The sequence below is a fragment of the Rhinatrema bivittatum genome, chromosome 18 (assembly GCF_901001135.1).
Source record: "Rhinatrema bivittatum chromosome 18, aRhiBiv1.1, whole genome shotgun sequence".
Taxonomy (NCBI): Eukaryota; Metazoa; Chordata; class Amphibia; order Gymnophiona; family Rhinatrematidae; genus Rhinatrema; species Rhinatrema bivittatum.
In genome coordinates this window covers 4,522,616-5,505,125 of record NC_042632.1, presented here as the reverse complement: position 1 = coordinate 5,505,125, position 982,510 = coordinate 4,522,616, and the positions used below count along the sequence as shown (strand labels likewise).

General features: G+C 46.6%; 1 protein-coding gene and 1 long non-coding RNA gene across 4 annotated transcripts; one reads left to right on the top strand and one right to left on the bottom strand.

Moving 5' to 3' along the window:
* Positions 1-31,971: 31,971 nt before the first annotated feature.
* On the bottom strand, positions 31,972-928,590 carry SLC23A1 (solute carrier family 23 member 1). Of its 3 annotated transcripts, none has more exons than XM_029583351.1 (14): positions 928,475-928,590; positions 722,061-722,174; positions 627,504-627,661; positions 625,669-625,757; positions 595,847-595,914; positions 569,370-569,551; positions 474,762-474,882; positions 474,519-474,675; positions 397,396-397,543; positions 348,451-348,556; positions 229,550-229,679; positions 182,386-182,529; positions 111,659-111,754; positions 31,972-33,153 (listed from the first exon to the last, which is right to left on the bottom strand). In XM_029583351.1, the coding sequence occupies exons 2-14, from the start codon at positions 722,157-722,159 to the stop codon at positions 32,861-32,863; spliced, it is 1,791 nt and encodes a 596-aa protein (XP_029439211.1). In that variant the 5' UTR covers positions 722,160-722,174; positions 928,475-928,590; the 3' UTR covers positions 31,972-32,860. The 3 variants fall into 3 exon arrangements, with proteins under 3 accessions (XP_029439211.1, XP_029439212.1, XP_029439213.1); XM_029583352.1 differs by lacking the exon at positions 928,475-928,590 and adding an exon at positions 722,476-723,082; XM_029583353.1 differs by lacking the exon at positions 111,659-111,754.
* Positions 460,051-461,540, top strand: LOC115079641. Its single transcript, XR_003853350.1, has 3 exons — positions 460,051-460,097; positions 460,918-461,051; positions 461,488-461,540. It is a non-coding gene; the product is annotated as an uncharacterized LOC115079641 (long non-coding RNA).
* Positions 928,591-982,510: the final 53,920 nt, after the last annotated feature.

The following is a 982,510-nucleotide window of genomic DNA, read 5'->3' as shown; positions in this document are numbered from 1 at the left end:
ACACTTTGAAGGCTCGTGCTCTACTCTAGGGGCCAACCCATTCCAAGGAAGCCCTTTCCTGCTCTTAGGAAAGGGAATTCTCCCCAGGGCTCTTCTTTGAATATTTGCTACTACCACCAAAATCAGCACCTGCAGATGCTCCACTCCACCCAGGCATAGTTCTTCATGTTTCAGGTCCTAGCACTCGTGTAAGACTCCCTGGTCCCTGTTTCAAGATGGGTCGGGTACACAGTACGCCCAGTTGACAGTCCCGCCACATGCTAAGCCTCGTCTTGTCTTGCCTCCTTGTCTTTCCCTTATCAAACCACAGCAACATGACTACCTCGGCTCTGCCAGCCTGTCTTGCCCCTATCAACGTTCTGCCACTCTGCCTTTCTGCCAGTCATCAGATGACACACTCAACTCCTTGTGGTGCTCTTGCCACTGTCATGGCTCCTCAGTATCTTTCTGCTTGCTATGTTCCCCCTTCATTATACTGTAGGATGTCAATGCCACTTGTCTTGCCGCTTTGCCTGTCGTGCTGCCTTTGAGGGTTCATGCATCTGTTATTGGTGCTCTCTTTTGATGTTGTGGTGTGTTTTTGACACTCTCGCTGCTGCTTTGTGCCTCTGTTAAAGCACTCTTGCCACTTCTGGTACCCCTTTGCACTTTTACAGTGCCTTAGGCTATTCATGCCACTTTGCCACAGTCTAAGTACCTTGGAGCTCTTTTGTTGTTCTGATGATTGCTCCCCAGAGATTTCATCAAAATTGATAATAAAACCCCAATTCTGCAGCCACAAATAGGCTGGAAATCCTTCCCCCATTGACTTTAATGGGAACCGGAAAACAAATTCACGTATTAACGTATCGGGGTGCCATACGTCCGAATGCAACAGAAATGACCCCCCACGAATACGTATCACAAATGCAACGAAAAGTTTCCTGCTGCACATCTCTAGATGATATAGACTTAATTGGCATCTCAGAAACATGGTGGAAGGAGGATAACCAATGGGCCAGTGTTGTACCTGGGTACACATTATATCGCAATGACATAGAGGAGCATAAGAACATAAGAAAATGCCATATTGGGTCAGACCAAGGGTCCATCAAGCCCAGCATCCTGTTTCCAACAGTGGCCAATCCAGGCCATAAGAACCTGGCAAGTACCCAAAAACTAAGTCCATTCCATGTAACCATTGCTAATGGCAGTGGCTATTTCGAGGTGATGTTTCTAACGTGCCCCGGTATATAAAAAATCTTTAAATTAAATAAAATAAAATAAATAAATAAATAAATAAAATATTCTCTAAGTGAACTTAATAGCAGGTAATGGACTTCTCCTCCAAGAACTTATCCAATCCTTTTTTAAACACAGCTATACTAACTGCACTAACCACATTCGCTGGCAACAAATTCCAGAGTTTAATTGTGCGTTGAGTAAAAAAGAACTTTCTTCGATTAGTTTTAAATGTGCCCCATGCTAACTTCTTGGAGTGCCCCCTAGTCTTTCTACTATCCGAAAGAGTAAATAACTGATTCACATCTACCCGTTCTAGACCTCTCATGATTTTAAACACCTCTATCATATCCCCCCTCAGTCGTCTCTTCTCCAAGCTGAAAAGTCCTAACCTCTTTAGTCTTTCCTCATAGGGGAGCTGTTCCATTCCCCTTATCATTTTGGTAGCCCTTCTCTGAACCTTCTCCATCGCAATTATATCTTTTTTGAGATGCAGCGACCAGAATTGTACACAGTATTCAAGGTGCGGTCTCACCATGGAGCGATACAGAGGCATTATGACATTTTCCGTTTTATTCACCATTCCTTTTCTAATAATTCCCAACATTCTGTTTGCTTTTTTGACTGCCGCAGCACACTGCACCGACGGTGCATGCGCCGGTAGGCCTATGTAAAATAGGCTCACCAGCGAGCAGGGCTCTGAAAATCCGCCCCATATTGAAAAGTAAGGGTCCCAATACAGATCCCTGAGGCACTCCACTGTCCACTCCCTTCCACTGAGAAAATTGCCCATTTAATCCTACTCTCTGTTTCCTGTCTTTTAGCCAGTTTGCAATCCACGAAAGGACATCGCCACCTATCCCATGACTTTTTACTTTTCCTAGAAGCCTCTCATGAGGAACTTTGTCAAACGCCTTCTGAAAATCCAAGTATACTATATCTACCGGTTCACCCTTATCCACATGTTTATTAACTCCTTCAAAAAAGTGAAGCAGATTTGTGAGGCAAGACTTGCCCTGGGTAAAGCCATGCTGACTTTGTTCCATTAAACCATGTCTTTCTATGTGTTCTGTGATTTTGATGTTTAGAACACTTTCCATTATTTTTCCTGGCACTGAAGTCAGGCTAACCGGTCTGTAGTTTCCCGGATCGCCCCTGGAGCCCTTTTTAAATATTGGGGTTACATTTGCTATCCTCCAGTCTTCAGGTACAATGGATGATTTTAATGATAAGTTGCAAATTTTTACTAATAGGTCTGAAATTTCATTTTTTAGTTCCTTCAGAACTCTGGGGTGTATACCATCCGGTCCAGGTGATTTACTACTCTTCAGTTTGTCAATCAGGCCTACTACATCTTCTAGGTTCACTGTGATTTGATTCAGTCCATCTGAATCATTACCCATGAAAATCTTCTCCATTACGGGTACCTCCCCAACATCCTCTTCAGTAAACACCGAAGCAAAGAAATCATTTAATCTTTCCGCGATGGCCTTATCTTCTCTAAGTGCCCCTTTAACCCCTCGATCATCTAACGGTCCAACTGACTCCCTCACAGGCTTTCTGCTTCGGATATATTTAAAAAAGTTTTTACTGTGAGTTTTTGCCTCTACAGCTAACTTCTTTTCAAATTCTCTGGGAGGCGGGGTGGCACTTTATGTCTGGGATGGCATAGAGTCCAACAGGATAAAGATCCTGCATGAGACTAAATGCACAATCGAATCTTTATGGGTAGAAATCTCTTTTGTGTTGGGGAATAGTGATAGGAGAATACTACCATTCACCTGGCCAAGATGGTGAGACAGACAGTGAAATGCTAAGAGAAATTAGGGAAGCTAACTAAATTGGTAGTGAAGTAATAATGGGAGATTTCAATTGCCCCAATATTGACTGGGTAAATGTAACATCGGGACATGCTAGAGAGATATAGTTCCTGGATGAAATAAATGACAGTTTTATGGAGCAATTGGTTCAGGAACCGACAGAGAGGGAGCAATTTTAGAGCTAATTCTCAGTGGAGCACAGGATTTGGTGAGAGAGGTAACGGTGGTGGGGCCGCTTGGCAATAGTGATCATAATGTTACATCGGCCAGCCGCAGAGCCCGCGACTGACCTTCCCTACCCGGCATCATGCCGCTTCGCTGGGGGTGGGCCCAACTCTCCGACGATGTGGAGGGGGTACCCCCTGGCGCTGCACTCCTCTTGCAGCCTTGCTTGCTGCTGGTGGGCCTTGGAACACAGCAGAGACCGCCTTCCCTTCGCACCCGGTCCTACTAGGCACACGCGTATGCCTCTCGTGCATTTGAAGGGCCCGTGGCAGTCTAGGGCTGCTGGCCCTTTTCGATGATGTCATCAGCTTGGGACTATTTAAGGCAAGCTCTGACAGTGAGTTTCTATTCCAGTTGCAGATAGGAACTGGTACTCGCTCCTCGAGGGCCCATGTTCCTAAACCCTCCAAAGACTCTCTTCTATTTCAGAAGCTATTTCATATACAGATATTGTGAATTCTTATTTCAGTTTGCATATAGGAACCAGTACTCGCCTAGAGGCTCCTGTTCCTGAATATACTAACTATTCTCTATTGTCTAGAAACCATTACAGAGATAGGTAACTGTGAGTTACCATCGCTCTCTCAGAGCTGTCCCTGGAACCAGGTACTCGCTCCTCGAGGGCCTAACTCTCTCCAGCTACTGAGCCTTCTTATTAATCTATGTGAGTGTATCATCTACTTCTGGTTATGTATCCAGCATACCCTGTCTACTCACTATCTATGAGTCTCTCTCTACAGCTCAGCAAACCCGGAGATAGAAGTTCCAGGATCTGAAGGACTTCAACCCTGCCGGGCACATCAGCTCACTACTGCCACCTCTGTCTAATAAAGAACTATCTGTGTCTGTCTCCATACTCCAGCCTAGTCGGTGGTCCCTCTCATGATATCCTCCTGGGGGTGCTGTCATCTGCCATTGGCCCAAGGATTCACCATTCTACATGAGAGTGCTCATCTCTCACACTTCAAGAGCTGAGTACAACAAACTGCTACCTTGCAGTCTAACCCTCAACTGTTGCTAACATCTCCTTCCGCAAGAACTGTATCATAACCAATTGCTACTTCTTAGCAGGAACCATACAGATGGCCAACACCTCCCTTCAGGGGAACTCTCGTATATCAGGTTGCCACTGTGCAGAGATCCATAACAGTTACTAACTCCTCCCCTCTGGAAGAATAGATCTTATATGGTTGCTGACCTCTCCCCTCTGGGGAGCAACTCTATAACTGCTAACCCTAGCAGAGTCGCTAACAGATTGCTAGCTCCTCCCCTCTGGTGGAGCAAAGCTCAACAGGATTGCTAACTCCTCACGGAGATTTCTAACAGTCTGCTAACTCCTCCCCTAGGGAGGAGCAACCCTAACAATTTGCTAACTCCGCAGTCTAACTCTTAACAGATTGCTAACTCCGAGCAGCAAACCTCAACACTGTGCCGTCTTCTGATCCCGGTCGGGTGGTCATTTCCTTGCTGGTACTACTTATACACAAAGAAAATACTATTCATATACAGAAAATAAATTGTACATACAATATCAACATTTTTTGAATACACAATGTGTATAAACTTTATTAATATATCCAACAGCAGAATATCCTATCTAAACAATTAAAAACTATCTAATCATAACATCCACTCACACAATCATACCCCCATAAAACCATTAACACCAATAAAGATTACGATCGTGAATGTGATCTTTATATGTGGAATACTATTATATATTTCAATTTGTCTCAATCTCTTATAACGATGAAGTATGTATATCTTTCCAACCCACTTGTCCGGATATATCAGTTCAAAGCACTCTTCAAGCAATCATCGCAAAAAGATCACATTCCTCCTGGTCCGACAAAGATCTCTGTTTCACCTCACGTCTGAGGCTTCGTCAGGGACTCATCAATCCACTGATTTAAAAGATGTTTACTCTCCACACCTACCACCAAAATTAATATCACATCAATGACACCCATTTCATATTCTTATAAATTACCCATACTGACCTTCAGAATTTCAACTTCTACTTACAACCATGTCATTCCCAAGTATCGATTTTCAACCATATTCATAATTATTACCGCTTGTACTCCATTTTTTTCAATATGTTTATCTAAAACTGGACAGGCAGATACATAAATTAAAACAAACATTTATCCATCTACTCATCAAATCCTTCACTACCTGAGTTCCTTCACTACCCAAATACCCTCCGTATACTTACAATCCGATCGGAACCAACAAACATCACGTCAAAGAACGTGATGAACGTAATACCAATGCCTCCCAGAATTAAAGTGGCAGGGGGAAAATTTACACGCCATTTTCCTGGAGGGATTGGCCCCTAGGATTAAAGATGAACTTGTGGCATGGGAGCTTCCCACATCCCTCGAAGGCCTCATCGATCTAACGGTGAAGACTGACAGATGACTCCAGGAGCAGACCCAGGAAAACCATTCTACTCAGAAGAGTCGCCCTAGGGAACCACTCCTATCTGACTGCGACCGCCCCTTGTACCCCAGGAATTCCTCAGAGGAACCCATGCAACTGGGTCGTCTTTGCCTCATGGACAGGGAGAGGTCTCGTCACCACCCATTAGGCATTTGCCTCTATTGTGGGAACTCAGGTCATCTGCTACCTCAGTGTCCAGAAAGGAAGGGGATTACCCCACGCCAGGAGACCTCGGAATCAGTATGTTATCGTTAAGCAGTGTTTGGATGGATTTTTGGGTACTAAGGCAGATGATCACACCCATGGGGAGGAGCACCATGGGGAGCCACAGTACTGGGCTAGACTCAAGATGCAAAAACACAGTTAGTGCCTTTATTATACAGCTTGGAGTATACCACCAGAGGTGGCAGTAGTGAGGTAGTCTGGAAGAAGCAGTCTCAGGGTCCTCAGCAGAGGGGACCCTTTTCACCCCGTTGGTATAGGGGGATTCCTGTGTAGGTTTCCCAGTAAGGCAGTACTGTGGATGAGATAGACTGAGAGTCAGATTACTCACTGACTAGATGGTTGCTGTAGGTATGCGATTCCACCAGGTTGAAGTAGATGGTAGATGCACCAAGGCAGGGAGAGCAGGCCCTTGAGGAGCAATTAGCTGATCCCTGTAAGGCACCTGAAATAAAGCAGAGGGCCCCTGAGGAGCGGGTATCCAGGTTAGCAATTACCACGAAGGGCAGAGAGAGAGCTTCCAGTGGCAGCACAGAAACTGCAGAGTAGCTTAGACCGGCCGAGACCAATTCTTGATAACTCAATGAACTAGCAAAACAGTACATGCTATATACCCGGATGGCGTGACGTCAGTAGAGGGGGGACGCCCCCGAGGGTAGTGCCAATGCTGGAATAAAGACGTGGGTGGCGCACACGCACGCACCCTAGTAGGTCCTTGGGAGGAACATGGCGGGAGGCAGCAACATAGCCGTTCCGGGGATGCCAGAGAGGGCAGCTTGTAGACGCGGTGGTAGCCATTTTCCCAAGGTAAGCGGGAGGAGCCATGAACAAGGTGAGGCAATCGGGGCGAAGCAGTCTAGCATCGATAGATAGAAGAGAGTCTATGAAGGGTTTTAGGAACATGGGCCCTCGTGGAGCGAGTACTGGTTCCTATCTGTAATAGAACTCACAGTGTTCACGTCTGCGATCGCTTCCAGGCAGTAAGGAGTCTTCTGAGCATTCAGGGATCCCGTCTAGCAGTCTGAAATCAAGAATAGAGAGAGGGGTCCTTGAGGAGCGGATACCCCTTGGTAAGTTTGTGGAGGCAGAGCAGCAGAGAAGTTTCCTCATTGCTAACTCGATTCGAAGTAGCAAACAAAGACCTTTTAAGTTGGGAGCGGATGACGTCACTTCACGCCCTTGCAGGTACAAACTCTGGAGCGCAAGTGAGCGTACCCTTAAGTCATCAGGAACATGGCAGATCCGCAGCATCAGGCCAGCCCAGGGATTCCAGGGAGAAGCGGCGAGGAGAAGCCGCGGCAACATATGTCCGTCAGAGCCAAAGGGAGTCACCATAAAGGTAGAGAGGGTGGAGCGAGGGCGCGAACAGGCACAAATGCAACATACAGTTACCCAAATCGTGTTGTTTCCTCCTGAGAGTGGTAAGTCTACCACAAAATCTGTAGCAATATGTGTCCATGGCTTGTCTGGTACTGGCAAGGGTTGAAGTAAGCCCCAAGGTCGACCTGGTGGCGTCTTCTGTCTGGCACAATTAGCGCAAGAAGCAAAGTAGGAGAAAGTATCTTCCTTCATGGTGGGCCACCAGTAAAACTTGTGCAGTTTAGACAGAGTTCTGCGTTGACCAGGGTGTCCAGCCAGTTTGGAGTCGTGAGCCCATGCTAGCAGCTTTTGTCTGAGGTTCTTGGGTACGATGGTTTTACCTGCAGGTACTGAGTGAGTAGCTGCCAAAATAACTCTTTTCGGGTTGATGATATGCTGCGGTTTCTCAGGGATGTCCTCAGGAATGAGCGAGATAGAGCATCTGCTCTGATGTTCTTATCTCCAGGGTGGTATTTCAGCACAAAGTGGAATCTGTTGAAAAACAGAGACAATCTCGCTTGCCTATGGTTTAGGCGCTGTGCGTGGCGGAGGTACTCCAGATTCTTATGGTCTGTAAAGTCTGTGACTTGATGTTGTGCTCCTTCGAGCCAAGGGCACCACTCCTCAAATGCCATCTTTATAGCCAGGAGCTCTTTATCTCCTATTCCGTAATTTTTCTCTGCTGGTGAGAAGCGATGGGAGAAGAATGAGCATGGAGTCACCGGCCTGGCTTAACACAGTCCCTACGCTGACGTCTGAGGCATCAACCTCAACGATGATGGGCTTAGTGGGATCCGGGTGTCAGAGACACTGCTTGCTCAAAAAAGCATCTTTTAGTTTCTGGAATGCAATTATTGCCTCCATAGACCAATTAGCAACATTGGCACCTTTCAGTGAGTGAGGAGTAGTTCTTGATGAAAGTTCTGTAATAGTTGGTGAAGCCTAAGAAACGTCTGAGAGCCTTTAGACCAGAGGGTTGTGCCCAATTCTTAATGATCTCCAGCTTCTGTGGGTCCATCTGGAAACCTTGGTTGGAAACAATGTAGCCCAAGAAAGGCACTGATTCCTTGTGAAATTCGCACTTAGACAACTTGGCGTATAGATGATTATCACGGAGTCTTTGCAGCACTCTTTTGACATCCTCCAGATGAGTAGTCATGTCTTGAGAGAATATCAAGTTGTCATCTAGGTATATAACGACACATTTATAGAAGAGGTCCCGGAAAATGTTCATTAAATTTTGGAAGACAGCCGGGGCATTGACCAGGCCAAAGGGCATCACTAAATATTCAAAGTGACCGTCCCGGATGTTGAAGGCCATCTTCCATTCATCGCTAGAGCGAATGTCAAGTAAGTTGTAGGCTCCCTTGAGATCAAGCTTGGAGAATATCTTGGCTCCCTGTAGTCTGTAAAATAGCTCTGAAATGAGAGGTAAGGGGTAACGATCTTTCACAGTTATCTCATTGAGACCCCTGTAATCTATACATGGACGCAATGTTCCGTCTTTCCCCACAAAGAAGAAGCCTGCGCCAGCCGGAGACTTGGAAGGTCTTATGAAGTCTTTTTGGAGGTTTTCCTGAATATATTCGGACATGGCTTTATTTTCTGCCACGGAGAGAGGGTAAACCTGTCCCTTGGGTGGTTCAGTGTTAGGCTTCAGATTAATAGCACAGTCATAGGATCTGTGAGGCGGTAGTACATCTGCAGCTTCTTTAGAAAAGACATCTTGAAACGATGCATATTGGGGCGGCAACCCTGGTATCACTGGGGTAGTTGGCATGCAGGGTAAAGGAGTGACCTCCATCAGCCATTTACCATGGCAGTCTGGACCCTAACGTGAAAGCTCCAAATTACCCAACTGAATTGAGGCATATGCTCCTGCAGCCACGGTAGCCCCAGTACTATAGGGTACATGGCCTTCTCTAAAACAGAATGGAGAGCACTGGTCTGCAGACATACTGGTTCGGTGAGCTGGGTTACTTCACCCAGTAAGGACTCTCCATGAATTGAAGATAGGAGTAGTGGAGATGTCATCGTGGTAGTGGGATTCCGCAAGTGCTCCACTAATTGTTATAGAATCGTTGTAGAATGAAATTGCCTCCTGCCCCTGAGTCCTCTAGGGCAGGAGTCTGATACTCTAAAGGTCCACAGATTAAGGATTCAGGAAGAGAGAGCAGAGGAGAGGGTGCAGTAAGACCTAAGAAAAGTCCTCCCGCAGGACTTAGGTCTTCCAGTTTCCCGGACATATAGGGCATGTTTGAACAGCATGGCCAACTTATTCACAATACATGCAAAGCCCCAATTTCTTCCGTGTTCTTATCTCTTTTGATGTCAGATGGCTGCGGCCTAATTGCATTGGTTCTTCTTTACCAGCAACTGGACCCAAGGGAACAGACCTGGGGGTGGACGTAACTTGAGCTTCACCCTGAAAGGGTCTTCTGGGAGTCTTGGTCTCTTGAACCTTGTCACGAAGTCGGCGATCAATCCATGATGCCAACTTCACTAGTTCAGCCAAGGTCTCAGGCATTTCACGAGCATCGAGCTCATCCTTTAAATGAGAGTTCAGTCCTTCACAGAAGAGGGTCCTCAGGCATTTAGGGTCCCAATGTAATTCAGATGCCAGTGTCTTGAATTCGATTGCGAAGTCAGCTAAAGGTTTAGTACCTTGCTTCAGGTGAACAAATGAAGATCCAGCAGTGGTATACCAGGCAGGGTCATCAAAAACTGATTTGAACAACTCGAGGAATCCTTCAAGGGCATGTAGAATAGGATCCTCGCACTCCCACAGCGAAGAGGCCCAAGTCAATGCTCTTCCATCCAGATAAGACAAGATTGTTGCGTTCGTGCCTCTTCTCGCCCCTCGCTCCACCCTCTCTACCTGGGATGTGACAGTGCAGCCGCGACTTCTCTCCGCCTCTTGGTCCTGGTTCCCCCGGGCTGGCCTGACGCTACGGATCTGCCATGTTCCCGATGACGTAAGGGCGCGCACACTCTCCAGACTTTGTACCAGCAAGGGCGCGAACCTCGGGGGCATCCCCCCGTAGTGACGTCATCCATCTGCACTTTAAAAGATCTTTGTTTGCTAACCTCTAACGAGTTAGCAAGGAACTCCAATGGGACTTGCTTCGGCAGTCCACGATACTTGCAACAATGATCCGAGTTAGCCGGGGAACCTGTCTCCACTGCTCGGCATTTTCAAACTTACCAGGAGTACCCGCTCCACGGGGGCTCTGCTCTCTCGATTTCAGATTGCCAGAACACTCGGAAGACTCCTCATTTATTTATTTATTTTTATTTATTTATTTATATGCTTTTGAACTATACCGACATTCATAGGACATATCATGCCGGTTTACAATCAACATTGAAGTACTGAGCAAGAAAGTTACAAAAAACAGGGAGGGGAAGAGGGAGCAGGAATGAAAGGAGGAGAAGAAGGGGGCAAGGAGATAGCAAGCACGCGATAAGCGGGAAGGATAGAGTTAGTCATCAGTAAAGGGAGAGAGAAAATATAGGAACTGTTTTAACAACTGAGATATGATAACAATTTACATATTTACACAAACGACATTTCCATGGGGTGCAAGACAAGGTTAGCAGTTGAAGGGGTGGGGGGGAGGGGTGCGTGGGGAGGCAGAATATGGGTTTAGGTCCGATTGGATTCAGGGTAGGCTTGCAAGAAGAGCCAGGTTTTGATGCCTTTTTTGAAGTTAGGTAAAGAGGGCTCAAGTCGAAGAGACTTGGGGAGGGAGTTCCATAGGGAGGGGCCAGCGATGGTAAAAGCTCTGTCTCTAGTAGTGGAGAGGTGTGCAATTCTGAGGGGAGGGACGTGTAGTGTGCCTATCATGGTGTTTCTGGATGGGCGATTTGAAGTGCGGAAACGAGGTGTTTCCTTGAGCCATTCGGGGTTGTTTTTGTAAAGAATGTTATGGAGTATTGTGAGGGTTTTGTATTTTATCCGGAAGGGGATGGGGAGCCAATGCAGATCTTTTAAGATTGGGGAGATGTGATCTCTCTTACGAGTGTCTGTGATGATTCGTGCCATGGAGTTCTGCAGGATTTGAAGTGGTTTAATTGAAGAGTAGGGGAGGCCGAGGAGAAGGGAGTTGCAGTAGTCGAGTTTTGATAGGATAGTGGACTGCAAGACCAGGCGAAAGTCTTGAGCGTAGAGCAGGGGTTTGAGCTTTTTGACTTTTAATAGGGATTTGATGTGAGGTTGGAAATTAAGGTGTCTATCTATTATAACACCTAGATCTCTTACGGATGGTAGGAGGGGGAGGGTTGTGGAGGGTGTTTTGGGAGTGATCTGTGAGATGAGCTCGGGTTTGTTGGAAATGAGGATGATTTCTGTTTTAGCTGTGTTAAGAGCAAGTTGGAGGTTGTCTAAGTGTGTTAATAGAGGAGAGACAGGTTTCCCAGAAATTCATGGTTTCTTGGAGGGAGTTTTGGATGGGGATGAGGATCTGGACATCATCCGCATACATAAATAAATTAAGACCAAGGTTGGAGAGTAGATAGCAGAGGGGGGAGGAGATATATGTTAAAGAGGGTGGAGGATAGGGAGGATCCTTGAGGGACACCCTGCAAGAGAGGTAAGCGTGGGGATTCTGAGTTGTCAATGTTCACCAGGTATTCTCTGTGGGTGAGATAGGAGGTGAACCATGAGAGTACAGTGCCAGAGATGCCGATTTCCTGGAAGCGATCGCGGACGTGAACACAGTGAGTTCTATTACATAGGAATTGGTACTCGCTCCATGAGGGCCTACATTCCTATTGCTCTGAATGCTCCCTTACGTCCAAGACGTTATCGCAGGTACAGAGATCAGGAGTTACATTGGCAAGATTACAGATAGAAACCGGTACTCGCTCCATGAGGACCCATGTTCCTAGAATCTTATACAGACTCTCTTCTACTCTAGAAGCCATTTCATATACAGCAATTGTGAGTTCTTATTACAGACTGTTTGTGGGAACCAGTGCTCGCCTGTGGCTCCTGTTCCTGAATGTACTGAAGACTCTCTGTGGCATAGAGACCATTGTAGACATCTACTATTGTGAGTGTACCATCTTGTATCCAGTATACCCTGTCTACTCACTACTTCTAGTCTCTCTCTACAGCTCAGCAACCCAGAGATTATATTCCATTATCAGAAGGACTTCAGCCTTGCCGGCAACAGCGACTCACTACTGCCACCTCTGGTGGTCCAACTTCCAGTCTAATAAAGAACTATTGTATTTATCTCATATTCTAGCCTAGCCAGTGGTTCCTCTCAGGATCTCCTCCTGGGTGCGCTGTCATCTGCCATCGGCCCAGAGATTCACCATTTCCTCCCAGTGGTCATTCCTTTCACTATTGTCACCTTGTGGGAGCCAACCACTACAGACCACTGACTCCGCTCACGGAAGTATTATATAGACAGCTACTCCTCTTTCTCTGAGACTTGCCAGCAGCTTATATATATATACAGATTGCTACTCCGTAGCAGGGGGCATGATAGATTGCTATCTCATAGCGAAGTACTATATACCTTTTGCCAACTCCTCTTCCTTGGAGAGTTGATCCATAACAGATTGCTACTCTTTAGCAGATTGATACAGCTTACTACTTCCTTTCCTTACAGGAGTATCTAACGGCAGTTCGCTAACAGAATTACAGATAGCTAACTCCTCCCCTCTGGAGGGGCAGGTCATGTCATATCACTACTCCTTCCCCTTTCAGGAGCACAGCAGAACAGCTTGCCAACTCCGCCTTCCTGGCGGAGTGAGCAACAGCAGATTGCTAACTCCTCCCCTCTCGAGGAGGTGAGCGTAACAGATTGCTAGCTCCTGCCTTTTGGAGAAGGAGAGCGTAACAAAGATATAGGTGGTCTTGGCATAAGCTGTGGGGAAATGGCTAGGTTGCAGGGAAAAGTGCATGCAACACTGGTTAATAAAACCTCTACATCTCCAGACTTCCCCCGAGAAGTGTGTAGGAGCAGATAGAGGTACAAAGGTCTTGACCGTCACTTCTAGTGGTGTAACTTCTTTATCTGCAGTGGGTAAGTTCATCTCTGTGTGCAGCAGGTTGAATGCAGCGGTCAAACCCTCCAGCGCATTCTGCAGTTTGTAGATTCACTGGGCCAGGCCTGGAATGGCCTGCAATGCAGTGAGCTGAGCCGAATCCATAGAGTTAGCAATCTGTTATGGTTAAGCGGTGTTTAGGTAGATTCTTGGGTACTGAGGCAGATGACCACGCCCATGGGGAGGAGCACCGTGGGGAGCCACAGTACTGGGTTAGACTCAAGACGCACAAACACAGTTAGTGCCTTTATTATACAGCTTGGGGTATACCACCAGAGGTGGCAGTAGTGAGGTAGTCTGGAAGTAGCAGTCTCAGGGTCCTCAGCAGAGGGGACCCTTCCCACCCGTTGGTATAGGGGGATTCCGGTGTAGGTTTCCCAGTAAGGCAGTACTGTGGATGAGATAGACTGAGAGTTAGATTACTCACTAACTAGTAGGTTGCTGTAGGTATGCGATTCCACCAGGTTGAAGTAGATGATTCAGGCACCGAGGCAGGGAGAGCTGGCCCTCGAGGAGCAAGTACCTGATCCCTGTAAGGCACCTGAAATAATGCAGAGGTCCCCCGAGGAGGGGGTACCCAGGTTAGCAATTACCACGAAGGGCAGAGAGAGAGCTTCCAGCGGCAGCACAGAAGCAGCAGAGTAGCTTAGACCGGCCGAGACCAATCCTTGCTAACTCAATGAGCTAGCAAAACAGTACAGGCTATATACCCGGATGGCGTGACGTCAGTGGAGGGGGACGCCTCCGAGGGTCACACAAATGCTGGAATAAAGACGTGGGTGGTGCGCGCACCCTAGTAGGTCCTTGGGAGGAGCATGGCGTGAGGCAGCACCATAGCCGTTTCAGGGATGCCGGAAAGGGCGGCATGGAGATGCGGCAGTAGCGGGAGGAGGCGTGAACAAGGTGAGGCAAACGGGGCGGAGCTGTCTAGCACCTATGGACGCAACACAGTAGCCCTTGGTCTTGCCACGGCATCACCCTTATTCCTATTGCAAGCCTCCTTGGAACAACCCCCCACTTGTTTCACCACTCAGGTCCTAGTGGACTCTGGTGCCGGGGAAAACCTTATTCAACAGGAACTCGTGGACCAATATCAAATCTCCACGTGTCACTTGACACCATCATTGGCTCTTTCCTCCGTTCATGGAGACTTCCTCCTTGGTTTGGTGACTTGGACCACGCGCCCTCTTACGCTAAATATTGGACTGGCTCACACAGAACCCATCTCTTTCTATGTCCTTCCTAAAGCTGTGAACCCAGTTATTTCGGGTCTGCCATGGTTACAAAAGCACCAACCGCAGATTGACTGGGCCTCGACCGATCTCATCCAGTGGGGCCCGCAGTGCTCGCTACTGCCTATCTCCAGACCCAGACCTCTGCTTCGCCTGACTACGCTACTGCCTATCTCCAGATCCCGACCTCTGCTTCACCTGATTACGCTATTGCCTATCTCCAGACCCCGACCTCTGCTTCGCCTGATTACGCTATTGCCTATCTCCAGACCCAGACCTCTGCTTCGCCTGACTATGCTACTGCCTATCTCCAGACCCAGACCTCTGCGTCTGACAATGCTTTTGCCTAACTCCAGAACCAGACCTCTGCTTCATCCAACTACACTATTGCCTTTCTCCAGACCCAGATCTCTGCTTTGCCTGACTACGCTTTTGACCATCTCCGTGTTTAGACCTCTGACTCAAGCCTGCCCTTGGATGCCTCTCCAGCTTACTCCCTGGATGTGGTTTCTTCAGGCTTCAGCCTGCTTTTGCTTGAATGCCCTGTCTGCCTCTGTTCCATTGGCGTCCAAGTTTCCAGGACATTACCCAGTCCAGAGTAAGACTGTACTATCTCTCACCTGCTGTCTCTGGACTGAACCAACTCTTACTTCGACTACACACAGAGACCCACCTGCTGGCCCCGGCACCCAAAGGCTCAACCTGCTGAGAACGAGGTCTGGTATAGGTAAAGCTCCAGTTGCCTCTGTCTATCAGCCCACTCTGCCTGCCGATGGTGGGGACCTGTAGGTCCTTACCTATGGGTTGCATCAAACTCACCTTGGCCCAAGGGTCCACCTCCGATGTAACATTGGATTGGCCACTGTTGGAAACAGGAAGGACCCTTGGTCTGACCCAGTATGGACCCTTGGTCTGACCCAGTATGGCATCTTCTTATGTTCTTATGTTCTTAAGGTTCAAAGTTTGTGCATCATTAAAACCTTTCAGGTATCTGAAGGTCTGTATCATATCTTCCATGTACCTCCTCTCTTCCAGGGTATACATATTTAGATCCTTCAGCCTCTCCTCAAAGGTTTTTCAATACAGACACTACACCATTTTGGTCACCCTTCTATGGACTACCTCCATCCTGTCTCTATCTTTTTTGACATGCGGGCTCTAGAACTAAGTACTCCAGGTGAAGCCTCACCAAGGACCTGTACAAAGGTATTATCACCTCCTTTTTCTGCTGTTTTTTTCTCTCCCTATGCAGCCCAGTATTCTTCTGGCTTTAAGGTAAGCTGACTTTCTTATATCATGAATCATCTGTATTTCTAGAGACAGCATGAGGGAAGCACAAAGCTGTTTTGGCAAATCTCACAGCAGTGGCATAGCCAGAACATAGGGATCCAGACAGCTCATTAAATATTAAGTGACATGGGAACACATTTGAATTTCACCTTAGAAATTTCTTTATTGCATGAGACATATTACAGTACAATGAGAACAATTTGAGAATGCAATAAGATACAATCCAACTCACCTTTTCTTATTAATATTTTCATAAGAACTTGCCTTACCTCTCCTCCTCCCTTATCAGATTTTGTCTTCTTTCCCCCAATTCCCCTCCATCCCACTTCTTCACAACTGAATCAGGAAAAAGTGGTAGTGGCAGCCAGTGAATACAGGGCTTGTGAACCAGACCCCCTCCTCCTGCACTCCTGCATTAGATTCCTGTTAGAAAGGCAGCCCATGGGGAGTGGTGAGGCCACTGCAAAAAATGTGAGTGTGTACTGGTTCATAGCTCATTAACTGCCACTGTTGCTTCCAGCATTCTCTTCTGGGCAAGAGTTAGGGAGAGACGGTTGGGCATCAGGCTGGGGAAGGGCAGTTTGTGTTGGGTGCAATGACAAGGAGACAAAATACTTCTGCTTAGGGGCCCTATGATAGGCTTGCATGCCATGGAAGTAAAACCAGGACTGGCTTTGTCTATCCCTGATGACAAAGGAGCAATCTGATAACCCTACCCAATGGGCTAGCACTACCACTGATAAAAACAGGATGGCAGAAAAATACCTTATGGCCCATCTAGTCTGCCCATCTGTCCAATCAATTTATCATTATAATTTTCATCACTTCCTTAGAGATCCCCTGTATTTATCCTATGCTTTCTTAGATTCAGAAACTGTTTTTGTCTCCATCACTTCCACTGAGAGGCTGTTCCACACATCCACCACCCTCTCTGTAAAGAAATATTGCCTAAGATTACTCCTGAGTCTACCTCTTTTCAACCTCATAAGAACATAAGAAATTGCTATACAAGAGTCCATCAAGCCCAGGATACGATCTCCAAAAGTGGCCAATCCAGGCTACAAGTACCTGGCAAGTACCCAAACACTAATTAGATGCTATGCTAATGATGTAGTAGCAGAGGCCATTCCTTAAGTCAACCTGATTAAAAGCAGGTAATGGTCTTCTCCAATCACTTATCCAAACCTTTTTTAAACCCAGCTACACTAACTGCACTAACCATATCCTCTAGCAACAAATTCCAGAGCCTAATTGTGCATTGAGTGAAAAATAATTGTCTCTGATTAGTTTTAAATGTGCTACTTGCTAACTTCATGGAGTGCCCCTTAATCCTTCTATTATCCGAAAGTGTAAATAACTGATTTACATCTACCCATTCTAAACCTCTCATGATTTTAAAGACTTCTATCATATCTCCCCTCAGCCATCTCTTCTCCAAGCTGAACAGCCCTAACCTCTTTAGCCTTTCCTCATAGGGGAGCTATTCCATCCCTTTTATCATTTTGGTCGCCCTTCTCTGTACCTTCTCTAGTGCAACTATATCTTTTATGAGATGCGGTGACCAGAACTATACACTGTACTCAAGGTGTGGTTTCACCATGGAGCGATACAGAGGCATTATGACATTTCCGTTATATTCACCATTCCCTTCCTAATAATTCCTAACATTGTTTGCTTTTTTGACTGCTGCAGCACACTGAGCGGACGATTTCAATGAATTATCCACTATGATGCCTAGATCTTTTTCCTGGGTTGTAGCTCCTAATATAGAACCTAACATCGTGTAACTTCTGGATGGATTATTTTTCCCTATATGCAACACCTTGCATTTGTCCACATTAAATTTCATCTGCCGTTTGTATGCCCAGTCTTCCAGTCTCGCAACTTCCTCCTGCAATTTATCACAATCTGCTTGTGATTTAACTAATCTGAATAATTTTTATCATTTGCAAATTTGATAATCTCACTCGTTGTATTCCTTTCCAGATCATTTATAAATATATTGAAAAGCACCGGTCCAAGTACAGATCCATGAGGTACCCCACTGTTTACCCTTTTCCACAGAAAATTGACCATTTAATCCTACTCTCTGTTTCCTGTCTTTTAACCAGTTTGTAATCCACAAAAGGTCATCATCCCATATCCCATGACTTTTTAGTTTTCTTAGAAGCCTTAGGGGAGTTGTCAAACACCTTCTGAAAATCCAAATACACTACATCTACTGATTCACCTTTATCCACATGTTTATTAACCCCCTTCAAAAAAATGAAGCAGATTTGTGAGGCAAGACTTCCATGTTGACTGTGTTCCATTAAACCATGTCTTTCTATATGTTCTGTGATTTTAATCTTTAGAATAGTTTCCACTATTTTTCCCAGCACTGAAGTCAGGCACCCTGCTCTATAGTTTTCAGGATCACCCCGGGAGCCCTTTGTAAATATTGGGGTTACATTGGTCACCTTCCTGTCTTCAGGCACAATGGATGATTTTAATGATAGGCTACAAATATTAACTAATAGATCAGAAATTTCATTTCTTAGTTCCTTCAGAACCCTGGGATGCATACCATCTAGTCCAGGTGATTTGCTACTCTTTAGTTTGTCAATCTGGCCTACTACATCTTTATTTATTTATTTATTTATTTATTTATTTATTTATTTATTTAGAGTTTTTCTATACCGGCATTCGTGATTAAAAATCACATCATGCTGGTTTACATATAACAAGGGGGTGTGAAAACGAAAAGTAAAACGGAACATTATCATACTATTTATCATACTATTTATCATACTATTTATCATACTATCATTTATAACATTTATAACAAGGGGGTGTGAAAACGAAAAGTAAAACGGAACATTATCATACTATTTATCATACTATTTATCATACTATTTATCATATTTATATCATACTATTTATCATACTATTTATCATACTATTACCATTCACAACTGTCATATTTATTCATTTGATTACCTATGTACCGTTTCATAGTCTTATTTTTTCACTTGCTATTCTAATGTATCAATAGGCTGAAATGTAAATATTGTGCTGTTCAATTTCTCCCCTTCCATCCCAAGTTTATTTTCCTTGTTTTTTGTAACTTTCCCTCTCCCTTTTTCTGATTCACTGTATTTAAAGTTCAAGGTTCTTATTGAAAATATTGTTTTTTACGTTACGTTATGCTTTACACTCCTTGTTATTTGTAAACCGGGTTGATGTGATGCCTATCATGAAACTCGGTATAACAAAAACAATAAATAAATAAATAAATAAATAAACATTAACAGGTGCAAAGTGGTCATAAAGTTACATTACAACAAGGTTGATATAACTGGGGAAAGAATTAAAGCAAGATAACCGAGCAGTTAAGGATTAACTATTTACATTATATTGTGAAGTCTCTTAAAAGATCTTCCAGGTTCACAGTGATTTGGTTCAGTTCATCTGACTCATCACCCTTGAAAACCATTTCCAGAACTGGTATCTCCCCAATATCCTCATTAGTAAACAAAGAAGCAAAGAATTCATTTAGTATTTCTGCAATGGCTTTATCTTCCCTAAGATCCCCTTTAACCCCTTGGTCATCTAATGGTCCATCACAGGTTTCTTGCTTCTGATATATTTTAAAAGATTTTATTATGAGGTTTTGCCTCTATGGCCAACTTCATTTCAAATTCTCTCTTTGCCTGTCTTATCAATGTTTTACACTTAACTTGACAATGCTTATGCTTTTTCCTATTTTCTTCAGATGGATCCTTCCAGGTTTTGAAGGATGATTTTTTTTTGGCTAAAATAGCCTCTTTCACCTCACCTTTTAACCATGCTGGTAATCGTTTTGCCTTCCTTCCACCTTTCTTAATGTGTGGAATACATATGGACTGCACCTCTAGGATTGTATTTTTAAACAATGTCCAAGCCTGTTGAACACTTTTAACCTTTGCAGCTGCACCTTTCAGTTTTTTCTATTTTCTTCATTTTATCAAAGTTTCCCTTTTGAAAATTTAGTGTTAGAGCTGTAGATTTATTTATTGTCCCCCTTCCAGTTATTAGTTCAAGTTTGATCAAGTTATGATCACTATTGCCAAGTGTTCCCACCACTGTTACCTCTCTCACCAAATCCTGCATTCTACTAAGAATTAAATCTAAAATAGCTCCCTCTCTTGTTGGTTCCTGAACCAATTGCTCCATGAAGCAGTCTTTTATTCTATCCAGGATCTTTATGGCTCTAGAATATCCTGATGTTACATTTACCCAGTCAATACTGGGGTAATTGAAATCTTCCATTATTACTGCACTGCCAGAATAGTTAGCTTCCCTGATTTCTCTTAGCATTTCATTATCTGTCTGATCATTTTGTCCAGGTGGATGGCAGTATATTCCAATCACTTTAGTCTTACCCACCACACCTCTGATTTCTACCCATATAGATTCTATTAAGCATTTAGTCTCTTGTATAATCTTTATCCTGTTGAACTCTATATCCTCCTGGACATAAAGTGCCACACCCCCACCAAGTTGATCCTCCCTATTGCGATATAATTTATACCCAGGTATAGCACTATCCCATTGGTTATCTTCCTTCCAGCAGTTCTCTGAGATTTATTTATTTAAGTTCTTTTAATATACCGATGCTCAAGAGCAAGTCTTATCGAACCGGTTTACAATACAATTAGGGTAGAACCAATTAACAAAGAGAGCGAAAAAGTTACAATAAAACAGGGAATGTAGAACATGGCCGTTAGAAGAGTTTTAACTAGAGAGGTAGAAGCAGAGAGCTGTTGTTTAAATAGTAAAAAACATATTCGGTTAACATAGTGCATGTTGAACAGGTAATTTGGAAGAGCAAATTTTAGCAAGACATGTTTAACAGGTAATTCTAGCAAGACATGTTTAACAGGCAATTTGGAAAGAGCAAATTCTAGCAAAAACAGTTCCTTCGAGAGGGGACTTTAATGGAGTGGGGTCTGTATTGGAAGACCTCTGGATCTGAATATGTACAACCGTGGGGGCAACCGGGGCAGGGGGGGAGGGGCAGGGAGGGCAGGGACAGGGGCAGGGGGGCGGTACTAGTGAGGAGAGAAGTCAGTGCAGGTTGTGGTAGGACTTCTTCAGCGATAAGCTTGAGCGAACAGCCAGGTTTTCAATTTTTTTCTGAAGGTGGGATGGCATTGTTCCTGGCATAGATCTGGAGGGAGTGAATTCCAGTGATGCAGACCAGCGGTGGATAGTGCTCGTTTCTCAATGGAGTTGTGAATAGAGGATTTGCTAGGGGGCACTTGGAGAGAGCTTCTGTATGCCGAACTAATAGGCCTTGATGAAGAGTGGAGTTCGAGAGGGATGGTAAGTTGGAGTGAGGATTGCTGGTAGATGGTTTTGTGAATGATGGTTAGTGTCTTGAAGAGTATTCTATGATGGATGGGAAGCCAGTGTAGTATTTCTAGAATCGGTGTGATGTGGTCCATGCGACGAGAGTTTGTAAGGATCCTGGCTGCGGCATTTTGCAGCAATTGAAGTGGTTTGGTGGAGGAGGCGGGTAGCCCAAGCAGAAGTGCATAGCAATAATCAATCTTTGAGAATAGTATGGCTTGAAGGACTGAACGGTAGTCATGAAAGTGTAGGAGAGGTCTTAGCTGTTTTAGGACCTGTAGCTTGTAGAAGCCTTCTTTAGTGGTGGCATTGATGAACTTTTTAAGGTTCATTCTAGAGTCCAGGGTGGCTCCTAGATCTCTCACATGGCTTACTAGTGGTACAGTTGTGGTTCTGGCAAGGGGGTTATTATCATTAGGGGAGATGACCAGGAGTTCTGTTTTGGACGTGTTGAGAACCAGGTTGATACTTGTGAGAAGGAGGTTGATAGCGTGCAGGCAGCTGTTCCAGAAGTTTAGCGTGTTGGAGATGGGATCCTTGATGGGGATTAGGATCTGCACGTCGTCCGCATATATAGTGTGTAAGGTTGAGGTTATTGAGTAATTGGCAAAGGGGGAGTAGATAGATGTTAAATAGGGTAGGGGAAAGTGAGGAACCCTGGGGTACTCCTTGTTTGGTTGGTACGGGGGGAGATTCTTTGTTGCTTATTTTTACTTTGTAGTGCCTGTCACTTAGAAAGGATTTTCTAAGAAGAGTGCAGATCCTGAGATGCCTATTTCCATCAGCCGGTTGATGAGGACAGTGTGGTTTACTGTGTCGAACGCCGCAAAAAGGTCGAGGAGAGCTAGCAGGTAGGATTGGCCTTTGTCAAGGCCCATTAGGATGTTGTCCGTTAGTGAGAGTAGGAGAGATTCTGTGTTTCGGCGTTTCCTGAATCTGAATTGCGATGGATAGAGAATGTCGTGGGCGTCGAGGTATTCTGTAAGTCAAGTGTTGACCAGTTTTTCCATTAACTTGGCTATGAAAGGTAAGTTGGCAATGGGGCGAAAATTTATAGGATTTGCTGGGTCCAGGTTTGGTTTTTTAGCAAGGGTTTCAGAGAGGCAGTTTTTAATGCATCCGGGACCGTTCCTTGAGTAAGGAAGCAATTTATGATGTCGGCCAGTGGTTTTGCAATGGTGTTCGGAATTGTGAGAAGGAGTTTGGTAGGTATTTGGTCAATTGGGTGCGATGAGGGCTTCATTTTCTTGATAATAGATTCGATTTCCAAGGATGATGTAAGATCAAAAGATTCTAGTGTCTGTTCGTGTATAGTTGGGGGGTAGTTTTGGTGAGGTGGTGGCTGGGTGTTGGGGGTAGGGTTGGCTGTTGTCAGTGGAGTAAGTAAGTTTTTGATTTTGTTGTCAAAGAAGACTGCAAGCTCTATGGATTTGTTTTGGGCTTCTTCTTCTTCTGGGATAACTGGAGGAACAGGGGTGGTAAGGGCCGCCACATATGAGAAAAGAGTTTTCGGGTCGTATAAGAAGCCGTGTATTTTTTTGGCGTAGAAATCCCTTTTTTGTGCGAAGAATGGATGTTCTGTAATAGCTCATTGCAGTTTTGTAGGAGGCCTGTGTGGTAGGGGAGGGATCCTTTCGCCAGTGTTGTTCTTTATGTTGTAAGTTGTTTGAGTTTTCTTAATTCTGTTGAGAACCAGGGTTTTTTGTTAGTGCGGGTTGGATTGATAACTTTGGAAGACATGGGACATACTTTATCAGCTACTAAGCGAGTGATGGTTAGCCAGGAGTTCATAGCTGTGTCGGCATTAGTGAGGTCCAAGTTAGTTAGGTCCTTGGCAAGGCTGTTGCTGAGGACTTCCATGGAACATGGTTTTCTGAATTGGATTGTGGAGTTATGGATGATGTGAGCCGGTTTTTTCTTTATTGAAAGTTCTGTAGCTATCAGCAAATGATCTGACCAAGGGATGGGGGTACAGGTAGGAGAAGAAGTTGGTGAGATGGATTCATTTGGGAATATGAGGTCTAAAATGTGGCCTGCTTTGTGCGTGGGTTTATTTATAATTTGATTGAAACCCATGGCCTGGAGGGAGGAAAGTAGGGCTTTGCAATTGGCGGAGGGAGAAGGGGAATCCACATGAATGTTGAAGTCTCCTAACAAAATAGCTGGAGAGTTTGTATTAATGTGATTGGCTACAATTTCTATGAGTGGGGATGGGTCGGATTCTAGGAGCCCGGGGGGGGGGGGGGGGGGGGGGGGGGGGGGGGGGGGGGGGGGGGGGGGGAAGGTGGGGGGAGTGCGTAGATAAGGCAGATTTGGAGCTGGGTGGATTTGAATAATCCGATTTCAAGTTTGGTCAATGATTTGACTGCTTGTTGGGATAGTCTCAGATCTTTTTTTGCTGCCAACAGTAATCCTCTCCCTCTTTTTTTAGGTCTAGGAATGGAGAAGACGTCATATATTTGTATCGGTAGTTGATTGATAAGGGGTGTATCAGTGATTTTCATCCAGATTTCAGTAATTGCACAAAGATCCGGTTGGGTGTCCAGGAGAAGGTCATTGAGCAGGTGAGATTTTTTTGATAGGGATTGGGAGTTGAGGAGAGACAGGGTGATTAAAGAGAGGCCTAGGAATTGGGTTAGAGGGGAAATCATGATGGGGATCAGTGATCTCTTTGAGCGTTGAAAGTTGAGTATGCAAAGTATTAGGGGGCTGCATTAGTTTTCAACAAATAGGGACCTATTTGTGGGTCTATGAGAGAGAGAGCCATAGGTCCCTCTCCCTAGATGAGTATTTGTATCCCTATGGTAGGCCCACCTAGTAACTCGAGGTGAGGTTTAGGTATTAGTGTAGGGGGTTAGGGGCCACTTTGACATTCAGTGTTAGACGTACGAACAGAACAGTGGTCTCTCGTGAACATTTGATGAAGAACATTGCCCAAATCTCATCTTTGGGTGAGTTTCCTCACTCCGAGGGTCATCAAATGTTCACGAGAGACCATTGTTCTGTTTGTACGTCAAACATTGAATGTCAAAGTGGCCCCTAACCCCCTACACTAATACCTAACCTCACCTCGAGTTACTAGGTGGGCCTACCATAGGGATACAAATACCTATCTAGGGAGAGGACACTAGGCTCTCTCTCTCTCGCTCTCGTGCTCCGGGAGCTTTAAATCTACTCAAACAGGCCTTTCGGGAGACATCGCACAATGCGATAACACCTTACCGCCTGGTAACGCAAGCTATCGCACGGCTTAACGCTATTCAAAAAGGTGTAGTTAAAATCGGCATTAAGTCTGTGCAATAGCATTTCGCAGACTGGCAAACCCAGCCCACTCCCTGCCCCTAATCCCTCCTCTTTTTCAAATTTGCATTGCACCATACGATATGGTACTATCGCATGTGTTAAAGATGTTTTTGCATGCGGTAAGGGCCTATCGCATGCATTAATGGGGCTTTTCGCATGCGATAAGCCCTTAACGCATGCGAAAATGCCTTAGTGCATTTTGATAAATGACCCCCTTAGATTGTAAGCCCTCTGGGGATAGGGAAATACCTACAGTACCTGAATGTAATCCACTTTGAAGTGCTGTGAAAAGTAGAATATAAATCTAAATAAAAAAATATATATATCATAAAGGAACTGGTGGAGGAGGTAAAATTGTTGTTTCTGGTAGACTAAGCACATTTTATAACTTTTTGGTGAGTACACTAGGAAATTATTGGTGTTTCTGGTAATTACAGACATTATACAACCATGTTATATTATAGAAACAAACAGTTAAGCCTGTTAAAATGGGTGAGGTGTGCCGGCCAGAGCTGTCTATTCCACGCAGTCATAGCTGTTTATGAGCCCGTTAAAATGGGCGAGATGTTCACGGCACATTGGTCAGAGCTCTGGATGTTTGCGGCACGTTGGTCAGAGCTCTCTTCCAAGCAGTCAGAGCTGCTCCCTTCTGCGCATTCGCGGCGCAGGCCCGGCACATCGGTGAGAGCTGTCTCATCCATGCAAGCGCGGCACGTCGGTGAGAGCTGCTCTCTACTGAGCATTCGTGGCAAGTCGGTCACCACTCAATTATATAGCTGATGGTTAGGTAAGGGGTGCTTTTGGGAGGTTTGGAACGCATTATGAGTATTTCCATTATTTCCTATGGAAAAAATAGTCTTGACTTACAACCAACTTGAGTTACAACCAGCCCTCTGGAATCAATTGAGTTAGTAAGTCAAGAGTTGTTAAAAGAGGGGCTTCCCCTCTTTCTAATTACAGAATGAATACCAGCTTCAAACAATAATAAAGAAAGAGGTTTATTGATAAAAGTAATTAATAGAGGAAGGCGGACAATTCCTCTATGGAGCAGAGAAAGATACAGAGAAGGCAATACAAGCAAAGATGTATACAGTCTGTTCAAAATCTGCTCAGTGTTCTTAACGTGTGCCTCAGCTTATAAAGGTTTTTGGATCTGCTACTATCAGACATCTGCATAATCCACACCCATTACCTTTAATAGCCAATCAATATATATTTTAACATGTGTACTTTAGTTTGCTCTTACTTATAGGCCACAGGCCTCTTCTTATCAGTTAGAATAACAAACTTAGTTCCATCCTTCCAGGAATGATGTCATCCGTGCTGGATGATTCTCTGGTAAGTTCAGTGATCATAGTGCTTCATAGTGCTATAACTACACATGTGCAGGATATATGCAGTTCACTATTCTACAGAGTCCACTGTATTTCTACCTTAAGCAAACATAGCACATAGTGCACTTTCTTCTTGGGTTCTTTTTTTTTTTTTTATTATCTTTATTAATTTTTTAAAACATTACAAAGAAAAACTTTGCACAGAAAGTCTGTAACATTATTTCTAGATATGTATACTACATTTGAAGCATCATCTATTTAATTAGACCACAAGTAAAAGAAAAAAAGGAAATTAAAAAATATAGAGGAGAGCAGAAAAATATGGGATTTTCAAAAAAGTAACATTAATATCTATCAAGATTGAGTCACAATAAATTGATTTACCTCTTTTACTATGATCTGGTTTGGTCAGCCCGGTTCCTGATTAGGAGAGGAGGTTATAAATGCTCCCTTTCTTGAGTCAATGAATACTCTAAGCTGTTCCGGGGCATAAAAAATATATACATTTCTATTATACATAACCACCCCTTTACAGGGGTATCTCAGAAGAAACTTTGCCCCCAATGTAATCACTTCCTGTCTCATAGAAAGGAAGACTTTCCTCCTCTCTTGAGTAGTTTTAGATAAATCCGGGAATATCTGGATTTTTTGGCCCATAAAACTCTCATTAATATTCTGAAAATAACACTTCATAAACAAGCTAACATCCAGTTCAGAGGGTAAGGAAATCAGTAAAGTCGCCCTTTCGTAAATTTCTATTGAGGATTCTAATATTTCTGTCAAGTTGTTTAAATTTACTTGTGGTGGATTACTTTCTCTATTCTTATTGAATGGGAGAAAATAAATCTTATTTATACATGGAATCTGATCATGAGTCATTTTCAGACCCTCTAACATATATTTCCTCAATGTCATTCGGGGAGATTCCCCTATGACTTTTGGAAAATTTAAGAGTCTAAGATTCAGTCTACGAAGACTGTTTTCAATGAATTCCACTCTTCTGTTGGTAGCTAACTTATCTTGAATTAACACTTGGCACACATTTTGAGACGTTTTTACTGCTGTTTGTAATTCCAATATTTTGCTTGAGTTGTCACATATTTTAACATCTTGTTCTTGGGACAATTTATCCAATTTCCCGGACATTGAGTTCAGTTGCCTCGTCAGCCCTTGAAAACGCGGGCCATATGAAGCTACTAATTCCCAAAGAGACTCTAAGGTAACCAGGCCTTCCTTAATTGTTTCAGAGACTGCAGCCTCTCCTTGCACCCCTACCAGCTGTTCTCCTTCCAAATTTTCACCAACATGTTGCAGCTCTGAGCTCCCTTGCTCATTTGATGTACCCAGTTCATAGCACACTGTGTCCACTCCCTCCAATTTGTTCACTGAACTCACCGGTACTGTGTTCAAATTAGTGTTCACAAGTGGTAAAGACTGACCTGGAGCAATTGGTGTCCGCAGATCTGGAGGGCTCAATGTTGTTTCCCAGGATAAACGCGATGCTCCCAACAACGCTTCATCAGCGGGACTTTTAGCTCCTCCTCCTTGGTAAATGGCTGTTAGTTCGGGGATAGTTTTTTGCCCGGGTAGTAAAGAGGGTGTTGAGGGAAACACCCTCACACGACCTTTCCTCTTTGGAGGCATTATATTGCCTCTTCTTGAGAACTACAGGCAAGCCGATTCCCAACAGCTGTTTTGTGACTTCTTATATATCTCCTCTATGGCAGCTGAGCTAACCGAAGGACGATCCTCGCCTATTCCGTCTATTCCGGACTAAGCCGGACACGCGCGCGCGGCTTTGGCGGTGCGCCGGCGGCTGCGGTGCGCCGTAAAGCGCCGATTTTGTAGGCGCCTCGGGTCCCAAAGATGACGTCAGGGCCGGCAAGGGTTTGTTGGAAAGTCACTCCTGCAGCTCACCCAGGTGCTCCTCCACGCTCAGGCTCAGCTGCAGCCTGAACGCCGCAAAGCGCCGATTTTGTAGGCGCCTCGGGTCCCAAAGATGACGTCAGGGCCGGCAAGGGTTTGTTGGAAAGTCACTCCTGCAGCTCACCCAGGTGCTCCTCCACGCTCAGGCTCAGCTGCAGCCTGAACGCCGCAAAGCGCCGATTTTGTAGGCGCCTCGGGTCCCAAAGATGACGTCAGGGCCGGCAAGGGTTTGTTGGAAAGTCACTCCTGCAGCTCACCCAGGTGCTCCTCCACGCTCAGGCTCAGCTGCAGCCTGAACGCCGCAAAGCGCCGATTTTGTAGGCGCCTCGGGTCCCAAAGATGACGTCAGGGCCGGCAAGGGTTTGTTGGAAAGTCACTCCTGCAGCTCACCCAGGTGCTCCTCCACGCTCAGGCTCAGCTGCAGCCTGAACGCCGCAAAGCGCCGATTTTGTAGGCGCCTCGGGTCCCAAAGATGACGTCAGGGCCGGCAAGGGTTTGTTGGAAAGTCACTCCTGCAGCTCACCCAGGTGCTCCTCCACGCTCAGGCTCAGCTGCCTTCTTCTTGGGTTCTATCTGAGAAGGTTGTTTGCTAGACTACCTCAGCTCTGCCAGCCTTTCTAGCCCCTATCAAAACCACAGGGACCAGAATACCTCCGCTCTGCAATCCTGTCTTGCACCTATTGACTTTCTGCCACTCTGCTTTGCTGCCATACACCAGACGATTCTACTCCTTGTGGTGTTCTTGCCACTATCGTGGTTCCTCAGTGTGTTGATGCTAATCTTTCTTTTGCTTTGTCCCTTTACTGGCACCTTGTGGTTTTTTCTGACACCCTTTCTGCTTACTATGTTCCCCCTTAATTGTGCTGTAGAATGTTGATCCCACTTGCTTGCCACTTTGCCTGTCATGCTGTCTTCGAGGGTTCATGCAACTGTTATCGGTGCTCTCTTCTGAAGCTGTGGTGTGCTTTTGACACTCTCGCTGCTGTGTTGCAACTCTGTTAAAGCACTCTTGCCACTCCTGGTATCCTTTGCCCGTTTATAGTGCCTTAGGCTATTCTTGCCACTTTGGTGCCACTTTGCCACAGTCTAAGTACCTTGGAGCTCTTTTCTTGTTCTGATGATTGCTCCCCAGAAGTTTTATCAGAATTGATAAGAAAACCCCAATTCTGCAGCCAAAAATAGGCTACAAATACTTCCCCCATTGACTTTAATGGCAAAATGAAAAACGAATGAAACTAATAAATGAATTGGTTTCCCCCCCTATGAAACTAATGAAATTAATTTGGGTCCCAGCGAAATGAAAAACGAAATGAAACAAATTTTTTTCTTCTGCACATCCCTACCAATTATGTCAATCTCATCATTTACTGCTATACACTCTAACTCTCCCATCTTACTTCTTAGACTTTTGGCATTGGCATACAGACATTTCAAAATGTGTTTTTTGTTTGTATTAACAACCTGTTTTTCAGTTGATAGGGATAATTTAGAAATATTTAGTTCAGGTGATTTTTTACGTATAGGCACATGGACTATGTTTGCTTTATTGGAACCTCTCTGTTGGGATGCCCTAACTCTCCTGTTTCATTAGTATCCTTCAAGGATAAATTCCTCCAAACCATGCACTGCTGAGTGATTGTTGGCTTGCCCCATTGTTCTAGTTTAAAAGCTGCTTTATCTCTTTTTAAAAATTAGTACCAGCTTGGTTCCACTCTGGTTAAGGTAGAGCCCATCCTTTTAGAAAAGTCTCCCCCTTCCCCAAAAGGTTACCCAGTTCCTTACAAAGCTGAATCCCTCTTCCCTGCCCCAACATCTTATTGCATGACCCCTTGTTCTAGAGTCTTTCCATTGAAAGAAGCTTAGCTTCTATGCATGGAAACCTTTGAGATATTTGAATGTCTCTATCTATCTCCCGTATCTCGCCTTTCCTCCAGGGTGTACATGTTTAGATCTTTAAGTCTATCCCCATATGCTTGAGAACGAAGACTACTGACCATTAGTAGTCCATCCTGTGTATATCATTTTGAAAGTGTGGTCTCCAAAATTGTACACAATATACAAAGTGAGGTCTTACCAGGGACCTACACAGGGGCAATATCACCTCTCTTTTCTGTTGACCATTTCTCTTTCTTTGCAGCCAAGCATATTTCTGCCTGTATGACCACTTTAAGATCATCAGATAAAGTACAATTTGTTTTGAACCACCCAGAATCTTTATTATTTTTTAACCTATTATAGCAGCTTGGTATTTCTAGGTTTGTTTTGTCCTCTGAGATATTATTGTAGAGAGCCTAAAGGATCTCTACTTAAAGGGAAGGTCTAACTAATTGGGGAGGGATCAAAGTTAGCATTATTATGGGATGTGGCTCCTGCATGTGAGGGTTGAGCTAGTGAGCTCTTAATATATATAAACAACTGTCATCATCTTTATGTGTGGAATTTTTGGTTGACCATATAGGAGCAGCATGTTTCCTTGCTGTGCCTTTTTAGTTTATTTTCCTATGGAAGGTCTCTAGGTTTAAGACATGGATTATGAAAGGAGACAAGGTACCTTTACCTGTTGTTGTTTTTTTTACCATGCTTTTAGAAGCCTTTGGGTTAGGAGGAAGAGGAGGAAGTTTTCCATCCTTCCATCTTCAGGTTTTGGGTTTCGTCATTTGACATCTAGTCAAAATCCCTAGGGCCGAGGGACTCAGTTCTTTACCATGTAAGGAAGTGGTATCTCTCATAAGGAAAGAATCTTGGGATCCTTAGTGTCCTCATTGAGGAATGAATCCACCATCATTCTCAGGAGAGGAGGGTGAGGAGAAGACCCATAGCACTATCCAGGTGTATTCAGTGACCATCTCAAGGAGATCATCAATGGAGGAGAGGATCCTAAAGATTCTACCCAACTATGAATTAAATGAAGGAAGACAATGAGAAGTAACTACAAAAGAGATATGACAACCAGAAAATTTCATTAGCACATTTAAATTGAGTTAAATCCTATCCACTAGCTATTGAGTGGAAGTGTAAAATTTACTTCAACTTTTGGATTAGGCACAGAGCTAAATATCAATTGGTCTTTGCTTTGAACATTTGATAAAAGTATTGGAAGCTTAGTCACAAATTTATTGAAGATCTAAAGCGTAAAAATTGGACTTATACACATTAAAATCTGTAAAGACCTTTTGCCATTCATTTCCACTACTTATCAATAAACAATTATGTTGGAAACCATGTCATATTCTAGTGTGATTATTAGTGCTATATACCATCAACTTTAATGAATGACTGAAAGCTGAGGAACACATAGGGCCTAGAAGAACTATAATTTCCTCGCTCAGGGAATTCTGGATACTCAGAGCGAAGTATCATCGGTAAGGAGTAGTAACAACTTGAAATGAGTTGAAATGTGGTTCCTGGGGCCCTAATAGTGACTCTCAGCCCAGAGGTTACATTATAATTGTAATTTTCAAACAGCCTGTGTAAGTCTAAAGTTTATGTGTAAATTTGTACCTGCAGATATTAGCCCAAATTTTGAAAACAGAGATATAGGCACTACATGGGTGGACACACACACACAAAGTTACACCTGCTCCCAAGCAGGTATAAATAACTGTGTGCATGTAGATTTATGCATTTAGGGGCAGATTTTTAAAAAATACGCGAGTGCGTACTTTTGTTCGTGCACCCGGCGCAAACAAGAGTATGCTGGATTTTAATAGATACGCGCGTAGCCGCGTGTATCTTTTAAAATCCGGGGTTGGCATGCAGAAGGGGGTGAACATTTGTGCACATTGCACGCGCCGAGCCCTGCGCGCGCTGCCCGTTCCCTCTGAGGCCTCTCCGAAATTGGAGCGGCCTCGAAGGGAACTTTCCTTCCTCCTCCTCCCACCTTCCCCTCCCTTCCCCTCCCTAACCCACCCCTCAGCCCTATCTAAACCCCCTCTACCTTTATTATAAAAGTTATGCCTGCCTGAGGCAGGAGTAACTCGCATGTGCCAGCCAGCTGCCGGCGCGCGATTCCCCGGCCCGGGAGCAGTTTCGGAGGCCTTGGCCATGCCCCCGAAATGCCCCTGGGCCGGAACCATGCCCATGGCCCCGCCCCCGTATGATGTGCTGCCGCTACACGCCCCCCAACATGCCCCTGACATGCCCCTCAGGAAAGCCCCGGGACTTACGCGCGTCCCGGGGCTTGTGCGCGCCGCCGAGCCTATGAAACATAGGCTCAGCATGCACAGGGGGTGGAAGGGGCAGCTTTTCGGGGGTTACGTACGTATCCCTTTGAAAATCTGCCCCCTACTTTCCAAAGTCAAAAGTATTGCATAAATCTTTTCTCCATTTCAACTCTGCCCCCAGAATAACTCTTGTGGCCTCACACAAAGGTTTGTGTGAAATCGAGATTTGCACTTTCTTTTCTGCATGTGGGCCCCCAGTTGACTTTCAAAAGGTCATTTATGCTCATAAAATTGGATTTCATGTGCATAAATCCTTTTCAAAATCAATTCTTATGAGGGCAATTTTCAAAGACATTTCCAGAAGTAAAACAGTATTTACTTGTGGAAAAGAGTTCTTTGAATATTGTCCACCTTATATATGAGTACAAGTAAGTCCATCTTACCACAACACATGGAATTTTGCCCACATTATAGGATTTGCACAGGGATATAGATCAGGAGAGAAAACAAAACTACATGTGTTGCTTTAGACAGAAAAGTACTTGCAAGTCTCTCCAGGTACTTTTGCCTTCAGCAATTTTCAAAGTAAATATATGCAAAGTATAGACAACAAGTAGCAACAAACTTTGCAGCTTTGCAGGTAGTTTGAAAACTACCATGTAAGCACCATTATGACTTGGGATGGAATGAAAAAGTCTAATAATGAAGCAAAGTACCTGGTATTTGTGGAATGCACTGGCTCTATCATATTACATCTCATCTACACTGTATGTCTTAAATATAAGTTTCTCAGTCAAAGAGAATCAGTCCTCTGTTACCATTATAACAGCTGACACTAGATTTTTGGGCACAGTAAACTTGCACCAGCTACTCTTCATTCTACAGTGTCACACCTTGGTGCATATGACATTGATTTCTTGGTTTTCCTGCACATTTTCAATAGCATGATTGTTGTTGCAGCTGTTGTGCATGATGTTGTTAATGATGACACTTTTCTTGCTTGTCTTCTGAAAGTGATATCCTTTGAAGACTGGGCAAATGGGTACATACTTGAAACTTTGGAATTTTTTAACCAGATTCATTCCAAATGGGAAATCATAGCTATGAACATCCTGACACAGCTCCCTGTCTGCATGTGCTCCTGCCTTCCACTGCACTAGACCACGTTCTTCTGCAGTGCCTGCAAACAGCCAAAAAAATTAGATTAACAAGCAAAAGGATAAAACAAGGCACTGATCCAATGAAATCACAAAGGGGTAGATTTTCAAAAACGGCGCGTTGGCGTACTTTTGTTGGCGCTCCAGGCGCAAACAAAAGTACGCGGGATTTTAGTAGATACACGTGTAGCCGCGCGTATCCGCTAAAATCCTGGATTGGCGCGCGCAAGGCTACCGATTCCATGTAGCCGGCGCCCGCCAAGCCGCGCAGCCTACCTCCGTTCCCTCCGAGGCTGCTCCGAAATCGGAGCGGCCTACCTTTGTTGGGAGATTTACGCCTCCCAGAGGGAGAAGTAAATCCCCGCGCGCCAGCGGGCTGCTGGCGCGCCTAGACGCAACCCAGGGCGGTTCCGGAGGGCACGGCCATGCCCCCGGACCACCCCGGGCCGAAACCACGCCCCCGGGCCCGCCCCGAAACGCCGCGTCCCGCCCCGAAAACGGCGCGCCGCTTGGCCCCGCCCCCGACACGCCCCCCTCGGAAAACCCCGGGACTTACGCGAGTCCCGGGGCTCTGCGCGCGCCGGTAGGCCTATTGAACATAGGCGCACCGGCGCGCAGGGCCCTGCTCGTGTAAATCCGGGCGGATTTACGTGAGCAGGGCTCTTAAAATCCGCCCCAAAGACTACAAGACATTATTTTCAAAGATGGCTCTTCCATTAGGCAGCTAGGTAATTGCCTACAGTCATGACTGGTGCTAGCTTTTTTGCTGCCCTGTGCAAGCAATTACTGTGCCGTGCTCTCTCTCCCCCCCGGTTCATTCATTTTTTGTCCTGGGACCACCAAACAAAAGCCCATCTCCCTTCAGTGATACAAACTTTAACAACTGACACCACCCTTCCCCCAAACCCATGGCTGGTGCAAGGGTATTAGGTGCCCTAGGTGAACCTTATAGTCTTGCACAATGCACTCCGCCCCATTCTACACACACAGTTAAGTTATGCATTATATTTTAAATGAAAAAATTCAAAGTACAATATTCTGTGATAAAAAATATCCCTTACATTATATTTACATGCATTGCAGTGATGCCAAACAGAAATCCCTGCAAAAAAGACATTCGGAACCTATATGGTATTAGGTCTCTTGTGATGGTGTGTTGGGTGTGGACTGGACCCTCTAAAAACCCAAATACACTAACACACTTCCCTTGTTTAACTGTAAACCAGCATGATGTGATTGTATCACAACACTATTGAAAAACGAGCACGATCAATTGCCGGTCCGCATCACTGGAACTCTCTCCCACCAGATCTCCGCCAGGAACATTGCCATATCACTTTCAGAAAAAAATTAAAAACCTGGCTGTTCGCCCAAGCATACCCTTGAAGAAACCTCAGGGTCACCTTCACAGTCACATACCCCACGGTTGCGTCCTCTTCCGCAACCCAAAGGAACTGTATTTTCGGCACTGCCTAATCATATACACTATTTAAACTTGTATATAATTCTTACCATGTAAGCACTTACTTCTGCTTATATGCTCAGCTCTCCAGGTAGAAATTGTTTACCTATCCTTTTTTCTAACAGCCTAGTTCCACATTCCCTGTTATAATGTAACGTTTGCTTTCATTGTTAAATGGTTTTACCCCCTAGTTTATTGTAAACCGGTACGATAAGACATGGTCTTGAGCATCGGTATATTAAAAGAATTTAAATAAATAAATAAATAAAATATGAATGCCGGTATATAGAAACCTTAAATAAATAAAATAAAATAAATATTAAGTGTTATGTTCAGGCTTGTGGACCCTTGGCTGGCGAGAGGATGGTATACCTTTCGGGGGGTCCGTAGATTCTCTCGTCGGATGGCGAGGCAGAACAGGAGGCAGGACCAGCTGACTCTTGGCACTGGAGACTGAGGCAAACATGGAGACGATGAAGAGACGAGATAAGGTGCTGTGTTTTCACCACTGGTGGTCTGCGGTCCCCCTGGGAGGAGCCCGTAGGGACCCGACTGCTCGGACTTAGGTGGACCTAGGAAGGTCAGAGCAACGGTGCAAAGGCCAACAGGAGCTTCGCCCTGGAAGCCCGCGGTCCCCCCAGGAGGAGCCCGTAGGGACCCGGGCCGCTGGGACTTAGGTGGGCCCTTGGAGACGGAGTCTTGAAGGAGTCCTAGGTCGAGTGCCAGAGGGTCGTCGCTCACCAGTCCGAAGTCGTTCACCAGAGAGTCATCCGCTTGCCAATCCAGGTCGGGAAACCAGAGAATCAACCGTAAGCCAAGCCGAAGTCAAGACCAGAGAATCACCGTAAGCCAAGCCGAAGTCAGGAACCAGGAACACCAAGACGGGAAAGGAAACGGAGTCCAAGCGCAGGGAACTCACGAAGCAGCGAGGAAGGACGTTGCCAAGTCGAGGAATGAGCAGCGGAGCCTTCCCTTTATACTTCCCTTGCTCAGGTGATTAGACACAGGTGCAGCTGATTAAAGGGATCAGGTCCCTTTAAGCCTAGGGAGGAGCAGGGACGGCTCCTCCTGCGGCGGTCAGCATGGGGAACCCGTGCCGTAACGAGGGCCTAGGGTCGGGGTCCTCCCCTGGGATTCCCGCGGCGGGTCGCCGCAGCTGTGGCTCCCACGGCCGCGGAGCACAACAGTACCCCCCTCTTTAGGGCGCCTCCCCGGAGGCCTGGGTTTGGCCGAATGATCCTGGTGAAATTGGTCGAGCAATCCGCGGTCCAGAATGTTGGCCAGGGGTTCCCAGGTGTTCTCCTTGGGGCCGAACCCCTCCCACGCAAGGAGATACTCCCACTTCTTCCCATGCTTCCTTATGTCCAAGACCTCACGGACTTGAAAGGTGAGGTCATCCTCAGAGGCAATAGGTTGGGGAGTCGGAGGCACGCTGGAGGGCCAAGACAACACCAGTGGCTTCAAAAGCGATACGTGGAACGTGTTGTGTATTTTCAGAGAAGGCGGCAGACGAAGCTGGTATGAGACTGCTCCAACCTGGCGAATGATAGAGTACGGTCCAATAAAACGTGGGGCCAGTCACGTTGATGGCAGCTTCAACCAGATGAACTGGGTACTCAGCCATACCTTCTGACCTGGCTTGAACGGGGGGTAAGGTCTTCTCCGCCGATCTGCATATTTCTTGGCGGCTTGGCTGGCTTGGACCAAAGCACGTTATGTGGTGACCCATGAGCGGTTGTAGCTCATCTGCCGAAGTTGAGCTACCGGGGATGTAACCTGAATGGGAACGGGCAGCGGTGGGCGTGGCTGCTTCCCATATACAACCTGAAAGGGCGAAGAGCCGGTCACAGATGAAAGGTGTGAGTTTGAGCGCGAAACTCTGCCCAGGGGTAGCAGACTGGACCAATTATCTTGTTATCGTTGACGTAGAGTCGAAGGCCTTTCATTATAAAATTGCCGCCGGCGCCGGAGTCCACTAGAGCTAAAGGTGAGGGAAGTCTCTTTCTATCACGGTTAATGACACTGGCAATGTTAGTGGAGGTGCAGGTGTAGTTCGGCCCAGGAAGAGACCTCCTTCAGGTCCTAGGCCCGAGAGTTTCCCGGTCGTTCTGGACAGGCGGCTACTCGGTGGCCCGCTGTGCCGCAATAGAAGCAGAGTCCCTCCTTCGTGCGCCGCCGCCGCTCCTGCGGAGATACTTTCCCGCGACCCAACTCCATGGGTTCGTCGGCAGGTGCCCACGGGACTTCAGTGGCGCCCTTGGATGGAGGAGAGGGCCTCCTTCCTGCTTTAATCACCGGGATGCGAAACCTCATGCGACGGTCCACAAGATTGGCCAACTCAATCATGCTGTCGAGATCGTCGGGGAGTTCCTTCGCCTCCAATTCATTTTGCAGGCACAAGGCTAGGCCTTCCAGAAAGATACCATGTAGGCAGTCCTCTCTCCAATTCAGCTCCGCGGCCAGGGTGTGGAATTCTGTGGCATACTCGGCCACAGTACATGTGCCCTGCCGCAACCGGAGCAGTTCGGAGACCGCAGTGGACTTGCGGACCGGTTCGTCAAACATCTGCCGAAACGCTGACAGGAACTGGGTCAAATCTCTAAAGATCGGATCGCTTCTTTCCCATAGGTGAGAGGCCCAGATCAGGGCTTCCCGTCGAGCAGGACATGATGTAGATGGTCTTGACCAGGTCGCTGGGAAACTGTGCCGGCAGTAAGGAAAAGTGAACCTGGCACTAGCTGAGGAATCCTCGACACAACTTTGCATCTCCGGCGTATCGAGAGGGTGCCGGGAGATGTGTGGGAGCAACTTGCCCCTGGTCGCCCCTCTTGAGGCCTGGACTGAGCGGGGTTGAGTAGGGCGACCTCCTTGTGCCCCAGGCGGAGACGGAAGCGCAGGATTCATAGGGCCTAGTGCTTCCAGGCATTGGGTGAGGACCCTGTACCACAGAGAACCAGGGCGTCGAGGGTCTGTTGTTGGTCCTTCAGACGTTGGGCCATCCCAGGAATGGCCTGGCGGGCAGATACCTCCGCCGGGTCCATGGACTTGGCAATCTGTTATGTCAGCTTGTAGACCCTTGGCCGGCGAGAGGATGATATACCTTTCGGGGGGTCCGTAGGTTCTCTCGTCGGGTGGGCGAGGCAGAACAGGAGGCAGGACCAGCTGACTCTTAGCACTGGAGACTGAGGCAAACACAGAGACGATAAAGAGATGAGATAAGGCGCTGTGTCTTCACCACTGGTGGTCTGCGGTCCCCCCGGGAGGAGCCCGTAGGGACCCGACCGCTGGGACTTAGGTGGACCTAGGGAGGTCAGAGCAACGGTGCAAAGGCCAACTGGAGCTTCGCCCTGGAAGCCCGCGGTCCCTCCAGGAGGAGCCCGTAGGGACCCGGACTGCTGGGACTTAGGTGGGCCCTTGGAGACGGAGTCTTGAAGGAGTCCTAGGTCGAGTGTAGAGGGTCGTTGCTCACCAGTCCGAAGTCGTTCACCAGAGAGTCACCGCTTGCCAATCCAAGGTCGGGAACCAGAGAATCACCGTAAGCCAAGCCGAAGTCAGGAACCAGAGAATCACCGTAAGCCAAGCCGAAGTCAGGAACCAGGAACACCAAGATGGGAAAGGAACCAGAGTCCAAGCGCAGGGAACTCACCGAAGCAAGCAGACTAGACAGCGAGGAAGGACGTTGTCAAGTCAAGGAATGAGCAGCAGAAGCCTTCCTTTATAGTCAGTTTCTACACCTAATTGCACAAAGGTCCCGTGGTCAGATCACTATCTCATAACTACTTCATTCTCTATAAAAGATACCAACCCGGCTTGCATTCCTTTGCCCTCCTTCAAATACAGGAAAACTTGCTCCCCTGAAGACCTTAATAATCACCTATCTCCACTACTCTCCACCAACTGGACCTACTGATCCGAACGCAGCACTTCAATCATGGAACACAATCACCGAAACTATAGCCAACAAGCTATGCCCGCTTATTACAAAAAAACCACACCAGAATTCCTCCAAAAAGACAGCCATGGTTCTCAGCAGAATTAAGAAAGCTCAAACTCCAACTAAGACAAATGAGGCTAAATGGCGCAAAAACCCAGGAACCATCACCCTTCAATCTACAAATCATCTCTGCATCAATACAAATCAAGCACCCTAAGATTCCAAGAGGGACTACTACGCCTCGAAGATACACGACCTTATTTTCGATGCCAAAGCCCTCTTCAGCTATGTAGCCAACCTCACACAAGTAAACCAACCTGAGATTACACATGACCAAGCTCAATCAAAAGCAGAAGAACTAGCTCTTTTCTTCAACAACAAAATCAATACTCTCCTATCGCAGCTCCCCACGAACCCCACTGTTCCATTAACTACTCCTCAACCCTCAAGGCAACTACACTCGGTTAGAAGAACTTGACACAATTCATCCGCTGAGATCCAAGGAATTCTTAGGAAAATGAAACCATCCTCTCATCCCTCGGATCACATCCCAACCAAACTACTACTAGCAATTCCAGAATCTATCTCCAAATCCCTGGCAGACATCATAAATTGCTCCTCACACAAGGACTCTACCCGGACAACCTCAAACTTGCCTCACTCAAACCCCTTCTCAAAAACCAAATCTCGACCCAAACGATCCTAACAATTTCAGACCGATAGCTAACCTCCCATTCATAGCCAGATAATGGAAAAACTGGTAAACTCACAACTCTCAAACCACATTGAAGACAACAACCTTCTATTTCCATCACAATACGGATTCCGTAAAACCTTAAGCACGGAAGCCCTCCTCATCTCTATGACTGACCACATCATCCTAGGATTAGACAAAGGACAAGCCTTCCTTCTGATACTACTCGACCTCTCGTCTGCATTTGATACGGTCAATCACTCCCTTCTCATCAACCAATTATCAGCCATAGGTATTTCAGGCACTGCCCTATCATGGTTCAGAACCTTCCTCAGCAACAGAGGTTATAAGGTCAAGATTCATAATAAAGAATCCTCTCTACACCCCGCAGCCGTAGGAGTCCCTCAGGGCTCATCCCTGTCTCCTACCTTGTTTAACATTTATCTGTTACCCTTATGTAAACTTCTCACTGACCTCATCTCAAACATTTTCTCTACGCTGACGATATTCAGATTCTGATCCCCATCGAAGAATCGCTCGCAAAAAACAATGTTGCACTGGGAATCCTGCCTCCAAAACATCAAACAACTTCTTACAAGTCTCAACCTGATACTAAATTCATCAAAAACGGAACTTCTACTCATCACTCCAGAAAAACAGCTCCATCACATACACTCATCCTACCGTACCAAGCACTACACAAGTGAGAGATCTAGGAGTTCAAATTGACAATCACTAAATCTGAAAGCTAACATCACAAAACCACCAGAGACTGCTTTTACAAGCTCCAAGTGCTGAAAAGAATACGACCTCTCTTCCACACACATGACTTCAGAACGATCCTACAATCATCATTTTCGCAAAGCTGGACTATTGCAACACCATCTTGCTTGGTCTCCCTTCATCACACACCAAACCATTACAAATGGTACAAATGCCTCACGCCCGTATACTCACCAACACCAGGAGAAGAGAACACATAACACCTATCTTGATGGACCTCCATTGGCTGCCCATCCACTTCAGAATAATCTACAAGGCCATCCTCACCATTTTCAAAAACATCCATCAATTAGCCCCAATCGATCTCCATATTCCCCTCCGATTACACCATTCCACAAGACCGACAAGAGATGCTTACAAAGGATCACTTCAAGTACCTCCAGCCAAGGCTACCAGACACATCACGCTTAGAGATCGGGCATTCTCCACAGCCGGTCCAACATTATGGAACTCCATTCCCCCGGATCTTAGAATGGAACCCAACATCTCAACATTCAAGATAAGACTCAAAACGTGGCTGTTCACGCAGGCCTTTCCTAACTCCAACCCCATCTAATCTCCCTTCACACAACAAGCTCCGCTAGTATTAGCGTTAACAGCCACCTTTCAAAATGTTATTTATACTTATATTTTACTATCTAATCTTCATTTCCCTTCTCATTCCAAGTTATTGTTTTCCCTTGTTTTATGTAACTGCTTTTCTGCACTTTTGTTAAATGGTAAAGTTTCACCCCTGTTTCTTGTGAACCAGCATGATGGGACCACCGTCTTGAATGTTGGTATATAAAAAACTTAAATAAATAAATAAATAAATAATACTTCCTTTGCTCAGGCTGATTAGACACAGGTGCAGCTGGTTAAAGGGATCAGGGCGTGGCCTCGCCCCTAAAGATGGCGGCGGCCATCTTGGATTTTCTTCGGGGGAAACGCTGCAGGACGCCGCGAGGGAGGAGCAGGGACGGCTCCTCCTGTGGCGGTCAGCATGGGGAACCCGTGCCGGAACGAGGGCCTAGTATCGGGGTCCTTCCCCGGGATTCCCGCGGCGGGTCACCGTCGCGGGTGTGGTAGGGGGTCCGCGGCTGTGGCTCCCACGGCCGCGGAGCACAGCATTAAGAAAATGCTTCACCTGAGTCACACATGCAGAACATAAACAGACCCTCACCAAATACAGAATAGATCAGCAATAAAATAGAAATACAAATGCGCAGACAAAAACTGAACTGGAAACCATAAGAAGCTAGATACTAGGCAGTGCAACAATGAAAAAACAGAGCTATCACCATTCCTCAAATATCAAACAATAAAATCAAGAAATAAAATAAATACATAATCAGAATGCTAAAAACATATTAATATTATTTCAAAAAAAGCTGATGAATAAAAGATCAAATAATTAAAAACTTGTAAACAAGTTTTTATGTCCCAAACACCAATAACATTTTTCAAAACAGCATATATATCAAATAACACCTGAAAAATAAAGCTAAAAAGGATTTTAAAAATCCCCACTCTCCATACCCCTGTTTAATGTACTCTATTAATGTACTCTATTGGTTATATGTAAGGGCCCCGCCCAAAAGTTAATCTTGTTCCGCTGTTATATGTAAGGGCTCTGCCCAAATGTTTTTGTTTTTTGTAAACCGATGCGATGTGTCAACGGATGTCGGTATAAAAGAGACCTTAAATAAATAAATAAATAAAATAAATACCTGGGAACTTTTGATTTCCAGTCACCCTGAGATTGTCATGAATTAGTGGGTGTGGGAGCAACAAACGTTCTCCTCTCTTATGTACACCCACACACAAGCTCATACACACACGCTCCCTCTCAGACAAACCCGCAGGCGATTCCAGCTCTTCTTTGGTTGGGATCTACCAGCAGGCCCAGGCCCTCATCTTCATTTCAGTTGCTGGCAGGTTGTAATCCATCTGCAGCCCCCATTCTCTCTCCAACACGCATACACACAACCCAGGCAGCTCCCATTCTCTCTCTCTGTTTCCGTTTCTCTCTCACATACACACACACAACCCAGGCAAGCTCCCATTCTCTCTCTCTCACACACACACACACACACCCCAGACAAACTCCCATTTACACACACACACCACAGGCAGGCTCCCATTCACATACACCTAAATCCCAGTCAGGCTCCCATTCTCACATACACATACCCTGTCTATCCCAGGAAGGCTCCCATGCATGCATATGCACACACACATATACACACACACACACACACACACACACACACACACACACACACCACCCATCCCAAGCAGGCTTCCATTCACACACATCCCAAGCAGGCTCCCATTCACACACCCACTCATCCCAGGCAGCCTCCCATTCATACACTCACTCACCCCAGGCAGCCTCCCATTTACACACACACACATACAGACCAGATAGTCAGGGTCCACGGGTCATTCCTCCTCTTCTGCTGCTGCTGCCAGCCTGTACCACCTTCTTTGTGGAGATCAGCCCTTCTGCGGTTCCTCCTCATGTGCTGGCCCCGAGATAATTTGACACTTGTGGTGCTAGCACATCCTGTATTCTCATCTCACATACATGAAATGAGAATACAGAAAGTGCTAGCACCGTGAGTGTTGAATACTGTGGGGCCAGCACATGAGGAGAAGTTGACAGAAGGGCTTCCTCTTCTGCTGTGGTTTCCTGCTCCTTCCATCACCAGTGGGATTGAGTCTATTGGTGGAAGCAGGGGCCTCTCCTTGCTCCTGATACTGCCCCACTAGGTGTGCCACCTTGTGCAATTACACGGTTTGCACACCAGTCAGGCCAGGCCTGACTAGAACACAACAATTTGGGGAGTGGCACCAGCAGCTTCCAGTGGATAAGCACATAAGGCTCTGCCCTGATAACTACTGGCCAGTGCCCTAAACAGCCCTCTGCTTCCTGCTCCTGTCCCTCCCTCCCAGCCAATGCAGGGAACAGGATGGATGTGGGTGTGAGGTTAGAGTGGAAAGAGAAGAATAAGGAAGTGTCACAATACTCGCTAATCCAACCCCTCCCTGCTGTTATTTCCTAAAAGTGTACAGGTTTTATCTGCATACTTCTATTTATAATTTGTGGTCACTAATTCTGTATTTGGTGAGGGCTTTTCTATGTTCTCTGTGTGCGGGTTAGGAAACGAACGCTCAATATGAGTGTCTGTTTTCCCCTGCTACCAGCACAGTATATCCCCACAGTATACATGACCTGGATTGTGTATATTGTGGGTGTATACTGGGCACTCAGAAAAAATTTTCCCCCAAAATTGTTTTGGTTTTTTTTACATGATTACATGAAGTCCATTAACTGCTATTAGTCAAGTTTACTTAGGGAATAGTCACTGCTATTAATTGCATCAGTAGCATGGGATCTTCTTAGTGTTTGGGTAATTGCCAGGTTCTTGTGGCCTGGTTTGGCCTCTGTTGGAAACAGGATGCTGGGCTTGATGGACCCTTGGTCTGACCCAGCATGGCAATTTCTTATGTTCTTATTTTATTTATTTATTTATTTATTTATTTATTTATTTAAGGCTTTTATATTCCGACTTTCTTGATACTTTCTTGATTTATTTATTTATTTAAGGCTTTTATATACCGACTTTCTTGATACAAATCAAATCAACTTGGTTTACATCGAACTAAGCAATTAACAAAAACCAATAACAAGAGACAAAATTTGATGGAGCAAAAAGTTACATTATAACAAGGGTGCATAAACTGGGGAAAAGAAATAAAGAGGGGAGAAACAAGATAATTTACTATATACAAACGAAGATGTGGGAGGGAGGCAGAGGAACCAGCCTCATCATGATGTATTTGTATGATTTAGTGTTTGTTTATTTACAGAGGTGATGAGAACAATTCTGAGTTAAGCTGTAGGGCTAGGAACAGGGAAGGCTCGACCAAAAAGCCATGTTTTGAGTTTCTTTTTAAAAGTTAGTGGACAGGTTTCCTGCCTGAGGTTTTCTTATGCTCTTATGACCAATTTGAGGTACTCTACTAATGCATTGTTTCTGTGTAGTCCAGCTTGTTCTATTTTCCAAATAGGAGGTGTATTGCTAAAAATACATTTGGATTTTTAAACTGCTTTTCCGAAGGATGACCAAGGCATTTTACAGCATTTTAGAATTCAGGTATAATAAGTCCCTTCCCTAAACAGCTTACAATCTAAGCGGGTAGCTGAGGCAATGCGAGATAAATCAATTTGCCCAAGGTCAGGTCAGAGAAGGAAGTGGGATTTGAATCCTAACTTTCCTGGTTCTTAGTCCATTGCACTAACCACTAGGCCATTCATTGCCCCCGCCCCGCCCCCCATACTGGGAAGATTGTTGTTCTAGGGCCTGTTGTAATATTTACATTGGTGAATTTTCATGAGTAGAATTGTTACTATTTGAGTTCTGGGAATTAGTACTGTTTTGGTATGGCAGGTTTGCTATATACATGTTCTTTTTTTTTTTTTAATTTAAACTTTATTATTTTCTTCAGTAGTTAACCATGAAAATACAAGAAAAATGTGGTACAAATCAGCAAACTTCTCTCAAATAATTACAACCAATATTCACATTATTTGTAACACATAATCCATAAAATAGGGGAGAAACAAGAATACAATGTATGGAATAAATTCAATACATATATGCTTTCCCATATTATGACCTTTTAAAAAATTTTGGGCATTCTTGGGATGAAATCATTATAAAGGAGAAGAAGTTTATTTCATTTTTTATAGACGTCATTCTCTGATATCTGTGCTGGATTTTTATCAATCAAAAATGCTTCCAAATGAGTAGGGTCAGTGAATCCAAATTTCTTCCCTTGATAGGTCACATAACAAAAACATGGAAACTTTAAAAAGAAGGTTGCCCCAAGTGCGAGCACTTGACCTTTTAAAGACAAAAAAACTTCCTCCTGGCCTGAGTGGCACGTGCCACATCTGGGAAAATTTGGATTTTCTGACCACAAAATAAAGCATCTTTATTTCTAAAGAACTTTCTAAATAAAATGTCTTTGTCCTACTCAGCCATAAATGATACAAAAAGAGTTGCCCTATTGGTAATCACATCAAGTGACTCTTCTAGAAAAGCTGATATACCTATACTGTGGGAAGTAGCTTCATCATTCCTCTGTTCTTCCATATTTTTTTACAACTTTCCTAGGAAAGTAGTAAATTTTTGACACATTAGGTATTTCCTTTTCCCCATATAAGAAAACTTCTTTCAGACATTTTTTAAACATCTTAAAAGATGATAACAAATGAGTCTGGGTAAAATTCACTATCCTAAGATTTTTCAATATATATAAATTTTCAATATATTCAATCTCTTTATGCATTACTAGACTTTCTCTAATAAACACATTTTCAGAGTTTTGTATTAACTGCAATTTTGATGTTAAAGTATCTACTTCTTTCTCACATTTAGATATTCTCTTTCCTTGTTCCGCAATTGCCACAATATTTCCATTAATTACAGTTGACAAAGACTTATTCATAATCATTATATTACTATCCAGTCTCGATATCATCCGCCCTAGATCTAACAACGTAATATTGTCAGATATTTCATTTGGACTAATATTACTCTCGATTTCAACTGGGAGCTTAATTTCAATCAAACTTTTAGTATGAACATAAGCATTATTTTCAGTTCGTGAGATTGTTGCTTGTGTTACCAAGCTCAAATCTTCATGAACTGCTCCTACCAGCTCTCTATTCGGCTGCGGTGGAGACTTCAGTCCTTCGCCAGGATTTAAGGAAGCCAATGATACAGCTTCCACAGTGTCCTCATTCGGCGTTTCCATCTGTCTTGTAACTAGGGATGTGAATCGTTTTCCATATCGTCTTAACGATAGAAATCGTGTGGCAGGGCAAGAAAATCGTCTTAGGCACGATTTTTTAGTTAAAAAATCGTTAAAAATCGTTTTTTCCGATTAGTGCGCACTAACTGGGAGTTAGTGCGCACTAACTGAAAATGATACAATTTGACACTTTTCAGGTCAGTTAAGGTCAGTTTAGGAATGAATATGTATTCCTATTGGCTGCCCTCTTATTTATTCATGTTACCAAGTTTCCTACTGACAGTATATGGGGGATGGGAAATGGAAACAGTTGGTAGCTTGACAAAACAAGTAATGTGATCAGTCAATGTGACTAGAACTTGTGCCCTAACCCTGATACCAGGGGTATTGTGATCTTCCTGCACACAGTGCCCTATCCCTATTAATACCAGGAGTGTTGTGATCTTCCTGCACACAGTGCCCTATCCCTAATACCAGGGGTGTTGTGATCTTCCTGCACACAGTGCCCTATTCCTGATACTGGGGGTGTTGTGATCTTCCTGCACACAGTGCCCTATTCCTGATACCGGGGGTGTTGTGATCTTCTTGCACACATCCCGATATCAGGGATAGGGCACTGCATGCAGGAAGATCACAACACTCCTGGTATTAATAGGGATAGGGCACTGCATGCAGGAAGATCACAACACCCCTGGTATCAGGGATAGGGCACTGTGTGCAGGAAGATCACAATACCCCGGAGGAGTGAGGGTCAGGCAGCTCCCCCCTGTCTGTGAAGCCAGCCTCTCACTAGTAATGCAGGGAGGGAGCTGTCTCAGACTTCACCATCCACCCCCCCCCCCCTCACCCACACACCATTCACTAGCTGGGACATGGGGGAAGTCAGGAGTGAGGGACAGGCAGCTCCCCCCCTGTCTGTGAAGCCAGCCTCTCACTAGTAATGCAGGGAGGGAGCTGTCTCAGACTTCACCATCCTCCCCCCCCCCCTCACCCACACACCATTCACTAGCTGGGACATGGGGGAAGTCAGGAGTGAGGGTCAGGCAGCTCCCCCCTGTCTGTGAAGCCAGCCTCTCACTAGTAATGCAGGGAGGGAGCTGTCTCAGACTTCACCATCCTCCCCCCCCCCCCTCACCCACACACCATTCACTAGCTGGGACATGGGGGAAGTCAGGAGTGAGGGTCAGGCAGCTCCCCCCTGTCTGCGAAGCCAGCCTCTCACTAGTAATGCAGGGAGGGAGCTGTCTCAGACTTCACCAACCTCCCCCCCCCCCCCTCACCCACACACCATTCACTAGCTGGGACATGGGGGAAGTCAGGAGTGAGGGTCAGGCAGCTCCCCCCTGTCTGTGAAGCCAGCCTCTCACTAGTAATGCAGGGAGGGAGCTGTCTCAGACTTCACCATCCTCCCCCCCCCCCTCACCCACACACCATTCACTAGCTGGGACATGGGGGAAGTCAGGAGTGAGGGTCAGGCAGCTCCCCCCCTGTCTGTGAAGCCAGCCTCTCACTAGTAATGCAGGGAGGGAGCTGTCTCAGACTTCACCATCCTCCCCCCCCCCCTCACCCACACACCATTCACTAGCTGGGACATGGGGGAAGTCAGGAGTGAGGGTCAGGCAGCTCCCCCCTGTCTGTGAAGCCAGCCTCTCACTAGTAATGCAGGGAGGGAGCTGTCTCAGACTGGTATCAGGGTTAGGGCACTGTGTGCAGGAAGATCACAACACTCCTGGTATTAATAGGGATAGGGCACTGTAAGAGATGACTGTAGTAGATTGAATAAAGATCTGATGTTTCTGCTCTCCTCACACCAAACAAAAACAACACACAAGCAGAGAAGCCCTTCTTACAAAGCTGAGCTAGTGAGTTAAGTAGGAGGAAAAGTAAACATACTGGTGCCAGTGTGGCTACTTAAAAAATACACTTACCAACAATCAATTACATATATTTGAACTGTGTACAGTTCCAGCCAGGACCACCTTTCTAAAATGCACAGTGATTGGCAAATTCAACATGCACTAGCATTTCAGGTGCCTGCTAACAAAAATAATAAACAAACAAGTTCTAGTCACGTGAGTGCTGATCATTACATTACTTTTTTTGTCAAGCTTCCAACTGTTTCCATTTCACATCCCCCCAACCATATTGGTAACATCAATAGATAAGCGCATAGCCAGCCAATAGGAATACATACATACATATTCATTCCTAAGTGACCTTTACTGACCTGGGAAGTGTGAACACTTTGTTTCATTTTCTGTTGGTGTTCGTTAGTTTCCAGTTCCATTTCCCATCCCCCCAACCATCACCTCAGTGGTAACCTTGGTAATATCAATAGATAAGAGGGCAGCCAGCCAATAGGAACACATATTCATTCCTAACTGACCTTCAGTGACCTGGAAAGTGTTTATTTGTATCATTTTCAGTTAGTGCGCACTAAATCGAGTTAGTGCGCACTAACGGGGAGTTAGTGCGCACTAACTCGAGTTAGTGTGCACTAACACGATTTAACGATTTTTAACGATAAATCGTTAGAATTTCTATTGTATCGTGTTCTATAACGATTTAAGACGATATAAACATTATCGGACGATAATTTTAATCGTTGAAAAACGATTCACATCCCTACTTGTAACGTGATGGTCCATGGGGCCGGTGCATTGGTACTGCACTGGGGAAGAAGTTGCAATCTTCGCCTTCCTTTTCCTTCCCATGGAATGAGTGGAAGGCCAGATATTATCCCAGACACCGGACTCCCCCGGACTAAGCCAGACCAAGCCGCGCGCACCTTCGGCACGCGTGGCTTGGTCTGGCTTAGTCCGGGGGTCTGGCACCGCAGCCAGCGGCTGCGGGGCACCGCCCTACCCCTGATCTTATAGGAGGTAGGCCCACCCAGCTGACGTCACTCGCTGCGACTCAGCTGCTCTCACCAGGGGGATGTTGATTCCGGGGTTCCTAGCACCTGGCTAGCCTCAAGAAGTGAACAGCCAACTCCTCTCTCCTTTGCTTGTCCCCGCTATATAAATGTTCTGAATGACTTTTGTTCTGCAGGGTTTTGTGATATCTACTCACACAGTGAACTGTAGATGCAACTAAAAGAAGTGACATCACCAATTATAAATGTAAAAAAAAAATAAGCAATATGTTTTGACAAATAAATGTTATAAAATATACCTTTATGCATATATATAAACACACACACGATTGTATGTGTGTGTGTGTGTATGCGCAAATAGGCATATTCTATTCGTATGTGATGGGGGCTTTGCCCGTCATTAATACAATGCCCAGTATTTGGGAGAGAGGTTTTGCATTTTTTAATCCTCCCCTTGTCAGAACCCCACCTTTTTAAGGAATAGGCTTCTTGGGGTATATAACCCCCGAGAGCATGCCCAGTTCTGTATTTTATTTATTTAAAAGAACTTGTTGCCTGCATCCTCCAATATTCGGGATGGGCTACAATAGAACATTCACAATACAAACAGAAGCATATTTATATAAAAACATACGACAAGAGACAATGCAATTTAAGCACTGCAAGTTGTGCAAAACATTAATCAATCAGATTGGACTGGACACAATGAGGAAAAAAAATTAAAAATGAAAAGGATAATAAAACTGGACAGAAGTGACTACGGCAGGGCTCAATAAATATTGAGTTGCTGATATCTTGGTATGCCTGTCTAAATAAATAGTTTTTCCAAGCTTTCTTAAAGTCCTTGCACTGGGTATAGATTAGATCTAATAAATGGCGGGATCAAATTTCAAGTGATGGGACTCACTATTCGGAATGCTTTATCTTGCATAGCTGCTAATCTGGTGAGTCTGGGGGATGGCATTGACTTGATGACCTTAGGCTTTGAGAAGGGACATAGAAATGCAAAACTGAGAGCAATCATGGACATGTAATGTGTATCAGATTATATATAATGGATGATATTTTGTATGTTATATGCCATTGGACTGGCAGCCAGTGTAGGGAATACAACACTGGAGTGATATGGTCCCGCGATTCTGTATTCATGAGTAACCAGGCTACCGAATTTTGAATAAGCTGGAACAGTCTTAAAGGGGTTCTGAGGGAGACCAACATATAAAGAAGTACAGTAATCTATTCCAGTAAGTACCTTTAGAGGGTTAGGCATGGCTATAAGAGCCAGAAGGAAGAAGAGACCCACAAAGACTCCAGAATCTCAAGCAAGAAGTGGTTGGATATGGCAGCTGAGATTCAATGCCAAGAAGTGCAGAGTCATGCATATGGGGGTGTGGAAATCTGAAAGAACTGTATTTGATGGGGGGTGAAGGGCTGACGTGCACGGAGCAGGAGAGAGACCTTGAGGTGATAGTATCTAACAATCTGAAGTCGGCGAAACAATGTGACAAGGCGATAGCTAAAGCCAGAAGAATGCTGGGCTGCATAGAGAGAGGAATATCTAGTTAGAGAAAGGAAGTGATGATCCCCTTGTACAGGGACAGAGACAGGTACAGAGACAGGATGGAGGCGGTCCAGAGAAGGGTGACCAAAAAGGTGGATGGTCTTCATAAAATGACTTATGAGAAGAGATTGAAGAACCTAAATATGTATACCCTGGAGGAGAGGAGGAGCAGGGGTGATATGATACAGACTTTCAGATACTTGAAAGGTTTTAATAATCCATGGTCAACAACAAATCTTTTCCGTTGGAAAAAAATCAGTAGAACTAGGGGTCACGATTTGAAACTCCAGGGAGGAAGACTCAGAACCAATGTCAGGAAGTATTTCTTCACGGAGAGGTTGGTGAATGCCTGGAATGCCCTTCCGGAGGAAGTGGTGAAGACTAAAACTGTGAAGGATTTCAAAGGGGCATGGGATAAACACCGTGGATCCATAAAGGCTAGAAGATAGGAATGAAGAGAAGAGCCATGGGGGTGGCTTGCTGGAATGGAGGCTACTACCTGGTGATAACTACCCTTACTCAATAAGCCTTCACATGGTTGATGCAACTCCAACCTTGCTCTCTGCTTCAATGGCAAGGGGAAATGTGGAAAAGAGGATTTGCATTCAGACAACAGCCATCAAGTGTTATGACTTGTAGGTGTGTGAACCCTGGGAGAGGTGAGAGATGGTACCGCCCACAGGGTACACGGTCTCAGCAGGTGTCAGACACAGCTGTGGAATAGAGTCTTTATTATAAAAGTAGAAAAGGCACAGCCCGTGGAGTGGGGGGTGCTGGAGGAGAGATATGGTCTGAGAAGGGGTACACCCAGAGGGAATGCCTCAGACGAATATCCGGTAGTGGCCTGCAGAGCAGTGTGCACCAAAGAAGTCTCTCCAAGGTGAAGATGCGGTAGTGGCCTGCAGCACAGGGTACACCGAGGGATTCCTCACTCAGAGATGGTATTGTAGTGGCCCAGGGTACGGGTACACCGGTGAGACCCTGTAGCAATGACATGGCAATGAATTGCAGCACAGGGTACACCAAGGTGGTTCTCACCAGAGCTGGCACGGTAGTGGCCCGAGATCCAGGTTACACCGGAGAGGCTCTGTAATGATGACGTGGCAAAGGCCTGCAGCACAGGGTACACCGAGTTGGCTCCTCAATAGTGTTGGCACGGTAGTGGCCCGAGATACGGGGTACACCGGAGAGGATCCCACAATACGCTGGTTCCATAGTAGTCCGTGAAAACAAGGTACTCACAGAGAGATAGTTCCAGGAGAGGTCCCGGGGAACGGGAACAGACTATAGCCCAAGGCAGAAGGCCCTCCGAGGAGTGGATAGCCAGAGACAAAGAAGGGCCCTTGAAGAGCGGTTAGCCAGAGACGAGGAAGGACCCCAGAGGAGCGTGTACTCAGAGCGTCTCACGCTGAAGAGCAGGAACTGCAACAGGAAGTCCGTACGAGAGAAGCGGATTCAGCAATGAGGGAACTCCTTGCTAACTTGTCGATAGGCAGGGCCAGGCAGCTTAAGTACAGCAAAGTGGAGATGTCATCCGGAAGGGATGCCCCCAAGGTTCCCGCCATGACGTGCCTAATACTGGCCTGTGCGCACACGCGTGCATCTAAGTGATCCCATGAGCAAGATGGCGTTCGGCAGTGCCCATGCTGACCCGGGAACACCAGGGAGGTTGGCGGTAGCTGGTGGAGGCTGCCACTTTCCCCAATGATGTCAGGGCTGCATAAAAAGAGGTGAGCATTAGTGGGTCACAGCCGTCTGCGACCGGGCATAACAACAAGGACTGAACTACACAGTCGGGCGGATTTTAAAAGCCCTGCTCGCGTAAATCCGCCTGGATTTACGCGAACAGGGCCTTGCGCACCGGCGCACCTATTTTCCATAGGCCGCCGGCACGCGCAGAGCCCCGGGACGCGCGTAGGTCCCGGGGTTTTTGGAAGGGGGCGGGGCGGCGGGACCCGATGACGCGGCGTTTCGAGGGTGGGGCGCAGCGTTTCGGGGGCGAGGCCGGGGGCGTGGCGCTGGCCCGGGGGCATGGTCCAGGCCTTCGGACCAGCCCCCGGGTCGGAGCACGGCGCCCCAGCAGTCTGCTGGCGCGCGTAGATTTACGTCTGCTTCTCACAGGCGTAAATCTACGGACAAAGGTAAGGGGGGGGGTTTAGATAGGGCTGGGGGGGTGGGTTAGGTAGAGGAAGGGAGGGGAAGGTGAGGGGAGGGAACGGTGACAGGCTGCGCGGCTCGGCGCGTGCCGGCTGCCCAAAATTGGCAGCCTTGCGCGCGCCGATACAGGATTTTAGAAGATACGGGCGGCTACGCGCGTATCTTATAAAATCCAGCGTACTTTTGTTTGCGCCTGGTGCGCAAACAAAAGTACGCGAACGCGCTTTTTTAAAAAATCTACCCCAGTCTGGGTAAACAAATAAGTGTGGGGATAGATTGCTTATTGTGGCAGTTACTACCCTAAACCAATTAAGCCTGATACATCACTTTGAATGCATATACATCATTGCTCTCTGCTTCAATGGCAGGGGGAAATGTGGAAAAGAGAATTTACTTTCAGACAACATCCAACAAGGCATTGATCTGTGCAATCTGGGTAAACAAGCATCGGGATAACTTGCTTGATGCAGCGGTTACTACCCTTAACCATTAAGCCTTATGCTCACCTTGATGCAACTCCAACATTACTTTCTGCATCAATGGCAGGGGGTGGCAGGAAATTTGAATCAGTTACCAACAAGGGCCCTGAACGTGGTGGTTGGTGAAAAGATAAGTATGGGAAAATAAGTGTGGGAGCTTGCTGGGCAGACTGGTGGGCTGATTGGTCTTTTTCTGCTGTCATTTCTATGTTTCTGTTTCTATGTAAGTAGAGTTGGAACAGAGAAACTGGAGATCCCCTCAGGATCTCAAAATCAGTGGTTTTTGGACTTTGACAAGATTTTGAGGTTTTTAGAGTCTTGGGACCAGGACTCAGAGATTTGAAGAAGATTATTGCAAAGATTGATCAGTCCAGAGGGAAGGCACCCTCCCGGTATCCCAACATACTGGATCATGTTTCTTTTTGCCCAAGTGACCAGAAAAGCAAGAGAGAAGAGATTTGTATGTTGGACTGTTGTAGTGGAGACCACTAAGAAGACAGGTTTATTTATTTATTTATTTATTTATAACTTTTATATACCGGCATTCGTAAAAAAAACATCATGTCGGTTTACAGACAACTGAGAAAGGAAATTACAAGGTTGGACTCTTGCTCTGGAGACATCTGAATAGAGTTGGCTTTGGATTGCATGCTGAGAGTTTTTAACCCATGTTTAGGGAATTTTGTATTTTTCTATCTTTTTCCTAAGTGCTGGGACCCCTTTCCAGTTATTCAAACCTCTGGACAAGGGAGTGTTTGCCTTGTGGATAATGGTGCAAGATAGATGGACAAGGATACCACATTTTTCATTGCTGTGATTTATTTGATGCTGATCCTTACTTTTGTAATTTTAGCTTGGATACTTTGATTTGGAGTAAAGACTCTATATTGAACATCTAACGCCATGACGTGTTCAAATGAGGCCCTTGCGTGCGCTGTCTAGGTAACTCCAGATCCAAGATGGCGGTTGGCAGCACCCACGCTGTCCCGGGAATGCTGGAGAGGTCGGTGTGGACTGGTAGAGACTGCCATTCTTCCCAGACTTGAGGCAACGGGGAAAAAAGAGGTGAGCATGAGAGGTTGCAGCCGTCTCTGACTGACAGGCATAACAGTACCCCCCTTCTTAGGGCCCCTCCCAGGGGGTTTCGGCTTCCTGGGATGTGTCTTGTGGAACTGTTGGATCAAGTCCTTGTCGAGGATGTTACATGCAGGCTCCCAACTATTTTCCTCAGGACCGAAACCTTCCCAGGAAATAAGATATTCCCATCGTCTGCTGTGTTTTCTTACATCAAAGATGTCTTCTACTTGATATGTGATGTCTTCTTCAGCAGAGAGAGGCTGGGGCTCCGGTGTTTTCCTGGAGAACTTTGACAGAATGAGTGGCTTCAGAAGGGAGATATGGAATGCATTATATATTCGAAGTGCTGGTGGTAGCTTCAAACTGTACATGACTGGACCCAGGCGGCAGAGAATTGGAAAAGGTCCTATGTACTTTGGCGCAAATCGGACCGATGGCAGTTTAAGATGAATATTTTGGCCCCTTGGAGCCTTTCAAACAGTTCAGAGATTAGTGGCAAGGGGTATTGGTCCTTCTGGGTAATTTTGTTTAAGCCGCAGTAATCTATACACGGCCAGCGGGAACCATCCTTTTTCCCCACAAAAAAGAATCCCACTCCAGAGGGAGACTTAGAAGGTCGAATGAAGCCTTTTGCCAAATTCTCTTGTATGTAGTCCGACATAGCCTTAGTTTCTGTTAGCGAAAGTGGGTACACCTTTCCGTGAGGAGGCTCTGAATTCGGAATTAATTTATCGCACAATCAAATGAGCGATGAGGTGGTAACGTGTCCGCAGCTTTCTTCAAAAAGACATCGGCGTAAGTGGAATACTGCAGCGGGAGACCCGGGAGAGACATCGTGGTAGTTAAGCAAGGCAGGGGTGACACGACCTCCAAGCAATCCTTATGACAGGAATTGCCCCATTGGGAAAGTTGTAAGGTGCCCCAGTCGAATTGCGGAGTGTGAAGTTTCAACCACAGTAGCCCAAAAACCACCGGATGGATGGCCAGTAAAGAGATGGTCTCCGTGTGCATGGATCCGGTATGAAGTTGGATGGGAACTGTGGAGCAATTAACTTCTCCAGGTAGCGGCTCACCATGGATGGAGGAGAGCAATAATGGTGTGGGAGTGCGGATCATGGGGATCTGGAGATGCTCCACCAGTTGTTGGAGGATAAAATTACCACCAGCCCCAGAATCCACTAAGGCTAATGTGTGAAATTCCAGGGTACCTGAGTTGATGGAAACAGGGAATGTTAATGGAGGAGAGGGTGATGTCAGGCCTAGGAGAAGTCCTTCGGCAGAACCTAGGCCTGGGAGTTTCCTGGACAGGCAGGTACCACGTGTCTGGGTTGACCACAGTATATACATAGCCCTGAACATAGGTGGCGATGTTTCTCCTTTGAGGATAGGTGGCTGCGACCTATCTGCATTGGTTCCTCTTCATCGGTATCTTGCGGAGCAGCGGTTTTTGTGGAAGGTGCTGGGTGGATGCGGGGAGTGCCAGTAGCTACCCTCTTGGGTCCTCTGGCCTCATGCGAGCGTTCATGAAGACGATGGTCACTGCGGCCTGCGAGGTCCACAAGAGCATCTTTGATGCGTGGACTCAGCCCTTCGAGGAAGATTGCACACAGGCAGCCCAAATCCCAGTGCAGCTCAGACACAAGGGTCCTAAACTCGACGTAGTCGGTAAGGGATCTTGAACCTTGATGCAGGTGCAGTAGTGTGGAACCAGCGATAACCTTACGAGCGGGGTCGTCAAAGACGGAGCGAAAGAGGGCGAGGAAGCCCGGCATATCTTGGAGGATCGGATCCGCTCGTTCCCACAAGAGTGACGCCCAGGCCAGCACCCGTCCTTCCAACAGCAATAGTATGTATGTTGTCTTGGTCACTACGTCAGGGAAGTATGCAGATTGTAAGGAAAAGTGCATGTTGCACTGATTCAAGAAGCCCCTACAGGACAAGGGATCACCTGAAAAATGAAGAGATGCTGGCAGGGCCACAGGTGGCCGAAACGGAGGCGTCTGTGGAGTTGGGTTCAGTTTAGAAGAAGTCGAGGCAGTGTCCAGCCAGTTATTTAAAATATTTATGCCGTTAGCCGAACTCTCCAAAATTTTCTGCTGATCTGATATTCGCTGGGCCAGGCCAGGGATGGCCTGGAGGGCCGAGAGCTGTGCTGGGTCCATGGACTTGGCAATCTGTTAGAATTTGTAAGTATGTGGGCCTTTGGCCGAGGTGAGTGATGGTACCGCCCTGGTGGAGGAGCCCCACTGAGCATCACCATCAGGAGGCGGAGTCTCGGCTGCGGGATGATAAACAGCAGAGGTAGAGAAGGAGAAAGAGAGAGTGACTCCAGGAGGTGGGTCACGAAGCGACAGCGCAGATGCTGACATCAGACTCAGCTCAGATGACTGGAGTCAGGCAATAGATGCGGCGCTACCCGAGGAGCGGGGTGCCGAAAGATGGTTACAGTCACTGAAGTCACACTGGGTGCATATAGATGGTACACAAGAAGAGATGGTACACAAGACGAGATGGTTCCTTGGTGGGAGATCACGGTAGTGGTCCGTAGAGTGGGGTACACCGGCAAGGGTTCCTCTAGCGATATCACGGCACGGGTCCGCAGAGCAGGGTAGACCCAGAGAAGGCTTCTCTAATGTTATCACGGTAATGGTCCACAGAGTGGAGTACACCGGAGAGGATTCCCATGTAGATATCACAACAGGGGTCCACAGCGTGGATACTCACAGTGACTGAAGACAAGTAGTAGTTCCATAGAAAGCCTCCGGAAGCGAGGCAGGCAGGAGTCCAGGTGAAAGGCCCTCCGGGTGAAAGGCCTTATTTGAACACGTCATGGCATTAGATGTTCAATATATAGCCAAGAGACGAGGAAGGGCCCCCAAGGAATGGGTACCCGATAGTCTCACACCACGGAAGCAGGAACAAGAACAACACTGAAGTGAGAGTAGGTCGCCGACTGTCTGGGCTGGCGAGCTTAAATATTGAAGCTGAGTGACATCATCTGATGGGGATGCCCCCAAGGTTCCCGCCATGACATGGTTAAAGCAGGTCAGGGAGCATGGGCGCATGCCTAGGGAACCCTGAGGGTAAGATGGCAGTCGGCAGCATCCACGCTCAGGCAGGCCTGGGAACGGAGGCCAGAAGGCCAGCGGTAGCTGGCAGAGGCTGTGAGTTGGCCCAACGGAGCCAAAGAAGTAAAAAGAGAGGTGAGCAGCCGTGGTCACAGCCATCTGCAGCCACGGAGCATAACAATCACCTTGCACTTATCCACATTAAATTTCATCTGCCATTTGGATGCCCAGTTTTCCATTCTCACAAGGTCTTCCTGCAATTTATCACACTCCACTTGTGATTTAACTACTCTGAATAATTTTGTATCATCTGTAAATTTGATTACCTCACTCGTCGTATTCCTTTCCAGATCATTCATAAATATATTGAAAAGCAAGGGTCCCAGTACAGTTCCTGAGGCACTCTACTGCCCACTCCCCTCCACTGAGAAAATTGTCCATTTAATCCTATTCTCTGTTTCCTGTCTTTTAGCTAGTTTGTAATCCACGAAAGGACATCACCACCTATCCCAAGACTTTTTACTTTTCCTAGAATCCTCTCATGAGGAACTTTGTCAAACGCCTTCTGAAAAATCCAAGTATACTACATCTACCGGGTCACCTTTATCTACATGTTTATTAACCCCTTCAAAAAAGTGAAGCAGATTTGTGAGGCAAGATTTGCCTTGGGTAAAGCCATGCTGACTTTGTTCCATTAAACCATGTCTTTCTTTTTCTTTTTTTTATTTATTTATCAATTTTTAACAAAAAAAATTACAAGAATCTCTTGTTACAACAGAAAGAAGAAAACCATACTCATATTACAACTTCATGCATTATTACGTTCATAATCTTCCTTCTTCTTACTAGCAGTCCACAATAATACTACTGATCTGGGACTAAACTAAATACAGAATAAAAAATATATTTATATAATTAACTTTTATCTAGCAGTAAATACAGCAGTTATATTTGTATTCTAAGGCTACCCTATCTTATATAGGATAATTTTCAGAATTACAATTACGGGCGGATTTTAAAAGCCCTGCTTGCGTAAATCCGCCCGGATTTACGCGAGCAGGGCCTTGCGCGCCGGTGCGCCTATTTTGCATAGGCCGCCGGCGCGCGCAGAGCCCCGGGACGCGCGTAGGTCCTGGGGTTTTCTGATGGGGGCGTGTCGGGGGGTGGGGCCGAACGACACGGCGTTTTGGGGGCAGGACGTGGCGTTTCGGGGGCGGGCCCGGGGGCGTGGTTTCAGCCCGGGGCGTTCTGGGGGCGTGGCCTCACTCTCCAGAACTGCCCCCCGGGTCGGGTCTCGGCGCGCCAGCAGGTTGCTGGTGTGCGTGGATTTATGTCTCCCTCCGGGAGGCGTAAATCCATGGATAAAGGTAGTGGGGGGGTTTAGATAGGGCCGGGGGGTGGGTTAGGTAGGGGAAGGGAGGGGAAGGTGAGGGGAGGGCGAAAGAAAGTTCCCTCCGAGGCCGCTCCGATTTCGGAGCGGCCTCGGAGGGAACGGAGGCAGGCTGCGCTGCTCGGTGCGCGCCGGCTGCCCAAAATCGGCAGCCTTGCGCGCGCCGATCCAGGATTTTATAAGATACGCGTGGCTACGCGCGTATCTTATAAAATCCAGCGTACTTTTGTTGGCGCCTGGTGCGCCAACAAAAGTACGCAAACGCGCTTTTTTTTTAAATCTACCCCTTATTGCACAGGAGTTTTATCACATAAGAAAAACGATAATTGTGATGGATAGAAAAAAAAACATACGGAGGCCAGAAGGAGAAAGAACAAACTTTACCTGAGGAGCTGCATACCGGGGGTGAGACAAGACGCCCCGACGGTGATTGATACCAGCAGCTGTTTTCCTCACGCTGGGCACTGCTATTGGAGGCGGGTCCCGGAAGGTGAATAAAAAGTGAGTTCCTTGCAGCGCGCAGCAGAGCCGGCGCGTTGCTAAAGCCACGCGCGCTTAAGGGGGCGCGCGGTATAGCGGGCTTAGCCGGGCTTCGCCGGACTTAGCTGGACTAGCGTTTTTTTTGTTTTTGTTTTGTTTTTTTCTCCTAAAGAACTGGACTGATATAATGGATCCTCCTTGAATAGCATTCCAGGTATGAAATTTTCCTTAATATAATGTTTATTGTCTCCTAAGAGCCTCCTCAAAGTAAAATCTTTACTATAATTGCATTATCTCTTGGACACAATTCACTGACTGGTTATTACCTGCCTGAGTTATCCTGACAAGATGCCCCACACCAAAAGGAAGGCTAAACTCAGGCCTTCAGTTGGAGTGAGTGCTGTGGAATTAGGTCAAAGGACTGTGTATGAGTGGTTGGACTCTCTAAGTTATACCCCTATAGGACAGATCGCTGTGGAAGAGGTTGTTGAGCGGAATCCCCTTCCTTTGATCGAGGAGACATCTTTAAGTCCAGGGGCACCGGTAACACCACCACCACCTGGTAGTGAAGGGGGAATATCTCCTGTGAAACCAAAATTTGAGCTCGAAGGGACATCGAGATCTCCAGATTTATTATTTGATGAGAATCAAAAAGAACTTGAAACAAATATATCTAAGAAAGAACAAAAACTTTTACATCTGAGCATAATTGAGAATGTAGATGTTTCTTTTAGAGGAACTAGTACCCCAAGGTTAAATAACCCTGATAACAGGGAACAAGATAATGTTGATATAATAATTAAAACAGATAAGATACCAGAAAAACCTGCCAATATAACGTTGGAGAATGTGTGGAATTACCTGGTTAAATTAGACTTATCAATTAATAAATTGACAAAAGAGGTAATGAAAACCACAAATTCATCTGTTCAGAACTCTGCAAAAGTGGAAGAACAGAGGAAAGAAATAGTAAAGATAGATAACCGGGTCTCACAAATAGAAAAAATACAATCTTATCAAATAAATACTGAACAGGAATTTAATAAAAGACTAGAAAACATTGAAAACTCGATTAGATCCTTGAATTTAAGGGTTAATAATTTCCCCATTATCAAAAAGCTAGAACCAACTGAGTTATTTAGAAATTATCTAAAACAGGTTTTGAAGATTCCAGATGATTGTTTACCTGTTATTGTTAAGGCTTTTTATTTAGGCTCAGGAAATAGGGGAAGTAAACAAGATCAATTAGGTAAAGAGGTGAGAGAAGGTGAAAAAGAACAATTGGTTCAAAAAGAACTGGAGTTATCTGACCTTTTGCAGAAGTCTCAAGATGAATTAGTGGTCAAAATACGTGGGACCTTGTTGGTCCAATTTGCATTTATTACAGATAAAGATAATGTGATGAGATCATTCTTTCGCAACTGTTCTGAAATATACTATGGGGATAAAATATGGATATTTCCAGATCTTTCTTAAAAAACCCAGGAGAAAGAAATTTTTATCACTTAAAAAAGGGGTAATTGATAAAGGGGGTTATTTTATGCTTAAATACCCATGTAGATGTATCGTAAAATTGGAAGGGAAAAATTATATATTTACAAACTCTGAAGATCTCAAAACCCTTTTAGAGGTATAAATCCGGTAGTAAATATTAAAGTAAGGGTCCTAGATAATGTTTGCCTTGTAAGTTTAACCTTAAAATTAACGCTCAAAGAAATATAAAGATTTTACTTTATATTTGCCTAATATAAGTGGCTGATTGAGAAAACAGATACTGATATGGGATTGTTTTTCCTTTTTGTATAAAATATCAATCAGAAGCTATGATATGGTAATTGGCTATATTATTTGTTGTTTGAATGATTTTAAAAGCAATAAATAAAGAATTGGAAAGAAAAAAAACATACGACACTCCTTTAAATTTTACGCAACACTTGCAGGGATATTTCAATAAGAATGTTCCCCCTATCTGGATAACCTTCATTCTCAATAACAAAAATTGCTGCCTCCTTTTTTGCGTTTGTTTAGAAACATCCGGATATATTCTAACCTTTAATCTTAAAAATTCTTCAAGGCGATATTTAAAGAGTAATCTTAATACCCAGTCTCTATCCAATTCTAGAGCAAATGAAGCTATTAACATTGCTGCCTGTATCATTTCAGTATCAGACGTCTCCAATATTTGAGATATGTCTAGATTTACAGTTAATGTATCCATAACTTGCCTACCCTCTTGATTTTTATCTAAATCTTTATCTAAAGCATTAAAAAATATGCTTTTACAATTGGTGGTATCATTTCGTTCAATGTGCTACGGCAGTCAAAAAAAGCAAACAGAATGTTGGGAATTATTAGGAAGGGAATGGTGAATAAAATGGAAAATGTCATAATGCCTCTGTATCGCTCCATGGTGAGACCCCCACCTTGAATACTGTGTACAATTCTGGTCGACCCATCTCAAAAAAGATATAATTGCGATGGAGAAGGTACAGCAACCAAAATGAAAAGGGGATGGAATAGCTCCCCTATGAGGAAAGGCTGAAGAGGTTAGGACTTTTCAGCTTGGAGAAGAGACGGCTGAGGGGGGATATGATAGAGGTGTTTAAAATCATGAGAGGTCTAGAACGGGTAGATGTGAAGCAGTTATTTACTCTTTCGGATATTAGAAATACTAGGGGGCACTCCATGAAATTAGCATGTGGCACATTTAAAACTAATTGGAGAAAGTTCTTCTTCACTCAATGCACAATTAAACTCTGGAATTTGTTGCCAGAGGATGTGGTTAGTGCAGTTAGTATAGCTGTGTTTAGAAAAGGATTGGATAAGTTCTTGGAGGAGAAGTCTATTACCTGCTATTAATTAAGTTGACTTAGAAAATAGCCACTGCTATTACTAGCAATGGTAACATGAAATAGACTTATGTTTTTGGGTACTTGCCAGGTTCTTATGGCCTGGATTGGCCACTGTTGGAAACAGGTAGCTGGGCTTGATGGACCCTTGGTCTGACCCAATATGGCATGTTCTTATGATCTTATGTCTGATATTTTAAGTACTTCCACAAAATATTTTTTCAACATATCTTTCCGTGTCATATAAGGCAATTTTTGGAAAATTAATAAATCTTAAATTTTTTTCCTGTTTGCATTTTCCAAATTTTCAACTTCATTTGTAAGATCTTATTCTTATTGAATCTTGAAGTGGTTTCCATTTTACATATTCAGTCTTAACTTTTTCAATTTCTTTCGCTGGTATTAGTTTGAATTTTTCCAATTCAGTTACCTTTTCTTGTATTTTATTTACTTTCCCCACAACTGGATTTAACTGTGTAGCTATCGAGGTTCCCAAATTGTTTATAGCTTCCCATATAACATTTAAAGTATCGCACGCGAAATGTCCCTTTTCGCGTGCGATACCAAAATGGGGGCGGAGTTGGCCCCGGAAGAGGAGGAGTTGGGGTGTCACCGGGGCCGACTCCGCGATGACGGCGCGCAAAGCGAAAAGGTAAGTGCCTTTTCGCTGCCTATTTCGCTCCCAATAGCTACACCTCCTATGGTGGCGCTATTGGGTACGAAACCAGCAGCGCAGGTCCTCCCCCCGTTTTGGCCCCCCGCCCCTCCTCTTCTAAAGTATCGCAGGCCTGCGATACTTTAGAAAATGAGGCCCTAAGTTTGGCTTTACCAAGACCGGGGGGATAAATTATTTTAATTGAAAATCTTCTGCAAAAATACTTTCCTCCTGTAACAACTGATTATTTTCTCCTACAGATAGGCTTGTCCCTCTAGGGGATAAATCTCACTTTCTTCTCTGGCTTCACCAGGACTAACTGACCCTGCACATGAGGTTTCATTCGCACCTTCCGCTTGTGTCCCCTCAGACAGAATTTCCCGGACCCTAGATATCCGGATTAGCAGGTCATGCCCATTAAATCGGGGATAATGATGTCTATAGGTCAGGGGGGGTGGAGGCTTGAAATCTTGCCTCCACCTCCCCCATCTACGATCCCTCCGATTTAGTACCCCGCTGCACATGGTCATCCATAGGCCCTTGAACTAAGGCTAATGGAGAGTTAGCAGGGTTTAACCTCTCCATAGCTCTTCATTTTTGGGCAATATGAGGCATAATATACCTAAAAAAAGAAACAAAAAAACAAAAAGAGCACCTTGGAACCCACTAAACTGCTTAGACAAGTCCTTAGATCAGTTATTCCAAATAATTGAGGTTACAGAGGATCAAAATGTCTCAAAGATTGAAAAAGAGTACCTTAATAGTTGCAGGAATCAATCAATTTTAGACAACGTTAGACAAAGTCGCGCGCCCCTTTGGCGCACATGCCGGCGGCAGCTGCGCACTGCTGGAGGACGGAATTTAAGGCCTCTCATCGACCCTGCAGGTGACGTCAGTCAGGTCCCAGCTGTGCCCATCAGGGCCGATAGTCTCTGCACCCCCGGAAAGCATCTTAGCCAGTGCTCAGATCTTTCCTCTCCACCTCGACCAATGCAGCTGGAGGGCGGGATTTAAGGCCTCTCACCTACCCTGCAGGTGATGTCAGTCAGGTCCCAGCTGTGCCCGTCAGGGCCGATAGTCTATGCACCCCCGGAAAGCCTCTTAACAAGCGCTCAGATCTTTCCTCGCCACCTCTAAACCATGTCTTTCTATATGTTCTGCGATTTTGATATTTAGAACACTTTCCGCTACTTTTTCTGGCACTGAAGCCAGGCCAGGCTGTAGTTTCCAGGATTGCCAGGCTGTAGTTTCCTGGATTGCCCCTGGAGCCCTTTTTAAATATTGGGGTTACATTAGCTATCCTCCAGTCTTCAGGTACAATGGATGATTTTAATGATAGGTTACAAATTTTTACTAATAGATCATTCCGCTATGGCCTCTAAATGCCCCTTTAACCCCTTGATCATCTAACGGTCCAACTGACTCCCTCGCAGGCTTTCTGCTTCAGATATATTATAAAAAGTTTTTACTGTGAGCTTTTGCCTCTACGGCCAACTTCTTTTCAAATTCTCTCTTAGGGGTCATTTTCAAAAGCGATCGCACATGATCCCTTTTCATGTGTGATCACTAAATGGGGGCGGAGTTGGCCCCAGAAGAGGAGTTTCTGTTTTCTCTGTTAAATACTTTTAATGTAACAGGTTGTTGTAAATGTAAACCGGAGTGAAGGCAACTTCTGCTACACCTCGGTATATAAAAACATGCTAAATAAATAAATATAGCTAAGGTATAGCTAAGGTAATGGAAAAATTAAGTCAACACCAGATTATCAGAATACCTCGAAGACCACAATATATTATTCCCCACTCAATATGGCTTCCGAAAATCTTTAAGTACAGAATCACTTCTCATATCCCTGACAGATTACTTCATCATGGGCCTCGATAAAGGTCATGCCTACCTGCTGATACTCCTCGACCTATCGGCCGCCTTTGATACTGTTAATCACGCCCTTCTCCTAAATCAACTAGCGAACATCGGAATAACAGGCTCTGCACTTGCCTGGTTCAAATCATTCTTGGAAAACAGAGGATACAAAGTCAAAATACATAACAAAGAATCACAGTTTTATCCTTCCAAGCTAGGAGTTCCACAGGGCTCCTCCCTTTCCCCCACGCTCTTTAACATTTACCTCCTCCCCCTATGTCAACTATTAACCAATCTGAACCTCAAATACTTTCTATACGCAGATGACGTCCAGATTGTCATCCCTATCAAAGAATCCCTCACAAAACTATTAAAATCTGGGAAAACTGCCTTCAAAAAATTGACAACCTCCTCTCCAGTCTAAATCTAATCCTAAATTCTTCAAAAACCGAACTCCTCATAATTTCCCCTGAAAACAGTAACCTCGCCTCAAATCCACCAACCGGCTTTCAAACATCACAAGTAAGAGACCTAGGAGCCATCATTGATAATCGGCTAAATCTAAAATCTTTTATTAATCAAACCACTAAGGACTGCTTTCATAAACTGCACGTCTTAAAAAGAATTAAACCTCTTTTCCACTTCCACGACTACAGAACAGTCTTGCAATCAATAATCTTCTCTAAGCTAGATTATTGCAATTCCATTCTATTAAGTCTACCGTCTTCCCACACTAAACCCCTTCAGATGGTTCAGAACACGGCGGCCAGAATTTTGACAAACACAAGAAGAAGAGACCACATATCTCCGATTCTCAAAGACTTACATTGGCTACCAGTTCACTATAGAATCTTATATAAGTCCATTACCACCATCTACAAAGCTTTCCATCAACTCTCTCCACTTAACCTCCAAATCCCATTTAAAAAACATACCTCCGCCAGACCAATCAGAGAGTCCTACAGAGATTCACTACAGGTTCCTCCTGCCAAAACCTTTCACCATATGACTCTCAGAGACAGGGCATTCTCCACAGCAGGACCTACTTTGTGGAACTCCATCCCACCAGAACTGAGACAGGAACCCTGCCTTCCAACATTTAGAAAAAGACTTAAAACCTGGTTATTTATGAAAGCCTTTCCAGACACCAATTGAACCTAATTTCAATTTTAATTAACTCTGACCACCCTACAGGGTAATCAACAACTTTGACAACTCCTTAATGTTACAATCTCTTTTAAATTGGCAGGTTTTACTTATCTATTTTTATTCTTTATTTTTTCACTGTTAATTTACTATCGCCTTCTCACCATTCCAAGTTGTATTATGTCCCTGTTTTATTGTAACTGCTATTTTTTCTTTTAGCACTTGTTAATGTTCTTACTTTTTTCCTTTTGTCACACCTTGTTAATTGTAAACCGGCATGATGCGATTCCCATCGCGAATGCCGGTATAGAAAAAATTCAAATAAATAAATAAATAAAAATAAATAAATAAATAAATAAATCTATGCCTACCCTCTAGTTTGAAGATACACAACGCATTCCATGTCTCCTTGTTGAAACCATTGGTGCTCTCTCCATTCCACTGCAAGCCACCAGAACCCCCGGACATTGCCTCAGAAGAAGACCAGGTCAAGGACATATTGGATGTGAGATGCAACCACAGATGCTGGGAATACCTGATTTTCTGGGAGGGATTTGGACCTGAGGAGAACACCTGGGAACCCGCCTCGATTATCCTGGACAAATCCATTCTCCAACAATTCCACCAAATACACCCTGGCAAGCCTGTGAGGGGGCCGTAAAGGGGGGTTACTGTTGGGAACCCCGGCTGTGGCAACCCACAACCGGGTCCCCTTACCTGCCTCGGCAGGCAACGGCTCCGGGCTCTCCTCCGATGATGCGAGGCAGCCTTGCCCTGAATCGCCCAATGGCATCTTCTCCATGCATGTGGCTTTGGATGCCGCCGACTCTCTTCAGACGTGTGCTCCCTTAGGCACGTGTGTGCGCAGGACTTGCCGATACTTAAACAGGCTGCAGAGGGAAATTTTGTCCCGGCCCCCAAAGATGATGTCACGGCTCCAGGCTACTTAAGGCCGGCTCAGCTTCCTGCACTTCACTTTGGCAAGAAGTTCTGCTCATGAAAGTGTGTTGTTGCTATGTTCCAGAGTTCCTGCTTGTTCCTGATCCTGAATTCCTGCTTGTTCCTGAGTTCCTGCTTGTTCCTGACCCAGAGTTCCTGCCTGTTCCTGATCCTGAGTTCCTGCGTGCTCCTGACCCTGAGCCCCTGCTCCTCGGACTGTCCTCCTGGCTCTGACCTCGGCTAGGCTTCCTGACTCCGCTTGTCCGCAGCCTGTCCTGACCTTTGGCTTGTCTCCTCGTACTGCTGGTTTGCTGCCTGCCCTCGCTCCCGGTTCATCCACAGCTTCCTCTGACTTCCACCTGCCTCGACCCGGATCTCCTGACACCACCGCCTCTTGGACCCTCGTCAAGAGGAGACCAGCACCTAAGTCCTGCTGGCCCCAGCACCCAAGGGCTCAACCTGAGGGGAATGTGGGCTGGTATAGCTGAAGCTCCAGCCGGGTCTTCCTTGCCAGTACAGCCTCCCAGAGATGAGGATCACTGGGATCGTCCCTCACTGGTGGCTCCACCCCTCGTCACGGTTCAAGGGTCCACACTGCCAACAGTTTTGGCTTGCTGGATCACGGGATGATGCTTCAAGGTCTGCTGAGCACACATGGGGTCTACTTGTTGAAGAAGAGGTGTAGTATCTTCCAAGATAGAATGGCAAACCTAATGAGGAGGGCTATAAACTAGTGTCATCAGGGATGGGTGAACAAAGCCCTAAGATAAGTAAAACAAATACTTGTATAAAAATGGGACAAAAGAGCAATATTTGGAAACCTATATATACTAATGTTCATATTTTGGGAAATAAAGTCCCAGATCTAGAGACAAACATTGAAGAAGCTAATTTAGATGTAGTGGCTGTCATGGAGACTTAGTACACATGTCTGTGATATAGTTATATTGAGCTGTAGTCTATTCAGGAAGGACCAGATAGGAAGACAGAGAAGATGTTTGGCATTAATTTGGAAAGAGGGAATGTAACATCCGCCGCTGCCGAATACCAGGGAGAGAAGGCCTGCGCGATCGGCGCCCAGACCCGTCGGGGTAAGGCCTTCCTATCCCCCTGCCCCAGCGAGCCCAGCCTCCGATCGCGCTGCCTGCCTGCCACCAGCCGCGCCGCCCATCGGACCCTCCCACCAGCAACCAGCCAATCCAAACGGAGAGGGATTTTCAAAATCCCGGCGTCACAACTTAAATTAACTGGACGGAAGGCGCCGCGTCCCTTTAACTGCTCACCTCTGCTTCTGCCGCTGCTGCTGCAGCCGCTGCCGAATACCAGGGAGAGAAGGCCTGCGCGATCGGCGCCCAGACCCGTCGGGGTAAGGCCTTCCTATTCCCCTGCCCCGGCGAGCCCAGCCTCCGATCGCGCTGCCTGCCTGCCACCAGCCGCGCCGCCCATCGGACCCTCCCACCAGCAACCAGCCAATCCAAACGGAGAGGGATTTTCAAAATCCCGGCGTCACAACTTAAATTAATTGGACGGAAGGCGCCGCGTCCCTTTAACTGCTCACCTCCGCTTCTGCCGCTGCTGCTGCCGCCGCTGCCGAATACCAGGGAGAGAAGGCCTGCGCGATCGGCGCCCAGACCCGTCGGGGTAAGGCCTTCCTATTCCCCTGCCCTGGCTAGCCCAGCCTCCGATCGCGCTGCCTGCCTGCCACCAGCCGCGCCGCCCATCGGACCCTCCCACCAGCAACCAGCCAATCCAAACGGAGAGGGATTTTCAAAATCCCGGCGTCACAACTTAAATTAACTGGACGGAAGGCGCCGCGTCCCTTTAACTGCTCACCTCCGCTTCTGCTGCTGCTGCTGCCGCTGCCGAATACCAGGGAGAGAAGGCCTGCGCGATCGGCGCCCAGACCCGTCGGGGTAAGGCCTTCCTATTCCCCTGCCCCGGCGAGCCCAGCCTCCGATCGCGCTGCCTGCCTGCCACCAGCCGCGCCGCCCATCGGACCCTCCCACCAGCAACCAGCCAATCCAATCGGAGAGGGATTTTCAAAATCCCGGCGTCACAACTTAAATTAACTGGACGGAAGGCACCGCGTCCCTTTAACTGCTCACCTCCGCTTCTGCCGCTGCTGCTGCCGCCGCTGCCGAATACCAGGGAGAGAAGGCCTGCCCGATCGGCGCCCAGACCCGTCGGGGTAAGGCCTTCCAATTCCCCTGCCCCGGCGAGCCCAGCCTCCGATCGCGCTGCCTGCCTGCCACCAGCCACGCCGCTCATCGGACCCTCCCACCAGCAACCAGCCAATCCAAACGGAGAGGGATTTTCAAAATCCCGGCGTCACAACTTAAATTAACTGGACGGAAGGCGCCGCGTCCCTTTAACTGCTCACCTCCGCTTCTGCCGCTGCTGCTGCCGCCGCTGCCGAATACCAGGGAGAGAAGGCCTGCGCGATCGGCGCCCAGACCCGTCGGGGTAAGGCCTTCCTATTCCCCTGCCCCGGCGAGCCCAGCCTCCGATCGCGCTGCCTGCCTGCCACCAGCCGTGCCGCCCATCGGACCCTCCCACCAGCAACCAGCCGATCCAAACGGAGAGGGATTTTCAAAATCCCGGCGTCACAACTTAAATTAACTGGACGGAAGGCGCCGCGTCCCTTTAACTGCTCACCTCCGCTTCTGCCGCTGCTGCTGCCGCCGCTGCCGAATACCAGGGAGAGAAGGCCTGCGCGATCGGCGCCCAGACCCGTCGGGGTAAGGCCTTCCTATTCTCCTGCCCCGGCGAGCCCAGCCTCCGATCGCGCTGCCTGCCTGCCACCAGCCGCGCTGCCCATCGGACCCTCCCACCAGCAACCAGCCAATCCAAACGGAGAGGGATTTTCAAAATCCCGGCGTCACAACTTAAATTAACTGGACCGAAGGCGTTGCGCGCCTGCGTCGCGCGCCAAAGGTGCGCGACAAAGGGGCTGGCCCCTTTTTGCGCCCCTTCGTGCAGCCACTGAGTTCTTAAGTAAGGCAAACCAATAAACAAAGTCGCCCAGAATGCTACTTTCTCCATTACTTCTTCTCCAACCGTCTCTCATTCTCATTCATTGCCTGCATTTTCTGCTAGCCTCACTCGGACATCTCTCCAGCTTCCACATTCATCCTCTGCTAGCCTCACTCGGACATCTCTCCAGCTTCCACATTCATCCTCTGCTAGCCTCACTCGGACATCTCTCCAGCTTCCACATTCATCCTCTGCTAGCCTCACTCGGACATCTCTCCAGCTTCCACATTCATCCTCTGCTAGCCTCACTCGGACATCTCTCCAGCTTCCACATTCATCCTCTGCTAGCCTCACTCGGACATCTCTCCAGCTTCCACATTCATCCTCTGCTAGCCTCACTCGGACATCTCTCCAGCTTCCACATTCATCCTCTGCTAGCCTCACTCGGACATCTCTCCAGCTTCCACATTCATCCTCTGCTAGCCTCACTCGGACATCTCTCCAGCTTCCACATTCATCCTCTGCTAGCCTCACTCGGACATCTCTCCAGCCTCCGCATTCATCCTCTGCAAGCTTCAATCAAACCACATCAAAATTCTTTTCCTCCACTAAGATGATGTCTGTTACCATCCCTCCATTCCAAATCAGGCGCAAACACCTTATTAACATCCCTTTCTTGAAAAATAACAAAAACCTATTATGTCTCACCTTCCTCCTCATCAATGCTCAATTCCTATCAAAAAAACACATGCTAATCTCCGACTTATTACAAGAAAATAACCCTGACTTCCTCGCCATAACAGAATCCTGGCTAAAAAACACCGATCAAGTACTTCTGAACCACCTAGTTCACACTAACTATGACACCTTCTCAATTCCTCGTAACTACAAAAGAGGAGGAGGCCTTTTATTTCATATAAAAAAACACCTCTCAATGAAAATGATTCCGCATAACCTCCCAAAACAATATGAAGTAGCTCTTTTCGACTCTCAGTTCCTACAAGTTTGCCTTGTATATTGTCCACCCAAACTACTAAACAGCAACATCTCCCCACTCCTGGAATTCCTCATTACAAACATCAACACGAAAAAACCTTCCATCATCCTGGGTGACTTTAACCTTCACTCTGATGCCATCCCCAGTTCCCCAAGCTTCGAAACCCTACTAGACCTGCTCTCTAGTCTAAATTTTACCCCCCAAGTAAACCACCCCACACATAAAGCAGGACACGCCCTTGACCTGATTTTTACTAACAGTTTCTTCACGGACACCTCTATTTTTTACACCCCAGTTCCCTGGTCTGATCACTATCTTCTATCTTGCAAGTCTCAATTGAACTACAACCTCCCTTCTAACGATAATAACAAACAAAAAATCTTCAAATACCGTCCTCCCTTTCAAACTATTCCCCTCCTTCGTGAGCTGGGACATCAACTAGCGAATCTTGATCTATCAAACATAAACAACGCTATTCAATCCTGGTCTCATATCACTGAAAAAACTGCCAATATCGTTAACCCAGAGAAAATCAAACGTCTGAAGAACAAAAAAGAAAATCAAAACCCTTGGTACAACTCCACTCTAAAAAACATGAAAAATGCTCTCAGGAAAATTGAAAAAGAATGGCAAAAAAACAAGCTCCCCTTAACACTACAGAAGTACCGTACTCAACTAGCTGCATACAAAAAATCTATCCAAAACACAAAACGGGACTACTATGGTAAAAAAATAATAAACTCCACTAATAAATCGAAATCCTTGTTCAACATTGTAAACAACCTCATCACAGATAACGGCATCTCTACTGTCTCTGTCTCCAAAAAAAACCTAAGCCAAGACCTAGCTATCTTTTTCAACGACAAAATCTCCAAAATCATAGACTCCCTCAACTCTACATCAAACTTGCATATGCAAATGCATACCTCAACAAATAACATCTCTCCCTGGTTCGAATTCAGACACATCTCCATTTTGGAAACTGAAAAAATGATTAAAAAAATCAACCCTGCACGACATGATTTAGACTCCATTCCCACTCGAGTTCTTAAGGAAATTGCTCATCCTTTAGCCCCAACAATTGCAGCAATCATCAACAAATCCCTAGAAGAAGGCGAGCTACCTCCCATGCTTAAAATTGCCACTATCACACCTCTTTTAAAGAAAAAATACCTCAACCCTGACGACCTTAACAATTACCGCCCAATTTCTAACCTACCCTTCTTTGCCAAACTGACTGAGAAGGCGGTACTGAAACAACTCAATGATCATTTAGATGACAACAAAATCCTTTACCCCACCCAATTTGGTTTTAGGAAAAACCACAGCACTGAAACCCTCTTACTCAACCTTTCCAATACAATTCTAAGAGGTCTTGATAACAAAAAAGGATATTTACTGATTCTTCTAGACCTCTCCGCAGCCTTCGATACGGTGGACCACAATTTGCTTATTTCTAGTCTGGAAGCCATCGGTCTCGCTGAAAAAACCCTAAGCTGGTTTTCATCCTTCCTGAAAAATAGATTTTTCAGAGTCTCCTACAACAACTCTTCTTCAAATGCCATCCCCCTCAATACAGGTGTACCACAAGGATCAGCACTCTCTCCCATTCTGTTTAACATCTACCTTATTCCGCTATGCCATCTCCTATCCAAACTTGATATTACCTATTACATATATGCCGATGATATTCAAATTCTCATTCCAATTTCCTCCTCCATTGAAGATTCTATGTCTAGAGCTGCCTCACTCCTTGATTCAATCAGAAACATGTTACTCCAGCTCAAATTATGCTTAAACATGAACAAAACCGAATGCATTCTAATCGCCAGAAATAATGCCAGACCAAAAATTATCCCACCTTTCCAATTCGACAATACCACCATCCAACTCAAAGACAACGTTAAAGACTTGGGCTTCTGGATTGATAGCGATCTAAACTATAAAATTCACATCTCTTCAAAAATAAAAGAAGGATTTCATAAATTACATGTAATCAAACACCTAAAACCTCTGCTTCACCCCCATGATTTCAAAACCGTCCTTCAAACCCTAATCTTCTCTGGTCTGGACTATTGCAATTCTCTACTAATTGGCTTACCTAAATCATCCCTAAGACCCTTACAACTTCTTCAGAATGCTGCTGCCAGAGTTCTGACGGGTAAAAGAAAATTTGATCATATCACACTCGTATTCAAGCAATTACAATGGCTCACAATTGAACAAAGAATTGAATTTAAGATCCTCTCAACTTTACAGAAAGCAATATACAAAGCAGACTACACCGCACTTGATGACATCATTCATATCCAGTATTCTCCACGCACAACAAGATCAACTAGTAAAATACAGCTAGTGATTCCATCACTCCCTTTTGCTAAACTCTCTTCCACCAGAAACAGAGCCATTTCTATCATCGGCCCAAAACTATGGAACTCTTTACCTCAGTTCCTCGCCTCTCAAGAAAACCCAAAATCTTTTAAGAAAGAACTAAAAGCCTGGCTACTCTGCCAATCTCATACTGACAGCCTGCTCAACAATCTCAAAACTTAATCCCACAGCTTCCCATATTTTGTCATTTATTCCCCCCCCTCTGTCTAATCATCCTGTTTCCTACAGATATCTAAGACTATCTTATCATTATACTTGATCTCTGTCTACTCAATGTACCTTTCCTTTGGTACACCTTATCTGGTTTATTTTCAATATGCCTATCCTCTGGGATAGCTTGCCTTGTCCATATGTTTGACATGACAGTTCTCAGATTGTTAAATGCTGTTGTTTCTTCAATGTCTTCAATAGTTTTATGTATCAGGTTGTTATAATTGTAAACCGGAGTGAAGGCTACTCTGCTCTACCTCGGTATATAAAAAATGCTAAATAAATAAATAAATAAATAAAATAAATATTGGTGTAATATACAGACCTCCATCACAGACAGAGGTGCAGAGATTTCATGGAGGATATTCACAAAATTGCATTGAAAGGGGAGGTGCTAATGTTAGGGGACTTCAATCTTCTGGATATTGATCAGGACATTCCAGCTGCAGTGTCTTCTAGAAGCAGGGAGATCCTTGATTCTCTGCAAGGAGAACTGTTCTGTCAACTGGTAATAGAACAGAGTGATACTGGACCTGGCACTTACCTAAAAGGATTGATGTTGTAGTTTTATTTATTTATTTATTTATTTTTATTTAAAACTTTTTTTATACCGACATTCAATTGCATGTCACATCGGTTTACATATAACGGGGTTAATACAACATGATTTTGAAAGTGAAAAATAAGTTACATGAAACAGGGAGGTGAAGGAACAAGATGGGAAAGAAGTAGAAGAATAAAGGGTCCAAAGGGCAGTTGGTTAGGTTAATAAAATGAAAGAAAATAACATAAAATAAAATGAAATGGAATATATTTACAAGATTCTGTGTTGAGGCTGTAGTTCAGGGAGTTAACTAAAAGTAAAATAGATAAGCATCTGTGAATTTCATTGGAGGGGGGGAAGGGATGATGATTTTTAGGGAGAAAGGATGGTAGAGGGTTATTATTATGAATAGGCCCTTTTAAATAGCCAAGTTTTTAAATTTTTTTTGAAAGTTTTTAAGCAGTGTTCTTGGCGTAGTTCGGGTGGCATTGAGTTCCATAGTGTAGGTCCCACTACGGAAAAGGCGTGATCTTTAGTGGAGATATATCGAGTGAGTTTGTGAGAGGGTAGTAATAGGGATCCTTTGTAGGCAGCTCTGGTGGGTCTATTGGAAATGTGATAGTGCAGGGAGTCCTTAAACCAATGAATATTTTGGTTATGTAGTGTTTTATGGATAATTGTGAGGGTCTTCTGTATTCTGGTGGAGATAGGAAGCCAATGGAGGTCTCTAAGATCTATTCTGCGGGAGTTGGTGAGGATTCTAGCTGCTGCGTTTTGCAGCATTTGGAGGGGTTTGATGGAAATTGCGGGAAGGCCTAAAAGTAAGGAATTGCAATAATCAATCTTGCTAAATAAAGTGTATTTCCCACCCCTAGCTCATCCTTTAATTTATAGGCAAGTGCCACTTTCCCAAAAAAAAAAAATCAACAAAAACTTTATTGAGAATTTGATCAGACCCCGGTAGGCCACTACCAAACACATAGTGAATTCACTAATACTTTCAAAGGACGTTAGACACATTTCTACTCCCATAGCAACCTAAACATTAACTAGGAACTGATCAAAATTGAGATGAAGGCAGCAGTCCAGCAGCAAGAGGGGGGCTTCCCAGTCTTTTGCATAGAGTGTCAAATGTATGATTTTTTACCCACCGGTGAGAAGTTGTACATGTGTATGCGATGCAAAGAGCTCTTAGCTCTCAGAGAATGAGTCCGATTTCTGGAGGCTAGAGTGGCAGACCTGGAGGAGCTGAGGCACACAGAGACGTATATAGATGAGACCTTCAGGGACATAGTAGTCAAGTCCCAAATTCAGACTGGCAGCCCTGGTGCTGCCTTGGAGGAAGAAGGTCTCATGATGGGAGAACATCAACCAGGTGCAGCAGGAAAGGATCCTATAGCAAGGACCTGCTCTCCAGGTGATGCATTGTCCTTTTGCACTGAGGATATCTCCCCAAGGCCTACTTCCCTAGGAGGGAAGGGTTAAGTCAGCCATCATAGTTGGTGATTCGATTATTAGGAATGTAGATAGCTGGGTGGCTGGTGGACGTGAGGATCGCCTGGTAACATTTCAGAGTCCTGGTGCGAAGGTGGCGGACCTCACGCATCACCTAGATAAGATTTTAGACAGTGCTGGGGAGGAGTTGGCTGTCATGGTACATGTGGGCACCAACGACATAGGAAAATGTGGGAGGGAGGTTCTGAAAGCCAAATTTAGGCTCTTAGGTAGAAAGCTTAAATCCAGAACCTCCAGGGTAGCATTCTCTGAAATGCTCCCTGTTCCACACGCAGTTCCCCAGAGACAGGCAGAGCTCCGGAGTCTCAATGCGTGGATGAGACAATGGTGCAAGGAAGAGGGATTCAGTTTTGGTAGGAACTGGGGAACCTTTTGGGGAAGGGGGAGTCTCTTCTGAAGGGATGGGCTCCAACATAACCAGGGTGGAACCAGACTGCTGGCGCTAACCTTTTAAAAAGGAGATAGAGCAGCTTTTAAATTAGAACAAAGGGGAAAGCCGACAGTCGCTCAGCAGCGCATGGTCCAGAGAGAGGTATCTTCAAAGGATACTAATGATGCATTAGAATTAGGGGATCCCGACAGTGAGGTTCCAATATTTAGAAAAATATTCCTTGTGCCTGTACCTAAAAACTCACCTGAGCTAAAAAATTCTAACTTATCCCTATCAATTAAAAAGCAGAATGAAAATACAAACAAAAAACAAACTTTGAAAAGTTTGTATGCTAATGCCAGAAGTCTAAGAAGTAAGATGTGTAAAACTGAATTAGAATGTATAGCAGTGAATGATGATATAGACTTAATTGGCATCTCAGAGACATGGTGGATATGGTGGAAAGAGGATAACAAATGGGACAGTGCTATACCGGGGTACAAATTATATCGCAATGACAGAGAGGAGCACTCGGGAGGAGGTGTGGCACTTTATGTCCGGGATGGCATAGAGTCCAGCAGGATAAACATCCTGCATGAGACTAAATACAAAATTGAATCTTAATGGGTAGAAATCCCTTGTATGTCGGGGAGACTATAGTGATAGGAGTATACTACCGCCCACCTGGTCAAGATGGTGAGACGGACAGTGAAATGCTAAGAGAAATTAGGGAATCTAACCAAATTGGTAGTGCAGTAATAATGGGAGACTTCAATTACCCCAATATTGACTGGGTAAATTTAACATCGGGACACGCTAGAGAGATAATGTTCCTGGATGGAATAAATGATAGATTTATGGAGCAATTGGTTCAGGAACCAATGAGAGAGGGAGCAATTTTAGATCTAATTCTCAGTTGAGCACAAGACTTGGTGAGAGAGGTAACGGTGGTGGGGCCGCTTGGCACTAGTGATCATAATATGATCAAATTTGATTAAATGACTGGAAGAGGAACAGTGTGCAAATCCACGGCTCTCGTGCTAAACTTTCAAAAGGGAAACTTTGATAAAATGAGAAAAATTGTTAGAAAAAAACTGAAAGGAACAGCTACAAAAGTAAAAAATGTCCAAGAGGCATGGTCATTGTTAAACAATACCATTCTAGAAGCATAGTCCAGATGTATTCCACACATTAAGAAAGGTGGAAAGAAGGCAAAACGATTACCGGCATGGTTAAAAGAGGAGGTGAAAGAAGCTATTTTAGCCAAAAGATCTTCAATCAAAAATTGGAAGAAGGATCCAACAGAAGAAAATAGGATAAAGCATAAACGTTGGCAAGTTAAATGTAAGACATTGATAAGACAGGCTAAGAGAGAATTTGAAAAGAAGTTGACTGTAGAGGCAAAAACTCACAGTAAAAACTTTAAAAAATATATCCGAAGCAGAAAGCCTGTGAGGGAGTCAGTTGGACCATTATATGATCGAGAGGTTAAAGGGGCACTTAGAGAAAATAAGGCCATCACGAAAGATTAAATGATTTCTTTGCTTCGGTATTTACTGAAGAGGATGTTGGGGAAGTACCCGTAATGGAGAAGGTTTTCATGGGTAATGATTCAGATGGACTGAATCAAATCACGGTGAACCTAGAAGATGTGGTAGACCTGATTGACAAACTGTAGAGTAGTAAATCACCTGGACCGGATGGTATACACCCCAGAGTTCTGAAGGAACTAAAAAATTTAAGTTCAGACGTATTAGTAAAAATTTGTCATCTATCTTTAAAATCATTCATTGTACCTGAAGACTGGAGGATAGCAAATGTAACCCCAATATTTAAAAAGGGCTCCAGGGGCGATCCGGGAAACTACAGACCGGTTAGCCTGACTTCAGTGCCAGGAAAAATAGTGGAAAGTGTTCTAAACAGCAAAATCACAGAACATATAGAAAGGCATGGTTTAATGGAACAAAGTCTGCATGGCTTTACCCAAGGCAAGTCTTGCCTCACAAATCTGCTTCACTTTTTTGAAGGAGTTAATAAACATGTGGATAAAGGTGAACTGGTAGATGTAGTATACTTGGATTTTCAGAAGGCGTTTGACAAAGTTCCTCATGAGAGGCTTCTAGGAAAAGTAAAAAGTTATAGGATAGGTGGCGATGTCCTTTCATGGATTGCAAACTGGCTAAAAGACAGGAAACAGAGAGTAGGATTAAATGGACAATTTTCTCAGTGGAAGGGAGTGGACAGTGGAGTGCCTCAGGGATCTCTATTGGGACCCTTACTTTTCAATATATTTGTAAATGATCTGGAAAGAAATATGACAAGTGAGATAATCAAATTTGAAGATGACACAAAATTGTTCAGAGTAGTTAAATAACAAGCAGATTGTGATAAATTGCAGGAAGACCTTGTGAGACTGGAAAATTGGGCATCCAAATGGCAGATGAAATTTAATGTGGATAAGTGCAAGGTGATGCATATAGGGAAAAATAACCCATGCTATAATTACACAATGTTTGGTTCCATATTAGGTGCTACAACCCAAGAAAGAGATCTAGGCGTCATAGTGGATAACACATTGAAATCGTCGGTTCAGTGTGCTGCGGCAGTCAAAAAAGCAAACAGAATGTTGGAAATTATTAGAGATGTGAATCGTGTGATCGATCGTCTTAACGATCGATTTTGGCTGGGGGGGGGTGAGGGAATCGGATCGTTGCGGTTTTGTTTTTTTAAAAATCGTGTAAATCGTAAATCGGTGGAGGGCGGGAAAACCGGCACACTATATAGCAGGGTCACAACTCCAAATTGCGATCCAATGCACATATCAATCCCAGGAAGTTAGCTTCCGGTACTATTTCTCTAGAGTTAGTATTCCTAGGCACATTAGGGATGCTTTGCTCACCTGAATGGGAAATTAGCTTGCGTTAAGGCCAGAGAATATTTACCTAAATTAATGTTTAAGGCAGCTGTTTTGTCATAATTTACTTGAAATCCAGACACTCTAGCGCTTCCATTAGGAAAACAATGAGGTATGTTAGAGCACCAAAACCCACCCCGACTAAAATAAATCCCCCACCCTCCCGAACCCCCCCAAATGTCTTAAATTACCTGGGGTCCAGTGGGGGGTCCCGCTGTGATCTTCCACTCTTGGGCCACGGATGCGTTAATAGAAATGGCGCCGGCGCTACCTTTGCCTTGTAGTGCCGGCGCCATTTTGGTTCCTGTCCCCCGACGTCACGAGCGCAGGAGATCGCTCCCGGACCCCCGCTGGACCCCCAGGGACTTTTGGCCAGCTTGAGGGGGCCTCCTGACCCCCACAAGACTTGCCAAAAGTCCAGCGGGGGTCCGGAAGCGACCTCCTGCACTCGAATCGTATTTGCCGTATTGCAAAATGGCACCGGCCATATGGCCAGCGCCATTTTGCAATACGGCAATATGGCCATACGGCCGGCACCATTTTGCATTGCAATACAAAATGGCGCCGGCCGTATGGCCATATTTCCTATGAGGAAAGACTAAAGAGGTTAGGACTTTTCAGCTTGGAGAAGAGACGGCTGAGGGGGGATATGATAGAGATGTTTAAAATCATGAGAGGTCTAGAACGGGTAGATGTGAATCGGTTATTTACTCTTTCGGATATTAGAAAGACAAGGGGGCACGCCATGAAGTTAGCATGGGGCACATTTAAAATTAATCAGAGAAAGTTCTTTTTTACTCAAGGCATAATTAAACTCTGGAATTTGTTGCCAGAGGATGTGGTTAGTGCAGTTAGTATAGCTGTGTTTAAAAAAGGATTGGATAAGTTCTTGGAGGAGAAATCCATTACCTTCTATTAAGTTCACTTAGAGAATAGCCACTGCCATTAGCAATGGTAACATGGAATAGACTTAGGGGCGGATTTTCAGAGCCCTGCTCGCGTAAATCCGCCCAAAACCGGGTGGATTTACGCGAGCAGGGCCCTGCGCGCCGGTGAGCCTATTTTACATAGGCTCACCGGCGCGCGCAGAACCCCGGGACTCGCGTAAGTCCCGGGGTTTTCGGAGTGGGCGTGTCGGGAGGCGTGTCGGGGGCGGGGCCGGAGCGTGCGGCGTTGCGGGGGGCGTGTCGGCAGCGTTTTGGGGGCGGGTACGGGGGCGTGGCTACGGCCTGGGGGCGTGGCCGCGCCCTCCGTACCCGCCCCCAGGTCGCGGCCCGGCGCGCAGGAGGCCCGCTGGCGCGCGGGGATTTACGCCTCCCTCCTGGGAGGCGTAAATCCCCCGACAAAGGTAGGATGGGGGTTTAGACAGGGCCGGGCGGGTGGGTTAGGTAGGGGAAGGGAGGGGAAGGTGAGGGGAGGGCAAAGGAAAGTTCCCTTCTAGGCCGCTCCGATTTCGGAGCGGCCTAGGAGGGAACGGGGGTAGGCTGCGCGGCTCGGCGCGCGCAGGCTATATGAAATCGATAGCCTTGCGCGCGCCGATCCAGGATTTTAGCCGATACGCGCGACTACGCGCGTATCTACTAAAATCCAGCGTACTTTTGTTTGCGCCTGGAGCGCAAACAAAAGTAGGCTGTTCGCGCTCGTCTGAAAATCTACCCCTTAGTTTTTGGGTAATTGCCAGGTTCGTATTTATTTATTTATTTATTTAACAATTTTTATATACCGGCATTCGTAGGACACATCATGTCGGTTCACAATTAACTGAGAAAGGAAATTACAATGAACGAGGATAGAGAGAGTTAACGATATTACAATGAACTAGGAACAAGGATAGAGAGTCAACGAGCAGGGATACAACTTTGTAAAAGAACTGGATGAAGATTATCCATGTTAAGAGTAGATATGCATCAGGATGTTAAGGATGCATGTACACTTAAGAACTTAACATATGAACTTATTTACAATATTAATGTTAAATGCAGGGGCAGGGAGAGGGGGAGCGAGGAGGGGAAAGGAGAGGAGGGGGTAGGGGTAGGGGTATAGGAGATCGTTAAGGCAATGGCACTTTCAAGGAAAGGCTGTTTGTAGGAAGGGAGGGGGGGGTAGGGGAGAGGCAGAAGGGTGCTGGGGAAGGGAGCAGAAGGGTGCTGGGGAAGGGAGCAGAAGAGAGGCAGAAGGGTGCTGGGGAAGGGAGCAGGGAGGGAGCTGGGAGGGTGAGGGAGCTAAAATGGTAAGGGAGAAGGGGGAGCTGGGAAGGTAGGGGAGCAGGGGGAGTTGGGATGGCGAAGGGGAGGTTGAGGAGGGGGTGTGTAGGCTGAGCGGGAGCTGAGTAATTTCGAGACATGACAATGACTAGGGTTGGGAGGAGTTGGGGTATGCCTGTTTAAAGAGCCATGTCTTGATTCCTTTTTTGAAGTGGCTCAGGGACGGTTCTAGGCGGAGTTTAGCAGGAAGGGAGTTCCAGAGGGTAGGACCCGCAATGGAGAAGGCTCTGTCCCGGGTAGTGGTAAGGTGCCCAATTTTGAGTGAAGGGGTTTGAAGGGTGCCAGCGAGGGTGTTTCTGGTGGGGCGATTAGTTTGACGGAAATGTGGCATATCCTCAAGCCAGGGGGAGTTGTTTTTGTATAATGTGTTATGGAGGATAGTAAGTGTTTTGTATTGGGAACGGTAGGAAATGGGGAGCCAGTGGAGATCCTGTAGTATGGGAGTGATGTGGTCAGTTTTCCTGGTGTTTGTTAAGATTCTAGCCATAGCATTTTGGAGGATTTGGAGGGGTTTAATAGTGGAGGCAGGGAGACCTATGAGAAGGGAGTTGCAATAGTCGATTTTAGATAGTATGGTGGTTTGCATAACAGTGCGGAAGTCGTGGGCGTGGAGGAGGGGCTTCAGTTTTTTGAGGGTTTGAAGTTTAAAGAAGCCCCCTTTTAGTAGTGATTTAATGTGAGATTTGAAGCTTAGCTGATTGTCTAGGGAAACTCCTAAATCTCTGACACTGGGCGGTAGTGTGTGAGCTTGTGAGGCGTTTTGATTCATTTGGTGGATCGAGTCGATAGATTGATTTGTTAGGATGAGGATTTCTGTTTTAGAGGCATTGAGTGCAAGGTGGATATTGGAGAGGAGAGAGTTGATGGATGTCAGGCAAGTTTCCCAATATTGCAGGGTTTCAGTGAGGGATTTCCGAATGGGAATGAGTATTTGTACGTCATCTGCATATAAGAAAAATTTTAGTCCTAGTTTAGAGAGTAAGTGGCAGAGTGGGAGTAGATATATATTGAAGAGGGTGGACGATAAAGAGGAGCCTTGTGGTACGCCTTGTGTGAGGGGAATGTGAGCGGATTCAAAATTATCAAGTTTGACTAGGTACTTTCTGTGGTCAAGGTATGAGGAGAACCAGGATAGGGCTGTATTTGCGATGCCTATCTCCGCTAACCGTGATAATAGGATTTGATGGTTCACGGTATCGAAAGCGGCAGAGATATCAAGGAGGGCAAGTATATATGATTGACCGTGGTCCATGCCTTTGAGGACGGTGTCAGTTATTGCAAGCAGGAGTTTTTCGGTGCTTCGGTCTTGGCGAAAGCCATATTGAGCGGGATGTAAGATATTGTTTTCTTCTAGGAAATCAGTGAGTTGCATGTTAACCACCTTCTCCATGATTTTTGATATAAAAGGCAGATTGGAGATGGGCCTGTAGTTTGCTGGGTCATTGTGGTCGAGGGTGGGTTTTTTCAGTAGAGGCTTCACAATGGCAAGTTTCAGTGGTTCGGGGACTTTCCCGGTGGTGATGGAGCAGTTTATAATATCTGCTATTGGCTTTGCAATGGCGGAAGAAATGGTGAGGAGAATTTTTGATGGGATGGCATCTGCGATATGTGTGGCTGGTCGCATCTTCTTTAGTATGGATTCAACTTCCTTCGAGGAGGTGAGGTCAAGGGAGCTGAGAATAATTTTATTGTCAATAGGTAGTGGGTCTGTGGGGGCAGGATTGGAGGGGAGCCGAGTAATAATTTGGGAGATTTTATTTTTAAAGTAATCTGCTAGTTTCTCACATTTCTCTATACTATTTTCTTCTTGGGAGGATGGAGAGGGAGATTTTGTGAGATCTGCAACGAAGGAGAATAAAGCGTTAGGATTGAATTTGTAGCTGTGGATTTTTGCTGCGTAGAAGTCACGTTTGGCGTGCAGAGTTGCTTGTCGGTATGTGTGTAGTGTATGTTTGTAGGCCATTTTGTGTGTGGGTGTAGGTTGTTTGCGCCAGGTACGTTCCTTGGCTCTGAGGTCTTGCTTCAGTTTTCTTAATTCATTGGTGTACCATGGCTTTCTCTCGGTACGTGTAGGGGTTATTATTTTGTGGATGGTGGGGCAAAGGTCATTGGCTATGTTAGAGATGGACTTGTCCCAAGATAGTAGGGCGGTATCTGGGTTAGTTAGGTCGAGGTTTTCGGATACTTTGTTGAAGGCTAGGGAGAGTTGCTCCGAAGGACATGGTTTACGGAATGATATCTTTTTATTATGTGAGCTTGAGATCGGTGTTTTAGTATTGATGGTGAGATGGGCATTGATAAGAAAGTGGTCGGACCAGGGGATGGGGGTGGAGATGGGTGCATGGGGTGCTGTAATGCTTGTGTTAACAAAAAGGAGGTCAAGTGTGTGACCAGCTTTATGTGTGGGCTCTGAGATTAGTTGACTGAAGCCCAGAGCTTTAAGGGTGACGAGTAGAGTTTCGCAAGCAGGCGTAGTAGGATGGGTGTCTACGTGGAGATTGAAATCTCCGAGTATTACTGCGGGTGTATCTGGCTTTATGTTGTCGGTGATGTATTCAATGAGGGGGGATGGGTCCTGTTCAAGAATGCCGGGGGGGGCATAGACAAGGCAGACCTGCAGGGATTTGGATTTAAAAAGACCAATTTCAAGTCTTGGGGGGGGAGAGATGGTTTGTAGTTTGAGGTTAAGGTGTTTCTTGGTAGCTAGGAGTATACCTCCTCCTCTTTTTTTGGGCCTTGGGATAGATAAAATGTCGTATGTCTGTGTTGGGAGTTGATTGATGAAAACGTGGTCTGAGTTCTTTAGCCAGGATTCTGTGATGGCACAGATATCTGGGTTGGTGTCAGTGAGCAAATCTTGGAGTATGGGGGCTTTCTTTAGGATGGATTGTGCATTAAAAAGGGAAATGGTAAGCGTGGCCAGGCCAAGCAGTTGTGTGATGGGTGAAATCATGATGGGGACTAGGGATTTATGCTGGAAGGAGGGGTGGGGGTGTGCTGGGCGGAGGATCTGCCGGTGGGGGTGGTGTATGACAGATATGGTAGGGAAGCACATTTTGGGAGGCGAGGGATGGGTAATAGGGGGTGGGTGGATGTTGGTTGTCCGGTTAGGAGATAGAGTAGGATGTGCAGTGAAGGTAGTACAATATGGATTATTTTGCTGGATATACAATGCAGATTAGACAGAGCATATTTGTACAGATTATACAGAGCCGGTTTCACAGTATCGAGCTGGGAGCGATGCAGGTTAAACAGAGCAAATTTAAACTGATTATACTGGGAGCAATGCAGGTTATGCAGGTTAACAGTGCAGGTTAAAACAGAGCAGGTTAAACTGGGAGCAATGCAGATTAACCAAAGCAGGTTTAGGGGGAATGTGCAGAGCAGGATTCAGAGATTTGAACTGGGAACAATAGAGCTGTCGGGCTAGGAACAATAGTGCAGAGTCATGGCCTGGATTGGCCTGGATTGGCCACTGTTGGAAACAGGATGCTGGGCTTGATGGACCCTTGGTCTGACCCAGTATGGCATTTTCTTATGTTCTTATGGCTTGGAGGACAGTTCGGAAATCATGGAGGTGGAGGAGAGGTCTAAGTTTCTTGAGGACCTGCAGTTTGTAGTTGATAATTATCTGGGATCCAGTGATCACGAGATGGTATGATTCAATATTAGAGCACAAGAGGAGAAGGTTCATTGAAAAGCAAAGGTATTAGACTTCAGGAAAACTAATTTTGTTAAAATAGGGGAATACCTTAGGAGTCATTAGTTGGTTAGGAAAATCTAGGGGAAGTAGCAGAAGTGGGCAAAACTAAAAGGAGATATTATAAGAGCAAATAACCTTTTTGTTAGGAAAGTAAATAAGGAAAGAGAAAAAGAGACCACTATGGTTTTCTAAAGAAGTAGCTGAAAAGTTAAGGGAGAAAAGATTAGCATTCATAAAGTACAAGAGATCACAGAAAGTGGAAGACAGGCAACAATATCTGGAAAGGCTAAGAGAAGCTGGGAAAATAATCAGGAATGTAAAAATTCAAATGGAAGAAAAAATTGGTAATATGGTAATATGGGGGGATAAGGCTTGGATCAGAAAGGTCTCTCAGTAGGAGAACATCACCCTGGTGTAGCAGGAAGTGATCCTGTAGCAAGGACCTGCTCTCCAGGTGATGTATTGTCCTCTCGCACTGAGAACAAGTCTCCCAGGGCTACTGCCCAGGAGGGAAGGGTTAGGCCGGCCATCATAGTTGGTGATTCGATTATTAGAAATGTAGACAGCAGGGTGGCTGGTGGACATGAGGACTGCCTGGTAACTTGCCTGCCTGGTGCAAAGGTGGCAGACCTCACGCATCACCTAGATAGGATTATAGACAGTGCTGGGGAGGAGCCGGCTATCGTGGTACATGTGGGCACCACTGTCATAGGAAAATGTGGGAGAGAGGTTCTGGAAGCCAAATTTAGGATTTTAGGTAGGAAGCTGAAATCCAGAACCTCCAGGGTGGCATTCTCTGAAATGCTTCCTGTTCCACGTGCAGGTCCCCAGAGGCAGGAGGAGCTTCAGAGTTTCAATGCGTGGATGAGACGATGGTGCAGGGAAGAGGGATTCAGCTTTGTAAGAAATTGGGGAAACCTTTGGGGAAAGGGGAGACTTTTCTGAAAGGATGGGCTCCACCTTAACCAGAGTGGAACCAAGCTGCTGGCCCTAACTTTCAAAAAGGAGATAGAGCAGCTTTTAAACTAGAACAAGGGGGAAAGCCGACAGTCACTCATCAGTGCATGGTTCGGAGAAATGTATCTTTGAAGGATACTAATGAAACAGGAGAGTCAGGGCATCCCAACAAAGAGGTTCCATTAAAAGCAAACATAGTCCATGTGCCTATATGTAAAAAATCACCGAAGCTAATGATTTCCGAATTATCCTAACAACTGAAAAGCAGGTTGTTAATACAAACAAAAAACACACTTTGAAATGTCTGTATGCCAATGCCAGAAGTCTAAGAAGTAAGATGGGAGAGTTAGAGTGTATAGCAGCAAATGATGAGATTGACATAATTGGCATCACAGAGACTTGGTGGAAGGAGGATAACCAATGGGACAGTGCTATATCAGGGTACAAATGATATCGCAATGATAGGGAGGATCCCACTTGGTGGGGGTGTAGCACTTTATGTCTGGGAGGGTATAGAGTCCAACAGGATAAAGATCATACAAGAGACTAAATGCTCAGTAGAATCTATATGGGTAGAAATCCCAAGTGTGTTGGGTAAGAGTATAATGATAGGAGTATACTACCATCCACCTGGACAAAATGGTCAGACAGATGATGAAATGCTAAGAGAAATCAGGGAAGGAAACCAATTTGGCAGTGCAATAATAATGGGAGATTTCAATTACCCCAATATTGACTGGGTCAATGTAACATCAGGACTTGCTAGAGACATAAAGTTCCTGGATGTAATAAATGACTGCTTCATGGAGCAATTGGCTCAGGAGCCAACAAGAGAGGGAGCTATTTTAGATTTAACTCTTAGTGGAACGCAGGATTTGGTAAGAGAGTTAATGGTGGTTGGGCCACTTAGCAACAATAAACATAACATGATCAAATTTAAACTAATAACTGGAAGGGGGACAATAAGTAAATTTGCAGCTCTAACAGTAAACTTTCAAAAGGGAAACTTTGATAAAATGAGGAAAATAGAAAAAAACTGAAAGGTGCAGCTGCAAAGGTTAAAAGTGTTCAACAGGCATGGACATTGTTTAAAAATACAATCCTAGAGGGGCAGTCCATATGTATTCCACACACTAAGAAAGGCGGAAGGAAGGCAAAACGATTACCATCATGGTTAAAAGGTGAGATGAAAGAGGCTATTTTAGCCACAAAATCATCCTTCAAAAATTGGAAGAAAGATCCATCTGAAGAAAATAGGATAAAACATAAGCATTGTCAAGTTAAGTGTAAAACATTGATAAGACAGGCAAAGAGAGAATTTGAAATGAAGTTGGCCATAGAGGCAAAAACTGATAATAAAATCTTTTAAACATATATCTGAAGCAAGCAACCTGTGAGCGAGTCGGTTGGACCATTAGATGACCGAGAGGTTAAAGGGGCTCTTAGGGAAGATAAGGCCATTGCAGAAAGACTAAATGAGGAGGTGGAGAGTAGAGGGAGCAAACTTACCATTTGGCTGTGGAATTTCCCAGGGTAAGATTTTTTCTTGCCCAGAACTGTGATTACTTTTCCAGCTTGTTCCCTAAGGTGGAGAGCAGAGGGAGCAAACTTACCATTTGGCTGTGGAATTTCCCAGGGTAAGATTTCTTCTTGCCCAGAACTGTGATTACTTTCAGCTGTAACTTGTGAGACCCATGTGGACGCTGAGAGGGGCATACCGGAGGCGGACTAGGAACTGAATATTTAATGACTCTGGCTGCTTAAGCAGCGCGCGCTAAAGGGGCGTGCGGCTAAGATGGGCTTTGCCGGGCTTTGCCGGGATTTCGCTGGATACTAATCTACAAGTTTGGTGAGTGAAATATATATTTCTTTAGAATCTTCCTCTCTCTCCTAAATCTCAACATAGAGATCCAAGTTAGCTGTGACGTGGAGGAACTGAGTACTCCTGTTTTATATGTTTTCTTATATGCCTCATTCCGCCCGGAAAAGGAAGGCTAAGGAGTGACAAACCTCATCTGCTCCAGAGGCTATACCTATTGTGGGTCCAATGGATTCTCATATCCTCCGTAGGATGAATGTGGAGGTAGAGAACTCGTTGAGCACACTGGGGGGAGAAGAAGAGCCACCAGGTGTAGAGTTATTAACATCACTCTCCCCCGAAGGGAGATCGACATCACCAAATCCAGCTGGCAGGCTCCTGATGGAGGGGGAAAGATCGGGCTGCCCAATGAGAAGAGCCAGATAGAAGTCCTCTTGAGGCATAATGACCATCTGGAAATACTGCCGGAACCTATTAACACCCAGGAGGGCGGTGAAAACTCTAGAAGGATGGCAGATGAAGTTCATGGAGAGAACTTTAATGAAATTTCCTTATTTCCATTTAAAGAGCTGCCAAGACCTCAAATTTTCAGAATGGAATTTATTTGGGAGGCTATTAATGCCTTAAATAAGAATATGGGGTCACAAATGGAAATTTTAATTAAGATGCAATCAGAGATGGGAAAAGTAGAAAAAGATAATCAGCAAGTTATAAGTGATGTTTTAACACTTAAGAATTATTTTGGAAAAGCTAATGAGGTACAGACTGCTATCATTAAAGAAAATCAATACTTACAACTTAAGGTTGAAAATTTAGAAAATGTTTCCAAAAGTAGAAATATTCGATGTATAAATTTTCCAAAACTGCAGACTACTACCCTTAGTCAAATCTGGAGAAGATATTTTGATCGAGGAACTTGATATTCCAGAAGCCACTTTGCCAATTACCTCTAAATTATATTTCCTTCTACCATTAAAGAAAACCTCCAGATTCTAACAGGGTAAAAATATTCCTGAACAGGAATTACAACCTGTCCAAGATTCGAATTTAGATATTTCAGAAATTTTGGAAAAATCAGAGACCGAATTAGCAAAACCTGACACACTTTTGGTAACTTTTATGTTAGAATCCGATAAAAATTGGATATTTAAAAAGTATTTTTTGAATAGATCCAAAGAATTTCTGGGCTGTAGATTCCAGTTCTTCCCAGATATATCACTTCAAACCCAGAAGCATAGGAAACAGTTTCTTCTTTTGAGACCTCAGGTACTGCAGTTAGGTATGTACTTTATTTTAAAGTTTCCATGTAAATGTCTAACTAAATCTAGTGGAAATACATATATATTTACCCAACCAGAACAGCTCACACAATTCTTAGTTCAAAAAGGGAAACCATTACTGAGCTCGTCACCAGGAACAACATAAGCATCCATTGAAGGATATATATAATAGATAACATCCTATAGTCAAATTTCTTATTGTTGTTATATTTAATTATAATTATACCTGAAGTTGTGATACATGGATCTCTTTTTTTCTTTCTCTTATTTGAGGACTTGAAAGACAGGTAATGAAAGAATATGTTTTTCTTTTTAAGAAATTTAACAAGTTCTGTAATTACATTCTATACCTGTAATTCTACTCAAGTGTATAATTGCTTGAAGTTTATTTTAAAGTTTAATAAACATAAATAATAAAAAAAAAACTAAATGAATTATTTGCTTCCGTGTTTACTAACGAGGATGTTGGGGAGATTCCAGTCACGGAGATGGTTTTCAGGGGTGATGAGTCAGACGAACTGAACAAAATCACTGTGAACCTGGAAGATGTAGTAAGCCAGATTGATAAACTAAAGAGTAGCAAATCACCTGGACTGGATGGTATGCATCCTAGGGTACTGAAGGAACTAAAAAATGAAATTTCTGATTTATTGGTTAAAATTTGGAACCTATCATTAAAATCATCCATTGTACCTGAGGACTGGAGGGTGGCCAATGTAACCCCAATATTTAAAAAAGGTTCCAGGGGAGATCCGGGAAACTATAGACCAGTGAGCCTGACTTCAGTGCCGGGAAAAATAGTGGAAACTATTCTCAAGATCAAAATTGTAGAGCATATAGAGGGACATGGTTTAATGGAACACAGCCAACATAGATTTACCCAAGGGAAGTCTTGCCTAACAAATCTGCTTCATTTTTTTGAAGGGGTTAATAAACATGTGGATAAAGGTGAACTTCTCATGAGAGGCTTCTAAGAAAACTAAAAAGTCATGGGATAGGAGGCGATGTCCTTTCGTGGATTACAAACTGGTTAAAAGACAGGAAACAAAGAGTAGGATTAAATGGTCAATTTTCTCAGTGGAAAAGGGTAAACAGTGGAGTGCCTCAGGGATCTGTATTTGGACTGGTGCTTTTCAATATATATATAAATGATCTGGAAAGGAATATGACGAGTGAGGTTATCAAATTTGCGGATGATACAAAAGTATTCAGAGTAGTTAAATCACAAGCGGATTGTGATATATTACAGTAGGATTGGGCATCCAAATGGGAGATGAAATTTAATGAGGACAAGTGCAAGGTGTTGCATATAGGGAAAAATAACCCTTGCTGTAGTTACACAATGTTAAGTTCCATATTAGGAGCTACCACCCAGGAAAAATATCTAGGCATCATAGTGGATAATACTTTAAAATCGTCGGCTCAGTGTGCTGCTGCAGTCAATAAAGCAAACAGAATGTTGGGAATTATTAGGAAGGGAATGGTTATTAAAACGGAAAATGTCATAATGCCTCTATATCGCTCCATGGTGAGACCGCATCTTGAATACTGTGTACAATTCTGGTCGCTGCATCTCAAAAAAGATATAGTTGCGATGGAGATGCCAGATGGAGCGGGATGCCAGTGGCCAGTGGTTGGTGTTCCACCTTCACGGAGCGGAAGGATGGAGGGCTGCCATCTCCAAATTAAAAAAAACAAAAACAGGGGTGGGTAAGAGTATGTAAAATTAAAGGAGAGTTCATAGGCTATAGGTATTACCAATTATTAGGCTTATTCAATATTTGTTGATAGTTAATGTGGCTATCAACGCATACTTCACTTTCAATGCATATCCAGCATAGCTCTCTGCTTCAACGGCAGGGGAGAAGAAAAACTAATACTTCATGCATATCCAGCATAGCTCTCTGCTTCAACGGCAGGGGAGAAGAAAAACTAATACTTCACGCATATCCAGCATAGCTCTCTGCTTCAATGGCAGGGGAGAAGAAAAACAACCAATAAGGGCTAAATAACATAGTCTGGGTAAACAAATAAGTATGGGTGTAGCTTGCTTGTTGCGGCGGTTACTACCCCTAACTAATCAAGCTTGATATTTTACTTGGATGCAGCTCCATCACTGCTCTCTGCATTAATGGTGGGGGTGAAAGGGAAATAGAACCAAGGGTTGCTAAGAGCCAAGAGAAACAGGTAAGTATGAAAGGAAAGAAGTTTGAAGCTTGTTGGGCAGACTGGATGGAACGATTGGTCTTCTTCTGCCGTCATTTCTATGTTTCTATGTTTCTATGGAGAAGGTACAGAGAAGGGCAACCAAAATGATAAAGGGGATAGAACAGCTCCCCTATGAGGAAAGGCTGAAGAGGTTAGGGATGTTCAGCTTGGAGAAGAGACGGCTAAGGGGGGATATGATAGAGGTCTTTAAGATCATGAAAGGTCTTGAATGAGTATATGTGAATCGGTTACACTTTCGAAAAATAGAAGGACTAGGGGGCATTCCATGAAGTTAGCAAGTATCACATTTAAGACTAATTGGAGAAAATTCTTTTTCACTCAACGTACAATAAAGCTCTGGAATTTGTTGCCAGAAGATGTGGTTAGTGCAGTTAGTGTAGCTGGGCTCAAAAAAGGTTTGGATAAGTTCTTGGAGGAGAAGTCCATTAACGGCTATTAATCAAGTTTACTTAGGGAATAGCCACTGCTAATAATTTCATCAGTAACATGGAATCTTCTTAGTGTTTGGATAATTGCCAGGTTCTTGTGGCCTGGTTTGGCCTCTGTTGGAAACAGGATGCTGGGCTTGATGGACCCTTGGTCTGACCCAGCATGGCAATTTCTTATGTTCTTATGAAGGAAGTTCAAAAGTAATACTGGGAGATTCAAAGGTGAAGAGGAGAAATATGTAAAGGCTGATGAGGAAAAACGGAAATTAATTAACAAACTTTTCTGTTGGATGTTCATCACTGTGTAAGGCCCTAGAGCAGGATCACATAAAAAAAAACCAAATAAGATTGGCAGTGAAGTAAACCTCAATCAAGTTTCAGAACAGCCTGTTCATGAGGAGCTAACTAAATTTAAAGTAGATAAGGTGATGCAGCCAGATGCGATACATACAAGGGTACTGAGGGAATTTACAGAAGTCCTGGCAGCTCCACTTATTGATCTTTTCAATATCTCTTTAGAGTTGGGAGTAGTTCCAGAGGACTGGAGAGGGATGGATGTGGCTCCTATATATAAAAGTGGAAGTAATTGTTATGCTCGGCTTGTGAACCCTTGGACCGATGAGAGGATGGTATACCTTAGGAGAAAATCTGTAGGTTCTCTCGTTGGGTGGCGAGGCAGGGCAGGAGACGTGACCAGCTGACCCTCGGCACTGGAGATTAAGGCAACTGTGGAGGCTGATGCAGAGACGAGAAGAGAGGAGCTGTGTCTTCACCTCTGGAAGTCTGTAGGGTCCCGTAGGGACCCAGACCGCTGGGACTTAGGTGGACCTTTGAGAGGTCAAAGAACTCAGTGCAAGGGCTGAATGGAACTTCACCCCTGGAGACCCGCGGTCCCCCCAGGAGGAGCCCGTAGGGACCCAGGCCGCTGGGACTTAGGCGGGCCCTTGAAGACGGCGGTCAAGAAGGAGTCCAAGGTCCAGTGCCAGAGGGAAGTCGCTTACCAGTCCGAGGTCACACACCAAGGGATCACCACTTGCCAGTCCGAAGTCACACACCAGAGAATCACCACGTGCCAATCCGAAGTCAATACCAGGAATCACCGCTAGCCGATCCAAAGTCAATACCAGGAATCACCGCTAGGCGATCCGAAGTCAGGAACCAGGAACACCAAGACAAGACAGGAATGGATCCAAAGCACAGGAAGACTCACCGAAGCAAGCAGACCTGACGAACGAAGGACGTTGCCAAGTCAAGGAATGAGCAGAGGAAGCTGGCTTTTATACTTCCCATGCTCTGGCTGATAGGGAACAGCTGCAGCTGACTATAGGGATCAGGTCCCTTTAAATCAGCCAAGGAGGCGCGGCCTCACGCCTAAAGATGGCGGCGGCCATCTTGGATTTCCTCTGCGGAGGAAAATGCTGCTGGACGCCACGAGGTGGGAGCAGGGACGGCTCCCCCTGCAGCAAGCAGCACGGGGACCTGTGCCGGAGCGACGGGCCTCAAATCAGGACCTTCCCCCGGGACTCCCGCGGCGGTTCGCCATCGCGGGCAAGGTAGGGGGACCACGGTCGTGGCCTACAACGGCTGAGGAACACAACAGTACCCCCCTCTTTAGGGTGCCTCCCCAGAGGCCTGGGTTTAGCCGGATGGTCTTTGTGGAATTGCTCCAGCAGATTCCGATCCAGGATGTTAGCCAATGGCTCCCATGAGTTTTCTTCTGGACCGAAGCCCTCCCACGCTAACAGGTACTCCCCCTTCTTCCGATGTTTCCTCACGTCTAAGACCTCTCGGACTTGGTAGGTGAGGTCATCTTTGGAGGCAATTGGTTGGGGAGTTGGAAGCGTCCTGGAAGGCCATGATAAGACCAAGGCCTTCATGAGGGATACGTGGAACGTATTGTGTATCTTAAGGGAAGGCGGAAGACGAAGTTGATACGAGACAGCACCCACTTGCCGGATGATGGGAAACAGCCCGATGAATCGTGGAGCTAGCCGTGCTGATGGTAGCTTTAGGCGGATGAATGCATGCTCAACCAAACCTTTTGGTCCAGCCGGAACAGCGGGTATGGCCTTCTTTGTTGGTCAGCATACCTCTTCGCTGCCTGACTGGCCTTGATCAGGGCACGTTGAGGCAATGGAGCTCAGCTGCAGAGAGCTGGGCTACCGGAGACGTAACTGAGATGGGAACGGGCAGTGGCAGGCGTGGCTGTTTCCCATACACTATTTGGAACGGGGAGGATCCAGTAGCTGCGGAGAGATGGGAATTAAGCGCAAATTTGGCCCATGGTAGCAGGCTAGCCCAGTCATCTTGTTTTTCATTGATGTAAATGCGGAGGAATTGTTTCGGCGTCTGGTTGGTTCTCTCTGCGAGACCATTGGTCTGTGGGTGATAAGCCGACGTATAATCTAAAGTGACGTTGAACTTTTGGCAGAGGGCCCTCCAAAACTTGGCAGTAAATTGAGGACCTCGATCTGACAGGATGCTTTTAGGTAGGCCATGTAGCCAGAAGACGTGCTGGACAAACAGCTGGGCCAGCTGTGGAGCGGACGGCAATCCTGGCAATGGCACAAAATGCGCCATTTTACTTAAACGATTGACGACCACCCATATCACGGTGTTGCCACTGGATAGTGGCAGATCAACCACGAAGTCGGTTGCCACATGGGTCCACAGTTCTGAAGGCACGGGTAAGGGCTGAAGTAATCCTGGGGTGGAACCGGGGATCCTCTTGTGGTGGGCACATGCCTGGCAGGACTCCACATACGCCCGGACATCTTTATTAATCTTAGGCCACCAGTAGTACCGGCGCAGGGTTTGTAACGTCCGAGATTGTCCAGGGTGGCCAGAGCAGCGTGAGTCGTGAGCCCATGCCAAGGCTTGTTTCCGCAAATGCGGCGGAACTAGGGTCTTCCCGGGCAGGATGGTCGTAGTGGCCGACAGCAGGATGTGGGATGGCTCAATGATGAACTGCGGTTCATCGGAATCTTCCGTGGACTCAAACACCCATGAAAGGGCGTCAGCTTTAACATTCTTCCCGGCCGGTCTGTACCGGAGGATAAAATTGAAACAGATAAAGAACAGGGCCCAACGGGCTTGTCGTGGATTGAGTCACTGTGCCCGGTGCAAGTACTCTAGTTCTTGTGATCGGGGAAGGCTGTAAACTGGTGTTGTGCCCCCTCTAGCCATGGGCGCCACTCTTCCAAGGCTACCTTGATGGCCAAGAGCTCCTTGTCGCCAATGGCATAGTTCCGCTCTGCCGGAGAGAACTGGCGGGAGAGGAAGGCACACGGGCGGAGCTTATGGCCTTTGGAGGCCTGGCTCAGAACGTCCCCCACCACTTCTGAGGATGTGTTCACCTCGATAAAAAATGGCCACTGTGGATCCGAAGGCACGGTTTTTGCATGAACACCTCCTTGAGGCGATGAAAGGTGGCCTCTGCTCCCGGAGGCCATTTCTTGGGGTCTGCGCCTTTCCGGGTCAGGGCTGTCATTTGGGCAACGATGGACGCGTAGTGAGGAATAAAGGAGCGGTAATAGTTTGCAAAGCCCAGAAATCTTTGGAGTGCTTTTAGTCCAGATGGCTGTGGCCATTCCCGAATGGCTTTTAGCTTCTGAGGATCCATGCGGAACCCCTGGCTGGAGACTATATATCCTAGGAAAGGAAGGGACTCCTGCTCAAAAAGTCACTTCGAGCTTTGCATACAATTTATGTTCCCTGAGGCGTTGTAACACTTGGATGACGTGCTCACGGTGGGCGGCCAGAGTGTTGGAGAAAATCAAGATGTCGTCTAAGTATACGACCACGCACTGGTACAAGTGATCACGGAGTATCTCATTCATAGTATTCTGAAATACTGCAGGGGCATTACAGAGCCCGAACGGCATAGTGGCTGTCTCGGGTGTTGAAGGCCGTCTTCCATTCATCACCATCCCTGATTCGGATGAGGTTGTAAGCCCCTTGGAGGTCCAACTTGGAAAATATCCTCGCACCTTGTAGCCCGTCAAAGAGCTCAGAGATGAGAGGCAAGGGATAACGGTCCTTGACCGTTATAGCATTCAAGCCCCGATAGTCAATGCAGGGGCGAAGAGTTCCGTCCTTCTTCCCGACGAAGAAGAACCCCGCCCCTGCAGGGGACTTTGACTTCCGAATGAAGCCCCTCTCCAGATTTTCCCTGATGTACTCATTCATGGCCTGTGTCTCTGCAGGTGAGAGGGCATAGGTACGGCCCCAAGGAGGCTCAGTGCCAGGGAGAAGGTTGATGGCCAATCGAACGATCGATGGGGTGGAAGTATCTCGGCCTTCTGCTTTGAGAATACATCCTCGTACGAGGCATAGGGGGCCAGCAGGCCTGGAAGGCTGGTGGAGGAAACGGAGCAAGAGACTGGAATTACTGATTGGAGGCACTTGTCATGAAAGCTCGATCCCCAACGTGTCAGTTGTAAGGTCTTCCAGTCAAACTGGGGGCCGTGTTCCTGGAGCCAAGGGAGGCCCAAGACAACCGCATGTATCGAATGCACCAGGACATGAAAAGCCATCTGCTCGCGATGAAGGAGCCCAACCCTGAGCTGGGTGGATTCTGTGATGTGAGTCACATGACCAGGGAGAGGCTTCCCTTGAATCGACGAGATGACCAGAGGAGCTAGAACACGGACCAGTGTGATCTTCAGGTGCTCCACCAATTTCTGCATAATAAAATTGCCGCCGGCACCAGAGTCTACCAGAGCTAATGTATGAAACTTGCCCGCAGGTGACGTTAGCACCACTGGTAGCATTAGTGGAGGTGCTGGTGACATCAAGCCTAGGAAGAGACCTCCCTCAGGTCCTAGGCTTGGGAGTTTTCCGATCACGCAGGGCATGCGGCTATTCGGTAGCCCGCTGCTCTGCAATAAAAGCAGAGACCCTCCTTAATTCGCCGATGACGCTCGCGAGTAGACAGTTTTCCACGACCCCTTCCATGGGCTCATCAGGCAGAGATCGGGGGGGTTCCCGATCTACCTTTGGGCGAGGGCGAATGCCGAGGACGTCTGGACAGAGTTGCAGCTTTGGGTGCCGTCTAGGCCTCTTGATGGCGCTCTTGGTGGCGCCGGTCAATGCGCTCTGCCAAGTCGAACAAGGTGTTCAAGGACTTTGGTATCTCTCGTCCCGCGAGCTCGTCCTTAATTCGGGGACTCAGCCCCTGAAAAAAGATGGTGTGTAGACATTCAGGGTCCCAGCCGAGCTTTGAAGAGAGAGTCCGGACGTCTATGGCATATTCAGCCAATGTCCTCGAGCCTTGACATAACTGCAGCAGCTTCGGCCCTGCAGAACCGGAACAACTCCCAGAACTCTCTTAGGTTCCTTAGAACGGGATCGTCCCGTTCCCACAGAGAGTAAGCCCATTCTAGAGCCTTCCCTTCAAGAAGAGCCAGGATAAAGGTGGCCTTGGTGGCAATCTGTTATGCTTGGCTTGTGAACCCTTGGACCGTCGGAAGGATGGTATACCTTAGGAGAAGATCCGTAGGTTCTCCCGTCGGGTGGCAAGGCAGGGCAGGAGACTTGACCAGCTGATCCTCGGCACTTTAGATTGAGGTGACTGTGGAGGCGGATGCAGAGATGAGAAGAGAGGAGCTTTGTCTTCGCCACTGGAAGTCTGTGGTCCCCCAAGGAGGAGCCCATAGGGACCCAGACCGCTGGGACTTAGGTGGACCTTTGAGAGGTCAAAGAACTCGGTGCAAGGGCTGACTGGAGCTTCACCCCTGGAGACCCGCGGTCCCCCCAGGAGGAGCCCGTAGGGACCCAGGCCGCTGGGACTTAGGCGGGCCCTTGAAGACGCCTGTCAAGAAGGAGTCCAAGGTCAGGTGCCAGAGGGAAGTCACTTACCAGTCCGAGGTCACACACCGAGGGATCACCACTTGCCAGTCCGAAGTCACACACCAGAGAATCACCGCTTGCCAATCCAAAGTCAATACCAGGAATCACAGCTAGCCGATCCGAAGTCAGGAACCAGGAACACCAAGACAAGACAGGAACGGATCCAAAGCACAGGAAGAATCACCAAAGCAAGCAGACCTGACGAACGAAGGATGTTGCCAAGTCAAGGAATGAGCAGAGGAAGCTGGCTTTTATACTTCCCCTGCTCTGGCTGATAGGGAACAGCTGCAGCTGGCTAAAGGGATCAGGTCCCTTTAAATCAGCCAAGGAGGCGCGGCCTCGCGCCTATCAAAGCCAGAAAGAGGCTTGGCTGCATAAGGAGAGGAATGGTCAGCAGAAAAAGGAAGGTGATATTACCCAGTGTAAGTCTATGGTGAGGTCTCATTTGGAATACTGTTTACAATTCTGGAGATCACATCTTCAAAAGGATATAAACCAGTTGGAGTCGGTCCAGAGAGTGGCTACTAAAATGATCAGTGGTCTGCATTCTAAATCATATGGAGATAGACTTAAAGATCTAAACATGTACAACCTAGAGTAAAGGCGAGATAGGGGAAATATGATAGAGACATTTAAATATCTGAAAATTTTACATGCACAGGAAGCTAGCCTCTTTCAACAAAAGAAGGGTCTAGAATAAGGGGGTCATGGTGTTGCATTCGTGGACCCTTAGGCCGAAGCAGGGTTGATGCACTCTGCAGGGAGGAGCTCTGCAAGTCCCCACCGTAGGCAGATGGACCTGAAAAAGGCAGAGGCCCAGCTGCAGCTTCACCTTTACCAGCCCACATTCCCCCTCGGGTTGAGCCTTTGTATGCCAGGGCTGGCAGGTCTTATGTGGGAGCCTCTGCTTTTGGCAGAAAGTTTTGTCTAGATGGCTGGATCAGAGTAGGAAAAGGTAGGGAGTATCCGATGGCAAGCAGCAGTCTAGTGTATCCAGGGACAGGCAATTGTCAGTGGCACGTAGAGGTCAAGCATATCCAGGAACAGGTGGCAGTCAGTGGCTGGCGGAGGTCAAGCATAGCTAGAGGCAAGCCTTGGTCAATGCCAGGTATCCATCCAAAAGGAATGGCGGGATAGATAGGCAGGGCAGGAAGGCAAGGAGAAGTGCACACAGGCAACGAGGGAGACAGTGAAGAACTGAATACAAGAATGCTGGAATGAAGAACTGAAGACATGGACACTGGATTGAAAAACTGAAGACAAGATGCTGGGCTGAAGAAATGAAGACAGGAATACTGGAACACAAGACAAGATGCTGGAGCAGCATGCAAATGGAGTAAGGACACCTGTTGCCGAGGCAAGGATGTGAAGATCTGGAGGGCCTTTTTTAGGCCAAGAGGTCAGACGTTATCTGGGCCACTGCAAGGCTTTTCCATCATTGGCCCTTGAAATTTAGCAGTGTATGGCTTGCATGTGGCTAAGGGGAATTGCTGGGCAAGTGCAGGAGTGTCGGTGTCTGGCAAACGTCGGTGGCATCCAGCTGTGTGGGATCACTGGTAGCATCCTGCCATATGTTGTCCCAGGCCTGGAGGTAAGAACGGTGGTTCATGGGGGCAGTCCGCAGACTGCTGATCATAACACATGAGATGAGAGTGAAAGGGGGTTGACTCAGGAGTAAACTTAGTAAATATTTCTTTACAGAGAGAGTAGTGGATGCATGCAATTGCTCCAGTGGAGGTGGTAGAGACAAAAATGTATCTGAATTCAAGAAAGCATGGGATAAATAGAGGGGATTTCTGAGGGAGTGATGGAAATTGTAAGGGCTACATAAATTGGATAGATGGGCAGACTAGATGGGCCATATGGTCTTTTTTTGCTGTCATGTTTCTATGTTTCTATGGGCTGTAGGGTGGTTGATGCGCCCTAGTAGGCGAACCTACTACGCTTACATCAACAGCTGGCAGACATGCCCTTACTGGGAATGGAGCTGGGGATTCACGTACACCAGCCCCATTCCCTGCAGTTTGAGCCCTTGGGTTTCAAGGACCAGCAGGACTTAGGCGAACGTCCCTTCAGGAGAAGTCAGATAGAGTCCAGGTATGGGCAATGGTCAGAGCTGGCAATGAGGAGACAGGGTCCAGGTCCAAGCCAGGGGGTGGGGCAGGCAGCAAAAATCCATGTCAGGGTCCAGACCAAGGTCAGAGCAGTACTAGGTGGCAGGATTCAGGCAGAAAAAGAGCAACTCAGGCAAGGCAGGACAAGACATCAAAGAGACAAGGAAGTGGCAAGGAGACAATGAAACAGCACAACCACTGCAAGGCAGAGGGACCTGTTACTGAGGCATTAGGCTGGAGAATGGCTGGGGTTTATATACCCTGTTTTGTTGATGTCATCCGGGATGTCATCCGGGAGCATCGCCAGGACTTTTCCCACCATGGGGCCTTGAAAAGTAGCAGGAGTGCATCTGCGTGCCTAGGGAACAGCGCAGCATGAGTGGCAGGACAGATGATGGTGGCGTCCCTGTGATATCGGCAGTATTGGGGGGTAGGTGTGACTGGTCACGGGGCCTTCCTGTGACCGGCTGAAATGTTACAAGCACAAAAGAATAACCCGCAACATCACAGCTGTAGACTGATGGTAGGTAGCATACACTGGTTGTGGTCACATAGAAGGGAAAACCCTGAGCAGCATAGTTAATGTAGTCTGACTATAGATAGCATGCATTGGCTGCAGTCACAAAAAGGACAAGTTTCAATAGGTATTTACTCAGGCATCTGTATAATCTTAATCGGGCTAGAAGGCTTTGTGATGTTCCATAACTTACCGACTTTTTATAACATTAGAAGGACGCATTCCTGGTAGTGTATTCAGATCATGAGAGGAAAATAATGCACACAAATTGCATTTTTAAATGCATGTGTGTTCAATGAAAAAAGTATCTGTAGAAAAAGCAGGTAGAAATGTCCACAGCAATTTTCAAAGTGAAAGTATGCAAGTGCATTCATTCTGAATGGTGGCATAAAGACCAGGGGTGAAAAGTACCCAGAGATATTGCAATAACACAGGCAATTTGAAAATTGCCACAAATTGATATATATGAAGTTTCTAAATTCTCATGTTTGTCCTGTATGTTTATCTTTACTAGATTGTAAGCTGTATATAGAAGGGACTATCTCTTAGGTACATACATTTAGTAGCGCTTTTTATTACTATTTATCATTTTTAAAGTGCTACTATGTGTCTGAGGGGTGTACAAAAGAAAAACATTCTGTTCGGTTCATTCATGCATTTCGTAGGACATCTTCATTCATTTTATTAGTTTCAAATGAAAAAAAAAAGTGTTTGTTTTATTTTTTTCATTCATTTACCATTATATTCACTGAGGGAAGCAAAGCATCCTATTTTGGGCTCCCAAATTAGGAATTTCTAATCATTTTTAATGAAACAGATAGGTAGATATCTTCAGAAGGATGAAGGCATGCCAATGTATCAAGACTATATCAATATGGCCCAAAAGTGGCATGAAGAGCCTAAGGCGCCGTAAAGGGGCAAAGGGATACCAGCAGGGGCAGGAGTTCTCCAAAGCACTGTCAAAGGAGAAAAACAGCAGCAGGGCTGGCCAGATCACTCTAAGGCTTGAAAAGTGGAGTAAACGGCCCAACAGTGGCATGAACCCTCCAAGGCTGTATGAAAGGGGCAAAGTGGCATCAACTTTGGGATGAATAGCTCAAGGCACCATGAATGCAGCACAACAAGAGGCAGAAAATCTCCCAAGGCAGTGATAGAGGGTGAAAGCAACTGAAAAAGTGGCATAAAGACTCTAAAGAATATTGAGAGGTATAAAACTGCCACCAAATGAGAACCTCTCAAGGCTCCAAATGAAGAGTAAAGGGCACCAAGCAAATTGGTGCAAATCCTTCGGCAGGAAGAAGCTAGAGGAGGCCTGATGTAATTTCTAAAGGAGCTTGCTGTTCTGGCTTAGAATTGGTCTTCACTAGAGGCTAAAATGCTTCTGAGTAAAGGCACCAAATGCTCTTTAGCCACTAGCTATTTAATGCCCTGTGATTCTGGGAATTTAGGACTGATTCTTCTTCTGAATTGGTATTTGTAAATACTGCCTCCATTACCTTAGAAACAGTAATCATGGAGGAGCAAGGTCCTGGTGGAAACTGAAAATACATCTTTTCGGTCAGGCCTATTAATAATGTTACTCAGCTGATGTATAAAACAGCTTTGTATAAATGACCTGTTCTAAATTTTTATTGTGGATGATTTGCTGTATGCCATGCTGTATACCACTTAAAATTGGGGATATTGTGACATATAAATGCGTAGGCAGTGGAAAGACAGGGCCATAGGGGTCATGGATCCCCACAATTTGGGCCACCATGGCAGTGAATACTCCCTTTTCCTACATTTCCATCTAGCTCTCTTCTTACCAAGTATATCTCTAAGCTGATAAGTTCAAGAGAGAGAGACCTCCTTTGGGTAGAATGCTGCAGAAGAGCGAAGAGAGTGAGACTCTTCTGGCTAGATTGCTGCAGGAAAGAGTGAAGTTGCTCACCTGTAACAGGTGTTTTCCATGGACAGCAGGATGTTCAGATATCACTGGGTGATGTCATCTGATGGCACTGAGTTGGGTATTGATTCTCAACCTGAACCTCTAGAAATTTCACAGACATGTGTGAATGCCCAAAGCCACCGCACTGCCTTGCCCATCTTTTCCCAATCACAGTATGACAACTGAATAATGTGTGTGAAAACAGACAAGAAACAACAACAAGAACTATGAACAAGACCTTCCCAGGAGGAGGGAGGGAACGTAATATGGAACTTCTCGCTATCCAGGGAAAACACCTAGGTCAGGTGAGCAACTTCACTTTTTCTGTGGAGAAGCGGGACTACAGTCACACTATTGGGACTTCCCAGCTGAAAAGACAGCGGAAGGTAGCCAAAAACAAACTCCTCCCAGAAAAATAGGGAACTAAGAAGAGTCCACAGGGGAGTACTGCCTGCCTCCCGTCAGTAAGATCACAACAAACACTGGACCCTTACTGGAGGCAGTATATTTTTTGAAAAGGATACAGTTATGAGGCTGCTTGCAGGACAGAGCGATCAAAGGCACAGTCGGAAAAGGACTCCCAGTCCAAGTAGAGGATAGAGAGCAAAAGTATGAGGGAATGGACCACATAGCAGCTTTGCAAATGTTCAGAAGGGGAACAGAATTACTGAATGCAGACATTGAAGCCCTGCACGGCATGATATAAAATTGGGTGTACATGTGTGCGCGCCGAGTGGCGCACACCCCTTTTAAAATCTACCCCTTAGCCTTTAGGCAACCTGCAGTGTTCCAATGGATTGGCTATAGGTATGCATTATAAATGTGTTTGATTACTGTGTTATATGTGGTTCGCTCTTTGTCTATGTTTTGTACATACTTCTTTTATTGCTCTGTAAGATTATGTATGTTATGATGTAATCCGCTGAAAGTATTGTATTGTGCAAATGAAATCTTTTAAATAAATAAATAAATAAATAAATAAATAAATAAAGTGACAGGAAGTGCTCGGAACAGGTGGAAGGAGGGAGGCTGTGCAGACCATACCAGATAAGAACATAAGAAGTTGTCATTCAGTGGCCAGTCCAGGTTATAAGTACCCGACAAGTACCCAAACATTAAAAAGATCCAATGCTACTACTGCCAGTAATAGCAGTGGCTATTTCCTAATTCAACTTGATTAATAGCAGTTTATGGACTTCTTCAGGAACTTATCAAAATCTTATTTAAACCCAGCTACACTATCTGCCCTAACCATATCCTCTGGCAAAAAATTCCAGAGCTTAATTGTGTGTTGAATGAAAAAGAATTTTCTCTAATTTGTTTTAAATGTGCCACATGCTAATGTCATAGAGTGCCCCCTAGTCCTTCTATTAACTGAAAGAGTAAATAACCAATTCACATTTACCCATTCTAGTCCTCTCATGATTTTATAGAACTCTATCATATCCCCTTTCAACAGCTTCTTCTCCAAGCTAAACATCCCTAATCTCTTTAGCTTTTCCTCATTAGGGAGCCGTTCCCTCCCCTTTATCATTTTGATTGCCCTTCTCTGTACCTTCCCCAGTGCAACTATATCTTTTTTTAGATGCGGTGACCAAAATTGCACACAATACTCAAGGTGTGGTCTCACCATGGAGCAATACAGAGGCATTATGACATTCTCCATTTTTTTTCACCATTCCCTTCCTAGTAATTCCTAACATTCTATTTGCTTTTTTGACCACCGAAGTATACTGAGCCAAAGATTTCAATGTATTATCCACTATGACACGTAGATCTTTTTCTTTTCATATAACTACAGCATAAATTATTTTTAATATTTCCGTACCTTTCACTTATCTACATTAAATTTCATCTGGCATTTGGACACCTAATCGTCCAGTCTTTCAAGGTCCTTCTGCAATTTATCACAATCTGCATGTGATTTAACTGCTGTGAATAATTTTCTGTCATCTGAAAATTTAATCACCACAAGCATCATATCCCTTTCTAGATCATTTATAAATATATTGAAAAGCACCAGTCCAATATAGGTCCCCGAGGCACTCCACTATTTTCTTTTTGTCCACTGAGAAAACTGGCCATTTAATCCTACTCTGTTTCCTGTCTTTTAACCAGTTTGCAATCCATGAACGGACATTGCCTCCTAACCCATGACTTTTTATTTTTTGTTAGAAGCCTCTCATGAAAGTCTTTGTCAAACAGCTTCTGAAAATCCAACTACACCATATCTACCAGTTCACCTTTATCCACATGTTTATTAACCCCTTCATAAAAATGTAGCAGATTTGTGAGGCAAGACTTCCCTCAGGTAAATCCATGCTGGCTGTGTTCCATTAAACCATGTCTTTCTACATATTCTGAGATTTTGTTCTTTAGAAAGGTTTACACTATTTTTCCCAGCACTGACATCAGGCTTACCAGTCTATAGTTTCCTGGATCACCCCTGGAGCCCTTTGTAAATATCAGGGTTACATTGGCTATCCTCCAGTCTTCAGGTATAATGGAAAATTTTAATAATAGATACAAATTTTTACTAATAGATCTGAAATTTCATTTTTTATTTCTTTTAGAATCCTGGGGTATATACCATCTGGTCCAGGTGATTTGCCACTCTTTAGTTTGTCAATCTGGTCTACCACATCTTCCAGGTTTACCATGATTTGGTTCAGTTCGTCCAAATCATTACCATTGAAAAACATCTTCAGAACCAGTATCTTCCCCATTAGTGAACACAGAAGCAAATAATTCATTTAGTCTTTCCAAAATGGCCTTATCTTCCCTAAAAGTCCTTTTAACCCCTCAATCATCTAACAGTCCAACTGACTCCTTTACAGGTTTTCTGCTTTAGCTATATTTAAAAAATGGATACCCTGATAGCCCATATCTTCTATTGCCTTTACCATAATTGAATGAGGAAAGGCTGAAGAGGTTAGGGCTGTTCAGCTTGAAGAAGAGACGGCTGAGGGGGGATATGATAGAGGTCTTTAAGATCATGAGAGGTCTTGAACGAGTAGATGTGACTCGGTTATTTTCACTTTCGAATAATAGAAGGACTAGGGGGCATTCCATGAAGTTAGCAAGTAGCACATTTAAGACTAATCGGAGAAAATTCTTTTTCACTCAACGCACAATAAAGCTCTGGAATTTGTTGCCAGAGGATGTGGTTAGTGCAGTTAGTGTAGCTGGGTTCAAAAAATGTTTGGATAAGTTCTTGGATGAGAAGTCCATTAATGGCTATTAATCAATTTTACTTAGGGAATAGCCACTGCTATTAATTGCATCAGTAGCATGGGATCTTCTTAGTGTTTGGGTAATTGCCAGGTTCTTGTGGCCTGGTTTTGGCCTCTGTTGGAAACAGGATGCTGGGCTTGATGGACCCTTGGTCTGACCCAGCATGGCAATTTCTTATGTTCTTATGTTCTTAACCATATTCTGTCTATGTGGGAGTATACCTGAAAACTATGCTTAACCAGTGATGGACCAGGCATCTAGTTTGATCTACCTTAAAAGCTAGAGACACATGTAGCTCAGTGGGTGAATTCTGGAGAGCAGAATAAGACTACAGGCCCAGCTGGAAACAGACAGGTCCTGGGTCTCCAAGAGAAGGCAGCTCCTGCAAGAAGGTGATCACTGAAGGTAAAGAATGAATGTGAATACTGAAAGTAAATGTTGAGAAGTAAATATTGAATACTGAAGATGGTGCTAAAGAATACTATCCATTTCCTCCATGGGTGGTTGCCACTTCAGATACATGGCAGGGGGCTGCTGGCCAGCCATCGGACTGCTGGAAAGGGCTGTGGGATCAGCATGAGGAAAGGTCTTCCCCTTTTCATCCCCTTTCCTTTGGTTTTTACCAGGCATGGCAGAAGGGGGTTCCCAAGCTAGTACTGCCACCCTCCCCTGATGCCAATGCTAGTGGTACTCCTTCTTCAGGTGATGCTACATACCAGCATTTGTGTGATGTCCCATTTGCTTCCTTCAGCTGTTATCTTTTGTGCAATGAATACACTGAGCAATAAATGGGTCCACCCTCACATTCAAGTGCCTCAGATCAGGGATTTTTTCCATAATCCCTTCTCTACATCTTTGTGGGGCTGATGCTGGCACTAGGGTTAAGACAGAGGGTGTACACTGGGGAACAATCACTCACATTATCTACTTAGAAACATAGAAATGACGGCAGAAGAAGACCAAATGGCCCATCCAGTCTGCCCAGCAAGTTTTGCACTTTTTTTTCTCATACTTATCTGTTACTCTTGGCTCTTAGTAACCCTTTGGTTAATGCAAAGGGCAGTGTTGGAGCTGCATCTAAGTGAAATATCTAGCTTAATTAGTTAGGGGTAGTAACCGCCGCAATAAGCAAGCTACACCCATGCTTATTTGTTTACCCAGACTATGTAATTCAGTCCTTGTTGGTTGTTGTCTGCATATAGATCCACTTTTCTTCATTCCCCCTGCCGTTGAAGCAGAGAGTTATGCTGGATATGCATTGAAAGTGAAGTATCAGACTTTCTCCCCTGCCGTTGAAGCAGAGAGCTATGCTGGATATGCGTGAAGTATCAGTCTTTCTCCCCTGCCGTTGAAGCAGAGAGCTATGCTGGATATGCATTGAAAGTGAAGTATCAGACTTATTTGGTTTGGGGTAGTAACCGCTTAAAAAGCAAACTACTCCCCGCTTTTTTGTGAATGCAAATCCTTATTTCCACATTTCCTCTTGCCGTTGAAGCTTAGAGCAATGTTGGAGTCTTAGAGCAATGTTGGAGTCGCATTAACCGTGTGTATGTTTATTGAATAAGGATATTATCTCCAGGTAGTAGCCATCATTCCCGCGAGCCACCCACTCTTCATTCACGTCCTCTAGACTTTATGGATCCACAGTGTTTATCCCACGCCCCTTTGAAGTCCTTCACAGTTCTGGTCTTCACCACTTCCTCCGGAAGGGCATTCAAGGCATCCACCACCCTCTCCGTGAAGAAATACTTCCTGAGTTCTGAGTCTTCCTCCCTGGAGCTTCAAATCGTGACCCCTGGTTCTGCTGATTTTTTTCTGACGGAAAAGGTTTGTCGTTGTCTTTGGATCATTAAAACCTTTCAAGTATCTGAAAGTCTGTATCATATCACATCTGCTCCTCCTTTCCTCCAGGGTGTACATATTTAGATTCTTCAATCTCTCCTTATAAGTAGAAATGTGCTTCGTTTTTTTCTACCGGGTCGTTTTTTGACTCGGATACTTTGTGGTAAAATTCGGGTTTTCTCGTTTAGTTTTTTGAAAAACGAAACGAGGAAACCCGAAACCGGGCCAAAAAACGAAGCGGGAAATGAAGCTAAAAAAACCCCCACCCCAAGCATTTAAAAGCATTTTCGTGCATACATACAAACTCCCCCCCCCCATCTCGATCCCTCCCCAAGACTTACGAATATTCCTGGTGGTCCAGCGGGGTCCCGGGTGCCATTTGTTCTTCCGTGCACATGTGCGCCATTGTCAGCCTTGCTCCTCAAAATAGTGCCGAACAGCCTCTGAACTACTATGTCACAGGGGCTACCGGCGCCATTGGTCAGCCCCTGTCACATGGTAGGAGAACCGACCAATGGCGCCGAAAGCCCCTGTGACATAGTATTGGCAAAGGCTATCGGCGCCATTTTGATTTCTGGCAGCCGACAACGAAATCGCTCCCGGACCCCCGCTGGACCCCCAGGGATTATTGGCAAGCCTCTCTCCCCATGCAAACCCGAAAAACGGATTTTCCCCGAAGTTCGGTGAAAATCCTTTTCGGGTTTTGGGGCCCCCGAAACACGACGAACTAGGCAATTTCATTGTAATTGCCTAGTTCGTGATAAACGATTGCACATCTCTACTCATAAGTCATTCGATGAAGACTCTCCACCTTTTTGGTCGCCCTTCTCTGGACCGCTGTCATGGTCGCCGGCCGTGGCAAACCGCGACCGGGGCCGACCAGTCACCGGCACAGGGATCCCATTCGCTGATGCTGAGGCGGCGTCGGTGAGTCCCTCCGGCGGTGCAGTTCCATTCAACATGGCCGCGGTGTTCTTCTCGCGTGGCTGGCTCTGCCCCCTGGTGCTGCAGATAGCCGCGCACTACAGGAACCTGGTTTGGGGAGCCCTGCAGGAAGTAGGCGGGGTTCCTGAAGACGTCATCAGCTGGGGACTATTTTAGGCAAGGTCTGGGCCTTCAGACCTTGCCTTGGCTTCTTGGCTCCTGTGGTTTGTTCCTGTACTTGTTCCTGCCTTGATCCTCCGTACTCGACCCCTGGACTGGCTGTAGTATTCTCTGGCTCTCGACTCCTGGACTGGCTGCTGTATTCTCTGGCTCCTGACCCCTGGACTGGCTGCGGTAATCTCTGGCTCTTGTTCCCTGAACCGGCTGTGGTACTCTCTGACTCCTGACCCCTGGACTGGCTGCGGTAATCTCTGGCTCTTGTTCCCTGAACCGGCTGCGGACGTTCCGTTGGTTGTGACCTCTGGACAGTTTTCTGTTCCTACGACCTGCTGGAGGCACCAGCTCTGCTTCTGATTCTACGACCTGCTGGAGGTGCCAGCTCTGCTTCTGATTCTGCGACTTGCTGGAGGCGCCAGCTCTGCTTCTGATTCTACGACCTGCTGGAGGCGCCAGCTCAGCTTCGGATTTCTTGACCTGCTGGAAGCATCCGCTATCTGGACCTCACGACCTTCAGGAGGCGCCTGCATCCAGATTTGCTTCCATCCTCCCCGGTGATCCTCGGGACGGGCCTCGCCTACCGACAGTGGGACTCTGCACTCATTGCCGGACCAAGGGTCCACCTCCCCAGTCATAACAACCGCCTCTGTCTCTTTGGAGATACGGTCTCCAGAACTGAACACAGTACTCCAGGTGAGGCCTCACCAAGAACCTGTACAAGGGGATATTTACTTCCTTTTTCTTACTCGATATTCCTCTCTCTATGCAGCCCAGCATTCTTCTGGCTTTAGCTATCGCCTTGTCACATTGTTTCGCCGACTTCAGATCATTAGACACTATCACCCCAAGGTCTCTCTCCTGCTCTGTGCACATCAGCCTTTCTCCCCCCATCGAATACAGTTCATTCAGATTTCCACTCCCTGTATGCATGACTCTGCAGTTCTTGGCACTGAATCTCAGTTACCATATCTTCGACCACTCTTCCAGCTTCCTTAAATCCAGTCTCATTCTCTCCACTCCTTCTGGCATGTCCACTCTGTTGCAGATCTTAGTGTCATCTGCAAAAAGACAAACCTTACCTTCTATCCCATCCGCAATGTCGCTCACAAAGATATTGAACAGGACCGGTCCCAACACCAATCCTTGCGGTACACCGCTTAAAACCGCTCTCTCTTCAGAGAGAGTTCCATTTACCATCACACATTGTCTTCTGTCCGTCAACCAGTTTGCAATCCAGACCACCACCTCGGCACTCACTCCTAAGCTTCTCATTTTATTCACCAGTCTCCTGTGCGGGACTGTATCAAAAGCTTTGCTGAAATCCAAGTAGATGACATCGAGTGCTCTTCCTTGATCCAATTCCTTGATTACCCAGTCAAAAAAGTCAATCAGATTTGTCTGACAGGATCTTCCCCTGGTGAATCCATGCTGCCTCTGGTCCAGCAATTCTCCCGACTGTAGATAGTTCACTATTCTCTCTTTCAACAGTGACTCTATTACTTATCCCACCACCGAAGTGAGGCTAACTGGTCTGTAGTTACCAGCCTCTTCTCTGTTCCCACTCTTGTGAAGTGGGACCACCACCGCTCTTCTCCAATCACTCAGCACCACTCCCGTTTCTAGGGATCTATTGAACATGTCACACAGTGGACCCGCCAGCACATCTCTGAGCTCCCTCAGTATCCTGGGTTGAACTTCATCAGGCCCCATGGCTTTGTCCACTTTCAGTTTCTCCAGCTCTTCCCATACATTTTCTACTGTAAATGGAGTTACATCTACTCCATTCCCCTCCAGTTTCTTGTTAAGTAGTGACAGTCCTTCTCCAGGACCTCTCTTTACCTCTCTTTACCTCCTTGGCAATCCTCTCCTCTGCTTGACTATTTGCTGTCTTGATTAATTTCTTCATCTCCCTCAGTTCTACCAGATATTCTTCTTTGTGCTCCTCCCTTTGGGATCTTTTATATTTCTTGAACGCTGTTCTTTTAGCCTTTATTTTGTCAGCCACCTCCTTTGAGAACCAGATAAGTTTAATTTTTCTTTTGCTTTTCTTTACTTTTCTAACATATAGATTAGTTCCCTTAGTAATTGATCCTTTTAGATTGGTCCACTGTTGATCCACATCTCTCTCGTTCTCCCAGCCTTTTAGTTCTACCTCCAGGTACTTCCCCATTTCATCAAAGTCTGTGTTTTTGAACTGCAAAACTTGGGTCTTTGTGCTTCTTTTCTGTATCCTTTTTGTGATATTAAACCATACCATTTGATGATCACTGGTGCTGAGGTGGGCGCCCACCTGGACATCAGAGACATTATCTCCATAAGTGAGCACTAAGTCGAGTATAGCTCCTTCTCTCGTGGGTTCCATTACCATTTGTTTGAACAAAGCTACTTGCAGGGCATCCACTATTTCTCTACCATTATTAGATTGTGCAGATGGGATTCTCCAGTCTATATTTGGCATATTAAAGTCTCCAATGATCACCACTTCTTTCTTTCCTGTCTTTTGGATGTCTTCAACCAGATCTCTGTTCAGCTCTTCCTTTTGGTTTGGAGGCCTGTAAACCACTCCAATAAAAATGGATGCCCCATCTTTTTTTTAGGTCGACCCATAGGTTGGCCCATAGTGCTTCTTCATTGTGCCACCTGCTCTTTCTCACCATCCTCAGTTTCTTCTATCTTCTCCATAACTGAAGTTACAGCTAAGACCATACTAACTAATCCCCCAAATGTTTCTTCTGCTGGTAGCACTTCACGTTCTGATTCAGGGAATCCCATACAATATTCTTCCTCTGAATCAGTTCATGCAAATACTGCCCTTCTTGCCTCAGCAGCAGCAACTAAACCATTGTGATTTGTCATGTATGTGGTTTCCTTGCCAATATGCCCTGACTCAGCTCTGACTAGGGATATGCAGAGGGACTGCATATGTTGCATTCGGTATTCGTATTCGTCGAGGGGAAGAGACGTTGCATTTGGCAAGGGGAGCCCCAGATATGTTCATGCATTCATTCTTACTCGTTTCCCAGCTAAAATTTAATTAACTACAACCCCTACCCTCATGACCCCCCCAAGACTTACCAAAACTCCCTGGTGGTCCAGTGGGGGGGGGGGGGGGTCCGGGAGCCATCTCCTGCACTCATGACATCAGCTGCTGGTATTCAAAATGGCGCCAATAGCCTTTGACCTTACTATGTCAGAGGGGCTACCGGTGCCATTGGTCGGCCCCTATCACATGGTAGGAACAATGGATGGCTGGCGCCATCTTGTGCTCCTACCATGTGACGGGGCTGACCAATGGTACCGGTAGCCCCTGTGACATAGTGAGGACAAAGGCTATCGGCGTCATTGTGATTACTGGCAGCCGACGGCCTGAGTGCAGGAGATCGCTCCCGGACCCCTGCTGGACCACCAGGGACTTTTGGCAAGTCTTGGGGGACCCTCCTGATCGCCGATAGCCTTTGCCCTCACTATGTCACAGGGGCCGACCAATGGCACCAGTAGCCCCTGTGACATAGTAAGGGCAAAGGTTATAGGCGCCATTTTGAATACTGGCAGCCGACGGCCCGAGTGCAGGAGATCACTCCCGGACCCCTGCTGGACCACCAGGGACTTTTGGTAAGTCTTGGGGGGGGGGGGGGTCAGGAGGTTGGGGGGGTGGGGGGGTGGGGGGGGTGGGGTTGTTTAAATTCGTTCCTTTAGATGGCTGAATAATTCGGTGAAGATTCGTTGTATTCGTGGGAATCGCGATACGTTTTGCTTCCCCACGAATACAACGAATATGGCCCTATACGTTGCGGATTACCAATATGTTGCAAACGAATGCACACCCCTAGCTCTGACAAGGTGGTGAGGTCACACAAGGAAGGGCTAGATGCTAAAGTTATTTCCACCTCTTTATATTTGGAGAGAGCAGAACCATGTAGTTCAATGGACCATAGAAATTAAAGGAAAACATAAAAATATGGAATTAATATTTTTTCATTGGTGGTACCCCTCCATTTATTCCAGGGGGCCCACAAATGAAATGAATAAGGTCCCATTTGTTATGTTACCCATTTTTTTCAAACAGATGCACATCTCTTCTATGTCTATAGTCACAATTCACATATGTCTCTTGGAATACACACTATACCTGGCATAGTGTTGTCCATGACAAAAGCAATACAGCCCCCAACAAACATCTCTGTTGTTAGCAACACTGTCAGGATCTGGTCAACTTCAAGAATACCTGAAAAAAATCCAGAAACATAAGCAAGATACATTTGAGATCAAAGAACTAACATGTTCTGTATACTACAATATCCAATCAGCAGTCTTTTTTTTTTTTTTTATTTCTTTCTTTATTGAAGTTTTAAACTCTCAGACCATAACCATCAAAAGTGAAACGTATCAACAGCAACCGTCCCTCACAGTAATGGTCATCCCTCCCTTCCCCCCTCCCCTAACCCCCCGCTACTGGTGTAGTCCCCCTTCCGCCGGCACACACCTCCAGGCAGTTATACTAGCAGTTACGCAACAACCTCTGAGACCATAAATTACCGTCCTGTTAGGTTATACAAGAGTCTCTCCGGAATGCTTGTATTTATAACTTGTCACCTTAAGTATCAAATCCCTCTTTGCTGCAGGGAGTGACTGCCAAAATTTCTGCCATATTGTTTCACATAAGTCCTGTTTCGCCCTTGATTGTGACTTAGCTGTCCACATCTCATGTTGTAGCAATGCCTCCAATCTCAGATGCCATTGTCTGCCTGTTGGTCGATCTGTGGAGATCCATTGGGACATAATCGTCTGCATAGCTACCAGTAAGGCTTTTTCCAGAAATCGAAGGTCGCCGTCTGGTAACTCTGTTAATTCCCCCCTTGGTAAACGGAAGACGCAGAGCCTCAAGTCCTTTGGGATTGAAATTTGTAATATCCGTTCCATACTTGATAGGACCTCCGTCCAAAACATTTCCAGCTGAGAACATTCCCATAAACTATGGAGAAAGGTCCCTTTATCTTTTTGACATTTAATACACATTGCTGACTCACATAACTTCGCCGCGAACCTCTGATCTTGGGAGATATACATACATTGGAGAACCTTATACCTCACTTCCTGAAGTATAACATTTTCAGAAACATTAACACAAGTACCCAATTCAATTTCAATATCAGACAGTGCGAGATACACATCGGCGGTACGGACCCATTTATTCTGGATATCTATTTGCACTGAGAGATCAGGGATTTCCTTTAGAGCAAGGAATAAGGTTGCACAAGAATGCCCCGTCTTTAACCTAGGATGAAAGGAAGTACGTAATGGGTCCCATACCACTCCCAGTGTGTAAGCTCCCATTAAGGCATGTACATAATGTCTCGCTTGCAAATATGCAAAAAAATCCTGTCTCCTTATATCATAAACTCGTTGTATGTCTTGAAAAGACCACATAGTTCCTGGACCTGGCTCAAAAAATTGATCACAGATTTGAACCATGTGTGATCAAATTTAAAAAGAAACTAAAAACACTACTGTTCAACCAAGTTTATTCAGAATAGTTCCTCCCATTCACACCATTTCTTACACCACCCCCTGGTGACCTCCCTTTCCTTATATTAAGGAGCTAATTATATTGCAAATTGTTTCTGGTTCTTGTTTTTTTTAAACTATTTTTCCATACTGCCCTTGGTTAACCCCCCGCCCAGTTCTCCTTCCCTGTTAATATGTATTTTCAAGCCTTTTGTTAGTATGTGAACCGGTATGATGTCCCCACTAATACCGGTATATAAAAGTTTCTAAATAAATAAAAAACTGAAAAAAATTTCTAATCCTTCTAGTTTCCCAATGTTGAAAGGTGTTACCCATAACGCCACTTGGAAACATAGGATTGCCACAGAATGGCATATACGGCGTGATACAACTTCTTCTTCTTATGTTCTTATGGCAAGCGCAGTTTAGACATACATAAGTATCTCCAGGCCTTTCTTCCAGACACTATTATCAAATGTCGCTTATAAGCGCTAGGGACTTGAGGACTAGGAACCTGTAGCAAAGCCTCCGGTCTATAGGGGTACATCCAATCATGTATAAAGGCTAGGGGCGAGAATTTCCCAGTACCCTCCAGCCAGTCTTGTACATGGCACAATATACACGCCAAATTGTAAGTCCTCCAGTTGGGACATGCTAAACCCCCTGCCTAGTATTATGCTGCAATGTGCTTAGCGATAAAAATCTGGCGAGATGGAAAAGTTCGGACTTTTGATGCTCCAGAGAAAGCTAGGGCATGGCTGGAGAGTCCAGGCAGCCCTTAGGACTGGAAAAGGGTTTAGCGATCCAACAATAAAATTCCATAAAAGCATTCACTTATGGCTTGAAAGACTATCTATGGCAGTATTCCAAATGAGAAGTATATCAGCGGATGAACTTTACCGAGACTTGCAGTGGTTCTTAGTCTATTCTTTGAACGGATACAACTGCCTGGGAGTACCCAGGGGATGTTTACAAGTTTGCCAGTTACGCAGAGTGGCATTTGTTTGTTAACCAGGAGGATCGGTTCTGCATAATAAGACATGGAAGCCGGAGGGACTAGTGACAAGCGATACCGGAAGAGCAAGAGACATGTTCAGTTAAATGTGGGCCATATAGAGCTTTGCTACACATTTCACAGAAGGGAGAACTGTGTGTATTATGGCTGTAACTGTCGATGACGCTGGAGCCCATTCAGCCCCTGAAGTTGGGTGTTATTATCAAAGAAGGGTGAATAGCCGGCGTATGTGGCCCTCAAATTAGAATGATGTGCTCTGGAAATGGTGGGAGGAGACCATAGTAGTGGTCCGGCACCTGGGTCGCATTATTAATGGACTTCGGGCCCATAACTATGTGGGCAGAAATGTTTATACTGTTCTGTTTTGGGGGGGGGGGGATCGGGGAAGGGTGGGGAGGGGGGGAAACGGGCTGGTGAGGGGACCACAGGGGACGGGCACACCCCATAAGGTAGACAGAAGCAGTTGGTTGAAAGGAGTCTCAGAATGTGGTTGGAGGGGGGTTCAGGCTGGGAGACCACCTTCCGTAACACAATGTTTCACGCTATATTGCTATGAAACAGCCTTGACCACAGGATAGGTTATACCAGGTATATATCTTGGAATGTAGGGGGAATAAGTACTCCAATTAAACGGAAAAAAATTCTGACTGCATTACAACGCCATAAGGTGGGGATAGCGGCTCTCCAAGAAACTCACCTTTCGGAGGCTGAAGGTCTGAAGTTAAAGAGTCAGTGGGTTGGCCAATGCTTTCAAGCCCCGTCGGTAGGGAGGAAAGCGGGAGTGGCCATTCTAGTACACAAAAATATTAAATTTGAGGTGTCCCAACAGGTGGCTGATCCTCTGGGTCGGTTTCTCATTGTGGTAGGCAAAGCTTATGGAAGGGCGATTACTATATGTAGTATTTATGCGCCGAATGCTTATATGCACCCATTTTTCCAGGACTTAGTAAGTACGATACTTGCCATATACCAGGGGCCCCTGGTAATGTTTGGGGATTATAATTGTGTGAGTGATCCCAGTATAGATTGATCGCATTCATCATCTACGGGACCTAGTATGATAGGGAAAGGGATATCGTATTTGTGTGCAGAGTTGCAGCTTCTAGACATATGGAGGACGCTGCACCCGACGGAAAGAGATTATACTCATGACTCGAAGGCTCACTCGACCCTATCCAGAATTGACTATGCGCTGGTGTCAAGCGATCTACTACCTAAAATAGGCCAAGCAACTATAGGTCCTATAGAAATATCGGATCACGCGCTCATATGGGTGGAGATAGGAGATGGACTGGGATATACGCCCTCAAAGATGTGGTGCTTCCCTGGGCACTTAGCTGGAGATACTAAATTTAAGGACTTTCTCATAGCTAAATGGGATGACTTTGCTGATCATAATAGGGACCATAGGAGTGACCCGTGGCTGGCTATATTGGGCTACAAGTAAAGCAGTGATGAGGGGTGAAATTACGTCCTACCTTATTGCTAGATCAAAGGCCATGGCGAAAACTATAGTGCAGTTAGAGAAACAACTGAGGGAAGCTAAGCAGGCTTTGATGCACCAGAACACCGCACAGGCGCAAGCTACGTACAATGATATTCTACGTACGTTGAATAGAGTTCTCCATGAGAGAGCAAAGAGGGGGATTCAGGTAGGGGCACACAAATTTTTTCGATTTGGGAATAAAACGGGGAGGGTCTTGGCAAACATGGTGTTGAATGTGATTGGCAAAAGGGAATACAATGATTGATAAATTACATAAGGCGGACGGGACCCCCCCTTGTCACTGGGGAGGAGATATGTGCAGAGTTTCGCCAGTTCTATGAGCGGCTATACTCGGAAGATAGGAAGGGGGGAAAGGAGCAGGAGAAGGAGTTTTTTCAGGGGTTACATATACCACAGATCACTGCCCAACAACTAGACTATCTGAATTCCCCAATTCAGCAAGAAGAAATGAGGAGTGCAATTATGGCCAGTAAGGCTCATAAGGCACCGGGCCCGGACGGGTATAGTGCGGAATATTATAAATCTTTAATCTCTCGTGTGGTTGAGGACTTGCTACTTTTTTATAGGGAGGCACAAAGGAGAGGTAGATTTCCGGAGGAAATGACTAAAGCATCTATAACGGTATTGGAGAAACCGGGTAAAGATTTGTCGTCTCCGGCGGCATATAGGCCCATATCCCTACTGAATTTCGAGGCTAAACTTTTTGCCAAAATCATGGCGGATAGGATGAGTGGCGTTTTCCCTGATATTATTACGGCTAATCAGGTGGGGTTTATCAAGGGCCGCGCCATAAGTTCTAATTTAACTAAATTGATAATAGCAATGGAAGAATGCCATAAGCAGGGGACGGACGCCATCTTAGTGGGCTTTGACTCCGAGAAAGCCTTTGATAGGGTGGCCTGGGATTATCTGTTCTCGGTATTGGGCCGATATGGCTTTCGGGGAGACATAGTGCATAATATCCGTATGTTGTATCACAATCCTACATCATCTATTCGAGCAAATGGCCACCTCTCAGAGGCTTTTCGACTACATAGGGGGACAAGGCAGGGGTGCCCTCTTTCACCTTTACTGTATATATTATCGGTTGACCCACTTTTACGAAAACTTGAAGCGGATCCAGGGATTACGGGCTTTAAATGGGGGAGGCAGGAGTTCAAAGTCTCGGCTTTTGCAGACGACGTTCTGGTTTTTTTAACGAACCCTCAAAGCTCCCTAGAACGAGTGCTGGCACATCAAACCTCATTTGGGTCTTTTGCAGGGTTAAAAATTAACGTGGAAAAATCTGAAGCGATGGATTTGGGGGAGTCGATTCGCCAGAATTGGAAAGGGGAATTTCTTTTGAGGTGGGCCAATACGACCATGAGATACTTAGGTATTTTGTTAACCAGAGATACTACAAAGATACATGAGGCAAATATTAAGCCGCTATTACAAAATATGACCAAGAAATTGCAAACCTGGCGTACTCTTCCAATTTCGTTAAAAGGTAAAATTGCACTGCTAAAAATGCTAGAGCTCCCTCGTTGGCTATACGTTATGCAACAGGTGCCCATATGGTTGACTAGGGCAGATCTAGGGAGAGGTAGAAAGATCTAGGGAGAGGTAGAAAGGGCCCACAGGCTAGGCCCCAGGAGGGACTCGGAGGCGCGGCCTCATTTGGTAATAGCCAGATTTATGAATTGGGCGCAACGGGCCTCAATTTTAGCAGCCTATCGGAAGCTAAGGGACTTAAAATACAAGGACCATAAAATTGTAATGTTTCAAGACTTCTCCACGGCTGTGGCGGCTAAACGCCGATTATTCTCGGCAACGCGTAATGATCTGTACAATAAAAACATCAGATTTACCCTCCAGTATCCAATAAGCTTCCCGACCATGGCCTCCAGATTGAGGGCCTCTGGCAACCAAGCTTCCAGTAGGGACTGTAGCTCTCCCTCCGCTATCTCTTCCAGCAGACCCATAAATTTTAAATTGTTCCTGCGTGCTCTGTTTTCCAAATCCTCCAATTTGGAATCAGCAGCACTTACTGCAGACTCCAGCACTGTAACCCTGGTCACGAGGGCTTGTTGATCTTCCTCCACTGCCGCAATCCATCCCTCTGCAATCTCAATCCTGTGGCCAATATCGTTCAGCGATTCTTTAAGGGTTGAGAAATTTTCTGCAATTCCAGCAAAATTTGGCTCTAAGGCTTCGGCCACAGCCGCTGTCATTCGGGAGATCGCTGCGTCATCGAAGCCTACCGTGTCTTGCACTTTTCCTTCGTTGGCCATTTTGTGCTCTGCCTCTCCGCTTTTAGTCTTTTCTTTCTCTTTGCGTGGCGTTTTTGTCGACATTTCTTTTCCGATGCGATCTGGTTTGCTCAGTTCCAGGTACTTTCCCCCTCCTTCCAGTACTTTTACCATATGCTTTCAGGAGGTTTGTCACTGTATAATGTAAGTTTTCTGCGGCCCGGCACCCAGAGCTCTGGGGAGCACGTCTCTCCACACTATCGCATCACGTGACCCCATCAGCAGTCATTTTAACCTATATTGTTCTAGCATACAGCAATCAACAAGCAATTACACATTCTGAGGGCAATATGTGAACTGCCCAAGTGTAAAATCAGTGCATATTTTTCACCCGTGGACTTTGACCATTTTTTAAAAGAAAAAAAATATTTTCTTTGAATATTGCTTAAGAAGAACTCACACAACTTTATGCCAATTTTTAATGTGAATTCTTCTTTTTAAGTAAAATAAAGCAACATAGTAACAAAAAGGCCAATATTAAGTAGGCCATTTAGTGGACAAGATACCCAGCTAAAGTTAGAAGGACAACTTGTCCCGAATATTCAGCGGGATAAACGTCCTGCTGAATATACTTGTTTAAAATTATCCAGCTACATACAGCTGGATAATTCTAACCCTAACCAGCTATTAGTTGAATATGGCCAGTTAGACATAAAGGGGCGGATTTTAAAAGGAGCGCGAATAGCCTACTTTTGTTTGCGCTCCAGGCGCAAACAAAAGTACGCTGGATTTTAGTAGATACGCGCGGAGCCGCGCGTATCTGCTAAAAACCTGGATCGGCGCGCGCAAGGCTATGGATTTTGTATAGCCTGGGCGCGCCGAGCCGCGCAGCCTACCCCCGTTCCCTCCAAGGCCGCTCCAAAATCGGAGCGGCCTTGGAGGGAATCCTCTAACGCCCTCCCCTCACCTTCCCCTCCCTTCCTCTACCTAACCCACCCGCCCGGCCCTGTCTACACCTCCCCCTTACCTTTCTCCGGGGATTTACGCCTCCCAGAGGGAGGCGTAAATCCCCGCGCGCGAGCGGGCCTCCTGCGCGCCGGGACGCGACCTGGGGGCGGGTACTGAGGGCGCGGCCACGCCCCTGGACCGCCCCGGGCCGTAGCCACGCCCCCGTACCCGCCCCCAAAACGCTGCCGACACGCCCCCGAAACACCGCGCCGACCGGGCCCGCCCCCGACACGCCCCCGACACGCCCCCCTCGGAGAACCCCGGGACTTACGCGAGTCCCGGGGCTCTGCGCGCGCCGGTAGGCCTATGTAAAATAGGCTTCCCGGCGCGCAGGGCCCTGCTCGCCTAAATCCGCCCGGTTTTGGGCGGATTTAGGCGAGCAGGGCTCTGAAAATCCGCCCCAAAGTTATCCGGCCTTGTGTGGCCAGATAAATTGCTACTTACCCAGACAGAAAGTAGCACATTAAAAAAAAAAAATTTAGCGAGCCTCCTGACCCAATGTACACTCCCCACCACCACGTCTCTATGCCCCTCTCTCCTCCACTGCTCAAGAAAGGCAATATGATCATCGCCAGCTCGGGCCTCACTCCTCAATCCCCGCTTAAAAATCTTAAAATTTGTCTCCTCTGCCTCCCCCTAAAGTCACCCTCCCTCCCACAACCCAGGCTGACAGTCTCCCACTCACCCATTACCTTTAAAAGGGGCCCCCTCGCCCTGCCAGGATTGTTGTGCTCTGTGATCCGGGCCGCTTCCAGCATTACTTAGGTAATAACACTGGAAGAATAGGGCAGATTTAAAAAAAACTACGCCCGCGCGTACTTTTGTTCACGTGACCGGCGCAAACAAAAGTACGCCGGGGTCGACACCCGCAAGGCTGCGCAAAAATCGGCATCCTGCGCGCACTGAGCCTTGCAGCCTGCTTCCGTTCCCTCCGAGGCCGCTCCGATTTCGGAAGGAAACTTTCCTTCCACCCCCCCCCCGCACCTTCCCCTCCCTTTCCCTACCTAACCCACCCCCTAGCCCTATCTAAACCCCCCCTACATTTGTTTGAAAAGTTACGCCTTCCCGAGGCACCATGTTCCAGTTCGGGGGCCGGTCCGAAGGCCGTGGCCACGCCCCCGGGCCGGAACCATGCCCGTGGCCCCGCCCCCAGAATGTCCCCAATGATGTGCCAGCCGTGGCATGCCCCCTGACACGCCCCGACACGCCCCTGACACGCTCCTCCCGGAAAGCCCCGGGACTTACGCTCATCCCGGGGCTTTGCGTGCACCGGCAGTCTATGCAACATAGGCTTGGCGCGCGCAGGGGGAGCTTGAGGCAGGTTTTTGGGGGGGGGGGGGTACGCGTGTATCTTATGCGCGTACCCCTTTGAAAATCTGCCCCATACTGTTTAGTATAAAACCTGGTCCCAAGGCCAGCAGCAATCATGTTGCAGGAGTTTAAAAGGGTTTTTTAAAGGTTTTTCCTGCCTTTTTTGAGACAGTGGCAGAGGAAGGGGATAGAGATATGGTGGTAGGGTGTAGGCATTAGGTCAGAAGACCTGCAACATTTTTTTTTTGAAGGTGCGCTACTTACCCAGATATCCCTGAAGTTAGTTGGTTATTTGGCCACACAAGGCCAGATAATCGTAGGCCTGCTGTGAAGCAGGCCTAAGGTTATCTGGCTAAACTAGCTGGATATACCTGATATTCGGCTAAGATAGCCGGATATCTCTGTTCCTCCCTGGAGCATTCCCAAAGTGCCCCTTTTATATCCGGCTAAATTATAGCTGGATAAGTAGTTATCCAATTATGATTTAGCCAGATAAGTGACAGAAATTCCCAAATTAGCTATTTAGATGCAAAACTTTTCAGTCCTAGTAAGAGTGAGTTCACCTGCTGTCAGTATGGGCCTAATAGGTTTGCCTGCTAGGCTGCATCAACCATTCCAGAGCCCAAGGGCCCACATCCGTGACTCCATGCAGGTTATCCACATTCGGAAAAGTTGCTGCAGGTTAACCCAGTGCTTCATTTTTATCTTTTTGCTGTAGGATGAGTGATATATTTGGTGTTCAAGTATTAATACAGATGCAAGAATATTTCATAATCGGAATGTGAAGAAATATAGTGCATAGCCTATCCATTCTGCCCACAAGGTGGGAGAAGAAATTAAGAATGCTCTGATGTTGTAATCATCCTCTACCCAAAGCAATAGTATTTGGGTAGGGCACCATCAACAAAACATCCAAGCAAGATGGGGCATCCCAATAGAGAGATTCCAATAATAAGAAAAGTAGTCTAAGTGCCTATAATTAAAAACTCAACTGAGTTAAAAGATTCCAATTTATCCCTGTCAACTGAAATGCCAGAAGTCTAAGAAGTAAGATGGGAGAATTAAAGTGTATAGCAGTGAAGGATGACAGACTTAATTGACATCTCAGAGACATGTTGGAAAGAGGATAACTAATGGGATAGTGCCATACCAGGGTACAAATTATATCGCAATGACAGAGAAGAACAACTTGGTGGTGGGGTGGCACCTTATGTCTGGGATATGGGTAGATATTCCTTGCGTGTTGGGGAAGAGTATAGTGATAGGAGTATACTACCATCTACCTGACCAAGATGGTAAGATGGACAGTGAAATCCTAAGAGAAGTTAAGGAAGCTAACCAAATTGGTAGAGCAGTAATAATGGGAGATTTCTACTTCTTGTCCCATTTCTTTATCTGCCAATAAGTTAGTTAATTGATTCATATAGTTTAATTAGCTAAGCTGTTTGTAGCTGATTTGCCTTGTATTTGATTTAAAATTAACTAACTTTCTAAATAAGAATTTATAAAAGAATTATATAAGAATTTATATAAGAATTCTATATAAGAATTTATGTCACAGAAGGAAAGAAAGTTGGCACTTGTCCTTCTTCCCTACCCTTATTCTATGGAAGTTGTAAGAACTATGAAGTTTATCTTTCCGGTTCTTATTTAAAGGAAGAAAATCAGTCTCAATACATTTTTTTTATTTTCTGAAAAGATCTGTAAAATTTTGTTTACATTATTTTGGTAATTGTTTTTCTTCCTTCCTCTTTCTTCCCTTTTTTTTTTTTTTGGGGGGGGGGGGGGAGGAGGTATAATGCCCCATATGTGAAGTCTGTAAGTCTTATATGTTGTCTGTTGTCCTATGGAATAGGAGAAGCATGAACAAAAAGGAGACATGAATTAAACACCCAATCGGTGGAAGGGGATACCACCTCATTACATAGAATTGTAGTACATTCCTTAACCCATACAGAGCATATTTAGGAATATAGAAAATACACTCTCATACTCTTTTGCTCTATAGAGGTAGACCTGATTAAGTTTTTTCTTTATGAGGTAATAATTTAGAAACATCTATGTAGATAATTGTACATAATTCCCAAGTCACTCCTTGCAAAGATTTCAATGCTTTCCCAAAATAAATAAATGACAAATTGCATATATTTGCTGCACAATTTGGAAAAATTATTTTATTTTCTATAGCTCAGCAGTTTATTTTGCATCACTGAAATATATAATCATTATTCTTTGATGTTATATATCATCTTGGTTTTCACATGTTTTTGCATTCCTTTTTTTATAATTAATTCTTTATTGAATTTACTACATATTTATAAGCAACACAAGGTAAATGTTAACATGCAAATAATGGGCCAGATCTTAAAAAATATGCGCGGGCGTAGATTTGTTCGCGCAACCCGGCGCAAACAAATCTCTGCCCGATTTTATGACATCCGAGGTCGGCACGCGCAAGCCCAAGGGGAGCCCTGATGGCTTTCCCCATTCCCTCCAAAGCCGCTCTGAAATCGGAGCGGCCTTGGAGGGAACTTTTTTTGTGATCGCCCCCACCTTCCCCTCCCTTCCCCTATCTCGACCACCCCCAAGCCCTAACTAAATCCCCCCCTACCTTTTGTTTCCGAAGTTATGCCTGCCCGAGGCAGGTGTAACTTGCATGCACCGGCTCGCCAACCCCCGGCACAGGTTGCTGTGCCGGAGGATTCAGGACCACCCCCGAACCGTTGCCCCGCCCTCGGACCGCCCATTTTTGAAAGCCCCGGGATATATGCGCATCTCAGGGCTTGCATGTGCCGCCGAGCCTATGCAAAATAGGCTCAGTGCACGCAGGGCTAGGTTTTCGGGAGTTACGTGCATAACCCTTTGAAAATCTACCCTAATAAAGAAAAAAATAAAATAAAACTCATCACTTAAATGTAGTTCTCATTATGGAGCAGCCAAATTATACTAAACTCTCATCCAATTCCCAGCATCTAAAATCAACTAGTGGATTTATCCGTCAAAAAAGTTTCCAGATGTAGAGGATCCACAAAAACAAACTTATTTCTCTGATAGGTAATAATACACTTACATGGAAATCTTAAATAAAGCAGGGCGCCAAGTGAGAGAATCTGAGGCTTTAATTGAAGAAATTGCTTCCTTCTGATCTGTGTATCCCTAGAAACATCAGGAAATACCAGGGCCAAAGATGGCGGCATGAGCCAGACGAGGTTCAAATGTTCTCCTGTTCTAAAAACGATTACTTTGGAAATGCCATCCAAACGGAAAGAGAGAATTCACATTTTTCCTCCAGACACCTCTCTCCTTAGAGGACAGCACTTGATGACATTGTACTCATCTGGCACAGCATCGTACTCGTCTGGCACAGCATTAAGTGAAGGGGTACTGAGCCCCACTGCAATGACTGGTGAGGGAGCACTGGTATCGCCAGGGGAAGTCACACTGAGTCCTCTGGATCCTTGGCTCCTGCTGGTGTCGACCATCGTTGATCTCCCTCCTGGTCCTGCAGGGGGGGTGGCCGGAGTGGAGTCCTGTTGGCATCTTCTCCACTCTCTCTGAGCCTCCCGGAAGCTTCGTTTTCATCGGATGTGATACCTTCTATGGCTCCTTTTTCTCCAGCGGCAGTTTGGGGGGACTGTGAGAGGATCAATACAGTACTAGCGAGTGTGCTACTCCCATATTTATTTGTTTACCCAGCCTGTGCAATTCAGTCCTTGTTGGTTGTTGTCTGAATATAAATCCACTTTTCTTCATTCCCCCTGCTGTTGAAGCAGAGAGCTACACTGGATATGCATTGAAAGTGAAGTATCAGGCTTAATTGATTCGGGGTAGTAAGTAACGTAACAAGCAAGCTACACCCAACCCGACTCTAGCAAATTTAATTCAGTTTCTGGAGGACTCTACTGCTGAAATTTATGACCAATCAACAAACCTTGTGTCATTTATATCTGAACAAGAATTCAGTGAAGTCATGAAGAGGTTTTTAAAGAATATCTCTACTCCATTTCATGGTCAGTTAGTACGCATCTATCCTGACTTTGCTAGATCCACTCAACAAAGAAGGCGAGAATTTCTGGCATTAAGATCCCAGACTGTTTCATTAGGCTTTTCATTTGTATTAAGATATCCATGCAAATGTGTTATCTGTTCAGCAAATTAATTTGTTTTTTTTCTTCCAGAGCAGCTAAAATCTCTTACTAATTCCAGTTATATACCATCTAATCTGCCTGGGGGAAGTTAGGTCCTGAGATCCATTGAATACATTTTGCTGTAACACGTTAAAGCCTGTTTTTAATTTGAGATTTCCTGAATCTCCCTGTATTTTCTGGCCCACTCCAAGAGTATTTCCTTATGGATAAATGATGTGTCTTTCCATATGTTCTCTAATTTTGTTTAATTTGAAATTTCTTCTTGCTACACCATTATTATTTTCAAGTTAGGATGTGTCTTGCTTGTATTTGTTGAAATTTATAAAATAAAAATAAAAAAAAAAAATCAGGAAATACCAACACTATGACCACAAAATAGAAACTCTTTATATTTAAAGTATTGTTTAAAAAACACTTCCCTATCTGTAGTCAAAATAAAAGAGACTACAAAGGTAGCTCTAGTGGAGACATGATCATTAGAAGTCTGCAAAAATGAAGAGAGATCTGGACTGGTAGCTGGGATCAACACATCTGCCTCAAATGTTGCGCGTCCCGGCCGCGCTGATGTTGCGACCGGGCCTACTCACCTCGCGCTCCCCTCCTCCAACTCCAGGCGCTCCTCTCTCCCGTCTGCAGCCAGCTCGTGGCGTCCCCAGCGAATTCTCCAAACGTCATCTCCCTCGCAGGCTTCACAGAGGAGCTTCCGAGGGAGCTCTGCATCCTCAGCGTCCTTGGCCCCGCCCCTAGGCACGCACACGGGCTGTGCTCCCCTATTTAAAGGGCCCAGGGCGGGAACCTCAGGCCAGATGCCGCCTGATGATGTCACCTGCCCCAGAACCTCGCCTTGGTAGACGGGTCGTCTCTATTAAGAGAAGCTAGTTTGCGACCTGTGTTCCTGTGTTCCTGTTCCAGTACTGTTCATGTGTTCCTGTGTTCCTGCGTTCCTGTGTTCCTGTGTCTTCCAGTGGTCCCGCATTCCTGTGTCTTCCAGTGCTCCTGCGTTCCTGTGTTCTCGTGGTCCTACTGTGCTCCAGCTTCCATTCCTGTTCCTGTTCCACTTCCCGAGTAATACCCTTCGGACCGATACTCGGTACTGACCATGGCTCGCCTCTGACTACGCTTGGACTGACTCATGGTATTGACCTCTGCTTGCCACTGACTACATTTGGACCACTGCCTGAAACTGACCTCTGCCTGCCACTGACCACGTTTGGACCGCTTCCTGGAACTGACCTTTGCCTATTACTGACCATGCCCAGACTGATACCTGGAACTGACCTTTGATTTGGCTGACCACTCTCAGACGGATACCCTGGCTTTGACCCTTGTGCTCCATATGGACAGTCTCTTTGCTACATCCCCTCAGGGGTAGAAAGATTAAGATCATAATTCGAAGAGTCCATTCTGGCCAACCCCGGGACTTTTGCTATCAACGCTTCCTCTACCTCGACACCCTCACAGGCCCTGCTGGTCCTCCCAGCTCCTCCCCGTTTCAATGGGGATCCTCGTCTCTGTCGGGGGTTTCTCAATCAATGCTACATGCAGTTTGCTCTCCAGCCTTATTTGTTCCCAGATGAAGTGACAAAGATCACGTTTATCCTCTCTCATCTGGAAGGGAAGACACTGGCATGGGCCTCCCCACTCTGGGAGCATTCCAACTCTGTACTTCAGCAGCTCCTTCAATTTATCTCCACGTTCCAACACATCTTCAATGACCCAGGCTGACAGGTGGTCGCCGGCCACCATCTCCTCCACCTTCGTCAGGGATCCCACTCCCTCTCAGAATATACCGTGGAGTTCCGTACTCTGGCTACGGAGTTGGGATGGCAGGAAGACTGTCTGCGGGCCCTCTATCTCGAGGGCTTGACATCCACCCTAAAAGATGAATTAGCAGCCCGAGAGATCCCCACGTCATTGGAAGTCCTCATCACTTTAGTTGGGCGGATTGACCACCGCCTCCGGGAAAGGCACCGGGAGGTAAAACCTAGCAGATGACTGGCCCTGGAACCTCCTTGTTCCATGAGCCCCAGACCAAGGGCACCTTCAATGGCTTCTCAGCCGAAAGATGAACCTATGCAAATAAACTGTGGTCATCTTACTCCCAAGGAACGCCTCCAAAGACGAAGATCTGGTCTCTGTCTTTATTGTGGAGCTTCCGGACACCTTATTCAGACCTTTTCGGTGCGTCCGGGAAACTCCAGTGGGGGTCCCGAGCTTGGGCACTACTGTCACTGGCCCTCAACTCCTATTGCCTGTTTCCCGCCTTAGGGAAGCACACTCATTTTCTACCACCACCCTCGTGGATACTGGGGCTGGTGGAAATTTCATTCTTGAGGAAATAATTACTAGAGATGTGGCTCGTTTATCATGAATTAGGCAATTTCAACCAAATTGCCTAATTCATCGTGGGTCGGGGGCCCCAAACCCTGAAACTGATTTTCCCCGAACTACGAGGAAAATTAGTTTTTCGGGTTTGTATGGGGGGAGGGGCACATTTTATTTTTTTAAATAAAAATACACCCCAAACATTAAAATACACTAATACAACCCCCCCCCCCCCCACCATCCCGATACCTCCCCAAGACTTACTAACATCCCTGGTGGTCCAGCGGGGTCCCACGAGGGATTTCTCCCTCTGTGCTGTCGGGCTGTCTGGCCTGCCTCGATCAAAATGGTGCTGATAGCCTTTGACCTACTATGTCACAGGGGCTACTGGTGCCTTTGGTCACCCCCTGTCACATGGCCATCAGTGCCATCTTGTGCTCCTACCATGTGACAGGGGCTGACCAATGGCACCGGTAGCCCCTGTGACATAGTAAGGGCAAAGGCTATCAGCTCCACTTTGATTACTGGCAGCAGACGGTCCAAGTGCAGGACATTTTAGAAAAATTTATAAAAATAACAAAAAAAATATATTTTTTCATTAAAAGATTTTTTGAAGGTGGGTGATTAGAAGACCAGTTGGTTACTTTTTAAGTTTCACAACGTCAGGCTTGCTGACACCTTCTAGGCTATATTATAACTAATTTTTGGTTTCCACTTCTTTTTTTGATACTTCAATTACCCCAATATTGACTGGGTAAATGTAGCATTGGGACACACTAGAGAGATAAAGTTCCTGAATGGAATAAATGATAGCTTTATGGAGCAATTGGTTCAGAAACCGATGAGACAGGGAGCAATTTTAGATATAATTCTTAGAGGAGCACAGGATTTGGTGAGAGAGCTAACGGTGGTAGGGCCGCTTGGCAATAGTGATCATAATATGATCAAATTTGAATTAATGACCGGAAGGGGGACAGAAAGCAAATCCATGGCTCTCGTGCTAAATTTTCAAAAGGGAAACTTTGATAAAATGAGAAAAATTGTTAGAAAAAAACTGAAAGAAGCAGCTACAAAAGTAAAAAGTGTGCAAGAGGTGTGGTCATTGTTAAAAAAATACCACCCTAGAAGCATAGTCCAGATGTATTCCACACATTAAGAAAGGTGGAAAGAAGGCAAAACGATTACCAGCATGGTTAAAAGGGGAGGTGAAAGAAGCTATTTTAGCCAAAGATCTTCATTCAAAAATTGGAAGAAAGATCCAACAAAAGAAAATAGGATAATACATAAATGGCAAGTTAAATGTAGGACATTGATCAGACAGGCTAAGAGAGAATTTGAAAAGAATTTGGCTGTAGAAGCAAATACTCACAGTAAAAACATTTTAAAATATATCTGAAGCAGAAAGCCTGTGAGGGAGTCAGTTGGACCGTTAGATGATCAAGTGGTTAAAGGGGCACTTAGAGAAGATAAGGCCATCGTGGAAAGATTAAATGATTTCTTTGCTTCGGTGTTTACTGAAGAGGATGTTAGGGAGGTACCCGTACCGGAGAAGGTTTTCATGGATAATGATTCAGATGGACTGAACCAAATCATGGTAAACCTAGAAGATGTGCTAGACCTGACTGACAAACTGAAGAGTAATAAATCACCTGGTCCAGATGGTATACACCCCAGAGTTCTGAAGGAACTAAAAAATGAAATTTCAGACCTATTAGTAAAAATTTGAAACCTATCATTAAAATCATCCATTGTACCTGAAGACTGGAGGATAGCTAATGTAACCCCAATATTTAAAAAGGGCTCCAGGGGCGATCCGGGAAACTACAGACCGGTTAGCCTGACTTCAGTGCCAGGAAAAATAGTGTTCTAAACATCAAAATCACAGAACATATAGAAAGGCATGGTTTAATGGAACAAAGTCAGCATGGCTTCACCCAAGGCAAGTCTTGCCTCACAAATCTGCTTCACTTTTTTATTTATTTAAGTTCTTTTAATATACCGATGCTCAAGACCAGGTCTTATCGTTCCGGTTTACAGTGTAACTGGGGGAAATCAATTAACAACTATATAGAAGGTAAAGTTACATTAAACAGGGAGCAAGAACATGGGAGTTGGAAGACAGAAAAGATATGTAAACGAATACAACTGGAGAGTATTAAAAACAGTTAACTAAAACAAGAGTGTAGCAAATCATATAAAGGTAGCTGAGATCAGCTGTAGATATATCATAGGCAATTATTAACATATTATTATTTTTTATTACTTTTTTGAAGGAGTTAATAAACATGTGGATAAAGGTGAACCGGTAGATGTAGTGTACTTGGATTTTCAGAAGGCATTTGACAAAGTTCCTCATGAGAGGCTTCTAGGAAAAGTAAAAAGTCATGGGATAGGTGGTGATGTCCTTTTGTGGATTACAAACTGGTTAAAAGACAGGAAACAGAGAGTAGGATTAAATGGACAATTTTCTCAGTGGAAGGGAGTGGGCAGTGGAGTGCCTCAGGGATCTGTATTGGGACCCTTACTTTTCAATATATTTAGAAATGATGTGGAAAGAAATACGACGAGTGAGATAATCAAATTTGCAGATGATACAAAATTGTTCAGAGTAGTTAAATCACAAGCAGATTGTGATAAATTGCAGGAAGTGTTATGGTCCCGGTTGTGACTGGGGCCTTACCTTCCCTTCCTGGGCCTCAGCGGCACAGATGTCGGTGGCGTTCCCGCGGAGGCCTCCGCGGGAATGCCCTTTCTCTAGACGCGCGCGCACGCAGGAAGAGGGCTGAAATAGCCCACTTCCCGCCGCGTGACACTCCACCCTCTTCGAGGACGTCAGACACCGTGGGGGATTTAACCCCGGCATCTGCTCTCACTCGGGGCCTTGCAACCGGGTTCCACCGCGGTCCCTAGTTGTTCCAGGACCCGAAGTGTAAGAACATAAGAACATAAGAAAATGCCATACTGGGTCAGACCAAGGGTCCATCAAGCCCAGCATCCTGTTTCCAACAGTGGCCAATCCAGGCCATAAGAACCTGGCAAGTATCCAAAAACTAAGTCTATTCCAAGTTACCATTGCTAATGGCAGTGGCTATTCTCTAAGGGGCGGATTTTCAGACTCCGCGAATAGGCCTACTTTTGTTTGCGCTCCAGGCGCAAACAAAAGTACGCTGGATTTTAGTAGATACGCGCGGAGCCGCGCGTATCTGCTAAAAACCTGGATCGGCGCGCGCAAGGCTATCGATTTTGTATAGCCGGCGCGCGCCGAGCCGCGCAGCCTACCCCCGTTCCCTCCAAGGCCGCTCCGAAATCGGAGCGGCCTTGGAGGGAATCCTCTAACGCCCTCCCCTCACCTTCCTCTACCTAACCCACCCGCCCGGCCCTGTCTACACCCCCCCCCTTACCTTTCTCCGGGGATTTACGCCTCCCGGAGGGAGAAGTAAATCCCCGCGCGCGAGCGGGCCTCCTGCGCACCGGGCCGCGACCTGGGGGCAGGTACGGAGGGCGCGGCCACGCCCCCGGACCGCCCCAGGCCATAGCCATGCCCCCGTACCCGCCCCCAAAATGCTGCCGACACGCCCCCGAAACGCCGCGACGACCGGGCCCGTCCCCGACACGCCCCCCTCGGAGAACCCCGGGACTTACGCGAGTCCCGGGGCTCTGCGCGCGCCGGTAGGCCTATGTAAAATAGGCTCACCGGCGCGCAGGGCCCTGCTCGCCTAAATCCGCCCGGTTTTGGGCGTCCTGACTCCCCGCTGGATCACCAGGGAGTTGTGGTAAGTCTTGGTAAGTCTTGGGGGGGGAGGGGATTAAGGAGGGTGAGGGGTTTAAATTTTTATTTTGGATCAACAATCGCGATTTCCAACGTATTCAACATAGCTATGTTGAATAAGTTGGAAATCCGATTGTTTTCGCCTCATCACTTTTTTAAGTTAAAAAAAAAAAAGTTACGTTTTACATTTAAGTTCAAAACGAATGCACACCCCTAGTCTCTTCTCCAAGCTGAAAAGTCCTAACCTCTTTAGTCTTTCCTCATAGGGGAGTTGTTCCAATCCCCTTATCATTTTGGTAGCCCTTCTCTGTACCTTCTCCATCGCAATTATATATTTTTTGAGATGCGGCGACCGGAATTGTACACAGTATTCAAGGTGCGGTCTCACCATGGAGCGATACAGAGGCATTATGACATTTTCCGTTTTATTCACCATTCCTTTTCTAATAATTCCCAACATTCTGTTTGCTTTTTTGACTGCTGCAGCACACTGAACCGACGATTTCAATGTGTTATCCACTATTACGCCGAGATCTCTTTCTTGGGTTGTAGCACCTAATATGGAACCCAACATTGTGTAATTATAGCATGGGTTATTTTTCCCTATATGCATCACCTTGCACTTATCCACATTAAATTTCATCTGCCATTTGGATGCCCAATTTTCCAGTCTCACAAGGTCTTCCTGCAATTTATCACAATCTGCTTGTGATTTAACTACTCTGAACAATTTTGTGTGATCTGCAAATTTGATTATCTCACTCGTCGTATTTCTTTCCAGATCATTTATAAATATATTGAAAAGTAAGGGTCCCAATACAGATCCCTGAGGCACTCCACTGTCCACTCCCTTCCACTGAGAAAATTGCCCATTTAATCCTACTCTCTGTTTCCTGTCTTTTAGCCAGTTTGCAATCCACGAAAGGACATCGCCACCTATCCCATGACTTTTTACTTTTCCTAGAAGCCTCTCATGAGGAACTTTGTCAAACGCCTTCTGAAAATCCAAGTATACTATATCTACCAGTTCACCTTTATCCACATGTTTATTAACTCCTTCAAAAAAGGGAAGCAGATTTGTGAGGCAAGACTTGCCCTGGGTAAAGCCATGCTGACTTTGTTCCATTAAACCATGTCTTTCTATATGTTCTGTGATTTTGATGTTTAGAACACTTTCCACTATTTTTCCTGGCACTGAAGTCAGGCTAACTGGTCTGTAGTTTCCCGGATCGCCCCTGGAGCCCTTTTTAAATATTGGGGTTACATTTGCTATCCTCCAGTCTTCAGGTACAATGGATGATTTTAATGATAAGTTACAAATTTTTACTAATAGGTCTGACATTTCATTTTTTAGTTCCTTCAGAACTCTGGGGTGTATACCATCCAGTCCAGGTGATTTACTACTCTTCAGTTTGTCACGTAGGTGGCTTCACCCTTGGAAGCCGAAGCTCTCCCGGGAGGAGCCCATAGGGGCCCGGCCGCTGGGACTTAGGCGGGTAATGGATCAGGACGGATAACTGGAACCAGACTAGGACAGTAGCAATACTGTAACTGGGTTCGTGTTCTGGAACCAGGCAGGAACTGAAGCAGGACAGGTACTGGAACCGGACTGGAACTGAAACAAGACTGCTTACTGGAACCAGGCAGGCTCGGGAACTGGAACCAGGCAGGAACCGTGGCAAGACTCGGAAACTGGAACCAGGCAGGAACTGAGGAGGAGACCGGATTTCCCCCGGGAGGAGCCCATAGGGGCCCGGCCACTGTAGTAAGCAGGCAAGGTGGCAGAAGGCAGGAACTGTAGCAGGCAGGCAAACAGGCAGGCACTGTAGCAGACAGGCAGGCAGGCACTGTAGAACACTTGCCAAGTTCTTATGGCCTGGATTGGCCACTGTTGGAAACAGGATGCTCGGCTTGATGGATCTTTGGTCTGACCCAGTATGGCATGTTCTTATGTTCCATATTAGGTGCTACAACCCAAGAAAGAGATCTAGGCGTCATAGTGGATAACACATTGAAATTGTCGGTTAGTGTGCTGCGGCAGATCACATCAAATGATAAGGGGAATGGAACAGCTCCCATTTGAGGAAAGACTAAAGAGGTTAGGACTTTTCAGCTTGGAGAAGAGATGGCTGAGGGGGGATATGATAGAGGTGTTTAAAATCATGAGAGGTCTAGAACGGGTAGATGTGAAGCGGTTATTTACTCTTTTGGATAATAGAAAGACTAGGGAGCACTTCATGAAGTTAGCATGTGGCACATTTAAAACTAATCGGAGAAAGTTCTTTTTCACTCAACGCACAATTAAACTCTGGAATTTGTTGCCAGAGGATGTGGTTAGTGCAGTTAGTATAGCTGTGTTTAAAAAAGGATTGGATAAGTTCTTGGAAGAGAAGTTCATTACCTGCTATTAATTGAGTTGACTTAGAAAATAGCCTCTGCTATTACTATGTTGCGACCGTCACAGCTCAACGTCCTCACTCCGCCCTCTTTACCTCTGTGGCGATTCCCTCCGGGTCTGATGGACGGCTGGCTGCCGGGGCGTCTCCATGCCATATCCCTCCGGCTTCCCCGGACCAGCTCGACGTTGCAGATCCGCCTGAATACCTAGGGCGCGCACGCACTCTGATTGAAGTACCAACAAGAGCGTGAACCTCAGGGGCATCCCCCTGAGATCACGTCATCCTCTTCCAATATTAAAGGTCTCTATTTCGCTAACAAACTAGGGGTGTGAATCGTGTGATTGATCGTCTTAACGATCGATTTTGGCTGGGGGGGGAGGGAAATCTGATCGTCGTGTTTTTTTTTTTTTGTTAAATTGTTAAAAATCGTAAATCGGGGAAGGGCGGGAAAACCGGCACATACGGGCGACCGTCGCCTGTATGACATAGTGAGGGCAAAGGTAGCGCCGGCGCCATTTTGAAGATTTGCAATAAGGCCCGCGTGCAGGAGGTCGCTCCCGGACCCCCGCTGGACTTTTGGCAAGTCTTGTGGGGGTCAGGAGGCCCCCCCAAGCTGGCCAAAAGTCCCTGGGGGTCCAGCGGGGGTCCAGAAGCAATCTCCTGCATGCGTGACGTCGGGAGCCAGGAACCAAAATGGCGCCGGCGCTACCTTTGCCCTGTCACATGATAAGGGCAAAGGGCCACCGGCGCCTTTTCTCAATGCAGCTGTGGCCCGAGAGCGGGAGATCGCGGAAGATCGCGCTGGGACCCCCCCACTGGACCCCAGGTAATTTAAAACATTTTGGGGGGGTTCGGGAGGGTGGGGGATTTGTTTTAAAGGTTCGGGGTGGGTTTTAGGGTTGTTTTGGTGTGCCGGTTTTCCCGTGCCCTATTTAACGATACAATACAAATGCCCCTGACGATAATTCAGAGGCATTTGTATTGAATCGTGCACTCTAACGATTTTGGACGATTTTAAAATTATCTGACGATAATTTTAATCGTTCAAAAACGATTCACATCCCTATAACAAACAGTTAGCAAGGACTCGCTTCAGCTATCCAAGCTACTCTGCCTCCTTGGACTTACCAGAGGTACCCGCTCCTCGTGGGCCTTGCTCTTTTCTTTACTTTCAGATTACAGATAGGAACCGGTGCTTGCTCCTCGAGGGCTCATGTTCCTGGACACTCTGCAGATTCTTTACTGCCTGGAAGCTGTCACTGCTACAAACATTTGTGAGTTACCATCGCTCTCTCAGAGCTTTCCCTGGAACCAGGTACTCGCTCCTCGAGGGCCTAAACCTTTCTAGCTCCTGAGCTTCCTTGAGACCTTATGTTAGTTTTGTCATCTAGTTCTGTTCATGAACTCTGCCTACTCTGCCTACTCACTTTCTACAGTTTCTCAACAGCTCAGCCATCCTGGATCGCTGTTCCAGTACCTGAGGGACTACAGCCCTGCCAGGCATATCAGCTCACTACTGCCACCTCTGGTGGTTTCAAAAACCTGTTTAATAAAAGAACTAATGTTTGTCTGTCTCCATACTCAAGCCTAGCCAGTGGTCACTATCAGGATATCCTCCTGGGGGCGTGGTAACCTGCCACCGGCCCAGGGATCCACCCACAACTATATCAGATTCATTACAGATTGCTACTCCTTAGCAAGACAATATCTGTGACACTACAAGATTGCTGACTCCTCCTTCTTAGGAGCCAATAATAACAGATTGCTACTCTGCAGTCTAACTAACAGCAGATATATTACAGATTGCTAACTCCCAGCTCTAACACAGAGCTTTCCTAACATATTGCTAGCTCCTCCCTGTTTCTGGAGCCCGCAACACAGAGTCTAACAGATTGCTAACTCCAGTGGATCCGGCTTAAAATATGGGATGTTAACTCCAGTGGATCTGGCTTAAACTATGGGATGTTGTTAACTTCATGGATCCAGCTCATCTCTGTGCCTTGCAGACTATACCAGGCCTGGCCCAACGCGTCTCAGAGCAGCAAGAAACTTTGGAGAAACTTACTGCAGCATTTCATCAGCTACACACACAGAAGATACAAGGCACAGCTTCTAACCAAGAAGGTCAGTTACAGGAGGTAACTTTAAAGACTGCTGTACCACTGGCGGCTCCTATCTGCTTTTCCAGAGAAATCCAGAAGACCTGAGGCTTTCTGAACCAGTGCTGCATGCACTTCACCTTACAGCCAACTTTATTTTCCTCGGCTCTTTCGAAGACCACCTACATCCTGTCATACTTGGATGGGAGAGCCCTGTCGTGGGCTCTCCCATCCAATAGGGTCCTTGCGTTCCCACCTAGTGGGAACGCAAGGACCCTATTTTGTAGGACATAGAAGGATTTATGGACTTGTTTAAATCTGTCTTTGATGACCCTGCTCATATTTCTGTTGCCGGTTTTGCTTTAGTGGACTTGAAGTAAGGCAACAGATCACTGGCTGAATTCGCCATAGAATTCAAGACTCTTGCAGCGTAACTTTGCTGGGACCCCAAATGTCTGAAGACACTCTTCTGCAGAGGCCTGGATACCTGCTTGAAGGACAAGCTGGCCGCTCGCCAGACACCTGACTCGCTGGACGAATTAATAGCCTTGGCCACTTGGATTGATCACCGACTCTAAGACAAAGTTAAGGAACTCCGGCTTAAGGTGTTACTTGGGTTGAAACAGGCTAATACTACCACTGCAACTCGGATGGTTCCAGTAACTTCTGTTGCTAATAAAGATGAACCGATGCAACTTGGTCATGGACACTTGACCTCTAAGGAGAGAAGTGTTCGGAAGAAATGCGGCCTATGCATGTATTGTGGTCAGCCCGGCCATGATGTCTCTACATGCCCCATTCGTCCGGGAAATGGACAGGCCTAAGTCCCGCGGGAGGACTGTTCTTGGGCATATTGTGTTTTCTCCTCCGCCCTCTCTTCCATTCTCCGTGATCTGCGAACCGGCTATGGTTCAGACTCCTGCCCTGATGGACTCAGGGGCAGGAGGTAACCTTATTCTCAGAAGTCTAGTGGAAGACCTGAGGGGTCCCTTCATCAAATTTGAAGATCCATTATTGTATCACAACTTGAAGTGGGCTTTGGACATTCCTTTATATTGCCACTTCTCCTGAAGATCTCATTGATGTCCACGGCAGTTCACTTCTTGGCTGCTGATATTAATAGCACCTTCTACGTTCACCTTGGCTCAAAGGCATTCATCATCTATCCGCATTCACAGATTATAAACTTAGAGATATCTGTCATGTTCCATCCATTCGGAGGATGTGTCTGATGAGCCACAGCACATACAGATCTGAAGAAGATATCTCTGGCAACCAGCTAGTCTGTTTCCACTAGTAATGCCACCATCTTTAGAAGTGGAACTTGGACGTACCCCAATATCGCCACTTCCGCTGAAGCCTCAGTGACGTCCATAGCAGCTACTAATTATGGCTGAATTCTACATCCTCTCTCATCCAGCAACTTCTACTGGAGAGTCTTCTCTAGAGATGGGTTTCGGACGTACCCCAACATCGCTACTTCCGCTGAAGCCTGAGTGACGTCCATAGCAGCTACTTGTTACTACTGAATTCTACATCCTCTCTCATCCAGCAACTTCTACTGGAGAGTCATCTTTAGAGAAATGGGTTTTGGACATACCCCCAACATTGCTACTTCCGCTGAAGCCTCAGTGACATCCATAGCAGCTACTTGTTACTGCTGAATTCTACATAATCTCTCATCCGGCAACTTCTACTGGAGAGTCTTCTCTAGAGATGGGTTTCGGACGTACCCCAACATCACTACTTCCGCTGAAGCCTGAGTGACGTCCATAGCAGCTACTTGTTACTACTGAATTCTACATCCTCTCTCATCCAGCAACTTCTACTGGAGAGTCATCTTTAGAGAAATGGGTTTTGGACATACCCCCAACATCGCTACTTCCGCTGAAGCCTCAGTGACATCCATAGCAGCTACTTGTTACTGCTGAATTCTACATAATCTCTCATCCGGCAACTTCTACTGGAGAGTCATCTTTAGAAGTGGATCTTGGACGTATCCTAATATCACCACTTGCACTGAAACCTTCAGTGATGTCCACAGCAGCTCAATCCATTGCTGCTGATATCATCAATAACAATCTGCAAGATTCTTCCAAATCTCAAGATTCACCTGTCATCAATGCAGAAGATGAATTAGAAATTAAGATCAAAGAGATTCTGGATGTTCGTAACAGAGGCAAGACTTTTGAATACCTTCTGATTTGGGAAGGCTTCGGCCCTGAAGAAAACGCTTGGGAGCCTCAGACCAATATCTTGGACAAAAAGATGCTTCATCAATTCCACCTCGCGCATCCTTCTAAACCTAAGTCTGGTACCCGAAGAGGAGATCGCCCTTTGAAGGGGGGTACTGTTGCGACCATCGCAGTTCGATGTCCTCACTCCACCCTCTTTACCTCTGTGGAGACTCCCTCCAGGTCTGATGGATGGCTGGCTGCCGCAGCATGTCCATGCCGTCTCCCTCCGGCGTCCCCGGACCGGCTTGAAGTTGCAGATCCGCCATGTTGCCTGAAGACCTAGGGCGCGTGCACGCGCGCGCTCTGAAGTACCAGCAAGAGCGCGAACCTCAGGGATGTCCCCCTGAGATGATGTCATCCGCTTCCAATATTAAAGGTCTCTATTTCACTAACAAACTGAGATAGCAAGGACTCTCTTTGGCTATCCAAGCTACTCTGCCTCCTCGGACTTACCAGGGGTAACTGCTCCTTGGGGGCCTCACTCTTTTCTTTACTTTCAGATTACAGATAGGAACCGGTACTTGCTTCTCAAGGGCCCATGTTCCTGGACACTCTGAATATTCTCTACTGCCTGGAAGCTATCGCTGCTACAAACATTTGTGAGTTACCATCGCTCTATCAGAGCTTTCCCTGGAACCAGGTACTCGCTCCTTGAGGGCCTAAACCTTTCCAGCTCCTGAGCTTCCTTGAGACCTTACGTGAGTTTTGTCATCTAGTTCTGTTCATGAACTCTGCCTACTCTGCCTACTCACTTTCTAAAGTTTCTCAAGAGCTCAGCCATCCTGGATCGCTGTTCCAGTACCTGAGGGACTACAGCCCTGCCGGGCATATCAGCTCACTACTGCCACCTCTGGTGGTTTCAAAAACCTGTTTAATAAAAGAACTAATGTATGTCTGTCTCCATACTCAATCCTAGCCGGTGGTCCCTCTCGGGATATCCTCCCGGGGGCATGGTCATCTGCCACCAGCCTAGGGATCCACCCACAACTATATCAGATTCATTACAGATTGCTACTCCTTAGCAAGACGATATCTGTGACACTACAAGATTGCTGACTCCTCCTTCTTAGGAGCCAGTAATAACAGATTGCTACTCCGCAGTCTAACAAATAGCAGATATATTACAGATTGCTAACTCCCAGCTCTAACACAGAGCTTTCCTAACAGATTTATAACTCCTCCCTCTTTCAGGAATCCGCAACACAGATTCTAACATACTAGCAACGGTAGCATGGAATAGACTTCATTTTTGGGTACTTGCCAGGTTCTTATGGCCTGGATTGGCCACTGTTGGAAACAGGATGCTGGGCTTGATGGACCCTTGGTCTTACCCAGTATGGCATGTTCTTGTTCTTATGTTCTTCCGTGGCATCTGCCCCTGGGACATCTCCATTTGCAGTAGTCTTCGGAAGGCAGCCCCGCCTGCCTCTGCCAGTTCCTCTCAACGTGCCTTCTCCTGCAGCACAAGCCACTGCTCAGACTATCCGCTGTTTGTGGAATCAAGTTAAGGAATGTCTGTGCCAATCTGCCGACCGGGCCAAGCGAGTGACGGACACTCATCATCAGGCCGCCCCCAGTTTTCCTTCCCGGGCAGAAGGCTTAGCTCACTACACGGCATATTCACCTACGACGACCTTACCATACCAGGAGGTATTCCCAGCGCCCTCTACGGCGGTGGACATCCAAGACCTCCCACACTTGGAGGGTGGCTTCAGGCTCGGTGGCAAGTTACGTAGGCTGTAGTCGTCTTCGTGAAGGCCAGGATAGGACCACCACAGCCCATGCAACTTGCCACGGAGCCTGAAGCCACCCTCCAAGTGCAGGAGGTCTTGGATGTCTGCCACCATAGACGGTGCTGGGAATACCTCCTGGCATGGGAAGGCTTTGGTCCGGAGGCGAAGTTCCAAGAAGTTGCCATCAGATGACATAACCCACTTGTGTGGCTGGATTAATCCTGCTTGTCCACGGAGAAATGCCTGCTCTCTATTTTCCCATTCTACCTCATGCATTATTTTATATCCCTCTGTTCTCCAAGCTAAAGAGCCCAACCCTTGCTAGCCTTTCCTCACAAGGGAGCCATTCCATCCCCTTTATCATTGTGGTCGCTCCTCTTCGGGCCTTTTTTTGTATCTCATTTTTGAGATGCGGTGTCCAGAATTGCAGACAGCACTCAATGCAATTGCACCATAAATTAATACAGAGACATTATGATATCCTTTGTTTTACTCTTCATTCCTTTCATAATAATACCTAACAATCTATTGTGTCTAAAGAAGAACCAGGGGTGTAGACAAAAAGACAATGAAAAGGACAGCTGCCAAAATGGTACAGTCTGACAGACTTTGGGAGGACAATTTTCAAAGTGATTTCCATGGGCAAAAAGCATTTTACCCACGTTATTCATGTGTTTGACAACTGTCCTCCCTCGATGCACCTAAAACTGTATACAACAATATGTAGAAGGCATTCCCAGGGATGGGCAGGAAACCTTTGTGCAGAGATGGCATTTTTAAATCTTCGCTTGTACTTTTGCAAATGACTACATGTACCTTCAACAAGTTAAAAAATGAAAGTATGTTCATACTGTTGTGGACGGAGAGGTGGACTCTTGGCCGGCTGGCGGAGAATGAAGATTGGGAAGGAGAACTCCGCAGAGGAGTAGGCTGGGAGGCGGATCCGAACCAGAAGACCAGACAGGAACTTCACCCTGGAAGCCCGAGGTCCCTGGAAGCCCGAGGAGCCCGTGAGAACCCGGGCCGCTGGGACTTAGGTGGGTACTTCCGAGAAGACGGAGAACAGCGTCGAGACGGTCCAAGATCAGGGCTGGCAGCAACAGGAGATGCGGAGAGATGAGCCGGGGTCAGGAACCAAGAGAACAATCCGAAGAGGGAACAGACCTGGAGCTGGGACGGAGACTGGAGCTGGAGCAAAGGCAGGAGCTGGAACAAAGAGAGCAACTAGACATCCAACAGGAGAACCTCGTTGCAAGGCAAGGAAGCTAGTCAGAAGCCGGGTTTAAATCCCTGCCGGCGTCTGACGTCACCTCCGAGGGCGGGCCGTGGTTTCACTCCACTGGCCCTTTAAAATCTCCCCCCTTGCGCGCGCGCACCTAGGAGGGGCAGAGCCAAGAAACAGAGCTCGGCAGTGTCTCCCTCGTGGAGATGATGCTGCAGGGCAGCCTGCTTAGGCCTGGGGAACGCCGGAGTTTGCCGGGGAGAGCCCGCGGGAGAGAGAGGTAGGGATCCGGTTGCGAACCTCGCGACCGGGACCACAACACATACTTTTTCTTAGAATATTTGTGCAAAACACACAGGTACAAAATATGGGGTAGATTTTCAAATAGCGCGAATTGGCCTACTTTTGCTGGCGCATCAGGCGCAAGCAAAAGTAAGCTGGATTTTAGTAGAGCCGCGCGTATCTGCTAAAAACCTGGATCGGCGCACGCAAGGCTATTGATTTTGTATAGCCGGCACGCGCCGAGCCACGCAGCCTACCCCCGTTCCCTCCGAGACCGCTCCGAAATCGGAGCGGCCTCGGAGGGAACTTCCTTTTGCCCTCCCCTCACCTTCCCCTCCCTTCCCCTATCTAACCCACCCACCCGGCCCTGTCTAAGCCCCCCCTTACCTTTGTCGGGGGATTTACGCCTCCCTCTGGGAGGCGTAAATCCCCGCGTGCCAGCAGGCCTCTTGCGCGCCGGGACGCAACCTGGGGGCGGGTACGGAGGGCGCGGCCACGCCCCCGGACCGCCCCGGGCCGTAGCCACGCCCCCGTACCCGCCCCCAAAACGCTTCCGACACGCCCCCTAAACGCCGCGACGGCCGGGCCCGCCCCGACATGCCCCCGACACGCCCCCGACACGCCCCCCTCGGAGAACCCCGGGACTTACGCGAGTCCCGGGGCTCTGCGCGCGCCGGTAGGCCTATGTAAAATAGGCTCACCGGCGCGCAGGGCCCTGCTCGCCTAAATCCGCCCGGATTTGGGCGGATTTAGGCGAGCAGGGCTCTGAAAATCCGCCCCTATGTGTGGTCTTTGTCTCAAGAAGGAGAGTTTGAAAATTCTCCCATCAGATAACTCAGTTTTCAAACTGCCCACACTGATGTAAAGTCCATGGGTGCTTTTTACCTGCAGACCAATTTTCAAAGGGAAAATATGCATGCAATTTTACTTTGAAAATTGCCTCAGCTAAAAATACCAGCAGAGATATGCACCTGCTTTTTCTGATTAAAACAACATGCATGGCGACCACGTGACCCGATGAGTGAGTAGGCTGCAGCTTGCCTTGCTCCCGGTTCCCCCTCCATAATCGGACAAAATTCGGGCATAATAAACCCACCGTGGCGGCCCAACAAGACTCTAGCAGTGTGCAGCCCAAGTTGGAATCTTTTTTCCTGAGACGCGAGCCCGGGATGTCCATCAAGCCACAGTGAAAAGAAAAGCAGCCAGCACGGCAGCCTGAAACCAAGATGGTGGACGGTCCGCCGAGTCCACAGTCATCCAGCGTGAGTGTGGGCTTGGTGGGGGAAGTCACAAAGACCATGGTGCAGGCCTTGGATTTGAGGTTTCTCGAGCTATCAGCAGATCACAGCCGGCAACAAAATGCTGCAGGAGATAAAAAGGCAAGTAGAGGATATGCAGCAGAGAATAGCGGATGTTGAAAGTGAAACTCAGTCCCTGCTTCAGACTAAGGAAAAGCTCACAAAACAAATGGCTTCTTTGGAGAGCAAAGTCGAGGATCTGGAAAACAGATCACATAGAAATAATCTCAGATTTGTGGGCTTTCCCGAAGCTCTCTCGAATAGAGAGTTACAACCCACGCTAGAAAACTGGCTTATGGCTCAGCTAGGTTTGAAGGACTTAGAGGGGAGCAATATTGTCGAAAGAGCACACAGGCTGGGAGCGAGGCCCCAGGATTCAGCACGGCCCCAAGTGGTGATAGCCAGGTTTTTAAACTCTTGTCATAAAGCCACCATTATGCAGGCTTATATTTATTTATTTATTTATTTAGCATTTTATATACCGCAATTCATGTAGCAGAGTTACATATCATTTCAGTTTACATTAGAACATTGAACAGGCATGTAAGAATGCAATTACATAGAACAAGGGAGATAAACTAGGATCAAAGTAACTGGGGAATAACATGCAACGAATAAATAGACAAGTAATAGAAGTCTGTTGTAGAGATTAAATTAATCTGGTTAAAGATCTAGGTGTATATTGGCATGAATTAAAGTCTCTCACCTATGAAGGTAATAAAATATCCATTTTTCAGGATAACTCGGCTGCAGTGTCTTTAATTTTCTCCTGTTTGCACTGAGTTATTCAAACGGAAGCTGAGGTTTACATTACAATATCCTGCGCGGCTGCATATTGAGCATAATGGAGTTTGGAAAGCTTTTGAGTCTGTGGAGGAGGCCAAACACTTCATCTCTGAAATAATGGACTCAGGTTGATATCCAGGGCATGTATTTGCTTGTTGGTATGAAACACTTGTGTTAATATGATGCTATAAGTTAGCAAAATAAAAGCTGAAGTTAAGCAAGGGCATACCAGTTGAATTATTTGTTTATATTGAGGATTTCACATCGCAGGAATCTGGACGGGGAACCGAACCGGTTGAACATGTGGAATGCAATTAATCATAGTTATAAAGGGATATGGGGATATGGGGATAGGGAAGGGAAAGGGGGGGAGAGGGGAGGGAATGGGGATGTCCCAGATGTCCAGGTGATTTGGATGCTAGCTTCACCGCTTGACATGCATTACTGCTCTCAAAAGATGGTAATCCAACACAAGGAATAAGAATACGGACAGAGGTGGGGGCACTCCCAGGCTGGGGGGAGTGTGCTCCAGGCATATATTTGAATAGATCATTGGCGGATTTGAGTCATATGAGTGGGGATGATTATGGCTGAACAGCTACGCTTTATATCCTGGAATGTAGCGGGGCTGGGATCGCCAGTTAAACAAGCCAAGATGTTGCAGTCACTATGGAGACATAAAGCCAAAATTGTGTTCCTACAGGAAACCCACCTACCAGCGGTGGAATCTGCTAAATTGGTGAGAGATTGGGTGGGCAAGGTAGTTTATTCTCCTGCAGTTAATAGGAAAGCAGAGGTGGTGATTCTTTTCGGGAAACAGGTAGTGTTTGACCTGGCTCAAACATTTGCAGATACTGAAGGGAGGTATGTCATAGTCACCGGGAAGCTTTTTGGTGTGGAAATCACCTTATGTAATGTGTATGCCCCTAATTCTTATGACCATACCTTTTTTTCAAAAATTGGCTCATACATTAATCCTTCACCAAAAGGGACCCTTGATAATGGCAGGAGACTTTATTTGTGTAGCAGATCCTGATCTTGATAAGTCCACCTCTGTAAAACATACCCTAGCTCATCCCGGTAAGGGAATACCATATCTATGCCAAAAACTGGAGGTAATTGACGTGTGGCGGATATTACATTTGGAACAGCGGGATTATACTCATATTGCAAGGGACCTTGATTCAATGTCCCGCATTGATTATCTCCTCATCTCCACCTCCATGTTTCATAAAATCATTTCTGCAGAGATAGGTCCTGCCGAATTCTCAGACCATTCCCTGATATGGGTGCAGGCCAGACTGGGAGGCCCCCAGGTGGCACAACGACGATGGGTTTTCCCGTCTCACCTGTCTACAGACAAGGATTTTCAGACATATCTGCAAACTAAATGGTGAGAGTACGAGGAGCATAATTTATTTATTTATTTATTTATTTAAAAGTATTTATATACCATTTTTCAAAACAAGGTTTTTTTGTCAAAACGGTTTACATTGTAAAATGAAAATAAAATAAATAGAGTTAAAAATTAAAGATAAAAATAAAATAAAATTAAAATACAATAACTGGTATATACCTCATGGTAACAAAAAATCTAATTAAATAAAATAGAAGTGGAGCTGGGCCATAATACATTTTTTATGGGAGGGAAAAGGTAGGAAGAAATGAATGGGGAGGAGGGGAGGCATAAGGTGGAAACATGAGTGATGTTGAGGATGTGGAAGAGATTGTTAGGTTACTGAGTGTTGATTATTTGAAGTAGTGTGTTGTGGATGGATATTAAATGCTAATTGAAATAAGTATGTTTTAGTGTCTTCTTAAATTGTTGGGTATTGGATATTGAACGAAGTAAATTGGGTATAGAGTTCCAAATGGTGGGTCCTGCTACAGAAAATGCTCTTCTTCTGGTAATATCAAGTCTGGCCTGTCGTGGAGAGGGGATGTCTAATAGGTTTTGAGTTAGTGATCTTAAATGACGGGTGGGTTTATAAATGCGGAGTAATGAGCAAAGCCATGTGGAAGATGAGTTATGTAGTAGGCTGTGGATAATAGTAAGGACTTTGTATTTTATTCTGCATTTTATTGGTAACCAATGTAAGGATGGGAGTACCTGACAGAATACGAGCAGCGCTGTTTTGAACGATTTGCAAAGGATGAATTATAGAGTCGGGAAGTCCTAAATAAAGAGCGTTGCAGTAGTCTAGACCAGAGAAGATTAGAGATTGTAGAATAGTTCGAAAATCCTGGTAAAAGAGAAGAGGACGGAGACGTTTTAAGAGTTGTAATTTATAGAAAGATTTTTTTGTTAAGGAAGAAATATGTTGTTTCATGGATAGGTCTGAGTTTATGATGACTCCTAGGTTTGTAGCGTATTGTGTAATAGGGATAGATGTTCCGTTTATAGACCAATGTGAAGGTGGACCAATAGAAGTCTCTGAGATAGAGGTTAAATGAACTATTTCAGTCTTGGATGGATTCAGTTTTAAGCAATTATGGGAGAGCCAAGAATTAATAGTGGATAAGTAAAGAGAAACCATATTTAGAGTATTAGACCAAGATGTTTTGTAGGGGACTAGGAATTGTATGTCATCTGCATAGATTTTAAATTGTAGATCGAGTGAGGAGAGAATGTGACAAAGAGGTAAAAGATAAATATTGAACAGTATAGGTGATAGTGATGAACCTTGGGGAACACCAGATTAAATTGTGTAAACATTGGAGGAGTGATGATTAATGTTAACTTGCTGAGGACGGTCTGTAAGAAAGGATATGAACCAATTTAGAACTGTACCTGTAATACCAATGGATTTAAGACCAGAGATGAGTATGTGATGATCAACGGTATCAAAGGCCGCTGAGATATCTAAGAAAACAGCAATGTAGTCAGTGTAAGAATCAAAAGCGCGGAATAGGGTATCAAAGGAAGCTAGAAGGAGAGTTTCAGTTGAGTGACCTTTTCTGAATCCATGTTGATTAATGTGGAGAATGTTATTGTCTGATAGGAATTCAGATAGCTGACGTAAAACTGCAGATTCTATTAATTTGGCTAAAGAGGTAAGTGATGCAATGGGTCTGTAGTTATTGAGATCGGTTACTTCTTTTGTTTTGGATTTCATGATTGGTAGAATAGAGGTCTTTTTTAAGTTATTTGGAAATTGTCCTGTCTCTAAAGATTGATTGACTAAAGAACACAAAAAGGTACATGCATGTATACTGAGAGCTTTGAAGAAGGTACCTGAACAAGGATTTTCAGGAGAGTTTGAGGGCTTTTGTTTCTTTATTATAGTTAGTATGGTGTCTTCGGTTAAGGATGTAAATTCGGACTATTGGTCATTACTGTCTTTATTGATAATGGTAGGATAAGGTAGTTGAGAGAATTCTTTAGAGATATTTGTTACTTTTGTTTTGAAATGAGTGGCAATTTTATTGCAAAAGGTATCGTCATATTCGGTGAAATTGTCACTTTGAGGGGTAGTCAGTTGTTTTACGATGTTAAATAGTATGTTTGGGTTTCCATTAGCTTTGGAGATTTTATTAGCATAGTAGTGTTTCTTAGCTTTGTCTATTTCTCTATTGTAATGGCGTAAGGCGCAGTGGTAAGCATTTTTTGTTTCAATGGTTTGTTTGTATCGCCATTTACGTTCAAGTTTTCTAAGAGATGTTTTGTATGAGTGTAAAGTTTTTGTGTACCATGGGGAATTTGATTTCTTTTTGTTATTGTTCTGGTGGATTTGTTTAAATGGGGCAATAGTATCCAGTGTAGATGAAATAATACGGTTCCATTTTTCTACTGAGTCTTCTATAGTTTCTGAGATAGTATTAGGTAGAACGGGAGAAACTGTTTCGATAAAAGTATCTACGTTGATATATTTTCTTTTGGAAAACTTTATATGTTTTTTGGATCCTTGTGTATTATAAGCTATGTTAATGGAGAATTGAATTTTGTGATGATCAGACCAAGGTATAGGAGATATTGTAATTTCGTCCCTAATAGGAGTGGTAAAAAGTGGGTTGAAAAATACTAGATCCAGTATTTGACCTTTAGTGTGAGTTGGAGTCTTTATGAGTTGTTCCCAGCCAAGACCGGACATAGAGTCCATGAATGAGTTCGTAAGTGTTGAGGGGGTAGTAATATGTACATTAAAGTCGCCTAATAAAATGGTTTTATTGAGATCTATGGGTAGTGTTGCAACAGTTTCTAGGAAGCTCGAAAGTTCTATATTCAGACATCCAGGGGGGCAGTAAATAATACCAATATTTAGTAAAGTAGTGGTAATTAGTAGTATTTCAAAAGAACCTGGTAAAGTAAGCTGTTTTTTTAGAGGTTTCAGGGATGATTTAATGATGGCTAGTAGGCCACCACCTCTACGATTTAATCTAGGTTCGGAAAAAGCAATGTAATCGCTTGGAGTTAGATTGTTTACAGTGACTATATCTGAGTTGGTTAACCATGATTCAGTGATTAATGCTCAACATCAAAATAATCCATCGCTTTTTTTTGGGAAGCGGGGAAGGCAACAATGAGGGGGAGATCACAGCATATTTAATTAGACAGAGGAAAATTGCTAATCAGCGTTTATTGGATCTGGGGAAGGCCTTACAAACAGCTAAGTCAAGGTTAATGGTACACCCTACGGCGGCACATAAACAGACATATAGAGAACTTTTATATACCTTGAATTGTCACCTACACCACCAAACTCAGCAGACTCTCTTACAATCTTCTCACAAATTATACAAATATGGCAACAAATCGGGCAAACTCTTGGTCAATCTGGTTAGTAAACAAAGGGGAACGGCCTTCATTGAGGCCTTGCCTGACTCCGCGGGGGTTAGACAGACCGGAGCTGTTACTATTAATGCTATTTTTCATCAGTTTTATGAAAAGTTATACACCCAGGAATCCATAGCGGATGCCTCTATAGCCGAAAAGGACTTTTTCAAATCCCTGCAGCTGCCCAAATTATCTACACAGCAATTACAATGGTTAAACAGACCCTTCTCCCTACAGGAGATAGGGGAGGGCATTGCAGCTAGTCCAGCCCATAAGGCCCCTGGTCCTGATGGACTGAATGTGGACTATTACAAGCTATTGAAGGGGGAGATAGGAAAGTCTTTATGTGCCTACTTTTGGGCAGTGCCATCGGTGGGTTTTTCTAATGAAGCCAAGATGGCTTACATTATGGTTCTCCCCAAAGGGGGGAAGGTGCTGCTGTCCCCAGCATCGTACAGATCAATCTCGTTATTAAACTACGATCTGAAATTATATGCAAAAATTATTGCTTCACGATTAAATGGTCTCTTGCCTCAATTGATATCTCCTAGTCAAGTAGGGTTTATAAAGGGCAGAACCGCTGGGAAACATCTTGTCAGCCTATGGTTGGCTCTTTCCCATTGTAAATCTACAAGGCTTCCAGCCTTGGTAGTAGGTTTTGATGCGGAAAAAGCCTTTGACCGCATGTCCTGGGATTATTTATTCTCAGTTTTGGGAAAATATGGCTTTGAGGGGAATATTTTACAGTGCATATCTCGATTGTATCAGCGTCCAAGCTCCATCATCTTGGCCAATGGCATTATGTCGGCCCCCTTTGAGCTACATAGAGGGGTGAGACAGGGATGTCCACTCCCCCCCCCCCCCCTCCCTAGATCCGCTATTACGGGCCATCGCGTCCCACCTGAAAATAGAGGGACTCAGACTGGGACGCTCTCACTTCTCAGTAGCCGCTTTTGCGGACGATGTGCTTGTCTTTCTGTCCAGACCACATCTTTCACTCCCTCTTGTCTTAGAACTGCAGTCTAAATTCGGAAAGTTTTCGGGGTTAAAAATAAATCAGGACAAATCTGAAGCCTTAGATGTCACCGGCACATTACGTGCTAATTGGCCAGACCCCTTCCCGCTACTGTGGGTGTCTACACACATGAAATATCTTGGGATTAAGATCCCAGTCGATGTCAGTAATATTTACGATGCAATTATCACTTCCCTACTAAGACTAAACAGAATTTAAAGGAGTGGACACCCCTCCCTTTGACGCTATTGGGAAAGATTCAGTTGTTCAAGATGATGGAGTTACCAAAGTGGTTGTATGTTTTACAAATGTTGCCGGTATGGGTTAAGGGGTCCCATGTTAGGGAGCTCCATGCCGTGTTGAGTGGTTATTTGTGGTGCAATAAAAAAGCACGTTTAAGCTTAATCTGTTGCAGTCTGGGAAGCTGCGGTTCGAGAGTGGACCCTTGAGCCGAACCACCCTGGGTAGAGTAGCTCGGGAGGCAGAGCCACAGGCACAGGTCTTCACCCAGGAACCAGGAACCCCCCAGGAGGAGCCCGTAGGGTCCTGGAGCCTTGGGACTTAGGAGACACACGTAGGGGTCTTCCCCCGGGAACTGGGAACCCCCCAGGAGGAGCCCGTAGGGTCCCAGAACCTTGGGACTTGGGTGTGCTGATAAGCTCTTCACCCGGGAACCGGAACCCCCCAGGAGGAGCCCATAGGGTCCCAGTCCCTTGGGACTTATGCACAGTGTCAGTCTCTCTAGGAAGACCCGGGCAAGGAGTAAGCACAGAGTCCAGCAGCAAGAGACAATAGGCCAGGGAGCACAGAGCAAGCGGAAGCAGGATCAGAGTCAGTAATGTCTTGAATGGAACTTGCAGGGTGCAATATGGGAGCCAGCAGCGAGTAGGCCAGAGCCTGGCAGGAAGTAGAAAGTATCAGGACCCAAGACAGTCTGGCAGTAGTTCCAGCCCAGGCCTGCAGGAGGCACTGTCCGGAGGACAGGAGCGCAGCAGCTGCGGCAGAGAAGCCGTGGACTGAGGCAGGCGGCAGGCAGCGGACGAGTCAGGAACGAGCAGAGGTCGGTGGCTGGCGGCAGGCAGAAGCAGAGTCAGGAACGAGCAGAGGTCGGTGGCTGGCGGCAGGCAGAAGCAGAGTCAGGAACGAGCAGAGGTCGGTGGCTGGCGGCAGGCAGAAGCAGAGTCAGGAACGAGCAGAGGTCGGTAGCTGAAGCAGAACAAAGGAAGTGCAACTAAGAACTACACACTGTAGCGACCCTCGTTGCAAGGCAATGAGAGGACTGAGGGATGCCGGTTATATCGGGCTTGGGGCGTGGCGTGGCCAGCTCAGGTGGGGTCAGGCTTCCGGTGAGCGTACGTCCATAACGCGCGTCCCCGCGCGCGCGCGGGGCGGCAGCGACACGGCCCAGCAATGGCGGACGCCCTGAATACTCAGCAGAGCCGCGGAGGCAGCGTTCCCGGCCTCGGAGGTGAGCCCTGAACACAGCTAGCAAGGGGGAAGCGGTGGAGACCGCAACAGTACCCCCCCCTATACGGCCCCTCTTGAGAGGACCGGGTTTTTCAGGATGAGCTTGGTGAAACTGACGCAGGAGATCCTTATCCAAGATATTCCGGCTGGGCTCCCAGGTGTTATCCTCGTCACCACATCCTTCCCATGCCAGCAAGTACTCCCATCGGCGGTTATGAAATCGAATGTCCAGGACGTCCCGTACCTGGTACTTTGGGTCCTCATCAACGGTGGTGATAACAGGATCCAGAGGTGCGGGGTGATACCGGGAAAGAACCACTGGTTTGAGTAAGGAGGCATGGAAGACGTTGTGTACCTTAAATGAAGAGGGTAACCGAAGTCGGTAAGATACCAGTCCTATTCGCTCAGCCACTCGGAAGGGACCGCAGAACTTCGGTGCGAATCGCCGTGAAGGTAGACGAAGGTGCAAGTTTCGGGTGCTGAGCCAGACTTTGTCTCCTGGCTGGAATACAGGTGCAGGTCGACGATGGCGATCGGCCGTCCATTTGGCCCTGGCAGTGGCTCGTAGGATCTGCTTTCGAGTTGCATGCCACAAGGTCTGGAGTTGCTGGGCTGTAACTTGAGCAGCAGGAGAGGCACTGGGAGCCTCTAGCGGAAGTGGTGGTCGTAGGGGTTTTCCATATACGAGATGGAATGAAGATTTGCCCGTGGCAGCATGAACTTGGTTGTTATAGGCAAATTCAGCCCAGGGTAGAAGCTCGGCCCAGTTATCCTGTCTTTCATTAATGAAGGCCCTTAGGTAAGCTTTAAGGGTCCGGTTCATTCTTTCAGTCTGTCCGTTGCTTTGTGGATGGAATGCCGTAGAAAAGCTAAGCTTCACTTGAAAACACTTGCCGAGAGCTCTCCAGTAGCGAGCCACAAATTGCGAACCTCTGTCGGAAACTATGTCCTGTGGAAGGCCATGGAGCCTGAACACATGTTGGGTGAACAGAAGGGCCAATTCTGGTGCAGTGGGAAGCTTGGGTAGCGGAACCATGTGGACCATCTTGGAAAAACGGTCAACCGTGACCCATACAACCGTGTGTCCTTGAGAGGGAGGCAGGTCCATGATAAAGTCCGTGGCTATATGGGTCCACGGCTCGGTCGGGACCGGAAGCGGGTGTAACAGGCCAAAAGGAGAACCAGGACTGGGCTTCTGGCGAGCGCAGGTGGGGCAAGAAGCCACATAAGAGGCGACATCACGCCGAATGGTAGGCCACCAGTAGTACCGGTTAATCAGTTCCAACGTCCTGTCACGTCCGGCATGTCCTCCAACCAAGGAATCATGGGCCCAGCATAGTGCTGTCAACCGGTCCCGGCGAGAGAGCGCTGTGCAGTCCTGCGAGACAGTAGTCGGAGCAGAGAGCCGAATCTTGGAGGGATCCAGTATGAACTGCGGAGAGTCAACCTCCTCTTCAGCACAGGTGGCACGAGACAGGGCGTCAGCCCGGATGTTCTTAGCCGCCGGGCGATATTGCACGATGAAATCAAATCGACTGAAGAACAGGGCCCATTGTGCCTGATGGGGGTTCAGTCGTTGAGCCTGAGTCAGAAACTCCAGGTTTTTATGATCCGTGTAAACGGTGGTAGTATGTAAGGAGCCCTCGAGCCACTGCCACCATTCCTCGAGGGCGAGCTTAATTGCCAGCAGCTCCTTATCCCCTATGGAATAGTTGATCTCTGCGGGTGAGAACTTCCGGGAGTAATACGAGCACGGAATGAGTTGCCCAGAGTCGGAGTGCTGGCTGAGAACAGCTCCTACAGCGATGCTCGACGCATCGACCTCCACAATGAATGGCCGCGCCGGATCTGGGTGGCGGAGACAGACCTCTGAGAGAAAGGCTTCCTTGAGATCAGAGAAGGCCTTGATGGCCGTCTCAGGCCAATGCTTGACATCCGCCCCTTTCCGGGTCAAGGCGGTAAGGGGAGCCACACGGTGAGAGTACCTAGGAATAAAATGTCTGTAAAAGTTCGCAAACCCCAGGAAGCGCTGGAGGGCTTTAAGGCCTGAGGGTTGAGGCCATTTAGTAATGGCGGCTACCTTCTCCGGGTCCATGCGAAAACCGGTAGCAGATATAATATATCCCAAGAAGGGTAGAGATTCCACCTCAAACACACATTTCTCCAGCTTGGCGTATAGGTGATTCTCTCGTAGAGCCTGAAGGACCTGACAGACATGTTGACGGTGGGAGTTCAAATCCTTATAGAAAATAAGGACGTCGTCCAAATAGACAATCACATGGGAGTGAAGCATCTCTCGGAGGACCTCATTCATGAGGTGCTGGAAGACGGCGGGGGCGTTACAAAGTCCAAAGGGCATTACGAGATATTCGTAATGCGCATCACGTGTGTTGAACGCCGTCTTCCATTCGTCTCCCGGTCGGATGCGTACGAGGTTATAAGCCCCTCTCAGGTCCAACTTGGTAAAGATGCGGGCACCTTGAAGACGGTCCAGTAGTTCAGGGATGAGTGGCAGCGGGTAGCGGTTCCGCTTAGTAATAGCATTGAGACCACGGTAGTCAATGCATGGTCGTAGTGACCCATCCTTCTTGCCCACAAAAAAGAATCCTGCTACTGCCGGGGAGCGGGACGGACGAATGAATCCTTTGGCTAAGTTCTCAGAGATGTATTGAGACATCGCTTTGGTCTCTGGGAGAGAGAGGGGATACACCCGGCCGCGAGGCGGCGTAGAGCCAGGAACCAGATCAATGGGACAGTCGAAGGGCCTATGTTCAGGAAGAATCTCTGCCATCTCTTTGGAAAAGACGTCCTGATATCCTTGATAGGCTTTGGGCAAAAGGGGCGTGGAGCAGAGATGCAGAGTGCTGGGAGGATGAGGAAGCTTCAAGCACCGGTCAAAGCAGGCAGGACCCCAACTAACCAACTGGAAGTCATCCCATTTGATGACGGGTGAGTGTTGGCGAAGCCAGGGCAGTCCCAACACTAAGGGATGCACGGCTCTCTCCAGAATGAGTAGAGAAATCTCCTCAGTGTGGAATAGCCCCGTCTGCAGGGTTACGGGCTTCGTAGAGCAGGAGATATGTCCAGGTAACAGAGTCCCTCGTATCGAGGAAATGCATAAGGGGGGATTCTTACGCTCGGTGGGCAAACCCAATTGGTTCACCAGTTCTGCCACAATGAAGTTCCCCTCGGCCCCTGAATCAATAAAGGCCCGAATCTGGACCTCCTCTCCGGGGTACTTGGGGGTTACTGGCAGAGTGCAGAGAGGAGCGGATCCGGTAGCACCTAGGTGTAGCTCCTCGGTATAACCTAGGCACGACCGTTTCCCGGACGCTCGGTGCAAGACGACAGGTAGTGTCCTTTACCACCGCAGTATAGGCAGAGGCCTAACGAGCGTCGACGGCTCCTTTCGTCTGGAGTAAGTGGTGACCTGCCCAGCTGCATGGGCTCGGAGGTTGAGTTAACCGCAGGGGAACGCCTCTGCTGAGAAGGCCTGCAGGAGACCCGTGACTGACTCCTGCTACTAGATCGAGTCTCTCTATCACGCTGTTGGAGCTGGCGGTCGACCTTGCCTGCAATATCCATTAGGTCGTTTAACTCCTTAGGAATCTCTCGCCCCGCCAGTTCATCTTTAATCCGGCCAGCCAGACCCTCAAGAAAAAATCCTTTTAAACAGTCATCTTGCCAATCCAGCTCCATAGCCAAAGTCCTGAAGTGGATGATGTACTCAGCCACAGGGCGTGTGCCCTGTCGGAGATGCAGAAGCTCGGAGGCGGCTGTAGACCGCCGTGCAGGGTCATCAAACGCCAGACGGAACTGGAGGAGGAACTCCTGGAGGTCCTGTAGCAGAGGGTCTGAGCATTCCCACAAAGGTGATGCCCATTCTAGGGCCCTGCCATCCAGTAGAGAAAAAATATATGCCACTTTACTTGCCTCTGTGGGAAACTGGTGAGGTAACAAGGTGAACCGTATTTGGCATTGGTTCAGGAACCCGCGGAAGGTGTTACTGTCTCCCGCATACCTGCTGGGAGCTGGCAACTGGGTATTGGGTGCGGCGCCAGATACAGACGACCTTTGGCGAGTAGAAGCCTCTAGGCGGGAGGCCAGTTGATCCACGGTGGCAGCAAGTGTGTCAATGCAGAGTTGCTGCTGTTGCAGGCGGTGCGCCATCCCAGGGATCGCCTGCAAGCTGGGGGACTCCGCCGAGTCCATGGCCTTGCAATCTGTTGCAGTCTGGGAAGCTGCGGTTCGAGAGTGGACCCTTGAGCCGAACCACCCTGGGTAGAGTAGCTCGGGAGGCGGAGCCACAGGCACAGGTCTTCACCCAGGAACCAGGAACCCCCAGGAGGAGCCCGTAGGGTCCTGGAACCTTGGGACTTAGGAGACACATGTAGGGGTCTTCACCCGGGAACTGGGAACCCCCCAGGAGGAGCCCGTAGGGTCCCAGAACCTTGGGACTTGGGTGTGCTGATAAGCTCTTCACCCGGGAACCGGAACCCCCCAGGAGGAGCCCGTAGGGTCCCAGTCCCTTGGGACTTATGCACAGTGTCAGTCTCTCTAGGAAGACCCGGGCAAGAAGTAAGCACAGAGTCCAGCAGCAAGAGGCAATAGGCCAGTGAGCACAGAGCAAGCGGAAGCAGGATCAGAGTCAGTAATGTCTTGAATGGAACTTGCAGGGTGCAAGATGGGAGCCAGCAGCGAGTAGGCCAGAGCCTGGCAGGAAGTAGAAGGTATCAGGACCCAAGACAGTCTGGCAGTAGTTCCAGCCCAGGCCTGCAGGAGGCACTGTCCGGAGGACAGGAGCGCAGCAGCTGCAGCAGAGAAGCCGAGGACTGAGGCAGGCGGCAGGCAGCGGACGAGTCAGGAACGAGCAGAGGTCGGTGGCTGGCGGCAGGCAGAAGCAGAGTCAGGAACGAGCAGAGGTAGGTGGCTGGCGGCAGGCAGAAGCAGAGTCAGGAACGAGCAGAGGTCGGTGGCTGGCGGCAGGCAGAAGCAGAGTCAGGAACAAGCAGAGGTCGGTAGCTGAAGCAGAACAACGGAAGTGCAACTAAGAACTACACACTGTAGCGACCCTCGTTGCAAGGCAATGAGAGGACTGAGGGATGCCGGTTATATCGGGCTTGGGGCGTGGCGTGGCCAGCTCAGGTGGGGTCAGGCTTCCGGTGAGCGTACGTCCATAACGCGCGTCCCCGCGTGCACGCGGGGTGGCAGCGAGACGGCCCAGCAATGGCGGACGCCCTGAATACTCAGCAGAGCCGCGGAGGCGGCGTTCCCGGCCTCGGAGGTGAGCCCTGAACACAGCTAGCAAGGGGGAAGCGGTGGAGACCGCAACATAATCAAACTGATGAAATCACTGAAAATTGGGGGATTTGGGTGTCCTAACCTTCCAGTTTATAATATAGCATGTCTGCTGAGGCACATAAATGATTGGATTCGGAACACAAATGACTATTCCCCGCTGGAATTATTACAAGACTGGAGTAAGCCCTACAACCTATGAAATCTCCTGGTTGCACCCACGGCCAACCTCCCGCCTTCTCTGCGTACATTTCTGTTTTTGACAGCTGCTTGTATAACATGGAAGAGACTGTGTAGTAAACTGCAGATACCTTGGACGGTATCCCCATACATGACTATTATAGGTCATCCCTCTTTCAGACCTGACTGGGAGAACCAGATATTTCGCTTACGGGAGCAAAGGGGTCTGACTATGTTTCCTCAATTTCTGGATCATGATACTAACCAACTACTGGCCTTTGCAGACCTCCAAAAGTCCTATAACCTACCACAACAACACTTCTTTGCATATCTCCAAGTGAGACATTTTTTAACTCAAAATCTCATTAAACCTGAATCCAGTACGCACTATTCATCTGTGAACACTTTCTTCACTCCTGGAACTCAGAAAACATCTTGTGCGACCCTCATGAAATGGCTGTGCTCATTAGAGGATGCAACATGGCTTCAGGACTTAGTGGCTAGCTGGAATCAAAAGTTGGACTTTCATCTGACTCTGAAAACCCTGATGGGCTGTTTCCACAAGGTGGCTATAGTAACAGAAAATGCTCAACTTCGAGAAACTCAACTCAAATTCCTTCATAGGACTTATATCTCTCCTGCTAAAGCTTACATCTATAAACTGGTCACCTCAGAAATCTGTATGAAATGTAAAGAAGGAACAGCTACCTTCATACATTGTTTTTGGAACTGTGATAGGTTCCAGTCCTTCTGGGATAGAATACTTATCTACCTGGGCCAATTGATGGGAACATGAATTAGGAAACAGCAAACTCTGTGTCTTTTTCACCCCACACGAGAGAATGCCCCAAAGCTCAAATCACCACAACGTCTATTATTGGCAAAGGCCTGCCTATTGGCTAAACAGACTATTCTAGCTAAATGGACTGTTCAAGAAAGACCACCCTTCACCATGTGGTGATTGAAATTTCATAAACTGGTGGTATATGAACATACGTCAGCCAAATCTACACTGTCCTCAAAGCAATATGATACTTTTCTACACATTTGGACACCGTACATTATGTCCCTGAATGCCAAAATCTGCAGTGCCTTATTGGCTCCTCTCTAAAAGACTTGCCCTATCTAGGTGCAGTATATGAAATCTGGTGTTTTATATATGAGAATTGAGCCAAGTCTACAAATGGTAGTATATCAGTAGAGGGATTATCCTCCTCCCCCAACCATATCATAATCCCAAAGTATACAGTACATCGTGTACAGCGTCATGGTTTTTATGACTGCCTTCACAGTAGCCTGTCAACTGGCTATTCGACTTCTTCATTACCATTTTGAGACTGGACTATGTCGGCTATATTTACTTTACAATTCCTTCACAATTATTGTATCAACGCCAGCAGGATGTCTGGTGAATCTCACATTTTAGCATATTGGAAGGAATGTCTAGTATATCGGACAAATTATTAAGTTTTTTCCAAATGGGATGTGGGATGGGAAGGGGGGGGGGGACTTAGATGGTTCGACTTTCTACAGGGTTTATATGGTTCTTGTTATTTTCATATTGAAGTGTTATGGTCTACCCTGAATACGGTTTAAGTGTTTAAGTGTTGTGAAAAATTGCAAAAATAAAGTCATACAAAAAAAAACAACATGCATGGTTTTACAAGTTCAAATGCATGGAGTTTTCTTCCCTGTCTAACCCTGCCCTAAGAACATCTCCACTACAATACAGATGAGAGTATGTGCCTGGTGGAACCATGTGCCTAATTGTACCTCCTTACAGATGGAAAATTTTCAGATCAGTAATTTATGAAAGCATATGCTTTTTACCCTTGAAATCCCTTTGAAAATTGACCTCATAATACACATAAAGCTAATGGTTTTCAGGGAATAGATGTTATGTAAGGGAATATTTGTTTGCAGAAAGTGTGAAAGATGTCCAAACAGCCTTCCAGAGGAATGGTAATATATTCATTGAAATATGGCAAATGCACGGATAAGAACATAAGAACATAAGAAATTGCCATGCTGGGTCAGACCAAGGGTCCATCAAGCCCAGCATCCTGTTTCCAACAGAGGCCAAACCAGGCCACAAGAACCTGGCAATTACCCAAAAACCTAGAAGATCCCATGCTACTGATGCACTGATGCAATTAATAGCAGTGGCTATTCCCTAAGTAAACTTGATTAATAGCAATTAATGGACTTCTCTTCCAAGAACTTATCCAAACCTTTTTTGAACCCAGCTACACTAACTGCACTAACCACATCCTCTGGCAACAAATTCCAGAGATTTATTGTGTGTTGAGTGAAAAAGAATTTTCTCCGATTAGTCTTAAATGTGCTACTTGCTAACTTCATGGAATGCCCCCTAGTCCTTCTATTATTTGAAAGTGTAAATAACCGAGTCACATCTACTCGTTCAAGACCTCTCATGATCTTGAAGACCTCTATCATATCCCCCCTCAGCCGTCTCTTCTCCAAGCTGAACAGCCCTAACCTCTTCAGCCTTTCCTCATAGGGGAGCTGTTCTATCCCCTTTATCATTTTGGTTGCCCTTCTCTGTACCTTCTTCACTACTAAGGATAATCCTTAGTAGTGAAGAAGGGAGGGTAAAGTTATGGATTCTGCAGCTTTGCTGTAGGTAAAGGCTATACACCCAAAGAGTGTACAGATGAAATCAGCATTCTTTTACTGAGACATGGTATCCTACCCCTTGCCTAAGTTGACTGGGCACTCTATCCTGAGTAGCTGACCACTGACTCCAGAGTTACAGATTTCCCTGGCACAATACCCTCTGGTGGTTGATCTCCCCACATCAGCAGTTTTCACCAGCACAGTGGCCTCAGGCAGCTGGTTCCTCCACAACCCCTGCTGCCAGCATTCAATGACCTGTACCAGAGCACCCCCATGTGTCTGGTCCCGGAGAACTGCAACATAGGGTACAGTTGGATGTGCAGTTGTTTCATTTATTCACTTGCTATGCATGCATATATGCACAGAAAATTGTATTGACACAATTAAGGAAAATCTTCAAAGCCATTTACATGCATGTAACCCAAATTTATGCACAGAAACAGCCTGGGGCTAAATGCGAGTAAAAGTGTAGGAGTAGGGGGGACCTTGCTGTCTTTGGCATTCCTGCCAGGACCTGGAGGCTTCTGACAACAACTGCGGGCATTCTTCTGACATCTTGCCTGTTTGAGGACCCCTGAGGACATGAAATTGTGGCGTGCTGTGGTGTGCCATCACTGACGCGCCCCTTATGCCAGTTTTTTCCCTTCATCTTTGAGGTAGATATGGGAAGAAAAAGAAAAGAGAAAACTTCAACATCAGTTTCCATCCCATTTCAGTCCACGGGCCAATGGATATGCACTTAAGGCTAATTCACTACTGTGAGATTTGAGTATCGACTTAGCCCGGATATCTTTATCCCCAGATGCACGTTCTCCTCCTCCTATATCCCAATCTTCACCTGGTATGTTATAAGAGAATTTGAATGTTTCTTTAAATATTAAGAACAAAGAACATGCCATACTGGGTCAGACCAAGGGTCCATCAAGCCCAGCATCCTGTTTCCAACAGTGGCCAATCCAGGTCATAAGAACCTGGCAAGGACCCCAAAACTAAGTCTATTCCATGTTACTGTTGCTAGTAATAGCAGTGGCTATTTTCTAAGTCAACTTAATTAATAGCAGGTAATGGACTTCTCCTCCAAGAACTTATCCAATCCTTTTTTAAACACAGCTACACTGACTGCACTAACCACATCCTCATTATCTTAATAATATGACCACTTTGGAAGTTCAAGGGGAGTTGGACTCTAAATCTATGCCTTGCAACTTAATGACTGAGAGAGTAGTAGGCCTGGATAATTCATTTTCTGAAGTTATTCCTTTATCTAGTGCTATACTACAGAACCCTCAGCCAGTTTCTTTACATTTATTAAAGGATGGATCATTCTCTATTGTTAATGAGGAACTCATAGAAGTCTCTCTTAAAGATATCTGGAGAGTACTCTCCAGGACTGAAAAGACTAACAAACTCAGTAAGCCAACTCTCCCTTTATACTGAAAAGGCTTCTCTTAAGTTTTCAGAATTAGAAAAAAAGATCGTTAAAATTAGAATCTGAAGTTAAATTACAATCTGGAGTTATTTCCAACTTGCAATCAACTTCAATTTCAAGTATGAAAGAATCTTATTCATCAAAAATGTGAAATTTTGGAGAACCGCTTGCATTCAAACAATATGCGATTATTGAACTTTCCTATAACCCGCCTCTTATCTGGGGTTGAGTTATTTAAAAAATATGCAAAGGAAGTTCTCCAATTCTCAGATGATAAGATATTCTTATTATCTAATTATTTGCCAGTTAAGAAGAGGGGAGAAAATCTGGTAGATGGGTCCTGTTGCGAGCGTAGAGGTGGACGCTTGGGCCGGCCTGACGGAGTGACAAGATGGAGAAGGAAGGACACTCCGCAGTGATGAAGCAGGCCGGGAGGTGGATACCAGCAGAGTGTTGAGCAGAAGACTTCACCCTGGAAGCCGGGATCCCTCCGGGAGGAGCCCATGAGGACCCGAGCCACTGGGACTTAGGTGACCTGCAAGACGAAGATGACTTCACCCTGGAAGCCAGAGGTCCCCCCGGGAGGAGCCCGTGAGGACCCAGACCGCTGGGACTTAGGCAAAGAGAGCAGAATGAAGGAGGCAGTCCAAGGTCGAGGCAGGCGGCAGGCACGGAGAGTCGGAAGCAGGCAGGAATCAGGAACCAGAGGAGCAATACTAGGAACTGAAGAAGAAGATCCGGATCTGGAACTGAAGTGAGACCTGGAACAGAAGAAGAAAATCTGGAACTGGAACTGAAGCGAGACTTGGAACTGAAGAAGAAGATCTGGAACTGGAACTGAAGCGAGACCTGGAACTGAAGAGGAAGATCCGGAACTGGAACTGCGGATCTGGAGCTGGAATGAAGCACAACCAGGACCAGGAACCAAACGAGGAAGCAGGCAAAGGAAAAAAGCACACAGCAACTAGCTACCAGCAGGGAACCTCGTTGCAAGGCATTTGAGTGAGGCAGACGCCAGCCTTAAGTACTTGCCGGAGTCTGACGTCATTTCAGGGGGTGGCCTGCGGTCCGGCGGGAAAAGCCCTTTAAATTGGGCCTTCTTGCACGCGCGCACGCCTAGGAGGGGAGGGGCTGAACTCAGAGGCTCGGCGGCGTCTCCCTCATGGAGACGCCGCCGCGAGGCAGGCATGGCAGACCCGACCAACCACGGGTCTCGCAGCCAATGCAGCGGCTCAGAAGGCAGTGCCCCGCGCCACGGACTCCAACACCGGAGCCCTGGAGGGAAAGGTAAGGACCCGGTCACATAACCTGCGACCGGGACCGCAACAGTACCCCCCCTTTTACGCCCCCTCCTAGAAGGACCAGATTTACCGAGGTGACTTAGATGAAATTGCTGGAGCAGAGATTTATCCAAGATGTTATGGGCTGGCTCCCATGTGTTCTCCTCCAGGCCACACCCCTCCCAGGGCAGCAGGTACTCCCATCGCCGATGGTGAAAACGGACATCAAGAACTTCCTGGACTTGATAGATGGGATTGGCTTCAACGGACGTGGAGTCTGGGACTTGGTGGTGGTACCTGGAGAGAATGAGAGGTTTTAGCAAGGAGATATGAAACACATTGTGAATGCGCATGGAAGAAGGCAGACGTAGACGGTAAGACACCAATCCCACTCGCTCAGCTACACGAAATGGACCACAATATTTTGGAGCCAATCTTCGAGACGGAATCCAAAGATGAATATTCTTGGTGCTGAGCCAGACTCAGTCGCCGGGAAAAAAGACTGGTGCCGGTCGGCGATGTCGGTCTGCCCATTTCTTGGTAGCATTGGCTGCTTTGGAAAGTTTACTTTGAATAGAGGCCCACAGAGAGCGCAACTGTTGAGCAGAGAATTGAACCGCTGGAGAGGCGCTAGGCATGGGCAAGGGCAAAGGTGGTTTCAGCTGATGGCAAAAACTGTTAGAAAAGATGAACTTCCCGTGACCGAATGGGTATGGTTATTGTAGGAGAACTCGGCCCATGGCAGCAATCTCACCCAATTATCTTGTCTCTCATTGGGAATGTGCGGAGGAACATCTTCAAGGAACGGTTGGTGCGTTCTGTCTGCCCATTACTTTGGGGGTGAAAGGCTGTGGATAAATTAAGTTGCACATTAAACTTTTTGCACAACGCTCTCCAGTAGTGGGCGGTGAACTGGGGTCCCCGATCAGACACTATATCTTGCGGGAGACCGTGAATTCAGAAGACATGTTGCGCAAACAGCTGGGCCAGTTCGGATGCAGATGATAATTTGGGAAGCGGGACAGTGGGCCTCTTGGAGAACCGGTCTACGGTTACCCAGATGACTGTGTTCCCCTCAGACGCAAGGAGGTCCACCACAAAATCGGTGGCAATGTATGTCCAGGGTTCTACCGGTATGGGCAATGGTTGCAGCATCCCCCATGACTTCCCAATTTGTGGCTTCTGTATAGAAAAACATTTCCCAATTTGCGGCTTCTATATAGAAAAAAAAAAAAAAAAGAAAAGATTTAAAATAAAATAAATAAATAGTGCAGGTGGGGCATGAACTGACGTAGGTGCGGATGTCTTACCTTATGGTAGGCCACCAGTAATAGCGATTTAATAAATCGAGTGTTCTTTTGCGACCAGCATGACCTCCTGTAAAGGAATTGTGGGCCCAATCCAAGACTTCCCTCCGAGAGCGTCATGGAACCACAGTCCTCCCCTGAGGATTTACAATGGTACTGGATAGATTAATCTTTGCAGGATCCAGGATATACTGAGTAAGTTCCCCGTCTTCCTCCAACTCCGCGGTACGGGATAATGCATTCGCTCGCACATTCTTGGAAGCAGGCCGATAGCGAAGCACGAAGTTTAAGAGATTGAAGAACAGAGACCAACGAGCCTGTCTGGGATTCAAACGTTGCGCATGGCATAGGAAATCCAAGTTCTTGTGGTCTGTCTATACTGTAATAGGGTGTGTGGCCCCCTCCAGCCATTGTCTCCATTCTTCGAAAGCCAGCTTGATGGCTAAGAGTTCTTTATCCCCAATGCTGTAATTACATTCAGCTGCAGAGAATCTCTTAGAGAAGAACGAGCATGGTAACAAACCACCTGAACTAGTGCTTTGGCTTTTGGCTACAGCGACATTGGATGCGTCCATCTCCACTATAAACGGGCGAAGAGGATCAGGGTGACGTAGGCAGATATCCTGTAAGATGGCTTCCTTGAGGTCTTCAAATGCCAGACAAGCTGCCTCTGGCCATTCCACGGTGTCAGCCCCCTTCCTTGTGAGTGCAGTGAGTGGCGCCACCTTGAGTTAGTAGTGAGGAATGAAATGTCTGTAAAAATTTGCAAAACCGAGAAAGCACTGTAAGGCTTTTAGTCCTCTAGGGTGAGGCCAATCTTTAATGGCTGCCACTTTCTCGGGGTCCATCTGGAATCTGGTAGCTGACACAATGTATCCCAAAAAGGGAAGAGTATCTTTCTCAGACAAGCATTTCTCCAATTTTGCGTACAAATGATTGTCTCTGAGGATTTGCAAAACTTGTCTTACATGTTGTCGATGTGATTCCAAATCACGGGAATAGATTAACACGTCATCCGGGACTTCCTGGATGATGTCACTGGGGTCGACAGCACTGTGAGCTAGCTCCGGGCCCTCCCCCCCCGAATCGGCCACCATCCCTCCCGTAAAATTATAAAAAACATTTTTTTCTCGGCTGGATGTAGTGCAGGACATCGAGGGCTGCTATTTCGCTGCAGTTTTACGAAAAAGCGAGCATCCAGAGACCCGCAGTGAGCCCGAGATTGGTGCGGCCTACCTGGCTCCCCTGGTGAGTTTGCTCCGGAGCACCTCTGTTCAAATCGGCCGCCATCCTCCCTCAGTCTGTTTTCTTTTGCCTGTCTGGCGCTTGGTGGTGATAAAGGACATGTGGGGCTGTCGTTTCGCCGCGGCTGGGGACCAAAACGAGCGCTCTGCAATCTGATATACGCCAAAGATCGGCGCGGACTCCCCAGAAGCAAAGGCATAGTGTGGCCAAGATGGCTGCTGCCATCGCAGGAGATAGCACAGCTCCGGTGGCAGAGGTCTCTGAGACAGCCCTCCTAAAAATATCTGCTAGGGTTGCTGAAGTGCTGGATGCCAGGCTGTTAAAAATTCAATCCTCCATGGAGGAAATAAAGAATGTAGTAGAGGGGCAGGCTAAAAGGCTGGACGAGGCGGAGCATAGAGTACCTGATCAGGAAGACCGGCTGCATATTGTGGAAAGGCAAGTACAAGACCTAACCATGCAAACTTCCTCACTGCTGGACCGTTGAGAGGATCAAGAGAACAGGAACCGGCGTAACAATATCAAAATAATTGGCCTTCCAGAATCCGTATCAGACCAAGAATTGTATGATCTTATTGAAGTCTGGCTGCCGGCTCAGGTGGGTCTGACTGATTTCTGGTTGCTTGCGCTGCGAAAGGGTACACAGAATGGGGCCGACCAGGAAAGCGACTAGCAAGCCTTGGCCTTTGATCAGGGCCGGTGCAAGGGGATTTGGCGCCCTAGGCGAGCCTTCTCCCTTGTGCCCCCCCTGTTGCGCCGCCACCCCCCGGTCTTGGCCCCGACTCCTACATCGTTCTCGATCACGCCCGTTGACTGTGTGGTTTTCTGGTCACAAGCAGGATGGGCACTGCTCGCGGCCCGCCAAATCTCCACTCCTCTTTGCCACCGCTTGCAGCCCCATATGACTCGCACCCAGTGGTGTACCAAGGGTCTCCGGCACCCAGGGGCCAATGCATTTGTGTGCCTCTCCAGCATCCCCCCCGTAATCCTTCTTGTACTAATGCTTAAGGTCACAGAAAATCAGTGGCATCTCTAGACAAAAGAATTGGGGGGGGGGGGGGGGGGGGGGAGCCAAAATGACATTTCTTCATCCTGCTTTCAAATTGGTTATTTAAAAAAAGTGTTAATAAAAAAGTCCATAGGCTCTTCTGGGTAATTTTAAAAAGCTGGCCAGTTTCACACTATAAAATTATTTGATAGCCTCATTCAACTAATTATATATCAGAGTGAAGTCTGGAATTTATAGGAAGGGACAGAATGTCAATATAAATCCTGCATCTTAAGTTCTCTAACTCTGAGCATCCACTGAAATTCCCCTAATTGGAGCTTGGATGTTTCCCTTACAGCTCACCAGAGTAAAAGATATTTTCAAATTCTGGTGTCACCTCACAGTAACAGCAGCACAAACACCTTCCACTGCCAGGCACATTGTGAACTAACACAAAACCCCGCAAAAAAGACACTCAAAATCTGTACTGCAATCCCATCGTAACATAACAGTAATAACACCAAGGACTCAAACAACAATAACCCTACCTTTGAAAAAGCAAAGGTAAATATTACACTGGATCCTAGAATACCAATACACCACCTATTGAGGAAACAAAACAAACCTGATTGCTAATGATCCCTATACAGACACTATATGCAAGCAGAATCTCTCATCATGGTCACATATACAGAGCAGAGACAGACCTCTCATCAAATACAGAATAAAGCCACATAAAGTATAAACAGAAATGTGCAGACAAAAACTGAACTGTAAAGCGCATCACGCCAGACTCTATACAGTGTAACAATGGAAAAACAAAAATTTCACCATTCCTTGTGAAACAAATCAATAATATAAAGATATATAAATCATTAATCATAATTATAAAACCATACAAATAAGATAATTTCAAAACAGCTGATGAATAGAATATCCAATAATTAAAGATTAATGCAAATTTTGAAAGCTTTACCAAACACCAATAAAATATTTCAAACAGCAGACACATCACATACTACCCAATAATTAAAATGGTAGTCAATCAAGAAAAATGAACTTAAAAAGCCACCTTTACTTACCCTCTCCAGCAGTTCTCCAGCAGTGCTCCATACCAGAAGCAGCAGTAGCTGCTGAAGCTGTCCTCTCAGTCCTCTTCCTTAGGGACCACAACTAGTCTCTTCTCTCTCTCTCTCACACACACACACACACACACACACAAGTCACACCCTCAGGACCAGTTTCTGTCTCTCACACATCACTCATCTCCCCAACCAGTCTCTCTTTCTCTCTCACACACACACACACATACCAGTCACCTCTCTGGCCAGTCTCTCTCAATCACACAATGCTCTCGCTCTCTCTTACTTACACACAGGCTTTCAATCACACACATGCTCTCTCTATTTCACTTACACACAAGCTCTCAATCACACACGTTCTATCTCACTTACAAACAGGCTCAATCACACACATGCCCTCTCTCACAGCCACAAGCCAGCCAAAAACATGCTCCATCTCTCTCGCACACACACAAACTGACACACACAAGCACCCTCCCTGACTCACATATACATCACACACATACAGAAGCACTCTCCCTGTCTCACATACACATTACACTCACAGAAGCACCTTGCTTTCAGACTTACAGCATTTTTCACTTTTACTAAAAGTGAAAGTGATGCTCCCAACCATTAAATAAGAAAACCACATTCCTATCAGAAGGTGAAATGACACCCTTCCTTCAGGTTCTGTCCTCCCAAGGGACAGCAAGCTACACCTTCTCTTGTTTTATGCTTTCAGGCAATAAAGCAAGTGTGTTTCTTCAAACTATCAGTCGTATGATTATTCATGTGGGAGATATGGAACAGAAAGACATCCTTAGTCAGCTTCCCTTTTAAATGGAAGACTCCAGTCTTAGTCATTTAAAAATATACATTTTCTAAAGGCTTAAAAAAAAAAAAAAAAAAAAAAGCAAAACTGTTTCAGATTGGAACTATTCTAGTCTTCATGCTTAAATTATGCTTCAAAAAAACAAAAAACCCCACCTGGCATCAGTATCTTAAATTTGTGATTTTGCTGAGATGAACATTTTAAATACTTTAATTTTTTTTTTTACTTTAGTATTTGTCTCTACCCACTTTAGTATTTGTCTCTACCCACTTTGTTAAATTTTATTTTCCAGCAGAGGGATTCTTAAAATTTAGTAATTTCATCTTTCATCCAACTTTTCAACAAAATCAGCACAAAAGTTGAGGTATATGTATTATCACACTTCATTTTTTTAAACTGGCAGATTCTTTTCTCACATACACATCACATACACACACACACACACACACACACACAGAAGCTCCATTCCTTTCTTACATATAAATCACATCACATCCACATACACACACACACACACACACACACACACACAGAAGCTCCATTCCTTTCTTACATATAAATCACATCACATCCACATACACACACACACACACACACACACAGAAGCTCCATTCCTTTCTTACATATACATCACATCACATACACACACACACACACAGAAAGAAGATCGGTGCAGCCGGTCTAGCTGATCACGTGGCCGAAGAAAGGAAGATCGGTGCAGCCGGAGACCAGCCGCCGAGACTTAAGGGGCGCCGCGGCAGGCAGCCAGCCCCCGACTCTCCCTGCCTCCCCCCCAGTGCCACCCTCCCGACGCCCCCCCTGGTGGTCCAGCAGAGGGCCCGGGAGAGATCTGCCGCTCCCGGGGTCTCAGCTGCCACTAAGCAAAATGGCGCAGGTGGCCTTCAGCCCCTGTCACATGGTAGGGGCTAAAGGTTACCGGCGCCATTTTGCTTAGTGGCAGCGGAGGCCCCGGGAGCGGCAGATCGCTCCTGGGACCTCCGCTGAACCATTAGGGGGGTGTCGGGAGGGTGACACTGGCAGGGCGGCAGGGCGAGTCGGGAGCTGGCTGCCTGCCGCGGCGCCCCCTAAATCTCAACACTTGGTCTCCATCTAGGCGAGTCGAAGGCTGGCAGAATTTTGAAAGGGCACTTTTTGCCCTTTCAAAATTCTGCTGCCTGCCGCGGCGCCCCCTAAGTCTCGGCGCCCCAGGCACAGGCCTAGCTCGCCTAGTGGTTCCGCCGGCCCTGCTTGTGATGGCCAGAATTTTAAACTGGTCCCACAAAATTCAACTTATGAGAACCTTTTGGCAGCACAGGGGTGTGGAATATCAGGGCCACCGGATCAAGCTGTTTCATGATTTCTCCGCAGCAGTCTCAGCACAGCGTAAAGCTATGTCTCCTGCATGCACAGAGTTACACAAAAGGGGGAACCAGTTTGCACTACTTTTTCCTGCCAAACTCCGAGTGCAGCACAATGGTACTACCCTGTTTTTCTCTAAAAAGGTGGAAGCCAATTCTTTTATATCCTTGCTGGAACAAGTCAATGCTACTTGAATGACGCAGCTCTGCTGGGCTGAAATTCGCCAGCAAGTCAGGTCTTCAAATTCCTAGCGTTGTGAGCCTGCTGGCTCTGCATTTGCAAAAGACTGTTTTTCAATTCTCTGTAGTTACCCAATGATTGACTTTGGGCCCCTAATTAAAGGTACAATTTTCGTCTCCTCACAGTTCTTTTTTTTTTTTTTTTTTACAGTTCACTGTTCTTTGAGGGGTGGTCAGTGGTTTAGTAAACTTCAAAGTGTTTGTTTCATTGTCACCAGCTGTAGTGCCTTAAGTATAAGGAAGGGGGATGGTGGTGGTGAAGGCTTGGGGGGAGGGGGGAGGGGGGCAGAGGGAAGCCTATGGCCCTATGGGGCAGATGGGTATTTCATGCCTCTTGTGGAGCAAAAAGTTATGGGATTGGATGAGACCCGTATGCGTGGAGTATGTGTGGGTATGGATGCAGACCGTGTGTGTGTTGGGGGGGGGGGGAACAGGTTGGGGGGGAAGGGGAGGGTTCAAAAATACACCCAGAAGCCCTTTTGGTTTCTTAAATCTGTCTGGAAAGTGTTTCTATTGTTTTGGATGTGGGCGGCGGGGCGCCCAGGCTGGGGGGCCCTCGGTCCCGTCACCGTCATTGTCACTTCTGTGCTATCTGCTATTATTATGTTCCCTTTAAACAGCTTGACAAAAAACACCAAAGAGCACTTAAAAGGTCCTTGTTACTATTTAAGTTTTGTGAAAGTAATATATATTATTGTTTTGGAGCCTCTATAAATATTTGACAAGAGTGATGCCTTTTGCTGTTTTATTCCCTTTAAACAGCTGACATGGTATCGGTTAAGATAACATCTCTGAATGTGGATGGCATACATTCTCCAATCAAAAGGAAAAAATTGCCATTTCTCACTTGATGGAGCTGGAACATAGCAAATTGAAGCGGGAGTGGGTTGGGAGCTGCTACTCATCCTCGTATTCTTCGCGACAGAGGGGAGTAGCAATACTTCTGCACAAACAGATACCATTTCAGCTGGATGAGGTGTTACAGGATGTGGAAGGTCGTTATGTCATTGTGGTGGGGACACTCTGCCATCAAAGAATAGCTTTTTGTAATGCCTATGCTCCAAACGTCTGTTCCCATGATTATTTCACCCATTTGGTGGGTATTTTAGTGAAATTACCTGATTGCGCCCTCATTTTGGGAGGCGACTTCAATTCGGTCATGGATAAGCAAATTGATTGTAAGCCCCCTAGAGCTGCGAGCAGTAATGACATGCATCAAGGCGTTAATTTTCTCTGTAATGAACTCAATTTAATAGATGTTTGGAGGACTCTACACCCAAGGGAACAGGATTTCACATTTTTTTCTCATCCTCATAGCTCTTATTCAAGGTTGGATTATTTTTGGTGCCTGAGCGTTTTTTTTCTCGCATCTCAGACGCCACTATTGGGCCTATTTCAATTTCTGATCATGCCCCCGTCTCTGTTACTTTAAATTTGGGTAGGTCCCTTCCTGCAGCTTTTTCTTGGAGAATGCCTCCAGATTTAGACTCTGATGTGCGCTTTTAGGAGTACCTTAAAGAGGGATGGGACGAGTATATTCAATTCAATAATATGCCCGGCATTGACCCGCACATGCTTTGGCTTGCTGTAAAAGCAGTAATGAGGGGGAAAATTATTGCTTACGTTGCCACGTGTAACAAGCAGAGAAATGCAGAAATTCTGCGTCTTACCACAGAGTTAAAGCGAGCGCAGGTTAAATCTGCTTGCGACTCAACTCCAGCCAACAAGCAAGAGGTTGACCGGATACGGAATGCCTTAAACAATGCTCTGCACCAGAGAGCGTCGAAATCCTTAAGATATTTTAAATATCAATTATTTAAACATGGGAATGTTCCGGGTAGGCTTCTCGCGAACTTAACCAGACCTCGCAAAACCAAGTCTTTTATCGCAGGGGTTAAGGGTAGTGATGGTACCTATCATACTGATCCACATAATATTGAAGTGAGTTTTGTAAAGTATTACAAGTTGCTATATGCATCTAAACCTTTCCCTCGATTGCAGTCGGAAGATTTTTTTCAACATCTAAATTGGCCAAACCTGCCTGGAGAAACCCTCCATACATTAAATGCCCCCATTGTGGACTCTGAAATTTTTGCTATCATACAGAAACTGAAAAAGGGCAAGGCAGCTGGTCCTGATGGGCTAAGTAACGAGTTTTTAAAAATCCTAAAGTTCCCATTATTGACTAGTTTAACCTCATATTATAACTCTCTCATTCAGAGCAAGAACCTCCCACTGGATGAAAATTGTTCCACTATCATTTTATTGCCAAAACAAGGGAGGGATTTACAAGAGGTGGGATCTTACCGGCCCATTTCTCTAATAAATGTGGACATCAAAATTCTTGCAGCAGTTTTGGCAGCTCGGCTCAGCATTATCTTGCCCACCTTAGTGCACTCAGATCAGACTGGCTTTGTTTCTCGTCACCAAGGGGTGCAAAATGTGAGACGGCTCATTGCTGCCCTAAATTACTATCCCCAGAAGGAAGCTCTTATTCTAAGTTTGGATGCCGAAAAGGCTTTTGACTCCTTATCCTGGGACTATATGTTTTGGGTGCTTCAGCAATATGGGATACCTGGGGACTTTGTTACGTGGCTACAAGTTCTGTACAACAATCCTAGTGCCAAAATTCTTATTAACGGAGGTTTATTGGTCTCCTTCCCTCTGCAATGTGGGGTTCGGCAAGGGTGCCCACTTTCCCCTCTACTATTTGCACTGGCAATAGAGCCACTAGCTGAGAAATTACGACAGGACAAAGGATTTTGGGGAATCAGTTTGAGTGGCCATCCCGTTAAACTTGCTTTGTTTGCAGATGACATTCTGCTCTTTGTCGGACAACCCCGGCAGAGTGTGCCCGTAATACTCTCTATTGAAAGCCTTTCCAGACACCAACTGAACCCACTCTCAACTCAAGCAACTAAGAACTCCCGTCAGGGTAATCAACAACCTTTGACAACTCAATAATGTTCTCTCTTTTTTTTTTTTTTTATTAATGAGGCAGGTTTATTTACCTTGGTTTTATTTACCTTGGTCATTCTTTTGTTATCTCAGTGTTAATCTCTCTTTTACCTTCTCTTCATTCCAAGTTGCATTTTATCCCTGTTTTATTGTAACTGCTACCTTATTCTTCTATCACATGTTAATGTTTTTAAGTTATTAAGTATTTATTCTGTTGTCACACCTTGTTATTTGTAAACCGGCATGATGCGACTCCCATCGCGAATGCCGGTATATAAGAAATTTAAATAAATAAAATAAATAAATAAATTTTTACACAGTTTCGGGATATAGCGGGCCTTCACATTAATTTGTCCAAGTCAGAAGCATTGGCCCTACATTCACAGCTTCCACAGACATGGCCTGGCTCCTTCCCCTTCAAATGGGCACTTGGGAAACTAAAATATTTAGGAGTATGGATCCCCAGAGAATTGGATAAGCTCTATGAGTGTAACATATGTGAAACCTTGGCATCCTTGGGACGACAGTTGCAGGCCTGGCAGTCTCTTCCCCTCAATTTTTCAGGGCATTGTGCTCTAGTTAAAATGATGATTGTTCCTAAATTGTTATACAAGTTACACATGCTTCCCCTTTGGCTTAAGGTTTATGATCTTAATAAATTGCAGAGGGGGTTGATCCAATTTATATGGGCGGGTAAGCGTGCACGGATTGCCTATCAAACACTGGTGCACCCGAAGGCTCGGGGTGGGTTGGGCCTGCCCGATTTCCGTGCTTACAATGTTGCTTGTCAGATGAGTGTTATTGGGGAATGGATTCTTGATGAATTTACTTACTGTGAAGAAGGGATGTTAAATCATATGACTTGGCCCTGGTCTCCTCTCTATGTGGTCCAAGCTCCTGCGGCCACGGTACAATCTCTCAATATTCCCAAATGTTTTTTTTATCCATGCCGCAGGGCCTGGCAGTGGCTCCATCGGCTGTATAGATTGCTGGGCTTGTTATCATTGTTTACCCCGCTGGTGGGTAACATCCTTTGCACAAAACGGTGTCCAGTAGCGGGCCAGAAGATCAAGATGAGGAGTCAATCGCGTATTTCAAATCAATCTACTCCAGCCCTGTATAGAATTATGTAAGTACGCACACTCAACCAGTGTTTTAGCAAAAGCAGTTTCGCGTGCATACTCCTCTGATTGCCAGCGAAAAGCCTGCAAGTAGTGGCGAGCTTGTAGGTAGACAAAGAAAAACTTACGGGGTAACTTGTAATTCTCAACCATAGTTGTATATTGTAACACTTGAGGGTCGTCTTCTTCAAAGTAATGAAAGGTTTATAAATGATCTGGAAAGAAATACGACGAGTGAGATAATCAAATTTGCAGATGACACAAAATTGTGCAGAGTAGTTAAATCACAAGCAGATTGTGATAAATTGCAGGAAGACCTTGTGAGACTGGAAAATTGGGCATCCAAATGGCAGATGAAATTTAATGTGGATAAGTGCAAGGTGATGCATATAGGGAAAAATAACCCATGCTATAATTACACGATGTTGGGTTCCATATTAGGTGCTACAACCCAAGAAAGAGATCTAGGTGTCATAGTGGATAACACATTGAAATCGTCGGTTCAGTGTGCTGCGGCAGTCAAAAAAGCAAACAGAATGTTGGGAATTATTAGAAAAGGAATGATGAATAAAACGGAAAATGTCATAATGCCTCTGTATCACTCCATGGTGAGACCGCACCTTGAATACTGTGTACAATTCTGGTCGCCGCATCTCAAAAAGATATAATTGCGATGGAGAAGGTACAGAGAAGGGCTACCAAAATGATAAGGGGAATGGAACAACTCCCCTATGAGGAAAGACTAAAGAGGTTAGGACTTTTCAGCTTGGAGAAGAGACGGCTGAGGGGGGATATGATAGAGGTGTTTAAAATCATGAGAGGTCTAGAACGGGTAGATGTGAATCGGTTATTTACTCTTTCGGATAGTAGAAGGACTAGGGGACACTCCATGAAGTTAGCATGGGGCACATTTAAAACTAATCGGAGAAAGTTCTTTTTTACTCAACGCACAATTAAATTCTGGAATTTGTTGCCAGAGAATGTGGTTCGTGCAGTTAGTATAGCTGTGTTTAAAAAAGGATTGGATAAGTTCTTGGAGGAGAAGTCCATTACCTGCTATTAAGTTCACTTAGAGAATAGCCACTGCCATTAGCAATGGTTACATGGAATAGACTTAGTTTTTGGGTACTTGCCAGGTTCTTATGGCCTGGATTGGCCACTGTTGGAAACAGGATGCTGGGCTTGATGGACCCTTGGTCTGACCCAGTATGGCATTTTCTTATGTTCTTATGTTCTTATACCTAAGCCCACAGTGAGCCCAAGTCTTGATGATGCCACTGGTGGTAATACCAGGCTGAAAATTACAGTTACAGTTCCCTTCCTTACTTCATGCTTCACTTCTCTACATAAATGACTGAAGGACTGCGGGTTGCGGGACCTGCAATTTCGGATTATCCATCATACTATTTGTGACAATGTGCGCCGTTTTCGAATGGGTCGTCTCTCCTCTCCACTATGTATTAAATAAGAACATAAGAACATAAGAAAATGCCATACTGGGTCAGACCAAGGGTCCATCAAGCCCAGCATCCTGTTTCCAACAGTGGCCAATCCAGGCCATAAGAACCTGGCAAGTACCCAAAAACTAAGTCTATTCCATGTAACCATTGCTAATGGCAGTGGCTATTCTCTAAGTGAACTTAATAGCAGGTAATGGACTTCTCCTCCAAGAACTTATCCAATCCTTTTTTAAACACAGCTATACTAACTGCACGAACCACATTCTCTGGCAACAAATTCCAGAGTTTAATTGTGCGTTGAGTAAAAAAGAACTTTCTCCGATTAGTTTTAAATGTGCCCCATGCTAACTTCATGGAGTGTCCCCTAGTCCTTCTACTATCCGAAAGAGTAAATAACCGATTCACATCTACCCGTTCTAGACCTCTCATGATTTTAAACACCTCTATCATATCCCCCCTCAGCCGTCTCTTCTCCAAGCTGAAAAGTCCTAACCTCTTTAGTCTTTCCTCATAGGGGAGTTGTTCCATTCCCCTTATCATTTTGGTAGCCCTTCTCTGTACCTTCTCCATCGCAATTATATCTTTTTTGAGATGCGGCGACCAGAATTGTACACAGTATTCAAGGTGCGGTCTCACCATGGAGCGATACAGAGGCATTATGACATTTTCCGTTTTATTCATCATTCCTTTTCTAATAATTCCCAACATTCTGTTTGCTTTTTTGACTGCCGCAGCACACTGAACCGACGATTTCAATGTGTTATCCACTATGACACCTAGATCTCTTTCTTGGGTTGTAGCACCTAATATGGAACCCAACATCGTGTAATTATAGCATGGGTTATTTTTCCCTATATGCATCACCTTGCACTTATCCACATTAAATTTCATCTGCCATTTGGATGCCCAATTTTCCAGTCTCACAAGGTCTTCCTGCAATTTATCACAATCTGCTTGTGATTTAACTACTCTGCACAATTTTGTGTCATCTGCAAATTTGATTATCTCACTCGTCGTATTTCTTTCCAGATCATTTATAAATATATTGAACAGTAAGGGTCCCAACACAGAACCCTGAGGTACTCCACTGTCCACTCCCTTCCACTGAGAAAATTGCCCATTTAATCCTACTCTCTGTTTCCTGTCTTTTAGCCAGTTTGCAATCCACGAAAGGACATCGCCACCTATCCCATGACTTTTTACTTTTCCTAGAAGCCTCTCATGAGGAACTTTGTCAAACGCCTTCTGAAAATCCAAGTATACTATATCTACCGGTTCACCTTTATCCACATGTTTATTAACTCCTTCAAAAAAGTGAAGCAGATTTGTGAGGCAAGACTTGCCCTGGGTAAAGCCATGCTGACTTTGTTCCATTAAACCATGTCTTTCTATATGTTCTGTGATTTTGATGTTTAGAACACTTTCCACTATTTTTCCTGGCACTGAAGTCAGGCTAACCGGTCTGTAGTTTCCCGGATCGCCCCTGGAGCCCTTTTTAAATATTGGGGTTACATTTGCTATCCTCCAGTCTTCAGGTACAATGGATGATTTTAATGATAAGTTACACATTTTTACTAATAGGTCTGAAATTTCATTTTTTAGTTCCTTCAGAACTCTGGGGTGTATACCATCCGGTCCAGGTGATTTACTACTCTTCAGTTTGTCAATCAGGCCTACCACATCTTCTAGGTTCACCGTGATTTGATTCAGTCCATCTGAATCATTACCCATGAAAACCTTCTCCATTACGGGTACCTCCCCAACATCCTCTTCAGTAAACACCGAAGCAAAGAAATCATTTAATCTTTCCGCGATGGCCTTATCTTCTCTAAGTGCCCCTTTAACCCCTCGATCATCTAACGGTCCAACTGACTCCCTCACAGGCTTTCTGCTTCGGATATATTTAAAAAAGTTTTTACTGTGAGTTTTTGCCTCTACAGCCAACTTCTTTTCAAATTCTCTCTTAGCCTGTCTTATCAATGTCTTACATTTAACTTGCCAATGTTTATGCTTTATCCTATTTTCTTCTGTTGGATCCTTCTTCCAATTTTTGAATGAAGATCTTTTGGCTAAAATAGCTTCTTTCACCTCCCCTTTTAACCATGCCGGTAATCGTTTTGCCTTCTTTCCACCTTTCTTAATGTGTGGAATACATCTGGACTGTGCTTCTAGAATGGTATTTTTTAACAATGACCACGCCTCTTGGACATTTTTTACTTTTGTAGCTGCTCCTTTCAGTTTTTTTCTAACAATGCTCCACAACAGAGGGTACCATGTTGCATTGGCTGATTCTCTGCTCTTCCCTGGAGACTTTCTGGAAAAATATACTGGCCTGCATCAATAAATGTATTCAGATACCTTTACGATTGTCTGCTGTGCTCCTATTGGCAGGACCGCAGGCGCTCCTTGTAAAATGTACGGGGACACAGGATCGCTTTGGCAGGACTGCTTTTCTACTAGCTTGCCAAACAATACTTGCTGAGTAGATTGAGCCTGCGAGTATACCCTCACTTGTGGCCTGGCACCATCGCATGATGGACATGATTTTGCTGGAACTCATGGATTTTCCCAAGTCTCCTCAGCCTAGGGATAAGCGATATGCAGATTGCTGGGCTTGTTATTACTCTTCTCTCACCTTGGATTTCCAGACTCAATTGCTTACAGCAGGATATATTGAAACTTGATACACCAACTCTTCTGGGGCGAGTAACTCCTGAGTAGCCTTGCTACTAAATTCTCTTGATCAGGGTTTCTCTTTCCCTAAATGTTTTTAGGGCTCTTGGGCGGGGGTTAGGGGGGGCACAAATGTGGTTGGAAGGTGAGGTGGTTGTCTGAATGGGGTGTATGTGGTGTGTTTGGTTTGTGCAGTTTGAATGTGTTGGGAGTGGTGGAGGTTCTGGTTGCTTATTGGGGTGGGTATTGTTACTAAACAGGAGGCCAACATCACTACTGTACTGTTTGTTATCTTGTTGCTATTGTTTTTGAATATGTTGCAGTGCTAGTGGAAATGCTTGTCTTTACAATAAAAATGATTTTGCAAAAAAAAAAAAAAAATCCACGTCATCCAAATATACGATGACTGATGTATGTAATAAGTCATGGAGTACTTCATTCATAAGGTGCTGAAAAACTGCCGGGGCATTGCATAGTCCAAACGGCATGACGAGGTACTCATAATGCCCGTCCCTGGTGTTAAAGGCAGTTTTCCACTTGTCACCCAGACGAATCCGGACCAAGTTATAGGCACCCCGCATATCTAGCTTCGTGAAGATCCTGGCTCCTTGCAGCCTGCCCAGGAGTTCAGGAATCAACGGGAGAGGATAGCGATCCCATTTGGTAATAGCGTTAAGGCCCCTATAGTCGATGCACAGCCTTAGAGACCCATATTTTTTACCCACAAAGAAAAAACCCGCCCTTGCAGGCGACTTGGAGGGCCGGATGAATCCTCTAGCAAGGTTCTCAGCTATGTACTCAGACATGGCTCGTGTCTCCGGCAAGGATAAAGAATACACTCTCCCACAAGGTGGGTGGTCCCGGGTAAGAGGTCAATTGCGCAGTCAAATGGACGATGCTGAGGTAGAATCTCCGCTTTTTTCTTGGAGAACACATCAGCAAAATCTGCATAGGGCGCAGGGGGAGCCATGGCAGGATGCAAGAGGGGTAGACATGGTGCACTTGGAACTTTGAGGCAGTTAGTGAAGCAGAAGGTACTCCATTTTGCAATCTGTAAAGTATCCCAATGGATGACTGGAGAATGTAGTTCTAACCATGGTAATCCTAGAACCACGGGATGGATGGCTTTCTCCAAGATCAGGAAGGCAATTTCTTCTGAATGCATCACCCTGGTGCGTAGGGTGATAGGAACCGTGGAGGCTGAGAAACTTCCTGGGAGAAGTGTTCCTTGGATGGAGGTAATCCATAAAGGAGTACCTCGGGTGAGAGTGGGAATATGTAGCTGATGAACCAGGTCTTCCAGAATAAAGTTACCCCCTGCCCCCGAGTCAATGAAAGCGAGGGTCTCAAAAGAACCACCAGGATATTCCAAAGTGACAGGTACCGTACATTGAGCAGCAGAGTTGACACAGCCTAGGAGCACCTCCCCACGACCTCCTAGGCTCTGGTGTTTTCCAAGCGCTCTTTACATTGGCCAAAAAGTGGCCTTTATTGCTGCAGTAAAGACATAAGCCCAAGGTTCGGTGTCGTCGTCTCTCTTCTGTAGAGTGGGGTGCGCCCCAACTGCATGGGCTCTTCTGCGGATACTTCTGAACATGCTGCTCCTTGGCTAGACGCCAAGGAAATAGGTCTAGAAAACACAGGAGCTAGTGGCACAGAACGCCAGATAGGCCGACCCTCCTTAGCTTTCTGCTGCAATCGGCGATCGATTCGCCCAGCCAAGTCTATGAGCCCAGTGCCCAGTCATCGGGGATGTCACGGGCTGCCAATTCTTCTTTGATGAGTGCTGCCAGGCCCTCTAGGAACACTCCTCGAAGACTATCCTCCCGCCACCCTACCTCGAGGGCTAGGGTGCAAAATTCAATAGCATAATCGGCTAAAGAGCGGGAGCCCTGTCGTAGCTTCAGCAGTTCTGAAGTGGCTGTAGATAGGTGTGCGGGTTCATCAAAGGCCTGTTTAAAACTAGTGACGAACTGGGGCAAGCTGTTCAGCAAAGGATCATTCCGTTCCCACAGGGGTGAGGCCCAAGTCAACGCCTTCCCATCAAGCAGGGACAAGATATATGCTACCTTTATGGAATCAGTAGGGAACTGATTGGGTAGCAGGGAGAATCTGATGTAACATTGATTCAAAAATCCACGGCAAGTCTTGGCCTCCCCGGAATAGCGGGAAGGCGCGGGCAACTGAGTGGGCATACTGACGCTCACCACTGGAGCGGGTAGTGGAACCTGAGGAGGCTCTGGAGGTGTGGCATCCAATCGATTCACCAGGCGTTCCACAGTAGCCGCAAGTACATCCAGGCAATGTTGTTGCTGCTGCAAGCGTTGATCATTCCGGGAATGGCCTGGAGGCCATAAATGTCCGCCGGGCCCATGGCCTTGCAAACTGTTGCAAGCGTAGAGGTGGACCCTTGGACCGGCCTGACAGAGTGACAAGATGGAGAAGGAAGGACACTCCACAGGGATGAAGCAGGCCGGGAGGCAGATACCAGCAGAGCGTTGAGCAGAAGACTTCACCCTGGAAGCCGGGATCACCCCGGGAGGAACCTGTGAGGACCCGAGCCGCTGGGACTTAGGTGACCGGCGAGACAAAGATGACTTCACCCTGGAAGTCCGAGGTCCCCCCAGGAGGAGCCCGTGAGGACCCAGACCGCTGGGACTTAGGCGAAGAGAGCAGAATGAAGGAGGCAGTCCAAGGTCGAGGCAGGCGGCAGGCACAGAGAGTCGGAAGCAGGCAGGAATCAAGAACCAGAGAAGCAATACCAGGAACTGAAGAAGAAGATCCGGAACTGGAACTGAAGCGAGACCTGGAACAGAAGAAGATCCGGAACTGGAACTGAAGTGAGACTTGGAACTGAAGAAGAAGATCCGGAACTGGAACTGAAGCGAGACCTGGAACTGAAGAGGAAGATCCACAACTGGAACTGCGGATCCGGAGCTGGAACGAAGCACAACCAGGACCAGGAACCAAACGAGGAAGCAGGCTAAGGACAAAAGCACACAGCAACTAACTACCAGCAGGGAACCTCGTTGCAAGGCATTTGAGTGAGGCAGACGCCGGCCTTAAGTACTTGCTGGAGTCTGACATCACTTCAGGGGGTGGCCCGCGGACCGGCGGGAAAAGCCCTTTAAATTGGGCCTCCTTGCACGTGCGTGTGCCTAGGAGTGGAGGGGCTGAACTCCAAGGCTCAGCAGCGTCTCCCTTGTGGAGACGCCGCCGCGAGGCAAGCATGGCAGGCCCGATCTACCACGGGTCTCACTGCCGACGCAGCGGCTCAGTAGGCGGCGGCCTGAGCCACGGACCCCGACACCGGAGCCCTGGAGGGAAAGGTGTGACCGGGACCGCAACAGGTCCTTTGATGTTTTAACACCTATAGAAATTCCCAATATTTCATCATTGCTTGAATCGGATGATATTACTACAAGAGCTACCTTTGTTGTTACTTTTGTGTTAGATTCAGATAAAGATATGTTTTTCCACCAATATTTTAAGCATAAGGAAAGAATGTTTTGTGGACAAAAGATTCAGATCTTTCCAGACATCTCTAAGGAAACTCAGTCAAGAAGGAAGTTATTTCTTCAATTGAAGTCTAGGGTATTAGATCTAGGAGCATTCTTTTATTTGAAATTTCCATGTAAGTGTGCCATTTGCTTTCAAGGAAATAAATTTATATTCTTAGATCCTGCAGATCTTGAGAGAGTTTTGTTAGATAAAAATAAACCAAGCTGAAGATAAGGGAATGGGATTTCCCAGTATTTTTCTTTTTTTTTTTCTCAAATGATGTCTTCTCATAGGATCGGTGTTGGGACCGGTCCTGTTCAATATCTTTGTGAGTGACAATACGGACGGGATAGAAGGTAAGGTTTGTCTTTTTGCGGATAACACTAAGATCTGCAACAGAGTGGATACACCGGAAGGAGTGGAGAGACTGAGACGGGATTTAAGGAAGCTGGAAGAGTGGTCGAAAATATGGCAGCTGAGGTTCAGTGCCAAGAAGTGCAGAGTCATGCATATGGGGAGTGGAAATCCAAATGAACTGTATTCGATGGGGGGAGAAAGGCTGATGTGCACGGAGCAGGAGAGAGACCTTGGGGTGATCTGAAGTCGGTGAAACAATGTGACAAGGCAATAGCTAAAGCCAGAAGATTGCTGGGCTGCATAGAGAGAGGAATATCAAGTAAGAAAAGGGAAGTGATTATCCCCTTGTACAGGTCCTTGGTGAGGCCTCACCTGGAGTACCATGTTCAGTTCTGGAGACCGTGTCTCCAAAGAGACAGAGACAAGATGGAGGCGGTCCAGAGAAGGGTGAACAAAAGGGTGAATGGTCTTCATTGAATGACTTATGAGGAGAGATTGAAGAATCTAAATATGTACACCCTGGAGGAAAGGAGGAGCAGAGGTGACATGATACAGACTTTCAGATACTTGAAAGGTTTTAATGATCCAAAGACAACGACAAACCTTTTCCGTCGGAAAAAAATCAGCAGAACCAGGGGTCACAATTTGAAGCTCCAGGGAAGAAGACTCAGAACCAATGTCAGGAAGTATTTCTTCATGGAGAGGGTGGTGGATGCCTGGAATGCCCTTCCAGAAGAAGTGGTGAAGACCAGATCTGTGAAGGACTTCAAAGGGGCATGGGATAAACACCATGGATCCATAAAATCTAGAGGACGTGAATGAAGAGTGGGTGGCTCGCGGGAATGACGGCTACTGCCTGGAGATAATACCCTTATTCAATAAACATACACACGGTTAATGCGACTCCAACATTGCTCTAAGCTTCAACGGCAAGAGGAAACGTGGAAAAAGATTTGCATTCCCAAAAAAAGCGGGGAGTAGCTTGCTTGTTACGGCGGTTACTACCTCAAACCAAATAAGCCTGGTACTTCACTTTCGATGCATATCCAGCATAGCTCTCTGCTTCAACGGCAGGGGAGAAAGACTGATACATCACGCATATCCAGCATAGCTCTCTGCTTCAACAGTAGGGGAGAAAGTCTCATAGTTAACTTTCAATACATATCCAGCATAACTCTGCTTCTACGGCAGGGGAGAAAGACTGATACTTCACACATATCTAGCTTAGCTCTCTGCTTCAACGGCAGGGGAGAAAGTCAGATACTTCACTTTCAATGCATATTCAGCATAACTCTCTGCTTCATCGGCAGGGGAGAAAGTCAGATACTTCACTTTCAATGCATATACAGCATAACTCTCTGCTTCAACAGCAGGGGGAATGAAGAAAAGTGGATCTATATACAGACAACAACCAACAAGGTCTGAATTATTTAGTCTGGGTAAACAAATAAGCATGGGTATAGCTTGCTTATTGCGGCAGTTTACTACCCCTAACTAATTAAGCTAGAAATTTCACTTAGAGGCAGTTCCAACACTGCTCTCTACATTAATGGCCGGGGTGGAAGGGAAATAGAATCAAAAGGTTACTAAGAGCCAAGAGTAACAGATAAGTATGAGAAAAAAAATGTGCAAAACTTGCTGGGCACACTGGATGGGCCATTTGGTCTACTTCTGCCGTCATTTCTATGTTTCTATGTTTCATTGTCCCCCCCTGATTATGTGGGCTTGAGTATGACTATTGTTATTCACAATTTATATGCTTTTCTTGTATTTTCATGTGATATTATGATGTAAAATTAATAAAAGTGTAAATAAAAAAAAATTAAAAAGTGTAGGAGTAACCTGTTATCAGGATTTGTCAATCGGCATCCATTATATCCGTGCCTAGGACGGCAAACAATTAGGAACAACAGGCTGGCTAAGATTTGCTTCCTTCCAGCTCTGCTGAACCTCATTTAGCAGAAAATACCCTTCTACTATTCTATAACAGACCATTACAGGAGGTGGGGAGCATCAAAAGTGCCTAGGGGCGGCAAATCCTAAATCCATCCCTGGGGCCAGATTTAAGATTTTGGCACATGGTCCTAAAGCAAGCAGAAGCAGGATTCTCTTTGGCCTGGATATTTGCACCCTAGGCATTTGCCTGTACTGCCTATTCCTAAATCTGGACCTGCTGGTACTTGTTTACTTTTATGCAAACTAAGCAAAGCTGGGGCGGTACTGGGGAGGATTCAGTATAAGTGTATACAAGTAAGTTACGTCCTCTGAAGAGGAGGTGCAACTTTAAGCGAGTGAATGAAACCGCTTTGATTTTTTCTGAAAAGCTGTCTAATAAATAGTAAACTAAACCAAAATGTGTGCACATACTTAGACAATCAACAGAGGATTTTCAAAGTGAATCTATCTGCATAAGATCAGTTTAAAAATACTCAGTAAAGTTTGCATGCACATGCAAACTCTACCATTATGTGGGCTGTATGAAAATGACCTTTCTAAATACAACTTTATATGCATAAAACCATTTATGCACATACAATAATGAAACAAAATTAAAAACACTACCAAAAAAAAAAAAGGAATAAAATTATGCCTATACACATTTCTAACAGACTAGGAAACAAGGCATTTTCTTGCAGAAAGAACACCTAAAAATGGCCTGTGCAGGCTGGATGAATCTTGTAGTCGATATCTACTGTCATATTTTGTGGTTCTTTATTTAGGTCTTTGTTTCTATTAGAAGACTGAAAAAGGAACATTGCATTTCATGTTCTTTTTACCTTAATGAGCTGAGCCTTACCTGTGTTAATGGTGTTTGGATGAGACTCCAAGAAAGTTGGCAGCGCTAGCCCCAAAAACATGGAAAATCCCAAAACAAAAAGATTGCGAGATGAGTTCATATCAACAAACTGCAGATTGGAAAGACCAATGGCTGTAATCATTCCTAAGAAAAGTGGGAAAAAGATCACTGCATCAGTCACTTAAGAGCATTTATACATAGAGGTCTATTATCAAAGACATAAAGTTCCTATATTGGACCCTTATACAGCATTTTACATGCAGAAGTGATATTTTACAGAACTATCCACCTGATATGCAGGTAAACTTACCCAAACTGAATAATGCATTCCTGAAGGCGGAGTTGGGGAGGGTTTTGAAATATGCTTAGAGCCTTTCAAACATATCCACATGGTCCCATATACACACATATAAGGGGCAGTGCAGTGTATTTTAGAACCTGCATGGCACCATTTGCCCCCCAAAGTACAGGTAAATTTCCCAGTATGTGCAATATTCAGCATGTATTTGGGATATTTAGTACATATGTACTCTTTCACATGCTTGCACACTTAGGATGAGTGGGCTCATTACAAAATGGACTCTTGGCAAGAAAGTCCAACCTTTACTCCTAGGATATGGCCAGCAGCTGCTCTTCCTCACTGGGGAGAGGGGGGAGTACACTGCTATACCCAGACCATGAGTCAGACCTGGCAGATCATCACTCATGAATTTAATCATGAAGTCTACTACCACTGGGAGATATGTGTCTCGAGAGAAGTAAGGGATAAACACTAAATTATAACCTATTCCCTGTCCTCAGCTTCTTGTCTATGCTAATATCCAGACCACTGCTTCCAGTCTCTTTCTGACCACAGTGCCTACCTTCCCTCATCCAGCATACCTCATCCAGCTTGTCCAAACCTTGCCTTGTCCAGCCCATCCAGCCTTGCCCCAGCCTTCCTGGACTCACCTTGTTGTAATGCTGCCACAGCAAAGACCTTCTGGCCCCCCAGAACTCAAGGGCTCAACCTGCGGGGGAGGGGGATGGCTAGGAAGAAGACCTACTCTTGTTTAGCCCAATGTCCTGCCTAGCCCCTGGGATGGTATACTCAGATCCCAGTTACCATGACATTGATACTGTGGCGTAGTTGACGCAGCCTCATAGGCAAACCTACGAGGCCTATGTTGGCAGCTGGCCAATGCACCCTGTAGGGGAACAGGCTGGAGCTTCACATACCAGCTGGCTCCACTGCAGGTTGAGCCCTTGGGTTCTGGTAGCCAGCAGGTATAGGCTGGTCCCTAGGGCAGAGGTAAGAGCATGAGTCCAATAGCACACCAGGGTCTAGACAAGCAGCGGACAGATGGGGGTCAAAGACAGGCCAAGGTTGGGGCAGGCTGTGAACAGATGTGATCTTGTCCAGGCAGAAGTTCAGGTCCAGGTAGCAGGCAAACTGTGGTCAGATCCCAGCAGAAGGTCAATATCCGGTCAGGCAGAAGGTCAATTTGGGCCAAGAGAGGATGAAGACACAGTGAAGACACTGGACAAGATGAACAAAACAAAATGGGCTGGATGAAGGAAGCTGGAGAAGACAAGGAAGACAGGACAAAGCAAGGATGAGGCTCGAAGAGGCAAGGATGAGGCTGAAAGAGGTGAGGCAAGGCTGGACAAGGTGAGGCAAGGCTGGATGAGGCAAGGCAAGGCTGAAGAACACAAAGCAAGGCAGGAGAAAACGAGCTGAAGACACAGGAACTCAGTAATGATAACAGTATGCATAGCAAAGCAGGAGACCCATTGCTGAGGCAATGGTTAGCTGTCTGTGGAGTCTTTATATAGGAAGGGCTGTCTGATGACATCAGAGTGCACTGTAGGGACTTTCCTGCTGTGGGCCCTTTAAGGTTGGGAACTGTGCGCGTACCTAAGAAGAAGCCAGGTTGCAGCATCATGGCGATGAGGGATTCTGGGTCCAGCAGTGTACCTTCTGCACTAAGTCTGGGCCATGTCAGAGCTGAGAGGAGAGACAAGGCAGCATGGGAGGCTGACTCTGGCAGCTTCCAGCCACACTAAGACTGACCAGTGTCAGGGGTGAGTGCCACAGCTCATGGGAGTTACCCATGGACTGCAAATTTTAACAGTACCCTCTCTCACCAGTCTTCTTGGCTTGGGTTTCCTGGGAAATCTTTGAAATTCCAATACAAGTTGGGGGGCTTGAAGGTTGGAGGCTGACACCCACGAGTCTTCCTCAGGTCCAAGTTCTTCCAAGAAATGAGATATTGTAATTGGTTTTGGATTCTTTGAGAGTCTAGAATTTATTGTACTTCAAACTGGGTATCTTCTTCATTGGCCACTTCAGTGGTCTGGAGGGGCAGACTGCCTGTACAAGAGAAAATCACTGATTTTAATAGTGGAATACATTGTGAATGTTACGGGACCGGGCCGTGCCCCGGTTCCTCCACTCACCTCGGGGCCGGCCCGCGCGACGCTCTCTTCGGCCTACTGGGCCTGTTCTGCTGCCTGCCATGGCGCCTCCACTGCGAGGGAGACGCCGCCGACTCCCGTCGCTGGCCCCGCCCCCTAGGCGAGCACGCGCGCGCGGAGACTCCCCTCTTAAAGGGGCCAGCGCCGGAAACCAAGGACAGCCTAGAAGATGATGTCAGACGCTGCAGGGTATATTACCCTGCAGCTGAGAGAAGATCTTCACCTTGCAACGAGTTTCCTCAGGTTTCCTGACTGCTAGTTGCTGCGTTCCTTGGATTGCTCTTCGTCTTCGACCCGGCTTGACCCCTGACGTCCTCCATCTTGTCCCTTGGTTCTGGTATCTGCCTCTGACCTCTGGTTCCAACTCGGCTTCGTTCACGACTTCGTCTTCAGCTTCAGTCCCTGGCTTGTCTTCCTCTGACCTCTGGTTCTGACCCGGCTCCATTCACGACTCCGTCTCCTGTCTCAACCTGGCTTGGTGTCTCCTCCGACTCCCGGCTTCCGACTCGGCTTCGTTCCTGGACTCCGTCTTTGGCCTTCGTTGTTCCTCCGGTTCCTGGTGTTCACCGGCCCAGAACATTTGCCTAAGTCCCAGCGGCCGGGCCCCTACGAGCTCCTCCTGGGGGGGCTCCGGCTTCCAAGGTGAATCTCCAAAGTCCCAGCGGCTGGACTCCTACGGGCTCCTCCCGGGGGAGTACCGGTCTCCAGGGTGAAGACTCTTCAGTCACCAGGGCCCAACGTCGTCCGTCCTCCCTCCTGCTGCCGAGTCCTTGGTCGCATAGGACTCCGCCTTATTCCAGTGCCAAAGCCTTCTCCGAGTCCTCCGAGCCGCCTCCCGGTTGGGACGCTTGCTGTGGTCCTCCACAGCGCTCCATCCACTGTCCCAACCAGCCCAAGGGTCCACAACCATAACAGTTAACAGTTTGCAAGGCCATGGACCCGGCGAACCTTGCAGGCTTGAAGGCCATTCCAGGTATAGCCCAGAAGCTACAACAACAGCAAGTGTGCCTTGATACCCTGATGGCAATGGTACAAGCCTTAGCCGACCACGTCGGTGGAGCCACGGCTGCCAGTTCCACGGCACCAGGAGCTGGGGCCTCCCCTGCAGCTACAGTTCCTATCCAGATGCCGGCACCTTCGTGGTTCTCAGGAGATGCGGGGCGCTGCCAAGGATTCCTGAACCAGTGCTATATTCGGTTCGACCTTCTCCCACTTCAGTTTCCAACCGACCGGGTCAAGACCAGTTTTATTATTTCCCTACTGGATGGGAAACCTTTGGCCTGGGCCTCCAATCTTCTGGAGCACCAGGATCCCCGCCTGAACAATCTGGTCCACTTTGTTTCCGCGTTTAGGCAGGTCTTTGACGAGGCCGCCCGCAAACCCACTGCTGCCTCCGAGTTGCTCCAGCTGCGGCAGGGCAACCGGTCCCTAGCGGAACATGCCATGGACTTTCAGGACCTCGCTGCTGAGTTAAACTGGGGAAGTGACAGCTTACATGGTATCTTCCTGGATAGTCTCTCCCCGAGATTGCAAGATGAATTGGCAGCCCGAGACCTCCCTGATGATCTGAATGGTCTTATTGATTTGGCTGGCCGGGTGGACCGCCGCATCCAGCGTCGCTTCCGAGAGAGGAGGGCGGCTCATAGGCCTGCTACCTCTGGATCCGCTACGTCCCACCGTGGGAGTTCCCCGCCAGCCTCTTCTGGGACCCAAGATGTTGAACCCATGCAGGTGGGTCGAGGACCCCTCGCCCAAGAGGAAAGAAGGAGACGTTGCTCGCTGGGCCTTTGCCTGTACTGCGGTGGAAGAGGTCACTTCCTTGCCCGTTGTAGCGAGCGCCCAGGAAACGCTCAGACCTAGGGATTGTTGGGGAGCTCACCATAGGTCACACCACTACCGACTCCCCATGCTTTGTTCCAGTAACCTTACTTCTCCCGGAGGGAGAGTTTGAGACCCAGGCCCTGATTGACTCTGGGGCTGGAGAGAACTTCATCCTTCAGGAGCTAGCTCTGCAACTCCGGATTGGGGTGCAACCCCGAAATCCTCCACTCCGCATTTCCTCCATCCAGGGGAGACTTCTTCCAGGCACCATTGCTACACGCACCCAACCGCTCACCTTACGTACTGGTGTTCTGCACCAGGAGGAGATTTCCTTTCTCATTTTAGAGAGATCTATGCAGCCAATCATTTTAGGGCTGCCCTGGCTTCGGAAATACTCGCCTGTCATCACATGGGATTCCCTCCAGGTGGCTTCCTGGGGGCCTGCCTGCTTTAGCTCCTGCCTGACTAAGGTGCTTCGAGCCCCGGTGCTGCTCCTGATGACTCCCTTGGCATTACCTCCGCATTATCAGGAGTTCCACGATGTTTTCTCCAAGGAGAAAGCCGAGATTCTCCCCGAACATCGCCCATTCGATTGTGCGATTAATCTTCTGCCCGGTACCACACCCCCACGAGGTCAGGTATATCCCTTGTCTCTTCCTGAGACCCAAGCCATGTCTGCATACATCCGGGAGAACCTGGATCGAGGGTTCATTCGGCCATCTAAGTCCCCGGCAGGAGCAGGCTTCTTCTTCGTGGCCAAGAAAGATGGGTCACTCCGCCCCTTCATAGACTACCGTGGCTTGAACAGCATTACCCGCCGTGATCGGTACCCTTTGCCTCTGATACCGGAGCTCCTGGACAGGTTACAAGGGGCCAAGATATTTACTAAATTGGACCTCCGAGGAGCCTACAACCTGGTGCGGATTCGTCCCGGGGATGAATGGAAAACCACATTTAACACAAGGGATGGTCATTATGAATACTTAGTTATGCCCTTCGGCCTCTGTAACGCCCCGGCGGTTTTTCAAAACCTCTTGAATGAGGTCTTCAGAGACATGATACACTCTTCGGTCATAGTCTACCTAGATGATGTCCTTATCTATTCCAAAGACTTGGAAACGCACCGTCAAGACCTCTGGCGAGTACTGCTCCGACTGCGAGAAAATTGGCTTTACGTCAAATTGGAAAAGTGCGTTTTCGAACGGAATTCATTACCCTTCCTGGGGTACATTGTCTCTGCTACTGGCTTCTTGATGGATCCTGAAAAGGTGGCTGCAATTCGAGACTGGCCACAACCTCAGGGGGTGAAGGCACTCCAACGATTCCTGGGGTTCGCCAATTTTTATCGGCAATTCATTCCCCACTACTCTCAGATGGTGGCTCCTCTGACGGCCCTCACCAAGAAAGGGGCCGGTGCCAAGAATTGGCCGACAGCGGCTATACGGGCCTTCCAGGACTTAAAAGAGGCGTTCCTTCAGGACATCTGCCTGCACCATCCAGACCCCCAACGCCAGTTCTTCGTGGAAGTAGATGATTCGGACATAGCCGTAGGGGCAGTTGTCTGCCGGAAACAAGCTCCTGCCATGTTCATTCTACTCTCGTAAATTCACCCCGGCGGAGAGGAATTATGGTATCGGTGATAAGGAGCTACTGGCTATCAAGCTAGCGTTCGAAGAATGGCGCCAATGGCTTGAAGGCGCGCTGCACCCGATCGTCGTTTACACCGATCACAAGAACCTTGAGTACTTGTGCCGCGCTCAACGCCTTAACCCCCGGCAGGCACGCTGATCACTCTTCTTTAGTCGGTTCGACTTCTCCCTCCGTTATCGACTGGCGGCAAGGAATATCCGAGCAGATGCGCTCTCCCGTACATCAGAGCCTGAGGATGCACTCAACCCACCTCAGTACATCTTGGATCCAGCCAAGGTCTTGCTAGCAGCTTCCGAGGTTGCTCCGGCGGACAAGACGGTGGTGCCGACCCGTTCCCGCAAGAAAGTTTTAGCCTGGGCCCATGACTCACTGACAGCCAGGCATCCAGGGATCGCTAGGACTCAGGAACTCCTGACCGAGTTCTATTGGTGACCACAGGTCAAGGAGGACGTACGCCATTATGTCCAATCATGCCCTACCTGTGCCCGACAAAAATCTCTGCATGGACGTCCCTGGGGGCTCCTACAGCCACTGCCCACTCCCACGGAGCCCTGGACACCTGGCCATGGATTTTATTGTGGATCTACCAGTTTCCGAAGGAAAAACCGAGATCTGGGTCACAGTCGACCGCTTTTCAAAGATGGCCCATTTTGTGCCTCTCGCCAAGTTACCCTCAGAGCCAGAACTGGCCAACTTTTTCATTCAACATGTATTCCGTCTACATGGCCTGCCTTCACACATTACCTCAGACCGTGGGCCGCAGTTTACGGTGAAGTACTGGAGGGCCCTTTGCCGGAAGTTTGGGTTGCGCCTGGATCTCACTACGACCTTCCATCCCCAGGCCAACGGCCAGGCCGAACGGACTAATCATACACTGAAGGCCTTTCTTCGAGCTTTTGTTGGGGATCTGCAGGATGACTGGGTCACCCTTCTACCCTGGGCTGAGTTCTCTTATAATCAACACAAGCACTCCGCTACTGACCAGTCCCCGTTTCAACTCGTCTACGGGAAGAGTCCTAGGCCTCCATTGCCTTTGCCCCTGACAGTCTCCTCTCCGGCGGTTCAGCTTACTGCCCAGCAGCTGCGCTCCCTAAGGACGTCTACCCAAGAGAAGCTCCAAGCTGCTTCTGCCAAGGCAAAGAAGTACGCCAACAGGCTACGGCGGCCAGCTCTGGTCTTCCTCCCAGGAAGTAAAGTCTGGTTGAGTACCAAGAATATTCGCCTACGGGTTCCGTCTATGCGCCTGGCTCCAAAAATATATTGGCCCATTTTCGATAGTGGGCCGTGTTGGGGCAGTGTCCTCCCGCCTGTGATTACCTTCAACTCTACGGATTCACAACGTATTCCACGTGTCCTTGCTCAAGCCAGTGGTACTCTCCTCCTTTCATGACAAACCTCCGGAACCCACTACTACTGAAGTGGAGGCCGATGGCACCTATACAGTAAAGGAGGAACTGGACGTCCGGTTCCATCGTCACAGGTGGGAGTACCTTCTCTCGTGGGAGGGGTACGACCCAGAGGAAAACTCCTGGGAACCCTCTTCCAATATTTTGGATAAGAACCTCCTCCGCCAGTTCCATCTCGACCACCCAGGTAAACCCAGGCCTCCAGGGAGGGGGCGTAGGAGGGGGGGTACTGTTATGGGACCGGGCCGTGCCCCAGTCCCTCCACTCATCTCGGGGCCGGCCCGCGCGACGCTCTCTTCGGCCTCCTGGGCCTGTTCTGCTGCCTGCCGTGGCGCCTCCACCGCGAGGGAGACACTGCCGACTCCCATCGCTGGCCCTGCCCCCTAGGCGCGAGGACAGCCCAGAAGATGACGTCAAACGCTGCAGGGTATATTACCCTGCAGCTGAGAGAAGATCTTCACCTTTCAATGAGGTTCCTCAGGTTTCCTGACTGCTAGTTGCTGCGTTCCTTGGATTGTTCTTCGTCTTCGACCCGGCTTGACTCCTGACTTGTCCTCCAACTTGTCCCTTGGTTCTGGTATCTGCCTCTGACCTCTGGTTCCGACCCGACTTCATCCACGACTTCGTCTTCAGCTTCAGTCCCTGGCTTGTCTTCCTCTGACCTCTGGTTCTGACCCGGCTCTGTCCACGACTCCATCTCCTGTCTCACCCCTGGCTTGGTGTCTCCTCCGACTCCCGGCTTCCGACTCGGCTTCGTTCCTGGACTCCGTCTTTGGCCTTCGTTGCTCCTCCGGTTCCTGGTGTTCACCGGCCCAGAAGATTCTCATTCCCCCCCCCTCTGTAACCCCTCCGAGCACATCTATGGCTCCACACACACTGATTCCCCCCTCCCTAACCCCTCCTAGCACATCTCTGGCCCCCACATACTCATTCCTCTCTCCTCAGCCCCCTCCAAGCACATCTCTGGCCCCTCACACACATTCCCACCTCTCTAACCCCTCCGAGCACATCTCTGGCCCCCCACATGCTGATTCCCTCCTCCCAGCACATCTCTGGTCACCACACTCTCATTCCCCCCCTCCGTAACCCCTCCGAGCACATCTCTGGCCCCCCCACACGCTGATTCCCTCCTCCCAGCACATCTCTGGTCACCACACACTCATTCCCCCTCCCTACATCCTAATTCCTCCCCTCCTGCTACCTGGCTGTAGCTGCACACTCTGGATTCCTTTGCTGTTGCGCTCCAATGCCGTGCTGCTCTTCCCGTTCCGCCCACGTGAGATGCTGTGCAGTGCTGGCTAGGTCTGCCCACAAAATGTGCTCCTGACGTGTGCATCAACAAGGCTTGCAGCTCCTGCTCTGATTGGCTTACTGCTGCAATATAGGGATAGGGTGCGCCTGCTATGGACAGGCTTCATTGCAGCAGCCAATCACTGTAACATGATTCAGAGCACAAGTCCCGCCCAACAAGCCCAAAAAAACACGACTGGCAGAAAAAATAGCCCAATTAAAAGCAACCCGCGAATCGGAAAAAAAAACCGCGAATGACTACAAAAAGAAGCCCAATCTCGCGGTAAATAAGCGAGGTTGGCAACACTGGTGCCAATAGCAGCAATCAGCGCCTCCCCATTAGCCACGTGGCAGCAGTGGCAGTAATTAGATTAATTGTTTGACTCAGCTGGAGGTGACAAAGTATGAAGTGGGATGTGAAATCAGCTTGATCTGGTGGAGAATTAGGATTGCTGTTACACATGAACTGTATTTGGCAAACATTATTAAAGGGAGCCAGGATAATCAATTGAAGGCTGCAGCTGAGGACTGATTCATTATGACTCATGTAGAAATTAGTGCATTTTCCAGATTAGTCTGCATAACACAATTCTCAACATTCAGCATTATTTCTGCTGCATAGACTTTTATCTGAGAGGCTCTGAGGTTGTGAGGGAGCCAGTAAGAGTGAGAGCATGAGTGTGTATGAGAAAATCCAGGGGAGTAAGAGTGTGTGTGAGTGGGGGGGGGGGGGGGGGGGGAGAGTGTCTTACACCCTGAGAGTGTATCAGTGTCTGTGAGAGTGAGAGGTTATGGTGGGTATAAGAGCATGGATGTGTATTTATGACAGTGTATGTGTGAGAGAGAATGGACATGTGAGAGTATGTGTGAGAGAGAGAGGAAAACCTCCTAATCCTCGACAATATCAGGGTGACTGGAAATAAAGAGCTCCCATGTATGGACAGCAGGAGCTTTTTAAAATCCTTATTAGTTTTCATTATTGTGTGTTATTTGATATATGTGCTGTTTTGAAATATTTTATTGGTGTTTGGGAAATTATAAAAATGTATATGATTTTAATTAATAGAAATTCTATTTATCAGTAATTTTAAAATATTCTTTTATTAGTATGGTTTACTATTATAACTGATGCTTTATGTTTCTTAATTTTATTGTTTTATGAGGAATGGTGGTTCTGTTTATAAATGTCATAATAAATAAGTATGCACTAAAATCCAACCCCATCCATAACCCCGCATGTGAATACGGCCCCCTGGTCATAGTAACAGGTGTGTAATAGAAAACAACACAGGGAATAGTAAATAATAGGAAACTTTAACAAACTATTTAGACGCGACCATCTTTTATTTTTTCTTAGTTTAGCAAACCATCTCATGACAATGGATCCTGTAGACAAGAATATTAGGAAAAGAAAATACACTGAGGATTTCTTGCAGTATGGTTTTCCCTCAATAATTACAGCAGGAATTGAGAAACCACAATGTGTTATTTGTTGTGAAGTTCTCTCAGCTGAATCTATGAAGCCGAACAAACTAAAACGCCATTTTGATAGCAAGCATCCAAGATTTGCTGGCAAGGATATCGACTATTTTAGAAGCAAAGCTGATGGACTCAAGAAATCTAGATTTGACACTGGTGGCCAGTACCACAAACACAATGTAGCAGCTGTTGAAGCGTCATATTTGGTGGCACTCAGAATCGCCAGAGCTATGAAACCTCACACCATTGCTGAGGATTTACTGTTGCCAGCTGCAAAAGACATAGTTCGAGTGATAATTGGAAATGAATATGTTCAGAAATTGAATGCAATTTCCTTATCTAACGACACTGTCCGCAGAAGAATAGAGGACATGTCTGCCGATATTCTTGATCAGGTGATCCAGGAAATTAAATCTGCACCACTACCAATATTCAGTATCCAGCTTGATGAATCTACAGATGTGGCAAACTGTGCACAGTTATTGGTTTATGCGAGGTATATTGATGATGGCGACTTTAAAGATGAGTTTCTTTTTTGCAAACCGCTTGAAACAACAACAACTGCACATGATGTTTTTGACGCAGTTGGTTCTTTTCTAAAAGCGCATAACATCTCCTGGGAAAAGGTTTGCGGTGTTTGCACAGATGGTGCTCCTGCTATGCTAGGATGTCGCTCAGGATTTCAACGTTTGGTACAAAATGAATCGTCAAAAGCAATCGGAACACACTGTATGATACATCGCCAAATATTAGCGACTAAGACACTGCCGCAAGATTTACAAGAAGTAATGAAAAGCGTCATAACGTGTCAATTTTGTTAAGTCGAGCGCCTTAAACAGTCGGCTGTTTTGGCAACTGTGCAACGAGCTAGATGCGCCAAACAATGCTCTGTTATTTCACACTGAAGTCAGATGGTTGTCAAGAGGAAAAGTTTTAAAACGTGTCTTTGAGCTTCGTGATGAACTGAAAACATTTTTAAATCAGAAAGCAAGACCGCAATTCGAAGCACTTTTTAGCGATAAAACTGAGCTGCAGAAAATAGCTTACTTGGTGGACATCTTTGTCATCTTGAATGACTTAAATGTATCACTGCAAGGACCAAATGCAACGTGCCTCGATTTGTCAGAAAAAATTAGATCATTCCAAATGAAACTTCAGCTTTGGAAAAATAAATTGGATAAAAATAAAATTTACATGTTTCCTACATTATCTGCCTTCTTTGAGGAACATGACATTGAGCCAGACAAAAAAATTATGATGATAACTTCTGTGAAAGAACATTTGCACATGCTTGCAGACGAAATTTCATCATACTTTCCTAATCTACCTGACACCCCATTTGCACTTGCCAGAAGTCCATTCACAGTGAAAGTTGAAGATGTTCCGGAGACAGCGCAAGAAGAGTTCATTGACCTAATTAACAATGATGCAGCGAGAACAGATTTCTCTACGATGCCACTGACAAAATTCTGGATTAAGTGTTTACAGTTATATCCTATTCTGTCTGAGACTGTGCTGCGCCTTCTTCTTCCTTTTCCAACAACATATCTTTGCGAAACAGGGTTTTCCAGCTGGCTGGTAATCAAGTCTAAATACCGAAGTAGACTTGTTGTGGAAAATGATCTTTGCTGTGCCCTTGCAAAGACTGCCCCAAGAATTTCTAAATTGGTAAGCAAGAAGCAACCACAACCATCTCACTGAATTTGGCAGCATACTGTTGCAAAATATTGCACTGTTGTTTACTGTTATATTACTGTTATATTTAAACCCATGCTATGCCATGGTGAAATGTTATTTATTTGGAATTGTTGTTATATTTAAACCCATGCTATGCCATGGTGAAATGTTATTTATTTGGAATTGTTGTTATATTTAAACCCATGCTATGCCATGGTGAAATGTTATTTATTTGGAATTGTTGTTATATTTAAACCCATGCTATGCCATGGTGAAATGTTATTTATTTGGAATTGTTGTTATATTTAAACCCATGCTATGCCATGGTGAAATGTTATTTATTGGAATTAGTAATAAATATTTCTCAACATATCATTAAATATTGTTTGTGTGATTAATCACTATGTTTAAATTATGTTTGATTTGTAGCAATGAGAATACATAATGCATATCAGGTATTTACATTCCGAATCATAACTGTAGCAAAATTACAGTTTTGAAGTAGCCACCAAAATTATTTTTTGGTTTGGGGTCACTGCAACATGAGGAACTGTATTGCGGGGTCACGGCATTAGAAAGGTTGAGAACCACTGGTCTAGAAGGAAGTGGGTCCTTCGCCTGATGGGGCAATCAGTTAACTGCTGGACAGTTGTCAGATATGGAAACAGGTCAAGGTATATGAGGATGGCATCCAACAAAAATGTAAAAGGGTGTTGATTCTGTGGAACTGTTTACATGATTTTTATGAGCAAATTCCACCCATAAAAGGAGGGAGGTTGTTGGATCATATAGGCACACAGAAAAGCCTTGAGGCTTTGATTCACTTTTTTGGTTTGTCAGTTAGTCTGGGGGTGATAAGCAGAGGTGAAATCCAACATAATTCCAAACTTTCTGCACAAGTGTTTCCAATAGTGAGTTGTAAACTGAACCCCTTGGTCTGAGAGGATGTGAAATGGCAGCCCATGCAGACAGAAAATGTGTTGAAAAAAGTTTAGCTAATTCAGGCACAGATGGGAGGCATGGGAGAGATATGAAATGTGCCATGTTCAAGGACCTATCCACTATGGTGGTTTTCCACCAGAGAGGGGAAGATCAGTGATGAAGTCAATGGTCACAGAGTTCCTTGGTGGCTGGCAGCAGCTGTAACAACACCATCACACTTTTATTCATGGCAAACATAAGGCAGGATTCTACATCACCAAGTATTTGTAATGGCAGTCGGATCTGGATTAAATTGTATGCCCCCATGGAGGTCCAGGTTAGAGAAAATCTTTGTTCCTTGCAGATGGTCAAATAACACAAGATTAAAGGCAAGGGGTAACGCTCCTTCCAGGTAACTGCATTCAAGCCTCAATAGTCTATACATGGATGGAGGGTCCCGTCCTTCTTTGCCATGAATAAAAACACTATGCCTGTTGAAAAAGTAGACCGATGGATGAACCCCTTGTTCAAGTTTTCTTGTATATATTCTGACATGGCCTTTGTCTCAGGTAGGGAGAAGGGGTAAATCCTTTCCTGAGGAGGCTTGGCACTGGGTAGCAGATCTAAGGTACAATCAAACTCTCTGTGAGGGGGCAAGTTGTCTGCTCTCTTTTTGGAGAAGACATCGGTGAATTACGCATACTGTGGAGGAAGACCAGCTGGAACAATGGCAGCAGAAAGACACTGCTGGATTGCAACCCTCTAAGCAGGTAGCATGGCAGTCGGGACCCCACTGGGACAACTGAAGTGATGCCCAATCAAACTGAGGGGAATGTTGCTGAAGCCAGAGTAATCCCAGGACCATGGGATGTATAGCTTTATCGATGACTTGGAACGCTAGGTGTTTCACATGAAGGAAGCCAGTACGGAGCTTTAATGGCGCAGTGATGTGGGTAATTCTTCCTGGCAGGGGATCCCAATGGAAGGAGGAAAGGACCAATGGAACCGGGCAAAGAAACGTGGGAATTTGGAGGTGTTCCACAAGAGTTTTCATAAGAAAGTTCCCTCCAGCCCTGGAATCCACCAGGGCTAATGTGGTGAAATCCTGCTTATCCACCGAGAGCGTCACTGAAAGCATTAATGGGGGACACCTAGAGGTGAGGCCTAGGATCAGTCCCCTACTGAGTCCTAGGCCCGAGAGTTTACCGGCTTTACTAGGCAGTGGGCTATTAAGTGACCTGCCTCACCAAAGTAGAGTCCAGCCTGGCGGCATTGGAGGTGCTCTTCTGGGGTCAGCTGGCCATGTCCAATTGCATAGTTTCCTCCATCAGGGTTCCAGAAGGAAGGAGACTTCCGGAGGAGAAGAGGGTTGCTGAGGGTGGTTGGTGGCAGCCGTACGTCTCTTAGAGAATTGCAATTCTTGGTTCTGTTCCTGGAGTCGATGGTCAATCCTTCCGGCCAACTCAGTGAGAGAGACTAGGGAGTCAGGAAGGTCGTGAGCCACCAGTTTGTCCTTTATTCAGGATGACAATCCATTCAAGAAGATGGAGCGAAGACAGTCCTCTCCCCAATGGAGTTCCATAGCCAAGATCCAGAATTCAGTAGTATAGTTGAAGAGGGAGGCTGCCTGATGACTTGGGTCTTGGAACACCATCTTGAAGAGTTCCAAAAACCATTGGAGGTCCCAAAGGATGGAATTAGAACACTCCCACAAGAGAGAGGCTCCTCGGAATAGTGGGAAGGAGCAATCTGTTATGCTGATGGACCCTTGGACCAAGGGGGAGTTGGCACTACCTGTAGGGAGGAGCCCCACAGGTCCCCACCATTGGTAGGTGGAGCTGGTGGAAGCAGAGGCCCAGTTGGAGCTTCACTGGTCTTAGGTAGGGCCTCTGCAGTGGTGGAAGTGCAGGTAGTCAGGAAAGTTACAGTTGGCACGCCGAAGGGTCAGCAGAGGAACAGCCAGGGGTCTGGAGAAACTTAAGCGAAGTAGGTACACAAACCGAGGGTCGGGGCAGGCAGTGAAGCTCGAGGTCAGAGTCCGGCCAATGGTCAAGGCAGGTGGTGAGAGGTGCAAGGTGGTAAGAGGTGCAAGGTCAAAGTCCAGTCCAGAATTAAGCCAATCCGAAGGGGAAGGAGGAAGGAAGGCGAGACCCACAGAATACAGGAACGAACCAAAGAGCTGGGGAACTCAGAAACTCAGGAACTCAAGCAAAATGCTACTCCAAAAGGAGCTGACCTATTGCCAAGGCAAGGGTTGAAGGCAGGAGCCAGCCTTAAGTAGTCCCGGGGAGATGAGATCATCAATGGGCACTGGGGCCCGTTTCCCACTGCTGGCCCTTGAATGAGGTAGGCTTGAATGAGAAAGTTGATTGGGAGGCGTGCTTTTGAATTTGTGACATTTGATTGGCTCTCCATTTCTTTATAATTGGATTAGGGGGGGGTTGGGTCACCTGTCATTCTGAGCAGTATGGCGACCTTGATGCGGTAGACTCTGGAAGACGCAGTTTTATTTTAAGCATTTTGGTGAGTTTCAACTTCTCCCGTAGTGGATTATGTGAAAAATAAAGGATAGCCTTTCTTCTGTGGATACATTTGAATCCATAGGATTGGGATTTGAGGTTTATTATTTCTTTGTGTTTTTTGAAAAATGTTTTGTAAATTTGTTTGGTGTTCAAAAATATTTTTGTGAATGAATTATATTTTGTATACAGATAGATGTGAGAAGATACACGTATATGATCCGTTATTAGAAAAATGACATGCTTTAATATGAAGTAGCATGAGAATGCTCTCCCTTTGAATGAACAGGAACACCAATTATGTGACTAGGTGTGCTTTGACCAATTATGTGACTAGGTGTGCTTTGACAGCAAAACATGTCAGGGGATCTTTAGAAGAGAGAAAAAAAAGTCTCAATTTTTTAAAATTGTATGGATGGTTGTATGAGTGTTTGTTTTTTTAAGTATATTGTGGGTTATATATTGTTCCTGTGTCTTTTATGTATATCTTGTAAAATGTACAAGTTTGTACAAGTTTGTGATTTGTAAAAAATAAAGATGTAAATTTTCTAAAAAATTATTGATATGTCCCCTTAATATATTGATATTATAGCCGTGTGATATATATATAAAACAAGCCGTAAAGCCCGTTAAAACGGGCTACATCCCTCTGTCTCTCACCTCCCCCTCATTCTCTCTCCCCTCACTCTTCACCACCCCCCTCCCCCACCCACTCCTCTCCACCCTCCCTCTCCTCTCACTCAGTCCCCCCTCTCCCTCACTCCCTCCCACTCAGTCCCCCCTCTCCCTCCCTCCCACTCACTCAGTCCCCCTCTCCCTCCCTTCACCCACCTCCATTTCCTCCCGGCGCCGTAAGCGCGACTTCCCGCAACCCTCACCCGGCTCCATTAACTCCTCCCGCTCCTGCCGGCAGATCTCGGGGGGGGTCACTCCCGCGCGCGCGGCAGTGACCCCCCCGAGATCTGCCGGCAGATCTGGGGAGGAGAAGTAGCGGCACCGCGCGCGCGCGGTGCCGCTACTTCTCCTCCCGCTCCTGCCGGCAGATCTCGGGGGGGGGGGGGGCGCGGGAGTGACACCCCCCCCCGAGATCTGCCGGCAGATCTCGGTGGGGGGGGCGCGGGAGTGACACCCCCCCCCCGAGATCTGCCGGCAGATCTCGGTGGGGGGGCGCGGGAGTGACACCCCCCCCCCCGAGATCTGCCGGCAGATCTCGGTGGGGGGGGCGCGGGAGTGACACCCCCCCCCCCCCGAGATCTGCCGGCAGATCTGGGGAGGAGAAGCAGCGGCACCGCGCGCGCGCGCGGCGCCGCTGCTTCTCCTCCCGCTCCTGCGGCCCCACCGCCATTTTTTTTTTCTGATCGACATCCTTGCCCGCACATGCGCAGTAGAGCTGCGCTCTACTGCGCATTTGCGGGCCGTCGGTCACAGGCCATTTATAAGGAGGAGGGCTACGTTTGGAGCTCCTGCATGGCGACCAGCTCGCCGGATGCTGTGAGCCACCAAGGGCAACACAGTGCTCCACTCTATCCCAGAATCTATTACTGGCTTGGATCTTAAGGAGGACTGGTATATACCGACAAACGGTTGTCGGTATATAAAAAGTTTCAAATAAATAAATAAAAATAAATAAGATAGCTGTACCTGGTCCTTTAAAGTGTTCTAAGGGAGTTCTTTTCATGCTCCCTCACATACCCTCCCCCTCAGTTTAGCCTCGTCAGGCCAGGCATTCAGCTGTGCCCAGGCTAATTCCTGGCTATTCCTCACTGGTGACCCACCCTTGGGTGAACTACCCTGTCTCCCTGTAAGCTAGGCCACAAGGTCATAAACTAGCTACAATCATGTCCCAGAATAACTGGGTACGGTAGCTCAGGAAGTACTCCAGCTTCCATAATGACTTGACCTGCTGTGAACGTCAGCAGGACCTGACTGGTTGGGTATTCTTGTTTGTCCCCATGTATGCAGGCTAGTGTCTTTTTTCTCTTGTGGTTGATGTGCTCTTTTTGGAGGAGGTCCTCATGAATGAGAGTCTTATCAGATCCTGAATCCACCAACACTTGGGTAGGATTTTGTCCACTTCCATCTGGATTATGAACTCCTTGAGAAGCTGATGAGAAATATCCACTAAACTACAATTTTGTATCTTTGCAAATGTGTTTGCTCACTCATCTTCCCATTTTGCATTCTCATTCTGGGGTTCTATTACTGCTGCTTGTGGCGTCTCTAGTCGGGTTGCCTTGGTGCAATTTGTAATCTCTTGAGATTTTTTGTTATTTGGAGAATCTGGATGTATTAGTGCTGCGGCTTTTTGGTGACATGAGTTTCTTTGCCTAATAAAGATTCATAAGTGCTGAGTTTAGAGCAAAGCCCCGGCACCGGCAAGTACTATTACTGTTAGAGTACAGTTCGATACCGGCAAGAAGTGTTGATGTATGAGTCTTGAGGATCTTTTTTTGTGAAACATTGGTCCAAAAATTACTTTTAGGTTATGGTATATCATGTTTAAAGTTGTTCCCCTGAAGCAGCCTCATTCTTGAGGTGAAACTTGGGCTCTGGTTGGGATTTTCTCTTATATGAAGCTTGGGATTCTCTTTCATCTGAAAATCTATATCTTGTATCTAAAATTGTGGGGATTTCCTCCTATATGAAGATTTACACCTTGGATCAAAATTTGGTCATTTTTTGAGGAATAATCTACATTTTGGAGATCATTGTAAAAATCGCATAAGTTTAGATTTTATTCTTTGGAATTCTTTTATAACTTGTCATGGATGTGAATGGAAGTAAGTGTTTTGGGGTGTATGTGTTTATGATTTTTTTATTTATTTTCATGACACTTCTTAAGATATGTTGTATAAAGTTTTGATATATAAATACAAGTTGTTATATATCTAATTGTTGATGTAAATTGATTTGTAAATTGTTCAAAAGAATAAAAATACTTTTTAATTACTATGTTTAGGTTTATTTGAAAATGATTATATACTTCCCCTTATTATTTGATATTCTATTACTTCCCCCTTCTCTTCCTTATGCTGTTCCTCCAGCTTATGTTCATAATTCTCATCCTCTAACCATGGATACTCTTTGACATTATGGTCCAGTGCTTTACAGGAAGGAGCATGTCACCTGTGTGCCATTGTCTTTGTCGTTAGTTGATCTCCTTGAGGGTTCATTTTCATCCTAAATGGACAGCAGTCTTCTTGATGACCATTCCCCGCACAAAGGGCACAGAATGAAAAATAGTCCATCGGTTCATTCCTGGGCTGATGTGAACTCATTGCGACAGTTTTCATCTTCCGGGATGAGGATTTTTCCTGCTTTGGAGGTTTTCCTTTATCCCCAGAGACTTTACTACAGTCTAAGGTTGGCTGGGTCATTAAGCTGACGTCCATAACCAGGCCCCTCAAAATGGCAGTCCCTTAACAGATATCTCTTGAAATGTTTAAATCATTTTACTCAAATTTGGGGATTTCCTGTAGCATCGTTACCTGTTATTTCAAGAATTTATTATTTACCATTGTTTGAGTGAGATAGGGAACAACTTGAAGATAAACAGATAGAAACATCTTTACATTTTTCGGATGTACTAGAGCTTTCTATAGACACAGAATTGAAGAAGAGGTCTATTTTATTGGTATCATTTACATTTGAGTCAGATAAGAATGCAGTATTAAGATTTTCTTGCGTAAGCGTTCCATGTTGTTTCATGGTCAAAAAGTGTGGCTCTTCCCAGATCTTGCAAAGGTTACAGAAATGCGTAGAAAAACATTTCTTGAAATGAGAGTGGAAACTTTGGCTAGAGGAGCAAAAATATTGTTAAGATATCCATGCAAATGTTTAGTATATTACTCTGGAAATAAGTATGTGTTTTATGAACCCTCGCAGTTACGTGTATTTCTCGAATCGCACTCCTGACAATCTCCAAATTGGTGCATTATAATTGAAAGGTGAAGTAATCTTGGATTCTGAATTCTTTTTTCTTTAAATTTCTTTGTCAAACTGCTTGATTTCCTTGTCTCTCCCCCTATTTCCTTAATAGGAGCCTATTATATTAAATAATACAATATGTTACCTATTATAATTTTTATGAATACTTTAAGAGCTCTGTATTTCTGTGCAAGAGGATTCTTGTATATTTATTATAAACTTAATTAAAAAAAAAAAAAAAAAAAAAGGCAGTCCCTTGCTAAATGCTCTCTCTGACCACAGTAAAAACACGTGGAAGAAACTGAGGTCTGGGTTCTGAGTCCAGAAGATAGGTTCTCCGCTTCTGTGGGTCACTGCTGGGAAGCTTCAGTCTTTGTGCTTTATCAGGAAGTTTTTGTGGGCTGTCTTTCTGGCCTCCTTACCACATTGGACATTAACTGTGCTTGGTGGAAGGCGTCCGTCACTTCTAGAGCCCAGTGTGTCAGCAGACTCAATTTCACATAGGCCAGTCAAGCCCAATTAAGAATTGCTCTAGGAGCAACTTTTGGGCTACTTCAAGGTCAGTCTTTGCCTCTGGCTGTAGCCACTTCCAGCTAGCATCCTTCAGGCGATGAATCAGACTTCGGGGACTCTCTATGGGCTGCAGGAATCCCTGCCGGAACTGCTGCTGGTAGGTTTCTGAGGTATACACAACTCTCTCTAGGATAGCAGCCTTGACTTCTGCATAGGTAGCTGACCCATCCAGTAAGCTGCTTGGAAGGCCAATTGACTTCTGCCTGTGAATAAGTTAGCTAAGTACATATTCCAACTGGCTTTAGGCCAAGCCAAAAGGCAGGCAGTCCTTTCAAAGTTTCTCAGGAAGACCTCTGGGTCCTCATCTGCCTTCATTTTAAACAGGATGTGAGGTAAAGTATTTTCCTGTGTTACACTAGCCACAGCGGTCTGCATGGCCTGTGCTACCTGAGTTAATACTGTGTTTTGCTGCACAACTTGTTCTTGCAGTGACTGCTGCTTGCCAAATTGAGTTTGTATGGAGTTCTGCAATTGCTGCTGCCCTGTAGCAAGGCTCTGAATCACATGCTCCAGTTTTCCCATTTTCTGAGCCACTTCCCCACTGGGTATCTCTCTAGACAGGAGAGTGAAAAAACAAAAAAAACCTGCTGGCCTGTTCGGCCCTGATTGCGCAGGCAAGACTTTACCCTTTAGCCTGTTGTAGCTTCAGCTGGGAGAGTGAAAATGGGAGGTCCCAGTAGAAACCCAGTAAACAAAAAAAAAACTTGGCAGGATATTTGTTTTCTGTTGCATTTGGGGACTTTGCCTGTACTTCTAGCTTAGGCAGGTGATCCCACTGATACCACCATATCTGATGCTGAGCAGACAGGAATAGTCAGGGAACAGATTCCATGCTGGACTCTGGCAACACTCTCATCAAGTAACTTTATTCTTAAGCAACAATAAACAAAACAGTACCTGGTTTGAGCAGTTCAACAAAACAATTGAGGCTTACAGTTTGTATTCTCGAGCCTTCTGTCTCTCTCCCTGGGCCTCCTTCACCTTTCTGGGCCTGGGTTCTTATCCCAGCTTACAGTGCTCCATCCTATACCAGAATTTCTTGGGTCTTAGGAACAGTACAGATAGCTGTACCCGTTCCTTTAAGATGTTCTGAGGGAGTTACTTACATGCTCCCTCACACCACCCAGGAAAACGATCTAGGCATCATAGTGGATCATTGAAATTGTGAGCTCAGTGTGCTGTGATGGTAAAAAAACAAACACACAGAATCCTAGGAATTATTACGAAAGGAATGTGAGGGGCAACCAAAATAATAAAGGGCATGGAACAGCTCCTCTATAAGAAAAGGCTAAAGTGGTTAGGGCTGTTCAGCTTGGAGAAGAGAGGGCTGAGGAGGGATATGATAGAGGTGTTTAAAATCATGAGAGGTCTAGAATGGGTAAATGTGAATCAGTTATTTATTCATTCAGATAATACAAGGACTAGGGTGGTACTCCATGAAGTTAGCAAGTAGTACATTTAAAATAAATTTGAGAAAATTCTTTTTTACTCAACTCATAATTAAGCTCTGGAATTCATTGCCATAGGATTTGGTAAAGTCAATTAGCAGCTGAGTTTAAAAAAGGTTTAGACAAGTCCATAAACTGCTATTAACCAAGCTGACTTAGGGGTAGATTTTAAAAGGTTGCGCGTGGGCGTACATGTGCACGCGCTACCCGGCCCGATTTTATAACATGCGGGTTGGCGCATGCAAGGCATGGACAATTGTGCAACTTGCGCATGCTGAGCCCGCACCGAGCCCACTGCCTTCCCCCGTTCCCTCCAAGGCCATTCCAAAATCGGAGCAGCCTCGGAGGGAAAGTCCCTACCCCCCACCCCACCTTCCCTTCCCTTCCACTACCTCCCCCGCCCTTTTCCCCCTACCTTTTTTATATTTTTTTTTTGTTGCTAAACTTACTTCAGCCCTGGGAATGAAGTAAGTTGCGCATGCCGACAGGCGACTGGTGTGCAATCACAAGCACAGCAGCAAATGGCTGCTGTGCCTGGAGCCTCTGGCCCCACCCCCAGACCCACCCCTTTTTGCAAGCCCCGGGTCTTACAAGCGTCCCGGGGCTTTAGGCACATCGCTGGGCCTTTTTAAAATAGGCCCGGCGTGCGTAACCTTTTTAAAATCCGGCCCTTAGAGAATAGTCACTGATTACTACCAGCATTAGTAGCATGAGATTTATTTAATAAGAACATAAGAACATGCCAAACTGGATCAGACCATCAAGCCCAGCATCCTGTCTCCAACAGTGGCCAATCCAAGCCATAAGAACCTGGCAAGTTCCCCAAAACTAATTCTATCCCATTGCTAGTAATAGCAGTGGCTATTTTCTAAGTCAACTTAATTAATAGCAGGTAATGGACTTCTCCTCCAAGAACTTATCCAATCCTTTTTTAAACCCAGCTACACTGACTGCACTATCCATATTAAAGATGTGAATCGGAACCGGAATCGGTTCGGTTCCGGTTACGATTCAAATCTTACAATTTTTATAGTCTGGCACGATTGGTTTTTTATCGGCTGCCGGCCATCCAGTGCTCCTACCATGTGACAGGGGCCGGCCAATGGCACGGATACCTTGTCACATGGTAAGGGCAAAGGGCCATCGGCGCCATTTTTATTAGCGCAGCCGATGGCCTGAGAGCGGGAGATCAGTCCCGGGGCTTCCACTGGACCACCAGGTAATCATAAAAGGTTTTGGGGTGGTTCAGGAGGGTGGTTCAGGAGGGTGGGGTAAGGCTTTAGTTTTAAAGGGTCGGGGTGGGTTTAGGGATTGTTTTGGTGTGCCAGTTTTCCCGCCCTCCCCCCAAATAACTCCCGTTAGTGGACACTAACCCATTAACGATTTTTCACGATAAATCGGGGGAATTTCTATTGTATCGCTCACTCTAACGATTTTTGACGATTTAAAAAATATCGGACAATTTTTTTTAAATCGTCAAAAAACGATTCACATCCCTAATCCATATCCCCTGGCAACAAAGTCCAGAGTTTACTTGTGCATTGAGTAGAAAAGAACTTTCTCCGATTAGTTTTAAATGTGCCACATGCTAACTTCATGGAGTGCCCCCTAGTCCTTCTATTATCCGAAAGAGTAAATAACCGATTCACATTTACCCGTTATAGACTTCTCATGATTTTAAACACCTCTATCATATCCCCCCTCAGCCTTCTCTTCTCCAAGCTGAAAAGTCCTAACCGCTTTAGTCTTTCCTCATAAAGGAGCTGTTCCATCCCCGTTATCATTTTGGTCGCTCTTCTCTGTACCTTCTCCATCGCAACTATATCTTTTTTGAGATGCGGCAACCAGAATTGTACACAGTATTCAAGGTGCCGTCTCACCATGACATTTTCTATTTTATTCACCATTCCTTTCTAATAATTCCCAACATTCTGTTTGCTTTTTTGACTGCCGCAGCAAACTGAACAGACAATTTCAATGTGTTATCCACTATGATGCCTAGATCTCTTTCTTGGGTGGTAGCTCCTAATATGGAACCTAAGATTGTGTTACTATAGCATGGGTAATCTTTCCCTATATGGATCACCTTGCACTTATCCACATTAAATTTCATCTGCCATTTCGATGCTCAATTTTCCAGTCTCACAAGGTCTTCCTGCAATTTATCACAGTCTGCTTGTGATTTAACTACTCTGAATAGTTTTAAATATCTGAAAATTTGATTACCTCATTCGTCTTATTTGTTTCCAGATCATTTATAAATATATTCAAAAGTACAGGCCCCAATACAGATCCCTGAGGTACTCCACTGCCCACTCCCTTCCACTGAGAAAATTGTCCATTTAAACCTACTCTGTTTTCTGTCTTTTAGCCAGTGTAATCCATGAAAGGACATTGCCACCTATCCCATGACTTTTTACTTTTCCTAGAAGCCTCTCATAAGAACATAAGAAACATAAGAAAATGCCATACTGGGTCAGACCAAGGGTCCATCAAGCCCAGCATCCTGTTTCCAACAGTGGCCAATCCAGGCCATAAGAACCTGGCAAGTACCCAAAAACTAAGTCTATTCCATGTAACCATTGCTAATGGCAGTGGCTATTCTCTAAGTGAACTTAATAGCAGGTAATGGACTTCTCCTCCAAGAACTTATCCAATCCTTTTTTAAACACAGCTATACTAACTGCACTAACCACATCCTCTGGCAACAAATTCCAGAGTTTAATTGTGCGTTGAGTAAAAAAGAACTTTCTCCGATTAGTTTTAAATGTGCCCCATGCTAACTTCATGGAGTGTCCCCTAGTCTTTCTACTATCCGAAAGAGTAAATAACCGATTCACATCTACCCGTTCTAGACCTCTCATGATTTTAAACACCTCTATCATATCCCCCCTCAGTCATCTCTTCTCCAAGCTGAAAAGTCCTAACCTCTTTAGTCTTTCCTCATAGGGGAGTTGTTCCATTCCCCTTATCATTTTGGTAGCCCTTCTCTGTACCTTCTCCATCGCAATTATATCTTTTTTGAGATGCGGCGACCAGAATTGTACACAGTATTCAAGGTGCGGCCTCACCATGGAGCAATACAGAGGCATTATGACATTTTCCGTTTTATTCATCATTCCTTTTCTAATAATTCCCAACATTCTGTTTGCTTTTTTGACTGCCGCAGCGCACTGAACCGACGATTTCAATGTGTTATCCACTATGACACCTAGATCTCTTTCTTGGGTTGTAGCACCTAATATGGAACCCATCATCGTGTAATTATAGAATGGGTTATTTTTCCCTATATGCATCACCTTGCACTTATCCACATTAAATTTCATCTGCCATTTGGATGCCCAATTTTCCAGTCTCACAAGGTCTTCCTGCAATTTATCACAATCTGCTTGTGATTTAACTACTCTGAACAATTTTGTGTCATCTGCAAATTTGATTATCTCACTCGTCGTATTTCTTTCCAGATCATTTATAAATATATTGAACAGTAAGGGTCCCAATACAGATCCCTGAGGCACTCCACTGTCCACTCCCTTCCACTGAGAAAATTGCCCATTTAATCCTACTCTCTGTTTCCTGTCTTTTAGCCAGTTTGCAATCCACGAAAGGACATCGCCACCTATCGCATGACTTTTTACTTTTCCTAGAAGCCTCTCATGAGGAACTTTGTCAAACGCCTTCTGAAAATCCAAGTATACTATATCTATTGGTTCACCTTTATCCACATGTTTATTAACTCCTTCAAAAAAGTGAAGCAGATTTGTGAGGCAAGACTTGCCCTGGGTAAAGCCATGCTGACTTTGTTCCATTAAACCATGTCTTTCTATATGTTCTGTGATTTTGATGTTTAGAATACTTTCCACTATTTTTCCTGGCACTGAAGTCAGGCTAACCGGTCTGTAGTTTCCCGGATCGCCCCTGGAGCCCTTTTTAAATATTGGGGTTACATTTGCTATCCTCCAGTCATCAGGTACAATGGATGATTTTAATGATAAGTTACAAATTTTTACTAATAGGTCTGAAATTTCATTTTTTAGTTCCTTCAGAACTCTGGGGTGTATACCATCCGGTCCAGGTGATTTACTACTCTTCAGTTTGTCAATCAGGCCTATCACATCTTCTAGGTTCACCGTGATTTGATTCAGTCCATCTGAATCATTACCCATGAAAACCTTCTCCATTAAGGGTACCTCCCCAACATCCTCTTCAGTAAACACCGAAGCAAAGAAATCATTTAATCTTCCCGCGATGGCCTTATCTTCTCTAAGTGCCCCTTTAACCCCTCGATCATCTAACGGTCCAACTGACTCCCTCACAGGCTTTCTGCTTCGGATATATTTAAAAAAGTTTTTACTGTGAGTTTTTGCCTCTACAGCCAACTTCTTTTCAAATTCTCTCTTAGTCTGTCTTATCAATGTCTTACATTTAACTTGCCAATGTTTATGCTTTATCCTATTTTCTTCTGTTGGATCCTTCTTCCAATTTTTGAATGAAGATCTTTTGGCTAAAATAGCTTCTTTCACCTCCCCTTTTAACCATGCCGGTAATCGTTTTGCCTTCTTTCCACCTTTCTTAATGTGTGGAATACATCTGGACTGTGCTTCTAGAATGGTATTTTTTAACAATGACCACGCCTCTTGGACATTTTTTACTTTTGTAGCTGCTCCTTTCAGTTTTTTTCTAACATTGTGCATTTAGTCTCATGCAGGATTTTTATCCTGTTGGACTCTATGCCATCCCGGACATAAAGCGCTACATCACCTCCTGGGTGCTCCTCTCTGTCATTGTGATATAATTTGTACCCCGGTATAGCACTGTCCCATTGGTTATCCTCTTTCCACCATGTCTCTGAGATGCCAATTAAGTCTATGTCATCTTTCACTGCTATACATTCTAATTCTCCCATCTTACTTCTTAGACTTCTGGAATTAGCATGCAAACATTTCAAAGCAACCAGCCCTCTAACCCCCTCACTTAACCCACCAAGAGAACCCCTTACCACCACCAACAAAGGTTCCCTCAATCTTGAAAACGTCAGCTATTACAACGATAAGGCCAAGAAACTAAATAGCGTTTGTCAGTCAATGTTTTGTTAAAATGTTATAACTGTTAAATTTTTCACTTAAATGTAAGTTTCACAATGTTACAATGTTAAAATGTAAAGATAATTTGACCGCTGCAAGAGGGGGCCTTCCCAGTCTTTTGCATTGAGTGTCACATGTATGATTTTTTACCCACCGGTGAGAAGTTGTACATGTGCATGCGATGCAAAGAGCTCCTGGCTCTCAGAGAACGAGTCCGATCTCTGGAGGCTAGAGTGGCAGACCTGGAGGAGCTGAGGCAGACAGAGAGGTATATAGATGAGACCTTCAGGGACATAGTAGTCAAGTCCCAACTTCAGACTGGCAGCCCTGGTGCTGCCTTGGAGGAAGAAGGTCTCATGATGGGAGAGCACCAACCAGGTGTAGCAGGAAAGGATCCTGTAGCAAGGACCTGCTCTGTTATGTTCGTGGATCCTTGGGCTGGTTGGAACAGAAGATGGAGTGCTGTAGAGGTCCACAGCAAATTTCCCAACCAGGAGGTGGTTCGGAAGCTCGGTGCTGGCTGACGCTCTGGTCTACGGTGAAGTCCTTTACTGGACGGATGAACGGTGTTGGACCGGAGAGGAAGAAGACTCTTCGCCCTGGAGACCGGTACTCCCCCGGGAGGAGCCCTTAGGAGTCCAGCCGCTGAGACTTTAGGAGATTCACCCTGGAAGCCGAAGTCCCCCCAGGAGGAGCCCGTAGGGACATGGCTGCTGGGACTTAGGCGACTTCCTGAGGATGTGGGTGGTCCGGATGCAGGCGCCTCCTGCAGGTCGTGGTTACAGACAGCTGGTGCCTCCAGCAGGTCATAGGAAATCCAGAAGTCAGTCCAGGAGTCGGAGTCCAAGGATGGTCTGCAGCCAGTCCAGGGGTTGGTATCCAGAGAGCGGTCCGCAGCCAGTCCGGGGTCGGAGCCAGAGAGCGATCCAAAGCCAGTCCAGGGGTCAGAGCCAGAGAGCGATCCAAAGCCAGTCCAGGGGTCAAGTCCAGAAGAATCCACAGCGGAGGGAAGGCAGAAGCAGGACGAAGATAACCAAGACCACAGCAAGAACACACCAACTCCAGGAACCTTGTTGCAAGGCACTCCCCGCGCGTGGAGAGGTGCGTCCACGGTTCTGTAGGAGCAGGCAGCGGCTGCAAAAGTCCCCAGGGGCGTCCAGGAAATGGCTTGTGTTGAGCACAGTTGGGACACGACTGGACATACTGTCGTACATCCTCCTTTACTCGAGGCCACCAGTAAAATTCGGTCAGGAGTTCCAGAGTCCGGTTAATCCCTGGATGTCCGGCGGTCAGCGAATCATGAGCCCAGGCTAAGACCTTCCTTCGAGACCGTGTAGGAACCACCGTCTTACCCGCTGGGATCCAGGATGTATTGAGGTGGGTTAGGTGCATCTTCGGGTTTGGATGTCTGAGAGAGCGCGTCCGCTCGTATGTTCTTTGCTGCTGGTCGGTATCGAAGGGAAAAGTTGAAACGACTGAAAAAGAGAGCCCATCTTGCCTGCCGCGGATTGAGGCGTTGAGCCCGACACAAGTACTCGAGATTTTTGTGATCGGTGTAAACGATGACCGAATGCTGCGTTCCCTCTAGCCACTGACGCCACTCCTCGAAAGCCAGCTTAATTGCCAGTAGCTCCTTGTCTCCAATGCCATAGTTCCTCTCAGCTGAGGAAAATTTACGAGAGTAGAATGAACAGGGCAGAAGCTTACACTTGGTCGACAGCTGGCTTAGAACTGCCCCCACAGCTGTATCCGAAGCATCCACCTTGACAATGAACTGACGCTGGGGGTCAGGATGGTGTAGGCAGGTGTCCTGGAGGAACGCTTCTTTTAAGTCACGAAAGGCTTGTATGGCCGTAGTCGGCCAATTTTTGGCATCGACCCCCTTCTTGGTGAGCGCAGTTAGAGGAGCCACCTTCTGAGAGTAATGTGGAATGAATTGTCGGTAAAAGTTGGCGAACCCCAGGAATCGTTAGAGGGCTTTCACCCCCTGGGGTTGTGGCCAGTTCTTGATTGCGGCAACCTTCTCGGGGTCCATTAGAAAACCGGTGGATGACACAATATACCCTAAAAAGGGTAATGATTCTTGCTCAAACATACATTTCTCTTAGTGTAAAGTTTGTTCTCTCGAAGCTTAAGCAGTACCTGTCGGACATGTTGGCGGTGCGTTTCTAGGTCCTTAGAGTAAATAAGAACGTCATCAAGGTAGACAATGACTGAAGAGTGTAACATGTCTCAAAGAACCTCATTCATAAGGTTTTGGAAGACTGCCGGGGCATTGCACAGACCAAAAGGCATAGCCAGATATTCATAATGGCCGTCCCTCGTATTAAAGGCGGTCTTCCATTCATCGGCGGGACGAATCCTGACCAGATTATAGGCTCTCCTCAAGTCCAATTTAGTAAAAAACTTGGCCCCCTGTAGCCAGTCCAAGAGCTCCAGAATCAAAGGCAGAGGGTAACGATCTCGCTGAGTGATGCTGTTTAGATCGCGGTAATCGATGCAGGGGCGGAGAGACCCATCTTTTTTGGCTACGAAGAAGAAGCCGGACCCTGCCGGAGATTTAGATGGCCGAATGAATCCTCGCTCCAGGTTCTCCCAGATGTAAGTAGACATGGCTTGAGTCTCTGGAAGGGATAATGGATAAACCCGGCCTCTCGGCGGAGTGGCATCAGGCAAGAGGTTGATTGCGCAGTCGAAAGGACGATGCTCTGGAAGAATTTCAGCTTTCTCCTTGGAAAACACATCATGGAACTCCCGGTACTGAAGAGGTAACACAAGAGGGGTAGTCATTAGAGCCAGTGGAGCACGGGGTAAATCCATCAAACAGGTATTAAAGCAGGCGTGACCCCAAGAGACCAACTGGAGCAAATCCCATGCAATGACTGGAGAATGTTTCCGGAGCCAGGGTAATCCCAAGATAATCGGATGCATAAATTTTTCTAAGATGAGGAAGGAGATCTCCTCCTGGTGCAGGGCACCTGTACGTAAGACGAGAGGTGAGGTATGTGTGGGAATGGTACCTGGAAGAATTCTCCCCTGAATAGAGGATATCCGGAGTGGAGGTTCTTGGGGTTGTACCCCAATCTGGAGTTGCTGCACAAGCTCCTGGAGGATGAAACTCTCCCCAGCCCCTGAGTCAATCAAGGCTTGGGTCTCGAACTCTCCGTACCGGGAGTAGCAGAGTTACCGGATCAAAGCATGGGGAGTCGGCAGCGGCATGACCTAGGGTTAGCTCCCCCACCGTCCCTAGGTCCGAGCGTTTCCCGGACGCTGGCTGCAATGGGCAAGGAAGTGGCCCTTTCCACCACAGTACAGGCAGAGACCTAGTGACCGACGTCTTCTTCTTTCCTCTTGGGAGAGAGGACCTCGCCCCACCTGCATGGGTTCGACATCTTGGGGCCTTGAAGAAGCTGGAGGTGAATTCCCACGGTGTACAGACATGGTTCCAGAGGTATCAGTTCTATGGATGTTCTCTTTTCCCGAAATCGACGCTGTAAGCGGTGGTCCACTCGACCTGCTAATTCGATCAGTCCATTCAGATCGTCGGGGAGATCTCGGCCTGCCAACTCATCCTGTAATCTCGAAGAGAGGCTCTCCAGGAATATACTATGTAAGCTGTCACTTCCCCAATTTAATTCGGCAGTGAGGGTTTGGAAGTCCATAGCATGATCAGCTAAGGGCTGGTTGCCCTGTCGTAGTTGTAGCAGTTCAGAAGCAGCGGTGGGTTTACAGGCGGCCTCATCAAAGACCTGCCTAAATGCTGAAATAAAGTGCACTAGATTGTTCAAACGAGGATCCTGGCGTTCCAGAAGGTAGGACACCCAGGCCAAAGGTCTCCCATCCAGAAGGGAAATAATAAAACTGGTCTTGATTCGGTCAGTTGGGAACTGAAGTGGGAGAAGGTCGAACCGGATATAGCACTGGTTCAAGAAACCTTGGCAAAGTTTCGTATCTCCGGAGAATCGCGACGGCACTGGCATCTGGATAGGGGCAGAAGCAGCAGCAGAGGCCCCGGCTACGGGTGCGTTGGAATTAGCAGCAGAGGTTCCAGTCACGCGGTCGGCTAAGGCTTGTACTGTGGCCGTCAGAGTGTCTAAGCATGCTTGCTGTTGTTGCAGCCTCTGAGCTATGCCGGGAATGGCTTTCAGGCCTGCAAGATCCGCCAGGTCCATGGCCTTGCAAACTGTTATGTTCGTGGACCCTTGGGCTGGTTGGAACAGAAGATGGAGCGCTATAGAGGTCCACAGCGAATGTCCCAACCAGGAGGAGGTTTGGAAGCTCGGTGCTGGCTGACGCTCTGGTCTACGGTGAAGTCCTTTACTGGACGGATGGACGGTGTTGGACCGGAGAGGAAGAAGACTCTTCGCCCTGGAGACCAGTACTCACCCGGGAGGAGCCCTTAGGAGTCCAGCCGCTGGGACTTTAGGAGATTCACCCTGGAAGCCGAAGTCCCCCCAGGAGGAGCCCGTAGGGACACGGCCACAGGGACTTAGGCAACTTCCTGAGGATGTGGGTGGTCCGGATGCAGGCGCCTCCTGCAGGTCGTGGTTCCGGACAGCTGGCGCCTCCAGCAGGTCGTAGGAAATCCAGAAGTCAGTCCAGGAGTCGGAGTCCAAGGATGGTCCGCAGCCAGTCCAGGGGTCGGTATCCAGAGAGCGGTCCGCAGCCAGTCCGGGATCGGAGCCAGAGAGCGATCCAAAGCCAGTCCAGGGGTCAGAGCCAGAGAGCGATCCAAAGCTAGTCCAGGGGTCAGAGCCAGAGAGCGATCCAAAGCCAGTCCAGGGGTCAAGTCCAGAAGAATCTACAGCGGAGGGAAGGCAGAAGCAGGACGAAGATAACCAAGACCACAGCAAGAACACACCAACTCCAGGAACCTTGTTGCAAGGCACTGGAGGATCCTAGAAGCAAGACACTTATAGCTGAAAGCGTCTGACGTCATCCCCAGCTGAACAGATGATTTTCCCGTGCTGGCCCCTTTAAGGACGACTCCTCCCCGCGCGCGCATCGGGGGCGGGGCCAGCCACGCCAAGCCGTCGACGTCTCTCCCGAGGAGGGAGAGACACGCTGGAGGGCCTGCAGGCCCGGGGAAGCTCCGAAACGGCCCGGGCCGCCCCCGAGGTAGGTGGAGGGCCCAGGGCACGGCCCGGGACCGCAACATGCTCTCCAGGTGATGCATTATCCTTTCGCACTGAGGATATCTCCCCAAGGCCTAGTGCCCAGGAGGGAAGGGTTAGGTCGGCCGTCATAGTTGGTGATTCGATTATTAGGAATGTAGATAACTGGGTGGCTGGTGGGCGTGAGGATTGCCTGGTAACATGCCTACCTGGTACGAAGGTGGCGGACCTCACGCGTCACCTAGATAGGATTTTAGACAGTGCTGGGGAGGAGCCGGCTGTCATGGTACATGTGGGCACCAACGACATAGGAAAATGTGGGAGGGAGGTTCTGGAAGCCAAATTTAGGCTCTTAGGTAGAAAGCATAAATCCAGAACCTCCATGGTAGCATTCTCTGAAATGCTCCCTGTTCAACGCGCAGGTCACCAGAGGCAGGCAGAGCTCCGGAGTCTCAATGCGTGGATGAGACGATGGTGCAAGGAAGAGGGATTCAGTTTTGTTAGGAACTGGGGAACCTTTTGGGGAAGGGGGAGTCTCTTCCGAAGGGATGGGCTGCACCTTAACCAGGGTGGAACCAGACTGCTGGCGTTAACCTTTAAAAAGGAGATAGAGCAGCTTTTAAACTAGAACAAAGGGGAAAGCCGACAGTCGCTCAGCAGCGCATGGTTCAGAGAGAGGTATCTTTAAAGGATACTAATGATGCATTAGAATTAGGGCATCCTGACAGTGAGGTTCCAATAATTAGAAAAGTAGTCCAAGTGCCTGTAACTAAAAACTCACCTGAGCTAAAAAATTCTAACTTATCCCTATCAATTAAAAAGCAGAATGAAAATACAAACAAAAAACAAACTTTGAAATGTTTGTATGCTAATGCCAGAAGTCTAAGAAGTAAGATGGGAGAATTAGAATGTATAGCAGTAAATGATGACATAGACTTAATTGGCATCTCAGAGACATGGTGGAAAGAGGATAACCAATGGGACAGTGCTATACCGGGGTACAAATTATATCGCAATGACAGAGAGGAGCACTCGGGAGGAGGTGTGGCGCTTTATGTCCGGGATGGCATAGAGTCCAACAGGATAAACATCCTGCATGAGACTAAATACAAAATTGAATCTTTATTAGGGATGTGAATCGTTTTTTGACGATTTAAAATATCGTCCGATATATTTTAAATCGTCAAAAATCGTTAGAGGCGCGATACAATAGGAATTCCCCCGATTCATCGTCAAAAATCGTAAATCGGGGGAGGGGGGAGGGGAAGGGGGAGGGCGGGAAAATTGGCACACTAAAACAACCCTAAAACCCACCCCAACCCTTTAAAATAAATCCCCCACCCTCCTGAACCCCCCCAAAATGTTTTAAATTACCTGGGGTCCAGTGGGGGGGTCCCGGTGTGATCTTCCACTCTCGGGCCACGGCTGCGTTAATAGAAATGGCGCCGGCGCTACCTTTGCCCTGTCATATGACGGACAGTGAAATGCTAAGAGAAATTAGGGAAGCTAACCAAATTGGTAGTGCAGTAATAATGGGAGACTTCAATTACCCCAATATAGACTGGGTAAATGTATCATCGGGTCACGCTAGAGAGATAACGTTCCTGGATGGAATAAATGATAGCTTTATGGAGCAATTGGTTCAGGAACCGACAAGAGAGGGAGCATTTTTAGATCTAATTCTCAGTGGAGCACAGGACTTGGTGAGAGAGGTAACGGTGGTGGGGCCGCTTGGCAATAGTGATCATAATATGATCAAATTTGATTTAATGACTAGAAAAGGAACAGTGTGCAAATCCAAGGCTCTCGTGCTAAACTTTCGAAAGGGAAACTTTGATAAAATGAGAAAAATTGTTAGAAAAAAACTGAAAGGAGTAGCTACAAAAGTAAAAAATGTCCAAGAGGCGTGGTCATTGTTAAAAAATACCATTCTAGAAGCACAGTCCAGATGTATTCCACACATTAAGAAAGGTGGAAAGAAGGCAAAACAATTACCGGCATGGTTAAAAGGGAAAGAAAGCTATTTTAGCCAAAAGATCTTCATTCAAAAATTGGAAGAAGGATCCAACAGAAGAAAATAGGATAAAGCATAAACATTGGCAAGTTAAATGTAAGACATTGATAAGACAGGCTAAGAGAGAATTTGAAAAGAAGTTGGCTGTAGAGGCAAAAACTCACAGTAAAAACTTTTTTAAATATATCCGAAGCAGAAACCCTGTGAGGGAGTCAGTTGGACCATTAGATGATCGAGGGGTTAAAGGGGCACTTAGAGAAGATAAGGCCATCGCGGAAAGATTAAATGATTTCTTTGCTTCGGTGTTTACTGAAGAGGATGTTGAGGAGGTACCCGTAATGGAAAAGGTTTTCATGGGCAATGATTCAGATGGACTGAATCAAATCACGGTGAACCTAGAAGATGTGGTAGGCCTGATTGACAAACTGAAGAGTAGTAAATCACCCGGACCGGATGGTATACACCCCAGAGTTCTGAAGGAACTAAAAAATGAAATTTCAGACCTATTAGTAAAAATGTGTAACTTATCATTAAAATCATCCATTGTACCTGATGACTGGAGGATAGCAAATGTAACCCCAATATTTAAAAAGGGCTCCAGGGGCGATCCGGGAAACTACAGACCGGTTAGCCTGACTTCAGTGCCAGGAAAAATAGTGGAAAGTATTCTAAACATCAAAATCACAGAACATATAGAAAGACATGGTTTAATGGAACAAAGCCAGCATAGCTTTACCCAGGGCAAGTCTTGCCTCACAAATCTGCTTCACCTTTTTGAAGGAGATAATAAACATGTGGATAAAGGTGAACCGGTAGGTATAGTATACTTGGATTTTCAGAAGGCGTTTGACAAAGTTCCTCATGAGAGGCTTCTAGGAAAAGTAAAAAGTCATGGGATAGGTGGCGATGTCCTTTCGTGGATTGCAAACTGGCTAAAAGACAGGAAACAGAGAGTAGGATTAAATGGGCAATTTTCTCAGTGGGAGTGGACAGTGGAGTGCCTCTGGGATCTGTATTGGGACCCTTACTTTTCAATATATTTATAAATGATCTGGAAGGAAATACGACGAGTGAGATAATCAAATTTGCAGATGACACAAAATTGTTCAGAGTAGTTAAATCACAAGCAGATTGTGATAAATTGCAGGAAGACCTTTTGAGACTGGAACATTGGGCATCCAAATGGCAGATGAAATTTAATGTGGATAAGTGCAAGGTGATGCATATAGGGAAAAATAACCCATGCTATAATTACACAATGTTGGGTTCCATATTAGGTGCTACAACCCAAGAAAGAGATCTAGGTGTCATAGTGGATAACACATTGAAATCGTCGGTACAGTGTGCTGCGGCAGTCAAAAAAGCAAACAGAATGTTGGGAATTATTAGAAAGAAAATGGTGAATAAAACGGAAAATGTCATAATGCCTCTGTATTGCTCCATGGTGAGACCGCATCTTGAATACTGTGCACAATTCTGGTCGCCGCATCTCAAAAAAGATATAATTGCGATGGAGAAGGTACAGAGAAGGGCTACCAAAATGATAAGGGGAATGGAACAACTCCCCTATGAGGAAAGACTAAAGAGGTTAGGACTTTTCAGCTTGGAGAAGAGACGACTGAGGGGGGATATGATAGAGGGTAGATGTGAATCGGTTATTTACTGTTTTTGATAGTAGAAAGACTAGGGGGCATTCCATGAAGTTAGCATGGGGCACATTTAAAACTAATCGGAGAAAGTTCTTTTTTACTCAACGCACAATTAAACTCTGGAATTTGTTGCCAGAGGATGTGGTTAGTGCAGTTAGTATAGCTGTGTTTAAAAAAGGATTGGATGAGTTCTTGGAGGAGAAGTCCATTACCTGCTATTAAGTTCACTTAGAGAATAGCCACTGCCATTAACAATGGTAACATGGAATAGACTTAGTTTTTGGGTACTTGCCAGGTGCTTATGGCCTGGATTGGCCACTGTTGGAAACAGGATGCTGGGCTTGATGGACCCTTGGTCTGACCCAGTATGGCATTTTCTTATGTTCTTATGTTTTCTTATGTTCTTATGCTGTCACATTATCACTCAAGTTCTCATGTAAACCGATGTGATACCCATGTTTGAATGTCGGTATATAAAAGCAAATAAATAAATCAATCAGTAAATAAATCTCTCTCGGTCACAAATGACACCAGGAGTACTCCTCGATGTATTATCTCTAACACTGAACTCTCCAAGAATTGCTTCAAGTTATCGAGTACTTCCATCTGGTTAACTCCATTATTTCTTCTCACTTTTGACAAAAGCTTTATTCACCAAAGGAAGTTTAGACTCTTCAAACTTTAAATTTTCCAGAAAAAACTTTTTTAATGTACTATGGATATCCTCTCCCAAAGCACGAGGAAAATTTAGGAACCTTAAATTAAGATGTCTCACATTATTTTCCAAGGATTCCAGTCTTTTTGACTGGATTCCATGATCTTTTATCAATTTCAAATTCACAGTTTGAGCTTGTAGTGAATTTTGTTCCACCAGTTCAACTCTATTATTAAGGTCCTTAATCTGGCTTCCCAAATTAAGATTCAGAGAATGTATCTCCGATTCCATTTTCAAGTATTTGCTCTCACAGTCCTTCACTAGCCCACCAAGGCTTGCAACAAGAACCCACAATGTATCCAGAGTTACTATAGCTGGTTTCGGGAGTAACTGAAAAAACCCCATTCACGAGCATTCAGAGTCTCTGGAGAAACCACCGCCTGTGCCGCCACTATCCTCCTTTCTTCTTCCAGAGGGTCAACCGGTGAGAGGGATGTTTCAACCTCCTCTGGGATCCTTGTCGATGCTGGCTCCAACATGCTGGAGGAAAACTGGATTGCAGTGCTGCACCTCCATCTTGGCTTCCCCCTCCCATCGAGCAAGTGATGTCATCTTTGTGCACTGCGTCTAGTAAGTTCACCCACGGCACTGGAGACAGTGAGGGTCGATAGTCTGAGGGACTCAGTGTGGTTTCCCCATACAGCGACAGAGCTCCCTCTCCTGTCGCTGAAGTGGGGAGAATTTCACCCGATTCCACCGAAATGGTTGCAAAAGAAGTAATCTGCTGCTGACCATCAGGTAAGGGGGATTCCTGGGGAAAAACCCGCACCTTTCCTTTCCTTTTTGGTGGCATTTTTAAAGACAGGAAATTTCAACCTCAGAGCAGCTACTCTTGTGATCGTTCACGCCGCCATCTTGGGCCTATATCAGGAGCTACATGAATTTTAAATAGCCGGGAAGGGCATGTGAACATTAATGTACATATGCCCAGAAAAGGTAAGTGGAAAAGGGGGAGGGTGTTCCACAGGTGGGACCAGAAAACACATATGTTTGTTACAGCTCCTTTGGGGTGGGGGGTGGATGGGAAGAGAGAGTCAAAACAAAGACAGAGACACAGACAGAGTCTCTTTATAAGGCTCAGTCTGATACTCTATATATGGATCATTGTAAGGGGGCATTTTGATTCGGGGTCAGTTTTCAGGAAGTAGGTTGGGGTTAGAGGGGTGTTATTACAGACACATTCAGAGGTATTCATTGTAAAATTGACATCATTAAAGAATTTTAGACCATATAAGTGAAGAAAAGGAGTTGATTTGTACAATGCAGCTAGCAGAGACTACTGTTACGATCCTGTTCGCAGAGCCCATCCCGCGAGCAGGCCCTCCATTCACCGCTGCCGGAATGCCTGACACCACAGGACTCTCTTGATGTGGCCTATGTCGTCCTAGCTCGCTCACCGCTGTGGTTCATCGCCGCCGTATGTAGCAGGATGGGCCGCTGCTTTTCCTCTTCGCGGCAGGAGCTGCTGCTGGTTTGCATCCTCACGGCTCGTGCCGCCATCGGTCCTCCTCTTCGCAGCCTGAGCACCGCTGTCGGACCTCCCACATGGCATAGAAGCCACCTCCGGCCTTGCTTCCTCGTGGCAGGATGCCGCCAATGTCGTTCCATCCTCTGGGCTCTGTCTAGGCGTGGGCACGCGCCTCACTTCTGTATTGAAAGGGCCAGTGGTGGGAAAAACCCGCGGTCCTACAGGATGATGTCATCACTGTGTTCCTGGATCAGCCCTATAAAAGGGCTCTGCTTCATTCCCTCAGGGCCTTCAGATCTGGTCTGCACAGTGGTCTGTGGTCTTCTTTCGGTCCAGGTCCTCCATGGTCTTCCTGTGCTTGATGGATCTTCGTTCCATGTTCTTCATGTTCCTGGTTTCCATCATCTTGATGTTCCTGGTCTCGTCCCTCGTTGGAGCTCCATTGTTGCTTGTTCCTTGTTCCTGATGTTCCAGATGTCCTGATGTCTAGTTGAGGGACTGACAAAACAGCAAGGAAGGCTGCTTAATAAAGCCGTGAGAGCAGAAATACACAATAAGCAGCCTAATGTCCAAATATTTGAAAATTTATTATGTAGAATCAGATTCTATATCCATAGTTACCATTAAAATGTCATCACTCAAATTATTAAAATCATTAAAAAAATTAATAAAATGGGTAGAATCTTTAATGTAGGACGGAATTTTCTCAACTTGTGGTTTCAAAAATTTATCTAAGAATGTGGCAAGAGGTTCAAGGAGTGAGCCATTGGCAGAAATTATAGGCCTTCCTGGTGGATCAATCATGGATTTGTGGATTTTGGGTAAAATGTAAATTATTGGTGTCACCGGATGTTCAACTGTTAAAAAATTAAATTCCTTACTAGTCAGAACAGCACCCTCTTTGGCAATAGTCAGCAGATTATCAATGTCTTTTTTTATAATCGATGTTGGGTCTGCATCTAGTTTCTGATAAAAATTATCATCAGATAGCTGACGATTTATTTCCTTCACATAATTTGTCCTATCCATTAGGACTATGCAACCTCTTTTGTCTGCAGACTTAATCACTAATTCTGGGTCTTTGCCAAGTGACGTCAAAGCTTTACTTTCATTGAGGGTTAAATTATAATATCTTTTTTTGGATGAACAATCAATTTCTGTCATTTCTAAGTCATGTATGACTAATTTCTCGTAAGTCTCAATGACAGGATTAATAGTGTTGGAAGGAATCCATTTACTGGATCTTTTCACTATGGAATTGTCTGAAAAGCTAGTAGGTTTGTCTGAAAAAACATCCAAAATTTTCAATTTCCTAATGAATTTGAACAATTCAACCCGGGTTTTAAAGGCATTGTACGTGGGTGTGGGGACAAATGATAAGCCTTTCTGAAGTACGCTTTCTTCATCCGGTGTCAAAATGCGGGAGGAAAGATTAACAATGGTGCTGTTCTTATTATTCTCCGGTGCATTTTCACTAGTCTGACCTAATATTGGTAGTTGTGTTGATTGTGTGGTTGGTATGGATTGTATCTCCCTCTTCCTCTGCCTCTCCCTCTCCAAGTACCTCTTCCTCTCCAAGTACCTCTTCCTCTTAAAAAAGGACTCTCTCGATTCATCTGTGGTTGATTTTCTTTAGTAGAGTCTCTTCTCCACAATTTACCCACCTCGTATGCTCTGTTTTCTAGTCTATTATTGTTTGCCTGTGTGGCCTGACTCGATGATTCCGAAAATAATGGGGCCGAGGGATCTATGTCTAAATCAGTATTACTACGTATTCTCTTTGGGTTCCTGTCTTGATTCGGACTATTGTGTATACGTTTATCTTTTCGTTCATCATTTCTTTTGTTTTGTAAGATTTTTGGTTGTTCTTGCACTTGGTCATTTCTGAAAAGTTTTTTATTGGAAAGATGCCAACTATAAATTTTATTATTCTTATAGTCTATTTCATCGCGTTTGAATTTTTCATATTTTGTATTTTTTAACTCACTGGTGAAACTATCTAAATTCTTCTTGTAATCTGCATAAATAATATCAAAGCATAAATCATTTTGTTTCAAATATTCTAATTGATCGTCCAAAGATTGTTTTAATTTCTCTTCTCTTTTTTGATTTGTTTATTCATTTGTTTATTCATTTATAGCATTTATCTTCACGGCACTATTTTTCTTTGAGGTTCTCGTTTGGCACGTTTGCAATTCTGGTTTCCCTATACATATGAACAATAACTATTGTTCATATAGCTTTGTATGCCAAATAAGTCATGCCTCTATTTTTAATACAATTTTTTTTTCACTTCAGTTTGCATTGAATTTATTTCATACGTTAGCATTTTGTACAGTATTTTTCTTTCGTGTTCGACATTATGGTGTTCTTTTCCTATCATTAATTTTGTGGATTTGGTTGCTAATTAAGAGAGCAGGTTTATTTATTATTTTTTTTTTATTCATCTGGAGTATCGTTTATATATGAAATATTTACATATGGCCTTTTCCATTTTTTTATGTTTTTGTGATTTCAAAGGTATGTTTCATTCATAGGGTATCTACATGTTTTAATTACACAAAATTATTATTTTGATTTCTCCACATTAATTCCTTTTACAGGTCTTACTTACAACTCCTTGATGAAGATTTAACATTCACATATGCAAATTGTAAGCATTGAATTCTTCACATATTTGTGATACAAATCCTGTTCTGATATCTTATAGTAATCACTTTTTTCTATACATTTATTATTTTTTCTGTTTTTTCATTTTTTCTCTTTTCTTTTTTCAATTCCTATAAGACTTGGAGAGCAATCTATTTAGTAATTTTATCGGGCATCTATATTAGCTATATATAAATTTAAAGGCAATATCCACTTTTTTAGGTATTTGTCATCTTTTAGTTATTTATTGCTGTTTTTACTATATTTGCTACATTTTTAGCTAATTATTGCCACTTTTACTGTATATTTTTATGTTCATGATACATTATTTACATTTGTAGTCTCATGTTCACACTACAAACATCCATGTTATCATTTTATATGTTCATTTTATATGTTCATTTTGAATGTCTGTTTATTATATGTTTTTATCAGTTTTTAACAATTTAATTTTATATTATTTAATGTCATTTATTGTATGTTTTTAGCCCCTGATGCAGCCCTATTGAAAGAAGGCGGAACTCGGCTGGAGTCGGGCTTACTGCATATTCTGATTCTACATAATAAATTTTCAAATATTTGGACATTAGGCTGCTTATTGTGTATTTCTGCTCTGATGTCTAGTTGTCCTGATGTTCCTTGTCCAGATGTCCTGATGTCCGATGTTCCAGCCCTGAATCCGTCTTCCTCATCTCCAGCTCTTTGTCCAGTTCCCAGTTTCCTTGTCTGTTCACCTTTCCTGGCCTGCCACCATCGTGGGCCGTGGCCAGCCCATGGGGGGCTGTGTAGGGCACCTCATAGCACAAGGCCTACCTTCTCATCTGCAGTGCAAGTCTCCAGAAGGCTCCTGTTTTTAATGCCAAGTTCCTGAGTCTGAATTCTGAGTCTTGAATCCTGAATCCTGAGTCTTGAATCCTGTCCCAGTCTTCGGAGTTCCTTTTGCCTGCTTCCGTCCATTCCCAAGACTCTGCCATAACCTGCCCTGCTCCAGCATGGTCCGTGACCAGCCACAGGTGGCTGTGTAGGGTGTGCCCCAGTGCAGGCCTCTCCTGAATCTTCGTCATGTCCTGGCTTCAAGTTCCACTGCTTCGTCTGCAGTCTGCTTCGCTTTCGATGTGGTCCACGACCAGCCATAGGTGGCTGTGTAGTGCACACTGTGATGCAGCACTCACCCAGTACCTTCTCCTGAACCCTTGCCTGAAACCTCCAAGCAACCTGAATCCTTGTCTGAGTCTTCTGAGTAACCTGAAACCTTGTCCGAGTCCTCCTAGTATCCTGAGTCTACGTCTGAGTCCTCCGAGTATCCTGAGTCTGTCCGAATCTTCTGAATATCCTGAGTCTTCGTCTCAGTCTTCTTGTTCCTGCCCTCAGCCTCCATCTGGCCTCACGCACTCGTCATTACCAAGCGGCGGGTCCAGAAGGGCTATCGAGTGGCTGGAGGGCTACTCTCGAGACCAGCATTGCGTTGCTGGGTCTCATTGGTGCATGTAGGTCCAGTGGAGGGCTGAGCCTGCCTTGCTCCTGTTCCAGTTGTTCCTTGCCTTGTCTTCAGTCCAGTCTTGTTCCTGCTCTGCCCATGCTGGTACTTTCTCACCTCCCACGGTATGCATCTTGGGGCTCCTCCCTGAGCTGTCCCATGGTCCAAGGGCTCACAATCCCCCTTGAGAAGCGACCGCACCTCCACACTCACAACAACTACAATTTTTTATTATTTATTTATTTGTTTGTTTTTATATACCGACATTCACCCAAGGGTATCACATTGGTTTACATAATGTCTAGTGAGATAGTGTGGAAACAAGTCATACTATCTTTACATTGAGACATAGTAATAATACATTGAGACATTGTAAAATTACAGCGAAGTAATGTTTTGTAACGTATAACATTATAACATCGTAGAATAAAAGTGATTTGTTATCTTGATAAAATAACAGCTAATGTTTGGTTTGGCTATTGCGAGTTCTCATTGTGGGATATGTGCGAGGTTAGAGTTTTGTTTGGTATTGTTTGCTGGGGATGACATGGGGTTAACTGTTAGCTGGGTAGGCTTTTTGGAATAGCCATGTTTTTAGCGATTTCTTGAAGTTCTGTGATGAGGGTTCCATTTTGAGATTTGCTGGTAATTTGTTCCATAGTGCGTGGCCTACAATTGAGATTGCTCAATGTATAAATCAGCTCCTCTTGTTAAAATGTTTATCACTTATGAAGTCTAAAATTCTGCAGACATACTCACATACTTTATAAAATAGTGCATATCTTTGCACATGGTGAGATATGTGCATTTATGGGCATACACATGACCCTTTTAAAATCTACCCCTCAGTGTATGTCCTTGTAAAATTATTGGAACTGGGCAAGCTATTTGTGGAAAAGAAAAAATAATTGAATCTCCCTGCTATAGCTAGTGCACAGAGGAATTCACAAACTTGATGTGAGAGTAAAAAAAACCCTCTTTCATGCCCTCTTGGTCACAAATATGCACATCCATTCACTTTACTTTGCTCACTGAAGTGGTTTATTATGGGAGGAAATAGGTAAATGTTTCATGCATATGATCTTTTGGTAATATCTCTCTGTCATCAGCCACTTTATGCTGAATTTTTTTTTTTTTACCTTACTACTTCAGTAAGTCACAATTTCAAGCTCAATCAGTATTCTATTTCTCTTCACTACCAATTGTGAACTTTCTTTGCCGTCTTCAAGGATTTTTTTTCTCTTAAATTAAGTAATTTAGTACTCCAGAGTATCTAAAATCAGGTAATCCTATAAGATATTTCCTCCTGACATAAATTTAGCTTGACAAGCTATACAGGTTACTTTTAAGATGATGACACCTTATTAGTTTAAAACCCAGGTTGTTACACCTCTATATCACTCCCTGGTGAGACCGCACCTTGAATACTGTGTACAATTCTGGTCGCCGCATCTCAAAAAAGATATAGTTGCAATGGAGAAGGTACAGAGAAGGGCAACCAAAATGTTAAAGGGGATGGAACAGCTCCCCTATGAGGAAAAGCTGAAGAGGTTAGGGCTGTTCAGCTTGGAGAAGAGACGACTGAGTGGGGATATGATAGAGGTGTTTAAAATCATGAGAGGTCTAGAACGGGTAGATGTGAATCGGTTATTTACTCTTTCGGATAGTAGAAAGACTAGGGGGCACTCCATGAAGTTAGCATGGGGCACATTTAAAACTAATCGGAGAAAGTTCTTTTTTACTCAACGCACAATTAAACTCTGGAATTTGTTGCCAGAGGATATGGTTAGTGCAGTTGGTGTAGCTGTGTTTGAAAAAGGATTGGATAGGTTCTTGGAGGAGAAGTCCATTACCTGCTATTAATTAAGTTGATTTAGAAATTAGCCACTGCTATTACTAGCAACAGTAGCATGGAATAGAACTTGCCAGGTTCTTATGGCCTGGATTGGCCACTGTTGGAAACAGGATGCTGGGCTTGATGGACCTTTGGTCTGACCCAGTATGGCATTTTCTTATGTTCTTATATTCTTATATGTTTCACTCTCACTTTCTCTTACTCAGTCTCATTTCTATAAAGATTGACATCTATTCACGTGGGTCAATCATCATTTAGAAATTAACTGTCCTATCCTGATCTTAAACTTTACCTTTGGTTCAAATCTCTATTCACACTTTCACTAAATCACTCACATTCATTCTCTGTCATATAATGGTGTGCCTATCCTCTCTATGCTTCTTGGTATTTTACTGGCACCTTATAGCAGTCTCAGAAAAAGATCTGGTATGACACATTCTACTGTTTCACTGACTGGATCCTCACTGTTACAACTCTCCTGTTAGCTTAGCAGGAAGCACTTGGATTACCATGGATGTGGTATGGATAAAGTACACTGAAAGTTTCCAGCAGCTCCTAGGTTCCAGCATGAGCTCTGACAGCCCCAGTCAGCTGATAACTTTTACTGAGAGCTGGGGATGGGAACCCTGAAACCTTATACTGTGACAGCCAATGTTACCAGAAATTTCACTTTCAAAGCATTTTCTCAGCTATTTTATTTAACAAAAAAAATGTTACCCTCCCCACTTCTTTATTTTAACCACTGAGGCAATATCATATTTTCCATTTATTCTCCATTCCTTTTTGAATCATTCCTAACATTTTATTTGTTTTTTTGACCCCCACCAAGAATTTCAATGTATTGTTCACAAAGACTCCAAGGTCCTTTTCCCAGGCAGTGACTCCCAATACAAAACCCACCATTGGGATATTTTTTCCCTTTGTGCATCACTTTGCACTTTTCCACATCAAACTGCATCTGCCATTCAGTTATCCAGTTTCCTAGTCTCACAAGGTGCTTCTGCAGTTCTTTGCAATCCACTGTTTGTTTTTTTTAACAACGAATAATTTTGTGTCATCTGGAAATGTTATCATGTCACTCATCATTCTCTTTTCCAAATCATTTATGGATATGTAAACAGCAGAGTTCCCAGTATCAATACCTGTGGCTCTCCACTAATATCCTTTCTCCATTTGGAAAACTGACCATTTAGTCCTCCCTTTTAACCAGCTACCAAGTCTCAATAGGACACTGCCTCCTATCCTAATACTTTGTAATTTCCTGAAGAGCCTCTCATGAGGGACTTTGTCAAATGCCTTTTGAAAATCCAAATACACTACATCAATCGGCTCACCTTTATCTGCATGTTTATTTACTCCTTCAAAAAATTCTAAAAGATCAGTAGGACTTAAAATTCTAAAAGATTAGTAGAACTTATGTTTGTATGTGCAAACTAGGCCTTGACATACCCCTAACATGTCTAACTTTTTTGCACGTACATTTTGTTACAGCCCCGGTCGCCACGCTGGCGACCGGGTCCTTACCTTCACCGCGGTTTCCTCTGTCGAGCCGCGGGATCCGGGGCCGGCCTGGCCGCATGGCAGTGGCATCTCCACGAGGGAGACGCCGTCAACGCCGCCGAGGCCCGTGGATGACTCCTCCCCCTGCGGGGGAACGCACGCGCGTGAGGGCCGGGCTTTTGACGGTCCAGCACCCGGATGTGCTGAACCGCCCCCCGGCTGACGTCAGCACCGGCGGGGGATTTAAGTCGGCTCCAGTCCTTCCTGCTTTGCCTTGCAACGTGGTCGCCTTGTGCTTGCTAGTTGCCGCTGTGTTCCTGTTTCTGCTTGTTTGTTCCTGTCTCCTTGTTCCTGTGTTCCAGCCTGTCGATCTTGGTTCGTCTCATCGATTCTGTCTTCAGCCGCCTGCCTTGACCCCGATTCGTCTCATCGATTCTGTCTTCAGCCGCCTGCCTTAACTCTGGTTCGTCTCATCGATTCTGTCTTCAGCCACCTGCCTTGATCCTGGTCCGTCTTTGCGACTCCGCCTCTTGCTGTCCGCTCCGACTCCGGTCCGTTCCTGGTTCCCTGCTGCCGCCACTCACCTAAGTCCCAGCGGTCTGGGTCCCTACGGGCTCCTCCTGGGGGGACCTCGGGCTTCCAGGGCGAAGTCACCTAAGTCCTAGCGACTCGGGCTCCAACAGCTCCTCTGGGGGAGTCTCGAGTTTCCAGGTGAAGTCTCATCGTCGGCTCAGCAGTCTGCCTCCCGTCCGCCTCCCAGGCGGCCGGCCCAAGGATCCACCTCCGGAGCCCAACACATTTGCTAGCATATGTCACCCACGTATGGAAAATATGGCTTATGCACAAACACCTCACATGCAAGCGCACATGCTTTTTTGCGCAAGTATGTTTATTGAAAATTTACCCTTTTCAGTTTTTTTGGCAGGTAATTATCCCCCCTTCTCTCAGCACCTTAAAAGTTCAGGACTGCCTGGTGCTATCTGAAATTAAAGAGTTTTGCAGCCATTGCTTTGAAGACCCACTTACGCATAAACATTTGCACAAACAGTGAACATATGCATGTATGTTTTGACTACAGCATAATCTGAAGAGATTTAAAAAAGACCTAAAAATGTGGTGTTTCCAACAAGCATATGGGACTAATTTCCAAGAGGACAGTTGAGAGTCATGATAATTGCTAAGAGCGATTTAATTCTTATCTTTTACTTCACTGTTTTAGTTATAATATTGAAAATTCCTTTTAGTTATCTGAATTCTTTGATGATCTTATTTTAGATTTTGTACTGTTCTTGCATTTTTTATTTTATTGTTTTTAGCTATAATAATGGAAAATGCCTTTTAGTTTAAGGAATTTTTTGTTGATCTTATATTGTTTTTTTTATTGTACTTTTATCCCTTCGACTTTATGTGATGCTTTTTTGATTTGATATGTAACCGTAGAGATAGAAACGTGTTTTCTGTGCAACGGTATTAAAAAAAACTGCATAAATAAAATAAATAAATAAATATTGTAGTGAGTGGGTACTAAATCTTTTTAAATAAATAAATACATAAAATATAGATATGCATATATTGTAATCTGTACACATGAATGCATGCAGATTATAAAGTACAATCTGCTTGGCCCCACATTTCTTCATAGATAGAGGCTACATGGAGTTGTTTGAAAGTTATCCTCATAGATTTTGATGGCCTCAAACCTTTATAGGACTAGTACAAGGGCAGTGCTATTTCCTTGTTCAAGTCAGCCTTTTTAAAGGCATACAGGAGCATGTACTGGCAGTGAGTCCAAAGCCTCCATGCTCTCTAACTGTTGCACCTTTAAGGGATGACTCAGAAGTGACATGATCCTGTTGCTAGGGGAGGGGGCACAGGCCCCCGATGTCTCCTTGCAGAGTTTGCAGGTGCAAATTCTCCACCAGAAAGAATGCATAAAAAGTTAAAAAGAACTCCCCTTGCACAGCACTCAGATTTGGCCCTGGCTCTTACCCCACCTCTAATGTTTCCTTTTCCTACAGAGGATGGGAGACAGTTTTCAAAGTGTTATTTAAGTGCTGAAAATCATATGATGTACCTCCAGACCATTTCTCACTATTAGCAGAAAGTGGGGCAGGCTCCTTCTTCTTCATGAGAGTGGCCTTACTTTCATATTCTACAGATGAATGGGGGAGAAGCCTAGTAGTTATGAGCAGTCGTCTGAGAACCAAGGTTCAAATCCTGCTTATGCTCCTCATAATCTTGGATAAGTCACTTTACTCTCTGTAGAATGATTAGCAATTTTCCCATGGACAGAGAATGGGAGAAAAGCCTTAGTAAATCAGACCCTTAGATTATACATCCTCTGGGGATTGAGAAATGCCTACTGTACTGGCATATAACTCGCCTTGAGCTACCAATGAAAAAGTATGAGCTAAACAGAAATAATTAAAGAGGAAATATTATTTATATATAATATATCCAATGTTACTTACCGAATAATACACAAAACATGCCTCCAAGGATGGGGTCGGGAATGGATGCGAAAAGAGCAGTGAACTTTCCCACAGTTCCTAAGAGAAACATGATTCCAGCTCCATACTGCACCACTCTCCTGCTGCCCACCTGAAACATGGCAGTCCAGATTAGTCTCTTTATCAGATGACCTCAGAAGTTGGTGAATAGGGTGAATGACGAAGGGTACTGCATCTGCTCCTTTAGATCAAAACAAAGCATACTGGGATGCTATGGTCTACCCACAGGGGCAATGGTACTAGCAGAGTGTCCCTTAGGCAGCTGACATGCTGCATTCCTCTTCCTCTCCCATCCCCAACTAGAGATGCTGCGCTGACATATTTGCATGTGACCCAGCATGCCCTAAGAACTGTTCTGATCTTTACATATTATGAGGGCAGGACAGACAGCATCGGCTCAAGCCCACGCAGCATTCAGCAATAATAACAGAGTGGCCTCCCACCATCCCCCGGCAGCTGCAGGAAGCAAAGCAGCATCAACCCCCACAGCCTCAAAAAAGATGAAGAGTCCTGCCTACCACGGGGACTGAAGGAGGAGGCTGCCACTGGTCTTGTGTTTCTGATGTAGAAGTGAGAGAGAGCATGTCTGTGAATCAGCATGTCTGTCTGTGTGTGTTTGTCTGTGTGTGAGCATGTATGTGTGTGTGTGTGAAAGCATGTCTGTAAGAGTATATCTGTATGTGGGCATGTCTATGTATATGAGCCTCTCTTAGAGCATGTCTGTGTGTCTGTGTGTATGTGTGAGAGAGCATGACTGTGTCTGTGTATGTATGTATAAGAACATATCTGTGTATATATGTGTGAAAGCATGTATGTGTCTGAGCTTAAGTATGTATATATGAGAGAACATGTCTGTGTGTGTGGGCATGTTTGTATGTGAGTGAGAGCATATGTCTGTGTGTGTGAGAGAGAGCATATTCTATGACTGTGTATGTGTGTATACATGAGAGAGAGGAGAAAGATTATGAACAACAACCCCTCTCCTCTCTTGGGGCATCTGGAAATAAAATGATCCCAGGTATGGACAGCAGGTGAATTTTTATCCTTTTTAAGTTTTAAGTATTGGGTGGTGTTTGTGTTTGCTATTTTGAAATATTTTATTGGTCTTTGAAAAGTTTATATGATTTTTAAATTATTGGATGTTATTCTATTTGTCATGAAATATTTTTATTAGTATGGTTTTACTTCTATTGATAATGTATATTTCCTGATTTATTGTAATGTTTCTGTTTTTCCATTATTGCACTGCATATATAGAATGGCTTGTAGTGGTTTACAGTTCAGTTTTTGTTGGCACATTTGTATTACTACTATATGGTCACTTTTTTCTGCATTTGGTGAGAGTATGTTTGTATTGTGCATGTGTGACCGAGTTAACGTATTCTGCTAGCAAGCAGGTTCTGTGTGGGAATCTATAGCAGCTTGGCTTTTTCTCGTTTCATGATAGTAGGTGTATTGACTTTTTAAGGCCTGGTGTAATAATTGCAGTGTTGCCTTTTCTTAAGTAGAGTTGCTACTGTTTCAGTATTGGTAGTTATAGAAGTTTTGATATGGAGATTTACTATATTGAAGCTGTAATTCAGTGGTTTTCTGAGGAATAAGCCCATACCAAACACACTTTACAATAGATCTATTACCAAGACTAGGTGTTTTTTAATTTTTTAACTTTTTTGCAGGGTTTTACAGCCTGTATACAAATGAAAGGGCAGATTTTCAAAAGGTTACGCGCATAACCCCGAAAACCTGCCCCTGCGAGTGCCAAGCCTATCTTGCATAGGCTTGGTGGCGCACGCAAGCCCCGGGACGCGCGTATGTCCCGGGGCTTGCAAAAAGGGGTGCGGTGTGGGTGGTCCTGGGCGGGGCAGGGGTGGGGCCGGAGCCTCCAGGAACAGCGGCCATTTGCTGCTGTGCCTGGGATCGTGGGCCGGCTGTCCGCCGGTGCACATAAGCAACGCCTGCAGGGAGGCAGGTGCAATTTCTCTGACAAAGGTAAGGGGGGGGTTTAGGTAGGGCTGGGAGGCAGGTTAGGTAGAGGAAGGGAGGGGAAGGTGGGGGGAGGCAGAAGGAATGGAGGAAGACTGCGCGACTCGGTGCACGCAAGTTGCACAATTGTGCACCCCCCTTGCGCGTGCTGACCCTGGATTTTATAACATGCACGCGGCTGCGTGCGCATGTTACAAAATCGGGCGTAGATTTGTTTGCGCCGGGTTGGGCGAACAAATCTACAGCCTGCACGCAGGTTTTAAGATCTGCCCCAATATTTTTACCTCAGAAGATTGTACTTTAAATGTTCTTGTTCATGGACTAGGGGGCATTCCATGAAGTTAGCATGGGGCACATTTAAAACTAAATGGAGAAAGTTATTTTTTACTCAACGCACAATTAAACTCTAGAATTTGTTGCCAGGAGATATGGTTAGTGCAGTTAGTGTAGCTGGCTTTAAAAAAGGATTGGATATGTTCTTGGAGGAGAAGTCCATTACCTGCTATTAATTAAGTTCTTAGAAAATAGCCACTACTATTACTAGAATCAGTAGCATGGGATAGACTTAGTTTTTGGGTACATGCCAGGTTCTTATGGCCTGGATTGGCCACTGTTGGAGACAGGATGCTGGGCTTGATGGACCCTTGGTCTGACCCAGTATGACATGTTCTTATGTTCTTATAAATTTGTAATTTTTAATTATGTGTGGGGAGATTGTAACGGCGGGGTTGGGGGCATGGCAGACTCTAAGTTTTGCCTTAGGGCGCCTAATACCCTTGCACCGGCCCTGAATAGAAGGACAATTTTGAAATACCCTGCAGGACCAATCTCATTTTCAAAGGGAAACTTCTCATGATGCTTGCCTTTAAAAATCCTACTGACATGCCCAATGGGGACACTGCATTGAAGCAGTGCAGAGATTTTACTATGCAATCCTCATGCAGACTTTGACTCCACTGAACTATGCCTTTTTATCGACATGGGGAGAGAACAATCAATTGTACTTTAATGTGTGTAAACACATTTAGCTGCACTGATCGTTTGGATTCATGCCCCTAAATAAATATTTAGCTTTACAAAGGGATTTACAAATGAAAGAAAATCCAAATCAGATATATGGGCCTCAGAAAACAATGTTTTAGGACCCAATTCATTAACAGGTTTATAGTCTAAAGAGTGAGGCACAAGTTGATAAGCAACGGCAGGTGCCATTTTTACTCAGGCACAGGGCCCGGAGCCTACGGGGTACTCTAGCTACCACTAGCCCACCAGTGATTGCAAGGTATACCCGTGGAGGGGGGGGGGGGGTGTCCTGAGGACTAGGGAGGGGGTCAAATTTACAAAGGGGCAGAATTGCAAAGGGAGGGGAGGGGCCTTCCCTACACGAATTTTAAGAACATTCTGTTGCATTTATTTATTTAAATGTATTTAGATTTTTATATTCCACTTTTTGCACTGTTTTCAGCACTTCAAAGTGAATTGCTTTCAGGTACTGTAGGTATTTCCCTATCACCAGAGGGCTTACACATTGGGGGTGGGTAGGAGAGAGGGGTTTCACCAGGCCTCCAAACCAAAAGGAAGAGCTGGACAGAGATCTGGTTGAAGACATCCATAAGATAGGTAAGAAAGGGGAAGTGGTGATCATTGGTGACTTTAATATGCCAGATGTAGACTGGAAAATCCCATCTGCAGAATCTAAAAACAGTAGAGCAATACTGGATGCCATGCAAGTATCTTTGTTCAAACAAATGGTATTGGAACCCACGAGAGAAGGAACTATTCTCGACTTAGTGCTCAATAATGGAGAAATCGTCTCTGATGTCAAGGTGGGCGCCCACCTCAGCACCAGTGATCATCAAACGGTATGGTTTAATATCACTAAAAGAATATGGAAAAGGAGCACAAAGACCAGAGTTTTACAGTTCAAAAACACAGACTTTGAGGAAATGGGGAAGTACCTAGAGGAAGAACTAAATGGATGGGAAAATGAGAGAGATGTGGATCAACAGTGGACCAATCTAAAAGGAGCAATCGCCAAGGCAACTGCTCTATATGTTAGAAATGTAAAGAAAAGCAAAAGAAAAATGAAACCTATCTGGTTCTCAAAGGAGGTGGCTGACAAAATTAAAGCTAAAAGAACTGCATACAAGAAATACAAAAGATCCCAAAGGAAGGAGCACAAAGAAGAATATTTGTATCAACTGAGGGAGACAAAGAAATTAATCAAGTTGGCAAAAAGTCAAGCAGAAGAGAGGATTGCCAAGGAGATAAAATATGGTGACAAAACATTTTTCAGATACATCAGCGAAAAGAGAAAGGTCCAAAGTGGTATAGTGAAATTGAAAGGTGGAAATGATCAATGTGTGGAGGGAGATGAAGAAATGGCAGAAATATTAAACGAATACTTCAGCTCTGTGTTCACTAAAGAAGACCCTGGAGAAGGACCATCTCTACACAACAAGAAACTGGAGGGAAGCGGAACAGAGGAAAATCCATTTACAGTAGATAATGTATGGGAAGAGCTAAAGAATCTGAAAGTGGACAAAGCCATGGGGCCTGATGGGATTCATCCAAGGATATTGAGGGAGCTCAGAGATGTGCTGGCGGGACCGCTGTGCGACCTGTTCAATAGATCCCTAGAAACGGGAGTGGTGCCGAGTGATTGGAGAAGAGCGGTGGTGGTCCCACTTCACAAGAGTGGGAACAGAGAGGAGGCTGGTAACTACAGACCGGTTAGCCTCACTTCAGTGGTGGGAAAAGTAATGGAGTCACTGTTGAAAGAGAGAATAGTGAACTATCTACAGTCCGGAGAATTGATGGACCAGAGGCAGCATGGATTCACCAGAGGAAGATCCTGTCAGACAAATCTGATTGACTTTTTTGACTGGGTAACCAAGGAATTGGATAGAGGAAGAGCGCTCGATATCATATACTTGGATTTCAGCAAAGCTTTTGATACGGTTCCGCACAGGAGACTGGTGAATAAAACGAGAAGCTTGGGAGTGAGTGCCGAGGTGGTGACCTGGATTGCAAATTGGTTGACGGACAGAAGACAATGTGTGATGGTAAATGGAACCTTCTCTGAAGAGAGAGCGGTTTTAAGTGGTGTACCGCAAGGATCGGTGTTGGGACCGGTCCTGTTCAATATCTTTGTGAGCGACATTGCGGATGGGATAGAAGGTAAGGTTTGTCTTTTTGCGGATGACACTAAGATCTGCAACAGAGTGGACACGCCGGAAGGAGTGGAGAGAATGAGACGGGATCTAAGGAAACTGGAAGAGTGGTCGAAGATATGGCAGCTGAGATTCAATGCCAAGAAGGGCAAAGTCATGCATATGGGGAGTGGAAATCCAAATGAACTGTATTCGATGGGGGGGGAAAGGCTGATGTGCACGGAGCAGGAGAGGGACCTTGGGGTGATGGTGTCTAATGATCTGAAGTCGGCGAAACAATGCGACAAGGCGATAGCTAAAGCCAGAAGAATGCTGGGCTGCATAGAGAGAGGAATATCGAGTAAGAAAAGGGAAGTGATTATTCCCTTGTACAGGTCCTTGGTGAGGCCTCACCTGGAGTACTGTGTTCAGTTCTGGAGACCGTATCTTCAAAAAGACAAAGACAAGATGGAGGCGGTACAGAGAAGGGCGACCAGGAAGGTGGAGGATCTTCATCGGATGACGTACGAGGAGAGATTGAAGAATCTAAATATGTACACCCTGGAGGAAAGGAGGAGCAGAGGTGATATGATACAGACTTTCAGATACTTGAAAGGTGTTAATGATCAAAAGACAACGACAAACCTTTTCCGAAGGAAAAAAATCAGCAGAACCAGGGGTCACGATTTGAAGCTCCAGGGAGGAAGATTCAGAACCAATGTCAGGAAGTATTTCTTCACGGAGAGGGTGGTGGATGCCTGGAATGCCCTTCCGGAGGATGTGGTGAAGACCAGAACTGTGAAGGACTTCAAAGGGGCGTGGGATAAACACTGTGGATCCATAAAGTCAAGAGGCTGCCAATAAAGAGTGGGTGACTCGCCAGAATGATGGCTACTGCCTGGAAGTCAATACCCTTATTAAATAAACATACACAGGCTTGACTCCAACATCGCTCTAAGCTTCAACAGCAAGAGGAAATGTGGAAAAAAGGATTCACACTCACAAAGAGGGGAGTAGCTGGCTTGTTACGGCGGTTACTACCCCAAATCAAATAAGCCTGATACTTCACTTTCAATGCATATACAGCATAGTTCTCTGATTCAACGGCAGGGGAGAAGAAAAACTGATACTTCACACATCCAGCAGAGCTCTCTGCTTCAACGGCAGGGGAGAAGAAAAGAGGGTTCGCACTCACAAAGCGGGGAGTAGCTGGCTTGTTACGGCGGTTACTACCCCAAACCAAATGTGCCTGATACTTCACTTTCGATGCACATCCAGCATGGCTCTCTGCTTCAACGGCATGGGAGAAGAAAAACAACCAATAAGGGCTAATAACATAGTCTGGGTAAAACAAATAAGCATGGGTGCAGCTTGCTTATTGCGGCGGCTACTACCCCAAACTAATCAAGCTAGATATTTCACTTGGATGCAGCTCCATCACTGCTCTCTACATTAAAGGTGGGGGTGGAAGGGAAATAGAACCAAGAGCTAAGAGAAACAGATAAGTATGAGAGAAAATATGTGTGAAGCTTGCTGGGCAGACTAGATGGGCCATTTGGTCTTCTTCTGCCGTCATTTCTATGTTTCTATATGTTTCTATGTTTCTATGACTCCTAGGTTGAAGACAGGAAGGCTTCGGGACACTTGGGCCTTTACCAAGATGCTGGCGCCAGGCTGTGGAGCTGCCATTATGCGTTATTTCTTGGAGTGATGCACATAAGTGCCTCTGTGAAAATTGTCCTGGTGGCTATGTAGGTAAAAGTCTGTTCAAAACATGATTTCATGTGTATTTTTATACGCATACTAAACAGGCATTCCTTGGCATGGAGTTGGGACAGGATCAGGATTTATTCACACACTTTCAGTTTTTAAAAGTATGAATGTAAATCCACATGCCCAAAGTTATACCTTCTCTCGAGCAGGTCATGTACACCCATGAATTTTCAAAGCAGATTTCTGTACATAAATCCATATTGACATTTTTGGCTAAAGTCTAAGGGTAAGAAGTATCTACAGACTTTATCCTAAGTAGGGTGTCTGAAAATTACTCTATAAAAACATATAATAGGAGTCAATACTAAAAAAATTATTAACCAATAAAAAGAGAATTCTAATATTAATAATTTAATTGAAAACCTAGCAAATAAATACAAAAAATATAAACACACAAATAATAAGAGCATGAACATTGGAAAGTTAAAAGATTTAAAAGATATATATAGTATCTTGTAAAATATAATCAATATGATAGTAAATAAAATATTTTAAAAATTAGAAAAAGAAAATAGAAATAAAAATGAAAATAAAAATACATAATTAAAATTCTATAAAAGTAATTAATATTAAAGTGATATAATAAATAGGAACGGTAACTTTCCAACACCTGCATGGGTATGTAATTAGGTGCTTATGCCGGCTCGCGTGAAAGGACATGGCCATTTTATAATATATGCATGTATATGCAGGAGGTAATTTTATTGAGGAGTTATGCCAACACAACCTAACCACCACCAATTTGGCAAATGCCCTCACCATCTCCTTTGTCTACGCAAGCCCCTGCCTGGCCACATGACCGTGGTCACAGCCCCCCCTCAGCAAATAGGCAGGACTAAGAACATAAGAACATGCCATACTGGGTCAGACCAAGGGTCCATCAATCCCAGCATCCTGTTTCCAACAGTGGCCAATCCAGGCCATAAGAACCTGGCAAGTTCTATTCCATGCTACTGTTGCTAGTAATAGCAGTGGCTATTTTCTAAATCAACTTAATTAATAGCAGGTAATGGACTTCTCCTCCAAGAACTTATCCAATCCTTTTTCAAACACAGCTACACCAACTGCACTAACCACTAGGGATGTGAATCGTTTTTTGACGATTTAAAATATCGTCCGATATATTTTAAATCGTCAAAAATCGTTAGAGGCGCGATACAATAGGAATTCCCCCGATTTATCGTCAAAAATCGTAAATCGGGGGAGGGGGGAGGGCGGGAAAACCGGCACACTAAAACAACCCTAAAACCCACCCCGACCCTTTAAAATAAATCCCCCACCCTCCCGAACCCCCCAAAATGTTTTAAATTACCTGGGGTCCAGTGGGGGGGTCCCGATGTGATCTTCCACTCTCGGGCCATGGCTGCGTTAATAGAAATGGCGCCAGCGCTACCTTTGCCTCCTGCACTCGGGCCGTATTGCCGTATTGCAAAATGGCACCGGCCGTATGGCCGTATTGCCGTATTGCAAAATGGCGCCGGCCGTATGGCCGTACGGCCGGCGCCATTTTGCAATACGGCAATACGGCCGTGGCCCGAGAGTGGAAGATCACACCGGGACCCCCCCCCCCCACTGGACCCCAGGTAATTTAAAACATTTTGGGGGGGTTCGGGAGGGTGGGGGATTTATTTTAAAGGGTCGGGGTGGGTTTTAGGGTTGTTTTAGTGTGTCGGTTTTCCCGCCCTCCCCTGATTTACGATTTAAACGATTTAAAAAAAAAAAAACAAAACCGCGACGATCAGATTCCCCCCCCCCCCCCAGCCAAAATCGATCGTTAAGACGATCGATCACACGATTCACATCTCTACTAACCACATCCTCTGGCAACAAATTCCAGAGTTTAATTGTGCATTGAGTGAAAAAGAACTTTTTCCAATTAGTTTTAAATGTGCCACATGCTAACTTCATGGAGTGCCCCCTAGTCTTTCTATTATCTGAAAGAGAAAATAACTGTTTCACATTAACCTAGACCTCTCATGATTTTAAACACCTCTATCATATCTCCCCTCAGCCGTCTCTTCTCCAAGCTGAAAAGTCCTAATCTCTTTAGTCTTTCCTCATAGAGGAGTTGTTCCATTCCCTTTATCATTTTGGTTGCCCTTCTCTGTACCTTCTCCATCGCAACTATATCTTTTTTTAGATGCGACGTCCAGAATTGTATACAGTATTCAAAGTGCAGTCTCACAATGGAGAAATATAGAGGCATTATGACATTTTCCATTTTATTCACCATTCCCTTTCTAATAATTCCCAACATTCTGTTTGCTTTCTTGACTGCTGCATCACACTGAACCGATGATTTCAATGTGTTATCCAGTATGACGCCCAGATCTCTTTCTTGGGTGGTAGTTCCTAATATGGAACCCAACATTGTATAACTATAGCATGGGTTATTTTTCCCTATATGCATCTCCTTGCACTTATCCACATTAAATTTCATCTGCCATTTGGATGCCCAATTTTCCAGTCTCAGAAGGTCTTCCTGCAAGTTATCACAATCTGCTTGTGATTGAACAATTTTGTATCATCTGCAAATTTGATTATCTCACTTGTCATATTTCTTTCCAGATCATTTATAAATATTTTGAAAAGTATGCGTCCCAATACAGATCCCTGAGGCACTCCACTATCCACTCCCACTGAGAAAATTGTCCATTTAATCCTACTCTCTGTTTCCTGTCTTTTAGCCAGTTTGTAATCCACGAAAGGACATCACCACCTATCCCATGACTCTTTACTTTTCCTAGAAGCCTCTCATGAGGAGCTTTGTCAAATGCCTTCTGAAAATCCAAATATACCACATCTACTAGTTCACCTTTATCCTTCATAATGTATGCGTTGACTTCTATGTGTTACCCAAGGCAATCAACCCAGTCATTCTCAGGCTGCCCAGGCTCTGACTTCACCAATTGGCCATAGACTGGGACACACGGCAAATTGCCCATTGTGTGAAGTACTTGGGTCCTACCTCCTATCACTATCACTCAGTTACTACCCCCAAGCTACCTGGCTTGCTGCCCCAGTATGCCATTTTCTCAGACGTCTTCAGCAAAAACAGGCTGTTAGACTACTGATTCACCAATCCTAAGATTGCCCGATAGATCTCTTACCCGAGATGACACCACCTAGAGGTCGAGTCTATCTGTTATCAGCACCAGAGACAAAGGCTATGTCCAAATACATCCAAGAGAATTTGGAGAGAGGATTCATCTGGCCCTCATCTTCACCTGCAGGAGCAGGCTTTTTCTTTGTGAGGAAAAAGGATGTCACCCTCATATGTTGCATGGACTACACGGGTCTCTATGCGAACACTCAGAGAAATAATTATCCTCTGGTTCTCATCACTAAGCTATTCGATTGCCTCTAAGAAGCACAAGTCTTCATGAAACTCAGCCTCCATGGGATCTATAATCTGATATGAATAAGAGAGGGCGATGAACGGAAGACAGCCTTTACCAGGGATGACCATTATGAATATTGGTTATCCCATTTGGCCTATGTAATGCCTCTGCTGTCTTTCAACACATGGTAAACAAGATCTTCCAGGACCTCCTGTATTCGCAAGTGATGATATATTTAGATGATATTCTCATCTTTTCACATTCCCTGGCACAGCACCGTGAGCACGTAAAGGAAGTCCTGCAGAAGCTTTGGGAATACCACTTGTATGCCAAACTTGAAAAGTGCACATTTGAACAAGAAAAATTGCCCTTCCTGGGTTATATCATTTCCTGGCATGGGTTCTGCATGGACACTGAAAACCAGAAAGCCATTTTGGATTGGCTCCTGCCTGTTGGACTCAAGGCCTTACAATACTGGTTAAAACTGGTTAAAAGACAGGTTAAGACTGGTTAAAAGACAGGAAACAGAGAGTAGGACTAAATGGTCAATTTTCTCAGTGGAAAAGGGTAAACAGTGGAGTGCCTCAGGGATCTGTACTTGGACCGGTGCTTTTCAATATATATATCAATGATCTGGAAAGGAATACAATGAGTGACGTTATCAAATTTGCAGATGATACAAAATTATTCAGAGTAGTTAAATCACAAGCAGACTGTGATACATTACAGGAGGACCTTGCAAGACTGGAAGATTGGGCATCCAAATGGCAGATGAAATTTAATGTGGACAAGTGCAAGGTGTTGCATATAGGGAAAAATAACCCTAGCTGTAGTTACACGATGTTAGGTTCCATATTAGGAGCTACCACCCAAGAAAGAGATCTAGGCGTCATAGTAGATAATACATTGAAATCGTCAGCTCAGTGTGCTGCAGCAGTCAAAAAAGCAAATAAAATGTTAGGAATTATTAGGAAGGGAATGGTTAATAAAACGGAAAATGTCATAATGCCTCTATATCGCTCCATGGTGAGACCACACCTTGAATACTGTGTACAATTCTGGTCGCCGTATCTCAAAAAAGATATAGTTGCAATGGAGAAGGTACAGAGAAGGGCAACCAAAATGATAAAGGGGATGGAACAGCTCCCCTATGAGGAAAGGCTGAAGAGGTTAGGGCTGTTCAGCTTGGAGAAGAGACGGCTGAGGGGGGATATCATAGAGGTCTTTAAGATCATGAGAGGTCTTGAACGAGTAGATGTGACTCGGTTATTTACACTTTCGAATAATAGAAGGACTAGGGGGCATTCCATGAAGTTAGCAAGTAGCACATTTAAGACTAATCGGAGAAAATTCTTTTTCACTCAACGCACAATAAATCTCTGGAATTTGTTGCCAGAGGATGTGGTTAGTGCAGTTAGTGTAGCTGGGTTCAAAAAAGGTTTGGATAAGTTCTTGGAAGAGAAGTCCATTAACTGCTATTAATCAAGTTTACTTAGGGAATAGTCACTGCTATTAATTGCATCAGTAGCATGGGATCTTCTAGGTGTTTGGGTAATTGCCAGGTTCTTGTGGCCTGGTTTGGCCTCTGTTGGAAACAGGATGCTGGGCTTGATGGACCCTTGGTCTGACCCAGCATGGCAATTTCTTATGTTCTTATGTTCTTATACTCCTGGGCTTTGTGAATTACTACAGGCATTTATACATGGGTACTCCCAGTTAGTGGCTCACCTCATCTCCCTCACAAAGAAGGGCGCTGACACCAGACAATGACCAGAAGAGGCCATCCAGTCTTTTAATTGCCTCAAACAAGAGTTCCTCCAGGAACCCTGTCTTTGTCAACTGAACCCATCAAAGCCCTCCATTTTGGAGGTAGATGCCTCTGCCACTGGGGTAGGGGGTATCCTCGTTCAACACAATGACCAACGTACTTTCTTGCTGTGTTCTTACTTCTCCCCAAATTTCACTCCTCCTGAGGAAAGCTATATGATTAGGGATCGTGAATTCCTGGTGATTAAGTTGACATTGGAAGGGTGGAGCTATCTGTTAGCGGGATTAGCCACCTGATTACCATTTATACTGACCACAAGAACCTGGAATATTTGCCAGTGTCCAGTGGCTAAACCGCCAACAGGCTCAATGGCTGCTGTTCTTCAGATGCTTTGACTTCGAGCTATGCTATTGTCATGCAGAGATGAACCTATGGGCTGGATACCCTTTCACAGTCATTTATTTATTTATTTATTTATTTAGAACTTTTCTATACCGACTTTCCAATAACAGAATTACTGATCAATTCGGTTTACATTCTGAACAATAACAGTGACAAGTAAATGTCTTACAAAGAACAGTCATTTGAGACTGAAGATGTCCTGGAACCCCCTCACTACATAATAGATCCCACAAGGATTGTGGCTGCTACTGCAATTCCCATCCACATGGGAAAACGATAGTTCCCAAGCAATTCAGTGAAAAAGTACTCAGATGGGCACATGAACCTGCCTGGCAGGATATCCCGAGCTCATCTGAAGCCTGGAACTAATCCTGTGCCACTAATGATGGCCACAAATGAAGCAAAATCTATCCCAAACAAAATCCCACCCTATCGTGTATCCACACAATTATTACAATTTATTTAAGAGAACTTGAAAAAAATGTTTTATGGGATGAGGTAAGTTTCATACATATTCTGATGCATGCCTCCACGGCCTTGCTTCAGTTTTCATATAGTGTAATCATAAATTTACCTCCCCTCCCACTCACTTTATTACTCAAAATTTTTTTTCTAAATTTTGTGAATTTTTTATTATTGTGTTTGTTAAAAAATTTTTGTATACTTTAATAAACTCGCAACACTCTTAACTATGTTAAAGGACCCACTTATTGAGTATACCCTCTAATCCTTGGACAAATCAATTGAATTCAACAACAGTTTAGATTGTCCAGAAAATCTTTCTGTTGTGTCCCGCGGCCGTGGCAGGACACGACCGTGGCCCCCTACCTCGTCTGTGGCGGCGACCCGCCGCGGCAGCCTCAGGGGAAACCCCTGACCGGGTGCTCGGTGCCACGGCGCGGGTCCCCGGCCGGACCGTCAGGGGGAGAGCCATCCCTGCTCTGCCCCCGTGCCGTTTCTGCAGTCGTTCCTCCACGGAGGAAATCAAAGATGGCCACCACCATCTTTAGGTGCGAGGCCGCGCCCCCTTAACTAATTTAAAGGGACCTGATCCCTTTAACAACCTCACCTGTCCTGGATCAGCCTGAGCAGAGGAAGTATATAAGGGAGCTTCCTCTGCTCATTCTCTGACTTGGCAACATCCTCCAGCATTGTCTAGTCTGCTTGTCTCGGTGAGTTCTTGAGCTTGGATCCCTGTTCCTGTTTCGGCTTTGTCTTCCCGGTTCCTGACTTTGGATTGGCTTCAGTACTTCTCTGGTGTGCGACTCGGATTGGCAAGCAGTAATTCTCTGGTGCGACCTCAGACTGGCTAGTGTTGATCCCTCGGTGAGTGACCTCGGCCTGGTAAGCGATGACTCTCCGGCACCTGATCTTGGACCCCACCTGGACTCCGTCTCCAAGGGCCCGCCTAAGTCCCAGCGGTCTGGGTCCCTAATGGCTCCTCCTGGGGGGACCACGGACTTCCAGGGCGAAGCTCCAGTCAGCCCTTGCACCGACATAGCGACTCCTCGGGGTCCACCTAAGTCCCAGCGGTTTGGGTCCCTACGGGCTCCTCCTGGGAGGGACCACAGACTTCCAGGGGTGAAGATTCAGATCCTCTTCTAGCCTCTTCATCTGTCTGCAGTCGTCTCTGCCTCCAGAGCCGAGGGTCAACTGCGCTCCTCTTCTGTTCTACCTCGCCACCCGACGAGAGAACCTACGGAACCTCCGCAAGGTATACCATCCTCTCATCAGCCCAAGGGTCCACAAGCCTGAGCATAACAGATTGCCAAGTCCATGGAGGTATCTGCCCACCAGGCCATTCCTGGAATGGTCCAACACCTGAAGGATCAACAACAGACCCTCGACGCCCTGGTCTCTGTGGTACAAGGACTGACCCAACACCTCGAGGCATTAGGGCCCTCGAACCCTATGTTGCCATCTCCACCTGGGGCTCAAGGAGGTCACCCTACCCAGCCACACACCGTCCAGGGCTCCAGGGATGACCAGGGGTCAGTAACGCCCACTCAACTCTCGGCGCCCTCTCGATACGCCAGAGATGCGAAGTTGTGTCGAGGATTCCTCAGCCAGTGCCAGGTCTGTTGCCTGCGCAGTTCCCCAGCGACCTGGTCAAAACCAGTTACATTATGTCCTTACTCGACGGAAAGCCCCTGATATGGGCCTCTCATCTGTGGGAGAGAAGGGATCCTGTTTTCAAAGACTTAAGTCAGTTTCTGTCCGCCTTTCGGCAGACTTTTGACAAACCCGTCTGCAAGCCCACTGTGGTTTCGGAATTGCTTCAATTACGACAGAGTACTCGGACAGTAGCCAAGTACGCGATGGAGTTCCACACCCTGGCCGCGGAGCTGAATTGGAGAGAGAATTGTTTGCATGGAATCTTCTTGGAAGGGCTATCCTCGCGCCTGCAGAATGAGCTAGCAGTGAAAGAACTCCCAGACGACCTCAATGGCATGATAGAGTTGGCCAATTGAGTGGATCGGCGGATGCGGTTTTGCCTTCCGGTAGTCAGCCAGCGAGAAAGCCCTCATCTTCCTCCAAAAGTGCATCTGAAGCCCTTCGGGCACCCGCCGAGCAGCCCATGGAGTTGGGTCGTGGGAGAGTGTCTCCTCAAGAGCGCTGGCGGCGTGCAAGAGAAGGACTTTGCTTTTATTGTGGCACGGCAGGCCATCGGATAGCCGCCTGTCCAGTACGACCGGAAAACTCTCGGGCCTAGGACCAGAAGGAGGTCTCATCCTGGGCCGTACCGCACCCGCACCTCCGCTAATGTTGCCAGTGGCGTTAACCTCGACTGATGGGGAGTTCCACACGCTAGCCCTAGTGGACTCCGGCGCTGGCGGAAATTTTATTATGAAAGGCTTAGTGGATCATCTAAAGATACCACAAGTTTGTCCCCTGCCCCGATGGTCATCTCCTCGATTCAAGGGAAACCTCTTCCCGAATGGGTCACACACACCACAATTCCTGTCCAGCTGCAGGCTGGGGTACTGCATCAAGAACAGATGTCATTCTATGTCCTGGAGTACTCCATCCACCCAATCGTCTTAGGTCTCCCCTGGCTCCAGGAGCATGAGCCCCAGTTCGATTGGAGGACTTTGCAGCTAGCTCGTTGGGGCCTGAGCTGTCACGACAACTGCCTCCGCTCTGTGGTTCCACCATCCTGCCCCATTGCTTCCACCAGTCTTCCAAACTTGCCAGCCCCTTATGCCGCTTACGCGGACATTTTCTTGAAGAAAAGGGCAGAGATTCTTCCTCCCCATTGGAAGTTCGATTGCGCCATCCAGCTCCTTCCTGGCACCGAACTGCCTCTGGGTCGCACCTACGCCCTCTCACCCGCGGAGACGCAGGCTATGAGCGAGTATATCAAGGAGAATCTGGAGAAGGGCTTCATCTGGAAATCCAAATCCCTGGCCGGGGCTGGCTTCTTCTTTGTCGCAAAGAAGGACGAGAGTCCTTGTCCCTGTATCGACTACCGGGGCTTAAATGCCATTACGGTCAAGGATCGTTACCCTTTACCCCTTATCTCGGAGCTCTTTGACCGGCTAAAAGGGGCAAGGATCTTTTCCAAATTAGACCTTTGAAGGGCCTACAACCTCATCCGAATTAAAGAAGGTGATGAGTGAAAGACGGCCTTCAATAGCCAAGACGGCCACTATGAGTATTTAGTGTTGCCGTTCGGGCTCTGTAATGCTCCCACGGTGTTCCAGAAACCATGAACGAGATATTCCGTGATCTCCTGTACAAGTGCGTAGTAGTATACTTCGACGACATTTTAGTATTTTCGGAGACCCTGACGACGCACCATCAACACGTCATTCAGGTGTTGCAATGTCTCAGAGAACACCAGCTATACGCAAAATTGGAAAAGTTCCTCTTTGAGAAGGAGTCTCTTCCTTTCCTGGGATACATCATCTCCAACGAAGGCTTCCGTATGGACCCTCAGAAGCTGCAAGCCATTCGGGAATGGCCCCAGCCATCCGGACTGAAGGCGCTCCAACGATTCTTGGGGTTCGCAAATTATTATCGCTCATTCATCCCCCACTATGTGACCTTAGTGGCTCCGATGATGGCCCTGACCTGGAAAGGTGCGAATCCCAAGGAGTGGCCTCCGGGAGCTGAGACCACCTTTCATCGCCTCAAGGAGGCATTCCTGCAGCAACCGTGCCTTCGACATCCAGATCCGCAACGGCCGTTCATCATTGAGGTAGATGCCTCATCGGAAGGCATAGGGAACGTCTTGAGTCAGACGTCTGATACTCACAAACTTCATCTGTGTGCCTTCCTCTCGCGCCAGTTCTCCCCGGCAGAGAGAAATTACGCCATAGGCGATAAGGAGTTGTTGGCGATCAAGGTCGCCCTCGAGGAATGGCGTCCCTGGCTAGAGGGGGCACAACATCAATTCACCGCCTACATGGACCGCAAGAATCTCAAATAATTGCACCGGCCACAATGACTCAACCCTCGGCAAGCACGCTGGGCTCTGTTTTTTACCCGGTTTAATTTTGTGCTCCGCTACAGACCGGCAGAGAAGAATGCCAAGGCCGACGCCCTATCACGGGTATTTGAATCAGCGGAAGGTTCTGAGGAACCGCGATTCATCATCGACCCATCTCGCATCCTCTTGTCGGCTACCACTACCGTCCCTCCTGGGAAGACTCTGGTTCCACCAGGCTTGCGTAAACAAGTATTGGCATGGGCTCACGACTCCCATTGTTCCGGTCACCCAGGACAATCTCGGACCCTACAAAACCTGCGCTGCTCTTACTGGTGGCCAAAGGTCAACAAAGATGTCCGGGCATACGTGGAGTCCTGTCAGGCCTGCCCCCGCCATATGAGAATCTTTGGTTCAACCCTGGGCCTACTTCAGCCGCTACCTGCGCCTTCTGAACCATGGACCCATGTGGCTAGTGGCTACCGAATTCGTGATAGACCTGCCACCGTCCAGCGGCAACACAGCAATTTGGGTGGTCATCGACCGTTTTAGTAAACTGGCGCACTTCGTGCCATTGCCAGGGTTGCCGTCTGCTCCGCAACTGGCTCAGCTGTTTGTCCAACACGTCTTCAGGCTTCATGGCCTCCCTAAAAGCATCCTCTTGGATCGTGGACCACAATTCACTGCCAAGTTTTGGAGGGCCCTTTGTTTGAAGTTCGACGTCACGTTAGACTATACGTCCGGTTACCATCCTCAGACCAATGGTCTCGCTGAAAGAACTAACCAAACGTTGAAACAATTCCTCCGACTATATGTCAATGAGAAACAAGATGACTGGGCTAGTATGCTACCCTGGGCCGAATTTGCGCTAAATTCCCATATCTCCGCGGCAACGGGATCCTCCCTGTTTCAGATAGTTTATGGGAAACAGCCACGACCGCCACTGCCTGTCCCCACCACAGTGACGTCTCCAGTAGCCCAGCTCTCGGCTGAAGAGCTGCATTGCCTCTGGTTATCCACGAAGCGCGCCCTGATCAAGGCCGGTCAGGCAGCTAAGAAGTATGCGGACCAGCGCAGGAGACCATACCCTCCTCTCCGACCGGGCCAAAAGGTTTGGTTAAGTATGCAATTTATCTGTCTGAAGCTGCCATCGTCACGACTGGCTCCGTGATTCATCGGGCCGTTCCCCATCATCCGGCAAGTGGGTGCAGTCTATATCAACTTCGCCTCCCTCCGTCTCTTAAGATACACAATACCTTCCACGTCTCTCTCCTGAAACCTCTGGTAATATCATGGCCCTCCAGCACGCCTCCAACTCCCCAACCTGTCGCCTCCGAAGATGACCTCACCTACCAGGTTCGGGAGGTCCTGGATGTGAGAAAACATTGCAAAAGGTGGGAGTATCTGTTGGCATGGGAGGGTTTTGGACCCGAAGAAAAATCCTGGGAGCCATTGGCTAACATCCTGGATCGGAGCCTATTGGACCAGTTCCACAGAGACCACCCAGCTAAGCCCAGGCCTCCGGGGAGGTGTCCTAAAGAGGGGGGTACTGTTGTGTCCCGCGGCCATGGCAGGCCACGACCGCGGCCCCCTACCTCGTCCGCGGCGGCAACCCGCCGTGGCAGCCTCAGGGGAAACCCATGACCAGGTGCTCGGTGCCCCGGCGCAGGTCCCCGGCCGGACTGTCGGGGGGAGAGCCATCCCTGCTCTGCCCCTGCGCCGTTTCTGCAGTTGTTCCTCTGCGGAGGAAATCAAAGATGGCCGCCACCATCTTTAGGCGCGAGGCCGCGCCCCCTTAACTAATTTAAAGGGACCTGATCCCTTTAACAACCTCACCTGTCCTGGATCAGCCTGAACAGAGGAAGAATATAAGGGAGCTTCCTCTACTCCTTCTCTGACTTGGCAACGTCCTCCAGCGTTCTCTAGTCTGCTTGCCTCGGTGAGTTCTTGAGCTTGGATCCCTGTTCCTGTTTCGGCTTGGTCTTACTGGTTCCTGACTTTGGATTGGCTTCGGTACTTCTCTGGTGTGCGACTCGGATTGGCAAGCAGTAATTCTCTGGTGTGACCTCGTTCTGCCTAGTGTTTATCCCTCGGTGTGTGACTTCGGCCTGGTAAGCGACGACTCTCTGGCACCTGATCTTGGACCCCACCTGGACTCCGTCTCCAAGGGCCCACCTAAGTCCCAGTGGTCTGGGTCCCTACGGGCTCCTCCTGGGGGGACCGCGGACTTCCAGGGTGAAGCTCCAGTCAGCCCTTGCACCGAAACAGCGACTCCTCGTTTTCCACCTAAGTCCCAGCGGTATGGGTCCCTACGGGCTCCTCCTGGGGGGACCACAGACTTCCAGGGGTGAAGATTCAGATCCTCTTCTAGCCTCTTCATCTGTCTGCAGTCGTCTCTGCCTCCAGAGCCGAGGGTCAACTGCGCTCCTCTTCTGTTCTACCTCGCCACCCGACGAGAGAACCTACGGAACCTCCGCAAGGTATACCATCCTCTCATCAGCCCAAGGGTCCACAAGGCTGAGCATAACAGATTGCCAAGTCCATGGAGGTATCTGCCCGCCAGGCCATTCCCGGAATGGTCCAACGCCTGAAGGATCAACAACAGACCCTTGACGCCCTGGTCTCTGTGGTACAAGGATTGACCCAACACCTCAAGGCATTAGGGCCCTCGAACTCTATGTTGCCATCTCCACCTGGGGCTCAAGGAGGTCACCCTACCCAGCCACACACCGTCCAGGGCTCCAGGGATGACCAGGGGTCAGTAACGCCCACTCAACTCCCGGCGCCCTCTCGATACACCGGAGATGCGAAATTGTGTCGAGGATTCCTCAGCCAGTGCCAGGTCTGTTGCCTGCGCAGTTCCCCAGCGACCTGGTCAAAACCAGTTACATTATGTCCTTACTCGACGGAAAGCCCCTGATATGGGCCTCTCATCTGTGGGAGAGAAGGGATCCCGTTTTCAAAGACTTAAGTCAGTTTCTGTCCGCCTTTCGGCAGACTTTTGACAAACCCGTCCACAAGCCCACTGTGGTTTCGGAATTGCTTCAATTACGACAGAGTACTCGGACAGTAGCCAAGTACGCGACGGAGTTCCGCACCCTGGCCGCGGAGCTGAATTGGAGAGAGGATTGTTTGCATGGAATCTTCTAGGAAGGGCTATCCTCGCGCCTGCAGAATGAGCTAGCGGTGAAAGAACTCCCAGACGACCTCAATGGCATGATAGAGTTGGCCAATTGAGTGGATCAGCGGATGCGGTTTTGCCTTCCGGTAGTCAGGCCAGCGAGAAAGCCCTCATCTTCCTCCAAAAGTGCATCTGAAGCCCTTCGGGCACCCGCCGAGCAGCCCATGGAGTTGGGTCGTGGGAGAGTGTCTCCTCAAGAGCGCTGGCGGCGTGCGAGAGAAGGACTTTGCTTTTATTGTGGCACGGCAGGCCATCGGATAGCCGCCTGTCCAGTACGACCGGAAAACTCTCGGGCCTAGGACCAGAAGGAGGTCTCATCCTGGGCCGTACTGCACCCGCACCTCCGCTAATGTTGCCAGTGGCGTTAACCTCGACTGATGGAGAGTTCCACACGCTAGCCCTAGTGGACTCCGGCGCTGGCGGAAATTTTATTATGAAAGGCTTAGTGGATCATCTAAAGATACCACAAGTTTGTCTCCCTGCCCCGATAGTCATCTCCTCGATTCAAGGGAAACCTCTGACCAGGTGCTCGGTGCCCCGGCGCAGGTCCCCGGCCGGACTGTCGGGGGGAGAGCCATCCCTGCTCTGCCCCTGCGCCGTTTCTGCAGTCGTTCCTCTGCGGAGGAAATCAAAGATGGCCGCCACCATCTTTAGGCGCGAGGCCGCGCCCCCTTAACTAATTTAAAGGGACCTGATCCCTTTAACAACCTCACCTGTCCTGGATCAGCCTGAGCAGAGGAAGTATATAAGGGAGCTTCCTCTGCTCCTTCTCTGACTTGGCAACGTCCTCCAGCGTTGTCTAGTCTGCTTGCCTCGGTGAGTTCTTGAGCTTGGATCCCTGTTCCTGTTTCGGCTTGGTCTTCCCGGTTCCTGACTTTGGATTGGCTTCGGTACTTCTCTGGTGTGCGACTCGGATTGGCAAGCAGTAATTCTCTGGTGTGACCTCGTTCTGCCTAGTGTTTATCCCTCGGTGTGTGACCTCGGCCTGGTAAGTGACGACTCTCTGGCACCTGATCTTGGACCCCACCTGGATTCCGTCTCCAAGGGCCCACCTAAGTCCCAGTCGTCTGGGTCCCTACGGGCTCCTCCTGGGGGACCGCGGACTTCCAGGGCGAAGCTCCAGTCAGCCCTTGCACCAACACAGCGACTCCTCGGGGTCCACCTAAGTCCCAGCGGTATGGGTCCCTAAGGGCTCCTCCTGGGGTGACCACAGACTTCCAGGGGTGAAGATTCAGATCCTCTTCTAGCCTCTTCATCTGTCTGCAGTCGTCTCTGCCTCCAGAGCCGAGGGTCAACTGCGCTCCTCTTCTGTTCTACCTCGCCACCCGACGAGAGAACCTACGGAACCTCCGCAAGGTATACCATCCTCTCATCGGCCCAAGGGTCCACAAGCCTGAGCATAACACTTTCCCAAACAATTAAATTTGTTGTTTTGATGTTGTTCCTTAATTCTTAATTCCAGCGCCCTTCCAACATGAGCATCTCCTGATTAGATGGTTAGCAAATGGTATGAGTTACAATATAATGCAATATTTCTCTTTCTGTTTTAAAGCCATCTTTTGTCCAAAAACCCTTAATCTTATACAAATGGAATTCTCTACCACAATGCTTCAATGACTTGTGGTGTATCTCCAACTTGGTTATGTAATAAATCTTCAAAAATGGTATCCGGCTCCTACTTGCTTACAACATACAGCTCGATACTGTAAGGCCGCGGTAGAAACAGTGCGGTAGTGTCAGGCGCACCCTTCCTCCCCACACGCACAATTCTCTTCACTTAGCGCCCGATACTCTCTTCTAATTGCATGCAAATGCATGCCGCGGCTGCGAAGCCTTAGGCAAGCGTTAGGACCGCGCCACCCATTTTACTGTATAGAGCGCCTATACCGTATCCTGGGTTCGCGAGCCTAACACTTCACAGCCGCGCTGGTATCTGTTATTTCAAATGTCATTTCAAATGACATTTGAAATGACAGGTACCAGATGTTCCTCGATGCTCAGCAAACTTTCCCCCAGCCCCCGCTTACCTGCCCTGGCCCCGTCCGGTCTCCAGTCCAGCCCGTCTGGTCTCCGGTGCAGCCCGTCCGGTCTCCTGCAGCCCGTCCAGTCCCCTCCTCCCGAAGCAAAAAAAAAAACAAAAAACCGAAAAAGTAGCAAGGCTCGGGCCTGCTACCTTAGTCCCTTCTCCCTTCTCCTCTCCGTGCGATTCTCCTCCGTGCGATCCTCCCCTCCCCTCCTCTCCGTGCGATCCTCCCCTCCCCTCCTCTCCGTGCGATTCTCCTTTCCGTGCGATTCTCCCCTCCGTCCCTTCTCCCCTCTCCTCTCCGTGCGATTTCAGCGCTCAAGGCAGTCACATGCCGTGACTACCTTGAGCGCTGTTTTGCCGCAGCCTTAACGTGTTAGTTTACCGCCTCCCCCTAGTAGGTGTTAGGACTGTGAGTCTTGTAGCAAACCCATTGACACCACTTAAAATACTGAAACACAATAAAACACAATAAAAAAAAAAAAGCGATACAGAGATGATCGAGAAAATGTAATGCTGTGGGACACATAAAACCTGTCAGAAAAAAAAAATAAAAATTTTTAAATACTTGTCGGAGGGCCGCGTGGGTCCAGGCGGGCGGCGGCGGGAGTCGGGGAGTGAGTGGTCGCGTGTAAAATCTAGGCCGCGGGCGGGTGGGCGCCTGTTCCAAGCGGCGGCGGGGGCGGGTGGACGCGCGATAGTCTCAGACGGGCGGCGGGATCCGGGCAGAGGGAGCCAGCGGCAAAAACGGCCTCCGGCTCCCTCTGCCTGGATGAATGCACGGCAGTGAAGGAATGGCCGTGCGATTTCAGCGCTCAAGGCAGTCACATGCCTTGAGCGCTGAAATGCCCGTGCGATTTCGGTAGTCACGTGACTACAGTCACGTGACTACCGAAATCGCACGGGCATTCATTCCGGCGGGGGCCGTGCATTCAACCAGGCAGAGGCTCCCTCTGCCTGGATGAATGGCCGTGCGATTTCAGCGCTCAAGGCAGTCACGGCATGTGACTGCCTTGAGCGCTGAAATCGCATGGCCATTCCTTCACTGCCGTGCATTCATCCAGGCAGGCCGGCAGAGGGAGCGCTCAAGGCATGTGACTGCCTTGAGCGCTGAAATCGCACGGCCATTCCTTCACTGCCGTGCATTCATCCAGGCAGAGGGAGCCGGAGGCCGTTTTTGCCGCTGGCTCCCTCTGCCCGGATCCCGCCGCCCGTCTGAGACTATCGCGCGTCCACCCGCCCCCGCCGCCGCCGCCGCTTGGAACAGGCGCCCACCCGCCCGCGGCCTAGATTTTACACGCGACCACTCACTCCCCGGCTCCCGCCGCCGCCCGCCTGGACCCACGCGGCCCTCCGACAAGTATTTAAAAATTTTTATTTTTTTTTTCTGACAGGTTTTATGTGTCCCACAGCATTACATTTTCTCGATCATCTCTGTATCGCTTTTTTTTTTTTATTGTGTTTTATTGTGTTTCAGTATTTTAAGTGGTGTCAATGGGTTTGCTACAAGACTCACAGTCCTAACACCTACTAGGGGGAGGCGGTAAACTAACACGTTAAGGCCGCGGCAAAACAGCGGGTTACTAAGGAGATAATATCAGCGCCCGTTACAGTATCGGAGGGGAATAGCTAATTCCTTCATTATACAGCTAATTCGTTCATTTACACATCATCTACATGCTGGGTGCGGAAAGGGTTATGTGTCTATTTTAGGAAGCGCTAAGGACGCGTGAAACTGGAGACTGTATCGCTGGATGGCCTTACTCGTCTGTATTGTGTGCTCCCAGCACGTTACAGACGGGAAATCTTCAACCGCACGTTACTGTATCGACCTGTCAGTGAGGTTGCAATGTTAAAGTTTACTAAACTCTTTGTCTTTTCTTAATGCCAAACCGATTTTCTTTAAAATCCCATTCTAATAAACACTTTGAATATCCCGCAATCACTTATCTTTCGTGTTCTCCCTACATGGCCATGTTTCGAAAAGTCCATCTTTTCTTCAACAGGGGAGTCCGCATTTAATTTTTACTCCTCGCTGTTGGGTAATTCTGTTCTGTATCAATGGCGTTCCTTTGTCAACTCGCTTCCTAGTTGCTCTTTTTAAATTGGTCAGCAGATCGCATATCCACCAATGTGAAAGTTGTACATCTTACGTCATTCGCTCTCTCCCAACTTACGTAAATCTTCAAAGGTATTATATCAGCGATGTCCACTCAATTTCTTCATTCAACCCAACTGGAACCACCGTGTTGAGTTTGAAAATCCAATGCTGTTCATAATAATTCAGGCTTCTCTTCTGATCACCACCCTGTGGATTATCTTCCACTGTATCTATAACTGTCCATCTTAGTTGATCGAACTGATGGTTATGATTGACACAATGGTCAACTATTGGAGCTTCCAAAGTCTTGGTTTTTAATTTTGACCTTTGCTCAATTAATCTAGTTTAACAGTTCTGGATGTCCTACCGACATAATTTTTTGGACAAGGGCATTGTATCAAATAGATTACATTTTTCAAGGTACAGTTTGAATCCCTCTTCCTTCTTAGTCGATATCCTGTTATCGGGTCTTGCCAATCTGTCCCCTCAATCGTTGTAGCACACATGTCACAATGCTGATAAGATCTATGTTGTCCCTGTTGGGGCTCTTGTCTGATATTTTTCAAAATGTCGGCATGGACCACCATGTCTCTAATATTTGAACCCCTTTTTGTAGCAATAAGGGGTAACTCTTCAAACTCGTTGTGTATAGACAATATGTGCCAATGTCTACGAATTGAAGCTATGATGGACGCTGTTGCTGTACTCTGTGGTAATATACAGGTCAATCTTCCCTGTTCTTTCTTATTCTGGTAATGTAGAAGTTGATCCCGATCAGTATATTTAGCCCTTTTATAGGCTCTATTAATTATTTTCTTCGGGTACCCCCTTTCCTTAAATTTCTTTTTCAACATTTCTGCTTGCTTCTCAAATTCCTCTTTCTTGGAACATATTCTCTTATATCTGAAAAATTGACTTGCTGGCAGTCCCTGCTTCAACGATAAGGCATGATGGCTATGGTATTTCAAAAGTGTGTTTCTTTCAATATTTTATGATGCACTGTCGTTTCCAACTTATGCCCCATCTTCTCTATTTCTACATCTAGATAAGCAATTTTCTTCTGATCACTAGTTGAAGTGAACTGTAAATTGACATCAATGGTATTAATCCATTGTAAAATGTTTTGCAAAATACCATTAATACCATTGATGTCAATTTACAGTTCACTTCAACTAGTGATCAGAAGAAAATTGCTTATCTAGATGTAGAAATACAGAAGATGGGGCATAAGTTGGAAACGACAGTGCATCATTAAAATATTGAAAGAAACACACTTTTGAAATACCATAGCCATCACGCCTTATCGTTGAAGCAGGGACTGCCAGCAAGTCAATTTTTCAGATATAAGAGAATATGTTCCACCAAAGAGGAATTTGAGAAGCAAACAGAAATGTTGAAAAAGAAATTTAAGGAAAGGGGGTACCCGAAGAAAATAATTAATAGAGCCTATAAAAGGGCTAAATATACTGATCGGGATCATAAGAACATAAGAAATTTCCATGCTGGGTCAGACCAAGGGTCCATCAGGCCCAGCATCCTGTTTCCAACAGAGGCGAAAACCAGGCCACAAGAACCTGGCAATTACCCAAACACTAAGAAGAACCCATGCTACTGATGCAATTAATAGCAGTGTCTATTCCCTAAGTAAAATTGATTAATAGCCATTAATGGACTTCTCCTCCAAGAACTTACCCAGCTACACTAACTGCACTAACCACATCCTCTGGCAACAAATTCCAGAGCTTTATTGTGCGTTGAGTGAAAAAGAATTTTCTCCGATTAGTCTTAAATGTGTTACTTGCTAACTTCATGGAATGCCCCCTAGTCCTTCTATTATTCGAAAGTGTAAATAACTGAGTCACATCTACTCGTTCAAGACTTCTCATGATCTTAAAGACCTCTATCATATCCCCCCTCAGCCGTCTCTTCTCCAAGCTGAACAGCCCTAACCTCTTCAACCTTTCTTCATAGGGGAGCTGTTCCAGCCCCTTTATCATTTTGGTTGCCCTTCTCTGTACCTTCTCCATCGCAACTATATCTTTTTTGAGATGTGACGACCAGAATTGTACACAGTATTCAAGGTGCGGTCTCACCATGGAGCAATACAGAGGCATTATGACAACTTCTACATTACCAGAATAAGAAAGAACAGGGAAGATTGACCTGTATATTACCACAGAGTACAGCGAGAGCGTCCATCATAGCTTTAATTCGTAGACATTGGCACATATTGTCTATACACAACGAGTTTGAAGAGTTACCCCTTATTGCTACGACAAGGGGTTCAAATATTAGAGACATGGTGGTCCATGCCGACATTTTGAAAAATATCAGACAAGAGCCCCAACAGGGACAACATAGAGCTTGTCAGCATTGTGACATTTGTGCTACATCAACTGAGGGGACAGATTGGCAAGGCCCGATAACAGGATATTGACTAAGAAGGAAGAGGGATTCAAACTGTACCTCGAAAAATGTAATCTATTTGATACAATGCCCTTGTCCAAAAAATTATGTCAGTAGGACATCCAGAACAGTTAAAACTAGATTAATTGAGCACAGGTCAAAATTAAAAACCAAGACTTTGGAAGCTCCAATAGTTGACCATTGTGTCAATCATAACTATCAGTTCGATCAACTAAGATGGACAGTTATAGACACAGTGGAAGATAATCCACGGGGTGGTGACCAGAAGAGAAGCCTGAATTATTACGAACAGCATTGGATTTTCAAACTCAACACGGTGGTTCCGTTTGGGTTGAATGAAGAAACTGAGTGGACGTCGCTGATATAATACCTTTGAAGATTTACGTAAGCTGGGAGAAAGCGAATGACGTAAGACGTACAACTTTCACATTGGTAGATATATGATCTGCTGACCAATTTAAAAAGAGCAACTATGAAGAGAGTTGACAAAGGAACACCATTGATACAGAACATAATTACCTGACAGCAAGGAGTAAAAATTAAATGCGGACTCCCCTGATGAAGAAAAGGTGGAATTTTCGAAACATGGCTGTGTAGGGAGAACACGAAAGATAAGTGATCGCAGGATATTCAAAGTGTTTATTAGAATGGGATTTTAAAGAAAATCGGTTTGGCGTTAAGAAAAGACAAAGAGTTTAGTAAAGACCTCTAAACCTACCTGTTGTGAGGCCCGATCGCGTGCGATCGGGCCTCCCTACCTCTTCCCCGCCGGCGGGACGACACGCCATCTCCCAGGGCCCACGGAGCACGGCTCGCAGTGTAACGACGTCTTGCCGTCGTAGGACGGCATCGGGTGCGACGCGACTAGCCCCGCCCCTTAAAGGGGCTGGATCGCGAGGACGAGGTCGGCCCCAGAAACTGACGTCAGCAGTGAGGGAAATTTAAACGCGGTGCAGTGCAGGCACAGATGCCTTCACAACAGGTCCCGTGCTTTGCTGTGCTCTTTGGTGTGATTCTGCCTTGCCTGACCTTGCTTTGCCTTGCTGCCTGCCTTGACCCGAATTAGACTTTACCTTGCTTTGCCCTGCTGCCTGCCTCGACCCGGATTGGACTTTACCTTGCTTTGCCTTGCTGCCTGCCTCGACCCGGATTGGACTTTACCTTGCTTTGCCTTGCTGCCTGCCTCAACCTGGATTGGACTTTACCTTGCTCTGCCTGCTGCCTGCCTCGACCCGGATTATACCTGACCTTGCTCTGCCTGCTGCCTGCCTAGACCCGGATTGGAATTGATCTTCGCTGACCCCTGCCTCTCTTGGACCCCGGTATTGGGCTCCCTGGCCTGTACCCTACAGCCTTGACCGTCGCTAAGGGTACTGAGAGGTTGTTTCTCCTGGCGTCCACCTTCCGGAGGCGAAGGACATCCCGTTTCCTCAGGTGGGTGTTCTCTTGTTCCGGGTCAAGGGTCCACAGTATAACAGATTGTGAAGGCCATGGACCCGGTGGATCTATCCGGTCTTCAGGCTATTCCCGGGCTTGCCCAACAGCTAATACAGCAGCGACAACAGCAGCAGCAGCAACAACTGAGTCTGGAAGCTTTAAATGCTACCGTGGATAGACTCGTGCGGCAATTAGATGCTTCCCGCGGGGCTGCAGCAGCAGCTCCGGCACCACCTCCGCCTAGTACCTCAGTCTCTGTATCACACTTACCTGCACCACCTCGGTTCTCTGGAGAGGCTAAGGTATGTCGAGGATTTCTCAACCAATGTTACATCCGATTTTCATTACAAGAGCAACAATTTCCTAACGACCGGACAAAGACTTCATTCATCATATCCCTGCTTGACGGGAAGGCCATGGCATAGGCTTCTCCCCTCTGGGAAAAAGGAGATCCAATTTTGAACGATTTAACCAGATTCATTTCCACTTTTCGTCAAGTGTTTGATGAACCCGGGAGACTTGCTACAGCCACGTCAGAATTCCTTAATCTATGCCAGGGTTCTCATACGCTGGCCAACTTCGCCATTGAATTTCGCATGTTGGCTTCAGAATTAGGATGGCATTCGGATTGCCTCCGAGGCATCTTTCTGGAGGGGTTATCCCCCCGTATTAAAGATGAACTAGCTGGACGAGAGCTTCCGGAAGACCTCGACGCACTCATTGATTTGGCGGGTCGCATTGACCGACGGATTCAACAACGGGCCAAGGAATCCAGACCTCCCCGTCGCTTCGTGCCATTAGCTCCTCACTTCTCCCGGCCGTTAATAGCTCCTGTTACTCCAGAGGTTCCCAGGGAGCAGAAAGAGGAACCCATGCAGCTCGGTAGGAGCCGACTAACACCGGAGGAGAAACAACGCCGAAGGAGGATGGGTCTGTACCTATACTGTGGCAACAAGGGACATCTTCTCGCTCAGTGTCCCGAGCGTCCGGGAAACTACCGGTCCTAGGTATCTCCGAGGAGCAGACCCTAGGGGGCAACCCAGCTCCTCAATTCGTGGTTCCGGTGACACTGCAAGGAGAACACGGATCTTTCACCACCCATGCTTTGATCGATTCCGGAGCTGGAGGAAATTTTATTCTAGCTGAACTCGTCCATCAGCTTCAAATTCCAACACAGGTCTGCAAAACACCACTATTTATTTCCTCTATTCAAGGTGAGAACCTGCCTGGACGAGTCACCTGTAATACTGCTCCCATATCCCTTATTACCGGGATTCTACACAAGGAGGAGATTTCGTTTTTTATTTTGGAAAAAACTGTCCACCCAGTGGTACTGGGTCTACCTTGGTTACAAAAACATTCTCCACACATTGACTGGAAGACCCTGCAAATTGCAGCTTGGGGATCCGAATGTCAAGAGACTTGTATTCATTGGTCTCACCAATCAGCGATATCCTTAGCTACTGCCAGGATTGAGTTACCACATCAATACTTCGACTTTGCAGACGTCTTTTCTAAAGAAAAAGCGGAGATCTTGCCCTGTCATCAAAGATTCGATTGTGCAATTAATCTACTACCCAACGCCATCCCACCCAGAGGCAGGATTTATCCACTGTCTGGACCTGAATCACAGGCTATGTCCGAATATATCGAGGAGAATCTCACACGGGGATTTATTAGACCTTCTACATCCCCAGCTGGGGCCGGTTTCTTCTTTGTTCCGAAGAAAGATGGGTCGTTGAGACCTTGCATTGACTACAGAGGACTAAACGCGATCACCCGCAAGGACCGTTACCCATTGCCGTTGATACCAGAACTGCTCGACCAATTACATGGTGCCAAGATCTTTTCAAAACTGGATTTACGAGGTGCCTATAATCTGGTACGAATTAAACCCGGAGATGAGTGGAAAACCGCTTTTAATACTCGTAGTGGCCACTACGAATATCTGGTATTGCCTTTTGGCCTGTGTAATGCACCTGCGGTGTTCCAAAACTTGATGAATGAGGTGTTTCGGGACATGTTATATAAGCAAGTGATTGTTTACCTAGACGATATCCTCATTTATTCCAGGGATCTGGATGCCCACCGTAAGGATGTTCGTCAAGTCCTCCAATGACTAAGGAAAAATAGACTGTTTGTGAAATTAGAGAAATGTCTTTTCGAAAAACAGTCAATACCTTTTTTGGGATTCATTGTATCCACCACTGGTTTCCAGATGGATCCGGGAAAAGTGGCCTGTATTCAAGATTGGCCACAGCCCAAAGGATTACGAGCCATACAGCGATTTCTTGGCTTTTCCAATTTTTATCGAAGTTTCATCCCACATTATTCCCACATTATAGCGCCTATCACCGCCCTCACCAGGAAAGGAGCGGACACCAAAATATGGTCCCAGGAGGCCACACAAGCATTCAAGGATATCAAAAGAGCCTTCTTACAGGAACCCTGTCTCCATCATCCAGACCCTAACCGCCCGTTCGTGGTAGAAGTAGACGCATCTGAAATCGCGGTTGGTGCGGTTCTCAGCCAACATTCTGCCCGAGGAGTTCTGTTTCCCTGTTCTTACTTTTCTCGGAAATTCTCACCTGCAGAGAAAAATTATGGGATTGGTGATAAGGAGTTACTGGCCATTAAAATGGCGTTTGAGGAATGGAGGCAGTGGTTAGAGGGGGCGCAACACACCATCACGGTCTACACTGACCATAAAAATTTAGAATATCTCAACCGAGCACAACGCCTCAATCCCCGGCAGGCTCGCTGGTCACTGTTTTTTTCTCGATTCGATTTTATTCTTCGGTATCGTCCTGCCACGAAAAATAGATGGGCTGACGCCCTCTCACGGTCTTTTGAGGTTGAAGATGTACCAGAGACGCTTAATCACATTATTGATCCTGCTAAGCTGATGCTCGCGGTTACCGAGACGATACCCTCTGGCAAAACGGTCGTACCTCTCCGCCTGCGTCCTAAGGTGCTTTCATGGGCGCATGATTCCCTGTCCGCTGGACATCCGGGACGAACTGGTACTTGGGACCTTCTCGCACGTTATTACTGGTGGCCGCAGATGAAGAAAGATGTGCTGGCCTATGTTGCATCCTGCCCGAAATGTGCGCAGCAGAAGCCGTTACCTGGTCGACCTTGGGGCCTCCTCCAACCCCTTCCTCCTCCGCGGGAGCCTTGGACTCATATTTCAACGGACTTTATTGTGGACCTTCCTCTATCCGCTGGGAACCGGGTGGTCTGGGTGGTGGTCGAAATGTTCTCCAAGATGGCCCATTTTGTGCCCCTGGCCAAGTTGCCCTCTGCCCCTGAACTGGCGGATCTCTTTTCCACTCATATTTTTCGTCTACATGGCCTTCCCCTCCACATTACCTTGGACAGGGGTCCGCAATTTACGGCTAAATATTGGAGTGGGCTTTGCAAGAAGTTTGGCGTCCACCTAGATTTCACGACTGCCTTTCACCCGCAAGGTAATGGGCAGGCACAGCGGGTCAACAGGGGTCTGAAGTTGTTTCTTCGCCTTTTTGTGAATCACCGTCATGATGATTGGGCTCTCCTCCTCCCGTGGGCTGAGTTTGCTCATAATTCACACATCCACTCTGCCACCGGTCAGTCTCCGTTTCAGATTGTTTTTGGTAAGCAACCTCGCCCTCCACTGCCTCTTCCACTGTCTGTGGCTTCCCCGGCTGCTCAGTTGTCCGCCAAACAGCTCCATGACCTTTGGGTAGCTACTAATGCTCGCCTTCATCGTGCAGCCGCGACTGCTAAATGTACTGCTGACCGACATCGCAGGCCTGCTCCTCAGTTTAACCCGGGGGATCGGGTATGGTTGTCTACTCGTCATTTACGTCTCCGGGTTCCCTCCATGTGGCTTGCCCCTCGTTACATAGGGCCCTTCTTCATCTGCAGACGTCTGGGTCCGGTCACCTATTGGCTACGTCTTCCGTCTACTCTATGGATCCACAATTCTTTCCACGTGTCGCTCCTCAAACCTCTGATCTCATCCTCCTTTCATGAGACTCCGTGTCCATCTCCCCCTGTGGCTTCTGAGGATGACGCCATTTACCGAGTTCGGGAGGTTCTGGACATCCGTCGCCATCATCGGAGGTGGGAGTATTTGATCGCTTAGGATGGGTTCGGTCCGGAGGAGAACTCCTGGGAGCCGATGGTCAACATCTTGGATAAGTCTCTACTTCACCAGTTCCATCTGCACCATCCGGAGAAACCAGGCCCTTCCAGGAGGGGGCGTAAGAAGGGGGGTACTGTTGTGAGGCCCGATCGCGATCGCGTGTGATCGGGCCTCCCTACCTCTTCCCCGCCGGCGGGACGACACGCCATCTCCCAGGGCCCGCAGAGCACGGCTCGCAGTGTAACGACGTCTTGCCGTCGTAGGACGGCATCGGGTGCGACGTGACTAGCCCCGCCCCTTAAAGGGGCTGGATCGCGAGGACGAGGTCGGCCCCGGAAACTGACGTCAGCAGTGAGGGAAATTTAAACGCGGTGCAGTGCAGGCACAGACGCCTTCACAACAGGTCCCGTGCTTTGCTGTGCTCTTTGGTGTGACTCTGCCTTGCCTGACCTTGTTTTGCCTTGCTGCCTGCCTCGACCCGGATTGGAACTTTATCTTGCTTTGCCTTGCTGCCTGCCTCGACCCGGATTGGACTTTACCTTGCTTGCCCTGCTGCCTGCCTCGACCCGGATTGCACTTTACCTTGCTTTGCCTTGCTGCTTGCCTCGATCCGGATTGGACTTTACCTTGCTTTGCCTTGCTGCCTGCCTTGACCCGGATTGGACTTTACCTTGCTTTGCCCTGCTGCCTGCCTCGACCCGGATTGGACTTTACCTTGCTTTGCCCTGCTGCCTGCCTCGACCCGGATTGGACTTTACCTTGCTTTGCCTTGCTGCCTGCCTCGACCCGGATTGGACTTTACCTTGCTCTGCCTGCTGCCTGCCTCGACCCGGATTGGACTTTACCTTGATTTGCCTGCTGCCTGCCTCGACCCGGATTGGACTTTACCTTGCTCTGCCTGCTGCCTGCCTCGACCCGGATTGGACTTTACCTTGCTCTGCCTGCTGCCTGCCTCGACCCGGATTATACCTGACCTTGCTCTGCCTGCTGCCTGCCTAGACCCGGATTGGAATTGATCTTTGCTGACCCCTGCCTCTCTTGGACCCCGGTATTGGGCTCCCTGGCCTGTACCCTACAGCCTTGACCGTCGCTAAGGGTACTGAGGGGTTGTTTCTCCTGGCATCCACCTTCCGGAGGCGAAGAACATCCCGTTTCCTCAGGTGGGTGTTCTCTCGTTCCGGGTCAAGGCTCCACAGTATAACACTACCATAGTGTTAGGTGACTTTAATCTACATATGGATATCCAACCCCTTTCTAACACATGCCAGACACTAATGGATGCCATGACAGCACTAGGGTTTTCACTAATAACCGATAAACCAACACACAGAGCCGGACACTCACTTGATCTAACATTCATAAATAGCAACTATCTAGAACACTTAGCAACAAGCTACACACAAATTCCTTGGTCTGACCACCTCCTTATTCAGTCCAATATTAATATTCTCAATCCTCAGACCATACAAACTCATAATCCCATAGAATTTAAATATCGACCACCCTATAACAACGATGAACTAAAGGACAAATTAGAAGAAGAACTAAAAGACATAACACTTAATGATTGTAACTCTGCTACGGAACTCTAGTTAGACTCAACTAAAAAAATAGCCGATGAAATAAACCCCATCAAAACAATAACTATCAAAGAAACAAAACAAATTAACCACTGGCATAATGCAAAAATAAAAGATGCAAAAAGAAAGCTCAGAAAATTTGAAAAAAACTGGAGAAAACACAAAACAACTGAAAACCTAACCAAATTCAGGAAACATCTAGCTTTCTACAAACAACTGATCCTTAATACTAAAAAAGAATACTATTCCAATAAAATAGAAAAGTTTGCCAATAACCCAAGAACCTTATTCTCCATAGTAACGAATCTCACAAATGACAAACAAGAATCACCTCAAAGTCTTCCTGAATCAAAATGCAATGAATTAGCTAAATTTTTTAGTGACAAAATATTAAACCTAAGAAACAAACTCCCAAAAAACAGCAAACAAGCAATCATAATGCAAAAAAGAGATGTTAACATATGGTCCTCATTTATAGAAATATCAGAACAAGAAGTTGAATCAATGATAAAAAATATAAACCCTGCTCCACACAAAATCGATACAATACCAACAACTGAGATAAAAAAGATTACCAATGTAATAACCCCAACACTAACTAATATCATAAACCTATCCCTTAGGGATGTGAATCGTTTTAGGACGATTAAAATTATCGTCCGATAATTTTAATATCGTCTTAAACCGTTATGGAACACAATACAATACAGATTCTAACGATTTATCGTTATAAATCGTTAGAATCGTGAGCCGGCACACTAAAACCCCCTAAAACCCACCCCCGACCCTTTAAATTAAATCCCCACCCTCCCGAACCCCCCCCCAAATAACTTAAATAACCTGCGGGTCCAGCGGCGGTCCGGAACGGCAGCGGTCCGGAACGGGCTCCTGCTCTGAATCTTGTCGTCTTCAGCCGGCGCCATTTTCCAAAATGGCGCCGAAAAATGGCGGCGGCCATAGACGAAAAAGATCGGACGGCAGGAGGTCCTTCCGGACCCCCGCTGGACTTTTGGCAAGTCTCGTGGGGGTCAGGAGGCCCCCCACAAGCTGGCCAAAAGTTCCTGGAGGTCCAGCGGGGGTCAGGGAGCGATTTCCCGCCGCGAATCATTTTCGTACGGAAAATGGCGCCGGCAGGAGATCGACTGCAGGAGGTCGTTCAGCGAGGCGCCGGAACCCTCGCTGAACGACCTCCTGCAGTCGATCTCCTGCCGGCGCCATTTTCCGTACGAAAACGATTCGTGGCGGGAAATCGCTCCCTGACCCCCGCTGGACCTCCAGGAACTTTTGGCCAGCTTATGGGGGGCCTCCTGACCCCCACGAGACTTGCCAAAAGTCCAGCGGGGGTCCAGGAAGGACCTCCTGCCGTCCAATCTTTTTCGTCTATGGCCGCCGCCATTTTTCGGCGCCATTTTGGAAAATGGCGCCGGCTGAAGACGACAAGATTCAGAGCAGGAGCCCGTTCCGGACCGCTGCCGTTCCGGACCGCCGCTGGACCCGCAGGTTATTTAAGTTATTTGGGGGGGGGGTTCGGGAGGGTGGGGGATTTAATTTAAAGGGTCGGGGGTGGGTTTTAGGGGGTTTTAATGTGCCGGTTTTTTCGATTTTTCGATTTTTCGATTTTTCACGATTTTTAACGATTTTTCACGATATTTTACCCCCCCCAAACGGCAACAATACGATTCCCTCCCCCTCCCAGCCGAAATCGATCGTTAAGACGATCGAGGACACGATTCACATCCCTACTATCCCTAACTGAAGGATGAATGCCAGATACACTAAAAGGGGCAATCATTAAGCCAATCATCAAAAAGAAAAACAGTGACCCATTAATACTCATTAACTACCGCCCAGTCTCAAACCTCCCATTATTAGCTAAATTAATAGAGAAAACAGTACAGAAACAGCTAGCTGAACACCTAGACAATAATAACATACTGTACCCTTCACAACACGGCTTCCGAAAACACTACAGCACTGAGACATTACTTCTCTCACTAACAGACAACATACTAAGATGTTTTGATAACAGTAAACATTACATCCTTATAATGCTCGACTTATCTGCAGCCTTTGATACAGTAAACCACAAATACTACTAAAAAGACTTGAAGAAATTGGATTATGTGACAAAACAATAAACTGGTTCAGATCCTACCTAAACAACAGGTTCTTTCAAGTCCAGATAAAAAACACATTATCAGAAAAATTAAAACTTGAAACAGGAGTACCTCAGGGTTCAGCGCTGTCTGCTACCCTCTTTAACATATATATGCTACCCTTATGTCATCTGCTGGCAGGCCTAGGGATAATACATTACATTTACGCAGATGACATTCAATTAATTCTACCAATAGACGACACAATTGAAAAAACATTAAGTCTAGCTAACATGTACCTAGACATAATTAAACAACTACTAAACCAGATGGAACTGGTTATCAACATTGACAAAACTGAATTCCTTCACCTTGAGAGAAAACATACTAAAATCATTCAAACACCGATAACCCTAAGAAATAACCAAAACATTGAGCTAGCCGAAAAAGTAAGGAATCTGGGAGTAATATTGGACCCAGAAATCAACCTGAAGCAACACATATCTATAAAAGTAAGAGAAGGCTACGCAAAACTTATAGTCCTCAGAAGATTGAAACCATTACTCACACCTGCCCACTTCAGAACAGTATTGCAAACACTTATCTTTTCTAGCACTGACTACTGCAACGCACTCTTACTAGGACTCCCAAGCACATCGATAAGACCACTCCAGATACTTCAAAATACTGCAGCCAGAATACTAACAGAAAAAAAGAGGAGGGACCATATAACCGAAACTCTAGCAGACTTACATTGGTTACCCATCGAATACAGGATAAAATACAAAAGCCTTATGCACCATACACAAACTAATATATGATAAAGAAGCAGACTGGCTAAACACAGCCTTACGAGTACACGTTCCACAAAGAAACCTCCGCTCAGCAAACAAAGCACTACTAACAATCCCTTCAGTAAAGTCAGCAAAATTAACCCAAGTGAGAGAAAGGGCTTTATCATTGGCTGGGCCCATACTATGGAACACGATGCCCCCCGAACTCAGATTACAGAATAATCTCAAAACTTTTAAGAAAAATCTAAAAACATGGCTCTTTAAAAAAGCCTTCACTAAAGAGTGTGGAGGGTAGAGAATGAAAGTACAGGGTAATGTAGATGAGAATGAATTTACTCAAGCCTACATTTAAGAAGTAATATTTCAAAGCGATAGTAACTCAATAATATACCTGGACTTGACCAACATTACTCAAATAATGATTTTATTTATGAAATTGTAACCGAACTTTATTGGCACCTGTTAGAATGTACGGTATCCTACATTTACTTACCTTAGTCTATGTGCCTATTTGTAAACCGTTGTGATGGTATATAACTTAGCGACGGTATAGAAAGGTTTTTAAATAAATAAATAATAAATAAATAAATAAACATTGCAACCTCGCTATGTTGTAAGCAAGTGGGAGCCGGATACCATTTTTGAAGATTTATTACATAACTAAGTTGGAGATACACCACAAGTCATTGAAGCATTGTGGTAGAGAATTCCATTTGTATAAGATTAAGGGTTTTTGGATAAAAGACGGCTTTAAAACAGAAAGAGAAATATTGCATTATATTGTAACTCATACCATTTGCTAACCATCTAATTAGGAGATACTCATGTTGGAAGGGCACTGGAATTAAGAATTAAGGAACAACATCAAAACAACAAATTTAATTGTTTGGGAAAGATTTTCTGGACAGTCTAAACTGTTGTTGAATTCAATTGATTTGTCTAAGGATTAGAGGGTATACTCAATAAGTGGGTCCTTTAACATAGTTAAGAGTGTTGCGAGTTTATTAAAGTATACAAAAATTTTTTAACAAACACAATAATAAAAAATTCACAAAATTTAGAAAAACATTTTTGAGTAATAAAGTGAGTGGGAGGGGAGGTAAGTTTATGATTACAATATATGAAAACTGAAGCAAGGCCATGGAGGCATGCATCAGAATATGTATGAAACTTACCTCATCCCATAAAAATTGTTTTTCAAGTTCTCTTAAAAAAATTGTAATAATTGTGTGGATACACGATAGGGTGGAATTTTGTTTGGGATAGATTTTGCTTCATTTGTGGCCATCATTAGTGGCACAGGATTAGTTCCAGGCTTCAGATGAGCTCGGGATATCCTGCCAGGCAGGTTCATGTGCCCATCTGAAGGGGGCGCGGCCTCGCACCTAAAGATGGTGGCGGCCATCTTTGATTTCCTCCGTGGAGGAACGACTGCAGAAACGGCACGGGGGCAGAGCAGGGATGGCTCTCCCCCCGACGGTCCGGCCGGGGACCCGCGCCGGGGCACCAAGCACCCGGTCAGGGGTTTCCCCTGAGGCTGCCGCGGCGGGTCGCCGCCGCAGACGAGGTAGGGGGCCACGGTCGTGTCCTGCAACGGCCGCGGGACACAACAGAAAGATTTTCTGGACAATCTAAACTGTTGTTGAATTCAATTGATTTGTCCAAGGATTAGAGGGTATACTCAATAAGTGGGTCCTTTAACATAGTTAAGTGTGTTGCGAGTTTATTAAAGTATACAAAATTTTTTTAACAAACACAATAATAAAAAATTCACAAAATTTAGAAAATATTTTTTTGAGTAATAAAGTGAGTGGGAGGGAGGTAAGTTTATGATTACACTATATGAAAACTGAAGCAAGGCCATGGAGGCATGCATCAGAATATGTATGAAACTTACCTCATCCCATAAAAATTGTTTTTCAAGTTCTCTTAAAAAAATTTTTTTCAAGTTCTCTTAAATAAATTGTAATAATTGTGTGGATACACTATAGGGTGGGATTTAGTTTGGGATAGATTTTGACATTTTTTGTCTTACCCGAAGCGGAGATTTAACTATACACAAATGAAGCAAGACATGAAGCATTACGTAGAATCCTGTCCCACTTGTGCAAACCCCTTTAAAGATGACCATCTTTAAAGATGGCGCCGGCCAGCCAGTGCTCCTACCATGTGACAGGGGCCGGCCAATGGCACGGATACCCTGTCACATGGTAAGGGCAAAGGGCCATCGGCGCCATCTTTATGATTGGCAGCCGATGGCCCGAGAACGGGAGATCGCTCCCGGGACCACCACTAGAGCACCAGGTAATTTACAAATGTTTTGGGGGGATCGGGAGGGTGGGAGAAGTTAAGGGGTCATCTTTAAAGGGTCGGGTGGGTTTTTCTTTAATCGGGCCATCGGCGCCATTTTTGAGTGGCAGTCAAAATGGCGCCGATGGCCCGAGAGCGGGAGATCGGTCCCCGCGCCCCCACTGGACCACCAGGTACTCGTAAAATGTTTTGGGGGGGTTCGGGGGGGGAAGGTAAGGGGTCAATTTTAAAGGGTCGGGCCTCACTAAAAAAAAATTAACGATGTGAATCAGAACCGATTCCGATTCACATCTCCAACGATCAGATTTTTTTCTCCCTCCAGCCGAACCCGATCGTTAAGACGATCGGGCACACGATTCACATCTCTAATGCATACATTTCAGAGAAAGGAATTGCAAGATGGAATCCTTGCTAACTCATAAGTAGGAAAGTCTGGTTAGCTTAAATACACGAAGGCAGTGATATCATGTGGAGGGGACGCCCCCGAGGTTCCCGCCATGACGTGCACAAGAAGGAGGCAGGTGCGCGTGTGCCCTAGGTCACTCCGGGTTCAAGATGGTGACCGAGATCACCCTCGCCATCCCGGGAACACCAAGGAGGTCAGCGTGCAGAGGCAGAGACAGCCATCTTAGCCAGGATCGAGGCTACTGGGCAAAATGAGGTGAGCAGCAAAGGTCGCAGCCGTCTGCGACCGATGGGCGCAATACTTGGGTCAAGGTAGGATTGCCACTATCTGCAGGAAGGAGCCCTGCAGGGTCCAACTGTCGGCAGGCAGACCCAAACGAGGCAGAGACCCCTTAGGAACATTATCTGTACCAGACCTCGGTCCCCTTGGGTTGAGCCTTTGGATGCTGGGACCATCAGGATTTAGGTGGGGTCTCTGCTGATGGAAGAAAGGTAGATCTGTGGTTGACTAGGGATGTACGCAGGCAGTAATCAGGCATATATGAGGTCGAGGCAATGGTCTGAGGCAGGCAGCAGTCAGTTGGATCCAAGGTCCAGGTAATGGTCAGAGGCAGGCAGTGCTCAATCATATCTGAGGTCCAGGCCGAGGTCAAACCAGGTATCCATTCAAAGGAGGAGAAGGCAGGCAAGGACAAGAAGAAGAAGGCAACATGGGTGGACTGGAATGAAGAGAAAAGACAACTTGGAGACAGCAGGATGAAGATCAAGACAGCTGGATGAAGACTAAAGACAAGGCTGGAATGAAGAATGAATTCTGGGATGCAACACACACTACTGGAAGAAGTTGTACCTGTTGCCCTTTTATAGGGCCTGGTTGATGACTTATCAACAGAGCCCATGGGGTATTTCCCGCCATGGTCCCTTTAAATAGCATCAAGAAGCGAGACACTCAGAGGCTGGCAGCGTCTAGCCACCTATGGAGATGGCCACCATGGGAAGGCATGGCTAGTTGGGACAGCAGCATTCTACTACATTGGAGGGTGGCATCAGACACATTGGAGGTCAGAGGGGCCTGGCCAGGAAGGTGAATGCGGCATTGCATGGGAGCAGCCTGCGGACCACCAAATGTAACAGTACCCCCTCTTAAGCCCCCTCCTTGAGGTTTTGAGTTTCTTGGGGTACCATTGATGAAAGTCCTTCAAAAGATTGAGGTCCAAGATGTTGGAAGATGATTCCAATGAATTTTTTTCAGGGCCATAATTTTTCTAAGAAATTAGGTAATCGATCTTTTTCCCCCTCTGGTGAGAATCCAGGACTTCTTACACATCATCTCCAAGAGCAACAAATTCCTGGGGTTCAGGTGGCACTTCGGAGGGCCATGAGATCATCACTAGCTTAAGTAATGAAACGTGGAACACGCTATGGATTTTTAACATGAGTGGTAGATTCAGCTGATATGTAATGGGGCCCACTTTCTGCAGTACAGAAAAAGGCCCAATAAAGTGTGGTGCCAAGCAAATGGATGGAAGTCACAGACGTAAATGGTGGGTACTGAGCCAGACCTTCTCTCCTTTCTTGAACTCCTATGGGCATCTGCCGTTCTTTTGGCTCAGGCGACAGTTTTCTCAATCAGCTAATTGGTCCGGTCCTATGGTTCATGTAATTCCTGAGTGGAGAGTTGAGCCGCCGATGAAGGAACTGACACAGGCACACCCTGTAAGGGTGAGGAGCCCATGTCTGCATTGACATGGTTATTATGGCAGAACTCGGCCCAAATAGAAGAATGACCCACTTGTCCTGGCATTTGTTAAATATGAACGAAGGTAGGTTTTGAGAGTGTGGTTGGTTTGCTCTGCTTTCCCATTGCCTTGCGGATGGTAGGCCATTGTGTAATAAAATATGGTGTCAAACATTTTGCAGAGGGAACGCCAGTACCGTGCAATAAACCTCACTTCTCTGTCCGAGGGTATGTGCTTCAGTAGTCTATGTAGACGAAAAATGTGGAGGACGAAGAGACTTGCTGGTTCCAGAACAGAAGGAAGGCCAGGTAATGGGACAAAGTGTACTATTTTAGAGAAACAAAATAATCACCACCCATATTACAGGTGGCACCATTAGAGACTGGGAGATCTACAATAAAGTGCATGGACAAGTGAGTCCAGGGTTCCCTGGGGGCTGGCAACAGCTGAACAGTCCCCAGGGTCATCCATGCAGCGTTATTTGATGTGTGCAATTGGGGCATGAGTCAACATAGGCCTTGACATCTTGCTTCATTTGGGGCTATCAGTAGTACATTAAAAAAGTTCAAGGGTTCGAGCCCATCCAGGGTTACCTGTGCCAAGGGAGTCATGGGCCCATTTCAACACTTTCTCATGTAATCTGGAAGGTAGAACCATCTTCCCTAGAGGCCAGAAATATCTGGTGGCCAGAAATATCATAGTGGGATCAATGATGTGCCTGGGAGGTTCTGGAACATCCTTAGTCTGGAAGGAGTGAGAGAGGACATCTGCTCATTCTTGTTCGCAGGGTGATACCGTAATTCAAAGTTGAAGTGAGCGAAGAACAAAGATTAACAGGCCTGTCCTGTATTAAATTGCTGAGATTGATGTAGGTGTTCAAGGTTCTTGTGTTCCATATATATTGTAACACGATGCTGGGTTCCTTCGAATAGGTGGCACAATTCCTCGAGGACTAGTTTGATAGCCAGGAGCTCTTGATCTCCAAGGCTGTAATTCCAGTCAGCTGGGGAGAACTTCTTAGAAAAGAACACATTCTGGAATGTGTTGACTGAGGACAACTCCTACTCCCAGGGTTACAGCATCTACCTCTAAGATGAAGAGTCATATAGAATCAGGGAGCCATAGGCAAGGCTTTTTAGTGTTGGAGTTCTGTTAGGAGTTAGCAATCTGTTAGGGAGTTAGCAAACAGATAGGGATATTTGTAGGTGGATCCTTGGGCCGGGGGCAGATCATGCCCCCGGGGGAAGATCCCGAGAGGGACCACCGGTCAGGCTCAGTTTGGAGACAGACACACACTAGATCTTTTATTAAACCATATAAGGAACCACCAGAGGTGGCAGTAGTGAGCTGGAGTGCCCGGCAGGGCCGTAGTCCCTCAGGTACTGGAACAGCGATCCCTGGATGGCTGAGCTGTTGAGAAACTGAATATAGTGAGTAGGCAGGGTATGCAGAGTTCAGGTAAGGAACCTTGATAGAACACTCACACAATGGTCTCATAGAAGCCCAGGAGCTGGAATGAATAGGCCCTCGAGGAGCGAGTACCTGGTTCCAGAGAAAGTTCTGAGAGAGCGATGGCAGTGATGACTTCCAGGGAGAAGAGAATACAGAGCAAGTCTGGAAACAAGGGCCCTCGAGGAGTGAATACTGGTTCCAGACTGTCACCTGAAAAACAAAGGAGCGAGCGAGGCCCCTGAGGAGCGGGTACCCCTGGTAAGTCCGAGGAGGCAGAGTAGCTTGGAATCCGAAGCGAGTCCGTTCCATTCCATTCGTTGCTAACTCGATGTGTTAGCAAATTCTAAGACCTTAAATATCCGTCGTGGGTGACGTCATCTCAGGGGGATGCCCCTGAGGTTCGCGCTATCGCCGGTACTTACATCTGGGTCGCACCGCGCGCGCCCCCCTAGGCTTCCAGGAAACATGGCAGATTGCAGCCTCTAGCCGGTCTGGGGACGCCGGAGGACTTTGGCAGAAGGATGCCGTGGCAGCCAATCTTCCCGCGGTCGAAGAGGGAGTCACCAAAGAGGTAAGGAGGGCAGAGACAGGGCGTCGGGAACCGATGGACACAACAGTACCCCCCTTCAAAGGGCGATTTCCTCTTCGGGTACAAGGCTTAGGTTTTGAAGGATGTGCGAGGTAGAACTGACGAAGCATCTCTTTGTCCAGGATATTGGTCTGAGGCTCCCAAGAGTTTTCTTCGGGGCCGAAACCTTCCCATTTTAGAAGGTATTCAAAAGTCTTGCCTCTTTTACGAACGTCCAGGACTTCTTCAACTTTGTATTCTATGTCGTCTTCTGCATAGATGACAGGTAGATCTTGAGTCTTGGAAGAAAATTCGCTGAGTATGTTGTAGATGTCAGCAGCGATGGATGCTGCTGGGGACGTCACTGAGATCTTCAGTGGAAGTGGCGAAGTTGGGGAATGTCCAAAGCCCACTTCAAGTTGTAACACAATAGTGGATCTTCTAATTTGATGAAGGGACTCCTCAGGTCTTCCACTAGACGTCTGAGAATGAAGTTGCCTCCTGCCCCTGAGTCCACCAGGGCAGGAGTCTGAACCGTGATCGGTCTGTAGGTCAAAGAGACTGGGAGAGAGAGCGGAGTAGATGTTGCGGTATGGCCTAAGAACAGTCATCTTGCAGGACTTAGGCCCGCCTGTTTCCCGGATGAATGGAGCATGTAGAAACATCATGGCCGGTTGCAGCGTCTAGCCAGTCTGGGGATGCCGGAGGACTTTGGCAGAAGGACGCCGCAGCAGCTAATCTTCCCGCAGTCAAAGAGGGAGTCGCCAAAGAGGTAAGGAGGGCAGAGACAGGGCGTCAGGAACCGACGGACACAACAGTTAGTGAAGACATTCTTTAACTGTTGGAATGTGTCACTAGCCTCTAGCTCTTGCTTCCTCTCGGCGACCCAGCGGCGATCCGGCGATCCAACGGTGAACTTGGCCTGCGCGATCGGCGCTGAAACCCGCCGGGGTAAGGCCTCCTGTTCCGCTTGCCCCCAATCGGGTTCCCTCGCCGATCGCCGACCTCTCCACTAGCCGTCCAGCCGCCTCCTTACCTGTAGGACCGCGAGCCTCCAGGGCCTCGAGCCCCCACCTTCTCCCGGCAACGACCCGGACCACGAACCCCCGCCTCCAGCCGACCACGCGCCTGGCCCTGAGCCCGCGCCCGAACGACAGCGACCACCACGATCCGCCCACCACGCTGGCGCAGCGGTGACGTCAGGGGCGTGACCGGCGGGGTATTTAAACCACTGCTCTCCCCGGTGTCGCGCGCCGAAGGAGCGCGACAAAGGGGCCAGCCCCTTTGTGCGCCCCTTCGTGCAGCCCTGACGGACTGCCCTGAAGGACCCTGAAGTCCCACCCGGACTCTCCATACACGTTCTGCAGTCCCTTGGACCCGAAACAGCACTGCCTACCTGCCAGCCCTCGGCCAAGACCAACCCGGCCAAGACCAACCCGGCGCCAGGAATCTCGGAGTGAGTAGGCACCACCCCACCGAACCGCTCCTCTCTCACAACAGCTCGTGAGCCTACCCCAGCCTTGGACCTCTCCCATCTGCCCCACTTGTACGGAGACAAGAATCCGTACCAAGAAAACCCTCTCACTAAAGACAGACCAAAGACCGTTCACAAAGTTCCGCCCCTCTCCGGATAAATTATCCAACACACTGCACCTTCACAGCAAGTTCATCAGTCGTAAGTGTGTCCCCCTCTGGATGTACTGTCAACTTGTTTTACAATATCTGCATTTCCTAACCCACCTTATCCAAACGCCTGCCTACTATGTTTAACTGCACCTACTTTGTTACACTGCAATAATCTATTCACCTGCATTATTCTAATCGACTGTTTTTAAGCTTGTGATTTTACTTATCATCTGTTCATATTGCATTACTCCGATCAAGTCCTCTACGCTGTTAAACCACTTTAAGCTGTTCACCTGTATTTACAGTGCATGCTCCTACACTGATCTGCTACCATTGTTTTAATCTGATTAATTGCATTACTGTGCCCGTTTCTCACAATTTGTCCTGCTCCCCAATACACCTCCTTTAGCCCTCTGCACAAAAATGCCCCCACACATTTACTTCTTTCCCCCCAATTACCCATGCGGACACCCCATTAAACCAACCCTCCCCCCCTACAGCCACCATAACCCTCAAAAAAGGCGGCTGACCTCCATTCCCATTTCTCCCACCTCTCAAGCCCTCACTATCTCCCTCATTTCTCTGCTACTCATTAACACCCAATCCCTAAAACAAAAAACGCACCTACTCCATGATATTCTAACTGACTCCAAACCAGAAATCTTCGCTGTAACTGAAACCTGGTTCAAACCCTGCGACACCCCCCTCGTCAACCAACTACCTTCCGAATCCTACGACATTTTCTCCATCCCCCGAAAAAAGAAAAGAGGAGGAGGCCTACTCCTCCTAGCTAAAAAAGAACTCAAACTCACCTCACATACCTGCAATATACCCAACCAATATGAAGTAGGCCTTTTCAAATCACAATCTCTACAAATCTGCCTTATTTATACCCCTCCTGGTCTATTAGAAAAAGACCCCTCCCCCCTCATCGAATTCCTCACCGTCTCCCTCTCTCCCGACATCCCCACGATACTCCTTGGCGACTTCAACCTGCATGTCGACGCCACCCCCCAATCCCCATCATGCGAAGCCTTCATTTCATCCTTAGACGCCATGGGTCTTACCCAACTTATCCACTCCCCAACCCACAAAGCAGGTCATACCCTTGACCTCATTTTCACCAACGCACTCATCAACGTCATCCGCTCCCCCACATGCCTCCCTGTCCCCTGGTCTGATCACTCGATCATTAACACAACCCTCTCTCTACAAACCCCACCCACCTCCTCTCCCTCTCAGCCTAAATCCTTCCAATTTCGTAAAACCTGCCCTATAGATACCCTCGTCACTGCCTGCTCCAACATCCCAAATCACATTGACCTGGAGACAGCAGACAGGGCTATATCCTCCTGGACAGAAACAACTCAGAAAATCGCTAACAATTTATGCCCAATCATTCACAAAACAATCACACAAACCAAATCATCCAAAAAACCCTGGTACTCCCAGACACTCAAAACCCAAAAAACCCAGCTTAGAACAGCAGAAAGACACTGGCGCAAACGTCCCTCTACTGCCACAAAAACCACCTACTACCAACTCATGCATGCTTACAGAAACGCCATTCAAACAACAAAAAAAGAATACTATGCCAAGAAAATTCATCACCTCCAATTCAACCCTAAAGCACTATTCACTCTAGTCTCAAATCTTACCAAATCCAACTTGCCTACATCCCAAATCCCCTCCACACAAACCCGATGCAATGAAATTGCCATGTTCTTTAAGAACAAAATATCTAACATCACCGCCAAATTTACCCCGAATACCAAAAATTCCCCCATCACCAATTGCATCACCCCCTCCACCCCACAGACACTCACTAGCCTCTCATCTTTTGAACCTTCCTCATCTGTAGAAATAGAAAACATTTTAAAAAAGATGAGACCCTCCTCCCACCCCTCAGAAACTATCCCTACCAAACTACTCCTCGCTATCCCCAAAATCATAGCCACTTCACTCTCCAAAATTGTTAACTGCTCCCTGGAACACGGCCTAGTACCTATCTCCCTGAAACAAGCCGTGGTCAAACCCATCTTAAAAAAACCCTCCCTTGATCCCTCCAACCTTTCCAATCTCCGACCCATCTCCAACCTCCCCTTCCTCTCCAAAATCATTGAGAAACTAGTAAACTCCCGCCTCTCCGACTACCTAGAACAATCCAACATACTCCTACCCACACAATATGGTTTCCGAAAGCACCTCAGCACCGAATCCCTACTCCTCTCCCTCACAGACACCATCATCAAAGGTATGGACGCTGGCAACTCCTATCTCATTGCCATGCTAGATATCTCCGCCGCTTTCGACACTGTAGATCACAACATCCTCATCAACACTCTCATCAGCATAGGAATCTCAGGTACTGCCCTCTCCTGGATAAAATCCTTCCTCCAAAACCGTACCTACACAGTCCTTACCGACAATTTCACGTCCCCCCCTATCAATCTCGACTGTGGCGTCCCCCAAGGATCCTCCCTCTCCTCCACTTTGTTTAACATTTATATGCTCCCCCTCACAAACCTCCTCTCCAACCTTGGTATTACACACTTCATCTACGCAGATGATGTGCAAATCCTCATTCCTTTCACAAACTCTGTTCTCACTGCTCTCCAAAAATGGAACACCATCCTCGCCTCCATAAACCAACTCCTCACTGACATGCACCTAGCCCTTAACCCGCAAAAAACTGAACTCCTCCTCATCTCCTCTAGACATGCCCCCACACCCTCCCCCCCCACCCTCCAACCCTCTAACTTTCTCTCTGACACAAGAAACCTAGGTGTCATACTTGACAACCAACTAACCTTCAAACCATATATCAAATCTATCCTTAGCAGCTGCTACTTCAAACTACAAACTCTCAAAAAACTCAAACCCCTCCTCTACTTCTCTGATTTCCGTACTGTACTCCAATCCATAATCTTTTCAAAAATTGATTACTGTAACGCACTCCTACTGGGACTCCCTGCTACCTACATCAAACCTCTACAACTCCTTCAAAACGCTACTGCACGCATCCTCACCAACGCCAAAAAGAAAGACCACATCACCCCTACCCTCTTTAATCTCCACTGGCTTCCTATCCACTCACGAATTTTATATAAGACCCTTACCCTCATCCACAAAAGCATAATCAACGAACACTACAACTGGCTAAACCCACCCTTCCTCCCTCATACCTCCACAAGACCCACCCGCTCCTCTCTCCGTGGAACTCTCATTCCTCCTTCCATAAAATCCACTAGGCTCATTTCCACCACCAATAGGGCCCTTTCCCTCGCAGGCCCTTCCCTCTGGAACTCCATGCCTCTTGACTTACGCTCTGAAACCTCCACACCCACCTTCAAAAAGAAACTCAAAACCTGGCTTTTCCTCCAAGCATACCCCCAATCATCATCATCACCTACTAACACTCTAATCCTACCACCCTCTCGTACTAACACCCCCTCCACAGGACCTACACCCACACCTTCTAAGGAAATACAAACCCCACACCTTACCTCCAGCACATAATTTTTGTCACTTAACGCAACCGCACACACCTCCTCACCTCAAGTACTGAGCCTCTACGCGCTTAAACAATCTTGTATATAGCATATGTATATATCAATAATCACCCGACCCTTGTACATATTTTCTCCTTATGTACCAGTTTCACCCTCCCCTGCCCCCTCCTCTGTCTCCATCACCCCACCCCCTCCTTCCACAAGTTATCTAGTTTTCTGCTCTGTTTTCTGAGCTTATGTTTTACACTGTTTCTTGTAAAGGCTTTGCCTATATATCCTTGTTGTAAGTTATCTGTAAACCGGCACGATGTGCAAACGGTTGCCGGTATATAAAATTAAATAAATAAATAAATAAATAAATAAATAAATAGCCTCGGGTGGCCAATCTTTGGTATTGACATCCTTAACGGTAAGAGCAGTAAGTGGGGCTGCCATGGAGGAATAGTTTAGAATAAACTGACAGCAATAATTACCAAATCCTAGGAACCTTTGCGAGGCCTGAAGACCTACCAGATGAGGCCAGTCCGTGATAGTTTTTATCTTGACAGGATCCATCTGGAATCTGTCTTATGAGACTATGTACCCAAGATGCTCAAAGGTCTGACCCAGTATGGCAACTTCTTATGTTCTTAACTTTGGAGGGCGTGGGATACAAGAAATTTGAAATAAATAATTAAAGATCGTATCATTGAGCATCCAAGGTTTGAATATCTCTGTAAAAAGAAAACTTTCATTTAAGGAAAATAGACTGAAAGCAGATATTGTCTTGAAGCAAGAGACACTTTAAAAAAAATGATGAAAGGCTAATAAAACAGAGATTATTTTTTTTTAGCATTGAATTGTTTAAAGAATAAATTTATTTTATTTATTTAACACTTTTTTATACCGACCTTCATAGTGATAACCATATCGGATCGGTTTACATAGAACAAGGATAACTGAAGCAATAAATAAAGTGATTAACAATAGAGGAGAAAAAGGTAAAGTTACATTTAACAAGGTGTAGAAACTTGGAAGCTAAAAATAGCTGGAAAAAATAAAGGCAGGAAGTATTGTAACATAATAGTAAAGGATGTGGGTTAAAGCTTAAGGTGCTTTAACCTGGAAGTGCCTGAGTCCATCTTTCGAGAGGATAGCAAACCATTTATCTGGGAGGGGATAAATTCATCAAGGAGAGAATAATGGTGACTAGAGATTGTCTGGAGGGTCAGCAAAGGCTTGATGAAATAGCCACGTTTTGAGTTTTTTTCTGAACGTTAAGAGGCAGGGTTCTAATCTGAGGCCTGAGGGAATGTTATTCCAGATAGAAGGTCCTGCTATTGAAAACGCTCGGACTTTGGTCGAGGAAAGGCGTGTGGCTTTAGTTGGGGGAAAATTCAGAGTACCTTTGAGAATATCTCTAATTGGTCTGTTGGAGGAGTGTAATTTGAAGGGGATTTCGAGGTCGAGTTGGAGTTGATGATGAATGAATTTGTGAATTAGGGTGATTGATTTATAAAGTATTCTAAAATTCACTGGTAGCCAATGTAAAGTTTTAAGGATGGGAGAAATGTGATCTCCACGGCTGGTGTTGGTCAATAATCTCGCCGCAGCATTTTGAATCATCTGCAGTGGTTTGGTAGTAGATTTGGGGAGGCCAAGGAAGAGGGCACTGCAGTAGTCTATCTTGGCAAATAGCAACGCTTGGAGAACTGTTCTGAAATCTTGGAAAAAAGTAGTGGTTTCAGACATTTTAGAACTTGAAGTCTATAAAAGCAGTCTTTGGAAGTGTTGTTAACTATTTTCTTTAGGTTTAGCCGATTATCCAGAAGAACCCCCAAGTCTCTCACATGCTTATGGGTGATGAATGAGTTGTGAGAGGATAATGGAAGAAAATTTTCATCGTTTGAAGAGATGAGGAGGAGCTCCGTCTTTGAGGCATTTAGGACAAGGTTTAATCTATTGAGGCTAGTGATAGATAAAAGGCAGCTATTCCAGTGGGAGAGCGCTTTTGAAATAGATTCTGTAATAGGGATTAGTATTTGCACATCGTCTGCGTAGAGATAATGGATTAAATTAAGATCAGTTAGCAATTGGCAAAGGGGGAGGAGGTAAATATTAAAAAGGGTAGGAGATAGGGAGGATCCTTGTGGAACACCAAGGGTGGATTTTGTTAAGAGCGATTCTGTATTATTAATTTTTACTTTGAAAGTTCTGTTGCAAAGGAAGGATTTGAACCAACTGTGGGCTGATCCGGAGATGCCGATGTCTGCTAGGCGGTCAAGGAGGATGGAGTGGTTGACGGTATCAAATGCCGCCGATATGTCTAGCAAGACTAATAAAAAGGAATGGCCTTTGTCTAGACCCATAATGATATGGTCTGTAAGTGAGATGAGGAGTGTTTCCGTGCTGCGTGATTTACGGAAGCCATATTGTGAAGGGTATAAGATGTTGTGATCTTCTATGTACTCTGATAGTCGGTAGTTTACCAGCTTCTCCGTTAATTTAGCTAGAAAAGGGAGATTGGAGATGGGTCTGAAGTTGGCTGGTTCATTGGGGTCTAGATTGTGCTTCTTAAGGAGGGGTTTGAGTGCTGCGGTTTTTAAACTGTCAGGGTAACTTCCTTGAGTTAGAAGGCAATTTATAATATTTGTCAAAGGTCCTGAGATAGTGTTTGGGATGAGAAGCAATAGTCTCGATGGGATGTTATCTGCTGGATGGCTAGAAGGTTTCTGTCTTTTAAGTAGGGATTCAATCTCTTTGGTGGATGTTGATTCGAAACTGTCGAGCTTGGCTCTCAAGAATGAGTGAGGATTTTCGTCTGAAGTGAGAGGTTTAGTATTTGGAGGTAGAAGGGCGAGCGTATTCAGAATCTTCTGTTGAAAAAATGAGGCTAGTTCATTAGCCTTGGATAGTGCTTGATCATCTGGAATAGGCGGTGGGGTTGATTTCGTGATTTGAGAAACGTATGAGAACAGGGCCTGTGCATCATACTGGAGATGATGTATTTTATTGGCATACAATTCCCTTTTTGTTAGTAGAATAGAAGTCCTGTAATGATGTAGAAAGCCTTTGTACGTTGACAGGGTAGTTGAATTGGGGGTTTTACGCCATAAATTCTCCTTGTGACGTAGCTCCTGTTTCATCTGTTTTAGTTTAAGGGAGAACCAAGGTTGATTTCCTTTCTTTGTAGGATTGAATGTTTTGGAAACAATTGGGCACCATTTATTAGCTACTGATTCCGTGATCTTATGCCAGGAGGATAGGGCTGAGTCAGGATTGGAAATGTCTAGATTTATGAGTTCCTTGGAAAGCTGATCACTAAGTATATCGGATGGGCAAGATTTCCTGAATTGAATAGTAGAAAGGTGAGGAGAGGAGTGTGTCTGTTTATCTATGGAGAAAGAGGATTCTATCAGGAAGTGGTCTGACCAGGGGATTGGTTTGCAAGAGGGTTCAGAAGTGCATAAGAAATTGGAGTTGATAAAAATTAGATCCAAGGTGTGTCCTGCTTTATGCGTAGGGCTATTGATGATCTGCGTGAATCCCATAGCACTGAGGGAGGTGAGTAGCGCTTCACAATTTGAGGAGCTAGGTATGGTGTCAGTGTGAAGGTTGAAATCACCTAAGATCATAGTTGGGAGGTCTAAGTTGATATGTTTCACGATGGATTCTATGAGTGAAGAAGGGTCTGTTTCTAAAACTCCAGGGGGGGCGTAGACTAGAAGAATTTGTAGCTGTTTTGATTTAGCTAGACCCAATTCCAACCTGGACTCCGTCTTAATAGAGTGTGCAGATAGCTTGAGTTCTTTCTTGGTAGCTAAAAGAAGGCCGCCTCCTCTTTTTTTGTATCTGTGGAAGGTGAAGATGTCATATAAATGGATAGGAAGTTGGTTGATTAGCGCAATGTCGGAATTTTTAGCCAGGTTTCTGTGATAGCACAGATATCTGGATTTGTGTCCTGGAGGTAATCATTGAGGATGTGTGTCTTTTTAATTAGGGATTGAGCATTGAAAAGGGTTACTGACAGAAGCGTAAGGCCTAGTAGTTGGTTCAGAGGAGAGGTCATGATTGGGATAATTCTTTTGTGTATGATATTGGTGGGATTGGTTATGTAGGTTCTCCTTCGGTATTGAATGATTGGGATGTTATAGGTATGCATGATGAAAAAAGGGTTATGGAAGAGAAGTTTTAGAGTGCTGGGAGACTAAAGCTGCGTGCTGGTTGAATGGAGAGATGAAAGCTGATAGAAATGAATGATGGTTGCCTGCAGAGTGGTGGGAAGTTGTTGTCTGTTACTGGATGAATGCTGGGTGCTGTTGGATGCAGAGATGAATGCTGGAAAAACTTGATTGCTGGTTGAAAGCTGGTTAATTGCTGAAAATGTAGATAGAGAACAGGCTAGGAACCAGAATACACAACAAGTGTTGAGATGTAATTTCTGGAGCTGAACACAAAGTTGAATTATAGATAAGTTTTGACTTATAACTAACTTAGCTTAGGGTCGACTTTAATTGTTAGGTGCTGCCCTGCAGGGCTGCACTAAGGGGCGCACAAAGGGGCAGGCCCCTTTGTCGCGCTCCTTCGGCGTGCGACGCTCGGCGCGCGGCGCTGGGAAGAGCTCAAATTTAAAGTCCAGTAGGGCCTATTCTGATAGGCTGGAGCTGGCTCGGTGGGCGGGTCTCGGCGGGGTTCTTCTTCGTTGTTAGCGTTTTGATTTTTTAAGCTTTTTTGAATCGCCCGCTATCAGCGCTGAGGCCGCTCGGGAGGGGAGCGAAAATCGATGCTTCAAGTCTGTGTCCTGGAGGTTAATAGAGATAGGGAAGGCTGATATGTGAATGTTAACACAGAGGGGATGATTATCGCTATTGTAAATATATATATGCACCTAATGTAGATCAAGGGAAATTCTATGGTGAGTTGGCAGTGCACCTGTCACCAAAAGGCTGGGAGAGAGCAGCCACATAATGTCTATCAGATTAGATTGGATCATCCTGTTCCCTTCCCAAGCCAGGGACTTCATGGTGAGCAGTGTGATGATTTAAGTGTTTTGGTACTTGTCTCTGCATGAAAAGGCAGCCTTTAAACAACAGGCTGCAACATTTGAAACTTGGTTAAAAATGTTTAGTGTTCAGTGATTCAGGACCTCCACAGTCTCAGCTTTCAGTGATTTTAACTCCACTAAGCTCTTGGCCAGTCATTCGTTGTTATCCAGCCTGGATGGATCACTTTCTCTCAGCCAAAAGGCCAAGACACAGGCAGGACCATGGAAAGAGAATATGTGCAAACCCTTCCATCCTGCCTGGCCTTCAAGTGAGCTACTCTAGCAGGACTACAAATCCCAGGATTCCAGTTTGAGAAGGGTGGTGCAAAAAAGGGGCTGAGTCAGAAGGAGTCTTCCTCAGAGCACCAATAGGCTACTGCTTTCCATAAAAGGAATCAGAGGGGAAAAGCAAGGGAGAAGAGATGGAGGAGATGGAAACAAAGGGCACCTTGCTAACAAAAGAGTACAGTGCTGATGAGGATGAGACAGAACCAGATGGACATTCCCATTTGTAAACTAAGTTTCTTGTTTAGAAAATAGCAGGGAAACTGTTGCTACTTTCTGGGGATTTGGGGGAACTAGTTAGAAAACAGCAGATGGTTACACTTTGAATCAATGTAATAGAAACCATTGCAGAAAACTATCTGTGATAGAGCACAACTCATGAGAAACCCAGCAATAAAAGAAAAAGAGACCAAAACAGGGAGAGTAAACAGGCTTATTCAAATCCCAGGGAACACTAATCAAGCCTGTTGCCTATTTCAAGGAGAGGAGCTTCTGCTCTACTTTGGGGCGGATTTTAAAACCCCTGTGCGCCGGCGCGCCTATTTTGCATAGGCCGCCAGCGCGCGCAGAGCCCCGGGACGCGTGTAAGTCCCGGGGCTTCCTGTCGGGGGCGTGGCGGGATGACGCGGCGTTTAGGGGGCGGGGTGCGACGTTTCGGGGGCGGCGACGTGGGCGTGGTTTCGGCCCGGGGGCGTTCCGGGGGCATGGCCGCGGCCTCCGGAACAGCCCCCGGGACCGGACCACGGAGCGGGGCAGCCGGCCGACGCACGCAAAGTTACGCCTGACGTAACTTTGCCGACAAAGGTAAGGGGGGGTTTAGATAGGGCTGGGGGGGTGGGTTAGGTAGGGGAAGGGAGGGGAAGGGAGGGGAAGGTGGGGGGAGGGTGAAGGAAAGTTCCCTCCGAGGCCGCTCTGAAATCGGAGCGGCCTCGGAGGGAACAGGCAGTGCGCGCTGGGCTCGGCGCGCGCAGGTTGCACAAATGTGCACCCCCTTGCGCGCGCCGACCCTAGATTTTATAAGATACGCGCGCCTGCTGCGCGAACAAAAGTACGCGCTCGCGCAAGTATTTAAAATCTGCCCCTTTAAGTTTAAAGTTATTGGCTAGACTAGACCATAGCTTGAGAGAGAGAGAGACAAGCTCAATATTAGAGGCAGCAGAAAGGCTGAGCTGTATACACCCAAACATATTAGGCTGAAGTTACCTTAACTGTTGCTGGAGCAGCTTGCATGTGTGTTAATTGGTTAATGTGTGCTTTGAAACCCTAAGGTTGAAAATGCTGAAGTTCAGTACTTTGGAACCATGCTTGATCAGCTCTGTCCTTATATGTTTTTGGAGAAACTGTAGTGTTTAGAAAACCTGAAATATTTACGTTTGAAATGTAAGCTGTCATTAATTGTCTGTAACTTGCGCTGCAAGCTATATAAATTAGAACTCCAGGCTGTAAGGGTTACCCTAGTCAATCACTTGGAAATTCTGAAATGGAATCCTTTTAGCCTGTGCCAATCAGCTCAGAGTAGCAGGACTATGAGCAATTCTTGCCTCCTTATACCTGAATTTGCTTGGAAACGTAAAGGTCTTAAGGATGTTAAAATCTTGTTTTTAACTGTTACTGATATGTTTTGAGTGTTAGCTGTTACTGAATAAACAGAGTTTGGGAAATTGAATTGTGGATTGGTTTGGAGTTATTGCTAAGGACTGGAATGGTACAAGGTGTTCGGGGATGTAGGATATTACACGAGTTACCACAGGAGCTGAAAGTCCAGTTCCAGGTTTTGTTTTAAGTTAAAAGGGAGATCCCCATATGGTTGTCAAAGACACAGTGAAGCTGAAAACATTAGAATTCAGTCTTCTGCATAGAGCTTTGCTACTGATTGAGACTGGTGTTAAACTCATGAAACCAAGGACTAGCCACAGGTTAGGGATAAGAACCCCTTTGCCTTATTGTGAGAGGTTTAAGACTTATGTCTTATGTGCCAGGGAGATTCTGACAATAGAAAACCCACCTATTATAGAGGGCTCTCCACCTCCTGAAAATCCTAAGACCCATAACTTGAAATTGCTCACTCTAACTGTAGAAATCAGCTTGAGACTACATCCCAGGTCACAACAGACTAATCATAATATCCACTTTGCATGATTCTGACTGATATGAGTATGGCTGCAGGAAATACCATTGCTTACACTAGTGAAAGAGAGCCTGCAGCTCACTTCTACTTCCACTAAATGTTTCAGGAAGTGGCACAGTGGGTTTCTAAGGAAACAATAGAAATAATTTACTGGAGCTGGCAGTAGGACCTTTCTCATTTTTTGCTGAAGGGTGAGAAGTTGTGTCTATATTCCTTGAACTGCTTCTGTTAAGTCCTTTAGGTACTCTGTGACCTCAGTATGCTGCTTTATATGTTTGCCTTTATGTATTTATTTATTTATTTACGAACTTTTAATATCCGACATTCGTGAAACACATCACGCCGGTTTACAATTAACTCAAGGAAAGAAAATTACATTGAACGAGGTGTGGGATAAGGGGAGCAGGCAAGAAAGGGGATGTAGAGGGGGGCGGGAGCGAGAGAGTGAGGGAGAGATAAAGGAAAGAAGTTAGGAGGACAGAGCAAAGAGCAATCAACATAACCATAACTTACTAACAATATAGGATAAACTTAATGAAATCACAAAGTGTGCGAGGTACACAGACTAACTGGATTAGGCGTACAATGGCATACTACGAAGGGGAGAACTGAGGGGGGGGGGGGACTGTCTGGGATTGAAAAGCATCTGGGAAGACTTGGCACTGTCTATGTTTGGTTAGCATCCGGGTAGGCTTGCTTGAAAAGCCATGTCTTGAAACCTTTTTTGAAGTTGCATAAGGATGGTTCAAGACGGAGATCAGTGGGAAGGGAGTTCCAGAGAGTCGGGCCAGCAATGGAGAAGGCTCTTTCTCTGGTAAAGGTGAGGTGAGCAGTTTGGTCGGGTCCAAGCTGTCACAGCTTGCGCCAAACCATGCACAGTTGAGCAACTGTAAGTTTTCCCCCCTGTTCTAGTTTAAAACCTGTTGTATCTCCTTTTTAAAAGTTAACACCTGCAGCCTGGTTGCCCTCTGGTTAAGGTGAAGCCCATCCTGTTACAATAGGCTCCCCACTCCCCAAAATATTTCCCAGTTCCTAACAAACCTAAAACTCGATCAAAGGATTAAAGGGGCGTTTAGGGAAGATAATGCCATTGCAGAAAGACTAAATGAATTCTTTGCTTCATTGTTTAGGGATGAGGATGTTGGGGAGATATCCATTCCAGAGACCGTTTTCAAGGGTGATGATTCAGATGAACCAAATCACAGTGAACCTGGTAGATGTAGAGGGCCAGATTGATAAACTGAACAGTAGTAAATCACTTGGACCAGATGGTATACACTCCAGGGTTCTGAAAGAACTAAAAAATGAAATTTCAGACCTATTTCAAGTAATTAGTAACATATCATTAAAATCATCCGCTGTACCTGAAGACTGGAAGGAGGCCAATGTAACCCCGATATATAAAAAGGGCTCCAGAGGTGATCAGGGAAACTATAGACCGGTGAGCCTGACTTCAGTGCCAGGAAAAATCATGGAAACTGTTATAAAGAATAAAATCACAGAACATTTAGATAGACATGATTTAATGGAACACAACCAGCATGGATTTACCCAAGGGAAGTCTTGCCTCACAAATCTACGTTTTTATGAAGGAGTGAATAAACATGTGGACAAAGGTGAACTAGTAGGCGTTCAACAAAGTCCCTCATGAGAGGCGTCTAAGAAAACTAAAAAGTCATGGGATAGGAGGTGATATCCTTTTGTGGATTGCAAACTGGTTAAAAGACAGGAAACAGGGAGTAGGATTAAATGGTTTGTTTTCACAGTGGAAAAAGGAAAAACAGTGGAGTGCCTCAGGGATTTGTACTAGGACTGGTGGTTTTTAATATATTTATAAATGATCTGGAAATGAATACGATAAGTGAGGTGATCCAATTTGCAGATGACACAAAATTATTCAGATTAGTTAAATCACAAGGAATTGTGATAAATTGTAAGAGGATCTTCTGAGACTGGAAGATTGCGCATCCAAATGGCAGATGAAATTTAATATGGACAAGTGCAAGGTGATGCATATAAGGAAAAATAACACATGATGCAGTTACACGATGTCAGGTTCCATATTAGAAGCTACCACCCAGGAAAGACATCTGGGCGATATAGTGGATAATTTTATTGAAATCATTGGCTCAGTGTGCTGTGGTGGTAAAAAAAAGCAAACAATGTTAGGAATTATTAGAAAGGGAATGGCGAATAAAATGGTGGATATCATAATACTTCTGTATTGCTCCATGGTGAGACTGTATCTTGAATGCTGTGTGCAATTCTGGTTACTGCATCTCACAAAAGATATAGTTACACTGGAGAAAGTACAGAGAAGGGCAACCAAAATGATAACGGGCATGGAATGGCTCCCCTATGAGGAAAGGCTAAGGAAGTTAAGCTGTTCAGCTTGGAGAGTGTATTAAGGGGTGGGTGAGGGGGGCGGTCCGCACCAGGTGACAACAAGGGGAGGGGCGCCATTGCTACCTGCAGTGGCGCGGAACAGTGACATGGCGGGGGAAACTGCACTACCAAAAGCAAGGACCTGCAGTCGCAGAGGCCAGCAATGCAACCAGCATTTCCTGGAGCTGGTGTGGCGGCAAAGATTAGGCCCAGCATTGCTGCCCGGACACCTCTTCAACACCTTGGCAATAGGTCAACTCCATTAGAAAAGTGCTTTAACCTCTGCATTCATGATTCCTGGTTCCTGAATCTTGCTTCCTGATTCCTGCTTCTGCTGTGTGCCCTATCCTTGGTTCTTTGGCAGTCTGGTTTGTCTTCTGAGTTCTTATCTTCGTGGTCAGTCTTCCCTTCATCTGTTTTCAGTGTCTCATCTTGCTCCTGTGGTTCCTCATCCTCCTCTTCCTTCCTTGTCCCAAATGATTGGACTGGCTTGACCACGGATTGGACCTCAATGCTGCATGACATCTGTCAGCTCCTGACCACTGCCTGCTTACCATTACTGCTTGAACTCTGCCTATCCTGACCACTGCCTGTTCCATAACATTGAGAGAACTCCACCCGCCATCCGCCTGTATCTATCTCCGTTGACCGCTGCCTTTTCCGACTGCTGCTGGTATCGAAACAGCTTCTTCACTATGCTGGCCTGCAACAACTTCTATGCAACAGATCTTCACCTCTACAGAGCACCGCACCTAAGTCCAGCCGGCACTGGCACCTGAGGGCTAGCTGGACGTTGCAATAAGGGTACATACACTCCAGAGAGATCTGAGATCCACCAATAAAGGCTTACTGTCCATTCCTTCAATGAGCTCAGCAAAACTAACATCAATAAGGGAAAGAGCCCTATCACTTGCTGCTCCAAAGATTTAGAATAATCTACCAGTAGACATTCGGCTAGAATCAAACAGAATGGCATTTAGAAAAAAAATCAAGACATGGCTTTTTCAGCAAGCGTTCAATTATGGTGACAGTAATTTGTGAAGCAAAAAAATCACAAAAAAAAGAAAAGAACTAAAGGCTGAGGTGAAACAAATTTGAGTTAGTCACAGTGTTGAATGTTGTTGTCCAGATGTCTCACTGTTAGGCCATTATTATGAAAATTGTAATGAAGCTTTTAACCTTTTAGAATTGTTGTTATATTATTTGTAAATTTTGATTTTTAGTTTAAATGTTTTTATGTAATCTTGTAAAGCGATATGTCGGTTCTCACCAAATACCGGTATAGAAATTTTAACAAATAAATAAATAAATAGCAAATAAACCTAAGTGGAACAAGGGATGGTATTGGAGAAGCTCCAGTTGTGTTGCAGTCGGACACTGCTGGCGAGGTAGTGGACTCTTGGGCCGGCCCACCGAGGGTGACGGGGTAGGCCGGGAGGCGGAGCCTCAGACAGGAGGTGTTCACCCGAGAACCAGGAACCCCCCAGGAGGAGCCCGTAGGGCCCTGGGACCACGGGACTTGGGATATAGTCAGAGTCCAGAGACAGAGGTACGCTAGGCCGGGACCAGAGTAAACTGGAAGTATAGGAAGTCCAAGGTACCCGGGAAGCAGGGGCTGGTAGTACAGGGCCGAGGGCCAGCTGATGGCAGGGCAGCGGGCGGCAGCGGAAACTGTAGCAAACCGGAGGCTGAAGCAGGCTGAAGCTGTAGCGGAGTCTGTAGCAAACCAGAGGCTGAAGCAGGGTGTAGCTGGAGCAGAGTCTGTAGCTGATCAGGACTGGCACGGGCTGCAGCTGAAGCAGAGTCTGTAGCAAACCAGGACTGGAACGGACTGTAGCTGAAGCAGAGTCATAGACAAACCAGGGTCAGAGGCAGGCAGCAGGCAGAAGCGGAGTCGTAGGCAAACCAGGGTCAGAGGCAGGCAGCAGGCAGAAGCGTAGTCGTAGGCAAACCAGGGTCAGAGGCAGGCAGCAGGCAGAAGCGGAGTCGTAGGCAAACCGGGGTCAGAGGCAGGCAGCAGGCAGAAGCGGAGTCGTAGGCAAACCGGGGTCAGAGGCAGGCAGCAGGCAGAAGCGGAGTCGTAGGCAAACCGGGGTCAGAGGCAGGCAGCAGGCTGAAGCGGAGTCGTAGGCAAACCGGGGTCAGAAGCAGGAAACCGTAGAGAACAACAAGAGCGCAACTCAGAACAACTAAGCAGTTGTGAACCTCGTTGCAAGGCGATGAGGGAGAGTTTGAGCGCCGGTTATATCGGGACTTGGACATGACGTCAGCAGCACAGGCGGGGCCAAGTTTCCGGGAGTTGAGCGCGCACGCGCGAGACTGAGGAGAAGCAGGCACATAGTGGCGGCTGCCACATGGAGTGAGAGCAGGCCCCAGGGTCCAGAGTCAGCGGAACGCGGCGGTTCCTAAAGCGGAGGTATGCAGGGTTGAGCCCAAGGCGACGGGAAGCAGTGGCGACCGCAACAGTACCCCCCCTTTACGGCCCCTCTTGAGAGGACCGGGCTTCTCTGGGTGGTCTCGATGGAACTGCCGTAACAATGACTTGTCCAAAATGTTGCGGCTGGGTTCCCAGGTGTTGTCCTCATCACCGCAACCTTCCCAAGCGAGTAGGTACTCCCACCTGCAGTTGTAGTAGCGAATGTCGAGGACTTCGCGTACCTGGTAGGTGGGGTCATCGTCAATGGCGGTAGATGAAGAGTCCGGAGGTTTGCGGTGGTAGCGGGAGAGGACTACGGGCTTGAGCAGGGATACGTGGAAGACATTGTGAACTCGAAGTGAGGATGGCAGTCTTAGCCGGTATGAAACTGACCCTACCCTTTCGGCGACCTGGAATGGCCCACAGAATCTGGGCGCAAATCTTCGTGAGGGAAGACGGAGGCAAATGTTCTTCGTGCTAAGCCATACCCGGTCTCCTGGCTGGTAAGTAGGAGCTGGTCATCAGTGGCGGTCAGCCGCTTGTTTGGCGGAAGAGGCTGAGCGAAGTAACTTGTTCTGGGTCCTCCGCCACAATGTTTGTAGCTGGCGTGCCGTCAACTGGGCGGCTGGTGAGGCGCAGGGGGTATCGAGTGGAAGTGGAGGCCTCAGCTGTTTTCCATAGACTAGCTGGAAGGGTGTGAGCCCGGTGGCTGTATGGGCTTGATTGTTATAAGCGAACTCAGCCCAGGGCAGTAGCTCCGACCAGTTATCTTGTTTCTCATTGGTGAAGGCTCGAAGGTAGGTCTTCAGAGACCGATTCATCCTTTCGGACTGGCCGTTACTCTGTGGATGGAAAGCTGTAGAGAAACTGAGCTTCACCTTGAAACATTTGCAGAGGGCTCTCCAACAGTGTGCAACAAATTGGGGTCCTCGGTCAGACACAATGTCCTGTGGAAGGCCGTGAAGCCTGAAAATGTGCTGGGCAAAGAAGAGAGCTAGTTCAGGTGCAGAAGGCAACTTAGGCAGCGGAACTAGGTGTTCCATCTTAGAGAAGCGGTCGACGGTAACCCAGATAACTGTTTGACCGCGAGACGGGGGCAGGTCCACCATGAAGTCTGTGGCGAGATGGGTCCAGGGCTCTGTAGGAACCGGCAGAGGCTGTAAGAGTCCGCACGGGGCACCAGGACTGGGCTTTTGACGGGCGCAGGTGGGACAGGAACTCACGTAGCTCCGACCAGTTATCTTGTTTCTCATTGGTGAAGGCTCGAAGGTAGTTCTTCAGAGACCGATTCATCCTTTCGGACTGGCCGTTACTCTGTGGATGGAAAGCTGTAGAGAAACTGAGCTTCACCTTGAAACATTTGCAGAGGGCTCTCCAACAGTGTGCAACAAATTGGGGTCCTCGGTCAGACACAATGTCCTGTGGAAGGCCGTGAAGCCTGAAAATGTGCTGGGCAAAGAGGAGAGCTAGTTCGGGTGCAGAAGGCAACTTAGGCAGCGGAACTAGGTGTACCATCTTAGAGAAGCGGTCGACGGTAACCCAGATAACTGTTTGACCGCGAGACGGGGGCAGGTCCACCATGAAGTCTGTGGCGAGATGGGTCCAGTGCTCTGTAGGAACCGGCAGAGGCTGTAAGAGTCCGCACGGGGCACCAGGACTGGGCTTTTGACGGGCGCAGGTGGGACAGGAACTCACGCAAGTGCGCACATCTTGACGGATGTTGGGCCACCAGTAGAAGCGGTTAAGAAGTTCCAAAGTTCTCTCACGTCCTGCATGCCCCCCCGTGAGGGAGTCATGAGCCCAGCGGAGCGTCTTTAAGCGGTCTCGTTGAGGAACCACGGTCCTATCCTGGGAGAGGACTGTCAAGGCGGACAGGCGAACCTTACTTGGATCAAGGATATACTGAGGGGGTTCTTGGTCCTCCTCGGTGAAGGAGGTTCGAGAGAGAGCATTAGCTCGGAGATTCTTGGCCGCCGGCCGATACTGTAGGACAAAGTCAAACCGGCTGAAGAACAGGGCCCAGCGGGCTTGGCGAGGGTTTAGTCGTTGCGCTTGAGACAGAAACTCCAAGTTTTTGTGGTCTGTATATACGGTGGTCGTGTGTCGGGCCCCCTCGAGCCATTGCCTCCATTCTTCAAAGGCAAGTTTGATCGCCAGCAGCTCTTTATCACCAATGGAGTAATTGATCTCGGCGGGGGAAAACTTCCAGGAGAAGTAGGAACATGGCAGAAGCGTTCCGGAGTCGGAGTGTTGACTGAGGACTGCTCCGACGGCAATGCTAGAGGCGTCGACCTCAACAATAAAGGGTCTGGTGGGATCAGGATGACGGAGACAGACGTCTGAGAGAAATGCTTCTTTTAAGTCAGAGAAGGCTGCAACTGCAGCGTCCGGCCAGTTTTTAGCTGTTACGCTTGGGCTCCGGTCAGGAGTCGTGAACACCACCCAGCAGGGTGGCTCCAGGTGGAGAGAGACAGGAATGGCTAGAAACAGTGTCTGGTTCCAGGCTGGGTCAGGGCAGGCAGCAAGTAGCAGTGTCTCGGTTCAGGCTGGGTCAGGGCAGGCGGCAAGTAGCAGTGTCTGGGTTCAGGCTGGGTCAGGGCAGGCGGCAAGTAGCAGTGTCTGGGTCTAGGCTGGGTCAGGGCAGGCGGCAAGTAGCAGTGTCTGGGTTCAGGCTGGGTCAGGGCAAGGCAGGTCAGAAGGCCCGTAGGCCACACACACACAGAAGGCCCGTAGGCCACACACAGTAAGCAAGGCAAGGCAGAGAAGGCCCGTAGGCCACACACACACAGAAGACCCATAGGCCTCACACCGTAAGCAGGGCAAGGCAGGTCAGAAGGCCCGTAGGCCACACATACACACGGAAGGCCCGTAGGCCACACACCGTAGTCAGGGCAAGGCAGGTCAGAAGGCCCGTAGGCCATACACACACAGACAGAAGGCCCGTAGGCCACACACTGTAAGCAGAGCAGGCAGGTCAGAAGGCCCGTAGGCCACACATACACAGAAGGCCCGTAGGCCACACACCGTAAGCAGAGCAGGCAGGTCAGAAGGCCCATAGGCCACACATACACAGAAGACCCGTAGGCCACACACCGTAAGCAGAGCAGGCAGGTCAGAAGGCCCGTAGGCCAGGTAAGAAAAGCAAGGAAGAAGGCCCGAAGGCCGCGCAAGGCAAGGAAAGGCCCGAAGGCCGCGCAAGGCAAGGAAAGGCCCGAAGGCCGCGCAAGGCTAGAGCAGGGAGCCCAGGAGAGCTCGATGCCGAAGCACCGAGGGAACTGTCAGGCAGGGTTATAAGGGCCAACCCAGAACCTAGAGTGGACAAGGGAGATGGCCTGGGCCTGTCAGGAGAGCCAGCACTAGAGGGACCCCTGGTGGTGAGGCGGTTGCACTGCAGCCAAAACTGTAACAGTACCCCCTCCGCAAGGCCTCCCCCTCCTCCTGGGTCCCATCTTAGCAGGGGGTACTCAAAAATGAAATCAGACCCCTCCGAGGGCAGCAACAGCTGGAGCAATTCAACAGGCTCAGATGGCTGAGTCAGAAAGTCTGTTAGTGGTACCGGTTTGAGCCCCTCCGGGGGTGGCAGTAGGACCGGTTTAGCAGGCTCGTCTCGGGGTAGTGCAGCAGGCTCGGGCCCCTCTCGGGATGAAACAGCAGGCTCGAACACCTCTCCGGGCGTTGTAGCAGGTTCGGACCCCTCTCGGGGCGATGAAGCAGGCTCGGACCCTTCTCGGGGCGATGAAGCAGGCTCGGACCCCTCTCGGGGCAATGAAGCAGGCTCGAACACCTCTCCGGGCGTTGTAGCAGGTTCGGACCCCTCTCGGGGCGATGAAGCAGGCTCGAACACCTCTCAGGGCGTTGTACCAGGTTTGGACCCCTCTCGGGGCGATGAAGCAGGCTTGGCCCCCTTTTGGGGTGATGCAGCAGGCTCGGCCCCCTCTTGGGGCGATGCAGCAGGCTCGGCCCCCTCTTGGGGTGATGCAGCAGGCTTGGATCCTCCTCGGGGCGATGCAGCAGGCTTGGATCCTCCTCGGGGCGATGCAGCAGGCTCGGCCCCCTCTTGGGGCGATGCAGCAGGCTTGGCCCCCTCTTGGGGTGATGCAGCAGGCTTGGATCCTCCTCGGGGCGATGCAGCAGGCTCGACCCCCTCTTGGGGCAATGCAGCAGGCTTGGCCCCCTCTTGGGGTGATGCAGCAGGCTCGGCCCCCTCTTGGGATGATGCATCAGGCTTGGATCTCTCTTGGGGCGATGTAGCAGGCTCGGACCCCTCTTGGGGCGATGCAGCAGGCTTGGACCCCTCTTGGGGCGATGCAGCAGGCTTGGACCCCTCTTGGGGTGATGCAGCAGGCTCGGACCCCTCTTGGGGTGATGCAGCAGGCTTGGATCCTCCTCGGGGTGATGCAGCAGGCTTGGATCCTCCTCGGGGCGAGGCAGCAGGCTCGGCCCCCTCTTGGGGTGATGCAGCAGGCTTGGCCCCCTCTTGGGGTGATGCAGCAGGCTTGGATCCTCCTCGGGGCAATGCAGCAGGCTCAGCCCCCTCTTGGGGCGATGCAGCAGGCTCGGACCCCTCTTGGGGCGATGCAGCAGGCTTGGACCCCTCTTGGGGCGATGCAGCAGGCTTGGACCCCTCTTGGGGCGATGCAGCAGGCTTGGACCCTTCTCGGGGCGATGAAGCAGGCTCGGACCCCTCTCGGGGCAATGAAGCAGGCTCGAACACCTCTCCGGGCGTTGTAGCAGGTTCGGACCCCTCTCGGGGCGATGAAGCAGGCTCGAACCCCTCTCAGGGCGTTGTACCAGGTTTGGACCCCTCTCGGGGCGATGAAGCAGGCTTGGCCCCCTTTTGGGGTGATGCAGCAGGCTCGGCCCCCTCTTGGGGCGATGCAGCAGGCTCGGCCCCCTCTTGGGGTGATGCAGCAGGCTTGGATCCTCCTCGGGGCGATGCAGCAGGCTTGGATCCTCCTCGGGGCGAGGCAGCAGGCTCGGCCCCCTCTTGGGGCGATGCAGCAGGCTTGGCCCCCTCTTGGGGTGATGCAGCAGGCTTGGATCCTCCTCGGGGCGATGCAGCAGGCTCGACCCCCTCTTGGGGGCAATGCAGCAGGCTTGGCCCCTCTTGGGGTGATGCAGCAGGCTCGGCCCCCTCTTGGGATGATGCATCAGGCTTGGATCTCTCTTGGGGCGATGTAGCAGGCTCGGACCCCTCTTGGGGCGATGCAGCAGGCTTGGACCCCTCTTGGGGCGATGCAGCAGGCTTGGACCCCTCTTGGGGTGATGCAGCAGGCTCGGACCCCTCTTGGGGTGATGCAGCAGGCTTGGATCCTCCTCGGGGTGATGCAGCAGGCTTGGATCCTCCTCGGGGCGAGGCAGCAGGCTCGGCCCCCTCTTGGGGTGATGCAGCAGGCTTGGCCCCCTCTTGGGGTGATGCAGCAGGCTTGGATCCTCCTCGGGGCAATGCAGCAGGCTCAGCCCCCTCTTGGGGCGATGCAGCAGGCTCGGACCCCTCTTGGGGCAATGCAGCAGGCTCGGACCCCTCTTGGGGCGATGCCGCAGGCTCGGATTCCTCTTGGGGCGATGCAGCAGGCTCGGACCCCTCTTGGGGCAATGCAGCAGGCTCGGACCCCTCTTGGGGTGATGCAGCAGGCTCGGATCCCTCTTGGGGTGATGCAGCAGGCTTGGATCCCTCTTGGGGCGATGCAGCAGGCTCGGCCCCCTCTTGGGGTGATGCAGCAGGCTCGGACCCCTCTTGGGGCGATGCAGCAGGCTTGGCCCCCTCTTGGGGTGATGCAGCAGGCTTGGATCCTCCTCGGGGCAATGCAGCAGGCTTGGCCCCCTCTTGGGGTGATGCAGCAGGCTCGGCCCCCTCTTGGGGTGATGCAGCAGGCTCGGATCTCTCTTGGGGCGATGTAGCAGGCTTGGACCCCTCTTGGGGCGATGCAGCAGGCTCGGCCCCCTCTTGGGGCGATGCAGCAGGCTCGGCCCCCTCTTGGGGCGATGCAGCAGGCTCGGTCCCCTCTTGGGGCGATGCAGCAGGCTTGGATCCCTCTTGGGGCGATGCAGCAGGCTTGGCCCCCTCTTGGGGCGATGCAGCAGGCTCAGCCCCCTCTTGGGGCGATGCAGCAGGCTTGGATCCCTCTTGGGGTGATGCAGCAGGCTCGGCTCCCTCTTGGGGCGATGCAGCAGGCTCGGCCCCCTCTTGGGGCGACGCAGCAGGCTTGGCCCCCTCTTGGGGTGATGAAACAGGCTCAGATGGCAGAGCAGCAAGGTTAGAAGCAGTGCACATAGAAGACACAGGTTGCACTGCTGTGGGCTTGATACCTCGAGCCAAACTCTGAGGCTCCTTATTTTGTTTCTGGAGGAGCAGTTTAGAGAAGGCACAGGCAGTTCTAGGACGTCTAGGGAATGTGCTCGTTAGTGTCTCAACAGCAGCTGTGGGAAGCAAAGCCCTGCTAGAGTTAATCAACTCTCTCCATTTGAGAGAAACCTGTTCCTGAGGCTCTTGCACTGGTGTCACAGAAGCCTTCTTGGCCAGGTAAGTCCTGGGTTTTTCTATCCACAAACTGCCAGCTAAAATGTCTGTTTTAGTGGAGCCAGAAGCAGAATACCGGTTAGGAGAGTTGATTGTTTTTTCTAATGGAACAGCTGATCCTAAAGCAGAACAATGGGGGCAGGGTTTGCCTGGTGGTAACAGACACGGAAGACAGGAGCATTTCCACCACCCTGGTTTAGGATTTAAACAATTTAAACATTCCTGATAGACTGAGACGTTCCTCTTATGACAACCACTGCAGTGCATACCCAGTGTTCTTGGTCTGAGAGTTGACAGGCAAGACAGTTCTTGTAACTGGGATAATTCAAAGTCTGGCAACAAGCACAGACATAAAAACTTGGAGGCTGAGGCATAATGGGAGTAGAAGGAAAAAGAAAAAATTGGCTCACCGGTAGTACCAAGACCTATCTCTTCACCTGGAAATTTGGTGGCTTCGGCATACTGTTACGCTTGGGCTCCGGTCAGGAGTCGTGAACACCACCCAGCAGGGTGGCTCCAGGTGGAGAGAGACAGGAATGGCTAGAAACTGTCTGATTCCAGGCTGGGTCAGGGCAGGCAGCAAGTAGCAGTGTCTCGGTTCAGGCTGGGTCAGGGCAGGCGGCAAGTAGCAGTGTCTGGGTTCAGGCTGGGTCAGGGCAGGCGGCAAGTAGCAGTGTCTGGGTCTAGGCTGGGTCAGGGCAGGCGGCAAGTAGCAGTGTCTGGGTTCAGGCTGGGTCAGGGCAAGGCAGGTCAGAAGGCCCGTAGGCCACACATACACAGAAGGCCCGTAGGCCACACACAGTAAGCAAGGCAAGGCAGAGAAGGCCCGTAGGCCACATACACACAGAAGGCCCGTAGGCCACACACCGTAAGCAGGGCAAGGCAGGTCAGAAGGCCCGTAGGCCACACACACACACACAGAAGGCCCGTAGGCCACACACCGAAAGCAGAGCAGGCAGGTCAGAAGGCCCGTAGGCCACACATACACACGGAAGGCCCGTAGGCCACACACCGTAGTCAGGGCAAGGCAGGTCAGAAGGCCCGTAGGCCATACACACACAGACAGAAGGCCCGTAGGCCACACACCATAAGCAGAGCAGGCAGGTCAGAAGGCCCGTAGGCCACACATACACAGAAGGCCCATAGGCCACACACCGTAAGCAGAGCAGGCAGGTCAGAAGGCCCGTAGGCCACACATACACAGAAGGCCCGTAGGCCACACACCGTAAGCAGAGCAGGCAGGTCAGAAGGCCCGTAGGCCAGGTAAGAAAAGCGAGGAAGAAGGCCCGAAGGCCGCGCAAGGCAAGGAAAGGCCCGAAGGCCGCGCAAGGCAAGGAAAGGCCAGAAGGCCGCGCAAGGCTAGAGCAGGGAGCCCAGGAGAGCTCGATGCCGAAGCACCGAGGGAACTGTCAGGCAGGGTTATAAGGGCCAACCCAGAACATAGAGTGGACAGGGGAGATGGCCTGGGCCTGTCAGGAGAGCCAGCACTAGAGGGACCCCTGGTGGTGAGGCAGTTGCACTGCAGCCAAAACTGTAACATTAGCATCGGCTCCTTTCCGAGTCAGGGCCGTTAGGGGGGGGGCGACCCGGTGCGAGTATTGGGGAATAAAGTGTCTGTAAAAGTTAGCGAAGCCTAGGAATCTCTGGAGGGCTTTGAGACCCTTAGGTTGTGGCCACGTGGTTATGGCAGCTACTTTTTCGGGGTCCATACGGAAGCCTGTGGAGGATATGATGTACCCAAGAAAGGGCAGGGCCTCTGCCTCAAAAACACATTTTTCAAGCTTGGCGTACAAGTGGTTGTCCCGGAGAGCTTGCAAGACACCGTGGCGACAGTGTGTTTTCAGGTCTTTGGAGAAGATGAGCACGTCATCGAGATAAACTATGACATGTGAGTGGAGCATGTCACGTAGAACTTCGTTCATGAGGTTCTGGAAGATGGCTGGGGCGTTGCAGAGTCCAAAGGGCATTACCAGGTACTCGTAACGCCCATCCCTGGTGTTAAAGGCCGTCTTCCACTCATCCCCCGGGCGAATGCGGACAAGGTTATAAGCCCCTCTGAGGTCAAGATTGGTGAAGATGCGTGCTCCCTGAAGGCGGTCCAACAGCTCAGGGATCAAAGGAAGCGGATACCGGTCTCGCTTTGTGATGGCATTCAAGCCACGATAGTCTATACAGGGACGGAGAGAGCCATCCTTCTTTGCCACGAAGAAGAAACCGGCTCCGGCAGGCGAGCGAGAAGGGCGAATAAAACCCTTGGCAAGGTTCTCCGTCACATATTGGGACATGGCGGTAGTCTCGGGCAAAGACAAAGGATACACCCGGCCACGGGGAGGCGTGGTGCCTGGCAGTAAGTCAATTGGGCAGTCAAACAGCGTGGTCGGGGGAGTTGCAGACAATGTTCGAAACAAAAGGGACTCCATCGGACCAACTGAAAGTTATCCCACTGTATTAAGGGCGAATGTTGCCGCAACCAAGGTAGTCCAAGAACCAAGGGGTGCACAGCTTGCTCTAGAACTAGCAGAGAGATCTCCTCTGAATGGAACAGGCCGGTTTGGAGGGTCACAGGGCCGTGGAACAGGTGATGGTCCCGGGGAGCAGGGTGCCCCGAATGGATGAAATCCGCAGAGGGGGGACCTGCTGTAGCGTGGGGAGAGATAGAATGTTCACCAGGTCGGCCATGATGAAATTTCCCTCAGCCCCTGAATCTATGAATGCGCGGATCTGAAGTTCCCCACCGGGGTATTTCACAGTTACTGGCAAGGTACAGAGAGGAGCTGATCCTGTAGAGCCTAGGTGTAGCTCCTCGGTATAACCTAGGCACGGTCGTTTCCTGGACGTTCCGGGCAATTAGCGAGGAAGTGCCCCTTGCCTCCGCAGTAGAGACAAAGGCCTAGCGAGCGGCGTCTCCTCCTTTCCTCAGGAGTCAGTGGAGCCCTGCCCAACTGCATGGGTTCCCCACCGCTGACTGAGGTCAGGGAAACCTTAGGAGCCGGGGTTCTAGAGGCAGTGGACGACTGTGGTGATGCCTCACGATGGGGACGGATCTCCCTATCCCGCTGCTGAAGGCGTCGATCCACCCGGCCAGCAACGTCAATCAAGTCATTCAAGTCCTCCGGGAGGTCCCGGCCTGCTAACTCATCCTTGATGCGACTGGCAAGCCCCTCCAGGAAGATTCCCCTAAGGCAGTCATCTTGCCAGCCAACTTCCATGGCCAGCGTGCAAAAGTCTATGGTATAATCGGCCACCGAGCGTGTCCCTTGCCTGAGGTGCAAGAGATCTGAGGCCGCTGTGGTCTGGCGTGCAGGATTGTCAAAGGCGAGGCAGAAGTTGAGGACAAATTGTTCTAGGTTCTGTAGCAAGGGATCCTGACGCTCCCACATGGGTGAAGCCCAGTCGAGGGCCTTACCGTCCAGTAGCGAGAATATGTACGCTACTTTAACTGCGTCCGAGGGATACTGCGCAGGTAGGAGGGCAAAACGGACGTAGCACTGATTTATAAAGCCACGGCATGTCCTGATATCTCCGGCATAGCGGGTAGGCGCGGGTAACTGAGTCACTGAAGCTGAACTGGGCGCCGGTGGAGGAACTGGAGGCGGCTCAGGAGAAGGAGCCTCCAGACGGGAGACCAGTTGCTCCACAGTAGCTGCGAGTGTGTTGATACAGTGCTGTTGCTGCTGGAGGCGCTGTGCCATCCCTGGAATGGCCTGTAGGCTTGGGGCCTCCGCAGAGTCCATGGCCTTGCAAACTGTTGCAGTCGGACACTGTTGGTGGGGTAGTGGACCCTTGGGCCGGCCCACCGAGGGTGATGGGGTAGGCCGGGAGGCGGAGCCTCAGACAGGAGGTGTTCACCCGAGAACCAGGAACCCCCCAGGAGGAGCCCGTAGGGCCCTGGGACCTCGGGACTTGGGATATAGTCAGAGTCCAGAGACAGAGGTACGCTAGGCCCGGACCAGAGTAAACTGGAAGTATAGGAAGTCCAAGGTACCCGGGAAGCAGGGGCCGGTAGTACAGGGCCGAGGAGCAGCTGATGGCAGGGCAGCGGGCGGCAGCGGAAACTGTAGCAAACCGGAGGCTGAAGCAGGCTGAAGCTGTAGCGGAGTCTGTAGCTGACCAGGACTGGAACGGGCTGTAGCTGAAGCAGAGTCTGTAGCAAACCGGGATTGGCACGGGCTGTAGCTGAAGCAGAGTCTGTAGGAAACCAGGACTGGAACGGACTGTAGCTGAAGCAGTCGTAGGCAAACCAGGGTCAGAGGCAGGCAGCAGGCAGAAGCGGAGTCGTAGGCAAACCGGGGTCAGAGGCAGGCAGCAGGCAGAAGCGGAGTCGTAGGCAAACCGGGGTCAGAGGCAGGCAGCAGGCAGAAGCGGAGTCGTAGGCAAACCGGGGTCAGAGGCAGGCAGCAGGCAGAAGCGGAGTCGTAGGCAAACCAGGGTCAGAGGCAGGCAGCAGGCTGAAGCGGAGTCGTAGGCAAACCAGGGTCAGAAGCAGGAAACCGTAGAGAACAACAAGAGCGCAACTCAGAACAACTAAGCAGTTGTGAACCTCGTTGCAAGGCGATGAGGGAGAGTTTGAGCGCCGGTTATATCGGGACTTGGACCTGACGTCAGCAGCACGGGCAGGGCCAAGCTTCCGGGAGTTGAGCGCTCAAGACGGGCGTCCTCGCGCGCGAGACTGAGGAGAAGCAGGCACATAATGGCGGCCGCCACGTGGAGTGAGAGAAGGCCCCAGGGTCCAGAGTCAGCGGAACACGGCGGTTCCTGAAGCGGAGGTATGCAGGGTTGAGTCCAAGGCGAGGGGAAGCGGTGGCGACCGCAACAAGTTGGGCCTCTGCTCCAGCCAGCTTCACCTGTCAACGGTGGGGACCTGCAGGGCTCCTCCCTGCGGGTTGCGCCAACTTCACCTCGGCCCAAGGGTCTGCTTCCGCAACATCAATAAGGAATAGCCACTGCTTGTTACCAGCATTAGTAGCTTGGGATCTTTTAAATATTTGGGTACTAGCTAGGTATTTGTGACTTGGATTGGCCACTGTTGGAAACAGGATACTGGGCTTGATGAATCCTTGGTCTGACCCAGTATGGCATATCTTATGTTCTTATGCTTTTTCCTGTTTTCTTCATTCAGATCCCTTTTCTCTTTCTTGAAGGATGCTCTTTTAGATATTATAGCCTTTCTCACCTCATCTTTTAACCATGCCAGTAGTCGTTTAGCCTTCCTTCCACCTTTTCCAAGATGGTATTTTTAAACAACATCCATGCCTGAGCTAAGCTCAACCTTTGCAGTTGCTCCTTTCAGTTTTTTCCTATTCATTTCCCTCATTTTATCAGTCACCTTTTTGAAAGTTAAATTCTGTCGCAGTAGATTTCTTTTTTGTGCTCTCTCCAATTATTAAGTCAAATTTGATAATGTTGTGATCACTATTGCCAAACGGCTCCAACTCAGTTACCTTTCACACCAAATCCCGGGTTCCACTAAGGACTAGGTCTAAAATAGTTTCCCCTCTTCTTGGTTCTTGTACCAGCTGCTCCATGAAGCAGTCATTTATTTCATCTAGGAACTTTACTTCTCTAGAATGACCTGACGTAACATTCACCCAGACAAAACTGGAGTAATGAAATCATTCATTATTAATGTATTCCTGAATTTGTTAGCTTCCTTAATTTCTTTTAGCATTTCATTATCTGTTAGCTCATTCTGGTCAGGTGGATGGTTATACACCCCCACTACTATTCTATTCCCTTTTTCAGGAGTATCTATCCTTAAAGATTCAACATTGCATTTGTTTCTTGCAGAACTTTTATCCTCTTTGACTCATTGCTCTCTTTAACATATAGTGTTACCCCTCCACCGATTTGATCCAGCCTATCATTTCGATATAATTTGTATCAGACTATCATAGTGTCCCATTGGTTATCCTCCTTTCACCAGGTCTCTGAGATGCCAATTATTTCTACCTCTTCATCCAGTGCTATACACTCTATCTTATTTTTTAGACTTTTATATACAGACATTTCAAAGTATTAATTATTTTAGATTTTTATATTTCGCTTTTCACACTTTTTTTCAGCACTTCAAAGCAGATTACATTCAGGTACTTCCCTATCCCAGAGGCCTTACAATCTAAGGTCTGGATTTATCAAAATGCAATAAGTATTGCATGCGATAGCAAAAGGGGCATGGTTTATGCTAATAGACAGTTTTTTGCAATTTGTGCAACCACTGGGGGAGAGAGAGAGAGAGAGAAAGCACCTAGCTGGAATGTATAGGCCCTCGAGGAGCGAGTACCTGGATCCAGGGAAAGCTCTGAGAGAGCGATGGTAATTCACTGATGTAGTTGGCAGTGATGACTTCCAGGCAGAAGAGAATACAGAGCATGTCTTGAAACAAGGGCCCTCGAGGAGCGAGTACTGGTTTCAGACTGTCACCTGAAAAACAAAGGAGAGAGCGAGGCCCCCGCGGAGCGGGTACCCCGGTAAGTCCAAGGAGGCAGAGTAGCTTGGAATCCGAAGCGAGTCCATTCCATTCCTTGCTAACTCGATGTGTTAGCAAATTCTAAGACCTTATATATCCATTGTGGGTGACTTCATCTCAGGGGGGATGCCCCTGAGGTTCGCGCCATCACCGGTACTTAAGACGGGGCCACGCTGTCTGTGCGCCCCTAGGCCTCCAGGAAACATGGCGGGTTGCAGCATCTAGCCAGTCCGGGGTCGCCGGGGAACTTCGGCAGAAGGATGCTGCGGCAGCCAATCTTCCCACAGTCGAAGAGGGAGTCGCCAAAGAGGTAAGGAGGGTGGAGAGAGGGCATCGGGAACTGACGGACACAACAGTACCCCCCTTCAAAGAGCGATTTCCTCTTTGGGTACCATGCTTAGGTTTTGAAGGACGTGCGAGGTGGAACTGATGAAGCATCTCTTTGTTCAGGATATTGGTCTGAGGCTCCCAAGAGTTTTCTTCGGGGCCGAAACCTTCCCATTTTAGAAGGTATTCAAACGTCTTGCCTCTTTTAGGAACGTCCAGGACTTCTTCGACTTTGTATTCTAAGTCGTCTTCTGCATTGATGACAGATAGATCTTGAGTCTTGGAAGAAAATTCGCTGAGTATGTTTTAGATGTCAGCAGCGATGGATGCTGCTGGGGACATCACTGATAACTTCAGTGGACGTGGCAAAGTTGGGGAACGTCCAAAGCCCACTTCAAGTTGTAACATAATAGTGGATCTTCTAATTTGATGAGGGGACTCCTCAGGTCTTCCACTAGATGTCTGAGAATGAAGTTGCCTCCTGCCCCTGAGTCCACCAGGGCAGGAGTCTGAACCATGATTGGTCTGTAGGTCAAAGAGACTGGGAGAGAGAGTGGAGGAGATGTCGTGGTATGGCCTTAGGCTGGAGTTCCTTCACCTTGTCCCGGAGTCGGTGATCAATCCGAGTGGCCAAGGCTATTAATTCATCTGGCGAGTCAGGTGTTTGGCAAGCGGCCAGCTCGTCCTTCAAACGGCTATCCAGGCCTCTGCAAAAGAGAGTCTTGAGACATTTGGGGTCCCAGCGGAGTTCTGCCACAAGAGTTTTGAACTCTATGGCAAATTCAACCAAAGATCTGCTGCCTTGCTTCAATTCCACCAAAGCAGAACCGGCTACAGCAGTACGAGCAGGGTCGTTGAAAACAGATTTAAACAAGTCCATAAATCCTTCTATATCCTGCAATATGGGGTCCTTGTGCTCCCACAAGGTAGATGCCCAAGACAAGGCTCTACCATCCAGGTATGAAAGGATGTAGGTAGTCTTGGAGAGAGGTGTAGGAAATAGAGACGGCTGTAAGGCAAAATGAATGTAGCACTGGTTCAAAAAGCCCCGGATCTTCTGGTTTTCTCCAGAAAAGCGGATTAGAGCTGCCAGTGGTACAGCAGTCTTTAAAGTTACCTCCTGTAACTGACCTTCTTGGTTGGAGGCAGTGCCTTGAACCTTCTGTGTGTGTAGCTGATGAAACGCTGAAGTAAGTGTAACATACCTCTAGGAACTAGGGCAAAGAAATGTTGAATTATCATTGTGACATTAAAAGACTGACAATAGAGTGCTGTCTCTTTAAGAGCTGGGGGGAAGGAGATTCAAAATTGGATTGTATTGGGCATGTGCAGCAGATCACTGCTACAGCCTGAACAGAGTTCCTACCCTGCTCTGAACTAATAAATGTTATCTGTTGCTGATTAAGGTTTTCTTTTCTGGAACCCTGCTGTGGACGACTTGGGAGTAATTGAACTGTGCCCTGTCAGGATTTGAAGCTTTTCTTTCGGATAGAGGCTGCTGTATTGTGGATTTGACGGTTGAAGCAAAGAGCAGTGCTGACGTCATCTTCAGCTCTAAATTCAAATGGATACAATTCTTCAATCTGGAACTTTGCTTAAGGTCGGGTGCTATTATCAAATGCTGATTCTGATTGAAATACTTAACATGAGTTTATGACAAAGTTGAGTTTTCTCTTGTACTATATACATGTGTTTATATGAAAAATGCAGATGCTTAGAAAGTGAACATAAGAACATAAGAAAATGCCATACTGGGTCAGACCAAGGGTCCATCAAGCCCAGCATCCTGTTTCCAACAGTGGCCAATCCAGGCCATAAGAACCTGGCAAGTACCCAAAAACTAAGTCTATTCCATGTAACCATTGCTAATGGCAGTGGCTATTCTCTAAGTGAACTTAATAGCAGGTAATGGACTTCTCCTCCAAGAACTTATCCAATCCTTTTTTAAACACAGCTATACTAACTGCACTAACCACATCCTCTGGCAACAAATTCCAGGGTTTAATTGTGTGTTGAGTAAAAAAGAACTTTCTCCAATTAGTTTTAAATGTGCCCCATGCTAAGTTCATGGAGTGCCCCCTAGTCTTTCTACTATCCAAAAGAGTAAATAACCGATTCACATCTACCCGTTCTAGACCTCTCATGATTTTAAACACCTCTATCATATCCCCCCTCAGTCGTCTCTTCTCCAAGCTGAAAAGTCCTAACCTCTTTAGTCTTTCCTCATAGGGGAGTTGTTCCATTCCCCTTATCATTTTGGTAACCCTTCTCTGTACCTTCTCCATCGCAATTATATCTTTTTTGAGATGCGGCGACCAGAATTGTACACAATATTCAAGGTGCGGTCTCACCATGGAGCGATACAGAGGCATTATGACATTTTCCATTTTATTCACCATTCCCTTTCTAATAATTCCCAACATTCTGTTTGCTTTTTGACTGCCACAGCACACTGTACCGACGATTTCAATGTGTTATCCACTATGACACCTAGATCTCTTTCTTGGGTTGTAGCACCTAATATGGAACCCAACATTGTGTAATTATTTCAGTCATTCATCCCAGTAAAGATAAAACTGTTACCCACTAAAGAGCGTGTGGATTCATTTCTGATACTGGGCTGGGAATCAAAGTGCAGGTTTCAGACACAAGGAGTCAGAAAGAAATTTTAACTTCAAGGGTTACAACAAATTTTGGTGCCTAACGTGGGGCTGTAGGTTTTTTTTTCTTCTCTCTTTCTGACCTGCTACTGAGCGACCCAGCATCATTAGTGAAGTGAGCACAGTATTCTCTTTGTTTCTTTCTCATACAAAATGGAGTATTGCAAGTACTATGATTGTATTCCTGATAGATCTGTTATTCTGAGTTCTGTAAACCCTGAAATATCTTTAGCAAGTGTAGAAGATGCCTTAAGCCCAGTGGGTGTAGTTACAAAATTGAAACGTTTAAGAGCTGAGTCATCTGATCAAGTTTTGTGTGAGTTTGAAGAACCGCTTTCTATAATTATTTTAGAAAGAATGAGCTTAAAAGGGGAACTGGACAGTCAGTGGATAATTTTACCTGTCTTAGATGAGACATTATCAGAACAGAATGTTGAGTCAATGGCCCCTGAAGCATACACTGACCCACTAGTGAGTGACATACTTTTAGATATGACAGATCGATTTCAAGAAGAATTAACATATATAGCTGACAGTCATAAAATCAATATTCAAGATCTGAGAAAAAGAACATCTGCTCTCATGATTGAGAGTTTGGGGTCACAAGAAAAAGAAACACGAGATATGGATCAATCACCCCAGAGTATATTGCAGACTCCAGTTAAAAGCCGAAAAAAAGTCTCCAAATGGCAGGATGCTATGCTAACCCAACATCCTGTGGCAGTCAATTCTTCTCAATATTCCATTCCACCAATTTCTATTCCTGCGGATGTTCAAAGGTTGTAGTGGAGCATGTGATCAAAACTCCTAAGGAAAAGGGCGCAGAGTTGAATCATACGTACTACAAAATTAAAGTTTTCTCTGGAAATGTCCTTAAACCTAGTAATGAAGGAGACTATGAAACTTGGCATATTCAAATTAAGCAATTACTGCAGGATCCAGATCTCACCACAGGTGCAAAAAAAAGGAAATTAATTGAAAGTCTCCTTCCTCCAGCTTTAAATATTGTCTCTTACATAGGTAAAAGTGCCACAGCAGAGCAGTGTTTAGAGGAACTGGAGAAGGCATATGGCAGTGTAACTAATGGAGAGGAATAATTTTTTCAATTTATTGAAACTTTCCAGAATGGCAAAGAAAAATCTTCAGACTATTTGAGAAGGCTTCAGGTCCTGTTACAGAAAGTCGTGGAGCGGGGAATTTTCTTTGGGCTCGCCCCAGACAGGCAATTACTACAACAGTTTGTACGTGGGTGCTGGGAGGAGACCCTGATTACCCGACTGCAATTGAGGGACTTATTAGAGAGACAGTCGAAGAAACTGCCACAGTACTCGGAGCTGCTATTTAAAATCAGAACGATTGAGGAAGAAAGAAACATGAAAGAATCTAGGAGGATACATCAATTGGGAGTTACCCAGATTAAACCTGTAAGCAGGACTTACCTAGAAAATGACATAAGCATTGCTCAACATATGACACCAGAGGCAAGTGAGTTTAAGGTGGGATCTGAGTTGGGAACATATTCAGGAGAAGAAGATAATGTTTTGCTCGCCCCATTGATCACTCATTGTAGAGCTGCCAATTCAGAAATAGTAAATAGCCCTGCTGCAAACAGCATGATGCGAAGAAACTCTTGGGTAGAGAAGATGCCTCAAAAAGGGAGGCATCATCCCAAGATACTATCATTTTGCTATAACTGTGGAGAGAATGGACACATGATGGGAGAATGCATCAATCCTGTAAATGCTGCTCTAGTCCAACAGAAATTGTGGGAAAAATTTGAAAAAAAAAAAAATACCCAGCATTAGGCAGGTTTCAAATACTCCTTTAAACTAAAAAGGTGCTTTTGCGAGGGGCAGACAAAGGCACCAAATACAATTCAGATAAGTCCCAAAAGATAAATATCCAGTGATCATATCCCACCATGTCCTCTACCAGATGATGTTTTGAAACGCCTCGTGGGAAAGGTTTGTTCTGCAACCACTTATTTGGATGGTGTGCAGTGCCCTTGCTTAGTGGACACTGGCTCTCAAGTGACGTGCATAACACAAACCTTCTATGAAGACTATTTATCACATCGGAAGCTATACCCTCTAGAAGACTTACTTTGTGTTACGGGTGCAGGAGGTCAACCTGTTCCTTATCTGGGGTATATTGAAGTTGAAGTACAGTTTCCCAAGGAGGCCTGTGGAAGTGGGAACAAATATTCTGTCCTTGCTCTAGTCTGTCCCGATCAAAAGAACAAACCCCTGCCTTTAATAGTGGGAACGAATATTCTCAGACATCTAAATCATGACTGTAAAGAACTGGCTGGCCCAAATTACCTTAAGGAGTTAGCCATGGACAAAAATTGGGTAACTACATATCAGACCTATGTTTCTCATCAAAGTTCCAATCAAAGAGTTACTAGGCCAATGATGGCTAGATTGACCAGCACCAGACCAATAGTGTTCAAAAGGGATGAAGCCAAGGAAGTGGAATGCATTCTGAGAATGCCCAGACATGGTCAGAGTTTGTCCATATTGCTTGAGGCTTCAGAAAATTATCCTCTACCCGGAGGCTTACTAGTACAACCCCCACTCATCCGAAATGGCAGTAAGTCGCACACAAAGGCTAGGGTGCTATTGAAGAATATATCGGATTGTAGCATCAGTTTGCCTCCTAGAAGGACATTGGGTGTAGGTGAGCCAGTCGATATAGTGAGGACCCTGAACGTTAAAGGCTCGACCTATAAGGATGGTGCTAAACTAGAAGCTATTGGAGAGGATAACATGGAGTCTGAGAAGGTGTCGCTAGACTTCGGAGATTCTCCAATATCTGAAGAGTTTAAACAGCATATAGAAAAGAGAATTAATCAAGAGGCAAAAGGAGCATTTTCCTGTCATGACCTTGATATTGGACGTATTCCAGGAATAATGCATAAAATCACCCTGTTGGATCCAACTCCATTCAAAGAACGCACACGTCATGTATCCCCAGCTGACTTTGAGGATCTCAGGCAGCACCTGAAGGAGCTATTAGCCACAGGAGTGATTGAGGAGTCTGATAGTCCTTATGCTTCACCTGTGGTATTGGTTAGAAAGAAAAATGGTACCTTGAGGATGGTTGTTGATTATCGTAAATTGAACAACATAACCAGAAAAGACTCCTATCCGTTGCCTCGAATTGAGGAGACTTTCACTCTCCTATCAGGTAGCAAGTGGTTCTCAGTACTAGATCTCAAGAGTGGGTACTATCAGATTGAGGTAGAAGAAATGGCTAGGCCTAAAACTGCATTCACTACGCCCTTTGGAAACTGGCAATTTAAGAGAAATACTCCAGCAAGTTTTCAAAGAATGATAGAGAAAGTAACGACTGATATTAATCTACATGAAGTAGTGGCCTTCTTGGATGATCTTATAATATTCTCTGACACACTGGAAGAGCATGAGGATCGATTGATGAGGGTGTTAAAACGACTGTTGAAATGCGGATTGAAGCTCTCTCCATCTAAATGTAAATTCTTTCAGAAGTCAGTGAAATATTTGGGTCATTATATCTCAGAGAAGGGAGTGCTCCCCGATGAAGAGAAGATTTCAGCCATTACTAAGTGGCCACAACCTAAAATCATTAGAGAGCTGTGATCTTTTCTAGGATTTGCGGGCTATTACCGAAGATTCGTGAATCAATACTCACGCTTGGTGAAGCCGCTCAGTAATCTGTTGGTGGGACTAACAAACAGTCGAAAGGATAGGAAAGAAGCCCGGATTCAAAGCCAGCAGCCATTGGGTATGCGGTGGACCTCAGAATGTCAGAAAGCATTCGAAATTATAAAGGAAAAACTCACGGTTGCCCCTGTGTTGGCTTTCGCAAATTGGAAGCTACCTTATGTATTACACACTGATGCCAGCACTACAGGGCTAGGCGCTGCACTTTACCAAATTCAAGAAGGAAAACTGCGAGTGATTTCATATGCCAGTCGTGGGCTCACTAAAAGTGAACGGAATTACCCTATCCACAAATTGGAATTTTTAGCCCTTTAATGGGCAGTTTGTGAAAAATTTCATGATTATCTATATGGTGCAGAGTTTAAAGTAGTGACAGATAATAACCCTCTGACGTACATCCTGATGACTGCTAAACTGGATGCCACAGGTCATCGATGGTTAGCATCCCTCTCCCTGTACAACTTTGACATCGGATACAAATCTGGTAAAGCCAATATAGATGCTAACGGGTTGTCTAGGAGACCACATGATCCTGAAGAAGATGATGAAGAATTTTTGAAATATGAGGAGAGGGTTGCCAAGATGCAATCTCGTGTGAAGACAGATCAAGAAGGAATGGACACTCTATCTAAGGTAATATGTAACTATAACACACAAGAACATCCATTCACAAATGTCGCTAGATCTAAGCCTTCCACTTCGCCTACACGAGTCTTCAAGACCAATCAGAAACAGATACTTAGGCACCTTACACGTACCTTCTGCCAAGTCCTCACTCAAGAAACGTGCATTCTCGACTGCCAGCCCTCTTCATTGGAATGCCCTCCCCACGGACATTCGCCTCGAAACATGTACTCGAACATTCAAAAAGAAACTCAAGACCTGGCTCTTTACAAAAGCCTACACCTAAAGATCTAGCTCAGAACCACATCCCAGAACTTGAATCATTCTCGCTTTTATAATCATATCAAACAACTCCTAATTTTATCCTTGGTCTCACAATTCCAAATCATTAAATATTTGAGCATGCTACACCAGTACCTCTTAATCCAGATGTAACCTCAGTTTTTTGAAGTCTTCACTCCTATAGAAATAACCGCCAGTTCTTATTTACTTAACCCTATTCTGTAGACGTAAACTTTTCATGAAGACTGTAATCTGTAAACACCTGTTTTTACTATTTATATTTATTATTTAGCCATTAACATTGTTCTGTTACCACTTGGTACTATTTCTCTCCTTTACCTCAACTCTAAGTTCCTACTAAGTTAGCCATGTTATTTATACCCAATTGTTGGATATAATTGTATATTTGTTTAATTGTTCAATCTGTTTGATGTAATTTTCTGTTCCTTGTTCTGTGTAAACCGAAGTGGTATGCACAAGTGCATGAACTCCGGTATATAAAAGCCTTTAAATAAATAAATAAATAAATAAATATGTAAGGCGGCATTCCAGAAGCATGATGTCTCTATTTTGACACATATTTCAGAAGATTCGGGAGACTACGACACTCCCATTACACCTCATTCTACTTCCAAGTTTGAGTGCAGCCCTGGTGCCTTGGTGGAAATCTTACCTGCAGGAGGAGATGCTGTTCCAGATGATTTTGATGACCCGGACCTGTGGCCTGGACAACCCACCCTACCTGGGTTTACCCTGGGTGACTGGAGAGTGTTCCAGAGGGAAGACCCATGTTTATCCCAAGTCATAATGATGCTGGAGAGAGGTGAGAAATTTGAAGATCGAGACAGGAATCGGGAGCATTCAGAATTGCAATTATTCTTCAGAGAATGGCAAAAACTATGTCTTCAAGAGGGGGTACTTTTCAGAAAAGTGATGAGGAGTGGAGGACCATACCAACAACTTGTGATTCCAAGAAAATATCGTCAGAGAGCTCTGGAGGGGGTACATGATGAAACTGGCCATCTGGGTTGTGAACGGACCTTGGACTTAGCACGTGCACGTTTTTATTGGCCAAGAATGGCACATGGGTGTTGCGGTCTCCACCGCTTCCCCCTTGCTAGCTGTGTTCAGGGCTCACCTCCGAGGCCGGGAACGCCGCCTACGCGGCTCTGCTGTGCATTCAGGGCGTCCGCCATTGTTGGGCCGTCTCGCTGCCGCCCCGCGCGCCCGCTGGGACGCGCGCTATGGACGTACGCGCACCGGAAGCCTGACCCCGCCTGATCTAGTCCTGCCACGCCCCAAGCCCGATATAACCAGCGTCCCGCAGTCCTCTCATTGCCTTGCAACGAGGGTTGCTACCGAGTGTAGTTCTTAGTTGCACTTCCGTTGTTCTGCTTCAGCTACCGACCTCTGCTCGTTCCTGACTCTACTTCTGCCTGCCGCCAGCCACCGACCTCTGCTCGTTCCTGACTCTGCTTCTGCCTGCCGCAGCTGCTACGCTCCTGTCCTCCAGACAGTGCCTCCTGCAGGTCTGGGCTGGAACCTCTACCAGACTGCCTTGGATCCCGAGACCTTCTACTTCCTGCCAGGCTCTGGCCTACTCGCTGCTGGCTTCCAGCTTGCACCCAGCAAGCTCCAGTCAAGACATTACTGACTCTGATCCTGCTTCCACTTGCTCTGTGCTCCCTGGCCTATTGGCTCTTGCTTCTGGACTCTGTGCTCACCCTTGCCCGGGCCTTCCTAGAGAGACTATCACTCTGCAGAAGTCCCAAGGGACTGGGACCCTACGGGCTCCTCCTGGGGGGTCCTGGTTCCCGGGTGAAGAGCTTAGCTGCACTCCCAAGTTCCAAGGTTCTGGGACCCTACGGGCTCCTCCTGGGGGGTTCCCAGTTCCCGGGTGAAGACCCCTGCGTGTCTCCTAAGTCCCAAGGCTCCAGGACCCTACGGGCTCCTTCTGGGGGGTTCCTGGTTCCCGGGCGAAGACCGGTGCTAGTGGCTCCGCCTCCCGAGCTACTCTACCCAGGGTGGTTCGGCTCAAGGGTCCACTCTCGAACCGCGGCTCCCAGGCTGCAACAGATTGCAAGGCCATGGACTCGGCGGAGTTCCCCAGCTTGCAGGTGATTCCTGGGATGGCGCACCGCCTGCAACAGCAGCAACTCTGCATTGACAGACTTGCTGCCACCGTGGATCAACTGGCCTCCCGCCTAGAGGCTTCTACTCGCCAAAGGTCACCTGTGTCTGGCGCCGCACCCAATACCCAGTTGCCAGCTCCCAGCAGGTATGCGGGAGACAGTAAGACCTGCCGCGGGTTCCTGAACCAATGCCAAGTACGGTTCACCTTGTTACCCCACCAGTTTCCCACAGAAGCAAGTAAAGTGGCATACATTTTTTCTCTTCTGGATGGCAGGGCCCTAGAATGGGCATCACCTTTGTGGGAGCGCTCAGACCCTCTACTACAGGACCTCCAGGAGTTCCTCCTCCAGTTCCGTCTGGCGTTCGATGACCCTGCGCGGCGGTCTACTGCCGCTTCTGAGCTTCTGCATCTTCGACAGGGCACACGCCCTGTGGCTGAGTACATCATCCACTTCAGGACTTTGGCTATGGAGCTGGATTGGCAAGATGACTGTTTAAAAGGAATTTTTCTTGAGGGTCTGGCTGGCCGGATTAAAGATGAACTGGCAGGGCGAGAGATTCCCAAGGAGTTAAACGACCTAATGGATATTGCAGGCAAGGTCGACCGCCGACTCCAACAGCGTGATAGAGAGACTCGGTCTAGTAGCAGGAGTCAGTCACTTGTCTCCTGCAGGCCTTCTCAGCAGAGGCGGCCTCCTGCGGTTAACTCAAACCCTGAGCCCATGCAGTTGGGCAGGTCACCACTTACTCCAGACGAAAGGAGCCGTCGACGCTCGTTAGGCCTCTGCCTATACTGCGGTGGTAAAGGACACTACCTGTCAGCCTGCACCGAGCGTCCGGGAAACGGTCGTGCCTGGGTTATACCGAGGAGCTACACCTAGGCGCTACCGGATCCGCTCCTCTTTGCACTCTGCCTGTAACCCTCAAGTACCCCGGTGGGGAGGTCCAGATCCAGGCCTTTATTGATTCAGGGGCCGAGGGGAACTTCATTGTGGCAGACCTGGTGAACCAATTGGGTTTGCCCACCGAGCGTAAGAATCCCCCCTTACGCATTTCCTCGATACGAGGGACTTTGTTACCTGGACATATCTCCTGCTCTACGAAGCCCGTAACCCTTCAGATGGGGCTATTCCACACTGAGGAAATTTCTCTACTCGTCCTGGAGAGAGCCGTGCATCCCTTAGTGTTGGGACTGCCTTGGCTTCGCCAACACTCACCCGTCATCAAATGGGATGACTTCCAGTTGGTTAGTTGGAGTCCTGCCTGCTTTGACCGGTGTTTGAAACTTCCTCATCCTCCCAGCACTCTGCATCTCTGCTCCACGCCCCTTGTGCCCAAAGCCTACCAAGGATATCAGGACGTCTTTTCTAAAGAGATGGCAGAGATCCTTCCGGAACATAGGCCCTTCGACTGTCCCATTGATCTGATTCCTGGCTCTACGCTGCCTCGCGGCCGGGTGTATCCCCTCTCTCTCCCAGAGACCAAAGCGATGTCACAATACATCTCGGAGAATCTAGCCAAAGGATTCATTCGTCCGTCCCGCTCCCCGGCGGGAGCGGGGTTCTTCTTTGTGGGCAAGAAGGATGGGTCACTACGACCATGCATTGACTACCGTGGTCTCAACGCCATTACTAAGCGGAACCGCTACCCGCTGCCACTCATCCCTGAACTATTGGACCGTCTTCAAGGTGCCCGCATCTTTACCAAGTTGGACCTGAGAGGGGCTTATAACCTCGTACGCATCAGACTGGGAGATGAATGGAAGACGGCGTTCAACACACGTGATGGGCATTACGAATATCTCGTAATGCCCTTCGGCCTTTGTAACGCCCCCGCCGTCTTCCAGCACCTCATGAATGAGGTCCTCCAAGAGATGCTCCACTCCCATGTGATTGTCTATTTGGACGACGTCCTTATTTTCTCTAAAGATTTGAACTCCCACCGTCAACATGTCTGTTAGGTCCTTCAGGCGCTTCGAGAGAATCACCTATACGCTAAGATGGAGAAGTGTGTGTTTGAAGCGGATTCTCTACCCTTCTTGGGATATATTATATCTGCTACCGGTTTCCGCATGGACCCGGAGAAGGTAGCCGCCATTAACAAATGGCCTCAACCCTCAGGTCTTAAAGCCCTCAAGCGCTTCCTGGGGTTTGCGAACTTTTACAGACATTTTATTCCCAGATACTCTCACCGTGTGGCTCCCCTTACCGCCTTGACCCGGAAAGGGGCGGATGTCAAGCATTGACCTGAGACAGCCATCAAGGCCTTCTCTGATCTCAAGGAAGCCTTTCTCTCAGAGGTCTGTCTCCGCCACCCAGATCCGGCGCGGCCATTCATCGTGGAGGTCGATGCATCCAGCATCGCTGTAGGAGCTGTTCTCAGCCAGCACTCCGACTCTGGGCAACTCGTTCCGTGCTCCTATTACTCCAGGAAGTTCTCCCCCGCATAGATCAATTATTCCATAGGGGATAAGGAGCTGCTGGCAATCAAGCTCGCCCTCGAAGAGTGGCGGCAGTGGCTCGAGGGCTCCTTACATACTACCACCATTTACACGGATCATAAAAACCTGGAGTTTCTGACTCAGGCTCAACGACTGAACCCCCGTCAGGCACGATGGGCCCTGTTCTTCAGTCGATTTGATTTCATTGTGCAATATCGTCCGGCGGCTAAGAACATCCGGGCTGACGCCCTGTCTCGGTCCACCTGTGCCGAAGAGGAGGTTGACTCTCCGCAGTTCATACTGGATCCCTCCAAGATTCGACTCTCTGCTCTGACTACCGTTTCGCAGGACCGCACGCGCTCTCTCGCCGGGACCAGCTGACAGCACTACGATGGGCCCATGACTCCTTGGTTGGAGGACATGCCGGACGTGACCGGACGTTGGAAATGATTAACCGGTACTACTGGTGGCCTACCATTCGGCGTGATGTCGCCTCTTATGTGGCTTCTTGCCCCACCTGCGCTCGCCAGAAGCCTAGCCCTGGTTCTCCTTTTGGCCTGTTACACCTGCTTCCGGTCCCGACCAAGCCGTGGACCCATATAGCCACGGACTTCATCGTGGACCTGCCTCCCTCTCAAGGACACACGGTTGTATGGGTCACGGTTGACCATTTTGCCAAGATGGTCCACATGGTTCCGCTACCCAAGCTTCCCACTGCACCCGAATTGGCCCTCCTGTTCACCCAACATGTGTTCAGGCTCCATGGCCTTCCACAGGACATAGTTTCCGACAGAGGTTCGCAATTTGTGGCTCGCTACTGGAGAGCCCTCTGCAGGTGTTTCCAAGTGAAGCTTAGCTATTCTACGGCATTCCATCCACAAAGCAACGGACGGACTGAAAGAATGAACCTGACACTTAAGGCCTATCTAAGGGCCTTCATTAATGAAAGACAGGATAACTGGGCTGAGCTTCTCCCCTGGGCGGAATTTGCCTATAACAACCAAGTTCATGCTGCCATGGGCAAATCTCCATTCCATCTCGTATATGGAAAACCTCTACGACCACCACTTCCGCTAGAGGCTCCCAGTGCCTCTCCTGCTGCTCAGGTTACAGCCCAGCAACTCCAGGCCTTGTGGCATGCAACCCGAAAACAGATCCTACAGGCCAATGCCAGGGCCAAACGGATGGCCGATCGCCATCGTCGACCCGCACCGGTATTCCAACCAGGAGACAAAGTCTGGCTCAGCACCCGAAACTTGCACCTCCGTCTACCTTCACGACGATTTGCACCAAAATTCTGCGGTCCCTTCCGAGTGGCTGAGCGAATTGGGCTGGTATCCTACCAACTTCGATTACCCTCTTCGTTTAAGGTACACAATGTCTTCCATGCCTCCTTACTCAAACCAGTGGTTCTTTCCCGGTATCACCCTGCACCTCCGGATCCTGTTACCACTACCGTTGATGAGGACCCAACGTACCAGGTACGGGACGTCTTGGACATTCGATTTCATAATCGCCGATGGGAGTACTTGCTAGCATGGGAAGGATGTGGTGACGAGGATAACACCTGGGAACCCAGCCGAAATATCTTGGATAAAGATCTCCTGCATCAGTTCCACCAAGAGCATCCTGAAAAACCCGGTCCTCTCAAGAGGGGCTGTAAAGGGGGGGGTACTGTTGCGGTCTCCACCGCTTCCCCCTTGCTAGCTGTGTTCAGGGCTCACCTCCGAGGCCGGGAACGCCGCCTCCGCGGCTCTGCTGTGCATTCAGGGCGTCCGCCATTGTTGGGCCATCTCGCTGCTGCCCCGCGCGCCCGCGGGGACGCGCGTTATGGACGTACGCGCACCGGAAGCCTGACCCCGCCTGAGCTAGTCCTGCCACGCCCCAAGCCCGATATAACCAGCATCCCGCAGTCCTCTCATTGCCTTGCAACGAGGGTCGCTACCGAGTGTAGTTCTTAGTTGCACTTCCGTTGTTCTGCTTCAGCTACCGACCTCTGCTCATTCCTGACTCTGCTTCTGCCTGCCGCCAGCCACCGACCTCTGCTCGTTCCCGACTCTGCTTCTGCCTGCCGCCAGCCACCGACCTCTGCTCGTTCCTGACTCTGCTTCTTCCTGCCGCCAGCCACCGACCTCTGCTCGTTCCTGACCCTGCTTCTGCCTGCCGCAGTTGCTACGTTCCTGTCCTCCGGACAGTGCCTCCTGCAGGTCTGGGCTGGAACCTCTACCAGACTGCCTTGGGTCCCGAGACCTTCTACTTCCTGCCAGGCTCTGGCCTACTCGCTGCTGGCTTCCAGCTTGCACCCAGCAAGCTCCAGTCAAGACATTACTGACTCTGATCCTGCTTCCGCTTGCTCTGTGCTCCCTGGCCTATTGGCTTTTGCTTCTGGACTCTGTGCTCACCCTTGCCCGGGCCTTCCTAGAGAGACTATCACTCTGCAGAAGTCCCAAGGGACTGGGACCCTACGGGCTCCTCCTGGGGGGTCCTGGTTCCCGGGTGAAGAGCTTAGCTGCACTCCCAAGTCCCAAGGTTCTGGGACCCTACGGGCTCCTCCTGGGGGGTTCCCAGTTCCCGGGTGAAGACCCCTGCGTGTCTCCTAAGTCCCAAGGCTCCAGGACCCTACGGGCTCCTCCTGGGGGGTTCCTGGTTCCCGGGCGAAGACCGGTGCTAGTGGCTCCGCCTCCCGAGCTACTCTACCCAGGGTGGTTCGGCTCAAGGGTCCACTCTTGAACCGCTGCTCCCAGGCCTCAACAATGGGGTAGAGCAATGTGTGTGTGAAAGGTGTGTGCGGAGAAAAGCTAGGGCAGAAAAAACAGCCCCTTGGTAAATATAAAAGCTTACGCCCCCGTGGAGCTAGTTTGCATTGATTTCCTCACCTTAGCGCCTGACGACAAGGATACACGAAATGTTTTGGTAGTCACGGATCACTTTACTAAGTATGCTCAGGCATATCCCACTAGAGATCAGACCGCAAGAACTGTTGCTGTTACCCTTGTGGGAGAATTTCATCTGCCACTATGGATTTCCAAAACGAATCCATAGTGACCCTCGAGGAAATCCCGTAGAACGCTTCAATAGAACCTTAATAGAAATGTTGGGTACATTAGAGGATAAGCGTAAGGAACATTGGAGAAAATATGTTCGGCCACTAGTACATGCCTATAATTGTACTCGAAATGACAGTACTGGAATTTCTCCGTTTTTTCTCATGTTTGGAAGAGAACCTCGACTTCCAATAGACTTATGCTTCGGCATCAGTCCAGTGGGTCATAACGCTAAAACTCGTCACCAATATGTACGAGAGTTACGTCAGAGATTGAAGTATGCATACGAACTGGCTACTCAGGAAGCTGAGAAACATCAACTAGCCAACAAACGCAGATGGGATGCGAAAGTAATGCCATCCTCAGTGGAAGAGGGTGATAGAGTATTGGTCAAGAATGTGAAGTTGAGGGGCAAGCACAAATTGGCTGATCGGTGGGAGACTTCAGTGTATAATGTGGTAAAGCAAATTGAAGGTATACCAGTCTATGTGGTGAAGCCAGAAACAGGGGATGGACCCGAAAGGACGTTACATAGGGATCTACTGCGCCCCTGTGGATTTATTTCTGGAAGAGAAGAGGCTGATATTCACTGTGAACCATTCAAGAGTACCAAGCAATTGATGAAGAAGCAGAAGGAGGACGCTGAGATAGTATGGATGGCTCTATCATGGAGAGCGGAAGTTCAGATCCAGCTGAACTAGAAGAGAGTACAATTACTGGTGAAATTCAGTCAAATGGAACATTAAATCCTAATGCGGAGGAGTTTCATCCAGAGTCATGGGAAGAGGATCCTATGGAAGTTAGTATACCAGTAAATCATAATAATTCATGTGATTTGAACAGCTCAGTCAATGAAGAACAGCGTGCAACCTCCTCAGGGAAGAAGAAAACTCTTGATGAATCAATGACCAAAATAGGACTTCTACCGTTACCTCAAAGATCGCAGAGACCAAGGAGACTGCCTAGTAGATTTGATGACTTTGAAGTGCAATTGCCCAAGGGGTTGCACAGCCACAACATATTGAGACAGTCATATTCAAGGAATCCATTAGAGGCGTGTATATCCATGCAGCAACTAAGTAGTATGATGCAAGAGATATTGAGCAAACAAACAGAGTTAATATATAAGCTGTGGACATAAATACCTGCCGGGGACGTCAGGTTTTAGGAGGGGACCATGTAACATACCTCTAGGAACTAGGGCAAAGAAATGTTGAATTATCATTGTGACATTAAAAGACTGACAATTGAGTGCTGTCTCTTTAAGAGCTGGGGGGGGAGGGAGATTCAAAATTGGATTGTATTGGGCATGTGCAGCAGATCACTGCTACAGCCTGAACAGAGTTCCTGCCCTGCTCTGAAGTAATAAATGTTATCTGTTGCTGATTAAGGTGAGCAGCTGTTGCGATCCCCCCTGCTGCTGCGCTGCAGGAGGTCTCTTACCTTCCTCCTGAGGCCGCCTTGAAGCCAGGCCCTCGCCTGCGCATCTTCCAGGACTTGCTCCAGGGCCTTAGAGGCCTAGCTGCTCCTGAGGCATGCCTGTGGCTTGCATGCCTCAGCGTTTGGACTTCCTGTTTGGCGACGCCCTTCTCCTAGGGGCTGGCCCGCAGCTCTCCACCTGACTTATAGGACCAGCGATGGGCAGTCCTGGCAAGCTCCTCCCAGGGAGTTGCCTTCTACCTCCAGTATTTAAGGACTGTCTGTTCATTTGCACCGGGCCTTCGGATTGTGCATTACAGTTGTCTGTAACCTTGCCGGTCCAGGTCCTCCATGTTTCCTGATGTCTGCTTGACGTGTTTCCTGATGTCTGATCCTGAAGCTGCCTGATCCTGATCCAGTTCCGCTTGTTCTGTCCTACGTCCTGTCTGGCTACTGAGCCTTCTGGCCTGTTGGGCCCTGGAGTGGCCAACAGGAGGGATTCGTCCCCCGGGCTCTGGAGCTTCCCTGCCTGCCAGCCGTAAGGACTTCGGATGTGAGTATCCCAGCATCGGAGTTCCTGTTCGCCTGGAGTTTCCCTGCACCCTCCTTCTCAGCGTGGTCCGCGACCAGCCTTCCTGGGCTGTGTAGGGCGCGTCTGGGACAGGGTGGTCCGCGACTCAGTCCCACGGGTGGGCTGAGTAGGGCGCCCTGATGGACAGTGCCATGTTTCCATCCAGCCTTGTCTACAGTGTCTGCTTCAGTCCTTGCCCGGATGTCTTCTGTTTAATGACTCTGTCTGCCCTCGCCTCTGTCCGGCCTGCTGCCCATTGCCGTTCCCTGCGGCAGGTCCGAAAGGGCCGGGAACAGTCGGAGGACCGTTCATTAGTCAACTTCCCCGTGTTGGCTACCATGGGCACGCAGGTCCGGCTGAGGGTCGGACTCCCTGCTTCTGTTCCTGCCTGCCTGGCTCACCATGCCTGCTCAGCTCACCTCCCACGGTGTGGCCTTGGGCTCCTCCTGGGGTCCTGCCGTGGCCCAAGGGCTCACCACCCGCCCGAGACGACCGCGCCCGCGCGCGCTCGTAACAAGCAGCCCTCTATAATTGTATTCATGTGTAATGTATTTATGTTAGTTAATCTTGTTTTAAGATGTATTGAAGTTGTTTTTTTTACTTTACTTAAAGAGATTCAAAAATTGGATTGTATTGGGCATGTGCAGCAGATCACTGCTACAGCCTGAACAGAGTTCCTGCCCTGCTCTGAACTAATAAATGTTATCTGTTGCTGATTAAGGTTTTCTTTTCTGGAACCCTGCTGTGGACGAATTGGGAGTAATTGAACTGTGCCCTGTCAGGATTTGAAGCTTTTCTTTCGGATAGAGGCTGCTGTATTGTGGATTTGACGGTTGAAGCAAAGAGCAGTGCTGACGTCATCTTCAGCTCTAAATTCAAATGGACACACAGTAGGGTACAATCTGGAACTTTGCTTGTTTAGACTGCTTAAGGTCGGGTGATATTATCATATGCTGATTCTGGTTGAAATACTTAACATGAGTTTATGACAAAGTTGAGTTTTCTCTTGTACTATATACATGTGTTTATATGAAAAATGCAGATGCTTAGAAAGTGAACAGATTTATTTCAGTCATTCATCCCAGTAAAGATAAAACTGTTACCCACTAAAGAGCGTGTGGATTCATTTCTGATACTGGGCTGGGAATCAAAGTGCAAGTTTCAGACACAAGGAGTCATAAAGAAATTTGAACTTCAAGGGTTACATAAGTTTCTCCAAGGCTTCTTGCTGCTCTGTAATGCGCTGGGCCAGGCCCGGTATAGCCTGCAAGGCATTAAGTTATGCCGGATCCATGGAGTTAGCAATCTATTTGGAGTTAGCAATCTGTTAGGGAGTAAGCAAACAGATATGCATATTTGTGGGTGGATCCTTGGGCCGGTGGCAGATGACCACGCCCCCAGGGGAAAATCCTGAGAGGGACCACCAGTCAGGCTCAGAGTTTGGAACCACCAGAGGTGGCAGTAGTGAGCTGGAGTGCCCGGCAGGGCCGTAGTCCCTCAGGTACTGGAACAGCGATCCCTGGGTGGCTGAGCTGTGGAGAAACTAAATATAGTGAGTAGGTAGGGTATGCAGAGTTCAGGTAAGGAACCTTGATAGAACACTCACACAATGGTCTCATAGAAGCCCAGGAGCTGGAATGAATAGGCCCTCGAGGAGCGAGTACCTGGTTCCAGGGAAAGCTCTGAGAGAGTGATGGTAACTCATAAGAACATAAGAACATAAGAAAATGCCATACTGGGTCTGACCAAGGGTCCATCGAGCCCAGCATCCTGTTTCCAACAGTGGCCAATCCAGGCCATAAGAACCTGGAAAGTACCCAAAAACTATTCCATGCTACCATTGCTAATGGCAGTGGCTATTCTCTAAGTGAACTTAATAGCCTCCTCCAAGAACTTATCCAATCCTTTTTTAAACACATCTATACTAACTGCACTAACCACATCCTCTGGCAACAAATTCCATAGTTTAATTGTGCGTTGAGTAAAAAAGAACTTTCTCCGATTAGTTTTAAATGTGCCCCATGCTAACTTCATGGAGTGCCCCCTAGTCTTTCTACTATCCGAAAGAGTAAATAACCGATTCACATCTACCCGTTCTAGACCTCTCATGATTTTAAACATCTCTATCATATCCCCCCTCAGCCGTCTCTTCTCCAAGCTGAAAAGTCCTAACCTCTTTAGTCTTTCCTCATAGGGGAGCTGTTCCATTCCCCTTATCATTTTCTTAAAGCTAAATTTCAAAATCCTTTACAAAGCAATTACCCTAATACATAAATCCATCCATCACCAACTCCATCTCAGCCTTGAAATACCCTTCAAACTTCATTCCTCCAATAGGCCAATTAGAGATAATCATAAAGGTACTTTGAATTACCCCCCAACTAAAGCCTCACGCCTTTCCTCGACCAAAGACCGAGCTTTTTCAATAGCAGGTCCTTCTATTTGGAACAACATTCCTTCAAGCCTCCGACTAGAACCCTGTCTCACTACGTTCAGAAAAAAACTTAAGACGTGGCTATTCCATCAAGCCTTCGATGATCCTCCAGACAACCCTTAGTCTTCTTTTTCCTCACTTGGACGTAGAAGATTAAAGTCCTACATCCATTCAAACGAAGAACTCTGGCACTTACTGAATAAAGCATCTTTTGCATTAATCCAAATTCCTTTTGGACTATGCTTCTTTAATTATTTTTTGGCCTTTAACTTCCTTCCAGCTCTTAAGCTTCCCAAGTTTTTTACTCCTTGTTAAATGTAACTTTATCTTATTCTCTTTTCTTGTTAATTACTTTTATTTATTGCTTCTGTTATACCCTTGTTTTATGTAAACCGATCCGATATGGTTTATTTACTATGAAGGTCGGTATAAAAAAGTGTTAAATAAATAAATAAATAAATAAATCATTTTGGTAGCCCTTCTCTGTACCTTCTCCATCACAATTATATCTTTTTTGAGATGCGGCGACCAGAATTGTACACAGTATTCGAGGTGCGGTCTCACCATGGAGCGATACAGAGGCATTATGACATTTTCCATTTTATTCACCATTCCCTTTCTAATAATTCCCAACATTCTGTTTGCTTTTTTGACTGCCGCAGCACACTGAACCGATGATTTCAATGTGTTATTCACTATGACGCCTAGATCTCTTTCTTGGGTTGTAGCACCTAATATTTATTTTATTTATTTATTTAGCATTTTTATATACCGATTTTCCAGTAACAGAATTACTAATCAAGTCGGTTTACATTCAAAACAGTAACCATGACAAGGAGTTGTCTTACAAGAAATAGGATGATTCGAACTTGGATACAAATAACTGGGAATAACAACATAGAATAAAATAGTTAAGGAGCATAATGTAGGCTGTAGTTAAGACAGATGTTAAGAGTAGGACAAGGTTTATAAGATTTGACTGCATAGAGATAAATAGATAGCACGTTCTCTTGGAGGGGTTACCAATGAAAGGGTTCATTGGTTAGAGTTCTAATAAGCTACTGAAGTTATGAGAAAGCTTGGTTGAACAACCAGGTCTTTAGTCTTTTTTTAAATGTAGTTGGGCATTGTACTAGTCTGAGGTCTGATGGAAGAGAGTTCCAAAGTTTAGGACCGGCAGTAGAGAAAGCTCTTTTACTTAATGCTGTCTTGATCAGTGGGGCCTGTAGATTATCTCTATAAGCTTGTCTCACCGGTCTGGCTGAAGTGCGAGGTTGAAGTGGGATCATGAGTTTGAGTGGAACCCAACATTGTGTAATTATAGCATGGGTTATTTTTCCCTATATGCATCACCTTGCACTTATCCACATTAAATTTCATCTGCCATTTGGATGCCCAATTTTCCAGTCTCACAAGGTATTCCTGCAATTTATCACAATCTGCTTGTGATTTAACTACTCTGAACAATTTTGTGTCATCTGCAAGTTTGATTATCTCACTCGTCGTATTTCTTTCCAGATCATTGTGACATTTGGGGTCCCAGCGGAGTTCTGCCACAAGAGTTTTGAACTCTGTGGCAAATTCAGTGAATGATCTGCTGCCTTGCTTCAATTCCACCAAAGCAGAACCGTCTACAGCAGTATGAGCAGGGTCGTTGAAAACAGATCTAAACAAGTCCATAAATCACTGCCAACTCACTGATGTAGTTGGCAGTGATGACTTCCAGGCAGAAGAGAATACCGAGCAAGTCTTGGAACAAGGGCCCTCGAGGAGCAAGTACCGGTTCCAGACTGTCACCTGAAAAACAAAGGAGAGAGTGAGGCCCCCGAGGAGTGGGTACCCCTGGTAAGTCCAAGGAGGCAGAGTAGCTTGGAATCCGAAGCGAGTCCATTCCATTCCATTCCCTTCCTTGCTAATGCCCCTTGCTAACGCTTCCATTCCTTGCTAGCACCCCTGAGGTTCACGCCATCGCCGGTACTTACATTGGGGCCACGCGCGTGCCCCTAGGCCTCCAGGAAACATGGCGGGTTGCAGCGTCTAGCCGGTCCAGGGACACCGGGGAACTTCGGCAGAAGGACACCGTGGCAGCCAATCTTCCTGCAGTCGAAGAGGGAGTCGCCAAAGAGGTAAGGAGGGCGGAAAGAGGGCGTCGGGAACCAATGGACACAACACTAGAAGCTGGGGCTGTGGAGTTCGAAGCCTGTATTACTCGCTGTGACCTCTGGAGTCTTCTCCTGTGGGCTGCTGGGAATAGTATATAGATGAGGCTCCCGGTCCTCTTCCACTGCTGATCTTCTTCTGCTGTCTTGCCCCTAGTTTTCAGCAACCAGTGACTTCCAGATTACCTCCAGACCCAGGATCAGCCTTAGTAGAGGCTATGCAGCTAGACCACCTCAAGTTATCCATGGAAGAAAAACAGAGACGTTGATGCCTCTACTGTGCCACCTCAAGAGCACTTTGCAAACCTTTGCCTGGCCAAGCCACGAAACTCCAGGAATTGTGGTAGGATAGGCCACCCTAGATTGACCTTGTTTCTCTCCACAGATTCTAGTACCAGTACATCTTGCATTCAGGGACACCCATGTCGATACACAAGTCTTCCTTGATACCGGTGCTGGAGGCAGTTTCATTCAAGAGTCCCTCATGCATCTTAACGGTATCCTGACCATCCCCGTGTATACTGCGCTCCTCATTTTTTAAATTCATGGAGAGCCTTTACCTGGACACATCACTATGGCTACTGTTCCACTCACCATTCAGACTGGTCTCCTGCACCAGGAAAAGACCAGCTTGTATGTAATTCCCAAAGCCATCAAAGCTGTTATTTTTTGGTCTGCCTTGATTTATTTTTCACCAGCCTCATATCAATTGGGATACACTATAGATTGCCCAGTGGAGCTCCAGCTGCCATGAGCAATGTCTCTCTGTTTTGACCTTTGCCCAGATGGTCACCCTGGAGCTACCGGGCTTGCCTCCACAATATGCAAAGTATATGGATGTCTTTAGTAAGAAGGCGGAGGACTTGCCACTACATCGTTCCTATGATTGTGCCATTGACTTGATTCCAGGAAAGGTACCACTCAAGGGTAGACCTACCTATGCTCCATGCCTGAGATTGAAGCTATGTCTAAACGTATAAAGGAAAGCCTGGACAGAGGGTTTATGTGCCTTTTTTGTCATCTGCCGAGGCTATCCTCTTTTTCACTATGCCCTTGCATCGACTACTGTGGTCTCATCGCTATTACCGTGGTGTCAACCGTTATTCTCTTCCCTTGATCAAAGAGATCTTTGATCACCTCTGAGGGGCACAGGTATTTACTAAATTAGACCTATGAGGAGCATACAGCTGATTGGGATCCAAGAGGATGATGAATGAAAGACCGCCTTTAATACCAGAGATGGACATTACGAATACCTAATGATGCCTTTTGAGTTATGCAATGGCCCTATGGTCTCAGTTTATGGTCAACAAGATCTTTCAGGACCTTGTCTACTCCCACATGGTGGTATATCTGGATGATATTCTAGTCTTTTCTAAATCTCTAAAAGAGTATAGAAACCATGTGAAGCAAGTTCTCCAGAGGCTCCGAGAGCACCATTTTTATGCAAAGTTAGATAGTGTACCTTCGAACAGGATGAACTTCCATTCCTGGATTTTATCATTTCTTGGCAAGGCCTACACATGGACCCAGGAAAGCTAAAAGCCATTCTGGAATAGTTCTAACCCGTGGACCTCAAGGCCCTGCAGCACTTCCTCGAATTTACTAACTACTATAGGCAATTCATCCATAGTTATTCTACATTGGCTGGCCCGCTCATAGCTCTTACCGAGAAGGTTCAGAACTCTGCTGCAAGACTCCTTTCAAATGTTTGCCACAATGATTATATTACACCTACCCTACAAGCTTTACACTGGCGGGCGGATTTTAAAAGCCCTGCTCGCGTAAATCTGCCCGGATTAATGCGAGCAGGGCCTTGCGCGCCGGCGCGCCTATTTTCCATAGGCTGCCGGCGCGCGCAGAGCCCCAGGACGCGCGTAGGTCCCAGGGTTTTTGGAAGGGGGCGTGTCGGGGGCGGGACCCGATGACGCAGTGTTTCGGGGGCGGGGCATGGCGTTTCGGGGGCGGGACCGGGGGCGTGGTTTCGGCCCAGGGTGTTTTGGGGCGTGGCCGCGCCCTCCGGAACCGCCCCTGGGTCGAGTCTCAGCGCGCCAGCAGCCCGCTGGCGCGCGTGGATTTACGCCTCCCAGAGGGAGGCGTAAATCTGTGGATAAAGGTAGGGGGGGGTTTAGATAGGGCCAGGGGGGTGGGTTAGGTAGGGGAAGGGAGGGGAAGGTGAGGGGAGGGCGAAAGAAAGTTCCCTCCGAGGCCGCTCCGATTTCGGAGCGGCCTCGGAGGGAATGGAGACAGGCTGCGTGGCTCGGCGCGCGCCGGCTGCCCAAAATCGGCAGCCTTGCGCGCACCGATCCAGGATTTTAGAAGATACGCGCGGCTACGCACGTATCTTATAAAATCCAGCGTACTTTTGTTTGCGCCTGGTGCGCAAACAAAAGTACGCGAACGCGCTTTTTTTTAAAAATCTACCCCTGGTTGTCTATCAAATACAGAATTCAATACAAACTTGCCCTAACCATTCATAACTTGCTACACCATGTAAAATCCCCTGGGTTTATAGTACATTAAAAACCTATATCCCCACTAGAAGTATCTGCTCTGCTTCACAACTCCATCATGAGATTCCTTCTCTTCACTCTCTTAGGCTAGCACCCACTTGTGAAAAGCCTTCTCACTTGCAGTCCCTTCTTTCTGGAACCCCTTTCCTCAACATGTACATCTTCAACAAAATAAGTTTTAGGGCAGCTTTCAATTCCTTCTTATCTTTTCACTACCCCCATCTCACCACATTCAACTAGAAGTTTATTTCTCTATCTAACTGGTACACTTTTTCTGACCCAGGGTTCCCCCAGGGGAAAAATTGCTAACTTCCAGCTCTTGTTTAAATCTGACATTGGCCGCAGGTTTGTGTTTCCTTTTAACATGTTTATTATTAACAGGTTATTTTGTGTTTTATTTTATTTTATTTTTAACAACGTTTGTCACTGTCAAGTCATTTCCAGTGTATATTGTTATTTTGTTTTTATTTATTTAAACCTGAATTTTATGCTTGTAGTTTTGTTATCCATCCCGAACTTCAGAGGGTGTGGGATAAAAATAATTGTAAATTTAAAAAGTAATGAATTAAATAAGGGCTCAGATACCAAGAACTGGACCACTATTCAAGTATTTAAGCGCCTCAGGGAGGAATTCACCCACAACCTGTGTGTATACCTCCCAAATCCTTCCAAGTCATTCATACTGGAGGTAGGTGCTTCTACCCATAGGGTAGAGGCTGTCCTCCTACAGCACAACAACAATGGTACCCTCATGACCTGCTCCTATTTCTTAAATAAGTTCTTTCCCATAGAGGAAAAATTATACCATTGGAGATTGGGAGCTACTGGTGGTGAAGTTAGCCTTAAAAGAATGATGACATCTGCTGGAAGGGGATAGACACCCAGGAATTATCTACACAGATCACAAAAATCTGGAACACTTGGCACAAGCAAAAGACTGAATCCCTTGCAGGCCCCATGGTCATTGATTTTCAATTGGTTTGACTTTGAACTGCGGTATCACCCAGCAGAGAGAAACTGATGAGCAGATGCCCTCATGTTCCTTTAATACAGAAGGGTCACTGGAATCCTCATGACATATCATTAACCCTGCAAGAATCGTGGTTCCTACCATGGTAATAGTCCCTCCTGGGAAGACTATTGTTCCACAAAATTATTATCAAAAAGAGTCAATACCCACGTGGTAAACTGTAAACAATGAGGGAAACCACAAAAATATATTAAATATAGCCTAAGTGATAGTGTCAGCAAGCCTAATGTGATTTCTGAAAAAGAACCCAACCGGTCTTTTAATCATTCACCATCACTATAAAAAATGTTTGAATTTTATTAAATCTCAGAAAATGTTTTTTTGTCTTATTTTTATCTCTTCATTAAAAGTCTATATAAACATTTAACATCAACTCTGATCCATGAAGAAAGTTTAGGCAGCAGTCTCTTTGTTGTTGTTGTTACTGTATTGACACAGCTAACAACAACAACAGCAAAGAGACTGCTACCTAAACTTTCTTCATGGATCAGAGTTGATGTTAAATGTTTATATAACTTTTAATGAAAAGATAAAAATAAGACAAAAAAACATTTTCTGAGATTTAATAGGAAGGAGGAATAGCCTAGTGGTTAGAGCAGTGGGCTATGAACCAGGAGACCAGCGTTTGAGTCCTGCTGTTGCTCCTTGTGACCTTGGGCAAGTCACTTTACCCTCCATTGCCTCAGGTCCAAACTTAGATTGTAAATTCTCTGGGGATAGGAAAAATACCTACAGTACCTGGATATAAACTGATGTAATAACTCAGATTGAAGGTCAGTATATAATAAAATTCAAATATTTTTGATAGTGATGGTGAATGATTAAAAGACAGGTTGGGTTCTTTTTCAGAAATCACGTCACTTAGGCTATATTTAATAAGACTATTGTTCCCCAATGTTTACGTAAGAAAGTTCTTCAGTGCGCCTATGACTCCCTGTTGAAAGACCACCCAGGCATCACCTGAACCTGGACTTAATTTTCTGTCACAATTGGTAGTCTCAGATGAAGACTGACATGAAGTAATACGTAGAGTCCTGCCCCATATGTGCCATGAATAAGAGTTCTCAAGCTCAACCTTGGGAGATGTTACAGTCTCTGCTAGCCCCAAGGAACCCTGGACCCATTTGGCCATTGACTTTGTCGCTGACCTTCCCCTCTCAAGTGAGTGGTGGTGGATCGATTTCCAAAGATGGCTCATTTCACGCCTCTCCCAGACCTTCCTTCTGCACCTGAACTGGCCCAACTCTTTGTCAAATATATCTTTCATCTGCATGGGTTCCTACTTCACATCTTCTCAGACCGGGGGGGTACAGTTTATGGCCCGCTTTTGGAAACTCTTGTGCAAAAAATTTGAAATTACCTTAGATTTCACTTTGGCTTACCACCCCCAGAGCAATAGGCAAATGGAGTGGATAAATCAGAATCTTAAGGCCTTCTTACGAACCTTTGAGAATCAGAAACAGGACAACTGGGCATCCCTATTTCCATGGGCTGAGTTCTGCACAATAATTATCAGGTAGATTTTCAAAGCCCTACATGTGCTAAAGCCAGGAAATACGCGCGTGTCTCAAGTCAGCGCATGGATTTTAAAAGGCACACAAGTACACACATATCTTCAGGTACATGCACAAATCAGAAAGTCAAAAAAGGGGCAGGGTGTGGGAGGAGTTTGGGTGGGACATGGGCGTTCCGGGTCAGTAACATGAAGTATGCGTGTAAGTATTTACGCACACAGGCGCATGCACCAGGGTCCTCTACCGCGTAACTTTACTTCTGCTATGTAAGTTTTAAAATTTAAAAATCAGGGCTAGTCAGCAGGGTTTGAAGGGCTGGGGCTAATAGGGGGGTTAGGAAGTTAGGCTAATAGGGGGGGCTAATAGGGGGGTTAGGAAGTTAGGAACCTTTACCTGGGTGAACTGAGAATGGACTGGGGAAACTGGTAATTGCATTGGCGTGCGTATGCTATAAAATGGCCATGTCCATTCGCATGAGCCATGCATACATGTACACCCACGTGGTTGTTTAAAAGTTACTGTCTCTGTGAGCAGCTCCACTGTGTCATCACCCTTTTATGTAGTTTTTGGCATTCACCCTTGTATACCTAAGCCTATTCCAGTTTCCATCATCTGCTCCACAGACAATTTAATGGGATGTGAACTCCTGGATCTCTGGCAAAAAACACACCACCTACTGGAATAAACGGCAGAGCGTTTCAAGAAACAGGCTGACAAGAAACATCACCCAGTAACCCAATTCCAGCCTGGAGACTTGGTATGGCTCAGTATGAAAAAAATGCCTTTGCTAAAATTTGCACCAAGATGTATTGGCCTGTTCCCCATCGTGTGACAACTAGAACTGGTATCCTACAATTAAAGCTACTCCCATCTCTACTGTTCCATATCTTCTACATATCTTTGCTAAAACCAGCATTCCTATCATGGACAGCTGGATCACCCCTCCAGCCCACAGAATTATCAGTTGAAGATACCCAGTATGAGGTGAAGGAGATCTTGGATTTATTTATTTTTATTTTTTTATATACCGACATTATCCACTCCATTTGCCTCGCGTCGTAAAGACCACATCACACCAATTCTAAAAATCCTACACTGGCTACCAATCCACTATAGAATACTCTTCAAGACTCTCACTATCATTCACAAATCTGTCTACCAGCAATCCTCACTCCAACTCTCCATCCCCCTTGAACTTCATGCTTCCACAAGGCCGATCAGATCCACATACTAAGGCTCTCTCCAGGCTCCCCCTAGCAAATTCTTGGTCCACAACTCCATCCACAAACGAGCACTTTCGACAGCGGGTCCACTCCATTGGAATTCTCTCCCCCCAGATATACGTCAAGAACAATGCCATCTATCTTTCAGAAAGAAACTGAAAACCTGGCTGTTCGTCCAAGCTTACGGTTGATAGAGCCTCTATTAACCAATATTGTCTCTTTCACCTTCCTACCCATTCCCTATCTCCTCCTTCCCCCCCCCCCCCCGCCCCGTTCCCTGCCTATCACCAGCCGAATTCTTTAACCTTTTGTTAACCTTTATCTGTCTCGCTACTTAACTGTTTTTGTTGATGACTACTTTCAGTACTCTACAGTTATAATATTTTGATATCTTTCCTGTCTTTCAAAGCCCATGTTATTTGCTCCCTGTTTAATGTAACTTTATCTTCTATACAGTGGTTAAATGGTTTCCCCTTGTTCCATTGTAAACTGGTACGATAAGACTTGGTCTTGAGCATCGGTATATTAAAAGAACTTTAAATAAATAAATAAATAAATACAAATCATATCGGTTTACAATGAAACTTCAACATTCGCTCAGGGGCAGTACAAGGAACATTGGAACCAGTTAACAGTGGAAACATGTCAAAAACTCGTCTAGTTTTTTACATGACTCGGATTCCCGAAAGGTTAGGAATCAAATTCAGTATCTAATCTCCTGGAAAGACTTTGAGTCACTGCAGCTTCACCATACCCTGATCCAGCCTGCTGGGGCACCTCCTCACCAGCAGATGCCTCCAGTGAGCTCTTTTCTGAGTTACCTGAGCCATTTACTCACTGGCCACCTGACTCAGCCTGTGGTGCAGCCTCCTCTCCATCAGGCGCCCTCAGTGAGCTTCACCTCTAGCCTTGCCAAGCTCCACCTTGCTGCCTCCACTGCACCCAAGCTCCAGCTCCATTAAAACCCTGTCTTGCCAGAAACTATATTCCATTTTATGTAGTCACTCTTGGCTCTCTGACCTGGCCTTTCTTACCTTGTGGCCTTCTTGTTCTTTGCTCTTTACCTTGAGGTCTATCTAGCCGTCTGACCTTTGGGCCATCTTGCTCCTTGCCTTGCGTTGTGCCCTTTGGGCCTTCTTGCTCCTCGCCCTGCTGCCTTCCTGCTCTTTGTGCCTTTCTCTGTGGCCTACCCTAGGCTTTACCTTGCCTTGTGGCCTTCAGGCCTGCTCTTTACCTAGGGCTTTAGGGCCTATAGCCTACTGGCCTATGGGCCTCCAGCCTTGCCTTTGGACTTCTATGTTCTCTGTTCTGTGTTACCCTTGTCTAAGTCTTTCTCTAGTCTTCCTTGTTTAGTCATGTCTTTGTCTAGTCCTGTTGTGCTCTATCCAGTTCAGTCTCCAGTATCCTATCCACAACTCCTTTCCTGTTCCAGTATATAGTCTATAACTCCTTGCCTGTTCCAGCATCCAATCCACAGCTCCTCGTCTGTTTCTGTATCCAGTCCTCAACTTATTGCATGTTCATTTGTCTCTGCCAACAACCTCCAGCTGGTGCCTACTCTGCTCTGATCAGCTGATTTAGCCTGCCCAGCCAAGCCCTATTGGTCCCCAGAACCCAAGGGCTTAACCTGCAGGGAAAGGGCTAGCTAGGCAGGAGACTAGCTTTCCACTATCATGTTTAACCGGTGTATCCAAGCCCTACAGGTCTCCCAAGGGCTCAACCTGTAGGGGAGGGGGCTGGCTAGGCAGAAGACAGATCCAGCTCCTGCCTTGTGGTCCTGCCCTGTTCCTGAAAGGGTATTTCCTGATCCCATCCCTCATGACACTTCGGGCCTGAGGAGGATTCTTGGGAGCCAACCTCTAATCTTCAAGCCCCACAACTACTAAGAGACTTTCACAAGAAATTCCTTCACAAACCCAAGCTCATTAAAAGGGGGAAGGGGCTTTGGAGGGGGGTACTGTTACGATGGGCCGCTGATTCTTAACTGTGCCGGCCCTCCTCTTTGCAGCAGATACACCACCATTAGCTCTCCTTCTGGGCCCTCAAAAAGTGCCTCCAAATGGCATCAGTCCAGCCGTGCTATTTCAATAGTCCTCACCTTTGCAATGGGTCTCCTGCATACTGCAGTGCGCGTTGCTCCTGCATGCTTCTGATCCTGAGTTCCTGTGCCTCGGCGTTCCTGCCTCCCAATATTCTTGTCTCGTCCAGCTTGCCTTGCCCAGCCTGCCTCATCCAGTCTTTCTTGTCCAACATTGTCTTGTCATTTCAGTCTCATCCAATGTCTTTCGTGTGTCTTCGTCCATCCTCAGCCTGACTTCCTGATGTTGACCTCCTTGCATTGGACCTGACCTTTACCTGTCTACGGCTTCTCTAGTCTGCTGCCTGTCCTGACCCAGAGTGTCTTCAGACTCTTGCTCTTTCTACCTAAGCCCTGCCAGCTGCCAGAACTCAAGGGCTCAACATGCAGGAGAAGCGGCTAGTATAGGTGAAGCTCCAGTCTGTCCCGCTTCAGGGCGCAATCACCAGCTATCAGTGTAGGCCTCAAAAGGTTCACCTACGAGGCAGAATCAATTAGGCCATGCACCAAGGGCTCACTATCACGCCATTCATTACATAATGCACAATTAAACTATGACATTTTTGCCAAAGGTCAAGGCATCTAGCATAGCACGGTTTAAAAACAGGTTTGGACAAATTCCTGGAGAAAAAGTCCATAAAATAATTATTAGCCAGGTGGATTGGAGAAAGCCACAGTTTGTTTCTGAGAATGAGTAACAAGAAACTGGATCTACATTTGGGATCTGCTGGACCCTTGTGACCCAGCCTGACCACTGTCAGAGACAGGATGTTGGGCTATATGGAACTTGGTCTAATCCAGAATGGCATTTCTTATGTTCTTATGACAGGAAGTAGAGGAAATCATAAGCCCATGGAGATGCATATATTGCATATTCAACCTGCCCGGGCCTGCGCACTCTAAAGCCCGTCAGGGTAAGGCCTTCACTTCTACTCTTCCCCCTAACGGACACCTTCCAATCTAAGAGGCGCTATCTTTCCCTCCTCCAACGCCTGCTGCTTTGCCTTCTACCGCCGGCTTCCCCACTATCTCCCATGCTTAACCGCCCACACACCTACAAATCCCTCATCCCCATCATGATTTCCCCCACTACCCAATTTTTAGGACTCGCTCTTTTCACCATCATATTATTCAACACCCAATCGCTCACTAAGAAAACGCTGATTCTCAACGACCTTCTTCTGGACACTAACCCAGACTTCTGTGCCATAACTGAAACATGGCTCAAAACTTTGGACATCGCTCTTATAAATCAGCTACCAACACAAACCTACTATTTGTTCTCCATCCCAAGACAAAAAAAAAGGGGCGGGGGTATTCTCCTAGCAGTCAAAAAGTCTCTGAGATTCCCACAATATCCAATTAACTCATCTGCTAAACTAGAAACAGACCTTTTCAAATCAGAACATCTTCAAATCCTCCTGGTCTATGTCCCCCCAGGCCTGCTAGATTCTGATGCCTCTCTCATTCTTGAAATAATAGCATCACACCTAAATCTGGACACCCCTGCCATAATCTTGGGAGATTTTAACTTACATGTAGACAAATCCCCTCACTCAACTAACTGCGAAGCTTTCCTAACTGCCATGTCAGCCATGGGATTCAAGCAGCTAATCAACAAACCTACCCACAAAGCGGGCCATACGCTGGATCTCATCTTTATAAACTCAGGCATTTCACATACAGAGCAACCAGAGTGCAAAGAAGTCCCGTGGTCAGACCACACCTTAATCTCCACAACCTTCTCACTGATACAACCGGGCAACAAACACTGCCCCCTACCATCATTTCTCTACAGGAAAACCTGCTCCTCGAAGCAACTCACCAAATACCTAGCCCCAGAACTCTCTCTCATTGACGTCTCCACTCCCAACTCGGCCCTCCACTCCTGGTCCAAAATAACTGAATCAGTAGCAAATATACTTTGCCCCTTGACAACAAAAAAATTCAAACACAATGCGACCAAAAGACAACCCTGGTTCAATGATGAACTTTGAAAACTCAAAACCCTCCTTCGTCAGAAAGAAAGAAAATGGCGTAAAGCCCCATCACCGACCTCCCTCTCTGATTACAAACGCACCCTCCACTTATACAAGAGTTTAACTTTGAAAACAAAAAGGGACTTTTATGCCCACAAGATCCATAACCTCATCTTTGACTCCAAAGCTCTGTTCGCCTACGTTTCCAATCTTACAAAAACCAATACTCCAGACATCCCATTCGACCAAGCCCAACCAAAAGCAGATGAGTTGGCTCTCTACTTCAGCAAAAAAATCACCAACCTTCTTACACAGCTGACACCAAATACGTACTCACCTTCTAGCACATATCTCCACCCCAACAAAGACATTTCTTTCAATTACTTCGAACCCATTACTATTTCAGAGATTCAATCTGTTCTGAAGAAAATGAAACCGTCTTCACACCCTTTTGATCAAATCCCGTCCAAACTGCTACTGCTAATCCCGGATACAATCTCTAAAGCACTGGCTGACATTATAAATTGTTCCTTTTCCCAGGGTATCTACCCAGACGACCTTAAAATGGCCTCCATTAAACCACTCCTAAAAAAACCGAACCTAAACACCAATGATCCCAACCACTTCCGCCAATCTCCAACCTCCCTTTCATAGCTAAAGTCATGGAAAAATTAGGCAACACACAATTATCAAATTACATTGATGATCACCAAATTCTGTTTCCTAATCAATATGGATTTCGCAAAGCATTAAGTACCGAAACACTACTCCTTTCTCTCACAGATTATCTCCTCACCGGCCTTGATAAAGGGCACACCTACTTAATAATCCTTCTGGATCTCTCGGCTGCATTTGATACAGTCAACCACTCCATCCTCCTAAATCAGCTGGAAAACATCGGCGTTACAGGCACAGCACTGGCTTGGTTCAAAACCTTCCTGGGGAACAATACAAGGTCAAAATCCACAATAAAGAATCTCACTACTATCCATCCTCTCTAGGGGTTCCGCAGGACTCCTCCCTCTCACCCACGCTCTTTAATGTTTACCTTCTCTCACTCTGCCAACTGCTAACTAAACTGAACCTGAAACACTTCCTATACGCAGATGATGTACAGATCGTGATCCCTGTAAAAGAATCCATTAATAAAACATTAGAATATTGGGAAAACTGCCTGCTAGAGATCAAACACCTCCTCACCAGTCTAAATTTAATTCTCAATGCTTCAAAAACTGAATTCCTGCTTATATCCCCGGAAAACAACAACATCACCTCAAACCCACCAGCCAACCTTCAAATCTCTCACGTAAGAGACTTAGGAGCTATCATTGACAACCGTCTTAACCTAAAAGCATTCATCAACCAAACTACCAAGGATTGCTTTCACAAATTACATGTCCTCAAAAGAATTAAGCCACTCTTCCACTTTCAGGACTTCAGAACAATTTTACAAGCAATAATCTTCTCTAAGATAGATTATTGTAACTCTATCTTATTAGGTCTCCCTGCATCTCATACAAAACCTGTACAGATGGTGCAGAATACAGCAGCCAGAATTCTGACTAACTCTAGGAGAATTGACAACATCTCCCCAATCCTCAAAATTGTAAATAAATTGGTTGCCAATTCACCACAGAATCATTTACAAGTCCATCACTACTATTTACAAAGTCATCCATCACCTCGCTCCGCTCAACTTACAAATTCCTTTCAAAAAACATACCTCCTCCAGACCCATCAGAGAGTCTTTAAAGAATCACTTCATGTTCCACACGCCAAAACCTTTCAACACAAATCCCTCAAAGACAGATCCTTCTCAACAGCAGGACCTCCATTATGGAACTCCATCCCGTCCGACCTGCGACAGGAACCGTGCCTACCGACCTTCAGGAAAAGGCTGAAAACATGGCTTTTTAAGAAAGCCTATCCAGACCTCAACTGATCCTTACCTTACCGGCCATTTACTATCAGACCTCACCAACACTCTGTCAACAATCTCCTTCACTACATTAATGCTACAACATTGTAAATAATTTGCTCTCGGTTAACTCCTTCTGCTACTTTCTCTTCTGCTCCCAGTTGTACACTTCCCTGTTTTATTGTAACTGCAATATTCTAACCATGCACTTGTTAAAGTTTTTTGCATTTTTTGTATTTCTCTTTGTTTTTCACACCCTGTTAAATGTAAACCGGCATGATGTGATACCTGTCATGAATGCCGGTATAATAAAAACACTAAATAAATAAATAAATAAATAAATAAAGTGTTAGCTCTGGTCACTAGATGTTAGTAAATCATATTTTATCTCAATGATGCATAAACCTTATTCTGCAGAGGACCCCTTTGGCATCTGGAAATTTAGCAGTAACTAGCAAAGGGGGACATGTATTATTACATGATGGGCAGGAGGATCCCCTAGGAATTTGTGACAGTACAGAAGTATTCTTGTGGAAAGTATAACAAAGGTCCAGTAACAAATCCCTACCCATCCAAGGATGAATACCAACTGTTTAGAGAAGGAGCAAACCACAATTGTTCCTGCCTCACTTGTTCCACTATTCAAAATGACACCAGATGATGAAAACCTGGCTCTTTAAACAAGCCTTTACAGGGCCATAAGCACTTTTTTTCCCTACAACCAGCAAGAGTTCCTCATCATATCATTCTCCAGGATCTACCTGACTCTATATCCATTCTCTTGCTGCAGGTCTTACATGACATCTACTGTTTTATTTTTATTTATACTGCTCTATGAGTTTTGTTAGCTAATTTGTTTACATTACAATGTTTATTTTGATCTAGTTTACCCTTTTCCAAGTTCCATAACCTTGTTCTATGTAATGCCTATTGGCAAAATTTATGTTTAGTTTCAATGTAAACCGATGTGATTTGTATTTCATACAGGAACACCGGTATATAAAAATCTAAAAATAAATAAATAAATAAATGATCTGAGGCTTCCCTTTGAATATTTAATAATGTGCATCACTGGATGAACAAAATATTTTCTTACTTACATTTTAAAACCTGGCAGACAGTTAAATACTAAGAGAAATTAGGGAAGTTAACCAAATTGGTAGTGCTGTAATAATGGGAGATTTCAAGCACCCCAAAATTGACTGGGTAAATGTATCATCGGGACATGTGGATGCCTGGAATGCCCTTCCGGAGGAAGTGGTGAAGTCTAAAAATGTGAACGACTTCAAAGAGGCATGGGATAAACACTGGATCCATCAAGTCTAGAGGGCGTGAATAAAGAGGAGGCATTCAAACACTGCACGGAGCGGCAGTAGCCACAGAGGCATTCACGGAGCAGGATGCCAGTGGCCAGTAGTTGGTGTTCCACCTTCACGGAGCGGAAGGATGGAGGGCTGCTATCTCAAAAAATAAAAAAATAAAAACAGGGGTGGGTAAGAGTATGGGGTAAGGGTGTGGCCTGCTTGTTACAGCGGTTGCTACCCATAATTGAGCTGGACGTTCACTTGGATGCAGATACGGCGCTGCTCTCTAAATTGGTGGTGGGATGGAGGGGAATTAGGGCTGGAGGGTACTGGAAGCCAATAGTAACAGGTGGGAGAGAAAAAAAGGGGAAAAAATGGATAAAGTGCGTAGCTTGCTGGGCAGACTAGATGGGCCTAGAATGCCCTTCCGGAGGAAGTGGTGAAGTCTAAAACTGTGAACGACTTCAAAGGGGCATGGGATAAACACTGTGGATCCATCAAGTCTAGAGGGTGTGAATAAAGAGGAGGCATTCAAACACTGCACGGAGCAGCAGTAGCCACAGAGGCATTCAAACACTGCACGGAGCGGCAGTAGCCACAGAGGCATTCACGGAGCAGGATGCCAGTGGCCAGTAGTTGATGTTCCACCTTCACGGAGCGGAAGGATGGAGGGCTGCTATCTCAAAAAAATAAAATAAAATAAAATAAAAACAGGGGTGGGTAAGAGTATGGGGTAAGGGTGTGGCCTGCTTGTTACAGCGGTTGCTACCCCTAATTGATTAGGGCTGGAGGGTACTGGAAGCCAATAGTAACAGGTGGGAGAGAAAAAAAGGGGGAAAAAATGGATAAAGTGCGTAGCTTGCTGGGCAGAATAGATGGGCCGTTTGGTCTTCGTCTGCCGTCATTTCTATTTTTCTATGTTTCTATGACATGCTAGAGAGATAAAGTTCCTGGATGGAATAAATGACAGCTTTATGGGGCAATTGGTTCAGGAACTGACAGACAGGGAGCAATTTTAGATCTAATTCTCAATGGAGCACAGGATTTGGTGAGAGAGGTAACGGTGGTGGGGCTGCTTGGCAATAGTGATCATAATATGATCAAATTTGAATTAATGACTGGAAGGGGAACAGTAAGCAAATCCACGACTCTCGTGCTAAACTTTCAAAAGGGAAACTTTGATAAAATGAGAAAAATAGTTAGAAATAAACTGAAAGGAGCAGCTACAAAGGTAAAAAGTATGCAAGAGGCGTGGTCATTGTTAAAAAAAACCATCCTAGAAGCACAGTTCAGATGTATTCCACATATTAAGAAAGGTGGAAAGAAGGCAAAATGATCACCGGCATGGTTAAAAGGGGAGGTGAAAGAAGCTATTTTAGCCAAAAGATCTTCATTCAAAAATTGGAAGAAGGATCCAACAGAAGAAAATAGGATAATGCATAAGCATTGGCAAGTTAAATGTAAGACATTGATAAGACAGGCTATGAGAGAATTTGAAAAGAAGTTGGCTGTAGAGGCAAAAACTCACAGTAAAAGCTTTTTAAAATATATCTGAAGCAGAAAGCCTGTGAGGGAGTCAGTTGGACCGTTAGATGATCGAGGGGTTAAAGGGGCAATTAGAGAAGATAAGGACATCGCGGAAAAATTAAATTATTTTTTTGCTTCAGTGTTTACTGAAGAGGATGTTGGGGAGGTAGCCATAATGGAGAAGGTTTTCATGGGTAATGATTCAGATGGACTGTACCAAATCATGGTGAACCTAGAAGATGTGGTAGGCCTGATTGACAACTGAAGAGTAGTAAATCACCTGGACTGGATGGTATACACCCCAGGGTTCTGAAGGAACTGAAAAATGAAATTTCAGATCTATTAGTAAAAATTTGTAACCTATCGTTAAAATCATCCATTGTACCTGAAGACTGGAGGGTGGCTAATGTAAACCCAATATTTTAAAAAGGCTCCAGGGACGATCCAGGAAACTACAGACCGGTTAGCCTGACTTCAGTGCCAGGAAAAATAGTGGAAAGTGTTCTAAACATCAAAATCACAGAACATATAGAAAGACATGGTTTAATGGAACAAAGTCAACATAGCTTTACCCAAGGCAAGTCTTGCCTCACAAATCTGCTTCACTTTTTTGAAGGAGTTAATACACATGTAGACAAAGGTGAACTGGTAGATGTAGTATATTTGGATTTTCAGAAGGCGTTTGACAAAGTCCTCATGAGAGGCTTCTAGGAAAAGTAAAACGTCATGGGATAGGTAGTGATGTCCGTTCGTGGATTACAAACTGGCTAAAAGACAGGAAACAGAGAGCAGGATTAAATGGACAATTTTCTCAGTGAAAGGGAGTAGGCAGTGGAGTGCCTCAGGGATCTGTATTGGGACCCATACTTCTTAATATAATTTATAAATGATCTGGAAAGAAATACGACAAGTGAGGTAATGAAATTTGCAGATGATAAAAAATTGTTCAGGGTAGTTAAATCACAAGCAGGTTGTGATAAATTGCAGGAAGAACTTGTGGGACTGGAAAATTGGGCATCCAAATGGCAGATGAAATTTAATGTGGATAAGTGCAAGGAGATGCATATAGGGAAAAATAACCCATGTTATAGTTACACAATCTTAGGTTCCATATTAGGAGCTACCACCCAAGAAAGAGATCTAAGCGTCATAGTGGATAACACATTGAAATCGTCTGTTCAGTGTGCTGCGGCGGTCAAAAAAGCAAACAGATTGTTGGAAAATATTAGAAAGGGAATGGCGAATAAAACGGAAAATGTCATAATGCCTCTGTATCGCTCCATGGTGAGACCGCACCTTGAATACTGTGTACAATTCTGGTCGCCGCATCTCAAAAAAGATATAGTTGCGATGGAGAAGGTATAGAGAAAGGTGACCAAAATGATAAAGGGAATGGATCAGCTCCCCTATGAGGAATAACTAAAGAGGTTAGGACTTTTCAGCTTGGAGAAGAGATGACTAAAGGGGATATGATATTGGTGTTTAAAATCATGAGAAGTCTAGAACAGGTTAAGGTGAATCAGTTATTTACTCTTTCAGATAATGGCACTCCATGAAGTTAGCATGTGGCGCATTTAAAACTAATTGGAGAAAGTTCTTTATCACTCAACACACAATTAAACTCTGGAATTTGTTGCCAGAGGATGTGGTTAGTGCAGTTAGTGTAGCTGGGTTTAAAAATAATTGGATAAGTTCTTAGAGAAGTCCATTACCTACTATTAATTAAGTTGACTTAGAAAATAGCCACTGCTATTACTAGCAACTAGAGATGTGAATCGTGTGCCAGATCATCTTAACGATCAGATTCGGCTGGGGGGGGGGGGAATCTGATCATTAAGATATGTGAATTGGAATCGTTTCCGATTCCAATTCACGTCGCTAATTTTTTTTTAGGGAGGCCCGCGCCGCTAATTATAATAGGGGCTGATGAGTAAAGATGAGTAAAGATGGCCGGCGCCATCTTTAAAGATGGCGCCGGCCATCCAGTGCTCCTACCATGTGACAGGGGCTGGCCAATGGCACGGATACCCTGACACATGGTAAGGGCAAAGGGGCATCGGCGCCATTTTTTTTTGGACAGCTGATGCCTGGGAACGGGAAATCTGTCCCCGAGGCCCCCCTGGATCTCTCCTCTCCCCGAGGCCCCCCTGGATCTCTCCTCTCCCCGAGGCCCCCCTGGATCTCTCCCCGAGGCCCCCCGAGGCCCCCCTGGACCACCAGGTAATTTTAAAAGGTTTTGGGGGGGTCGGGAGGGTGGGGTCGGGTGGGTTGTTTTTTTTAGCGGCGCGGGCCTCCCTAAAAAAAAAGGGTCGGGAGGGTAGGGGAGGCTAACGGGGGTCGATTTAAAGGGTCGGGTGGGTTTTTTTTTTTATCGGGCCATCGGCGCCATTTTAATTAGTGGCAGCCAAAATGGCGCTGATGGCCTGAGAGCGGGAGATTGCGCCGGGACCCCCCCCCCCCCACTGGACCACCAGGTAATTTAACATTTTGGGGGGGTTCGGGAGGGTGGGGGAGGGTAAGGAATTGGTTTTAAAGGGTCGGGGAGGGTTTAGGGGTTGTTTTGGTGTGCCGGTTTTCCCGCCCTCCCCCAAATAATTCCCGTGCCCTATTTAACGATACAATACAAATGCCCCTGACGATAAATCGGGGGCATTTGTATTGTATCGTGCACTCTAATGATTTAGGACGATTTAAAAATTATCTGATGATAATTTTAATCATTCAAAAACGATTCACATCCCTACTAGCAACAGTAGTATGGTATAGACTTAGTTTTTAGGTACTTGCCAGGTTCTTATGGCCTGGATTGGCCACTGTTGGAAACAGGATGCTGGGCTTGATCTGACCCAGTATGGCATGTTCTTATTAGATATATGCCAACATATGTAGATATCTAATCTTTTGAAAATTATATCTGGGCTTCCAAGTCCTTAAGTGCCCAAATTTCAGACCTGACTAACTATATAGAACCACTGGGGGTTCCATGTTTATTATCAGGGCTACTGAGAGAGAGAGAGAGAGAGAGAGAGAGAAGCCATAATGCCTTCACACTAGATAGGTATTTATATCTCTATGGGAAGCCCACCTAGTAACTCGAGGTGAGGTTTAGGTATTAATGTGTGGAGAGAGACGAAGAAATGGCAGAAATATTAAACAAATACTTCAGCTCTGTGTTCACTAAAGAAGACCCTGGAGAAGGACCATCTCTACACAACAAGAAACTGGAGGGAAGTGGAATAGATGAAAATCCTTTTACAGTAGAAAATGTGTGGGAAGCCATGGGGCCTGATGGGATTCATCCAAGGATATTGAGGGAGCTCAGAGATGTTCTGGCGGGTCCGCTGAGTGACCTGTTCAATAGATCCCTAGAAACGGGAGTGGTGCCGAGTGATTGGAGAAGAGCGGTGGTGGTCCCGCTTCACAAGAGTGGGAACAGGGAGGAGGCTGGCAACTACAGACCAGTTAGCCTCACTTCGGTGGTGGGAAAAGTAATGGAGTCACTGCTGAAAGAGAGAATAGTGAACTATCTACAGTCTGGAGAATTGATGGACCAGAGGCAACATGGATTCACCAGGGGAAGATCCTGTCAGACAAATCTGATTGACTTTTTTGACTGGGTAACCAAGGAATTGGATCAAGGAAGAGCGCTCGATATCATATACTTGGATTTCAGCAAAGCTTTTGATACGGTTCCGCACAGGAGACTGGTGAATAAAACGAGAAGCTTAGGAGTGAGTGCCGAGGTGGTGACCTGGATTGTAAATTGGTTGACGGACAGAAGACAATGTGTGATGGTAAATGGAACCTTCTCTGAAGAGAGAGCGGTTTTAAGTGGTGTACCGCAAGGATCGGTGTTGGGACCGGTCCTGTTCAATATCCTTGTGAGCGACATTGCGGACGGGATAGAAGGTAAGGTTTGTCTTTTTGCGGATGACACTAAGATCTGCAACAGAGTGGACACGCCGGAAGGAGTGGAGAGAATGAGATGGGATCTAAGGAAACTGGAAGAGTGGTCGAAGATATGGCAGCTGAGATTCAATGCCAAGAAGTGCAAAGTCATGCATATGGGGAGTGGAAATCCGAATGAACTGTATTCGATGGGGGGGGAAAGGCTGATGTGCACGGAGCAGGAGAGGGACCTTGGGGTGATAGTGTCTAATGATATGAAGTTTGCGAAACAATGCGACAAGGCGATAGCAAAAGCCAGAAGAATGCTGGGCTGCATAGAGAGAGGAATATCGAGTAAGAAAAGGGAAGTGATTATTCCCTTGTACAGGTCTTTGGTGAGGCCTCACCTGGAGTACTGTGTTCAGTTCTGGAGACCGTATCTACAAAAAGACAAAGACAAGATGGAAGTGGTACAGAGAAGGGCGACCTGGAAGGTGGAGGATCTTCATCGGTTGACGTATGAGGAGAGATTGAAGAATCTAAATATGTACACCCTGGAGGAAAGGAGGAACAGGGGTGATATGATACAGACTTTCAGATACTTGAAAGGTTTTAATGATCCAAAGACAACAACAAACCTTTTCCGTAGGAAAAAATCAGCAGAACCAGGGGTCACGATTTGAGGCTCCAGGGAGGAAGATTCAGAACCAATGTCAGGAAGTACTTCTTCACGGAGAGGGTGGTGGATGCCTGGAATGCCCTTCCGGAGGAAGTGGTGAAGACCAGAACTGTGAAGGACTTCAAAGGGGCGTGGGATAAACACTGTGGATCCATAAAGTCAAGAGGCTGCCAATGAAGAGTGGGTGACTCGCCAGAATGATGGCTACTGCCTGGACACAATATCCTTATTCAATAAACATACACATGCTTACTGTGACTCCAACATCGCTCTAAGCTTCAACAGCAAGAGGAAATGTGGAAAAAAGGATTTGCACTCACAAAGAGGGGAGTAGCTTGCTTGTTACGGCGGTTACTACCCCAAACCAAATAAGCCTGATACTTCACTTTCAATGCATATACAGCATAGCTCTCTGCTTCAACGGCAGGGGAGAAGAATAACTGATACTTCACACATCCAGCAGAGCTCTCTGCTTCAATGGCAGGGGAGAAGAAAAAAGGGTTTGCACTCACAAAGAGGGGAGTAGCTGGCTTGTTACGGCGGTTACTACCCCAAACCAAATGTGCCTGATACTTCACTTTCGATGCATATCCAGCATGGCTCTCTGCTTCAACAGCATGGAAGAAAGACTGATACATCACGCATTTCCAGCATAGCTCTCTGCTTCAACAGCAGGGGAAAAGAAAAACTGATGCTTCACGCATATCCAGCATAGCTTCAACGGCAGCGGAGAAGAAAAAAGGATTCGCAATCACAAAGTGGGGAGTAGCTGGCTTGTTACGGCGGTTACTACCCCAAACCAAATGTGCCTGATACTTCACTTTCAATGCATATCCAGCATGGCTCTCTGCTTCAACGGCATGGGAGAAAGACTGATACTTCACGCATATCCAGCATAACTCTCTGCTTCAACGGCAGGAGAGAAGAAAAACTGATACTTCACGCATATCCAGCATAGCTCTCTGCTTCTATGGCAGGGGAGAAAAAAAAACTGATACTTCACGCATATCCAGCATAGCTCCCTGCTTCAACGGCAGGGGAGAAGAAAAAACAACCAATAAGGGCTGTATAACATAGTCTGGGTAAAACAAATAAGCATGGGTGTAGCTTGCTTATTGCGGCGGTTACTACCCCTACTACCCCTAACTAATCAAGCTAGATATTTCACTTGGATGCAGCTCCATCACTGCTCTCTACATTAATGGTGGGGGTGGAAGGGAAATAGAAACAAGCGCTAAGAGAAACAGATAAGTATGAGAGAAAAAATGTGTGAAGCTTGCTGGGCAGACTGGATGGGCCGTTTGGTCTTCTTCTGCCGTCATTTCTATGTTTCTATGTTTCTATGTTTCTTGTGAAGATTTGATGACCTTCGGAGTGAGGAAACTCAGCCAAAGATGAGATTTGTGCAGTGTTCTCTCAACCTAGCTTGATGTAACCAGGTAGAGTGTCCATCAAGCTAGGTTGAGAGAACATTGCACAAATCCCATCTTTGGCTGAGTTTCCTCACTCAGCTAACTTCAGGACAGCTCTTTGGCCCAACCAGAGTTAGCCAGCTAACTTTGAATATTGGAGTTAGCTGGATAACTGATCCAGCTAACTCAGCTCCTCCTCCTAGTTATGACCCCAGAGCACCCCTAATTAAACTCTAGCCAGCTATCAGCTCGATACAGTAAAGTTCAGTTGAAGATTTCTCGTCTGTAACGAGCTCGCTGCGCACAATTCGGACGCGTAAGGCAAACCAGCGATACAGTCTCCAGTTTTGCGCGTCCGTAGCGCTTCTTAAAACAGACGCGTAACCCTTCCCGCACCCGGCATGTAAATGAACGAATTAGCTGTATAATGAAGGAATTAGCTATTCCCCTCCGATACCGTAACGGGCACTCAGGTTCTCTCATTAGTAACGCACTGTTTTGCCGCGGCCGTAACGTGTTAGTTTACCGCCTCCCCCTAGTAGGAGTTAGGACTGTGAGTCTAGTAACAAATCCATCGACACCGCTTAAGACACTCAAAAACAATAAAACACAATTTAAAAAAAAAGCGATACAGAGATGATCGAGAAAATGTAATGATGTGGGACACATAAAACCTGTCAGAAGAAAAAATAAAAATTTTTAAATACCTGTCGGAGGGCCGCATGGGTACAGGCGGCGGCGGCGGGAGCCGGGTGGTCGCGTGTTAAATCTAGGCCGCGGGCGGGTGGGCGCCTGTTCCAGGCGGCGGTGGCAGCGGCAGCGGCGGCGGGGGGACACGCGTTAGTTCGAGACGGGTGGCGGGTGGTCGCGTGTTAAATCTAGGCAGGGGTCGCACAGGCGCACATTCATTCATTCACTGCCGGTGGGGGCTGCCGGAGAGGCAGCCCCCACCGGCAGTGAATGAATTCATTCATCCAGGCGGAGGAGCCGGCTGCTTTCGCCACCGGCTCCTCCGCCTGGATGAATGAATGCGCGCCTGTGCAACCCCTGCGATTCGGCGCTCAAGGCAGTCACATGCCGTGACGTCACGCCTTGAGCGCCGAATCGCAGGGGTCGCACAGGCGCGCATTCATTCAATGCCGGTGGAGGCTGCCTCCGGCAGCCCCCACCGGCAGTGAATGAATGCGCGCCTGTGCGGACCCGGCCTAGATTTAACACGCGACCACCCGCCGCCTGCCGGCCATCTCGAACTAACGCGTGTCCCCCCGCTGCCGCTGCCGCCGCCGCCTGGAACAGGCGCCCACCCGCCCGCGGCCTAGATTTAACACGCGACCACCCGGCTCCCGCCGCCGTCTGCCGCCTGGACCCACACGGCCGTCTGAAACTAATGCGCGTCCACCCGCCGCCCGGAACAGGCGCCCACCCGCCCGCGGCCTAGATTTAACACGCGACCACCGGCCCCCCGGATCCCGCCGGCCGCCTGGACCCACGCGGCCCTCCGACAGGTATTTAAAAATTTTGATTTTTACACTTCCTGGTGCCTGTCATTTCAAATGTCATTTGAAATGACAGGTACCAGCGCACCCAGGTTACTGTATAGGCGCTGTATTAAGCGCCTATACAGTAAAATGGGTTACGCGGGCATAACCCTTCCCTACCGCTTTAAAGCCGCGGCATGCATTTGCATGCGATTAGAGGAGAGTATCGGGGAGTTAGTGAAGAGAACTGTGCGTGCGGGGAGGAAGGGTGCGCCTGACACTACCTCACTGTTTCTACCTCGACCTTACTGTATCGACCTGTATCTTATTAGCTGGCTAGAATTTAGACAGTTAAGTGCCCAAATCATCATTTAGCTGGATAGCTTCTGAGTTATTTATTATTATTATTGAAGCTTTTATTAGATAATTTGTATATAATAATTCTGGTTTTTTTTATTCTTTTAAATTTTATGATGATATTGATGCACTTTGTAGATTCATTGTTTTAAATATGTCTGTACTCCACATAGATTGATTTATTATAAGCAGAAAAATACTGTAATAAATACTGTAATAAACAAACTGGGGCAATTTGTAAAGATTGTGATAATAAGGAATCCCTGGTGTTTTTACCAATCCGCTACTCTTTCGTCGCTACTTGCAATATTGGATCGGTTTTCGATTTTATAAATAAGTATTTGGCATCTATTTATTTATTGTGCAGAAATGGTTTTAGTGCACAGTCAATTGTTTTAATTCATGTTTTAATGCATGCTAAAAAAATTAAGACATTTAAAAATGAAACAAAACAAACCAGCATAAATAGAGAAATGAAACAAAAATCGAAGCAACATTTTTTCCTTTGCACACATCTAGAAAATACCTAGGAAGGTTGCAAATGAAGGCTCAAGGTGCCATAGCCTAGGGTAGGAATGCTTGATTGAGCTAAATGTCAGGTCAAAATATAGAAATAGTGGAAGCTATGAGCATTGCTATAGAGGCTCTCTGGGTAAAAAAGACAACATGCAGCACAAATGCCTAAGAATGCAGCAAATGAAGAAATAAGGAAGACCTTGGTGATACCCAGGACCCCGATGTTGGGACTCGAAGAAGTGGATCCATTGCCTGTTCCAAGCAGTCCAGTTATGATGCAGGAGATTCCTTCGATAAAAATCCCCCTAGAAGCAAAGATGAGCATTTCAAAATTACCACACTGAGGCCGATGCACTAAAGCATGTTAATGCTAATGCAGCATTAATACGTGTAAATATTGTGTTATTTAACACACTTCAGTGTGTTAACCCATGGCAACAATAATATGGAATTAATGCTTACTGACATAATAAAACTGTTAACAAACAATATCACATGCAAATTTAAGCAAAGCAGGTCATTAGTATTACAGAAGACAATTTTCCCAACAATTTATGTGGGTATAAAGCATTTTACATAGAAATTGTGCATTATTCCACATGAGGAGGTATTTTGAAGGCGGGGTGAGATTGGGGGAGGAATGATACATTTGTAGATCGCATTTTCAAATCTATACGTGGACCTCACAAGCAAAATTCTTCCCATAGATAAAGCAGGTACACTTGGATGCATATACTTTGTACCTACAGCAGTTTTCAAAGTGAAAGTTCTCTACTCTCCCTTTGAAAACTGGTGTAAAGACTGCAGCTAAAAAGTACTCGTGGACTTTGCACGTGGGCAGAACAGGTAAACACAAATCACGTTGGGGCTGATGCAATATTTTTGTATAGAAAATGAGTGCTCAATGTTGAGCACCAGTTTTCCTAACACGCACCCAGCCACCTCTCCTGGGTGCATGATGCAATATTTAAATGTGGGGTTATGCTAAAAAGGAGGTGCTAAGGAAAATTGTGCATCCCTAGTCCCTCCTTAGCAATGGGCGCAAAGGAGATGATGCTGTCAGTGCGGGTTGAGAAACTGGATGCGCAATGTGGGCTGGATTTTCAAAAGGTTACGCGCCGGGCCTATTTTAAAAAGGCCCGGCGACGCGTGTAAGTCCCGGTGCTTTACTAAACGGGCAGTCCAGGGGCGGGGTGGGGGCAGGGCCAGAGGCCTCCGAAACAGCAGCCATTGCCGCCATATCAAAGGATCACATGCCAGCAGGCTGCCGGCGCGTGCAACTTGCGCCTGTCCGGAGGAAGGCGCAAAAGGTATGATAAAAATTTTGGGGGGGGGGGGGTTAGAGTAGGGCTGGGGAAGGAAAGGTTAGGGGAAGGGGTGGGAAGGTCAGGTTAGGGGGAAGGGAACGGGGGAAGGCAGCGCCGCTCAGCGCGCGCAAGGCGCACAATTGTGCACCCCCTTGCGCACGCCGACCCATGATTTTATAACTTGCACGCACCTGCGCACGCAAGTTATAAAATCGGGCGAACATGCACATGTACGCCGCGCAAGCTCCTTTTAAAATCTATCCCTATGAGCGTCCATTTTTTCCTGCTACCAGTACAATATATACGCACAAGACACACGGCCTGGACCGTGTATCTTGTGTAATTAATTTGGATGCCAAGAATTATTTTTTTTTACCCTACACTTTTTTTTTTTTTTACCAGAATTTACACCGAGGCTGGTGTAAAATTTGCCACAATGTAATGGGTGCAATGGCTGCGTGGGAAATGTTTTGCATCATGGGTATTAGCTAATACCTCATCTACATGGAATTTACATGTGATGAGCACTATTAGCTACACTGAGGTTTGGACGCGCATTTTAGACATGCTAATCCCCGTATTGCATCGGGGGTTATGGATACACATCCAAAATGCACGTCCAATTGCGTTTTAAGCTGTGCGCTAGCTACGGCACATGGTATTGCATCAGCCCTATTATCTGTCACAAAACACTAGGCTTAATGCATTAATGCTTAGTACATTTGGCATTAGAAAACACCTGCAATAAAAGTCTATGCTAATGTAATAATTCAGCGGCCTCTTAGTGAATCCGATTAAGATATTAGAACATGTCAAGAAGAAATGAGACCATTCTTCCTGATTATACTAATAATTATTAGCAATAGAAATTCAAGTGCATATAACAAGGCTGGAACTGGATTCAAGGCTCTGATATTAAGAAGTAAAAGCAACCATTTCCTGGGATCACCACTCTGGTATCTGTACACATTTATAATGCTTATAACACCAACACCAAAAAGAGAGAACACATTACCCCTATCCTTCAGAACCTTCACTGGCTGCCTATAAAATTCAGGATACTCTTTAAAGCACTCATGATGATTCACAAGGCTCTACACAACATCTCTCCCCTCAACCTATCTTTTCAACGACAACAGCACACCTCAAAGAGACCTATCAGAAGTGCATACCAGAACATGCTGCACACCCACCCAACTACAACTTCACTGAGGAAACGAGCTTTGTCCACTGCAGGTCCCCTCCTTTGGAACAAGCTTCCGCCAGACCTCCGCCAAGAACCTTGCATAGCAACTTTCAAAAAGAAGCTAAAGTCCTGGCTATTCACCCAAGCCTTCCCTGAGAGCTAAAACTGAAGGAAGAGACAGACGGTATCCACACCACTTTCACCACTTTTCATACTCTTTCCAATTGTGTACCCTGTATCACCTGTTCATACCCGGAGAGCTAAAACTTGATGAAAAGACAGACGTTATCTATATCACTTTACATACCCGGAGAGCTAAAACTTGATGAAGAGACAGACGTTATCTATATCACTTTACATACTCTCTCTGATTGTGTACCCAGTATCACCTAATCATACCCTGAATGTACATAGTTTTGTACCCTGCCTCAGTTTACCTTGTTCATGAATGTTCTCCCTTAAGTTCTATGTCAACATGTTATAATGTATTACGCTCCTGGGGTGACAGTTCAGTTCCATGTAAACTGGTGCGATATGTATTGTATACAGGAACATCGGTATAGAAAAAAATCAAAATAAATAAATAAATAATATAATATAATAATGCTTATGTACACATTTATAATGTGTACATAAGCATAAGCATTTATAATGTGAACATAATGCTTATGTACACATTTATAATGCTTATAACATTATATAATAATAATGCTTATAACCATGCTTATTAACATTTAGAAAAAGACTTAAGACTTGGCTATTTAGACAAGCCTTTCTCGAATCTCACTGACTCCTCCAATGGACCCAACGGATTGACTGCAACAACCACCAAGTTACATTCCAGTACTGTGTAAATAGTTGTCCTTTTTGTTCTTATTCCTAAAAACTATTCAGGCCTCTTGTCTTCTCCCAGTTCCTGCTTCCCCTGTTTTATTGTAACTTTCTTGCTTCTTGTCACCTGTTAAATGTTCTAGGTTATCACCCCCCTTGTTATTTGTAAACCGGCATGATGTGATTCTATCATGAATGCCAGTATAAAAAAGCTTTAAATAAATAAATATAATATTGAGATATGTTTTACATTTTATTCTCCTCCCTCCTCCATGTGCTTATTGTGATTCGGCCCTTCTCTGCTCTCCATGTAGCTGCACGGCTTGCCCTCTGCCCTTCCTTTATCAAAATGGAACTCATTACACACAGGGCAGGTAAGAAAAAAAATGCAGGATGTAAATTAGAGGCAAAAACTCACAGGAAAAACTTTTTAAATATATCAGAAGCAGAAAGCCTGGGAGGGAGTCAGTTGGACCGTTAGATGATCGAGGGTTAAAGGGGCCCTTAGAGAAGATAAGGCCATCGCGGAAAGATTAAACAATTTCTTTGCTTCGGTGTTTACTGAAGAGGATGCTGGGGAGGTACCCGTAATGGAGAAGGTTTTCATGGGTAATGATTCAGATGGACTGAATCAAATCACGGTGAACCTAGAAGATGTGGTAGGCCTGATTGAGAAACTGAAGAGTAGTAAATCACCTGGACCGGATGGTATATACCCCAGAGTTCTGAAGGAACTAAAAAATGTAATTTCAGACCTATTAGTACAAATTTGTAACCTATCATTAAAATCATCCATTGTACCTGAAGACTGGAGGATAGCAAATGTAACCCCAATATTTAAAAAGGGCTCTAGGGGCGATCTGAGAAACTACAGACCGGTTAGCCTGACTTCAGTGCCAGGAAAAATAGTGGAAAGTATTCTAAACATCAAAATCACAGAACATATAGAAAGACATGGTTTAATGGAACAAAGTCAGCATGGCTTTACCCAGGGCAAGTCTTGCCTCACAAATCTGCTTCACTTTTTTGAAGGCATTAATAAACATGTGGATAAAGGTGAACCGGTAGATGTAGTATACTTGGATTTTCAGAAGGCGTTTGACAAAGTTCCTCGTGAGAGGCTTCTAGGAAAAGTAAAAAGTCATGGGATAGGTGGCGATGTCCTTTCATGGATTGCAAACTGGCTAAAAGACAGGAAACAGAGAGTAGGATTAAATGGACAGTTTTCTCAGTGGAAGGGAGTTGACAGTGGAGTGCCTCAGGGATCTGTATTGGGACCCTTACTTTTCAATATATTTATAAATGATCTGGAAAGAAATACGACGAGTGAGATAATCAAATTTGCAGATGACACAAAATTGTTCAGAGTAGTTAAACACAAGCAGATTGTGATAAATTGCAGGAAGACCTTGTGAGACTGGAAAATTGGGCATCCAAATGGCAGATGAAATTTAATGTGGATAAGTGCAAGGTGATGCATATAGGGAAAAATAACCCATGCTATAATTACACAATGTTGGGTTCCATATTAGGTGCTACAACCCAAGAAAGAGATCTCGGCATAATAGTGGATAACACATTGAAATCGTCGGTTCAGTGTGCTGCAGCAGTCAAAAAAGCAAACAGAATGTTGGGAATTATTAGAAAGGGAATGGTGAATAAAACGGAAAATGTCATAATGCCTCTGTATTGCTCCATGGTGAGACCGCACCTTGAATACTGTGTACAATTCTGGTTGCCACATCTCAAAAAAGATATAATTGCGATGGAGAAGGTATATAGAAGGGCTACCAAAATGATAAGGGGAATGGAACAGCTCCCCTATGAGGAAAGACTAAAGAGGTTAGGACTTTTCAGCTTGTGGCTGAGGGGGGATATGATAGAGATGTTTAAAATTATGAGAGGTCTAGAAAGGGTAGATGTGAATCGGTTATTTACTCTTTCGGATAGTAGAAAGACTAGGGGGCACTCCATGAAGTTAGCATGGGGCACATTTAAAACTAATCGGAGAAAGTTCTTTTTTACTCAACGCACCATTAAACTCTGGAATTTGTTGCCAGAGGATGTGGTTAGTACAGTTAGTATAGCGGTGTTTAAAAAAGGATTGGATAAGTTTTTGGAGGAGAAGTCCATTACCTGCTATTAAGTTCACTTAGGGGCGGATTTTCAGACTCCGCGAATAGGCCTACTTTTGTTTGCGCTCCAGGCGCAAACAAAAGTACGCTGGATTTTAGTAGATACGCGCGGAGCCGCGCGTATCTGCTAAAAACCTGGATCGGCGCTCGCAAGGCTATCGATTTTGTATAGCCGGCGCACGCCGAGCCGCGCAGCCTACCCCCGTTCCCTCCAAGGCCGCTCCGAAATCGGAGCGGCCTTGGAGGGAATCCTCTAACGCCCTCCCCTCACCTTCCCCTCCCTTCCTCTACCTAACCCACCCGCCCGGCCCTGTCTACACCCCCCCCCTTACCTTTCTCCGGGGATTTACGCCTCCCGGAGGGAGAAGTAAATCCCCGCGCGCGAGCGGGCCTCCTGTGCGCCGGGCCGCGACCTGGGGGCGGGTACGGAGGGCGCGGCCACGCCCCCGGACCGCCCCGGGCCATAGCCACGCCCCCGTACCCGCCCCCAAAACGCTGCCGACACGCCCCCGAAACGCCGCGACGACCGGGCCCGCCCCCCTCGGAGAACTCCGGGACTTACGCGAGTCCCGGGGCTCTGCGCACGCCGGTAGGCCTATGTAAAATAGGCTCACCAGCGCGCAGGGCCCTGCTCGCCTAAATCCGCCCGGTTTTGGGTGGATTTAGGCGAGCAGGGCTCTGAAAATCCGCCCCTTAGAGAATAGCCACTGCCATTAGCAATGGTAACATGGAATAGACTTAGTTTTTGGGTACTTGCCAGGTTCTTATGGCCTGGATTGGCTATAGTTGGAAACAGGATGCTGGGCTTGATGGACCCTTGGTCTGACCCAGTATGGGATTTTCTTATGTTCTTATGTTCTTATTTTGCAAGATCCTTCATAAGCAATACAAATCCATGCATGGTTGTGAGTAGAGTTGCCAACTGCTCAGTTTTGAACTGGACAGACAGGTTTTCAGATATGCTGTGCAGTTTCCGGAGTGTCCAGTGACTGGATTCAGAAAGTCCATTTTTTACAGGTGGCTCCTCCTTTCTCCCACAACTTCCTAGTTAGAGAGGGGGAAAGGCATTAATACTAGGACGGCTTTCTACATGACAAAAATTGATACTGCTCCAGTAACCACATTTAACAAACTCAAGAGATTAAGGGACTATTGAAGAAGCCATCGTGTGAGATGTTAGTTCATCCTAATATAGAGGATTTAGCTCAATTTTTTCATGCAAAAGTTAAGTTGGTTAGAAAGTCCTTGTCTGTGTGTAGTGTTGTGGGTACTGAAGTGTCTTGGATGATGTGGCTCCAAAGTGGTCAACTTTTTGCATGTAATATAAAACTTCTTTAGCCAATGTAGTAGCCTTGGTAAAATCAGTTCAGAGTTCTTTGGATCCTTGTCCTTTTCATTTATTAAAAAATTCTCACTTCTTTTTTGGAACAAATGATTTGTATTATTAATATGTCTTTATGGGAAGGGGTGTTCCATTATTATGGGAGCAAGCTATAATGCAATTCAGAAAGACATTTTTCAGTTTATAAATATAGCATCAAATTATATAGACCAATTTCTAAACTGTGTACTATGAATACAATCTTATAAAAATGGGTATTAATAAAGTAAGATGATTTCTTATGAAAATCATGTGCTAGATGAAGAGCTATTTGATTTTAGAAAATACCGTGGGACTGAAACACTGTTGTTCTCAGTAGATGAAATTTGGTGCAATCTTGATAAATATAGCTCTAGAGTGCTTGTTCAGTTGGATGTCACATTGGCATTTGATACAAGGAAATGGTTTCACTCTTATTAACTGAATAGGAGTAGGTAGGTTGTGAGTAGGGATGTGAATCGTTTTAGGACGATTAAAATTATCGTCCGATAATTTTAATATCGTCTTAAACCGTTATGGAACACAATACAATAGAGATTCTAACGATTTATCGTTATAAATCGTTAGAATCGTGAGCCGGCACACTAAAACCTGCTAAAACCCATCCCCGACCCTTTAAATTAAATCCCCCACCCTCCCGAACCCCCCCCAAATAACAAACATTTCCTTGCCAAATCCTACCTCCTTCAATCCCCCACCCTCCCGAACCCCCCCCCCCCCAAATGACTTAAATTACCTGGGGGTCCGGAACGGCAGCGGTCCGGAACGGGCTCCTGCTACTGAATCTTGTTGTCTTTGGCCGGAACCCTCGCTGAACGACCTCCTGCAGTCGATCTCCTGCCGGCGCCATTTTCCGTACGGAAAACGATTCGCGGCGGGAAATCGCTCCCTGACCCCCGCTGGACCTCCAGGAACTTTTGGCCAGCTTGGGGGGGCCTCCTGACCCCCACAAGACTTGCCAAAAGTCCAGCGGGGGTCCGGAAGGACCTCCTGCCGTCGAATCCTGTTGGTCTATGGCCGCCGCCATTTTTCGGCGCCATTTTGGAAAATGGCGCCGGCCGAAGACAACAAGATTCAGTAGCAGGAGCCCGTTCCGGACCGCTGCCGTTCTGGACCGCCGCTGGACCACCAGGTAATTTAAGTCATTTGGGGGGGGTTCGGGAGGGTGGGGGATTTAATTTAAAGGGTCGGGGGTGGGTTTTAGCGGGTTTTAACGATTTTAACGATATATCACGATATTTTACCCCCCCAAACGGCAACAATACGATTCCCTCCCCCTCCCAGCCGAAATCGATCGTTAAGACGATCGAGGACACGATTCACATCTCTAGTTGTGAGTGAGATCTCAGAATCAGCATGGTTTGCTATTGATTTGGGAGTTCCTCAAGGTTCAGCCCTATCCGCTTCCTTTTTTAAAATAGTTCTGTAGCCACTGCGTTCTTTACTTAATTCTTTGGGGGGTAGTGTATAAATGTTACACAGATGATTTGCAATTTTTCATCCCTAGTGATGAACCTGTGGTATTTCCTATGGCCTTTTTCAAAAAATGTTTTGAGGCAGTTAAAAATTGGCTTATTTGTATCTATTTATTTTATTTATTTATTTATTTGCTTTTATATACCTAACATTCGTTGGGGTACATCACATCGGTTCACATTGTAACAGGATAATGGCATGACAGGAGTCGTACCATTTTTACATTGAAACATTAAAACATGCGTAGGAACAGTTTAACAAAGCAACATAGGTTAACAGTTTAACAATGAAACATAGGTTAACAGTTTAACAGTGAAACAAAGTGGGACGTAGGGACAGTAAATGTACATAGTAACGGTTGAGGAGAACTTTATACGTGGTGGGATTTTTTTTTGTTTGTTTGTTTTATTTAATGTCTTAATTATTATATAAGGTGAGGCTTTCTTGTGGGGTGAGGGAGGACAGAGGAGTGGGTGGGGGGGGGGGGAGGAGTTAGGTCGCTAGTTGGTAGGCTTTCTGGAACAGCCATGTTTTCAGATGTTTTTTGAATGTTTGGAGAGTGGGTTCCAGTCTGAGGTGGGGGGGTAGCTGGTTCCAGAGGGTAGGACCGGCTACAGAGAAGGAGCGTTGTCTAGTGGAAGACAGGTGGGCGAGTTTTGTGTGTAGAATGGCCAGGAGGCCTGTGTTTTGGGAGCGTAGGCATTTCTGGCTTTGATGAAGTTGGGGAGGGTTATTGGACCATTTGGTTTTATGGTTGTTGATGGTTTTGTGTAATATGGTGAGTGTTTTGTATTGAGATCTGTGTGAGATGGGGAGCCAGTGTAAGGCTTTTAGAGTAGGGGTGATGTGGGAGGATCGGTTGGAGTTTGTGAGGGATCTGGCTGCAGCGTTTTGGAGTAGTTGAAGTGGTTTGGTGGTTGAGGTGGGTAGACCGAGGAGGAGGGAGTTGCAGTAGTCAAGCTTCGATAGTATGAGGGATTGGAGAACTGTGCAGTAGTCGTGGTGGAAAAGAAGTGGTTTGAGCTTCTTGAGGATTTTTAGTTTGTAGTAACCTTCTTTGATTGTGTGGTTGATGTGTTTCTTCAAGTTGAGGGATGAGTCAAGGTGGAAGCCTATGTCTCTTATCTCGTCGGAAAGAGTGGAGGGTGGCTGATTGGGGGGGCTGTCATTGCTGGAGTTGGAGGTGTTTTTGTTGGATAAGAGGAGGATTTCGGGTTTTTTGTGGTTGAGGGTGAGTGATATCTGTGTGAGGAGATTAGATATTTGTAAGGAGAGCGAGGTCCAGAGGGAGATGGTGTTAGTTATGCTTTCTTTGACGGGGAGGAGAATCTGGACGTCGTCAGCATAGATGAAGTAGGTGAGGTCCAGACTGGAGAGGAGTTTACAGAGAGGAAGCATGTATATGTTGAAGAGGGTGGATGATAGGGAGGAACCTTGAGGGACTCCATGTGGAAGTGGAAATTGTTCGGATTCACTGTTGTTGAATTGAACTTTGAAGGATCTGTTGGATAAGTAAGATTGAAACCAGTTGAGGGTTGTTTCGGTGAGGCCAATCTCCATCAGGCGGGTCATGAGTATGTTATGATTTACGGTATCGAAAGCGGCAGAGATGTCCAGTAAGATGAGTAGGAAGGATTGGCCGGCATCAAATCCTCTTAAGACAGTGTCAGTGAGGGATAGTAGGAGGGTCTCGGTGCTGAGTGATTTTCTGAAGCCGTGTTGGGTGGGGTAGAGGATGTCATGAGTTTCAAGGTGTTCGGAGAGTTGGAGATTGACGTGTTTCTCTAAGATCTTGGATAAGAATGAGAGATTCGAGATAGGTCTGTAGTTGGAGAGGTCGGAGGGGTCGAGATGTGTTTTTTTGAGGATGGGTTTGATGATGGCGCATTTCAGGGCCCTGCTCAAGTGAGGTATTTAATATGTCCGCAATGGGTTTGGCGATGGTGTCGGGGATGAGCTTGAGTGACTTGATTGGGATGGAATCAATGGGTTGACGGGCTGGGTTGATTTTCTGGATGGACTTTTTTACTTCAGTAGATGTGATGAGGTCAAAGTTGGACCAGGTAGGTGGAACTTCATTGTTCGGAGAAAGGGTTTGTTCTGATGAGTGAAGGTTAGGATTTATGAGATTGCTTACTTTATCAGAGAAGAATCGGGCAAGATCTTCACAGGTCTTTGTGTTGTTGTTTGTGGATGGAGCGAGGGGGGGTTGCGTCAGTTTGGAGACGAAGTTGAAGAGGGTTCTTGGGTTGTGTTGATGTTGATGGATTTTTTTTCCAGAGAATTCACGTTTGGCTTTGTCAGTGTCGGTTCTGTAGATATAGAGGAGCGTCCTGTATCTATCAAGGTGCGATGAGGTGGATTGTTTTCTCCAGGTTTTTTCGGCTTGACGTAGTAGTCTTTTGGTATTTTTCAGAGCGGGGCCATAGGGAACACCCTGATGTTTCAACTGAGGTGAGTTTTTTTAGGGGGGGGGGCAAAAGCTCAGTTTAATTGGTGAAGCATGGAATTTAGGAGCGTTATTTGATAGTATACTGTCTTTTTTAACTCATATTAAAAATATTTCAAGGCGGGGAATCTAAGATGGCAGAACTGGTTGTGCATGGTTGAGTCAGCTCTTTCTATTTTCCTTACCTAGTTGGAATTATGCCTCATTCTATTCGTAAATGAAAGGCCAGGGAGAGGGATGTCTCAGCTGCCTTGCCCTTGAGCCCTGTTGTTTAACCGATGGATGCACATGTGCATTGGGGGACTATTACTCCAAGAGTTGGATTGCTGGAGGGAGCACAAGAAGAAGAGGAACTCGATCCCTTCCCTGATTCATTAACATCATTGTCCTCTGAGGAATGAATTGCCCCTGCAAATCCTGCTGAGGTGAAGACGCTAGAGCCGCGACAAGGCATGACATTGGCCGATGATGCTGTTAGTGCTGATCCTCATACTGAGACCTTGGGTCTGGTTGGAACTGCCTCAGAGCCGTTTGACACCAATGGCGGTGCAAGGAGAATTCATGGTGGTGAAACTCAGTGACAGTATGGAGAGGCTCTTATCCAAGTGGAAGACTTGTTGCTGATTCAATCTTTTGAACTGGTAAGGCCGAGCACTTTTACCTTAAAAAGAATTTGGAAGGCTATTGAGACTATTAATAATATCTCAGCTCATATAAACCCAGTAATGAATCTTGTAAATGTTATGAATGTCCATGAGAAGATGTTGGAACGTGAAAGCAGTGCCACAAAAAACCCCAAACATTTCAGACTTTTAAATTGGATCTGGAAAGTGCTTCAGCAAGTTTTGCTTAAAGAAAATCAACTTCTTTCTAGCAGGTTGGAGGAAATTGTTGAGCTGGAGAAAGTCCGGATGTGGATCCTTGAGCCGACCGGCCTGAAGGAGCAGTCGGTAGGCAGAACTTCCACTGGGCAAAAGAATCTTCACCTGGAAACCCGAGACTCCTCCAGAGAAGCTGTGGGAGCCCGGGTTGCTAGGACTTAGGAGACTTCGCCCTGGAAGCCCGAAGCCCCCCCAGGAGGAGCCCGTAGGGGCCCGGACCGCTGGGACTTAGGTGAGAGCGAAGAAACCCAGGAGTGGAATCCGGACTGGAGTCTGGGCAGACAACAAGCTGGCAGAAGTCGGGGTCACAATCCGAAGTCAAAGCAGGTTGAAGACAAGCAGGTCAAATACGAACCGGAGTCAAGGCAGGAAGCAGGCAAGCGGAGTCAGGCAATCGGAGGTCAAGGCTGGTAGCAGGCAAACGGAGTCAGGCAATCAGAGGTCAAGGCTGGTAGCAGGCAAACGGAGTTAGGCAATCAGAGGTCAAGGCTGGTAGCAGGCAGGTAAAGCAGGAGTGCAACTAAGAACTACCGGAAGTAGAGAACCTCGTTGCAAGGCAAAGAAAGGAAGGAACTGCAGAGCTTAAATAGCCCTGCAGCGTCTGACGTCAGAGGAGGGAGGAGCCGGGCTTTCCCACGCTGGTTGCTTTAAAAGCAGAGACCAGTCGCGCGCGCGCGCCTGGGGGCGGGGCTGGCCGCGAGAGCACGCCAGCGGCAGCGTGGGGACCGGAGCATGGCGGCCGAAGACCCTGCAGGCCCACGGGGGACCGGAACGGCTGAGAACGCCGTGACCGGGGTCCTGAGGCCGCGGAACGCGGCAGCTGCCCGAGACCCGGGAAGAAGGTAAGGCCTCGGGCGCCAGCGTGGCGACCGAGACCGCAACAGTACCCCCCCTCTTACGCCCCCTCCGCCGAGGGCCAGGTTTTCCGGGATGGTCCAGATGAAATTGAGTGAGCAAGGATTTGTCCAAGATGTTCCGAGCTGGTTCCCAAGAGTCCTCCTCGGAGCCACACCCCTCCCAAGCCAGTAGATATTCCCAGCGACGGGCATGGAAGCGCACGTCCAAGACTTCTCGTACCTGATACGTAGGCTCTGTAGATGTAGGGGAGGATAGCGCATCCGTGGAGGGGTGATGGTACCTGGACAGTACCACCGGTTTCAGCAACGAGACGTGGAACACGTTGTGAATGCGAAGTGAAGACGGAAGGCGAAGTCTGTAGGAAACGGTACCAATACGCTCTGCAATCTGAAAAGGCCCACAGTATCGAGGGGCCAACTTACGAGAACGGTTAGGTAGTTGGAGGTTCCGGGTGCTTAACCACACCTTGGTACCAGGCAGGAAAACTGGCGCTGGCCGTCGATGACGATTGGTATACTGCTGTGACCTCTTTGCTGCGGTGGTCAGTTTGAGTTGAATTCTCTTCCAGAGATGATGTACTTGCCGCGCCGTGGTTAAGGCAGCAGGTGAAGGAATGGAAATCGGAAGCGGCAAAGGAGGCCTTGGGTGACGTCCATAAACAATCTGGAAAGGGGTTTGTCCAGTAGCAGCATGGGTATGGTTGTTGTAGGCGAACTCGGCCCAAGGTAGGAGAGCAGTCCAGTTATTCCCTTTTTCGGAGATAAAACTGCGAAGAAAGGCTTTGAGAGTGCTGTTCGTTCGCTCCGTCTGACCATTAGTTTGGGGGTGAAAGGCCGTGGATAAATTTAATTGGACCCCAAATTTTTTGCAAAGGGCACGCCAAAAACGAGCCGTAAATTGTGACCCACGATCTGAAACGATACTCTGTGGTAGACCGTGAGCCCGGAAGACGTGAGTAGTAAACAGGAGTGCGAGTTCAGGTGCAGAGGGCAGCTTAGGCAAGGGTACCAGGCGAATCATTTTAGAGAAACGGTCTACCATTACCCAAATCACCGTATTGCCTTCCGAGGGAGGTAGATCCACTACAAAGTCCGTAGCTATGTGGGACCATGGTTCCACGGGAATAGGCAGTGGCTGCAGGAGGCCCCAGGGCCGACCACAAGGCGGTTTTTGTCGGGCACATACTGGGCATGAGTCAACATATACTCGGACATCTTGTCTCAGTCGAGGCCACCAATAATAGCGGCTAAGCAGGTCGAGCGTCCTCTCCCTGCCGGCGTGACCTCCTGAAAGCGAGTCATGGGCCCACGCTAACACCTTTCTGCGATCCTTGTGGGAAACCACCACTCGTCCTAGGGTGGAAACAGTGGTGTTAGCTAACTGGATTTTTGCAGGATCTATAATGTGTTGAGGGAGGTCTTCCTTCTCCTCTTGAAGTTCATAACGGGAGAGGGCGTCAGCCCGTACATTCTTCAATGCGGGTCGGTATTTCAGAATGAAATTAAAGCGGTTAAAGAAAAGGGACCATCGTGCTTGTCGAGGATTAAGACGTTGGGCTTGGTTAAGGAACTCCAGATTCTTGTGGTCTGTATAAATTATAACCGGATGGAGGGAGCCCTCCAACCACTGTCTCCATTCTTCCAGCGCAAGCTTGACCGCCAACAACTCCTTGTCTCCAATACCATAATTGCACTCGGCCGAGGAGAACTTCTTAGAAAAATAGGAGCAGGGTAGGAGATGGCCGGAGTTAGAGACTTGTGAGAGGACCGCTCCCACAGCAATGTTGGAGGCATCGACTTCGACAAAGAATGGCCGTGTTGGATCCGGGTGGCGTAGACAGGTATCCTGGAGGAACGCCTCCTTTAACAATTTGAAAGCCTCACAAGCTCCCTCAGGCCAAAGGCGAGCGTTTGCCCCTTTCCGAGTTAGCGCGGTTAAAGGTGCCACCAAGCGGGAGTACTGAGGAATAAAGTGTCTATAGAAATTGGCAAACCCCAAAAAGCGTTGTAAGGCTTTCAACCCCTCAGGTCGGGGCCACTTCCTGATGGCGGATACCTTGCTGGGGTCCATCCGGAATCCTGTAGACGATACTATAAACCCGAGGAAGGGTAACGACTCCTGTTCAAAAAGACATTTTTCGAACTTAGCGTACAAATGGTGGTCTCGCAGAATCTGGAGTACTTGTCTCACATGTTGCCGATGGGAGGCAAGATCCGGGGAGTGTATGAGAACGTCGTCCAAGTAAACGATTACGCAGGAATGCAATAAGTCACGCAGAATCTCATTCATCAAGTGCTGGAAGACAGCGGGAGCGTTGCACAGTCCAAACGGCATTACTAGATATTCATAATGGCCGTCCCGGGTGTTGAACGCCGTCTTCCATTCGTCCCCGGGGCGGATTCGAACCAGATTATATGCGCCGCGGAGGTCCAATTTCGTGAAGACTTGGGCTCCTTGGAGTCTGTCCAACAACTCCGGAATGAGGGGAAGCGGGTACCGGTTCTTCTTGGTGATAGCATTGAGACCACGGTAATCAATGCAAGGCCGCAGGCCTCCATCTTTTTTGGCAACAAAAAAGAAACCTGCTCCGGCGGGAGACTTGGAAGGGCGTATGAAGCCCTTAGCCAGATTCTCGGTGATATATGCGGACATGGCCCGAGTCTCTGGCTGAGACAAAGGATACACTCGTCCCCGAGGGGGAGTAGTACCTGGAAGCAACTCTATTGCACAGTCAAAAGGTCGGTGTTGCGGCAACAATTCCGCTTTTTCCCTGGAAAAGACATCATGAAAGTCAGCATACGGAGCCGGTAATGCCGGTACGGTGTGGGCCAGCGGAATCCGTTGGCATTTTTTTCGCTTGGAGGCAGGATTGGAAACACTCCGAACTCCACTGGGTAATCTGAAAATCTTTCCAGCGAATCACTGGAGAGTGTTTCTGAAGCCAGGGTAACCCGAGGACCACCGGGTGTACTGCTCTCTCCAACACTAGCAAGGAGATCTCCTCTGTGTGCAACAAGCCCGTCTGCAAAATGAACGGAACGGTCTCGGTGGAGATGCAGCCTGATAGAGGAGTATCCTGAATAGAGGTTATCCGCAAGGCAGGAGTCCTAGGACGCGTAGGGAGATTCAACTGTTGCACCAGTTCCTTGGTAATGAAGTTGCCTCCAGCCCCGGAGTCAATTAGGGCTTGCGTGAGGAAGGAACCACCTGGATATTCCAGAGTTACCGGCATGGTGCATTGAGGAGCAGGATTAAGGCAGCCTAGGGGACACTCCTCTTTTACACCTAGGCGCGGGAGTTTTCCGCCCGTTCCTTACATTGGGCAAGATAGTGGCCCTTTCCTCCACAGTACAGGCAAAGTCTCAAGTCCCGGCGTCGCTGCCTTTCCTCGAGCGATAGTGACGAACGACCCACTTGCATGGGCTCGTCGGAGGCAGTTGCAGGAGAAGAGGTAGTTCCACACGACCCCGAACTCGAACTCGAATTGGAGGACCTGGGAGTCACGGACGTCGAACGCCGGAAAGGACGCCCCTCTTTCGCCCTCTGCTGCAAACATCGATCGATTCGACCCGCTAAGTCAATCAGGGAACTCAGGGTCTCCGGCAGGTCCCGAGCCGCTAGCTCGTCCTTAATACGACCGGCTAAACCCTCCAGGAACACGCCTCGAAGAGCCTCATCCTGCCAGCCTACCTCGTGGGCGAGGGTGCGAAAATCCAGAGCGTAGTCTGCTAAAGTCCGTGAGCCTTGCCGGAGCTGAAGTAACTCTGAAGTAGCGGAAGCCTGTCGGGCCGGCTCATCAAAGGCTGCTTTGAACTCCTCCACAAAGCGATTCAAGTCCCCCAATGCAGGATCATTATTCTCCCACATGGGAGAAGCCCAATTCAGGGCCCGCCCGTCCAGAAGGGAAAAAATGTACGCCACCTTGGTGCCATCAGTAGGGAACTGGTTAGGCAGTAGAGCAAAGCGCACATAACATTGATTTAAGAACCCTCGACATGCCTTGGGATCCCCGGCATAGCGAGAGGGCGCTGGAAGCTGCGTAGGGGTCTGGAGGGTTACCAGTGGTGCAGGAGCCGGTGCCGGTACTGGAACAGGCGCGGGAGGGTCGGTATCCATGCGCGACGCCAGCCGCTCTACAGTAGCAGCCAGAGAATCCAGGACTTGCTGTTGCTGCACCAACCGCTGGGCCAACCCCGGGATGGCCTGAAGCCCGGCGAGGTCTGCCGGATCCATGGCCTTGCAAACTGTTGAGCTGGAGAAAGTCCGGATGTGGATCCTTGAGCCGACCGGCCCGAAGGAGCAGTCGGTAGGCAGAACTCCCACTGGGCAAAAGAATCTTCACCTGGAAACCCGAGACTCCTCCAGAGAAGCTGTGGGAGCCCGGGTTGCTAGGACTTAGGAGACTTCGCCCTGGAAGCCCGAAGCCCCCCCAGGAGGAGCCCGTAGGGGCCCGGACCGCTGGGACTTAGGTGAGAGCGAAGAAACCCAGGAGTGGAATCCGGACTGGAGTCTGGGCAGACAACAAGCTGGCAGAAGTCGGGGTCACAATCCGAAGTCAAGGCAGGTTGAAGACAAGCAGGTCAAATACGAACCGGAGTCAAGGCAGGAAGCAGGCAAGCGGAGTCAGGCAATCGGAGGTCAAGGCTGGTAGCAGGCAAACGGAGTCAGGCAATCAGAGGTCAAGGCTGGTAGCAGGCAAACGGAGTCAGGCAATCAGAGGTCAAGGCTGGTAGCAGGCAAACGGAGTCAGGCAATCAGAGGTCAAGGCTGGTAGCAGGCAAACGGAGTTAGGCAATCAGAGGTCAAGGCTGGTAGCAGGCAGGTAAAGCAGGAGTGCAACTAAGAACTACCGGAAGTAGAGAACCTCGTTGCAAGGCAAAGAAAGGAAGGAACTGCAGAGCTTAAATAGCCCTGCAGCGTCTGACGTCAGAGGAGGGAGGAGCCGGGCTTTCCCGCGCTGGTTGCTTTAAAAGCAGAGACCAGTCGCGCGCGCGCGCCTGGGGGCGGGGCTGGCCGCGAGAGCACGCCAGCGGCAGTGTGGGGACCGGAGCATGGCGGCCGAAGACCCTGCAGGCCCGCGGGGGACCGGAACGGCTGAGAACGCCGTGACCGGGGTCCTGAGGCCGCGGAACGCGGCAGCTGCCCGAGACCCGGGAAGAAGGTAAGGCCTCGGGCGCCAGCGTGGCGACCGAGACCGCAACAGAAATAGAATATCAAACAAGGGGAAGAAACCTCCATTTTATTAACTTTCCTAAGGATCCTCTTGTTCCAAAGATATGTGGAAGAAATGTCTAGTGGTCATCTTAAAAATTCCTGAGCAACTGTTACTCTTGATATCAAGGATTTATTATTTACCACCTTTTAAAAAAAATGTACCTGATGAAAAGAATATGCAGGCTCTATCTCTGATCCAACCAGCCAGTTTGAATCTAACTGCAGTCCTTGAGTCCTCTCAGGGTGAACAGGTTTATTTATTTATTTATTTATTTATTTATTTATTTATAGATTCTTTTATACCGCGGTACGTATAGACATACATCACCTCGGTTTACAGTGAAACAATAAATTAGCAACAGGCTTTACATGTAACAGTTTAAAAACCAGTAAAACATTTGACAGCAACAGCAACAGTTACTTCTGCAACCCTTATTGCCACATTTCTTCTGGAGTTGGATTGAGACTGGGTTTTGAAATTGTTTTTCTGCCACCGATTGGAAACTTTCCTAAATTTAAAAGTCTGTCTATACCCAGTTCTGGCCAGACAAACACAGAAGAAGAGGTGGAAGTTTATCCTTTTGAAGCCTAGGGTATTAGAATTGGGAGCATTTTTCCTTCTAAAGTTCCTCTGTAATTGCCTCATTAAGTATCAGCATTCCTCTTATGTTTCCTTTCACCCTCTCAACTTTATCTTTTTTGAGTGATATGCCTTTGCCTGTATTAGGTTCCTCTCCTATCTCTGCTAATAGAACTCTTGATATCCAGTTATGAGCCGTTCATTATCTGGTAGATTTTAACAGGGCTACACGCACCAAAGCTGGGAGATGTGTGCGTGTTTCTAGCCAGTGTGCGCCACGTGGATTTTAAAAAGCGGCCGTGTACACATGTATTCCCGGTATGCACACAAATGCAAAAGATTTAAAAATGGGTGGAGTCTGGACGGAGTCTGGGCGGAACATGGGCGGTTCAAATCCCTAAGTAAAAATGTGTGCATAAGTATTTACGCGCACAAGCAGGCTACGGGGTCTCTTACCACGTAACTTTACTTCTGCTATGGAGGAGGTGTAAGTAGAAAACCAAATAAAAGTTAGGTTACTGAGCAGGGTTTCAAGGGTTGGAGCAGGTAGGGTAAAAAGGCTAGTTAGCTGGGGGGGTAAGGAAGTCTTATCGTTTAACTGGGTGAACTAGGAATGGACTGGGGAAATGGGTATAGCTGTCGGTGCACATATCTTACAAAATCCCCACACTTACACAGTAGACACTCATTTGCATGCACCTATATAAAATTGTGCGCACATGTACATGCATCCTGCCAATTTTATAACATGTTCACTTATTTGAGAATATGTTACAAAATGGATGCTTCCATGTGCAAGCGCCGGCAAACACGCACACGTGTGCCTGTGCACTAGAATGAAAGTTACCATCTGTCTATAAGTTCCCCCTTTTAGGCTAGTGATTGCCTTGTCAGATGTATTTTCCTAAGTTTGTATTAGGATTTCCTGAGATTGAGGACTAGGTTTGTATGAGACATTCTTTTTTCTGTTTCTTTTCAATTTTATATTATATCTTCAGACTTGGTTATGTATTTTCCTCAGTGTCTCATTGTTTGCTGATTCTTGAAATGTATTTGAAAAAAGTCATTAAATTAAAAAAAAAAAAAATTGAGACATTTTATAAATGAGAGAGGCCCACAAGAGACTCACTCACCTCCCCAGATGTGGCTGTTACCACAGAGTAATGCTGCTGCTCTCATGCACTGCTGAGTCACCTCTCTGCCACCTCCATGCTTCCTGCGGCTGGGCTGCCGCCATCGCTGCCTGATCTTCGTGGCCTGAACCCCACCAACTCCAGCTCTCCCTGATGTTCCTTAGGCATGTGCACACACCTCTGTTGAAGATTTAAAGGGCCCATGGCAGGAAATGCCGTGGTGCCTTCTGATGTCATCTCCTGCCAGCCCTATAAAAGGGCTCTTCATTCATTTCCTCGTTGCTTCGCAAAGGTCTGCTAGCTCTTTCAAGATCTTCTATGTAGCCTGTTTCATGTTCCTGGTTCCCATCTTCAGCGTCTTGTTCCTCAGTCCAAGTCTTCATTCCTGGATTCCACATCTTGTTCCTGGTTCCAAGTTTTCATCCTGTCCAAATTCTTCAGAGTCTTCATTTGCTGGTCCAAGTCTCTGGAAGACCCTTGGTTTTAAAGTATTGTTCCAAGTTGCTGAACTCTGGAATCCTGTCCCTGGTTTCGAGTTCCTGAGTCTGAGTGCCTGAGTCCTGTCCTAGCCTTTGGAGTTCTTGTTCCAGCTTCTGCCTTGTTCCTGAGTCCAGTGCTTGCACCGCTATTGTCATGGTCCATGACCAGCCCATGAGTTGTATAGGGCGAGCAGCAGTGCAGGGTGTTCCCAGATTTTTGTCTAGTTTCTTCATCTTGTCCAAACTCTTGTCACATCTTGTCTTCAATCCTTGCCTTCATCTGTCCTGATGCTCAAGCCCTTCCCAAGCGGCAAGTCTGAAAGGACTTTTGAGTGGCAGGAGGGATACCCCAGAGACCAGCATTGCATTGCTGGGTCTCACTTCCTGTGCATGCAGGTTCAACAAGACCTTCAAGCCATGTTCCAAGTTCAAGCCATGTTCCAAAGACAAGATGCATTCGCTCACCAGAAACATGGACCACGGCCAGCTCCCGGGTTATGCAGGTACTGCTACGGCACAGGGGTTCACGGTCTTGAAAATCTGTCCGCGCTCACAACACTTTGGTCCTGAGCACAGTTGACTATTGTAATGTGTTATTTGTAGACTTACCTAAATATTTGATGAAGGTTTTACAAGTACTTCAGAATGCGACTGTGGGAATGATATTTGGTTTAAAATGGGAGGAAGATGTTAAACCTAATATGAAAGCTCTTCATTGGTTACCTATTTTGCAACAAACACAGTTTAAATTGCTTTCATTGGTACATAAATTGATTTATGATGAGTATAGCTGCTTGTCAGCTAAGGTTTCTCTATATGTTCCAAATTGTACTCTATGTTCTGAATCCCAATATTAATTGAGTATTCCTTCTAGTCAGGATTTTAGATTGCAGCATACATGATCTAGAGCATTTTCTATTGTGGGTCCCAGTGAATGGAATAAGTTGCCACTAGAGTTGTGTTTAGAGGCAGATTATATATCTTTCTGTAAAAAATTAAAAGCTTATTTGTTTGTGCAGGCTTATTCTGGTTAATTACAGTATGTTTTTATTTGCAGTCCTGGCTAATTTGGATATTTTACCATTATTGTAGTTCGTACTTTTATGATATTTTATTGTTTAATTTTTTGTTTATTTTTGGATGTATTTTATAATGTGTATGTAATGATTGAAATCTGCACTGAACATTTTAGGCTTTGCAGAATATAAGATTTTATAAATAAATAATTAATATTGGATAAATAAATAAATAAATAGGAGATAGACACATGGGGAGCATGAGAGACAGAAGGTATAGAGAAAGGGAGCAGATCATGGGATAGAAGGAGAAATAAACATTAGGAAGCAAGGAAGGGGAAAGACAGAACATGAGGGAAGGAAGGAGAGAGAGGGAAGGGAGAGACAGAAGAGGTACACGGGAGAGAGGGGGTCACAGGAGGGAGAGGTAATAGAGAAAAAGGAGGAGGAGAAGGAGATGGGAGGGCACAAAGAGGAAGAGAAAGATGAGGGCATGGGGACAAAGGGAGGGGCTGCTCAAGAAGAGGACATGGAGGAGGGAGAGGAATAAAAAAGAGAGGGTGTTTTGAGAGACAGGTGGCACAAGGGAGAAAAAGCTGAAAGGCTGGGAAGGATTTAAAGTAAGGGGGAGAGAACAGCCAGAGAGGGAGAATAGAGAAAGCAGCCTGGGTGGGAGACATTGGAGAAGGAGTGCTGGAATGAGATAATGACTGACTGTAAGGAATGTGGCTGCTAGGCAGCTCCCCTCCCCCACCAACAGGGTCCCTCAATGGGACATGCTCAGACATGGCTCTATTCTAGCCACCATCTTGAAGGCTGTCTAACTCCCTACCTCTGGTGTTGGGTGATTCTCCCACTCTCAGTGTCTAAAGTGGCAATTACTGTAATGGGATTTCAGATATTAATTTGGCTGAGTCATCAATACACCACAAAGGGAGGAGTAGAAAAAATAAAACTCTACTTTAAGGAAGAGTGGCTTGGAACCCATTCGGGGGTAGAGAGGAAAGGCAGAATTTAAAATAGGATAGACAGAATCAATACAAATTTTAAAAGTGAATTTCTAATTTATTCAAACAGGTTAAAATAGTTAATAGCAAGTGATTAATACTTTGTATAGACAATGTGAATTTTTCACAGTTAATCTTTTTTTCTTCATTTACAGTTTTTTTCATTTACCGGTTTTCTTCAAAATCGTTAAGAAAACCGGTTCTCTCAGCTATTGCATAAATAATCAGGTAAACCTGCTATGTTTACTCTAACTTAAATGCTATTTAATATTACTTTTAAAAAAATATGTCTTTGTATTATGCTTTTGACTTTCAGATGCAGCTGAACAAGTATATCAGATGGAATTTCAGGTAAGTTAAAGCAAGGTGTATTCTCTTGTTTGTATGTTTTCTGTTTTTCTTTTTCTTTTTTCACATGCTCTTTTAAATGTTTTCAAGTTTCTGTAAGTCCTGAGTTTTCCTGTAATGTGATTTTTATTACTATTTCATTAACATAGATACTTATGTCTGCTTTTTTAATGTGTCTCACTTTTTCTCTTTTTGTGTTTTCCTGAGCTTCCCCTGATGCTGTCAGTTTCTGAATCTAGCTAGACTTTGAGGTGAGTGTGCACCTAGCTGAATGCAGTCTGTGAAAGAAGTCTTCATTCATGGCTAGCAAGTATGGCTGGCTGAAATTCTGTTAGCGGGCATAGCTTGAGTTGCTAGAGGAACTCTGGTGTCTCTCTCTCTGCAGTTCTGTCTCCAAACTGGTTGGCAGTCTCCTGATGTTAGATGAACTCTATCTCTATTCTTTAATTAAAATAATAGAGTGGTTCTCCAATACTCTATCTCTGCTTATCTTCTTAGGGTGTTATAAAGTAGAGTTGCTTACCTGTAACAGGTGTTCTCTGAGGATAGCAGTTAGTCCTCACACATGGGTGACATCATCGAATGGAGCCTGTCACAAGAAACTTATGTTAATGTTTCTAGAACTTTGACTTAACCTCATTGAGCATGCTTAGCATGCATTATACCACTTGCCATGTGGCATCCCCTTCAGTTTTATAATATAGAATATAAGGATAAAATAAAAAAAGAGAGGAAACTCAGTCAAAACCCACCTTCGCGGGCATGTTTCATGAGGCCTAACATCCTGCTGCCCTTGAAGAACACCTGTTACAGGTAAGCAACTTTGCTTTCTCCGAGGACAAGTAGGATGGTAGTCCTCACACATGGGTGAATCCCTAGTTAGAGGCTATCTCCCAACAAAAAAAAAGGAACCAACAAAACACCCAACAGGTGCCAACGGGTTGCAGAATTAACCTCTCAACATCCAGGATGTGAGTGACAGGGCCTGAAAGTTGGGATGTCATGATCTGCCTCAGTCTGTGTGATGAGATCTGGGGAAGTCCCCAGACTGACTGATCTCCGAATGGATAACTCCTACAGGCGTGGAAACCAGACCTGTCTCAGCCAATAAGGGGCTATGATGATCATAGTCCCTTTGTCCTCATAAAGCTTCAAGAGAGTCTTCGCCACTAGCGGAGTTGGAGGATACGTGCTGCAATCTAAAATCACTAGAAAACCCATTACCCAAATGCCAAGTCAGGGCATCTGAGGCTGGTCTGTTGCTGTCCAGTACAGGGAAGAACTCAGGAACCTTCCTGTTCCAAGGTGCTGTGAAGAGATCCACATTCAGGCTTCCCCAGAGGTGGAAGATCTGATTCACAACCCCTTGGTCCAGAGAACATTCATGGGGTCTAAAGGCACCACTCAGTCTGACCGCTAACACATTCTATATTCCGGCCAGATACATGGCCCTGAGCACCATCCCATGAGAAAGGACCCAGAAACAGATCTGAACCACTTCCTGACACAGGAGGTATGACCCTGTACCTCCATGCTTGTTGACATACCAAATTGCTTCTTGGTTGTCGGTTTAAATCAGGAAAACTTTGTTGGACAGCCGATCTCTGAAAGCCCATAGCACGTACCTGATCACCCGGAGCTCCAGGAAATTGATTTGGCAACAACATTCCTGGGCAGGCCAGATATCCTGAGTGCTAAACCCATCTATATGAGCTCCCCAACCCAGGGTGGATGCATCGTTGGTTAGGACAATTTGGGTGGGGGGACTTTGAAAAGAGATCTCCCATTCCAGATTTGAAATTTCCTGCCACCAGGACCCGGAGGTGCGAGGTGACTCAGATGTGGTCCTGGAGTCTCTGTGTGGCCTCGTGCCACTGCAACCTCAGAGTCCATTGGGCCTTCTGCATTTATAAGGGAGTGACCTGAACAGTCGCGGCCATGTGGCCCAACAACCTCAACATGTGCCAAGCCAACACCTGAGGGCCTTGTTGAATTTCTGCTGTGATGGTCATCAGGTTGATAGCCCTTTGTTGAGGCAGAAAAGCCTTGGCCTGAACCATGTCTGGCAAGGCTTCTATGAAATCTAATCTCTTTTAATAGTTTTCCTGTATACTTGTGTTAATGTATTCTGCCTTGAGGCGACTGTTTTAATGTATTTCCGCCCTGGAGGCGTCTGTTCAGTTCCTTGTAAATCGGTGCGATATGTATTCTTTACAGGAACATCGGTATATAAAAATTAAAAATAAATAAATAAATAAATAAATGACAGGCTGAGATTGGTCTTTGGGTAGTTGATGATGATGAACTCTAGTGACTTCAACACCTGGATGGTTAAGCACATGGACCTGACAGCCCCTGCTGAGAGGCACTCTTGACCAGCCAATTGTCCATATAAGGGAAAATATGTACTCCCAATCTGGGAAGATGTGCTGCCACCATGGCCAGGCATTTTGTACAGACATGTGGGGCTGATGTGAGTCAAAACGGCAACACTCAATACTGAACGTACTGATTTCCCACCACGATACAGAGATACTTCCAGTGACTGGGGAAGATCTCAATATGGATATACGCATTCTTCAGATCATAGGAGCATAGCCAATCCTGCGCGCATGTTATAAAATTCAGGGTTGGCGCGCGTAACGGGGTGCACACTTGTGCACCTTGCACGCACCGTGTTATGTTTGTGGACCCTTGGGCCGGCTGAGACTGCAGGCGTCGTGCTGTGGATACCCACAGTGGGCGTCGCAGCCGGGAGGTGGCGCTGAGGAGAGATTTCAAAGATGGCTTCATCACTGGAAGCCCGGGGTCCCCCCAGGAGGACCCCGTAGGGACCCGGGCCTCTTGGTCTTAGGTGGATCCTATGCGACCAAGGATCAGAAGAGCAGCCTGCCGAGGTAATCTAACGATGAGATGGCGCCCAGGAGGTCAGGAGAGACTTCACCCTTGGAAGCCCGCGGTCTCCCCGGGAGGAGCCCATGAGGACCCGAGCCGCTGGGGCTTAGGAGAACCCTCCGGGCGGGGATGAACAAGTACCTGTGGCAGTGGGAAGAGATGAAACCGAAGTCCAGGAACAAGCCAAGGTCGGGAGCCAGAAGTCAGATGTCAGATGCCAAAACCAGGGAGGGAAGCAGGAGCCGGAGTCGAAGAATGAAGCAAGGTCAGGAGCCAGGAATCAGACGTCGGATGCCAAAACCAGGGACGGAAGCAGAAGCCAGAGTCGAAGAACAAAGCAAGGTCAGGAGCCAGGAATCAGACGTCAGGAACAAGCAGGAACCGGGAAGCAGGAAGCACAACTAGCTACTCCGAAGAGTCAACCTCATTGCAAGGCACTGGCTAGCTGTGGCTGCCGGGTTTAAATAACACGGCAGCATCTGACGTCAGCAGGGAGGCATCCTCTGTTTTCCCGCGCTGGACCCTTTAAATAGAGAGCCCCTGTGCGCGCGTGCAGGGGGTCAGGGCCAGCAGCGGATCACCGGCAGCGTCTCCCTCGCAGGGGGGACGCCGCAGTAGGCCACGTCTTGGGCCTGGGCGGCCGCGTCTTGGGTTCGGCGGGCTGGAGGGGGCTCCCGCGGACAGAGCGGACCAGGTGGTGAGTGGAGATCCCGGGGCATGATCCAGGATCACAACAGTACCCCCCTCCTGGAGGCCGGGGTTTACCTGGGTGATCCACATGAAACTTGCGGAGAAAGCCTTTGTCCATGATGTTGGCGGCTGGTTCCCAGGAATTCTCTTCGGGGCCGTAGCCCTCCCAGGAAAGGAGATACTCCCACTGACGATGGTGGAATTGGACATCCAGGACATCTTTCACGGTATACGTATCACCCTGTTCGGCGGTAGAGGTGGTTGGTTCCGGAGGCTTGGTCTGAAATGGGGAGAGGACCACTGGCTTGAGCAGGGACACGTGGAACACATTATGGATCCTCAGGGTGGACGGCAATCGTAGCCGGTAGGACACTGCCCCAGTACGTTCTGCCACAGTGAAGGGGTCGATATAGCGGGGTGCCAACCGCATGAAGGGGATGCGTAGCTGAATATTCTTGGTACTTAACCATACCTTACTCCCTGGTTGGAAGATCAGTGCCGGTCGTCGGGACCTGTCAGCATACTCTTTAGATTTGGCAACTGTCAGACGAAGATTTTCCTGGGTGGAGCACAAGAGGTGGTGCAGTTGTCGGGCCGTAAGTTGTACTGCAGAAGACAGCACCGTCAGAGGCAACGGTAATGGAGGTCTGTGAGTCTTCCCGTAGACCAATTGAAAAGGGGATCGGTTGGTTGCAGAGTGTTTATGGCAGTTATATGAAAACTCTGCCCAGGGTAACAAGGCGACCCAATCATTTTGGAGATCTCCGACGAAGGCCCAGAGGAAGGCTTTTAGAGTTTGGTTGGTACGTTCGGCTTGGCCGTTGCCCTGAGGGTGAAAGGCGGTAGTCAGATCCAATTGCACTCCGGACTTCTTGCAAAGGGCCTTCCAATATTTCGCCGTAAACTGAGGACCACGGTCTGAAGCGATGTGCAAAGGAAGTCCGTGCAGTCAGAAGATATGCTAGGTAAAGAGATTGGCCAACTCGGGTGCTGTAGGTAGTTTAGCGAGAGGCACGAAGTGAGCCATCTTTGAGAATCGGTCGACCGTGACCCAGATCACGGTCTTCCCATCAGAGGTGGCAATTCCATGATAAAGTCCACGGACAGGTGGGTCCAGGGTTCAGTAGGTACGAGTAGCGGCTGAAGGAGACCCCAGGGACGACCCTGCAAGGGTTTCTGCTGGGCACAGGTAAGACATGACTGGACGTAGAGCGGGACGTCTCTCTTGACCTGCGGCCACCAGTAGAACTCAGTCAGAAGTTCTAGTGTCCGGGCAGTTCCTGGATGCCCTGCGGTCAGGGAACGCATGGGCCCATGATTCCCTGACCGAACCATGGTGTTCGGTGAGTTAACTCACAACTCACCGAACACCTTGAAAACTACAAAATACTGCACCCCACCCAATTTGGTTTCCGCAAGCACTTCAACACGGAAACACTTCTCCTCACCCTCTCAGATCATATCCTCAGAGGCATGGATCAAGGTAAATGCTACCTCCTTGCACTACTAGACATCTCCGCGGCCTTCGACACCATTGATCATGACTTCCTCCTCACCTGATTGTCTGAAATAGGCATCTCTGGTACTGCCCTCCTATGGTTCAAATCCTACCTATCCAACAGGAAATTCTCCATCAAAATCGGAAGCGCCGAATCAGCACCCTACCCCCTGTCCCAAGGCGTCCCACAAGGTTCCTCCCTCTCCTCCACCTTATTCAACATCTATCTCACCCACCTCTGTCACCTACTCACTCTACGCTGATGATGTGCAAATCATCATCCTCGTTCAGAATTCTCTATCTAATACCCTGGCGTACTGGAAGTCTTGTCTCTCCACCATAAATGATTTCCTCACACATATCCACCTCGCCCTCAATACATCAAAAATGGAACTACTCCTCATATCCCCGCGCCAACCCCCCAAACCCCTAATCTCCAACGACCCAGTCTTCAAAGTCATGTCATCTCAACCATATGTAAGAGACCTTGGAGTTATCTTGGGCCAGCAATTAAACCTAAAAATATATATTAACTCCATCCTCAAAGGGGGATTCTTCAAGCTAAATATTCTAAAAAAGCTGAAACCCCTCCTCCACCACCAGGGCTTCCGGACTGTCATTCAGGCCGCGCTCTCCTCGAAACTCGGCTATTGTAACGCCCTCCTCCTCGGACTCCCCTCCTCCTCCATCAAGCCTCTGCAAATGCTCCAGAACTCCATAGCTAGAGTCATCACAAACACCAAGAAATCCGAACATATTACCCCCATACTCAAAGACCTTCATTGGCTCCCCATCACATCCCGCATCCTCTTTAAAACCCTGTCCATTATCCACAAATCCCTTTACTCTCGTAACTCTAGCTGGCTTGATGAACCTTTCCTCCTCACACGCTCTGATCGGGCCACTAGAACCGTCAATAAGGGTACCCTCACAATACCCTCCCTTAAAAAAGCCCACCTCTCTTCCACAAGGGATAGAGCAATCTCTATCGCAGGCCCCAGGCACTGGAACTCCCTTCCCACCCCCCTTAGACTCGAATCATGTTGCACAAAATTTAGAAAGAAACTAAAGACCTGGCTCTTCCGAATAGCCTACCCCGATTAGACCTTTTCTCTCCTCAGTTCCTTCACCCCTTGACTCAAACTTGCACCCACGCCCCTAGTCCCCTTGACAAACACAATTTGATCTTCGGCCCTTGTATATAGTGTATATATATTTTTACTCCATATTGTAAAAGGTTCACTACCGTTACTGTTTCTGCTTCCTCTGCTTTATCTCCGTCTGCAGCCTTATGCTTTGTCCCCGCCCCACACCCCTGTTCATTGTATTTCCTTTCCTTCCTTTTTAGTTTCAATGTAAACCGACGTGATGTTTGCACACTAATGTCGGTATATAAAAGCCTTAAATAAATAAAATAAAATAACGCCTTTCTCCGTGAATGAGCAGGCACTGCTGTCTTACCCACGGGGGCCACCTCGGATGCTGCTAAAAGAACCTTGGCTGGGTCCAGGATGTATTGAGGTGGGTCGATGGTATCGTCAGTCTCCGTCATGCGGGAAAGGGCATCCACTTGGACGTTCTTAGCTGCCGGTCTGTAGTGGAGGGAAAAATTGAATCGGCTGAAAAAGAGGGATTAAGGCGCTGGGCACAACACAGGTACTCTAGATTTTTATGGTCGGTGTAGATGACCACTGGGTGCTGGGCTCCCTCCAACCACTGGCGCCATTCCTGGAACACTAGCTTGATGGCCAGTAGTTCTTTGTCTCCTATGCCATAGTTTCTCTCTGCGGGGGAGAACTTGCGTGAGAAATAGGAGCATGGCAGGGATTTACCACTCTTGGACAACTGGCTTAAGATGGCGCTGACTGCCATGTCGGAGGCGTCAACCTCCACGATGAATTGGCATTGAGGCTCCGGGTGCCAGAGGCAGGTGTCTTGGAGGAAGGCGTTCTTCAGATCCTGAAAGGCTCATACGGCTGTGGCCGACCAATTCTTAGCGTCGGCCCCCTTCCTCATAAGGGCTGTCAGCGGGGCCACCATGCTGGAATAGTGGGGAATAAATTGCCGGTAGAAGTTGGCAAAGCCGAGGAACTTGACTCCCACAGGTTGAGGCCAATTCTTGATGGCGGCGACCTTCTCTGGGTCCATATGGAACCCTGTGGAGGATACAATTAACCCCAGAAAGGGTAATGATTCCCGTTCAAATTGGCATTTCTCCAATTGGGCATAAAGCCGATTCTCTCACAGTTTCTGAAGTGCTTGATGGACATCTTGGCGATGTGCTTCCAAGTCCTTGGGAGTATATTAAGAAGTCGTCAAGGTAAACGATCACTGAGGTGTGCAGCATTTCCCTGAGTACCTCGTTCATGAGGTTCTGAAACATAGCCGGGGCATTGCAGAGGCCGAAGGGCATGACGAGATATTCATAATGGCCGTCTCTTGTATTGAATGCGGTCTTCCATTGTTGTAATCCGCTATGCTGATGGGAGGAGGAACCAGATAGCAGTAGCAATCTGATGTATTCCGTAGGCGGAGTAGCAATCTGTTATAGACTGCTGGAGATAGTAGTGGGTGGATCCTTGGGCCGGTGGCAGATGACCACGCCCCCGGGGGAAGATCCCGAGAGGGACCACCAGCTAGGCTTAGAGTATGGAGACAGACACTCACTAGTTCTTTTATTAACCAGGTATTGAAAGCACCAGAGGTGGCAGTTGTGAGCTGAAGTGCCCGGCAGGGCTGAAGTCCCTCAGATACTGGAACAGCGATCCCTGGATGGCTGACCTGTTGAGAAACTGTAGACAGTGAGTAGGCAGGGTATGCAGAGTTCATGAACAGAACTTAGATGACAACACTCACAAATTGGTCTCAGGAAGCTCAGGAGCTGGAAAGGATAGGCCCTCGAGGAGCGAGTACCTGGTTCCAGGGAAAGCTCTGAGAGAGTGATGGTAACTCACAATGATGTAGACAGTGATGGCTTCCAGGCAGAAGAGAATCAGCAGGAACGAGGGCCCTCGGAGTGAGTACCGGTTCCTGTCTGTAACCTGAAAAGCAAAGAGAGAGCAAGGCCCCCGAGGAGTGGGTACCTCTGGTAAGTCCGAGGAGGCAGAGTAGCATAAGCAGGGAAAAGCTGAGTAAACCTTGTCCTATCCGAACCTTTATCCTTGCTAACTCGAGTTGTTAGCAATTCAGAGACCTTTAAATATCGGAAGCCAAAAAAAAAAAAAATTTTTTTTCCTCACTTACAAATTTCATCCTCTTAGAATTGCCTCTATGATGTCTAGTTTTTGAACAAATATGTTTACTTCTTATCTGTAAGTTGTGTAATTAGAATGTATGTTCAAAACTTTAATATTTCATTTTGCAAAGTTGATTCTTACTTTGTAATAGTTTTGAAAAACTAATAAATAAAAAAAATAAAATAAATATCGGAAGCCGATGACATCATCTCAGGGGGATGCCCCTGAGGTTCATGCCTTTGCTGGTACTTCACTTGGAGTGCACGCGCGCCCTAGGCTTCACGCAACATGGAGGATCTGCAGCATTGAGCCGGTCCTGGGACGCCGGAGAGAGATGGCAGGGAGACGCCGCGGCAGCCAGCTATCCTTCAGACCTGAAGGGAGTTGCCACAGAGGTAAAGAGGGCAGAGTGAAGACGTCGGGCAGCGACGGTCGCAACAATTCCTTCCTTCAAAGGGCGATCTCCTCTTCAGGTACCAGGCTTATGTTTTGAAGGATGCGCGAGATGGAACTGACGAAGCATCTCTTTATCCAAGATATTGGTCTGAGGCTCCCAAGAGATAAAGTTGGGGCCAAAACCCTCCCAAATCAGAAGGTATTCAAAAGTCTTGCCTCTTTTACGAACGTCCAGAATCTCTTTGATCTTAATCTCTAAGTCATCTTCCTCATCGATGACAGGTAGAATTTTGGAAGAATTTTGTTTGTTGATATCAGCAGCAATGGAATGAGCTGCTGTGGCTGTCACTGAGGGATTCAGTGGAAGTGGCGGTGATAGAGAACGTCCAAAAACCACTTCAATTGGTGATTCTCCAGTAGATGTTTCTGGATGAGAGTTGATGGCATTGCCAGTGGATACAGACTGGCTGGTTGCCAAGGGTATCTTCTTCGGGTCTATTATGTGCTGTGGTTCATCAGGCACATCTTCTGGGTGAAACGAGCGTGACAGAGAGTCTGCTCTGGTGTTTCGATCTCCAGGTCGGAACTTCAGCACAAAGCAAAACGGTTGAAAATTAAAGACCATCTGGCCTGTCTGTAATTCAAACGTTGTGCGTGGCGGAGATACTCAAGGTTCTTATGATCCGTGAAGACGGTCATTTGATGTTGAGCGCCTTCGAACCAAGGCCGCCACTCCTTGAATGCAAGCTTTATTGCCAGGAGCTCCTTGTCGCCAATCCCGTAGTTTTTCTCAGCTGGAGAAAATCTTCGTGAGAAGAATGAACAGGGCCGTAAGGTTTTTGAGTCTCCCGCTTGGCTCAACACAGCCCCTACCCCTACATCTGAAGCATCAACTTCAACTATGAAGGGCTTGTTGTGGTCTGGATGCCGCAAGCACGGTTCTGTGGAGAAGATGGTCTTTAATTTCTCGAAGCGGAAATGGCCTCTGTTGACCATTTTGAAGCGTTGGCACACTTGCTAGTCATTGCCGTCAAGGGTACGGTTATGGAGGAATAGTTCTTAATAAAGCTTCGATAATAGTTGGTGAACCCCAGAAATCTCCTTAAAGTCTTCAGTCTGGTAGGTCAGAACCAATTCTTGATACTTTCAAGTTTGTGAGGGTCCATTTGGAAGCCTTCTTTTGACACTATGTAGCCTAGAAAAGGCACAGAGTCTTTATGAAATTCACACTTGGAGAGTGTGGCGTACAGACGGTGTTCGCGGAGACAGTGGAGTACTTGCTTGACATCTGCAATGTGGGTGTCCAAATCCTGGGAGAATATTAATATGTCATCCAGGTAGACCACAATGTTCTTGTACAGCAGGTCCTGCAAGATGTCATTCATCATATTTTTGAAAATGGCAGGTGCATTGCACAACCCGAACAGCATTACAAGATACTCGAAGTGGCCGTCTCACGTATTGAAGGCCGTTTTCCATTCATCGCCGCTCCGAATGCGAATGAGGTTGTAGGCCCCCTTCAGGTCAAGCTTTGAAAATATCTTGGCCCCTTGCAGCCTGTCAAACAGCTCCGATATTAACGGCAAGGGGTAACAGTCTTTGATTGTGATTTCATTCAGACCTCGGTAGTCGATACATGGACGTAGGGTACTGTCCTTCTTCCCCACAAAGAAAAAGCCTGCGCAAGCTGGCAATTTAGATGGTCGGATAAAGCCCTTCTGGAGATTTTCCTCAATGTATTCCGACATTGCTTTATTCTCAAGCGCAGAGAGAGGATACACCCATCCTTTCGGTGGCTCGGTATTGGGCTTCAGTCTTATGGCACAGTCATAAGGCCTATGTGGAGGGTGAATATCAGCCACTTCTTTGAAGAATACATCTCCGAAGGATGCATAGTGGGGCTGCAGACCTGGCATCTCTGGAGTCATAGGCATGCATATGATAGGCGAGATCTCCTTAAGGCACTTCCCATGACATTCTGGGCCCCATTGCGAAAGATCCAGAGATGCCCAGTCAAATTGGGGTTGGTGCACTTGCAGCCAGGGTAACCCCAGGATGACAGGGTGCATAGCCTTTTCCAGTACAAAGAAGGAAATAGATTCCGTAAGGATCGCTCCGGTACGAAGAGTAACTGGTATGGTTTTGCAAGTTACGTTGCCCAGTAAGGGCTCCCCGTGAATGGAGGATAACAGTAGTGGATCTTTTAATTTGATGAGAGGGATCCTCAAGTATTCCACTAAACGTCTGCGAATGAAGTTGCCTCCTGCCCCTGAGTCCATCAAGGCAGGAGTCTGAACCGTAACTGGTCTGTAGGTTAAGGAGACTGGGAAAGAGACCAGAGGAGAGGACATGGTAAGGCCTAAGAACAGTCCTCCTGCAGGACTTAGGCCCGTCCATTTATCAGACAAAATGGAGCATGTAGAGACATCATGGCCGGTCTGACCACAGTACATGCATAAGCCATGCTTCTTCCAAAATCTTCTCTCCTTGGAGGTCGTGTCCATGACCAAGTTGCATCGGTTCATCTGTATCAGCAGCGGAAGTTACTAGAACCATCCGAGATACATTGGTAGCACTGGCCTGTTTCAACCCTGCTAACACCTTAGGCCGGAGTTCCTTCACCTTGTCTCGGAGTCGATGATCAATCCGAGTGGTCAAGGCTACTAATTAGTCCAGCGAGTCAGGTGTCTGGTGTGCGGCCAGCTCGTCCTTCAAACGGGTATCCAGGCCTCTGCAGAAGAGTGCCTTGAGACATTTGGGGTCCCAGCGGAGTTCTGCCGCAAGAGTCTTGAATTATATGGCAAATTCAGCCAATGATTTGCTGCCTTGCTCAAATAATGATTTTATTTATGAAATTGTAACTGAACTTTATTGGCACCTGTTAGAATGTACGATATCCTACATTTATTTATTTATTTATTTATTTATTTTTGGTTTTTATATACCGGAAGTTCCTGTATAAAATACATATCACTCCGGTTCACAGGTAACTGAAATAACTACCGCCGTGTGGCGGTTTACATGGAACATATCAAACGATTTACATAGAACATATCAAACTTATCTTATCTTATCTTATCTTAGTCTATGTGCCTATTTGTAAACTGTTGCGATGGTATATAACTTAGCGACGGTATAGAACCGTTTTAAAATAAATAAATAAGTCCACTAAAGCAGAACCGGCAAAAGAGGTTCGCGCAGGGTCATCAAAAACGGATTTAAACAAGTCCATAAATCCTTCTATGTCCTGCAAAATGGGGTCCTTGCGTTCCCACAAGGTGGATGCCCATGACAGAGCTCTACCATCCAAGTACGAAAGGATGTAGGTGGTCTTAGAGAGTGCCGTAGGAAATAAAGATGGTTGTAAAGTAAAGTGCATGCAGCACTGGTTCAAAAAGCCCCGGGTCTTCTGGATTTCTCCGGAAAAGCGGATTGGAGCTGCCAGTGGTACAGCAGTCTTCAGTTACCTCCTGTAACTGACCTTCCTGGTTGGAAGCTGTGCCTTGAACCTTCTGTGTGTGTAGCTAATGAAATGCTGCCGTAAGTTTCTCCAAGGCATCTTGCTGCTCCGAGATGTGCAGGGCCAGGCCCGGTATGGCCTGTAAGGCCGAGAGTTGTGCCAGATCCATGGAGATAGGCCTGGTCAGTGCAGTCAAGCCAGTTCCATAGTGTTAGCCGGGTCCTGGAGTCAAGCCGGATCCATGGAGTTAGCAATCTGTCATAATCCGCTATGCTGATGGGAGGAGCAATCAGATAGGAGTAGCAATCTGATGTATTCCGTAGGCGGAATAGCATTCTATTGTTATAGACTGCTGGAGATAGTAGTGGGTGGATCCTTGGGCCGGTGGCAGATGACCACGCCCCTGGGGGAAGATCTCGAGAGGGACCACTGGCTAGGCTTAGAGTATGGAGACAGACACACACTAGTTCTTTTATTAACCATGTCTTGAAACCACCAGAGGTGGCAGTAGTGAGCTGAAGTGCCCGGCAGGGCTGAAGTCCTTCAATACTGGAACAGCGATCCCTGGATGCCTGAGCTGTTGAGAAACTGTAGACAGTGAGTAGGCAGGGTATGTAGAGTTCATGAACAGAACTTAGATGACAACACTCACATATTGGTCTCAGGGAGCTCAGGAGCTGGAAAGGATAGGCCCTCGAGGAGCGAGTACCTGGTTCCAGGGAAAGCTCTGAGAGAGCGATGGTAACTCACAATAATGTAGACTGTGATTGCTTCCAGGCAGAAGAGAATCAGCAGATAGTCAGGAACGAGGGCCCTCGAGGAGCGAGTACCAGTTCCTGTCTGTAACCTGAAAAGCAAAGAGAGAGCGAGGCCCCTGAGGAGCGGGTACCTCTGGTAAGTCCGAGGAGGCAGAGTAGCATAGGCAGGGAAAGCTGAGTAAACCTTGTCCTATCCGATCCCTTATCCTTGCTAATTCGAGTTGTTAGAAATTCAGAGACCTTTAAATATCAGAAGCGGATGACGTCATCTCAGGGGGATGCCCCTGAGGTTCGCACCCTTGCTGGTACTTCACTCGGAGTGCGCGCGCGCGCGCCCTAGGCTTCAGACAACATGACGGATCTGCAGCGTCGAGCTGGTCTGGGAGCACCAGAGAGAGATGGCAGGGAGACGCTGCAGCAGCCAGCTGTCCTTCAGACCTGGAGGGAGTCACCACATAGGTAAAGAGGGCAGAGTGAAGACGTCGGGCAGCGACGGTCACAACTTCCACTTGTGGTTAGTGCAGTTAGTATAGCTGTGTTTAAAAAAGGATTGGATAATTTCTTGGAGGAGAAGTTCATTACCTGCTATTAATTAAGTTGACATAGAAAATAGCCACTGCTATTACTAGCAACGGTAACATGGAATAGACCTAGGAGAAGAGATGACTGAATGGGGATATGATAAAGGCCTATAAAATCATGAGAGGTCTAAAATGGGTAAATGTGAACTGGTTGTTTACTCTTTCAGATAATAGAAGGACTAGGGGCACTCCATGAAGTTAGAAAGTAGCACATTTAAAACAAATCAGAGAAAATTATTTTTCACTCATCACATAATTAAGCTCTGGAATTTGTTGCCAGAGGATGTGGTTAGTGCATTTAGTGTAGCTGGGTTTAAAAAAGGTTTTGATAAGTTCTTGGAGGAGAAATCCATTAATTGCTTTTAATCAAGTTGACTTAGGGAATAGCCTCTGCTATTACTGGCATCAGTAGCATGGGATCTACTTAGTGTTTGGGTACTTGCCAGGTACTTGTGACTTGGATAGGCCACTGTTGGAAACAGGATGCTGGACTTGATGGACCCATGGTCTGACCCAGTATGGCAATTTCTTATGTTCTTATGTTCCCGGGCCGAATTCTCACCAGATTATATGCCCCCCAGAGATCCAATTTCGTGAAGACCTTCGCTCCCTGTAGCCGATCCAATAGTTCTGGGATCAAGGGTAGCGGGTAGCGGTCACTCCGAGTAATGCTGTTCAGACTGCGGTAATCAATACAGGGTCGGAGGGACCCGTCCTTCTTACCTATGAAGAAGAACCTGGCTTCAGCCGGGGAGTTGGACAGTCTGATGAACCCTCGGTCCAAGTTTTCTTTGATATAGGCGGACATGGCCTGGGTCTCTGGGAGTGATAGTGGGTAGACACTTCCTCGAGGTGGTGTGGTGCTGGGGATCAGGTTGAGCGCACAATCGAAGGGCCGGTGCTCGGGGACTGGCTTGGCCTTCTCTTTTGAGAATATGTCTCGGAAGGCGTGGTACTGGGGTGGTAGCGCTAGTGGTGTTGTCAAGAGTGGTATCAGTGGTCGAGGCTGGGCAGACAGACATTCATTAAAGCAGGTTGGCCCCCAGGACGTAATCTGGAGGGAGTGCCAACTGATCACGGGAGAGTGCTTCCGAAGCCATGGCAGGCCTAACATGACAGGATGTATGGATTTCTCCAGGATGAGGAACATAAGAACATAAGAAAATGCCATACTGGGTCAGACCAAGGGTCCATCAAGCCCAGCATCCTGTTTCCAACAGTGGCCAATCCAGGCCATAAGAACCTGGCAAGTACCCAAAGACTAAGTCTATTCCATGTTACCATTGCTAATGGCAGTGGCTATTCTGTAAGTGAACTTAATAGCAGGTAATGGATTTCTCCTCCAAGAACTTATCCAATCCTTTTTTAAACACAGCTATACTAACTGCACTAACCACATCCTCTGGCAACAAATTCCAAAGTTTAATTGTGCGTTGAGTAAAAAAGAACTTTCTCCGATTAGTTTTAAATGTGCCACATGCTAACTTCATGGAGTGCCCCCTAATCTTTCTACTATCCGAAAGAGTAAATAACCGATTCACATCTACCCGTTCTAGACCTCTCATGATTTTAAACACCTCTATCATATCCCCCCTCAGCCGTCTCTTCTCTAAGCTGAACAGCCCTAACCTCTTTAATCTTTCCTCATAGGGGAGCTGTTCCATTCCCTTTGTCATTTTGGTAGCCCTTCTCTGTACCTTCTCCATCGCAATTATATCTTTTTTGAGATGCGGCGACCAGAATTTTACACAGTATTCAAGGTGCGGTCTCACATGGAGCGATACAGAGGCATTATGACATTTTCCGTTTTATTCACCATTCCCAACATTCTGTTTGCTTTTTTGACTGCCGCAGCACACTGAACCAACGATTTCAATGTGTTATCCACTATGATGCCTAGATCTCTTTCTTGGGTTGTAGCACCTAATATGGAACCCAACATTGTGTAATTATAGCATGGGTTATTTTTCCCTATATGCATTACCTTGCACTTATCTACATTAAATTTCATCTGCCATTTGGATGCCCAATTTTCCAGTCTCACAAGGTCTTCCTGCAATTTATCCCAATCTGCTTGTGATTTAACTACTCTGAACAATTTTGTGTCATCTGCAAATTTGATTATCTCACTCATCGTATTTCTTTCCAGGTCATTTATAAATATATTGAAAAGTAAGGGTCCCAATACAGATCCCTGAGGCACTCCACTGTCCACTCCCTTCCACTGAGAAAATTGCCCATTTAATCCTACTCTCTGTTTCCTGTCTTTTAGCCAGTTTGCAATCCACGAAATGACATCGCCACCTATCCCATGATTTTTACTTTTCCTAGAAGCCTCTCATGAGGAAATTTGTCAAACGCCTTCTAAAAATCCAAGTATACTACATCTACCGGTTCACCTTTATCCACATGGTTTTTTTTTCAATTCTTTATTTTATATTTCTTAATTATAACAGGCAAATGGATACAATGCATATAATATATTTATACATCTTAATGCATTGCACCTTTTTCCACATGTTTATTAACTCCTTCAAAAAAGTGAAGCAGATTTGTGAGGCAAGACTTGCCCTGGGTAAAGCCATGCTGACTTTGATCCATTAAACCATGTCTTTCTATATGTTCTGTGATTTTGATGTTTAGAACACTTTCCACTATTTTTCCTGGCACTGAAGTCAGGCTAACTGGTCTGTGGTTTCCTGGATCGCCCCTAGAGCCCTTTTTAAATGTTGGGGTTACATTTGCTATCCTCCAGTCTTCAGGTACAATGGATGATTTTAATGATAGGTTACAAATTTGTACTAATAGGTCTGAAATTTCATTTTTTAGTTCCTTCAGAACTCTGGGGTGTATACCATCCGGTCCAGGTGATTTACTACTCTTCAGTTTGTCAATCAGGTCTACCACATCTTCTAGGTTCACCGTGATTTGATTCAGTCCATCTGAATCATTACCCATGAAAACCTTCTCCATTATGGGTACCTCCCCAACATCCTCTTCAGTAAACACCGAAGCAAAGAAATCATTTAATCTTTCCACGATGGCCTTATCTTCTCTAAGTGCCCCTTTAACCCCTCGGTCATCTAACGGTCCAACTGACTCCCTCACAGGCTTTCTGCTTTGGATATATTTTAAAAAGTTTTTACTGTGAGTTTTTGCCTCTACAGCCAACTTCTTTTCAAATTCTCTCTTAGCCTGTCTTATCAATGTCTTACATTTAACTTGCCAACATTTATGCTTTATCCTATTTTCTTCTGTTGGATCCTTCTTCCAATTTTTGAATGAAGATCTTTTGGCTAAAATAGCTTCTTTCACCTCCCCTTTTAACCATGCCGGTAATCGTTTTGCCTTCTTTCCACCTTTCTTAATGTGTGGAATACATCTAGACTGTGCTTCTAGAATGGTATTTTTTAACAATGACCACGCCTCTTGGACGTTTTTTACTTTTGTAGCTGCTCCTTTCAGTTTTTTTCTAACAATTTTTCTCATTTTATCAAAGTTTCCCTTTTGAAAGTTTAGCACGAGAGCCTTGGATTTGCACACTGTTCCTCTTCCATTCATTAAATCAAATTTGATCATATTATGATCACTATTGCCAAGCGGCCCCACCACCGTTACCTCTCTCACCAAGTCCTGTGCTCCACTGAGAATTAGATCTAAAATTGTTCCCTCTCTTGTCGGTTCCTGAACCAATTGCTCCATAAAGCTATCATTTATTCCATCCAGGAACGTTATCTCTCTAGCGTGTCCCGATGATACATTTAGCCAGTCAATATTGGGGTAATTGAAGTCTAAATACAAAAGATCTCTTAATGGGTAACCCCACGAGTACAGTAAACTATATTGAAATACGTGGTGTTTAGAATTTTGAAAAAACTTCAACGCTGTGCATATCAATATTTACTTATGAATTTAAGGACCATCATACCACCCCAGTGCTCACAAGTCAGACTTGCATTTCATGCACTTCATTAGGGTCACTTTTAATGAATTGGTCCACAGCTACGAGATGAATGACCCCGACAACGGATGAATAAGGGAAGTTGTTTCTTTCTTTTTTAAACTTATAACGAAAAAATCCATAAAAATTGAACTGAGCTATGTGGACCAATTGATTAAAAGTGACCCTAATGAAGTGCATGAAATGCAAGTCTGACTTGTGAGCACTGGGGTGGTATGATGGTCCTTAAATTCATAAGTAAATATTGATATGCACAGCGTTGAAGTTTTTTCAAAATTCTAAACACCACGTATTTCAATATAGGTAATTGAAGACTCCCATTATTACCACACTATCAATTTGGTTAGCTTCCCTAATTTCTCTTAGCATTTCACTGTCCGTCTCACCATCCTGACCAGGTGGTCGGTAGTATACCCCTATCACTATAGTCTTCCCCGACACACAAGGGATTTCTACCCATAAAGATTCAATTTTGTATTTAGTCTCATGCAGGATGTTTATCCTGTTGGACTCTATGCTATCCCGGACATAAAGTGCCACACCTCCTCCCGGGTGCTCCTCTCTGTCATTGCGATATAATTTGTACCCCGGTATAGTACTGTCCCATTGGTTGTCCTCTTTCCACCATGTCTCTGAGATGCCAATTAAGTCTATGTCATCATTCACTGCTATACATTCTAATTCTCCCATCTTACTTCTTAGACTTCTGGCATTAGCATACAAACATTTCAAAGTTTGTTTTTTGTTTGTATTTTCATTCTCCTTTTTAATTGTTAGGGATAAGTTAGAATTTTTTAGCTCAGGTGAGTTTTTAGTTACAGGCACTTGGACTATTTTTCTAATTATTGGAACCTCACTGTCGGGTTGCCCTAATTCTAATGCATCATTAGTATCCTTTGAAGATACCTCTCTCCGAACCATGCGCTGCTGAGCGACTGTCGGCTTTCCCCTTTGTTCTAGTTTAAAAGCTGCTCTATCTCCTTTTAAAAGGTTAGTGCCAGCAGTCTGGTTCCACCCTGGTTAAGGTGGAGACCATCCTTCGGAAGAGACTCCCCCTTCCCCAAAAGGTTCCCCAGTTCCTAACAAAACTGAATCCCTCTTCCTTGCACCATCGTCTCATCCACGCATTGAGACTCCGGAGCTCTGCCTGCCTCTGGTGACCTGCGCGTGGAACAGGGAGTATTTCAGAGAATGCTACCCTGGAGGTTCTGGATTTAAGCTTTCTACCTAAGAGCCTAAATTTGGCTTCCAGAACCTCCCTCCCACATTTTCCTATGTCGTTGGTGCTCACATGTACCACAACAGCCGGCTCCTCCCCAGCACTGTCTAAAATCCTATCTAGGTGACGCGTGAGGTCTGCCACCTTCGCACCAGGTAGGCATGTTACCAGGTGATCTTCATGCCCACCAGCCACCCAGCTATCTACATTCCTAATAATCGAATCACCAACTATGACGGCCGACCTAACCCTTCCCTTCTGGGCAGTAGGCCTTGGGGAGATATCCTCAGGGCGAAAGGACAATGTATCACCTGGAGAGCAAGTCCTTGCTACAGGATCTTTTCCTGCTGCACCTGGTTGGTGCTCTCCCATCATGAGACCTTCTTCCTCCAAGGCAGCACAAGGGCTGCCAGTCTGAAGTTGGGACTTGACTACTATGTCCCTGAAGCTCTCATCTATATACCTCTCTGTCTGCCTCAGCTCCTCCAGGTCTGCCACTCTAGCCTCCAGAGATCGGACTCGTTCTCTGAGAGCCAGGAGCTCTTTGCATCGCAGATCTCCTACACCTCGAGATCTCCTTGAGGTGTAGGAGACCGGTGCGGAGTGTTAGTGGCCAAGTACGAGTGGAAATGGTTCCTGAAAGTGGGGTCCCCTGAATCGAAGACACACGTAAGGGGGGTTTCTGAGGTTGGACCCCAAGCTGGAGTTGCTCTACCAGGTCCCGGAGGATAAAGTTCCCTCCGGCTCCGGAGTCCACCAGGGCTAGGGTATCGAAGTTCCCATCCGGGAGAATCAAGGTTACTGGAACAGTACACGGGGAGGCAGAGGTGGTGTTACCTAGAGTTAACTCCCTGACTGACTTTAGGTCCAAGCGTTTCCCAGACGCTCATGACAGCGGGCAAGGAAATGCCCCTTGCCCCCGCAATAAAAACACAGGCCCCGGGCCCAGCACCTTCGTCTCTCCTCTTGGGAAATCATACCCCGGCCCAACTGCATGGGTTCTGCATTGTATAGCCCCGGGGAGGCCGGAGGAGAATGCCTTTTTCGGGGAGGCGTGGTTCCGGAATCCCCGAGTTCTCGAGTGGGTCTCCTCTCCCGGAACTGGCATTGGATGCGGCGGTCTACGCAGCCAGCCAGGTCATTAAGATCATTCGTCGTCCGGGAGATCCCTGGCCGCCAACTCATCCTGAAGTCATGGAGAGAGCCCCTCCAGGTATATGCCATGCAGGCTATTGCTTCTCCAGTTCAGCTCAGCAGCCAGGGTCTGAAACTCTACGGCGTACTCCGCCAAGGGACGGTTACCCTGCTGTAGCTGGAGTAATTCAGACACGGCCATGGGTCTGCAGGAGGGCTCATCAAAGATCCGTCGGAAAAAAGTGATGAACTGAACTAAGTTGGTTAAGCGAGGATCCTGGTGCTCCCATAGGGAAGAGGTCCGAGCCAATGGCCTCCCCTCCAATAGGGATATAATGTAGCTCGTTTTGATCTGGTCAGTGGGAAACTGCGCTGGTAATATGTTGAAGTGGATATAACATTGGTTCAAGAAACCGTGACACATTTTTGCATCCCCTGAGTACCGCGAAGGCGCTGGCATCTGTATGGGCACAGACGGCCCTGCATTAGGGATGGCTACCGGTACAGGGGAACCGGAAGCGGCGGCTCCTTCCACCCGGTCCACTAACCTCTGCACAGTTGCCACCAGTGAGTTGAGGCAAGTTTCCTGCTGATGCAACCTCTGAGCAATTCCTGGGATGGCTTTCAAGGTCAAGAGGTCTGCCAGGTCCATGGCCTTGCAAACTGTTATGTTTGTGGACCCTTGGGCCGGCTGAGACTGCAGGTGTCGTGCTGTGGATACCCATAGTGGGCGTTGCGGCCGGGAGGCGGTGCTGAGGAGAGACTTCGAAGACGGCTTCATCACTGGAAGCCCAAGGTCCCCCCAGGAGGAGCCCATAGGGACCCGGGTCTCTTGGTCTTAGGTGGATCCTATGTGACCAAGGATCAGAAGAGCAGCCTGCTGAGGTAATCCAACAATGAGATGGCACCCAGGAGGTCAAGAGAGACTTCACCCTTGGAAGCCCGAGGTCCCCCCGGGAGGAGCCCGTGAGGACCTGAGCCACTGGGGCTTAGGAGAACCCTCTGGGCAGGGAAGAACAAGTACCTGTGGCAGTGGGAAGAGACAAAACCGAAGTCCAGGAACAAGCCAAGGTTGGGAGCCAGAAGTCAGATGTCGGTTGCCAAAACCAGGGACGGAAGCAGGAGCTGGAGTCGAAGAACAAAGCAAGGTCAGGAGCCAGGAATCAGACAGCAGATGCCAAAACCAGGGACGGAAGCAGAAGCCAGAGTCGAAGAACAAAGCAAGGTCAGGAGCCAGGAATCAGACATCAGGAACAAGCAGGAACTGGGAAGCAGGAAGCACAACTAGCTACTCCGAAGAGTCAACCTCGTTGCAAGGCACTGGCTAGTTGTGACTGCCGGGTTTAAATAACCCGGCAGCGTCTGATGTCAGTAGGGAGGTGTCCTCTGTTTTCCTGCGCTGGCCCCTTAAATAGAGAGCCCCTGTGTGTGCGTGCACCTAGGAGGCAGGGCCAGCGGCGGATCGCCGGCGGCGTCTCCCTCACAGGGGGGGACGTCGCAGTAGGCCGCGTCTCAGGCCTGGGCGGCCGCATCTTGGGTTCGGCGGGCTGGAGGGGGCTTCCGTGGGCAGAGTGGACCGGGTGGTGAGTGGAGATCCCGGGGCACGACCCGGGATCGCATCACGCCAAGCCCTAGGGGAGGCCTGATGGCTTTCCCCGTTCCCTCCGAGGCCGCTCCGAAATCAGAGCGGCCTCGGAGGGAACTTTCCTTTCACTCCCCCCACCTTCCCCTCCCTTCCCCTATCTAACGCACCCCCCTACCTCTATTCCTCTGGCAGGCATAACTTGCACGCTCCAGCCGGCTGCCGGCGCGCCATCCCCCAGCACAGCCGTTGTGCCGGAGGACTCGGGACCACCCCGGCCCCGCCCCCAGACCTCCCCAGACCGCTACCGCGCCCCTGGCCCTGCCCCCTTCCCACCCCTTTTTCAAAGCCCCGGGACATATGCATGTAACCCTTTGAAAATCTACCCCTAGTTGTATATGATTTGTATATTTTCCGCTCTTTATATTATTTTCTATATTTTTGTGAGAGAGGTCACTGTTTTCCTTTGTTATATTTTTTTTCCTTGTTGGTCTCCTCTTACATCCCCCATCTCCTTATGTTCCTCTCAGTTGATCCTCTAACCTCCAAACCACTTTTATAACCCCAGTTGATCCTCTGTCATCTCCCCCCTTTCTCACATCCCATCCTCCCATCTTACCTTTCTCTCACATCCTCCAGCTGATCCCCTTTCATGCCCAGCTCCTCTTTTAAATGCTCCAGTTGATCCTCTCACCCTCTATAGCCAATCTCTCTCCAGCTGATCTAACCCTCAAGCTTATCCTTCCTCCAAGCATCCCTCTTCCTAGGGTCAGCAGCAACATTTTCCTTTGGGCCCTGGGCCAAAGTTGGATGACAACTAGTGAGAAGAAATGGCAGACTAATGCAGGGGCAACACTTTTTTTCTTGGGTAGGTCCAGTGATGGGTGAGGAAAAGAGCAGTGGTCATCTTAGGGGACCATGCACACTCAGACCACCCTTCCTCTCATGGATGGTCTATGTGATTTGCAAGTGGCAGCAGCATACTAATGAAAGTCAGTACAGGACCAGTGGGACAGTGCAAGCTCACAGTCACTGCAGCAGCCCTGCTCGCTACTCATGCAGGTCTTCTGTTAGGATTTGTAAGTAAGTGGGCCCTTTGGCCAAGGTGAGAGGTGGTACCACCCAGGGGAGGAGCCCCGCTGAGCCTCACCATCGAGACGTGGAGCCTCAGCTGTGGGATGATATACAGCAGATGTATAGGTGGAGAAAGTGAGGGTGACCCCAAGAGGTGGGCCACGGGATGACAGCGAAGATGCTGATGTCAGATTCTGCAGACTCAGTTCGTATCACAACAGTCAGACAATAGCTGCAGCACTACCCGAGGAGCGGGGGGCTGGGGAAGGTTACAGTCACTGTAATATACTGGGTCCGTAGAGATGGTAGACAAGAGGATTCCTTGGTGGGAGAACATGGCAGTGGTCCGCAGAGCGGAGTACACTGGCGAGGGTCCCTCTAGGGATATCACAGCACAGGTTCACAGAGCAAGGTAGACCCGGAGGTGGCTCCTCTAGAATCATGGCAATGGTCCGCAGAGCAGGGTACACCGGAGAGAATTCCCACGTAGATATCAACAACAGGATTCTACAGCATGGTACTCACAGCAACTGAAGACAAGAATTAGTTCTGTAGAAAACCTCGGGAAATGAGGCAGGCAGGAGTCTGGTTGAAAGGCCCTTCGAGGAGCGGATAGCCAAGAGACGAGAGAGGGTCCCCGAGGAGCGGGTACCCGATGGTCTCACACCATAGAAACAGGAACCGGAACAATGCAGTGAGAGTAGGTAGATACAGTAAGTGAACTTGTTGCCAAGTCGCTGGCTGTCTGGGCTGGCGAGTTTAAATATCGGAATTGAGTGACGTCATCTGATGGGGATGCCCCCGAGGTTCCCGCCATGATGTGGTGAAAGCAGGTCGGGGAGCGTGCACGCGTGCCTAGGAAACCCCGAGGGTAAGATGGAGGTCAGCAGCGTCCATGCTGCTCTGGTAGGTCCGGGAACGGAGGCTGGAAGGCCAGTGGTAGCTGGCAGAGGCCGCGAGTTCACCCAATGGAGCCAAGGTAGCAAAAAGAGAGGAGAGCAGAAGCGGTCGCAGCCATCTGCGGCCGCGGAGCGTAACATCTTGTTACCACAGAAACTCATGCAAACACAGGGCCTGTGTGCTGGCTCATAGGCTCCACGCTGATATTTCCTACTAATGCTGATACTGGTGCCTGAAGAGCACTACCCTTTGAGGCACTTGTGAGCCCAGCTGAAGGTTTTGGGATCCCATTTGAGATCCCGACCCACAGTTCGGGAAGCCCTAGTTTATGAGGATGGTTAATGTAATAACATTTTATAAAACAAAGTATATGAGGGTGGGTTGCTTGAAAGCCAAGAGCTGAGTGGACTGACAATTACCAACCCTCCCTCCACTTCCTCAACCCCTGGACCTAATGTCTCAAGTTTAATGGAGGGTCCAATATGGTCCAAGGAAACGTTTGCAACCCTTTTTGTGAGAGCATAAACTTTGTAGAGATATCAGCTCTATGCCTCTGTACATGGCTGTGAATAGATCATGTATGAAATGTGATATCACTAAACTCAGAACATAGTAATGCTGAATATGACTACATCACCAAACATTTCATTGTACCAACATTAAAATCCTGAGATCATTTTAAGGGCAATTTTCAAAGGGATTTCTGAAAGGTAAAAAGTATTTTACTGCAGAAAATGTCTCACCCTGCGTGGAGGTAAAAGTGCATGCATACTTGCACCAGAACTGTAGTGTGGGCACTCATGGGGTGGGTTTAGGTTGGGGGGGAAATTACAGGGTCAATATCCAGATGGTTTGTCTGGCTATATTTGGGATTTAGCTGGAAAAACAGCAGATTTTAAATTTCCTGCTCTGCTGAATATCTCCAATTTTATCCAGCTGTTTACTCAGAAACAAAGTAGCTGGATAAGTTGGAGGCAGTCTGGGGGCATTCCAGGGTTGTTAAATAAATTAGCAGGATAATGGCTAAATCTGGTCATTCTAGAGAGCAGTCTAAACGTTAGCCAGATAAAATCCAGGTAAGCCAGATAAACTTATCTGGCTACATTCAGCATAGCATTGCTCCATGACAATTTGTCTGATTAACTTTAGCTGCTCACCGTGCTGCTGAATATTGACCTCTATGTACTAGAGATGTGAATCGTGTGCCCGATCGTCTTAAAGATCGAAATCGTCTGGCAGGAGAAGAAAATTGTATTTGGCACGATTTTTTAGCTAAAAAATCGTTTTTTCCGATTAGTGCGCACTAACGGGAGTTAGTGTGCACTAACAGAAAATGATACAATTTGACACTTTTCAGGTCAGTTAAGGTCAGTTTAGGAATGAATATGTATTCCTATTGGCTGCCCTCTTATTTATTCATGTTACCAAGGTTCCCACTGACAATATATGGGGGATGGGAAATGGAAACAGTTGGTAGCTTGACAAAAAAAGTAATGTGATCAGTCAATATGACTAGAACTTGTGCCCTATCCCTGATACCGGGAGTGTTGTGATCTTCCTGCATGCAGTGCCGTATCCCTGATACTGGGAGTGTTGTGATCTTCCTGTACACAGTGCCCTATGCCTGATACTGGGAAGTGTTGTGATCTTCCTGCACTCAGTGCCCTATCCCTGATACTGGGAGTTTTGTGATCTTCCTGCACACAGTGCCCTAACCCTGATACCGGGAGTGTTGTGATCTTCCTGCATGCAGTGCCTATCCCTAATACCGGGAGTGTTGTGATCTTCCTGCACACAGTGCCCTATCCCTGATACCGGGAGTGTTGTGATCTTCCTGCATGCAGTGCCGTATCCCTGATACTGGGAGTGTTGTGATCTTCCTGCACGCAGTGCCCTATCCCTGATACCAGGGGTGTTGTGATCTTCCTGCATGCAGTGCCCTATCCCTAATACCAGGAGTGTTGTGATCTTCCTGCACACAGTGCCCTATCCCTGTTACCGGGAGTGTTGTGATCTTCCTGCATGCAGTGCCGTATCCCTGCTCAGTGCAGGAAGATCACAACACCCCCGGTATCAGGGTTAGGGCACTGTGTGCAGGAAGATCACAACACTCCCGGTATCAGGGTTAGGGCACTGCGTGCAGGAAGATCACAACACTCCCAGTATTAGGGTTAGGGCACTGTGTGCAGGAAGATCACAACACTCCTGGTATTAGGGATAGGGCACTGCATGCAGGAAGATCACAACACTCCCAGTATCAGGGATAGGGCACTGTGTGCAGGAAGATCACAACACTCCCAGTATCAGGGATAGGGCACTGCGTGCAGGAAGATCACAACACTCCCGGTATCAGGGATAGGGCACGGTGTGCAGGAAGATCACAACACTCCTGGTATTAGGGATAGGGCACTGCGTGCAGGAAGATCACAACACTCATGGTATTAGGGATAGGGCACTGCATGCAGGAAGATCACAACACTCCCGGTATCAGGGATAGGGCACTGTGTGCAGGAAGATCACAACACTCCTGGTATTAGGGATAGGGCACTGCATGCAGGAAGATCACAACACTCCCAGTATCAGGGATAGGGCACTGTGTGCAGGAAGATCACAACACTCCCAGTATCAAGGATAGGGCACAAGTTCTAGTCACATTGACTGATCACATTACTTTTTTTGTCAAGCTACCAACCGTTTCCATTTCCCATCCCCCCAACCATCACCTCAGTGGGAACCTTGGTAACATCAATAAATAAGAGGACAGCCAGCCAATAGGAATACATATTCATTCCTAAATTGACCTTAACTGACCTGAAAAGTGTCAATTTGTATCATTTTCTGTTAGTGCGCACTAACAATGGTTAGTGCGCACTAACTCCCGTTAGTGCGCACTAACCCGATTTAACGATTTTTAACAATAAATCATTAGAATTCCTATTGTATCGTGTTCTTTAACGATTTAAGACGATATTAAAATTATCGGACGAAGCAAAGATAAAATTATCGGATGATAATTTTAATCGTTGAAAAACGATTCACATCCCTACTATGTACATGGTTTTCAAAACTATGCATGTACTTTTTTTTGGAAATAGTATCAGCAGAAAAGGAAGTACTCCAAAGGTAATTCCTTGGGGCAATTATTTAAGTAAAAGTACATGCATATTTTTCCTTTAAAAATTGCTGCAAAGATGGAGGGTAAAAAGTACTCATGAACGTTGCAGCAATGTTGGCATTTTGAAAATGTTCCTCCTTTAGGATGTGGCATCACAGGAAGAACAGAACTTCTAGCCATGCAACACTGCCCCTGATACTACCCTACAGCATCAAGCAGAAGAACAGCACATTTAAAGAGTGTCCCCTAAAATTGCCATGAAGCAAAGATAAAGGTTACTAAACAGATATTATAATCTGATGGAATTAGATCTGAAGTAGAGAGAGAATGAAATAAAGAATGAAATGGTCACATGGTGCAGTACCTGTTAATAGCATGTACAGGTGGGGCTGGTGCTCCAGCCAGGCGTGCACAAGCATAATAATCGCCAATTGACTCAATAATTCCAGCCACGGTAGCACTGAACATGCCTAAAACCCCTGCAATTGTTATTGTAGGCAATCCCCACTGACCTGTATCAAAACAGAAGAAGATAAAGCATTATAGTAGCTCAAAGTAAAACACGGTACTACACATAAGTTATTGTCACTTATCCCACTAGGTCAAACACACAACTGAAGGAATATGTTAGATCCTCACTCATACATATACAATACAACATAGAGGCATCGATTAATCATATATTGCTGTTTAATCACAATTCTATAGAAAATACATTTAAATACAAGTGCAGTAACTATAAATGACTTACATAAATACAATCATTAATACATCTTAGTCCAACGACAAAATGTCACTCTTTTTGCATACCAAACCCTTTAAAAATATCCATCATCACACCCCCATACATATCACATTCACACACCATATCCATAATATAAAATCCCATATTTTTTAGCTGAATCGGCAGTGTCGCATCAGGCAGCCATGTGGTGAGTTTTGTGTGAGTAGAATGTACTTTATAGTAATGATTGTTGGATTTAACAATTAAGCATAGATTTAATAAATTTGGAATGTTTTATTTGATTTTGATTTATAGATGACATGTGCAGTGTCAAATCAGAGAGTTCTTGTGAATAAGGATTTTGCCGGTGTGTCTAGCAGAATAAAGTGGTCTATTGTAACATTTATAAGTGTCAACAATGGTAGACAATGTGATGTTACCATGCAGGTAAGAGCAGTTACAATAATTGTAACAAATTTTTAGTTGTGAGTTAATGGATATATAAACATTTGAATTGCTTCCTTCCAGAGATGATTTGGTGAGGATTTGAAATATTGCTATAAGAAATGCATCTGAATGTTTATGAAGATGGTTTGACACCTGGCTATGAAGATCTTGAACCTAATTCATTTAATGGTTATGAGCGAACATTTAAGCATTCGAAGTGCAGTTCATTAAAAGGGTATAAACTGGATATTAATTGATGTACTGAGACTTCCATATTATGAAGAAATATAGAGGATCCTGATATAGTGTCGGGAAAGATGTTTGTGGATATCTTAGGGAATTTAACTTACATTATATCTAATTATGTGAATACGGGGTTTTATATTATGGATGTGGTGTATGAATGTAATATATATCGGGATGTGATTGTTAATTGTTGCGAACGTGGACCCTTGGCCTGAGGTGGTGTTGACACTACCTGTGGGGGAGACCCAGTGTCGGGAGGCGAGACCGGACAGGAAGCAGAGGCCAGCAAGAACTTCACCACTACCAGCCCACATTCCCCACAGGTTGAGCCCTTAGGTGCCGGGGCTGGCTGGTCTTAGGTGGGCCTCTGCATGGATGATCCCATGTAACATGGCCAGACGAGGCGGGCAGCAACCAGGAGCCAGAGGTCTGAGGCAGACAGCATAAGACGAGGTCAAGTTTGGTTCGAAGGCCGGAGGCAGGCGGCAGAAGACATGGTCAGGTCCCGTCCAGAGGTCAGAGGCAGGCAGCAGGCGACAAGGTCAAGGAGCAATCCAGGTCAAGAGCCAAGGTCCATCTGAGGGAATAGGAGCAAGGAACAGGAACGTGAGAACTGGAGCTGGGATTCTGGAACAGAAGCAGGAACAGAAACTGGAGACTAGTACCGGCACAGGAACGCAAGAATAGGATCAGGAACAGCAACTCAGGAACACTGGCAAAAGACAGCGAGGAGATCTGTTGCCAAGGCAAGCTCTGACTGTCAGAGCTTGCCTTACATACCCAGGGCCGCTGCAGTCACTAGGGGCCGCGAGAGCTTTTCCCGCCATGGCCCCTTTAAATTCCTGAGAGACACGTGCACACACCTAGGAGTGGGGGCCAAGGAAGAAGGCGGTGGTGGCGTGGTCGGTGCGGTGGTGTACCCCCACCATGGATGGGAGGCAGCAGGAGAGGGCGGAAGACCATCCTGAGTTGAGTAGGGTGACCGGGAGATGGCAGGGCCACAACGGCGGCTGCCCGCCTCGGCCAAGGTGAGGAGGGCCAAGGTCAGGGCCCTGCGTAAGGTAGGGACTGCCGGCCTGCAGCCGGTAATTGTAACAGTACCCCCCCTTATGGCCCCTCCCTGGAGGCCTGGGCTTACCGGGATGAGAAGCGTGGAACTGTCACAGAAGTTCTTTATCCTGGATATGGGTAACTGGCTCCCATTAATTTTCTTTGGGGCCGTAACCTTCCCAGGAAAAGTACACCCATTTTCGGCCTCTCTTCCGGACATCTAGGATTTTACGTACATGTAGGTAGGGTCTGGATCTGAAGTGAGCGGAGGAGGTTCGGGAGGTTTGCGTGAAGGCCATGATAGGACCAGGGATTTTAGTGACACGTGGAATGTGTTGTGGATCCTTAAGGAAGGTGGCAGGTAGAGCTGATATGATACTGATCCAACACGTCTGGCAACTGAGAAAGGGCTGATAAATTTCGAAGCCAGGTGCTGAGAGGGTAGTTTCGGGCATATGTGGTATGTGCTTAGCCATATTATCTCCAGGATGGAACACCAGGGCTGGCCTGCGATGGACATTGGTCATTCTTTTGGCAATTTTGGCAGCCTCTTGGAACATTTTGGAAGTGCAGGTCCACACCGCATGTAGAGCCTGAGTGGTGGCTCAGGCAGCTGGCGAGGAGACGGACAATCGCTTAGGCAGAGGTGGCTGAGGCTATCAGCCGTAAACAATAAAGAAAGGTGAGGCTCCTGTTGTGACCGTCGCTGCCCGACGTCTCCACTCCTGTTAGCGCTCTCCTCCTCCAGAGGGAAGGAGTAGTAATCTGTTAGTGCTCTCCTCCTCCAGGGGGGGGAGAGTCAGCAATCTGCTGTCACTCACCCCGCCAGGAGGGTGGAGTAGCAACTGTTCTGCTTTTCTCTTGAAAGGAGGAGGAGTAGCAATCTGTTATGATCTGCTCCTCCAGAAGGGAGGAGTTAGCTATCTGTAGTGCTGACCCCGCCAGGAGGGCAGAGTTAGTAGTTCCTGTAAGAAAGGAAGGTAGCAAGCTGTTATGCGCCAACTCCCCAGGGAAGAGGAGTTGGCAATATGTTCTATGATATTCTTCTGAGGATAGGAGCTAACAATAGGATATTGTACTTCGCTACTGAGATAGCAATCAATCATGCCTCCTCTATGAAGTAGCAATCTGTTATATATAGGCTGCTGGCAAGTCCCAAAGAAAGAGAAGGAAGTTGTCTATATAATACTTCCGTGAGCGGTGTTAGTGGTCTGTAGTGGTTGGCTCTCACAGCGAGATAGTAGTATAAGGAATGACCACTAAGAGGAAATGGTGAATCCCTGGGCCGATGGCAGATGACAGCACCCCCAGGAGGAGATCCTGAGAGGAACCACCGGCTAGGCTAGAATATGAAGTAAAAACAAATAGTTCTTTAAGCTGGAAGCTGGACCACCAGAGGTGGCAGTAGAGAGTCGAGGTAGTGGTATTAGAGTTGGGAAGGTCCACTACGAAGTCCATGGAGACGTGGACCCAAGGCACCTTCGGGGTGGGTAATGGTTGAAGAAGCCCCCACGGCCATCCCACCAGGGCCTTCTGTTGGGCACATGTGGGTCAGGAGTCCATATAGGCTCGGACGTCCTGGATCATGTTCGGCCACCAGTAATCGTGTTGGAGTAGGCTTAGGGTGCAGGCATGCCCAGCGACTTGTGAGTCATGGGCCCAGGACAAGATCTTCTCGCAGAGCCTGCAGGGAACTACCCTCTTCCCGATGGGCACCGGGGTAGACACGAGTAGGTGGATGCATGCTGGGTTGATGATGTGCTGTGGGGTATCTGGCATGTCTTCTGGTTCAAAGCAACGTAAAAGCGCATCTGCACGTAAATTCTTCTACCCCAGGTGATACTTAAAGTCAAAGCGTGAGAAGAAGAGCATCTGGCTTTAAGATGTTGGGCCTATTTGAGGTGCTCGAGGTGTTGTGGTCAGTGTATATAACAAAACAATGTTGAGCTCCCTCGAGCCAAGGACGTCATTCCTCCAAGGCTAACTTGATGGTGAGTAGTTTGCGGTCATCAACACCATAGTGGTTCTCAGTGGGCATGAACTTGTGGGAGTAGAACGAGCATTGATAGAGTTTGCCATTGAGGGAGTACTGGCTGAGGACGGCTCCAACCTCCATGGAGGAGGCATCCACCTCGACGACAAATGGTCATCTGGGATCAGGGTATTACAAGCATGGCTTCTTGAGGAAGGCCTCCTTGAGGGCCTTAAAGGCCAAGATAGCCTCAGGGTTCCTGTTCTTAGGGTCCACACCCTTCCGTGTTAATGCAGTGAGGGGTACTGCAGTGACAGAGTAGTTGGCGATGAACTGGCGATAATAATTGGCGAAACCCAGTAAGCTGGATTGTTGAGGCCAGTCCCGGATGGACTGAAGTTTGCTGGGGTCCATGGTGAAGCATTTCTTGGAGACTATGTAGCCAAGGAAGGGTAGACTCTGTGTTTTTTGAACACATGTTTATCTAACGATATATAGGTGATTGACATGAAGATGCTGGAGAACTTGGCGCACATCCTGACAGTGTGTCTATATGTCTCAGGAGTAGATCAGGATAAATGAGAACATCCAGATCAAGCAATATCTAGTTCATCATTCGCTGGAAGACCGCCGGGGCATTGCAAAGGCCGAAGGGCATTACGAGCTACTCGTAATTCCCATCCCTGGTATTGAAGTCTTCCAGTCATCCGAAGGACAAATCCAGACCTTTTTTGAAGGTGCCTCTTAAATCTAGTTTGGGGAAGACTGTGGCACCCTGCAGATGGTCGAATAGCTTATTTATTAAAGGTAGCAGGTATTTATCCTTGTGGGTGATGGCTTTAAGGCCCCTGTAGTTAATACAGAGGCACAAGGATCCATCTTTCTTAGTTACAAAATAGAAGCCCACCCCTGTGGGCAAAGAGGATGGCTGGAAGAAGCCCTTGGCCAGATTTTCCTTATTCAGCCATCGCGTTGGTTTCAGGAACAATGAGTGGGTAAACCCTACCCCTAGGGGGCGAGGTCCCAGGCAGAAGTTCTATAGTGCAGTTGAACTTCTGGAAAGGTGGCAGAATTTCAACTATCTATTTAGAAAACACATCGGAGTAGTCTGCATATGGAGCTGGGACTCCGGGGATCATCCTAGACAATGGGAGAGACAGTGAGGACCCCCCAGCAGTGAGGGCCCAACTCTGAGAGTTGGAGAGTGGCCCAGTTGGGGAGTGGCTTTGGAGCCAAAGAAAGCTCAGAGCCACTGTGTGGATGGACTTCTCCAAGTTGTAGAATTCGATTTCCTCATGGTGGAGGGCTCCAACCTGTAGTTGAATTGGTGTGGAGACCTGTGAGATTCTTCACGGCAGGGGATCCCCATGGATTGAGGCGATGGTTAGGGAGACCTCGAGTGGCTTGATGGGAATAGTCAGCTGGTGAGCTAGGTTTTCCCACAGGAAATTCCCACCAGCCCCTGAATCGATCAGGGCTAAGGTCGGGCAGGAGCAGGGTCCGCAGGTCAGCTTTGCTAGCAGGGAAAGTTGAAGGGCCAAATTGGCTGTGCCTAGGGTCAGGGCCTCTACTGGCCCTAGGCCAGGGAGTTTCCCAGATAGACTGGACATTGAGAAAATCGATGTCCTGTGGCTCCTCAGTACAAGCAAAGTCCAGAATGTCTTCTACGAAGATGCTCCTTGGAAGAACGTTTGCCTCATCCCAACTGCATGGGTTCTTCTGGACCTTGAGGGCTTAAGGATCTCAGAGGGGACCTCCCTCCAATGGAGGAAGGGCGAGCAGACTCTGAAGATGGAGAATGAGAAGGGCGCAGTTCTTGGCTGTGCTCCTGGGCTCGTTGACAAATACGACCGGCTAGGTTGATTAATGCTTCCCAGGAGTCGGGTAATTCACGGGCTGCAAGCTTGTCCTGCAGTTGCATAGTAGGACCATCCAGAAAGATGGAATAGAGGCAATCCTTCTGCCAACCCACCTCCGTGACCAGCATATGGAATTCAATGACATAGTCGTTCAGAGGTCGCCGGCCTTGGTGGAGGTGCAGTTGTTCATAGCTAGCATTCATGGACCTCCCTGGGCCATCAAAGGTCCTCTGAAATTCCATGACAAAGTGAGTCAGGTACTGGAGGAGGGCATCCGAATGCTCCCACAGTGGGGAGGCCCAGGATAGAGCTCTATCCTCGAGCCGCAAGAGAATGAAGGTTATCTCAGTCATCTCATCCAGGAAGGCTGCGACCTGCAGCATGAAGTGCATACAGCACTGGTTTATAAACTCTCTGCATAGCTTCGAGTCGCCATCGTATCGAGGAGGTGCCTGCAGCAAAATGGATGACCTCTGTGGCACTGGCTGCACCAGGGGGTTGGGAGTCTGTGCCAGCACTGCGGCTGGAGTGGGACCAGAGTTCATGCGGGCATTGAGATGCTTGATGGAGACTGCCAAAGCCTGGAGGTATTGCTGCTGCTGCTGCTGCTGGATCTTGAGGGCCAGCCCCGGTATGGCCTGCAGGGCAGATGCCTCAGCCGGGTTCATGGCCTTGGCAACCTGTTGCGAGCATGGACCCTTGGCCCGAGGTAATGTTGATGCTACTTGTGGGGGAGACTCCCACAGGTCCCCAACATTGGAAGATAAGGCCAGACGGGAAGCAGAGGCCAGCAGGAGCTTCGCCCTACCAGCTCACGTTCCCTGCAGGTTGAGCCCTTAAGTGCTGGGGCCAGCTGGTCTTAGGTGGGCCTCTGTGTGGATGATCTCGTGTAATACGGCCAGACAAAGTGGGCGGCAACCAGGAGCTGGAGGTCCAAGGCAGACAGCAGAGGAAGAGGTCAGGTTCTGTCTGAAGGCCAGAGGCAGTCGGCAGAAGACATGGTCATGTCCAATCCAGAGGTCAGAGGCAGGCAGCAGATGGCAAGGTCAAGGAGCAGTCTGGGTCAAGAGCCAAGGTCCGTCCGAGGGAAGAGGAGCAAGGAACAGGAATGTGGGAACTGGAGCTAGGAATCTGGAGCAGAAGCAGGAACAGGAACTGGAGACTAGTACTGGCACAGGAATGCAGAAACAGGATCAGGAACAGCAACTCAGGAACACTGGCAAAAGATAGCACAGAAACCTGTTGCCATGGCAAGCTCTGACTGTCAGAGCTTGCCTTATATACCCAGGGCCGCTGATGTCATCACTAGGGGTGGCGGCGGCATGATCGGTGCGGCAGTGTTCCCCAACCTCAGCCCTCCTCACCTTGGCCCGCCATGGCCAAGGTGAGGAGGGCTGAGGTTGGGGCCCAGCACCGGGAGGTGTAGGGGCTGCCAGCCTGCGGCCGGGAATTGTAACATTAATGGATATTTTTAAAGAGTTTGGTATGTAAAAAAGTAACATTTTTGTTGGACTAAGATCTATTAATGATTGTAACTTATCCCACTATGACATTTGGAAGCCATCATTTTTAACCTCAGCCTGCCTCATCCACAAGTAAAACGTGACTGTTCTCAACAGTAGCTTTACAATGATATGGTGAACTGGAGACATTTTAAAAGTCCATCATGTTTCACCTTTTTCAGCTGTTTTCTTAGCAGCAACTTAATGCCTATTCCAGAGAATACAAAAAAAACACATTCAAGCTGGTTCAATGGCAGAGCTGTGTTAGATCTCCAGATCAGATCTGCTGCTTCCTGGGCTGTGAGGGATGGAAATGCTGTGAAAGTGGTGTTCACAGTTCCTGGTGGGGGGAGTCCCACTTGTCATGCAATGGTGACACTTAGAGGCTGGATGTGGACCCATACACAATAGAGCTCTGGCATTTGTTGCTGGGGGATGTGGTTGGTGTAGTTGGTGTGGCTGGGTTCGGAAGGGGTTTGGATGGGTTCTTAGAGGAGAAGTCCATTAACGACTATTAGTCGGGTTTACTTGGGAAATGGCCACTGCTATTGATTGCGTCAGAGGCATGGGATCTTCTTAGTGTTTGGGTAATTGCCAGGTTCTTGTGGCCTGGTTTGGCCTCTGTTGGAGGCAGGATGCTGGGCTTGGTGGACCCTTGGTCTGACCCAGAGTGGCAATTTCTTATGTTCTTATATTCTTATGTTGATTGCAGAGTTCTGAATGGAGCCCTAGTGTATGTCCCCTGGCTGAGATTTATTTATTTATTTATTTAACAGTTTTTTATACCGACCTTCATAGTAATAACCATATCGGATCGGTTTACATTTAACAGGGAATAACTGGAGTAACAATTCAAGTAAACGAGAGCTAAACAATAGGTGGGAATAAGTCAAAGTTACAATCAACAGGGAAAGAGAACTTGGAAGCTTGCGACAAGCTGGAAGGAAGATAAGGCAGGAGAAATATAAAGTGTTACCGTAGAGTGTACGGTTAAAAGCTTAATAGGTGCTTTAACCTGGAAGAGTCAGAGTCCATTCTTGAGTGTAAATGCAAGGTCGGGTAAGAGTGAAGGTCAAACTAGTGAATATCTGGTGGGATGACGGGGTTTGAGTTAGGAGGAGATATTAAATAGGGGAAAATCTCCAGGTCATTGAAAATTAAGGCTTATGGCACCAGATCCCAACCCCAGGAGGCCCAAAGGAGCAGCAGGAAATTCCTAAGCCAAAGAAAAAAAACAGTCATGATGAAAACCCAAGTAACTTAGCCGGATATGTCTAATCTGTCTAAGTTACAATGTATATTCAGTGGCACGGCAAAGCCGTTGAATACATGCATATATGTGCACACTTAGCTGGATAAGTCTACCTGGCTAAGTTTAAACATGCCCTATGGGGCACCTAAACTTAAACATAAACTTATGCAGCTAACTCCAAATATTGGCAGTTAGCTGTATAAGTTATATGGCTAATTCGTTCCTCCCCCGATCTGCCCAATACATGCCTGCTTTTTGTGTGTTTAATTTTGAGGTGTATAAAGGATTTATACAGCTAAGTGGCAGCTGCTGATCATAGGTGCATATTTAGCAGCCACTACTTAGCCACATAAGTCCCGCTTAACCAGCTAAATAGCACTGAACATACTTTGAATATTAGGCCCTTTATGTTTCACACTTTATTTTATGTGTGTATTTTCTGTTACCCACTGAGATTTGTGGATCGGTGGGATAGACATTTTATAAATAAATAAAATTTAAATAAAAATGTTCATTTAATTTGTTTTTGTTTCCCATTCAAATTTATGACACATTGAAATCTAAGGGCCTGATTTTAAAAAGCATTTACATGCAGAAAACTGTGTTTTGCTTGAATAAATGCACTTTACTCGTTAAAGTGGGCTTTTGAAAATTGCTACAATATATGCTATTGAATTGTACATAAAATGTACTTGTGAATGTGCATTTTACTCAAGTAAATAGCTTTTGGAAATTGCTATGATAAGCTCTGGAATTTGTTGCCAGAGGATGTGGTTAGTGCAGTTAGTGTACCTGGGTTCAAAAAAGGTTTGGATAAGTTCTTGGAGGAGAAGTCCATTAACTTCTATTAATCAAGTTTACTTAGGTAATAGCCAGTGCTATTAATTGCATCAGTAGCATGGGATCTTCTTGGTGTTTGGGTACTTGCCAGGTTCTTGTGGCCTGGTTTGGTCTCTGTTGGAAACAAGATGCTGGGCTTGATGGATGCATGGTCTGACCCAGCATGGCAATTTCTTATGGTTTTATGCACATAACTCCTTTGAAAATTACCTCCTATGGCTGTACTGAATAAGCTGCAGGTACAAATTGGTAACTATAGCAACCAACTCTTGCCTGTGTGGGGCCAAAGTGGGAGAAGTGAGCAAGGAGATCAGATGGAGGACTGCCATCTGGATCAAATGACACTAATGTCTCCCACTGAAAGGTCTGAGCATGTGCAAAGAAACTCCATTTACTCTGTAGAATTTTGCAGAGAAGGATCTCTTTGAGAAGCACTGTGAAAGTTAAAGAAAAGCTTAAAAAATTAAACATTGGCATTGGCAAAGATTTTTCTGATTTCTGCTACAGTCAGTAGTATCACTTTGACAGAAAGACAGAGGCAGTTGCACTGCTTTCTGTGTTCACTGGGAGCAGGGTAGGAGTGGAGTGGAGATTGAAGCAGTGCCAGTGATTTTTGAGTCTCTGCCTGACACAGCACAGTGTGCAGAGCAGTGAGGGTATCTAAATATAGATTGAAGAGAAGCATAGCCTTGCCAGCTTTCTTGGTTCTGTTTGAATAACATACAAAAAAGTATGTGCAAAAGGAGTTAGCAGTACACTCACATACACTGTATATGTGTGTTTAACAGAGACTTTTTCATACATGGTGAAGGATAGCTCTAGAAATACAGAGACTGAGTTTGTACCACTACTAGTAAGCTACTGTCAACTCTCCTTGGCAAGTTAGCTCTGTGCTTGCAAGGCACTATTATGAACTCATTCTGTGGACTAGATTGAATGTGTGTGACAGACACACTCATTCAGTGCTAGAGTTGTTGGGGGTGCTAGTGAACAATGAATGCCAACAGCTAGTAAGAGAAAAATCTTTAGTCTTTTATTAAAAGATACCTCATAATAGGAAGAGTGGGTTAGGCTAGAACTCTGACCCAACATGGAGTGAAGATTCTGAGTTTGTTTCATGTTAGCTAAGGTTGATCTGTAACATTTGGCATTCTTTTATTCCTCTAGGGAAGAAAATAGGAGGACAAAGGAAAATTAGTTCTTACCTGATAATTTTCGTTCCTGTAGTACCACGGATCAGTCCAGACCATGGGTTAAGCCCCCGTTCCAGCAGTTGGAGACAGACCAGAGTTCTGAGGCTAGCCAATATAAGGATGGAACCCACCCAGGAACCCTCAGTATAACTATTGTCAAAGCAGAAAAGGTATAAGATCAAGCAAGTACCAGGATAAATAGTAAATTTAATTTAAAACAAAATAATATAACAATTGAATGAACTGTGTGACTAAACGCTCTTGTATAACTACCCCTGATCATTGCAAAGATGCTTCCAGTGCCTAACAGTAAATCCCAGAAAAATGATGCAGGAGACAAAAATAGAGAAAAAACCTGTAAGATGGAAAAAAACAAGAATAACAAGAATGAATTCGAGCGGACAGAATAAGAACGGGCAGGTGTCTGGACTGATCCGTGGTAAAATTATCAGCTAAGAACTAATTTTCCTTTCCCTGTACGTACCCAGATCAGTCCAGACCATGGGATGTCCCAAAGCTTCCCTATACAGAGTAGGACCCAGACAGTCCCGCTCGAAGCACCTGCCGACCAAAGGAACCAAAGGCTGGAGCCTGAACATCGAGTCAGTAGTGATGAGCAAAAGTATGAAGAGATTTCCATGTAGCCGCCCTACATATTTCTTGCGGTGACACCGATTGAGACTCCGCCCAAGAAGTCGCTTGAGAATGTAAAGAATGAGCTTTTAGGCCTTCAGGAACTGGTCGGCCCTTGCAAATGTAGGCTGAAGAAATCGACTCCTTCAACCAGCGAGCTATCGTAGACTTAGACGCTTGCTTCCTCCTGTTGGGTCCACTCCACAAGACAAAAAGATGATCGGAAACCCGAAAATCATTAGTGACCTCAAGATAATGCAATAAGACTCGTTTGACGTCGAGACGACGAAGATCACTATTACCAGATGCCGAGAGATCCTCTGGTGAAAAAGTGGGGAGTTCAACGGACTGGTTAATATGAAAAGACGAAACAACCTTAGGTAAGAAAGAAGGTACGGTCTTTAGAGAAACGCCCGAGTCCGAAAAACGCAAGAAAGGGTCTCTACGAGATAGAGCTTGAAACTCAGTCACTCTCCTGGCTGAACAGATAGCAACCAGGTAAACAGTCTTGAGAGTCAAGTCCTTGAGAGTGGCACAACGAAGAGGCTCAAACGGAGCCGTACAAAGAGCTCGAAGCACCAAATTCAAATTCCACGAAGGACAAATAGACCGGACAGGTGGCTTTAAATGCTTAGCGCCTCTGAGAAAACGAACGACATCCAGATGAGAGGCGACCGGCCGACCTTCAATGGTGCCCAGGAGAGAACCAAGAGCTGAAACCTGAACACGCAGAGAGCTGACCGAAAGACCCTTGGAGAGACCACGCTGAAGAAAAGAAAGTAAAACCGCAACAGAAGGCGAGCAAGCCGAAACACTCAACTCTTCACAGACATTTTCAAAAACCTTCCAGACCCTCACATAAGTAAGGGAAGTTGATTGTTTGAGGGCCCTGAGAAGGGTGGCAATAACGTCATCTTTATATCCTCTGCATCTTAAACATCTCCGTTCAAAAGCCATGCCGCTAGACAGAAGCGATCCGCCTGGTCGAAAATACGGGACCCTGCCGCAGAAGATGGGGCAGATGACCGAGATGAAGAGGTCCGTCCACCAAGAGATTCACCAGGTCCACGAACCACGGCCGTCAGGGCCACTAGGGAGCCACGAGAATGACCGGACTGCGATGGAGTTCTATTTTCCGAAGAACCTTCCCCACTATCGGCCACGGTGGGAACATGTAGAGAAGAACGCCGGAGGGCCAGGGGAGAACCAATGCGTCTACCCCTTCTGAACAGTGCTCCCTCCACCGGCTGAAGAACCGAGGAGAGTTGGCGTTGGCTAGCTTTGCCATGATGTCTAGGTGAGGAGGACCCCACATGCGCACGATTAGATCCATCACTACGTCTGATAACTCCCACTCGCCGGGATCGAGATGTTGACGACTGAGGAAGTCGGCTTGAACATTCTCCTTTCCCACTATGTGGGAAGCTGCCAGGCGATCCAAGTGCCTTTCCACCCAGAGAAAAGGTTTGCTGGCTTCTAACACCATTAGACGACTTCGAGTTCCCCCCTGTCGATTTATGTAAGCTACTGTGGTGAAATTGTCTGATAGCACCCGGACAACTCTGTGACGAATCAGAGGAAGAAAAAACTTGAGGGCCAGGCGAACCACTCGGGCTTCTAGGCGATTGATGTGCCACCGAGACTGGGACAGGGACCAGAACCCTTAGGTCGTTTGAGATTGGCAGACAGCTCCCCAACCGGAGAGGCTGGCATCTGTCGTTACTATGACCCAAGAGGGAGTCAAAAGAGGCATTCCTCTGAGAAGGTGAGCCAGGGAAAACCACCATTGTATGCTGGCGATGGTAGAGTCAGAGAGAGGGAGGATCTCCTGATACTGCTCGGATATCGGCTTCCAACGGGACAACAATGCTTTCTGTAAAGGATGCATATGAGCAAACGCCCAGGGGACGAGATCGATCATGGAAGCCATGGTCCCTAGAACCTGGAGGTAATCCCACGCCGTGGGAAGAGGGAGAGAAACAAAAATGTTCAACTATTCTATCAGATTGATTGTCCGCGAGTCTGAAAGAAAAACTTTCCCGATCCGAGTGTTGAAAAATGTGCCCAAAGATTCTAGCTCTTGCGAGGGCTGAAGAGTACTTTTGGAGTAATTGATTATCCAACCGAGAGATATGAGAAGGGCTAAAACTCTGTCTACCGCGAGTGCGCAGAGAGAGACGGACTTGGCCCTTATCAACCAATCGTCCAGGTAAGGATGGACTAAAATCCCTTCTCGACGAAGAGCTGCTGCAACGACTACCATGATCTTGGTAAAGGTGCGGGGAGCAGTGGCAAGACCGAATGGGAGAGCCCGAAACTGGAAGTACTGACCTAGGATCTGAAAATGAAAGAACTTCTGATGTTCCTGACGAATGGGGATGTGAAAATAAGCCTCCTTCAGATCTAGGGAAGCGAGAAATTCCCCGGGACAAACCGCTGCAATTACCGCTCGCAGGGTTTCCATTTTGAAACGGGGAACCTTGAGGGCCTGATTGACCCGTTTTGAGATCCAGAATGGGACGGAAGGAATCGTCCTTTTTGGGAACAACGAAGTAAATTGAATATTGGCCGGTGCCCCTTTCGTGTACCAGAACTGGAAGAATCGCCCCCAATTCCTGAAGTTTCAACAAGGTGTGACAAACCGCAGGCCACTTGGAATGGCCGCAAGGGGAAACGATGTAGAGATCCGGCAGGTGTCTGGCAAATTCTAATGCATAGCCGTGTTCTATCACATCGAGGACCCATAGGTCGGAAGTGATTTTGGCCCACTCCTCGAGAAACAGAGAAAGACGCCCACCTAAGTTTCATGCGGAGGAATGGACCGGCCGAATCTCATTGGGGAGCTGACTTAGAGGTGGTAGACTGCTGATGGCCATCTCGGAAACCTCGACGGCCACGAAAGGAATGGGACCAAGACTGTGACCTGGATACCCCTCCCCTGGGGAAGGATCCATGGGCCCTGTTAACATAACGGTGATTCCCCCTGAAGCGAGAGCGAGTCGGGAAAAAAGACTTCGATTGTTTGGGACGGTCTTCTGGCAGCTTATAAACCTTGTTTTCCCCCAAGGACTTAATAAGCTGTTCCAGGTCCTCACCAAAAAGCAACTTGCCCTTAAAAGGAAGAGTGCTCAACTGAACCTTAGAAGAAGCATCATCGGACCAATTGCGTAACCAGAGAAGACGTCTGGCAGATACCGCTGAAACCCTAGCTTTAGCTTGGACCCGAAGCAAATCATATAGTGCATCCACACCATAGGCTATAGCACCCTCCAAACATTCAGCTTGCTCAGCCTCTGCAGATGGGAGGTCCTGGGTGCTGAGTAACTGCTGCATTCACCTAAGGCTTGCCCGCTGCATGAGACTGTTGCACATTGTTGCCCGGACACCAAGAGCTAAGACTTCAAAAATGTGTGTCAAATAAAATTCAAGTTTACGGTCCTGTACATCCCGTAATGCTGTAGCGCCCACTACTGGAATGGTAATGCACTTTGTCACAGCGGTGACAGAAGAATCCATCTTAGGAATTTTTAACATGTCCAGGCAGTCCTCAAGGAGCGGGTATAATTTATCCATAGCTCTTCCAACGCGAAGACCAGTCTCTGGGGACTCCCATTCCCTGAGGAGGAGCAAGTGATACATAGGATGAAAAGGGAAAATACGCGGTAAAGCCCTAAGTCCCGCCAGGACCGGGTCCGCGTTTGGCGTCATCACCGCCGCCACAGAATAATCTGGGGGGGCATCAATTCCCAATGAACAAAGGGAATAAGAGGCTCCAGCTCCTCCCACCGAAATAAGCGCAGGACACGGGGATCATCACCCTCTAAGGGGGGGGGGGGGACAGTAGAATCATCATCATCCCCTACATCAAAAGGGTCCAAAGGAGGCTGGGGAGGGGGGTCTACCGGGGGAGGGGGGTCCACCAGGGAAGGGGGAGCTCCCAGGACTACACGAACCCTAATAGAGCCCTGAGGGTCCAGGACAACATCAGGGGAAGGCACCGGAAAATTAGGAGGGTTAGGAAGGGGGGAACAATAGGAGGGGGGGCCACCTCCCTCTGTAAACTGGAAAGGTAAGAATCATGCATTAATAGAACAAATTCTGAGGAAAAACGGGCCCGGACCGGATTACTTATGGGGGGGGGGGGGGGTGAGGTGAGGGGGGGGCAGAGCCACACCCCCCCCCCCCCCCGAGAGCGAACCAGGCTCAAATCAGGGGGGAAAATCGGATCCCCAGCCCCCGGAGAAGCAGGAAGTGTTTTATCTGAAACACCCAAAATGGCCGCCGCTGACGCGCGTTCCCGGGACGGGAACGGCTTTGAAATTCGTCAGGGAGTCCTTCCTCAAGGTCTAAAAGGTGGCGGTTCAATAGAGGAGCCCTCACCCTCTGAAATGCACCTTGAACATACCTCTTCGCGGGAGCGTCGGGAGGCCGACTCTCCACAGGCTAAACAGCAAGATGGCCACGGCATAGACCAGGGAAGCAGCCGCTAAGGTAATTAAAAAACAACTGAGCAGGGAGCCCCTGAGAAGCTGGGTGGGAGATTGAACCCCGCTCCCTCCTCACAAAATAAACTGCTGCCTTTTATTTATTTGATTAAATAAAGTATATAAATATATATTCTGTGAAAGAGAGTTCTCTTTTATTTATTTTTTTTTGTAAATAAAAAATTCACAGAAGCAGGGGCATGAGAGTCATCCCTGAAGGCTCAACCGAGGCATGTGCATCTCGGGGCACGGCAGCAGTAAACGTGGGGAGAGGGACTGGCACCACCAGTATCGCCCATACTAGGTCACTGGGAACGGAACCTAGGCTGACAGAAATCAAGGGGCAAAGCCCCCCTAGGAACCCCAAGAGCGAGGGAGACAAAACTGTCTGCCCTGACACAGTTAGTCAGAGAAAACTGACAAAAAGTAATTTTTAAAAAAAAAATAATTAAGAAGTAAACTAAAAATGTCCTTGCGTGAGCTTGCCCCAGAGAAAGAAGAAGAAAGACTACAGAGGGCAAGCTAAACAGGGAACCAAAGGGTGAGCTGTTCCAACTGCTGGAGACAGATGAATACTGAGGGCTCCTGGGTGGGTTCCGTCCTTATATGGGCAGCCTCAGAACTCTGGTCTGTCTCCAACTGCTGGAACGGGGGCTTAACGCATGGTCTGGACTGATCTGGCTATGTACAGGGAATAAGAGTTTTTTTATTGAGTGGAGATCAGAAAGTTCAATTGCAACATGAAGTAGAGGTAATTCCTTTGCAGAAACCATTTATCACACATTGCTAGCCAAGGTACAAGACAATAAAATAAATTAAAGTAAATGCAATAATAACAATTATGCACATCAGTTTCTTTCCTAACCCAGCTTGGGTGCCAATACCTAGGAAGTCCTATTTTATTTGATAGGCTGCAATTTCCTGGCTTTGGTTCATATAGCAAATATAATAATGTCCATTGGGACTAAGACAGTCAAAGCAGTTCCAAGTCTTGGGCCTTAAGAATACAAAGTGTAGTCTAATTACAGGTAAACCAGTCCCTTGGGCCTTCATATATACGTCAGCACTTGACATAGGGAGTTTCAATAGGAAATAGTGACATTAAGAATCATTTGTAGTTCTGAATTCAGTAATTCCCTCTAGAGGGAAGGAGGCAGGAAATGGTCAATTGTGTTTTGTCCACATTGCATGCAATTAGTAAGGTTCGGATTGATATTGCGTGCACCGGCCGCAGAGCTCCACTGCTGGCCGCACTTACGTGGCACTACCCTGGTTTAGCCCTGACCTCCCTTGCAGCAGCAGGGAGCCAGAGCCACCACTCACACTGTCGATGTGTTGTGTTCGTGCCTCTTCTCGACCCTCGCTCCACCCTCTCTACCTGGGATGCGACTCCCTTCGGCTCTGACGGACAGATGCGGCCACGGTTTCTCTCCGCCTCTTGGTCCCGGTTCCCCCAGGCTGGCCTGACGCTACAGAGCCGCCATGTTCCCGATGACATAAGGGCGCGTGCGTGCACGCGCTCCAGACTTTGTACCGGCAAGGGCGCGAACCTCAGGGGCGTCCCCCCGTAGTGACGTCATCCATTTGTTCTTTAAAAGGTCTTTGTTTGCTAACCTCTAACGAGTTAGCAAGGAACTCCAAAGGGACTTGCTTCGGCAGTCCACGATACTTGCACCAATGATCCGAGTCAGCCGGGGAACCTGTCCCCACTGCTCGGCCTTTTCAAACTTACCAGGAGTACCCGCTCCATGGGGGCTCCGCTCTCTCTTCTTGATTTCAGATTGCCAGAACACTCGGAAGACTCCTCATTGCCTGGAGACGATCACGGTCGTGAACACAGTGAGTTCTATTACATAGGAATCGGTACTCACTGCACAAGGGCCTACATTCCTATTTGCCCAGAAGACTCCCTTCCGTCCAAGACGTTATCGCAGGTACAGAGATCTAGAGTTACATTGGCAAGACTACAGATAGGAACCGGTACTCGCTCCATGAGGGCCCATGTTCCTAGAATCTTATACAGTTATTGTGAGTTCTTATTACAGACTGTTTGTGGGAACCAGTGCTTGCCTATTAGGGATGTGAATCGTATGCCCGATCGTTTTAACGATCGGGTTCGGCTGGGGTGGGTGGGAAATCTGATCGTTAGCGAAGTGAATTGGGATCGGTTCCGATTCCAATTCACATCACTAATTTTTTTTAGTGAGGCCCGCGCCAATAAAAAAAACCCCACCCCGACCCTTTAAAATTACCCCCTTAGCCTCCCCCACTCTCCCGACCCCCCCCCCAAAAAAACTTTTTACACATACCTGGTGGTCCAGGGGGGCCGCGGGGAGCGATCTCCCTTTCCCAGGCCATCAGCTGCGCTAAAAGAAAATGGCGCCGATGGCCCTTTGCCCTTGCCATGTGACAGGGTATCCGTGCCATTGGCCGGTCCCTGTCACATGGTAGGAGCACTGGATGGCCGGCGCCATCTTTAAAGATAGCCGCCGCCATTGTAAAGATGGCCGCCACCATCTTTAAAGATGGCGCCGGCCATCCATGTGACAGGGGCCGGCCATCCATGTGACAGGGGCCGGCCAATGGCATGGATACCCTGTCACATGGTAAGGGCAAAGGGCCATCGGCGCCATCTTTATGAGTGGCAGCCAATGGCCCGAGAGCGGGAGATCGCTCCCCGCACCACCCCGCCCGGACCACCAGGTAATTTTAAAAGGATTTGGGGGGGTTGGGAGGATGGGGGAGGCTAAGGGGGTCGGTTTAAAGGGTCGGGTGGGTTTTTTTTTATCGGGCCATCGGCGCAATTTATATTAGTGGCAGCCAAAATGGCGCCGATGGCCCAAGAGCGGAAGATCGCGCCGGGACACACCCCCCCCCCCCCCACACTGGACCACCAGGTAATTTAACATTTTGGGGGGGGTTTGGGAGGGTGGGGGAGGGTAAGGGATTGGTTTTAAAGGGTCGGGTGGGTTTTTTTTTTATCGGGCCATCGGCGCCATTTATATTAGTGGCAGCCAAAATGGCGCCGATGGCCCGAGAGCGGGAGATCGCACCGGGACACCCCCCCCCCCCCCCCACTGGACCACCAGGTAATTTAACATTTTGGGGGGGTTCGGGAGGGTAAGGGATTGGTTTTAAAGGGTCGGGGTGGGTTTAGGGGTTGTTTTGGTGTGCCGGTTTTCCCGCACTCCCCCCAAATAATTCCCATGCCCGATTTAACGATTTTTGACGATAAATTGGGGGAATTTGTATTGTATCGCGCACTCTAATGATTTTTGACGATTTAAAAAATATCTGACAATTTTTTTAAATCGTCAAAAAACGATTCACATCCCTATCGCCTATGGCTCCTGCTCCTGAATGTACTGAAGACTCTCTGTGGCATAGAGACCATTGCAGACATCTACTATTGTGAGTGTACCATCTTGTATCCAGTATTAAGGATGTGAATCGTGTGCCCGATCGTCTTAACGATCGGGTTCGGCTAGAGGGGGAAAAAAATCTGATCGGTGGTGATGTGAATCGGAATAGGTTCCGATTCACATCGTTATTTTTTTTTTAGTAAGGCCCGACCCTTTAAAATTGACCCCTTACCTTCCCCCACCCTCCCGAACCCCCCAAAAACATTCACATCCCTATCCAGTATATCCTGTCTACACACTACTTCTAGTCTCTCTCTACAGCTCAGCGACCCAGAGATTATATTCCAGTATCAGAAGGACTTCAGCCTTACCGGACACATCGACTCACTACTGCTACCCCTGGTGGTCCAGCTTCCAGTCTAATAAAGAACTATTGTGTTTATCTCATATTCTGGCCTAGTTGATGGTTCCTCTCAGGATCTCCTCCTGGGGGCGCTGTCATCTGCCATCAGCCCAGGGATTCACCATTTCCTCCAAATGGTCATTCCTTTCACTATTGCCACCTTGTGGCAATAGTGAAAGGAATGACCACTAACTCCACTCACGGAAGTACCACTAACTCCGCTCATGGAAGTATTATATAGACAGCTACTCCTCTTTCTCTGAGACTTGCCAGCAGCTTATATATATATATAGATATAGATATAGATATAGATATAGATAGATAGATAGATAGATAGATTGCTACTCCGTAGCAGGGGGCATGATAGATTGCTATCTCAGTAGCGAAGTACTATATACCTATTGTCAACTCCTCTCCCTTGGAGAGTTGATCCATAACAGATTACTACGCCTTAGCAGATTGGTAACAGCTTGCTACTTCCTTCCTTACAGGAGTATCTACAACAGTTCGCTAGCAGATCTACAGATAGCTAGCTCCTCCCCTCTGGAGGAGCAGGTCATGTCATATCGCTACTCCTTCCCCTTTCAGGAGAACAGCAGAACAGCTTGCCAACTCCGTCCTCCTGGCGGAGTGAGTGACAGCAGATTACTAGCTCCTCCCCTCTGGAGAAGGAGAGCGTAACAGATTGCTAACTCCGCGTTCCTGGTGGGGTAAGCACAACACGATATCCAGACCCACTAGCAACTCCCTAAACGTGCACGCGCCTCTCCACAGAACTTAAAGGAACTGCGGTAAGAAAGTTCTCGTGGCTTCCTCTGATGTCATCACCCCTTCTGACTACTTAAGTTCATCCCTGCCTACAGTGCTTTGCCTCAGCAACAAGTCAAGCTCCTTGTGAGTAGCTAGTTGTCTGATGCTGTGTTCCTGACTCTGTGTCCCAGTCCTTGTCTTTTACTGGATTGCTTCTCTGGCCTTGACATTGGATCGTTCTGGGCTTCGTTGGATTGCTACCTGCCCCGACATAGGATGCTTCTGGACTTTGTTGGACTGCCTGCCCTGACTTCTGGTATGCTTCTGGACTTCATTGGATTCCCACCTGCCCTGACTACTGGTACACTTCTGGAATTCATTGGATTGCCACCTGCCCTGGTACACTTTTGGGCTTGTTGGATTGCTGCCTGTCCCGACCCAAGGAACCTTGACTCTGCTTGTGCCTTTGCCCTTCATGGAGTTATTAATCTTTGGAGACCTGGGCCTAAGTCCAGCCGGCCCCGGTACCCAAGGGCTCAACCTGTGAGGAATGAGGGCTGGTATTGGTGAAGATCCTGTTGGAGCTCCCCACCAGCCAGCTCCGCCAGCCAATGAGGACCTGCAGGGCTCCTCCCTGCAGAAGCGTCAACTTCGTCTCGGTCCAAGGGTCCACCTTTGTAGCAATTGCTGAGGCCATGGACCTGGTGGATCTTTCAGGGCTCCAGGCCATTCCGGGCTTGGCTCAAAAAATCCAACAGCATCAGCACTTCTTGAAGTTTTTGGCAGATAAGATGGAATGCCTCAGTGCCCATCTGGATGCAATCTCCACAGCTAGTCCAGTGCCTCGTGAGACTCCAGCAACCATGCCTACCACATCTACCCTTCATATTCTGGTACCACCCCGATATGCGGGGGATCCCAGACAGTGTCAGGGTTTCTTGAATCAATGTTTCATGCATTTCACATTACAGCTGGCACAATTCTCCAATGACACCATTAAAACCACATTCATCCTCTCCCTTCTTCATGGGAAGGCCTTGGCCTGGGCCTCCGCCTTATGGGAGCTAGGAGATGCTCTCTTTCAGGACCTTCAATGGTTTGTTCAAGCTTTCAAGTAAGTATTCGATGAGCCAGGTAGATTGACCACCACCGGATTTGAGTTACTGCATCTTCAGCAGGGTGCTAGACCGCTTATAGACTATACCATCGAGTTCTGGACTCTGGCTACCGAATTGGTCTGGCGGGAAGACAGTCTTCGGAGTATTTTTCTGGAAGGACTATCCTCCAGAATAAAGGATGAGTTAGTAGCAAGGGAGCTTCCAGAATCCCTGATGCCCTCATCAACCTCGCCGGGACGATCGACTGCCATCTCCAGACACAGTCCCAGGAGTTATGGACTCCACGAAGGCCGATCACACTCGCTCCTTCATTCTCACATCCCCTGATTCTGAGCCCAGCAACAGAGCCCAGTTCTTCGCAACTTGTCGAACCAATGCAACTTGGACGGAGTTGCCTCACGTCCGAAGAGAAGCACAGACGTTGCACCCAAGGTCTTTGTTTCTTTTGTGCTGGGAAGGCTATCTGCTAGCACAATGTCTAGTGAAACAGGGAAACTTCTAAGACTCGGAGTCAGCGGGGAGATGACCCTAGAATATGCCACTCCCACTTCCCAACTTACTCTGTCAGTAGCGATCGCCTCTGCCAGTAGCAATCGCCACGGAGCATCATGAATTCTCCACTCTTCTGTTAATAGATTCTGGCACTAGGGATGTGATTCGGTACTGGACTTGTTTCCGGTATTGGGTTCTGGTAAAAACAGTGGGAAATCTTCGTTCCTGCAGTCTTTACCAGTTTTAATCGGCTGTGTCGTGCCGAAAAAAACCCCCACCCTGACCCTTTAAATTTAATTCTTTCTAATCCCCCACCCTCCCGACCCCCCCCCCCCCCACAAACATTTTTAAAGTACCTTGTGGTCCAGCGGGGGTCCCGGGAGTGATCTCCCGCTCTCGGGCCGTCGGCTGCCAGTAAACAAAATGGCACCGATGGCCTTTTGCCCTTAGCATGTGACAGGGTATCCGTGCCATTGGCCGGCCCCTGTCACAGGGGCCGGCGCCCTACATGTGCCCAGCAAAAATCCATGGTAGGATGACCTTAGGGGTTATTGCAGCCATTGCCAGCCCCCAAGAAACCGTGGACCCATTTGTCCACGGATTTTATAGTGGACTTTTCTCCTTCTGATGTCTGCCATATTACTTGGGTAGTTGTCGACCAATTTTCAAGATGGCTCACTTCATCGCCTTTCCAAGCCTTCTCTCTGCACCAGAACTGGCAAAGTTGGTTACCACCCACATTTTTCACCTACACGGGTTGCCATGACATATCACCTCTGACCATGGTGAACATAAGAAATTGCCATACTGGGTCAGACCAAGGGTCCATGAAGCCCAGCATCATAAGAACATAAGAACATAAGAAATTGCCATGCTGGGTCAGACCAAGGGTCCATCAAGCCCAGCATCCTGTTTCCAACAGAGGCCAAACCAGGCCACAAGAACCTGGCAATTACCCAAACACTAAGAAGATCCCATGCTACTGATGAATAAATAGCAGTGGCTATTCCCTAAGTAAACTTGATTAATAGCCATTAATGGATTTCTCCTCCAAGAACTTATCCAAACCTTTTTTGAATTCAGCTACACTAACTGCACTAACCACATCCTCTGGCAACAAATTCCAGAGCTTTATTGTGCGTTGAGTGAAAAAGAATTTTATCCGATTAGTCTTAAATGTATTACTTGCTAACTTCATGGAATGCCCCCTAGTCCTTCTATTATTCGAAAGTGTAAATAACCGATTCACATCTACTCGTTCAAGACCTCTCATGATCTTAAAGACCTCAATCATATCCCCCCTCAGCCATCTCTTCTCTAAGCTGAACATCCCTAACCTCTTCAGCCTTTCCTCATAGACATAGGGGAGCTGTTCCATCATCATTTTTGTTGCCCTTCTCTGTACCTTCTCCATCGCAATTATATCTTTTTTGAGATGCAGCGACCAGAATTGTACACAGTATTCAAGGTGCGGTCTCACCATGGAGTGATATAGAGGCATTATGACATTTTCCATTTTATTCCCTTCCTAATAATTCCTAACATTCTGTTTGCTTTTTTGACTGCTGCAGCACACTGAGCTGATAATTTTAAAGTTTTATCCACTATGATGCCTAGATCTTTTTCCTGGGTGGTAGTTCCTAATATGGAACCTAACATCATGTAACATCCTGTTTCCAGCAGTGGCCAAGAAAATAAAGAGGTAGGCGATCTATAATAGCCATCAGGTAAACACAAAGGAATAGATACCTTGATCTTTTTCAATACTTTTATTGAAGCAGAGACGTGTTCATAAAAATGCCTAGGGCATGTCTTACTGTCGTCACCTACATAGGATTTTAGACAGTGCTGGGGAGGAGCCAGCTGTCGTGGTACATATGGGCACCAACGACATAGGAAAATGTGGAAGGGAGGTTCTGGAAGCCAAATTTAGGCTCTTAGGTAGAAAGCTTAAATCCAGAACCTCCGGGGTAGCATTCTCTGAAATGCTCCCTGTTCCCTGGTCACTGCATCTCCAAAAGGATATAGCTGCACTGGAGAAAGTACAGAGAAAGGTGACCAAAATGATAAATGGGATGGAACGACTCCACTATGAGGAAAGGCTAAAAAGGTTAGGGCTGTTCAGCTTGGAGAAGAGATGGCTGAGGGGGGGATATGATAGAGGTCTACAAAATCATGAAAGGACTTGAACGGGTAAATGGGAATAGGTTATTTATTCCTTCAGATAATTCAAGGACATGGGGGCACGCCAAAGTTAGCAAGTGGCTCATTTAAACAAATCTGAGAAAATTATTTTTCACTCAATGCATAATTAAGCTCTGGAATTCATTGCCAGAGGAATGTGGTTACAGAAGTCAGTGTAGCTGGGTTTAAAAAAGGTTTGGATAAGTTCCTAGAGCAGAATTCCATAAACTGCTATTAATCAATAAGGATTAGTAGCTTGGGATCTTTTCATTTAATGTTTGGGTACTTACGACTTGGTTGGTCACTGTTCGACACAGGATACTGGGCTTGATTTGACCCTTGGTCTGACCCAGTGTGGCATATCTTATGTTCTTATGGTTAATATCAGTTTAAGGACTTTTCGTTCAGGAACTTGTCCAATCATTTTTTTAAATCCAGGGTATAAAGGAGTGTGTTAATGCTGTTGGCCCCTATATATCCTTCAATCTATGACTAGTGTGTTCTGTGTGGTTAGGGGATTGTTACCTTTCAGTGATTCAAAATGCTGATAGAGAGGGAAAGCAGAGAGTCAGAGTTGCCAGAGGAGTAGCACAGTGTTAGTGATAATATTTCTAGGAAGCTGGTAATCTTGCCACACTCCCAGGAACCCTATGACCTTCCTTCCACATTTCCCCACTATTTGCGCCCTGGAGAAATGGAAGATGGGTGAATGGTGGGGGTCTGTGTGTGTGCACTATCTCCAGGTCGGTGCAAGGATTTTAGGTACCCTAGGCAAACCTTAGACCCTTGTGCCCTCTCCCTCCCATCTTTCACCACGTACAATTAAAATAACAGAGTCTTTTGAGGTAAACATAACACATGTGTATTATTTTTACATACATTGCTGTGATGCCAACCAGAAAACTCTGCAAAAAAGACACTTGGAACCATATGGTATTAAGGCAATTGTAAAGTGTGTTTGATGTAGGTTTGCCCTTCAGAAAGCCATGAGTAAATTGAATTACAATATAGTAAACCTTCCATACCAGAACAACACTAACTGCTAACACACAAAATAGTAATAATCCTACCTATGAAAAGGCAACACCACAAATATTATACCAGGCTCCAATAACCAATACATTTCCTATTAGGAAAACAGAACAAGCCAGGCTTTTAAAGATCCCTACACAGCAAGGACATGCCAGCAGAATACTTTACCTCAGTCACATATGTAGAACACAGACAGACTCTCACCAAATACAGAATAAAGAAATCATGAGTTGCACTGCATATTCAGACACAGTCCAGATAGCAAAGTTATCTGGATAAACGTATCCAGCTAACTTTAGAGGCATATTCAATATTGCAGCTGCACTATAGAATTATTGTGAATGGCAGTCCATAGGCGGCCCCTTGGATCATCGCTTATACCTCAGGGCCAGCCTGAGGTGCGGCAGGATGCCGCCAGCGCATGCAGCAGGACGCCACCACTGATCTCAGCCAAGCTGACCACCATTCTTTGCCGCAGCAAGATGCTGCTGATGATTCTAGTGCAGCATAGCCTCCCTAGGCATCTGTGCACATTGCTTCTCTTTTCTTAATGGGATCGTGGCGGATAAGTCCCCATGGCTCCTAGAGATGATGTTGTCAGTGCTGCCCTATAAAAGTGCAGATTTTCAACAGCAGCTTGCCTCGGCAACAGGTCTCTCTACTGTCTGAGTAGCCTGAGTTGTTTCAGCATGTCTTTGTTTTCCAGTCCTTGCCTTATTCTTCAATTCTAGTGATTCTTGTCTTCCTCGTCAATCCTTGTGGTCAGTTTTTTTACATCACCTCATCTATTCATCTCTTCTGCACCTTGCCTTCCTACCCTGCCTATCCGCCCTGCATTTTACTTTGGTCAGATTCCCATTATTGACCTCAGCCTGCCTTCTAGATATTGCTGAATGCCACCTGCAACTGACCACTGACTCCTGGACTACTTTCTTGAATGCTGCCTGCCTCTGACTACAGCTTGAGTCTTAGACTGCTCTCTTCAATGCTGCCTGCCACTGACCTTTGCTTGTTTCTGGATTCACCTGTGCAATATCTACCCTGACACAGTGACCTCAACGGATTTCCATGCCTCCACCAGAGACCCCCACCCGCCAGCCCTGCTAGCGAAAGGCTCAATCTGAGGGGAACGTGGGCTGGTAAAGGTGAACCTCCATTTGGGCTTCTGCTTCATTCGAATCTGCCTGCCGACAGTGGGGACCTGTAGGGCTCCTCCCTGTAGGTTGTGTCAACTCCACTTTGGTCAAAGGGTCCACAAAACCAACAGGAATATAGCTGGCTATGTTAAAGTTAGCCAGTTAACTTTAGAACAGCTCTTTGGCCCCAACAGAATATTGGAATTAGCTGGTTAACATAGCCGGCTAACTCAACTCCTCCCAGTTGCGCCCCCTGAATCCCCCTAACTTATTAGCCAGCTAGAATTTAGCCAGATAAGTTCCCAAATATTAATTTACCTAGCTAAATGCCTTCTCACTATTGAATATACCTCCAAAGTTAGCCAAAATGTCCAAAACTTCACAGTCTTACAAAACTCTTCCAAAAACTCATCTTTCCAAAAAACTCCACTCTCCTTGGACACAATCCACCAGAGAAGAAGAAAGATCCTTTTGGATCAATTGTTACAAAGGTAGACCCTTGGACTGAGACAAGGTTGATGGTACCTGCAAGGAGGAGCCTTGCAGGTCCTCGTCATTGGCTGGTGGAGCCAGCCAGTGCTGAGACCTAACAGCAACTTAACCAGTACCAGCCCTTGTTCCCCACAGGTTAAGTCCTTGGGACCCGAGGCCAGTTGGACTTAGGTGCAGGTCTCCGAAGATGAACAACTCCACTAAGGGCGAAGGCACAAGCGGGGTCAAGGTTTCTTGTGTTGGGACAGGCAGTGATCAAACAAGTCCAAAAGCATACCAGGAGTCGGGACAGGTGGCAATCTAATGAAGTCCAGAAGCGTACTAGAAGTCAGGGCAGGTTGCAATCCAACAAAGTCCAGAAGTGTTCCAGGAGTCGAGGCAAGTAGCAGTCCAATGATGTCCAGAAGCATACCAGAGGGTGGGGCAGGTGTCAATCCAACGAAGTCCAGAATGATTCAATGTCAAGGCCAGAGAAGCAAGCCAATAAAGAATAAGGACTGGGAGATGGAGTCAGGAGCATGGCATCAGGCAACTAGCTACTCACAAGGAGCTCAACTTGTTGCTGAGGGAAAGCACTGCAGGCAGGGATGGGCTTAAGTAGTCAGAAGGGCTGACATTATCAGAGGGAGCTGCGGGAACTGTCCTGCCACAGCCCCTTTAATTTCTGTGGAGAGGCACATGCGTGCGCATCTAGGGATTTGCTGGTGGGGCTAGGTGTTGGTGGCGTGAGAGGTGGCTCCAGACCGTGAGGAAGCTCGACGTGGCAGTAGCTCCCTGCCGCTGAAAGGGAGGTCAGGGCTGAACCAGGGTAGTGCCGGATATGTGTGGCCAGCTGAGGAGCTCCGCAGCTGGTGTGCACAAAGTACCCCCTCCTCTAAGCCCTCTAAGGCTTCTTGGGATAAGAGGCATGGAACCATTTGAGCAGACTTTTGTCTAGTATATTGGAGGTAGGTTCCCAGGTATTTTCCTCTGGGTCGTTTCCCTTCCAGGATATCAGATACTCCCACTTTTTAATTCATCACTGGATGTCCAGTATTTCTTTTAATTTATAAACCTGGTCCGCCTCAGAGGATACCTCCCAGGGATCCAAGGTCTTCCGGGAAGTTCATGACAGAACTAGCAGTTTGAGGAGAAAAACATGAAACGTGTTGTGGATCTTCAGAGACGCAGGTAGACGTAACTGATATGTAGGGCCCTACTTGCCGGACGATGGGAATAGTCCAATATAGCGAGGTGCGAGTCTCATAGAAGGCACCCTAAGTTGGATATAGCGGGTGCTTAACCAGACCTTATCCTGGCTTGAAATGATGGGCTGGTCATCGATGAATGTCAGTGGCTTTCTTAGCCCTCCAGGCGGCTTTCTGAATCATCACCTTGGTTCGGGTCCACAATTGGGCCGCTGGCGATGACTCAGACAAGGGAAGTGGTAGCGGTGGAAGAGGCTGTCTCCCATAAACAATCAGAAATGGGGACGATCCCATGGCGTCATTGCTATGAGAGTTGTGAGAAAATTCTGCTCCCAGGAGGAAGGATGCCCAGCTGTCCTGATGCTTGTTGGTGAACACCCTCAGAAAGGTTTTGAGTGTGCAATTCATCCATTCTGCCTGATCATTGGCTTGTGGGTGAAAGGGCAAACTAGTCATAAAGTCCAATTGGATGTTAAATTTATGGAACAAGACACGCCAGTAATTGGCCATAAATTGGACAATCCAGTGGGAGCACTGAGAGGAGAGGATCACCTTGGTGGTGGCTTAAAGGAATTAGTAAGTTCTGCTTGGTAAATTTCTTAAATGTATTGGGGAGAAGTAAACTATTGGGGTATATTAATTAGTATGTTTGTTTTTTTTAAATAAGAACATAAGAACATAAAAAAATGCCATACTGAGTCAGACCAAGAGTTTTATAGTGGACTTTCCTCCTTCTGATGTCTGCCATATTACTTCGGTAGTTGTCAACCAATTTCCAAGATGGCTCACTTCATCGCCCTTCCAAGCTTTCTCTCTGCACCAGAACTGGCAAAGTTGGTTACCACCCACATTTTTCACCTACACGGGTTGCCATGACATATCACCTCTGACCATGGTGAACATAAGAAATTGCCATACTGGGTCAGACCAAGGATCCATGAAGCCCAGCATCATAAGAACATAAGAACATAAGAAATTGCCATGCTGGGTCAGACCAAGGGTCCATCAAGCCCAGCATCCTGTTTCCAACAGTGGCCAATCCAGGCCATAAGAACCTGGCAAGTACCCAAAAACTAAGTCTATTCCATGTTACCATTGCTAATGGCAGTGGCTATTCTCTAAGTGAACTTAATAGCAGGTAATGGACTTCTCCTCCAAGAACTTATCCAATCCTTTTTTAAACACAGCTATACTAATTGCACTAACCACATCCTCTGGTTTAATTGTGCGTTGAGTAAAAAAGGACTTTCTCCGATTAGTTTTAAATGTGCCACATGCTAACTTCATGGAGTGCCCCCTAGTCTTTCTACTATCCGAAAGAGTAAATAACCGATTCACATCTACCCATTCTAGACCTCTCATGATTTTAAACATCTCTATCATATTCCCCCTCAGCCGTCTCTTCTCCAAGCTGAAAAGTCCTAACCTCTTTAGTCTTTCCTCATAGGGGAGCTGTTCCATTCCCCTTATCATTTTGGTAGCCCTTCTCTGTACCTTCTCCATCGCAATTATATCTTTTTTGAGATGCGGCGACCAGAATTGTACACAGTATTCAAGGTGCGGTCTCACCATGGAGCGATACAGAGGCATTATGACATCCTCAATTTTATTTTCCATTCCCTTCTTAATTCCTAACATTCTGTTTGCTTTATTGATTGCCACAGCACAGTGGGCCGACAATTTCAATGTATTATCCACTATGACGCCTAGATCTCTTTCCTGGGTGGTAACTCCTAAGATAGAACCTAACATTTTGTGTCATCTGCAAATTTGTTCACTTCACTCATTGTACCCCTTTCCAGATCACTGATAAATATATTAAAAAGCACCGGTCCAGGTCCAGATCTTTGAGGCATTCCACTATTTACCTTTTTCCACTGTGAAAACTGACCATTTATTTCTACTCTCTGTTACCTATCTTTTAACCAACTTGCAATCCACAAAAAGTCATCACTTCCTATCCCATGACTTTTTAGTTTTCTTAGAAGCCTCTCATGCAGGACTGTTGAATGTCTTCTGAAAAACCAAATACACCACATCTACCGGTTCACCTTTGTCCGCATGTTTATTCATGTGGGGCAAGACTTCCCTTGGGTAAATCCATGCTGTGTCCCATCAAATCATGTCTATCTAAATATTTTATAATTTTATTCTTTATAACAATTTTCCCGACTTTTCCCGACATGGTAGTCAGGCTCCCCAGTCTCTAGTTTCCCGGATCACCCCTGGATCCCTTTTTAAATACCAGGGTTACATTGGCCATCTTTCAGTCTCCAGGTACATCGGATGATTTTAATGATAGATTATACATTTTTACTAATAGGTCTGAAATTTCATTTTTTAGTTCTTTCAGAACCCTGGGGCACACACCATCCATTCCAGGTGATTTACTACTCTTCAGTTTGTCAATCAGGCCTACCACATCTTCCAGGTTCACCGTGATTTGGTTCAGTTGATCTGAATCATCACCCATGAAAAACTTCTCCAGAACAGGTATCTCTCCAATATCCTCTTCAGTAAACACTGAAGCAAATAAATCATTTAATCTTTCCGCGCTAGCCTTATCATCACTAAAAGCCCCTTTAACCCTTTGATCATCCAACAGTCCAACTGACTCCCTTGCAGGCTTTCTCCTTTGGACATATTTAAAAACGTTTTATTGTGCGTTTTTGCTTCTATGGCCAACTTCTTTTCAAATTTTCTCTTAGCCTGTCTTATCAGTGTCTTACATTTAACTTGGCAATGCTTATCCTATTTACTTCTGATGGATCCTTCTTCCAATTTTTGAATGAAGAACTTTTGGATAACATAGCCTCTTTCACCTCACCTTTTAACCATGCCGGTAATCGTTTTTCCTTCCTTTCACCTTTCTTAATACATGGAATAGATCTGGTCTGTGCTTCCAGGATGGTATTTTTTTTAACAATGTCCACGCCGCTTGCACACTTTTTATCTTTGTAACTGTATCTTTTAGTTTTTATCTAACTATTTTTCTCATTTTGTCAAAGTTTCCCTTTTGAAAGTTTAGTGCTAGAGCAGTGGATATACATACTGTCCCCCTTCCAGACAGTAATTCAAATTTGATCATATTATGATCACTATTGCCAAGCGGCACCACCACAGTTACCTCTCTCACCAAATCCTGTGCTTCACTGAGAATTATATCTAAAATTGCTCCCTCTCTGTTACGCTCCGCGGCTGCAAACGGCTGCGACCACTTCTGCTCACCTCTCTTTTTGCTACCTTGGCTCCTTTAGGCAAACTTGGGGCCTCTGCCAGCTACAACCAGCCTTCCGGCCTCTATTCCCGGGCCTACCAGAGTAGCACGGAGACTGCCAACTGCCATCTTACCCTCGGGGTTCCCTAGGTGCACGCGTGTGCTCCCCGACCTGCTTTAACCACATCATGATGGGAACCTCGGGGGCGTCCCCATCAGATGACATCATTCAACTCCAATATTTAAACTCGCCAGCTAAGACAGCCGGCAACTTGGCAACAAGTTCACTTGCTGTATCTACCGACTCTCACTTCAGTGTTGTTCCGGTTCCTGTTTCCGTGGTGTGAGACTATCGGGTACCCACTCCTCAAGGGCCCTCTCTCGTCTCTTGGCTATCCGCTCCTCGGAGGGCCTTTCACCCGGACTCCTGCCTGCCTCACTTCCCGAGGTTTTCTATGGAACTAATTCTTGTCTTCAGTTGCTGTGAGTACCATGCTGTAGAATCCTGTTGTTGATATCTATGTGGGAATCCTCTCTGGTGTACCCCGCTCTGCGGACCATTGCCGTGATTCTAGAGGAGCCACCTCTGGGTCTACCCTGCTCTGTGGACCTGTGCCGTGATATTCCTAGAGGGACCCTCGCCGGTATACCCCGTTCTGCGGACCACTGCCGTGTTCTCCCATCGAGGAACCCTCTTGTTTACCATGTCTACGGACCCAGTGTATTACAGTGACTGTAACCTTCCCTGGCACCCCTGCTCCTCGGGTAGTGCCGCAACTATTGCCTGACTCTTGTCATATGAACTGAGTCTGATATCAGCATCTTCGCTGTCATCCCATGGCCCACCTCCTGGGATCACCCTCACTTTCTCCACCTATACATCTGCTGTATATCATCCCGCAGCCAAGGCTCTGCCTCCTGACAGTGAGGCTCAGCGGGGCTCCTCCCCAGGGCGGTACCACCTCTCACCTCGGCCAAAGGGCCCACTTACTTACAAATCCTAACAGATTGCCAAGTCCATGGATCTGGTCCAGCTCTTGGTTCTCCAGGCCATCCCTGGCTTGGCCCAGCGAATTTCTGACCAGCAGAACATTTTGGAGAATTTGGCTAATGCCATAAATATTTTAAATAACCAGCTGGACACTGCCTCTACATCTGCAAAACTGTGTTCTACTCCACAGATGCCTCCGTTCCGGCCACCTGTGCCTCTGCCGGTACCTCTTCCTTTTTCAGGTGACCCCTTGTTCTGTAGAGGCTTCCTGAATCAGTGCAACATGCACTTTTCCTTCCAACCTGCAAACTTTCCTGATGTAGCTACCAAGACAACATACATACTATCCCTATTGGAAGGATGGGCGTTGTCCTGGGTATCACCCCTGTGGGAACGAGCGAACCTGATCCTTCAAGATCTGCCAGGCTTCCTTGCCCTCTTCTGCTGGGTCTTTGATGACCCACTCATAAGGCTATCACCGGTTCCACACTACTGCACCTGTATCAAAGTTCCAGATCCCTTACCGAATACGTCATCGAGTTTAGGACTCTTGCATCTGAGCTGCACTGGGATATGGGCTGCCTGCGTGTGATCATCCTCGAAGGGCTGAGTCCACACATCAAAGATGAGCTAGCAGCTTGAGAACTTCCTGACGGACCTCGCAGGCCGCATTGACCTCCGTCTTTGTGAATGCTCGCAAGAGACCAGAGCATCCAAGAGGGTGGCTACTGGCACTCCCTGTATTCATCCAGCACCTTCCATGAAGACCATTGCTCCACAAGATACTGATGAAGAGGAACCTATGCAGATGGGTCGCAGCCACCTATCCTCGAAGGAGAAACATCGCCACCTACGTTCAGGGCTATGTATGTACTGTGGCCAACCCGGACACGCGGTACCTGCCTGCCCACTCTGTCCGGGAAACTCCCAGGCCTAGGTTCTGCTGGAGGACTTCTCCTAGGCCTGACAGCACCCTCTCCTCCATTAACGCTACCTGTTTCCATCAACTCAGGTACCCTGGAATTTCACACCTTGGCCTTAGTGGATTTTGGGACTGGTGGTAATTTTATCCTCCGACAGCTGGTGGAGCATCTCCGGATCCCCATGGTCCACACTCTCACACCTTTAATGCTCTCCTGTATCCACGGTGAGCCACTACCTGGCGAAGTTACTTGCTCCACAGTTCCCATCCGACTTTGTACCGGATCCATGCACACGGAGACCATCTCCTTCCTCATACTATTTATTTATTTATTTATTTATTTAAAACATTTCTATACCGGCCTTCATGAATGGGATTCATATCAGGCCGGTTTACATGGAACAGGGGAAACCAGAAGTAAAAATAAAACCAACTAAACATAAATAAGAAAGGTCGAAAATTCAAAGTTACAATAAACAGGATATACTAGAAATATATATATATATATATATTTCTAGAAATATATATATATATATATATATATATATATATTTCTAGAAATATATATATATATATATATATATATATATTTCTAGAAATATATATATATATATATATATATATCTAGAAATATATATATATATATATATATATATATATAGGAATACTAGACAAGGCCATCCATCTGGTGGTTCTTGGACTACTGTGGTTGAAACTTCACACTCCGCAATTCGACTGGGGCACCTTACAGCTTTCACAATGGGGCAACTCCTGTCATAAGGATTGCGTGGAGATCATGTCACCCCTGCCTTGCTTAACCAACATGATGTCTCTTCCGGGTCTCCTGTTGAAGTATGCCACTTACACTGATGTATTTTCGAAGAAGGCTGTGGACATGTTACCACCTCATTGATCATTTGATTGTGTGATAAATTTGCTTCCAAATTCAGAGCCTCCTCGCAGAAGGTTGTACCCACTTTCGCTAACAGAAACTAAGGCTATGTCAGACTACATACAAGAGAATTTGGTAAAAGGCTTCATTTGACCTTCTAAGTCTCCCGCTGGAGCGGGATTCTTTTTCGTGGGGAAAAAGGACGGTTCCCTCTGGCCGTGTATAGATTACCGCGGCTTGAACGAAATTACCCAGAAGGACCGGTATCCATTGCTGCTAATCTCTGAACTGTTTGACAGGCTCCAAGGGGCCAAAATATTCTCCAAGTTGGACCAGAGAGGGGCCTACAATTTGGTCCAGATACGCCAGGGTGATGAATGGAAAACTGCTTTTAACACCCGTGAAGGTCATATCGAATACCTGGTAATGCCCTTAGGCCTTTGTAACACCCCAGCGGTGTTCCAGAATATGATGAATGAGGTATTCAGGGACATGCTCTACCAGTGCGTCGTGGTCAATCTGGATGACATCCTGGTATTCTCACGAGACCTCCAGAGTCATTGCCGAGATGTCTGCAAAGTACTTCAGCGCCTATGGGACAATCGCTTGTATGCCAAGCTGGAGAAATGTTCCTTCGAACAAGAGACTGTTCCTTTCCTTGGTTACATGGTCTTGAGTCAAGGCTTCCAGATGGATCCTCAAAAGACCAAGAGCATCCAGGATTAGCCCCAAACAACGGGTCTCAAGGTGCTTTGTAGATTCCTGGGATTTACTAATTACTACAGGTCATTCATTCCACATTATTCCACATTGACCATTCCTCTCACAGCCATGACCCACAAGGAAACCAACCCCTCGCAGTGGTCACCCGAGGCCATACTAGCTTTTCAGAAACTTAAGGACGCATTCCTTAGAGAACCATGCTTATGCCATCCGGATCCCCAATGACCTTTCATTGTCGAACATGACGATTTTGACGTCGGTGTTGGTGCAGTCCTGAGCCAGCATTCTGCCAATCACACTTTACATCCCTGCTCATTCTTCTCTCGCCGCTTCTCCCCTACGGAACGCAATTATGGAATCGGGGAAAAAATAATTATTGGTAGTTAAGCTCGTCTTTGAAGAGTGGCGCCCCTGGCTTGAGGGGGCTCAGCACCAGGTCACGGTATATACAGACCACAAGAACCTAGAGTACCTGCACCATGCACAATGCCTTAATCACTGACAGGCCCGCTGGTCTCTCTTTTTTACCCGGTTCAATTTCTTGCTACGGTACTGGACAGCCGACAAGAATACTCATGCCGAAGCCCTTTCCCAGTCCTTCACCACCGAGGATGTTCCAGATGTTCCACGTCACATCATTGACCCAGACAAGGTTCTTCTCTTTGCCACATTCACCGTACCACCTGGGAAGATGGTGGTTCCCCATCCACTTCGTAGAAATATCCTTTGATGGGCACACAATTCCCTGTTGGCGGGTCACCCAGGTCAAGCCAGAACCCTATCATCACTCCAGAGGTGGCCAACCATGAGGAAGGACGCTCAAGCATATAAGGAGTCTGCCCCACTTGTGCCCGTCAGAAGCTGCTGACGGGTCGACCCTGGGGTCTCTTGCAACCACTGCCCGCACCCAGTGAACCATGGACACACATTGCCACTGATTTTATAGTGGATCTTCCTCCTTCCAATGGCAATAATACTATTTGGGTCACGGTCGACCGTTTTAAAAAATGGCACACTTTGTGGCTCTACCTGGCCTCCCTTCTGTCCCGGAATTGGCGAGACTGTTCATCCACCACATATTCCGACTCCACGGACTCCCGAGGCATATACTCTCCAATTGGGGAGTGAAATTTACGGCCAGGTTCTGCAGGGCCTTATGTAAGAAATTTGACATTGCCTGGCCAATGGTCAGACGAAAAAGACAAATCGGACCTTGAAGCAGTTTCTCTGGGCATACGTAAACTCGCAACAAAATGACTGGTCCGAGTTGCTACCTTGGGCAGAGTTTGCCCTTAATTATCATCTCTCTGCATCCACCGGGTCTTCACCCTTCCAAGTGGTATACGTGGTATGCCTCTGCCTCCACTTCCGTTACCCCTGTCAGTAGCCTCTCCTGTGGCGCAAGCCACTGCTCAAGCCACCGCTTAAGAGTTGCATCAACTCTGGGATGACACTAAATGCCTTATACAACAAGCTGCCAAAAGTCCACGAAATGCTATGATATCCATTATCGGGCTGCTCCTCAGTTCAGCCCCGGTGATAAAGTATGGGTTAGTACTTGATTCATTCGTCTGAAACTACCTTCAGTCCGCTTCACTCCCAGATACATTGAGCCATTTCCCGTACTTCATTGTCTGGGCCTAGTTACATACAGCCTATGCCTGCCCTCATCATTCAAGATTCATAACACCGTCAACGTCTCATTACTTAAACCTCTCATTCTATCTGAATTTTCCAAAAAGCCGCCTGAACCTCAACCTCTGACATTAGAGTATGACATCAAATATAGGACATCCTGATTATACGGAAATGATGAAGACGATTGGAATATCTGATATCATGGAGGGTTTTGGGCCTGAAGAAAACAGCTGGGAGCCTGCAACTAACATTCTCAATAAAGAACTGATCAAGCAGTTTCATACTTCTCACCCAAGAAAATCCAAACCCCCCGGGAAGGGGCCCTAAGAAGGGTGGTACTGTTAGGCTCTGCGGCCGCAGGTGGCTGTGACCACTTCTGCTCACCTCTCTTTTTGCTACCTTGGCTCCGTTGGGCGAACTTGCGGCCTCTATTACCTACCACTGGCCTTCCAGCCTCCGTTCCTGGGCCTACCAGAGCAGCATAGACGCTGTCGACCACCATATTACCCTCAGGGTTCCCTAGGCATGCGCGTGCGCTCCCCGACCTGCTTTAACCACGTAATGGCGTGAACCTCGGGGGCGTCCCCATTAGATGACGTCATTCAACTCTGATATTTAAACTCGCCAGCCCAGACAGCCAGCGACTTGGCAACCAGTTCACTTGCTGTATCTACCAACTCTCGCTTCACTGTTGTTCCCGTTCCTGTTTCCGTGGTGTGAGACTATCGGGTACCACTCCTCAGGGCCCTCTCTCGTCTCTTGGCTATCCGCTCCTCAGAGGGCCTTTCACCCAACTCCTGCCTGCCTCACTTCCTGAGGTTTTCTAAGGAACTAACTCTTCTCTTCAGTTGCTGTGAGTACCATGCTGTGGAATCCTGTTGTTGATATCTACGTGGGAATCCTCTCCGGTGTATCCCGCTCTGTGGACCATTGTCGTGATTCTAGAGGAGCCACCTCCGGGTCTACCCTGCTCTGTGGACCTGTGCCGTGATATCCCTAGAGGGACCCTCGCCGGTGTACCCCGCTCTGCGGACCACTGCCATGTTCTCCCACCGAGGAACCCTCTTGTCTACCATCTCTATGGACCCAGTGTATAACAGTGACTGTAACCTTCCCCAGCATCCCCGTTCCTCAGGTAGTGCAGCAGCTATTGCCTGACTCTTGTCATTCGAACTGAGTCTGACATCATCATCTTTGCTGTCGTCCCGTGGCCCGCCTCCTGGGGTCACCCTCACTTTCTCCACCTATACATCTGCTGTATATCATCTCGCAGCTGAGGCTCCACCTCCCAACAGTGATGATCAGCGGGGCTCCTCTCCTGGGCGGTATCACCTCTCATTTCGGCCAAAGGGCCCACTTACTTACAAACCCTAACACTCTCTTGTCGGCTCCTGAACCAATTGCTCCATAAAACTTTCTTATTCCATCCAAGAACTTTATCTCTTTAACATGCCCTGATGTTTTACTTACCCAGTCAATACTGGGGTAATTGAAATCTCCCATTATTACTGCACTACCAGTTTGGTTAGCTTCCCTAATTTCTCTTAGCATTTCATTGTCCACCTCACCCGTTAGAATCTATGCTATCCCGAACATAAAGCACATCCCGCCACCAAGATGCTCCTCTCTATCATTGCGATATAATTTGTACCCCTGTATAGCACTATCCCATTCGTAATCCTCTTTCCACCGTGTCTCTGATATACCAATTAAGTCTATGTCGTAATTCACTGCTATACACTCTAATTCTCCCATCTTACTTCTTAGACTTCATGCAATAGCTTACAAACATTTCAAAGGTTTTTTCTGTTTGTATTTACATTCTGCTTTTCAGTTGACAAGGATAAATTGGAATCTTTTAGCTCAGGTGAGTTTTTAATTATAGGCACTTGGACTACTTTTCTTATTATTGGACCCTCTTTGTTGGGATGCCCTAATTTTAATGCTTCATTTGTATCCTTTGAAGATACCTCCCTCTGAACTATGCACTGCTGAGCGACTGTTGGCTTTCCCCTTTGTTCTAGTTTAAAAGCTGCTCTATCAACTGGCTGTATCTCCTGGCTGTATGGCTCTCAGAGAACGAGTCTGATCTCTGGAGGCTAGAGTGGCAGACCTGGAGGAGCTGAGGCAGACAGAGAAGTATATAGATGAGACCTTCAGGGACATAGTAGTCAAGTCCCAACTTCAGACTGGCAGCCCTGGTGCTGCCTTGGAGGAAGAAGGTCTCATGATGGAAGAGCACCAACAAGGTGCAGCAGGAAAGGATCCTGTAGCAAGGACCTGCTCTCCAGGTGATGCATTGTCCTTTCGCACTGAGGATATCTCCCCAAGGCCTACTGCCCAGGAGGGAAGGGTTAGGTCGGCCGTCATAGTTGGTGATTCGATTATTAGGAATGTAGATGTGGCTGGTGGGTGGTGGGCTGTAGATGTGGCTGGTGGTGGCTGGTGGGCGTGAGGATCGCCTGGTAACATGCCTACCTGGTGCGAAGGTGGTGGACCACACGCGTCACCTAGATAGGATTTTAGACAGTGCTGGGGAGGAGCCGGCTGTTGTGGTACATGTGGGCACCAACGACATAGGAAAATGTGGGAGAGAGGTTCTGGAAGACAAATTTAGGCTCTTAGGTAGAAAGCTTAAATCCAGAACGTCCAGGGTAGTATTCTCTGAAATGCTCCCTGTTCCACACGCAGGTCACCAGAGGCAGGCAGAGCTCCGGAGTCACAATGCGTGGATGAGACGATGGTGCAAGGAAGAGAGATTCAGTTTTGTTAGGAACTGGGGAACCTTTTGGGGAAGGGGGAGTCTCTTCCGAAGGGATGGGCTCCACCTTAACCAGGGTGGAACCAGACTGCTGGCGCTAACCTTTAAAAAGGAGATAGAGCAGCTTTTAAACAAGAACAAAGGGGAAAGCCGACAGTCGCTCAGCAGCGCATGGTTCGGAGAGAGGTATCTTTAAAGGATACTAATGATGCATTACAATTAGGGCATCTCGACAGTGAAGTTCCAATAATTAGAAAAGTAGTCCAAGTGCCTGTAACTAAAAACTCACCTGAGCTAAAAATTTCTAACTTATCCCTATCAATTAAAAAGCAGAATGAAAATACAAACAAAAACAAACTTTGAAATGTTTGTATGCTAATGCCAGAAGTCTAAGAAGTAAGATGGGAGAATTAGAATGTATTGCAGTGAATGATGACATAGACTTAATTGGCATCTCAGAGACATGGTGGAAAGAGGATAACCAATGTGGCGCTTTATGTCCAGGATGGAATAGAGTCCAACAGGATAAACATCCAGCATGAGACTAAATACAAAATTGAATCTTTATGGGTAGAAATCCCTTGTGTGTCGGGGAAGACTAAAGTGATAGGGGTATACTACCGTCCACCTGGTCAAGATTGTGAGACGGACAGTGAAATGCTAAGAGAAATTAGGGAAGCTAACCAAATTGGTAGTGCAGTAATTATGGGAGACTTCAATTACCTCACAGAACAGACGTCGCAGAGGTTACAATTTTTTAGATTTTTTGTGCATAGAATTTATCTAGAACTGTGGACCATCATACCACCCTTGGTTGTTCAGACAGTGAGTCACATTTTCAACCTCACAGGGTCATGTTTAATCATCGGTCCATTAAAATTAAAATGTGACTCACTGTCTGAACAACCAAGGGTGGTATGATGGTCCACAGTTCTAGATAAATTCTATGCACAAAAAATCTAAAAAATTGTAACCTCTGCGACGTCTGTTTTGTGAGATAAGTGTAGCTCGTTGCACTTTAATAATTAACTGTTCTTATACAGTGGTAGACTTCAATTACCCCAATATTGACTGGGTAAATGTATCATCGGGTCACGCTAGAGAGATAACGTTCCTGGATGGAATAAATGATAGCTTTATGGAGCAATTGGTTCAGGAACCGACGAGAGAGGGAGCAATTTTAGATCTAATTCTCAGTGGAGCACAGGACTTGGGGAGAGAGGTAACGGTGGTGGGGCCGCTTGGCAATAGTGATCATAATATGATCAAATTTGATTTAATGACTGGAAGAGGAACAGTGTGCAAATCCAAGGCTCTCGTGCTAAACTTTCAAAAGGGAAACTTTGAGAAAATGAGAAAAATTGTTAGGAAAAAACTGAAAGGAGCAGCTACAATAGTAAAAAATGTCCAAGAGGCGTGGTCATTGTTAAAAAATACCATTTTAGAAGCACAGTCCAGATGTATTCCACACATTAAGAAAGGTGGAAAGAAGGCAAAACGATTACCGGCATGGTTAAAGGGGAGGTGAAAGAAGCTGTTTTAGCCGAAAGATCTTCATTCAAAAATTGGAAGAAGGATCCAGCAGAAGAAAATAGGATAAAGCATAAACTTTGGCAAGTTAAATGTAAGACATTGATAAGACAGGCTAAGAGAGAATTTGAAAAGAAGTTGGCTGTAGAGGTAAAAACTCACAGTAAAAACGTTTTTAAATATATCCGAAGCAGAAAGCCTGTGAGGGAGTCAGTTGGACTGTTAGATGATCGAGGGGTTAAAGAGGCACTTAGAGAAGATAAGGCCATCGCGGAAAGATTAAATGATTTCTTTGCTTCGGTGTTTATGGAAGAGGATGTTGGGGAGGTACCCGTAATGGAGAAGGTTTTCATGGGTAATGATTCAGACGGACTGAATCAAATCACGGTGAACCTAGAAGATGTGGTAGGCCTGATTGACAAACTGAAGAGTAGTAAATCACCTGGACCGGATGGTATACACCCCAGAGTCCTGAAGGAACTAAAAAATGAAATTTCAGACCTATTAGTAAAAATTTGTAACTTATCATTAAAATCATCCATTGTACCTGAACACTGGAGGATAGCAAATGTAACCCCAATATTTAAAAGGGCTCCAGGGGCGATCCAGGAAACTACAGACCGGTTAGCCTGACTTCAGTGCCAGGAAAAATAGTGGAAAGTGTTCTAAACATCAAAATCACAGAACATATAGAAAGACATGGTTTAATGGAACAAAGTCAGCATGGCTTTACCCAGGGCAAGTCTTGCCTCACAAATCTGCTTCACCTTTTTGAGGGAGTTAATAAACATGTGGATAAAGGTGAACCGGTAGATATAGTATACTTGGATTTTCAGAAGGCGTTTTACAAAGTTCCTCATGAGAGGCTTCTAGGAAAAGTAAAAAGTCATGGGATAGGTGGCGATGTCCTTTCGTGGATTGCAAACTGGCTAAAAGACAGGAAACAGTGGAAGGGAATGGACAGTGGAGTGCCTCAGGGATCTGTATTGGGACCCTTACATTTCAATATATTTATAAATGATCTGGAAAGAAATACGACGAGTGAGATAATCAAATTTACAGATGACACAAAATTGTTCAGAGTAGTTAAATCACAAGCAGATTGTGATAAATTGCAGGAAGACCTTGTGAGACTGGAAAATTTGGCATCCAAATGGCAGATGAAATTTAATGTGGATAAGTGCAAGGTGATGCATATAGGGAAAAATAACCCATGCTATAATTACCCAATGTTGGGTTCCATATTAGGTGCTACAACCCAAGAAAGAGATCTAGGTGTCATAGTGGATAACACATTGAAATCGTCGGTTCAGTGTGCTGCGGCAGTCAAAAAAGCAAACAGAATGTTGGGAATTAGTAGAAAGGGAATGGTGAATAAAACGGAAAATGTCATAATGCCTTTGTATCGCTCCATGGTGAGACCGCACCTTGAATACTATGTACAATTCTGGTCGCCGCATCTCAAAAAAATATAATTGCGATGGAGAAGGGACAAAGAAGGGCTACCAAAATGATAAGGGGAATGGAACAACTCCCCTATGAGGAAAGACTAAAGAGGTTATGTCTTTTCAGCTTGGAGAAGAGACGACTGAGGGGGGATATGAGAGAGATGTTTAAAATCATGAGAGGTTTAGAACGGGTAGATGTGAATCGGTTATTTACTCTTTCGGATAGTAGAAAGACTAGGGGGCACTCCATGAAGTTAGCATGTGGCACATTTAAAACTAATCAGAGAAAGTTCTTTTTTACTCAAAGCACAATCAAACTCTGGAATTTGTTGCCAGAGGATGTGGTTAGTGCAGTTAGTATAGCTGTGTTTAAAAAAGCATTGGATAAGTTCTTGGAGGAGAAGTCCATTACCTGCTATTAAGTTCACTTAGAGAATAGCCACTGCCATTAGCAATGGTAACATGGAATAGACTTAGTTTTTGGGTACTTGCCAGGTTCTTATGGCCTGGATTGGCCACTGTTGGAAACAGGATGCTGGGCTTGATGGACCCTTGGTCTGACACAGTATGGCATTTTCTTATGTTCTTATGTTCTTAAATGTTAGCGCCAGCAGCTTGGTACAATCTTGGTTAAGGTGGAGCCCAACCCTTCAGAAAAAATTCCTACTTCCCCAAAAGGTTCCCCAATTCCTTACAAAACTGAATCCTTCTTCCCTACTCCATTGTTTCATCCACGCATTAAGACTCTAGAGCTCTCCCTGCCGCTAGGGACCTGTGCATGGAACATGGAGCATTTCAAAGAATGCTACCCTGGAGGTACTGGATTTCAGCTTTATACCTAAGAGCCTAAATTTGGCTTCCAGAACCTCCCTCCCACATTTTCCTATGTCGTTGGTGCCCATATGTACCATGAAAGCCCACTCCTCCCCAGCACTGTCTAAAATCCTATTTAGGTGGCGCGTGAGGTCCACCACCTTCGCACCAGGTAGGCATTTTACCAGGTGGACCTCATGCCCACTAGCCACCCAGCTGTCTACATTCCTAATAATCGAATCGCCAACCTAACCCTTCCCTTCTTCATACAGCAAAGATGTTAGCCCTTCAAAAAAGAATGCCAAAACAAGTATCCTACAAAATAGAAAAGTCCAAAAAAAGACCCAAAAAGTCATGTGATCAAACCCACCAATCCACAGACAGATCCAAAAATGGCATATCTATGAAAGAAACTATAAGTGAAAGTCACATGACCAAGATCATCCAATCAAATAATATAACTGTGGGATTTAAAAATATGTGAGTAAAAATGTAGGATCATAAGAACATGCCATACTGGGTCAGACCAAGGGTCCATCAAGCCCAGCATCCTGTTTCCAACAGTGGCCAATCCAGGGTATAAGTACCTGGCAGTACCCAATACTAAGTCTATCCGATGCTACTAATGCTAGAAAAAGCAGTGGCTATTTTCTATGTCAACTTGATTAGTAGCAGGTAATGGACTTCTCCTCCAAGAACTTATCCAAACCTTTTTTAAACCCAGCTACACTAACTGCACTAACCACTTCCACTGGCAAGAAATTCCAGACTTTAATTGTGCGCCTAGTGAAAAAGAACATTTTCTGATTAGTTTTAAATGTGCTACATGCTAACTTCATGGAGTGCCCCCTAGTCCTTCTATTATCCGAAAGAGTAAATAAGATTTACATCTACCCATTCTAGATGTCTTATGATTTTAAACACCTCTATCATATCCCCCCTCAAGTGTCTCTTCTCCAAGCTGAACAATCCTAACCTCTTTAGTCTTTCCTCATAGGAGAGCTGTTCCATCCCCTTTATCATTTGGGTTGCCCATCTCTGTACCTTCTCCATCGCAACTATATCTTTTTTGAGATGCAGCGACCAGAATTGTACACAGCATTCAAGGTGCGGTTTCACCATGGAGCGATACAGAGGCATTATGACATTTACCATTTTATTCATGATTCCCTTTCTAATAATTAGAGATGTGTATTGTGTGATCGATTGTCTTAACGATCGATTTCGGCTGGGGGGGGGAGGGAATCGGATCGTCGCAGTTTTGTTTGTTTAAATATCGTGTAAATCGTAAATCGGGGAGGATGGGAAAACCGGCACACTAAAACATCCCTAAAACCCACCCCGACCCTTTAAAATAAATCCCCCACCCTCCCGAACCCCCCCAAAATGTCTTAAATTACCTGGGGTCCAGTGGGGGGGTCCCGTTGTGATCTTCCACTCTAGGGCGTCGGGCGCATTGATAGAAAATGGCGCCGGCGCCATTTTGGTTCCTGTTCCCCAATGTCACGAGCGTAAGAGATCGCTCCCGGACCCCCGCTGGACTCAGGGACTTTTGGCCAGCTTGGGGGTGCCTCCTGACCCCCACAAGACTTGCCAAAAGTCCAGCAGGGGTCCGGGAACGACCTCCTGCACTCGAATCGTGTTGCCGTATGGCCGGCGCCATTTTGCTGTACGGCAATATGGGCGGCGCCATTTTGCTTTGCATTGCAAAATGGCGCCGGCGCCATTTTCTATCAACGCGCCCGACGCCCGAGAGTGGAAGATCACAACGGGACCCCCCCCCCCCCACTGGACCCCAGGTAATTTAAGACATTTTGGGGGGGTTCGGGTGGGTGGGGGATTTATTCTAAAGGGTCGGGGTGGGTTTTAGGGATGTTTTAGTGTGCCGGTTTTCCCGCCCTCCCCCTCCCCCTTCCCCTCCCCCTTCCCCCGATTTACGATTTTTGACGATAAATCGGGGGAATTCCTATTAAATATCACCTCTAACGATTTTTGACAATTTAAAATATATCGGACGATATTTTAAATCGTCAAAAAACGATTCACATCCCTACTAATAATTCATAACATTCTGTTTGCTTTTTTGACAGCCGCAGCACACTGAACCGATGATTTCAATGTATTATCCAGTATGATGGCTAAATCTCTTTCTTTGGTGGTAGCTCCTAATATGGAACCTAACATTGTTAACTATAGCATGGGTAATTTTTCCCTATATGCATCACCTTGCAGTTATCTACATTAAATTTCATCTGCCATTTGGATGCTCAGTTTTCCAGTCTCACAAGGTCCTCCTGCAATTTATAACAATCCGCTTGTGATTTAATTACTCTGAATAATTTTCTATCATCTGCAAATTTGATTACCTCACTCGTATTCCTTTCCAGATCATTCATAAATATATTGAAAAGCACAGGTTCCAGTACAAATCCCTGAGGCACTCTACTGCCCACCCCCCTCCGCTGAGAAAATTGTCCATTTAATCCTACTCTCTGTTTCCTGTCTTTTTAACCAGTTTGTAATCCACGAAAGGACATCACCACCTATCCCATGACTTTTTACTTTTCCTAGAAGCCTCTCATGAGGAACTTTGTCAAATGCCTTCTGAAAATCCAAATATACTACATCTACCGGTTCACCTTTATCTACATGTTTATTAACTCCTTCAAAAAAAAAATGAAGTTGGTTTGTGAGGCAGATGAACGAAATGAAGACTGTTGCTTTTTAATATATTTATAAATGATCTGGAAAAGGAACAATGCATGAGTTGATCAAATTTGCAAATGACAAAAAATTATTCAGAGTTGTTAAATCACAACCGGATTGTGATAAATTGTCGGAAGGCTTTGCACGACTGGCAGATTGGGCATCCAAATGACAGTTGAAATTTAATGTTGACAGTTGCAAGGTGATGCTTATAGGGAAAAACAACCCATGCTGTAGCTACATAATGTTAAGTTTCATATTATGAGTTACCACCTAGGAAAAATATCTAGGTATCATAGAGGACAATACATTGAATTCGTTGGCTTAGTGTGTTGCAGCGGTCAAAAAAGCAAACAGAACGTTAGGAATTATGAGGAAGGGAATGGTGAATAAAACAGAGAATGTTATAATGCTTCTGTATTGCTTCATAGTGACTCGGCACCTTGAGTACTGTATGCAATTCTGGTTGCTGCATCTCAAAAAAGATATAGATGCACTAGAAAAGGTACAGAGAAGGGTGACCAAAATGATAAAGTAAATGGAACAGCTCCCTTATATTTATTTATTTATTTATTTAACAACTTTTAATATACCGACGTTCGTGAGGCACATCACGCCGGTTTACAAATAACTCGGTTAAAGGAGGAAATTACAATGAACAGGGGGCAGGGGATTGGAGCAGGCGAGAAAAAGGATGGGGGTAAGGGAGACAGAAGAAGAGAGGGAAAGATAGGTAGCTTGAGAGAGAGTAAAAAAAGAAAACAACAGTTAACGTAAGAGATAAAAAGGAACTTATTTACAGAAAGGACTATTTGCATTAGAAACAATTAGCATAAGGTTAATTACATCGGAAAAAGAAATAAACAATTTTGTAAAAAATAGCAGGAAGATAAAATATAAGGAAGGCCAAGAGGTTAGGACTGTTCATCTTGGAGAGGAGACGGCTGTGGGGGGATATGATAGAGGTCTACAAAATCATCAGAGCACTAGAACATATAGATGTGAATTGGTTATTTACTCTTTCAGATAATACAAGGACTAAGGGATACTCCATGAAGTTAGCAAGCAACACATTTAAAACAAATTGGAAAAAAATTCTTTTTCATGCAACTCATAATTAAGCTCTGGAATTCATTGCCAGAAGATGGTGTAAAGGCAGTTAGCAAGCATATTTAAAAAAGGTTTGGAAAGTTCTTTGGTAAGAAGTCCATAAACTGCTATCAACCAAACTGACTTAGGGAATAGCCACTGTTTATTACCGGCATTAGTAACATGGGATTTATTTAATGTTTGGGTACTTGTATCCTGGATTGGCCACTGTGGGAAACAGGAATGCTAGGCTTGATAGACCTTTGGTCTGATCTAGTATGGCAACCTCTTATAATCTTATGAATTGTATTGACCACTGTCTGAGATAGGATGCATGGCTCGATGAACCCCAGCATGGCACATCTTATATACTTATTTGTTGAATCAAAAATTCGAAGGAACAGTTGAAGTATTTTCTTGATGTTATACAATATACTGCATTTCAAAAGTACTTTGGTATTGGTACACTGTATGAAGAGTAAGAGGTTGTTCAGAACCAGGAGATGGTCTTTCTTAAGTCAGGTTTCCATCTCCATAATATATGCAGATCAGGCTAAAGCCCTAGAACCTAGATCACTCCCTTTGAAGTATCTCAAGCTATTAAGTCCTTTCCTTGGGCAAGAATGCTAATCTAGATGGATACCAACTGAAATTTTGTAAGACTTTTTCTGTTGAACTATCATCCTGTCTTGCTGACGGAGTGGCCTAGTGGTTAGAGCAGTAGCCCAAGAAGCAGTGAAGCCAGGATTCATATCCTACTGACGCTTCTTGCAACCTTAGACAGTTACTTCACCCACCATTGTATCATGTAAAACTTAGTGCTTGATTTACAAAGGCTTTGTCTATGGCAAAACTATTTAGTAAATGAGGCACTTATATTGTAAGCCCTCTAGGGACAGGGAAATACCTATCGTACCTGAATGTAACTTACCTTGAGCTACCAATGCAAAGATATAAGCTAAAAATAAAATACATTTTCCTTGCATATCCACAACCACCTCTGGATCTAGGGATGTGCGCAGAAAAATTTTTTGGTTTGTTTGCCTCTTTCATTCATTTTGTACAGTTTGACTCCTCAAATTTCATTCATTTATTTTGTTCAGTCGGTCATTCATTTTCAGTTAAAATTAGAGGGAAGCAATGCATCCCATTCTTGTCTCTAAAATTTGAATTTTCTGAATATGTTTAATGCAATTTGCAGACAGGTATCAGCAGCAGAGGGAAGAGCACTCCAGGACTCCATATGTGGGACAAATTGGTTTCAAGTGTGCCATGAACACCCCAAGGCAGGAGCAAAACATCACAAACAGTGGTAAGATCATTCCAAGGCACCATGAGAGAGGAAAAATAGTACCAACACTGGCACAAACAACCCCAAGGCACCAACATCTAAACATGTATTACCTAGAGGAAAGACGGGATAGGGGAAATATGATAAAATATCAATGCACAGGATGTGGGTCCAGGGCTGATGCAAGGGTCTGTAGCACCCTAGGCAAACCAATGTAGCACTGTCCCCCGTCCCCCCAAAATAAAAACCCACCCTGAGTTGAATGTGCCCTCTGACAGTGTAGATATATAGAGTTATGGTCCCCCTCTTACAGTGCGCTCTCTCTCTCTCTAGCTCTCTCAAATTAGTGAGTGCCATCCCTTCTTGTGCATTTTTTAAAAAGGTGCCCGGGGTGGGTCTCTTTCAACAGAAAGGAAGCTCTCTATTTATTTAAAAAGATTTGTGTTGGCCTTATCCAATGTTCAAGGTGAGATACATAAAAACATTCATAATTTCAGTGACATAGAAAATAAGGCATTTCTTGTTGCAGTTTGATGCCGCTGGTGAAGATAGTGGACCCTTGGGCCGGCCTACCTAGGGAGACAGGGTAGGCCGGGGGGGCGGAGCCACAAGCTGGAAGGGCTCACCCAGGAACCAGGGACCCCCAGGAGGAGCCCGTAGGGTCCCGGGTCCTCGGGACTGGGAGTTGTCTACAGAATGTCCAGCAGCTGCGAAGGGCGTAGGCCGGGACCAGAGCAAGCAGAATGAACAGGAAGTCCAAGGTACCCGGAAGGCAGGGGACTGGCTGCACAGGACCGAGGGCCAGCAGAAGGCAGGGCAGCGGGCGGCTGCGGAGTCTGTAGCAACCGGAGTCAGAGGCAGGCAGTGGGTGAAGCGGGGTCAGAAGCAAACCGGAGTCTGAAGCAGGCTGCAGGCTGAAGCGGAGTCAGAAGCAAACCGGAGTCTGAAGCAGGCTGCAGGCTGAAGCGGAGTCAGAAGCAAACCGGAGTCGGAGGCTGGCTGCAGGCTGAAGCGGAGTCAGAAGCAAACCGGAGTCGGAGGCTGGCTGCAGGCTGAAGCGGAGTCAGAAGCAGACCGGAGTTGGAGGCTGGCTGCAGGCTGAAGCGGAGTCAGAAGCAAACCGGAGTCGGAGGCAGGCTGTGAGCTGAAGCGGAATCAGAAGCAAACCGGAGTCGGAGGCAGGCAGCAAGCTGAAGCGGAGTCAGAAGCAAACCGGAGTCAGAAGCAGGCAACGTGGAGATCAACACATACGCAACTGAGAGCAACTAAGAAGTTGTGAACCTCATTGCAAGGCGTTGAGAGAGAGTCTGAACGCCGGTTATATCGGGACTTGGGCGTGACGTCAGCAGCGCGGGCGGGGCCGGGCTTCCGGGAGCTGGACGCTCAAGAGGGATGTCCTCGCGCGTGAGACTGAAGGGAAGCAGGCCCGTAATGGCAGCCGCCATGTGGAGTGAGAGAAGCCCCTGGGGTCCGGAGCGGGTGGATTGCGGTGATCACTGAAGCGGAGGTAGGCGGGCCTGAGCCCTAACAGAAGGGAAGCGGTCGGGACCGCAACATTTCTAGCTTGGATTAAAATTGGCCTCCAAAACTGCCAAACACAACTAACTCATAACTCAGAGGAACAACAAATTAAATATGAAAACTTATCTGAAAAGATGAGTTTTCAGTTTATGCTTAAACAACTGAGTACAAGTAATTGTTCTCAAAGTTTCTGGTAAAGAGTTCCATAGGACTGGCCCTTATGCTGAAAAAAACATTATCGTGTTTTCAGTCAGTCTTTCTACATCTGGTGAAAGAACTTCAAGAAGTCCATGTTATAATGATCTTAAGGCCTGCATCGCTGAAATCCAAGGAGAAATGGAACAGCTTATGAATCAATGTGAGAATATTATACCGATTCTGTCATTGTATCGGAAGCCAATCAGGTGAGTGCAAAACAGGTGTTGTTAGGGGGATGCTGGAGGCAGTCCCATTCTGGAGATTGTGTACCCTTGGGCCACTACGCGACCGCAGAGGAGCTCCAGGGAAGCGCCGAGGCAAGTCAAGAGTGCCCAAGCACGGGTGAACAGGCTGAAGATGCTGGACCCTGGCCTCTGCTGAACCTGAATGCATCAAAGAGACCCAGCAATGCAATGTTGGTCTCTGGAGTAGCCCTCCGGCCACTCGATAGCCCTTTCGGACCTGTTGCATGAGAATGCAAGTGCGACAGGACGGACAGAGGCAGAGGGCTATAACAAACAGGTTCAGACAAAGACTCAGGATACGTGAAGGAGTGAGACAAGACTCATGATACTTGAAGAGGTGAGATGAGACTCAGGATACTTGAAGAGGTGAGATGGGATTAAGGATACTTGAAGCACTCAGACGGAGTCACAGGTTGCTTGGAGATTCAGGATTACGGAGAGTACTGAGTAGGTACTACTACGCTGTGTGCCCTACACAGCCAATCAAGGCAGGTCATGGATCCAGTCTCAGAAGAAGGCAAAGACTCTGGCGAGGCCTGAACCGAGAACTGCCCTCCACAGCCAATCAAGGCAAGGCATGGGTCATGCAGAGACAGAACAGGTTAGGCAGAGTTCTTAAGCATGGATAGAGGCAGATGCAAGGGACTCCGAAGACCCGGACAGGATAAGGAGAAGGATTCAGAGAAGAGCCTCAGGATCCAAGACTCAGAGCAAGGAACTCAGAGATGGGACGGAGCAAGGAACACTGAGACGGGACTCAGTGCAAGGAACCCGGAGCTTGGAACCTGAAGCTTGGAGCATTAAAAGCAAGGATCCTCCGGAGGCATGCGCTGCCGACGAGAAGGACATCTGGATAAACAAGGTCATCTAGGACATCAGGAGGTTTCGAAGGTTTGAAGAGAAGGACCAGAAGAACATCAGGAAAACTGGAACTTCAGGGAATCTAGAAGACAAGACATCAGGAGGTCGGAACATCAGAGTTTGACAGGACGAAGACACGGGATCTGATGAGAGACCAAGATGAAGACGAAAACATGGAATTCCAACATGGAACAGAGTGCCTAGGAGAAGCTGGAAATGAATAAGAGTCCTAAGGAGGACTGGCTCCTTTGAAGGCAATGAAGCAATGAAGACAGACCCTACTTATAGGGTTGAAGATAACCACCCACGATGAGGTCATCAGGTGGAGCCATGGGACCACTCCCACACTGGCCCTTTAAGAGGCTAAAGGAGTTGCAGCCGTGCACCTAAAGATGTGGGAGGCAGGACCCTGGAGAGCGGCGTCCCTGCTGCTGAGTAAAGCAGGAGCAGTGCTAGGCCGCAGAACAGATCCTCTGATGTGAGCAGCAACATCCAGGCCGCAGGGAAGAAGACGACATCGGTGGCCTCCAGGCCACATGGAGGAGGAGCAGCAGCAGCAGGAATGTCAGTGGCCTCCGGGCTGTGTGGAAACACCATCAGTGGCCTCCTGGCCACAAGGGCTGACCTGAAGTGGCTCCAGCCGTGCAGAGGGGACATCGGCGGCCTCCGGGCTGCAGAAGAAGCTGAAAAAAGGTGAGAGACTGCCCGCGGTTCTGGCTGTGGGCAGAATCGTAACAGTACCCCCTCCTCAAGGGCCCTCCCAAGGCTGATCCTCGGACTTGGAGGGTTCGATGAACTGGAGATGTCAGGTGCCTCCTGCGGGTCATAGGCAAGTCAAAAAAAATTTTTTTTTCCTGAAAAAAGAAAAACTCTTGGAAGTCCAAAAGTATAGGCCCATCACAGGAACACCCTCACCGGGCACATGGCCTTCGCAATCTGTTAGGGGGATGCTGGAGGCAGTCCCATTCTGGAGATTGTGTACCCTTGGGCAACGACGTGACCACAGAGGAGCTCCGGGGAAGCGCCGAGGCAGGCAAGGAGTGCCCAAGCACGGGCGAACAGGCTGAAGATACTGGACCCTGGCCTCTGCCGAACCTGAATGCATCAAAGAGACCCAGCAATGCAATGTTGGTCTCTAGAGTAGCTCTCCGGCCACTCGATAGCCCTTTCGGACCTGTTGTATGGGAACAGCAGATGTGACAGGACGGACAGAGGCAGAGGGCTATAACAAACAGGTTCAGATGAAGACTCAGGATACTTGAAGAGGTGAGACGGGACTCAGGATACTAGAAGAGGTGAGATGGGACTCAGGATATTTGAAGGCCTCAGACGGAGTCACAGGTTACTTGGAGATTCAGGTTACTTGAAGGCCTCAGACGGAGTCTCAGAATTACGGAGAGTACTGAGTCGGTACTGCTACGCCACATGCTCTACACAGCCAATCAAGGCAGGTTGCGGACTACGCGGACAATAAAGCAAGATTCAGTCTCAGAAGAAGGCAAAGACTCCGGCGAGGCCTGAACCAAGACGTGCCCTCCACAGCCAATCAAGGCAAGGAATGGGTCACACAGAGACGGAACAGGTTAGACAGAGTTCTTAAGCATGGATGGAGGCAGACGCAAGGAACTCTGAAGACCCGGACAGGATACGGAGAAGGATCCAAGACTCAGAGCAAGGAACTCAGAGATGGGACTCAGAGCAAGGAACTCAGAGACGAGCAAGAAACACTAAGACGGGACTCAGTGCAAGGAACTCGGAGCTTGGAACCTGAGGCAGGGATCCTCTGGAGGCTTGCGCTGCCAACGAGAAGGACATCTGGATAAACGAGGTCATCTAGGAAATCATGAGGTTTCGAATGGAGAAATTACTTATCTGATAATTTCGTTTTCCTTAGTGTAGACAGATGGACTCAGAACCAATGGGTATAGTGTTCTCTTGATAGCAGATGGGAGACGGAGTCAGATTTCAAAGCTGACATTGGCCTACATATACCCGTGCAGGAAGCTCAGCTCTTCAGTATTCTCCTTGAAAAACAATTTTGGATATAAGGGTGCTTTAATAACTTGATTAACTTGGTTAACTTGATTAACTAGGACTGGTTCAACTGATTTCCAATTGGAGACCGCCAGTGCACTCAACCGGATAACGCCGACACCCGGCAACTATGGGTGTCTTGAACTAGGGATAATACCAGGCTTACCCGTGCTTATCTTGTTCTCGGGGTTAATCACCTGAGGTTCCTGGATTCTGGGGCAGCCGTGGGCGGGGTGCTGAGTCCATCTGTCTACACTAAGGAAAACGAAATTATCAGGGAAGCAATTTCTCCATTTCCTAGCATGTAGCCAGATGGACTCAGGACCAATGGGATGTAAAAAAGCTACTCCTGAACAGGGTGGGAGGCTGCCCGTGGCCCACTCAGTACTGCCCTTGCAAAGGTTGTGTCCTCCCGGGCCTGGACATCCAGGCAGTAGAACCTGGAGAAGGTGTGTATGGAGGACCATGTCGCCACCCGACAGATCTCGGCGGGCGACAGCATCTTGGTTTCCGCCCAAGACACTGCCTGGCCCCTTATTGAATGGGCCTTGACTTGCAGAGGTGGGGGCTTCCCTGCCTCTATGTAGGCCACCTTGATTACTTCTTTGATCCAGCGGGCTATGGTTGCCCGCGAGGCCACTTCCCCCTGTTTCTTCTCGCTGTGAAGGACGAATAGGTGGTCTGTCTTTTGCACAGATTCCGATCTTTCCAGGTATCAGACTAGGAGCCTGCCGACGTTTAGATGGCGAAGAAGGCGTGAGTCTTCAGAGTCCTTATGTTCATCTGGAGATGGCAGTGAGATGGTTTGGTTTAGATGAAATTGAGAAACCACTTTCGGTAGAAAGGAGGGGACAGTGCGTAGTTGTATGGATCCCGGTGTGAACCTGAGGAACGGTTCCTGACAGGATAGAGCTTGAAACTCGGAGATGCGACAGGCTGAACATTGCCACTAGGAATGCAGTCTTAAAGGTCAGGAGCCGTAGTGACAGGCCGCGTGTTGGTCTGAAGGAAGTTCCCGCTAGGAAACTAGTTTGAGATTCCATAGGGGCACCGACCACTTTAATGGTGGTCGGATTTGTTTGACCCCTTTCAGGAAGTGGGAAACATCTGGATGGGTTGATAGACTGATGCTGTCCACTTTGGCTCTGAAGCAGGCCAGCATGGCCACCTGAACCTTGAGGGAGTTGAGGGACAACCCCTTCTTCAAGCCATCCTGCAGAAATTCCAGGATCATGGAATCTTGACTGTCCACGGAAGGATCTCGCGGTCCTCACACCAGGCTTCGAATCCATATTCGTATGTAAGCTAGTGATGTGGGAAACTTGCATGCTCGAAGCAAGGTGTCAATCACTGCCTTAGAGTATCCGCTTTTCTTCAGGCGAGTCCCCTCAAGGGCCAGACCGTAAGAGAGAATCGAGTCGGGTCTTCGTGGAGAATTGGTCCTTGCTGGAGAAGGTCCTTGTGTGGAGGTAGGCACAGAGGGTTCCCTGCAAGAAGTCTTCGCATGTCTGCATACCATGGACTTCTTGGCCAGTCCGGGGCCACTAGAAGTACTAGTCCCCTGTGGTGTTCTATCTTGCAGATGATCCTGCCCAGTAGTGGCCATGGGGGAAAAGCATACAGCAGGTCTTCCTGTGGCCAGGTCTGGATGAGGGCGTCGATTCCCTGGGATTGCGGTTCTCGTCTGCAGCTGAAGAACTTGGGAACTTGGGCGTTGGACCGGGTTGCCACTAGATCCATGGCTGGGGTTCCCCAGTAGTTTACTATCAACTGGAAGGCTGTGGTCAACAGTGTCCATTCCCCTGGGTCTAGGCTCTCTCTGCTGAGGTAGTCCGCAGAGAAGTTGTCTTTTCCTGTGATGTGGGAGGCTAATATCCCTTGCAGGTTTGTTTCTGCCCATGCCATGAGGGGGGTCTATCTCCAGGGACACCTTTGGCTTCTGGTTCCTCCCTGGTGGTTGATGTAGGCAACTGTTGTGGCGTTGTCCGACATGACTCTGACAGACTCGCCCTGGAGACTGTGGTCGAATTGTAGACAGGCTAGTCTGACTGCTCGGGCTTCCAGTTGGTTTATGTTCCATCCCGCTTCTTCCTTGCCCCTTTGTCCCTGGGCCGTCAGTTCTTGACAGTGGGCTCCCCACCCTCGCAGGCTCGCATCCGTGGTGATCAAGATGCAGTTCGGTGGTGATAGTTTTACTCCTTGCTCAGATGGTCTTCCTGTAGCCACCATTGGAGCTGGGTCCGAACCTCTGCTGGTAGCTGGAGGTGAATGGAGTAATTCTTTCTTGGACATCGGGTTCCATCATGCTGCGTTCGTGTCTCTTCTCGCCCCTCACTCCACCCTCTCTACCTGAGATGCGACTCCCTTCGGCTCTCTCCCTTCTCCCTTCGGCTCTCTCCCTTCGGTTCTCTTCGTCTTTTGGTCCCAGATCCCCCGGGCTGGCCTGACGCTACGGATCCGCCATGTTCCTGATGATGTAATGGCGCACGCGCGCGCACGCTCCAGACTTTGTACCAGCAAGTGTGCGAACATCGGGGGCGTCCCCCCGTAGTGACGTCATCCATTTGCACTTTAAAAGGTCTTTGTTTGCTAACCTCTAACGAGTTAGCAAGGAACTCCAACAGGACTTGCTTCGGCAGTCCATGATACTTGCAACAACGATCCGAGTCAGCCAGGGAACCCATCCCCACTGCTCGGCTTTTTCAAACTTACCAGGAGTACACGCTCCACCGGGGCTCCACTCTCTCTTCTTGATTTCAGATTGCTAGAACACTCCAAAGACTCCTCATTTCCTAGAAGCGATCGCGGACGTGAACACAGTGAGTTCTATTACATAGGAATCGGTACTCGCTCCATGAGGGCCTACATTCCTATTGCTCTGAAGACTCCCTTCCATCCAAGACGTTATCGCAGGTACAGAGATCAAGAGTTACATTGGCAAGATTAGAGATAAGAACCGGTACTCGCTCCACGAGGGCCCATGTTCCTAGAATCTTATACAGACTCTCTTCTACTCTAGAAGCCATTTCATATACAGCAATTGTGAGTTCTTATTACAGACTGTTTGTGGGAACCAGTGCTCGCCTACGGCTCCTGTTCCTGAATGTACTGAAACTCTCTGTGGCATAGAGTCCATTGCAGACATCTACTATTGTGAGTGTACCATCTTGTATCCAGTATACCCTGTCTACTCACTACTTCTAGTCTCTCTCTACAGCTCAGCGACCCAGAGATTATATTTTATTTATTTATTTATTTAGTTTTATATACCGACAACCGTTTGCACATCGTGCCGGTTTACAGATAACTTACAACCAGATTATATGTAGGCAAAGCCTTTACAAGGAACAGTGTGTAACATAAACATAGTAGGGATGTGAATCGTTTTAGGGTGATTAAAATTATCGTCCGATAATTTTAATATCGTCTTAAACCGTTATGGAACACAATACAATAGAGATACTAACGATTTATCGTTATAAATCGTTAGAATCGTGAGCCGGCACACTAAAACCCCCTAAAACCCACCCCCGACCCTTTAAATTAAATCCCCCACCCTCCCGAACCCCCCCCCAAATGAGTTAAATAACCTGCGGGTCCAGCGGCAGTCCGGAACGGCAGCGGTCCGGAACGGGCTCCTGCTCCTGAATCTTGTTGTCTTCAGCCGGCGCCATTTTCCAAAATGGCGCTGAAAAATGGCGGCGGCCATAGACGAACACGATTGGACGGCAGGAGGTCCTTCCGGACCCCCGCTGGACTTTTGGCAAGTCTCGTGGGGGTCAGGAGGCCCCCCACAAGCTGGCCAAAAGTTCCTGGAGGTCCAGCGGGGGTCAGGGAGCGATTTCCCGCCGCGAATCGTTTTCGTACGGAAGATGGCGCCGGCAGGAGATCGACTGCAGGAGGTCGTTCAGCGAGGCGCCGGAACCCTCGCTGAACGACCTCCTGCAGTCGATCTCCTGCCGGCGCCATTTTCCGTACGAAAACGATTCGCGGCGGGAAATCGCTCCCTGACCCCCGCTGGACCTCCAGGAACTTTTGGCCAGCTTGTGGGGGGCCTCCTGACCCCCACGAGACTTGCCAAAAGTCCAGCGGGGGTCCGGAAGGACCTCCTGCCGTCCAATCGTGTTCGTCTATGGCCGCCGCCATTTTTCGGCGCCATTTTGGAAAATGGCGCCGGCTGAAGACAACAAGATTCAGGAGCAGGAGCCCGTTCCGGACCGCTGCCGTTCCGGACCGCCGCTGGACCCGCAGGTTATTTAACTCATTTGGGGGGGTTCGGGAGGGTGGGGGATTTAATTTAAAGGGTTGGGGGTGGGTTTTAGGGGGTTTTAATGTGCCGGTTTTGCGATTTTTAGATTTTTAGATTTTTCACGATTTTTCACGATATTTTACCCCCCCAAACGGCAACAATACGATTCCCTCCCCCTCCCAGCCGAAATCGATCGTTAAGAAGATCGAGGACACGATTCACATCCCTAAAACATAGTAACAGAGTAATAACTAGGTAACTAGGGGAGGGAGGGGTGGGGATGATCGAGACAGAGGGGGGAGCAGGGGGAGGGTAAGACAGATACAAGAGGAAAAAATATGTACAGGGAATATGTACAGGGGATATGTACAGGGAATCAATGGGCAAGTGATATGTACTTGGGGGCGGATTTTCAGAGCCCTGCTCGCGTAAATCCGCCCAAAACCGGGCGGATTTACGCGAGCAGGGCCCTGCGCGCCGGTGAGCCTATTTTACATAGGCTCACCGGCGCGCGCAGAACCCCGGGACTCGCGTAAGTCCCGGGGTTTTTGGAGTGGGCATGTCGGGAGGCGTGTCGGGGGCGGGGCCGGAGTGTGCGGCGTTGCGGGGGCGTGTCGGCAGCGTTTTGGGGGCGGGTGCGGGGGCGTGGCTACGGCCCGGGGCGGTCCGGGGCGTGGCCGCGCCCTCCGTACCCGCCCCCAGGTCGCGGCCCGGCGCGCAGGAGTCCCGCTCGCGCGCGGGGATTTACGCCTCCCTCCGGGAGGCGTAAATCCCCCGACAAAGGTAGGATGGGGGTTTAGACAGGGCCGGGCGGGTGGGTTAGGTAGGGGAAGGGAGGGGAAGGTGAGGGGAGGGCAAAGGAAAGTTCCCTTCTAGGCCGCTCCGATTTCGGAGCGGCCTAGGAGGGAACGGAGGTAGGCTGCGCGGCTCGGCGCGCGCAGGCTATACGAAATCGATAGCCTTGCGCGCGCCGATCCAGGATTTTAGCCGATACGCGCGACTACGCGCGTATCTACTAAAATCCAGCGTACTTTTGTTTGCGCCTGGAGTGCAAACAAAAGTAGGCTATTCGCGCTCGTCTGAAAATCTACCCCATAGGTTTTATACGAGTATTGTATAAGCGCATAAACAACAGTGAAGGAGGTGAGAGGATGTGTACGGGTTCTACTAAGTGATAGATTATTATGTGCAGGATGTTATATGAGGGGTTTGTGTTTAATATTCCATATCATATTCCAGTATCAGAAGGACTTCAGCCTTGCTGGACACAGCGACTCACTTCTGCCACCTCTGGTGGTCCAGCTTCCAGTCTAATAAAGAACTATTGTGTTTATCTCATATTCTAGCCTAGCCGGTGGTTCCTCTCAGGATCTCCTCCTGGGGGCGCTGTCATCTGCCATCGGCCCAGGGATTCACCATTTCCTCCAAGTGGTCATTCCTTTCACTATTGTCAACTTGTGGGAGCCAACCACTACAGACCACTGACTCCGCTCACGGAAGTATTATATAGACAGCTACTCCTCTTTCTCTGAGACTTGCCAGCAGCTTATATATATATAATATATATATACAGATTGCTACTCCGTAGCGGGGGGGCATGATAGATTGCTATCTCAGTAGCGAAGTACTAAATACCTAAGAACATAAGAACATAAGAAAATGCCATACTGGGTCAGACCAAGGGTCCATCAAGCCCAGCATCCTGTTTCCAACAGTGGCCAATCCAGGCCATAAGAACCTGGCAAGTACCTATTGCCTATTGCCAACTCCTCTTCCTTGGAGACTTGATCCATACAGATTGCTACTCCTTAGCAGATTGGTAACAGCTTGCTACTTCCTTTCCTTACAGGAGCATCTAACAGCAGTTCGCTAACAGATCTACAGATATCTAACTCCTCCCCTCTGGAGAAGCACAGCAGAACAGCTTGCCAACTCCGCCCTCCTGGCGGAGTGAGTGACAGCAGATTGCTTACTCCTCCCCTTTGGAGGAAGCGAGTGTAACAGATTGCTAGATCCTCCCCTCTGGAGAAGGAGAGCGTAACACATCGTGACAGTAGGGAACATTATAGTGGGCGCATGTTGGCCCTTGCCCATGGAACGACTTCCAGGGTTGATGTTATGAGACCGAGGACTTGGAGGTAGTCCCATACCTTGGGGCAAGCATAACAACAGTTTTCACAGCTGACCCATCAGTTTCCTTCTCCTTGGAGCGGGAAGAATAATCTTATCTTGCTTGGTGTCAAACCAGACTCCTAGGTACTCTAGCAATTGGGAGGGCTGCAGACAGCTCTTGGCTGTGTTGACAACCCACCCGAGATTCTGCAGCAGATTCTTGACTCTGGTGGTTGCCTGGTGACTTTCCTCTGGAGATTTTGTCATGATTAGCCAATCGTCCAGGTAAGGATGTACGAGGATTCCTTCTTTCCTCAGTATTGCCGCCCTTACCATCATGATTTTGATGAAGGTCCGAGGGGCTGTAGCTAGTCCAAAGGGAAGCGCCCGGAACTGGTAATGATGGTCCAGTATCACAAAGTGTAGGAAGCGCTGATGGTCATGATGGACCGGAATGTGGAGATAGGCTTCAGATAGATCCAGTGAGGTCAGGAAATCTCCTGGCTGTAGTGCCCTTATGACTGAGTGTAGGGTTTCTATGCGGAAGTGTGATACCCTCAGGTAACGATTGATGGTCTTGAGGTCCAGGATGGGCCGGAACGTTCTTTCCTTCTTGGGAACGATAAAATAGATGGAATAGTAACCAGTATTTTTTTGGTGCGTGGGCACCGGGGTTATCACCTTTAGGCTGAATAGTCTTGTAGGTATGGTTTCTACTGCCATCCTCTTGGAGAGGGAGTGGCACAGTGATCTCACAAATTTGTCTGGGGGATGCTGTGGAAGTCGAGATATTATCCCTCTCGAATGATGGTTAGGACCCACTTGTCCAACATTATCTCGACCCATCTTTGGTAGAAGAGGGTAAGTCTGCCCCCTATGACTTCTTCCTGTGGATGGGTCTGTTGATTCTCATTGTGAGGTGTGGACGGGGCCTGTACCTGAGCCTGCTCTGCTCTTGTTGTGTCTGTTCTGAAAGGACTGAGCCCTGCCTGCGGAGCGAGGTGCTTGGTAGTGTGTGTTCTTGTACGGTCTAAAGCGCTGAGCTCCTCTGCTCTTGGTTCTTCGGGGGGAGGAGCACTGGTTTATGAAAGGCTGATTTTAATACTATTTTAGGATTTAGTCTATGAAGAATACCCCCTTTTTTATATATATTTTGGATCAGCAATCACTGTTATAGTCCTTGTATTGTTATACAATAGTAGTAAATCGGGTTTGCCGACATCATAGCATATGCCACGCCCATTTTTTGTGATTGACAACATTTGGTACAACATGCCATGCCCCCTTTTTTGAAACCCTCAGTTTTATCTAAAATCAGTTTTTTTAATAAATCTAATTTTAGCTTTAATCCTTTGAGGTGTTTGGTCTTTTTATAAAAAATTTTTTTATAGAATTTAGTTGCATATTATGTCCCGATTTTTGGCGCCAAAAAACAGCATTTAAAAATGGCTGAACAAACGCTGTATCTCACCAATTGCAAATACAGTGGAAACATCCTACTGTGGAAACGGTATATCGACGACGTGTTCCTTGTATGGAAAGGTAGTGAGGAGTCTCTGTTGGAATTCAAGAATTGGATAAATAGGTTGGATAGCAATCTTAAATTTAAGATGGATTTCAATAGGCAGAGAATTGCGTTTCTAGATATTCTAATTATGAATACTCCAACAGGGTTCATGACGGACATATACCGTAAGCCCACAGATATGAATAAACTCCTCGCATATGACAGCTGTCACAATAAATCCTTAATACGCAATTTGCCTTACAGCCAATTCCTCCGCCTTAGAAGATTGTGCACTGATGACAAGACATTCAAGATTAGGTCTTCTGAAATGAAGAATAGGTTCAGAGAAAGGGGTTATCCGAAAACTTGTGTGGAAAGTTGCTTGACAAGGGCTGAAACACAGGAACGCTCTGGTTTGTTGCAACCAAAAAAGAAAGTTACTAAGAATGAGAAGATTATTTGCCCCCTTACCTTCACAGGACTCTCACATGACATTATTAAAATCATTAAGAAACATTGGTACATCGTACAGTCTCTCCCACAATTTAAAGGAAAAGAAGTCATGATTGCAAATAAACGCGATAAAAACATAAAAGAATATATTTCTCCTTCAGCTTTACCATCTATTAAAAACATTAGCAACGATCAGACAGGACATGGACCCTGTGGGAAGTGCAGCGTATGTCCAGTTAATCTTAAAACAGGATCGATACTCATTCCCAACACTGGTAGAATTTTCAAGCTCGGCAGTCATACTAATTGCAAAAGCGTAGGCGTGATTTATATAGCAAAGTGTCCATGTGAGAAAATATACGTAGGAAAAACTGGAAGACAGTTCAGTAGAAGAATCATAGAGCATAAGAGTGCTATTAATAGAAAATGCGAGGGTAAACCATTGGTCGCACATGCGATAGAGATGGGCCATAGTTTTACAGACTTCAGATTCTGTGTCATCAAACAGCCGTTAAAGAATTGGAGGGGGGGTGACTTTGATAATTTGTTACTAAGATTAGAACAACAATTTATTTTTGATTTTAAGACCCTTTCTCCCATGGGTCTCAATGGTGAAACAGATCTCAGTGTATACCTATAGACCCTTATTTCACATGGATCATATTCTCTCTTGCAATCAATATATGGCATATATAATTTATCTATATGTTTTTTGTTTGATTTTTTGTTGTTTTTTAATTTTGGAATATGGTGTTTCATAATTATATTTAGGTCCACATGCATTTTTTGTTGCGCTTTCCCTTTCTGCTCCCCCCTCCCACTCCCCTTGTCCTTCCAATTCCCTTTTCCCCCCCTTCCCCCCTTCCCCCTCCCCCCCCTTTTTTCCCCCCCCCTTCCCCCTTTTCCCCTTCCCCCCCCCCTCCCTCCATTTTCCCTATCCCTCTAGCCCCCCCCCCACCCCCCTTTCCCCTTCCCCCCCCTTCCTCCCCCTCTCCCCTTCCTTCCCCCCCCCCTACCCCTCCTTCCTTTCTTTCCCTCCACCCTTTAAATTTTAATTCATATTTTTTACTTGGTTCCCCAAAAAATGATGCAGTTTTTAAGAATGTTTGATTTTATACATGTTCACACTAATTTACTCCTTTTTAAAGATGCAGTGTTTTAAAGTATTTGTGTTTACTTTTTGACCGTACATCCGCTTTTCAGCAGTTGTACAAATGAAGGAATATGAGTCAACCGCAGACATTTGTTCATTATATTTTCTCCTCTTGTCACCACTTTTGCATTACTGCACAGATTAGATCAGTATTGATTAATCCATTTTTTTTACACACCGGTCTAGTTAAGTCTCTCATTATCCACAATGTCTATGAGCCAATCAGTCCACACATGTGTCTATTCTCGCGTGATTTCGAGTGAGAAGCGGGAAAAATAAAGGTCCAATACAGGTACTAACTGGTTCTTGCAGTGTTTGTCAGAGCAGTATGTGACCGGTGCAAGTTCAACAAAGGTAAAATATTAGTGATTGTGTTCTTTTTAGTTTCAATAGCTAGCGATTTCATTCTTATATATATTTTTGTCTGCTTAAGCGCATACTTAATATGACATAGTTTCTTGCGCTTGGATATTATCTGCATGCTGCCCCACTTTAGCACTTTTATACATTAGATTTAACAGTTAGTGATTCCATCATTTTTGTTCGGTATTCATTGTGACACAGCTTCCGATGGATGCATATTCGCGGACAGCCACAATATGCTGTTTGACTTATGCACTTTTATATATTAGGAATTTAACTATTGTCCAGCGCATCATTTTCATTATTACATTGCTTTGGCACACGTCTCCCCGCATATCATTCGTTTTGAATTTTCTACATACTGTTGATAAGAAGTATTGTTAGCATTGTATCGAAGTGGATTTTAGCTATTTATGTTCTAGGGAGCACTATTGTATCGAAGCTGTTTTTATTCATTTGTTCATTTTGTAGCGAAATTTATTATTGTATTGCTTTTAACTTCATCTTTGATTTGTTCCTGGTATCTACCGGATCAAGATTTAACACACTGTAAAAATTAAAAATTTAAAAATTATTGCTTGCATTCACATGCAGTAAGGTTCACTATTCATTCATCTTTTTTACCGTTAACTCCTTATCGATTTGTGATCAGTTGAAAGACATATAACAGCTTAATAATAATGATACAAGATGTCAGTATCAATTTCAGAATGAAGTCATTCAGATTTGTAGTCTGACGAATGCATGTGTTCATTTTTTATTTATACCTATTCTTGATAACTAAGGTAATTAAGAATTTTTGTTCCATAAGAATTGCTTCAATACTGTTCACACAAGTGATTGATGAATTACAAGTGACAAGCCCGGATTCGGTGTGTTCACTCATATTCCTTCATCCTAGGAAATCAGCACAAGTATATAGAGCCAAGTTTCTGGCTCAACAAGGTACAAGATTTAGTTTGCCATCTTTACATATTTTTTATATATTTTTTTATTTTTCTTATTAATTATACACATTGACCTCCTCAATAATATATTTTATTGTTTGTTACAAATTTTGCATGTATCAGCCATATGCTGTTTGATGAAGTGCATTGTGCAACAATCATTATAGACCATGTCCTTTGTAAGACTTGTTTCCACTCCGCTTTTTAATTGATGTTTCAGCCACAGTATCTGTACTCTCAAATACGTAACTTTTTATGTAACATCATCATCTTATGCACACAAAACAAGCACTGTCTCCATGTTTAAGTGTTTTTACTATTTAATATATTCTTTTAATATATTTTTTTGAATATGTTTTATATCATAAGTCATATGTTTATACAAATATTTATGTTTGTGTGCATTTTTAATTGTTTATATTTATGTGCCACAGCCCCTGAGGCAGCTCGGCAGAGCGAAACTCGGCCAGAGTCGGGCAAGTTCCAATAAAAGTCCATTTTTACCGATCCATCCTTTCATTCTTCTATATAAACATTTGTGCCCAATTTAATGGTTGGGTGTTGTATATCAAATTGTAATAGACTTTTACTTATTGGCCAGTAATACAAAGGTATTAAAAATATGATTTTTAAAAAAAGTTTTTTTAGAAAAATGTTTTTAGTTATGTAACTGAGATATATTTATGTTTCTTGCCAAATCTTTTCAAATATGTTTTAATAGTGGTTGGATTTCGTTATAGTTGTTTCTGTACAGCTGGCAAAACATTGCAAATCATTGGATGCTACAATATAGATCAAAATATTGGAGGTAATGATCATCATTTCTTAAAAAAAGTTTTTCACAAAATACATTTTTGTCACCATTTTATTCGATTTTTATTATAATGAGGACATAGAATTTTAGATCTTTTTAATAATTAAAAAGGATGTTTTATTTAATCTTATATAAAATTCTTTTTAATATTTATAAGATCTTAATAATATTATTATTGTTGTTTAGTAAATTATTGATTTGTGAATATTTACTCTGTTTGTAGCCCCTGAGGCAGCGGCTAGAGAGCTGCGAAACTCGGCCTGAGTCAGGCGATTTTAATTGGCACGTCTCTGCATCATTAAAAGTTTTGAAAAAGAATCAGGCATCTATTCTTCTGTGTTCACCTATCGGTATCATAGATCGCCTACCCATTTGCTTTCTTGGACCTCCGGTAGATGAGGTACTAGGGATTCGCCCCATTTGTTGGCTAGCTTCTCCAATTCGCTTTTGAACAAGAGAGATCCTTTAAAGGGCATCCTCGTGAGGTTTGCTTTGGATGTTGCATCGGCAGACCAGTTTCGGAGCCATAGATGTCTTCTGGCTGCCACTGCCGAGGCGACATTGCTGGCTGAGTTGCGCACTAGGTCTGAGGTCGCTGTTGCATCTATCGGTGCTAATCGGAGGAAGGCTGCGCGGTTCGGCGCGCACAAGTTGCACAATTGTGCACCCCCTTGCGCGCCGACCCTGGATTTTATAACATGTGCGTGGCAGCACGCGCATGTTATAAAATCGGGCGTAGATTTGTTTGCGCTGGGTTGCGCGAACTCTATGCCTGCCCGCACCTTTTAAAATGGCCCATAGCACAAGACAAACTGCCTTCAGCTCGCTTCGCTCCACTCTTCGTTGGACCCTTTCCCATTCTCTGATTAGGCAATCTCACATATAGTCTGAAGCTACCACCTACATTGAAGATTCATAATGTGTTCCACGTCTCACTATTGAAGCCATTGATCCTTAGTGAGTTCTCCAACAAGACATTTACATTTGCATTTTTATATTTAATCAAATTTATTAATCGCCTAACACAAAATGGCCTAGGCGATATACAAAATAAACATACATAATAATAAAAAACAGTAACATAAAAATAACACTCATAAATATAGGTTTCATAGAAACCAACACAAATTATTCCAGACTAACATTAAGGACATATCCCTAGAAATTCACTGGATTACATACCTGACACCTGAAGCTACACCAATAGATGCAGAAGAGGACATTAAATACAAGGTAGATGCTGTCCTTGACATAAGGAGAAAAGGCAGAGCATAGGAATACCTCCTGTCATGGGATGGTTATGGACCTGAAGATAACTCTTGGACTCCTTTGGCTAATATACTGTATAAAGAGATGCTTCAAGAGTTCCACAGAATGCATCCTCAGAAACGAAGACCAGGTAGGAGGCATGGAGGACGCCCTTTGAAGGGGGGTACTGTTGCGTCTGTTGGTGCTAGATGGCTTCACCCCATTTGCCTCACCTTGTTCACAGCTCCTCCAGCTTACCTTGGGAAAATGGCTACCGCCACATCTACAAGCCGCCCACTCTGGCGTCCCCGGAACGGCTATGGTGCTGCCTTCCGCCATGCTCCTCCAAAGGACCTACTAGGGTGCACGCGTGCGCGCCACCCACGTCTTTATTCCAGCATTTGCGCGAACCTCGGGGGCGTTCCCCTCTACTGACGTCACGCCATCTGGGTATATAGCCTGTACTGTTTTGCTAGCTCGTTAAGTTAGCAAGGATTGGTCTCGGCCGGTCTAAGCTACTCTGCCGCTTCCGTGCTGCTGCTGGAAGCTCTCTTTCTGCCCTTCAGGGTAACTGATAACTTGGGTACCCGCTCCTCGGGGGCCCTCTGCTTTATTTCAAGTGCCTTACAGGGATCAGGTACTTGATCCTCGAGGGCCTGCTCTCCCTGCCTCGGAGCCTGTACCATCTACTTCAACTGGGTGTAATCGCATACCTACAGCAAATATCCAGTGAGTACTCTAACTCTCAGTCTATCTCATCCACAATACTGCCTTGCTGGGAAACCTGCACCGGAATCCCCCTATACCAACGGGAAGAGAAGGGTCCCCTCTGCCGAGGGTTCTGAGACTGCAACTTCCAGACTACCTCACTACTGCCACCTATGGTGGTATACTGCAAGCTGTATAAATAAAGAATTAACTGTGTTTGTGCATCCTGAGTCTAGCCCAGTACTGTGGCTTCCCCACAGGGCTCCTCCCCGTGTGCGTGGTCATCTGCCACAGTACCTAGGAATCTACCCAAACACAGCTTAACCATAACAGTCGCATCCATGACGAAGGATACCGCAGGTTCCATCGTCTCAACAGGTATGGTTGCGTCTCTGGAGAGGAGCAAGCAAGAACATGCCACCAGAGTACAACAGGAAGCGATTTGAAGAGTCATTGCTGCTACGTCAAAGGACTGTTTAAGGATGGATTCCAGTTGTCTATCCTGGGCATCCTTTAGTGCCACTCCTCCCTTGACTGGAATGGTCGTGTGCTTGGAGGTTGCGCAGACCATGGCATCCACCTTTGGGAACCGCAGGAGTTCCTTAGCCACGGGTTCCAAGGGATATAGGGCTTCTAGGGTCCATCCTTTGAAGCTGGCCTCTGGGGCATTCCATTCCAGGTCAATCAGTTGCCATACCGCTTGCAGCACTAGAAAATAGCATGAGGCCTGACGGAGGGAGATCAAGATGGGGTTTATCTTTGGTTCCGCTGTGGTGTCCATGCCTGGAATGTCCAGCGTCTTCAGGGTCTGGGACATGAGAGCTGGTAACTTGTCTTTGGAGAAAAATCGCAGCATAGTTCGGTATGGTTCCATCCCTGGGGGGATTTCTCCTTCCTCCAGGGAGTCAGCCTCGTCCTCCGAGGTGTCTGTATCCCTGGTAGGGGGGCTCTTGCTTAGGAAGGGCATGTCTCGAAGGGCCCAAGAGGTGCTTGGAAGGTCTTGCTCTTCTGGTGGCGACTGGGACAGAGTTGCAGCCAGTACTGAGTGTGCTTGGACAAAGGTCTGCAACCCTTTGAAGAATGCCACCCAGGAAAAGGCCCCTGGGTCCATGTTGATTCCAGGCGGCACTATAGTGGAGGCCCCGGAGGTGCCTTCCTGTGTAGGTGCTGAGTTGGAGATACAGAGGTCCAGATCCCTCTACTGGCTGTGAGGGACCTTGCTTTGGTTCCCCCTGAGCCTCTTTGCACTGCTAGCATAGGGAGGAGGCCACTTCAGGTTGCGCAGCTCTCAGGTGGCAGCCTGGGCAGAGGGCTTGTCCCTTGGCCTTCTTGGCAGGCGGTGCCATGGTTTGTGCTCTTGGGGAGCTTCAAAACCCGTCTGTGTGCGTAGTTGTGCATGCCGGGAGGCTTAGTTGTGCGCTCTGGGTGCACCGAAGATGTGTGTGCAGAAACCCTATGTATCCTCCATAGAACAGTACATGGAGAAAACATGGAATGGCTGAACGCTGCAATAAGGGTACATACACCCCAAAGAGATCTGAGATCTGCCAATAAAGGCTTATTGTCCATTCCCTCAATGATCTCAGCAAAACTAACATCAGTAAGGGAAAGAGCCCTGTCACTTGCTGCGTCAAAAATTTGGAACAAGTTACCTGTTGACATTAGGCTACAGCCAAACAGAATGACATTTAGAAAAAAAGTTAAAACATGGCTTTTTCAGCAAGCGTTTCATGATGGTGACAGTAATTTGGGAAACAAAAAAATCACAAAAAAAGGAAAGAACTATAAGCTGAGGTGAAACGTTATTGAGTTGGTCACAGTGTTGAATGTTGTTGTCCAGATGTCTCATTGTTAGGCCATTACTATGAAAATTGTATACAGTTTTAACCATTAGAATAGTCATTTTATTATTTGTAAATGTTTGATTTTTAGTTTACATGTTTTAATGTAACCTTGTAAACCGGTATAGAAATTTTAATAAAAAAATAATAAATAAATGCGTACAGATGTGTGTGCAGGCTACTACTTGTGCGCCTGGCTGATTTGTGCGCGCCGCTGTGCACATGGCAATATTTGTGCGCTCAGGCCATCTATGCAGGCCGCTATGCGCCCGGCACCGATATGTGTGTTGCTGTGCGCACGGCACAGATGTGCACCACTGTGCCACAAGCCGGTTGTGCACACGGCTCAGTTGAGCAGGCAATACACCAGTCAAGGGGGGGAAATGGCGCTGACGACCATGTGGACAAGATGGCGACCCCCCCCCCCCACCCCGGATGGTCTCCACGTGTATGGACCCTCGCACCGGATCAGGGTCTAGCCCAGACGGGGCTGCTCAACCCAATTTAAGAGATGCCGGAAGGGACGATCTGTTTGGCTATTCGAGCCTTGGAGACCAGAGACTTAAGAGAGGTTTCTACCTTACCTGGTCTCAGCGTTTCCCGGTCTCGGGCTGGGCGGCTGCTGGGAAGAGGGAATTACCTTCACCGCTGTGCTCGATTCTACACCCGCTGCCTCTCAGCCATCCTGGAGGCTAAGTCCACGCCGAGAGCCGGCTACTAGACCGAGGCTTGCCTCTGAGGGATCTCAGTAATCACCTCAGGAATTCTTGACTGGAGGAGGGACCCTTAGGTATCACCGCAGGAGAGTGGGGCTCATCTTCTAGAGGTAAGTTTTCTTTCTTCTTTGGTTTAAAATTGCTAACACTATTCTAGGGTGTGTAGTGGCCCTATCTGCTTAGGAGATGGAGAAATACTGAAGAGCTGAGCTTCCTGCATGGGTATATGTAGGCTGACGTCAGCTTTGGAATCTGACTCTGTCTCCCATCTGCTATCAGGAGTACACTATACCCACTGGTCCTGAGTCTATCTGGCTACATGCTAGGAAAGGTTTGAAGGAAAGACCAGAAGAACATCGGGACAACTGGAACTTCAGGGGATCTAGAAAATGAGACATCAGGAGGTCGGAACACCGGAGCTTGACAGGACGAAGACACGGGATCCAAAGAGAGACCAAGATGAAGATGAAGACGAAGACATGGAATTCCAACATGGAACAGAGTGCCTAGGGGAAGATGGAAATGAAGAAGAGTCCTAAGGAGGACTGGCTCCTTGCAAAGGTAATGAACAATGAAGACAGACCCTACTTATAGGGCTGAAGATAACCACCCACAATGAGGTCATCAAGTGGGGCCACGGGACCACTCTCACACTGACCCTTTAAGAGGCTGAAGGAGGCACTGCCGTGCGCCTAAGGAGGAGGGAGGCAGGACCCCGGAGAGTGGCGTCCCTGCTGCTGAGTGAAACAGGAGCAGTGCTAGGCCACAGAACAGGCCTCCCGATGTGAGCAGCAACATCCAGGCCGCAGCAAAGAAGACAACATCGGCGGCCTCAGGCGCATGGAGGAGCAGCATGGAAACACGTGGAAATGCCATTGGCGGCCTCCTGGCTGCAAGGGCTGCACTGGAGCGGCTCCAGCCATGCAGAGAGGATGCTGGCGGCCTCCGGGCCACAGAAGAAGCTGAAAAAGGTGAAAGACTGCCCGCGTTTCCGGCCAATGGCAGAATCATAACAGGTGTAATGTCTTCTCTTCTGCCAGTGCCGGTGAGCATCTGAGTCGCAGATTTCTGCACTAGCTGCCATGAGCTGAGGATGCTTGCAGAAATTCCAGAGTACAACGAATTTTAGTGATGCAGTGGCATCATGACTGTGGCCTGAAGGATCATGCAATAATCATTTGGAAACAGTAATGGCTTCAGTCAATGCAATATCTGTAATTTAAAAAATGCTCTTCTAGAGACTGCTTTAATCTGCTCCCGTAGGGACAAATTGGAATCAAACTAAATCCCTATGTTTGTTACATGTCATGATTGGTACAGACAACTTATCTATCTGAAATGCAAATGACACATTAATTGATGTAGAACAACTGACAATAAGCACCTCCTTTTGTCTAGATTTAGTGCCAATCTATTATGATGCAATTATTGATTAATAGTTGACAGATATAATACCACCGAGGCAAGTGTTAGGAGCCAATCATTATATACGGGCACAAATAACTGGATATCAGCATAAATACAATATCCTATTCCCAACCTTGTAAGAAATCTGCAGCTAGGTGCCATATACTAGGGATGTGAATCGTTTTAGGACGATTAAAATTATCGTCCGATAATTTTAATATCGTCTTAAACCGTTATGGAACACAATACAATAGAGATTCTAACGATTTATCGTTATAAATCGTTAGAATCGCGAGCCGGCACACTAAAACCCCCTAAAACCCACCCCCGACCCTTTAAATTAAATCCCCCACCCTCCCGAACCCCCCCCAAATGAGTTAAATAACTTGCGGGTCCAGCGGCGGTCCGGAACGGCAGCAGTCCGGAACGGGCTCCTGCTCCTGAATCTTGTTGTCTTCAGCCGGCGCCATTTTCCAAAATGGCGCCGAAAAATGGCGGCGGCCATAGACGAACACGATTGGATGGCAGGAGGTCCTTCCGGACCCCCGCTGGACTTTTGGCAAGTCTCGTGGGGGTCAGGAGGCCCCCCACAAGCTGGCCAAAAGTTCCTGGAGGTCCAGCGGGGGTCAGGGAGCGATTTCCCGCCGCGAATCGTTTTCGTACGGAAAATGGCGCCGGCAGGAGATCGACTGCAGGAGGTTGTTCAGCGAGGCGCCGGAACCCTCGCTGAACGACCTCCTGCAGTCGATCTCCTGCCGGCGCCATTTTCCGTACGAAAACGATTCGCGGCGGGAAATCGCTCCCTGACCCCCGCTGGACCTCCAGGAACTTTTGGCCAGCTTGTGGGGGGCCTCCTGACCCCCACGAGACTTGCCAAAAGTCCAGCGGGGGTCCGGAAGGACCTCCTGCCGTCCAATCGTGTTCGTCTATGGCCGCCGCCATTTTTTCGGCGCCATTTTGGAAAATGGCGCTGGCTGAAGACAACAAGATTCAGGAGCAGGAGCCCATTCCAGACCGCTGCCGTTCCGGACCGCCGCTGGACCCGCAGGTTATTTAACTCATTTGGGGGGGGTTCGGGAGGGTGGGGGATTTAATTTAAAGGGTCGGGGGTGGGTTTTAGGGGGTTTTTAATGTGCCGGTTTTGCGATTTTAGATTTTTAGATTTTTCACGATTTTTCACGATTTTTCACGATATTTTACCCCCCCAAACGGCAACAATACGATTCCCTCCCCCTCCCAGCCGAAATCGATCGTTAAGACGATCGAGGACACGATTCACATCCCTACCATATACACATTAAAAAGGACCGCAGACAGGACAGAGCCCTATGGTACTCCCATACTTATACTCTGCCATGAGGAGGTCACAGAATGAATGTGCACTTGTACTGTCCATTCAGTCAAATAAGAAATAAGCCACGCCAAAAAAGTACCAAATATCCCTTCTTGATTTAACTTGGAAATAAGAATTGCATAATTAAGAGTTTCGAATGCAGCTGATATGTCCAATAATAATACAGCTTACTCAGGCTTCTAGTACAAACTTCATCTAAACACATCAGTTACTGACAGTAACAGATCTCTGTATTAAAAAGTTTCCAAAATATGAATTGTTATTGATAAACTATCTCATGCTCATTGAGAACATTATGTAATTGTTTTAGTAGTACTCCCTCAATAACCTTAGCAAGAAAAGAGAGAGATGAGATGGGTCAATGATTTTTTAAGAGATAGTTTGATGTAATGAGGAGTCTTGGGATGAGGGTGAAAGGGGTAGTTTCAGGAGTAATCTAAAGAAATGTTTCTTTACAGAAAGGGAAGTGGATTCATGTAACTGCCTCTGAGTGGAGGTGGTGGAGACAAGGACCGCATCTGACCAGGAAATCAGGGAACAAGCACAGGGGATCTCTGAGAGAGTGGTATGGATTATAGAGCTGAGTAGCTACTCTGGATGGGCAGACTAGATAGTAGGGATGTGCAGAGCAAAATTTTATGTTCATATTTTTTATGTCCGAAAGGGGGTCCCACTTGCGGCCAATATGGACATAAAAAAAATCCAATGAGTTGGGTATATGTACATATGTGCAAAAAAAAATGTAAACCCCCTCACCCTCCTTAATCCCCCCCCCCAGACTTACCACAACTCCCTGGTGATCGAGCGAGGAGTGAGGACGTCATTTCTGCAATCCTTGGCGAGAAGCATGTGACGTCGGTGGCACGTCGAGTGACGCGGCGTCACGTGATTCCCGGCTCGTTCGCGCCGGACGGCTCGTTCGGCCCAAAAAGAACTTTTGGCCAGCTTGGGGGGGCCTCCTGACCCCCCCCAAGCTGGCCAAAAGTTCTTTTTGGGCCGAACGAGCCGTCCGGCGCGAACTCGCCGGGAATCACGTGGCGCCGCGTCACTCAGACGCGACGTCACGTGATTCCCGGCAAGTTCGCGCCGGACGGCTCGTTCGGCCCAAAAAGAACTTTTGGCCAGCTTGAGGGGGTCCCCCCAAGCTGGCCAAAAGTTCTTTTTGGGCCGAACGAGCCGTCCGGCGCGAACTTGCCGGGAATCACGTGACGTCGGCGTCACGTGATTCCCGGCTCGTTCGCGCCGGACGGCTCGTTCGGCCCAAAAAGAACTTTTGGCCAGCTTGGGGGGGCCTCCTGACCCCCCCAAGCTGGCCAAAAGTTCTTTTTGGGCCGAACGAGCCATCCGGCGCGAACGAGCCGGGAATCACGTGACGCCGGCGTCACTCGACGTGCCGCCGACGTCACATGCTTCTCGCCAAGGATTGCAGAAATGGCGTCCTCACTCCTCGCTCCATCACCAGGGAGTTGTGGTAAGTCGGGGGGGGGGGGATTAAGGAGGGTGAGGGGGTTTATATTTTTATTTTGGCTCAACAATCGCGATTTCCCACATATCGAACATATCTATGTTCGATATGTGGGAAATCCGATCGTTTATGTCGAATCAATTTTTTAAGTAAAAAAAAAATATGAGTTGCGTTTTACTAATGCGGTCAATCCAAATGCACACCCCTACTAGATAGGCCATATGATCTTTCTCTGTCATTATGTTTCTATGGGCACTTGCCAGGGAATCCTATTGCTCTATGGGTTTCTATGGGTAACCGGGAATCCTATTGCTTTGTTGTTCTGCCACTGTTACTGTCAGGCCTAGTCCTGCCCCTCTTATGGTGCTTTGGGGAATTCATGACACTTTTGGTACTGCTTTGCCCCTCTCATGTTGCCTTGGGGGGCAAAGCAGCCACTTTGCCACCCTTATTGTAGCTGCTGAAAGTGTTATTGCAGGCATAGCAATGAAATATTTTTTAACATGTCACACAAAAGGTCAGTATTCTTGTTCTTCTAAGTGTAACCCTTAGTTGGTGGTTTAGTCGCAAGGGCACACAACATATTTATTAGGGATGTGAATCGTTTTTTGACGATTTAAAATATCGTCCGATATATTTTAAATCGTCAAAAATCGTAAATCAGGGGGACGGGAAGGGGGAGGGCGGGAAAACCGGCACACTAAAACAACCCGAAAACCCACCCCGACCCTTTAAATAAATCCCCCACCCTCCCGAACCCCCCCAAAATGTTTTAACTTACCTGGGGTCCAGTGGGGGGGTCCCGGTGTGATCTTCCACTCTCGGGCCACGGCTGCGTTAATAGAAATGGCGCCGGCGCTACCTTTGCCCTGTCATATGGCAAAGGTAGCGCCGGCGCCATTTCTATTAACGCAGCCGTGGCCCGAGAGTGGAAGATCACACCGGGACCCCCCCCACACTGGACCCCAGGTAAGTTAAAACATTTTGGGAGGGTTCGGGAGGGTGGGGGATTTATTTTAAAGCGTCGGGGTGGGTTTTCGGGTTGTTTTAGTGTGCCGGTTTTCCCGCCCTCCCCTGATTTATGATTTAAACGATTTAAAAAAAAAAAAAAAACCCGCGACGATCAGATTCCCTCCCCCCCAGCCAAAATCGATCGTTAAGACGATCGATCACACGATTCACATCTCTAATATTTATATTCTTCAGGGCTGTTCCAGCTAGTGATTCACTCCCATGTTCAAATTCTTTATCCCAAGGTGGACTCTTTCTATGGGGGGAAGCCCTTGCTTTTGGTCTGGACCATATTGCCTTACTTTCAGTGTGTGTAGACTGAAGGTGCATCCAATTAGGTAAGATGTTGGGAGAAATCAAACAGGACCAGGATCTGGGTGTTAAAATAAAGTTTAATGATTGGTAATAATCAAATTAAAGACCATTTGTCCACAATGTTGAAGTTACATCTGACTGTAGTTACGTGTGTATTTCTCTGTAGGTAGGTGTCCTTTTATTTCAAGCATCTGGGTAGAGCTCCATGGTGATTTTAATTGCACAAAGCTCACCCAGCAGCTAACTGGAGGGGTTCCCAATATTTATTTATTTAGATTTATATTTCACTTTTTTGCACCTTTTTCAGTGCTTTAAAGTGGATTACATACATGTACTGTAGGTATTTCCCTATCCCCAGAGGGCTTACACTCTAAGTTTATACTTGAGGCAATGGAGGATAAAGTGACTTGCCCAAGGTCACAAGGAGCAACAGCAGGACTCAACCCCTGGTCTCCTGGTTCATAACCCACTGCTCTAACCACTAGGCTACTCTTCCACTCCACTCTGCCACATCTCAGCAAAAACAGTCCTACTCCATCTCCTTCCTGGACACCCAGCCTGTCGTGGTCCCATGGGTGTAGAGATACAATTGGGATCTCCTAGTCTTTGTTCACTCTTGTTGTTACTGTGGACTTCTCTTGGGGAAAGTCAAAGGAGATCAGGCTACCTCAACCCTTCATCGCAGTATAGAGGGGTGAGTCAAAAACCTCTCCACAAAACAATATCCAAATACTGTTCTCTGAAAAATCTCTTGGTGACTGCTGCTTTAAGATCACTTGTGCTTGCCCAATCTAGGGTATAGGTTAAGGTTCACAGGTCTTTAGTCCTTGACCAAATGGTGCAAGATTTAAGTAAGAATCCCTTCTGAAAAAAATCAAGATACATCTTGACCATCAGAAATCTCTCACAGAGTAGACAAAAATCTATCTCACTGCAACTAAATACAGGACAACCCTCTGGCAGGGTGTGCACAGAGAGGATCCTCTTAAAAATATAAATGTCGGTCCTGATGAAGCAGAGAGTCTCACCAGACTGTGGAAAAGCTATATCCTCACTGCTCTGAATCTAAATCAAACTGACTCCAAAGAACACTGAAATGGCTGGGCTAAATACAGTTGAGGCATCCAATCCAGACCATCCAAGTTGAGAGAGGCTGAAAGGGATGGAAGGCCCATGATTGTAAAGTTCTATGCAGGGACTTAGTGACATCTAGTGGCTAACTTGTAAGGCTGCCACATCAGTTTTTGAGTTTTGATCATAAGATCGTTATAATTTCTAATAAGTATTTTATTGTATTTATGCTTCAGCTTTGCTTTCGCTAGACAGGCAGAGACCACGGGCTAAATAGAAAATGCTATATTAACAGAAAATAACTGGGCTACAGGAGTACAGGAACTATGCTTAGAAAGAACTAGGTCATGCTGGCAACATAGCTAGTTGTGGCCTATAGATAACATTTGCATAGAAAGCAAGAATTAATTTATACGCAGAGCAAGAACAAATCTCCATACAGCCATTCCGATTAAATGTTTATAGTAAAAAGCCAATCATAGAAATTTTGACAATTGTGTAACCTACTTTAAGGGTTGGAAATGTGCAAGTGTAAAATCCTATATAATGTCTTATTATCAGTAAAATAATTTGAAAGAGAGAGTTTTATACTGGTGCTTTGTGTAACACTCCATCAGTCTCTCTCTCCATAATGCCTTATTATATTATTTTGTAGCATTTAATAAAGAGATGTTTTTCTCCACAGCTGTTGGCTCTAAGTGGCTATTTCAGTGAACCACATCACCCTCATTGTGCCTTGGTATTAATCATGCAACTATTGATATTAAGGTATTCATGTATCCTTTGGCATCAAAAGACAGGCACATAATACCAATAACAATATCATGAACAATTCAAGGCACTAATAAAGGGACAAATGGCACTAACAGCAATGGAATAAAGACCACAGTGCACCAAAAGAGGATCCAAGGGTACCCACAACAGTGACATGAATAACCTAAGGCACCCAGAGAATGGCAAAGCAGCACCAATAGATTCAGAAATATCCTAAAGTATAGAGGTAATGTAGTAAGCACAGTGGCATCAACATCCTAAGACAGAGTAAGACTGTATTCACAGTAGTATCAAACCCCAAGGCAACATGAGAGGAGCAAAGCAGTACCAACAGTGTCATGAATTCCCCAAGGCACCATAAAAAGGGCAGGACTAGGCCAGACAGTAACAGTGGCAGATGCTGAATCAAGAGAGAGGTAGGATACAAGGATACAAGGAGTGGGCAGGGCAGCAGCGGTAGGAGGATACCAGGCAGCACCTGGCGATAGACCTCTGCAATGAGAGGAAAAAAACAAACAAAACAAAAACATCTTCCTATACTCATTTAAACTCTTGCCTTTCTTATTATAAGCTTTGACTTGGAAAAATCGAGAATCCTTTTTTCTTAGCTTACACAAATTAACTGCTGGAGATTTCTGAGTAAAAAGGTCAGTCCTCTAGCAATAGTGTCAATGAACAGCTACTGTTATCACTGACCTCTCTCCATCAATCAGAACACTGTGTAGCAATCGCAATACATACAGGGAAATGGAAAGCGGAACCAGGGAGCACTTGACATGATTTCTCCTCTTGCATCTGTCCTGGCCTTGTACCCATATGACTTGGTGTCACTTGAGAACACATTCGTGATGGTGAGAATGTAGCATAGTAGCCAGACCAGCATAATGGCCAAGACTATCTGTAACAAATGCAAAAATGGTCAGAAGTGGCTTCAATGCACAGAAAGAAGAACTGACAGGGATAAGAATCAGCAGCGTTCTTTACCGGAAATAATTTGAAGATCTGGAGCCTCACTGCTATGAATCCTTTTCCCCACTTATAACCTGGTAACAGGATAGACATGTTCCGAAGGTACTGAGCAAATACAATGATTAGAAACATTGACCTAGAAAGAAAAATAAGAAAGTGTTAATTTTTCCCTCATCTTACCCAGTAAGTTTCTATCATCTAGTATTATATGACCAGAAACTGCTATAATAAATTATGCAAATATTACCTGCTCTGGATGCTTGTCCTAGGATGTGAAAAATGATTGGAGTAAAGAAATGTTCCAAGCAAAAGGGGTAAGGAAGAGTAATCGTTCAAAAGCATTTCCATGGGTAAAATGCCACGTTACCTGCAGAAATAACTTGTTATAAAATTGCCTACCCGATATGCAGGTAAACTTAGGTGTGTATGTCCTGTATGCATGTTAGTATACCTAAACTAAACAGAGTTCCCAGGACTGCAGTTGGGAAGTAGTGAGGACGTATGAGCATGTGCTCAAGAATGCATGTAAAGTTTCCTGAAAATTCTGGTGAAAACACATATGAACTCATGACAATATGCCAGTTCTCTCTATATACAAGTGCATAAGAAGAGAGAAAAGAGAAGTCAGTGTGGTGCAGGCAGCCGACTTGGTTAGTTATCTTGACTGCCACATCTGGCTGACAGAGCTTCTCCACTGCTGCTACTCCCAGCATTCAGAGTGAGTCACATCTAGTGCTTGGTACACTCTCTCCTGAAGGATAAGACTGAGGCTTGAAGGACTCAAAGAAGGAAGCTCAGGAGGGGGGAGATGAGGTGTTGTGTGCATTGAGTGTGCTGCACAAAGCGGGGCTCAGTTATTTATGCCCTGCATGCTAACTATTGTGTATGGTGGCAAAGCAGAGTGACAGCAAGACCCCCTAGTATGCAAAGTATGGGGTCTGGCAATGAGGCTGAGTAGCAGCAAGACCACAAAGGTGTAGTATCAGGGCATGGCAGCTAGGAAAATGACAGCAAGACCCCCCAAAGTGCTTTCAGTCATCTTGTCACTCATATACAGTAAAGTACGCTGAGCTGAGCGCACTGTTTTATACGCGGTTGGACGCACATATTGGACGCGCATCCACTATCCCTTGTACATTAAGGGGTTTAGCACGTCCAAAATGCACGCCCAAACCCCCCAAAATTAATAGCACTCATCACATGCAAATGCATGTTGATGAGGCTATCAGTTATTTGCCTGGGATACAGAAAAAAAAATGTGCACCTGATCCGCACATTTTATGCTCAGAAATTAAGCCTGCCCTGCTTTTCTGTACATCTGACTTAATATTGAGGCGATATTAGGTTGGAGGAACCAAAAGGTTAAATTTTTTTTTTTTTAATGTGCCAGCAGGTCACGTTAGGAAAGCAGATTCTCAATTTTATGAGCGTCCATTTTCCATACCCACTGACAGCCACCTCTTTTGGGCTTCCGCTGCTAAGGAGGCACTAGGAGCACACTATTGTCCTTAGCACCTCCTTTTTAGTACGACCCCTCATTTAAATATAGTATCACACGCCCAGGAGAGGTGGCTGGGTGTGCATTAGGAAATTGGGCATTCAACACTGAGCGCCTGTTTTCCCACGCACTTTATTGTATCGGCCTGATAGAAATTCAGGAAAACCCAGCAAAGCCAGATTGATTTTCAAAAAGACCAATTTTCCATCAACTCTAGCACCAACCTTGAATAATGAGGGCTCATGAAATCGCCTCCCATTGAGAACACATTTCAATGGGCATACTGGTTAGTAGGGTGGAAAGATAATGCTGAGCCACCTTGACCAATTCTAGCCAGACTACAGACATGTGTGCCCAATATGCCAGCAGATCTGGGTTCATGTTCTAAATGGGCCCTGTTATATAGTGAGTCCCATAAATTTCAGCTGGGGTGGGGCATGGGTCTCTGTAGCCAGCTGCTTTAGCTATGGCCTATGTCAGGAGAGACAGTACTGTGGGGGCAATGTGGTTATGGTGTATTGAGATAAGGGAGGAAATGGTAGCTTACAGAGTGCTACTCATGCTCAAATTACTCTATGCGGTGACCACTCTTTCTTGTGCTACATCCCCACTGCACCTGTCTCTGGTACTCCTGTTCATGCACTTTAGCTGCTAGTATCTTCTTCTTGTAAGAGGGTGAGACTCCCTTTCACTCATGGATCACAAGTGAGGCAGCATTAAATATTGCTTTCTGTCAGAGGTTTTCAGTCACTTTTCAACCTGCTGCTGGCAAGAAGTCCACAAACTTCTGCTTCCATTCTCAGTTGGTCATGGAAAACTGTCTAGCTTTTCCTCCATAATATTTACTATGGGAAATGACTCCACCAAGGTGGTGCTTCTGGAACTCATATCCTCTATGGCATCCTTGAAGGGCTTCAGGATTTCTATCAGCTGCTTCATCACTACCCAGTCATGTTGCTCTAATGTGGTGATCCACACCTATCTCCATGTCTAGAGACAGGTCATGAAGGGGTACCTATTGCTCCACTAATCTTGGCAGTATCAGATAGGTGCATTTTCTCCTGATGCCTATTGAATCAGACACTTATGAAGCATCTCAAATTCTTCCTGCTTCTCATGGGGAAGCTGCTCACCTTTCACATTACAATAAAAATACCCCACTATATTCCTGCACATCTGATTCAGGTCCTTCAGAAATGGAGTCCTTAGGTCCCAGTCCCAGCGCACCATTCACTGCCATATTCATAGAAACATAGAAATGACGGCTGAAAAAGACCAATCGGCCCATCCAGTCTGCCCAGCAAGCTCCCACACATTTTCCCATACTTAGCTGTTTCACCGACCATCAAGTTCAGGGCCTTTGTTGGTAACTGAGCAGCCTGACCTGTGTGCCATCACAGAAACATGGTTAAAACAGGAAGACATGGTCCTTCTCAATCAACTCCCTTTACAAACCTTCGACATTTTCTCCATCCCCAGACCAAAAAAAAGAGGAGGCAGTCTGCTTCTGGTAGCTAATAAAAAATTTGGATTGTCGCTTCAGGCAACCAGCTTTTCACATTCTCTTGAATTTGCAGCCTTCAAATCTTCTCAACTTCAAATAGGACTTATCTACGCCCCCCAGGACGTCTTGATTCAGACCCGTCTCCTTTAATAGAATGCATAGTAAAACACATTAACACCGACTTGCCGGCCATCCTGTTAGGAGACTTCAATCTTCATGTGGTCGCCACCCCTCATTCCTCTAACTGCGACTCTTTCCTCAACACTCTCAGTTGCATGGGATTCAATCAGCTCATAAAAGAACCCACCCACAAAGCAGGACACACCCTTAATTTAATTTTCATTAACCAAGGCCTTACCCCAGCATCACACACTATCTGTCTGCCAATTCCCTGGTCTGACCACAAGTTAATCTCCACTTCTTTCCTAAACCAACAACCAGCCCCCACGGCAACACAGAAAACCACAGTCCAATTCAGAAAGTTATGCAACCAGGAAACTCTCATCTCACATCTTTCTAAGGAGCTCAACCAAATAGACCTCACAGATGCAAACACGGCCTTATCCTCTTGGTCCAAAATCACAAACAAAGTGGCGAACAAGACCTGCCCCCTTATTACAAAGGATATCATCTCTAATAAAGACAAAAAAAACCCATGGTTCACTCCAGAGTGAAAAACATTGAAGTGGAAACTCAGAAAAATGGAACAGAATTGGCGCAAGAATCCCTCTTCTTCAAACCGAGCGGTCTTTAAATCCCTCATGCATCAATACAGGATTGTCATTCTTCAGACAAAAAGAGACTTCTACTCTCAGAAAATCCACCACTTCATCTTTGATCCAAAAGCCCTATTCTCTCTGGTTTCATCACTCACCAAACCACCAGCATCTGCTATTCCTGATGACATAGCAGCAAACAAAGCCACCGAACTTGCCACATATTTCAAGTTCAAAATAGCTAACCTACTTGCCTCACGTTCTGATAAGAAAGTCCCTGACCAAACTTATCCTCTCAGCTCCAATCCCACTCATCCTCTCACAACCTCATCTCTATGTTCGGCAAGCCTAGAGGATTTTGAACTGACTTCAGCATTAGAGATAGAAAATCTTCTAAAGAAAGTCAAGCCAGCTTCACACCCATTTGATGCTATTCCATCCAACCTTCTCATAGCCAGTGCCAAAGACGTTGCAAATCCTATTGCCCAGATCATCAACGCCTCCCTCTCTCAGGGTCTGGTCCCGGACTCCCGCAAACTCGCCATCTTGAAACCCTTTTAATAAAAAAAAACCCAAATCTATCTACAGACAATCCAACTAATTTTCGCCCATTTGCAAACCTACCAATCATAGCCAAAATCCTGGAAAGAATAGTTAATAAACAACTTTCCGATTTCCTGGACAATAACAACATCCTCTCCCCTGCACAACTAGGTTTCCGTAAATCCCGGAATACAGAATCCCTCCTTTTATCACTATCAGACAACATTCTCTTGAACCTTGAAAAAAACAGCCCTGCTTGCTCATCCTCCTCGACTTATCGGCCGCATTTGACACAGTGAACCATGGGTGTCTCATGGATAGATTAACGGAGATCGGCATCAAAAACACAGCCCTTAATTGGTTTAAATCCTTCCTCCAGAATAGATATTACAGAGTCAAAATCAACAGCAAAGAATCTCCACCATTCATTTCCACCCTAGGAGTCCCTCAAGGTTCATCATTATCCCCAACACTATTTAACATCTACCTTCTCCCGCTTTGTCAACTCCTCTCCAGCTTAAGCTAACCCATTACATTTACGCAGATGACGTCCAAATCCTCTTACCGATTACCGACTCTCTGCATGAATCCATTCTTCGTTGGAATTCCTGTCTTCTTTCCATCAACAACATCCTTTCAAACCTCAACTTGATTCTCAACACAGACAAAACAGAGTACCTACTGATCACACAGGATAGCAACCTTCCGCTAAACATTTCACATTCTACGACGCTTCCAACCTTTCCTCCTAGGGTCAAAAACCTAGGTGTAGTCATGGATAACCAACTGAGCTACACAGGTTTCATCAACAACACGGTAAAAGAGTGCTACTATAAACTCCAAGTTTTAAAAAGACTAAGACCCCTCCTCCACTTCTATGATTTCAGATCAGTTTTACAATCAATCATTTTCTCAAAAATCGATTATTGTAATTCACTTCTTCACAGCCTTCCAGACAACTCCCTAAAGCCTCTACAGTTGTTACAAAATGCAACAGCTAGGATTCTTACAAAGTCCAACAAAAGGGACCATATAACACCAATTCTAAAGAATCTCTATTGGCTCCCAGTCAAATTTAGAATACTCTATAAATTTTTATCTATCATCCATAAAGCCATTCACAACATCACCCCGCTGGACCTCAAAATGCCTCTTCAACTTCACACCTCTTCCCGCCCGCTTAGACTAGCGCAAAGAGGTACCCTACAGGCTCCATCTATCAAAACCTCTTTAAGAAAAAGAGCCCTCTCCACGGCCGGCCCCAAACAGTGGAATTCGCTCCCACCGGACCTCAGGCTGGAACAATGTCCAAACACGTTTAAAAAAAGACTAAAGACTTATCTGTTCTGCCAAGCTTTCAATATAAAACCTTATGCAAAAAACCTGGGTGTAATGATAGATTCTAAACTGACAATGACTGACCATATATCTGAACTCGTAAAAAAATCCTTCTACAAAATATACATGATAAAGAAACTCAAACTACTCCTTCTCCAAAACGACTTCCGACTGATTACCCAGGCACTAATTCTATCTTCACTAGACTACTGTAACGCTCTCTATCTTGGTTTACCGCAATCCACGATACGACCTTTACAGTTAATACAAAATGCAGCCGCTCGAATGTTATATAACACACCCCGGACAGATCACATTACTCCTATTCTACAAACATCTGCACTGGCTCCCAATTCCAGATCGTATAACATATTAAAATTCTGTCTACAATACACAACCTACTCTACATACCAATTCCATTCTGGCTATGTTCATTATTAAGAATTTACAGACCCACTAAACAACTCCGTTCCCTTGACAAATGCATTCTTGAAGTACCTACAGTAAAATCCGTAAGTTTAGCACTAACCCGTAAACGAGCATTCTCTGTCGCCGGTCCAATTGTTACGCTCCTGCCCACAAGAAGCATGGGCAGGCTCTTACCTTCACAGCCAGTCGGGCTGCTTCTTTCTCCCTGAATCAGCTGGGCCGTTTCCACAGCTGTTGCCATGCGGTCTGCTCTCTGCTACTGTTTCCTGCCTTCCCCCCGATGTGCTGCTACAGCCCGGGTCCTTGCCTGGCTGGGAAGCCGTCCCTGCCAGTGCCTGCAGCATGCTTCAGCTCTCTGCTCTGCCTGCTGTCTTCACGGCATGGAGCCGTTCCTGCAGTCAGCCCTTCCCCCGCTTCCCTCTGCAGCCAGCCTTACCTCTCTCTGCTTCCTCTTGCTTCCTGTCCTTGCAGCTGGGAGCTGCTCCAGTGACCTGCCTTCACCCAGCTCCAGTCCAGGGCTGCTCCACGGCTTCCTTGGGCCTCCACGTGGCTGAGGACGCCACCAGTTTCCAGCTCTTCTCTCCAGCTTCCTAGGGCGTGGGCGCGCGCCTCTCTGCTCCTCTTAAAGGGCCAGCCAGGGTGGTGGCCCCTGCTGACCCCTCCCTGGGCGTTGTCCACCTCAGCCCTACTAAAGGGCTCAGCTTTCAGTGTGTCTTTGCCTTCGCAAGGAGTTGGTCACTCCTGAGATCCTTCGCTCCATGAAGTCGTCCGTGTTCCAGCACTTCTGCAAGGTCCTGTGTTTCGTGTTTCCTGTCGGAGCTCCTCGTCCAGTCCTGATGTCTGCCTGCCTTTCCAGTCCCAAGGTCTGTCTCTTGATCCAGTCCTGATGTTCCTGATGTGTCCTGATGTCCATGTTCCAGCCCTTGAGGGGTGTCTCCTGTTCCAGTATCTGTGTTCCAGTCCTGATGTTCCTGCTGTTCCAGATATCCTTGTTCCTCATCCTGATGCTTTAATCTGCCTTGTGCTGCCAGGAGAGCAGCGTATCCTTGCTTTGTGCTGCCAGGAGTGCAGTGAACCTGCTTCCTCTTTCCTGTGCTCTCCCTCCCGCTCTCTGTGTGGTCCGCGACCAGCCTTCCAGGGCTGAGTAGGGCGCGCACTGGGACAGGTGTGGTCCGCGACTCAGTCCCGCGGGTGGCCTGAGTAGGGCGCCCTGAGGGTCAGTGCCCATGTCTACCTTCAGCCCTCGTTCCTGATTCCACCTTCTGTGCATCCAGTCCTGAGTCCACGCCTGTGCCTGTCCACGTCTATGCATCCTACACCTCATTCCTGAGTCCACGTCTTTGCCTGAGTCCACGTCTAAGGATCCTGCATCTATGCCAGAGTCCACGTCTATGGGATCCTGCACCTCGTTCCTGAGTCCACGTCTATGCCTGAGTCTACGTCGTTCCTGAGGTCTCGTCTGAATCCATGTTCCAGTCTTCGCTGCCCTGGCCTCCATCCGCCCTGCCGCTTCGTGCCGTACCCTGCGGCAGGTCCGAAAGGGCTAGGAACGGTCGGAGGACTGTTCACAAGACCAACATTGCGTTGTTGGGTCTTCCGAAGCATGCAGGTCCGGAGGGGGCCTGTCTTCCATGTCACTCCAGCCCGCTTCCGTCCAGCCCATGCTCGGGCATGCCACGCCTCCCCCGGCACCTCTTCAGAGCCCTCTGGGGTCGAGCCGTGGCCCAGGACACACATCACCCAGGAGTGGGATCGCTCTCCTAGCGCTCCACAACACCAATACTGTGGAACTCACTCCCAGAACATATTCGCTTGACAGCCAACCGTTCAGAATTTAAGAAATTGTTAAAAACTCATCTTTTCAACCCATGCATACAATTTATATTAGTTTGTCACACTACCATTATGATTGTTAATTTAATTGTCTATTTTATGAATTTTAACGTGCTTGTATATGAATTTATGACCTGTTTGTTAATATGTACTACTACTTGTGTATGTGCAAATATGTAAACCGCCTAGACGGATAGCCCCCTACCCATTGTGCAGTATACAGAATTTTAAAATAAATAATAAATAAATAAATAAACATCACGGTCTCTCCACAGCTTCTCAGACTGCCCTCACCCAGGGCCTTCCCCTAAGTTTACATCCCATATTTTAATAAATCGATAGTTTCACCTTTCCCTCTTCCCCCCTTCAGCCATCCCTCCCCTACCTGCAGGCCTGATACCCCACAAGTCCACCTACTACTACTCTTTACTTCTCTGGTTCTTCCAAGTTATGTTCATCCAAGTTGTTCGCTTCCCTGTTCAATGTAAGACAATTGTTGTCATTGTTTGCGTGCTTGTTGAAATATAAACCGAACTGATAAGTAACCCTGTTACTTGAACTTCGGTATATGAAAGCTATAAATAAATAAATAAATAAATAAATAAATAAATAAATTTCCTGCCACCCCTGCCATTGATGCAGAGAGTAATGTTGGAGTTGCATCAAAGGTGAGCATAAGGCTTAATGGTTAAGGGTAGCAAGCGCCGCATCAAGCAACGTTTACCACCCCGATGCTTGTTTACCAGACTGCACAGATCAATGGTGAATAAAACGGAAAATGTCATAATGCCTCTGTATCGCTCCATGGTGAGACCGCCACCTTGAATACGGTGTACAATTCTGGTCACCGCATCTCAAAAAAGATATAATTGCGATGGAGAAGGTACAGAGAAGGGCTACCAAAATGATAAGGGGAATGGAACAGCTCCCCTATGAGGAAAGACTAAAGAGGTTAGGACTTTTCAGCTTGGAGAAGAGACAGCTGAGGGGGGATATAATAGAGATGTTTAAAATCATGAGAGGTCTAGAACGGTAGATGTGAATCGGTTATTTACTCTTTCGGATAGTAGAAAGACTAGGGGGCATTCCATGAAGTTAGCATGGGGCACATTTAAAACTAATCGGAGAAAGTTCTTTTTTACTCAACGCACAATTAAACTCTGGAATTTGTTGCCAGAGGATGTGGTTAGTGCAGTTAGTATAGCTGTGTTTAAAAAAGGATTGGATAAGTTCTTGGAGGAGAAGTCCATTATCTGCTATTAAGTTTACTTAGAGAATAGCCACTGCCATTAGCAATGGTAACATGGAATAGACTTAGTTTTGGGGTACTTGCTAGGTTCTTATGAACTGGATTGGCCACTGTTGGAAACAGGATGCTGGGCTTGATGGACCCTTGGTCTGACCCAGAATGGCATTTTCTTAATGCCTTGTTGGATGTTGTCTGAATGTAAATCCTCTTTTCCACATTTCTCCCTGCCGTTGAAGCAGAGAGCAAAGCTGTATATGCATTCAAAGTGAAGTATCAGGGTTAATTGGTCTAGGGTAGTAACCGCCACAATAAGCAAGCTACCCCCACACTTATTTGTTTACCCAGACTGTATAGTTCAGTCCTTGTTGGTTGTTGTCTGAATGCAATCCTCTTTTCCACATTTCACCTTGCCGTTGAAGCAGAGAGCAATGTTGGAGTTGCATTAACCGTGTGAAGGCTTATTGAGTAAGGGTAGTAATCACCAGGTAGCAGCATCCATTCCAGCAAGCCACCCCCCTGGCTCTTCTCTTCATTCCCATCCTCTATTCTTTATGGATCCACAGTGTTTACCCCATGACCCTTTAAAATCCTTCACAGTTTTAGTCTTCACCACTTCCTCCGGAAGGGCATTCCAGGCATCCACTACCCTCTCCGTGAAGAAATACTTCGTGACATTAGATCTGAGTCTTCCTCCCTGATTTTTTTCCAACAGAAAAGTTTGTTGTTGACCATGGTTCATTAAAATCTTTTAAATATCTGAAAGTCTGTACCATATCACCCCTGCTCCTCCTCTCCTCCAGGTTATACATATTTAGGTTCTTCAATCTCTCCTCATAAGTAATTTTATGAAGACCATTCACCTTTTTGGTCACCCTTCTCTCGACTGCCTCCATCCTGTCTCTGTCCCTTTGGAGATACGGTTTCCAGAACTGAACACAGTACTCCAGGTGAGGCCTCACCAAGGCCCTGTACAAGGGGATCATCACTTCCTTTCTCTTACTAGAAATTCCTCTCTCAATGCAGCCCAGCATTCTTCTGGCTTTAGCCTTGTCACATTGTTTCGCCGACTTCAGATCATTAGACACTATTACCCCAAGGTCTCTCTCCTGCTCTGTGCACATCAGCCCTTCGCCCCCCATCAAATACAGTTCTTTTGAATTTCCACACCCCATATGCATGACTCTCCACATCTTGGCATTGAATCTCAGCTGCCATATCTTCGACCATTCTTCCAGCTTCCTTAAATCCCGTCTCATTCTCTCCACTCCTTCCGGCGTGTCCACTCCTTTGCAGATGTTAGTATCATCCGCAAAAAAGGCAAACTATTCTCAAGAACAAAATTGTAAAGCATATAGAAAGACATGATTTAATGGAACATAGTCAACATGGATTTACCCAAGGGAAGTCTTGCCTAACAAATCTGCTTCATTTTTCTGAAGGGGTTAATGAACATGTGGATAAAGGTGAACCGGTAGATGTAGTGTATTTGGATTTTCAGAAGGCATTTGACAAAGTCCCTCATGAGAGGCTTCTACAAAAACTAAAAAGTCATGGGATAGGAGGCGATGTCCTTTCGTGGATTACAAGCTGGTTAAAAGACAGGAAACAGACAATAGGATTAAATGGTCAATTTTCTCAGTGGAAAAGGGTAAACAGTGGAGTGCCTCAGGGATCTGTACTTGGACCGGTGCTTTTCAATATATATATATAAATGATCTGGAAAGGAATACGACGAGTGAAGTTATCAAATTTGCAGATGATACAAAATTATTCAGAGTAGTTAAATCACAAGCAGACTGTGATACATTGCAGGAGGACCTTGCAAGACTTGAAGATTGGGCATCCAAATGGCAGATGAAATTTAATGTGGACAAGTGCAAGGTGTTGCATATAGGGAAAAATAAACCGTTGCTGTAGTTACACGATGTTAGGTTCCATATTAGGAGCTACCACCCAGGAAAAAGATCTAGGCATCATAGTGGATAATACTTTAAAATCATCAGCTCAATGTGCTGCAGCAGTCAAAAAAGCAAATAGAATGTTAGGAATTATTAGGAAGGGAATGTTTAATAGAACGGAAAATGTCATAATGCCTCTATATCGCTCCATGGTGAGACCACACCTTGAATACTGGTACAATTCTGGTCGCCGCATCTCAAAAAAGATATAGTTGCGATGGAGAAGGTACAGAGAAGGGCAACCAAAATGATAAAGGGGATGGAACAGCTTCCCTATGAGGAAAGGCTGAAGAGATTAGGGCTGTTCAGCTTGGAGAAGAGACGGCTGAGGGGGGATATGATAGAGGTCTTTAAGATCATGAGAGGTCTTGAACGAGTAGATGTGACTCGGTTGTTTTCACTTTCGAATAATAGAAGGACTAGGGGGCATTTCATGAAGTTAGCAAGTAGCACATTTAAGACTAATCGGAGAAAATTCTTTTTCACTCAACGCACAATAAAGCTCTGGAATTTGTTGCCAGAGGTTGTGGTTAGTGCAGTTAGTGTAGCTGGGTTCAAAAAAGGTTTGGATAAGTTCTTGGAGGAGAAGTCCATTAATGGCTATTAATCAATTTTACTTAGGGAATAGCCACTGCTATTAATTGCATCAGTAGCATGGGATCTTCTTAGTGTTTGGGTAATTGCCAGGTTTTTGTGGCCTGGTTTTGGCCTCTGTTGGAAACAGGATGCTGGGCTTGATGGACCCTTGGTCTGACCCAGCATGGCAATTTCTTATGTTCTTATGTCCACAATGTTGCTCACAAAGATATTGAACAGGACCAGTCCCAACACCGATCCTTGCGGCACTCCGCTTAACACCGCTCTCTCTTCAGAATAAGTTCCATTTACACTCACACATTGTCTTCTGTCCGTCAACCAGTTTGCAATCCAGGCCACCACTTCAGCACTCACTCCTAAGCTTCTCATTTTATTCACAAGCCTCCTGTGCGGGGACCATATCAAAAGTTTTGCTGAAAATCCAAGTAGATGACATCGAGCGCTCTTCCTCGATCTAATTCCCTAGTCACCCAATCAAAAAAGTTAATCAGATTTGTCTGACAGGACCTTCCCCTGGTGAATCCATGCTGCCTCTGGTCCAGCAATTCTTCTGACTGTAGATAGTTCACTATTCTCTCTTTCAACAGTGATTCCATTACTTTTCCCACCACCGAGGTGAGGCTAACCAGCCTGTAGTTTCCAGCCTCCTCTCTGCTCCCACTCTTGTGAAACAGGACCACCGCCGCTTTTCTCCAATCACTCGGCACCACTCCCTTTTCTAGGGATCTATTGAACAGATCATGCAGCAGACTCGCCAGAACATTTATTTATTTATTTATTTATTTGGACTTTTATATACTGACATTCATGTGCAAAAGAACATATCAGATCGGTTTACAGTGAAACGAAAAAGCATAAATGAATGTATTACATTGAACAAGGGATATCGGTAATGGATCCAAAAGGGAACGGATAATAAACTAAGCGCATCCAGAGGGCAACAAAATGAATGAAATCAAACAAAACATACAATGACATATTTTCTATAACACATAACAGATGAACAGGGGCTGCTTATGCTAGGAGATGAAGTCAAGGGGAGACAAAACAAAGAAACTGGGAGAACATGGGGCAATGCGCAAGTTACAGGGGAAGGAATCAGGTGTGGAGACAAAATGAGGGAAGAGGACAAATTTAAAATTGAAAAAATTAAAAACGTATCCTGTCTACAGAGCTATGCCTGGTTCATAGGACGAGAAGATGACCTGAGAGCTGGTTGGAAGTAAAGTAAATAGAGGATGAATGGGTCATCTGGATTAAGGAAAGGCTTGACTGAACAGCCAAGTTTTGAGTCTTTTTTTGAAGGTTATCATGCATCGTTCTAGCCGGGAGATCAGGCGGGAGAGCATTCATTGAGGAGGGCAGCTGTGGAGAGAGCTCATTTCCTTAATGAGAATTTGGCTGGGGGGGTGTAGAGCGTGTCTCTGTAAGCAGAGACACGCTCTACACCCCCCCAGCCAAATTCTTGTGAGGACGAAGAGGGATATTTAGATTGAGAGGAGTGAGATTGTGAATAGCTTTGTGTATAAACCATAAGGGATTTGTACAGAATTCTAAATTTGATAGGAAGCCAATGAAGGTTCCGCAGGATAGGTGTAATGTGCTCTCTTTTGTTGGTCATGGTCAAACCCTGCTGTAGCGTTCTGCAACATCTGCAAGGGTTTGATGGTGTTTTGCTGGGAGACCGAGAAGAAGCGAGTTGCAGTAGTCTATTTTGGAAAAGATGATGGATTGAAGGACAGTGCGGTAGTCTTGGAAGTGTAGGAGGGGGGTCTCAGCCATTTTAGGACTTGTAGTTTGAAAAAGCAATCCTTTGTGGTGTTATTAACAAATTTCTTTAGGTTCAGTTGATTGACAACGATGACTCCGAGGTTTCTCACATGGGAGGAGAGGGTTGGGTTGTGCGGTGAGCTGATTGATGGATGCTGCGTATTTGTCATCCTGGGAAAATGAGGAGTTCTGTTTGTTCTTAAGGATTAAGCTGAGGTTTGTGAGGGAGTTGGTTGATCGATTGAAGGCAGTTGTTCCAGAAGCTGAGGGTTTTTTGTAGTGAGCCCATAATCGGGATGAGTATTTGCACATCATCGACGTATATGTAGTGAGTTAACTTTAGATTCGAAAGGAGCTGGCAGAGAGGGAGAAGGTAAATGTTGAAGAGGGTGGGGGATAGAGAGGAGCCTTGAGGGACTCTCAAGGTGAGCTGACAGGTGAGATTCTTTGTTGTTGATTCTGACCTTACAGAATCCTGTTGCTAAGGAAGGACTTGAACCAACTTAGTTGCGGTGCCTTTGATGCCGATGTCAGCATCAAAGGCACCACACATATCTGAGCTCCCTCAGTATCCTGGGATGAACCTCATCAGGCCCCATGGCTTTGTCCACTTTCAGTTTTCCTAGCTCTTCCATACATTCTCTTCTGTAAACGGAGTTACATCTACCCCACTGCCCTCCAGTTTCTTGTTAACTAGCGACGGGCCTTCTCCAGGGTCCTCTTTAGTGAACACCGAGACTAAAGTATTTGTTTAATATTTCTGCCATTTCTTCGTCTCTCTCCACACATTGAATCCTTTTCACCTTTCAATTCACTATACTACTTTGGACTTTTCTCCATTCTCGGATGTATCTGAAAAATGTTGTCACCTCGCTTTAACTCTTTGGCAATCCTTTCTTAACGTTTTGCTGTCTTGATTATTTTCTTTGTCTCCCTCAGTTTCACCAGATATTCTTCCTTGTGCTCTTCCCTTTGGGATCCTTTATATTTCTTAAATGCTGTTCTTTTAGCTTTTATTTTATCAGCTACCTGCTTTGAAAACCAGATAGGTTTTATTTTTCTCTTGCTTTTCTTTACTTTTCTAACAAATACATTAGTTGCCTTGGTAATTGCTCCTTTTAGTTTGGTCCACTGTTGTTCCACATCTCTCTTGTTCTCCCAGCCTTCTAGCTCTTCCTCCAGGTACTTCCCCATTTCAACAAAGTCCGTGTTTTTGAACTGCAAAACTCGGGTCTTAATGTGACTGTTCTCTGTATCCTATTTGTGATATGAAACCATACTGTTTATTTATTTATTTATTTATTTAAAAGTTTTTATATACCGCACAATGGATAAATATATATCGTCTAGGCGGTTTTTTACGTGGATCAGAAACATACATAATTTAAAAAGAAAACAAGCAGATGTTAAAAAGTTAAATAGAGTACATGGATTCATACAAATTATTGCAGGTGAAAAGCTTGGGTAAATAAATGAGTTTTCAGAGATTTTTTAAAATCTCTACGGTTAGAAGTTAATCGGATATAGTCTGGTAAAGCGTTCCATAATGTTGGACCTGCAACTGAAAAGGCGCGTTTACGGATCAGAGATAAACTTACAGATTTTACATTGGGAATTTCTAATAAACATTTATCAAAGGAGCATAATTGTCTGGAAGGCTTATAAATTCGTAGCAATGAACATAACCAGATTGAATCATTGTTATAGATCAGATTGTGTATAGTGATAAGATTTTATATGTATGCGATATGATACTGGAAGCCAATGTAATTGTTGTAGAATCGGAGAAATATGATGATCACTGGTGCTGAGGTGGGCACCCACCTGGACATTAGAGACATTATCTCCATTAGTGAGCACCAAATCGAGTATAGCTCCCTCCCTCGTAGGTTCCATTACCATTTGAACAGAGCCCCTTGCAGGGCATCCACTATCTCTCTGTTGCGTTCGTGCCTATTCTCGCCCTCGCTCCACCCTCTCTACCTTTGTGGCGACTCCCTTCAGCTCAGACGGACAGATGCAGCCGCGGCTTCTCCCCACCTCTTGGTCCCGGTATCCCCAGGCTGGCCTGATGCTACGGATCTGCCATGGTCCTGATGATGTAAGGGTGCGCTCAAGACTTTGTACCAGCAAGGGCGCGAACCTCAGGGGCGTCCCCCTGTAATGACATCATCCATTTTCAATTTAAAAGATCTTTCTTTGCTACTAGCGAGTTAGCAAGGAACTCCATTGGGACTTGCTTCGGCAGTCCACGCTACTTGCAACTATGTTCCAAGTCAGCAAGGGAATTCTTCTCCACTGCTCGGCCTTTTCAAACTTACCAGGAGTACCCGCCCTCTCGGGGGCTCCGCTCTCTATTCTTGATTTCAGATTGCTGGACGGGATCCGGTACTCGCGCCTCGAGGGCCTATGTTCCCGAAGACTCAGAAGACTCCTATTGCCTGGAGGCCATCGCAGACGTGAACACAGTGAGTCCTATTACAGACAGGAACCAGTACTCACTCCACGAGGGCCACTGTTCCTAATCGTTAAGGCTCCCTTCAGTATAAGACGTTATCGCAGGTATGGAGATCGTGAGTTACCATTGCAGATTGCAGATAGGAATAGGTACTCTCTCCATGAGGGCGTATGTTCCTAATTCCTTTCTCATACTCTCTTCTTCCTCAGAAGATATCGCATACCTATATCTTATGGATTATTATTACAGATTAACAGATAGGAACCGGTACTCGCTCCACGAGGGCCTACGTTCCTAAATCTCTCCTAGCCTCTCTTCTATTCCAGAAGCCATTCCATACACAGTTATTGTGAGTTCTTTTTCAGACTGCTTACAAGAACCAGTACTTGCCTGCGGCTCCTCTTCCTGAATACTGAAGACTCTCTGTTGCATATAGAAGACTCTACAGAGATCTACAATTGTGAGTGTATCATCTATCACTGGTTATGCTCAGCATACCCTGTCTACTCACTACCTATAGTCTCTCCTTACAGCTCAGCAACTCAGAGATCGTTGTTTCAGTATCAGAGGGACTTCAGCCCTGCCGGGCATATCAACTCACTACTGCCACCTCTGGTGGTTCTACTTCCAGTCTAATAAAGAACTATCTGTGTTTGTCTCAATACTCAGCCTAGCCGGTAGTCCCTCTCAGGATCTCCACTTGAGGGCGCTGTCAACTGCCATCAGCCCAGGGATTCACTATTTCTACTAAGTGTTATTCCTACACTAATAGAGTGGTATCATCATCTACCACTCTGTGAGAGCCAACCCACATCAGACCATCACTCCTCTCTCTGCGGAAGCTGACCCATATCAGATAGCTATCTCCCCATGGGAATCATACAGGTTGCTGGTTCATCTTTCTATAGGAACAAAGCATAACAGTTGCTACGCCTTCCCTCTGGAAGAGCAGAGCACTAACAGATTGCTACTCCTTTAGCAAGATCCGTAACAGAGTGCTACTTCGCCCCCTGGCGGGGTGATCGCTTATAGATTGTTAACTCCTCCTTCAATGGGAGTATCCAGCATCAAGTTTCATAACAGATTGCTAACTCCTCTCCTCTGGGGAGCTGGTCTCTAACAGATTGCTAACTCCTCCCCTCTGGGGAGCTGGTCTTTAACACTCTCTACCTCTATTAGATTCTGCAGAAGGGATTCTCCAGTCTACATCCGGCAGATTAAATTCTCCAACAATCACCACATCTCCCTTCTTTCCCACCTTTTGGATGTCTTCAACCAGATCTCTGTCAAGTTCTTCCATTTGATTTGGAGGCCTGTAAACCACTCCAATAAAAATGGATGCCCCATCATCTTTTTTTAGGTCGGCCCATAGTGCTTCTTCTTTGCCCCATTTTCCTTGAAGTTCAGATGCTTGGATATTGTTTCTGACATAAAGAGCCACTCCTCCCCCTTTTCTGTCCTCTCTGTGCTTCCTTAACATGTTATAGCCTGGTATGGCCATATCTCAATCATGAGATTCCATGAACCATGTCTCCATGACAGCAACAACATCCAAGTCCACCTCCACCATTAGGGCTTGCAGATCTGGGATTTTACTGCCCAACCAAGAGCATTTGTGCTCATAGCTATCCAGCTTTTCTCGTTCAGGTTACTGCTTTTCTTGGATTCCTTTTGTGACTTATTTAGTTGAGTTTTGTTATCCACTTCACCCTTTTCCATTGCATTTGTTTGGGGGGGGGGACATTCTAATTTCCTTCTGCCACACCTGGCATCTAGTTTAAATGCCTTATGACATAGGATTTTAATTTCTCTCTTAGGATCCTTTTTCCTGCCACAGACAGATGTAAGCCATCTTTGACAAAGAGCTTTTTACTATTCCATACATGGCCCCAGCCCCAATATATCCAAAAACTTTGTTCCTTACACCAGGATTTGAGCCATACATTGAAGTTATTATATGGCTTAGCCTCTCCTTCCTTTTCCATGAACAGGTAACACTTCTAAAAAGGCAATGGTTGTCACCATGTGACTAATCTGCTTCGCTAGAGACTGGAAATCTCTCTGTACCACCTGGATGCTGTTTCTAGCAAGGTCGTTGGTTCCCAGATGGATGATAAATCAACTTTAGAGTCTTTGCTTTCTTCTTTGATCACTTTGACTATTTGAATAGCATTTCTGCTGGCCGATGATCCTGGGAGGCTTTTAACTGTAGTGTTTCCCTCGATAAGCGTTCCCAGATTAGTGCCTCTGATGACAGAGTCACCCAGCAGTGATCTCCTCATAGCCCCCATCTTCCTGATAGCCCCCATCTTCCAGGCTTAATTTGTTAGGGGGAGTAACCACCGCAATAAGCAAGCTTCTCCCACGCTTATTTGTTTACCTAGACTGTGCAATTCAGTACATGTTGGTTGTTGTCTGAATGTAAATCCTCTTTTCTTCATTCCCCCTGCCGTTGAAGGAGAGCTCTATGTAAATGCATTGAAAGTGAAGTATAAGGCTTAATTGGTTTGGGGTAGTAACCGCCGCAACATGCAAGCTACTCCCACACATTTGTTTACCCAGACTGTGCTACCTTGTTGGTTGTCACCAGAATGCAACATGCAACATGCAAGCTACTCCCACACATTTGTTTACCCAGACTGTGCTAACTTGTTGGTTGTCACCTGAATGCAAATCCTCTTTCCACATTTCCTCATGCCGTTGAAGCATAGAGCAATGTTGGGTTCCACCTTAACCAGGGTGGAACCAGACTGCTGCCACTAACCTTTAAAAAGGAGATAGAGCAGCTTTTAAACTAGAACAAAGGGAAAGCCGACAGTTGCTCAGCAGCGCATGGTTCGGAGAGAGGTATCTTCAAAGGATACTAATGATGCATTAGAATGAGGGCATCCCGACAGTGAGGTTCCTATAATTAGAAAAATAGTCCAAGTGCCTGTAACTAAAAACTCACCTGAGCTAAAAAATTCTAACTTATCCCTATCAATTAAAAAGCAGAATGAAAATACAAACAAAAAACAACTTTGAAATGTTTGTATGCTAATGCCAGAAGTCTAAGAAGTAAGATGGGAGAATTAGAATGTATAACAGTGAATGATGACATAGACTTAATTGGCATCTCAGAGACATGGTGGAAAGAGGATAACCAATGGGACAGTGCTATACCGGGGTACAAATTATATCACAATGACAGAGAGGAGCACCCGGGAGGAGGTGTGGCGCTTTATGTCCGGGATGGCATAGAGTCCAACAGGATAAACATCCTGCATGAGACTAAATACAAAATTGAATCTTTATGGGTAGAAATCCCTTGTGTGTCGGGAAAGTCTATAGTGAAAGGTGTATACAACCATCCACCTGGTCAAGATGGTGAGACGGACAGTGAAATGCTAAGAGAAATTAGGGAAGCTAACCAATTGGTAGTGCAGTAATAATGGGAGACTTCAATTACCCCAATATTGACTGGGTAAATGTATCGGGACACGATAGATAACGTTCCTGGATGGAATAAATGATAGCTTTATGGAGCAATTGGTTCAGAAACTGATGAGAGAGGGACCAATTTTAGATCTAATACTCAGTGGAGCACAGGACTTGGTGAGAGAGGTAACAGTCGTGGGGCCGCTTGGCAATAGTGATCATAATATGATCAGATTTGATTTAATGATTGGAAGAGGAACAGTGTGCAAATCCAAGGCTCTCGTGCTAAACTTTCAAAAGGGAAACTTTGATAAAATGAGAAAAATTGTTAGAAAAAAACTGAAAAGAGCAGCTACAAAAGTAAAAAGTTTCCAAGAGGCGTGGTCATTGTTAAAAAATACCATTCTAGAAGTACAGTCCAGATGTATTCCACACATTAAGAAAGGTGGAAAGAAGGCAAAATGATTACCGGCATGGTTAAAAGGGGAGGAGAAAGAAGCTATTTTAGCCAAAAGATCTTCATTCAAAACTTGGAAGAAGGATCCAACAGAAGAAAATAGGATAAAGCATAAACGTTGGCAAGTTAAATGTAAGACATTGATAAGACAGGCTAAGAGAGAATTTGAAAAGAAGTTGGCTGTAGAGGCAAAATCTCACAGTAAAAACTTTTTAAAATATATCCGAAGTAGAAACCTGTAAGGGCGTCAGTTGGACCGTTAGATGATCGAGGGGTTAAAGGTACACTTAGAGAAGATAATGCCATCGCGGAAAGATTAATGATTTCTTTGCTTTGGTGTTTACTGAAGAGGATGTTGGGGAGGTACCCGTAATGGAGAAGGTTTTCATGGGTAATGATTCAGATGGACTGAATCAAATCACGGTGACCTAGAAGATGTGGTAGGCCTGATTGACAAACTGAAGAGTAAAATCACCTGGACTGGATGGTATACACCCCAGAGTTCTGAAGGAACTAAAAAAATGAAATTTCAGACCTATTAGTAAAAATTTGTAACCTATCATTAAAATCATCCATTGTACTTGAAGACTGGAGGATAGCAAATGTAACCCCAATATTTAAAAAGGGCTCTAGGGGCGATCCGGGAAACTATAGACCGGTTAGCCTGACTTCAGTGCCAGGAAAAATAGTGGATCTAAACATCAAAATCACAGAACATATAGAAAGACATGGTTTAATGGAACAAAGTCAGCACGGCTTTACCCAGGGCAAGTCTTGCCAAACAAATCTGCTTCACTTTTTTGAAGGAGTTAATAAAAATGTGGATAAAGGTGAACCGGTAGATGTAGTTACTTGGATTTTCAGAAGGCATTGACAAAGTTCCTCATGAGAGGCTTCTAGGAAAAGTAAAAAGTCATGGGATAGGTGGCGATGTCCTTTCGTGGATTGCAAACTGGCTAAAAGACAGGAAACAGAGAGTAGGATTAAATGGACAATTTTCTCAGTGGGAGTGGGCAGTGGATTGCCTCAGGGATCTGTATTGGGACCCTTACTTTTCAATATATTTATAAATGATCTGGAAAGAAATACGACGAGTGAGATAATCAAATTTGCAGATGAGACAAAATTGTTCAGAGTAATTAAATCACAAGCAGATTGTGATAAATTGCAGGAAGACCTTGTGAGACTGGAAAATTGGGCATCCAAATGGCAGATGAATTTAATGTGGATAAGTGCAAGGTGATGCATATAGGGAAAAATAACCCATGCTATAATTACACAATGTTGGGTTCTATATTAGGTGCCTCAACCCAAGAAAGAGATCTAGGCATCATAGTGGATAACACATTCAGTTCGTCGGTTCAGTGTGCTGCGGCAGTCAAAAAAGCAAACAGAATGTTGGGAATTATTAGAAAGGGAATGGTGAATAAAACGGAAAATGTCATAATGCCTCTGTATCGTTCCATGGTGAGACTGCACCTTGAATACTGTGTACAATTCTGGTTGCCGCATCTCAAAAAGATATAATTGTGATGGAGAAGGTACAGAGAAGGGCTATCAAAATGATAAGGGGAATGGAACAGCTCCCCTATGAGGAAAGACTAAAGAGGTTAGGACTTTTCAGCTTGGAGAAGAGACGGCTGAGGGGGGTTATGATAGAGATGTTTAAAATCATGAGAGGTCTAGAACGGGTAGATATGAATCAGTTATTTACTCTTTCGGATAGTAGAAAGACTAGGGGGCACTCCATGAAGTTAGCATGGGGCACATTTAAAAACCAATCGGAGAAAAGTTCTTTTTTACTCAGTGCACAATTAAACTCTGGAATTTGTTGCCAGAGGATGTGGTTAATGCAGTTAGTATAGCTGTGTTTAAAAAAGGATTGGATAAGTTCTTGGAGGAGAAGTCCATTACCTGCTATTAAGTTCACTTAGGGGCGGATTTTCAGAGCCCTGCTCGCGTAAATCCGCCCAAAACCAGGCGGATTTACGCGAGCAGGGCCCTGCGCGCCGGTAAGCCTATTTTACATAGGCCTACCGGCGTGCGCAGGGCCCCGGGACTCGCGTAAGTCCCGGGGTTTTCGGAGGGGGCGTGTCGGGGGCGGGCCTGAACCGTGCGGCGTTTTCGGGGCGTGTCGGGAGCGTTCCGGGGGCGGGCCCGGGGGCGTGGCCGCGCCCTCCGGACCCGCCCCCAGGTCGCGTCCCGGCGCCCAGGAGGGCCGCTGACGCGCGGGGATTTACGCCTCCCAGAGGGAGGCGTAAATCCCCCGACAAAGGTAAGGGGGGGGTTTAGACAGGGCCGGGCGGGTGGGTTAGGTAGGGGAAGGGATGGGAAGGTGAGGGGAGGGCAAAAGGAAGTTCCCTTCGAGGCCGCTCCGATTCGGAGCGGCCTTGGAGTGAACGGGGGTAGGCTGCGCGGCTCGGCGCACGCCGGCTATACAAAATCCATAGCCTTGCGCGCGCTGATCCAGGTTTTAATGCAGATACGCGCGGCTTCCGCGCGTATCTGCTAAAATCCAGCGTACTTTTGTTTGCGCCTCGGAGCGCAAACAAAAGTAGGCTATTCGCGCTCCTTTTAAAATCCGCACCCTTAGAGAATAGCCACTGCCATTAGCAATGGTAACATGAAATAGACTTAGTTTTTGGGTACTTGCCAAGTACTTGGCAAGTACCCAAAAACTAAGTCTAAGTACTTATGGCCAATCCAGGCCATAAGTACTTATGGCCTGGATTGGCCACTGTTGGAAACAGGATGCTGGCTTGATGGACCCTTGGTCTGACCCAGTATGGCATTTTCTTATGTTCTTATGTTCTTATGGAGTCGCATTAATGGTGTGAACGTTTATTGAATAAGGGAATCACCAGGTAGTAGCCGTCATTCCCGCAAGCCACCCCCATACGTCTTCTCTTCATTCCCATCCTCCAGGCTTTATGGATCCACAGTGTTTATCCCTCGCCCCTTTGAAATCCTTCACAGTTTTTGTCTTCACCACTTCCTCCGGAAGGACGTCCCAGGAATTCACCACCCTCTCTGTGAAGAAATAGTTGCTGACATTGGTTCTGAGTCTTCCTCCCTGGAGTTTTAAATCTTGACCCTGGTTCTGCTGATTTTTTTCCAGCTGAAAATGTTTGTCGTTGACTTTGGATCATTAAAACCTTTCAAGATTCTGAACATCTGTATCATATCACCCCTGCTCCTCCTTTCCTCCAGGATATACATATTTAGATTCTTTAATCTCTCCTAATAAGTCATTCAATGAAGACCATCCACCTTTTTGGTCGCCCTCTCTGGACTGGCCTCCATCCTGTCTCTGTCCCTGCGAAGATATGGTCTCCAGAACTGAGCACACTACTCCACGTGAGGCCTCACCAAGGACCTGTATAAGGGGATAATTACTTCTCTTTTCTTACTTGATAGTCATCTCTCTATGCAGCCCAGCATTCTTCTGGCTTTAGCTATCGCCTTGTCAATTGTTTTTCACGACTTCAGATCTTTAGACACTATCCACCCCAAGGTCTCTCTCCTGCCCGTGCACATCATCAGCCCTTCACTCCCCATCGAATACAATTCTTTCAGATTTCCACAGCCCATATGTATGACTCTGCACTTCTTGGCATTGAATCTCAGCTGCCAAAACCTCGACCAGTCTTCGAGCTTCCTTAAATCCAGAAATATATATATATATTTCCAGTCCATCAAGTTGTGATGGTGTTATATTAATGACATTTTCTTTTTTTGTCTGGCAGATGATACCTCTTTATCACAGTTTCACAGTTGGTTAAATGATTTGGACAAGATCTAAAATTTACCATTCAGTACGATTTGTACATCATGGATTTGAAGATCGTTACCTGTTTGAGTCAATATAGTCCCAGTCCATCAAGTTGTGATGGTGTTATATCGATGTATTTTCTTTTTTGTCTGGCAGATGATACCTTTCCACAGTTTCACAGTTGCTTGGATGATTTGGACAAGAATACAATTTGGATACAAACACAAACAAGGCACTGGTGTTTCTACTACCTTGTTTATAAAGATACTGTTAGAAGTGTCGGTCGCGGCAGACCGCAACCAGGACCGGGTGTCATGGCCGCCGGCCGCGGTCGGCCGCAACGAAGAAAGGACCCGGGGCAGCAAGGGACTCACCCGGATCACCGGGGTTGACTGCGGGGATCTGCAGGGCAGGCAGCCCTGCCTTTCTCTTCTTCACCGCCGCCATTGCTGAGCCGGCAGTGAGGCTCCGCGGCTAGCTGATTCCTCCCCCTGCTCCTCTTAGGGCCGCGCGCGCGGCTGTAAAGAATTCTTAAAGGGGCCATGACAGGAAGTGTCATGGCTCCCTCTGTAGCTCCTCCTTCCGCTTCCTGTATTTAAGGCAAGGGCTGAGCATCCAGTCCTTGCCTTATATTAGGTTCCCTGCCTTGAGTGGTTCCTGGCTCCTGGTTTGCTTCTTTCGTCCATCCTTCTTCCCTGCTCCGTGGATTGATTCTTTGTTGCTGACTTCTGGACTGGTGGACGTGTCTTCTCTGGCTTGATCCTGGTACGGCTCTGGACTCCTCTCTGGCTTGACATTGGTACGGCTTCGGACCCTTCTCCTGCCTCGATCCTGGTACGGCTTCGGACCCTTGTTTGCCTCGATCCTGGTACTTCTTTGGACCCTTCTCCTGCTTCGACCCTGGACCGGATTCGGATCCTGCTGAGGTATTGATTTCTGGACTGGATTTGAACTCTTCTGGAAACCCATTCTTAGACTGTCACGACCTGCTGGAGGCGCCAGCCGTCTGGAACCCACGACCTGCAGGAGGCGCCTGCATCCAGACATCTTACAGTCTTCAGAAGAGTCGCCTAAGTCCCAGCGGCCGTACCCCTACGGGCTCCTCCTGGGGGAGTCGCGTGCTTCCAGGGTGAAGTCTTCTAGCAAGTCTACAGTCCAACAGGCCTCGCCCTTCGAGGTAGCTGCTACCTCGAAACAAGGGTCCACAATCATAACAGATACTGGTTGGAACAATTTGTTTAGTAGTTGTCTTCCTTCAAATCTCAAAAACTGCTGTCTGATGAGTCAGTATTTGCATTTAAGGAGGCTTTGTTCAGATGTGGAGGAATATAAGAAACAAGCCAATGATATGGTTCATCATTTTTTATCTCATGGATACCCTGTGATCAAGAAAGCATATAAAACACTTTTTGCTAATCGTTCTCTCCTCTCCTTCTGCAGTATAAATTTAAATGGGATCAGCAGGATCTTGTGTTCTATGCTATACTAGCAGGGAAAAGATTGCATACTCTTCTGTTTTGCTTTTTTTATTCATGTCTTATATTCCGTCGTGTCCCAAAATAATTTTGTCCAGTGTGGATTACATAAATACTGTTATGGAATGTCAGTTTAGTGGACCCTTGGGCTGACCTGCAGGAGACTGGGAAAAGTATTCAAAAGTCTCTAGTATACCACAGGCCAGGAGGCAGATGTTCAGGCTGGACGTAGAGGTGCTCTTCACCCTGGAAGCTGGTACTCCCCCCCCGGGAGGAGCCCGTAGGAGCCCAACCACTGGGACTTAGGTGGCTTCACCCTTGGAAGCCGAAGCCCCCCCGGGGAGAGCCCGTAGGGGCCCAGCCCTGGGACTTAGGCGGTAGTGGATCAGGACTGGAAACTGGAACCAGACTAGGACAGTAGGTCAGTACTGTAACGGGGCTCCGGTTCTGGAACCAGGCAGGAACTGTAGCAAGACTCGGGTACCGGAACCAGGCAGGAACTGTAGCAGGACTCGGGTACTGGAACCAGGCAGGAACAGTAGCAGGTAAACAGGAACCAGGCAGGTACTGTAGCAGGCAGGCAGGAACCAAGCAGGTACTGTAGCAGGCAAGCAGGAAAGGAGCGATTAGCAAAGCAGGACGCTCTGGGACACAGCGCAACAGGGATCCGGTAGGTAAGCCCGTTGCAAGGCAAAGACTGGGTGGCCACGGCCAGCTTATCAAGACCGTGGCATCTGATGTCAGGATTTGGGCGGAGTCACCGCTGGTGGGAAACGGCCTAGAAAAGCGCCCAAATGGCACCCGCGCGCGCGCGCCTAGAGACAGGGCGTCCATGGAAGGCTTCACGGCGGCGCGGCCCTCACCGGGACGCCCGAACAGGACAGAACTAGGCCAGTGAAAGCGGAACAGGTCCAGAAACACGAAAGTAAGGGTCTGGTTGTGGCGCTCGCGGCCAGAACCGCAACAGTACCTCCCTCTTATGCCCCCTCTTGGCCGGTCCGGGTTTACTCGGGTGGTCCAGATGGAACTGCTGTAATAAGTCCTTGTCAAGGATGTTACGGGCCGGTTCCCAAGAATTATCCTCGGGTCCGCAACCCTCCCAGGCAAGCAGGTACTCCCATCGGCGTTGGTGAAACCGGACATCCAAGACCTCACGTACTTGATATGTAACCTCGTCCGGTACTGAAGGGTCTGAAGTTTCAGGAACCCGAGAGTGGTACCTGGATAGAACAAGAGGCTTCAGCAATGACACATGGAACACATCGTGTATGCGCATGGAGGAGGGTAGGCATAGTCGGTACGAGACTGCTCCCACTCGTTCGGCGACTCAAAAGGCCCACAGAATCTGGAGCTAGTCTTCGAGACGGAATATGAAGCTGAAGATTTTGGTACTTAGCCAGACACTGTCTCCTGGGAGGAAGATAGGTGCTGGCTGACGATGTCTATCCGCCCATTTCTTGGCGGACTGGGCGGCTTTATGGATCTTTCCCTGGATAGACGTCCACAAGGAAAGAAGCTGGCGGGCTGAAAGTTGCAATGCCGGGAGTGCACTAGGTTCAGGTGAAGGCAAGGGCGGTCGAAGTTGCTTCCCATAGACGACCAGGAAGGCGAACTTCCTGTAGCAGCATGCGTGTGATTATTGTATGAGAACTCCGCCCATGGGAATAGCTTGGCCCAATTATCTTGGCGATCATTTACGAACGAACGAAAAAGTCTTAAGGTTCGGTTAGTCCGTTCCGTTTGTCCATTACTCTGGGGATGGAACGCAGACGAAAGACTAAGTTGCACATTGAAGTGTTTGCAAAGTGCTTTCCAATATCGAGCAGTAAACTGTGGTCCTAGATCAGACTATATCCTGCGGGAGACCGTGAAGTCTAAAGATATGCTGAGCGAAGAGGTTAGCTAGGTCAGGTGCAGAAGGCAACTTTGGCAAGGGGACAAAGTGCGCCATCTTGGAGAATCGGTCTACAGTCACCCAAATGACCGAATTACCTGCTGAGACAGGAAGATCCACGACGAAGTCGTGGAGATGTGTGTCCAAGGCTCCACCGGATCGGGCAATGGTTGCACCAGGCCTCTAGGCTTCCCGATGAGCAGCTTCTGCATGGCGCAGGTCGGGCATCAGCTCACAAAAGCTTGGACGTCCTGTCTCACCGTCGACCACCAGTAGAATCTGTTCAACAAGTCTAAGGTTCCTTTCCGCCAGCATGGCCCTCCGTGAGGGAGTCATGGGCCCAAGTGAGAACTGCTCTCCGGGAGCGACGTGGAACGACGGTCTTCCCTTGGGAGACACCAAGGTTGTTGCTAGACTGACCTTCTCAGGATCCAAATAAACTGAGCGTGTCAGGGGTCTCTTCGACCTCAGAAGAGCGCAAGAGCGCATAGGCTCGAACCTTCTTAGAGCCGGGTCGATAGCGTAAGGTAAAGTCGAAGCAGTCAAAAAACAGTGACCACCGGGCTTGTCTTGGGTTCAGGCATTGGGCTTGCTTCAAGAATGCTAGGCTTTGTGATCAATGTAAATCGTAACCGGATGGTTTTGCTCCTTCCAACCACTGTCTCCATTCCTCCAGGGCAAGTTTTCACGGCTAGCAATCCCTTATCTCCAACACAGTAGTTGCTCTCTGGCCGGAGAGAATTTCTCGAGAAATATGAACAGGGTAGCAATTGTCCAGAATCTGAGTACTGGCACAGTACAGAACCTACGGCCACATTGGAGGCATCCACTTCCACCACAAAGGGCCGGCTGAGATCCGATAACGAAGGCAGGTGTCTAACAAAAAGGGTTCCTTAAGGGCCTCGAAGGCTTGGCAGGTGGAAACAGGCCAATCCACTGCATTGGCCCCCTTTCGGGTGAAGGCAGTCAGCGGGGCCACAAAACGAGAGTAGTTAGGAATAAAGTGACGGTAGAAATTGGAAAAAATGAGGGAACAGTTGCAATGCTTTACGGCCCTTAGGACGGGGCCAGTTTTTAATTGCCCGCCACTTTCTCAGGATCCATTCGCAAGCCGGTTGCAGAGACTATGTAGCCCAGGAACGGCAGGAACGTCTTCTCACAGCTACATTTTTCCAGTTTCGCGAACAGGCCATGCTCCCTAAGTATTTAGAGCACCCGACGGACATGCTGACGGTGGGAAGGCAGGTCCTGGGAGTAGATTAACACATCGTCGAGGTGAACAATTACGCAAGTATTCAGAAGATCCCAAAACACCTCACTCACAAGGTGCGGGGACTCCGCCGGAACATTACGTAAGTCCAACCTTGTGAAAATCTTCACTCCCTGGAGCCTATCGAGGAGCTCCGAGATTAACGGGAGCGGGTTTTGGTCCCACTTAGCAAAGAATGTAGGTCTCGATAGTCTAAGCATGGTCTCAGCGAGCCGTCCTGCTCGCTAACATAGAAGGAGCCTGCCCCTGCAGGCGACTTGGATGGGCGAGACTGCGGAAGGGCCTCCGCCTGGGTATGGGAAAATATGTCCGTAAAGTCCTCATAGGGTGCAGGAGGACCCAAGGCAGAGTGCATCAACGGAAGTGCGGGAATCTTAGGCACTTCATACAATTAGCTAAGCAAAAAGGACTCCACTGGACAATCTGTAATGTATCCCACTGAATCTTGGGGGAGTGGCTTCTGTAACCACGGCAACCCTAGCACCACAGGGGTGGACAGCCTTATCCAAGACTAGGAAGGCTATCTCCTCCGAATGGATTGCCCCGGTGCGAACGGTAACGGGTGCCATAGACATCAGGACAGGACCTGGAAGGAGCATCCCCTGGATAGAGGTAATTTGTATCGGGACCTCCTGTCTGCGTAGGGATGCGCAACTGAGAGACTAGGTCCTGCAGGATGAAATTAACTCCAGCTCCCGAATCCAGGAACACCATCGTCTCAAACGATCCTCCAGGATATTCCAGGGTAACAGGGACGGTATATTGAGGAGCTGTAGCACAGCCTAGGAGGAGCTCCTCCCGACCTCCTAGGCTTTTGGCGTTTTCCGCACGCTCCTGGCAGCATGCCAAGAAGTGGCCCTTCCGACCACAATATAAACACAACTTCAACAAACGGCGACGTTGCCTTTCTTCAGCAGAAAGTGGGGCCCATCTGTTGCAGTCTGGGAAGCTGCGGTTCGAGAGTGGACCCTTGAGCCGAACCACCCTGGGTAGAGTAGCTCGGGAGGCGGAGCCACAGGCACAGGTCTTCACCCGGGAACCAGGAACCCCCAGGAGGAGCCCGTAGGGTCCTGGGAGCCTTGGGACTTAGGAGACACACGTAAGGACCTTCACCCGGGAACTGGGAACCCCCCAGGAGGAGCCTGTAGAGTCCCAGAACCTTGGGACTTGAGAGTGCTGATAAGCTCTTCACCCGGGAACCGGAACCCCCCAGGAGGAGCCCGTAGGGTCCCAGTCCCTTGCGACTTATGCACAGTGTCAGTCTCTCTAGGAAGGGCCCGGGCAAGGAGTAGGCACAGAGTCCAGCAGCAAGAGCCAATAGGCCAGGGAGCACAGAGCAAGCGGGAGCAGGGTCAGAGTCAGTAATGTCTTGAATGGAACTTGCAGGGTGCAATATGGGAGCCAGCAGCGAGTAGGCCAGAGCCTGGCAGGAAGTAGAGGGTATCAGGACCCAAGACAGTCTGGCAGCAGTTCCAGCCCAGGCCTGCGTAGGACGCTGTCCGGAGGACAGGAACGCAGCAGCTGCGGCAGAGAAGCCGTGGACTGAGGCAGGCGGCAGGCAGCAGCAGGGTCAGGAACGAGCAGAGGTCGGTGGCTGGCGGCAGGCAGAAGCAGAGTCAGGAACGAGCAGAGGTTGGTGGCTGAAGCAGTACAACGGAAGTGCAACTAAGAACTACACACTGTAGCGACCCTCGTTGCAAGGCAATGAGAGGACTGAAGAACGCCGGTTATATCGGGCTTGGGGTGTGGCGTGGCCAGCTCAGGCGGGGTCAGGCTTCCGGTGAGCGTACGTCCCTAACGCGCGTCCCCGCGTGCGCGCGGGGCGGCAGTGAGACGGCCCAGCAATGGCGGATGCCCTGAATACTCAGCAGAGCCGCAGAGACGGCGTTCCCGGCCTCGGAGGTGAGCCCTGATTTCAGCCAGTAAGGGGGAAGCGGTGGAGACCGCAACAGTACCCCCCCCCCCCCCCTTTACGGCCCCTCTTGAGAGGACCGGGTTTTTCAGGATGAGCTTGGTGAAACTGACGCAGGAGATCCTTATCCAAGATATTCCGGCTGGGCTCCCAGGTGTTATCCTCATCACCACATCCTTCCCATGCCAGCAAGTACTCCCATCGGCGATTATGAAATCGAATGTCCAGGACGTCCGTACCTGGTATGTTGGGTCCTCATCAATGGTGGTGGTAACAGGATCCGGAGGTGCGGGATGATACCGGGAAAGAACCACTGGTTTGAGTAAGGAGGCATGGAAGACGTTGTGTACCTTAAACGAAGAGGGTAACCGAAGTCGGTAAGATACCAGTCCTATTCGCTCAGCCACTCGGAAGGGACCCCAGAACTTCGGTGCGAATCGCCGTGAAGGTAGACGAAGGTGCAAGTTTCGGGTGCTGAGCCAGACTTTGTCTCCTGGCTGGAATATAGGTGCAGGTCGACGATGGCGATCGGCCGTCCGTTTGGCCCTGGCAGTGGCTTGTAGGATCTGTTTTCGGGTTGAATGCCACAAGGTCTGGAGTTGCTGGGCTGTAACTTGAGCAGCAGGAGAGGCACTGGGAGCCTCTAGCGGAAGTGGTGGTCGTAGAGGTTTTCCATATACGAGATGGAATGGAGATTTGCCCGTGGCAGCATGAACCTGGTTGTTATAGGCAAATTCAGCCAAGGGTAGAAGCTCGGCCCAGTTATCCTGTCTTTCATTAATGAAGGCCCTTAGGTAAGCTTTAAGGGTCCGGTTCATTCTTTCAGTCTGTCCGTTGCTTTGTGGATGGAATGCCGTAGAAAAGCTAAGCTTCACTTCAAAACACTTGCAGAGAGCTCTCCAGTAGCGAACCACAAATAGCGAACCTCTGTCAGAAACAATGTCCTGTGGAAGGCCATGGAGCCTGAACACATGTTGGGTGAACAGGAGGGCCAACTCTGGTGCAGTGGGAAGCTTGGGTAGAGGAACCATGTGGACCATCTTGGAAAAGCGGTCAACCGTGACCCATACAACCGTGTGTCCTTGAGAGGGAGGCAGGTCCACGATAAAGTCCATGGCTATATGGGTCCACGGTTCGGTAGGAACCGGAAGCGAGTGTAACAGGCCAAAAGGAGAACCAGGGTTGCGTTTCTGGCGAGCGCAGGTGGGGAAAGAAGCCACATATGAGGCGACATCTCGCCGAATGGTAGGCCACCAGTAGTACCGGTTAATCAGTTCCAACGTCCTGTCACGTCCGGCATGTCCTCCAACCAAGGAATCATGGGCCCATCGTAGTGCCGTCAACCGGTCCCGGCGAGAGAGCGCCATGCGGTCCTGCGAGACGGTAGTCACAGCAGAGAGCCGAATCTTGGAGGGATCCAGTATGAACTGCGGAGAGTCAACCTCCCCTTCGGCACAGGTGGCACGAGACAGGGCGTCAGCCCGGATATTCTTAGCAGCCGGATGATATTGCACGATGAAATCAAATCGACTGAAGAACAGGGCCCATCGTGCTTGACGGGGGTTCAGTCGTTGAGCCTGAGTCAGAAACTCCAGGTTTTTATGATCCGTGTAAACGGTGGTTGTATGTAAGGAGCCCTCGAGCCACTGCCGCCATTCTTCGAGGGCGAGCTTGATTGCCAGCAGCTCCTTATCCCCAATGGAATAATTGATCTCTGCGGGTGAGAACTTCCGGGAGTAATAAGAACACGGAACGAGTTGCCCAGAGTCGGAGTGCTGGCTGAGAACAGCTCCTACAGCGATGCTGGACGTATCGACCTCCACGATGAATGGCCACGCAGGATGTGTGTGGCGGAGACAGACCTCTGAGAGGAAGGCTTCCTTGAGATCAGAGAAGGCCTCGATGGCCGTCTCAGGCCAATGCTTGACATCAGCCCCTTTCCGGGTCAAGGCGGTAAGGGGAGCCACACGGTGAGAGTATCTGGGAATAAAATGTCTGTAAACGTTCGCAAACCCCAGGAAGCTCTGGAGGGCTTTAAGACCTGAGGGTTGAGGCCATTTAGTAATGGCGGCTACCTTCTCCGGGTCCATGCGAAAACCGGTAGCAGATATAATATATCCCAAGAAGGGTAGAGAGTCTGCCTCAAACACACATTTCTCCAGCTTGGCATATAGGTGATTCTCCCGTAGAGCCTGAAGGACCTGACAGACATGTTGATGGTGGGAGTTCAAGTCCTTAGAGTAGATAAGGACGTCATCCAAATAGACAATTACATGGGAGTGAAGCATCTCTCGGAGGACCTCGTTCATGAGGTGCTGGAAGACGGCGGGGGCGTTACAAAGCCCAAAGGGCATTACGAGATATTCGTAATGCCCATCACGTGTGTTGAACGCCGTCTTCCATTCGTCTCCCGGTCGGATGCGTACGAGGTTATAAGCCCCTCTCAGGTCCAGCTTGGTAAAGATGTGGGCACCTTGAAGACGGTCCAGTAGTTCAGGGATGAGTGGCAGCAGGTAGCGGTTCCGCTTAGTAATAGCGTTGAGACCGCGGTAGTCAATGCATGGTCGTAGTGACCCATCCTTCTTGCCTACAAAAAAGAATCCCGCTCCTGCCGGGGAGCGGGACGGACGAATGAATCCTTTGGCTAAGTTCTCAGAGATGTATTGAGACATCGCTTTGGTCTCTGGGAGAGAGAGGGGATACACCCGGCCGCGAGGTGGCGTAGAGCCAGGAACCAGATCAATGGGACAGTCGAAGGGCCTATGTACTGGAACAATCTCTGCCATCTCTTTGGAAAAGACGTCCTGATATCCTTGATAAGCTTTGGGCAAAAGGGGCGTGGAGCAGAGATGCAGAGCGCTGGGAGGATGAGGAAACTTCAAGCACCGGTCAAAACATGCAGGACCCCAACTAACCAACTGGAAGTCATCCCATTTGATGACGGGTGAGTGTTGGCGAAGCCAGGGCAGTCCCAACACTAAGGGATGCACGGCTCTCTCCAGGACGAGTAGAGAAATCTCCTCAGTGTGAAATAGCCTGTCTGCAGGGTTACGGGCCTCGTAGAGCAGGAGATATGTCCAGGCAACAAAGTCCCTCGTATCGAGGAAATGCGTAAGGGGGGATTCTTACACTCGGTGAGCAAACCCAATTGGTTGACCAGTTTCTGCCACAATAAAGTTCCCCTCGGCCCCCGAATCAATAAAGGCCCGAATCTGGACCTCCCCACCGGGGTACTTGAGGGTTACTGGCAGAGTGCAGAGAGGAGCGGATCCGGTAGCGCCTAGGTGTAGCTCCTCGGTATAACCTAGGCACGACCGTTTCCCGGACGCTCGGTGCAAGACGACAGGTAGTGTCCTTTACCACCGCAGTATAGGCAGAGGCCTAACGAGCGCCGACGGCTCCTCTCGTCTGGAGTAAGTGGTGACCTGCCCAGCTGCATGGGTTCGGAGGTTGATTTACCCGCAGGGGAACGCCTCTGCTGAGAAGGCCTGCAGGAGACACGTGACTGACTCCTGCTACTAGACCGAGTCTCTCTATCACGCTGTTGGAGCCGGCGATCAACCTTGCCTGCAATATCCATTAGGTCATTTAACTCCTTAGGAATCTCTCGCCCCGCCAATTCATCTTTAATCCGGCCAGCCAGACCCTCAAGAAAAATCCCCTTTAAACAGTCATCTTGCCAATCCAGCTCCATAGCTAAGGTCCGGAAGTGGATGATGTACTCGGTCACAGGGCGTGTGCCCTGTCGGAGATGCAGAAGCTCAGAGGCTGCTGTAGACCGCCGCGCGGGGTCATCAAAAGCCAGACGGAACTGGAGGAGGAACTCCTGGAGATTCTGTAGCAGAGGGTCTGAGCATTCCCACAAAGGTGATGCCCATTCTAGGGCCTTGCCATCCAGTAGAGAAAAAATATATGCTAGGGATGTGAATCGTTTTTTGACGATTTAAAATATCGTCCGATATATTTTAAATCATCAAAAATCGTTAGGGCCACGATACAATACCAATTCCCCCTATTTATCGTCAAAAAATCGTAAATCGGGGGAAGGGGGAGGGCAGGAAAACCGGCACACTAAAACACCCTAAAAACCCACCCCCGACCCTTTAAATTAAATCCCCCACCCTCCCGAACCCCCCCAAATGCCTTAAATTACCTGGGGGTCCAGCGGCACACTAAAACACGGCACAGTAAAACCCCCTAAAACCCACCCCGACCCTTTAAATTAAATCCCCCACCCTCCCGAACCCTCCCCCAAATGCCTTAAATTACCTGGGGGTCCGTAGCCTTAAATTACCTCCGTAGCGGCGGTCCGTAGCTAAATCGGGGGAAGGGGGAGAGCAGGAAAAGCGGCACACTAAATCGTGTAGTCTTCAGCCGGCGCCATTTTGCAAAATGGCCGCCGCAAAATGGCGGCGGCCATAGACCAAAATGATTCGACGCAGGAGGTCGTTCCGGACCCCCGCTGGACTTTTGGCAAGTCTTGTGGGGGTCAGGAGGCCCCCCCAAGCTGGCCAAAAGTTCCTGGGGGTCCAGCGGGGGTCCAGGAGTGATTTCCTGCCGCGAATCGTTTTCCGTACGGAAAATGGCGCCGGCAGGAGATCGACTGCAGGAGGTCGTTCAGCGACGGTTCCTGAACGACCTCCTGCAGTCGTTTTCCGTACGGAAAATGGCGCCGGCAGGAGATCGACTGCAGGAGGTCATTCAGTGACGGTTCCTGAACGACCTCCTGCAGTCGATCTCCTGCCGGCGCCATTTTCCGTACGGAAAACGATTCGCGGCAGGAAATCGCTCCTGGACCCCCGCTGGACCCCCAGGAACTTTTGGCCAGCTTGGGGGCGCCTCCTGACCCCCACAAGACTTGCTAAAAGTCCAGCGGGGGTCCGGAACGACCTTTTGCGTCGAATCGTTTTGGTCTATGGCCGCCGCCATTTTGCAGCAGCCATTTTGCAAAATGGCGCCGGCTGAAGACTACACGATTTAGTGTGCCACTTTTCCTGCTCTCCCCCTTCCTCCAATTTAGCTACGGACCGCCGCTACGGAGGTAATTTAAGGCTACGGACCCCCAGGTAATTTAAGGCATTTGGGGGAGGGTTCGGGAGGGTGGGGGATTTAATTTAAAGGGTCGGGGTGGGTTTTAGGAGGTTTTAGTGTGCCATGTTTTAGTGTGCCGCTGGACCCCCAGGTAATTTAAGGCATTTGGGGGGGGTTCGGGAGGGTGGGGGATTTAATTTAAAGGGTCGGGGGTGGGTTTTAGGGGGTTTTAGTGTGATGGCTCACGATTTTAACGATTTTCACGATACTTTACACACCCAAACGGCAACAATACGATTCCCTCCCCCTCCCAGCCGAAATTGATCGTTAAGACGATCGAGGACACGATTCACATCTCTAATATATGCCACTTTACTTGCTTCTGTGGGAAACTGGTTGGGTAACAAGGTGAACCGGATTTGGCATTGGTTCAGGAACCCGCGGCAGGTGTTACTGTCTCCCGCATACCTGCTGGGAGCTGGCAACTGGGTATTGGGGGCGGCGCCAGACACAGAAGACCCTTGGCGAGTAGAAGCCTCTAGACGGGAGGCCAGTTGATCCACGGTGGCAGCAAGTGTGTTAATGCAGAGTTGCTGCTGTTGCAGGCGTTGCGCCATCCCAGGTATCGCCTGCAAGCTGGGGGACTCCGCCGAGTCCATGGCCTTGCAAACTGTTGCAGTCTGGGAAGCTGCGGTTCGAGAGTGGACCCTTGAGCCGAACCACCCTGGGTAGAGTAGCTCGGGAGGCGGAGCCACAGGCACAGGTCTTCACCCGGGAACCAGGAACCCCCCCAGGAGGAGCCCGTAGGGTCCCAGAACCTTGGGGCTTGAGAGTGCTGATAAGCTCTTCACCCGGGAACCGGAACCCCCCAGGAGGAGCCCGTAGGGTCCCAGTCCCTTGGGACTTGAGAGTGCTGATAAGCTCTTCACCCGGGAACCAGGAACCCCCCAGGAGAAGCCCGTAGGGTCCTGGAGCCTTGAGACTTAGGAGACACACGTAAGGACCTTCACCCGGGAACTGGGAACCCCCCAGGAGGAGCCCGTAGGGTCCCAGAACCTTGGGACTTGAGAGTGCTGATAAGCCCTTCACCCGGGAACCGGAACCCCCCAGGAGGAGCCCGTAGGGTCCCAGTCCCTTGGGACTTATGCACAGTGTCAGTCTCTCTAGGAAGGCCTGGGCAAGGAGTAGGCACAGAGTCCAGCAGCAAGAGCCAATAGGCCAGGGAGCACAGAGCAAGCGGGAGCAGGGTCAGAGTCAGTAATGTCTTGAATGGAACTTGCAGGGTGCAATATGGGAGCCAGCAGCGAGTAGGCCAGAGCCTGGCAGGAAGTAGAGGGTATCAGGACCCAAGACAGTCTGGCAGCAGTTCCAGCCCAGGCCTGCGTAGGACGCTGTCCGGAGGACAGGAGCGCAGCAGCTACGGCAGAGAAGCCGTGGACTGAGGCAGGCGGCAGGCAGCAGCAGGGTCAGGAATGAGCAGAGGTCGGTGGCTGGCGGCAGGCAGAAGCAGAGTCAGGAACAAGCTGAGGTCGGTGGCTGGCGGCAGGCAGAAGCAGAGTCAGGAACGAGCAGAGGTCGGTGGCTGAAGCAGTACAACGGAAGTGCAACTAAGAACTACACACTGTAGCGACCCTCGTTGCAAGGCAATGAGAGGACTGAAGAACGCCGGTTATATCGGGCTTGGAGCGTGGCGTGGCCAGCTCAGGCGGGGTCAGGCTTCCGGTGAGCGTATGTCTCTAACGCGCGTCCCCGCGTGCGCGCAGGGCGGCAGCGAGACGGCCCAGCAATGGCGGACGCCCTGAATACTCAGCAGAGCCGCGGAGGCGGCGTTCCCGGCCTCGGAGGTGAGCCCTGATTACAGCCAGTAAGGGGGAAGCGGTGGAGACCGCAACACCATCCCAGCTGCATAGGTTCGCAGGTGGGAGCATCTGGACAAGAAATCTTGGGAGAGGATACAGGTCTCGCTGGCCCACGGGCAGGACTATGGCGAGAGGAGCGCTGCTCCTTGGCCCGTTGTTGTAGGCGGCGGTCAATGCAAGCAGCCATCTCAATCAAGGCGTTGAGGTCCTCCGGCAGATCTCGAGGGGCAATCTCATCCTTTATGCGTCCGGACAGACCTTCCAAGAAGATGGCCTTAAGACTACCATCCTGCCAACCTACTTCTTGGGCTAAAGTCCGAAACTCCATAGCATAATCTGCCGAGGAGCATGGCCCCTGTCGGAGTTGCAGCAGATCAGACGTAGCCGTGGCTACTCGGGCGGGCTCATCTAAGGCCTGACGAAAGTTCGAGATGAACTGTTGTAAGTTCGTTAACGAAGGATCATTGTTTTCCCAAAGGGGAGAAGCCCATATTAAGGCTTTCCCATCAAGCAGGGACAGGATGTATGCCACTTTCACCGCATCCGAGGGGAACTGCCGAGGCAGCAGAGAGAACTGTACAAAACATTGGTTCAGAAAGCCGCGGCAGGTCCTTAAGTCTCCAGCGTAGCGGGAGGGTGCTGGCAGCTGAGTCACTGAGGAGTCTTGACCTTCTGGGGCTGGTTCTGGGGCAGACGATGCTCTGGCATCCAATCGGGCCGATAATTCCCCTACCGAACCAGTAAGGACCTCGAGGTACTGTTTTTGATACTGCAGCTGCTGGGCCAACCCAGGCAGATCCAAGGGGACAGGTGCATCTGCCGAGTCCATGGCCTTGCAATCTGTTAGGGAAAGTCACTTCAGTGGACCCTTGGGCCGACCTGCAGGAGACTGGGAAAAGTATTCAAAAGTCTCTAGTATACCACAGGTCAGGAGGCAGATGTTCAGGCTGGACGTAGAGGTGCTCTTCACCCTGGAAGCTGGTACTCCCACAGGAGGAGCCCATAGGAGCCCAACCGCTGGGACTTAGGTGGCTTCACCCTTGGAAGCCGAAGCCCCCCCGGGAGGAGCCCGTAGGGGCCCGGTCGCTGGGACTTAGGCGGTAGTGGATCAGGACTGGAAACTGGAACCGACTAGGACAGTAGGTCAGTACTGTAATGGGGATCGGGTTCTGGAACCAGGCAGGAACTGTAGCAAGACTTGGGTACTGGAACCAGGCAGGAACTGTAGCAGGACTCAGGTACTGGAACCAGGCAGGAACAGTAGCAGATAAACAGGAACCAGGCAGGTACTGTAGCAGGCAGGCAGGAACCAAGCAGGCACTGTAGCTGGCAAGCAGGAACCAAACAGGCACTGGAGCAGGCAAGCAGGAACCAAGCAGGTACTGTAGCAGGCAAGCAGGAACCAAGCAGGCACTGTAGCTGGCAAGCAGGAACCAAGCAGGCCCTGTAGCAGGCAAGCAGGAACCAAGCAGGTACTGTAGCAGGCAAGCAGGAACGGAGCAATTAGCAAAGCAGGACGCTCCGGGGCACAGCGCAACAGGGATCCGGTAGGTAAGCCCGTTGCAAGGCAAAGACTGGGTGGCCGCGGCCGGCTTATCAAGGCCGCAGCATCTGACGTCAGGATTTGGGCGGAGTCACCGCTGGCGGGAAACGGCCTAGAAAAGCGCCCAAGTGGCGCGCGCGTGCCTAGAGACAGGGCGTCCATGGAAGGCTTCCTGGTGGCGCGGCCCTCACTGGGACACCGCCGAACAGGACAGGAACTAGGCCAGTGAAAGCGGGAACAGGTCCAGAAACATGGAGGTAAGGGTCTGGTTGCGGCGCTTGCGGCCAGAACCGCAACAAATACATCCATAAAATACATATCTTTAAAAAAAAAAAAAAAAAAAAAGCTAAATAAATAAATAAATAAATAAATAAAAAAAACGATAACCTTCTGTGAAGGTATATGTGATAACCACTCCCATGCGCCTTCTAGTTTCTTCCTGGACTGCCTGATGAAAGTCAGAAGACATGAACAACACAAGGAAGCAGACCCCTGGGCTGCAGAACAAAGTAAATAGCCTCCAGGATTTAGAAATAGTTGGGAGACTTCCCAACCATACGAATCCCCTGCCATTCCAAGCAGGAAGCTGCCTCTGCGGCAGGCACAGCCCTCAGGATCCACCTCCCCTCAGTAAAGATAGGCAATGTATACTGAGAGAGTCCTAGGCTCCAGCAGGGTAAGGAAAAAGTCCATAAATCTTTCTGCTGAGAACAAAAACAGGAATACAGCAAGAGGCAGCCCTTGTGGATGAGGAACATAAGAACATAAGAAATTGCAATGCTGGGTCAGACCAAGGGTCCATCAAGCCCAGCATCCTGCTTCCAACAGAGGCCAAATCAGGCCACAAGAACCTGGCAATTATCCAAACACTAAGAAGATCCCATGCTACTGATGCAATTAATAGCAGTGGCTATTCCCTAAGTAAACTTGATTAATAGCCGTTAATGGACTTCTCCTCCAAGAACTTATCCAAACCTTTTTTGAACCCAGCTACACTAACTGCACTAACCATATCCTCTGGCAACAAATTCCAGAGCTTTATTGTGCGTTGAGTGAAAAAGAATTTTCTCCGATTAGTCTTAAATGTGCTACTTGCTAACTTCATGAAATGCCCCCTAGTCCTTCTATTATTCGAAAGAGTAAATAACCGAGTCACATCTACTCGTTCAAGACCTCTCATGATCTTAAAGACCTCTATCATATCCCCCCTCAGCCGTCTCTTCTCCAAACTGAACAGCCCTAACCTCTTCAACCTTTCCTCATAGGGGAGCTGTTCCATCCCCTTTATCATTTTGGTTACCCTTCTCTGTACCTTCTCTGTACCTTCTCCATCGCAACTATCTGATCTGGGAACTCTAGGGGTACCAAAGGAGGAGCAGTCTGATCAGTACAGCAGACTGCCCACCACCTAAGCATAGGTATCAAACCTACGGTTGAAGATAACTCATTGTTCCATTTGATAATGTCATGGCACACAAGTGGAAACATCCACATAGATAGGGACTGCCTTATCAGCCAATGAATGCATCTAGTGACAGGGTCACCTCTGAAAGAGAAAATAACCCTTAAGTGACTGGGGAGCCACTTTTGTGATATCTACTATCCTCAACCCAAGCTGCCCTAGATATGGCAATCTGTTGGAAGGCAGATATGTCAGTCAATAAACAGAGGGAGGAGAACCCTCCCCTCAGAGGTTGAGTGCTGCCCAAACTCAACACCGATGAGTAGGAGCAGCACTGAAACTATGCACATTGTGATCAGCAAGTATTAGGAAAGGCACTCCGCCAACATGAGAGGAATCATTTACTACTGGGGAGCAGATTTCCAGGAGAGGGTATCCCCGACTCTATGAGACGTCCTGATCCGGGTAGCTCATCACCTATCATAAGGCATCTCCACTGCACAGTAAGGCAATGGTGAAGCAAGAGTTCTCAATGGATGGCCTTCAGATCCCATGAAAAAACAGAGGGCAACTAGCATGCTCTCATTATAGGCGGGATATAAATATGCAAAATAAATAAATAAATCTACCTGGAGGATGGGGTATGAAAAACAACCACTTCCCTGAGCAGAAAATAAGGCACTTAGAAGGAACTTCTGAGGGCACCTCTCGAAAACCAATGGTCTGACCTATCATCCCTGAGGCAGGGGAAGAGAGCAGTGTTCAACCACATCAGTTTGATTCTGAAAACTCTCCCACTCCCTGGATGACAGTGAGGCACAATTGCCAACATATGAGGTTCTACTGGTGACATGGACAGTTGCTGATTGCCACCTAGTCAGACACTAAGGCCAACATGGCAATTTGGTGCAGGAAAAGACAGTGAAAGAGATCCAGGTAGCCCACATTCCTGCACTGATTCATTAGAATCAAGGGCTGGTTCATCACCCCGGTCAGAGCCATGCACAGGAGAGGGAATGTACCCTGGAGGCTCCTCCTAAAGGTGATACAGAGAGTAAGTTGATAAGGGAGAAGGCCCATAAGGGCTCAGATAGGGGGAGGTATCCCTAGTATCCACCCAAAACTAGAGTGAATAGAAATGCATTGACGACTGAGGTACACAGGTATGTAATGTCTTCTGGCACAAGAAGAACACATATACACCATAAGGCACCTAGTAGCTGTGGTGCCTTTTCACTGAATTTGTATCCTACAACAGCAGCACTGTGCACCCACTCCATGGGTGCACAGTGCTGCTGTTGCATCCATGCAGTGGATCCATGCAGTGGATCCATGCAGTGACATCCATGCATAGAAAGACACAGCATCCGTGGGCCTAGTAGTCCACGCCGCAGCCTGGACTGGCACAAAAACTGAGGTGCTGCATGCATGTGAGGTGTTCCCATTAGTGTCATTTGGCACCCCCAGGTGCCAGACACATTTAGGCATTAGAATGCACCCATGGTGCCATCTGCCGATAGCTTCTGATAGCGATCAAGACCCACTGCATTGATGCACCTGGCACAGGCAGTCCGCTTTGAAGGTATACTTTAGTACGCATGGTGACGGTGTGTGATACTGGAGATGCCCTGTATGACATATACTATATGTGATGGAAGGAAGGGCAGCTATGGGGGGTCAACAGCACCCAGGTGCCCTCCACAACAAGAATGACAATGATGATGTCCGCAGCGATGATGGTAATGCTGCAATCTACAGTACCAAGGCATTCTATGGTGCTGACAGCAATGGTAGCGCACTGGTGGTATGGATGGAGATGGGAGGCATAGACAATTCCCGCCAGTGGCAATCCTGCCTTCAGCACTCCATTGTCCCAATGACAATCTATGGCAGCAGCAGTGCTCACCGTGCTTTAGCAAGGGCAATGATGCCATACATTGCTTGGAGGCGCCCTTCAACAGCATCACCTCCACAGTGCCCCTGGCATTTGCTGGCACCTGCAGCATCCCACAATGCCTATATGCTCGATGGTGAGGGCATCCATGGTAGTCAATGATGTGGAAAGTGCCTCCGCTACCTGTCAATGCGCCTGGTGCATAATGGCATCCATGGCACTTGAAGGTGAGGGCATCCATGGCACGTGATGGCACCCAGGCACTCGAAGTTGAACATTGCGCTCGATAGTGATCATGGTGCCTGACAGCAACCCAGGTGCTCAATGATGACCATGGCATTCAACAGCAGCCATGGCGTATGATGGATGGATAATGGTGCCAATGGTATCTACAGTGTCTGATGGCATCCATGGCACCTGACAATTTCCACAGTGCTTGATGTCAAGGCATATAAAGGTGGCAGGATAGCATCAAGAGCAACCCTGGTATCCGATGACAGCCAAGGCCTTCAACAGCATTGAGAGTCTCCAGGGTGCTCATTAGTGACCATGGGGCTCAATGGTGCATGGCACTCAATGTCGGCCATGGTGCCCCATGGCACCATGCCCTCAGTCAGGTAAGGGTTCCACTAACCCCCCTCTTGCACCAAGTTAAATACCTTTTCCTGTAATCTCATTGCTGCCTATGCCTGAATTTGTTAAGACTATCCTTGATGAGCCGTGTTAACCTCCAGAATCAAGGACCCCGAACCCTTGACTGAGCTAATGAGTGGAAATGCAGTGGGGCACCCCAGGTAGCACTTGCTGTCCCTTGACATAGCAACAGTATGGAGGATAATCTCCAGTTGGAAAATGGTGGGGGAGGGGAAGAATCATTAGCAAAAGGGTGATAAAGCTGGTACAGAAGCTCACTTATGATGTGTTGAGGGTACCCTTAGTAATTCCTCAGCCATCAGTTTCTGGAGGGTAGTGGCTAGAATAAAAAGAACCCTAGGTTTGAAATGATTTGATAAAGTGAAAGTTGTTAATGTTGCTGTTTTGTTAGTTAGTGAATGAACTGTATTAGATGGAGGTTGTTTTAACTTGTTTCCTTTTTAGAGACCTATTAGTAAAAATTTGTAACCTATCATTAAAATCATCCATTGTACCTGAAGACTGGAGGATAGCTAAAGTAACCCCAATATTTAAAAAGGGCTCCAGGGGTGATCTGGGAAACTAGAGACTGGTTAGCCTGACTTCAGTGCCAGGAAAAATAGTGGAAAGTGTTCTAAACATCAAAATCACAGAACATATAGAAAGAAATGGTTTAATGGAACAAAGTCAGCATGGCTTTACCCAGGGCAAGTCTTGCCTCACAAATCTGCTTCACTTTTTTGAAGGAGTTAATAAAGGTGAACCGGTAGATATAGTATACTTGAATTTTCAGAAGGCGTTTGACAAAGTTCCTCATGAGAGGCTTCTAAGAAAAGTAAAAAGTCATGGGACAGGTGGCAATGTCCTTTCGTGGATTGCAAACTAGGGATGTGAATCGTTTTTCAACGATTAAAATTATCGTCCGATAATGTTTATATCGTCTTAAATCGTTATAGAACACGATACAATAGAAATTCTAACGATTTATCGTTAAAAATCGTTAAATCGTGTTAGTGCGCACTAACTCGAGTTAGTGCGCACTAACTCCCCGTTAGTGCGCACTAACTCGATTTAGTGCGCACTAACTGAAAATGATACAAATAAACACTTTCCAGGTCACTGAAGGTCAGTTAGGAATGAATATGTGTTCCTATTGGCTGGCTGCCCTCTTATCTATTGATGTTACCAAGGTTACCACTGAGGTGATGGTTGGGGGGATGGGAAATGGAACTGGAAACTAACGAACACCAACAGAAAATTAAACAAAGTGTTCACACTTCCCAGGTCAGTAAAGGTCACTTAGGAATGAATATGTATGTATGTATTCCTATTGGCTGGCTGTGCTCTTATCTATTGATGTTACCAATATGGTTGGGGGGATGTGAAATGGAAACAGTTGGAAGCTTGACAAAAAAAGTAATGTAATGATCAGCACTCACGTGACTAGAACTTGTTTGTTTATTATTTTTGTTAGCAGGCACCTGAAATGCTAGTGCATGTTGAATTTGCCAATCACTGTGCATTTTAGAAAGGTGGTCCTGGCTGGAACTGTACACAGTTCAAATATATGTAATTGATTGTTGGTAAGTGTATTTTTTAAGTAGCCACACTGGCACCAGTATGTTCACTTTTCCTCCTACTTAACTCACTAGCTCAGCTTTGTAAGAAGGGCTTCTCTGCTTGTGTGTTGTTTTTGTTTGGTGTGAGGAGAGCAGAAACATCAGATCTTTATTCAATCTACTACAGTCATCTCTTACAGTGCCCTATCCCTATTAATACCAGGAGTGTTGTGATCTTCCTGCACACAGTGCCCTAACCCTGATACCAGTCTGAGACAGCTCCCTCCCTGCATTACTAGTGAGAGGCTGGCTTCACAGACAGGGGGGAGCTGCCTGACCCTCACTCTTGACTTCCCCCATGTCCCAGCTAGTGAATGGTGTGTGGGTGAGGGGGGGGGGGAGGATGGTGAAGTCTGAGACAGCTCCCTCCCTGCATTACTAGTGAGAGGCTGGCTTCACAGACAGGGGGGAGCTGCCTGACCCTCACTCCTGACTTCCCCCATGTCCCAGCTAGTGAATGGTGTGTGGGTGAGGGGGGGGGGAGGATGGTGAAGTCTGAGACAGCTCCCTCCCTGCATTACTAGTGAGAGGCTGGCTTCACAGACAGGGGGGAGCTGCCTGACCCTCACTCCTCCGGGGTATTGTGATCTTCCTGCACACAGTGCCCTATCCCTGATACCAGGAGTGTTGTGATCTTCCTGCATGCAGTGCCCTATCCCTATTAATACCAGGAGTGTTGTGATCTTCCTGCATGCAGTGCCCTATCCCTGATATCGGGATGTGTGCAAGAAGATCACAACACCCCCGGTATCAGGAATAGGGCACTGTGTGCAGGAAGATCACAACACCCCCAGTATCAGGAATAGGGCACTGTGTGCAGGAAGATCACAACACCCCTGGTATTAGGGATAGGGCACTGTGTGCAGGAAGATCACAACACTCCTGGTATTAATAGGGATAGGGCACTGTGTGCAGGAAGATCACAATACCCCTGGTATCAGGGTTAGGGCACAAGTTCTAGTCACATTGACTGATCACATTACTTGGTTTGTCAAGCTACCAACTGTTTCCATTTCCCATCCCCCATATACTGTCAGTAGGAAACTTGGTAACATGAATAAATAAGAGGGCAGCCAATAGGAATACATATTCATTCCTAAACTGACCTTAACTGACCTGAAAAGTGTCAAATTGTATCATTTTCAGTTAGTGCGCACTAACTCCCAGTTAGTGCGCACTAACTCCCGTTAGTGCGCACTAACTCGAGTTAGTGCGCACTAATCGGAAAAAACGATTTTTAACGATTTTTTAACTAAAAAATCGTGCCTAAGACGATTTTCTTGCCCTGCCACACGATTTCTATCGTTAAGACGATATGGAAAACGATTCACATCCCTATTGCAAACTGGCTAAAAGACAGGAAACAGAGAGTAGGATTAAATGGACAATTTTCTCAGTGGAAGGGAGTGGGCACTGGAGTGCCTCAGGGGTCTGTATTGGGACCCTTACTTTTCAATATATTTATAAATGATCTGGAAAGAAATACGACGAGTGAGATAATCAAATTTGCAGATGATACACAATTGTTCAGAGTAGTTAAATCACAAGCAGATTGTGATAAATTGCAGGAAGACCTTGTGAGACTGGAAAATTGGGCATCCAAATGGCAGATGAAATTTAATGTGGATAAGTGCAAGGTGATGCATATAGGGAAAAATAACCCATGCTATAGTTACACAATGTTAGGTTCCATATTAGGTGCTACAACCCAAGAAAGAGATCTAGGCGTCATAGTGAATAACACATTGAAATCGTCGGTTCAGTGTGCTGCGGCAGTCAAAAAAGCAAACAGAATGTTGGGAATTAGTAGAAAGGGAATGGTGAATAAAACGGAAAATGTCATAATGCCTTTGTATCGCTCCATGGTGAGACCGCACCTTCAATACTGTGTACAATTCTGGTCGCCGCATCTCAAAAAAGATATAATTGCGATGGAAAAGGTACAGAGAAGGGCTACCAAAATGATAAGGGGAATGGAACAGCTCCCCTATGAGGAAAGACTAAAGAGGTTAGGACTTTTCAGCTTGGAGAAGAGACGGCTGAGGGGGGATATGATAGAGGTGTTTAAAATCATGAGAGGTCTAGAACGGGTAGATGTGAATCGGTTTTTTACTCTTTTGGATAATAGAAAGACTAGGGTCACTCCATGAAATTAGCATGGGGCACATTTAAAACTAATCGGAGAAAGTTCTTTTTTACTCAACGCACAATTAAACTCTGGAATTTGTTGCCAGAGGATGTGGTTAGTGCAGTTAGTATAGCTGTGTTTAAAAAAGGATTGGATAAGTTCTTGGAGGAGAAGTCCATTACCTGCTATTAATTAAGTTGACTTAGAAAATAGCCACTGCTATTACTAGCAACGGTAACATGGACTAGACTTAGTTTTTGGGTATTTGCCAGGTTCTTATGGCCTGGATTGGCCACAGTTGGAAACAGGATGCTGGGCTTGATGAACCCTTGGTCTGACCCAGTATGGCATGTTCTTATGTTCTTATGTGAGGACATGCTCCCCAATTAAGTGTGTGTGTGGGGGGGGGGGGGGGGAGTGTAGCAAGCTACTATAAACCAAATTCCTGCCACCACGGGCTTATCGTGTGTTGAAGCCTTCAATGTGGACCAAGCTGTGTCTGGATCCTAGTGATATGTTTTGCACCTGTCAAAAAGGGGTTTTCAACCCTTAAGAGACTGCAAATCACCACAGCCAAGGTGCTGGAATATAAAATACATCAAAAAACCCTGTGTGCTGTCCTGTGAAAGACAAATGTTCCTCAAGAACCAGAATCACAGTGTCAACAAGTTGGGAAAAGGGCTATACTGTTTAACCTGCGCAGAGAACAGCACTACATAGCAGGCAGAGGAGAAAGCCAAAGGAATGCTGGGAGACCATTTAAGGAAGAAAAGGTACAAATTGCCAGGCTCTGACTGTATGTGAGGGATGGGGATGGCCAGGAATTGGAGCCAAGAGTCAGGAAGAGAGGAGTGCATCTGTTCTTCTCCTAAAGAACTAATTATCGAGGGAGAGACAGAAGTCTGCACTCTGAGAAAATAGAGAGACAGACAGCTGTCTTGCTTCATAGATGAGCTACATGTAATATCACAACAAGGAACAGAGGAGCCAGAAGTTGACAGACTGAGTCTTCCTATCCAGGTCCAGAAGCACATGGCTGGATTACCTCTAAGTTAAGTAATCTAAACTTTGCACAACAGAAGAGGTTTATGCCCTTGCTTTTTGTCACAAATTCAGGGTCTCATCTTAACTGTTTCATCTTTTCAGCCGAAGTCAAGCATAAACCATTGCCACAGCCACATGAGATAGGGCAGTGAAAGAGAAGCTAATGGACCATGGTCTTTCTGCAAGAGACTGAAACCAGGCCCACTTTCTGTTTAGTACCAAATAAATAATTTGGGGACACACCCCAGGAAAGACAGACCTTCCACACACTGCAGTGCTCATCTATTTGGTTTGTCATCTAGTCAGCTCCACCATCAAGAGGGACTCCTTCATTTTCTTGATTGTTTTTTTTCTCCACACAATTCTGTGTGGAAAAAGAAACTTTTAAGTCTCAGAGGTAAAGACAATTTCTGAAAGTTGTATACTTCACTGTTTTTCCCCCCAACTTTTCTCTATTAGCATTCCTTATTTTTATTTTTTTACTGTTCATATGAGTATGTTGGTTGCCCTGGCTAACAGGCCATACCCAGTGTTATTTCTGCATTGCTTGATTTAAAATATGAAACCTGCACGTTTATATGATACTTCACTATTGTACTTTTTCCATTTAATGTTCTGGTTGGATTTACTGTCTACTTACATAATACTATTAATTAGAGATGTGAATCGGGTGCCGGGCCATCCATTGCTCCTACCATGTGATAGGAGCAGGCCAATGGCACCGATAGCCCCTGGCACATGGTAAGGGCAAAGGGCCATCGGCGCCATTTTGATTAATGGCAGCCGACGGCCCGAGAGTGGGAGATCGCTCCTGGGACCCCCGCTGGACCACCAGGTACTTTAGGAAAGTTTTGGGGGGGTCAGGAAGGTGGAGGATTGTAAATAGTTAGATCTAAAAGGTCGTGGTGGGTTTGAATTTTTTTTTTCTGTGTGCCCTTTCTCCCCCCCCCCCCCCAATACAATAAGAAAACCACACAAAAATTTCATGGGGTTTACCTATCATTTTTGGGGACCACCGATACTTGATGAATTAGAAAATATCGTATGATATGTTCATCCGTCAAAAAAATGATGCACATCCCTACTATTAATAAGGTTAATTACTCTTTTATTCTGGTGTGATAATTTTATATAGTGGAGTCACAAGAAAGAGGATGTTTGAGAAGGGCATAGAATTGTGGTATCGGGGTGACCGTGACCTTGTCTCATTCTCCACTTAGGCTACAAATTCAAAGATAAATCATATTAGTAAATATAATTTATTATTTGGTATTCCCCACTCCAAGCATAGGGGTAATTCATAGGGATGTGCAGGCAAAAAGTTTTCGTTGACTCGTTGATAAGTTTTCGTGGGGTGTCGATTTCGTTCAATATGGACATATGGAGAATTCGATAAGTTGAGGGTCTGTCCATATGTTCACCGGTTCCCTAAATAAAAATTTAAACCTCTCACCCTCCTTAATCCCCCCCAAGACTTACCAAAACTCCCTGGTGGTCCAGCGGGGAGTTAGGAAGCCATCCCTGCACTCGTCTGCGATTTCCTCATGGCTCCGATAGCCTGTGTCACAGGGGCTGCCGTGCCATTGGTCAGCCCCTGTCACATGGTCACCGGCGCCATCTTGTGCTCCTACCACGTGACAGGTAGGTCATGTGGCAGGAGGTCGCTCCGGGACCCCCGTTGGACCCAAGCAAAACTTTTGGCCAGCTTGGGGGGTCAGGAGGCCCCCCCAAGCTGGCCAAAAGTTCCGCTTGGGTCCAGCGGGGGTCCGGGAGTGGAGGCACGGAGGAGCACGTGACGTCGGCGTCACTCCGACATGACGCCGACGTCACGTGCTCCTCCGCGTCTCCGCTCCCGGACCCCCGTTGGACCCAACCGGAACTTTTGGCCAGCTTGGGGGGGTCAGGAGGCCCCCCCAAGCTGGCCAAAAGTTCCGGTTGGGTCCAGCGGGGGTCCGGGAGCGGAGGCGCAGAGGAGCACGTGACGTTGGCGTCACTCGACGTGACGCCGACGTCACGTGCTCCTCGCAAAGGAATGCAGGGATGGCTTCCTGACTCCCCGCTGGACCACCAGGGAGTTTTGGTAAGTCTTGGGGGAGTCAGGAGGGTGGGGGGTTTAAGTGTTTATTTAGGTTCAACGTATTCAACATAGCTATGTTGAATACGTTGGAACTCACGATGCGTTTCTCCTCAAACCTTTTTTTTCTCTTTTAAAAATATAAGTTGCGTTTTACATATGCGTTCAAAACGAATGCACACCCCTAGTAATTCATAGTCTGGACCAAGGGGAAGGGGTCAAACACATGTAGTAAATAGGAATGGACTTGTCTATTCACAGGTATGATTTTGTACATATATATATATTATTCTGGCATTGGATTTTGGTTCCCTTATAATTATGGACTATTAAGGTACAAGAGGGAATTTTTTTCTTGGAATTAATGTTTTTTCTTTCTTTTTGTATTGTTCTGAAAAGGAATTATATTTTGGTCTATGTTGTGAAAATACTTAAATATAAAATAAAAATAATCTATTCCCTCGTATCACAGTGTCCCATTGGTTATTCTCCTTGCACCATAGTAGTCTATGGGTACACGATCAATCAAACTGATTGACAGGTGAGATAAGGATGACAGCAGCCAATAAGCATTGACTTCTGGTCTAAGCCCTGCCCATGCCCCGCCCACTCCCCACAGAAGTGAATGGGGCATAGCCCCACCCCCTGCCTTCTCTTGCCCTCAACCCCACCCCCTCCTGCCCCTGGCCACACCCCTTCTACACCTGACCCCCACCCTTAGCTCTGCCCCAGACCCCACCCATGCTCCTCCCCCCAATGGAAGTGCATGGGGAGGCCCCTCCCATGCCCTACCCCCAAACCACCCCCTATGAGGTTACTGGTGGCCCTGCCCACACCCATCCCAAGCCACACCCCCTATGATGTCATGGGTATGACACCACCAGAAGTCCACCCCCTCACAACCCTCCAAAAACATGCCCCCTAAAACATCATCAGAAAGGGTCCTGTCGCTTTTTTAATGACAACAGAATTAATGGACTCTGGCTGTTTTTAATGATCTCACCGGGAATACAATCCAAAACCCCCAAAAATGCGACCCAAGAACATCCTGATGCTTTTTAATAATGATGGAGCCAGAAGTATGCTTTTTTCTAGCCCCCTCTGTTTTTTAAAAAAGTTACAAGCGGTCAGGTGGCAGGAAAACTCTGGCTCATTCTGTACACAAGGATTTGTTTTTAACAAGTGATTGCTTGGAAGATGGTGAATGCATGAACTGCATGCAATGTATTTTACACAAAGGCACGATCAAACTTGCAAGACTGGTTTTGCAAGACCGGAGTAGTCTATGAGTATGCTATCACTCAAACCCCCCAATGATGTCATGGATATAACATCACCGGAAGTCCACCCCTCACCACACCCCCCAAAAACACGCCCCCTAGAACGTCAGCAGAAATGTCCCTGATACGTTTTAATGATGACAGAGCCGGAAGCATGCTTTTTTTTTCTAGCCCAATTGTTTTTAAAACTTACTAGCGGTGAGGTGGCAGGAAGCTTTCTCTCATTCTGTACACAGAGACAGGGAGAATCTCCCCTCTGTTCCCTCCTCCCCTCACTGTAGATACGCATGCCCCAACCCCCAAACTTGCAAGACCGGATATTGAAGTAAGCATGTGATTGTAATCATGTGAGAACAATCTCCAAGCAGAAGGAGTGTAGCTGTTACATCACAAAAAAAAAGGCTTTTAGTTTTTGTGATCCTGAAAATAAAATAATGGCTGTGTATGAAACACCTAAAAGGCTGAAAATGGAAAGTGAGCAGCAGCCGGCAAAACTAAAGAGGTGCCATAAACGAAAAGACATTCTGAAAGCTGTTGAAGCAGAAGTTGATACTTCAGTGCACAAATCGTACTTTTGCAGGAAATGGAGGGCAGATGAAATCACTGATCAAGATTTTGATGAACTTCCATTGGCACAAAAGCTTTTTGATTCACAGGATTCAGACCTGGTCAATGAAAATGCTACGGACTCTGCAGATATAGAGCTGCACCAAGCCACATTAGATGCCGAAGCAGATTATTTGTTGGAAAAGCCTGAGAGTAAGGTAAGAAAAAATCTCTTTCCTTATAATTATGCATTTTAGGGGTGAGGGGGGGGGGTGTTTGGGAGCTATCTATAATAGAGAGCTTGTTTAGAAGAGGTTTTAATGTAATGTTTACATTATGTTTTATAGGAAAATGAAGGATCTTTACAAACAGAAGAATATGGGGACACACCAGATATCAAAATGACCTGTATGTGTTATTTCTGCCCAAACATCAAAGAACCACCAGACTCTGAAGGTGATTAAAAAAAAAATCAAACCTGAAGATGTGCACGATTTCAGCTGGTGGAGCTATATAGGGTTTCTAAAACCCCCACCGGTACATGGCCTTTTTTGAAAAACAACATTTAGATCAATCCTAAGTGTGACTGTGTACAGCAATCTTACAAAGTGTCTAGCCGGCATTCACCACGATGATTGTGACAGGTGTCTCATTGATGAACCAAGTCAGGATGACCATAGTTGTGTTTATTGGACTGCCTCTGATACCCAGGAAAAATTAAGGGTCGCTTGTAACAGGCTGTGCCTAGAACATGTTTTGAATCTTATTGTATTAGCAGCATATAAAAGAGGCATATTAAGTCTAAACAATGATGATTTGAATCTGGTCATATATCTTCTACATAGCGTTAAAACTGTACAAAATCCTGTAGAAAAACTAAACAGCATGCTTAGACCTACAGATGAGGTTTTAATGATAAAATATATAAATGCCATCATCTATGGGAGAAAGCACCAGTCCTTTTTTTAAAATGCATAATAAAACAGCCTTTGTTTGCTAGTAATGTTTTTCTTGTCTGTATTTTCAGAAGTGTGTATTGACAATGAAATACTTTGTGATATATAATAAATTTTGCCATGTGTATTAATTAGTTAATAAAAACAACTAATAAATATATTTCAGAATTATCAAAATGTGTCAATCATGATTTAAGTATCTATGGAAGGTTTTTGGGGGACTAGAAAGGTGGGGATATCTTATGGTTGTATTAAGTCTCATTGATAACAATGCACAGACTGTAAAAATGTTTGATACAGCAACTATTTCATTAACTAAGGAACGAACATTGAATGACCTAAGTGTGGGGGATGTTGTCTGGACTTAAGATCTTTAAATAGTTAATCTAATCAGGATGAGAAAATGTTTGGAAGAAAAAAAAGAGACCTGGATGACAAGCCATTCAAGAGAGAAAGGCCTTTCCCATAAGGTGTGGCTGTTGTAGACAATACAGTTGTTCAACATATGACAGAGAGAGGCCAGGTAGCTTTTGTGTTACAATAAACAATATTTTTTTTAGGATTGCTGTGTGGGTGGGATGAAGGAATAAGAACATAAGAAAATGCCATACTGGGTCAGATCAAGGGTCCATCAAGCACAGCATCCTGTTTCCAACAGTGGCCAATCCAGGCCATAAGAACCTGGCAAGTACCCAAAAACTAAGTCTATTCCATGTTACCATTGCTAATGGCAGTGGCTATTCTCTAAGTGAACTTAATAGCAGGTAGTGGACATTTCCTCCAAGAACTTATCCAATCCTTTTTTAAACACAGCTACACTAACTGCACTAACCACATCCTCTGGCAACAAATTCCAGAGTTTAATTGTGCGTTGAGTAAAAAAGAACTTTCTCCGATTAGTTTTAAATGTGCCCCATGCTAACTTCATGGAGTGCCCCCTAGTCTTTCTACTATCCGAAAGAGTAAATAACCAATTCACATCTACCCGTTCTAGACCTCTCATGATATTAAACATCTCTATCATATCCCCCCTCAGCCGTCTCTTCTCCAAGCTGAAAAGTCCTAACCTCTTTAGTCTTTCCTCATAGGGGAGCTGTTCCATTCCCCTTATCATTTTGGTAGCCCTTCTCTGTACCTTCTCCATCGCAATTATATCTTTTTTGAGATGCGGCGACCAGAATTGTACACAGTATTCAAGGTGCGGTCTCACCATGGAGCGATACAGAGACATTATGATATTTTACGTTTTATTCACCATTCCCTTTCTAATAATTCCCAACATTCTGTTTGCTTTTTTGATTGCCGCAACACACTGAACCGACGATTTCAACGTGTTATCCACTATGACGCCTAGATCTCTTTCTTGGGTTGTAGCACCTAATATGGAACCCAACATTGTATAATTATAGCATGGGTTATTTTTCTCTATATGCATCACCTTGCCTTATCCACATTAAATTTCATCTGCCATTTGGATGCCCAATTTTCCAGTCTCACAAGGTCTTCCTGCAATTTATCACAATCTGCTTGTGATTTAACTACTCTGAACAATGTTGTGTCATCTGCAAATTTGATTATCTCACTCGTCATATTTCTTTCCAGATCATTTATAAATATATTGAAAAGTAAGGGTCCCAATACAGATCCCTGAGGCACTCCACTGTCCACTCCCTTCCACTGAGAAAATTGTCCATTTAATCCTACTCTCTGTTTCCTGTCTTTTAACCAGTTTGCAATCCACGAAAGGACATCGCCACCTATCCCATGACTTTTTACTTTTCCTAGAAGCCTCCCATGAGGAACTTTGTCAAACGCCTTCTGAAAATCCAAATATACTACATCTACGGGTTCACCTTTATCCACATGTTTATTAACTCCTTCAAAAAAGTGAAGCAGATTTGTGAGGCAAGGCTTGCCTTGGGTAAAGCCATGCTGACTTTGTTCCATTAAACCATGTCTTTCTATATGTTCTGTGATTTTGATGTTTAGAACACTTTCCACTATTTTTCCTGGCACTGAAGTCAGGCTAACCGGTCTGCAGTTTCCCGGATCGCCCCTAGAGCCCTTTTTAAATATTGGGGTTACATTTGCTATCCTCCAGTCTTCAGGTACAATGGATGATTTTAATGATAGGTTACAAATTTTTACTAATAGGTCTGAAATTTCATTTTTTAGTTCCTTCAGAACTCTGGGGTGTATACCATCTTGTCCAGGTGATTTACTACTCTTCAGTTTGTCAATCAGGTCTACCACATCTTCTAGGTTCACCATGATTTGATTCAGTCCATCTGAATCATTACCCATGAAAACCTTCTCCATTACGGGTACCTCCCCAACATCCTCTTCAGTAAACACCGAAGCAAAGAAATCATTTAATCTTTCCACGATGGCCTTATCTTCTCTAAGTGCCCCTTTAACCCCTCAATCATCTAACAGTCCAACTGACTCCCTCACAGGCTTTCTGGTTCAGATATATTTAAAATGTTTTTACTGTGAGTTTTTGCCTCTACAGCCAATTTCTTTTCAAATTCTCTCTTAGCCTGTCTTATAAATGTCTTACATTCAACTTGCCAATGTTTATTTATTTATTTAATTATTTAATTATTTTTAACTTTTATATACCGACATTCCTGTATAAAAATACAAATCACACCGGTTTACAATAAAACATAATTATACTAAAAAGCATACATTACCTTTGTCATAAATGTAAAACAATTATAAAGAAGAAATTGTTAACAAGGGATGAAAGATAACAACGGGAATATTTAAAACTAGGGGATGCATGAAGGGGTGCTTTATCCTTTATCCTATTTTCTTCTGTTGGATCCTTCTTCCAATTTTTGAATGAAGATCTTTTGGCTAAAATAGCTTCTTTCACCTCCCCTTTTAACCATGCCGGTAATCGTTTTGCCTTCTTTCCACCTTTCTTAATGTATGGAATACATCTGGACTGTGCTTCTAGAATGGTATTTTTTAACAAAGACCACGCCTCTTGGACATTTTTTACTTTTGTATCTGCTCCTTTCAATTTTTTTCTAACAATTTTTCTCATTTTATCAAAGTTTCCCTTTTGAAAGTTTAGCAAGAGAGCCTTGGATTTGCACACTGTTCCTCTTCCAGTCATTAAATCAAATTTGATTATATTATGATCACTATTGCCAAGCAGCCCCACCACCGTTACCTCTCTCATCAAGTCCTGTGCTCCACCGAGAATTAGATCTAAAATTGCTCCCTCTCTTGTTGGTTCCTGAACCAATTGCTCCATAAAGCTATCATTTATTCCATCCAGGAACGTTATCTCTCTAGCGTGTCCCGATGATACTTTTACCCAGTCAATATTGGGGTAATTGATGTCTCCCATTATTACCGCACTACCAATTTGGTTAGCTTCCCTAATTTCTCTTAGCATTTCACTGTCCATCTCACCATCTTGACCAGGTGGACGGTAGTATACTCCTATCACTATAGTCTTCCCCGACAAACAAGGGATTTCTACCCATAAAGATTCAATTTTGTATTTAGTCTCATGCAGGATGTTTATCCTGTTTAACTCTATGCCATCCCAGACATAAAGCACCACACCTCCTCCCGGGTGCTCCTCTCTGTCATTGCGATATAATTTGTACCCCGTTATAGCACTGTCCCATTGGTTATCCTCTTTCCACCATGTCTCTGAGATGCCAATTAAGTCCATGTCATCATTCACTGCTATACATTCTAATTTTCCCATCTTACTTCTTAGGCTTCTAGCATTAGCATACAAACATTTCAAAGTTTGTTTTTTGTATTTTCATTCTGCTTTTTAATTGATAGGGATAAGTTAGAATTTTTTTAGCTCAGGTGAGTTTTTAGTTACAGGCACTTGGACTATTTTTCTAATTATTGGAACCTCACTGTCAGGATGCCCTAATTCTAATGCATCATTAGTATCCTTTGAAGATACCTCTAGTTTAAAAGCTGCTCTATCTCCTTTTTACAAACATATTGTGTTTGCCCCAGCAGTTACATTACCCTGCAACTTCTAAGGCAGTCATCTTAACTGGAAGCCCTGTATTTATATTCTGCTTTTCACACTTTTTTCAGCACTTCAGAGTAGATTACATTTAGGTACTGTACGTATTTCCCTATCCCCAGAGGGTTTACAATCTAAGTTTGTACCTAAGGCAATGGAGAGTAAAGTGACTTGCCCAAGGTCACAAGGAGTGACAGCAGGACTTGAACGCTGGTCTCCTGGTTTGTAGCCCACTGCTCTTACCACTAGGCTAGTCCTCCCCTCCAAGGCTTTTAAAGCTCATCAGTCTACATTTTGTAAAATGCCCCCAAGACCTAAAGAGGCAATGATAACACACTACCTTTTATGAACAAAAGTGGGTGGATATTGTAATGAAGTAGGTGCAAGTAGATGTCTGAACTCATGAGATAATCAGGGAGAAACAATGACAAGGAACCATTAAATCACAGAATGTTCAACAGACTGTAGTTTTGTGAAACGGCTTCAGATCTATTGATAATACACACAAGAGGCCTGTAAATGATAACCCAATCAAGAGAACTATCTTAGTCTATAAGGGGAGGTTTCTGGGGGGCTAGTTGTAGCAGATGTCCATCACATGACAGAGAGAGACCAGGTAGCTTTTGTGTTACAATAAACAAGTTTTGTTGGGGGATTATTGGAGGTTACATCCTTATGAGGGTGATAAAAGGGTTTAGCCAGTGACCAGAAAAGGTTCAGCAGTCTATAAGGTCTGAAGAGTTTGAAACAGAAAAATTGATTCTTCAAACAAAGAAAAGCAGAAGTCTGGATTTATTAATAAATTATCACTCACTAAACAGAGGCAACAAAGAAACCTGAAAGGTGAGTTAATAGTTTTCTTTTTTCTTTTTTTTGTTTTTAAATATGATTTTAAAACAGGGGTTAAAAAAGATGTTTGTCTGTTTTATTATTAGAGCAAGAAAATATTGCAAAAACAGATACAGAGTTGAGCACAGACCAACAACCGGCTTGCAGCAAGGCCTCAGAGCAAAAAACAGAACCCCAAGACATTTCTGACAATAATACAAATGAATAGAGATGTGCATTCTTTTATCACGAATTAGGCAATTTCAACGAAATTGCCTAATTCGTCCTGGTTCGGGGGTACCGAACCCCGAAATGGATTTTCCCCAAACTTCGGGGAAAATTCATTTTTCGAGTTAGTGTGTGGGGGGGAGGGGCACATTTATTTAAAAAAAAAACCCCAATCCACCCCAACCCTTCAATTTTACGTTATTACAACCTCCCCCCCCCCCCCCACCACCACCACCATCCCGATCCCTCCCCAAGACTTACTAAAAGCCCTGGTGGTCCAGCGGGGTCCTGCGAGTGATGTCTCCCTCTCGGGCTGTCGGGCAGTTGAGCCTGCCAGGAATCAAAATGGCACCAGTGGCCCTTTACCCTTACCATGTGACAGGAGCTACCGATGCCATTGGTCGGCCCCTGTCACATGGAAGGAGCAATGGATGGCCCGCGCCATTTTCTAAGATGGCACCGGCCGTCCATTGCTCCTACCATGTGACAGGGGCAGACCAATGACACCGGTAGCCCCTGTTACTTCGTAAGGGCAAAGGGTACCAGTGCCAGTTTGATTCGTGGTAGGCCCGATGGCCCGACAACCCGAGAGGGAGACATCACTCGTGGGACCCTGCTGGACCACCAGGGCTTTTAGTAAGTCTTGGGGAGGGATTGGGATGGTGGGGAGTTGTAATAAAGTAAAATTGAAGGGCTGGTGTGGGTTTTTTCCTGATTCATTCTTTTTTTCGATTCATTTTCCGGTTCTTTTTTCCCGATCCGCACTGCCGAGAAACGATCTGCGGGAAAACAAAATTTTCCCACAAAGCGCCCGAACCAAAACCCGACCTGATACAGAAAAACTAAGATCTCTACAAATGAAGGTAAGAAACAGTTTTTCCTTAATGTCTATGTGCAAACGTCTTTTTTCCAACATAAAACCAACGAAGTAGAGAGCTATGTTGCAAAGACATCAAAAGCATGTGTGACCCAGTGGGTTTTTTTTTGTGTAATTATTAGAACGTGAAAATGATGCAAACAAACCCATTTCCAAAAGAAAGAGAAGAGTCTGAAGAGTTTGAAGCAGAAATTGATTCTTCAAACAAAGAAAGGCAGAAGTCTGTATTAATAAATTGTCACTAAACGAAGGCAAGAAAGAAAACTGAAAGATGTGTTAATAGTTTTAATGTATCTTTTTTTTGTTTGTTTTTAGATATGATTTTAAAACAGTGGTAAAAAAAAAAGTGTTTGTCTGTTTTATTGTTAGAACAAGAAAATATTGCAAAAACAGATACAGTTGAGCACAGACCAACAACCGGCTTGCAGCAAGACCTCAGAGCAAAAAACAAATGAAGGTAAACAGTTTTTATATCTTTACGGGGTAAACCTCCAATTAGCTCACAGCTGTGTAAAAGAAAAGGTACCATGTGGTTTTTTTTACATAACAGGCCATGAGCAGCATATGCCAAAGAAATCTGACAAAAGACCATACCTAAAGCCAAGAGATAAACAAAAGAGTAAGAATTTATACTTAACAAAATTCTTCTTAAAATATTGTAAAATCAATAGAAAGTATGACACCCCATGTTAATTTTTTATTATTATTTTTAATTTTTAGACCATGAAAAGGCTACAAAAAGGTCTATTTCTGAAAGAAAAGACGAGAACCTCAGAGACAGCAGACCAGAACACAGGGAGGAAGTAGAGAAAGAATGTGAAAGCATGGCCTTAGATAATTGTACTGATGACAATGTTTCAGGGGTGATGGTAAATAATTGTATATCAGGGACCTCTGAAAATGCAACTGCAGAAAACGAACCGGTTAATTCTGTGCAATTTGTGAGAAGGTGGAGCTGTGATTTAGAAACATTTTATGGCGTGCTTTATTCAGAGGAATTTAGTTTTATTAACTTAGATAGAATAGATTCATTCAAAGGTGCACAAAACATTGTGAGGCAAGGCATACATGTTCTAAATAAAATAAGCAACAGAGTTTTGGCTAATGATTATATTCAGGTACATTTACATTCTACAGGTTTTCATAATTCTTTGTATTTGGGAAAGTTAAACCCTCAGGATCTGAACACTGATGATTTCTTAGATCAAGTTAGTAAACTCCTGCAGAGTTATAGAGAGACATTTTGGTGAGGCATTCCGTATAGTCATTCTTGTTATACGAAACAGGGCTGGAGGGGCACGAAGGGTTTTAAGGTCTATTCTATACAGCCAAATCGTACATAAAAAGAGAATACATTTAATAGACTTGAATAACACAGGTAATGCTCTATGCTTTTCAGGGAGCCTTGCTGCCCTCATGTCACCAATAAAGCTCACAGATGCAGAGCTATTAGACCATGCTAAAAAACTGCACACGGAGCTAGGGTGGTCAGAACATAAAAAGATCATGCTAGATGATGTCTCAACATTTGAACAACATTTAGGTATAAACATAAGGGTTGTGCTTTATACAAAAGAATGGGGTTGCTTTAAGACAAAGGACAGACCCGATTTTCATAAAACTGTTTTTATGTTGCTACATGATAACCATTTTTATGGAATCTTAGTTGTAAAAAATCTCTATGGGGAGTGAAACGTCTGCAATTATTGCCAGAAGCCGTACAGTCACGATCATAATTGCACATTATGGTGCCGTCTCTGCTTAACAGCAACATATATAGACAATGTTGGTGAACAACAGAAATGTCCTAAATGCAGACTGTATTGCCATTCTAAAGAATGTTTAGAAAGGCATATGATTCTGGCTTTAAAAAAAGAAGTTGAGGAAAATGAAGCAGGGGAGCCAAGATGGCCGCCATGAGGAGGTGAAAGCAGCAGCTCCAGGCGTGTCAAGGTTTTTTTGGAGGTTTTTCTTCTATTTGCGATAATGCCTGAACAAATGCCTCACACGAAAAGAAAGGCCCGTGTGAGTGAACCACTATCGACATCGGGAGTGGATCCTCGGCAGCCAGGGATAGAGGCTGCTTTTGCTAAAACGCCGACAATTTCGCCTGGAGGCGCGGCTGCTGGGGTCGGCAAGCAGCAGCTGCCGAGCCCCCTGGCCCTTGAGATATCTTTAAGCCCGGGCCCCCCAATGATTCCAGACCCTCCATTGGTGGTAGAAGTCGGAAGCCTTTCTTCTTGAAGGGCTGAAACGGACACCTACCTGAAAATCCCTGACACTCCATGAAGTTAGCATGGGGCACATTTAAAACTAATCGGAGAAAGTTCTTTTTTACTCAACGCACAATTAAACTCTGGAATTTGTTGCCAGAGAATGTGGTTCGTGCAGTTAGTATAGCTGTGTTTAAAAAAGGATTGGATAAGTTCTTGGAGGAGAAGTCCATTACCTACTATTAAGTTCACTTAGAGAATAGCCACTGCCATTAGCAATGGTTACATGGAATAGACTTAGTTTTTGGGTACTTGCCAGGTTCTTATGGCCTGGATTGGCCACTGTTGGAAACAGGATGCTGGGCTTGATGGACCCTTGGTCTGACCTAGTATGGCATTTTCTTATGTTCTTATGTTCTTACAAAGAGGAGCAGAAGGGTTAACCACAGCCTCAGAGAACCTGGTGGAACCAGGTATTAGGAGTCAGGGTCAAATGGCACAACAATGCCTGGATCATCAAGGAGAAGGCCTAGATGAGATAGGAACAGAGAATGATGATTTTTCTGTTATATGCTCCACTCCCATTGCTCCACCATCATTACAAGAAATAAGAAATATTTTTATTTCTATGCAAAGTTCTATTAACACTCTAAGACTGTGCAAGAGGCTCTAACTAAGACAAAGAAAACGGAAGAAAAAGTGGAGAATGTGGAAAAGCATTTAAACATAGTGGAAGAGAAAATAATTGGTCTTGAGAAAGTTCAAATAAACTTAATAAAATCAGAAGGAATACACGAAAACAAGCTTGAGATAATTGAAAATCAGATGAAGAGGGCAAACCTCAGAGTACTGAATTTTCCAAAAATAAAGATGTTATCAGCAATTGATTTGTTTAAAAATTACTTGTTAAATATTTTGAAGTATCCTGAGAACGCCGTTCCAGCCATCTCAAAAATCTATTATTTATCTCAGCAAACTACATCAGAACAAAATGTTTTAGAACAGGAATGTTAACTTCGTGGACCCTTGGACCGATCGGAACTGATGAATGGATGGAGGCTGAGAGGGTTCTCAGCACTGGTGCCGATCGGAAGGCGGCAGAGGCGGGCTCGAGGATGGCTGGCGGAGAAACCATGGAAGGCCCTATGCGACCAAGGGCCTGTCAAGGAGTTGAAGAGAGGGTGCGACTGGCCTGGTGGTAGGAGGTCTTCGCCCTGGAAGCCGGTACTCCCCCGAGAGGAGCTCGTAAGAGTCCGGCCACTGGGACTTAGGAGATTCACCCTGGAAGCCGGCGTCCCCCCAGGAGGAGCCCGTAGGAACCCGGCCGCTGGGACTTAGGCGATACCTCGGAGTCGGAGTCCTGAAGAAGTCCAAGGTCGAGAGCCAGAGGAACGTCGTTCACCAGGCCGAGTCAGTACCCGAGAATCACCGCTAGCCGGACCGGGTCAGGAACCAGAGGATCGTCGAAAGCCAAACCGAGTCAGGAACCAGAGGATCGTCGAAAGCCACACCGAGTCAGGAACCAGAGGATCGTCGAAAGCCAAACCGGGTCAGGAACCAGAGGAAGAAGAGACGAAGCAGGAACTCAGCAACTGGAAGCAGGAAGAACCTGGGAACCTCGTTGCAAGGCCAAGAGAAGCTCTAGTTGCAGGGTTTAAATACCCTGAAGAGTCTGACGTCATCCGAGGGCAGTGCTGTAATTTCCCGCGCTGGCTCCTTTAAGAGCAGAGCCTTGCCGCGTGCGCACGCGCGGCTAGGGGGCAGGGCCAGCCGCGGGAGAATGCCGGCTGCTAGCTCGGCGTGGGAGCGCCGTTCTCGGGGCCTGCACGGCCCGAACGCGGCTTGAGGAAGCCTGGAACCGGGTCGGGGCAGGTAAGGGGCCGCGTCCGGGTGGGTGGCGATCCCGGGGGCGGCCCGGGGTCGCAACAGTACCCCCTCCCCTGCGCCCCCTCCACGGGGGTCGCGGCTTGGCCGGGTGGTCCAGATGGAACTGGCGGATAAGGTCCTTATCCAAGATATGAGAGGCAGGTTCCCAGGAGTTCTCCTCGGGCCCGTACCCCTCCCAGGAGAGCAAATATTCCCAGCGACGGTGGTGAACCCGAACGTCCAGGACTTCTTTCACCGTATACGTGTCTTCTGGATCAACAGCGGATGCATTGGGTTCCAGAGGCCGAGGCTGGAACCGGGAAAGGACCACCGGCTTGAGTAAGGAGACGTGAAAAACGTCATGTATCTTCAACGTGGAGGGCAACCGTAATCTGTAGGCCACTGCTCCAATACGTTCAGCCACAAGGAAGGGGCCAATATAGCGGGGTGCAAGTCTCATTGAGGGGACGCGCAATCGGATATTTCTTGTGATTAGCCATACCTTGGTCCCAGGGAGGAACACTGGAGCAGGTCGCCGGGTCTTATCTGCATACTTCTTGGATCGTGCGGCCGTCTGCTGAAGCTTCTCCTGGGTGGAGTGCCAGAAGTGATGTAGCTGGTCAGCGGTCAATTGCGCCGCTGGGGAGGAGACCGACAGAGGCAATGGTAAAGGAGGCTTGGGGGTCCTCCCATACACCATCTGGAATGGAGACTGTAGGGTAGCGGAGTGTTTGTGGCGGTTGTATGAGAATTCAGCCCAGGGTAAGAGGGCGGCCCAATCATCCTGTAACTCACCAACGAAGGACCTAAGGAAGATCTTTAGAGTCCGGTTGGTGCGTTCGACTTGGCCATTACTCTGGGGATGAAAAGCAGTGGTCAGGTTCAATTGGACCCCGAATTTCCTGCAGAGAGCCCTCCAGTATTTCGCCGTAAATTGAGGACCCCTGTCCGATGTAATGTGTAGAGGCAGACCATGGAGTCGAAATATATGTCGGGTAAACAGTTCTGCCAGCTCGGGAGCTGTGGGAAGTTTCGCAAGGGGCACGAAGTGGGCCATCTTCGAGAAGCGGTCGACGGTGACCCAGACTACGGTCTTCCCCTCTGACGGAGGCAATTCCACTACAAAATCCGTGGATATGTGGGTCCAAGGTTCCTCGGGAATAGGGAGTGGTTGGAGTAACCCCCAGGGGTGGCCTGGCAGGGGTTTTTGTCGAGCGCATGTGGCGCAGGACTGGACGTAGAGTCGGACATCCTCCTTGATCCGTGGCCACCAGTAGAATTCAGTTAGGAGTTCAAAAGTCCGGGCCACTCCTGGATGTCCAGCGGTTAGTGAGTCATGGGCCCAAGCAAGTACCCTTTTCCTTGAACGGAGTGGAACCACCGTCTTCCCAGCTGGTGCCACTTCGGATGCGGCCACGAGAACCTTGGCTGGATCTAGGATATACCGAGGTGTTTCAGCGGTGTCGTCCGTCTTGGAGTTCCGGGAAAGGGCATCTGTCCTAATGTTCTTAGCTGCTGGTCTGTAGTGGAGCGTGAAGTTAAAGCGACTAAAGAATAGGGACCAGCGTGCCTGCCGGGGATTGAGACGTTGGGCACGGCACAGGTACTCCAGATTTTTGTGATCCGTGTAGACTATTATAGGATGCAGGGCTCCCTCCAGCCATTGGCGCCATTCTTCGAAAGCTAGTTTGATGGCGAGCAACTCTTTGTCCCCAATACCATAATTCCTTTTGGTGGGCATGAATTTCCGGGAAAAATATGAGCAGGGCCGGGACTGACCTGTCTTAGAAATTTGGGCTAGCACAGCCCCTACGGCCACGTTGGAAGCATCAACTTCCACGATGAATTGTTCCTGCGGGTTGGGATGGCGGAGACAGGTATCCTGTAGGAAGGCCTCCTTGAGACGCTGGAAGGCTTATACGGCCACGGGAGGCCAGTTCCTGGCGTCGGCACCTTTCCGAGTAAGGGCCGTCAAAGGAGCCACCAGGCTGGAGTAGTGTGGGATGAATTGACGATAGAAGTTGCCGAAGCCCAAGAAACGCTGAAGCGCTTTAACTCCCAGTGGCTGTGGCCAGTTCTTAATAGCGGCAACCTTGTCGGGATCCATATGGAAGCCTGTGGACGATACGATGTACCCTAAAAAGGGCAGGGACTCTTGCTCGAATTGGCATTTCTCCAATTTGGCGTACAGCTGATTCTCCCTCAGTCTCTGGAGTACTTGGCAGACATGTTGACGATGAACCTCAGGTTCATCGTCAACATGTCCCTGTATCGTCCCTGTATCGTCCCTGTATCGTCCCTGTTCATCGTCAACATTTGGCCCTGTATCGACTACCGGGGCTTGAACCTCAGGTTCAAGCCCCGGTAGTCGATACAGGGCCAAAGAGACCCGTCCTTCTTCCCCACGAAGAAGAATCCGGCCTCGGCCGGGGACTTCGAGGGTCTAATGAACCCTCGGCCCAGGTTATCTTTGATGTATGCGGACATAGCCTGGGTCTCAGGCAGCGATAAAGGGTAGACCCTCCCACGGGGCGGTGTGGTTCCTGGCAGCAGGTTGATTGCGCAATCGAAGGGTCGGTGCTCCGGGAGTAGTTCCGCTTTTTCTTTAGAGAAGACATCCTGGAAGGCGTGGTACTGCGGTGGTACCGTCAACGGAGTTACGAGGAGAGGAAGCGTTTGCAGAGGACGAGCGGGAAGACAATGTTGGACACATGCGGGTCCCCAGGACGTGATCTGAAGCGTACTCCAATCTATCACTGGCGAGTGTTCCCGGAGCCAGGGTAGACCCAGGACGACTGGATGGATAGACTTCTCCAGAATAAGGAACGAAATCTCCTCTGTATGCAGGACACCAACCTGAAGCTTCAGAGGACATGTGCGCGTAGAGATGGTCCCCAGAAGCGGAGTCCCATGGATGGAAGAGACTCGCACGGGCGGTACTTGAGGCTGGACCCCGAGCTGAAGTTGCTGCACCAAGTCTCGAAGGATGAAATTCCCCCCGGACCCAGAGTCAAGCAGAGCTAAGGCGTCAAATCCTCCCTCCGGGAGACACAGCCTTACCGGTACGGTACATGGGGAGTGGGGTGACGTACTGCCTAGAATCAACTCCCCACTAGACTCTAGGTTCGGGCCTTTCCCGGATGCTCGGTACAGCGGGCCAGGAAGTGCCCCTTGCCCCCGCAGTAGAGACACAGTCCTTGGGACCGGCGGCGCCTCCGCTCTTCGGAAGACAGGGGACCCCGGCCCAATTGCATGGGTTCTTCTGCCGAAGCGGGCGTGGATGCGGGCGGAGAGGACCGGATACGGGGCGGAGTGGCCCTGCGGGCGGTTTGCCCCTGAGTGGGCCTTCGCTCCCGGAATTGACGTTGAATTCGTCGGTCTACCCGGCCGGCCAGCTCGATGAGGTCTTGAAGGTCATCAGGGAGGTCCCGACCTGCGAGTTCGTCCTGGAGACATGGGGAAAGACCCTCCAGAAAGATGCCGTGCAAGCTGTCCGCTCCCCACGCCAATTCGGTGGCCAGCGTCTGGAACTCCATGGCGTACTCCTCCAGTGGCCGGTTCCCTTGCCGTAGCTGAAGCAGTTCTGAGGCGGCCGTGGCGGACCGAGAGGGTTCATCGAAGACTCGGCGAAAGGATTGGACGAACTGTACTAAATTGTTTAGTCGGGAATCCTGACGTTCCCAGAGGGCCGACGCCCAAGACAACGGCCTCCCATCCAGGAGGGAGATTATATACGTCGTCTTGACCCGATCAGACGGAAATTGTGCTGGCAGCAAGTCGAAGCGGATGTAGCACTGATTGAGGAAGCCGCGGCACGCCTTGGGATTCCCCGAATACCGGGAGGGAGCCGGCATCTGTACGGGAGCAGAAGGTCCGGTACTAGCCTGGGAAGTGGATGCCGCAGCGCTGGCAGCCGAGGCCCCCTCCACGCGGTCCGCTAGCCGTTGCACTGTGGACATCAGGGTGTCGAGGCAAATCTGTTGCTGTTGTAACTTCTGGGCGATGCCCGGAATAGCCTTCAGGCCGGCAAGATCCGCTGGGTCCATGGCCTTGCAATCTGTTAACTTCGTGGACCCTTGGACCGATCGGAACTGATGAATGGATGGAGGCTGAGAGGGTTCTCAGCACTGGTGCCGATCGGAAGGCGGCAGAGGCGGGCTCGAGGATGGCTGGCGGAGAAACCACGGAAGGCCCTATGCGACCAAGGGCCTGTCAAGGAGTTGAAGAGAGGGTGCGACTGGCCTGGTGGTAGGAGGTCTTCGCCCTGGAAGCCGGTACTCCCCCGAGAGGAGCTCGTAAGAGTCCGGCCGCTGGGACTTAGGAGATTCACCCTGGAAGCCGGCGTCCCCCCAGGAGGAGCCCGTAGGAACCCGGCCGCTGGGACTTAGGCGATACCTCGGAGTCGGAGTCCTGAAGAAGTCCAAGGTCGAGAGCCAGAGGAACGTCGCTCACCAGGCCGAGTCGGTACCCGAGAATCACCGCTAGCCGGACCGGGTCAGGAACCAGAGGATCGTCGAAAGCCAAACCGAGTCAGGAACCAGAGGATCGTCGAAAGCCAAACCGGGTCAGGAACCAGAGGAAGAAGAGACGAAGCAGGAACTCAGCAACTGGAAGCAGGAAGAACCTGGGAACCTCGTTGCAAGGCCAAGAGAAGCTCTAGTTGCAGGGTTTAAATACCCTGAAGCGTCTGACGTCATCCGAGGGCAGTGCTGTAATTTCCCGCGCTGGCCCTTTAAGAGCAGAGCCCTGCCGCGCGCGCGGCTAGGGAGCGAGGCCAGCCGCAGGAGAACGCCGGCTGCTAGCTCGGCGTGGGAGCGCCGTTCTCGGGGCCTGCACGGCCCGAACGCGGCTCGAGGAAGCCCGGAACCGGGTCGGGGCAGGTAAGGGGCCGCGTCCGGGTGGGTGGCGATCCCGGGGGCGGCCCGGGGTCGCAACAAGGAAGATCAAATGGATATAAATTTGAACCTGACAGATTTTTGGAGAAATCCCAAGATATGGATATTAGTCTAAGATCAACATTATTTGTTCAGTTTCTATTTGTTTCAGAAAGAGACATGGTTCTAGATCCTTTTTTAAATATCAAAAAGTGAAGTATTATGGGTATCCAGTACAAATATTTCCGGATATAGCTAGAACCACACAGATAAAAAGGAAAAAATGTATAGCAATGAGGGAGGAGGTAATTACTAGAAGGGCGAAATTCATATTGCGTTATCCTTGTAATTGTTTGCTTTTTCATAATGATTCCAGATATGCATTTATTGACCCCGAACAGTTACGTCAATATTTAGATACGCATTCTCACTCCTAATAAACCTAGTCAAGGAGTTGGATAAGATAATGTCGGATAAATCCAGCATGGTTAGAGATCTTATTTAGTTAATTGCTTTTGGAACTGCTCTATATTTGATTGGTTCCCCTATTACTTAAGTAAATAATCAATGTGGTATAAACCAGAAGTTAAAACTATTTCTTGTAAGCTATGAAGGATTTATATAGAATTCTTACTTTTAATTATTGTGAAATGAATATTTTCTTTTTTCCTGTATACCACATTGTATGACTGATCTTTATTTTGTTAAAAATACAATAAAAATAAAATTAAAAAAAAAAAAAAAAAAAGTTGAGTGTTTGTTTAAAATAATGTGTGAAAAATATGAAGCGTATGTGGACAAGAGGCATAAGTGCCAGGGCAGACAATGTAAGCTGTGTTCTGAACCCTTGACCGCTGGCGACAAGCAATTGTGTTTTATGCCTCCTATTGATCATGCACAAGAATCTGAAAAATATATATTTTATGACTGTGAATGTGTGCAGGAAACAGGCTTTCATGTTCCAAATTATATATATGCAACATATTTAAACAACACAAGAAACTGGGAGTTCAAAGGTCTTGATAGTATTTCTGAGTTTGTTAAGATTTTTTGTGACAAAAAATTCAAAGGATACACCTTCATAGCACATAATTCTAAAAGCTATGATGGTTATTTTGTAGTTAGAGAGCTGATAAAGGAAAATATGGATGTGCGCTTGTTAGTTCAGGGTGCTAAGCTCTTACAAATCATGATAGAACCCCTGGGTATAAGGTTTAAAGACTCATTAAATTTCCTGCCCATGAAGCTTAACAAGATTCCACAAACCGTGGGGTTTCAAGGCTGTAAGGGCTATTTCCCGCATTCTTTTAACACCAGGGTTAATCAAAATTATGTGGAGTATTATGGAGAAAGAGAGAAAGAGAGGAATTTTTAAAGTGGTACAAGGGCAATCAATATAACACCTTTGATTTACAAAAGGAGCTGGCCTATTATTGCCAACAGGATGTGAACATTCTGAGACAGGTGTGTGTTTTATACAGAACTGAAATCATGGCTATGACAGAGAGGAGGTTGTAGAGCAGGATGGCAGATCTAAAACTGTGAAAAGATGTATAGATCCCTTCCAATATATAACACTGGCATCTGTGTGCATGGCTACGTACAGGTTTATGTTTTTAGACCCCAAGACCGCGGCACTCGTCCCTCCAGACAACTATCACAGTCACACAAAGAGCCATGCAATGCCCTCTATCCAGTGGCTGATGTATGCAGAGGCTGCAGAGCAAATACAGATCACCCATGCTTTAAAGGGGGATGAAAAGCAGGTGGGTCCCTATTTTCTTGATGGTCATGCACTTATTGATGGGGTACAAACAGCTTTTGAATTTAATGGCTGTTTTTTCCACGGTTGTCCGAGCTGTTATAACGATAAAGACCAGAACCCCTTAACGGCTACAACCTATGGGGCAGATTTTAAATACTTGCGCGAGCGCGTACTTTTGTTCGCGCAGCAGGCGCAAACAAAAGTACGCTGGATTTTATAAGATACGCGCGTAGTCGCGCGTATCTTATAAAATCCGGGGTCGGCGCGCGCAACGGGGTGCACATTTGTGCAACCTGCGCGCGCCGAGCCCAGCGCGCGCTGCCTGTTCCCTCCGAGGCCGCTCCGATTTCGAAGCGGCCTCGGAGGGAACTTTCCTTCGCCCTCCCCCCACCTTCCCCTCCCTTCCCCTACCTAACCCACCCCCCCGGCCCTATCTAACCCCCCCTTACCTTTGTCGGCCGGCTGCCCCGCTCCATGGTCCGGTCCCGGGGGCTGTTCCGGAGGCCGCGGCCACGCCCCTGGAACGCCCCCGGGCCGAAACCACGCCCACATCGCCGCCCCCGAAACGCCGCGTCCCGCCCCCTAAATGCCGCGTCATCCCGCCATGCCCCCCCGACACGCCCCCGACAGGAAGCCCCGGGACTTACGCGCGTCCCGGGGCTCTGCGCGCGCCGGCGGCCTATGCAAAATAGGATTTAGGCACGCAGGGGTTTTAAAATCCGCCCCTTTGGTTTTATCAATTACAAAACACAAATCAAAGCAGATTTCCTGAAAAGAAGAGGGTTTAAGGTCATAAGCTTGTGGGAACATGAATGGAAGAGAATGGTGAAAGAAAATATCAGGAGTTGTGCAGACTTTCTGGTTAAATCTGGCCTCCTGCAGCCATTAGTACCCAGAGATGCCCTTGTTGGTGGTAGAACCAATGCTGTTTGTTTCTACTATAAAGCCAGGCTTGATGAAAAAATACATTACTATGATTTTACCAGTCTATACCCCATTGTCAATAAAACCAAGGAATATCCGATTGGCCACTCACAAATCATTTATGACAGCTTTGATCCCCTCTCAGACTATTTTGGGCTTGTTAAAGCCAAAGTGTATCCACCACGAAAGATCTTTTTCCCTATATTACTGGTCCGTGTGAGTGGTAAGCTCATGTTCCCACAGTGCCGCACATGAGCTGACAATAGTCTGCAGGATATGTGCACCCACATGGACGAGGAGAGAGCCCTCGTAGGGACTTGGTGCACTGTGGAGATGAATGAGGCTGTTGCTAAAGGGTATATGGTTGCTGAAATATGTGAAATATGGCACTGTGAATGTAAATCTGTCAGTCTGTTTTCTGAATACATAAAAATGCATCTCCGTCAAAAACAGGAAGCCTCTAGTTACCCTCAGTGGTGTACCGATGTAGAAAAACAAAACATGTATATATTTGATTTTTACAAAAAAGAAGGTGTAGTTTTAAGGCCTGAACCGGTTAGTATAAACCCTGCAAAGCGCCAAATTGCCAAGCTTTTCTTAAACTCTTTGTAGGGGAAGTTTGGCCAAAGAACAAACCTACCTGTTACAAGCATTGTGAGAGATCCTGACGATCTGTATAAGTATTTGTTTTCTCCTGAACATGAGGTTTCGTCATGCGATTTTATTGATGATGAAACAGCCTGTGTGACATGGAAGCATTCAAAAGACCGCAGCATGTTGTCAACATCTTCATTGCATGTTTCACAACTGCTTATGCTTGTTTAGAACTGTACAAACTGCTTGACAGTTTGCAAGAACGTTGTCTGTACCACGATACAGACTCTGTGATATTTGTGAGTCGTGAGGGTGCCAGTGACCCCCCTTTAGGAGATTATTTAGGTCAGTTGACGAGCAAGATACCCAAAGATGAGCATATCACAGAGTTTGTATCGGCTGGGCCCAAAACATACGGCTACAAACTATCCAGCAGGAAGACCTGTATGAAAGTGAAAGGGTTTATGCTAAATGTAGAAAATTGTAAAAAGATCAATTTCACTAATTTGAAGGATCTCGTCTTTGACTATAAAACTGAGGCTGTGGACAAGAGTCCTAAAAAAATACAGGTACAACAATCTGGGATCATAAGAAACAAAAAGACCTGATTGATAGAGACCGGCCTATTTAAGAAAACACATGTATGATAAAAGGGTGATAAAAGAGGGATTTAACATGCTGCCCTATGGATATTGAATTTGTGGATGTGCGCTGGAGGCACCCCTTTTCGTGTATTTTAGCCGGACCGTCAAATAGCAGCAAAAGCTTCTTTGTTAAAAACCTGCTAGATCGCGCGGTGCGTGTGTTGACTGACATGCCTAATAATATTGGTGGCAACCTTTGTATAAAGAAATGAATAAATATCCTTTTATTACCTTTATGGATTCTTTGCCTGATACTTTCAATGATGATTTATTTATTTTATTTATTTAAGAGCTTTTATATACCGATGTTCATGTACTGGTACATATCACGTCGGTTTACATAGAACCAAAGTTGGAAATTACATCGAACAAGAAAATTAGAAAATTAGAAAAATTACATCAAACAGGAAAATTGAGGAACAAAATAATTACATAGAGAAGAGCTAACTTCATGAGAACTTATAGATCATCAAAATCACAGAACATATAGAAAGATATGGTTTAATGGAACAAAGTCAGCATGGCTTTACCCAGGGCAAGTCTTGCCTCACAAATCTGCTTCACTTTTTTGAAGGAGTTAATAAACATGTGGATAAAGGTGAACCGGTAGATATAGTATATTTGGATTTTCAGAAGGCGTTTGACAAAGTTCCTCCTAAGAGGCTTCTAGGAAAAGTAAAAAGTCATGGGATAGGTGGCGATGTCCTTTCGTGGATTGCAAACTGGCTAAAAGACAGGAAACAGAGAGTAGGATTAAATGGGCAATTTTCTCAGTGGAAGGGAGTGGACAGTGGAGTGCCTCAGGGATCTGTATTGGGACCCTTACTGTTCAATATATTTATAAATGATCTAGAAATAAATACGACGAGTGAGATAATCAGATTTGCAGATGACACAAAATTGTTCAGAGTAGTTAAATCACAAGCAGATTGTGATAAATTGCAGGAAGACCTTGTGAGACTGGAAAATTGGGCATTCAAAGTGGCAGATGAAATTTAATGTGGATAAGTGCAAGGTGATGCATATAGGGAAAAATAACCCACGCTATAATTACACAATGTTGGGTTCCATATTAGGTGCTACAACCCAAGAAAGAGATCTAGGTGTCATAGTGGATAACACATTGAAATCGTCGGTACAGTGTGCTGCGGCAGTCAAAAAAGCAAACAGAATGTTGGGAATTATTAGAAAAGGAATGGTGAATAAAACGGAAAATGTCATAATGCCTCTGTATCGCTCCATGGTGAGACCGCACCTTGAATACTGTGTACAATTCTGGTCGCCGCATCTCAAAAAAGATATAATTGCGATGGAGAAGGTACAGAGAAGGGCTACCAAAATGATAAGGGGAATGGAACAACTCCCCTATGAGGAAAGACTAAAGAGGTTAGGACTTTTCAGCTTGGAGAAGAGATGTCTGAGGGGGGATATGATAGAAGTGTTTAAAATCATGAGAGGTCTAGAACGGGTAGATGTTTATTTATTTATTTATTTATTTAAGGTTTTTTTTATACCGGCATTCATGATAGCGTTCACATCATGTCGGTTTACATGAAAACAGGGGTGTGAAGAATACAACCAAGAACATAAATAAACGTGATGAAGAGATGCAGTTACAATTAACAAGGGCTAATAAACTGGGTGGAGGAAATAAAAGAGAGATGTGAATCGGTTATTTACTCTTTCGGATAGTAGAAAGACTAGGGGGCACTCCATGAAGTTAGCATGGGGCACATTTAAAACTAATCGGAGAAAGTTCTTTTTTACTCAACGCACAATTAAACTCTGGAATTTGTTGCCAGAGAATGTGGTTCGTGCAGTTAGTATAGCTGTGTTTAAAAAAGGATTGGATAAGTTCTTGGAGGAGAAGTCCATTACCTACTATTAAGTTCACTTAGAGAATAGCCACTGCCATTAGCAATGGTTACATGGAATAGACTTAGTTTTTGCGTACTTGCCAGGTTCTTATGGCCTAGATTGGCCACTGTTGGAAACAGGATGCTGTGCTTGATTGACCCTTGGTCTGACCCAGTATGGCATTTTCTTATGTTCTTATGTTCTTAGATAAGCTGAGGAAGACTTAAAATTTAAAATATTACAAATAACAAAAATAACAGTCAACAAAATTTAAAATTTAAAATTGTGAAATTATTATAAATAACAAATAGCGGACAACAAACTCGGAGTTATGACCGATTTAATAAGCATGTGTGCAAATTAAAGTACTGCTAATAGGAAATTTATGTATACGGCTTCAGACATCTCGTGTAATGGGGTAAAAAATTTGTGAATTAATCCCAAAGGGGGAGACCTTTACGTGAAGGCTTTTATAAAAAGCCAAGTTTTGAACTTCTTTTTGAATGTTCAACTAAAGGTTTCTAGACGAAGGTCCATGGGGAGGGCATTCCAGAGAGAGGGGCTGGCAGTCGAGAATGCTCGTTTCTTTAGCAGTGACTTGGCTGGAGGTGCATATAAGGTACCTAAGTAGCTGGTTCTGATAGGTCTCAGTTGAAAGATGATCAACTGTTCCAAACAAAAATGGTTATTGTAGATGATTTGATGACTTCTGTTTGTAAAAGTGATGAAATCGAGAAAGCCTTCACACAATGGGCTGGATTTTAAGAGGGTTATGCGCGTAACTCTCTTAAAAGGCCCCTGCGCACACCGAGCCTATTTTGCATAGGATCGGCGGTGCGCGCAAGCCCTGGGACGCGCGTAAGTCCCAGGGCTTTGCAAAGGGGGCATGTTGGGGGCGTGGCGGGTGGGCGGTGCGAATTTCGTGTCGGGGCGGGAGGCGTGTCGGGGGTGTGACGCCGGCCCGGGGGCATGGTTGAGGCCTCCGGTCCAGCCCCCGGGTCGGGTGATGATGCGCTAGCAGCCCGCTGGTGCGCGCAGATTTACGCCTGCCTCTGGCAGGCGTAAATCTGCCGACAATGGTAGGGGGGGTTTAGATAGGGCCGGGGGGGTGGGTTAGGTAGAGGAAGGGAGGGGAAGGTGAGGAGAGGCGGAAGGAAAGTTCCCTCCGAGGCCGCTCCGATTTCGGAGCGGCCTCGGAGGGAACAGACAGTGTGCGCCGGGCTCAGCACGCGCAGGTTGCACAAATGTGCACCTCCTTGCGTGCGCCGACCCCGGATTTTATAAGATATGTGTGGCTACGCACGTATCTTATAAAATTCAGTGTACTTTTATTCGCTCGTGGTGCGCGAACAAAAGTATGCGCGCACACGGGCGGATTTTAAAAGCCCTGCTCGCGTAAATCCACCCGGATTTACGTGAGCAGGGCCTTGCGCGCCGGCGTGCCTATTTTCCATAGACTGCCAGCGCGCGCAGAACCCCGGGACGCGCGTAGGTCCCGGGGTTTTTGGAAGGGTGCGTGTCGGGGCAGGGCCGAACGACGCGGCGTTTTGGGGGCGGGGAGCGGCATTTCGGGGGCGGGCCCGGGGGCGTGGTTTCGGGCCGGGGCGTTCCGGGGGCATGGCTGCGCCCTCCGGAACCGTCCCCGGGTCGGCTCTCGGTGCTCCAGCAGCCCGCTGGCACGCGTGGATTTACGTCTCCCTCCGGGAGGTGTAAATCCATGGATAAAGGTAGGGGGGGGGGGTTTAGATAGGGCCGGGGGCGTGGGTTAGGTAGAGGAAGGGAGGGGAAGGTGAGGGGAGGGCGAAAGAGAGTTCCCTCCGAGGCCGCTCCGATTTCGGAGCGGCCTCGGAGGGAACGGAGGCAGGCTGTGCGGCTCGGCGTGCCTTGCGCGTGCCTTGCGCGCGCCGATCCAGGATTTTAGAAGATACGCGTGGCTACACGCGTATCTTATAAAATCCAGCGTACTTTTGTTTGCGCCTGCTGCGCAAACAAAAGTACGCGATCGCGCAGTTTTTAAAAATCTACCCCACACTGTTTTTGAAAATGTACCCCAATATATGCATCACAGAAATCTGAGTATTATGTATATTGTACAAAATGTCTCTGTCAAGGCAAAAAGAGCAGAACTATAGCCTTAAATACCAAATATATGGTACTTTTTAAGAATCCTAGAGACAAGTTGCAAATCGCTGTTTTAGTCAGACAGATGTACCCTGGTAAATCATGTTTCTTTTTAGAAGCCTTTGAGGTTGCCACCAGAAAGCCATATGGATATCTCATCATGGATTTAAATGCTACGACCCCTGAGCATTACAGACTGGGGACAAACATCTTTCCACCAGAATGGACCATGGTATATTGTGAAAAAACACAGCCCCTCCATAAAAAGAAGTGAATATATATTCTCCCCCCACATATTTGTTTTGTGTGTGTCCCAGAGACCATGTCTGCTCGCTTAAAGCGGAACCTAGCCCTTTTAAAACTTTTAGTTCAAGCCTCTCCGCAGTGGAGAAAAGCTATCCTAAATGCCGCTTCTAGCGATTTAGTGGGGGCCATAGCGGAGATCACATTAAACACCCTGAAAGGTAATGTTCCTTTATCACAACAGCAAACATCTTGAAAAGGAAATGTCAAGCCATAAGGATTCTGGGTGATAAAAGAATAACACCCAAAAAAAAAAGAAGCTGGTGAAGCAGTCGGGGGGGGGTTACCGGTCCTCTGCTAGGCTTTGCATTACCGCTCATCACGGGTCTTTTGAGCTAAACACTAATGCAGTACACAGAAGAAATGTACTTAGTGCCTTCAAAAAAGTGAAGCAGATTTGTGAGGCAAGACTTGCCCTGGGTAAAGCCATGCTGACTTTGTTCCATTAAACCATGTCTTTCTATATGTTCTGTGATTTTGATGTTTAGAACACTTTCCACTATTTTTCCTGGCACTGAAGTCAGGCTAACCTGTCTGTAGTTTCCCGGATCGCCCCTGGAGCCCTTTTTAAATATTGAGGTTACATTTGCTATCCTCCAGTCTTCAGGTACAATGGATGATTTTAATGATAAGTTACAAATTTTTACTAATAGGTCTGAAATTTCATTTTTTAGATCCTTCAGAACTCTGGGGTGTATACCATCCGGTCCAGGTGATTTACTACTCTTCAGTTTGTCAATCAGGCCTACCACATCTTCTAGGTTCACCGTGATTTGATTCAGTCCATCTGAATCATTACCCATGAAAACCTTCTCCATTACGGGTACCTCCCCAACATCCTCTTCAGTAAACACGGAAGCAAAGAAATCATTTAATCTTTCCGCGATGGCCTTATCTTCTCTAAGTGCCCCTTTAACCCCTCGATCATCTAACGGCCCAACTGACTCCCTCACAGGCTTTCTGCTTTGGATATATTTAAAAAAGTTTTTACTGTGAGTTTTTGCCTCTACAGCCAACTTCTTTTTAAAGTCTCTCTTAGCCTGTCTTATCAATGTCTTACATTTAACTTGCCAATGTTTATGCTTTATCCTATTTTCTTCTGTTGGATCCTTCTTCCAATTTTCAAATGAAGATCTTTTGGCTAAAATAGCTTCTTTCAACTCCCCTTTTAACCATGCCGGTAATCGTTTTGCCTTCTTTCCACCTTTCTTAATGTGTGGAATACATCTGGACTGTGCTTCTAGAATGGTATTTTTTAACAATGACCACGCCTCTTGGACATTTTTTACTTTTGTAGCTGCTCCTTTCAGTTTTTTTCTAACAATTTTTCTCATTTTATCAAAGTTTCCCTTTTGAAAGTTTAGCACGAGAGCCTTGGATTTGCACACTGTTCCTTTTCCAGTCATTAAATCAAATTTGATCATATTATGATCACTATTGCCAAACGGCCCCACCACCTTTACCTCTCTCACCAAGTCCTGTGCTCCACTGAGAATTAGATCTAAAATTGCTCCCTCTCTCGTCGGTTCCTGAACCAATTGCTCCATAAAGCTATCATTTATTCCATCCAGGAACGTTATCTCTCTAGCGTGACCCGATGATACATTTACCCAGTCTATATTGGGGTAATTGAAGTCTCCCATTATTACTGCACTACCAATTTGGTTAGCTTCCCTAATTTCTCTTAGCATTTCACTGTCCATCTCACCATCTTGACCAGGTGGACGGTAGTATACCCCTATCACTGTAGTCTTCCCTGACACACAAGGGATTTCTACCCATAAAGATTCAATTTTGTATTTAGTCTCATGCAGGATGTTTATCCTGTTGGACTCTATGTCATCCCGGACATAAAGCGCCACACCTCCTCCCGACTGCTCCTCTCTGTCATTGCGATATAATTTGTACCCCGGTATAGCACTGTCCCATTGGTTATCCTCTTTCCACCATGTCTCTGAGATGCCAATTAAGTCTATGTCATCATTTACTGCTATACATTCTAATTCTCCCATCTTACTTCTTAGACTTCTGGCATTAGCATACAAACATTTCAAAGTTTGTTTTTTGTTTGTATTTTTATTCTGCTTTTTAATTGATAGGGATAAGTTAGAATTTTTTAGCTCAGGTGAGTTTTTAGTTACAGGCACTTGGACTACTTTTCTAATTATTGGAACCTCACTGTTGGGATGCCCTAATTCTAATGCATCATTAGTATCCTTTAAAGATACATCTCTCCGAACCATGCGCTGCTGAGCGACTGTCGGCTTTCCCCTTTGTTCTAGTTTAAAAGCTGCTCTATCTCCTTTTTAAAGGTTAGCGCCAGCAGTCTGGTTCCACCCTGGTTAAGGTGGAGCCCATCCCTTCGGAAGAGACTCCCCCTTCCCCAAAAGGTTCCCCAGTTCCTAACAAAACTGAATCCCTCTTCCTTGCACCATCGTCTCATCCACGCATTGAGACTCCGGAGCTCTGCCTGCTTCTGGTGACCTGCGCGTGGAACAGGGAGCATTTCAGAGAATGCTACCCTGGAGGTTCTGGATTTAATCTTTCTACCTAAGAGCCTAAATTTGGCTTCCAGAACCTCCCTCCCACATTTTCCTATGTCGTTGGTGCCCACGTGTACCACGACAGCCGGCTCCTCCCCAGCACTGTCTAAAATCCTATCTAGGTGACGCGTGAGGTCCGCCACCTTCGCACCAGGTAGGCATGTTACCAGGCGATCCTCACGCCCACCCGCCACCCAGCTATCTACATTCCTAATAATCGAATCACCAACTATGACGGCCGACCTAACCCTTCCCTCCTGGGCAGTAGGCCTTGGGGAGATATCCTCAGTGCGAAAGGACAATGCATCACCTAGAGAGCAGGTCCTTGCTACAGGATCCTTTCCTGCTACACCTGGTTGGTGCTCTCCCATTATGAGACCTTCTTCCTCCAAGGCAGCACCAGGGCTGCCAGTCTGAAGTTGGGACTTGACTACTATGTCCCTGAAGGTCTCATCTATATACCTCTCTGTCTCCCTCAGCTCCTCCAGGTCTGCCACTCTAGCCTCCAGAGATCGGACTCGTTCTCTGAGAGCCAGGAGCTCTTTGCATCGCATGCACATGTACAACTTCTCACCGGTGGGTAAAAAATCATACATGTGACACTCGATGCAAAAGACTGGGAAGCCCCCCTCTTGCTGCTGGACTGCTGCCTTCATCTCAATTTTGATCAGTTCCTAGTTAAGTTTTAGGTTGCTATGGGAGTAGGAATGTGTCTAAGTTCCTTTAAATGTATTAGTGAATTCACTATATGTCTGGTAGTGGCCTACTGGGGTCTGATCGAATTCTCAATAAAGTTTTTGTTGATGGGTTTTTGTTTTTTTTTTGTGCAAGTGGCACCTGCCTATAAATTAAGGGATGAGCTTGGGGTGGGTAGGCGAGGGGTGGGAGGGTTGGGAATTACAAACAGTCTAACTTTAGTTAGTCAGCCTGAGTGACTCACAGCTCCCTTGATTAACAAATGTTGTTCCCTATTCAAACCTAATCACACTACCTCAACACCTTTCCAAGGTGAGTAACTGAGCTGAACTATTCAACTTTTTTACTTTGGTATATACTGCTCCTAGCTTATTTCTAGCTTCTCACTACTTTTTTGAGGGTTTTGTTTTTTTTTGTGGTTTTTTTTTTGTTTTTCAATACAATGCACTCAGTTATTATTAAATAAAACACTTAGCTCTTTAAAAGTCTGGAGGACACTTTAATAGTGAGGCAGACTTTAAAAAAATAAACACACTACCTACTGCTACCTTATTGACTGACTAAATACAAACAGTCTAACTTGTGTATTCACTGCCTACCTACTGCTACCTTATTGACTGACTATTTAAAAATACAAACAGTCTAACTTGTTTATTCACTGCCTGACTATTAAAGACACAAACACACTAAATAATATTCCCAAATAGTTAACTTTGCCCCAATACTTTTAAAAAAGTCAATGTCAATGTCCCAAGCAAAAACTTACTGATTCCTTTCAGCCACCAGCAAGGTGATCCTCTCCTCTCAGTGTTTCCACTGTAATTATATCTTTTCAATTTAAAAAAAGACTTTTTAAAAATAGGCTATAGACGTTTGGTTTGTTTTATTTATTTATTTATTTATTTATTTTTAATTTTTATATACCGAAGTTCTTGTGAGAATTACAAATCACTCCGGTTTACATAAAACGATGAACTGCCCAACCAAGAAAGGGGGCTTTACATGGAACCATAGAACAGATGGAACAATATAACCAGATGTCAATCTTGAGGGTTTTTCACAAAACCCTCAAGAGAGAGGTTGTTTTTATTTAGGATTAGTACAACATTCTTGGTATTGTACACACATCTGGGGGGCATGAAACAGACAGCGAAAAGATCTAGACATACAATATGTTCTCTGTTGTTTTTTACAAATTGTAAAACCAATTTGTCATTTTGAAGTGGTTCTTCAGAATACAATTTTAAAATATTTTCAAAAGACAGCCCTTTACAGTGCTGATGTAGGCAAAACACACAATGTTACTGTAGGTTGTAGATACCGGGTGTTGCAATTGTTTGCTGCTGTTTAAAACATCCTCACAATGTTTATTGGAAAAGTTCATAATACCTTTAGGGAAGAACAAGCTGTCAGGCTGTTGCCCATAGGAATCAAAAAATTCTCCTGTGCCATTTTCAGTCACATATATTGCTAACCAGTGTTCTCCAGGAAGGTCGTGGGGGTGGGTATTTACCACCAAGCTTGCAGGTTTCCTTTCTATTTGTACATCAGTCAGCCAGTCGCTGGGCAGGACGTCTACAAAAGATTTTGTAACATACGGATCCTTCTTTAAAATATGGAAGATCTGTACGGTGTTCATCATCATCATCATCATCATCATAGATAATCAAAAAGGATGGTTAATTTCTATCACGTTGTCAAAACCATCATACACAATCATATTCACCGTGTGTGGCAAAGCTTTGGCAAAACAGATTTCAGCCCGCAGATTACTGGTTTTAATCAAAGAGTAGTGGTCCGTGCACTCTTGGTCGGGTGATAGGTCAAATGCCAGTAAGGTATAACCTTGGTAAAGCTCGATACGATCAATCAAGCGAGCGCTGTCTTTCAAATGTTTACCCGTTGCTTGAACCAGCTGCATGCTGACACAACAACCATTATCGAAATCCAGTTGGAGAGGTTTCCTAGGGACTTGCTCACCACCCACATACAGTGCAGCAAAGTTAATAGCGTAATGTTTAAAATTAAAGGAGTTTTTAGAAAAATTACCGCTGAAAGAGTCACTATCCACAAAGCCCAATATGATAATTTTGGGTAGCTGCCCCAAAAAGATGTTTTCCTGGTTAGTCACACGGGCGCCAGCCTTTATGCTAAAGACTTTCAGACCGACATGGTCCACGGCGTACTTGACATTAGCTCTCAGCAATGCTTCTGCATGCCCCAAGCGCACTCCCGGGGACACTTTCACTCTCCTTACAAAGAGGGCTGCAGATAAAATAAGAAGTTTGTACTAGTTCTCACCAGCATCTCCGCTCATTAAGCAGAATGTATCTTTGTTCTGCGTTAGTTTAATTTTCACATCCACGCCATTTATGAGCAGCTTTTCTTGAAAAAACAGATCGCTATTTATTTATTAAAACATTTTTATATACCGGCATTAGTTGTGGACATCATGTCGGTTTACATTAAACAGGTTAAGCTTGGAAATTACATTTTAACAGGGAATTCAACTGGGAGAGGGGATAGTGAAAGGTAGGCGAGAAAAGATAGGATAACAAAACGTGGTTCCTCAAGATGAGGAAAGGGAGTATAACAAGATATAGTTCCACAATATGAGGAAAGGAGTAAAGTATTGTGGTCTACTTTAACGCGGAGGGATAGCTTTTATTCTGGGTAGGCTTGGTTGAATAACCATGTTTTTAATTTCTTTTTGAAGTTGTTTATACATGATTCAAGGCGTATGTCAGGCGGTAGTGTATTCCAATGAGTAGGACCTGCAATCGAGAGGGCACGATCACGTGTGGAGGAGAGACGGGCAGTTTTAAGGGAGGGCACAAGTAGGGTGCCTGAGTTGGTCGTTCTGATGGGTCGACTGGACTTAGGAGTTGCAAATGGGAGGTCTAACCAGTTGGAGTTGTGAGTGTGAATTGCTTTGTGCATTATGGTGAGGATTTTGTAGATAATGCGTGATGCTATGGGGAGCCAGTGTAAGTCTCTGAGGATGGGGGTGATGTGATCATATTTGCGGGAGTTTGCAATGAGTCTTGCTGCCGCATGTTGCAACATTTGCAGAGGTTTAATGGTAGAGTAGGGGAGCCCTATGAGTAAAGCATTGCAGTAGTCTATTTTGGATGCAATGGTGGCCTGGATAACAGTACGGAAATCTTGGGTGTGTAGGAGAGGTCTGAGTTTTTTAAGCACATTAAGTTTGAAGAAGCAGGCTTTGAGTATGGAATTTACGTAGTTCGTCATACTCAATTGATGGTCCAGGGTCACTCCAAGGTCTCTCACAAAGGGTTGTGTTGAGGGAAGGTTGAGTTTGGTTGTATTAGATGGAAGGGGGATGAGGATGAGTGGGGGGAGATGAGTAGAAGCTCAGTTTTGTTCGAATTTAGGGCAAGATGGAGGTTGGAAAGGAGGGAGTTAATAGCTGTGAGGCATTTCTCCCAATGTTCTAGGGCATCAGAGATGGAGTTCTGTATAGGGATGATGATCTGGACATCATCAGCGTAAAGGTAGAAATTAAGTTTGAGGTCAGAGAGGAGGTGGCATAGAGGTGTGATATAGATGTTGAAGAGGGTGGAAGAGAGGGAAGAGCCTTGGGGGACTCCCTGCTGGAGGGGCTGTGGGGTGGATGTGGAGTTCCCGATTTTAACAGAGAACTTTCTGTTAGAGAGGAAGGATTTAAACCAGGCGAGAGCCAGATTAGAGATGCCAATGTTTTCCAGGCGCGTTAGTAGGTGATGGTGGCTAATGGTGTCGAAGGCTGAAGAAATGTCGAGGAGGGCAAGGAGGTAGCTGTGGCCTTGATCCATGCCTCGGAGGAGATGGTCAGATAGGGAGAGGAGTAGGGATTCCGTGTTAAAGTGTTTCTGGAATCCAAATTGTGCTGGGTGGAGGATCAGGTGGTCTTCAAGATAATCCATGAGTTGTGAGTTGACAACTCTTTCCAATAGTTTGGCAATGAAGGGGAGGTTGGAGATTGGGCGGAAGTTAGAAGGATCTTTGGGGTCAAGTGAGGGTTTCTTGAGGAGGGGTCTGACTACTGCGTGTTTGAGTGTATCTGGGACAGATCCGTGTGCAATAGAGCAATTGATGATGTCTACTATGGCTTTGACTATTGCGTCAGGAACGGCTAGTAGTGCTTTGGAAGGTATAAGGTCTTCAGGATGGGAGGAGGGTTTGAGCTTTTTGAGGATAGAATGGATTTCTACGGTGGAGGTAAAGTCGAGAGTGGGCATTGCAGGTTGGGTGGGGGTGGGAGGAGCAGGCAAGATGGGTGAGGGATTGTTCGAAGAGGGGGGGGAATCTCTTTAGGAGGGTTGTGATTTTGTTGAAGAAGTAGTTAGCCAGTTCCTCGCATTTGGCAGAGGCATCCTGGTCAGGAATAGTGGGAGGGACAGGGGTGGTGAGACTTGAGACATAGGAGAATAGGATTTTGGGATTGAATCTAAGGTCGTGGATTTTTTTAGCGTAATAATCTCGTTTATGTTTTTGGGTGGAGATTCTATAGCTGTGGAGGGCTGATTTGAAAATGGCGGAGTTTTTAGGGGTCTGGTCTTTACGCCATTGTCTCTCCTTTTGCCTTAAAGTCGTTTTTAGGTTTCTGAGTTCTGGAGTGTACCATGGGTTGGTAGGTTTAGGTGAGCTCCTTATACCTTTTTTGGAGATTGGGCAGAGTTTATTGGCAATGTCTCCTGTGAGGTTGTTCCAGGATGCAAGAGCTGTATCCGGATCTGAGCAATTTAAATTGGGTAGTGACGTGGAAAGTGCATTCGCTAGGTCTGTACTAGGGGAAAATTTTCTGAATATTATGGTCTTACTGTTGTGGTGGTTGTTGGGTAGAGGGGTGTTGATAGAGAAAAGGCCTTCTATCAGAAAGTGGTCAGACCATGGTATAGGGGTGGAAGTAGGTTGGTTGGTGGCTCGGATAGCAGAGTTGATGAACAATAAGTCTAAGGTGTGTCCGGCTTTGTGTGTGGGGGATGTTATGATTTGCTGGAATCCTAAGGCATGTAAGGATTGTAGTAAGGATTCGCATGAAGCAGTTTGAGGGAGGGAGTCGATATCCAATATCCCAGAAGTTCTACTTTATGGCTAACTGCTGTATAAAAAGCTCTTTCTGTAAAACCGGTATTATGGGACCCCCACGTCTCTCACTTCATGGTTTCCAGCTGTGTCTTTATAAATCAGACCGCTTGTAAACTGTGTTTTGAGAGGGCCCTCACCATAATTGAGAAGCACTTTTATGAGGGCGCTGTAAGGGTAACAGTTGTTGCTCTGACTAATGAGTCTGTCTCCGAGAGTGACATCCAGCTGGCTAAAAATAGAGGCTATTGGATAGTTCACGAGAGCTACTTTGGTCCGTATATCGAGATTGGACCCATCTTCTTTCACGATTTTACAGGTCAGATACAGCAACGTGTTGTTCAAATCCAGGTAATCCTCACCATGTCCGGCTATATAAAAATCTAAAGGGGCTGTTTCTGACAAGGCAGATAATGGTGGAATCTCCACATAAATACTTTTTTCTATGCTGGTTTGTGAGAGGGCCAGTTGAAACAGATCCATTTCTGATTTCAAGCATTCTTCAGACCCCTGATGAACAAAAGCCATAGTTTTTTAGAATACATCTTGCTTCTTGGTGGAGAGGTTTCTCTTCTTAGACTTGCAGTTAGTCTTTTGAGACTTGACACGTTTGGTCTTCTTTGTTTTAAAAGGTTCAGGAGGCCCCTGTTGATTGGTTCTCTTTCTTTTAACAGCTCTTCTAATAACCACTAATCCTGACTCCTCCTGCTCTGTGTTATTGTTCATTTTATTCAGAACGGCCGTTGTGACATGGCCCATAACATCTTTGGCGATGTTTTTTGCTGCTCTTTTCACATGAGGTTTAACAATCTCAAAACCCCTTCTCAAAAGAGGTATTGCTTTTCTAAAGAGACTATGAAACACACCGCCTATCTCAGCCCCGTACATGACCAGAGCGCCATAATACTCCCAAAAGCCGTGACCGGCCTGTGCTGCATAGTAATTTCTATATGCGCCCGTAGTCTTTAACCACAACCATTTTAAAAAATAGTTTTACGGGGTCACAGGTGTAGCTTAAGGAACACTTTCCCATAGTGAAATGAGACATGTTGGTTCTGGTCTGTCTTTATTTCAAATGTTATGGTGTCTATGTGTTGCTTGTTCACAGGAACATAATGCGGTTTATCATAAGTGAAGGTGATAAAATCGTCCTTACCCGCTTTAGCGGGAACACAGAGAAGTAGCTGCACAAAATGGTCTCCCACCAGCTGATGCTCTATGATATCTGTGTACAGGTATAGGGTATTAAACCCTCCTGTGATATTCATTGGAAATAACGAGTGCTTCGTATTCGCTTTAGCTTATAGCCCCAAAATGGTCATTAAGTCACCCCCTGCGGAAATTACTGCATTGTCTTCTGACTTTAATTTGATTCTTCGGATATTGGGGTCATAAATGATTCATGGTGGCATGGGTTTGAAGAGACTGTTCATGTCGTGGTTCATTTGGTCCATCAGGTTTTGAACGGTTGCATAATACCCTCTTCGTACAACAAAGTGATGCTCCGTGCTTCCTTCACCCGTGGTGACAACATACTTATGGTCTTCTTTAATATTATCCCATGTGTTCGGGTACTGTATTTCCACCAGACCCACTTCCCACAGACCCTGTAGGTCCAAAGGCCTAGCTAACTGTGTGGTGAAATTAGAGCTGGTGTTTTGTGGAAATACTCTCACAGAGGCGTTACTAGGCAGCATTATGTAAAAACCACCTTCATTCATTTTTTTCTTTTTATGATACAAGGCCTTTTCAAATCAAACGTCTTGAATCTCTGCTGCTTTTATCCAACTGTTAAATTTTTCAGGCCACCCTCGCCATTTCACAAAACACTGCTTTTTCTTATCTCTCCCTTTTACCTTTAGAACCTTATCAACGCGGTATATTCTGTCCTGTTGAGGGCTGACTTTCTGTAATTCTTCAAAATAAAAAGAACCTTGAATGGCTTTCTGACCCTGTTTTCTGACCCCTGTTTAAGATGTCAGTTATTATAACTATCTCATCTATGTTTGTTTATAACCTTTTTCAAATTTCCCTTTAGATTTTGACAGTCTAACATGATCCCCCTTTTTAAAAAAAGGCTTAACAGGTTCATGTTTGTTGTTATTGCCGTAGACTACTTTCCAGAACCGCAGAGAGTTTGAGGCTGTTACATCGATGGGGTGGGTCTGTATTGTTCTGTGAAAGCTGTGATTATAACTGTTCACAAACGCCTGAAGCACATCTTCATATGGAAAAGTGTTGCGCACTGTAAAGTATTGCCACATTTTGGATTTTAAAGTCCTGTTAAATCTCTCCACAACCGCTGCCTTAACATCATTATTGGACACAAAATGATGAACGCCTCTGTATTTTAACAAATTCTTCACAGAGCTATTTAAAAACTCTTTACCTCTGTCTTAACCATAGAGAATAAGTAGTAAAAATTGACAGACACCAATCCTCACACATCCCTATCACACAAGGTGTCCCCCAAGGTTCATCTTTATCATCAACCCTTTTCAATATATACCTCCTACCCCTCTGCCAATTACTATCTGACTTAGGCCTCAAATTTTTCCTTTACGCAGACGATGTGCAGATTATTATCCAAATCCAAAAATCCATTGAGGAATCCATGCACTTCTGGGAATCTTGCCTCTCTTCAATAACATCAATGCTATCCAACCTACACCTAGCTCTAAACGCTGCAAAAACAGAACTACTCATCATTTCCACCCATCTTGACTGCTCTGCCCACGACTCACCTCAGAACACAACTGCTCCACAACACAAATTACAGGCTGTAAGAGACTTGGGTGTCCTTATCGACCATCAACTAAACTTTAAACCTTACATCAAATCCATCATAAAGGGAGGCTTCTACAAATTAAATATCCTCAGGAAACTCAAACCTCTGCTCCACACCAACGATTTCCGAACTGTAATCCAGACTACTATGCTGTCAAAACGACTATTGTAACGCCCTCCTACTCGGCCTCCCTGCTACCACTATCAAGCCACTCCAGATCCTCCAAAATTCCATGGCCAGAATCATAACAAACACCCGCAAAACACAACACATCACTCCAATTTTAAAAGACCTGCACTGGCTGCCTATCTCCTTCCGTTCACAATACAAAACACTCACCATTCTTCACTGCTCATTATACCAACTCAATCTCACCTGGCTGGAAGAAATGCCTCGCTTCCGCACTTCCAACCACCCCACAAGAAGTGCTCATGCAGGTACCCTACACATTCCTTCCCTGAAGGCTGCGCATCTGTCCCTCACCAGAGAAAGGGCTTTCTCCATAGCTAGCACCTACCTCTGGAACTCCCTCCCCCCTTCCCTCCGAATAGAACCATCACTCAACAAATTCAAAAAAGGAGTCAAAACATGGCTCTTCAAGCAGGCATACCCCGACGCAACCAATGCGCAGACTTCTCCTAAATGGACCTTTCTAAATGGACCTTTCTAAGAATCTCCACTACCTGCCCTCCCCCCCCCTCCTCCCCCCCTCCCGTGCCCCTCCCCCCCTTGCTCTTCTCCTTTTCCATCTGTGCCCCTACCCTCCCCCCCTGGAACTTTGCTGCACTTCATAACCCCTATACCACTTTCTCATTTTTAAAGATAAAGTTTTCTTAGTTTGTACAAAGTTTCTCTTTCTTTCTTTCTACCTTTTTCCTCCATAGCTATTTAGTTCTTTTATGTCATTATATATAATCTCAGAATGTTTTTACGATGCTTATATCTTACACCATTTGCATTTAACTATGACATGTTATTCTGTTCATTGTATTTTCCTCCTTTCAGTTCATTGTAAGCCGGTATGATGTGCCTCACGAATGTCGGCAAAGAAAAGTCTATAAATAAATAAAATAAATAAATATTTTGTTGGGAACACAGCCACCTTTAAATATATATATTTTTTTTAATTTTTAATTTTGCATTTTCAATATATCATAAGAACAATTATTGAATATAGATATCCAAGAAAAAAAGCTTAATTACAATTCTCTACCACCATCAGGTACATCTCATATTCAAAATCTGAAATATTTTACAGATGTAATAACTCATGAAGGCAAAAAAGAAAAAAGAGCAAATTTAAATAGGAAAAAAACTTCCCCTAAAGAAGAACAATTGGAATTATTGAGTTCAACTGGTGTCATTTTCTACTGCTACAGCTACACTCTCTTGGGTAATTGAATCAAGAAACACGCGGAGCTGTGATGTTTCAAAGAAAATATATTTCTGCTGCTGATAGATAACCTCACACTTGCAAGGGAATCTCAGCAGCATCTTTCCTCCTTTTGCTTCTGTCTCTGATCTCAAGCCTAAGAATTTTTTCCTTCTATCTAGCGTTGACTTAGAAAAGTCAGGATATATCCATATTCTGTCCCCATGAAAACTGGCCATTCGATTGCGCATGTAAGCTCTAAAAACTGCTTCCCTGTCTACTACAAAAGAGAAGGAAACATGCAAGATAGATCTATTTTTAATGATGGTATTTAAATCAGATTCAATTATCCCTGTTAAATTTAAGGGGGCATCTTCCGTCACATTACTACCAGGAAGATTTCCTCTAGATGACACATAATAAATCTTTGACACAGCAGGAATAGCTTGTGAGGGCAACTTCAAAATTTCCACTAAGTATTCTTTAAACATGTCATAAGGAGAAATCAAATCATGTTTAGGAAAGCTTAATACCCTAAGGTTTAAATACTTCAAGGTGTTTTCTAATATTTCAAACCTTTTTTTATAAACAAATTCTGCATTCAGATATTTTTGCTAATATTTTTCCATCTTATCTAATCTCTTCTCTAGTTGTATCTCTTTAACATCAGAATTTGATATGGAAAGTTCAATATTTTTAAACTGTTGATTTGAGTCCATTGTAATTTTTGTTAAATTAACTACTGCTGTCTCCAAAGACTTTATAGCTCCCCAAAGGGTATCCATTGTTATTACTGCAGGCTTGGTCAGGACAGAATAAGAGCTCCCCGGTTCTTCAGATTCAGGTTCCCCAGGTGTTTCTGGAACTCCTTCTCTCTCCTCTTGAACCAAGGATGTTGCATTTGAAAAGTCAGGAAAAATATTTAAAGGTGGAGGAGGAGTACTCGGTGCCCCAGGGCTCAAAGATATTTCGGCCAGTAAGCCTGGTGCTTGCTCTCCACCAGGACCTATAGCTGCCAGGTCCTCCAGCTTTGACTCTATTGTAGGGGCATAAAAAGCAGAAATCCGGGGGGTGGGAAGGTTCCAGTACATGGGAAGATGTAATCAACTCCCTGACTTTTGCCTTCCTCTTTGTGTGAGGCATGCTGTTATTTTGGTAATCAAAAAGTGCCACCATTAGCTTTTTAAACCCCATTCCTCAAAACAGTTTATATTGCCTTCATAAGTAAATTGGGGGTTTCGGATGAGGAATCAAAGAAATTTGATGTACTTACTTTCAGATTCTTGCTGATATTATAGACCCAAAATTTCTCCAACGATGTTTCAGACAATATTTCAAACAAAGCGGCGCGCCCCTTTGATGCGCCGGCATGTCGACACGCCTGAAGGGGTCGGGTCTTATACCTCACGCCGGTCGTGGTCCGATGACGTCAGCTGATACGGAAGTCCTTATACGGGCTAGGAAAGTCCTGCAGCCATCAGAAAACTTTCAGGAAATCAGGTATTTCAGCAAAACTCTCCCTCCAATGGCACTTCCTCTCTCCTCCACCTCACTGAAGTGCCTGAAGGGGTCGGGTCTTATACCTCACACCAGTCGTGGTCCGATGACATCAGCCGATATGGAAGTCCTTATACAGGCTAGGAAAGTCCTGCAGCCATCAGAAAACTTTCAGGAAAACGGGTATTTCGGCGAAACTCTCCCTCCAATGGCACTTCCTCTCTCCTCCACCTCCTAAATATATTTTCAAATGCCTCGGCCTTGTTTTTAGGCTCACAGCCCATGCGTATTTTAGGCTCACAGCCCATGCGTATTTTGACAAAACATCTATCACCGTCAAAATGTATTTGTAGCCTCTGTTATAACCAGACAAGGCGATCAGATCAACCAGATCTGCTTGCCATTGCACATCCATATCAGATACTATGGTTTTATTTCTTTTAAATCATACCCTAGCAGGCTTGTGTAGTGAATAAGCATCTTGGTCTGTAAGCTAATCAATCACTTGTTTTTTGGTCACAGCCTGAGTACATGTTTTCACAGTCTGAACAAAGTGGATTTATACCAGCAAAGCTACCTATAGAGCCTGGGTAATAATACATTTTCTTTAAGATCCACTGGTGCATTCTTGTTTTATATGGCTGTAATTACAGAGGTCTGTTTTTTAAACGAAAACTAAATCCTTGTGTTTTATTCACCTTTGCAGACCCACACCCAACACTCCGCTGTTAATTATACTCTGCTCAGATTTCACTCTACCAGGATTGGGGATTGGGGAATACGTATCTACAGTGAGGGGAGGAGGGAGGGGGGGGGGAGATTCTCCCTGTCTCTTTGTACAGAATGAGAGAAAGCTTCCTGCCACCCCACCGCTAGTAAGTTTTAAAAACAGAGGGGCATGCTTCCGGCTCTGTCATCATTAAAAAGTGTCAGGGACATTTCTGCTGACATTCTAGGGGGGGGGGGGGGTGTTTTTGGGGGGTGTGGTGAGGGGTATGTGAGGGGTGGACTTCCGGTGATGTTATACCCGTGACATCATTGGGGGGTTTGGCTTGGGGGTTTGAGTGACAGTGTACCCAGGGACTATTCCGGTCTTGCAAAACCGGTCTTGCAAGTTTGATCATGCCTGTGTGTAAAATACATGCATTCACCATCTTCCAAGCAATCACTTGTTAAAAACAAATCCTTGTGTACAGAATGAGCCACAGTTTTCCTGCCACCTGACCGCTTGTAACTTTTTAAAAAAAAACAGAGGGGGCTAGAAAAAAGCATACTTCCAGCTCTGTCATCATTAAAAAGCGTAAGGATGTTCTTGGGTCACAGTTTTTGGGGGGTTTGGATTGTACTTCCGGTGAAATCATTAAAAACAGCCAGAGTCCATTAATTCTGTCATTAAAAAAGTGACAGGACCCTTTCTGATGACGTTCTAGGGGACGTGTTTTTGGAGGGTGGTGAGGGGGTTGACTTCTGGTGATGTCATACCTGTGACATCATAGGGGGAGTGGCTTGGGGGTGGGTGTGGGTGGGACCACCAATGACATCACAGGGAGATGGTTTGGGGCGGGGCATGGGAGGGGCCTCTCCATCCACTTCTATCGGGGGAGGAGCATGGGTGGGGTCTGGGGCAGAGCTATGGGTGAGACCAGGGGGTGGGAGGGTGCGGCCAGGGGCAGGAGGGGTGGGGTTGAGGGTGGGAGGAGGCAGGGGTGTGGCTATACCCCCATTTGCTTCTGTGGGGAGTGGGTGGGGCTTGGGCGAGGCTTATACCGGAAGTGTGCTGATTGGCTGCTGTCATCCTTATCTCACCTGTCAATCAGATTGATTGATCGTGTACCCATAGACTACTCACCATATCTCTGAAATGCCTGTAATGTTTATATCCTCGTATAATGACATACATTCTAATTAATCAATCTTACTGTTCAGGCTGCTAGCATTTGCATATAGATATTTTAAAATATGTTTTTTATTTGTACTTTCACTTCTCTTTGTATTCACAACCTACTTGTTAGCAAATGATACAGGCATGTGTAAAGTCATTCACATCTTTGTGCTCTTTATCTATGTCCATCTAGGCTACTTTAGCATTAAACACAACTTCTTTACTGAGATATTCTAACCTCCCTGTTTTGCATAACTTTGGAAGATTCATCTCTCTGAACCATGCACTTCTGAGCGAATGTCAGCTTTCCCCCGTGGTCTAGTTTAAAAGCTGCTCTATCTCCTTTTTTAAATGTTTGCACCAACAGCCTGGTTCCACTTTGGTTAAGGTGGAGCCCTTCTCATTAAGATAGGCTTCCCCTTCCCAGAATGCTCCCTAGCTCCTAACAAATCTAAAAACCTCTTCCCTGCACCATCATCTCATCCATGCATTGAGATTCTGGGATCTTGTGCATGGACTAGGGAACATTTCTGAGAATGGAGCCCTGGAGGTTCTGGATTTCCTACCTAGGCTCCAGAATCTCCCGCCTGCATCTTCCTATGTCATTGATACCACATATACCATGATAGTCAACTTCTTCCTAGCACCCTCTAAAATCTTATCTAGATGGACATCTCCATCATATTTCTCCATCCCGCCTTTCAATCTTTAAGTCTGACCCCATATGATTTATAAAGAGACCTCTAGCTGTCTGTGGGGACCTACAGGGCTCAACCTACGGGGAAGGCCCTGTAGGTCCCCACAGACAGCTGGCGGAACTGGCTAAGGAAGAGACTGCTCAGAAGCTTCACCTATACCAACTCCTTTCCTCTTAGGTTGAGCCCTCGGGTTCCTGGGGCCAGCACGCCTTAGGCAAGAGTCTCTTAGAGAATGGCTACGGTGAAGTTCCAGAGTCAAGCTAGAGTCAGAGGTAGGCGGTAGACAAGGACGGTCAATGTTCAGATTACTGCCAGAGATAGGCAGAAGACAAGAATAGTCAGGGTACGGCCTGAAGTCAGAGGCAGGCAGAAGACTAGAGTGGTCAAGGTCCAAGCAGGGATCGAAGCCAGGAGTCAGTTCAAAGGTAGGCAAGGAAGTAATGATGGGGACTAGCTGGGACTGAAGGAAAAAGAGGTAGGCTGGGTTGGAGAGACAAAGAAGGCAAGAACTGGAATGACAAAGGTAGGAACTGAAGCAAATCAAGCAGGAAGTGGAGCTTGGTTGCAGCAGCTCACACTACAAGGTAGTTGACCCATTGCAAGTAGGGAGTCCTGGAAGGCACTTTATAGAGCTGAGGTGATGAAGTCATCAGCGGATGCCCTGACCAGTTTCCCATCACAGGTGCTTTAAGTGGTCCTGCACGTGCATGCCTAGGGAAGCATTGGAGTAGAGCGGCAATGGTGGTGTCTTGCCGCAAAGGAAGGGGTCGGTTGCTTGGCATCAGATGAGTGGCATGGCTCGCAGGGCCTACCCAAGAGCCGCAAAACATAACACATAATTTTGAAGGCATGGTCTCCAGAATTGTATTAGTATTCAAAATGAGGTCTCACTAGGGACTTATACAGGGGCACTATCACCTCCTCTTTTCTGCTGACCATTCCTCACCCAAGCATCTTTCTGGGTTTTGCCATCACCTTATCCACCTGTTTGGCCCTCTTAATATCATCAGATACAATCACACCCAGATCCGACTCTTGTTTCATGCATAGAAATTTTCATACTTTATACTGTACTGCTCCCTTGATTTTTGCATCCCAAATGCATGACTGTATTTTTTTTACAGATTATGCATAATCTATAAAGTCTATGGAATGAGCTTCCACACGAAGATGAAGAAAATATTGCTAATCAACAAAAAGAATGTTACGTACCCCGCCTGCGGCCATCCCACGCACGGCCCGCTCACCTGCCTAATTCCTCAGCGGGTCCCGGGACGACCTCCCTCGCGGGCCTTCCACTGCGCGCCAGGCATCATGCCGAGGTTCGGCGTCTCCTGCCATGCTAGCCATGCCCCTACGCATGCGCGCGCGCGCGCGGACCACCCAGACACTTGTAGAGCCAAGGGCGGGTCTTGGTTCCGTGGCGCGCCCTGATTGATCTAACAATATAAGGAAGTTCCTGTCTCCACTTCCTTGCTTTGGCAATCGGGTCAGCTAGATTGTCTCTGCACTTGTTCCTGCTTGTTTCTAGTCTCGTTCCAGGATCCTTCTGTTCCAGTTCCGTTCCTGACTTGTTCCTGCATCCTCGTTCCTGAGTCCTGTCTGTTCATGTGTTTGTCTGTCTACCCAGGTAGTATCCTCGGACTGACCGTCTGGTACTGACCTCGGCTTGCTCCTGACCTGCCTGCCTGCTGCTTGTCTAGGACCTCAGCCTGTTCCAGACCCATTCGCCTGCCTGCCGCCTGCCTCAAGATTTCAGCCTGTTCCAGACCCACTCGCCTGCCTACCACCTGACTCAAAACCTCAGCCTGTTCCAGACCCACTCGCCTGTCTGCCACCTGCCTCAAGACCTCAGCCTGCTCCAGACCCACTCGCCTGCCTGCTGCCTGCCTCAAGACCTCTGCTTGCCTCTGACTTCATCTGACCTCCAGTATCTAACCCTTGCTTCATTGACCACTCCTCGGACTGACTTATGGACATTGACCTTTTGCCTGCTTGACCTCATCTCCAGATTCTGGCTCTGTTCCTCGCCTTGTCATCACCAACTCTGTTCTGGTTCTCCCTGCTCCAGCTCAAACCCGACCGTGCTCCTTCTGTGTCTATGGACACACTGGACTTCCATTCTCCCAGGAGACCCTGCGAGGCCCACCTAAGTCCAAGCGGCCCGGGTCCCTACGGGCTCCTCCCGGGGGGACCTCGGGGTTCCAGTGGTGAAGCTCTTCCTAGCCTCTGTCTCCTCTAGTGCTCCACCCCCTGGGGCCAGTTACCTCCTCTTCCCTTTCAGGAGCCATTCCATTCCTGCCCCAGGGCAAGGGTCCACCCCAGAGCGCAACAAAGAAGTCTCATGTACTTGAATCATCTGGTTTTCCATGATTCTACAGGGGACTGGGCAATTCCATGGCAAGAGTCAGAATTGGCATCCCTTATTCTGAATGCAGAATCATGAGAAAGTAGAGGTCCTGTGTCCTGGTAATGGAGAAAACTAACTTTTTATCTAGGCTGTTATATCTTCTTGTGTCAATGAAAGAATAAACTAAAGATTCTGTATAACTGGGAGACAAATTCCTTCCAGGAAGGAATAATCTATAGGATTGTAAATTCATTGACCTATTTGTCCAAATTGACCCCCAGGAATGCATTACCTGCTTCCTGTGCAATGCATTTTGGAGAAGCATAAATACAAACATGTTGTTTCTTTTTAAGAAGGAGACTCCCTCAATATTTCCCCACTCTCTCAAATGTTCTCTAAATTCCTTGCATCTGTGGGAGAGCCCCTCTTTCTTGCTTCTGTTGGAGCTGTGTGGCCCTTGTTTATTGTAATCTTTAAGGCTGTACAGGAAAACAAACTTACAGCACTGAGATGCCCCAGTGACTTCCGGCTCTTTCCCCTGCTGCTTGAAAGACAGAAAGTCCAATCAGAGAGATTGTTGGGGTTACAGTCAAGGGTCCAACGTAATTCAGCAGTACTCCTGGGAGACCCACCAGCCCGATGAACACTTCCACAGTGCTAGACACAATGATCGCACCTTGGATCTAACCAGGAAGGAAAAAGAAAGCAGTCTTGACTCCTCATACAGCAACCAGATGAATAATACATGACAGAGTTTACTGAAATGACAATAAGACAAAGTCACAAGGACCACAGCTCACTGGTAAAAGAACTGACAGATGTTTCATGGAATCCTGGTATTATATGATGAGACCCGTTGAGGAAACTGTGAGAGCATATGTACATTTATTTAAGACTTTGCACTGTGCTGTGTATATTTTCCTATATAGAACACCTATGCACTTTGTATCAATGCACTTTTGTGCTATTGGAATACATAAGGAGGTTAATTTTATAACAGCTGTCATGGGACTAAATTATGCATATAAATGGCTTCCCTACACCAGCTCTGCTCCTGGGAATGCTTCTTTACAGTGCATATATTAGTATACCTTTATGCCCACAAACTCCTGGACAATTCTCAAAAGCCAATTCATGCACATAAAAACTACTGAAGAAGTTTTATTTACTTCCACCAAATATATTCCGCGGCTTCAGAGCAATTCCAAACGAAGTGCAATATGATAAAATGAATACAAAGTCATGTGTGACAACATTTTGCAGGTATGAATTATTTTGAATGGGTCTATCATTCAAGTGAAATTGAATTGGTTGAAAAATGCATCAATGTAGCATTCTCCTTGAAAATATTTTCCCAATAAACGTCCCTAATTAATGTCTTAACAAGCAAGATGATATAGAACTTTCTTCCAAGTTTGTTGCAGCAAAATTCTAAATACTACATGCTCATTAATATACAATCATTAAAAAGTTACTCATGTATGAAAATGTATTTAAAAATATAAAAGATGTATGAAAATTTTATAATGCTTGCTTTCAGCCAATTTTCAAATATTTTGAAAACACTTTCTTTTTTTATCATCATTAAACAAAGTCAAAAGTATGCTTGTAACTTTTTTAATGCGGTGATATTTTTCTAATCAGCTCAAGTAGAAATTTTATGTAACATAGTTGACACCAGATGTTTTATATTTTCTTAATTTTGGATGACTTTACTGTCATGCATACTGCAGCTTTAAACTTTGCAGCTACTAGAGCAGCAAGCTGACTTTATAAACGTAATTCTGTCAGAGGAGATAATGAAAGGTCAATGGAATTTTAAGATTTTACGCACAAACAAGCTGATGCAATATTGGCACATAGAAAGCAGGCACTCAATGCTGAGTGCCCGCTTTCCTAACACGCGCCCAACCACCTCTCCTGGGCACCTGATGTCATATTTAAATGGCCTGCCGCACTAAAAAGGCCATGCAAGGGAAAAATGTGTGTCACTAGAACATCCTTGGCATCAGGTGCGTAGGAAACATGGCTGGGCACCCAGCAGCTGACCTGACCTAAGCTCCCTTTCCCCAAGTGCAACACTTAATATTAATTTATTCACTCCTTCACTTATTGCTGATTGGTCCGTTCACTGTCACATGTCAATGAAAGAACCAATTACCTTTCAGAAGGCTGTCCTGAAAGGGGATTGTTCCTTTCACTGACAAATGTCAGTGAAAAGGACCAATCGGGAACAGCCCTGCCGAAGGGGGGTCTCCGGCAGGGGCTCCTGCGATCCCTATTCTGTACGTTCACATGTCCCCCTGACCTCATACCTATTCCCTCACTCATTGGTTCTGAAGACAGCGAATAAGAAGGAGGAGGAGGGCAGCCTTGTAGCGCCTCTGACTCATCCTTCCTTCTCCCTTGCTGGGGCCCAAACATCATGATGCACTTTGAACCATTTGGCAAAAAGTGCCTGGCACTGCTTGGATTGTCTGGTCAGTAACAGATATACAAATTAAAATGAAACAAAAGTGAAAATGATATATATTGTTTTATTTTATTAAGTAAATTATTAGAAAGCATTATAGAAACATTAAAAACTGTGGGAAATATGCGCTTGCCAGCAAGCCATTTCATCAGGGTTAAACACTAACTTCCCTTCTCCCTGACATTTGCCTGAATAAAAGCATCACTTGTGCTTAAGCCTCTCTGCCTAGGAGAGGATACCTGACTTCATGTATTTCTCTGGCCTATAATTAATCCTGTTAGCCTGAAAGAAGGGCTGGGTTTTCCCTAGTCAGAGGCAGGACAAAGTCAGGAGGTATAGATTTCAGCAGCCAATGAAATGATCCGTGCACACCCCCTGAGCCAAAGCCAATGGTGTAATGACTCTTCTGTTGCTATGGGAAAGTAGCCAATCATGTAATGACACATCATCTGCCTTTGTATGAATGTACAATAAAAGGAAGAGGCTCGTGAGGGCAAACGTTCTTTGCCTCTTTGCCTTCTCTCTTCCTGCCTGCCATGAAAGCTGTCTGATGCCTCTTCATTACTCCAATATCTGGTGACCCGCGACAGTGATGATAAACTCCATGCTTATTTCGGCTGGTCATAGCCAAGGTACGTACCGTTCAACAGATCTGCTAATCGTAAGTATATTAAAGTACTTTTTAGTATATTTAAAGGAAAATTAGTTTCTTACCTGATAATTTTCGTTCCTGTAGTACCAAGGATCAGTCCAGGACACCTGGGTTGTGACTCCGCACCAGTAGATGGAGACAGACTAAAACTTGTGGGCGGAGCCATATATGCCCCTGTGCCAGTCACAGCCCCTCAGTCATACGTAATGTCAAAGTAGAACACAACCAGAGAACTAAACTATCTATAAACCGCTAATAGAACGTGGAAAGAAACACCCCTCCTGGAAACGGACTCTCCAACCGAGAGAGCTAAACAAGCGGAACAGAATAATTCAGAACAAGAGCGGACTCTCCATTACTTCAGCGCAGCACTGCGGGCGGGATCCTGGACTGATCCTTGGTACTACAGGAACGAAAATTATCAGGTAAGAAACTAATTTTCCTTTCCCTGTACGTACCAGGATCAGTCCAGGACACCTGGGATGTACCAGAGCAAACCCAACGAGGGTGGGAAGCAGAGAGTCCCGCTCGGAGTACCCTCTCTCCAAACCCTCCGGAATCAGTAGCCCAGACATCCAACCGGTAATGCCTGATAAAGGTATGTAATGACTTCCAGGTAGCCGCCCTGCAAATCTCTTGAGGCGACACCTGCGAAGCTGCCACCCAAGACGCCGCTTGAGGACGAGTCGAGTGAGCCCTAAGGCCCGCAGGAAGTGGTTTTCCCCCGTACCAAGTACGCCGACCCAATGTCCTCTTTGAGCCAACGGACGATCGTTGTGCGTGACGCTGCGGCCCCTTTCTTTGGACCAGAGAACAGGACAAACAGATGATCTGTGACCCGAAACGGATTAGTGACCTCCAGATATCGAAGGAGGGATCTCCGCACGTCAAGCTTCCGTAAATCCCTTTCTTCTGGATCGGAGGACTCCCTTCCCGCGAAAGCGGGCAACTCCACCGATTGATTCACGTGAAAAAACGACACAACTTTCGGAAGAAAGGAGGGAACCGTCCGCAAAGAAACTCCGGAATCCGAACAACGCAAGAAAGGTTCCCTACAGGACAGGGCCTGTAACTCGGAAACACGCCGTGCCGAGGCAATCGCTACCAAGAACGCCGTTTTTTTTTTGTTTTTTTTGTTTTTTTTTAAAGTGAGATCCTTAAGAGTTGCGCGTTTCAAGGGCTCCAACGGTGCCGTGCAGAGAGCGGAGAGAATCCAATTGAGGTTCCAAGCCGGACAAGGGAGACGCAATGGAGGGCGAAGGTGCTTAGCACCCCGAAGGAAACGAGAAATATCCGGATGAAGCGCCAGGGACGTACCACGGACCTTACCTCGTAAACAACCAAGCGCCGCTACTTGGACACGTAGAGAACTGCACGCCAGACCTTTGGCCAGACCTGCCTGGAGGAACGCCAGAATGTCGGAGACCGACGCCGAAATGGGGTCCACCCCACGCTGCACGCACCATTCCTCAAAGACCACCCAGACTCGGACATAAGCCAGAGACGTCGACTGTTTCCGGGAACGCAGCAACGTAGCCACCACCGCATCTGAGAAACCTTTTCTCTCCAGCCGCGTCCTCTCAAAAGCCATGCCGCGAGACAGAAGCGATCCGCATCCTCCAAACAGACAGGGCCCTGACGGAGTAGGCCCACCATTCCTTGGAGCCGAAGGGGAGCCGCTACCACCAGCTGGACGAGGTCCGCAAACCACGGCCGGCGCGGCCACTCCGGTGCCACCAAGATCACATTGGCCGGGTGCAACTCTATGCGCCGTAGAATCTTGCCGATCATCACCCACGGGGGAAAACACGTAAAGCAGCACATCCGTCGGCCAGGGAAGCACCAACGCGTCGACGCCTTCTGCCCCCCGTTCTCGACGTCGACTGTAAAATCGCAGGGCCTTCGCGTTGTGCCACGTGGCCATCAGATCCATGTGGGGCACACCCCACGTTTCGCAAATGAGAAGGAACGCTGCGTCCCCCAGCTCCCACTCTCCGGGATCTAGGCGCTGACGGCTGAGAAAATCCGCCTGCACGTTGTCGACTCCCGCAATGTGAGACGCTGCTATGTTGCTGAGATGCAGCTCCGACCAGGCCATCAAGCGCTGAGCCTCCTCCGCTACCTGGGGGCTCCTTGTCCCGCCCTGGCGGGTGAAGTATGCCACGGTGGTCGCATTGTCCGACAACACTCGGACTGCCCTTCCCCGCAGCAACGGCAGAAAAGCTTGCAGGGCCAGACGGACCGCTCTGGTCTCCGGGCGATTGATAGACCACTGGGCTTGTGACACTGACCATAGGCCTTGGACCGAGCTCCCTAGGCAGACCGCTCCCCAACCGGAGAGGCTTGCATCCGTGGTAACCACTATCCAATCGGGCACTAGAAGGGAGACTCCAGAAGACAGATGACTGGGATCCCGCCACCAGAGCAGGCTGGACCTCTCCTCCGAGACCGGCTTCCAGCGGGACAGTAAGGACGACTGTAATGGTCGCAGATGAGCGAACGCCCAGGGCACCAGTGCTAGCGTTGAAGCCATAGACCCTAGGACCGTAAGGTAGTCGCAGACCCGCGGTTGGCGGAGAGACAATAAGCGCCTCACTTGAGATTGCAGTTTGCATACCCGGTTGTGCGACAGGAACACCTTGCCCTGTTTCGTGTCGAACACCGCTCCCAGATACTCCAAGGTCTGCGTGGGGGCCAGATGACTCTTTTTGAAGTTGACCACCCATCCTAGGGAATGCAGAAGATGGAGGACCCTGGCCACCGCCATCCGACACTGATCCTCGGACTTCGCCCGAATCAACCAATCGTCCAGATAAGGATGGACCAGGAGACCTTCCCGGCGCAACTGCGCTGCCACCACCACCATCACCTTTGTGAATGTACGGGGGGCCGTCGCGAGCCCAAACGGGAGCGCACGAAACTGGTAATGCCGTTCCAGAATGCAGAACCTGAGGAAGCGTTGGAACGATGACTGAATGCCTATGTGAAGATACGCCTCCGTGAGATCCAGGGAGGCCAGGAACTCGCCGGACAGAACCGCGGCTATGACGGAGCGAATCGTCTCCAGTTTGAAGTGAGGAACGAGAAGGCATCGGTTTACCCCTTTGAGATCCAGAATTGGTCTGGACGTGCCGTCTTTCTTTGGGACGATGAAGTAGATGGAATAACGGCCCTTGCCGTGTTGGCTGACCGGGACGGGGGAAATAGCCCCTAAGCCTTCCAAGCGTCGGATGGTGTCTAGCACCGCCACCTTCTTCTCGGGGGTCTTGCAGGGCGAGACGAGGAACTTGTCCCCTGGAGTGCGAGCAAAATCTAACGCGTAGCCGTGTCTTATCACGTTGAGGACCCACAGGCCCGACGTTACACCGGCCCATCTCTCGAAAAAAGACATCAACCGCGCCCCGACGTTAGGAATGGAGTGCTGGGGCTGCGGCGGGAGATGGGCCGACCACCTTTCATTGTGAAGACTTGGCCCCTGTGATCGCCAGGGGTCCGCCTTGCCGTCCGAAGCGCTTCCCCCGAAAGGAATGCTGTTGCCACTGCGGGGTACGGAAGGAAAAAGACCTGGATCTAGCCTCGGGCAGCCTGAAAACCCTGTTTTCCCCCCGGGACATCATTAAATCGTCTAATTCCTTGCCAAACAGCAACTTACCTTTGAATGGTAGCGCCCCGAGGTGAGCCTTGGAAAAGCCGTCCGCCGCCCAGTTGCGTAGCCACCGGAGGCGACGCGCCGAAACAGCAGCCACCATAGATCTCGCCGAGGTGCGCTGCAGATCGTGGAGCGCATCTGCGCCATAAGCTATCGCCGCTTCCAACTTATCCGCCTGCGCTGCCTCGCCTGCAGAAAAATCCGCATTGGCTTGAAGAACCTGAGCCCAGCGCAAGCTAGCTCGCATCGCGAAAGTCGTGCAGATGGCGGCTTGTACTCCGAGCGCGGAGACCTCGAAAATATTCTTAAGCTGAACTTCCAGCTTCCTGTCCTGAAGATCCCTGAGGGCTGTCGCTCCCGTGACTGGGATGGTGGATCTCTTCGTTACCGTAGAAACCGCTGAATCCACCTTGGGCAGTTTGAGACGGTCCAGCGCATCCTCCGGGAGCGGGTGCTGACCTTCAGACCCAATTCTGGAGTGTCCCATTCGCGAAACAGGATGTCCGTGAAGAAAAATGAAATGGAAAAGCAACTGCCGGGCCCGTGAGGCCTATCAGGACCGGATCCATGTTCGCCTCCTGCCGAACCACTACCGGAGGGGCCTCTATTCCCCGCTCTTGGAGAATGGCTGGAATTAGGGGCGGCAGCTCCTCCCTGCGGAAGAGCCGGACCACCTTGGGATCGTCTCCCTCCACTGCCTGTGATCCTTTTCCTGCGCCGGACGGAGCGGATCCGTCCGCTGCCACCTCATCGGCCCCCTGTTGGGGCTCTTCAGTGGAATCAGTGTCCGAACCAGTAGAGGAATCTGAGTCTGCCTCCTGTGGGACGCCACGCGGAGGCCGTTTTGCCTTCGAAGCGCTCGGGGGCACCTCCGCAACCCCCGATGGCCTCTTGGACTTCTTCAGCCGTGGAGCCTTGCGGGATTCCCTCCGGCCGCGCTTGCTCTTCTTATATTTCAGGACTTTGCGCAGCAAGAGCGCAAAGTCCTCTGAAAACAAACCAGAACCGGAAGAAAACTTCAGTGGGACTCCCCGGGGACCCCGGGTCCCCTGAGGGACCCCTCTCCGTCGCAATTCGCTGAGGAGAAAATGCGGGGGGCAGGGCTGCAGGCCCTGCCGTTTCCCGCGCCATTTCGCGGCCCGTGGCCAAAATGGCCGCCGCACCCGCCCTGAGCGGGAAAAGCTCCTGGGGCTTCTCTATCGCGCCCCCCCCCCGCTCAGCGGCGCTCGCGCGGGTCGCGACCGAGCCCCCCGAGTCGCCCCGGACGACCCCTCATCGCCCGGGATGCAGGCCGCGCAAAGGCCGTTGCGTGAGAGACGCGCGCGCGCCGAGCCGCAGGCCCGGCAAATCGAACCGCGAGGCATGCCGGCGAAAACGGCGCGAAGACGGGGAGCAACGGCAGGTAAGCAAAATAAAATTAGTGCGAACGGCCTCCCCCCTGTCAGCGGCGCCCCCCCCCCGAGAGCGGCGACGCAAAGAAACAAGAGAGCCGGCTCACAATAAAAAAACACTTTTTTTTTTTTTTTTTTTTTCTCACAAAAAAGGCCTGTCGCTGACCAAGGTCCTAGAGCCCTAATCCAGCAGGGGTGAGAAACCGGGCTCCCCGGTGTCACCCCTGACGCTGCTACTTGGAATAGCCGGGTCCTCGACCCTAGCAGCGGCCTCAACCAGGGGAGGGTAGTCCCCTCAGGACCTCTCAACCCCCCTGGGAGGCAGGGCGGACGGGACGTCAGGGACAATTTAGTAAAAGAACCCAAATAAAACGCCTTATCCTAAACTGGCCTAAAATCAAGAAAAATATAACCAACCCTGAAGGAATACCAGAACCAGGGCAGGAAGGAGCTGTGACCGCACCTGCACCATCTACTGGAGACAGAGTAAGACTGAGGGGCTGTGACTGGCACAGGGGCATATATGGCTCCGCCCACAAGTTTTAGTCTGTCTCCATCTACTGGTGCGGAGTCACAACCCAGGTGTCCTGGACTGATCCTGGTACGTACAGGGAAGTATTTTTTAGCAAGTTTGTTCCCCACACTCGTAAGCATGGGTAATGATTTGACTGTACAGCAGCAGCTACATGCCAGAAAGCTGCAGCAAAACATCAATAATCATTATTTCATCACCAGATGAAAAATAGCGCAAGTCAGCCTGGGGGACTTAGAAAAATTAATAAGTGAAATAGCTTGCCGTTGCCCTTGGTATTCGATGGAGTCTGGAACTCTAAATACCCAGAAATGGATTTCAATCGGCAATTATCTTCATATGGCTCCCAGAGCTCCCATAAAGCTAAGATTAATCTGGCAAAAATGTACAGAAGCCATCGAACGCACAGAAAAAAAAGGTTTAAAAACAGCAGTTTCAAACCATGTGCTTTTAGAAGCAGGCAGACATACCCTTCCCCCATCTTCTCAGTCTTCCTCAGAGACAGCAAATTCTTTGTATCCTCAGCTCCCCATACCTACACTCAAGGCACAAGCCATTCACACATCTCCGCGTTCTTTAGAAAAGCAACCCTTGAGAACAATAGAGCCACCACCTGGCCTGGGTGGGGCGATTAGCATTGAATTTCAGCAGAAACTGCAGAAAGAAAACCTTACAGAAACAGAATTGTTAGAAGGACTTCAAGCCTTCCCCATCACAGAAAAGAACCATGAACAAAGGGGGACAGAAAATGAAATAGAACATCTGGGGACACACAATCACATGGCTCCTGAGGCTTCCTCTGCATCCACCTCAGAGAAAAGACCCCAGGAAATAGAAAACACTGAGGTCAGAAAAACTAGCCTTCCTCCATCTTGCCTGCAACCCCCTTCCCCCACTAACCACTCCCTGAACCTTTATTTGCCATTGCCTGAGCCAGTCATTAATTCTGCATCATCAATTTGTGCAGGTAAATTACTATCTCAAACCACTGCTCCCGGTAACAATTTATGTGCAGCGGTCAGTATGGGATTTCATCTAGAACATGGAAATCTCACAAGAGAGGAATTATTGAAAGGGATTCAAGCCTTTCCCATTACAGAAAGAAACAAAGAGCTGGGTGTGGCAGCAATAGAGTTGAGTGCAGCCCGGAATGCCATGAGCAGTGGCTATGCCCCCAGGTCTTCAAAGAAATCAGCGTGTAAGACCTTGGGCCAGGCAGCTGCACTCCTGTGTTACAAGCAAAGAAAATATCCTTATGAAAAAAAGGATTTAATTAGACTCCTGTGTTACAAGCAAAGAAAATATCAATATGAAAAAAAGGATTTAATTAGACTCCTGCGTTACAAGCAAAGAAAATATCACTATGAAAAGAAAAAAAAATGGTTTCTATTAACAAACAGTACAAATTTGGAAAAAATGGTTTCTCTCTACAAACAGTACAAATTTGGAAAAAATGGTTTCTATTAGTATTTGAAATTCAGTTACAAAAAATCTGCATACTTTGAGAGTATTTTCCCCCACAAAGTGTATGCAGAGCTTATGTTAAAAACTGTACTGAGATTTGAATAATATACTGTATAAATTACATGTGAAAATTTCCCTTTTGCAAAGTTTATTTGGCTCACATTTAAAATGACTCCATTTCTCTGAGATTTAAGTTTATAGTTTGAATTGCCAGTGCACAGAACTTCTACTTTTATTGTGATTTGCCTTACAGGAGAAAAATAGTATCTGTCTGCAAAGAATCAGCAAATCCTGGGCCAGCCATTGTCTGTGGTCAATTGTTAAACAATGCTATCTTTAAGTTTCTATTGACTGAAGGATTAACTCCTTGGGTGTAGTTCTTTTCTTTTGAGAAACACTGCTCCTCCCCCCCTTTTCTGTAACTCTTGCTAGCCACTCATGGGGGAGGGAGGGAGAACTTTTGAAAAAAAAGAAAAACTGGACTTAGTCCTGCAGTTTCTCTCTCTACTTTCTATATGTCTTTAATCTTTTAATACTTTCAAACTTTAGCGTGCAGCAGACAGAGCAGAGCAAACAGCGTGTTTAATTTCCTATTCTAATAATTATAAGAAGAAATTCTATTCTGATATTCCACATTGAAAGTAAGCTCAGAGTATTATTGATTGCAACCTGGAACAGTAGTTGCAATCTATAAAGTAATGATGGGGTCTCCACTAGGAGGCGCTATGTTATTCTACAAGTTATATTATATTATTGTTTTAATAATTCTGTTGTATAATAGTTTTTATTTTTCAGATCTGCGGTCCTCATGTCTTAAGGACACTTCAGTTTTATTTTCTTTTTCACAAATTTTTACAGAATTCTGAACCTTATAATTTTTACTGACAGAGGTTGCTACATCTAAAGCAATCCCTCCCAAACCTTTTCTTTCAAATCCAAATTGATTTTATTAAAATTGAATGATAGAATTGATTTCTTCAAGGTTAAAAAAGTAAGAATTTCACTTTAATCCTTACCTTAGTAATTTTTTGCTGTATGCCAGTTTTTAATATTTTCCAGATTTACAGCCTTCCTGCCATGAGGAGATGAGAAGGTGAACACTTTGCAGTTTATTTTAACATTTTTCTAACACCTTTTGACTTTTGATCCTTGATCTAATTTTGTTTTTGATAACTTTTTGATAAGATTTTTAGCTCATATTATGTGTTATCTGTTGTCTGTCTTGATGCAAGAAATATTTGCAGGATGGATGAATATGTGTCAGTTTTGTGTAAATTAATATTTGCAAGATGAATGAATGTATGTCAGTCTTGTGTAGCATATGTTTAATGTAATGTCTAATATACTTGTCATTTGATTCAGCTTACAGCAAATGACTTTTCCTTTAAACGATTAATTTACATTTATTGCTAATTTACTGAATGAAAATTGATCACTGCATAAAAAATTCTTGATAATGGGGCTACCCTCTGTCCTGAAAACTGATAATGGCTCTATTTACTGCAGCCATTCCTTTGCATGAATTTTGTCAATAATTGAACATTAAATACTTACTTGGCATCCCCTACAACACCACAGGGCAAGCCATTGTGGAGAGAGCAAATCATACCCTCAAGAGCTCTTGAAAACAAAAACAAAAAAGGGGGATTGCCCCTGGATTTTCCCCCTGAACAAAGTAGGATTTTCCAACTAAACAAAGTATTGTTTACTTTAAATCATCTAAACATATCAGGTTCACATAAGAACACAGCCATGAGTAATCATTATGGGACTAGGGTTAGTCACCCACAGCCATCAGTTTTGTATAGCATATTTAATGTCTGGTACAGTCCCGTTCCCTTAAAATGGGGAACAAGGATATGTTTCTCTGCTTGCTTCCACAGGTATCAAGCCGTGGAAAGATGTAAAGGTGTCCAGGTCTACAGGACCCGATCCTAAACTTCTCCCTGAGCCTCCACAGCCCTCAGAAGGACAGAGACCGGACTCCTTGCAAAAAGCAGCACCACATGACCTGGGGACAGATCAAGGCCCTATCCCACCAATCTGCACAACTCTTAGAACAGCAAGGCCTTGAGAAAACTCCAGAGAACTTATTAGCCGCTTTTTCTTGCCTGAATGCCAACTCATTAACAATTGTGTTCTGCATCCTCCTCCTTTGCCTTATTTCTCCAGCTATGGCGATTTCAGAACAAGGACTCTGACAGGACAACATGTACATCCTCGAATCAGAACTTTTCACACCTGTTGAATCGAACAGACTGTTGGATCTGCGCACACATGCCAACCCAAGCCTGCGGAGGACTACTGATGCATGCTGTACCATTTAACCTTACAGTATGGACTAATTATCCTTTACAGAGAGGTTTTCATTAACTCTCCAGTTAATAATACCATACTACACATTGGTAGCTGTATTCAAGAGACTGCCGCTCTTTGTTGGGACTATGATACAGGGGATGGGAAGGGAATTCAGGTGGGAAATATCCATATTGTAACTGAACTTTTGTATTAATCACTAGACACTTGCATAATTATACCACATATGTATGCAATTGGCAGATTTCAGGATGTGCAGTGGGAGACCCAAGCAGGTACAGAAAGTATAGAGGGGATGAAGGATTTACCTTTTGTAGTTATATAGCCCAAATGATAACCAATGACAAGTCCACTAATCTGTTAGGAAACATATGGATGTTATGTGGGCATAGAGCATATATGTACATTTCCCCAAGATGGAGAGACAGATGCACTTTAGGCTACATCCTCCCCTCATACTATGCAGTCAAAAATTTACCCAAAGCAAGGCTCCGTAACAAAAGGGAGGCGATAAATAATCCCATAGAAAAGTATACAGAAACTCAGATAGCTAGAAGCCTGTTTCCCCCAATGGGGACAGATATGAATTACAGAGACTTACACGTCCTAGCTAACTGGACGACTGCCATATTTAATCAAACAGTCCATGCATTAAAACTACTCACAACAGAAGTTTCTCAGATTAGAGAAGTAGCATTACAGAACAGCTATACCTTAGACACTATTTTAGCTTTAACCTTAGACAACATTTTAGCCTTAAAGGGTGGTGTTTGTGCATTAATTGGATCTCATTGCTGTGTGTACATATCAGACTATAAAGCAAACCTCACACATACCACAGAGCAGATAGAAACCATGGTTGCTGATGCACCACTTTCAGACAGAATACCAACTTCTCCATGGGACTGGCTATGGTCCTGACTCCCTGATATTTCTGGTCTCAAAAGGGTGATTTCTATTATAATTACTGTAATTGTCTTAACTATCTGCCTGTGATGCTGTATTCAGTGCATACCCAACCTTCATATCCATATTGAAACCTTGCTCTCAGCCCGAATACAAAGATGTCTTGTAAGGTGCCTAATAGGGAATCTTGAGCCCTGCAGAGTTGGCACACCACCTGCACCAGCTCTGGGTGATATGGAGATTCAGAAGCTCATCGGTGGCTGGCACACCACGCCGAATCAGCTTTCTTCTCTCCATAATCCCTCTTCCCCTATTTCCAGCCCATACCAAGACATAACAGATTTCAGTAAGGGTCTAAAGCTTTACTGAGCTGCCCTAAACAAAAACAGAAAGGGTGAGATGTGGGAAATATGCGCTTGCCAGCAAGCCATTTCATCAGGGTTAAACACTAACTTCCCTTCTCCCTGACATTTGCCTGAATAAAAGCATCCCTTGTGCTTAAGCCTCTCTGCCTAGGAGAGGATACCTGACTTCATGTATTTCTCTGGCCTATAATTAATCCTGTTAGCCTGAAAGAAGGGCTGGGTTTTCCCTAGTCAGAGGCAGGACAAAGTCAGGAGGTATAGATTTCAGCAGCCAATGAAATGATCCGTGCACACCCCCTGAGCCAAAGCCAATGGTGTAATGACTCTTCTGTTGCTATGGGAAAGTAGCCAATTATGTAATGACACATCATCTGCCTTTGTATGAATGTACAATAAAAGGAAGAGGCTCGTGAGGGCAAACGTTCTTTGCCTCTTTGCCTTCTCTCTTCCTGCCTGCCATGAAAGCTGTCTGATGCCTCTTCATTACTCCTATAAAAAACCTCTTCATAAACTACACTGACAGTATATTTAGGGAAGCTTTTAATATGTAATTGTATTTTTTTAAAAATGTATTGTTGTTGTTGTTCTTACTGGTTATGTTATTATCCACCATGAACAGTTTCTGGTAAAATGGTGGACTATAAGCCTTTGCAATAAAATAAATAAATAAATATTTGTTTGTTTGTTTATTTATTTACTTAAACAGTTATTGGCCAAATTATACACAATTCTAAGCGGCTCACATAGCAAAATACATAAATACAAATAAAAACAAAACAATAATAACTATAGCAACAATAAAACACCTATCAGACATTTCCCATTGCTGGTCGCCATGGTTTCCATCCTGTGGCAGCTGAAGAGGCTTGCAGAATGGCCATCATGGATCCCATCCTTTAGTAGCCAAAGAGCGAAAGGGCTACCGCAGGACCCATCCCTTGCTGAATGAAGAAGGGGTCTGAAAGAGGCTAAAGAAGAGGTCCTGTGTGTGTGTGTATATGTCTGAGTGTGTGTATGTGTGTTTGGGGGGAGTCTGTATATGTATATGTATGTGTGCGTGTGTATGTGTGTTTGGGGGGAGTCTATATATGCATATTTATTTATTTACTTATTTATTTAGCTTCTTTTCTATACCGTCGTTAAGCTAGAAGCTGTCACAATGGTTAACAATAAGGCACTTAAAATAATGTTGCTTAACTGTGTTATTTTAACATCTAGACAGGTGCCTGTAAGGTATGTGTACTTGCATATGAGTGTTTGTATGGCTATGTGTGTGTGTGCGCGCATTTGTGTGCACGCATATGTTGAGGGGGAGCCTCTATGTATGTATGTACATGGGGGGAGCATGTGTGTGGGTATGTGTGTGTGAGGGAGCCTGTGTATGTGCCCGGAGGAGTTGAGGAGTAGCCTAGTGGTTAGAGCAGTGGGCTATGAACCAGAAGGCCAGGGTTTGAGTCCTGGAACAGCTCCCCTATGAGGAAAGACTAAAGAGGTTAGGACTTTTCAGCTTGGAGAAGAGACAGCTGAGGGGGAATATAATAGAGGTGTTTAAAATCATGAGAGGTCTAGAACAGGTAGATGTGAATCGGTTATTTACTCTTTCGGATAGTAGAAAGACTAGGGGGCACTCCATGAAATTAGCATGGGGCACATTTAAAACTAATCGGAGAAAGTTCTTTTTTACTCAACGCACAATTAAACTCTGGAATTTGTTGCCAGAGGATGTGGTTAGTGCAGTTAGTATAGCTGTGTTTAAAAAAGGATTGGATAAGTTCTTGGAGGAGAAGTCCATTACCTGCTATTTATTAAGTTGACTTAGAAAATAGCCACTGCTATTACTAGCAATGGTAACATGGAATAGACTTAGTTTTTGGGTACTTGCCAGGTTCTTATGGCTTGGATTGGCCACTGTTGGAAACAGGATGCTGGGCTTGATTGCCCCTTGGTCTGACCCAGTATGGCATGTTCTTATGTTCTTATGATGTCCGTGATCCAGTCCAGTTGTCCTGAACCCCTGGTTCCCTTCCTGGCGTGCCATGTCGTGGTCCGTGACCAGCCCCATGGGCGGGCTGTGTAGGGCGCTTCGTGGTGCAATGCCTCCTCCACTTCTGCAGCACAAGCCTCCGGGAGACTTCCACTTCTGTCCTTATCCCTGGTCTACAGAGTCCCTTGTGCTTGCTCCGTCCGTGCCAAAGACTCTGCCAGAACCTGTGCCATCCCAGCGTGGTCTGTGACCAGCCACTGGCGGCTGTGTAGGGCATGCCCTGGTGCAGGTCTCTACAGCTTATGAGACATGTTCCTTTCATTACTCCACATTTCGTCTAGAGGCTACTTCGAGTCCAGCATGGTCCACGACCAGTCCCGCGGGTGGACTGTGTAGGGCGCGCTGCATCGCAGTCTCAACCCAGTACTTTGCTTGACTCTCCTGAATGCCTTTAACCTAGCTTGACTCTTCTGAATACCTAGAATCTTGCCTGAGTTTTCTCAATACCTAGAACCTTGCCTGAGTCTTCATCTGTGCACCCAAGTACCTCATTCCTGAGTCTCATCTGTGCATCCAAGTACCTCATTCCTGAGTCTTCGTCTGAATCTCCATGTTCTGGTCTTCGCTACCCTGGCATCCATCCGGCCTGCCACTTCTTGCCATACCCTGCGGTAGGTCTGAAAGGGCTTGGAACGGTCGGAGGACTGTTCATAAGACCACCATTGCGTTGCTGGTCTTCCCAATGCGTGCAGGTCCGGAGGAGGGTCAGCATCGTCAGATATCTGTTTTTAGTCCAGCCTCGCTCCTGTCCAGCCCATGCTTGGGCATGCCTCACCTGCCGCGGCACCTCTTCGGAATTCCTCAGGGGTCGAGCCGTGGCCCAAGAACGCACAGCCCCTGGTAAGCGGAACCGCTCTCCTAGCGCTTCCTAACAGGAAGACCTTGTCAGACTGGAACACTGGGCATTCAAATGGCAGATGAAATTTAATGTGGATAAGCACAAGGTGATGCATATAGGGAAAAATAACCCATGCTATAGTTACACAATGTTAGTTTCCATATTAGAAGCTACTTTTTTGGGGGGTTTTCTAAAGTTGCTGGTATAATTGTTATGTATCATTCTAATTTTCATTCACAATGATATGTTGTGTAAATAACTTAAAATGCAATAAAAATAAAATTTAAAAAAAAAAAAAAAGAAGCTACCACCAGGAAAGAGATCTAGGCGTCATAGTGGATAACACATTGAAATCGTCGGTTCAGTGTGCTGCGGCAGTCAAAAAAAGCAAACAGAATTTTGGGAATTATTAGAAAGGGAATGGTGAATAAAATGGAAAATGTCATAATGCCTCTGTGTCGCTCCATGGTGAGACCGCACCTTGAGTACTATGTACAATTCTGGTCGCCGCATCTCAAAAAAATATATAGTTGCGATGGAGAAGGTACAGAGATGGGCAACCCAAATGATAAAGGGGATGGACAACTCCCCTATGAGGAAAGACTAAAGAGGTTAGGACTGTTCAGCTTGGAGAAGAGACGGCTGAGGGGGGGATATGATAGAGGTGTTTAAAATCATGAGAGGTCTAGAACGGGTAAATGTTATTTACTCTTTTGGATAACAGAAGGACTAGGGGGCACTACATAAAGTTAGCATGTGGCACATTTATTTACTTATTTATTTATTTATTTATTTTCTATACCGGTATTAGTTGTTACATAATACCGGTTTATATCCGAACTGAAGGTAGAAAGTACATCAAACAGGGACAGGGGATGGGACTACAAGGAACAGGAGAGAAGGGTATCCGGAAACTGGCAAACGAGATCAGAATAAAGAGATAACATGTTAAACAATGTAACATAACTTTAACAAGTTCAAGTAATGTACTGATGCAGCAGGTGGGTAAAGGCGCAGGGGATCTAATCTGAGTAAGCCTGTTTGAAAAGCCAGGTCTTTAACTTATTTTTGAATTTGATGGTGCAAGGCTCAAGTCGTAGGTTTGTAGGTAGTGAGTTCCAGCGGGTGGGACCGGCAATGGAGAAGGCTCGGTCCCTCATGGAGGTGAGGTGTGTCTTCTTGAGGGATGGGATATGGAGAATTCCTATATTGTTTGCTCTGGTGGGGTGGTCTGAGAGTGTGAGATGGAACGGCTCATCAAGCCAGTTGGAGTTGTGTCTGTAAATGGATTTGTGAATAATAGTAAGGGTTTGTAGAGGATACACGAAGGGATCGGGAGCCAATGTTTTTTCAAAACATTAAGCTTATAGAAACCTTCCTTGAGGATAGAATTGATATATTTTTTCAGGTTCAATTGCTGGTCAATCAAGACACCAAGGTCTCGTACGAAGAGCTGAGAGGAGTTGGAGCTATATGCCAGGTCGCTTGCAAGGGAGGGTTTGGGGATCTGGTGTTGGGAGATGAAGAGCAGTTCAGTTTTAGAGGTATTTAGGGTGAGGTGGAGATTCATGAGTAGGGTGTTAATGGAAGCAAGACATTTCTCCCAGAATTTTAGAGAATCAGAGATTGAGTCATGAATTGGTATGATGATTTGGAAATCATCGGCATATAGATAGAATTTTAGGCCAAGGGCGGATGGGAGCTGGCAGAGGGGGGTGAGGTAAATATTGAATAGGGTGGATGAGAGGGAGGAACCTTGAGGAACTCCTTGGGAGAGGGAGTAATGAGTGGATTTGGCATTGCCTATTTTGACAGAGAATTGTCTATTGGACAGGTATGATTTAAACCAAAGGAGGGCTGAGCCTGAGATACCTATGTCAGATAGGCAGGAAATGAGGTGGTTGTGTCTTATTGTATTGAACGCCGAGGAGATGTCAAGTAGGGCGAGAAAGTAGCAGTGATGTTTTCACTCAACGCACAATTAAACTCTGGAATTTATTGCCAGGGGATGTAGTTAGTGCAGTTAGTGTAGCTGGGTTTAAAAAAGGATTGGATAAGTTCTTGGAGGAGAAGTCCATTACCTGCTATTAATTAAGTTGACTTAATAAATAGCCACTGATACTACGAGCAACAGTGACATGGGATAGACTTGGCTTTTGGGTACTTGCCAGGTTCTTGTGGCCTGGATTGGCCACTGTTGGAGATGGGATGCTGAGCTTGATGAACCCTTGGTCTAACCCAGTATGTCATGTTCTTATGTTCTTAAACAACAGGCTGAAGCATCCTCCATTAGATTTTATAGCCTGAATAAACATTTTCCCCTCCCCTCTGGCAGATCGGTCTCTTCTGATTGATATTGACTGTACCTCATGGTACATGGACCAGAGAAGAGCATGGAGGAGTCTGTCAGGTACAGGCTTCAGCTCCTTATTTAGCCCAGACAGGGGCAACGCAAGGCAATCTACAACCTATAAGGACATTAAATTTTAAGGTCTGGAAAAACAAATAAGAATGGGGGTAATCTGCTGATGCGGCTGTTGCTACCCTTAACCAATAAGACTGATACTTGATGCTACCACAAGCTTGCTGGACAGACTGGATGGACTGTTTGGTCTTTTTCTTCCGTCATTTCTATGTTTCAATATGTTTCTATGCTGCATGAGGCCAGGGATGAGATAGTGCTTCTCCCCCAAAGAGGGGCAAAGGGAGGAATGTCTTTGCAGTCTGGCTCTTTCAGTGATTTCAAATGCTACAAAAGAGGGAAAGCAGAGGTCAGAGTTCCCAGAGTGGTAGGGTATCAGTAATAATATTTCTAGGAATCTGGCAATCCTGCCACACTCCTAGGAATCCTGCCTTCCATCTTTTCCCCAGCATTTTCCCCTGGAGAAGTGGACAGAGGCAGATTGCAGGAAAATATCAGCCCAGGGGAGTTTTTCAAAACCAGCCCAGGGATCTGTGACTCACTTGTGCTTTCTGTGCAGCATGCATTTTAACAGCTCCCAAAAGCACGCTACTTAATCTTTGAAAGATACAGCATGTGACCTGAAACCTGACAGAACTGAGAAAAAATCTCCAACATAAATTTCATATTTTTCCTAACAAACAGGTCAATACAGTAAAGTGTGGCCGCGGTTACCCTGTTTCTAACCCACCTTTTACTCACAATTTGGCCGCGTTAGCCCAACCCGCGATCCACTATCCCCTTTAACCCATTCTTACCGCCTCTTTAAATCAATGGGTAACCCCTTCCGCCCGCGGCATGTATATGAGATGTAAACGATCGGATTAGCTATTCCCTCCCATTCAGTAACGCGCGCCCCGACTATCGCCTTTTTAACCTGCAGTTTAGCCGTGCATTTAACCTGCTAACTTAACACCTACCCTTTCCCCTGCGTTAGAGGCAGGGGTAAGGGTAGGCGGAAAACTTTCCCCCAGCCCTTGCTCACCTGCCCTGGCCGGTGAGCGAAAAAGGGGCAGCCCAGTCCTCTCTACCCTCCTCCCGAAGCAACGAAAGCGAAAAAGGAGAAAAGCGACATGTGAAGTATAACCTACTTTTCTTGCAGTCCTCCTCCGGAGACGCACCGCGGCTCCCCTGCCTCCCGGGGGCTGCCCTCTGCCTCCCAGGGACAGCCGGTGGCGAAAAGACAGCCGGCGGCGAAAAGACAGCACGGGTCCTCTGACACGATCGCTCCAGCTGCGGCCACTTCTGCGTGCATTCAGCCCGTGCGTGCAATTTGGCCGCTCAAGGCGTGACGTCACTACATGTGACATCACGCCTTGAGCGGCCAAATTGCACGCACGGGCTGAATGCACGCAGGAGAAGTGGCCGCAGCTGGAGCGATCGTGTCAGAGGGCCCGTGCCGGCATCCATCTTCGCCGGCGGGGCCACTTTCGCCGCCGGCTGCCCCCGGGAGGCAGGAGGCAGCCCCCAGGAGGCAGGGGAGCCGCGGTGCGTCTCCGGAGGAGGACTGCAAGAAAAGTAGGTTATACTTCACATGTCGCTTTTCTCCTTTTTCGCTCCTTTTTCGCTTTCGTTGCTTCAGGAGGAGGGTAGAGAGGACTGGCAATCCCGAGCGTAGGAGAACCGAGCGTAGGAGAACCGTCCACTTCCTGGTACCTGTCATTTCAAATGTCAGCTCACAGGGATGGTAACTTTCAAATGGGTGCTTGGGCACATATATACATATGTAAATGAATGCATGGCCAGATATGTGTCAATTTATATCCTGTGCGCACATACACATGCATGTTATAAAATAGTCCTGGCACTTATATGTGTGCACCTAATTTTAAGCTTGTGTGCGCACAGCAGTGTAGGTTGGCTTTGGAATGCACAAGTGAGGGAATTTTATAACAAATGTGTATACAACCCATGACCAGTTTCACCAGTTTGCCAAGTCTTCAGCTAGCTCCTCCAAACCCCTCTCATGCTTTAGCCTGCACTCCTCCCAGTTAACTCAGACCACTTAAGCACTTCATAGATGCCTGGAAATAGTTTTATAAAGACTTATACCTTCTCCATAGCAGAAGTGCATTTGTGCTCAAATGTGTGCCCAGGCACATAGGTACTTGTATACATATCTCATGGCCCCGCCCTGAAATGCTCAGGCCCTGCCCACATTCTACCACTCTTTTTCCTGATGCAGGACATTCGTGCTTCGGTATTTGTGCGCATGTGTGGGAGGCTTATAAAATCGGGTGGACAGGCGCATGTGCTAGATACCAATTTTGGCGTGCATCCACCTTTTAAACTTCACCTTTAACAGTGGCCCAAGGAATCTTACTCCACCTCTGACCAAGAGTTAAAATTTGAGCATTAGGAAAATCTTGTTAAGCCAGCATACCTCTCTACATCAGAGGATAATAAAGGCATTAACCAATATGCAGAGTTTTATCCACAGACCTGTATGGAGAATGAAGTACGTGCCCATCTGCAAGTAAAACTCTGCATACTGCTGTCATAAATTTCAGGAACTCTGGCTTGAGTTCCTTGCTTAGGCTTGTGACTGTACTTTTTAGGCCTAGTTATAGAAACAACTAAAGGAGAGAGAACTGAAAATGACTTAGCTATGGCATGCTATGAAAATAAATAATTAAATATATTTAGTAGCCAAAGCATTACCATATATAGCAATACTTAGAGTTGTTTACCACATAAAACTGATGGTTATCACATTTATTTTATTTATCTTTTTTAGATTTTTATATTCCACTTTTCACACTTTTTTTTCAGCACTTCAAAGCAGATTACATTCAGTGGGAGCACTGAGAGGAGAGGATCACCTTGTTGGTGGCTGAAAGGAATCAGTAAGTTTTTGCTTGGGACACTGTCTTTTTTAAAAATATTGGGGCAAAGTTAACTATTTGGGAATATTATTTAGTATGTTTGTGCTTTTAATAGTCAGTAAGGCAGTGAAAACACAGAAGTTAGGCTGTATTTTTAAATAGTCAGTAAGGCAGCTAGTAAGCAGAAGTTAGAGTGTTTGTATATTTAAAAAAAAAAAAAAAAAAAGTAGCCAGAAGCTAGAAATAAGCTAGGAGCAGTGCATACCTAAGTAAAAAGGTTGAAAAGTTCAGTTCAGTTACTCACCTTGGAAAGGTGTTGAGGTAGTGTGATTTGGTTTGATTAGGTACCAACATTTGTTAATCAAGAGAGCAGTGAGTCACTTTGGCTGACTAACTGAAGTTAGACTGTTTGTTTTTCCCAACCCTCCCACCCCTCACTCACCCACCCCTCGCTCATCCTTTAATTTATAGGCAGGTGCCACTTAAAAGAAACACCTTATTAAGAGTTTGATCATTCCCTTGTAGGCCACTATTAAACATATAGGGGCGGATGTTAAGAGCCCTCCTCACCTAAATCCGCCCAAATCCGGGCGGATTTAGGCGGGCAGGGCCCTGCGCGCTGGTGAGCCTATTTTACATAGGCCTACCGGCGCGCGCAGAGCCCCGGGACTCGCGTAAGTCCCGAGGTTTTCTGAGGGGGCGTGTCGGGGGCGGGCCCGAACCGCGCAGTGTTTTCGGGGCGTGTCGGGAGCGTTCCGGGGGGCAGGCCCGGGGGCGTGGCTACGGCCCAGGGCAATCCGGGGGCGTGGCCGCGCCCTCCGGACCCGCCCCCAGGTCGCGTCCCGGCACGCTAGCGGCCCGCTGGCACGCGGGGATTTACGTCTCCCTCCGGGAAGCGTAAATTCCCCGACAAAGGTAAGGGGGGGGTTTAGACAGGGCCGGGCGGGTGGGTTAGGTAGGGGAAGGGAGGGGAAGGTGAGGGGAGGGCAAAAGAAAGTTCTCTCCGAGGCCTCTCCGATTTCGGAGCGGCCTCGGAGGGAATGGGGGTAGGCTGCGTGGCTCGGCGCGCGCCGTCTATACGGAATTGATAGCCTTGCGCGCGCCGATCCAGGATTTTAGCGGCTACGCGCGTATCTACTAAAATCCCGCGTACTTTTGCTTGCGCCTGATGCGCCAGCAAAAGTACGCCAAATCGCACGGTTTGAAAATCTACCCCATAGTGAATTCACTAATACATTTAAAGGACATTAATTAGACAAATTCCTACTCCCATAACAACCTAAAACATAAGTAGGAACTGAACAAATTTGAGATGAAGGCAGCAATCCAACAGGAAGAGGGGGGCTTCCCAGTCTTTTGCATCGAGTGTCACATGTATGATTTTTTACCCGCCGGTGACAAATTGTACATGTGCATGTGATGCAAAGAGCTCCTGGTTCTCAGAGAACGAGTCCGATCTCTGGAGGCTAGAGTGGCAGACCTGGGGAAGCTGAGGCAGACAGAGAGGTATATAGATGAGACATTCTGGGACATAATAGCCAAGTCCCGACTTCAGACTGGCAGCCCTGGTGCGGCCTTGGACTTCAGATTGGCAACCCTGGTACTGCCTTGGAGGAAGAAGTTCTCCTGATTGGAGAGCATTAACCTGGTGCAGCAGGAAAGGATCCTGTAGCAAGGACCTGCTCTCTAGGTGATGCATTGTCCTTTTGCACTGAGGATATCTCTCCAAGGCCTACTGCCCAGGAGGGAAGGGTTAGGTCGGCCGTCATAGTTGGTGATTCCATTATTAGGAATGTAGATAGCTGGGTGGCTGGTGGGCGTGAGGATCGCCTGGTAACATGCCTACGTGGTGCAAAGGTGGCAGACCTCACGCTTCACCTAGATAGGATTTTAGACAGTGCTGGGGAGGAGCCGGCTGTCGTGGTACATGAGGGCACCAACGACACAGGAAAATGTGGGAGGGAGGTTCTGGAAACCAAATTTAGGGTCTTAGGCAGAAAGGTTAAATCCAGAACCTCCAGGGTAGCATTCTCTGAAATGCTCCCTATTCCACGTGCAGGTCACCAGAGGCAGGCAGAACTCAGGTGTCTCAATGCGTGGATGAGACGATGGTGCAAGGAAGAGGGATTCAGTTCTGTTAGGAACTGGGGAACCTATTGGGGAAGGGGCAGCCTCTTCCGAAGGGATGGGCTCCACCATAACCAGGGTGGAACCAGACTGCTGGCGCTAACCTTTAAAAAGGAGATAGAGCAGCTTTTAAACTAGAACAAAGGGGAAAGCCGACAGTCGTTCAGCAGCGCATGGTTCAGAGAGAGATATCTTTAAAGGATACTAATGATGCATTAGAATTAGGGCATCCCGACAGTAAGGTTCCAATAATAAGAAAAGTAGTCCAAGTGCCTGTAACTAAAAACTCACCTGAGATAAAAAATTTCTAACTTATCCCTATCAAGTAAAAAGCAGAATGAAAATGCAAACAAAAAACAAACTTTGAAATATTTGTGTACTAATGCCAGAAGTCTAAGAAGTAAGATGGGAGAATTAGAAAGTATAGCAGTGAATGATGACAAAGACTTAATTGGCATCTCAGAAATATGGTGGAAGGAAGACAACCAATGGGACAGTGCTATACCGGGGTACAAATTATATCGAAATGACAGAGAGGAGCACCCAGGAGTAGGTGTGGCACTTTATGTCCGGGATGGCAGAGAGTCCAACAGGATAAACATCCTGCATGAGACTAAATGCACAATTGAATCTTTATGGGTAGAAATCCCTTGTGTGCCGGGGAAGACTATAGTGATAGGAGTATACTACTATCCACCTGGTCAAGATGGTGAGACTGACAGTGAAATGCTAAGAGAAATTAGGGAAGCTAACCAAATTGGTAGTGCGGTAATAACGGGAGACTTTAATTACCCCAGTATTGACTGGGTAAATGTATCATCGGTACATGCTAGAGATATAAACTTCCTGGATGGAATAAATGACATTTTTATGGAGCAATTGGTTCAGGAACTGACAAGAGAGGGAGCAATTTTAGATCTAATTCTCAGTGAAGCACAGAATTTAGTGAGAGATGTAATGGTGGTGGAGCCGCTTGGTAATAGTGATCATAATATGATCAAATTTGAATTAATGACTGGAAGGGGGACAGTAAGCAAATCCATGGCTCTACTGCTAAACTTTCAAAAGGGAAACTTTGATAAAATGAGAAAAATTGTTAGAAAAAAAATTAAAGGAGCAGCTACAAATGTAAAAAGTGTGCAAGAGGCATGGTCATTGTTAAAAAAAATACCATCCTAGAAGCACAGTCCAGATGTATTCCACACATTAAAAAAGGTGGAAAGAAGGCAAAAAGATTACCGGCATGGTTAAAAGGGGAGGTGAAAGAAGCTATTTTAGCCAAAACCGATTCCGATTCACATCTCCAGAGATCAAATTTTTTTTCTCCTTCCAGCTGAACCCGATCGTTAAGACGATCGGGCACACAATTCACATCTCTACATCTACCGGTTCACCTTTATCCACATGTTTATTAACTCCTTCAAAAATGTGAAGCAGATTTGTGAGGCAAGACTTGCCTTGGGTAAAGCCATGCTGACTTTGTTCCATTAAACCATGTCTTTCTATATGTTCTGTGATTTTGATGTTTAGAAGATGTTCCACTATTTTTCCTGGCACTGAAGTCAAACTAACCAGTCTGTAGTTTCCCGGATCGCCCCTGGAGCCCTTTTCAAATATTGGGGTTACATTAGCTATCCTCCATTCTTACAATGGATGATTTTAATGATGGGTTACAAATTTTTACTAATAGGTACAAAAATTTCATTTTTTAGTTCCTTCAGGACTCTGGGGTGTATACCATCTGGTCCAGGTGATTTACTACTCTTCAGTTTGTCAATCAGGCCTAAAACATCTAGGTTCACCGTGATTTGGTTCAGTCCAACTGAATCTTTACTCATGAAAACCTTCTCCAGTATGGGTACCTCCCCAACATCCTCTTCAGTAAACACCGAAGCGATCAGATTTTTTTTCTCCCTCCAGCTGAACCCGATTGTTAAGACGATCGGGCACACGATTCACATCTCTACTTATTTTAGTGAATGTTAATTCTTTTGTCTCAGCTCAATATTTCCTATTGGTTGGAAGCATGAGTGGTTGAATGTTAATAGTTATGTGCAATTATAACCAGTTTGTCCATAGTTTGGTTTTTCCCAAAGAATACTGGCAGGCTGATGCCAGGGCAGGGCTATATGTTTATTTATTTTTTTATTTAGCGTTTTTTATATACCGAGGTATAGCAGAGTTGCCTTCACTCCGGTTTACATTATAACAACCTGTTACATTGAAATTTGAAAAATTACATTAAACAGACTGAGAACTGACTTATAAAATTAGTCCAAACAAAACAAGATATACCAAAAGTTAGGTATACTGAAAAAACAGGGTTCATAGATAATAGGAGATATGTCTGTGACATGAGCTTTTATTCTATCCTCATCTGTTGGTAGAGGTGCATTACCCACTTGTGAGGATTAGCCTGCCTTCATTAGAGGAAAGGAAATTATCAGGTAAGTAGTCATTTATCCATAGTCTTCTGAATATATCAAGTTAAGTCTAAAGCTATTCAGCTAAGCATAGCCAGATAACTTTATACATAACCAGCTATATTCAAAAGAGTATCCAGTTATGTTTAAAGTTATCTGGCTACTGTTAGCCATATAACGTTAACTGGGGATATTCAGTGGGATGTTTATTGAATATGATCCCCATGATGGGATAAAACTTTAGTAAATAGGCTCCTTAGATTGCAAACTCTTTGGAATAGGGAACTACTCACAGTACCTGAATTGTATCTTGCCTTAAGCATTGCTTTGGACATAAGTAATTAAATCCATTAAAAAGGTATCGCTTTATATATTGTTTGTTGACCTTTATTTTAATGTATTTTGGAGCAGTCTGATTGATTATCCATCATAAACAAGGCCACAACAAAAATCTGCCATATTAAAGAAGGACATAAGTGTATATAATGGTGAGTGTGTGATATACCAGTTACCTCTCTAATCCTTGGCTGCCAGATGTGTGATGTATTCAAAGGTTCTGTCCAGTTCTTGTAGATCTCCGCTAGGAAGGAAATACAAATTTTAAATACTGGTAATGAAAAAAGGGGGAAATTTAGCATTGTATTATTGCCAGCAACAGATTACATCCTCATTACCTCCTTTTCATTATCCTTTCCATAAATAATTGGTTAGTTAGCCATGAAATCTGAAAAATCATTTATTGGAAAGGATCCTAAGAAAAGCATTATTGAGCTACTTTGAACATACATAAGAATTGTCAAGCTGGGTCAGACCAAGGTCCATTGAGCCCAGCATCTTCTAACAGCTCAATCCTGGTCACAAGTACCTGGTAGATCCCATAAAGTATATCTGATTCCATTACTCACTCCCAGGGATAGCAAGAGTATTCTCTAGTCTACCTGGATAATAATGTGTTAAGAGAGAAAATCTGTGATGATGCTATTATACTTGAACTTGGTTTGTGGGCCCTTGGATCGTGGAGAGAGCTGACCACCCACAGGGAGGAGCCCTGTGGGGACTCTCCACGACAGGTGGAGTCTCAGCAGTGATGGACACAGGAGTCAGAGATATATTTATTATACAGCAAAGAGAAACTAAAGGAGCGGGTTTGTAAACTCAGTCCTTGAGTAGGAAGACCTAAGATGGATTGTCCGGTAGTGGTCCGCAGAGTGGAGCAACCCAGGAAATACTTGCTTCTTGGTAGTTCTTGTGCGTGGTAGCTCCGATAGTGGTCCGCAGCGTGGGGTAGGCGGAGATAGATGTTGGCAGCAGGCGCAAGATAGCGTGGATCCGGTAGAGGTCTGCAGAGCGGGGTAACTTGAGGATCCACACAGCAAGGGAGAAGCAGAGTTGTAGATCAGGTCCAGTACTCATTCCATAGTGTTGCAGTTGAGATATTGTGGTAGCAGCCGCGGAGACTTGGAGCAGGAACACTGAAGGGTTGTCTATAGAAGTAGCGAGAGGTACTCACTAAGCTGGTGAAGGTGAGACTCGCAGAGAAGGCTCTCCGAGGAGCGGATAGCCCTGAGTGCAGCAAGGCCTCCGAGGAGCGGGTACCTGAGTCACTCAGTCTGGAAGGCAGGAACAGCGAGGCAAAGCGCGTCAGAGAAAAGGAATTGAGCAAGATGGAATCCTTGCTAACTCGTTGGTAGGAAGGTCCGGTAGGCTTAAGTACATGTAGGCAGTGATGTCATGCAGAGGGGACACCCCTGAGGTTCCTGCCATGACGTGGATGAGATGGAGGCAGGCGCACATGCGCGTTTGCCCTAAGTTACACCAGATTCAAGATGGCAACCAGGATTGCCCACGCCATCCCGGGGACGCCAAGGAGATCAGCGTGCAGAGGCAGTGGTGGCCATCTTTGCCAGAATCAGAGCTGCAGGGCAAAATAAGGTGAGCAGCAAAGGTCGCAGTGGCCTGCAACCGACGGGCATAACAGTACCCCCCCTTCTTAGGGCACCTCCCAGGGGGTTTCGGCTTCCTAGGATGAGTTAAGATGGAATTGGTGTAACATGTCTTTGTCAAGGATGTTGACAGCAGGTTCCCAGCTGTTTTCTTCTGGTCCGTATCCTTCCCAGGAAATTAGATATTCCCAATGCTTTCCTCTCTTACTTACATCCAAGATGTCATCCACTTTGTATGCGATGTCCTCTTCAGCATCAAGAGGCTGTGGATCTGGAGTCTTGCAAGAGAACTCTGAGAGGATGAGAGGCTTCAAAAGTGAAACGTGGAAAGCGTTGTGTATTTTCATGGATGAAGGTAACTTCAGGCTGTAGGTCAAGGGACCTAGGCAGCGAAGGAAAGTGAAGGGTCCAATGTAGCATGGAGCGAATCTGACTGAAGGCAGCTTGAGGTGGAGGTATTTTGTATTGAGCCATACCTTGTCTCCTGGCTCAAACTGGGGTGCTGCTCTGTGATGAGCATCGTAATGCTTTTTGGCCCATTGTCCTGTTTTGTGCAAAAGGTCCTTAGTTTGAGTCCTGTTGTGTCCATCGCTGCCCGACGTCTCCGTTCTGCTCACCTCACCTCGTTGGCGACTCCCTTCGGGGTTGATGGAAGGCTAGCTGCTGCAGCATCTCCATGCCGTCCTCCTCCGGCGTTCCCGGACCGGCTCAACGCTGCAAGCCACCATGTTGACCAGATGCTTAAGGGCATGCGCGCGCGGCCCGACTGATGTACCAGCATTGGCGCGAACCTCAGGGTCGTCCCCCTAGATGACGTCACCAGTTCAGGGACATAGTAGCCAAGCCCCAAATCCAGTCTGGAAGCCCTAGTGCTGCCTTGGATCAGAAAGGTCTCCCAGTAGGAGAACATCACCTTGGTGTAGCAGGAAGTGATCCTGTAGCAAGGACCTGCTCTTCAGGTGATGTATTGTCCTGTCGCACTGAGAACAAGTCTCCCAGTGCTACTGCCCAGGAGGGAAGGGTTAGGCCGGCCATCATAGTTGGTGATTCGATTATTAGAAATGTAGATAGCAGGGTGGCTGGTGGACGTGAGGACCGCCTGGTAACTTGCCTGCCTGGTGCGAAGGTGGCAGACCTCACGTGTCACCTAGATAGGATTATAGACAGTGCTGGGGAGGAGCCGGCTGTGGTGGTACATGTGGGCACCAACAACATAGGAAAATGTGGAAGAGAGGTTCTGGAAGCCAAATTTAGGATGTTAGGTAGGAAGCTAAAATCCAGAACCTCCAGGGTGGCATTCTCTGAAATGCTTCCTGTTCCATGTGCAGGTCCCCAGATGCAGGCAGAGCTCCAGAGTTTCAATGCGTGGATGAGACAATGGTGCAGGGAAGAGGGATTCAGCTTTGTAAGGAACTGGGGAAACTTTTGGGGAAAGGGGAGACTTTTCCGAAAGGATGGGCTCCACCTTAACCAGAGTGGAACCAAGCTGCTGGCACTAAGTTTCAAAAAGGAGATAGAGCAGCTTTTAAACTAGAACAAGGGGGAAAGCCGACAGTCACTCAGCAGTGCATGGTTCGGAGAAATGTATCCTTGAAGGATACTAATGAAATAGGAGAGTTAGGGCATCCCAACAGAGAGGTTCAATTAAAAGCAAACATAGTCTATATGCCTATATGTAAAAAATCACCAAAGCTAATGATTTCCGAATTATCCCAAACAACTGAAAAGCAGGTTGTTAAAACAAACAAAAAAACACACTTTGAAATGTCTGTATGCCAATGCCAGAAGTCTAAGAAGTAAGATGGGAGAGTTAGAGTGTATATTTATTTATTTATTTATTTAAAGTCTCTTTTATACCGATATCCGTTCACACATCGCATCGGTTTACAATTAAACAGGAACAGTTGGGCAGAGCCCTTACATATAACAGAGAAATACAAGTTAACTTTTTGGGCAGGGCCCTTACATGTAACTGAAAACAAAAGGCTAAAACAGGGATAGGGGATAGAACTGACTATGCGGGGCAAAGTCAATAAAATCAATAAATATATACAGCAGAAATCACTATATACGTATAACCGAAACTATATACATAGCTATGAACATAAATAACAAAGTCAATGTACAAAATCAACAGGCATAAGGCAAATTCTTAGAAATAGATTCTTAGTCATATAGGCGATTCTTAGTCAAACAGTGGGGTGTTATGTAATGGGGGGTGACATGGGGTAAGCTTGCTGGAAGAGCCATGTTTTCAGTTTTTTTTTGAAAGCGGGTGTATATGTCTCCAAGCGTATATCGGGAGGCAGGGAGTTCCATATAGAGGGGCTGGCGAGAGAGAAAGCTCTGCTTATGGTGGATGATAATTTGAAAGATTTGATAGGTTGGGCACGTAGGGTTCCTTGGAGGGCTGTACGGGTGGGTCTATTCGAGGCACGGGGGAGTAGGGGGGGGTTGATCCAATTGAGGTTGGAGTTCAACAGACTTTTGTGGATGATGGAAAGGGCTTTATAAAGAATTCGAGAGTGTATAGGGAGCCAATGAAATTCGATAAGTGTGGGGGTGATGTGGTCTCTTTTTTTTTAGTTTGATAGTATCCTAGCGGCAGCGTTTTGTAATAGTTGTAACGGTTTGGTATGTGTTGCGGGTATGCCAAGAAAGAGTGCGTTACAGTAGTCTACCTTAAACAAAATGATAGACTGGAGTACAGTGCGGAAATCAGAGAAGTGTAGCAGCGGTCTGAGTTTTTTTATGGTTTGGAGCTTAAAATAGCATTCCTTGATGATAGATTTAATGAAGGGTTTAAAGATAAGATGATTATCAATAAGAACACCAAGGTTGCGAACGTGTGATGGGAAAGATGTGGAGGAGTATGCAGGTGGGATGTCTGGGAGCGGTGGCCTATTAGATATGATTAAAAGTTCAGTCTTGCTGGGATTTAGAGCCAGTTGCATGTCATTTAGGAGCTTGTTGATGGAGAAGAGACAGGATTCCCAGTTTAGTAGAGCAGTTTGTAGAGAGTCAGAGAAAGGGAAAATGAGTTGCACATCGTCCGCATAAATGAAATGCTTGATGTGAAGGTTAGTGAGGAGAGTGGTGAGGGGAAGCATGTATATATTAAAGAGGGTGGAGGAGAGGGAGGAACCTTGGGGAACACCTTGGGGAAGGCTGATGGGGTCAGATTCCTTGTTATCAACTAATACTGTGAAAAAGCGATCCTGGAGATACGATTGTATCCAGGAGAGGGCGTTGCCAGTGATCCCGATACTCCTGAGAATGTTGAGGAGGACATCGTGATTGACTGTATCGAATGCCGCCGAGATGTCAAGCATGGCAATCAGATAAGAGGAACCTGAGTCGGTTCCTTTAATGAGAGTATCGTGTAGGGAGAGCAGCAGGGTTTCAGTACTTAAGTGCTTCCTGAAACCGTGTTGTGTGGATGGGAGAATATTTTTTGTTCCAGGTGATCGGAGAGGCGTGAGTTGACTATTTTTTCAAGAACTTTAGCTAGGAGGGGTAGGTTAGAGACAGGTCTGTAATTAGCTAAGGTGTCGGGGTCAAGATTGGGTTTTTTGAGAAGTGGTTTCACTACTGCTTGTTTAAGAACATTAGGGACTGTGCCGTGCTCTAGAGAGCAGTTAAGAATATTTGAAAGTGGTTTGGCGATCACCTTAGGGATAGCTAGCAGGAGTTTAGTGGGGATGGTTTCGGAGGGATGAGATGAGGGTTTCAATTTTTTAAGGATGTTTTGTACTTCCAGTGAGGAGGAAGAGTCAAATGATGAGAGGGAGACTGGAGAGTTGATAGTGGGCAGACAGATATTGACGTTATTGCGTGAGAATTGTGCAGTGATGGAGGAGACCTTGTTTTTAAAAAATTGTGCTAATTCATTGCAATGATTTTTAGAGGAATTTGCTGGTAGTTGCGTGTGGGCGGGAGAGGTGAGGTCAGCAACTATGGTGAATAGGGCCTTGGGGTTATGTTGCAAACCATGTATTTTTTTAGCATAGTAATTACGTTTAGACTGGAGGATGGAATTTCTATATTCATGCATTCGTTGGTAGTATATTGTTTTAGTTGCGGGGGATTGGTGTTTGCGCCAGGATCTTTCAGCAGCAAATGATGAGATTGACATAATTGGCATCACAGAAACTTGGTGGAAGAAGGATAACCAATGGGACAGTGCTATATCAGGGTACAAATTATATCGCAATGATAGGGAGGATCAACTTGGCGGGGGTGTGGCACTTTATGTGCGGGAGGGTATAGAGTCCAACAAGATAAAGATCATACAAGAGACTAAATGCTCAGTAGAATCTATATGGATATGGACAAAATGGTCAGACAGATGATGAAATGCTAAGAGAAATCAGGGAAGCAAACCAATTTGGCAGTGCAATAATAATGGGAGATTTCAATTACCCCAATATTGACTAGGTAAATGTAACATCAGGACTTACTAGAGACATAAAGTTCCTGGATGCAATAAATGATTGCTTCATGGAGCAATTGGTTCAGGAACCAACAAGAGAGGGAGCTATTTTAGATTTAATTCTTAGTGGAACGCAGGATGTGGTGAGAGATGTAACAGTGGTGGGGCCACTTGGCAATAGTGATCATAACATGATCAAATTTAAACTAATAACTGGAATGGGGACAAAAAGGAAATCTGCAGCCCTAACACTAAACTTTCAAAAGGGAAACTTTAAAAAATGAGGAAAATAGTTAGAAAAAAACTGAAAGGTCCAGCTGCAAAGGTTAAAAGTGTTCAACAGGCTGGCTTGGACATTGTTTAAACATACAATCCTAGAGGCGCAGTCCATATGTATTCCACGCATTAAGAGAGGTGAAAGGAAGGCAAAACTATTACCGTCATGGTTAAAAGGTGAGGTGAAAGAGGCTATATTAGACAAAAAAAATCCTTCAAAAATTGGAAGAAGGATCCATCTGAAGAAAATAGGATAAAACATAAGCATTGTCAAGTTAAGTGTAAAACATTGATAAGACAGGCGAAGAGAGAATTTGAATGTTGAGATTACTACCTGATAATCTCCTTTTCCTTAATGTAGACAGATGGACTCAGAACAAATTGGATGGGGATAGTATCCGCGTGCTAGCAGTTGGAGACGGATCTGACGTCAGCACGGGGTATATACATCCCCACAGGAAGCGTAGCAACTTAGTAATCTTCCTTGCAAAAGCTGTTATGGATGTGTGTACTGACGCTCAATAAAAAGTGAAACAGGATTCCCCTGACCGATTGATAGTAGCTGGAGACCGCCAGCATTCCCAACCGGAAGGCGTTGACACCTGGTAGAGTGTACGCTCTTATGGAAACCGATGACATGGCTTACCTTGAATCGGTGAAACCCATGTATGCAGGCAGCTAGGCGGGATGCTGAGTCCATCTGTCTACACTAAGGAAAAGGAGATTATCAGGTAGTAATCTCAACATTTCCGGGTGTGTAGCCAGATGGACTCAGAAGAAATGGGATGTACAAAAGCTTTACTCCCAGCCTGGGCGGGCGGCTGCCTGAGGCCCATGTAGTACTGCCCTCGCAAAAGCTGAGTCCTCCCTGGCCAGGACATCCAGACGATAGAACCTTGAAAAGGTATGGAGGGAGGACCACGTCGTCGCTTTACAGATGTCTGCAGGCGACAGCATCCTGGATTCCGCCCAGGATGCCGCTTGCGCTCTGGTAGAATGAGCCTTGACTTGTAGAGGCGGAGACTTCCCAGCCTCCACGTAAGCTGCTCTGATAACTTCTTTAATCCAGTGGGCGATGGTGGGCCGCGAGGCCGCTTCACCTTGCTTCCCCCCTCTGTGCAGGACGAACAGATGGTCCGTCTTTCATAGTTCTTGTGTCACTTCCAGATATCTGGACAGCAATCTGCCAATGTCGAGATGGCGCAATAAACGCCCTTCTTCCGATTTCTTCAAACCTGCCGTGGTAAGCAAGGATATGGTTTGGTTAAGATGAAACTGTGAAACCACTTTAGGTAGAAAGGAGGGAACCGTACGAAGATGGATAGCCTCAGGAGTGATTCTGAGAAAGGGATCACGGCAGGACAGTGCTTGCAGCTCTGAGATGCGGCGTGCCGAACATACCGCCAGTAAGAACACCATCTTCAAGGTTAGAGAACGGAGAGATAGTCCCCGAAGGGGTCTAAAGGTGGATCCCGCGAGGAAATCCAAAACAAGATTGAGGTTCCATAAGGGCACAGGCCACTTTAGTGGCGGACGAATATGCTTGACTCCTTGCAGGAAGCGAGAAACATCTGGGTGCTTGGCGATGGTCTTGCCATCCCTCCTGGGACCATAGCAAGACAGCGCAGCCACCTGAACCTTGATGGAGCTGAGGGAGAGACCCTTCTGAAGTCCATCCTGCAGGAAATCCAACACAATAGGGATTGTGGTCGCATGTGGAATGGTGCCGTGAGTGTCGCACCATCCTTCGAATACTCTCCAGATGCGAACATAGGTGAGGGATGTGGAAAACTTGCGAGCTCGGAGGAGTGTGTCAATCACGGGCTCCGAGTAACCTCTTTTCTTCAGTCTAGCCCTCTCAATGGCCAGACCGTAAGAGAGAATTGAGCTGGATCCTCGTGGAGGATGGGACCTTGACGTAGAAGGTCCCGGAGAGGAGGCAGGGGAAGAGGCTCCCCTGCCAGTAGTCTTCTCATGTCCGCGTACCAGGGTCTTCTCGGCCAGTCTGGTGCCACTAGAAGAACTAGGCCCCGGTGTTTCTGAATCTTGTGGATGATGGCGCCCAGCAGCGGCCACGGAGGAAAGGCGTATAGCAGAGTCCCTGGAGGCCACGGCTGGACCAGGGCATCGATTCCGTGCGAGAACGGGTCACGCTTGCGGCTGAAGTATCTGGGTACTTGAGCATTGGACTTGTCCGCCAATAAATCCATGTCCGGAATCCCCCAGTGATCCACAATCATCTGGAAGGCTGTGGGTGACAGCCGCCACTCTCCTGGATTTAGGCTTTCTCTGCTGAGGAAGTCTGCTGTGGTACTGTCCTTCCCGGCAATGTGGACGGTGGAGATGTCCTGAAGATTCGCCTCTGCCCAAGTCATCAGAGGGGTGATCTCCAGAGATACCTGTCGGCTTCTGGTTCCACCCTGACGGTTGATGTATGCCACCATGGTGGCGTTGTCGGACATCACTCTGACTGCTCTGTTCTGCAGTCTGTGAGCAAATCGAAGGCATGCCAATCGGACTGCCCGGGCCTCTAGACGGTTGATGTTCCATGCTGACTCTTCTCTGTTCCACCGCCCTTGTGCGGTGAGTTCTTCGCAGTGTGCTCCCCAGCCGCTCAGGCTGGCATCTGTGGTGAGCAAGGTCCACGTGGGTGAGGACATCTTTGACCCCCTGCTCAGGTGGTTGGACTGCAACCACCACCGCAACTGGGTACGCACTCTGGCTGGCAGAGGAAGGTGCGTGGAATAGTTCCGTAGACGGGGGCTCCAGCGAGAGAGCAGGGAGTGTTGTAGAGGTCTCATATGGGCCCTCGCCCAAGGCACCACTTCCAGGGTGGATGCCATGAGACCAAGAACCTGCAGATAATCCCAGGCTATGGGCCGACTGGCTCCCATCAAATACTGGATACGCTGCTGAAGTTTCAACTTTCTCTTGGTAGTGAGACTGACTGTGTCTGCCCGGGTGTCGAACTGTACTCCCAGGTATTCCAGGGACTGGGAAGGCTGTAGGCAGCTCTTGCTGAGGTTGATTACCCAGCCCAAGCTTTCCAGAAGGGCGATTACCCTGTCGGTTGTCCGAAGGCTCTCCTCTCGAGATTTCGCCCTGATCAGCCAGTCGTCTAGGTAGGGATGGACCAGAATTCCTTCCCGCCTGAGTGCCGCTGCTACCACTACTACCACCTTGGTGAATGTCCGTGGTGACGTGGCCAACCCGAAGGGTAGAGCCCGAAACTGGAAGTGGCGTCCCAGAACCTTGAAGCGTAGGTAGCGCTGATGATCCGGATGGATCGGGATATGTAGGTATGCCTCTGACAGGTCTAATGCCGTGAGGAATTCTCCTGGCTGTACTGCAGCCTTGAGGGAGCGCAGAGTCTCCATGCGAAACCTCGGTACCCGTAAGTATCGATTGACTGACTTGAGGTCCAGCACAGGCCGAAAAGTGCCCCCTTTCTTGGGTACCATGAAATAAATGGAATAGTGTCCAGAATTCACTTCCCAGGCAGGTACTGGGATGATGGCTTTCAAGGACAGGAGCCTCGCCAGGGTAGCTTCCAATGCTGCCTTCTTGTGTATGGGACATGAAGATTCCACAAACCTGTCCGGAGGGAGATGATGAAAGTCCAGATAATATCCCTCCCGGATAATGGCGAGGACCCACTGGTCCGACGTAATCTCGACCCATCTGGGGTAGAAGAGGGTTAACCTGCCCCCTATGGCTCCGTCCCCCAGATGAATCGGCGGATTCTCATTGGGAGACGCGGCCGGGACCCGAGCCCGAGCCCGCTCCCCTCTTGCGCTGCTTGGTCCGAAAGGGCTGATGCCTGGCCGGAGGACGAGGTGCCTGGTAGCGACCCCTGTAAGGAACAAAATGCTGGGAACTCCTGCCCCTGGAGGGCCTTGGAAAGGCGCGCTGGCCCCTTCTGAACCAATCTTCCGGTAGTCTGGGCACTGGAGAGGCACCCCATGTACTGGCCAGTTTATCAAGGTCGCTGCCAAATAGGAAGGAGCCCTTGAAGGGCAATCTGGTGAGGCGTGTCTTGGAAGGTGCATCAGCTGACCATCTCCGGATCCAGAGCTGCCTCCTGGCAGCTACGGAGGATGAAATCCCCTTAGCTGTTGTCTGGACCAGGTCAGATGCCGCGTCCGTGAGGAACGAAAGAGCGGACTCTATGTCTGCCGCTGGAGCGTTGTTTCTAACCTGTGACAAACAGGCACGCGTCACCACCGTGCAGCAGGTTGCGATCCGCAAAGTTAAAGCTGCCACCTCAAAGGTCTGTTTCAGAATGGCGTCCAGTTGCCGGTCATGAGGCTCCCTGAGGGCCGTCCCCCCTTCAACTGGAATGGTAGTGCGCTTGACCACAGCGCTAATCAAGGCGTCCACCTGAGGGCACGCCAGCAGGTCCTGGATAGCCGGTGCCAATGGGTACATGCTCTTCAGAGCCCGACCCCCTTTGAAGGAAGCCACTGGTGCCGCCCATTCTAAATCTATCAGTTGTTGTGCTGCTTGTAAGAATGGAAAATGGCAGGCTGTAGAACGAAGACCTTCTAGCAGGGGGTTCTGCGCGGAGGGTACCGAAGCGCTGGGACCTGTAATATCCAATTCCGCCAGACACTGAGACACCAGGTCGGAGAGATCCTCTTTAGGGAAGAAACGCCTCATGGTTCTATATGGCTCAGTCCCTGGGGGAAGGTCCCCCTCGTCCGGGAGTTCGGACTTGTCCTGTGAGACCTCCAGGTCTGATTGATCCGGACTGTCCAGCGGCGGGAAGTCCTGCTCGCGATAAGGGCGTGAGGGTCCAGGAACAGGGTCCGCAGGAGCCGCCACCGCAGCAGCAGCCGCAGCAGCCGCCGCAGTCGCAGCCACCGCAGGAACCACAGGAACAACAGGAACCGCAGGGCCTGGACGGGAAGCTGTTTGCATCTGTACGAAGGCATGAATCCCCTTAAAGAGATCCACCCAGGAAATTGACACAGCCTCTAATCGCCGGGGTACAAGCTCCCCAGGGATTCCTGATTGGTCGAGACTGCCCCCAAACTCCGGGGTAGCCCCTGGGGAACTGTCAACAAATCTTGGCTGAGACCGGTCCTGGCCTGAGGGTCCCACGGCCTCCTCCCATTGGGTACATAGGGAGCCTGGCTCTTCACTGCGCGTGGCTCTAAGCTGGCATGCAGAGCAGAGGCCAAGGGCTTTAATGCCTGAGGCAGGCAGCGCCGCCGCTGAAGACGCTGCTGCGTTCTGATCCATCGAAAAATAAGCGTGGAATGCTTAATACAACAGGCGCGCAATAATAATAATATGCGGCAGCAATAGGCGCTTAATACAATAGGCGCACAATAAGAATAATATGCGGCAGCAATAGGCGCTTAATACAATAGGCGCACCGTAATAATAATGGGGTAGATTTTCAAAAACCGCGAATAGGCGTACTTTTCTTGGCGCTCCAGGCGCAAACAAAAGTACGCTGGATTTCAGTAGATACGCACGTAGCCGCGCGTATCCGCTGAAATCCGGGATCGGCGCGCGCAAGGCTATCGATTTCGTATAGCCAGCGCACGCCGAGCCGCGCAGCCTACCCCCGTTCCCTCCGAGGCCGCTCCAAAATCGGAGCGGCCTCGGAGGGAACTTTCTTTTGCCCTCCCCTCACCTTCCCCTCCCTTCCCCTACCTAACCCACCCGCCCGGCCCTGTCTAAACCCCCCTTACCTTTGTTGGGGGATTTACGCCTCCCGGAGGGAGAAGTAAATCCCCGCGCGCCAGCGGGCCGCTAGCGCGCCGGGACGTGATCTGGGGGCGGGTCCGGAGGGCGCGGCCACGCCCCCGGGCCGCCCCGGGCCGTAGCCACCCCCCGGGCCCGCCCCCGGAACGCTCCCAACACGCCCCGAAAACGCCGCGCAGTTCGGGCCCGCCCCCGACACGCCCCCCGACACGCCCCCTCCAAAAACCCCGGGACTTACGCGAGTCCCGGGGCTCTGCGCGCACCAGTAGGCCACTGTAAAATAGGCTTACCGGCGAGCAGGGCTCTTAAAATCCGCCCCAAGGGAGTCATTTTCAAAGGAGTTACGCATGTAAATGTGACATACTATCGTAGCAATTTTCAAAAGCTATTTACTCGAGTAAAGTGCACTTACTTGAGTAAATCCTATGGACAATTCAATGGCATATATTGTAGCAATTTTGAAAAGCCCACTTACTTGAGTAAAGTGTATTTACTCGAGCAAAAACCAGTTTTGCTCGAGTAAATGCTTTTTAAAATCTACCCCTTAGTGAACTTTTTTAAACACAGCTATACTAACTGCACGAACCACATTCTCTGGCAACAAATTCCAGAGTTTAATTGTGCATTGAGTAAAAAAGAACTTTCTCCGATTAGTTTTAAATGTGCCCCATGCTAACTTCATGGAGTGCCCCCTAGTCTTTCTACTATCCGAAAGAGTAAATAACCGATTCACATCTACCCGTTCTAGACCTCTCATGATTTTAAAAACCTCTATCATATCCCCCCTCAGTCGTCTCTTCTCCAAGCTGAAAAGTCCTAACCTCTTTAGTCTTTTCTCATAGGGGAGTTGTTCCATTCCCCTTATCATTTTGGTAGCCCTTCTCTGTACCTTCTCCATCGCAATTATATCTTTTTTGAGATGCGGCGACCAGAATTGTACACAGTATTCAAGGTGCGGTCTCACCATGGAGCGATACAGAGGCATTATGACATTTTCCGTTTTATTCACCATTCCTTTTCTAATAATTCTCATAATAGGCTCTCAGCAATAAGCGGTTAGCAATATACGCTCAATGGCATTCAATAGGCTCTCAGCAATATGCGGTCAGTAATACACGCTCAATGGCATTCAATAGGCTCTCAGCAATAAGCGGTCAGTAATACACGCTCAATGGCATTCAATAGGCTCTCAGCAATATGCGGTTAGCAATAGATGCTCAGTGGCATTCAATAGGCTCTCAGCAATAAGCGGTTAGCAATATACGCTCAATGGCATTGAATAGGCTCCCAGCAATATGCGGTTAGCAATAGATGCTCAGTGGCATTCAATAGGCTCTCAGCAATAAGCGGTTAGCAATATACGCTCAATGGCATTTCATAGGCTCTCAGCAATAAGCGGTTAGCAATATACGCTCAATAGCATTCAATAGGTTCTCAGCAATATGCGGTTAGCAATACACGCTCAATAGCATTTAATAGGCTCTCAGCAATAGGCGGGCAGCAATACACGCTCAGTGGCAGCCAATATGCACTCAATAACAAGCGGTTAGTAATACACGCTCAGTAGCAGATGCTCACAGACAGAAGGCAATATACGCACAAGGAGGAATAGCGCCGCGCCGATTACAGGCGCTCAATACCTGGACAAGGCCCCAAATTGGCGTCCTCCACAGCGTGCCACGCCGCCGATCCTCTGTTCCTCGGAGACCAGAAATAAGAGATGCACGCCTTACCTGATCCTCGGCGCTTCCCAGCTGGAACCTGGCGGTCTCCGGCTGCGGGGGGAGGGGGCAAGTACCTACACCACCGCGTTTGAGGATATGCACCTGCTGCCTCGTCCACGCCGGGAACGAGGCGCCTCGTAAGCCTCACCCGAACCTCGCCAGGGGGCTGTGTCCCTGCCGCGCTTCGGCTGGACTGAGGACTTAACCTCCGGGGGGATCACGGGAATCACCCCAGGCAGCTCAACTGGGGGAGTGACCTTCGGGTATCACCGCAGGAGCGCGGGGCTCGATATCTTTTTGCAGAAAGTAGAAAGTAGAATCTAGAATTATAAGAAAAGAGAAAAATTAAAGTAGTCTTGGAAAGCACGCTCGACTAGCGTGCAGGCACTCCAAACTGCTTTGGAGACAGAAATTACTAAGTTGCTACGCTTCCTGTGGGGATATATATACCCCATGCTGACGTCAGATCCGTCTCCAACTGCTAGCACGTGGATACTATCCCCATCCCATTTGTTCTGAGTCCATCTGGCTACACGCCAGGAAAATGAAGTTGGCCATAGAGGCAAAAACTCATAATAAAAACTTTTTAAAATATATCCAAAGCAAGAAACCTGTGAGGGAGTCGGTTGGACCATTAGATGACCGAGGGGTTAAAGGGGCTTTTAGGGAAGATAAGGCCATTGCAGAAAGAATAAATGAATTCTTTGCTTCCGTGTTTACTAATGAGGATGTTGGGGAGATACCAGTTCTTGAGATGGTTTTCAGGGGTGATGAGTCAGACGAACTGAACGAAATCACTGTGAACCTGGAGGGTGGAGAATGAAAGTACAGAGTAATGCAGATGAGAATGAATTTACTCAATCCTACATGTAAGAAGTAATATCTCAAAGAGATAGTAACTCAATAATATACCTGGACTTGACCAATATTACTCAAATAATGATTTTATTTATGAAATTGTAACCGAACTTTATTGGTACCTGTTAGAATGTACGATATCCTAGATTTACTAACCTTAGTCTATGTGCCTATTTGTAAACCGTTGCAATGGTATAAAACTTAGCAACGGTATAGAAATGTTTTTAAATAAATAAATAAATAAAGATGTAGTAGGCCAGATTGGCAAACTAAAGAGTAGCAAATCACCTGGACTGGATGGTATGCATCCTAGGGTACTGAAGGAACTCAAAAATGAAATTTCTGATCTATTAGTTAAAATTTGTAACCTATCATTAAAATCATCCATTGTAACTGAAGACTGGAGGGTGGCCAATGTAACCCCAATATTTAAAAAAGGCTCCAGGGGCGATCTGGGTAACTATAGACCAGTGAGCCTAACTTCAGAGCTGGGAAAAATAGTAGAAACTATTCTCAAGATCAAAATCATAGAGCATATAGAAAGACATGATTTAATGGAACACAGTCAACACGGATTTACCCAAGGGAAGTTTTGCCTAACAAATCTGCTTCATTTTTTTGAAGGGGTTAATAAACATGTGGATAAAGGTGAACCGGTAGATGTAGTGTATTTGGATTTTCAGAAGGCGTTTGACAAAGTTCCTCATGAGATGCTTCGAATAAAACTAAAAAGTCAAGGGATAGGAGGTGATGTCCTTTCGTGGATTACAAACTAGTTAAAAGACAGGAAACAGAGAGTAGGATTAAATGGTCAATTTTCTCAGTGGAAAAGGGTAAATAGTGGAGTGCCTCAGGGATCTGTACTTGGACCAGTGCTTTTCAATATATTTCTATATAAATGATCTGGAAAGGAATACGACGAGTGAGGTTATCAAATTTGCGGATGATACAAAATTATTCAGAATAGTTAAACCACAAGTAGACTGTGATACATTACAGGAGGACCTTGCAAGACTGGAAGATTGGGCATCCAAATGGCAGATGACATTTAATGTGGACAAGTGCAAGGTGTTGCATATAGGGAAAAATAACCCTTGCTGTAGTTACACGATGTTAGGTTCCATATTAGGAGCTACCACCCAGGAAAAAGATCTAGGCATCATAGTGAATAATACTTTAAAATCGTCGACTCAGTGTGCTGCAGCAGTCAAAAAAGCAAACAGAATGTTAGGAATTATTAGGAAGGGAATGGTTAATAAAACAGAAAATGTCATAATGCCTCTATATCGCTCCATGGTGAGACCACACCTTGAATACTGTGTACAATTCTGGTCTCCGCATCTCAAAAAAGATTTAGTTGCGATGGAGAAGGTACAGAGAAGGGCAACCAAAATGATAAAGGGGATGGAACAGCTCCCCTATGAGGAAAGGCTGAAGAGGTTAGGGCTGTTCAGCTTGGAGAAGAGACGGCTGAGGGGGTATATGATAGAGGTCTTTAAGATCATGAGAGGTCTTGAACGATTAGATTTGACTCGGTTATTTACACTTTCGAATAATAGAAGGACTAGGGGGCATTCCATGAAGTTAGCAAGTAGCACATTTAAGATTAATCGGAGAAAGTTCTTTTTCTCTCAATGCACAATAAAGCTCTGGAATTTGTTGCCAGAGTATGTGGTTAGTGCAGTTAGTGTAGCTGGGCTCAAAAAAGGTTTGGATAAGTTCTTGGAGGAGAAGTCCATTAACGGCTATTAATCAAGTTTACTTAGGGAATAGCCACTGCTATTAATTGCATCAGTAGCATGGGATCTTCTTAGTGTTTGGATAATTGCCAGGTTCTTGTGGCCTGGTTTGGCCTCTGTTGGAACAGGATGCTGGGCTTGATGGACCCTTGGTCTGACCCAGCATGGCAATTTCTTATGTTCTTATGTTCAGTTTTCGCTAACAAGATGAGTTAGCAAGGGACTGGTTTACTTAGCTTCCTCCTGGTTGCTGCGGATGGGATTCGCTCTCCGCAACCCTATCTACTCTGCCTTCTCGGACTTCACTAGAGGTACCCGCTCCTCGGGGGCCTCGCTATCTCTTTTTCTTTTCAGGTCGCAGTCCGGAACTGGTACTCGCTCCTTGAGGGCCCACGTCCCGGACTTGCTCCTGAATACCACTTCTGCTACGAAGTCATCGCTGCTTACAACATTGTGAGTTTCCATCTATCTCTCAGAGCTTTCCCTGGGTCCAGGTACTCGCTCCTCGAGGGCCTAATGCATAACATCTCCTGGGCTACCTTAAGAGACGATTGTGTGAGTGTTACCATCAAGGACTTGTTCCTGAACGCAGCATGCTTTGCCTACTCACTTTCTTAGTTTCTCTACAGCTCAACCACCTTGGGATCACTGTTCCAGAACCTGAGGGACTACATCCCAGCCGGGCGCTTCCAGCTCACTATTGCCACCTCTGGTGGTTTACTATTTTGTCTAATAAAAGAACTAGTGTTTGTCTGTCTCCTACACTAAGCCTGACCAGTGGTCCCTCTCGGGATTTCCCCCGAGGGCGTGGTCACCTGCCTCTGTGTCCAAGGATCCACCCACAACTATTCTAAATAACTACAGATTGCTAAAGACCAGCTTTAACAACAGAGCTTTCTGACAAGTCCAGAGTTGGTAAATCTCTTCAGCTGTAGCCTGAGCTGCTGGTGATGTACCTGATAAAGGTATTGGAAGTGGTGGTAATGGTTGACGACCATAAACATTCTGGAATGGAGTAGATCCAGTGGCAGAAGCAGGATGAGACTTCAGGGTGAACTCAGCCCAGGGTAATAGTTCTGCCCAATCACTCTGCCTAGAGTTGACATAGGCACGAATGAACTGTTTGACAGTCCGATTCATTCTCTCTGCCCATTTGATTGGGGGTGATATGCTGATGTCAGGTCTAAGGCGAAGTCAAATTTACAACACAGCACCCTCCAGAACTTGGCGATGAATTGAACACCTCTGTTGGAAACAATGTGTTTAGGAATGCCGTGCAGGTGGAATATATGCCATATGAACAGCTTAGCAAGTTCTGGGGCAGATGGTAGTCTGGGTAATGCCAGGAAGTGCACCATTTTTGAGAAGCGGTCCACAGTGATCCATATAATATTGTTCCCACTTGAAGGCGGTAAATCAATGATGAAATCAGTTGTGATGTGTGTCCATGGTTCATCTGGAACAGGTAACGGCTGAATGAGACCCCAAGGGCAACCGGCAGGAGGCTTTTGTCTGATGCAGATAGCGCAGGATTCAACGTATGCTTGGATGTCTTTTTTCATAGATGGCCACCAATAGAAGCGTTGTAGGGTGGCAAGAGTATGGGCCTGTCCAGGATGGCCGGCTAACCGGGAGTCATGAGCCCAGTTCAGAAGTTTCTTCCATAGTGTCTGAGGGACCACTGTTTTACCAGCTGGAACAGAATGGGTAGCAGCCAGAACTATCTTCTCTGGATTGATGATGTGACAGGGTGCGTCAGGAACATCTTCAGGTGTAAAGGAGCATGAGAGGGCGCCTGCCCGGACATTGTTATCAGCAGGACGGTATTTGAGCAAGAAATCAAATCTGTTGAAGGATAATGACCATCGGGCTTGGCGATGGTTGAGTCTCTGCGCATGACGTAGATATTCCATGTTCTTGTGATCAGTGAACACTGTTATCTGGTGTTGTGCACCTTCTAGCCAGGGGCACCATTCCTCGAATGCAAGCTTGATAGCGAGCAACTCTTTGTCACCAATACCATAATTTCTCTCGGCTGGAGAAAAGCATCTGGAGAAAAATGAGCAGGGATGAAGAGTATGCATATCACTGTGCTGACTGAGCATGGCCCCCTATGCCAGCATCAGAGGTGTCAACCTCGATGATGAATGGCCGATGAGGGTCAGGATGACATAAACAAGTTTTCTTGAGGAATGCCTCCTTAAGGGCTTGGAAGGCAGTGACGGCGTCCGGAGACCACTGTGAAGGGTTGGCTCCTTTTTTAGTCATGGCAGTAAGTGACGCTGTCAAGATCGAGTAATTCTTGATGAATGTGCGATAATAATTAGTGAAGCCCAGGAAGCGATGGAGAGCTTTAACACCAGTATGTTGAGGCCAGTCTTGCATGCTTTTTGTTTTTTGGGGGTCCATTTGGAAGCCTTTGTTGGACACAATGTACCCTAAGAAAAGAACAGACACCTGGTGGAAAGCACACTTCTCAAGCTTGACGTATAGACAATTATCCCGCAGCTTCTGCAAGACTTTGATGACATCTGCTTGGTGGCTCTGGACATCACTGGAAAAGATGAGGATGTCATCCAAGTATACGACCACACACTGATATAACAAGTCTTGCAGGATATCGTTCATCATATTTTGAAATATGGCCGGGGCGTTGCACAGGCCAAATGGCATCACTAAATACTCGAAGTGGCCATCGCAAGTATTAAAGGCCGTTTTCCACTCGTCTCCTTGACGAATGCAGACAAGGATGTAAGCGCCCTTTAAATCCAACTTTGTGAAGATCTTTGCGCCTTGGAGCCGATAACTCTGAAATTAATGGTAAAGGATACCGATCCTTGATGGTAATTTCGTTCAAACCTCTATAGTCAATGCAAGGGGGTAGGGATCCATTCTTCTTGCCGACAAAAAAGATCCTTTCTGTAGATTTTCTTGAATATAGGCTGACATGGCCTCAGTTTTAGATAATGAGAGTGGATAAACTCTTCCTCTGGGTGGTTCTGTATCGGGCTTCAAGTTAATTGCACAGTCAAATGATCTGTGTGGTGGGAGCACATCAGCTACTTGTTTGGAAAATACATCTTGAATGACGTGTACTGCGGTGGTAAACCAGGGAGAGCAGTAGTGGTGGCCATACATGGTAATGGGGTTACTTTTTTCAAGCATCTGTCATGGCAGGTCGGGCCCCATTGTGATAATTCCATTGAAGACCAGTTGAACTGGGGAGAATGGTCTTGAAACCATGGGTGGATAGCAGAAATGTGATGGTCTCGGTATGCAGGGACCTAGTGTGTAGGCAAATGGGTTGTGTGGTGAGCGAGACATCTCCTGGCAATGGTTCGGCATGTATGGAAGACAGAACCAGCGGTGTGAGTACTGATTTGGTAGGAATTCGTAGGTGCTCTACCAATCTTTTCAGAATAAAATTCCCACTTGCACCAGAATCGACTAGTGCTTGTGTGGCGAATTCAAGAGGCCCAGAGATGATGGAGACCGGGAGAGTCAGTAGAGGAGATGGTGCAGTCAGACCTAGGAAGAGTCCTTCGGAGGATCCTAGGTCTGCATGTTTCCCGGACAGATGGGACAGGTTTGTACTGAATGGCCGGTTCTCCCGTAAAACATGCATAGGCCCATCTTCTTGTGAAAGCGCTTCTCTTTGGCGGTTAAGTGGCTACGCCCTAATTGCATGGGTTCGTCTTCTTCTTCAGGATTAGATAATGCCTGGACCAGAGCTGAAGGCAAGGAGTGAGGGCGATTACCTCCGGAGGAATATCTCTTGAGAGGTTTTATCTCAGCAGATTGCTCTCATATACGACGGTCAATCCATCCAGCGAGGTCCATAAGAGAACTTTGTCAGGCAACTTAGGTGCGGCAAGTTCATCTTTTATCCGGGAGTTGAGGCCTTCTAAGAAGATAGCTTGTAAACAACCCGAATCCCAAAGAAGTTCAGAAGACAGGGTTTTAAATTCCATTATGTAGTCTGGGAGTGGCTTAGTCCCTTGTTGGAGGTGAAGGTGTGCTGAACCGGCTACAGACTGGTATGCAGGATCATCAAATACAGACTTGGAGAGTCAGAAAGCCAGGCAAGTCATTCAGGACTGGATCATTGCGTTCCCATAATAGTGAAGCCCAGGCCAGGGCTTTTCCATCCAACAAAGACAAGCTATACGTCGTCTTGGTAACTGCAGTAGGGAAGTACAGCAGTTGTAAGGAGAAATGCATACAGCACTGATTTAGAAAGCCCCTACACAATAGGGAGTCTCCTGAGAAACGAGTAGGGGCAGGCAAAGGAACTGTAGTACGTCCGGTAACCACCAGAGGCGATGCATTCTGGTCAGAAGTAGGAGAGTATTCAGTCTGGCGTTCAGCTGATTAAAGGAGGTAGTCGACATCTCCAAAGTCCTCTGTTGCTCCGAAATCCGTTGGGCCAGGCCAGGCCAGGGATGGCCTGTAAGGCTGAGAGCTGAGCCGGGTCCATGGAGTTAGCAATCTGCTATACTTGAACTTGGTTTGTGGGCCCTTGGGTCATGGAGAGAGCTGACTCCACCCACAGGGAGGAGCCCTGTGGGGACTCTCCACGACAGGCGGACTTTCAGCAGTGATGGACACAGGAGTCAGAGATATATTTATTATACAGCAAAGAGAAACAAAAGGAGCGGGTTTGTAAACTCAGTCCTTGAGTAGGAAGACCTAAGATGGATTCTCCAGTAGTGGTCCGCAGAGCGGGGTAACCTGGAAATACTTGCTTCTTGGTAGTTCTTGTGCGTGGTAGCTTCGATAGTGGTGCACAGCACGGGGTAGGCCAGAGATAGATGTTTGTTAGGATCGCCGGCTGCGGCAGCCTGCGACTGGAGCCAGGTCTCATGGCTGCCGGCAGCAGGGAGCCTCGTCCAGGGCCGGGAAGTCTGTTGCGGCGACCCTGACCTAGAATCTTACCAGGGGCTCGGGTTTCCGGAGGCTCTGCGGAGGTAGGGTGCCTCAAGCAAATTGCTTTCGCGGCCGCTGCCGCGGCCAGGACCGACCAATTGAGCTCTGCTCGGCCGGGCTCACTCCTCCCCCTTCTGTCTCTGTAAAAGTAAAATGTAAATGTAAGACATTGATAAGACAGGCTAAGAGAGAATTTGAAAAGAATTTGGCCGTAGAGATAAAAACTCATAGTAAAAACATTTTAAAATATGTCTGAAGCAGAAAGCCTGTGAGGGAGTCAGTTGGACCATTAGATGATCGAGGGGTTAAAGGGGCACTTAGAGAAGATAAGGCTATCGTGGAAAGATTAAATTATTTCTTTGCTTTGGTGTTTACTGAAGAGGATGTTGGGGAGGTACCCGTACTGGAGAAGGTTTTCATGAGTAAAGATTCAGATGGACTGAACCAAATCATGGTGAACCTAGAAGATGTGGTAGACCTGATTGACAAACTGAAGAGTAGTAAATCACATGGACCGGATGGTATACACCCCAGAGTTCTGAAGGAATTAAAAAATGAAATGTCAGACCTATTATTAAAAATTTGTAACCTATCATTAAAATCATCCATTGTACCTGAAGACTGGAGGATAACTAATGTAACCCCAATATTTAAAAAGGGCTCCAGGGGCGATCCGGGAAACTACAGACTGGTTAGCCTGACTTCAGTGCCAGGAAAAATAGTGGAAAGTGTTCTAAGCATCAAAATCACAGAACATATAGAAAGACATGGTTTAATGGAACAAAGTCAGGATGGCTTTACCCAAGGCAAGTCCTGCCTCACAAATCTGCTTCACTTTTTTGAAGGAGTTAATAAACATGTGGATAAAGGTGAACCGGTAGATGTAGTGTATTTGGATTTTCAGAAGGCGTTTGACAAAGTCCCTCATGAGAGGCTTCGAAGAAAACTAAAAAGTCATGGGATAGGAGGCGATATCCTTTCGTGGATTACAAGCTGGTTAAAAGACAGGAAACAGAGAGTAGGATTAAATGGTCAATTTTCTCAGTGGAAAAGGGTAAACAGTGGAGTGCCTCAGGGATCCGTACTTGGACTGGTGCTTTTCAATATATATATAAATGATCTGGAAAGGAATACGACGAGTGAGGTTATCAAATTTGCGGATGATACAAAATTATTCAGAGTAGTTAAATCACAAGCAGATTGTGATAAATTGCAGGAAGACCTTGTGAGACTGGAAAATTGGGCATCGAAATGGCAGATGAAATTTAATGTGGATAAGTGCAAGGTGATGCATATAGGGAAAAATAACCCATGCCATAGTTACACAATGTTAGGTTCCATATTAGGTGCTACCTCGCAAGAAAGAGATCTAGGTGTCATAGTGGATAACACATTGAAATCGTCGGTTCAGTGTGCTGCAGCAGTCAAGAAAGCAAACAGAATGTTGGGAATTATTAGGAAGGGAGTGGTGAATAAAATGGAAAATGTCATAATGCCTCTGTATCGCTCCATGGTGAGACCGCACCTGGAATACTGGGTACAATTCTGGTCGCCGCATCTCAAAAAAGATATAGTTGCGATGGAGAAGGTACAGAGAAGAGCAACCAAAATGATAAAGGGGATGGAACAGCTCCCCTATGAGGAAAGGCTGAAGAGGTTAGGGCTGTTCAGCTTGGAGAAGAGACGGCTGAGGGGGGATATTATAAAGGTCTATAAGATCATGAGAGGTCTTGAATGGGTAGATGTGAATCGGTTATTTACACTTTCGAATAATAGAAGGACTAGGGGGCATTCCATGAAGTTAGCAAGTAGCACATGTAAGGCTAATCGGAGAAAATTATTTTTCACTCACCGTACAATAAAGCTCTGGAATTTGTTGCCAGAGAATGTGGTTCGTGCAGTTAGTGTAGCTGGGTTCAAAAAAGGTTTGGATAAGTTCTTGGAGGAGAAGTCAATTAACGGCTATTAATCAAATTTACTTAGGGAATAGCCACTGCTATTAATTGCATCAGTGGCATGGGATCTTCTTAGTGTTTGGGTAATTGCCAGGTTCTTGTGGCCTGGTTTTGGCCTCTGTTGGAAACAGGATGCTGGGCTTGATGGACCCTTGGTCTGACCCAGCATGGCAATTTCTTATGTTCTTATGTTCTTAACTTGCCAACGCTTATGCATTATCCTATTTTCTTCTGTTGGATCCTTCTTCCAGATTTTGAATGAAGATCTTTTGGCTAAAATAGCTTCTTTCACCTCCCCTTTTAACCATGCCGGTAATCGTTTTGCCTTTTTTCCACCTTTCTTAATGTGTGGAATACATCTGGACTGTGCTTCTACCATGGTATTTAACAATGACCATGCCTCTTGCACATTTTTTACCTTTCAGTTTTTTTTCTAATAATTTTTCTCATTTTATCAAAGTTTCCCTTTTGAAAGTTTAGCACAAGAGCCATGGATTTGCTTACTGTCCCCCTTCCAGTCATTAATTCAAATTTGATCATATTATGATCACTATTGCCAAGCAGCCCCACCACTGTTACCTCTCTCACCAAAACCTGTGCTCCACTGAGAATTAGATCTAAAATTGCTCCCTCTCTTGTCGGTTCCTGAACCAATTGCTCCATAAAAATGTCATTTATTCCATCCAGGATCTTTATATCTCTAGCATGTACTGATGATACATTTACCCAGTCAAAATTGGGGTAATTGAAGTCTCCCTTTATTACTGCACTACCAATTTGGTAAGCTTCCCTAATTTCTCTTAGCATTTCACTATCAGTCTCACCATCTTGACCAGGTGGACAGTAGTATACCCCTATCACTGTAGTCTTCCCTGACACACAAGGGATTTTTACCCATAAAGATTCAATTGTGAATTTAGTCTCATGCAGGATGTTTATCCTGTTGGACTCTATGCCATCCCGGACATAAAGCGCCACATCACCTCCCGGGTGCTCCTCTCTGTCATTGCGATATAGTTTGTAACCCGGTATAGCACTGTCCCATTGGTTGTCCTCCTTCCACCATGTCTCTGAGATGCCAATTAAGTCTATGTCATCATTCACTGCTATACATTCTAATTCTTCCATCTTACTTCTTAGACTTCTGGCATTAGCATACAAACATTTCAAAGTTTGTTTTTTGTTTGTATTTTCATTCTGCTTTTTAATTGATAGGGATAAGTTAGAATTTTTTAGCTCAGCTGAGTTTTTAGTTACAGGCACTTGAACTACTTTTCTTATAATTGGAACCTCACTGTCTGGATGCCCTAATTCTAATGCATCATTAGTATCCTTTGAAGATACCTGTCTCCGAACCATGCGCTGCTGAGAAACTGTTGGCTTTCCCCTTTGTTCTAGTTTAAAAGCTGCTCTATCTCCTTTTTAAAAGTTAGCGCCAGCAGTCTGGTTCCACCCTGGTTAAGGTGGAGCCTATCCCTTTGGAAGAGACTCCCCCTTCCCCAAAATGTTCTTGTCGATCAGGTCCAGTACTCACTCCATAGTGTTGCAGTTGAGATATTGTGGTAGCAGCCACAGCGACCCGGAGCAGGAACACTGAAGGGTCGTCCATAGAAGTAGCGAGAGGTACTCACTAAGCTGGTGAAGGTGAGACTTACAGAGAAGGCTCTCCGTGGAGCAGATAGCCCTGAGTGCAGCAAGGCCCCCGAGGAGCAGGTACCTGAGTCACTTAGTCAGGAATGCAGGAACAGCGAGGCGAAGCGTCTCAGAGAAAAGGAATTGAGCAAGATGGAATCCTTGCTAACTCGTTGGTAGGAAGGTCTGGTAGGCTTAAGTACATGTAGGCAGTGACATCTGCGAAGGGGACGCCCCCGATGTTCCTGCCATGACGTGGATAAGATGGAGGCAGGCGCGCGCATGCCCTAAGTTACACCACATTCAAGATGGCGACCAGGATCGCCCACGCCATCCCGGGGACGCCAGGGAGATCGGTGAGCAGAGGCAGTGGTGGCCATCTTTGCCAGAATTGGAGCTACAGGGCAAAATGAGGTGAGCAGCAAAGGTCGCAGCCACCTGCGACTGATGGGCGCAACAGATGCAAGTGTGAAGATGTGATTCTTCACGGCTCTAGAGCCCCACTCCCTAATCCGTGTGCATCTCGACCCTGAATTCGGCGATTTAACTGCTGCGGGTATCTTCAGTGACTTTAGCATTTGAGGATTCCACTTTTTGGATAACATTGGGGATAGATACAAACTTTTATGTCCTTTAAGATGAACCGGTGGAAGAAAGGAAAGCCGGCGATCGGCAAAATGGTGTACAGCACCAGTAATCCTCCCTCACCCAGCGCTCAGATTGAGGGGGTAAGTGACATTGCGGCACAAATCATCATGGCCTTAGATGGCAGATTTGAGAAAATTTATGAAAAATGTGCTGAAGTACAAAAGTTATTTACCAAAAACACCAAACATATCCAGGAGGTCGAAGACCATCTTACAAGTGTGGATGAAAGGGTGCAAACCCTGGAAATTGAATTAATGTTGATAAAATTGGCAGCGATAAAAAGCTTAGCTTAAAATTGATGATCTGGAAAACAGATCTTGTCACTGCAATGTTAGAATAATAGGCCTCTCTGAAACGTTAGAAGATAGGGCGCTGCCTGATTTTACAGTGACATGGCTCAGCGAGGCCCTCAATATCTCTGAGGCTCATGGGCTGTTATGACTGTCCAAATCCGGAAGTGGATCCTTAGGCCGACCGACCCGGAGGGAACGGTCGGGAGGCAGAACTCACACTGGGTTGACGAAGCTTCACCTGGAAACCCGTGACCCCTCCAGAGGAGCTGTGGGAGCCCGGGTCGCTAGAACTTAGGAGTCTTCACCCTGGAAGTCCGAGGTCCCCCCAGGAGGAGCCCGTAGGGACCCGGACCGCTGGGACTTAGGCGAAGAACCGAAGAAATCCAGGGAAGGAGAGTGAACCGGAGTCAAGGCGACAGGCAGGCAGAAGTCAGGGTCACGAACCGGAGGTCAAGGCAGGTGGCAGGCAAGCAGAAGTCAGGGTCACGAACCGGAGGTCAAGGCAGGCGGCAGGCGGCAGGCAAGCAGAAGTCAGGGTCACGAACCGGGGGTCAAGGCAGGCGGCAGGCAAGCAGAAGTCAGGGTCACGAACCGGAGGTCAAGGCAGGCAGAGATCAGGCAGAAGCAGAACCGCAAGAGCAAGCAGAAGTCCAGGAACCAGGCAGCAGGCAAGGATCAAGGTCAAGCAGGCAGAATCCAAGACGGGCAGCAGGAATCAGGAACCGGGTAGACAGAACGGCAACTAGTACTTCAAAGAAGGAACCTCGTTGCAAGGCAATTAGAAAATCCCCGGTCCCCGGTTTAAATCCCCTTACCCGGTGTCTGACGTCATAGGAGGCGTGTCAGCACATCCGGGTGCTGACGCTGAAAACGCTGGCCCCTGCGCGCGCACGTTCCCCCGACGAGGGGAGGAGTCTTCGGCGGCGTCTCCCTTGTGGAGATGCCGCTGCCATGCGGCCTGGAAGGCCGCGAATCGGGCGCTCTGCGGCGCGGTCCTCGGCGTGGGAGGGAGAGGTAAGTGCCCGGTCACCACCCTAATGACCGGAACTGTAACAGTACCCCCCCTTTTACGCCCCCTCCGAAGAGGACCGGGTTTCCCGGGATTATCCAAGTGAAACTGAGTCAGCAGAGACTTGTCCAAGATATTCCTTGCAGGCTCCCAGGAGTCTTCCCCGGGGCCACAGCCCTCCCATGCAAGTAAATACTCCCATCAACGATTGTGAAAGCGCACATCCCATACTTCGTGTACTTGGTAAACAGGTTCCTCAGGAGAAGAGGTTGCGATATCATCAGGAGTAAGACGATGAAAACGAGAGTACACCACAGGTTTCAAAAGGGATACGTGAAACACGTTGTGGATACATAACGATGATGGGAGGCGAAGCCTATAGGACACCAAGCCTATTCGTTCTGCCACGGGAAAAGGACCACAGAATTTGGGGCACAACTTGCGAGAGTGACCTGGGAAGTGAAGGTTCTTGGCACTTTCGAATAATAGAAGGACTAGGGGGCATTCCATGAAGTTAGCAAGTAACACATTTAAGACTAATCGGAGAAAATTATTTTTCACTCAACGCACAATAAAGCTCTGGAATTTGTTGCCAGAGGAGGTGGTTAGTACAGTTAGTGCAGCTGGGTTCAAAAAAGGTTTGGATAATTTCTTGGAGGAGAAGTCCATTAATGGCTATTAATCAATTATACTTAGAGAATAGCCACTGCAATTAATTGCATCAGTAGCATGGGTTTTTCTTAGTGTTTGGGTAATTGCCAGGTTTTTGTGGCCTGGTTTTGGCCTCTGTTGGAAACAGGATGCTGGGCTTGATGGACCCTTGGTCTGACCCAGCATTGCAATTTCTTATGTTCTTATGGGAGGAGTCATCTCCACTTTAACTAAGAGTCCACACTATGCCTCAAACCCAACAGAGGAAGAGTTAGGGGTGGGAGTCAGCTGGGCTCACAGTTTTGCAAAGCCCTATTGCATGACTAACTACACCTTTCTCATTAGCATTAGGCTGTGTGATAGGGCTTTATTGCACATACTGGTTTGAGAGAGTGAGACAGAGACATAGACACACACAGACACTCTCTAGCCATAATGCCCTCACACTAGATAGGTATTTATATCTCTATGGGAAGCCCACCTAGTAACTTGAGGTGAGGTTTAGATATTAGTGTAGGGCTTAGGGGCCACTTTGACATTCAAAGTGAGACGTATGAACAGTACATTGCTCTCTTGTGAAGATTTGATGACTTTCGGAGTACGGAAACTCACCCAAAGATGAGATTTATGCAGTGTTCTCTCAGCCTATCTTGATGTTACCCAGGTAGAGAGTCCATCAAGCTAGGTTGAGAGAACATTGCACAAATATCATCTTTGGGTGAGTTTCCTCACTCCGAAGGTCCTCAAATCTTCACAAGCGTACGTCTCACTTTGAATGTCAAAGTGGCCCCTAACCTGTACACTAATACCTAAACCTAACCACAAGTTCTAGGTGGGCATCCCATAGAGATATAAATACCTATCTAGTGTGAGGGCATTATGGCTAGGCTCTCTCTCTCTCTCTCGCTCTCTCTCTCTTCCTCCCCCCCAAGGAGGGCCCTGATAGCTAGGCTGGCTCTCCAGGAGCTTCAAAACTACTAAAAATGGTCCACCCAGTGGTTGTATGCAGGAAAAACAACAATTCCAAAATGTATCACAAAGTGTGAAAAGGTTAGCATTTCACATAGGTATTAGTGCACTTTGCAATAAACTGCCTATTACCATAAAACACACCCCTTTTCCTATCGCATGTGATATTTAATGCATTTTGATAAATCTAGGCCTAGGTGACATGTTATTTGTGAATGACAACACTAAAATTAGTCAATCACTAAAATCAGGATTAATTGTATGTTATTCTAAATTATTTATTTAAAACCTTTTCTATACCGTCGTTTAGTAAAGCACCGTCACAACGGTTTACAATGAGGCACGTAAATATATATTTGGTGAAATTCTTACTAACAATGTGCCAGAATATTTATCGGTAACAAGTATTCATAATATAAGGTATATGTTGTGTGATCTGTATCTTGTCCTTTTTAAAGGTTAATAGGAAACCATACAACCATTGCACTATTTACTACAGAACTCTTAAGTTATTCCATTATAATGTTAGGTAAAAATGATATTGTATACTAATAGGTGTGGTATACGGTGACTTTAGCTTGTTCATTTAGACTTCAGAATCTCCATTCTCTTTGTAAAATGCTTTCTTGAAAAGCCATGTTTTCAAACTTTTTTTAAAGAGTTTTAGATCTCTCTGTAATCTTGTTTCCAGTGGCAATGAATTCCATAGTGCTAGTCCGGCTAATGATAGGGCTCGTTCTCTGACTTGGGTCAGTTTTGCTGTCTTGATTGATGGGATGGGTAGTAGAGCTTTATTAGCTGATCTGAGATTTCTCTGTGAGACGTGTAGGCGTAGTCTGCTTTTTCTTCGTTTATCAGTTTGTGAATTGTGCATAGTGTTTTATAGTGCACTCTTTGTTCTATTGGCAGCCAGTGCAATTCGGCAAGTGTTATTTTGACTATTTTCCTCCTACTTTGGGGGATTATCTATATAATAAATAATATGAGTGGTGAGGGTGGGAGATTTAGGGAGGAGGTGGTGAATCAAACTAGTATCTAGTTGCCAAAGACCTAGTATTCTCACGTTTTCAGATCAAGTATGTGACCTTTGCAAACTCATAATTCTAATACTTTCAAATACTAACTTTACTAACTCATAAAAATAAACCAAAGTCTATTCTCCCTAAATATTCACAATTCTAATTCTTGCAAACAAATACTAATTTATACTAGCTCACAAAATTAATCCAAAGAGTATTCTCCACCCCCCCCCCACCCCACACACACACAATATTCTTAACACTTGCAAACAAATTCTAACATATTATTATTATCTCACAAAATTAATTCAAAGTCTATTCTCCCTAAACACACACAATTCTTACTTGGCAGCAGATTTATCAAACACTTGCTCCATTTTTGTTTATATGCAAAAATTGCTCCAAATTCAATAATGAAAACATCACACTCCCAGTAATTTCAATGTGAAAAATGCTGGGACAAAACACAGATAAATCTACTTCCTACTGTATAATTTTTAATAAATAAAATTATAATCATATTTTAAACAAAATAAATAATTTACCGTCAGGAGGACATTTCCATTTGTCCAGGGCTAAAATGGCTTTAGCAGGTACCAAGAAAGCAAAGGCACTGGCCTGGAAGAGGGGGAGCCTGCAGGGATAAGGAAGAGACCAGTTAATATGCAGGGCTGTTACCAGGGGTAGGCAGGCACCACACTGCCCTTTTGAGTTAGTCTGTGAGCATGCAAGCCCAAAAGGGAAAGGGAAGGGAGGCCAAAAGCACCGACAGATCTATAATATACCAATATGTCTTGTTTTACTTTCTCTATGTATGCAAACAGGAAAGCAAAATACCCACACTGGTGCAAATATCATGAGTAATTTTTAACAAAGCAGACATGAGCAGGTAGCTTTGCTTTGATATTGTCTTCTCAGAAGTTACCCCAGCAGAGATTTTTTGCTGCTTTCTTTGCAGGTAATTTCACTTTTTATTGTATTTATTTATCAAACTTGATTCTTCACCTTCTACCCAGAAGACACCCAAGTCAAGAAATAATCACAAAAAAATACTGACAATGTATGTAGTTCACTCAAAAACTGTGTGAGTTATCTAATCTACCCATCCCCCAGGAATGTCTTTCATAATGTGGGAAAAATATGCATGGTGTATAAAAAGGCACTGAGGGTGGCCAGTAATCAGTTCCCATTTCTGTGGATAGAAGGGCATTTTACCCATGGAAATGCCTTCCAAGGGGCAATTTGCTAAATACATGCATTGATGTAAAGGCAACTTTCTCTTTGAAAATGACCCTACCAAAGCTACCCACACACAAATATACCTGCTAATTTGTAGGCAGATTGTTTTAGCAAATGCCAAAGTGTGTATGTAATTCCAAAGCTTACTCCAGGCCCACTCATAAGAATGCCTCTTCCAATTGCAGGTAAAAATATTTATTTCATTTCATTTATATGCTGCACTCAAGTGGCTCACAATGCTACATCCATAATCATAAAATATAACCATAAAACATAAAACAAACAAAAATTAAATATAAACATTATTAAAAATATAAAGAAAAAATGGAAAGCAATAACCAAATATAAACAAACTGGCCATAGAATAGCAGTCACTAACTAGAGAAACAAGCTAGTGCATCACATCCTTGGCTGTTCTCATGCCTGCAAAATATATAACACCCAATGTTCAAGCCTTCATACAGCAAATAATTTTGAGAGCCATTTAAAAATGTTTAAGTATGTATATATAGGCTCTGTGCATATTTTTACCCACATATTATGCAGGCAGTTTTGCCAAAGTTCATTTTCATGGGAAAAGCACTGTTTTAAAAAGACTCAAGACATGGTTGTTCTGCCAAGCCTTCACCTAACTCTGATGACCCACGGAACCTCTTACGGTTTCGATAGTAGACCATCTTCACTAACAAGCCACGCACTTTACAGACGAGTTAATAATTTTCCTCCTCAATACCTATTACCAGTGTCACCTCTTAGACACCTGGCTATACTCCTATGTCAGCACCCGGCCCGCTGGTTAAATTTCCTTCTCTTACCTCTATGTTAAACCCAACTTCACTGATCCAAGTTTGATTCATCCCTGTTCAATGTAATGCATTCTTATGCAATGGTTATTATTATAATGTAAACCGAGGTGATTTGTAACCTGTTACATGAATATCGGTATATAAAAATGCTAAATAAATAAATAATAAATAAATAAATAAATACATTTTACCCATAGAGATGGCTTTGAAACTTACTGTTAAAATGTGCAAGCTGACAGAAAATGACTCAAATCACAGGCTGTTTCCAGTTATTATTGAGAATATTATAATTAATTCTGCTATTATTGATTGCTCAAGATCAGTACAAAACAAACCTGATTCCTATTGTTGTCTGGATTAAGGTAGTAATTCCCACCCCGGTGAATATTGTCCCAATGAGCTGGCTGATTGTAATCTGGTCCTTGCCCACACAGAGAGCCTCTGCAAGGAGAAATGGGATTGCAATGGTGCCACTGAAGCAGGTCAGGTAGTGCTATAAAACAAAAAGGCAGAAATCACCACTCTGAGGACAGAGAGACCTAGACCTTTAAAAAATAGTCACTTGCCCTTTTCCCCTCCTTTCCAATCACTGTGTATTTATTTATTTAATACCTCCTTGTCAATACAAATCAAAGCAGTTTGCATATTAACTATCATATTAAGTCATTCAAAATATGTGAGTACAATAAAAGAAAATATTAAACATATTATTTAAGAGACATGATACACTAATAAAGTCTAAACACTACATTGGTATCTAACATTTGCAAGTGCAAGGCAGAGGCAGAGAGAAAAGGCAAGGCACAAGGCTGGGTAAATAAGGAGATACAAAGAGTAACATGCACTGCAGGCAGGGGACTTGTTGCTGAGGAAGGTATTGAGCGTGGTTCGGGTTTAAATACACAGCTGTGAGACGTCAATGCCAATGAAACAGTTTCCTGCCATGGGGCCTTTAAATAATGGTACACCTAAGGGAGACTGCAGGAGGAGTGGCATGACGGGGTCCTGGCTACAGCAATGGTATCTTCGGTGTTTGGGAGTGAGTGCAGCTGGTTGCGGGGCCATCCTGAGACCAGCCAAACGTTACACTAGATTGGAGGAAGTACTTTTATTTATCTATTTATATACTGTGTTCTTATATATTATTGATTTAACGCTGTGTTATTTTATATCAATAATACATAATAAAACAGTATACAAACACTAATACATAACAACCTGACATTTAGGAAATATGTAGCTTATATATAAATAAAATACTTCCCCCAACCATGTATAACCTTTTGCTAGTTGCGGGACAACCCTACTACCGGCCTTGCTCACTTCCAAATGCCGAAGATGCCATTGACACGGCCAGGGCACTTCCATGCCACTCCTCCTGCAGACTTCTTAGGTGCACATGTGCACAGTGTGCTGTCATATAAAGGCCCTGTGATGGGAAACTATTCCGTCGGGACTCAGCAATGACGTCATATGGCTGGGTATTTAAACCCCAGCCATGTTCCATACCTTGCCTCAGCAACATGTCTCCTGCCTAGCCTGTAGTGTGTGTGCTCTTCGTGTCTCCTTGTTTACACAACCTTTGCTTAGTTCATGCCTTGCCTTGTTTGTACCCCGCTCTTTGTCTTGTCTGTGTTCTTACCTCATCCATGTCTTCCCTGTCTCCCTTGTCCTGTCTGGTCCATCCTGCCCTGCTTCATCCCCTGGTGTCTTGTTTGCCTAGGCATGATTCTCTGGTACTGACCTCGACTACGGACCATGATTTCTCTCTTGCCTTCCACCTGCCCTGGCCCTTGGCCTGGACCCGGATACTGTCAGCTCACCACCTGCCCTGACCCTTGGCCTGGACCTGGATACAGCCCTGACCACCACCCATCCAGGGACTCTCCTATACCACCCATTGAGGGACACTCACTTAAGTCCTGCCAGTCCTTGGAATCCAGAGGCTCAACCTACTGGGAATGGGACTGGTTCAGATGAAGCTCCAATTCCTGTTCCAGCAAGGGCATTTCCATCAGCTGTCTAGTGGGCCTAGTGGGTTTACCTACTAGGCTGTGTCAACCTAAGGGCTTACCAACTGTGACACCCAGCCTTTGCTGCCCTGCAGAACTTCTTTTTAAGAGGGACCGTCCAAAACGTTATCGCAATATTAACAGCAGTAGATCATTCTGAAGGTGTCCAGGCAGGAGACTGAGCTAGTTCGTGCTTCACACCCATATGGAAACCATTTGACAAACCTAGCTCTACTTCTATCTGTCTAATTCTGCTAAGATTTCCTCCATTTTTATTTCAATTAACCTCCTCTACTTCAGCTATCCTTTGCCACACTTATACTCACTTATTCTTCTTCAACTGTAATGGACTCTGCTGCTCTTTTATTTTATTTATTTATTTGTTTGTTTGTTTGTTTGTTTATTTATTTATTTAAAAACATTTTATACTGCCCATAACAGAAAGGTTTGGATAAGTTCCTGGAGAAGAAATCTATAAACTACTATTAATTAATAGGGAACAGCTACTACTTGTTGCCGGGATTAGTAGCAAGGGAACTATTTAATGTTTGGGTACTTGCCAGGTACTTGTGACTTGGATTAGCCACTGTTGGAGACAGGATGCTGGGCTTGATGGACCTTTGGTCTGACTCAGTATGGCATATCTTAATTCTTATTCATAATTAAAAAAAAAAAAAAAAAAGGTAAAACAATAACGCGCAAACAGTTTCTTCCAGCTAACATGCAAATACAGCTTCTATTGTCCAAATGCTTCCTGAAACAAATAAGCTTTTAGTTTTTTACGAAATGCTACTAGATCAGAAGAACGCAAACCTAATGGAAAAGTATTCCATACTACTGACCCAACAATTCACAAGCTTGACATCAAGTTTCCTGCAAAGGATTCTTAAGAAAAACCTCATGTGCAGAATGGTGAGACACACAAAGATCATAAGGAGAAAACAGTTAAGTTAAAAAAGTGGGAGCTACACTATTTACATATTTAAATATTAAAACCAGAAGCTTAAAATAAATTCTCTGATCAATAGGTAACCAATGCAGCTCTTTAAAAAATGGGGTAATGTGCTCCCATTAATTACCACCCAACACCAATTATTCTTCAGAATTCTGCAGAACTTGGAGGTCCTTAACTTGCACTTTTTGGAGCCAAACATAAAGAGAAATGCAGTAATCCAAAGTTGTTAGAAGAAAAGCCTGCACTAAGTTACAGAAATCATCACAAGAGAAAATATACTTGACAAGCCTTATCATCTTCAATTTAAAATAACCTATTTGTGAACTATCTACAGTTGGAAGAATTGCTGGACCAAAGGCAGCATGGATTCACAAGGGGAAGGTCCTGTCAGACAGATCTGATTGACATTTTTGATTGGGTGACTAAGGAATTAGATAGAGGAAGAGCACTCGATGTCATCTACTTGGATTTCAGCAAATCTTTTGATACGGTCCCGCACAGGAGGCTTGTTAATAAAAAGAGAAGCTTAGGAGTGAGTGCAGAGGTGGTGACCTGGATTGCAAACTGGTTGATGGACAGAAGACAATGTGTGACGGTAAATGGAACTTACTCTGAAGAGAGAGCGGTGTTAAGCGGAGTGCCACAAGGATCGGTGTTGGGACCAGTCCTATTCAATATCTTTGTGAGCGACATTGCAGATGGAATAGAAGGTAAGGTTTGTCTTTTTGTGGATGATACTAAGATCTGCAACAGAGTGGACACGCCGGAAGGAGTGGAGAGAATGAGATGGGATTTAAGGAAGCTGGAAGAGTGGTCGAAGATATGGCAGCTGAGATTCAATGCCAAGAAGTGCAGAGTCATGCATATGGGGAGTGAAAAGCCGAAAGAATTGTATTTGATGGGAGGTGAAGGACTGATGTGCACAGAGCAGGAGAGAGACCTTGGGGTGATAGTGTCTAACGATCTGAAGTCGGTGAAACAATGTGACAAGGCGATAGCTAAAGCCAGAAGAATGCTGGGCTGCATAGAGAGAGGAATTTGTTGCCAGAGGATGTGGTTAGTGCAGTTAGTATAGCTGTGTTTAAAAAAGGATTGGATAAGTTCTTGGAGGAGAAGTCCATTACCTGCTATTAAGTTCACTTAGAGAATAGCCACTGCCATTAGCAATGGTAACATGGAATAGACTTAGTTTTTGGGTACTTGCCAGGTTCTTATGGCCTGGATTGGCCACTGTTGGAAACAGGATGCTGGGCTTGATGGACCCTTGGTCTGACCCAGTATGGCATTTTCTTATGTTCTTATGAGAAAGGAAGTGATGATCCCCTTGTACAGGGCCTTGGTGAGGCCCTACCTGGAGTACTGTGTTCAGTTCTGGAGACCGTATCTCCGAAGGGACAGTGACAGGATGGAGGCAGTCCAGAGAAGGTGACCAATCAAGTTTACTTAGGGAATAGCCACTGCTATTAATTGCATCAGTAGCATGGGATCTTCTTAGTGTTTGGATAATTACCAGGTTCTTGTGGCCTGGTTTGGCCTCTGTTGGAAACAGGATGCTGGGCTTGATGGACCCTTGGTCTGACCCAGCATGGCAATTTCTTATGTTCTTATGTTCTTATGGGAGGGTTATGGCCCCGAAGAGAATTTGTGGGAGCCAGTTTCCAACATTCTGGACAAAGAACCTTTGAGACAATTCCACGCACTTCACCCCAGGAAGCCCAGACCCCCCGGGAGGGGCCGTAAGGAGAAGGGGGACTGTTACAATTCCCGGTCCCAAGAGATCCCATCGCGGTACTGCCGCTTCCTGGCTCGGCTCCGGACTGCCCCTCAGCTCCTCCGCGGCGGAGGGATGCCATTGCCTCGACCTCCGCATAGGCCGCCTCCCAACCACGGTGAGGGTGCAACGCCATACCGCCTTGCCTGGTCCCTGCCCCTAGGTGTGCGTGCGCACCGCTGGTCCAGATTTAAAGGGGCCATGGCAGGAAACCTTCCTGCGGCCCCTAGTGATGACATTGCATGTCCTGGATATATTTATTTTATTTATTTTTTTATTTTTTTATATACCGGAGTTCCTGTATCAGATACAAATCACTTCAGTTTACATTTAACAGAAAAACTCTATAGGCTATAGGCTATAAGGCAAGCCCTGACACTCAGAGCTTGCCTTGACAATGGGTCTCCTCATTCTCGCTTGCTTGAGTTCCTGAAGTTGCTGTTCCAGTTCTCCTGTTCCTGCTGCCTGTTTCTGACCTTTGTACTAGACCTGACCTCGCTTACCACTGCCTGCCTTTGACCTTTGGACCGGACCTGACCTCGCTTACCGCTGCCTGCCTCTGACCTTTGGACCGGACCTAACCTCGCTTACCGCTGCTCGCCTCTGGCCTCTGGCCCGGACACAACCTCCCCTCATCCCTCCGCTCTCCTGGGCCAGGCCCGGCCATGCTCTCCGCCTAGCCTGGCCTACTGGACTGGATCAGTGCCGCCTTTGGCTTCAGGCCTCTGGCCTCTCTCTCCTGGTTGCAACCATGCTCTCGTCTACTCCTGGGATCATCCACGCAGAGGCCCACCTAAGACCATCTGGCCTCGGTACCCAAGGGCTCAACCTATGGGGAACACAGGCTGGTAGTGATGAAGCTCCAGCTGGCCTCTGCTTCCCATCTGGCCTCACCACCCGACAGTGAAGCCAGCACTACCTCGGGCCAAGGGTCCACGAACGCAACATACTTTTTGTGTGGTGTGACAAAGATGCGCCTGCATATTGGGCTTGGAGAAATAGTTTGCATGCTTTAATGCAGATGGAGAATGTAGATTCTACTTGATCTTTTAAAAGTAAATTGAGATTTGTAGCCATCTGGAACAAATACATCCAATCGCTCTCCCCTAAAGCAAGAAGTCTGGTATTTAATTATCCTTAATTGTACAATGATTGTATCCTCTGCTGTGTGCCAATATATCTAGCAAGGACGACTTAATTATTCTGTTTCTGATGTTATTACTTTCTCTTTGCTTTACTGTTTGGAATCAGTGTGATCCATGGGAGAGGATGGGGGAGTTTGGGAGGGAACAGGGGGGGGGGGGGGAATTGTAAATGTAAGCTGCACTTGATCTCTGCTATTGTCCTGGTATGCATCAGAGTTCCATGTATACCAGTATTTGTTTGTATTGTTTATGCTTACAATAAAATGATTTCAAATAAAAACAAACAAACAAAAATCTTCTGTAATATCCTATAAGGCCTAGAAACGCTCTCACTTTCACTTTTGTTTGCAGGACCGGCTCCTGAGTGAGCACCTCGATCGTCCTGGTCTGTAGATGGACCTTGGCCTTCCCTAAGGGGTAGCCAAGATACTGGACTTCTTGCCCTCCCAGTAAGCACTTCTTAGGGTTAGCTGTTAGCCCTGCTTTCTTCAGACTGGTTAGCACAGCCTGGAGTTGGCCAAGATTTATCTTCTAAACAGATCCGTAGACCACAATATCATCCAAGTAGACAGCCGTGTACCCTTGATGTGAGTGAAGCAGGCGGTCAACCAATTGTTGAAACAATGCAGGGGTGCCATTAAGGGCAAATTGGAATACAGTCAAATAGAAAAGCCCCCCAGGAGTTAGGATCATAGTCTTCTCTTTCGCCAATGGCATGAGAGGCACCTGCCAATATCTTTTGATAAGATCGAGGGTAGAGATGAATTGGGCCTATCCCATATGCTCAATCAGTTCATCCACTCATGGCATCAGATAGGCGTCGAGTTTTGAGACCTCGTTAACCTATAGAACCTGATGCTCCCATCTGGTTTTGGCACCAATACTATGGGTGAAGACCATTCACTGTTAGACTCCTCTATTACCCTGATCTAGAGCGTCTCCTTCACTTCAGTCTCCATGATGTGGCACCTGGCCTCAGGAATCCCCAGGAGCCATAATTATGTCATGTTGCACCAGCATGTTGCACCAGGTGGTATGACCAGGATGGTTTGAGAAGATCTCGTTTTTCTCTACCAGCTGCTTTAAGTCAGCTGTCTGTGTAGTGGACAGCTGTTCTCCAAAGGGAACATGGGCTTGGTTCACTTCAGGCCCGACCTCTGGGCCAAATACTTTTCCTGTACAATGCCACACTCCTCTGCCACTCATTTCTTCAGGAAGTTTACATGGTTGTTTTGAGCTCTCTTTAATTTATCTGGCTGAGCAATTTTGTAATCCATGTGCCCCATTTTATCCAAAACTTCATAGGGTCCTTGCAAATGGGCTAACAGCTTTCTTTCTGACAATGGAAGGAGGACAAGGATGCAATCCCCTAGCTGGAATACTCATTGGACTGTGGGACGATTGTAAACTTGAGATTGAGAACTCCTTTCCCAGACATAGGTGGGCCACTTCCCCAGCCTTTTTTAGGTAATCCTGCACTCAGAGAATGTAGTTAATGAGGGTCTGCCCAGGGTTTGCTTCTTCTTCCCAGGTCTCATGAGCTATGTCCAAGATTCCTCTCGGTCTCCTCCCATATAGCAACTCAAATGGGGAATACCTCATCGAGCTCTGTAGTACTTCATAGATTGCGAACAGCACATAGAGTAGTAAGGCATCCCAGTTCATGCCATCTTCATCCACAAATTTCCTTAACATTTGTTTGAGCGTTTGAAGTGCTCAACCAGGCCATTGGTCTGTGAGTGATATTCCGAGGTCCGCAGAGTTTTTACCTTGAGCAAAGCACAAGCCTGCCGACAGCAAAGTGAAGCTCTGTGGAATGCCCCTAGTGCATGAATAAATTTGCTCAGATAAAAAAGGGGTAGGCTAGGGGTGCACTAGGGGCATTCCAGGGCAGGGCCAACATTTAACTGTATAAGATGCTATTTTAAAAACTGCGAACGAAACACGCAAATGGCTGTTACCTGTGCGAATTAACACCTGCTAATTATCAGGTGTAAGTCAGAATATAATTATTTATAGGCAAATACTGACTGGATGAAGGGTCTGGGTAAATTGGGAGTGTAGGCTGAAACCCCCCTGGGGGGGGGGGGTGTCTTAAAAACCTAGAGTTAGACTGGGCAAACTAGTGGACGAATTGGTTTCACTGGTAATTTCCTAAGAAAAATATGCAGGCTATATTTCCTTGTGTAGATGATTAAAATTAGGAGGACAAATACACATGCATAGCAAATGTCCACCACTTATCTAGGTAATTTTTAACTCATCCAGCTAAGTGGTGGCAAAGTCGCCACTTATCCAGATAAGTCTTAAAAAGCACTACATAGCTGGTTAAGTAAGATAGTCGGATGTATTTAAATGCTAGTTATCCATCTAAGAACATAAGAACATGCCATACTGGGTCAGACCAAGGGTCCATCAAGCCCAGCATCCTGTTTCCAACAGTGGCCAATCCAGGCCATAAGAAGTAGAACCTGGCAAGTACCCAAAAACTAAGTCTATTCCATGTTACCATTGCTAATGGCAGTGGCTATTCTCTAAGTGAACTTAATAGCAGGTAATGGACTTCTCCTCCAAGATCTTATCCAATCCTTTTTTAAACACCGCTATACTAACTGCACTAACCACATCCTCTGGCAACAAATTCCAGAGTTTAATTGTGCATTGAGTAAAAAAGAACTTTCTCCGATTAGTTTTAAATGTGCCACATGCTAACTTCATGGAGTGCCCCCTAGTCCTTCTATTATTCAAAAGTGTAAATAACCGATTCACATCTACCCGTTCTAGACCTCTCATGATTTTAAATACCTCTATCATATCCCCCCTCAACCGTCTCTTCTCCAAGCTGAAAAGTCCTAAACTTTTCAGTCTTTCCTCATAGGGGAGCTGTTCCATTCCCTTTACAGAAAGCTGCTTTTTCAATGCATATATAAACTAAATCTATTCCATATTACCGTTGCTAGTAATAGCAGTGGCTATTTTCTAAGTCAGTTTAATTAATAGCAGGTAATGGACTTCTCCTCCAAGAACTTATCCAATCCTTTTTTAAACACAGCTATACTAACTGCACTAACCACATCTTCTGGCAACAAATTCCAGAGTTTAATTGTGCGTTGAGTGAAGAAGAACTTTCTCCGATTAGTTTTAAATGTGCCACATGCTAACTTCACGGAGTGCCCCCTAGTCTTTCTATTATCCGAAAACTATCTTATTTATCTGCCTATGTAGCACTTTCCTTTTATTTATCCAGCTATCTTACTGTTACATTTGGCGGTCCGCAGGCTGCTCTCACGAACCGTCACATTCACCTCCTGACATGGCCATATCCTATGTGGCAGTTCGCCATGGCAAAATGCCACCGACCTCCCACATAGCCTAACGCCACCAGCCCTAGCTGACGCACCCTCCTTAGGCACGTGCCGGACCTCTGCCAATTTAAAGGGCCAGTGGTGGGAAAAGCCCAGCGATGCAGGATGATGAAATCACCACTAAAGCCCTATAAAAGGCTCACTTGCTCCTGCCCTCATTGCCTCAGCAACAGTTTCTCCTACACCTGTATAGGGTATTGCTATCCAGCGTCCTTGTCTTCAGTTCTTCATGTCCAGCATCCATGTCTTCAGTTCTTCAGCTCCTTCCTCATTACCCACCTGTTCTTCTGTTCACCTTCCTGCCTGCCTATCAGTACCCCCTTTTCCATTTGGATGGATTTTGACCTCAGCCTGATCCCGGATATGCTTGACTGCTGTCTGCCACTGACCACCGCCTGCCACCAGATAAGCCTGACTGCCAGCAGCTCCTGCCTCTTGCCCAGACCTTGAATATGTCTGACCTCTATCTGGTTCGACCCAGCTACCCTATGATGACCACCTCTACCATCAGCAGAGGCTCTCACCTCTGCTGGCTCCGGCACGCACCCAAAAGCTCAACCCAAATGGAATGAGGGCTAATATAGGTAAAGCTCCAGCTGGGCCTCTGCTTCTCTGGATCCGCCTGCAGGATTCCTCCCTGCAGGTTGCGCCAATCCTGCCTCTGCTCAGGGGTCCACGAATGCAACACTTTTATAGCCAGATAAGTCTTAAAGAGCTCTATTTAACTGGATAAGTCACCACAGCGCTACTTAGCCAGATATTTGTTGCCACTTAGTCATGTGGCTATGATTAAAATACATGCCATGTATTTTTTGATACATAAACATATTGTTGGGTAGACTTACGTATATTTTATATAGTGTGCACACATACATACTGTTGTTGTTTGTTCTTAACTGATTGCAAATTGTAAATCGCCTAGAGCTTCGGCATTTAGACAATGAATAAATACAAATAAACAAACATGTACATGCTCGCATGCATTCATATAGCTGCATATAAGGACGTGCTTGCACATGTTTTAAAGTTATCCTCCCTGTTTTAACTAATAAGGCGCAATTTTCTCTACTACTGATCCCAAAGTTTCCAAAAAGCAAGTGGTTAAAAGATCAATATTTTCTATAACCACCTGATCCTTTACTCTCAACTATTCTTCCCAAACAATATCAGAAACTATAGCATTGTGAACTAGAAATTGCTGTTGCCTATCTAAATAGTCAAGTTCCATAAGAACATAAGAAATTGCCATGCTGGGTCAGACCAAGGGTCCATAAAGCCCAGCATCCTTTTTCCAACAGGGGCCAAAACAGGCCACAAGAACCTGGCAAGTACCCAAACACCAAGAAGATCCCATGCTACTGATACAATTAATAGCAGAGACCATTCCCTAAGCCAACTTGATTAATAGCAGTTAATGGACTTCTCCTCCAAGAACGTATCCAAACCTTTTTTGAACCCAGCTACACTAACTGCACTAACCACATCCTCTGGCAACAAATTCCAGAGCTTAATTGTGCACTGAATGAAAAAGAATTTTCTCCTATTAGTCTTAAATGTGCTACTTGCTAACTTCATGGACAGAAAAAGTAAAAGTAACAAGGTAATGATCAAACCAAAGCACTGGAACAACAGCAAGATCACTAATTTTACACAGAATAGCATCCTGGGCAGGAAATAGCAACCAATCCAGGATGTTCCCAGCTTTATGAGTTGATGTCATAACAATTGCTGCATATTAAGTACTAAAAGCAAATTACAAAATTACCAAAAATAGCAGACTATGACTATTTAGATCCCCAAACAATAATACAGAATCTGAAAGCAACTGTAAAGAAACAACAAAGTCCAAAAAAAAAGTTAAATCTTTTACAATAACCTCAGGTAGGCAATATAATATACAGAATAACCACTTATGTAACTGGACCACCAAACTTTCATAACCATTTCCAATCTCTAAATCAATTCTCTTAATATGCAAAACAATCTTAAAAGTAATTACACCTCTCCTCCGTTCCCTTTGCCTCCCTGTGCACAGTGTAAATATAACTTTATTCTTTATTTTTCGCAATATATTTTGCTTTATTTCTGCTGTTTTGAATCTGTTCTTGAGGGTGGCGGAATTATAGTTTTCCCGATAGAGGATAGAGGTTGCTTATTTCACACAAGATAGTAATCTTGTGTGAAATAATCACACAAGATGGTAATCTTTCACTAAACAACTCTCTCTCTACAGCGCTCCCTTCCATCTCTCCCAAAGTCAGAAACCTTGGGGTAGTCATGGACAATCAATTTAACTACACAGGCTTCATCAACAACACAATAAAGGAGTGCTACTTGATGTCATAACAATTGCTGCATATTCAAGTGTTAAAAAGACTAAGACCCCTCCTTCATTTTCAAGACTTCAGATCTGTCTTACAAGCGATCATTTTTTCAAAACTCGACTACTGCAATTTACTTCTTCACGGCCTTCCTGACAACTCCATCAAACCTCTCCAGTTGCTTCAGAATGCAACTGCAAGGATTCTTACAAAGTCAAACAAAAGGGACCACATAACACCCATCCTTAAAAAGCTCCATTGGCTCCCAGTCAAATTCAGAATCCTCTACAAGCTTTTATCAATCACCCACAAAGTTATTCTCAACATCGCCCCGCTGGACCTCTCGACCCCCCTGCAATTTCATACTTCTGCCCTCCCTCTTAGATTAGCGCAAAGAGGCACTCTCAGAGCACCTACAATCAAAACCTCCCTATGCAGAAGAGCTCTTTCTGCCGCAGGCCCCAAACAGTGGAATTTGCTTCCTCCCGACCTGAGACAGGAACAATGCCCTATTACATTCAAGAAGAGACTTAAGACGCTACTGTTCAGACAAGCCTTCCCATAACCACTCGTCCTGGCCTCTTCCTCCAAGGACTCCTCCCAACTTGAGATTCCTAAGCACTTTTTCCGCGTCCTAAGCTATTCAGTATATACATTTGACTCTCATTAAAGCTATGGTAACCCGCATATTTTCCATCCCCCACCTCTCCAAACCCTCCCTCAGATTTTTCCTTTTCACCCCCGAAAGCCAACTCTTTTCAGCTCTTACCAGTTCGATATGTTATATTTTCCCCTTGCTTAAGTTGTATCCAAGTTTTCTCCTCCTGTTCTATGTAAGACAATTTTTTGTCACTGTATGTTTAAGGTTGCAATGTAAACCGGAGTGATAATTAACTCTGTTATTTGAACTTCGGTATAGAAAAGTTATAAATAAATAAATAAATAATATTTCTACTGTTTTGCTTCTGTCATGTGTGAGGCTGAATAATTAAAAAAAAAAAATTCTCCAATAAATATAGGGGCGGATTTTCAGACTCCGCGAATAGGCCTACTTTTGTTTGCGCTCCAGGCGCAAACAAAAGTACGCTGGATTTTAGTAGATACGCGCGGAGCCGCGCATATCTGCTAAAAACCTGGATCGGCGCGCGCAAGGCTATCGATTTTGTATAGCCGGCGCGCGCCGAGCCGCGCAGCCTACCCCCATTCCCTCCAAGGCCGCTCCAAAATCGGAGCGGCCTTGGAGGGAATCCTCTAATGCCCTCCCCTCACCTTCCCCTCCCTTCCTCTACCTAACCCACCCGCCCGGCCCTGTCTACACCCCCCCTTACCTTTCTCCGGGGATTTACGCCTCCCGGAGGGAGAAGTAAATCCCCGCGCGCGAGCGGGCCTCCTGCGCGCCGGGCCGCAACCTGGGGGCGGGTACGGAGGGCGCGGCCACGCCCCCGGACTGCCCCGGGCCGTAGCCACGCCCCCGTACCCGCCCCCAAAACGCTGCCGACACGCCCCCGAAACGCCGCGACGACCGGGCCCGCCCCCGACACGCCCCCCTCGGAGAACCCCGGGACTTACGCGAGTCCCGGGGCTTTGCGCGCGCCGGTAGGCCTATGTAAAATAGGCTCACCGGCGCACAGGGCCCTGCTCGCCTAAATCCGCCCGGTTTTGGGCGGATTTAGGCGAGCAGGGCTCTGAAAATCCGCCCCATAGAGTTCTTCTCCTGCTAGTTCTTACTCTGTGTTGTGGTACTATCTTGCTAGTTATAATTTTTAATTCCTGTGTAATCAGTTGCACAGCAAGGGGCATCCAACCAAGCACTACTAACTTCTAGATACACATAGAATTCAAGTATATGTGGCCTGCCTGAGGGCTGAACAGCTTACCTGGTTCCTGCTTGGCTAAGTTTTAAAGTCTAATTTAATATAACTTTATTCTTTATTTTACCCAATATATTTTGCTTTATCACTACAGATGTTTCCCTCTCACTCTCCCATCTCCCTCCCACCCCTAGAATGTTTCCTTCTTAGATAGTTCTTCCAAAGGGTTAAATGAATATTATTGGACCAAAGTACCAATCTCACTTTTAGCAAAATGTCCTTTATTCAGTGCAACAATTGTGGTGCTTATGTCCCAAGGCCTATCATTTTCAGAAGTAAGGGTTATCTAATTTGCTTTCAGCTGTCTGCCATGAGTAAGGAGCTAATGCACTTGAAAGAAAAATTGTCCAAGTTTCAAATAGCCTTCCTTCCTTGCAGCATCTAGAATATCTCTCCTAACTCCTTCAGAGCATTCAGAAACTCAGACATAAATGATTTATAGTAGGCTCTGATAGACCTGTGACTCTGAGACACATAATTTCCTAAACTTTGAAGCATCCCACTCCCACAGAGAAGTCAGACATCCAGGATTCAGAAACTCAGGAATAATTGGATTACAGTGAGCTCTGGCAGAACAAGGTCTGTGATGGAGACATCCACTCTTCCTGCTGTTACCCTTACAAAATGCATTTTTTGCACTGGAAAATTAAGAATCTCCAGCATTAGAATATAAAGTCTGAAAGGGAAGTAGTCACCTAATCCACCTAGAAATCCTTCAACATGATAAAATGTCATAAAAGAAAGCTTCTTCTGCTGGGAGATTCAGTCATCAAAGGAACCAAGTAGGGAACTCATTTGGATGAGAACACAACAGTTAAATGCCTTCCTGGATCATCAGTTAACAGAAATCCAAATCAAGTGGTCAAAGCACTTATAGAAGAAAGTAATAACTCTGATATCAATGTTATCATCTCTATGGGAACCAATGACCTTACTAGAAATGGTGTCCATAAAGTACAGGAAGATTTCCATATTCTAGGGAAGAAGATTAGACACATGGCAAAGACTATTGCCTTTTCAGAAGTATTACTTGTTCATGGAAAAGTAAAGGAAAGGCTAATCCATATATATATATATATAATTTCAATACCTTGTCATGTCGGAGGTGGACTCTTGGGCCGAGGTGGGGTTGATGCAGCCTCTAGGTAGGAGTGGGCTGATGGACTGAGGCCAACTGGAGCTTCACCAATAATAGCCCTCATTCCCCGCGGGTTGAGCCTTTGGGTGCCGTGGAACGAAGGCAGACAGGAGGCACCTGAGCAAGAGCAGGCCGAAGCCTGAATAGACCGTCCAGGAAGTAAGCTGAAGAGGCGTTGAGGAACAGGCTTGAGTCAGGGCTAGCGGCAATCCAGATGCAGCGACAAGTGAGGCTGAGGTCTGATCATGGAGAAAGTCAAGCGTAGTCAAACGAAGCAGGAGTCTGGGTCTGATGATGGTCAATGGAGTGGTCAGGCAAAGCAGAAGTCAAAGTTCGGAGAGAGTCAATGGCTTAATCAGGCAAAGTAGAGGCTGACGTCCAAGGAAGCAATCCAAAGGTAAAGAACTCAGGAATTTGAAGAATAGCCTGGAGGCAATAGGGAGCGAGGTAACCTGTTGTAAAGGCAAGCTCTGACTGTCAGAGCTTGCCTTAAATAGGTCTGGGTGATGACGTCAACTGGACGGGCCGGCAGCCTCAGTGTGCCACGGGCCCTTTAAATTGAGTAGAGAGGCGCGCGCTCACGCCTGAGGAACCTGGAAGAAGGAGGCAGGCCGCCGGCGGCATATCTGCCACGAGGCAGAGCCGTGAGAGAAATGGTAGCAGCGTTTCCACCGTGCTTCTATGTCGAGGGCTGCCGAGAGGAGGGCAGCGCAGGAGGTGCTCCCTCCACATCGTGGAGGAGCCAGCGTCTGTTCCCAGGACGGCAGCGGCAAGAGGTGAGGAAGGCCGGCCACGGGTTCCATGGCCGGCCGACGTAACAGTACCCCCTCCTCTAGGCCCCCCTTCTGAGGGTTTCGTGGGCTGGGGTACTGAATGTTATCAGAATCATGGGAATCCGGTGGGTGCGGTTCCATGGAATGTAAAGAGAAAAATATTCCGGAGTTACTTAGGGCGTTGGCTGGAGCTAGAGTGAACAATGTTTTCCCTTCCCTTGTTGTAAAAGAGCATATAAGTTCCAGATCTCATCTTCCTTAAAGGTCAAGAGGGACATGAATCCTTCCATGGCCCGGGTATGCTTCTTAATGAGGGTTTCATTTTCAGCCATCTTACTTGTCAGTTGATCTTCCAGTTGGGCGAAGACTACCCTCAAGACATCTTTTCGAGGAAAACTGGATCTGGTCTGGGTTTCCTGAATTTTCTGGCAAGGAAGAAGGTTAGGAAGGATGGTAGCCACGGTTAAGGACTGGGGAGACTCTATTGTTTCCAGACAGGATTCGGAACACCGCGGTCCCCACTGGATCAGATTGGCCGTGGCCCAGTCAAATTGAGGCTGATGTTTCCGCAGCCATGGAAGGCCCAGAATGACTGGGTTCACAGCCGTAGGAAGAATATAAAAGGAAATAAGCTCTGAGTGATCCGGGCCAACCTTCAGAGTAAGGGGTTGATTGGCCCGGGTCACTATTCCGGGAAGGAAGTCCCCATGGACCGAAGAGAGAGCCAGTGGCGGAGTTAAAGCATTTGTGGGAATTTGGTACTGGTCCATGAGGTCCTGCTGAATAAAGTTTGCCCCCGCGCTGGAGTCCACTAGGACCTGAGTAGAGAAACTGATGAAGGATGTCTGTACAGAGGCAGGCAGCAGGAATAAGGATGAGTCCATTGTGAGGCCAAGGGCTATCGCCTCAGGGGTCATCTCGATGTAAGATCGTGCTCTTTCTTGGGCACTGAGGTAACAGATCTCCCGAATTCCCACAGTAGAGACAGAGTCCGAGTTGATGACGACGAGATCTCTCCTCATCTGGAAGATGAACGTGACCCAGCTGCATGGGTTCCTCTGAAGAATTTCCAGAAGGCGGGGGACGATTGCAAGAAAGGGGTTATTCCCTGGGGCGACTCTTCAGGGTAGAGCGGTTCTCCCGAGACCGCTCCTGAAGACGCCTATCAATCTTCCCAGTTAGGTCGATAAGGTCTTCGAGGGAAGTAGGAAGTTCCCATACCACCAGTTCATCTTTTATCCTGGGGGCCAATCCCTCCAGGAAGATGGCATGCAGACTATCCCCCTACCAATTTAGTTCCATGGCCAGGGTACGGCTCCCTGTATCTTTCCACCCTCCCGCTCGCTCCTACCTACCCTCCCCCTCTGCCTTCCTTTCTCGCCCTGCCCTGTGGCTCACTAACCTGTTTGTTTCTGTGTTTTCTATCCCCTCCCTCCTGCTTATTCAGCTTTTTTCTGCTTTTTTTCTCCTGCAGCCGACGCTGATTGCAAAACCCGAGGAACCCAGAAGACCATCAAACTCCTCCCCCTTGGCTGACGTCACCGAAGCCGGAAGCACGGCCAAGAGGGAGGATTAGCAAGAAGGACCGGAGGTGCTGCGCTCCGGCACCGTGCTCTGAAGGGGTGCTCCAAAGGGGCATGCCCCTTTTTACGCCCCTTCGTACACCCATTTGCACACCAAAGGAACTTAGATCAACAGTCCAAACCACACAACAAACATGGAAAAGGAAGGAGAAGTCTCGAGTAAGCAACCAATATCAGTCTGCATGAACAAAGATAAATATAACAAGAATTTTAAAATGTTCAGATCTAATCACAACAAAAGAGATCTGCAGAAGTCATTTAAAAAAGAAAACAACCTGGTACAGATAATAAGAACCACCAAATCAAACACCCTAACTCTAAATAACTTACTAATGTTAACATTCATCTTAGTAAATGCTCAATCACCAAAAAATTCCCAATCATCTCCGTCCTACTGTATGACAATAAACCCAACTTCGTTGCAATTACTGAATCATGGTTAAAAAAATCTGATGTAGTCTTAAAAAATCAAATAGCACACAAAAATTATGAGGTATTCTCAGTCCCAAGGATAAATAAATGTGGAGGCGGCCTACTACTAATTATCGAAAAAGCTTTTAAATGTAAACTAATCCCAATAATACCACCACCTAACCATGAAATTGCCATCTTCAACACTAACAATATACAAATATGCCTTATATACTGCCCTCCCAGTTTACCAGAGCTAAATATGTCACCACTAATCGAGTTTCTGACAACACATCTAAACACCTCTAAACCTGTTGCGGTTTGATGCTGCTGGATAGGATAGTGGACCCTTGGGCCGACCTACCGAGGGAGACAGGGTAGGTTGGGGGGTGACACAACCTGGCAAGGCTTCACCCGGAGCCAGGGACCCCCCGGGAGGAGCCCGTAGAGACCCGGGCCCTTGGGACTTAGATGCTGTTATAGAATGTCCAGAAATGCTGAGGCGGGAGGAAGCCGGAACCAGGGCAGGCAGAGTGAAATAAGAGTTCGAGAAACCCGGGAAGGGTTGGGAGCTGGCTGCGCTGAGCAGAAGGCTGGTTGAAGGCAGGGCAGGCCGGAGGCCGGCGCGGAGCCAGAAGCAAGCCGGCACCTGAGGCTAGCAGCAGGCTGTAGCAGAGTGTGAAACCAACCGGGGTCTGAGGTAGGCAGCAGGCTGTAGCGGAGTCAGAGGCAAACCGGAGTCAGAGGCAGGCAGCGGGCTGAAGAGGACTCTGAAGCAAACCGAAGTCAGAGGCAGGCAGCAGGCTGAAGCGGAGTCAGGAGCAAACCGGAGTCAGAGGCAGGCAGCGGGCTGAAGCGGAGTCGGAAGCAAACCGGAGTCAGAAGCAGGCAGCGGGCTGAAGCGGAGTCGGAAGCAAACCGGAGTCAGAAGCAGGCAGCGGGCTGAAGCGGAGTCAGAAGCAAACCGGAGTGAAAAGCAGGCAGCGGGCTGAAGCGGAGTCAGAAGCAAACCGGAGTCAGAGGCAGGCAGCGGGCTGAAGTGGAGTCAGAAGCAAACCGGAGTCAGAAGCAGGCAACTGGAGATCAACAGGAACGCAACTGGAAACAACTAAGAAGCTGGGAACCTCGTTGCAAGGCGTTTAGGGAACGACTGAACACCGGTTATATCGGGAGTCGGGCGTGACGTCAGCCGCGAGGGCGGGGCCGGGCTTCCGGGAGCTGGGTGCGCGAGACCGGAGAGGAGCAGGCCCGTAATGGCGGCCACCACATGGAAGGAGAGAGATCACCGGAACCCGGACCAGGCGGAATCCGGCGACTACTGGAGCGGAGGTAGGCGGACCTGAGCCCTATCAGGAGAGGGGCAGTCGGGACCGCAACAAAACCTACCGTAGTGTTAGGTGACTTTAATCTACACATGGGCATCCAACCCCTTTCTAACACATGCCAGACACTAATGGATGCCATGACAGCACTAGGGTTTTCACTAATAACCAATAAACTAACACACAGAGCCTGACACTCACTTGATCTAACATTCATAAACAGCAACTATCTAGAACACTTAGCAACAAGCTACACACAAATTCCTTGGTCTGAGTGACCACCTCCTTATTCAGTCCAATATTAATATACTCAATCCTCAGACCATACAAACTCATAATCCCATAGAATTTAAATATCGACCACCCTATAACAACGATGAACTAAAGGACAAATTAGAAGAAGAACTAAAAGACATAACACTTAATGACTGTAACTCAGCTACGGAACTCTGGTTAGGGGGTCAAGAAGTACAATATCTGGGATACTCCCTTGGGAGAGGAAAAGTCCACCCGCAGGCGCAGAAAATAGAAGCAATTACCCGAGTCCCAGTTCCACAGAGAAAGAGTAAGGTGAGAGCCTTTTTAGGTCTCATCGGTTACTATCGAAGGTTCATACCAAACTTTTCAGAAAAAGCGGAGCCCCTCACATGCCTATTACAGAAGAAAGCCCCAGAGAAGGTTAGATGGTCTGCAGAGGCGGAGGAAGCCTTCCAGGGTTTAAAGAAAGACATATGCTCGGAACCTGTTCTGCTAAGTCCGGACTTTACTAAGCCCTTTATGGTACAGACAGATGCATCAGAGGTGGAGCTAGGAGCCGTCTTCACACAAGAGAAAGAAGACAAAGAACATCCAGTAGCCTTCATAAGCAGGAAGTTACTACCCCGAGAAAGATGCTATTCAATGATAGAAAAAGAGGCCTCAGCTGTCAAATGGGCCTTGGAGGCTTTTCGTTATTATCTACTAGGCCGCCAGTTCACGCTGGTAACAGATCACCAACCCCTTGTCTGACTCTCAGAATAAAGAGTCCAATGGGCGAGTAATGAGGTGGTTTCTGGCACTCCAACCATTTGACTTTAAAGTTAGACACAGAGCAGGGAAGGCAAATATAAATGCAGACTTCCTTTCTAGTGAAGTCTCCCTTGTACAGGCAGGCGCTCAACTAAGGAAGATTGAGCTGAGGGGGAGGGAATGTGATAGAGTATATGATAGAAAGCCTCAGACTGCCTTAACGGTCCGGCTCTAGCTATCTGGCCCAATCTACCTTAAGACAGACAGGAAAGGGATCCTCGGGTGGGGGCATTTCCCTGAGGTAAGGGATACAAAGGTGAGGCCCTGAGAGAGTTAGAGAGGCCCCAGGGAGAAGAAGGAAGCTGTAATGGAGTGCTGTGCTCTTTTGGAAAAACTGTTCTTGCATTGTCAGTCTGCTGAGGTAAGCAGCCATTTTGATTCTGTCTTGCTGAACATTTTATAATTAAACTGTTGAAAAGCAGAACAGACTCCAGCCTGGTCTGTTCTCCGACCTTCTCCTGTCTTAGACCGCTCCAAGGGCATCACAGTCTGTTCCCAGGACAGCAGCGGTGGAAGGTGAGGAAGGCCGGCCACAGGTTCTATGGCCGGCCGACATTACTTACCTGGCTCAAATCCTGGTGTAAGGAAAGTGGTTCTAAATACATTGGAGGCTGGGGCCATGTACGGAGCAATAAAAGATAATATGGTAAGGATGGCCTACATTTGTCTATGATGGAAAAGATGGTTGAATGTGAAAAATTCAGATCAAACAACAAAAAAAGGAAGCAAAGAGAGGGACAAAGGATCCAACCAACACCTATTTGTTTGAAAACAATTATAAAAATTCAAAACAAAAGATGGCATAGAGTCCAACAGGATAAACATCCTGCATGAGATCTTTATGGATAAGAAAACATAAGAGCATAACAAAAAGCCATATTGGGTCAGACCAAGGGTCCATCAAGCCCAGCATCCTGTTTCCAACAGTGGCCAATCCAGGCCATAAGAACCTGGCAAGTACCCAAAAACTAAGCCTATTCCATGTTACCATTGCTAATGGCTGTGGCTATTCTCTAAGTGAACTTAATAGCAGGTAATAGATTTCTCCTCCAAGAACTTATCCAATCCTTTTTTAAACACAACTATACTAAATGCACTAACCACATCCTCTGGCAACAAATTCCAGAGTTTAATTGTGCGTTGAGTAAAAAAGAACTTTCTCCGATTAGTTTTAAATGTGCCCCATGCTAACTTCATGGAGTGCCCCCTAGTCTTTCTACTATCCAAAAGAGTAAATAACCGATTCACATCTACCCGTTCTAGACCTCTCATGATTTTAAACATCTCTATCATATCCCCCCTCTGTTGTCTCTTCTCCAAGCTGAAAAGTCCTAAACTCTTTAGTCTTTCCTCATAGGGGAGTTGTTCCTTCCCCTTATCATTTTGGTAGCCCTTCTCTGTACCTTCTCCATCGCAATTATATCTTTGAGATGCGGCGACCAGAATTGTACACAGTATTCAAGGTGCGGTCTCAAAATGGAGCGATACAGAGGCATTATGACATTCCCTTTCTAATAATTCCCAACATTCTCTTCAGTAAACACCGAAGCAAAGAAATCATTTAATCTTTCCGCGATAGCCTTATCTTCTCTAAGTGCCCCTTTAACCCCTCGATCATCACAGGCTTTCTGCTTCGGATATATTTAAAAATATATCTGCTTCGGATATATTTAAAAATGTTTTTACTGTGAGTTTTTGCCTCTATAGCCAACTTCTTTTCAAATTCTCTCTTAGCCTGTCTTATCAATATCTTACATTTAACTTGCCAACGTTTATGCTTTATCCTATTTTCTTCTGTTGGATCCTTCTTCCAATTTTTTAATGAAGATCTTTTGGCTAAAATAGCTTCTTTCACCTCCCCTTTTAACCATGCCGGTAATCGTTTTGCCTTCTTTCCACCTTTCTTAATGTATGGAATACATCTGGACTGTGCTTCTAGAATGATATTTTTTAACAATGACCACGCCTCTTGGACATTTTTTACTTTTGTAGCTGCTCCTTTCAGTTTTTTTCTAACAATTTTTCTCATTTTATCAAAGTTTCCCTTTTGAAAGTTTAGCACGAGAGCCTTGCATTTGCACACTGTTCCTCTTTCAGTCATTAAATCAAATTTGATCATATTATGATCACTATTGCCAAGCGGCCCCACCACCGTTACCTCTCTCACCAAGTCCTGGCTCCGCTGAAAATTAGATCTAAAATTGCTCCTTCTCTCGTCGGTTCCTGAACCAATTGCTCCATAAAGCTATCATTTATTCCATCCAGGAACGTTATCTCTCTAGCGTGACCCGATGATACATTTACCCAGTCAATATTGGGGTAATTGAAGTCTAGAGAACAATAGTGCAGGTAAAATCTAAGGTCCACCCAATATTTCAAGCAATGTATGTTTATTTCAGAGTGTTAGACTGGCAACTCCACTTATAACAACAAATAGCTTATCAAAGTCCCCCGACACGGTCCCGTGTTTCGCTGTGGCTGCATCGGGAGGGATCCAGAATTTCAATGTAATCTGCAAAAAAACATATATACATATATCTATATATGTATATATGTATACATATATCTATATATATAGATAGATATATATAGATATATATATGTTTCCTTGCAGATTACATTATTTTATTTATTTATTTTTATTTATTTATTTATTTAAGTTTTTTATATACCAACATTCAAGACAATAGTCCCATCATGCTGGTTCACATGAAACAGGAGTGCAAAATAAACTTAAACTTGAACAATAGTGCGGAAAAGCAGTTACATGTAACAAGGAAAAATAGAACTTGGAGTGAGAAGGAAAAAGGAAAGGAAAACCAGCTAATTACATATAATTACATTGTAAGAGGTAGCTAATAGTGATATTGATGGTGATGTGTGTTTATTGTTAGGAGTTAAATAATATTGGAGTTAGGAAAAGCCTGCATGAACAGCCAGGTCTTGAGTCTTTTCTTGAAGGTTGAGAGGATGGGTTCCATTCTAAGATCTGGGGGGATGGAAATTCTGGGTCCCTCCATTGAAATTCTGGGTCCCTCCCGATACAGCCACAGCGAAACACGGGACCGTGTCGGGGGACTTTGATAAGCTATTTGTTGTTATAAGTGGAGTTGCCTGTCTAACACTCTGAAATAAACATACATTGTTTGAAATATTGGGTGGACCTTAGATTTGTACCTGCACTATTGTTCTCTAGTATTTGCTCATGTGCAAGGTATTGCTTCGCTGCATTTTTGGGTAATTGAAGTCTCCCATTATTACTGCACTACCAATTTGGTTAGCTTCCCTAATTTCTCTTAGCATTTCACTGTCCATCTCACCATCTTGACCAGGTGGACAGTAGTATACCCCTATCACTATAGTCTTCCCCGACACACAAGGGATTTCTACCCATAAAGATTCAATTTTGTATTTAGTCTCATGCAGGATGTTTATCCTGTTGGACTCTATGCCATCCCGGACATAAAGTGCCACACCTCCTCCCGAGTGCTCCTCTCATCTCCTTTTTAAAGGTTAGCGCCAGCAGTCTGGTTCCACCCTGGTTAAGGTGGAGCCCATGCCTTTGGAAAAGACTCCCCCTTCCCCAAAAGGTTCCCCAGTACCTAACAAAACTGAATCCCTCTTCCTTGCACCATCGTCTCATCCACGCATTCAGACTCCGGAGCTCTGCCTGCCTCTGGTGACCTGCGCGTGGAACAGGGAGCATTTCAAAGAATGCTACCCTGGAGGTTCTGGATTTAAGCTTTCTACCTAAGAGCCTAAATTTGGCTTCCAAAACCTCCCTCGCACATTTTCCTATGTCGTTGGTGGCCACATGTACCACGACAGCCGGCTCCTCCCCAGCACTGTCTAAAATCCTATCTAGGTGACGCATGAGGTCCGCCACCTTCGCACCAGGTAGGCATGTTACCAGGCGATCCTCACGCCCACCAGCCACCCAGCTATCTACATTCCTAAAAATCGAATCACCAACTATGACGGCCGACCTAACCCTTCCCTCCTGGGCAGTAGGCCTTGGGGAGATATCCTCAGTGCGAAAGGACAATGTATCACCTGGAGAGCAGGTCCTTGCTACAGGATCCTTTCCTGCTGCACCTTGTTGGTGCTCTCCTATCATGAGACCTTCTTCCTCCAAGCAGCACCAGGGCTGCCAGTCTGAAGTTGGGACTTGACTACTATGTCCCTGAAGGTCTCATCTATATACCTCTCTGTCTGCCTCAGCTCCTCCAGGTCTTCCACTCTAGCCTCCAGAGATCGGACTCGTTCTCTGAGAACCAGGAGCTCTTTACATCGCATGCACATGTACAACTTCTCTCGGGTGGGTAAAAAATCATACATGTGACACTCGATGCAAAAGACTGGGAAGCCCCCCTCTTGCTGCTGGGCTGCTGCCTTCATCTCAATTTTGATCAGTTCCTAGTTAAGTTTTAGGTTGCTATGGGAGTAGGAATGTGTCTAACGTCCTTTAAATGTATTAGTGAATTCACTATGGGCCGGATTTTATAAATGTGCGCGAGCACGTACTTTTGTTTTCGCACCAGGCACGAACAAAGTACGCGGGATTTTAATAGATACGCGCGTATGCATTAAAATCCGGGGTCGGCGCGCACAAGGCTGCCCAAAATCGGCAGCCTGCGCGTGCCGAGCCGCACAGCCTGCCTCCGTTCCCTCCGAGGCCGCTCCGATTTCGGAGCGGCCTCGGAGAGTACTTTCTTTCCACCCCCCCCCCCCCCCCCCGCACCTTCCCTTCCCCTACCTAAGCCACCCCCCCGGCCCTATCTAAAACCCCCCCCCCACCTTTGCACGTGCTGGCTGGCTGCCCCGCTCCGTGTTCCGGTCCCGGGGGCTGGTCCGGAGGCCGCGGCCACGCCCCCGGAATGCCCTTGGGCCAAAACCACGCCGACGTCGCCACCCCCGAAATGCTTCGTCATGCGCGACACGCCCCCCAAACGCCGCGTCACTCCGGACACGCCCCCTGACACGCCCCTCCATGCAAGCCCCGGGACTTATGTGCATCCCGGGGCTTGCTCGGCACGCGCAGGGGGGGGTTTGGGGTAGGTTTTCGGGGGGTACGCGCGTAGGATATGCGCGTACCTCTTTGAAAATCTACCCGTACATGTCTGGTAGTGGCCTACCGGTGTCTGATCAAATTCTCAATAAAGTTTTTGTTGATTTTTTTTTTTTGTGAAAGTGGCACCTGCCTATAAATTAAGGGATGAGCTAGGGGTGGGTGGGCGAGGGGTGGGAAGGTTAGGAAATACAAACAGTCTAACTTCAGTTAGTCAGCCTGAGTGACTCACTGCTCTGTTGATTAACAAATGTTGGTCCCTATTCAAACCCAATCACACTACCTCAACACCTTTCCAAGATGAGTAACTGAGCTGAACTATTCAACTTTTTTACTTACGTATACACTGCTCCTAGCTTATTTCTAGCTTCTGGCTACTTTTTGGGTTGGGGTTTTTTTGTGGGGGTTTTTTTTTTAATACAAACACTTAGTATTAAATACAAACACTCAGTCTTTAAAAGTCTAGAGAACACTCAGTTCTGCAGACTTTTAAAAATAAACACACTACCTACTGCTACCTTATTGACTGACTAAAAATACAAACAGTCTAACTTGTTTATTCACTGCCTTTCTGACTATTAAAGGCACAAACACACTAAATAATATTCCCAAAAAGTTAACTTTGCCCCAATACTTTTAAAAAAGACAGTGTCCCAAGCAAAATGTACTGATTCCTTTCAGCCACCAGCAAGGTGATCCTCTCCTCTCAGTGTTTTGGGGAAGACTATAGTGATAGCAGTAAACTGCCATCCACCTGGTCAAGATGGCGATACGAACAGTGAAATGTTAAGAAAATTAGGGAAGCTAACCAAATTGGTAGTGCGGTAATAATGGGAGATTTCCCCAATATTGACTGGGTAAATGTATCATCGGGACATTCTAGAGAGATAAAGTTCCTGGATGGAATAAATGACAATTTTATGGGGCAATTGGTTCAGGAACCAACGAGATAGGAAGCAATTTTAGATCTAATTCTCAGTGGAACACAGGATTTGGTGAGAGAGCTAATGGTGGTGGGGCCACTTGACAATAGTGATCATAATATGATCAAATGACTGGAAGGGGGACAGTAAGCAAATCCACGGCTCTCGTGCTAAACTTTCAAAAGGGAAACTCTGATAAAATGAGAAAAATAGTTTTAAAAAAATTAAAGGAGCAGCTACAAAGGTAGCTGGGGCTACTTGGCAATAGTGATCATAATATGATCAAATTTGATTTAATGACTGGAAGAGGAACAGTGTGCAAATCCAAGGCTCTCGTGCTAAACTTTCAAAAGGGAAACTTTGACAAAATGAGAAAAATTGTTAGAAAAAAACTGAAAGGAGCAGCCACAAAAGTAAAAAATGTCCAAGAGGCTTGGTCATTGTTAAAAAATACCATTCTAGAAGCACAGTCCAGATGTATTCCACACATTAAGAAAAGTGGAAAGAAGGCAAAACGATTACCGGCATGGTTAAAAGGGGAGGTGAAAGAAGCTATTTTAGCCAAAAGATCTTCATTCAAAAATTGGAAGAAGGATCCAACAGAAGAAAATAGGATAAAGCATAAACGTTGGCAAGTTAAATGTAAGACATTGGTAAGACAGGCTAAGAGAGAATTTGAAAAGAAGTTGGCTGTAGAGGTTAAAACTCACAGTAAAAACTTTTTAAAATATATCCGAAGCAGAAAGCCTGTGAGCGAGTCAGTTGGACCGTTAGATGATCGAAGGGTTAAAGGGGCACTTAGAGAAGATAAGGCCATCGCGGAAAGATTAAATGATTTCTTTGCTTCGGTGTTTACTGTAGAGGATGTTGGGGAGGTACCCGTAATGGAGAAGGTTTTCATGGGTAAAGATTCAGATGGACTGAATCAAATCACGGTGTACCTAGAAGATGTGGTAGGCCTGATTGACAAACTGAAGAGTAGTAAATCACCTGGACCGGATGGTATACACCCCAGAGTTCTGAAGGAAATAAAAAATGAAATTTCAGACCTATTAGTAAAAATTTGTAACTTATCATTAAAATCATCCATTGTACCTGAAGACTGGAGGATAGCAAATGTAACCCCAATATTTAAAAAGGGCTCCAGGGGCAAGCCGGGAAACTACAGACCAGTTAGCCTGACCAGTGCCAGGAAAAATAGTGGAAAGTATTCTAAACATCAAAATCACAGAACATATAGAAAGACATGGTTTAATGGAACAAAGTCAACATGGCTTTACCCAGGGCAAGTCTTGCCTCACAAACCTGCTTCACTTTTTTGAAGGAGTTAATAAACATGTGGATAAAGGTGAATCGGTAGATATAGTATACTTGGATTTTCAGAAGGCATTTGACAAAGTTCCTCATGAGAGGCTTCTAGGAAAAGTAAAAAGTCATGGGATGGGTGGCAATGTCCTTTCGTTGATTGCAAACTGGCTAAACGACAGGAAACAGATAGTAGGATTAAATGGACAATTTTCTCAGTGGAAGGGAGTGGACAGTGGAGTGCCTCAGGGATCTGTATTGGGACCCTTACTTTTCAATATATTTATAAATGATCTGGAAAGAAATACGACGAGTGAGATAATCAAATTTGCAGATGACACAAAATTGTTCAGAGTAGTTAAATCACAAGCAGATTGTGATCAATTGCAGGAAGACCTTGTGAGACTGGAAAATTGGGCATCCAAATGGCAGATGAAATTTAATGTGGATAAGTTCTAGGTGATGCATATAGGGAAAAATAACCCATGCTATAATAACACAATGTTGGGTTCCATATTAGGTGCTACAACCCAAGAAAGAGATCTAGGCGTCATAGTGGATAACACGTTGATAACACGTTGAAATAGTCGGTTCAGTGTGCTGCGGCAGTCAAAAAAGCAAACAGAATGTTGGGAATTATTAGAAAGGGAATGGTGAATAAAACGGAAAATGTCATAATGCCTCTGTATCGCTCCATGGTGAAACCACACCTTAAATACTGTGTACAATTCTGGTTGCCGCATCTCAAAAAAGATATAATTGCGATGGAGAAGGTACAGAGAAGGGCTACCAAAATGATAAGGGGAATGGAACTGCTCCCCTATGAGGAAAGACTAAAGAGGTTAGGACTTTTCAGCTTGGAGAAGAGATGGCTGAGGGGGGATATGATAGAGGTGTTTAAAATCATGAGAGGTCTAGAACGGGTAGATGTGAATAGGTTATTTACTTTTTCGGATAATAGAAAGACTAGGGGGCACTCCATGGAGTTAGCATGTGGCACATTTAAAACTAATCGGAGAAAGTTCTTTTTTACTCAACGCACAATTAAACTCTGGAATTTGTTGCCAGAGGATGTGGTTAGTGCAGTTAGTATAACTGTGTTTAAAAAAGGATTGGATAAGTTCTTGGAGGAGAAGTCCATTACCTACTCTTAAGTTCACCTAGAGAATAGCCACTGCCAGTAGCAACGGTAACATGGAATAGACTTAGTTTTTGGGTACTTGCCAGGTTCTTATGGCCTGGATTGGCCACTGTTGGAAACAGGATGCTGGGCTTGATGGACCTTTGTTCTGACCCAGTATGGCATATTCTTATGTTCTTATGTTCTTAATTGCAGCAACACCTGGAAGCCCAAGCACAGCTTAACAGCCAATTACTATGAAGGACAGCAGCGCCAGAAACCACTGAGGTACATACTGGAAAGGAACAGAGTCCACCCCCACCAACACTGGAAATCCGGTTGACAAAGATGGGGCCCCAAGATGACCCGGAAGCATTGCTGGTCACCTTTGAGAGGGTAGCGGAGGCCATGGCCTGGCCTAGGTCCCAGTGGGCCATGAGAGTGGCCCCACATTTAACCGTTGAGGCCCAGGCCGCATACCAGGTCCTTAACAACCAGCAAGCCCAAGACTATCAGTAGGTCAAGGTTGCCATACTTTATAGACTGGGACTGTCTAAAGAGTCTTATCGGAAACTTTTCTGGGGCTTAACCTTTATACCAGGATAGAGACCCCAGGTTCTGGCTCAGAAATTAAAGGACCGGTGCTGGCGGTGGCTAGAACCCAATAATAAAAGGGGAGTTGAAGTTGCAGAGGCTGTCATGGCAGAACAGTTTGTAGACGTTCTCCCCTCCTGGGTATGTGAATGGGTACGGAGACAGACAGCGGTGACCATGAAGGATGTGGTTTCCCTAGTAGAGTATTATTTGAATGCTGCAGACACAGGCAGTGGGCTTACTCCAGCAGAGAAGAATTCTCAAGTAAAGGTCTTGGAGAAAGGAAGGAGTGAATTGAGGGGCAGAACCCTAAGCCCCTACATTCCACCAGGCAGTGATGCGGAGGGGCAGCCCAGCAGTACCGGTCACCTTTAGGGGCAATCGCTGAGAGAAAAAGAGACCAAAAAGACCAAAAAAATTGTAAAAACTTCGCGCTGAAACTGAGAATGCTGTGAACTCGGGGATGAAGAGACCCGCCCCCACTGACATCACGCTCAGCGGCGAGCCGGTAAACGGCCACATTCCACCAGGCAGTGATGCAGAGGGGCAGCCCACCAGTACCGGGCACCTTTAGGGGCAATCGCTGAGAGAAAAAGAGACCAAAAAAATTGTAAAAACTTCGCGCTGAAACCGAGAATGCTGTGAACTCAAGGATGAAGAGACCCGCCCCCACTGACATCATCACGCTCAGCGGCGAGCCGGTAAACGGCCACATTCCACCAGGTGTTGCACGCTGAAGGGGCACTCCCCTTTGTGCAATCTTTTGTGCTACGCTTATTTTAATTCCCTTAAGTTTTCTTTTGTTAATTAACCTTTTTCATAGTGTTTAGTAATCCCTTGTTTATTAAATATGTTCAATGTATTTGACTTAGGAAACCTATTTTCCTGCATACTGTTTTTTGTTTTGTTTTTTTTAATTATCTCTTTATTCAATTTTCAAAATTTACATCAAGAAATCATCTCGACATATTATTATGTATACAACAGATATTACACCTTATTTCAAAATTCTCAGGAAAATACAATAATAGCATACATTATTAAGTCCACCAATGACTCCAAGAATAACCTTTTACTCATAATATCTTCACAATAAAGGAGGAAAATCTATATTTCAACTAGCTTTTAGAGGTAAGAACTATATTAATTATGAGGGATACATTCACAGACATTATGAGGCAACTACTACCGAGTACAAGGGTATCTCTTCAAGAACGCTCAACTAACTTGTCACTCAGGAACTGTGTTAATTGTGAGGGTGTATAGAACAAATAGGATTTTTCTTTAAATTTAACATAACACTTGCAAGGAAATTTTAACATAAATGTTGCTCCTATTTGTAACACTTGAGGTCTTAATACTAGGAATTGCCTTTGTTTCTTTTGAGTGGTTTTAGAAACATCAGGAAACACTCTAACTTGCATTCCCAGAAATTTTTCAAGCCGATATTTAAAGAATAATTTCAACACCCTTTCTCTATCCATCTCCATTGCAAATGTTACTATCAACGTCGCAGGCTCAGCCAGGGCCTGATCAGAGGTTTCCAGAAAATCTGTAAGATTAAGTCCAATTCCTGTTTCTTTTTCTCCTCCTATTGCTCCCAAGGACTCCACATTTCCCCTCATAGATATTCTATCAACTTCACTTTTTCTCATTTCTTTCGCTGTAATATAGAACATACGTACTACTGGTGGGATCTGTTCTTGTCTCACTTTTAATATTTCTTGGAGATATCTATTATATCTCTGGGTAAAATATGTGGGACTTTTGGGAAATTCACCAGGCGCAAGTTTTTATTTTTTAAAGAATTTTCCAAATTTTCAATTTTGCTCAACAGCGCCAAATTATCTTTAACCATCAGGTCATGTTTAACTTTAATAGATTCTATTTTATTCTCCAGATGGTGTTTTCTCCAGATGATGTTGATGCAAGACTTTATTTTTTTTTTTAATTCTTTATTTATTCATTTTAATACATAAACAAAAACAATTTTGCTTATAAAGAAATATTGCGTTTCCAATAACAAACAAAAACATAGTTATTTTGCCACCTACATTATTAAACAACACAAAGATAGACCATCCAAGGAATAGCTTTTTAGATATTATCTAAACACTGGTGACCAAAATATTTATATAATTTTTTTTTTTACATTATTTAGTATATTGAATCCCGCACCCAGCAGAATATTAATTTATGGATCCGGAAATCTTTTAAGGAACAAATTTAAAGAAATATATCAGATATCATAATTAACAAACCTTTTTTATCAATTTAGGTTAGGATGTTAATTTTCCTAGCCTCGATAAACTCCCTTAATTGCTCAGGAATAAAAAAAACATAACGTTCATTTTCTTTCATGAGAAAACATTTGCAAGGAAACTGAATTTTAACAGTATAGCCCAGCCCTATGGCCTCTTGTCTAAGGCTTATAAACCCCCGACGCCTGGCCTGTGTGGCTGGAGCTAAATCAGGAAAAATTTTAACTACAGCCTCATGAAAGTTAAGCGGATATTTTCGAAAATATGCTCTCATAACTAGACGGATATCTTTAACAGTAATAAATGACACCAAAAGTGTTCCCCTGTTTATAACTTCTAATGTAGAGTCCTCAAGGAACCCAGTTAAGTTCCCTGCAAAGGGAACATTTACAGGGTCTCCTGTACGCGTCGATGTAGGTAGAAAAAAGCAGGAGTTTATAGATGGTAAATTTTCTTCAGTTATCTCCAAGTTCGTTTGTAGAAATCTCTTCAAAGTTGTGTATGGGATTTCCCCCACAACTTTAGGGAAATTAATAAAACCTAGATTCAAATGTCTAGATTTATTTTCTATGAATTCCATACGTCTGGAAAAAGCTTGAGAATCTTTAATCGCAGCAATTTTATACTGTTGAAATTGTTTATTTTCTTCTTCCAGTTCACTTATTTTCCCTTTCAAACCATCTAGTTGTGTTTGCACAGCAACAGTCTTATGGACGCTCTGTAAATTGGAAATCTCGATTTTTTCATTCATGGAGTTTATTGCCGAGGCCATACCAACCATAAACTCCCAGAGGGAATCTAAAGTCACCTGCGCAGGCCTCTCAGGAATGGCAATTAGATCTTTCTTTGTGCTATTATCTGTAGACATACCTTCTCCCAGGATTATGCTGGTTACGGTTAGCCCCTCAGACCTTAGCTTCTCCACCGGACTAGATGTAAAAGGACCGGCTGTTGCCCCGTCTGGAATCAGTGAGGTGAGCTCTGGAGTTTGGCCGGCCTGAATCGCTGCCGCGCCACCGCTCCTCGTCTCATCAACTGCACTCTGCATAGGTGGTTCCCTCTGCTCTGGGCTTAGAGACACCTCCCCCGTCGGCAAGGTTAGCTGTTCCACGCTCTCCTGCACATCGGTTTCCTCAGTTCTCTGTTGAGGTGTTGGGCTCACAAAGCGGGTAATCTCTGTCTGAATAGTTAGGGAAGGGTTTGTTTCAGTCGGGTATGTCCGAACTTTGCCCTTCCTCTTAGCAGGCATTTTTCTGTCCAAAAAAATACAGCAAAGGCAGAGCGCTCCCGCTTAGGTCTTAATACGAGCAGCCATCTTGGATCGATGCAAGACTTTAACCGTGTTCTCTAACAATTTAACACGAGTCTCATGATCCTGTACTGTTTATTTATTTATTTATAACTTTTATATACCGAGGTTCAATTAACAGAATTAATTATCACTTCGGTTTACATTACAACCAGCAAACAACAAATGACAGAGTCTTGTCTTACACTGAACAAGGTAGAGAAACATGGATAAAACAAAATTTGGGGGAAAGTAGAGCCAGAGTCTTGACTTACTTTGAACAGGGTGGAGAAAACTTGTCTAACCATCATTTGAGTGAGAGCAAAGAAGAACCGTGGTGAGAAGAACTAGAAGGGTGAAAAAACCGGTAGGGCGGGGTAGGTTAAAAAGGGGGGTAAGAAAAATAGCGGCTTTTGTTACAAAAAGATAGGAAACTTAAGGGAAAGGCTGGTCGGGACAGACAGGTAAGGCTGAGGAGGAAACTGAGTGGCTATGGGAAAGTTTGGCCAAACAGCAAAGTCTTAAGTCTCTTCTTGAAGGTGATTGGACATTGTTCAAGCCTTAGGTCAGGTGGGAGCAGGTTCCATTGCTTGGGGCCAGAAGCGGACAAAGCTCTTTTTCTAAATGATGTTTTGATAGTGGTAGCTTGAAGAGAACCTCTCTGGGCTAGTCTTAGAGGACGGGAGGAGGTGTGGAGTTGCAAGGGAATTGTGAGGTCGAGTGGAGTAATGTTGTGTATGGCCTTGTGAGTGACTGTTAATAGTTTGTAAAGGATTCTGAACTTGATTGGGAGCCAATGTAGCTTCTTTAAAATCGGAGTTATATGGTCCCTTGTATTGGATTTTGTGAGAATCCTTGCAGTTGCGTTCTGTAGCAACTGGAGAGGCTTAAGTGAGATGTCTGGCAGGCCGTGAAGAAGTGCATTACAATAGTCAATTTTTGAGAAAATGATAGATTGTAAGACTGACCTGTAATCATGGAAATGGAGGAGGGGTCTTAGTCTTTTTAGAACTTGTAGTTTAAAGTAACACTCCTTTACCATGTTATTGATGAAGCCTGTGTAGCTCATTTGGCTGTCCATGATTACCCCGAGGTTTCTGACTTTAGGTGAAAAGGTAGGAAGCACTGAAGGTTGTAGGTTGTTTAGTGGTAAGCTGCCATCTTGTGTGATTAGTAGGAACTCTGTCTTGTCTGCGTTGAGTATCAAATTGAGGTTCGAGAGGAGGTTGTTAATGGAGAGTAGACAGGCGTTCCAACGGAGAATGTTTTTTTGCAGAGAGTCGGTGATCGGTATCAGGATTTGGACGTTGTCTGCATATAGGTAATGTGTTAGTTTCAGCTCAGAAAGAAGTTTACAAAGCGGGAGAAGATAGATGTTGAATAACGTGGGGTGATAACGATGATCCTTGTGGAACTCCAAGTGTGGAGATGAAAGGGGGCGATTCTTTGCTATTGATCTTGACTTTGTAATGCCTATTTTGAAGGAAGGATTTGAACCAATTTAGGACAGTGTTTTTGATGCCGATCTTTCTTTCAATGAGACACTGATGGTTCACTGTGTCGAATGCGGCCGATAAGTCTAGTATGATGAGCAGGCAGGGCTGTTTCCTTTCTAGGTTCATGAGGATGTTGTCTGAAAGATATAGGAGGAGGGATTCCATATTTCTGGCTTTACGAAATCCAAGTTGTGCTGGAGAGAGGATGTTGTTATTGTCCAGGAATTCAGAGAGTTGTTTGTTGACTATTCTCTCCAGGATCTTAGCGATGATTGGAAGGTTTGTAATCGGACGAATGTTTGCTGGGTTGTCTGTGGAGAGGTTTGTTTTTTTTAGTAGGGGTTTTAAGATGGCCAGTTTGAGTGGGTCGGGGACATGACCCTGGGCTAAGGAGGCATTGATGATTTGTGAGATAGCTTAGAAACTTCACTGGCACTCGCTATGAGAAGATTGGATGGAATCACATCAAATGGGTGAGAGGCAGGCTTTAGTTTCCTTAGTAGTGTTTCAATTTCTAGAGAGGAAGTAGATTCGAATTCCTCAAGGCATGCCGTATGAGGCGATGAGGCAGTAGGTAGTTCATTAGGCTTGGAATTGAGAGGCGGAGCTGCGAACAGAGGATATGGTTGGCCAGGAGATGTTTTCTCTATGCGGGAGGCAAGTAAGTTAGCTATTTTGACTTGAAATAGTTGGCAAGTTCAATGGATTTGAGTGCTGCTTTGTCATCTGGAATTGCTGGAACTGGCGGCTTGGTGAGCAAAGAGACCAGGGAGAAAAGGGCTTTTGGATCAAAGATGAAATTGTGGATTTTCTGGGAGTAGAAATCTCTTTTTGTCTGAAGAATGTCGATCCTGTATTGGTGCATGAGAGATTTAAAAGACGATAGATTTGAGGACGAAGGATTCCTGCGCCAGATTTGTTCTCTTTTTCTGAGTTCACGCTTCATGGATTTTAATTCTGGAGTGAACCAAGGTTTTTTCTTATCCTTGTTAGAAAGGATAACTTTGGTTTTGAGAGGGCAGGTCAAGTCAGCCACTTTGTTTGTGATTTTGGTCCAAGAGGATAAGGCCGTGTCTGCGTCAGTAAGGTCAATTGATTTTAACTCCGGAGTGAGGTGAGAATTAGGGTTTCCTGGTTGCATAATTTTCTGAATTGTATTGTGGCATTCTGTGTGGCTGAAGGAGTAGGATGTTGGTTAAGGAAGGAAGTGGAGATAAGCTTGTGGTCCGACCAGGGAATTAACTGACAGACAATGTTCGATGCTTGGGTTAAGCTTTGGTTAATGAAAATTAGATCCAAGGTGTGCCCTGCTTTGTGAGTGGGTTCATTTATGAGTTGTTTGAAACCCATGTAGGAAAGAGTGTTGAGGAAGGAATCACAGTTGGGGGGACGCGGGGTGGCGTCCACATGAAGATTGAAATCGCCTAACAGGATGGCTGGGGCGTCTGAGTTGATGTATTTAGCTATGTGTTCTATTTAAAGGAGATGGGTCAGAGTCTAGGCATCCTGGAGGGGCATAGGTGAGTCCAATTTGAAGTTGGGACGATTTGAAGACTGCAAATTCAATGGAACGGGATGAAATTGTCGAATGAAGCCTCAGCCCCAGATTTTTATTGGCAGCAAGGAGCAGACCACCTCCTCTTTTCTTCAGTCTGGGGATGGAGAATATGTCGAATGTGACGTTCTTCTGTTCAATAATCAAGAATGTGACGTTCTTCTGTTCAATAATCTGTTGATTGTTTAATGTAACACTGCACGTTCTCTGTTCAATACGCTGTCTATTGTTTAATGTAACGCCTTGACCGGCGACAGTTTTGTTGTATGGAAACCGACTTGATTTGATATGTATATCAAGAATGTCGGTATATAAAAACCCTAAATAAATAAATAAATAAATAAATGTGTGAAGAGGGAGTTGATTCAGAAGGACCGTGTCTTCAGGTTTAAGCCAAGTTTCGGTGACGGCACATAGGTTTGGAAGTTCATCCATGAGGTAGTCGTATAAGAGGTGGGTTTTTTTCGAGAGTGATTGGGCATTTACAAGAGTTAAGGAGAAACGGGTAAGACCCAGTAATTGGTTCAGTGGTGAAAGCATGATGGGGAAAGTCTTTTTTGTTGTTGGTGTTGTTTGGAAGGTGTTAGGCCAGGATTGGTTGCTGATAGTCTCCTGTGATGAGGAATGATAGGAGTGGTGGAGAGGTGCATGGTGGTTCTCTGAGGTCAAGTAGAGAGAGAGTTTAGTCAGAGTGGGAGCCAAGAATGAGAGAAGATTTTACTATGGAGGGAAGCTATGAGAGAGAGAATTGCTTACTAATGCAAAGGTAGATTTTCGGTGCCGCTAGGACTCAGCGTCAGCAGGGTCTGACTTCAGGGGCTGTACGAAGGGGCGTACAAAGGGGCCTGCCCCTTTGTCGCGCACCTTCGGCATGCGGCGCCGAAGACGAGGCCCTAGATTTAAAGGGCTGCTGTTGTGGGCGTCTTCATGGCCTCTGATAGGCCCTCGGAGGTTGGTGGGCGGGGCTTCGCACCACGAGGCGGCAGGCGGCAGAAAGTCGGCAGCGGCGGCCCTGGGGGACTTTCCCCGTTCATTGGGGGTCTCCTACCCCTTTCGTTGAAGGTCTCCTGACCCTAGCTGGCTCCTGTTTCGGGCACTCTGCCGCGGGAAAGGCGGCGCCGAAGACGAGGCCCTAGATTTAAAGGGCTGCTGTTGTGGGCGTCTTCGTGGCCTCTGATAGGCCCTCGGAGGTTGGTGGGCGGGGCTTCGCACTGCTTCTGCCGCCTTCGCACCACGAAGCGGCAGGCAGCAGAAGGTCGGCGGTGGCGGCGGCCCTGGGGGACTTTCCCCGTTCGTTGGGGGTCTCCTACCCCTAGCTGGCTCCTGTTTCGGGCCACGCCCACCAACCTACTGTTGACACAATAGGTTCAGTTCGTTCAATAACCAAATTTCCAAGTCTCTCCATTGCTTCCCAAATCGTTTCCAGTGATATCAAATCAGGTTTTGGTAAAGAAAAAGGAGGAATTTTAGACTTATCTGTCGCGGAGTTGATGAGATTCCCAGCGTACTCGGACTCTCTAGGCCTCTGTCTGGAATGCCGATATCCGCGCCAAACCCCTCAGGGTGCTCTTCATTAACGGTGTCTTCCAGATTAAGACTCCCTGCCGGACATATCCTCCAGCTGCTTCGGCTTGGGGGTCTACCGGGTCTCTCTCCGGATCACGCAGTGACACAGGATTCCTCGGAGCCTCCCTCACCATCGGGGACAAAGTGGTTTCTGAGTCCGGTGGGGAACACGTATTCTCCAACTCGGTTCCTATCGCCTGCGGCTCGATCCCCGAAGGCAAAATACCTCTTAGGACGTGAGCGTCCATTGGGCCAGTTTTCGGTGTCTCGGGGGGCTCCTCAGGGATGGTTCCCTCCTTCGCCCGCCGTTTCCTAGCTGAATGGGGCATTGTAAGCAAGAAAATCCAGGAAAATTAACCAGAGGAAAACAGCCCACGCACACACAGCTAGTTCTCCGACGCCATCTTGGAGTCCTTCCGACGCCATCTTGGAGTCCGCATACTCTGTTTTTAATGTAAACCGGTATGATTTGTATCTGATACAAGAATGTTGGTATATAAAAATTCTAAATAAATAAATAAATAAATATCAGCCGAAAAGTGGACAGTCTCCCTACCTCACGAGACCCTGATAATGCATTAGAAGGGCCTGAGGAAGGAAGGAGTAAACATCCAGAAGCAGTGATGCCCAAAGGGACCTTCAATTTGGTGACCCCTCACTCCTGCTCGTTTGTGGACATTCCCCGCTCGGGGTTTACAACCTTTGTGGTTCCGGTGGAGCTGGATGGCAACCCGACCCAAGCCCTAGTAGACTTGGGAAGTGTAAAAAGTCTCATTCGGAGGGAACTGGTCAAAAGAACACAGATTGATTATGAACAGTGACTTTCACTTGCATACATGAAGACCAGAGACAATACCCGACCAGTCAGGTCCTGTTGAAGATTCCAGTGGGAAAGCTACGGTAGAAGTGGGAGTGCTCCCCTGGATACCATATCCTGTGATACTGGAACAAGATTATCCAGATTATCCAGATTATCCAGATGACTTCAGTGAGGAAGAGACCTCATTCCGGAGGTCTTTCCATTAGAAGACCCAGACATGTATATTAATAATCCTAAGTCACCCAAGCCTCGTAGACAATGTAGGATAGAAAAGTATAATTATTCCCAAGGTTTAGAGGCAGTCGTGGACTTAGAGGGAGCTCCCCAACCCATAGAGGTTCCCTCAGACTGGACAGGCGAGGGGAACCCCAGGAATTTTAGACGGGACCAACAAGAAGATGGGACACTAAAAGGGGTCCGGGAGAATATACAGATGATAGATAGGGAATTAGTCTCTGGGGTGGAGGGTCAAAAGCCAGCCCCCCCCCCCTTTTTTTGTACTTAAGAAAAATCTAGTATACAGCGTAGCAAAGGGGAATCTGGAGGGTGAAACAGTTGAGCAGCTATTGGTTCCCCAGCAGTATCATCAGCAAGTGTTACAGCTCGCCCATAGTCATCTTTTGGGGGGCCACCTAGGGGAAGAGAAAACACGAGAAAAGATTCTAGCCCAGTTCTATTGGCCTGGCTTGTATCAACACATTCAGGACTACTGTCAGTCCTGCCCTACCTATCAGCTGACCAGACCGGCAACAATTCACGTAGATCCCCTAGTGCCCATGCCAATTATAGAGACACCTTTTGAGAGGGTTGCTATGGACTTGGATTCCCCTTAGAAAGGTCTAGCCATGGAAACAAATATATCCTGGTCATTTTCGACTATGCGACCAGGTATCCAGAAGCTATTCCCCTACAAGATATGAAGACTCAAACAATAGCCACGGCCTTGGTGGAGGTGATTTCCCAGGTGGGATTACCCAAAGAGATATTAACCGACCAAGGGACCCCGTTTGTCTCTAAAGTGATGAAGCAAGTTTGCGCAATATTGCAGGTAAAAACCCTGTGAACATTAGTTTACCATCCACAAACTGATGGACTCATGGAGCGTTTTAACAAAACTCTCAAGCATATATCGAGGAAGTTCATAGCGGAAGATGGCAAGAATTGGGACTTACTCTTGCCCTATATATTGTTCGCCATTCAGGAAGTCCCTCAAAGTTTGACCGGGTTTTCCCCATTCAAATTATTGTATGGTAGACCACGGGGAATCCTGGATGTAGTACGAGAGACCTGGGAGGAGGAACCCAACTCGGGACGGAATTTGGCCAATTATGTGATCCAGATGCAGGACCGACTGTGGAGGGCAGGAGAGGCTGCCCAACTATGCCTGGAAAAGGCCCAGGCTACCCAAGGCCGGCAATATAACCATTGGGTCTTCCAGCTGGGAGACCGCGTACTAGTGTTACTACCAACTTCAGAAAGTAAATTGCTGTCCCATTGGCAAGGTCCGTATGAGTTATTGGAGAAGATGGGCCCAGTGGATTATAAAGTGGCCCGACCTGACAAACAGAAGAAGGTCCAGATCTTCCACGTGAATCTACTAAAGAAGTGGGTTGCTCCAACTTGCAGTCTGGTCCAAGAAAAAGACTTTGGTCCAGACGTTTCACAAACCTCCGGGCCCCAGATGATCCCATATGGGGACCAACTCTCCACAATGCAGAAAAGTGGACCTAGATAAACTGGTGACTCGGAATAAAGATGTCTTCTCGACTATGCCCGGGAGAGCTCACTTAGCTTGTCATGACATTATTACAACCCCAGTAGTAATAGTTAAACAACGGCCCTACCAGATTCCCGAAGCCAGGAGGCAGGTTGTAGAAGCTGAGGTAAAAGAAATGCTTCGACTTAGAGTTATAGAGGAATCCAATAGCGATTGGTCCTCGCCTATTGTAATGGTAGCTAAACCAGATGGTAGTATCTGGTTCTGTATTGACTTCTGGAAGGTCAATGGGGCTTCGAAGCTGGACGCATTCCCGATGCCCCCGCGTGATGAACTCATCGAACGCTTGGAACTGCCCAGTTCATCTCCACGCTTGATTTGACAAAGGGAGACTGGCAAGTTCCTCTGGTGCCAGCTGCGAAGGAGAAGATGACTTTCCTCAACACCGTTTGGACTTCATGGGGCTCCAGCTACCTTCCAGTGCTTGGTGGATCGCTTGCTACGCCCACATCATTATTGAACCCCTCTAGGGTTTAATTGACCAGCTCTGATAGCTAAACTAGGGAGGAATAGTGGTGTTTAGCAAAGCTTTTCATTTGAGCTTATGCAGTTTATTTATCAGAGCAGGTCAAAGGTAAATGATTGTACAAGTAGAAACTAGCCATTAATAGATTTTAAAGACAATATATTATTTAACAGTTGTTGTAGAAATTGCTCAAGGCTGTACAATTAGAATTTGGTGCTAGAGAAGGGGCAAAAGGGAATGAGACCATATGTCAAGGAAGAAGGAAGAATGGCGATGTTCTAACATTGCATAGCTGTGCAGAAATAAATATTTCAAGGTTGAAGAATTAAATAGATATTGAGAAAGATATATACAATGACATATGCTATATGTTGCTGGAATAAAATGCAGAGATGAAACTGTGATTGGGCAAGCTGAAATAAAATTCTGAGATAAGAGATTCATGCTAACTTTGTATTGGTATAAAAATCATGCTTTGTTCCTGATAAGATCAGAACTGTGACTCGGCTTCTTTCTGTCATACTTCTCTGCGTATGCATCCTTAATAAATGGTAACTACTTACTGCAGAAGATTTGGGTGTGTTCTTTATTACATCTAAGTAAGGAGAAGGACCAGAGACCTAAATTGAAAGGAGGTTTCCTCACTTTCTCAAATGCTGTTTCGTGACTAAACATATATCGGCTAAATGGTTGATAGTGACCCGCCATGCAAAATGTTTTGGCTAGCCGACCTATTTGAACTGATGGGTTTAGAATTTAAATTTTGGTACTTTAAATCAAAGGTGGCAAGATCTAAAGTCCTAAAGATTTGGGGTTCATATATAGACACACAAATGGGTAAAATTCCAGATAAAAGAGCTTGAAAACTGGTACAGCATTGTACTAGAAGAGGTTAAGAAGACATGTTATCTTGGGATTTGTGCTAACTTAACTTTGTCTGGTCAATATGACTATTAATGTGCTCCAAGGGGGCAGGGTAGGGCAAGGGAACTCTCTTATTCAGAATTATTGGATGAAAATGTTTGTAATTCTACAAAATGTAATAAAGAGATTATTAGAAAAAAGGTTTAACCATAAAGTGCACTTATACATGTAAATCCAGTTTTAAAACGAGTAACTGCTTTTGAAAATCAAGCCTACAATGTTTATTTTTTTATCCTAGATTTATAAGTAAAGATAAGAACATAAGAAAATGCCATACTGGGTCAGACCAAGGGTCCATCAAGCCCAGCATCCTGTTTCCAACAGAGGCCAATCCAGGCCACAAGAACCTGGCAAGTACCCAAAAACTAAGTCTATTTCATGTAACCATTACTAATGGCAGTGGCTATTCTCTAAGTGAACTTAATAGCAGGTAATGGACTTCTCCTCCAAGAACTTATCCAATCCTTTTTTAAAAACAGCTATACTAACTGCACTAACCACATTCTCTGGCAACAAATTCCAGAGTTTAACTGTGCGTTGAGTAAAAAAGAACTTTCTCCAATTAGTTTTAAATGTGCCCCAGGCTAACTTCATGGAGTGCCCCCTAGTCTTTCTACTATCCGAAAGAGTAAATAACCGATTCACATCCACCCGTTCTAGACCTCTCATGATTTTAAACACCTCTATCATAACCCCCCTCAGTCGTCTCTTCTCCAAGCTGAAAAGTCCTAACTTCTTTAGTCTTTCCTCATAGGGGAGTTGTTCTATTCCCCTTATCATTTTGGTAGCCCTTCTCTGTACCTTCTCCATCGCAATTATATCTTTTTTGAGATGCGGCGACCAGAATTGTACACAGTATTCAAGGTGTGGTCTCACCATGGAGTGATACAGAGGCATTATGACATTTTCCGTTTTATTCACCATTCCTTTTCTAATAATTCCCAACATTCTGTTTGCTTTTTGACTGCCGCAGCACACTGCACCGACGATTTCAATGTGTTATCCACTATGACACCTAGATCTCTTTCTTGGGTTGTAGCACCTAATATGGAACCCAACATTGGTGTAATTATAGAATGGGTTATTTTCCCTATATGCATCGCCTTGCACTTATCCAAATTAAATTCATCTGCCATTTGGATGCCCAATTTTCCAGTCTCACAAGGTCTTCCTGCAATTTATCACAATCTGCTTGTGATTTTAACTACTCTGAATAATTTTGTGTCATCTGCAAATTTGATTATCTCACTCGTCGTATTTCTTTCCAGATCATTTATAAATATATTGAACAGTAAGGGTCCCAATACAGATCCCTGAGGCACTCCACTGTCCACTCCCTTCCACTGAGAAAATTGCCCATTTAATCCTACTCTCTGTTCCTGTCTTTTAGCCAGTTTGCAATCCACGAAAGGACATCGCCACCTATCCCATGACTTTTTACTTTTCCTAGAAGCCTCTCATGAGGAACTTTGTCAAACGCCTTCTGAAAATCCAAGTATACTATATCTACCGGTTCAACCTTTATCCACATGTTTATTAACTCCTTCAAAAAAGTGAAGCAGATTTGTGAGGCAAGACTTGCCTTGGGTAAAGCCATGCTGACTTTGTTCCATTAAACCATGTCTTTCTATATGTTTCTGTGATTTTGATGTTTAGAACACTTTCCACTATTTTTCCTGGCACTGAAGTCAGGCTAACCGGTCTGTAGTTTCCCGGATCGCCCCTGGAGCCCTTTTAAATATTGGGGTTACATTTGCTATCCTCCAGTCTTCAGGTACAATGGTGATTTTAATGATAAGTTACAAATTTTACTAATAGGTCTGAAATTTCATTTTTTAGTTCCTTCAGAACTCTGGGGTGTATACCATCCGGTCCAAGTGATTTACTACTCTTCAGTTTGTCAATCAGGCCTACCACATCTTCTAGGTTCACCGTGATTTGATTCAATCCATCTGAATCATTACCCATGAAAACCTTCTCCATTACGGGTACCTCCCCAACATCCTCTTCAGTAAACACCGAAGCAAAGAAATCATTTAATCTTTCCGTGATGGCCTTATCTTCTCTAAGTGCCCCTTTAACCCCTCGATCATCTAACGGTCCAACTGACTCCCTCACAGGCTTTCTGCTTCGGATATATTTTAAAAAGTTTTTACTGTGAGTTTTTGCCTCTACAGCCAACTTCTTTTCAAATTCTCTCTTAGCCTGTCTTATCAATGTCTTACATTTAACTTGCCAATGTTTATGCTTTATCCTATTTTCTTCTGTTGGATCCTTCTTCCAATTTTTGAATGAAGATCTTTTGGCTAAAATAGCTTCTTTCACCTCCCCTTTTAACCATGCCGGTAATCGTTTTGCCTTCTTTCCACCTTTCTTAATGTGTGGAATACATCTGGACTGAGCTTCTAGTATGGTATTTTTTAACAATGACCACGCCTCTGACATTTTTTACTTTTGTAGCTGCTCCTTTCAGTTTTTTCTAACAATTTTTCTCATTTTATCAAAGTTTCCCTTTTGAAAGTTTAGCACGAGAGCCTTGGATTTGCACACTGTTCCTTTTCCAGTCATTAAATCAAATTTGATCATATTATGATCACTATTGCCAAGCAGCCCCACCACCGTTACCTCTCTCACCAAGTCCTGTGCTCCACTGAGAATTAGATCTAAAATTGCTCCCTCTCTCGTCGGTTCCTGAACCAATTGCTCCATAAAGCTATCATTTATTCCATCCAGGAACGTTATCTCTGTAGCGTGACCCGAAGATACATTTACCCAGTCTATATTGGGGTAATTGAAGTCTAAAGGTAATCCAAGACCAAAGAACAAAAAGTGAGCAAGTGCTGCACTTCAAGCAATATCGCAAAGTACATATAGTGCAGATGAATGTTCAATCCTGACAAAATACTTAGAAAGTCATATAAAACATGAAGTGTTTTATTTTTTCAATATGGCAACTCCACAGGTTTATACAAGCACCGACTTAATGGCGTCCCCCGACACGGTCCCGTGTTTCGCCGCGGGCTGCATCGGGGGGGATCGCCACCGCAGGAATTCACAAAGAAGCTAAAACATAAAGAAATTAACAAAGAATCAGGATTGTGAAAGGACTTATAACCGACCGTAATAAGTTACACAAAATGTAACATACCTGACAGCAGCGTTTAGAAAGTGACAGGGAGCGCAATGCCCTTCAAAGTTGACAGGTATTTAAAGAAGACGAAGGCGCCAAAACCTACAGGGGAGGGAACCACGTGAGTCAAGGGACCTCATCTATTGGTTCCCGTTCCTGTAGTGCACCAAAGCAGTAACATTGACCAGCCTACCCTGCTAGGTAAATAGAAACCATTCAATATCCCGATTTAAACCTTTTGGGACCACTGTGTCTAACGTGAAAATCCAGCGTTGTTCAATCCTGCCTAGTAGCTCAGCATAGTTGCCCCCCCGTAAAGGACGTGGAACAACTTCAATTACACAAAATGAAAGATCAGAGAGGGAATGTGACTGTTTAATCCAATGGTCAACCAAGGGTTCTTTTTCGCGCTGCAGCCGTATGTTAGAGCAATGCTCTATGATCCGGGTCTTTACCATCCGGGACGTTTTCCCGACATACATTAAAGAACAAGGACAAGTAATAATGTAAACCACTCCTGACGTGGTACAGTCGGAGTGAAAGCGTAACTGAAACCTTTTGCCCGTAGTCGGATGCATAAAACAGGTAGTGACACTCGTATGGACGCATATTGTACACCGGCCACAAGGCTGATGGCCAACATCACTGATGGGATCCCGTGCCACTGGAAGGTCCGTATGGATCAATTTGTCTCGCAGGTTTTTGCCCCGACGAAAAGTAAAACGAAGGGGACCAGAGAACAGCGTGTTTAAAGACAAGGCCTCCCAGTGTCTCCGGATCATATCAGTGATGGGCCGACTAAGGGTAGGAAAACGGTAAAATGCAGTTTATAACTGGAGGTTCAGAATGACGAGAGGGGACAAATAATAAATCCCGATTGGTGTATAAAGCGCGTTTCATTGCTTTTTTAACTACTGCCTTCGGGTACCCCCTTGATATAAAGCGAGATGACATATCATGAGCTTTATCTAAGAATTCACTGTTAGTGGTGCACAGTCTACGGAGCCTAAAAAATTGGCCAGTGGGAATGTTCTTACACAGTGCGCTAGGATGTCAACTTTGAAAAGATAGCAGGGTATTTCGGTCCGTCTCTTTTCGGTAAATGGTAGTCGAAAAACGACCGTCATCTACCGAAACGAGCACATCTAAAAACGAAATCTGAGACCGATGAAAACACCAGTTGAACTGGAGATTAGGGTCACTTGCATTAAGATGATCAATGAACATAAACAATTGCACCTCTGTGGCTAACCACAGTAAGAAAATATCGTCTGCTAGTCGGCCATACACTAAATTTAACCTCTCTAAATCTGAATTTCAGGCGGTATTATCCTCTTCAGAACGATCCCTCCATAGTCATAAACCGGCAGACAAAGGCGGCGGGTATCGTGATTCAAGATAAATCACGATATTTAGCTGAAGCATTGATGGCAACTGAGCGACAGTTCCTTTTACCTCCCTTATCAGAAGATCCTTCTCCGCAGTTACATCAGCAGATAAGACAAGTGGTGGAAGAGGCATATAGACCGCCACATTCTTACATCCCGGGAGGCTCTAAATTTCTTACACCACCATGTTTTATTACTCCGGTCTTTTACACTCTGCCTAAAGTACACAAAGTCTACTGGATCCTCCAGGTCGCCCCATTGTGGCAGGTATTGGTTCTATTTAGAACCCCTGTCCCAATTCGTAGACCTGTTTCTGAAACCATTTGTGCCAAAGATCAGGTTTTACATTAGGGATTCATCCCATTTCATTACTTTGTTAGATCAGACACCAGTCCCTCATGAATCATTTCTTTTTGTTACTCTAGATATTGTCTCCCTCTACACTAGTATTCCCCAATCGGTTGCTCTACGGGTTATTGAACAAGTTTTGGGACTCTCGAATTGGCCCTCAATGTATTCCCACCTCCTTTCTAATTACTTTAGCCACTTTGGCACTTACAAAAATTTTTTTCCGCTTTGACAATATCTTTTATCATCAGATTAAAGGGACGGCCATGGGAGCCACCATGGCCCCCGAGCCTGGCCTGCCTTTATGTGGCGGAATTTGAGAACTCTTATGTGTACCCTGCTGAAGGTTTTGAAAATGTTGCACTATGGCTCCGCTATATTGACGATATTTTTTTACTGTGGTTAGGCACAGAGGTGCAATTGTTTATGTTCATTGATCATCTTAATGCAAGTGACCCCTAATCTCCAGTTCAACTGGTGTTTTCATCGGTCTCAGATTTCGTTTTTAAGATGTGCTCGTTTCGGTAGATGACGGTCGTTTTTTCGACTACCATTTACCGAAAAGAGACGGACCGAAATACCCTGCTATCTTTTCAAAGTTGTCATCCTAGCGCACTGCGTAAGAACATTCCCACTGGCCCAATTTTTTAGGCTCCGTAGACTGTGCACCAACTAACAGTGAATTCTTAGATAAAGCTCATGATATGTCATCTCGCTTTATATCAAGGGGGTACCCGAAGGCAGTAGTTAAAAAAGCAATGAAACGCGCTTTATACACCAATCGGGATTTATTATTTGTCCCCTCTCGTCATTCTGAACCTCCAGTCATAAACTGCATTTTACCGTTTTCTACCCTTAGTCGGCCCATCACTGATATGATCCGGAGACACTGGGAGGCCTTGTCTTTAAACACGCTGTTCTCTGGTCCCCTTGTTTTACTTTTTCATCGGGGCAAAAACCTGCGAGACAAATTGATCCATACGGACCTTCCAGTGGCACGGGATCCCATCAGCGATGTTGGCCATCAGCCTTGTGGCCGGTGTACAATATGCGTCCATACGAGTGTCACTACCTGTTTTATGCATCCGACTACGGGCAAAAGGTTTCAGTTACGCTTTCACTCCGACTGTACCACGTCAGGAGTGGTTTACATTATTACTTGTCCTTGTTCTTTAATGTATGTCGGGAAAACGTCCCGGATGGTAAAGACCCGGATCATAGAGCATTGCACTAACATACGGCTGGTTTAATGGAACAAAGAAAGACATGGTTTAATGGAACAAAGTCAGCATGGCTTTACCCAGGGCAAGTCTTGCCTCACAAATCTGCTTCACTTTTTTGAAGGAGTTAATAAACATGTGGATAAAGGTGAACCGGTAGATATAGTATACTTGGATTTTCAGAAGGCGTTTGACAAAGTTCCTCATGAGAGGCTTCTAGGAAAAGTAAAAAGTCATGGGATAGGTGGCGATGTCCTTTCGTGGATTGCAAACTGGCTAAAAGACAGGAAACAGAGAGTAGGATTAAATGGGCAATTTTCTCAGTGGAAGGGAGTGGACAGTGGAGTGCCTCAGGGATCTGTATTGGGACCCTTACTGTTCAATATATTTATAAATGATCTGGAAAGAAATACGACGAGTGAGATAATCAAATTTGCAGATGACACAAAATTGTTCAGAGTAGTTAAATCACAAGCAGATTGTGATAAATTGCAGGAAGACCTTGTGAGACTGGAAAATTGGGCATCCAAATGGCAGATGAAATTTAATGTGGATAAGTGCAAGGTGATGCATATAGGGAAAAATAACCCATGCTATAATTACACGATGTTGGGTTCCATATTAAGTGCTACAACCCAAGAAAGAGATCTAGGTGTCATAGTGGATAACACATTGAAATCGTCGGTTCAGTGTGCTGCGGCAGTCAAAAAAGCAAACAGAATGTTGGGAATTATTAGAAAAGGAATGATGAATAAAACGGAAAATGTCATAATGCCTCTGTATCGCTCCATGGTGAGACCGCACCTTGAATACTGTGTACAATTCTGGTCGCCGCATCTAAAAAAAGATATAATTGCGATGGAGAAGGTACAGAGAAGGGCTACCAAAATGATAAGGGGAATGGAACAACTCCCCTATGAGGAAAGACTAAAGAGGTTAGGTCTTTTCAGCTTGGAGAAGAGACGACTGAGGGGAGATATGATAGAGGTGTTTAAAATCATGAGAGGTCTAGAACGGGTAGATGTGAATCGGTTATTTACTCTTTCGGATAGTAGAAAGACTAGGGGACACTCCATGAAGTTAGCATGGGGCACATTTAAAACTAATAGGAGAAAGTTCTTTTTTCCTCAACGCACAATTAAACTCTGGAATTTGTTGCCAGAGAATGTGGTTCGTGCAGTTAGTATAGCTGTGTTTAAAAAAGGATTGGATAAGTTCTTGGAGGAGAAGTCCATTACCTGCTATTAAGTTCACTTAGAGAATAGCCACTGCCATTAGCAATGGTTACATGGAATAGACTTAGTTTTTGGGTACTTGCCAGGTTCTTATGGCCTGGATTGGCCACTGTTGGAAACAGGATGCTGGGCTTGATGGACCCTTGGACTGACCCAGTATGGCATTTTCTTATGTTCTTATCTGCACTATATGTACTTTGCGGTAATTGAAGTCTCCCATTATTACTGCACTACCAATTTGGTTAGCTTCCCTAATTTCTCTTAGCATTTCACTGTCCATCTCACCATCTTGACCAGGTGGACGGTAGTATACCCCTATCACTGTAGTCTTCCCTGACACACAAGGGATTTCTACCCATAAAGATTCAATTTTGTATTTAGTCTGATGCAGGATGTTTATCCTGTTGGACTCTATGCCATCCCGGACATAAAGCGCCACACCTCCTCCCGAGTGCTCCTCTCTGTCATTGCGATATAATTTGTACCCCAGTATAGCACTGTCCCATTGGTTATCCTCTTTCCACCATGTCTCTGAGATGCCAATTAAGTCTATGTCATCATTTACTGCTATACTTTCTAATTCTCCCATCTTACTTCTCAGACTTCTGGCATTAGCATACAAACATTTCAAAGTTTGTTTTTTGTTTGTATTTTTATTCTGCTTTTTAATTGATAGGGATAAGTTTGAATTTTATAGCCTCAGGTGAGTTTTTAGTTACAGGCACTTGGACTACTTTTCTAATTATTGGAACCTCACTGTCGGGATGCCCTAATTCTAATGCATCATTAGTATCCTTTAAAAATACCTCTCTCCGAACCATGCGCTGCTGAGCGACTGTCGGCTTTCCCCTTTGTTCTAGTTTAAAAGCTGCTCTATCTCCTTTTTAAAGGTTTAGCGCCCAGCAGTCTGGTTCCTTGCATGATGCCACAGAAAAGCTCTGAGTCATTTCTGCTTCTCAGGAAGTGTTTCTCCTGGAGGCATCACATTCTCCTCTGCACATACTCGGCTCTCATTCATAGGTTCCAGCTCTGTGGGGGCTGTAAGAGCATGAGCACCCCCAATATTGTCTCTTGCACTCCTGTAGATTGGGAACTAAAAGCTCCATGCTGCAGAGTTGTTGGGGAGAGTGTTAAGGAAGTGCTTATGTCTCCTTGCTACTGCTCTTACCTCCCCCTGCAATATGCTGGATGGCTATGGAATGTCTGCAGGTGAGGGCAGGCACTGCAGTTTTCTCCAAGGTACTGCTTCTGCCTCCTCTTGCAGCCTATTGGCTGGCTGTATAATTTCTAACCAATGGGCTGCAGGGGGGAGGAAGCAGAAACTAGCAGCAGTGTAGGACAGATAGTCTTCTTGAAGTGTACTAGAAATGGAGAAGAATGCTGATAGAAGGTCTGGAAAAGGTAAAGGTAAAATTGTATGCCCCACGTAAATCCAACTTTGTGAAGATGGTAGCACCTTGGAGACGATCGAATAGTTCAGAAATCAATGGTAAGGGGTACTTATCCTTATGGGTGATAGCATTAAGACCGCGGTAGTCAATGCATTGTCTAAGTGACCCATCTTTCTTGGTCACAAAAAAGAATCCTGCTCCAGCGAGTGACGTGGATGGACAGATAAACCCTTTTGCCAGATTCTCCTGGATATATTCAGTCATGGCCTTTGTCTTGGGTAGAGACAAAGGATAGGTGCGTCCATGAGGGGGGCGTGGTTCCGGGGAGCAGATCAATTGGACAATCGAACCACAGGAGAGGCGGAAGGAGGTTGGCCTTTTGCTTGGAGAATACGTCCTCATAGGCAGTGTATGGAGCAGGTATGCCTGAAGGAGAGGTAACCAAAGGAATCGTTGAAGATGCAGTCACCTTTTAGAAGCAGGACTGGTGACAAGCTGGACCCCACTCTACCAGCTGTAGTGAAGCCCAATTAAACTGAGGAGAATGTTTCTGTAGCCAGGGAAGTCCAAGCACTATGGAATGGATAGATTTATCCAATACCAGTAACTCAAGCTCCTCAAGATGCAAGGCTCCTATGTGTAATTGAACAGGTTCCGTATTCAAGGTGGTAGGCCAGGAAGCAGTTCTCCATAGATAGAGGCAATACATAATGAGGGTTCAAGCGGACAGGTCTTTATGCCCAAAAGTTGCACAAGGTCTCTAAGAATAAAATTACCTCCTGCTCCAGTAACAACCAAAGCAAGCACTGGAAAAGATCGGGAGTCCCAGATCAGGGTAACTAGAACGAAGAGTTGGGGGGCTGGAGAAGTTGTACCCAAGTTCAGGACCCCTACTGAACTCGGGCCCTGGAGTTTCCCGGACAGATGGGACAATCCTGAAGATGGTGGCCTGGTGCTCTGCAGTATAGACACAAGCCGGTCTGTCTTCACCGGAGGCGCTCTTCCGGTGTCAGCTGCCCATGGCCCAATTGCATGGGTTCTTCCACCTTGACCACTCTATTGTCACTAGGTGGAGGATTAGTAACGGGTGGTGAGCAGGAGCAAGCCTGTGAGGGCCTCTTGGGCATCCTACTCTCCTGGTGACGCTCTTGAAGATGGTGATCAATTTGGCCCATCAAATCTATAAGGTCATCCAAGGAGGAAGGAAGCTCCCGAGCAGCCAGTTCATCTTTTAACTACAAGGAGAGACCATCCAGATATATAGCTCGAAGGCACTCCTCTTGCCAAGCGAGCTCAGTAGCTAAAGTTCGAAAGTATAGTCAAAAAGACTTTGCTGTCCTTGTTGAAGGTGTAGTAGATTAGTGCTTGCTACAGCATGCCGCCCTGGGTCGTCAAAGGTCCGTTTAAACACAGCCACGAACTGAACCAGCTCTCTTAACAAAGAGTCCGAACGTTCCCACAGGGGGAGGCCCAGGTCAGGGCCTTCCCTTCCAGGTGAGACAGGATGAACGTGACTTTAGTGAAGTTGTCCTGAAAGATGGTGGGCTGTAGAGAAAATTGCATATAGCACTGGTTTAAAAACCCTCTGCAGAACTTGGAATCTCCATTGAAATGTGGAGGTGCTGGAAGTGCCAACAAGGCTTGAGGTAATGATGATGGAGAAGGCTATGGTGGAGGAGGAGTCGGAATGTTGACGAGGGCGTCAAACCGGGCATGAAGACGATCCATGGAAGAGGCCAGTGCCTCAAGGAACTGCTGCTGTTCTTGTACCTTGGAAGCCAGACCTGGGATGGACTGGAGGGCACACGGCTCCACCAAATCCATGTCCTTTGTAATCTGTTGCATTGGAGGTGAATCCTTGGGCTGAGGTGGGGTTGGTGCTACCCATACGCAGGGGCCTACAAGTCCCCACCATCAGCAGGTGGAGTGGGCTGAAGCGAGAGGCCACTGGAGCTTCACCTATACCAGCCCACATTCCCCTCAGGTTGAGCCTTTGGGTGCCGGGGCCGGCAGGACTTAGGCGGGCATCGAGGTTTAGTATAGGTAGCCTGACTTCAGTGCCAGTAAAAATAGTGGAAAGTGTTCTAAATATCAAAATCACAGAACAGATAGAAAGACATGGTTTAATGGAACAAAGTCAGTATGGCTTTACCTAAGGCAAGTCTTGCCTCACAAATCTGCTTCACTTTTTTGAAGGAGTTAATAAACATGTGGATGAAGGTGAACTGGTTGATGTGGTATATTTGGATTTTCAGAAGGCGTTTGACAAAGTTCCTCATGAGAGGCTTCTAGGAAACGTAAAAAGTCATGGGATAGGTGGCGATGTGCTTTCATGGATTACAAACTGGCTAAAGGACAGGAAACAAAGAGTAGGATTAAATGGTCAATTTTCTCAGTGGAAGGGAGTGGGCAGTGGAGTGCCTCAGGGATCTGTATTGGGACCCGTACTTTTCAATATATTTGTAAATGATCTGGAAAGAAATACGAGTGAGATAATCAAATTTGCAAATGATACAAAATTGTTCAGAATAGTTAAATCACAAGCAGATTGTGATAAATTGCAGAAAGACCTTCTGAGACTGGAAAATTGGGCATCCAAATAGCAGATGAAATTTAATGTGGATAAGTGCAAGGTGATGCATATAGGGAAAAATAACCCATGCTATAGTTACACAATATTAGATTCCATATTAGGAGCTACCACCCAAGAAAGAGATCTAGGTGTCATAGTGGATAACACATTGGAATCATCGGTTCAGTGTGCTGCGGCAGTCAAAAAAGCAAACAGAATGTTGGAAATTATTAGAAAGGGAATGGTGAATAAAACGGAAAATGTCATAATGCCTCTGTATCGCTCCATGGTGAGACCGCACCTTGAATACTGTGTACAATTCTGGTCGCCGCATCTAAAAAAGATGTAGTTGTAGTGGAGAAGGTACAGTGAAGGGCAACCAAAATGATAAGGGGGAATGGAACAGCTCCCCTATGAGGAAAGACTAAAGAGGTTAGGGCTGTTCAGCTTGGAGAAGAGACGGCTGAGGGGGGATATGATAGAGATGTTTTAAAATCATGTAAGGTCTAGAACGGGTTAATGTGAATCAGTTATATACTCTTTCGGATAATAGAAAGACTAGGGGGCACTCCTTGAAGTTAGCATGTGGCACATTTAAAACTAATCAAAGAAAGTTCTTTTACACTCAACGCACAATTAAACTCTGAAATTTGTTGCCAGAGGATGTGGTTAGCACAGTTAGGGGTAGATTTTCAAAGGGATATGCACGTCCCCCCCCCCCCCGAAAACCTACCCCAAACCCCCCCCCCCTGCGCATGCCGAGCCTATTTTGCAAAGGCTCGGTGGCGCAGCAAGCCCTGGGACGAGCGTAAGTCGCAGTGCTTGAATGGAGGGGCGAGTCGGGGGGGCGTGCCGGGAGTGACGCGGCATTTCGGGGGCATGTCAGGAGTGGCGCGGTGTTTCAGGGGCGTGTTGGGAGTGGCGTGGCGTTTCAGGGGCGTGTCCGGGGGCGTGGTTCCGGCCCGGGGGCATTCCGGGGGCGTAACAGCAGCCCTTGGACCAGCCCCCAGACCGGAACATGGAGCGCGGCAGCTGGCCCGGTGCGCGCAAAGTTACGCCTGCTTCGAGCAGGCGTAACTTTTGTGATAGAAGTAGGGGGAAGGTGGGGGGAGGGCAAAGGAAAGTTCCCTCCGAGGCCGCTCCGATTTCGGAGCGGCCTCGGAGGGAACGGAGGCAGGCTGCGCGGCTCGGCGCGCACAGGCTGCCGATTTTGGGCAGCCTTGCATGCGCCGACCCCGGATTTTAATGGATACGCGCGTATCTATGGAAATCCCGTGTACTCTTGTTCGCGCGTGCGCAGATTTATAAAATCTGCCCCTTAGTGTAGCTGTGTTTAAAAAAGGATTGGATAAGTTCTTGGAAGAGAAGTCCATTACCAGCTATTAATTAAATTGACTTAGAGAACAGCCACTGCTATTATTAGCAACAGTAGCATGGGATAGACTTAGTTTTTGGATACTTGCCAGGTTCTTATGGCCTGGATTGGCCACTGTTGGAATCAGGATGCTGGGCTTGATGGACCCTTGGTCTGACCCAGTATGGCATGTTCTTATGTTCTTATGATGGTTCAGCCCAGAGACAGCAGCCAGCAGATGGTGTAGTACTGTCTTGGATGGGATGTGGAACTGAAACTCAAGCACCGAAGAACCAGCAGAGACAGAGGGTGCCTGAGCAGAGGAAGGCCGAAGCCTTAACAGTCCACGTCCAGAGGATAGGGACAGATGAGTCTCTGTCAAGCTGGATTTAGGATTGGCAGCACTCAGGTAGTGTAGGAAGCAATGTGGAACTCTGGACTTGGAAAAGTCAGAAGTGTAGTAGTCCGTAGCTAATGTCAGGGCGCAGAGAAGGCAGACGTGGTCAGGCGAAGCAATGGTCAAGACACAGAGTGTGCTGATCGACTTCCTAGCTTGATCTCTGCTTTGCCCGACTACGCCTGCCTTCTCCAAGCCTGACCTCTGCTTTGCCCAACTATGCCTGACTTCTCTGAGCCCAACCTCTGCTTTGCCTGACTATGCAGACGAACACTGGAACCAGGTACCAAAGACACAGGAAAAGGATCAGGAACACGAGGAGGCAATAAGCACTTGGAAACCAGGAATAGGCTAACCAAGGAGACCTGTTGCAAAGGCAAAGCTTCTGTGGAACACCGGAGTATATATACTATGCAGGGTGTGATGTCATCATCTGGGGTCTGTGGCCCGGTTCCCACCGCGGGCCCTTTAAAAGTGTCAAGGTGGTGCGCGTGCGCGCCTAGGGGAAGGCACGGCCCTACTGTAGGCGTCTCTCTGCGGCCCACACAGAGAGACTCGCTGAACGGAGACACCAGGATGCTATGCAAGGCAGGAGGCACTGGTGGACACCCGAGGTAGGGACCGGCAGCCCACTGCCGCCAGCGAGAGCTGGGTCCTGCAGGCTGTGCAGCAAGGTACAAGGGCCACACTGCGGGGTTGCCGCAGGTGGCGAGCATAACACTTAGAAGAGGGTTTTCCTTTTTTTCAGGGGCACTATGTCGAGCACATTGTTGGATGATAGAGTAGAAGGTTCTGGTGAGATGTCAAGAATTTTGAGAAGTCGCATGACCTCTGCCCATAAGTCCAGCTCCTTCTGTACCTTCAATTTGAGGGCAGAGCCCAATTTCTCCACAAACCTGGAGTATATTAGATCCTTCGGGGGTGACATGTGCTCTGGTGGTTCCTCTGGAGGATCTTATGGTAGACCCATGGAACTGCTCAGGATCTCCCCAGATGAATGATCCGATGGAAGATATGGTTCCAGTGAATGAGGTGGTGAATGCTCTTTTGATGGAATAAAAGGAGGTGGCAATTCCTTCAGTACAGGTGATATAGGACTTCCCGAAGATGATGTCGGAAGCGGTGGCTCTCTAGGCTTTACTTGCTCTGCTGGTGGAAGAATAGGATACACTGGCGGGAAAGATGGAGGTGCTATTTGTGGAAAAAGATTAGAGAAAAAGCTTCTCATGATATCCTTATTTATTTATTTATTTTATTTAAAGTCTTTTCTATACCGTCGCTAAGTTATATACCATTGCAACGGTTTACATGTAGGCACATAAGTAAGTTTGGAGTAAGCGTACTATAGTACATTCTAACAGGTGCCATTAAGTTTCAGTTACATTAAATCATAAAAATACGTACAAATGTTTAGTGATGTAGGTTCTGGCCAGGTGTAACTAGAAGGTACTTTTATAGGTCAAAAAAATCACATTTACTGTGTTATATTATTACATTCATTGTGTACTCAATTTGTTAAAATATTGTAATGCACATTTATGAGAATAGTGCTGTGTGCCGCTTGTTGAGATCTGTGTCCCGGAGATAGGAGAAGCATCTTCTTCAGGGACTAGAATTTGGTAAGGCTCCAAGGTTGGTGGCAGCGAGATAGGAATGATTGAGCTAATGGGATCTTAAGTCTGAAGGCGGAAGCCCTATTGCCACACAGTGGATACCAGCATCAATCTGGGACCAGTAGTGGGTAGGGCAAAATATCAAAAGAAGGAAAAATCAGCTTCTAAGATAAGTAAATTCGACGCCAGCAAGGCAATTTCAACCAATGCCATTAACATTGTGAATAGCATTGCATTTTTGGTAACTTAGCAAAGTACCGTTGAGAAAGAGATTCAAAATTGGTCATTCCTCTTGGCAAACAATGAATGTTACAAGATTACAAGACTGTTTAAGATACATAGTAATTTGAGCTAAGCCTTAGAAAAACCGGTTCCATTTTGTCACTGGCTTTAACACTCGATACGGCATAAGCTCAATTTGAAGAAAATATACTGTGTTTAGATTTTTTTTTAAATCTTTCATAACAAAAAATCTATAAAAAATCTTTTTAAAATATGTTTTGAATAAAATAAGACTTTATCGGAAAGAGGTTTTTGACCCATGCTAGCAACAACTGGTTTAATCTCTGATGAAATCTTTTCAGACACATACCAGTGCTGCAGTCTTTTCCTATTTTTCAAAATAAACTTTTGTCTATTAGATAGTAGGAAGTTATTTTCAGATAACAGTCTTTTCTGTAACAGCACTATACACCAGCCACTTTTTCTATATTTGTTCTGTGATACACTGGTGGTTCCTTAAGTATCATTTTGCCACACAGTGGATGCCAGCATCAATCTGGGACCAGTAGTGGGTAGGACAAAAGTTGGTCTATCCTCTGGATAGGAGCCCAAAGATAGTCTGGGTGGAGGTATTGATGCCTTTAAAATATCATCTACTGCACTCTATGCTTGCATTGGGTATGGCTGATGCCCATCCGAGTGTGAGAAACTGGACCGATATGGTGGTCTACTATGGGCACTAGAAGCTCTGGGTGTCTCCGATCCCTTTCGGCATGTTTGAGACTTGCTGCATCCCTCAGTGCCATGCAGTGACTTTTGCATTGTCTTTTGCGGTGCTATTGCATCATGCTTCTTGTGCGTCACATCATACGCTTTGTGTGCATTGTATGTTGTGTTTGTGTAATGCACCATGGTTTGGGGTGTGCCATGCACCATGGTCAGAGGCATGCCATGTGCCATTTTTGTGCTGTACGCCTTGTGTGCACAGTGCAATGCTCCTCGGAGTATGTCGTGCACCTCTAATGCGCTGTACGCTTTTTACTTCGACATCTGCTTCTTTTTGCTGTTTCAGTTCCCTGATTTGGGTGTGTCAACAATGCTTTTGATGTAGTCAGTGCATCTGCTGGCTCTCCAGAATCTGAACAGCACTTCTTGGTCTAGGATCTCTTCTTTATACTTGGTGGAAGTATGAGAGGACTTTCTCTTCGCCCCACTAGTAATGTGGATACTTCCAGAAAAGGAACTACCTGTTTGATGTTCACTCTCCATAATGAGTCGAGCTATTTTATTGGCTCTCTAGAACTGAGCCCTTGGGAACATGCAATTTCAGTCCTGGAAATTTGCCTGGTCATGTTCAGGACCTAGGCACAAATAACAATAATTATGGCTGTCTGTTATGGACATTATATGCCCACAGGAACACCTGAATATGGATAGGAGTCCATAATAGCACTGAAAAGCGCTTCTTAGTCATTGGAAGTGATTAAACAAGAGTTCTGAAGACAATGTAAAGACAGGATCACCTACCCCATGCAAAGTGCGGATGACAAGAGACTGAGGAGGCTTCTAGGTCATTCACATACAAAGTCCTGTGCATGCTCAATACGCAAAAACTTTAACTGACTTTGAGAGATAGCTCCGCATCGTGCTACCTGATGACATCACTCTTTGAGCATGGCTAATTCAGCCTGCTTATCAACGGAAATAACACTGAAAATAGTACAGACCCTTAACATGCTTCTGAATAGTTCTTTCAATGATGAATCATCATTTCATACTTGCTGTTCTCTCCCTGCTAAAAAAAAGACGCAAAGCAAGCCAAAAGAGTAGATGAAATTCCAATATTTTGCAAGTGAATTAACAAAATTTTATGATCACTGTATCAACATTGCTGTTGAGCCTTTATCTATATCCCGACATAGAATCTGTTGTTATGAACGCACTGCCCGCGGGTCTCCCCACGAGCAGGCTCTACTTACCCCATGCTGCCTTTTCTTCACGGTGCGATGCCGCCGATGTCGGCCCCCCCCCCCCCCCGCGCACAGCAGGAGCCGCGGACCTTCCTTCCTCATGCGGCCCAGAGGCCGCCCGTGCTTCTCCTCTTCACCGTGGCTGGAGTCGCAGACTTTCCAGCCTTCTTTGCGACCCGGGACCACCCCTGACGCTGATGCCATCTTCGCGGCGCTAGGCCGCAAGCCCCGGGATCCTCCTGGCGGCTGGAGCCATCCTCGGGGCTTCCTGCAGCGGCAGGAGCCACTGCTGACGTCAGGGCCTGCGTTTAGGCCCAGCCCTGCCTCTTCCCACATCGACGTCGGTGCAGGCCGCTGTCCGCAGTCCTGCACAGCCCTGCTCCTGCTCTTTCCTTAGGCGCCAGCGTGCGCCTCTTCTCTGAATTTAAAGGGCCAGGCACATGAAGTGTGCTGGCCCCACCTAGGGAGTGGACTTCCTACTTTAGCCCTATAAAGGGCTGCTTCGTCAGTCTGTTCTTGGCCTTGCATCATGGTGTCTTCCCTCTGGAGGCTCCTGCCTGCCAGAGCCTTGTAAGGTCTTCTGCCTTCGTGGAGCTCCTCGTCTCGTCTTGTCTGTCTTCTACCACGTCTTCATGTCTTGGTGTTCCTGCCTGAGGTCCCGGTCCATGTTGTGATGTCTCGCTATGTTCCTCCATGTCCTGATGTGTGTTCCTGCGTCTCGTCTTCAACGCTCCTAAGCCTTCTGGTCCTGTGGGCCGGACTCCCTCGGATGATGTCTTTCCCAGGTTGGAGTGGCCTGCAGGTGGATTGGTGTCCTGCGCTCTCGAGCCGTCATGTCCTGGATCTTTCCTGCATTGTCCCGTTCTCCTTGTGGTCCGTGACCAGCCTGCAAGGGCTGTGTAGGGCGCGCAGTGGGACAGGGTGGTCCGCGACTCAGTCCCGCGGTTGGCCTGAGTAGGGCACCCTGAGAGACAGTGCCAATGTCCATGCCCTGTGTTTTGCCCATTTGGATGTCAAGTTCTTTGTCATGGATGCCGTTGCATCAGCCATGTGTCTTCGTCCAAGGATGCCGTTGCATCAACCCCATGTCTTCGTTCAAGAATGCCATCGCATCATCCAAGTGTCTTGTCTGCGATGCCGCCGCATCATTCATTGTCATGTCTTCGTGTCAAGGCCGTCTGCCCTCAACCTCAGGCCAGGCCTGCTGCTCCATGCTGTTCGCAACAGGTCCGAAAGGGCTCGGAATGGTCGGACGACCATTCAACTTCCAACATCCTTGGATGTTGGCCTTGGGAGCTTGCCGGCCTGGCAGAGGGTCAGACAGTCAGCCATGCGGTGCCACCATCAACCCTCGGCTTGGCCCTGAAGGTCTGGGTCTGGGCTGAGGCCCAAGGACACACTAAAACACCCCGATCTCAACAGAATGCAAGGCCTGTTAATGCAATCAGAAGGGTTTCTGTGCCTTGTGCTTTTTAGAACTCAAATTGATGGTTATCAAGTACCCTAAATCTCTCTAAATAATCTTCAGGCTAAATAAGAACCCATTCTTCTAGTATCTTACCTAAAGTTGGTATGTTTGATATTAAATGATAATTTATCAAATTTATATTAGATAGACTAGGGTTCTCTTCTACTGGACAAATAATGGAGAAATTACCTGATAATTTTGTTTTCCTTAGTGTAGACAGATGGACTCAGAACCAATGGGTATAGTGTGCTCCTGATAGCAGTTGGAGATGGAGTCAGATTTCAATCTGACGTCAGCACTACATATACCCATGCAGGAAGCTCTGCTCTTCAGTATTCTCCTCAAAAAGCAATAGTGGATATATGTGTGTTTGGGTAACTTGATTAACTTGAACTAGTTGACGTGAATTGTAGCTGGAGACCGCCAGGTCGCCAGCCGAGAAACGCTGACACCCGGTAAATATGGGTGTCTTAACTAGGGGTAAGTCTGGCTTACCCATGCTTGTCTTGCTCTTGGGGATTGTCACCCGAGGTTTCCGTATGTTGAGGCAGCTGTGGGCGGTATACTGAGTCCATCTGTCTACACTAAGGAAAACGAAATTATCAGGTAAGTAATTTCTCCATTTCTTAGCGTGTAGCAAATGGACTCAGGACCAATGGGATGTACAAAAGCTACTCCCAAACTGGGTGGGAGGCTGCCCGTGGCTCACTTAATACTGCCCTTGCGAATGCTATGTCCTCCCTGGCCTGGACATCCAGGCGGTAGAACCTCGAGAAGGTGTGAATAGAGGACCACGTCACTGCCTGACAGATCTCGGTGGGTGACAGCATTTTCATTTCTGCCCAGGACACTGCCTGGGCCCTTGTGGAATGGCCATTGATTTGTAGAGGTGGAGGCTTGCCTGCCTCTACGTAGGCTGCCTTGATTACTTCTTTGATCCAGCAGGCTATGGTTGTCTAAGGCTGCTTCCACTTATTTCTTCCCGCTGTGAAGGACGAATAGGTGGTCTGTCTTTCGTACGGATTCCGATCTTTCCAGTTATCGGACTAGGAGTCTGCCGACGTTAAGATGGCGAAGAGGGTGTGAGTCTTCCGAGTCCTTATGCTCATCTGGAGATGGCAGCGAGATGATTTGGTTTAGATGGAAATGAGAAATCACCTTTGGAAAGAAGGAGGGGACAGTGCGTAGCTGTATGGATTCCAGTGTGAATCTGAGGAACGGATCCGAACAGGATAGTGTTTGAAGTTCGGAGATGCGACGGGCTGAACATATTGCCACTAGGAATGCAGTCTTCAAGGTCAGGAGCCATAGGGACAGACCGCGTGTAGGTCTGAAAGAAGCTCCTGCTAGGAAGTAGAGTACTAGATTGAGATTCCATAGGGGTACCGGCCACTTTAGTGGTGATCGGATTTGCTTGACCCCTTTCAGGAAGTGTGAGATGTCTGGATGGGAAGATAGACTGATGCCATCCACTTTGGCTCTGAAGCAGGCCAGCGCAGCCAATTGAAATTTGATGGAGTTGAGAGACAACCCCTTCAAGCCATCCTGCAGAAATTCCAGGATCATGGAAATTTTGACTGTCCATGGAAGGATGTCATGGTCTTCACACCAGGCTTCGAATATTCTCCTTGCAAGACTGGAAGATTGGGCATCCAAATGGCAGATGAAATTTAATGTGGACAAGTGCAAGGTGTTGCATATAGGGAAAAATAACCCTTGCTGAAGTTACACGATGTCAGGTTCTATATTAGGAGCTACCACCCAGGAAAAAGATCTAGGCATCATAGTGGATAATACTTTAAAATCGTCAGCTCAGTGTCCTGCAGAAGTCAAAAAAGCAAACAGAATGTTAGGAATTATTAGGAAGGGAATGGTTAATAAAACGGAAAATGTCATAATGCCTCTATATCGCTCCATGGTGAGACCACACCTTGAATACTGTGTACAATTCTGGTCACCACATCTCAAAAAAGATAGTTGCGATGGAGAAGGTACAGAGAAGGGCAACCAAAATGATAAAGGGGATGGAACAGCTCCCCTATGAGGAAAGGCTGAAGAGGTTAGGGCTGTTCAGCTTGGAGAAGAGACGGCTGAGGGGGGATATGATAGAGGTCTTTAAGATCATGAGAGGTCTTGAACGAGTAGATGTGACTCGGTTATTTACACTTTCGAATAATAGAAGGACTAGGGGGCATTCCATGAAGTTAGCAAGTAGCACATTTAAGACTAATAGGAAAAAATTCTTTTTTCACTCAACGCACAATAAAGCTCTGGAATTTGTTGCCAGAGGATGTGGTTAGTGCAGTTAGTGTAGCTGGGTTCAAAAAAGGTTTGGATAAGTTCTTGGAGGAGAAGTCCATTAACGGCTATTAATCAAGTTTACTTAGGGAATAGCCACTGCTATTAATTGCATCAATAGCATGGGATCTTCTTAGTGTTTGGATAATTGCCAGGTTCTTGTGGCCTGGTTTGGCCTCTTTTGGAAACAGAATGCTGGGCTTGATGGACCCTTGGTCTGACCCAGCATGGCAATTTCTTATGTATGTAAGTTAAAGATGTGGAAAACTTGCATGCTCGGAGCAAGGTGTCAATCACTTCCCCCTGAGTATCCGCTCTTCTTTAGGTAAGTCCTCTCAATGGCCAGACCATAAGAGAGAATCGAGTTGGGTCTTCGTGGAGGATTGATCCTTGCTGGAGCAGGTCCCTGTGTGGAGGTAGACACAGGGGGTTCCCCACCAGAAGTCTTCGCATGTCTGCGTACCATGGCCTTCTTGGCCAGTCCGGGGCCACTAGAAGTACTAGCCCCCTGTGGTGTTCTATCTTGCAGATGATCCCGCCCAGTAGTGGCCATGGAGGAAAGGCATACAGCAGGTCTTCCTGTGGCCAGGTCTGGGCAAGGGCATTGATCCCCTGGGATTGTGGTTCTTGTCTGCGGCTGAAGAACTTGGGGACTTGGACGTTGGACCAGGTTGCCAGAAGATCCATGGGTGGAGTTCCCCAGCAGTCTATTATTAACTGGACGGCTGTGGTTGACAGCCTCCACTCCCCTGGGTCCAGACTTTCTCTGCTGAGGTAATCCACAGCGACATCTTTTCCCGCGATGTGGGCGGCTGAGATCCCTTGTAGGTTTGCTTCCACCCACGCCATTAGGGGGTCTAGTTCCAGGAACACTTGTTGGCTTCTGGTTCCTCCCTGTCGATTGATGTAGGCAACTGTTGTGGCATTGTCCGACAAGACTGACAGATTCGCCCCGGAGTCTGTGACTGAATCGTAGGCAGGCTAGTCTGATTGCCAAGGCTTCCAGTCAGTTGATGTTCCATCCCGACTCTTCCTGGTCCCATTGCCCCTGGGCCATCAGTTCCTGACAGTGGGCTCCCCACCCTCATAGGCTCGCATCCGTGGTGAGCAAGACCCAGGTCAGTGGGGATAGCCTTACTCCCTTACTCAGATGGTCTTCTTGTAGCCACCATAGAAACTGGATCCATACCTCCGCCGGTAACTGGAGGCAGACAGTGTAGTCCTGTGACATCGGGTTCCATCGTGACAGTAGGGAATGTTGTAGTGGTCACATGTGGGCCCTTGCCCATGGTACGACTTCTAGGATTGATGTCATGAGTCCGAGGACTTGGAGGTAGTCCCATACCATGGGGCAAGCGCCGTTCAACAGTTTTCTCCTTGTAGGGGGAAGAATGACCTTGTCCTGTTGGGTGTTGAACTGGACTCCCAGGAATTCCAGAGATTGGGAGGGCTGCAGACAGCTCTTGGTTGCATTGACAACCCATCTGAGGTTCTCCAGTAGATTCTGGACTCTGGTGGTCGTCTGATGACTTTCCTCTGGAGATTTTGCCCTGATCAGCCAATCGTCCAGATATGGGTGTACGAGGATTCCTTCTTTCCTCAGTATCGCTGCCACTACGACCATGATTTTGGTGAACATCCAAGGAGCTGTAGCTAGCCCAAAGGGTAGCGCTTGGAACTGGTAGTGATGGTCCAGGATCGTGAAGCGTAGGAAGCGCTGATGATCGTGATGGACCGGGATGTGCCGATAGGCTTCTGACAGGTCCAGGGAGGTCATAAATTCTCCCGGCTGTACCTCCCTTATGACTGAGCGTAGGGTTTCCATTCGGTAGTGTGGTACCCTCAGGTAGCGGTTGACTGACTTGAGATCCAGGATGGGTCGGTCCGTTCCCTCTTTCTTGGGGCGATAAAATAGATGGAATAGTGCCCAGTATTTTGTTGGTGTGTGGACACCAGTGTTATAGCCTTTAAGGAGAGCAATTTGGTCAGTGTGGTTTCCACTGCCATTCTCTTGGGGGGGGGGGGGGGGGGGGAGGAGTGGCAAGGAGATTTAACAAATTTGTCTGGAGGGATGCTGTGGAAGTCCAGAAAGTATCCCTCTCAAATGATAATTAGGACCCACTTGTCCGATGTTATCTCGACCCATCTTTGGTAGAATAGGGCAAGCCTACCCCCTATGGCTTCTTCCTGTGGATGGGTCTATTGATTCTCATTGTGGGGTGCAGCTCAGGCCTGGACCTGAGCCGGCTCCCCTCTTGTTGTGTTTGTTCCAAAAGGACTGGCTCCTGCCTGCGGGGCAAGATGCTTGGTATGTATTCTTGTACGGTCTAAAATGCTGTGATCCTCTGCCCCTGGATGTTCGGGGAGAGGGGCATTGGCTTCTCTTGATCTTGTCCTCCAGTAACTGAGGTACTGGAGATTCGCCCCATTTGTCGGCTAACTTCTCCAGTTCGCTTTCAAACAGGAGGGTTCCTTTAAAAGGTATTCTCGTGAGTTTCGTTTTGGAAGTCGCGTCGGCTGACCAGTTTCGGAGCCAGAGTTGCCTTCTGGCTGCCACAATGGATCAGACGCCCCTGGCTGAGGTGCACACCATGTCGGAAGTCATATCCGTGAGGAAGGATATTGCTGGTTCTAATGTTTCAACGGGCGTGGTGGTGTTCCTGGCCAGTGACAAGTATGCGCGTGTCACCACGGCACAGCAGGCAGCGATCTGCAGTGTCATAGCTGCTGCATCAAATAACTGTTTAAGGATGGATTCCTGATGTCTATCTTGGGCATCCTTGAGTGCCACTCCTCCTTCGACTGGAATAGTGGTGCGCTTTGTGACAGCACAGACCATGGCATCCACTTTGGGAAACACCAGGAGTTCTTTGGCTGAGGGTTCCAGTGGATTTAGGGCTTCTAGGGCCCATCCTCCCTTAAAACTGGCCTCCGGAGCATTCTATTCCAGGTCGATCAGTTGTTGTATGGCTTGCAGCAATGGGAAATGGCGTGAGGCCTGACAGAGCCCAACCAGAAGAGGGTTCGTCTTTGGCTCCGCTGTGGCGCTTGTGCCTGGGATGGCCAGCTCCTTCAGGCTCAGGGACACGAGGTCTGGTAGCTTGTCTTTGGAGAAGAAACACATCATGGTTCAGTGGAAACACTGAGAGGAGAGGATCACCTTGCTGGTGGCTGAAAGGAATCAGTAAGTTTTTGCTTGGGACATTGACATTGACTTTTTTAAAAGTATTGGGGCAAAGTTAACTATTTGGGAATATTATTTAGTGTGTTTGTGTGTTTGTGCCTTTAATAGTCAGTCAGTGAATAAAACAAGTTAGACTGCATTTTTAAATAGTCAGTCAATAAGGTAGCAGTAGGTAGGCAGTGAATACACAAGTTAGACTGTTTGTATTTTTAGTCAGTCAATAAGGTAGCAGTAGGTTGGCAGTGAATAAATAAACAAGTTAGACTGTTTGTATTTAGTCAGTCAATAAGGTAGCAGTAGGTAGTGTGTTTATTTTTTAAAAGTCTGCCTGACTATGAAAGTGTCCTCCAGACTTTTAAAGAGCTAAGTGTTTTATTTAATAAATAACTGAGTGCATTGTATTGAAAAACACAAAAAAACACACACAAAAAAAAAACCCCACAAAAAAGGTAGCCAGAAGCTAGAAATAAGCTAGGAGCAGTATATACCAAAGTAAAAAAGTTGAATAGTTCAGCTCAGTTACTCACCTTGGAAAGGTGTTGAGGTAGTGTGATTAGGTTTGAATAGGGAACAACATTTGTTAATCAAGGGAGCTGTGAGTCACTCAGGCTGACTAACTAAAGTTAGACTGTTTGTAATTCCCAACCCACCCACCCCAAGCTCATCCCTTAATTTATAGGCAGGTGCCACTTGCACAAAAAAAGACAAAAAAAAAAAACCCCATCAACAAAAACTTTATTGAGAATTCGATCAGACCCCAGTAGGCCACTACCAGACATATAGTGAATTCACTAATACATTTAAAGGAACTTAGACACATTCCTACTCCCATAGCAACCTAAAACTTAACTAGGAACTGATCAAAATTGAGATGAAGGCAGCAGTCCAGCAGCAAGAGGGGGGCTTCCCAGTCTTTTGCATCGAGTGTCACATGTATGATTTTTTACCCACCGGTGAGAAGTTGTACATGTGCATGCGATGCAAAGAGCTCCTGGCTCTCAGAGAACGAGTCCGATCTCTGGAGGCTAGAGTGGCAGACCTGGAGGAGCTGAGGGAGACAGAGAGGTATATAGATGAGACCTTCAGGGACATAGTAGTCCAGTCCCAACTTCAGACTGGCAGCCCTGGTGCTGCCTTGGAGGAAGAAGGTCTCATAAAGGGAGAGCACCAACCAGATGTAGCAGGAAAGGATCCTGTAGCAAGGACCTGCTCGCTAGGTGATGCATTGTCCTTTCGCACTGAGGATATCTCCCCAAGGCCTACTGCCCAGGAGGGAAGGGTTAGGTCGGCCGTCATAGTTGGTGATTCGATTATTAGGAATGTAGATAGCTGGGTGGCGGGTGGGCGTGAGGATCGCCTGGTAACATGCCTACCTGGTGCGAAGGTGGCGGACCTCACGCGTCACCTAGATAGGATTTTAGACAGTGCTGGGGAGGAGCCGGCTGTCGTGGTACACGTGGGCACCAACGACATAGGAAAATGTGGGAGGGAGGTTCTGGAAGCCAAATTTAGGCTCTTAGGTAGAAAGATTAAATCCAGAACCTCCAGGGTAGCATTCTCTGAAATGCTCCCTGTTCCACGCGCAGGTCACCAGAGGCAGGCAGAGCTCCGGAGTCTCAATGCGTGGATGAGACGATGGTGCAAGGAAGAGGGATTCAGTTTTGTTAGGAACTGGGGAACCTTTTGGGGAAGGGGGAGTCTCTTCCGAAGGGATGGGCTCCACCTTATCCAGGGTGGAACCAGACTGCTGGCGCTAACCTTTAAAAAGGAGATAGAGCAGCTTTTAAACTAGAACAAAGGGGAAAGCCGACAGTCGCTCAGCAGCGCATGGTTCGGAGAGATGTATCTTTAAAGGATACTAATGATGCATTAGAATTAGGGCATCCCGACGGTGAGGTTCCAATAATTAGAAAAGTAGTCCAAGTGCCTGTAACTAAAAACTCACCTGAGCTAAAAAATTCTAACTTTTCCCTATCAATTAAAAAGCAGAATAAAAATACAATCAAAAAACAAACTTTGAAATGTTTGTATGCTAATGCCAAAAGTCTAAGAAGTAAGATGGGAGAATTAGAATGTATAGCAGTAAATGATGACATAGACTTAATTGGCATCTCAGAGACATGGTGGAAAGAGGATAACCAATGGGACAGTGCTATACTGGGGTACAAATTATATCGCAATGACAGAGAGGAGCAGTCGGGAGGAGGTGTGGCGCTTTATGTCCGGGATGGCATAGAGTCCAACAGGATAAACATCCTGCATGAGACTAAATACAAAATTGAATCTTTATAGGTAGAAATCCCTTGTGTATCAGGGAAGACTACAGTGATAGGGGTATACTACCGTCCACCTGGTCAAGATGGTGAGATGGACAGTGAAATGCTAAGAGAAATTAGGGAAGCTAACCAAATTGGTAGTGCAGTAATAATGGGAGACTTCAATTACCCCAATATAGACTGGGTAAATGTATCATCGGGTCACGCTAGAGAGATAACGTTCCTGGATGGAATAAATGATAGCTTTATGGAGCAATTGGTTCAGGAACCGACGAGAGAGGGAGCAATTTTAGATCTAATTCTCAGTGGAGCACAGGACTTGGTGAGAGAGGTAACGGTGGTGGGGCCACTTGGCAATAGTGATCATAATATGATCAAATTTGATTTAATGACTGGAAAAGGAACAGTGTGCAAATCCAAGGCTCTCGTGCTAAACTTTCAAAAGGGAAACTTTGATAAAATGAGAAAAATTGTTAGAAAAAAACTGAAAGGAGCAGCTACAAAAGTAAAAAATGTCCAAGAGGCGTGGTCATTGTTAAAAAATACCATTCTAGAAGCACAGTCCAGATGTATTCCACACATTAAGAAAGGTGGAAAGAAGGCAAAACGATTACCGGCATGGTTAAAAGGGGAGGTGAAAGAAGCTATTTTAGCCAAAAGATCTTCATTCAAAAATTGGATGAAGGATCCAACAGAAGAAAATAGGATAAAGCATAAACATTGGCAAGTTAAATGTAAGACATTGATAAGACAGGCTAAGAGAGAATGTGAAAAGAAGTTGGCTGTAGAGGCAAAAACTCACAGTAAAAACTTTTTTAAATATATCCGAAGCAGAAAGCCTGTGAGGGAGTCAGTTGGACCGTTAGATGATCGAGGGGTTAAAGGGGCACTTAGAGAAGATAAGGCCATCGTGGAAAGATTAAATGATTTCTTTGCTTCGGTGTTTACTGAAGAGGATATTGGGGAGGTACCCGTAAAGGAGAAGGTTTTCATGGGTAATGATTCAGATGGACTGAATCAAATCACAGTGAACCTAGAAGATGTGGTAGGCCTGATTGACAAACTGAAGAGTAGTAAATCACCTGGACCGGATGGTATACACCCCAGAGTTCTGAAGGAAATAAAAAATGAAATTTCAGACCTATTAGTAAAAATTTGTAACATCATTAAAATCATCCATTGTACCTGAAGACTGGAGGATAGCAAATGTAACCCCAATATTTAAAAAGGGCTCCAGGGGCAATCCGGGAAACTACAGACCAGTTAGCCTGACCAGTGCCAGGAAAAATAGTGGAAAGTATTCTAAACATCAAAATCACAGAACATATAGAAAGACATGGTTTAATGGAACAAAGTCAGCATGGCTTTACCCAGGGCAAGTCTTGCCTCACAAATCTGCTTCACTTTTTTGAAGGAGTTAATAGACATGTGGATAAAGGTGAACCGGTAGATATAGTATACTTGGATTTTCAGAAGGCGTTTGACAAAGTTCCTCATGAGAGGCTTCTAGGAAAAGTAAAAAGTCATGGGATAGGTGGCGATGTCCTTTCGTGGATTGCAAACTGGCTAAAAGACAGGAAACAGAGAGTAGGATTAAATGGGCAATTTTCTCAGTGGAAGGGAGTGGACAGTGGAGTGCCTCAGGGATCTGTATTGGGACCCTTACTGTTCAATATATTTATAAATGATCTGGAAAGAAATACGACGAGTGAGATAATCAAATTTGCAGATGACACAAAATTGTGCAGAGTAGTTAAATCACAAGCAGATTGTGATAAATTGCAGGAAGACCTTGTGAGACTGGAAAATTGGGCATCCAAATGGCAGATGAAATTTAATGTGGATAAGTGCAAGGTGATGCATATAGGGAAAAATAACCCATGCTATAATTACACGATGTTGGGTTTCATATTAGGTGCTACAACCCAAGAAAGAGATCTAGGTGTCATAGTGGATAACACATTGAAATCGTCGGTTCAGTGTGCTGCGGCAGTCAAAAAAGCAAACAGAATGTTGGGAATTATTAGAAAAGGAATGATGAATAAAACGGAAAATGTCATAATGCCTCTGTATTGCTCCATGGTGAGACCGCACCTTGAATACTGTGTACAATTCTGGTCGCCGCATCTCAAAAAAGATATAATTGCGATGGAGAAGGTACAGAGAAGGGCTACCAAAATGATAAGGGGAATGGAACAACTCCCCTATGAGGAAAGACTAAAGAGGTTAGGACTTTTCAGCTTGGAGAAGAGACGACTGAGGGGGGATATGATAGAGGTGTTTAAAATCATGAGAGGTCTAGAACGGGTAGATGTGAATCGGTTATTTACTCTTTCGGATAGTAGAAAGACTAGGGGGCACTCCATGAAGTTAGCATGGGGCACATTTAAAACTAATCGGAGAAAGTTCTTTTTTACTCAACGCACAATTAAACTCTGGAATTTGTTGCCAGAGAATGTGGTTCGTGCAGTTAGTATAGCTGTGTTTAAAAAAGGATTGGATAAGTTCTTGGAGGAGAAGTCCATTACCTGCTATTAAGTTCACTTAGAGAATAGCCACTGCCATTAGCAATGGTTACATGGAATAGACTTAGTTTTTGGGTACTTGCCAGGTTCTTATGGCCTGGATTGGCCACTGTTGGAAACAGGATGCTGGGCTTGATGGACCCTTGGTCTGACCCAGTATGGCATTTTCTTATGTTCTTATGTTAGTATGGTTCCGTTCCTGGAGGGATTTCCCCTTCCTCCAGGGAATCTTGGTCTTCCTCCGAGGTGTCCGTGTCCCCTAAGGTTAGGCTTTTGTCCGGGGGAGTCACATCTCTGGGAGGCCAAGAAGGGCCTGGGAGGTTTGGGTCCTCTGGTGGAGGCTGTGGCTGTGTCACAGGTGGCGCCGTTTGCGCCTGGACGTAGGTTTGCAGACCTTTAAAGAATTCCACCCAGGAAAAGGTTCCTGGGTCTATATTGAACCCAGCAGCATTCCCAGAGGGCCCCGTCTGGAGGGCTAAGCTGGGGATAGAGAGGTCCGGGGTACTATTGGTGGATCCGGATTCCTGTACTGGCTGGGGGGGACCATGCCCTGGTTTTCCCAAAGCTGTCTTACACTGTAGGCACAGGGCAGTAGCCTCTTCATGCTGTGCAGCTCTTATGTGGCAGGCTGGACAGAGGGCTTGTGCTTTGGCTTTCTTGGCCGGTGGTACCATGGTTTGTGCATGTAGGGGCATTTAAATCCTGTCTGGGCGTATATATGCGCGTGCCAGGAGGCTTAAATATGCGCTCCGGGTGCGCCAAGGGTGTGCGTGCAGGCTGCAAAGATATGCGTGGAGGCCAGCATGTGCGCTTATGGGGATGCGCGTGCCGCTGTGCGCGCAGCTGAACTTGCGTGCCCGGTGCTGTTGAGTGTGTCGCTATGCGCCTGGCACCCTCGTGCACCTCGCTGTGTGCACGGCACCTATGTGCGCGCCACTGTGCACACAAGTATGTTATGCGCCCGGCTCGCCTCTTTGCGCACGGCTCAGTTAGGCGAACAATATGGCGATTAAGGGGGGAAATGGCACCAGTGACCACGCGAGTAAAATGGCAAACCCCCCCCCCCCCCCCCCCCCAGAGAGTCTCCACGTGGGAGGACCCTCGAGCCGGATCGGTGTCTAACCCGGACTGGGCCGATCAACCCGATGGGACAGATGCCGCCTGACGATCTGTACAGTTATCCGAGCCTCAGAGACCGGAGACTTAAGAAAGTTTTCTACCTTACCTTGTCTCGGCGTTTCCCGGTCTGGTGCCGGGCAGTCTCTGGCTGCGGGGAGAGGGAAATTACCTTCACTGCCGCGCTCGGTCTTGCACCCGCTGCCTCTCAGCCACTCCCATTCCTGGGGGCTAAGTCCAAGCTGGGAACTGGCTACCGGACCGAGGCTTACCTCTGAGGGATCTTGGAAATCACCTCAGGAATTCTCAACTGGGGGAGGGACCCTTAGGTATCACCGCAGGAGAGTGGGGTTCGTCTCTAGAGGTAAGATTATTTCTTCTTCGTTTTGGAATTTTGGTTTGGGTTTTCTAACGCTGTGCAAGCATGTGTATAGTCCCGAACTGCTAAGGAGACAGAGAAATACTGAAGAGCACAGCTTCCTGCATGGGTATATATAGTGCTGACATCAGATTGAAATCTGACTCCGTCTCCAACTGCTATCAGGAGCACTCTATACCCATTGGTCCTGAGTCCATCTGCTACACGCTAGGAAATTGCTTTTTAACTGCTTTGGTACATATTCTTCCAGCAGAATTTGTAATATAATTTTATAAAGCTCAATTGGTAGACTATGAATTAGTCAAAACAAAAAGGAATCAATTTGGCAGATCTCAGTTATATAAACAATCTTGGAATATCATTAACAGTAGGAAAAGTAAAGTGAGACTATCCTGGCCTTATGTTTATTTGTTCAACTTCTTCCACTATCATTTGCCCTTTATTTACTACTCTAGTTGTTATGGGCACGTCCGCCACGCCGCTGACGGGCCGAGGGTTTGGGCGCCCTTGGGTACATATCGTAGGCGCGAGGAGCACGGCCGTCTCTAAAGCAGGTGGTGTGAGCCCTTGGGCCACGGCGAGAGCTAGGGAGGAGCCCCAGCCACACCGTGGGAGGTGAGCCAGTGCTGGCATGGTGAGCCAGGCGTGTACTGAAGCAGGGGTTAAGGAGCGGAGTCTGACCCTCAGCTGGACCTGCACGCCCATGACAACCAGCAACGCAATGTTGGTTGATGAACGGTCCTCCGACCATTCCAAGCCCTTTTGGACCTGCCGCTGGGTAACGGCAAAGGGCGGCAGGCCGGACAGAGAACGAGGGCAGACAGAGTCCATAGTACACGGAAGACATCTTAGACGAAGGCTAGTGCAGAGACATCAGAAGCAAGGACCGGTGCAGAGACATCAGAGACAAGGACCGGTGCAGACGTAGAGTCAGGAACGAGGTATGATGCATACAGGAGACTCAAGGGCGAGGTACGAGACTGGCAACATGGAGCGCCCTACACAGCCCACCCGTGGGGCTGGTCACGGACCACGACAGAGGTTGCCTGCAGGAATAGGGTAAGGCTCACAGATTCAGGAACGAGGTGCATGGCTTGCATCATGAAGTGCCCTACTCAGCCCGCCCACGGGGCTGGTCACGGACCACGACATGGCTTGCCGCAAGGAACCAGGACATCTTGAAGATACAGGAACGAGGTGCTAGCTTTCAGGAACAGGGTAAGGCTTTCTCACAGACTCAGGAACGAGGTGCATGGCTTGCATCACGAAGCGCCCTACTCAGCCTGCCCACGGGGCTGGTCACGGACCACGACATGGCTTGCCGCAAGGCACCAGGATATCTTGAAGATACAGGAACGAGGTGCTAGCATTCAGGAGATTCAGGAACAGGGTAGAAGCAAGTAGCTGCACTCCTGGCAGTCTATAGCAGGGATTGCTGCACACCGGCAGACTGAAGCAAGGTTCGCTGCACACTGGCTGTTGCAGTTGGGTGCTGCAGGCAGGATAGTGGACCCTTGGGCCGGTCTACCCAGGGTGACCGGGTAGGCCAGGAGGCGGAGCCACAGGCTGGCGGTGTTCACCCGGGAACCAGGAGCCCCCCAGGAGGAGCCCGTAGGGTCCTGGAAACTTGGGACTTGGGATATCAGCTCAGAGTCAATTAGCAGATAAAGCCTGGGCAGGGAGTGTAGTAAGAAAAGTCCAAAGAGTGAAGGATAGTCTCTAGGCCGGCAGTGCAGGTCGAGGGCCAGCTGATGACAGGACAGCGGGCGGCGGCGATACCTGAAGTAAGCCGGACCGTGAGGCAGGGTTCGTAGAATACTGGACCGGGAACAGGCTGAAGGCTGAGGTAGGATCGATAGCAGACTGTGGACAGGACCAGGCTGTAGACTGGAACGGAGTCTGTAGATGGCTGAGAACTGGAGCAGGCTGTAGCCTGGAATGGAGTCTGTAGCTGGCTGTGGATTGAATCAGGCTGTAGACTGGAACGGAGTCTGTAGCTGGCTGTGAACTGGAGCAGGCTGTAGACTGGAATGGAGTCTGTAGCTGGCTGTGAACTGAAGCAGGCTGTAGCGGAATCAGGAACGGACCAAGGTCAGAGGCAGGCCACAGGCTGAAGCGAAGTCAAGGCAATCCAAAGGTCAGTCAGGAACGAGGAACAGACGAAACGCAACTCAGAACTACTAGGCAATAGTGAACCTCATTGCAAGGCAAAGAGAAGGCGTCCGGACGCCGGTTATATCAGGCTTAGGGCGTGGCGTCATTAGCACAGGCGGGGCCAGACTTCCGGGAGCTGTGCGCACATAGTGTGCGTTCTCACGCGCGCGCGAGGCAGCGGTGAGACGGGCAAGCAATGGCGGCTGCCACGAGGAACCAGTCGAGCCGTAGGCGTCCCGGGCATGTGGAACGCGGCGTTTCCAGCAGCGGAGGTGAGCCCTGTTCAGAGCTAAAGAAGGGGAAGCGGTGGAGACCGCAACAGTACCCCCCCCCCCCCTTTATGGCCCCTCTTGAGAGGACCTGGTTTTCCTGGATGGTCCTGATGGAACTGCTGCAAAAGGCTCTTGTCAAGGATATTGCGGCTGGGTTCCCAGGTGTTATCTTCATCACCGCAGCCCTCCCACGCCAGTAGGTATTCCCATCTACGGTTGTGGAAGCGGACGTCAAGAACCTCTCGCACTTGATACGTGGGGTCATCGTCGATGGCAGTAGCCGTAGGATCCGGAGGCGTACGATGATACCGAGAGAGGACCACAGGCTTAAGCAGGGACACATGAAAGACATTGTGGATTCGGAGAGAAGAAGGTAGTCTCAGCCGATATGATACCAGACCCTCTCGCTCAGCAACCCGAAATGGCCCACAGAACTTGGGTGCGAATCTCTGTGATGGGAGCCGGAGGTGGATGTTCTTGGTGCTGAGCCAGACTCGATCCCCGGGCTGGTAGGTGGGAGCTGGTCGTTGGTGGCGGTCGGCCGCTTGCTTGGCGGACACAGCCGAGCGGTGTAGCTGTTTCTGAGTCGTGTGCCACAATGTCTGTAGTTGCTGAGCCGTTATCTGAACGGCCGGTGAGGCGCTGGGGGCCTCCAGCGGCAGTGGAGGTCTCAGCGGTTTCCCGTAAACCAGTTGGAATGGGGATTTGCCGGTAGCAGCGTGAACTTGATTGTTGTATGCGAACTCGGCCCATGGCAATAGTTCAGACCAATTGTTCTGTCTCTCGTTGATGAAGGCCCGAACATAAGCCTTCAGTGTCCGATTCATTCTCTCGGTCTGTCCGTTGCTCTGCGGGTGGAAGGCTGTGGAGAAACTGAGCTTTACCTTAAAGCATCTGCAGAGGGCTCTCCAATAGCGGGCAACGAACTGGGGACCCCTGTCTGAGACTATGTCTTGAGGAAGACCATGTAGCCTGAAGACATGCTGGGTAAAGAGGCGGGCCAGTTCAGGCGCTGAAGGAAGTTTCGGCAGAGGAACTAGGTGCACCATCTTTGAGAAGCGGTCAACGGTGACCCAGATGACCGTATGCCCACAAGACGGGGGTAAGTCCACCACGAAGTCCATGGCTATTTGGGTCCATGGTTCAGTGGGGACCGGTAATGGCTGTAGAAGGCCACAAGGAGACCCAGGACTGGGCTTCTGGAGTGCGCAGGTGGGGCAGGAACTTACATACGAAAGGACATCCCGCCGGATGTTGGGCCACCAATAGAACTGATTGACCAGCTCTAAGGTCCTTTCGCGTCCAGCGTGTCCTCCTATGAGGGAGTCATGAGCCCAGCGTAAGGCAGTTAGTCGATCCCGACGGGGAAGTACAGTCCTTTCCTGGGAGAGGACTGTTAACGCAGATAGGCGGACTTTAGTCGGGTCCAGGATAAATTGAGGAGGCTCTTGATCCTCCTCGGCGCAGGAAGTGCGAGAAAGGGCATCCGCTCGGAGGGTTCTTGGCTGCTGGGCGATATTGGTAGAACAAAGTCAAAACGACTGAAAAACAAAGCCCAGCAGGCTTGACGGGGGTTCAGTCGTTGAGCCTGTGACAGGAACTCAGGTTCTTGTGATCTGTGTATACGGTAGTGGTATGCCGGGATCCCTCGATCCACTGCCTCCACTCTTCAAAGGCGAGCTTTATCGCTAGGAGCTCCTTGTCCCCGATGGAGGTAATTGCTCTCGGCTGGAGAAAACTTCCTGGAAGAAGTAAGAGCAGGGAAGGAGTTGGCCAGAGTCGGAGTGTTGGCTGAGAACCGCCCCAACCGCGATACTGGAGGCGTCGACCTCCACGATGAATGGTCTGAAGGGGGTCCGGATGCCGGAGGCAAACATCCGAGAGAAAAACCTCTTTGAGGTCGGAGAAGGCTGCCATCACAGCGTCAGCTCCCTTGCGGGTCAGGGCCGTGAGCGGAGCCACTCGGTGCGAGTAACGCGGGATAAAGTGTCTATAAAAATTAGCGAAGCCCAGAAACCGCTGGAGGGCCTTGAGTCCCGTGGGCTGGGGCCACTTAGTAATGGCCGCTACTTTCTCTGGGTCCATGCGGAAGCCGGTAGAGGAGATGATGTAGCCCAAGAAGGGCAGAGACTCAACCTCGAAGATACACTTCTCTAACTTGGCATACAAGTGGTTGTCTCGGAGGACCTGAAGAACCTGCGTGACGTGATGGCGATGGGAGTCCACATCTTTAGAAAAGATGAGCACGTCGTCCAGGTAGACTATGACATGTGAATGGAGCATGTCTCGGAGAACCTCGTTCATGAGGTGTTGAAAGACAGCGGGGGCATTGCAGAGCCCAAAGGGCAATCACCAGGTACTCGTAATGCCCGTCCCTGGTGTTGAACTCCGTCTTCCATTCGTCCCCTGGGCGTATGCGGACAAGGTTATAGGCCCCTCTGAGATCCAGCTTCGTGAAGATACGGGCACCCTGGAGGCGATCCAGAAGCTCTGGGATGAGCGGGAGAGGATACCGATCCCGCTTGGTTGATTGTCGTTCAGGCCGCGGTAATCGATACACGGCCGGAGGGAGCCATCCTTCTTGGCCACAAAGAAGAATCCGGCGCCAGCCGGTGAGCAAGACGGACGGATGAACCCCTTGGCTAGGTTCTCCGTGATATACTGGGACATCGCCCTTGTTTCAGGTAGTGACAAAGGATACACTCGGCCACGAGGAGGCGTGGTGCCCGGCAGAAGATCGATGGGACAATCAAGCGGCCGGTGCTGGGGTAGGATCTCCGCCATCTCCTTGGAGAAGACATCTTGAAAGCCTTGGTATGGTTCAGGGAGAAGGTGCGAAGAGCAGAGGTGCAGAGACCTTGGCGGACGTTGGAGGTGGTAGACAGCGTTCAAACAGGCAGGACCCCAACGGACCAGCTGGAAGTCATCCCATTGGATCACGGGAGAATGCTGACGTAACCAAGGGAGTCCCAACACTAGCGGGTGCACCGCTCGTTCTAGGACGAGCAAGGAGATTTCCTCAGAGTGGAACAGACCTGTTTGCAGAGTCACTGGAGCCGTGGAGCAAGTGATAACCCCTGGGAGCAAGGTGCCTCGGATCGAGGAGATCCGTAGAGGAGGAACCTTCTATAGTGTAGGCAGGGCAAGTTGGGTCACCAGATCGGCCACAATAAAGTTCCCTTCAGCTCCGGAATCAATGAAGGCACGAATCTGGATCTCCCCCACCAGGGTACTTCAGGGTTACTGGTAGCGTGCAGAGAGGAGCTGATCCAAGTAGCGCCTAGGTGTAGCTCCTCAGTTGTAACCTAGGCATGAGCGTTTCCCGGACGCTCTGGGCATGAAGAAAGAAAATGTCCTTTGCCCCCACAATAGAGGCAGAGGCCTAGAGAGCGCCGTATCCTCCTTTCTTCCGGGGTGAGTGGGAGACCGGCCCGTTGCATAGGTTCCCCAGAAGGCATAGCAGAAGGAAGAACCTTGGGAGCCGGTGCTGTCTTGGCGGAGGCCAGACAGGTGTGGTGAGGCTCTGCGACCCAAGCGAGTCTCTCTATCCCGCTGCTGGAGACGGCGATCCACTCTACCAGCAATGTCCATTAGATCATTTTAAATCGCGGGAAGCCTCCCGACCTGCCAGTTCATCTTTGATTCGTACGCCAAGCCCTCGAGGAAAATCCCCTTAAGGCAATCATCCTGCCAAGCGAGTTCCATGGCCAGGGTTCGGAAGTCTATAATATAGTCAGACACCGGGCGTGTCCCTTGTCGAAGGTGTAGGAGCTCTGAGGCCGCAGTGGATCGGCGTGCTGGGTCATCAAAGGCCAGGCCAGAAGTTAAGGAGGAAGTCTTGTAGGTTCTGTAGCAGAGGGTCAGAACGTTCCCACAAGGGTGAAGCCCAGTCGAGGGCCTTGCCATCCAGCAAGGAGAATATAAAGGCTACCTTGGCTGCATCTGAGGGAAATTGGGATGGCAGCAAGGTGAAGCACACTTGACACTGGTTCAGGAAACCACGACATGCCTTGCTGTCCCCGGCGTACCGGGTAGGCGTGGGCAGCTGAGTACTGGAAGTAGAGGCAGGTGCTGGAGGCAACTGCCCGAGTGGAAAACCTCAAGGCGAGAGACCAGCTGTTCCACCGTGGCAGCGAGAGAGTCAATGCAGTGTTGTTGTTGCTGGAGGCGTTGAGCCATTCCAGGAATGGCCTGTAGGCTTGGAGCCTCCCGCCGAGTCCATGGCCTTGCAAACTGTTGCAGTTGGGTGCTGCAGGCAGGATAATGGACCCTTGGGCCGGTCTACCCAGGGTGACCGGGTAGGCCAGAGGCGGAGCCAACAGGCTGGCGGTGTTCACCCCGGGAACAGGAGCCCCCAGGAGGAGCCCGTAGAGTCCTGGAACCTTGGGACTTGGGATATCAGCTCAGAGTCAATTAGCAGATAAAGCCTGGGCAGGGAGTGTAGTAAGAAAAGTCCAAAGAGTGAAGGATAGTCTCTAGGCCGGCAGTGCAGGTCGAGGGCCAGCTGATGACAGGACAGCGGGCGGCGGCAATACCTGAAGTAAGCCGGACCGTGAGGCAGGGTTCGTAGAATACTGGACCGGGAACAGGCTGAAGGCTGAGTAGGATCGATAGACTGTGGACAGGACCAGGCTGTAGACTGGAACGGAGTCTGTAGCTGGAGCAGGCTGTAGCCTGGAACGGAGTCTGTAGCTGGCTGTGGATTGAAGCAGGCCTGTAGCCTGGAACGGAGTCTGTAGCGGGCTGTAGATTGAAGCAGGCTGTAGCCTGGAACGGAGTCTGTAGCTGGCTGTGGATTGAAGCATGCTGTAGCCTGGAATGGAGTCTGTAGCTAGCTGTGGATTGAAGCAGGCTGTAGACTGGAACGGAGTCTGTAGCTGGCTGTGGATTGAAGCAGGCTGTAGACTGGAACGGAGTCTGTAGCTGGCTGTGAACTGGAGCAGGCTGTAGACTGGAATGAGTCTGTAGCTGGCTGTGAACTGAAGCAGGCTGTAGCAGAATCAGGAACGGACCAAAGTCAGAGGCAGGCCGGCAGCTGAAGCGAAGTCAGGAACAGGCCAAGGTCGGAGGAAGGCGGCAGGCTGAAGCGAAGTCAAGGCAATCCAAAGTCAGTCAGGAACGAGGAACAGACAAAGCGCAACTCAGAACTAGGCAGCAGTGAACCTCGTTGCAAGGCAAAGAGAAGGCATCCGGACGCCGGTTATCTCAGGCTTAGGCGTGGCATCATTAGCACAGGGGGCCAGACTTCCGGGAGCTGTGCCCACATAGTGTGCATCCTCACGCACGCGAGGCAGCGGGAGACGGGCAAGCAATGGCGGCCGCCACGAGGAACCAGCCGAGCCGTAGGCGTCCCGGGCATGTGGAACACGGTGTTTCCAGCAGCGGAGGTGAGCCCTGTTCAGAGCTAAAGAAGGGGAAGCGGTGAGACCGCAACACTGGCAGCCTGAAGCTGGGTTCGCTGCACACCGGCAGCCTGAAGCAGGGTTATCTGGGAAAATCAGGAACTGGATCAAGCATTGGATCAGGAACAGACATCAGGCAACATCAGGAACAGACATCAAGGCAAGGTCAGGAACAGACAGGGTGCCATCGAAGCACGGACAACCACGGAGCCTGGATCAGCAGACAGACACAGCAATGTGTAAAGCCAATCCAAAGGCAGACATCAGGGCTGGAAATAAGGAACAAGAAGACATTGAACACAAAGCCATCAATACACAGGAGACCATCATGGACCTGTATCAGCAGACAGAACACAGCGATGTGCAAGGCTAATCCAAAGGCAGTAGTAAGTGAAATGAGAGTCCTTTTATACTGCAGGTTGTAGGCACCTCCCTGGGAGGAGTTTGCCAGGACCGCTCCTTGCTGGCCCTATAACTGGGTGGAGAGCTGCGGGCCGGCCCCTAGGGAGAAGGGCGTGGCCAAACAGGAAGTCCAAACGCAGCCAAGCAAGCCACAGGCAGGCCTCAGGAACAGCTAGCCTCCCAGGCCCTGGGGCAAGTCCTGGATGGTGCACAGGCAAGGCCCTGGCTTCGGAGCGGCCTCCGGAGGAAAGGTAAGATACCTCCTGTAGCGCAGCAACAGGGGATCGTAACACTAGTTTTCTGCAAATTTTCTACCTTTTGATGGAAATAAATAGCTAGTTCATTACTTTCTGGAAACCTTTGCCAATTTTTTTCACTATGTAATACAGCAACTTAGCTGATGTTGCATTTTCTATTTCTGCAGAATATTCTTTCCTCCCCTGCTGAGCAGGGGAGGATGAAAGTTAAGAAGCTCTTAACTTTCACTATTGATGCTCAGTTTTTTGAGCTTTTGCCTCTTGCTGCACAATCATGGTGAAGGAGTTCGATTTTTGTGAACGTCTGAAGAATGAGACAACTGAAAACCTCTCGACTAACCATGCCAGCAGTGAAACGCACAGCCATCTTGAATGTATTAACATTTGCAACGCAAACGGCACATAATACGTAGTGACGCAGTTACGCACTAACATTTAGTGGAACGTGACTCCATTTTGGAATAATAATTTGTATTGTATTAATACGATGCCGCTATAAAATGTCTAACACGTCAATTAAATGACGAAACAATAGTCTGATCAAAGCTACACCTACTAGAGGACCACGCTAGCAAATGCTTGTTCAGCAGTTTGTAAATTGTTTGTTCAGCAGAAATAAACGCATGTGTAGATAAGAACTGTAAGTGTATAAAAGTTTGCTCCTAAGGGGGCGTGGCATGCAGTTGTACTAAGCCCTTGTCTTAGCTGCATCTTGCTGGCAATAAAAGTCTATCTTTGCGGATCAGTTGTCTGGGCCTCCTTACTGACTTTTGGATACGGTTACATTTGGCGAGCCAGCCAGGAGGTACCGGGGACGCTATTTTAGCCCCCCAGTGGGTCCGGTAGTTTGGTGGCGGAGCGATCCCCCAGACTTACCTGGTGAGTGGCCACCGCTGAGTTCAGCGATCAGGTTTCTGAGGGGACCGTTCCACAGAAATTCTTCTGAGACCTCTGGGCTGGTGATCCGGGAAGAAGGCTTTCGTGACGATCGGAAGAACCCTGCAGGCGAGTATTTTGGGGAACAGTGGAGAAGTGGAGAATAGATAAAGAGTAGCCGGTCCGTCCCCAAGCGGACCGAGGGGGCCTTGATCACACCCCGCGCAGTGGTTAGTAGGAATCCTGTTCCGAAAGCCACGCGCATAAGAGTAAAAAATAGCGAAGTGTAAAATAGCGGGAATAGGTTTCTTGTTGTGTGAAAGGCCTCGCAGTTCTAGACCGGGCGACCGCGTTCTAGTCGAGGCGTGTGTGACCCTTTTGTGTCTGACGGATACGGACCCCTTACCTATCCGTCTTCCCTTCCCTCCTTTGTCTGTGATTCTATCCTAATGGGAGGGGGCTATTCAACTCCATTAAAAGTCATGACGAAGCACTATAGTGAAGTGTTCGATAGACATAAATGTACGAAACCCGGAATGATTCAACGATGCACCCATAGGTGGCCCAGTTTGTGTGTAAATTGGCCTCCAAAGGAACTTTCGATTTCTTAACGGCCACGAGGGTCCAGAAAATCGTTACCAAGAAGGGAATCCGGGTTGTCCTGAAGATATACCGTACATAACTGCTTGGATTGCAGTCATTGTAGATCCTCCGTCATGGGCAAAGAAGTTAGTGGAGGGAGCCGCCCTCGTAATGGTGGCTCAGGTGCACAAAATGGGGAACCGGAAGTCCCCAAACCGGAAGAGAAGGGGAAAGGCGGCCATCTTGAGTATCAAAGATGATGCGTCATCTGCGGCGGCCATATTTGTAGTGCAAGGAAATTCAGAGACTCAAGAAAAAAGAGTTAAACCCTTGCCGCCCGCAGCGCCGTCTGAAGCGGAACATCTCTTGCCGCCACCATATGTTCCTAGTTGTCCTCAATTGTATAACCTTGCCACCAACCCCCGCCTATGCGCAGCCGATCCTAGATAGAACCGTCTCCCGAAGTAAGACTTGAAGTTGAGGCAGCGAAAGTTGAAGACGGCGGCGAGTCGTCCGTTGCAGACGGCACTCGTAGCAAAACCCAAGCCGCAAGTTTGCACCTGCCAATCAGGGAAACATCTACAGTAGTTCCCTTGGTCCCGACCGAAGAAAACGAATATCGCACTACGCAAACTATAAAATTATTTACCTACATTCCTTTCACCTCCAGTGATCTCTTTAACTGGAAACAGCTTGGCCCCTCTTACGCTGATAAACCAGATCAGATGATAGATTTTTTACGAGGAATTTTTGCAGCCCACAATCCCAATTGGGCTGACATTCGGCATTTAGCCTCCATCCTTTTTACCACTGAAGCACGACGACAAATACAATTAAATCTGGAAGAGGCAGCTCGGCAAGGAGCTGGGTCGGATGGTAATCCCGACGAAGCAGTAAAAGAACAAGCCCCGCTTGTAGATCCAGCCTGGGATTTCCAGACCACAGCGGGGCGCGAGCGCATCGCTGCTATCAAACAGCGTTTCTTGAAGCTTTAAAAGGGAAAGAAAGTTGTGAACATGGGAAAAATCCAGGACGTGGTGCAGAAAAGAGATGAGACCCCCGGAAACTTTTTGGAGCGGTTGATGGACGCATATCGGCAGTACAGTCCATTTGATCCAGAAGACTCCAAAAATCAATCCATCCTAGTGATGAGCTTCGTCGGACAGTCCTGTCCGGACATCCGCCGGAAGTTACAGAAAGCAGAAGGATTTGAGGGATGACTATCAGCCAATTAAAGCAATGGCAGACAAGTCTATGTAAACCGAGAACCGGACGGAGAAAAGAAGGATAAAAAGGAAAGTGGTCGAAAGTTAAGAGAAAGTGTTAGTTTGTTAGCCGCAGCCTGGAAGAGACTAATTTTGGAATCCGTCCAGGCACTATCAAGGATATCCTGGACCCAGAGGAAGAGGCAGATCGCCCTCAGAGGGCCGCCTAGAGGAAGATCGAGTAGAGGAGGACCGTTTAGAGGCGGAAGAATGCGTTAGGAATTAATCAATGTGCATTTTGTAGACAAGAAGGACACTGGAAGTCTGAGTGCCCGGAGTCCCTGCAATCGAAGCAGGAAGGATATACTCCGTCCAAAGCTAAGGAAGCGAATGGCAGATGGCCTTGGGTGAAACGTCCGGCGAAGAAAGTGAAGCATGACTAGACAAGGGAAATCTTCCCCTTGATCCTTTGGTGGAAATAAAAGTGGGAACTGAGACATTCAAAGGATTGCTGGACACTGGAGCGCAAAGATCAGTAATGACAACTGCTATAACCACGCCCACTTCAAAGAACATCTCTATAGTTGGAGCCTCTGGGAAGCCACTGATCGCTCCCATTCTCCAGAAACGACAAGTTCGAGTGGGAGGGCAATTAGTGTCCCATCAATTTCTTTACGTCCCAGGATGCCCAGTGCCACTCATAGGGAGAGACCTTCTTTGCAAATTAAGAGCCAATTTACAATTCGAGTCCACTGGAGAAATCAAAGCATCCTTCGCTGATAATCCAGTCTCTCTCATTTGTCCCCTCCAAGAAGAATGGAGACTACATCTTCCCATAGTCGAACGAACCATCGAACATCGATATGAAACAACACCCCCTCAACGAAAAACGAAGACAACTGATGGATAGTGTACCCCAAGTATGGTCCGAACAGAACCCGGGAGGAATAGCTATCGACGCTACCCCCATATGGATAGAGATGAAACAGAATGCACAGGTGATCAATCAACCTCAATACCCCATTCCATATATGGCCAGGCAAGGAATCCAGATACATCTGCAGAGACTGTATGATTTGGGCATTCTCCGGCGAATCCGATCTGCTTGGAACACCCCTTTGTTGCCTGTAAAGAAACCTGGATCAATGATTACGACCAGTACAAGATTGAAGGAGAGTAAAATCAAGTAGCAGATCTAGTAGCCCTCGTACCAAATCCATATTCAATCTTGGCTCAAGTCTCTCCTGCGTCAAAGTGGTACAGTGTCATTGATCTCAAGATGCTTTCTTCTCCGTTCCGGTAGCGGAGGAATGTCAGAAGATTTTTGCCTTCACATGGGAAAATGCACACACTGGAATAAAGCAGCAGTACACATGGACTCGCTTGCCTCAAGGGTTCAAGCATTCACCTACGTTGTTTGGTGAACAACTGGCAAAAGACTTGAAGATATCAAGTTATGTATGGGCCAGTAATACAATATGTGGATGACCTTCTGTTGTTTCGAGAAACGTATCTTGAATGTGCAGTAGCCACCCTCCACTTGTAAAGACGTTGTACTCCAAAGGATACCGTGCAAGTAAAAAAAAGCGCAAATTTGTGAATTGGAAGTAGAACTTGGGCTTCCAAATCCGTGAAGGCACTCGTCGTCGGAATCTCCGTACTAGTTCGATAAGAGATCAACCTGTACCCACTTGTAAGAAAGCTCCGAGCGTTCCTTGGAGCTACAGGATACTGTAGATTGTGGATTGCCAACTATGCATTATTGCTCAGCCCCTGTACGACAAGTTGCGGGGAAAGACAGAGTCTCAACCTTTTCAATGGGAAGACACGAACTAGCAAGATTGCATCAACTGAAAGAAGCCTTGATTGAACCCCCAGCTCTAGGGTTACCAGATGTACTGAAACCATTTCATCTATTTGTCGATGAAAAGAAAGGAATGGCCATTGGGGTATTGACTCAAACTCTAGGCTCATGGGAACGACCTGTTGCATATCTGTCAAAAGGAATGGACAATGTTGCAAAAGGATGGCCAGGTTGCCTTCGAAGCATCGCGGCTGCATGCATACTCATTCCAGAGGCAGTCAAACTAACCTTTGGACAAACTCTGCAAGTAACAACTCCTCATACCATTCAAGGACTACTAGAAACTCATGGACCAAAATGGATGACTAACTCTCGTCTTGTAAATACCAAGCTTTATTATGTGAAACTCCCGAAATCCAAATACAAGACAGTAAAAACCTGAATCCTGCAACCTATTGCCAGCTCCCAAACCAGTCACCCACAATTGTGAAGAAGTTATGGCTACAGTACATTCCAGTCGACCCGATCTAAGAGATCAACCCTGGCAGGGAGCTTGGATTTTATTCACTGATGGAAGTAGCCAGGTTATAGATGGAATTCGGGTCGCTGGTTATGCTGTAGTTTCTGAAAACAACATCATCGAGGCTGAGCCTCTACCCCAGGAACATCTGCACAAAAGCTGAGCTAATTGCACTAACCCGAGCTCTGCAGCTGGCAGAAGGAAAACTGTAAACATCTATACTGACTCTAATATGCCTTCCTTACCATTCAAGTACACGGAGCCCTATATAAGGAACGAGGATTTCTAACTGCTGAAGGAAAGCAGTTAACTAACGCATCTGAAATACACAATTTGCTAAACGCTGTCTGGGCACCAAAAAAGGTAGCCGTCATGCATTGCAAGGCACATACAGGAAAGTCAGACCCCATTGCAAAAGGAAACCAATGGGCAGACAAAACAGCGAAAGAAGCAGCACGTGTGCAGTCATTGCAAATAACAGCCAAAGCTTGCCCACTCCTACAATTCCTAACTGAAAGTCCTGTTTATTCTGTCGAACAGAATGAGCAGTTTCACCAGCAGAATGGTTGGTGGATTCTACAAGATGGTCGAATATGGATACTGGAAGCTATTGCTTGGACTATAGTTAAAGAAGCCCATAACAAAACCCATCTTGGTCGAGACTCATTAACAAAACTATTGGAAAAAACATATTACATCAACAGAATTACTCAGCTAACAAAGCATGCCATTAATCAATGTGTCACCTGCGCGAAAAACAATCCCCGGAATGGACCTGGTCCTGCCCCCGGACATATCCTACGGGGAACAACACCTTTCAAGTTTGTCAAATTGACTTTACTCATATGACTCCTTCAAAAGGATACAAAGCACTGTTAGTAGCAGTCTGTACATATACTGGTTGGATTGAAGCCATGCCTACACGAACTGAAACAGCTAAAGAAGTAGTGTCCTTACTTCTTCATCAAATCTTACCACGATACGGATTGCCAAGACAATCAATTCCGACAATGGACCAGCTTTTGCCAGTGAGTCACTCAACAATTAAGTAAAATTCTGGGTCTCAGGTGGCACTTGCACTGTGCTTGGAGACCCCAAAGTAGCGGAGCAGTTGAACGAGCCAACAGAACTCTGAAGAATCAAATAGCTAAATTGTGTCAGGAAACAAAGACTAAATGGCCAGACATCCTATCGTTAGCTTTACTACACGTCCGATGCAGCCCCAGGAAGTCTGGCCTAACACCTATGAAATGATGTATGCAAGACCTCCACCTCTCCCATCCTTTCCTGAATCGCTACAAATCCAAGGAGAAATGTCTCTCAGCAACCAACTCAAAGGACTGTATGACACAGTCGTTGCCATCCGTAACTACACTTGTGAGACTGAACCACTAGTCTTGCTGACACCAACTCATCCATTTCAAATTGGAAATTCTGTCTGGATAAAGGAATGGGATGAATCTGATTTCCTCAAACCTCGATGGAAAGGGCCATATACTGTGCTATTAACCACTCCTACAGCTGTAAAAGTCTCTGGATGTCCATCATGGATTCACTGGACTCGACTCAAACCTGCTTCCTCTCAGTGGCAGGTCTCCAGGATAGGGGACCATAAATTAAAATTCACTCAAGGCAGGCAGGAGATACCCTGAGTAAAAGACTTAAGTAAACTACTGAAGAATACTAATGTATCCATTTCTTTCCTTCTTTTAGAGACAATAAACATGAAATCAACTCTCCTCATCACAACTTGAAGTGCTAAAAGCATCTCAAAGGTTCTGAAGATGGGGTGCTACCCCCCTAAACCTCCAGATCTATACTGCTCCTTATTCCTTCCTTCGACTGTCAAGATGTCTACAGGTCTTACTACTGATCTCATGTGCATCAACTCTATCTCCTAAGCTTCCCTTGAGCAAAAATTGTTCTGAATGCATCAAACAAATACGTACTACAACTGAAGATGGATTTCAACTTGTTTCTACAATCCTACATCAATCTCAACCTCCAACGCCTTGTACAGCACGACCTGCTTGTGCTTTAAATACAACCCAAGGGTATCAATCCTTTCATCGATGCTTGGACGGCAATAAAGTCATCTGTCATTCTCCAACCACTCCCAAGTACTACAACATTACCCTCACTGCTGGGTTGCCAAAGAGTCCCACAACCAGCATCGTACCAGAGGGAAAAGGAATCTTGTACTACATCAACTCTACCAAGATCCTAGTGGGAGGAGGATCTAGTGTTACACTCACTTTCGACGCCTGTGACGCAATTAATAAACATCCCAATGCACTCCACTGCGGATCTCAATCTTGGAAGAATCCTATACTTACAACCATAAATATCTTTGTCCCTACAATCGAGTAGCTAATCCATCTAGCTGGGATGCCTTGTGTTGGGGATCTTACCCTATCCGGATGGGCCCTGGTGTGCGACTATACTGGGGGGGGGTTACCCAGGCTGCCAAGGAGTAGGTAGACTGACAAAAGCAACTGGAAACATTGTGTCCTTGCAATGGCCACTCAGGAGTGAAGGATCCCCCTGGCAGGACACATGGGGATTTGGAATCGATGGAACCGGAAGAGATCCCATGACCTACATTACAATCACGCAGCGAAGAGACAAACCCCGTCCCATCATCCACCAAACCACTGTGGTTGGTTATCAATCATTCTTCGATGAAGTATCCCAACTGACCGAGGAATTACAAAAACATACAACTTCACATCAAGCCAAAAATATGTTTGTGAATTAGCTGAAAACATAGCTCTTTCTTTAGAAGTCAAAATTGTTTTGTATGTGGAGGTACGAACGCAGGAGAGCAATGGCCCTGGGAAGCCAAAGAGGTATTCCAATCTGACTTCAATACTCTGAATACCACTGTAACTTATAAACGAAAAACCAGTCCATACGAATGGGCTCTCCAGACTGACGTCATTGGCAGACAATGTATATCTCGACAACATTCAAAGCTATATACCGTACCTATTGGAAATTCCCCTTGCACAGGGGTCCTTACTGTCAACACAAACAATCGTACCTGGTGGCAGACAGAGAATTCTACCATGCCTGTTCCTTTCTGGACTGAACCAACACTAAACAAGACATGGACAACTGCTGGAGTACCCACTACTTCCTTCACCGCTCCTGATGGATATTATTTTGTATGCGGTCGAAGGGCATATGAACAACTACCTACAAGCTGGTATGGAACTTGCTTCTTGGCCACGATCCGCCCAAGTTTCTTCCTGTTACCAGTCATGGCTGGAGAGACATTAGGAGTCCCTGTGTACAGTCCCATGAAACCAAACAGACGTCGTAGAAGTAACAAAGTTTCGATTGGAGATTGGACTGACCAGGAGTGGCCACCCGAGCGAATTGTGCAGTATTATGGACCTGCTACATGGGCAGAAGATGGTTCTTACGGATATAGAACCCCTATCTATATGTTAAACCGTATCATTCGACTTCAAGCAGTATTAGAACTCCTAACTAACGACTCTGCTCTGGCTCTCAACATACTAGCCAAGCAAAACACTTAACTTATTACAGCCGTTTACCAGAATCGGTTGGCCCTGGACTACCTCCTAGCCCAGGAAGGAGGTGTGTGTGTGGGAAATTTAACCTGTCTAATTGTTGTTTACAGATTGATGATAAGAGCAAGTCATCGAAGACATCACCGACCGGATGGTCCGCCTGGCCCATGTTCCTGTACAGACATGGACTGGAGTTTTTGATTGGACAGCGTCACTGCCCAACTGGCTTACCTCGATTCCCGGGCTGAAGGAACTCTTTCTTCCTTTCTTGTTCCTCCTCATTTCTTGTATTTTATTTCCTTTATGTCTCCCTCTTATTTTCAGGAACTTACGTTCGATGATGAAAGAATTGCTGATCGAAGAGCAGCTGCCCACATTATGATGATGAACAAATATGCTTCAGTTTTCCACATTTTTTATTTTTTTATTTTTTTTTTTTTAATTTATTTAAGGTTTTATATACCTGCAATCATGAGAACATATCTTGCTGGTTTACATGAAACGGGAGTGCATTAAATACATCAAACTAGAACTCAGGTGACCGAAAGTACAGTTACAATTAACAAGGGTGACAGAACTTGGTGAAGAGGAAGAAAAAGGAAGAATAAATGGTTAAACGATATACAAGTCACATTACAAGTTATGTACAAATGGCATGATTAATGGCTGAATGTTTTGAGGAGTCCTTGGGTTGTGTCCTTGGATTGTGTCATTAAATTGTGTCTTGGAAAGCTTGCTTGAATAACCAAGTCTTAAGTCTTTTCCTAAAAGTTGGGAGGCAAGGTTCCAGTCTGAGATCTGTGGGCAATGAATTCCACAGAAGGGGGCCAGCTGTGGAGGTGGCGCGATCTCTTAGGGTAATGTGTCTAGTCGTTTTTGCAGGGGGAACTTGAGTGTGTGCCTCTATAAACATTTCTGGTAGGTCTTGTCGAGTTGTATACTTGGAGAGGAAATTGAAGATCGAGGGAAGTGCATTGATGTATAGTTTTGAAAATGATACATATGGTTTTGTACATGATACGGAAGTATACGGGTAGCCAATGTAGCTCTTTCAGGATGGGAGATATGTGGTCTCTTTTTCTTGTGCCTGTTAGTAGTCGGGCTGCTGAATTTTGCACCATCTGTAATGGTTTGGAATAGGAAGAAGGCCAGACCTAGCAATAGGGATTTGCAATAGTCTAATTTTGAAAAAATGACTGGCCTGGATGATCGTTCTGAAGTCTTGAGCATGGAAGAGAGGTCTTATCCTTTTCAAAACCTGGAGTTTATAGAAGCAGTCTTTGGTTGTTTTGTTGATGTGTGCCTTGAAGTTTAGCCGGTTGTCCAATAACACTCCTAAGTCTCTAACTTGTGCAGTAGGTAGGTTGGTGGGAAGAGTAATGTTAGGTGTATTGTTCTCGGGAGAGATGAGTAGGATTTCTGTCTTGGAGGAATTTAAGATGAGGTGAAGGCTGTTGAGAAGTTGTTTGATTTTTTGGTGGCATGATTCCCAGTAGTCAAGAGTTTTAGAGTATGTGTCTTTGACGGGGATGATGATTTGAATATCATCTGCGTATAGGAAGTACTTTAGATTGAGGTCAGTGAGAGTTGGCAAAGAGGAAGCAGGTAAATATTGAATAGAGTCGGAGATAATGAAGAACCTTGTGGGACTCCTATGGCAGAGTCAAATCTTGAGGATTCCTTGTTTTGGAGTTTAACTTTGTAACCTCTGTTGTTGAGAAAGGTTTTGAACCCAAGATAGGACGGTGCCGCAGATTCCTATGGACGATAACTGGTTTAAGAGGATGGTGTGGTTGACCGTGTCGAACGCTGCTGATAGGTCTAACAAGATCAATAGAAAAGAGTTTTCTTTGTCGAGGGCCCAGTAAGATATGGTCTGTCAACGAAGTGAGGAGGGATTCTGTGCCTCGATTTTACGGAAGCCGTGTTGTGGGATGAAGAGAAGATTGTTGTCTTCGATGAAATCTGAGAGTTGAGAGTTCACTAGTTTTTCCATGATCTTTGCGATGAATGGGAGGTTAGCTATGGGGCGGAAGTTGTTAGGGTCCTTCGGGTCTAGGTTGGGTTTCTTTAGGAGCGGTGAGATTGAGGCCATTTTAAGATCATCTGGGAAGGTTCCTTGGGCTAGAGAGCAGTTGATGATATTTTTCAATGAAGTGGCTATTGTGTCTGGAATAGCTAGAAGAAGTTTGGAGGGGATGTGGTCTGCAGGATGAGACGAAGGTTTCATTCTTCTCAGGATGGTTTGTATCTCCGTGGAAGAGACGGGTTCAAAGGTGTTTAAGCTGACGTTTTTGTGGGCAGGTTGTTGATATGTCTGGAGGTCGGCTGTATTGGAAGGCAGTTGTGTTAAGAGATTGGTGATTTTATTTTGGAAAAACTGAGCGAGTTCTTCTGCTTTGGGTTGTGCCATGTTGCCTGGGATTTCTCGCGGAATGGTTTGAGTGAGGCTGGAGACATAAGCGAAGAGGGCTTTGGCGTCAAAAACCAGGTTGTGAATCTTAGATGCATAATAGTCTTTTTTTGATTTTGAGGTGAGAGATTTGTACTGGTAAAGTGTGGATTTGTATGAAAAAATGGTGATGTCACAAGGGGTTTTGCGCCAGGTCGCTTCTTTTTTTCTTAAACTTTGTTTTAGTTTTCTGAGTTCATTAGTGACCACGGTTGTCTGTTGGATGCATTGGTGTGAGATCTTTTTGTAGTTGAAGGACAGAGCTTGTTGGCTATGTTTTCTGTTATGTTGTTCCAGGAGCGAATGGCAGTGTTCGGGTCAGTGAGGTCTAATAGGGGTAGCTGTGAGACCAATTGGTTGTTAAGGTCTTCTGGTGAGCATCGCCTCTTGTAGTGGAATGAAGGAGAGGGGGAGTAGGGAGTGTTGGATTTTTCCAGCGTGAATGAGGTAGAGATGAGCGTGTGGTCTGACCATGGAACCTTTTTGTTCTTCAAATTGGATGTAGTCGTAATGCCCTTGTTGACGAAAATCAAGTCCAGAGTGTGACCCGCTTTGTGTGTGGGTTCGTTGACTAGTTGTTGGAATCCCATAGCAGACAGGGCTGTGATGAGTGTTACGCAGCTGTTAGATGGTGAGGGATTGTCTATGTGCAGATTGAAATCTCCTAAAATGATTGCTGGAGTATCCAGGTTGATGAGCATGGTGGTGATTTCAAGGAGGGGGGAGACCTCTGCTTCTAGGAGTCCCGGGGGGGCGTAGACAAGAAGGATTTGAAGATGTTGTGAGGTGAAGAAGCCGACTTCCAGTTTTGAGTTAGAGCTGAAAGGATGTTGGGAGAAGTTAAGGCTTTTTTTGGTAGCCAGAAGGATGCCCCCTCCTCTTTTTTTCAGTCTCGGGAGTGAGAAGAAGTCATAGGTTTGTGTACGTAGTTGGTTTATTAAAGCTGTATCTGAGGGCTTAAGCCATGTTTCGGTTACTGCACAGATATCTGGCTTGGCGTCGGTGAGATAATCATTGAAAATTAGGGATTTCTTCGTTAGAGATTGTGCATTGAAAAGAGAGAGTGAAAAGAGGGAGAGGCCTAGAAGCTGGGTAATTGGTGTGATCAAGATAGGGGTGAGGGTTTTTAAGTTATTGTGAGGGGCTCGTCTGGTAGATGTTCTTTTAGATAGGAGGCGGTGTTGTGAGATTGGTATTGGAAGAGCAAGAGACATTGTGGGAGGTTAGCTGGCTGGCGCAGAGTGTAGGCGGATGGCAGATGGGAGGATAGGCTGAGATTAGGAGATAAATAATTGGTTGGTTAGTGCTCTGGAAGAACGCTGGAAGGATGCTTGCTGAAAAGGCGTAGACTGGTTGCTTGCTGAGAGGGCGCAGACTGGTTGCTTGCTGTGAGGGCGTAGACTGGTTGCTTGCTGAGTGCTTGCTGTGAGGGCGTAGACTGGTTGCTTGCTGAGTGCTTGCCTCATCTGATTCATCTGACTCCGAAGATGAATACATTGATACTAACTTATGATGCCATTTATACCACTAACCTGTCTGGGCCATTTTGTTAGCTGGGGTAAGCCGGGCTACAAAGGGGGGTGACGCCAATAGGGCCCACCCGTCTCAAACCCGTGAAGAAACCAACAACCTAGCAACATCTTAGGGCCCACCTGGAGTGATAACTGTATTAACTATTGTCTGTCTTTTCAGCTACCTCACAGATGAATGTGATACTTCTGCCTTCGACCGAAGTTGAAGTATCAAAGGGGGGAATGAAGGAGTTTAGATTTTGTGAACGTCTGAAGAATGAGACAACTGAAAACCTCTCGACTAACCATGCCAGCAGTGAAACGCACAGCCATCTTGAATGTATTAACATTTGCAACGCAAACGGCACATAATACGTAGTGACGCAGTTACGCACTAACATTTAGTGGAACGTGACTCCATTTTGGAATAATAATTTGTATTGTATTAATACGATTGCCGCTATAAAATGTCTAACACGTCAATTAAATGACGAAACAATAGTCTGATCATAAGCTACACCTACTAGAGGACCACGCTAGCAAATGCTTGTTCAGCAGTTTGTAAATTGTTTGTTCAGCAGAAAGTAAAACGCATGTGCGATAGATAAGAACTGTAAAGTGTATAAAAGTTTGCTCCTAAGGGGGCATGGCATGCAGTTGTACTAAGCCCTTGTCTTAGCTGCATCTTGCTGGCAATAAAAGTCTATCTTTGCGGATCAGTTGTCTGGGCCTCCTTACTGACTTTTGGATACGGTTACAATGGGAATACCCTAGCACCATCACATTTTTTTCATTTTCCCATTTTGTTATATTGTGGGAAAATTAAAATACCCATTAATTTTCAAAGGGCTGCATGCATAAAAACATGGGATACGTGCAGAAAATAGTGTAAAAAAAAAATTGGTGTAGCTAGGTAGGGGTTAGGGGTCAGGGTGGAGAGGAGAGGAGAGGAGAAAGGGAAGGAAGTTAGGCAGGGGGGGTAGGGAAGTCCCCTCCTTAATTGGAGCAGACTGGGAGGGAATTGGAGAAAAGGCTGATCACATCACCGCGCGTAATTTGAAAATTCCCACCCCCTGCGCGTGCAAGTCATGATGTGCCCGCACATGCATGCGTGGATGTTAATATCCAGCGCACACGTGCGCGCGAACATTGAATTTTATAACATGTGCGTGCATATTATAAAAGGGGACATATTCAATAAGCTGGCAAATGGACAAGTTATCCAGCTAAAGTTAGCCAAATAAAGTTAGCCAAATCCTCAGATATTCAGTGGGAAAAACATCCCACTGAATAATATACTCGCTTAAAGTTATTTGGCTATATTCAGTTTGAATATAACCAGATGGGGGTGGGGGTTAGTTTTCAAGCCTTTTCTGGCCAGATAACTAGCTAATTAACTGGATACTTCCACTGTTTTTTCCTATGATGGTCCTTTAGAGCATAAGAAATGCCATATTGGGACTGAACAAGGGTCCATCAAGCCCAGTATCCTGTTTCCAACAGTGTCTACTCCAAGTCACAAGTACCTGGCAAGTACCCAAACATTAGATCATAAGCTGCTATTGCTTATTAATTACCATAATAGCAGTTTATGGATTTATCATCTAGGAACTTATCCAAACCTTTTTTTAAACCCAGTTACACTAACTGCTGTAACCACATTCCAGAGCTTAACTATGTGCTGAGTGAAAAAGAATTTGCTAACTTCATGGAGAATAAATAACTGATTTACATTAACTTGTTCAAGTCCTTTCATGATTTTGTAGACTTCTATCATATCCCTCCTCAGTCATTTCTTCTCCAAATTGAACTGCCCTAACTTCTTTAGCCTTTCCTCATAGGGCAGCCGTTCCATACCCCTTATCATTTTGCTCGCCCTTCTCTGCACTGTCTCCAGTGCAGAGAAGGGCAATTTACCTATTAAATTACAAGTATGAACTTAGGGGTAACTTTAGATTCTGATCTTTCTATGCAGCTACATATAAAAATCAATTATTTCATCTGTTTTTAAGAAATTGCAACTGCCATGCAGGTTGAAGCCATTGCTTGAGCCAGGTGATTTTCGCTCTACCTTGCAGGCTTTAATTTTGCCTGTCCTAGATTATTGTAATTCTTTGTTCTGGGGCTTTCAGGAAACTGACAGAGCTATTAGATGTATCTTCCCCTAAATTAACATATTTAACCAAATCTGCAGTTGAGCTTTTCTAGTTGCTGGCCTGATGTTATAGAATTTATTCCTGGAATGTCTTTGATTAATTTCAGATACAGTATTATTTAGAAATACCCTTAAGCTTTTGAAGTAATTATGTATGTTTTAATGTCACCATCTCAAACTTTTGGAGACTATGGTTTATATATTTTTTTAAATAAATAAAATACATTTAAAAGGTTTGGCCTGCACCCAATTGTCTCCCTCCCCCCCCCCCCCCCCCCCAATTTAATATATAGCTGTGTTGGGCCATGTACTCCCACCCACCAAACCCTCCAAAATAAAATTAGCATGTTCCGGGGTCCACAGGTTGGATTTCCTCATCCCTCCTCCTGTTTAAAATCTAGCTGCTCCCGGACAATGCCCCGATCTGCTCCTCCCCCCAGTATCAAAAAAGAAATCCTGCCAGGAGTGAGGTATAAACCCACCCATTCCTGGTGTGCAAACAATAACAATGGAAAAATGAGCCCACCCAGATGATCCCTGGTGAAATTAATGAAATTCCTGCAGGTAAAGGAACAGCAAACTTGAAGTCACCTGCAGCAGTAGATAAAACTGCAAAGGAGATCCAAAGAGGCACAAAGCACAGAAATGCAGCTTTCCTCTGAGATCTAGGCAGCTCTGAAATTTCTGTGCATGCTAAAGTGGTGCTGCAGGGAAAAGTAAGCTCTGACTCTCTAACAGTAAGCATATGAAGAAACATAAAAAGAGCACTGTGCTTACCTGAAATCCAAGCAAAATACAAAGATACCATGGAGGGACATCTTCTATTTTATAGATTAAATCAGATCCCCGCTGCTCTGGTAATGCTGGCTGTCTCATGCTGTGTATTTCTTTCTGGGAATTAAATGACAAATTTACAACCTTTTCAATACACAGATTAATTCTGAATGAATGAAATCTTTAATTAGTAAAGTAAGGGGGAGGAGAGTCTTCTTAGAGAACCCAGATCTGTAGCCAGGCAATTTGGCACCTATGGCCAAGTGCAAAAGCGTGCTCTTACTCTGCACAAGACACCATAAACTGGGAGACTTAACTTTATTTTTACATTTAAAGACACTAGTGAACTTGGTTCCAAAAGTGTGACCCTTAGGTCTGATGAATGTGATTCTTAACCCAACTGATTATAAATCTCTACCTTGTTAAGCAGAGTTGAAAATGAAGGGTGTGCCTAGCTTGGAGCGGTTGTGTTGCACTGGAGGTGGACCCTTGCCCTGGCACAGGATTGGTACGGCCCTCTGAGGGTTCCCAGAGGGTGCCTGCTGCCAGGAGGTAGAGCACACGAGGAGACAAAGGCTAGCTGGAGCTTCACCAATAACAGTCAGGGGGCTCCATGGGTTGAGCCCTTGGATTCCCGGACCGCCTGGGCTTAGGTGGGCCTCTGAGGATCTCCCAGAGAGGTAATGGAGAGGTGAGCCCACCAAGAGCAAAGGCGTGCGGCCATAGGAGAACAGATAAGCTAGACCAGAACAGAGGGTACTGGAGACCACTGGAACAGAACAGGAACTGAAGGTCCTCCAGTCAGGATAGGCAGCGCCTAGTAGTCTAGCTTGTAGAAGGCCGCGGGTAGCGTCAGAACAGGCAGGCCTGGTGGTCACAGGAGAAGCAAGGAGAGTGACCATATGGAGCGCAAAGGTATCTGTCCAAGGGTGGTCAGCCAAAGCAAAGGTCAGTTCCAGGTATCAGTCTGATCGTGGTCAGTAGCAAGCAGAGGTCAGTTCCAGGTATCAGTCCGAGCATGGTCAGTAGCAAGCAGAGGTCAGTTCCAGGTTACAGTCCGAGCGTGGTCAGTTCCAGGCAGCGGTCCAAACGTGGTCAGAGGCAAGCCGAGGTCAGTACCATGTATCAGTTCGAGAAGGTACAACCTGGGTAGCGGAACGTGGAACAGGAAACAGGAACAGACGCTGGAACACAGGAAAGGCCACAGGAACACAGGAGCACTGGAAGACACAAGAACACAGGAATGCAGGGACACTGGAACAAGCACTGGAACAAGGAACACTGGAACAAGCACAGGAACAAGGAATGCAGGAACACTGGAACAAGCACAGGAACAAGGAATGCAGGAACACAGGACGGCAACTCGCTTCACACAAGTGTGACGACCTGTTTGCCAAGGCGAGGAACTGAGGGAAGGCTCTCGCCTTATATAGGACGCTTACGTGATGTCATCAGGAGGCATCTAGCCTGAGGTTCCCGCCCTGGGCCTTTTAAATGAGGGAGCACCGGCCACGCGCGCACCTAGGGGCAGGGCCGAGGATGCGGAGCCCCTGCGGGAGCTCCTCTGAGAGGCCTGCGAGAACGGAGGCGATTGGGGTAGGCACTGGGGACACTGAATGCTGGCTGCTGCTGCTGGGGAGGATGGAATGGAGCCCATGGAGGGGAGCCTGAGGTGAGCAGGCCCGGTCGCAGCACCAGCGCGGCCGGGACGCGCAACAGTACCCCCCATTCTAGGCCTCCCCTTACCGGTCTAGGCTTCTGTGGGTGCTGTTGATGGAAAGCTCACAGGAGGTTCTTGTCCAGGATGTGGTGGGAGGGCTCCCATGAGTTCTCCTTTGGTCCAAAGCCCCCCCACGCCAGGAGGTACTCCCAACGTCCTCTTCAGCGGCGAACGTCCAGGACCTCCCGGACCTGGAGGGTGGCCTCAAGTTCAGCCGAGAGCTGAGTGGGTGGTGGCGGTCTTCGAGATGGCCAGGACAAGACTAGGGGCTTGAGCAGGGATACATGGAATGTATTGTGAATTCCAAGACTTGCTGGTAGCTTTAGCTGGTATGTTACAGCCCCCACTCGGCGTAAGATGGGAAATGGTCCACATACTTTGGGGCCAATCGTTGAGAGGGCAGCTGGAGGCGGATGTGCCGCATGCTGAGCCAGACCTTCTGTCCCGGCAAAAATACTGGGGCGGCCCGACAGTGGGTGGCACGATTGGCCGCTTGACAGAGGCGTTCTTTAACCTGGTCCCATATCCGGTGGATGGTCTGGGCCATGGACTGCGCTGCAGGAGATGGCACACTGAGTGGGACTGGAAGAGGCAAGCGGGGCTACCGACCAAAATCCACCGCAAACGGAGAGGTCCCAGTGGCGGATGTGACGTGGGTGTTGTATGACAACTCTGCCCATGGGAGAAGATCGACCCAGTTGTCTTGTTGGTCGTTAACGTAGGACCGGAGGAAGGCCTTCAGGGAGCGATTGGTTCTCTCGGCCTGACCGTTAGCCTGCGGATGGTAGGCGGAGTTTAGGTTCAAAGTAATACTGAAAGTTCTGCAGAGGGATCTCCAGTACTTTGCGTGTACTGAGGGTCATGGTCCGAGATGATCTCTTGTGGCAATCCATGGAGATGGAAGACATGAGTCAGGAAGAGTCGGGCGAGTTCAAGAGCCAATGGTAGGCTGGGTAAAGGCACAAAATGAGCCATTTCGGAGAAACGGTCTAATATGACCCAGAATACGGTGTGCCCCTTGGAGGGGGGCAACTCCACAACGAAGTCTGTAGAAAGACTAGTCCAGGGTTCTGTGGGTGCTGGAAGGGGCTGAAGAAGCCCTCATGGACATCCAGTAGGTGGTTTTTGAGTGCAGACAGGACAAGAGTCTACATAGTTTCGGGAGTGTTTGGTCATAGTAGCCCACCAGTAGTGTTTGCGGAGCATCTCAAGGGTTCAGGCCCGGTCGTGATGGCCAGAGAGACGGGAGTCATGGGCCCAACGAAGCACTCGCTCTCGGAGGCAGAGAGGCACCACCGTCTTACCAGCAGGCATAGTGGTAGTAACCGCGATGGAGATGCAAGCGGGATCAATGATATGAGCTTGAGTTTCGGGGGTATCTTCCGGCTCTACAGAGCGTGAGAGTGCATTGGTGCGGAGATTCTTGTCAGCCGGGCAGTAGCAGAGTTCAAAGTTGAACTGTGCGAAGAAGAGAGCCCAGCGGGCCTGTCTTGCATTCAGTAGTTGAGCCTCTTTTAGATGTTCTAAATTCTTATGATCAGTGTAGATGGTGAACTTGTGCTGGGCCCCCTCAAGCCAGGAAAGTCACTCCTGGAGAGCCAACTTCATGGCCAGGAGTTCACGGTCCCCAGTTGTGTAGTTGTGTTCTGCAGGTGAAAACTTATGGGAGTAGAACGAGCACGAAACAAGGGCTCCTTTGGTGGAGTATTGACTGAGGACCGCCCCGGTGCCAATGGCGGACACGTCAACCTCAACGATGAAGAGGTGGTTCGGGTCTGGATGGCAGAGATATGGGCCAGAACGGAAGGCCTCCTTTAGTGCCTGGAATGCGGACTGGGCTTTGGGACTCCACTCCCTGAGGTCACATCCCTTCTTAGTCATGGCAGTGAGTGGAGCTGCCAGCGTGGAATAGTCTGCGATAAAGTGACGGTAATAGTTCGTGAATACTAAGAACCTTTGTAGGGCCTGCAGACAAACTGGCTGAGGCCAGTCACGAATACCTTGGAGCTTATCTGGGTCCATAGTGAATCCTTGGCTGGAAATTATGTAACCCAGGAATGGGAGACTAGACTGTTCAAAAAGTAATTTTTCAAGTTTGGCGTAGAGATGGTGGTCCCTAATTCGCTGAAGAACAGTCTGGACATGAGAGTGATGGGATTCCAGGTCTTTGGAAAAGATAAAGATGTCATCCAAATAGACTATGACGAAGAAGTATAGGAGGTCTCGGAAGATCTCATTCATCATCCTCTGGAAAATGGCAGGGGCAATGCATAGCCCAAAGGGCATTACTACATACTCGTAGTGTCCATCCCGCGTATTAAACGCAGTTTTCCATATATCCTCAGGTTGAATACGGACCAAATTATAAACCCCCATTGAAACGGGGAGGAGCTGGGAGGGCCAGCTGTGCCCATGAAGGCGATGAGGCTGATGAAGTGCTGTTAGCTAGAGTCTCTGAGTTGGCCATGGCGGATTCTTCGAGTTGTTATCGTAGTGTCTCTACCGAGGTGGCCAATGCCTCAAGGAATTGCTGCTGCTCCTGGACACATGTAGCCAGGCCTGGAATAGCCTGTAAGGCAGAGGATTCTGCTGAGTCCTTGGGCTTGGCAACCTGTTGCACTAGAGGTGGACCCTTGGCCTGGCGCAAGATTGGTATGGCCCTCTGAGGGTTCCCAGAGGGCGCCTGCCGCCAGGAAGTGAAGCACATGAGGAGACAGAGGCTAGCTGGAGCTTCACCAATAACAGTCCGGAGGATCCATGGGTTGAGCCCTTGGATTCCCAGACCGCCTGGGCTTAGGTGGGCCTCTGAGGGTCTCCCAGAGAGATAGCAGAGAGGTGTGCCCACCAAGAGCAAAGGCACGTGGCCAGAGGAGAACAGATAAGCTAGACTGGAACAGAGGTACCGGAGACCACTGGAATGGAACAGGAACTGAAGGTCCTCCGGTCAGGACAGGCAGCACCTAGTGGTCTAGCTTGTAGGAGGCCATGGGTAGCGACAGAACAGGCAGGCCTGGTGGTCACAGGAGAAGCAAGGAGAGTGTCCGTATGGTGTGCAAAGGTCAAAGCCAGGGTATCCGTCCGAGGGTGGTCAGCCAAAGCAGAGGTCAGTTCCAGGTATCAATCCAAGCATGGTCTAGCAAGCAGAGGTCAGTTCCAGGTATCAATCCAAGCGTAGTCAGTAGCAAGCAGAGGTCAGTTCCAGGTATCAGTCCGAGCATGGTCAGTAGCAAGCAGAGGTCAGTTCCAGGCAGCAGTCCAAACTTGGACAGAGGCAAGCTGAGATCAGTACCATGTATCAGTCCGAGAAGGTACAACCTGGGTAGTGGAACATGGAACAGGAAGCAGGAACAGACGCTGGAACACAGGAAGGACCACGGGAACACAGGAATGCAGGAGCACTGGAACAAGCACTGGAACAAGGAATGCAAGAACACTGGAACAAGCACAGGAACAAGGAACGCAGGAACACTGGAACAAGCACAGAAATAAGGATTTTCAGGAACACAGGATGGCAACTAGCTTCACACAAGTGTGATGATCCATTTGCCAAGGCGAGGAACTGAGGGCAGGCTCTCGCCTTATACAGGACGCTTAAGTGATGTCATCAGGAGGCATCCGGCCCAAGATTCTCGCCCTGGGCCCTTTAAATGAGGGAGCACCGGCCGCGCATGTTGGGTTTGAGGCATAGTGTGGACTCTTAGTCGTAGTGGAGATGACTCCTCCCACGGGGAGGGGCCTCATGTGGAACCACTGCGATAGGCTAGACTCAGAGAGCATATACTGAAGATGGAAAGCTTTATTGTACTGCTGTTGATAGATGGTAATAAGGCAGGAAGAGATGGTACTGAAGTCCAGCAAGGTGCCAATACGTTCAGACAGCCTCAGATGGAGAAATCTCACCCAGATGTACAAAGTTGGTAGTGTTCTGCAGCGCGGGATAAACCGAACCTGGTGGGTGGAAATGCAGAGCTGGATCATAGAAGTACTCACTGAAGAGTAGTGCAGGAATCCTCCTGGTAGGTGGTGAAGGTGGGACTCGAAGTCCATGATGCAGGATACTCTGAGCTGGATAGGCCCTCGAGGAGCGAGTACCTGGAAGCACAGATGATCCTGTAAAAGAAGAGAGAGACCCCTGAGGAGCGGTTGGCTAATTAGTAGTAGAAACCCCGAAGGGTAGTTGGAAGTGAGAAGCCCCCGAGGAGCAGGTGCCCAGAGCTTCTTCAGGAGCGAGATACCCCAGAGGGTAGCAAGGAGTCTAAGCGAGCAGCTTAGAAGTGGTCAGAGTAGCTAAACCAAAGTCCTTGTTAACTCGTTTGTTAGGAGTGAAGCGGAAGCTTAAATACCCGGAGGTATTGACGTCATGCGGTGGGGACGCCCCAGAGGTTACTGCCATGACGTGTAGATAAGCGTAGGCAGCGTGCGCGCCCTAGGAGGCCACAGAAAGGAGCATGGCGGACAGGGACGCCGATGCTGAGTTGGAGACGCCAAGGGTTTCAGCATTCGGCACCGGAGGCAGCCATCTTACCCATGGAGGAGGAGAAAGGCAAAAAAGAGGTGAGGCAGAGCGGTCGCAGCCATCTGCGACTGACGGACGCAACAGCATGCATGCCTAGGGGCAGGGCCGAGGACACAGAGCCCCTGCGGGAGCTCCATTAAGAGGTCTGTGAGGACAGAGACATTCGGGGTAGGTGCTGGGGTCGCCGAGAGCTGGCTGCTGCTGCTGGGGAGGATGGAACAGAGCCCAAGGAGGGGAGCCCGAGGTGAGCGGGCCCGTTCGCGGCACCAGCACAGCCGGGACACGCAGTAGGTTGGAGGGAATTCATCACTTATTTTGGAAACTGTAATGAAGTTTGCGAAATAAATACCTCTCCAGTTTAATAAGACAAGTCCTGTGATGCCTCCTACTGGGAAAACAGAACAAGCTGATCCCTGCACTGAAATTAAACATTACCAAATCGTTCACCTCATCACAAATGCAGATCCTCACCAAATACAGAATAAAGGACCACAAATTAGAAACAGAAAGTGCTAACAAAAACTAACTGTAATCCCAAGAAGCAAACCTGGGAACTTTATTTATTTATTACCAGACTTATATACCGCCTGTCAACATTTCTAAGCAATGGTAAAACTAATCAATATCAATAACATTTCTCTAAGTAAAAGCTTTCTGGAATAAATTTATTTTTTATAAACCAATTAACCAAACTCACCACCAACCAGATGTTTATCTAAATGTCCACTATAGACGTTTAACACCCAGTTACCACTAGGGATGTGAATCGTTTTTTGACGATTTAAAATATCGTCCGATATATTTTAAATCGTCAAAAATCGTTAGAAGCAATATTTAATAGGAATTCCCCCGATTTATTGTCAAAAATTGTAAATCGGGGAAGGGGGAGGGCGGGAAAACCGGCACACTAAAACAACCCTAAAACCCACCCGACCCTTTAAAATAAATCCCCCACCCTCCCGAACCCCCCCCCCAAATGCCTTAAATTACCTGGGGTCCAGTGGGGGGGTCCCGGTGTGATCTTTTACTCTCGGGCCTCCGGTGCGTTGTAGAAATGGCACCGGCGCCATTTTGTTTTTTGTCCCCCGACGTCAGGAGCGTAGGAGATCGCTCCCGGACCCCCGCTGGACCCCCAGGGACTTTTGGCCAGCTTGGGGGGGCCTCCTGACCCCCACAAGACTTGCCAAAAGTCCAGCGGGGGTCCGGGAACGACCTTCTGCACTCGAATCGTGTTGCCGTACGGCCGGCGCCATTTTGCAAAATGGCGCCGGCCGTACGGCAACACGATTCGAGTGCAGGAGGTCGTTCCCGGACCCCCGCTGGACTTTTGGCAAGTCTTGTGGGGGTCAGGAGGCCCCCCCAAGCTGGCCAAATGTCCCTGGGGGTCCAGCGGGGGTCCGGGAGCGATCTCCTACGCTCCTGACGTCGTTTTGCCGTACAAAATGGTGCCGGCCATACACCGTATGGCCGGCGCCATTTTGTATGGCAAAACGATTCGAGTGCAGGAGGTCACTCCCGGACCCCCGCTGGACTTTTGGCAAGTCTTGTGGGGGTCAGGAGGCCCCCCAAGCTGGCCAAAAGTCCCTGGGGGTCCAGCGGGGGTCCGGAAGCGATCTCCTACGCTCCTGACGTCGGGGGACAAAAAACAAAATGGTGTCGGCGCTACCTTTGCCCTGTCATATGACAGGGCAAAGGTAGCGCCGGCACCATTTCTACAACGCACTGGAGGCCCGAGAGTAAAAGATCACACCGGGACCCCCCCTCTGGACCCCAGGTAATTTAAGGCATTTTGGGGGGGTTCGGGAGGGTGGGGGATTTATTTTAAAGGGTCGGGGTGGGTTTTAGTGTGCCGGTTTTCCCGCCCTCCCCCGATTTACACGATATTTAAAAAAACAAAACCGCGACGATCCGATTCCCTCCCCCCCCCAGCCGAAATCGATCGTTAAGACGATCGATCACACGATTCACATCTCTAGTTACCACAGATTTAGAAATGGACTAATTTTCAAGTAATATTTCTAATAAAAACTGAAAAAATAGTAACTTGAAATAAATTGTTGAGGAAAGGGTTGATAGTTTCAAATAATTTTTAACACTGTTGCCATCAAGGTAAACAGAGTTATGTGATATTTTATATTCATAAACTAACCAACCTCCTTCCATCCTAGGATCAATTTTTAATTATCACTGTGTGATTTCTAGAAAAATTGATTTCTTATAAATATTCTGAAAAAGCTATGTTGTATCCTAGTGCAACAAAACTTGAATCATTTAAATCTGTGCAAACTAAACCATCCCCAACTGTTGCGCTGGAGGTGGACCCTTGGGCCGAAGTGGGGTTGGCGCAACCTGTAGGAAGGGTCCTACAGGTCCCCACCATCGGCAGGCGGAGAGGGCTAATGAACGGAGGCCAGCTGGCAGTTCACCAATACTAGCCCACGTTCCCCGCAGGTTGAGCCCTTGGGTGCCGGGGCCGCCTGGACTTAGGTGGGCCTCCATATGTTGATGGAAGGATCAAGGTCAGCCCAGAGGCAGCAACTGAAGAAAGGAGCAGTCTGTACTGGACGAGGCGGAGTCCCGGAGACTCAGGCGCCAATAGGAACAAAGTCTGACAGGGCTGCCCGAGCAAGAACAGGCCGAAGCCTGAATGGGCCAAGTCCAGGATGTAGACTGAAGAGGCGTCATATGGCAAGCTAGAGTCAGGGCCAGTGGCAATCTGGAAGTGGTGGTAAACAAGGCTGAGGTCTGGAAGAGGAGAATGTCAGGAAGGAGTTCAAATAATGCAGAGATCCGGGTCTGGAGAGAGGCGACAGAGTAGTCAGGCAATGCAGAGGTCTGAGTCTGGAGAGAGGCAATGGAGTAGTCAGGCAATGCAGAGGTCTGGGTCTGGAGAGAGGCAATGGAGTAGTCAGGCAATGCAGAGGTTCAGGCTGGAGAGAGTCAACAACGTGGTCAGGCAAAGCAGAGGTCTGGGCTGGAGAGAATCAACAACGTGGTCAGGCAAAGCAGAGGTCTGGGCTGGAGAGAGTCAATGATGTGGTCAGGCAAAGCAGAGGTCCGGGCTGGAGAGAGTCCACGACATGATCAGGCAAAGTAGAGGTCGATATCCAAGAAGGCAATCCAAGGGTAGGATGAGGAACAGTAACACAGGAATGAGGAAACCAGGAACAGGAGTCAGTGAGGATCAGGAACCAGGAACGAAGGAGAATCTCAGGAGGCAACGAGTACTCAATGTACAATAAAGCTCTGGAATTTGTTGTCAGAGGATGTGGTTAGTGCAGTTAGTGTAGCTGGGTTCAAAAAAGGTTTAGATAAGTTCTTGGAGAAGTCCATTAACTGCTATTAATTAAGTTGACTTAGGAAATAGCCACTGCTATTAATTGCATCAGTAGCATGGGATCTTCTTAGTGTTTGGGTAATTGCCAGGTTCTTGTGGCCTGGTTTGGCCTCTGTTGGAAGCGGGTGCTGGGCTTGATGGACCCTTGGTCTGACCCAGCATGGCAATTTCTTATGTTCTTACTTGACCAGTGAGGAGACCTGTTGCAAAGACAAAGCTAGGGAGTGGAGCCTGGGCTTAAGTACCGGAGCTCCGCTGACGTCATCATCCAGGGCCTTGGCTCAGTTCCCGCCATGGGCTCTACTTAAGACAGAGTGATGTGCACGAGCCCAGGAAAGAGCACGTCGCTGAATAGCTTCATCTCTCCATGGGCCACGCAGAGAGGCCCAACGAGAAGCACCATGGTCTTTAGCTGAACTGGAGGTACCAGGATCTCTAGCTGAGCTGGAGGCACCAGGGGCGGCCTGAGGACGAAGCCGGTGGCCTACTGCCACCAGGGACGAGGGACCAGGTACTGGATTTTCTTGAGAGAGGTGAGGGGGCCAAGCCGCGGGTCTGTTGCGGCGGCACGTGTAACAGTACCCCCCCCCCCCTTTATGCCCCCCCCCCACTTTGGAAGTCTGGGTTTTCTGGATGGGCTTGATGAAATTGAAGGAGAAGGGTTTTATCCAGGATGTTACGAGCTGACTCCCACGAATTTTCTTCGGGGGCCGTAACCCTCCCAGGAAAGGAGGTATTCCCACCGGCAGCCCCTATGGCGAACATCAAGGACTTCATGAACCTTGTAGATAGTGTCGGTCTCAGCAACCAATGGGGGTGGTTCGGGAGCCTTTCGTGAAGGCCAGGATAGGACTACTGGCTTCAGGAGTGATACGTGAAACGTATTGTGGATAACCAGCATAGGTGGCAACTGAAGCTGGTATGTAACTGGTCCAACACGACGAATGATTGGAAAAGGTCCAATATACCTTTGTGCAAACCTTTGGGAAGGTATCTTAAGTCGAATATACCGAGTGCTCAACCAGACTTTCTGGCCAGGAAGGAACTCAGGAGCTGAGCGTTGATAGCTGTCAGCAGATCTTTTGGCCCGGGATGCGGCTTGACGTAAGCGAAGATTCGTCTGATTCCAGAGTGCCTTGAGGGCATCAGCAGTAGCTTGCGTAGCAGGCGAAGGTACCAATAACGGTATGCTTAGTGGTGGTTATGGTTGTTTCCTAAAGATGATGGAAAAGGGCGATGTACCTGTAGCAGCAGCGATATGGGAGTTGTGGCAAAACTCCCCCCAAGGAAGGAGTTTGGACCAATTGTCTTGAAGGTCATTAATATAGGCACAGAGAAATGACTTTAAGGAGCAGTTCATACGCTCAGCTTGTCCATTGGCTTGTGGATGGTATGCTGTTGTTAGACTAATGTTGATGCCAAATTTACGACAGTATCGGGTAACAAATTGTGGACCCCTGTCGGAGACAATGTCCTTGGGCAAGCCATGTAGCCAGAATATATGATGGAAGAACAGGTGTGCCAATTCGGGAGCAAATGGTAGGCCCAGTAGCAGGACAAAATGGGCCATTTTAGAAAATCTATCTATAGTAAGCCATATGACCATATGACCCTTAGATGGTGGTAGGTCCAAGATGAAATCCGTGGAGAGATGAGTCCACAGATCTTCGGGAGCTGGAAGTGGCTGGAGCAGACCCCATGGTCTACTGACTGGGGGTTTTTGTTGAGCGCAAGTGTAGCAGGAATCGATGTATGCTTTAGCGTCAGAGACCAGAAGAACCGCTGGAGCAGCGCTAGAGTTCATGCTCATCCTGGGTGACCGGCAAACTTGGAGTCATGTGCCCACTGGAGGACTCTTTCGCAGAGTCAACGGGGCACCACTGTCTTCCCAGTGGGAACTGGGTGAGTTGCAGATAGACAAATATAACCAGGGTCGATAATGTGACCGGGTTCTTCCACAATATCTTCTGGTTCAAAAGAACGTGATAGGGCATCTACCTGGAGATTTTTCCCAGCTGGACGATAGTGAAGTTCAAAGTTAAACCTGGAGAAGAACAGGGCCCATCGAGCCTGACAGGCATTCAGGTGCTGGGCATGGCTCAAATGTTCCAGATTCTTGTAATCTGTGAATACAGTGAATTTGTGTTGAGCACCCTCTAACCATGGGCGCCATTCTTCTAGAGCCAATTTGATGGTGAGTAACTCGCAATCTCCAATGCTATAATTTTGTTCCGCTGAAGAGAACTTGCGAGAGTAGAAGGAACACGGAACCACGGATCCGGAAGCTGAACGTTGGCTCAAGACCGCCCCAGCTCCAATCGCGGAGGCATCTACCTCAACCATAAAGGGGCAGATTGGGTCTGGATGGTGAAGACAGAATCCAGTTAGGAAAGCCTCTTTGATGCGATGAAAGGCTGCAATAGCTTCCGGGGTTCAGTTTTGAGTATTCTGACCCTTACGGGTCAGCGCAGTAAGAGAAGCTGCCAGTGTTGAATAATGTGGAATGAAATGGCGGTAATAGTTCGTGAATCCTAGAAATCGTTGTAGTGCTTTAAGACCCACGGGCTGTGGCCAATCTTGGATTCCCTTGAGCTTTTCAGGATCCATCAAGAATTCCCGTTGTGAAAGGGCAGACTGGATTTTTTAAACAAGCACTTATCCAATTTTGCGAACAGATGATTTTCACAGAGAAGTTGAAGAACTGTGCGAACATCGGTGAGGTGCGTAGCCAGGTCCTTGGAAAAGACAAGAATGTCATCAAGGTATGCCACAACTTTGACGTATAAGAGATCTCTGAAAATTTCATTAATCATTCGTTGGAATACTGCGGGCACGTTAGAGGCCGAAGGGCATCACCAAATATTCGTAATGCCCGTCTCTGGTGTTGAAAGCAGTCTTCTAGATGTCATCAGGATGAATACGCACCAAGTTGTAAGCTCCGCGTAAGTCCAATTTGGTGAATATTGAGGCTCTGTGTAATTGGTCAAACAGTTCAGAGATTAAGGGCAAAGGATAATTGTCTTTGTGGGTTATCACATTTAGGCCACAATAATCAATACATGGACTTAGGGATCCGTCCTTCTTCGTCACGAACAAGAATCCTGCACCAGCAGGAGACGTAGAAGGGCGAATGAACCCCTTCGCAAGGTTCTCTTGAATGTACTCCGTCAAGGCCTTGGTTTCAGGAAGAGATAGAGGATAAGTATGCCCTCGGAGAGGCATGGTTCCAGGTAGGAGATTGATGGGACAATCGAAACTCCGAAGCGGTGGTAGGAGGTTCGCCTTTTGCTTTGAAAATACGTCTTCAAAGTCAGCATAGGGGGCTGGTATGCCTGAGGAGGTGGTTGCCAATGAAACCACGGGTGGTCGCACCACTTTGTGTAGACAGGTCTGATGGCAAATGGAACCCCATTCCACCAGCTGGAGAGAACCCCAATCAGATTGAGAGGAGTGATGTTGGAGCCAAGGCAGTCCTAAGACTACTGGGTAAATGAATTTCTCAAGTTCCAAGAGATCGATTTCTTTGGTATGAAGGGTGCCAGTACGGAGTTGAACTGGCTCTGGTCAGAGAAATTCGACCTGGTAACGGTTCTCCATAAATTGAATGTAAGAACATAAGAACATAAAAATTTGCCATGCTGGGTCAGACCAAGGGTCCATCAAGCCCAGCATCCTGTTTCCAACAGAGGCCAAAACCAGGCCACTGTTACTTACTCATATTGCATTACTTACTTACTCATTGCATTACTTACTCATATTGGACAATACTGTCTCTGGAGTCGGGTCTATCTAAGACATTTAAACATGGCGCCTCTATTTAAGTTACAAACTTACTTGAAATGGACCAATCATAGGACACCTCCTTGCATCATGACGTGTTGACGTCACACATATTGAAAGAACTTTACTGATTGTTCCTCTAAAACAGACATTGAAAAGGATCTACTGTATTAGCAATGACACTTCGGTGTTCAATATACCCAGTTATCTCACAATGTTTATATTAATCACAAATTGATTAAAGTGTTCCATTCGATATTGCTATTCAAGCCATTGGGTTCTTCAGACTTCAATTTAAATATCCACTGATGTTCTTTTTTATATAGAATTCTTTCACGGTTCCCACCTCTAATGTCCATAGTAACATGATCAATGGCAAACCAACAGAGGTCCTGTAACTGATGTTTTGCCAATAAACAATGTGCTACTATTGGTGCTGTTTCTTTTTTATTTCTTAAGCAACTTTTATGTTCACTAATAAGTAATCGCAATGAGCGTGTGGTTTGTCCAGCGTAGATCTTATCACACGGTGCCGGGAAAAATAGTGGAAACTATCCTCAAGATCAAAATTGTAGAGCATATAGAAAGATCAAAATTATAGAGCATATAGAAAGACATGATTTAATGGAACACAGTCAACACGAATTTACCCAAGGGAAGTCTTGCCTAACAAACCTGCTTCATTTTTTTGAAGGGATTAATAAACATGTGGATAAAGGTGAACCGGCAGATGTAATGTATTTGGATTTTCAGAAGGCGTTTGACAAAGTTCCTCATGAGAGGCTACTATGAAAACTAAAAAGTCATGGGATAGGAGGCGATGTCCTTTCATGGATTACAAACTGGTTAAAAGACAGGAAACAGAGAGTAGGATTAAATGGTCAATTTTCTCAGTGGAAAAGGGTAAACAGTGGAGTGCCTCAGGGATCTGTACTTGGACCAGTGCTTTTCAATATATATATATAAATGATCTGGAAAGGAATACGACGAGTGAGGTTATCAAATTTGCGGATGATACAAAATTATTCAGAGTAGTTAAATCACAAGCAGACTGTGATACATTACAGGAGGACCTTGCAAGACTGGAAGATTGGGCATCCAAGTGGCAGATGAAATTTAATGTGGACAAGTGCAAGGTGTTGCATATAGGGAAAAATAACCCTTGCTGTAGTTACACGATGTTAGGTTCCATATTAGGAGCTACCACCCAGGAAAAAGATCTAGGCATCATAGTGGATAATACTTTAAAATCGTCAGCTCAGTGTGCTGCAGCAGTCAAAAAAGCAAATAGAATGTTAGGAATTATTAGGAAGGGAATGGTTAATAGAACGGAAAATGTCATAATGCCTCTATATCGCTCCATGGTGAGACCGCACCTTGAATACTGTGTACAATTCTGGTCACTGCATCTCAAAAAAGATATAGTTGTAATGGAGAAGGTACAGAGAAGGGCAACCAACATGATAAAGGGGATAGAACAGCTCTCCTATGAGGAAAGGCTGAAGAGGTTAGGGCTGTTCAGCTTGGAGAAGAGACTGCTGAGGGGGGATATGATAGAGGTCTTTAAGATCATGAGAGGTCTTGAACGAGTAGATGTGACTTGGTTATTTACACTTTTGAATAATAGAAGGACTAGGGGGCATTCCATGAAGTTAGCAAGTAGCACATTTAAGACTAATCGGAGAAAATTCTTTTTCACTCAACGCACAATAAAGCTCTGGAATTTGTTGCCAGAGGATGTGGTTAGTGCAGTTAGTATAGATGGGTTCAAAAAAGGTTTGGATAAGTTCTTGGAAGAGAAGTCCATTAACTGCTATTGATCAAGTTTACTTAGGGAATAGCCACTGCTATTGATTGCATCAGTAGCATGGGATCTTCTTGGTGTTTGGGTAATTGCCAGGTTCTTGTGGCCTGGTTTGGCCTCTGTTGGAAACAGGATGCTGGGCTTGATGGACCCTTGGTCTGACCCAGCATGGCAATTTCTTATGTTCTTATGGACATTTGATGATGTACACCACATAAGTACTTTGACAATTAGTGAAATGACGTAACTTATTTGTGCAATTTGTAGTTGAACATGTGAATACCTTAGTTTCTAATGTCTGGTCACAAATTTTACAGCGGCCACATCTGAAATGTCCTAAAGGTGTAGCACCATCAATGGTTGTCAATATATTCCGTTTCATCAGAGGTAAAGTAGATGGGCTAAGAATTTTTCAAATTTTTGCTCCTGGAAAACGCCATTCGAAATTCTCATTCTTCAAGTCCCCGTACCATTTGGATTAAATGCCAGTGTTGACGCATGCTCTTGATGATTTTGCGTGACATGGGTGAATATTTTGTAACACAAGTTATCATTTCTGTACTGTCTTGTTTGACACAAAGATTCAACAGAGCATCCCTGTCATAATAGAGTGCCCATTTGAACGCATTACTGACACATTTTTTAGGATAACCTCGTTGTTTGAAATCTTCAGCCAGTATATTAGATTGTGATTTGAAAATCTGACTGTTAGAGCAATTGCGTTTATACCGCAAAAATTGCAAAAATGGCAAACTGTTTTTCAAGGGTACGGGATGTGCGCTGTTATAATGAAGCATGGTATTTCGATCCGTTGATTTCTTGAATACGCTTGTGATTAATTCTCCTGAAATTGTCTTCTGTAACTTTACATCCAAAAATGAAATTTCCTTATGACTGTATTGCATCACCAATTGGATATTTTCATCAGATGTATTGATCCACCTTTCAAAAGACAATAATTCCTTCTCATTACCACAGCAAATGATGAATATATCATCAATGAAATGTTTATAAAAGAAAATTTTGGATGAAAATGGAGAATTGTCCACCCAAGTAGTTTCAAACTGGGCCATAAATAAGTTTGCAATGGAGGGGGCTATCGTGGCCCCCATTGCTGTCCCTGAAATTTGCTGATAGAACTGGTTTTGAAAAACAAAAAACTTTTTTTGAGAGCTAGTGTGGCCAATTGCAAAATGAATTCAGTTGGTACTCGATGTGGACATATCCTTCTGTTTAAAAATGACTCAATAATCTCCAACGCTTCATTTTGAGGAATTGAAATGTATAACGATTTTATATCTAAGGTGACCAACCACTTGTCATGAGTATCTTCTAATACAGGTTCCAACATTTGCAAGAAATGTGTAGTGTCACATATATAATATGGACACAGGGGGACACATGATTCATTCCAATTTCGTGTAGATCTACAGAAATATGTGCGTAAATTGATGCTAAAAAATAATTTCATAAATTCTGAATATAATAATGACATGAGTGTTGTTCACAATCCATCTTCTTGGTTACCACCGGGACCAATGCATCCCTACATTAATACTTTTCGTCAATTGGTTCTAAAAGATGTCAAGTCTTTGAAAGATAAAAATGATAAATTTTGCAACATTTTAAGTAGAGAAGAACGTAACAGCCTGTTTTCTTTATCCAAGAAACAAGATCTGGTAATAAAGGAGGCGGATAAAGGTGGAGCTATTGTTTTGATGAACAGAACAGACTATATTGTTGCGGAGCGCTCGGAGAGCGATCCCACTTCCTGAGAGATGTGTGTCCTTGAGCCGCGGCTCGACCCCAGAGGATTCCGAAGAGGGCCGCGGGAGGCGTGGCATGCCCGAGCATGGGTTGGACGGAAGCAAGACTGGAGTGATGACCAGGCGACAGGCCCTCCTCCGGACCTGCACGCTTCGGAAGACCCAACGCATGCGAATCGTTTTCCGTACGGAAAATGGTGCCATTTTCCGTACGGAAAAATGATTCGCGGCAGGAGATCGCTCCCGGACCCCCGCTGGACCCCCAAGGACTTTTGGCCAGCTTGGGGGGGCCTCCTGACCCCCACAAGACTTGCCAAAAGTCCAGCGGGGGTCCGTAACGACCTCCTGCAGTCGAATCGTGTTGTCTATGGCCGGCCCCATTTTGCGCAAAATGGCGCCGGCCGTAGACAACACGATTCGACTGCAGGATGTCATTCCGGACCCCCGCTGGACTTTTGGCAAGTCTTGTGGGGGTCAGGAGGCCCCCCCAAGCTGGCCAAAAGTCCCTGGGGGTCCAGCGGGGGTCCGGGAGCGATCTCCTACGCTCCTGACCTCGGGGGACAAAAAACAAAATGGCACCGGCGCTACCTTTGACCTGTCATATGACAAGGCAAAGGTAGCGCCGGCGCCATTTCTACAAGCACCGGAGGTCCGAGAGTAAAAGATCACACCGGGACCCTTCCTCTGGACCCCAGGTAATTTAAGGCATTTTGGGGGGGTTCGGGAGTGTGGGGGATTTATTTTAAAGGGTCGGGGTGGGTTTTAGGGTTGTTTTAGTGTGCCGGTTTTCCCGCCCTCCCCCCCACTGGACCCCAGGTAATTTAAGGCATTTTGGGGGGGGTTCGGGAGGGTGGGGGATTTATTTTAAAGGGTCGGGGTGGGTTTTAGGGATGTTTTAGTGTGCCGATTTTCACGATTTTTAAAAAACCCAAATGGCAACGATCCGATTCCCTCCCCCTCCCAGCCGAAATCGATCGTTAAGATGATCGATCACACGATTCACATCTCTACTCAGAAGCGAGGTACTGAAGGTGCAGAGGTAGATTCAGAAGTGAGGTACTGAAGATGCAGAAGTAGATTCAGAAGCGAGGTACTGAAGATGCAGAGGTAGATTCAGAAGCGAGGTACTGAAGATGCAGAGGTAGACTCAGGAACAAGGGCTGAAGGAAGACATGGGCACTGTCCCTCAGGGTGCCCCGCTCAGACCACCCGCGGGACTGAGTCAAGGACCACCCTGTCCCACGTGCCCCCAACACTGCCTTGGAGGGCAGGTCACGGACCACGCTGAGAACAGGAGAATGCAGGAAAGATCCAGGCGAGGAGAACTCCGATGCTGGGATACTGACATCCGAAGCCCCGTCGGCTGGCAGGAAGGAAAGCTCCAAAGCACAGGGACGAATCCCACCTGTTGGCCACTCCAGGGCCCAACAGGCCAGAAGGCTCAGGAGCCAGACGAAGACAAAGGGCAGAACATCTGGGACTGGATTAGGAACTGGATCAGGCACCGACATCAAGGAAACAGGGAAGAAGCAGGTTGCTGCACACCGGCAGCCAAGGCAGGATTGCTGCACACCGGCAGCCAAGGCAGGTAATGTTACGACTATCCAATCCGGGAAGTGGATCCTTGGGCCGGCCGGCCAGGAAGGACGACCGGGAGGCAGAACACACACTGGGCTTGAGTTTCGAAGGAACCTCCGGAAAACCTTAAAGTTACAGGAACTGTACATTGAGGAGCAGCGTTGAAACAGCCCAGAAGACACTCCTCTGCTTCTTCTAGACTCGAGCGTTTTCCGCCCTTACTTTACATTGCGACAGGAAATGACCCTTTCCGCCACAATACAAACAAAGGCCCAGAGACCGGCGACGACGTCTCTCCTCCTCCGTCAAAGAAGTTTTACCCAATTGCATGGGTTCCTCGGGAGAGGCCTCAGCGGACGCCCCCGTGGATCGAGGCATGGACACGAGCGGCCTCGAGAAAGCGGGAGCCAAAGGCACCATACGTCGGGGAGGACGTACCTCCTTGGCCCTCTGCTGCAGACGTTGGTCTATGCGTCCAGTGAGCTCGATGAGAGCGTTAAGGTCTTCGGGGATGTCTCGGGCTGCCAAGACATCTTTGATTCGTCCCGCTAAACCCTCAAGGAAAATCCCGCGCAGGGCGTCATCACGCCAGCCTACTTCCAGCGCCAGCGTGCGAAATTCCAGCGCATATTCAGCCAAAGTGCGGGGTCCCTGGCGGAGCTGTAGTAATTCAGAGGTTGCAGAAGTCTGACGAGCGGGTTCATCAAACGCTGCTTTGAAATTAGCCACGAAGTGATCCAAATTGGAGAGAGTTGTGTCATTTTTCTCCCACATTGGAGATGCCCAATTCAATGCCTTACCGTCTAGTAAGGAGAAGATGTATGCCACCTTAACCGAATCGGTAGGGAACTGGTTCGGGAGTAAAGCGAATCTCACAAAACACTGGTTTAGGAACCCACGACACGCTTTAGAGTCTCCTGCGTACCAAGAGGGAGCGGGAAGCTGCGTGGGTGTCTGCAATGTGACGACCGGAGCAGCCACAGGTACCGGAGCTGGAGCCTGTGGTTCAGTATCCATGCGAGTTGCCATGCGTTCCACAGTGGCAACCAAGGAGTCCAATACTTGCTGCTGTTGCACCAGCCGTTGGGCGAGCCCCGGAATGGCCTGGAGACCAGCGAGGTCTGCCGGATCCATGGCCTAGCAAACTGTTACGACTATCCAATCCGGGAAGTGGATCCTTGGGCCGGCCGGCCAGGAAGGACGACCGGGAGGCAGAACACACACTGGGCTGACGAGCTTCACCTGGAAACCCGTGATTCCTCCAGAGGAGCTGTAGGAACCCGGGTCGCTAGGGCTTAGGCGTCTTCACCCTGGAAGTCCGAGGTCCCCCCAGGAGGAGCCCGTAGGGACCCGGACCGCTGGGACTTAGGCGAAGTACTGATGAACCCAGGAAGAGTGTGAACCGGAGTCAGGACTGGCTGCAAACAGGCAAAGTGAAGTCACAGAGCTGAGTCAGGACTGGAGGCTGGCAGCGGAGACGGAGTCACGGACCGGAGTCGAGGCGGGCGGCAGTCAAGCAGGGTCGGAGTCACAGGCGGCAAACTGGCAAAGTCAAAGTCACGAGCTGGAATCAAGGCAGGCGGCAAACAGGAACCAACGATTAAGCAAGCAGAATACAAGGCAGGCAGGCAGGAATCAGGAACCGACAGGAGGCAACTAGCACTTCAGAAAGTGACCTCGTTGCTAGGCAAAGATAGAATCTCTGGGCTCCGTTTAAATCCCCCTTACTGGCGTCTGACGTCATCAGGAGGCAGACTGACATCCGGGGCTGCACCAATAAAACGGCGGTCCTCGCGCGCGTGGCACTCCAAGGGGGCGGAGTCTTCGGCGGCGTCTCCCTCGTGGAGACGCCGCTGCCATGCGGCTTGGGAGGCCCAGGAACCAGCGGTTTTCAGCCGCTGCCACGCGGCTCGAGAGGCTCGGGGACCGGCGAATCGCGGCGCCTCAGAAGGAGGTAAGGGCCCGGTCACTGCCCCAGTGACCGGAATCGCAACAGCTAACAGGGTCAGGAACAAGGACTTCTCAGAAACTTAGAAATGAGGTACATGGCTTGCATCACGGAGGGCCCTACTCAGCCTGCCCCAAGGGCTGGTCACGGACCACGACGTGGCTTGCCGCGAGGTACCAGGACATTGGAAGACACAGGATCAAGGTGCTAGCTTTCAAGAGATTCAAGAGCAAGGTACTTAGCTTTCAGGCGAGTTTCAGGAACAGCGTACAAGGCTGGCATCATCTGGGTTGGAACGTGGGCACCGGATTAGTAACAGACCTCAAGGCAGAAACAGGAACAAGCAAACATCAGGACTGGAACAACTGGACAAGGAGCTCCGACAGAGAACATGGAACACTGGACCTTGCAGAAGGCTGGAACACAGGCAGCTCCTGGAACGAGGATCTCAGGAGTGACCAACTCCTTGCGAAGGCAAAGACAGACTGAACGCTGAGCCCTTTAGTAGCGCTGAGGTGGACAACGCCCAGGGAGGGGTCAGCAGGGGCCACACCTGGCTGACCCATGAAGAGGAGCAGAGAGGCGCACGCCCATGCCTAAGGAAGCTGGAGAGCTGGTGCTGGAAGCTGGTGGCGTCCTCAGCCACGTGGAGGACCCATGGAAGCCAGGCAAGCATGGGGGCAGCCTTGCCCTGAAGCTGGAGAAGTGGCAGGCTGCTGGAGCGGCTTCCAGCCACGAAGTCAGAAGCAGGAGAAAAGGTAAGGCTGGCTGCAGGGGCTGTAGAGACTGAGTAGGCTGCAGGCACCGGCAGGGATGGCCTCCCTGCCGGCTGAGGACCCCGGGAAGGCAGAGGCACGTCGGGGAGAGCCGGGAAAGACAGCGGGGTTCCCAGCCGCGAGGAAGAGCTCGCGGTGGGTCGGCCCCACTGCACGGAGAAGAAGGCAGCCGGGGAGGAGCCCGGACACTGCGGAGAGACCACAGCAGCGGCAGCAGCGTCGGCGGCTCGACTAGCCGCGTGAAGGTGAGGGCCTGCCCGCGCTCCTCGCGGGCAGGATCATAACAGTACCCCCTCCTCAAGACCCCCCTCAAGCCACTGGTCAAGCTTGAGAGGAAGGCGATATTCCATACCCCTCGAGGTCAAGCGAGGGTCTATGGACGAGCTGGTACTTCTTGGCAGGAAACTGTAGCGAGAAGAATGCTGGAGCAGGAAACAAGGCAGAAGTGGTCAAGGTCCAAGCAAGGGAAACACAGAACATGGGCTGTAGAAGACGAAGATCAGGCAGGATACAGAATGCAGAACTGCTGGATGGCATCTTGGTTCTTGGATCAAGTGGTAGAGGCTGGAGTCCTTTTAAGACTTAACTTTGAACAGAGGACCTTAATGCTTCTTAAGGCTGATGCTGTAGTGCAGGCTGGATTACTAGGTGAGAGTTAGTTGTTGAGTTGATGGTTCCAGGACTTAGAAGTTCAGTGACTCACAGTGGATGCAAAGAGTCAAGGTAGCGGTGGTGAGTAGAGGTGTAGAAGAGTCAACATGGTGACAGGCATCCCAAGGTAGTTCGAGGGTCATGGACGGCATCACACCTGACAAGGGTCATTGGGTGAAGACCTCTGGTTGGTGAGCAGAGGGTGTACCAGTCTCTAGGTATAGTACGAGCAGGTGTGAAATTCTGGTATGCATAGTTCAGGATGGCAGGTGGACACTAGTCACAGCTGGAATTGAGTTTGGCAAGGGAAATAAACAGAAGTTCTTTGATTGGTAACAGAGTCTTTAGTGAGGACATGCTGCTGATGCACAGGTGAGTAGAACTGGTCGCTCAAGTAACTGGTGGTAAGAATCAGGATCAGAGCGGTGCAGAGGATCAAAGGCACAAAAGTTCAGTGACTCCCATCAGGAGTGAACCCTAAGACTGGGTAGAATCTTGGTGTTGCTTGGTTAACTGACACTCACACTCGAGTGGTCCTAGGCTGATAGAAGAAATGGACATCTTCAGTACGGCTTGTGAGCAAGCTGGCAGTAGGTTACTTGGAAAGGCATACTTGGACCAGTACCTTTGCTTGGATGGTGAAGCTTGCAGCAGATTCCCGAAGAGGCTGCAGGACTCACGCTCGGGGTGGAGAGCGAGGCAAGCATGTGCTAACAGAAGTATTGTAAAGGCTGAGCGGGAAGAGCGAAGACATCTGCTGGTTCAGCTGGAAGAGATGACAGATATTCCAGGACCCATTGGATAGAAGACCACAGGCGCCTCCTGCAGGTCGTCTGGAGAGGTGTACCACTAGGTGGCGAGTAATAGGCATCTCTTGTAGGATGGGGAACTCAGAGAGCGAGATATGCAGGAATTTCAGTAGAGTAAGCTCTACGGAGCAGGTACCGTTGGCAGGTGAACAAGCATTCTCGGTGGGAAAAAATAAAAAATTCTAGACAAGATAGTTGTGCAGCACAGGAACCAGATGCTGCTGCGTGGAAGATGGTGGTGCACCTGGGTGCAGGCGCCTCCTGCAGGTCGTACAGCAAGTGTACCCAGGCTAAGCAAAAAGTCTCAAGCAGGCAGTTAGTGAAACAGGAGCTAGGCCTCTAGCAGTGTGGGAGAAACCAAGAGTTCAAGCAAGCTGGCGCCTCCAGCAGGTCGGTAAATACAGCGAAAAAACTGGGACTGAAGTTTTTTCCTTTTTAAAAAAAAAATTTCTTTAGCAGAGAAAATCCAGAACTTGGCACAGGCCCATCACAAGGACATGGACGCCGAACACATGGCCTTCGCAATCTGTTGCGATCCCACTTCCTGAGAGATGTGTGTCCTTGGGCCACGGCTCGACCCCAGAGGATTCCGAAGAGGGCCGCGGGAGGCGTGGCATGCCCGAGCATGGGTTGGACGGAAGCAAGACTGGAGTGATGACCAGGCGACAGGCCCTCCTCCGGACCTGCACGCTTCGGAAGACCCAACAACGCAATGTTGGTCTTGTGAACAGTCCGCCGACCGTTCCCAGCCCTTTCTGACCTGCCGCAGGGTACGGCACGAAGCGGCAGGCCGGATGGAGGCCAAGACAGCGAAGACTGGAACATAGATTCAGACGAGACTCAGAAGCAGGGTACTGGAAGTGCAGACGTAGACTCAGAAGCAGGGTACTAGAAGTGCAGACGTAGACTCAGAAGCAAGGTACTGGACGTGCTGACGTGGACTTAGAAGCAAGGTACTGGGAGTGCAGAGGTAAACTCAGAAGCGAGGTACTGAAGGTGCAGAGGTAGATTCAGAAGCGAGGTACTGAAGATGCAGAGGTAGATTCAGGAACAAGGGCTGAAGGAAGACATGGGCACTGTCCCTCAGGGCGCCCCGCTCAGACCACCCGCGGGACTGAGTCAAGGACCACCCTGTCCCACGTGCCCCCAACACTGCCTTGGAGGGCAGGTCACGGACCACGCTGAGAACAGGAGAATGCAGGAAAGATCCAGGCGAGGAGAACTCCGATGCTGGGATACTGACATCCGAAGCCCCGTCGGCTGGCAGGAAGGGAAGCTCCAAAGCACAGGGACGAATCCCACCTGTTGGCCACTCCAGGGCCCAACAGGCCAGAAGGCTCAGGAGCCAGACGAAGACAAAGGGCAGAACATCTGGGACTGGATTAGGAACTGGATCAGGCACCGACATCATGGCAACAGGGAAGAAGCAGGTTGCTGCACACCGGCAGCCAAAGCAGGATTGCTGCACACCGGCAGCCAAGGTAGGATTGCTGCACACCGGCAGCCAAGGCAGGTAACAGGGTCAGGAACAAGGACTTCTCAGAAACTTAGAAACGAGGTACATGGCTTGCATCACGGAGGGCCCTATCCAGCCCACCCCGAGGGCTGGTCATGGACCACGACGTGGCTTGCCGCGAGGTACCAGGACATTGGAAGACACAGGATCAAGGTGCTAGCTTTCAAGAGATTCAAGAGCAAGGTACTTAGCTTTCAGGCGAGTTTCAGGAACAGAGTACAAGGCTGGCATCATCTGGGATGGAACGTGGGCACCGGATTAGTAACAGACCTCAAGGCAGGAACAGGAACAAGCAAACATCATGACTGGAACAACTGGAAACATCAGGACTGGAACAACTGGACAAGGAGCTCCGACAGAGAACATGGAACACTGGACCTTGCAGAAGGCTGGAACACAGGCAGCTCCTGGAACGAGGATCTCAGGAGTGACCAACTCCTTGCGAAGGCAAAGACAGACTGAACGCTGAGCCCTTTAGTAGCGCTGAGGTGGACAACGCCCAGGGAAGGGTCAGCAGGGGCCACACCTGGCTGACCCATGAAGAGGAGCAGAGAGGCATGCGCCCACGCCTAAGGAAGCTGGAGAGCTGGTGCTGGAAGCTGGTGGTGTCCTCAGCCACGTGGAGGACCCATGGAAGCCAGGCAAGCATGGGGGCAGCCCTGCCCTGAAGCTGGAGAAGTGGCAGGCTGCTGGAGCGGCTTCCAGCCGCGAAGTCAGAAGCAGGAGAAAAGGTAAGGCTGGCTGCAGGGGCTGTAGAGACTGAGTAGGCTGCAGGCACCGGCAGAGATGCCCTCCCTGCTTGCTGAGGACCCTGGGAAGGCAGAGGCACGTCGGGGAGAGCTGGGAAAGACAGCGGGGTTCCCGGCCGCGAGGGAGAGCTCGCGGTAGGTCGGCCCCACTGCACGGAGAAGAAGGCAGCCGGGGAGGAGCCCGGACACTGCGGAGAGACCGCGGCAGCGGCAGCAGCGTCGGCGGCTCGTCTAGCCGCTTGAAGGTGAGGGCCTGCCCGCGCTCCTCGTGGGCAGGATCGTAACATATATTGCAGAGATTACTAGACAGATTGAAGATCAAACCAGTTACATTAAATTGTCAAACAATCCTACAAAACAATTACAGAAGAAAGTACTTGAGATTACCAACAATGCTAAAGCATTGGGTTATTTGACAAATAAAGAGTACAACTTTTTAAATCCAAAACATCCCAGAGTTCCTACCATCTACATTCTACCAAAGGTGCATAAAACACTCAATAAACCTCCTGTCAGACCTATCATCTCTGCGAATGATTCACAGTTAGAGCCCTTATCAATTTTCACAGATTGTTTCCTCAGATAATTTGTCCCCCTGTGTCCGTCTTATATACGTGAAACTACACATTTCTTGCAAATGTTGGAACCTGTATTATTTATTTATTTATTTAGAGATTTTTATATACCGCGGTATGTATAGATATACATCACCTCGGTTTACAGTAAACAATAAATTAGCAACAGGCTTTACATACAACAGGTAATACAGTAAGAAAACAACAGGTAAACAACCGGTTATACAGGAAGTAAACAAATAACAGCCGTAGGCTTTACACAAATAACAGGTTTCAGGAGTACATACTATAACTCCTTTAACTATAAAAACCAATGCATATTCTATTTCAACAACGAAGCAGGAAAGAAAATATGCCATTAACCTGTTAAAGGCCTAATCCAATGTCAAGTTAATGTCAGATCACTCAAACACATCGCAGATCACAGAAATTGCACAAAGGGAGAGAAGGAGTAAATGGAGAACAGAGAAATTAGCAGATTGAAACAAACATGGGGAGTGAAGATGAACAGGGAGCTGGTGAAATTAAACATGAAAACTGCATTTCAGATTAGTCAATGATCATTGAGTGAAAGCCTGTTCAAACAACCAGGTTTTGAGGTTTTGTTTGAAAGTTTTATGGCAGGATTCAAGACGTAAGTCCAAGGGCATATTGTTCCAGATGTTGATACCAGCTACGGAGAAAGAACGGTCTCTTGTGGACACGTGTTTGATGTGTTTGAGTGGATGAGAGGCTAGTTTAGCTTGGTGGATATTTCTAATTGGTCTATTAGATGTGCGGATTATAAACTGATCAGAAAACCATTGCATCTTTTGGTTGTGTATTGATTTATGAATGAGTGAGAGTACTTTAAAAGTAATCCTGTAAGCTACGGGAAGCCAATGTAGGAACATGAGGGCTGGAGTGATGTGTTCGTATCGGCGAGTATTGGTAAGTAAGCGAGCAGCAGCGTTTTGCAGCATCTGTAATGGTTGAATTGTGTTTTTCGGCAGACCTAGAAGTAATGCTTTACAAGCTACAATACTGCCGAAACTAGACTACTGTAACACAGTCCGGAAGTCCTGAGCATGTAAAAGAGGTTTAATTCTTTTTAGCGTATGTAGCTTAAAGAAACCATTTTTGATTGTGGCCGAGATGAAATTCTTTAAGGAAAAGTGATTGTCAATCATAATGCCAAGGCTGCGGACTTGCTGCAAATGGGGATGATCTGAAGTTGAGATAGGTGTGGTGTTAGCGGTGATGTTCTTGTGTGGCGTGATGATGAGGAGTTCTGTCTTGTTAGTGTTTATTGCAAGAAAGTTTTCAGTGAGTAGATTTTTTATTTCAGCAAGGGCCAAATCCCAGGTTTTCAGGGCATTAGAGAGTGAATCATTAATGGGGATGAGGATCTGTACGTCATCGGTGTATATGAAATGACGGAGATCCAATTTCACCAGAAGTCGACAAAGCAGAGATAGGTAAACGTTGAATAGCGTTGATGATAGAGAGGACCCTTGTGGGACACCTTGTGATAGATTTCTGGGTTTCGAAGTTTGGTGTCCCATCCTGACACTGTATGTCCTATCTTTCAGGAAAGATTGGATCCAGCATAAGGCAGTGCCGGTGATGCCAATTTGTGAGAGGAGCGAGAGAAGGGTATTGTGGTTGACAGTGTCAAACGCCGAAGAGATATCAAGTAGCGCCAGAAGATAAGAGTGACCAGTATCAAGGGTTTTTAGTATAGAGTCTGAGAGGGACACAAGCAGGGTTTCGGTGCTATGGTTCTTACGGAAACCATATTGTGAAGGGAAGAGTAATTGATTTTCATCTAGAAAGTCTGTGAGTTGTTTGTTAATGAATTTTTCTAAGATTTTCGACAATAACGGGAGGTTCGAGACTGGGCGATAGTTAGCCGGATCAGATGGATCCAGGTCAGATTTTTTGAGAGTGGGCTTTATAATTGCGTGTTTGAGTTGCGTAGGAAAAACACCATCTGTTATGGATTTGTTGATGATGTTAGAAATAGCGGGAGCGATCCTAATAGGAATGGCAAGGAGTGTTTTTGTTGGCATGATATCAATGGGGTGCAAGGCCGGTTTGATTTTTTTTAGTATTGCTTCAATTTCTGATGCAGTTGAGGTTTCAAAATTTGAGAGTGTGGGTGACGAGCTCGTGGTGCTTGTGGGCAATAAGGAAACCGGCAGAGATGGAGAGGTAAAGCGAGCCATAATATTAGTAATCTTGTCGTGGAAATAGGAGGCTAGTTTCTCACATTTATTTTTATCATCATTTTCAGTGTTGATGTTTATTGAGGGGGAGATTATGTTAGAAACGTATTGGAAGAGGGCACGTGGATTGAACTGGTATTGATGAATTTTTGTTGTGTAGAAGTTTTTTTTTATTGTGTAGAAGTTTTTTATTAGAAGATACTCATGACAAGTGGTTGGTCACCTTAGATATAAAATCGTTATACACTTCAATTCCTCAAAATGAAGCGTTGGAGATTATTGAGTCATTTTTAAACAGAAGGATACGTCCACATCGAGTACCAACTGAATTCATTTTGCAATTGGCCACACTAGCTCTCAAAAAAAACTTTTTTGTTTTTCCAAACCAGTTCTATCAGCAAATTTCAGGGACAGCAATGGGGGCCACGATGGCCCCCTCCATTGCAAATTTATTTATGGCCCAGTTTAAAACTACTTGGGTAGACAATTCTCCATTTTCATCCAAAAATTTCTTTTATAAACGTTTCATTGATGATATATTCATCATTTGGTGTGGTAATGAGAAGGAATTATTGTCTTTTGAAAGGTGGATCAATACGTGTGATGAAAATATCCAATTCGTGATGCAATGCAGTCATAAGGAAATTTCATTTTTGGATGTAAAGTTACAGAAGACAATTTCAGGAGAATTAATCACAAGCGTATTCAAGAAATCAACGGATCGAAATACCATGCTTCATTATAACAGCGCACATCCCGTACCCTTGAAAAACAGTTTGCCATTTTCGCAATTTTTGCGGTATAAACGCAATTGCTCTAACAGTCAGATTTTCAAATCACAATCTAATATACTGGCTGAAGATTTCAAACAACGAGGTTATCCTAAAAAATGTGTCAGTAATGCGTTCAAACGGGCACTCTATTATGACAGGGATGCTCTGTTGAATCCTTGTGTCAAACAAGACAGTACAGAAACGATAACTTGTGTTACAAAATATTCACCCATGTCACGCAAAATCATCAAGAGCATGCGTCAACACTGGCATTTAATCCAAATGGTACCGGGACTTGAAGAATTAGAATTTCGAATGGCGTTTTCCAGGAGCAAAAATTTGAAAGAAATTCTTAGCCCATCTACTTTACCTCTGATGAAACGGAATATATTGACTACCATTGATGGTGCTACACCTTTAGGACATTTCAGATGTGGCTGCTGTAAAATTTGTGACCAGACATTAGAAACGAAGGTATTCACATGTTCAACTACAAATTGCACATATAAGTTACGTCATTTCACTAATTGTCAAAGTACTTATGTGGTGTACATCATCAAATGTCCGTGTGATAAGATCTACGTTGGACAAACCACACGCTCATTGCGATTACGTATTAGTGAACATAAAAGTTGCTTAAGAAATAAAAAAGAAACAGCACCAATAGTAGCACATTGTTTATTGGCAAAACATCAGTTACAGGACCTCCGTTGGTTTGCCATTGATCATGTTACTATGGACATTAGAGGTGGGAACCGTGAAAGAATTCTATATAAAAAAGAACATCAGTGGATATTTAAATTGAAGTCTGAAGAACCCAATGGCTTGAATAGCAATATCGAATGGAACACTTTAATCAATTTGTGATTAATATAAACATTGTGAGATAACTGGGAATATTGAACACCGAAGTGTCATTGCTAATGCAGTAGATCCTTTTCAATGTCTGTTTTAGAGGAACAATCAGTAAAGTTCTTTCAATATGTGTGACGTCAACACGTCATGATGCAAGGAGGTGTCCTATGATTGGTCCATTTCAAGTAAGTTTGTAACTTAAATAGAGGCACCATGTTTAAATGTCTTAGATAGACCCGACTCCAGAGATGGTATTGTCCAATATGGGTAAGTAATGCAAAAATCTTCAAAAAATTTCTAGATGTTGATTTGGCATGAGAAAAGCTGTATATGACCGACCTGATGTTTTAATGTTCTAGAGCCCGCCCTGATGCAGGTTCCGAAACGATGTCAAATTCGGCGGCTTCTGTCAAAAAATTGAAGCGGTTCTTCTAGCCAAAAGATGTCTGGGCTATAAATCTAAAGATAAGTTTTTGTCGGGACAAAAATGGTTCACATTGCCATCATAACAAACGGTTTATCTGTTTCATGTTTTTGTCGGGTGGCACTATTTAAAACTGTTCTAGTTTATTAACAATTTGCATTACCGGAAGCCCAATGGTTCTGAGTTCAAGTCAGCGCAATTTAAAGTTGGCAATTTAAAGTTGTACCGGAGATTTCAATTTTATGGTTAACCAAGAAACTGCAACAATTGCAACTATACAGCTCTTGTGCACTAGTATTACCAGAAATTTATGGTTCCAAGTTGAAGTTAGTGCAATCCGAGTTGTGGTAAAGATCTTAAATTTCCGGTTAACCAAGAAATCGCATCAACTGAAGTTTTGTAGCTGCAATGCACCAAGTATGTCTTGAAAGACTCATAATTTTATGAATAATCAGAAAAATATAGGATGATTACAGACCAGTGATTGTACCAACACGGCTACAAAAAATTTTCTGCTGTTTGACAGAATTATTTTGCCGGTGCTGAGGTCTAATCTTTTCCTTACAAAAAACATTTATAAAATCAATAAAAAAGTGGATGATCAATCATAAATAAATAAAAATAATTTTAGTTAACATTGAAATAAAGTAAGAATTTTAATTAAAGATAGCAACTTTTGAAATTCCATGACTTATTTGGGTGCCGATATAAGCAATATTAACTAGTTGATTTTTTGATTTGTTTGTTGTATACTAGTTAAATCCCTTACATATTCTTTTGCTGAAGCCTGAATGGGCCAAGTCCAGGACGTAGACTGAAGAGGCATCGTACGGCAAGCTAGAGTCAGGGCTGGCGGCAATTTGGAAGCGGTGACAAGCAAGGCTGAGGTCTGGATGAGGAGAGTGTCAGGAATGAGGTCAAACAATGCAGAGGTCCAGGTCTGGAGAGAGGCGACAGGCAATGCAGAAGTCTGGGTCTGGAGAGAGTCAATGACATGGTCAGGCAAAACAGAGGTCCGGGCTGGAGAGAGTCAACAATGTGGTCAGGCAAAGTAGAGGTCGATATCCAAGAAGGCAATCCGAGGGTAGGATGAAGAACAGGAATGAGGAAACCAGGAACAGGAGTCAGCGAGGATCAGGAACTAGGATCGAAGGAGAATCTCAGGAGGCAATGAGTACTCGACCAGCGAGGAGACCTTTGCAAAGGCAGAGCTAGGGAGCAGATCCCGGGCTTAAGTACCAGAACTCCACTGATGTCATCATCCGGGGCCACGGCTCAGTTCCCGCCGCAGGCCCTACTTAAGACAGAGTGATGCACATGCCCAGGAAAGGGTGCGGCGCCGAGTAGCAGCGTCTGTCTGTGGGCCATGCAGAGAGGCCCGAAGCAGAGCGCCAGGGTCTGTAGTTAAACCAGAGGCACCAGGATTTGTAGCTGAGACAAAGGGGCAGCCCGAGGATGAAGCCGGCAGCCTACCGCTGCCAGGAACGAGGGACCAGGTACTGGATATGCTTGAGAGAGGTGAGGAGGCCGAGCAGCGGGTCTGCGAACATCAACAAATAGGGCCAGATTTTAAAAAGGCCACGTCCGCCGGGCCTATTTTAAAAAGGCCCAGCGACACGCATAAAGTCCCGGGACGCGTGTAAGTCCCGGGGCTTGCAAAAACGGACGGGGGGGAGGGGCGGGAGTGGGGCAGGGCAGGGGTGGGGTCAGGCTCCCAGCACAGCGGTCATATTTGCCTATGTGCCAGGGATCGCATGCCAGCAGTCGGCTTGCACGTGCAACTTACTTCAGCCCCAGAGCTGAAGTAAGTTTCCAGATTAAAAAAAAGAAGAAAAAAAAGGTAGGGGGGGAAAGGGCGGGGGAGGTAGAGGAAGGAAAGAAGGCATCGCGGCTCGGAGCGGGCTCGGCACTAGCAAGGTGCACAATTGTGCACCCCCATGCATGCGCCAACCCCGGATTTTATAACATGCGTGCGCCTGCGTGCGCATGTTATAAAATCGGGCGTACATGTGTGCGCGCTGGGTAATGCACGCAAATGTACAAATGCGTGCAAGATTTTAAAATCTACCCCATAATACTTACAGGCCTGATGGGGCCTCGTTTCAAAATGAGTCCTTCCTCAGGGAATATTACTTATCTTTTTTATCTGCTGGAGTAAAAACTATCTCCTTAATGTGCCGAATAACTTTATATCCTGTGACAGGATCCCGCCGTACTTTCTCTTCAATGGTGTTAACGCAGAACATGCACAGACCACATTTAAACAGCAAAATCTCCCTCAAACAATAGTGTACCACTTTATCTCTAATGATAAAGTGGTACACCATGAGAGGTCAATGGTGCTCTAACACCATTGAAGGGAAAGTATGGCAAGATCCTGCCAGGATATAGTTATCCGGAGAACATGGACAGATTGTGGCTCAAACAATGTGATCTATGCGATTATATGTCTCTGCCCGAAAATTTATATAGGACGCACAATTACACAATGTACACAAAGGACATTAAATGTAGTTATTTGCAATATTATAAATAATGGACCATCATTGCTTTACATCTAATCATAGGTCCAAGTTCCCAGTTTTTTAATTTTTAATGATTTTTCTTTGCAAATAAATGTCGCGCCCGTCAGTCGCAGACAGCTGCGACCTTTGCTACTCACCTCTTTTTGCCCAGTAGCCTCGATTCTGGCTAAGATGGCCATCTCTGCCTCTGCAGCCGACCTTGGCTTTCCCGGGACGGCAAGAGCGATCCTGGTCGCCATCTTGAACCCGGAATGACCTAGGGCTCGCGCGCACCTGCCTCCTTCTTGTGCACGTCATCGCTGTACCGGCGCTCCTGGCTGAGTGACTCAGGTACCCGCTCCTCGGGGGCCTTGCTGCCCTCAGGACTATCCACTCCTCAGAGGGCCTTCTCTGCCTGTCTCTTCTTCTCCAGCTAAGTGAGTTCTCCTGCATTGGATCTCTGCTGCTGCTACTACGAATTCTCACTGCATTGTGAGTGCAAGACCTACTCTTCATTACCTCATCTATCCTGCTGGGTGGATCCTTGGGTTACCCCGCTCTGCGGTCCACTACCAGATCCATGCTGTCTTGTACCAAATGCCAACACCTACCTCTGACTTACCCCGCGCTGCGGACCACTACCAGAGCTACAACGCACAAGCTATATCTGAAGCAAGTACTTTCCGGGTTACCCGCCCTGTGGACTACTACCGCATTGACGCTGTCTTGTATCAGTTACTCACATCTGCCGCCGGCCTACCCCGCACAGTGGATCATCACCGAAGCTGCCACACACAAGGTTATCCAGAAGCAAGGATTCCCCGGGATACCCCGCTCTGCGGACCACTACCAGAGTATCCATTTCAGGTCTACTATTCCAGGACTGAGTTAACAACCCGCTCCTCAGGTATCTCGTTGCTGTACAATAAATATTCTCTGACTCCTGTGTCTATCACTACTGAGACCCCGCCTGTCGTGGAGAGTCCCCACAGGGTTCCCCCATGTGGGTGGACTCAGCTCTCTCCATGACCCAAGGGCCCACAAACCAAGTTAAAACATAACAATAAAATTCACTAATCTTGTTTCATTTGCTGGATTCTTCAAATTGTAATCCCAAATTGTAGTCCCGACACGCGCCCTGTTTCAAGCTACAGCTCTGCCTCAGGGGATAGTCTTGCTTAATATTTAATGTTGAAATAGAAAAAAGAGAACAGAAAAATAGAATACTATTACCTTGCTCACAAGGATACGGCACACACACCAGGCTTCCATCTTCAAACAGTTCCACGGGTTCCAGACTGACTCCGGAAATAGTAGGTAAATTTATAGTGATGCCAATAGAGACAATTTTTCAATTGGTTAAAAAGCTGCCCAGTCTTGACATCAGTAGTTACTATATCAACAATGGTTGAAGAATATGATGTTGCACACTAATGTCGGTATATAAAAGTTTTAAATTAATTAATTAATTAATTAAATCGATGAGTACCAATCTATTTCAGCATTCAAGCCATGAGGTGCAACAGTGTTAGCTGTAAAAATCCAAAATTGTTCTCTGAAATTTAATTTATAATCCAAACTCAAATCCCGAGAAGAAACTGACCTGTTCAATAATCCACCACTTTAATTCAGCAAAAAAATGGGATTTTTCCAAACAATAGAGAACTATTGGAGCTTGCAGTCTCCTAGTGGCCAAACATCTCTTATGTTCCAATAGCCACGTTTCAACCATGCATTTAGTATGTCCAATGTACAGCACATTGCAAGGGCAGCATATTGCATAAACCACCCCTTTTGAACAGCAACCTGAATGTCCTTTAACACAAATAGGTTTGTCTGAGTTAAGATTGATCCAAGATGATAAATTTGTAGTAGTACTGCACATTGAGCACCGACCACAAAGCATGTGACAGAAAGGTCTAGAGGAAGATTCAGTGTTTATCATATTAAATAAAGATTTTACTAATAAATCTTTTAAATTTCTGCCCCTTGTATAAGCAAAAATTGGACAATTCTTGAATATCACAAGTAATTGTAAAACATGCCAATGTTTTAAAATAATAGATACCACATTCTGAGATTTATTAGAAATATGAATAACGCAAACAAGAGTATCATCTTTTTCTTCCTGAACATCTTTTTTTATTCAAAAGCCACTGTCTCTGTGCGTTAAGAGCTCTTTTATACCCAGGTTTAATGGCTTGCATTGGATACCGCCGTTGTAAAAATCAGGAACAGAGATCTTGAGCTTGTTCAATAAAATCATCTTTGACAGAACATATCCTACAGAGCAACAAAAAATTGGCCAACTGGTAAATTAAAGCATAGGGAACAAGGATGAAAACTGTCAAAACGAAGAAAATTATTACAATCTGTAGGCTTAAGGTAGATCATAGTAGACAATCCTCCTACATGCTTTTTGATCAAATTGTCCAAAAACGGTAACTGATCCTTATGAAATGCCATAGTAAACTGTAAATGAGAATCTAAAGAATTGAGCCACTGTAAAAAGTAATGTAAATCATTAATTGAAGCTTGCAATAAAAATAAAATATCATCAATATATCTTGACCAATCTATGATGTTATACTTAAAAAAGGAAGAGGAATAAAGAAACATGCTCAAAATTGGAAACTTATAAATTAGCTACACTAGGGGCCATTATAGCCTCCATGGCTATACCAAGTTTTTGCACATAAAAAGTATCTTTGAACAAAAAATAATTAGACAGAGCAATTTTAGCTAACTGAACAATAAAGGAACTTGGGATACAATGAGGTCTAGGGTGAGCTTCCAAGATATCTTCTATAAATTGCCAAAGTCTCCTCCTGAGGTACGTTAGTATATAATCATTGAATATCTAGCTTTACCAAATAACTACAAGAATTACTACATTGTAGAGATTCTAATTTTAACAACATCTGTGTGGTATCTTTAATAATATGTAAACCATTGTTATGGTATATATAACTAAACAATGGTATAGAAAAGATTTTAAATAAATAAATAAAGTTGTACTACTGAAATATCAGTTTTATCTGAAGGATGCAAAAAGAAAAACAGCTTAATTTGCAATAACCTAAAGAATTTATAAAGGTCAATGCGAGTCTGAAAAGGATTGTCTATAAGTCGGAACAAACGATAAACCTCTCTCCAGAACCAATCTCTGCAAACATGTAATGGGCTTACCTAAGAGTTTTACAATTGCTGATTTGTGTTTTGTCGGAATTGTGAGTGGGTATAAGGGCGACGCCACTGAGTGTCTGGTGGATGATAAGATTGTCTGCTTCGATACACACGACGAGTTCCTGTAATATTTTATCAGAAGCTTCAATTGATAATGAACTTTTAAGGATCAACTTGCTTTCCTCAACTGTATTTTTTAATATTTCTTTTTAGTTTTTTCAACTATTAAAGCCATCAGGTCTAGTGCACATTTCTTTAATATAGCAATCCATTTAGAAATAAAATCTCTATCATCAAGAAATAATTTAGGTTCCTTTTGTATCCATAGTCCTCTAGGGATCATATGTTGTTTGATATATTGCAATAGAGTAGCCCCATGCAGTTCAGATCTAACTAACCATTTATGAATATTTAACAGTTCTGGCCAAAATACTGACGTAATATCATGATCAGAGTCTTCCAAAAGAGAAAGCAAGTTGATCCTTCAAAGTTCATTATCAATTGAAGCTTATGATAAAAAAAATTACAGGATCATTCTTAACTCATTGACCAATTTAGAGCTACAGTCCGTGCAGAAAAAATTTGCAAAATCCAGCGTGATGAATCAGATTATAAAGCAGGCACAGTATATGAATGGCAGAGAGATAGAAAAACAGCATATTGGAGTGCATTTTAAAAAATACGCACGGGCGCGCGCTACCCAGCGTGTGCACATGTACGCAAGTGCATGCTGTCACGGTAGGGCTCCGGTCAGGAGTTGAGAACACCACTAACAGGGGTGTCTCTGGGTGGAGAGAGGCAGGGTTGCAGACGAGTCCAGATGCTGGCTGGTGCAGGCAGGAATGAATGAACCCTATGGGCAAGTGGGAAGGTGGAATAGGCAAATGGAGTTTCACACTGACTGGGGATACCTAATATCAGATGCATGAAGGTAAGGGTGAACTTAAGTACTGATACTGCATGGAGGTATGTATGAATGTGAATGCAGGTACAGGTGTACAGGAAACTGGAACTGGGTGCTGGTAAGGATGAATTCAGGAAGCGTGCAGGTAAGAGTGATAATGGCTGGATGTATAAGTGACCGAGAAGAGAAAACAAGACTGACAGAGAACGGTACAGACAAACCAGGACAGCACTGACAATGAACATAAAACACATAGGCCCGAAGGCAGCAGAGCAGGGCAAAGGGCCCGTAGGCCACACACACACCCTGAAGGCAGAGGGCCCGTAGGCCACACACACACACACACACACAGAAGGCAGAGGGCCCGTAGGCCACACACACACACACACACACAGAAGGCAGAGGGCCCGTAGGCCACACACACACACACACACACACAGAAGGCAGAGGGCCCGTAGGCCACACACACACACACACACAGAAGGCAGAGGGCCCATAGGCCACACACACACACAGAAGGCAGAGGGCCCATAGGCCACACACACACAGAAGGCAGAGGGCCCATAGGCCACACACACACACAGAGCAAGGCGAGTCAGGTCAGAAGGCCCGTAGGCCAAACACAGCAAGCAAGGCAATACAGAACAGGACAGAAGGCCCGAAGGCCAAACACCGCAAGCAAGGCAACACAGAAGCAGACAGAGGGCCCAAAGGCCAAGCACGGGAGGCTAGAGCAGGGAGCCCAAGTGAGCTCGATGCTGAAGCGCCGATGGTACTGCTAGACAGGGTTATAAAGACAAGAGTGGTGTATAGAGTAGACAGGAAGGAAGGAGTGGGCCAGCCAGAAGGACATGCTCGAGGAGGACCTCTAGTGGTGAGGCGGCTACAAAGTAGGCATGTTATAAAATCAGGGGTCAGCGCGCGCAAGGGGATGCACAATTGTGCACCCTGAGCGTGCCGATGCCTGCGGGCTTCACCCATTTCCTCCCAGGCCGCTCCGAAATCAGAGCGACCTGTGAAGGAACTTCCCTTCCCCCTAATCTGACCTTCCCACCCCTTCCCCTAACCTATCCCCCCCAGCTCTATCCTAAACCCCCCAAAATTTTCTTTTACCTTTTGCGCCTGCTTGGAGGCAGGCGCAAGTTGAGCACGCTGGCCCTACGTGCATAAATCCTCTGGATTTATGCACGTAGGGCTTTATGCCTAAATGTGTTGCTTTGCTACCTCGTCAAATTCCTCTGGCTCTGATGAGGATATTAATAATATTGAAGCACAATCTATGCCTCCTTTAGCTCCTTTTTGGATTCAGATTGTGGGCTACCGGCTCCTCGTCATGCATATCTGTTACGCCCAGTCACAGATGGCTGCGACCTCTCATACTCACCTCTTTCTTTGTTACACCATCAATTCTAGGAAGAATGGCAGCCCACTCCTTGGAGGGTCTTCCTGCCTTGGACTTCTACAAACTGTCCCGCTTCCCGGGACAGCCTCCTGGAACTACCTCTTGTGAGTACTTTTCTATGGACTTCAACGATACCAAGCCTTACTGAGATCCTCTACAGTGTACCCCATGCCTTGGGCCATTACCATATCTTCCTCAATAGGAGTCGCTCAGTAGGAGTCGCTCCGATATACCCTGCGCTGCAGGATATTGCATCACCTTCACCAGGATCTACCACGGGCTCCTGCACCTCAGACTACTTTATCATCACCACAGAACAGACATCCTCAGCGTACCCTGCTCTGCGGGCCATTACTGGATCTGCACATCTGAGGTAATTGCTACACCTCTGAAGAGACTCTTGGTGTACCCTGCTCTGCGGGCCACTACCAGATCTTCACATCAGAGGTACCACCCTGGGTATAAGCCCCTGCTCTGAACTGTACTTTAAATAGATTTCCCGCTCCGCGGGCTCTGCTTTTCCTTCCTCCATAATAAAGTCTCTACCTTACAGCTGTGTCCTATGCCACTGAGACCACGCTTATTGACGGTGAGGCTCACAGGGCTCCTTCCTGTGGGCTGAGACACCTCTCACTTCGGCCCAGGGTTCACACTCTTACAAAACATAACAGATTGCTAACTACATGGACCCGGCTCAGGTCTCAGCCATCCAGGCCATCCCTGGCCTGGCCCAACGACTCTCCAAGCAACAAAGGACGTTAAAGACTTTGGCTGGAGACCACGTGACCCGATGAGCCGGTGAGCTGCGTGTGAGCCGTGCTCCTAGCTCCCCCACCGCGTTAACGTTGAATCAGGCCGGGGAACCGCGAAAAAAGTGGCGTCCCCGACAGAACAAGGAACGCAAACCACCATCAAAGCCTTTTTTGGCGCTGAGGCTCCTGCGATGGCAGCGAAACCGCCAAGAAAGGAGAAAGCTGTGAGCAGGCAGAGTGAAGCAAAAATGGCCGCCGGCCCCCCGAGTCCTGGCGCGGTCTCCGGAACGCCCGATCTCGTGAGTGATGTGACAGGGGCGGTGGTGAAAGCCTTAGCACCCCGGTTTAGTGACTTAGTTCAAAAAATTAATTTGGGTAATGAAACGTTACTTGAAATCAAGCAACAAGTAGCTGAAACCCAACAACGTGTTGCTGATGTTGAATCTGAAACGCAACAATTGCTACAGTCCCAGGGCACTCTCAATAAGAAAATATCTGACCTGGAACATAAAGTGGAGGATCTGGAGAATAGATCCCGCAGGAACAACTTGCGGTTTGTGGGGTTCCCAGAATCGGTGGGGGAAAGAGAGCTGGTTCATATTCTTGAAGCATGGCTGCCAGCAGCTTTGGATCTGCCTGATTTAGCTGGCAAAATGGCTGTTGAAAGAGCACACCGTTTGGGGGCAAAAACACCAGAGGCTTCCAAACCCAGGGTGGTCATTGCTCGTCTTTTGAACTTTAGTCAAAAATCAGTGATAATGCAAGCCTATCGTAAATGTGATTCTTTACTTTATGAGAATACTAAGATACTAATCTTTCAAGATTACTCAGCGGCCGTGTCGGCCAAGCGGAGAGAATTCTCACCCATCTGTGCAGATTTGTTTAAGAGAAAGATGAGATTCAACTTGCAATATCCAGCGAGGCTCCGCATGGAACTTAATGGTACATGGCATTGTTTCGAGACTGCGGATGCGGTTAAGAAATTTATAATGGAAAAAGTAGATTCCAGATGATTTGGAGACCTGCGTGGGGCTGCATTAGGCCATGGACTTAAATGTGTGATTATACGGGTTTCTAGCTGTTGCTGAGAGCATTGTTACTGTTGAGCTATTAAGGGCGGGTTTTGCTTTTAACCATGATGACGGTGGGGGAGCTGGAGGGAGGTGGAACAGGTGGTCTCTCTCCTCCTACAATGGAGGACAAGAAGTGGGGTTCTATTAAGGGGGGGGAGGGGAAGGGTATGGGGAGGGGGTTTTTGCTACGCATCACAATTTATTTTGTATTTCCTGCTATGTATGGTTATGAGACTCTACTGGCATATGCTGGGGGCATTGGGAAATATGGGAGAGACAGTTTTGTACCAAGTCTAGTCCCAGGCTGGGGGGGCTGGACATGCTGGAGGTTAGTAGTGTATGTTATTCTATGGGTGATGTTTTACTATGCCAAGGAACATGGCTGAGTGTTTAAGATGTGTGTCCTGGAATGTTGCAGGTCTTGGCTCGCCGATTAAGAGAGCTAAGGTTCTCCAATCGCTGCGACGTCATAAAGCAAAAATCGCATTTCTGCAAGAAACTCATCTCACAGAGGGGGAAAGTAAAAAGTTAGCTCGAGACTGGGTGGCGCAAGTCTACTATTCCCCGGCTGTGCAGCGGAAAGGGGGGGTTGCCATTCTCATCGGAAAAAATGTGGTCTTTGAGGAGGCTCAGACAGTTTCCGACTCGGAAGGCAGATATGTCCTGGTTACTGGGAAGCTGTTCGGTACCTGGGTTACATTATGCTGTGTTTATGGCCCAAATGGGTACCAGCATGTTTTTTTTCTGAATTTAATCCAATGTATTACTCTTAATCAAAAGGGCTTATTGTTCGTAGGAGGGGACTTTAATCAGGTGCTGGATGTTCAGTTGGATAGGAAAACTAGTGGCCTGGGGCACCGTCAGAGACAGGATAGAGGCTTGCCGTATCTATGCCAGCAGGTTCAACTGGTGGACCCGTGGAGAATATTACATCCTGATTTACGTAATTATACCCATTTAGCACGGGCGCATCTAGCCATGTCCCGGTTAGATTACATCTTTGTATCTCCGCAGTGTTTTAATAAGCTCACAGAGGCAGAAATCGGTCCAGAGGAGTGCTCGGATCATGCTATGATTTGGGTGGAGGTCCGACTGGGGGGACAAAAACCAGACCAGCCGAGGTGGTGCTTCCCAGCTTATTTATCTGATGATATGGGACTACGCACCCATCTTCAGGATAGGTGGAAGGAATATGCCATTAATAATGCCCAGCACTTGGCTACTCCTACTTTATTTTGGGAGGCGGGGAAAGCATCGATGAGAGGCGAAATTATAGCTTATGCCATTAGACAACGACGTATAGCCAACAAACAACTTATTGATTTGGGTAAGGAGGTAGCGAAGGCCAGGACACACCTTACGACTCATCCCTCGCCACAGGCCACGCGTACCTTCCGTGACCTCCTATACACGTTAAATTGTTATATTCACCAACGGACACAGAGGGATTTACTACAAACGTCCCATAGGTTTTATCGGTATGGGAATAAGATGGGGAAGCTATTGGTGAATCAGGTTAAAGCCCAGCGGGGAATGACTTTTATTCCTGGCTTACAGGACTCTGCGGGTACTCGTTGTACATCGGGTTCCCAAATCTGTGCTATATTCCGACAGTTCTACGAAACTTTATATGCAAATGATAGATCACAGCGGGCTCCAATAGCGGAATCAGAATTTTTTCGGACTATATCCCTTCCCAAAATTACCGCGGACCAATTGGCACTCTTAAATGCCCCTATTACTAGACAGGAAATTTGGGACAATATAGGGGGCAGCAAGGCCCATAAGGCACCAGGCCCGGATGGGCTCAATGCGGATTTTTATAAATTATTAAAAACAGATGTTGGGGAGCCCTTACAACAATACTTCGCGAGTATAGCACAGGTTGGGTTTTCCCAGGAAGCAACCATGGCATATATTACTGTCCTTCCCAAGGGGGGTAAGGATCCCTTGAATCCGGCATCATACCGGCCCATTTCTTTGCTCAACTATGATGTCAAATTATTTGCTAGGATTTTGGCCAACAGGCTTAATGGGGTATTACCAGCTTTAATCTCAACGAGTCAGGTGGGATTTGTGAAGGGACGAAAGGCTAGTAGACATTTGCTCAGCCTATGGATGGCAATTGCGCATTGTGTTAAGCATAGAATCCCAGCTTTAGCGGTCGGATTTGACGCCGAAAAGGCTTTCGATCGAGTGGCCTGGGATTATTTATTCTCTGTTCTTCGGAGATATGGGTTTCAGGGCACGGTAGTAGACAACATCGCTGCACTTTATCAACATCCCCAGTCTATGATTGTGGCAAATGGGTTGATGTCGGCTCCTTTTGAGTTATGTAGAGGTGTAAGGCAAGGCTGCCCCTTATCCCCCTTGCTTTATATCTTATCTCTGGATCCCTTGTTGAGAGCTATTCAAGAGGATGCAGGGGTGGAGGGCTGGAGAGTGGGGAAATCTCAATTTAAGGTGGCCGCTTTTGCGGATGATGTTCTGATATTTGTTGTGAACCCTGTTGTTTCACTCCACAGAGTCCTTGAGTTGCAGGCGCAATTTGGGGTCTTTTCGGGTTTAAAAATTAATAGAGACAAATCGGAAGCCATTGATATTCTAGGCTCAATTCGGGGACTCTGGCCTGGAGTTTTCCCATTACGATGGGTTACTTCTGAGATGAAATATCTGGGTATTCGTATACCAGTTGATGTTACTCAATTATATGATGTGAATATATTGCCCTTGCTCAACAAAACGAAACAAAAATTAGCAGAGTGGATGCAGCTCCCGCTTTCCATCACAGGGAGGATCCAGCTGTTTAAAATGGTAGAATTACCTAAATGGTTGTATGTAATGCAAATGCTTCCCATCTGGCTTAAGAAACAGCATATTCTGGCATTGAATGCAGCCCTTAGGAACTTTGTGTGGAATAATAAGAAGGCGAGAATCGGTTTGAATACGCTTATGAGTTCTCAACAGGAAGGAGGGCTTGCTTGCCCCAACTTACACTTATATAATGTGGCCAGCTTGCTATGCCACCTTCAAGATTGGCTACGTGGCTCTAGCATTTTTCTACCTCGGGATCTACTGCGTGAATGGTGCCAGCCTCTTGCCATTCCTAACTTGCTCATAGCTCAGAGATCCGAACTTCCGGTACACATTCGGGACTTTCCATATATCAGAGCTTGTCGGTTGGTATGGAAAAGGTTATGTGCAAAGTTCAACATCTCATGGAGGACCTTATTATTTGCAACCATACGGGGACTTCCACAGTTTCCGGCTAGCTGGGACCAATCCATATTTCTTCAATGGGAGAGGTTGGGTCTCACCCATATCACTCAGGTTCTTACTGACACAAGGACAGAAGTGCGAACCTTTGCTGACTTACAGGTGCAATTTGGGATTTCGCGTACTACTTTCTATGCTTACTTGCAGCTCAGACACTTTGTTGTTATGTGGGACGGGAGGCAATCGGATGGTACTTCCACGGACCGACTATCCACATTCTTTCCATCAGCTACTTCTAGAACATCATGTTCCTATATGCTTAAACAACTTGTGGTACTAGATCCCGTGGAGCGTCTAAGTCAACTTTTAAATAAGTGGAATGATGATTTGCAGTGTCAGCTTTCTATAAAACAGCTGATGGACTGTTTTCGATCAATCTGCACTATTACGGAAAACGTTCAGTTACGGGAAGTCCAATTTAAACTGCTGCACAGAATATATGTCGCACCAGCTCAAGCTTGTCACTGGAAGATATCCTCCTCATCGGCATGTTTTAAATGTGGGGTGGATGTGGCTACTTTTAAGCACAACTTCTGGGACTGTGTTGGGATTCGACAATTTTGGGCTACAGTGTTACATTATATGAGTCGGCTATTGGACTACATCATCCCACTGGACCCCCTTCTTTGTCTGTTACACATATCAGGGGATTTAGAACTGGGGAACCGTCATAGCCCTATTGGCTCTCTGGTGCGTAAAGGTCTGTTACTGGCTAAGCACACGATTTTGTCACATTGGATGGAGAAGAATGTACCAACGTTTACCCAGTGGCGACTAAAACTTCATCAGATGGTGGTTTTCGAACAGATGACGGCAAAGGCAGCTTCTTCCCCAAGAAAACGTGACCAGTTCCTGGACATTTGGACGCCATACCTTCAAACATTAAATCAGCATGCGAGGAGTAAAATTTTGGACTTTGCTACTTAAGTACCGTTCGATTGGGAACCCTTCTGTTGAGTTAACTCCCTCCTTGGACAGATTTTGGGGGACTTTGGGATCAGATGGGCTGATTTCTCTCTTTATTATGTGTTCTCTTTCTTCTGTTTTTATTCTTCATAGTCGGGCAGATCGGATAGTGGACAACTGTGCTAGAGAGTTCAGCTTCCACACACATCTTATCTACTTTTCTTATCTACTTTTCTTATTATTCTTCTTGCCCTTATATATTGTACGGTATTGCATTGTGCGGTATTGTACGGTATTGCAATGTCTGTGCCATACTGCATACATGTTGGTTGTTGGAGATGCGTAGTAGGGGGGGGGGGGGCGGGGGGTTAGGGGGGGGGGGGGGGGGTTCCTTACAGTACACGGGTGTGTTACCAGGTTATGTTCATTCTCCGCAGGTTTGGTACTGTTTTGGGTTGTAATGTTGCAAAAGCATAAATAAAGACTTACAAAAAAAAAAAGACTTTGGCTAACGCCTTCAACCAGTTAAACTCTCGGCTGAATTCTGCCTCAGTGCCTGACAAGCTCACTTCTGCTTCACAGGCATTGCCGACAAGACTCTCCGTGCCCTTGCCAGCACCTACTCGTTTTACAGTTATGTTATGTAAGGGCTTTCTGAATCAGTGCTGTATGCACTTTTCACTGCAACCTACCTATTTTTCAGAAGTAGTGTCCAAAACTACGTACAATAAGGACCCACAAAGCAAGACAGTAGTCGGTCTAGGGTAGCCACGGATGTGAAAAAAACAAAAACAAGACCGATGCCTTGGAAAGAAGATTTATTAAAATCGAACAGAACCCGCCCGACTCTGGCCGAGTTTCGCCCTTTCTACTCAATGAGATTGTGTTGGTGTTTTTTAAAGAAAATCTGAAGTTGGTTACAGAGTTTTGTCATTGAAAAGTGCCATCGCATGGAGCAAAATACAACACTCTTAATCGTGGACTCAAAGACTTTTTGAGGACAACTGATCAAGATATGTTTTCAAAGTCACTCTGATATATCAAACCAGTGGATACTTCCAGAAATTACACTTGAGTACAAACTCTAGATGTTATTCAATTTAAAGAGCCCCTGATGCAGCCGTAAGGGCGAAACTTGACCAGAGTCGGGCTGGTTCTGTTCGATTTTAACAAAACTACGTACATACTGTCTCTCTTGGATGGAAAAGCCATGACCTGGGCTTCACTTCTCTGGGAACATAATGATCCAATTCTCAGTGATTTGACAGGGTTCCTTGCTCTCTTTTGTTCTGTATTTGACGACCTCGCTCACAAGACTGTCGTTGGATCTGCATGCCTGAATCTACACCAAGGTACCAAACCTTTGACTGACTATGTTACTGAGTATAAAACCTTGTCCTTGGAGTTACATTGGGACCTGGGTTGCCTCGGGCCATTTTCCTGGAAGGTCTTAACTCATGCATCAAAGACGAACTAGCAACATGTGAGCTCCCTGATAACCTGGATTCTCTCATTGACCTAGCCGGACGTGTTGATCGTCGTCTGCGTGAATGGTCTCAGGAGATTAAGGTTACTAAGAAGATGTCATCAGGAGTTCCACGCTCTTGTCCAGCGCCAGTTACTCAGACTACTCCTGCTCCCAGTATCGAGGCGGAAGAACCCATGCAACTAGGCCACAGTCACTTAGCTAAAGAGAAGCATCACCGGAGAAGATTAGGCCTCTGCATGTACTGCGGACAACCTGGCCACGCTGTTCCCTCGTGTCCTATCTGTCCGGGAAACTCGCAGACCTAGGATCTGCCAGAGGACTCCTCCTAGGTCTAACTTCTCTATCTTCTCCACTTATTCTTCCAGTCTCCATTAACTCAAATGCCCTCGAGTTTCACACATTAGCCCTAGTGGACTCCAGTGCCGGTGGGAACTTTATGCTCAGACAACTCATGGAGCAACTACGAAGCCCCACAGTTCGGACACCCACACCACTGCTACTGTCGTCTATTCATGGCGAGCCATTACCTGGTGAGGTCTCGTATTCCACTGAACCTATCCGACTCCGCACAGGATCTCTACACACGGAGACCATTTATTTTCTGGTCCTAGATAAGGCAATACATCCAGTGGTACTCAGACTACCATGGTTACAAATACACCCACCCCAATTCGACTAGAGCACCCTGCAACAATGTGACAAGGCGATAACTAAAGCCAGAAGAATGCTGGGCTGCATAGAGAGAGGAATATCGAGTAAGAAAAGGGAAGTGATTATCCCCTTGTACAGGTCCTTGGTGAGGCCTCACCTGGAGTACTGTGTTAAGTTCTGGAGACCATATCTCCAAAGAGACAGAAACAAGATGGAGGCGGTCCAGAGAAGGGCGACCAAAAAGATGGAGGGTCTTCATCAAATGACTTATGAGGAGAGATTGAAGAATCTAAATATGTACACCCTGGAGGAAAGGAGGAACAGAGGTGATATGATACAGACTTTCAGATACTTGAAAGGTTTTAATGATCCAAAGACAACGACAAACTTTTTCCGTCGGAAAAAAATCAACAGAACCAGGGGTCACGATTTGAAGCTCCAGGGAGGAAGACTCAGAACCAATGTCAGGAAGTATTTCTTCACGGAGAGGGTGGTGGATGCCTGGAATGCCCTTCCGGAGGAAGTGCTGAAGACCAGAACTGTGAAGGACTTCAAAGGGGCGTGGGACGTAAATCTGCGCACGTCGGCTGGCTGCCCCGCTCCGTGTTCCGGTCTCGGGGGCTGGTCCGGAGGCCGCGGCCATGCCCCCGGAACGCCCCCGGGCAGAAACCACGCCCACGTCGCCGCCCCCAAAACGCCGCGTCACGCCCCCGAAACGCCCCTTTTAAAAAACCCCGGGACTTACTCGCGTCCCGGGGCTCTGCGCGCACCGGCGGCCTATGCAAAATAGGCGCGCCGGCGCAGGGCATTTAAAATCCGCCCCTTTATGCAGGGCCAGTGCAAGGGGATTTGGCGCCCTAGGCGAGCCTTCTCCCTTGCGCCCCCCCCGTTGCGCCGCCACCCCCCGGTCTTGGCCCCGATTCCTACCTCATTCTCGATCACGCCCGCTGACTGTGCGGTTTTCTGGGTCGCGAGCAGGTTGGGCACTGCTTGCGGCCCGCCAAATCTCCACTCCTCTTTGCCATCACTTGCGGCCCCATATGACTCGCACCCAGTGGTGCACCAAGGGTCTCCGGTGCCCAGGGGCCAATGCATTTGTGTGCCTCTCCAGCACCCCCCCCCCCCCTTAATCCTTCTTGTACTAATGTTTAAGGTCACAGAAAATCAGTGGCATCTCTAAACAGAAGAATTTGGGGGAAGCCAAAATGACATTTCTTCATCACACCCACCTCTATAGGTGGGTGTGATGAAGAAATGCTTTAAAATTGGTTATAAAAAAAAGTGTTAATAAAGTCCAAAGGGTCTTCTGCATAATTTTAAAAAGCTGGCCAATTTCACACTATAAAATTATTTGATAGCCTCATTCAACTAATTCTATATGGCTATGAAAGTGAAGTCTGGAATATATAGGAAGGGACAGACTGTCAATATAAATCCTGCACCTCCAGTTCTGTAACTCTGTGCATCCACTGAAATTCCCCCAAACAATGGAGCTTGAATGTTTCTCTTACAGCTCATCATACTAAAAGATATTTTCAAATTCTGGTGTCACCTCACAGTAACAACAGCACAAACACCTTCCACTGCCAGGCACATTGTGAACTAACACAAAACCCCGCAAAAAAGACACTCAAAATCTATACTGCAATCCCATCATAACATAACAGTAATAACACCAAGGACTCAAACAACAATAACCCTACCTGTGAATAAGCAAGGATAAATATTACACTGGATCCTAGAATACCAATACATCACCTACTGAGGAAACAAAACAAACCCGATTGCTATAGATCCCTATACAGACACTACATGCTAGCAGAATCTCTCATCATGTTCACACACACAGAGCAGAAACAGACCCTCACCAAATACAGAATACAAAATAAAGGAGTACAAATTAGAAAAAACTGAAATGGAAACCCCAAGAAGCCAAGCCTCTGTGTATTAATAATGGAAAAACAGAACCACCATTCCTCTTAAAACAATAAAATCAAGAAACATAAGCATCAGTTATAATAGTAAAACCATACTAATAAAAGAATATTTTAAAACTACTGATAAATAGAATTTCTATTAATTAAAATCATATACATTTTTTACAATTTCCCAAACACCAATAAAATATTTCAAAACAGCACATATATCAAATAACACCCAATAATTAAAACTAATAAGGATTTTAAAAAGCCCCTGCTGTCCATGCATGGAAGCTCTTGATTTCCAGTCACCCTGATATTGTAGAGGATTAGGAGGTTATCCTCTCTCTCTCACACATACACTGTCACATACATACACATTCATGCTCTTAATCTGACACACTCTCAGGTATAAGACACTCTCTCCCCAACACACACTCCCCCCCCCCCCCCACACACTCTTACACCCCTGGATTTTCTCATACACACTCATGCTCTCACTCTCACTGGCTTCCTCACATACACACAAACACACATACCCAGGCAAGCTCCCAATCATTCTCACACTGACCCCCGGGCAGGCTCCCATTCATTTTCACACCACTCCCTCCCACAGACCCCCAGGCAGGCACCAATTCATTCTCATACACAGACACACCCTCAGGCAGGCACCCATGCATTCACACACATACACCCCCAGGCAGTCTCCCATTCATACACATGCACACATTAAAGGCAGACCCCCTCTCTTTCTTTTGCCAGCAACCTCAGAGCCTCTCTCATTCCTCTGCTACCACTGTCACTGCTGCTATTGGGGAGGCACTGATTGGTGATTGCTGCTACTGGCACTGAAGCCCATTCTGCTGCCTCCTCTCTGCAGGCCCCGTGGGCTTCCACTTCCTCCATGCTGATCTCCTACATTGTGCATAGAGAACGTGCTATTCTTGCACATTCCCAAAGATTACATGTGCCAATCAGTAAAAAGTAATTTTTTTTTTTTTTTACTTTGCTGTCTGATCTTAGTTTTCTAATCGGTTGGTCACAGGATTTTTTTTCCACCTTTCCTTTCTTATTTTTTTTGCCAGTTCCTTTTATATTGTTTTTTTTTTCTATTTCTTTTCTCTCCATCTGTCTTCTTCCCTCAAAATCACAGTCAGGTTCTCATTCTCACATGCTTTCTCTTTCTCTCACACACACACAGGCTCTCACTCTCACATGCTCTCTCTCATACAATCATTCATACACACAGTCTCTCACTGGCACATGCTGTCTGACTCTCACACACACAGACTCTCTCTCACTCCCACATGCTGTCTTGCTTAAGCACAGGCTCTCACTGTCACATGCTCTCTCTCATACAATCATTCATACACACACTCTCACTGGCACATGCTGACTGACTCACACACACAGGCTCTCTCTCTCACTCCCACATGCTATCTTGCTCAAGCACAGGCTCTCACTGTCACATGCTCTCTCTCATACAATCATTCATACACACAGTCTCTCACTGGCACATGCTGACTCACACACAGGCTCTCTCTCACTCCCACAAGCTGTCTTGCTCAAGCATAGGCTCTCACTGGCACATGCTGACTCACACACAGGCTCTCTCTCACTCCCACAAGCTGTCTTGCTCAAGCATAGGCTCTCACTGTCACATGCTGTCTCTCTCTCACACACTCACACACACACACAGAGGCTCTCACATGCTGTCTCTGCAAACATTCAGGTCCTCACTCCCACACACAGTCTCTCAACTCACTCTCACACACAAACTCAACTCATCTCATACACGCATACACACACACACACCCTCAGCCTCTCTCTCTCACCTCTGGGCCTCCTCTTCGCGGGTCGCCGCAGGATGGGCTCTGCAGCGGCCCTGGTCTTCTCGGGCCGCCCGCAATGTGGGATTCGCGGCGGCCCGTAAGCGCTGCTCCTCTTCTGCACGTGGCTGATGCTCCTCCTCCTTCCGACACGCGGCTGATGCTCCTCTTCCTTCTGGCACGCGGCTGATGCTCCTCCCCCTTCCTGCCCGCGTGGCTCCGGCAACATTTTTCTTCCGGGGCCGCGGGGGCAGGAAGGAGGAGGAGTTTTTGCAGGCTTACAGCGACCTTTTTTTTCAGGCCGTGGTGACGTGAGGTCCTCCACGGCCCTGCCGATCTTCGGCGGCCCTATGAGCCTTCTTATCGGCTACCAGCGGCTCGGCGCCCCCTAATGCTAGGCGCCCTAGGCGATCGCCTAGTTCGCCTAGTGCTTCCACCGGCCCTGCCTTTATGTCTTGGTTTTGTCCCAGGGAGAGAGGTATCTGTTCATCCCAATGTGTGCTGAATGTGCCAAATAAAAACACTAGAGACACTGAGTTATTGTCCAAAAATAAAGTCTTTACTTTTGAAATCATTAATGGATTATGGCACAATTAACTTAATTCACAGCACCACAGAGTCTTTTACTTTTACAATCTCTTTCTCAATCTGTACAAGAATCTCTGGTACTAGAACCAGGGAAATTTCAGCCCTCCAAGGCATGGAAAAATAGTCTCCAGGTGGGCAGGGTATCCCTTAAGTGGGCAGAACACCCCTTCCAAACTGCCATAAGAAAAGAAGTTGCCATACTGAGTCAGACCATGAGTCCATCAAGCCCAGCATCCTGTTTCCAACAGCGGCCAATCCACTGCTACTAATGTCAGTAATAGCAGTGGCTATTCCCTAAGGGCCAGATTTTTAAACCTACGCGAGGGTGTAGATTTGTGCGCGCAACCCGGCACGCACAAATCTACACCCGATTTTATAACATGCGCGCACAGCCGCGAGCATGTTATAAAATCCGGGGTCGGCGCGCGCAAGGGGGTGCACACTTATGCACCTTGCATGTGCTGAGCCGCGCAGCCTTCCTCCGTTCCCTCCGAGGCCGCTCCGATTTCGGAGCGGCCTCGGAGGGAACTTTCCTTCCACACCCCCCAGCTTCCCCTCCCTTCCCCTACCTAACCCGCCCCCCAGCCCTACCTAAATCCCCCCCTTACCTTATCTGTTAAGTTGCGCCTGCCTCCGGGAGGGCGTAGGCTACGCGCACCGGCCAACGGCCAGCCCGCGATCCCGGGCACAGCAGCAAATGGCCATTGTGCCTGAAGACTCCAGCCCCGCCTCCCAGACCACCCCACCCACTCCACACCCCCTTTCTCAAGCCCCGGGGCTTGTGCGCGTCGCCGAGCCTATGCAAAATAGGCTCGGCGCACGCAGGATGGATTTAAAAGGGTTACGCGCATAACTCTTTTAAAATCCGCCCCAAGTCACTTTGATTAATGTAGAAATTACTTACCTGATAATTTCGTTTTCCTTAGTGTAGACAGATGGACTCAGGACCAATGGGTTTAGTGTACTCCTGATAGTAGTTGGAGACAGATCAGATTTCAATCTGATGTCAGCCCTAGTACATATACCCCTGCAGGAAGTGCAGCTCTTCAGTATTCTCCTCGAAAAGCATTGTGGATATATGTGTGACTGACTAATTTGATTAACTTGAATAACGTCATAACTTGGTTAAACTTTATAACTTGATTAACTTGATCTGGTTGAATTGGCTATAGCTGGAGACCGCCAGTGCCCTCAACCGGAAAGCGTCGACACCTGGTAGGATGGATGTCCAAAGTAAAGGAAAACATGGCTTACCCTTGTATCATTCGAAATTCCATGAGTAACGGCGGCCAAGGGTGGGATGCTAAGTCCATCTGTCTACACTAAGGAAAACAAAATTATCAGGTAAGTAATTTCTCCATTTCCTAGCGTGTAGCAGATGGACTAAGGACCAATGGAATGTATAAAAGCTACTCCCGAACTGGGTGGGAGTCTGCCCGTGACCCACTTATTACTGCCCTTGCAAATGCCGTGTCCTCCCGAGCCTGAACATCCAGGCGGTAGAACCTGAAGAAGGTGTGGATGGATGGATGGAGGACCATGTCGCCGCCCTACAAATCTCGACGGGTGACAACATTCTGGTTTCTGCCCAGGACACTACCTGGGCTCTAGTAGAATGGGCCTTAACCTGTAGAGGTGGCAGCTTGCCTGCTTCTACGTAGGCCGCCTTGATGACTTACTTGATCCAGCGGGCTATGGTTGCCTGCGAGGCCACTTCCCTTTGTCTCTTCCCGCTGTGAAGGACGAATAGGTGGTCTGTTTTTTGTACGGGTTCCGACATTTCAAGGTATCTGGATAGGAGTCTGCTGATGTTGAGGTGGCATAGACTATGAGCTTCTTCCAAATTCTTAAACTCTTTCGGCGATGGTAGTGAGATGGTTTGGTTAAGATGGAAGTGTGACACCACTTTGGGAAGGAACAAAGGGTCCATGCATTGCTGGATGGTTCCCGGGGTGAGCCTGAGGAGCAGCTCACGGCAGGACAGTACCTGTAGTTCTGAATTCCGGCGGGCTGAACAAACTGCCAGCAGGAATGCTGTCTTTAAAGTTAATAGTCAGAGAGACAGTCTTCGGAGGTGCCTGAAGGAGGCTCCTGCTAGAAACTCCAGGACCAGGTTGAGATCCCAAAGAGGTACCGGCCACTTTAGGGGTGGGCGGATGTGTTTGACTCCTTTCAGGAAGCGTGAAACGTCCGGGTGAGAGGCTATGCTGTCGCCCTCGCTCTTGGTGCCGTAGCTTGACAATGCGGCCACATGTACCTTGATGGAGTTGAGGGACAGATGCTTCTGTAGCCCATTCTGCAGGAATTCCAAGATCATGGGAACTTTGACTGAGCATGGTATGATGTCATGGTCTTCGCACCAGGCTTCGAATACTCTCCAAATCCTTATGTACGTTAAAGATGTGGAGAACTTGTGTGCTCGGAGTAGGGTGTTGATTACAGCCCCCGAGTATCCGCTCTTTCTCAGGCGAGCCATGTCAAGGGCCAGGCCGTAAGAGAGAATCGAGCTGGATCCTCGTGGAGGATCGGCCCTTGCTGAAGCAGGTCTCTGTGCTTTATGTCCGGGATGGCATAGAGTCCAACAGGATAAACATCCTGCATGAGACTAAATGCACAATTGAATCTTTATGGGTAGAAATCCCTTGTGTGTCGGGGAAGACTATAGTGATAGTATACTACCGTCCACCTGGTCAAGATGGTGAGAATGATAGTGAAATGCTAAGAGAAATTAGGGAAGCTAACCAAATTGGTAGTGCGCTAATAATGGGAGACTTCAATTACCCCAATATTGACTGGGTAAATGTATCATCGGGACACGCTACAGAGATAAAGTTCCTGGATGGAATAAATGATAGCTTTATGGAGCAATTGGTTCAGGAACTGATGAGAGAGGGAGCAATTTTAGACCTAATTCTCAGTGGAGCACAGGATTTGGTGAGAGAGGTAACGGTGGTGGGGCCGCTTGGCAATAGTGATCATAATATGATCAAATTTGAATTAATGACTGGAAGAGGAACAGTGTGCAAATCCAAGGCTCTCGTGCTAAACTTTCAAAAGGAAAACTTTGATAAAATGAGAAAAATAGTTAGAAAAAAACTGAAAGGAGCAGCTACAAAAGTAAAAAGCATGCAAGAGGCGTGATCATTGTTAAAAAAAAATACCATCCTAGAAGCACAATCCAGATATATTCCACACATTAAGAAAGGTGGAAAGCAGGCAAAACGATTACCAGCATGGTTAAAAGGGGAGGTGAAAGAAGCTATTTTAGCCAAAAGATCTTCATTCAAAAATTGGAAGAAGGATCCAACAGAAGAAAATAGGATAATGCATAAACGTTGGCAAGTTAAATGTAAGACATTGATAAGACAGGCTAAGAGAGAATTTGAAAAGAAGTTGGCCGTAGAGGCAAAAACTCACAGTAAAATCTTTTTTAAATATATCCGAAGCAGAAAGCCTGTGAGGGAGTCAATTGGACCATTAGATGATCGAGGGGTTAAAGGGGCACTTAGAGAAGATAAGGCCATCGTGGAAAGATTTATTTTATTTATTTTAACATTTTTATATACCGGTATCCGTTTACACATCGTACCGGTTTACATGTAACAAAAAGGACAAGCCAAAAAGAGGCATATCTTTTACATGGAACAGAGAACTGTTAATAAAAATAACAGGTGAACATTAATGGAAACTTTAGTTAAGGATTTAAACAAGGAAGATCATAAATAAACAATGAACGGTTAACATGAGTTGTAAGAGCAAGGGCATTTAAGCGGGGAGGATGGTAATAAATATTTGACAGTTCACATTGGCTAGATGAGAGTATTTACAAAGTGAGGATTTATTTGCAAATCGGAGCATTAGGAGAGGGGTGCAGAGGGACAGAAGTTGACTTGACAGGCATTTAAAAACTGGGGAAGAAAAAAAAAAAACTGGGGTAGGACAGAAAAGTAACGAGTGCACCACTGAGACCAGACAGGGAGGGGCACTTCATTGGGAGCTGGGGGAGAGCCGTTGAAAGACTAATGAGAGCTTTTTGGCATTGAGGTCTTTAGTTGAAGGCCTATAGAAATAGCCATGTTTTTAATTTGTTTTTTAACTTTGGTGTGAAGGTTTCAGTGCGTAAATCGTGCGGCATGGAGTTCCAGAGGGAAGGGCCAGCTAGGGTAAGGGCTCTTTTAGAAGTAGAGGAAAGTCTGATGAGTTTCAGGGAGGGTGTGTGTAACGTTCCTTGGAGGATAGTTCGAATTGGTCTAGCTGAGACATGAGGTCAGAGAGGGGGATTGAGCCAGTGTGTATTATCATTTATAATAGCTTTGTGGATGAGGTAGAGAACTTTGTATTGTATTTGTGAGGTGACAGGGAGCCAATGTAGATCTTTCAGAGTAGGTGTAATGTGGTCTCTCTTTTTGGTATTCATGAGGATACGGGCTGCAGCATTCTGCAGAAGTTGAAGGGGTTTGATGATTGTGTTGGGGAGACCAAGGAACAAAGCATTGCAGTAGTCCAATTTAGAGAATATAAGAGCCTGGAGTACAGTACGGAAGTCAGAACCATGTAATAGGGGTCTTAGTTTTTTTACAGTGTGCAGTTTAAAGTAGCAATCTTTGAGTATAGAGTTTATGAATGGTTTTAACGAGAGATGACTGTCAATGATGGTTCCGAGGTTACGAGTGTGAGGTGAGAAGATAATGGGGCGGGGGGGGGGGGGGTAGAGGGAGGGATGGTGGGGGAGGAATGGGGGCGGAGATGACGATGAGCTCGGTTTTTGGGGGGTTTAGAGTGAAGTGCATGTCAGTAAGGAGTTGGTTAATGGAGGATAGACAGGAATCCCAGGTTTGGAGGGCTTTCTGGAGAGATTGAGTTATGGGGATGAGGATTTGAACGTCATCCGCGTAGATGAAGTGGTCAAATCCCAGACTGGTGAGGAGGTTAGCTAGGGGGAGCATGTATATGTTGAACAGTGTAGAAGAGAGTGATGAGCCTTGAGGAACACCATGGTCTAGTTTGATAGGGTCAGATTCATGATTGCCAAAGGATACTGAATAGTGTCTATTTTGCAGGTATGATTGCAGCCATGCGAGAGCGGTTCCAGTAATCCCGATATTGTTAAGAAGGTTGGTTAGGATGTTATGATTGACAGTGTCAAAGGCTGCAGAAATGTCTAACATAGCAAGGAGATAAGATTTGCCACTGTCAGTCCCTTTGAGAAGGGTGTCAGTAAGTGAAAGGAGCAGGGTTTCCGTGCTTAAGTGTTTTCGAAAACCGAATTGTGAGGGGGAGAGAATTTTATGGTGATCAAGATAATCCATGAGGCACGCGTTTACTAGTCTTTCTAGTACTTTGGAAATAAAGGGCAGATTTGAGATAGGTCTGAAGTTGGAAAAAACGGAGGAGTCAAGGATAGGTTTAACAATTGCTTGTTTCAGAGTATTGGGAACAACGCCTTGTTCAAGAGAACAATTGAGGATGTCAGAGAGGGGTTTGGCTATTATTTTTGGGATGGCAAGGAGTAATTTGGGAGGTATAGTTTCGGCGGGGTGTGATGAGGGCTTCATTTTTTTTAGGATGTTTTCTATTTCAAGTGAAGATGAAGCCTCTAAAGATACAAGGGAGGAGGGTGGGTTAGGGGGGAGGAAATTGGTGTTTTCGGAGTTGGTGCCGAAATTAGCTGTGAGGGAGGTAATCTTAGTTTGAAAGAAGTGAGCAAGGTCATTGCATTGGGATTTGTTATTGGGACTTAGTGTGAGGGGAGTAGGGGGTTTAGTGAGATTAGAGACAATTGTGAATAGAGCTTTGGCATTATACTGGAGATTGTAAATTTTACGAGCATAGTAGTCTCGTTTGGTTTGTTGTATAGTGTTCCTGTATTTAAGCATGAGTTGGTAGTAGAGAGATTTTGAGGCAGGTGTAGAGTGTTTACGCCAGCTCCTTTCAGCGTTTCTGAGGAGGTTCTTCTGAGACTTAAGGTCAGGGGTATACCACGGTTTCTTGCTGGAGCGGGAGGGGTTGATAGTTTTTGAGGTCATGGGACAATTTTGGTTGGCTATGTTGAGGGTAGAAGTGAACCAAGAGGAGATGGCTTTTTCTGCTGTTGAGAGGTCAAGTTCATTGGGGAGGTTTGAACAGGCCGCTGTAAATACATCTATTGGGCAGGTTTTGCGGTATTTGAAGGTGTGAAGGTTGTGTGCAGGAGAGAAAACCGGTTGTTTTATGGAGAGGGTGGCTTTTATGAGGAAATGATCTGACCAGGGTACCGGGAGACAAGATGGGGATTCAAGGGTGTGTATGCCAGCGTTGGTGAGGATGAGATCGAGGGTATGGCCAGCTTTGTGTGGGGGGGAATGTATAATCTGAGAGAAACCCATAGCATCGAGTGAGGTTAAGAAGGCTTCGCAGGAGGGGGATAGAGGGTGAGAGTCTACGTGGAAGTTAAAATTGCCAAGGAGGATGGTAGGGAGCTCGGGGTATAGAGAGTTGACAAAAAATTAAATTAGCGGTGAGGGGTCGTTCTCTAAGAGACCTGGGGGAGTATAAATGAGGCAGATTTGGATAGATTTAGATTTGAAGAAGCCAACTTCATATTTAGGGGAGATGTTGACCTTTTGAGAGATAAGATGTAAATCTTTATTTGCAGCAAGGAGAATGCCCCCTCCTCTTTTCTTTTTTCGAGGTATGGAGAAAAAGTCATAGGATTCCGTGGGGAGTAGGTTGAGGAGGGAGGTATCGTATAGTGTCAGCCAGGTCTCTGTCATAGCACAGACATCTGGTTTGGAGTCATTGAGGATGTCATTGAGAATGTGTGTTTTTTTCTGCAGAGATTGGGCATTGAATAGGAGAGAAATTAGGGATAGGCCGAGAAATTGAGAAAGGGGGGACGCCATGATGGGGATTAGCCTTCTAAATTGGTGGGCAGAGGGATGGGGGGGGTACGAAATGTGAAAAGAGGCAGTTATTTTGGATGGGAATATAGCGGGGGGAGGAGTGAATGACATGGGGTGAGACTAGCAAGTAATGGAGGGGATAACGGGAGGGGATGGGTCGGGCTTTGCAGGGAGTGGAAAGGGAGCAGAGAGGAAACAAGTGAGAGTGAGGGAGAGGGATGGAGTCAAGGGATATGGATGAGAGAGTAGGGAGGTGAAGGCGAGGCAAGAGTTGGGAGAATGGAGCAGGTGTCACAAGGAGGTGCACAAGGAGGTGCACAGAGGAGCGCACTAAGAAGTGACATCGCTTGGAAGGAGGAGTCTGGACGGGCAGGCAGATCACGCTGCGTTAGGCTGCGTGGAAGGGTCGGCTCTCCCGGACCCCGACGGGTCTCATGCCGAAGAGCACAGGGAGGCGGTGGGCGGACCGGGCAACGGTCACGGAAAGAATTTGCCTGCGTTTGGTGCCGCAATTTAAAGGTGACGGCCCTGCAGAGATGACGTCGCTTGGAGGGAGGAGTCAGGACAGGCAGGCAGATCATGCTGAGGTAGGCCGCATGGAAGGGTCGGCTCTCCTGGACCCCGACGGGAGTGGAACAGTTCCCCGTATGTTGGAGTGAAGGTATAGAGAAACTTGAATTTTCGAATTCCTTCGGCTGGAGTCCTTGGTGATGCCCTTGGCTGGCCCCTTAGGTATGCTCCTTCAGTGTGCAACACTTGGCGCACGGCGCCGGCAGGAGCTGGGCTTTGAAGCCCTGTAGGGACAGCCCAATTGGCAGTCTGAAGAGGTCCCCGGATTGGCTGGCTCAGCAGGAGGGCAGAGCAGTGCAGGAAGACGGAGGAGGCTTCAGGCGGTCAGCGGAGGAAGCCTCATGGTCGGCCGGGTGGACCCTCTGGGGTGAGTGGTTTTTTTTTTGTTAGGCCTTACCCCGGTGGGTCCCTGGCGCCGATCACGCAGGCCTGCACACTCTTCAGGTCGGGTCGGCTGGCTGAAAAGATCGCGGTGACAAAATTTCTTTTCTTCAGTGTTTACTGAAGAGGATGTTGGGGAGGTACCCGTACTGGAGAAGGTTTTCATGGGTAATGATTCAGATGGACTGAACCAAATCACGGTGAACCTAGAAGATGTGGTAGACCTGATTGATAAACTGAAGAGTAGTAAATCACCTGGACTGGATGGTATACACCCCAGAGTTCTGAAGGAACTAAAAAATGAAATTTCAGACCTATTAGTAAAAATTTGTAACCTATCATTAAAATCATAGAAACATAGAAACATAGAAATGACGGCAGAAGAAGACCAAATGGCCCATCTAGTCTGCCCAGCAAGCTTCACACATATTTTCTCTCATACTTATCTGTTTCTCTTAGCTCTTGGTTCTATTTCCCTTCCACCCCCACCTTTAATGTAGAGAGCAGTGATGGAGCTGCATCCAAGTGAAATATCTAGCTTGATTCGTTAGGGGTAGTAGCCGCCGCAATAAGCAAGCTCCACCCATGCTTATTTGTTTTACCCAGACTATGTTATTAGCCCTTATTGGTTGTTTTTCTTCTCCCCTGCCGTTGAAGCAGGGAGCTATGCTGGATATGCGTGACGTATAAGTCTTCTCCCATGCCGTTGAAGCAGAGAGCCATGCTGGATGTGCATCAAAAGTGAAGTATCAGGCACATTTGGTTTGGGGTAGTAACTGCCGTAACAAGCCAGCTACTCCCCGCTTTGTGAGTGCGAACCCTCTTTTCTTCTCCCCTGCCGTTGAAGCAGAGAGCTCTGCTGGATGTGTGAAGTATCAGTTTTTCTTCTCCCCTGCCGTTGAATCAGAGAACTTTGCTGTATATGCATTGAAAGTGAAGTATCAGGCTTATTTGATTTGGGGTAGTAACCGCCGTAACAAGCCAGCTACTCCCCTCTTTGTGAGTGTGAATCCTTTTTTCCACATTTCCTCTTGCTGTTGAAGCTTAGAGCGATGTTGGAGTCACCGTAAGCCTGTGTATGTTTATTTAATAAGGGTATTGACTCCAGGCAGTAGCCATCATTCTGGCGAGTCACCCACTCTTCATTGGCAGCCTCTTGACTTTATGGATCCACAGTGTTTATCCCACGCCCCTTTGAAGTCCTTCACAGTTCTGGTCTTCACCACATCCTCCGGAAGGGCATTCCAGGCATCCACCACCCTCTCCGTGAAGAAATACTTCCTGACATTGGTTCTGAATCTTCCTCCCTGGAGCTTCAAATCGTGACCCCTGGTTCTGCTGATTTTTTTCCTTCGGAAAAGGTTTGTCGTTGTCTTTTGATCATTAACACCTTTCAAGTATCTGAAAGTCTGTATCATATCACCTCTGCTCCTCCTTTCCTCCAGGGTGTACATATTTAGATTCTTCAATCTCTCCTCGTACGTCATCCGATGAAGATCCTCCACCTTCCTGGTCGCCCTTCTCTGTACCGCCTCCATCTTGTCTTTGTCTTTTTGAAGGTACGGTCTCCAGAACTGAACCCAGTACTCCAGGTGAGGCCTCACCAAGGACCTGTACAAGGGAATAATCACTTCCCTTTTCTTACTCGATATTCCTCTCTCTATGCAGCCCAGCATTCTTCTGGCTTTAGCTATTGCCTTGTCGCATTGTTTCGCCGACTTCAGATCATTAGACACCATCACCCCAAGGTCCCTCTCCTGCTCCGTGCACATCAGCCTTTCCCCCCCCATCGAATACAGTTCTTTCGGATTTCCACTCCCCACATGCATGACTTTGCACTTCTTGGCATTGAATCTCAGCTGCCATATCTTCGACCACTCTTCCAGTTTCCTTAGATCCCGTCTCATTCTCTCCACTCCTTCCGGCGTGTCCACTCTGTTGCAGATCTTAGTGTCATCCGCAAAAAGACAAACCTTACCTTCTATCCCTTCCGCAATGTCGCTCACAAAGATATTGAACAGGACCGGTCCCAACACCGATCCTTGCGGTACACCACTTAAAACCGCTCTCTCTTCAGAGAAGGTTCCATTTACCATCACACATTGTCTTCTGTCCGTCAACCAATTTGCAATCCAGGTCACCACCTCGGCACTCACTCCCAAGCTTCTCGTTTTATTCACCAGTCTCCTGTGCGGAACCGTATCAAAAGCTTTGCTGAAATCCAAGTATATGATATCGAGTGCTCTTCCTCTATCCAATTCCTTGGTTACCCAGTCAAAAAAGTCAATCAGATTTGTCTGACAGGATCTTCCTCTGGTGAATCCATGCTGCCTCTGGTCCATCAATTCTCATCATCCATTGTACCTGAAGACTGGAGGATAGCTAATATAACCCCCATATTTAAAAAGGGCTCCAGGGGAGATCCGGGAAATTACAGACAGGTTAGCCTGACTTCAGTGCCAGGAAAAATAGTGGAAAGTGTTCTAAACATCAAAATCACAGAACATATAGAAAGACATGGTTTAATGGAACAAAGTCAGCATGGCTTTACCCAAGGTAAGTCTTGCCTCACAAATCTGCTTCACTTAATAAACATGTGGATAAAGGTGAACCGGTAGATGTAGTGTACTTGGATTTTCAGAAGGTGTTTGACAAAGTTCCTCATGAGAGGCTTCTAGGAAAAGTAAAAAGTCATGGGATAGGTGGCGATGTCCTTTCATGGATTACAAACTGGCTAAAAGACAGGAAACAGAGAGTAGGATTAAATGGACAATTTTCTCAGTGGAAGGGAGTGGGCAGTGGAGTGCCTCAGGGATCTGTACTGGGACCCTTACTTTTCAATATATTTATAAATGATCTGGAAAGAAATACGACAAGTGAAGTAATCAAATTTGCAGATGATACAAAATTGTTCAGAGTAGTTAAATCACAAGCAGATTGTGATAAATTGCAGGAAGACCTCGTGAGGCTGGAAAATTGGGCAGCTAAATGGCAGATGAAATTTAATGTGAACAAGTGCAAGGTGATGCATATAGGGAAAAATAACCCATGCTATAGTTACACAATGTTAGGTTCCATATTAGGTGTTACTACCCAAGAAAGAGATCTAGGCGTCATAGTGGATAACACATTGAAATCGTCGGTTCAGTGTGCTGCGGCAGTCAAAAAAGCAAACAGAATGTTGGGAATTATTAGAAAGGGAATGGTGAATAAAACGGAAAATGTCATAATGCCTCTGTATCGCTCCATGGTGAGACTGCACCTTGAATAGTGTGTACAATTCTGGTCGCCGCATCTCAAAAAAGATATAATTGCGATGGAGAAGGTACAGAGAAGGGCTACCAAAATGATAAGGGGAATGGAACAGCTCCCCTATGAGGAAAGACTAAAGAGGTTAGGACTTTTCAGCTTGGAGAAGAGACGGCTGAAGGGGGATATGATAGAGGTGTTTAAAATCATGAGAGGTCTAGAACAGGTAGATGTGAATCGGTTTTTTACTCTTTCGGATAATAGAAAGACTAGGGGGCACTCCATGAAGTTAGCATGTGGCACATTTAAAACTAATCGGAGAAAGTTCTTTTTCACTCAATGCACAATTAACCTCTGGAATTTGTTGCCAGAGGATGTGGTTAGTGCAGTTAGTATAGCTGTGTTTAAAAAAGGATTGGATAAGTTCTTGGACGAGAAGTCCATTACCTGCTATTAATTAAGTTGACTTATATAATAACCACCGCTATTATTAGCAACGATAACATGGAATAGACTTAGTTTTTGGGTACTTGCCAGGTTCTTATGGCCTGGATTGGCCACTGTTGGAAACAGGATGCTGGGCTTGATGGACCCTTGGTCTGACCCAGTATGGCATATTCTTATGTTCTTATGGAGGCAGCGGCAAGGGGGTCCCTGCCAGTAGTCTTCTCATGTCTGCATACCACGGTCTTCTTGGCCAGTCCGGGGCCACCAGAAGTACTAGTCCCCTGTGTAGCTGTATCTTGTGAATTATTTCGCCCAATAGAGGCCATGGCAGGAAGGCGTATAATAGAGTCCCTTGTGGCCAAGTCTGTACCAAGGCATTAATCCCCTGGGCCTGAGGTTCCCGCCTGCGGCTGAAGTACCTTGGTACTTGGGCATTTGACAGGTTTGCCAGAAGGTCTATGTCTGGTGTTCCCCACCGGTTCACTATCATTTGGAACGCTGCAGTCGACAGCTTCCATTCTCCTGGGTCTAGATTTTCTCTGCTGAGGTAGTCCGCCGTGATGTTGTCTTTCCCGGCGATCTGGACGGCCAAGATCTCCTGGAGATTTACTTCCGCCCACGACATTAGGGAGGTCTGTTTCCAGTGACACCTGTTGGCTTCTGGTCCCCCCCCTGACGGTTGATGTAAGCCACTGTTATGGCGTTGTCTGACATTACTCTGACCGCTTTGTCTCGGAGCCTGTGACCGAACCGTAGGCAGGCTAGTCTGACCACCCGCGCTTCTAGGCGGTTGATGTTCCATCCCAACTCTTCTGTGTTCCACTGCCCTTGGGCGGTTAGCTCTTCGCAGTGTGCTCCCCATCCTCATAGGCTGGCGTCCGTGGTGAGCAGGATCCAGGTTGGTGAGGATAGTCTTGTTCCCTGGCTCAGGTGGCCGTCTTGTAGCCACCATCGTAGTTGGGTCCGAACTCTGCCCAGGAGCTGTAGACGAATGGTGTAGTTCTGGGACAGTGGATTACATCGTGATAGAAGTGAGCGCTGTAGGGGTCTCATGTAAGCACTACTTCCAGTGTGGATGCCATGAGACCGAGGACTTGTAGGTAATCCCATGCTGTGGAGCGAGGTTCACTCAGCAGGGTTTGCAACTGGTTCATCAGTTTTGATCTCTTTGTTGGTGTCAGGTGACCCTGTCTTCTCTGGTGTTGAATCGGACTCCTAAGTATTCTAAAGACTGTGAGGGCTGCAGACAGCTCTTGTTTGTGTTGACCACCCATCCGAGGCTCTCCAGTAGAGTTTTGACTCTGTTGGTTGCCTGGTGACTTTCCTCTGGGGATTTCGCCCTGATCAGCCAGTCGTCTAGGTAAGGGTGTATGAGGATTCCTTCCTTCCTTCCTTAGTGTTGTTGCCACCACCACTATGATCTTTGTGAACGTCCGGGGTGCTGTGGCTAACCCGAAGGGTAGTGCCCGGAACTGGTAGTGACAGTCCAGGATTTTGAAGCGTAGGAAGCGCTGATGTTCCTGATTGATTGGGATGTGTAGGTAGGCTTCCGAAAGATCCAGGGATGTGAGAAACTCTCCCGGTTGTATCGCCCTTATTACAGAGCATAGGGTTTCCATGCGGAAGCGGGGAATCCTCAGGTGGCGGTTGACCGACTTGAGGTCCAGGATGGGCCTGAATGTCCCCTCTTTCTTGGGGATGATAAAATAGATGGAATAATGCCCAGTATTTATTTCTTTTGGAGGTACTGGAGTTATGGCCTCGAGGGCCAGTAGTCTGGTCAGTGTACCTTCCACTGCCACCCTCTTGGAGAGGTCGTGGCAGGGGGATTCCACAAACTTGTCTGGAGGGGTTCGTAGGAAATCCAGGTAGTACCCCTCTCGAATGATGGTTAGGACCCACTTGTCCGAAGTTATCTCGACCCATCTTTGGTAGAATAGGGCAAGTCTGCCCCCTATGGCTTCTTCCCTTGGATGGGTCGGCTGACTCTCATTGTGGGGTGCGGCTGGGGCCTGAACCCGAGCTGGTTCCCCTTTTGTTGTGCTTGTTCCGAAAGGACTGATTCCTGCCTGTAGGGTGGGGCGCTTGATAATTATTTCTGTATGGGTTGAAGCGCTGTGAACCTCTGCCCCTGGCAGACCGGGGGAAGGGCCGCTGGTTTTTCTTATTCCTGTCCTCCGGTAGGCGCGGCAATGGGGACTCGCCCCATTTGTTAGCCAGTTTCTCTAGTTCGCTGCCGAACAGGAGGGATCCTTTGAAGGGCATCCTTGTGAGTCTCGATTTGGAGGACACGTCAGCCGACCAGCTTCGGAGCCAGAGTTGTCTCCTGGCTACCACAGCTGATGACACTCCTCTAGCTGCGGTGCGTACCAGGTCAGAAGCAGCATCCGCGAGGAATGATACTGCTGGTTCCATGGTTTCCCCAGGGGTGTTGCTCCTGGTCTGTGATAGGCAGGCACGTGTCACTACAGTGCAACAGGCCGCTTTTTGTAGGGACATAGCGGCAACATGAAAGGACTGTTTAAGGATGGATTCCAAACGTCTGTCTTGTGTATCTTTGAGTGCTGCATCTCCCTCCACTGGGATAGTAGTGCGCTTTGAGACCGCACAGACCATAGCATCCACTTTTGGGCATGTCAGAAGGTCTTTGGCCACCGGGTCCAGGGGGTACATGGCTGCCATATCTCGTCCCCCTTTGAATGTGGACTCTGGAGCACTCCATTCCAGGTCAATTAGCTGCTGGACGGATTGTAACAGAGGGAAATGGCAAGAGGTCTGGCGGAGTCCCTCTAGCAAGGGATTCATCTTAGGCTCCCCCGAAGCAATTGTGCCCTGGGTAGCAAGCTCCTTCAAGCTGTGGGTGGCCAGGTCTGGGAGCTCGTCCTTGGTGAAGAAGCGTTTCATGGTTCGGTGAGGCTCTGTCCCTGGGGGGAGTTCCCCCTCTTCTAGGGGCTCTGATTCCTCTTCAGAGTTGTCCATATGCCCGTAGGTGGGGCTTCTGGGAGGTGGAAACATTTGTCTGGGCCTAGAGGGGCCTGGGGCATAAAGGTCTTCTGGTGGAGGCTGTGGCTGTTTAGCCGGAGGCTCTGTCTGCATGTGAATGAAGGTGTGTAGACCTTTGAAGAATTGCACCCATGAGATAGATGCTCAGTCCAAGCTAAGGGGTGCCGTGTCAATGGGGGTCCCCATTTGAGGGGGTGTCCCGCTGGAATTTGCTAGTTCCGGGGTACTCACTGTGGATCTAGTTCTTGGCCCAGAGTGGGATTGGCCCTGGACTGGATCTTCCAGGGCCTCCTCGCACTGAACGCACAGGGCGTTGGCCTCTTCGTTTTGTGTGGCTCTAATGTGGCATGCTGGGCAGAGGCCTTGAGCCTTGATCTCCGCTTCCGGTGGTGCCATGGATATAGGCAAGTAAATCATTATGCGCTCCCGTGCGCCTAAGATGTGCGTGCGGGTTGTGCGCGCAGGTGTGCGCCCAAGTCACAGGTATGCGCCCAGCCCGGTAGGCGTGCGATGTGTGTATAACTTATGCGCACGGCACTTGTGCGTGTAACTTTATGCACACATGTATTTTGTGCGCCTAGCTAGCCTTGTGCGCCCGGATCGAGACGGCTGACAGAGCGGCAAATAGGGCCAAGATGGCGACGGTGACCACGCGGGCAATATGTGGCGACCACCTCAGAGGGTCTCCACGTGGGAGGACCCTTGGATCTAGCCAGGGCCTGGCCCTGTTAGGGCGGATCAACCCGGCAGCACTGGTCCCGGCCGGCGACCTGTGTGACTCCTCGAACCTCAGAGACCAGAGTCTATGAAGAAGATTTCTACTTTACCTTGTCTTCGGCGCTTCCCGGTTTCGTTCCGAGCGGTCTCCGGCTGTGGGGGGAGAGGGCAAATACCTTTACCGCCGCGCTCGAGGATGCACCCACTGCCTCTCAGACGCACCTGAGATCGGGGGCTAGGTCCCCGCCGCAGGTCGGCCACAGGACCGAGGCTTACCTCCGAGGGACCACGGAAATCACCTCGGGAATTCTCAACTGGGGGAGGGACCCGAGGGTATCACCGCAGGAGAGCGGAGCTCGTCTGTAGAGGTAGGTTTTCTTCTGATTTTGGGTTTTCTCCGTTGAATTTGTTCTAACGCTGTGAGAGCGTGCAGGTAGTCCCTGACTGCTATGGAGACAGAAAATACTGAAGAGCTGCACTTCCTTCAGGGGTATATGTACTAGGGCTGACGTCATATTGAAATCTGATCCGTCTCCAACTGCTATCAGGAGTACACTATACCCATTGGTCTTGAGTCCATCTGCTACACGCTAGGAAATAGCAGTTAATGAACTTCTCCTCCAAGAACTTATCCAATCCTTTTTTAAACCCAGCTATACTAACTGCACTAACCACATCCTTTGGCAACAAATTCCAGAGCTTATTGTGTGTAAAGTGAAAAATAATTTTCTCCAATTTGTTTTAAATATGCTGCTTGCTAACTTCATGGAGTGCCCCCCCCCCCCCCCCCTGTCTCTGCACAGAGTGCTAAATTCTCTCTCTCCCCATGGTACTAGAAATATCGAATGGTATCCCCATAGATCTTAAAGTTCTCTTTACTCACAGATAGTTGGTCTTCTGGATCTCTTTAGTTATGACAGACTCTTTACTTGTTCTTTATGGAGACCTGATGGGAGGGATCCCCTTGAAGTAAGCAGCCCTCTTACCTCTGTAATCCTTACTGGGAGGTTTTAAGTCCCAAGCGCACACAAACTTATTTATTCTTCGGGGCTGCTTCCATAACTTTTCTTTCTGTCCCAAGGGTGGAATCCTTTTTGTGGGGGAAAGCTCTCACTTATGGCCCAGGCAGTGGGGTATGTGTGTGTGTGTGTCTCTCTCTCTTTCTCTCTGTGGTGTTAGATGCTGAATCTTAAGCGGTGAGATGCTGAGACAAACCAGGCAGGACAAGGCACTAGGTGTTAAAGAATCAGTAAACATTTAATTTAACAATTAAATTAAAGACCATTTTCAATAAAGATAAATTTGCAGCTGACTGATGTACAAATGTGGATTTTTTTTCTTCTGGGTAGGTGTCCTTTATCTCAGGTATCTGGGAAAAGCTTGCCATGGTGATTTTAGAGTGCACAAAACTTGCCCAGTGGCCAAATGGGAATCCTGTTGGAGGGGTCTCCTATACACACAGAAAAGTCCTACCTGAGTCCAGTTCATTCACGATTACCAGCCCATGGGGTGGAGATCCAGTTAGGAAACTCCAAGATCTTGATAATCTTTTCTTGATGTAGGTACTGGTGACATCTTTTGGAGGAAAAGTGTTTAGAACATGGGAACCATGCCCTGGAACCCTGTGGTGAAGGTGAGTTAAAAAAAAACCTTCCCCCAAACAAATTCTGAATACCTGCTTTCTGAAAAATCTCTCGGTGACTGCTGCTTTACTATAACTGGTGCTTGCCCCATCTAGGGAGTACATAAAGGCTCAGAGGTCTTTAGCCCTTGTCCTTTGTGTCCGGGGAGAGCCTTTTCCGAAGGGTGCAATGTTTCAGCAGGAGTCCCTTCTGAAAAAAGTCAGGATACATCTTGGCATTAAAAATCTCACAAGAAGAATCTGGCACTGGTGCTCGCCTCACCTAGGATGAAGAGTGGGCTCACAGGTCTTCAGGTCTCTGGGTTGAGAGCCCTTTTGACCCAAAGGGAATCCGTAAAATATCTACCACACTGCAACTAAATACACGACAGCCCGCTGGCAAGGTGTGCACAGAGAGGAATCTTTTCAAAAATAAAGTTTGTAATAAGGCTGGGAGGCTTCATCAAGGAATAGAAAATTTGCATCCTCACTGATGCTAACTCAAAATGACTCCATGGATTACTAAAATGGCTGGACTAAATAGGAGCAGGCAACCAACCATAGCCCTCCAGGAAGGAAGGAAGGACAGCCAAAACTTCCTTCCGGATCTTGAAATCAAAGTCTTTCCCTTCAGTTGAAGGTAACACTGGAGTTCCTTCTTGCTGCAGGTCAATGACACCTCCTTCTTCAAAGAGGGTATAGAGGGCTGGTCTTCCATAACCTGTACAGCCCCAGACACAGGGTTCCCCATGCCCTGAGCCCAGGTGGTGCACGGGCTTTCACAAGACTCCTACCACTTAAAAGCCTAAACCTGAAAAATATACCCAGAGGGAAAATCCTAACCAGCCAGTGAGTGGATTAGAAAAGGAAACCTCTCCGCCCTTGGTCAGGACCACCAAGCAGGGTTTGCTTGGCACCTCTGACTGGGCCTGAAAATCAACAAGTACAAACTCTTCTCTATCTCCTAACTCTTAGCAAACCTAAAGGGCCGGCCTCTTGAGTTCTCTGTACAGAGCTGCTATATAGCCTTTCCCTGGGAGACGGCTATTCCAGCACCCTCAAAGGGATGGTCTGTATATGAATGGATGGTACCTCCCCCTTACAATTATCCTGCACTTATCTAGTTAACACAGGAGAACCCAGGACTTACTGGTAGCATTGACTGTGGGTCTGCTACACTCCAATTATTCAGATTGAAGATAGTTACGTCCTTTTTTAGATTCCCAATTTTATACCAGATGGTTTGAATATAGTCCCAATATTTTATCAGAATTTAGTCCCAGATCTCATTCATTTCCTGCATCTTTCCACATCCTTATTTCCTTAGGCACTTTACTCTTACTTGTATTCTACCTGAGTTATCAGCAACAAAGTTCTTGTTACCTTTAGCTTCCCTCCACTTTGTATCCTCTAGTTTCCTTCCCTTTATGCCATTGGCCAGGATCCTCTTCTCCAGAAGAGTTCCTCTACATCTCAGGTCCTTTCAGGATTAAAGATACCTCTCTCCCAATGGTTTGGTTACTGAGTACTGGGTACCAAGGGCCATCAGCTCCCAGTGGAAAAAATATAGTCTATGAACCCAAAAAGGGGAAAAATCAAATGAGAGACAGGAAGGGTGGAATAAAGTTTCCCAGCTCAAAACTGAGAAGATAGTCCAAACAGACAGTTAATTCAAAATAGAAACTCCTCTGCATCGGGTCCCTGTCAGGTCTGAGGGAGAGACAGCACACTGTAGGTCTTCCATACCCCATGATTCAGCCTTGAACACAGGGATGTCCCAATCCACTGCAGCATGGGGGATGAGGCTCTCCTAGGGAATTCTCCAAAACTGGTCAGATGAAGGCTGACCCCCAAAAGGGAAAATCCCCCAACTCCTTTCAATAAGTATGTGAAAAAATAAAGGGACAAGAGACAGCAGCTCCTGTCCTCTTGAAAGACCAACTCAAAATCCACAAAGATTTGGTGATGATAAACAACTCCCACATAGGGGAGTAAAGCTCAAATCTCTCTTCACTAGTTTCTGCAATGAATCTCCCCAGTTAAATGGTATACTCTTTAGTGGTGCAAACCAATGGTTCCCTACATGTACTTATCCCATGCTTTCTTGAATTCAGATACTGTCCTTGTCTCTATCACCTAGTGGCACAGAAATAAGCGGTCAAGGCTTTTTTCTTTTAAATGGAACAAAACACAAATTCAGGCAGCTATGCAAAAGAACTGCCTTCTCCCATTTTACACAATAACACAAACAGGTCAGCGATTCTTAAGGAGCTGCCTATCCCTTCCTATTCATCTTCCTGGAGTCCTGGACCTCCCTTTGCTCTCCTGTCTGCCTACATTGTTTCCCTGGGCCAGAAGAGAGAGCCTGTGCCCAGAATTTTCTGTCTTAAGGTGCACTGGGTCCAGATAGCTATGCCCTGTTCTTAAGATGTTCCAGGGTTCCTGGGTATATACCCTGTCACACAACTTCACTACTAGAATGTTCCATGCATTCACCACCCTTTCTGTAAATAAATACTTCCTTAGATTACTCCTCAGTCTACCCCATTTTACCCTGATCTCATGACCTTTTGTTCCAGAGTCTTCTTTCTGTTGAAAGAGATCCATCTCCTGTGCATCAGTACCTCTAAAGCATTTAATTGTCTGCTAACTCACTTTTCCTCAAGGGTGTACATGTTTAAATCTTTAAGTCTGTTCTAATATGCTTTATGACAAAGTTCACTGTCCATGAGAGGTCTAAACGGGTAGATGTGAATCGTTTTTTTACTCTTTCGGATAATAGAAGGACTAGGGGGCACTCCATGAAGTTAGCATGTGGCACATTTAAAACTAATCGGAGAAAGTTCTTTTTCACTCAACGCACAATTAAACTCTGGAATTTGTTGCCAGAAGATGTGGTTAGTGCAGTTAGTATAGCTGTGTTTAAAAAAGGATTAGATAAATTCTTGGAGGAGAAGTCCATTACCTGCTATTAATTGAGTTGACTTGGATAATAACCACCGCTATTACTAGCAACGGTAACATGGAATATATTTAGTTTTTGGGTACTTGCCAGGTTCTTATGGCCTGGATTGGCCACTGTTGGAAACAGGATGCTGGGCTTGATGGACCCTTGGTCTGACCCAGTATGGCATGTTCTTATGTTCCTATGTCCATTTTAGTAGCCACCTTCTGGACCGATTCCATCCAATTTATATTAAGAACATAAGAACATGCCATACTGGGTCAGACCAAGGGTCCATCAAGCCCAGCATCCTGTTTCCAACAGTGGCCAATCCAGGCCATAAGAACCTGGCAAATACCCAAAAACTAAGTCTATTCCATGTTACCATTGCTAATGTCAGTGGCTATTCTCTAAGTGAACTTAATAGCAGGTAATGGACTTCTTCTCCAAGAACCTATCCAATCCTTTTTTAAACACAGCTATACTAACTGCACTAACCACATCCTCTGGCAACAAATTCCAGAGTTTAATTGTGCGTTGAGTAAAAAAGAACTTTCTCCGATTAGTTTTAAATGTGCCACATGCTAACTTCATGGAGTGCCCCCTAGTGGGTAGGGCACAGAAATAGAGTAAATTGCAAAACGGAGTTTGCCTAATTATTATATTTTCTTTAATTTTTTCGTCCTCTTATTGAATAGTTAGGATGGTTCAGATATATAAATCTTTTTGTTTTCTTATATTATGCTCAAAAGTTGACGTTAAGCTTCTGAGATGATTTTTGCCAAGTGCAAATGTTTACTGAATGAAAATATAATAGAAAATTGAATTCTTTTATACCATTTGGTAAAAATTGATGTTGTAAGTACAAAGTGTATAACGAAGTACATTGAATTATGTTTTTTTGTTAAAAAAAAACGAAAAAAAAAAAAAAACTAAGTCTATTCCATGTTACTGTTGCTAATAATAGCAGTGGCTATTTTCTAAGTCAACAATTAATAGCAGGTAATGGACTTCTCCTCCAAGAACTTATCCAATCCTTTTTTAAACACAGCTATACTAACTGCACTAACCACATCCTCTGGCAACAAATTCCAGAGTTTAATTGTGAGTTGAGTAAAAAAGAACTTTCTCCGATTAGTTTTAAATGTGCCACATGCTAACTTCATGGAGTGACCCCTAGTCTTTCTATTATCCGAAAGAGTAAATAACCAATTCACATCTACCCGTTCTAGACCTCTAATGATTTTAAACACCTCTATCATATCCCCCCTCAGCTGTCTCTTTTCCAAGCTGAAAAGTCCTAACCTCTTTAGTCTTTACTCATAGGGGAGCTGTTCCATTCCCCTTATCATTTTGGTAGCCCTTCTCTGTACCTTCTCCATCGCAATTATATCTTTTTTGAGATGCGGCGACCAGAATTGTACACAGTTTTCAAGGTGCGGTCTCACCATGGAGCAATACAGAGGAATTATGACATTTTCCATTTTATTCACCATTCCCTTTCTAATAATTCCCAACATTCTGTTTGCTTTTTTGACTGCCGCAGTACACTGACCCGACGATTTCAATGTGTTATCCACTATGACGCCTAGATCTCTTTCTTGGGTTGTAGCACCTAATATGGAACTTAACATTGTGTAACTATAGCATTGGTTATTTTTCCCTATATGCATCACCTTGCACTTATCCACATTAAATTTCATCTGCCATTTGGATGCCCAATGTTCCAGTCTCACAAGGTCTTCCTGCAATTTATCACAATCTACTTGTGATTTAACTACTCTGAACAATTTTGTATCATCTGCAAATCTGATTATCTCACTTGTCGTATTTCTTTCCAGATCATTTATAAATATATTGAAAAGTAAGGGTCCCAGTACAGATCCCTGAGGCACTCCACTGCCCACTCCCTTCCACTGAGAAAATTGTCCATTTAATCCTAATCTCTGTTTCCTGTCTTTTAGCCAGTTTGCAATCCACGGAAGGACATCGCCACCTATCCCATGACTTTTTACTTTTCCTAGAAGCCTCTCATGAGGAACTTTGTCAAACGCCTTCTGAAAATCTAAGTACACTACATCTACCGGTTCACCTTTATCCACATGTTTATTAACTCCTTCAAAAACGTTAAGCAGATTTGAGAGGCAAGACTTGCCTTGGGTAAAGCCATGCTGACTTTGTTCCATTAAACCATGTCTTTCTATATGTTCTGTGATTTTGATATTTAGAACACTTTCCACTATTTTTCCTGGCACTGAAGTCAGGCTAACCGGTCTGTAGTTTCCCGGATCACCCCTGGAGCCCTTTTTAAATATCAGGTTACATTTGCTATCCTCCAGTCTTCAGGTACAATGGATGATTTTAATGATAAGTTACAAATTTTTACTAATAGGTCTGAAATTTCATTTTTTAGTTCCTTCAGAACTCTGGGGTGTATACCATCTGGTCCAGGTGATTTACTACTCTTCAGTTTGTCAATCAGGTCTACCACATCTTCTAGGTTCACCGTGATTTGATTCAGTCCATCTGAATCATTACCCATGAAAACCTTCTCCAGTACGGGTACCTCCCCAACATCCTGTTCAGTAAACACTGAAGCAAAGAAATCATTTAATCTTTCCGCGATGGCCTTTAACCCTTCAATCATCTAACGGTCCAACTGACTCCCTCACAGGCTTTCTGCTTCGGATATATTTAAAAACGTTTTTACAGTGAGTTTTTGCCTCTACGGCCAACTTCTTTTCAAATTCTCTCTTTGCCTGTCTTATCAATGTCTTACATTTAACTTGCCAATATTTATGCATTATCCTATTTTCTTCTGTTGGATCCTTCTTCCAATTTTTGAATGAAGATCTTTTGGCTAAAATAGCTTCTTTCACATCCCCTTTTAACCATGCCGGTAATCGTTTTGCCTTTTTTCCACCTATCTTAATGTGTGGAATACATCTGGACTGTGCTTCCAGAATGGTATTTTTTAACAATGACCACGCCTCTTGGACATTTTTTACTTTTGTAGCTGCTCCTTTCAGTTTTTTTCTAACAATTTTTCTCATTTTATCAAAGTTTCCCTTTTGAAAGTTTAGCACGAGAGCCGTGGATTTGCATACTGTTCCTCTTCCAGTCATTAATTCAAATTTGATCATATTATGATCACTATTGCCAAGCGGCCCCAGCACCATTACCTCTCTCACCAAGTCTTGTGCTCCACTGAGAATTAGATCTAAAATTGCTCCCTCTCTTGTCGGTTCCTGAACCAATTGCTCCATAAAGCTATCATTTATTCCATCCAGGAACTTTATCTCTGTAACATGTCCCGATGATACATTTACCCAGTCAGTATTGGGGTAATTGAAGTCTCCCATTATTACTGCACTAACAATTTGGTTAGCTTCCCTAATTTCTCTTAGCATTTCACTGTCCGTCTTACCATCTTGACCAGGTGGACAGTAGTATACTCCTATCACTATAGTCTTCCCTGACACACAAGGGATTTCCACCCATAAAGATTCAATTTTGGGAGGATTCGGAGAGACAAGCCTCTCTTTGGAGAGGAAGGCGAAAGGACAGCGAAGGGAACCCTGAGAGAACGGGGGACCCAGGGAGCTGTGGGAAAATCTACCTTTTTGCCGGCCCTGCTGACATCATCCAGCGGCGACGGGACTCCCGATAAAACCGGAAGGACAGCGGCGTGTCCCCGGAGGATTCTGAGAGACGAGCCTCTCTTTGGAGAGGAAGGCAAAAGGACAGCGAAGGGAACCCTGAGAGAACGGGGGACCCAGGGAGCTGTGGGAAAATCTACCTTTTTGCCGGCCCTGCTGACGTCATCCAGCGGCAACGGGACTCCCGATAAAACCGGAAGGACAGCAGCGTGTCCCCGGAGGATTCGGAGAGACGAGCCTCTCTTTGGAGAGGAAGGTGAAAGGACAGCAAAGGGAACCCTGAGAGAACGAGGGACCCAGGGAGCTGTGGGAAAATCTACCTTTTTGCCGGCCCTGCTGACGTCATCCAGCGGCAACGGGACTCCCGATAAAACCGGAAGGACAGCGGCGTGTCCCCGGAGGATTCGGAGAGACGAGCCTCTCTTTGGAGAGGAAGGTGAAAGGACAGCAAAGGGAACCCTGAGAGAACGAGGGACCCAGGGAGCTGTGGGAAAATCTACCTTTTTGCCGGCCCTGCTGACGTCATCCAGCGGCGACGGGACTCCCGATAAAACCGGAAGGACAGCGGCGTGTCCCCGGAGGATTCGGAGAGACGAGCCTCTCTTTGGAGAGGAAGGCGAAAGGACAGCGAAGGGAACCCTGAGAGAACGGGGGACCCAGGGAGCTGTGGGAAAATCTACCTTTTTGCCGGCCCTGCTGACGTCATCCAGCGACGACGGGACTCCCGATAAAACCGGAAGGACAGCGGCGTGTCCCTGGAGGATTCGGAGAGACGAGCCTCTCTTTGGAGAGGAAGGTGAAAGGACAGCAAAGGGAACCCTGAGAGAACGGGGGACCCAGGGAGCTGTGGGAAAATCTACCTTTTTGCCGGCCCTGCTGACGTCATCCAGCGGCGACGGGACTCCCGATAAAACCGGAAGGACAGCGGCGTGTCCCCGGAGGATTCGGAGAGACGAGCCTCTCTTTGGAGAGGAAGGCGAAAGGACAGTGAAGGGAACCCTGAGAGAACGGGGGACCCAGGGAGCTGTGGGAAAATCTACCTTTTTGCTGGCCCTGCTGACGTCATCCAGCGGCGACGGGACTCCTGATAAAACCGGAAGGACAGCGGCGCGCAGCCACCGGCGCGCTGCCAAAGCCATGCACCAAAGGGGCGCGCCCCTTCTAAATTTTTTCCTTGAGATTTCTTGTATTGTTGGATTCCTTCCCTAATATGTGGGCAGGAAAAGGAAGACAAAGTTTGCTACATCTTCCCCGGGAGTAGTACCAACAAGAGGACTTATGGACTCCCATGTGGTAAGGCGTGTAGGCCAGCTTGAAAGATATTCTATTCCTGAAATCTCTTTCTCATCAGGTTCACCAGAGAGTCCGGCCACTCTACAATCACCTCAGCCGGTGATGGAGACATCAAGTTCGAACTTACAATTTATGGTACAGGGAACCGGGGAGACAGTAAGTACTGAGCAACCCAGGACTTTAGATACTGCAGGTAATCAAGATGGGGCGGGAAGGTTACTAACTCAAGAAGTGCGTTTAAGGGAAGATCGGAATTTGAATATGGAAGCATTAGACCCACAAAATGTTACTTTAAACGATATTTGGAAGCTGCTTATTGAAGTCAAGAAAACTTTAACTACTTCTACATTGCAATTTAAAGAAGATATTGAAAAAGTGAATAATAAAATAGAACAACATGCGAGCCGATTGAATACTTTAGATGAAAATGTTAAGGTTATAAATGCTCAGGTAACATCGACACAAGTAGCTAGTAACTCATTTATTAAAGATAGCTTAGTTATTCATCGACATTTAGAAATGTTGGAAAATGAAAATCGAATTAGAAATTTAAGGTTTCTTAATTTCCCGATGACCAGATTGCTATCTGCATTTGAATTACTTAAGAAATATTTGATTGAAATTCTATCTATAACAAATATCGATAGAAGTATTTCAAAACTGTACTATATTCCTAAATCTAAGATTCTACCTCAAGATGGAGTAGAGGAATTAGACATTATACAACAGGAATCTCCAAACTTAACTTCCTTCTTAGAAGCATCCATAGATGATATTTCCTATAGAGCTACATTAGTAGTCTCTTTTTGTAGAGAACAGGACAAGGGTTTAATACTATAAAAATTCTTTAGGAATAAAGATATTTCCTTTTGTGGGCAAAAGGTCCAAGTTTTTCCGGACGTTGCTCGTAACACGCAGTTACGACGCAAGCAATTTTTAGTATTTAAACCAAGGGTCCTGGCTATTGGTGCATCTTTTTATTTAAAACATCCATGTAAATGCCTAGTTGTTCTTCAAAAAATTAAATTTATATTTCTAGATCCTACCCATCTTGAGGTGTTTCTGAATGATAAAGAGCAGAGGTAGATATTGTAGGAAAAGAATGTAATAGTCTCAGATGTATATTTTCTAATATACTTTCCCTTTGATTGGTCAAATTCCTTGTATATCCTCCAATAATTGGGGACTTTATTACTGAGGTACAGTAAATAATGTAGAGAAATTTTTTTGTCATTTCTATGTACTAAAGTTATTTTCCTTATTTTTTGCAAATGTAAAAACTTTGTTAAAAATCTGAATAAAGAATAAATTAAAAAAATAAAATAAAGATTCAATTTTGCATTTAGTCTCATGCAGGATGTTTATCCTGTTGGACTCTATGCCATCCCGGACATAAAGCGCCACACCGCCTCCCGGGTGCTCCTCTCTGTCATTGCAATATAATTTGTACCCCGGTATAGCACTGTCCCATTGGTTATCCTCCTTCCACCATGTCTCTGAGATGCCAATTAAGTCTATATCATCATTCACTGCTATGCATTCTAATTCTCCCATCTTACTTCTTAGACTTCTGGCATTAGCATACAAACATTTCAAAGTTTGTTTTTTGTTTGTATTTTCATTCTGCTTTTTAATTGATAGGGATGTTAGAATTTTTTAGCTCAGGTGAGTTTTTAGTTTCAGGCACTTGGACTATTTTTCTTATTATTGGAACCTCTCTGTCGGGATGCCCTAATTCTAATGCATCATTAGTATCCTTTGAAGATACCTCTCTCCGAACCATGCGCTGCTGAGTGACTGTCGGCTTTCCCCTTTGTTCTAGTTTAAAAGCTGCTCTATCTCCTTTTTCAAGGTTAGTGCCAGCAGTCTAGTTCCACCCTGGTTAAGGTGGAGCCCATCCCTTCAGAAGAGACTCCCTCTTCCCCAAAAGGTTCCCCAGTTCCTAACAAAACTGAATCCCTCTTCCTTGCACCATCGTCTCATCCACGCATTGAGACTCCGGAGCTCTGCCTGCCTCTGGTGACCTGCGCGTGGAACAGGGAGCATTTCAGAGAATGCTACCCTGGAGGTTCTGGATTTAAGCTTTCTACCTAAGAGCCTAAATTTGGCTTCCAGAACCTCCCTCCCACATTTTCCTATGTCGTTGGTGCCCACATGTACCACGACAGCTGGCTCCTCCCCAGCACTGTCTAAAATCCTATCTAGGTGACGCGTGAGGTCCACCACCTTCGCACCAGGTAGGCATGTTACCAGGCGATCCTCACGCCCACCAGCCACCCAGCTATCTACATTCCTAATAATCGAATCACCAACTATGACGGCCGACCTAACCCTTCCCTCCTGGGCAGTAGGCCTTGGGGAGATATCCTCAGTGCGAAAGGACAATGCATCACCTGGAGAGCAGGTCCTTGCTACAGGATCCTTTCCTGCTGCACCCGGTTGATGCTCTTCAATCATGAGACCTTCTTCCTCCAAGGCAGCACCAGGGCTGCCAGTCTGAAGTTGGGACTTGGCTACTATGTCCCTGAAGGTCTCATCTATATACCTCTCTGTCTGCCTCAGTTCCTCCAGGTCTGCCATTCTAGCCTCCAGAGATCGGACTTGTTCTCTGAGAGCCAGGAGCTCTTTGCATCGCTTGCACATGTACAACTTCTCACCGGTGGGTAAAAAATCATACATGTGACACTCAATGCAAAAGACTGGGAAGCCCCCCTCTTACTGCTGGACTGCTGCCTTCATCTCAATTTTGATCAGTTCCTAGTTAAGTTTTAGGCTGCTATGGGAGTAGGAATGTTTCTAATTAATGTCCTTTAAATGTATTAGTGAATTCACTATATGTCTGGTAGTGGCCTACTGGGGTCTGATCAAACGCTCAATAAAGTTTTTATTGTTGTATTTTTTTGTTGGTGAAAGTGGCACCTGCCTATAAATTAAAGGATGAGCTAGGGGTGGGTGGGCAAGGGGTGGGAGGGGTGGGAAATACACAAGGTGCATTTTCCAGAACTGTATTTTTATTTTATTTAAAAGAGCTTATAGCCCAAACTAATCAAAAGTTCAGAATTATATTTGTATTGCCCCCTGAGGCACTTTAGGTTACCCCAGCTAAGAGAGGGGCAGTTAATCATATGTTAAATCCTCATGAATTTGCTCACCTTTAAGGGAGTAAGACTGCGTCCCACCCCAATACCACATTTGGTGCCCCTTCTTAAGAACCCCTTGCTTGTAACACCATGTAACCAGGGCTTAATTTGTGGGGAAATGGCTGGAACGCAGTTGGGCACTTTGTTTCAGGCTTAGAGGCAGAACAGCAGGGGTGTTCTTCTCCTGACCCTCCTCTACAGGTAGCCTGCAGGGAAGAGAGAGAAGAGAACAGCTGCTCTGATCCCTAATCCTTCCCCTTCCTTCCTGTACTGTCTCCAATCCTACCACCTCACCTCTCCTTATGTACTTCAGGGAACAAAAAAGAAAGGTGCCTTCTCCGGCCCCCACCAGTGCTTAACCCTCATTCATCCTTTGCCCATCATGTGCAAGTCAGAGGATCAAAGATGCTATGGGGTATGAGTGAGGGGATCAGAGGGCATGGAGGACAAGTGTGTGATGAGATGTGGGACGGCAAAAAAATGAATGTTAAGATTGGAGGGGCTTTGTATTGTGTGGGGAAGAAGGGTAAAGAGTGAGTTAGGTGGATTAGGGATCAAAGGTGCTGTGGGGTATAAGTGAGGGGTCAGAAGGACTATGAAATGTGAGTGAGATGATCAGTCTGTGAGTGATCAGGGGGAGTGGAGAAAGAGCAAATGAGGGGAAGGGAGGGGATAGGAATGGGTATGATGGGGAAGGAGAAAGAAGAGACTGAGTGAGAAGAGCATGTGGTGTTGCTCCCTTCCTTCCACCCCTGAAGAGGAAAATTCTTTTGAATTCTAGGCCCCACACTCTTATTAAAGGAGACTTAGGACAACAGAAAGTGCATACCAATCTACTCCCATCCCCAAGGCAGAGCAGATCCAGTTAGTTCTGGCAAACAGGAGGCTTGCACCTTCCTTGAGGAGAGAGAGAGAGGAGGAAAGTTGCTGGAAAGGATAATGTTCTAGTCTGCCTAGAACATTATCCTTTCCAGCAACTTTCCTCCTCTCTCTCTCTCCTCAGGGAAGGTGCAAGCCTCCTGTTTGCCAGAACTAACTGGATCTGCTCTGCCTTGGGGGTGGGAGTAGATTGGTATGCACTTTCTGTTGTCCTCAGTCTCTTTTCCTGGTGATCCTTGAGCCCCCCTCCTCTGCGGAGGGGGCTCAAGGATCACCAGGAATAGAGGGTGAGATTTAGGGACCACTAGGAGAAGGGCCAGTGGAGAATTTATGAGGGGGCTGGGGATGGAGAATCAGGATTACCAGGGCAGAGGAGGGGTTTAGAGAGAGAAAGTCTAATTCTCTCCTTCTCCTCCTTACCCCAGTGATTTTCTATCTCCAATGCTTAACCCCAGTCGTCCTTCACCCATCAGTGCTCATTCAGCATGTGGATTCCAGTATGTGTGAGAGAGAGCATTCACACCCAGCCCTGGTCCCACTCCTTTGCACAGGACACACCTGCCCTAGCCCCGCCCAATTTATCCCACCTCCACCCCATCACAGTTCCACTTCTTTTGTCTACAAATTAAGCTCTCCATGTTACATTTATTTATTTATTTGTCGAGTTTTATATACCGTTGTTCGGTTTCACCATCACAACGGTTTACAAAGTTTTGATGTTTAACAGAGAGTTCAAAAAGGTTCATTCCAATGGTTGTCAATATAGAAATACAATCTACAAAGATATTAAAGTTTTATGAACTTAGTTTGTAGGATAGATTATACATGTTTTGGATAAATTGTTATGTTATTTTTACATTGGTGCAAAATATTTTAGTTTAGTGTTAATGGGGTGGAGTGGTGATTTAGAGTCATTGGGTGAGTTGGTAGGCTTTGGTAAACATCCAGGTTTTCAGATCTTTTTTGAAAGTTTTTAAATTTTCATGTGTTCGTAGTTCTGTTGGGAGGGTGTTCCAGAGTTTAGTGCTTCCTAATGAGATTACTCTCTTTTGAATTGAGGTGTGTTGATTAGAGAGAGCAGGAGGAATCTTTAGTACACCTTTATTTGCAGATCTGTGGTTTCTGCTTTGTGCATGTAGCCTTATGGATGAGCTTAGCCATTTTGTTTGTTTTTCGTATATTATTTTGTGAAGTATGGATAGTATTTTATATTCAATCCTAAATTTTATTGGGAGCCAGTGAAGTGCTATAAGTGTAGGAGTGATGTGATCATGTTTTTTGGATCCAGTGAGTATTCTTGCGGTTGCATTTTGTAGGATTTGGAGTGGTCAGATGATGTTAAGGAGTAAGTTGAATAGTAGGGAGTTGCAGTAATCTAGGTTGGAGAAGATGAGTGAAGGACTGATCTGAAGTCATTGGGGGAGAGGAAAGGTTTTAATTGACGTAGTGTAAGAAGTTTGTGATATCCATCCTTGATTTTAGTTGTGATGTGGTTCTTGAAGGAGAGTTCTTTGTCAATTATGACTCCAAGTTTGCGAGCATGATTGACCGGAGAGATAGTCACTTTTTGTTTCATTAGGTTGAGTGGTGGTAGTTGAGGGGTGTTTTATTTTTGTCCAGGATTATTATTTCAGTCTTATTGAAATTTAGTATGAGTATCATGTTGGTTAATAGTTGTTTTATTTTGTTTAGGTAAGTGGCTGTTTTTTTGTAGGTTTCTTCCAATGAGTTGTGTATTGGGATTAATATTTGAATGTCATCTGCGTATATGAAGTAGGTCAGGTTAAGGTTGGAGAGGAAGTGGCATATCAGAAGCAGGTAAATATTGAAGAGTGTCGCGGATAGAGCTGAGCCTTGGGGGACTCCAGTGTTTAAGTTTTTTGATTTTTTTTTAAAGGGTGCCATTGATCAGTACTTGATAGGATCTTTGTGATAGGTATGATGTGAACCATTGTAATGTTTTTTCTTTTGCACAAATTTCAGATAGTCATTCAATCATGATAGAGTGGTTTACTGTGTCAAAGGCTGCTGATAGGTCGAGTAAGACTAGAAGGTAGCTTTGTCCATTTTCGAAACCTTTGAGTATGGTGTATTTAATGATAGTAGTAGAGTCGCTGTGTTCAGTTGTTTCCTGAAGCCAAATTGTGTGGGTTATAGGATGTTGTTTTCTTCAAGGTGGTCACTGAGATGGGAGTGAACGATTTTCTCAATGATTTTGGCAATAAAGGGTAGGTTTGATATGGGTAGGTAGTTCAGTGGGTTTTCTGGATCCAGGTTGTAACACCTCTCTCAATGTAAGTTTACTTAGTGTCAAGGGAGAGGGCTACACAAAAAGAATAACTCCCGTTGCATTTGGGTTATGAAGGGACAGGGTGGGGGGTTGCAGGCTATGTTAGCAACTCTAAAATAGATAAACCTAGTGTCCTGATATTTTTTCTCAGGGTCCCTGTGATTTGCACCCCAGACCTGGGAATGGAGTACAGCAAAGAAAAGCAGCACTCCACTGTAAACAATGCTTTTACTATCAACTTGGAATAACACAATAGATGCAGTACTGATAAGGCAGTAATAGAGACAAACTTATTGTAACAGAGAAGAAAAACAATAAATTGAAGTTAGGTATAATTTATCTAATAATGGATTGGTCCTTAAGAGATGCTAGGTTAGCAATGGCAATATACAATACAAAATGTAAATAAGCACCCAAAAAGATTTTTGGGGGAATCACAATATACAATCTAATCCACATTCAAAAAACCCCCTTTTATGAATTGTTTTTAAATAAGATCTTTAAACACTTAATAGCTCACAAACTGTGAATCTTGTCATTCAACAGATGTTATTCATGCAGGAGGTTGTTGGATCTAATGTTTGACCCAACCCAGCCTCACTGCTTAAAGCTGAAAAAAATTTTTAAGAGACGGAGGGCAGGTTTCATATATATGAGTTTAAAACCCCAACCAGGGTGAACTCAATTCTGTGTATATAATCATGAACCAAACCTCCACCGTCCGATTTTTTTGGAAAAATGTGTGCAACCAGTTCAAACAATTATATCCTATTCCTCAATGTGATTTTTCATTTTTTCTTTTTAAATGTTATACACAGCTGACTTCGTAAAATATTTTAAAAGTCCCGACTTATCTGATAATAGTTGAAAACCCGACGTAGCCACGTTTCTGGTCCGCGAACAGACCTTTCTTCAGGGGATGTTATCCTGTATTCATAATAGCCGGTGAGCCAGAAGTCTTCTGTGAATAGTATATTCTTTTTTCAAAAAGACGCCATCCGTGCGTTCAGTACTGTTGAGACAGCGGACCAGAAACGTGGCTACGTTGGGTTTTCAACTATTATCAGATAAGTCGGGACTTTTAAAATATTTTACGAAGTCAGCTGTGTATAACATTTAAAAAGAAAAAAGAAAAAAGAAAAAATGAAAAATCACATTGAGGAATAGGATATATTGTTTGAACTGGTTGCACACATTTTTCCAAAAAATCGGACGGTGGAGGTTTGGTTCATGATTATATACACAGAATTGAGTTCACCCTGGTTGGGGTTTTAAACTCATATATATGAAACCTGCCCTCCGTCTCTTAAAAAAATTTTTCAGCTTTAAGCAGTGAGGCTGGGTTGGGTCAAACATTAGATCCAACAACCTCCTGCATGAATAACATCTGTTGAATGACAAGATTCACAGTTTGTGAGCTATTAAGTGTTTAAAGATCTTATTTAAAAACAATTCATAAAAGGGGGTTTTTTGAATATACAATACAAATCATTAAGAACAATAAAGAAATGCCTGTATAGGCTCTGCCTTGTGACGGATACCAATTTATACCCCAAAACCCTTACACACTTGCCCACAACAGTATTATATCATTCCCAGTCACAGTTTCCAGTCCAGTAAGTGTGCACACCAAAAAAACAAATGTAATCCCCTATATGCCAGTGGTCACTTTCCCAGCCTTGGGGAGCATTGTAGTTACTATCCCATGCTGGGTAAATAAATCTCCAGGGCCGTTAACTGGGGGCAGGATAACCTGCAGGGGCAGTACCAGACTGGGAATCTCCACATAAACAAACACTCTCCAGACTCAAGTTATGCTCCAAATAATAGATAGCTTACTGCAGAATCTTCAGGAACAAACATAATGACAGTGGAAGTTCAGGTAGATGCAGAAACCAAACAGAATCACAATTCCAGAAATCTTAACTCTTCTCCTTAAGTAAGTTTCTTCTTATAGCAACACATTAATTCTGCTTACTTTGTTTCCTCAGTTTTTTCAGCCCCTAGCCTGGTCTTTTCTTTAGTTTCCTTAGATAGCAAAATAGTTACAAGAATGTCCCACTCAGCTCAAGGAAAAATCCTTTTGGCTCAGCATCAGGATCCTCTGAGCCTCAAAACAAATTCCCTTTGGCACAGTTTGGCTTCCTGGCACAGATGAGTTCCTGCTTTGGTTAAGTGCAGACTTTATCTTTAAATCCCAATTTCCAGGCTGTATTGTACTCCCCTCTTTCCTCTGCCTTCAAGCCTCTGGAGTTTTTTTTAGAGGCAAATCCCTGAACCCCTGTTGCTCCCTTCTGAGATCCTGGGTGAAGATCACAGCTCCATTCAATTCTCTTTCCTTGCAATCTGGAACAGCCCCAGACACCGTAGAGTCAGGTTTTTTTTTAATCACTTCTGCTTTAATCACCAAGCCCCTAAGGGATGTACCCCCTTGTCTGTCAAGTAGGAAGTTACACTTCCTGACACATAGCTGACCAGGGCTCTGGAATATTCCTATGCTGGTTCCAGTTTAACTTTTTGCCCCTTGCACATCCTGCTTTCAATCCTTCTGTTACGCATGCCGGCCGCAGCACACCCACGGCTCGGCACCCTCACCTCTTTCAAAGTAAACCCTCATCTCTGGTGGCTGTGGGCCGCCGGCTCCGTCCTCGGGCCGCCCCTGGTGCCTCCGGCCCTGCTGCAGCTTTGCGTCGGGCCCCTCTGCGTGGCCCGCGGAGATACGCTGTTCCGACCAGCGCCGCGCCCCTCCCTAGGTGCGCACGCGCACACAGATAGTCTTTAAATAGGGCCCATGGCAGGAACCTGGCCGCAGCCCCAGATGATGACATCGGCAGAGCTCCAGTATATAAGCCCGGGCTCCGCTCTCTCAAATTGCCTTTGCAACAGGTCCCCTCACTAGTTGAGTACTCATTGCCTCTTCAGTTCCTGGTTCCCGATCCTGACTGCCTTCGTTCCTGTTTCCTTGTTCCTGTTCCTTCGTCTCTCCTTCGGATTGCTGACCTGGTTTGACCTCTGCATTCCCTGACTACTCCGTTGCCTCTCTCCTGCCCCGGACCTCTGCATCTCCTGACTACTCCATTGCCTCTCTCCAGCCCCGGACCTCTGCAATGCCTGACTACTCCATTGCCTCTCTCCAGCCCCGGACCTCTGCATTGCCTGACTACTCTGTTGCCTCTCTCTAGCCCCAGACCTCTGCATTGCTTGACTACGCCGTTGCTTCTCTCCAGCCCTGGATTCTGCTTCGTCTGACCATCCTTTTGACTCTCTCCTCATCTAGACCTCAGCCTTGCTCGCCACTGCTTCAAGATTGCTGCCAGCCCTGATTCCAGCTTGCTTAAAGATGCCTCTTCAGCCTTTGTCCTGGACGTGGTTCATTCAGGTTTTGGCCTGCTCTTGCCTCTATCAGAATGTGTTCCTATTGGCGCCCAGGTCTCCAGGACTCTGCCTCGTCCAGTACAGACTGATCCCTACATTAGTTGCCAACTCTGGGCTGACCTCGATCCACCCATCGATGACCACTGATGGAGGCCAGCTAAGTCCATGTGGCTCCGGCACCCAAAGGCTCAACCCGTGGGGAAAGAGGGCTGGTATTGGTGTAGCTCCAGCCCGCCTCCATCCATCAGCCCTCTCTGCCTGCCGACGGTGGGGACCCATAGGATCTCTCTTATGGGTAGCGTCAACCCCACCTCAGACCAAGGGTCCACCTCCGGCGCAACACCTTCAAGGCTCCCATAAAGAGGAAACCTGAATTTTTACCATTAAACCTTTCAGTACTTCTCTATGCACGTTTTGTGCCATAGATGCCACACAGAAAAAATGTACCTACATATATATATATCTGAGAAAGCTGGGGCCCATGTAGTTTGATGCAAGATGTTGATAAACCACCACCTCAAGAGTGCTGGTGTATTTTGGTATGGGTTGAATTTCCTCATGGAATAAACTCCAGTTCCCTAACCATTCAACTTTCCCAGATAGGATGGGATCTCAGTAGCCCTGTAGTAGATCCTTGTCCACCTGAATTGGTTTATACTCAGTCTGAGATAACCAGCAGTGTGTCTCTGGAAACTGCTGATGAGCCAGGATAACAGTTACTGTGGCTGTGTAAATGTTATAATGCAGGCTCACATACAGAGAAACCCACTGTGTGTATTGCACCTGAGAAAGTTAATATTTGATTTTGTGTGTACTTATCTCAGTTCTGTCTTCTGGAGGGTGGCTCCGACCCCCAGCTCCTGCATCCAGAACCCCCCCCCCCCCAGGGCTCCTGGGTGCTTTGAACAGGAGGAGGAGGACAGGGGGAGGGGGAATCCTCCAAGCAGCCTGAAACTGCTCTCTGACACTGTTCCTTCTTTCATTCTTCCTCTCCAGTTCTCTGTTTGCCTTGTTTTCTCTTTTCTTTAGCTCTCCAGTTCTCTATAAACCAGCAAGCTTCTCTGGCCTCAGAAGACACTCTCTCTCTCTATGGATTCTTTCTCTGGGACACTGTCCTTCCTTGCTTCTCTGTGAAGTTCCTGCATCGGGCCAACAGCACACCAAAACCATGGAAAAAAAAACAAACACAACTTGCCTTTTTTCCTCATTGGCTGGGCTCCCCTTGATTTACTTCCTGTTTGCTAACTCAAGACATAGGACCTCATTGATTACGTCAGTCTCAGGAAGGGAGGGAGCAGACTTCTTGCTCCTTAGGTCCTACACTGAAGCATATGGTTCTGAAAAAGCACAACTGCTTCAGTGAAACAAGTCTGGTAGCACCTACAAACAGTTCCTTCTGGTTTCCTTTATTGTTTTCTTTTCTGGTAGCAGTGGACAGCTACAGATTGTAAGTGCCTCTCTTTTAATATACGACAAGAAGTTAGTGTAGCAATTCAATAGCACTCATTGTCCATGTCTTAGCCTCACACAAATCCATGCTCTTGGAGGCAGGGACCTGAATTGTCGTACCCTACCACATATAAAATCACTACAACGGAAAGGACAATATAACTCTTTTACTATGAACTTGTGGTAAAGTAAGAAGCATGAATAGGTGAATAAACAAGTAGGAAATGCACAAAACATATATACAGTAATAAAGGCAGTGCCAAATAAGGTCAATTGTTATTCCAATGTAAATACAGCAGTAGCAAACACAGTAATAATACCAGTATAACTTGTTCAGAACCAGTTAATATTGACCTCCTGTAATACGATGGGATAAAAAATGCTCTCAGGACAAACACTGTGTTGAATTTTGAAAAACATGTTTATCAAGTGAAGAACAGTATAAGCAGGGCTTGAGCAGGTGGTTGTGGGGGAGAGTAGCCTGTCTGTGCCTGGGACCGGACTCAACAGGAGGAGGGATGCCAGGTCAGCAACCCTACACTGGACTCAGGTAGTGGCTTGTCTGCACATGCCCTTGTTTACCTAGCCCTGTAAAAGGTCGGGGTTCTCCAGTGGGAGGCTGGAGCCTCACCTGTGCACTGCTGAGTGGCACATGATCTTTCCCCTTGAAGCTGTGTGCTCCTGGGGTTCCCCGACCTGATGAGTGGCAGGATGCTGATTTGGTATGTATTATAGTCATGGGAAATGAAGTATGTGTGCTGTAAATAAAGCTGTATTTTATTACTGTATACCTTGTATATTATATTATAGTGTGTCTGTGTGTGTGTGTGTGGTCTGTATATCTCTTACTTGGGCATCTTGTAACACCTCCCCAGCGCACAGTTTTGTCATTTGTTACTCATGGATTCAACCCCAAGTCTCACAGTCCTCTGTAAAAACATGTGCACACAAAAACAGAAGGGAAAAAATAAACCTGGGCCCTTTGCTACTTTTTGAGAAAATAGAAGGTGCATGCACAAAAGATGAGAGCTGTATCAGGTGGATGTTTACTTCCTGAGGGGAAAACACAATCCTCTGCTCTGTCCACTGGTGAGGGCAGACTGAAAGTGAACATTTCATTAGAAGGCTCCTGGCACATTGAATCAGTATCCTACCTGGCTGTAGTTTTGGAAGCAATCTGTGATTCGCTTGAAACAGGGGATGCTACAAATGCTGCAATGCAAAGCTTGTTCCTTCTCTTGCTAGAATACGCCCTCAGTCCAAGCCCTGGACTTCACCTCAGGTGAAGACCTCTTTGCAGCGGGGCTCACTCCCCTGTTCTCTTACCTTCCAGCCTCTCCTTTCACGCTTTTCCTTGCTCCCAGGCTACTTTAACAGGAGCTGCTATAGCAGTTGTGTCCTTATAGTCCTCCACTCAAGTTCAGCTTGGTCAGATGCTCCCCTGAAGATCAACTGCTTAAAGATTTACTAGGAAAGAAAAAGGTTTTGGTGCTCCTGTTGCTCTAATTGGCTCTTGCAGTAGTTGCTTTCTCACTCTGCACGATGTCATCAGAGGCGGAGCAGCTAGGTTTTCCCTATGGCTTCACCTGATTAACCTGCATTTCCTGGTTTATTTAGAGATGTAGTCACTCAACAACACAAGGCAATCCCTGAAAAGCTATCCTCTGGCATTCCTTGGTTTACAGCAAGGAAGGAATCAATACCTTTCCCCTTGAAGCTGTGTGCTCCTGGGGTTCCCCGACCTGATGAGTGGCAGGATGCTGATTTGGTATGTATTATAGTCACGGTGCTTTTCAATATATATATAAATGATCTGAAAAGGAATACGACAAGTGAGGTTATCAAATTTGCGGATGATACAAAATTATTCAGTTAAATCACAAGCAGATTGTGATACATTGCAGGAGGACCTTGCAAGACTGGAAGACTGGGCATCCAAGTGGCAGATGAAATTTAATGTGGACAAGTGCAAGGTGTTGCATATAGGGAAAAATAACCCTTGCTGTAGTTACACGATGTTAGGTTCCATATTAGGAGCTACCACCCAGGAAAAAGATCTAGGCATCATAGTGGATAATACTTTAAAACCGTCGGCTCAGTGTGCTGCAGCAGTCAAAAAAGCAAACAGAATGTTAGGAATTATTAGGAAGGGAATGGTTAATAAAACGGAAAATGTCATAATGCCTCTGTATCGCTCCATGGTGAGACCGCACCTGGAATACTGTGTACAATTCTGGTCGCCGCATCTCAAAAAAGATATAGTTGCGATGGAGAAGGTACAGAGAAGAGCAACCAAAATGATAAAGGGGATGGAACAGCTCCCTTATGAGGAAAGGCTAAAGAGGTTAGGGCTGTTCAGCTTGGAGAAGAGACGGCTGAGGGGGGATATGATAGAGGTCTTTAAGATCATGAGAGGTCTTGAACGAGTAGATGTGACTCTGTTATTTACACTTTCGAATAATAGAAGGACTAGGGGGCATTCCATGAAATTAGCAAGTAGCACATTTAAGACTAATCGGAGAAAATTCTTTTTCACTCAACGCACAATAAAGCTCTGGAATTTGTTGCCAGAGGATGTTGTTAGTGCAGTTAGTGTAGCTGGGTTCAAAAAAGGTTTGGATAAGTTCTTGGAGGAGAAGTCCATTAACGGCTATTAATCAAGTTTACTTAGGGAATAGCTACCTCTATTAATTGCATCAGTAGCATGGGATCTTCTTAGTGTTTGGGTAATTGCCAGGTTCTTGTGGCCTGGTTTGGCCTCTGTTGGAAAAAGGATGCTGGGCTTGATGGACTCTTGGTCTGACCCAGCATGGCAATTTCTTATGTTTCTTACCTAGCAATACATTTGTTGTACAGCTATGACATGCAGTAAAAACTAGCCCCGCACTCAACAAAAGGTTCACAGATATACTGCACAACTCTGAATAAGTAAGCTCATGGGGGTCGGGACAGCCATTTATGGTGACCCTGTCACACATTCATAAAATTTATCACAAAAAAACAAACTACAAATAAATTGACCTTATTTCAATACATGATGACAAACTAAAAAATATATTGCATCATAATCTTTTTAATTCACCAATTCCTATATATACATGTAACCCTTTTTTTGGGGAGTGGTGATTCTCTTAGGTACACATCTCATTTATAACTTTCAGGTCTGCTCTGGCTAGCAGATTCCATCCCAAGCTGATCCCTGGGAGGGATTCTTTTTATGGGGGGAGACTTTCATCTATGGCCCAGATAGTGGTGCGTTAATAGCTGTGACATCCCTGGGAGGGAGATGCTGTGAATAAACAGACAGGTCTAGAATCTGGGTGTTAAATAATAATTTACTGATTAAATAAGACAACTTAAAGATCATCTTGAATAAATGTGCAGTTACATGCTGTTCCCATACAGTTATGGTGTTTCAATCCGGGTATGTGTCCTTCAGCAAACTGGTTGAGCTTCCCAATTGGTGATGTAAAATGTGTAAATAGCTCTCCCAGAGGCTTAACCGGGTTTCCTAAGTCAGGGGTCTCCTTCTAGCATAGCAAAAATCCTACCTGATAGTCAAGCATTTTCCTGAACACCCAGCCTTGTATCCTGGTCCCATGTTGTTGGAGATATTGATGGGGTCTCCAGGTTCTTACTTGATTCCTTTAGTTCTTCTGAAAGGTGACTCCTCAGATTGAAAAGTCAGAAACCTGCTATACAGCCAAGCTCCCAGTGAGGAGAGGTGGCCAAAAAACCTCTTCACAACAAAAGAGATATACTTGCTTCTACACAACCTTCCTAGACTGGACTCCTGGTGTCACAGGTGCTTTACACATTCATGGGGAGAATGGGCTCACTGGCCTTCAGTCCCTGCACTCTGAATCCAGCCAGCAAGGGTTAGGATAATGCATAAGACATTGATAAGACAGGCTAAGAGAGAATTTGAAAAGAAATTGGCCGTAGAGGCAAAAACTCACAGTAAAAACCTTTTTAAATATATCCGAAGCAGAAAGCCTGTGAGGAAGTCAGTTGGACCATTAGGTGATCGAGGGGTTAAAGGGGCATTTAAAGAAGATAAGGCCTTCGCGGAAAGATTAAATGATTTCTTCAGTGTTTACTGAAGAGGATGTTGGGGAGGTACCCGTACTGGAGAAGGTTTTCATGGGTAATGATTCAGATGGACTGAACCAAATCACAGTGAACCTAGAAGATGTGGTAGACCTGATTGATAAACTGAAGAGTAGTAAATCACCTGGACCGGATGGTATACACCCCAGAGTTCTGAAGGAACTAAAAAATGAAATTTCAGATCTATTAGTAAAAATTTGTAACCTATCATTAAAATCATCCATTGTACCTGAAGACTGGAGGATAGCTAATGTAACCCCCATATTTAAAAAGGGCTCCAGGGGAGATCCTGGAAATTACAGACCGGTTAGCCTGACTTCAGTGCCAGGAAAAATAGTGGAAAGTGTTCTAAATATCAAAATCACATAACATATAGAAAGACATGGTTTAATGGAACAAAGTCAGCATGGCTTTACCCAAGGCAAGTCTTGCCTCACAAATCTGCTTCACTTTTTTGAAGGAGTTAATAAACATGTGGATAAAGGTGAACCGGTAGATGTAGTGTACTTGGATTTTCAGAAGGCATTTGACAAAGTTCCTTATGAGAGGCTTCTATGAAAAGTAAAAAGTCATGGGATAGGTGGCGATGTCCTTCGTGGATTACAAACTGGCTAAAAGACAGGAAACAGAGAGTAGGATTAAATGGACAATTTTCTCAGTGGAAGGGAGTGGGCAGTGGTGTGCCTCAGGGATCTGTACTAGGACCCTTACTTTTCAATATATTTATAAATGATCTGGAAAGAAATACGACGAGTGAGATAATCAATTTGCAGATGATACAAAATTGTTCAGAGTAGTTAAATCACAAGCAGATTGTGATAAATTGCAGGAAGACCTTTTGAGGCTGGAAAATTGGGCATCTAAATGGCAGATGAAATCTAATGTGGACAAGTGCAAGGTGATGCATATAGGGAAAAATAACCCATGCTATAGTTACACAATGTTAGGTTCCATATTAGGTGCTACTACCCAAGAAAGAGATCTAGGCGTCATAGTGGATAACACATTGAAATCGTCGGTTCAGTGTGCTGCGGCAGTCAAAAAAGCAAACAGAATGTTGGGAATTATTAGAAAGGAAATGGTGAATAAAACGGAAAATGTCATAATGCCTCTGTATCGCTCCATGGTGAGACCGCACCTTGAATATTGTGTACAATTCTGGTCGCCGCATCTCAAAAAAGATATAATTGCGATGGAGAAGGTACAGAGAAGGGCTACCAATATGATAAAGGGAATGGATAGGGATGTGAATCGTTTTAGGACGATTAAAATTATCGTCCGATAATTTTAATATCGTCTTAAACCGTTATGGAACACAATACAATAGAGATTCTAACGATTTATCATTATAAATCGTTAGAATCGTGAGCCGGCACACTAAAACCCCCTAAAACCCACCCCCGACCCTTTAAATTAAATCCCCCACCCTCCCGAACCCCCCCAAATGACTTAAATAACCTGCGGGTCCAGCGGCGGTCCGGAACGGCAGCGGTCCGGAACGGGCTCCTGCTCCTGAATCTTGTTGTCTTCAGCCGGCGCCATTTTCCAAAATGGCGCCGAAAAATGGCGGTGGCCATAGACGAACACGATTGGACGGCAGGAGGTCCTTCCGGACCCCCGCTGGACTTTTGGCAAGTCTCGTGGGGGTCAGGAGGCCCCCCACAAGCTGGCCAAAAGTTCCTGGAGGTCCAGCAGGGGTCAGGGAGCGATTTCCCGCCGCGAATCGTTTTCGTACGGAAAATGGCGCCGGCAGGAGATCGACTGCAGGAGGTTGTTCAGCGAGGCGCCGGAACCCTCGCTGAATGACCTCCTGCAGTCGATCTCCTGCCGGCGCCATTTTCCGTACGAAAACGATTCGCGGCGGGAAATCGCTCCCTGACCCCCGCTGGACCTCCAGGAACTTTTGGCCAGCTTGTGGGGGGCCTCCTGACCCCCACGAGACTTGCCAAAAGTCCAGCGGGGGTCCGGAAGGACCTCCTGCCGTCCAATCGTGTTCGTCTATGGCCGCCGCCATTTTTCGGCGCCATTTTGGAAAATGGCGCCGGCTGAAGACAACAAGATTCAGGAGCAGGAGCCCGTTCCGGACCGCTGCCGTTCCGGACCGCCGCTGGACCCGCAGGTTATTTAAGTCATTTGGGGGGGGTTCGGGAGGGTGGGGGATTTAATTTAAAGGGTCGGGGGTGGGTTTTAGGGGGTTTTAATGTGCCGGTTTTGCGATTTTTCGATTTTTCACGATATTTTACCCCCCCAAACGGCAACAATACGATTCCCTCCCCCTCCCAGCCGAAATCGATCGTTAAGACGATCGAGGACACGATTCACATCCCTAGGAATGGAACAGCTCCCCTATGAGGAAAGACTAAAGAGGTTAGGACTTTTCAGCTTGGAGAAGAGACGGCTGAGGTGGGATATGATAGAGGTGTTTAAAATCATGAGAGGTCTAGAACGGGTAGATGTGAATCGGTTTTTTACTCTTTCGGATAATAGAAAGACTAGGGGGCACCATGAAGTTAGCATGTGGCACATTTAAAACTAATCGGAGAAAGTTCTTTTTCACTCAACGCACAATTAAACTCTGGAATTTGTTGCCAGAGGATGTGGTTAGTGCAGTTAATATAGCTGTGTTTAAAAAAGGATTGGATAAGTTCTTGGACGAGAAGTCCATTACCTGCTATTAATTAAGTTGACTTATATAATAACCACCGCTATTATTAGCAACGGTAACATGGAATAAACTTAGTTTTTGGGTACTTGCCAGGTTCTTATCGCCTGGATTGGCCACTGTTGGAAACAGGATGCTGTGCTTGATGGACCCTTGGTCTCACCCAATATGCATATTCTTATGTTCTTATGTTCTTAAAGGAACAAAGCGACAAATTTCTTCCAGCCTTCACGTACCTTAAACAGCCAAGCCTGTCACAGATGCTTGCCACATTCAGGGAGTGAATGGGCTCCCTGGTCTTCATTCAAGGAGTGCAAGTTCCAAAAGGATTCAGGCCAAAATCTTTCCTTACTGAAACTAAGTACCTAAGATCCATTGATAGGTTATGTTCAGTGAACCCTCTCCAAAAAGGGACACTGATAAGGCAAGGAGGCCTCACCAGGTAGGGACAAAAATCTACATTTTTCTTGTCCTGCATCTGATCTTGAACTGACTCTAACCACCTCTAAATCTACAAAATGGCTAATTATAAAGGGCATAAGCAATCAATCCTGGTTCTTCTAGATGGGAGGAGGGCAAGACAGAATGGATAGCTCAAGATATTGCATCCCTGGAAATGGAACTAGAGCATTCAGTGATGAACTGGGGAGTCTGGTCACACACAATATTCCAAATGAAGTCTTGGGGGGGACTTATATCAGGCAATATTGCCTCCGTTTTCTGCTGACTATTCATCTCCATATGCACCCAAGCATCATTCTGGCTTTTGCTGTTATCTTATTTACCTTGAGTTCATCAGACATAATCACCCCAGATCCTGCTCTTATTTCATGCACAAAAGCATTTCACCCCCTATACTGTACTGCTTCCTTGTTTTTTATCCTAAATACATGACTGTATTTTTTAGCTGCCAGACTTTAGACCATTCCTCAAGCTTCACTAGATCCTTCCTCAAGCTTTTCACATCTTCCTTGCTGTCTACCTGTTGCAGATTTTGGCATCCACAAAAAGACAAACCTTTCCCAATAGTCCTTCCACAATATCACTTATGAAAATATTGAAAAAAAAAATAGACCAATGACCAATCCATCTGGCACACCATTAAATTCCATTTATCACTACCCTTTTTTGCCTCCCACTCACTCAGTTTCTAACCCAATCAGCCACCTTTGGGCTTATACCTATGTGGTGCAGTGTCAAAAGCCTTACTGAAATCACAGTGCCATACATTGCATACTTTCTCCTGAACAGGCCAAAACAATTGATCAAATTTGTCTACTTTTGGTAAAACATGCTGCCTCAGATCTTGCAGTCCGTTGGATTCCAGAAACTGCACTATCCTCTATTTTAGCAGTGATTCCATTAATTTGCTCACTACAGAGATCAGACTAACCAGTCTGCTATAGTTCCTAGCCTCTTTCTTCCTTTCAGTTTTGTGAAAATGAACCACATCTGCCTGTCTCCAGCCCTCCAGAACTATTCCCATCTCTAAGAAAGCATTGAAAAGGCCAGCCAGCAGAGCTGCCAAAACTTCTCTAAGTTCCCTTAAAACCTGCAGATGTATCCCATCCGGCTCCATTGCTTTATCTACTTTACGTTGAGCTAGTTTTTCACAAACACACTATTCTGAAAATTGTTTGAGATTTGTGTCACATCCAGGCAGGGTCAGCGCATCTATTAGGCGAACTTCGGTGGTCGCCTAGGACGCCGAAGAGCAGCCACGTGTTGCTGTAAGCAGGACCTATCCCACTCGCTGCAAAGAGAAATAGAGACTGTGTGCTGCTCGCGGCCCTGAGAAGCACACAGTCGGCACCAAAACAGGCAGGGGGGGGGGTGACCGGGGAGGGAGTATGACCGGGGAGGGCAGCAGCGCAAGGGTCACCTAGGGCGCCCAATTGTTATGGATGTGGACCCTTGGACCGGCTAGAGTGTTGAATGGATCTGCTGGAGGAAGACCTACAGCGGGACTCGTAGCCGGAAGGCAGAACTGGACCAGGAGACCGGACAGGACCTTCACTTATACCAGCCCTCATTCCCCGTAGGTTGAGCCCTTGGGTACCAGGTCCAGCAGGACTTAGGCAAGGGTCTCCTGGCAACGAAGAATCCAGAGAACAGTCTGGCTCGAGGCAGGCAGAAGCGTGGGAGAGACGGAGATGGTCCAGAGGTCGTGGCAAGCGGCAGTGATGCGAGACGGAGAACCAGGCCAGATGTCGGGGCAGGCTGAAGAGTAGCGAAGCCGGAGGATGAGCCAAGGGTCAGGACAGACAGCAGATAGAGAGAGTATCAGAAGCCAAGCTGGTCAAAACCAGGGAATCAAGCCGAAGCAGGAGCTGGACCAGGAACTCAGGAACAGGAGCGGAGCAGAAGCAGGATCACGGAGGTGGGAATGGAGCTGGAACAGGAAAACGGAGTCAGGAATGGAGCTGGAACAGGATCATGGAGACAAGAACACAGGAACTGGAGAATGCAGGGACAGCAACTAGTTACTCAGAGAGTCGACCTGTTGCCAAGGCAGAGAACACTGATCCATGCTGGGCTTAAATAGCCCGGGCATCTGACATCATCTTCGGGGGCCGGGCCGAGGTTTCCCGCCACAACCCCTTTAAATTCTGGCCCGATGCGCCTGGAGCAGGAAGTCGGCGGTGTCTCCCTTGTGGGGAAAACGCCACGGGAAGGTCCTGCCACGGCCCGGAGCCACGTGGAGGAGGCCACGGCGAGAAGAGGAGCAGCAGGTAAGAGGGGACCCGGCTGTGGCTGCCCGCGGCCGGGGTTCACAACAGTACCCCCCCTTATGCCCCCTCCCTGGGAGTCTTGGCTTACCGGGATGGTTGTGATGGAATAGACGGAGGAGAGATTTATCCAGGATTTTGGAAGCAGGCTCCCACGTGTTCTCCTTCAGGCCACATCCCTCCCATGATATTAAATACTCCCATCTTCGGTGGTAGAATCGTACATCCAGAACATCATGTACTTGGTATATGGTCTCCTCCTCTGCTACTGTATTTGAAGGTTCATGTGGTCTGCGGTGAAAAATTGAAAGTATCAATGGTTTCAGCAGGGAAACATGGAATACGTTGTAAATCCTTAAGGTAGGTGGTAGACGTAGGTGGTAGGAGACAGTACCCAATCTTTCCGTGACCACAAAGGGGCCAATGTATTTAGGAGCCAGGTAGGAATCCAGAGACGTATATGCCGGGTGCTTACCCAAACCCTATCTCCAGGGTTGAAAACAGGGGCTCTGCAATGATGTTTATCAGTGTTCCTTTTTGCGGTGGCAGCCACCTGCCGCAGTTTAGCTTGAGCTGAATCCCAAAGAGAACGAAGCTGCTGGGCTGTGAGTTGGGCTGCAGGCGAAGACACTGTTAGAGGGAGAGGCATGGGAGGCTTGAGCTGTTTACCATAGACAAGTTGGAAGGGCGAAGCTCCAGTTGCAGAATGAACATGGTGATTGTCAGAGAACTCTGCCCAGGGTAGTAGGGGTACCCAATCATCTTGTCTGACCCCTAAGAAGGAACAGAGGAAGGCCTTCAAAGAACGATTGGTCCGTTCTGCTTGCCCATTGCCCTATAAATTTTGAGACTTGGAGTTAAGTTGTGCTGCCCCTTTTTGCTTCTGTGTGTGTTTTTCCACTGTAAATAAAGTGCATGAAGGAACAGTCAGAGTCTTTATCCTTTTTCCTCTGACTGTTCTCACCCACTACGCTCGAGTTACCACACTCCATCTTCCCTGCTTTCTGAGCCACTTCCCCACTGGATATCTCTCCAGATAGGAGAATGAGAAAAAAATCCTAAAAACTTGCTGGCCCATTTGGCCCTGACTCATGCTTGAACCCTGACTGTGCAGGCAGGGCTATCCTCTTTAGCCTGTTGTAGATTTAGTTGGGAGAGTGAAACTGCGAGGTCCCAGGAGAAAGAAAAAAATACTTGGTAGGGTTGTTTTTTTTCTGCTGTTGTAGGTTTTGTCTGTGCTTCCTGTTTAGGCAAACAATCCCACTGTTACCACCATATTTATTTATTTATTTATTTATTTATTTATTTAAAGGCTTTTATATACCGATGTTCATGTGCAAGTACATATCGCGTCGGTTTACATAGAACCAAAATTAGGAATTACAAAGAACATAATGGATACATCAAACAAAGCAAAGAGAACCAAGTTTGCAAACATAACATAAGAAACAGGCTTGAATAAAAAAACATAAGAATAAAAATTCAGCTGTAAAACCGAAAGACATGCTGGGGTAGATTTTATAAATTTGCGCGAGCGCGTACTTTTGTTCGCGCACCAGGCGCGAACAAAAGTACGCTGGATTTTATAAGATACGCGCGTAGCTGCTCGTATCTTATAAAATCCGGGGTCGGCGCGCACAAGGGGGTGCACATTTGTGCAACTTGCGCGCGCGCCGAGCCCGGCGCACGCTATCTGTTCCCTCCAAGGGAACTTTCTTTGCACCCCCCCACACCTTCCCCTCCCTTCCCCTACCTAACCCACCCCCCCCCGGCCCTATCTAAACCCCACCCCCTACCTTTGTTGGCAGATTTACGCCTGCTGAAAGCAGGCGTAAATCTGCACGCGCCAGCGGGCTGCTGGCGCGCCATCACCCGACCCAGGGGCTGGTCTGGAGGTTTCGACCACGCCCCTGGGCCGGCACCACGCCCCCGGTCCCACCCCGAACCGCCCCCTGACCCCGGACACACCCCGGACACGCCCCTTTTACAAAGCTCCGGGGCTTATGCTCGTCCCGGGGCTGTGCGTGCGCCGGTGGCCTATGCAAAATAGGCGTGCTGGCACACGAGTGCCCTGCGTGCGTAAATCCGGCCGGATTTACGCGCGCAGGGCTTTTAAAATCCGGCCCATGGTGATTGCCTAAGAAGTTTCTAACTTGAGACCAGAGATCCGAGAGTGTTCTAGCACAAAATAGAGTAATGAATGATTAACTGAGGATAGCAGTCTAGGCTGTGGTGTAGACTGAAGTTAAGTAAAGGCTTTTGTAAAAAGCCAAGTCTTAAGCTTTTTCTTAAACGTCCGCAGACAGGGTTCTAGGTGGAGGTCCGTAGGGAGAGAGTTCCAGTGTGTGGGACCTGCTGTTGAGAAGGCGCGTTTCTTGAGCAAAGACTTTGCGAGGGGTGCATCAAGGGTGCCTAAATACATTGTTCTGGTAGGTCTGGATGATGAGTGATGACGAAGAGGGCATTTTAATTTGAGCGAGGTTTGGGAGTGTAAGGTCTTGTGGATCGTGGTTAGAACTTTGTACAGAATTCTAAATTTAATGGGGAGACAATGTAGGTTCTTGAGAATAGGTGTGATGTGTTCTCCTCTGCCGGAATTGGTTAAGATCCTGGCAGCGGAATTCTGTAACATTTGAAGTGGTCTGGTGGTGATAGCTGGAATGCCGATTAGCAGGGAGTTGCAATAATCTATTTTGAGAATAATATTGCTTGGAGAACAGTTCGAAAGTCTTGCAAATGAAGGAGAGGTTTCAGCCTTTTTAAAATATGTAGTTTATGAAAACATTCTTTTGTTGTATTATTGATGAATTTTTTTAGGTTCAGCTGGTTGTCTATAATTACGCCGAGGTCTCTTACATGTGTAGTGGAGGTCATATGTGGTGCGGTGAGGTTGTTGGCCGTTTGAGCATTGTCATCATGATTGATAAGCAGAAGTTCAGTTTTTGAAGTGTTGAGTACTAAGTTAAGGCTGGTGAGGAGGATGTTTATGGATTGTAGACAGCTGTTCCAGAATTTGAGGGTATCAGAGATTGATTCTGTGACTGGTATCAGAATCTGGACATCATCGGCGTAGATGAAGTGCGTAACCTTAAGATTAGTGAGAAGTTGGCAGAGGGGGAGAAGATAAATGTTAAATAACGTGGGGGATAGAGAAGATCCTTGAGGGACTCCGAGTGAGGACTTGACCGGGTGAGATTCTTTATTGCTTATTCTCACCTTGAAGTTCCTGTTGTCGAGGAATGATTTGAACCAGTCAAGAGCTGTTCCTGATATACCGATATACAGATTACGATCTGTCAGGAGTAGCCAGACTCCAGGCTGGGCTCTGGCAGTAATCTTTATAAGTATCTTTATTGTTAAATAATAATAAACAAAACAGCTGATTTGAGCACTTCAATAAAAACAATCATAACATACAGTTTGAATTCTCAAGGCTTCTGTCACTCTCCCTGGGTCTCCTTCATCCCTCTTCCCTCTGGGGCTGGTCTCATATCCCCACCTGCAGGGCTCTACCCTATCCCAGAATCCCTTGTGAGCTTGAGAGTTAAGGAGGACCGGTACAGTTAGCTGTACCTGGTCCTTTAAGGTATTCTTAGGGAGTTTCTTGCAGAGTCCCTCACAGTGAGATTATCAAAGAGGCATAGACTGCAAAATACTGCTACAGCATCTATATGTTTACCTCACGATATCCATCTACTGTTGGAAAATCTTGCAATCTCATTTGCCATTGTTGAATGATACATTAGCAGTCAAGAGACTTTTAGACATTCCTTGGTCAGCCCATGAATAAGCCTGCCATAGTCTGAATCAAGACTGGGACCAAATAATTCAGGCACAGAAAACCATTGAAGTGGATATTACACAGAATGCATCAGCATGCAGCGAAGCAACAGGTCTACTACACCAACTTGAATGACTGAAGATAGCAATCATGGTGATGGTTTGGGCTACACATTTGCAGAGGTTCAATGCAATTAGCAAAAAATTACAAAGCATTGATACTGATGTTAGCATTGTAGTGAATTGTATGGTTCACCGATTGAATTTTTGTGAGGAATTTGACAGATATGAGGCGATTGCCATATGTAAATCCGGCCTCACAGATAAAGACGTGATACGGAAGAGAACACACAACCTTCAGTGTGATGAAAAATCACGAGAGGATGAAGTAGAATTTACTAGACAAGATAACTTTAGGGTGAACACATTTCTTGTGATACTCAACACCCTAAGATCTGAGCTAGAGAGAAGTACTGCATATGAAAACTTCTATGAAAGATTTGCATTCCTCAAGGACATTGCATGATTCGACCAGTAAGTCGTAGTTGATCATGCTCAAAAATTACACAAGTGCTACAAAGATAACATAGAACCGCCCCCGAACCGAACATAGAACCGCCCCCGAACCGCCCCCGAACCGCCCACGAACCGCCCCCGAACCGCCCACGAAAACGTCGCGGCGGTGACGTCAGAGGCGCGACCGGCGGGCTATTTAAATCGCTGCTCTCCTTGGCGTCGCGCGCCGGGCGTCGCGCGCACGAAGGAGCGCAACAAAGGGGCCTGCCCCTTTGTTTCGCCCCTTCGGTTCGCCCCTCGCTCTCCCTGAGCTTTACCCCATCGGTCCCATGACAGTGCTAACCCAGCGCTCATCCTGCAACAACCATCTAGCGCTCATCCTGCAACAACCACCCAGCGCTCATCCTGCAACAACCACCCAGCGCTCATCCTGCAACAACCACCCAGCGCTCATCCTGCAACAACCACCCAGCGCTCATCCTGCAACAACCATCCAGCGCTCATCCTGCAACAACCATCCAGCGCTTAACCTGCAACAACCATCATCCTGCAACAACCATCCTGCAACATCCTGCAACAATCATCCTGCAACAACCATCATCCTGCAAGCAACCATCCAGCGTTCCTCCGACAACCTTCCAACCAGTTAACCTTCCAAAATGTCTCCAGCTCTTCCAATCCCAATTTTGCAACACCACCTCCTACCTAAAAGACCATCTGCAAGACAAGCCCTTCACTACAACTTAAAGGCACTCACCCCTATTCTGACTGCACCTACCACCCAGCTTTTAGGCCTCACCCTCTTTTCACTCTCACTTTTCAATGCACAATCCCTAACAAAAAAAACCTTAATTTTCAATGATTACCTCACCGACGCCAATCCAGATATTTGCGCAGTAACTGAAACATGGCTCAAGCCCTCAGACACAGCTCTAATAAATCAACTCCCTACGCAGACCTATGACTTCTTTTCACTCCCAAGACTGAAAAAAAGAGGAGGTGGAATCCTTTTGGCTACCAAAAAAAGCCTTAACTTTACCCAACACCCATTCAGTTCTAACTCAAAATTGGAAGTTGGTTTCTTCACATCACAACATCTTCAAATCCTTCTTGTCTACGCCCCCCCAGGGCTCCTAGAATCCGATGTCTCCCCCATCCTTGAAATCACCACCACTCTCATCAACCTGGATTCCCCAGCAATCATCTTAGGAGATTTCAATCTGCACATAGACAATCCTTCACCATCTAACAGTTGCGTATCCCTCCTCACAGCCCTGTCCGCAATGGGTTTCCAACAATTAGTCAATGAACCCACACACAAAGCGGGTCACACCCTGGACTTGATTTTCATCAACAAAGGCATTACGAATACATCCAATTTGAATAATAAAAAGGTTCCATGGTCGGACCACACTCTCATCTCCACCTCTTTCGCTCTGAAAGAAACCAATACTGCTAATATCCCCTCACCCTCATTTCAATACAGGAGGCGATGCTCCCCAGAAGACCTTAACAACCAGTTGGATTCACAGCTCCCTCTATTAGATCTCACCGACCCGAACACTGCCATTCGTTCATGGAACAACATAACAGAAAATATAGCTAACAAGCTCTGCCCTTCAACTACAAAAAAAGCTCACACCAATGCCTCCAACAGACAACCATGGTTCACCAAAGAACTTAGAAAACTAAAACAAAGCTTAAGAAAGAAAGAAGTGACTTGGCGTAAAACCCCTTGTGACATTACCATTTCTTCATACAAATCCACTCTATATCAGTACAAAGCCCTCACCTCAAAATCAAAAAAAGATTATTTTGCATCTAAGATTCACAACCTGGTCTTTGATGCAAAAGCTCTTTTCGCTTATGTCTCCAGCCTCACTCAAACCATACCGCGAGAAATCCCCGGCGACATGGCACAGTCTAAAGCTGATGAACTCGCTCAGTTTTTCCAAGATAAAATCAACAATCTTTTAACTCAACTGCCTTCCAATACTGCTGAGGCCCTTCCAACATGTCAACATTCGACCTTCAAAAACTCCAGCCTAAACACTTTTGAACCCGTCTCTTCCACCGAGATACAATCCATCTTGAGAAGAATGAAACCTTCGTCTCATCCTGCAGACCACATCCCTACCAAACTTCTTCTATCTATTCCAGACACAATAACCACATCATTGACTAACATCATCAACTGCTCTCTAGCCCAAGGATCCTTCCCAGATGATCTCAAAATGGCTTCAATCTCACCCCTCCTAAAGAAGCCTAACCTTGATCCGAAAGACCCCAACAATTTCCGCCCCATAGCTAACCTTCCATTCATCGCCAAGATCATGGAAAAACTAGTCAACACTCAACTCTCAAACTACATCGAAGACAACAATCTCCTCTTCGCCCCACAACACGGATTCCGAAAAAATCGAGGCACAGAATCCCTCCTTATCTCTTTGACAGACCATATCTTACTGGGCCTTGACAAAGGAAATTCATACCTGTTGATCTTGCTAGACCTCTCCGCAGCGTTCGACACGGTCAACCACGCCATCCTCCTAAACCAGTTGTCATCCATAGGAATCAGCGGCACCGTCCTTTCCTGGTTTAAAACCTTTCTCAACAATAGAGGTTACAAAGTTAAACTCCAAAATAAGGAATCCTCTAGATTTAACTCTACCTTAGGAGTCCCACAAGGTTCGTCTTTATCTCCGACTCTTTTCAATATTTACCTTCTTCCTCTCTGCCAACTTCTCACCGACCTCAATCTAAAGTTTTTCCTATACGCAGATGACATTCAAATCATCATCCCTATCAAAGACACATACTCTAACACTCTTGACTACTGGGAATCATGCCACAAAAAAATCAAACAACTACTCAACAGTCTACATCTCATCTTAAACTCCTCTAAGACTGAAATCCTACTCATCTCTCCGGAGAACACCTCCAACAGTACTCTTCCCACAAATCTGCCTACCACTCAAGCTAGAGACCTAGGAGTAATAATTGACAACCGGCTTAACTTCAAGGCACACATTAACAAAACAACCAAAGACTGCTTCTTTAAACTCCAGGTTTTGAAAAGGATAAGACCTCTGTTCCACGCTCAAGACTTCAGAACGATCATCCAAGCAGTTATCTTTTCGAAACTGGACTACTGCAATTCCCTATTGCTAGGTCTACCTTCATCATACTCCAAACCCCTACAGATGGTTCAAAATTCTGCAGCCCGAATTTTGTCAGGCGCAAGGAAAAGAGACCACATATCCCCCGTCCTGAAAGAGCTTCACTGGTTACCCGTATACTTCCGCATCATGTATAAAGCCATAACTACCACCTACAAAACTATACATCAACTCACCACTCTCGATCTTCAATTCCCCCTCCTAGTACATAATTCTACTAGACCTACTAGAGATGCTTATAGAGGCTCCCTCCAAGTTCCCCCAGCGAAAACGACCAGACACATTACCACAAGAGATCGCGCCACCTCCACAGCTGGCCCTCTTCTGTGGAATTCCATTCCCACAGACCTCAGACAGGAGCCCTGCCTCCTAACTTTTAGGAAAAAACTCAAGACTTGGTTATTCAAGCAAGCTTTTCCGGACACAACCCAATGACACAATCCAATGACTCCAAAAACACCATTCTCTTGTATTTAACATCTATTTTGTATATTAGTTTGTACACTATATTTAATTTGTATATTGTTTAACTATTTCTCTTCTCTCCTTTCTCTTCCTTCTCCAAGTTCGGCTTCCCTTGTTAAATGTAACTGTACCTTCCGTCACCACAGTTCTAGTTTTTGTATATAATGCACTCCTGTTCTATGTAAACCAGCAAGATATGTCTTCATGATTGCCGGTATATAAAAATCCTAAATAAATAAATAAAAATAAAATAGAGGAGTATTTTGATGAGGAGTGCCTCCACTTCCGAGGTTACCAGAAGATAATAGGTGAAGAATGGAGCGCATTGCAGCAGATATGCAGCAAACTACATGCAAAGGAACTTCACTGTGTGTACCCCAATATAGACATTGCCATTGGAATGTTCCTGTAAACATCAGCTACAAACTGTTCAGTAGAGCATGCTTTCTCAGCACTTAAATGCATAAAGACATACCTGAGGTCTAGAATGTCAGAAGACCGCCTGAACACCCTGGCTGTGCTTGCTAAAGAATTTGTCAAATCAAATTCAGTATCATATGTTGATATTATTAATAGCTTCACCAAGCAGAAAGCACAACGCAAGCAACTTTAGACTTGGGTTACTAGTAGAATAAATTGTTTGTTTATATCTTAAGAAAGCATTAAGAACACATTTCTTTATTGAAGCTTTCGGAAACAATGGTCACTCACAGTAATTATCAATCCATTTGTGAGGGTATTTTTAATGTCGGGATTATCTCTATAAGCTCGATTGTTAGGATTGTATATCTTGTTTTCCAACTGTCCTAGTTTTGTTAACATAAGGTTAATTACTTATAGTGTTTTTATTTATATAGTTTTAATTTTTATTATTTTATATTGGTCATGTTTTGGATTGTATTTTTCTTCCAACTGTGTCTATTTTATTTTGTCATTGTTAGCCATTACTATTTTTAATTTTAGTTTTATTATTGTAAACCGTTTTGGTCAATTTTGTATTGGTAAGATGGTATATAAATATTTTAAATAAAATAAATATCTGTGCTTCTCAACCAGTGTACTATGGGAAAGCTCTTCCTGTGCTGTGGGCCTGTCAGCCTCTGCATGATCATTCCTCCTCCCTGAGCTCATGCTCTGACTGTATGGAACAGTGCCCCAAATCTCTTGCTTGCTGCTCCAGCCTCTTCCTCTTATCCCCCTGGCAACCAGTTTGCACTGAGAATTCTGGCGAAGCAGAGAGCCCACATAACTGTAGTGAATGATAGAGAAGAGCCTCTGCTCTCTGCTCCATCCCGCCCCCCCCCCCCCTTTACCTGTTGCCCAGAGCTTTTCTCTACTGAGCTCTGCTTGCTTGAAGAGTCACTGACCTTAGATGTGTGTATTACAGGGACTTGGGAATTAGCTGACAGTAGAAGAGGGAGGCATCCTGAGCTCCAGTCGGGCAACAATGATCTATGAGAAAGGAAGGGAAGGGGGGTAAATGCTAAAAGGGGGAAGAAGGGATGAATGTTTAAGGGAGGGCAGTGCAAAAGATGATGAATATTAATGGAGGTAAGGAGGGGATATGAATGCTTGGAGGAGGAGGCACAGAATGCTGACATGATATTATGCATCACTGCTCCTAGCAGCCAGGGCAATGAGAAATTTAGGAGCAGGAGCTGGGCTATTTCAGAAGAGGGGAACGAGAGAGGGAGATAGGACTGGGTGTGAGCAAGTAAGGTGGAAAAATTAGGAGGGGGCAGGAAAAATAAATAAGAGAGAGAGGACAAGAAACTAAGGGAATGGAAGACGAGAGAAAGGGGTACTGATACACATACATAAAGGAAAAGCACAGGACTCCTTCTACAGCCAAGTCCAAAAGCAAAGCACCTTCAAGAAGCATTGTCTGTGTTGCGATGCTGCTTGCATCACAACACAGTCAGTAAGGCAGTCAGTAAGCAGTAGAGTGTTTGTATACTAAAAAAAAAAAAATTACCCAGAAGCTAGAAATAAGCTAGGAGCAGTGTATACCTAAGTAAAAAGGTTGAAAAGCTCAGTTCAGTTACTCACCTTGGAAAAGTGTTGAGGTAGTGTGATTGGGTTTGAATAGGGACCAACATTTGTTACTCAAGAGAGCAGTGAGTCACTCTGGCTGACTAACTGAAGTTAGACTGTTTGGATTTCCCAAACCTCCCACCCCTCACCCACCCACCCCTAGCTCATCCTTTAATTTATAGGCAGGTGCTACATTAAAAAAAAAAAACACCTTATTGAGAGTTTGATCATTCCCGTGTAGGCCACTACCAGACATATAGTGAATTCTAGTTCACACTCACACACCTTGTTTCTTTAAGTGTGTGCTTCTCATCACTTTATCCTAAACTATTCTTTCTTTTTAAAAAACAAAGAACCAAAATAAAGTAGTACGATATCTTATAGCCGAGTAAGAGGAAACTGGACATAACTTATAAAACTCACCAAATAATATTTTTTATGAAACTATGTTACAGTAAATTAACGGCACCTGTTTAAGAGTTTAGAATTCCAGATACTGGATTTAACACATAGTTTTTGTGCCCTATTGTGAACCGTTGTGATGGCACCCACTTAACGACGGTATAGAAAAGACTTTAAATAAATAAATAAATAAATAAATTCACTAATACATTTAAAGGACATTAATTAGACAAATTCCTACTCCCATAGCAACCTAAAACTTAAGTAGGAACTGAACAAATTTGAGATGAAGGCAGCAGTCCAGCAGCAAGAGGGAGGCTTCCCAGTCTTTTGCATCGAGTGTCACATGTATGATTTTTTACCCGCCGGTGAGAAATTGTACATGTGCGTGCGATGCAAAGAGCTCCTGGCTCTCAGAGAACGAGTCCAATCTCTGGAGGCTAGAGGGGCAGACCTGGAGGAGCTGAGCCAGACAGAGAGGTATATAGATGAGACCTTCAGGGACATAGTAGCCAACTCCCAAATTCAGACTGGCAACCCTGGTGCTGCCTTGGAGGAAGAAGGTCTCATGATTGGAGAGCATCAACATAATGCAGGAGGAAAGGATCCTGTAGCAAGGACCTGCTCTCCAGGTGATCATTTGTCCTTTCGCACCAAGGATATCTCCCCAAGGCCTACTGCCCAGGAGGGAAGGGTTAGGTCGGCCGTCAAAGTTTTTGATTCAATTATTAGGAATGTAGACAGCTGGGTGGCTGGTGGGCATGAGGATCGCCTAGTAACATGCCTACCTAGTGCGAAGGTGGTGGACCTCACGCGTCACCTAGATAGGATTTTAGACAGTGCTGGGGAGGAGCCGGCTGTCGTGGTACATGAGGGCCCCAATGACATAGGAAAATGTGAGCGGGAGGTTCTGGAAGCCAAATTTAGACTCTAAGGGGCGTATTTTAAAAGGGTTACGCGCGTAACCCTTAAAAACCCCCTGCGCGAGCCGAGCATATTTTGCATAGACTCGGCGGCGCGCACAAGCCCCGGGACGCGCGTAATTCCCGGGGCTTTGCTAGGGGGGCGTGTCAGGGGGCGGCGCGACGTTCGGGGCATTCCGGGGGGCATTACAGGGGGCATGGTGCCGGCCCGGGGGTGTGGCCGAGGCCTCTGGACCAGCCCCTGGGTCGGGTGATGGCTCGCCAGTGGGCCACCGGCGCATGCGAGTTACGCCTGCTTCGGCAGGCGTAACTTTTGCGATAAATGTAGGGGGGTTTAGATAGGGATGGGGGGGGGGTGGGTTAGGTAGGGGAAGGGAGGGGAAGGTGGGGGGAGGCGGAAGGAAAGTTCCCTTCGAGGCCGCTCCGATTTCGGAACGGCCTTGGAGGGAACGGGCAGTGCGCGCAGTGCTCCCTGTTCCACGCGCAGGTCACCATAGGCAGGCAGAGCTCTGGAGTCTCAATGCGTGGATGAGATGATGGTGCAAAGAAGAGGGATTCAGTTTTGTTAGGAACTGGGGAGCCTTTTGGGGAAGGGGGAGTCTCTTCCAAAGGGATGGGCTCCACCTTAACCAGGGTGGAACCAGACTGCTGGCACTAACTTTTAAAAAGGAGATGGAGCAGCTTTTAAACTAGAACAAAGGGGAAAGCTGACAGTCGCTCAGCAGCGCATGGTTCTGAGAGAGGTATCTTCAAAGGATACTAATGATGCATTAGAATTAGGGCATCCCGACAGTAAGGTTCCATTTATAAGAAAGGAGTGCCTGTAACCAAAAACTCAGCTGAGCTAAAACATTCTAACTTATCCCTATCAATAAAAAGCAGAATGAAAATACAAAAAACAAACTTTGAATGTTTGTATGCTTAATGCAAAAAGTCTAAGAAGTAAGATGGGAGAATTAGAACGTATAGCAGTGAATGATGACATAGACTTAATTGGCATCTCAGAGACATGGTGGAAGGAGGACAACCAATGGGACAGTGGTATACCAGGGTACAAATTATATCACAATGACAGAGAGGAGCACCCGGGAGACGGTGTGGGCGCTTTATGTCCGGGAATGGCATAGAGTCCAACGGGATAAACATCCTGCATGAGACTATTCAAACAAGCCTTTCAAAAAAGAGAAGGGAGAATAGAATCCAGGGAAATGCAAGTTTTAAAACCAGGTAAGTGCAAGGGACAAAACACCCACGCAAACAGAAATCACTAAGGATGTATGTTTTTGTTTTAATAAAATTCATCAGTAAAGGATAAGTTACTTATAGAATGAGTCCTTGACTCAAAACTGCTATAGAATCGACCAGGACATGATAGTGTTCACACTCATTTAAAAACTAACATTCATTAAAACTATGTTACCAAACATTATGGCACCTGTGTAAACTGATAGAGGTTAATAGCATTACTTTTGTGCCTTACTGTAAACCGTTGCGACGGTACCCACCTTAACGATGGTATAGAAAAAGTTTTAAATAAATAAATAAATAAATAAATAAATGCACAATTGAATCTTTATGGGTAGAAATCCCTTGTGTCTCGGGGAAGACTATAGTGATAGGAGTATACTACCGTCCACCTGGTCAAGATGGTGAGACTGATAGTGAAATGCTAAGAGAAATTAGGGAAGCTAACCAAATTGGTACTGCGGTAATAATGGGAGACTTCAATTACCACAAATCTGATATCAAAAAGAGTCAATATGGCAACCCAAATAATAAACTATAGCAAGAAAAGGGGCCAAATGTTTACATATAACAAAAACCTAAATGACGGTATCAGCAAACCGGTCGTTGTGGTTTTTACAAAGAAATCCAGTCTTCTCAATCATTCACCATCATTAATTTTTATTAATTCCAAAAATCTTTTTGTTATATATTTTTCAATTTTTCTTAAAAATATATAATCAACTCTCATCCATGAGAGATATATATGAACAGCAGTCTCTTTGACAGAATAGTAAACACAGCTGGGTGCTGTTCATATATATGAGAGTTGATTATATATTTTTAAGAAAAAATTGAAAAATACATAACAAAATGATTTTTGGAATTAATAAAAATTAATGATGGAGAATGATTGAGAAAACTGGTTGGATTTCTTTGTAAAAACCACAACGACAGGCTTGCTGACACCGTCATTTAGGCTTTTGTTATTTGTAAAATTTTGGCCCCTTTTCTTACTAAAGACTTCAATTACCCCAATATTGACTGGGTAAATGTATCATCAGTACATCCTAGAGTTATAAAGTTCCTGGATGGAATAAATGACATTTTTATGGAGCAATTGGTCCAGGAACCGACAAGAGAGGGAGCAATTTTAGATTTAATTCTCAGTGGAGGACAGGATTTGGAGAGAGGTAACGGTGGTGAGGCCGCTTGGCAATAGTGATCATAACATCAAATTTGAAATTAATGACTGGAAGGGGGGACAGTAAGCAAATCCAAGACTCTCGTGCTAACTTTCAAAAGGGAAACTTTGATAAAATGAGAAAAATTGTAAAAAGAAAACTGAAAGGAGCTGCTACAAAGGTAAAAAGTGTGCAAGAGGCGTGGTCATTATTGAAAAATACCATTCTAGAAGCACAGTCCAGATGTATTCCACACATTAAGAAAGGTGGAAAGAAGGCAAAACGATTACCGGCATGGTTAAAAGGGGAGGTGAAAGAAGCTGTTTTAGCCAAAAGATATTCATTCAAAAATTAGAAGAAGGATCCAACAGAAGAAAATAGGATAATGCATAAATGTTGGCAAGTTAAATGTAAGTCATTGATAAGACAGGCTAAGAGAGAATTTGAAAAGAAGTTGGCCGTAGAGGCAAAAACTCACAATGAAAACCTTTTTTAAAATATATCCGAAGCAGAGACCCTGTGAGGGAGTCAGTTGGACCGTTAGATGATCGAGGAGTTAAAGGGGCACTTAGAGAAGATAAGGCCATCACAGAAAGATTAAATTATTCTTTGTTTTGGTGTTTACTAAAGAGTATGTTGGGAGATACCCGTTCTGGAGAAGGTTTTCATGGGTATTGATTCAGATGAACTGAACCAAATCACAGTGAACCTAGAAGACATGGTAGGCCTGATCAATAAACTGAGGAGTAGTAAATCACCTGGACCGGATAGTTCTAAAGGGTTCTAAAGGAGCTCAAAAATGAAATTTCAGACCTATTAGTAAAAATTTGTAAACTATCATTAAAATCATCCATTGTACCTGAAGACTGGAGGATAGCTAATGTAACCCCAATATTTAAAAAGGGCTCCAGGGAAATCCAGGAAACTACAGACCAGTTAGCCTGACTGCAGTGCCAGGAAAATAGTGAAAAAGTGTTCTAAAGCATCTAAATCACAGAACATATAGAAAGACATGGTTTAATGGAACAAAGTCAGCATGGCTTTACCCAAGGCAAGTCTTGCCCTCACAAATCTGCTTCACATTTTGAAGGAATTAATGAACATGTGGATAAAGGTGAACTGGTAGATGTAGTGTACTTGGATTTTCAGAAGGTGTTTGATAAAGTTCCTCATGAGAGGCTTCTAGGAAAAGTAAAAAGTCATGGTATAGGTGGCGATGTCCTTTCGTGGATTACAAACTGGCTAAAAGACAGGAAACAGAGAGTAGGATTAAATGGACCATTTTCTTAGTGGAAGGGAGTGTGGGCAGTGGAGTGCCTCAGGGATCTGTATTGGGACCCTTACTTTTCAATATATTTATAAATGATCTGGAAAGAAATACGACGAGTGAGGTAATCAAATTTGCAGATGATACAAAATTGTTCAGAGTAGTTAAATCACAAGCAGATTCTGATAAATTGCAGGAAGACCTTGTGAGACTGGAAAATTGGGCATCGAAATGGCAGATGAAATTTAATGTGGATAAGTGCAAGGTGATGCATATAGGGAAAAATAACCCATGCTATAGTTACACAATGTTAGGTTCCATATTAGGTTCCATATTAGCTACCACCCAAGAAAGAGATCTAGGCGTCATAGTGGATAACACATTGAAATCGTCAGTTCAGTGTGCTGCGGCAGTCAAAAAAGCAAACAGAATGTTGGAATTATTAGGAAGGGAATGGTGAATAAAACGGAAAATGTCATAATGCCTCTGTATCGCTCCATGGTGAGACCCCACCTTGAATACTGTGTACAATTCTGGTCACCGCATCTCAAAAAAGATATAATTGCGATGGAGAAGGTACAGAGAAGGGCGACCAAAATGATAAGGGGAATGGAACAGCTCCCCTATGAGGAAAGACTAAAGAGGTTAGGACTTTTCAGCTTGGAGAAGAGACGGCTGAGTGGGGATATGATAGAGGTGTTTAAAATCATGAGAGACTAGAATGGGTAGATGTGAATTGGTTATTTAGTCTTTCAGATAATAGAAAGGCTAGGGGGCACTCCATGAAGTTAGCATGTGGCACATTTAAAACTAATCGGAGAAAGTTCTTCTTCACTCAACACGCAATTAAACTCTGGAATTTGTTGCCAGAGGAAGTGGTTAGTTCAGTTAGTATAGCTGTGTTTAAAAAAGGATTGGATAAGTTCTTGGAGGAGACGTTGACTTAGAAAATAGCCACTGCTATTACTAGCAATGGTAACATGGAATAGACTTAGTTTGTGGGTACTTGCCAGGTTCTTATGGCCTTGATTGGCCACTGTTGGAAACAGGATGATGGGCTTGATGGACCCTTGTTCTGAACCAGTATGTTCTTGTTCTTACCTTGCAGTGCGCCCCAGAGGCCGCCGCTGCCGACACTGACCGCTGTCCCCTAATGGCCTGGAGGCCGCCGCCGTTCTTCCTCCATGACCTGGAGGCTACCGCCATTTCTGCTGCCACCGCCGTTTGCAGCAGATGAGCCGCCGCTGACCACCTTCCTCCATGCAGCCTGGAGGCTGCCACTGATGCTGCCATTTCTCCATGGCCTGGAGGCTTCCGCCATCCTTCCTCTGTGGCCCAGAGGCCGCTGCTTACCAGGTCCTCTTCCGCAGCCCAAAGGCTGCTGCAGAGCTCCTCTTCTTCGCAGCAGCAGCAGGGAGCCGCCTGACGTCGGGGCCTGTGTGGCATGGACGTAGCTGCCACTGTCCGAGGTCCTGCCCCTCTCCTAGGCGTGCGGCCATGTCTCTCTTCATCATTTAAAGGGCCTGCGGTGGGCAGTCCTCTGCGGCTCCATCTGATGACATTTCCAAGGCATCTCCTCTTCAGCCCTATAAAAAGGGCCTCTCGTCAGTCTGTCTTGTCTTTTGCAAGGAGCTAGCCTGCTCCTGGATTCTCTGCTGTTCCAGCTCTTTGTTCCAGGCGGCTCCCGAAGTCCCTCTCTGCTCTTCTCAAGGCACTCTGTTCTTCGTGGGAATTCCCTTGTCTTCATTTGTGGTTCCTGATCCTTCATCTCCATCTTTGTTTGCACTTCCTGGTCTCTCCTCAGATCCTGTGTCTTCGTCCGTCCTGTCTTCAATGTTCCTGTCTTCAGAAGTTCCAGTCTCCAGATGTTCCTAGTCTTGATGATCCCAGTCCAGAGGTACATGATGTTCCATGCTCCGTGTTTAAGGTGTCCCTGATGTCCTCTTCTCCAGAGGTCCCTGATGTCCATATGTTCTAGATGTCCAGATACCTTGATGTCCAGAGATCCCGGTGTCCTGATGTACCTGTTGTCCTATGTTCCAGTCCAGATCCTGATGTTCTCTTCGCCAGCTCTTCATCCAGCTTCCAGGTTCCTTTCGGCCACCCTTCCTGGCTTGCCTCTGTCATGGTCCATGACCAGCCCATGGGGGTTGTGTAGGGTGATTTGGGACACAAGGCCTACCTTCACGTCTGCAGTACTAGCCAATGGAAGACCCTTGCTTTTAATGTTTCTGAATTCGAGCTCTGAGTTCCAAGTTCCGAGTCTTGAATCCTGAGTCTTGTATCCTGTTCCTGATCTTCTGTTAGTGTACGAGGTAGTTGTGGGTGGACCCTTGGGCTGGTGGCAGATGCCCATGCCCCCGGGGAAAGATCCCGAGAGGGACCACCGGCTAGGCTCAGAGTATGGAGACAGACACACACTAGTTCCTTTATTAGACAGTATATGGAACCACCAGAGATGGCAGTAGTGAGCTGGAACGCCCGGCTGGGCTGTAGTCCCTCAGATACTGGAACAGCGATCCTGGATAACTGAGCTGTAGCGAAACTGAATATAGTGAGTTTGCAGGGTATGCAGAGTTCAGGAGCAGGTCCTTGATGGTAACACTCACACAATAGTCTCCTAGAAGCAGCGCAGGAGTTGGAAAGGATTAGGCCCTCGAGGAGTGAGTACCTGGTTCCAGGGAACGCTCAGAGAGAGATGGTAACTCACTGGTGTGACTTCCAGGCAGAAGTAGTATTCAGTTTCAACTCCGAGTACGTGGGCCCTCGAGGAGCGAGTACCGGTTCCAGACTGCGATCTGAAAAGCAAAGAGAAAGTGAGACCCCCGAGGAGTGGGTACCCCTGGTAAGTCCGAGGAGGCAGAGTAGCAAGGAAACCCTTTGCTAACTCGAATAATTAAATAAACCCAATTAAATAAAAACAAAACAAAACAGGGATGGGATCCATCAGGTCTAGAGGACGCATATAAAGAGCAGGTAGTAAAACACTGCACGGAGCAGCAGTAGCCACAGAGGCATTCACGGAGCGGGATGCCAGTGGCCAGTGGTAGGTGTCCACCCTCACGGAGCGGAAGGATGGAGGGCAGCCATCTCCCAATTAAAAAAAAACAAAAAAAGAAAAAAAAACAGGGATGGGTTCATGGGCTATAGGTATACCAATTATTAGGCTTTTCAATATTTGATGATAGTTAATGTGACTTTCAAGGCATACTTCACTTTCAATGCATATCCAGCATAGCTCCCTGCTTCAACGACAGGGGAGAAGAAAAACTAATACTTCACACATATCCAGCATTGCCCTCTGCTTCATGGCAGAGAGCTATGCTGCCGCTTACCCAACTAATCAAACTTAATATTTCACTTGGAAGCAGCTCCATCACTGCTCTCTACATTAATAGTGGGGGTGAAAGGGAATTAGAACATAAGGTTACTAAGAGCCAAGAGAAACAGATAAGTATGAGAAAAAAGAAGTGTGAAGCTTGCTGGGCAGACTGAATGGACCGATTGGTCTTCTTCTGCCGTCATAGAAACATAGAAACATAGAAATGACGGCAGAAGAAGACCAACCGGTCCATCCAGTCTGCCCAGCAAGCCTTACACTTATTTTTCTCATACTTAACTGTTTCTCTTGGCTCTTAGTAACCTTATGTTCTAATTCCCTTTTCACCCCCACTATTAATGTAGAGAGCAGTGATGGAGCTGCTTCCAAGTGAAATATTAAGTTTGATTAGTTGGGTAAGCGGCAGCATAGCTCTCTGCCATGAAGCAGAGGGCAATGGCCAGAGGGCAATGGCCAGTCATTTCTATGTTTCTATATGTTTCTATAATTAGCGATATCAGAGACCTTAAATATCCGGTGGAGATGATGTCACCTCAGGGGGACACCCCTGAGATTCGCACCACTGCTGGTACTTGAATCGGGGCCACGCCGCACGCACACCCTTAGGCTGCTGGGAAACATGGCGGAGTGCAGCGTCTAGGAGAATGGCATGATGTCGCCACGGCAGCCAAACTTCCAACAGGCAAAGAGGGAGTCGCCAAAGAGGTAAGGTGGGCATAGTGGAGATGTCGGGCAGCAACGGTCGCAACATCTTCAGAGTACCTCTTGCCTGCTTCTGTCCGTGACCTAGACTCAAGCCAGATTCTGCTCTGCTTCAGCATGGTCCATGACCAGCCATGGCGGCTGTGTAGGGCATGCCTTGGTGTAGGCTTCTCCTGAATCTCTGCCATGTTTCCGGATCCAAATCTTCACTCTGTTGAGTCAGAGGTGGACACTTGGCCTAGGTGGGGTTGATGCAACCCGTAGGCGAGGACCTATGGGTCCCTACCGTCAGCAGGTGGAGTGGGCTGAAGCTAGAGGCCGCTGGAGCTTCACCTATACCAGCCCTCGTTCCCCTCATGTTAAGCCTTTGGGTGCCGGGACCGGCAGGACTTAGGTGGGCCTCGAGGTAAACATAGAAACATAGAAACATAGAAATGACGGCAGAAGAAGACCAAATGGCCCATCAAGTCTGCCCAGCAAGCTACGCACTTTATCCATTTTTTTTTCCCTTTTTCTCTCTCCCACCTGTTACTATTGGCTTCCAGTACCTTCCAGCCCTAATTCCCCTCCACCCAATTTAGAGAGCAGCTTTGAATCTGCATCCAAGTGACATCCAGCTCAATTGGGGGTAGCAACCACTGTAACAAGCAGGCCACCCCCTTGCCGCATACTCTTACCCACCCCTGTTTTTATTTTTCTGTTTTATTTATTTATTTATTTTGGAAATAGCAGCCGTCCATCCTTCCGCTCCGTGAAGGTGGAACACCAACTACTGGCCACTGGCATCCCGCTCCGTGAATGCCTCTGTGGCTACTGCCGCTCCGTGCAGTGTTTGAATGCCTCTGTGGCTACTGCTGCTCCGTGCAGTGTTTGAATGCCACTGTGGCTACTGCCGCTCCGTGCAGTGTTTGAATGCCTCCACTTTATTCATGCCCACTAGACTTGATGGATCCACAGTGTTTATCCCATGCCCCTTTGAAGTCGTTCACAGTTTTAGACTTCACCACTTCCTCTGGAAGGGCATTCCAGGCATCCACCACCCTTTCCGTGAAGAAATACTTCCTGACATTGGTTCTTAGTCTTCCTCCCTGGAGCCTCAGCTCGTGACCTCTGGTTCTGCTGATTTTTTTCTGACGGAAAAGGTTTGTCAATGTCTTTGGATCATTAAAGTTTTTCAAGTATCTGAAAGTCTGAATCATATCACCCCTGCTCCTCCTTTCCTCCAGGGAGTACATATTTAGATTCTTCAATCTCTCCTCGTATGTCATCCTATGAAGACCCTCCACCTTCCTGGTCGCCCTTCTCTGTACCGCTTCCATCTTGTCCTTGTCTCTTTGTAGATACGGTCTCCAGAACTGAACACAGTACTCCAGGTGTGGCCTCACCAAGGATCTGTACAAGGGGATAATCACTTCCCTTTTCTTACTCGATATTCCTCTCTCTATGCATCCCAGCATTCTTCTGGCTTTTGCTATCGCCTTGTCGCATTGTTTCGCAGACTTCATATCATTAGACACTATCACCCCAAGGTCTCTCTCCTGCTCCGTGCACATCAGCCTTTCCCCCCCCCATCGAAAATAGTTCATTCGGATTTCCATTCCCCATATGCATGACTTTGCACTTCTTGGCATTGAATCTCAGCTGCCATATCTTCGACCACTCTTCCAGTTTCCTTAAATCCCGTCTCATTCTCTCCACTCCTTCCGGCGTGTCCACTCTGTTGCAGATCTTAGTGTCGTCCGCAAAAAGACAAACCTTACCTTCTATCCCGTCCGCAATGTCGCTCACAAAGATATTGAACAGGACCGGTCCCAACACCGATCCTTGTGGTACACCACTTAAAACCTCTCTCTCTTCAGAGAAAGTTCCATTTACCATCACGCATTGTTTTCTGTCCGTCAACCAGTTTTCAATCCAGGTCACCACCTCAGCACTCACTCCTAAGCTTCTCGTTTATTCACCAGTCTCCTGTGCGGAACCGTATCAAAAGCTTTGCTGAAATCCAAGTAGATGACATCGAGCGCTCTTCCTTGATCCAATTCCTTGGTTACCCAGTCAAAAAAGTCAATCAGATTTGTCTGACAGGATCTTCCTCTGGTGAATCCATGCTGCCTCTGGTCCATCAATTCTCTGGACTGTAGATAGTTCACTATTCTCTCTTTCAACAGTGACTCCATTACTTTTCCCACCACCAAAGTGAGGCTAACCGGTCTGTAGTTACCAGCCTCCTCTCTGTTCCCACTCTTGTGAAGCGGGACCACCACCGCTCTTCTCCAATCACTCGGCACCACTCCCGTTTCTAGGGATCTATTGAACAGGTCGCACAGCGGTCCCGCCAGCACATCTCTGAGCTCCCTCAGTATCCTTTAAACGAGAGGTGAGTAGCTGTACAGCCCAGAGACAGCAGTCTATAGATGGCATAGTTCTATCCTGGACTGGATTCGGTACAAGAGCTCAGGTGCCAAAGGAGCAAGAGGGAGCTGAAGGCACCCAAGCAAAGGGAGGCCTGAGCCTTGAAAGTCCACGTCCAGAGGATAGGCAAGGAGAGGCGTCACTGACAGGCTGGATTCGGAGCCACCTGTCAGTGATGCCTATCCTCTGGTAGTTGTGGCAAGCAACGAAGAACTCTGGATGAAGGAGAGTTTGTAGCATAGTCGTACAAAGTGAGAGTCAGGGCACAGAGAAGGCAGGTATAGTCACTCCAAGCAATAGTCACGATATGGAGCAGGCAAACGTAGTCAGGCCTGCTCCATATCCGGGCATATATTCTCTGCGCCCGGGTGGTCCGGGCGCAGAGAAGGCAAGCATGGTCAGGCAATGCAGAAGTCCGGGGCTGGAGAGAAGCAGAAGAGTAGTCAGACATAGCGGAGGTCCTGGGCTGGAGAGAAGCTGAAGAGTATTCAGGCGTAGCGGAGGTCCGGGGCTGGAGAGAAGTTGAAGAATGGTCAGACATAGCGAAGGTCAAGTCCAAGGAATCAATCCAACACATAGATGAACAGAAACTTGGAAAACAGGAACCGGGAACCACAGGAAGACAGGAACACACGGAATAGCAACGAGTACGAGGAGACCTGTTGCAAAGAAAATGCTTTGGAGTGATGCCTGAGCTTTTATACGCTGCAGAGTCTGACGTCAGCATCTGGTTCTGCGGCCAGGTTCCCACCGCGGGCCCTTTAAAGAATGACTGATGCACTCGCGCACGCCTAGGAAGGGACGCAGTGCTGGTGGCAGCGTCTCTCTGCGGGCCATGTGGAGAGGCCCGACGAGCAGGGACATCCTGGTCGGCAACACTGGGCAATGTGGCAGGGCCGGAGGCACTGGAGGGAATCCGAGGCCGGAGCTGGCGGCCCACCGCCGCCAACGAAGAGGAGCCAGCAGCTGGAGTCTGTCTGAAGAGGTGAGAGGGCCGCACCACTACTTCATTATCATTCTCATAAAACAAACACATATTCACTAACACTCAATTCCTTTTTAAATGTACTTATTTCATTCATTCACACCCAATTCCTTTTTAAATGTACTTATTTCATTCATTCAACTTTCCAAATATAATTATGTACAACCATCATATCCCATACCTTCCAAAACTGCTATTTTAGCAATGCCACTTCAGACTATATGACTCTCCTGTTCTATCCCTTCTTAAAATTGTCTTATAACAGTTTTTTAACTGTTGACAATATATGTGTTTGTTTTATGAGAATGATAATGAAATAATTATGTGGTATGAATGGGGATTAATATGTGATGAGGGTGAATAATGGGGAATGAGGATTTTAGGATGATGTAGGCTGGGTATATATTGTAAGCTGATTTGACAATATGTTTACAGGATTTACCCATTTGTGAAATGAAATCATAACTGCTGCAGAGAAACAGTTATAAGGGCTGCTGAGAGACGCTTTGGAATTGGTGTTCATTGGTGACGTTGAAAGCATCATTGTGAATTGACCCCTGATGCAGGTGGCAAGGAGCCCCCGAAACGCCATGGCGTCGGGTATGTTTTAATAGAGTTGTCCATTGGTGAAGAAGATTGTGGCTGAAAGAAGCTAAAAAGGAAAATGGACTCCATTTGATACTAAAAAATCCTTTGTGCACACAGACAAATGAAAAGTGAACTTACTGCTGGGACATTAAATTGTGAAAAAGAGTAAAAGAATTTGGACTTCATATAAATTCTACAAAAGAAGAAATATGATCTCTATTATTGTGGTTTGAGAATGTAAGAAAAGTGCACATTTGGTGATATTTGCAAATATCAATTTAAGAAATTTATTTACTTACATTGATAAAAACAATATAGTTCTCAATAGTTCACGACTGTGTATTGAAAGTTGTGATAGATAAATAGGATAAGAATGGTTCTCTGAATTTGTGATATTAAGGACTGTGTGAATATTTAAGGGAGTATGAATGTGGTATGATCTGGATGAATGAGTGTGTGGGGTTTTTTTGTATTGTGGTGGAATTAGGTTATTATATAGTATTAAGGATTAAAGAAATTTGGAATAATGAAGAAAAGAATACAAATAAAATAAATAATAATCATAAAAAATTGTTGTGGTATAGTGCAATATATAGTGAGAAAACACTAGTGTTATTATTTGAGGTAGTTGTGGGTGGATCCTTGGGCCGGTGGCAGATGACCACGCCCCCGGGGGAAGATCCCGAGAGGGACCACCGGTCAGGCTCAGAAGTTGGAGACAGACACACACTAATTCTTTTATTAAACAGTATATGGAACCACCAGAGGAGGCAGTAGTGAGCAGGTAGCGCCCAGATGGGCTGTAGTCCCTCAGATACTGGAACAGCGATCCCAGGATGGCTAAGCTGTAGAGAAACTGAATATAGTGAGTAGGCAGGATATGTAGTTCAGGTATAGAACCTAGATGGCAGCACTCACACAACAGTCTCTTAGAAGCAGCCCAGGAGCTGGAATGAATTAGGCCCTCGAGGAGCGAGTACCTGGTTCCAGGGAAAGCTCTGAGAGAGAGATGGTAACTCACTGGTGTAGGCAGCGATGACTTCCAGGCAAAAGAGGTATTCAGTGTTGTGACCGTCCCTGCTCGACGTCCTCACTCCGCCCTCTTTACCTCTGTGGCGACTCCCTCCGGGTCTGATGGACGGCTGGCTGCCGTGGCGTCTCCCTCCGGCGTCCCTGGACCAGCTCGACGTTGCAGATCTGCCATGTTGCCTGAAGACCTAGGGCGCGCATGCGCGCGCTCTGATTGAAGTACCATCAAGAGCGCGAACCTCAGCGGCGTCCCCCTGAGATGATGTCATCCACTTCCAATATTTAAAGGTCTCTATTTCGCTAACAATCTGAGATAGCAAGGACTCGCTTTGGCTATCCAAGCTACTCTGCCTCCTCGGACTTACCAGAGGTACCCGCTCCTCGGGGGCCTCACTCTTTTTCTATTCTTTCAGATTACAGATAGGAACCGGTACTCGCTCCTCGAGGGCCCATGTTCCTGGACACTCTGAAGATTCTCTTCTGCCTGGAAGCTATCGCTGATACAAACATTTGTGAGTTACCATTGCTCTCTCAGAGCTTTCCCTGGAACCAGGTACTCGCTCCTCAAGGGCCTAAACCTTTCCAGCTCCTGAGCTTCCTTGAGACCTTACGTGAGTTTTGTCATCTAGTTCTGTTCATGAACTCTGCCTACTCTGCCTACTCACTTTCTACAGTTTCTCAACAGCTCAGCCATCCTGGGATCGCTGTTCCAGTACCTGAGGGACCACAGCCCTGCCAGGCATATCAGCTCACTACTGCCACCTCCGGTGGTTTCAAAAACCAGTTTAATAAAAGAACTAATGTGTGTCTGTCTCCATACTCAAGCCTAGCCGGTGGTCCCTCTTGGGATATCCTCCCGGGAGCGTGGTCATCTGCCACTGGCCCAGGGATCCACCCACAACTTTATCAGATTCATTACAGATTTCTACTCCTTAGCAAGACGATATCTGAGACACTACAAGATTGCTGACTCTTCTTTCTTTAGTAGCCAATAATAACAGATTACTACTCTGCAGTATAACTAACAGCAGATTTATTACAGATTGCTAACTCTCAGCTCTAACACAGAGCTTTCTTAACAGATTGCTAGCTCCTCCCTCCTTCAGGAGCCCGCAACACAGATTCCTAACAAGATTGCTAACTCCAGTGGATCCGGCTTAAACTATGGGATGTTGTTAACTCCAGTGGATCCGGCTTAAACTATGGTATGTTGTTAACTCCATGTATCCGGCACATCTCTCTGAGCTTCTAACCAAGAAGGTCAGTTACAGGAGGTAACTTTAAAGACTGCTGTACCATGGGCAGCTCCTATTCACTTTTACGGAGAAGTCCAGAAGACCCGGGGCTTTCTGAACCAGTGCTGCATGCATTTCACCTTACAGCCAACTTTATTTCCCACGGCTCTTTCGAAGACCACCTACATCCTGTCATACTTGGATGGGAGAGCCCTGTCGTGGGCATCTACCTTGTGGGAACGCAAGGACATTCCTACTTCCATAGCAGCCTAAAACTTAACTAGGAACTGATCAAAATTTAGATGAAGGCAGCAGTCCAGCAGCAAGAGGGGGGCTTCCCAGTCTTTTGCATCGAGTGTCACATGTATGATTTTTTACCCACCGGTGAGAAGTTGTACATGTGCATGCGATGCAAAGAGCTCCTGGCTCTCAGAGAACGAGTCCGATCTCTGGAGGCAAGAGTGGCAGACCTGGAGGAGCTGAGGCAGACAGAGAGGTATATAGATGAGACCTTCAGGGACATAGTAGTCAAGTCCCAACTTCAGACTGGCAGCCCTGGTGCTGCCTTGGAGGAAGAAGGTCTCATGATGGGAAAGCACCAACCAGGTGCAGCAGGAAAGGATCCTGTAGCAAGGACCTGCTCTCCAGGTGATGCATTGTCCTTTCACACTGAGAATATCTCCCCAAGGCCTACTGCCCAGGAGGGAAGGGTTAGGTCGGCCGGCATAGTTGGTGATTCGATAATTAGCAAATGTAGATAGCTGGGTGGCTGGTGGGCGTGAGGATCGCCTGGTAACATGCCTACCTAGTGCGAAGGTGGCGGACCTCACGCGTCACCTAGATAGGATTTTAGACAGTGCTGGGGAGGAGCCGGCTGTCGTGGTACATGTGGGCAACAACGACATAGGAAAATGTGGGAGGGAGGTTCTGGAAGCCAAATTTAGGCTCTTAGGTAGAAAGCTTAAATCCAGAACCTCCAGGATAGCATTCTTTGAAATGCTCCCTGTTCCACGCGCAGGTCAGCAGAGGCAGGCAGAGCTCCGGAGTCTCAATGCGTGGATGAGACGATGGTGCAAGGAAGAGGGATTCAGTTTTCTTAGGGACTGGGGAACCTTTTTGGGAAGGAGGAGTCTCTTCCGAAGGGATGGGCTCCACCTTAACCAGGGTGGAACCAGACTGCTGGCGCTAACCTTGAAAAAGGAGATAACTAGAACAAAGGGGAAAGTCGACAGTCGCTTAGCAGCGCATGATTCTGAGAGAGTTATCTTTAAAGGATACTAATGATGCATTAGAATTAGAGCATCCCGACAGTGAGGTTCCAATAATTAGAAAAGCAGTCCAAGTGCCTGTAACTAAAAACTCACCTGAGCTAAAAAATTCAAACTTATCCCTATCAATTAAAAAGCAGAATGAAAATACAAACAAAAAACAAACTTTGAAATGTTTGTATGCTAATGCCAGAAGTCTAAGAAGTAAGATGGGAGAATTAGAATGTATAGCAGTGAATGATGACATAGACTTAATTGGCATCTCAGAGACGTGGTGGAAAGAGGATAACCAATGGGACAGTGCTATACCGGGGTAAAAATTATATCGCAATGACAGAGAGGAGCACTCGGGAGGAGGTGTGGCACTTTATGTCCGGGATGGCATAGAGTCCAACAGGATAAATATCCTGCATGAGACTAAATACAAAATTGAATCTTTATGGGTAGAAATCCCTTGTGTGTCGGGGAAGACTATAGGGGTATACTAACGTCCACCTGGTCAAGATGGTGAGACGGACAATGAAATGCTAAGAGAAATTAGGGAAGCTAACCAAATTGGTAGTGCAGTAATAATGGGAGACTTCAATTACCCCAAAATGAACGTGCAAGGATGAATCTAATAGTTCCACCAGACTTTGGTGGAACTATTAGATTCATCCTTGCACGTTCATTTTGGGTTACTTGCTTATGTGCAAGGTTTTGCTTCATTCTTTTGTTAGACTTCAATTACCCCAATATTGACTGGGTAAATGTATCATCGGGTCACGCTAGAGAGATAACGTTCCTGGATGGAATAATTGATAGCTTTATGGAGCAATTGGTTCAGGAACCGATGAGAGATGGAGCAATTTTAGATCTAATTCTCAGTGGAGCACAGGACTTGGTGAGAGAGGTAACGGTGGTGGGGCCGCTTGGCAATAGTGATCATAATATGATCAAATTTGATTTAATGACTGGAAGAGGAACAGTGTGCAAATCCACAGCTCTCGTGCTAAACTTTCAAAAGGGAAACTTTGATAAAATGAGAAAAATTGTTAGAAAAAAACTGAAAGGAGCAGCTACAAAAGTAAAAATGTCCAAGCGGCGTGGTCATTGTTAAAAAATACCATTCTAGAAGCACAGTCCAGATGTATTCCACACATTAAGAAAGGTGGAAAGAAGGCAAAATCAATTACCGGCATGGTTAAAAGGGGAGGTGAAAGAAGCTATTTTAGCCAAAAGATCTTCATTCAAAAATTGGAAGAGGGATCCAACAGAAGAAAATAGGATAAAGCATAAACATTGGCAAGTTATATGTAAAACATTGATAAGACAGGCTAAGAGAGAATTTGAAAAGAAGTTGGCTGTAGAGGCAAAAACTCACAGTAAAAACTTTTTTAAATATATCTGAAGCAGAAAGCCTGTGAGGGAGTCAGTTGGACCGTTAGATGATCGAGGGGTTAAAGGGGCACTTAGAGAAGATAAGGCCATCACGGAAAGATTAAATGATTTCTTTGCTTCGGTGTTTACTGAAGAGGATGTTGGGGAGATACTCGTAATGGAGAAGGTTTTCATGGGTAATGATTCAGATGGACTGAATCAAATCACGGTGAACCTAGAAGATGTGGTAGGCCTGATTGACAAACTGAAGAGTAGTAAATCACCTGGACCGGATGGTATACATCCCAGAGTTCTGAAGGAACTAAAAAATGAAATTTCAGACCTATTAGTAAAAATTTGTAACTTATCATTAAAATCATCCATTGTACCTGAAGACTGGAGGATAGCAAATGTAACCTGATATTTAAAAAGGGCTCCAGGGGTGATCCGGGAAACTACAGACCGGTTAGCCTGACTTCAGTGCCAGGAAAAAAAGTGGAAAGTGTTCTAAACATCAAAATCACAGAACATATAGAAAGACATGGTTTAATGGAACAAAGTCAGCATGGCTTTACCCAGGGCAATTCTTGCCTCACAAATCTGCTTCACTTTTTTGAAGGAGTTAATAAACATGTGGATAAAGGTGAACCGATAGATATAGTGTACTTGGATTTTCAGAAGGCGTTTGACAAAGTTCCTCATGAGAGGCTTCTAGGAAAAGTAAAAAGTCATGGGATAGGTGGCGATGTCCTTTTATGGATTGCAAACTGGCTAAAAGAGAGGAAACAGAGAGTAGGATTAAATGGACAATTTTCTCAGTGGAAGGGAGTGGACAGTGGAGTGCCTCAGGGATCTGTATTGGGACCCATACTTTTCAATATATTTATAAATGATCTGGAAAGAAATACGACTAGTGAGATAATCAAATTTGCAGATGACACAAAATTGTTCAGAGTAGTTAAATCACAAGCAGATTGTGATAAATTGCAGGAAGACCTTGTGAGACTGGAAAATTGGGCATCCAAATGGCAGATGAAATTTAATGTGGATAAGTGCAAGGTGATGCATATAGGGAAAAATAACCCATGCTATAATTACACAATGTTGGGTTCCATATTAGGTGCTACAACCCAAGAAAAAGATCTAGGTGTCATAGTGGATAACACATTGAAATCGTTGGTTCAGTGTGCTGCGGCAGTCAAAAAAGCAAACAGAATGTTGGGAATTATTAGAAAGGGAATGGTGAATAAAACGGAAAATGTCATAATGCCTCTGTATCGCTCCATGGTGAGACCGCACCTTGAATACTGTGTACAATTCTGGTCGCCGCATCTCAAAAAAGATATAATTGCGATGGAGAAGGTACAGAGAAGGGCTACCAAAATGATAAGAACATAAGAACATAAGAAAGGGGAATGGAACAACTTCCCTACGAGTAAAGACTAAAGAAGTTAGGACTTTTCAGCTTGGAGAAGAGACGACTGAGGGGGGATATGATAGAGGTGTTTAAAATCATGAGAGGTCTAGAACGGGTAGATGTGAATCGATTATTTACTCTTTCGGATAGTAGAAAGACTAGGGGGCACTCCATGAAGTTAGCATGGGGCACATTTAAAACTAATCGGAGAAAGTTCTTTTTTACTCAACGCACAATTAAACTCTGGAATTTGTTACCAGAGGATGTGGTCAGTGCAGTTAGTATAGCTGTGTTTAAAAAAGGATTGGATAGGTTCTTGGAGAAGAAGTCCATTACCTGCTATTAAGTTCACTTAGAGAATAGCCACTGACATTATCAATGGTAACATGGAATAGACTTAGTTTTTGGGTACTTGCCAGGTTCTTATGGCCTGGATTGGCCACTGTTGGAAACAGGATGCTGGGCTTGATGGACCCTTGGTCTGACCCAGTATGGCATTTTCTTATGTTCTTATGTTCTTAAGGACCCTATTTTGCAGGACATACATATTCCACCTCCATGGTTTACCTTCGCACATGATCTCTGACCATGGGTCTCAATTCACGGCATGATTTTGGAGGGCCTTGTGCAAGTTGTTCGACATCACTCTGGATTACACTTCAGCCTACCATCCGCAGTCGAATGGCCAGACGGAACGGATTAATCGTACAATGAAGCAATATATACAAGCCTATGTCACGTCTCGACAGAACAACTGGGCCGAATTGCTTCCATGGGCTGAATTCGCCATCAACTCTCATCCAGCAACTTCTACTGGGAAGTCACCATTTGCAGTAGTATATGGACGTTCTCCTACACCGCCACTTCCACTGAAGCTGTCAGTGACGTCTCCAGCAGCTCAATCCACTGCTGATGATATCCATAAACTGTGGATTCAGACTAAAGATATGCTAATCAAAATGAGTGACCATGCTAAGAAGTACTACGACGCACACCATGCGCAAGCTCCAGTCTTCAAGCCAGGAGACAAGGTCTGGTTGTCTACGAAGCACCTAAGACTCAAACTACCCTCCTCTCGGTTTGCCCCTCGCTACATGGGACCATTCCAAGTCCTTCAATGTATTGGCCAGGTCACCTATCGTCTGAAGCTACCACCTGGACTAAACATCCACAACGCCTTTCATGTTTCCCTCTTGAAACCACTCATACTCAATGAATTTTCTTCCAAATCTCAAGATCCACCTGTTATCAATGCAGAGGACGACTTAGAATACAAAGTTGAAGAGGTTTTGGATGTTCGTAAAAGAGGCAAGACTAAAGTGGGAAGGTTTCGGCCCCGAAGAAAACTCTTGTGAGCCTCAGACCAATCTCTTGGACAAAGAGATGCTTCATCAGTTCCACCCGCGCATCCTTCTAAACCTAAGCCTGGTACTGGAAGAGGAGATTGCCCTTTGAAGGGGGATACTGTTGCGACCATCACTGCTTGACGTCCTCACTCCGCCCTCTTTACCTCTGTGGCGACTCCCTCCGGGTCTGATGGACAGCTGGCTGCCACGGCGTCTCCATGACATCTCCCTCCGGCGTCCCCAGACCGGCTCGACGTTGCAGATCCGCCATGTTGCCTGAAGACCTAGGGCGCACGTGCACACTCTGATTGAAGTACCATCACGAGCGCGAACCTCAGGGGCGTCCCCTTGAGATGACGTCATCCACTTCCAATATTTAAAGGTCTCTATTTCGCTAACAATCTGAGTTAGGAAGGACTCGCTTCGGCTATCCAAGCTACTCTGCCTCCTCGGACTTACCAGAGGTACCCGCTCCTCGGGGGCCTCACTCTTTTTCTTTTCTTTAAGATTACAGATAGGAACCGGTACTCGCTCCTCGAGGGCCCATGTTCCTGGACACTCTGAAGATTCTCTACTGCCTGGAAGCTATCGCTGCTACAAACATTTGTGAGTTACCATCACTTTCTCAGAGCTTTCCCTGGAACCAGGCACTCGCTCCTCGAGGGCCTAAACCTTTCAGATTAAGACCTAGGGCGAGCGCTCTGATTGAAGTACCAGCAAGAGCGCGAACCTCAGGGGCGTCCCCCTGAGATGACATCATCCGCTTCCAATATTTAAAGGTCTCTTTCGCTAACAATCTGAGTTAGGAAGGACTCGCTTCGGCTATCCAAGCTACTCTGCCTCCTCGGACTTACCAGAGGTACCCGCTCCTCGGGGGCCTCACTCTTTTTCTTTTCTTTAAGATTACAGATAGGAACCGGTACTCGCTCCTCGAGGGCCCATGTTCCTGGACACTCTGAAGATTCTCTACTGCCTGGAAGCTATCGCTGCTACAAACATTTGTGAGTTACCATCACTTTCTCAGAGCTTTCCCTGGAACCAGGCACTCGCTCCTCGAGGGCCTAAACCTTTCCAGCTCCTGAGCTTCCTTAAGACCTTACGTGAGTTTTGTCATCTAGTTCTGTTCATGAACTCTGTCTACTCTGCCTACTCACTTTCTACAGTTTCTCAACAGCTCAGTCATCCTGGGATTGCTGTTCCAGTACCTGAGGGACTACAGCCCTGCCGGGCATATCAGATTGCTACTCCGCAGTCTAACAGCAGATTTATTACAGATTTATTTATTTTATTTATTTAACATTTTTTCTATACCGTCATTTGGTGGGAAACCGTCACAACGGTTTACATCAAGGCACATAAAATGAGGCTAACGTATCTTAAGTTACATAGGTGCCATTTTAGGGTCGGTAACATAGTTTGTAAATGATATAAATTGGTAAGTGTACTGAGTCATTTCCGATTCACATTCTTATAGTTTAGGTTACAAGATTACCTTTATCATTGTACTTTCATCCTTTTGCTGAGCTTTAAAGGAATGAAACTTAGTCTGATTAAAATTACACATTGCTAAAATTACAGATTGCTAACTCTCAGCTCTATCACAGAGCTTTTCTAACAGATTGCTAGCTCCTCCCTCCTTCAGGAGCCCGCAACACAGATTCCTAACATTCAGAAGCAAGTCCGGGAACATGGGCCCTCGAGGAGCGAGTACCAGTTCCAACCTGCAACCTGAAAAGCAAAGAGAGAGCGAGGCCCCCGAGTCGCAGTATGGCATAGGAACGGTCCTCCTGCAGGACTTAGGCCTGTCCATTTTTCAGGACGAATAGAGCACATAGAGATATCATGGCCGGCTTGACCACAGTTCATGCAAAGACTGCGCTTCTTCCGAAATCTTTTCTCTTTGAAGGTCAAACTTCCATGACCAAGTTGCATAGGTTCATCTGTATCAGCAGTAGGGATTACTAGAATCATCCGAGGTGCATAGGTAGCACTAGCCTGTTTCAACCCAGGTAACACCTTAGACGGATTTCTTTCACTTTGTCCGGGAGCCGATAATCAATCCGAGTGGCCAAGGCTACTAATTCATCCAGCGAGTCAGGTGTTTTGCGAGCAGCCAGCTCGTCCTTTAACCAGGTATCCAGGCCTCTGCAAAAGAGAGTCTTGAGACATTTGGGGTCCCAGCGGAGTTCTGCCGCAAGAGTTTGAAATCTATGGTAAATTCAGCCAATGATCTGTTGCCTTGCTTCAATTCAACCAAAGCAGAACCGGCAACACAGGTTTGAGCAGGAACATCGAAAACGGATTTAAATAAGTCCATAAATCCTTCTATGTCCTGCAAGATGGTGTTCTTGCATTCCTACAAGGTAGATGCCCAAGACAAGGACCTACCATCCAGGTATGAAAGGATGTAGGTAGTCTTGGAGAGAGCCTAGGGAAATAAAGATGGCTGTAAGGCAAAATGCATGCAGCACTGGTTTAAAAAGCCCCTGGTCTTCTGGATTTCTCCAGAGAAGCAAATTGAAGCCGCCAATGGTACAGCAGTCTTCAAAGTTACCTCCTGTAACTGACCTTCTTGGTTGGAAGCTGTGGTTTGAATCTTCTGTGTGTGTAGCTGATGAAACGCTGAAGTAAGTTTCTCCAAGGCGTCTTGCTGCTTCACAATGCGCTGGGCCAGGCCTGGTATTGCCTGCAAGGCATTGAGTTGTGCCGGATCCATGGAGTTAGCAATGTGTTATTATTTGAGGTAGTTGTGGATGGATCCTTGGGCCGGTGGCAGATGACCACGCCCCCGGGGGAAGATCCCGAGAGGGACCACCGGTCAGGCTCAGAAGTTGGAGACAGGCACACACTAATTCTTTTATTAAACAGTATATGGAACCACCAGAGGTGGCAGTAGTGAGCAGGTAGTGCCCGGATGGGCTGTAGTCCCTCAGATACTGGAACAGCAATCCCAGGATGGCTGAGCTGTAGAGAAACTGAATATAGTGAGAAGGCAGGATATGCAGTTCAGGTATGGAACCTAGATGGTAACACTCACACAACAGTCTCTTGGAAGCAGCCCAGGAGCTGGAATGAATTAGGCCCTCGAGGAGTGAGTACCTGGTTCCAGGGAAAGCTCTGAGAGAGAGATGGTAACTCACTGGTGTTGTAGGCAGCGATGACTTCCAGGCAAAAGAAGTATTCAGAAGCAAGTCCTGGAACATGGGCCCTTGAGGAGCAAGTACTGGTTCTAGAGATGTGAATCGGAACCGGAATCGGTTCGGATTCCTGTTCCGATTCACATGTGGGTTTTTTTGCATCGGGCCCGATCGCGGTTTTGTTTATCGGCTGCACCCCAGCCGATAAACAAAAAACCCACTCTGAACCTTTAAAACTAAACCCTTTGTTTCCCCCACCCTCCCGACCCCCCCAAAAAACATTTTACAGGTACCTGGTGGTCCAGTGGGGGTCCCGAGAGCGATCTCCCACTCTCGGGCCGTTGGCTGCCACTAATCAAAATGGCGCCGATGGCCTTTGCCCGTGCCATTGGCCGGCCCCTGTCACATGGAGGGAGCACTGGATGGCCGGCGCCATCTTTAAAAATGGCGCGGGCCATCCAGTGCTCCTACCATGTGACAGGGGCCGGCCAATGCACGGATATCCTGTCACATGGTAAGGGCAAAGGGCCATCGGCGCCATTTTGATTAGTGGCAGCCGACGGCCCGAGAGCGGGAGATCGCTCTCAGGACCCCCACTGGACCACCAGGTACCTGTAAAATGTTTTTGGGGGGTCGGGAGGGTGGGGAAGCAAAGGGTTTAAAGGGTTGGGGTGGGTTTAAAGGTTATTTTTGTGTGCCATTTTGCCCGCCCTCCCCCAAAACGATGAGAACCCCCACGATCAATATCATGGGGTTTTCCTATTGTTTTGGGGGAGCCCCCGATTTCTAAAGATTTTGAAAATATCATCCGATATTTTCAATCATCCGAAGCCCGATTCACATCCCTAACCGGTTCCAACCTGCAACCTGAAAAGCAAAGAGACAGCGAGGCCCCCGAGGAGCGGGTACCCCTGGAAAGTCCGAGGAGGCAGAGTAGCTTAGGTAGAGTAACCCTTGCTAACTCGCAGGTCAATACAGTAAAGTGCGGCCACAGTTACCCTGCTCCTAACCCGCTTTCTACTCACTTTTCAGCCGCGTTAGTCCAACCCGCGATACACAAGCCCCTTTAACCCATTCTTACCGCCTCTTTAAATCACCGGGTAACCCCTTCCGCCCGCGGCATATATTTTAGATGTAAACGATCGAATTAGCTATTCTCTCCCATACAGTAACGTGCGCCCCGACTATCGCTTTTTTAACCTGCCATTTTGCCTCGCGTTTAACCTGCTAACTTACCACCTACCCTTACCCCTGCGTTAGAGGCAGGGGTAAGTGTAGGCGGCAAACTTTCCCCCAGCCGCCGCTCACCTGCCCTGGCCGCGTCCATGGGTGCTGGTCTCCGGAGCAGCCCCAGTCCTCTCCCCTCCTCCCGAAGCAACGAAAGCGGAAAAAATCGAAAAAGCAAAAAAAAAAAAAGTATCAATGAAGTGGCCGGTCTCCTACGCTCGGGATTGCCAGTCTGCTTTACGCGCCTTGCTTCGGGAGGAGGGGAGAGAGGACTTGCAGTGTAAAGCAACGAAGCAACTTACTCTTCTTGCAGCCCCCCTCCGGAGACTGACATCGGCGAACCGCGGCTCCCCTGCCTCCCGGAGCTGCCGGCGAAGATGGATGCCTGCACGGGCGAAAGTGACCCCTGTGCATGCAATTGGGCCGCTCAAGGCGTGATGTCATGACGTTTGGCGTCACGGCATGTGAAGTCACTTCTTGAGCGGCCCAATTGCACGCACAGGGGCCGCTTTCGCCAGTCCTCTCTCCCCTCCTCCCGAAGCAAGGCTGCTTTACGCACCTTGCTTCAGGAGGAGGGGAGAGAGGACTGGCAATCCTGAGCATAGGAGAACCGTCCACTTCCTGGTACCTGTCATTTCAAATGTCATTTGAAATGACATTTGAAATGACAGATACCAGCGTGTCCGTGAAGCGTTAGGCCAGCGCACCCAGGATACCATATAGCACTCTATACAGTAAAATGGGTTGCGCGGGCCTAACGCTTCATGGACACTTCTTGGATGCAGCTTGCATTTGCAAGCTATTTAAATACAGTATCGAGCGGTAGGTGAGCCAGACTGTGCGTGGGGCAACCGCGGGTGCGCCTAGCACTAACGCAGCTCTTCCTACCGCTCCTTACTGTATTGGCCTGTCGATTAGTTAGCGATTTCAAAGACCTTATATATCCGAAGCGTATGACATCATTTCAGGGGGATGCCCCTGAGGTTCATGCCACTGCTGGTACTTCAGTCGGGGAACATGGCGGAGTGCAGCGTCTAGCCAGTCCGGAGACGCTGGAGGAAAACGGCAGGATGACGCTGCGGCAACCAAAGCTTCCAGCGAGCAGAGAGGGAGTCGCCAAGAGGTAAAGAGGGTGGAGTGGAGACGTCGGACAGCAAAGATCGCAACAACTAGGACCTTGTCTATTTAAGTATTCTATGTTCATAGAGAGGGACAGGGATAATCAGTAGTGGGAGATAAGGGAAGATTATGTAACCCAGGAAAGGCAGGCTGGACTTTTCAAACAGACATTTGTCCAATTTTGGAAACAGATGATTTTCACGAAGACGATGGAGGAAAGTTCGTACGTCGGCGCGATGAGTGTCAAAGTCTCTGGAAAAGACGAGGATATCGTCCAGATAAGCTACGACTTTAGTGTACAATAGGTCTCTAAAAATCTCGTTCATCATTCGTTGGAATACTGCGGGCACGTTACAGAGGCCAAAGGGCATCACCAAGTATTCGTAGTGACCGTCCCTGATGTGAAAAGCAGTTTTCCATATATCGTCGGGGCGAATCCTCACCAGTTTATAAGACCCGTGTAAATCCAGCTTTGTGAAAATGGAGGCATCGTGGAGATGGTCGAACAATTCAGATATCAGCGATAAGGGATATTTATCTTTACGGGTGATGGCGTTTAGGCCGCAGTAGTCAATACATGGCCTAAGTGACTGTTGCGACCATCAATGCTCGACGTCCTCACTCTGCCCTCTTTACCTCTGTGGTGACTTCCTCCGGGCCTGATGGACGGCTGGCTGCCGCGGCGTCTCCATGCTTTCTCCCTCCAGCTTCCCCGGACCGGCTCGACGTTGCAGATCCGCCATGTTGCCTGAAGACCTAGGGCGAGCGCTCTGATTGAAGTACCAGCAAGAGCGCGAACCTCAGGGGCATCCCCCCTGAGATGACATCATCCGCTTCCAATATTTAAAGGTCTCTTTCGCTAACAATCTGAGTTAGGAAGGACTCGCTTCGGCTATCCAAGCTACTCTGCCTCCTCGGACTTACCAGAGGTACCCGCTCCTCGGGGGCCTCACTCTTTTCTTTTCTTTAAGATTACAGATAGGAACCGGTACTCGCTCCTCGAGGGCCCATGTTCCTGGACACTCTGAAGATTCTCTACTGCCTGGAAGCTATCGCTGCTACAAACATTTGTGAGTTACCATCACTTTCTCAGAGCTTTCCCTGGAACCAGGCACTCGCTCCTCGAGGGCCTAAACCTTTCCAGCTCCTGAGCTTCCTTAAGACCTTACGTGAGTTTTGTCATCTAGTTCTGTTCATGAACTCTGTCTACTCTGCCTACTCACTTTCTACAGTTTCTCAACAGCTCACTCATCCTGGGATCATTGTTCCAGTACCTGAGGGACTACAGCCCTGCCAGGCATATCTGCTCACTACTGCCACCTCCAGTGGTTTGAAAAACCTGTTTAATAAAAGAACTAATGTGTGTCTGTCTCCATACTCAAGCCTAGCCGGTGGGCCATCTCGGGATATCCTCCCGGGGGCGTGGTCATCTGCCACCGGCCCAGGGATCCACCCACAACTTTATCAGATTCATTACAGATTGCTACTCCTTAGCAAGACGATATCTGAGACACTACAAGATTGCTGACTCCTCCTTCTTTAGGAGCCAATAAAAACAGATTGCTAACTCCGCAGTCTAACAGCAGATTTATTACAGTGACCCATCTTCCTTGGTCACGAAAAAGAATCCCGCTGCAGTGAGAGCTGTTGATGGACAAATAAATCCTTTGGCAAGATTCTCCTGAATATACTCAGTCATTGCTTTTGTCTCGGGTAAAGACAAAGGATAGGTGCGTTCACGAGGAGGCGTGGTTCCAGGAAGGAGATCAATTGGACAGTCAAACTTTCGAAGAGACGGCAGGAGGTCAGCTTTCTGCTTAGAGAACACGTCCTCATAAGCAGCGTATGGAGCCAGAGGACGTAGTCGCCAGGGGAACACTGCAGATGGTATCACCTTTTGGAGGCAGGACTGGTGGAAAGCGGGACCCCACTCTACTAGTTGCAATGTAAGCCCTAGTGTGTAACTGGACAGGTTCTGTGGTCAAAGAGATGTGGCCAGGTAGCAGCTTTCCATTGATAGAAGTGATGCACAAAGACGTATCTCATTCCAACTTCCTTAGTATCCTAAACTTAACTAGGAACTCAATAATACTAAGATAAAAGCAGCAGTCCAGCAGCAAGAGGGGGGCTTTCCAGTCTTTTGCATTGAGTGTCACATGTATGATTTTTTACCCGCCGGTGAGAGATTGTATATGTGCACTCGGTGCAAAGAGCTCCTGGCTATCAGGGAACAAGTCCGATCTCTGGAGGCTAGAGTAGCAGACTTGGAGGAGCTGAGGGAGACAGAGAGGTACATTGACGAGACCTTCAGGGACATAGTAGCCAAGTCCCAAATCCATTCTGGCAGCCCCAGTGCTGCCTTGGATCAGAAAGGTCTCCCAGTAGGAGAACATCACCCTGGTGCAGCTGGAAGTGATCTTGTAGCAAGGACCTGCTCTTCAGGTGATGTATTGTCCTCTCGCACTGAGGACAAATCTCCCAGGGCTACTGCCCAGGAGGGAAGGGCTAGGCCGGCCATCATAGTTGGTGATTCAATTATTAGAAATGTAGATAGCAGGGTGGCTGGTGGACATTAAAACCGCCTGGTAACTTGCCTGCCTGGTGCGAAGGTGGCAGACCTCATGCGTCACCTAGATAGGATTATAGACAGTGCTGGGGAGGAGCCGGCTGTCGTGGTACATGTGGGCACCAACGACATAAGAAAATGTGGGAGAGAGGTTCTGGAAGCCAAATTTAGGATTTTAGGTAGGAAGCTGAAATCCAGAACCTCCAGGCTGGCATTCTCTGAAATGCTTCCTGTTCCACGTGCAGGTCCCCAGAGGCAGGCAGAGCTCCAGAGTTTCAATGGGTGGATGAGACGATGGTGCAGGGAAGAGGGATTCAGCTTTGTAAGGAAACATTTGGGGAAACATTTGGGGAAAGGGGAGACTTTTCCAAAAGGACAGGCTCCACCTTAACCAGAGTGGAACCAAGCTGCTGGCACTAACTTTCAAAAAGGAGATAGAGCAGCTTTTAAACTAGAACAAGGGGGAAAGACGACAGTCACTCAGCAGTGCATGGTTCGGAGAAATGTATCCTGTAATGAAACAGGAGAGTTAGCGCATCCCAACAGAGAGGTTCCATCAAAAGCAAACATAGTTCATATGCCTATATGTAAAAAATCACCAAAGCTAATGATTTCCGAATTATCCCAAACAACTGAAAAGCAGGTTGTTAAAACAAGCAAAAACCACACTTTGAAATGTCTATATGCCAATGCCAGAAGTCTAAGAAGTAAGATGGGAGAGTTAGAGTGTATAGCAGCAAATGATGAGATTGACATAATTGGCATCACAGAGACTTGGTGGAAGGAGGATAACCAACGGGACAGTGCTATATCAGGGTACAAATTATATCGCAATGATAGGGAGGATCAACTTGGTGGGGGTGTGGCACTTTATGTCCGGGAGGGTATAGAGTCCAACAGGATAAAGATCATACAAGACAGTAAATGCTCAGTAGAATCTATATGGGTAGAAATCCCATGTGTGTTGGGTAAGAGTATAGTGATAGGAGTATACTACCGTCCACCTGGACAATATGGTCAGACAGATGAAGAAATGCTAAGAGAAATCAGGGAAGCAAACCAATTTGGCAGTGCAATAATAATGGGAGATTTCAATTACCCCAATATTGACTGGGTAAATATAACATCAGGACTTGCTAGAGACATAAAGTTCCTGGATGTAATAAATGATTGCTTCATGGAGCAATTGGTTCAGGAACCAACAAGAGAGGGAGCTATTTTAGATTTCTTAGTGGAACGCAAGATTTGGTGAAAGAAGTAACGATGGTGGGGCCACTTGGCAACAGTGATCATAACATGATCAAATTTAAACTAATAACTGGAAGGGGGACAATAAGTAAATCTGCAGCTCTAACACTAAATTTTAAAAATGGAAACTGATAAAATGAGGAAAATAGTTAGAAAAAAACTGAAAGGTGCAGCTGCAAAGGTTAAAAGTGTTTCAACAGGCTTGGACATTGTTTAAAAATACAATCCTAGAGGCGCAGTTCATATGTATTCCGCGCATTAAGAAAGGTGGAAGGAAGGCAAAACGATTACCGTCATGGTTAAAAGGTGAGGTGAAAGAGGCTATTTTAGCCAAAAAAAATCCTTCAAAAATTGGAAGAAGGATCCATCTGAAGAAAATAGGATAAAACATAAGCATTGTCAAGGTAAGTGTAAAACATTGATAAGACAGGCGAAGAGAGAATTTGAAATGAAGTTGACCATAGCGGCAAAAACTCATAATAAAAACCTTTTTAAATATATCCAACGCAAGAAACCTGTGAGGGAGTCGGTTGGACCATTAGATGACAGAGGGGTTAAAGGGGCTCTTAGGGAAGATAAGGCCATTGCAGAAAGACTAAATAAATTCTTTGCCTCCGTGTTTACTAATGAGGATGTTGGGGAGATACCAGTTCCAGAGATGGTTTTCAGGGGTGAAGACTCAGACGAACTAAACGAAATCACTGAGACCCTGGAAGATGTAGTAGGCCAGATTGACAAACTAAAGAGTAGCAAATCACCTGGACCGGATGGTATGCATCCTAGGGTTCTGAAGGAACTAAAAAATGAAATTTCTGATCTATTAGTTAAAATTTGTAACCTATCATTAAAATCATCCATTGTACCTGAAGACTGGAGGGTGGCCAATGTAACCCCAATATTTAAAAAAGGCTCCAGGGGCAATCCAGGTAACTATAGACCAGTGAGCCTGACTTCAGTGCCGGGAAAAATAGTGGAAACTATTCTCAAGATCAAAATCGTAGAGCATATAGAAAGACATGATTTAATGGGACACAGTCAACATGGATTTACCCAAGGGAAGTCTTGCCTAACAAATCTGCTTCATTTTTTTGAAGGGGTTAATAAACATGTGGATAAAGGTAAACCGGTAGATGTAGTGTATTTGGATTTTCAAATATATTTGACAAAGTCCCTCATGAGAGGCTTCTACGACAACTAAAAAGTCATGGGAAGGGAGGTGATGTCCTTTCGTGGATTACAAACTGGTTAAAAGACAGGAAACAGAGTAGGATTAAATGGTCAATTTTCTCAGTGGAAAAGGGTAAACAGTGGAGTGCCTCAGGGATCTGTACTTGGACCAGTGCTTATATAAATGATCTGGAAAGGAATACGACGAGTGAGGTTATCAAATTTACCGATGATACAAAATTATTCAGAGTAGTTAAATCACAAGCAGACTGTGATACATTACAGGAGGACCTTGCAAGACTGGAAGATTGGGCATCCAAATGGCAGATGAAATTTAATGTGGACAAGTGCAAGGTGTTGCATATAGGGAAAAATAACCTTGCTGTAGTTACACAATGTTAGGTTCCATATTAGGAGCTACCACCCAGGAAAAAGATCTAGGCATCATAGTGGATAATACTTTAAAATCGTCAGCTCAGTGTGCTGCAGCAGTCAAAAAAGCAAACAGAATGTTAGGAATTATTAGGAAGGAAATGGTTAATAGAACGGAAAATGTCATAATGCCTCTGTATCGCTCCATGGTGAGACCGTACCTTGAATACTGTGTACAATTCTGGTCGCCGCATCTCAAAAAAGATATAGTTGCGATGGAAAAGGTACAGAGAAGGGCAACCAAAATGATAAAGGGGATGGAACAGCTCCCCTATGAGGAAAGGCTGAAGAGGTTAGGGCTGTTCAGCTTGGAGAAGAGACGGCTGAGGGGGTATATGATAGAGGTCTTTAAGATCATGAGAGGTCTTGAACAAGTAGATGTGACTCGGTTATTTACACTTTCGAATAATAGAAGGACTAGGGGGCATTCAATGAAGTTAGCAAGTAACACATTTAAGACTAATTGGAGAAAATTCTTTTTCACTCAACGCACAATAAAGCTCTGGAATTTGTTGCCAGAGGAGGTGGTTAGTGCAGTTAGTGTAGCTGGGTTCAAAAAAGGTTTGGATAAGTTCGTGGAGGAGAAGTCCATTATTGGCTATTAATCAATTATACTTAGGGAATAGCCACTGCTATTAATTGCATCAGTAAGAACATAAGAACATGCCATACTGGGTCAGACCAAGGGTCCATCAAGCCCAGCATCCTGTTTCCAACAGTGGCCAATCCAGGCCATAAGAACCTGGCAAGTACCCAAAAACTAAGTCTATTCCATGTAACCATTGCTAATGGCAGTGGCTATTCTCTAAGGGGTGGATTTTAAAACGAGCGCGAATAGCCTACTTTTGTTTGCGCTCCAGGCGCAAACAAAAGTACGCTGGATTTTAGTAGATACGCGCGGAGCCGCGCGTATCCGCTAAAATCCTGGATCGGCACGCGCAAGGCTATCGATTTCGTATAGCCGGCGCGCGCCGAGCCGCGCAGCCTACCCCCGTTCCCTCCAAGGCCGCTCCAAAATCGGAGCGGCCTCGGAGGGAACTTTCCTTTTGCCCTCCCCTCACCTTCCCCTCCCTTCCCCTCCCTTCCCCTACCTAACCCACCCCCCGGCCCTGTCTAAAACCCCGCCTTACCTTTGTCGGGGGAGGCGTAAATCCCCGCGCGCGAGCGGGCCTCCTGCGCGCCGGGCCACGACCTGGGGGCGGGTACGGAGGGCGCGGCCACGCCCCCGGACCGCCCCGGGCCGTAGCCACGCCCCCGTACCCGCCCCCAAAACTCTGCCGACACGCCCCCGAAACGCCGCGACGACCGGGCCCGCCCCCCGACGCGCCCCCGACACGCCCCCCTCGGAGAACCCCGGGACTTACGCGAGTCCCGGGGCTCTGCGCGCGCCGGGAGACCTATGTAAAATAGGCTTCCCGGCGCGCCGGGCCCTGCTCGCGTAAATCCGCCCGGTTTTGGGCGGATTTACGCGAGCAGGGCTCTGAAAATCCGCCCCTAAGTGAACTTAATAGCAGGTAATGGACTTCTCCTCCAAGAACTTATCCAATCCTTTTTTAAACACAGCTATACTAACTGCACGAACCACATTCTTTGGCAACAAATTCCAGAGTTTAATTGTGCGTTGAGTAAAAAAGAACTTTCTCCGATTAGTTTTAAATGTGCCCCATGCTAACTTCATGGAGTGTCCCGTAGTCCTTCTACTATCCGAAAGAGTAAATAACCGATTCACATCTACCCGTTCTAGACCTCTCATGATTTTAAACACCTCTATCATATCCCCCCTCAGTCGTCTCTTCTCCAAGCTGAAAATTCCTAACCTCTTTAGTCTTTCCTCATAGGGGAGCTGTTCCATTCCCCTTATCATTTTGGTAGCCCTTCTCTGTACCTTCTCCATCGCAATTATATCTTTTTTGAGATGCGGCGACCAGAATTGTACACAGTATTCAAGGTGCGGTCTCACCATGGAGCGATACAGAGGCATTATGACATTTTCCGTTTTATTCATCATTCCTTTTCTAATAATTCCCAACATTCTGTTTGCTTTTTTGACTGCCGCAGCACACTGAACCGACGATTTCAATGTGTTATCCACTATGACACCTAGATCTCTTTCTTGGGTTGTAGCACCTAATATGGAACCCAACATCGTGTAATTATAGCATGGGTTATTTTTCCCTATATGCATCACCTTGCACTTATCCACATTAAATTTCATCTGCCATTTGGATGCCCAATTTTCCAGTCTCACAAGGTCTTCCTGCAATTGATCACAATCTGCTTGTGATTTAACTACTCTGCACAATTTTGTGTCATCTGCAAATTTGATTATCTCACTCGTCGTATTTCTTTCCAGATCATTTATAAATATATTGAACAGTAAGGGTCCCAATACAGATCCCTGAGGCACTCCACTGTCCACTCCCTTCCACTGAGAAAATTGCCCATTTAATCCTACTCTCTGTTTCCTGTCTTTTAGCCAGTTTGCAATCCACGAAAGGACATCGCCACCTATCCCATGACTTTTTACTTTTCCTAGAAGCCTCTCATGAGGAACTTTGTCAAACGCCTTCTGAAAATCCAAGTATACTATATCTACCGGTTCACCTTTATCCACATGTTTATTAACTCCTTCAAAAAAGTGAAGCAGATTTGTGAGGCAAGAATTGCCCTGGGTAAAGCCATGCTGACTTTGTTCCATTAAACCATGTCTTTCTATATGTTCTGTGATTTTGATGTTTAGAACACTTTCCACTGTTTTTCCTGGCACTGAAGTCAGGCTAACCGGTCTGTAGTTTCCCGGATCGCCCCTGGAGCCCTTTTTAAATATTGGGGTTACATTTGCTATCCTCCAGTCTTCAGGTACAATGGATGATTTTAATGATAAGTTACAAATCTTTACTAATAGGTCTGAAATTTCATTTTTTAGTTCCTTCAGAACTCTGGGGTATATACCATCCGGTCCAGGTGATTTACTACTCTTCAGTTTGTCAATCAGGCCTACCACATCTTCTAGGTTCACCGTGATTTGATTCAGTCCATCTGAATCATTACCCATGAAAACCTTCTCCATTACGGGTACCTCCCCAACATCCTCTTCAGTAAACACCGAAGCAAAGAAATCATTTAATCTTTCCGCGATGGCCTTATCTTCTCTAAGTGCCCCTTTAACCCCTCGATCATCTAACGGTCCAACTGACTCCCTCAGAGGCTTTCTGCTTCGGATATATTTAAAAAAGTTTTTACTGTGAGTTTTTGCCTCTACAGCCAACTTCTTTTCAAATTCTCTCTTAGCCTGTCTTATCAATGTCTTACATTTAACTTGCCAATGTTTATGCTTTATCCTATTTTCTTCTGTTGGATCCTTCTTCCAATTTTTGAATGAAGATCTTTTGGCTAAAATAGCTTCTTTCACCTCCCCTTTTATCCATGCCGGTAATCGTTTTGCCTTCTTTCCACCTTTCTTAATGTGTGGAATACATCTGGACTGTGCTTCTAGAATGGTATTTTTTAACAATGACCACGCCTCTTGGACATTTTTTACTTTTGTAGCTGCTCCTTTCAGTTTTTTTCTAACAATTTTTCTCATTTTATCAAAGTTTCCCTTTTGAAAGTTTAGCACGAGAGCCTTGGATTTGCACACTGTTCCTTTTCCAGTCATTAAATCAAATTTGATCATATTATGATCACTATTGCCAAGCGGCCCCACCACCGTTACCTCTCTCACCAAGTCCTGTGCTCCACTGAGAATTAGATCTAAAATTGCTCCCTCTCTCGTCGGTTCCTGAACCAATTGCTCCATAAAGCTATCATTTATTCCATCCAGGAACGTTATCTCTCTAGTGTTTGGGTAATTGCCAGGTTCTTGTGGCCTGGTTTTGGCCTCTGTTGGAAACAGGATGCTGGGCTTGATGGACCCTTGGTCTGACCCAGCATGGCAATTTCTTATGTTCTTATATTCTTATCTAGTGAACGGGTTTTTATACCCAAAAGCTGTAAAATGCCCTTAAGGATAAAATTACCTCCTGCTCCGGAGTCTACCAGAGCAAGAACCAGGAAGGCCCGGGAGTCCAAAATTAACATGGCTGGTACTGATAATTGAGGGGCCTGAGAAGTTGCACTCAAGTTCAGGACCCCTACTGAACTCGGGCAACGAGTTTCCCGGATGGATAGGGCAGGTCTATAGATACTGGCTAGGTGCTACGCAATACAGACATAGGCCTGTTTGTCTCCGCCGGAGGCGCTCTTCCAGTGTTAGCTGCCTGCAACCCAACTGCATAGGTTCTTCTGCTTTGACCACTCGAAGTTCACTGCAGGATACAGGGTTGGTAATCGGTGGTGAGCAGGAGCGAACCCGCAAAGTCTTCTTGGACATCCGACTCTCCCAGTGACGCTCTTGAAGATGGTGGTCAATTCAGCATGCCAAGTCTATAAGGTCCTCCAAAGAGGAAGGGAGCTCCCATGCAGCCAACTCATCTTTTAGCTGTGGAGAGAGTCTGTCCAGGTAGCTCGGAGGCAGTCTTCCTGCCAGGCAAGCTTTGTAGCCAAAGTCCAAAACTCAATAGTGTAATCAAATAGACTTCGTTGTCCTTGACAAAGATGTAGTAAACTGGTGCTTGCCACGGCATGTCGCCCAGGATCATCATATGTCCGTCTAAAGACAGCCACAAACTAAGCCAGTTACTTTAACAAGGAATCTGTGTATTCCCACAGGGGTGAAGCCCAGGCCAGCGCTTTCCCTTCAAGGCGGGACAGGATAAATGTAACTTTAGTCAGCTCATCCTGGAAGATGGAAAGCTGCAGAGCAAATTGCACGTAGCATTGGTTTATGAACCCTCTGCAGAGTCTGGAGTTGCCATTGAAGCGTGGAGGTGCTGGAAGTGCCAACAAGGCTCGTGGCATCGATGGAGGTGGCTGTGGAGGAGGAGGAGCTGGGTTATTCATGAGGGCATCAAGCTGGGTGTGAAGATGATTCATGGAAGAGGGCAATGCGTCCAGATATTGCTGCTGTTCTTGTACCTTAGATGCCAAGCTGGGGATGGCCTGGAGAGCACGCAGCTCCACAAAGTCCATGGCCATTGCAACCTGTTGCATCAGAGGTGAACCCTTGGGTTGAGGTGGTGTTGATGCAACCCGTAGGCGAGGACCTACGGGTCCCCACTGTCAGCAGGTGGACTGGGTTGAAGCTAGAGGCTGATGGAGCTTCACCTATACCAGCCCTCGTTCCCCTCGGGTTGAGCCTTTGGGTGCCGGGGCCAGCAGGACAGGTGGGCCTCGAGGTTAGCGAGAGTTGAGTAGCTGTACAGCCCAGAGAAAACAGTCGATAGATAGTGTAGTTCTATCCTGGATTGGATTCGGTACAAGAGCTCAGGTGCCAAAGGAACAATAGGGAACTGAAGGCACCAGAGCAACGGGAGGCCTGAGCCTTGAAAGTCCATGTCCAGAGGATAGGCAAGGAGAGGCATCAATGACAGGCTGAATTCGGAGGCGGCTGTGAATGGTAATTGTGGCAAGCATCAAAGAAATCTGAATGAAGGAGAGTCTGTAACGTAGTCGTACAAAGAGAGGGTCAGGGCACAGAGCAGGCAGGTATAGTCTGTCCAAGCCATAGTCACGATATGGAGCAGGCAAACGTAGACCAAGCAAACATTCACAATATGGAGCAGACAAACATAGTCAGGCAAGGTGGTGGTCAGGGCGCGGAGAAGGCAGGCATGGTCAGGCAATGCAGAGGTCTGGGGCTGGAGAGAATCGGAAGAGTAGTCAAGCATAGCGGAGGTCCCGGGGCTGGAGAGAAGCTGAAGAGTAGTCAGGCGGAGCGTAGATCCAGGGCTGGAAAGAAGCTGAAGAGTACTCAGGCATAGCAGAGGTCCGGAGTTGGAGAGAAGCTGAAGAATGGTCAGGCGTAGCGAAGGTCAAGTCCAAGGAGTCAATCCAACACATAGACGAACAGGAACAGGGAGAACAGAAACTGGGAACCACAAGAAGACAGGAACACACAATGAGACGATCCAAGGAATAGCAATGATTATGAGGAGACCTGTTGCAAAGGCAACACTATGGAGCGAGGCCTGAACTTTTATATGCTGAAGAGTCTGATGTCAGCATCTGGGTGTGCGGCCAGGTTCCCACCGCGGGCCCTTTAAAGAATCACCGATGTGCGCGCACGCGCCTAAGAAGGGACGCAATGCTGGTGGCGGCATCTCTCCGCGGGCCTCGTGGAGAGGCCCGATGAGCAGGGACATCCTGGTCGGCAACACTGGGCAACGTGGCAGGGCTGGAGGCACTGGAAGGAACCCGAGGCCGGAGCTGGCGGCCCACCACCACCAGCGAAGAGGAGCCAGCACCTGGAGTCCGTCTGAAAACGTAAAGGGCTGTGTTGCGGAGCTGCCGCAGGCGGCACGCAGCACACATTCCTTCACTGGAGTCCACTTTGCTTCCGGCGAGGTCCATGACAAGCCATGTGTGGCTGTGTAGGGCGTGCTGCGGCGCAGTACTCTGCCCGTACTCGTACCTGTATCCTGAATCATCGTCTGACTATCCTGAGTCCTTGTCCTCGTCTGCCTATCCGGAGTCCTCATCTCACTACCCTGAGTCTTCATCCACATCTGAGCATCCTGTATCTCATCCATGTCTGAACATCCTGAATCCTTGTTCAAGTTCTAAGTCCTTCGTCTCGTCCATGTCTCCAAGTCTCCCCGTCTCATCCATGTCTAAGTACTCTTGTCTTGTTCCAGTTCCTGTACCATCACCTGTCCTCAACCTCTGTCTGTCCTGTCGCATCTGCCATTCCCAGGCGGCAGGTCTGAAAGTGGTTTTCGAGGGCTACCCCAGAAACTAGCATTGCATTGCTGGGTTTCTCCTGGTGCGTTCAGGTTCGGCAGGGCTCTTGGTCTTCAGCCTGTCCGCCCATGCTTAGACACGTCTTGCCTGCCTCAGCGCTTCCAAGGAGCTCTCTGCAGTCACGTCATGGTCCAAGAGCACACCAATCTCCCCGGAATTGGGACCGCTCCCTAGCGCTCCCTCAACAGTCTGAATTATCAAGGCTACTGACCCAGTAAAAATGTTGCTAACAGTAATTTGTTATGGGTTTGACAGCTGCTTGCTTTTGATTGTAAATATTCTACCCTTAATAAAAGGCTTGGGAATAACCGGCACAAAGCGGCAGTTACTAACATAAAAAGCTTTCTGGCTAGATAATTTGGATGGACTATTTGGTTTTTTTTCTGCCATTGTTACCATGTTATGACCCTGGATACGGGGCAGGATTGATGGAGAGGGAAGGACCCAGGATAGAGAATAAGGAGAGAAAGGGGACCTAGAATAGGGGAAGAGATTTGAGGATGGAGAGGCAGGGAAAAGAAGAAATAACACTGGATGGGGAGAGGGAGAGGAGATCTAGGATGAAGAGGAAGGGAGAGAGGACCAAGTTTTGAATAGGCAGAGAGGGAGAAAGGAACAGTGATGTGGGGAGAGAGAAAGAGGACTGGAAAAGGAAAGAGCTGGGGATGGGTGGTGAGAGAGAAAACCTTAGATTGTGGGTGGGTTAATCCTGGAAGATAATGGAGGAGAGAGAGGAGGAGAAAGTAGATTAGCAATGGGGAAAGAAGAGAGCATTGAGGAAAGAGCAGAGAGAATATTAAAATATCCACTCTGAAAGAAACAGGGAAAAAAGAAAGAAGACACCTGAGAGAGAAGGACAAGCAAAAGAGGAACTTAGAAAACAGTGAATGAGAAAAAAAAGACACCAAGCCAGCATCTTAAGCCTGAGACACCAAGGTTGGAAACTTACTCCTATATAGAGAATATTAATATGCACCAGTATAAAATATCCTGGGACACAGTTCAAGTCCCTGACATTAGATATGTCTCCCACATGAGAATAGTTGGATTTTGATATTGACTTTTTCTGGCATGTAATTCATTCTCTTGTATGTAGGACATACCCACCAACATGGAGGGTTTTGAATTGTGTTCAGAAATATTTTGTGGCAACAGAACTTGAAGAATGTGTTTGAGAGGAGATTAGTATAATTTTCCATAGGGACAGTCCATTGGATTTCCCCCCTCCTATCAAATGAACTGCTAATTCACCACAAGCAGTACAGGTAACAAGTGTCCTAGATTCACCTACCAGAACTCTGGTAACCTTACACTTTCTCCCTCCTTCCCACTGGGAAGTGAACAGCACTTCTTATCTGTGTGTGCAGCCTCTGCCAGATTCAATCTGACATGTTCAGATGTCAGACTGAAGCAGGAAGAATGAGGCACACACAGGAGAAAAGTGCTGTTCTCCTTCTATTAGTGGAAGGGAAAGGAAGGTCAGAATCGTGCAAATTTGATTTGGTGTACCACAAGGTTTGAGCAAACTTGAAAGTGTGCCATGAAATAAAAAAGGTTGAAACACACCATTACTTTATTTCTGTTTTCAGTTGGTCAATGTTAATTTCATTTGTAATGTCCTACTTTGTGGGGGCGTGGGGGGGCAATACCACCAACAGTGCCTAGGGGGTGACAAAAACCTAAATCTGTCCCTGCCAGTCCTTCTCCAGAACATCAAGACCCTCCTACTTCTTCAGCCTCAACTCCCACCCCACCAATAATTGACAACAGACCCGTTGATATCAATTGTGCGAGATAATTAGCAGGTGTAAAATTTCACAAATAAGCTACCACATGTACTCGTATAAGTCTCCTATAAAATAGCAACTTATGCACGAAAATCTTGGCCCCACTCCAGAATGCCCCTAGACCACCCCTTTTTTATGTGTGTAGATGTGAATGCAAAAGCAAAAATATGCATATGTTTGTTTATAAAATAGCGTGTACGTAAAAACATGCTACTTGCATGCATATATGCTAATTTGTACATGCATAACTATTGGAAAATTCACCCCAAAGTATGCAAAGTGTTGCTGTGCACTGCATACTCCATATGTGTCCAATATCAGTTGTCTGTTTACAAAACTGATCTAAAACTTTCCATGTTGAATGTGGCTTGAGAGCCTTGTAAACATTAAATTTCCTGTCTATAAACATAGTTCATAGTTTATTGCATGTCAGCGCATGCCAAGCCTTGCAGTTCTCAAACTTGTTTGACTTCTGGTCATTGAGATTACCAAAGTCTTTTCCTGTTTTCTTTAAGCAAGCATTCAGCCACTCAATTTATAATTTGTTTGTCTTTCTATTACTGTGACCTACATACAGCCCAGATGCATTTACCCATGGAAACCAGGTTCTTCTACAGTTTGAATATGTCATCACCCCCTCCCAGTTTCCTTTTAGATTATCTGCTTCCATTTAGATGGGCTCTGAAAACTTTATTTGTTCTTCTGTAATTGAAGAAGTTTCCTTTTTTGCTGCTTGACTCTATACTTATTTTATACTATTGCTGATATTGTTGTTAGGAAATGAGTTTATTTTACTGCTCTTTTTTGTATACCATTGATTATGATTTTAGAATATGTATGTTGTTTGTAACCTGCCCTGAACAGGCATAATACTTACATAAATAAATTGATACTCGAAGATGGAGAGGATAGTATATAAGGAGGAAACATATAATTGGCTTCTATTAGAAGCTTCCATGAAGTGGACTAGAGTGCTGGGGTGGGGATCCTGCATTCTGTTTGCCTGATGCCTAACAGAGATCCTTTTCCACTTAGGACCCACTTTCAAGCTATAACAAAACCAAAAAAATCTACCACAATGATTTCATAAGTCAAATTAAAATGTGAGCCTGATGATAGAAGCTGACACTAATTTATTTATTTGTCGAGTTTTATATACCGTTGTTCGGTTTCGCCATCACAACGGTTTACAAAGTTTCGATGTTTAACAGTTTCCAAAGGTTCCTGTGGTTGTTAATATAGATAACATAACATAGATAACATAGATATTGTAGGCTTTATAAGCGTAGTTCGGATGTCATGTGTTATGTGTTGTATTACTTGATTGTATTGGTTCCCCATGTTTGCATAGAGCCAGTAGAAGGGAAGTAATATCCGAGAGTCATTGGGTGTTTTGGTAGGCTTTGGTAAACATCCAGGTTTTTAGTTCGTTTTTGAAGGTTTTTAAATTTTGTTGTGTTCTAAGTTCGATTGGGAGGGAGTTCCAGAGTTTGGGACTTCCTAGGGATATGGCTCTCTTCCGAGTTGAGGTAAGTTGTTTGGGAGCGAGCAGGGTGGAATCTTTAATAGACCTTTGGTTAGCTGAGCGGAGGTTTCTGTTTGGAGAGTGCAGTTTTATGGATGTACTTAGCCAGTTTGTTTGTTTTTTTGTATATCATTTTGTATAATATGGATAGTATTTTGTATTCTATCCTGAATTTTATTGGGAGCCAGTGTAGTGATATAAGTGTATGAGTAATGTGATCATGTTTTTAGTTCCAGTGAGTATTCTGGCGGCTTGTATTTTGGAGGATTTGAGGTGGTCGGGTGGTGGTGAGAGGTACGTTTGAATAGCAGGGAGTTGCAGTAGTCCAGGTTGGAGAAGATGAGTAGTTGAAGGATGTTTCTGAAGTCATGGGGGAAAGGAAAGGTTTTGGACGATGTAGGGTTAGGAGTTTGTGATATCCGTCTTTGATTTTAGTAGTGATGTGGTTCTTGAAGGATAGTTCATTGTCAATTATGACTCCACGGTTGTGGGCATGATTGACAGGGGAGATTGCAGCTTTTTGGTTCATTAGGTTGAGTGGTGGCAGTTGAGGAGCGTTGTTCTTTCTATTGAGTCTGATTATTTCTGTCTTATCAAAGTTTAGGATGAGTTTCATGTTGGTTAGCAGTTGCTTTATTTTGGTGAGGTATGTGGCTTTTTTTTGTAGGTGTTATCCAGAGTGTTATTTATTTATTATTTATTTATTAAAGGCTTTTATATACCGAATTTCTTGATACAAATCAAATCAACTCGGTTTACATCGAACAAGTAGAAACTATAACCAACCAAACAGTAGAGACAATTTGAAGGAGTATAAAGTTACATTATAGCAAGGAAGTGTAAACTTGGAGTAGGAAATAAGAAGGGGGAATAAAGATTATAATATACATTGGAGTATGTGAGGGAGGCAAGGAGCAGTCCTCATGATAATTTGTAAACGTTCTCTTAATAATTTATATACATGGTTTAGCGCTTGTTTATATACATAGTTGCTAGAACAGTTATAAGACAGGCTGTTGGGCTGGTGTCGGTGAAAGCTCGGCTGAACAGCCATGTCTTTAATTTCTTTTAAAGTAGTAAGCATGATTCCTGTCTGAGGTCCGGAGGCATGGTGTTCCAGATGGAGGGACCTGAGATGGAGAATGTCCGGTCTCTGATATTTGAGTGTTGTATAGCTTTGATAGAAGGTACATGTAGGGATCCCTTGTAGGCATCCCTTAAAGGTCTAGATGTTGAGTGCAGTTTGAGGGGGTATCGCAGATCGAGAGGGGTCTGATGGTGAATATTTTTGTGGATTAATGTAAGAGATTTATGAGGAATCCTGAATTGTACTGGGAGACAATGGAGATCTTTTAGAATGGGAGAGATATGCACTCTTCGATTGGTATTTGTCAAAATTCTCGCCGTTGCGTTTTGGAGTAACTGGAGGGGTTTTACAGTGGAGGCCGGGAGTCCTTGTAATATGGAATTACAGTAGTCGATTTTGGTAAATAGAATGGCTTGGAGGACAGATCTAAAATCATAATGGAATAGGAGCGGTTTGAGTTTTTTGAGTACTTGTAACTTGTAGAAGCACTCCTTTGTAGTGTGTTTTATGAATTGCTTTAGGTTCAGTTGATTGTCAATGATGACTCCTAGATCTCTAGCGTGGGATGTTTGTATGATTGTCTGCATCTGGTGTTGAAAAGGACTGCTTTCTGGGGTGATTAGTAATAGTTCAGTTTTGGAAGTGTTGAGCACCAGATTGAAGCTTGAGAGGTGATGATTGATCATTTGCAGATGGGAGTCCCATAACTTGATTGTTGATTCAAGTGAATTGGATATTGGGATTAAAATTTGAACGCCATCTGCATAAATTTAGAACTTGAGTTTCAGGTTTGTGAGTAAATGGCAGAGAGGTAGAATGGGAAAAATGCCTTTCTGCTATCAACAACTTACTCACCTCAATGCAACTTGCCCTCAATTCTGCCTACTCCTTATACATAACCACCAAACATTTAAACTGGCCACCTCTGACCCTCTGACCATGTCCCTCCTCTCGCAACCCTCAGTTCGAAATCTAGGGGTCCTTATCGATCCTCATCTGAACCTCAAAAACCACATCACCTCCGTCATTAAGGGAGGTTTTTACAAGCTCTTGGTCTTAAAAAAGCTCAAGCCACTTCTCCACACCCACGACTTCAAAACTGTCATTCATGCCACATTAACATCTAAGCTAGATTACTGCAACTCCCTCTATCTTGGCCTTCCCTCCTCCACCATCAGACCTCTCCAGATCCTGCAAATGCCACAGCTAGGATCATTAGTAACACACGCAAATCTGAGCACATTACCCCGGTCCTTAAAAGCCTTCACTGGCTCCCCATCTCCTTCCGCATCCTTTTCAAAACCCTCACTATCTTACACAAAGTTGTCTACAACCACAACTCCTCCTGGCTCAGTGAACCCCTCCAACCCACACAATTTTCCCGCCCTACCAGAACAATTCATAAATGTACCCTGCTCGTCCCCCCCCTTAAAAAGCCCACCTCTCAGTCACAAGAAACCGTGCCTTCTCTATTGCTGGCCCCACACGTTGGAATGATCTACCACCCAATCTCTGCATGGAACCCTGCCCTCTCAAATTTAGGAAACTGTTGAAAACGTGGCTCTTTCATCAAGCCTTCCCGGATTAATTATCCTGAGCCCCAGCCACTTCTCTACCCCGGTACGCTTTTTTTCCCATACATTTTTCCACTCCTTGTATATTTACCCTCCTACACCTTATGTAACAATTTATTTTTTCACTTGAACCATTGTTAACCTGTGTTACTTAGTTGTTATTGTTCCTCTCATTTCACTCCTTCTTCTATTTTGTTGGGGTCCCCTTTCCGACCCCCAGTTATTCTTAACGTCCCCCCCCCCCCCCCCCCCCCCCCTGTTATTGTAATTTCCACCTTTCTGTTATCATGTAAACCGACATGATGTGTATTTTAATGTCGTATAGAAAACTGTTAAATAAATAAATAAATAAATAAATAAATAAATCTAAATATTGAACAGTGTAGGCGATAAAGAAGAGCCCTGGGGGACTCCGAATGGTGCGCTGGTGTGAGAGGATTCCTTGTTCTTGATTTTAACCTTATAGCCTCTATTACTAAGGAAGGAGTCGAACCAACTAAGGGCTGATCCTGTAATACCTATGTCTGATAGACGGTTTAGTAGGGTATTGTGATTTACCGTATCAAAAGCTGCAGAGATGTCTAGAAGAGCTAAGAGGAATGATTGTCCTTTATCAAAGCCAATGTAAACTTGATCGAGGAGTGAAATGAGTAGTGTTTCAGTATTGTGTTCTTTTCTAAAACCATATTGTGATGGGTGGAGAATATTATGATCTTCTAAATAATTTGAAAGTTGTTTATTTACAATTTTCTCCATGGTCTTAGCTACGAACGGGAGATTTGATATAGGGCGATAGTTGTTAAGGTCGTCCGGATCCAGGTTAGGTTTTTTGAGTATGGGTTTGAGTGTGGCCATTTTGAGAGCATCCGGGTATCACCCCCCTAAGCGTTTTCTGCTACCCTCATAACCCCATTGACACCCCCGTATAGCTCATGAACCTCCCCCTCTCCTACCCTCTATATGCCCTCCATTCTGCCCTCCCTCACCCTCTTTCTCTCTCTTCCACCCTCCTTATCTCCATTATTTTGTTTTCCCCCACCCTCCATTTGAATCTCTAAATTACTCAGCTCCACACTGCTGTTTTTACACCTTCTAACGACAATGTGTTATAGTTTTAAAGTTATTGTATTGATAGTATCATGACCCCTCCAGCATAAGTGTTCTCCTTAAGATATCTTTATGAATATAGTTGCCTAAGTAACTCTTATACTCCCTGTTCTCACATACTTATATATCTCTTGTATTTTTTTTGTATTTTATTGTATAGTTCTAGTTATTACAATTATATCTTCTGTATATTTGTTTTCCACATTGTTCTACTGTTCTTTGTAAGGGGCTTTGCCCATAAGTTATTAGTTGTATGTAAACCGATACGATGTGCAAACGGCTATCGGTATATAAGAAACCTCAAATAAATAAATAAAATAAATATATTCCTTGTGAGAGGGAACAATTGATAATATCGGCTAGATGTTTGGAGATGTATTCTGGTATGAGAATCAGAGATTTGGAAGGTATTTGGTCTAGAGGGTGGGTCGAAGGCTTCAGTCTTTTTATTAGGTTTTCCACCTCTAAAGTGTGAGTAAGGTCAAAGGAGTCCAAACTTATATCTATGTTCCGTGGGAGGAGGGTATTCTGAGGCAGTGAGTTTAGGTTGGTTGGTAATCTAGCCAGGGTGCTAGAAATTTTGTTCTGAAAGAATACAGCTAGGTCGTTTGCTTTCGCTTGGGCTGTGTCATCTGGAATAGTAGGGGGCACAGTTTTGGTAAGTTCCGATACATAGGAAAAAAGTACTTTCGCGTCAAACATCATATCGTGGATACGATGGGCATAAAATTCTCTTTTTGTACGAAGCATTGGATTGGGATTCTTCCTCCATCCTTTTTTCTTTCTGTCTTAGATTTTGCTTCAGGGTACGGAGCTCGTTAGAGAACCACGGCTGCTTGTTTTTTTGAGAGGGGTTTATGTTTTTTTTTGTCAGTGGGCATAAGTTATTGGCTGTCGTTTCTGTGATGGTTTGCCAAGAGGTAATAGCAGAGTTGGGGTTGGATAAGTCCAGGTTAGGAAGTTCTTTAATCAGCGAATTGCCAAGGTCTTCTGAAGGGCATAGTTCCTGTAGTACAAGGTGATCGTCTGAGGGGGTGTCGGAGATCTTGTCAATGACCTGATGTTGGCAGTGATCATGAAATGGTCTGACCAAGGAACTGGGAGGCATTGTGGAGGTGAAAGAGGAGTGAGGTTGGAGTTTGTAAAAATAAGGTCCAGAGTATGACCTGCTTTATGTGTGGGCTGGTTAATGTATTGCTTGAAGCCCATGTCCGATAGGGCTGTCAAGAAAGCTTCACAGTTAGACGATCTGGGGTTGGCATCGATGTGAAGGTTAAAATCTCCCAGGATTATGGCAGGGGAGTCCAGTTTTAGGTATTTAGCTATAATTTCCACCATAGGTGAAGCATCTTGATCCAGAAGTCCAGGGGGAGCGTAGGTGAGGAGGATTTGGAGCGACTTAGATTTGAATAAGCCTACCTCCAATTTTGGTATTGTATTGATAGGTTGTAGTGTGAGATTGAGGGATTTTTTGGCAGCTATGAGGAGACCTCCCCCTTTTTTCTTTTTTCTGGGTATGGAAAAGATGTCATAAAGCTGTGTAGGAAGTTGATTTATTAAAGCTGTATCTGCGGGTTTCAACCAGGTCTCAGTAATAGCACAGATGTCTGGCCTGGCATCAAGCAGGTAGTCGTGAAGGATGTGTGTTTTTTTTGTAATAGACTGGGCGTTGAATAGTGTCAAAGTAAAAAGAGCTAGTCCGAGTAGTTGAGTGATGGGGGAGATCATCACCGGAGTTAAATTTCTGCGGGTTATAGGTTGGTATCGTAGCGACGTCTTCTTCTTGAAGCAGGTATTGTAATGTAGAATATGTATTGGGTATCCTAGGATCATGATGGGGATAATGAGAGCTCTTTGATGGGATTTGCCTGCAGTTGCTGTTTTATGGCATATTGGATGTGGAGGGTTGTGGGAGTTTGCTTTGAGGTGAAGTAATTAAAGTGTAATGGCGGTTCTGAACAAGGCTGGATGAATGATGAGGTGGCCGAAAGGAACTTGGGGTGGTTTGATGATTGCTGAGATGACTGGGAGGATATTGAGGTAGCTGGATAGATTGTTGAGGAGCCTGTGTGTGTGTGTGTTGAAGATCCAGGATGAATGTTGAGATGGTTAGATGATTGCTGGTGAGCGTTAGGAGTGCAAGTGGCTTAGTGTGTGGATGTGGACTGTTGAAGGTTGTCTAGCAGGCACCAGCTTGAAGTGTTGCATAACATGCAGGGTGAAGAGTTGCAGATGGTGGTGTGGCTTGGCTTTTCTCCGAGGCTGCACAAAGGGGCGCACAAAGGGGCCAGCCCCTTTGTCGCGCTCCTTCGGTGTGCGACGCACGGCGCACAGCGCCGGCGAAGCTGAAGTTTAAAGGCCCGGTCGGGACAGCCTGATTGCTGTCTGAAGAGTCCTGAAGAGATCCTGATTGGCCGGGTGAAGAGCGGGCGGAGCGTGGCTGCAGACGGAGGAGGAGGCTCGGCGAGGGACGAAGAGAGCCGTGTGGTCAGCCGAGTGGACCCGCTGGGGTAAGAGTTTAAATCTAGGCCTTACCCCGGTGGGTTTCTTGCGCCGATTGCGCAGGCCTGCGATCCCCTCGGGTCGTCCGTAGAAGAGGAAGTGGCGCCAGCGGAGCTGAAGTTTAAAGGCCCGGTCGGGACAGCCTGATTGGCTGTCTGAAGAGTCCTGAAGAGATCCTGATTGGCCGGGTGAAGAGCGGGCGGAGCGTGGCTGCAGACGGAGGAGGAGGCTCGGCGAGGGACGAAGAGAGCCACGTGGTCGGCTGGGTGGACCCGCTGGGGTAAGAGTTTAAATCTAGGCCTTACCCCGGTGGGTTCCTTGCGCCGATTGCGCAGGCCTGCGATCCCCTCGGGTCGTCCGTGTTGTGTATTGGGATTAATATTTGGATATCATCTACATATATGAAGTGGGTTAGATTAAGGATTGAGAGGAAGTGGCATATTGAGAGCAGATAAATGTTGAAGAGTGTCGCAGATAGAGTGGAGCCTTGGGGAACTCCGGTGTCAAGGTTTATGTTCTTTGAGAGTGTGTCATTGGTCGACACCTGGTAGGTTCTTTATGACAAATAGGATGAGAACCACTATAGGGTTTTTTCTTTTGCACCAATTTCGGAGAGACGGTAATCATGATTGAGTGGTTTACCGTGTCGAAGGCTGCTGATAGGTCTAGTAGGACTAAAAGGTAGATGTGGCCATTTTCAAAGCCTTTGAGCATGGTGTCATTTAATGATAGGAGTAGTGACTCAGTGTTCAGGTGTTTCCTGAAGCCAAATTGTGTGGGGAGTAGGATGTTGTTTTCTTCAAGGTGGTCGCTGAGTTGGGAGTGGACGATTTTTTCAATGATTTTGGCAATGAATGGTAGGTTTGATATGGGTTGGTAGTTTAGTGGGCTTTCTGGATCAAGGTTGGTCTTTTTCAGTATGGGTTTGATAACTGATGATTTTAGGCAGTCGGGGTAGTTTCCTTCTGTGAGGGATAGGTTTACGATGTCAGTTAATGTTTTGGTTATTGATGGTTCGATGGCTTTGATCGTCGTTATGGGTATGCAGTCGATAGGGGGTTTAGCTGGGTTCATTTCTTTGATGATCGTTTGGATTTCCAGTGAAGATGCGGCATCAAAGTTGGGCAAGCTTGGTGTTTGATTGATTTGTATTTTCAGGTCTTGTGAGTTGTTGTTGAGGTTGTTATTTATGAGGTTTTTGATTTTTTCGTTAAAGAAATCTGCGAAATCATTGCTTGTGATCTTGGAGGTGTTGCGATCCCCCCTGCTGCTGCGCTACAGGAGGTCTCTTACCTTCCTCTAGAGGCCGCTCTGAAGCCAGGGCCTCGCCTGCGCATCATCCAGGACTTGCTCCAGGGCCTGAGAGGCCTAGCTGCTCCTGAGGCATGCCTGTGGCTTGCAAGCCTCAGCGTTTGGACTTCCTGCTTCCAGCCACGCCCGTTTCTCTAGGGGCTGGCCCGCAGCTCTCTACCCTAGTTATAGGACCAGCGGTGGGCGGTCCTGGCAAGCTCATCCCAGGGAGTTGCCTTCTACCTCCAGTACTTAAGGACGGTCTGTTCATTTGCACCGGGCCTTCGATCAGGCCTTACAGTTGGCTGTAACCGTGCTGATCCAGGTCTTCCATGGTTCCTTGTCCAGTGGTCTTTGCCTGTTGTCTGCTCCTGTTCCTGCCAGCCGAAAGGGCTTCGGATGTGAGTATCCCAGCATCGGAGTTCCTTTTTCGCCTGGGTCTTCCCCGCGCCCTCCTTCTCAGCGTGGTCCGCGACCAGCCTTCCTAGGCTGTGGTAGGGCGCGTCTGGGACAGGGTGGTCCGCGACTCAGTCCCACGGTTGGGCTGAGTAGGGCGCCCTGATGGACAGTGCAATGTTCCCGTCCAGCCCTGTCTACAGTGTCTGCTTCAGCCCTTGCCCGGATGTCTTCCTCTGCCAGCCGAGGGGGCTTCGGATGTGAGTATCCCAGCATCGGAGTTCCCGCTCGCCTGGACCTTTCCTGTGTCTCGCTTCAGCCCTTGTCCTGATGTCTCCGTCTTGCCTCAGCCTGCTTCTGCCCCGTCTGATGTCTTCTGCTAAGGACTCAGTCTGCCCTCGCCTCTGTCCGGCCTGCTGCCCATTGCCGTTCCCTGCGGCAGGTCCGAAAGGGCCGGGAACAGTCGGAGGACCGTTCATTAGTCAACTTCCCCGTGTTGGCTACCATGGGCATGCAGGTCCGGCTAGGGCCAGACTTCCTGCTTCTGTTCCTGCCTGCCTGGTTCACCATGCCTGCTCAGCTCACCTCCCACGGTGTGGCCTTGGGCTCCTCCTGGGGTCCTGCCGTGGCCCAAGGGCTCACCACCCGCTTACGACGACTGCGCCCGCGCGCGCTCGTAACAGAATCCGAAGGCCATGAGCTCGGTGGGCTGTGCTCGTGATGGACTTGTCTAGTTCCAGGATTTTTTCTTTTGTCTGCTTTCATCTCACGACCTGCTGGAGGCGCCAGCTTCTGCTCTTGCTTACGACCTGCTGGAGGCGCCAGCTGTTTGGGTTCCCACGAGCTGCAGGAGGCGCCTGCGCCCAAACCATCGTTTCCTTGTTCCCAGGATGGAGTTCCACGACCTGCAGGAGGCGCCCTGCGCTCCTCCTGATGTTGCTGTAGTTTCCTGCCCGCCCTCCCCCCCTCTTGTTCTTGCTCTTGCTTCTGCTTGCTTCTGCTGTGGGTGTGCCTGGGTGTGCTTGTTTCTGCTGTGTGCCTGGGTGTGCTTGTCTGTGCTGCGTGGGTGCTTGTTTGTGCTGTGTGCTGCGTGGGTGCTTGTTTGTGCTGTTTTTCCCTGTGTTGCTCGTTTGTGCTGTTTTCCCGCTTGTTGTCTGTTTGCCTTGTGTTGCTCGTTTGTGCTGTTTTTCCCTGTGTTGCTCGTTTGTGCTGTTTTCCCGCTTGTTGTCTGTTTGCCTTGTGTTGCTCATTTGTGCTGTTTTCCCTGTGTTGCTCGTTTGTGCTGTTTTCCCGCTTGTTGTTTCCTGCTTGTGGGTTCCCGTCCTCCTCGTTCCCGCGTTGTTTCCCCTGCTTCCTGTCTCTCGCCCTTCGCTCTTTCTCCCTTCGCTCTCTCGCTTTCCGCTCTTTCACTCTCTGCTCTTTCGCTCCTGGGCTCCTTCGCTCTCTGTTCCCTTGCTCTCTGCTCCTTCGCTCTCCGCTCCCTTGCTCTCTGCAACTTCGCTCTCCGCTCCCTTGCTCTCTGCTCTCTTGCTCTCTGTTCCCTTGCTCGCTGCTCTCTCGCTCTCTGCTCCCTTGCTCTCCGCTCCCTCGCTCTCCGTTCCCTTGCTCCCTCTTTTGTTTTTGTGTGTGTTGCTCGCGCGGTCTCCGTTCACTCGGTCGCTGCTCGCGCGGTCTCCGTTCGTTCGGTCGCTGCTCGCGCGGTCCCGTGTTCCCTCAGTCTCTTGTTCCCTCGGTCTCGTGTTCACGTCGTCTCTTGTTCCCTCGGTCTCGTGTTCGCGTGGTCCCGTGTTTCCTTGGGTTTGGTTGGTCTCTCGTCGTGTTGGTTGCTTGGTTGTTTGTGGTGTGTGGTTGTTGGTTGCCTGCTTGCTTGTGGTGTGTGGTTGTTGTTTGCTTGCTTGCCTTTTGTTTTTGGTCCCTCTGTGAGGGGGGGGATTCTTTGAGGGGGGGTACTGTTGCGATCCCCCCTGCTGCTGCGCTACAGGAGGTCTCTTACCTTCCTCCAGAGGCCGCTCTGAAGCCAGGGCCTCGCCTGCGCATCATCCAGGACTTGCTCCAGGGCCTGAGAGGCCTAGCTGCTCCTGAGGCATGCCTGTGGCTTGCAAGCCTCAGCGTTTGGACTTCCTGCTTCCAGCCACGCCCGTTTCTCTAGGGGCTGGCCCGCAGCTCTCTACCCTAGTTATAGGACCAGCGGTGGGCGGTCCTGGCAAGCTCCTCCCAGGGAGTTGCCTTCTACCTCCAGTACTTAAGGACGGTCTGTTCATTTGCACCGGGCCTTCGATCAGGCCTTACAGTTGGCTGTAACCGTGCTGATCCAGGTCTTCCATGGTTCCTTGTCCAGTGTCTTTGCCTGTTGTCTGCTCCTGTTCCTGCCAGCCGAAAGGGCTTCGGATGTGAGTATCCCAGCATCGGAGTTCCTTTTCGCCTGGGTCTTCCCCGCGCCCTCCTTCTCAGCGTGGTGCGCGACCAGCCTTCCTAGGCTGTGTAGGGCGCGTCTGGGACAGGGTGGTCCGCGACTCAGTCGCACGGTTGGGCTGAGTAGGGTGCCCTGATGGACAGTGCAATGTTCCCGTCCAGCCCTGTCTACAGTGTCTGCTTCAGCCCTTGCCCGGATGTCTTCCTCTGCCAGCCGAGGGGGCTTCGGATGTGAGTATCCCAGCATCGGAGTTCCCGCTCGCCTGGACCTTTCCTGTGTCTCGCTTCAGCCCTTGTCCTGATGTCTCCGTCTTGCCTCAGCCTGCTTCTGCCCCGTCTGATGTCTTCTGCTAAGGACTCAGTCTGCCCTCGCCTCTGTCCGGCCTGCTGCCCATTGCCGTTCCCTGCGGCAGGTCCGAAAGGGCCGGGAACAGTCGGAGGACCGTTCATTAGTCAACTTCCCCGTGTTGGCTACCATGGGCATGCAGGTCCGGCTAGGGCCGGACTTCCTGCTTCTGTTCCTGCCTGCCTGGCTCACCATGCCTGCTCAGCTCACCTCCCACGGTGTGGCCTTGGGCTCCTCCTGGGGTCCTGCCGTGGCCCAAGGGCTCACCACCCGCTTACGACGACCGCGCCCGCGCGCGCTCGTAACAGGAGGTTGATAATATCTGGTCATTGGAGGATTTGGTTAGGCTTTGTACTATATTGAAAAGCATTCTTGGGTTATGTTGGTATTTGTTTATTTTGCATTCTTTTTTTGTGTTGTGGATAAGTTTTTTTGTAGTCCACTAGGTGTGGTCGGTAGGCGATGAGTAGTGTGGTTGTTTTGTTGTTCCTCCATGTTTTCTCTTTTTTTCTGAGTTCACTTTTGGCTGATCTGATGTCGTCGTTGTACCATTGGTTCTGGTGTTTTGGGTTTTTTATTGTGTTCTTTATCAATGGGTTTATCTTGTTTCCTATCCTGCAGAGTATGTCTGACTCTCCTGGTGATCTGAATTCAGTGCCAATTTAAATTAGGTCTATCTAAAACCTTTAGGGCTTTATCTCCCTGATAGGGCTTTATCTCCCTGATAAGGACCTAAGTGGCAAACAGATGTTCTTTCACACAGTTCTCAAATATTTCCAGAAGTGATTTATACTGGTAAGAATAACCTGCTAGGAATGTGCACAGAAAAAATGTTTGGTTTTGTTCATTTTGATTCATTTGCCTCCATGATTCATTTTATTTGTTTCAAACAAAAAATGTTTTTGTTTATTTGTGTCATTTGGCCATTAATTTCCCATTCAACTCAATGGGGGCTCAAAAATTGGGGTTTTCTATTCAAGTATAGTGAAACTTGCAGGCAGGCATCATCTACAGCAAAAAGAGCATTCCACAAAGACCTGAGTGTGGCAAAGGAGCACCAAGAGTGGCATCAATAACCCAAAGCAGCATCATGGGGCAAATCAGAATAAACAGTGAATGAAGAGAGGCAAAGGAACACCAACAGGAAAAGAATAGGCATGTGCATTCATTTTAAATGAATCAGACAATTTCAACGAAATTGTCTAATTCGTCATGGTTCGGGAGAACTGATATACGAAAGGAATTTTTCCGATAATTCGAAAAATTCATATTTCATGATAGTGCGCACTAACATGTAGTTAGTGCATACTAAGTCCCGTTAGTGCGCACTAACAAAGTTGCAGGGTTAGTGCGCCCTTACAGGGCTTAGAGTGCACTAATTCCCGTTAGTGCGCACTACCTAATTTTCTAATTTCGGAGTTAGTGCACCCTAATAGGACTTAGGTAGCACTAACAAAAAATTGTACCAATAAGTTACAAAATGTTTCAATTGGGGAGTAGGTCATTAGCTAAAGGTATGGTTCTGCATTCCTATTGACTGTTTCCTTCTAAAGAGACAGTAAGGAGATAGCCAATGGGAATGCAGAACCATACCTCTAGCTAACAAACTGCCTCCCAATTGACACTTTTTAACTTATTGGTAACATTTTTTGTTAGTGTGCACTAACAACCAATTAGTGCCCAAGTCCTATTAGGGTGCACTAACTCCAGAATTAGAAAACTAGGTAGTGCGCACTAATGGGACTTAATGTGCACTAACATAGAGTTAGTGCGCTCTAAGCCCCGTAGGGTGCACTAACTCCAGAATTATAAAACTAGGTAGTGGGGAGGGAGGTTGAGCCAAGATGGCCGATGGTGAGGAACGCTGAGAAGAGCTCCTCAGCCGCGTTATTCTTTTTACTTTTTCTTATTTCCTGATTGCTTCTTGATGCCACATACAAAGTGCAAGGCCAAGCTGCGGGGGGCCAGTACTAGCTCCCCGACTTTGGGAGGCCTGCAGATGCGGATAGAGGACTTTTTCTCGCCCACTCCAATGAGACCTCCGGAAGAGATTGCAGGGGGTAACGACGCTGAGCAAAGGCAGTCTCCACAGATCGACATTCTTGATCCTGTGAGTAGATCTTTGACACCGAAAGTTCAGCTTGAGGGTGAAATAAGGAGTGGAGGTGGTGCAGATTGATGGCAACACTCCCCAACTTGGAGTTTACTAAACCCCCTGTAGTAATGTTGGAAGTACTCTGGCAGGCTATTAAATCCTTAGAAATATCTATTTCCAACCTTACAAAAGTTTTTGTGGATACAAATATAAAGGTTTCTGCCAATGAGAACTCTATCTCTGTGTGGGACTAAGTTAAATATTTTGGAATCAAAGTTTACTGAACTTGAGCAAGTACAATCTAATATGGTTCAGTCAGATCTAATTACAACTAAAAGGTTAGAAAATATTGAAAATACTTTGAGGAGTTGTAATCTCCATGTGGTAAATTTTCCTGTTATAAAGACTTTACCCATTACTGATTTGTTTAAAAGTTATTTATCTCAGGTTTTGAAAATGCTTGAATCCACTATGCCGGTGATTACTAAAATTTATTTCCTACCTAAATCTGAGGGGTCAGTATTGAATAATTCTCCAGAAGAGCCCTCACTAAATTTAACCCAAATATTAGAACAGTCGCATGAGATGGTAGTTACTAGATGAGGAACTTTACTGGTCTCATTCGCATTTCTTTCTGATCAAAATACCATTGTACAATTTTTCTTCCGTAATCGAGAATCAGTGTTTTACGGACAGAAACTGAGGATTTTTCCAGATGTGACGAGGCAAACACAACTTCGGAGGAAAAAATTTCTATCAATGCGTGATGAGGTTGCATCTAAAGGGGCTTATTTTATACTATAATACCCATGTAAATGTAACATTAAGTTAGAGAATGCTAAATATCCTTTTTTTTTTAGCCTTCACAATTACGGGTCTTTCTAGACACGCACACCTAATGTGCTCTGAATGTTTAGACAAAAAGTGAATATTGGAGTGTATGCTTATTTACCATATTTTTTCTTTTTACATATTTATTTATTTATTCATTTGCGAATAAATAAATAAATAAAAATAAATAATAAATACTTTTTTACATATTTCAATGTATATTGCTCTTTATAAGGCTGCCCCCCCCCCCCCCCCACCTGTTTTCTTATTTGGCAACTTTATATTTCCTTTTGAGTGTTTTTCTGTAAGAGAATTGTAGATGCCTATTTTCCTGATTGAAATCATTAAGATGTAATTATGGATATCTTATTGTAAATGCAATAAAAAAGAAATAAAGAAAAAAAAAAGAAAACTAGGTAGTGTGCACTAAAGTGACTTAGGTGGTCATTTTCTAAAGCCTTATTGCACATGATAGCATGCAAATTAGGGGGAGAGGAGGAGTCAGGGAATGGAGGAGTCGGGGCAGGGGAGCGAGGAGTCGGCGGTGTCTTCACTGCCGGCGATTACGTTAACCACGTTATTGTCGGCAGTAGCACGCTGAATAACTACACCTTTTATGGTGTTGCTATTCGGTTCGAAAGCTGGCAGCCGGCATACCACAGTGGTGCGAAGGCTGCGGGCTTTAACAGGCCCGCCCTCCCCTTCACCCTCCGCCCTCCGTTTTCGCTGGATTCACCATTCTGCGTTAGCATGGTGAATCCAGGCCTTAGTGCGCACTAACATGGAGTTAGGGCACACTAAACCCTGTTAGTGCACACTTACATCAAAATGAGAGAAACATGGAAAAAAAAACCCGCGAACCACGGGAAAAACAAAATTTCCCACGGGGCCCGAAAACGAATTCCGAACCGAAAAAAAAAATGACACACATCCCTACAAAAGAATACCCCCAAGGCACCACAAAAGGGGTAAAAAACAACATCAATATAGTATAAACAGCCTAAGGCCCCCAAAGTAGCATGAACAGCCCCAGGAACATGACAGGATCAAAGCAGCACAAATGGTACTACCATCAAGCCAAAGCACCATGAGATGGGCATAGCAACCACCCCAAGGCTTATAATGAGGGGCAAAGGGCACCAATAAAAGTGTTATGACGATCCCAAAACACCAAAAAAGGGACAAAGCAGTACCAACATGGCATAAGCACCTCAAGGGACCATGAGAGGTTCAGCAAGTGAGCAAAAGTATCAGATCAGCATGGCAAGACCAATAGTCAATAGGTATTGTAAGAAATTTGAAGACATCCAGAGCAGAGGCAGAAACAACCAAAGTCCTCAGAAGAGGCTCAGAGCAGCAGGAGCAACAAGGCATCAAAAGAGAGATAAGTGGAACCAATCATAATGTGTAATATAGAGGTCATTTTAGACATCTCTATCTATGCATGACCACTTTAAAGCTGTAGTTAAATCTGCTTTCTTTAAATTAAGATTATAACACAGGTTAAAACCACTGTTAGAACAGAATACCTTTGGTACCACCTTGCAGGCACTATATATCCACTATTAGATTACTGTAATGCTCTGTTTATTGGCTTGCCCAACAACTCTCTCAGAGCTTTACACATAATCCAAAACTCTGCTGTAGAAATTCTGACTGGAGTCAGTCTGTACAACAATTCTCCAATCTTTACATTGGCTTCCAATGCACTGGCGTGTGAAATACAAGATAGTCTGTATGATATACATTGTTTTGAACAATTCGTGTGGCTTAGCTCACTTCTCCAGTCATCTCGATGTCTACAATCAGCTAATGAAGTCCTGCTCGAGACTCCACCTTTGAAACTTGCTCATCTTGTTGAGGCATGGGACTAAGCTGTTGTGTCTATGGACCCTTGGGCTGGGGTGAGATTTGCTCTACCTGTAGGAGGAGCCCTGCAGGTTCTCACCATCAGCAAGCAAACCCAGGCGAAGCAGAAACATACCAGGAGCTTCACCTTTACCAGCCCATGTTTCCCTTGGGTTAAATCCAGGCAAGGGTCAAGGCAGGCAATGATCAGGTATAGCCAGAGTCCAGGCAAGGGTCGAAACCAAGTATCCATCCAAGGGAAAGGAAGAGGGACGGATAGGGCTGAAGCAGGCAGGTAAGGCAGGAAGAAACTGGGCAGATAAAGATTGGGGGTAAAAACAGAAGAAATAGATGCCAGATGTCTTTTAAAAGTGTTTATAGTAGTGGAGGCATGTTAAAATTGCCTGACTCTGGCTGAGTTTCGGCACTCCTTGAGTGGCTGCCTCAGGGGCTATAGTAAAATAACATAAAAATTATTAAAACATATATAGTTGAAATCACAAAAAATGACCTACATAACTGAAAAATTATAAACTCAATGAACATTAATACACAGACATATAAGAAAATAACAATTAAAATGGTGACATATAAAATTACATATAGAGGTGATCAAGAGCGTGATTCAATATCAATCAACATCAATATCAATAGCAACATCAATCCTCATATATCCAAATTAAGGTTAGTATACAATACCTATATACGTAATTGTGTGGGGTATTAAGTGGAGGTCATGTTAATCTATCAAACATAATATAAATAAAAATTCTTTAAAAAAGACCCATATTGAACTAAACGATGAAAATGAAAATTGTAAACAAGTATATTTTACAAAATATGCAACTCATAAACAAGTAATAATTTATTATTTAATTAGAATATGGATCGTATATATATCAGGCTATAGCTATTCTAATTAAATAATTTAAGAATTTTTATTTATATTATGTTTGATGATAATGCCCACTCTTTATTCACAAATCCATAACAGATCCACCTGGTAGACCAATAGTCTCTGCCATAGGTTCCCTACTTGAGCCCCTTTCCACTTTTTTAGACACATTTTTAAAACCACAAGTCTCAGAGATGCCTTCTTATATTAGAGATTCTTCACACTTTATCACTGTCTTAGAACAAATTAAGAATCTCAATGAAGAAATTATAATGGTGACTTTAGATATAGAATCTCTATATACTAATATTCCTCAGCTTACTGCGTTGAACATTATTGCTCATCATCTTCAGAAACGCACTGCACACAAACACATCCCTAACCAATTCATGATTGATTTAGCAGAGATTGCATTGACAAAGAATTTTTTCAGTTTCAACAAAAAGGTTTTTAAACAGATTAAAGGGGTAGCTAATCTGTATGTAGCAAACTTTGAAAATGATTTTTTAATAGACCATGAATTCAAAAATAAGATTTTATTAAGGAAGACATACATTGATATAACAAAAACTACGTGCCTCTCTGAGATCTAAACGGTGGTAGTTGAATCAAAAATTGCTATCAATATAATAGCTTACTCACCAACAACTATATGTTTTGATTATAAAGATATGACCATCATAAAAGAGCATATGTCATATTGTGTGAAAACACATTCAGAAAATATGCCAAAATTTGTAATCATAGGTCATCTATTTTTTAAGGTTTTTTCAAGTGTAATAATATCTCGTAGTTTTACAGTTGTTTTCAAATGTTCATTTCAAATGTGTTGACTTCAAATATGCATATTAAAATATTCATTGCTGTATGCATAATACACTTTGTAGAAATACCATTGAGAAACTTGCGACAGCTAAGTAGTTTTTTCTATATGATTAATAAAATCTTCTTCTTCTGACACAAATCCACTTCTGGTTTGTTGGCGGCCATGAAGTAAGGGTGGCAGTTTGTGGGAACAGCCTGTCACTAAATGCAACACGGGCTTTTTCAGTGGCGGGGTAACTTTTATGGAACTTGCTTCCAGAAGAAATTAGACTGACAAATGATAAAGCAAGATTTAATAAATTGCTGTAAATATATGTATTTATTTATTTATTTATTGATGGCTTGGAAAATAGCCAGAAGGAATAAGGAATAAGGAGCCAGACTCTGGCTGCTTCCTTTTTGTGCAATTTATTTACAGTACAAGAAAAGACAAACAAATGTAGCTCACCTTAAATTCAGGTAGCACATAGACATCACACATAGCAAGTCTTTGCATAGAAGGGGTTCCTATCTGCTCCCCAGATCCTGTCTAATCCTTCTAGACTCTACCTTCTTATGCTAGGCTGAAGGGATCCTCCCTGGGCCCAGAATTTCTTGCTGGGTTGGGACTTAAGGAGGACTGGACAAGATAGCTGTGGTTGGTCCCTTAAGAAGGTCTGAAGGGATTTCCTATAGACTTCTTCACATACCCTCTCCCTCAGCTCAGCGTTACTAGGATGAGCACCTGCCTGTATCAGGGACACCTCTCTGGACAGGAAATCCGCATTGGCATTCTCCCTTCCTGCCCTATGTAGGTTCTTATAGTTGAAGGCCTGTAGGGTCAGGAACCAGCTCATCACCCTCACATTGGATTCCTAATTTCTGTTTATCCATAGGACCTGTTGGTGGTCCGTTAATAGCGTGAATTGCTGTCCCAGCAGGTAGTAGTGCAAGACCTCTAAGGCCCATTTGATTGAAAAGATCTCCTTCTCGACTACAGAATAATGCCTCTTCCAAGGAATCAGTTTCCGGCTAATATATGCTACAAGATGTTCTTGAACATCCTTCTTTTGGACTGACTGTCCCAGACATTAGGGATGTGCATTCGGATTGACCGCATATGGAAAACGCAACTCAAATTTTTTTTTTTACTTAAAAAAAAGATGGGGCGTATACGAGCAGATTTCCGACATAAATGAACATAGATATGTCGGATACGGCGAATCGCCATGCGCGCGCTTTCTCGCCGCCATTACCTGCGACTCGAGCTCGGAGCCCCGGATTACCTGAAAATGGCGGCGCCCCTGCGGTAACCATGCCAACCTGTCTGACCCTGTCCTGTGAGTCTCAGTGACTCACAGGAAAGGGTGGGACAGGTCGGCATGGATACCGGAACGCAGCGAATCTGCGTTCACCTTTTCAGAGAAGCACTGAATGCAGCGAATCGCGCTGTCATTCCGTGCTTCTCTGAGGATTTCCTGACGAGCCAGCAGCACTATAAAAGCAGCAGCAGCACGAGGACTGACGGACATTGTCAGCGATTCAGTGGGGAGGTGGGATCGGGATCGTGCAGGGTGGGCTTAGGCAGGCTGAGGCAGAGAAGATAGCAGAACCCGATTTGATAGACAACACAGAACAGAACCAGATTTGATAGACAACACAGAACAGATTCTTTGTTAGGGAAAAAAAAAAAAAGAACATTCTTATTAAGTGAGTCTGTACATTTTATCCTGGGCAGTGCCAGGCAGGGCTGGCAGTACTCTGCCTCATATTTGCTATTTTTAAACAGACTTAAAAGCATTCTCCTTGAGTGGTTCAGTGCTGGCTGGGCAGCAGTTCCAGGGCTGGGAGTACTCTGCCTCATATCTACTTTAGTTCTATGTGCACTGCAGTGCACACAGACAGACACATTCCGTGCATTGCCAGGCAGACAGTGAGGCAGTGGGCATTGTAAACAGAGTGAACATTGCCCTTCAGCAAGTCTGTTACATTTGCTATTTTTAAACAGACTTAAAAGCATTCTCCTTGAGTGGTTCAGTGCTGGGTGGGCACTGGGCAGCAGTTCCAGGGCTGGGAATACCCTGCCTCATATATACTTTAGTTCTATGTGCACTGCAGTGCACACAGACAGACACATTCCGTGCATTGCCAGGCAGACAGTGAGGCAGTGGGCATTGTAAACAGAGTGAACATTGCCCTTCAGCGAGTCTGTTACATTTGCTATTTTTAAACAGACTTAAAAGCATTCTCCTTGAGTGGTTCAGTGCTGGGTGGGCAGTGCCAGGGCTGGCACTGGCAGTACTCTGCCTCATATCTACTGAAAAGGAAGCTTGTTCTCTGTGCACTCACTGCACACACACAGACACATTCCGTGCATTGCCAGGCAGGCAGTGAGGCAGTGGGCATTGTAAACAGAGTGAACACATTCTCCTTCAGTGGTTCAGTGCTGGGTGGGCAGCAGTTCCAGTGCTGGGAGTACCCTGCCTCATATCTACTTTAGTTCTATGTGCACTGCAGTGCACACAGACAGACACATTCCGTGCATTGCCAGGCAGGCAGTGAGGCAGTGGGCATTGTAAACAGAGTGAACATTGCCCTTCAGCGAGTCTGTTACATTTGCTATTTTTAAACAGACTTAACCGCATTGTCCTTGAGTGGTTCAGTGCTGGGTGGGCAGCAGTTCCAGGGCTGGGAGTACCCTGCCTCATATCTACTGAAAAGGAAGCTTGTTCTCTGTGCACTCACTGCACACACACAGACAGACACATTCCGTGCATTGCCAGGCAGGCAGTGAGGCAGTGGGCATTGTAAACAGAGTGAAGATTGGCCTTCAGCGAGTCTGTTCAATTTGTTATTTTTAAACAGACGTAACCGCATTGTCCTTGAGTGGTTCAGTGCTGGGTGGGCAGCAGTTCCAGGGCTGGGAGTACCCTGCCTCATATCTACTGAAAAGGAAGCTTGTTCTCTGTGCACTCACTGCACACACACAGACAGACACATTCCGTGCATTGCCAGGCAGGCAGTGGGCATTGTAAACAGAGTGAAGATTGGCCTTAAGCGAGTCTGTTCAATTTGTTATTTTTAAACAGACGTAACCGCATTGTCCTTGAGTGGTTCAGTGCTGGGTGGGCAGCAGTTCCAGGGCTGGGAGTACCCTGCCTCATATCTACTGAAAAGGAAGCTTGTTCTCTGTGCACTCACTGCACACACACAGACAGACACATTCCGTGCATTGCCAGGCAGGCAGTGAGGCAGTGGGCATTGTAAACAGAGTGAACATTGCCCTTCAGCAAGTCTGTTACATTTGCTATTTTTAAACAGACTTAACCGCATTGTCCTTGAGTGGTTCAGTGCTGGGTGGGCAGCAGTTCCAGGGCTGGGAGTACCCTGCCTCATATCTACTGAAAAGGAAGCTTGTTCTCTGTGCACTCACTGCACACACACAGACAGACACATTCCGTGCATTGCCAGGCAGGCAGTGGGCATTGTAAACAGAGTGAAGATTGGCCTTCAGCGAGTCTGTTCAATTTGTTATTTTTAAACAGACGTAACCGCATTGTCCTTGAGTGGTTCAGTGCTGGGTGGGCAGCAGTTCCAGGGCTGGGAGTACCCTGCCTCATATCTACTGAAAAGGAAGCTTGTTCTCTGTGCACTCACTGCACACACACAGACAGACACATTCCGTGCATTGCCAGGCAGGCAGTGGGCATTGTAAACAGAGTGAAGATTGGCCTTCAGCGAGTCTGTTCAATTTGTTATTTTTAAACAGACGTAACCGCATTGTCCTTGAGTGGTTCAGTGCTGGGTGGGCAGCAGTTCCAGGGCTGGGAGTACCCTGCCTCATATCTACTGAAAAGGAAGCTTGTTCTCTGTGCACTCACTGCACACACACAGACAGACACATTCCGTGCATTGCCAGGCAGGCAGTGGGCATTGTAAACAGAGTGAAGATTGGCCTTAAGCGAGTCTGTTCAATTTGTTATTTTTAAACAGACGTAACCGCATTGTCCTTGAGTGGTTCAGTGCTGGGTGGGCAGCAGTTCCAGGGCTGGGAGTACTCTGCCTCATATCTACTTTAGTTCTATGTGCACTGCAGTGCACACAGACAGACACATTCCGTGCATTGCCAGGCAGACAGTGAGGCAGTGGGCATTGTAAACAGAGTGAACATTGCCCTTCAGCAAGTCTGTTACATTTGCTATTTTTAAACAGACTTAAAAGCATTCTCCTTGAGTGGTTCAGTGCTGGCTGGGCAGCAGTTCCAGGGCTGGGAGTACTCTGCCTCATATCTACTTTAGTTCTATGTGCACTGCAGTGCACACAGACAGACACATTCCGTGCATTGCCAGGCAGACAGTGAGGCAGTGGGCATTGTAAACAGAGTGAACATTGCCCTTCAGCAAGTCTGTTACATTTGCTATTTTTAAACAGACTTAAAAGCATTCTCCTTGAGTGGTTCAGTGCTGGGTGGGCACTGGGCAGCAGTTCCAGGGCTGGGAATACCCTGCCTCATATATACTTTAGTTCTATGTGCACTGCAGTGCACACAGACAGACACATTCCGTGCATTGCCAGGCAGGCAGTGAGGCAGTGGGCATTGTAAACAGAGTGAACATTGCCCTTCAGCGAGTCTGTTACATTTGCTATTTTTAAACAGACTTAAAAGCATTCTCCTTGAGTGGTTCAGTGCTGGGTGGGCACTGGGCAGCAGTTCCAGGGCTGGGAATACCCTGCCTCATATATACTTTAGTTCTATGTGCACTGCAGTGCACACAGACAGACACATTCCGTGCATTGCCAGGCAGACAGTGAGGCAGTGGGCATTGTAAACAGAGTGAACATTGCCCTTCAGCGAGTCTGTTACATTTGCTATTTTTTAAACAGACTTAAAAGCATTCTCCTTGAGTGGTTCAGTGCTGGGTGGGCAGTGCCAGGGCTGGCACTGGCAGTACTCTGCCTCATATCTACTGAAAAGGAAGCTTGTTCTCTGTGCACTCACTGCACACACACAGACACATTCCGTGCATTGCCAGGCAGGCAGTGAGGCAGTGGGCATTGTAAACAGAGTGAACACATTCTCCTTCAGTGGTTCAGTGCTGGGTGGGCAGCAGTTCCAGTGCTGGGAGTACCCTGCCTCATATCTACTTTAGTTCTATGTGCACTGCAGTGCACACAGACAGACACATTCCGTGCATTGCCAGGCAGGCAGTGAGGCAGTGGGAATTGTAAACAGAGTGAACATTGCCCTTCAGCGAGTCTGTTACATTTGCTATTTTTAAACCGACTTAACCGCATTGTCCTTGAGTGGTTCAGTGCTGGGATGGGCAAGCAGTTCCAGGGCTGGGAGTACCCTGCCTCATATCTACTGAAAAGGAAGCTTGTTCTCTGTGCACTCACTGCACACAACAGACAGACACATTCCGTGCATTGCCAGGCATGCAGTGAGGCAGTGGGCATTGTAAACAGAGTGAAGATTGGCCTTCAGCGAGTCTGTTCAATTTGTTATTTTTAAACAGACGTAACCGCATTGTCCTTGAGTGGTTCAGGTACGGGTGGGCAGCAGTTCCAGGGCTGGGAGTACCCTGCCTCATATCTACTGAAAAGGAAGCTTGTTCTCTGTGCACTCACTGCACACACACAGACAGACACATTCCGTGCATTGCCAGGCAGGCAGTGGGCATGTAAACAGAGTGAAGATTGGCCTTAAGCGAGTCTGTTCAATTTGTTATTTTTAAACAGACGTAACCGCATTGTCCTTGAGTGGTTCAGTGCTGGGTGGGCAGCAGTTCCAGGGCTGGGAGTACCCTGCCTCATATCTACTGAAAAGGAAGCTTGTTCTCTGTGCACTCACTGCACACACACAGACAGACACATTCCGTGCATTGCCAGGCAGCAGTGAGGCAGTGGGCATTGTAAACAGAGTGAACATTGCCCTTCAGCGAGTCTGTTACATTTGCTATTTTTAAACAGACTTAACCGCATTGTCCTTGAGTGGTTCAGTGCTGGGTGGGCAGCAGTTCCAGGGCTGGGAGTACCCTGCCTCATATCTACTGAAAAGGAAGCTTGTTCTCTGTGCACTCACTGCACACACACAGACAGACACATTCCGTGCATTGCCAGGCAGGCAGTGGGCATTGTAAACAGAGTGAAGATTGGCCTTCAGCGAGTCTGTTCAATTTGTTATTTTTAAACAGACGTACACGCATTGTCCTTGAGTGGTTCAGTGCTGGGTGGGCAGCAGTTCCAGGGCTGGGAGTACCCTGCCTCATATCTACTGAAAAGGAAGCTTGTTCTCTGTGCACTCACTGCACACACACAGACAGACAACATTCCGTGCATTGCCAGGCAGGCAGTGGGCATTGTAAACAGAGTGAAGATTGGCCTTCAGCGAGTCTGTTCAATTTGTTATTTTTTAACAGACGTAACCGCATTGTCCTTGAGTGGTTCAGTGCTGGGTGGGCAGCAGTTCCAGGGCTGGGGAGTACCCTGCCTCATATCTACTGAAAAGGCAGCTTGTTCTCTGTGCACTCACTGCACACACACAGACACATTCCGTGCATTGCCAGGTCAGGCAGTGGGCATTGTAAACAGAAGTGAAGATTGGCCTTCAGCGAGCTGTTCAATTTGGTATTTTTAAACAGACGTAACCGCATTGTCCTTGAGTGGTTCAGTGCTGGGTGGGCAGCAGTTCCAGGCTGGGAGTAACCCCTGCCTCATATCTACTGAAAAGGAAGCTTGTTCTCTGTGCACTCACTGCACACACACAGACAGACACATTCCGTGCATTGCCAGGCAGGCAGTGAGGCAGTGGGCATTGTAAACGAGAGTGAAGATTGGCCTTCAGCGAGTCTGTTCAATCTGCTATTTTTAAACAGACTTAACCGCATTGTCCTTGACTTGGTCCGTTCATTTTGTTATTTTAAACAGACTGAGCATTCTTCTTGAGTGGGGTCTGTTAATTTAGTTATTTTTAAACTGACCGAACATTATTATTGTGGGACAGTGGGCAGTGTTACCACTAGTACTCATTGACATTAAATCCATAATGTCAGGGAAAGGGAGATGCAAGCGACTTAGTGGGAATGGCAGCGGAGGCACCGCAAAAGACACCAGCGCAACACCACCAGTACAGGTAAAAAGGCAACTGTCGCAATCAAACGTCTTTGTAGGGGATGGCAGTTCCATGGCAAAAAAAAACAAATCAGACCATGAAACTTTGCAATCGCCAGCACCTGTTTTCTGGCACTGTAGTTTTGGAGGAGAGTGAAGAGGAGGCAGAGTCTAGCCAGACAAAAGTTACACACCCAAGAGCAGCCAGGGGACAGAAGTGTCCTGCAAAACTTTGCGGTGACAAGGTAGCGCTGGCACTGTTAGCTTCTGATTCAGAAGAAGAATCTTCTTGGATGGATTCTCATCAGAAACGGAAGATGTTATACCTGAGCAATCTTCGGTAGAATTGTCAGTTAGTCCTGTTTTAGCCTCCACCTCCAGAAATCTGCGGCAGGGGAGACATTCCACTGATATCGAGGAGGAGGAAGAGCTGTCAGAAGGGAGACAGAGGGTGACTGTTGCCCCCGCTGGCATTGCTTCGCCGGGTGCAGTGGGTGCACCACCCACACCCAGTAGTTACCTCAACTCCAGTGCCACCATCCACCCCCAGGGCGGGAAGAGAAGGAGGATCACAAAGAAATCTGCGATCTGGGCCACATTTTTAAAGTGACAGAAGACCCGCGTTATGCTCGGTGTTGTAATTACTGTGCCAGGGATATTAGCAGAGGCAAGCAACTGGGGACATCTGTCAAATTTTGGCATGGAGTATCATGTTAAGAGGCAACACCCAACAAGATTACTGCCATCTGGGGATGGTAGCATTTTCCGTCAGGGGACCCCTTCCCCTTCCAACCAGGGTGCAGTGGTAGGAACGCAGCAGAGTCAGCCCACGCCCTCATACCCTTCTAGCAGTCAGGCGGCAGGCCAGAAACCCACTGAGATGTGGGAAGAAGCGACAATGCACCATGGAGGAATGGGGTGGAGTGCGGTAACGCTATCCCGGGGTAGGAGGCAGGCAGCCGCAAAAGTAGTAACCAGGAGCATTGGGGAAATGATTGCCCTTGATGACCAGCCCCTGCAGTTAGTTGAGAATGTGGGTTTCAAACGTTTCTTGAAGGTCGTACTTCCAAATTACAAAGTCCCCTCCAGAACCACATTTAGTAGAAAGGTCATCCCCAGCCTGTACAAGCACTGTGTCAGTCGCGTGCAAGCACTGCTAGGTAAGGCAGACGGAAGAGTGCATTTCACCTGCGATATCTGGACCGCCATGAATGCTGCACACTCTTACCTCTCTCTGACAGCACACTGGTGGGACATGGCAGAGGCAGGGGCAGCCAGCAGCTCTATTACTGAACAAGCATCAGGGTGGAGGTGGGCTTTACTGAACACCCACCTGACGGACCATGCCCATACCGCTGCCAATATTCTAGCATGCATCAGAAAGATGCTGGCGAGCTGGAAAGTACACCAGCGAGACAGTAAAACGCGGGCAGGCTTTTTTGTCACAGACAACGGTGCAAACATGGTTAAGGCAATAAGCGATGGGCGGTTTAAGAACATCCGATGTTTTGCACACACTCTGCATCTGGTAGTGAAGTCAGGTTTGGGCTTGGAGTCCAAGGACAAGGGAGACTGAATACCTGCGTAGGTTAATACAGAAGTGCAGGAACATAGCAGCACACTTCCACAGAAGTGTCAGGGCGGGGCAGGTTCTCCGAGAAAAATCAGACTGCTTTGGATATGCCCGAGAAGCGTCTCATTCAAGACGTTCCCACCCGGTGGAATTCCACCTTTATGATGCTGGAGAGGTTATTGGAGCTGCAGACACCCCTTCATGAACTTTCTGGTACAATAGACATAGGTGTACAGAATCCCCTAGGGCATCACGATTGGTTAGTCATGAGTCAGCTGGTAAAAATCCTGCAGCCCTTCAAGGACGTCACGGAGGAGCTGAGTTCCAGAAGTTCCACCTTGGCTGACATCATCCCTATAGTGAAATTCCTGGATGACCATTTGGAAGGCATTAAATGGCAAGAGGGAATGACTGCTGGGGTGCTGCAGTGTGTGGACGTTTTGCAGCAGCAGGTGAAAGACAGATTAAGGCCTTTAACAGAGGACAGCACATACATGCTCGCCTCTGTCTGTGATCCCCGTGTGAAAGGTAAAATCGCCCTACAGACCAATTGTCTGTCATTTGTGAAGGAGCTGTTGTTAGCACAGGTCCGTGAACAGGAGCACCATAGGCGGAGACAGATTAGGCTTGAAGCACAGGTGGAAACAGCAGGCACTTCACAGAGTTGTGCTGCTGCTATCCCTGGCAGGAGAAGGACTGTGTCAGTGACAGATACTATTACTAGTGCCTCCACCTCAACGTCAGAACGCCCAAGGCATGTTGGCCATAAAGATACATCAGTAGTGCAACAGGCGAGAGAGAAAGTAACTGGATTGAGTGACTCTCAGCCCTCCCAAGCACAGGAGGAGACAGCAGCAGAGCTGTCAGTGAAACGGTATCTCTCAGAGCCGATAGAGAATACGCAGACAGATCCGCTGGCATATTGGGCACACAAGTCCACTGTCTGGCCACACCTAGCCAAAGTGGCTGAAGGATATCTGTCATGTCCACCAACAAGTGTGCCCAGTGAACGTGTTTTTTCAATGACAGGGGATATCATGAGCCCTCACCGCTCAAGGCTTTCACCGGTCTTGATGGAAATGCTAGTGTTTTTGAAAGTAAACCTGCCAGTGCTTGGCTTTCCCGATTTTCCTTGTGAATGGCAAGATGAATAAAAGCTATTGAAAGGAGCCTTGCAGCAGTTCCAATTGCCTCCTATGCTCAAGATAATGTAAGCAGTAAGCACTGCAGCACATGTTCTTGACATGAATCGCTGTGTCTGACCAGCATCTACTGTGCAGCCCTAGTGTTCCCACAAGTGTTTTAACTCCGTTGCTGTTCCTGCCTGTACCTCCAGGCCTTGTGTCCCTAGCTGGGCAGTTCCATTTTGTTATTTTAAACAGACTGAGCATTGTCCTTCAGAGTGGGTCTGTTGATATTGCTATTTTAAACAGACTGAGCATTGACCTTCAGAGTGGGTCCGTTAATTTTCTTATTTTAAACAGACTGAGCTTTCTTCTTCAAGGCCGAAGTGGAGAAGGGTTCCATGTGAACAGCAGTTCAACATGGGTCAGCCGGTCCTAACAGATAGGCGAGCGCCGTTCGGAAGGGACGGGCGATGGCCTCCGTCGTCCTCGGCCGATCGAAAGGGAGTCGGGTTCAGATCCACGAACCCGGAGTGGTGGAGAATCGGCGCTGGGCTCTTCCCTCTTCACTCGCCGTTACTGAGGGAATCCTGGTCAGTTTCTTTTCCTATGCGACTTGTGTCCCTAGCTGGGATTGACCTCTGTCCTCCAATGATGTGCCTGTTCCTCCAGGCCTTGTGTTCCCACAAGTGTTTTAACTCCGTTGCTGTTCCTGCCTGTACCTCCAGCCATTGTGTTTCTACTGGTGTTTTAACTCCATTGCTGTGCCTGCCTGTCCCTCCAGGCCTTGTGTCCCTAGCCGGGATTGACCTCTGTCCACCAATGATGTGCCTGTTCCTCCAGGCCTTGTGTTCCCACAAGTGTTTAACTCCGTTGCTGTTCCTGCCTGTACCTCCAGCCATTGTGTTTCTTCTGGTGTTTTAACTCCATTGCTGTGCCTGCCTGTCCCTCCAGGCCTTGTGTCCCTAGCCGGATTGACCTCTGTCCACCAATGATGTGCCTGTTCCTCCAGGCCTTGTGTCCCTAGCTGGGCAGTTCCATTTTGTTATTTTAAACAGACTGAGCATTGTCCTTCAGAGTGGGTCTGTTGATATTGCTATTTTAAACAGACTGAGCATTGACCTTCAGAGTGGGTCCGTTAATTGTGTTCTTTTAAACAGACTGAGCATAGTCCTTGAGTGGGTCCGTTAATTTTGTTCTTTTAAACAGACTGAGCATTGACCTTCAGAGTGGGGTCCGTTAATTTTCTTATTTTAAACAGACTGAGCATATTCCTTGAGTGGGTCCGTTAATTTTGTTCTTTTAAACAGACTGAGCATTCTTCTTCAAGGCCGAAGTGGAGAAGGGTTCCATGTGAACAGCAGTTCAACATGGGTCAGCCGGTCCTAACAGATAGGCGAGCGCCGTTCGGAAGGGACGGGCGATGGCCTCCGTCGTCCTCGGCCGATCGAAAGGGAGTCGGGTTCAGATCCCCGAACCCGGAGTGGCGGAGATTCGGCGCTGGGCTCTTCCCTCTTCACTCGCCGTTACTGAGGGAATCCTGGTTAGTTTCTTTTCCTACGCTGCTTGTGTCCCTAGCTGGGATTGACATCTGTCCTCAAATGATGTGCCTGTTCATCCAGACCTTGTGTTCCCACGCGTATTCTTATTTCTGAGAGATTTTCCGATTCCTTTGTCATCAGCTAAAGTGCATAAGATGCGTTGATGAATAGTTTTGAAGATGACACATATGGCTTTATAGATGATACGGAAGTGGACGGGTAGCCAATGTAACTCTTTCAGAATGGGAGATATGTGGTCTCTCTTTCTTGCGCCTGTTAGTAATCGGGCTGCTGAATTTTGAACCATCTGTAGTGGTTTGGAATAGGATGAGGGCAGACCTAGCAATAGGGAACTGCAGTAGTCTAATTTCGCAAAAATGACTGCTTGGATGATCGTTCTGAAGTCTTGAGCATGGAAAAGAGGTCTTATCCTCTTCCGAACCTGGAGTTTATAGAAGCAGTCTTTGGTTGTTTTGTTGATATGTGCCTTGAAGTTTAGCCGGTTGTCTATTATCACTCCTAAGTCTGTAACTTGTGTGGTAGGTAGGTTGGTGGGAAGAGTAGTGTTGGAGATATTGTTTTCAGGAGAGATGAGTAGGATTTCTGTCTTGGATGAGTTTAAGATGAGGTGTAGGTTGTTTACTACTTGTTTGATTTTCTGGTGGCATGTTTCCCAGTAGTCAAGAGTTTTAGAGTATGTGTCTTTGATATGGATGATGATTTCAATATCATCTGCGTAAAGGAAGTACTTTAGATTGAGGTCGGTAAGAAGTTGGCAGAGAGGAAGAAGATAGATATTAAATAGGGTCGGAGATAATCAAGAACCTTGAGGGACTCCTATGACAGAGTCAAATCTTGAGGATTCCTTGTTTTGGAGTTTAACTTTGTAACCTCTGTTATCAAGAAACGTTTTGAACCAGGATCGGACGGTGCCGCTGATTCCTATGGACGAAAGCTGGTTTAGGAGGATGGCGTGGTTGACCGTGTCGAACGCTGCGGAAAGGTCTAACAAGATCAATAGGAAAGAGTTTCCTTTGTCGAGGCCCATTAAGATATAATATTATATCTTACAGTTGTGGTTTGGATCATATTCTTTAGGTCAAGACGGTTGTCTATAATTACTCCCAGGTCTCTCACATGGTTGTGGGTGAGAAGGTGTTTGTGATGGATCTGAGATGGGAGGTTTTCTTGCTTGTAGGAAATGAAGAGGAGTTTAGTTTTAGAGGCATTGAGGACCAGGTTTAGACTGTTGAGGAGATTAGTGGTGGCTTCGGCTTGTAAGCTGTTGTTCCAAAGTGCGATGGCTTTCTTAATAGATTCTGTTATGGGAATAAGAATCTGAACATCGTCTGCATAGATGTAGTGAATGAGGTTAAGACTACTTAACAGTTGGCAAAGGGGAAGGAGGAAACGGCGGGGGTAACGGCAAAGCTGCTGCCAGGGGGGGCTATAACACGCGCCGCCGGAGCGGCGGGCCACCTGCCCCCCCTGGGCATTCCCAGCCGACACGGAGCCGGTTGCGGCGCTCCGCCGCGGAGGAAATGCGCCCTGCGGCCGTCCGGGAGGCGTTCCCCGCCCCCCCCGCGAAAGGGGTGGGGGATGCGCCGAAAGCCCCCCCGGTCCCACCGAACCCGCCGCCGGGTTGAATCCTCCAGGCGGACTGCACGCACCCCACCCGTTTACCTCTTAACGGTTTCCCGCCCTTTTGAACTCGCTCTTGAAAGTTGTTTTCAACTTTCCCTTACGTACTTATTGATTTTACTGCTTTACTTTATTTTTTTTATTCCTGGACGGGGCCGGGGCCGTCCGGGAGGCGTTCCCCGCCCCCCCCGCGAAAGGGGTGGGGGATGCGCCGAAACCACCCCCGGTCCCACCGAACCCGCCGGGTTCAATTCTCCAGGTGGACTGCACGCACCTCACCCGTTTACCTCTTAACGGTTTCCCGCCCTTTTGAACTCGCTCTTGAAAGATGTTTTCAACTTTCCCTTACGTACTTATTGATTTTATATATTTACTTTATTTTTTTATTCCTGGATGGGGCCGGGGCCGCGGACTGCACGCACCTCACCCGTTTAACTCTTAACGGTTTCCCGCCCTTTTGAACTCGCTCTTGAAAGTTGTTTTCAACTTTCCCTTACGTACTTATTGATTTTATATATTTACTTTATTTTTTTATTCCTGGACGGGGCCGGGGCCGCGGACTGCACGCACCTCACCCGTTTAACTCTTAACGGTTTCCCGCCCTTTTGAACTCGCTCTTGAAAGTTGTTTTCAACTTTCCCTTACGTACTTATTGATTTTACTGCTTTACTTTATTTTTTTTATTCCTGGACGGGGCCGGGGCCGTCCGGGAGGCGTTCCCCGCCCCCCCGCGAAAGGGGTGGGGGATGTGCCGAAACCACCCCCGGTCCCACCGAACCCGCCGCCGGGTTGAATCCTCCAGGCGGACTGCACGCACCCCACCCGTTTACCTCTTAACGGTTTCCCGCCCTTTTGAACTCGCTCTTGAAAGTTGTTTTCAACTTTCCCTTACGTACTTATTGATTTTACTGCTTTACTTTTTTTTTATTCCTGGACGGGGCCGGGGCCGTCCGGGAGGCGTTCCCCGCCCCCCCGCGAAAGGGGTGGGGGATGCGCCGAAACCACCCCCGGTCCCACCGAACCCGCCGGGTTGAATCCTCCAGGCGGACTGCACGCACCCCACCCGTTTACCTCTTAACGGTTTCCCGCCCTTTTGAACTCGCTCTTGAAAGTTGTTTTCAACTTTCCCTTACGTACTTATTGATTTTATATATTTACTTTATTTTTTTATTCCTGGACGGGGCCGGGGCCGCGGACTGCACGCACCCCACCCGTTTACCTCTTAACGGTTTCCCGCCCTTTTGAACTCGCTCTTGAAAGTTGTTTTCAACTTTCCCTTACGTACTTATTGATTTTACTGCTTTACTTTATTTTTTTTATTCCTGGACGGGGCCGGGGCCGTCCGGGAGGCGTTCCCCGCCCCCCCCCGCGAAAGGGGTGGGGGATGCGCCGAAACCACCCCCGGTCCCACCGAACCCGCCGGGTTGAATCCTCCAGGCGGACTGCACGCACCCCACCCGTTTACCTCTTAACGGTTTCCCACCCTTTTGAACTCGCTCTTGAAAGTTGTTTTCAACTTTCCCTTACGTACTTATTGATTTTATATATTTACTTTATTTTTTTATTCCTGGACGGGGCCGGGGCCGCGGACTGCACGCACCTCACCCGTTTAACTCTTAACGGTTTCCCGCCCTTTTGAACTCGCTCTTGAAAGTTGTTTTCAACTTTCCCTTACGTACTTATTGATTTTACTGCTTTACTTTATTTTTTTTATTCCTGGACGGGGCCGGGGCCGTCTGGGAGGCGTTCCCCGCCCCCCCCGCGAAAGGGGTGGGGGATGCGCCGAAACCACCCCCCGGTCCCACCGAACCCGCCGGGTTGAATCCTCCAGGCGGACTGCACGCACCCCACCCGTTTACCTCTTAACGGTTTCCCGCCCTTTTGAACTCGCTCTTGAAAGTTGTTTTCAACTTTCCCTTACGTACTTATTGATTTTATATATTTACTTTATTTTTTTATTCCTGGACGGGGCCGGGGCCGCGGACTGCACGCACCTCACCCGTTTAACTCTTAACGGTTTCCCGCCCTTTTGAACTCGCTCTTGAAAGTTGTTTTCAACTTTCCCTTACGTACTTATTGATTTTATATATTTACTTTATTTTTTTATTCCTGGACGGTGTTATGTTATGAGTAAAGTCAATAGTGGACCCTTGGGCCGGCTGAGGTGGACAGCGTCCACAGGAGTTAATAAGCCGGGAGGCGGCACTCAGCTGGAGCGGACTGGTGGCGTCTTCACCCTGGAAACCCGAGACCCCCCCAGGAGGAGCCCGTAGGGGTCCGAGTCGCTGGGACTTAGGAGAATCGTGAAGAGTCCAAGGTTCGAGGCTGGCAGAAGACAAAGGAGAATCGTGAAGAAGACCAAGGTTCGTGGCTGGCTGAAGACAAAGGAGAATCGTGAAGAAGACCAAGGTTCGTGGCTGGCTGAAGACAAAGGAGAATCGTGAAGAAGACCAAGGTTCGTGGCTGGCTGAAGACAAAGGAGAATCGTGAAGAAGACCAAGGTTCGTGGCTGGCTGAAGACAAAGGAGAATCGTGAAGAAGACCAAGGTTCGTGGCTGGCTGAAGACAAAGGAGAATCAGGAACCGGAGCTGGAGTCAGGATATGTAGACAGCAAGTGGAGCCCAGAGCTGGAGCCAAGGCACAGCAGGACCAAACAGAACCTGACCTGGAAGCAAGGCACGGCTGGGACAAGCTGGAACCGGAGCTGGAAGCAAGGCACGGCTGGAACAAGCTGGAACCGGAGCTGGAAGCAAGGCACGGCTGGAACAAGCAGGAACCGGAGCTGGAAGCAAGGCACGGCTGGAACAAGCAGGAACCAGAGCTGGAAGCAAGGCACGGCTGGAACAAGCAGGAACCAAAGCTGAAAGCAACGCTGGGAAGCAACTAAGCACTCAGGAGAGCGACCTCGTTGCAAAGGCAAAGCAAGGAAGTCAGACGATGGTTTAAATAGCCAGCCAGCGTCTGACGTCAGGAACAGGGCGGTTCAGCACTTCCGGGTGCTGGACCTTTAAGAGCCCCCTGCTCACGCGCGCGCGTTGCCTGGCAGTGGGAGGAGTCAGAATCGTCCTTCGGCAGCGTCTCCACGTGGAGAGAGACGCTGCCATGCGGCCCTGCAGGCCCCAGGAGCAAAGGATTGCAGCGAGACCGGGGGAGGCAGGAGAAAGGTAAGGACCCGGTCGCTAGCCTAGCGACCGGGACTGCAACAGTACCCCCCCCTTTACGCCCCCTCTTCAGAGGGCTTGGCCTGTCAGGATGGTCCAGATGATATTGCTGCAGAAGAGTCTTGTCCAAGATGTTGCGGGCAGGCTCCCACGTATTGTCTTCGTCTCCACAACCTTCCCAGGCTAGCAAATATTCCCAACGTCTGTTGGCGAAGCGAGCATCCAGGACCTCTCGTACCTGAAACGTAGGATCCTCATCCGTAGTGATGGAAGCGTCCTCAAGAGGCCTGGGGTGGAATCTGGAAAGAATCACTGGTTTTAAGAGGGAGACGTGAAAGACATCATGAATGCGTAAAGTGGTTGGGAGTCGTAGACGGTAAGAGACCAGCCCTACCCTCTCTGCAACGCGGAAAGGACCACAGAACTTGGGTGAGAGCTTCTTGGAAGGTTGTCTCAGATGAATGTTCTTTGTACTAAGCCACACTCGATCGCCTGGGAAAAAAGCGAATGCCGGTTTTCGGTGTCGATCATAGTAGCGTTTAGAAGTGCGTGCGACTTTCTGAAGTCGGTGTTGAGTAGAGGACCAAAGTTTACTCAATTGGTCCGCGGTCAATTGAGCAGCTGGTGAGGAGGTTGGTACTGGTAGAGGTAACGGTGGTTTGAGCTGTTTACCGTACACAATTTGAAAAGGGGATTTCCCCGTCGCCGTATGTATTTGATTATTATAGGCGAATTCTGCCCAAGGCAAAAGCTCCACCCAATTATCTTGTTTGTGGTTAATGAACGCTCGTAGGAACAACTTTAATGAACGATTCATGCGTTCGGTTTGCCCATTACTTTGCGGGTGGAAAGCGGAGGAGAAACTCAGCTGGATCTTAAATTTTTTGCATAAGGCTTTCCAATACCTGGCTGTGAATTGAGGGCCTCTGTCAGATACAATGTCCTGAGGCAGACCATGAATACGGAATACATGGTGTGTGAACAGAGAAGCCAGTTCAGTGGCGGAAGATAATTTGGGCAAAGGCACAAAGTGAGCCATTTTAGAGAAGCGGTCCACCGTGACCCATACCACAGTCTTGCCTTGCGAAGGCGGGAGTTCCACCATAAAATCAGTAGCAATATGTGTCCAGGGTTCCGTGGGTATAGGTAACGGTTGTAGAAACCCTCTCGGAGGGCCATTAAGCGGTTTCTGCAGGGCGCAAGTGGGGCAAGAATTCACGTAAAGGGAAACATCACGTCGAAGACCAGGCCACCAATAGAAACGATTTATAAGATCCAATGTTCTTAGTCTACCAGCATGTCCCCCGGTCAAGGAGTCATGGCCCCAAGACAAGACTTTCCTCCGAAGCCTCTTAGGAACGGTAGTCTTATTTGAGGAAGCAATGGAAGTGGTAGTTATTTGAACACAGGCAGGATCCAGGATGGTTCGTGGAGAGTCGTCCTCTTCTTCCGGCTGATAGGTACGAGATAGAGCATCGGCTCGAACGTTCTTCTCAGCTGGTCGAAACTTGAGGATGAAATTGAAACGACTGAAGAAGGTGACCATCTTGCTTGCCGCGAGTTTAGTCGTTGAGCTTGGGCCAAGTACAATAAATTTTTGTGATCAGTGTACACTGTCACCGGATGATTAGCCCCCTCCAGCCATTGCCTCCACTCCTCGAAGGCCAACTTGATGGCTAAGAGTTCTTTGTCTCCGATGCCATAGTTACATTCAGCAGGCGAAAACTTTTTAGAGAAGTAAGAACATGGCATCAATTTGCCCGAAGTATCGTGTTGACTGAGCACCGCTCCAACAGCCAGATTCGAGGCATCGACCTCCAGGATGAAGGGTCGTTGTGGATCTGGGTGTCGTAGGCAGGAAGCGTCTAGGAATGCTTGTTTTAAGTCTTCAAAGGCAGCCGAGGCGGTAGTGGACCAATCGTGAGCGTTAACCCCTTTGCGAGTAAGCGCCGTGAGAGGAGCTACCTTCTGGGAGTAATGTGGTATAAAATGCCTGTAAAAATTGGCGAATCCAAGGAATCGCTGTAGCGCCTTCAGGCCAGACGGGCGAGGCCATTTGACAATGGCCGCCACCTTCTCTGGGTCCATCTGGAAACCGGACGAGGAAACAATATATCCCAAGAACGGAAGCGACTCGCGCTCAAACTGACATTTTTCAAATTTAGCGTATAGATGATTGTCTCTTAGAGCCTGTAAGACCTGTTTGACGTGTTGGCGATGGGAGGAGAGATCTTGGGAATAGATCAGAACGTCATCAAGGTACACTATGACGAAAGAATGAAGCATCTCTCGGAGTACCTCATTCATCAGATTCTGGAAGACAGCAGGGGCATTACATAAGCCGAAAGGCATTACTAAGTATTCGTAATGTCCATCTCGCGTGTTGAACGCTGTCTTCCACTCGTCACCGGGACGAATACGAACCAAATTGTATGCTCCACGTAAATCCAATTTTGTAAAGATCTTGGCCCCCTGAAGTCTATCGAGCAGTTCTGGGATCAGAGGCAAGGGATAGCGATCTTTCTTAGTGATGGAGTTCAGACCTCGATAGTCTATGCACGGCCGGAGGGAGCCATCTTTTTTGGACACAAAAAAGAATCCTGCTCCTGCAGGAGAGTGCGAAGGGCGAATGAACCCTTTGGCAAGATTCTCCGTAATGTAGTCTGACATTGCATGGGTTTCTGGCAGAGAAAGAGGGTATACCCTACCCCGCGGGGGAGTGGAACCAGGTAGTAAATCAATGGCACAGTCGAAGGGCCGATGGCATGGAAGCAGTTCAGCTTTTTGTTTGGAGAATACGTCAGCGTAATCCTGGTACGGCAAAGGAAGGTCCAGGGCAGAGTGAGAGAGTAATATCTCCGGTCTAGGAACGGGATCCAGGCAATTCTGGAAACAGGAAGGACTCCATTGCGCAATTTGGAGAGAGTCCCAATGGATCACCGGAGCATGTTGTTGCAACCAAGGGAGTCCCAGGACCACAGGGTGCACCGATTTATCCAGTAGCAAAAAGGAGATTGTCTCAGTGTGAAGCACTCCCGTCCGTAAAGTGAGAGGCATCGTGGTTTCAGAAATGGATCCAGGTAGAGGGGTTCCCCGGATAGAGGTAACCCGTAACGGAGGTATCCGGCGCTTAGTAGGTAGTCCTAATTGGTGTACCAGTTCTCTCCAGATAAAGTTCCCTCCGGCTCCGGAATCAATGAAAGCTAGAGTCTGCAAGGAGCCACCTGGATATTCCAGCGTTATAGGAACTGTACATTGAGGAGTAGCATTAACATAGCCTAGGGGAACCTCCTCATCTCTCCTAGACTCGAGCATTTCCGGGTCTCGCAGGACATTGACCAGGAAATGACCCTTAGTGCCGCAGTATAAGCACAGGCCCAGAGTGCGGCGTCGTGTCTTCTCCTCCTCGGTTAGCGGTGCCCGTCCAAGCTGCATAAGTTCCTCTGAGGAGCTGTGGGAGGCTGATGGTGTCTTGTGAGGTACAGTCGGAGACCTGGAGAAGGAGGGTGCCAATGAGACAGGCCGACGAGGAACTCGACCCTCCTTAGCTCGTTGCTGCAATCGCCGGTCAATCCTCCCGGCCAAGTCTATCACCCCGTTCAGAGTGAGGGGCAGGTCGCGAGCCATCAGCTCGTCTTTGATACGACCTGCAAGACCTTCCAGGAAAATACCCCGCAAACAGTCATCCTGCCAGCCGAGTTCCATCGCCAGAGTACGAAATTCAATAGCGTACTCCGCCAGAGAGCGGGATCCTTGTCGTAGCTGTAGAATTTCAGTGGTAGCAGTGGTAGCACGAGCTGGCTCATCAAAAGTCTGTTTGAAGTGAGTCACGAAATCCTGCAAGTTGTGCAGCATGGCTTCCTGTTTCTCCCACATGGGAGAGGCCCATAGCATAGCCCTCCCATCGAGCAGAGACAAAATATATGCTACCTTGACGGCATCAGACGGGAACTGCCCTGGTAGCAACGTGAAGCGGATGAAGCACTGATTCAAAAACGCCCTGCACGATCTGGCATCCCCGGAGTATCGAGTAGGCGCTGGAAGCTGAGTCTGTGCGGGAGCTGGAACCGCCAGTGGAGGGGGGGGGTGGTGCCAGCGGTGGAGGATTGGCGTCCAAGCGACTGGCTAGGCGATCCACCGTAGCAGCCAAGACTTCCAGACATTGCTGTTGCTGCTGGATTCTTTGGGCCATGCCAGGGATGGCCTGCATAGGAGCGGAGTCCGCCGAGTCCATGGCCTTTGCAAACTGTTATGTTATGAGTAAAGTCAATAGTGGACCCTTGGGCCGGCTGAGGTGGACAGCGTCCACAGGAGTTAATAAGCGGGAGGCGGCACTCAGCTGGAGCGGACTGGTGGCGTCTTCACCCTGGAAACCCGAGACCCCCCCAGGAGGAGGCCCGTAGGGGTCCGAGTCGCTGGGACTTAGGAGAATCGTGAAAGAGTCCAAGGTTCGAGGCTGGCAGAAGACAAAGGAGAATCGTGAAGAAGACCAAGGTTCGTGGCTGGCTGAAGACAAAGGAGAATCGTGAAGAAGACCAAGGTTCGTGGCTGGCTGAAGACAAAGGAGAATCGTGAAGAAGACCAAGGTTCGTGGCTGGGCTGAAGACAAAGGAGAATCGTGAAGAAGACCAAGGTTCGTGGCTGGCTGAAGACAAAGGAGAATCAGGAACCGGAGCTGGAGTCAGGATATGTAGACAGCAAGTGGAGCCCAGAGCTGGAGCCAAGGCACAGCAGGACCAAACAGAACCTGACCTGGAAGCAAGGCACGGCTGGGACAAGCTGGAACCGGAGCTGGAAGCAAGGCACGGCTGGAACAAGCTGGAACCGGAGCTGGAAGCAAGGCACGGCTGGAACAAGCAGGAACCAGAGCTGGAAGCAAGGCACGGCTGGAACAAGCAGGAACCAAAGCTGAAAGCAACGCTGGGAAGCAACTAAGCACTCAGGAGAGCGACCTCGTTGCAAAGGCAAAGCAAGGAAGTCAGACGATGGTTTAAATAGCCAGCCAGCGTCTGACGTCAGGAACAGGGCGGTTCAGCACTTCCGGGTGCTGGACCTTTAAGAGCCCCCTGCTCACGCGCGCGCGTTGCCTGGCAGTGGGAGGAGTCAGAATCGTCCTTCGGCAGCGTCTCCACGTGGAGAGAGACGCTGCCATGCGGCCCTGCAGGCCCCAGGAGCAACGGATTGCAGCGAGACCGGGGGAGGCAGGAGAAAGGTAAGGACCCGGTCGCTAGCCTAGCGACCGGGACTGCAACAGACGGGGCCGGGGCCGCGGACTGCACGCACCTCACCCGTTTAACTCTTTATTATTTATTTATTTAAATTAATTTATATACCGGAGGTTCCTGTATAATATACATATCACCCCGGTTCACAAAGAACAGTAACTATCGCTACAAATAGCGGTTTACATAGAACAGAATAAAAGAAGTTTTACATTGAACAAAAACAAAGTAATAAGTTTTACATTGAAGTCAGCATGTGTAAATTTCTGATTAACAAAGGAAGAAAAAAATAGATCTGAATAACTCGTTGTGGGCTTGAAAAGACTTTTCTTCGTGTTCTTGGCTCTAGGGAAAGCTTGTTTGAAAAGCCAAGTCTTAAGTTTCCCTTTAAATGTAGAGTGGCATGGTTCTAAACGAAGGTCTGGAGGGAGCGAGTTCCAAAGTGAAGGGCCTGCTGTGGATAATGCACGTTTCCTCAGAACGGATTTCATAGGTTGTGTGATTAGTCTGTTCTGATAGGCGCTTCTGGTTGGTTTCACAGATGTGTGTAATTGAATTTGGAATGTTAGGTTGAGAGGTGCGATGTTGTGTAAGGCCTTATGTATCATCATTAAAGACTTGAACTGGATCCTGTATTTAATTGGAAGCCAGTGGAGATGGTGGAGAATTGGGGTGATATGATCTCTCTTTTGGCATTTGATAGAATTCTTGCAGAGGCGTTCAGGACCATCTGAAGTGGTTTGATGGTACATGCTGGAAGGCCTAGGAGGAGAGAGTTACAATAATCCAGCTTTGGGAGTATGATGGCTTGTAAAACCATGCGGAAGTCTCTGTATAGGAGGAGAGGTTGAGTTTCTTTAATGTTTGAAGTTTAAAGAAACATTCTTTTGTTGTGTTGTTGACGAATTTGTTGAGACTGAGTCTGTTGTCTATGATGACTCCCAGATCTCTAACTTGTTGTGTGGTGGAGAGCCCTGTGGTGACCGGATGTTGATTAGTGTTAGAATGTGAGGAAGGGGTATAGTTTTCCGGAGTTATAATGAGGATTTCAGTTTTGTTTTTATTTAGAACCAAGTTGAGGCTGGTGAGTAGATTGTTGATAGCTGACAGACATTTATTCCAGAATGATATGGCTTTGTATATGGAATCTTCTATAGGGATGAGGATTTGAATATCATCCGCGTATAGGTAATGTCTTAGCTTAAGGTTAGTGAGAAGTTGACAAAGTGGGAGTAGATAAATATTGAAAAGAGTCGGGGAGAGGGATGATCCTTGTGGTACCCCCCTTTTGGATTCGATGGTGTGGGACTCTTTTGTATTTATCTTGACCTTGTATTGTTCTGTTCTCCAAAAATGATTTGAACCAGTTAAAAACTACTCCTGTAATGCCAATGTCTATTAGGCGTTGCAGGAGGCATGAGTGGTTAACGGTATCAAACGCTGATGAAAGATCAAGGAGAGCGAGGAGGCAAGGTTGGCCCTTTTCTAGGTTGAAAATCTTAACGGTTTCCCGCCCTTTTGAACTCGCTCTTGAAAGTTGTTTTCAACTTTCCCTTACGTACTTATTGATTTTACTGCCTTACTTTTATTTTTTTATTCCTGGACGGGGCCGGGGCCGTCTGGGAGGCGTTCCCCGCCCCCCCGCGAAAGGGGTGGGGGATGCGCCGAAACCACCCCCGGTCCCCACCGAACCCGCAGGGTTGAATCCTCCAGGCGGACTGCACGCACCCCACCCGTTTACCTCTTAACGGTTTCCCGCCCTTTTGAACTCGCTCTTGAAAGTTGTTTTCAACTTTCCCTTACGTACTATTGATTTTATATATTTACTTTATTTTTTTATTCCTGGACGGGGCCGGGGCCGCGGACTGCACGCACCTCACCCGTTTAACTCTTAACGGTTTCCCGCCCTTTTGAACTCGCTCTTGAAAGTTGTTTTCAACTTTCCTTACGTACTTATTGATTTTATATATTTACTTTATTTTTTATTCCTGGACGGGGCCGGGGCCGCGGACTGCACGCACCTCACCCGTTTAACTCTTAACGGTTTCCCGCCCCTTTTGAACTCGCTCTTGAAAGTTGTTTTCAACTTTCCCCTTACGTACTTATTGATTTTACTGCTTTACTTTATTTTTTTTATTCCTGGACGGGGCCGTCTGGGAGGCGTTCCCCGCCCCCCCGCGAAAGGGGTGGGGGATGCGCCGAAACCACCCCCGGTCCCACCGAACCCGCCGCCGGGTTCAATCCTCCAGGCGGACTGCACGCACCTCACCCGTTTAACTCTTAACGGTTTCCCGCCCTTTTGAACTCGCTCTTGAAAGTTGTTTTCAACTTTCCCTTACGTACTTATTGATTTTATATATTTACTTTATTTTTTTATTCCTGGACGGGGCCGGGGCCATCCGGGAGGCGTTCCCCGCCCCCCCGCGAAAGGGGTGGGGGATGCGCCTAAACCACCCCCGGTCCCACCGAACCCGCCGGGTTCAATCCTCCAGGTGGACTGCACGCACCTCACCCGTTTAACTCTTAACGGTTTCCCGCCCTTTTGAACTCGCTCTTGAAAGTTGTTTTCAACTTTCCCTTACGTACTTATTGATTTTATTGATTTACTTTATTTATTTATACCGGCATTGCATCCGCTGTAGGCTTCCCTGGTCGGTCTTGTGCATTTGAATAAACGGAGAGGAATTTGTAGGTCGATAATGGTGTGTTGGTGAATGATTTTTTATATCAAGGTGATGGATTTGTAAATGACTCTGAACTGAATTGGTAACCAGTGGAGGTCTTTTAGGACTGGGGAAATGTGGCCTCCTTTCCTAGTGTTTGTTAGTAGACGGGCTGCTGCGTTTTCAAACCATTTGGAGTGGTTTCGTGTATGAGGAAGGGAGAGTCCAAGTAATGTAGAGTTGCTAGTAAGTAGAAAATGAGGGCTTGGAGGATGGTTCTGAAGTGTTTGGCGTGGAAGAGTGGTCTTATCCTTTTTTAAACTTGCAGTTTATAGAAGCAGTCTTTGGTGGTTTTTATTGGGGGGCCACTACCGGCCTAACACCGTCCGCCGGCTGATCCTCCATCAGAAGGACTTGGGCCCCCGAGCGGCGCTGGGGAGCCGGTCTTCCGTATGCCACATTTCCCGCGCCCGCCGGACAGGCGGGGATTCGGCGCTGGGCTCTTCCCTCTTCACTCGCCGTTACTGAGGGAATCCTGGTTAGTTTCTTTTCCTCCACAGCTTGTGTCCCTAGGTGGACCCTGCGGGTCGGTACGGCAAGAGCGGTATTCAAACAGCAAGCAATGGGGTATGAAAATACAGACCCCTGTGTACTTACTTGGTATAGGTTTTGCTAGGAGTAAGAATTTGTTGAGGATAATGTCAGTTTCTTAATAAGATCTCATGCTTTGACTGTTGAGGAGATTAGTGATGGCTTGTAAGCTGTTGTTCCAAAGTGCGATGGCTTTGTTAATAGATTCTGTTATGGGAATAAGAATCTGAACATCGTCTGCATAGATGTAGTGAATGAGGTTGACTACTTAACAGTTGGCAAAGGGGAAGGGAGGAAACGGCGGGGGAAACGGCGAAGCTGCTGCCGGGGGGGGGGGGGGGGGGCAATAACACGCGCCGGAAATGGTATTTAACCTTAGATGGAGTTTACCACCCACTTTGGCCTGCATTCCCAAACAAACAGACTACGAGAAAACCCGGTCCCGGAGCGCCGGGGGCCGCTACCGGCCTAACACCGTCCGCGGGCTGAGGCTTGATGAGAAGGACTTGGGGCCCCGAGCGGCGCCAGAGAGGCGATCTTCCGTACGCCACATTTCCCGCGCCCGCCGGACGAGCAAGGATTCGGCGCTGGGCTCTTCCCTCTTCACTCGCCGTTACGGAGGGAATCCTGGTTAGTTTCTTTTCCTCCGCGGCTTGTGTCCATAGGTGGGATTGACCTCTGTCCTAGAATGATGTGCCTCTTCATCCAGGCCTAGTGTTCCTACTGGTGTTTTAAGTCCATTGCTGTGCCTGCCTGTTCATCCAGACCTTGTGTTCCCACACGTATTATTATTTCTGAGAGATCTTCCAATTCCTTTGTCATTTTCTGAAGTGCATAAGTAGGGTAGCTAAATGAGGAGAATATTGGAGGGGCGAAGTTCCATATTGAAAGCTGAGTAGCTTTACTTATCTAGTGAAAGTTTGAAGGATCAGGGAAGGCTTGTAAGAATAGCCAAGTTTGTTAATAGATTCTGTTATGGGAATAAGAATCTGAACATCGTCTGCATAGATGTAGTGAATGAGGTTAAGACAAGTTAACAGTTGCCAAAGGGGAAGGAGGAAACGCCGGGAGGGGGGGCTATAACACGCGCCGCTGGAGCAGCGGGCCACCTGCCCCCCCTGGGCCTTCCCAGCCGAACCGTAGCCGGTCGCGGCACACCGCCGCAGAGGAAATGCGCCCTGCGGGGGCCGGGGCCGTCCGGGAGGCGTTTCCCCGCCCCTCCCCCACCCCCCGCGAAAGGGGTGGGGGTGGGGGATCCGCCGAAACCCCGGTCCGACCGAACCCGCCGGGTTGAATCCTGCGGGCGGACTGCACGGACCCCACCCATTTACCTCTTTACAATTTCACGCCCTCTTGAACTCCCTCTTCAAAGTTGTTTTCAACTTTCCCTTGCGGTACTTACTTATTTATTTTATTTATTTAAGGTTTTTTTATACCGGCATTCATGAAATCGTTCACATGATGTCGCTTTACAGAAAACAGGGGTGCAAAGAAAACAACCTATAACATAAATACACGTGGTGAAGAGATGCAGTTACAATTAACTGGGGCTATGAACTGGGAGTGTAAGAAATAAAGAGGGATAGAGGAGGTTAATTATATACATGTGTAGAATATAAAAATATACAAGAGTACATTACAAATATGGCGTCCAATATATACAGCTTCTGAGCTGAGAATTTATTGATGGTGTGTGTTAGGTGCAGTTCGGGAAGGCTTGCCTGAAAAGCCATGTCTTGAGTCTTTTCCGAAAGGTTAGGAGGCAAGGTTCATTTCTGAGATCTGGGGGGATGGAGTTCCATAACGGTGGACCTGCTGTGGAAAGGGCTCAATCTCTAAAGGTGCTGTGATAAGTGGTTTTGGAGGGTGGAACAAGGAGGCATCCTCTGTAGGCTTCCCTGGTCGGTCTTGTGCATTTGTATAAACGGAGAGGAATTTGTAGGTCGATTATGGTGTGTTGGTGAAAGATTTTGTATATCAAGGTGATGGATTTGTAAATGACTCTGAACTGAATTGGTAACCAGTGGAGGTCTTTTAGGACTGGGGAAATGTGGTCTCTTTTCCTAGTGTTTGTTAGTAGATCGGGCTGCTGCGTTTTGAACCATTTGGAGTGGTTTTGTGTATGAGGAAGGGAGTCCAAGAAATGTAGAGTTGCAGTAGTCTAATTTGGAGAAAATGAGGGCTTGGAGGATCCTGGTTAGTGTCTTTTCCTCCGCGGCTTGTGTCCCTAGCTGTGATTGAACTCTGTCCTCGAATGATGTGCCTCTTCATCCAGGCCTTGTGTCCCTAGCTGGGATCGACCTCTGTGCTCGACTGCTGCGCCTCTTCATCCCGGCCTTGTGTTCCCACAGGTGTTTTAACTCAGTTGCTGTACCCATTCTTCCGGGCCTTGTGTTCCCACAGGTGTTTTAACTCAGTGGCGGTGCCTGTTCATCCAGGCCTTGTGTTCCCACAGGTGTTTTAACTCAGTGGCTGTGCCTGTTCATCCAGGCCTTGTGTTCCCACAAGTGTTTTAACCTGGTTGCTGTGCCTGTTCATGCAGGCCTTGTGTCCCTAGCTGGAATTGACCTCTGTCCTCGAATGATGTACCTGTTCATCCAGGCCTTGTGTTCCCACACGTATTCTTATTTGTGAGAGATCCTAGGCTCCAATTCGTTTGTCATCAGCTGAAGTGCGTAAGTACAGTCTGAATTCACTAGACGCCAATGGAATTCACTAGACGCCAACGATATTCACTGGACGCCAATGTAAACACCGGGTACACACAACTCTAGGGGTGGACCCGTTCCAGGGAGTCCTTCCCTGAACAAGCATGAGGGTGGAGGTGGGCTTTACTGCACACCCACCTGACGGACCATGCCCATACCGCTGCCAATATTCTAGCATGCATCAGAAAGATGCTGGCGAGCTACCAGTGTTTTAACCTAGTTCCTGTGCCTGTTCATGCAGGCCTTGTGTCCCTAGCTGGGATTGACCTCTGTCCTCGAATGAAGTGCCTGTTCATCCAGGCCTTGTGTTCCTACTGCTGTTTTAACTCCATTGCTGTGCCTGCCTGTTCATCCAGACCTTGTATTCCCACACGTATTCTTATTTCTGAGAGATCCTCCAATTCCTTTGTCATCTGCTGAAGTGCGTAAGTACCGTCTGAATTCACTAGACGCCAACGGAATTCACTAGACGCCAACGATATTCACTGGACGCCAATGTAAACACCGGGTACACACAACTCTAGGGGTGGACCCTTTCCAGGGAGTACTTCCCTGCACAAAGGAAAGGGAACTCTCTCCTGGGCCAATTGATAAGAAAACCACAATTCTGCAGCCAAAAATAGGCTGGAAATCCTTCCCCCATTGACTTTAATGGGCGACATATGTACATATACCCAACTCATTAGATTTTTTTTATGTCCATATTGGCCGCAAGTGGGACCCACTTTCGGACATAAGAAATATGAACATAAAATTTTGCTCTGCACATCCCTACCAGACATTGGTCTGTACTATGATGGGATTGGTGAAGTCTGGATTTATCAGGACTGGTTCAGAGCATGTCACCTTTTTCAGAGCCTGGAAGTCTTTCTTTACCAACAGCCTTGTGAGAGGCTGTGCCTTATTTTATTTATTTATTTATTTATTTGCTTTTATATACCGACATTCATTGGCGTACTTCACATCGGTTCACATAACAGCTGGAATAGTATGACTGGAGGTCGTACTATTTATACATTGTAACATTAATTTTAATTGGGAACATTAAAACGACTAGCATAGCAATAAACCTTGGTGGGTGAACATTTAACAAGTATAACAATAGATATTAAAGGATGGTTATTGTAATTTCGGTTTTAGAACTGGAGTGGGGAGTCTCAATAGCGGAGGCAGTATATACAATATTTGCAATAGAGATTCTAAGATGCAAAGAATGCAGAGTGGCAAGTTCCTGATTTAACTGGGAGCTTAAAGTATCTGAGGGAGGGTACTAGGGGGGAATGGGGGGAGGGGGGTGAGGAGGGAGGGAGGGGTGGGGGGATTAGGTTGTGTGTTGGTAGGCTTTGTGGAATAGCCATGTTTTCAATTGCTTTTTGAATGAGTGGATGGAGGGTTCCAGTCTGAGTTGGGAGGAAAGCTTGTTCCAGAGGGTGGGGGTGCGTTGTCTGGTGGAGGTGAGGTGCGCTAGTTTTGTGTGGGGTATGATAAGCAGACCTGTGTTTTGGGATCACAAGTTTTTCTGGCTGTGGTGTAGTTGGGGAGGGTCTTTGGTCCAATTGATTTTTAGTGCCTTCTCGAGTAATTGGGGATAAACCTTCTGTAGTATCCTGTAAGGCCTAGGAACACTCTCACTTTCACTTTTATGTGCGGGACTGGCATCCAGGTGATTTTCTCAATCTTCCGGGTCTGTGGATTGACCTTGCCCTTCCCCAGGATGTAGCCAAGATACTGAATTTCTTGCCTTCCCAGCAAGCACTTCTTGGGGATTAGTCATTAGACCTGCTTTCCTGAGACTGGTTAGCATGGCCTGGAGTTGGCTTATATGTGTCTTCCAATCTGGGCTATACATCACAATGTCATCCAAGTAGGCAACTGTGTACCCATGATGTAGGCGGAGAAGGCGGTCGACCAAGCGTTGAACCATTGTGTGGATGCCATGGAGTCCAAAAGGGAAGACAGTGAACTGGAAGAGTCCACCTGGTGTCAAGCATGCAGTTCTTCTCCTTTGTTGGTGAGAGATTATTTATTTATTTTAGAGATTTTTATATACCGCGGCACGTTAAGCACATCACCTCGGTTTAAATAAACAATAATTCAGCAACAGGCTTTACATTCTAAAGAACAATATCCTGTTGCAATATCCTTTTGTAAGGTCCAGGGTAGAGATGAACTAGGCTGATCCCACATTCTCAATCAATTCATCCACATGTGGCATTGAGTACATGCCATGTTCTGAGCCCCCGTTGACCTTTTTAAAGTAAATGCAGAATTTTATGCTCCCCTTTGGCTTTGGCACCAACACAATGGGTGAGGTCCAGTTGCTATTAGACTCCTCTATAATCCCCAGCAGGAGCATCTCCTTCACTTTTGTATCAATGACGCAGCGTTTGGCCTTGGGAATTCGATAGGGTCATTGCCGTACCACAACTCCAGAAGGCGTAATGATGTCATGTGGCATCAAGTGGGTATGACCAGGACGGTTCGAGAAGATCTCCTTGTTTTGCTCTACCAACTGCTTTAAATCAGATGTCTGTGCAGTGGACAGCTGCTCTCCAAAAGAAACCTGGGCTCGGTCCACTTCAGGTACAACCTCTGGACCAAACTCTCCCTCTTGTACCACTCAACACTGCTGTACAACCCACTTCGTCAGGAAATTTACGTAGTAGATTTGAGTTTTCTTTTGTTTATTTGGCTGGGCTATTTTGTAATTCAAGGGCACTGTTTTCTCCAATATTTCATAGAATCCTTGCCAATGGGCTAACAACTTGCTTTCCAAAGATGGAAGGAGGAAAAGGTCATGGTCTCCCAGCTGGAATACTCTTTAGACTGTAGGGTGATTGTAATTTCAGGCTTGGGTAGCTTGAGCCTTCTCTAGGCACAGGCGGGCTGCCTCCCCAGCCTTCTTTAGGCGATCCTGTACTCGGAGTACATAGTTAACAAGGTTCTACCCAAGGTTCCTTTCATCTTCAAGTCTCATGAGTTATGTCTAAGATTCCTCTCAGTCTCTTCCCATACAGCAACTCAAAGAGGGAAAACCCCATTGAGCTCTGTGGCACTTCACAGATTGCAAACAGCACATAGGATAGCAATGTATCCCAATTCTTGCCATCTTAATCCACAAATTTCCTCAACATTTGTTTGATGTCTGATTGAAGCACTCAACAAGGCCATTGGACTGTGGATGATACACCAAAGTACGCAGAGTTTTTACCTTGAGCAGGGTGCAGAGATCTTTAATTTCTTTGGACACAAACAGGGTATCCTGATACATCAGGACCTCCTTGGGTAGCCCAGGTTGTGGAAAAAACTCCATTAGAACAGTCACCACCGTCGGGGTATTCATATTCTGTAGTGGTACTGCCTCCAGATATCTTGTGCAATAGTCAAGAATGACAAGGGTGTACTTATTTCCTCAAGTAGATCTCTCTAGTGGCCTTGAAAGAACCATGCCCACTCTTTCAAAAGGGGTCTCAATATTGGGCATTGTTATGAGAGGTGCCACCTGTATACCAACAGGCTTTGTGAGTTGGTAGATAGGGTAGGACCTATTTATGTAGACCCAGCCAATAGAATTGTGCCAATATTTTCTCCCTGGCCTTTTCCTCCCCTAGCTGATCTCCTAGAAGTTGGCTGTGTACAAGTTGCATGATCTTCTGATGATATGGTTTAGGAACTTGGAGTTGTTTTACCAATTCCCCCTCCACATTTCCCTTTGTGACTCAGTAAAGTAGACCCGCTTTTATCACAAAATAAAAAGGAATGGAGTCTGTGTTATGCTCAGGCTTATGGACCCTTGGGCCAACGGGAGGATGGTATACCTTGGAGGAGGATCCGTAGGTTCTCCCGTCGGGTGGTGAGGCAGGACTCGAAGATGTGACCAGCTGACCCTCAGCACTGAAGACAGAGGAGACTGTGAAGGCAGATGATGAGTCGTGACGTCAAAGAACAGAGGTGTGTCTTCGCCACTGGAAGTCCGTGGTCCCCCCAGGAGGATCCCGTAGGGACCCAGACCGCTGGGAATTAGGCAGACCCTTGACAGGTCAAGGAACAAATGGTGCAAGGGCCGACTGGAGCTTCACCCCTGGAAGCCCGCGGTCCCCCTGGGAGGAACCCATAGGGACCTGGGCTGCTGGGACTTAGGCGAGCCCTTGGAGGCGATGGTCAGGAAGAAGTCCAAAGTCAAGTGCCAGAGAGTCGTCGCTTACCAGTCCAAGGTCACACACCAAGGTTTCACCACTTGCCAGTGCGAAGTCACACACCAGAGAATCACTGCTTGCCAGTCCAAAGTCAATACCAGGAATCACTGCTAGCCGATCCGAAGTCAATACCAGGAATCACCTCTAGCCGATCCAAAGTCAAGAACCAGGAACACCAAGACATAACAGGAACGAGGATCCAACGCACAAGGAACTCACCGAAGCAAGCAGACCTGACCAACGAAGGACGTTGCCAAGTCAAGGAATGAGCAGAGGAAGCCTCCTTTTATACTTCCTCTGCTCTGGATCATTGGTAGCAGGTGAGTCTCATTAAAGGGATCAGGTCCCTTTAAATCAGGCAAGGGGGCGCAGCCTCATGCCTAAAGATGGCGGTGGCCATCTTTGATTTCCTCCGTGGAGGAAAAGCTAGCAGAAAGCCGCGAGGGAGGAGCAGGGGGGCTCCCCACCCGGCGGCCAGACCGCAGGCTCGCGCTGGGGCGACGGGGCACCAGCCCCAGGGAATCCTCACAGGTTGCCGCGACGGGTCGCCACCGGAGGAGGTAGGGAGGCTGCGCCCGTGGCCGTCCACGGGCGTGGAACACAACAGTACCTCCCTCTTTAGGGTGCCTTCCCGGAGGCCTTGGTTTAGACGGGTGGTCTCTGTGGAATTGTTCAAGCAAGCCTCGGTCTAGGATGTTGGCCAACTGCTCCCAGGTGTTTTACTCAGGTCCGAACCCCTCCCATGCTAGCAGGTACTCCCATTTCTTCCCATGCTTTCTTATGTCCAAGACCTCGCAGACTTGAAAGGTGAGGTCATCTTCGGAGGCAATAGGTTGGGGAGTCGGAGGCGTGCTGGAGGGCCATGACAACACCAAGGGCTTTAAGAGGGACACATGGAACATGTTGTGTATCTTGAGTGAAGGCGGCAGATGAAGCTGATACGAAACAGCACCAACCTGACGAATGATAGGAAAAGGTCCAATAAAACGCGGGGCCAGTCGCGCTGATGGCAGCTTCAGGCGGATGAACTGAGTAGTTAGCCATACCTTTTGGCCTGGCCTGAACGGAGGGTAAGGCCTTCTTCTCTGATCTGCGTACTTTTTAGCGGCTTGCCTGGCTTGGACCAGTGCACGTCGTGTAGAGATCCACAGGCGGTGTAACTCGTCTGCCGAGAGTTGAGCTATCAGGGACATGACTGAGATGGGAACTGGCAGCGGCAGGCGTGGCTGCTTCCCATACACTATCTGAACCGGCGAGGATCTGGTAGCCGTGGAGACGTGAGAATTAAGCGCGAACTCTGCCCAGGGTAGCAGGCTGGACCAATCATCCTGTTTCTCGTTGACGTAGAGTCGGAGGAATTGTTTTAGCGTCTGGTTTGTCCTCTCCACAAGACCATTAGACTGGGGATGGTACGCCGATGTGTAGTCTAAGGTAACGTCAAACTTTTGACAGAGGGCCCTCCAAAACCTGGCAGTAAATTGAGGTCCTCGATCCGAAAGGATGCTTCTAGGAAGGCCATGCAGCCGAAAGATATGCTGCACGAACAGCTGGGCCAGCTGGGGGGCAGACGGCAACCCTGGGAGTGGCACGAAATGTGCCATTTTACTAAACCGGTCAACGACCACCCATATGACCATATTGCCTCTAGATGGCGGCAGGTCGATCACAAAGTCGGTTGCCACGTGAGTCCAAGGTTCCGCGGGTGCGGGTAAAGGCTGGAGTAAGCCCGGGGTCGAACCAGGGATCCTCTTGTGGCGAGCACTCGCCTGTCCGGACTCCACGTACGCCCGGATATCTTTATTCATCTTCGGCCACCAGTAGTACCGGCGCAGGGTTTGTAATATCCGGGATTGTCCAGGGTGACCGGAACAATGTGAGTCGTGAGCCCATGCCAAGACTTGTCTCCGCAAGCATAGAAACATAGAAATGACGGCAGAAGAAGACCAAATGGCCCATCCAGTCTGCCCAGCAAGCTTCACACACTTTTTTCTCTCATACTTATCTGTTTCTCTTAGCTCTTGGTTCTATTTCCTTTCCACCCCCACCATTAATGTAGAAAGCAGTGATGGAGCTGCATCCAAGTGAATATCTAGCTGATAAGTTAGGGGTAGTAGGGGTAGTAACCGCCGCAATAAGCAAGCTACACCCATGCTTATTTGTTCTACTCAGACTATGTTATACAGCCCTTATTGGTTGTTTATCTTCTCCCCTGCCGTTGAAGCAGGGAGCTATGCTGGATATGCTTGAGGTATCAGTTTATTCTTCTCCCATGCTGTTGAAGCAGAGAGCCATGCTGGATATGCATAGAAATAGAAGTAACAGGCTTATTTGGTTTGGGGTAGTAACCGCCGTAACAAGCCAGCTACTCCCCGCTTTGTGAGTGTGAACCCTTTTTTCTTCTCCCCTGCCGTTGAAGCAGGGAGCTATGCTGGATATGCGTGAAGTATCAGTTTTTTCTTCTCCCCTGCCGTTGAAGCAGAGAACTATGCTGTATATGCATAGAAATAGAAGTAACAGGCTTATTTGGTTTGGGGTAGTAACCGCCGTAACAAGCCAGCTACTCCCCCCTTTGTGAGTGCAGATCCTTTATTCCACATTTCCTCTTGCTGTTGAAGCTAGAACGATGTTGGAGTCACAGTAAGCATGTGTATGTTTATTGAATAAGGGTATTGTCTCCAGGCAGTAGCCATCATTCTGGTGAGTCACCCACTCTTCATTGGCGGCCTCTTGACTTTATGGATCCACAGTGTTTATCCCACGCCCCTTTGAAGTCCTTCACAGTTCTGGTCTTCACCACATCCTCCGGAAGGGCATTCCAGGCATCCACCACCCTCTCCGTGAAGAAATACTTCCTAACATTGGTTCTGAATCTTCCTCCCTGGAGCTTCAAATCGTGACCCCTGGTTCTGCTGATTTTTTTCCTACGGAAAAGGTTTGTCGTTGTCTCTGGATCATTAAAACCTTTCAAGTATCTGAAAGTCTGTATCATATCACCTCTGCTCCTCCTTTCCTCCAGGGTGTACATATTTAGATTCTTCAATCTCTCCTCGTACGTCATCCGATGAAGATCCTCCACCTTCCTGGTCGTCCTTCTCTGTACCGCTTCCATCTTGTCTTTGTCTTTTTGTAGATACGGTCTCCAGAACTGAGCACAGTACTCCAGGTGAGGCCTCACCAAGGACCTGTACAAGGGAATAATCACGCGGCGGAACTAGTGTCTTCCCGGGCGGAATGGTCATAGTAGCCGACAACAGGATACGGAATGGCTCAATTATGAACTGCGGCTCCTCGGACTCTTCCGTGGACTCAAACACCCGTGACAGGGTGTCAGCTTTAACATTCTTCCCGGCCGGTCTGTACCTGAGGATAAAATTGAAGCGGGTGAAGAACAGGGCCCAACGAGCTTGTTGTGGGTTGAGTCGTGCTCGATGCAGGTATTCTAAGTTCTTGTGGTCTGTGAAAACTGTGAACTGGTTTTGAGCCCCCTCCAGCCATGGGCGCCATTCTTCTAAGACCGCCTTGATGGCCAGGAGCTCCTTATCGCCGATGGCATAATTCCGCTCTGCCGGCGAGAACTGACGGGAGAGGAAGGCACAAGGACGTAGCTTATGGCCTTCGGAGGCCTGGCTCAGAACGGCCCCTACTCCCTCCGAGGATGAGTCCACCTCGACGAAAAATGGTCCGGGTGTCTGAGGCACGGATGTTGCATGAATGCCTCCTTGAGGTGACAAAAGGCGGTCTCTGCTCCCGGGGGCCAATTTTTGGGGTCTGCGCCTTTCCGGGTCAGGGCTGTCATCGGGGCAACAATGGACGCATAGTGGGGAATGAAAGACCGGTAATAATTTGTGAAGCCCAGAAACCTTTGGAGTGCCTTTAGTCCAGACGGCTGTGGCCATTCCCGAATGGCCTTTAGCTTTTGCGGATCCATACGGAATCCCTGACTGGAGACTATATATTCCAGGAAGGGAAGAGACTTCTGCTCAAACTGGCACTTTTTGAGCTTCGCATATAATTTATGTTCCCTGAGGCGTAAAACTTGGACGACGTGTCGACGGTGAGCGGCCAGACTGTCGGAGAAAATCAAGATGTCATCTAAGTATACGACCACGCACTGGTACAGGAGGTCATGGAGTATCTCATTCATGGTGTCTGGAACACTGCGGGGGCATTACAGAGCCCGAACGGCATCACCAAATACTCATAGTGGCCATCTCGGGTGTTGAAGGCTGTTTTCCATTCATCACCCTCCTTGATTCGAATGAGGTTGTACGCCCCTCGGAGGTCCAGCTTGGAAAAGATCCTTGCACCTTATAGCCGGTCAAAGAGTTCCGAGATGAGAGGCAGGGGATAACGGTCCTTGACCGTTATAGCATTCAAGCCCCGGTAGTCAATGCAGGAGCGAAGAGTCCATCCTTCTTCCCGACGAAGAAGAACCCTGCCCCTGCGGGGGACTTTGACTTCTGAATGAAGCCCTTCTCCAGGTTCTCTCTGATGTACTCATTCATGGCCTGCGTCTCTGCAGGCGAGAGGGCGTAAGTGCGGCCCCGAGGAGGCTCGGTACCAGGAAGGAGATTGATGGCGCAATCAAAGGAATGATGAGGTGGAAGTATCTCGGCCTTCTCCTTCGAGAACACATCTGCGTACGAGGCATAGGGAACCGGCAAGCCTGGGAGGCTGGTGGAAGCCACGGAACAAGAGACAGGAACCACGGATTGGAGGCAATTGCCGTGACACTTTGGCCCCCAGCGAGACAGCTGCAAAGTCTTCCAGTTAAACTGAGGCTTGTGTTCCTGAAACCAGGGAAGGCCCAGGACAATCGGGTGTATGGAATACTCCAAAACATACAATGGCATCTGCTCCTGATGAAGGATTCCCACTCTCAACGGGACAGGAACCGTGGTGTGTCACGCATTCCGGGAGAGGTTTTCCTTGAATGGAGGAGATGACCAAAGGCGCTGGAAGACGAGCTTGTGGGATCTCCAAGTGTTCCACCAGGCCTTTCATAATGAAATTACCACCGTCGTCGGAGTCCACCAAGGCTAAAGTGTGGAACTCACCGCCGGCAAATGTTAACGCCACTGGTAGCGTTAGTGGAGGTGCAGGAGAAGCAAGGCCCAGGACGAGACCTCCTTCCGGTCCTAGGCCCTGGAGTTTCCCGACCGAATCGGGCATGCCGCTATCTGATGGCCCGCTGCTCCGCAGTAAAAACAGAGTCCCTCCCTTATCCGCCACCGGCGCTCTTGTGGGGAGACTCTTCCGCGGCCCAACTCCATGGGTTCCTCAGCAGGTGCCCGCGGGGCTTCAGATGCACTCTTGGAAGGAGGTGAGGACCTCCTTGCTGCCTTGACTACTGGAAGGTGAAACCTCATCCGACGATCCACTCGATTGGCCAATTCAATCATGCCATTGAGGTCATCTGGAAGTTCCTTCGCCGCTAGCTCATTCTGAAGGCACGAGGCTAATCCTTCCAAGAAGATTCTGTGGAGGCAATCTTCTCTCCAATTCAGTTCTGCGGCCAGGGTGCGGAATTCCATTGCATATTCGGCCACTGTCCGAGTACCCTGTTGCAATCGGAGCAATTCTGAGACCGCAGTGGGTTTGCGGACGGGTTCATCAAAAATCTGCCGGAAAGCAGACAGAAACTGACTCACAGATGAGAGGCCCAGATCAGAGGCCTCCCGTTGAGCAGGGACATAATGTAGCTGGTTTTAACCAGGTCACTGGGAAACTGCGCAGGCAGCAGGGAAAAACGGACCTGGCACTGGCTCGGGAAACCTCGACACAACTTTGCATCTCCAGTGTATCGAGAGGGTGCCGGGAGTTGAGTGGGAATTCCTTGCTCCAGGTTGCCCCTGGCAGCCTGGACGGTGCACGGCTGAGTAGGGCGGCCTCCTTGAGCCCCAGGCAGAGACGGCAGCGTAGGGTTCATGGGCCCTAATGCCTTGAGGCGCTGGGTCAGACCCTGTACCGCAGATACCAGGGCATCGAGGGTCTGTTGCTGATCCTTCAGGCGCTGGGCCATTCTGGGAATGGCCTGGCGGGCAGATACCTCCGCTGGGTCCATGGACTTGGCAATCTGTTATGCTCAGGCTTGTGGACTCTTGGGTCAACGGGAGGATGGTATACCTTAGAGGAAGATCCGTAGGTTCTCCCGTCGGGTGGCGAGGCAGGACTCGAAGATGTGACCAGCTGATCCTCGGCACTGAAGACAGAGGAGACTGTGAAGGCAGATGACGAGTTGTGATGTCAAAGAACAGAGGTATGTCTTCGCCAGAGGTCTAGAACGGGTAGATGTGAATTGGTTATTTACTCTTTCGGATAGTAGAAAGACTAGGGGGCACTCCATGAAGTTAGCATGGGGCACATTTAAAACTATTCGGAGAAAGTTCTTTTTTACTCAACGCACAATTAAACTCTGGAATTTGTTGCCAGAGGATGTGGTTAGTGCAGTTAGTATAGCTGTGTTTAAAAAAGGATTGGATAAGTTCTTGGAGGAGAAGTCCATTACCTGCTATTAAGTTCACTTAGAGAATAGCCACTGCCATTAGCAATGGTAACATGGAATAGACTTAGTTTTTGGGTACTTGCCAGGTTCTTATGGCCTGGATTGGCCACTGTTGGAAACAGGATGCTGGGCTTGATGGACCCTTGGTCTGACCCAGTATGGCATTTTCTTATGTTCTTATGTTCTTAAGTCCGTGGTCCCCCCAGGAGGAGCCCGTAGGGACCCAGACCGCTGGGACTTAGGTGGACCCTTGACAGGTCAAGGAACAGATAAAAAGTGCAAGGGCCGACTGGAGCTTCACCCCTGGAAGCCCGCGGTCCCCCCGGGAGGAGCCCGTAGGGACCCGGGCCACTGGGACTTAGGCGAGCCCTTGGAGGCGATGGTCAGGAAGAAGTCCAAGGTCAAGTGCCAGAGAGTCGTCGCTTACCAGTCCAAGGTCACACACCGAGGGTTCACCACTTGCCAGTCCGAAGTCACACACCAGAGAATCACCGCTTGCCAGTCCAAAGTCAATACCAGGAATCACCGCTAGCCGATCCAAAGTCAAGAACCAGGAACACCAAGACGTAACAGGAACGAAGATCCAACGCACAAGGAACTCACTGAAGCAAGCAGACCTTACCAATGAAGGATGTTGCCAAGTCAAGGAATGAGCAGAGGAAGCCTCCTTTTATACTTCCTCTGCTCTGGATTATTGGTAGCAGGTGAGTCTCATTAAAGGGATCAGGTCCCTTTAAATCAGGCAAGGGGGCGCGGCCTCGCACCTAAAGATGGCGGCTGCCATCTTTGATTTCCTCCGCGGAGGAAAAGCTAGCAGAAAGCCACGAGGGAGGAGCAGGGGGGGCTCCCCACCCGGCGGCCAGACCGCGGGCCCGCGCTGGGGTGACGGGGCACTGGCCCCGGGGAATCCTCACAGGTTGCCACGACGGGTTGCCGCCAGAGGAGGTAGGGGGCTGCGCCCGTGGCCGTCCATGGGCGCGGAACACAACAGTCTGTAAGCTGCACTCCAGGGACTACCTTTCTGTCTACCGTCTGTTTATTCTCTTGGGGCCACTTAAAGGACTCATCCTCCCTCAGGAAAAAAGGCATGATCCGGGGAGCTTCAGGCAGATCCAGAGGCCATGTAAGACATTCTATGTGGTTGGTTGTTCTTCCCTGGGGTTTTTTTTCTGTGTGCCCTTTCTTCCCGCCCCCCCCCCCCCCCCCAAATGATAAGAAAACCACATGAAAATTTTGTGGGGTTTTCCTATCGTTTCGGGGATCCCCCAATACCTGACGGATTAGAAAATATCGTACGATATTTTCATCCGTCAGAAAAATGATTCACATCCCTATTGGATACTATTGTTGGCTCCCATGTATGCTTGCCAAGGTCACTACTCTGTTGAAGTCAATCTGGACTCGCTTTACTAACTCTCTTTGAACAAATGTTTTCACACTCCCAGAGTCCACTAATGTTTGGCTTGTAACACCATCTAGCTCATCCTCAGTCACAAAAGTAGATACTCCCTGGCTGAAGACATCCATGAAATTACAAAAGTGTGGAGCCATGGCATTAATGTCCATGGATTCATCTTCCCTACGGGAACAGTCTCTGGCAAAATGGCCCCTTTCTCCACAGCTGAAACATGGCGATCCAGCTTCAGGTTGCAGTTGAATTGAAAAGTCCGGCTGGACCTGTGCTACAGGTTGTTGGGACTTCTGCCTCTTAGGACTCCATTATCCTCTACCCAAGTTGAGTGGCTTCTCTGGGAACCATGGTGACTCAAGCATAGTCTGGGCCTGATAATAGGCCAACCATTTCTTCCAGTGCCTTTTCAATCATAAGGTTTGAGTGTCAGCAGACCCACTGCCGCATAGGCCATTCTACGCTGTCTAGGAACTGTTCTTGTGAACTGCTTTGGCTACTTCATAAGAACAGATGCAACCACTTCCAAGTGACATCTTTAAGTCTGTGGAATAGGTTCATTGGGTTTTCTCCAGCCTGCAGAACTCCCTGCTGAAATCGTTGCCGGTAGGCTTCTGGGGTGAGTCCTGCTCTCTCTAGAATGGCAGCTTTGACTTCCTAGTATGTTGCCCTTCCTTCTGGATTGGCAGCTTGGAAGGCATCTTGACTACTCCCAGTGAGTAGATTCCCCAGATAGGTAGCCCACCTGTCCTCTCGCCAGGCTGCCATCGAGGAAACCATCAGGATCTTCTGAGGTCATCTTAAGTAGTGTCAGTGACACAAGAGGTTGACTAGTTATAGCAGTTTGCACAGCTTGTGCTATCTGGGTTAGCACCGTATGCTGCTGCATCACCTGTTCTCATAATCGGGTCGATACAGTAAGGGGTAATAGCATGTGGAAAATGCACGGCCAACCCCCCCGAAACTAATAGCACCCGCAACATGCAAATGCATGTTAATGAGCCTATTAATTAGTACCGCACAATCCAGAAAGTAAAATGTGCAGCCAAGCCGCATATTTTAATTTTGGCCGGCACCGGATAAGTGTACAGAAAAGCAGAAAAAACTGCTTTTCTGTACACCCTCCGACTTAATATCATAGTGATCTTAAGTCGGAGGCCCCAAAAATAAAAAATATCTACCCGCGGCCCGTGGGTTGGAAAATGGTCGCTCAATTTTGCCGGCGTCAGTTTTCCGAACCAGTGGCTGTCAGCGGGTTCGACAACCAACACCGGTAAAATTAAGCGTCGGTTGTCAAACCCGCTGACAGCCGTCGCTTCTGTCAATAAGGAGGTGCTAGGGACGCGCTAGTGTCCCTAGCACCTCCTTATTACCATGGGCCCTAATTTGCATACCTTTGCTTAGTGAATCACGCGCCCAGGAGAGTGGCCTGGGTGCGTGTCAGGAGAGCGGGCGCTCACCGGCTCTCCCACATGGTTTAATGTATCGGCCCGTATGCCTGCTGCTGATCAATTTGCATTCACAGGGCATTCTGTAAATGTTACTTCATTGTAGCAAGGACCTGGATCACCTGTTCCATCTTCTCTGCTTACCGAGCTGCCTCCAAACTACGTACCTCTCTGGGGAAAGGCAAGGGGGAGAAAAGCAAAAAAATACTTGCTGGCCTGTCTGGCCCTTACTTACTGCTTGCCCCTAACTCCACAGGTGGGCTAACCCCCTTGGTCTGTTGTGCGAAGACTGGGTGAGTGGAACTAGGAGGCCCCCAGAAAAAAGAAAAAAAAACTCTGCAGGGTTTATTTTCTTCTGCTGCTATGACTGTGGGCTCATCCCTGTGCTTCCCACTTAGGTGAGAGACTCTCACTACTGCCACCATATGTGATAAATTGGCGATAATGGCTTGGGAAACAGCCAGAAGGAATACGGAGGCAGACTCTGGCTGTTTCCTGTATTTGCAATTTATTTACAGTGAAAGAAAAGTCAAACAAACATATGCAACTCACCTTAAGTTCAGGTAGCACACAGTCATAACACATAGCAGGGCTTTGCATAGAAGGAATTCCTGTCTGCTCCCTGGGGCTCTCTACCCCTTTTGGACCCTGCCTTCTTATGCTAGGCTGAAGGGATCCTCCCTGGGTCCAGAATACCTTTCTGGGTTGGGACTTAGACCGGACCAGATAGCTGTGGCCAGACCCTTAAGGTGGTCTCACACAATCATACTCTTACATGCACAAACTCCTGAAATGCATGAAATATGCCCTAAATGCATGCAAGCTATTTCTACCCCCTTCCCTGCCACCCACAGAAATAACAAATGCAAAGTCACTGTGCACAAATGAACATCAACAGTAGTGTGAAAAAAATTGATAAAACTTTTACAGACAGACATTTTTACATGATTTGCATTATTGCCAAATGGATTACCTTTTGGATCCAGCACTTGCAAGTCCTCAGGTTAGTTGTAAGGCTGCAGAAGAGAAGAAGAATGCAGATATTTCAGAATTTCAGAGGACAGGGAGGACTTTAACCACCAAACAAAACCCCTCATGGAGTAAAACTATAACTATTGTTATCTATTACCAATGGTTAAATTGCAGTGTGTTTTTAGATAATATATTAACTATATTCATTTTGTGTGCTATTAAGAAAACAGAGTTGGCACCATTCAGGATAAACCTTAACCTCTTCCCTGCCTACTGACATGCATTGCACATCAGCAACTGGGGCACTGATCCCTACAACTGGAATTCTTCTAAAAAAAAGCTGGACTGGTGGGGGAAAAGGTCATCCTTATACACTGGCGGGAAGCAGCAAAGCCCTCGTTCTGGGTTTGGCGAACCCACTTCCATTGGCTGATGCAAATGGAGAATTTGTCATCAAGAAGCTCACCTAAACATTGATGCTACTTTTTACAGTCATGGGAACCATATTTACAATCACTATCACAAAGAGCCAGGAGCCTGATACTTAATGACTAAGGACTGGGGTACCTTGCCAGTATATTCGCCAATGACAGTTCCTAGATGATGGACATGGAATATTAAGGTTTGGATCTCTTGGGGGAAGGGGGGTGGGCTGGGTCTAAGGGGGTGAGGGAAGGGGCTGGGGAATAGGAGGGGAAGGAACACTGCTTATGTGTAACTCACATTTGTATGTTAGAGGATCCTGGAGGTGCAAAGGAACACTGCACCTTGGATTCCGCTTTATAATTGTGATTGATTTTGGGTGTTCCTCTGTAGCGATAGGGGGGAGAGGGGGGGCGATTATCGTACATGGAAACAAAGTGATCATATGTTTGGTTATATCTGTTGATATGAATACTTTGACAAAGTTTGATAGTTATCTCCTTTTGATAGTTACTTCTGTGCATTTTCCTCTATGTATCACTTAATAAAAACATATTGAACATATATAACACTAATAACACAAGCAGTGACAGTACTGCGTGCCTCAGGGATCTATTCTTGGACCGGTGCTTTTCAATAGATATATAAATGATCTGGAAAGGAATACAATGAGTGAGGTTATCAAATTTGCGAATGTTATAAAATTATTCATAGTTAAATCACAAGAGGACCTAGCAAGACTGGAAGATTGGGCATCCAAATGGCAGATGAAATTTAATGTGGACAAGTGCAAGGTGATGCACATAGGGAAAAATAACCCTTCCTGTAGTTACACGATGTTAGGATCCATATTAGGAGCTACCACAGAGGAAAAGGATCTAGGTATCATAGTGGATAATACTTTAAAACCATCGTCTCAGTATGCTGCAGCAGTCAAAAAAGCAAACAGAATGTTAGGAATTATTAGGAAGGGAATGGTTAATAAAACCGAAAATGTCATAATGCCTCTATATTGCTCCATGTTGAGACCGCACCTTGAATTCTGTGTACAATTCTGGTCGCCGCATCTCAAAAAAGATATAGTTGCGATAGAGAAGGTACAGAGAAGAGCAACCAAAATGATAAAGGTGATGGAACAGCTCCCCTATGAGGAAAGGCTGAAGAGGTTAAGGCTGTTCAATTTGGAGAAGAGATGGCTGAGGCGGGATATGATAGAGGTCTTTAAGATCGTGAGAGGTCTTGAATGAGTAGATGTGAATCGGTTATTTACACTTTTGAATAATAGAAGGACTAGGGGACATTGACTCTGGGACTCGTGACTTCCTTTGTTCCCGGGCGCTCGCCCACCTGCAGTGCTTAATGACCACTCAAAACGTATCTTTGGGTAAAACTGGCCGCAGCTTTTATTTAACCATAACAGCACACAATGTAATCATAACAACCCACCACCCCGGGCCAATACATATATATATCTATTTATTGCCACACGTTCTGCCGGGACCACGCCCACCCCACGCCGCCTGTCGCGCTCCAAGCAAGGCGACTTCCGTTCACCGGCCCCCCGCCGCGTAGTAAGCAGGGGGGCCCTGCCTCCGGGCGTGGTCCCCCTTTTCTTCCGGCAATCTGCTTGTCAGCCCGCGGCTGATCCCTTTACCCTAAGTCCTATTGGCCCGGGTACCCGCCACCGGCGCCGAGCAGTGTCTACACTTTGCTCGGGCCCCCCCCAACAAGTAACAGGGTTTTTTAGCTGCGGCCCCGGTGCTTCCCTACCTGCGCCTCAATTGCTTCAGTTATGTAGTTAATAAACAAATCGTACCCAATGTCCGAAAGGTGTATTTTATCTGCCCGATAGAAGCCCTCACACTGCTTGTCTGCCCGCTGATGACGCATCTGACAGCCCCCCAGGCGCTCCAACCAGGCCCCCAACTGCCTGTTGAGCTTCTTGCGGCACCTTCCCCATAACTTGGTCTTAGCGAATTTTATCCGGGGAATAATGTCTGACCAACATAATACCACACCTGGGAACCATGTCTGCAACTCGCGCAAGTCCCTTCTTGCCTCTTGCAACAGCTGCCTGCAGGTCCATGTGCCCAAATCGTTGCCTCCCAGGTGCACTATTAACATGTCTGGGGCTGCCATCTCTTCCCTCCTGACTCGAATCATAGGCAGTAGTTGCCGCCACCGCATCCCTCGCTTTCCCATCCATGTAACCTGCACTCCCCGCGGGGCCAAACCGAGGTGTACGCCGTGCTTGCGCTGTTGCGCCCTCTGCGCTGCCCAATGAACGAAGGAATGCCCCACGATCCAAACCGTTTGCGGCTTAGCGGACGAGTCTGCAATTGAGAACAATGCCTGTTAGTTATCTACACTATGGGAGCCGACTCTGTCCAGTCTCACGTACGCATTAACCGCTAGGGAGCGCCACCTCCCTATTTGCTGGATGGTCTCCGTACCCAAACCTGCCTGAGCGGCGCTCGTCGCTGCCCCTATCTGAAAGGAGTGGGTCCCAAAATTCACTGCGTCCCGCCCCACCTTGGATAGCGCGCACTTAAATACCGCCGAAAATTGATACCTTGTTAAGGGGACACCGTTGTTATGTACTAACAGGTGGTTCCCCTTATTGGGACGGACTGCCAAAAACGCTTCTAAATTAGCCAGCGGGCAGGTGACTTGGTTGTCTAACCTGGTCAATGTCACCGCAGCCCCTTTTCCCGATTGATCTGTCTTGGACCAAGGTATCAATATCCTGAGTGTGTTCCCCAATAGCTGTACATTCCGCAGTAACATCCCCGTATCGCCTGTATCCTCCTTACATGCTGCCACTAGTTCGCCTATGCGCAGCGCCCCAAAAAATGCCAGTGAAAATGCTAGCTGAAATAACCGTGTTTCAAATTGTGAGTCGCAAATCTCCTGAAGAGCATACCACAACTGAGCTAATAACTCGTGTGTAACTGGATGTCTCCCATCTTTCTTGTGCCCTAACTGCTGTCCCCAACCCTTCATTAATCTTTTAACCAGAAATCCCTTGGTGGGATCGCCCCATCCTTGCGCATTTGCGAAGAAGGCCAGTCCTGCCAGCTGCTTTATCACAATGCCTCTCGACAGTCCACACTCTTTGGCCCACGCGATGTAGTCCACTACTAAGCCCTCCGGCACTGGACCGTTCTCCCAACCGTGCTGGTTAAGGAATTCCAGAGGATACACTTTTCTGTATCCTCTGGAATACGCACCCCATGTAACGGGCGCTACCGATCTCCGTAGTAAGTCTAGGGTGGTTGTAGTCCAATTGCCCATAAGTGTTCCGGCACGGGAGTCCCCTCCTTCTCTGCGTTGGGTACCTGTTTGCGAAAGAGAGACCATTTGGCACGTGATAACGCGTCCGCAATACCATTGCTAATTCCAGGTACATGCCGCACCCGAATAGTAATGTTTAAGCGCAGGCTGCTCAGTATTATTTGTCTCAATAGGTTCGCAACCCTTGGGCATTTCGCTGTCTGCCTGTTGATGACGTAAAACACAGCTTGATTGTCAGACCAGAAAATTATGTGTTTGTTTTGCAGTCTGGGTCCCCATATGACCAGTGCGACCCAAATTGGGAATAGCTCCAGGAAAGATATATTGCGTGTTGTACCTTCTTGTATCCATGCTATCGGCCATTGGGCAGCCGCCCACGCCCCTTGGCAATACACTCCAAATCCCCACCCCCCCGAGGCATCCGATTGTATGTCCAGGTCACGATTCGACATCGGGGGCTCTTGCCATATGGATATTCCATTGAAGTCCTTCAAGAAGCTTTTCCATATCGCTAAGTCGTCTTTGATTGCCTTTGTTATCCTTATGTAGTGATGTAGTTTCCGTACGGATGTAGTCGCGGCCGCTAGTCTCCTCAAGAAGACTCTGCCCATTGGGATCACCTTACAAGCAAAGTTAAAAGCGCCCATTATGGATTGTACCTCCCGGAGTGTTAATTTTTTTGCCAGCTTTGCGGTTTCAATGAGGTTCCGCAAATTCTGTATCTTGTCCTCTGGAAGCCTGGATATCATTCTTTCTGAATCGAGTTCGATGCCCAAAAAACACAAGTTTGTCCCTGGCCCTTCAGTCTTGTCCATCGCCAAAGGGACACCGAAATCCTTCGCCACTCCTTGGAAAGTCCCCAGTAAGCGAGCCGCTGCGCCTGTCCCTTCCAGGCCGACGAACATAAAGTCGTCGAGGTAATGTATGATGTTGTCCAAGCCAGCTTTCTCCGCCGTTACCCAGTGGAGAAATGTGCTGAGCAGCTCAAAGTAGGCACATGAAACTGAACACCCCATGGGCATGCACTTGTCGAAGTAGAATTGACCTTGGAACTTGAAACCCAGTAGCGGGAAGCTGTCTGGATGTACGGGCAACAGGCGAAACGCCGATTCTATATCCGTTTTTGCCATTGCTGCTGACCTCCCACACCTCCGTAACAATGATATAGCACTGTCAAATGATGCATACTGCACCGTGCATGCCTCTCGAGGAATGTGGTCGTTCACAGATGCTCCTATTGGGAAGGACAGGTTTTGGATGAGTCTGTATTTTCCCGGTTCCTTCTTTGGTACGACCGCTAGTGGGGAAATCATCATCTCCTGGAAGGGGGGCATCTGGAAAGGGCCGGCAATTCTGCCCAGCTCGATCTCCTTGTCGAGTTTGTTTCGGACGATGTCAGGGTGGCGTGTTGTGGATGGCGCATTGCCTGCTGTGTGTATGTCAATGTTGCCTTGATAGGGGATCCTGAACCCTTCCTGGAAACCTGCTGAAATCTGCTTTGCTTCCTCTCTCCTCGGGTATTTGTCGAGCCAATGCATCATTCGGTCTAATCTTATTGGCGAGGTGGCTTTCTGGTAATGCTGGGCTTCATTTTTCCTTTTTAGGAGAACTCCCACTCCCCCCTTTTTTCGTGCACTTCGTCGCCGGGTGCGGTGCAAAACAAATCAGGCATATGTGCTTGAATTTACATTCTTTGAAATTGCATGAAGCCTTGTTGTATCTCCAACACGCGCTGTTAGATGCACCTCAGGTTCCTGGGTAGCCGAGTCCGGACGCTGATGACCTCGCAGCTGAACGACTCCGTCCCCCGGCGTCACTGGCTCTGTTGGTCATTTGCTGGAGCTAGAGGTCCACATCCGACCTTCCCCAGGATAGCTGCGTATTCTCTTCCATTCGATCGTGGAAACGCTCATCGTAATTCAACCAGGCCCATCCCTCGTACGCCCAGTATGCTCCAAGTATAGTGTCCCCATAAGTTAGCATAGGTCCACATTGCGATGGATCGTCCTTTGTGATAACGCTCATCATGCGGAGATATGCGCGTGTCCAGTTCACGATGTTGCGCGCAATTTTCTCATTGCTGTCTGGGAGTGGGTCGCCAGTCTTCGCTCTCTTCCTGTCACGCTGGCCTCTCCTCCCTTCCATGAGTCGGAAGATGTCTATGTATTTCTTCTGCTTTATGCGCTTTCTTAACTTTCTGGGCACGCTTTCCCATAGTGGGATGCCCTGCGCCGCGGCCGCCGTTGCCTCCACTCCTGGCGGATTCTGTGTATTGTCATCCGCGCTGTCCGTATCCGTGGAGGAGCTGCTTTCGCTGGAGCTGTACCTCCTCCTACGCTTAGCTTTACCTTTCTTTTTACTCGCTTGCGCAGTTAAGGGTCCCTGTATAGGTTGTGCAGGGGACTCACCTCTACTTGTGTCCTGCGTTGCGTTTGGCCCCAAGTCGTCTTGGGAATGGTCTTCCCGCGCTGACATCACTGCTGACCCGGTCTTGGGATGGGTGCCCAAGTCGCCGTTTGGTGGTGATTCCTGGGTATTCTGCTGTGGAGCGGCCGCCTGGGTCGTCTGTAGGCTCGTAGTGCTGGTCAGAACCTCCCGTGGGTCGATGGGTGTGGGAGTCTCTGCCGGGGTCGGTTGGACCGCTAGAGCTGGGGTGGGAGGGATCCCTGGTTGTCCGGGCCAGAGCCCCCACGGGTAGAACTGGTACGGGTAGGCTGGCGAGGTCCATTGTGGTTGGGCGTGTTGCCTGGTGGGCTGCCCCAGAGGTATTATGCCTGGGATGGGGTTAGAGGCTGGCATCCACGGGGGGATGCCCCATGGGAAGGGGAACCCCGGGAAGGTAGGGCTCACGCTTGTTGGCTGGCCGGGCGTCGGGATTGCCGCGGTGTGAAGGTTGTAGGCTTGAGGAGCGCCCATGGGGGGGCCTTGTGGAGCCAGGGGGCTCAAGACGGGGGGCTGGGGGGCCCAGTTCCCCCCTTCCGTCTGTGGAGGTCCACTGCCGTTGGGCGAGGGGTTGGCAGCAGCAGAAGCTGGGTCGACGACCGGAGGGTGGTGAGCGTCTGGGATTGTAGGGAGGGGGCTAAGCGGGCCCGCAGCCGTCGGAGTGGAGGGGGCCGGCTCCAGGGGGGAGTCCCCGTCCCCCCCATTGGCTTGAAGGTGGTTCCCCTTGATCTTTGTTTCGTTCGTCCCCCGGGTCGTGGTTTTGCTCCCTTTTCCATCGTGCGTCGGGCTGGGTTACTCACGGTTTCTCGTTCCGGCAGCGGGGTGTCCTGTGAGCCCGGGAGCCGGCCCAGGGGGGGTCCTCCTGGAATGTGGGGCCTGAGGCCTGTGCAGGAGCCAGAAGGTCCTGGGGTGGGCCCAGGAGGGGTCCTCTGCTGGGTTCGGCTCATTCTGGTTCCGGCTCCGCTGCTTGTGTAGTGCTGGTCCTGGTCCTGGTCCTGGGGCAGCTCAGCTGCCTGAGTGGTGCTGGGCCCTGGTCCTGGGGCTGAGGTGGAGCTGGGTTTGAGTTTTTTTTGGTTTTTCTTTGGTGCAGCAAAGCCCACCGCTCGGTTTCTTGATCTTTCCCTTTTCTTTTTTTTTTTTTTTTTATTATTATGGCTGCCGGCTGGCGATCGGGGCGGCAGGCCGCGTGGTCCGCGTGGTTTCCGATCGGGGCGGCAGGCCGCGTGGTCCGGGCGAGACTGGCCGCAGCAGAAACGGCTCTGAAACGGCTCTCCAGGGAAAAAAAGGGCCGGCTGCCTTGAGGCACCGGCCCTTTAAACCCCGGCCGACATCATCAGGCCGAGCCGGCCCCTTCGGATGACGCCGGCCGCAGGAACGCCCCCAAAGGGGTGGGATCCGGGCTTCGGCGTCATCGGGGCCGATGACGCCGGCAACTGGAACGCCCCTTGGAGGGGCGGCGTTTCCCATCGGCGCAGCCCCTCCCTCTGATGCTAGCCCCGGAACGCCCCCACTGGGGCTGGCTCATGCCCCAACGTCATCGGGACGCGACGCGCTTCGCGGCGCGCCCCGATGACGTCACACGACGCGCCCGGCAGTCCGGCCCTCCCCCAGGTAACCCGTGGGCTCCGATTAAATATCGGGCCCACCTATTCCATGAAGTTTAAGACTAATCGGAAAAAAATCTTTTTCACTCAATGCACAATAAAGCTCTGGAATTTGTTGCCAGAGGATGTGGTTAGTGCAGTTAGTGTAGCTGGGTTCAAAAAAGGTTTGGATAGGTTCTTGGAGGATTAACTGCTATTAATCAAGTTTACTTAGTGAATAGCCATTGTTATTAATTGCATCAGTAGTATGGGATCTTCTTAGTGTTTAGGTAATTGCCAGGTTCTTGTGGCCTGGTTTGGCCTCTGTTGGAAACAGGATGCTGGGCTTGATGGACCCTTGGTCAGACCCAGCATGGCAATTTCTTATGTTCTTATATGTATTAGAATTTAATATACATTCTAATATGCAGAGGGCTTGCAAGTACTGCCTTGTGTGGAAAGGTTATGTTATACATTCCTGTAGACATAATTTTGCCTGATATAAAAAAAATATAACTTGTATTTGGATGCTTTATTATGCAGGCATCATATTCATAAGGAGGAGAGTGGGTGGGCACAGACTGAGTCCTGATTGTCTATGACTTATGATCTGTTTCACCTATTTATTTATATATTTATATGCATTTGATATTTTTTTCTAGATGTTAATAGCTTAAGAATTTTTACTAATCTTTATTTTAAATTCCTTGTGCTGCATTGGTGGTTGGTGGGCTTGTCCTGTTGCCAGGGGATATGGTTAGTGCAGTTAATGTAGCTGGGTTTAAAAAAGGATTGGATAAGTTCTTGGAGGAGAAGTCCATTACCTGCTATTAATTAAGTTGACTTAGAAAACCTTACGCCCCCCTCCTGGAGGTCGGGGTTTGCCCGGATAGGCACAATGAAAATTCAAGAGGAGGGTCTTATCCAGAATGTTTTGGCCTGGCTCCCATGAATTCTCTTCAGGTCCATATCCCTTCCAAGAGAAGAGGTACTCCCATCGGCGGCCCCTGCAACGAACATCTAGGACTTCATGGACCTTATACGTCGTGTCAGTTTCTGTCACCAGAGGAGATGGCTCAGGAGCTTTCCGGGCAGGCCAAGATAGAACTACAGGCTTTAAAAGTGATATATGGAATGCATTGTGTATCCCCAGAGAAGGGAGCAGCCAAAGCTGGTATGTAACGGGTCCGATGCATCGGGTAACAGGAAAAGGTCCAATAAACCTGGGAGCAAATCTCTGTGATGGAATCTGAAGTCGGATATATCTGGTACTTAACCAGACTTTCTGGCCAGGAAGGAATTTAGCTGAGCAGCGTCGACTGTCAGTAGTTCTCTTGGCCTGGGAGGCGGCCTGATGCAGGCGAAGATTTGTCTGTTCCCATAGTTTCTTAAGAGCGTCCAAAGTAGCCTGTACCGCGGGAGATGGCACGGATAGTGGTATGGGTAAAGGTGGTCGAGGTTGATTGAGATGTACCAGTAGCTGTAGTGATGTGAGAGTTGTGAGAAAACTCTGCCCAGGATAAGAAGTCTGACAGTTATCTTGTTGGTCATTGATGTCAGCGTGCAGGAACACATTCAAAGAGTGGTTCATCCATTCATCTTGCCCTTTGACCTGGGGATGATAGGCGGTCGTGAGGCTGATGTTGATAACAAATTTTCTGCAGAGTGAGCGCCAGTACCTGGCAACAAATTGAGGACTTCGATCTGAGACAATATCCGTGGGTAATCCATGCAGTCTGAAAATATGGTGGAAGAACAGTCGCGCTAGCTATGGAGTGGATGGCAGGCCCGGTAAAGGTACAAAATGGGCCATTTTATAAAAGCGGTTTATGGTGATCCATATTACAGTGTGGCCCTTAGAGGGTGGCAGATCCATGATGAAATCTGTAGATAGGTGAGTCCACGGTTCTTCGGGTGCTGGAAGCGGTTGAAGAAGACCCCAAGGTTGCCCGACCGGGGGTTTCTGCTGTGCATAAACATTACAGGAGTCAACATACGCTTTCGTGTTGGAGACCAAGGTAGGCCACCAGAAGAACTGCTGGAGCAGTGCCATGGTCCATGTTCGTCCTGGGTGACCAGCAAATTTGGAATCATGTGCCCAGTAGAGAACTCTTTTTCGGAGTCATCGGGGCACTACCGTTTTTCCAGTTGGAACTGGATAAGTGGCAGACAAAGAGATACAAGCTGGGTTAATGATGTGGGTTGGTTCTTCTGGAATGTCTTCAGGATCAAAAGACCATGATAAAGCGTCCGCCCAGAGGTTCTTGTTGGCTGGGTGATAGCAGAGTTCAAAATCAAATCTAGAGAAGAATAAAGCCCATCGGGCTTGACGGGTATTGAGCCATTATGCTTGGCTCAAATGCTCCAGATTCTTAAGGTCAGTGAACACTGTAAATTTATGTTGTGCGCCCTCTAGTCAAGGGCGCCACTCTTCGACAGCCAACTTTATGGCGAGCAGTTCACAGTCCCCAAAGCTGTAATTTTGCTCTGCCGAAGAGAATTTACGGGAGTAAAAAGAACAGGGAACTATAGCACCTGAGGCAGTGTGTTGACTTAGGACAGAACCAGCTCCAATGGCGGAGGCATCAACTTCGACTATAAAGGGACGAGCTGGATCTGAGTGATGTAAACAGGACCCCTTCTGAAAGGCTTCTTTCAGATGATGGAAGGTGACAATGGCTTCAGGCATCCAGTCTCATGTATTTTGGCCTTTACGGGTCAAGGCTGTCAGTGGAGCAGCCAGTGTTGAATAGTGAGGGATGAAGTGACGGTAATAGTTGAGAAATCCTGGAGCGCTTTGAGTCCCATTGGCTGTGGCCAATCCCGGATTCCCTTTAATTTAGTGGGGTCCATGGAGAAGCCTTTTGGGAGATTATGTAACCCAGGAAAGGCAGGCTGGACTTTTCGAACAGATATTTGTCCAATTTTGGAAACAGATGGTTTTCACGAAGACACTGGAGGACAGTTCGTACATCAGCGTGATGAGTGTCAAGGTCTGGAAAAGACGAGGATATCGTCCAGATAAGCCACAACTTTAGTGTACAATAGGTCTCTAAAAATGTTGTTCATCATTCGTTGGAATACTGCGGGCACGTTACAGAGGCCAAAGGGCATCACCAAGTATTCATAGTGACCGTCCCTGGTATTAAAAGCAGTTTTCCATATATCATCGGGGCGAATCATCACCAGGTTATACGCCACACATAAATCCAGCTTCGTGAAGATTGAGGCACCTTGGAGATGGTCAAACAATTCAGAAATCAGTGGTAAGGGATATTTATCTTTATGGGTGATGGCGTTTAGGCCACAGTAGTCAATACATGGCCTACATGACCCATCTTCCTTGGTCACGAAAAAGAATTCCGCCCCAGCAGGAGATGTTGATGGACGAATACATCCTTTGGCAAGATTCTCCTGAATATACTCAGTCATTGCCTTTGTCTCGGGTAAAGACAAAGGATAGGTGCGTCCATGAGGAGGTGAGGTTCCAGGAAGGAGATCAATTGGACAGTCAAACTTTCAAAGAGGCAGAAGGAGGTCAGCTTTCTGCTCAGAGAACACGTCCTCATAAGCAGCGTATGGAGTGGGTACGCCAGAGGATGTAGTTGCCAGGAGAACCACTGCAGATGGTGTCACCTTTTGGAGGCAGGACTGATGGCAAGCGGGACCCCACTCTACTAGTTGCAATGAAGCCCAGTTGAATTGGGGAGAATGCTTCCATAGCCAGGGGAGTCCAAGTACTATAGGATGGATGGACTTATCCAATACTAGTAATTCAAATTCCTCAAGATGTAAGGCCCCAGTGTGTAACTGGACAGGTTCCGTGGTCAAGGAGATGCAGCCAGGTAGTGGCTCTCCATTGATGGAAGCGATGCACAAAGACATATCCAGTGAATGGGTTTTTATACCCAAAAGCTGTACAAGGTCCTTAAGGATAAAATTACCTCCTGCTCCAGAATCTACCAGAGCAAGAACCAGGAAGGCCCGGGAGTCCCAAATTAACGTGACTGGTACTGATAATTGAGGGGCCGGAGAAGTTGCACCCAAGTTCAGGGCCCCTACTGAACTCGGGCCAAGGAGTTTCCTGGATAGGGCAGGTCTGTAGGTGGTGGCCAGGCTCTCCGCAATACAGTCATAGGCCTGTTTGTCTTCCGTTGTCAGCCGCCTGCAACCCAACTGCATAGCTTCTTCCACTTTGACCACTTGAAGTTCACTGCATAATGCAGGGTTGGTAATCGGTGGTGAGCGGGAGCAAACCCACGAAGACTTCTTCTTGGGCATCCGACTCTCCCAGTGACGCTCTTGAAAATGGTGGTCAATTTGGCCTGCCAAGTCTATAAGGTCCTCCAAAGAGGAAGGGAGCTCCTGTGCAGCCAACTCATCTTTTCGCTGCGGAGAGAGTCCATCCAGGTAGATAGCTCGGAGGCAGTCGTCCTGCCAGGAAAGCTCTGTAGCCAAAGTCTGAAACTCAATAGTGTAATTAAATAGACCGTTGTCCTTTGTCAGAAAATATGTTATTAAATATGAAACTGTGTTATTGGTAATTACCTATATTCATTGTAGTCAGTAATCAATAGGCCATAATAGAATTCTCATATGCCTTTTTCCTAAGGCCCAGCTTTAACAAGAGCCTCTTTTGGATATCTTCCAAAAGACATCTGTGACAGAGGAAATGCAGAAAACAATCTTGTTAATTCTTATCTCTATGTCTGGTTAGAAAGGGGCCTCTTAGGGGGAAGTTTTACAACACCAGACAAACTTTTGATTAGACACCTGAGTTAGAAAAAAGCAAGAGCTGTCTCCGCCTGGCTCTGGCTGTAGAAATTCAAAGGTCAGGCAACACTTTAATTAGTTGAGCTGCCTCCCCTGTTTCAGATTCTTGCTAAAACAGGAATAAAACAATTTTAATGAAGTTTGAAACTTTCTAAGTTTCAGACTCCTCTTTTTAAAAGAGGGGCAAATTAGTTACCTCCTGAAAGAAAAGAAACAGATTAGCTACATCATGGATTTTATGCTATTTAAACAGTGGCAAACAAAGAAAAGGAAATTGCATGTGAAACCTCTGAGAGAGAGCGGGACTTAATAGCTTCATTGATTTAAGAACATAAGAACATAAGAAATTGCCATACTGGGTCAGACCAAGGGTCCATCAAGCCAAGCATCCTTTTTCCAACAGGGGCCAATCCAAGCCATAAGAACCTGGCCTACTGATGCCAGTAATAGCAGTGCCTATTCCCTAAGTCAACTTGATTAAAAGCAGTTAATGGACTTCTCCAAGAACTTATCCAAAGCTTATTTAAACCCAGCTACACTAACTGCACTAACCACGCGGAAAGATTAAATGATTTTTTTGCTTTGGTGTTTACTGAAGAGGATGTTGGGGAGGTACCCGTAATGGAGAAGGTTTTCATGGGCAATGATTCAGATGGACTGAATCAAATCACGGTGAACCTAGAAGATGTGGTAGGCCTGATTGACAAACTGATGAGTAGTAAATCACCTGGACCAGATGGTATACACCCCAGAGTTCTGAAGGAACTAAAAAATGAAATTTCAGACCTATTAGTAAAAATTTGTAACTTATCATTAAAATCATCCATTGTACCTGAAGACTGGAGGATAGCAAATGTAACCCCAATATTTAAGAAGGGCTCCAGGGGTGATCCGGGAAACTACAGACCGGTTAGCCTGACTTCAGTGCCAGGAAAAATAGTGGAAAGTGTTCTAAACATCAAAATCACAGAACATATAGAAAGACATGGTTTAATGGAACAAAGTCAGCATGGATTTACCCAGGGCAATTCTTGCCTCACAAATCTGCTTCACTTTTTTGAAGGAGTTAATAAACATGTGGATAAAGGTGAACCGGTAGATATAGTGTACTTGGATTTTCAGAAGGCGTTTGACAAAGTTCCTCATGAGAGGCTTCTAGGAAAAGTAAAAAGTCATGGGATAGGTGGCGATGTCCTTTCGTGGATTGCAAACTGGCTAAAAGACAGGAAACAGAGAGTAGGATTAAATGGGCAATTTTCTCAGTGGAAGGGAGTGGACAGTGGAGTGCCTCAGGGATCTGTATTGGGACCCTTACTTTTCAATATATTTATAAATGATCTGGAAAGAAATACGACGAGTGAGATAATCAAATTTGCAGATGACACAAAATTGTTCAGAGTAGTTAAATCACAAGCAGATTGTGATAAATTGCAGGAAGACCTTGTGAGACTGGAAAATTGGGCATCCAAATGGCAGATGAAATTTAATGTGGATAAGTGCAAGGTGATGCATATAGGGAAAAATAACCCATACTATAATTACACAATGTTGCTACTGCAATTTCAATCAATGTAAACCGCCTTGAAATGAATTTGAAAGCCGGTATATAAGGTTGAATAAATAAATAAATAAATATTAGGTGCTACAACCCAAGAAAGAGATCTAGGTGTCATAGTGGATAACACATTGAAATCGTTGGTACAGTGTGCTGCGGCAGTCAAAAAAGCAAACAGAATGTTGGGAATTATTAGAAAGGGAATGGTGAATAAAACGGAAAATGTCATAATGCCTCTGTATCGCTCCATGGTGAGACCGCACCTTGAATACTGTGTACAATTCTGGTCGCCGCATCTCAAAAAAGATATAATTGCGATGGAGAAGGTACAGAGAAGGGCTACCAAAATGATAAGGGGAATGGAACAGCTCCCCTATGAGGAAAGACTAAAGAGGTTAGGAATTTTCAGCTTGGAGAAGAGACGACTGAGGGGGGATATGATAGAGGTGTTTAAAATCATGAGAGGTCTAGAACGGGTAGATGTGAATCGGTTATTTACTCTTTCGAATAATAGAAATATTAGGGGGCACTCCATGAAGTTAGCATGGGGCACATTTAAAACTAATCGGAGAAAGTTCTTTTTTACTCAACGCACAATTAAACTCTGGAATTTGTTGCCAGAGGATGTGGTTAGTGCAGTTAGTATAGCTGTGTTTAAAAAATGATTGGATAAGTTTTTGAAGGAGAAGTCCATTACCTGCTATTAAGTTCACTTAGAGAATAGCCACTGCCATTAGCAATGGTAACATGGAATAGACTTAGGTTTTGGGTAATTGCCAGGTTCTTATGGCCTGGATTGGCCACTGTTGGAAACAGGATGCTGGGCTTGATGGACCCTTGGTCTGACCCAGTATGGCATTTTCTTATGTTCACATACTCTGGCAACAAATTCTTGAGCTTAACTGTGCCTTGAGTGAAAAAGAACTTTCTCTGATTAGTTTTTAATGTACTACTTGCTAACTTCATGGAGTGCCCCCTAGTCCTTCTATTATCTGAAAGAGTAAATAACAGATTCACTTTTACCCATTCTAGACCTCTCATGATTTTAAACACCTATTTTATATTTCTGGCATTTGTTTTGCAGTCTGGGAAGCTGCAGTTCGAGAGTGGACCCTTGAGCCGAACCACCCTGGGTAGAGTAGCTCGGGAGGCGGAGCCACAGGCACAGATCTTCACCCGGGAACCAGGAACCCCCCAGGAGGAGCCCGTAGGGTCCTGGAGCCTTGGGACTTAGGAGACACACGTATGGATCTTCACCCGGGAACTGGGAACCCCCCAGGAGGAGCCCGTAGGGTCCCAGAACCTTGGGACTTGAGAGTACAGATAATCTCTTCACCCGGGAACCGGAACCCCCCAGGAGGAGCCCGTAGGGTCCCAGTCCCTTGGGACTTATGCACAGTGTCAGTCTCTATAGAAAGGCCCGGGCAAGGGGTAGGCACAGAGTCCAGCAGCAAGGGCCAATAGGCCAGGGAGCACAGAGCAAGCGGGAACAGGGTCAGAGTCAGTAATGTCTTGAATGGTAACTTGCAGGGTGCATTATGGGAGCCAGCAGCGAGTAGGCCTGAGCCTGGCAGGAAGTAGAAGGTAACAAGACCCAAGACAGTCTGGCAGTAGAGGAGACAGTTCCAGCCCAGACCTGCGTAGGACGCTGTCCGGAGGACAGGAGCGCAGCAGCTGCGTCAGAGAAGCCGTGGACTGAGGCAGGCGGCAGGCAACAGCAGAGTCAGGAATGAGCAGAGGTCAGTGGCTGGCGGCAGGTAGAGCAGAGTCAGGAACAGGCAGAGGTCGGTGGCTGGCGGCAGGCAGAAGCAGAGTCAGGAACGAGCAGAGGTCGGTGGCTGGCAGCAGGCAGAAGCAGCGTCAGGAACGAGCAGAGGTCGGTGGCTGGCGGCAGGCAGAAGCAGAGTCAGGAACGAGCAGAGGTCGGTGGCTGAAGCAGTACAACGGAAGTGCAACTAAGAACTACACACTGTAGCGACCCTCGTTGCAAGGCAATGAGAGGACTGAAGAACGCCGGTTATATCGGGCTTGGGGCGTTGCGTGGCCAGCTCAGGCGGGGTCAGGCTTCCGGTGAGCGTACGTCCATAACGCGCGTCCCCGCGTGCGCGCGGGGCGGCAGCGAGACGGCCCAGCAATGGCGGACGCCCCGAATACTCAGCAGAGCCGCGGAGGCGGCGTTCCTGGCCTCGGAGGTGAGCCCTGATTACAGCCAGTAAGGGGAAAGCGGTGGAGACCGCAACAATTTGAGAACCCTTTTAAATTAAGTACTATTTTTTCTAACTTATTTATAAATTAGTACTAAGCATGTTCTCTTTTGTTCAAATATTCGTCAAATAAATTTGTCAAGCTCGTTTGTTTAGTACTAGAGAGACCTCTTTTTCAATTGCGGCACCCTCTCAATGGAATTCGATCCCTATAGATTTGAGATCTATGGATGATGTCAAGAAATTTAAATCTTCTTATAAAGAATTTCTCCTCACCCGTGCGTTTAAGCTGTAACGCAATGTATTGAATGTCATTCGCTTCTGTGTCAATGAGTATTGTATTGAAGTGAATACTTTTGACTTCATATTTAGATGTGATAGTGTTTTATTTTTGTTTTTTTATTATAGTGATTTATTTATAATGTTTGTTTGTTTTAGTTTCTGTGAAACTTTGTGATTTTATTATTATGTATGTAATTTTGTATATCGCTTAGGCCATTTGTGTTAAGCGATTAATAAATCTTTTCAAATGAAAAAATGAAATAAATAAATAAATAAATAAATGTATTAGAGATGCATTGATTTTATAAGAAAATGTCTTTGATGGATGTGTACAGTATTTACTCTGATAATTATGTACTGCTTGATTAGATTAGGTATAACTGAAACCAGGTACACATCCACCAAAGACATTTATCAATGCATCTGTAATATATATCTTGCTTAGTACTAATTTAGAAATAATAGTACTTAATTTAAAAGGGTTCTCAAATGCCAGAAATGTAAATTGGCTTACCAAATCAATGAAGCTATTAAGTCTCATAAAATTATTGTGCTCCTCCCTTTGGAACCCTTTATATTTTTTGAATGCTGTTCTTTTGGCCTTTATTTTGTCAGGAACCTCCTTTGAGAACCAGATAGGTTTCATTTTTCTTTTGCTTTTCTTTACTTTTATAACATATAGATTAGTTGCTTTGATAATTGCTCATTTTAGATTGGTCCACTGTTGATCCACATCTGTCTTGTTCTCCCAGCCTTTTAGTTCTTCCTCCAGGTACTTCCCCATTTCATCAAAGTCCGTGTTTTTGAGCTGCAAAACTCAGGTCTTTGTGCTTCTTCTACGTATCCTTTGTGTGATATGAAACCATACCATTTGATGATCACTGGTGCTGAGGTGGGCGCCCACCTGGACATCAGAGACATTATCCCCATTAGTGAGCACTAAATCGAGTAAAGCTCCCTCTCTCGTGGGTTCTATTACCATTTGTTTGAACAAAGCCTCTTGCAGGGCATCCACTATCTCTCTACTATTGTTAGATTCTGGAGAAGGGATTCTCCAGTCTACATCCGGCAGATTAAAGTCTCCAACAATCACCACTTCTCCCTTCTTTCCCATCTTTTGGATGTCTTCAACCAGATCTCTGTCATGCTCTTCCTTTTGATTTGGAGGCCTGTAAACCACTCCAATATAAATGGATGCCCCATCATCTTATTTTAGGTCGGCCCATAATGCTTCTTCATTGCCCCATCTTCCTTGCAGCTCAGATGCTTGGATATTGTTTCTGACATAAAGAGCCACTCCTCCCCCCTTTCCTATCATCTCTGTCCTTCTATAACAAGTTATAGCCTGGTATTGCCATATCCCAAACATGAGATTCCATGAACCACATCTCCCTGACAGCAACAACGTCCAAGTCTGCCTCCACCATTAGAGCTTGCAGATCTGGGATTTTATTGCCCAAACTATGAGCATTTGTGCTCATAGCTTTCTAGCTTTTCTTGTTCAGGTTACTGCTTTTCCTGGACTCTTTTTGTGTCTTTAGTTGAGTTTTGTTATTCACTTCACCCTTTCCCTTTGCAATTGTGCAAAGGAAAAGATTAGTGCCTCTGATGACAGTTATCCATCACAATGAGCTTTTTCCTTTGGTTACTGATCTGGAATTTCTGTATGCATTGGGTTTCTTCTCTCTTTTCAGATAACACTTCAATCTTTTTCTCAAGAACTTCTTCAGTATTTAATACAGAGAAGGCTTTTTGTACTTGTTGCACTTGATACAGTGTGTGTGTCTCCGCATCACAGGTCTAATTCTACCACTATAATCCTGTTGTTTTTTTAGTTCCTTAATGCCCTGTGTGAGTTGGGGGGGGGGGGGGTGTAGGCTTGTGGGCTGCACAGCTGTCAAGAACGGGTATCTGTGGGACACAGATCTTATCATACCTGAGCCCACTGTATATCTCTTTTTTCTTGACTTTTGGTTTTTCTGTGGTAATAGGGAATTAATTCCTGAATAATGTAGTGCGGGAGACTTTCTTTATTGAGGCTAATTCAGCTTTAACTTCAGCCAGCTCCTTTTTCAAGGAAGAGAGTTCTGTACAAATTGGGCAAGCCCTAAGTTTCCAGATGATTTACCTCAGAATAAAGGCTCCACAATAGCTTCATTGGATAGTCCTCATTTTGGTAATTTATTGGATGGTTAACACCTAAGGAGAAACTAATTTACTAATTTATTTTGTTGCCAATTATGAATTTAGGCAGACTATATCAGAAAAACAAACCTAGGCGTGGGTGGGCAGAGGGGTAGGGTAGGAGGGAGTTAAACAGTTAAACCTTGGTCAAGCTGGGTAAAGCAGGACACTTTCAGGAACTTTACTTGTCCTTAGCTATTAAATGACCTCACAGCACTTTATGCCCCAATATTAAACAGAGATTATGTTATGACTTGTGAAAAAGTGGATCCAAGAATAACCCTCAGTCTTACCTTAGCCCATGATCGTTCTTGAGTCCGGCTGCAAGAACTCTCAACACAGTTCTGCATCGAGGCGGTTCGCAGACAGCGAGGTCCTGTTTCCAATTCAGGTCAAAAGGCAGGCAGCAGGCAGGCAAGTCCGGGTTCCACTCCAAGTCAGAAGGCAGGTAGCAGGCAGGCAAGTCCGGTTTCCACTCCAAGTCAGAAGGCAGGCAGCAAGCAGGCAAGTCCAGAATTCAATCCAAGTCAAAAGGCAGGCAGACTACCGGTGCCATTGGTCAGCCCCTGTCACATGGCCATCGGCACCATCTTGTGCTCCTGCCATGTGACAGGGGCTGACCAATGGCACCGGTAGCCCCGTCACATAGTATGGGCAAAGGCTATCAGCGCCATTTTGATTACTGGCAACCGACGGTCCAAGTGCAGGAGGTCGCTCCCAGACCCCCGCTGGACTTTTGGCAAGTCATGTGGGGGTCAGGAGGGTTCTCCAAGACTTGCCAAAAGTCCCTGGTGGTCCAGAGGGGGTCCGGGAGCGAACTCCTGCACTCGGACCGTCGGCTGCCAGTAATCAAAATGGTGCCGATAGCCTTTGCCCATACTATGTCACAGGGGCTACCAGTGCCATTGGTCAGCCCCTGTCACATGGTAGGAGCACAAGATGGCGCCAATGGCCATGTGACAGGGGCTGACCAATGGAACCGGTAGCCCCTGTGACATAGTGGGGTAGATTTTAAAAATTTGCGCGATCGCGTACTTTTGTTCGCACACCAGGCACAAACAAAAGTACGCTGGATTTTATAAGATACGCGCATAGCCACGCGTATCTTATAAAATCCAGGGTCGGCGCGTGCAAGGGGGTGCACATTTGTGCAACCTGCGCCCGCGTCGCCGCCCCCGAAACACTGCGACACGCCCCCAAAACGCCGCGTTGCTCCGGGCACGCCCCCGACACGACCCCAACCCGCCCCTTTTACAAAGCCTCGGGACTTACGTGCATCCCGGGGCTCTGCGCGCGCCAGCGGCCTATGCAAAATAGGCGCACCGGCGCGCGAGGGCCCTGCGCGCATAAATCCGGCTGGATTTACACGCGCAGGGCATTTAAAATCCACCCCAGTATGGGCAAAAGCTATCGGCGCCATTTTGATCGAGGCAGGCCCGAAAGTCAGACGGCATGGAGAGAGAAATCCCTCATGGGACCCCGCTGGACCACCAGGGATGTTAGTAAGTCTTGGGAAGGGATTGGGATGGTGGGGGGGGAGTTGTATTTAATGTATTAAAGTGAATTTTAATGCTTGGGGTGGGTTTTTTTGAGCTTCATTTTCCCACGACATTTTTTGGGCCAGTTTCATTTTTCCCCGTTTAGTTTTTGTTCATTTTTCCAAAAAACTAACCGAGGAAAAACGAACTTTACCCCGAAGCATCCAACTCAAAAAACGACCCCGTAGAAAAAAACGAAGCTCATCTCTAGTGCACAATGAATCTGTATGACTCCTGCTGGCTCTCAGAGTTAGCTACCCCAAACCTCTGAGTTAGCCACACCCAAGCTGGTTGTAGCAGGACATTTTCTGTAACTTTACTTTCCTTAGCTATTAAATGATCCACAGCACTTTATGCCTCGATATTAATCAGATATTATTACTGACAGCTAAATACAAATAAGAGAGGGATACTAATTAAATGCTAGAATGTTTTTTTTGGTGATTTTCTTTTTCTCTTGAATCTTAAAGCAAACCAATAGCAAGAAACCAAACAAATTAATATACAATATCAATAACTAGAAGAGAAAGAGATAATGATATGAAAGCACAGAGCCTATATGGGCTTCCCAGCCATATTCTCCCAGATACAGGAGTTCAATTTACCACCCATTATTGGAGAACTCTGTGCCATAAATTTGTTATCACTTTAGACTTTACATTCACTTAACACCCACAAAGTAACAGTCAAACTGAATGGGTGAATCAACAGCTCAAGGCATTTCTATGGGCCTGTGTCAACCAAAGACGGGATAATTGGGCCTCCCTGCTTCCATGGGCCAAATTTGCCCACAATAATCACATCAGCACCTCTACCGGCTCTTTTCCATTTTACATCATCTTTGGATGTCATCCCCGCATTCCTAAGCCTCTACCTACTTTGGATAGCTGCCCCATGGCTACCTTAACTGGACAGGAATTCTACAACTTATGGCAAAGGACTGATGAACCAAGTGGCCAAACACTTCAAGATCCAAGCTGATAAGAAATGGCGCTAGTTGCCACCTCTATATCGTGGTACTTTAGTCTGGCTAATACCAGAAATCTGTGGCTGAGAATGCCCTCTCTAAAATTTGCATCACATTTTATTGAACCTTTTCAACAACTGGGCCCAGTAGCCTACAAAATCCACCTACCATCAATTCTTAAATGCATGATGTGTTCCACGTCTCCCTGCTTAAACCGGTCTCTCTCTCTCCGCCAAGGAGGCCACAGTATCAGCAAAAGACGATACCCAATGAGAAGTGTCCGAAATATTGGATGCTGAAGGAATAGGGGCCAGAGAAAAACTCGTGGGAGCCAGCCTCCAATCTCCAAGCTCCCCAACTGATTTGGGACTTTCATCAGAGGTTCCCCAAGAAACCCAAGCCCAGAAATTGGGGGAGGGGCACTGTCACATTTGGCGGCTTGCAAAACACCCCCACGCACTACCGCACTTACCCCAATTCCATTCAGCTGATTCCCTTCTCCAGCAGCAGAACTCTGTCAAGTCTTGTGGCAGAACATTGCTACCACCTCCTCCATCAACAGCTGACCCTCCTAGTCGTACCTGACTGCCAGCTAGTTAAAGGGCCCACAACAGAAAATGGGCTGTGGTGCCCACTGATGACATCACTGACAGTCCTACTTAAGGGCCCTCCAGATGACCTTATTTCACCTCAGCAACAGGTCCCTGGTGTACTTTGGTCCCAGTGTGTGTTGCTCTTTGTGTGTGCTTTGCCCTTGCCTTGTTTATTCCAGCCTTGCCTGTTTCTTGACTTGCTTGTTCCTTGCCTTGTCCATGCCTTGTTCCTATCCTGTCTTCTCTTCTTTATTCCTTGGCTCCCTGTTCCCCCTCGGCTTGACTTCCTGGATCCTTATCCTGGCTTGGACTTGGATGTTCCTTAATTGCTGCCTGGGCCTGACCTTGTTCTGTCTGCCACCTGCCCTGACCTCCTATCTGTTCTCTGTCTCTGCTGTCTGCCGACTGCCCCAACCTAAGCTTTTCTTTGGAATCTCACTCCTAGACTGCTCTAGGGAACCCATCTGCCAGCCGCCAGAACCTAAGGGCTCAATTTGCAAGGGTATAAGTGAAGCTTCAGGGCTTTTCTACCAGCTGTCAGTGTGGGCCTTTTGGGCTTGCTCACTAGGCAGTGCCAACCACATTACAGCACAAAGGGCCCATTCTTCCGTCAAACCTTACACCCTATTTTTCCAAAATCCATAACATAGTATCCCATTGAACTTTGTTGAAATCTTTCTCAACATCCAAACTTGCCACAATATCTTTACTTTTTATTTATTTATTTTAAATTATTTTTAACCCATGCCCTCCATATTTCAGGCCAGGTACATAAAAACATATACAATTTGCATTAGACATACATACATACATAAAAACAGTTGTTAAGACAGTAATGTCTGTATAGACTCCAAGTCGAAATTAGTCTATTGCTCTTGGAGATCCTTGAAGACTTTCAGGAATAAAAATGTCTTTAAGACCTTCTTGATATCCTGTATGATACGAAGTTGCGGAAGTAGAGAGTTCCAAAGTGCCAGGCCTACTATTGAAAAAGCCCTCTCTCTTATTGAATTGAGTCGAGCATGATGTGGGACTGGTATATCTATCTAAATTTTATGTATAGAGGGCCGCTATAAGCTTCCGAGTATTACTGACACCCCCCCCCCCCCCCCCCCCGTTGACCCTTAAATTTTGTTTGGTCTGTAGAAATTAAATTAGGAAGAACCATACCCAATCTTTTTGCTAGAATAGATGCTAATATCTTCACATCAACATTAATTAGTGAAACAGGTCTATAGGAACCAGGATCTAAATGGTCTTTCCCTTTTCTTGGAAGCACCTTAATAAGAGAATGAATCATATCCATGGGAAAAAAGCCTGACAACTGACAGTAACTATACATTTCTAATAAGGGTTGAGAAATTGAATCTATTAAGATCTTATAATATTCAGAACCTAACCCATCAAGATCTGGTGCCTTAACCAATTTCAATTGGTGTATAGCATATTGAATTTCCAAAAGCACAAAAGGAGAACTAAAAAATTGCTGCTTTGTATCGGACAACACTAGCAAAGGAAGATTTAGAAAAAAAAAAGCATCTCTCACCTCCCCATTTACAGAATGTGCAGAATAAAGTTCAGAATAAAAGTATACTAAAATAGTATTTTTTGCAGTATTTGAAGTAATAAAACCTTGCTTGTTTTGAATTTTGCAAATAAAATGTTGTGGCCTGGCACCATGTATTAAATGAGATAATGATTTACCTGCCTTATTCCTATATCTGAACATTTTACTACAGAATCCAAAATAAGAGCGTAAGGCTCCTTGATGAAGCAATTCATTTAGGGGTGGATTTTCAAAGGGTTACACACGTATATTACGCGCGTAACCCCAAAAACCTGCTCCTGCGTGCGCCAAGCTTATTTTGCATAGGCTTGGCGACGCGCGCAAGCCCCGGGACGCATGTAAGTCCAAGGCTTGAAAAAATGGGCGGGGAGGGGCAGTCTGGAGCGGGGTGTGGGCGTAACCAGAGGCCTCTCCACTGCTACTTGGCCGGCGTGCACAACCTACGCCTGCCCAGAGGCAGGTGTAAATAACATAACAAAGGTAGGGGTGGATTTAGGTAGGACTGGGGGGTGGGTTAGATAGGGGAAGGGAGGGGAAGGTGGGGGGGGGGGGGAGGGAACGGGGAAAGCCATCGGGGCTCCCCTAGGCAGGCAGGGAGACTGCTACCTCTGCAACGGCTCCAGGTGCGGCAGGCCACCGCGTACAACTAAATGCAACACGCCGGGAACACCGCTCAGCTTGCGAGTGTTCCCTAGGTGCGCACATGCATGCATTTCACTCCTACTTAAAGAGCCCATGGCGGGAAACCTTCCTCAGCGTCTACTGATGATGTCACCTTGGCCTTACTATTTAAGGCCCGGCCAGATCTACATTAGATGCCTCAGCATCTAATGTAGATCTGGCCAGTCGAACTCCTTGAAGTAGCTGGTTGCATGTTCCTGACTCCATTTCCTCGTCCCTGTCTTGTCTTCCCTCCGGATTGCTTCTTTGGCCTTGACCTCTGGTATGTCTCCTGGACTTCGCTTGATTGCTGCCTGCTTTGACCTCTGGTATGTCTCCTGGACTTGGCTTGATCGCCGCCTGCCTTGGTCTCTGGTACGTCTTCTGGATTTCGTTTGATCTCCATCTGCCTTGACCTCTGGTAAGTCTCCTGGATTTTGTTTGATTGCCGCCTGCCTTGACCTCTGGTACGTCTTCTGGATTTTGCTTGCTCACTGCCTGCCTCGACCCCTGGAATGCCTTGACACTCCTTGTGCCTGCCAGACTACTGTAGGTACCAATTCGGTTGCTAGCCTCCATCTTTATGGGAATCATCATAATCGGAGACCCACACCTAAGTCTAGCCGACAGTCGGCCCTGTGACATAGTGTGGGCAAAGCTATCGGCGCCATTTTGAATAATGGCAGGCGACGGCTCGAGTGCAGGAGGTCGCTCCCGGACCCCCACTGGACTTTTGGAAAGTCTTGTGGGGGTCAGCAGGGTCCCCCAAGACTTGCCAAAAGTCCCTGGTGGTCCAGCGGGGGTCCGGAAGCGATCTCCTGCACTCGGGCCGTCGGCTGCCAGTAATCAAAATGGCGCCGATAGCCTTTGCCCTCACTGTGTCACAAGGGCTACCGGTGCCATTGGTGAGCCCCGTCACATGGCAATCGGCGCCATCTTGTGCTCCTACCATGTGACAGGGGCTGACCAATGGCACCGGTAGCCCTTGTGACACAGTGAGGGCAAAGGCTATCGGTGCCATTTTGATTACTGGCAGCCGACGGCCCGAGTGCAGGAGATCGCTCCCGGACCCCCGCTGGACCACCAGGGACTTTTGGCAAGTCTTGGGGGACCCTGCTGACCCCCACAAGACTTTCCAAAAGTCCAGTGGGGGTCCGGGAGCGACCTCCTGCACTCGAGCCGTCGCCTGCCATTATTCAAAATAGCGCCGATAGCCTTTGCCCTCACTATGTCACAAGGGCTACCGGTGCCATTGATCAGCCCCTGTCACATGGTAGGAGCACAAGATGGCGCCGATTGCCATTTGACGGGGCTGACCAATGGCACCAGTAGCCCCTGTGACATAGTAGGTCAAAGGCTATCGGCGCCATTTTGAAACTGGCAGCCGAGGGTGTGAGTGCAGGGGATGGTTCCTGGACCCCCCGTTGGACTACCAGGGAGTTTTGGTAAGTCTTGGGGGGGTCAGGAGGGTGGGGGGGGTTGTAGTTAATTTAATTTTAGCGGGGAAACGAATAGAAATCAACGTATTAGTCATACGGCTGAATGCAACGTATCTGCCCCCCGACAAATCCGAATCCCGAATGCAACATATGGCGTCCCTCTGCACATCCCTAGTGACCTTTGCTGCTCACCTCTCTCTTTTCCCTGCTACAGCGATTCTCAAGGCCATGGCAGCCTCAGCCTGCAAATGCCACCTTCCTCGGCATCCCCAGAATGGCGTGGGCAATCCCGTCTGCCATCTTGAGTCGGGGATTACTTAGGGCACGCGCATGCGCCCTAAGTAATCATGGCGGGAACCTCGGGGGGCGTCCCCTCCACATGACGTCACCTGCCAGAAATATTTAACCCTATGCTTCCTACGAGTTAGCAAGGACATCCTTCCTGTTTATTCCACTCCATTTGGAGACGCTTCGCTTCACTACTTGATCTGCTTCCTGAACTTAGAATACCTTAGGTACTCGCTCCTCGGGGGCCTTGTTAAATTCTGGCTATCCACTCCTTGGAGGGCCTTCCTGGTTGGAGATTCCTGTCTTCCTTATTCAGGACACTGCCAGTTCAGCCTTGTGAGTACTATTATCGCTTCCACCATCTTGCTGACTGAACCGCCTGTGTACCCCGTGCCACGGGCCACTACCGTGCTCATCCCAGCTACCTTTCTACACTCCGGAGTAAGTACCATCATCTACTTCACTCTGCTGACCTTCTGCACCTCTCTGAACTACTACTTGCTGATCCTCGGCATACCCTTCGCTGCTGGCCACTACCGGATCCATCCAGAGGGATTTCATCTAGAGAGAAGTTCCCTGGCATACCCCGCTCTGCGGGCCACTACCAGGGATATCAACATTGAGCAGCGTTATTACTCTGGACTGTGTCTTCTCTCCATGCTGTGGTTATCACCCACGATTCCAGAACAATAAAGTCCTTCACATCTGTGTCCGTCTCTGCTGAGGCCACACCCATCATAGTGAGTCCCCACAGGGCTCCTCCCTGTGGGTGGAGTCAGCTCTCACTACGATCCAGGGCCCACAACCACACCAGATTATAACAGAGAGAAGGGCGACCAAAATGATAAAGGGGATGGAACAGCTCGCCTATGAGGATAGACTAAAGAGGTTAGGACTGTTCAGCTTGGAGAAGAGATGGCTGAGGAGACATATGATAGAGGTGTTTAAAATCATGAGGTCTAGAACAGGTAAATGTGAATCGTTTATTTACTCTTTTGGATAATAGAAGGACTAGGGTGCACTCCATGAAATTAGCATGTAGCACATTTAAAACTAATCGGAGAAAGTTCTTTTTCACGCAACACACAATTAAACTCTGGAATTTGTTGCCCGGGGATGTGGTTAGTGCAGTTAGTGTAGCTGGTTTTAAGAAAGGTTTGGATAGGTTCTTGGAGGAGAAGTCCATTACCTGCTATTAATCAAATTGACTTAGAAAATAGCCACTGCTATTACTAGTATCAGTAGCATGGGATAGATTTAGTTTTGGGGTACTTGCCAGGTTCTTATAGCCTGAATTGGCCACTGTTGGAAACAGGATGCTGGGCTTGATGGACCCTTGGTCTGACCCAGTATGGCATGTTCTTTTGTTCTTAATAGGTACATATATATTACAAAAAAAGAATTTTTTTAATGATATATGACTCCCAAAACCATTACATACCTCCCTTCTGGTATATAATATATATAACAAAACAGAGATCTTAATTATCAATCATGACGTTAATAACAATCTAATATACCCAGCTGTCCCACTCAATTCTACCACTCCTACAATTAATCATTCACCATATGTACGTGATTTAGGCGTTATGATAGATAATCAGCTTAACTTCAAAAAATTTATAAGCACCACCACTAAAGACTGTTTCTATAAACTTCTTGTCCTGAGAAAATTGAAACCACTTCTCTACTTCTATGATTTTCGGATGGTTCTGCAAGCCATTATACTAACAAAAATTGACTATTGCAACTCGCTCCTTTTTGGCCTACCAACCTCATCCATCAAACCCCTCCAGATGATTCAAAACTCTGCAGCTAGAATCCTTACCAATACAAATAAAAGAGACCACATAACCCCCATACTAAAACTCCTCCACTGGCTGCCTATTAAGCAAAGGATTCTCTATAAAGTATACACAGCAATTCATAAATCTATTTACAACATATCCCCACTCCACTTAAGCACCCAACTACGTTTTCATTCTTCAACTAGACCTATCAGAGGAGCTTATAAAGGCACACTCTATGTTCCTTCAACAATATCCTTACATCGGAAACGTTCCATTTCTTTAGCAGGACCTGTCCCAATGGAACATGCTCCCACCAGACATCCGCCTTGAGATCTGCTTTGCTTCCTTCAAAAAGAAAATTAAAACCTGGCTCTTTAGCCAAGCTTTTCCAGAACTTTGATTATTTTTTACCTCCAGCTATCAAGATTTTCTCACCATCTCAATCCCTTTTGCAGATCACAGTTATCTTAGACAATTACGCCTTATTTTATGATTTGATTTCTCAGAGACTTTACAACTTTATCAGTGTTATTATTCGAATCTGTTTTCCATGTTTTCCAAGTTCTATAACCTTGTTATATGTACCGCCTCTTGGCATAATTTTTATGTTTCCATGTAAACCGATGTGATCTGTATTTTAATACAGGAACACCGGTATATAAAAATCTAAAAATAAATAAATAAATAAATATAATAGTTTTGGGAGTAGAAAGCACTATTATACTTTGTCTTGTAAAAAACAAAGCACCTTGTAAATTAAAATAACTACTTCCCTCTGTTGGTTATTAAAGGAAGAGAAAAATGCTTGGCCCACCCAATCAGTATGCAATTTTTTATGTTCATTACTGAATAAATGAATTTCTTGAAAAAGAAAAACACTTGTGCATGTGCTTTCTTGAAAAATGTTAGCACTTTCTTCCTTTTTATTGGCAAATGGATACCATTTAAAGAAAAAAGTGTTAAATTCAGCCATAATGATAGCAAAAATATGCAAAAGAAGAAATTGCCCAGTTTAACCAGAACCCAGAGTACCCCCAGCATAAAGGACAGAAAAGCTATTAGAAGCAATGAGTTCCTGACAAATACACACCCAGCCAATCATTCCACTTAAAATCGCAATGTTGTGACTTCGCTGCTGCAGAAGCGTAGTGGACACTGCCTCCAGAGTGGCACAGGATGGCATGTTGAGGCTAGGATTAGAGTGGGGCAGTCCAGTGAGGCTGGAGCAAGGCAGGCAATGCTGGAACTCAGGAACAGACTGGAGCTGGATGCAGATAAAAGTGAACTGGAACTCAGGAACAGACTGGAACTGGGTGCAGGTAAGCGTGGAACTGGAGCAGACTGGAACAGAATACAGGTAAGCAAGGAATTGGAACAAATGAAACTCAGGAACAGACTAGATAGAAAAGGACAGGGCATAACTGGACTATGACAACACAAAACATAAAGCCCAAAGGCAACAATACAGGAAGGCCCCAAGGGGCAAAACAGGGAGATGCCAAGAGTTAGACAAGGCCAGGAAGCCAGAGGTCAGGAGTAGGTCAGAATAGGCCTCAGGCAAGGAAGAAGCCAGAAGGCCCTAAGGCCACAGGGCAAGACTAAGAACAGAAGGCCAGACAGCCACAAGCCAAGACAAGGAAAGCCTGGGGACAAAAGGCCTGGAGTCCACGAGACAAGGCTAGGCAAGGCAGAGGTCAGAAGGCTCAAAGGCCAAAAGGCAAAGCAAGGTAAAATGAGTCAGAAGGCTCGAAGGCCACAAATCAAAGCAAGGAAAGGCCGCAAGACAAAAGTAGCCAGAGCAAGGAGCCAACAGGAACTCGATGTTGAAGCACTGAGGCAAGGGACAGACTTAACCCTTAAGTAGTGTGGGCATGTGGCTATAGTGCAGGCAGGCAAAAAGAGCTTGGCCAGACTGGTGAGTGTGCTCATGGAGGTCCCCTGGTGAAGCGGTGCCTGTATGACAGGCTGAGACATGAGACCAGGGACATGCTGGAGCATACAGTTCAGAGCAGAGATTGCTGGAGTCCTGTGGTGGAGGGAAGGCTGCAGAGCAGCTGGACCATAACACACAAGGACCCACAATTATGCTCCTATTCTCCCATCAGCAGGAAGTACACCCTAGGGGCCAAGTAAATCATTTCCCCAAAATAAGAAATAATATATATACCAGAAACAATCTGCAATACTGAATGCAAAGACAAATGTAAATAAAACTTTGTCGCAGAAGTAGTCCGTTTACAGGGCAATAATGAAATAACAGCTTTTATTACTTAAAAGTGAAGATCACCTTAACAGTAACGTGTTAAGAAAGAAGGAAAAAAAGAGAAAAAAAGGATTACTCCTTAAGCAGTCTTGCAAAATTCCAAATGTCCATGAACAAAAACAAACCGCACAGAAGTCTTCCATTAGCTTCCTGGTGAAACTAAGAAAAACAACAATACAAGTTTAACTTATGATGATCCACTGGTAAAATATATTTAGGAAAGATTTGAATAAATTTCCCGATTTCTAGACTTCTTAGAGTTGGAAATTCATATACATCTGATGGAAGCAACCCCAAATGGAACTTCAAATAGCCTTATACAGCAATTTATATTCAAATTATAGCACTCGAAATTAAAGCTACAGGACATCAAGAAGCCATGTTGCGCACCATTCCAGGGTAGAGATATTCACAAGATCTTCAAGGCAGTAAGTGGTTAGACATAACTCAGATCAAACAAAAAAAAAATGTATGGTTTTGCTATCAAAAAATAGATGTAGGCATATTTCTTCAAACAGCAAACCAAAATATACACCAGATAGACATAACAATAAACTGAAGTTGCCAAGGACTTCATATAGTGGTCTATGTCTTCCTTTGTGGTCAACATAGTAGGGCCTGCTGTGCCAAAAATTTTTTACTTTCAGGAAACAAAACTGCAAACTTAATCCTTTTGTGTACAAGCTCTTTACAAATTGGATTAAGTGCCTTTCGGCTTGCTGAAACTTTTGCCAAATAATCATTAAATAAAAAATTCAGTTGCCTTGTTATTCAGTATTCCCCTTTTTATTTATTTATTTTATTTATTTATTTAGAGATTTTTTTATATACCGCTGCATGTTCAGAACATCACCTCGGTTTACAATGAACCATAAGTCAGCAACAAGCTTTACAATAAAATAATTATAGAGCAAACGTTTAGAACATATGTAACAAGCATAACAAAAGATGATTATATAATTGGATAAATATATATTAATTGGGAATCAGAACATCACCTCGGTTTACAATGAACCATAAATCAGCAACAAGCTTTACAATAAAATAATTATAGAGCAAACGTTTAGAACATATGTAACAAGCATAACAAAAGATGATTATATAATTGGATAAATATATATTAATTGGGAATCAGAACATCACCTCGGTTTACAATGAACCATAAATCAGCAACAAGCTTTACAATAAAATATTTATAGAGCAATCGTTTAGAACATATATAACAAGCCTAACAAAAGATAATTATAAATTGGATAAATATATATTAATTGGGATAAATATACAATAGGTGGATTTATTCTAGAAAACGATCATTGAAGCAAGGGGGTCTTTGGGAAGGTCAAGAGAGATGTTTTCAGCAATTCTATAGGGGAAATGTCGTTTTTTTTTCTTGTAGTTAAGCATTAGTTTGGCTTTAACTGCATAATTCAGAATCTTAGTCATTACTGGCCTACGTCTTGCGCCCTACTCAGCAACTGGGCCCACTCGATGCACATGTTTGGCTACCAGCGGTTCAGTCTCCAGGGAGATTCCCAGAATTTCGAGTAACCACATCTGAATTAAAGTCAATGTCCTTAATTTGCTCAATTAATCCACTAGCCCTGATATTATACCTTCTCCCCCTGTTTTCTTGATCTTCAATGTGGTCAACAGCACATTTTCCCACTTAAGATCAGTGACCTGCCTAGTAAGAATCTCCATAGTTATCTCTTGTGTAATCAGAGATCCATGGCATCTATTTTAGTGGTATGCTGTTCCACACTCTTTTATATAGTATCTTCAAGTGCCACCTGAAATTTGTTTAAATGGTCATCCATGATAGCTGAAATGTTCTTAGAAATTTCCTGTATTAGATCTTTGAACACCATGAAAGGAATGTCCTGCTCTGATACCATTTTAGATTCCACAGACTTAGACTTCTCACTCAGCTCGTGTGTGATTTTTGCGGACATAATAGGATAAAGAGAAAAACAATGCAATATTGTCATGTCACCACCAAACTGCTCCAAAAAACACTCTGGCTCTTTGGTAAAAAAAAAAAATAAGGGGAAACAAGCAAAAAAAATCACAAACATATTGTGTTTACCCCAGGAGTTACATTACCCTGCAACTTCTCAGGCAGCCATCTTAACTGGAAGCCCTGTATTTATATTCTGCTTTTCACACTTTTTTCAGCACTTAAGAACATAAGAACATAAGAAAATGCCATACTGGGTCAGACCAAGGGTCCATCAAGCCCAGCATCCTGTCTCCAACAGTGGCCAATCCAGGCCATAAGAACCTGGCAAGTACCCAAAACTAAGTCTATTAAACACTTCAGAGTGGATTACATTCAGGTACTGTAGGTATTTCCCTATCTCCAGAGGGCTTACAATCTAAGTTTGTACCTAAGGCAATGGAGAGTAAAGTGACTTGCCCAAGGTCACAAGGAGTGACAGTGGGACTTGAACTCTGGTCTCCTGGTTTGTAGCCCACTGCTTTAACCACTAGGCTAGTCCTCCATTCCAAAGCCCAACTCCAGACTCTCCCCCCCCAGGCCCAATCCAGAGCTCTCCCTCTATCTACTCAGGTCTAACCCAGAGCTATCGAAAGAGAGCCAGGCCTGATCACCAGAACCCCCTCCCTTCCCAGGCCTTGATTTCCACATATCTTAATAACTATTATCTGAAGGCTCTGGAATTTTCTTTAAAATTATTTAGCCACCCAAGATATCCAATAAATCTTTTAGACTGCCCCAAGGGAGGCTTCTGCGGCTGACTTGCACATGCAGGCTGGAATTAAAGGGGAGGAATCAGCCTGCACAGCTGGAAGTTGGTACAGGCATTAGCTGCTCAGGTTAGAAGGAGGAGGAATCCACTACAGTGGTTAGTTTGGCCCTTATGGGCAAGAGGAAGTTGGAAATGGTGGTGGTAGTGGCTATGCTGGCCCAGAACTACAGACTCAAATATAGGAGGGGTAAGGGGTTGGGTCTAGGAAGGGAGGAAATTCTGATGATCAGGCCTGGCTCTCTTTCGATAGCTCTGGGTTAGGCCTGAGTAGAAAGAGGGAGAGTTTTGGAAGACTAGAAGGAGAGTGCTGGGGTCCAGCCTGGGGGGAGAGAGAGAGAGAGAATGTGAATGTGTATGAGAGGGAGAGATTGTGAGAGTATATTTATGTGTGCATGCAAGGTGTAAGAGAAAGAGTGGGTGAATCTGTGACAGAATATGCCCAGTATTAAATTCTATATAGTCAAGGTTGAGGCTCTGCAGTAAATTGCATATCCTAGCAATGTCTCTGGGGGCAATGCAATACAGTGCACACAGCCTAGCACACAGTTTGTCACATGGTTGGATGCATGTTTTGGACACGATACAATAATGCCCCATGGAATAATGGGATTAGCACATCCAAAATGCGCTTCCAAACCAGCGCATGGCTATTAGTGCCTCATCACATGTAAATGCCATGTAGGCGAGGCTATTAGCTATTACCCCAATAGCAAAAAGTCACCATGCACCCGATGTGCACATTTTCATATGCAAAACTTAACGACAGCCCCAGGGCTGGCGTTTTCATGGGCTCTAAGCCACCACAAAAAAACCAAAAATACTGCTTTTCTGTGGTTCCTCCTACTTAGTATCATCCCCATACTAAGTAGGAGGAACCACAGGAAGCAGCATGAAAAAAAAAAAATCTTGATGGCAGTCAGGTTAGGAAAACAGATGCTCGATTTACGAGTGTCTGTTTTCCTAACCAGAGGCTGTGCATGGTTTAGGAACATGGACACTTGTTAATTGAACATCCATTTTCCTAATTGGGTCACAACCACATCTCCTGGGCGCCCAATGCCATGGACGTGCAGGGATGCATAATTTATCCCTAGCGCATCCTTTTTAGTGTGGCAGCTCATTTGCCCTTTGCATCGGGCACCCTGGAGAGGGGGATTTGCACATTTGAAAAAATGTGCGCCCAGTTTTTTGCGCTTGATATTGCATTGGACCCTCTGTGTGGTATTGTGGGGGAAGCTGATTACATCTCCTGGAAATGTATCTGTGTTTGGAGGGAAGTGGCAGTATATTACATCTCCTGGAGTGGAGGCCAAGGTGTGTGACTTGCATTCAGCAATAGGTTACATATTCTGGAATACATTACCATACAGGTTAGATAATGCAGTTTGTGGCTTTAGGTAGTCTGAATATGTTTCATTTTCTTTCTTTGTCTTTTGTCCAGACTTGTAACTGTTCTTTAAATCTGTCCGTAAAGCCATGATTTAAAACGAGAACAAATAAATTGCTTTTCCAAATTTAGCCCTGCACTCACAGGCAAGCCAGCAGAGCTGGGATTTGTCAGCAGAAATCACTTGCAGTCTGCAGGGGCATAGCTCAGGTATTAAATATAGTTGCAGTTACTGTTCTCCTAATGCCAGAAATGCATACTCTGTCAGAAATGTGAAAAATATAATATTTAGAGAAAATCATAACCAGAAGAACATGCAATATAAGTCACTGTTTGTTCATGAAATCTCTGATACTCCAATATATGAATAACGGAAACACACAAGGGTATGTACTAAGAATTGAGGTGGGAACTTTCTCAAGTATATGAGTTCATTGCTGACCCTGTACTGATTTATTTGATGCTAGTTCTGAGTAACCAGAGGAGCTGCTGATGGAGGATGGGGAAAGCAATACTTGGCCAGAGTTAGGGCTTAAAGTCAAACCTCTGGGGCTATAATACAGATTCTTCATGTAAACATAGTCATTGGAATGGGTGCCAGGTGTCATCTGCTTCACTCCCTGACCACTGGTACCACTGAAGAGTGTATTGTCTGCTTTTGGTTGATGGTTTCTCAGATCAGCATGAAGAGATGACATAGTCAAGGGGGGAGAAAAGCATGGAAAAGCTGAGTATTGCATGAAAGGGGATCCATAAAGCCCAGGGTTCAGAACCATCTGAGTGACTGGAGTCTGATACAGCCCAGTGTGTGTTGCTAATGGAACTTGTGGGATTATAACTTCAATATATTGACCAGTCTCAGGGTCATACAGCATCTTCAACTGAGGTTGCCTTGGTGGATCAATATAATAGTACTTTCCACTCTCTGGGTCTATAAGCATTTTCCTGTGTTCTTGGAAATGGTTTGTGTAGGACATGCCAGGACTCAGAACACTCCTATTACCTGGAAAAGTCTCTTCATTTTTCAGCGTATAGTGTGGTGATTTTTCAGGGGTCACATGAGCTTGTGTTGGGTTTAGGTGACCAATAGGGGAAGGGTCACCTGTGGTTGCTCTGCCCTCTGATGTTGCTACAGGAAGGTCTTTGTCTGCTTTCTGGGCAAGTGGGATCTCATTGGAAGTGAAGGAATTAGTGCTGGAGGCTCTGGAAGCAGGGCCAGTACTGGACATAGCCTGGGAGGAGGCTGAAGCTTTTGCCACAATGCACTCCTGGTTTTTAGAAGGTATAGTTAAGTAATTTGCATGTTCAGGCTGGGTTGGTGATGAAACTTCTTTATTAATTTCATGTCTGTTATTTATCATTTTCCAGTGTTCCACCTGCTTTTGGTCTTTCAGTGCATATGATGGCTGAGCATGTTTTGGGGATACTGAGAGAACACTGGATTCTGGTGCTCTCTCCACTATTCCTTTTTGATGTTTAAGGAGAAGGGGTTCTTTGAGATCATGTTCTATCTCCCATACGCTATTGTTACTTACTGGTGCTGTGGTATTAGGAGCCCGTATCTTTAGCACAGCTGGCTTTATCATAGACTTTGTAGAGGGCACAGCTGTTTTATAAGAATCCCCTGATATGACTGAACCAAAATCAATCTCTTTGTATTCCAGTGCTCCTGTCTCAGTGCTGTAATTCATGGGGAAATGGCAGGAAGCTGAGACAGCTGTCTTCCTAGGGGGATTCAGTTGCAGAGATCTCTTTTTCTCTTCCATAAAATAATCTGCTTCTGATAGAAGGTATTCAGCTGTTCCTGAAGGCTGCATCTCACTTCTCTGTGAAGGCAGTAGAAGAAAGTCTTGTGTTGACTCACCAGCTTCAGCCCAGAAATGAGAAGCCTCTGCTTTCTGAATAGGTAAAGGAGGCTCATTTACAACTCTAATCCTGAGGGGGGATTCAGCATGTGACATTTCCCCAGTTTGTAAGGGGTTTATGTTGATTTTACTTGCAAATTCCTTTATAGTTTTTGCTTTTACTTCTTTGGCAGACCACAACTTTCTATCCATGCTCTTGGACAGTGCTGTGCAGTCCTTGTTCATTGTGTTTAGGAGAGATTCTGAACAATTTTGAACGTGAGAGTTTCTAGTTGACTCACATAGTCCATTTGTAGCATTTTCTTCTGCAGGCAGCAATGATTCTTGTAAGTATTCAGTGGTCTTGGGAGCACAGTGCTGAAGTTTTGTTTGTGGATGCTGTCTGTCTTCTTTTCTGATTGTTGCTTTGCATTCTATAAAAAGAGAGTCTCCAGAAGCAGAGACAAAGGGAAAACAGTTCAGCATGCCCTCTTCTGGGCTCTGCTGTTCTTTGCTGGTCCTCTCTAAACTGAAGGGTTCTTCGAACAACTTCTTGATATCTTGCATCTGCTGGTTATCTTTCAGCTCAGTTTTTCTGTCCTCAGGTATCTGAGGCTCCTCAGGTGTAGCATCAAAGCTTGAAACATGTTCTGGTTTCTGTGGTGCTGCTTGGGGCCACTGGTTTATAAGCAGTACCCTGGCACTGCTGAATGTGTTGTTGTTGGGACCTCGTTTGCTCTGAGGGATTAGCTTTATTTGGGGTGTCTTTGATATAAATATCCCCCTTGAGCTGTGCAAGGGCAGCAACAGGTTTTCTGATTTGCTTCTGCTATTCCCCTCTTTACTCAGTCCCCATTTGTAATGCAGGCTTGGTCTCTGCTTAAAACCCGGCCGTGGCTTTTGCTTCGTGTGGACAGCATGGAAAGGTCTGTAGCTGTCCATAGAGTGCTGTAATAGAGATGTGGCTTCAGGGGCTCCTTTCTCCTCCCTTTCTCTCTGCAGCTTATTATTGCAGTCATCGGCACAGCGGGGGCGCCCTTCCCTCTCTCGGATTCCAGTATAATCCCCTTTTCCATTCAACTCATGTAAGTGGCAAATGCTTCCCTTCACAGAGTCCTCAGCTGCAATCCTATTGTTGCACAGTCTCTGTGTATCTGTTCTGTACTGCCTGAATGATTTATTCTGGTTTCTATGCCCAAGTGCAGTTGGAAGACTGTGAACAAATCCTAACAAGCTTCTTTCCTTCTCTTCCCTGCCCCTCTGCGCACACACAGATGGCAAAGAATCAGGTTTGTTTGGGGCAGATTGTCCCACTGGAAGTAGCTGCTCAAACTGCATTTTCTTGTCTAGAACATTTTGGATTATGCAAGAAGCTTTACATACAAAATTATCTAAAGACTCTGTCCTCGGCATCTTTTTTTGAAAGTTCTCAGTATCTGGCTCTTTTTTGGCTTGTGGAGACGGAGTTTTATGGTGCTCATGAGAATCAATTGCTGCAAATAACTGCAGTCCATTCATTTCCTTTCTCTGTAAATGAATCTCACGTTTTGGGACAGTCCTTTTTGGAGAGTAGTCTTTTCTCTCATCACAGTGTTTCAGGTCAACAATATCAATGCACTCAAACTGGTCTCTCTCAGGCTTATGTGTTAGATCTAGGTCTGGAAATTCACAGACTCCTTTAAATAGAACAGTTTCTTTTGAGTTGCCTGCTGCATTGGTCTTGGATGTCCTCAGATTAGTGCATTCAGACTGCCTGTTTCTTGCACTTCTGCTCCCGGAGGAGGAAAGTGATACAAGAGAGCAAGCTCCGGAACTGTACCTGTCCAGATAACAGTTACTAGCACATGGCATACTGTGGAAGGTCCTGGTACTGAGCCTCTGTACCTCATGATTTGACTCAGACTCACTTCTAACCCTGGAGGCTTCTGTAACATATGCTGTACATGCTCTGTTAGTACTTACTGCAGCATCAGACAGTCCTGAAATCCTCTTCATCCTGGGCGCTCTGAAGAACACCTTGCATTCCTATAAATTAGCAGCATACAGGAGTCTAAGTATTTTGCTACAGTATGTCTTGGTCATATTCTGCGACAAGCCCTATCCTGCTGTCATGAGCTTGAGCCCAGCTATTTTTAGCAGTAACTGACATATGAACCTGCGGCTTCTCTGTGGTAAGCTATCTCGCTGCTGATTACATAGGTTTACATTTGTGCCTAATAAAAAAGAAGAGGGGATCTCATTTCTTTTTACAGATGAATGAATCTCGTCTATCCTCATCAAGCTGATCCAGCATTTTGCTATGTAAAGCATGAAGCTTCCCAGAGATTTTCTTCTCCAACTTCATGGAAAATACGAATGCGTCAGGATTTGTCGTAGTCATTTAGTTAAGGACAGTGCTGAGATCTGTATTTTCTGCATCCAGGGCAGATATAAAGAATTACACCCCTCCCACCCACCTTGAATTACCAGTGGCAAGTTCCGGCCTTGTACTCACCAACATGGCCCACCTTCTGATAGCAGCAACTCCAGCACAGCATTCAGCCCTCTCTTCTCTCCTGACAGGTATTCCCCTCTTTCTCCCCCCCCCCCCCCCCCCCCCCCTCATTCTCCTGCTCAACTTCTTACAAACATATCCAGCAGCTTCCCCTCTCTTTCTCCATTCTTTATCCAGTTGCCTCATCTCCCTCCCCCAGCCCCCTTCCCAGCAGCAGCCCTCTCTCCTCACTGTTGTAACAGATCCTTGTACCCCCACCCAGCCTACAAATTGGAGCCTCCACCGAGACAGGATAGACAATTTAGTGATTTCCCCGAGACAGGATAGACTAAGCCCACCCGCAGTTATGATGTCAGATGCGCAGATAAGATTTAGCAGAACTGACAAATGAAGCACTAGTGAAGGTCACACAAGTTTTCACTAAGAAAGAAGTTGTACCATTTCAAATCACTAGAGTGACAGAGAATTTAAAACAAATTTATCTGCAGCTAAGTAATGTTACTAATTTCTACCTAACAACCTTGCAGTTCTTGGTCAGCGAATCTAAATTAACCCTTAAGACATTAGTTGAATATGCCACCACTTTGCACTTACTATCAGGCCAATTTAGAACCGACGCGTAAAATAAAGTGTGGCTGTGTCCAGCGCCCGCTCCTTTGACGTGAGCGCATTTTGTTTCTCAATCTGCGTGATTCAGTATTCAAATTAGACGCAAATCCAAGTGGCGCCAAAGATGTGCCTAAAGCGCGATTGGAGTTTGCTATCAATTTTACTGTATAGGACATTATAGAACATCTATACAGTATCCAGGGTGCGCTGTTCTTCCATACATGTCATTTCCATGGAACAGGAGTTGTCATTTCAAAATGTAACAAATTCCTGCCTCTTTCCGACCAACATCCACGACGTGGACGTACATGGTCAGAGGCCCCGCTACCTTCCGATGTCGATGGCCTGTGGCAGAGGGCCGCTGCCTTGAGCACCCACAAAGGATTAGTAGCGGGGCCTACGACATGGACGTTCCCACCTCTTTCCGACCAACGTCCATGGTCAGAGGCCCCACTACATTCAGACGTCCATGGCCTGTGGCGGAGGGCCTCTGCCTTGAGCACCCGGAAAGGATTAGTAGCGAGGCCTACGACCATGGATGTTGGTCGGAAAGAGGCGGGAACGTAAAACTAGTGGGGCCTCCAAGCATGGACGTCCACACCATGGACGTTGGTTGTAAAGAGGTGGGAACGTCCATGGTCGCAGGTAGACCCTGCTACCTTCCAACCTCCATGGCCTGTAGTGGAGGGCCGCTGCCTTGAGCACCTGGAAAGGATTGGTAGCGGGGCCTACGACATGGACGTTCCCGCCTCTTTCCGACCAACATCCATGGCATGGATGTCCATGTCATAGGCCCCGCTAGTTTTACGGATGACTAAAGGGAAGTCCAAGCGAGGACGTCCTCTCTCCTACTCTGGCGTTTAGATGCTGTCCATTGGTACATTTTGTTTTTCATTTTGCTGATTTTGGCTCTTTACTGTATGCTCTCCATGTGCCCCTCTTCCTACAGGGTCATTTTTTTTTTTCTCTCCATTCATTAATCCCTTTTCTCTGTTTTTTTTCTCCTAGTCAGACAATCATGCCAGGAAAACATTCCATTGCATGGGTAGAGGCAAAGTCCGGAGATCATCAACCGCTGGCAGGCACAAGTTCAGGCTCTTGCCTGATGCTGTCCATAGGCCCCTCTTGTTTCTGGTTCACTATTTTTTTCATTAATTCTACTTTTGTCTATTTCCGTCATGCTGTCTCTCCATTCATTAATCCCATTTCTTCTTCTTTTTTCCCATTCAGGCATTATTATGGCTGGAAAACGTACTACTGCACAGGTCGGGGCAGAGTACAGTGATCTTCAACAGCAGGAAGGCACAAGTTCTAGCCAGCCATCCAAAAAGCGAACCCATAATACTCGCTTTACAGATGAAGAAAAGGAGTTACTGTGCCGTGCTGTCTGTGACAAATATAAAGTTCTCTTCCAGTCCAAGGTTTCTTGCTCCACGAAGAAACGGATTTGGGAGATGAGCTCCCTTTCTGACATGCCCAGGGACGTAAAACAGGTGGTGCAACACTAGAAAAGAGGTGAAAAAGGCTTCCAAAATTGGAGGGCCACCTTGTCATATAGTGTTGACACCACTGGAGGAGCTGGTTCTCAGTACTGTGAGGCCAGAGGTCGTAGTCGGTATGCACACACTATTCGGCGCTGACACTGGAGCAAGTGAAGGTATGCATAAACATATATCTTGTTTGCATTGCATGTTAACTTTTGGGTTCTTGGGGGGCAAACTTGACAACTCGCTGCAACCTCTTTCTCCATCTTTCTCCACAGATAGAGTGAACGAGGATGACGTAACTAGGGAAGAATCCATTCCCATGCCTGACGAATTTGTATTCCCCATGTTGAATGCTGACTACCCCAGCCAGCACGTCTCAGAGGAAGTTGTCACACTTAACCTGTTCGATGTGTCTTCAATGAGCCAACAACCTGAGGCATCTGTACCCCTGGAACCATTTGTAGCACAACCTGAGGCATCTGTACCCCTGGAACCATTTGTAGCATCAGAACCATCTCTGCTACAGACTGCTGCTGAACCGGATCAGGAAATGGCAACAGTATCACACGACCTGGAACAGGCATTATTTGGAATTGACAGGCTAAGCAAGCAGTTTATGACTGGAATTACCTCTCGACAGGAACACCACAATGACTTGATGCTCCAGGAACTGAGGCTGATCTGAGCCGATATTAATGGTGTGATTCCAAGTCCTGCAAGCAGATGACATAGTGGGAGAAGGTAGATATTAAAGAGTGTTGCGGACAGGGCTGATCCCTGTGCAACTACTGTTTGCAACTTTACTTTTTCCGATACAGAGTTTTTGATTTGAACTTGGAAAAATCTATTATTTAAATATGATTTGAACCAGGTTATTGTGTTGTTTATGAGTCCTATTTCTTTTAGTCTGTTGATTAGTATTTGATGGTTGAGCGTGTCGAAAGCTGCAGAAAGATCTAATAGAACCAGGATGTAATGTGTTACTGTGTCAAAACCTCTTAGGATGTTGTCAGATAGTGCTAGTAATAGTGTTTCAGTGCTATAGTGTTTGAGAAATCCATGTTGAGCAGGGTATAATATGTTATTTCTTTAAGATGATCTGAAAGTTGTTTTTGGACTGTTTTTTCTATTAATTTAGCTATGAGAGGTAAGTTTGAGACTGGTCTATAGTTGCTCAAGTTTAGGGGGTCGACATTCTAAAAAAAGTTAAATAATCAAACTCATACTATTTGCAAATTCAAAAAAATATATATATTTTAAAACTATTTACACATTTCTTTTTTTTTGCCAACAATAAAGAAAATATTTTTTCACAGAACTGGCATGGGAAAGGGGAAGGAAAGGGATGGGACCATGCTATGGGGGAAGAGGAGGATCATCATCATTGACGATGTGGAGACGGTGGCCGTCCCACAGGAGCCCACGCCATAACCAGCAGGGATTGTGCTGCTGCCATTGAGCGCAGCAGCTCTATAATCTCCTGCTGGCCATGGCACAGGTCATGAAGGACGGTCACCGCCTGTCCCTCCAGGTCATCCAGGCTGCGGGTCAACCAGACCTGGAGAACCAGCACAGCATCCAGGTGTCCCTCAAGGGCTGAGGGCCCTTCCCCGGATGCTACGCTGGGCACTGGCCTTCGACCCGCACCTGGATGCTCTGGAGAGACGGGGTGGACAATGTCGACGACGATGTCCTCCTCATCCCCCATGGCCGGTGGGGCAGGAGAGATGGGGGCTGGAGACAGTTCGGGTGGTGGCTCCTCTCCGTCCTCCTCTGCCGATGTCTCTGAAAAAAGAAAAAGCAAAAGCGTTACTGCTGTGCATGCAAAGATCCAGAATGGTTGGATGGGGAAATATCTTATAGCCATTATTAAACAAGACCTTACCTCTTGCATCATCGTAAGCATGACATTTCAAATTCTCGGCGTGCAAGACTGCATAAAACATCAATATGCCATACAATTTTCTTATAGCCATTATTAAACAAGACCTCACGTCTTGGTACATTTCAATTTCTTTAAGGGTAACCAACAGCACATACCTTCCGCCGCTCTGCGATGGGCGCACAGGCCCCACAGGTACTCCAGCTCCTCCCTTCGGAACCTTCAGGCCCTCTTTTTCAATGCCTCAACCTGGCGACACAATAAAACAAATAGAAAGCATATTAAGTTGCTATTTAACTTTTACTTTGCTTTTGAGGCAAGAATCAATTTGAACACAACAAGCCAAGTGCCAGTTTTTCTTTTCTGACCCCCAGCAATGCAAAACACCAAAACACTAAATTTAATTGAACTTGGGATTTTTTGGTTTTTTTTGCTAGCTGGAAGTATGAGCTGTGTCATTCTTTACAAGCAACATAAACAAGACCTTGGCCTACCACAACAGAGGCCTATGAACTTACCTCCCTCTGGAAGGACTGGGCGCTGAAACGCGCTGTGAGCGTCTGCCAGGCCTCATCAGCCCGATCCTGGTCCCGCGGACGCCCAGGGCGAAAATAAAGGTGGCGCTCGTCGTCCACAATTAATGTGGCCAGGAGCCGGACATCACCTTCGCTGATATTAGGGAGCCTCCCACGCGGCATGTCCACAATTCCAAAAGCAATAATAACAAAATGGCCATCTGGGCGTGGCCACTGGGGATGGCGTTCCACGTTCAAGCATCCTGCGTCCTTCTCCTGGCATTCATAGAGGCGTCCATGTTGCCGATGAACCCGTGGAGCCACAGGGACGTCTAATTGTAGTCGCCGGAGGAAGGCCTGGTGCGGCGTCCTTCTCCCGGTGTCCATAGAGGCATCCATGTCTCCGCTGGTCCCCGGAGCATCATGGATGCCGAAAACACGTAGGAAATAACATAAGAACATATGATAAAAAATGGAAAGGAAGCAATTTATTGAGGCTAAAATCGGTGCACAATTTGATTTTATACATCAAGACCAATTAATGAAGCAATGGAAAACACAAAGAAGACAAGGAAAAATTCTAAAAAAAATATTTTTATTTGTTTCACTAAAGAGGAATTCAACTTTTCTGCTTGCTTGGAAATGGTTTGATCGATGGATCACAGCTCCTGAAAGAAACACAAAACAAGATTAAACAAACTGTACAGGCATTAAAAGGATTATATCTCGAATTTCGCACAGCTATGTGTGGGGAATTATGAGCTTTGCCGGCAGGCCATGTCAGGGTTTAACACTAACTTCCCTTCTCCCTGACTTTTGCACTGAATGAAGCAACACTAGTGCATCTAAATCTCTAGCTTATAATTAAACCTCTCTGCCCAAGGAGAGGATACCTGACTGTCACGTATTTCTTTAGCTTATGATTAACCCTGACTGCCTGAAAGGATAGCTAGTTGCCACGTAGTCAGATGCAGTTAAAAGACAGACACATATGGTATAGGATTCAGCAGCCAATGAGATGATCCGTACACACCCCCTGAGTCAAGCCAATGGTGTAGTGACACGTCTGTATGCTATGGGGAGAGGAGCCAATGATGTGATGACACATTGTATGCTATTGGATGTATGTACAATAAAAAGGGGACCCACGGGAGTGGTCAGTCCTTTTCCTTCCTGCCATGAATCCTGCCTGATGTGTCTTCATTGCCGCTATACTATGTACAAGAATAAAAGCGCCAGATCAGTATGGAGAAATGAATGTATAACAGATAAGATTACATGAGAAATAGGTTTTGATGATCCTTCGGACATCATTCCCCCATGCAGTGTTGTCTGCCTCAGCAGCCGGTTCCACAGGCGGATCTGGCAGCAAGTTTTCTGCTACTTCTGCATCCACACCAAATCGCTGACAAATGTTGTGTAGCATGTAGCAGGCAACAATAATGCTCGCCACCTTTTCTGTACTGTACTGCAGGGCTCCTCCAGAGTGATCCAGACATCGGAATTGTCCTTTCAGAACTCCAAAAATCCTCTTAATCACGTTTCTGGTGCTGCCATAAGCCTCATTGTAGTGTTTTTCGGCCGCTGTGCGTGAAGACTGGAGTGGAGTTAGCAACCAGGGCTTACAGCCATAGCCGCCATCACCTATATGGGGTATAATCAGGAATACTTCAAAAACAACTTCACAGCACTTAATTGCATAAACACATCACATATATAAATGCACAAATAATTGTATACCTAAGATCCCAGACCTGTACACATGACATAGAATCCCAGGCCATAGCTGATGTCACTTACCAAGTAGCCAGCCTTCACCATACTTCCCCTCTGGGAAATGGGTCCCCATAGATGAATGCGCCAGAATGTAGGTGTCATGGCAGCTCTCAGGAAACCTCACTACATTTAGAATTCGAAGGTGTGCATCGCAAACGACTTGAACATTTATTGAATGGAAGTGCTTGCGATTCCGGAACGAACTCTCTTCCTAGGGGTAAACAAAATATGGGTGCAGTCTATAGCACCTGACATGTTTGGCATCCCTGCAATACCCATGAACCCACTGTAAATCCATTGCAGCTCCACTGGATCCGTAGGATATACGATGTACTTCCTCATCTGCTTCATCATGGCCTTCAAGACCTGTTGACAGATGCCGTGAGAAGGAGGCCTGGGTCATACCCGCAACGACTCTCATGGGGTTTTGAAAACTTCCGGTACCAAAACAATTTAAGACACCAGGAAGTTTTGTCAACCCTGGCACAGCATGGTGGCGATTGGCCAGGGGCTCAAGGTTGCATTGCAGCTCTTCATATAGGAACAGGATTGCCCGTGAGCTCAGCCGGTAGGTTCGGGCTACATCTCGCTCAGACATGCCAAAGAGAGTTGTCCATGGGCAAAAGATACATCCTGGTCTGCCGATGGCCCTGTCCTGTGCATGGATGACTCTGTCCTGCTTTGCCTGCATGAAAAACACAAGAAAATCAGCATAACCTAATTAAAAAAATCTTGATAAGAACATAAGAAAATGCTATACTGGGTCAGACCAAGGGTCCATCAAGCCCAGCATCCTGTTTCCAACAGTGGCCAATCCAGGCCATAAGAACCTGGCAAGTACCCAAAAACTAAGTCTATTCCATGTTACCATTGCTAATGGCAGTGGCTATTCTCTAAATGAACTTAATAGCAGGTAATGGACTTCTCCTCCAAGAACTTATCCAATCCTTTTTTAAACACAGCTATACTAACTGCACTAACCACATCCTCTGGCAACAAATTCCAGAGTTTAATTTTGCGTTGAGTAAAAAAGAACTTTCTCCAATTAGTTTTAAATGTGCCCAATGCTAACTTCATGGAGTGCCCCCTAGTCTTTCTACTATCCGAAAGAGTAAATAACCGATTCACATCTACCCGTTCTAGACCTCTCATAATTTTAAACAAATGTAATATAATTTTAACAAATATATGGCAGGAACTGCACAACAGTCAGCGGACCCTCAGGGACACCCAAATCTAGATGCTAGAGGAAGGCCTGGCGCGGCGTCCTTCTCCCGGCATCCGTAGAGGCATCCATGTTTCTGCTGGACCCGGGGAGCCTCAGGGATGCCCAAATCTAGACGCTGGAGGAAGGCCTGGCGTGGCATCCTTCTGGACCTGCGGAGCCTCAGGGACGCCCAGAGATGCTACCGTTGGTTATTCACAAACAACACATATACATACCTCCTCCGGTCTCGTTGCCGGGTTCTCCTGTTGGCTGTTGTCTCCAATCGGCCATCTAGAATTCGCTCGCTGAGCATTTCTTATTCTGGTTTTCATCCGTAGGAAAAAGATTGCTAAAGCCAATATAAACATGTAGTCCATGATGCTGTCCAATGCTGTCCGAATCTGACTGTCCCAGAGCACAGCACCACACTAACGCCAGGGTCAGAGTAGGTGCTAAATATAGAGGTTAAAGACGTGCTAAATATACAGGTTAAAGACGCGCTATTTTGGGCGCACGTTACTGTAGAGGGGAATAGCTAATCCGGTCATTAAATACCATTAACATACAATTTACATGCGGCGGACACTAATTGTAACACATCCTTTTCAGCACGCGCTAAGGACGCGCAAGTGCCTATACTGAATCGTGCGTCCAGCTAACGCGCCTAAAATGCGCGTCTAATTCGCGTTAAAAGGTGCGCGAGCCCAGCCGCGCTTTACTGTGTCGGCCCGTGGGAGAATTACTACAAAGTGATCACATTTACAGACAGCAAATCAGGTATTGGAGAAAGACATTAGCCAGTTAAGGGCAGAGATGGAGGATATCATTGAAAAATGCTCCCTACAAGAAGCAAACCGTAAACGAATGGCAACACAAAAATTTGGAGTTAAAAGACAAAATAGAAGCTTTAGAGAAAAAGGTTGCTGAAGCCTAGCCTACAGATCCTCATTTAAATAAACTACCTCAATACCTGGAATAGCGCCAGGCACTGCAGGAGAGAGTTAAAGAGCAAGAAGAAACTGGGAGGGGCGCTCTAGCGCTAAGACAAGATGGCCGCCTAAACCTTTTGCTCGCGGAACTCCCATCCATTTCGCCACACAAAGCCTTGGTATTTTGCAATATCCCCTGCTATCCTCCTTCTTACTTATAAGATGTCCAATTCGAAATCTGGCAAGATTGAGGTGGCATTTGCGGCTGCAGCAGGCACAAAACGGGCTAAGCAAGACCCACCCTCACAGGACAAGGCCCCAGCATCGAAAACAATGGCGTCAGCTGAATTGGTGCTCGCTGAGCTCAAACAACTAAAAGATATGATCCAACTAAATATTGATGCTACAGCAGCCATTCTATCTGAACTACAAGCGGTGACAACGCAATTGGGCTCCTTTCAACTTAAACTGGACGATCTGGAAACACAAACTGCGTCACTGTTAGTGACTACTGCGCCATTGCCGCGTATTACTAAAGAAGTTGAAAGGCTTCAGCAAGAGATCGAGGACTTATCTAACAGGAATCAGCGCAGCAATATACGGATCCTGGGAATACCAGAGGGGGCTGAAGGTACAAACATGATTACCTTTCTTTCTGAATGTATCCTGGCTTTACTTTACATCACATTTGAGCACCCATTTGAAATAGAACGTGCTCATCGGGTTCCTTCTCGGCCCCCATGAACCTCGCGGTTTCCCCGACCGATTATTTTTAAGACCCTAAGATATCCTCAAGCCTTGCTGATATTAACAACAGCCCGCAGCAAAGCTCCTCTTACGTATCACGGACACTCAATAATGTTTGTTCCCGATCTGGCAAAGACTACTGCCGATCGTCGCAAAGCCTTCCTTGCCATGAGACTGCGACTGCAGACCATGGGAGCAAAATATGGGATTCTATACCCAGCTCAACTAAAGGTTACAGTTTCCAACCAAACAAAACTTTTTCACAACGTTCAAGACGCAGAGCAATTTCTAGCGCAGCAAGATGCAGCTACTGAAATGATAACTTGACTTCTTACTGATCACTGCTCTATAAGTCACTCTTATTGCTCTTTTTGAGCTGACTCCTACGACCTCATGACTGGGTTCAGCTATTCGACTCCATCGGATTTCTTTTTTTTTTAATTATTATTGTCTTTTTTTTTTTTCCTCTCCCTTTAGTCTGCAAGAACGACTTTGACTCATTTAGAAGACCGTTTTATTTTCATCAGATTCCTAAACCCCAATTATGTGGACAGTGGAGAAGGTGATTTTTGTTCTAATTGATTTTAAGACGGAAGTTTCCCTCTAGATAGAGGTGTTTCAGTGTTCTTTGTTACCACCTGAGTGAAGGTGCCTGCTTCCCGAAATTTTCCGTTTTTTGGCGGATATTGCTTTCTTTTTCAAGTAGACTATATTACTTTGGCTCTGCGTTGGTGTCATCAGATCCTCTACCCTAGATTAAGTGGATGCGGAAGGTCTGGAGCCATTTGTCTGCTGAGAGGCTCTTTAATTCTTCTTGCTTGCAGTGGTTTTTCACTGCTAGGCTCTAGCTTTCAGCTTCTTCTCTTATTTCTGTTCCCAAGTTCCTAATCTTTATTAAAACTATGGGCAGAAGCTGTCACCTTGCTTGTTTCCATTCTTTTCTATGTCTTTCTCTTTCTCTTTTTCTCCTAGACCCACTTTCTCTTGTATTATTAATACTCAATAAGGGCAGGCAAGCTAAGTTATTTTTTATAGACACTGTCATGGCGACCATTATTCCTAATTTTACATTAGTCTCATTAAACGTCAATGGTTTTTCTCACCCCATCAAGAGGAAGAAAATTCTTACTTATCTGCATTCACTTAATGCAGATATAGCGCTGATCCAAGAGACTCATTTGACTCAAACTGAATCGACAAAATTGCAACAACAATGGGTTGGCCAAGTATTTTTTAGCCCAGCTATTAAGAAAAAACGGGGAACGGCTATATTATTGCATAGAAGATTGGGAGCTCAAGTTTTACATCAACAGTCAGATCTGGAAGGGCGCTGGAACCTTATTCAAATCCTATTGCAAAATGAAAAATTCACAATTTTGAATCTCTACGCGCCTAACCAAGATGACCCTCTTTTCTTTCAGACTGTCTTTACCCAATTGTTATCTCTGGAACCAGCTCAATACATAATAGGAGGCGACTTTAACCAACCCATGGACCCCATCCTTGATAAATGGTCTTCTGCTAAACCTTCGATCTCAAAATCCACGCAGACCCTAAGGTCTTTCCGATCCCTGGAGGCTGTTTAACCCTACAGCGATCGACTACACCTTTTTCTCATTTCCTCATTCCTCCTACTCGAGAATAGACTATTTCCTTATCTCCAACGCTCTGATCACCAGAATCCGGGATCCTAAAATTCATCCCATCTTAATCTCGGATCATGCAGCGACTACTATCACCTGTGCCTTCCAATCGCCTTTACAACTGGATCGTCAGTGGTGGTTCAACTCATCCTTACTTGCGGATCCGACATTTGTTTCTTCACTTCAAACTAAAATTGAGGAATATTTCCAATTCAATTCTTCGTCAGAGGTCCCCACTCCCACGATATGGGCAGCTTTTAAGGCTACTATCAGAGGAGAAATTATCAGCTATACCATCCACAAACACAAGTCTCACAAAACTGAACTGAACAAATTACATCAAGAAGTGGAAAGACTGGAGAAAGCGCATATCCAGCATCCTTCATCGAGTACTCTCAAGTCATTACTAAATGCTAGATTCCAGTATAATCAATCCCTCAGTACACAAGTGAAGCTTCACTTATTCCATAATAAGGCTCGTTACTATGCAGAAAACAACAAGTGTGGTCACTTCCTTTCATCTCTACTGAAGAAAAGGAAAGACAAAAAGAATATTGTGAAAATTCAATCGTCGTCTAAACAAATCCTGACAACAGATGCTGATATACTACAAGCTTCGAGACTTCTACGCTTCCTTATACCAATCGGAAGTTTCTTTCTCTCCAACACGACTAAAGAACTTTTTGCTACCACTACCGCGTTCAACACTGTCGGACACGCAAACATCACAACTGGATAATCCGATCCTTTTAACTGAAATAACTGCAGCTATCTAGTCTATGTCTCCTGGCAAGGCACCGGGCCAGGATGGATTCACTACTGACTTTTTTCAGACCTTTCAACACACCTTGACTCCTCATCTCCAGTCATATTACTCTTCTATGCTAGAATATCCACAGTCTTCATCTGCACTCACTGAGGCATCAGTGATAGTGCTTCCAAAGCCAGGGAGAGATGACTCCCTAACAGCTATCGACCAATCTCGCTTCTCAACACGGATTATAAAATTTTCGCAAAAATCTTAGCCACTAGATTATCTAACTTATTGCCGTCCATAATAACCTGGACCAATCAGGATTTATCAAAGGTTGTTTGATCACTAATAACTCTCGGCTCTTCCTGCATCTTAACCATTCTCAATTTCACTCGCCCACACCGGCAGTAGCCATCTCACTAGACACAGAGAAGGCCTTCGACAGGGTCGAATGGTCCTACCTATTTCAAATATTACAATGGTATGGCATTGGTCCTAAGTTCCTGTCTTGGGTCCAGCATGTTTATCATCTTCCCTCAGCTTTTTTATACATTAATAACCAGAAATCCACTCACTTTCCACTCTTTAGGGGAACAAGACATGGTTGCCCCCTTTGCCCCCCTACTTTTCAACCTGGCTTTGGAACCACTACTCATGGCCATTCGTAATGATCCTGATATTACTGGAGTAACTGTGGGTTCAGAAATGTTTAAGTTATCCTCTTATGCTGTCGATGTTCTCCTTTTTCTTACGCGAATCCATCCTCATCCTTACCTAAACTTTTTTCGGTTATATCTGAATATTTCTCTCTCTGGATACAAAATTAACTGGCATAAAACAGAACTTCTACCTTTCAATTATGCTGGTTCCTTGGTAGACCTATCTCACTACCAGATACAAAAAGTAAAAAAGGTCTTAAATACTTGGGGATTCGTTTCTATACGGACCCAGACGACATGGTTACCCAATGTGCTACCACAATATTACAACAGCTTAGTCAACCCTTAAATGGTCCCCTTTACAATTGACTTGGTGGGGAAGATTAGAAACGATTAAAATGGTACTAGCTCCTAGAGTCACTTACATTCTGGCAATGGTCCCCATTTTTTTCCCTACTGATTTTTACTCACATGTAGATAGGATCTTGACATCCTTTTTATGGCATTCAAAAACCCCCAGAATAGCCTTGCGCAAATTAAAAGCCGGCAAACAAGAGGGAGGGGTTCATTTTCCTGACTTCTATAGGTATCATCAAGCCTTTATATTACAGCCAGGATTCTTCTATTTTTCTCGTTTTTTCCCATCAATGGAGGGCCCAAGATGGCTTGGTTTGGAACGCAATTTACTCTCCCCTCTACCCATGGAATTTTTCCCAGGCATTATACTATCTTTTATAAAAGACTCCAACCCACTGCTTTGCTCCTTGCATAGAGAGTTTGGGGAATTAGAAAAGCTACGCCCACCCTTGACTTACTCCTGGAGCTCATCAAAATATAGTCCGCTCTGGAGCAACTCTCTCCTTCGCATTGATAATCGGCCAATACATTGGTCTATATGGAGTAAAGTGTCAATTTGGTCTCTTTCAGATGTTTTTGATAATCTTGTTTTTCGCTCATTCCCACTATTGCAAGACCTTTCTCTCTCTTACCCCCGCTCTCAATTTTTGCTTGGCTGCAGCTCCGAAATACCCTTATATCATTACAAGGTACAACCATATATCCAAACAAAACCCCTTTCCTGCTAGAGATATACCGTGAACATGGCCCTCAAGGACACCTGGCCTCCCGTTTTTACAAACTAATCAAGCACTTGTCTCAGGGCCCTTCCCAGTCCTCGCTATCTAAGGTGAGGTCCGAGGACATGTCCATTTCTATCCCTTCAACTTCCTGGAAGTATATTTGGAATGTTATGATAAGAACATAAGAAAATGCCATACTGGGTCAGACCAAGGGTCCATCAAGCCCAGCATCCTGTTTCCAACAGTGGCCAATCCAGGCCATAAGAACCTGGCAAGTACCCAAAAACTAAGTCTATTCCATGTAACCATTGCTAATGGCAGTGGCTATTCTCTAAGTGAACTTAATAGCAGGTAATGGACTTCTCCTCCAAGAACTTATCCAATCCTTTTTTAAACACAGCTATACTAACTGCACGAACCACATTCTCTGGCAACAAATTCCAGAGTTTAATTGTGCGTTGAGTAAAAAAGAACTTTCTCCGATTAGTTTTAAATGTGCCCCATGCTAACTCATGGAGTGTCCCCTAGTCTTTCTACTATCCGAAAGAGTAAATAACCGATTCACATCTACCCGTTCTAGACCTCTCATGATTTTAAACACCTCTATCATATCCCCCCTCAGTCGTCTCTTCTCCAAGCTGAAAAGTCCTAACCTCTTTAGTCTTTCCTCATAGGGGAGTTGTTCCATTCCCCTTATCATTTTGGTAGATGATGCGCATCTCCTTATCCTCTAGTTTAACACAGTCAACGTTTTTTATTATGCATAGAGCTGTATGGACCCCGTGGAAACTTCACAGAGCTGAAGTTCTTCCCTCACATAACTGTTGGTCATGCGCTTCTCCTAAGGCCACTTTGCATCATATGTTGTATTCCTGCCCCCATACACTCTCCTTTTGGCAACAAGTATGGCAAACAGTATCTGCCATCCTTAGACTAGAAATCCCATTATCCTATTCAATTACTATTTTAAAAGGGGCTCATCCATCTCTCTCCCTCTCAACCCCCCAATGCAAGCTTCTTGACTTCCTTCTTACAGTTGTGCACCATAATATTCTTACCAATTGGAAAAAAGCGACCGGTTTGTCTGAACATCTCTGGTGGAACTCAGTATATCTATATGTGAAATATGAAAAAGCTATGGCGATCAAATTTAGACGCTTAGCTTCTTGGTCACAAGTGTGGAAACCATTAGACGTGTATCTTAACTTGAATCCTAATATGACCGACTCATCACCTAACTAGTCTGCCTACCTGATACTACTTGGGTCTTTTTCCCCACTTCCCATTCTCATCTTTCATTTCCACTCTCCTCTTTGTCTTCTTTCCTGTCTTTCTTCTTCTATCTGCTTCCTATTTCTTCTCTCTCTATTCCTTTTTTCCTCTTATGCCTTATTTACATATGTTTGCACTCGAATATTTGTACTATTGACAATGTACTCCTTTCATTTCTACAGTTATGTAGTACTTATTGGTTTGCCATTTTCTGCTTAATGTTCATCGACATGTAAATTTGACCCATATTATACATTGTATAGTTTCTTTTTTCTCTTTTCTGTATGACACTCTTTATAAACAAACTCCTAATAAAAGATTTCAACATTAAAAAAAAGAACAAGAAGAAACCAACACAGACTCTGAAGGGGTTTCTGATGGTGAAACAAATAGGATTCTGGAGTTAGAAAGGGCTTTTAAAATACAGGAAGAACAGTCAGACCAAATGATTAAGTCCTGAAAACCAATTGACAGAACTACAAATCCAGTTAGGGTGGATTAATAGTCAAAAGAGGGAAAAGGATCAAAGAATCTAACAGCTTGAAGTTCAGAACTTGTCTCTTCAGGAGACACATCTTAATGAGACTGAGTTGTTAAAAGCTGGAGGTAAACAATATATAGCCTAGCTTTCTCAGCTGCAGAAAAGAAATTTAAAGTTGCAAGAAGGTAATTTAAAATTAAAGCAAGAAAATCAAGAGTTGATCACTAAGCTAAAAGAATTTTGATACAAATTGCAGCTATCCCAAGGTATGGTTCAATTATTGAAAGAGAAAACAGGTAATGTAATTTCAAATCCTGTATCTCCAAAGCAGAGCATACAGGCAGCAAATTATCCCAGCATAGCTCAGGAAACGCCCCTGTCCCCACACCTCCCTAAAGAGTAGTGAGGGTGGAAAGAGGAAGGCATATAGACCAGAGCTACAGACAGCCTTGTTTCCAAGACCAGAAGGGGTGCTGGGATCAAAGGCCAACACCCAGAGAAGCTAATCACCAGCCAACACCTGAGAGAGACTCAAATCTCACTAAACAAATCAAATTGCTTTGTACTTTGATTCCCTGTTTAAAGAGAATTCTGACTTAGATATCTTGCAGCATTTAACGAGATTGCATGAAATCTTTGAGGTAGTAGGTAAACGTTCT

Excerpts from the sequence above, each read along its gene's own strand:
- SLC23A1 (XM_029583351.1), bottom strand. The coding sequence starts at position 722,159 with ATGAGACAGCCAGCATTACCAGAGCAGCGGGGATCTGATTTAATCTAT. Across the intron at positions 569,552-595,846 it reads GGCAGCCAAGGATTAGAGAG|ATCCAAGGTGCGATCATTGT; the intron begins GTAACTGGTATA and ends CTTCCTGGTTAG. Across the intron at positions 474,676-474,761 it reads AGATCTTCAAATTATTTCCG|ATAGTCTTGGCCATTATGCT; the intron begins GTAAAGAACGCT and ends CATTTGTTACAG.